The following is an 899,290-nucleotide window of genomic DNA, read 5'->3' as shown; positions in this document are numbered from 1 at the left end:
GAGAGAGAATTTTGACAGTGAAGTTTGTACTGTAAGAACCTGAGCCTATAGTTCATCCATATGCTGCTGCAATTGGCCGAGAAATCATTTTCATGGACGACAGTGCTCGTTTACACCGTGCAAATTTGGTACAAAAGTGGTTTGAGGAAGAAGGTATTGAACGAACGGACTGGCCTTCCTGTTCACCTGATTGTAATCCAATCGAACATGCCTGGGATGTTTTAGGTAGGCGCGTTTCTGCCCGACTGGTGCCACCACGATCGCTTCAAGAGCTCGAAATTGCTCTCACAGAAGAGTGGGGAAATATCCCACAAGAAGTGTTTGATCATCTTATCCGGTTCATGCAATCAAGATGTACCGCTGTTCTGGCTGTTAATGGAGACCATACGCCCTATTAAAAATCAACAAAAGCGTTTTTGGCTATTCTTGCTAAAAGTATTTCACGCTAAAATGTATAATTAGTTAAATTTGTAATAAATATCGATTATTTAAACAATATCTCATCAATTACATCTTACCCATAAGTAAGAAATATTTATTCATGTATAAAGCATCCAATAGTTATGATTATTTGCAGAAATTTATAATTATTCAACAGAAACTAAAATATCCCCTGATTGTTTTGAACAGTGTATTTTAGTATTGGTTTAGGATGTCGGGTGTTCGGTTTACATGTTCAATCCATTTTTGCTTATAATTGTTTAGTTTTTCTTCTATTGATTTTGATTTTAGTTCTTTTTAAAGGTCTTCGTTCCTTTTTTGATCGAATAATGTGTATTTTGCAGTTCTTCTCATAAATCTCGTTTCACTTGTTTTCATTCTTTGTTTATCTTGTTTGTTTATTGCCCAAATTTCATTGCCATATAATAATGTCGGACTGCTGAAGTTTTGTATACTTTCGAGCGTGTTTCTTTTTGTACTCTATTTGGATATCAATCAACGACATCAATCACAAAAGGATTTAGAAAGACATTCAAAAGATGGCTTTAACTTTTTTAGTTTCTTAAACCTGTTCTCAAAATCATTATAAAGTGTTTCTAAGTTTCCTTCGTATTGTTTTAGTTTACTGTCTTTAACTTCTGCATCAGAAAAAGCAGTTATTCTTAATTTAAGGTTGGAGAAGTGCTCAAATTTCTTTGTTGCCAGATCTCTCTGAAGAAGCTTTATTTTATTCCGAAAACTGATTCGGCAAGTTCTGCCCAGTGGAAGAATCCCATGGCAATATCATGGCAACTCCGCCATGGGATCCTTAGGGGTGGGGGGGGGTCTAATGCCAGTCCCAAGCCTGGATAAAGGAGGAGGGGCAGTCAGATGAGTGTCGATGCTCTGACAGTTAAGAAAAAATAAAAAAAAAACGATTGTTATGTGATGCCTACACGACCAACATTTAAAACATGCCGGCTCGGACGTCGCCCGGATGAACCAATCCAGCAATCGGGATTGGATCGAGAAATGGGACACCGAAAGGAAACTGAAACCGAGAGAACTATTACCAGTAGGGACATGGTGTAACTGGTGGCTATTTATTGCTATTTATAAGCCTGCTTGGTTGCTGCGCCTTTGTAACGAATAATGTCTAATGCGTTATTGTAATATCTTCATTCTAATTCGCAGTGCGCGTTTGCTTTCTCAACCTCTCTTACTAATTCTATTGCGTACTATGTTTATCCACCTTTCACATTTACTAGTCGCATGCCTATGAACACTGGAAAATTTATTTGTTGAGGCTGTTCCACCAGTATTTCTATGTCGGCATAAGACCTAGTAATACGTTCGGTAGATCTCTCTCTCTCTCTCTCTCTCTCTCTTACTAGCATAAATTCCTTCGAAAAAGTTTATGTAAACGGTCGTGATTCTCAAGTACTTAAACTTCACTTTTAATGCCTTAGTTGTTTCCCGCTCACAAGTCCCATTTTATTTAGGAACAGTGCATTGTAAAATAAAAGATCAGGCAGCACTCTATTCACATATAAATGAAACACATTTATTTAACATTAATATCAAAGTGTATTAAATAAACGATAGGGAGGTTACTCTCTCTACCTTTCCTTTAAACCTTCAGCATAAAGAAACAAAACTTTCCCTTTTCAATACTAAATAACTAACTGCACAATATAATTGCACAGTTAGTTATTTAGTATTGAATTTATTAATTAATAGTATTCAAATTATTAAAACCCTAATTAACTCACAAAGAGGTTAGCACTATGCAAAGTTACTTCGCATATCTTATGCCAATTATTAACATGCCAAATGACTTTCTTATGGACACTTCTTATTAACTTAATTCTTATCAGTCCATCTGTAACGTCTCTCCTAGATTATAAAAGGAAATTACAATAAAAGATGGAACAGACTTACAGAGGCTCTCTGTGTTGCACACTCAATCAAAGGTCTTGCACCAGTATCCCCATGCTTTTTCTTTCATCTCGGGAAACAATACACTGGCAGGCTTTTGGACTGCAATCTGCGATGCTCGAATAGCTCAAGCAAAAGGTTTCAGCATACGGGCAATTTCTCCGGCACTTGAAGTTCGCACTGAGGCTACTGGCTTCGGTTGATCTCCCGCAGCAAAAAAACATCCGACCGACACTTGGCTCGGGTATTTACATCTGCTGTTCCCTCGTCGTTCCCAATTTTTTCCTCTGGCGTGGGCTCGCCGTAAAGTCGGTCCTCTGAATCCTACTCCAGGTATTTCTGCCTCTGACTGCCAACTCCGATAACTGCCGCTCGCCACTGACTGCCGACGACGAAAACTCCCGCTCTCGATGTCCGGCTCAATCCCTTTTTATTTCATCTTCTCTATAAGTCTATACGGAACCTTGCACGAAAGCTTGTAACCCCCGAAGAATTCTGCACGTCTCCTTGATCTTCTTTTAAGACTGACCCGTTCTTTCTTCTCCTCCGTGCACTCTTTTAATCCTATATCTTGTCGGGCAGCGGAAACTTGTCTGAAACTTGCCGATCTCTTAGACACTGAAGTGTTTATCCACAGAGCTCGTAAACAACTTTCTCATACACTTAAAACGTAAACATCTTTCTTATGCCCTTACATAGAGCTATTATACCAAGTTCCGGTGGCAAAGCATTGCCTTCGTTTTTGACACTCTCAAATATTCTTGTTAAAGGAGTAAATACAGTTAATTCCCATAGGGTTATTTACAGTAATATTTAGCATAAAACATATAGAGACAAACAAGGTTATTTTTGTAACATTCTCATAGGACTTGACCTTTGTAAAAATCGATGTAAAGCGCTTTGGCATTTCCAAGCTACATCGAGGTTTACAATGGAATGTACGGACACTTTGAATGTCAGAAAAATTAGAATAACTTCGCGAGGAAATGAAGAAATATCGGTGTGATATACTAGGGCTGGAGATGCGATGGACATCATCAAGAGAGATAAATGGATGCGAAGTCATACGGTCATAGGGCAGGACACCAAGCACGAAGCAGGAGTTGGTTTCCTTCTCAACAAAATAGCTAGAGAGGCACTGTTAGGCTACAAACCAGTCAATGAGCAAACCATAGCAGCAAGTTTTCATACATTTAATACATCGATAGTCCAGATATATGCACCCACACCTGACAGCGCAGATGAGGATATTGACTTATTCTACAAAGATCTGACTGAGAAAATAGAACCACTACCAAAGCAAGATGTGCTAATTATTGAAGGAGATTGGAATGCCAAAGGCGAAATGGATAATGATGGTTGGGAAAGCGTCATGGGAAAATATGGTTTCGGAGAAAGAAATGAACGAGGTGAAAAATGTTAGAATTTGCAGTGGACCAAAAGATGATGATCTGTAACACAAGATTCCAGCAAAAGGAGAGTAGAAAATGGACGTGGCGATCAAATGATGGGAAAAGCAAGACCATGATTGATATGATTAAAAGAAGATAAACGACATTAGCACAGCAGTGTGGAACGTTTCAAGGAGCGGATGTGGACTCAAATCATAGTTTAGTGATTGCAGTCATCAAGTTGAAATTAAAAAGAAAATATAAACCCCACCATCAGAAACGAAGAGAGCAAGAATAAGTGAAGCACAAATGGAAGAAGGTACAGAACAGTGTTAGAAGAGAAAATTAAAGGTGTGGAGAAAGAAAAAAAAATCGAATCTAAGAGTGAAAGGAGTAATGAAGGCCATAGAAGATGCAGTTGAAGAAACAGTACCAGAAGAAGAGAAGATCAAGAAGAAGTGGATTAGACAAGAAAGATTGAAATTAGTACAGGAGAAGAGAATGTTGAAGATAAGAAAGGATACATTAGAACGAATAGAGGAGCAATATAGAAGAAAGTGTAATGAGGTGAAAAAAGCAATCAGAATGGATAAGATGAAATGGTTAGAAGCTCAGTGCAGTAATATAGAACAGCACTGTGCAGAGCATAAAACAGGGTGGTACACAAAATGATCAGAACTATTAATAGAAAGTGGCAACCAAACAGACCACAATTAAAGATGAAAAATACAAAGTATTGATGAATAAAGAAAAAATTGTACAGCAGTGGAATATTAAATTAAATATGAAGAAAAACTAGATTTAGATAGCGTTGGGAAACTGACTGAAGAATTGAAGCAGATATCACCGCCAGGTAATTAGTATGATAAGTCATTTTAAGAGAAGAGGTAGAATAAGCAATAGGACGGCTAAAACACGAGTCTTTGTAATGATAACATGACTGGAGAAATGATTAAATATGGTGGTGAAAGTATGGTTACAGAAATGTATGGTGTTTAATATGGTATAATATAAATAATATGGCATGGAAAGAAGGGAAAATGCCAGGGGAGTGGGCGAAATCGATATTAGTGACATTATACAAGACAGGAAATAAGCTAGAATGTAAAAAATATAGAATAATTGCATTGACAAGTCATCTCGGTAAGGTGATGATGATGATGATATTGACAGAAAGATTGAGAACACAATTGGAAGCATACCTTGCAGACGAGCAAGCAGGATTTAGAAAAGATAGAAGCACAATTCAACAGATTTTGACAAGCTAGGAGGAAAAAAAAAAACAGACATATCTGCTTTATTGATTTTCAGAAGGCATTTGACAGATCGACCAAAAAGTGACATTAGTGCTAGAATCCTATGGAATTGATAGAAGACTAATAGATATTGATAGATTAAGAGATGTTTACAAAAATGCAGTTGCAGCAGTCAGAATAGGTGATGATTTGGGGAAATGGTTTAGAACAAGCAGCATCATAAATTCTATTGCAAATATGAAAGCTCTCTGTTTCTTCTTCTTCTTCAACCGTTTGGTTCTGTCCACTGCTAGACGAAGGTCTCTCTCATGGTTTTCCAGACAGGGGTACCCAATATCACCAAGCAGTTTCATCGCACATTTAGAAAGAGCAATGGATAGAATGAAGGAAGGTGCAAGAGGGATATCGGTACCTGGGATGAGAATTAACAATCTGAGATTTTCAGATGACATTGTTATTATTGAAGAAGACGAAAGAGAACTACAAAAAACACTGAAACTCTTAAATGAGGAAGTGAAAATATTTGGACTTGTTATGAACTTGGAAAAAACAAAGACAATGGTATTTGGTGAGAAGAAGATGAAACATAAGATACAAGTGGATGGAATTGATATAGATAATGTAGAACAATTCACATATTTGAGAAGTAAACTGATATATGACTTGGACTATAAAAAAGAAATAAAGATCAGGATTGCAAAGGGAAGAACAAATTTGAAGGCCATGGATAACATCTGGAAAAGTAAAGTGATCAGCCTGCAAACAAAACTAAAAGTACTGGAAACATGCATCTTCAGCGGTGTATTGTACGGATCTGAAACGTGGGTAATAAATAAGGAATCAAGGAAATGAATTTTGGCATATGAAAGAACTTGTTACACGAAGATTCTAAGAATAGGATGGATACAGAAAATCACCAATGAAGAGTTCTATCGGGAGATGCAACCAAAGGAGAATCTAATGCAGAAGATTATAAAACGGAAGCTTAAGATGTCTGTTGGACCAATATAGTCCAACATATTGGTCCAACAGACATCTTAGCAAGTCTAGACATTGTTAGCTTGTTTACAAACATCCCAAGACAAGAAATTGTGAATCTCCTGGATGACCTCTTCCCTCCGGACATCTTATATCTTTTTAAACATTGTATAAACAATACTTTTTTTACCTATCAAAACAGTATCTGGGAACAAAAAGAAGGTTTGTCCATGGGTTCATCATTATCACCGGTATTAGGAAACCTATTTATGGAAACATTTGAAAACAATGCTCTTAAGAATTTCCATAAAAAACAAAAAATATGGCTACGCTATGTAGACGATATTTTCATCATATTCAATGGAACAACAGATGAACTTATCAATTTGAAGATTATCTCAATAATTTGCACAACACCATAAAATTCACTTTAGAACAAGAAGAAAATAAAAAACTTCTTTTTCTGGATATTCTGTTATAAGTTAATGAAGAAAATAAACTCTCCTTCTCAGTATATAGGAAGCCGACAAACACTGGAATATTTCTGAATGTAACCTCACACCACCATCCTTCACAAAAAATAAGCTTAATTAAAACTGTTCGAGACAGAGCATACAATATCTCCAGCACACGAGAAAGATGTAATGGAGAACTAAAATACTTAACACAAATCCTCCAACAGAATGGATATGAAACAAAAACGATCAAGAGAATCCTTAAAATGCCTCCAACTAACAACACAATAAAACAGGATCTGAAAAACGCAATCTCGCTTTCTTATATTAAAAATGTTACAGACAAGCTAGCCAAATTAATGAACAAACACAACGTAAAAGTAGCCTTCCTTCCTTTCTTCTTATGGAAAAATTCTCAAGATTCTTAAATCCACCAAAACCACCTCATCATCCTCTTAAAAAAACAGGCATCTACAAAATCCATTGCTCTTGCAGGATTTGCTACGTAGGACAGACAGGAAGATCTGGAGAAATACGCATGGCTGAACACCAAAAAGGCATACAATACAAAAGAGAACAAAAAACGGGTCTTGCTTTCCATACCACTTCCACTGGACACGATGTACTCTGGCAAAAAACGACGATGTCATACATAGAAAACAACTGCTACATAAGAAAATTTAAAGAAGCTGCTAATATGCTAAAAGACCCAACCCAATGCAATAAAAATGAAAGTTTAATTCTCCGTCAAGTGTGGTCAGCTCTAATAAAAAATCTACTTCAATCTGAGCTCGGACTGCATGAACGAGAACAAGAACACGTGACTTCGTCCAGCATTGTTCAACGTCAATAACGTTTTATGTCTGCATTCTGTTATTTGAGTTTATGAATAGCCAGACGGTTATGATTTGTATTTATTAATTCTCTCGTTTAAACTTTAAGTTATACTATTTACCCCCTGAAGATGTAAATCCTACGATTTACGAAACTTGTCGGGAACGATTATTTCAGTGTTTTGTATAACTTAATAATAAAAAATGTGGTGCAATCACCGAAATATATCTTTTGAACCAATTAATCACAGAGGTCTACGCCTGCAAGGTAAACTTAATCATGTGGTGCTGTCATAGTAGCCTGAACACCCTTTTACAATGCATATCAGGCAACTGAGGATGATGAAAATAAATTTCTTGTTAAGTGGATTTCGTGCTTTGAAAAGAAATACAGCAAGATTGCATTCCTTACAATGGCAACGAAGCCTGAACTTGACTGTCTTTATACACGGAAGTGATTCTGAAACCAAAGTCGAACTTAATTTTTACTCGCTCTGAAATGAAACTAAAATAAACACGAAAATTAACACTAAAATAAACACACAAACGTGATGTTAAATGCAATTTTCAAGAATCTTCATTTTTCGCTGTTGCAACGAAAACGACGAACTGAGTTTGTTGCACGCACTGCGGTTGGACAGACTTACGTTGAATTGAGGTCTCAGTTCATGAAGATTGCTTATAAGAAGCTTACAGATAAGTTATTCGGTCTCGCAGAGAGACAGATGGGAGCGCTCACTCTCACAAACACGAGAACTGGTCCCTTGAACGTCGCAGAATATTCGGTGCTTGCCATCGTCAGCCGACTGGCGAGTGGAGAAGTTTAGCAAGGGCGAAGAAACTGGGATAAGCGGTGTCTGCTCTAAGAAGAAGTGCGAAGAGGTGACAGAAGAAAGGAAAGAATAATTTGAAATAAAGGAAGATTAAATTAAAGCGGCAATATTCGTCTACATAAAGCGATGATTAAGGAAAACCCCTCTAGGAAAAGCAGCGGGGGAGTTCCCTTTGTGGATCTTACACGGCTGCGATTATGGGGGTCACGAAGAGTGTTAAGCGAAAGGAAGAGGACAGCGCATCTTCACGGACTTGGTACGATGATTATAAGCCGGCCTGCTTGGCGGAGTGGTTAGCGTGACCGCTCTCCAGCCAAGAGGCTGCGGGGTCCAATCCCGCCGTGGGCATTGTGATTGTCCTAGAAACTCTGTTTGGAAATTGAATCTTCCCCCATACAACTTCTTCCAGAAGAAGACTTCGCTTCCAAAACCCAGTGAGGTTCGAAGTGGCCATACGGCGTCTACAGACATCAAATGTGAATTTTTTTTGGTCCCCTATTACCGAGAAAAGAGCGTGCAACATCCGTCTGAGAGCGGTTAACTCTTTAGCTGGAACGTTCTTCGCAAGGCTCCTCTCATAATACGGAGGGGATCGCGTTCCAATCAACAGGCTTCGTCAAGTAACTAAAAAAAAAGGTTGGAAGGTGAGTTTCAATAAAACAGAGAAGCTCTTTCGTTAAAATCTTGTGATAGATGATTTTCATCACCCGGTGTGACCCTATTACTACCATCATCATCATGCGTATTGGAGATCCGAAGTGGCCTGAAACATTAGTCCGATCTTTTGAAAGAGTTCTTACCTTATTCGACCCCGAAAATGTGTTTCGCAGATTTAAGCGTTCATTTCCCTTTTCTTACATGTCGAAGTGAATTCCTGCGATGCTTTAAACGGCCGTGGAAGTAATTTGACATTTAATTCAAAAAAAAAAAAAAAAAATCAGGCAAGGCCTTTTTATTCCCGTATATACAGGGAGTAGACGAAGCCGTTTTTAGCCCATCTAACTTTTGGAGAGTGAGTGGGCAGTTCAATCTCCACTGGTACCCAATCAGAGACAGCTGGCCCAAGGCTATCGCCAATTAAGCGGCACGAAGCGCAGAGACATCTACTAGACAGAGACTAGGAACCAAGTGCAGCGATCTCGTGGTACCTATCTCTAACACAATCGTTTCAATGTCTGAAAATCAGTCCGTTTTCTTGAGTTTACGAGACGAAAAACTCAAGAAAATCTGATTATTATTAATAATAGCTAAGCATGAATGATATGGGACGAAAAACGATTTTCTTGAGTTTACGGGAACCGGCGGAAAAAAGGCTTAGAAAAAGTTTCTCTAGTTAATCGGCGACTAGAATCGAACTCGTGACGCGCTTTCTTCGGGCGGTTTAATGCTCAGGAGGGCAAACACCACTTCCGCTGATCTCTACAGGTATTTGACGTTTAATTTCATGCGGAAATTATTCGTAAGAAGTTCACTCGCGTATTTTGGTAGTTTCGTTTGCAACAAGAAGCACTTAAAGGAGAACTTCGCTGGTGCGATGGCTTTTCGAAGGGGAAGTGGGGAGTGCGAATCGCAAATTGCAGAAATAATCAGTATCTCCAGGAAACATTCACGTGGAAATTTCTTATCGTAAAAGACAAAAAAAAAAAAAAAGTCCAGAATTTTATCGATGAATAATTTTTAATGTTTCAAAAGTTTCTAATCGTCTGATCGACATTTATTTTTTACTTTATTTTTTATTTTTATTTTTTAAGAAAGAAACGGGAAGCAAGTTTGCTTCGAAGGACACCTCTGACAGCCGATTTCCTGTTGAAATCCGTGACCTCATTCGCACCGGTTTAAGCAAGAAATGGCGAACAGGGTTGTCGCAACACAAACCTCTTTCTTGCGGGAAAATAACAAACACGCTCAGCGGCTGTTCGGTCTGGAAAAACATCTTTCGTTGCGAGCAGAACGAGGACTTCGACTAAACTTTTTGACCTTCCTCTCGTGCTGCACGAAGTGAGGGACACCCCCTGTGACCCGAACAAAGGAATCCCCCCTTTTCGAACAAATAACTGACGGGCGGGGAAGACGTTAAAACGGGGTCGTCTCCTGAGAAACAGACTCGGTTATTTTATGGCGAACAAATTTCTTTTGCTGCCGTCCACAGTTGGACGTGTGACCTTTGACATTTCAATCCGTACGTGGGAGGTTCAAGATTGCGCTTCATTCCGGCAGGATCGCCGTAAAACTAACGGAATTTCGATATTTTACTCCTTCCTAAAATTCCGGTCGAAAACATTCATCAACAAAATAGGAGTTCGAATTCCTCTAATCTCTCTCTCTTTGATCTCCTTAAGAACAAGTCAATCGCCTTTGAAGATGAGAAATTCTCAAAACATAATCAAACGGCAGGAAGGGGACAGAAGTCCATCTTCAGATCCTTGATTTTTCTGGTTCATTCGTTTGAAATGGCGCGTGCACTGGTGTGTGTGTGTGTGTGTGTGTGTGTGTGGCAATAGGAGTGCTCGTTTTGGATTGACTACCGGCGCAACTGCTTTCGCATCTCGTAAAGTTCTCCCTGTAGAGATTTTGGGCGTCCTTCTGATTAACTAAAAAAAAAGACTGAAAGAAGAATTTACCGTAGATAGACAATCCATGTATTAGCCGACGTTCGACTATTCATCGTGATTCAAAAAAAGTACGAAGACCAGTGAGCGTAAACACGTGACCCACAAATTCTTCATCAAACTTCCTTGCACTTAACATCGAGAAGCGAGTTATCCGATCTCATACGGGGGGTGGAGGAGTTTTTCCTCCCAGAAATTTTGATTTTACGTCTTGCAATACAGGTAAAGCGGCCAGAAGAGCAACGCAATAACAGGCATCACACACCAGCCTCACGGCCTTAGTTACTTCTGCCACAGATCCAAAACAACAACTCAACAACATCGAGGATTGCGGCGTGGTGAGTTTCATACCGCACTTCTTAAAAGTCAGCTTTTGACGGAACTTACGGACGCTCATCCTCCTATTTGAATGCGAGTCGAAGGCGATGGTCATCGTAATGTCACGCTGAACATTTTTCGACGGAACTAAGATAGAGTGGCTAAATAACTACCATCCACAGATGCAGAAAGATTCCACAGAAGATCGAGGACAGGACCCAAGACGAGTGCAAATGGATCACTAAGCAGAACCGTAGCCAAAGTTTCGGAGGTGTCTACGAGGAGTGAGGCCCGAGCCTAAATGTAAAATATGCTGCTTGGAATTTTTCAATTAAATACAAAAATGACTTTGTCCTCCTCGGTTCAAAAAACTTACACGGTGTGTCCGGAGGAGAGGACACGAACGATCTCTTAAACCCATAATCACAAGCAAAATTGGAGTGAAATACTGGTTCTGTGCTTGCGGAAATTGGAGTCCTGAAGAGTGGAAAGCCATGAAGCAAATGGCTGAAAAAAAAAAAAAAACTGTTTAGGAAAAGCTTCTACGCGGCGACTAGAAGGAGAAAAGCCCGATTCACTTTAGACGTCGCTTCTTTGGAGCGATGAGTCCGGCTACACATTATCTTTGTCTGATCAGTTCAAAATATCGTATCCTTGGGGGGGGGACGTTTGCACGTCCCCCCCTACGGAGAGTTGCGCGTGGGAATTCGACAACTGATTTACTGTTATTAAATCATCGGACCAACAATTATTTGTAATTTAGTAATTTAAAAGACATAATTTTGATTCAATCATTTAATAATAATCTATTAATCCTGTAATGTTATTAACAAGATTAATTATTAAAAGAGAAAATAATCAAAAATGTCTTCAAACTCGTATTTCTCTTTCTGTAATGTTCCACTTTCTGAAGAAAGATCACAAGAGGTTCAATTCTAGGCGCTAAGTACAGGAATTTTTTACTTACCCCCCCCATCCCCCATTCACCTTCTAGCCACTTGCGGAATTAGTTGATCTCTGGCGTAATCTCAAGTAAAGAAGGTTCTTCTCCCGAAAACTCAGCTTTTTAACCGTCCGACTACAGAAAAACGATCCGCGTGAATCGCTCTTTCAGACAACAGCTGCGTAGATGATCGCAACACGGCAGCAGTCCAACTGTTCTTAAAAACGAGCCATCGCTAAACCGTTAGTTCGGCTACTGGCGACATTAATAGCAAGAAATTCGCTTCCAAATCGAAACGACATTTCAGTAACTCTCGACGAAATTTCACACGCCAAGAAGCGGTTGACGTTCCTAAATTTGGAAGCTGCAAAATTCGGGGACGAAGATTTTTGTTGCTTCTCTTCTTTTCGGTTCCATTGTGGGTCGTATGGGGGGGGGGGAGTTAAACGCGTTCCTCAACAATGCGATGCTGCGCGGATTGTTTGCTGAGAGCTTTTACCCGGTAACAGTCACTGATGGCATCACACGAGTCAAATATTTGCCAAAAGCCTCGAAAGAGTCGATTTTTTTTTTCTATCTTAATCATCATCATCGTGAATCCATATTTCTTACACGAATGGCGTCGTCTGCTTGTTGGGCTTTCAACTATTTCGGTCCGCGAACGTGACAGGACTCACGAAGTTGAGTAAAACGAGATCGAGAGGAAACGCGAGCGGATTGATTAATGGATGTGCGCCATCTGCTGTCACTCAATCACAAACACGTCGTGCTTGGGTGACAGCAGGTGGCGCGCACCATTAATCAATCCATCCAAACCGAATGTTTGAATGGAATTTCTACTTGAACTCGCTCTCCGATTGCTGGCAATCTGAACGGCGATAAATTCTCCGGCTCACTTCACCCGCCTCAAGTATCGCGTGCTTTCTGAGCAGCGCTGCGATGCACATTTTTCTTAAGAAGATAAATTCGAGAATTTTACACACACACACACGTACACACGCCAAACACGGTAAATCAAAGCGAACGTAATCTTCCTCTTAGTCATTTAATCCGAATGGGTCGTCGAGGCCAAGTGCTTTTTTACTCCTCGTTTATGCTGGCGTCACGACACAATATTACTTTTTAACGCGCTCGACTCATTTCCTAAACATGAAACGAAGTCTCCTCTGCTTTCCGAAACCAAACTTCATTATTGCTGTTGTTTCGTAGATGAGCGGCTTGTGGCGATGGCGATGGGTGGAGGCAGCCGATTTCCAAACGTTTGTGCTCAGATAATACTGCCTTCTTCCTTTGGAAGATAGAAAATGGTTTATTTTATTTTATTTATTTATTTATTATGAGAGGCACGAAACGGAAGGGAATCCCACTGAGATCATTTGATGCCAAACTGCGCGTGTTCCCTAGTGGGAAGTGAAATCCGATTTTTGTGGACAAACTCGCCGCCGCCATCTCAGACAACCAACCAGATTTTGGATTAAACGCTCTCCTAACGGTTTAGGGGGTTGTAAAAAAATACAAACGGATAATTGAGCTCGATGAGGTACGTGGTTTTTTGCGAAATCGACTCGTCACAGTTCTTGATGGAAACAGGAGTAATACGACAAGACGATCCAACCAAATTTCTTTCCATTTGAACCCACTTTCATTTTCTCGTGGGAGTTGCGGGACGATTGCTTCGTGCTTTATCTGGCCTAATTTCAGGTTTTTTTTTTTTTTATATATCAGTGAAGCAGTATTGATTGCGAATATCAATACTATTCGCTTAAAAAGTGCGCAGCACATAAAAGCCAGTTAATAAAATCAGTCTAAAAGTATTTCATAGACAAGCCCTCTGGAGAGACAAACGTTGAAGGAATCCCTACAATAAACTTGTTATTTATAATTTCAAACACTAATGTAGTGCTTAGGCATTAAAAAAATACTCACGTGATAAAAAAATTAACAATTTGACGCTGTAGTATTTCTCAAGTGTTTCGTGTATTTCCTCTACTTTGAAATCGCTACAACTATTCTTATAGCATTCTTATTTTGTAAAGAGCACCTCTAGGAAAATCGAATAAACTGGGACTTGTTTCGCCTAGATTTTTTTTTTTTTTTTTTTTTTTTTTTTTTTGCTGGGGGAGGGGCTGTATTTTCATATATTTAGAGCTTCCTTTCGTTTCGTTCACTGACCATCTCCATAACTTCTTTCCAACGTTTCTGAATATCCGCAAAACAACATCAGGAACCGATTTCGGGTGAAGATGCGAGCTTCGAGAGGGGGCTTTCGTGTTAAGTGAAGGTCAAAGCCACGACGAGCGATGGGATGAGATAAATGACGGAAAAGGCGGAGCACGCGATGCACTTTGATCGTGGATGGTTACGAACGAAGAAAGAGCGGAGTGAGTGCACCAATGGTTTGTGAGGATCCCGTCGAAGAATGTCGTCATAGACGGTGATCAGCAGCTCCACTGGACGAAGTTCTTGTCAGCGACTTGTGGATCCGAGATTCCATCCGGGTTCCTCGAACGGATGCAGCCCAATTCAACGAAACGAGAACGAGAAATCTTTGCCGCTTCAGCGACGGAAGCAGCGGGGGAAGGGAAGGGAAGGGATTTTCTACGCCGAAGGCACGAAAAGAAAGAGTTCAGTAAAGAAATGTTTCTTTTCCTGAAGACAGAAAGTTACACACGTCTGCAATGGAAACCGAATCCGCTGTCGGGCAACGAGGAGCGGTGACGCGGCGGACTCTTCATAAGATGGTCATCACGTGTTCCGGCTGTGGGCCAGTTTTGAAACGAAAAAAAAAAAACAGCGACGTTCGTCTCTCCTCCGTCTCCGAATGTGATTCTCCGCCCCCCTTTTCCCTCCTGTAAACAGAGAAATCACGTGCTTTACGGAAAAGGCGCAGCCGCAGCTCGCTTGCAAACCCAGTTATTTGAAACACGAACGGGAACTCCCCCCCATCCCCCCCCCAGAAGGAATAATCGTGATTTCGGAGATCTTTTTACTTATTTATTTACTCGCTCGTGTCCCAGAAGAAGAAACAGTTCTGCGAGGCGATTTCGCCACTCAGCTGCCTACTGACCTCCATTAAACCTGTCCGCGGCTCGAGTGGAAGGGGGAGATTTATCACCTTTCGCTGTTTCGTAAGGAGAGTCTGCGGCAAAACCTGTCTGTCGATGCGAGAACTTCCTTCTTCTTCCAGTGGAGAAATGGGTTGCGTCAGGGCCCGAAATGATGTCACATGAATCATAAACAGCCCCTTCCCTGGCCGCGTCTTTCCAAAACGAAAGAGGGCGACAGGAAACGGAAAAGAATCTCCGAAGAAAAGGGAGAATTTCGGACGAAGGCTTCGCTCCACGCGTTTTCGGAGTTAAAGAGTTTTTTGTTATGTTTAGAAGAAAGTTAAGGCGTTCTTTTTTTCAGCTAAGAATGATAAAGACCCTCTCATCTTTGGGAGGGGGGGGAGAAGTTTCCGAAAATAATGACATACGAGCGTCCTCGGCTTTTGCCTCCGCGTGACGTGCGATCTCAGATGATTTTATTGTCGCCTTTCTTCAACGCATTTCTCAATTTCGTTTGTCTTCGACGATTGATTTTATTCTGAATTTGAAACGAGATCACAAAATTTTGAAAAGCGCACGAGCAGTCCAAGAGCAGTAGTTCATCTGTGCAGGTCACGAAGGTGTCAAGTTCCAGACAACTTATGTACGGGGGCGAAGTAAACTTTCACTGACTTTCTTCCGCTGTTTCTCATCTTGATGCTCCGCAGAGGTGCGGAAGAGACCCAAGTTCATCGGCAGCTGCATCGTGTGGTGGATTTCCAATGCGCACGTGTGTGCTTCAGGTGACCCACTTCCAGGACGAGTGTTCTTTGAGCTCCTCCAGAGGTCATCCTGGCAGTCGCATAATCCGGATTTTCGCCTGAGTCAAGCGAGATATTTTTTATTCTTTTATTGACGCCAAATATCCCAACACACTTCGTTCAATCTCCCTGCATTCGTTCATACCGATCTCGAAGTGCTTATTTATTCTGTTTTTCATTTCTTCCCGGCCCTTATTTCACTCCCACGACCGTCCGGGTATTGAAATTAGGTCCACAGAAGCGTGCTTCGTCTGCAGATTGCGTGTGTTCTGTGGCCGGTTTGCATGTTTCCGAGAGGTCAGAGTTTCTTCTTCTGCCAGTGTGTTCTCAGGTTGGTTTGTGCAACTCACTCCTTCCTTTGCAAAATTCTTTTCTTTGCTCATAAATAATCTGTTACAATCGAACCGAAGGACGCACATCGAATGTCCTTCGGTTCGATAAGACGTCGGTTACCCCCATGAAGGAGGTAAACGCAGATAATCAGATCAGCTTACGTTTGTTTATTTGTGTTCTTCAGATGAACTTCTACTTCGCTTCACACGTCTCGTTGTCTCCCCTATTTCTTGTCGGTAAATTGCGTCTGTTCTCATGGCCGATTTGCCTGCACGAGGGATGAAAAAAAACCGAGCTTCCTCGAGAAAGAAAACCCTGCTACCTCCATATGAGATCAGCCAACCCACTTCGTAATGAAAAAAAAAAAAAAAAAAAAAAAAAAAACATCTAAAGATTCTTCTGGTCACAACGAGAATCGAACTTGAGCCTTTTCCAATCGAAGGGTACAATGTTGAGGAGGAAAGGCACGTGGTCCATAGTTCTGGATTTTATTTTTTATTGATAAAGACTTGTCGGAAGTTGACCTGATGCGCAGCAATCCTTTTTGTACAAGTTCATCTGAAGAACATAAATAAAGAAACTTAAATAGATGCGATGATCTCCTTTATGGGGGATCATACTTTTTCTGTATGTTAATCTTTCCTAATTTGTTTAATTAATTATATAATTTTTATTCTTCTCAGTTTATTAATTATTATCATTTTTAGTTAGGAAAATGTAAACCGTCTTTGTTACTTTATTGTACGCAGCATGGTGGTGGCGCTTTGTAGACTATCGCTGTCATTTATACGATTTGCTATTCCATTTCTGTATTGAAAACGCTTGTGAAACATAAAAACATTTTTACAATTAAATCTCAAGATGTTCTGTGATTTTAAACATTTATTTATGCATGCCCACTCGCGTTGTTCTAATTTTTAAACACAGAAAACCAACTGTGCTTAAGAATAGAAGAAGAAGAGATTCTTCCTTGCACTTCGTACATGAAAGCGCTTTCAGTTGAATATTTCCTTCGATTTTAAAAATTTAAACCTCTGAAAACCAACGTGCGGCAGACAATCTTCAGGAACTCCACGTTACGGGTGTTAGAAGACGAACCATTCTGAAATGAGGCTGGTTTACGATGAAACGATTTCCATCGGTGCTATTCGGGTTCAATTGTATGCAACGCGTTCATAATTAGTCTGTTTCGAATGGTAAAAGTGCTTCTGGCTGCTGCCAGCCAGGGGCGCGCGGGCCATATGTGCAATGTGTGCGACGCACACAGGCGCCAGGATAGTAAAGGCGCCAAAGAGGAGGAAATACTTTTTAAAAAAAGGTTTTTTAGTGATTTTTTTATTAGAGGGGGGATAGGGCCGCCAACTAAAGTTTTGCACACAGTCGCCGGACACTACTGGCGCGCCCCTGCTGCCAGCATTTGTTATTCTTCGTACTCTGCAAGAAAATGTATATAAAAATAAAGAAATGATTTCATCGTACCCGAAGACCCATAACCTCAACTTGCCCTTAGCTGTGCAAGTTGAGTTTATGAGCTGTTCAGTTAGCGTTTAGGCTGAGGACTAATTCTTCGCCTTTTTTCAGGAAAAAAAAAACGTAATCTGTTTCGTTTTTTCTGTCAAAATTTTGGTTTTATACTCGGACGATGCTGCCAAAAAAATCGCAAGCGAATGCAAGCGTAGTAATAAAAGAACTGAAAGTATTAATAGCTTCACTACATTGATTGAAAGCTGAACAATGCGACAGGACGTTGCTTCTACTTAAGAATGTTAACCATGCACCTCATTAAAAAAAATAATAAAAAACAGCGATTAGCGTTTCTTTTCCTTGGCGAATGAGACGAGCGTTTTATTCGGACAATTCTTTGAACTGCGGCCGCAGTTTAACAAAGCCCACCAAAGCATTCACTCTCCCTGTCAATCCTGTTTATCTCTGCACGTGTATCGACATTGTTCTTGATTGGTAACGCATCATTCCTCGTGGTCGCGTGCGCTGTCGCAACGACGGTTTATCACGGCATTGCCTTTTTTTGTGCGTCCACAAGTGGTCGTTACATCGTGAAAATTAAACACAATCGTCGAGTTCCTTTTCATTCTCTTTTCATGCATTTCATCCCCGCATTGAAAGAAGATATTTATAGTTTACGCACGCACGCACGCACAACTTTCGAGGTCTTTTTTTTTTAGCTGATTTCGGAGTACATTGATCTTTGATATTTGATAAGCAGACTTTTCACTTCCTGATGCTCGAGTTTTTAATTCCATAAGGCAGGAAAATCGACCACAGAACAACCTCCTACACAAATACAAATTTAGTGTTAAGACCACGAGATGGAAGCAGTTATTCATCGTATTATCACACTCTTTAGTCTTCGTATGCCGTATAAATATCACAATAACTTCTCGTGAATGATGTAGATGGGGACCGGCTGCCATCCGATTTCCAAACATTTAGGTCCAGAGTGTGCCACCTCTCTCTCTCTCTCTCTCTCTCTCTCTCTCTCTAGGAAATGAAAAGGCAGAGAGCATTTCTGTTGAATATTTGGGAGATGACCTATGACAATGAAGCCAAAAAAAATAAAGGATTTAGAGGTTATTTTTCTCTCTCTCCTCGATTATCCTATATTATCCTATGTTAAAGATACCAAGCAATTATATGAGCTTGTAAGCAAACAGACAAGTAAATCAAGTTTGCGCCTGAACGTAGTTCAAGTCTGAGGCAACTCGTGGTAAATGTGGAGTAAGCTCTGATCACTTTCCTTAGTATTTCCCCCAGTGTAAAGCACATCCCCTTGCAGAGATGTATGATGCTATGCATTAAAGGCAAGGGCCACTATCCAGACCGGTTTCGACCATTATTGAGGTCTCGAGAGTGGGAGTCAGACCCAAAAAAAAATTAAAATCTAGATTAAAACCAAGCTTATAAAATTGCTTGGTATCTTTAACATACCCAGGGTTTATCAGCTATGGCACAATCGGAAACCCTATACCGTTGGTAAACAGATCGCAAAACATGCCAAAGACAGGAATTACAAGATCTGGAAAGACATGTCATGTATCGTTAAAAATAATAAATAATGAATTTAAAAAACTAATAAATAAATAAAATCCTTCAGCGAACAATACTAAAAATAATAAAATCATAACAGCAACGAAACACTAACTCCAAAGACAAAAAACAAAAAATCCCTACCAAAAGTATGAAACAAAACCCCACCTCATCTTTCTTCATTACTTCTCTTTGCATTTATCCACATCCGGGTGTGAAAAGGTGAAGCTGTATATCTTGTGACTTCAATTCCCCACGTAGACTTTCTTTCTCTAATTCCCGTGATCAAGCTGGAAGAAAACTTTGCTGTCAGCAATAGTCTCTCACAAATAGCCATCTTCGAACAGAATACCGATAATCCCCTCCCCACTCTAACAAAATCGAGGAACTTTCCTGAAAATTTTCCTGGCAAATAAACCGTAGCCAACAACTCTCCTCTTGGTATCGGAGACCATAACTTCGAGCAAATGTATTCTGCGCAGAATTTCTTTCTGCCAACCATTATTAGTCGGGAGTCTATCATCGTCGCAAAAGAGATTACTTTCTACTTATGCTTTCCTTAGGCTGTCTCAGAGCACTTCTTTCAACCGAATAAATGAAATAATTACCACCAGAATGAAGAACTTCGTCATCCTCTTTTACCAGGAATCCCGGATTAGTATTCGGGAACTGCGTGGCATTTCCAACCAGCGTGTCAAAGCAGTCCAATGGCTCGAAACCAAAACTCCAGCATCTCATTCAGCTTATTCCAAAGCATGTCACAGCTGGAAAAAGACCACCAGCAATCCCCAGTTAGACTTTATGAGTGCTAAATGCAAAAATCTTGCCTCCTGTTCAAATGGGCTTTCTGGTTCCTTGCCAAGGCTAGAGGACGCAACTTATTCCCATCTCTTACATCAGACGGTGACATCACTCAAAGATAAACTGACCTCACTTGGCATCATTCTTCTCCTCCAACTTTTGCATTGATACAAGACAAAGTACCCCCCCCCCCCGTTTTATCAAGAACAGCTGTCCACATTCTCCTCCAGTCTCACATCGGGAAGATAGAAGAACCAATCAGTTTTCGGCTCTTTATCTTCCAACTGTGCTTAAAACATGTGCTCCTGGATTAATGCTTATCTTATATCTCATGAGTGGCCCGTGGACCACCTCCAGCCTGCCATCCGTCTCGTCCCATCTGATTTTCTAAATATGTACACAATAAACGTTTCCCCCACAGGAAGAATATATACAATGAAATTTTGGTTTTCACATTCGTTGTTATTAAATTGTTTTGAACATTTTGATTGCTCCACGTCCGTGAATCGTTTGGATTTGTGCCACGACTCGAGTGAGCTGTAGTTTGGGAAAATGGTGAGCGAGAAGAACTTCTGAGAACACTGACAAGCAGGCATGGAATTGCACGTAGTCATTCCCGATATTCGGCTCTGTAGAATGTGAATGCCGTGCGAGCCAAGTATGGCTCGTTGAAACCTAGTCGAAACCTAGCGCAATGCGTCGTTTAAAATCTGAGAATAATAATGGTTTTATAAAATTCTGAAATTGTAAGAAACAGAAAACATTAATTTTAATAAAATACACAAGAATTATATATATATATAAATTATTTTAAATGACTGATAGCGAGAGATAAAGAGATGACATGGTTTATTTAAAAAGATACTACTAGTTTACTAGTTTCGTTGAATGAATCAACTTCTTCAGGTATCACAATCAAAGAAATATACAAAAAATAACAGAGACTTAAAACTTGCATTAACAGTACTAGTCCAAAAAAAAAACAGTAGTGCATTTCGAAAACAGTAATGCGAGCTTAAGTTCCAAATAAAAGTTGACTACTTGCTGTCACGAGTGCGCCAGTATTGACGCACACATTGCCTCTGTTCAAAATTGCGCACTCGTGACAGCACGTAGTCAACTTTTATTTGGAACTTAAGCTCGCATTACTGTTTTCGAAATGCACTACTGTTTTTTGGACTAGTACTGTTAATGCCATTTTTAAGTCTGTTATTTTTTATTTTTTATTTCTTTTTTTTTTTGTATATTTCTTTGATTGTGATACCTGAAGAAGTTCATCCATTCAACTAAACTATAAACTAGTAGTATCTTTTTAAATAAACCATGTCATCTCTTTATCTCTCGGTATCAGTCATTTAAAATAATTAATAATATTTACTACCGAGTAAAAATGAATGTTCAGAATATATATATATGATGACTACTACTATTAAATCGGGGTTGGGATATGTTCATTTTTAATATTAACTGACTTAAAACCCGAAAATTATAACAAAATGAGATTTATTTGAAAACGCAACATGTTTCGTCGAGATTGACTTCATCAGGCGTTAAGAACATAGAAAGATATTAAAAGACACTGAAAATAACATTGAGACACTCTAAAGCTATGCAATTATAAAGTTATAATATTCGACTGTGAATTACAGTTATTATGAACTTGTGCTATAGTCCGTGTTAAAGTTCTATTGTTGTACACGTGTGCGTGTGTGGAACCAAGCGATCTCCAGTATCTGATAGTAGAACTGAAAGAGTCAGGCAAATTATAGCTGAGATTATTGTTCATATGAGGCGGGTCTAAGGTGATTGCTTTTGACTCCACCGTGCGGCGTTCCACCTCATCATGGCAAATGTGTAGGTTTGAAGTTGTCCAATTTACTTCATGTTGGCGGCTTTCGTTGTTCGTGTTTATTGAAAACAGGACAAGGCCCCTATATATATATATATAATGTAATTATATTATATATTATTATTATTATTATTATTATTATGAGAATTCATTTTTACTCGGTTGGAATATTATGGAAAAGCTTTAATGACTGTTACCGAGAGTTAAAAAGATGACATGGTTTATTTAAAAAAGATACTACTAGCTTACTAGTTTCGTTGAATAGATCAACATCCTCAGGTATCACAATCAAATAAACATATAAAAAATTACAGAGACTTAAAATTGTAATAACAGAACAAGTATAAAAAGACAGTAGCATGTTTGACAATAAAATGCAAGTATGAGTTCCAAACAAACGAATACTACGCGCTGTCGCGAGTGCGCCAGTACTGAACAGAAGCAACGTCTGCGTCAGAGAGATTGTAACTCAGGCTGTTGTTGATATGAGAGGAATCTAGAGAAGAGAAATTTCCCTAGATTCGACAATCTTTCTTTCGAGTTCATCGTAGCACACATGGATATTAGCAGTTTGAGTCCAGTTTACAATGTGCTGGCCGCCTTCGTCTGAGTTAGCTGAAAAGAGAACGTGGCTAGAGAGAGCGCTGGCTCTAGTCCTGTTATAGGACTAGTCTTTTTAGTTTTAGTTTTTTAGTTTTTTTACTGTCTTTTTATACTTGTTCTGTTATTACAATTTTAAGTCTCTGTAATTTTTTATATACTTCTTTGATTGTGATACCTGAGGATGTTGATCTATTCAACGAAACTAGTAAACTAGTAGTATTTTTTTAAATATATCTTGTCATCTTTTTATCTCTCGGTAACAGTCATTAAAGCTTTTCCATATTATTATTATTATTATTATTATTATTATTATTATTATTATTATTATTATTATTATTATTATTATTATTATTATTATTATTATTATTATATATATACTGTATATATATATATATATATATATATATATATATTATTTAATTTAATTTATTTTATTTCATTTTTTTTTTTTTTTTTTTTCGGATAGGCGAATTTGATAAAGACTGTATGCTAGCTGCAGTGGAAACAGCATGCCCGGGAAAAGAAAGAAATACGAAAATCTAAGCTTATCGCGACGAATAGTAATTTGAAGAACTGTCAGTGTAAAACATCCCTAACAACAACAAAATCTGATTTTGATTACTATTCGTTAGCTTTTACGAAGGCATTGATTTAACAGATAAACTCGATTATCTGTTCTTATCTGAGGAATAGATAGATGGAAATTTCATCACTTATTGAATATCAGATAAAAGAGGATAAAGGTCAAGCACCAACTCGAATGCAATAACTTACTCGGAATATCCACTGATGGCGTCAGATGCATGACGGGAAACATCAAAGGTACTTTGGCCTATTGGGAAAGGATGAGGGCGATGGTTTATAAAACTGTTTTTCACTGCATGATTCTCCAAGAAAGTTAATGTTCCGAGTGTTAATGTTGAGAATGCGATCAGCGCTGTTGTAAGATGAATCAACGAATTTAAATCCCCACTTGGTAACACACACGTCGAATGCGATTTGACTTAATTACGCAGTTCGATGGCTGTCGAAAAACGAAATGGCGAAAAATTTGTCGTGAATTGAAAGAAGAAGCCAAACTGTTTATGGATTTCAAAGAAAATCCAGTTCCTGAGCTAAATCATGAATAGTGGATTTGGAATTTTCATGGGATTCCGTGTTGGTTTGAACGAATTAACTGCAAAATTCCGAAACGAAAATCAAATAATAACCAAATTATAAATTGCGCAAGCGTTCAAAAAGAAATTGCAATCCCTGGTAGCTGCGGTTTTGAATTCTGGAGCCAGAATCATCACCACGAGGATACACGCACAAGCATCTGTACTTAACTATAATAATTTAAATTAAACTAAAGCTAAACATGCATTGAACTGTTAATTAAGGGTAGAAAAAAGCGAACACCTAACCCTGCAGATAATTTCAAAATTACCTTTGAAACTGAAGGTCACACTATTCCAAAGATGCTATCTACCTGAGTAGATGCAGCAGATGCGCCAACTTTAAATAAAGAACCTGCTATGCATCCCACTCATACGACACGTAGATCCAGACCACCATCGTATAGCGAATCACTTTTTTTTTTCCACGTTTGGTCTCTAGAGCAGGGTTCCAGGACTGGAGATAAAAATAAATAAAAACATAGAAAAAAATAGGGAAAAAAAATCTTTCGCCCAATTAGGTATTGCAGCAAACCTGCAATACCTAATGTATTGCAGGTTTGCTCCCTTTCATGAGTGGGAGTCACATAAAATTAAAAAAAAAAAAAAAAAATAATAATAATAATAGTAATAATAATAATAATAAATATAAAAAAAGTAGTGACTCTTCACGGCGTCCGTATGTGGATTCTGTGGAGTCCTTTGAGACGTGTCATAAGCACATCCGAATTAAATCTCTATTGAATATATAAACATTAAAGCATAAATATAGAAGAAAGAGATGAAAGATATTAGTGCTTCCCTCTATGAAATAAATCTGATCGCGGATAATCAGATGGATTAGCATTACTGGGTATCAGTGTTGATAGTCAAAATGGAATCGCCGTCGCGCGAATTTTTTTTCATTGAAATCTTTGGCATCTCTTCTGATTGAACAGATTAATAATGTCGATTCTATAGGGATAATGGTTTCACTAAAGAATATCTTATTAATAGGATCCATTTAATATCGTAAGAACCATCGAGTGGAGGGCTAATTTAAAATGGAACAGTGAAACAAAGTCATGCGCGTCATCTGTCACACAAGTCGTGAATAAATTTTCCCTGGATAAAATGTCTTTGACGCAGTTTGATTATTACTGGCGTATGAACAGATTCGTATTACATTGCAAAGTTATGCTTACGTCATCTTTTCTCTTTATTTTGCCAATTTTTTTTTTTTTTTTTTTTTGGTCGTTCTGACATTCGAGCAAATTACTGACAAGCAATTTTGTGGTTTCGCTTAAACGCAGCCCTAATTGCACGAGTCACAACGAGAAAGCTTCTTGGTGCAGATTCGTCTCTTCAAGATCTGCATTGGAACATTCACAACGCACTTTTCAACTCAGCAGATTTCAACTGGTTTCATTCATTCTTTTTTTTTTTTTTTGATTGGTTCACAGTTCCCAATAAGTGGGTGAGATGAGGGGGTGCGATGACCTCTTTCAGTTCTAAACGTAGTTTTCAGGTGAGATCAAATGTTAAGGAATTAGAATAAATGTAAAGCGCTCAAAAAAAAGAGAAAAAAAATAGCAGTTACGACAATGAACTGAATTTTTTTTTTGTTCCGATTGTTTCTCTCTCTCACACACACGCACACACGCCTACGATGACGCCCATTTCATCTCTCCTTCCGGATCAGCGATGCTGTTTTGACTTGCACTAAATCTGTAAGCAACCGTCCTCAGCCCGTGACTTGTTTGGCGACCTGTTATCCTCGCCCGTTGTCCTTCAGGCTACGAAAACTAGCTTGATTAGATTTTCGTTCTCTCTCTCTCTCTCTCTCCATTAAGGGGAAAGTAGGCCATCTGCTTTCAGCACACTTCGCACTCCCTCATTCTCCGTCCAGTCAGTGTCTGAGTGGATTACTTCGTTCTCTGTGCGCTGTGGCTCGCTCGGGCTATCAGGTATTGTGTCACTTCTCTCCTAATTGCTTCTCGTTTATTCTGTAAAAGGCCAACCGAACGAAACGACGCTAATCTGAACCATTCTTAGTTAAGCTTGTGAAAGATAGTCGCTTGTAATTAGGTGCGTTTAGTGAAAAGATCTGCGCTTTTGTCTTTTGTGCTTATAACTTCATTGCTCGTGCGGCGGAAAAACACAGTAGCTTAACGTAAAGAAGAATAAGATGACACGTTGGTGAAAGAAGCACACAAGTGGTGAAGGCACACGATGTCGGTCAATGTGAAATGAATTCTGTCGTGCTAAGCCTAATCTACTTAAGCTAGGATCTGTTTATAGGATATAGACATTTATTGCGAATTCAGAAACGAATTGGAAAGCTTCCGAAGCTTTGGCGTGTAATTGGCAATTAGGCATCAGAGCTTTTCACCTCAATCGAGGTCGAACCCAACCTCGCAGCAGGTGAATGACTCCCATCTTTGATTACAAGTTTCCTGTTCAATTCACGATGTTCAGTATCTCGTGTGTGTTACTTTAGAATTTGGTCTAGAACGATGTCCCCTGTCCACCTGCTGGGGAGAATTGCAGAATATGTGGAGGAGCAAACGGATTAAAGGATTTTCAAATGAGAAAAAATGAAAAAAAGTATTTCAAAAATATTTCAGAGTAGTTCTCTGGAAAAGGTTGGATCGGGCTAAATGTTAGCGATAAAGAAGATTAAAAAAATTAAGCCTTTTTCATCTCTGTAAACTGGTTTTTGAGAATTTATAATAGCTGATGTAATTCTCTCTCTCTTTCTCTCTCTCTCTCTCTCTCTTCAAAGGTTAAAAGACCGTTTTTGACTCTTTTTGCTGCATAAAAGGCGAGATCGCGAAGTGGTTCAGAGTGGGTGGACACCACGGCAAACCGGATTTGAAAATTAAAAGAAAAACAAAACACTGCAACCCATTTTTGGTCGATCAGAATTCTAAAAAAAAGAAAGCACATTTTATTAAAAACATCTGTTATACGAATAAAGGAAAAAAAAGAATCGATAACTTTTTCATGACTCACCTCTTCTGCTTTTGTCGCTTCGTCATTCAAGCTAACTTTCGTTTAAGAGGTCAGACAGAAAGCCACGGACGAATAGAAGAAATTACAAATACTGCCACGTACCTTAGGCATTTTATAGTTGTGTTAATATTGCCGTGGCGGTGTTTTCTAAACTTATGAACACTCCCGAGGAGAAGCAGATCCAATATTTAATTAAGAACTTTGGTTATAATTTGTAGCGCAATACTATGCGCATATATCGCACTACTTCGCTCCACCATTACTTGCATTATCACTCTAACGGTTACTCACGAATATCGTTTAAATTAAGCAGATTCTGAAGTTCAAACGTTGCCGTGTGAACTGCAATCCGAAGCGTTAAGGTATCAAATAAGTGTTTTGAATTGCTGTTTGTAAAATATGACTTCGGATGCAGCTTTTGGGCAAAGAAATTAGCTTAAAATGTAGAATCAGCTTTATAAATTTATATTCAACGTGGGTAAAAATATAAAGCTTCAGACGCCAATAAAATTATTTTTACCATCGTTCGTTATACCAACAGTCACCATTCTAGCTATTAACCCCAACCATCTGTGTGAATTGGTAATTCAAAAAAATCGCAATTTGATAAAATCAACTTCAAAAATATTTGAGCAAGAAATAATTTTTCAAGTTCAAATATTTTTTAATGTAAATGACAAATGATTGAACTTGTAGTTATTATATTATTCGCATTTTTTTTAAATTTTAATCTTTATTAGCGTGGCAGGAAGCTTTATTGATTCTTGAGTTAGAAGTTGAACGAGCAAGTCCTACTGCGTGGGAAAAAAGCCAGCTGGGTTGGCCAATGAATTTGAATCACGGACTGTGGATAGGGTTCGAATCCTACTACGGACACGAATGTGTCTCTTCGAGTGGGAGATGAATTTCATCTCCCGCTGCTAGACTGCCTTCCTCCTTCTTGGAAGCCCGAGGTTGTTGCTGATGTGAAACAAGTCCATGTTTGGTTCTCGAGGACAAAGCTCCCGGATTATTTAACTCTTGTCCATTCACGGCAGTAATATACGATATAGCTGCAACTTTTTTTTTTTAGGTTTTCAAGCTTCGTGTGTGGGAGAGAAGTCACTTAAAAATAAAAACAAAATACTGCCCTTGTGTGGAAGATTTCTACATTGCAAGTTTTGCGTTTTGCTAATAACATCTGTTTGTCTGTTGTTCAAATAATTATTATTGTTGTTTATTCCCTTTTCCTACATCCTGCACAGTCCTTGATTCTCACATGTTAATCAACTGGTCTAGAATTCGGAAGCAGTTTATTCTTTGTCCTCGTGGTGTTCCTTCCTCCTGACACGCGACATTACCCTCCTAATCCATTACCCCCATCGAGACAGCGAATCAGAAGCGTAGAGTCACATTTGTGTAAATGCAACTTCTTAAAATCAGAATTTTTTGTGCATTAATTAATACATTAAATTTGGTGCATCGTATAAATACAACAATAATCCTATGCATATCATAAATACAACAATAATTTCTAATATTTTTTCCGATAAATGAAGTGTAATAATACTGCGATAATTTCTCTGGAAATGACTTCATGAGAAGAAATTGGACTCGGTGAAAATGCTTGCCTACATGGAAGACCCTCCGCTTGCATGAAGTTCAGAAACGAACGCCTTCCTTCTCTGCTGCGAAGAATCTTCCGTTTCTGAAATTCGTTTTTTTTTTTTTTCCCTAATCCCAAATCCCGGAATTTTACTCCAGAACTACGAAACAATGCGGGATCGCCACGTGTGATGTAAGAGACTTTAGTGGTCTCGACCCTTCTTCCCTGTGTGAAAAATTGCTCGTTAATACACCTTCCCCAAGTCAATCTAAAAAAAAAAAAAAGCTTTAAAATTTGGCGATGATTTTTGCAACTTCAATAACACAACTCAAGAAGATTTTGGACCAGGATTCAAATGGCATTTGCACGACTGCGAAGTGCTCGTCGCAGATTTTGACCTAAAAGGTGAACCACAGTTTACGAAAATAAAGGCACCGACCACTCTTCGTAATTCACTATGAAGAATAAATTTCTTAGTAAATCGTGAAAATTCCTTTGTAGCATGACGCCATGCGGAAGAATATGCAGGAGCCTTTTTCCTTTTTATTTTTTTCCATTTTTATTTTTTAGTCGTCGATTTCGGCTGCAGGACTTTTTTCTTCCGGAAGAAACTGAAGTTTTTAACATTTCAAGTAATCGAAACCACACAAATACAAATGCGAATACTGGTTTGGAATAATATTTTGGAACATCCTTTTCCGTCTAACATGATGCAGAAATGCGTTCAGATTGGCAGCACGCGACTCCCGTTGAAGATAGGACGAAAGTGATTTTTTTTTTATTATTATTTTAATATTTGCATTGCTGATGTTAGCAGAACTAGTGGGGAGATGGTAAGTATTGGCAACAGTAAAAAGTAGGGAGGGGGAGATATCGTAATAAAAATTCTAATCGTTCTCGCCAATTGGTGTTATTCCCAGACTATATTCGTAAAGCGAATTCTGATCCTCTACAATCTCCATTTTTAAGTCCCCATTATAGTCACGAAAATGATTATTCAATTAGAACGCATAAAAAAGTGATAGAACTTTAAAAAAAAAATCCTCCAAAGCCTTTTCATTCCGAGGAGCTTTCCTTTAGCCCCGCTTTCAGAAATCGGTTCGACTTCATCTCCCACCTTCACTGAAGCCGAACGCAATTCACACAACGTGCTTGATAAGAGGGAGCCTCTTCTTTGTGTGTGCTTATATGTGTCTAAAATAGTTTCTGCTGAGTTATTGGATTGAAAACCTCAGTTTCTTCCAAAAAGAAACTTTCTTTTCCTGAGCGAAGGATTAAGTAACTCTGGAATCGGCTGAAAAAGACAGAAATTAAAGTTACGAAACAGTTCCCCAAAAAATTACTAACTAGAATCGAATGTACTGATCTTTTTTTTTCCTGCAGACCTACTATCCTGTCCAGAATTTTAAAAAAGATCTCCAGGTATCATTTTAGTTGACAAATGAATTTCGTGGCATGTACTGGACACCCTCATCATTGCTGGAGGCCTGAAATGGCTTTGAAAAGTTACCTGTTTGATCTCTAGAGCAGGGCTTGAGGATTATACAACGCCTTGCCTACCCAAGGTGTTAATGTGCAATAGGTTTAAAACCTTTCCTGGGTAGACTATCACTAAAAAAGTGCATTCAATTTTATAAATTTGATTTCCACTCGAAAGGTTTTAAACGTATTCCACGTTTAGTAGCATGGATCGGTTGAGTCATCTCGAATCTTGATCTGGAATAGATCCCAAGCGTGGAAGCTTTTTATGAAGATCTTCAATAGCAGGAAATGGCGGTCTTACACTGAGAAACGAATCTCGTCCACGCCATATTAAATTCGATTCCTCAGCTTACAAGTGCCACAGCGTAAATGCACTCCACTCGTGGACACCGCTGATGATTATCATGGAAGGGGAAAAAAAAGAATAACGAAGAGAAGAATAAAGAATAACGAAGAAGGAAAGTTGATGAGGGAAGGTGTAATGAAAGACCTTCAGTGACTGCGGAGATGCTTCAAATGCTTTTCATATGCGGAGCCATTTGGTAGTCAGAAGAAAATTATGGAGCAGTCAATCGATTGGACAAATTCGATTCTTAAGACGTGTGATCCTCCTTATGAAAAGACGCGATAAAGGTTCATCATGTCACAGACAGGAATCGAAGCCTTTGAGTCAGAAAGACCTAGGTCATCTCGACCCAAAGGCTTTGTTTATGCCGACTGAGCTGCGAAGGTTCCGAATATCTCTACTCGTATTAGTTAAGAATTCCGTCAGCTCTTCCGCAGTCCCGCCTTAAACGTGTTCTTTTCTCAAAGAAACTGTTCTGCGCTCTTTCGGTGTCCTCCCTGTTCACGTTGCTGATCCGAATTTCTTTTCCTCCATTTTGGAAGGAAAATCAAATTGAAAAAAAGATAAAAACTATTTAACGTAGCATGACGAGAATGGATGAGAGTGGAAATTGGTGGAAAGGCTGAAGACCGTAAATTAGGGTTTTTTGTAGTAATAAGAGAGAGAGAGAGAGAGAGAATGAATATACATATGAATTTTAAAACAACTTAACAAAATTTTCTCTTCCTTTCATTTAAATTCCCCGTAACTACTACAAATGTCTTCTCCCCCAACCCTCTTTGCTGGGAAATAGAACAGAATGAATGTTTAATGCGCTTTCGGTTTCTTTCTGCTTTGCTGTGCTGCATTCTAATGGTTTCGGAGTTCATTCAGGTGTCGTGGAAATCAAGTTCGTTGACACTTTTCTTGCTGGGTAGCCAAAGCAAAAGAAAAAAAGGAAGACTTTTAAATAGAGCTTATAAAATCTGGAAAGAGATGAAACACCAATCACGTTCAAAACATGTCTGGAGGCATCGCGACATCCTGCACAATCTCACGTTGCTTCCTTTTACTTTAAAGTAGCAACATTGGATAGCCGAAGCGAATGACAGGAGTAACGAGAGTTGGCAATTTCCTTAAAAAATTATCACTTCCTACATAACAGATAGGATCGGGAAGAAAGTTGTTGCATTCCAATGAAGAGCTGATAGATTTCCCGCCCACCCCCACATATACCAGGAGATGGAAGTCTCATCTAATTTCCTGGATTGTTTATCAAAAACAGAACAAAATTCATTCGTCAACAAACACAACACGGTTAGAATAATTGCATGTTTTATATTCGGCGGACCTGTTCGTGTGATGGGACAGTTCACATCACGCGAACTACTGCATCTTGAAAAGCGAACTCTGCCAATTCGTCGATGATGTACACAACAGCAATGCATGCTTTGCGACCAATAGCAATGCCGTTGCACTTGGAGGAACGAGGGACCTTACGTCTGTGAATGGATGACATCTGAGCTCGATTCTCGTCGTGACGAGGGGACTGTTTATGTCGACTTTTGTTGTTTTTTTTTAATTGAAGGTGCTTGAATTCTCTGACCTCTTACAGGGAGAGCACCAGAGCTTTTTTTCTCCAAGAAACTCCAGTTCTCCACATCCCTCCATGTCTACACTCCATCAAACAGAGGCAAAACGTTGATGAGCTGTAGCTGGCATTTCAGGTAGACGGCGGATAGATGGCATTGCGAGTAGATAGCGCATTCATAAGTGGAAAGGGCGGATCGTCAGGAACGGTGTACCTTTTCTCAGTAATGTGAGATCACCCCTGCTCACTGAAGGCAATGTCAGGCCTTCAGTGAGCAGCGGTGGTTTCACATTGGTCCACGATAAATGTTCGGGACCTCGTCTCAATAAACTGCAGCAATCTGGTTCCACTTGGAAATACATACAGGTCGGTAGGTCTACCCAATGAGATGCCTTTTCAGACCATCACACTACCTCCATGGATTTTACTGATATCAGAGGATGATAACTTGCCCCTTCTTCTCTTCAAATCAGAGCACGTCTGGTATCTGATTGACGAGAAAATATGGACTCGTCTGTAAACAATACTGACCCCTATTGCTCTTGGATTCAGTTGTCGTGGAGCCTGACCCATTTCAAAAGCTCTGTTCTGTGGCGTGGGGATAAGGACACGCAGCAACTAGTCGCCCATCATACAAACTACCTTCGTGAAGCCTTCTGGCACACTGAAAGCGGATACCAATGTTTCTGTAGTCGACGCTATGTCAGATCGTAGATAACTGCAGGTAGCATTCATGTTTTCGTGAGCAGATAAATTGGAGACATCGGTTACCCAATGCGGTTGGAGCCCTTGGCCATTCTTTACGATCTCTCTCTGGAATCTGTGACTGATGGAATTGGTTCAACAGTCTGTAAACTACCGAACGACTCTCGTGCAAAACTCTGGCTGCTTAAGCCTGGCTTTGGCGGCCTCTAGTGTTACGATGACTCGCCACCTGAATTCATCGGTTAAGTAATGTCTTACAGCCATATCCAAGAATTTTGCTATCACGAAATGTCTCGTTCTCCCTTAGGCACAAATGGAAAACCACTCCAGAGCGTCCACTTTAATGACATGGCACGCTTGCATATACCGCTGACAGCGCCACTCATTTGTATTGGATAACTACACTCAGTGCCAATTTTTCCAAAATACACCTAACTTTCATATGATTATTCCCCCGCGCCAAGTTATCGCGATTCATCTTTTTGTTATTTAATTTATGAAAAATAGTGTCTTTCTGTAATCTGAGTCTCAGTTCAGGAACGATCAAACAGCAATGAAATTAATGTACATGAGAGTCCCGTCGTACAAGACTGGTGCAAAAACTGATGTGTCAAACTTCAACCCGCTAGTATCTCTGCAGTGGTGGTGAAGATTTTATAAAATCTGGGAAGAACTTACATAGAGAAATGCAATGAACAACATGGGTTCTCTAAGGGAGCGTCCTATCTTGACAATTTTCTTATATTTTATGGTTACATAAGGTTACATCTGAGATAGATAGAGCGAATGAATCAACTATGAAACTGTTAGGTTGTTGACTAAGGCAGTTCAGAGAATACCATGTGAAAAGGTGTTGAATAAAATGGAAGATATCGGGTTTGAATATTCACTTTTGACTTGAACAAGTGGTTGGCTGACTAACAGGTAACGGAAAGTGAAATATGAGGATTGCGAATCTGCCAAATTTAAGGTGACTAGCAGGGCCGCCGTTACCATTTAAGCAAACTTGGCAACCTCCTAGGGCACAAGCCATGAAGGGGCGCAAAACTTCAAGTCATGCTTTATTCATACTTTACTAAAATATCAAAATTAAATAGTGATGTATGATTTAGATATTGATTCTTTTTCTTTATCCCTCACACATCACACTATTCTACTTTTTAACTCTTGGTTATTTTTTTGTTCCTTACCTAAATGATTTGAACTTACCGCTATTTAAAATTCAGTTAAGAATGTGAAGGCCTCGAAAGTAAAACATAAATACACCATACAAATGAATTATGAAGATGAAATCAATTTATAGGGATAGCATAAGGTCGTTTCGGTACAACCATCAACAGATTAAAAGACCGAAATTTCAGTGTACGTTACATAGAGTGTGTCAATGGCGTTAATGTATTTTGATTGGTTGAAGGTTTTTTTTTTTTTTTGTTGTTGTTGTTAGGGAGCTGCTAAAGGGAAGTGATAAACGAAATTGCAAATGTTGAATGTCATGGATTGTTTTATTTTCTGTTATTTTTAGTTGATTTAATAATTTAGAATCACCAGTGAAGACAATTCTATAATCAGAAAGTTTGAACATGTGTGTGATAGTGTTCTGTATTCTGTATATCTGGACGTTTTAAGGTTTTATTACAGAATAAAATAGTGCAATTACTAAGTGATCACTTTGCAAGGATAGGGTACGTAATAATCTAGGTGGTGATTTTGCAGTTACTGAAGTGCAAGACCATTTTTTTCAATACATGGAAAAATATCAATGCCTGAGTAGCTCAGTGGAAGCGGCATGCTTGGTCCACAGCACTAGACGCTTGAAGAAAGAGCACCATAAATTCTTTTCTAGTCGCCGACTAGAACTTTACTAAGCCTTTTCCCGACCGGTTCCGAGTTAGTCTATCTCTGGCACGGGCAAACGGGTTTCATCCGGAAACTCTCCTTTCTCGTCCCGTTAACTCAAGAAAATAGACCATAGAACACACAGACTATTTCCAGACAGTAAAGCACAGTGTCAGGTTTAGGTACCACGAAATATCAGCAGTTCATCATCTCCGGATGCCATATACTGTATAATTTGTGATTGTCTTGGCTACCTGTGGACATTGAACTTCCCCCTTAGATAAAATGCATTATCTGACTTTTTTTAAAAAAATATTAGTGTGAATACAACAATGAGCTTCGAGGATATGTCAGCTCGTTTGCTACGAGAATGTGCAAGTGAACTGGCAATGCCTCTGACGAAGTTGTTTAATCTAAGTCTCAGCTCTGGCAATGTTCCATCCTTAATTAAAGGTGGCTACAAGATAGAAGTAGCAATTAACAGATGAATTAATCCTCTGGAGTGGTGATTAAAATATTGAAAAAGTTGGTTAAAAGAAGTAAAATTCAGCAATGGATGAATAGAAATATGATACCCTACGCCAGGGGTGACCACGAGATGCATGCGGCCAGGCGCCACGCAGTTCTTTACGATCTACCAGGAAAAAATAAACAAAAAATAGAAAAGGAGACAACAAAAAACATGAACAAAATAAAATAAAAAGAAGAGAGAGAGAGAGAGAGAGAGAAAGCAGGGTTAATAAAAATTACTGCAATAAAATGTTTAATTCGAAACATATTAAATTACTTTGAACAATTACGGTAGAATAATTTTAAAATCGTAACACAATAATTTTAGTTACTTATTTACTAGTAGCGACCTTCCTTGTATCCATTTTCTTAGTAAGATCCTTAAAATTAGGTGTGTACTGTAATTAGTCAAAACAGTTCTTACAAGTTCGTTACAACCTCGCCATGCACACCCTCACTCCCCTACTATCACATTGATCAAATGTTGCAGCTCTTCTAAGTCTTCCAGGATTATTTTGGCTCCAAAAGGACGAGTAGCTGGCCAACCCTGCTCTATACAAACAGCACGGCTTTGTAAAAGGTTGTTCCTGCCCCAGTCATTAATTCACATTTTATAATAAGGTGACATAGTATTGGATAAAGGAAATCACCACACCATGATACTACTGGATGTTTGCAAAAGCATTTGACAGAATACCGCATGGAAAACTGTTGCATAAGTGAGAGCAATCGGGAATGGGTATGAAGTTGGTGGCATGGATAAAGGAGTGGCTGATAGGCGGACATCAGAGGGTGGTGTATAGATGGTGGAGTGGAATCAAGGCAAATGCGGGTGATTATTGGAGTGCCCCAGGGCTCTGTATTACGAACGCTACTCTTTAATGTGTACATTAATGATATAGCAGAAGATTTTATGGAGAGGGGGAGACATTCAGTTGTTTGCTAATGATGAAAAACTATTGAGGAAAATAGTTGACAAAGGTGATGTAGATATCTTACAGAATGATTTAAATAAATTGGCAGTGCGGTCAAATGACAATGGTAGTCAATTCAATGTTGCAAAATGGGTGATGTGATGCACTTCGGGATGGAAATATTACACCTTTGTATCATATTGATGGTACTAGTTTACACAAATTTGATGAAGCTATGGATCTGGGGGATGATAGTGGATAAAGATTTGAAAATCATTGGACATATTGCAAATTGGCAAAATAGCTCAGAGCATTACTTGGTTGTGAAAGAACGCATTAACAAGTAAATATAGGGAAGTTATTATCCCTCTTTTTTAAGGCTATGATTCATCGACATGCTGAGTACTGTGCACAGATTTTGTCTACTGCGTTTCTTGGGAATGAAGAAGTGGTGGAAAGAAATGAGAGATGAGTGACTAACCTCATGGAATGTTCCCTATAAGCATTCATCGAAGGTGGGTGGGTTGCTGAGTTTATCTGACAGGCAGAGGAGAGTGGATATAATAGAAAGTTATGTTATTAAAGGGATTCTGTTAGATTGACACAAAGGAAAGTATACAATACATGCTGGAGCAGGGAGAGAATAAGTGTCACACTTTAAAGTTGTCTAAAATTGTGGTTAATTAGGGTGTGTGGACTAGGTACTTTACTTGGAGAACGTGAGTTGTGGAATAAATTGCTGGAGGTGGTTGTGAGGGCACCAACAGTGAATAGGTTTGAGATGTATGATAGGTAATAATATCAGCTAATGCCTTTTATTCCCGTATAGGGAGTAAGCGAGGCCTGTTTAGCCTCGCTTACTCCCTATACGGGAGTGGGAGTGGGCAGTTGAATCTCCACTGGTAGCCAATCAGAGATAGCTGGCCCAAGGCTACCACTAATTTAAACAGCCCACAGTGAAGAGACTGCTGAACAAGTGCTGCCTTTTCCTGGTCCCTAACCCTAACACAATATTTTCATGTCTGAAATAGTGTGTTCACTGGTCGAGTTTCAACGGAACTGACTGAACTTTTGCTAAGAAATTTTGCTAAAATGTCTTTGGAAAAAAAAGCACGTTTCTGGGCGAAAAAACCTGCTTGCCCTGACCTGAGATCGACTAACTCGGGAACCGGCCAAAAAAGACAGAAAAAGTTTCTCTAGTCGGCGACTAGAATTGAATTTAAGTCTATCTTCGGGTGGTTTAGTGCTGAGAGTGTAAATGACACTTCCACTCACTACACAGGCTCATATGATTGGTATTGTTTGCATAATGGTTAGTGGGTTTTCCGCGATGTCTTTTGATTCCACGGAGATTTGTTGTTGTTATGTTCCATCGAGTAGTTTTTGGCTCCTGGTGATTCTATGAACATACATTCTCCATTAAGATCTATCCCTGGCCATATCTTTCAGAATTTCCAAGCGCATTCCAGTTGCTTCTTTAACTCCATCCACCAATTTAATGCTTGGTCTTCTTCTGCTTCCATCAACTACAGCAAGCATCATCATCATCTTCTCCAGACTGTCATTTGCTCACATGATATGTCAGAAGTATGACAATTTTTGCTTGAAGATTATAGCTTCGAGAGAACAATCTGGCTTTATTCTTCTTTGATTAGTCTATCATTGATTTATTGGTTTGCTTTGCAGTCCATGGTATTCTTAGTAAGCATCTCCAAACCCATAATTCAAATGCATCTATCTTCCTTCTTTCACTCTTTCTCAGGGTCCAACTTTCACATCCATACAGTACTACAGCTAATATCATTCCTTTCACGATTCTGATTGTTGTTGCGAGGCTAATATCTTTATCTTTAAAGATTTTGCTTAAATTTGTCATTGATTTCTTTCCAAGTAATATTGTTCTTGTATCTTCTTCAATACAATAACCATCTCTATCAATTCGGGATCATGAATGACTGGATCATGCGAATGAAATTGGGTCTTGGATCGTAAGTGATCGTATTATGTGTATATGCCCCGCAAGTTGGTTGTACAGCAGAGGAGAAAAATGAGTTCTGGAACGTGTTATATGAAGAAATGAAGGAACTGGAAGAAAATGAGATGGTGATTGTCGGAGGAAAAGACTTGAACGGACACATAGGGAGACAGAATAGAGATTATGAAATGGTGCATGGTGGTCATGGAATGGGAATGATGAACCAGGAAGGAGAGAGGGTTGTGGACTTTGCAGTAGCGTTTGATCTGGCAATTGTGAACTCGTTTTTCTACAAGAGGGGAAGAACATTTGATAACATTTAGTAGTGGTAACAACAGTTCACAAATTGACTACATTTTGACTAGAAGAAAACATCTCAAGTTTGTGACAAATTGTAAAGTAATTCCAACAAAACAATAGCACAGCAACACCGACTGCTGCGCGCAGACTTTAAAATAAAATCGAAGATAAAAACCTCTGGATGCCATGGGATGAAGACAATTAAGCGGTTTCGCTTAAAAGAGGAGAGTGTGAGGAATCGTCTTAGGGAGAGGGTGTTAGAGAGGATTCCGGATGGACTGGAAAGTGTACAAGATTGGTGGAAACATAATTCAAAAGTAATCATGAGCTGCGCAATCGAGGTGATTGGTGAAACATCTGGAAAGATTAGAGAGCAGGTGGGTTGGTGGTGGAATAATAATATACAAGTGGCAGTGACAGCTAAGAGGAAGGCAAAGCAGAAGTGGGATGAGTCAAGAGTGGAAGAGGACAGAGAGGTGTACAGAGAGAGAAAGCAAGAAGCCAAGACAGTTGTGGCACAGGCGAAGGCCATGGCATATCAAGATCTATATGATCAATTAGAAACAAAGGAAGGACAGAGAAAGATTTATCGATTGGCATAATGTAGAAATAAGGCATCAAAGGACATCATGCATGTGAGACAGATCAAAGACTCTGCAGGAAGGATATTAAAGAGGGATGTGGATATAAGAAACAGATGGAAAATATACTTCAGGGACTTTTGAATGAAGAAAATGGAAGGACTCACAGAGACGATGGGCACCCTTCTGAGGGGATGGTGCAGAACATCAGTAGAGTGGAAATGACAGAGACCATGAAGAAGGTGAGAAATGGAAAATCGGTGGGCCCGACAGAATTCCAGTGGAGGCATGGAAGGCACTGGGGAAGAGGGAATTGACCTGCTGTGGGACCTGTTCATGAAAGTTTGCCAATAGGAAAATATACCCGAGGAAGGGAGGGAGAGTACTCTTGTCCCCATCTACAAGGGTAAAGGGGATGCACAAGACTGTAAAAATTTTAGACGAATAAAGTTGATGTCCCACACAATGAAAATCCTAGAAAGGGTTCTTGATGGTAGATTGAGGAAGGAGGTGGAGATTGCAAAGGAACAATTTGGCTTCATGCCTGGTAGATCAACTACAGATGCTATCTTTGGGTTATGGTAGATGATGGAAAAGTATCGAGAGAAACAAAGGGAGCTACATCTGGTATGCATTGATCTGGAGAAAGCATTCAATAGAGTGACAAGGCAAGAAGTCGGGAGGTGTCTGAGGGAGAAGAAGATTCTGGAGAAATATGTCAGGCTGGTGCGGGAAATGTACAGAAATGTGAAGACAACTGTTCGGATCTGTCTGGGACAGACAGGAAGTTTTCAAGTAACAGTTGGCTTGCATCAAGGGGTTAGCATTAAGTTCGTTTCTGTTTAATATTGTGATGGAGGTGGTAAGAGAAGAGGTGAGAGAAGATGCGCCTTGGACAATGTTTTATGCTTGAATCTGCACACATCTTGCTGTGTGCAGATTCAAGAGAAGATGCGGGAACTAAGCTGGAAAGATGGAAAAAAGTACTGGAAGAGAGAGTTATGAGACTGAGCAGAAGTAAGACAGAGTATATGTGTTGCACAGTGGGCGGTGGACAGGAGACAGATCTGAAGCTGGAAGGAAATGTCATCAGGAAGGTGAGAGACTTTAGATACTTAGGTTCAATAGTGGAAGAAGATCGAGGAGCTGAGAGAAAGTGGGATGCAAGATACAAGCGGGTTGGAAGAACTGGAGGGAGATGGCTGGAGTGTTATGCGATAAGAGGGTGCCAATCAATCTGGAAGGCAAAATCTATAGGACAGTAGTGAGGCCAGCTATGACATATGGTATAGAAACTGTGACCCTGAGGAAAAATAACATCAGCAGGATGGAAGTAGCAGAGATGAGAATGCTTAGGTGGATGTGCGGTGTGACCAGAAAGGATCGTCTGAGAAATGACTATGTAAGGGGAACGGTGAAAGTTACGAACTTAGGAGCGAAAATACAGGAGGCAAGGTTGAGATGGTTTGGTCCTGCGATGAGGAGAGAGGACGAATATGTGGGAAGGGTCATGCAGATGGATGTGCAAGGAAGGCGGAAGCTTGGGCGGCAAAGAAGAGATGGAGGGAGCTGGTAAAAGAGGACTTTAGGATGAAAAACTTTGATGTGGTGACAGTCCAAGACAGGAAGGTGTGGAGGAGACTCATAACAAACAGTGACCCCACTAATGTGGAAGAAGCTGCAGAAGAAGAAGAAGAAGAAGAAGATCAATTCGGGATCCTAAGAGAGTACAAAATTGTTAACTGCTTCCATTTTGTCCCATTCTACTTCAAAATCATTAAGTTCACATGTTGCCATAACTTTTGTCTTTTTGAGGTTAAGTTTAATACCATATTTAGCACTTTCTTCTTTAATTTTCATAAGAAGTTCCTTCAAATCTTCTTTGCATTCTGCTAGGAAGCTGGTATCATCTGCATTTCTCAAATTATTAATATTTTTTCCACCAATTTTGATTTCATCTGAAGACTCCTCCAGCCCTGCCATTCTTAAAATGTATTCGCTGTACAAGTTAAACAGTTACGGAGATAAAATTCATCCTTATCGCACCCCTTTGCGTACAGTATTGTGAAATACTTAGTTTCTCCAAGATCTGATTGGACAGTAGCTTCTTGTTGATAATAAGGATTCCTCAGAAGGATAATGAAATGCTCTGGTATACCCATTGTTCTTAACACATTCCACAGTTTCAGATTCCACGGAGATACCGATCTAAATAATAATAATAATAATAATAATAATAATAATAATACAGTAAGAGAGATACAAATACTAATAATGCATTTATGTTTCTTTATTCCTATCCCATTCATGTGTCGTCTCCTATCTAGGAGGCTGACTACCATGATGTGACTCTTGGTTAACTACGGGAGTAACGACATGTGGTGAGGACCCTATCTCTTCCACATGTTGTCATAAGTATTCATGACTGTAATCCGTGTATGTTCACGGGGCCGGTTTGCCTGTTCTGAGGGAAGAAAACCCGAAATTTCCGGGTGAAAAAAACCCTCTATGAGACCGGGTAACTCACGTTTAGTGAATTACCCGGTCTCATAGAGGGTTTTTTCTTCTATCTCGTCTCTAAATAAATCTTTAGAGACGAGATAAATTCCCGTCTTCAGATCATAGTCGGGAATCGAACCCAGGTATTTCCGACCAAAGGGCTTTGTCTATACCGACTGAGCTACGGAAGAATTTCTTTATTCAAATGACCAAATTATCGATAAAAAAAGGGAAGAAATCTGTGACAACGATAGCCTCAACCTGTCCAAAAATTATTGCATTGTCTTATAGAGAATTTGAGAATTTTATAGTTTTGAGAGTGAATGCTGTGAGACGAAGACGGACAGTGCAGGATATATTGTGGGATGTTGCCATTGGCCATGGAACCAAAAGAAGAAGAGCCAGAATTTGTAAGCAAATACAGGGTGGGCATAATTAAAGATGAGATGTTCAGAGCCCTGTAGCAAAAAATGTATTGGATGGAATTCAACCAAACCTGGTGAAGTACATTCTGGAACATGGGATTTTTCTTTACAGAAGTTAAAAATAGTATAAAATTCTGTCACTAGGGTACATTTAGCGCTATAACGAGTGCTTTTGGATCAATTAAACAGTAATGGCTAGAAGAGATACAAGAAATCAATTTTAGTGTTCGTATAACTTACAGATGAAGTTCCATATTTCCTTCTTTCTGGTGTTCTAAGAACTGCATTCTGTGAATTACTTTTTCTATAGCAGAACGTAACAGATCTGTATTAATTTGCTTCACATGCTGCCTTATTCTGTGTTTGAAGATTTCCAAATTAGGAACATCTTTCATACACCACGCGTTTCAGACGACTCCATCATTAAAAGTCACAGGGTAGAGATCAGGCGAACGAGGTGGCCATGTTGTCGGGAATGCATGACTAATCACTCTGTGTTCTGTAAAGTGTTTTCGTAACATTCGCTGTACCGGCAATCCAATCTGAGGTGGTGATCCGTCCTACATGAATATGGTAGAGTGAAAATATCATCACTGCTGCAGTTGCGGAACGGCAAAGTTGCGCGAAATCTCTCGATACCTAACAGCAGAGACGGTACAAGTCATTGGTCCTGTCGGGTGAAGTTCTTCGAAAAAGTACGGACCGATAATAAACCATACACTGAAACCACACCATACCGTGTCTTTCAGTGAGTGTAAGACGGTCTGATCGAACAGTGAACTGTAGTATTAGCACACAAAAGTGTGTGCTAACACTACAATTCAGATAAAAATGTGCCTCTGCACTCCACAAGATCTTCCACGGCTATACATTATTCAATCGAGCTAAGAAGGTCAGGGCAAACTGCTGTCAAGTTTTTGCATCAATATGCTCCAAAGCTTGAGTATGAGAGTTCTTGTAGTGGAAAAACCTCAGCATTTGAAGCAGGATTTTCCAAACACTTGAGTATGACATGTCCAGTTGCCTTGATATTGCTCTAGCACTGCTGGGCCCTGTGAATTATTTATTATGTTCCACGACGTCAGTTGAAACTTCATCAATTTGTTGAGGAATAATCTATTTGCGCCCTCGTCCTGGCCTCACTGCTAAAGATTCGCTATTTTCAAATTGTAAAATCGTTTTTCTAAGATTTGTTATTGTCATTGGACCTTTTATCCTATCTTTCAAGCATCGGAAGTCTCGACGCCCGGTATTAGCGTTACCACGTTGTTAATAGTAAAGTGTGATTAGTAACGCAAGTTTCCGTAAGGTGACATCCATAGCTCTTCAGTTTTATCAGAATGAAGCGAATCAGTTTCGGTCTTCTTTTATCCACCAACTCGTCAGTAGAAATAGTGAGATTATGCAAATATTACGAGACTCAACGCCAATTGTCCACTGGTGGCAGAATGTTGTATTTTTTTGTTTCTATAAGTCAAAATCCCGATGTTGCAGAATGTACTTACACCAAGTTTGGTTGAATTCGTCCAGTTTTTTGTACATTTTTCGCTACAGAGCTCTAAATATCTCCACTTTATTTATGACACCCTGTATGTTTGGCAGGTGTAAAACCAATGATCATTATGCAAATTTTTGACTATAGCAGTATATAAATTGGGCAGAGAAAACAAAATATAATAGTAAGGGGAGAGAATTTCTGTGATTCTCGATCGAAAAATATTGTACCAACGTAATAGAGAACTCAAGAATCAAGAATTTTGCATTTTGTCATAACATCAAAGGGTGATATTGTAACTGAAATGTCACATCTCATGTTTTCCTCAGTTGAGAAGAAAGAAAATGTAGTCTTGACTTAGAGAATGAACAAGCATAAAGTATCAAGAAGGAATGAATTTTGTGGAATAAAAAATATAGGTGACTATAATAGTTTTAGAGACCAGCTTGGGGTAGTTCAATGGTTAGAAGAATTGCAAGGGAGAGATGTCAGCAGTGCACAGGTATTCATTAGCAGCAATGGAAAATTGCATATCTCAAGTGAAAATGATAACACGATTTGTTTCGTTTGATGAAATTAGGAAAAGGGCAGTGGGTGAATAGCTCACAGGGTTAAAGTGATTCTCATGGAGTTTTTTCGATACGTATCCTGTAGAAGAAAGAATGATGATAGAAAGATGATACTGCCTGGAGAAAATGATAACAAATGCAGAAGATATAGTTGAGAGGTTTAATGAGCATTTCATAAAAGCATTTCATAAAACTGCATTTCATTTGAATGTAACACCATGCAAATGAATACAGTAAGAAGAAAGAGGTAACCATGGTAAGTAACGAGGAGATGTAGGAAGAATTGGGTAAACTCGAAGTTAATAATGATTTGGGTCGTGATGAGATAACACCATGTGTTTTGACGGAATGGTGCAGGGAATTAACAACACCTTTTTAACATGCGTCTCGCACTGGGCCGAGTTCAGAAAGAGTAGAAAGATTGTAAAGTCATTTCCCTTTATGAGGGTGGTGATAAAACTAAAGTTTGGAATTATAGGTCATTCTGTGTGTCTGGAGTTGTGGGTATTAAAGAAGTTAATCAGGTTCCAGATTCAGAACTGGGTTGATAACGGCAGCATTATCTTAAACAGCGAACATACGTTTACTAAACGAATATTGTGTTTTAGTACTCTGGTTATTCATTACAACAAGGTGAGCAATGCATTGAATGAAGGTGAAATGATATATTTAGATTTCATAATAGTCTCTGATATATTTCCACATGTAAGCTGGTGATTAAACTGGAAAGGAGGGGGGGGGTGGACAGTAGATTAATACATTCGATAAGAGATTAGCTCTCTGATAAGTATCACCAAACTGTGTATGGAGGAGCGATTTCAGAAAAGGAGAAATTTACTTATGTTGTATACTCCAGGATCTCTTTTGGCCCGTCTTGTTTAACTCGTGTCTTAATGATATCGAGAGGGATTTGAATGATGCTATGTATTTTACCAGAGCCTGTGTAGCTCAGTGGAAGTGACGCTTGAGTCCTCTGCACTTGGTCGCTCAAAGTTAGACTTAGATTCAAGTCTAGTCGCCGACTGAAAGAACTTTTTCTAAGCCTATCTTCGACCGGTTCCCGATTTAGTCGATCTCTAGCATGGGAAAATGGGTTTTCCTCTCAGAAACTCGGGTTTTTCGTCCCGTAAACTCAAGAAAATCGACCGTAGTATCCACATTATTTCAGACACTAATATATCCTGTTAGGGTTAGTACCAAGAGATGGCAGCATTTGTTTGCCGGTCTCTTCATCAGTGGCCGCCTATAATTAGTGATAGACATGGGTCAGCTATCTCTGATTGGCTATTGGTGGAGATTTAACTGCCCACTCAGTCTTCAAAAGCTAGATAAGGTATAAAGGCCTCGCCTATTCCCTATAAACGGAATAAAAAGCGTTAGCTGATTTTTTTAATTTCGTGACAATTCCAAGGAGTCCAATTACTCATTGAGGGATGGCACCTACTCTAGAACACTTCGTCTCCACCACTTCCATCTGTAACCATCATCTATACCACCGCTATCTACTTCCCACCAGCACCAGCAGCACCACCACTGGTATTTTTTGTATGTAAATTGTGTGTGTCCTGAAGGCCGATTTGTCTGTATGTGAGGTGAAAAATCCGAATTTCCAGGAGAAAATACCCTGCTACCTCCCTATGAGATAGGCTAACTCACCTACAATTGAAAAAAAAAACTTTCAACAGTGCTTTGGAGAGACTTAATATATACCAACCAATAACTCACACCCTTATGGCGATTTCCAAATTCATGGAGCATTAATAACCTGAAATACTAAGTAACATTACTATGTAATTATTTCAACAACACCTATCAACTGAGACTGCGTCGCATAATACGACACACCACAACTCTTTAAAGAACTTGACGCTTCAACAACTCACAAAACTCACCTGTGAGAGAACATCTCATACCCACTCTACTTGATAACCTACCACAACATTTAAATCATAAGCATTTACAGAACACTAAAACACGAATGGTGGAAGCTATATAAGCATATGTAGTATAGCAGATAATACTCACGTTCACTAAAGAAATCACAGAATTACAACACCAAACGTTGCTTTCAGTTTATGAAACGTTGTAAACAATATAAATAGAGTATACTAATTCTACTTTCATCTTAAAAGCTAATTTTAGCTTCGAAGTGGATAAGATTAGACTACCTCAATACGCCTTAATCTACTTATCCTTTCACTATCCTTATCATTTTAGTTTATAACATTACTAATATCCATTTAGCACTTTGTATTGAACTCCTCGAATAGATAATTGCAGTGTGTTAACTGCATACATAATATCTATGTTGATAATCTCTTTCAAATATATGAACTACAGTATATGCAAAGAGGAAATGCTTTTCCTGTTGAGCTTGAAAGGAATAAAATAGAGTTCAAATTAAGGGGATATTAAATCCCACATTGTTTTAAACCCGAATAAGAAACTCAAAGTTGGGAATCAGAGGGTTTCATGCCGAATATAGTAAACTATAAAAGTATCGGCGGCCACTTCCGTGAGCTAATGCAAGTAGTCCTAGTAGTACAATCTCAGGCAACTCGTTGCAAAGGTGGGGAAAGTTCTGATCGCTAATCTTGGTATTTTCCATAATGTAAAAACATATTTCCTAGGAAATGTATGCTGTTATTACATTATGGTGGGAGGTCACTACCCAGACAGGTTTTTAGCCTTTTTTGAGGCTTCATCAGTGAGTAGCTAGACCAAATAGATACCAAAGGGTATACCGATCAAAACTTTCCTCACCTTTGCAACAAGTTGCCTGAGATTGTACTACGTACTAGGACTACTTGCATAAGCTCACGCTAGTGGCCGCCGATACTTTTATAGTTTACTATATTCGGCATGAAACTCTCTGATTCCAATCTTTGAGTTTCTTATGCGGTTTTAAAACAATGTGGGATTTAATATTACCTTAATTTGAATAATGTTTATATCGCCGAAATGAAGCATATTGGCTCTTTATATTTAAATAAAATAGAGTGATTTAATAACGGTATTTAACGCCCCTGCCTTCTTTTTATTATTCATTAATATAATTAATATATTTTTATTCATTAATATAATCTAAATGATACTTACCGGGTGCGAAATTTAAGGATGTAAGTGAGAGTATTAGAGTGCAAAAACAGAGGGTGAAAGAATTAATAATTGTGGCGGGTACGAATGAATTGAAAGGTGATAAATTATTTATGAGAGAGGACTTGAAAGTATTGTTAAAGGTAGCGAAAGAAAAGAGTGACAGAGTTAGAATGGTTAGTCTGTTTCCGCGGTATGACAGAGAGGAGTTTAGGAGGAGGGCCATAATCGCAAATGACATTATGCGCAGGTTATGCAGACGGTGTGGTGTGGAATTCGTGGACGTGTGGAATGAGTTTGAAGGGCGAAAGGACTTATACAAAATGAATGGCCTGCATTTGAATGGATTTGGTGTGCGGAGACTGGAAAGAGTGTTGCTGAATGAAGTGAAAATGGATGTGCAAAACCAGGGAAACTGGAACTACCAAGGAGGGGGGAGAATGGATATGCAGACATCAGTGAGACAGATGAGTGTAAGAATGTATATAATGTACCCGAGCCAGCACTAAGGACAAAAAATGGGAATGGGTCATTTAGAATAACGCATTAATATAGGGTTGGGACTAAGGGATCACGGCATTTCATGTATACTAATGCCAGGAGTATTAGGAACAAGAAGGAAGAATTTTTGGCCTTGATTGGCTCTTCCTGGCCACAGGTTATTGGCATTAGTGAAACATGGCTGACGGAAGATGATATAGTTAATGGGATAGAATGTGTAGGTTATAGGTTATAGTGTGTTTAGGAGGGACAGAGAGAATAAAATGGGGGGAGGGGTATTATTGATGATAACTGATGAACTGCAGCCAAGGAGAATTGAAGTTGCATCGCAGGATAGTGAAAGGAGCTCATTTGAGGCTATTTGGTGTGAGACTGAGACTGGCAGAATAAAATATACAGTTGGGTGCTGCTATAGACCAGGTGATGGAATAGATGGTGGAGATAGTATGCATATGGAAATTGATGAAATGAGCGGAAGGAGGGTAATTATTATGGGGTATTTCAACTATGGTAACATTGATTGGAAGGAGGAGAGGACACATGTGAGGAAGGAAAAGGATTTTATCCAATTATTAAGGGATAACTATCTGAGACAGCATGTAATTGAAAATACTAGGGGTGTGAGAGTGCTTGACCTGGTAATAGCATCTGAGAATTTGACTGTAATGAATATGACCATGTTGCCACCTATTGGTGAGAGTGATCATAAGGTCTTGACCTGGGAAGTGGCTAAAGGTGTGGAATTTTCGATTAAGACAGGGTATATGTGGAATTACAGTGCTGGCAAGTATCACAAACTTAGGAGATTGCTTGGATCAGTGCCATGGCATGTACAACTGCAAGGGCTGGACGTCGATAGAGCATGGGAAGTGGTCAAGGAGGATTTACAGGAGGTAATGGCTGATTGTATACCTAGGGTCCGAATAGTAAAACAAGTAGGGGTTAAATGGATGAATAACACCACTAAGCTTGAGCTGCAAAAAAAGAAACAACTGTGGAGGGAATTTAAACAAAGGGGTGACCTGCAGGCACACGAACGGTATAAAGTGCAGGCCAGAAAGGTAACGAGTGTGGTAAAAAAAGCAAAAGCGGATTATAAAAGGAAACTAGCTTTGCAAGCAAAAGAGAATCCCAAACAGTTCTTTCAATATGCTGTAAGCAAGAAAAAAAACTGTACATGGCAAAATGATTTAAAGGATTGACGATGGTAAGGATGTCACTGAATCAGTCGTTATAGTGGAGTTACTGAGTGTGCACTTTGCAAAAGCATATCATCCAGGTGGTGACATTGAAAAAAATGAAGGAACCATTAGTTTATACGGGAATAGTGATGAATGAAGTGGAGGTGAATAGTCTATTACAGAACCTTAATGTGAGCACATCTGTGGGATTGGATGGTATACCGGCACGGGTCTTGCGTGAAGTGACTAAAGAATTATCAGTGCCCTTGTCCATGTTGTTTAATCTGAGTCGCAGGTCTGGTTTAGTCCCGAAGGTGTGGAAAGAGGGGAAAATAGTTTCACTGCATAAAGGAGGATCCAAGACTACGGTTGCAAATTCCCGACCGATCAGCATATCAGGAGTCATTGTCAAGGTCTTAGAGAAAGTAGTCATGGGAAAATACAGGAATGGATTGATGAAAACGAGATACTGTACAGGGGACAGCATGGCTTTGTGAAGGGTAGATCATGCTTCAGTAACTTGCTCAAGTTTTATAACAAGGTGACTGCTGAGCTGGATAAGGGAAATGGGTTTACAGTGATACTGCTGGACCTGACAAAGGCGTTTGACAGGATACCACATGGAATACTAATCCGTAAACTACAACATATGGGAATGTATATAGGATTGGTGAGATGGATAGGTGGTTGGTTGATGGAGAGATATCAAAGAGTAGTTTATTCAGGAGTAGAGTCCAAAAGACGGCCTGTGACTAGTGGTGTGCCGCAGGGTTCTGTTCTTGGACCACTGCTGTTTAATCTGTTCGTTAACGATATAGGGAAGGATCAAAGTGGAACAATTCATTTGTTCGCTGATGACGCAAAGTTGGATAGGGCAATAGTGAATGCAGAAGATGTCAAAGTCTTGCAGGATGACTTAGATAGATTGCAGTTCTGGGCTAAGGAGAATGGATGTCAATTTAATGTGACAAAATGTAAGGTTATGCATTTTGGGGTGAAAAGATTAGCAGCAGCCTACCACATTGGTGGAACTGTACTCCAAGAGATTGATGAGGCCAGGGACTTGGGAGTGTTGGTGGATAGGGAGATGAAGTTTAGGGGGCACATTGCAAAAGTCGCTAAATCAGCTCATCAACTCACTTGGTTGTTGAAAAATACCTTGACGAGCAGAGACAAGCAAGTTATTGTACCTCTGTACCGAGCCTTGATAAGACCTCATCTCGACTACTGTGCCTAGATTTGGTCACCTCGGTTCCTTCTTGATGGGGAGGAGCTGGAGAGGATCCAGAGGCGAGTGACTAAGATGATAACAGGTCTATGGAATGAACCATATGAGAACAGGTTGAAGATTTGTGGGTTGCAGAAGCTAGTTGATAGGCAGAAAAGGGGAGATATGATTGAGACATTCAAATTGCTAAAGGGATTCTATAGGATTAATTCAGAGGATATTTTTGAGATCAGGACTGGTGGTGGGAGAACTAGGGGACACCTATGGAAGCTGGGCAAGAGTGTGGTTAGCAGGGTGTTAGAGCTGGGTTCTTTACTTTTAGAGTGGTAAATGAGTGGAATAAGCTGCCAGAGTCTGTTGTTGGTGCTATTACTGTGAACGAGTACAAGACAAAGTATGATAGATACTGTGAGAATGTAATCGCATAGTTGTGTAGACATGATGTTTAGGGCCTCCCTCGATGAGTCTAAGGATTCCTGGAGTCGCCCGAAATAATAATAATAATAATAATAATAATAATAATAATAATAATAATAATAATAATAATAATAATAATAATAATAATAATAATAATAATAATAATAATAATTTATTACTATTATTTATTTTCGGAAATGGAGAGATTTCTGATAGTACTCCCTATTCTGGAAATAAAAGGCGTTAGTGGATTTTTTTTATATAACTCACATAAGCGATTATTTATTAATCCCCCCCCCCCAAAAAAAAAACATTCAATTATTTTGTGAAAACTGTGGTATGTTTTGGTGACTTTCCATGAAAATGTGTGAACAGTGAATATTTATATCATATCATATTTGTTTTGTGAACAGCACCTAGGTAACATTAGTGATGGTAAGACGCTCATTGTAATCAGTTTGGCTCGTGTTTCCAGACTAGCAACTAAAGGTATGTTATGCATACTATCAGAAATCTACCCATTTCCGAAAATAAATAATAGTAATAAATTATATTAATGAATAATAAAAAGAATATTTACCATTGAATTTGCTTGTTTTATTATACTTATGCCGATGGTTATTGTTTTTTTGCGAAAATAGATTACGAATCGTATTTGAAAGTAATTTGCAAAACGTTTGTAGTTGATTTATTTATGTATTCATTTTTATTTTCCATTTGAATGTAGCATACGTTTAGAAAGTTAGCATTATGATACGGAAAAAAAACGCGTTAAAGTTATTACTTTATACTGTACCATTTATCTATCTGCCGAAATCCGTATGCTTTTTATTGATTAATTTCGTGCAGTGAGAAACTACAGTGCTTCTGCTGTACCCAGCTATTGTTCAATAATAGTGTACATGTGTTGCGATGATAATAACTTTTTTTGCGTAATGTTTGGTATGTGTATATCATAGATCAAGCAGTTTGTTTTATTGTATTCTTAGACATACCAAATAGTACGAGTGATTTTTTCAGTGTCGTTTTAATCTAAACGAAAGAACGAAAGTAGGCTATAATTAGCCATTAAAATAATAGTAGTTTTAATCGTCAATTGGTGTATCTTTTTCTTTCTGTGGGTATTTTGATATTTCATTTCATAAATATCCTATATTACACTTACTGCAAATAGAAAGGGGGCATCAGCATCCAGTAGGAGATGCCATAATCGCAAACCTTCTGAAGCAATTGTATTTAATTACTTTTCTAATGTTAATTATTTTAGTAGTCAGAATGGATATTACTATTATATTTTATTGTACCCAAAGCAGTATTACTTTGGACTGCAAGCTTCTATACCCTAATGTCATCAGTGTATAGTGTGAATAGTGGATGTGGTATTTTATGTTTATTTATATACATCAGATTCGAATATAATTAACATTTATGTTATTTATATTTGGATACCAATGTTTAATTGGTTGGATATTGTACTGACTATTCTCAAAAAAAAAAAAAAAAAAGCCTAAAATCTAGAGAAATGTAATCTCTGTAAAAAGTTCTTTAACTTGGTCACAAATTAAATCAAACTTGTCAAGAAATTAAATTCTTGCTTAGTACTTTATCCAATGATCCTCCATAGCTCAGTCAATATAGACGAAGCCCTTTGGTTGGAAAGATCTAGGTTCAATTCCCATCAGTGATGTGAGGAACCTTTATTTGGTCTTTTTTGATGAAAGGTGAGTTAGCCAGTCTTATACGGAGATAGTTTTTTTTCTGCCCAGAAACTCGGGTTTTTCATCCCCCAGAACAGGCAAACTGGCCCTGTGAACACACAGATTACGGTCATGAATACGTCCCAGCCATATACCCAATTTTTATCTGGGTCCTGAGCCTGGATAAAAATTGGGGATGTGGGGTAGCAATAATGAACTACCCTGTAAAAAATCTCACCAGGTGGGCAATGGCTACAAAGTCACTAGGATCAGAAATGACTGAAGGGAAAAACCACCAGCACTTTATCCAAATGTAAGCAAACAAAGCTTGCACGTGAAGTATCTTCATGACTAGGTGACTTGTATATAAAGGCTGATGACTTCACATCAATTGTCTAAGTATCCCATAATGCAAAGCACATATCCTTTTGGATATGTGTTTGGATAAACCCACACCATTATGGAGGCTGTGGGGATACCTGTCCAAAAATTGAGTGATCTATAAAATCACTCTAAATCGCACTGAGTGACCCTACTGGATCACTACTAAACTCATTACTCCTGAATCACTCCAGGACAGGAAACTCAGTGACGGGCAAAAACCTACCACCAAGTAGAGACTCTACTTCCCAGAAAGACAAACACTATTAAATATCATCAGTGGGAGCCTTACCCAGAAGAGATACTAAGCTTGAATTAATGCAGAAAGCATGTATTTCCAATATACAGTAGTAATTTATATTAAAATTTTCTGGATTAGATATAACGTAGAACATTCTTTTCACTTGGTTTCAAATTAAATTTCTTCATCTCTAATCCAGGGAATTTTAATAATAAGGTGTTACACCTTTTTACTACTTGTATATGGGAAATATGACTTTTGTATTAATTCACCCGTATCTCTTGTAGATCTGATTACCACTGATGAGATGTAAAGGTCAAAACTGGCCTGTGTAGTGACTTTCCAATTATATATGCATGTAGGAAGATGCATGTAGCAATAGGAGAATGGAATTTCTAGAATTCTTGAGGGACAAATGTCTTAGGCAACATTTAACAGAGGGAACAAGAGGTTCAAAAGTTTTGGATTTGGTTATAGCATCAGAAGAGTTGATAATAACTGAGTTGATGTCTCTCCCACCAGTTGGAGAGAGTGACCATATGGTGTTGACTTGGAAAATGAATAGACATGCAGGAGTATCAAAGAGACGGGAACTTATGTGGAATTATAAGGCAGGTGATTATAATAGTCTTAGACATCAACTTCGGGAAGTTTCATGGAGGCAGGAATTGGAAGGCCGGGATATCACTAGTGCGTGGGAAATTGTGAAAGAATATTTGTTATCAGCAATGGTAAGTTGTATGCCACGAGTGAAGAAGAGGACGCAATTTGGAGTAAAGTGGATGACAAACAATATTAAACAGGAATTGCATGCGAAAAAGAGGCTATGGAAGAGATATAAGGAGACAGGTGAAGAGATGCATGAGGAATATAAGACACAGGCCAGAAGAGTGACTAGTGTGGTAAGGAAAGCGAAACTGGAATATGAGAGGAGATTGGCCCTAAGATCCAAAGAAAATCCTAGGGAATTTTTTAGCTATGTGGCCAGTAGGAGGAGAAATGACCGTGAAAGAATGATATTGTGGGATAAAAATGGGAATAGAGTGACTGATGCAGAGGACATAGTGGAATTGTTCAATGAACACTTTATTGGAGTATTTCATCCTAGAGGAGTCAGTTTTAATGCTAGAGGGATAGGACTGGTTCGAGGTCTGGAGGTACAGGAGGAGAGTATGTTTCAGATACTGAGTACTCTGGATGTCAGTAAAGCTTCGGGACTGGATGGTATTTCAATACGAGTTTTGAGAGAATGTGCTAGGGAATTGACAGTGCCTTTAACGTGGCTTTTCAATGAAAGTCTGGCTTTGGCAAAGGTGCCCAGGGAATGGAAGGAAGGTAAGATAGTGCCATTGCATAAGGGTGGTAACAGACTGGAAGTGTCTAATTATAGGCGAGTCTGTGTGTCATCAGTAGTTGTTAAGATCTTGGAGAAAGTAGTGAGGGACCGTATACAGCATTGGGCAGATGAGGGTAATGTTATCTGTGAGAATCAACATGGATTTGTGAAAGGACACTCTTGTTTTAGCAATATGCTAGCCTTTTATAATAAAGTTTCAAGAACATTAGATGAGAGAAAGGCATATACTGCAATTTTCTTAGACTTGGCGAAGGCATTTGACAGGGTGCCACATGATAAGCTGATATTTAAGTTGCAGCACATGGGTCTGGATGTCAGATTGGTCAACTGGATTCAGAATTGGCTGTCTGGTAGGTATCAGAGAGTTGTGTATGGTGGAGCAGTTTCCAGGAGGCAGAGGGTTACAAGTGGGGTCCCACAGGGCTCAGTACTCAGGACCTATATTGTTTAACCTTTATATCAATGACATAGCCAGTGGATTGCAGGGGGGATATTCAGTTGTTTGCGGATGATGCGAAGCTGAGAAGGATTATTAGTAATAGTGCAGATGTGGTAGCCTTGCAAGAGGATTTAAATAAGCTAGATAGATGGGCAAATGAATGGGGGTGTCAGTTTAATGCAGCAAATTGTAAGGTCTTTAGGTTTGGGAAACATCGATGGGATGCTGCATACTCTATGGGAGGAGTTATACTGGAGGAAGTAGGGGAGACAAGAGATCAGGTTTCTATCAGTCAACAACCCCAGAAGTTTAGGGGACATATTGCAAATGTGGTGAAGGTAACACAGAGGATTGCTGCTATTATGAGAAGGAAACTGACCTGCAGAGATAAGAGGGTTATCATTCTGTTGTATAAGTCTCTAATCAGACCCCACTTGGACTATTGTTCTCAGATTTGGTCCCCAGGATTTGAAGGGGATAAATTAACTGTGGAAAGGATACAAAGACGGATGACAAAGATGGTTTCAGGACTGTACAAGGATAGTTATGAGGATCGGCTGAGAGAATGTGGACTGTAGAGTTTGATGGATAGAAGTAGGAGAGGTGGTTACAGGGTTGACACTGGGGAATTCTTTCGCTTGGTTGAACAGCGGGAAGGAGTGATGACAAGAGGCCATCCCTGGAAGTTACGAAAGGAAACTGTGAGCAAGAGGGTAAGGAGTGGTTTCTTTGTGTGGAGGGTGGTTGAACCGTGGAATGCATTGCCTGATGGAGTGGTGGGAGCGAGAACGGTCAGCGAGTTTAAAGAGTGGTATGATAGACTTTGTGTTTCTCGGGGGGGGGGGGACCTCCCCTCGATGAGTCTTGTCAGACTTTGTCTTAGGAAGGACCTCCCTCGATGAGTCTTTTGACTCCTTGGAAGCCTGAATAATAATAATAATAATAATATACAGTCATGCTGAAGTAAAAGAACTCTCCAGCAGGATTGAAAATTAGCTTTCTATAAATATTTTTCTTTTTACTCACAACATAGCAAAAGAATGCCTTTTGGATTCACTATAGAATGTTCAGCCAACACTTCACACTGCATCTACTGCCTAGTGGGTCTACCTTTCTAGTTGCTATTTCCTCCAATTAAGAAGGTATCATTTTGTATTGGGAATGGTTGATGGTTTTCCCAGAGTCCCTTTTGGACTCTAGCAAACACATCACCTGTCTTCCTGCGGTGTGGATTCACTATTGTGATCCCTGAATTTCAGGTCCTTGTTCACCACCCCTCCCAGATCTCTCATCTCCTCTACCTCCTTTAAAGTTTCCCCACCATGTGTATACTTTGCATCCCATTATTGCGTATCAAATTTTAAAACCTTACACTTTGCAAAATTGAACTGAGTTCCACTTACCCATTCATACAATCTATTTAAGTCTTCCTTGAACATTCATACCATTTGTTTGCCTCTACATTGCTCTCCAATTTTGCATCATCTGCAAAGGGCTGCATATCACAAATCCCATCCCAATATCATTAATATACAAATTAATCAACAATGACCCACTACAGATCCATATGGCACACCACTAGCGACTCTCCTCTTTCAGGATACTGCCTCCCCATATACAACTTTCTGATACATGTGTGACAGTCAGTCACTGATCCAACTCACTAGTCTGTTATTCATTTCTGTCCATTTCCATTTATGTAACAGCATTATATGTGGCAGCCTATCAAAAGCGTTTGCAAAATCTAAGTATACTACTGTATATGCATCTCTCTCTCTTATCCAACACCTTTGTCTTAACCGCAGCCTTATCACCACCTTTATTCAATGGAACAATTTTACCTTCTTTCCACTTTCTTGGAACCAGTGCTGTTTTAAGACTTATTAAACAGGCATGCTAATGCAACTGCCAATTCTCTGGAACATTCCCTTAAGACACGTGATGATATGTCATCGAATGCTATTACGTTATTGCCATCAAGATTATCATCATCCTCTCCTATGTCCTCTATACTCGAGTTTTTCATGATTTCACCCCGATGAGGATGAAACATCCTTATAAATTGTTCACCGAATACCTCAAGAATGTCTTCCGCAGCAGTTACTATTCTACCATTTTCATCCATTAACATCATTTTACCATAATCATTTTCCTTCTACTTGCCACTTATCTGAAAAACTAGGGTTTTTCATGGCCTGATTTGGTAATTTCTGCATAGTTTTGCTGTTCTTACCAACTGAGTCACCTTCCCCTCTATACTCCTCGTGGAATTGATTGCTACCATTATTCATCTTGTGCAGTATCCTCTTCTTCCAAATTTCATGCTTAATCCTTTTATTCATCCATTTGATACCTACTTTATTCAGTCTTTTGACCTTCAGAATACATTCACAAAACAACGTTGTTGAATATAAATTAATAATGTCAAGAAATTATATTTCTGGTTTCATCCTTTATCCATGCGTTAGTAAACAAAGTTTGTGCATGAAGTATCTTCACGACTTGTATATAGAGGCTAATGACTTCACATCAATTGCCTTAGTATCCCATGATGCAATGCACTTATCCTTATGGGCAAGTATAATGCTATGCATTATGGGAAGGCTATTATTGAGGGCTCATCATAAAGGTTGAAACTAGTCTAGGTAGTGGCTCTTCACATAATGCATAGTATTATATTTGTCCATAAGGATATGTGCATTGTATTGAGATGCTAAGGTAATTGATGTGAATCAGTAGCTTCTCTATACAAGTAGCCTTGTCATGAAATTACTTCAAGTGCAAACTTTGTTTGTTTACACTTGTATAAAGGATGAAACGAGGAATATAATTTCTTAGTATCTATATTTATATTATAACCAAGTGAAAAAACTCAACATCTGATGTTAAATATCTTTCAGTCAGTTCTTATGCAGAACTTATATCCCACCTGCTTTACACCTCATTCCATGCTATAGCTCCAAGCTATCTCCTAAGCTTTTCATAATCACCAGCATTATAATTTCACATACTGTATGCTCACAGATGCAAGACCCTTGGACACTTCTGCGCATGTCAGAAGAAGAATCCATTCCGATAATAGGGTAATCACTCTGTCTTGTGAAATGATAATAATAATGTACAGGAAGCAGTGACTGCTAAAAGGAAGGCAAAGCAGAAGTGGGACGAGTCAAGAGTGGAAGAGGACAGAGAGAAAAAGCGAGAAGCCAATAGAGTTGTTGCACAGGCGAAGGCAATGGCATATCAAGACCTTTATGATCAATTAGAAACAAAAGGACAGAGAAAGATTTATCGATTGGCAAAATGTAGAAATAAGGCATCAAAGGACATCATGCATGTGAGACAGATCAAAGACTGGAGGAAGGGTATTAAAGAGGGATGTGTATATATAAGAAACAGCTGGAGAATATACTTTGAAGGGCTTTTGAATGAAGAAAATGCAAGGACTCGCAGAGAAGATGAGGAGCCTTATGAGGGGATGGTACAGAACATTATTAGAGTGGAAGTGAAGGAGGCCATAAAGAGGATGAAGAATGGAAAATCGGTGGTCCCTGACAGGATCCCAGTGGAGACATGGAAGACACTAAGGGAAGAGGGAATTGACCTGCTGTGGGATCTGTTAATAAAATTTTGTCAACAGGAAATTATACCTGAGGAATGGAGGAAAAGTACTCTTGTCCCCATCTACAAGAGTAAAGGGGATGCACAAGACTGTAAGAATTACAGAGGAATAAAGTTGATTTCCCATACATTATCTTGTGTGTAAGGAGTTTCACCTTGAGTTGTTTTGTGTGTGTGTTTTATACTATACTCCATGAAGACTGCTGTTTTCACCCCATTAAACTTCTAACAAATTCAACCCAGCATATAAGCCTAAATAAGAATTATCTCATGTCTCCTTAAAACTGTTCACAACAAAACACTCATGATAGTTTCTGGCAACCTATTCCACTTGCCTTCAAGCAAAAAATCTAGTCCTTACAAGCTATTCACATTCTTAGATAGTTTCCAGGGGTGATCCCTTGTTCTCTCCTGTCTTAGTCACGTACTGAAAATTTTCTTTTGATGTATTCCATAAAATCTCTTTTTAATAATGTATGTTTCTATTATATATCGCTTCATTTCTACACATTTGTAACTCACATGCCTTCATGTATTATATATGTATATATATATATATATATATATATATATATATATATATATACATACACTTTTTTTTTGTGAAAAAAAAAGTGTATGTATATACAGGGTGTTCGGGATAAATTTGACATATTTATAATTAATTATATTTTTCCATAAGTTACATGTATTAACACACACTTCTCTTCATTTAAAAGTTTGGACCCTTCTTCATTCATATACAAGATGTCAGAAAGGATGGATAGCTGGAACCCACCTGAATCATGGAAGAGAATAACTTGTATCATGATGATTCGTGCCCGCCATCAAAATAAGGATATTACGACTGCTGCCCAATGCTCCCTGAATACAGTAAAAACAATCAGGCATGAACTAGAGACTTGCAATGGTGACTACGAGGATGTAGCAAGAAGAAAGATCCCTAGCAGACGATCTGATTGCGTTCGTACAGCAGAATTCCTCGCAAATCTGCAGGAACAGGTGTTGAAGAACCCTGGCATTGGAATTCGGGCTTTGTTCGTGGAGTTGCTAACTGTAGTCAAGCCCTGGATAACAAGGGTAGCCAATGGTAGGCCGTATGTATGGCAGCAGGATTCGGCCCCTTGCCACACCTCTGGGAAAAGTCAAAAATGGTTGTCTGAAAATTTCTACGACTTCACCAGTCCAAATGTTTGGCCTCCAAACTCCCCAGACCTTAACCCCATGGATTATTTTGTATGGAGCGCAGTTGAAAAAGACACCAATCGCACTTCCAGTAATACAAAAGCCCAGTTAATGGATAAAATTAAAACAGTTTTTGCGGCCCTTCCCAGGGAGACTGTAGCATCAGCTTGTTCGAGGTTCCGAAGCAGAATTGAAGCTGTGATCGATGCTAATGGTGGTTATTTTGAGTAAATCTTGTTGATAGTATTGTAATTAACTCTGCCTGTAATGTTTTTTTGTCAATTCATTAAATTTAATAGATACAAAGAAGATTTTCTTTTTCCTTACGAAACTGTCAAATTTATCCCGAACACCCTGTATATATATATATATATATACATACACTTTTATGTATATATATATATATATACATAAAAGTATGTGAAAAAATATCAACATAAATGAAAAATCTGGATCCTAGAGAGGGTTCTTGATGGAAGACTGAGGAAGGAGGTGGAGATTGCAAAGGAGCAATTTGGCTTCATTCCTGGTCAATCAATGACAGATGCTATCTTTGGGTTACGACAGATGATGGAAAAGTTTCAAGAGAAGCAACGGGAGCTACATCTGGTATTTATTGATCTAGAGAAAGCGTATGATAGAGTGCCAAGGCAAGAAGTCGGAGTTATCTGAGGGAGAAGAAGGTACTGGAGAAATATCTCGGGCTGGTGCAGGAGATGTACAGAAATGTGAAGACAAGAGTTCGGACCAGTCTGGGAGAGACAGAAAGTTTTCCAGTGACAGTTGGCTTGCATCAAGGGTCAGCATTAAGTCCATTCCTGTTTAATATTATGATGGAGGTGGTGACGGAGGAGGTGAGAGACGACTATGTTGTATGCAGATGACATCCTGCTGTGTGCAGAATCAAGAGAAGAAATGGCAGCTAAACTGGAAAGTTGGAGGAAAGTACTGGAAGAGAGAGGTATGAGACTGAGCAGAAGTAAGACAGAATATGTGTGTTGCAAAGTGGATGACAGAACAGGAGCTGGAAGGAAATGTCATCAGGAAGGTCAGTGACGTTAGATACTTAGGTTCAACAATGAAAGAGGATGGTGAGGCTGAGAAGGAAGTGGGATGCAGGATACAAGCAGGATGGAGAAACTGGAGAGAGATAGCTGGAGTGCTGTGCAATAAGAGGGTGCCGATCAATCTAAAAGCCAAAATCTACAGGACAGTAGATTTTGGTAGATTTTTGGATTTTGGCTGAGACCACCTATGACGTATGCTATGGAAACTGTGGCCCTGAGGAAAAATAATATCAGTAGGATGGAGGTAGCGGAGATGAGAATGCTTAAGTGGATGTGCAGTGTGACTAGAAAGGATCGTTTGAGAAATGACTATGTAAGGGGAATGGTGAAAGTTACAAATTTAGGAGCAAAGATGAGATGGTTTGCCCATTCGATGAGGAGGGAGGAAGAGTATGTGGGAAGAAAGGTCATGCAGGTGGATGTGCCAGGGGGAGGAGGAAGCATGGGCAGCCAAAAAAAGAGATGGTGGAGGAGACTCCCTACAAATAGCAACCTTACTTAAGTGGAAAAAGCTGCAGAAGTCTGTCTTGTGGGATGAATTGTTTATTATTACATGTCGGAAAATTGTTATTCATTATCTATATGGATCGCATTTTGATATCAGGTTTAATACCACTATCCTTCAAAATGCGATCCATATAGATAATGAATAACAGAGAGGATAATGTACATCCTTGTCTGACACCAGATTTAACATTAAATAATTGTTTAATGTTAAATCTTCCTGTACTTCCTTCAATTCTAACTGCTGGCTTACAACTCAAATAAAGAGTTAGTATTGCTTGATATAATATCCCAGTAATGCCATACAACTGTAGCGTTTTGAATAGCTTCTCCCTTGGCACCTTTTTATATGCTTTTTCCAGATATACAAAATTTCAATACAGATCTTTGTCATATTCCTGTGAATTCTCAACTATTTGTCATAAAGTGAAAATCTGATCCTGACAGCCTCTATTTGGCCTGAATCCAGCTTGTTCTTTGACATGCTTCTCTTCCACAGTCCTTCTCAACCGTTTCTCAAGTACTGTCAAAAATCTTACTAGGAACATTCAGTAGAGAAATACCTCTGTAATTCTCACATTCAGTTTTATTTCCCTATTTATATATGGGTACTGTTGGGAGCTCTACTCCAATCATCTGGAATATGTCCCTCTGTCTAGGCCTTCTGAACTATGCAGTGCAGCCACTGTTTGACTTTTATACCTCGAGTATTTCTGGTCGAATATCATCAACTCCAATTGCCTTTCCACATTTCAGGCTTTTGATGGCTTTTTCTACTTCAAGTATGGATATGTATTCCTGACTGCATGCCTGGTCAGTGTTTTTTACCACTGTGCTGTCACTGATTGTTTCATTTAGCAATTTTTCAAAGTAATTGCTCCATACTTCAAGGATATCTTTTTCTCCAGTTTTCATGTCATCTCTAATTCCTTTTACAGCACTCTTTCCTCCATTTCTGAGCTTTTTCAACAACTTCCAGAATATCTTGCCACTTCTTGATATTTATTTTCTATGTTCTTACCATAGTCCTTCCATGACTTTTGTTTAGCTAGTTTTACACACTGTTTAGCTTTCTTACATTTGCCTCTGTATTCTCTAAGAGCACAAGCTGACTTATTGCTAGGAACTTTTACATTTTTTCTTCTTTTCCTTCAATGCTTCTTTAACTTCCTGTATCTATCATGGAGTGCTGATTTTTCTATCCTTGCAGACAAACCTCACCACATGCCTCTCTCGCTGAATCAATCAGTGTTTTCTTCAGGGCTTGCCACTGAATTTCCATGGTTTTGGTTCCTATTCCCAAACTCTTTCATTTTTTTTTCTTGAACTATACTTCCATAATTAAAATCACCCTTCCTTTTTTTTTCACTAACCCATATTGCTTATACAATTCTTAACCATAAACTCCACATTTCCAGATCTTTTGTGAAGGACTCTTGTCTTTTTCCAATGAACTCTATGTCGTTAAGATGGCATGTTCTGCAAGTCCAGACTATTCATGTTTAAGGTACTGAATGTAAGACTGGTGTTCTTCTAGTCAAACAGAGGCAGATCTTCCTGTTTGTCTGAAATAAGATAATCCACAAGAGCAAGGAATCTGGTAGACACCTGGATAATTAAGATGTGGAAGCTTGTCCTTAGGAGAAGTGAGAAAGGTGGAGATTTTTCTCCACTTTTCTCACAAAGAACCTCCTAGAGCAGCGCCTCCCAAACTGTGGGCCGCGGCCCCCTTGGGGCCTTAGGTTTTGTTGAGGGGGGCCGTGAAATAATGAAAACAAATTTAAAATGTTTTAAGACTAAGTAGATTTTTTTATTTTAATAGAAACGTATTTAACTTTTATTATTTCTTTTTTGTTATTTTTTATATTTTAATTGAAAAATGCACACATTGGTGTTGGTTCACAAACTTTGCTTCCTGCGTATTTCGCCGCTTAATGAATATTAGTAAATATTGCTTATTCATATGTTTCATTTCAAAGCAGTGGTTAATTGTATTTACTTCGCATGCTCTCCTGGGAAGCTCCAAATTTTCCTGTCCCTTTCAAGCGTTCTTAATCAGGGACTGTTAATATTGACTTTATATACATATCAAAACTCGTTTTATATTATCACTGTCATCCGAGCTAGTTTTCTGTTACCAATAAAAGTTTCGCATATACTTCACACAAGAAAAAAAGCTTAAACAAGTTCATGTGGGGAGATAGTAACTCGCTTGCAGTGGTAAACAACACACCCTCCTTAACAGTCACTATACTGCAGAGGCAATAAAAACAAGTACTTTTATTATGCCAGTGAATAAGGTATGAGCAGTCTGTGTAATATATTTCTGAACAAATAGTTCAATTAGAGACAACTGGGATAAAAACACACTAATTAATGAATCACATGTCCCCTCATACAGAAATTATGCTGTATAGACTGAAACAAAACCATATGTTGCATGGGCCAACACAGTAGCTAACTAAAAACGATTGTTATTAATTAGATGTGTCTGGTAATTAATTTATATAATTGACAACGCATATAAAGTAAATTAATTAAAGATAACCTTAATGAATCACTTCTATATTTCGGCAATGTCACATTGCCATCTTCGGGAACATAAAGATATGGTATGTGCACTAAGGAACTAACAAAGCAAATGAGGAAGAAAATAAGAACTAATTTTGTTCCTAAAGTCCTAATGGTGCCCTCTTGCGGGCAAATTTGGTAGTCTTGGCAGTTGGGCTGAAGTTCTCAAAATGAAAGTCTCCCAAATTTGGGGCAGTTTCATGCACCCAAATTTGTTGAGGTTAGGAACGTTTTTTAGAGCTGCTGAAGATTCTTTGAATAGTCTTTCATATTTAAACTTGCTGCGATGGATTATTTTTGTCTTCTTCCAACGAATTTTATGGTGGGTATCTAAGGCATGGTCTGCCAGCCCAGAGCGACTGTACTGGTGAAACCGGATGTAGTCTTGGTGTTCTGAAATCCTGATATTTGTTGTTCTGCCTGTTTGGCCAAAGTAGGACAATTTGCAGCTGCAAGGGACCTGGTATACACCAGGTAGGTCTAGGGGAAGTGGTTGGTCTTTGGTAGAGCGGATAAGGGATGCCAACTTTTTATATGGTCTGTAACAGGAAGTAAGGTCATATTTTTTGAGGATATTAGTTATTTTTTCAGAGGTGCCCTGGATGTAGGGGATAGTGATGGACTTGGTGTAGTCTTTATTGTGGAGGGGGGGGAGGGGGGTTGTGGTTTATAGGTTTTAGTATTTTTTGGATTTTTGGGCTGGACTCCCAAAAATACATAAACAAAATGTGCCATTACGTCCCATAGTTGATGGCATTGATCCCCCCACATATAAATTAGCCAAACATTTAGCCAAAACGCTCACACACTACACTGGCAACACACCATCACACATAAAAAACTCGGCCCACTTTAAAGCCAGTATAGAAAACCTCACACTCCAACACACTGACATAATGGTCAGTTTTGACGTCTCCTCCCTATTCACTAATGTCCCACTCAAAGAAACCTTTGAGCTCATCCAAGCCAAGTTTCCTCTCGATATCTCAGCCCTATTTCAGTTCACAATGAACTCAGGCTATTTCGTTTGGCAAGGAAAGTTCTACAAACAGATAGAGGGGACAGCCATGGGTTCACCACTTTCCCCACCCTTGGCCAATTTCTTTATGGAGATATTTGAAGAGAAAGCCTTAAACTCCGCCCCACAAAAACCCACTATTTGGCTTCGTTATGTGGATGATGTGTTTGCTATTTGGCCACATGGCTCAGATACACTCAACTCCTTCCTAACACACTTAAACAACCAACATCCCAGAGTCCAGTTCACCTTAGAAAAAGAGGAAAACAACACCCTCCCCTTCCTAGACACTTTAATCACCCACCAGCTTGATGGATCTTTGGTTTTCTCTGTTTACAGAAAACCCACCCACACTGGCAGATACATTCACCAGCAATTTCCCCCCCCCCCCCCTCACAACAATATGGGGTGATAAAAACACTATATAACAGGGCAAAATTAATCTGCTCAGATGACAAGGCCCTGACTATGGAAGTAAACCACATCCTCAACACTTTCTTAGCCAATGGCTACAACCCCAAAAAAATCCAAAAAATACTAAAACCTATAAACCACAACCCCCCTCCCCCCCCCTCCACAATAAAGACTACACCAAGTCTATCACTATCCCCTACATCCAGGGCACCTCTGAAAAAATAACTAATATCCTCAAAAAATATGACCTTACTTCCTGTTACAGACCATATAAAAAGTTGGCATCCCTTATCCGCTCTACCAAAGACCAACCCCTTCCCCTAGACCTACCTGGTGTATACCAGGTCCCTTGCAGCTGCAAATTATCCTACTTTGGCCAAACAGGCAGAACAACAAATATCAGGATTTCAGAACACCAAGACTACATCTGGTTTCACCAGTACAGTCGCTCTGGGCTGGCAGACCATGCCTTAGATACCCACCATAAAATTCGTTGGAAGAAGACAAAAATAATCCATCGCAGCAAGTTTAAATACGAAAGACTATTCAAAGAATCTTCAGCAGCTCTAAAAAACGTTCCTAACCTCAACAAATTTGGGTGCATGAAACTTCCCCAAATTTGGGAGACTTTCATTTTGAGAACTTCAGCCCAACTGCCAAGACTACCAAATTTGCCCGCAAGAGGGCACCATTAGGACTTTAGGAACAAAATTAGTTCTTATTTTCTTCCTCATTTGCTTTGTTAGTTCCTTAGTGCACATACCATATCTTTATGTTCCCGAAGATGGCAATGTGACATTGTCGAAATATAGAAGTGATTCATTAAAGTTATCTTTAATTAATTTACTTTATATGCGTTGTCAATTCCGTAAATTAATTATCAGTTATGTCTAACCAACGTATAAGTCTTACTACTAGAATTAATTAGATGTGTGTGAGTTCGATTTCCCAAGGCAGCAATAAAATTCAACTGAACGTGTTAAAACTAAGTATATATTCATTATATATATATATATATATATATATATAATGAATGTTATGGCAGTTTCACATATGGAATTCGGTTGAAGAGAGTTAGCATTTCAACTCAATTGTCAGCTATGCTTTTATCTTTGGGTTGCGCAATCTTTTGTTAATACCGCACCAATCATATGCATGTTTTAATAACCTGTCTTTGCTGTCTGTTTCGCGTTAGGCTTAATTACCGTAAAGGGAGAAAAGTCACAAAAGAGAAAAATGTTCCTGGTCCGGGGATTCCCTTATTCAGGTAATATTCACTAATTTCATGTTATCAGTCTGTGGTGTGCCAGTATCGGTAAGTGGTGATATTATTTGATCTATTCTACGTTAAAAAATTTAACCCTGAGATGGATAAGTGGCTGATAAAAAAAAAAAAAAAAAAAAAAAAAAAAAAAATTCCTGCGAACAATCAGAAGAAGCAGAAACAGACTCAAAAAAAGGACAGTATTTCATATTTTACCAGAACAGCCCGCATCCTCTTCAGAACCAAACGGTAAGAGGCAAAAAATGTAATATTTGCATTTGATTTTTGCAATATTCGCTGTGCATATTTTGTATTGAATATAAATACAATAAATATTATAATAATATATCTCTCTATTACGATTTTTTTCGAAGGGGGCCGTGAAATATTTTAATTTTTGCAAAGGGGGCCCTGACATCCAGAAGTTTGGGAAGCACTGTCCTAGAGGAGTCTTTGACTCCTCTAGGAGATTCTTTGATCATACACATAACTCATCATGCTGTGCTTTAAACACACTCAAATTCTCTGCAGACATCACACTCTCAGGCGAGGCATTCCAATCATTCACAACTTTGCATGCAAAAAACCTGCTTCTCACACCCTCTTTATACAGTTTCCAGGGATGACCTCTGGTTCTCCCCTGATCTTCCACTTTTCTGTAGAACCTCTCCAACATCATCATCATGCACATTAAGAATTTAGGCCTAGCATGGCCTGTTCCGGCCTTAGAAGTCATCGTTTAAGACAGTGGTCGATATCGATCCCCCCCCCCCCTGGAGGTCGATAGAAAAATATAAGACATCATTGTATGGGTAATATTTAATTCGGTTAACTTGGATTACCTCCATCCTGAATGACAACGTAATTAAGAGTGAATCATGGGAACAGTGACATGAATAGGACTTGTAAGATGGAGCAAGGTAATGAAAATGGTTACGGAGGGCAATCAAGTAGGCCATAATGACGTATTTACCAATAAACGGATGCCAGTGGTTCCCGCCTGGCCGCCTCGTACATGGTTGAAGCTGGTTTCAGTCATGTTAATTCCATTTTAACAAAACAAAGAAATAAACTAGATATAGAATTCCATGGTGATTTAAGGCTGAAACTTACTAATTTTGAACTCAACATTTCTAATCTTGTCAAGAGTCACGAAGCACATCCTTCACATTGACAATGTAAGTAAATTGTATACTAAGTTAATAAAAGTCTTATTTTCATTATTTAAATGAAGGGGATATTAAATCCCACATTATTTCAAAGCCGAATAAGAAACTCAAAGATCGGAATCAAAGAGTTTCATGCTGAATCTGAGATTTAATATCCTCTTCATTTAAATAATGTTACATCGCCGAAGTGAAGCCCATTGGCTCTTTTATTTAAGTCTTATTTTCATATATATAAGGAAGATTGTATTATTGTTATTTTATTATCTAAATTAAATTGTATATTTTACATATGATTTATCCCGCCTATCAAATATGTAATGTTAAGAAGGACATCAAAAACAAAAAAAGTTTCCGTTTGACGTTAAGCCAATATAATAATATATACTATATTATACATACAATAAATACTGTAACTGTAAAATAAATAATCTAAAAACTCACATAAGCGCTTTTTTGCTTGTCCTATTATAATTACGTAATAGTAAAATAGAGGGGGTTAATAAAAAGTCAAGAAATTCTTGAAGGGGTCGACGGTCAAAGAAGTTTGCGACCCCTGGTTTAAGAGGACATCCTGTTTTCTTTTTCCTAATGGCTTGTACTTTAAGGCTTGTTTTGGTAATCTTTCTGTTTTCATTCTTTGAACGTGTTCCATCCATTTATGTTTATATTTTTAAATTTTTTCTATTACTGGTTCTTGGTTTAATTCTTTCATAATTTCTTCGTTTCTTTTGTGATCAAATAGGGTATACATTACAGTTTTTCTCATAAACTTCATTTTTGCTGTTATTAATCTTTGTTTGTCTTTTATTTTATTGTCCAGATTTTGCTTCCATACATTAAGACTAGTAGGGCTAATGTATTGTATACTTTTAGTCTGGTTTGTTTTTGAACTAGGTTTGGCTTAAATATAGAGTTAATTACATCTGTTATTTTTAAATATTTTACAATTTTTACGTTTATATCTTTTTCATTTTCATATGTGATCATTTTCATATGATAAGATTTTGTTATCTATTACTATCTTAATTCTTGCTGGATCTTGTCCTTTAAAGGCCATAGTTTTTGATTTTTCTGTTGATATTATCATATAATCTTTGGCTATCTCAAGATCTAAAGTAGCTTTCTGTAGGTTATCTTCAGACATTGATCCTATAACAAATCCTTACTAACTTGTAGGTCTATATCATATTTCCCTCTTCCTCTTATCCTTCAGACTCAGTAGATTGCATCTTATCAATCTTTCCTCATATATTTCTCATTAAGATTTGTGCATTTAGTTAGTGAATATCTAATTATTATTAAATTGACTTTATTATTATCATCAGGCCTCCATGGATTCAAGACTCGCGAGAGGTCGCTCTCTCTCTCTCACATGCAAACACACACAGCTGATCATGTCTTAAATGCATTTGTTGTCTCTGCAATCACCCACCCACCACTCCACATACACAAAAAAACCCTGCTTATACAGCTTTCAGGTTTGCCCCTGGACATGGGGGAAGAACAAGAAAATCTCATACACATTAGTCTTAAATGCATTTGCTGTCTCTGCAATCACCCACCACTCCACATACACAAAAAACCCTGCTTATACAGCTTTCAGGTTTGCCCCTGGACATGGGGGAAGAACAAGAAAATCTCATACACATTAATCTGGATGAGATTTTCTGTATTCCACTCACCAACATGATCACTGTATTAAATGCAGTGATCATGTCCCCTCCCACCTCTTCCTTCTCTCCACTAAGCTCTGCAGTTTGCATTCTCTCATTCTGCCCTCATACTCAATATTTCAGAGATCCAAAATGGACTTAATCATCTCTGATCCCTCTCCAACAACTCATCATCCTTATGAAAACAGACAACCAAATCTGTGCACAGTAATCCATACACAGTCTGATCAAAGGCCTTCTACAATAGAATCATAATATTTTTACTTTGACATGATCTCCACATCATTGCCATAATCCACTGTGCTGTTCTCACTATTTTAGTAAAATATCCAAGAAATTTCAGCTCCTTATCTACCATCACTCCCAGATCTTTCATCTCCTCTGTCATTTAAGATACCCATCAATCTTATACTCTGCATCCCATCTTTGCTTCCCAAAATTTAAAACTTACACTTTGCTACATTGAACTGGTATTTCCACACACTCACTCATTTATAGTCTTAAAAACTATAAATTAAAGACGCCAAGAAATATTCTTGGTTTCATCTTTTATCCAAGTGTAAGCAAAGAAAGTTTGTGCATGAAGTAACTTCATGACTGGGCTACTTGTATATAGAGGTTAATGACTTCATTAACCTCTATGTATAATGCTCTGCATTATGGGATGCAACGACTTCCATTCTACTTCTCAGATACAAATTGAACTATGTACAAAATAAAATTTTAACATATTTAAATTAGTTAAAACCAGTTTATTAATTTGGGTCGAAAATTAATAAGAGGTCCCTGCTCAAATAACAAGATTTCTATATATTATTGCATACAGTATCTTAATTGGTGTTGTGTTTATGTGAGAATAAACTCTATAGGTTAATATAAACAAAATTCTGGTGACCAGGAAGAGTAACTTTATGCTTCTCAACTTTGCATCATCTGCAACAAGAGTTCAGTTCAAGCCCTTTCCAATGTCATTTATTTACCAATTAAACAATGGCCCAAAACGGGTCCCTGAGGTACACCACTTACTTTGCTCTTCTGGAATGTCGTTACCCCATACACAATCTGCTGATACCTATCAGACAGCCAATGCACCATCCACTCTGTCTGTTCCAATTTAATTATCAGCATGTAATGTGGAAATCTGTTGAAGGTCTTTGCAAAATCTAAATATGCTCTACTGTACACGCATCTCCTTGTTTTGGTAGAGCCACTGCTCTAATGGCTCACACAAAAAGTTAAGCAAGTTTGAGGGCGGTTAGTAGTTAGAAGGGATCAATCGTTCGATGCTGTTGGCACACTCTCCCTCAATGAGTCTTTGGACTCCCTGGAGGTGTAACATAATAATAATAATAATAATAATAATAATAATAATTTGTCACCTGTTATAATAATTAAGCAGATTACTAAAACATGATCTTCTTTTAGCAAACCTATGCTGTCCATCAAAGAGAATTCTCTGCTGCCTCTCTAACACCTTGAATATAATTCCAGACAAGCAGATCGGACTATAATTCAAAGCCTTAGTCTTATCATTCTCCTTTATGAAGTGGAACGATTTTTCTCTGTTTGTACTCCTTTTGAACTTGGGCCAGTCTAAGACTCATGTTAGAAAGCTAAGTTAAAGCTTATATTAACTCCTTATAACAATCCCTCAAGACGTGGTGATATATCAAGTTCAATGGCTTTATTGACATCAAGTTTATCCAATTTCTGAAGTACTTCCTGCTCATTCACCATCAGTCTCTTTCCGTCCCCACTGCTCTCAAGTTCTGTATTACATTCACAAGTATGGATTACTTTAATGAATTGATCATTTACCACTTGTACTATATCTCCTCAGTGGTTATCATTTTACCATTATCACTGACCAACATCATCCTTCTACAATCCTTCTTCTTTCTACTGGCCACATATTAAAAAACTCCCTAGGATTTCTTTTGGCCTCATTTGCTAACTGCTGCTCATACTGCACCTTTCTACCCTTGCCAAGCAAATAACCTTCCTTCCTTGCTCATTGATGGAAGTTCCCCCCCACACACACACACTTGGCCATGCTACCAATTATATATTTGGTTTTATCGTTTATCCAAGTATAGGCAAAGTTTGCACCTGAAGTTTTACAGGACTGGGGGTTACTTATAGCAAAGGTGGTATAACTTCTTATCACTTGCCTTAGTATCCCACAATGCAAAGCACATCTCCTTGCAGACATGTATAATGTTATGCATTAAAGGAAGGGTCACTACCCAGACCGGTTTCGACCTTTATTGAGGTCTCATCAGTGGGAGTCAGACCCAGAGGCGGTGATACTAAGGTGGAAGTAATGGAGAAGTCATATTTTCATATACGAGTTGCCAAAAGGGGTCACACCTTATGATTAAAATTCTCTGGATTAGAGATAGTTGAGAGAAGTTATTTTTTTTTCTTTTTCACTTGGCTATGCTACCGATTAAATATTTGGTTTAATCCTTTACCCAAGTGTAAGCAAACAAAGTTTGTGCATGAAGTATTTTCAGGACTGGGGCAACTTGTGGCTAAGGTGGTATAACTTCTCATCACTCTTTTGATGAGAAGTTATACCCATAATGCAAAGCACATCTCCTTGCAGACATGTATAATGCTATGCATTAACCTGGTGCTGGTGAGGTGGGAAAATGTAACAAAAGTGGTAAGGTGGGATTCCACAGACCCACCCAAATAATGTAGTGTATTATAGAAATCCATATCTTTTAAATCAATATTAGTGGATTCTCTGTGGATTCTTCCTCGTGGTCTTGTTCTGTATCAGTTTCATCAACTTGTGGCCAAGGTGGTATAACTTCTCATCACTCTTTTGATGAGAAGTTATACCCATAATGCAAAGCACATCTCCTTACAGACATGTATAATGCTATGCATTAACCTGGTGCTGGTGAGGTGGGAAAATGTAACAAAAGTGGTAAGGTGGGATCCTACAGACCCACCCAAATAATGTAGTGTATTATAGAAATCCATATCTTTTAAATCAACATTTGTGGATTCTTCCTCACAGTCTTGTTCTGTAACAGTTTCATGGTTACTGACTAATTCTAAATCAATTTCACTATCAATCATCTTCATCTCCACTAAATGGCTCCTCGCCTGTCACAGCGTCATCTATAAGTTGACGTAACCTCTGTTCTTCCTGCTCGTAACTCATCTGGTAAAAAAAAGATATTATTCTCAAAATACCCTCTAAATATTTACGAAAACGTATTTTCTTATAGTTGGTAAGTAAAAATATAGAAGACACAGTAGTAATGATAATATTTTAGTAGAATATACATGAAAACAACTTATGTTTTGGAAGTAAATATAGGCACATTTTTGGTAAGGTGGGATTTGGTGGACTCCAGCACACCCTACACCTCTGCACGCTAAACTTGCTTGCCTGCAACGGCCCGTCGTCTGTGCCATCGAGTAGCGTGTTACGGGAGGGGAAGCTGTACTGAGGCATTACTCACTGCCAAGCGTTGTTAAAAAGTTATAGTCAATTTAAAATCTTTGGGGTCTGTGACACCCCACCTTACTAATGGCAGGTTAAGGGAAGTGGTGATACTAAGGTGGAAGTTATGGAGAAGTCATATTTCCATATATATTACTTTCACCTTAGTATCACCACCACTGGGTCTGGCTCCCACTGATTGGACCTCAATAAAGGTCGAAACCGGTCTGGGTAGTGACCTTTCCCTTAATGCATAGCATTATACATGTCCGCAAGGAGATGTGCTTTGCGTTATGGATTTTGATAATTGATAACCACCTTTGCCACAAGTTGCCCCCCGTCCTGAAAATACTTCAGGCACAAACTTTGTATGCTTACACTTGGATAAAGGATTAAACCAAATATATATAATTGGTAGCATAGTGAAGTGAAAAAAGAAAAAAAAAACTTCTGTCAACTATCTCTAATCCAGAGAATTTTAATCATAAGGTGTGATCCCTTTTGGCAACTCGTATATGAAAATATGACTTCTCCTTAGTATCACCACCTGGGTCTGGCTCCCACTGATGAGACCTCAGTAAAGGTCGAAACCGGTCTGGGTAGTGAGCCTTCCTTTAATGCATAGCATTATACATGTCCACAAGGAGATGTGCTTTGCATTGTGGAATACTATACCACCTTTGCCATGAGTTGCCCCAGTCTTGAGAATACTTCCGATTCAAACTTTGTTTGCTTACACTTGGATAAATGATTAAACCAAATATATAATTGGTTCCTTGCTCTTTGTACTCCTCATATACATCTTACACCTACCTTATTTAATTTCCTGAACTTTGGAATATATTTAGTTATTGTCTCTGTCACATACTTCCTGACCAAGCAGTATTGATTTCTTTCCCATCCAATTTCTTGTTCCATGACATAGCTGCAAGCTGCCTCCTGAGTTTGTCACAATCACCTGCCTTATGGTTCCACTTATAACCCTTTCTCATAAAAAGTCCTGATATTGCTGATCATTTGGGTCATAGTGATCCAGTTGATTACTTCATAATCACTTTCACCAATTGGAGGAAGGTTTGACACTTTGTTTACAATACCCCCCCCCCCCCCTGGTACATGAGGATGTTATTCTCATAATCAATAAAACCAATGCATAATGTAACTGATAATCATTACACCTTTCGATAATCTGTTGTGCTACTTGAATAATTAATTTGGACTATTTTTAGCAGAATCCACTGCTTTTTCTAATGCCTATCTGACAACCTTGGTTTGCAGTTTACATCTAGCCTGTGGTATCATATGGTGCACTTCATTGATATTGTGTGGCACTGTAGCCTATTAAAATTAGTGAAAAAGGCACTAGAAAAGAATAGGGATCTGCAAGTTGTCCAACTGTGTCATGCAGACTGCAGACAAGAGTATACAATAGAACATGCAGGTAGATTATTATGTCTGCACATGAATGGTAGGAGTATCAGAAACAAATGGGTAGAGTTTGTTGCCTTAGTCAGTGTGTTGTAACCTCAGATTGTAGGCGTTAGTGAGACCTGGTTATCAGAATCAGACATACTAACTAGTATCAAGTGTAAAGGGTACACTATTTTTAGGAAGGATAGAGAGGATAGGAGAGGAGGGCATGCTACTAATGATATCAGATGACTTGAATCCAGTTAGAGTTGAGACCTATGATTGTAGTACTACTACTACTAACAGTATTTCATGTGGTAGTGAGTTTGAAGCCATCTGGTGTGAGGTGGAATCTAACAAGATCAATTACATAGTGAGGTTTTTTCCTTTCTTTTAAGCTTACACGGTGATCCGAATGCATTTTTGAAAATTATGGAGACAACTACCGTGTTTGAATAAAAACTTTAGTTTAACATAACTAAAATCTACATTCGACGTTTCGACCATTATGTCAAGGTCATCTTCTGGAGCATACAACTATACACAGAAAACAAGGTACACTACAATCAAACTGGGTTGTTAAAGATACTGACCAACCGCTACAACAATTGTTGGCCTGACCTCTGGTGAAAAAAAAAAAAAAAAATTATATATCAACACTAGAGTCCTATTATTAGTGTTATCTGTTGATTGTAGAAATACATTGGACGTAACAGCAAGTATCTATCAATATACATATATAGGGTGTCCCAAAATTCACGCAAGATTTAAATTTAGCGCCATTTATGCGGTAAAGTGTTGCCAACTAGGAAAAAAAGACCGCGTGACAGCTGACAGTTCAGGGTTATTAAAAATGGAGCTCTACATGAAAGAACAACGCATTTTCATTGTTGAGCAATATTTTAAAAATAATGAAGGTTTGGCAGCTACAGTTCGCAATTTTCGTACAAAATATGGTCGGAATAGTGATTTAACTTCATCAACTGTAAAAAGATTAATTAAAAAATTCAAGGAAACTGGATCAATTAGTGATCTTATACACTCTGGCTGTCATTCAACAGAAAACATCGAAGCAGTTCGTGAGAGTGTTGCTGAGAGTCCAGGAACATCAATTCGGCACCGTGATCTTGAATTGGGCATTTCAGGAAGCTCTCTACAGCGTATTATCACGAAAGATTTGCATCTTTATGCTTACAAAGTTCAATTGACTCAAGAACTGAAGCCTACTGACCACACACAGCGAAGAGAGTTCGTTGAATGGTTTATGGAACAACAACAAGTGGATGCTTATTTTTCGAACAAAATCATCTTCAGTGATGAGGCTCATTTTCATCTTGATGGCCTCGTTAATCAACAAAATTGTTGCATTTGGGGTTCAGAAAATCCACGAGTGATTGTTGAGGAACAAATGCATCCACAACGTGTCACTGTGTGGTGCGGATTTTGGGGTGGAGGCATCATCGGTCCATTTTTCTTCGAAAATGTGGCTGGTAAGGCAATGACAGTTAATGGTGCTCTCTATCGCGACATGATAATCCAGTTTTTTGTGCCTAAATTGCAACACATGGATGTGGACGACATGTGGTTTCAACAAGACAGTGCCACATGCCATACAGCTCAAGAAACAATTCAATTACTGCACGAGTTATTTCCTGGTCGTGTAATTTCCCGTTTTGGTGATCAGAATTGGCCGCACAGATCATGTGACTTAACGCTGTTGGACTTTTTTCTTTGGGGTTTTTTGAAATCTAAGGTTTATGCCAACAAGCCCACTACCACCCACGCCTTGAAGGAGGAATTTGAGCGCTGTATCAACGAAATTCAGCCACATTTATGCAAAACGGTCATGGAAATTTTCGACAAAAGAGTGCGTATGTGCCAGCAAAGCCTTGGAGGCCATTTACCCGATATGCTATTCCATGCATAACCCTATACTGTATACTTTATGAATCAATAAGAAATTACAATTTTTAATTAAAAACCTGTGTTTTCTATCAAAATTACTTCTTGCGTGTTTTGGGACACCCTTTATTAACATCATGATTATACTTGTACATTAATGTTGGAATGGAATGGTTTCTAATACTAGCTGAAGATTGGCTAGAGTTCTGACTTATGCTGGATCTTATATATTAGGTAGGCTGAATGTGTGCCATCGAGATCCTTGGAATTTTCATGCCATCTTTGTTATTGATATTTGGATGGTTTATCAGGATTTCGCAGGCTTCCTTAAATTTCCTTTCATACCAGGTTTTTGTGTGGTGTAAAGAGTGGGTGCTTTTCCAGATTTGGTGTGTAAGGTGTTGAGCGTATGGTCTGAGAGGCCTGCTTCACCATAATGGTTATATTTAATGTGTCTAATGTGTTCTTTTCTGTGTATAGGGATTGTCCGTCCTGTTTCACCAATGTACGGTAGGTTACAGGTGCAGCAGATGCAATAGACTCCAGGCTGTGCTAATGGGAGGATCCTTAGAGGAGTTGAATATGGTTTTAAGTTTAGTGGGTGGTTTAAAGGTGGCATTGAGGTATAATGTTGTAGGATTCTGTTAATTTTTTCTGATAACCCTTTAATGTATGGGATGGCTATGGTTTTACTGTAATCTAGATCTCACCCTTTCTTTAAGAAATTTTTATTATAAGAAAAATTTTTCTTTTGACACTTTTTTGTTGTTGTTTTATGGAGTATTTTATTAATAGTATTTTTGTTATAGCCATTATTTATGAATGTGTCGCTGATGATTTTTAGTTCTTGTTTCAGGGCTTGCTGCTTAGAGCAAATTGTTGTAGCTCTGTTTTTAACGGGTGTTAATGACTCCATATTTTTGTGATGGGTAGTTGTATGAATCAGCATGTATGTATTGGCCAGTGTGTGTCGGTTTTCGGTAGACCATGAAGGATAGATGTGTCACTAGTGTGTCTAGGAATGGGAGTGAATTTTGATTTTCGATTTCGATGGTAAATTGTATGCATTCATGTTGTTTGTTCAGGTGGCTAAGGAATTTGTTTAGCGTTTGTCGCCTGTGCAAAAATGCAAAAATACATAGTGAGGTGTTGTTACAAACCTGGGGGATCGGTTGCTAGTGATAAAGAAATGCATCACCAAATTGATAAGATGAGCTTGAAAAGAGTAATCATAATGGGAGACATTAATTATCCAAATATTGATTGGAATAGCAGTAAAATCTCGTGAAAAATGAAAATGCATTTATTGAACTGTTGCAGGATAACTTCCTCAAGCAGGCTGTCACAGAAGGAACTCGAGGTCAAAGAGTGTTAGATTTGATTATAGTGTCAGAGGGTGTTTCAGTTAAAGATGTAACTATTCTGCCTCTGGTTGGTGGCAGCATTCATGCAGTAATCACTTGTGAAGTGACTAAGTTTATGATTGTTACATGCTGAACTACAAAGCAGAAAATTATGACCAACTGAGGAGTAGACTGAGTTCAGTGGAATGGAATTGGTTGCTGGATAGAAAGAATATTGACAGAACATGGAAAGCATTTAAAATATACTTAAATAATGAAATATCAGAATGTGTCTCTAGAGTTTGAAGAATAAATAGGATAGGAGTCAAATTCTCGGGACATTAGTGGGCTAGTGCTTCAATGGCAGCACGTCTGACTCCAGATCAGAAGGTTGCATGTTCAAGTCACATCAGTCTCATAGGGTTCGTTTGTTTTTGTGAGCCTCCATGGCGCAATTAGCTAGCACATTCGGCTGTTAACCGAAAGGTTGGTAGTTCAAGCCCACCCAGGAGCAGTGTAATTTTTTGCCAGCCTGGCTGGCCAAGTGGTTTGCGTATCCGCTCTCCAGCCAAAAGGCTGCAGGTTTGAATCCCTCTATGGGCATGGATGTTTGTGATTGCCTTTGGAAATACTAGTGGCATTGGTGTAGTTGGTGGATTGAAGGAGTTGTAGATCAGGTGCCCTCTCTCAATGAGTTACACATATTTTTGCCAGCCTGGTTGGCTGAGTGGTTAGCATATCTGCTCTACAGCCAAAAGGCTGCGGGTTCAAATCCTGCCGTGGTATGGATGTTTGTGATGGTCTGTGAAAATACTAGTGGTGGTGGTAGATGTGGACTAGTGCAGTGTTTCCCAAACTTCTGGATGTCAGGGCCCCCCCTTTGGAAAAATTAAAATATTTCACGGCCCCTCTCGAAACAAAATCATAATATAGACATATATTATTATAATATTTATTGTATTTGAAAGTTTATTTTTCACTTGGCTAGACTATAATAAATTTAGTTTAATCCTTTATCCAAGTGTGAGCAAACAAAGTTTGCGCCTGAAAGTATCTTCAGGACTGGGGTAAGGTGGCTGCCATGAATCTCAAAGGTTTGGTTCTTGTTTCCACTATTTTATTTATTTATTTTGAATAATATTCATGTATTTGAGTATAAAGTGACTCTGAAAGCTGCTTGACTTTGATTCTTTGTAAAATTTTCTTACATAGTTTTCTTTTCAGTATGATATTCAATTTTATCCTGCTCAAAAACTGGGCAACTCGTTACAAAGGTGGAGCAAGCTAACATCACTCCTATCTCAGTATCTCCCATAATGCAAAACACATCTCCTTGTGGATATGTATAATATCTGGGTAGTGGCCCTTCCATTAATACATAACATTATACATATCTGCAAGGAGATGTGTTTTGCATTATGGGAGATACTGAGATAGGAGTGATGTTAGCATGCTTCACCTTAGCAACGAGTTTCCCGGTGTTGTATCACCTTACCCCAATCCTGAAGATACTTTCAGGCACAAACTTTGTTTGCTCACACTTGGATAAAGGATTCAACTAAATTTATTATTTATTGTATTTATATTCAATACAAAACATACACAGCGAATATTGCAAAAATCAAATGCAAATACTACATTTTTAGCATCTTACTTGCACATTTGACATGGCACATTATCTCATATTTTTATATAGAGAGATATATTATTATTGTACATTTGCAGTACAAGCACATGAAACTTAAAACGATTAGTAATAAAGAAAGTATTAAAAACATAAAATAAGTTTAATAACAATTTAATGTGATGAATGTGTTTTAATACTGCTACACAAAAAGTCAATATCAGGTGAAATATTTGAAACTGCAATTCTTAGATTTTTGCTTTGAAATGAAACTTATATGAATAAGCATATATTTACTAATATTCATTAAGCACCGAAATACAGGAAGCAAAATTTGTGAACCCGCACCAATGTGTGATTTTTTTTCCATTAAAATATAAAAAATAACAAAAAAGAAATAATAAAAATTAAATACGTTTCTTTTAAGAGAAAAAAATCTACTTAGTCTTAAAACATTTCAATTTGTTTTCATTATTTCACAGCCCCCCTCAACAAAACCTATGGCCCCCAAGCGGGCCGTGGCCCACAGTTTGGGAAGCGCTGGACTAGTGGACAGTAGATGGCATTGGCGTAGATAATGCAGTTGGTGGATGAGGTTGAATGGTGGAGATGGAGAGTTGTAGAGTAGGTGCCCTCCCTCGACGAGTCCTTGGACTCCCTGGAGGTATCAAATAATAATCATAATAATACTCTGATATCACATCATTTAAGTATTGTTTAAATGCTTTCCATGCACTGTTGATATTCTTCCCATCAATCAACTGATCCTATGCCACTGAACTCACTATACTCCTTAGTTGGTCATAATTTCCTGCTTTGTAGTTCAGCATGTGTAATCTTATTAAGCAAGAGATTCATAATAAAAGGATGATGTGAAAGGAATCTGATCTGATCCTGTGGCTTCCTCTCTTTGAGAGGGTTGCAGCTGATTACTAGGGAGATAATGGTGCAAGGTGGTTTCCCATTGCCTTCCTTGCCATATTTCTATGACTGTAGCCTGTGTGTTCATGGGTCCAGTTTGCCTGCTTGCAGGATGAAAAACCCCCAGATAAATTGGCGGAAGGATACACCATTATACTTTTGGGTTTTGCTAAGGCTTTTGACAGAATACAGCATGCTAGACTGTTGCATAAATTGGACAATATGGGTTTGGATTATAGAATATTAGCATGGATAAGGGGATGGCTGACTAACATATGAAAAAGTGGTATATGGGGGATGTGAGTCTGCAAGATTGAAAGGTAACCACTGTTGTACCACAAGGATCAGTGCTTGGTCATCTGTTATTCAATCTATATATATTAATATTGGGAAGGATTTGACAAACAACATAGTTATTTGCTGATGATGCAAAGATAGGTAGGGTAATCAGGAATTCTGATGATATGCAGAATGATTTGAGTAGGCTGGAATTGTGGACATGGGAAAATGGATGTCAGTTCAATGGCAGCAAAGGTATAAAAATGATATCAGGATATAAAGTCATGCACTTCAGTGTGATTAGCTATCCAATGTCGTATTATATTGGTGGGATATGCTAGAAGAAACATCTGTCTAGGGATCTTGGAGTGTTAGTAGACAGAAAGTTGAAGTTCAGGGGGGGGGGCATGTAGCAAAGATTGCAAATACAACTCAAATGATAATTGCAATGCTGAAACGAATGCTCACATGTAAAGAATGTAAAGATAAGGATGTCATTTTGTCTCTTGACAAGGTGTTGATAAGACCTCACTTGGACTATTGTGTGCAGGTCTGGTCTCCTGGTTTCCATTGTGATTCTGATATACTGGAGAGAGTGTAAAAATTATATCAGGATTATGGAATACTGGTTATGAAGATGGGTTGAGAATTTGTAGACTGCAGACACTAGCAAATGGGAGAAAGAGATGTGATATGATTGAGACTTAAACTTTTGAAAGGATCATACAGGATGTCAGTTGATGGAATTTTTTATTTTATGAAGGGTGTGAAAAGGACAAGAAGGCATCCTTGGAAGCAAGCTGAGAATGAATGCTGCTAAGAAGGGAGTGAGGGGGTTCAATTTTATTGTCATGGGGTGGTGTGCGATTGGAATGGATTGCCGTTGGATGTTGTGAGTGCAAGCAACGTGAATGAATTCAGGAATAAATATGTGGCCTCCCTCAATTAGTCCCTGACTCCCTGGAGGTCTCTCTTAATAATAATGATAAAAGAAAAGGTCTTGAATATTCAAGTGAATATTTACAATATGGCATTATTCCATCTATAAATAATGAGTAGTTGCTTAATATGTGGAAAAAAACTTTCTCAAATAAAGGAGTAAAGCCTTCAAGAATGATTGAACATTTAAGAAGAAAGCATCCAAATAAAGCCAAATTAAGAAGAAAGCACCCAAATAAAAAAAAGGATGTGGAGTATGTTCGTGAATTAAAGACTAAATTTAAAAATCGTCCCAGACTTTTAAAGGGTTGGTTGCAAAACAAAGTAACCAACAAGAGAAGGGACTTGTTGTGTCTTACAGACACTTTCAAAATTAATTGCCAAATGTGGAAAGCTACATGCTATTGGCAAAACTCTCATCTTACTAGCTATAAATGAAGTTTTAGAATGATGAAATTCACAGCAATAAGGATATAAGCGAGTCAATTAGAATGCCAAAACAGAGGGTGAAAGAATTGATAGTAGTAGCAGGAACGAATGATTTGAAAGGAGACAAAATGGCTATGAGAGAGAATTTGAAGGAATTACTTGAGGTAGCAAAAAAGAAGAGTGAGAGAGTTAGGATGACGAGTCTGTTGCTTCGGTATGACAGTGAAGAGTATAGAAGGAGGGCCAAAATTTCTAATGACTTTATGCGCGTATTATGCAGTAGGAGTGGTGTGGAGTGAGTTTGATGGGCGAAAGGATTTATATAAGATGGATGGTTTACATTTAAATGGATTCGGTGTATGGAGACTTGAAAAGGTATTGTTGAAGAATGAATATGAATGTGTGTAATATGCCCGAGTGAGTACGAAGGACAACAAATCAGAATGGGATAGTTAGTATAAGGCATCAAAATAGGGATGGGACAAATGGGCTTCTGCAATTCATGTATACTAATGCCAGAAGTATTAGGAACAAGAAGGAAGAATTTTTGGCCTTAGTTGGCACTTCCAGGCCACAGGTTATTGGCATTAGTGAAACATGGCTGACAGAAGATGATATAGCTAGTGGGATTGAATGTGAGGGGTATAGTGTGTTCAGGAGGTTCAGGAGCGACTGGGAGAATAAAGTGGGGGGGAGGGGCGTTACTGATGATAGCTGATGAGCTACAGCCAAGGAAAATAGAAGTGGAACTGCAAGATAAAGAAAAGAGCACATTTGAGGCTATTTGGTGTGAGATTGAGGCTAGCTGAACACAATATACAGTTGGATGCTGCTATAGACCAAGTAATGGAATAGATGGTGGAGATAGTATGCATAAGCAAATAGAAGAAATGAGTGGAAGGAGGGTAATTATTATGGGAGATTTCAACTATGGTAACGTTGATTGGAAGGAGGAGAGGACACATGGGAGGAAGGAATTGGATTTTATGCAGTTATTAATAGATAACTATCTGTGACAGCATGTAATGGAAAATACTAGGGTTCAGAGAGTGCTTGTCTTAGTAATTGCATCTGAGAATTTGGCTGTAACGAATATGACCACGTTGCCACCAATTGGTGAGAGTGATCATAGGGTCTTGACTTGGGAGGTGGCTAAAGGTGTGGAATTTACAGTTAAGACAGGGTACATGTGGAATTATCGGACTGGTAAGTATGACAAGCTTAGGAGTTTGATTGGTTCAGTGCCATGGCATGTAAAACTGCAAGGGCTGGATGTTGATAGTGCATGGTAGGCGGTTAAGAAGTGTTTGCATGAGGCAATGGCTGACTGTATACCTAGAGTCCGAATAATAAATCAAGTAGGGGTTAAATGAATGAATAACACCATTAAGCTTGAGCTGCAAAAAAATAACTGTGGTGGGAATTTAAGGAGAAAGGTGACCGGCAGGCACATGAACAGTGTAAACTGCAGGCCAGAAGTGTAACGAGTGTGGTAAGAAAAGCAAAAGCGGATTATGAAATAACATTAGCCATGCAGGCTAAAGAGAATCCCAAACAGTTTTTTCGATTTGTTGCAAGTAAAAGAAAAAATGTATATGGCAGAATGATTTTAAAGAATGCTGATGGTAGGGAGGTAACCGAATCAGTTGATATATTTGAGTTACTGAGCGAGCCCTTTGCAAGAGTATATCATCCAGGTGGTGACATTGCAGAAATGAATGAACCAATAGCATACGGGAATTGTGGTGAATGAAGTGGAGGTGAATAGTCTATTACAAAACCCCACTGTCAATACATCTGTGGGATTGGATGGTATACCAGCTCGTGTCGTGAAGCGGCTAAAGAATTGTCTGTACCCTTGACCAGTTTGTTTAATATGAGTCTTGGGGGTGGAAAGAGGGGAAAATAGTTCCACTGCATAAAGGAGGTTCCAAGACTGCTGTTGTAAATTACTGACCGATCAGCATATCAGGAATCATTGTCAAGGTCTTGGCAGGATTGGATAGATGAAAATGGGATACTGTAAGGGGGGACAGCATGGTTTTGTGAAGGGTAGATCATGTCTCAGTAACTTGCTCACGTTTTATAACACAGTGACGGCTGAACTGAATAAGGGTAATAGGTTTACAATGATTTTACTGAACCTTGCTGAGGCCTTTGACAGGATATCACATGGAATTCTAATCAGTAAACTGCAGCATATGGGGATGGATATAGGGCTGTGAGATGAATAGGAGGATGGTTGATGGAGAGATATCAGAGAGTAGTTTATTCAGGAGTAGAGTCCAAAAGACTTCCTGTGACTAGTGGTGTGCTGCAGGGTTCTGTTCTTGGACCACTACTGTTTAATTTGTTCATTAACGATATAGGAAAGGAACTGTGCATCTGTTTGCAGATGATGCAAAGTTGGATAGAGCAATAGTGAGTGCACATGATGTCAATTTTGCAAGATGATTTGGATTGTTTGGAGGACTGGCCTAAGGAGAATGGATGTCAATTTAATGTGGCAAAGTGTAAGGTTATGCATTTTGGGATGAAAAGATTAGCAGCAATATGTCACATTGGTGGAACTGTACTCTAGGAGATTGACGAGGCCAGGGATTTGGGAGTGTTGGTGGATAGGGAGTTGAAGTTTAGGGGCACATTGCAAAAGTGGCTAAATCAGCTCATCAAATCACTTGGTTGCTGAAAAATACTTTAACAAGCAGAGACAAACAGGTTATTGTTCCTCTGTATCGAGCCTTGATAAGACCCCATCTAGAGTACTGTGCCCCAGATTTGGGCACCAGGGTTTCTTCTTGATGGGGGAGGAGGTGGAGAGGATCCAGAGACGAGTGACCAAGACGATAGCAGGACTATGGAATGAACCTTATGAGAACAGGTTGAAGATTTGTGAGTTGCAGAAATTGGTTGATAGGCAGAAAAGGGGTGATATGATTGAGACATTTAAATTATTGAAGGGTTTCTATAAGATTAATTCAGAAGATATTTTTGAGAATAGGACTGGTGGTGGGAGCACTTGAGGTTGGGGGGCATACATGGAAGCTGGGCAAGAGTGTGGTTAGCAAGGGTGTTAGAGCTAGGTTTTTTACTTGGAGAGTGGTGAATGAGTGGAATAAGCTGCCAGAGTGTTGTGGGTGCTATGACTGTGAATGAGTTCAAGGCGAGGTATGATAGATACTGTGTGAAATTCGAATAGTTGTTCTTGTTAGGACCTCCCTCGATGAGTCTAAGGACTCCTTGAAGTTGCCTGTAATAATAATAGTTCATTGTCAACAAGAATTGATGAAAAATGGCAAAGGGCATAGAAAAAAAACTTTGATGATTTAAAAAATAATAGAATTTTCCTTGCAACTCGATGAGACAATTGTATGTGACAACAAAGCTTATTAATGGCCTATGTGCATTATATAAATACTAATGAAGAAATTATTGAAGAGTTTCTGCTTGCTGAACAAATGAAAATTTACACAAAGGGTTCTACAATTTTTAAGGATGTTAGACTTTTTTTATGCTTTAACATCCCTCTCATAAATTTTGCGTATATAACAGATGAGGCAACAGCTATGATTGGCTGTTCTTGTGGATTTATAGCACATTTAAAAGAAGCAGTTTCAAATAGCTTTACAATTAACTGCATTCTTCATAGATAGCACTTAGTAGTAAACTACATAAGACTCTGGATGATGTTATTAAAGCAGTGAATAAAATAATAGCCCAGTCATGGAATACCTGTATTTTTTGGAAATTTTGCCATGAAAATGAAGAAGAATTTGAGTGTCTTTAGCTTCACACTGAAGTTAGATGACTCTCAAATGGAAACTGTCTGCAACGCTTTAATGATCTCCACAATACTGTTTTGGAATTTCTTAATTCACATGATAAGAACATGTGTAATGTTATAAAAAAGGAAAAAGTTGACATTGCAAATATTTCTGATATTTTCACCAAATTAAATGAAATTAACATCAAATTGCATGGAACAACATGAATATTATTAAAGCAAAGGGAATTATAAATGCATTTATCAGCAAAATAACATTCTACAAGCAGAGCATTGCAAGACAAGATTTTCTGTAGTTCCCAAGTCTACAAATAATAGATGATGATTTAATATTAGATACAGATTTGGAATGTTATTGTTCCCATCCTCTGACACTGAAAGAAGACTTGATGATCAGGTTCAAAGACTGATGAGCTTAAAATACCTGATTGGGTCATGAATCCATTTCTTTCTGATGACACTTCTGTTCATCCAAATTCTTGTGAAGAATTTATTGACTTAGAAAATGATTTTGAAGCTCAAGTACAATTTCAACAGCATGGGTATGAAAGATTCTGGCAACATGCAAGGCAAGTATCCTTAGCTTTGGCAAGAAATAAAATTGCTGCTCATTGCTTTTCCTTCTTCATACTTGGTCGAGAAAGGATTCAGTGTCATGTTGCAATTGTTTGCTGAGCAGCAAAATAGATTTGAATATAAGTGAAAGAGGAGTCTTGATACTTCCTTTGTTGAACATTGAACCTGATATTGAAAAATTCGCAGGGTCTCATCAAGCTCAGGGTAGCCATTAATGATCGGCTTATTAAATACAGTTAGTCTACATCTTTTTTGGCTAAAAATTAATTTATATCAGTATTCATTTTTAATTAACTATTAGCTCAAATATGCTGTTGGTAATTTAGGTTTGCCTAATAATATAATTATCTTATTTGAGTATTTAACCTAGTGTAAAATTGAGCAGGAGAAGCAAGGCCATACAAATAGTTGAAATGGACCACCAGGCAAAGAAAGGCTAAGAACCACTGATCCTGACTATCATACTGATATAAAAAATATGACTTAGAAAAATGGGCAGCATCTTGGATTTTACAATCAGTCATGGCTTAATTCTTGGAATAGATAGTAATGCCCATTCGGTTTGATGATTTAACGAGAGCACAAACAATAGAATTTTTATCATCAAATTCCCTATACAAACTAAATGATGACTGTAATCCCCATCATATGAAAATGCCAGAGGAAGCAGCTTCATTGATCTGACAATAAGCAAATGACACTATTTCATCCCAGGTGTCTGAATGGAGATTATTTTGCCCTCTTTCCACTCCCTTGAAATTCTACCACACCGGAGATTTAAATTAAGAGCCTAATCAAAAGCATTGCCAGTTCCCTTGCATATTCTCTCAAAATCCCAGCTGATATGCCATCTAATCCCACAGCTATATTTATATTGAGATTCTGCAATATCCTAAGAACCTCGAATTCATCCACCTCTGTTTTCATATTAGTGTCTGCGAGATAGGTTAAAGCAGTAACCTCACCAGGATGATATACCCTTGCAAAGTGGTCACTCAGTAACTGAACTGTTTTATCTGCTTCTGTCTCCTCGTGATCATCACCACTCATTATGTTAATCTTCCATAGTCATTCTTCCTCTTACTTGCCACAACGAAAGAACTCTTTGGGATTTCCTTTGGCCTGCTTGGCTAGATTCTTCTCATAATCTGCATTTGTCTTCCTTGTCATGCTGGTCGCCTTTCTTGTCAGGCCTTGTACTCTTCATGAGTTTGCTGGTCACCTTTCTCTTTATATACCCTCCATAGCATTTTCTTCTTCTGCAATGTGCTTAATGCTATTACTCATCCATTTAACTCCTACCTGATTCACCTGCCTTACTCTAGGTATACAATTTAATACAGCTTCCTCTGGATGACCCTTAACTATATCCTATGCACTACTAACATCCTTACCTGCAGTGTTTTATGCCATGTCACAGATTTAAGCTTCTTCCTAAGCTTGTCATAATCACCTGCCTTGTAGTTCCACATATATCCATTATTGATGGAATATTCCTCATCTTTTACAATCTCAAAAGTCAAAACTGCATGGTCACTTTCAATCAGGCATTGTGGTCACCTTGGTTATGGATAGCTTTTCTGATTCTATAACCAGGTCCAATACTCTCCCACTCCTAGTCTCCTCCATCACATGCTGCCTTAAGTAATTATCTCTTAGTAGGTGTATAAATTCTATTTCCTTCCTATAATGTGATCTTTTATCCTTCCAGTCTACATCTCCATAGTTGAAGTCCCCCCAAATAACCACTTGACCTGTACTCATTGTACTAATTTGGTGATGCATGTCTTCCATTAATATCATCTATTCAAACTGTTTCAGCATTCCAGTTTCTGATGGAGATTTATCACAAGTATTGACTTGTATTCCTGACTATATACCATTCTTGAATATTTCATGCTACTTTTCAGTCACATCCACATTTAACTGTCTTTCAAAGTTATTACTCTAGATATCCTTATCTTCAGTTTTTATGTCATTTTTATCATATGTGATTCATTTTACAGTAATCTTTATTCTGTTTCTAAGAATTTTCTAGTGAAAATGCTTAAACAAGCCTTGTTACAAGGTGACAACATTTTGTCACTTTGTTATGCTTATCTTATATAGAATATAGATTCTTCATAATTTCTTACCCGTGAGCGTTTTAGATACTTTTACACATAGCCTAATTTTTTTTTTTTTCTTGTATTCTTTCAGAATAACTCAGGCTTGTCCAACTTTAGGTAATCCGATGGCTACATTAAAAAAAAAAAAGAAAAAAGAAAAAAGATTTATCCGAGGGGATCATCTGTGGAACTCCCTGGCCTATAACAACAACCAGCTGTATATTTTGTCTTACTGGCCTTAATCTCACACCAGATTGCTTCACATGAACAGCCACCCTCCCACCTGTTTCTTATTCTTTTTGCCTGCAATTCATCTACTGTCATCAGCAGTGCTCCTCCTCCCATCCTATCTTCTTTGTCTTCTCTGAAAATACTAAGTCCATCATCATTATCATCAAATTCCTGACATGTACCCTCCAGAGGAATATAGGATATGATAGTACTACATGAAAAACTTGCATCATTACTAACCTCCTATTTACAATTTTCCTTGAAATCAATCTGTTACCTGTCAAGACTCCAGTATTATCAGATCTTATATTTCTGTCTTCTAAGGCACTTTTTACTGTATCAGTCTACCTATATCTTGATCTTCCTGCCAACCTGACAGAAAATACTTGCTTTGCCAATCTTTCCTCTCCGATTTACAATCTCAAAAGTCAAAACCGCATGCTCACTTCCAATCAGAGGCATCATGGTCATCTTAGTTATGGATAGCTCTTCTGATTCTATAACCAGGTCCAATACTCTCTCACTTCTAGTCTCCTCCATCACATGCTTCCTTAAGTAATTATCTCTTAGTAGGTGTTGGAAGTTTATTTTCCACTTGGTTAGACTATAATAAATTTAGTTTAATCCTTTATCCAAGTGTAAGCAAACAAAGTTTGCACCTGAAGTATCTTCAGGACTGAGGCAACTCGTAGTAAAGGTGGACCAAGCTATCATCACTCCTCGTCTCAGTATCTCCCATAATGCAAAGCACATTTCCTTGCAAACATGTATAATCCTATGCATTAAGGGAAGGGCCACTACCCAGACCGGTTTAGACCTTTATTGAGGTCTCATCAGTGGGAGCCAGACCCAGAAGTGGTGATACTAAGGCAGAAGCAATGGAGAGGTCATATTTACCTATACGAGTTGCCAAAAGGTGTACCACCTTATTAAATTACTCAGGATTTAGAGAAAGATGTTGGAAGTTTATTTTCCACTTGGTTAGACTGTAATCTTTCCTCTCCTATTTACAATCTCAATTGTTGTCAAGGTCTTGGAGAAAATAGTCAAGAGGAAAATACAAGATTGGATAGATGAAAATGGGATACTGTATGGGGATAGCATGGTTTTGTGAAGGGTAGATCATGCCTCAGTAACTTGCTCACGTTCTATAACACAGTGATGGCTGAACTGGATAAGGGTAACAGGTTTGCAGTGATTTACTGGACCTTGCTAAAGCCTTTGATAGGCTACCACATGGAATTGTAATCAGTAAACTGCAGCATATGAGAATGGATATGGGGGTGAGATGGATAGGAGGGTGGTTGATATCAGAGAGTGGTTTATTCAGGAGTAGAGTCCAAAAGACGACCTGTGACTAGTGGTGTGCCAGAGGGTTCTGTTCTTGGACCACTACTATTTAATTTGTTCATTAACGATATAGGAAAGGATCTGAGAGGAACTGTGCGTCTGTTTGTGGATGATGCAAAGTTGGGCAGAGCAATAGTGAATGCTCAGGATGTCAAAATTTTGCAGGATGATTTGGATAGTTTGGAGGACTGGGCTAAGGAGAATGGATGTCAATTCAATGTGGAAAAATGTAAGGTTTTGCATTTTGGAGTGAAAAGATTAGCAGCAATATATCACATTGGTGGAACTGTACTCTAGGAGATTGACGAGGCCAGGGATTTGGGAGTGTTGGTGGATAGGGAGTTGAAGTTTAGGGGACACATTGCAAAAGTAGGAAAATCAGCTCATCAAATCACTTGGTTGCTGAAAAACACTTTAACGAGCAGAGACAAACAGGTTATTGTTCCTCTGTATCGAGCCTTGATAAGACCCCATCTAGACTACTGTGCCCAGATTTGGGCGCCAGGGTTTCTTCTTGATGGGGAGGAGGTGGAGAGGATCCAGAGACGAGTGACCAAGACGATAGCAGGACTATGGAATGAGCCTTATGAGAACAGGTTGAAGATTTGTGGGTTGCAGAAATTGGTTGATAGGCAGAAAAGGGGTGATATGATTGAGACATTCAAATTACTGAAGGGTTTCTATAAGATTAATTCAGAAGATATTTTTGAGAATAGGACTGGTAATGGGAGGACTAGGGGCCATCCACGGAAGCTTGGTAAGAGTGTGGTTAGCAAGGGTGTTAGAGCTAGGTTTTTTATTTGGAGAGTGGTAAATGAGTGGAATAAGCTGCCAGAGTCTGTTGTGGGTGCCATGACTATAAATGAGTTCAAGGTGAAGTATGATTGATACTGTGTGAATGTTGAATAGTTATTGTTGACATGATGTTGAGCCTCCCTCGATGAGTCTAAGGACTCCTTGGAGCTGCCCGTAATAATAAAAAGTGAAAACTGTATTCTCACTTCCAATCAGAGGCATCGTGGTCATCTAGTTATGGATATCTCTTTTGATTCTATAACCAGGTCCAATACTCTCCCACTTCTAGTCTCCTCCATCACATGCTGCCTTAAGTTGGTGTATAAATTCTATTTCCTTCCTAGAATGTACCAGCCTGGTTGGCCAAGCAGTCAGTGTATCTGCTCTCCAGGCAAAAGGTTGCGGGTTTGAATCCCGCTGTGGTCATTGATGTTTGTGATTGTCTGTGGAAACAGTAGTGATGCAGGAGGGTGGTGGTGTAGTTGCAGCTAGTTCTAGTCTGTGGATTGAGTGGTGGAGATGGAGAGTTGTAGAGTAGATGCCCTCCCTCTATGAGTTTTTCGACTCCCTGGAGGTGTCACATAATAATATTCTGTTTAAGTAGCCATACCACCTGATATTAGCTCTGCTAACACATTCCTTGATGCTAACAATTTCAAGTTCTTTCCCAATTTCCTCATTTTTAATATGATATCGACATTGATGCCATCTGTTCATGCCCCTAATCTTTCTCAGGACTCTCATATCTGCGGTCTCCACTCTTTGGTCAAGTGTTTTACTTCTAACCCAGCTCTCAGATCCATAAGTTGAAATTGGTTTGAACACTGTCTTCTATGCAGCTAATTTAGTGTTTTGACTAATTTCTATCTTATTCCATATAAATTTATTCAGTTCACTTCCTACCATACCGGTGTTTTTGATTCTGTTGTTTATTTCCATATTTAATTTACCATCTTCACTAAAAATCGTGCCTATATAGTTAAAATATTTTACTTGTTCTATAGGTTCTCCATTCACAATGCAGTTGATATTTTCAGTGCTTCCGCCTATTTTCTTTGTCTTTTATGGCTGATTTTATACCAAATTTATTCAATTTAGGCAGGGAATCTTGCAGACTTGTACTGGATTTATTTAGAAGTATAACATCATCTGCATAAAGTAAACAGTTAAGATTAACATCTCCAATTTTTATATCAGGTTTAATACCACTTTCCTTCATAATGTGATCCATATATATGATGAATAACAGAGGGGATAATGGACATCCTTGTCTGATACCAGATTTAACATCAAACCAATCATCCTGTACTTTCTATTCTAACTGCTGACTTACAAATCAAATAAAGGCTAAGTATTGCTTGATATAATGCCTGATTGGCACCATATAACTGTGGTGTTATGAATAGCTTTTCTCTTAGGAAGGTTCGATCTACTAAACTCAAATTCAGATCGCTGTTATATTCCCGTGATTTCTCAATTATTTGTCGTAAAGTGAAAATCTGATCCTGACAGTCTCTGTTTGGCTTGAATCCAGCTTGTTCTTCACCAAGCTTCTTTTCCACAATCCTTCTCAACCGTTTCTCAAGTATACTTGCATAAATCTTACTGGGAACACTCAGTAGAGAAATATCGCTTTAATTCTCACATTCAGTTTTATTTCTCTTTTTATTTATATGGGTACTATGAGAGCTCTACTCCAATCATTCTGGAATTCATCTCTCTGTCCATTCCCTCTGAACTATGCAGTATAGTCACTGTAAGACTTTTATTCTTCCATACTTGAGCATTTCTGGTCTAATATCATCTACTCCAGCTGCCTTTTCCACATTTCAGGATTTTGATGACCTTTTTCTACTTTAAGTATGGATATGTCTTCCTGATTGCATGCCTGCTGAATGTTTTTTACCACAGTGCTGTCACTGATTGTTTCATGTAGCAGTTTTTCAAAGTAATTACTCCATTCACCAAGGATATGTTTTTCACCAGTTTTCATGTCACCATTATCATCTGTGATTCCTTTCACAGCCCTCTTTCCTTCATTTCTGAGCTTTTTCTCAACAGCGTCCAGAATATTTTGCCACCTTCTTGATATTTATTTTTTATGCTCTTACCAGTCTTCCCATGATTTTTGCTTAGCTAGTTTTGCATAGTGTTTAGCTTTCTTACATTTGCCTCTGTATTCTCTAAGAGCACAAGCTGACTTATTTGCCAGCAACTTTTGATATGCTTTCTTCACTTTCCTTCACTGACAACTTCCTTTGTCCACCATGGAGTTCTGATTTTTCTATCCTTACAGACAACCTCACCACATGCCTCTTGGTCTAAATCAATCAACGTTTTCTTCATGGCGTGCCACTGAATCTCCAATGTTTTGTTCCTGTTCTCAAACTCTTGAATTTTTTATTGAATAATGTTTGTGTAGTTTAGTTTACAGTTCACGTCTGAAAGCTGCTCAACTTTTATTCACTTGAAAACTTTCTTGCATGTTCTTCTTTACAATATGAAATTCAATTTTATCCTGCTCAAGAATAAATGTGATCACTTCCCATTTCAAATCCTCTGTACACTCTAGAGTCCTGCACCAGTGAGAAAACATCACTATCAACAATAACATAGTCAATGAGACTTTTCTTTTTCCTTGCCTCTTCTCTCCATATGAATTGGTGCACATTTTTATGTTGGAACATTGTGTTAGTAATAACCAGTCCATAACCTGAGCCGAAATTGCACAGGTATTTGCCATTATTAGCTTTGCTCTTTTCTCCAAATTTTCCCAAAATATGTTTTGTATGTCTTGCAGTCATTTCCTACTCTGCTTTTTGGATTCCCAACAAGGACCAATGTTTCCTTTTTCTTTGTGTCAGTTGCTTTCTCTAAAGCCTCAAAAAATTCCTCCACTTCTACCTTAACAGAACCTTCTGTGGGACATTGGCACAAATAAGTCTCATTTTCCCGTTACCCATTTTGATATTGCCCACATCACACTACTTGATATTGCCCACCATTCAAGAAGATTAGCCTTGTATTTAGTGTTCAATACTATAGTTACTGTTTCTTTTCCCTGATTATTATTGCCTGAATATAACGTTTTGTATTTATTGCTCAGAAAGATCTCACCAGTTTGTCTTTTTTATTTCAGTCACCCATATTATGTCGATCTGATACTTATTCATTTCCTCAGCTGGTTCCATTTCTTTGCCATTCAGGCTTCTTATTTTGATAAGACCGATCTTGAACTCTGGTGATGCTGAATTGGAATGTGTTTCAGGATTTGTTCCAGTTGCTGACTTTTCGTTGTTTACTCTGGTTCCCTGGCAAAAACAACAGAGGTCTTGTTTAGCCAGGTGACGTTTCAGCTGGAATGAAATTCTATGATGTTGTACCATCGTTTTAAATTATGGTTTAAGCCAATAAGAATACAATTTGTTCGGCTAATTCCCAAATTGCAGCTCATTCTCGTTCGTTCAGTATTCAGGATACTTAACAGGGTTCTCCACGAGATGGTGAGGATTGGACATTAGGTCAGGAAAAAAGCCCTGGCTTTCTCTACAATCCTTTAAAGACTATGTGGAGGTTTCCTCTCAGTTATACAGTTTTGACCTTTAAGCATCCCAGTACTAAACTCTTCACATTCAATCCCTGTAACTACTCATGTGCTGTTAGCCAAGTCTCACTAATGCCTATAACTTTTTGCGAGATTGTACTAGCCAATGCCAAAAACTCCTCCCTCTTCTTCCCGATACATCTGGCATTAGTGTATAGAAACTGCATTATCCCTTTAGGCCCCAACCCACCTTTACTTCCTGAATTGACTACCCTATTCAATATTTTTGCTTGCAATACTAGATTCCACACTTGGTCATTCTCACATTCACCCACCTCATGGGTGCCTTCACGCAAACTCACTTGCTTCCACACTAATTGCTGAAGTTTTCCTGAATTTTCACTTCAGCATGCTCTCTCCAGACACCTGACCTCTCTTATTCCTCATTTTGCTTCTATCACAGCTTGGCAGGAGGCTTACCATCTTCACCTTCTTGCTCTTCAGTTTTTGCCTCTTCTTACAGCTCATTTACATCATCCCTCATAGAATACTTCTCGCCTCTCAAATCATTTGTGCCAACCAACACAATCATTTCCTTCGAAATGGTTTGCATCTGGGAAACCGTATTTTGTCACTCTTTTGTTAAGTGCTTCCCTGATCAATGATTATTAATTATTATTTTAATAATTATTTATTAATCAAATTAATAAATAATTATTTTCTTTTTTTTGTTCGGTCAGTCTTTATTATTGTCTCGGAATGCCTGCTTCTTTCTTTTTTCAGTCCTGCTAATCATCCCTTGCTGCTTCTGCAATTTCTCACTTTGTCTATGAAGGATACCATTTAAGTATGCTATTTCTTTATTAATGTCCATTTTGTTTTTCTCTATTTTTACAGCCACACATTCAACATTAATAGCATCATTTTCCATTGTACCATCGATATTTGTTGCGTTCTCATCACCTAACAGATACTCACTTTTGAAACATAATACATACTCTCTCCAGTTTCAATTTTCTTCTGCATATCCTTTAATTTTCTGGATGAATCTGTTTCACACACTGCACTGAATAAAATCCTGCAAATTCAAGTCACCTGATGTGGTCTTTACCACCATTGTTGCATTGGGCCATGCCGACAATATCACAATATAAATGTTATAAAGACACTAAATACTCTAAAAACATGAAAATCTACACTAGCATATTATAAAACACCAATACCAACTGAACTCAATGCTGCTTAACTTTGATGATCAGATCAGAACTAGTGCATTCAGTGCGAAATAACCATTGTCAGAGTAATGCCAGCAGCCTCCAGGGTTCCCAGGTGGTTACCCTTCCAAGTACTAACTTGGCTCAGGTTTGCTTGACTTCAGTGATCAGACAAGAACTGGTGCTTTCAAACTGATCTGGCCACTCAGAATTGCTACAGACATCCTCTTCACTATAGTAGGTGGCCTCACCCAGCATATTAAGGAGAAGGAAAGCTCTGAAAGTGACAATTTCCATATATACACACACAGACCAGAGCAAAACCGAATGGAACGTCAGTTGTTCTTTCATTGCATGTTACAGACAGTCAGTTATACAAGGACACTGCTCGAGACTGCATCTCCTCTGTTCCAACTACCAAGCAGAACAACTTGCTATAGTTCATTTGCTTACGTATCTCTGGGAATTAGAACTTAACTCCTCTCATCAAATGATAGCAACAATTTATAATGACAGTAGGAGCACTATAGATGGCATAAAAAAGCCAGAACAATCATATAGCGTTAATAGAATTGAATCTCACTCAAGAGGGATGGAAAATCAAGTTCTGGGTGAAGGTGTATATTGTGATAGCAGGAAACAAGAGAGAGAGGTTCAGCTGGCTAAAGAAGTGGCTATAAACAAATGGTTAGAAATAAGTTACCAAAAGTACTCAATCTACTATAAAAGTTTAAAGTATAAAAATTTGTCGGAATTTCAGAATTATAAATTGTATTCCAGTCATTTAAAAATTTCTTTGTCCCAGGTGAGCTTATAAGACACAATTTACTCTGTATACATCTATCAGTCACACTTGGGTATGGAGCATGTAGGACACACACACAGAGTTCATTTCTGGTTCTATAACAATTCCCACTGATTTTATACCTCTCCCCAGAGTTAAATGTTACCTTCACATCCTTGACTATCCTTTCTTGCACACTACACATCCACTCCCGAAACCATCATCTACATTTCTTGCATAGTGTCCCCCTGTCCACTTTTATCCCACCTCCACCTGTTTCCCTGTCTATCGTGTTCTTTCTCTCATTCTCTTCACTCATGCCACTCAGCTCTCCTTTCACAAACACTCTTGCTCTTTCACAATGCCTCTTGCTTCCTCAGGTGTTCAATTCACTTCAATCATTACTTTCTTTAGCAGCAACCATTTCTCCAGCTGACTTACACTAATACTGATATAGAGCATCCAAGGTATTATTTGAAGCAGTTAATTTTGTCTGATTTGTCATGATTTTACTTTGGATTAGAGGTAGTTCATGTTTCCATTTTGAATTTTTATTTTATTTTATTTTTTAACAATTGTGTTTATGGAAAATATTAATGTTTGGCTTCATCTTCACACCATGATTATTTGGTTATTTGCAAATAGTGTATTAAGTTTAGTTCCATGATCTGGTATAAATGCTGGTTTGATATATTTTTCTTCCATTTCATTACTGTTTCATTTGTATTAAACAAGAGTGACGTTGTGTATCTTTGATCGATTCTCTAATTTCTTTGTTGATTCTTACAGCTATTTGATTGTTCTGATAATGTTAGTTTTTGTTGAGAGCTGATTAGGAATGAATATCATCCATAGCTTGTTCCAAGGCTTTCTTGTAACCTATAAATGCTGTGTAGAAATTTCCATTGTTTTTCCATTAGAACTTCTAATGTAAAAGTTAGACCAGTACTGGATTGTCCTCTTTAGAAGCCATTTTATTCTTCACAAAGTTTATCTTTTACACATGATTTAGGCTCTGAAGTTAATATTCATGTGTAAGCTTATAACCAGTATTTAAGAGACTTTTATTAGTTTTTACAGTTAACACCATTTTTTATATATTGAAATGATAATGGTATCATTCCAAATTTTTGTTAGTTTTCCTTGCTGCCAGATACTTCAATCTGGATCAGTCCACTGCAGGATGAAAGTCTCCCCTGATTTTTCTCCATCCATTATATTTTATTTCATCTTGCCATTTTTTTGTTGGTCTTTCCCTTTGTCTACTGTCATTTATTGCTGTTACTTAATTTTATGTTCATTTATTATTATTATTATTATTATTATTATTATTATTATTATTATTCAGGCCTCCAAGGAGTCAAAAGACTCATCGAGGGGAGGTCCCCCCCTGAGAAACACAAAGTCTATCATACCACTCTTCAGCACTGCAAACTCTAATTGTTGTCATAATCACTTTGGCTTTTTTCACCATGGTGGGAATTTTGTTTCGTAACTTTCCAGTCAAAGCCACTAAATCTCTAAAATCATTAATTTTAATTTCATATTTCAAAATAAAATTTAGAAATCTTATTCTCTTTTCTCCTAACCATGACACATAACTTCTTCCATATTCCATGTTTCAGGATAACATACATTTAAAATGTTTTTCAGTTCATCTTCCAAATCCTCATAATTTTCATTTTTAAGTTTAAAATTACTTTGCTGTATTAATCTATCCTTTAAAGACATTATAAGAGAGTTTAGTAATGTTTCTCGCGGTAGTTTATGAAATCTGATTTTCTTTCAGTTACTATTTGTTCAAATTCTTTTGATTTTAACATGGTATCAATTTTAGATTCATAAGAACCTACAGAATTTTTAAAATCATTAATTGCATTAATTGTTCGCATGATTGAGGAGTCAGCCCTTATAATACTTATATTGTGACTTTGTAGAGCCTCTGACAGATATAATTCCTGTAGGATATCAATCATTAATGCTAAATCTTTTAAAAATTCTAAATTGAGAAGTCAGTTTAAAAAGCCCATCGTTTGATGTAAAATGCTTGCATAAAGCTCGGTAATTTCTCCACACAGTAAGAGCCATTCGTAAACTGCAACCTGCCCATCGTGGTCCAAACACATGGCTGATCTTTAAAATTTTGATACCAAGGCCTTTTGCAATCGAATTTAATTCTTGTTGATTTTTTTGGTGACTGATGATAAAAAGCATATAATTTATCCACAAATATTTCAAAATGATTTATTTCTTTAATATTTTTTTTATCGAATCTTCTAATTCTAATTGTAAACGATGAGCTATGCAATGCCAAATCACAATGTTGGAAATTTTTGTAGAAGTTTGATTGCAACACCTGATTTGTTTCCTAACAATACACTAGCTCCATCAGAACAAAATGCAACAAGATGATTTTTTAAATATTTATCAGAAAATCCATATGAATTTAAAGTAGCAATATAGCATGTATACATTCTACGGTGGTATTTTCTAGTTCTACACGATCTACAAAAATCATACATGGTTCAGTGAGCTCAACTTGTATGTGAATAACTAAAACACTTATTTTCGATAATGTTGTCGATTTGTCTGCTATTATAGAAAGTTTGCAATTTTTTCTATTATTTTGAAGATATTTCTAATTTTATTTGTTTAGAAATATGTTCAACTATTCTAATTCCTGAGAATCTAGAATGCAATGAAAATCCTAGATCAGTACCTTTTTTTAATTTGCAGCTCGATTAAATCAGACATCGGTCGGTTTCTCTTCACCAAACTATAAACAGAATTAAACATTTTTGAAGTTATCAAAATTTCTTTTTCATTTAGTTTGTCAATTAAATTTGATAATATAGATTTGTTACACTCTTCATTTATTTTTATGATTTTATTATGAGCAAATGATTCATTATGTTTGGATAACGTTTTACGCAAAGATGCGATTTTTGAGTCTGTAGTGTTTCCATTCGGTTTCATTTTCATTTTTGCCCATTCCTTTGATGATAAAACAATTTTTTTCTCCTTCAACACTTAAGTTTTTATATTTTGAGCAAACACGGCATCCTAATTCACCATTTTTAACTTCTAACCACTTAGACTGCGTTTTGAAATACGATGCTTGCTTCTTGTTCCAGCAATTGGGTAAATGATTTTCTTTTTCTCCTCCAACCTGTTGCATATTCATTGAATCAATGTGCGTATTATCTTCAACTTCATTTTCAACTGCAGTAGAATCACTTTTCACCAGAAAATTTAATAAATTTGACTGTCTTTTCATGTTTCACAGGTAAAAATACTTTTACAATTATAAAAATAAAATTTGCTGAATATACAGTTTTTAAATTTATTATTATTTTTTAAATTTTAAACACAATTGTTATACATCAGTGTACAGACAAACACAGAACTAATGTCTAGTGGAACAACCCGTTGATGCCAGTTTTATGAACATTTGATTGGCTACTGGTTTTGGCTACCAGAAGGGTAAAGATAGCTTATGCGCATATTTTATTTTCAAAATTGGGCGCATTCGTTATAGAGGAGTTGAAACAATAATTCCAAATAATGTATACACTGCTGAATTGACTAATTTTTGTTAGGTTACTGTATGAGTTTGTCGCTTAATATATTTCAAAACATTTTTTTATTTTTTTGAAAAAATAAAATAGTAAAAAAGAAGAACAAGGGGATTGCAAATTTGAGAAAATTTTAATAAAGGGCTTGTGCGAGCCCCTTATAGCTCACCACTGGTTATAATGCATAAAGGTGGGCTCCAAGACAGAGGTAGTGAACTGCAGTGAGTGGTCATTAAAGTATTGGTATAATTGGTTAAAGGTAAAATCCAACATTGGGTGGATAGGGATGCCATATTGTTTAGTGGCCAGCAGTGTGATATGCTACAGTTGGCTTTGTAAAAGGTTGGTCCTGTCTTAGTAATTTATTAACATTTTATAACAAAGTTACAGCAGAACTGGATAAAGGAAATAGCTATACCAAGATGTTGTTGGACTTTGCAAAAGCATTTGACAGAATACTACATGGAAAACTATTACAAAAAAGTTGGAGCAAATGGGAATGGATAGGGGTGGCTGACAGACAGATACCAGAAAGTAGTATATGGTAGAGTGGAATCTAGGAGAATGAGAGTGACTTGCGGAGTACCTCAGGATTCTGTACTACGACCACTACTTTAATTTATATATCAGTGATATAGGGAAGGATCTGAGAGGAGATATCCAGTTATTTGCTGATGATGCAAAACTAGAGAGAGCAATAGTAGATAAAGGTGATGTAGATATCCTACAGGATGATTTAAATAAATTGTGGGCAAAGTATTCCTCTTAATAAGGCTATGATTCGGTCGCATCTTGACTACGTGCACAAATTTGTTCATCTGGGTTTCTTAGGGACAGAAGGTGGTAGAGTTTCTATCATGTCCTCTCTTTTCCACCCATTTAGTTGATGGGTGGAAAAGAGAGGACATGATAGAAATTTTTAAGATATTAAAAGGCATTTATAAAATTGCGAAGGAAATGTTTCAATATGACAAGTAGTCAGAACGCCAGGGGCCATCCATAAAAGATGTGTAAGAGTGTGGTTAGTAGGGGTGTTTGCAGACCAGATTTTTTTGCATGGAGAATGGTGAGTGAGTGGAATGGATTGCCAGAATTAGTTGCAAGTTCCCTGACAGTGAATGAGCTTAAGAAGAGGCATGATAGGTTTTGTTTATATAATAGTTAGTTTGGGTCTCCCATGATGAGTCTCCACACTCTGTAGAGATGCCGTATGATAATAATAGTTTTTATTTATTTATTAGTGTGGGGTCCTACCCCTTACCTCAGCTGTCCCTTAGGACTGGTTGAGTGATTAAGTATATATTTTATGACTGTAGATCTGTGTTTCCAGGTTTAAAAAACCCTCCGTATGAGACCAACCAACTCACCTTTAGTCGAAAGAGACCAGATAAAGGTTCCTAACGTCATGGACAGGAATCGAACCCAGGTCTTTCTGACCAAAGGGCTTTGTCTATTCCGACTGAGCCACAGAGGCTCTAATAATAATAATAAGATATCAGAACACAAATACAGAAAAAAATCCCCAAGGAAAGGGATCACACAAATTGATTCTTTAAGTCCATATTTATTTAACATAATCATGGACAAAATAATAACAGTTTAAGAAACATAAATTAAATGGAATGAAAATGTTTTAAATTAAATTTGGTTGGATATGCAGATGATGTAGCATTACTTGCAGAAACGGAAGATCTCCAAAAGCAATTATTCAAACTGCAACAAGTTTTAACTTGCAGACATCAACAGAGAAATCAAAAATGATCATAATTGCAAATGAACCAATGAGATGTAAATTAGAGCTAAATGGGAAAATATTGGAACAAGTAATGAAATTTAAATGCCTAGAAATAACTGTAAACAGTAAAAATGTAACACAAGATGAAGTAAAAGACTAATCCCTGAAGGCTAATAAAATATCAGAAAGTTGATCCTTTCCTTTAATGTTACATGGTGATCAACATTCATTTTCATAAATTATGAACTACTATCGTGTTAAGAATAATTAATTTATTCTAAGAGTAGCTTGTCTGTATATAAGTGTGTACATTCCAGATGATGACCTTAATGGGAAGGTTGAAATGCTGGGGAATTAAAGTAATTATTCTTAACACTGTAGCAGTCTCCATAACTTATCAAAATGAATCAGGAAAATAAAGATCTAATAAAAGTAACAATATATAAATCTGTGGTCTGACCATATGCATGTGAAACAAGAATAGAAACATCAAAAATACAACATGTGAAATGAAAAGATTACTAAAAATAGTTAACAGAACAAAATATGATAGAGTAAAAAACAAAAAGATTTCTGAAGAATGTCAATTGCAACTCTAAATGCATGGATAAAAAAAGAGAAGTTTGGAATGAAATCAACATGTTAATCAGATGGCCCCAACAAGAATAGTTAGTCTATCCATTTAGCCAGAGACTGGAAACCAAATAGGAAAAGACCAATTGGTAGACCAAAAAAGTGATGGATAGACAGACTGCCTGTATTGAAGACACAAGCTGTAGCTTAAATCAAGAAGCAGAATATATAAATATTATATATATATAATTTTTTTTTTTAAATAATATATTTTGTATCATAATCACCAGCTATGTGCCACTTATGTTAGTATCTTCAATGAATTGCATTTCTGTTAAATGTGTTATATTTTCAGAAATGTAGATTGCAGAATGTTGGGTATGATAATTCAGGCATTTGAGATAATGAATCACATGAATAATAATGTTAAATCCACATTGAAAGTTTCATATTGTAGTAATATATTAGTGTAATTTTTTAACTATCTAGTAGTGGCATAACATGTATTAGTCAATTTTTCTTTTATTTGCATTCATATAGTTCTCAGCAAAGAAGTTTTACTTTGATTGTTATCTGGCTCTGAAATCACTTATGAAAGAACAATATTTAAACTGAAGTTGTGAATTTTATATGCGCAAAGTTACACAAGCATGCCACCAGGAAGGACAGGGGCACGCAACTATAGACACAGGAGGTAAGTTTATTCACTTCTGATTTTTAAGATTGTTTAATCTCTTTGAAGTTTTATATTTCTGATACAATTCCATTACTTCATTGTCTTGTGAAATGCACTTGATGCAAATTATGTTATAAGAAAATTTCAGAGTTAAATGTTATCTTTTGGAGATACTCTGTTCATTGGTCTTTCACTTTCAAGCGACTCATAGATATTTCCATATAAGATGCTACAAAAACTTCATTTATTATTCTTCCTCTTCATCAGTATTTACCTGTCTAATTGACTTAGTATCATATAGATGTTAACATATCTGTTTATTCATTTTGCAGGCTTCTGCAGAGAAAGGACATATCATCATCAATTGAGGAAAGGACATATTAGAATCACTATATTAAACCTCTCAAAAGAAGTAAAAAATCAATTGTTTTATTGACTGATTTCTTGAAAAAACTTTGTTTCACTTCAGTAAATAGCACAAATAAATTAAACTACAAGCAAGTAATAACGGTTGACATTTCTAGTGAAGAATATTTAAATATGTTTAAACAATGAAAGCGTGCATTCGCTGCTACTGGCTGCTGTATACTGCTGGTAGATATAAGTGTGTCATGTTAATTGATTAAAGAGGACCAGATTTGATGTAAAATCATCCTATGTTTTTCTTTTACACTGTAGAGAATACTTCCATTTCAGTTGATTCTTTGAATGCTTTTGAGTAAAAGTGGTAATCAGTGTGGAACATTTCATTTTGTTGCCATTCTATTAAATGTTTTGTATTTGTTATGTGTGCCTGACTTATGCTCTCTTTCATTCTCAGTGTCTTTAATCCATCACAACACTCTGGTATCTACTGGCAGTATACAGCAACCAGTGTAACAGCTAATGCACACTTTCCATTGTTTAAATGTTTTCAAATATCTTCACTAAAAATGTTAACTGTTATTACTTTGTTTTTAGATTTTTTTAAAAATTTATTTGTGCTATTTCCTGATGAAGTGGCCAAAATTTTTTCCACAAAACTAGTCAAATTAAAACAATTTTATTTTGACTTCTTTGTGAATGGTTTAATACTCTATCTATATGTTCATTGGGCATCTACAGATGCTGTATGGTCACTCCGATGCTCGGTGATGTGCTACACCAGGCCTCACCATGTAGTCCTGTCGTTTGCTTTTCTGGTGGCCTCAACTCTCTGAAGATCAGTCACTCCACACACACCATCTCATTGATGGTCTGCCCCTTCCTCTTTTTCCAGGAACTTTACCTTCTATTACTGTTCTGACAAGTCCCCCCTTCTATCCTTTCTATCTCTGTGTCCACCATATTTTAACTTTCTTCTGTCAGTATCCTTAAGGAGCCTTAAAGTTCTACTGATCTTTTCTAACATCCATTCATTTGTATGCCTTTCAGTATATGATATTCTCAACAGCCTTCTGTAACACCACATCTCAAAAGCAGATATCTGTTTCTTATCTGACTTCTTTAGGTTCCAAGTCTCGCATATGTAAATCTCTGTTGGAAAAACAACTGCATCCAAAATCCTCAGCTTTGTTCCCATGGAGATAGATCCATCCTTCCAGATTTTAGATAGGTCTCTGACTGTTTAGCCATTCCTAACCTTCTTCTGACATCTTCTGAACAGCAATTCTTCACATTAATAATGGATCCCAGGTACTTAAACTTGCTGACATCCTCAATTTTTTCTCCATTAAGGTACACTTGTTTCTCAAGAGCTTCCCTGTTTGTATTTCATTTCAGAACCATAATCTTTGTCTTGCTAGGATTGATTTGAAATCCTCTGTTATTACCGATCTTGTTAACTTTGTCAAGAAATAGTCCTAGTTCTTCCATGTCATTACAAAGGAGTACTGTATCATCAGCATACCACAGATTACTGATCAATCTACCTCCTATCCTAATTCTTGTCCTGAGCTCATCCAATGCCTCATGCATGATGTCCTTTGCATATATACTAAACAAGTGAGGAAAAAGTAAACATCCTTGCCTAACTCCTTTTCCAATTTCAAATCAATCAGTCAATCCAACACCTATTCTTACCGTGGCTTCTTGCTCCCTGTACAAGTTGGCTGTCAACCTGATAGTGTGTTGAGGAAAACCCATTCTTTTCATTACTTCCCACAGTTTCACATGCTCAACACAGTCAAAAGCTTTAGAGTAATCTAAGAAACACATTACTAGAGCGAGTCTGAATTCTTTATAATTTTCTATAATCTGTCTGAGGCAAACTATCTCATCTCTGGTGCCCTTACCTTTCCTAAAACCTGCTTGTTCCTCGGGCATCTCTATCTCAACTTTGGCCTCAATCCTATTTAGCATGATCTTCAATAAAATTTTGCTTGTATGAGATATTAAACTAATAGTTCTTGCATGCCTTCACCTTTCTTATGTAGTGGTATGAAAACCAACAGGCCAGGGTGGGGAACCCCTCGCCCGCGGGCGAAATTTCGCCTGTGAGTCTTTCAATTCGCCATTTTGCTGATGTACATGTAAATAAAATTTTATAATAATTTAAATTTATTATAATTAAATTTATTTAAATTTAAATAATTAAATATACAAAATCAAAAATAACTATATTACATAAAATATAATCGTCATACCTCTGAAAACCATCAAATCGAGACCAGCCATTAAAATAAAAAGTAATCGGGAGCATTTCTCGCAGGCAAAGTTCAGACTTTCCTCTGATGGTTGCTTCCCAATTACCGCCATGGCATTTTCCCACGTGTCAAAACAGACTTTTGCCTTTGTTTTTCTCATGCAGTACTGCGAGTGCCTTGTAATTAACCAGTTGACAGCTTTATTCAATTTATTTTTTTAAATGACAAATTGTAGTGAAAAGTGTAAAAGAAGTGGTGAATGTGCCCTGTTTTGTGAAAAATGGACAGAACTTCAATAATTCAAGAAAGACTTAATTGAAATTATAGTTATTATAGTGAAATTATAGAAATTATATAATATTAATGACAAGTATGTTTATCTTACTTATAATGAATATGTTGCGGTTTACAAAAAATATAATCTTGAACGACATTATTTGAGTAAGCATAAGAAATATGAAAATTTAAAAGGATCAGAACGTTTAGACAAGATAGCGACTTTGAAAGAAAATATAATCAAAAGCCAATCTCTTTTTAAAAAGCTTATTCAGGAAAGACCATCTGTAACTCAAGCTAGTTATGCGTTGTGTGAACAAATTGCTGAAAAACTTAAAACCCATAATGAAGGTGAGTTTGTGAAAGATTGCATCCTTACTGCCGTTGAGATTTTATGTCCAGAAAAACTGAGTTTGTTTAAAAATATTAAGAAGAACTGTTTCTGACCATATTTAAATATATTGCTGATGACATCCAAACTTCTTTGAAAGTAGATTCGGCAGAATTTGTGTTTTACTCATTAGCCATCAATGAGACTACTGATCTGTCAAATACTGCACAAATGGCTATATTTATACAGGGAATAACTACAGATTTCAATATATGAGAAGACTTTCTTGCTTTAAAATCAATGAAGGGGGACAACTAAAGGTGAAGATTTATTTGAAATTGTCAATTCAGCATTAAAGGATTTCGATTTACCATATGGAAAACTGAGTGGTCTCGCTACAGATGGTACTCCATCCATGGTAGGTCGTGAAAAAGGGCTCGTGGCTCTGATTAAGAATGAATTTAAGAAACGTCAATTGAGCCCAAATATGTTAATTGTGTGCCACTGCTTCATTCATATGGAAAATCTATGTGCAAAGTCACTCAAGATGAACAGTATCATGAATGTAGTAGTAACAAAGGCCATTAATTTGATAAAAAGTAAAGGGTTGAACAACAGGGAATTCAAAGAATTTTTGCAAGATCTTGAAGCTAAAATACTCGAGCGATTTTATGAACTTAAAAAGACGAAGTGAAAATTTTCTTGGACATTAAAGGTGTCCCCATTAAAGAATTTGTGGATGAAAAGCTTCAAAGTGATTTAGCATTTTTAGTAGACATAACTAGTCATTTGAATAATCTAAATTTGAAATTACAAGGCCCCAATTAGCTAATGACCTCTTTGCTCACTAATATCAAGAGCTTTGAATCGATGCTTCAATTATTTCTTACCCAACTGGGGGGGGAAAAAAAAAAACGCTTTACACATTTTCCGAAATTAAGAGAACACAATCCAAAATCAACAAGTGAGTATGTAGATGAGTGTCAAAAGTATTTTGAATCAATTTCAAAGGAGATTTGAAGATATAAAAAATCAAAGAATTGAGTTACAAATATTTGGAACACCTTTTGATATATGCCCTGAGGAAGCTTCCGATTCCTTGCAATTAGAGTTGATTGATTTGCAGTGTGATAACACTTTGAGATCAAAATATAGTAATCGGCCTATATTGGACTTTTACAAATCTATTGATTCTGAGAAATTCCCTTCTTTAAAAAATAACACCTTGAAAATAGCTTCTCAGTTTTCTACTACTTATCAATGCAAGCAATTTTTTTTCGAAATTACCACTGGCAAAAAATTGCCTTCGTACAAGACTCGCTGACAAATCTCGCCAATGAACTATGAGTAGCCGTCTCATCAAGGGCAGCTAATATTTCTAAGCTTTCACAAAGAAAGCAGTTTCAGCCTTCTCACTAAAAAGTTTAATATTAAAGGTAAGCTTCATTAACCTTGATGAAATATTTATTATGCTATTATTGCTTTAATAAAGTTCTCAGTTAAAATTAAAAATATAATTTTTTAAATAAATTAAATATAGCCTTTGCTTGATTGTTATAATTATATGTCTACACAATTGTAATTAAAAGATACCATATCAGATGAAAATGTTGCACATTTACTTATTGAGATATATATATATATTGCACACTAAATTATTATTATTAGGGCAACTCCAAGGAGTCCTTCGACTCATCGAGGGAGGCCCTAAACGTCATGTCAACAACTATTCAGCTTCCACACAGTATCATACCTTGCCTTGAACCCACTCACAGTCATAGCAGCCACAACAGACTCTGGCAACTTCACTCATTCACCACTCTCCATGCAAAAAACCTAGTTCTAACTCCTTTGCTAACCACACTCTTGCCCAGTTTCCATGGATAGCCCCTAGTCCTCCCACCACCAGACCTGTTCTGAAAAATATCTTCTGAATTAATCTTATAGAAACGCTTTAGTAATTTGAATGTCTCAATCATATCACCCCTCTTCTGCCTATCAACCAATGTCTGCAACCTGCAAATCTTCAACCTGTTCTCATAAGGTTCATTCCATAGACTTGCTATCATCTTGGTCACTTGTCTCTGGATCCTCTCTACCTCCTCCCCATCAAGAAGAAACCCTGGCACCCAGATCTTGGCACAGTACTCAAGATGGGGTCTTATCAAGGCTCGATACAGAGGAACAATAACTTGCTTGTCTCTGCTCGTCAGAGTATTCTCCAGTAACCAAGTTGATGAGTTGATTTAGCCACTTTTGCAATGTGCCCCCTAAACTTCAACTCCCTATCCACCAACACCCCCAAATCCCTGGCTTCATCAATCTCCTGGAGTACGGTTCCACCAATGTGATATACTGCTGCTAATCTTTTCACCCCGAAATGCAAAACCTTACATTTTTCCACATTGAATTGACATCCATTCTCCTTAGCCCAGTCCTCCAAACTATCCAAATCATCCTGCAAAATTTTGACATCCTGAGCATTCACTATTGCTCTGCCCAACTTTGCATCATCAGCAAACAAATGAATAGTTCCTCTCAGATCCTTTCTGATATCATTAATGAACAAATTAAATAGTAGTGGTCCAAGAACAGAACCCTGTGGCACACCACTAGTCACAGGCCGCCTTTTGGACTCTACTCTCTGATATCTCTCCTTCAACCACCCTCCTATCCATCTCACCAACCCTATATCCATCCTCATATGCTGCAGTTTGCTGATTATTATTCCATGTGGTATCCTGGCAAAGGCCTTAGCAAGGTCCAGCAGTATGACTGTAAACCCATTAACCTTATCCAGTTCAGCTGTCACTGTGTTATAAAACGTGAGCAGATTACTGAGGCATGATCTATCCTTCACAAAACCATGCTGTCCCCCATACAGTATCCCATTATCATCTATCCATTCCTGTATTCTTCTCTCGACTACATTCTCCAAAACCTTGACAGTGACTCCTGATATGCTGATGGGTCGATAATTTGCAACAGCAGTCTTGGAACCTTCCTTATGCAGTGGCACTATTTTCCACTCTTTTCACCCCCTCAGGACTAACCCAGACCCGAGACTCAAATTAAACAAAATGGTCAAGGGCACTGACAATTCTTTTGCCTCTTCACGTAAAACCCAAGCTGGTATACCATCCAAACCCACAGATGTATTCACATTAAAGTTTTGTAATATACTGTTCACCTCGATTTCAATCGCCTCAATTCCCATATAACCTGTTGGATCTTTCATTCCTGCAATATCACCACCTGAATGATATTCTCTTGCAAAGTACTTGCTTAGTAATTCCACTATATCAACTAATTCAGTTACCTCCCTACCATCAGCATTCCATTTTATCATTCTGCCATATACATTTTTTCTTTTACTTGCAGCTTATCAAAAAAACTGTTTGGGATTCTCTTTAGTTTGCATGGCTAATTTCATTTCATAATCAGCTTTTGCTTTCTATACCACACTCGTTACCTTTCTGTCCTGTGCTTTATACTGTTCGTGTGCCTGCAAGTCGCCGTTCTCCTTAAATTCCCTCCACAGTTGTTTCTTTTTTTTGCAGCTGAAGCTTAATGCTGTTATTCATCCATTTAACCCCTACTTGATTTACTATCCAGAGTCTAGGTATACAGTCAGCCATTACCTCCTTCAAACACTCCTTTACCACTTACCATGCACTATTAACTTCCAGCCCTTGCAGTTTTATGTGCCATGGCACTGAACCAAACAGTCTCCTGAGCTTGTCATACTCACCAGCCCAGTACTTCCACATGTAACCTTTCTTAATTGAAAATTCCACACATTTGGCCACCTCCCAGGTCAAAACCTTATGGTCACTCTCCCCAATTGGTGGAAGTGGTCATATTCGTTACAGTCAAATTCTCAGATGCAATTACTAGGTCACGCACTCTCGAACCCCTAGTATATTCCATTACATGCTGTCTCAGGTAGTTATCCCTTAATAACTGGATAAAATCCAATTCCTTCCTCCCATGTGTTTTCTCCTTCCAATTAATGTTACCATAGTTGAAATACCCATAATAATTACCCTCCTTCCACTCATTGCATCTATTTGTCTATGCATAGCAAGAATTCTCTCAACTGCAAACATGTTCTTCACCATCTATTCCATCACCTGGTCTATTGCAGCACCCAACTGTATATTTTGTTCTGCTTGTCTCAATCTCACACCAGATAGCTACATACACTATATATGAGTTAAAATTTGCTATTCGCCTGCGGAAGTTTTTAATTAGCAATTTTCCCTTGATACTAAAAAGGTTCCCCACCCCTACTCTAGGCTATGATCCTTTCTCCCATATCTTTGTAATAAATCTATGAAACACTCTTATCCCTCCATCCCCTGTGGCTTTAATTAACTCTGCTGGGATTTCATCTGCACCTGGGGCTTTATTGCTGTTAAGCTGCTTAATTGGTCTTTCAACTTCATGCCTAAGTGGAAGAGGTTCCAAATCAATATTTTCTTGGTGAGAAGGCTCCTCCAAATTTATCCACTCTGCTGTTTCTCACAGTATTCTTTCCATCTGTTTTTGATTTCCAATCTTCTATTAGTAATGCTCCATTCCTGTCTTTGATGACATTCAATTTAGTCTTAAACTTGTGCTTTAAGTCACAAACTAATACTAGAAAATAGTAATTCAAATATCTGTTCTTTAAATAGCAGGCTGGAAGTTTGAATCTCTCTCTCTCTATAGACATGGATGTTTGATTATATTTAGGCAGATGTTCGTGAACTGGTGTAAGACCACTATCCCACTTATTGGAGGCCTGAAAATTCCAGTGTTTGTCTCTACAGCAGGGTTTCTGGATTATGAAAAAAATAAATATATAAATTATTATATGTATGTATATATACAGATATGTACAGTATATTATTTACACAGTATTATTTTATAAACGAAACACTATGCAGCAGTATTTACTCGGATATAAACTATAAAAGTATGAAAAATATATAAAAGAATATAAAAACAAACTGAAATAACATTTTTCAAATAAAAAAATGTCTTGTGACAGCTAATTTAGCTCTGTAGTGGGAGAGTCGGCACTGGTGGTGGATGGTTGTGAAGAGAAATGCTGTTCTTTGGCAACTTCTATCCCTCTCGATGTTGAAGGCTGAGCGTAGTCGGGGTCATCTTGACGTTGTGAGCGGCATCTCACAAACACGTCTAGAGTAGATTGTGTGGTAATGCTTTTTTGTCATCGTAGATGACCTTGTAGCTAGACATGACAGAATGGATACGGCGACTAACATTCTCGAACCGCTCGGTGTTCGGATCCATCGATTCTAATTTTGCTAGCACCATGTCTATCATGTTAAAAGCCTCGGCTAATCCCTTTGTTGTAAATTTCTTAACGTCTGGAGTTGGCGGTTCAATCGGCATGGGATTTTCTTCGGAATTTCGGAATGCCTCCAACTGAATAAGGTCATCATTAGTAAGCTCTTCATCATGAATCAAAAGAAGCTCGTTAACGTCAATGTTATCCACTTCTAGCTCTTATTGCTCTGCCAGTTGCACTCACGTCTCCGTCATTTGCTGTAATTCTTGTGTCAACTCAACAACCGTATCAGTCATTGTCTACTCTCCTTCCTTTGAACGATTTTGCACCATTTCTGGGTAGAGTTTCTTCCACACAGCATTCATTGTTGTCTGCTTGACTTCATCCCATGCCACCCCGATATTTTTGATAGCATCACGGATATTATAATTCTTCCAGAAATCATGTAGAGTAATGCCCTCACCACTATCAATGGCCTTGATTGCTTGGGAAAACATATGCCGCAGATAGTAGGCTTTGAAAGTCGCAATAGCTCCTTGATCCATAGGTTGCAACAGTGCGGTGGTTCTTGGAGGCAGGTAAACACTTTTACGTCAGAATGAAAGTCATCCAACTCCTTCCGGGTGACTGGGGGTATTGTCCAGGAGGAGAAGCACTTTAAACAGGATTCCTTTCTTGGCACAATATTCCTTCACCTGGGGAATGAAGTGGTTATTGAACCAGTCTGCGAACAGCACACATGTAACCCAAGCAATAGATTTCCAGATTACGGGCAGCCTACTCGAGTCAATGTTCTTAAAGGCCCATGGTCTCTGGGAATAGTACACTGTAAACAGTTTAAGTTTCAAGTCCCCTGAAGTGTTGCTGCCAATCATAACAGTGATCCGATCTTTTGCGACCTTGAATCCAGGCATAGATTTTTCCTCTTTTGCAATAAATGTCCATGTTGGCATCCTTTCCAAAACAGAGCCCTTTCGTCAACATTAATTCTGCCAGAAGTTCGGGAAATTTACTTGCCGCATCTGTATCTGCACTTGCTGCCTCACCCCGTGACTTTGATGCTGTGTAGATTTGTACGCTTCTTGAATCATTCGAACCATCCAGCACTAGCTTTAAATGCACTCTCCGTGTCTGTGATGCCGGCCTTCTCTTGTAAATCTTTATGTAAAGATAAATGCCTTCTCCTGGATAATCAGAAAACTCAATGATATCCGCTTCTGTGTCAGATCCTTGATCCAGTGAGACAACAATTTCTCCATCTCTGAAATCGGGCCCAGCCTCTTGGTAATGATTGTGCCCTTCAACGTTGCTGCACCTTTCATGCTTTCAACAATGCGAACTTCATCCTTCGCTATCGTATTCACTGTCGAAATAGGTCTATTTATATCCCGAGCTATTTTTGATATAATTTTCCTGTCTTCATACATATGAATTATTTTCAACTTTTCTTCTAAAGTAATTGCAGACCTTTGTTTTTTAGATTTATTACCAGCGCATTTGGTTTTGGATCCATTTTCGTTTTGAATCCATTTTAAGAGTAAATAAACAACGAACACTAATGGTGATAAACAAGTGACTAAATTAACTGCGCGAGGCATGGACTACTGACGAGTCGGGTAAAGGAGGAATTGTTTACGGAGTCCTTATTTCTAATTGGTAGGTTTCAGTTTGAATGTTACGGCTTTTGTGCACTTGCCCTCTGCTGCTCTTGGCGTTTACTGGTAACCTGTTACTATTCGTTACATTTGCTGTGAATGCCGAGTCTAGCTAACATTATGTCATTGCATACCGCAATGGATGTCAAAGCCGCAAACAAGTTCATATGCACTAGTAGTTGTAACTTCCGAGATTTATTATGTAACTGTGCATTTACGTAAGTAAGGGGGTTACTCTACTATAGGCTTTATAGACTTTCTTGGGCAGGAGTTTCAAAAAAAATTGATAAGAACACATCTGGAACTAAGATATGGTCACCAGTTCTTTTTCACCAATTAATGTTAGAAGGGGATATGCAAGGAATTAACTAAATTGAATAACTACTGCAAAAATTTGGCATGAATATCAGTAATGGAAACACTGAAGATAGGCAGCAACCTGGAAAGCATCAAGTAATATCTCGTGGATTATATTATTATTTTATGTTGAGTCCATACACAAGAGGTCGGTTAATCAACCTTGAAAGAAGAAATTTGTTCGCATTTGATTTAAGAGACTATATCGTATTCCATGGAAAATACATAAGGGAGAAGACTGTTTCACAATACAGCAGTAGCAGGGATGAAGGAGGAGGAAAAGAAACGTTCTAAGTTGTACTGTGAAGAGATGTTGGTCAGCAGCCATGCATGTCCTAATGAACTCGATACTGAGTGGGGAAATTATTGATGCTATTTCATGTGAATATTTGCCATGGAAATATTTATAAAACACATATTGCAGAAACCAAATCCTGTGTGCAAATGGGTGGAGTGAGCAGGTAAGAGATGGGTTATTAATCATTCTAATTGTCCTCCTATGTATTGATTCAAGAATTTTGAGAGAGTTCTTAAGGGGCCCAATCCCAAATGTGAGAACGGTATTCAATAGGTGGGCAGATTTGAGCAATGTTAACAGCTGTTTGGAGATGAAGTAATGTCTTAAGTGAAAGAGAAATCCTAGTTTTTTTGGAAGCTGAGGAGACAATGGTTGTGATGTGTTTATGCCAGGAGAGGCTTAATGTCAGAGTAATTCCAAGAAGAGAAATCTCATCTTGTCTAGAAATTTAAGTGTTATATATATTTAACAAGAAAGTTTTTGTGGAAATAAAGCAGAACTGGGCTTGGTTAGCATTGAAATTGAAGACTGAATCGAGGACAGTGGTAGTTGATGTTCTGTAGGTTGAGGTTATTTATGAGAGTAAGGTTTGTCAAATAAAAGAGAGGAGTGCAATGTGCTGTTATCTGCAAAACTGTGTATTGGGTTGGAGGTCAACTTGAGTAGGTTGTTGATATATAGAAGGAAGAGGGTTGGTAAGAGAACAGACGCTTGTAGAATCCCAGTATTAGTTCAGTGGTTAAGGGATAAGCCACCATCACACATAGTGTGCATCCAGTTAGAAAGCTGGCAATCCAATTGCAGAAGGCATGGGACAGGCCAAATGACGGGGGTTTGCTTGGTATACCTTTGAGGAGCCAGACCCAGTCATAAGCTTTGACTGGGTCTATCTCAAAGGTATATCAAGAAATATCAAGTGCAACCACTTGAGATTTGCCAAACAGAGTCATGGCATTTGCTCAAAGATGTGTGACATGTATGAGTAGATCTCCTGTTGATCGGCAGGCAGAATCCATACTGGCAGTGTCATTTATTAGCTAGTTGCCTTCAAGGTAGCGTAGGAGTTGGAAATTGACAGTTCTCTCAATTATCATATATGCCGGTGTATAAGACACACCCCTTTTTTTTGTACACATTTTTAGGAAAAAAACTTTTATCACTGAATATTATAATGAATTTACAGTATTTCAAATATAAAGTAATAAGTTGGTTTACTTTCAACAAATACCTAATCTAACTAGGAAAGAGTACCCATCTTTTAATCTTCTTCGTCAAAACTCAGAAATTCATTTCCATAGCTAAATGAAGAGACACTTGAAACTTCTTCTAAATCAGAATCTTAGTCCTCAGACAACAAATTGTCCTCTATACCATCCAGTGTATTACTAATGCCAACTTCTTAAATGATTTAACTACTGTCTCAGTTTTCACAGCATTCCACGAAGCTTTGACCCACTCACAAACTTGCGAAATGCTAGGCTTCTTCCTGATGGCGTAACCTCAAAATCTGAAGACTGCATCCAGCAGTCTTCTGGATGCAGTGTTCCACTTCTCCTTAATAAATCCCTTAAATGGTTTATTAATACAGACATCTAAAGGTTGAAGCTAGACCTCCTGGAATTACAGCTAACTGAGTTTTCAAGTCCTTGAATTTATTTTTAACATCTTCTGTTTTGTGAGAACGAAACTGATCCTATACTAGCAGGACAGGCTTCTTCAACAGTCCGCTACGGTGCCTAGACCAAATGTTATCTATCCATAACTGGAATACATAACTGGAATGCTCTCGCACACACCGCAAGGAAGAAATTGCGTAACTTGGAACAGAGAAAATTTCCAGAAATGAAAGTAATAAAAAACTGAGTATCGGTGTATAAGACGCACCCTGTTTTTCAGACCTATTTTCAAAGAAAAAAAGTGCATCTTATACGGTACTTTAGATAGGGCAGTGATTTGTTACCCTTGTTGGGAATGGGTGGCTAATTTCCAGGCAGTGGGATAGATGCCAGTAAAGTAAGAGTATAAACAGGCAACATAGTGTTGGATCGTACATCCTGGCTTCTGAATTCTTATCCGCCATCTAGTTGGAATGTTGTTCTTAATTAAATTAATTAATTGTAGGTTGATTACTAATCAAATATAGAGAAATTTATATTTATACTGCACCACCCTATATTCAGATTAGCCTATGCAAAGTAGTAGAATCAATCTTCAACTAATTTAACAATCTCATTGTTCATACAGGCCAAGTTTTAAATTTAACACTTAAGGTTTCTGCAAGGTTCGATATCTTTATGAACGGTGCAATGAAAGAGAATCAGGCACACTCAATATTGAAATCAATAAAACAAAACATTTAATGCAGGGTTATTTGACAAGTACATAAACTTAACTCTGAAAACAAGATAATGCAAACAACTTAATTCAACTGGTAATAACATTTGCATAGATTTAGACATTAGACATTCAGTCATTAAATCTATGCAAATGTTATAAATTAAAGAATACAACTGAGTGATAACAGTAAGAATATATACTGAGAGGTTCTGTAATAATGAAATTGTTCACATAGTTCAATATTACAGAACCTCTCAGTATATATTCTTACTGTTATCACTCAGTTGTATTCTTTAATTTATCACTTAATCAGCGATTAAGTGATAAATGAACTGCCTCATGATTCTGTCATGAGGCAGTTCACACTTCAAGGGGAAATACTTTCAAGCTTCTAACTTTGGCAAATCTCAGCAAAACGCCACAGCTAATGTTGGGATATAACAAACGGAGCTAACACTTAATTTCTGTTATGAGGCAGTTCACACTTCAGGGGGGGGGGGCACTTTCAAGCTTCTAACTACGGCTAATCTCAGCAAAACGCCACAGTTAATGTTGGGATACAACATGAGGAGCTAACTCATATCTTCACTTATTATCACTCAGTTAGCAAACTCTAAATTCATTAATGGCAGTAGTTATTACTTCAAGGGGAAATACTTTTAAACTTCTAACTTCGGCAAATCTCAGCATTACGCCACAGTTAATGTAGGGATACAACAGGAGGAGGAGTCAACTCTTACATCTTCACTCAGAAATACAATAAAATAGGATTGTTCTTACTGGGTTAAATCCATTGTACATCAGATTCACAGTAGGCACACTTTAAAACTATATTCACTTATCACTCTGAAGTGATAAGTGAATATATATGTTTGAATAAGCAACAATATTCAAAAGAAATCTTCTCAATGATAACTGAATTATTAATCATCGTGCTTCACAAATCTTGATGCACTTGCAATAAGGCAGAATACTTATTCCATGTATACTTCTATATAACCAAATCAGCTTTGCATAATCCTTCTTTAAAATGACTTTGGAATACAAAGTAATTCTAGAACTCAGAGGAATTATTCTGAATTGCCTATTCATCTCCTGGTCCTTTACTAATCCTATTAGAGCACTTTAATTTCTATTACTGCAGCCTCTTACTTTACTCCGTGCTGCCTATAAACTCATTTCCCAATTCCTTCTTAATTTAATTGCAGCATTACAATCGCGGATACTGCAGCCCCTTATTTTATTCCATGCTGCAATGAGTGCTCCCTCCTTCCCACCTTTACTGCACTGCCGTGAATGCTTCTCCCTCCCTCTTCTCTGTGCTGTCGTGAGTGGTTCTGCCCTGAGTACTCTTGTTTACTTTCGCTTTCCGCTTATATACTTACATTCTTCCTCCAAAATCAGTTCTCACACTTCAACTCATATTAATTCTTTCTCCTGTCAAATACCATAGCTCGCGTTCTAAACTCCCGCTATCTATTTTTAACTCTATCTCCATGACAGCAACCAAAACAAAAAACAAAACATAAACAAAAGCATTACATAAGATTATACCTTTTCATACAGTAATGAAAAATAAAAAAAATATTATAATCACACAAGATCACGCCATCATTTAGTAATAAACAAAATACAGGGCAATTATATGAGTAATACAGTTTAAGCAAGAGATAAACAATATTTACAAGTCTTGCTTAAGATATGGAAGATTATGTTGGATTCTGAAAGAAACATCAATAACTTTAATTTCTCTTATTTCAGAATCCAACAATAGGATAGTGGTCAGCTCTGGTGTGCAAGCCTTCAGGACATTTATAGGAATACCATAAATGTCGGGTGTGTCTAATTTGTACAATATTTTTCTGATCTCTTTCTGGCAAAAGGATGGTGGGGGGGGGGATCATTGGGCATCTAGAATGGTTTGGGGCATTTATCATGGTCAGTTATGTGTGCATAGAAGGCAAAGTGTGAAAAACCAGGCAATTAGCTGAATTAGAAATTTTTGTGGGTGATGCAATAGAGCCATCTTGGTATGATAGGTGTGGGAGTAGTGTTGGGCAAAAGTTATAACTGCTGTGGCACATGGCAGACAATTTGATGGACATAGGGAACAAACATTTCATCTATTTAGGCACAATTTTTAGTGAAGATGGCAATTAATTTACTTCTTCAAATGTCATCACCTGGAAGGAGGTTGGCAACCATGCATGGAACTTTTTCTTTCATTTACTGCTCTGGAACATTTATGGCAGTGCTTCCCAAACTGTGGGCCGCGGCCCCCTTGGGGGCCATAGGTTTTGTTGAGGGGGGCCGTGAAATAATGAAAACAACTTTAAAATGTTTTAAGACTAAGTAGATTTTTTTATTTTAAAAGAAACGTATTTAACTTTGATTATTTATTATTTCTTTTTTATTTTTTATATTTTAATGGAAAAATTCACACATCGGTGTTGGTTCACAAACTTTGCTTCCTGAGTATTTCGGTGCTTAATGAATATTAGTAAATATTGCTTATTTATGTTTCATTTCAAAGCAGTGGTTAGTTGTATTTACTTCGAATGCTCTCCAAGGAAGCTCCAAATCTTCCTGTCCCTTTCGTCACGTGTTCGTAATCAGGGACTGTTGATATTGACTTTATATACATATCAAAACTCGTTTTATATTATTTTATAATATTTTATAATAATATAAAATATATTATTTAAACTGGAAAGAGTATTCCAGGTAAAGTATTTCATCAAAACAATAAAAAATAATGAAATAAAATCTACCCTATATATATATATATATATATATATATATATATATATATATAGGGTAGATTTTATATATATAAAATGATAAGCCTTTTTATGTCATGTTTATCGAAACGTTTTGAAACTCAGGGGCTACCCTGAGTGTCGAGTCATCAGAATTCAGGGGCGGAACCCCCTTTTGAGTTATCACAATTGAAGGAGAACTAGTCTACCATACCGGAACACGGGGGGTTGGGCATAGCCCCCCCTAGTTAATAAATGAAATATATAAATAATAACGGGAACATTTTCACCTTGCCAACACTCAACATTGATGTGATATGGGTTCCAAATTTCTTGTTTCGGAGATATATATATATATATTACAAAGTTTTGTAATAAAAATTTCTGCTACAATGAAGTTTGGCAGAATCAACAATATTATTACCACCTTATTTCTGTTTCTCGTGTGGGAGAAAAACGGTAAAATGTCACTCTTATAATTATATGAGATGTTATAATGGCAAAAATAGTAAGAAAAAAGTCATTTGCACTTTCTCTTCAAAACACAAAGAAAGAACATTGTAAATTCAGCCAGTGGAAAAGAAAATACTACATATTTTTCTCCTGTTATCTGATTTTTTTTCTTGTACAAAGAAGAAATCACTGCATATAACATGAAGTCTGCAGGAGGGAAAAAAATCTGGAAATTGGTTACATTATAACAAATAGAGAAATCATGTCAGAAAAATTATTCACGTATGATTCTAATCTCAGCAGACATAACATTTTCTTCTAGATTAGATATCTAAAGTAACTGAACCTTTGCTACTATTTTACACTAAAATGAATGGGTATGTTCCCCAAGTGATTTACGTTTGTAACAGCTGTCTTGCGAACGATTTATGAAACAAATTATCTGAAATATCCGCAGATTGCTTAGGTCTATACCCCCGCCCCCCCAAAAAAAAGAAGATTACGAAACACATATGCACCTTTTCTTTGAAAATAATTCAAATCCTCTTTTTCAAGATAATTGTATGATTTAATTTCTAATTTTTGATAAAAGTGAAACTGATCATTATAAATTAAGCAATTATTTTGGCATAAATAATGTATAAGCATGTAAACGAAATATCAGTATTTCTGTTAGGATATAGGTAATCAACAATCGAAAAGGAAACAAGACATTCTTGACATATTCTGCACTACAGCCTGGGGCACTTTAGTGTTCTCCCCTTTCTTCTCAATAGCACTGAGAGTAATAAGCCTTCAACTTTTCCTGCAGCTAAGAGGATATTACCAATTATTTAGAAGACGTAGATTATTTCAGAAATAGCTTCCAGCAGCAGAAGAAGTAATATTTAGATTTTTTTAAAAGAAAAACATACTACTGAACTTTCTTTTGTGTGGTATGCATATAAACAATTTTGCATGGTGAAAATATAGCATATCATTTCTAAAATTTCACATCATTTCAGCGGACAGTAGAACAGCTGGTTTTAGATTGCAAATAAATAGAACAGAATTATTAGCTTCACAATACAATCTGATTGCTGTATATCTTTTGTCAAAATGATAAAATGAAGTAATTGATTTTGAATGCTGTCTAGAAAAGCTTTCAAACCTGTGTAGAAATTTAGAGTAGTTATGCAATTCAGTTCCAGGAAAGAATAAGGGGGGGGGGGGAAGCATTAGAAAATCTTCAAAATGAGCAAAAATGTTGAATCATTCCGTCTATGATATTTTTCACATTATATTTTCAACATATCTACAAGCTTATGCACTAGATATTATCGTAATGTGCATAATACAAATAAATAAATAAATGATGAAGGCGAAGAATCACTGCTAAAATATCATTGGATGTAAATTTTTGATACCAAAAAGACACGATCGGAAACCGAGTAATGCAATTTAGCATTTTAACATTTTTTTTTTTATTTTGTCTTTATGAATAACAAAAAATCGTTTCTAAATCTGAAATGTGATGATCCATATAATGCTATTTCGCTGGAAACGAAAGAAAAAGGACATATTTATTTCAATAAATATTATTTAAAAATATAAATATTTGACATATTTTCAAAGCAAACATTTGAAAATTTTAAAATTCGAAAAAAAATTATTCAACTATTATACGTAAAGTGAAAGAACTATCAGCAACTCTTCCAGTGCACTGATTTGTAGAATAAAATACACCAAATTTACTATCACTAAATAGATTCATTGCAAAAGCTGATCAGTGGTCATTTCAGGATTGATTTTTTTCGCACGTGAAATTCGTTTCAATTTTTGGGAAGAGACACAATAAATCATTTTAGAGGCAAGAAAGGTCAAATAACTTAGCACAGTAAATGAAATTCTAAGCAACACAATAGACGTAAAGACTGGGGGGGGGGACACACAAAGGTCACTCAGCAACAGTTAATCCACTAATGGCTATAGAATAGCCGTAACGAGATTAACGGCGGAGGAAGGTAATGGCACGATAAAAGGTAGAATGCCGACGAAGTTTTGATCCATGAAAAAAGCTAGAGAGTGTTGAATATTTCATCCACACCGGCCGGTTGGGAGGTTAATAACCTCCCTTTGCTGTCTGTTTCGCGTTAGGCTTAATTACCGTAAAGGTAGAAAAGTCACAAAAGAGAAAAATGTTCCTGGTCCGGGGATTCCCTTATTCAGGTAATATTCACTAATTTCATGTTATCAGTCTGTGGTGTGCCAGTATCGGTAAGTGGTGATATTATATGATCTATTCTGCGTTAAAAAAATTTAACCCTGAGATGGATAAGTGGCTGATAAAAAAAAAAAAAAAAAAAAAAAAAAATCCGCTAATAATCAGAAGCAGAAACAGACTCAAAAAAAAAAAAAAAAAAAAAGACAGTATTTCATATTTTACCAGAACAGCCCGCATCGTCTTCAGAACCAAACGGTAAGAGGCAAAAAATGTAATATATGCATTTGATTTTTGCAATATTCGGTGTGCGTGTGTGTGTGTGTTGTATTGAATATAAATACAATAAATATTATAATAATATATCTCTATTACAATTTTTTCGAGGGGTGGGTGAAATATTTTAATTTTTGCAAAGGGGGCCCTGACATCCAGAAGTTTGGGAAGCACTGATTTATGGTAATTTAAGCCAGTCCAGTCCTTAATGTCTTCAAATCACATTCTCCTGGGTCTGCCTCTCCTTTTTTCCATACAGTTTCCCTTCTCATAATAATTTCTGAATACCTTCTGTTTTCGTTCTTTAATGATTTTCATTTTTGCTTTCTTTAAAGCATCTTCGTTTTTAATATTCTCTGTCCATGATATTTTCAATATTCTTCTGATGGTCCACATTTCAAAAACTTTTAATTTTTTTTCTCTGCTTCTTTATTTAGAGTCTGAGTTTCACTATTGTAGAGAAGGCTTGACCAGATATAGCATTTGATTAATCTTTTTAAAAATTAAAGATGCCAAGAAATTATATTCTTGGTTTCATTCTTTATCCAAGTATAAGCAAACAAAGTTTGCACGTGAAGTAACTTCACAACTGGGCTACTTGTATATATAGGCTAATGACTTCACATCAGTTGCCTTAGTATCTCATAATGCAAAGCACATGTCCATAAGGATAAGTATAATAAATTTAGTTTAATCCTTTATCTAAGTGTTAGCAAACAAAGTTTGCATCTGAAGTATCTTCAGGACTGAGGCAACTTGTGGTAAAGGTGGACCAAGTTCTTATCACTCCTTGTCTTAGTATCTTCCATAATGCAAAGCACATCTCCTTGCGGACATGTACAATGCTCTGCATTAAGGGAAGGGCCACTACCCAGACTGGTTTCGACCTTTATTGGGGTCTCATCAGTGGGAGCCAGACCCAGAGGTGGTGATACTAAGATGGAATCAATGGAGAAGTCATATTTACCTATACGAGTTGCCAAAAGGTGTACCATCTTATTATTAAATTACTCTGGATTTAGAGAAAGATGTTGAAAGCTTTTTTTTCTTCCACTTGGTTGGACTATAACAAATTTAGTGTAATCCTTTATCCAAGTGTAAACAAACAAAGTTTGTGCCCGAAGCATCTTCAGGCTGTCTTCCATAGTCTTCGGGTAAGTATCTTCAGGCTATACCCCATAATGCAAAGCATTATGGGAGATACAAAGACAAGGAGTGATGAGAGCTTTCTTTACCCCAAGTTGCCTCAATCCTGAAGATACTTCAGGTGCAAACTTTGTTTGCTTACACTTGGATAAAGGATTAAACTAAATTTATTATAGTCTAACCAAGCGAAAGAAAAAAAGAAAAGAAAAAACTTTCAACATCTTTCTCTAAATCCAGAATAATTTATTAATAAGGTGAGACACCTGTTTTGCAACTCGTATAGGTAAATATGACTTCTCCATTGCTTCCACCTTAGTATCACCACCTCTGGGTCTGGCTCCAACTGACAAGACCTCAATGCTGTAGCCCATGAAGTTAACTGAGGTACTGCTGTCGCCCCTCAGATGACATACGAGCAAATGAGCAGCTCTGCTCAGTAGTGGGGTGAGCCTGCCATGGGATAGAGCCTGTTACTGAGGGGAACAACACGGAGTTTTTGGAGTTTGACCTGTACTTGAGCATTCAGTAAAGGTCGAAACCAGTCTGGGTAGTAGCCCTTCCATTAATGCATAGCATTATACATCTCTGCAAGGAGATGTGCTTTGCATTATGGGAGATACTAAGACAATTGGTGATGAGAGCTTGTCCACCTTTACCATGAGTTACCTCAGTCCTGAAGATACTTCAGGTGCAAACTTTGTTTGCTTACACTTACATAAAGGTCCTTGTTGGGGATCTAAATAGCAGAGTAGGAAATGATTGTGAGATATACAAAAATATTTTGGGAAAATTTGGAGAAAAGAGCAAAGCTAATAATAATGGCAAATATCTATTGGATTTCTGCTCAGGACATGGACTAGTTATTACTAACACCATGTTCCATAATAAAAATGTGCACAAATTCACATGGAGAGAAGAGGCAAGGAATAAGAAAAGTCTCATTGACAATGTTCCCTGGTGCAGGACACCAGAGTGTACAGAGGATTGGAAATTGGAAATGATCACTATTTAGTCTTGAGCAGGATAAAATTGAATTTTATATTGAAAAGAATAACATGTAAAAAAGTTTTAAAGCGAATAAAAGTTGAGCAGCTCTCAGATGTGAACTGAAGACTAAAATACACAAAGATTATTGAAGAAAAAATGAAGGAGTTTGAGAACAGGAATCAAACCTTGGAGATTCACTGGCAAACCTTGAAGAAAGCCCTGATTGATTCAGCTAGAGAAGCATGTGGTGAAGTTGTCTGCAAGGATAGAAAAATTAGAACTCCATGGTGGACACAGGAAGTTAAAGAGAGCAGTGAAGGAAAAGAAGAAAGCATATCAAAAGTTCCTGGGAAATAAGTCGGCTTGTGCTCTTAGAGAATACAGAGACAAATGCAAGAATGCAAAACACTGTGTAAAACTAGCTAAACAAAAGTCATGGGAAGACTTTGGCAAGAATATAGAAAATAAATATCAAGAAGGTGGCAAAATATTCTGGAGGTTGTTGAAGAAGGTTAGGAATGGAGGAAAGAGTGCTGTAAAAGGAGTTAGAGATGATAAAGGTGACATGAAAACAGGAGAAAAAGATATTCTTCAAGTATGGAGTAATTACTTTGAAAAACTGCTAAATGAAACAAGCAGTGATGACAGCATGGTAAAAAACACTGACCGGGCATGCAGTCTGGAATACATATCCATACTTGAAGTAGAAAAAGCCATCAAAGGCTTGAAATGTGGAAAGGCAGTAGGAGTAGATGATATTCGACCAGAAATGCTGAAGTACGGTGGTATAAGAGTCTTACAGTGGCTGCACTGCATAGTTCAGAAAGCCTGGACAGAGGGACGAATTCCTGATGATTGGAGTAGAGCAGCGCTTCTCAAACTGTGGGCTGTGGCCACCTTGGGAGCCGTAGGTTTTGCTAAGTGGGGCCGTGAAATAATGAAAACAAATTTAAAATGTTTTAAGACTAAGTAGATTTTTTTATTTTAAAAGAAACGTGTTTAACTTTTATTATTTATTAATTTTTTTTGTTTTTTTATATTTTAATGGAAAAATTCACACATTGGTGTTGGTTCACAAACTTTGCTTCCTGCGTATTTCGGCGCTTAATGAATGTTTCATTTCAAAGCAGTGGTTAATTGTATTTTCTTCGAATGCTCTCCAGGGAAGCTCCAAATCTTCCTGTCCCTTTCGTCACGCGTACGTAATCAGGGACTGTTGATATTGACTTTATATACATATCAAAATTCGTTTTATATTATCACTGTCATCCGAGCTAGTTTTCTGTTACCAGGTATGAAGGTCAGCAATAAAAAGACAAAGACAATGAAAATAGGCAGAATCGTTGAAAATATCATGTGTTGTGAATGGAGACCCTGTGGAACAAGTAAAACATTTCAGCTAATTAGGCATGATTTTTACTGAAGATCTTAAATTAAATATAGAAATAGACAACAGAATCAGCAAAGCTGGTATGGTGGGAAGTCAATTGAATAAATTCATATGGAATAAGAGAGAAATTAGTCGGAACACTAAATTAGCTGTATACAAGACAGTGTTCAAACCAGTTTTAACTTATGGATCTGAGAGCTGGGTCAGAAGTAAAACACTTGACCAAAGACTAGAAACTGCAGATATGATAGACCTGAGAAAGATTAGAGGCGTGAATAGATGGCATCAATGGCAATATCATATTAAAAACGAGGATATTAGGAAAGAACTTGAAATTGTCAGCATTCAGGAATGCGTTAGCAGAGCTAATCTTAGGTGGTGTGGTCACTTAAACAGAATGGGTGCAGAAAGATTAGCAAAACAAGTGTTCTCTGCCAGGTTGGCAGCAAAACGACCCAGAGGAAGACCAAGATGTAGGTGGATTGATACGGTACAAAGTGCCTTAGATGATGGAAATATAAGATCTGATAATGTTGGAGTCTTGACAAGTAACAGACTGATTTGGAGGAAAATTGTAGATAGGAAGTTAGTAATAATGTAAATTTTTTCATGTAGTACTATCATATCCTGTACACCCCTTGAGGGTACATGGCAGGAATTTGATGATGATGATCCTTATGGACATGTGCTTTGCATTATGGGAGATACTAAGACAAAGGATGTGATGAGTGCTTGGTCCACCTTTACCATGAATTGCCTCAATCCTGAAGATACTTCAATTGCAAACTTTGTTTGTTTACACTTGGATCAAGGATTAAACTAAATTTATTATACTTATCCTTATGGACATGTGCTTTGCATTATGGGAGATACTAAGACAAGGGGGTGATGAGAGCTTTGTCCACCTTTACCATGAATTGCCTCAGTCCTGAAGATACTTCAGGTGCGAACTTTGTTTGCTTACAGTTGGATTCATTATGGCATCATACAAGAATCATATCATTGTATGATGGCATAATGCATGGTATCATACAAGGATAAGTATGATGCTATGCATTATGGGAGGGGCCAGTATCCAGACCAGTTTTTCCCTTTATTGAGGTCTCGTCAGTGGGAGCCAGAGCCATAGGTGATGATACTAAAGTGGAAACAATGGCCAAAAGATCCAAAAGTGATACCAAGGTTCGAAGTAATGCAGAAGTCATATTTCCATATGTGCTTTGCATTATAGGATACTAAGGCAATTATGTGAAGTCAGTAGCTTCTATATACAAGTAGTCCAGTCATGAAGTTACTTCATGTGCAAACTTTGTTTGCTCAAATTTGGATAAAGGATGAAACCAAGAATATAATATCTTTGCGTCTTTAATTTATAGTACAGTAGATGCCGCTTATTGTGATCACTTTGGAACAGTCGCATTTTGATAACAATAACTGGCAAAATTAATGCTATCTTCTTTTTTCCCAAACTTTTTTTTCCTGGTGCAAAGTAACTAAATCTTCTTTTTAAAGATAGCATGCAGAGCTCTTGCTGATAAAGCTAAGTGAGCTTGGAAACAAGCAGCTAGGGACAGCTAAGTCATTTAGGCAAGGATGGTGGGAGAAGTATTTGATACACCAAGTGTGCATTGTGTTGCAACCAGTGAGATACACGAGACTTCCAGGCCACCAATCAGCAGCATCATTGGAAAACATTGGAAATTATGTTTAGATGCATGAGAAATAGACTGAATAGTCCTACTGTAGAACGTATAGAGAAGTTTGAGCAATCTTGTGGTTTTGTCCTTTATTGTATGGTGTAAATCTAAAACTATTTGTTTATTTTATTGTTTGGTAACATTTTTATTGCAATGAACCCTTCAGAAGAAATGAGCTAAAAAAAAATGAAAGTGCATGTTTAATGAAAAATTAAGTATCAAATTTCTGTTTTTCAAGAAAGTTGATGAGCATGTAACTTACACAAATTGTTTGTCAACATTAACCAGCCATCCTGGTGGGGGGGGGGGGGTAGAAATATCACTGACCACATGAAAACGAGAAGACACCAATTTTCTGAAGAAGCATCTACTTCAAAACTTTAGTTATTTTAAGAATATCGCTCTGGTGTTAACTCCATTAGTAGAAGAACTTTGCTAACAGTTAAATGAGGTCAATTTTATATGTATGTTAGCACTTCCAGTAGAAAATCGGTTAGGGTAATTCCATTGATCATTCAATTTTTTCATCAAATTCATGGCATCAAAGTAAGACTTTTGGAAGTTCATTCTGTTGAAAGTGAAATATTATTGTGAATGCTATTTGTAGATTCAGTTAAAAAGTTCAATTGAAGATAAAATTGTTTTTGCAGTGATATGAATACAAATTTTGGTGGAGTACAGTGTCTTGGTAAAAACAATGTTCTTATTAAATTAAGAAAGTTATGGAACAGAAATGTACTTGGAATTATTGTGGTCACATAATTCATAATTGTGTCCAAACAAGTTCTGGTATTCTACCAATTAAGATAGAAGCTGTTGTTGTCAAAATTTGCAAATTTTTGTGACGAAGCTGATATTCATTTCAAAAAAATACTTCAGGAGTTGCTTTCTATCTTTGTTGTCCATCATCAACTGGATTTTAGAAATGTTTGAGTCTTTGAAGAATCTACTTGGTAAATCAACTAAGTGTCCAACAATGCACTTTTTTTTAAACAGTACCTCTAAATTTTGGTTGCGTTTAGTTAGAAATCAGTTGGAAATCTTGATCAAAGTATTCAGTGAGTGGAGCTCTGAAGGACTTCAGTATTTGAAGCTTTTAGCAAATTTCAATGATTGAAAATGAGGATTGCGAGCAGGAAGGCATGAAATTTGTTCCTACAAAAGCAGGGGAAGAACTGAACAAATTAAATAATTAGAGTTCAAACAGTGTGCAAGATTTAATTTTGAAATTTAATTGCACTTTGGCATGTCTTGGCTGGTGGGATGAATCTTTTGATGGAGCTTTTATTTTAATTGGAAAATTTTATATTCTGTACCGGAATAGAATGAAATTGAAAAGTTCTGATTTTGTAGTATCTAAATTTGATGAGATAATTCAAAAGAATCAAATCATAAATAGAGACAGCTCATTTGATGTTTTGTCTTCTAAAATTATTTGTTGAAGATAGGCACTCTAAAGAGAGGAAAAAAATATAGTATTTGTGAACCGAAATTATTTAGGCTGAAATATTTAAACCTTTTTATAATAATTAAAATTGCAAATATTCTCTATTTAGTACAGTTTGCTGCTCTGAGTTTACCAGTACCACAGCACCTGTAGAGAGTATTTTCTCAATTAAACATATTATGGTCTACAAAGAAGAGAAATGAAACTGTCAACATTTTGAAATTCATTAGCCTTAAAATGCAACTTTGAAGAAGACTGCAGGTAATTTTATGACAATTAAAAATAATAAGGTCATATGGAAAAAATACGTTCTTCAGAAAAATGCCAGTGACACATACTTCCAATAAACTGATTAAAGTACGTGAATGTTTATCAGGAACAGTTATTCTTCTTATGTTATTTTTTAATTTTTCTTTCATGTCATGGACGTGCATTGTTATTTTCTTTAGAAAGAATATTATTTTTGAAAAACTGGCTTGGTTAGCCGAGTGGTTAGCATGTCTGCTCTCCAGCCAAAAGGCTGTGGGTTCGAATCCCGCATTGGGCATGGATGTTTGTGATTGTCTGAAAATACTAGTGGCGGTAGTTAGCAATAGATGCTGTTGGTTTAGATCAGCGCTTCCCAAACTATGGGCCATGGCTCCCTTGGGGGCTGTGAAATAATGAAAACAAATTTTAAATGTTTTAAGACTAAGTAGATTTTTTTATTTTAAAAGAAACGTATTTAACTTTTATTATTTATTATTTCTTTTTTGTTATTTTTTATATTTTAATGGAAAAATTCACACATTGGTGTTGGATCACAAACTTTGCTTCCTGTATATTTTGGTGCTTAATGAATATTAGTAAATATTGCATATTCATATGTTTCATTTCAAAGCACTGATTAATTGTATTTAGCTCGAATGCTCTCCAGGAAAGCTCCAAATCTTCCTGTCCCTTTCGTCACGCGTACGTAATCAGGGACTGTTGATATTGACTTTATATACATATCAAAATTCGTTTTATATTATCACTGTCATCCGAGCTAGTTTTCTGTTACCAATAAAAATTTCGCATATTCTTCACACATGAAAAAAAGCTTAAGCAAGTTCATGTGGGGAGATAGTAACTTGCTTGCAGTGGTAAACAACACACCCTCCATAACAGCGACTATACTGCAGAGGCAATAAAAACAAGTACTTTTATTATGCCAGTGAATAAGGAGTCTGTGTAATATATTTCTCAACAAATAGTGCAATTAGAGACAACTGGGATAAAAATACACTAATTAATGTATGACATGTCCCCTCATACAGAAACTATGCTGTATAGACTGAAACAAAACCATATTGCATGGGCCAACACAGTATCTAACTAAAAACTATTGTTATTAATTAGATGTGTGTGAGTTCGATTTCCCAAGGCAATAAATAAATAAAGGCAGCAATAAAATTCAACCGAAAGTGTTAAAATTCGTAAAAGTGTTAAAACTAAGTAATATATATGTAATGAATGTTATGGCAGTTTCACATATGGAATTTGGTTGAAGAGAGTTAGCATTTCAACTCAATTGTCAGCTATGCTTTTATCTTTCGGTTGCCCGATCTTTTGTTAATACCGCACCAATTATATGCATGTTTTAATAACCTGCCCTTTGCTGTCTGTTTCGCGTTAGGCTTAATTACCGTAAAGGGAGAAAAGTCACAAAAGAGAAAAATGTTCCTGGTCCGGGGATTCCTTTATTCAGGTAATATTCACTAATTTCATGTTATCAGTCTGTGATGTGCCAGTATCGGTAAGTGGTGATATTATTTGATCTATTCTACGTTAAAAAATGTAACTGTGAGATGGATAAGTAGCTGATAAAAAATTAAAAAAAATTCCCGCGAACACTCAGAAGAAGCAGAAACAGACTCAAAAAAAAGGACAGTATTTCATATTTTACCAGAACAGCCCACATTGTCTTCAGAACCAAACAGTAAGAGGCAAAAAATGTAATATATGCATTTGATTTTTGCAATATTCGCTGTGTATGTTTTGTACTGAATATAAATACAATAAATATTATAATAATATATCTCTCTGTTACGATTTTTTTTCAAGGGGGGGGCCATGAAATATTTTAATTTTTGCAAAGGGGGCCCTGACATCCAGAAGTTTGGGAAGCACTGGTTTAGATGATGACAGTAGTTGCGATTGGAGGAGACGGAGAGTTGTAGAGTACGTACCTTCCCTCGGTGAGTCTTTTGACTCCCTGGAGGTGTTACATAATAATAATAATAATAATAATAAATAGTTTTTTCATAGACTGTTTTATATGTCCGCCAGTATAATAAAACCATTGTGTTGTTCAATAAATAAATATTTTAAAATATTATATAATTTTATTTTTATCCCTCTTCCCTTTACTCTTAAGATATCCCAGTTTGGATGATAAATTATATAGTCATCCTAATTGTAATCCTAAGATAAGATTTTTTTGTATAACATTATTTTTACCAGCCTTTTTTTTTTGTCAAAGCACATCATAACATGGGATGCAAGATATCTCTGAATGTTTTGTAGTAAATCTTTTTTCTCTGATGATAATGATCCATTATATTTAGTTTAAAAATTAAACGAATTAAGTTGCCAGAAATTAAGACAGTCATCCAATTTATATTAAACATAAGAATTATCACAACAGTTTTATCAATGACACTCATGCTGTGTTAGCTGATTACTATTTGGTCTGAAACAGGAAACACCAAGTTCATCTTTTAAATGGAAGGTGTTAGGACAGTCATTCTAGTTGACTCATTCTGCATGTATGATATTGTTAACAGTGTTTATATCATAAAAATGTATAGATTTAATTCTCAAAAACTATGTGATAGGAGAAAAAAAATTAAAAACATTTAAAATTAGCATGAGAAATTGACCTAAGAGGGAGATAAACCAGTATTATTAAAAATTTAAAAGGGCTATGCTGGTATTGAAAGTAGGAAACACACACACCATCCTATAGAAAAGAAAAGTCTTGTCTACACTAGCTATAACTACCAAATGGTTTCATCCTTTTCTGTTTATAGGAAATCTATACAAACTGCAAAGTACTTGCATAAAGCAGTCACACCACCATCCATTCCAGCAGTATGCCATCCTCAAAACACGTATACACAGAGCAAGCAAGTCCAGGACTAAATGTTTTAATTGCATAGCCCTTGCTGGATAACTTAAACATCTTAGTGACAGACATTTTATAGCCAGTGCCTACAGTCAGAAATGTGCACTGTCGCCTTCACATTTTCAGGATTTTTGATCATGCTTTGCAAACTGTCTTCTTTTGGTCTACCTGCCATCCTCTCTTTCTGCATGGGCAGCTATCTCTCTGGTTGCACTGTGTGCCATGGTGAGCACCCTTTCTTCGAGCTTTGCCACCAACACGGGAGAGTACCTGAGGGCTCTGTTCTATCGCATACCCTCTTTCTCCTATGCATAAATGATCTACTCTCAATCACTACAGATCCTATCTATAGCTCTGCCAATGATAGCACTCTCCATTCATCCTACTTCTTTGACAACCCATGTGGTTCCCTGACATCCCTTACATTAAGATCTGCAATCAGAGTCTTAAACTCTCATCTCCATACCATCTTTCAGTGGGATAAGGATGACCTGGTCACCTTCAATGTCATCAAAATGCAGTCCTGCCTTTTCTCTCGCAAAAGGGATCTCAGCTCACCTTCTCTCATCCTCAGTAATACATGCATCACCAGACAGAATGAACTCTAATAAATTTAGTTTAATGCTTTATCCAAGTGAGCAAACAAAGTTTGCACCTGAAAGTATCTTCAGAACTGGGGTAAGGTGGTACAGCACCGGGAAACTCGTTGCAAAGGTGGAGCAAGCTAACATCCTCCTATCTCAGTATCTCCCATAATGCAAAACACATCTCCTTGCGGATATGTGTAATATAATGCATTAAGGGAAGGGCCACTACCCAGACTAGTTTCAACCTTTATTGGGGTCTCTTCAGTGGGAGCCACGCCCAGAAGTGGAGATACCAGGCAGAAGCAATAGCGAGATCATCTTTACCTATAGGAGTTGTCAAAAGGTGTGCCTCCTTTTTATTAAATTACTCTGGATTTAGAGAAAGATGTTGAAAGTTTATTTTTCACTTGGTTAGACTATAATACTTCTGCCTGGTATCTCCACTGAAGAGACCTCAATAAAGGTCGAAACTAGTCTGGGTAGTGGCCCTTCCCTTAATGCATAACATTATACATATCCGCAAGGAGATGTGTTTTACATTATGGGAGATACTAAGATAGGAGGATGTTATCTTGCTCCATTTTGCAACGAGTTGCCCAGTGTTGTACCGCCTTACCTGAGTCCTGAAGATACTTTCAGGTGCAAACTTTGTTTGCTCACACTTGGATAAAGGATTAAACTAAATTTATTATAGTCTAACGAAGTGAAAAATAAACTTTCAACATCTTTCTCTAAATCCAGAATGAACTCTCTCTTCTTGGACTGACATTTACCTCCAACCTTTCTTGGCACAAACATCACACCAATAGCTTCCACAGCCTCTAAAACAAACAAAAAAAACTAGGCATTTGTTTCTGGTATCACTCATTTTATATTTTGCCACTATGACTATTTATAATTTATGATATATTGCAGAAAATTTCAGGAATTTTTATGGTTGCATTTTCTTTTAAGGCCATTTGCAAGTTCATCTGAAAGCGATTCAAGTCCAGAACCCATTGCCATGAAGCCACTCCCCAAAGCTCCAGTAAATATTTCTGGGAAGCGTCCACGTTCAAGATCAAGATCACCACTTCATCGGATGCGTTCTCCTCTCAGGAAGACTGCAAGACCACGATCTTTACCAAGAGGTTCTCATAATAACAGGTAGTCAACTTAACTATAATGGGATGGGGAGGGTTTATGTTACATTAACACATCACTATTTTCTGGTGTATACACCAAGGACATAACAAGGACAGATGTTATGGCAGTCCATCACAATATTTTGTTACTAGTTATCTAATCAAAAGTTTTCTTCTAGATTGTTTTGTATACATCATCATTTGCAGGTCATGATAAAATTATGGTGACAGTTACTGTGTTCAAGTAATAACTTCAGTTTTATATAAGTCAAGATAATTATTAGACATTTCAAATTTCATATCATGGTCATCATATGGAGTACATATACGTATACAAGGAGACAAGCTACATTACAGTACATATAATAAACTAAAAGTTACACTAATTTGATAAATTTAACATTGACCTCTGGTAAAAGAGAAAAAACCTACTACATGAAAACTGAAGTCCTATCTATTCGGCTAGAAATCATTAACAGATAATAAAAAAACAAAACGGTATTAGTTGTGGCCAATATATGACATAAGAGTTGAAATTGTTGCCTAGCATCTCAAAATAAGGGTTTGCTTTGAGAACTTGAAACTGGAGTTGTGTGTGCTGAATTGTGTGCCATCCATATGCTTGGGATTTTTAGGCCACCATGATTATTTAGATTAGGATGGTTGATCAAAATTTCACAGGCTTTCTTAAATTTGTGTTCATGCCAAATTTCAATCTTTCTCTATGCTTCTGAGTCTTGGACAATGACAGAAGAAGAATTGAGGCATTTGAGCTCTGGTGCTGGAGAAGATTGTTAAGAGCATCTTGGACGGAGAAACGAACAAACAAAAGTATCCTAGAAGAACTGAATATCCACACAAGACTGATTAATATAACTGACAAGAGAGCAGTGCAATATTTTGGACACATGTAGAAGGGAAGGCAATTGCCTGGAAAAATAATCATCCAGGGTAAACTGCGTCGAAAAAGAGAAAAACCCCCTCCAACAAGTGAATTGGCCAAATATCAATAATCATGGACTTAAACTAGAACAAGCAATAAGAGGAGCACAGGGTAGAAAGAAATGGCAAAGCATCATCAGGATGGTCACGAGTCTTCAGACGTGAGAAGATCCAAAAGAGAGAGAGAGTAAAGAACAAGTTTCTTTCCAATCAGCTTGGTCTAGAGTGTGATCAGAGATGCCTGATTTACCAAAATTGTTAGTTTTATTATTATTATTTTTTATTTATTTATTTTTTTCAGAATTGTGTGTCCTGTTCATCAGTGTAAGGTAAGTTTCTCCAAGGAACTTCCCCCAGTGTACTTATTTTATTTACGCTTATCGCTACATGAAAACAGGTGAGTGAAAAGTACAGTCATAATTTCCAGAAACAAATGATGAAAATCTTAACGTATAAAAGTTCATTACATAAAAGGCACAACCTGCTTTCTAAGTCTTTCGTTTTTTTTTTTTAAATATAAAGCAAAAGTAACTCGTCATAATTAAGCCAGGGACAATTATCGTCCTGCTGCACCAAGTATGACAAGGCTGCGTGTTCTCACAACATAAAAGTAGCTGTATCAGAGGTTTAAGTAGAGAGAAGTTGTGTCTTGTTTGAGAAAACTTGATCCATTAGAGGAGGCCCATTTCACATTGTATCATCTTCTAACATGAGGAGGAGTTCTGCTGATACTATGACGAGGACTATGAGAGTAACTACGAGAATAATGTCTTCGTTGTGAGACAGGACTGTGATCTTCTGTTTCCTCCGTAACCACTGCCACCATCATACCAACTACAGGTCAAGGTCCAGGCTGGAAAGCCAATTCAAGGGCTCATCCATCACCTTGTGGATGTCCTGTAAGCCACCACCGTGAAATTGGCGCCTTGGGCAGTCATACACAATATGAGTAATCGTCTGAGCCACGGGAGAACAATCACAATAAGGGTGATCTGACAGCCCCTATTTATGTAGAAGATAGCCACATCTGCCCTGACTAGTTCTGATCCTGTTTATGGATGACCAAATCTTCCTAGGAAGATCAAAACCAGGCTGTGGAGCACAGGGATCTTCTACCAGGAAGCCGTTTGTTGGGAGAGTGTTGGACCAGTATTCTCTTCCATATGTCAGATATTGATGGCAGCGCAGCTGAAGAGAGTTCATCCATGGACCAGAGAAGCTTTCTAGATTTGAGGCGAAGACTAGGTGGGTTTATGAGAGTCTTGTGTAGGGGTAGTGGGTTGCTCATTGCTTTATTAAATTCCTTAATCGAGGCTTGTCTTCTCCGTATGTGTGGTGGAGCAATGTTAGATAGAACAGGCAGCCAGGAGAGAGGGGTGCTTCTCACTGTCCCACTAATTGTGCACATGGTAGAGTTCAGATGGGTGTCTATAATGTTAGTATGTGTACTTCTTTCCCGACAGGGGCATAATATTCTGCTGCAGAGAATGCGAGGGCTAGTGCAGATGACCTTAGGACTTCTGCACCACAACCTCAGGTTTCCAACGTACATATACTTGCTTAATCTGGTATGAGGTAGTCACACACATAGATGTTAAAAAGTATAGGGGATAACACAAAGCCCTGAGGAAGACCATTGTGAAGGAATCTGGGCCTTCTCTTTTTTCCACCAGTATGGACCTGGATTTTCTGTTAGAGAGAATAGATTCAAAAAGTTGTAGAGTTATTTTACACTTTATAACATTTCCTAGTTTTAGGAGGAGGCCCCTGATCCAGACAGCATCATAAGCAGATGTTAGGTCAATGAAAGTGGCTCCAGATTTAAATTTCTTCTGGAAGCCTGCTTCAATTTGAGTTGTCAGAGCCAGGACCTGGTCACAGCAACTTCTTCCTGGCTTGAAGCCAGCTTGTTCAGTCGGGAGTGCTCTTTCGATGGGTGGTGAAATTCTTTTAAGGAGAATTCTTTCAAAGAGCTTAAAAGTGGTGCAAAGCAGGTAGATAGGTCATAGGTTTTTCACTTCATTTGGACCTTTCCCTGGTTTGGGCATAGCAATTATTTTGACTTCCTGCCACAGCTTTGGTAATTTACCAGTCATGATGATTTCTGAGAAAAGGGCAGCCAGCCATGTTTGGCCATGCTGACCAAGATGTTTTAGGAATTCAGGGAGTATACCATCCACTCCTGCACTTTGCCATTCTTGGTAAGTTTTAAGGCTATTTGTACCTCTTCCTGAGATATTGGTTGTATGAGTTCAGGAAGCTCGGGTTCTGTCTTCAGGATTTGTCTGATGGAAGTTTGTACAGCAATTTTCCTGGTAGAGCTTGGATGAATCTTGGAGGTTTTCAATAAATGGTTAGCCATTTGATCAGGAGTTATCTCTGTTGTTTTGTGTGTCGTTGGCTCTGCTCCACCTAATTTTCTCAAAAGTGACCAGCTTTTCCGACTAGATGTGACGAAATCGAGTTCATTGATGGTTCAGATCTATTTTTTCTTTCTGTTTTTATCCAGGGTTGATATGAGCTCCTTAGCAATAGCTGGATCTTCAGTTTCCTCATATTTGGCTAGGAGTTCCTTACTTTCTCTACTCCAACATGGGATATATTATTTTCTGTAGCCTCTAGGGATAGAGGCTTTTGCTGCAGATTTGAGTAGTTTAACAAATCTAGGATAGCAATTAGGAGTGGGTGGAATTGCTATGATGGTTTGCTAGATTTGTTTCTGAAATGCAGACCAGTTGGACCTGCAGAGATTCCATCTAACGATTGGTGTTCCGCTGATGACTGGGATTGATGTTCCTATCTCTATTAATGTAGGACAGACGATGTGCTGACTATTAGGGAATCTGTTAAGGATGGTTCTGGTTAATGGAAGAGGGTGGTCTTTGGAGTCTTTAGTGACTATGCACAGATCTGGGGTGTAGGTTCTGTTCAATCTGGCTGAGTAAAGAGTGCTGTCCTGCTTGGCATCATAATTCAAATACAAATTATATGTATCCATCCAGTTTGCTAGATTATTACCATCCCGGTTGTTAGAGAAATAGTCCCACATGGTGTGATGGGAATTGAAGTCACCAACATAGATAGCAGGGTGAGGAGAAGGTCGGTCCATCTGATCAGGCCAGGATTGCTATGGAGGTTTGTAGACATTGTAGATGGTGATATTTTGAACTTTAATACCTATGGAGTATTCTGTATCAGGAACACTTTGGGTTATATCCTTGAGACCAGGCAGATATAATCAAGACATCAATTGCTTTATCTTTGGCTATTAGATTTAAGAGATTAGATTATTAGATTGAGGTAGTGTTGATTAGGGGACTGTAACATATTTTTCGAAGCTTGCCCTCCACCTAAACAAGCAGCACGATCCTTGTTTTTCCGGGCGCGATCGAGCCAGCATGGAACTTTTTATGTTTTGTATTCATCATAATTGTAAGTAGTCCAGGAGGTTTGGAAACCTTTGGATGCCTTGTTTGAGACATTAGCTTTGTGTTGCCTATGATTCATCTCTGAGACTTCTTTTGTCTGAAGCACCAACAATGTACCACAAGACAACACTACTGGATTTAGTGGTGTTGAATTTAAAATTTTCTTCAGTTTTGTAGAGATTTAAAGGTGGCACTAAGGTTGTAATTGGGTAGCATTCTATTTCTTTCTTTCTGATATCACTTGAGAATAAAACCATAGCCATTCTATATTATTTCCATGTATAAGTGTGATTTTTTGAATTTTATGAGAGGTATTTTCAAGTTTTCCAGTAAACCCTCACTTCAGGAGTCTAGGCAATAATTTCATCTCTTATCTCATGTATTGGCTGCCACTAATACTGATTTGTTCTAATTATCTGTTAGTGATCTCTAGGTAAATAGTAATTCTGTTATTGAAGTGGTATGGATTTTTTTAATGTCATCAAGCCTATAGTGTTAATGGTTGACCAAATTAGTGTTACTTAAGCTTACTATATATATTTTAATGCTTATCTTTTTGTATATATGTGTACTCCAGAGAATGTCCTTGATACGAATGTTGAAACATCAGATAATTATCTTGATTTATGTTAAATTGACATTATTACTCTAACATGGTAGTTGTCTCCATAATTTAATAAATTACTGTATTTGCTGGCGTATAGGACGCACCCCCTTTTTTGTACAAATTTTTTAGGAAAAAAACTTTATCACTGAATATTATAATGAATTTACAGTATTTCAAATATAAAGTGATAAGTAGGTCTACTTTCAACAAATATCTAATCTAACTAGGAAAGAGTACCCACCTTTTAATCGTCAAAACCCAGAAATTCATCTCCAGAGCTAAATGAAGAGACACTTGAAACCTCTTCTAAATTAGAATCTGAGTCCTCGTACAACAAATTGTCCTCTGTACCATCCAGTACATTACTAATTCCACACTTCTTAAATGATTTAACCACTGTCTCAGTTTTCACAGCATCGCATGAAGCTTGACCCACTCAAACTTGCGAAATGCTAGGCCCCTTCCTTCTTCCTGATAGCGTAACCTCAAACTCTGAAGACTGCATCCAGTTGTTCCACTTCTCCTTCATAAATCCCTTAAGTGGTTTATTAATACAGACATCTAATGGTTGAAGCTGACTAGTTAGACCTGGAATTACAGCTAACTGAGTTTTCAATTCCTTGAGTTTATTTGTAACATCGTCTGTTCTGTGAGAACGAAACTGATCCCATACTAGCATGCCAGGTGCCTAGACCAAATTTTATCTATCCATAACTTTATTCCTCCTCTATCCATCCAGCCTTTTGCGTGAACATGTACAAACACTCCTTTAAGCAGTTTTTCTTTGGGTAACGTCTTCCTTTTAAAAATCAATAGTGGCAGCAATTTTGTCCCATCAGCACAGCAGGATAAAACAACCTTGCAGTGATTTTTTTCGTGCCCCGAAGTTTTAATAGTAACACTTTTAGTGCCCTTGGAATCTACAGTTTTGTTGAGGACACATCAAAAGTCATCAGAACCTTGTCCATGTTTCCTATTTGCACAATTTCAAAATTTTCTTCTTTTCAATTTTCAATCATTTTTTCTTCATATTCAGCTGGCATCTTTTGTGATATTTTTGTTTTAGTTTGCATACATAGCTGGTTTCTCTTCATGAATCTTGAACACCATGATGTTGATCCAGTAAAGTTCGTGATCCCTCTGTTAGTGGCTATTGTTTTCGCTTGATGAATAATCATTTTTGTAGACACTGAAAGTCCTGCTTTTCTGTGGTCTAAAATTCAAGTATTTAGTTCTGCCTCAAGTTCTGGCCATTTTGCAGTTCCACTTCATAGGTTATGTTTACTGTGAGTTGTTTTTTTTAAATCCTCTTCCTGATTCCACCAAGTTCTTATCATTTTCTCAGTTGGGGTTGTCCAAAATGCCTCTCTGCAGCCCTGTTTCCATGTTCTTTAGAGAAAATTTAATGGCAGAAATTTATCACCGTTCACACTTTTGTTTAAACTTTCCAATTGCGACAACAATTGGAAAGTTTAAACAAACAGGACACAGATGTGATCGTCGATGACAGCATATGTGTATCTACTGAACTCTACGTCAGTGTTTCTCAAAGCGTGGTATGCGTACTCCCGGGGGGGATAACTGAAAGGTCTTCAGGTGGTCCGTGGCAATTTTCGGCTATGCATCATTAACGCATAGAATAAAATTCAATGTATCCGTGAAGTTTGAGATCGTAAAACTTTCCTGTTGTATCACTGAATAAGGTGCAGAGACATCTGCAGGCTGTGCAATATGTTTCTCAACAAACAGTGCAATTAGAGGCAACTGGGATAAAAACAGCACTAACTAATGAATCGCATGACCTCCTCCCACAGAAAATGCTGTATGACTCAAGCAAAACCATGTGTTGCCGGTGCAACATACGGTTTTGTTTGAGTGAATGTGTTAAAACGAAGAAATATATAGTGAATGTGTTTCAGATATTATGCAAGGAATTCGGCTGAAGAAAATTAGCATTTCAACTCAACTGTCGGCTTGTCTTTGTCATTTAGTAGCACAATCTTTTGTTAATACCACACCAATCATATGAACGCGGATGTCTGAAGTTTGAGAAACACTGCTCTACATAACTGGAATGCTCTCGCACACCACCGCAAGGAAGCAATAAAGAAATCACGTAACTCGGAACAGAGAAAATTTCCAGAAATGAAAATAATAAAAAATTGAGTATCGGCATATAAGATGCACCCTGTTTTTCAGTCCTATTTTCGAAGGAAAAAAGTGCGTTTTATACGGTAAATACTGATCACTGTATAACTATATGAAAGAAATTGGCAGTATAAGTTGAATGGGCATACTTCAGAAAATTTATGAATACAAGAATTTAAGTTTATGAATCATTGGTAAAGTAGTAAAACTCAGCAGATTGCAGATTTAATTAAAAGAAGCATACTTCTAGGAGAAAAGAGTTATGATACTGTTATACAAATCTGGATCACAGTTCATCTAGTTCAAACTTCACCTAGTTTTAATAAATGGCAAGAGAATCAAAGGCATTTACAGAAGATTCACCAAGCAGATGGATTATATCACAATAGTTATGAGAACCAGTTAGATGTAATTTGTTGAATTTAATTAACAGGAGATAGAGAGGAGATATAATTAAACTTTATGGCATATGTAAGATAGATTCTTGAGGTTATAATAAAAAGATAGTACAGAAAATTAGACTAAATTTACAAAGTTTTACTGTAAATTTAGTCTAATGGATTATAGAAGTAGTGAATTTAACTTAAAGAATTTTGTTATGTTATAATAAGAGTAAATAATAAAATAAATAATAAAAATAAAGAGGGTGTTTAGGAATGAAATTGAGGGAGAAGATAAGTTGTGGGTGTTAGTATATACATTCCATTCTGTATCTAGGGTTGGTGAATCTTGTGCTGTGGATATCTTTTTATATACAGGGTGTCCCATAATTCTCAGTGCAGTTTTAAAATTTAATAGGTCCAACTTTATAAAAGTTACAGATTTATAGTATATAATAGCTTAAAGAGTATGTAATTAAGTTTTATCTACAATGATTTGTTTCTTATTAGTGCTCAATACCGCCATCTTGTGTGATGCATGTAACTAGGCGATTTTAGTAGTTGCTGAGCAGTGACTGCATTGATTGCATTTGTCATTTTAGTCTTAAAGTCATCGCGAGAATCAGGTTTCGAAGCGATGACTTTAAGTTCACATCAATACACGACTGTTTTGATGTGAACCCGTAAGAAAAAGTCTAACAGAGTCGGGTTGGGTGACCGAGGTGGTCATGCAAGAGCACCTCCTCTACTGATCCAACTGTCTGTGAAATTGTCATCCAGAAACTTTCGTACCTGTGTCGCATAGTTACAGGGTGCCCCATCCTGTTGTAAAATGGTTTTATTCATAAGATTTAATCTGTTTAATTTGGGAATAAAAAAATTCTGAAGCATTGCTAAATAAGATTCACCCTTGACAGTGGGAAAAAGAATGGCCCGATAATGAACACCTCCTAACTGACTGCGCACTACACATTAACTTTTGGCGAGTCTCTTTCATGTTGCCACATTTCCTGAGGTTTCTCTGTACCTCAGATTGTGACGGTTAACTTTCCAACTTATGTGGAAAGTTGCTTCATCTGAAAAAGTCAACAAGTCAATAACATCTGTGTCATTTTCCATTTGTCTTCATCAGTTGATAGAAATCCAACCTAGCATGATAACCTCTTCTTGCAGCATTTAAAGTCGTAATTTTGTAAGCATGTTTATGGAGTTGTCTGGTTAGAATTCTTTAACTTTCTTTCCACATAAGTGGGTTAACTTTCCCACTTATGTGGAAAGTTGCTTCATCTGAAAAAGTCAACAAGTCAATAACATCTGTGTCATTTTCCATTTGTCTTCATCAGTTGATAGAAATCCAACCTAGCATGATAACCTCTTCTTGAAGCATTTAAAGTCGTAATTTTGTAAGCATGTTTATGGAGTTGTCTGGTTAGAATTCTGTGCACTGTGGTTTTTGGTACATTTAACTCAGCAGTAGTACATTGCACTGATTTCTTGGGACTTTTCACATGCCCTTTCGATTTTGACCACATTCGCTTCCTTTGATGAACACCTCCCTGATCTGGGTTTGTCATGAATTGATCCATTTTTTTTTTTTTTAATTTTTTTCATTCAGTTATTAATTAAATTTTTGTATAATAAAATTAGTTTAATCCTTTATGCAAGTGTGAGCAAACAAAGTTTGCGCCTGAAAGTATTTTCAGGACTAGGGTAAGGTGGTACAACACCAGGGCAACTCGTTGCAAAGGTGGAGCAAGCTACCAACACTCCTATCTCAGTATCTCCTATAATGCAAAACACATCTCCTTGCGGATATGTCTAATGTTATACATTAAGGGAAGGGCCACTACCCAGACTAGTTTCGACCTTTATTGAGGTCTCTTCAGTAGGAGCCAGGCCCAAGTGGAGATACCAGGCAGAAGCATTAGTAGGTCATCTCTACCTATAGGAGTTTCCAAATGGTGTGCCACCCTTTTTTAATAAATTACTCTGGATTTAGAGAATGATGTTGAAAGTTTATTTTTCACTTGGTTAGAGTATAATAAAATTAGTTTAATCCTTTATCCAAGTGTGAGCAAACAAAGTTTGGAACTTTGTTTTCAAGCTTTGTTTGCTCACACTTGGATAAAGGATTAAACTAATTTTATTATACTCTAACCAAGTGAAAAATAAACTTTCAAAATAAACTTTCATTAAATTTTTGTAGGGAGCCTCCTTGTTATAATGGGCAGAGAATTTTCCTTCTTGCTGCTATTATGGACTTCAGTTCAGCAAACCACATGATGCAATTGACTTTTTCGTCAACATTTGCTATCTTCAATCACACCAGTCTGAAAAAAAATCAGCTAACGCCTTTTTATTTCCGTATACGGAAGTAAGTGAGGCCGTTTAGCCCTATTTAACTTTTGGAGACTGAGTGGGCAGTTCAATCTCCACTGGTACCAATCGGAGATAGATGGCCCAAGGCTATCTCTAATTAAGTGGTACACAGTGAAGAGAGACGGCTCAATTGTGCCGCCATCTCGTGGTCCCTAACCCTAACACAATATATTTAATGTCTGAAATAATGTGGGTTCTACGGTCGATTTTTTTGAGTTTACGGGACGAAAAACCCGCTTGCCTGTGCCAGAGATAGACTAACTCGGGAACTGTTCGAAAAAAGGCTTAGAAAAATTTCCTCTAGTCGCTGACTAGACTCAACCAAGTCTTCCTTTGTGTAGCCAAGCGCCGTGGGGTGCAAACGCCACATCCACTGAGCTACGCCAAAAAAAAAAAAAAATAAGAAAAATGTCATGAAATAATAATATTCATGCATCAAAAATTATAGTTTTACTTTCAAATGATATTTATTGCAACTCTGTAACTGTGATACTTTTGAAGCAATTAAAGATCAAAACTGCATTAAGAATTATGGGACACCTTGTATATTATGAATGACAAGAAATTGTTTTCTTTTTAATCCTTTATTCATTCATATGATGTGGCATTTGCATCCCACAGCGCTTGACTGCACGAAGGAAGACTCGCTTTCAAATCTAGTCAGTGACTAGAGGAAATTTTTCTAAGCCTTTTTTTGACTGGTTCCGAGTTAGTCAATCTCTGGTATGGGCAAGCGTGATTTTTCTTCCGGAAACTCGGGTTTTTTGTTACGTAAACTCAAGAAGATCGACCATAGAACCCACGCTATTTCAGACATTAAAAAAAATTTATTGTGTGTTAGGGACCATGAGATGGCAGCACTTGTTGAGCCGCCTCTTCACTGCATGCCACTGAATTAGTGATAGCCTTGGGCTAGCTATCTGATTGGCTACTAGTGGAGATTGAACTGCCCACTCAGTCTCCAAAAGTTAGATAGGACTAAAACGGTCTCGCCTACTCCTTATATGGGAACAAAAAGGCATTAGGTGATTTTTTTTTTTTTTAATGCACAAATAAGAATTAAATGAAAGATACTTCATGACTGATGTGCTCGTATGTAGATGTTGCTGACTTCACATTAGTTGCCTTGGTATTCCATAATGCAAAAACATGGAAGGACATTACCTAGACTGTCCACCTGGCCAACCATGCAACCGAAACATTCCATTGCATGTAAAAGGACTCAAGTTTTCAACTAGTATTTTTATTGCAAAGGGATACTCTCATCATCATCATTAAATTCCTGCCACGTACCCTTAAGGGGTGTAGAGGATATGATAGTACTACATAAAAAATTTATATCATCACTAACTTCCTATCTACAATTTTCCTCCAAATCAGTCTGTTACTTGTCAAGACTCCAACATTATCAGATCTTATATTTCAATCGTCTAAGGCATATCAATCCACCATATCAATATCATATCAATGCACCTATATCTTGATCTTCCTCTGGGTCGTTTTGCTGCCAACCTGGCAGAGAACACTTGTTTTGCTAATCTTTCTTCACCCATTCTGTTTAAGTGACCATACCACCTGAGATTAGCTCTGCTAACGCATTCCTGGATGCTGACAATGTCAAGTTCTTACCTAATATCCTCGTTTTTAATATGATATTGCCATCGATGCCATCTGTTCACACCTCTAATCTTTCTCAGGACTCTCATATCTGCGGTCTCGAGTCTTTGGTCAAGTGTTTTACTTTTGACCCAGCTCTCAGATCCATAAGTTAAAACTGGTTTGAACACTGTCTATACAGCTAATTTAGTGTTCCGACTAATTTCTGTCTTATTCCATATGAATTTATTCAATTGATTTCCCACCATACCAGCTTTACTGATTCTGTTGTCTATTTCTATATTTAATTTACCATCTTCAGTAAAAATCGTGCCTAAGTAGCTGAAATGTTTTACTTGTTCCACAGGTTCTCCATTCACAACACATCTGACATTTTCAATGATTCTGCCTGTTTTCATTGTCTTTGTCTTTTTATTGCCTACCTTCATACCATATCTATTACAACAGTTATTCAATTTAGTCAGAGAATCTGGCAGACTTACAGCGAATTCATTTAGAAGTATAACATCATTAACATCTCCAATTTTGATATCATGTTTAATACCACTTTCCTTCATAATGTGATCCATATAGATAATGAATAACAGAGGGGATAATGTATATCCTTGTCTCACACCAGATTTAACATTAAACCATCTTCCTGTACTTCCTTCAATTCTAACTGCTGACTTACAATTCAAATAAAGACTAAGTATTGCTTGATATAACCCCATTGACACCACATAACTGAACCGTATATTGAATAGCTTCTCTCGTGGCACCTTGTCATATGCCTTTTCCAAATCGACAAAACTTAAATATAGATCTTTGTTATATTCCCACGCTTTCTCGACTATTTGTTGTAAAGTGAAGATCTGATCCTGACCGCCTCTATTTGGCCTGAATCCAGCTTATTCTTCACCAAGCTTTTCTTCCAGAATTCTTCTCAACCGTTTCTCAAGTATACTTGCATAGATCTTGCCAGGGACACTCAGTAGGGAAATACCTCTGTAATTCTCACATGCAGTTTTATTTCCTTTTTATATATGGATGAGAGCTCTACTCCAATTATCGGGAATTCGTCCCTCTGTCCAGGCTTTCTGAACTATGCAGTGCAGCCACTATAAGACTCTTAAACCACCATACTTCAGCATTTCTGGTTAAATATCATCTACTCCTGCTGCCTTTCCACATTTCAAGCCTTTGATGGCTTTTTCTACTTCAAGTATGGATATGTATTCCAGACTGCATGCCCGGTCAGTGTTTTTTACCATGCTGTCATCACTGCTTGTTTCATTTAGCAGTTTTTCAAAGTAATTACTCCATACTTCAAGAATATCTTTTTCTCCCGTTTTCATGTCACCTTTATCATCTCTAACTCCTTTTACAGCACTCTTTCCTCCATTCCTAAGCTTCTTCAACAATCTCCAGAATATTTTGCCACCTTCTTGATATTTATTTTCTATATTCTTGCCAAAGTCCTCCCATGACTTTTGTTTAGCTGGTTTTACACAGTGTTTAGCATTCTTACATTTGTCTCTGTATTGTCTAAGAGCACAAGCTGACTTGTTTTCCAGGAACTTTTGATATGCTTTCTTCTTTTTTTTCACTGCCTCTTTAACTTCTTGTGTAAACCATGGAGTTCTGATTTTTCTATCCTTGCAGACAACTTCACCACATGCCTCTCTAGCTGAATCAATCAGGGCTTTCTTCAAGGCACGTATATTCTAGTAGCAAGACTTGTACGTTGGTTAGACATAACTGGTAATTAGTTTACGGAATTAACAACGTATATAAAGTATATTAATTAAAGATAACTTTAATGAATAACTTCTATATTTCAGCAACGTCACATTGCCATCTTCAGGAACATAAAGATATGGTATGTGCACTCAGGAACTAACACAAAGCAAATGAGGAAGAAAGCAAGAAACTAATATTGTTCCTATAGTCCTAATGGTGCCCTCTTGCGGGCTGATTTGGTAGTCTTGGCAGTTGGGCTGAAGTTCTCATAATGAAAGGCTCCCAAATTTGGAGCAGTTTCATGCACCCAAATTTGTTGAGGTTAGGAACGTTTTTTAGAGCTGCTGAAGATTCTTTGAATAATCTTTCGTATTTAAACTTGCTGCGATGAATTATTTTTGTTTTCTTCCAACTAATTTTTCATTAAAGTTACCTTTAATTAATATACTTTATATACGTTGTTAATTCCATAAACTAATTACCAGTTATGTCTAACCAACGTATAAGTCTTGCTACTAGAATCATGATCATCCACAGAGATGCAATCGCACGAAAGGCCCGTCAATACGGCAAATTGAGGTTGAAGATATCGAGGCAAATAAATCGTCTGACGTTCCTAAAACGCTGCCGGGATAACAAAGTGATCCCTAATTGTGCCAAATTGAAGCACCGTTTTACTTCCGAGAAAGCTCTACGCATTTATAACCGCACTAGCTTCGCCCTGTTAAGAGAACAAATTACCGCGAAGCGCATTCTCCTTGCCGATGAAAACAAAACCTTACGGGCGCTAGAGGAAGAGCTTTCGAATACACTCGCCTTGATCTATGGTCTGTACTTCATGACATCTCATGCGCATCGGCAAGAAAGGAATTCGAAAAAATATGTAGTCGGCACGTGAAAAAATACGAAAACCTGACGAAGACTTCTACTTCCATACCCCAGCCACCACTCAACACTGTAGTCAACCTCTTGTCGGCAGTTTTAAAGCCTGAAGCACTCACCGCACTTTCACGTGGTCACAATTTCGCCCTAGCTCCAAAAAGGATACCTGCTGAAGAAATCATGATCCAAATAGAGCGTGGAATTCGCAACCTGCCTAACCATATCGCCAACAACGTAAGACTGGATGTAGTCGGTGTTCTCACTAAAGCTAAACCTCCAAAATCCAACTTATCCAAAAACGAATATACAGCCCTACAAGAATTGAAAAACAACAAAAAAATAGTAATCACCAAAGCTGATAAGGGAAGCGCCACTGTGGTACTCAATCAAAAAGACTACAAAGGTAAGCTAAATTCTTTAGTACTAGACCGTACTACTTACCTCCCCATTGAATATAATCCGACCAGCTCTCAGATTAGAACTATCCACAGACTCCTTAAGAAAGTCACTTCTTGGCCTGTGGAAGTCACCAACAAACGTAAACCTTATAACTCTAGACCCCTCCCCCCGATTATATGGACTCCCAAAAATGCATAAACAAAATGTGCCATTGCATCCAAGGGAAGCGCCACTGTGGTACTCAATCAAAAAGACTACAAAGGTAAGCTAAATTCTTTAGTACTAGACCGTACTACTTACCTCCCCATTGAATATAATCCGACCAGCTCTCAGATTAGAACTATCCACAGACTCCTTAAGAAAGTCACTTCTTGGCCTGTGGAAGTCACCAACAAACGTAAACCTTATAACTCTAGACCCCTCCCCCCGATTATATGGACTCCCAAAAATGCATAAACAAAATGTGCCATTGCATCCCATAGTGGATGGCATTGATTCCCCCACATATAAATTAGCCAAACATTTAGCCAAAACGCTCACACACTACTTGCAACACACCATCACACACAAAAAACTCAGCCTACTTTAAAGCCAGTATAGAAAACCTCACACTCCAACACACTGACATAATGGTCAGTTTTGACGTCTCGTCCCTATTCACTAATATCCCACTCAAAGAAACCCTTGAGCTCATCCAAGCTAAGTTTCCTCCCGATATTTCAGCCCTATTTCAGTTCACAATGAACTCAGGCTATTTCGTTTGGCAAGGAAAGTTCTACAAACAGATAGAGGGGACAGCCATGGGTTCACCACTTTCCCCACCCTTGGCCAATTTCTTTATGGAGACATTTGACGAGAAAGCCTTAAACTCCGGCCCACAAAAACCCACTGTTTGGCTTTGTTATGTGGATGATGTGTTTGCTATTTGGCCACATGGCTCAGACACACTCCACTCCTTCCTAGCACACTTAAACAACCAACACCCTAGAGTCCAGTTCACCTTAGAAAAAGAGGAAAACAACACCCTCCCCTTCCTAGACACTTTAATTACCGCCAGCTTGATGGATATTTGGTTTTCTCTGTTTACAGAAAACCCACCCACACTGGCAGATACATAGATACATTCACCACCAACCCCCCCCCCCCCTCACAACAATATGGGGTGATAAAAACACTATATAACAGGGCAAAATTAATCTACTCAGATGACAAGGCCCTGACTATTGAACTAAACCACATCCTCAACACATTCTTAGCCAATGGCTATAACCCCCAAAAAAATCCAAAAAATACTAAAACCTGTAAACCACAACCCCCCCCCCCCCTCCACCCTCCACAATAAAGATTGCACCAAGTCTATCACCATCCCCTACATCCAGGGCACCTCTGAGAAAATAACCAATATCCTCAAAAAATATGACCTTACTTCCTGTTACAGACCATATAAAAAGTTGGCATCCCTTATCCGCTCTACCAAAGACCAACCACTTCCCCTAGCCCAACCTGGTGTATACCAGGTCCCTTGCAGCTGCAAATTGTCCTACTTTGGCCAAACAGGCAGAACAACAAATATCAGGATTTCAGAACACCAAGACTACATCCGGTTTCACCAGTACAGCCGCTCTGGACTGGCAGACCATGCCTTAGATACCCACCATAAAATTCGTTGGAAGAAAACAAAAATAATTCATCGCAGCAAGTTTAAATACGAAATATTATTCAAAGAATCTTCAGGAGCTCTAAAAATCGTTCCTAACCTCAACAAATTTGGGTGCATGAAACTGCCCCAAATTTGGGAGACTTTCATTATGAGAACTTCAGCCCAACTGCCAAGACTACCAAATCAGCCCGCAAGAGGGCACCATTAGGACTTTAGGAACAATATTAGTTTCTTGCTTTCTTCCTCATTTGCTTTGTGTTAGTTCCTGAGTGCACATACCATATCTTTATGTTCCTGAAGATGGCAATGTGACGTTGCCGAAATATAGAAGTTATTCATTAAAGTTACCTTTAATTAATATACTTTATATACGTTGTTAATTCCGTAAACTAATTACCAGTTATGTCTAACCAATGTATAAGTCTTGCTACTAGAATGAAGACTAAATAGTAATCACTTCCAATTTCAAATCCTCTGTACACTCTGGTGTCCTGCACTAGGGAGAAAATATCACTATCAATAATAACATAGTCAGTGAGACTTTTCTTATTCCTTGCCTCTTCTCTTCATGTGAATTTGTGCACATTTTTATGTTGGAACATAGTGGTAGTAATAAGCAGTCCATGTCCTGAGCAGAAATCCAACAGGTAATTGCCATTATTATTAGCTTTGGTCTTTTCTCCAAATTTTCCCAAAATATTTTTGTATGTCTCACAATCATTTCCTACTCTGCTATTTAGATCCCCAACTTTTCCTTTTTCATTGTGTCAGTTGCTTTTTCTAAAGCATCAAAAAATTCCTCCACTTCTACCTTAGTAGAACCTTCTGTGGGACCATAGTGTTAAATTGTGAATGAAGCTATGTTATGTAATTTATTATTTTTCATTCACATTTAACATGGCTTATTAAATATTAATCATGGTTTATATAAAATTGTTTATTATTCCTTAATTAAGAATTACTAAATAAATATTTACTCAAAATCTGACCTGCTATTAACTTATAAAATAATAATATGTTTAGAATTTTGTATAACTAAATATATGTGGTGTAACATAAAGTGTTAATTTATATTTAACTGTATACGTAATCAAAAAGTTAAAGAAGTAGCTTAAATATTCTGTTGTTTTTATTTGTGAAATATTTAATGTTATGTAATCACTCATGAATAATATTAGACCATACATTACATTAGCGAAATGTTTACGTGCAGTCTGTTGTCATGGAGACGCACGCGTAAACAACCACGAGTGGAGTAGAGCGTGGCGTTCGAACGTAAGGTGGGAGTGAAGGTCAGAGAGATAGATATATAGAGAAGAGGGAAGGTCATAAGGAAAAATATAGAGAAGAATTATTATTAAGAAGGAGGAGAGAGTTTTGCGGAACCAAGATTATATAATCCTCAGGGCAGAGATTTATGAGTATAGTGTTCGGAAGTGAACCTATAAGTAGTGAAACATAAAGTTTAATGTTATAAGCGAAACCTGCTGTTGTTATGAAGAAAGGTTGATGCCGTAATCAGATAAAAGGAAACTGGACAGTCAATGCGAAAATTCTGATTAGTTCTAGTTAATCTGGATTACGATTAAATTCTATGTTGCCCTAGGAAAAAGTTATATTGGTTACTTGGAGAAAAGTGAACAGGAAAAGATATTAGTACCTAATTACTGTTGTTTGGAATAGTGAAGTGCGACTTACAGTAATACAGTTTAAACTATGGAGAATATTTGTTATGTGTGTTCCGCTAATGTTAATTAAGTTAATTCATAAGTGTTCTCTCAATAATTTGATGTATTGAAGAATTTGTCTGGTAAGAGTAGTTGTATAAGTTTCTCTATTCTAGCATTAACTGTAATATATCTCCGATGCTCAAGATCCGGGAATATATTTGCTTGGAATATAGCTTACGTAGTTTATTGCCTGCTGTGAATATAAACATTGAGCTGATAGATTTGTGAAGACTGAATAAAATGTGAAATTGTTATATTAACTTGAGATAAGAAGATTTGTGTTTTTGAGACTGTGAATAGTATATGAAAGTTAGAACATTGAATTAGCATCAGTGACCTAAGAAGATGTGTTAAATTAATTGTATAGTTCTAATTTTAAAATAGAGTTCTTGTATTTGTTAACCATATCATATATTAAATGTTTTATTTTGTTGATCTAAATATTGTGTTTGCCTGAATTCCTTATTATTGCACCGTTCATAAACATTCGAATCGTGCGGGAACCCCAAGTGAAAATGATAATAGATGATTTGGCCTAATGAGATGACTGCTAACTTAATTTAGAACTGATCCTACTATTTATATAGACTAATCTGAGAATAGGGTGGCGCAGTATAAATATAAATTTCCCTACTTTTGGATCGGTGATCATTTCGTAATTAGATGTATTATTCATAAAAGTGACTTGAAACTAGATAGATTTAGAACACGACAGAAAAGGAGCCGTCACGACAATAGGCACAAATAAGTCTCATTGTCCAATTCTCCATTCTTATATTTGCTCACATTACTCTACTTGACACTGCCTGCCATTCAAGAAGATTAGCCTCGTATTTAATGTTGAATACTATGGCTACTCGTTCTTTTCCTTGATTGGCATTGCCTGAATATATCATTTTGTATTTATTGCTCAGAAAGATTTCTCCAGTTTTGGTCTTTTTTTGTTTCAGTCACTCCTATTATGTCGATCTGGTACTTATCTAATTCCTCAACTAGCTCCATTTCTTTGCCATTCAGGCTTCTTATGTTGATAGTGCTGATCATTAACTCTGGTGATGTTGAGTTGGGGTGTGCTTTAGGGTTTGTTCCAGTAGCTGACTTTTTGCTGTTCGCCCTGGTTCCCTGGCTAAAGCAATGGGGGCCTTGTTTAACCGGGTGACGCCCCAGCTGGCATGAAATTTTGTCATGTTGTACCATCGTTTTTTATTTTGGTTTAACCAATAGGAATACAATTTGGCCAGCTAAATCCCAAATTGCCAGCCCATCCTCGTTCGTCCAGTATCCAAGCAGACACCCAACAGGGTGCACCACGAGAAGGTGAGGATTGGACATTATGTCAGAAGCTCTGGTCAGTTCTCCGCATTCCTTTAAAGGCTATTTGGAGGTCTCCTCTCAGTTATGCAGCTTTGACCCTTAAGCACTCCTGGGTGGTTAAGGCCCATTATTTACTGAAATATTCATCTTATTTATTAGAAGACTATAGTGGCTGATAGTATGTTTGGCATCTGAACTTTATCTTATCAGTGGATTTTGCATCATTTTAAACTATATTTATTATTGTAATATCTTAACAGAAATGTTATAAAACACTAAATACACTAAAAACACGAAATCTACACTAATATACTATAAAACACTGATTTTCTAAGAGAAAAACAATAAAACAGATAAAAATCACCAATTTTATATAAACTCTAAATTCACTGACCAATCACAACGTAGTCTCGAACCCAATCTTCAAGAAAAGATCGCTCTTCCTCTCAGTGACTTGCTGTTTCAGGTAATTATCCCTTAGCAACTGTATTAATCCCTTGCCATGCTCCCTTAACTCCTTCCAGTAAATGTCTTCATAATTTGAAGTCCACAAGAAGAAGTTCACATCTTCCTGTGGACCTTTCCCCTTCCTGGCGTAAATCAGCCTTTTGTCCTATTGGCCTCTATTTTGCATCAGATAGTCTTAAATAAACCATCTCCCCTAGACATAAAATCCTCTAACTTTTAATTTTTCTGGTGAAGTTTTTCAGCTATCGTCAGCAGTACTCCACCTCCTGTCCTATTCCCTCTATCCTCCCTGAAAATACAATGACTTCACCATTCTGTCTCTGTAACTATCATATTTTGTCAACTAGGTCTTGCTGATTCCTATAATTTTTGGTCATGTCAAACTGACCAATGCCAAAAACTCCTTTATTTCTGACACTTCTGGCATTCATGTACATTCACCATCCCCTTGTATCAGGCTACTTAGTGTTATACTTGTATCATGTTATTATTAAGCCATTTGTATTTAATACCTGAAACTGAATTGGCATTGTATAGTAATTTCTGTGCACATACTCATTTGACTCAGGGGGTGGCTGAACCCACAGTAAAAATGTAGGAGTAAATGATAAGTGCATGAAACGAATTTTTTTTCTGCATTTCCAACATATCACTGAACATTTCACTTCAAATCCTTCAAAAGTCCATCAGGCATATACAAGTTCTTTCATCAATCAAATTTACACTGTACAGCTATGAACTGCTCACCATTCCTCTTGCACAATCTTCTCATTGACTCATTTGCAATCATGGCCCTTCTCAATTCAGTCCTGTCAGAACCAGTCTTTCCCACTCTGCTTTTTCACTTCTATCAGCACCTCTTTTATGTTCTGTTGTTGCATATTTCTCTCTTTCAAATCATTAACACCAACCAAATAAATCAATTCTTTCACTTCTTCCCTCTGCAGTCTAACAGCTTCACTAACATCCTTGTTAGTGAAGCTGTTACTTCTTTTTACTTCACTGGTTAGCACTAGTAAGTACTAAAAGAAAGGATTCTTCTTACTTCATTTCTTTCACTTTCAACTTTTTCATTTATTTTTTCTTTCATTCTCCATCCTGTTGTACCACATCATTCATTTCTCCATTTTCTCTAGCTCTATTTTGTCCTGTGAAAGACACTGCATAAGCATACTATTTCACTGCTTATTGTCACCTCATCGTCCACATTACCTTCAGCTACTTCTTTTATGCTCTCTTTCATATTTCATGCATCATGTTTACTCCTTCCACATTTTTGTCAACACTTTCCCTATCTTGCCTTATGTCATTAATACTAGTGACTTCATTCTCCTGCTTTCCACAACTCGTATTTCTTTCATGCAAAACATTTCCAACACTCTCCGCTCTTGCTTTCATACCGTAAACCATTCTCTCTCTTTCTCAGTAATGTGCACATAGAACACACAGTATAAACATAATATGGATTTAACTTATGTGCATAAAATTTTAGTCCTGCATCAAGAGCATCTTCAGTATGACTTTCAGATTACCCAACTAAAGACACAATTGAAAGACTTAAAACTCATTTTGCAAGACCTCCTAGATTTTATGGCCTTCCAAAAATCCATAAGATTGACTATCCTCTTCGTCCAATAGTAGATTGCATTGATTCTCCTACTTACCGTATAGCCAAATATCTAGCTAAATTACTGAAATCTTACATTGGCAACTCGAGTTCTTTTTTAAAAAACTCCTCAGATTTCTTAGAAAAATTAAAAGATGTCTCATTACAACCTACAGATCTTATGGTTAGTTTTGATATAGAATCTTTATACACCAATGTACCTCTTAAGGAAACTTTAAAACTACTTGCTGACATCTTTCCTCAAGATATTATAAAACTATTCGATTTCGTTATACATTCTGGTTATTTCATATGTCAAAACAAATTTTATAGCCAAGTAGAAGGAACAGCCATGGGAAGTCCTCTTTCTCAAGCTTTAGCCAACTTTTATTTGGAACATTTAGAAAAAGTCCTCTTCACATCTAGTTTCCCTCTACCATCTTTTTGGGTAAGATATATAGATGACATATTTGCTATTTGGCCTCACAGTAAAAACACTTTATCTTCCTTTTTAAACAGTATTAATTCCTTACATCATCGCATAAAGTTTACTATGGAATTAGAAGAAAACAACCAGTTATCTTTTTTAGACGTTCTCCTCATCCGATCATCTTCAAATATTCTTACAACTACAGTATACAGGAAACCAACATTCACAGGTCGTTATATTCTGAAAGAATCAGCCCATCATCCATGTCATAAAACAGGAATTATAAAATGTCTCATCAAAAGAGCCAAAACTAATTGTTCTACTTTTGATTATCTACAGAAAGAACTTTCTACTATCCAGCAACACATGAAACTCAATGGCTTTTCTGAAAAAAGTATTCAACGTCTTCTTACATCTTATAATCCTCCACAAAACAACAAAGATTCAATACGTCGAGTACCTATTCCTTATATCTCCGGTATTTCAGAACCTATCGCAAGAATTTTGAAGAAATATGATTTAACAGCTACGTATTCTCCTATTAACAAATTGTCTTCTCATTTTCCTTCTCCTAAAGACAAACGCTCAACTTTATCTCTTCCTGGAGTTTATCAAATTCCTTGCAACTGTGATCTCTCTTACTTTGGACAGACTGGACGTTCTCTTGAAAAAAGAATCCAAGAACATCAATCATCCATTCTTCACAATAAACCTGAAAAGTCTGGTTTGGCTCAACACGGGATTGAAACTGACCACAGCATCCTTTGGTCCAAAACGCGCCTCTTACATAGATCCCGTTATAGGTTCGAACGTTTGTTCAAGGAAAGCGTGGAGGCCTTGCTCCATCATCCCAACCTGAATCGTAATGACTGCATATCTATATCAAAAATCTGGGAAAGCCTAATCAAGATTACCCATTAATTTTTTTTTTTTTTTTTTTTTTTTTTTTTTTTTTTAATAGCAAATTCAATCATGTTTCTACTTCAAAATATTTCGTTTCATACTTAGTGATATAACATCACGCGGCATGTTCTAATTTCAACGATCTATTGTTAGTATTCTAGCTTGTATATTTTTTAAACTGTTCTTGTAATACCACCGACGATGGTCTGCTATTTCCAGACCGAAATATTTGGTTAAATAAATATCTTTCTTGTGATTACGTGATTATATCATTCAGAACATAAACTGGGATTCAACAATGAAAACTCCATAAATCAGGTCTCACATTATGTGGAACCTGATTTATGAGATTTAAGGTATCATATTTCCAAGCAATATAAGAGTGGTTTGGAAACATATCTCATTGCGTTACGTAAATGATTTTGTTGGTTTTCCCAGTAGGGGGATAATGCTATTGAAGAAATAACTAACAATGATACACAGAGCTTAGTTTAGATGAAATGAGCACTACAAATGTTTTTGAATTGCTTGAAATGCATGAATTGCATTTAGGAGAACTTAGTAATCTCTTTTTAAAAAAAAAAGGTTTAAAAAAATTAACAGATGTTTTTAAATTCCATGGACAAATTATAATTTTTTGTATTGAATATTATATTTGATTAGTGAAATTTTCATTAACTGTTTTTTTTGAATACATTAATTGAGGAATTATTGTATGTCTGCCAGAGAAGTTAGCGTTATGATAAACATTGGTGTATGAGGTACATGACGTTTGCAAGTAAGTTGGATGTCTGAGAAGGGTACTCTCAGGCCTCTCCTTTTCTATAATGAATTGAATTTGTCATGTAGACTGATTAGTTGTAAGAAGAAGATGGTTAGTTCAAAGAATGAGACCAGATAGCAAATATAGTGTCTACACAATGAACCCAGAAGGAGGGTTGAGGATGAATGATGAATGTTTAGAAGGCTTAGATGAATGTTTAAATGGTTTAGACAACAGAAGAGGATAGAGGGCTTCTGTGGCCATATTTTCAATCTCTTTGTACATTTTATTTTTCCAGCTGAAGTAATCCAGTTATATCAAATTCAGATATCTTCATCACATCAAGAGGAAAGTCTGTTTTGGTTAGCTTCAACATTCTCTTTTCATAAACATCCTTTTGGCAAAACATTTCACTTATGGTCTGAAGACTTTCCAAGTGTTCATTAAATTTGTGTGTGTTCATTACTTGGTCTAGCCACTATTTGGCCATGCAGATGTCTGAATGGAATGCTTTCCATTCAGATTCCTCCATAGCATAAGTATTTGTGAATATCTGAGGACATTTGTATACCACCTAAAGTTGCAAATGAATTTTATGTTGTCTGGTGTGAAACTTTCAACAGCTAGCTTTAATCCAGAGTATTTTAATAATAGATACTTCCTGTACAAACTTTGTTTGCTTACACTTGGACAAAGGATTAAACATGAATATAATTTCTTGGCATCTTTAATTTAATTTATTACCAAGTGTTTCAGCAACGATCTCTAATCCAGAGTATTTTAACAATAAGATATTGCACTTTTTCACTACTTGAATATGAGAAATACATGAGTTTTGCATTATTTCAACTTGGTATTTCTCTTGGGTCTGGCTCCTGCTGATGAGACCTCAATAAATGGTAAAAACCAGTCTGGGTAGTGGCCCTTCCCATAACGCATGGCAGTTATACACACCTGAAATAATGTGTGCTTTGCATTGGATTCTAAGGCAGTTAATGTGAAATCATCAAACAACTACAGAGTCTGTCAAAAACAATGTATACACACTTTAACGGATATCATCTATGAACTTTATTCGAAGCTGGATCGAATTACGGTAGCAATGTGTAGTATGATGTTCTCTCAAAAGATGTTGTTACTCACATGAATACTAGCATCAACACGTGACCAGTAGGACAGTCAAACAAAATGGCCAAGGCATGATTGTCATTCAAGGAACGCAAAACCATTTTAAAGTGGTATTTCAAATTTGAGAATGCTGTTGAAGTTCAACGACAGTGGAGGCATCAGTTGCAATACAACCTCCAATACACCTGACAATTGCATATATTCGTGATAAGTTTGAGACCCATGGTACCATGTGTGATATGCAGAAGGGGAAAACTGGAGGCTTGCACAGCAAGAAGTCCTGCTTCCTCGGCTATGGTGTTGAAACAGTTTACACTCTGCCACAGAAGTCTACCACACAATGTGCATGTGAAACAGCAGTTAGCAGTGCAAGCATACGGCGCATTCTTAAAGCAGCTAAATGGAAAGTTTACATACCAAGATTATTACATGCAACGAATCCTGGTCGAAGAATGCAGTATTGTGCGTGGTTTCAACATGTGGTGGATGAGGAGTTTGTGAGGAAGATGGTTTGGTCTGATGAAGCACAATTTAAGCTTAATGGAACAGTGAATCTGCATAATTGTGTTTACTGGGCTCCAGAAAATCCAGGCATTCATTTGGACAAGGCAGTCAATTTACCGGGACTCAATGTCTGGTGTGGATTGTCATCTAGGGGTTTAATAGGACCATTCTTCTTTGATGGTACTGTTACTGGTCAAGCATACCTGGACATGCTATGCACATCCATTTTACCTGCCATTCATGCACTTTATGGAAATGATTGATTTCTCTTCCAACAAGATGGTTCACCACCACACTACCACCAAGATGTGAGAGCTTACCCCGATGAAATTTGCAGGGACAATGGATAGGACGAAGAGGTGCAGTTGAGGTCCCCCCCCCCACATTCTCCTGATTTAACATCCTGAACTTCTACCTACTCTAAAGGATGTAGTGTATCATAGAAAACCAGCTGCACTGGTGGCCCTTCAGAAAGAAATTGAAATAGCATGCCCAGCAATCCTAGTGAACACTTTGGCCAATGTTGTCCAAGCAGTAGTTTGCCATAATAATAAGTGTCTGGATGCTAATTGCAACCACTTTGAGCACTTCATGTAATTGTAGAAGTCAAAGGTAACTTGTATTCATCCCTTGACATCTGTATAAATTTATTTTGCAATTTTTATATAGGTGTTTCTTTTGCCGAAGTGTGTATACATTTTTTTGATGGACTGTATATACAAGTAAGCTGGGCATGAAGCTACTCCATGTGCAAACATTGTTTGCTTAACTTGGATAAAGGATTAAACAAGAATGTAATTTCTGGCATCTTTAATTTTTAACCAAGTGAAAAACTTTCAGCAACTAAAGGAACATTAGTTTGCTTGTACAAGGAAGGGGACTGAAAAGTTCTGATAAACACCTGGAACAAAAATGATATTAAAGCAACTGATATAACCACAAGAAATGACATATCTTAAAACTCTTTAATTCCTCATGTTTCATGAAATTGTAATATACATATATATATATATATATTTTTTTTTTTTTTTTTTCTTTCTCCCTTTTAGAATATGTAAGGAGACATGTCAGAAGTTTTGAAGAAATTTGAACACACAGAGGTGTGGGCCAATCAAGTTTTTCATGCTCCAAGAAAAGTCCGCAATTAAGATTCTCCAAATTGTGCATGAGACTTTAAGAGAACTGTGTCCAGCATATCCAACAGTTGCTAGATGGATGGCCAAGTTTAAAGCTGGGCATCCTGAGACAACAGATGCCCCAGGTCAGGAAGACCTTCCACAGCGATCGCACCTGAAAACATTGATGCAGTGCATGCCATGATCCTTGATGATGATAAATACCAGCCAAAAGCACTGCAAGGACTGGGGATATTCAGGGAACGAGTTTGGGATCATTGTCCACCAACATCTGGACATGCAGAAGCGCTTAGCGAAGTGGGTCCTCAAATATTTGAACGGCAACCAAAAGAGAGAATGTGTGCTTCATCAAGGTATTTTGAGTCCTTTTGAGAAATTAGAAGCAAATTTTTTCGCTTGTATTGTAACCGTTGACGAAACATGGCTTCATCACAATGACCAGGGACCAAACAACAGTCGGTGGAGTGGAGACACAAAGAAGTTCCAAACCCAAAAGTCAGCAGGGAGGTTCTTGCCATTGTCTTTTTTGGATATGGATGGTGTACTTCTTACCAAGTACCTCAAAAAAAGGTGAAACTTTAAAAAAAATCTTAAATTTTTTTTAAAGAAAATCTTAAATCTTCAATAGCAGTTTATTTAACAGCTCTGAAGAAAAAATGTCATGGGAAACTGAGCAGAGGCAAAAGCAACATTGTCCCATTGTTTTTACAGGACATTGCACTTGCTCACAGTGCTTATGAAACCCAACAGACAGTACACAACTTGGGCTTTCAATCTCTGCCTCACCCACCCCATCTGACTTCTTCATATTCCCAAATTTAAAGAACACTTGAAAGGAACAAAATTTACCACAGATGAAGTCGTCTGCAGCTGAGGATTGGTTTGTGCAACAAGAGAAAGATTTATTTCTCAAAGGATTGCAAATGATGCAGCAGCATTGTAATAAGTACCGTATTTTCCAGTGTATAAGACGCACTTTTTTACCTTAAAAATTCATCTTAAAAATGGAGTGCGTCTTATATTATGAAGGTAAAGATTGTTTCCTCTTTTCAAAGTCATACGCACTCCCTTTTATGTTCCAAGATCTTTGTAGGCGGTTAATGGTACAATCAAATTGATGTGTGACCTTCACGTGACTTCTAGCACGTCATTGACTAAGAACGAGGAGTCCCTATTCAAGTTTCATAATATCTTATCCAAGTAATCAGTTATCGATGTTTATCAGTATTGAGTTGACGTGTTGAAATATTTTGTGTTCAGTTTGATATTTCCATGTAGATTTTAGTGATGAAAAAAACGGGCGACATTCGTATACTTCAAGTTACAAATTGCAGGTTGTAAAATATGTGGAAGAACATGGGAATAGGGAAGCTGAAAGACATTTTGGACCTCCACCTACAGAAAAAATGATTAGAACTTGGCGTGGTCAGAAGGAGATTTTGTACAATTTGCATAATGAAAAGCGTGCGGAACATGGAAAAATTGCGAAGTGGCCAGAACTAGAGACCGAAGTTTTGAAATGAGTGCAAGAAAATCGGCAAAATGGCCTTGCCATTTCAACAAAAATGATTCGTACACATGTAGTCAAAGTAGCCTGTGAGCATTGTTTTGGTTTAGGTAAAGTTTAGGTTTTTTCCAGAAAATTGTATTAAATTTCTTGGGTGCGTCTTATACACCGGAAAATATGGTATGTAACACTTCATGGGGAATATGTAGAGTAATGTGTAAGTTACATGGCTCTACCTCAATCCCTTCATGGTGATTATCACAAGTTTTCAGCACATCCCCGCATGGTGCTTAATGAATCAGATTATACAGTTGAGTGATTTATGAAAATTCCAATTTAATTTCTAAGATTCCAAATAAAAGTTGCAAGTAAGTTTAGACCAGATTCAGCAATAACATGTCTCCTCCCCTTATACACTTGTGGGTTCTTCATTACAAAATCTAGCAATTAAGATTTTAATGCCATGAAGTCTCACCATGGATTTTGCAGGTCCCATCACATCTTACCACAAATTTGTGAATAATCATTGGGTGTGGAAATTGTAATTGCTCTAGAATAGATATGAGGGTGAAAAATTGATCAAAATTAATTTACTGTGAACTGTAGGGGCAATCCAAAAAGAGTAAAATATGTATAGTATATATATATATATATATATATCTTTGATATAATTATCTTGCTCACTGAACTATCTTTCTTTATCTGTAAGCAACAAAATCATATCAAAGGTCTTCCATAATACTTATTAGTATCTCCATCTGGACAGTTATTTGCTATGAAGACATCTTTAGAGAGATGAATGTAGTTTAGGAACTTGAAGTGTTTTGTAAATACTGTCTGCAGGAAAAGTATAAATAATAAAATAATAAATTTAGTTTGATCCTTTATCCAAGTGTGAGCAAACAAAGTCTGCGCCTGAAAATATCTTCAGGACTGGGGTAAGGTAGTACAACACCGGGCAACTCGTAGCAAAGGTGGACCAAGATAACATCACTCCTATCTCAGTATCTCCCATAATGCAAAACACATCTCCTTTGCGGATATGTATAATGTTATGCATTAAGGGAAGGGCCACTACCCAGACTAGTTTCGACCTTTATTGAGATCTCTTCAGTGGGAGCCAGGTCCAGAAGTGGAGATACCAGGCAGAAGCAATGGCGAGATCATCTTTACCTATAGGAGTTGTCAAAAGGTGTGCCACCTTTTTTTATTAAATTACTCTGGATTTAGAGAAAGATATTGAAAGTTTATTTTTCACTTGGTTAGACTATAGTAAATTTAGTTTGATCCTTTATCCAAGTGTGAGCAAACAAAGTTTGCGCCTGATGATATTTTCAGGACTGGGGTAAGGTAGTACAACACTGGGAAACTCATAGCAAAGGTGGACCAAGCTAACATCAATCCTATCTCAGTATCTCCTATAATGCAAAACACATCTCCTTGCAGATATGTATAATGTTATGCATTAAGGGAAGGGCCACTACCCAGACTAGTTTCGACCTTTATTGAGGTCTCTTCAGTGGGAGCCAGGCCCAGAAGTGGAGATACCAGGCAGAAACAATGGCGAGGTTATCTTTACGTATAGGAGTTGCCAAAAGGTGTGCCACCTTTTTATTAAATTACTCTGGATTTAGAGAAAGACGTTGAAAGTTTATTTTTCACTTGGTTCTGCCTGGTATCTCCACTTCTGGGATCTGGCTCCCACTCAAAAGACCTCAATAAAGGTCGAAACTAGTCTGGGTGGTGGCCCTTCCCTTAATGCATAACATTATACATATCCGCAAGGAGATGTGTTTTGCATTATGGGAGATACTGAGATAGGAGTGAAGTTAGCTTGGTCCACCTTTGCTACCGGTTGCCCAGTGTTGTACTACCTTATCCCAATCCTGAAGATATTTTCAAGCGTAAACTTTGTTTGCTCACACTTATCAAACTAAATTTATTATAGTCTAACCATGTGAAAAATAAACTTTCAACATCTTTCTCTAAATCCAGAGTAATTTAATCAAAAGGTGGCACACCTTTTGACAACTCCTGTAGTGAAGATGACCTCGCCATTGCTTCTGCAACGTGCAAACTACTGCAGTTATGGTGTTTTGGAAGGAAGTGTGTGTGGGAGGGAGGATCTTAGGCAATGTGGGAGAATTAAAATAGAAAAAAACTCGGTTTTTTGAATAATATATATGTATATACATTTATATTATTAGGGATGGGTGGAGCGTTTTATATATAGTGTGGGGAAGGGTGAAAGGGGTTGAAAACAGCAACTGATTTTTGGGGGGGGGGGTTTGATGGGATGCCATCCATTTCGACTATGCTTAGTCGTCATCTGAGCTCATGGAGGGAGTGGATGCTATGTCAGGTCAGTTAGGTGTTTCTGCCTTTGAAGTGTTTGTGTTATTGCTTATTGGTCGGGGTTGTAACCTCTATTTTACATTGTGAAGCTTCCAAACCTCGGAGATTATGTAGGGCCAGTGGATGTTGATAGAGTTTGCGTCACATTTTATGGCTATTGTTTCTGATATTCTAAGCATTGTTTCATTGTCTTGCCTGTGTATTATTATGGCCTTGTTGATTTGAAAACAGAAATAGCTGTTTTCCCTGTGCTTTGTATTCGATTTTTCTTTTTGATGTTGCGTTTTTTAGTGTTTAAATGTTTTGGAATAGGGATGTTACAATCACGGAAGTGTTCTTGTATCTTGCCTGTAAAGACCTGATGGTGGAACCTGTGTAGGTGATATCACAGTGTTTTTGGCAGGGAAATTTATAGACTACGTTGTGGTGTTCAAATCTTTCTTTTTATGTGTGGGATTTAGGAGATTTGCCAATTTTTGGTTTGTGGTGAATACCAGTTTGTAGTCAGTATGTTTGAAGATCTATTTGTAGGCTTTGTATGTGTTCTGGATATATGGCAGTTTGATAATTTTTTGTGTTGCAAAATTTGTTTTGGCGGTTTTGGCCATCCTGTTTGCGTAATTTATTAGTTGTGTAGAATAGTTGCAATTTTTGAAGATCTGTGTTAGTTTTTTTATTTCTATGTTCAGATTACTATGATTGGTTGAAAATTTGTAAGCATTTATGAATTGTGATAGGATGACCGATTTTTTTAACGGAGTATGGATGGTATGAGTGGAAATAGAGGTATTATCTGATGTGCGAGGGTTTGTGGTATATTTTCGTGGCTATTTTGTTGTTTGTTCTAATTAATGTCAAGTTTAAGAAATTGATGGATTTGTTCTGTTCAGTTTGTATGGTGAATTTTAGTCTGTTGCTGTAACTGTTTAGGAATGCTTTTAAGGTGGTGATGCGTGTAGGATTACCAATGCACAGAATATTTCCCTGCCAAAAAGACTGTGATATCACCTACACAGGTTCCACAATCAGGTCTTTATGGGCAAGACTACAAGAACACTTCCGTGATTCTAACATCCCTATTCCAGAACATTTAAACACTAAAAAACGCAACATCAAAAAGAAAAATCGAATACAAAGCACAGGGAAAACAGAAATAGCTGTTCATGCCCTTGAATAAAAACATACCCTGCAAATCGACAAGACCATCATAATAGATAGACAAGACAATGAAACAATAGCCATAAAATGTGACACGAACTCTATCAGCGTCCACCAGCCCTACATAATCTCTGAGGTTTGGAAGCTTCACAATGTAAAATTGAGGTCACAACTCCGACCAATAGGCAATAACACAAACACTTCAAAGGCAGAAACACCTAACCAACCTGACATAGCATCCGCTTCCTTGAGTTCAGACGACGACGACGACCAAGCAAAGTCGCAAAGATTGCACCCAGTCAACCCCCCCCCTCTCCTAAAAATCAGTTTGCTGTTTTCAAACCATTTTACCCTTTCCCACCCTATATATAAAACACTCCGCCCATCCCTAACAATATAATATATATGTATATATATATTACACAAAAAACCCGTTTTTTTTTTCTATTTTCTATTTTAATTCTCCCACATTGCCTAAGACCCCCCCCCCCCCCACACACACACACTTCCTTCCAAAACACCATAACTGCAGTAGTTTACACACTGCAGAAAGAAGACAAGCCACAGCATCCAGGAAAAAGGTATGTGTAAATTTCTCTTCCTTTATGCCACATATATTTGTTGGTAAATATACATCTGCAGTGCCTTAAGAATCCGTGAGTAAAAAGCCAATGACATTTAAACAGAGGCACCCCTAAACAGAAGCAGGCAAAATAGCCGTAAATATAATAAAACATTTATTTTATGAAATAAAAGGTAAAAAATGGTGTACTGGTATTTTCATTTTCCAATATATATATATATATATATATATATAGATGTAATATCTTTGTATTTGGACATTTAGGTGACCGACACTTTTGTTAAAGAATGTCAAAAATAAAAGTTGATATAAAGTTTATTATAAATTTCTGATGTTTCACATTTTCTAACTACATGAGCTGCTTTCTCCAAAGTGAGATTTATTGAAAATATTACAATTATTGCATCATGATTTAGAAAAGAATCATAAAAATTAACCAGTTACTGTGTTAGGAAATAATTCATTATTCAAATTGTTGCTTTCTAGGCATATGGATTCCAGACCAACAGTGAAACATGGACCTCCACCATCATTGCCATCTCCAGCATCAAAGAGTCATCCTGTTCAGCATCGTTCCATGTCACCATCTCGTAGACCTGTGCCACATCGTAGCCATGGTCCTCCCCCAGATTTGGACAGGTACCCTTCTTCTTGGCCATCTCTGCAATAGCTCATCTGATGCCATAGGATATCCAAGCAGGAGCTCATGATGACAGCCTCTGTGCTGCTTATAGCAAGCCCTGTATTTGTTTATTAAAGCCAGAGCCACTTCTATATACATCTTTTTTACTCCCTCAAATTGTCTTTTTATAGGTTTTCAGCACAACTGCAAATATCTGCGAGAAAAAAGAAACCTGAAATTCTTTTTTTTTTCAGCAGTATCAAAAGGAATATTTGCTATCCAAGGCACTAGCTATGCTTTTAAGAACTTTGTGGATATTTGATGTTGAAGTGGAAGAAGTTTACAACTCATGAACTATGACTGATTTTCACAACTTTAATTTCAGTCAGTAGTATGCGTACTACAAGACTTCATTACTAAAGACCACCAGTATTGGCAATTTCAGAATACTCAAGTGCATGTTGGAATTATTGTTCTGCTAAAGATGATTCATTTGTCTTTTTTTTTTTTTTAGAACTGTTATGATTTGATGGAGAACTTGTCCAGGAGGAAAGAATTACAGAGGATTTCTACCATTCTTAAGTTGAATCATATTAAATAGAAATGATAGAAAACAAGGAAAAGTGCCATATTTTTATATTGTGGATTCACCAAAATCCCTGTTTCAGACAACACCAAACTATTTGCACAGCAAACAAAAAAAAAAAAGGAAAAGGAAAGGTACCATAGTTTTATATAATGCATTTTCCACAGAACAGCACAAAATATTGTTTTGCATTTTTAACAAGGAATTTTTCTTATCAAAAATCCTTGTATGGAACATCAAGTGTTCCAGCAAAACAGAACTTCATTGGGTTCTGAAATTAATAAGCTGCCCTCACATCCATTATGGGAACAGAAGAAACTATTTTTTTTTTAATTCCATGCATATTATGTGCTGAAGAAGGAATCAATGAATATTGCTTTACAATGTAAAAACTATATGAATTGCATTTATATGATATGTATTTATATATATCATTGTCAAAGGGGTTTTAAATTTGATAGAATATATTGATGAAATCCCTCTGGCTATTTCTTAGAAATAAAGGAACATATCCAAAATCATAGTTTATCATCAGAGCTTAAAAGAAAGTTAACTTTCATCCCCTTTTATTTTTTATTTTTTTGCTTATATATTTGTTTCAGAATGAATATAGTGAATATTATGCTTCATTGCATTATTTTAATAACAGTGGACATTTGAAAAACAGCCAAAAAAAAAAAAAAAATTAATGTAAAATTCAGCATTTTTTTGAAGTTTTCTTTGAATTGAATATTTCTAATTGCAATGGGAAAAATATTTAAAGAGAATAAAATGTCAACCATTTGCTATCTGATTTTGTGAGAACATTTTGAAGGAATGAACTAATTGATTCACCTGAAAGAATACATTTATACAAATATTTAGGATGATGCATGTTTTACTGGGAAAAAAAATAGTCTTGTATGAATAATTGTATTGGCTGTTATATTTAGGAAATATGTTTTGAATGGAGCAATTTTCAAGAATGAAGTTTCGGTATTGTCAGTTGTTTGATACCAATCTATTACCAACCATGAAATGAGAGTTTGATAACCTTTTCTACATGACCTATTAATATGTATTTAGGTGATTTTAGTCAGAGTTCTAATGGCTGTTAAATACTTGGAGAAAAAGTATTTAAATGCAGTTGTTTACTTCTAAGCTAGCTTGTGCTTTGTTGGCTATGTTTTTTATCATCTACTTATCTCACTGTTTTGTGGACTTACAAATGGAACGTGTTTGGAAAACTTGCTGATATCTCCATTAACTTGAAATAATTTTTAATTTCCTGGAAAATGAGAAATAAATCATGCATAAAGATTTTGAAATGAATGAATAAAATGAAATAGGATTAAAGAGTAGAATTCAAAACTTTTTCTCTTCAAAGTTGCTAGTATTTTTTCAGAATTTGATTGTCTTTGGATGAAGTTCTTTATAATATGCCAAAAGAAAGAATGCTATAGAATAACTAATGGATGACTGTTTCATTTAGTTTAGTAGCAATTTCAACAAAAGTAATGGAATTCTTTTGTCTTTACAGCACACAGATTTCCTTATTCATTTAATATAGATTGCAGATGGAAGAACACTGAATACTTTTGTACAGAGTGCAACTTGTGCAATAGGAGAAAAGTTTATTTTAAAAATTGAATTTTCTTTTCAGTATCAGAAGATATGTTTGATTAGAAATTTTGGATTGTCTTGGAAACTTAAAATATAGAAGATAAAAGCATCTTATATGCATGTGCAAGAAGTTTATGATTCTTTCCCTGTTTTATAAACTGGAAATATTATTTGAATTTTAGATGCCAGGTATCACTTCATCCTGCTAAGAGCTAAATTAAAATAAGAGTTAAAGATGCAAAAAACTAAAATGTTAAAAAGTATGCATCATACTTTTAAGGAACCAGATGAAAACTTATTGACAGTATTTGTGAATCTTTATTTAGCTGAATCAGAATTCTTTGCATTTTTCAAGCTTGAGGACAAATATAAACTTGCAAAATTAACTTTGAAACTGGAAGTTCTTTAATTGATTATCAAAAATATAAATATGAAATTGATACTTGATTGATAATTTATACCAATAAAAAGGAAAAAAAAACATTCATACCTCATAATTCATTTACCTACAATGAAGGCAGCTACAAGATATATAATTACTTTAAAAAAAAATAAATGAATTGCATTTTTTTCCTAAAATGGAATATTTCAAGATTTTCATTGGAGAACTAAACCAAGAACATCAAATATACTACAGATTTTTAATTTGCTCTGAGATGGGTCGCCTCCTATAATTATGTGACTAATATCAAGGAAGGAAGGGGAAAAAAAAAATTAAACGACAATTTTGCTTTTATAAACTAGTCTTAGATTTTCAGAGTATGCTCTCAGTTGAAGATTTTGTGCATTTTAATATGGTACAGCTTATCAAGTTGACAAGCTAAATATATTGGAATATTTAAACTGATGATTTTTTTTTGCTGCTGAAAGTGTCAGAAATGGATTCCACATTATTTTCTTCCCTAAATGAATGGCATGTGCAGACTTTAAGCCAATATGAATTATTTCCATTGTTATCTATTACTATGAAAAGTGCAGACTAATAAATATGTATTCTTGAGTGCTTGTAAAAGATATCTTATGCAAAACAAAAAGCATTCCTTGTATTTGAGAGTTGCCATCATATCACCAATTCTGAAAAATATTTCCATGGATAAGTTAAATGTCAAGGAAGAAGTATACAGTTTTACATGTCATAATTCTGAAAAATGAAAGCGTGTTAATTTCAATGAAAAAAATGTATCTGATTTCAAGACAAGTTATTTTTTTTGCACACTTATGTAAAATTGGATGGACTAATTCATAAGATTTAGTAGATTATGCATTTGCTTGAGTGGTCATAATTCAAACTTTTAAGAGTAGAAAATTGTGTAACAGAGTTGGAGGACAACTGAAGTGAAATCTCTGAAATTAAGAGGATCAGAACTGACACATCTTGAATATAGAAACAGTGTGATCGTTGGTGGAAATTGTTATAGGATGTATACAGCAAATATTTGAAGATTTTCTTTGAAGAAAAGTGTAATATTATTTTGATTCACTTATTAGCTTTAAAAAACATATAGTTCAAATGACTTTCCATCTCAATTTCATTGGGAATGAAGGTGACAGTTTGCCTATGTTTAAATTCAAATTTATTTCACCTGTTCAGCCATTTCCTGCTGTATGAAAATCCTGATGTATTTGGGAATGAAGCCTTTTGTAACAAAATGTATTGTTATTTATTTATTTTTTTATTTTTGTAAAAAAATGAGCTTTGATTTCTGCTCTTGTCTGAGCTCAAGACTTAATTGCTATCCTGGCTTTTTCAACAATATGTGCACACTGGATTAGCAGAAGAAAAATTTTTCTTCTCTTAAAATATAATATTTGATTTATGATAGAAAACAATAAGTAGTTCCAGAATGTGAAACAGTTTGGGTATGTTGACTGAAAAATGAAAGATGACTGAAAATGTCAAAACTATTTATTCAGAACTATTTTACTAAAATGTAATAATTTTGAAATCACAGTATAATTCAAGTTAAATTCCAGTAATGTTGACTCAACAGCCTGAAAGTCATTTTAGAATAAAGTGGCTTTTTTGAATAAATGGGAGAAGTGATCTATGACCACAATAAATACAGATGTGTATTTTTGAGCATAAGCATTTTATAGTCCATTCTAAAACTTAGTAACAGAAATTAATGTAATTATACTCACCACCACCATTGATTTCCAGGATTATTAATAGCTGTATGTGATGTCTTGTTTAGTTTCTCAATGTTTTCATGTTACATTAGTTTATCAACTTTATTCTCAACTGATGTACATCTTGATTTCGCCAAGAAGTCTTTTATCACTTTATTAACTGAAATTGAAACACGTTTTTTTACCATCAGTAGAAAATTTCAATGAGCTGATATTTAAAATATCATTTTTTCTTTTTCTTTTTTTTTTCTCATGGAGCTAATAAAACATGCTAGTAGGGGAGAATTGGAATTCAAGAAAGAACCCTGAGAAATGTCTACCAAAATTGACTGAAACTTTATATTTTGTCCAATGTTGGACAAATACTAACAGTTGAATAGTTAAATAGCTTGCTTAACATCCAGTGGTGCAACATGAACATTTTTTTTTTTTTCAGAATACTCAAATACGCTAACAGAGGATTTGTGATTTATGATTTAGTAAATAGAACCATGATACAAATATTGAAATGTCATGAAGAGGAGTTTATTATAGAAGAATCCAGATAAAGTTTTCAGAGGCAGTGGAGAAAGAAGAATCCTGCTCAGATAAAGAGAAGAAATTATCAAACCTTTGAAAAAAAAATCTCAATTTTCACTATTATAAATGTTTAAAGAAACTTCTAGAAGCAAAATTTTAAACAAATGCAGCAAACTAGAAATATACCTAAACAATTTCTTCCACATGTAAGAGGATATAATAAGAAGATTTAAAATCAAGATTTTAAATATTCTTACAGCTGATGTTTCAACTGCTTTTGGATTTATGAAAATTGCAAAAAAAAAACAAACAAAAAAAAACCCTGCATTCTAATATGAAAATAATAGCTGAACTGCACCCCATAACTGACACCCAAATTATCTTCAAGATTAGAAAGAATATGGAAAAGCAAAAGTTTATTAATCAAGTTTCATCCTGACTTTGCTCTTCTGTGTACAAAAGCTTCAAAAAAATAAATGAAAAGAAAAGAAATTAAAAAAAAAAAACCCAGCATTTAAAGAAAATTAAAAGAAAACACCTGGCCCTAATGGAACCTACTCAGACTGTTATGTATCCTCTTTTGGACAAAGAATTTAGCAGGAAATCCATTTGTTGAGAGTGTGAGAAAAAGAGCGAAAAGTATCAGGGAAGCAGAGGTTTTTATGGAAACTGCACTTCTAAAACATCTTAGCAGTTTGATTTTTGGATGACTTCAGAGTAATATAGGAGTTGGTGGGTATATTTAAGGTAGGTTTGCAAATATTTAGAACAACCTGTTGTGATGTCTTTAAGTAGTATCTTTTAATTAATTGTTATATTTATAAACTCGGTGAAGTTGGTTGCATTATATTCTAGTAATAAAATTAAGTGCACAATCTTGAATTTCTCAGCTTATAATTAAATAGCCTGCACCTATTTGTTTTAGTATTTAACCCCTTAATGCACTCAACTGAGTTAACTCTGGTCCAAGAAACTGAATTTTTTCCGTTTCATCCCGTATTTTAAAATTTACCACACAGTGGTAAATTTTGACTAAACATTATTATTTTAAAGATTTTTTTGTTGCCTGAGTTAACTCGATTTAGCGAAGTAAATGCAGTTTAGTTAATCTTTTTTTGCAAAAAGAGATTTTTTTTTTGTTTTTTTTTCTAAGATTTGCTAATGTTCTTTGGGTATAAAGAAAAGAAAGAATAAAAAAATTGGCAGAAAAATGAGCGCTTTCTAATTTTTAATTGGTGCGTTAAGGGGTTAAATAAGTTTAGCTTTTAAAATATGATAGCAGAATTGGGTATCAAATTGAGGGTTGTATTATTATATATTTTCTATTTTAAATAAAATATTTTGGATAGCATCTTTTCCTTTATAATTCTGAAATAATGTATCATTCATAGTTTTTAAAAAAAAAGTTTAAAAAGTTATTAGCATACATATATATATATATTTATTCTTTTTTTTTTATGATGGCATCATATTTTCTGTTTAAGTCATTCACATGTTGTTTCATAGAAACCATCATAGTAATAGGCGACCTCATGATTTGGAAAGAAGACGACATCATTCTCGTTCACCACTTGGACCTAGACAATCACCCAGAGATATACCAGACCATCACAATAGTCGGCCACCTGGAACCCGAAGCAGGGAGCCACCACTGTATGAATCATCTCAGACAAAGGACAGAAGATACAGGTGTAGTGTTATGAAAAGTGTTAATTTCTTTTATGTAGTATTCAGAAACAAAAACACAAAACTAGCCTTTGTATCAAACTTTGTATATAAGTTTGACTTTCATATAAGGTTATAGGCTCTTTTGGCAATTAATTTTGGGTTTTTCTCTTTATCCTTCAGAAATACCTACTTGCTGTGGCATTGGGTCATTAAATCATTTCATGGATTCTTAATGATGTCTTTAACAGCACATGTTGTGCAAGCAAACTATTAAAATCGATAAATAACTTAGTTGTCTGATATAATGCTGCCATTTTTAATCTGGATTATCCATTGCATTCCAACAATCTTAACTAATTCATCTTGCTATCTTTTCTTTGGTCTCTCCCTATTACATAGGTCTCCATTCTTGTAATATTTTAAACCATCTTGGAGTGCTATATCTTGCAATGTTTCCACCACCATCTCCACTAGCAATAGTTGTATTCCTTGATGCTTTTATCAATTTGGAAAATGAACATTTAGTTAGATTTATTTTGTGTTGAAGCTCTTCTATTGCCTTTTTTCTTTCATCTCCCCATTGATATGCTTTGTCAAAGTATCGTGTTTATTTAAAAAATGTCTTAGTATATTTGATTTTTTATTGTTTGAAAGCTTTTCATGGCATATTAAACACATTGGAAATCTTGCTGTATTTGCTACAAGTGCGTAGGTTTTGTCCTTTCACTTTTAAACTCCCGATTTTCTTCTCTTATCTTTCTTTTCTTTGCTGACATTTTAAATACTATAAAAATATTTTTATTTCGTTAATATTTAATTTAATGTTACAATATTCATATTACGGGTTGCTTAAGGGTCAAAGCTGTATAACTGAGAGAAGACTTCTGCATACCCTTTAAAGGAATGTGGAGACCTGACCAGCGCTTCTGACCTAATGTAAAATCCTCACCTTCTCGTGGTGCACCACTAGGTATCTACCAGGTAGAACCTAGGTATCTACCTGGATACTGAACGAATGAGGATGGGCTGGCAATTTGGGATTTAGCCAACCAAATTGTATTCTTATTGGTTAAACCGCAATATTAAATGATGGTACAACATGATAGAATTTCATGCCAGCTGGGGTGTCGCCCGGTTAAACAAGGCCCCCCTTTGTTTTCACCAGGGAACCAGGGGGAACAACAAAAGTCAGCTACTGGAACAAATCCTAAAACACCCCCCAATTCAATATCACCAGAATTGAAGATCGGTACTATCAACATAAGAAGCCTGAATGGCAAAGAAATGGAGCTAGCTGAGGAATTAGATAAATACCAGATCGACATAATAGGGGTGACTGAAACAAAAAAAAAAAAAAAACCAAAGCTGGTGAGCTCTTTCTGAGCAATAAATACAAAATGTTATATTCAGGCAATGACAATCAAGGAAAAGAAGGAGTAGCCATAATATTCAACACTAAATACGAGACTAATCTTCTTGAATGGCAGGCAATTTCAAGTAGATTGATGTGAGCAAATATCAGAATGGGGAACTGGACAATGAGACATATTTTTGTCTATGGTCCCACAGAAGGTTCTCCTAAGGTAGAAGTGGAGCAATTTTTTGAGGATTTGAAAAAGCAACTGACAGAATGAAAAAGGAAAAGTTGGTCCTTGTTGGGATCTAAATAGCAGAGTAGGAAATGATTGTGAGACATACAAAAATATTCTGGGAAAATTTGGAGAAAAGCGCAAAGCTAATAAAAATGGCAAATACTTGTTGGATACCAGTACCACATTGACATAATAGGGGTGACTGAAACAAAAAAAAGACCAAAACTAGTGAGATCTTTCTGAGCAATAAATACAAAATGTTATATTCAGGCAATGACAATCAAGGAAAAGAAGGAGTACCCATAGTATTCAACACAAAATACGAGGCTAATCTTCTTGAATGGCAGTCAGTCTCAAGTAGAGTAATGTGGGCAAATATGAGAATGGGGAACTGGACAATGAGACTTATTTGTGCCTATGGTCCCACAGAAGGTTCTACTAAGGTAGAAGTGGAGGAATTTTTTGACGCTTTAGAAAAAGCAACTGACATAATGAAAAAGGAAAAGTTGGTCCTTGTTGGGGATCTAAATAGCAGAGTAGGAAAACACTGTCAGACATACAAAAATATTTTGGAAAAATTTGGAGAAAAGAGCAAAGCTAATAATAATGGCAAATATCTGTTGGATTTCTGCTCAGGACATGGACTGGTTATTACTAACACCATGTTCCAAGATAAAAATGTGCACAAATTCACATGGAGAGAAGAGGCTAGGAATAAGAAAAGTCTCATTGACTATGTTATTGTTGATAGTGATGTTTTCTCCCTGGTGCAGGACACCAGAGTGTACAGAGGATTTGAAATTGGAAGTGATCACTATTTAGTCTTGAGCAGAATAAAATTGAATTTCATATTGAAAAGAATAACATGTAAGAAAGTTTTAAAGCGAATAAAAGTTGAGCAGCTCTCAGATGTGAACTGTAGACTAAAATACAGAAAGATTATTGAAAAAAAAAAATGAAAGAGTTTGAGAACAGGAATCAAACCTTGGAGATTCAGTGGCAAACTCTGAAGAAAACATTGATTGATTCTGTCAGAGAGGCATGTGGTGAGGTTGTTTGCAAGGATAAAAAAATCAGAACTCCCTGGTGGACACAGGAAGTTAAAGAGGCAGTGAAGGAAAAGAAGAAAGCATATCAAAAGTTCCTGGCAAATAAGTCAGATTTTACTCTTACAGAATACAGAGACAAATGTAAGAAAGCTAAACAGTGTGTAAAACTAGCTAAACAAAAGTCATGGGAGGACTTTGGCAAGAATATAGAAAATAAATATCAAGAAGGTGGCAAAATATTCTGGAGGTTGTTGAAGAAGCTTAGAAATGGAGAAAAGAGTGCTGTAAAAGGAGTTAGAGATGATAAAGGTGACATGAAAACAGGAGAAAAAGATATCCTTGAAGTATGGAGTAATTACTTTGAAAAACTGCTAAATGAAACAAGCAGTGATGACAGCACAGTGGTAAAAAACACTGACCAGGCATGCAGTCTGGAATACATATCCATACTTGAAGTAGAAAAAGCCATCAAAGGCTTGAAATGTGGAAAGGCCGTAGGAGTAGGTGATATTCGACCAGAAATGCTGAAGTTATGGTGGTATGAAAGTCTTACAGTGGCTGCACTGCATAGTTCAGATAGCCTGGACAGAGGGATGAATTCCCGATGATTGGAGTAGAGCTCTCATAGTACCCATATATAAAACGGGAAATAGAACTGAATGTGAGAATTACAGAGGTATTTCCCTACTGAGTGTTCCTGGCAAGATCTATGCAAGTATACTTGAGAAACAGTTGAGAAGAATTGTGGAAGAAAGGCTTGGTGAAGAACAAGCTGGATTCAGGCCAAATAGAGGCTGTCAGGATCAGATCTTCACTTTACGACAAATAGTCGAGAAAGCATGGGAATATAACAAAGATCTGTATTTAAGTTTTTGTCGATTTGGAAAAGGAATATGACAAGGTGCCAAGAGAGAAGCTATTCAATACGCTGCAGTTATATGGTGTCAATGGGGCATTATATCAAGCAATACTTAGTCTTTATTTGAGTTGTAAGACAGCAGTTAGAATTGAAGGAAGTACAGGAAGATGGTTAAATGCTAAATCTGGTGTGAGACAAGGTTGTACATTATCCCCTCTGTTATTCATTATCTATATGGATCACATTATGAAGGAAAGTGGTATTAAACTTGATATTATTATTATTATTATTCCTGATACCTCCAAGGAGTCCGAAGACTCATCGTGGGAGGACATCTACAATTCTCTCTACACCTAACCTACTACTACGAATCATCTCCATCAACGCCATCTACCGCCCACTTCCAACACCACCAATATCAAAATTGGAGATGTTAATGTCAGCTCTTTGCTTTATGCAGATGATGTTATACTTCTAAATAAATCCGCTACAAGTCTGCAAGATTCTCTAACTAAATGGAATAGCTCTTGCAATAGATATGGATATAAAGGTCAGCAATAAAAAGACAAAGACAATGAAAATAGCCAGAATCATTGAAAATGTCAGCTGTGTTGTGAATTTAGAACATGTGGAAGAAGTAAAACATTTCAGCTACTTAGGCACGCTTTTTAGTGAAGATGGTAAATTAAACATGGAAATAGACAACAGAATCAGCAAAGCTGGTATGGTGGGAAGTCAATTGAATAAATTCATATGGAATAAGACAGAAATTAGTCAGAACACTAAATTAGCTGTATACAAGACAGTGTTCAAACCAGTTTTAACGTATGGATCTGAGAGCTGGGTCAGAAGTAAAACACTTGACCAAAGACTAGAGACCGTACATATGAGTCATGAGAAAGATTATAGGCATGAACAGATGGCATCAATGGCAATATCATATTAAAAACGAGGATATTAGGAAAGAACTTGACATAGTCAGTATCCAGGAATGCGTTAGCAGATCTAATCTCAGGTGTATGGTCACTTAAATAGAATGGGAGAGGAAAGATTAGCAAAACAAGTGTTCTCTGCCAGGTTGGCAGGAAAACAACCCAGAGTAAGACCAAGATATAGGTGGATTGATACAGTACAAAGTGCCTTAGACGATAGAAATGTAAGATCTGATAATGTTGGAGTCTTGACAAGTAACAGCCTGATTTGGAGGAAAATTGTAGATAGGAAGTTAGTAATGATGTAATTTTTTTGATATAGTACTGTCATATCCTGTATACCCCTTGAGGGTACATGGCAGGAATTTGATGATGATGATGATGAATACTTGTTGGATTTCTGCTCAGGACATTGGTTATTACTAACACCATGTTCCAACATAAAAATGTGCACAAATTCACATGGATTTCTTAAACAAGGAATAAGAAAAGTCTCATTGATTATATTGTTGTTGATAGTGATGTTTTCTCTCTGGTACAGGACACGAGGACTGTACAGAGGATTTGAAATTGGAAGTGATCCTCATTAAGCAGGATTAAATTGAATTTCATATTGAAAAGAAGAACATGTAAGAAAGTTTTAAAATGAATAAAAGTTGAGCAGCTCTCAGATGTGATGGAGACTAAAATATACAAAGATTATTGAAGAAAAAATGAAAGAGTTTGAGAACAAGAATCAAACCTTGGAGATTCAGTGGCACGTTCTGAAGAAAACATTTAAAACATTCTCTAAGAGCACATGCTGGTAAATAAGTCAGCATGTGCTCTTAGAGAATACAGAGACAAATGTAAAAAATCTAAAAACTGTGTAAAACTAGCTAAACAAAAGTCATGGGAAGACTCTGGTAAGAACATAGAAAATAAATATCTAGATGGTGGCAAGATATTCTGGAGGTTGTTGAAGAAGCTCAGAAATGGAGGAAAGAGTGCTGTTAAAGGAATTAGAGATGATAAAGGTGATATGAAAACTGGAGAAAAAGATATCCTTAAAGTATGAAGTAATTACTTCGAAAAATTGCTAAATGAAACCAGCAGTGATGACAGCAGAGTGACAAAAACACTGACCAGGCATGCAATCAGGAATACATATCCATACTTGAAGTAGAAAAAGCCATCAAAAGTCTGAAATGTAGAAAGGTAGCTCGAGTAGATGATATTAAACCAGAAATGCTCGACTATGGAGGTATAAAAGTTTTACAATGGCTACACTGCATAGTTCAGAGGGCCTGGATAGAAGGATGAATTCCTGTTGATTGAAGTAGAGCTCTCATAGTGCCCATATATAAAAAGGGAAATAAAACTGCATGTGAGAATTACAGAGGTATTTCTCTACTGAGTGTTCCTGGCAAGATTTATGCCAGTATACTTAAGAAACGGGTGAGAAGGATTGTGGAAGAGAAGCTTTTACGAGGAACAAGCTGGAATCAGGCCCAATAAAGGCTGTCAGGATCAGATATTCACTTTATGACAAATAGTTGAAAAGTTATGGGAATATAACAAAGATCTGTTCTTAAGTTTTGTCGATCTGGAAACAGCATATGACAAGGTGCCAAGAGAGAAACTATGCAAAATGCTACAGTTGTAAGGTGTCAGTGGATCATTACATCAAGCAATACTTAGTCTTTATTTGAGTTGTAAGTCAGCAGTTAGAATTGAAGGAAGTACAGGAAGATGGTTTAATGTTAAATCTGGTGTCAGGCAAGGATCTCTGTTATTCATTATCTATATGGATCACATTATGAAGGAAAGTGGTATTAAAACTGATTTAAAAATTGGAGATGTTAATATCAGCTCCTTGCTTTATGCAGATGATGTTATACTTCTAAATAAATCCGCTACAAGTCTGCAAGATTCCCTGACTAAATTGAATAACTGTTGTGATAGATATGGTATGCAATAACAAGATAATGATAACGAAAATAGCAGAAGCATTGAAAATATCAGCTGCATTGTGAACGGAGAACCTATAGAACAAGTAAAACATTTCAGCTACTTAGGCATGATTTTTTGTGAAGATTGTAAATTAATCAGCTGTATACAAGATAGTGTTCAAACCAATTTTAACTTATGGATCTGAGAGCTGGGTCAGAAGTAAAACGCTTGACCAAAGACTAGAGACCGCAGATATGAGAGTCCTGAGAAAGATTAGGGGTGTGAACAGATGGCATCAATGGCAATATCATATTAAAAACGAGGATATTAGGCAAGAACTTGACATTGTCAGCATCCAGGAATGTGTTAGCAGAGCTAATCTCAGGTGGTATGGTCACTTAAACAGAATGGGGGAGGAAAGATTAACCAAACAAGTGTTCTCTGCCAGGTTGGCAGGAAAAGACTCAGAGGAAGACGAAGATATAAGTGGATTGATACAGTAAAAAGTGCCTTAGAAGATCGATATATAAATATAAGATCTGACAATGTTATAACTTTGACAGGTATCACATTGATTTGGCAGAAAATTGTAAGTGGGAAGTTAATAATGATGTAAATTTTTCATGTAGTACTATCATATTCTGTACACCCGTTGAGAATAAATGTCAGGAATTTGATGATGATGAATATCATGTATATCTGTTCTTGATCTTATTGGATCGGAGGATCTGCCTAAGCATCATCCAAACATATAATTTCCATTCAGTTCTCTATTTCAGTTTGTGTTATATGTCTTTAGTTAAATTCCAGGTTTCACCTACCACATATAATTATAGGTAAGATACATTGATTAAAAGCATTCCTCTTCACAAGCTGTCCATCTGATTTTTTGATTTCTCCCAATAAAATGAAACTTTTCTCTCCACTTTCTCCATTCAATTGTAATACTTGTTCATGTTGAATTGTCATTCATCATTACTTTTATTTTGTTTAAACTTATCTTCAATCCGGTTTGACTGAACACTTGAGCTAATTTTCTTAATTTTATTTCTATATGTTTATTTTCTGCCTAAATATATAAGCAAAACACAGATAAGTCTGAATATATCCATTAATTTTAATTCCTCCATTTCATGAAGAAAAAAACTTCCTCTCTAGTTTTGGAGATATATCTCTCTATCTTATTCCTCTATTTCACTTTATTTTTATGTAGTTTATTGAAGGTGGTGTGTGTGTGTGTGTGTAAATATATATTAAAAGGTTTCATTATTTCTTCTATACTATTTTAACAGTGATTCTAGGATAGCTATTTTAATGGAGTTAGAGGCTTTTTTTAAAGTTCACAAAGGTCAAAACAGAGGCTTATTATATTCGTTTCTCTTTGGTATATTTTGTCTGACTGTGGATGTGAACAGTGGTACTGCAATTACATCTAAATGCCTGCACTGATGATTTTATATACTGAAGCTAATGCATTATTTTATTATTTAGTACTTTTTTAAATGTTTTGTATACTGCTTATAATAAGCCAATGAGTCTATAACATTTGATATTTTCTTTTTCACATATTTTTTTATATAAATTATTTAATGCATTGTTCCATACTTCTGAGATTTTTGTCTGCGTTAAACAAAGTTTGAAAAGTTTTCGAGATAATCAACCACTATTTCCCCTTCGAATATCAATAATCCACTTGAATTCCATTTTTTCCAGGAGTCCTTCCCTATTTGATTATTTTTTCAAGACTACTCAATTCCTTCTCTTGTAATTTTGGCCCCAGTTCACAATTCTACAAAACTGATTGCCTCTAAATTCTGTTTTTCATGAGAATATGCAAGAGGGCTGGCAGTGCCTCTGACTAGACTGTTTAAGTCTCAGCTCTTGCAAAGTCCCAAGGATTGAGACTTATACAGCCTGGTCAGAGGCATTGCAAACCCTTGCACATTTTTGTGAAATACAAAATTAAGGAATAACTTTGCACGAAGAGCATGAAGGACAAAATAATGTTCTTTGATGAAAGGATGCTCTAAGACTGCAGGTAACAAATTATAGACCAATCAGTATCTCATGACTAAACAAACACACCTAATAACCACAGTAATAAGTTTTAATAAGTAAATATTTCATCCTAAGTATCTTAGAACATCATCAGTACAGTTAATTCAAACAATACTAGGAATGACATACAGTTAGGGTGCATGATTACAATGGAATCCCAATATGCATGCAGTAGTGTGTTATAGAATTGAATTAAAATATAACTGGAGGGGGAAAAAACATTAAAATAAGATAACATATATAAAGAAATTATTTAACACAATTTTGTATGACAATTTCCCATACTTTAGGAATAGCAAGAACGTGTTTGAAGTAGGACTTCAGCACTTTCTTTATATAAATGTTCATGTTTATATAAAGATCTATGTAGAAATTTGGACTTTTCCCAATGAATCCTATGGTTTGGGTTTTCAATACTGCGTTGAGCGAGACCAGATTTCTGCTGTTTGATAAGATGGATATGGTCTTGATGTTCCAAAATGCATTTCTGAAGAGATCTACCTGTCTGTCCATAGTAAGACAATCTACAGGAGCATGGAACCTCATATGCACCAGGTAGCATCAAAGGTGAGAGTTTGTCTTTAGGAGAAGGTAACAAGTTATAGATCTAGTTGATGGGCTTGTAGGTAGTAGCAAGTTTGTATTTCTTCATAATTTTTTAAAGACGTTCGGAGATGTCTTTTACATAAGGTATGGGAATCCTATGGACTTGTTCTTGTCTAGGTTGATGTGTGAGGAAGTGACTGATGATTTTTTGAGTTGTTTTAAGATTGTATCCATTTAGCATGGCAGTATTTTTGATTATTTCCAATTCTTGGGTTAGAGATTCTTCAGAGTGGTAGAATCTGTGTACTCTGATTACTAATGATTTAATGATGCCAAATTTTTGAGATGGATGATGAGCAGAAGAATTGTGAATGTAGCGACTGAAAATGTCGGCTTGTGATAAACAGAAGTGGAGATGGAGCCATCTTTTCTCTGGATGTGTAAATCTAGAAAGGAGATACCCTGTGTAGATTCTTTTTCTAGCGTAAACTTGATGTGAGGGTGAAGAAGATTTATTTTATCTAGAAACAGGTATAATTCTTGTTCAGAATGACCCCAGACAGCAAAGCCGTCATCGACATATCGTAACCAAATTTTTGGTTTGGGTTTAAACGTGAAAATTTTTTCTTCAAGATATTCTAGAAACAGGTTTGCTAAGTTTGGCGATAAGGGAGATCCCATTGCTGTTCCTTCCTCTTGCTTGTAAATTTTTTCTTTCCGAGTGAAGTAATAACAAATTTGAATAATTCAACAATATTAGAAGGAAATTTTTGAGTTAACAAGTCTACTGTTTCCTTACGGGAATTGTTAGTGAAGAGGGAGACAATGTCGAAGCTAATTAGCATGTCAGTTTCCAATAGTTGAATGTCTTTTATTTTTGTGTGAAACTCTGTGGAATTTTTAATTGATGAGGCTGAGTGGTCTATGTGGGGACGGAGAAGGTTAGAAAAAAATCTTGATAACTTGTATGTTGGGCTACTAATAGAATCCACGATGGTTCTGAGTGGAACGTTATTCTTATGAAGCTTAGGTAGGCCATATATTCTTGGAGGTCTAGCATAGTATGTCCTGAGTTTTTTTTTTTTTTTTTTTTTATTGTTTCTTCATCTAAGGAAGTGGTTTCATCAAGTAATTTGTTCAGTTTCTTGAGCTGTCCTTTTGTAGGATCATAATGAAGTTTGGCATAAATATTTCAATCTCTGAGTAGTAAATTCATTTTTCGGTCATTCCACAGATACCAATTCATTTGGTATCTAGAACCACAGTGGTATTTCCCTTGTCAGCTCTGGTGATGATTATGTTTTTATTATGTTTTATCTATAACTTGTTACCTTCTCCTAAAGACAAGCTCTCACTTTTGATGCTACCTGATGTGTACGAGGTTCCATGGTCCTGTAAATTGTCTTACTATGGACAGACAGGTAGATCTGTTCAGAAATGCATTTCGGAACATCAAGACCATATCTGTCTTATTAAAACCACAGAAATCTGGCCTCTCTCAACATGGTATTGAAAATCCAAACCATAGGATCCATTGGGAAAAGTCCAAACTTTTACATAGATCTTTATATAAACACGAACGTTTATATATAGTGCTGAAGCCCTACTTCACAGACCAAATCTAAACCGTAACGATGTTCTTGCTATTCCTAACGTATGGGAAATTGTCATAAAAATTGTGTTAAATAATTTCTTTATATATGTTATCTTATTTTAATAGTTTTTTTTTTTCCCTCCAGATATATTTTAATTTAATTCTATAACACACTACTGCACACGTATTGGGATTCCATTGTAATCATGCATCCTAACTGTATGTTATTCCTAGTATTGTTTGAATTAACCGTACTGACAATGTTCTAAGATACTTTGGATGAAATATTTACTTATTTAAACTTATTACTGTGGTTATTACGTGTGTTTGTTTAGTCATGAATTCTCCCCAGGTGTATAATAAAATCAGTATCTCAGTTTGTAAAGTTGGTCAGAGAGAGAATTCAGGAATAGGTGGGTAAGAATATTTTAAGGATCCAGAACCTTCTCCTGTTTTGAGGGTATAGCAGCAAAACAATTTTGCAGGCTAGCTGCTAGATAATAGTACACAGGACTGAATCTGGTGTTAGTTTATAAATCTTTTGCTGCCCACACTTGCCAGATCATGCCAGAAGAGTATAGTGTTAGTATTGACTTCTTCCTTTCTTCTACTTCTATGCCCTCAAATATTGGAAAAGATTCTAGGTTCACATCCAAAGGTAGATGCATGGAGAGGGCAGATGTTGTGTCCATTTGTCTCTGGAAAGGAACCAGAAGGCTTAGTTTATCCTTTTCAAAATCAAATGTTGGTTTCTCCTTCTTCAACACACCACAAGCTACAGTGCAGACATGAAAGTAAAGCTGGAGTCTTTGTTTTTGTCTCACACCACTTACAATATGCTGAATTTTTTTTTCTTGAAATAGGCCTTTGCATACTTATCAGAGAACTATGGCATGGATAAGAGATTTTGAGTGGAATGGGAGATGAAGGCCTTTATTCCAGTTAGAATTATTTCTCATCTTTAGGATTAATGGCATGAAAACAGCACACTTAAGTAATTACAGGTTGTTTACTAGTTTCAATATTTCATCTGCCACAAATATATCATCTGGATTCAATATAAAAATTATAATACACACAGAAACACAAAGTGGGAGAAGTTAGATTAGAAGCTTAGTTCTAAGAGGGACACTTTCTGTGGATGTTAGTAGTTTGTCTTGCCTTGTCTGTTGGATGGGATGTCTAAGAATTACTGTTGCCAAAATTTTGGGAAGTTTCACATAGCCATGTTTATTTAGATTTGGTTTGATTTTTAAATTTGATGCTGGTTCAAAAAAAAAAAAAAAGTCATATTTGCATATTCTATGCTATGGTGAAATATAGTAATCTCTCCTCCCACCCCGTTTGAATCTGTGCAAGGTGTCCACTTCATGGTCATTTAAATCTGAGTGACCATATTTGTGATGTGACATATATATATATATATTTTTTTTTTTTTTTTCAAGATGGATGTTAGCGTATCTCTCAGTTTGTCCATAATAAGACCAGTTGCAAGCGTATAGGAGCTTGTATATACCTGAGATGAAGATGGGAGAGAGCTAATCCTTAGGAGAGCAGATAATTGCAGCCAGCTTCATATGATGTTTGAAAGTAGTGCAGAGATTATATATCTTTAAAGTTCTGGCTGTTTTTTATGAAGCACTCTGGGAATAGTACTACTATAATTTGTATGTTGAGAGAGATTTGAGGTGATGAAAAAGTTGGTTAAAATTTTTGTTATTTTAGCCATTGGATAGGAAGGTATATGGTGAATAAAGGAAAGTGCAGCTGTGAGGGAAGCTTGGTTGGAACAGAGGTGTGGAAGCTGTTAAAAAGGGTTTTAATGGTAACATATTATTGAAGACGCAGCAGAATGATGGGAAATTTTATATAAGAATCGACTCACATGGATAGATGCATATATTAACTTTTAGGGTCATACATACATAAATCCATTGGAAAGATGTGTGATTAGTGTCTTGAAAGGACAGACTGTTATTTTCTTTTTCTATAATGAACTGAAATCTGGCTGTTAAGATGGAAGAGAAAAGATGTCTCCCAACCATATGGCCAATGGAGAACACATAATCAATGTATTTTAGCCAGATAGAAAGTTTGAGGACAGTGGTATCAACAGCATGTTTTTCAAAATGCTCCCTATAGAAAGTGGGTAGGTGAGGAGAGAGAGAGAGCCCATGGCTGTACTCAATTCTGTGTGTGTGTGTGTGTGTGTGTGTGTGTGTGTGTGTGTGTGTGTGTGTGTGTGTGTGTGTGTGTGTGTGTGTGTGTGTGTGTATAACAGTGTTTTTTCCAGTTACTTCCAAGTGAAGGAAGATGTATAGATTGCAAAAACAATGCTATTGGGGGAGAGATATTTAAGTGAAGGAAGAGTATCAAAAATGATAATATTGGTGATTAAAAAAGTAGTGTCAAAACTGACCGCGAGAGCAATCTCACTTAAAACTAACATTTGGATTAAAAATTTGAAGTAGATAAAATCTTTAATATAAGATGAGGTATGGACATTAAAGTGGGTTAAAGATTTAGTTAATGGGCTAATTTAAAGGAGGGAGGGTCCATAATATTTGCTGTAGGACAGAGAGAGAGAGGATTATTGGGTTTATGAATTTTAAGTAAAGTGTATATATGGTGGGAAGGTTAAAGTTTTAAACTAATTGAAGGAGTCAAGAGGTAACATTTTAAAGCATTATTTTTAATGTTTTCTAGAGGTTTGTAAATAACATGGTGTGAGCAACATGTTCATTTTCTGTTTGCATTTACTGGTATTGAGGACTACAATAACATTGTTCTTATAGACTCTAGTAATTATGTTTTTTGCCTTTGTGTAATATCATAGGCAGGTTGCAAATACCACAACCCATATGCACATGGAACATGCCATCCACAATGGTCAGAAAATAGAATGTGGACACAATTGGAAAATGAATTATACTCTTTTTCCACTTGCTCTGCCATGTGCAAACTTTTACTTATGCTTGGGTAAAGAATTAGAACAAGAATATGATTTCTTGTCTATTATTATTATTATTATTTCGGGCGACTCCAGGGAGTCTTTAGACTCATCGAGGGAGGCCCTAAACATCATGTCCACACAACTGTACGACATTCTCACAATATCTATCATACCTTGCCTTGAACTGTTGTGGGTGCTATCACCATGATAGCACCCACAACAGACTCTGGCAGCTTATTCCACTCATTTATCACTCTAAAAGTAAAGAACCCAACTCTAACACCCCTGCTAACCACACTCTTGCCCAGCTTCCATAGGTGTCCCCTAGTTCTCCCACCACCAGTCCTGATCTCAAAAATATCCTCTGAATTAATCCTATAGAATCCCTTTAGCAATTTGAATGTCTCAATCATATCTCCCCTTTTCTGCCTATCAACCAGTTTCTGCACCCCACAAATCTTCAACCTGTTCTCATATGGTTCACTCCATAGACCTGCTATCATCTTAGTCACTCGCCTCTGGATCCTCTCCACCTCCTCCTCCTCATCAAGAAGGAACAGAGGTGACCAAATCTGGGCACAGTAGTCGAGATAAGGTCTTATCAAGGCTCGGTACAGAGGTACAATAACTTGCTTGTCTCTGCTCGTCAAGGTATTTTTCAACAACCAAGTGAGTTGATGAGCTGATTTAGCTACTTTTGCAATGTGCCCCCTAAACTTCATCTCCCCTATCGACCAACACTCCCAAGTCCCTGGCCTCATCAATCTCCTGGAGTACAGTTCCACCAATGTGGTATATTGCTGCTAATCTTTTCACCCCAAAATGCATAACCTTACATTTTGTCACATTAAATTGACATCCATTCTCCTTAGCCCAGAACTCCAATCTATCCAAGTCATCCTTCAAGATTTTGACATCTTCTGCATTCACTATCGCCCTACCCAACTTTGCATCATCAGCGAACAAATGAACTGTTCCACTTAGATCCTTCCCTATATCGTTAATGAACAGATTAAACAGCAGTGGTCCAAGAACAGAACCCTGCGGCACACCACTAGTCACAGGCCATCTTTTGGACTCTACTCCTGAATAAACTACTCTTTGATATCTCTCCATCAACCACCCACCTATCCATCTCACCAACTCTATATCCATTCCCATATGTTGTAGTTTACGAATTAGAATTCCATGTGGTATCCTGTCAAACACCTTTGCCAAGTCCAGCAGTATCACTGTAAACCCATTACCCCTATCCAGTTCAGCCATCACTTTCTTATAAAACTTGAGCAAGTTACTGAAGCATGATCTACCCTTCACAAAGCCATGCTGTCCCCTGTACAGTATCTCATTTTGATCAATCCATTCCTGTATTTTTCCCTTGACTACTTTCTCCAAGACCTCGACAACGACTCCTGATATGCTGATTGGTCGGTAATTTGCAACCGTAGTCTTGGATCCTCCTTTATGTAGTGAAACTATTTTCCACTCTTTCCACACCTTCGGGACTAAACCAGACCCAGACTCAGATTAAACAACATGGTCAAGGGCACTGATAATTCCTTAGCCGCTTCACACAAGACCCGTGCCGGTATACCATCCAATCCCACAGATGTATTCACATTAAGGTTCTGTAATAGACTATTCACCTCCACTTCATTCAACACAATTCCCGTATAAACTAATGGTTCCTTCATTTTTTCAATGTCGCCACCTGGATGATATACTTTTGCAAAGTGCGTGCTCAGTAACTCCACTATATTGACTGATTCAGTGACTTCCTTACCATCGTCATTCCTTAAAATCATTTTGCCATGTACAGTTTTTTCCTTTTACTTGTAGCATGTTGAAAAAACTGTTTGGTATTCTTTTTTGCTTGCATAGCTAGTTTCCTTTCATAATCCGCTTTTGCTTTTTTTACCACACTCGTTACCTTTCTCGCCTGCACTTCATACCGTTCGTTTGCCTGCAGGTAACCCCTTTCTTTAAATTCCCTCTGCAGTTGTTTCTTTTTTTTTGCAGCTCAAGCTTAGTGGTGTTATTCATCCATTTAACCCCTACTTGTTTTACTATTCGGACCCTAGGTATACAATCAGCCATAACCTCCTGTAAATGCTCCTTGACCACTTCCCATGCTCTATCGACATCCAGCCCTTGCAGTTGTACATGCCATGGCACTGATCCAAGCAATCTCTTAAGCTTGTGATGCTTGCCAGCATGGTAATTCCATATATACCCTGTCTGAATCGAAAATTCGACACCTTTAGCCACCTCCCAAGTCAAGGCCTTATGATCACTCTCACCAGTAGGTGGCAACATGGTCATATTCATTACAGTCAAATTCTCAGATGCTATTATCAGGTCAAGCACTCTAACACTCCTAGTATTTTCAATTACATGCTGTCTCAGATAGTTATCCCTTAATAATTGAATAAAATCCATTTCCTTCCTCACATGTGTCCTCTCCTCCTTCCAATCAGTGTTACCATAGTTGAAATACCCCATAATAATTACCCTCCTTCCGCTCATTTCATCAATTTCCATATGCATACTATCTCCACCATCTATTCCATCACCTGGTCTATAGCAGCACCCAACTGTATATTTTATTCTGCCAGTCTCAGTCTCACACCAAATAGCCTCAAATGAGCTCCTTTCACTATCCTGCGATGCAACTTCAATTCTCCTTGGCTGCAGTTCATCAGTTATCATCAATAATACCCCTCCCCCCATTCTCTCTGTCCTCCCTCCTAAACACATTATAACCTACACATTCTATCCCACTAACTATATCATCTTCCGTCAGCCATGTTTCACTAATGCCAATAACCTGCGGCCAGGAAGAGCCAATCAAGGCCAAAAATTCTTCCTTCTTGTTCCTAATACTCCTGGCATTAGTATACATGAAATGCAGTGATCCCTTTGTCCCACCCCTATCTTGATGTGTTATTCTAAATGTCCCATTCCCATTTTTTGTCCTTAGTGCTGGCTCGGGTACATTATATACATTCTTACACTCAACTGTTATACAACTGTTATAATTTACTTGTTAACCAAATGAAACTTGCTTTAATCAAAGAAAGGACCAGAGGTCACATTTCCATTGCATTATCAAAGGACTTGAAGCTGATGATATCATGACATCACCAAAAGATAAGGCTGAACTTATTCCTAAAATTGTTTTTCTTCTTTTATTTCTGCTTATATGAATGGCACATCAAATTATCAGAACTGACAGCATGCCTTGTCTGATCCTGAATAAACTGAAGCTAACAAGCTTTCCGGCATGGTATTTGTCCCTCCCTTATTCTGCCTAAAGCTTTGCTCCAGAATTAAAACTCTAATTTTTTTTTCATCCAACATCCTATCTATGGAACAAAGGAAGGAGGCCTATGATCAGCTTATTTCAAAAAAAATCAACAAATTCAGTTTCTCTTATTTCTCTAAAATTATGGGAAGGTCATGAATGAACTTTATTTATTAATAATTAGCCAGCCAAGCTAATTACTGATTGGAAGTATTGATTCTTCCACTCTCAGTCCACATCAGATCACCTAGCCATTGCCACTCATCTTTGGACACAAGCCATAGAAAGGTTTGGATAAACTCATATAGCCTCTTGACATTTCTGGTGCTTCTGATTAAATGTGACATAGAGGTCTGTTCAGCAAGATACCATTTTATGACATGTCTTTTATTTTTTTGCAGCTGGGTTGCTAGCTTTCTCTTAGGTCATGATAGATGGTTTTCATCTCATGAAATTATTTCCCTGCAAGTATTGGAGCACTCCTGGAGTCTGTACTTTCACCTTGCTCTCTTCCTTCTTTACATTCCATATAAATTACCTCTCATCAATCTCAAATCTTATGCTGATGGTACACTCCATTCATCTGTCTTTTGATAGATGGTTATAGTGTATATACAATCATTCCAGGCTTCTTGATCATCTGTAACAATGCCTTAAATTATGATCTTTGTCATTTTTCAGTGGAAGGAGGATGGCATCGTTTTGCTGCCCAGAATGCAGTCTACTTTTTGCAAGAAAGTTCTCACTTCACTTCACTTCTCCTTTCATTTGGTAATTGCATCTCCAGCAAAAAGAGGATGATTTCTCTTCTTGGTACTTACTCTTTAGCCTCCAAAATACTTGTTCTTTTCCATTCAAGATAATATTTCTTAAGCTACATAAATCCCAAACCTATCTGAATTTAAAATATTGTTTGTGCATTAGTGTATGCACACCAGAAACCTCTAAGAATGCTCGATGCTATCTAGAAGAGATTCCAGTTAATAGATGACTCCTCTTTCTTGTTGTCTCACAGACTATAAAGTGAATCTTTCTATTTCTGTATTATAAATCTTCTATAGGTATTTTCATGTACTGTGTTCTGCTGACTTGGTTGCCTTTATTCTATCTTCCCTCAAACCTGTTAGAACATGAGCAGATGCTAGGCATTTCTGTCCAATTTCAAATCTATAAAATCAATTTCTTTTACTTCATTCCATATATGTTGCTCTTTGGAAATAGCTTTTTTATATGTTCCTATAAAACTGCAACCTGTAGCTATCCAGTAAACATGAACAGATTTCTGCTTAGCCCATATATTTACACCACTGATTTTATTTTTATATCAGCCCATGCATAAGAGGTCCCAAGACCTATGATACAGTAATGTAATGTGTAGGCATATGGTTAGAAAGAAAAAAGGAATTTGTTGATGTGCTTCTTGAAGACCTCAGGGTTGGAATCATTGGGGAAAACTGTTTCAAATACCAGAAGCATAAAGAATAAAGGAGGATGAGAAGCTGGTTTGATAAGTTTGAAGTCAAACTGTATATGTGTATTGACGAGCAGCTGCTCATGTTCATTCATGATTAGAGGAAAGTGGAGGAATGATAGTGACCAGTTCAATGGAGTAGTTCCCATGGAAATACTGATATAAAAAACATGATGCAGCAAAAGTGCATCTATGAGAAAGTGAAGGAAATCAAAAAGAGAGGTGCGATCGGGTGAATTGTTCTATTCTGATTACAGTTAGGCATTCTGGGAGGGAAGTTATTAGGTCTACCACCCTCACATGTAGGAATTAATATTTTAAAGTATCATGAGTTGAGCAGGAGGGAAGTAATGTTTGGAATGAAAAATAATACCAAACTTTTTTTTTGACTCTGAAGAGGCTGTGAACCTTGATGTTTTTGTGCCAGGATAGGGTAGATGTGAAAGTCAACCTAAGATGGAAAAAAACGATCCTGGCAGACTATTATGAAAAGTGAAGGAGGGAGTGAGGCATGGTCTTTTCATTCTGGAAAATGACAAGATTGTGTTTTTATGGCATTAAAATTCACTATGTTATCCTCGCCCCATTTGAGAATGGCAAGAAGATCAGTGTTTAAAGCATCAGGTAAAGAAGATCCGTAAGTGTCTGAGCACTATAAGGTTTTGAAAATGCAAAAGAGGAGTGGTGAATACTGTCATCACAAAGCTGTGAATAAAATTATTGAGAAGGTCATTATGTATGAAGAGGAAGAGTAGGTGAAAGTAAAGAGCTGCCCTGAGGTACACCAGCATTGATTTAAAAATCTGATTAAAAGAAAACTATCCACTGGAGAGGAAGTTGGCAATCCATATACCATAAGATGGTAGCCTGGTAAGAAGTCCACAATGCCAGACTCAATCAAATGCCTTGGAAATATCAAGAATGACCATATATTTTGCAACCTGTTATTTGTGGTGTTAGTTGAGCCTCCTCTGCTTGATATAGAGGTGACAGTGTTTACTTTTTCTTATCAGTGCATAGCCCTATTCCAGGGATTTGTTCTGTAGATTGATGAGATCATCCTTCTTATCAGCATCATGGTTGGCCAAGTAGTAACATAGTTGTTCTCCATCCAACAGGCTGTGGATTCATATCCCACCTAGGACATGAATGTTTGTGATTATCTTTAGGTGGGAGGTGAATCCTGCCTTATTGGAGGCCCAGAGTGGCTTGAGAAGTTCTGTTTGGTCTCTAGAGCAGAATTTCTGGTCAAAAAATAAATAAAAAATACAAAAAAATGATAAAATTCCTTAGCTTGCCCATAGCACTGATGTATGATAGGCATATAGCCTTTCATTATTAGGAAACACTTAAAAATATTCTCCTGGTTTACCTTCTATTCCCAAGAAATATCATTTCATTAACTTTCAGTTGGCTGAATTGTTTGGTTGTAAAAGACTTATGTGGTTTGTACTAGGATCTAAATGAAGTGGTAAACTGAGTTTCTTTTCTACTAATTTTATATTCTCTGAATTTCTATGATCTTTCTACTGATGTGGTTATGCTGATATAAAAAACTGAACATAGAGCATGCTGTGATATAAACTTTTATTATGGAGAATTGTCTAGCAGTTCATTTAATTTTATATAGTGGCTATGATGCAAAGAACAAATTAGAGTATCTACTAATTTTTGCTGCTCTTCACTTGCAGATAAATTTGATGTCAGCTGTTTGTGGTTTTGTGTTATAAATCTGTGTAAAGGAATGTATAAAATATGCATGGTAAAATGAAATTAATAACAAATGTTTTGTTATTAAAATAACATTTTATTTTAATAACAAATAGTTTATTTAGTAGGTATCCAGTGGATATTGAATGAATGAGGATGGACTGACAATTTGTGACTCTAGAAACAATCCCCATGGTTATGATAAAATTTTATGCTAGCTTGCTAGCTGGGGTTGCTGCTGAGATAAACAAAGTCCCCCTCACACACAAATTTTTCTAAGGAAAAATCAGTGCAGTTAAGTCAGTTACCGGTACAAACTCTGTTACCAGAATTGAGGATGAGCATTAGTAACATAAGATGCATCGACTGAAAAGTTGAACTGGCAGAACTGTAGAGGTACCCCCGCATGGACATCATCTGGTTTTATTTAGAAAGAGAAGACCTAAAATAGGTGAGATGATTATAGAATATTTTATTCCAGCAATAGAAATCGGGTAAAGGAAGAAGTAGCGATAGCATTCAACGCCCAAGTTTTTTTTTTTTTTTTTTTTTTTATGTAGATCCCACCCACAAAAGTTTTTTCTGTAAACCTATGGTGCACATGTACATGATACATTTATATCATGGGTGGCCTAAGGTTTTTTATTTTTTATTAGTTTAAGTTAAGGGATATATATCCCATATCGTTTCCTAGCCTAATAAGAAACGCAAAGAGTTTCATGCCGAATATAGTAGAAACTATATAAAGTTCGGCGATTCCAAGCGTAAGCAAATACCTGGATACTGCAGTAACTGACCCTTAAGGTAGTACAAGCTGAGGCAACTCATGTCTAAGGTGGAGCAAGCGCCGATCACTATTCTTGATATTTACCCATAATGTGAACTTAGCTCCTAGGAGCTGTATTACTGTTCAACATTATGAGAGAAGGTCACTACCCAGACCTGTTTCAACCTTTATTGAGGTCTCATCAGTGAGTAGGTAGACCTAGTTAATATCAAGTTTGTAGCGAACAGAACTTATCACCCTTCGATGAGTATATTTATTAAGGGTCAGTTGCTGCAGTATCCAGGTATTTGCTTACACTTGGAATCGCCGAACTTTATATAGTTTCTGCTATATTCGGCATGAAACTCTTTGAGTTTCTTATTCGGCTAGATATGGGATATATATCCCTTAACTTAAACAAGTTATATGTCGCCGAATTGAAGCCTTTGGCTCTTCATATGTCTAATAATTTATTAGGACACCTCTCGGCAATACTCATAGAAGGGTGATAAGTTCTGTTCGCTACAAACTTGATATTAACTAGGTCTACCTACTCACTGATGTGACCTCAGTAAAGGTTGAAACCGGTCTGGGTAGTCACCTTCTCTCATAATGTAGAACAGTAATACAGCTCCTAGGAGCTAAGTTCACATTATGGGTAAATACCAAGAACAGTGATCGGAGCTTGCTCCACCTTAGACATGAGTTGCTTCAGCTTGCACTACCTTAAGGGTCAGTTGCTGCAGTATCCAGGTATTTGCTTACGCTCAAAGAGTTTCATGCCGAACTTTATATAGTTTCTACTATATTCGGCATGAAACTCTTTGAGTTTCTTATTCGGATAAGAAACGATATGGGATATATATCCCTTAACTTAAACAAGTTATATGTCGCTGAATTGAAGCCTTTGGCTCTTCATATGTCTAATATTTTTTATTAATTATGTTTTTTTATGTATTTTTTACATAGTCCAGAAATCCTGCACTAGAGACTAAACAATGAATTTTTTTAAGCCGTGTCAGGCCTCCAATAAACAGGCAAGTGGTCTCACAGAGAGCAATGAAATTCATCTCCCAACTAAAGCAATCAAACATCTGTGGCTACAGCAGGATTTGAACCTGTAGCCTGTTTGTTAGAGAGTATATGGGTATTCTAACCACTTGGCTAACCAGGTCAGCAACTTGAAATAGTTATTTGGGCAGATTTCAAAATGGGCAATTGGACAGCAAAAGTTATTTGCGTCTGTGATCCCATAGAAGGCTCTCCCAAGAAGAAGTGTAAGAATTTTCGAGGCAGAGAAGACAGCTGACATAAAACAGAACATGTCATCCTTGCTAGTGATGCTAAACAGCATGGTGTAAAAAGGGCATTTTGTTGATCTAAATTTAAGTTGTAAGTTAGCAGTTAGAGTTGAGGGTACAGGAAGATGGTTTGATGTTAAATCAGTTATGAGATAAGGATGCACGTAATCTTGACTGTTTATGGATCACATTATGAAGAAAGTGGTATTAAACCTGATATCAAAATTTTTACCTTATGTAGATGATGCAATACACCTAAATAAATCCAGTAAGCTAAGGATTCCCTGACTAAATTGAATAACTGCTGTGATAAATTTGGTATGAAAATCAATAAAAAGACAGATAATGGAAGTAGGCAGAAACATTGAAAACACCAACCTACATCCTGAATGAAGAATCTAAAACAAGTAAACTATTTCAGCAATTTAGGCATATTTTTTAGTGGAGATGGTAAATTAAATAGGAAAATAGACAAAAGCATTAGCAAAGTTGGTATGGTAAGAAGTCAACTGAATGGAATAAGAGTATTCAAAACACTAAACTAGCTGTATATATATGACAGTGTTCAAACCAGTTTTAACTTATGAATCTGAGAATTGAATTAGAAATAAAACACTTGATCAAAGACTGGAGACCACCAATATGAGAGTTCTGAGAAAGATTAGAGGGCTGAAAAGATGCCATCAGTGGTAGTCATATTAAAAATGGTGATATAAGGAAAAAACTGGACATTGTTAGCATTCAGGAACTCAGGTGGTATGGTTTTTTCAACAGAATGGGAGAGGAACAGTTAGCAAAATCACTTGTTGAATTTTGCTAACTGAATTTTTAAACCAGTGAAAAATCCAGAGGAAGACTAAGATGTAGGTATATTGATACAGTAAAAGTGCCTTAGAAGGCAGAAATATAAGATCTGATAATATTGGAGTCTTGACAGATTAATTTGGAGAAAATTATTGATACGAAGTTAGTACTACTTGAAAGAGTTACATCAAAACTTTTAGTAAATCAAGTATAGTAACTAATAATAATCAAACTAATAATTGCTTTCCTAAACCAGAGAAGGATCCAAAATCCCCAATAAATTCTTGGCCAACTGCTTGGACTAGCTGTTTGTGCAAGAGTCTGAAAAAAAAAATGCTTAACTGTCATCTTTTATGGTTTCTGGGAAGAAACAATAACATCCACTTTTCCAGAAGACAGTCTAGCTTCTGCAAACATCTTTCAACAACTGATCAAGTCTGACTGGAAGCATCCATTTGAAATGTTTTCCTGACATTGCGTGTGAGCAATGTCAGGTAAACATTTCAAATGGATGCTCCCCCCCCCCCCTCCACACACACACACACACACACACACACACACACACACACACACACACACTGTCCTCTGAACCAGAGGACAGAGGTAGATAGAATAAATGAGGAAGAGGAGAAGATTCAGTGTGTTTGCAATCACACGGAATAGGGAGTTGAGCAGCTGCTTGTCTTGTTTTAACAGGCCCAACAGCAAGCAGATTGAATGTTTGCCAATTCACTGAAACAGTAACTGTGAAAGTACCTGTAGAAGAGACACACATCTGTGAGCTAGCGGTTGAAATGAGTCTGTGAGAGAAGGGTTATCTATGAGCTGAATGGATTTCCTCTGGACAGCATCAGGAATTTTTAAGGAGATTTTAGGTGCACTACCCTAAATGTGTGAACAATATTCTAAGATGGATTTATATTAGGTTAATAGCTGGGTGGGCATAGTAAAGTAGCAGTCTTGAGTGGAAATAAATGCCTAATTTTTAAGAGGCTGAGAAACCAATTGATGTGATGTTTGTGCAGGTGAGGCTGGAGGTAAATGTCAGTTCAAAGAGAGAGAGAGAGTTCATCCTGTCTGGTGATGTGTATATTACTGAGGAAGGTGAACTGAGATCCCTTAAAGGTAGAACTGCATTTTGGTAGCATTTACGGTGACCAGGTTATTCTTGCCACACTGAAGGTGGAATGGAGATCAGTGTTTCATATGATCTTGATGTAAGAGATGTCTTGGAATTACATGATTTGTCAAAGGAGTAGGATGAATGAAGATGTGCTATCATCAGCAAAGCTGTGGTTCGGATTTGTAGTGATTGAGAGTAGGTCATATAATCTATAAAAAAAAAATTCTGTCAAAAATAGTGTGAGATGTCAAGACTCTAAAAGTGAATAAGTAACAGTTGCAGGTCATTGATTGCCTTGATAAATCCTGGAATCTAATAACGAAATGTATACTTTTAATTAAACAACTGTGAATGTGTTATGTGAATAAGAACAAAGTGCAAGATTTATATATTTTTAGAAATGCAAAGAAAATCTCAATGAGATTTATTATCATTTTTTTTTTCCCCTGTAGAGATTCCACTTCACATCTGCCTGGAAGCGATCACACCCATATCAGTAGAAGTAATATGCAGCATCACGGTCCAGTGCATGGTGAGAGAACACAATTTCCTGATAGAGAATTTGGAGCAAGAGATGTAGATGAAAGAACTGGCACCTCACCATATCGAACTGAAAGAAATGAGGGGTAAGTTAGTTCAATTAATAGTTCAAAATTAATCCCCTCCCACAAATGATGACTTAACTTCCTAGTCATTAATTAAACCAGTAGGTAGTCATGGCTCAAGGGTAAAATTTATTTACTTTTTTTTTTGTAAGAATTCTGTAAAAAAAATTATTATTATTATTCAGGCCTCCATGGAGTCAAAAGACTATCGTGGGAGGTCTTTCCTAGGAAACACAAAGTCTATAATACCACTCCTTAAACTCATTGACCATTCTCGCTCTCACCACTCTATCAGGCAATGCATTCCATGGTTCAACTACTCTCCATGCAAAGAAACTACTCGTCACCCTCTTGCTCACAGTTTCCTTTCATAACTTCCAGGGATGGCCCCCTTGTCATCACTCCTTCCTGCTGTTCAACTACGCGAAAGAACTCCCTAGCGTCAACCCTGTAACCACCTCTCAACAGTTTAAAAGTCTCAATCATATCACCTCTCCTTCTTCTATCCACCAAACTCTGCAGTCCACATTCCCCCAGCTGATCCTCGTAACTAACATTGTACAGTCCTGAAACTGTCTTTTTTATCCACTTTTGTACCCTTTCCGCAGTTAATTTATCCCCTTCAAATCCTGGGGACCAAATCTGAGAACAATAGTCCAAGTGTGGTCTGATCAGTGTCTTATACAATGGGATGATAACTCTTTTATCTCTGCAGGTCAGCGTCCTTCTCATTATTGCAGCCATCCTCTGTGTTACCTTCACCACCTTTGCAATATGTAGTCTGATCAGTGTCTTATACAATGGGATGATAACTCTTTTATCTCTGCAGGTCAGCGTCCTTCTCATTATTGCAGCCATCCTCTGTGTTACCTTCACCACCTTTGCAATATGTACCCTGAATTTCAGGTTTATATCAATCATCAACCCCAGATCTCTTGTCTCCCCCTACATCCTCCAGTATAGTACCAATAGAGTATGCAGCATCCCGTCGATGTCCCAAACCTCAAGACCTTACATTTTGCTGCATTAAATCTACACCCCAATCACTTACCCTTATGTGCAGCTTATTCAAATTGTCTTGAAGGGTCACCACATCTGCACTATTACTAATAATCCATCCCAGCTTCACATCATCTGCAAACAACTGAATATTCCCTTGCAATCCACTGACAATGTCATTGATATATAGGTTAAACAATATAGGTCCCAGTACTGAGCCCTGTGGGACCCCACTTGTAACCCTCTGCTCCTTGAAACTGCCCCACCATACACAACTCTCTGATACCTATCGGACAGCCAATCCTGAATACAGTTGACCAACCTGACATCCAAACCGATATGCTGCAACTTAAATATCAGCTTATCATGTGGCATCCTGTCAAATGCCTTTGCTCATCATCAAATTCCTGCCATGTACCCTCAAGGGGTGTACAGGATATGATAGTACTACATGAAAAAAATTACACCATTACTAACTTCCTATCTACAATTTTCCTCCAAATCAGTCTTATATTTCTATTGTCTAAGGCACTTTTTACCATATCAATCCACATATATCTTGGTCTTCCTTTCAGTCATTTCCCTGCCAACCTGGCAGAGAACACTTGTTTTGCTAATCATTCCTCTCCCATTCTATTTAAGTGACCATGAAACCTGAGATTAGATCTGCTAATGCATTCCTGGATGCTGACTATGTCAAGTTCTTTCCTAATATCCTCGTTTTTAATATGATATTGCCATTAATGCTATCTGTTCATGCCTATAATCTTTCTCAGGACTCATATGTGCGGTCTCTAGTCTTTGGTCAAGTGTTTTACTTCTGACCCAGCTCTCAGATCCATAAGTTAAAACTAGTTTGAACACTGTCTTGTATATATACAGCTAATTTAGTGTTCTGACTAATTTCTGTCTTATTCCATATGAATTTATTCAATTGACTTCCCACCATACCAGCTTTGCTGATTCTGTTGTCTATTTCCATGTTTAATTTACCATCTTCACTAAAAAGCGTGCCTAAGTAGCTGAAATGTTTTACTTCTTCCACAGGTTCTCCATTCACTACACAGTTGACATTTTCAATGATTCTGCCTATTTTCATTGTCTTTGTCTTTTTATTGCTGACCTTTATATCCATATCTATTGCAAGAGCTATTCAATTTAGTCGGAGAATCTTGCAGACTTGTAGTGGATTTATTTAGAAGTATAACATCATCTGCATAAAGCAAAGAGCTGACATTAACATCTCCAATTTTGATATCATGTTTAATGCCACTTTCCTTCATAATGTGATCCATATAGATAATGAATAACAGAGGGGATAATGTGCATAATTGTCTCACACCAGATTTAACATTAAACCATCTTCCTGTACTTCCTTCAATTCTAACTGCTGACTTACAACTCAAATAAAGACTTAAGTATTGCTTGATATAACACCCCATTAACACCATATAATTGTAGTGTATTGAATAACTTCTCTCTTGGCACCATGTGATATGCCTTTTCCAAATCGACAAAACTTAAATACAGATCTTTGTTATATTCCCATGCTTTCTCGACTATTTATCGTAAAGTGAATATCTGATCCTGACAGCTTCTATTTGACCTGAATCCAGCTTGTTCTTCCACAATTCTTCTCAATCGTTTCTCAAGTATACTTGCATAGATCTTGCCAGGAACACTCAGTAGGTAAATACCTCTGTAATTCTCACATGCAGTTTTATTTCCCTTTTTATATATGGGTACTATGAGAGCTCTACTCCAATCATCGGGAATTCGTCCCTCTGTCCAGGTTTTCTGAACTATGCAGTTCAGCCACTGTAAGACTCTTATACCACCATACTTCAGCATTTCTGGTCGATATCATCTACTCCATCTGCCTTTCCACATTTCAAGCCTTTGATGGCTTTTTCTACTTCAAGTATGGATATGTATTCCTGCCTGCATGCCTGGTCAGTGTTTTTTACCACTGTGCTGCCATCACTGCTTGTTTCATTAAGCAGTTTTTCAAAGTAATTACTCCATACTTCAAAGATATCTTTTTCTTCCGTTTTCATGTCACCTTTAACAGCACTCTTTCCTCCATTTCTAAGCTTCTTCAACAACCTCCAGAAGATTTTGCCACCCCTTCTTGATATTTATTTTCTATATTCTTGCCAAAGTCCTCCCATGACTTTTGTTTAGCTAGTTTTACACAGTGTTTAGCATTCTTGCATTTGTCTGTGTATTCTCTAAGAGCACAAGCTGACTTATTTGTCAGGAACGTTTGATATGCTTTCTTCTTTTCCTTCACTGCCTGTTTAACTTCCTGTGTCCACCATGGAGTTCTAATTTTTCTATCCTTGCAGACAACTTCACCACATGCCTCTCTAGCTGAATCAATCACTTTCTTAAAGGCTTGCTACTGAATCTCCAAGGTTTGATTCCTGTTCTGAAACTCTTTTATTTTTTCTTCAATAATCTTTGTGTATTTTAGTCTACAGTTCACATCTGAGAGCTGCTCAACTTTTATTCACTTCAAACTTTCTTACATGTTATTCTTTTCAATATGAAATTCAATTTTATTCTGCTTAAGACTAAATAGTGATCACTTCCCATTTCAAATCCTCTGTACACTCTGGTGTCCTGCACCAGGGAGAAAACATCACTATCAACAATAACATAGTCAATGAAACGTTTCTTATTCCTTGCGTCTTCTCTCCATTTGAATTTATGCACATTTTTATGTTGGAACATGGTGTTAGTAATAACCAGTCCATGTCCTGAGCAGAAATCCAACAGATATTTGCCATTATTGTTAGCTTTGCTCTTTTCTCCAAATTTTCCCAAAATATTTTTGTATGTCTCACAATCATTTCCTACTCTGCTATTTAGATCACCAACAAGGACCAACTTTTCCTCTTTCATTGTGTCAGTTGCTTTTTCTAAAGCATCAAAAAATTCCTCCACTTGTGGGGTCGACCATAGGCAAAAATAAGTCTCATTGTCTGGTTCCCCATTCTCACATTTGCCCACATTACTCTACTTGAGACTGGCTACTCCTTTTCTTTGATTGTCATTGCCTGAATATAACATTTTGTATTTATTGCTCAGAAAGATCTCACCAGTTTTTGTCTTTTTTGTTTCAGTCACTCCTATTATGTCGATCTGGTACTTATCTAATTCCTCAGCTAGCTCCATTACCGATCTTTAACTCTGGTGATGTCGAGTTGGGGTTTGTTTTCAGATTTGTTCCAGTAGCTGACTTTTCACTGTTCGCCCTGGTTTCCTGGCGTAAACAACAGGGACCTTGTTTAACCGGGCGACACCCCAGCCGGCATGAAATTTTGTCATTTTGTACCATCATTTTTTATTTTGGTTTAACCAATAAGAATACAGTTTGGTCGGCTAAATCCCAAATTGCCAGCCCATCCTCGTTCATTCAGTATCCAAGTAGATACCCAACAGGGTGCACCACGAGAAGGGAGGATTGGACATTAGGTCAGAAGCCCTGGTCGGTTCTCCGCATTCTTTTAAAGGCTATGTGGATGTTTCCTCTCAGTTATACAGCTTTTACCCTTAAGCACCCCTTGGATTTAGCAAATGCCTTTGCTAAATCCAAGAAAATGCAGTATATGCCTTTCCCTCATGTACTGCTCTTGTAACTTTATTATAAAAGACTAGCATATTACTAAAACATAAGCGCTCCTTAACAAATCCATGTTGACTCTCACAGATAACATTACCCTCATCTGCCCAATGCCGTATACGGTCCCTCACTAATTTCTCCAAGATCTTGATAACTACTGACGACACACAAACTGGCTTATAATTAGACACTTTCAGTCTGCTACTGCCCTTATGCAATGGTACTATCTTACCTTCCTTCCATTCCCTGGGCACCTTTCCCACAGCCAGACTTGTATTGAAAAGCCCGGTCAACGGAGCTGTCAGTATTTTAGCACATCTCTCAAAACTCGTGGTGAAATACCATCCAGTCCCACAGCTTTACTGACATCCAGAGTATCCAGTATTTGGAACACACTCTCCTCCTGCACCTCTAAACCTCAAACCTGCCCTATACCGCTAGTATTAAAATTTACTCCACCAGGATGACATACTCCAATAAAGTGTTCATTGAACAACTCCACTATGTCCTGGATCAGTCACTCTGCTCCCATTTTTATCCCACAGTGTCATTCTTCCACAATCATTTCTCCTCCTACTTGCCACATAGCTAAAAAATTCCCTAGGATTTTCTTTGGATTTTAGGGCCAATCTCTTCTCTTATTCCTGTTTTGCCTTCCTTACCATACTAGTCACTCTCCTGGCCTGAGTCTTATATTCTTAATGCATCTGCTCTTCACCTCTCCTTATACTCTTCCATAGCTTCTTCTTCACATGCAGTTCCTGTTTAATATTGTTTGTCATACACTATACTCCAAATTGTGTTCTCTTCTTCACTTGTGGAATACAGCTTACTATTGCTGCTAACAAATATTCCTTCACAATTTCCCAAGCACTAATGATATCCCGGTCTTCCAATTCCTCCCTCCATGAAACTTCCCCAAGTTAACGTCTGAGACTATTATAATCACCTGCCTTATAATTCCACATACGTTTCCGTCTCTTTGATACTCCTGCATGTCTATTCGTCTTCCAAGTCAAAACCACATGGTCACTCTCTCCAACTGGTGGGAGAGATGTCATCTTAGTTATTATCAGCTCTTCTGATGCTATGACCAAATCCAAAAACTCTTGAACCTCTTGTTCCCTCTATTACACGTTGCCTAAGACATTTGTCCCTCAAGAATTCTAGAAATTCCATTCCCTTATTGCAACATGCAACTTCATCTCCCCAATTTATACTGCTGTAGTTAAAATCTCCCATGACAGTCATTCTTCTTGCACTTGCCAAGCATAACTGTCTAAACATCTCCTGGTTCCCACCCTCTGTGCTCCTTGGTTTGTAGCAACACCCCACTAAATATCCTGTCTTGCCCACCTCTACCTCACACCATATGTTTTCAAAATCATTATTGTCACTGCCTCCTAAAGCCTCCACTCTTAGAGGACATAAGTCATCACTTCTCATAAGCAGTACTCTACCACTGCATTTTCCCTTCCTATCCTGCCAAAAAATGCTGTACCCAGCAACTTCTATTTCTGTTATTATATCCTCTTCTTTCAACCACGTCTCAGTGATCCCAATAATTTTTGGCCAGGCTGATGCTATCAGCACCATCAATTCCTCTTCTTTATTCTGGGTACTCCTGGCATTAGTGTAAAGCATAAAAATCCCACTGTTTCTAGACCTCCCTCTAGACTCCACTGGGCTCAGCATTACCTGATGTCGTCCCCCTTCTCCCAAGTACCCATTCCCACAAGAGGCCACCCCTGCTACCATCCACCCTAGGCATTCTAGTTTCTCTGCATTGATACACCGACTTGTTCAGAACAGCAATCTCTCCAGATGCCTATGTCCTTCCTCTTTCAAATGCAAGCGGTGTCTTGCATACAATTCCTCTCTGTCCTCAAATGCCCTCCATGCATCCACATATTCCAATCTTCTCTTCTGACACATTCTAGCTATTATGTTATTCATATGACTGCTCTTCTGCTGAGCTCGTCACTATCATTCCTAGCTAACATGCACACTATCTTTCCTCTCTGCATCATCTTTCGTACAACTTCAAGCAAGAAGCTCATATCTCTCGCTGCCCAATTTACATTACCTCTCAAGTCATTTGTTCCTACCATCACAATCATCTCATCTACCCATTCACCCCTCTTAATTGCCATAGCCACACTTTCTATCTTTCCTCCATGCGAATACTCCTCACGCATCCTATCTTACACACCACAGATCATTGAGTTCCTCATACATTACACCTCTTACCACCCTGTTCCTCGACTGCTTACATGCATCCCTCACTCTCTCTCCTCTAACACTTTCTCTCTGTGTTACCCTACTTACCTGCCTTCCTGACATCCCTGGTTCCAATGCTCCCTCGCATTCTCTTCTCTTCTAACATTCCCATAACTCTCTCTTCCACTGTTACTATTCTCTCCTCTTCTATCATTCTCATATCTCTCTTCTCATTCCCTCTCTTCCACTTATCCTATTCTCTCCTCTTCTATCATTCCCATGACTCTCTCTCTCATTCCCTCTCTTTTACTGTTCCTATTCTCTCCTCTTCTATCATTCCCATAACTCTCTCTCACTCCTACTCTGATTCGCCTTGTATTCGTCTCTTCCATTCACTTAATCTCATCTTTCACACTTCTCATCTCATTCCCTAGACATTCCACCTTCTCTTTCAGCTCATCTATCTCTCTCTCTCTGTCTGCAAGTCAGCCACTCATTTGCCATTCATCCTCCCAATTGAGACCATCTCCGAAAACTTCACAATCTTTCAACCTTTCCATACTCCCCACTCTCATTATTTTATTCATATTTCTCTCACTATTCTCGCCCTCTGTCATACCACTCATCTCTATGTGGAGAATCTCTCACCTCTGATTCAACGAGGTTAGTTGTAGTCTCAACGAGGTCAGTTATAGTCATCTCTAACTCACCAAGTTCCTCCCATTGCCTGCATTTTGTGCATATACGTATTTTCCCTTTTCTTGCCTGCCACATATACAGCTGCCGGGACACATACATTCCACAAATCCCGCATGCTACAAAATCCCGTATTATATCACACAAAATGGAGTCCTTAAATGGGGGGAGGACTTGGTGATACGCCATTTTGTAATTTTAACTGCTGCCGCCGCCGCCATTATTCAAAATAGTGTCGAGGAACTATTACAACTAAATGCTAAATAAGGATAAGGGAGTATGACTATAGGTATAACTATATAAGTAAAAGTATAAACAAAACATTTAAGTATACTAAATATAAATAGAATAAAACTAAATCAGGAAAATGTATGTTATCTTCGTCTTCTCTTGCACAGTCATGCATCTGATCCGACTCCCATCTTCTCGGTAACTAATATACACAATATAGCGACAACAACTAACTCCAAAAACAACCACTGAAGGACACTTGTATTCCAGAAAAGCAACGTAGCACAAAAATATAAAGTGATTCTCCTGAACATGTGTGTAACTCAACTTTTATTCATGCTATTACAGTATTATTACAAATTTAGGTTTATAATCAAATGAGTTAACCCTAATGTGCTGATAAGATGAAGACTTATTGATGGTTTGTGTGATGATTTTTTTTAAAAAATATTTTGTATATATTATATGTATTTGTTGTATAAATGGCAACTTGCAGATATGTGTATTTTATGCATATGTTGACACTCAGCAGAGAAAATTATGCATGTAATGAAGCTTATGCAAACAGCACACTCCTCCCATGAAATGTGCCAGTACTGGCTAGGAGTAAAGTACAAAATGTTCACAGGCCAAAGCCACAGTGGTGAAAAGGCAAACATTTTATCAGAATACTACAGAACCAAATCCAGACAGGCAAGAATTATCATCATAAAGAAGAACAAACAACACCTTCAAGAACAAAAAAAGAAGACTTATTACGGCAATTAGTAACATTGCAACAGACACATTCCCCCAAGAAAAATGGAAAAACTGCTATTTCAAGTACACCTACCCATCCGGACACAATTTTAACTGGAGGATATTACACAATATCCTACCAGTAAACAAAACCCTGAAATGGAGAATACTTCAATGTGCAAATTGTACCTTTTGCACCCTACAAGAAACCCAAGAACACCTGTTCTACGAATGCACAGTGGCAACACAAATATGGGCTAATGTAAGCAGCACCTTCAACATCCCCACACTGAGGAAGGAACAAGCACTATATCTGCAAGACCTACCAGGGAAAGGAAGCTTGAAAAATCAACTACTCTACCTACTAATTGAAATTAAATATCACATATGGAAAATCAGGACCATTGTAACTTATAAAAAACAAAAGAAAACAATAGAGTATATTAAAAGAAGTTCAAGGGCCTTCATAAAAAATTCTTTTTATGGAGGCCCTTGAAGTAACTACCTGGGACAAAATCTGTTCAGGAAAAGATGGAGTTCCCCACCTGCATTATGCTACCTTTCTGAAGGCAACATCATTCTGAAACTCCCATGACTGATTTCAAGAAAAGTGAGCGAATGGCCACAATACCTACTTTCTCCTCAAAACTGGGGTAGTTTTTTTTTTTCTCCTTGAGACAGTTCCTTTTTTTTTTTTTTTGCTCAATCTATATATATATATATATATATATAGTTTTTACCTTGTTCTCTCATTTTTTTTTTTTTTCATAAAATCCTCATTTTACAACTGATCATAACTTAATCCTAAGATCTTTATGTTAGCCTATTAGCCTGTCTCCCATGCTCTAGTTTAATTAATCTTTTAGGTTCATTAAAGAGCATAAGTTAACCAGGCTAATAACCACACCAATATCTCTTTCACATTTAGAGAAGTGTTCTCCCCAAGCCTTTGACATACACCTAATAACCAATGTGAAGGCAGTGGCATGGAAATGACAGTAATTAGTCAAATTTCCCAAATAACAAACACCTGAGCAACTCTCTAGATGCAAAAAAAAGACAAGCTAGCTATCCTATAAACTAGGGGAAAAAACATACACAGTAAAGAAAATACCTAACTAATTATAAAAGACAGTACTGTCTAGCCCATGGAGTAGCCAGAATCCACTTTTGGAAAGCTGTTCCCCCAAAACTAGAGAGTCCTCACAACCTAAAGTAAAATTAAATAGGAAAATCCTAATAAGATCTATAACTATCCTCCATCTTCTTCAGGACAGAACACTCACTTCATCTTTCCTGTTTTCTTCTCTCTTAAGGCCATAGCTTCATAAGAGACTGTCAACCCTGCCACAGGAGCAACAGACCAGTTCCTGTAAGAGTTGATTACAACTTGGAAAAATGCAGATAATGTCAGTACTCACGAAACAAGATGGCAAGCAACTAAGGTACTAGTGATGGATAAAGTGGTGGAAAGTTGCTGAAACCATTCTACCTATGACTTTGTAATGAATACAACCTTTTTTGTTGAAATGTGGATGAAAATCCAATACCAGGTACTAATTATGTAATTAGTAGAACAGATCTGGTATTCAAACAAAAGTTGATACTTAAAGCATTAATTGCAAAAGTTTCTATTTTAATTCCTTCAGTTCTATTTTTTTTTAGATGAGAATTTCATGCATATCTGTTCAAACTAGTTAACTGGGATTTTATTGTCAGTAGCTGTAGCAAGATATCAGCTGTGTATACCAGCCATTTGGTATCATGTAGTATCTGAATATCATATGGTATTCAGTTTTTTTATATATAAGGCAAAAAAATGTTTCACCTGTGTTAAGAACACTGCATTCTTTAGGCAACATTCTGGAATAACATGCATTGCACACATGGATTCCTGGCCTACTTGTCAAAAGAGACTAATTTCTCCCCTGAAAGCAATACATAATTTATGGATGAGTCCAGTTACTTGTTGTGTTAATTTTAGATTTGAACATATAATATCAAACTACCATATTTTGGAATCATAAGATTAATCAGCATTAAAAGACTGTAGTAAAAAAAGATGGTGAAAATAGGCAGATAAAATTGTAAAAATCAGCTGCATCCTGAATGAAGAGCCTATAGAACAAATGAAACATTTCAGCTATTTAGGCACAATCTTTAGTGAAGATGGCAATTTAAATATGGAAATAGACAGCAGAATTAGCAAAGTCATATGATAGGAATTTGAGTGATGAACTTTTATGGAATAAGAGAGAATTTAGTCAAAACACTAAGTTTAAACCAGTTTTAACTTATGTGTCTGGGTTAGTTTATTTCTAATTTATTTCTAACCCAGCTCATGCAGATCTGGGAGAACTGGATTAGAGCTAAAACACATGATCAAAGATTGGAAACCACAAATATAAGAATTCTAAGAAAGATTAGGGGAATGAACAGGATGGTGTCACTGGCAGTATCATATTGAAAATGAGGATATTAGGAAGGAACTTTGACTTTGTTTGCATTCAGAAATGTGTTGGCAGAGCTATTCTCAGGTGGTATGGTCATTTAAACAGAATAGGAGTGGAGAAGGTTAGTAGAACAAGCGTTCTTTACCAGAATGGCAGGAAAAAGACCCAGGGGAAGACCGATATCTAGGTGGATTAATACAGAAAAAAGTGTGCCTGAGAAGATAGAAATATAAGATCTGATAATATGTCCTGACAGATAATGTATTAATTTGGAGGAAAATTGTTGAAAGGAAGTTAGTAATGATGTTTTTCATGTAGTACTATCATGGTATCCTGTAAATCTCTTGAGGATACATATCAAGAATTTGATGAAGATTAATTAGTAACTAAATTTATTTGTTCAAGTTAAGGGATATTACATCTCATATTGTTTCCAGGTATTTGCTTATGCTTGGAATCGCCGAACTTTATATACTTTCTACTATATTCAGCATGAAAACCCTTGAGTTTTTTATTCGGCTAAAAAACAATATGGGATGTATCGCCGAATTGAAGCCTTTGGCTCTTCATATATCTAATAATATATCTAATAAATTTATTTGTATTGAGCAATTTTTCTGATTTTTAAAATTATTTTTAAGATTTTTGAACTTTTCTTAGGATTTCAAGTTTTCTTTTATAAATTTTGTTTCAAACTGTTTGAAATGAATTAAAAGATCTCAGTTATCTGTGATCAAATATATATGAGTATTTCATCCTTGAATTTTGTTGAAGTCATTGTTATACTTTGGCTGAGATATTTTAGTACTGTTTATACATACTTTCATCTAACATAGTATTTTATCCTTACAAGGATCATAACTAAAGTACACAGGATTGGATTCTATCCCCCAAGCATTAAGAATTGCAACTGGAGCATTTAAAACTTCATATATTCCTAGTCTTTATGTCAAAAAACGAACCACATTTGTCAATGATACCAATAGTTGTAACATACGACTAAAATAAACTCCCTGTCAGACTATCCCACGTGGCCAGATTTTTATTTTATTTATTTATGTATTATTATTATTTTTGTCCATGGTATTAGAATTTGTACATTCCTCATTAAAGTACCTTTGGTTTGCAAATAAAAGCACTAGAACCTCTAGATTTCAGTGTAGACAACACCACAAGGGCTCCATTAAACACACTGCCACCATGCAGCATTTCTTTGTGCAGGTTATCCAGCTATCTGCCAGCAGCTCTTTCAAGCTACCAGAACAGAATACTCTGATTTTATACCTGTCTTTACTGATGGTTTCAAACCAGTTTCTAATGGGATCTGCAGCTGTCTTCCCAGACAGCATAATATCTAATCAATCTGCATAAAATTGAATGTAGATTCACAGAGCTTTCTGCAAGCATAGTCTACAGTGGCTACATCCATAAGGGCTGCAGGGCTACAGCCCTCCAGTATAAAATGAAAGTTTCTGTTTTTTTATCGCTGTTCTTAAATTTTTATATATTGTATTTATCTAAAAACCGTTATTTTCTTGTTTGCTATACAATGCCACTCGAGAGTATTTTATATAATTCATTTTGCAGCAATAGTTGTAAATATGCTGTGCAGGCTAGGACTAGTATCGGTACCGACTAGTATACTTAATGCTGGAGCTGCATTCAATGCAGACCTCTACCAAGATTATATAATATATTTAGTTTATTTTGTACTGCATTATTAATGTCACACTTCTTACTTTCATTCAAGTTCTCATTTTTTGCCTTCTTTCAACTTTTGATATGCCATTTTTTCTAAATATTAACCTTTTCCCTGGTCATTATTAAATTCCTGACATGTATTCTCCAGGAATGTACAGGATATACATGCATTTTGTATTGGGTTGGGTTTGTGCAAATAGAAAGAAACTATATGCTAAAAATCCATTGGATTGCTTCTGGGGTAGCCTAGAACAAGTTCGTAAATGTGCCCTGAGAACTCCGCAGTGGACAGTCCTGAATAATATGAATGGTGATCTGTTGATCAGCACCATAGTCACTTATTGGGGATTGACACAGGTCCCACTTGTACGTCCTGGTAGCACATCTATCATGGACTGTCCTCTGGTGGTTGAGTGTACTTCATTCAGTTTGCTGTTTGGGCAGGTCAAAGCCATGGGCCTCTATTGTGGGGGTCTGTAATAAGGTGTTCATTTTTTATTGTTGACCATTTTATTGTTTGTTATGTCGTTAATTTTTGCACCCTGGGAAGCTAGTAGTAGTGACTTCATTGGCAAGTGCATATTTTATGATTGAATCACTGTACTATATCACTTCTGTTTTAGATTTTAATTGACTTACTTTGTAAGAATAATAGTAAAAAAAAAAGTTCAGTGCTCCTGCCTCTTCTTGTCCTGATCATAAGTTTCATTAAACATTTTTCCACTCTTTCCAATTCTCTGGTCGATTTTTTAATAATTTCTTTTAATTGGGATATTTCCAGTGTATGTCTATTAAGCATAATCCCTCCATGCACCATGGTTCCAGCACCGCCGTATCTATCCCTTTCAAGAAGATTCTTGTGATGGTAACGAGTACCACGTTCATGTCAGATCAATGTCATCTAAAATCAGAGGAAAGACACGGCTCATCTGTAAAGAATACATTAGTACATTGGTGTCTTGTCCAATTTTTATGGATACAACACCATGGAAAATGTGCTCAACGATGAGCTGTGGATAAAGGGATGTAGACTACAGGCCTTCGAACATATAGGCCCCTCCTTGTTGCAGATGTCTTGCCGCAGTTTGTCGAGATATCTGCGTATTTGTGCTTGAATGGAACTGACTTGCAAGCTAACGTGCTATGGTGTGTTGATTTATGTTTTGCTGTTATACCCAGAAATCAGTCTTCATGCTCCACGGTAGAGTGAGGGCCACTTCTTAACAAACATCTGGAACATATTCCATTGGTTTGAAATGCTGACCAGAGCCTGGATACAACACTATGTGAGATTCCAAACTCTCTGGCAATATCAGTAATTCTGTGGGCGTCTTCAATCTTTTCAGTAATTCTTCCTGGTGTGAAGTCATCTAGATGATGTCTTTGAGACCTTAAGACATCCAAGTTTGAAACTTTATTCTTTCATGAAAAGAGCAAAAACACTTCACTTAGCACAGCCCTTTGTCTTTTATCCTGTTGAGTATTACCAAATGACTACTTTGCGCACAATTCAAAAATTTAAATGTGTACCCACTACTCAAAATTGTCAGTTATACAAATTGCTATGAGCCGATTCATCTGAATTTGCAGTTGTAATCTTCAGAAATAGTGTTTGCCCTTAGGTTTTGGACACCAGTGTATATACATATCATCATACGCACACGCACACAATGTGTGTGTGTGTGTGTGTGTTATTAGTATTTAATGACTAGAACACCGAGAATTAAAAAGTAAAAGCAGATTTTATTCATTCAACTAGTTTCATCTTTCACAGACTTCTTCAGGGGCAAAAAAACATAGAAATAACCAGCAAGATAACTGTACAGGGAACTGGCTCTGAACAGTACAAAAAAGCATTAGCAAGAAATGTTCTGCTGAGAAGAACATTCTCTCCAGAGACCTCAATTTTATTTTGTCGCCAAGATCTATTCCAAAAGAATTATTACTTACCAAGATTGAGAAGGCAGCTTCTTTTCTTCCTACCCAAGACGCAAACTTACTTCGTATTGAATCCATTTTCACCATTAACGCTAGACCTCCTACAGACAACATCACCTCTTCAGAACGACAGACTATTAAACATCTTCAGAATAATAGACATTATTATTCTTCTGGCGGATAAAGAAAATGCTGCGGTTGTTCTCAACATAGCAGATTATCACAATAAGATACTAGATTTATTACAAACTGACACTTATTCTATTCTAGAAAGAGATCTTACTAGAGAACTTCATAACTGTACCAACAATCTCTTGAGAACTACAATGGAATTAGCCAGAAATTTATGTCTTTCCAGTCTCTCCATCCACTGATCCCTCATCTATATGGATTACCTAAAGTTCATAAAGAGAATATCCCATTACGCCCTATAGTCAAAGGTATTGATTCTCTGACGTACAACCTTTCTAAATATCTTGCCACTTCTCTATAATGTTTCTCCGGCAAATCTTTCTAGCCTTAAGGATATCACCATCAAAGACAGAAATCATGGCCAGTTTTGACATAATTTCCTTATTTACAAATATTCCTACAGAGGAAGTTCTTTCACTATTAAAAGACAAAGTATCTAAGAAGATCTTAGCCTTATTGACACTGTGTTAATTCCGGATGCTTCAAATTTGAGAACACAATCTACAAACAAAATTCGGAGTTAGCTATGGGAAACTCTTTATCTCCAGTACTCACTAACATCTACCTGGAAGATTTTGAAGAAAAGGCTATCTCATCCTTCCCTTTAAAACGAAAGATTTGGAAACATGACATTGGCGACATCTTTTTAATTTGGGAACATGGCCTTGAATCCCTCTGGAACTTCCAAGACCACCTGAATAATATACATCCTAACATAAAGTTTACGGCCGAGTTGGTAGTCAGTGGTATACTCTTGTCTTTTTTGGATGTCAAACTGGCCCATTCAGCAGGAAAATTGGCGAAGATTCTACGAAAATATAACATACGGATTTTTATTTTAAAGATTTAATTTGGCCCAATGGAGAAAAAAAAAGAAAAAATTGCAGTAAATTGCACAATTTCAGTTTCTGTCTTGCAATTTACTGAAATGTAAATTGCAATTTTAGATCGCTTAGCAAAAGGAGAGGGATCTATGGCGATTGGTAAACATTTTAATTTAGGCGAATCTACTATAAGAACAATTAAAAAGAATGAAGTCGCAATAATTTGGATTGAAGAATTAACTCAAAGAGGATTTCCTGTAAGTGGTTATATAATTAAACAAAAAGCTCTTCGGTTTTATGAACAGGTGAAGTAATTGGCGCCATCTACTTCCACTTCCCAGGCTGATAAAGAATTTTCGGCTAGCAAAGGATGGCTAACCAGGTTTTTAAAAAGGAATGCACTTCATAATGTGAAGATTACAGGTGAGGTTGCAGCAGCAGATGAAGAAGCAGCCAAAAATTTTCAAGAGAAGTTGAAGATGGTGGATATTGTCCCGATCAAGTGTTTAACACTGATGAAACAGGATTGTTTTGAAAGAAAATGCCTAGTCGAACTTGCATCACAAAGTCTGAGAAAAAAGCAAGTGGGTTTAAAGCAAGCAAAGATCGAGTAACATTGTTACTTTGCAGCAAGTCGAAACCCCCTCCTAGTAAATCGATCTCTAAGACCATGTGCTCTAAAAGGCTCAAAGATCTAAAACAGCTGCTGGTACATTGGATGGCTAATACAAAGGCCTGGGTGACAACTGCTGTATTTACTGAATGGTTCAATAATTGCTTTGTACCAGAAGTGGAAACATATATGAAGCAGAAAGCTCTTGATTTTAAAGTTTTATTAATTGTTGATAATGCACCAAGTCACCCCCATTTAGAACATCCAAATGTGCAGGTAGTGTTTTTTCCACCCAATACAATGAGCATTATTCAGCCATTAGATCAAGGCATAATTTCTACTTTTAAAAAATATTACGTTAAGCACACTTTTTAATTTATATTGAATAAACTAGAAAATGAATCATTAACGTTAACTGATATTTGGAAAAAAATTTTGTATTTTGGACTGCTTAAATCATGTTGCATCTGCTATCGCTGAAATAAGACTACAAACTTAAATGCCTGCTGGAATGCAGCTTTGCCTGGATGTGTTGCAAACAGTCAAACATCTACATTATCAGCTGAATTTATTACTTTGGCACATGAAATTGGTGGAGAAGGTTTTGATACATTTAGCCAGAATGATGTAGACGAATTGCTTGTGGATGTCTTAAGTGACGATGATATTATTGGTTATCAATTAACTTTAGATTTCATAGAAGATCCAGAAAATGATAGCGAGAAAGTCCTGAACTGTGCAATAAATTGGAAAATCATTTTCTTGTTAATGACACAAATTCTGAATGAGACTTTGAATTCCAACGTGAGTTGAAGAACTAAGTCTGGATATTGCGAGCTGTATAAAAAAATTGGTAAAATCATCATCGCAAAGTTTAATCACTGATTATGTTGTCAGAAGAAAAAAATCAGCACAGCTGAAGCTAATTCTGTTTATAAAGAACCATTACCATACAGATCTGATGTGCTGACTATCTCTTCTGGTGATGAAAGTGATTTCGCATCTGTTTGCAAAGGTTGCTGAATATTGTCTGATAGTGACAATAATTCTGATGAAAAAATGTAAAAAAAATTGTTACTTTTCAATAAAATTAAATGAATAAAGCTTTAAAACAAACTTAGGCATTCTTATTTTCCAGAAGTTTTATAAACTTTTTTTTTATGCAATTTTAGGTTTATTTTAATTCATTGCTTCTGTTTTATGTGGGTTTAGAAAATTATGGAATGCATCCCTAATTTTTCAACGTAATTTAGGTCTTTTTTGTGCGATTTTTTTTATATGCGGTTTTCTGTGGAATGTATCTACCGCATAAAAAGAGACCCGACTGTGTGTGTGTGTGTAAATAACCAGCAAGAATGGTATTACAGAATATATTCAAAATATGTTGACAATGTCGAGCTCTCTTGACAGGTCTTTGTCTTATATAGCAAATTACAAGTCTTCTTTTACCTCCTAAATCTCCCCTTTCACCACAGAAAACTGGGAGTATATAGGATCATTTGTTTGTGGAATTGGGGGTGCTTAAGGGTCAAAGCTGTATAACTGAGAGGAGACCTCCACATAGCCTTTAAAGGAATGTGGAGAACCGACCAAGGCTTCTGACCTAATGTCCAATCCTCACCTTCTCATGGTGCACCCTGTTAGGTATCTACCTGGATACTGAACGAATGAGGATGGGCTGGCAATTTCGGATTTAACCAAATTGTATTCTTATTGGCTTAAACCACAATATTAAATGATGGTACAACATGATAGAATTTCATGCCTGCTGGGGTGTCGCCTGGTTAAACAAGGCCTCTGTTGTTTTCTCCAGGGAATCAGGGCGAACAGCTAAAAGTCAGTTACTGGAACAAATCCTAATACACACCCCAACTCAATATCACCAGAATTGAAGCCCAGTACTATAAACATAAGAAGCCTGAATGGCAAAGAAATGGAGCTAGCTGAGGAATTAGATAAGTACCAGATCAACATAATAGGGATGACTAAAACAAAAAAGACCAAAACTGGTGAGCGCTTTCTGAGTAATAAATACAAAATGTTATATTCCGGCAATGACAATCAAGGAAAAGGACTAGCATAGTATTTAACCCTCCTACCAGCCAAGGTGGATGAAATAGCAAGACTATCCCAGACTTTTTCATGGATCAGAACTTCATTGGCATTCTATCTTTTATCAAGTATTTACCCTCCTCCGCTGTTAATCCCTTAACGGCAATTTGAGAGCCATTAGCGGATTAACTGTGGTCGAGCGACTTTTGTGTCACTTGTCTTTACATGTACTCTGTTACTTCGAATTTTCTTCACTGTACTAGGATTTTTTTTTTTTTTTGCTGAACAATTTATTTCTTGTCTCTTTCCAAAAATAGAAGTTTCACATCTGCCAAAATAAATAATCAATCCTGAAATGACCATAGATCAGTCTTTGCAATGAATATACTTCAGTAATAGTTAATTTCCTCCACTTTACTGACAATATAGATTTTTTTTCGCAAATTTTCAAATGTTTGTTTACGTTTAAAATATTTTGTCAAATATTTATATTTTTAAATAACATTTAGTGAAATAAATATGACATTTTGCTTTCTTTCTTTGCAAAATACCTTTATATGGATTGTCACATTTCAATTTCAAGAACGATTGTTTTTTTTTTTATGAACAACATTTTTTTTATGAACAACACAATATCGAAAACTGCATTACTCAGTTTTCGATATTGTGTCTTTTTTAGTATCAAAAATTTATACCTAATGGTGTTTTATCAGAGACCTTTGCCTTCTTCTTTTGCTGAAAATTGCAACAGAGGTTTTTTTTTTTTTTATAGGATGCACATTACTATAATATCCAGCGTTTAACCACGGTAGATATGTTAAAAATATAATAGGAAGGCTATCCTGTATGGAATGATTAAAAATTTATGCTCATTTGTAGGATTTTTTACTGCAAACCCCCCCCCCCCCCATGCTGTCCTGGAACTGAGTTGCATAACTACTTTAAATTTCTATAGCTTTGAAAGCTTTCAGACGGTATTCAAAATCTCTTATTTCAGTTTACCGTTTTGACAAAAGAAATAATATTGTTGTATATCGAAGCTTCTAATTCTGTACTCTTTCTTTGAATCTGAAATCAACGGTCTGCTGAAATTATTCTAAGATTTAGAAATACTATGCTGTATTTTCAACATGTAAAACTGTATACCACACAAAGAAATTTCAATTGTGTTATTTCTGTTTCTTTTTTTTAAAAAAAAAATCTAAATATTACTACTTCTATTTCTGCTGATTGCTATTTCTGAAATACATCTTAGAAATGCTGGACAATAATTCTCTTACCTAGACGAAAAGCTAAAAGTCTTAGATTACTCTTTTGAGAAACACAAGACAGAAAGTTTTCTAGAAGTCGCACTAAATTGCCTCGAGCAAGAATGTCTTGTTTCCTTTTCTGTTGTTCAGATATCCTAACACTGTAAAACTGACATTTCTTTTACAGGCTAATGAAGTATTTATGCCAAAAATGATTTGTTTATTTATAGTGATCAGTTTCACTTTTATTATCGAAAAATTCTAAATTATTTCATAATTATCTTGAAAAAAATTACTGCTCTTGCTTGCCATCTCACAAATGAATTGTATATTGTACTTTCTAAATATTCCTTTCTGCCCAGTAACAAGTTATAGACTAACGGAGATTACTAACTCTCCCCCCCACCACCACCACTGGGAACCAGTTCAAAAGAACATGCCCAGAAGGCAGCACACTAAAGTACCTCGTGCAATAACTGAATATTTTACAGGCAAAAATTCCCTGTTCTGTTTTTCCATCTTTCTGATTGATTAGCAGACATTCGAAGCATATTCTGATATTGCATTTGTAGGATGACAGTGTTTTTAAATTTTAATTTACCCTATTATCCAACATCACATAACATCCCGATTTATAATAATAGGGAAATAATATGTATATTTTCTTATTTATAATTTGCAAATTTATAATAATCAAAACTTAGTTTCTGTGTCGAAAAAATTAAACGTTATATTTTTCCATAACAATTATTATGGAAAAATCACGAATAAAATAAAAACTGTACTTATGTTTCATAACAGCTTTCGAATGTCTGGTAATGTTGTAACGGGAGAGGGGGGGGGGGGATGATGCTATTAAAGTCAAAATTAAGTTCATTTGTATTGTGAAAGGAAATGAAATTTCACATTTGATGCATTTAACATACATATTTTGAATGATAAAAATAAGCAAATGTATCGCTTACTTTAAAAATTGGAGAATAAAATATCTGAATTATGCAGTATCTATAACTATTAATTCATTTTGTAATGACCAATTATACAGGAAAACCAAGAAAGTGAAAGTACAAAGAAAAGTAGATTACTATATAATATAAAGAAAAAATTTAGTGATAGGATTAAAGAATTTCATGTTATTCTCTATAAAGCAAAGTTGCTCCAGCATGTCCTAAAGGAAATCTGTGAAGTATTATTTGATTTCGATGGTTTTGTACAAAAATAAAAATAATATAATCTAAAACATCGGCAGCCAGTTTTCTTTTCTTTTTTTAAAACAATATTTCAAATAATTATCGTGAATTAATTTCTTCGAGAACAAAGAATAATGTTTTGTTTAGAAAGCGATTAGAAAAAAATTAAAAATGAACGTAGTTCTCAAAGGTAAGGCAATATATATTTAAGTGAAGAAATTATGCAAGACCTTTATTTTGTCCAGAAATTAAAATTGTATTGTACAATAAAAAGAGAAAACAAAAATATAAATAATTTCTCTATTTTTAGTCTATCCTATATAACTAAAATCCAGTTAACCAGCATAGAGAAAGGATGTGCATTTCTTGTTATAGGCAACTGAGAGGTAGCTACGAATGTGAGATAATCCGATTAACCGTTCTCTTCAGCGTGAAGGTTTATCACACCTTCTAATGGACAGGATGGTCAAATTGCACTTATCCTGGTTCTTTAAACAGGTAGGCTGAATCATATCCAGATTTAGCTGGACGTTTATAGACGTCCTAGCCGTTTGGGAGGTTAACACTAAATATGAGGCAAATCTTCTTGAATGGCAGGCAGTCTCAAGTAGAGTGATGTGGGCAAATATGAGAATGGGGAACTGGACAATGAGACTTATTTGTGCCTATGGTCCCACAGAAGGTTCTACTAAGATAGAAATGGAGGAATTTTTTAATGCTTTAGAAAAAGCAACTGACACAATGAAAAAGGAAAAGTTGGTCCTTGTTGGGGATCTAAATAGCAGAGTAGGAAATGATCGTCAGACATACAAAAATATTTTGGGAAAATTTGGAGAAAAGAGCAAAGCTAACAATAATGGCAAATACTTGTTGAATTTCTGCTCAGGACATGGACTGGTTATTACTAATACCATGTTCCAACATAAAATGTGCATAAATTCACATGGAGAGAAGAGGCAAGGAATAAGAAAAGTCTCATTGACTATTTTATTGTTGATAGTGATATTTTCTCTCTGGTGCAGGACACGAGAGTGTACAGAGGATTTGAAATTGGAAGTGATCACCATTTAGTCTTAAGCTGGATAAAATTGAATTTCATATTGAAAAGAAGAACATGTAAGAAAGTTTTAAAACAAATAAAAGTTGAGCAGCTCTGAGATGTGAACTGTAGACTTAAATACACAAGGATTATAGAAGAAAAAATGAAAGAGTTTGAGAACAAGAATCAAACCCTGGAGATTCAGTGGCACGCTTTGAAGAAAACATTGATTCATTCTGCCTGAGAGGCATTTGGCAAGGATAGAAAAATCAGAACTCCCTGGTAGACAAAGGAAGTTAAAGAGGCAGTGAAGGAAAAGAAGAAAGCATATCAAAAGTTCCTGGCAAATAAGTCAGCATGTGCTCTTAGAGAATACAGAGACAAATGTAAGAAATCTAAACACTGTGTAAGACTAGCTAAACAAAAGTCATGGGAAGACTCTGGTAAGAACATAGAAAATAAATATCTAGATGGTGGCAAGATATTCTAGAGGTTGTTGAAGAAGCTCAGAAATGGAGGAAAGAGTGCTGTTAAAGGAATTAGAGTGATAAAGGTGATATCTAAACTGGAGAAAAAGATATCCTTGAAGTATGGAGTAATTACTTCAAAAAACTGCTAAATGAAACTAGCAGTGATGACAGCACAGTGATCAAAAACACTGACCAGGCATGCAATCAGGAATACATATCCCTACTTGAAGTAGGGAAAGCCATCAAAAGTCTGAAATGTGGAAAGGCAGCTGGGGTAAATGATATTAGAACGGAAGTGCTCAAGTATGGAGGTATAAAAGTTTTACAGTGGCTACACTGCATAGTTCAGAGGGCATGGACAGAAGAACGAATTCCAGATGATTGAAGTAGAGCTCTCATAGTACCCATATATAAAAAGGGAAATAAAACTGATTGTGAGAATTATAGAGGTATTTCTCTACTGAGTGTTCCTAGTAAGATTTATGCCAGTATACTTGAGAGACGGTTGAGAAGGATTGTGGAAGAGAAGCTTGGTGAGGAACAAGCTGGATTCTTGCCAAATAGAGGCTGTCAGGATCAGATATTCACTTTACGACAAATACTTGAAAAGTCATGGGAATATAACAAAGATCTGTATTTAAGTTTTGTAGATCTGGAAAAAGCATATGACAAGGTGCCAAGTGAGAAGCTAATCAAAATACAGTTGTATGGTGTCAGTGGATCAAGCAATACTTAGTCTTTATTTGAGTTGTAAGTCAGCAGTTAGAATTGAAGGAAGTATAAGGAGATGGTTTAATGTTAAATCTGTTGTCAGACAAGGATGTACATTATGACCTCTGTTATTCATTATCTATATGGGTTACATTGTGAAGGAAAGTGGTATTAAAATTGGAGATGTTACTGTCAGCTCCTTGCTTTATGCGGATGATGTTATACTTCTAAATAAATCCACTACAAGTCTGCAAGATTCCCTGACTAAATTGAATAACTGTTGTGATAGATATGGTATGAAGGTCAGCAATGAAAAGACAAAGACAATGAAAATAGGCAGAATCAGTGAAAATGTCAACTGTGTTTGAATGGAGAACCTGTGGAACAAGTAAAACATTTCAGCTACTTAAGCACAAATTTTTGTGAAGATGGTAAATTAAATATGGAAATAGACAACAGAATCAGCAAAGCTAGTATGGTAGGAATTCAACTGAATAAATTTATATGGAACAAGAGAGAAATTAGTCAAAACACTAAATTAGCTGTATACAAGACAGTGTTCAAACCAATTTTAACTTATGGATCTGAGAGCTGGGTTAGAAATAAAACACTTGACCAAAGACTAGAGACTGTAGATATGAGAGTCCTGAGAAAGATTAGGGGCATAAACAAATGGCATCAATGGCAATATCATATTAAAAACGAGGATATTAGGAACATTGTCAGCATCCAGGAATGTGTTAGCAGAGCTAATCTCACTGAAACAGAATGGGTGAGAAAAGATTAGCAAAACAAGTGTTCTCTGCCAGGTTGGCAGGAAAATGACTGAAAGGAAGACCAAGATATATGTAGATTGATATGGTAAAAAGTGCCTTAGAAAATAGAAATGTAAGATCTGACAATGTTGTAGCTTTGAGAGGTAACAGATTGATTTGGCGAAAAATTGTAGGTAGGAGATTACTAATGATATAAATTTTTCATGTAGTACTATCATATCTTGTACACCCCTTGAGGGTAAATGTCAGGAATTTGATGATGTTTGTGGAATTTGCCATTCTTAGATAAATGGGCTGGTCAACAGATGTGCATGTCAGAATACAGCAAGGACATGGAGTTAAAAAATAATGAAGACTAGAAGCACATATAACAGACAAATTATGAAATACTTCAGCAGCACACAAAAATGGCCTACATTGACTAAATTGTTTTCTTCAGAGTATTCAGTCATTAGAAGTGTTAAAAAAACATATCACTGTAACAAAAAATATATATGATCTTACATCAAGTTTTTGTCTATCAAAAACCTGTTACATTCAGAACTCATTCCTCATAATATTGCTGGCTATCATAATACAGCATGTATCATGCATGCTCATCATGGTTAGTATTTTTCAAATATTTTGTGTTACTGTTAATATGCTTGCTGCCTAACATGTTTGTATTTATTTCTCTCTCCTAATTATGTGCAAAACTAGTAAAGGTTTAAAGTGAAAATACTCAGTCAACAGAATTTGTCATGCAGAATTTGTACTGTATGTATATATATTTTTGCATAATCCAGAGACCCTACTTTAAAGACTAAATAGAATTTTTTTTCAAACTACTTCTGGCCTCCAGTAAGCGAGACACTTATCTCACCAGGCAATGAAATTCATCTCCCACCTACATACAGTTGCAAACATCAACGTTCATAGTGGGATCTGAACCCACAGCTTGTTAGTTAGAGAGAATATATGCTAACCACTCAGCCAACCAGGCCAACAGTTAATGTAAATATGAGAAGTTAATTGAGCTCCTTTACATATGTATTGCTGTGAAATACATTAGTAACATGATATAGTGAATTGTATGAAACATGTATGTTTTAGATATTTTATTTGTCAATCATAAGCTACACATACATATAACAAATTAATTTTATGTATAAAAGAAATTATTTTTTTAACTGAATATATATGAATAAGGGGTTGAAAGCTTAACAGTATCGATTCAAAATATGATTTTTTTTTTATAGGTATCAGAAAAATAGCCAAGGAACTAGCGGCCAACAAAGAAGTTATATGAAGAATAGTCTAGGGCGGCATCTTTCTTCTAGTGATATTGGAAGATTTAGAAGCAGTGATCCTTCGCGTCATTATTCTGAAGTAGCAAATAAGTATAATACAGGTCCTACCCTAGATGAACGATTTACAACTGTTGGTAGTGATAGTAGTAGAGGCATTGATTCAAGAGTTCAATATACTAGAGAAGATTTAGAAAAAATAACAATTGACATTCGGAGAAATGTTAGAGAGCCATCTCCAACTATTCGCCACATTATTAATCCTAATGAAGTCAAGGTAGTACGTCGTTCAAATGAAGGAGCAAGACCAATATTTGATCGTGAAGAGATTAAGCAAGCACCAAAAGACATGAGAGACGATGCATATTGTGAAAGGCGAATAGTTGCAGTTGTTAAGTCAGGCCTAAGTGGCTACACATATGGTATTGGCAGTAGTTCCCGTGATGGCAAAGATGGAATTGAGAGTTATGATATTTCTCATCATAAATTTGATAGTTCCCATTTTCATGACAGTTCTGGTCCTCCACTTGGTGAGAGATGGCATAGTTACAAGGTAAGAAAGGTGGGAATGAAATGATAGTATCCTTAGGCTTAAGTGTTGGTTAGAAAACGCATGTTGGGCATTTAGTGGAATGAAAACAACATGAGAATGACTGTCACACTGAGACATCTTCAAGGTTAAAATATAAAGTGTAACATCAACCAAAGTGAAAGTATACTGAAGTTTAGGAGTCCTGTTCATTAAGGGTATCTTCTGTGGGCACTAGTAGGAGGTGTAGGATTTAACTTGATACCAAGAATTACTCTTTCCCATATTTTGGGAAGTCTATTGGTTTTTAAGGACAACTGTAAGCTTATAAAAGCATCTCACATTTAAACTTGCATAATGAATCATAGCATTTTTTTCTATTTTATTCTGTTTGGTATCCAAAGAATGATTTCTCGATCTAACTACTCATGATTAGTTATGTTCCAATTATATTTTGGCTACTTTTCCAGTTGCTCCATAGTAGACAAACTTGGAGGAACAAGGAATTCTATCAGGAACTGAAAGATTGAGTTGGCCCTTATGGAACAGATAGTCAACCAGATTCAAGTTTAAGGCAGCACAGAGATTGCATATTTTCCAAGTGTTGACTCTTTTCTGACTTATCCAGACATAGGTATTATGGTAATCACATTACTATAATCTGTATATAAAGAAGGTTGAGAATTGGGAGAATTAATTATTCGTTACTTCAGTTAGAATTGCAGCCATTAGATAAGGCATGCATATAAGTTCAACTGTTGGAGATGATTTGATGGCTCTGTTAGTTCATCCCAGTTCAGTTGTTTGTATATTTTTCTTTTCCACATGAAATAACCAGCATGTACTGTAGATTTGAATAATTTGAATGTCTGGATGGAAACGGGACTTATCAAATCAAGGTTCTGTTTGGGTACATTAATAAATAGTGGAGTAATATCAATGCTAATCATTATGTCTGAACATTTAAGGTATAGTGTTTTAATAAATGTGAACAGAATTTTTTACAAAGGAGGAAGAGAGCTGCCTGTGTGTGTGTGTGTGTGGGGGGGGTTAATTGATGCTGTCAACTGTTTAGCAAATTTATATGTAGCACTGTCTGTACTATCAACAGTTGGGTTTCGAAAGGTGCTACGATAAAGTTCTTAAATTACTGAAGAAAGTTGCATCTTGGTCCAAAGAAGCAAGCTGAAGGTTTTTCATGTAAAGCCACCCAGAATCTATATAGAGTACTAAAAATTAGCAAACCCAATTGTTGAATAATGAATTTACCAGCTGCTAAACGGTTGGCAAAATCGCTCCCCCAACACTACCACGACAGGTAACTTGTCCTCCTTTGTAAAAAAAAAAAATCTGTTCACTTTCAAAAACCACATCCTAAAAAGTTCAAGCATGATGATTAGTTTTGATAATACTTCACTGTTTATGAGAATGACTGTCACATTGAGACATCTTCAAGGTTAAAATATAAAGTGTACCTGGCATTTTATATTTTATATAAAGGTATAGCTGGCATACCAATAAATTTGAAGCCCTTAATTTGATAGTTCACTAGCACTCAACACAGCCATACTCAAACCAGTGGGTTTGGCTGTGCTGCATAGATGATGTGTTTGCTATTTTGCCATATGGTCTTAGACACCTTAGATACATTTTTTGTGTATTTAAACATCCACCATCCAAAAATTCATTTCACAATGATTGCTGTAGCCATTAGAGAGCTACACCATGAGAGCCCACAATCTTTGTTCCAGTGGAACCGCCCTTTCAACTGAGCTCAACCACATACACAACACCTTCCTCTCCAATAGCTACAGCAATCATAGCATTAAAAAAAAAATCAGTTATTCTCCCATTCCCCCCCTGCCATCTCTTCAGAAACAGCTTAGAAATACCCTACATCCGTTGCACATCAGAAAAAATAGCCAAGATTTTAAAAAAGTACAACCTTCACACAGCATTTAAGCCCCACCGCAAACTTGCTACCCTTATCCGTTCTACAAAAGATCAGCTCCCTCCTCTCTCAGTGCCTGAAGTTTATAAAGTACCCTGTTTCTGTAAGCTGGCATACTTTGGACAGACAGATAGATCAGCAACCATCTGCCTAGAAGAACACAAGTCATACATCTGCAACCATGACTATGGTCAGTTAGGCCTGGCTGACCTGTCTTGGATACAACCCACAAGATCTCTTGGAAAAAAAACCACCATGCTCCACTACAGTAAATTCAAAAAAGAGAGACTATTTTTAGAATCTGCAGCAGCTCTCAGAAATCAACCGAATATAAATAAATATGGTTGCATTAAACTTCCGAAGATTTAGAAAACATTAATCATCACATAATAGGGGTGACTGAAACAAAAAAGACAAAAACTGGTGAGATCTTTTGAGCAATAAATACAAAATGTTATTATAATTACGGCTATTTTGCCTGCTTCAGTTTAGGAGTGCCCCTGTTTAAATGTCATTGGCTATGATAGATAGCCAATGACATTTAAACAGGGGCACTCCTAAACTGAAGCAGGCAAAATAGCCGTAATTATAATAGTTTATTAAGAGGAGTAACATGGGAGTTTTCCCAGAAATAATATACAAAATGTTATAGGCAATGACAATCAAGGAAAAGGAGGAGTAGCCATAGTATTCAACACAAAATACGAGTTTTTCTCCCTGGTGCAGGACACCAGAGTGTACAGAGGATTTGAAATTGGAAGTGATCACTATTTAGTCTTGAGCAGGATAAAATTGAATTTCATATTGAAAAGATTAACATGTAAGAAAGTTTTAAAGCGAATAAAAGTTGAGCAGCTCTCAGATGTGAACTGTAAACATACACAAAGATTATTGAAGAAAAAATGAAAGAGTTTGAGAACAGGAATCAAACCTTGGAGATTCAGTGGCAAGCCTTGAAGAAAGCCCTGATTGATTCAGCTAGAGAGGCATGTGGTGAAGTTGTCTGCAAGGATAGAAAAATTAGAACTCCATGATGGACACAGGAAGTTAAAGAGGCAGTGAAGGAAAAGAAGAAAGCACATCGAAAGTTCCTGGCAAATAAGTCAGCTTGTGCTCTTAGAGAATACAGAGACAAGTGCAAGAATGCTAAACACTGTGTAAAACTAGCCAAACAAAAGTCATGGGAGGACTTTTGCAAGAATATAGAAAATAAATATCAAGACGGTGGCAAAATATTCTGGAGGTTGTTGAAGAAGCTTAGGAATGGAGGAAAGAGTGCTTTAAAAGGAGTTAGAGATGATAAAGGTGACATGAAAACGGAAGGAAAAGATATCCTTGAAGTATGGAGGACTTACTTTGAAAAACTTCTAAATGAAACAAGCAGTGATTGCAGCACAGTGGTAAAAAACACTGACCAAGCATGCAGTCAGGAATATATATCCATACTTGAAGTAGAAAAAGCCATCATAGGCATGAAATGTGTAAAAGGAGCAGGAGTAGATGATATTCAACCAGAAATGCTGAAGTATGGTGTCTTACAGTGACTGCACTGCATAGTTCAGAAAGCCAGGACAGAGGGACGAATTCCTGATGATTGGAGTAGAACTCTCATAGTACCCATATATGAAAAGTAAATAAAACTGAATGTGAGAATTACAGAGGTATTTCCCTACTGAGTGTTCCTGGCAAGATCTATGCAAGTATACTTGAGAAACGGTTGAGAAGAATTGTGGAAGAAAAGCTTGGTGAAGAATAAGCTGGATTCAGGACAAATAGAGGCTGTTAGGATCAGATCTTCACTTTACGACAAATAGTGGAGAAATCATGGGAATATAACAAAGATCTGTATTTAAGTTTTGTCGATTTGGAAAAGGCATATGACAAGTGGCCAAGAGAGAAGCTATTCAATACGCTACAGTTATATGGTGTTATATCAAGCAATACTTGGTCTTGATTTGAGTTGTAAGTCAGCAGTTAGAATTGAAGGAAGTACAGGAAGATGGTTTAATGTTAAATCTGGTGTGAGACAATGATGTACATTATCCCCTCTGTTATTCATTATCTATATGAATCACATTATGAAGGAAAGTGGTATTAAACATGATATCAAAATTGGAGATGTTAATGTCAGCTCTTTGCTTTATGCGGATGATGTTATACTTCTAAATAAATCCGCTACAAGTCTGCAAGATTCTCTATTGAATAACTGTTGTAATAGATATGGTATGAAGGTCAGCAATAAAAAGAATAGGCAGAATCATTGAAAATGTCAACTGTGTTGTGAATGGAGAACCTGTGGAACAAGTAAAACATTTCAGCTACTTAGGCAAGATTTTTAGTGAAGATGGTAAATTAAAGATATAAATAGATAACAGAATCAGCAAAGCTGGTATGGTGGGAAGTCAATTGAATAAATTCATATGGAATGAGAGAGAAATTATTCGGAACACTAAATTAGCTGTATGCAAAACAGTGTTAACCAGTTTTAACTTATGGATCTGAGAGCTGGGTCAGAAGTAAAACACATGACCAAAGACTAGAGACCGCAGATATGAGAGTCCTGAGAAAGATTAGAGGCATGAACAGATGGCATCAATGGCAATATCATATTAAAAACGAGGATATTAGGTCAGAACTTGACATTGTCAGCATCCAGGAATGCGTTAGCAGAGCTAATCTCAGGTGGCAAGCCAGGTTTGCAGCAAAACGACCCAGAGGAAGACCAAGATATAGATGAATTGATACGGTACAAAATGCTTTAGGAGATAGACATATAAGATCTGATAATGTTGGAGTTTTGGCAAGTAACAGACTGATTTGGAGGAAAATTGTAGATAGGAAGATAGTAATGATGTAATTTTTTTCATGTACTACTATCATATCCTGTACACCCCTTGAGGGTACATGGTAGGAATTTGATGATGATGATAATCATCAGAAATCCCACCTTACATTCCAGACCACCTACAACCGCCCATAGAGGATGCACCACCTAGATAGGACTTGAGAGTCACCCACGTGGTTGGCTTAGTATTGTATGGTATTTGTATATGTTACTTTAATCCCTGAAGACGTCTGAGTGACTGAGATGAAATATAAGAAGTATTAAATTCTGTTTTAATTCCTTTCTGAGTGTTGTATATAATCCATTAAGCCTCCCATATGAGATCTTATCCAGCAGTATATGAAGTACTCTGTATTTGTAACCTGGGCAGATAGGATGATCTGTTGATACCTGCCTCAGAGAATATAAGAAATATATTTGTCACCATTGTGATGGCAAGTGGGGGTTATACTACTTTAGACATCTTCTGCAGGATTAGATGTAAAAAAAAAAAAAAAAAAAGTGCTACACAGAAGTCATTACAATACAGAGAGAGAGAGACTGTCTTTGGAATCAGAAGCTATGAAACATTCCCCAAGTGTTTCAACAATTATGGGCTGTGTCAATCAGTCAAAAATCTGGAGACTATCATTTTAAGATAGCAGGGTTTTTTCTCCTGGAAACTTGGGCTTTTCATCCCATGTTCAAGTGAGATCACATGCCATTTACAGACAAAGAATACTGTTGTTATTGGTGGTGGACTGGGTGTTGGTGGCATCGATAGTAGTGTTGTGCGTAGGTAGAGAATTAAGTAGTAGGGGAGACAGATGTATAGCAAAGTAGAGTGTAGTGCCCTCCCACAATGACTTCTGGTAAGTGTCACTTAATAATAAGGATAAAGATTGACTTAATACTTGTAAACTTCTGTTTATCAAACAACAGATGGTTCCAAATTAGGACTTCAGATTTTTGTTTTATTACTTTGTTTGCATACTGTGAGTGTTTGTGTGCTCTAAAGCAACAAAATATTAGTGGCTAAATAAATAAATAGATTAATTTTAGGTTAAAGCCATCTTTGGTGACAGACAAAAATGTCATATATTGATCATAACTGTTTTACAAGAAAGTTCAAGGAAGCCTCACAAATGCTAAGGATCCCTACACAATATAACAAAAATTAATTTTTAATCTTAACCAATTTTGGTCTGCTTTCAATAAAAATCTAACTGCCATGGACCTAGGATATGACACTCACAATGCCACAGAATGTAACATCAACAACTGGCAGTGTTCCAACATGCATACAGTAATGAATTTAACGTTTTTATTCTGATTATTTATTTGTATATATCAATTGTGAAGTTCTGATAACATCTGTATAATTCATTATTTCTAGTCTTGTTGTGTACAACTTTTTTTGCTAGTACCCCTGACGATGTAAGTTTGATGACTTACTGAACTTGTAGAGTTATAATTGCATATTTTTATTAAACTCATTATTTACCTTAAAATGTGGTCTTAATACTGGAAGCTTCTCACAGAATTAAATAAGTTATTTATTTCTTTTTGTGATGTTCATTTTAACTGCAAAAATAGAAGATGAATGTAATTGCTGTTCCCTAAGGTTTGTCAGAAAAAATACCTATAATTTTGAAAAAAATACAATCTCTGCACTGTCTTGGAACCCACTTGAAATTGGCTGACCTTATTTATTATTATTTTATGGTATCTCTGGAAACTTATTGCATGAGACCCAAATCAACCATCATACACTTCAAATCCTATCATATCTCTCCTTGAATCCATTCACTGTCAGGGAACTCACAGCCAATTCTGGCAATCCATTCCACTCACCACCACTCTCCATGCAAAAAATATGATCTGCATGAGCTCTAGTTCAACTATTTGTCATATATTGAAAAATTTCACTTGCATCAATTTTATAAAACTCCTTTAATATCTTAAAACTGTCTGTCATGTTCCCCCCTCTTTTCTACCTATCAACTAAACTTTGTAACCCACAAATCTTCAGCCTATCTTCGTAGGGGGTATTCCACAAACCTGTCGCCATCTTGGTAGTTCATCTCTGAATCCTTTTGACCACCCCCTATTCCCTAAGAAACCCAGGTAACCAAATCTGTGCATAGTAGTCGTGGCAAATCATAGCCTTATAAAGAGAGATAACTTCCTTATCTTCTTGTTAGTATGTTTTGCATCATCCAAGTAATTTGCTGAGATGTTTTACCAGCTTTTTGCAATATTCCCTCAGAACTTCAACTCTTTTTTCACCATTTTTCCCAAGTTCCTGGCCTCATAGGTTTCCTGCAAACCATACCATCAATATGATACACCATATTCAACCTTTTCAACCTGAAGTGCATAACCTTACATTTTGCAACATTAAATTGACAATCATTATTTGTTCTCCTAAAGGCCAACTCCTTCATCTTAGTTTCTTGTGTTTCAAAGCTTCCATGTTCCTGCAGGTTGGCCTATTGTGTTCTAACTGGAAGGTTAGCTCAAGGTGGCTTTAAAAAATGTAAACGAATACATCAGTAATCATGACTATGGATTGTTAGATTTAGTGGATTATACCTTGGATATCATACCAACAGAAGCAAATATAGTGGGAGAAAACTACTCACTTCCCTGCAGCAAGTTCAAAGAAAGTTTTTATATAATCTGGTTGCTGTTAAAAAACGATATAATTTATATAAGTGATGTGAGAAATGGAAATAGCAGTTCTTATGCACTCTGAGTTACAATCTAGGCTTCCTAACAGATTCTAGAGAATTAAGTTTACTAAGCTTCACTTTATGTTGCTTGTGTGATTCCTACAATTTATATTGTATCCTCTGAGTATTTGGAAGCAGAAAACTGTTGAATAATTCATTCTTGTGCTATTTTCATTCTATTTAATGTCCAACATGGGAATAAAATAATTTATTGTCTTCTTTGTTAAACAGAGAAAACAAATCTGATAAATGTCATTCTTTTAAGTTCTTTACAAAAGGAAAATGTGAAATATGTTGTATTCTGTGATGAGTCTTGGGACTTCTTGGAGGTGTCATATAATAGAAATCACCTCCTTTTGAGTCATTATATCTTTGTTTTAATGGTCCACTAATATATATCATGAAATTCTTAAATTTCATTTTAATTGATGTAAGCTCATCTTGTTTCCTAATTGCCCAGGCTTCACTCCCATAGATAAGTGTTGGTCTTGTTAATATCTTGGATGGTTTAATTTTAGCACCTTTGTACTTGAATTAAAAGTTTAATTATTCTGTGCTCTGCCATACTTTTTTGAATTAAACTAATTTTGAATTCATGGTTTAATTCTAGCACCTCTGTACTTCTGTTGATTTAAAAATTTAATTAATCATTCTAAGTGCTCTGCCATACTTTGGAGTTTTATTATTATTGTCAGATTATAACCAATATAGATAAAGCAGTTTACTTGCTCATGAATCCTTAATATGCATTTTACTTCAAAGTAGTTCCTGGGAATGAAAGGCCAAAATTTTGGTTTTTACGGTTGATATTTCCATATTAATTTTTTCAGCAATAAAGTTGAAAATTGCTGCACAGAATATTGCATTTATTTTTTCGTTATTTGCCAGGAGTACCCGATCCTTTGTATATAATCAGAGAATATTGCAAATTGTCTTTATTATTTGTGAGGAGTAATCATCTTTGATGTGTGTGGAGATGGCGATCACTTCACAATGCTATATTTGTATTAACTGTCAGTGTCCAGTGTGTGATAATGGCGTTGATGTATATTTATATATATCATATATTAAAGATTAATTGTGATAAAGGCCATGTCTGATGCCATGATTTATTGGTTTCCAACTTGATAGTTCAGTTCCCAATTTGACTGCTACGAGGTTATACCTCTGAGAAAGATCCTAATCCTTTAATCCTTTTACTAAGAAAGCATTAAAAATGTTATTTAATTCTTCCAGTATTTCATCGCAGTCACTGGACATCATCAGTGATTACAATATGAGGCATAACACACACAGAGAGAGAGAGAAAGGCAACACAAACTAAGTGAAACACGTGGATGAAAGACTAAAGTTCTAACTAGGTGTGGTGGCCTTGGTTGTAAACTGGGATCTCGAAGTATTAGTGTTTCCCATATTTTGGGAAGTTTTATGCAACCATGTTTATTTAGATTAGGTTGATTTTTGAGATCAACTGCATATTCCAAAAAATAGTCTTTCTCTTCTAATTTACTGCAATGGGGCATGGTGGGCTTTTTCCAATTGATTCTATGAACTGTATCTAAAGCATGGTCTCCAAGGCCTAATTGACCATAGTCATGACTGCAGATGTATTTTTTGTGTTCTTCCAAGAGGATGTTGGCTGATCTTTCTGTATATCCATAGTAGACCCCACTTGCAGAAGCAGGGTACTTTATACAGAGAGAGAGAGAAGGGAGATGTTCTTTAATAGAATGTATGAGGATAGCAAGCTTTTGGTGGGGGCTAGAAAGCTGTTCAGATATTGTATTTCTTTAAGATTCTGGCTAATTTTTCTGAAGTGCCTCAGTCATGCAGAATGATAATAGCATTACAAAATTTTTTACTAAAATAAAGAGCAAAAGGACTTCAGTTCGGCGATGCAAAATTATATAAGTGGATATTAAATCCAGCATTATTTCAAAGCTGAATATAGACGCTATGAAAGTTTCGTAAAAATAAGTTGACCAGGGAGCTTCTTATGGGAATACACTCACTGGCATTCATGAGTTGCCTTAATGCAGAGACTACTTAGAAAATATAAACACTGTTCAAGTGTCTATATATTCGCTTTCTATTAGTTCATTTTGATAAAGTTTCACTGGCCTGACAGCTGTTTTGAACTGATTGGCTCTTCTCAGAGACCAGGCAGAAACCTTAAGAGAGCCAAAGCTCTACTTCAGCGCTAATGAACTTGAAATGTTGGAAAGGTTTATTTTTCATAAGTAAGCGAATTTTGGCTTGCATTTATTTACAAAGTAAATAAATAAACCACATAAAAATATTGCTAAGTATATAAATGCAAATACTACTTCTTTCATACTACAACATTGTAAATAACTTATAGTATTTAAAATAATTTTATGCAGTCTGCATATTTAATTTTTAATATTAATTGCATACAAGTTGCAAAATCTCTGTCACTTCAGTGTCATGTGTTGACTAGTGTTTAAGAAGTAACAAGGAACCTAGAGATCATAGTCCTTTAGGAAAACTTCCCAGAGTAGAGCAGTAGATGGAATGAATGATGTGGATTAATTCTTATAAATTAATCCACATCATTGTGGATTAATTTATAAGAATTAATATAATTTATAAGAATTATTAATTTATAATAATCTCAAACTGTGGTACATTACGTTATTTTTGGTGGTACAATTTTTGCAAAATATTTAAATAAATGTTCAGAAACATGTATTTTAATATTGTAAAGAGTAGACTGTTCCAAGAATTTAGCTTGGTGAATCGAATAAAACGAACAAATAAATTTTATTGCAGTTTTATATGAATCTTCAGATGCGAAGTCTCTCATTAGCGTGTCATAAGGGTTTTCATATTTAATATTTATTTTGAAACAGTATTTTTGTGTGTAAAAAAATTATAATAAACAAAGTACATATAACATAATGAAAAACAAAAGCAATAGATTGTTGCAAGTTTAAGAGTAATATATTATTTTACATGAAAATGTATTTTATTAAGATAATTATGTGATATTCTGTTTAAAAAATAAAGGAAAGTTATTATTTAACATAAATGATATTAAAAATAAATATTATGTTTATATTTGTATGAATGTGGAGTGGCGTTTTTGATTTGTGCTGACACTGCTATTAAGACAGTACCACTACTGATATGCGATGTTCTTGCGAACGCCTGGGAATGTGCTGAATTTTGTTTATGAATGAGATCACTACCAAAGTATACAGAATATAATAACAGTAGCGTCACTTTCTTTGACATTATAATGTCAAATAAAATGTCATTATAATGACAATATCCTCGTTATAATGGACAAATGGTTAGGAATTGAAAATCAAAGAGGAAACGGTTGGTAGACGACACTGACACAGCTATCACTTCTAGTTTTAATCCTGAATCTCATGAAGCATTTAGAAAACGAAATGCTACTGCTACAAGAAAGTATAATGAAAATTATTTGGAATATGGATTTTTTTGGAATGAGGATGAAAACGACCCAGGCCCCAGTGCATTATTTGTTACGAACAATTTTCGAATCACTCAATGAAACCATCGCTTCTACTACAGCATTTTCAAAATGAATATGCCTGTTTAAAAGGTAACCCTCTCGACTTTTTTAAAAGAAAACGAACTGAAATGAAAACTAACAAACGTTCACTTCATTCTTTTACTACAATTAACGAACAAGCAGAGGAAGCATCATATTTGGTTAGTTTGAGAATTGCTCAAACTGCAAAACCACATACTATTGGAGAAACTTTAATATTACCTACAGCCTAAGACATTGTGATGTCTATTCTTGGCCCTACAGCAGCAGCCAAGTTGAATGTTGTTTCTTTGTCAGATGACACTGTTTTGTGACAAATTAAAGAAATGGCAGCTCAAGTAAAACAAACACTAATCGAAAATATGAAGCAAAGCAATTATTTTGCAATTCAGTTCGATGAAAGTACAGACGTAAACAACTTTGCACAGTTGATGGCTTATATTCGATATGAAAGAGAACAAGTCATAGATAAAGAATTCTTATTTTGCTAGCCTCTTACAAATCATACCACAGCAGATGAGATTTTTAAGAAAATTAATGAGTTTATCACTGGCCATGAAATAAATTGGAAAAAATATTTGGCCGATATTTTTAGAAAACTGAACGAACTGAATTCTAGTTTACAAGGTTCCAATATAACTGTCTTTACTGTACATGACAAAATAAATGCAGCTGTGAAAAAACTAGAATACATAATTAAGGACGTGAAAAGGAAGAAAATTGCTACATCACCAACATTAGAAGAGTATCTCCAGGAAAATGATCTGTCACTGAATGAACTACTAATTGAAGATATAGAAAAACACTGCATAGGACTTGTTAATAATTTTCATTCCTACTTTCCTGAAAATTTAGAAAATGAAAGTTGGATAAGAGATCTGTTTCCTTTTTTGGATACTGTGCTAGATAATTTTTCAATTCATAGATATTTTATTTCATGTGACAGAAATCTCATGAATGAGTTCAAAAAAGGTAACTTATGCAATTTTTGGTTAAAAAGAAGAGATTAATACAGTAGTACCTTGGATTGCAAGTAACTTGGTCTGCGAGTGTTTTGCAAGACAAGCAAAAATTTTTAATAAATTTTAACTTGATAAACAAGCGAGGTCTTGCAATATGAGTACTGTATTACCTATACGCTTTGTCTGCCGAGCGTCACGTGATCACAAGTCGCTCGGGATTGTGGGTAATCGTCTCACATGCGCGGTCTCAGTCGGCATACCTCATTCTTATAGTCAACATTCGTGCTAGTGTTGTGACCATGTGTGTGTGCGTAAAGCATTTTTTTATTTTGCTGTCCAAATGTAGTGACTGTTCTTTATTAACCGTACTACGACAGTGGCCCAATGAAGAAAAGGAAGGTGGTAAGAAGAAAGAGATGATTACGGTAGAAGTTAAGAAGGGAAGCACGAATAAAGTATGCAAGTGGCTGCCATCGCAAGATTGCGATGAAGAGGAGAAAAAGTCAGAGACATCCCTCTCTTCAAATGAGATTAGGGAGGTGTGTAAAATGTGGGAAACAGTGCAAAATTTTGTAGAAAAGCACCACAAGTAAGGCTGTAGCAGTGCGAGCGATGAATCTGTTTAACGACAATGCAATGTCATATTTCCGTGCAATCCTCAAAAGGAGGCAAAAGCAAGTATCATTGGATAGGTTCCTTGTTAAAGTCGCACAAAAAGAAAAAGAGTCGACAGATAGCAGTGATTCCGTTAGTGACAGTGAAAGTCGTCCTACCCAATACAATTACTGTAATATGCAATTGTAATGTAATTAATAAATTCGATTACTTTATGTATTTTGTATTAATCATTTTTATATGAATATTTTTGAGTTTTGGAACGAATCATCTGAGTTTCTATTATTTCTTATGGGGAAATTCGCTTTGATATAAGAGTGCCTTTGGATTACGAGCACGTTTCCGGAACGAATTATGCTCACAAACCAAGGTACCACTGTATAAGTATATTTCCGACAAAGTGATAAAATTTTTAATGCCTTTCAACACATCATGTCTTTGCGAAACTGGGTTTTCAGCCATGCTATTAATTAAAAATAAATATAGGACACGGTTGCAACTTGAACCTGACTTATGTTTGAAATTAATGAAGATAAAGCCCGACATATTGAAATTGGTTACAATGAAACAGGCTCATCTGTCGCATTAATCCTCACCAATAATAAATCTCCTTAATATTTGCTCATATATTATTACCCACCATTTACTATATTTCATTATAATGTAAAAGTTTCATTTACGAATATAAATGAATAATATAGATTTAAAATGTTTTATTCTTTGAATATAAACACTCCATTTGGGATGTACTGATTTTTAATTGGGAAATGCTTTTATGGTGGTACATATATTTTTTGATTCTTATTTATGTGGTACAAAATTTAAAATTTAAAATTCTTCCACACATAAAATCATCTAGATGATTTCATGTGTGGAAGAATTATTGGAAAGCTTGAAGAAGGCAGCATAATTACTGATATTGCAAGAGATTTTGGAATCTCACATAGCATTGTATCCGGCAGGGGTTCAAACCAATTGAATTTGTTCCAGACATTTGCTAAGAGGTTGTCTTTACTCTACCACAAAGCATGAAGACAGATTTTTGGTTATACCAACAAAACGTAATCAACACACCATGGCAGGTCAGGTTCATGCAAGCACAGCTACAGGGATATTCGACAATGGAAAGACATCTGCAACAGATGAGGCCTATATGCCCAAAGACCTGTATTCTGCATCCTTTTATCCACAGCTCATCGTAGAGCAAATTTTCCATTGTGTTGTTTCTATAAAAATTGAATAAGACACCAATGTGCTAATGTACTCTTGACAGATGAGTCATTTGTCTTTTCTCTGATTCTGTATGACATTTGATCTGATGTGAAAGTGGTACTACTTACCATCGCAAGAATGTCCTTGAAAGGAATAGATATAGCAGTGCTGGGGTCATACTGAACTACAAATTCTGGAAAAAGGTACTATGACTGGTGAAGAATATTGCAACAAATTTCTTCATCATGATTGATTGATTCATGGTGCTATAAGTAAAGAATTAATTTTTATGGATGACAATGACATGTACACGAGCATTGGAGATTCTTGTGGAGACCGAGGATGGTAATTGAATGGAGTGGCCAGCATGCTCCCCAGATCTCAACTGTATAAAAGACATTTGGGGTGCAATAGGAAGATGCATTGCTGCTGGAAATTCCCCTCGAGAAATCAACCAAGGCCTTATCCTTGCTCTGGAGGAGGAGTGGGCCAGTTTGCCTCAAGAACTCTTGAATCGTGAGATCTGAATCTCAGTTCTGGGTGGACACATTCTATACTGAAATGTCTCTCCGTGCAGTTTTCTATAATTAATTCCTTAAGTATATGCTTAGAAAATTTGTAACTTTTGCCAAAAACATATTGCAATTTAATTTGTATGAAATTTATAACATTTTTGTGTAGTATAATTTATTAATATGTTGACAATAAAATGTAAAAATGTAGTTTTGGACACCAGTGTATTAGGGTCCCTTTGTTTGTGAGATGTTAAGGCATGAGAATCTATTGTGTTTCTTGAACAAGGGCAGAAGATGTAGGCTTTGGGAAAGACAGAGTGAGGGAGATTTTTCCAGGGAACATTTAGATGGAATTAAAGAGGGGGGGGGGGAAGAGAAGTTGGTTCATGAGGATTGAAGGGCTGAACACTAGGTAATGATCAGCAACTTTGGTCTCAGAAGGAAGTGAATGAATGATGGACAGTTCAGTAAATCTTTGATGAAAATACCCATAAGGAGGCAGTAAGTAGATACAGAAGTGGAGGGGGGGGGATTCCTTTTGAAAATTTGAGAAATCATAAAGCATTTTTAGCTATGGTAACATGAAATATGTAAACACTATTCCAAGGTTGGTTGGATTTAGGATTTATGTAGTAGTTTTAGTTATACAGATGAAAAGTGTCTGGAGTGAATGCAATGTGTTTATGCCAGGAAAGGCAAAAGATGTCAAGAAACAAAATAGGAGGAAATGAAATAGTGAGATCTTTCTTGCAAGAAATAAAACAGGATTGTAGTTTCTTAGCATTAAAGTTCACAAGGTTTCCTTTTGAAGAATAAAAAGAGATCAGAATTTCATGCATTTATTACAGAAAATCTTGAAGCTTGGATTGCTTAGGTATACTACAAAGTATGTCATATGAAGAAGAGAATTGGTGTACTCTCATCAACAAAAAGAACAATACACATTTCTGCAATGAGCTAGTTTCTGACCATTAGGAATTTTTCTCACAGAGAAAGCAGCAGTACAATACCCCCTTATGCTTATGAGTGGTATACATTTTTCTGTTCTGCAATTGAAATGCAACTGAGAATAAAACATTTTAACTAGTATGAATGATTTCTAATAATTGAATCAACACGGTTTACTTTTTATTCAGTAACTTAGTTTTGCATTATAATGTATTGTATATGTATTTGAGTTTTAAAAACTGTGGCTGATATTTGCTGTACACATCATTTCAGAGGTGTAGAGAGGAATTAGTCTGCATCTGCAGTTGAAACAAATAATTGAAATCTGCCTCTCTCTCTATTATCAGTTTAAATAAAAATTATTTACTGTACAGTGCATGTTTACTCTCATGTTTATTCACTTTTCCTCTTTTCAGGCATAGTGAATTAGAGAATACAAAAGCCTTGAAACAAAGTAGTAACATTAGAATAGAACCACGAAATACAAGAAAATTTATTGAAAGAAAAAAGGGATTGGTGGCAATGTGGTCATATTTGTTACAGCCAAATCCTCAGATGTAATTACTAGGTCAAGCACTCTCTGACCCTTAGTATTTTCCATTACATGCTGTCACAGATAGTTATCCCTTAATAACCGCATAAAATCCAGTTCCTTCCTCCCGTGTGTCCTCTCCTCACTCCAATCAATGCGACCATAGTTGAAATCTCCCATAATAATCACCCTCCTTCCACCCATTTCTTCTATTTGCTTGTGCATACTGTCACCACCATCTTTTCCATCACCTGGTCTATAGCAGCACCCAATTGTATATTTAGTTCTGCTAGCCACAATCTCACACCAAGGCCTTTGACAGGATTCCACATGGAATTCTAATCAGTAAATTGCAGCATATGGGAATGGACATAGGGTTGGTGAGATGGATAGGAGGGTGGTTGACGGAGAGATATCAGAGAGTGGTTTACTCGGGAATTGAGTCCACAAGACGGCCTGTGACTAGTGGTGTGCCACAAGGATCTGTTCTTGGACCACTGCTGTTTAATTTGTTCATAAATGATATAGGAAATGATCTGAGAGGAACAGTTCATTTGTTTGCGGATGATGCGAAGTTGGGTAGGGCAATAGTGAATGCGGATGACGTCAAAATTTTGCAGGATGATTTGGATAGATTGGAGGTCTGGGCTAAGGAGAATGGATGTCAGTTTAATGTGGCAAAATGTAAGGTTATGCATTTTGGGGTGAAAAGATTGGCGGCAGTTTACTGCATTGGTGGAACCCTGCTCCAGGAAATTGATGAGGCACGAGATTTAGGAGTGTTGGTAGATAAGGAATTGAAATTTAGGGGACACATTGCAAAATTGACCAAAACAGCTCATCAAATCACTTGGTTGCTGAAGAATACGTTGACAAGCAGGTTATTGTTCCTCTCTATCGAGCCTTGATAAGACCCCATCTAGACTACTGTGCTCAGATTTGGTCACCTAGGTTTCTTCTTGATGGGGAGGAGGTGGAGAGGATCCAGAGGCGAGTGACCAAGATGATAGCAGGTCTGTGGAATGAACCGTATGAGAACAGGTTGAGGATTTGTGGGTTGCAAAAATTGGTTGATAGGCGGAGGAGGGGAGATATGATTGAGACATTCAAATTACTGAAGGGTTTCTATACAATTAATTCAGAAGATATTTTTGAGAACAGGGCTGGTTGTGGGAGGACTAGGGGACATCCATGGAAACTGGGCAAAAGTGTGGTTAGTAACGGTGTTAGAGCTGGATTCTTTACTTTTAGAGTAGTGAATGAGTGGAATGCCCTCCCTGAGTCTGTAGTGGATGCTGTGACAGTGAATGAGTTTAAGGCGAGGTATGATAGATACTGTATGAATGTCAAATAGTTGTGATGAATATGATTTGGGGCCTCCCTCGATGAGTCAAATGACTCCCTGGAGTTGCCCGTAATAATAGTAATAATCCTATAGTTCCTGTAGGATTATAGAATCCTAGAATTCTACGGGACTAACTGTTAAATCTTCTTAACGTCAAAATGTGTAATTTCTTCAAAACTATAGGATTCCCTCTCCCTTAAAATAAAAATGTTTAAACATTTTTATTTTAAGCAGATTTAAACAGTTAGTCCTGCAATATTTTAAATTTTGAATTGATAAATAAATGTGTTACCATGAAGCTTAACTTTTTAATGGTTCCTTTTATCAATGTATTCCTATGGGAGATTAAGGTTTAATTTATGACAGTTCATAATGGTTTCCTGTAAAAAAAAAAAAAAAAAAAAAAAATGGGAACTACTTCATTAATAGTAATTCTATGTCTGCTCTCTTACTTATCTGGGCCTAATTTTAAGTTTACCTTCTTATGATGTTGCTTTCTTGTTTCCAGTTTGATATTTCAAGCATAAGTTTCTTTTAATTCCTTAGAATGAACAAGAGTTTCGTGGTTTTGATAGGCCACGTCTGCATGATGGATACTCTAGTAGCCAGAGTCGACCAATGCGTTCTCAGTCTGTTGACCGAGAATTACGTCCACACAGGCTTCCAAATGATAGGTATTTTGGTAAGTGTGAGTGTGTAAAATTAACTTAGTTTTGTGTTACTTAGTATGGCAAGTGTAGACATTCATTGGTGATATTATTACTAGGAGATAGTATAGAAAGATTGTTGTACTCGCTGTTAACATCCAGGATGCAATAAACAGACCTTGAGGTCAACTGCACTTTTATATTTTTGCACATAATGAAGCAGTAAAGAACATTCCCAATGTATATGCATGGCTCCAGAAATCTACTTGCCACAGGTGAATTATCAAGACAAGTGTTTGAGTGAATTTTCAGCCTAGTTCTAAATGCATTCAAAATATATTTTCACATAATTTACACTTTTTTTTATCATCTTAAAACATTCTCATTCACTGTGTGCAAAAATATAAAAGTGCAGTTGACCTCAAGGTCTGTTTATTGCATCCTGGATGTTAACAGCGAGTACAACAATCTTTCTATACTATCTCCTAGTAATAATATCAAACATCCAGGATGTTTGATATTATTACTAGGAATAACAATGCCGCTGGAATTGCTAGGAATAACAATAACAATGCCGCTGATCAAAGTTTTTGATCAGCGGCATTGTTGTCAACAATTTCATTAAAGAAGCTTTATTTCCAACTATTCTTATGTAATTATGAAGGAATTAGCATATGAAATGAATTTAGCCAATACCAAAATGATGTCAGTTATTACTAGTGTTATTACACAAGTATTAGTTAAGGAAATCAAATGAGTTAGGCTTCTCTTATTGCTTCTATAGCTTTTAAATGAGAATTAACTTATCTATTATGAGATACATAGGTAAAAATTAGAAACTGATAGAGGCATTTATTACTTTAATTCCTCTGCAAGTTGCAGTGTACTTGGATAAATTTAGAGTGAAATAAACAAGGTATTCTTGCCTCAGTACTCCATAATGCTGGCCTGATTGGCTGAGTGGTTAGCGTATCCGCTCTCCAGCCAAAAGGCTGTGGGTTCGAATCCTGCCATGGGCATGGATGTTTGTGATTGTCTGGGAAATTAGTAGTAGTGGTGGTGACAGTGGTGGATGATGATGATTGTAGTTGTGGTTTGTTGTAGTTGGTGAATTGAGTGGTGGAGATAGAGAGTTGTAGAGCAGGTGCCCTGCCTTGATGAGTCATTGGACTCTCTGAATGTGTCATGTAATAAAAAAATAATGCATAGCACACTCCCTTTCAGGCTAAGAAACAGTTTGCACTCAGTATCTTCACTACTAGGCTACTAATGTAAATTCAGCGGTCTCTATGTATAATTTGCCTAGTTGTGTTGGTGCCTTACACAGAAAAATTATTTACTTATGAAGAGATTGGTTAGTGTGCATTGGAAAAGTTAGAGCAGGTAACATACTGAAAAAAAAAAAAAAAATTGGCTAGCAAAATTAAAGAGACATGCCAGATCTTATATTAACACATTGCATTCAACATAATTTGAATCCAGCTGTTTTAAATTCTATTAAAGATATTCTCTTTGTTGCTGAAATTGAAACAAAAATTATGTACCTTTTACCAGAATTCACCAAAAAGATGGAAAGAATTGAGGAAAAGCAGCAGCGAAGTTACAAACAAAAATTCTGAAGTTCAGGTATCGGCATTTTGTAAGGTACCTATGTCTAATAGAGTGGGGGCACTGACTGCACTTGTTGACATCTACTCTGCAGTGGCAATACGTTTAGAGGAAATGGCCGTGGAAGAGGGAATGATGCCACAACATTAAAAGGCATTTTAAAGAAAAAGAAGACATGCATTGGTATTCAGATAACATTTGCAGAGAGCTATTCCAGTCAGCGAACGAGTGGTAATATATTCAAAGTTGAGGAGAAGCAATGAGTAACAAGAACAGCTTTCCATTTCTCTTACAACTGCTTGAAGTTGTAGCCATTGTACCAGCAAGTATGTCATCATGTGAACAAGGTTTTAGTCAAATGAGTCTAATTAAAGGGAATTTGAAGTCATCAATGAATCCCTCCACCCTGAATGATTTATTGATGATACATATTAATGGCCACTCTTTGCAGGATATTATTCAAGAAAAGTCACACTGCAGGACATGTGAAACCTATATGTAAATGAACAAGTAATAAAAAAAGTGTTAGTAGCATGCATTTTAAATTCACATCAAAAGGAAAGGATATTTCTGTATAATTGTGTGTAATGTGTAGTAAATATATAACTTTATTTAGTCACATAACATTTAGTTTTTTTAAAAGATCACTTATTACAATATTTATAACATAGACCAATACTTTAGGCTAGTAGATTTATGTTGTATTTCTGAAGTCCTGAATATACTGATATCATTGATATAAAGAATCAAAGTAGAAAAACAAGTAAACAAAATGGGTATTTAAAAAAAGAAAGAAAGAAAGATCACACATTCGATCAGCTGCCAGATCGAATGTGTGATCCATCCTGATAGTAACAAATCAGAAGACTTCCTAACCAGCTAGTGAATTATCCTATTGCTATCAATCATAGCATAATCATTCTCAGACATCATCTGGTTGAACATTGTCAAGGCTACATATTAACATGAAACTGGGTTGTTTCTTCTGATTGGATAGTGTGTCTTTATTGTCCCACTGTGTTCTTACTGTTTAACTTTTAAAAAAAAAACAACTATTTCCACATTGGCATGATTAACATTCTTGGCCTTGTAATATAAATAGTGTCTTACCACTTCCAAACTTTTATCTTTTATTTATTCCTTTGTTTGGGTTTGATGCTATGCAGAAGAGGACAGTCCTCTAATAGATCTTTCTCTTACAGACTTGCTCCAGTCACTGAGAAACAAAGGCATAAGACAAAAACGGAGCATAATGTTTTTTGTTACTGTGTTATTTCTGTAAATAGTTTCATTGCTGCTGTAGCACTCTTCCACCTGATGACAACCATAATTTCTGCACTTAAGGACATTCATGTACTGATCTGTATCCATACACAGCTCACTTTCAAACTTATGAAATAACTTCTTTTCTCCTGACTGTTCTTCGGAAAACCCTTCCCCACATTCTTTTCCTGCAGAACCAAAACTTTCAGCTGTTCAGCACCTCACCAGGATCCTCTTTCTCCATAATTATTTTTACACACATGGAATGGTAACTGATGTTCTCTTAGGAATAACAGATTTGGTTTTGGTGGATATAAGTGTCAGTGCACCTCATTCATGTTAAGGCTATGAATGTTGATGTAGGCACTTGCAAGTATTACTCTGTTTTTATTACTGTTTGCTCACACTTGATTATGGATCATAAGCTTTGGCATAGAAAATATCCTTCCATGATGTGATCCAGTCCACCATGAGGAAATATAAATGCTTCTCATGCATTCTGTACATTGTTCACTGAACTGTTAGGCTCAGGGTGGACGATTCTGCTTTTACTCTTCAGTAGAAGCATTTGTTACTTATTGTGCTCTGAAAATAAAATCTTTACCTGATCCTACCCTACATGGACTACCATAATTTACCTTATGCTGGCAGGTTAAGTACAACACACGTCAGACTACAATTTGTCCCTTTGATATGCAGGTCAAAGATGTCATTCAAGCTTTATAGCATATCTAGATAATATTTCCTTACAAAACCTTATAGTTGCCTTCCATGTTGGCAAGTTTCTGAACAATGCTGACTCCTATTGTGCAATCTAAGAAAGTTTATTACTCATTCAGCAGCTGTCAGCACATAAAGGGCACAGTACTGATTTTCTACCTGATCTGTACAGTGCTCAGATCTGCGTCATGTATTGGATATGCTGCTGTCTTTCCAGACAGATCCTACTGTAATGCTGTATGTATAATGCTAAACTGCATATTGCAGTTGAACACATAAGAAAATTACTGTCAAATATCAATGATTAACATAATCCTCATCCACTACTCTGAAATAGAACAATTATTTCATTGAATAAAAATGCTTAATCTTAGATGTTCAGTTGCATTGGAATTTGTGTTTGTTAGACCATTGCAGACAACTAGTAAAATAACAAATATATTTATTAATAGAAGTTATCCTCTTTATGCAATCTTGGATGAAAATTTGATCTCTTCAGAGTATTGCAGAGATTCAAAGAATAAGTTGATTAGATTTTTTCAGTCATTTGTTTAGCGACCTAAAATTTTGAACTTTAAAAAATTCATTGTTTGTAGTATAGTCTATTCTTTTAAACACAGTGTTTTTTATTCAGCCTAATCTTGATTTTATTTCATGCATTGAAATGAGTGGATGTTTGTGTATTTAACATTAAAGCATTAATTCTATTAATGTCACTACATTTTTTGGTTTAATTTTTTATTAATCCTTTCATGTGAAAGAAGAAAAGGGTGATTATGTTAGAGAGAGTGATCACAGACGTGAAGGTTTTCCTGATTTTCATCGACCTCTTCCTAATGATCCATCTGATTTAAGGTAACATTACAAGTGAAGCAATTTTCTTTTTAGTTTGTTTTAACAATATACTAAGGAATCGATAAATTTCAAACTTTTTTTTTAAAATTGAAACTTTATTAAAACTGAAGAAGTAGTACAAATGAAAATATAATATAATAGATGCAACAAGTATTTAGAACAATATAATAAATACTACATAGTAAAAAGTAATACTACATGTGTTATAAAAAATATCCTGCAATTATAATATAGTTAAAGAAAAGACCAAAATAAAGAACAGAAAATGGAAAGAGACTAAAAGAAACTGTACAACATATGTAACCAGGGGCTATACCAAAGGCAATATCCATACTGGTTACTATAAAATTACAAATGTAGATGACACAGTGACTAAAAAATTAAATCGACATATCTATGGGGCACATGTGATTGCAACATAATATATAACATTTAAAGTAATTTCCTATATGTGTTTAAAATTAGTCATCATTATTTAGTCCCATGAGGTAGTCTCTCAGTTTTTTTTCTAAAAGTGTATCCTGTGTAGACTTTATTTTATTAGGCAGGTTATTGTAGCTGCTTGTTAAGTGCTCAAAAAACGAGATATGGGAGTTCCATTTCAGGTTGCTGTTCGATATGGAGGCCCAAATACTTTAATTTTTTTTTTTTTTTTTTTTGACTAAACTACGGTTACAGTTTTGTGTACCAGTACTCAATGGCATTTCATGCCATTTTATAGTTATATCACGATCTGTCTTATCTGTTAAGGTGAAATCTGTATTTAGTTTTATTGGTATTAATTTTAAGGCTATTATTGCTAAACTTATTGTTAGTTCCAACATATAGTTAATCCTGTTTTCTAAATCCTCAAGGGTCATTTCAGTATATATTAATGCTTTGTCACGGCAAATGATATCATTTTGTCAAAAAGTTTGAACTCACACAGGTTATTTACATATATTAAAAACAGTATAGGTCCTAGCACCGAACCCTGTGGTAATCTGTATTTTATTATTTTTTTGTGCTTTTGAAGGTCCCATAGCTGTAAGTTTTAAAAGAGGTAAACCGTGAGTAGACATAACTATACATAATAAATAACGGAAAAACTCACGTAGAAATATTATACTATTAAATAATATTTCTACGTGAGTTTTTACGTTATTTATTATGTATAGTCCCATAGCTGATATATTGTTTTCTATTATTTAAATAAGATTTGAACCAATCATTTGTAATGTATCTAATGCCATATCTAGACATTTTCACAAGGAGCAAGTTTTGATGCACACAGTTGAAACGTTTTAGATATATCAAGAAAAACAGCTGCCATATACATTCATTATCTATTTCATACTATGTTTTATGAAAAGAATAACAAGTAAGAAAGTTTTAAGGCAAATAAAAGTTCAACAGCTCTCAGATGTGAACTGTAGACTAAAATACACAAAGATTATTGAAGAAAGAGTTTGAGAACAGAAACCAAACCTTGGAGATTCAGTGGCAAGCCTTGAAGAAAACCATGATTAATTCAGCCAGAGAGGTATGTGGTGAGGTTGTCTGCAAGGATAGAAAAATCAGAACTCCATGGCGGACACAGGAATTTAAAAAGGCAGTGAAGGAAAAGAAGAAAGCATATCAAAAGTTCCTGGCAAATAAGTCAGCTTTTCCTCTTAGAGAATACAGAGACAAATGTAAGAAAGCAAAGCACTGTGTAAAACTAGCTAAACAAAAGTCATTGGAGGATTTTGGCAAGAACATAGAAAATAAATATCGAGAAGATGGTAAGATATTCTGGTTGTTCTGGTTAAGATATTCTGGAGGTTGTTGAAGAAGCTTAGAAATGGAGGAAAGAGTGCTGTAAAAGGAGTTAGAGATGGTAAAGGTGACATGAAAACAGGAGAAAAAGATATCCTTGAAGTATGGAGTAATTATTTTGAAAAATTGCTAAATGAAACAAGCAGAGATAGCACAGTGGTAAAAAAACACTCAACACATATAGTCAGGAATACATATCCATACTTGAACTAGAAAAAGCCATCAAAGACTTGAAATGTGGAAAGGCAGCAGGAATAGATGATATTCGACCAGAAATGCTGAAGCATGGTGGTATAAGAGTCTTACAGTGGCTGCACTGCGTAGTTCAGAAAGCCTGGACAGAGGGACGAATTCCCGATGATTGGAGTAGAGCTCTCATAGTACCCATATATAAAAAGGGAAATAAAACTGAATGTGAGAATTACAGAGGTATTTCCCTACTGAATGTTTCTGGCAAGATCTATGCAAGTATACTTGAGAAATGGTTGAGAAGAATTGTGGAAGAAAAGCTTGGTGAAGAACAAGCTGGATTCAGGCCAAATAGAGGCTGTCAGGATCAGATCTTCACTTTATGACAAATAGTTGAAAAAGCATGGAAGTATAACAAAGATCTGTATTTAAGTTTTGTCGATCTGGAAAAGACATATGGCATGGTGCCAAAAGAGAGAGAAGCTATTCAATACACTACAGTTATATTGGTGTCAATGGGGCATTATATCAAGTTCCACATTTCAACTTTCCACACTTAGTCTTTATTTGAGTTGTAAGTCAACAGTTAGAATTGAAGGAAGTACAGGAAGATGGTTTAATGTTAAATCTGGTGTGAGACAAGGATGTACATTATCACCTCTGTTATTCATTATCTATATGGATCACATTATGAAGGAAAGTGGTATTAAACATGATATCAGAATTGGAGATGTTAATGTCAGCTCTTTGTTGAAAGTTTATTTTTCACTTGGTTAGACTATAATAAATTTAGTTTAATCATTTATCCAAATGCGAGCAAACAAAGTTTGCACCTGAAAGTATCTTCAGGACAGGGGTAAGGTGGTACAACACCGGGAAACTCATTGCAAAGGTGGACCAAGCTAACATCACTCCTATCTCAGTATCTCCCATAATGCAAAACACATCTCCTTGCGGATATGTATAATGTTATGCATTAAGAGAAGGGCCACTACCCAGACTAGTTTCGACCTTTATTGAGGTCTCTTCAGTGGGATAAAGGATTAAACTAAATTTATTATAGTCTAACTAAGTGAAAAATAAACTTTCAACATCTTTCTCTAAATCCAGAGTAATTTAATAAAAAGGAGGCACACCTTTTGGCATCTCCTATAGGTAAAGATGACCTCGCCATTGCTTCTGCTTGGTATCTACACTTCTGGGCCTGGCTCGCACTGAAGAGACCTCAATAAAGGTCAAAACTGGGTGGTGGCCCTTCCCTTAATGCATAACATTATACATATCCGCAAGGAGATGTGTTTTGCATTATGGGAGATACTGAGATAGGAGTGATGTTAGCTTGCTCCACCTTTGCAACAAGTTGTCCGCTGTTGTACCACCTTACCCCAGTCCTGAAGGTACTTTCAGGCTCAAACTTTGTTTGCTCACACTTGGATAAAGGATTAAACTAAATTTATTATAGTCAGCTCTTTACTTTATGCGGATAATGTTATACTTCTAAATAAATCCGCTACAAGTTTGCAAGATTCCCTGACTAAATTGAATAACTGTTGTAATAGTTTTGGTATGAAGGTCAGCATTAAAAAGACAAAGACAATGAAAATAGGTAGAATTGTTACAAGTGTTAACTGTGTTGTGAACGGGGAACCTGTGGAACAAGTAAAACATTTCAGCTACTTAAGCATGATTTTTACTGAAGATGGTAAATTAAATATGGAAATAGACAACAAAACTGGTATGGTAGGCAGTCAATTGAATAAATTCATATGGCATGAGAGAGAAATTGTTCAGAACACTAAATTAGCTGTATACATGACAGTGTTCAAACCAGTTTTAACTTATGGATCTGAGAGCTGGGTCAGAAGTAAAACACTTGACCAAAGACTAGAGACCACAGATATGAGAGTCCTGAGAAAGATAAGAGGCATGAACAGATGGCATCAATGGCAATATCATATTAAAAACAAGGATATAGGAAAAAACTTGACATTGTCAGCATCCAGGAATGTCTTAGCAGAGCTAATCTCAGGTGGTATGGTCACGTAAACAGAATGAGCGAGAAAAGATTAGCAAATGAAGGGTTCTCTACCAGGTTGGCAGGAAAACAACCCAGAGGAAGACCAAGATATAGGTGGATTGATACGGTACAATGTGCCTTAGACGATAGAAATGTAAGATCTGATAATGTTGTAGTCTTGACAAGTAACAGGCTGATTTGGAGGAAAATTGTAGATAGGAAGTTAGTAATGATGTAAATTTTTCATGTAGTACTATCATATCCTGTACACCCCTTGAGGGTACATGTCAGGAATTGATGATGATGAACTTCAGTAGTGCTTTTGTTTTTTTCATATGAAGTCCGGATCTGACTTGTACTGATTAGGCACATCGAAGGATATGGAATGGAATTTAAGTAGTTATTTGAGGGTAGATAATATTGATATGGAGCTGTAATTTCTTATATTTCATTTCTGTTACCTTATTTCGATAATGGAAGCAACCTTTAAGTGTTCTATATATTATCCATGTTCAAAAGATTTATTTATAATATATGTAAAAAATTTTAATTTATGTTTAATTAGAATGTGTAGCTTTTGGACATTTATATTATCATATCCCATATTTTTTCCTTTTTTTTTTTTTTTAATCCAGTTACTGCATTTTTTACTTCATCCTCATTTATTGCACAAAAAGAATTCAATGTATTTATAGATATATTGAATTCTTTATACAATATATACTTGTGTTTTCAAGGTAAAAGTATTATTTATTAAATATACTGTCATATATTTCAGTCTGAAATTAACAGACCATCGTCAGTAGCTTAAAAAACAATTATGAGGTATAATGCAAACAATTGATTTATTCGAAATAGAATGAGCCACGTGATGTTAAATTGCTAATAGCACTGTGCTTTAACAGAAGAAAAGGTGAATCGTAACAGTGTAAAAATAAATTGCACATATATAACTTATTATACTCAACAGATCATCAGATAGATGTAGTATCTAGTTGGTTTCTTAAGACCTTATGCCTTTATAAAAATACCATTCTTGGTTTTAACAATAATTGGAAAAAAAAGAAACCCTTTAATCATGTGTTATTCTAATCAAACTTTCTTATATTTTTGATAAGGATAGACAGGCATTCAGATTCAAGTTAGGGTAGTGACTTCAGCACTCTCCTTAAATAAGTACTCAAATTTGTACTGACATCTGTCTAGGAAACATGTTTCAGACCAATGAATGTTGTGACCTGTTTCTATTCCGTGTTGAGCTAATCTAGATTTATTGCATTTTTTGTGGAAAATATATGATTGATTGATATGCTTACATTCTTTTTTCTATTGAGTTCCCAGGTTGTCCGAAGTAGGCAAGATGGCAGTCACATCGAACTTGGTATGCTCCTGGAAGAGACATAGGAAAGCGTTTATCTGTAGAAGAGGGCAAATTACGTTGAGAGTTTATTAATAGAAATAAAAGTCACCACTGAATCATATTTCTTCAGAATTCTTGAAATCAGTTCTGAACTTCCAGAGATATATGGGATTGGAACTCAACGTATTGATTCCTTATTGTTTGGGTTAGGTTTTTAGGAGTCAAACAGATGTGTAGTCCTTTCTGAGAAGTCATTTAATATAAGGCTTTGATACACCTACATCTGGATTACTGTGCTTAAGTTTGGTCCCCTGGGGATGACAAAGTGGTGGAGAGGATTCAGAGGTGAGTGGCCTGTGGAATGTTCCCTATGAGGATAGATTCAAGGTGTGTGAATTGCAGAAGTTGGTTGATAGGAGAAAAAGAGGGGATATGATAGAAACATTTAAGTTGCTCAAAGGGTTTTATAGGATAGATGCATAGGTAATGTTTCAGCATTTAGCTAGAGGGACCAGAACAAAGGTGTCATCCCTGGAAGTTGAATAAAAGTGTGGTTAGTAGGGGAGTGTGAGGACTAGAGTTTTTGCTTGGAGAGTTGTGAATGAGTGAAATGGATTGCCAGAGTCAGTTGCGAGTGCTTTGTCTGTTAATAGTTTCAAGGAGAGGTATGATGATTGTGTAGATAGATTGGGTCTCCTGCAATGAGTCTTCGCACTCCATGGAGGTCCCTGTATTATAATAATAACGATGTCTATATATTGTTCAATTTCTGAGAAGATCAATATCATATCGAAATTTGACCTTAACGATCTGATATTTACATTGTATGAGTTTGAAGTACTATCAAAAGATTTCTTTTACAGAGGTTAAATTATAATTTTTTACAGTTGACATTAACACCTAACATTGAGATTTGGGTCAGCCTTGTTTCAGTTGTTTACAGTGAGGTTACTACTTTGTTCAAGTCATCTGGTGTTTTATCCATATCACTTTTGTGTTGTCATCCTTCCTCACGAACAATTTACCATCTCTTACTGACACATTTAATTGCATCAGTTTCTCTCTTTTCCTTGCCTGATAAAGAAGTTGGTTGTTGAGTTTGGTCAAGTGGTCATTTATATAGGTGGGCACTGGCTTTAGTTGTACATCAAATTGTTGGGCTGTAATCTTGTTCAATTTTCTTCCTCTTCCATCCATTTAACATTTTTGTTATGTAATTGGATGGCAATTGGCTTGAGGTCTATTTTCCTGTTAGTGGGTACTCTTTGTATGCATGATATCCTCTCCTTCAACTTCTATCAGGTGTACCAATTTTTCAGTTATGCTATGTATATTTTCATTTCGAGCTTCTGGTAAGCCGTTTATTTCACAGTTGTTCAAACCACTGCCTTGCTGAATTTTTTCATTAACCTTTCATTCATTCATCTGAAGCTTTAATGATTTATTTTTAATTTATTTTCATTTGGTAATTCTGTATTTTTAATGGACAACTCTGATTAGCTTTTCATTGCAGTCAGCTTTGATCTTTAAATCCTGAATACATCCAAAGCTGTATTCAAGTGATGATTTCAAATCATTTATTTCAGTTTTGAATAATTTTTTCAGTTCCATTATATTTAGCGAGTTTTCTATTTGAATTTTTGCTTTTAGATCTTCTGATATCTGATCCCTGAAGTTTCTAAGGAGAATCTTCACATCTGTTTCCATTTCCCTGTTATCTTTATTTAATGCTTTAGCTAAACCATTGCTGATAGAATTTAATCTGTCAGTATCTTTAGTGTCATTTATTAGAGATATATTATTCCCAGTTTAACAGTATTTCCAATTTAATTTCTTGTCCTTTGGCAAATACCTATTGGATTTCTGCTCAGAACATAGACTGGATATTACTAACACCATGTTCCAACATAAAAATGTGCACAAATTCAGTGGAGAGAAGAGGAAAGGAATAAGAAAAGTCCCATTAACTATGTTATTGTTGATAGTAATATTTTCTCCCTGGTGCAGGACACCAGAGTGTATAGAGTATTTGAAATTGGAAGTGATCACTATTTAGTCTTGAGCAGGATAAAACTGAATTTCATTTTCAAAAGAAAAACATGTAAGAATGTTTTAAAGCGAATAAAAGTTGAGCAGCTCTCAGATATGAACTGTAGACTAAAATACACAAAGAATACTGAAGGAAAAATGAAATAGTTCGAGCCTTGAAGAAAACCCTGATTGATTCAGCCAGGGAGGCATGTGATGAGGTTGTCTGCAAGGATAGAAAAATCAGAACTCCATGGTGGACACAAGAAGTTAAAGAGGCAGTGAAAGAAAAGAAAAAAGCATATCAAAAGTTCTTGGCAAATAAGTCAGCAAAACAATCAGTGATAGCACAGCAGTAAAAAACACTCAACAGGCATGCAGTCAAGAATACATATCCATACTTGAAGTAGAAAAAGCCATCAAAGGCTTGAAATGTTGAAAGGCAGCAGGAGTAGATGATATTCGACCAGAAATGCTGAATTATGGTGGTATAAAAGTCTTACAGTGGCTGTACTGCATAGTTCAGAAAGCCTAGACGGAGTGATGAATTCCTGATGACTGGAGTAGAGCTCTCATAGTACCCATATCTGTACACTGGAGGTAAAGGGCACTATGTCCATTTTTTACCCATCTGAAGTAAACGGCTCCTTGTTCGCTTAGTGCTCTTTACCTCGATACCATGATGGCACATAGTGCCCGTTCCAACTGGCTAATCCGCTTATTATTACACACAGGAGAGGAGAGCTTTGCACAACTGAAAAGAGGGGGGAAACAAAACATTAAAATATACCTAAAACTCAAGTCTGTAATAAAATGAACATAGTACCCTTTACCTCCGGTGTACAGATATATAAAAATGGAAATAAAACTGAATGTGAGAATTACAGAGGTATTTCCCTACTGAATGTTTCTGGCAAGATCTATGCAAGTATACTTGAGAAATGGTTGAGAAGAATTGTGGAAGAAAAGCTTGGTAAAGAACAAGCTGGATTCAGGCCAAATAGAGGCTGTCAGGATCAGATCTTCACTTTACGACAAATAGTTGAAAAAGCATGGAAGTATAACAAAGATCTGTATTTAAGTTTTGTCGATCTGGAAAAGACATATGGCATGGTGCCAAAAGAGAGAGAAGCTATTCAATACGCTGCAGTTATATGGTGTCAATGAGGCATTATATCAAGCAATACTTAGTGTTTATTTGAGTTGAAAGTCAGCAGTTAGAATTGAAGGAAGTACAGGAAGATGGTTTAATGTTAAATCTGGTGTCAGACAAGGAAGTACATTGTACAGGGCCCAAAAACAGAAACCTGGGGCACACCTTGTTATCCTCCTTTTTTTGAGGGATTACTCCATCGTACGCAACTTTCTGGTATTGTTCAGAAAGCAAGCTTCCAATCCATCTAACCAATATTCTGTCTATTCCCATTATCTGCAGCTTGTACATCATCTTATAAAGACTGCTTATAATGTGGAAGTCTATCAAATACTTGTGCAAAATCTGAGAATATCACTGTATATTATTCTCCCTTATCTAAGAAAAAGAGCTCTTTTTTCTGAGGCATTGATATTGCTTTTAGGAAGCAAGATGAAGAGAGAAGAATTGTAGTTTTCAGTTTATCATTTGCAACAGATTATGGGAGAAAGCATACTGTAGTCTTATATTCACAAGGCATTATGAATAGGAATTCACAATTGGAATAGTTAATAGGAATCAGGGATTGATCCTGTGTGTTATTTGGAAATCGCTCATCAGGTCATTCTTAATGTCAGAGTTCAACTTTTCAAACTACTTGCATGCAATACTGAACAGTAGCTGACTCATGCTGGCTCCCATGTTTCACATGGCTTCGTTTTTCAACTGGTTTCTTAAAGGTTCCTGGTAATGTATAGTTCGTGTTTAACTTTTTTTTTTTTTTTTCCTCCTAACCCAGAGAAGAAGTCGCAAGTATTAGTGGTGAAACTAGCAAGAGGGTGAGGAGGTTTCTTTGTGTGGAGGGTGGTGGAACCGTGGAATACATTGCCTGATAGAGTGGTGAGAGTAAGAACAGTTAATGAGTTCAAGGGGTGGTTAGACTTTGTGCTTTCTAGGAAGGACCTCCTGCGATGAGTCTCTTGATTCCATGGAGGTCTGAATAATAATAATAATAATAATTATTATTATTTAAAGATTTACTTTCTCTTTTACCTCTTTGTGCATGTTTATAAGTGTCATGTTTATTTGTTGTAAATCTTTACAACAGACCTGAGAGCTTACTAGAATACAATCCTCGGCATCCCTGAGTAGCCTTAGCATGCACCACTTAAAAGATATGGGCACTACCGAATCGTTCATATATTCACCTTTTATTAATGCCTTTGATAAAGGTTTCACTGGCCTGACAGCTGTTTCCAACTGGTTGGTTTTCTTTAGAGACCAGGCAGAACAAGAACAAAAAACTTTTTCAGTAGTAAGGAAATCAAAATATCAGAGAAATGTATTTTTCGTAAATGAACTCTCGGTTGGTGTGTCAAAGTAATTACTACAGGAAGAGCCATGGCAGCGCCCATGTCTTTTAAGTAGTGCATGCTAAGGCAACTTGGGGATGCCGAGGATTGTATTCTCGTCAACCCTCAGATCAACTTACAAAACTTTCACAATTTCTACAAACATTAGGCTTTGAAATAATATTGGATCTATTATACACTTTGCCTATGTAATTTTACATAGCCAAAATGAAGCATATTGCTCTTCCTCTAGTAATTATTTATCCATTGTTTATATGTTTCTTTCTTATATTTGATAATTGTTAACAAATCAGTACTCTCTATGGAAGATACTGTTATATTGTTGCTTTCTCTATATTATACCTTGTTCTACCTCTAAATAGCCTGCTTTCTAATCTACTGTTGTGCCCGTAAATATTAATTCAGTACTATTTCCTTTTCGGATATTGGCAAAATTTATTTTTATGCTGCGCCAGCCAATATCCTATAACAGAAGAGACTCTTGTTCAGGGAAATAATTCTAAAGGGATACACACAATTATTAATCTTATGCTAGCGCTGTGCAGATTCAGTTAGCAGTCGTGACCTGAATCTCACTTAAGCAATAATATCTAATTCCTTCCTGCCAAAAGGTTCTATTTCATAAGTGGTGGTTTGAATTCGTAATCAGGTATAAGGTACAAAACATGTTTATTGGAAAAACACAAAACATTTACAGTTAAGAAAATTCAATTATTCAATAGAACAAAATTTGCTCTAAGTTAACAGTGAATTCGAGCAAGCTAAATCCTTCAATTATGAAAAGATAAGATTAAGTGTGAGCATAACACTACTAGGATATAATTTCTTCACAAGTTATTCACGGTACATGCATTGAACACTTTCATTAATACTCTATCAATAACTATCTTAATTCTAAATTTCATTAGTCAAGTCTAGCCATTCTCAATCAAAACACTGCCTATCAGCAATTCTTCTTTGTTCCACGTGGTGTTAACTAATCCAATCAAATTCTCACTTAAAGTTCTCTATTAGTGTCCTTTAGTTTACAGCATACACAAATTTCTTTTTCTTCTAAGCGATTTTTAACATAGAATGAAAATCTTTACATTTACCGGATCCTTTCAGATTTTCATGCCGCCATCTCATGTAGATCTGGATTACCTTACTGTATATTTATCGGCTATATTTTCGCCTGGCGATGCACTGCGCCTTTCTTTGAATCTTTTCCGTACTGTGACGTGCTGTCTACCGCTCAGCAGGAAACTTTCTCTGTTCTCTCCGATGGGACATTCTGCTAAGGCTAGATTCTGCATAGGCCATCATATCGTGATCAGCTCCACTTGGAAATCTTCAAGTATTCTCAAGAAAAGAACCCGCCATCCGTCATCACTATAGTCAACCCACCGCTCTCTCACAAATCCACGACAATCCTCCTAAAACTGGAATCCAGGAACCGAAGAAGAAAAAGCCCTGTAATATCGCGCGCATAGTCTTTTATTCACCCTATCTGGCACCTTCTATTCGATGTGTTTTTTTACCCACGAACCCCATTGTTCATGCCCCTTGGGTGATCCTACACTAATCTGTTAGGTTAGCCTATTCCAGGTAATCGCTCTGACGTCATTTTTCCGCGTAGGTACAGCCTCCATCACTACGCTCGACTCATACAGATTATACACGATTATTCCAGATTACTACTTATTATCTTTCTGGAAATTTTGTAATATACTAGACAGCTTAATAGGATTTACAAATAACTTACTTACATAATTCTTACTTTTCTGACACAAAATTCTCTGCTTCTTATTTCGGTTATGCAGGAATAAATTTCAATATATGGTACATATGGACTACACATTATCACATAACATAAAGAAATTTTTCATAATTATTAGTTGATGTGCAGGTATCTACTTATTTAGTAATATTTATCATGTTAAATCCTGAATAAAGAATTTACTTGTAAAGTTCTTCATTCAGGATCTAACAATACCCAGTGGATGAATGACACATTCAATCAATTGTCATGTTCTCTATAAGATGACAATTCATTCATTGTGTGTCATGGTGGATGACTCATCAGTTTTCGTTATCGATGCTGGAATATCCCATAGTTCTGTACCCTCACCAACACTTTTCCTTCTTTACATCAATGACCTCTCACTTCAAAATCTTTTCAAAGTTTTGCTAATTTTCTCAATTCCTCTTCTTCATTTGAGAAAAGACCCTGTAGTGCGCAGATGATTGAAGCTTCAAGATCTCCCATAATAATTGTCTTAAATAATGCCTTCATCACCATTCTCAATTGTGGTGAAGGCAACATAGTCAATATCATTCCTGCTTTTATTACCTGGAAGTAAAATCCTGCTTTTATTACCTGGAAGTAAAATCCTGCTTTTGATAATGTGCATATTTCCTTTTAAGATAGGTTTTCCTTCTTGTATTGACTTTCACATCAAACTTATTCTGCCATGAACATGTTACATCTATAGCTTTCTCAGCATCTAAAAAACTTGGTATTCTTTTTCGTTCAAAATACTATTTGTCTCTTGAACTCCTAATACTCAATAATTTCCAAATTTGACCAACCTTAGAATATTGTTTCCACATTTGAAGTGGTGCACCAAATGCCTCCCTAAGGATTAATAATTGTAGATTGTTAAGAGAGGGCCACTCACTCAAAGATTCCCTCCAGTCATTTTCTCATAGGCACTCCATTTCTCTTTCATGAGCATTACTTTGCAGAACTGGCCAATACCATTCTTCTGCTTTCCTCTAATCATGCAAGAACTAAAGCAATCATCATTAGTAAGTCCAACTACAAACATACCAAACCGCCAATGTTTCATCTTTTGTCATTTCATCTAATTCCCCATACTCTTTGAAACTTGTTAATGGATTGCTTCTTTTTTCTTAATCATTTGTCCACACACACTGTGACCTGTTGTGTTTAGGATTTCTGGATCAATGGCCTGTAACATCTAAATAACTTGGCTTCTTTTTATTAAGCCTCTATTTAATGCTCTGATAGGATAATTAATCTTATCTGCATAATGTATTATGGCTGTCAATTGCATATGTTCTTCTGGCTAGTTGGTCCGTTTTGCAGGATGAAAAAGCCCGGTTTCTGGGAGGAAAAATCCTGTTATCTCTATCAGATTAGCTAACTCACCTTCTGATTAAAAAAAAAAAAAAAAAAAAAAAAATCCTTCTGTATATATCAGTGACCTACTCAGTAGACTACAACAGGCAAACACTGTCCCTGTGAACACACACACACACACGGATCTACAGTCATAAGATAGATAGATATATATACATACATACATAATCCCTCATTAGGAGGGCTCACCCCCCCCAAAGGGACAGGTGAGAAAAAGGGGAGAACCCCATATGAATAAATAAAATAACCATAATCAATTGTCTTTTGAGCAAATCAGTTATGAATTATCCATCTCTAGTATAGACATCTTCATTATCCATGGTTAAGTATAGTGTCATTGCTGAATAAGAAGTAGAGTTAATAGCTATTCATATGTTGTAAGAAGATAATACCTCACAGAAAGAAAAACCTGATTTTACTGAAGTGAGACATATGTTTATTCCAACATTTTTAACATGCACCTTGCTAAATAGATCATCATTTCATATGGGAATTGACACTTCTGTGATGATAAGCCACTCCATATATATTGTCATTTTATTTTTCTATGTTTAACTATAAAGGTGATATTCTGGTAATTGTTTTGATAACTTCTGTTTGCTTTAATAACACTTCCCATTATATTCTGAACTTTATTTCTTTCAGACATAGTTTAGCAATTCGACGAAAAGATGGATCATTACAAGATGCACGGCAACGAATTATGCAGAAGAGAAGCAGTCAAACTAGTAGTGATCGAGAACGGTTATCAGATTTGAGGGGAGAGGTCAGAAATCAGTTGTCTAATCCCATGGACATTTCTAGAGGTAAGAAGTGCACTTAAAGAAAAATGATGGATGATTTTATGACATTACTTGTATGTTTATCCATCTCTACCATATATGTAATGGATTACTGTTTAATGATAATTTGGCTAGTGTTTTTCATAAATTTCAAATAGCACAGGTGCCATTAGAAATGCTTTAGAAAGTTTTAAATGTAGCATTTTTCTTCTAGTTATGCCTTTTATTATTTTTTCTGATTGTTCCAACAACCAGAATGAAGGGAAAAACTCTGTCTCCATCGTTTTTAAATCCTCCTGTCACCTGCTGAGTTGCGTGATATGTAAAATCCAAACATTTGGTGTTTACAGTGTCCGTGGTAGTGAATTTTGGAACTGCCTTTTTTTTTTCTCTCTCAGATATCACTCCTACATGGTACACAATGTATTCCTGCAAGGTTTCGCAGCATTTGGATCACTGGATGGCACTCCATGAGGCCTTAAATTTTGATCACCCTGTATGTAGGAACATCTTGGAAGTGTTATTATAATCTTAATTTGATATTATAAATCAACAGACAAGCTGTTCCACTCACTCACTCTCACTGTTTTATGAGAGAAAAATTTTGCTCACATCCCTTTCTTAACCACACACAAACCCTTGTATCTTTCCACATAATAAAAAATTCCATCATTAAATAGGTCTTTCTTCTCTTTGATAAAAGACTTCTGTGGGATCCATACGTTAGCAAGAAATCAGAAAAGTTAGCAAGGCTCCTACATTTATAAATCTGCTTGATCATGCAGTAAATTACTGACTCATTCAGTCAGTATTCACTGCATTAAATATTTGTGAGTTCACTTCATTTCTGTTATTTGATTTGGTGCAAGTCAGGATAAACTGTTTGAGAGGTGGGGGAGGGAATTATTTTCTTATGAAATTTGTTTTAATTAGTTATGATAGTAAGTTACTATACGGAGTTATTAGTTTTTAGTAATTTTCAGAAAATATTATTGAGACCCCCCCTCCACTTAAGTGAGTCAAGGACTCATCAGAGGAGGTCATACATCATCTGCACTAGGTATTATATGTTCTCTTAAAATCATTTACACTAAATGCACTCACCACTTCAGTAAACAAGCTGTGTCACTCACTCACCACTTTGTGATATAAAAATCTAGCTCACATCCCTTTCTTAACCACACAAACCAGACTTCCAGAGATGCCTCCTTTTCCTCTTGCTACCTTCCATATAACAAAAAATTCCATCGACTGTCATCCTGTAACACCCTTCAGATTATAGGCATGTATCATAATATCCCTCTAAAAATTTCTCACTAGTGTCTGAAGCCCACATATTCCCAATCTGTCCTATCCACATTCCATAATCTTATCTTCATTGTAACTCTTCTGTGCACTTGCTCCATAGCTTTTTCATTGCCTTGGAACCTAAGAGGCTAAATCTTTGTCTGCTAGTCCAGGTGTATCAAATTTGCTGCTATTATTTTATTTTTAGTTTATTATTCTAGTATTAATTTGCATCTTTAGCATTAAATCAAATCTTAACACTTGTAATTCTTCTTAATATCGTTATAGATTAAACAACAATAGTCCAATGGTTGATTGTTGGAGTTAATTCCCTCACCCATATATATTGTTTGTGTGTATATATTCATCATCATCAATTTCCTGCTATGTACTCCCAAGGGATATTCAGGTTACTATGACAGCACTACATGATTTACACTAAGTTTACATTATTATTACTCTCCTATCAACAATTTCCTCCAAATCAATCTATTACTTGTGAGCACTCCAATATTGTCATATATAACATTCTCTGTTTCTAAGGCACATCTGACCCAAATCAATCCACCTAGATCTGGATCTCTTTCCTGCCATCTTGGCATCAAAGACCTGTATTGCTAACCTTTCATCCATTATATTTAAGTGGCCATACCACCTTAGATTAACTCTGCTGACATATTCTGGAATGCTAATAATGTCAGGTTCCTTTCTATGATATTTTCATTTTTAACATGATTCTGCTATTGGTTCACTCCCCTAATTTTTCTCAGAACCCTCAGATCTATGGTCTCTAGTCTTTGATCAAGTGTTTTATTTCTGACCCAACTCTTCGAACCTTAATGTAAAATTGGTTTGAACACAGTCTTGTATACTGCTATTTTGGTATTTTGGCTATTCTCTCTTATTCCATATAAATGTATTCAGCTGGCTACCCATTTGCTTATTCTGTTGTCTATTTTCAGATTTAAGCTACCGTCTTCACTAAAAACTGAAGTGTTGACTTGACTTGACTAAATAGCTGAAATATTTTAGTTGATCTATAGAATCTCCATTCAGAATGCAGCTGAATTTTCTGTACTTTTGCCTGTTTTCATAGCTTTGCTCTTTTTATTGCTAATTTTCATGCCAAATTTGTTACCGCTGTTTTCAATTTAATTAGTGAATCCTGGTGACTTGCACTACATGTGTTTAGGAGTACATCATCTGTATAAAGCAAAGAGCTAAGCTTGACATTTCCAATTCTTATATCAGGCTTGATGCAACTTTCTTTCATAATGTGGGATCCATATAGAGCAGTGTTTCTCAACCGGTGGTCCGCAGGCAGACTTAAATTAATTAATTAAATATATATTTTTTAATTATCCAAACAAAACAAATTAAAATTGAATATGTAAAAATTATTGAAATCAAATGGAGCCTTCAAAAATCCAACAAATAGCGTCAGAATGTTCAAAGGTGGAAGCAATAAAACTATTGTTTAGTAAATAATACTATATTTTGGTTTACCGATCAAGTGTTGATCAATTTTATTAACTGAACCAACTAGTTTCGCCACACTTATCTGTTGGCATCTTCAGGGCTAACATAGAGGTTTAAACAATCTCACAATTATGCGTAACTGCAACCTGACAAGAATAACTGTAAAAAACTGACTAGAATAATTACAAATAAAATAGTATCGAACATGAGTGAAACACGTATCGCGTGTACAAGATCAGCTAGCTGTTGCTGAGGAACTTTCTGTAGTTTGTATTAAAGTTCATTTCTTCCGTTTTTAAGGTTCTGATTAGGGTTTTCCATATCTCTGGGAGTATTAGGCCTTGATTTCTGTTAAGGTTGACAGTAGAACGGGCGACTGTGGCTGCCTCTTTGAAAATTCTTGAATGGTAATCTTCCTCTATGTAAGGGGAACAGCTTTTGTCCCACTCGATGACATGGTTAGTTGTAGAGAAATGAGACGATAGGCCAGAAATGTCCTGTCTGTTGTTTTTGACATAGCCAATGTGCTCCTTTTGCCTGATTTCGAGGCTTCTCAAGTCTGTCCGATGTAACTAGAGCCACATGAGCATGGAATATTATAAACTCCAGCATATTTGTAGAAAGGATGGTTGTCTTTTGGAGATGTTAGTAGTTTACTAATAGATTCTATTGGTTTGAATGTTACTCTTATTTTATGTTGTTTGAGGAGATTGGCGAGCTTGTTGGAGATGCCACTTACAAACGGAATTGCAATCGTTTGTATATATTGAATATCTTCTTGTTCTCTTTGTGGTGGTTCAGAGAAAAGGATTTTATTGACTAGTCTTCTTGGATATCCGTTCAAGTACAAATTGTTGGAAATAAATTTTAACTCATCTTGAAGGGTCTTGCTGTCCGTTGTGATGCAAATCGCTCTTTTCTTTAACATGTGTACAATGCTGAGTTTATGTGAGATGTGGTGGGAGGAGTCGAAATGTAGGTAGCGACCTGTATTAGTCGGTTTTCTGTACACCGATAGATTTATACTGCCGTCAATTTGTTTTTTTGATTAAGATGTCTAAAAACGGTAGTTGTTTTTCTCTTTCAAGTTCCAGAGTGAATTTAATAGAATGATGGAAGGCATTGATCTTTTTGAGGAAATCATATGTCATCTTTGTTATTGTTCCATATGATGAAGATATCGTCCACATATCTAAACCAAACTTTAGGTTTAGGAAAAATTTGCGATAAGATTTTGTTTTCTAAGTCTTCCATAAAGAGGTCAGCACATGAAGGTGAGAGTGGGCTCCCCATTGCCAAGCCTGTTAATTGTTGATAGATCTTATTTTTCCAAGAAAAGTAATTGGAGTTTAGGCAGTGAGCAAACAATGAGGTTATATCTTGTGGGAACAAGGTACTACAGGAATGTTTGTAAAGAGAGAGGTGACATCTAAGCTGGCTAGAAGATCATTATCCGATATCTTGATGTTTTTTAACTTTTCCACAAAATGTCTGGAGTTTTTAATGTAACTCTCTGAGTTGTGGATGTGTTGCTGTAAGAGTTTCGAGAGATGTTTTGACATTAAGTAGGTAGGAGAGTAGATTGCATCAACGATTGGGCGTAAAGGAATACCATCTTTGTGCACTTTTGGCGCACCATAGAGTCTCGGAGTTAAAGGATGCATCGATTTTAGTTTTTTAATCAAGTCTGTTGGCCAGTTGGATAAATTGCATAGTAATTCATTGGTATCATTGTGGTTTTTTAATGTTGGATCTTTTGTTAAAAGACTGTATACAGACAAGTCAGATAGTAGATGGTTGACTTTGTCCTCATAGTCCTTTGAGTTCAGTATTACAGTACTGTTTCCTTTATCTGCTTTAAGTATTATGATGTCTTTGTTGTTTTTTAAATTACAAATAGTTCTATCTAATGAGGAGAATTTTTGTTTTGTGGAATATGCAGAGGAAAGTACCATACAACATTTTAGTCTTAGATCATTTGCCGTGTGAGGTGGTAATAATGAGATTCCTTTTTCTAGACTACAGATGAAATCTACCTTAGGAATCTGTTGAGGAGGTATTGCATAGTTGAAACCTTTTTTGAGAATATCGATTTCAGGTTTCTTTAAGAAGTGGTTTGAGAAATTAATAACTTGGTTATCTGGTAGAGAAGGTTTAGACTCATTGTGGGTGGTATAAAGGTGGTTAAATTTTTTAATCTGGATCTGTCTGCTTTTGTTAAAAGCTTTGGTGAAATTGGTATTAATCATTTTATCTAAGACTTGCCATATTTCCTCATCTAAAGAGCTGGAGAGATCCATGAACAGTTCATAACATTGAGTCAATTAGACTAAGCACAAATCTTGTGTGATGTAACCTTTCACGAATGAGTAACATCGATGTCTTCAAATAAATATTTTTAGGGGTGAAGCGAAAAACTATTGTTTTTCGCTTCACCCCTCTTTTACTATTCGTCATTCTGCTGTTAAATTTGTAGATGCAGAATGACGAATAATAAAAGAGGGGTAAAGTGAAAAACAATATAGTTTTATTGCTTCCACCTTCCCTTGCTGTTTTGTCAGATTGGAAGTGAACATGTGTTATCAACATTTCAACCAAATTGCCTGTTGTGTATAGATTTTTATTATTGAAGGTTTCCTTCAACCAAGGCTCAATATATCTTCAGAAGTGCTAAGTGATACTTAAACAAAGTGTGTTGTGAGTTAACCCCAGTTTTTATATATTTATATATTTTTTGGAAATGTTTTTTTAGTAATGGAAAAGTGGCTTAGAATTAGGACTTTGAAAAGAAGAGCAAATGGAACAGGTAATGCTAACCCTAATTGTAATACACATGTTGTAACGGCCAGTAAATCTAATACTATTAAAGTAGAAGAAATAAGCAGTTCAAAGAAAAAATACAGTAGGAAATATAACAGTTCATATTTGGAATTCGGGTTTACTTGGTGTGGAGATGGAAAGTGAACAGAAACCTCAATGTGTTTTGTGTTATGAAGTGTTGTCGAATGAGTGCATGAAACCTGCGAAACTCCGACATTTAGAAACTAAACATTGTGATGTGAAAAATAAGCCAATTGAATTTTTTTTAGCGATGCTTAGGGACATTAAATCATGAGAAAGATATAGTTTCAGCCATGGGTTCCATTAATAGCAAAGCACTGGAAGCATCCTATCTCTTAAGTTTGCACATAGCGAAAACAGGGAAACCTGATTCTATTGGGGAAAATTTACTACTTCCAGCTATAAAAGTTGTAGTAAAAACAATGTTTGGCAGCAAGTTACTAAAAGATGTTGATTTGATTCCTCTTTCAAATGACACTGTCAGTCACAGAATTAATCATATGGCAGGTGACATAGAATCTCAGTTAATGGAAAGAGTTAAGAAGAGCCCATATTATGCATTACAAATAGATGAGACTACTGATGTTACAAACGATGCGCAGTTAATATGCGCATGATAACAACATTCATGAAGATATTTTGTTTTGTAGAACTTTTTCATCCCAAACAACTGGAGAAGAAATATTTCACACTCTCAATAATTACATAGTACATAAAGGGATCCAGTTGGAAAAATGTATAGGCTTCTGTTCGGATGGAGCTCGTGCTCTTACAGGCAGGCATAGTGGGGTTTGCTTCTAAGAAGTAGCTCCGGAATATGATTTGGGTGCATTGTTTCATACATAGGGAAGCGTTAGCCTCCAAAGGAATGCCACCAAAATTTAAAACTGTGCTATACAACTCTGTCAAGCTAGTTAATTTTATTAAAGCTCGACCATTAAATAACAGATTATTTTCAGTACTCTACGATGAAATGGGCAGTGAATATACACAACTTTTGCTTCATTCTGAAATTCACTGGCTTTCCAGGGACAAAGTACTAACAAGGTTATTTCAATTAAGGCACGAAGTTTTATTATTTGTAAATGAACGTAATTCTAATTTTGCATCACTCCTTGTTGATGAAGCATGGAATCAACACTATCCTATCTTTGAGACATTTTTTCGAAATTAAATGAACTAAATCTCTCCATTCAGGGAAATTTTTTAACTATTCTTGATGCTTACGACAAAATAAAGGCATTCGAGAAAAAACTGGTTTTATGGATTAATTATGTAAAAGACAGACAATTTGTACCTTTTCCAACATTGGAATCCTTTTTAGTGAAAATGTTTTTGTTGATTCTGAGTTTGTGGAAAGGCTTTGTGACACCATCAAAAATCTGAAATGGAATTTTGAAACATATTTTCCGAATAACTTTTATAAGAAATTTCTGTGGGTTCGCGATCCATTTCAGGCTTGCAGTCACAAGAACAACCTTTCGTTATTGAAAAAAGAACAGTTAGTTAATTGAGCTTTCAAGTGACAGTTGGCTTAAAATGCAATTCTGTGATCTTGGTTTTGCTCGATTTTGGATCTCGTCTTCAGTGAGAAGCGAATTTCCAGAATTATCTGTAGAAGCATTGAAAATCATCCTGCAGTTTTCTACAACCTATCTTTGTGAGAAAGGATTTTCATCACTCCTTCAAATAAAACAAAATACAGAAATCGTCTTAGTGTGTGTGCCAATCTTCGACTGAAGTTGACCAATATTGAGCCAGATACTCAGCAACTCTGCAAGGGCCGAGAAGCTCATCCATCTCATTAAAAGTAAGTAGTAACATAATTATATCATCTTATTTATTTGTTTAATAAAAATTAAAACTCTGTTCAATGATGATACACTTTTAATCGTTTACTTCCAATTTAATTAATTATGTTGCCATATCTTTCAAAACATGTTTTTAGATTTATTATGTTATAAATGGCACAATTTTTTTGAAATGTTGGTAATTCCTACATAGGTTTTTTAAAAAATATACAAAAAATCAAAACGACCTATAGAGAAATAAATAAAAAAAAAATAGTATGCTTATTTTTGAAGTAAAACTTTAATTCCAACATTCTAAAATGTTATTTTTCTTGCTTTTCTGTTCGCAAAATCGTCGATCACATTGTCGAAGTTTATTTCATCACTCAGTTGCTGTTTTATAGACAGTAAGACAAGATTTCATAAACGCCAAAAAAGGTGCCGCCAAGGGCGTATCCCCCCCCAGCTACGCCTCTGTAACTTAGTGGTCCGCAGAATTGTTTTAGGCATTTTACTGGTCCTTGGGCTTAGAAATTGAGAAATGCTAATATAGATGATGAATAAGAGTGGAGATAATGTGCATCCTTGTCCTGCACCTGATTTTACATTAAACCATCTTCACGTATTTCCTTCAATTCTAACTGCTGACTGACAACTTAAATGTAGTCTGTGCATTCGTCTGTATAATGTTCCATTCATTCCATACAGTTGTAGTGTTTTGAAAAGCTTTTCTTGGGGCACCTTGTCGTATGCATTTTCCAGATCTACAAAACTTAAGTACTTGTCATTTTCCCACATTTTCTCAATTATTTGTCTAATCTGATCTTGTATTTGGACTGAGCTCAGCTTGTTCATCCCCAATTTTCTCTTCCACAATCTATCTTAACCTCTTTTCAAGAAGTATGCTTGCATAAATCTTACCTGGAACACTTAGTAGAGAAATTCCTCTAATTCTCACATTCAGTTTTATTCCCTTTTTTTTTTTATACATGGATACTATAAGAGCTATACTCCCATCATTGGGAATTCGATCTTCTGACCAGGCCCTCCGAATTATGCAGTGTAGCCGCTGCTGAACTTTTATATCTCTATACTTGAGCATTTCTGATCGAATATCATCTACTCCAGCTGCCTGTCCATGTTTCAAGTTCTTGGTGGCTTTTTCTACCTCAAGTATTGATATGCACTCCTTGAAAATTTTTTAGTATGGTTCTTGCACTACTTGGGTCATTTAAGTCTTTCAAAGTAATTACTGCAGACATTTAGGATATCCTTATCTTCAGTTTTCATGTCACCTTTATCATCTTTGATTCCTTTTACAGTACTATTTATCCTCCATTTCTAAGTTTCTTCAATAGCCTCCAGAACATTTTGCCACCTTCCTGATATTTATTTTCTGTATTCTTACCAAAGTCTTCCAATGACTTTTGTTTACCTACTTTTACACGTAGCATAGCTCGCTTATCATTTTTCTCTGCATTCTTTTAGGGCATCTACTGACTGATTTGCTAGGAATTTTTGGTATGCTTTATTCTTTTGTAGGACTGATTCTTTAACTTCTGTTCACCATGGTGTTCTTATTTTTCCATACTTGCAGACAATTTCACCACATACTCCCTATCAATCAGTCTTCTTCAGAGTTTGCTACTGAGACTCCAAGGTTTGGTTTTTATTTTCAATATCTTTCATTTTTTCTTCAATAATGTCTGTGTAGTCGAGTCTACAATTTACTTGTATTGTAAAAGGCTCAACTTTAATTCTTTTAAAAACTTTTTTACATGCTGTTCTTTTCAATGTGATATCCATATTTATCCTGCTTAGGACTAAGTAATGGTCACTTTCAATTTAGTAAGTAATCGTCGCTTCCAATTTCAAATCCTCTATACACTTGTATTCTGAACAAGCATGATGATATTACTATCAACAAATGTAGTTGGTGATGCTTTTATTTTTTGTGTCTTCTCTTCATGTGAACTTGTGCACATTTTTATATTGAAACATGGTGCCAGTAATGACATGTCCTGAGCAGAAGTCCAATAAATACTTGCCATCATTATTAGCTTTGCCATTTTCTCCAAATTTTCCCAAAATGTTCCTATATGTCTGGTGGAATTCATTTCCTACTCTGCTGTTCAGATCTTCAACAAGGACCACTTTTTCCATTTTGTTTGTTAATTGCCTGTTCTACCTTAAAAAATTCTCCACTTCTTCCTTAGAAGAATTTTTTGTGGGACTATATGATAATGATGTGTGTGTATATATATATAGCACTTTCTGATACATGTCAAATTTCTGCCATCTGTTTTATAAATTTGTTCCTATTGCATTACCCCCCCCCAAGATTCTCCAATTTATGCAACAGTCTTTCATGTACTCTCCTGTTAAATCACACAACATCACCCAATTCCAGATATGTTCCCTCAGCTGGGGCATATATTCCAGATGTGCACTATACACTCAAAATTTACAAAGAAATAATTTTTGAGCAGTTATTTATTTGAAATAGTCTCAAACTGTTACAGATATCAAGACACATAACCAAAGTTCCATCTGAGCTGTGTGCATGTGCACACTGATCAAAAATAGGAATGCACAAACCTAAACTGCACACCTATAATTTTTACTTTCAGAATTTCTAATTTACAGTCAATAATTTTTGGACACACTACAAAAATAAATTATGTGGTAAATCACATAATTTATTTTATTTATTCCAGAGATTAACCTTATATTTTCTAGTTATAACATGTTCATGTGACGCAGTCACACACCATGCTTCCATTCAAGAGAGAACTCATTTGGCGTTATATTATGTCCCTTCTGCATTGAGTGGGCATATTTTTCCAAGGTTTTAAATAAATACGGCATATTAGGTGTATTTTCTGGGAAAATTTCCATCATCATCATCATCATCATCATCAAATTCCTGCCATGTACCCTCAAGGGGTGTACAGGATATGACAGTACTACATGAAAAAATTACATCATTACTAACTTCCTATCTACAATTTTCCTCCAAATCATTCTGTTACTTGTCAAGACTCAAACATTATCAGATCTTATATTTCTATCGTCTAAGGCACTTTGTACCGTATCAATCCACCTATATCTTGGTCTTCCTCTGGGTCGTTTTCCTGCCAACCTGGCAGAGAACACTTGTTTTGCTAATCTTTCCTCTCCCATTCTATTTAAGTGACCATACCATCTGAGATTAGCTCTGCTAACGCATTCCTGGATGCTGACAATGTCAAGTTCTTTCCTAATATCCTCATTTTTAATATGATATTGCCATTGATGCCATCTGTTCACGCCTCTAATCTTTCTCAGGACTCTCATATCTGCGGTCTCTAGTCTTTGGTCAAGTGTTTTACTTCTGACCCAGCTCTCAGATCCATAAGTTAAAATTGGTTTGAACACAGTCTTGTATACAGCTAATTTAGTGTTCCGACTAATTTCTTTCTTATTCCATATGAATTTATTCAATTGACTTCCCACGATACCGGCTTTGCTGATTCTGTTGTCTATTTCTATATTTAGTTTACCATCTTCAGTAAAAATTGTGCCTAAGTAGCTGAAATGTTTTACTTGTTCCACAGGTTCTCCATTCACAACACAGTTGACATTTTCAATGATTCTGCCTATTTTCATTGTCTTTGTCTTTTTATTGCTGACCTACATACCATATCTATTACAACAGCTATTCAATTTAGTCAGAGAATCTTGCAGACTTGTAGCGGATTTATTTAGAAGTATAACATCATCCGCATAAAGCAAAGAGCTGACATTAACATCTCCAATTTTGATATCAGGTTTAATACCACATTCCTTCATAATGTGATCCATATAGATAATGAATAACAGAGGGGATAATGTACATCCTTGTCTCACACCAGATTTAACATTAAACCATCTTCCTGTACTTCCTTCAATTCTAACTGCTGACTCACAACTCAAATAAAGACTAAGTATTGCTTGATATAATGCCCCATTGACACCATATAACTGCAGCGTATTGAATAGATTCTCTCTTGGCACCTTGTCATATGCCTTTTCCAAATCGACAAAACTTAAATACAGATCTTTGTTATATTCCCATGCTTTCTTGACTATTTGTCGTAAAGTGAAGATCTGATCCTGACAGCCTCTATTTGGCCTGAATCCAGCTTGTTCTTCACCAAGCTTTTCTTCCACAATTCTTCTCAACCGTTTCTCAAGTATACTTGCATAGATCTTGCCAGGAACACTCAGTAGGGAAATACCTCTGTAATTCTCACATTCAGTTTTATTTCCCTTTTTATATATGGGTACTATGAGAGCTCTACTCCAATCATCGGGAAATCGTCCCTCTGTCCAGGCTTTCTGAACTATGCAGTGCAACCACTGTAAGACTCTTATACCACCATACTTCAGCATTTCTGGTTGAATATCATCTACTCCTGCTGCCTTTCCACATTTCAAGCCTTTGATGGCTTTTTCTACTTCAAGTATAGATATGTATTCCTGACTGCATGCCTGGTCAGTGTTTTTTATCACTGTGCTGTCATCACTGCTTGTTTCATTTAGCAGTTTTTCAAAGTAATTACTCCATGCTTCAAGGATATCTTTTTCTCCTGTTTTCATTTCACCTTTATCATCTCTAATTCCTTTTACAGCACTCTTTCCTCCATTCCTAAGCTTCTTCAATAACCTCCAGAATATTTTGCCACCTTCTTGATATTTATTTTCTATATTCTTGCCAAAGTCCTCCCATGACTTTTGTTTAGCTAGTTTTACACACTGTTTAGCTTTCTTACATTTGTCTCTGTATTCTGTAAGAGTAAAAGCTGACTTATTTGCCAGGAACTTTTGATATGCTTTCTTCTTTTCCTTCACTGCCTCTTTAACTTCCTGTGTCCACCAGGGAGTTCTGATTTTTTTATCTTTGCACACAACCTCACCACATGCCTCTCTGGCAGAATCAATCAATGTTTCCTTCAGAGTTTGCCACTGAATCTCCAAGGTTTGATTCCTGTTCTCAAACTCTTTCATTTTCTTTTCAATAATATTTCTGTATTTTAGTCTACAGTTTACATCTGAGAGCTGCTCAACTTTTATTCGCTTTAAAACTTTCTTACATGTTATTCTTTTCAATATGAAATTCAATTTTATCCTGCTCAAGACTAAATAGTGATCACTTCCAATTTCAAATCCTCTGTACACTCTGGTGTCCTGCACCAGGGAGAAAACATCACTATCAACAATAACATAGTCAATGAGACTTTTCTTATTCCTAGCCTCTTCTCTCCATGTGAATTTGTGCACATTTTTATGTTGGAACATGGTGTTAGTAATAACCAGTCCATGTCCTGAGCAAAAATCCAACAGATATTTGCCATTATTATTAGCTTTGCTCTTTTCTCCAAATTTTCCCAAAATATTTTTGTATGTCTCACAATCATTTCCTACTCTACTATTTAGATCCCCAACAAGGACCAACTTTTCCTTTTTCATTGTGTCAGTTGCTTTTTCTAAAGCCTCAAAAAATTCCTCCACTTCTACCTTAGTAGAACCTTCTGTGTGACCATAGGCACAAATAAGTCTCATTGTCCAGTTCCCCATTCTCATATTTGCCCACATTACTCTACTTGAGACTGACTGCCATTCAAGAAGATTAGCCTCGTATTTTGTGTTGAATACTATGGCTACTCCTTCTTTTCCTTGATTGTTATTGCCTGAATATAACATTTTGTATTTATTGCTCAGAAAGATCTCACCAGTTTTGGTCTTTTTTGTTTCAGTCACCCCTATTATGTCGATCTGGTACTTATCTAATTCCTCAGCTAGCTCCATTTCTTTGCCATTCAGGCTTCTTACATTGATAGTACCGATCTTTGACTCTGGTGATGTTGAGTTGGGGTTTGTTTTCAGATTTGTTCCAGTAGCTGACTTTTCGCTGTTCGCCCTGGTTCCCTGGCGAAAACAACGGGGGCCTTGTTTAACCGGGCGACGCCCCAGCCGGCATGAAATTTTGTCATGTTGTACCATCATTTTTTATTTTGGTTTAACCAATAAGAATACAATTTGGTCGGCTAAATCCCAAATTGCCAGCCCATCCTCGTTCGTTCAGTATCAAAGTAGATACCCAACAGGCTGCACCACGAGAAGGTGAGGATTGGACATTAGGTCAGAAGCCCTGGTCGGTTCTCCGCATTCCTTTAAAGGCTATGTGGAGGTCTCCTCTCAGTTATACAGCTTTGACCCTTAAGCACCCCGGGAAAATTTCCATGCTACTCTTAAACACTATTATTATAATTACGGCTATTATAGCCTGTTTTTGTTTAGGAGTGCCCTTTATTTTAAATACATTGGTTATAATTACTCAAAAAAGGGTATATATATTTTAGGGCATTATGGGTCAGTGTAGAAGACAATTATAGCAGAATAAAAGAGGTGGAAAAATTTTGTACATACCTTGTTTTGATACTGGGATGTCTTAATTTCATGATCCTGCTGAAGGTTGTTTATAGCGAGGGGGGGGGGGGAGGAAGGGAGCATAGGGGGCTGTTTTGATGTGGGAAAAAATAAATTTGGAGACTCGGGTTTTGTATTAATAATATAAATATATATATATATGTTATTGTGTTTAAGGGTGCTTTTTTTGGGGGGGGAGAGAATGGGAAGGGTTTACTTATGGGGAAACTGGGGCAGGGGAGATTGTTAACGTGATGCAGACCGTTTCGGTCGACTGACCATCATTGGAACCTTTTCGGAATGAGTGTAGGGCTATGTCATGACTGCAAGTTGAATCTGCCAAATAAGGGCATTTGTTGTCGCTGAATGGCCAGAGGCGTGGGTTAATTTGTAAGTTCTGGATCGTCCAACATTTGGAAATTAGGTAGGAGCGGTGGACGTTGATTGAATTTTCATCGCATTTCATGGCAATAGTTTTGGATATTCTAAGCATTGTTTCGTTGTCTTGTTTGTCTATGAATATGGCCTTGTCAATTTGGAGGATATGTTTCAGTTCAAGGGCGTGAGCTGCAATTTCTGTCTTCCCTGTACTCTGTGTTTTATTTTTCTTTTTGATGTTGTGATGTTTTTTTGTGTTCATATATTCTGGAATGGGAATATTGCAATCCCTGAAGTGCTCTTGTAGTCTAGTCCATAAGGACCTAATTGTAGAGCCAGTGTAGGTGATGTCACAGGCTTTTTGAGGAAATTTGTAGACTACGTTGTGGTGTTCGAATATTTCTTTGTGTGTGAGAGATTTAGTGGGTTTTAGGAGAGTTGCTAATTTTTGGTTCATGGTGAATACTAGCTTATAGTCCACGTGTTTGAAAATGTATTTGTAGGCTTTGTATGTGTTTTGGATGTATGGCAATTTGATGACCATACGTGTAGGGAAGTCCATTTGGGTTGTACTATTGTTATGATGGGATTTTGCCGTACTGTTCGCGTAACTTATTAGATGTGTGGGATAGTTGCGATTTCTGAAAACCTGTGTTAAATATGGCATATTAGTTTAAATGTGTTCAATTAAATTGTAAAATGAGTATTGGTGAACTTTCTTAATGATAATGTATATTGTCTGTAGGAGGGGAGTTGTTCATCATTATGCAGAGTTAGATCGTTTTTATTCAAGCTGTTTTTACACTTGAAGGTGTCTCCAAGTTGTTTTTCTTGCATTTGCAGTGTGGTGTCTGTTGGAAAGGAGATATTTATGACTATGTGGTGATATCGTCATTCATCTTTTGAAAGAATAGATGTAGCAAGCATAACTGTATATTCAATGTATAAAATGAATAAATTTTATAGAAAAAAATAAATGGCTTAAGACAGTATTCTCTGGAGTTTTAATAATTTCAAGCTTTCTAGTAGTTCATTGTATGACCTTTCCTAACTGGAACATCCATATATTTAGCTACTTCTCATGATCACCATCACCAATTAGTAACAGAACAGTCACATGCTTAACTGAGACAACTATATCATAATTAGACTATGATCAAGTCTAACCTCTTTGATCTTGAAAAGATTAACCTTGCAACAGCTTAATAAATTCTCCTTCTATCCGTTCAACATTTGAATATCAGGGTAATTTGCCAATACATTTCATCCTAACAAATGAACTGCTTGTGAAGGTTTAATGAGATGAAATTTATGCTGGAATTGCTTTACTGAATTAAAATCATCTGATGCCACTAGCATCCCATGCTCTCCTATCTCTTTTACCATTCCTAAAAATAGTATATCCATTACACTCAATTTCAGTTACTACATCTGAATCTGAGAACCAATTGTCACAAATGCCAACATTCTTAGGTCACAACATGTTCACCAAGGTAACAAACTCGACCCCTTTGTTCCTGTGTATAGCAAAACAAGTTTTGTCTATAACAGGAATACTTTTGTCTATAATTTTTTGCTATACACACAGAAATGTAAGTATATGAAAAGCTATAAGCTTTTCATATACTTACATTTGCTGTTGGGATTCTTAAGAATCAAAGTTGGATAACTGACTAGAGCTTCTGACCTAATGTGCAGCTCTTGCTTTCTCATGGTTCACCCTGTTAATTATCTACCTCAATAATGACTAGGATGACTTTGCAATTTGGTGTTTAGCTGACAAAATCGTATTCTTATTGGCTTAAATCAAAATGAAATGATTGTATAACATGAGAGAATTTCGTGCCAGTTGAGGCTTTGCCTGGCTATTTCATCTTTTGTTTTCATCAGGGAATCAGGGCAAATGGCATGAGTTACTGGAACAGACCCCAGCTGACATCAGCAGAATTCACGATTGTCACCATCAGCATAATAAGCATAAATGGAAAAGAAAATGGAACTATCTTAAGAATGGACCTCTTTGTTGTTTGTTTGTCTGTTTTTTCTAAAACAGACAAACAGGTAAGATTTTCATGGGGAATGGAGTAGCTATAGTATCTCTTTGAATATCATAAATAATATTGAGTGTGAATAAATATCAGAATGGGGAACTGACAACGAAACTTATTTGTGCCTATGGTCTCGAAGGTTCTATTAAGGCAGAAGTGAAAGAATTTTTCAAGGCATTAGAGAAGCCAGTTGATATGAAGAAAAAGGAAAAGTTGGTCCTTGGAGATTTAAACAGCAGAGTAGAAAATGATTCAGGAAAATTTGGAGAAAAGAACAAAGCTAATAAGTACCTGCTAGATTTTTGTTCATGATATGGACTAGTCATTACTTAACACTGTTCCAATTTCATAATAACATTTCATGATATAAACAATACCATGACAAGAAACTATAATTAATTTATTGAACTTAATAAGAATTGGCTGGTTTTCTATCCATCATCTTGGATCACAAATTAAAACTATGACAAGTACACACCAATCAACTAAATCATCATCATAGAAACAGTTCAAATTGTAACTGAAAACAAACTAATGTCCTAACAAAGTGTCTTCTTTTTGCTGGAAAATTATAAAATTCATTTGGAGAATTCCAGATTAACAGTCAGGCTATCTAGTCTCAGAATGACTGACTCCCAGATCTTGGGCAAATTTATGCAGTCATAAATGAACACTATATATGTATATAGTGTTCATTTATGACGCCCCCCCCCCCTAGTGTTCATATATACAGGTAACCCTAGTATAATGTGGATGTTAGGTTCCATAAAAATGCTGCATTATATAAATTGCGTTATACGAGACATAGATCACATAGGAAAAGTAGGGTTAGGTTCCAAAATCTTTTTTTTTTTAATTATATAAACAACAATGACATTTCCAATAAAAACAATATTTTTATTTAATTCAGGTAATTCATGTAAGTTAAGAAAACATAAACTATGACAAATATGTAGTACATAAATTTCATTGCACATGATGCATAAATGTTTTAGACACAATAAAATAAAGCGCATAATTTAATCATCATCACTGTCTTCAGAAATAACATTTCGTAGATCTTCTTTAAGTGGCGAAGGTTGTCACCACTTGAAATCTCTTGGACATCGTTTGTATAATTCTCATTGCATACTTCAGCTGGTTTAGTCGTCAAGAAGTCAGTAATAAGAATTTGCTTTCCACTATGTTGCAATTTTTTATTAAGTTCATAATATGGCGCTAATCAAATAGCCAATTGTCTCGTGAATTTTCCCGAGTGCTCCATTGAGGAATCATTATCCATAAAATAACTTCATAACTTTCTTGCCAAGTCCAATCCTTCTGCTAATTTCTTTAAACTGAATTCTTTAACGAATTCATCATAGTCAGAATCTTCAGCAGAACTTTCCCTGCCATTTGGTTCGACGCCATCTATTAATTGTATCAGTTTCTCCATGAATTAATTCGCTAATTTCGTTTTCAACAATATGGCAAAAGCCCTCCACCAAAAAAGTGTGCAACGTTTATTTTATACGACATAGCTCGGCATTTTTTCTGAAATTAATTGAAATGTTCGCTGAATAGAATATGACTTAAATATTGATATTATTCCTTGGTTGAGTGGTTGAATAAGTGATGTAGTATTAGGCAGCAAAAAATTATTTTAATATTCGGATGGCTTAAATTTGTTGGGTGGCCTGGTGCATTATCTAAAATTAGTAGAATTTTGAAGTCCATATTCTTTTTCTTTGTGTAACTTTGTACATCGGGTACAAAACACTTGAAAAACCAATTTTCAAACATGCTAGCTGCCCATGCCTTTTTTTGTTGGCCCGCCAATAAACAGGTAGGATGGACTAGTCAAGCCCTTTCATCACACGAGGATTTGCAGATCGGTTAATAAACATTGGTTTTGTCATGTAATCACCTGATGCATTACTGCAAAACAGTAGAGTAATTCTATCTTTGGAAACTTTGAATCCAGGAGCTGATCTTTCATTTTTCGAAATATAGGTGTGTTTTGGCATTTTTTTCGAATATAACCCAGATTCATCCACATTGAACACCTGGTCTGCATTGTAACCACCTTCTTTAATGATTTTTAGAAGTTCTGCTAGGTATTTTCGGGCAACTTCTAAAAATGCTGATGCTGATTCTCCCTGGATTTTAAGCTTATACAAAGAAAACTGCTTTTTAAAAAAACTGCTAACCAACTCTTACTGGCAGAAAATCCATGCTGAGAGATTTCTTCTGAAGAATCTTGATCAAGTTCTTTTAAATGTTTATGAAATTTGAGAGCTTTTTGCTTAATAAGGTGTCCATCCAAAGGAATTTTCTTTTGAGTGCAATCCTCTATCCAAATCATTAGATGTTTCTCCTTTTTTTCTATTAGAATATCGCGAACACGAGTAACGCGCATTGCACTTACCATTGACCTAGCAATAACACTTTCTCGGATTTTATGTTCATTTTGTTTGATTGTTCGAATTGTTGATTCATTTAAATTCAAAGTCCTTGCAACAACTCCTGTTTTTTCTCCAATTTTCAACCGATCCAAGATTTTAATTTTTTTCTTCGAGAGAAATGAATTTCCTCTTCGAATGTTGGTTTTTTCCATTTCTTCAGTTTTAGTGGCCATTACAATAAAAATAAACTTTTACATTAAAAAAAAAAGCATTACATACGTATGTAACTCACCAGAAAATAAACTGCTCTGCTTGAGAATAACACAGTTATGATTTTAAATGCGCTTTCCTGGGCAGAAAATGGATTTTAGAAGTTGCCCGAAAATATTTTCGGGCAACTTCTAAAAATGCTGATGCTGATTCTCCCTGGATTTTAAGCTTATACAAAGAAAACTGCTTTTTAAAAAAACTGCTAACCAACTCTTACTGGCAGAAAATCCATGCTGAGAGATTTCTTCTGAAGAATCTTGATCAAGTTCTTTTAAATGTTTATGAAATTTGAGAGCTTTTTGCTTAATAAGGTGTCCATCCAAAGGAATTTTCTTTTGAGTGCAATCCTCTATCCAAATCATTAGATGTTTCTCCTTTTTTTCTATTAGAATATCGCGAACACGAGTAACGCGCATTGCACTTACCATTGACCTAGCAATAACACTTTCTCGGATTTTATGTTCATTTTGTTTGATTGTTCGAATTGTTGATTCATTTAAATTCAAAGTCCTTGCAACAACTCCTGTTTTTTCTCCAATTTTCAACCGATCCAAGATTTTAATTTTTTTCTTCGAGAGAAATGAATTTCCTCTTCGAATGTTGGTTTTTTCCATTTCTTCAGTTTTAGTGGCCATTACAATAAAAATAAACTTTTACATTAAAAAAAAAGCATTACATACGTATGTAACTCACCAGAAAATAAACTGCTCTGCTTGAGAATAACACAGTTATGATTTTAAATGCGCTTTCCTGGGCAGAAAATGAAGACAATTTTCAACAATAAACACTTTATACAGTAAACCCTAGATGGCGAACCTATGGCACTCATGCCAGAGGTGACAAGTTAACGATTTACAGGTGATATCCTTTTATACGCTTATAAATTATTCAAGTTTTGTTTTTAATTGTTACAATACGTACAAGCTGAATTTTGTTTTACACAAGACAGCAGCTATAAAGACGTGCATATGACTGGTGTGGTATTAACAAAAGATCGCGCGAACCCAAAGACAAAAGCAACCGACAAGTGTTGAGTTGAAATGCTAATTCTCTTCAATCGAATTCCATAACATCTGAAACTGTCATAACAACATTCACTATTAGTTTTAACACATTCACAACAGGGTGTCATTTATTGTTCCCCTGGAATTTCTCGTTACTGACTGGCTCAACTCACACAAACGTTTCAACTCTTGGTTGAATTTCATGACTTCTTGTTTGCGTTTGAGGTGGCAGGCGAATTGCACATTCATTATATGGCATGTTTCAATTCTTGGTAGTCTTTTATTTTAAGTTGGCCTTTGTGATCTGTCATAATGACATTGAGAATTTAAATGCAATAAAAAACCACTTATTTCATAATTGAAAAATTGGACAATAGTTTTTAGTTAGATACTGTGTTTCAGTGCAACATATGGTTTTGTTTAAGTCTATACAGCATAGTTTCTGTGAGAGGGGACATGTGATTTATTAGTTTGCGCCGTTTTTATTCCATCTGTCTCTAATTGCACTATCTGTTGAGAATGACACAGACTGCAAAATCCCTCTGTACAGTACCTTATTCAGTGATAATAAAACTAAATTCGATACTTATAACTACTTGTGCGATATGGGCAGACACAGATTTAACGAAGATAAAATTTGATTTTTAAGTCCCGTGGTGAAAAATATGAAAAATAAAATAAAAAAAATAAAGGGTTACTAGAAATTGTAGATTGCATTATATCGAAACCACGTTGAACAAGGGATACCACAATTTTTAGACCGTGTTGTATAAGTACCACGTTATACGAGGGTTACCTGCATTTCTAAGGATGGATGGATTTGGAATTTATATAGTTAATTTTATATATTATTATATATATATATATATATATATATATATATATATATATATATATATATATATATATATATATATGTAGAAAGTATTTTTACCTTGGGTATAATTATGTTAAAGATACCAAGCAATTTTAAACCTGGTTTTACTCCATTTTTTTCAAGTAAGTAAACAGACAAAAATGTCAAGTTTGCACCTGCAAGTGATGCAAGACTAGCTGATCCTACAGGTAGTGCAAGACCAAGGCAACTCGTGATAGAGGTGGAACAAGCTCCAATCACTAATCTTAATATTTACCCTTAATGCCAAAACACATCTCCAAGAAGGGGATGTATGATGTTTTGTATTAAAGGCAAGGGGCCACTACCCAGACCGGTTTTGACCTTTTTTGAGGTCTCATCAGTGGGAGCTAGGCTAGAAATACCAAGATTTAGTAATACAGAGCTTGTAAGTATTTTACCAAAACAAGTTGCCATAAGGTGTTTTAACCTTATTAAATAAAAATCTCAGGAGGAGATATAGATGTAGAAAGTATTTTTACCTTGGGTATAATTATGTTAAAGATACCAAGCAATTTTAAACCTGGTTTTACTTGGGAAAAATGAAAAATAAAATAAAAAAAAATAAAGGGTTACTAGAAATTGTAGACTGCGTTATATCGAAACCGCGTTGATTTTAAACCTGGTTTTACTTGGGAAAAATGGAGTAAAACCAGGTTTAAAATTGCTTGGTATCTTTAACATAATTATACCCAAGGTAAAAATACTTTCTACATCTATATCTCCTTGTGAGATTTTTATTTAATAAGGTTAAAACACCTTATGGCAACTTGTTTTGGTAAAATACTTACAAGCTCTATATTACTAAATCTTGGTATTTCTAGCCTAGCTCCCACTGATGAGACCTCAAAAAGGGTCAATCGGTCTGGGTAGTGGCTTCTTGCCTTTAATACAAAACATCATACATCCCCTTCTTGGAGATGTGTTTTGGCATTAAGGGTAAATATTAAGATTAGTGATCGGAGCTTGTTCCGCCTCTACCACGAGTTGCCTTGGTCTTGCACTACCTGTAGGATCAGCTAGTCTTGCATCACTTGCAGGCGCAAACTTGACATTTTTGTCTGTTTGCTTACTTGGGAAAAATGGAGTAAAACCAGGTTTAAAATTGCTTGGTATCTTTAACATATATATATATATATGTATATATATAGAAGAGAAGCAGGTTTGATGAGTTTGCCGTTGTATTGAAAAGGGACATTGGACAGCTGCTGCTCTTGTTTTAACAGGTTGAACAATAACTGGAGGAATGATGTTTGCTTCCAGTAACTATTGAAGTTCCTGTAGAAGAAACATAGAGCTGAAAGAATTGCATTTATAAGATAGCAGAGAGCCAGTAAGGGAAGGTCATCTATTTGCCAAATTGATCTCCTCTGGACAGCATCAAGAATTTCTAAGGAGGTTTTAGGTGCATCACCCCCAACGTGTGAACAATATTCTAAGGATGGATGGATTTGGGATTTATATAGTAAAGTTGTTAGCTGAGTGGTTGTAAAATATTTTCTGGAGCAGAAAAGCATGCCTAGTTTTTTAGAGGCTGAGGAAGTTATTGATATGATATGTTTGTGCCAGGAGAGGTTGGAAGTAAATGTCAGGGCAAGGAGAGATAGTCCATCCCATTTCAAGATGAAGGAAAGTGAGCTAAGATCCCTTTTGTGAGAGAAAAGGCAGGACTGCGTGTTGTGGCATTGAAGGAGCAAGGATTAGTTTATCCTTGCTCCACTGAAAGATGATATGGAGATCAGTGTTGAAGGAACTGGTTGCAGATGATCTTGATGTAAGGAATGTCGGGAACTACATGGTTTGTCAAAGGAGTAGGAGGAATGGAGAATGCTATCATCAGTGAAGCTATGGTTAAGATTTGTAGTGATTGAGAGTAGGTCACTTATATAAAAGAGAAAAAGTGTAGGTGAGAGAATAGCATCCTGAGGCATTCCTACATTGGTGGTAAAGCTTGAGGAGAGGGTGCTGTCCACCATGACATGCAGTGAACAGCCTGAGAAAAGTCTGGCTGTCGAGACTTCTGGTCTGGTGGAAGACCAAAGAAAGGCGGTTTGCAAAGCAGGCTTTGGTGCCAAACACTCAAAAGCCCTAGAAATGTCAAGGGCAACAGCATGTTTCTTCAAACCTTTGCATGGCACATGTCCATTTTTTGAGTGATGTAGGCTAAGATGAGCCATGGATCTAGATTGGTGGAATCCATACTAGTGGTCTCTGATTAACTGGTGAGCTTATAGATAGTGAAGGTGACCATTGATTACTTTCTCCATTATCTTGGAGAGGATTGAGGTGACAGTAATTGTTTTATGAGGAACCCATCCATAGTAGGTTGGTAAACCTATAGTACACTAGTACTGTGTAATGGGCGAGAAGGAGCTTGTTCAAATTTATCTTGAAAAGCTGTGGATTGTATTCTTTGGGAATCATAAGAGGGCAGACTGTTCCAGAGGGCAGCAGTGGAAGGGATGAAATAGGAAGAAGAGAAATTTGTTCTGCAAGTTTGAAGATGCATTGTGAGGGAGTGTTGGTTAGTTACTCCATTTATTTGAACTGATTTCACTGAGTGGGAGTGTTATTGATCTAATTCTGAAGAACAGTGGCCATAGAAATATTTGTAGAAGATGCAGCAGAAACTGAGTGTCTGTGTGAAAGTTGAGTGTTTAGTGAGTGAGGTGTGTGTGTGTGTGGGGGGTCATTAATCAGTCTGACTCCCCTTTTCTGTACAGAGTCCAGTATCTGTAGAGAATTCTTAGGGGACCCACCCCAGATATGAAAATAATATTCGATGGTTGAACTGATTTGTAATTTGTATAAAGTTAGTTGATTGGAGTTAAAGTAATGCTTCAAGTGAAAAGAAAACCTAATTTTTTTGGAAGCAGAGGAGGCAATATGTGTAACACGTTTATACCAAGAGAGATCTGAGGTTAGTGTTAATTCAAGAGATGGATATCATCATGCAAAGGGATTTGGATGTTTTCAAAAGTAAGGCAGGAGGAGATGGTTTCTTTTTTGTGCAAAATAAGACAGAGCTGTGTTTGCTAGCATTGAAATTGACCAGATTATCCAACCACTGATGAATGTTTTGGAGATTTTAAGGTTAGGGCCCTGGAAATTGTGGTGATTTGTGCATTGCTGGGTTTGTCAAATCTGTATTGGGTTGGTAGTCTGCTGAAGCATGTCATATATAAAAGGAATAGGATGGATGAGAGAACACAGCTTTATGGAACCCCTTCATTGGTTGTATACTTAGAAGATAAGGAATCATCGCCTGCAGTGAGCGTCTAGTCAGAAAGCTCACAGTCCAACTGTAGAAGTCAGTAGACAGATCAAATGAAGAGAGTTTACTTAACAAGCCTTTGCGCAAGATCCAGTCAAAGTCTTGGAGATATCCAGGGTAACTGCTTGGGACTTGCCAAACTTTTTCATGATGTTTGTCCTAATGTCGGTTACATAAGTGAGTAGATCACTTGTTGACTGACAGTAACAGAATTCATACTGGTGGTCATTTATTAGCTGAGAGTCTTTAAGATAGCATAACAGTTAAGTGTTGTTAGCTCTTTCCATTACTTTGGAAAGAACTTGAGTAAGTGAAATGGCATGGTAGTTTGAAGGTATAGTGTGCAGGAAAGATACCAATGGAATAAGAGAGGGTAAAAAGATGACACAGAATGGGAGTCAACGCTGGAACAGAGACCCTTAGGACAATCAGAGGAATGCCATCAGAGCCATGAGACTTTGGTATCCAATCTGAGCATTGAAGATGGGATGGTTGAGGGACATTTACCAAAATCAGCAGTATAAGAATAAGAGAAGTAGGAAGCTAGGAGTTTTTTTTTTGTCCTGTAGGTGATGATGCTACATAGCCATCAGGATGCAGCAGTGGTGAGAGCAGTGTTGGGCTGAAGTTGCAACCGGTAGCTTTAGCTAGAGACCACAATGCATGGCTGTCATGCAGGCAGGATGCAGATTTCTGTTTTTAGTTCTCTTTCGAGTCATTTTTTGACATGCCAATAATTTTCTTGTAACTATTTTGGGTATAGGTGGATGCAAGCCAGTTATGGTGTACTTAATTCTTCTCTTGTTTGGCACACCTGTGGGAGAACCAAGGCTTAGAATTGGGGATGGGTACTTGGGGTGGAACAGAGGGAGTATATGTTTCCTTGCTGATAAGAATAATTTTGATGGTACATTCAGTACATAGGTTTTGATCAGATGGTAAGAAACAGTAATCCTTTCATGAAAATGTACATAATAGTAGCACACTTGTCCCACTTGGATTTCTTGTAATGTCGTGTGGTGTTGTTTAGGTTTTGTTTCATAGGAGAATAGATCAGTACAAGATCGTGGTCTGAGCTACTTGGAGGACAGACTACATTAACGGTGTACTTTGATGGGGTCACTAGTGAGGAAAGGAAGAGGTCCAAGGTATTTATAGAGTGGTTAGGATTGTCCAATATTTGGGTAGGAATGTGTACTACTTGTGTAAGGTCGTTGGTGATGGCAAATGACTCGGCCTCTCTACTTGCTTGCTCCGTGTAATTGGAGTAAGTGAACCAGATGGTGTTATGAACATTAAAGTCTCCAAGCAAAATAACAACTGCTAGGAAAGCTGGATTGAAGAATATCGACTTTTAAGGAAAAGAAATTAAAAGTTCAGAATGGTTTGTAGCAATAAGGGAGTGGTAGAGACACCAAATGAATTTGGAAGTTTTTTCCCACTTGGTTAGACAATAAATTATATATTTAGTTTAATCCTTTATCCAAGTGTAAGCAAACAAAGTTTGCACCTGAATTATCTTCAGGACTAGGGCAACTCGTGGCAAAGGTGGACTAAGTTCTCATCACTTTCCTTAGTATCCCATAATGCAAAGCACATCTCCTTGCAGACATGTATAATGCTATGCATTATGGGAAGGGTCACTCCTCAGACCAGTTTCGACCTTTATTGAGGTCTCTTCAGTGGGAGCCAGACCAGAGGTGATGCCAAGGTTGAAGTAATGCAGAACTCATATTTCCATATGCCAGATAATGCAACATCTTTTTCTAATCCAGAGTAATTTAATAATAAGGTGTGACACCTTTTGACAACTGGCATATGGAAATATGAGTTCTGCATTACTTCAACCTTGGTATCACCTCTGGGTCTGGCCTCCACTGAAGAGACTTCAATAAAAGTCGAAACCGGTCTGGGTAGTGATCCTTCCCATAATGCATAGCATTATACATGTCTGCAAGGAGATGTGCTTTGCATTATGGAATACTAAGGAAAGTGATGAGAACTTAGTCCACCTTTGCTACGAGTTGCCCTAATCCTGAAGATACTTCAGGAGCAAACTGTTTGCTTACACTTGGATAAAGGATTAAATTAAATATATAATTTTTACCAAATGAATTTGGAATTGGGTACAGAGATTTTCAGCCAGAGAAGGTAAAATCAGGAGATTCCAGGTTGGACAGTTTTCCAGTGCATCGATTGTCTCTTTGTTTCTGGATCATATGGGAAAATCCAGATCTTATCACATGTGATGAGCTTCTCCTGCCAGTTCGGCTCCACTGTCAGCCGTTCCATGATGTCAGTGCAAATTTGTTTCTGGACATCTTTCTGCTCCTGACACAAGTTTTTGGGATCCATTTTGGCACAAAGTTTCTTCATCTTCAATTGCTCATGCAAAATTTGTCATACAGTCTCCTTATCAATGTGCACCATGTCTGGAAGAACAACGCTTGGATTCTCCATCAGGACAACGCTCCAGCCCACAGTGCACTGTCTGTGTCTTAGCTCCATGCGACTTTTACCTTTTTCCAAAGTTGAAATGTGCATTGAAGGGCACCCATTTTCAGTCAGTGGATAAGGTAAAGGAGAAAACTGCAGCACTACTGAAGCAGATAACACCTGATGTCTTGCAGCACTGCTTCCAACAATGGAAAATTTGTATGCAGTGGTGTATAGATAGAAGTGGGGAGTATGTTCAAGGGGATAACAATCAAGTTGTACAATTATAATAATAAACCACATTTTTGCAACCAGTCTCGTTATTTAATAGCCACACCAGCTGTACGGCTGAGGGAATAGGATGGATAGGAGCACGTGAGTAAGATCTGGCTGGGCTCGTATATGTGACATCGTGGCAGCATCTTCTGATATGTTGTTCACGATGGTTATGAATGCTGATATATTGCATGTCACATCAGCATGTGAGATTCTTTCCATCACTTTCATAGGTGTAAAGCAGTGACACCTGATGATTTTCCTGGCATCAAATTTGTAATGTTCAGCAAGCTTGTAGATGTTGTTGTTTAGTGTTGTGTTTGTTTTGGGGTGAAAGTTCACTATAATGGCGTTGTATTTTTTTATTATCTCCATAGTGTCTTGGATTGATATGGTGATGAGATTGCGAAGTCCACTGGTATTTTCGGTGGTGGGCATGTTAACGTCAAGTCGTCAAATATGAATCTCTTCTAGTTTTTTTATTTATTTATTTTTATTTTTTTTTTAACTACATCAGTGCTACTCAAGAAAGTATTATCAAGCATAAGTCACTGTTCTAGGCTGTCCATGCGCTTTGTGAAATTTAGAAACTGTTTCATAGAAGGGAGGTATAGGGGACAAAAGAATGGCTGGTTGAGGTTGATCATGAGTTTTACTGCTGATTTGTCAATCTTTATGCAATTAGTGTGCATCAACTAGCAGCAGAAATTGCACTGAAGGCTCTTTTTTTGGCAATAATTTCCAGCATGCAGCTTCAGCATTTTGAACTTCAGCTGGTTTGTCAGAGTTAGATTCATAGTGCTGTCGCCACTTGGCTTTGTTGACTCCATGCCTTCATCATCTATGCAAGAGTTAGGGGAAAAAAGTGATGCTAGAAAGGTCAGCTTTCCTTTGGGTGCTGTAATAGTGGTGTCACCTGAATGTGAATTTGAAGATGAGAAATTGCATCTAATGGTTTTTGCGAGGGACCAGAAGGCTTGGTTACCATTTGACAAGAGACGAGTTTTCTGCTGCTGGCCTTCATGAAGTTGAATTTGGATTTGCTGATAGTTGATTTACATTTATTATGTGAAAGTTGGAAAAGGAGTTAGACAAGGATGTTTACTTTCTCCTCACTTGTTTAGTATATATGCAGAGGACATCATGCGTCAAGCATTGGATGAGCTCAGGACAGGAATTACGATAGGAGGTAGATTGATCAGTAATCTGAGGTACGCTGATGATACAGTACTCCTTTGTAATGACATGGAAGAACTAGGACAAATTCTTGACAAAGTTAACAAGATCAGTAATAACAGAGGACTTCAACTCAGTTCTAGCAAGACAAAGATCACGGTTCGCAAAGGAAAAACAAACAGAGAAGCTCTTGGGAAACAAATGCATCTTAATGGAGAAAGAATTGAGGAAGTCAGCAAATTTGAGTACCTGGGATCCATTATTAATGTGAAGAATTGCTGTTCAGAAGATGTCAGAAAAAGGTTAGGAATGGATCTATCTCCATGGGAACAAAGTTGAGGATTTTGGATGCAGTTGTTTTTCCAACAGCAACTTATGGATGCGAGACTTGAACCTAAAGAAGTCAGATAAGAAACAGATATCTGCTTTTGAGATGTGGTGTTACAGAAGGTTGTTGAGGATATCATACACTGAAAGGTGTACAAATGAATGTGTTAGAAAAGATTAGTAGAACTTTAAGGCTCCTTAAGGATATTGACAGAAGAAAATTAAAATATTTTGGACATATAGAAAGGATGGAAGGAGGACTTCTCAGAACAGTAATAGAATGTAAAGTTCCTGGAAAAAGAGGCAGGGGTAGACCATCAATGAGATGGATGGATGGATGGCGTGTGTGGAGTGACTGATCTTCAGAGAGTTGAGGCTGCCAGAAAGGCAAACAACAGGACTACATGGCGAGACCTAGTGTGGAACATCATCGAGCATCGGAGTGACCATACAGCATCTGTAGATGCCCAGTGAACAGACAGACAGATGTGCGCATAGGCTGAGTATGAAACCAGGGTGCTTGATGGAGGCCACCTGCATTAAGCTGAGTTTTTTTCTTCGACTGCTTTCGTACATCTTCTGTTGAGGGATTGGAAAGTGGACTGGAATTTTGGATGGAATGAGTGATAAATACTTGCATGCCACTGCGGATAATTTCTGTGACTCGCTCAGTGCAGGTGTTCTAGGTCGGAAGAGTGGAAACAGTAGTCATACCATGGAAAAGAAGAGTAGTAGTTTTGGAGAACATCTCACTTAGTAGTGCCAGAGGACATGAGGTTGGGTGTGGTCATCGGAGTGGCATTCTGTGAAAATAGAAACTTACAGAAAATTCTGGTCTAAGTTGACAAGAGTAGAGGTAACCTCCATAGTGTAGTATGTCTGGAAGGAGAACTAGTAAAAAAAAAAAAAAAAAAAAGTCAACGGTACTGGGACAGTGGAGGAGTTTTTCTGGAATTGGGGTAGATAGATGCAAAAACTTGTGCATCACAACCAGCTTGTGGACATTCGGGTCACCTAGGATGATGACTTTGCTGGATTGTAGATGGTCAAGTTTCATAGAAAGAAAAAAAGGTGAAAAGGTCTTTGTGGTTTTCAGAGTTTGGAGACAGGTAAAAGTTATTAACTGGGCAAAGAAAACTTTCAGCCACAGGAGGTCAAAAGCAGGGGACTCTAAATTTGGCATTTGATGGTAGGCATTATAAGAATGTACAAAGGCCCAGGTGCCACCCTTGTGATGAAATGAATTATGAAGAGTATAATTTGGACAGATGAATGGTTGATGTAGCTGCAGTTTGGGTTTCTGATGAATGTCTTTATGTTGGAATTTATCTGCATTTGCTTATAAAGTGGATGTGGAAATGATTTTTGGTAGTGATCCTGGTAAGTTTGGAATATTTGAAATGTGAAATTTTCCAATTATCAGTTAGCTTAAGATAGAGACTTCATCATCATCAAATTCCTACCATGTACCTTCAAGGGGGGTGTACTGCACTTCGTACCGTATCAATCCACCTATATCTTGATCATCCTCTGGGTCGATTTCCTGCCAACCTGGCAGAGAACACTTGTTTTGCTAATCTTTCCTCTCCCATTCTGTTAAAGTACCATACCACCTGAGATTAGCTCTGCTAAATCATTCCTGGATGCTGACAATGTCGAGTTCTTACCTATATCCATGTTTTTAATATGAAATTGCCACTGATGCCATCTGTGCACACCGCTAATCTTTCTCAGGACTCTCATATCTGCGGTCTCTAGTCTTTGGTCAAGTGTTTTACTTCTGACCCAGCTCTCAGATCCATAAGTTAAAACTGGTTTGAACACTGTCTTGTATACAGCTAATTTAGTGTTCCGACTAATTTCTCTCTTATTCCATATGAATTTATTCAATTGACGTCCTACCATATACCAGCTTTGTTGATTCTGTTGTCTATTTCCATATTTAATTTACCATCTTCAGTAAAACTCGTGCCTAAGTAGCTGAAATGTTTTACTTGTTTCACAGGTTCACCGTTCACAATGCATTTGACATTTTCAATGATTCTGCCTATTTTTATTGCTGACATTCGTACCATATCTATTACAACAGATATTCAATTTAGTCAGGGAATCTTGCAGACCTGTAGCGGATTTATTTAGAAGTATAACATTGTTCGCATAAAGCAAAGAGCTGACATTAACATCTCCAATTTTGATATCATGTTTAATACCACTTTCCTTCATAATGTGATCCATATAGATAATGAATAACAGAGGTGATAATGTACATCCTTGTCTCACACCAAATTTAACATTAAACCATCTTCCTGTACTTCCTTCAATTCTAACTGCTGACTTACAACTCAAATAAAGACTAAGTATTGCTTGATATAATGCCCTATTGATACCATATAACTGTAGCGTATTGAATAGCTTCTCTCTTGGCACATTGTCACATGCCTTTTCCAGATCGACAAAACTTAAATACAGATCTTTGTTATATTCCCATGCTTACTCAACTATTTGTCATAAAGTGAAGATCTGATCCTGACAGACTCTATTTGGTCTGCATCCAGCTTGTTCTTTACCAAACTTTTCTTTCACATTTCTTCTCAACCGTTTCTCTAGTATACTTGCATAAATTTGCCAGCAACAAACACTCAGTAGGGAAATACCTCTGTAATTCTCACATTCAGTTTTATTTCCCTTTTTATATATGGGTACTACTAGAGCTCTACTCCAATCATCGGGAATTCGTCCTTCTGTCTAGGCCTTCTGAACTATGCAGTGCAGCAACTGTAAGACTTTCATACCACCATAATTTCAGCATTTCTGGTCGAATATCATCTACTCCTGCTGCCTTTCCACATTTCAAGCGTTTGATGGCTTTTTTTACATGAAGTATGGATATGTATTCCTGACTGTATGCCTGTTGAGTGTTTTTTACCACTGTGCGATCACTGCTTGTTTCATTTAGCAATTTTTCAAAGTAATTACTCCATACTTTAAGGATATCTTTTTCTCCTGTTTTCATATCACCTTTATCATCTCTAATAACTCCTTTTACAGCACTCTTTCCTCCATTTCTAAGCTTCTTCATCAACCTCCAGAATATCTTACCACCTTCTTGATATTTATTTTCTATGTTCTTGCCAAAGTCCTCCCATGACTTTCGTTTAGCTAGTTTTACACAGTGTTTAGCTTTCTTATATTTGTCTCTGTATTCTCTAAGAGCACAAGCTGACTTATTTGTGAGCTTGTGCTCTTTTGATATGCTTTTTTCTTTTCCTTCACTGCCCCTTTAACTTCCTGTGTCCACCATGGAGTTCTGATTTTTCTATCCTCACCACATGCCTCTCTGGCTGAATCAATTAGGGTTTTCTTCAAGGCTTGCCACTGCAAGCTTTGGTTCCTGTTCTCAAACCCTTTCATTTTTTTCTTCAATAATCTGTGTGTATTTTAGTCTACAGTTTGCATCTGAGAGCTGCTTGCTTTAAAACTTTCTTACATGTTATTCTTTTCAATATGAAATTCAATTTTATCCTGCTCAAGGCTACATAGTGATAACTTCCAATTTCAAACCATCTGTGCACTCTGGTGTCCTGCACTAGGGAAAAAACATCACTATCAATAATAACATAGTCATTGAGACTTCTTATTCCTTACCTCTTCTCTCCATGTGAATTTCTGCACATTTTTATGTTGGAACATCGTGTTAGTAATAACCAGTCCATGTCCTGAGCAGAAATCCAACAGATATTTGCCATTATTATTAGCTTTGCTCTTTTCTCCAAATTTTTCCAAAATATTTTTGTATGTCTGACAGTGTTTTCCTACTCTGCTATTTAGATCCCCAACAAGGACCAACTTTTCCTTTTTCATTTTGTCAGTTGCTTTTTCTAAAGCGCCAAAAATTCCTCCACTTCTACTTTAGTAGAACCTTCTGTGGGACCATAGGCACAAATAAGTCTCGTTGTCCAGTTCCCCATTCTCATATTTGCCCACATTACTCTACTTGAGATTGACTGCCATTCAAGAAGATTAGCCTCGTATTTTGTGTCGAATACTATGGCTACTCCTTCTTTTCCTTGATTGTCATTGCCTGAATATAACATTTTGTATTTATTGCTCAGAAAGATCTCACCAGTTTTTCTCTTTTTTGTTTCAGTCACCCCTATTATGTCGATCTGGTACTTATCTAATTCCTCAGCTACTCCATTTCTTTGTCATTCAGGCTTCTTATGGCGATAGTATCGATCTTGAACTCTGGTGATATTGAGTTGGGGTGTGTTTTAGGATTTGTTCCAGTAGCTGATTTTTAGCTGTTCGCCCTGGTTCCCTGACGAAATCAACTGGGGCCTTGTTTAACCAGGCAACTCCCCAGCCGGCATGAAATTCTATCATGTTGTACCATCATTTAATATTGTGGTTTAAGCCAATAAGAATACAATTTGGTCGGCTAAATCCCATTAGGCATGAGTTCAAAAAAGGCAACAATGCTGCTAACGCACTGTAAAAAAAATGCAAGAAGTGCATAGTAATAATGTTTTGAATGTTTGAAAGTGCCAGCGATGGTTCCAAAAATTTTGCCAAGTGGACTTTAACTTGAAAGACCCCTCGCTCTGGGCACCCTGTCTCTCTCGATAATGATATGATGGAAGCTGCTATTGCAAGAAATGCCAATGCACCTGTTGAAGATTTAGCATAAGATCTTAATTCATCGTTATTGACCATCCATCGCTATTTGCAAGAAACTTGGAATAGGGTCTTAGCTTGGCAAGTGGGTTCCTCATGAACTGACAAACAACAGTCGAAGAGAATGTGTCAACATCTGCACTGCTCTTCATTCTCAAGAGGTTCGATCATTTTTGAGTGCGTGGGTCATTCAGGGGAACAGGCTAAACCTCAGCCAAAACAAGACCTTCACCCTCAGAAGGTTTTGTTAAGCATTTCTTAGGATATGGCTGGTATTATACACTTTGAACTCTTGCCACAAAACCAACAATCACAGCTGAAGTATACTGTGAACAGCTTGATTGATTGAATGAAAAGCTGAAAGAAAAAAGGTGTTCTCTGGTCAATCGAAAGGGTGTTGTTTTTCACCATGATAACTCAGGCCCTCATAGTGCAAGAATGACCTTTACCAGGTCATTCAATTTCAGTGCTTCTAATGTATTATATGGTTTTGTTAATGGAATGTTGCAAACTTCGAAATAAGTGGTAATCTGAGAGTGCAAGATCAGTTGAATATGGAGGATGTGGAACCTTTTCCAGCTTAGTTCCTCTCAATTATTAAATTAGAAAGTGATTTATCTTTTATATCCTTTCAAAACTTAATGCTAAAAACAACATTACTTTTGTGATGGTCTGATGCCAGTTAGAGTTAAAAACATAAAACTTGTATTTCTTCAAATTATTTGTAGAGATGAATCAGCTACTGATGAAGACCAGCTATGCTACCAACTGATTTTCAAAAGTTAGGGCTAAAAGAGTTCCACCCTTTGTATAATGAAAAGAAGTTATAAGGGCTCACTGGCTTTTTGTAACTTTCAGTATCCTTTTTATTTTCTTACTTAATTACTTTCTTTTGATTACTTAATATTTTCCTTAGTTGTGTTTTGTAATTTGGCATCACACTTTATTCAGGTAAGTTTTTTTTTTTTTTCTGTTTGTATGAATTTGCCCATTAAGTTAAGCAGTACACCATTATATCTTGTTCATTTCCCTCTTCTTCTTTAGGAAACAGAACTGGGAGCAGTAGTAGAATTCCAGATTCCCATAGTTGGGATCGTGAAAGAGAAAGGGAGAGAGAAAGGGAACATATGCGAGAAAGAGAACGCCAAAAGAGTACAAGAAGTGATAAACTACCAGATTTTTCTCAGCGACCTGAAAGATTTAAATATCACCCATGGATGGAAAAACCAGAGGTGATTCCCAAAGGTCCAAGTTACTTTGAGGTACTAGAATAAATTTTGCAGCTTCTTGAACTCACTGTATCATCAAAGATTTCTTAAAAATTTTAATTACCATAATTTGAAAAAGGGTTTCACATTGAACTGCCCAAAAAAGTCTGTTATTAATATCTTTGGTGGGATTTATCACCAATGCTGTATCATCATGAAATTCATTCACCTTTCAATTATTTCAGTAATTCAGCAAAATTTTCACAAATACTGATATACTGATAATTTCTTATATTTTCAAAAGTATATTGAAAAGCTGTTTGCCTTTCAAAACTGTTATTTAACATAAAATAATTTTATTCTAAAGAAAAAAGATAATATGAACATTAATTATAAATCTTTTTTTTTTAAATAACGAAAAAACCTGTGGTGCGATCATAATTAAAAGAAACACACGTATTAACCACAGTGAAAATTATTCAATTGTAAATATTTCATCCTAAGTATCTTAGGACATCATCAGTACAGTAGTTTAAAACAATAATAGGAATAACATACAGTTAGGGTGCATGATTACAATAGAATCTTATTAAACGTGCATAATGCTACAGAAGTAAAAAAAAATAAATAAATAAATAAATAATTAATTATAAATCATTATTTCATAACATAAATATCAACTTTTAGAAATGAAAATAACAAACATAGATAACTCACCATAAGTTATAAATTATTTTATTATTTCCTGTCCTTTTTATTAAAATGCACATGTAGAAAACATAACCTGGCTGTGGTTCCCTGAATATGATTTAATCTTTGTACAAATTAATCCAGCAGTGGGAAAAAAGCCCTTTTAGATCAACACTTGTTAGTTGGCTAGTCATTAGGTAATCAAAAAAGCCATTTTTAAGTATTTTCCTGTTGATTTTTTCTTCTTGAAAATACATTGTTTGGTCTTTAGTTTTTTTGCCTTTGAGCTCCGATCATCATAGGCTACTTTAGTTTTTTTATTGGCAATTGAAAATTTTTCTTCATTGATATTTAGTTGAATTTTCTGCTTTTTTATTATAACGCTGTTCCACTAATTCCACTATTATTATTGTATATAAATTTACTAAAGGAAGTCCCATCTTCTATTGTTGTGGTTTCTACTACAACAGAAAAAGTCATTACCAAACAATTACATTACAATTAAATTCTCAATTAAAATTTGATGCAAATTTTAATTGAGAATCTAAATTAGTCTAAATATTGATATTTTCAGTTGAACTTGCATCAGTTTTTTTTTCCTCACTTTTTAATAAGTTAATTTTATGCTGTCTTTTAAGATACTTAAGCCACTAGTACTTCCATTAACTGTTTCTGAATTTTTTAGCACTTTTTGTTTTTTCACACAGCTGCATCTCCCACATCAGTACTTTTAAAATAATAACATAGTGAATTTCTAACCATGGCTAAAAAAAAAAAACAATCCCTTTTCAATACCATATTTTATCAAATATCAAGTCACATGAAATATTTTAATTTTTACCTTTCACTTTTCACTGTTTGACAGAATATATAAACAACTGGCATTACTCATTTCTGCCTCTAATCAGTCAGAATATAATTGTCATTAATATACAAAAGTATCAAAATAATTCAACACTACATATCAAAATACAGTCGCACCCTGAGTTAGTAATGCGTTTCGTAAACCTTTACGTAGCTCGAATTTTATGTAAATCGAATTTGTAAATTACATATATACAAAAAAATGTTCAGTGCATACTCATACTGCTGTCTTACATTAATTTTTTTTGCCATTAATCAAATATTTTTCATTTTTGGGGTGATTAAAAAAAAAAAATCCACGTCCGTGAGCCGACCTGTTCTTTTAAATCCTTATATAAGGACATTGCGTTCTCCTGGATAATCAGAAAACTTAACGGTATTGGCTTCTGTGTCAGATCATCGATCCAGTGAGATGATAACAATTTCTCCATCTCTGATATCGGGCCCAGCCTCTTCTTGGTAATAATTGTGCCCTTCAACGCTACCGCACCTTTCGTGCTTTCAACAATGTGAACTTTGTCATCATCATCAAATTCCTGCCATGTACCCTCAAGGGGTGTACAGGATATGACAGTACTACATGAAAAAATTACATCATTACTAACTTCCTATCTACAATTTTCCTCCAAATCAGTCTGTTACTTGTCAAGACTCCAACATTATCAGTTTAAATCCTTATATAAGGACATTGCGTTCTCCTGGATAATCAGAAAACTTAACTGTATTGGCTTCTGTGTCAGATCATCGATCCAGTGAGATGATAACAATTTCTCCATCTCTGATATCGGGCCCAGCCTCTTCTTGGTAATAATTGTGCCCTTCAACGCTACCGCACCTTTCGTGCTTTCAACAATGTGAACTTTGTCATCATCATCAAATTCCTGCCATGTACCCTCAAGGGGTGTACAGGATATGACAGTACTACATGAAAAAATTACATCATTACTAACTTCCTATCTACAATTTTCCTCCAAATCAGTCTGTTACTTGTCAAGACTCCAACATTATCAGTTGACTCCTGGTCTAAGGCACTTTGTACCGTATCAATCCACCTATATCTTGCTCTTCCTCTGGATCGTTTTGCTGCCAACCTGGCAGAGAACGCTTGTTTTGCTAATCTTTCCTCTCCCATTCTATTTAAGTGACCATACTACCTGAGATTAGCTCTGCTAACGCATTCCTGGATGCTGACAATGTCAAGTTCTTTCCTAATATTCTCATTTTTAATATGATATTGCCATTGATGCCATCAGTTCAAGCCTCTAATCTTTCTCAGGACTCTCATATCTGCGGTCTCTAGTCTTTGGTCAAGTGTTTTACTTCTGACCCAGCTCTCAGATCCATAAGTTAAAACTGGTTTGAACACTGTCTTGTATACAGCTAATTTAATGTTCCGAGTAATTTCTCTCTTATTCCATATGAATTTATTCAGTTGACTTCCCACCATACCAGCTTTGCTGATTCTGTTGTCTATTTCTATATTTAATTTACCATCTTCAGTAAAAATCGTGCCTAAGTAGCTGAAATGTTTTACTTGTTCCACAGGTTCTAAATTCACAACACAGTTGACATTTTCAATGATTCTGCCTATTTTCATTGTCTTTGTCTTTTTATTGCTGACCTTCATACCATATCTATTACAACAGTTATTCAATTTAGTCATAGAATCTTGCAGACTTCAAGTGGATTTATTTAGAAGTATAACATCATCCGCATAAAGCAAAGAGCTAACATTAACATCTCCAATTTTGATATCAGGTTTAATACCACTTTCCTTCATAATGTGATCCATATAGATAATGAATAACAGAGGAGATAATGTACATACTTGTCTCACACCAGATTTAACAGTAAACCATCTTCCTGTACTTCCTTCAATTCTAACTGCTGACTTACAAATCAAATAAAGACTAAGTATTGCTTGATATAATGCCCCATTGACACCATATAACTGCAGCGTATTGAATAGCTTCTCTCTTGGCACCTTGTCATATGCCTTTTTCAAATCGACAAAACTTAAATACAGATCTTTGTTATATTCATATGATTTCTCCACTATTTGTCTTAAAGTGAAGATCTGATAGTGACAGCCTCTGTTTGGCCTGAATCCAGCTTGTTCTTCACCAAACTTTTCTTCCACAATTCTTCTCAACCGTTTCTCAAGTATACTTGCATAGATCTTGCCAGGAACACTCAGTAGGGAAATACCTCTGTAATTCTCACATTCAGTTTTATTTCCCTTTTTATGTATGGGTACTATGAGAGCTCTACTCCAATCGTCGGGAATTCGTCTCTCTGTCCAGGCTTTCTGAACTATGCAGTGCAGCCACTGTAAGACTTTTATACCACCATACTTCAGCATTTCTGGTTGAATATCATCTACTCCTGTTGCCTTTCCACGTTTCAAGCCTTTGATGGCTTTTTCTACTTCAAGTATGGATATGTATTCCTGACTGCATGCCTGGTCAGTGTTTTTTACCACTGTGCTGTTATCACTGCTTGTTTCATTTGGCAGTTTTTCAAAGTAATTACAGCATACTTCAAGGATACCTTTTTCTCCTGTTTTCATGTCACCTTTATCATCTCTAACTCCTTTTACAGCACTCTTTCCTCCATTCCATAGCTTCTTCAACAACCTCCAGAATATTTTGCCACCTTCTTGATATTTATTTTCTATATTCTTGCCAAAGTCCTCCCATGACTTTTGTTTAGCTAGTTTTACACACTGTTTAGCTTTATTACATTTGTCTCTGTATTCTGTAAGAGTAAAAGCTGACTTATTTGCCAGGAACTTTTGATATGCTTTCTTCTTTTCCTTCACTGCCTCTTTAATTTCCTGTGTCCACCAGGGAGTTCTGATTTTTTTTATCCTTGCACACAACCTCACCACATGCCTCACTGGTAGAATCAATCAATGTTTTCTTCAGAGTTTGCCACTGAATCTCCAAGGTTTGATTCCTGTTCTCAAACTCTTTCATTTTCTTTTCAATAATCTTTGTGTATTTTAGTCTTCAGTTCACATCTGAGAGCTGCTCAACTTTTAATCGCTTTAAAACTTTCTTGCATGTTATTCTTTTCAATATGAAATTCAATTTTATCCTGCTCAAGACTAAATAGTGATCACTTCCAATTTCAAATCCTCTGTACAATCTGGTGTCCTGCACCAGGGAGAAAACATCACTATCAACAATAACATAGTCAATGAGACTTTTCTTATTCCTAGCCTCTTCTCTCCATGTGAATTTGTGCACATTTTTATGTTGGAACATCGTGTTAGTAATAACCAGTCCATGTCCTGAGCAGAAATCCAACAGATATTTGCCATTATTATTAGCTTTGCTCTTTTCTCCAAATTTTTCCAAAATATTTTTGTATGTCTGACAGTGTTTTCCTACTCTGCTATTTAGATCCCCAACAAGGACCAACTTTTCCTTTTTCATTTTGTCAGTTGCTTTTTCTAAAGCGCCAAAAATTCCTCCACTTCTACTTTAGTAGAACCTTCTGTGGGACCATAGGCACAAATAAGTCTCGTTGTCCAGTTCCCCATTCTCATATTTGCCCACATTACTCTACTTGAGATTGACTGCCATTCAAGAAGATTAGCCTCGTATTTTGTGTCGAATACTATGGCTACTCCTTCTTTTCCTTGATTGTCATTGCCTGAATATAACATTTCGTATTTATTGCTCAGAAAGATCTCACCAGTTTTGGTCTTTTTTGTTTCAGTCACCCCTATTATGTCGATCTGGTACTTATCTAATTTCTCAGCTAGCTCCATTTCTTTGCCATTCAGGCTTCTTACGTTGATAGTACCGATCTTTAACTCTGGTGATGTTGAGTTGGGGTTTGTTTTCAGATTTGTTCCAGTAGCTGACTTTTCGCTGTTCGCCCTGGTTTCCTGGCGAAAACAACGGGGGCCTTGTTTAACCGGGCGACGCCTCAGCCGGCATGAAATTTTGTCATGTTGTACCATCATTTTTTATTTTGGTTTAACCAATAAGAATACAATTTTGGTCGGCTAAATCCCAAATTGCCAGCCCATCCTCGTTCGTTCAGTATCAAAGTAGATACCCAACAGGCTGCACCACGAGAAGGTGAGGATTGGACATTAGGTCAGAAGCCCTGGTCGGTTCTCCGCATTCCTTTAAAGGCTATGTGGAGGTCTCCTCTCAGTTATACAGCTTTGACCCTTAAGCACCCCTGTGAACTTTATCCTTCATTATTATATTCACGCTGTCGAAATAGATTGATTTATTTCACGAGCTATTGTTGATAGAATTTTCCGCCTGCATACATAAGAATTATTTTCAACTTTTCTTCTGAAGTAATTGCAGACCTTCGTTTTTTAGATTTATTACCAGTGCATTTGGTTTTGCATTTGCATTCCATTTTATGGGTAAAAAACAACAAAACTAGTAGTGATAACAAGTGACTTAGCTAACCGCGCGAGGCATCTACTACTGTACTGCAATAAGGTTGTCAAAGATGCACCTGCACAAAGCTGCAAAAGTGTTCATACACGCTAGTAGATTTATTATGTAACTGCAAATTTATTTAAGTCGCGTGATACGTAACTCGGGGTATAACTGTACCTTGGATACTTTAACATGAGTAGGACAAGTGTTTTCATTGAGAAATATATGTAGAGGGGAGAAAATTTGTTTGCTCCAGAATATATTTATCCTTTCTTTAATGTTACATGGCAGTCACCATTCATTTCAATAAATTATGGAGACTACAACCATTTTAAGAATAATAACTTTAATTTCCTAACTTTTCGACCTTCATATTATTATCATCTGGAGTATACATATATATACAAAGACAGGCTATATTACATTTTAAACAGTATGCCAAAGTGTTTAACGATTCTTTTACTGTCCTGATCTCTAGTGAGGGTAAAAAAAACGTATATCGAAGCCAAATCTTGTTCGTTGTCAGAGAACAAATTAATTTTAATACAGCAATACTGGAATCCTAATCAATAATTTAACAGACGTGCTTGTATGTTATACCAAGTACCAAGATTACTATAATTTATAATGAATTCTTAACAGAAGGTTATGTGGGTAGAATATGTGCCATTGACATTCTTGTAATTTTTAAACTAGCATTATTATTAAGATTAGGGTAGATGATGAGAATTTCACAAGCCTCTTTAAATTTGTTTCCATACTACATTTTGGTGTGATGTAATGAACAGATACTATCATCATCATCAAATTCCTGACATGTACCCTCAAGGAGTGTACAAGATATGATAGTACTACATGAAAAAACTTACATCATTGTTAACTTCCTATCTACGATTTTCTTCCAAATAAATCTTACTTGTCAAGACTCCAAGATTATCAGATCTTATATCTTTTATCAATCAACCTATATCTTGGTCTTCCGCTGGGTCTTTTTCCTGCCAACCTGGCAAAGAATTGAATAAAGTCTTTAATTTTGTTGGAAGTTTATTTGCCAAGGGATGTACCACCTTACCTTAGTCCTGAAGATATTTTCAGGTGCAAACTTTGTTTGCTTACACTTGGGTAAAGGATTAAACTAAATTTATTATAGTCTTTAATTTTGCAGAAGGTTTAAAGGTGGCATTATGGTTGTACCTCTGTAGTTCTAAAGTTCATTATGAATTATAACTAGCACTGTAGCAATCTAGGATCTTAAATTTAATATAAAAAACTTTTATGTGAAATTATTGATTAGACCTCCCTTTTTGCTGTGTTAAAAGTATTAATAGGATTTTTTTTCCTCCTATAAGATATAGCTTTGGTGTAAGTTATTATGCACTTGAGTTCAGGCCAATAAAATGATAATTGACACTGTGGCATACTGTTTGAAAATGTAATATAGCCTATATTTTGTGTGTTATGTTCATAAATACTATTTTGTGAACATAACACCATCCAATCTGCAACAATTGCCATTGTGCCAGAGGAACGTTCCAGATTCTTAGTTGAATCTGTGCCTCAGGGAATACAGTCTATTCTTAAGGCAAAAAAAAAAAAAAAAAAAGGAGTGGTCAATTGACTTGTTATTAAATGCTGTTCCTAATAAAGTGGCTACTCAGCATGTATATAATGCGCGCGCTCACACACACACACACAATGTGTTTAAAATTAAATATTCCCTATTCTGAGTAATCTGTAGAGAGAGATCATCATGTTGGAGGCTTAATGGATTGTATACAGTACTCAGAAAGGATTAAAAACAGAATTTAATTCTTCCTATATTTCTTCTCAGTCAGTGAGACATCTTCAGGGATTACAAAAAAAACTAATGTAACATATAAACAAATAACAAACAATACTAAGCCCAACCACATAGGAGACACTAAAGAGAGAGAATCAGTAGACAAAATATCATTAAACTTGGTGGGTACCCTAACCCGATCATGTGGAAGAGATTTTGATATCCCCCCCCCCCCAAAAAAAGTTCAAAAAGGCCCAATAAGGGAAATATGATGCTGTGAGCAGCAGAAAATTCCACTGATGCAAACTAGATGGTATGTGATTGTGAAATGATTTAGAGTCAGTGATTTGATGGTGTATATTTTGCTCATTTCATAAAATGATGTGATACGTAGAGCTGACATGCTACAAGATCAATCTGGATGATCAATCAACACTGTGGTCTTCAGGCACCCTCTCTGCTGCAATTGTGGGATGATGAAACTGCTCAGCATATTTCAATAATGTGCAGCTGTGACTATGCAGGTCATGTGTCCAGTTTGATGGATTTCTTCAAAGAAAAACGACCCAATAACAAACTTGACTGTAAATCCTGTTCACACTGTGACCAATAAGGAAACCACCTGGAGACCCACCAATTAATTAATTGGTGGGTCTCCAGGTGGTGATTACCATTGTGGATTCTGCCACTCCTGTTCTACAGTTCCCTTCAGTACAAGCCATGGAAAAAATTTGAGGAATTCATATTGTTGCTCTTCACAGTTGTAGGACATTTGATCAGTCCTCCTTCCCAGTTCACCATTTTATGATCTACTCTTTGCAACAAACTAAGGGACCAACTGGGTCCCTTAGTTTCCTCTCTTCAGATTCTCTCGGGCTATCCCAGGATTACAACTATCTCTGGCAACCTTAAATTGTATCCGTTGTTTGGCTGGCGTAAGAATACTCCATTCCTCTTTGTATCAAACATTATAGTTCCCAAATGATTCAGGCTTCATGATTTTCCATAACTGATGTCATAAACACTGATCTTACCATTTCAGTGGGGTGGGGATAGCGAACTTCAGTGATACCAAAACACAACCTGTTTATTTCGAGAAAGAGAGAGATTCCACACCCCCTACTCCCATACTTTTGATGATCAAATCGCTAGAGACTAATTAGATTTTTTTGGGCTATTTTCATGTCAACATCACAAACATCATCCATAGCCTCATCACCCTCCAAAAAACTTAATACCCTCTTCCATTCTTGGATAACATTTCAAATTAGTTGTTGCTTCTGCTACCTAAGGATTTTAATTTCATTTGAAATCAAAGCTAATTATGGTTGCATAAGGCATTGATATCTGATATATGAAATATATGATAAATGCTTTTAAACTGCTTGCAGATATATATATATATATATATATATATATATATATATATATATATACACACACACACATACATACACAAGGTGATTCAGAACTCTTTGGCCAAACTTTAATGGGTGATAGAACACACCTAAACAAGCACTTTTCGTCATACAATGCATGGTCTGGACTCAAGCGGTGAAGCAATAGAGGGCACTTTCCAGTGAACACTTATAAGCGCTGGTTTTTGCAGTTGTTATTTCTACCGTGGAGTGCTAAAAGGATGGATTCTTTCGCAAATCAGAAGGCTGATATGCATTTCATTTACGGAGCTGCAGACTGGAATGCAAGGGAAGCCCAAAGACTGTACCGAGAGCGACACGCGTGCCTAATTGTAAAATCTTTCAGTGATTGCACCAGTATCTGTGCAAAATAGGCTCCAGGATACTGGGCGTGCAAGGAGTGTGAGGATGTCACGTGTTACAGAGGAAATTCTACGTAGGGTTGCAGATCGTCCTGAATGTAGCATGTGAGCAATTTCCCATGCTATACTTGTGCCCCGATCGATGGTGTGGGAAGTTCTATGAGACAAACAATTATACCCCTACAATGCATGCCTTGCCTCGTGTGGATTTTGCACAGTGGTTCCTGCAGTAGACCACAGTGCAGCCGGACTTTAATGCACGTGTCTTATTTACTGTACACATGAGGGCATTTTTAACATCCACAATTATCATGTGTGTGCGAGCAGAAATCCGCATGCCACACGTTCACATTCATACTAGTGGCATTTCTCCATAAATGTTTGGGCTGGAATCCTACATGACCATTTGATTGGCCCATACCTTCTGCCAGCACAACTGAATGGGAGAACATACCTCGTATTTTTATAAGAGGTGTTGCCAGAATGAACCCTGTTCCAGCAAACGTTCAAACACGTATGTGGTTCCAACACGATGGAGCGCCACTCCATTTCAGAATGCCTTGGATGCAACATTTCCAGGACGATGGATTAGTCAGGGTGGTCCCATCGCTTGGCCGCCACAATCGCCCGATCTCTCATGTCTGGACTTTTTCCTATGGCGCCATATGAAAAGCCTGATCTACGATAGCACCATCAATTCCAATGAGGACCTTATTGGCAGGATTTCTATTGCAGCTGCCACTGTACGAAAAATGCCTGGTGTTTTCGCCAATGTATGCCAATCACTACGTTGAATGTGTGAAGCCTGCATTAATGTTGGTGGTCACTCTTTTGAGCAGTTTCTGTAATTGTTTCAAATCTTCTTTGCCATTCTTGTGTTTCTTCATTTCCTGACACAGTAGTTGCTAATCCCTAGTGCTTCACCGTTTGAGTTCGGACCATGCATTGTGTGACAAAAAGTGCTTTTTAGGTGTGTTCTGTCCCCCCCTTAAAGTTTGGCCCAAGAGTTCTGAAATCACCCTGTATACACACACACACACAAAAGGAATTCCATAAATTTGTAAATATTACAATAATTCATAAAACTTGGGAAAAATTGGTATATTAGAGTGCAGTTTGCACAAAAGTGAATCACAAGGAGGAGGATTTTTTTTTTTTTTTTTTTTTTTTTTTTTTTTTTTTTTTTTTTTTTTTGCAGGGAAAAAATGTAGTTCAAATTTTGACCGATAGAGAGCACTGTACCACACACCTCATTTGTGAGATACATGCAAATGAGAGTCCTATAAAGTGCAGGATGTACCACTGGCAGCTAGTAATGAACACACGTGAATTCCCATTTGGCAGTGTGAACAGAATTGTTTTGTATGAAGAAAGGTTTGTTGCTGTGATCTGACATTGGTGGATAATGCATTATTAGTGAAGCTGTTTTATGTAAGTGGCCAATCGGCAGTGGAAGCTTAACAAAAGTTTCAAATGCAGAAAAGAATGAAGAAAGGTCAAGGTTCTATTACTCCTGCCAGACTACAGTCTCTAATATGATGCTTCAAGGAAACTGGAAGTTTGTCAGATCACCTTCACACCAGCAGACCCATGTTATCCGAAGCCCATACCAGTGCTGTGGTATCATAAATGAATGCCCAAGTGACCCAATCAACAAGCAGTGCAAGCAGTGCACAAGGAAACTTCAAGAATCGTGGCCATATCGAAAACGTCTGTATTCCATATCCTTCATGGTCTGTTAAACTTGTGTCCATACAAGCTCTTCACCAGCTGTTGCTACGTGATATCACTAAGCGGGAGGAATTCATAATGTAGGCTTTGACAAAAGTCACGATAGTCCTCTAAAATCGCAGAAGATCCACAATGGCTGTACAGTATCTTCTGGACAGACGAAATGCATTTTTCATTGCATGGAACAAGTTAATACTCATAATCTTTGAATTTGGGAGCAGGACATCCACACATCTACACAAAGGAGTTGTTGCATTCAATGCAACTCATGTTTCATGCAGCTTCACTGCATCTGTCATTGTTGGTCCCTTGTTCTATGAAGAGCCATGTGCAACAAGAGGCTGTACGTGCTCAGTAAATGCACAGTGCTACTTGCAACTGCTATGTGTAAAAACATGGCACTGTACTTGCAGGGAAAAAAGGGTTAATTCAGGACAGGACACCACCTCATATTGCACTCCTGTAAAGCAATTTCTCATCAGCTATAATTGCAACTCTGCATATTCCTCCTCAGTCCTCCCCAGACTTGACATAAGTGCGCTTTTGGTTGTGGGGCTATTTCAAGTCTGAGTGTATCTGAGCAGTCCATCTTCCTTAGCAGGTTTAAAAGATACCGTTTGCTGCGAAGTTGCTTGACGCTTCTAGAAACAGTGTTTTCACCTGCTTGCAGCATGTGTAATTGCTTGTGCTAGCAGACATGCTGAACAATTACTGTAGTGATATGTAACGGGTTTTCTGTATATGAATAAATAAGTTTTCAATGCCGACTGTCATACTCCTGTTACCCTCTATCGGTGAAAATTTGGTGTTTTCTCCCCACCAAAAAAAATTCCTCCAGGGTTACCTAAGCCAAATAACTGGAAGGAGACCTCCACATTGCCTTATAGGGATGCAGAGAACAGACTGGGCTTTCTGACTTAATGTCCAATCCTCGCTTTTGTGTGGTGCACCCTGTTAATAGATATTTATTGGGTACTGAACAAACAAGGATGGGCTGGCAATTTGGAACTTAGCCAACCAAATTGTACTCTCTATTGGCTTAAACCACAAATGCATGTGATGGTACAACATGATGAGATTTCATGTTAGCTTGGGTGTTGCCCAGTTAAACGAGGACCCTGCTGTTTTCATACCAACTCAACATCTAGAAGAAGAAGAATAAACCCAATATTAAAAGAACTGAAGATAGGAACCATCAATATAAGGAGTATTAATGGAAAGAAAATTGAACTTGCAGAAGAATTGGGAAAGTACCACATTGACATAATTGGCATTACTGAGACAAAGAAGACAAAACTGGTAATTAATTTACGGAATTAACAACGCATATAAAGTATATTAATTAAAGATAACTTTAATGAATCACTTCTATATTTCAGCAATGTCACATTGCCATCTTCAGGAACATAAAGATATGGTATGTGCACTAAGGAACTAACAAAGCAAATGAGGAAGAAAGTAAGAACTAATTTTGTTCCTAAAGTCCTAATGGTGCCCCCTCTTGCGGGCTAATTTGGTAGTCTTGGCAGTTGGGCTGAAGTTCTCATAATGAAAGTCTCCCAAATTTGGGGCAGTTTCATGCACCCAAATTTGTTCAGGTTAGGAACGTTTTTTAGAGCTGCTGAAGATTCTTTGAATAATCTTTCGTATTTAAACTTGCTGCGATGGATTATTTTTGTTTTCTTCCAACGAATTTTATGGTGGGTATCTAAGGCATGGTCTGCCAGCCCAGAGCGGCTGTACTGGTGAAATCGGATGTAGTCTTGCGGTGTTCTGAAATCCTGATATTTGTTGTTCTGCCTGTTTGGCCAAAGTAGGACAATTTGCAGCTGCAAGGGACCTGGTATACACCAGGTAGGTCTAGGGGAAGTGGTTGGTCTTTGGTAGAGAAGATAAGGGATGCCAACTTTTTATATGGTCTGTAACAGGAAGTAAGGTCATGTTTTTTGAGGATATTAGTTATTTTTTCAGAGGTGCCCTAGATGTAGGGGATAATGATAGACTTGGTGTAGTCTTTATTGTAGAGGGGGGGGGAGGAGGGTTGTGGTTTACAGGTTTTAGTATTTTTTGGATTTTTTTGGGTTAAGGATGTGGTTTAGTTCCATAGTCAGGGCCTTGTCATCTGAGCAGATTAATTTTGCCCTGTTATATAGTGTTTTTATCACCCCATATTGTTGTGAGGGCGGGGGGGGGGGATTGCTGGTGAATGTATCTGCCAGTGTGGGTGGGTTTTCTGTAAACAGAGAAAACTAAAGATCCATCAAGCTGGCGGGTAATTAAAGTGTCTAGGAAGGGGAGGGTGTTGTTTTCCTCTTTTTCTAAGGTGAACTGGACTCTGGGATGTTGATTGTTTAAGTGTGTTAGGAAGGAGTGGAGTGTGTCTGAGCCATGTGGCCAAATAGCAAACACATCATCCACATAACGAAGCCAAATAGTGGGTTTTTGTGGGGCGGAGTTTAAGGCTTTCTCTTCAAATGTCTCCATAAAGAAACTGCCTAACCATATCGCCAACAACGTGAGACTGGATGTAGTCGGTGTTCTCACTAAAGCCAAACCTCCAAAATCCAACTTATCCAAAAATGAATATACAGCCCTACAAGAATTAAAAAACAACAAAAAAATAGTAATCACCAAAGCTGATAAGGGAAGCGCCACTACTGTGGTACTCAATCAAAAAGACTACAAAGGTAAGCTAAATTCTTTAATACGAGACCGTACTACTTACCTCCCCATTGAATATAATCCGACCAGCTCTCAGATTAGAACTATCCACAGACTCCTTAAGAAAGTCACTTCTTGGCCTGTGGAAGTCACCAACAAACTTAAACCTTATAACTCTAGACCCCCCCCCGATTATATGGACTCCCAAAAATACATAAACTAAATGTGCCCTTGCGTCCCATAGTGGATGGCATTGATTCCCCCACATATAAATTAGCCAAACATTTAGCCAAAACGCTCGCACACTACACTGGCAACACACCATCACACATAAAAAACTCGGCCCACTTTAAAGCCAGTATAGAAAAACCTCGCACTCCAACACACTGACATAATGGTCAGTTTTGACGTCTCCTCCCTATTCACTAATGTCCCACTCAAAGAAACCCTTGAGCTCATCCAAGCCAAGTTTCCTCCTGATATCTCAGCCCTATTTCAGTTCACAATGAACTCAGGCTATTTCATTTGGCAAGGAAAGTTCTACAAACAGATAGAGGGGACAGCCATGGGTTCACCACTTTCCCCACCCTTGGCCAATTTCTTTATGGAGACATTTGAAGGGAAAGCCTTAAACTCCGCCCCACAAAAACCCACTATTTGGCTTCGTTATGTGGATGATGTGTTTGCTATTTGGCCACATGGCTCAGACACACTCCACTCCTTCCTAACACACTTAAACAACCAACATCCCAGAGTCCAGTTCACCTTAGAAAAAGAGGAAAACAACACCCTCCCCTTCCTAGACACTTTAATTACCGCCAGCTTGATGGATCTTTAGTTTTCTCTGTTTACAGAAAACCCACCCACACTGGCAGATACATTCACCAGCAATCCCCCCCCCCTCACATCAATATGGGGTGATAAAAACACTATATAACAGGGCAAAATTAATCTGCTCAGATGACAAGGCCCTGACTATGGAACTAAACCACATCCTCAACACTTTCTTAGCCAATGGCTATAACCTCAAAAAAATACTAAAACCTGTAAACCACAACCCTTCTCCCCCCCCTCCACAATAAAGACTACACCAAGTCTATCACTATCCCCTACATCCAGGGCACCTTTGAAAAAATAACTAATATCCTCAAAAAATATGACCTTACTTCCTGTTACAGACCATATAAAAAGTTGGCATCCCTTATCCGCTCTACCAAAGACCAACCACTTCCCCTAGACCTACCTGGTGTATACCAGGTCCCTTGCAGCTGCAAATTGTCCTACTTTGGCCAAACAGGCAGAACAACAAATATCAGGATTTCAGAACACCGCAAGACTACATCCGGTTTCACCAGTACAGCCGCTCTGGGCTGGCAGACCATGCCTTAGATACCCACCATAAAATTCGTTGGAAGAAAACAAAAATAATCCATCGCAGCAAGTTTAAATACGAAAGATTATTCAAAGAATCTTCAGCAGCTCTAAAAATCATTCCTAACCTGAACAAATTGGGTGCATGAAACTGCCCCAAATTTGGGAGACTTTCATTATGAGAACTTCAGCCCAACTGCCAAGACTACCAAATTAGCCCGCAAGAGGGCACCATTAGGACTTTAGGAACAAAATTAGTTTCTTACTTTCTTCCTCATTTGCTTTGTTAGTTCCTTAGTACACATACCATATCTTTATGTTCTGGAAGATGGCAATGTGACATTTCCGAAATATAGAAGTGATTCATTAAAGTTATCTTTAATTAATATACTTTATATGCGTTGTTAATTCCGTAAATTAATTACCAGTTATGTCTAACCAACGTGTAAGTCTTACTACTAGAATAAAGAAGACAAAAACAGATGAGATCTTCCTAAATAAAAAGTATAGGATGTTATTTTCAGGCCTTGTCTTGTGTGTATAGGATGATGGTGAAAAGTTACAAATTAAATTTGGTGCACTTACTCCCTAACCACCTTATTACACTTCCCATCTACAGAGTCTGTGGTATTTAAGTTAGAAAAATAAAAGATTAATAAAATTTTAATAAATAAACAGAAATTAGGGAACCCACCAATCAGTAAAATACAAAATATTTAGTTTCACTTTATACAGAATAAAAATATTATATAAAAAAAAGTTAAATAAAATCTAATTAATCATCATCATCATCATCAAATTCCTGCCACGTACCCTCAAGGGGTGTACAGGATATGATAGTACTACATGAAAAAAATTACATCATTATTAATTTCCTATCTACAATTTTCCTCCAAATCAGTCTGTTACTTGTCAAGACTCCAACATTATCAGATCTTATATTTCTATCGTCTAAGGCACTTTGTACCGTATCAATCCACCTATATCTTGGTCTTCCTCTGGGTCGTTTTGCTGCCAACCTGGCAGAGAACACTTGTTTTGCTAATCTTTCCTCGCCCATTCTGTTTAAGTGACCATACCACCTGAGATTAGTTCTGCTAACGCATTCCTGGATGCTGACAATGTCAAGTTCTTTCCTAATATCCTCGTTTTTAATATGATATTGCCATTGATGCCATCTGTTCACGCCTCTAATCTTTCTCAGGACTCTCATATCTGCTGTCTCTAGTCTTTGGTCAAGTGTTTTACTTCTGACCCAGCTCTCAGATCCATAAGTTAAAACTGGTTTGAACACTGTCTTGTATACAGCTAATTTAATGTTCCGAGTAATTTCTCTCTTATTCCATATGAATTTATTCAGTTGACTTCCCACCATACCAGCTTTGCTGATTCTGTTGTCTATTTCTATATTTAATTTACCATCTTCAGTAAAAATCGTGCCTAAATAGCTGAAATGTTTTACTTGTTCCACAGGTTCTCCATTCACAACACAGTTGATATTTTCAATGATTCTGCCGATTTTCATTGTCTCTTTGTCTTTTTATTGCTGACTTTCATACCATATCTATTACAGCAGCTATTCAATTTAGTCAGAGAATCTTGCAGACTTGTAGTGGATTTATTTAGAAGTATAACATCATCCGCATAAAGCAAAGAGCTGACATTAACATCTCCAATTTTGATATCATGTTTAATACCACTTTCCTTCATAATGTGATTCATATAGATAATGAATAACAGAGGGGATAATGTACATCCTTGTCTCACACCAGATTTAACATTAAACCATCTTCCTGTACTTCCTTCAATTCTAACTGCTGACTTACAACTCAAATAAAGACTAAGTATTGCTTGATATAATGCCCCATTGACACCATATAACTGCAGCGTATTGAATAGCTTCTCTCTTGGCACCTTGTCATATGCCTTTTCCAAATCGACAAAACTTAAATACAGAACTTTGTTATATTCCCATGCTTTCTCAACTATTTGTCGTAAAGTGAAGATCTGATCCTGACAGCCTCTATTTGGCCTGAATCCAGCTTGTTCTTCACCAAGCTTTTCTTCCACAATTCATCTCAACCGTTTCTCAAGTATACTTGCATAGATCTTGCCAGGAACACTCAGTAGGGAAATACCTCTGTAATTCTCACATTCAGTTTTATTTCCCTTTTTTATATATGGGTACTATTAGAGCTCTACTCCAATTATTGGGAATTCTTCCCTCTGTCCAGGCTTTCTGAACTATGCAGGGCAGCCACTAAGACTTATACCACCATACTTCAGCATTTCTGGTCGAATATCATCTACTCCTGCTGCCTTTCCACATTTCAAGCCTTTGATGGCTTTTTCTACTTCAAGTATGGATATATATTCCTGACTGCATACCTGGTCAGTGTTTTTTACCACTATGCTGTCATCACTGCTTGTTTCATTTAGCAGTTTTTCCAAGTAATTACTCCATATTTCAAGGGGATATCTTTTTCTTGTCACCTTTATCATCTCTAACTCCTTTTACAGCACTCTTTCCTCCATTCTTAAGCTTCTTCAACAACCTCCAGAATATTTTGCCACCTTCTTGATATTTATTTTCTATATTCTTGCCAAAGTCCTCCCACGACTTTTGTTTAGCTAGTTTTATACAGTGTTTAGCTTTTTTACATTTGTCTCTGTATTCTCTAAGAGCACAAGCTGACTTATTTGACAGGAACTTTTGATATGCTTTCTTCTTTTCCTTCACTGCCTCTTTAACTTCCTGTGTCCACCAGGGAGTTCTGATTTTTTTATCCTTACAGAAAATACTGAAATATAGAAAAACTACTTGGTAGCACAGACCTATCCAAACATGCAGTCACTTTCTCCTTGACTTGTCATACATGCAATAGTACAAGGCTATTCTAGGAATTTGTCACATCTTATATATATATATATATATATATATATATATTGATAAAGTATGTGTAGTATAATTTAAATTAGATTGCAGTATCCCATACATTCTATCCCTGTAACGACATCGTTTTCCGTTAATCAGCTCTCACTGATTGCGATAATTTTGGGCCAAATCTATGACCAATACCGAAACTCCTCTTCTTTATTTTTGATACTTCTGACATTTGTACATGTATTTCAATATTCCTTTGGGCTCACAGTCACCCTTTCATAATCTCATTACTAATCCATCAAATCTGTATCCTGGAAAACTGCACAATCATTTTACAATCTCTTCACAATCATTTTAGCACTCAGACTCATTTGTTCCAGATGCTTAGACACATACACATCTCTCCTTATATTCCTAGTTTCTCTGATTTTGCTTTTCCAACCTGTCACTGCACAACAATTTTCTCCAAACATCTAACTCCAGAACTATTCAAATGGATTCAATCAAGCATATAACTGCAGTGTATTCCTTCTGCACAATTTTCTCATTTATGGGCCACCTTCTCAATTTTATCTTATCTCACAGGGCAGCAGCCTCGGTCTTTACTTTCTCACTCTTCATTTTTGCTTCTTTCAACAGTTCTTTCATATCCTCTCTCATATTTCTCACTTTTCAAATAATTTGTGCCAGCCTAAGCAAATCAACTCTATCACTTTTCTCTTCTGCAAATTAACAGCTTCAATAATATCCTTGGTCTGTGCAGCTGGGAAAAATGCTTTTGTCACGTTCTCATAAAAGTATACCTCTTATTGAATTTCCATACAATACTGTCTCCTTATTCCTGGTATGACAAACTGATATCCTTGTTCTCTGGAGAAGTCTGTGTAATAATAATATGAAGACTATTGTAAAAAAAAAAAAAAATACCTATATCTATCTATACAGTAATTCCTCAATTCATGTGCCCTTAGTGCATCATTTTTTTTCAATACCCAAATTTGATTAGTGTGCCTATATACATCTTAAAAATAAATGTTACAGATTTTAAAAATTTTCTATCTATACATTTTTATGGCTAACTATTTTAAAAAATCACTTGCCAGGATGAAATAATTAGTTACTGATTTACAACATTTTACAAAGTTATTTTTAATGGCATACTACACTACTTCCATGTACACTATGCTCCAAATTTTTACTGCCAAAATTTATGTTGTCTGCTATAATACGCCCACAGATTCGAGACCATTCGACACTTCTGTTCGTGTCACAAAAAGAAGAATCCATTCTGATAATAATCAATCCGTATTGTGGAATGAGTGTTTATTATTACATGTCAGAAAATTAACTTCTCTTTTATGATCATTGTAGTTTTTAAAGTGGTAACTATTTTGCTTGTATAACAGTTGGGAAATTTTATCTATAAAGCACATAATTTCGTGTGTTGGTAACCAATTCGTACGTCCTTCGTACACCCCCCTTCACTGATAATGTCCAAGAGTTAATTAAATCTCATTCTGAAGAATTGAGTGATTCCGACCTGCTAAATTTAGATGCACAGCAGGAGGATACCAAAAAATATGAAGAAAATTTAACCACTAATAGTCGGCCAAAAGAGATGTCGCAGAAACAATTTGAAAATATTTTTTGTACAATCGAAGTTTTTAAGCAGCATTGCTGCTTAGGGTCAGCCTCTAATGAAGAGAGAAGCAGTAAAATTTGCAGAAAAGTAGAAGAGGCAATAGGATCATACCGTCAGTTGTATGAAAAAAAGAAACAGAATGCCCGCCAAACTACGTTAGCTCAATTCTTTGTTAAGAAGTAGAATAATAAAATTTATACTCTGAATATGTTTTATTGTCTTTCAGCTTCATGGTTTTCCTTTAACTAGGCCCTGAGACATACCTTAATTCTTTTATAAAATAAGGTTCAGAAACGAAATTTGAGGAACGAATTATACTTTTTTCCCATAGGTTATTATATTCGATTAGTGCAGTTTCGATTAATGCTTTTTTAAATAACGAAACCTGTGGTGCGTTCATAATTAGAAAAAACACACGTATAAACCACAGTGAAAATTATTTAATTGTAAATATTTCATCCTAAGTATCTTAGGACATCATCAGTACAGTATTTAAACAAAATTAGGAATAACATACAGTTAGGGCGCATGATTACAATAGAATCTCATGAAAACGTGCATAACGTGGGAAGTAGGAGAAAAAAAAAAAAAAAACGTTAATTACTTAACACAATTTTGTATGATAATTTCCCATACTTTAGGAATAGGAAGAACGTTGTGGTTTAGGTTTGGTCTGTGTAGTAGGGCTTCAGAACTTTCTTTGTATAAACGTTCGTGTTTAAATAAAGATCTATGTAAAAGTTTAGCCTTTTCCCAATGGATCCTATGGTTTGGATTTTCAATTCAGTGTTGAGAGAGGCCAGATTTCTGCTGTTTAAGAAGACGAATGTGGTCTTGATGTTCCGAGATGCGTTTCTGAACAGACCTACCTGTCTGTCCAAAGTAAGATAATTTGCATGAGCATGGAATCTCATAAACACCAGGTAACATCAAGGGTGAGAATTTATCCTTAGGAGAAGGTAATAAGTTGTAAATTTGGTTGATAGGTTTGCAAGTAGTGGCAAAATTGTATTTCTTCATAATTTTAGAAAGACGTTCTGCAATATATATATAAATATATATATATATATATATATATTGCAAGTTAGTGCATCTAATGCGTTCTGTAAAACAGACGCATTAATCGAATCAGAAAAAACACACGTATAAACCACAGTGAAAATTATTTAATTGTAAATATTTCATCCTAAGTATCTTAGGACATCATCAGTACAGTATTTAAACAAAATTAGGAATAACATACAGTTAGGGCGCATGATTACAATAGAATCTCATGAAAACGTGCATAACGTGGGAAGTAGAAAAAAAAAAACGTTAATTATTTAACACAATTTTTGTATGATAATTTCCCATACTTTAGGAATAGTAAGAACGTCATTGCGGTTTAGGTTTGGTCTGTGTAGTAGGGCTTCAGAACTTTCTTTGTATAAACGTTCATGTTTAAATAAAGATCTATGTAAAAGTTTAGCCTTTTCCCAATGGATCCTATGGTTTGGATTTTCAATTCCGTGTTGAGAGAGGCCAGATTTCTGCGGTTTAAGAAAACGAATGTGGTCTTGATGTTCCGAGATGCGTTTCTGAACAGACCTACCTGTCTGTCCAAAGTAAGATAATTTACATGTGCATGGAATCTCATAAACACCAGGTAACATCAAGGGTGAGAATTTATCCTTAGGAGAAGGTAATAAGTTGTAAATTTGGTTGATAGGTTTGCAAGTAGTGGCAAAATTGTATTTCTTCATAATTTTAGAAAGACGTTCTGAGATGCCTTTAACGTAAGGTATGGGAATCCTATGCACTTCTTCCTGTCTGGTTTGATGTATGCAGAAGTGACTGATGATTTTTTGAGTTGTTTTGGGATTATATCCATTTAGGATGGCTGTATTTTTGATAACTTCTAATTCCTGGTTTAAAGATTCTTCAGAAGAGCAGAATTTGTGTGCTCTGGAAACTAGTGATTTAATAATGCCAGATTTCTGAGATGGATGATGAGCAGAAGAATTGTGAATGTAGCGACCTGAGAATGTAGGCTTGCGAAAGACGGACGTGGCGATGGAACCGTCTTCTTTTCTTTGGATGTGTAAATCCAAAAAAGAGATACCTTGTGGAGATTCTTTTTGTAACGTAAAGTTGATGCGATGATGAAGAAGGTTAATTTTGTCTAGAAACAGTTGTAATTCAGGTTCGGGATGATTCCAGACTGCAAATACGTCATCAACATATCTTAGCCAAATTTTTGGTTTGGGTTCAAAAGTGAATATTTTTTCCTCAAGGTGTTCTAGAAACAAATTTGCTGGGTTTGGTGATAAAGGAGATCCCATTGCTGTTCCTTCCTCTTGCTTGTAAATTTGACCTTTCCAGGTGAAGTAATCTGATGCAATAACAAACTTGAACAATTCAACTATATCAGACGGAAATTTTTGAGTTAGTAATTCTATTGTTTCTTTATGGGGAATGTTTGTGAAGAGGAAGACAATGTCGAAGCTGATTAACAAGTCAGTTTTTGATAGTTGAATGTCTTTAATTTTTGTGTGAAACTCAGTAGAATTTATGATTGACGAGACTGAGTGGCCTATGTGAGGGCGGAGAAGGTTAGATAAGAATCTTGATAACTTGTACGTTGGACAGCTGATACAGTCTACGACGGGTCTAAGTGGAACATTAGTTTTGTGTAGCTTAGGTAAGCCATAAATTCTTATCTAACCTTCTCCGCCCTCACATAGGCCACTCAGTCTCTTCAATCAAAAATTCTACTGAGTTTCACACAAAAATTAAAGACATTCAACTATCAAAAACTGACTTGTTAATCAGCTTCGACATTGTCTCCCTCTTCACAAACATTCCCCATAAAGAAACAATAGAATTACTAACTCAAAAATTTCCGTCTGATATAGTTGAATTGTTCAAGTTTGTTATTGCATCAGGTTACTTCACCTGGAAAGGTCAAATTTACAAGCAAGAGGAAGGAACAGCAATTGGATCTCCTTTATCACCAAACCTAGCAAATTTGTTTCTAGAACACCTTGAGGAAAAAATATTCACTTTTGAACCCAAACCAAAAATTTGGCTAAGATATGTCGATGATGTATTTGCAGTCTGGAATCATCCCGAACCTGAATTACAACTGTTTCTAGACAAAATTAACCTTCTTCATCATCGCATCAACTTTACGTTACAAAAAGAATCTCCACAAGGTATCTCTTTTTTGGATTTACACATCCAAAGAAAAGAAGACGGTTCCATCGCCACGTCCGTCTTTCGCAAGCCTACATTCTCAGGTCGCTACATTCACAATTCTTCTGCTCATCATCCATCTCAGAAATCTGGCATTATTAAATCACTAGTTTCCAGAGCACACAAATTCTGCTCTTCTGAAGAATCTTTAAACCAGGAATTAGCAGTTATCAAAAATACAGCCATCCTAAATGGATATAATCCCAAAACAACTCAAAAAATCATCAGTCACTTCTGCATACATCAAACCAGACAGGAAGAAGTGCATAGGATTCCCATACCTTACGTTAAAGGCATCTCAGAACGTCTTTATAAAATTATGAAGAAATACAATTTTGCCACTACTTGCAAACCTATCAACCAAATTTACAACTTATTACCTTCTCCTAAGGATAAATTCTCACCCTTGATGTTACCTGGTGTTTATGAGATTCCATGCACATGTAAATTATCTTACTTTGGACAGACAGGTAGGTCTGTTCAGAAACGCATCTCGGAACATCAAGACGACATTCGTTTTCTTAAACCGCAGAAATCTGGCCTCTCTCAACACGGAATTGAAAATCCAAACCATAGGATCCATTGGGAAAAGGCTAAACTTTTACATAGATCTTTATTTAAACATGAACGCTTATACAAAGAAAGTTCTGAAGCCCTACTACACAGACCAAACCTAAACCGCAATGACGTTCTTACTATTCCTAAAGTATGGGAAATTATCATACAAAAATTGTGTTAAATAATTAACGTTTTTTTTTTCTACTTCCCACGTTATGCACGTTTTCATGAGATTCTATTGTAATCATGCGCCCTAACTGTATGTTATTCCTAATTTTGTTTAAATACTGTACTGATGATGTCCTAAGATACTTAGGATGAAATATTTACAATTAAATAATTTTCACTGTGGTTTATACGTGTGTTTTTTCTGATTCGATTAATGCGTCTGTTTTACAGAACGCATTAGATGCACTAACTTGCAATATATATATATATATATATATATATATATATATATATATTGCAGAACGTCTTTCTAAAATTATGAAGAAATACAATTTTGCCACTACTTGCAAACCTATCAACCAAATTTACAACTTATTACCTTCTCCTTAGGATAAATTCTCACCCTTGATGTTACCTGGTGTTTATGAGATTCCATGCACATGTAAATTATCTTACTTTGGACAGACAGGTAGGTATCTAGAGCCTGTGTAGCTCAGTGGATGTGGCGTTTGCCAACCACGGCGCTTGGCCGCATGAAGGAAGACTTGGTTTCGAGTCTAGTCGGCGACTAGAGGAAATTTTTCTAAGCCTTTTTTCGACCGGTTCCTGAGTTAGTCGATCTCTGGCACGGGCAAGCAGGTTTTTCCTCCCGGAAACTCGGGTTTTTCGTCCTGTAAACTCAAGAAAATTGACCGTAGAACCCACATTATTTCAGACATTAAATATATTATATTGTGTTAGGGTTAGGGACCACGAGATGGCAGCACATTTGAGCCGTCTCTCTTCACTGAGGACCGCTTAATTAGTGATAGCCTTGGGCCATCTATCTCTGATTGGTACCAGTGGAGATTGAACTGCCCACTCAGTCTCCAAAAGTTAGATAGGGTTAAATGGCCTCGCCTACTCCCCGTATACGGGAATAAAATGGCGTTAGCTGGTTTTTTTTTTTTTTTTTTTTTACATTTATATATATGCCAAACAGCAAATAAAATTGCATTAACTATGGATGGATATTATTCCAATTTTTGTTTGCATATAGTCAGGATAATGCCAAGAAAATAAGTTACAGCAAAGTGTATGGACATAGTGTTACATATATTACATGGAAAAGTCCTGTTAATAGTGGTATTTAAAATCTTCTAATAACCATTCACCTGAATATATATGTTATTATATACCAGGAGGCGTAGGGCTAGTCACCTTATCCTCAGAACGGGTACAAATTATATATCTGTAACAGGCCAGTGGGCCTAACACCTAGAAGGGAGAAGAAGATTAAATACAAACTAATGCTGAATTATGTCGATACATATTACAGAAATCCTATAGATTTGAAATTAACTATACATCAGTGAAGATATTTATTATTTTGAAATACAATTCCACTGAATATGAACGTAAATTACTATATTGTACAGTGGTTTCTCACTTAGTGAATAGCATTGAATGTTAGCCTTTATTTTGAGTTGTAAGTCAGCAGTTACAATTGAATGAAGTACAGGAGATGGTTTAATTAAATCTGGTATCAGACAAGGATGTACATTATCCCCTCTGTTAAACCTGATATCCAAATTGGAGATGTTAATTTCGGCTCTTTACTCTATGCAGATGATGTTGTACTTCTAAATAAATCTGCTACAAGTCTGCAAGCCCTGACTAAATTGAATAACTCTTGTAATAGATTGGGCATGAAGGTCAGCAATAACAAGACAAAGACAATGAAAATAGGCAGAAGCATTGAAAATATCAACTGTGTTGTGAATGGAGAACCTGTGGAACAAGTAAAACATTTCAGCTACTTAGGCACGATTTTTAGTGAAGATGGTAAATTAAAGATAGAAATAGACAACAGAATCAGCAAAGCTGCTATGGTGGGAAGTCAATTGAATAAATTCATATGGAATAAGAGAGAAATTCGTTGGAACACTAAATTAGCTGTATACAAGACAGTGTTCAAACCAGTTTTAACTTATGGATCTGAGAGCTGGGTCAGAAGTAAAACACTTGACCAAAGACTAGAGACTGCAGATATGAGAGTCCTGAGAAAGATTATAGGTGTGAACAGATGACATCAATGGCAATATCATGTTAAAAACGAGGATATTAGGAAAGAACTTGACATTGTCAGCATCCAGGAATGTGTTAGCAGAGCTAATCTCAGGTGGTATGGTCACTTAAACAGAATGGGAGAGGAAAGACTAGCAAAATAATTGTTTTTTGCCAGGTCGGCAGGAAAAAGACTCAGAGGAAGAACAAGATATAGGTGGATTGATACAATAAAAAGTGCCTTAGAAGATAGAAATATAGGATCTGATAATGTTGAAGTCTTGACAGGTAACTGATTGATTTGGAGGAAAATTGTAGATAGGAAGTTAGTAATGGTGTAACTTTTACATGCAGTACTATCATATCCTGTACACACCTTGAGGATACATATCGGGAATTTGATGATGATGATGATGAATAGCACTGTAATAAACTTGCTTGGTATACCATTGATACTCCTCAAAAGGATATAGAGTAGGAAAGCTTCAATTATTCTTTGGTTCCACTGAGTTGGCTATAATGAGAGTTGCTCTAGTGGTTGTTTATTCATTGAAAACACAAGAATACCCACCTATAGAGCATGATAATAATTATTTTTTGTGACTGTCATTCATTAGGTATCTACCTGGAATGAGGATAGGCTGGCAATTTGGGATTTAGCCGAGCAAATTGTATTCTTATTGATTTTAAACCACAATATAAAATGATGGTACAACATGACAAAATTTAATGCTGGCTGGGGCATTGCCCGGTTAAACAAGTTCACCCTGGCAAAAATAAGTTGTTTTTGCCTATGGTGAACAGCGAAAAGTCAGCTACTGGAACAAATCCTGAAACACACCCCAACTCAACATCACCATAGTTCAAGATCGGTGTTATCAACATAACAACCCAGAATGGCAAAGAAATGAAGCTAGCTGAGGAATTGGATAAGTACCAGACACGTTGACTGGTACTTATCCAATTCTCAAACGGGTTGACTAAAGTAAAAAACACAAAAATGTGAAGAGATCTTTCTGAGCAATAAATACAAAATGTTATATTCAGGCAATGACAATAAAGGAAAAGGAGTAGCTACAGTATTTGACACCAAATACAAAGCTAATCTTCTTGAATGGTAGGCAATATCAAGTAGAGTGATGTAGGCAAATATCAGAATGGGAAACTGAATAATGAGACTTATTTGTGCCAATGTCCCACAGAAGGTTCTACTAAGGTAGAAGTGGAGGAATTTGTTGAGGCTTTTAGAGAAAGCTACAATGAAGAAGGAAAAGTTGGTCCTTGTTGGGGTCCTAATAGCAGAGTAAGAAATGATTGTCAGAAATAAGAAAATATTTTGGCAAAATTTTGAAGAAAAGAGCAAAGTTAATAATAATGGCAAATACCTGATGTATTCCTGCATAGGTTATGGACTGGTTTTAACTAACACCATGTTCCAGCATAAAAATGTGCATAAGTTCACATGAGAAGAGGCAAGTCTCATTGACTATGTTATTGTTGATAGTGATGTTTTCTCACTGGTGCAGAACACTAGTGTGTACAGAGGACTTGAAATTGGAAGTGATCACCATTTAGTCTTGAGCAGGATAAAATTGAATTTTATATTGAAAAGAAGAATATGTAAGAAAGTTTTAAAGCAAATAAAAGTTGAGCAGCTTTCAGATATGAACTGTAGCAACATTATTGAAGAAAAAATGAAAGAGTTTCAGAACAGGAACCAAATCTTGGAGATTCAGTTGCAAATCCTGAAGAAAATATTGATTGAATCAGCCAGAGATCATGTGGTGAGGTTGTCTGCAAGGATAGAAAAATCAGAACTCTATGGTGAACATAGGAAGTTAAAGAGGCAGTGAAATAGGCTCCCTATCCTCTCACCATCCTACTAATGCTGGGGTCCCTCAAGGCTCAGTTCTCTCACCGACCCTTTTCCTTCTATATATCAATGACCTACTTCAGTTGACCTCTAACCCAATACACAGTTTTGCAGATGACAGCACGCTACATTCCTCCCTTTCATTTGACAAACCCTACCCTACACAACTCAATTCAACCCACAGAACATCAACAACCACTGCCCTTAATTCCGACCTCCAAGCCATCCTCCGATGGGGCTCAGACAACCTTGTCAACTTCAACTCTAGTAAAACCCAGTTCTGTCTTATTTCTCACAAAAAAGAACCATTTTCCCCCAGCATTGTTTTCGATAACACTCAAATTCACAAACAAGATGAAATTTCTCTTCTCGGAATTACCTTGACATAAATACATCACAACCATTGCATCCTCACCTTCCAAGAAACTAGGTTTTCTGTTTCACTCAAGATGCTACTTCACCCCTAAATAACTGTTAACACTATACAAGTCACAAATCCACCCAGCTCTTGAATACTGCTCTCACATCTGGAGCCCCACTCCAGATGTGAGAGCAGTATTCAAAATGCTTGACTCAATACAGAGGAGAGCAATTAGACTAATAAATGACCCATCCCTCACCAACTCACTCCCCCAACTTTCCCATAGATGCTTGGTCTCTGCAATCTGTATATTCTATAAATACTTTCACTGGAAAGGTTCATCTGAAACAGCATCAATAATTCCTCCACCCTGTACTAAGTCCATTGGAACACGTACAGCTACTGCCCAACATCCTTTTACAGTACATCTCGAAACCCACAGAACAAGTTTCTTCTCCTCCTCATTCATCCGTGTTACTGCAGTACTGTGGAACAGTCTTCCCCCTGACGTATTTCCCAAGGAATACAATATACAGGCGTTCAAATCAAATGTAAACAAGTTTCTCCTTTCACAACCAATCATCCATATACGGTACTAACGTACTGTAGGTTGACCAGCCAACCTCCTGTATATGAGCCCAACATAAAAAAAAGAAAGAAAGAAAAGAAGAAAGCATAAAAAGTTCTGGCAAATAAGTCAGCCTGTGCTCTTAGAGAATACAGAGTCAAATTAAAGAAAGCTGAACACTGTGTAAAACTAGCTAAACAAAAGTCATGGGAGGACTTTGGCAAGAACATAGAAAATAAATATCAAGAAGGTGGTAAGATATTCTGGAGGTTGTTGAAAAAAGCTCAGAAATGGATGAATGAGTGCTGTAAAAGGAATTAGAGATGATAAAGGTGACATGAAAACTGGAGAAAAAAAAAGATATCCTTGACGTATGGAGTAATTACTTTCAAATATTGCTAAATGAAACAATCAGTAACTGCACAGTGGTAAAAAAAAAAACCTCAACAGGCAATCAGGATTACATATCCAATATCATTGAGTACCATCTATTTGAGTAGATATATTCGACCAGAAATGCTCAAGTATATAAGTCTTACAATGGTTGCACTGGACAAATTCCAGATGATTGGAGTAGAACTCTCATAGTACCCACATATAAAAAGGGAAATAAAACTGAATGTGAAAATTACAGAAGTATTTCCCTACTGAATGTCCCTGGTAAAATTTATGCAAATATACTTGAGAAACAGTTGAGAAGAATTGTGGAAGGGAAGTTTAGTGAAGAACAAGCTGGATTCAAGGCAAATAGAGGTTGTGAGGATCAGATTTTCACTTTATGACATAGTTGAGAAATCATGGGAATATAACAAAGATCGATATTTAAATTTTGTAGATCTGGAAAAGGCATATGACAAGGTGCTAAGTGTCAATGGGGTATTATATCAAGCAGTCATCATTAGTGTTCTGTCTCTTGACAGGTCCATTGGTATCTCAGCAAATTCTCTTGCTTCCTCCTTCATTTCTTGGTATCCTCTTGGTTGCTTTCTTTCAATTTTTCCTTCTAGCATTCTTTTCACAATGCTGTCTCCTCTTAATACATGCCCTATCAAGTTATGTGTTCATTGTCTTATGGTCTTCATTAAATTCCTTTTTTCTTCAACTCATTTTAATATTTCTTCATTGGTAATTTTTTCAGTCCACTTTATTTTCTTCATTCTTCTCCATAACCACATTTCAAATGCCTCCAACATTTTAGCTTCTTTCTTCCCAACTGTCCATGTTTCTGACCCCATATAAGGTCATACTCTAAAATAACACTTAATAAGCCTTTTCTTTAAATTTTTATTCATTTTATTAATACATTTTTCTTGCTATAAAATGCATATTTTTCTTCATTAATTCTTTCTTTTATTTCCATTTTCTTGTATTACATTACCAAGGTATTTGTATTGTCTCACTTGCTCTACACTTTTTCCATTCATCATCATCATCTTAATACTTCCTGGTTTCCTAGAGACTTCCATCACTTTTGTTTACTTTGTGTTAATTTTCATACCATATTTCTTGCATATACTTTTAAATGTTTGCATTAGATTCTGTAGTTCATCCTCAGTATTAGCTAATTGCTTGATCATCTATGAATCTAATATTTTGTATTGTTCTTCCTCCAATAGTGATTCCTCTTTCTCTTCATCAAATGCTTCTTTTATCATTTCTTTTGCAAATATATTGAAGAGCATTGGTGACTGGCAGCATCTTTGTTTACACCTCTGCTGATCACACATTTTTTAGTTTTTCTTACTTTATTATGGCAATCTGGTTCATATATAATTCAGCTATTAACCTTTGGTCTCTCCAAGCTAAATCTATTTTGTGTAACACTTCCATCAGCTTTTCCCATTTCACCACGTGAAATGCTTTTTCAAGGTTGACAAAAGATGTATAAACTTCTTTATTTACTTCTGTATTCCTTTCGCATATGGTCCTCACTCCAATTGCATCACTAGTTTTTAATTCCTTAATTGCTGTTTCTACTTCTCTCTAGTATTTCAGGACCTTTTTTCTTCTGTTGAGATTTCATTTTGCTCTTCTAATTCAATTTTTGTTGATCTTTAATTTTTTGCATAAAGTTCTTCGATGTATTCCTTCCATCTTTCGCCTTGTATTGCAATATCATAAATTAATTTTCCTCGCTTATCTTCTAATGGCAGATTTCTTATGCTTTTTTTAATATTTGTAAGTTCCTTTGCTTTTTTTCAAACATTTTATCATATTGTCCCCCTTTTATCCATTTCTTCAATTACTTTACATTCTTTTAACCATTCCTCTCTTGCTTTATCAGTTTCTCTTCTCAGTTCATTATTTGAAACTTTGTATTTTCCTCTTCCCTCTTCACTATTTACATTTTTCCATCATCTTCTTTCCTCCATTTTTCTTATCATTTCATTTGTAGTCCATGGCTTCTTAATTTTTTTTCCCTTCCACAAAACCTTTAGTGGCTGTTTTATATATCGAGTTTTTCAGTTGATTCCATTATTAACATCAATAGTCTCTTCAGGTATATCTTCTTTGTTTCTTATTTTATTCTCCAGTTCTCTGAATTTCTTATCCGCATCTCCTTTGAGTTATTCTAGGTTCCACCGTTTCTTGCTTTTACTTTTGTTTATTTTCTTAAATCGTATTCTTAATTCCATAACAAATAAATTATGATTTGAGTCAATATCAGCTCCTGGATATGTTGATATCCTTTTTACACAGTTTCTATACCTATTTTGTATTAACATATAATCATATGTTGCTCCTGGAAGAGATAAAGCTGAGTGTTTGTCTTTAGGAGAAGGAAAATGAGAAGACAATTTGTTAATAGGTGAATACGTAGCTTGAATATGTATTAATTCCTTGCATCATCGTATAAAGTTTACTATGGAAATAGAAGAAAACAACCAGTTATCTTTTTTAGACGTTCTCCTCATCCGGTCACCTTCAAATATTCTTACAACTACAGTATACAGGAAACCAACATTCACGGGGCGTTATATTCTTAAAGAATCAGCCCGTCATCTATGTCAAAAAAACAGGAATTATAAAATGCCTCATCAGAAGAGCCAAAACGAATTGTTCTACTTTTGATTATCTACAGAAAGAACTTTCTACTATCCAACAACACATGAAACTCAATGGCTTTTCTGAAAAAATTACTCAACATCTTCTCAATTCTTATAATCCTCCACAAAACAACAAAGTTTCAATACGCCAAGTTCCTATTCCTTATATCTCCGGTATTTCAGAACCTATCGCAAGAATTTTAAAGAAATATGATTTAACGGCTACGTATTCACCTATTAACAAATTGTCTTTTCATTTTCCTTCTCCTAAAGACAAACGCTCAGCTTTATCTCTTCCTGGAGTTTATCAAATTCCTTGCAACTGTGATCTCTCTTATTTTGGACAGACTGGACGTTCTCTTGAAAAAAGAATCCAAGAACATCAATCCTCCATTCTTCACAACAAACCTGAAAAGTCTGGATTGGCTCAACACTGGATTGAAACTGACCACAGCATCTTTTGGTCCAGGACTTGCCTTTTACATAGATCCCGTTATAGGTTCGAACGTTTGTTCAAGGAAAGCATGGAGGCCTTGCTCCATCGTCCCAACCTGAATCGTAATGACTGTATATCTATATCAAAAATCTGGGAAAGTCTAATCAAGATTACTCGTGAATTTTTTTTTTTTCTTTTTTCAATCGTCTCTACTTCAAAATATTCCGTTTCATACTTAGTGGTATAACATCACGCGGTGTGTTCTATTTTTAACGATCTATTGTTAGTATTCTAGCTTGTATTTTTTTTTTTTTTTTGAAACTGTTCTTGTAATACCACTGAAGATGGTCTGCTATTCCAGACCGAAATATTTGGTTAAATAAATATCTTTCTTGTGTTTATTTGAATATATCATTCAAACTGTGGGCTGCGGCCCCCTTGGGGGCCGTAAGTTTTGTTGTGGAGGGCCGTGAAATAATGAGAACAAATTTAAAATGTTTTAAGACACAGTAGATTTTTTTTTATCTTAAAAAAATGTATTTAATTTTTATTATTTATTATTTCTTTTTATATTTTAATGGAAAAAATCGCACATTGGTGTTGGTTAACACCAATGTGCGATTTTTGCTTCTTGCGTATTTCAGCGATTAATGAATATTAGTAAATATATGCTTATTCATATAACTTTCATTTCAAAGGTATTGATAAGCAACACAAAAAAGATTACAAACCAAAATCTTGAATATAAATACAATAAATATTAATAATATGTCCGTATTAAGATTTTTTTTTTTTTCAATGGGCCGTGAAGTATTTTAATTTTTCCAAAGGGGGCCTTGGCATCCATAAGTTTGCGAAGCACTGACTTATGGGAAAGAAAAGATTAGCCTAACGAGAGGAAGACCAGAATATAAGTGGATTGATGCAGTAAAAAAGTGCCTTAGAAGACAGAAATATAAGATTTGATTATGTTGGAGTCTTGACAGGTAACTGATTGATGTGGAGGAAAATTGTAGATAGGAAGTTAGTAATCATGTAAGTTTTTCATGTAATACTATCATATCCTGTACACCCCTTGAGGATACATGTCAGGAATTTGATGATGATGACTGTCATTTTCCCAGATTCTAAAGACACTGTTTAAGTTGTTTTTTTTTTATTAATCTTTTCTTTAATTAATTGTTAACATTCCAAAAATTTAATTATTTTCACATGGGACAGTGATTTTAACTTCCTAAACACAGGCAGCAAGAAAATGTACTCCATATGTGTATTGGAACGAGGAAAATAATGGAACTGTTTCTCTTGATTATTTAGTGAGGGATGTTTAGCAGGCTCTAAATAGTGAACATCTAACTATAATGTGAAACTATTACTTCACAGATTGATAATTGTACCTTTCACATGGAGGTGATATATTTGAGTAGGATCTACCATTAATTTCTTTAAATGATGTAAATATTTTAACCTGTATATAAATTTGACTATTTTATTATTATTAGCATGATGACAGAGGAGAATCAGATTTCAACAGAGGCCGGGGTAGAGGTTTGCGAGCTAGAGGATTTCGTGGACGTATAAGCCGAGGTGGTATATCAAGCATTTTGAGAGGAAGAAAGATGCCATATCGTGGGATCAGCAGTTCTCGTAGTCGAGGATTTAGCATTCGTAGTAAGTTCCTTTTGCTTAGTTATTTTAATATTTTGAACTGTGTAACTTATTGAAAAGGTGAGATGAATTAAATGTATAAATAATTCATTCCATTTATCTGCCGTCACCTATATAGGACCTTTCAATTGTAGCAATAGCGAGAGAATAAGAGCAGTGTACTGCACATTTTTGTGGTCACACAATAGTTGTTCTTCCATACCAGCACTTCCCAAAGTGTGGGCCGCGGGTTTTGTTGAGGGGACCGTGAAATAATGAAAACAAATTGAAAATGTTTTAAGACTAAGTAGATTTTTTTTTATCCTAAAAGAAACTTATTTAATTTTTATTATTTATTATTTCTTTTTTGTTATTTTTTATATTTTAATGGAAAAAATCACACATTGGTGCGGGTTCACAAATTTCGCTTCCTGCGTATTTCGATGCTTAATGAATATTAGTAAATATATGCTCACTCATATAAGTTTCATTTCAAAGCAGAAATCTAAGAATTGAAGTTTCAAATATTTTGCCTGATATTGACTTTTGTGTACAGCATTGAAACACATCGATCACATTAACCTGTTATCAGACTTCTTTTATGTTTATAATTCTTTCTTTATTACTAATCGTTTTACGTTTCATGTGCTTATACTGCAAATGTACAATAACAATATATCTATCTATATAAAAATATGAGATAATGTGCCATGTCAAATGTGTATGTAAGATACTAAAAATGTAATATTTGCATTTGATTTTTGCAATATTCGTTGTGTATATAATATAAATATAATATATTATATATAATGAAATATAATATAATAATATATGTCTAGATTACGATTTTTTTCGAGGGGGCCGTGAAATATTTTTATTTTTCCAAAAGGGGGCCCTGACATCCAGGAGTTTGGGAAGCATTGCTCTATACCATGGTGCTTTTTGTTGAGTGCAAAGGACCTAGGAACCTAGTTCTGGAGGACAAACATAGTTTTTAAGAATAATATACTATAATCATGGTTGATATTGCATTAGATGATGCAGTGATGCAGTATCATGAGTCGACTACATTGGAACAATATTCATATGTAAATGGCATAGTGTACTTAATTCAGTAGCTTACTGTTCAAAGTGATCTTCTGTACTGGTTATAGCTCATTTCATGTATGTATTTGTAGTAATTCTTTATTACAGTAGTAAATGCTGTGATATGCTATATGGAAGTAATTTCATGCCTGTAGATTCTCATAATATATCAAGACCTTCACAGCTAGAAATCAAGGGGGTGTCAGATCTAGAGAACAGGATGACCAGTCCAGTGACTTCCTAAGCTGGGATTCAAGACCTTATTACCTGAAATGAGAAGTGCTGTCATTTTGCAGCCACATGTTTAATCTAGTCTGGAGAGGAACGTGTAAAAGAAATGATAGTTCATTTTGTGAAAATGCAAGTCTGCTGCAAAATATTCCTCTAGAATGAATGGCCTAATTATTTCTGGGCCCTTAAGATCACAGCACACGTTTACCAGAAAGTGATGAAAGTTACTTGCAACAAAATGGTTTACGATTGTTTTATTTATTCAGTCACCTAGCTTACTGTAGTACTTCATTAGGAATAAAGTTACTTTTTAATTTGAATATATATGAAATCATTGTCACACAAGTGAGATCATCTCATTATCAGCTTGCAAAACACATTTTGCAAGCTGGTACAATTCCATTAATTTATTCAAGCTGCATAATCCCTCATGTTGGAGAATATGTATATTTGAAAGTAGTATTTCCTCAAGGACCCAGTTTAGAGTACAGACGTAGCAAACCCGAGGTACCTGATGCTGGACCATGCCTTACTTCATGTAATATAAATCTGTTATATTATCTGTAGACTGGTCCTTCCCCTTTTTTCTTTCCTTCTTGCTCCTTCCTCCCAATACTATTAGAGTATTCGAGGACAAGGGGTGAATCTTTCCTATTTCATTTAATCTTATATGGAAAGGGATTCTTCAACCCTACCACTTCTTGCAGTGACTTCACTCCAAAATGCTAATATGGTTATGCCTTATAATACATCTCACGATGCATTGGTTGTCGTGCAGAATAATCAGAGCCACATACAAGGCTGGCAGAGACATGGAATGTTTGGGGGTCTACAGATGGTTACTCTTGATATTGTATGTAAAGAGATGGAAAGGTATAAAATTGACATTCTGGGAATTACAGAGACCAAATAGAATGGAGAAGGTCACTTCAAAAAACAGGATGGTGACTCAAAGCATTATGAGGTTGTGATACTGAAAACAGTTCAGGCAGGAACCCATCTTGGTTATAATCCCATTAATGATTAGGATACTTTGTACTAGACTTAAGGTTCATCCTTCATCCTATCAATGTATCGATCGTGGTAGTTTATGCACCCAACATGGACAGACCTCATGAAGAGAGTGAGGAATTCTATGAAAACTTAGTTTTGGACTGTCTACCAAGGAGAGACATACTTTACATCTTAGGGAACTTAAATGCAAAGGTGGGAAAGAGTATACGAGCTAGGCTGGAGTGTGGCATGTTTGCTCTGGGTGAATGTAAAACCCATGGTGAAAGATTGCTGGAATTTGCCCTTTCTAACAGATTAGTTATTATCAATACCTGCTTCCAGAAACATCCATGACAGACCTATACTTGGATATCTAACATTGATAAGTCAAGGCACCAGATAGATTACATCCTGGCTCTCCAGCGGTGAAAGACAAGCATCTCTGTGTCTGTCATTCACTGCTGGAGATGTAATATGCATACTTGTCCTGGAGCAGTTTGTGGTATAGACCATCCGCTAGTAATAGCCAAAGTAAGACTAAGACTCCGAAAACTTAAAGTCAGGCACGTCCCACTAAACTGGATGTTATAGAAATTCCTAGTGGATTCACAGAAGAAACATCAACTCGGTTGGATGATTTTTTTGGAGACCAATGAGGAGAACTCACCAGAAATGCTTTGGGAAGGAGTCAAGGTGATAATACAGGATACAGCCAAGAAGTATCTTGGCCCAATAAGAATACCAAGAGACCCGTGTATATTAGATTCAACATGGGGACTAAGCAAAAGAAGGCGGTTGGAAAAACAAAGACAGAGGCTGAAAAATATAGGAGATTACATAGAGAAGTCAGAAAATCCATCAGGCAGGACAAGGAAAAGTTTTATATTAATGAATGTGAAGAAATAGAGTTCCAGATGAGGTGGCAAAATTATAAAATAATGTTTTATTTAGTTCGTGACCTAAAGCACAAGGTTAAGCCCAAATTGAATGTCATCAAAGATAGGAATGAAGCATTACTAACAGAAGAATTGGAAATCAAATACAGATGGAAAGAATACTGCGAGGAACTGTACAATAGAATGGATAAAGAAAGAGGAGCCTTCTCACCAGGAAAATTCTAATTTGGACCCTCCTCCACTTAGGCATGAAGTTGAAAGAGCAGTTAAGCAGCTTAACAGCAATAAGTCCCCAGGTGCAGATGGAATCACAGTAGAGTTAAGGCTACAGGGGATAGAGAGATAAGTGTTTCATAGATTAATTACAACGATATGGGAAACAGGATCATGGCCTAGAGACTGGAAGAAGTAGTCAGTTTTCATACCACTACATAAGAAGGGAGATATTAAAAGCTTGCAAGAACTATAGAATTATTAGTTTAATATCTCATGCAAGCAAAATTTTATTGAAGATCTTGCTAAATAGGATTGAGGCCAAAGTATGAGGCAGAGATGCTCAAGGAACAAGCCGATTTTAGGAAAGGTAAGGGCACCAGAGATCAGATCCTTTGCCTTAGACAGATCATGGAAAAATATAACGAATTTAGACTCCCTTTGGTAATGTGTTTTTTAGACTACTCTAAAGAGCTTTTGACTGCGTTCAGCATGTAAAAATGTGGGAAATAATGAAAAGAATGGATTTTCTCCAACACACTATCAGGTTGATAGCCAACTTGTACAGGGAGCAAGAAGCCATGGTTAGAACATATGTTGGATTAACAGATTGGCTTCAGGTTGGAAAAGGAGTTAGGCAAGGATGTTTACTTTCTCCTCACTTGTTTAGTATATATGTGGAGGATGTCATGCAGGAGGCATTGGATAAGCTCAAGACAGGAATTAGGATAGGAGGTAGATTGATCAGTAATCTGAGGTATGCTGATGATATTGTACTCCTCTGTTGTTTGTGAAGTTTTATGTAAGTGGGAAATTGAGTAGCGAAAGTTTTGAACGTAGAAAAGAATGAAGACAGGTCGTGGTCCTATCACTCCTGCCAGACTACACACTCTAATACATTTCGAGAAAACTGGAAATTTGTCAGATCGCACTCGAACATGCACACCAGTGTTATCCAAAGCTTGTGCCACAGTTATGGTATAGCAAATGAATACCCTAGCGGCACAGTCAACAAGCATTGTAAGCAGTGCACAGGAAGCTGCAGGAATTACAGATATAGCAAAAACATCCATATTTTGCATCCTTCATGGTGCATAAACATCACAGCAACTAATTTTTCTTCTCGCAAGAACAATTCTGTTTGCCCCAATGACTGGGAATTCGCACGCATTCATTATGAGCTGCCAGCTGTACACCCTGCATTTTATAGAACTCTCATTTGCACGTATTCACAAATGAAGCATGCAGTACAGCGCCCTCTATTGCTGAACATTTGAACTAATTTTTTTCTCCCTGCGAAAAAAATTCCCTTCCTTGCAATTCACTTTTGTGCAAACCGCACTCTAATATACCAATTTTTCTGATTTTTATGAATTATTGAAATATTTTGGAACTTATGGGACACTATATATATCACCATCATCATCAAATTCCTGACATGTACCCTCAAGAGGTGTACAGGATATGATAGTACTACATGAAAAATTTACATCATTACTAACTTCCTATCTACAATTTTCCTCCAAATCAGTCTATTACTTGTCAAGACTCCAACATTACCAGATCTTATATTACTGTCGCCAACCTGGCAGAGAATAATTGTTTTGCTAATCTTTCCTCGCCCATTCTGTTTAAGTGACCATACCACCTGAGATTAGCTCTGCTAACTCATTCCTGGATGCTGACAATGTCAAGTTCTTTCCTAATATCCTCGTTTTTTAATATGATATTGCCATTGATGCCATCTGTTCACGCCTCTAATCTTTCTCAGGACTCTCATATCTGCGGTCTCTAGTCTTTGGTCAAGTGTTTTACTTCTGACCCAGCTCTCAGGTCCATAAGTTAAAACTGGTTTGAACACTGTCTTGTATACAGCTAATTTAGTGTTCCGACTAATTTCTCTCTTATTCCATATGAATTTATTCAATTGACGTCCTACCATATACCAGCTTTGTTGATTCTGTTGTCTATTTCCATATTTAATTTACCATCTTCAGTAAAACTCGTGCCTAAGTAGCTGAAATGTTTTACTTGTTCCACAGGTTCTCCATTCACAATGCAGTTGATATTTTCAATGTTTCTGCCTATTTTCATTGTCTTTGTCTTTTTAATGCTGACTGTCATACCATATCTATTACAACAGATATTCAATTTAGTCAGGGAATCTTGCAGACTTATTTAGAAGTATAACATCATCCGCATAAAGCAAAGAGCTGACATTAGCATCTCTAATTTTTATATCAGTTTTATTACCACTTTCCTTCATAATGTAAATCCTTGTCTGACACCAGATTTAACATTAAACCATCTTCCTGTACTTCCTTCAATTCTAACTGTCTGACTTACAACTCAAATAAAGACTAAGTATTGCTTGATATAATGCCCCATTAACACCATATAACTGTAGTGTTTGGAATAGCTTTCCTCTTAGCACTTTGTCATATGCCATTTCCAGATCTACAAAACTTAAATACCAATCTTTGTTATATTCCCATGATTTCTCAGCTATTTGTCGTAAAGTGAAAATCTGATCCTGACAGCCTCTATTTGGCCTGATTCCAACTTGTTCTTCACCAAGCTTCTCTTCCACAATCCTTCTCAACCGTGTCTCAGGTATACTTGCATATATCTTACCAGGAACACTCAGTAATGAAATGCCTCTGTAATTCTCACATTCAGTTTTGTTTCCCTTTTTATATATGGGTACTATGAGAGCTCTACTCCAATCATCTGGAATTTGGCCTTCTGAACTATGCAGTGCAGCCACTGTACGACTTTTATACCTCCATACTTAAGGATTTCTGGTAGAAATGCTCAAGAAATACACCTACTATCTTTCCACATTTCAGGCTTTTGATGGCTTTTTTCTACTTCAAGTATGGATATGTATTCCTGACTGCATGCCTGGTCAGTGTTTTTTACCATTGTGCTGTCACCACTGCTAGTTTCATTTAGCAGTTTTTCGAAATAATTACTCCATACTTCAAGGATATCTTTTTCTGCTGTTTTCATGTCACCTTTATCATCTCTAATTCCTTTTACAGCACTCTTTTCTCCATTCCCTTCTTCAACAACCTCAAGAATATTTTGCTACCTTCTTGATATTTATTTTCTATATTCTTGCTGAAGACCTCCCATGACTTTTCTTTATTTTGTTGATTGTTAATTTATTTTCTTGGTATTGATGACAATACAAAATGATAAAAATAATTAATATTTATTAACTTATTTACTGATATTACATCTAGCATCTTCAGAGCACAAAAACAGTTTGTCTCAGTACACGAAACAACAACCAAATTATTTTATTATGATGATATTATTTTCTTATCGTTCTGTGTTGTCATCAATACCATGAAAATAAATGAACAAATAATGAAAGCATTCCTACAAAATGAAATTGTCATGGATTTGATCAAATCACTGATGACATTGAGGCCCTCTTGCAGAAGTATTAAACCAGTATGCATCTATCTGCAGAAGCTTACCTAAAGCTGAAAGACATTTTAAGATACTAAAATCATTTGTAAGGACAGGATGGGAAATGGACCTGCCCATGGAGGAGTCGCCATCCTTGGGGACAACCATAGAAGCAGTTACTGTCCAACTCTCAGTCAGAATCAACTCTCTTAACAGTGTGCTGTCTACATTCCTCCTGTCGCTGATGTCTTTCAAGATGACCTTAATTAAGTTTTATTTGCAGTGTGCATCATCAGAAAAGTAGCAGGTTTAGAATTGGGAATTTTGGTTGCAGAAAATTAAATATTTCAAATCATTTCAAGCTGCAGAAATGGTTAGTTATACTAACAATTCAAGCATTAATTCAGTTACCATTACCCTTTTTAATAGATTATTTAAATGGACACAACACTCTGTAAGGTAGTGCTTGAAAAACATCAGCAGATGAGTTGTTGAGTAGTGGCATGTCCAAGGATTCTGTTCTTAGGTCTCTGTTGTTTAACTTTTCTATAAATGATATATCATGTGAATTGACTAGGGATCTTCAGTTGGGGCCAATTATAAGTAGTATGCTGATGTTAATTCCCTTCAGGAAAAGTTTTTGAATAAAGCTCTACCAAATTAAGCCTGAAAATAAATCATGGCATTTTAGCCCACACAAAGTTCTACTTGCTTGGCTCCACATAGGTTATAGTCATCTGACTCACTTCCTTCTTCTGAGAACTTGCCTTTGTCATATATTTTGATTGACTGTCGAATGCAGTTATTATTCTTTTATTTATAATTTTTTTTTGTAGGGTCAGGTTCCAAAATCGTTTAATTTTTTAATTTTTTTTTTTAAATTATATAAATGACATATCCAACAAAAACAATATTTTTATTTAATTCAGGTAATTCCTGTAAGTTAAGAAAACAAACTGTGACAAATACGTAGTATAAAATTCTAAAAATTACAAATTGCGCATAAATGTTTTAGACACAACAAAATAAAGCGCATATTTTAATCGTCATCAGTCTTCAGAAATAATATTTCGTAAATGTTCTTTAAGTGGCCAGAGGTCGTCACCACTTGAAATCTCTTGGACATCATTTGTATAATTCTCATTGCATACTTCAGCTAGTTTAGTCATCAAGAATTCAGTAATAAGACTTTGCTTTCCACTATGTTGCAATTTTTTTATTAAGTTCATAATATGGCGCTAAACAAATCCAGTTGTCTCGTGAACTTTCCTGAGCACTCCATTGGGGGATCATTATCCATAAAATGACTTCCTAACTTTCTTGCCAAGTCCAATCCTTCTGCTAATTTCTTTAAACTGAATTCTTTAACAGATTCAGCGCAATCAAAATCTTCGGCAGAACTTTCTGCACCATTTGGCTCGACACCATCTATTAATTGTATCAGTTCTTCCTCTTTTAAATCTGTTTCTCCATCAATTAATTCACTAATTTCGTTTTTAACAATATCGCAAAAGCCCTCTCCACCAAAAATGTGTGCAACATTTATTATACGACGTAGCTCGGCATCCACTGGAGGTACGAAATTTTGTTCCTTTACGGCTTCAGGCCATATTTTTTTCCAGCAAGCATTCAGCATAGAGGGTTGTAATTCCTTGGACAGAAAAATCATTTTTACACAATTCAATATTGAAAACTCTTTCCACGCTTGAGGCAGTATCATGTTTAGATTAGATTCCATTTTTTCCAAAATTAATTGAAATGTTTGCCAAATATAATGACTTAAGTGTTGATATGATTCCTTGGTCGAGTGGTTGAATAAGTGAAGTAGTATTAGGTGGCCAAAAAAAATAACTTTTTTGGCTGCCTAATTATTTGGATGGCTTCAATTTGTTGGGTGGCCTGGTCTGGTGCTTTTTCTAAAATTAGTAGAATTTTGAAGTCCATATTCTTTTTCTTTGTGTAACTTTGTACATCGGGTACAAAACACTTGAATAACTAATTTTCAAACATGCTAGCTGTAACCCATGCCTTTTTGTTGGCCTGCCAATAAACAGGTAGGATGGACTTGTCAAGCCCTTTCATTGCACGAGGATTTGCAGATCGGTTAATAAACATTGGTTTTTGTCATGTAATCACCTGATGCATTACTACAAAACAGTAGAGTAATTCTATCTTTAGAAACTTTGAATCCAGGAGCTGATCTTTCATTTTTCGAAATATAGGTGCATTTTGGCTTTTTTTTTCCAATATAACCCAGATTCATCCACATTGAACACCTGGGCTGCACTGTAACCACCCTCTTTAATGATTTTTAAAAGTTCTGCTGGGTGTTTCCATGCAGCTTCAACATCTGCTGATGCTCCCTGGATTTTAAGATTATACAAAGAAAACCGCTTTTTAAAGTTTTCGAGCCAACCCTTACTGGCAGAAAATCCATGCTGAGAGATTTCTTCTAAAGAATCTTGATCAAGTTCTTTTAAATGTTTATGAAATTTGAGAGCTTTTTGCTTAATAAGGTGTCCATCCAAAGGGATTTTCTTTTGAGTGCAATCATCTTCTATCCAAATCATTAGAGATTTCTCCATTTTTTCTATTGGAATATCATGAACATGAGCAAAGTGCTTTGCACTTACCGTTGACCCAGCAATAACACTTTCTCGGATTTTATGTTCATTTTGTTTGATTCATTTAAATTCAGATTCCTTGCAACAACTCCTGGTTTTTCTCCAATTTTCAAATATTAATTTTCAAATATCTCGAAGAAAAAATAATAATTTTTTCTTCAAGAGAAATGAATTTCCTCTTCAATGTTGGTTTTTTCCCTTTCGTTGCAGTTTTAGTGGCCATTACAATAAAAATAAACTTTTACATTAAAAAAAAAAAAAAACAGCATTATATATGTATGTAACTCACCAGAAAATAAACTGCTCTGCTTGAAAATAACACATTTATGATTTTGAATGTGCTTTCCTGGCAGAAAACGAAGACAATTTTCAACAATAAACACTTTATACAGTAAACCCTAGATGGCGAACCTATGGCACGTCAGCGATTTACAGGTGATATCCATTTATATGCTTATAAATTATTCAAGTTTTTTTTTTAATTGTTACAATATGTACAAGCTGAATTTTGTTTTACGCAAGACAGCAGCTATAAAGATGTTTTGGTGCGGTATTAACAAAAGATCATGTAACCAAAAGACAAAAGCAACCGATAAGTGTTGAGTCGAAATGCTAATTCTCTTCAATCAAATTCCATTACATCTGAAACTGTCATAACAACATTCTCTATTAGTTTTAACACATTCATAACAGGTTGTCATTTATCGTTCTGATGGAACTTCTCATTACTGACTGGCTCAATTCACACAAACGTTTCGACCCTTGGTTGAATTTTATGGCTTCCTGTTTGCATATTATGTGGCAGGCGAACTTAACCATTCATTATATGGCATGTTTCAATTCGTGGTAGTCTTTTATTTTAAGTTAGCCTTTGTGATCTGTCATAATGACATTGAGAATTTCAAATGCAATAAAAAAAACACTTATTTCATAATTGAAAAATCGACAATAGTTTTTTAATTAGATACTGTGTTTCGGTGCAACATATGGTTTTGCTTATGTCCATACAGTGTAGTTTCTGTGAGAGGGAGATGTGATTTATTAATTCATGCCATTTTTATTCTGTCTCTAATTGCACTATTTGTTGAGAATGACACAGACTGCAAAATCCCTCTGTACAGTACCTTATTCAGTGATATAATAAAACTAAATTCAATGCTTGTGCGATACGGGCAGACACAAATTTAACGAAGATAAAATTTGATTTTTAAGTCCCGTGGTGAAAAATAAAAATAAAGGGTCACTAGAAATTGTAGACCGTGTTATATCGAAACCACATTGAACAAGGGATATCACAATTTGTAGATCGCGTTATATGAGGGTTACCTGTAGCTGAAAATTTTACATTGATCATGGAAGACAAATCCTGGGAAATAGAACAAAAGAAAATCATGATTGCAGGAAATAAAAATTATTGGAAATTGAAAATCTAGAATTAAGGTTTAAACTTTGAAATACTTAATTTATATATTGCTTACCTGAAATCTAAATATGTGCAGACTGTGCCATTAAAATAAAAAATTTAGAATTTTTTTTGAACCTTTCAAACACAAAATGAGCTGTTATGCAAACAAATATCATTACTTGAACTTTGGATTAAAGAAATACTTTATATTGTGCAATATTTCTTTAATATATAATTCTGAGAAAATTTATGCTAGGTTATATTACTGATGTGATGGTGTCAGTTATTTTGGATTATTTCAACTGAGTAGATAATACACATGCTTTAGTATCACTCACTTTGGAAATTGAGAAATATGGCACCATATCCTTTCTCGATGTGCGTCATCAAAATTTTGTAATCAGTTCACGAGCTAAAGAAAATGCAACCAGTGAAACATACCAGGTTCCACCACCCTCGAGTTGTGAATGTAGAATTATTTTTCACTTTGAGGGCTATTTAAGTGAAGTGGTTGCAGCAAAGCACAAGGGTAACAACATAAGATACAGAGGTGTATTTTCCCTCTTACAGAAAGGTACAGCATACAGCTTCTTGACCTCCATAAGTCATGGCTGTATTGCAAGACTCCTCACTCTTAGATCAAATGACCTGCATGCAGTATAAGAGAATATATGTGGTTGCATTCACATCCATAATTTCCATCCATCAGTGTGTCTAACAGGCGCTTGGATAGCCCACAACTTTCCAAGTGTCCTTAGATTTCCTAACTGTAATATGAGGATAAGGCAGTTAGTTACCCATATGCCCCTAAGTATTCTTGTCTGTAAATTACATGTGTTCTACTTGGCTGGTTTGCTTGTTCTGGAGGACAAAAAACCCTCTACCGTCATATGAGACCAGCTAACTCGCCTATCATCAAAAGAGACTAGATAAAGGTTCCTCATGTCGTAGACAGGAATTGAACCCAGGGCTTCGTCTATACCAACCTGAGCCTCACCTTCATAATTTGGTCAGGCTAAATTGTGCTTGTCTTTTGCAAGAGTGTGGTCATGGAACTTATTTTCTTCTGTAATAGTAGTGTTGAAAGAGAAGCTATGTGTTTTATCTTGTGATCTTCCCTATCAGTTCCCTTAGTACGTGACAAAAGCAGAATTCAAGCATATGAATAGTTCATGACCACTCAATTCTGTCTCATTGTACAAGGAAACTTTTAGTTGGATGGGCTTAGTAACACAATCTGAAAGCTCCTGTTTCAGCTTTTTGGTGATTCAGTACTTAGGAAAATTAAACAAGGTTACAACATCTTTTAACCACCCAAACAGATAAAATATTAAAAATATAAATTTCATATGCAGATTCTTGAGAACTCAACATTATGGGCATAAAGCTAACTACCTTATCCTGTAAACGATTTGAGGTCCGATGATTAATAAACCCTCGACACTGCAAGGGAATGACTTCATGGACACTTCGCATCTATGTAATTATCAGCGTGTAAACATGTCAAGGCATGTAAACATGTAAACATGGCAATTTCCAAAACAAGTATTTTGAGTTGCAACAAATGGTGCTTTTTTTTTTTTTATATATTTTTGGTTCCATGTAGAAGAGGAAGAAATTATAGTACATCAGTGAGGTTTGGAAGTACTTCATGAAAACTGTTCTAGAAAAGCAGGTTTGGAGTGTTTTCAAGCAGACCAAAGGAATTCATCTAATTTTCAGATAGCTAGAAGACTTAGGTTCTTAATTTCAGATTACTCTTCCCTATTCAAAAAAAAAGTAAATGTAACTAACATTTCCCTCCATTCCTTTAAATAAATATGTATGTATTGATATTTCTATTTTATTTATCTATTTGCAGGATGAAAGAATGATCTACTTCCAAGAAAGGGTTGGCACGTTAAGTGATGTGTGGAGTTGAACTGTATATTGTATTTGCTAGTTTTAAAATAAATGTAGAGAACCATTTATTAAAGTTATTGTATTTTTTTAAAGTCATATTACATTCCTTTATACAGAAGACTGCAAAATGTTTATAAAAGCAAACACGGAATTCACACTTTGTACATGTGTTGCAGTCACGGAAACTGACCAGACTTTGCCACTTTCTAACGAAAAGCACTTGAGGTATTCACAATTTAATAATTCTTTTAAATGTTTCATCTGCTAAGGCTGTGAGACCGTCCTCTGTTGTCAGCACTAGACTTCTTTTCATCATGAGTATGAAGTTTTAATTCTGGAGGTAGTTTGGCAAAAAATGGATGGTTAAGTGTTTCACTCAGTGTAATGCGTTGAGAAGGCTCATACTCCAGCATCCTGGACACCAGTTCAAAAAGCTGTCGATGTTCCTCATCTTCTGACAGCATATACCTCTAGAAAATAAAATATGCATGACTGTAGCACCTAGAGATTGAAGTAATTAGATAAGAATAAACATGCTAAAAAACTTATTTAGATATGATATTCAGGTACTTGAAACTGTATTCAACAAGACTAATGCAAAATTCCTAAAGTATTTTAAGAAATACTTTTCTTTAAGATGATTTTTTTTTTTTTTGTAGAGCAGAGGTCATTAACCTTTTCTGACTCATGGGCCACATTCAACTTTTATTTTTAATAATTGGGCCGCAAGCGTTTAATTGAGAGAAAATAGTGAATGAAAAAAATACTTAAATTATCAATTTTTGTTATTATATTATATCAATCTTAAAAGTATGAGATAAAGTACAACATTCTCGTAATGACTTCTGATATTATATTCTTTTATGACTAATTTCAATAAAGAAGTATTTGCTGTTCCATTCATCATTAAACCTTCCTTCATCTGCAATTTTATGTTTTCTTGGACCCATTTTTGAAATTATTTTTAACAAATATATATCCTCTGAAAATAATAGTTGATATTATTGAATTATGTTAAAAGATGAACCAGGGAACGCAACTGCAAAAATCTGCCAAAATCTTGTTTGTCATGGGATGAAGTCACCTTTGTTATTTCCACTCATGATGACTCACGATTGACGCATGGCAATATCATGAAGTATAGGTATAAAATTATTAATTTATTATTCATATAATTCAACATATGGGCTACATGCCATGTAAGTATGGTCAACCTTTTATGGGCTGCCGACTTCTGATGTAGATAATATAAACTGAACAGTAACTCTTTATAATGGGATTTCTAGCTGCTAAGATCAGCAAAACATAAATAACATTTCGATTCATTAACTCCTGCAGAGAAATAATTTATGGGTGCATTTGTTTGACACTTTCTCATTTAAAACCTATTTTTAATGTCAAATTGCAGTCTGAAAATGTAAGAATGCAATATCCCAGAAGTAACTCTTAGCTACATTGCCAAATGGATAATAGCACTAAAGTTAACAATAACTATACTCTTTCAGGTTATCTTGGAAGTAAAGAAATATACTACAGACCGTACTACTTCCGAAGGTAGCGGAACATTAGTTTTTGTTGCATATGTAACTAAGCACATGCATAGAAAATCCCCTAAAAGCTGTCATTGCCCAAATCACACCATTCATGCATAACGTTACATAATTATTGCTAATATGAAATTACACGGCCAAGATGACTCTATACGACAGTGTGCCTTTGGATTTTCTGGAATTCTGATAGGCTATAACAAAGTAGATTCTTCTTCAGTGCATCAATCCAAAGATTGGTTAGTTATAGCAGCACATCATAACATCCTGTCTTGTGACTTCCTTTTTATCTCTTCATAACTCTTGGTGCCAGTTAACATCATTATGTTATTTATATGTGAAATTCTTGGTCTGTCTCATGGCCTCTTTCCTTCTATAGATCCCCATGCCCCAGATGGTGTCCAATTAGCCTTTTTCTTTCTGTCCAACTAATTTTCATCATCTTTCTCCAGCACCAAAGTTCAAATGCCTCCAACTTTTTGATGTCTTGTTTTGTTAGAGTCCAGGCCTCACAACCATATAATGCAATGCTCCATATGTGTTTTCACTAGCCTTTTTTTGAGCTGGCTGCTAAGTCCTCTACTGGTAAAAATGTTTCTTCTGTTGTAGAATGCTTTTTTGGCCAAGATTATTCGTGCTTTAATATCTGATTGGTTTCGTCCATCTTCTGTGATAAGAATTCCAAGATAATACCTGTTGTATTAAGCTATTATTTATTTCCATTGGATTTGCTTCACTTGTAATTAATAGTTTTTATTTTCTTATAATTAATTTTTAGGCTGTACTGTGAAAATTTCTTCCATCTTTGTCAGGGTGGATTTCAGTTAGTCTTCGTTAACTGCTATATCATCCACAAACCGTAGCCAGTTAATATCAATTTCATTTATCACATCTTTAATGTAGAGATTAAACAATATGGGTGAAAGAGAGCACTTACACCTCCACATATTCTTGCTATTGTGGTTTTTGTGTTATTGATGGCTGTTTCTATTAAGGCTTCTTGGTGCTTGTAAATATTAAACATGAGCCTTCTATCTCTCCAATCTATCTTTATTTTTAGGAGGTGAAACATTTGGTTCCAATCAATATTATCGAAGGCTTTCTCCAAGTCGAGAAAGACTATCAGAGTATTTTGATTCTTCTCAAATCTTCTTTCGATAATTGTTCTTAGAGCTAGGATTGCTTCTCTTGTCCCCTGTTGTTTCCTGAATCCAAACTTGTCATTGTCAATATACTCTTCAGCCTTCTTTGTTAGTCTTTTGTATAATTTTTAGTAGTATTTTCGAAGCATGTGATATTAAGCTTATTTTTTGATGATTTTCGCACTTGTTTGCATTATTTACTTTAGGAATGGGTACAATAGAGCATTGTGTAAAATCTTTGGGAATGATCCCCGTTTTCATATATATCCTTTATGATCTTGAAAAGGTATGACTTAATTAAAATGAAAAGCCAAAAGGCTAGTTTTCTGGCAATTTAATAGTTATTAAATGGATAAAAATCCTATTTTATATAAAATAGGATTTTTATCCATTTAATAAGGTATGACTTAGTTATGTTTCCTGAATATTTTATTAATTCTGAGGGGATGCTATTAATGCCTGGTGCTTTGTTGGCCGACAATTCATTTAGTGCCTATTCAATTTGGGCCATTTTCTTCAACATCAAGTCTTGTTTTGTCTTCTATAGTCTTGGCATCTAGATATTCTAAGTACTCCTTCCATATCTATAAGTACGTCGTTCCCCTGGCTTATTCCTTTTATAATGTTAAGCTTCATCGATTTTCCCAGTCTTTGTTAGATCTGATATTTCTTTACACTTTCTATTTATCATATTTTTTATATGTTTATATTTGTCTTTGCTTTCTTCATTTAGGAAGGTTTTGTCATATAGTTTATTATAAACTGGCTTAAGATAAGTGGTTGTTTACATTATGAAGTGAACTTCGCTCGTCACAACGCATATTTCCGAACATGACTTTTTTTACAATAATATATACATAAACACTCTTATCCCCTCATTAATTTAATGAGGAAGCTCATCAACACCTCTCAGGCTGTAGGTGGTATCGTCAGATTGTGCATCTTCACTAACCAAAGACTCAGAGCTGTCCTCTACTGTGAAACACGTTTTCCACCACCTCATCTATCATTCCATCAAGGGCCCAGAATTTTCTTCTTCAATAACATGGGTTATACAACTTTTCCATGTGCACTCAGTATTTTTTTTTGAAATGCTTCCATGACCAGTCTTTCAACATTGAAAGTTGTATTTTTAGCTGCAACCTTAATTTGTGCCCAGATAAGTTCTATGGGGGTCAGTTCACAATGGTATGGTGGAAGACGAATAACCGTTACTGTCAATGTGATATTTTTGAAACTGACTCTTACATTTGCCACCAAGTTCAACAGTTCTGTTTTCACCATTTCAGAAGTAAATCATTCCTTTTTCCTTCAGCCACTTCTGAATGTCCTTTTTGCATGTAGCCTGAGAAGGCACGTTTTACAGTCGGACAGAACAGTAAGGTGCATTGTCAATTACAATAATGCTGTTAAGCTCAATGTTTGACAAAAACGTGTTTGTGAACCAATGTTTGTAGTGCTTTCCATCCATTTCCTTATGATTTCTGTGCTCGTAAAACTTCAAGGGCCCCTGTTACAAATCTGTCTTCGCTGCCAGCGTGCGTTTATGATTATACAGGACCCCTTTCTACTCAGTGCTTTCAGGCCTGAAAGCAGGCCTGTCATTAAGCCCAAGAAAAATAATCGACGAGCACTTTTTACTGTTGTGTCCTGGAGAACTTTAGTGCATGCGTGACCGACATTCACCCAGGTTTCGTCTGTATAATAAATGTTTCATCCCTCGCAACATTTCCTGATAGAACACAAATAATGGTGATGCCATAAACTTATATCTTCCCTTTCAAGTAATGTCGATGACTGTTTTCTTGTGGCGTAAACAAAACCAAGGTCCTTTAACAACAGGTACATTGTTGTTAATGAAATGTGAGGGAGATCTTCATCACTGTTTACAGCAGTCATTACCTTATATATTGTAGGAATTTCGTCCTTTCGGAAGAAATCGTGCACTTTCTGAAGAATTGCTGACAGCATAAAGGCATCATATTTCACTGAGCATATGCGTGGTCCTACAGTGCTAGGTATCTTCTTCCCCAGCATACGCAGTTGTCTCGTCATAGTCAGTTCTTTCTTCATCCAGTATACTGCTTCTTGCTTACACTTGTCAGTGATGCTGTTTGCTTCACGATATTGCCCTCTGTTTCATCAGGATTTCTTGTCCGTAAACCAGTGTAAATGTTTAGTGTGATGCACTTTTCAGAGGTTTGCCTTTACTAATTTAGGACTACCACAAGTGGGAATACAAGAGCCAACACCACCAGTCATCTCTGCCATGTTTAGGGTAAGGTCGGCAGTCGCTAGAGACCATGTGATAATTTTTAGTCTTATTTCCAATCTAAGCATCAGCGTCTCTGATCAACATATCTGTCAAAAATAGTTTTGTTTTATATTCTTGGCATTTCCTTGCAGAAATATGCCATGTTTTAAATTTCCCCCATAAATAAAAATAAATTAAGGTTTTTTTTGCATCTGAAGGATCCAATAAACAGAATTTCAGGCATCATGGTTTGTTTAGGAGAATGATTGAGTGAGAGAAAGAGAGCAGTCATTATTATTTTTTACTTTTGCTATGAGCATGAATCTTTAAATTGCTGAAGGGTGACAGCAGTACTGTCAGTTTTAATTGCAATGCTCTTAATTTCCTGTCAATATTCATCCAATTTAGTCTAAACACAGGACACAGCCATTTTAAAAGCAGACTCCATTGATATCATTCCTTACAGGAGTTTATAAGATGGGTACAGGAGTATGGCTATTGCAAGAAAAGTTTCTTTCAATAAAAAAAAAAACCTACAGATGACAGCTTATGTATGGAGTTGCATTCAAGCCTCATTTAGTGCTTGCTTGATTGTCAAATCATGAACACCTATCCATCTTCTGATAAGTGTTGTCCACCACTCACACCATTGTGCAAAAATAACTTTACAGCATTAATTTTAGAACATATTTTCCTGATATTAAGTGATGCTACTATCCTGAGAAAGTAACAATTAACAATTCTGAGCACTGATAAGTTTTTAAATATTTTTCCATTTGTAAGCTTTCATATATTCTTCTGTATGTACTTGAATGCTGACCAGGAAATTATTATGCAATAAGGATTTCCTGGTCAAACATATTCTCCTATGGAGTAATATTTCACAATGTACACTGCTATTTTCATCTTTGACTAATCTAGACATCAATAATAACATAAAACTCCTGTTTTGTGTAATCTCTATTAGGGATGCAGAAATTCCTGTTAAATGTGTCATAAACACAATCAATCAGCAAATGACTCAACTTAACTTGCACGACCATTCAAATAGAATGGTTTCTAAGGCTAACGATGAAACTTATTCCACACTATAATTTCTCAGAAAATCTCTTTTGCAACTAGCACAGCCATCAAGAGTTCTTTTTCCAGAAGCAAGAAATATTTAAGAAGAAATCAGCTATATTTTACTCCCAAAAACTGCTGAATAATTCCTTTTCCTACATTATAATTTATTTCAAATTCATAATTATTCTATATATTTCACAATTTAAAATGTTCTGTTATCTGAAGTAATGAGTGCAATATATATATATATTTTTTTATTTTATATCATATTGTTTTATTTTTAAATGCAACGTTCTCTATGGAACTAAATTATATAATTATATCAAAATGATATCCTTAATGTATTGTGTAATTATTTGAAAAACTGCTAAATGAAACGAGCAGTTACAGCACAAGCACAGTGGTAAAAAAAACACTCAAGCATGCAATCAGGAATACATATCCATACTTAATGTGGAAAGGCAGCAGGAGTAGATGTTATTTGACCAGAAGGCCTGGACAGAGGGACGAATTCTAGATGATTGGAGTAGAGCTCTAATAGTACCCATATATAAAAAGGGAAATAAAACTGAATGTGAGAATTAAGAGGTATTTCCCTACTGAGTGTTCCTGGTAAGATTAAGTATACTTAATCAAGCATGCTTAACAAACGGTTGAGAAGGACTGTGGAAGGGGAGCTTGATGAAGAACAAGATGAATTTCACTTTACAACACATAGCTGAGAAATCGTGGGAATATAATAAAGATCTGTAGACCTACAAAAGGCATGTGACAAGGTACCAAGAGAAAAGGATTTAAAAATGCTACAGTCATGTAGTGTCAATGGAACATTATATCCAGCAATAGTTAATCTTTATTTGAATTCTAAGTCAGCAGTTAGAATTGAAAGAAGTACAGGAAGATAGTTTGATGTTAAATCTGGTGTCAGACAAGGATGTACATTATCCCCTCTACTATTCATTATCTATATGGATCACATTATGAAAGAAACCAATAGTAAACCAGATATCGAAATTGGAGATGATAATTTCAGCTCTCTATTTTATGCAGATGTTATACTTTTAAATAAATCCAGTACAAGTCTGCAAGATTCCCTTACTAAATTGATTAACTGTTATAATAAATTTGGTTTATTACGACAATAAATAAATAAAATGAAAAAAGGCAGAAACATTGAAAACATCGACTCCATCCTGAATGGAGAGCCTATAGAACTTTCAGGTATTTAGGCACAATTTTTAGTGAAGATGGTCAATTAAATATAGAAATAGACAACAGAATCAACAAAACTGATATTTTAGGAAGTCAATTGAATAAATTTATAATATGGAATAAGAGAGAAATTAGTCAAAACACTAAATTTGCTGTATACAAGACAGTGTTCAAGCTCATTTTAACTTATGGATCTGAGAGCTCGGTTAGAAATCAAAACACTTGACCAAAGACTGCAGATATGAGTCCTGAGAAAGATTAGGGCGTGAACCAATGGCAATATCATATTAAAAACGAGGATATTAGAAAATAACTTTGTTAGCATCCAGGAATGTGTTAGTAGAGCTAATCTCAGGTGGTATGGTGACTTAAACAGAATGGAGAGCAAAAATTAGCAAAACCAGTTTTCTCTGCCATGTTGGCAGGAAAAAGACAGAGAGGAAGATCAAGAGATATGGGTCTATTGATAAATGAAAAGTGCCTTAGAAGACACAAATATAACATCTGATAATGTTGGAGTCTTGGCAGATAAAAGATTAATAGGAAGTTAGTAATGATGCAAGTTTTTCATGTAGTAGTATCATAATATCCTGTACATGCCAGGATGATGATGATATGTCAAAATTGAAGGATATTCTGGATCAGTATATACTTATAACCAAATGTAGAGAGAAACTGAAGTTTCGTAAATTTCCCATAGAGCTTATGAGAACATGACTGGAATCGGAGTTGTCTTGGCTTGCACTATTAAACAACTCACCCAGCAATGCACGTTTCAACTGTTGGATCTCACTGCTGGATCAGTTTAAAGTGTGGCCAAGTTAAATAAACTTTGAGCTATAAATCGATGAGAAATTTACAGATAATGATATGGCATGATCTGTTGAAGCACATTGGCCTTTTTTCTGTTAGCAGAAAAGAAGATACACCTGTGACAGATGATTTATTGAACAGGATTGCTTTTGGGCATCTGTAGCTTCTCATCATAGCCTGTTGCTTCCTGGATCAGTGCATTAAGGGCAGATGGTAGCATCCAAGAAGAATTTAGTAACTAAAGAGCATAAGTAGGTTGTGATGTTTGGGATATTAGTTTCCAGTGGAGCTATTCATTTCTTATATACCATGGATCATGTGTAAGCATTTGTTTTGGATGGTCTGAAGTCTTTGAATGCTACTATGAGCTGTGTGGCTCGAGGTCAGTGACACATATTATCCATCTTAGAACTGATCTCAGTCATATAGCTGTAATCAATAATATATGTAACCTATGCCAGACAGTTAAATGGATCATAATGATCTCTTGGTGGCCTAATAAAACATTATGCAGCCATTGATTAAAAATATATAGAGAGAGAAAGTTATATAAGTTTTTCCTTACTTCCAAAATTATGAGAAGGTTATGAACTCTGGGAATTTTTTTAAAACTTAGGTTTCTTTCTACATTTGTCCATAATATCTCACTTATGTCAAATGAAGACAAATTTTACAATCCCTGAATATAGAATCAATTTGTTACTACATAAGACAGTATAAACAAAAATGGATAGACCATTTAAATATAATGGACAACAGCAGACTACCAAAAATATTATACAGATACAAAATAAGTGGAAAAAGAACAATCAGAAGACTAAGAAAGAGATAGCATGAGACTGGAATAGGCCACCTGGCCTAAAATCCATGTTAAGAAGATCTCACTTATATTTCTAAACTCTATACTTTAATATTGCATGATTTATAAATTTAGAGAAAGCAGTTTTATTTTCTTTTTTATCAAAGATCCTAAAAGTCTTCTATGGAGAAAGGACAGGCTAGAAATATATTTAAAAAAAAAAAACTTCACTTGAAATAAGATGTTCTATTGTATTATTTTTAGTAGGATTGAAATCCACTATTGTGCACAGCATATCTTATCACCACTTGGCACAAAAAAACAGACATTATCCATTACTTACATGAGAGGGTTACAGAATTTCTACTTCAACCTCCAAAACAATCAGATGAACAAGAAAATCAAGACGCACTAGTATCTTGATTTTCTTGTTCCATATATATATATATATATAGTCAGTAATAGATAAAATAGAAGATTGCTTTGCCAACAAAATCTCTATTCCTAATTCTTTTAAATAAACTTATATGTTGGGTATACATGGCTTTTAATTTTTTTCAGGAAATGACAACATATACTAGAATCTTAATTAAAAAACTTTACATGGCATATTCCGGTAATTGGACCACATTTTTTAATAAACTATATATAAAACACAATGAATTAATTACTAACACCATGTTCCAACATAAAAATGTGCACAAATTCACATGGAGAGAAGAGGCAAGGAATAAGAAAAGTCTCATTGACTATGTTATTGTTGATAGTGATGTTTTCTGCCTGGTGCAGGACACCAGAGTGTACAGAGGATTTGAAATTGGAAGCGATCACTATTTAGTCTTGAGTAGGATAAAATTGAATTTCATATTGAAAAGAATAACATATAAGAAAGTTTGGAAGCGAATAAAGTTGAGCAGCTGTCAGATGTGAACTGTAGACTAAAATACACAAAGATTATTGAAGAAAAAATGAAACAGTTTGAGAATAGGAACCAAACCTTGGAGATTCAGTATGAAGCCTTGAAGAAAACCCTGATTGATTCAGCCAGAGAGGTATGTGGTGAGGTTGTCTGCAAGGATAGTAAAATTAGAAATCCATGGTGGGTGGACACAGGAAGTTAAAGAGGCATTGATAGTGATGTTTTCTGCCTGGTGCAGGACACCAGAGTGTACAGAGGATTTGAAATTGGAAACGATCACTATTATGAAGGAAAAGAAGAAAGCATATCAAAAGTTCCTGGCAAATAAGTCAGCTTTTGCTCATAGAAAATACAGAGACAAATGTAAGAAAGCTAAACACTATGTAAAACTGGCTAAACAAAAGTCATGGAGGACTTTGGCAAGAACATAGAAAATAAATATCAAGAAGATGGTAAGATATTCTGGAGGTTGTTGAAGAAGTTTAGAAATGGAGGAAAGAGTGCTGTAATGTAGAGATGATAAAGGTGACATGAAATCAGCAGAAAAAGATATCCTTCAAGTATGGAGTAATTACTTCAAAAAAATTGCTAAATGAAACAAGCAGTGATCGCATACAGTCAGGAATACATATCCATACTTGAAGCAGACAAAGTCATCAAAGACTTGAAATGTGGAAAGGCAGCAGGAGTAGATGATATTTGACCAGTAATGCTGAAGTATGGTGGTATAAAAGTCTTACAGTGGCTTCACTGCATAGTTCAGAAAGACAGAGGGACGAATTTCCGATGATTGGAGTAGAGCTGTAATAGTACCCATATATAAAAAGGGAAATAAAACTGAATGTGAGAATTACAGAGGTATTTCCATACTGAATGTTCCTGGCAAGATCTATGCAAGCATACTTGAGAAACGGTTGAGAAGAATTGTGGAAGAAAAGCTTGTTGAAGAACAAGCTGGATTCAGGCCAAATAGAGGCTGTCAGGATCAGATCTTCACTTTACGACAAAGAGTCGAGAAAGCATGGGAATATAACAAAGATCTGTATTTAAGTTTTGTTGATCTGGAAAAGGCATACGACAAGGTGCCAAGAGAGAAGTTATTCAATACGCTACAGTTATATGGTGTCAATGGGGCATTATATCAAGCAATACTTAGTCTTTATTTGAGTTAAGTCAGCAGTTAGAATTGAAGGAAGTACAGGAAGATGGTTTAATGTTAAATCTGGTGTGAGACAAGGATGTACATTATCTATATGGATCACATTATGAAGGAAAGTGTATTAAACCTGATATCAAAATTGGAGATGCTAATGTCAGCTCTTTGCTTTATGCAGATGATGTCATACTTCTAAATAAATCCGCTACAAGTTTCCCTGACTAAATTGAATAACTGTTGTAATAGATACGGTATGAAGGTCAGCATTAAAAAGACAGACAATGAAAATAGGTAGAATTGTTGAAAATGTCAACTGTGTTGTGAACAGGGAACATGTGGAAAAAGTAAAACATTTCAGCTACTTAGGCACGATTTTTACTTAAGATGGTAAATTAAATATGGAAATAGACAACAGAATCAACAAAGCTGGTATGGTAGGCAGTCAATTGAATAAATTCATATGGAATAAGAGAGAAATTAGTCGGAACACTAAATTACTTGTATATAAGACAGTGTTCAAATCAGTTTTAACCTATGGATCTGAGAGCTGGGTCAGAAATAAAACACTTGACCAAAGACACGAACGCAGATGAGAGTCCTGAGAAAGATTAAAGGCATGAACAGATGGCATCAATGGCAATATCATATTAAAAACAAGGATATTAGGAATGAACTTGACATTGTCAGCATCCAGGAATGCGTTAGCAGGGCTAATCTCAGGTGCTATGGTCACTTAAACAGAATGGGCGAGGAAAGATTAGCAAAACAAGTGTTCTCTGCCAAGTTGGAAGGAAAACGACTCAGAGGAAGACCAAGATATAGGTGGATTGATACAGTACAAAGTGCCTTAGATGAAAGAAATATAAGATCTGATAATGTTGGAGTATTGACAAGGTAAGAGACTAATTTGGAGGAAAATTGTAGATAGGAAGTTAGTAATGATGTAAATTTTTCATTTAGTAGTATCATATCCTGTATACCCCTTGAGGGTACATGTCAGGAATTTGATGATGATGAATAATTTAGCTATCTTCTCTGTAACATTTTTGATATATGGAAGCGAGATAGCATCTGTTTCTGAGAGATACTTGTAGGAGCTGTGTGGCAGATATTTTTGATAGTCTTGGTTTCATAACCATTCTTTTGAAAGATCTGTGTTAAATATTCTAATTCTTCATTTCTCTGTGCTGGAAATGTTATACGCTTTGTCCCTTAGGGTTTTTATTCGACCTCCAGTGTTGGTGGGTTTTCTATATATTGAGAAAGAAAGTTTATTATCCTTTTTATTGACATTCTAATAGAATGTCTAGAAAAGGCGGTTTCCTAAGTTCTTGTTCTAAAGTAAATTTTATATTATGCAAATTATTTAGGTAATCTTTGAAAGCAATGAGTTCATCTGTTGTTCCTGGCCATATGATGAATATATTGTCTACATTGCATAGCCATATTTTTGGTTTTTTATGATAATTGTTTAAAGCATTATTTTCCAAAGTTTTCTATAAATAAGTTAGCTAAAGCCAGAGAGAGGGAAGAGCCCATAGGCAATCCTTCTTTTTGTTCCCAAAATTTGTCTTGATACATGAAAAAAAGTATCATTTATACAATGTTTATAAAGATCTACGATGTCCGGAGGAAAAAGGTCTTCCAGGTGATTCACAGTTTCATTTCTTGGAATATTTGTAAATAAAGATTTTGGTAAGAATATGGAAAACTAAATATCAAGAAGGTGAGATGTTCTAAGACTATTGAAAAGGGCTCAGAACCAGAGGAAACAATACTGTAAATGGAAATGATGATATGCATATTCTATTCTGCAGTAATTACATTGAAAGACTGCCCAAGAAACAAGTAGTGACAACACTGTGGTAGCTTAAGAGGAATGCAAGCAGAAGAACATAGCCATCAAAAAATTGAAAAGCCAGCTGGAGTAGACAAAAGTTTTAGTGACTACACTGCATAATTCACAAGAATGAATTGCAGATAATTGGATAAATTAAAGATGCCAAGAAATTATATTCTTGGTGTAATCCTTTATCCAAGTGTAAGCAAACGTTTGCACATGAAGTAACTTCAAGACTGGGCAACTCGTATACAGAGGCTAATGATTTCACATCACTTGCCTTAGTATCCCATAATGCAAAGCATATGTCCTTACGGACATATATGACTATGCATTATGGGAATGGTTACTCCCCAGAGGTTTCGACCTTTATTGAAGTCTCATCAGCGGGAGCCAGACCCAACCTTGGTATCACTTCTGGGTTTGGCTCACACTGATGAGACCTCAATAAAGGTCGAAACCTCTGGGGAGTAACCATTCCCATAATGCATAGTCATATATGTCCGTAAGGACATATGCTTTGCATTATGGGATACTAAGGCAAGTGATGTGAAATCATTAGCCTCTGTATACGAGTTGCCCAGTCTTGAAGTTACTTCATGCGCAAACGTTTGCTTACACTTGGATAAAGGATTACACCAAGAATATAATTTCTTGGTATCTTTAATTTACGTGTCCGAGCAATTCATTACACGAAAATTCTTCATGGATATAAGCGAAAAAGAAATATTTCTCATATTATTTAATATTTCGATTATATTTAGCTTTCTGAAAAATTTTATTTCATATAAAGTTATTAATATTCTTTCTTTCTTACTATAAGCTCTGTAGCTACAGAACTGGGATAGGATGGTTAGGATGAGAGCACCATATTCAAGAATATTTAGGGATAATTTTTATATGCAACTAATTTTTATAGTTAACTATTTATATATTCCTATTAATAGTTAATAATTAGAATAGTTATTAGGGAGAATAAAATAGTTAAGGAGAAAGGGCACAATATTTAGGGAAAATTTCTAACAAGGGAGGAACGGGGAAAATGTGAAAGTTCAGCTATGGTAAGTAAACGTGATAAAGATATGTATATGACGAAGGGATGGAAAAAATATGCTTTAGATTCAGACGTATTAAGTGTGTTTGGGGAGGGAAAAGAGAAAATTCTTGAACAAGACCAAATAGGGTAGGTGGTAATTTATTATGTCTATACACAAATGCTAGGAGCATTAGAAACAAAGGGATTGAGTTCATTGCTTTATTGAATACGATGTGGCCTAAGATTGTTGGCATTAGAATCAAATATGCTAAGTGGGATCGAGTGTAATGAGTATACTATTTTTAGGAATGATAGGAGAGGAGGAGTGCTACTAATGATATCAGATAACTTAAGTCCGGTTAGGGTAGAAACACAAGAAAACAATGATGGTAACAATGTCTCATGTAGCAGTGAGTTTGAGTATCTGGTGTGAAGTGGAGGGGACTAAGAAATGCATCGCCAATTTAGCCTTATGGGTACAAAACGAATGATCATTATAGGTGACTTTAATTTTCCAAACATTGATTGGGTAAGAGAGAAATGTCATGATAAGAAAGAAGAGGAATTTAATGAACTGCTGTGAGACAACTTTCTCAAGCAGCACGTGAAAGAAGGAACTTGAGGTCAAAGAGTGTTGGATTTGCTCATAGCATCAGAAGGGATCTCTGTCAAGAATATGGCTATTTTACAACCAATTGGTGTTAACCAACAGTAATCATGCTGTGCTTTCTTGTAAAGTATCTATTTGTATTGATGCTCCGATTAAAACAGGTTACTACTTGAACTACAAAGCTGCAAATTATGATCAACTTAGATTTTTTCTCCATTCAGTAACTGATACCATGGGACCAATGTCAGCAATGCATGGGAATCTAAGTGCTTAAATGAGGTAATCTAAATGTATCCCTAGTGTTCGAAGAATAAATAGGTTTGGAGTGAAATAGATGTAAGCAAGAAATCCACAAGAAGAAGATATGGAAAAAATATTGTGAGAATAAGAGTGAGAGGAGTTACGAAATATATAAAGCTCAGGCAAAGAAAAGTAACGAGTATTGTGATGAAAGCTAAATCAGAGTATGAAAAGAAATTGACCATACAAGCTAAAAGCAATCCAAAAGTATTTTATCGTTATGCCGCAAGTAAAAGAAAATAACTTTATTGAATGTAGATGGTGCTTGAGTGTCAGAAGATAATGAGATTGTTCAGTTAATGGGTGTGCTCACTTTGCTAAGATACATCAACCAGGTGTATGTAACATGGTGCACAGTGCTATTGTTACATTGTATGAAGAGTTATTCATGAAAATTAGGTTGAAGAGCTGTTGTATAAGAATTTATCTATCAGGAAAGATGGAATAAAGGAATGTTCAACTGAATTAGCTCCACATCCACCGTATTCTCTGGACTTAACCTCATCTGACTTTTTCTTGTTCCAAAATTTAAAAATTTGGCTCGGTGGGAAAAAATTTTCTTCAAACGAGGATGTCATCAAGGCTGTCAATGACTATTTTGGACAATTTGACAAATCCTACCTTTTAGATGGGATGAAAAATTGGAAACTCGCTGGACCAAATGTGTAGATATCGACGGAGACTATGTTGAGAAATAAAGGTGATTTTTTCCAAAAAAATGTGTTTAACTTGTTTGAAAATTTTGGCAAAAAAATAACCCTCGTATCAGTATCTCTTATAAGATTTTAGAGAAGTTGGTAAGAACTCGCATACAGAAATCAGTAGAAAAACATGCTATACTTTGCAACGAACAGCATGAGTTTACTAAAGACAGGTCATGTTTTAGCAATTTGCTCATATTTTCTAACAATGTTACAGCCAAGTCGGATAAAGGGAATGGATACACTACGATAATATTGGATTTTTCTAAGGCATTTGATAGAATACCACACAAAAGACTGTTGCATGAACTGGAGATATGGGATTGGAATATAAACTCTTGACTTGGATCAGGGGATGGTGGACAGACAGATATCAAAAACGTGGCATACAGTGGGTGTGAATCTTCCAGATTTAAGGTGACCTTGGGCCATTATTGTTCAATCTATATATTAATGACATCAGGAAGGATCTAACATCAGATGTGCAATTGTTTGCCGATGATGCGAAGATAGACAGCAATTACAAAATGATTTCAATACACTGGAAATTTGGACAAACAAAATGGGTGTTAATTTAATGTAAGTGTAAAGTTATGCACTTGGCGTGATTAGAGTTCCAGAAGCATATTATATTAACGGGGTTACGCTACAAGAAACTGAAGAGGCAAGGGATCTTGGCATATTGGTAGATAGGAATTTAAAGTTCAAAGGTCACATAGCAAAAACAACTCAGAGGTTAATTGTGATGTTGAAGCAAACCTTGACATGTAAGGACAAAGAGGACAATTTGCCTCTTTATAAGTTTTTGATAAGACCACACCTGGATTATTGTGTACAGATTTGGTCTCCCAGGTTCCAAGGGGATAAAGAAGCTGTGGAAAGGGTGCAAAGAAGAGTTACAAACGTTATACCTGGATTATTATTATTATTATTATTCCAGGCAACTCCAAGGAGTCGACAGACTCATCGAGGGAGGCCCTAACATCATGTCAACATTCGACATTCACACAGTTTCTATCATACCTTGTCTTGAACTCATTCATGGTCGTAGCACCCACAACAGACTCTGGCAGCTTATTCCACTCATTCACCACTCTCCAAGTAAAAAAACCTAGCTCTAACACCCTTGTCAACCACATTCTTGCCCAGCTTTCATGCATGGCCCCTAGTCCATCCCACCACCAGTCCTATTTTCAAAAATATCTTTCACAAGCCAAGTGATTTGATGAGCTGATTTAGCCACTTTTGTCTTTCACTCTCTGCATGTTAAAGTATTTTTCAGAAGCCAAGTGATTTGATGAGCTGATTTAGCCACTTTTGCAATGTGCCCCCTAAACTTCAATTCCCTATCCACCAATGCTCCCAAATCCCTGGCCTCATCAATCTCCTGGAGTACGGTTCCACCAATGTGATATACTGCTGCTATTCTTTTCACCCCAAAGTGCAGAACCTTACACTTTGCCACATTAAATTGACATCCATTTTTCCTAGCCCAGTCCTCCAAATTATTCAAATCATCCTGTAAAATTTTGACATCCTGTGCACTCACACTTGCTCTACCCAACTTTGCATCATCAGCAAACAAGTGAACACTTCCTCTCAGATCCTTTCCTATATCATTGATGAACAAATTGAAAAGCAGTGGTCCAAGAACAGAGCCCTGTGGCACACCACTAGTCACAAGCCGTCTTTTAGACTCAACTCCTGAATAAACCACTCTCTGGTTCTCTCCATCAACCATCCTCCTATCCATCTCACCAATCCTATATGAATCCCCATCTGCTCCAGTTTACTGATTAGGGTTCCATGTGGTATCCTGTCAAAGGCCTTGGCAAGGTCCAGTAGAATCACTGTAAACCCATTACCCTTATCCAGTTCAGTCGTCACTGTGTTATAAAATGTAAGCAAGTTACTGAGGCATGATCTACCCTTCACAAAATGTCCCCCATGCAATATTCCATTTTCATCTATGCACTCCTCTATTCTTTTCTTGACTAATTTCTCTAAGACCTTGACAATGATTCATGATATGATAATCGGTTGGTAATTTACAACAGCAGTCTTGGAGCCACCTTTATGCAGTGGAACTATTTTCCCGTCTTTCCACCCCCCTCAGGATTAATCCAGATCCGAGACTCAAATTAAACAAAATGGGTCAAGGGTACTGACAATTCATTAGCCGCTTCTCGTACAACACGAGCTGGTATACCATCCAATCCCACAGATGTGACCACCTGGATGATATATTCTTGCAAAGTGCTCACTCAGTAACTCAACTATATCAACTGATTCAGTTACCTCCCTACCATCGGCATTCCTGAAAATCATTCTGCCATATACATTTTTCCTTTTACTTGCAACATATCGAAAAAACTGTTTAGGATTCTCTTTAGCCTGCATGGCCAATATTCTTTCGTAATCCTTTTTTGCTTTTCTTACCACACTCATTACCCTTCTGGCCTGCGCTTTATACCATTCATGTGCCTGCCGGTCACCTTTCTCCTTAAATTCCCTCCATAGTTGTTTCTTTTTTTGCAGCTCAAGCTTAATGGTGTTATTCATCCATTTAACTCCTACTTGATTTATTATTCACACTCTAGGTATACAGTCAGCCATTGCTTCATGCAAACACTTCTTAACTGCTTCCCATGCACTATCAACTTCTAGTCCTTGCAGTTGTACATGCCAAGGCACTGAAACAATCAAACTCCTAAGCTTGTCATACTTTCCAGCCCGATAATTCCACATGTACCCTGTCTTAATTGAAAATTCTACACCTTTAGCCACCTCCCAAGTTAAGACCCTATGATCACTCTTACCGATTGGTGGCAATGTGGTCATATTTGTTACAGCCAAATCCTCAGATGTAATTACCAGGTCAAGCACTCTCTGACCCCTAGTATTTTCCATTACATGCTGTCGCAGATAGTTATCCCTTAATAACCGCATAAAATCCAATTCCTTCCTCCCGTGTGTCCTCTCCTCGCTCCAATCAATGCGACATAGTTGAAATCTCCCATAATAATTACCCACCTTCCACTCAATTCTTCTATTTGCTTGTGCATACTGTCACCACCATCTTTTCCATCACCTGGTCTATAGCAGCACCGAATTGTATATTTTGTTCTGCTAGCCACAATCTCACACCAAATGGCCTCAAATGTGCTCTTTTCTCTATCCTGCAATTCGATGGGATTTAGATTATGAGGACAGATTGCAAGTATGTGGATTGCAGATTCTGGTTAACAGCAGAAAGAGGGGTGATATCATAGAGGTCTATAAACTTTTGAATGGGTGTTATAGGATATCAACTGATGAAAGTTTTCATTATATAGAAGATGGGGAGAGAACATGGGGGCGTCCATGGATGTTAAATTTATTTGCAGTCAAGAAAGGAAGAGCTAAGTTTCTCTCCCAGAGGGGAGTGAGTGGATTAATTTGCCCTTAGGGGTAGTGAGTGCATCTCGTGTGAATGAATTTAAGGGAAGGTATGATAGCTGGTTTGGATGAGTTATAGCCTCCCTCGATGAGGCCTTGACTCCCTGGATGTCTCAGATAATAATAATGCCATTTATGAATGTGAATAATAAAATTAATTACATTCATAAATGGCATTATTTAAGAATGTGTAGACACAGCCAATCTAAGTTGGTATAGTCTTTAGAATAGGAACCCAAAAATAATTGTTGGACTAATGTAATTAAGATTGCTTAGGCAACTGTTGATAAGAAACTAGTAATGATGTTCAACTACCAATTTTCATTGTTACATACCAGAAAATGAAGAAACGTTATTGAATTTATAAAGTGATGTTTGTAAATTATCTTGATACATATGTCAAAATTACTGAAAAACGATTTTTAAAGTATCTAAAATTTAGCTATCTATTTTATAAATCTCAAAATTTTTTGACATCCTTACCCTGAGCGGTTTGCAATTTTCTCTCACATAACGACCTGCTGAGCTCTTTTCATCCCATTCTAACCTTCCATGATAGAAGTACTTTGTCCTACAAAGAAAGTTACACACATGCTACATTATTTTGTCATTAAAATAGTCACTTCTATGTATATCTCAAATTGTAATCATATAGAAAAACTAATGATTGCTTATTTCATACAGACCTGATTAAATGGTAAATGGAAAATGAGAAGAATTGTGGAAGAAAAGCTTGGTGAATTCAACTGACTGCATACCATACCAGCTTTGTTGATTCTATTGTCTATTTCCATATTTAATTTACCATCTTCACTAAAAATCGTGCTTAAGTAGCTGAAATGTTTTACTTGTTCCACAGGTACAACATAGTTGACATTTTCAACAATTCTACCTATTTTCATTGTCTTTGTCTTTTTAATGCTGACCTTCATACAATATCTATTACAACAGTTATTCAATTTGGTCAGGGAATCTTGCAAACTTGTAGCAGATTTATTTAGAAGTATAACATCGTCCGCATAAGGAAAAGAGCTGACATTAACATCTCCAATTTTGATATCATGTTTAATACCACTTTCCTTCATAATGTGATCCATATAGATAATGCATAACAAAGGGGATAATGTACATCCTTGTCATACACCAGATTTAACATTAAACTATCTTCCTGTATTTCCTTCAATTCTAACTGCTGACTTACAACTCAAATAAAGACTAAGTATTGTTTGATATAATGCCCCATTGACACCATATAACTGCAGCGTATTGAATAGCTTCTCTCTTGGAACCTTGTCGTATGCCTTTTCCAGTTGGACAAAACTTCAATACAGATCTTTGTTATATTCCCATGCTTTCTCAACTATTTGTCATAAAGTGAAGATCTGATCCTGACAGCCTCTATTTGGTTTGAATCCAGCTTGTTCTTCACCACCATTGCCAAGTATTCTATGCAAGTATACTTGCATAGATCTTGCCAGGAACACTCAGTAGGGAAATGCCTCTGTAATTCTCACATGCAGTTTTATTTCCCTTTTTATATATGGGTACTATTAGAGCTCTACTCCAATCATCGGAAATTCGTCCCTCTGTCCAGGCTTTCTGAACTATGCAGTGCAGCCACTGTAAGACTTTTATGCCACCATACTTCAGCATTACTGGTCAAATATCATCTACTCCTGCTGCCTTTCCACATTTCAAGTCTTTGATGACTTTTTCTACTTCAAAGTATGGATATGTATTCCTGACTGTATGCCTGTTGAGTGTTTAAACCACTGTGCGATCACTGCTTGTTTCATTTAGCAATTTTTTGAAGTAATTACTCCATACTTGAAGGATATCTTTTTCTCCTGTTTTCATGTCACCTTTATCATCTCTAACTCCTCCATTCTTTCCTCCATTTCTAAGCTTCTTCAATGACCTCCAGAATATCTTACCACCTTCTTGATATTTATTTTCTATGTTCTTGCCAAAGTCCTCCCATGACTTTTGTTTAGCTAGTTTTATGCAGTGCTTCTTTCTTACATTTGTCTCTGTATTTTCTAAGAGCAAAAGCTGACTTATTTGCCAGGAACTTTTGATATGCTTCCTTCTTTTCCTTTTTAACTTCCTGTGTCCACCATGCTGTTGTAATTTTTCTATCCTTGCAGACAACCTCATCACATGCCTCTCTGGCTGAATCAATCAGTGTTTTCTTCAAGGCTTGCCACCGAATATCGAAGGTTTGGTTCCTATTCTCAAACTCTTTCATTTTTAATTCAATAATCTTTGTGAATTTAAGTCTACAGTTCACATCTGAGAGCTGCTCAAGTTTTATTCGCTTCCAAACTTTCTTATATGTTATTCTTTTCCATATGAAATTCAATTTTATCCTGCTCAAGACTAAGTAGTGATCGCTTCAAATTTCAAATCCTCTGTACACTTGCACCAGTGAGAAAACATCACTATCAACAATAACATAGTCAATGAGACTTTTCTTATTCCTTGCCTCTTCTCTCCATGTGAATTTGTGCACATTTTTATGTTGGAACATGGTGTTAGTAATAACCAGTCCATGTCCTGAGCAGAAATCCAACAGGTATTTGCCATTATTAGCTTTGCTCTTTTCTCCCAAATTATTTTTGTATGTCTGACAATCATTTCCCACTCTGCTATTTAGGGTCAAAGCTGTATAACTGAGAGGAGACCTCCACATAGCCTTTAAAGGAATGCGGAGAACCGACCAGGGCTTCTGACCTAATGTCCAATCCTCACCTTCTCGTGGTGCACCCTGTTGGGTATCTACTTTGATACTGAACGAACGAGGATGGGCTGGCAATTTGGGATTTAGCCGACCAAATTGTATTCTTATTGGTTAAACCGAAATAAAAAATGATGGTACAATATGACAAAATTTCATGCCGGCTGGGGCGTCGCCCGGTTAAACAAGGCCCCCGTTGTTTTCGCCAGGGAACCAGGGCGAACAGCGAAAAGTCAGTTACTGGAACAAATCTGAAAACAAACCCCAACTCAACATCACCAGAGTTAAAGATCGGTACTATCAACGTAAGAAGCCGGAATGGCAAAGAAATGGAGCTAGCTGAGGAATTAGATAAGTACCAGATCGACATAATAGGGGTGACTGAAACAAAAAAGACCAAAACTGGTGAGATCTTTCTGAGCAATAAATACAAAATGTTATATTCAGGCAATGACAATCAAGGAAAAGAAGGAGTAGCCATAGTATTCAACACAAAATACGAGGCTAATCTTCTTGAATGGCAGTCAGTCTCAAGTAGAGTAATGTGGGCAAATATGAGAATGGGGAACTGGACAATGAGACTTATTTGTGCCTATGGTCACACAGAAGGTTCTACTAAGGTAGAAATGGAGGAATTTTTTGAGGCTTTAGAAAAAGCAACTGACACAATGAAAAAGGAAAAGTTGGTCCTTGTTGGGGATCTAAATAGTAGAGTAGGAAATGATTGTGAGACATACAAAACTATTTTGGGAAAATTTGGAGAAAAGAGCAAAGCTAATAATAATGGCAAATATCTGTTGGATTTCTGCTCAGGACATGGACTGGTTATTACTAACACGATGTTCCAACATAAAAATGTGCATAAATTCACATGGAGAGAAGAGGCTAGGAATAAGAAAAGTCTCATTGACTATGTTATTGTTGATAGTGATGTTTTCTCCCTGGTGCAGGACACCAGAGTGTACAGAGGATTTGAAATTGGAAGTGATCACTATTTAGTCTTGAGCAGGATAAAATTGAATTTCACATTGAAAAGAATAACATGTAAGAAAGTTTTAAAGCGAATAAAAGTTGAGCAGCTCTCAGATGTGAACTGTAGACTAAAATACAGAAATATTATTGAAAAGAAAATGAAAGAGTTTGAGAACAGGAATCAAACCTTGGAGATTCAGTGGCAAACTCTGAAGGAAACATTGATTGATTCTGCCAGAGAGGCATGTGGTGAGGTTGTGTGCAAGGATAAAAAAATCAGAACTCCCTGGTGGACACAGGAAGTTAAAGAGGCAGTGAAGGAAAAGAAGAAAGCATATCAAAAGTTCCTGGCAAATAAGTCAGCTTTTACTCTTACAGAATACAGAGACAAATGTAAGAAAGCTAAACAGTGTGTAAAACTAGCTAAACAAAAGTCATGGGAGGACTTTGGCAAGAATATAGACAATAAATATCAAGAATGTGGCAAAATATTCTGGAGGTTGTTGAAGAAGCTTAGGAATGGAGGAAAGAGTGCTGTAAAAGGAATTAGAGATGATAAAGGTGAAATGAAAACAGGAGAAAAAGATATCCTTGAAGTATGGAGTAATTACTTTGAAAAACTGCTAAATGAAACAAGCAGTGATGACAGCACAGTGATAAAAAACACTGACCAGGCATGCAGTCAGGAATACATATCCATACTTGAAGTAGAAAAAGCCATCAAAGGCTTGAAATGTGGAAAGGCAGCAGGAGTAGATGATATTCGACCAGAAATGCTGAAGTATGGTGGTATAAGAGTCTTACAGTGGCTGCACTGCATAGTTCAGAAAGCCTGGACAGAGGGACGAATTCCCGATGATTTGAGTAGAGCTCTCATAGTACCCATATATAAAAAGGGAAATAAAACTGAATGTGAGAATTACAGAGGTATTTCCCTACTGAGTGTTCCTGGCAAGATCTATGCAAGTATACTTGAGAAACCGTTGAGAAGAATTGCAGAAGAAAAGCTTGGTGAAGAACAAGCTGGATTCAGGCCAAATAGAGGCTGTCAGGATCAGATCTTCACTTTACGACAAATAGTCGAGAAAGCATGGGAATATAACAAAGATCTGTATTTAAGTTTTGTCGATTTGGAAAAGGCATATGACAAGGTGCCAAGAGAGAAGCTATTCAATACGCTGCAGTTATATGGTGTCAATGGGGCATTATATCAAGCAATACTTAGTCTTTATTTGAGTTGTGAGTCAGCAGTTAGAATTGAAGGAAGTACAGGAAGATGGTTTAATGTTAAATCTGGTGTGAGACAAGGATGTACATTATCCCCTCTGTTATTCATTATCTATATGGATCACATTATGAAGGAATGTGGTATTAAACCTGATATCAAAATTGGAGATGTTAATGTCAGCTCTTTGCTTTATGCGGATGATGTTATACTTCTAAATAAATCCGCTACAAGTCTGCAAGATTCTCTGACTAAATTGAATAGCTGTTGTAATAGATATGGTATGAAGGTCAGCAATAAAAAGACAAAGACAATGAAAATAGGCAGAATCATTGAAAATGTCAACTGTGTTGTGAATGGAGAACCTGTGGAACAAGTAAAACATTTCAGCTACTTAGGCACAATTTTTACTGAAGTTGGTAAACTAAATATAGAAATAGACAACAGAATCAGCAAAGCTGGTATGGTGGGAAGTCAATTGAATAAATTCATATGGAATAAGAGAGAAATTAGTTGGAACACTAAATTAGCTGTATACAAGACAGTGTTCAAACCAGTTTTAACTTATGGATCTGAGAGCTGGGTCAGAAGTAAAACACTTGACCAAAGACGAGAGACTGCAGATATGACAGTCCTGAGAAAGATTATAGGCGTGAACAGATGGCATCAATGGCAGTATCATATTAAAAACGAGGATATTAGGAAAGAACTTGACATTGTCAGCATCCAGGAATGCGTTAGCAGAGCTAATCTCAGGTGGTATGGTCACTTAAACAGAATGGGCGAGGAAAGATTAGCAAAAGAAGTGTTCTCTGCCAGGTTGGCAGGAAAACGACCGAGAGGAAGACCAAGATATAGGTGGATTGATACAGTACAAAGTGCTTTAGACGATAGAAATATAAGATCTGATAATATTGGAGTGTTGACAAGTAACAGACTGATCTGGAGGAAAATTGTAGATAGGAAATTAATAATAATGTAATTTTTTTCATGTAGTACTATCATATCCTGTACACCCCTTGAGGGTACATGGCAGGAATTTGATGATGATGATGATGACATGGACCAACTTGTCCTTTTTCATTGTGTCAGTTGCTTTTTTCTAAAGCATCAAAAAATGCCTCCACTTCTACCTTAGTAGAAAATTCTGTGGGACCATAGGCACAAATAAGTCTCATTGTCCAATTCCTCATTCTGATATATGCCCACATCACTCTACTTGAGACTGCTTGCCATTCAAGAAGATTAGCCTCATATTTTGTGTTGAACTATGGCTACTTCTTCTTTTCCTTGATTGTCATTTCCTGAATATAACATTTTATATTTATTGCTCAGAAAGATCTCACCAGTTTTTGTCTTTTTTTTTTCAGTCACCCCTATTATGTCGATCTGGTACTTATCTAATTCTTGAGCTAGCTCCATTTCTTTGCCATTCAGGCTTCTTATATTGATAGTACCGATCTTTAACTCTGGTGATGTTGAGTTGGGGTGTGCTTTCAGATTTGTTCTAGTAGCTGACTTTTCGCTGTTCACCCTGGTTCCCTGGCGAAAACAACAGAGGCCTTGTTTAACCGGGCAACGCCTCAGCCAGTATGAAATTTTGTCATGTTGTACCATCATTTTCTATATTGGTTTAAGCCAATAAGAATACATTTGGTCAGCTAAATCCCAAATTGCCAGCCCATCCTCGTTCATTCAGTATCCATGTAGATACCCAACAAACTGCACCACGAGAAGGTGAGGATTGGTCATTAGGTCAGACGCCCTGGTCGGTTCTATGCATTCCTTTAAAGGCTATGTGGAGGTCTCCTCTTAGTTACACAGCTTCGACCAGAAACATAAAATCTGACAAGTACAAGAATGATTTGGAGGAAAATTGTAGGTAGGAAGTTAGTAATGATGTAAATTTTTCATGTACACCCCCTTGAGAGTACATGTCAGGAATTTGATGATGGAAAATATTTCACACAATTTTAATTCTTGAACTTTCAAGAGAACCAGAAGTGCAACTACATGCTAAGTAATGAAACTAACACACTTTTATAAAAAGACTTCTAATGGGACTATACTGATCAAGTACATATAATAAATAATAAACAACTATGTTTTAGGTAAAGCATAGTTGTTTATTATATGTACTTGATCAATATAGTCCCATTAGAAGTATTTTTATAACTGTTATGGTCAAGAAAATTAGCATTTTTTAACATAATGCAATTTTACTTAAAGTTTCTGTCATTTTTAGAGTGAAATATAAATTTTAGTATAGAAGCAGATAACACTGAGTCTGAATGAACTTGAATACTGGCATGAAATCATTAGAACTGAAGCCTGGAGTATTCAGGAAAATACATATATATACACACTATTCATGAAATACCTTTCAAAGCAAAATCACCTGCAAAAAATTATATCTGTTTGGTGCCATCTTATTTATTACTATGTGACACCTACGAGGAGGCAAGGACTTGTCACAGGAGAATGCTTTTCTCCCCTACTTAATCCTCCAACTGCTACTACCACAACACTGGTAGAATCGACATACAATGTCATTTATTGCCTACTACCACCATCAACAGTATTTTTTGTCTGTAAACTGTGTGTTTTCATGGAAATTTGCCTGTATGCAGAAATACAAACCAGAGTTTGTCAGACTCCTGTCTCTGTATGAGGTCAGCTAACTCACCTTCAACTGAAAAAGCCCATATCAAGATTCCTTGTCATGATGAAAATATAAGGTGCAACGTCCCGTTGTTCCAATTGTGCTATGGAGGTACTACATATATATTGTGGCCAACATTGATGGAGCTCTCTATAAGAGTATTGTAATGTGGTGGGGCACTTCAAAATACACTAATAAAAGGAAAATGTAGAGAGATGTGGTTAAGTTGCAAATGCTTCCTTTTAATTGGTCTTAAGTGTTTAAAGTAAAAGCTGAACATACAAAAAGATCATAGGAATACTGATGCAATATATTTAAATTTTCAGCATGAAGCTTTAGTCCTACCAACACGATACATAATTCTCTTACAGATTACCTAGGCATTCCTTGCAGTTGATGAACATGCATTTAATTTGGTTTGGTATGTAAATCTCTGCAGAGTGCTGATTGTTTACATAATATACAAAATAAAACCTGAACAATGTCCACAATTCAACTAATCAAGCTGAAAGAAATGCCAAGATATTTGTTAGCACTTAATTATCACCCACCTTTAAGAACATCAGATAATCCTCATCATCCACCTGGAATTTTAATATCATCAAAATGAATAAATTAGTAAATTATTCAGATAACCTCATATTTCTTCACAATAATACTAAGTGGACAGGGAGGTGGAGATTGAAATTTAATAGATTGTAACAAATAGTCTGGACAGGCTTCAGAAATAGTCAAAGCAGATTAAGAAATTAGTATTTTGGTTAACATTGTATAAAACTCGAAAAGAAACTTCACTTAAAGAAAATTAATACATGCTCTAAAATTTTGATATGAAAATTTTAGGAGCATGTCCAGGCCAGCAGTAGGATAATATTCAGGAAAGACTATATTATATATATATATATAATATATACTGTGGACCCTCTTATGAACAGGCTAATAGGTCATATCTGACATAACATGAGGATTCAACAGGTATAAAACAGAGCAACAGAATTGTATGTAAAAAGTGATGAATGCTTAGCAGCTTCCAGAATTGACAAAACCTAACCTAATCATTATTTTTAAGATGGAAAGGCATTAAAGCTTTAGACAAATTCCTGACATGTACCCTCAAGGATTGCACAAGATACTATGATATTAATATATCATAGTATCTTTACTATCCCATAATACTTCATATCAAAATTTTACTTCCATATTAATCTGTTATTTTTCAGGATTTCAAAATTGTTAGATCTTACATTTTGGCTTTCTTAAGATGCTACTAATTACATCGATCAACCTAGATTTTGATCATCCTCTGGATTTTTTACATCTCTTCTCTCAACACATTTAAATGACCACGACACGTCTTTAATAAAATCTAATCTATAAAACTGCTACTGTGAGACCTCTCGACATTTCTGCAGACGGTGGCGAATCCATTCCGATAATAGGGTAAGGAATGCATTTCATTGGATGAGTGTTTATTATATGTTGGAAAGTTTTCTGCTATGAAAATTCTAGTTTTTCGAATGGTAACTATTTTGCTTGGACAACAGTTGGAAAATTGTATGTATAGTATAAGCATGTATAAGCATGTATAAGCACATGATTTCATGTATTGATGAGATAAAGTCATACATCACCTTATTCCTTTCTCCCCTTCAATATGAATCGACTCTTCTTAGCACATTGCCAGCTGAGGTTCTGACATCTGTGGTCAGACAGTAACTGTATAAAAGACAAACTTTTGCCATTATCTCAAGCTGTGTTTACCAGATTTCTTGTGAGTGTAATCTAACATACAGGGTTATTCAAAATGAGGGAGCAGATTGTATTTGTTTGCAAAATTTTTCTTTCAAATGATACAAACATGTTATACATCATCTGATAGGAAAACTATGAAAGTTTGCTTTTTCCCCCACATTCTAGTAGCAGGCTCTTGCTACTAGAGTGCACTGTAAGTGCTTGAAACAAAAAGATCCTTCAGTTGCTTGCTCAAAGAGTTAACAAAAATGGCTTCTTCAAAGAGACATTTAAATAAAGATGCAGGAAAGCGGTGCTAACACAAAACACTTTTTCTCCCACAGAGAAAGGGTTTTGTATTATTCCACACAAATTTAAGAAAGAACTTTCTCATCATAAGCAGATTTACTCATGGTACAAAACAAGAAGTGGGATGCATCTGTAAAGAAAAAGTTCAGGTCATCCATATTTCTGAAGTTAATGTTGAAAGAATTTGACAAACATTTGTACGCAAACATGGAATTGGGAATTCCTCAAGCAATGGTATGGCATGTTCTCAGGAAACAAGTGCATAGGAAAGGCTACAAGTTGCAGTTAATGCACGCACTACACCCCGAGAAAGAAAGAAGACAACACTTTTACGCACAAAGGTTGTATTGTGTAAAAATGTTCGATGATGCCTATTGTTAGATTTTGAATGAAGAGTTTTCATTCAAGATTTAACAAGTATAATAAATCTACAAAGAGATACTTGTGCTTAAGTAAAGAAGCAGACTGTAAAAGGTGCTATAAATTGGATACCTAATATGGAATTTATTTAATCTAAGTAATACGATCTGTTTTGTAAACTGTGACAATTAAGAGGCATTCTATATGAAATATGTCATGAGATAAAATCAAAAAAGTTCAAAGTCTGCTGGCGAAACTTTCGGGTGAACCCTTGGCCTAAGGCAGTGGCACTTGCATGGAGAACAGCGCACACTCATATTTCTTGGAAGACACGGAGGAGAGGATCTTCCCGTGTGCAAAAGAAAAAGGATTGGTACCTAGCGAGAAAAAACGTGGCAATAAAAAGGTTGCCAAAAATGCAACATAAAAGGAGTCTGCTCCCCTTTGAGAGGGCTTTTTTTTTCGTTCTTTCTGTATGGCGGGTCTCTCTCTCTCTCACCTATTCATGGATTCCGGACCGCCTTCAGTAGTTTGATGTCGACAACCATAATTCCAGAGTCCTGGCTCGGTACATTTTCGGAGAGGAATAACAGTACAGCAGTTGAGTCGACAATGCGGACGGCAACAAATGGCAGCGGAGCGAGTCAAGAGCGGGCACAACAACAGCCTTTTGAGATAGCCAGATCGAAAGACCACCATGAGTGACCATGTGGATCAAAACCAGACTGAGATGTTCTAGTCACATTAGAGGAAGAAGGACCGAGCAGTGCAAGAAGAACTAAGTAATGGACCTATTGAACATCCAGATAATTGGTTTTAAGAGAAGAAATGTTATAAGATAGTGTGCAAGGAACTCCAATGAATGTTTCTTTAGAGAATGCTAAATAGATGCATTGTATCAATAATGTTATGTGAAGTGATTAACGAAATTAAGTAGAATAATTCTATGGATGCAAGTTTTGTCAATATATTGTATAGAGGGATATAGAGAGCTCATGATAGAATCCAGTCGAGTTGAGATTTAGTTCTCCTAAATTGCTCTATAACTTAGAATGATATTAATTTAGTAGAGTGTATGTATGTGAACTTGTAATCTTATTTTCTAAATAAATGTGCTTTGTATTTTACCTGAAATTTGGCCTGAGATTGAATTCAATGCACCACTCATTTAATCTAGAACTAGAGCGTCAATAACCACGACTGCAAACGACAATTGACAAAGGTGATATAGATAATTAAGTGCTAAGTATTAATGGTAGATTGATCATCGCTGTATGTTTATCTGAGAGTTTTCCTTGGTTAAGGAAACCTTCTAACCTAATAATATTGGCTGGCACAGTGAAACAAATAAATTTGCCAGTGTTGTGTTGTTCCCTTGTATTTTAAGGCCACTTTCTATCTCTTGTAAGCATAAATCACACTAACGTATCTTTCTTTCAATAATTCCTACTCATTACTTTCAAATCACCCTTTTAATATCATTTATCTTTTAACTTCTATCTCAATATACTTATTACGTAGGCCAAAATCCTTGACGAGAGTGAAGTTGTTCTTTGCCTCCAGCACTGGTTCTATCTCCCTTTTCAAATTCAGAGAAAATTTATTTATTAATGCTGCACCACCATGAATCCTAGGATATGTTAAACATGTAAGACCAAGGAGTTAGAATCCAGTCAGCATTCACTCTTGTCATTTATAATTTTTAAACGTGCAGTCATGACCTGATAATGTCTAATTTTCCTGCCTTTCAAGGTTCGCTATATTTTATGAGCAAGTGCAGTAGGATCTAAGTACAGGCAAGACAGCATTTATACTTAAACAAAACATTTTAAGTATAAATGCTGTCTTGCCTGTACTACAGCATTAGCACTCTTACATACAGTTATTTATCCTTTTCATATATTTCTATCTGAGAAACCTAATTAATAACATTTTATCACTTAGTCTCATTATATCACTCTACTCGATCAAATCTCATTCTTAATATATATCAAGTTTCATTCACGATCTTCTCTGACAAATGTTATCCAATTTACATATATATCAGGCCTAATTAAGAACTCTAGTATATCACTCTCTCTCAAGGAACATTCATGAGACAATATTCTATTTCTTTCTTAAATCTATCACTTAACAGTTCAAAGAGTCTCTAGTAGCACATACAATAAATCTTCTTATTCAATTCCATTAGTTAAAAGACTAAAGTTTTCACCTTACCAATTTGCTGGTACGCTACTTTAACCACTTCTTCTTCAGATATCTACCTACGTTGACCACTTCACTTCACACATTACTGGATACCCTTCACGATTTTCCTCTACACTACATATTGGGAGATTTCTGTAGTTTTCCACTATCAAGATCTGCTGTGCTTTTGTTTCCGACTGGTAAGTTCCCTTGGTCATTGGTCGTAACTTCCTCGAACAAAGGAAACCAAACCCACGTGGAGGCTCCATACCAGCCGGACTTCCAAGGCACAAGAATACAGCAGCAGGAAAACGTCTAAAAAGCCTTGTGTGCAGTGTTACCGCTCCTTTTAAACGGCACGCCACTTTTCTCTTTCGTCATTCATATCTACGTCATACGTTCTCTACATCACATGGCACTAAGCGCTGCTCGCGGAATCCTCTCGTAATTGTCGTAGCGTCGCAGTGGAAGGGGGGGGGGGGAGGCACCGTGCTACATAACAGATGCACCTGTACTCACACTACGTATTTCTGCAGTCGGCCATTTCACTATCTCTCACCCAGTAAATGGTTAGTTACTTAGTTACTTACATAGTATCTGAGACTAAGCAGCTATACACCAAAACTATAATGAAATTTCACATCACAAAATAAGATAAGATAAAAAACTAAAGGGAAAATTTCTATACAAGTGCTTCTATATTTCTGAAAAATCATTAATTCTTTTAAGAGAGTGATATAGTACGCCCACCGATTTGAGGTCCCTCGAAACTACTGCGCATGTCAGAAAAAGGAGAATCCATTCCGATAATAGGGTAATCAGTCTGTCTTCTGGGATGTAATAATAAACAAACTGAGTTTGTTTATTATTACAGGTTGGAAAATTTAGCTTTTCTTTTACGAACATTGCTGTTTTTAAAGTGTAACTATTTTGCTTGTATAACAGTTGGAAAAATGTACGTAGAGTGTTAATACGTGCAAATACTGCGTTCTACATAAAACAATGTCACTTCGCTCCATGACAAGTTTCCTTTTATTCTGGGACTTTTTAAAACAAAATCCGATTTCATGAAGTATTTTCCTTAAAGTTTCTCTTTTCCAAGGAAAATTAATTTTTTCTTTAAGCACAGGAATCAATTTCGGAACAGTTGGCACTCTTTTCTCGAATACGTAAAATTCGTGAATAGTTCTTCTTATAACGTCTACATCAAAATCATTCAAAGCTACGGTTTCGATGGTTTTCTTTACTCTGTTTTTTTTTTTTTTTTTTTTTTAGGAGATTTAAATTTTGGCTTACCTTCACCTTTTGATTCCCTACGAATTCTTTTAACAGTCGACCCTGATACGCCCGCAATTGCACTTTTTATGACTTGAGAAAGGGGAACAAGAAGACGGCCTTCTGACGATTCTTTTTCGCAGAATGTCAGCACATTATTCAATATTCTTTTGCAAGAGCTACTGAAACGTGTAACAATAGAACTTGTTGACTGTACTGGATCCATCATACAAATTAATAATAAAAAAATAATGCAAAAAGAGAACAAAAATCAAGCTAGTACTAGTGCAGCGACAGACAAGAAAGCACGTGATTTTGCATGTTGGCGACCAATTCGTACATCCTTCATTTCTTTCTCCCCTTCAGCATGAATCGACTATTCTTGGCAAAATTCCAAGGAGAGACCTGAAAACGGTGGGCGAACTATAACGAAGTTAAGTCCAAGTGAAACATAATTTTCTCGACTTAACACCAGATCTAGTCAGGAAATATCTCCAGTCTGAGGTAAACCCTTTGTCTAAGTAGTTAATGCATGTTATCAATCTAGGGATCGGCCAGATTGTATAGAAAACTTCTATAACCAGCACCGAAGCTCATAATAAAGTTAAGGTTTTAAATGTAGATAAGAAAAGAGAAAAGGTTAGAATTAAATAAGAGAAAAGGTATAAAAAATTAAATAATAAACAACGAACCAAGGGACATAACACTATGCAGCATGACTCATTTTTTCTGATGAATCAACTTTTTGCTTAAGTGGTGAAGTGAATCATAATAACATGAGAATATGGGGGACAGAACATCCATGTGAAAACACTGAACATGAACGAAACTCACCAAAAGTGAATGTCTTTTGCACCATTTCTCATAGGAAAATTTATGGCCATTTTTTCTTTTCTGAGGCACCAGTAACTGGGATTTCATACCTTGATATGTTACAAATCTGGTTGTTCCCTCAACTTGAAGACAACTCTGCTGACTTCATTTTCATGTAAGATGGGGCTCTGCCTTGCTTTCATCGTAATTATATCAACGCAACTTTTTCTAACAGCTGGATGGGTCAAGTGGCCACCCAAGTCCCTGGACCTCATCCCTTGTGATTTTTATCTTTTGGGATTTGTTCAAGATACTGCTTACATGACACGTCTATCCATCACATTGCAAGAACTTTGGCATCAAATTGAAGTAGCAGTGAATAACTGTCGACCAGTTACCAAAAGTCTGGCAAAAAATGCACCATCATTTTGATGTGTGTTGTATTACAGGAGGCACAAACATAGAGTGCCTGAATATCTAACTGTTTTCTTGTTAGGTGATGTAGTATTACTCATACTTATATTGCTAAAAGTAAAAAAAAAATTCATAAACAAGTACAATCTGCTCTTTCATTTTGAATAACCCTGTACTCTGGACAGGTAGGTCATTCTGTGGGAGAAAAACATTACTAAACATCAGTACTATAGTGAGTATCATGGAAAGTCAGGTCTTGCACAACACAGTGACTTCTGGAATGATGGTCACTTTTGCCATATAGAGACAGTTTTAAATATGAATATCTTTTCAAGGTAATTTCGAAGGCTGTTAACTGTTCTGAATTTAAATTACAATGTTTGCTCTCTATGCTGAAAGTCTGGCAGATTCTCCTCCTATATAAATATCAGAAACGATTAATTATCTATTTGATATGCTCCTTCTAGTATATGGCAAGTGCCATTTACTAGAAGGAGCTTGTATTGGCTTTGTATTCTATCTTTGAATTTCTTGTCTGTTTCACAGTGATGAACATTAGTTCACACTGAAACTAACAGTACATCAGTGTTTTAGTACTGTGTTCAGCATGTTTCAGTCTGTATACTGCTTTAGATTAGTTCTGCTCACTCATTCTTAAGTAAAAACAGTATAATATCGTTTATATTATGATTCTGCATTGATGCCATCTATTCGCTTCTCTAAATTTATTTTAAGAACTCATATCTGTGGTCGGGGTGCTTAAGGGTCAAAGCTGTATAACTGAGAGGAGACCTCCACATAGCCTTTAAAGGAATGCGGAGAACCGACCAGGGCTTCTGACCTAATGTCCAATCCTCACCTTCTCGTGGTGCACCCTGTTGGGTATCTACTTTGATACTGAACGAACGAGGATGGGCTGGCAATTTGGGATTTAGCCGACCAAATTGTATTCTTATTGGTTAAACCAAAATAAAAAATGATGGTACAACATGACAAAATTTCATGCCGGCTGGGGCGTCGCCCGGTTAAACAAGGCCCCCGTTGTTTTCGCCAGGGAACCAGGGCGAACAGCGAAAAGTCAGCTACTGGAACAAATCTGAAAACAAACCCCAACTCAACATCACCAGAGTTAAAGATCGGTACTATCAACGTAAGAAGCCTGAATGGCAAAGAAATGGAGCTAGCTGAGGAATTAGATAAGTACTAGATCGACATAATAGGGGTGACTGAAACAAAAAAGACCAAAACTGGTGAGATCTTTCTGAGCAATAAATACAAAATGTTATATTCAGGCAATGACAATCAAGGAAAAGAAGGAGTAGCCATAGTATTCAACACAAAATACGAGGCTAATCTTCTTGAATGGCAGTCAGTCTCAAGTAGAGTAATGTGGGCAAATATGAGAATGGGGAACTGGACAATGAGACTTATTTGTGCCTATGGTCCCACAGAAGGTTCTACTAAGGTAGAAGTGGAGGAATTTTTTAAGGCTTTAGAAAAAGCAACTGACACAATGAAAAAGGAAAAGTTGGTCCTTGTTGGGGATCTAAATAGTAGAGTAGGAAATGATTGTGAGACATACAAAAATATTTTGGGAAAATTTGGAGAAAAGAGCAAAGCTAATAATAATGGCAAATATCTGTTGGATTTCTGCTCAGGACATGGACTGGTTATTACTAACACCATGTTCCAACATAAAAATGTGCACAAATTCACATGGAGAGAAGAGGCTAGGAATAAGAAAAGTCTCATTGACTATGTTATTGTTGATAGTGATGTTTTCTCCCTGGTGCAGGACACCAGAGTGTACAGAGGATTTGAAATTGGAAGTGATCACTATTTAGTCTTGAGCAGGATAAAATTGAATTTCATATTGAAAAGAATAACATGTAAGAAAGTTTTAAAGCGAATAAAAGTTGAGCAGCTCTCAGATGTGAACTGTAGACTAAAATACAGAAATATTATTGAAAAGAAAATGAAAGAGTTTGAGAACAGGAATCAAACCTTGGAGATTCAGTGGCAAACTCTGAAGGAAACATTGATTGATTCTGCCAGAGAGGCATGTGGTGAGGTTGTGTGCAAGGATAAAAAAATTAGAACTCCCTGGTGGACACAGGAAGTCAAAGAGGCAGTGAAGGAAAAGAAGAAAGCATATCAAAAGTTCCTGGCAAATAAGTCAGCTTTTACTCTTACAGAATACAGAGACAAATGTAAGAAAGCTAAACAGTGTGTAAAACTAGCTAAACAAAAGTCACGGGAGGACTTTGGCAAGAATATAGAAAATAAATATCAAGAAGGTGGCAAAATATTCTGGAGGTTGTTGAAGAAGCTTAGGAATGGAGGAAAGAGTGCTGTAAAAGGAATTAGAGATGATAAAGGTGAAATGAAAACAGGAGAAAAAGATATCCTTGAAGTATGGAGTAATTACTTTGAAAAACTGCTAAATGAAACAAGCAGTGATGACAGCACAGTGGTAAAAAACACTGACCAGGCATGCAGTCAGGAATACATATCCATACTTGAAGTAGAAAAAGCCATCAAAGGCTTGAAATGTGGAAAGGCAGCAGGAGTAGATGATATTCGACCAGAAATGCTGAAGTATGGTGGTATAAGAGTCTTACAGTGGCTGCACTGCATAGTTCAGAAAGCCTGGACAGAGGGACGAATTCCCGATGATTGGAGTAGAGCTCTCATAGTACCCATACATAAAAATGGAAATAAAACTGAATGTGAGAATTACAGAGGTATTTCGTTACTGAGTGTTCCTGGCAAGATCTATGCAAGTATACTTGAGAAACGGTTGAGAAAAATTGTGGAAGAAAAGCTTGGTGAAGAACAAGCTGGATTCAGGCCAAATAGAGGCTGTCAGGATCAGATCTTCACTTTACGACAAATAGTCGAGAAAGCATGGGAATATAACAAAGATCTGTATTTAAGTTTTGTCGATTTGGAAAAGGCATATGACAAGGTGCCAAGAGAGAAGCTATTCAATACGCTGCAGTTATATGGTGTCAATGGGGCATTATATCAATCAATACTTAGTCTTTATTTGAGTTGCAAGTCAGCAGTTAGAATTGAAGGAAGTACAGGAAGATGGTTTAATGTTAAATCTGGTGTGAGACAAGGATGTACATTATCCCCTCTGTTATTCATTATCTATATGGATCACATTATGAAGGAATGTGGTATTCAACCTGATATCAAAATTGGAGATGTTAATGTCAGCTCTTTGCTTTATGCGGATGATGTTATACTTCTAAATAAATCCGCTACAAGTCTGCAAGATTCTCTGACTAAATTGAATAGCTGTTGTAATAGATATGGTATGAAGGTCAGCAATAAAAAGACAAAGACAATGAAAATAGGCAGAATCATTGAAAATGTCAACTGTGTTGTGAATGGAGAACCTGTGGAACAAGTAAAACATTTCAGCTACTTAGGCACAATTTTTACTGAAGATGGTAAACTAAATATAGAAATAGACAACAGAATCAGCAAAGCTGGTATCGTGGGAAGTCAATTGAATAAATTCATATGGAATAAGAAAGAAATTAGTCGGAACACTAAATTAGCTGTATACAAGACTGTGTTCAAACCAATTTTAACTTATGGATCTGAGACCTGGGTCAGAAGTAAAACACTTGACCAAAGACTAGAGACCGCAGATATGAGAGTCCTGAGAAAGATTAGAGGCGTGAACAGATGGCATCAATGGCAATATCATATTAAAAATGAGGATATTAGGAAAGAACTTGACATTGTCAGCATCCAGGAATGCGTTAGCAGAGCTAATCTCAGATGGGATGGTCATTTAAATAGAATGGGAGAGGAAAGATTAGCAAAACAAGTGTTCTCTGCCAGGTTGGCAGGAAAACGACCCAGAGGAAGACCAAGATATAGGTGGATTGATACGGTACAAAGTGCCTTAGACGATAGAAATATAAGATCTGATAATGTTGGAGTCTTGACAAGTAACAGACTGATTTGGAGGAAAATTGTAGATAGGAAGTTAGTAATGATGTAATTTTTTTCATGTAGTACTGTCATATCCTGTACACCCCTTGAGGGTACATGACAGGAATTTGATGATGATGATGATGATGATGATATCTGTGGTCTCTAATCTCTGACCTGATTTCTGAACTCACTCTCAGATCCATATATTACAACTGTTTTGAACACTGTCTTGTATATTGCTAGTTTAGTGTTTTGGCTAATTTCTCTCTAATTCCACAAAAATTTATTTACCCTGCTCCTCACCATACCAGATTTGTTTATACTACTGTATTTCCAAATTTAAGCTGCATCATCTTCACTGAAAATTGTGCCTAATATTCTGTATTGTTCTACATCAAAAATGCAGTTGATAGTTTCCACATTCTTACCTATTTTCGGAGCAAATTTGTTCCAGAATTTATTCAATTTAGTTAAAGAGTCCTGAAGACAAGTAAGTAAGGAGTTGAATATTTCCAATTTTGATATTAGGACAAATGCCACTTTCTTTCGTAATGTGATTCATAGATGATGAACAGTAGAGATAGCATATATCGTTGTCTTAAACCTGATTTTACATCAAGCCATATATGATGTCTAATGTAAATCATATAACTGTAGCCTATGAACAGCTTTTCACTGACATCTTATATGCTTTTTCCAAACTACAAAATTTAGCCGCCTTGATATTTATTTGCAACATCATTCTTCCCAAAAGTTTCATTTAGCTACTTTTAAACACAATTTATCTTTTTCTGTCCTATTTTCTAATAGCACATACCGAGTCTATCATGGAGTCAACTTCACTGTATACCTCCATCACCTATTTTCTTCAAATTTTGCTACTGGGTCTCTAAGGTAATGGTAACTGTTATTTATTTATTTATTTTTTAAATAATATTTCAACAGATCACAGCTGAAAGCTGTCCAGTGTTTTTCAATATGCATTTGTATGTTGCTCAGAACTAAATGGTAATAATTTATTTCAAATTTCCTGTCCTAAAACAGATATCAGTCTCTATAACTTTCTTGTGTATTCATTTTATGTGAACTTATGCACAACTTTATGTTAGAACATCATGCTAGTAACCACTAGTCCATGTGATGAACAGAAATTCACATGCAATAACCATTATTACTAACTATGCTCATTTCTCCAAAAGATGTAATCTCCAAGACAATCAGCTTTTTCTTTTATCAAGTTGTCCTCTATAACTTGAAAAAATTTCTCTAATTCTCCCCTACTAGAACCTTTTGTGGAACCATATATAACAAATAAGCTTCACTATCCAGTTCTGCCATTTTGCAATTTGCTCATATTACCTTGCCTGAACCTGCTTGATACTCAAGAGGGTTTATCTTCATGTTTATTGTGGAATATTATAATTGCTGTTTCCTTTTCTTGATCACTGCTACCTGAATGCAATACTTTATATTTATTGTTTACATGTATTTCCTAACCTATTCTTGTCTCCTTTACCTCACTAACCAATATGCTGACATGGTATTTCTGCAATTCCTTTACTTTCCTCCCTGTTTTCCTACTAATGCTACATATGCTGATGGGTTCTATCTGCAATTCAGTTGAGTTTAAGATTGTTTCAGTAAATGATTTAACAAATGAAAAAAAAAAAAAAAAAAAAAAAAAAAAACAGAGTAGTGCTGAGGTAATAGAGAGCAAGGTGAATCAATTTATACTGAGCAAGAAAAAAATTAGCCAAAACAAAAAGTTAGCAGTTCATTCCAAACTAACTAGAAGACTTGAGAGAAAACAGACGAGTTCTAAAGAAAATAAGATGAGTGACCTTATCAAGGAAAGTCCTTGACATTATTAATATTCAAGTATCTGCAATCAGAGCTTATTTAAGATGCTGTCCGTTAAACAGAATGGGAGATGTACACTGGGTACAAAACCTAAGGAAGAATATTTCTGAAGATTACAACCACAAATTCAGACAAATCAGCTTGTGGCAATTTGTATAACTGACGATTTCGAGTAGAAAGAGGATATACATTCAAATTTTGGAATTGTCCACAAAGGGGTCATGTGGTAGCACTCAAAGGATAAAAGGCAAAAGGTCGCACTAAGCAAATTGTGTTTGAAGAAAGCTCGTTTTGAGAAGGTATAAAGTTGCAAAATGGGCTATCTTTTAATTTCATCATCTAATGATTTCACAAGGCCGCAGAATTACTGATATTGCCAGAGAGTTTGAAATCTCACATAGTGTTGTATCCAGACTCTGGGCAGAATTTTAAACCAATGGAATGTGTTCCAGATGTTTTCTAAGAGGTCACCCTCACTCTACCATAGAGCATGAAGACAGATTTTTGGTTATAACAGCAGAACATTATTGATGCACCGTGCCAGGTCAGCTCCATTCAAGCAAAAATATACAGATATCTTCTGTGGCAAAATGTCTGTGACAAGTAGGCCTATATATGTCCGAAGACCTGTAATCTCTGTCCCTTTATCCACAGCTCATCATAGATCATGTTTTCAGTGATGTTGTGACTATAAATATGGACAAGACACCAATGGGCTAATGTACTTTTACAGTTTAGTTGTTTTAGTCTTTCCTTTGATTCTAGATGACACTCGATCTGGAGTAAAAGTAGTACTGCTTACCAATGCAAGAATGTTCTTGAAAGGGATACGATACATACAGTGGTGCTGGGGTCATGGTGTGGGAGAAGCATTATGCTTAATGGATTCACTAAGCTACAAGTGCTGGAAAAAGGAACTGTGATTGGTGAACGATAGTGCAACAAAGTTCTACGTCATGTTCAAATGATTCATGTACAATGCCACACTACATTGTATACAAGCAATGGAGATACTTCTGGAGACAGAGGATATTAATCAAATATAGTGACCAGCATGTTCCCCAGATCTCAACCAGAGACGCATTGCTGCTCGAAATTCCCCTCCAGAAAATAAAGGATTTATCCTTGCTCTGAAGGAGGAGCGGGCCAGTTTGCCTCAACAACTCCTGAATCACTTGGTGCTAAACATACAACATTGTGAGAGATTTTCAGAGTTGTGAGAGTTTTCTGTAAGCACCATACATTAATTGCTTAACTATATCCTTAGGAAATTTGTAACTTTTGCCAAAAACATATTGCAAAATTTAACTGGTACTCAATTTATAATGTATTTTTTGTGTAATATATTTTATATCAGTATACATTAGCTAAACAAATGTTTGAAGCAAAAAGACAGAAAAAATAATACATATCCTAAAATTAGTATAACTGCACGATGCAATGCCATAATATCTTATTCGGCTTTTGAAGATACTGACCAGCAATATAATGGAGGCAAGTGCAATGTGAGTGGCATATTAATAAAAAGTTAAATAGTATTACTAAAGTCAAGTATATTTTTTTAAGAATAACAAAACACTAACTTTGTTTTTCGGCACATTCGATATGGAAGAGGACCTAGGATACGTTCCATCATTGCAAGATGCTCTCTATTATCATGAGTCTATATAATGAGAATAATAACATCTGGTTATAATGTCATAAAAACAAAATTTTAGAACAGTTATGAAAATTTTCTATATTTCTTGCTTAATATGTTGAAATAAATAAATATTGGAAGAGCACTGTATTACAGGAAACCTAAATTGCGTATATCACAGCAATATATGTGGGGGGGTTCTCACACACTTAAATTCCCATGGGTGTGTGACAATGAGTCAAGCATTATGGACTATTCTTCCTTCAACATGCCCACCAGTTTATACATCATTTTTGGATGGAATGATCTGGACCACAACAGCTATTGACCAGAGAAGGAATGTGTTGATGCTATTTTTATTTGGTTGAAATTTTTCAAATTTTCCTAAAACCATAACACATTAGCACCTATACTTTGATAGGTTACATTGTCATACTGAAACAATGTTTCAGTATGACAATGTATATTCCAGGTATATTCCCTAAAATTGCCACAATGTAGGGAGCACTGCATTATGCTATAATGTTGCATTCATCCTTCTAGGCATGACAACCAAATGTCTGTCTCAGTCTATGTCAGTGGAAACAGATGCAGACCTTTATACACCTCTGCCACAATAGCTGACACCAAACCTCTGCCAAAAAAATTCACAGTTCAGGTGATGCACTCAAACATAATTGTTCCCCAAACATCCAACACAGCCATACTCCTAGCTGCTGAGAAACAGACAAATGCATGGATTTTTTGCTTCTGATATGGACTTCCTCTGTGAATTAGCCAAAATGTTTTTTTTTTTTTTTTTTGTTGTTGTTTTGTTTCTTTTACTATCAACCACAAGAGATTACAGAACTTATAAAAAAATTGATACTGTGTGTGACAGAGGTTAAGAAAGAAGGAATGTGTCGATGTTATTTTTTGAAGAGATGCAGGTTGCACATTTTGAAGAATGCTTTGTGTAAAAAAACTGTTCCAGAGAACAGAAATAGGTGGAATAAAAGTTGAATAGAAGCAACAGGTTTGGTTGATTAATAGTTGAACTGTAAATGGGTGATGAGCAGTTGTTGTTCACGGTATTGTAGGGTTAGCAGATATAGAAGAATACCATAGATGGTAGATGATGCTGCAGATGCTACCATAGTCGCTGAACAGCAACTATGTTAATTAGTCAAACTGCCCTCTTTTGCATAGCAATAAGAACTTTTAGATAGGAATTTGATGGGCAGATTCCAATTTATACAGAGCCTCTGTAGCTCACTCAGTATAGATGAAGCAAGTATTTTGTTGTATAGTAAGAGAAGGAGATCCAGTTAATGTGATGTTTCATTATTATTTCATAATGGATGTCATCAGTCCCTACCACATTGGCATGAGAGAGTAGTGGTAGAGCTCGTTACAGTTCTTTCATAACAAATGGCTGATTATATGGCTCTAGCCCATTTGTATAAAAGTTTAGCATCTCTTTCTCTTGTTGTTTCAACATTAAAAATTCAGGAAGACATGAAGCTGTTGCTGACATTCCAGCAAAATTTTCTCCCAAAGTGTCTGCAGTGGGTTTGGGTTCAACAATATTATATTCCAGGGTAGACAAAATGATGTGTTCTATATATCTACACTTAATTTTCTAGATTTTATCTCATGCAGTGGTTGTTTGATTAACAGATGACAAACTGGATCGAAGATTGCTTTTGACTCTATGTAACATGCTTTAGTCTGACATTGTTTGAAAGTATGACATTTTATATCTCTGTCTTTATTTATTTTTTGACTTGGCACTCACAGATCCATCAAACCCATGGTACTCCACCAAGGCTTTGGAAAGAGTGGAAATTGAGATGATGTTTTGGGAAATGCAACTGTTGCTGCTTGGAGAGTACTATCTGTTACATATGTCACATATTTCATTGAAAGGTGTTTAACCAACTGCTTCAGCATTAAATTTTACAAGATGAGAAAAAATATTCCAAAAAAAATTATCACTTCCATATATGTTCTCTTTGAGATCCTACATGAGCAATGGAAGAATAGCAGCAGAGCAGATAGTAAGATATATTACAGAATATGAGCAGGTGGGCATGAAAGAAGGTACTTAGTCTATTATTAACAAGGGAGAGGCCATTATTCTTAAGTATGCACTAAATGATACGGCCTCATCCATTCATGTTGACACTACCCCACAGAATGTTGTGTTCGTTAAAGTCACTTATAAGAAGTATGGGCTCAGACAGCTACAATATAGTTATCAAGGTTGATCTTATTTAAACTCAGAACTTGGTGGTAAATAAATGGAACATATTGTAATAGAAAATCCAATGGATAGGTGAATCACTACTGCTTCAGAACAGTATTAAGCTGGATATGCTGGAAAGGGGTATGATTGTATAACTGTCCACTAGGATAGCTAATCTACCATGAGCAGGACTATCTCCAGTTAAATCTATACTGGAGATAGTCCTGCTCATTATCTTTAAATCATCTAAACAACAGTTTCCTGCAGATAGAAACAGAATGGTTCATGTTTCTGCAGCAGAACCTCGATATTATCAATATTTTGGCAGAATCCACGATAGTTCCACTATAAAAATTTATCAATTCATTTGGCTTTGTAAACTTGTCTAATTTCTTAGAAATTGAGTGTTTACCTTTGTCAAGCTTATTTTGATTTGAGGATGTGCAGAAGGTCAGCATCCATCTCTTCCTCTGGAAAATTGATTAATACATCATCTGATGCATTCAATTTCCTTTCAGTGGATACAGAAGTATCCATTTTTTTTTTTCTGTGGGGATTCCTGGTGGTTTATCTTTCAGTAATATCCTTGCTCTAATTTTCTTGATGTGGGTTCTCATGAATGAGATCATTTTTGGAGTTGTTTAGGAGTGAGACCATAATAGGTCATGCAACTGATATACCTTCCATAAACAAGCATTCAAGGTCATGAAGTTCTGGTATGGTGAAATTATCAGATGGTGGAATGGAAAGACATATATTTATGATTTTTTTGATGTTTTCTTAACTGCAACCTTCTCAAAATAAGAGGATTTCAGGACAAGCATAGTGGCAGGGAACTTCCTTTTTGCATCTTTATACCTCTGACATTTATCATCCATCTTACTCTTGTAAAATGGATGACCTTCTGATGGTTGGCACCACAAGATTTATTATCATGGTCTTTATTGCTATCTTGGGCACAGATAGTATATCCAAAAACAGGCAGCCTATAATTCTCACATTTAAAGTAACCTCAGGGGATTATGTACGTACAGCCTAAGAGGCCAGCTGAGGATAATTATACTAGTCAGGACCAGCTGACCATTCCTACATATCAGGATGCATCTCATATCTGTCAACACCATGATCTTTAAGCTCTAAACATCTCCTCATCTGGAACATCAAGGAGATCCCAATCTGCTATCACTCTTCTAGCATAATTAGAATGTTTTATGAGATATTATTGTAACTGAAATTCTAGCCAGCAATGTTGCTCTCTTCCATCTAAACAAGTTTCTTAACTGTTTTCGGGAGACCCTCCCAGTCCATTTAAAAACCCTTTTGAAAAAGAAGGGTGACATTTGGCTTTTCACCTGTTGCATGGATGATGAGACCAAACCAACATGCAGTGTCATCTTCAGTGGTGCAAAGAGAGTGTACAGTGGGAGCTTGAAAAGCTGTGTTATGGAGCAATGAATCAAATGACATCTTCTACAGAGCAGATAGACAGGTGTAGGTGTGGCAAACATCTCTTACCAGAGTGCATAACCTTAACTATGAACTTTGGAGGTGGTGGTGTGCTGGTATGGTCCTGTTTTTACTGGTTTGGCCTCAAACCTCTGTTTGTGGTGCCACAGACATTGAACTCTGAGGGATATCTGAACAGTCTAGACAATGCAATGCTTCCTACTTTGTTGCATTTCTACAACAATTTTGAACTGACCATTGTATCTTTCAGAAAGACAATGCACCATGTCATAAGAATGCTGCTGTAACTGCATGGTTTGGAGACATAACATCACAAAATTTGAACTTGCCTCCACAGAGCCCTGATCTCAAGATCATTGAATATCTGTGGGATGAACTGGAATGACAGGTAAGGTTAAGGGACATCTTCCCCACAACAGTCCAGGACCTCATTGCATGCCTACAGGAAGAACGGTCCAAAATTCCCATAGATCACTATCATACACTTGTGGAACATATGTTCCATAGAATTGCTGCAGTCACTGCAGTGAAAGATGGTCCTACATCCAGGGCCGTACTTATGCACAGGTGCACGAGGCTCTAGCTGGTGGTCCCAAAAAAATTAGGACCAATTTAAGGGCTCCAAACAAAGAGGAGGGGTCCCAGGACACTCTGAGGCTCTGGGCCCCACCTCAGGAAAAGTGCAAGTAAAGCCCTGCCTGCATCTTATTATGGTGGGTGCCATGGCTTTTTGTTCCTCACACTATGTGGGCTGCTGACTTCTTTCCAAGCAGTGTATATATACTGAATGCTTGGGCTCTGCTAAAAGAAAGCTGAAGACAACCATGACAAATTTCATGATTGTATAAAAGGCTAAATCTTATAAATCTGATGGAAGTGATATTCTGTTAGCAACAACATTTGAGTATACCAAACTTTGTGTGAAGTTAGGCTGCTCAAAAGCAACCAAATCCTCTGCCTACACGGTCAGCTTTGTAGACCATGTAGGCTTCATTCAATAAATCTTGCAGTTCACAAAAATTAGAATCCTCAAATCTACCATGACCAGTGACTTGAACCCAGATCACCTAGCTATATCTCAGTGGGGGCAGGGACAACCTTGTAAACTTCAATGCCGCCAAAACACAGTTCTGTCTGATGCCTCCCTGCTTACCTTCAGTAATACTGCGATATCCAAGCACAATCAGATTTCTCTTCTTGGACTGACCTGTACCTCAGATCTTTCCTGGCACAACACATTTCAACTAGAGCTTTGTAAAAAATTTGGTTTACTTTTTTTTGCACATGACACTACTTCACAGCTGCTAACTCGATACAAAGCCCAAATCCTCTCAGCCATGGAGTATTGCTCCCATATTTAGGGTGATGCACCAAAATTCTCTAAGATTGCTTGATTCTGTCCAGAAGAGGGCAATCCAGCTAATTAATGACACCTCTTTCACATACCCACATCAATCCCCTCTCTCACAGACATTCATAATAAATTTAGTTTAATCCTTTATCCAAGTGTGAGCAAACAAAGTTTGCACCTGAAAGTATCTTCAGGACTAGGGTAAGGTGGTACAACACCATGGCACTCCTTGCAAAGGTGGAGCAAGATACCAACACTCCTATCTCAGTATCTCCCATAATGCAAAACACATCTCCTTGCAGATATGTCTAATGTTATGCATTAAGGGAAGGGCCACAACCCAGACTAGTTTCGACCTTTATTGAGGTCTCTTCAGTGGGAGCCAGGCCCAAGTGGAGATACTAGGCAGAAGCATTAGCAGGTCATCTCTACCTATAGGAGTTGCCAAATGGTGTGCCACCCTTTTTTTAATACATTACTCTGGATTTAGAGAAAGATGTTGAAAGTTTATTTTTCACTTGGTTAGAGTATAATAAATTTAGTTTAATCCTTTATCCAAGTGTGAGCAAACAAAGTTTGTGCCTGAAAGTATCTTCAGGACTAGGGTAAGGTGGTACAACATTAGACATATCCGCAAGGAGATGTGTTTTAAGCTCCATTGTACGCCTTTCAGTATTTATTCTGTCACTTCATTTTCTCATTTCCAACAAGTCTTGCATTTCGGACTCATGGAAGCACCTCCAACACACCCTCTCTCTCTCTCTCTCCATTCTTGCTTTTATATAAACCACAATCAACTTTCTCTTGGTAAAGAGTACACAGCACATTTACTACATCTCACAACATTCCCCATGTCAAACCACTTGAATAATAACGTCTTGGTCACCACTGTTCTTGTTCTCAGTGGCACCATGAATATCACTATTTATGCAACATATACATTATAAATATATCTAAAACAAAACACTTAATCATACAATTAGACAAGGATGCTGCCAATTATCAATAATATAGTGAATTATATATATAAATAAATTACTTATCTGTAAGCCCGTGTTCACACTGCCACTTAACTATGCACCATCTGGCAGAATCTCCAAATTTCATCCATAATTTTTCTGATAATAATATGCTTCATTCCTCCTACTCATAACAAAAATTCTAGTGCTCAAACATTCCAAAACACAATTTTGTCTTTTTTATCACAAAAAGAAGTTCTCCTCTTACCTTTCAAAAAGCTCAGTTCAGTCAAGGCTTCGCTTCTCAGACTGACACTTATTCCTAGCATAATCACATAACTTTTATAGCATCTTGACTGCTAAAAAAAATTTAATATCATTTTTTTTTCTCAACACATTTACTTTTCATCTGTCCAGCAACTCTGTACAAATCCCAAATCTTGGATTACTGCTCACACATGTACAGTGGTGCACCAAAAACCTCACTAAAAATTCTTGATATTATTCAGAAGAGGACAGTTGAGCTAAGTGATTATAATTCCCTCATTCTCTCTCTCTACCCACTATTTTACAGTTAGTTTCTACAGATATTTCTATGATTTATTCATAAATGGCATCCATCATTCCATGTCTGCTCAACCCTTTCTACTAAACCAGAAACTTAAGCCGTTCATCTTTCATTCTGTTTACTTCTGATCTCTGGAACAGCATTCCCCCTTAAAGTATTCTCTGAAGGCTACAAGCTCTACTCTTCCAAAAGAATATCCACAGATTATTTTTCTCTTGATCCCCAGATAGCAAACACTGGTTTGCTACAAGTTTTGCAACATCTCATGGGAGAATGATATTGAAAACAATAAATGTTAATAGTTACCCTAAATAGCAGAGGTGGCAGGGTTTTTCCTTTCAGAATCGCAAGTTTTCTGTCCTGAGAGTCGTTTGTCTCAAAAGAGACAAACCAGCCAGAAGAACAATGCAGATAAGATTAACTGCCTTATCTTAAGCAGTTATCAGGTTTCAAAGATACATAAATTACTTGGCTATGACAAACCATTGAGCCTAATGCCAAGGAAGATGAAACACATTTTACTGAAAACTATTATTATTATTTTTTTTTATGATTATTCGTGACACCTCCAAGGAGTACTAAGATTCATTAGTACTCCTTGGAGGACACTTACTGTACAACTCTCCATCTTCACCAGTATACACCGAACCTCTACTACTTATTGAAATAGTGATTTCAATAAATTCAACTAGTATGGAATTAACTACTTTATTAATTTATGTTTGGTATCCACATTTCAAGTGCCCAAATGTTATTTCAATTTCAAACATTGCGTGCACGCACACGCACACACACACGGCTTCAGAATCAAAGTGAGCATTTTGGGGGTGACAAGTGAAATATGGCAAGTGAGCATGTATGTCAAAAAGGAGATAGCAGTGTGATAAATAGTTGTTAAAAAGCATGAAAATGTGTTGTAGGGCAGAGAGAACAAAGAGAAACAGAGAAGTAAATGTTCTGTCATCAATTGAATGAAAGCATGAGTCAAAAAAAAAAAAAAAAAAATATATATATATATATATATATATATAGCAAGGTTGCTTTAATAAATGAAACGGAACACATTTAAACAGTCTTTGATAGTTCAAAACATCTGGCTAATGATATGACAGTAAAGAGTAAGAAAGGAGAGAGAGAGAGAGAAGTAATAAGAGTAATAAGCAAAAAAAGGCAGAGTAAGAAGACAATTATAGTATGCACACCCTAAGCACATATGATGATCCATGATTAGAGTGTGCTTAATAAATGTGTGATGAAATTGTGCTTCCCAGGATTAAAGATATGATACCAGTGACAAGTTAACTGACTGCCTGAAGTTTTCAAGTTAGGTTTAATTTTAAAGGTACACACCACGTTTAGTTTATTTTGAAGTTTAAATGACATTAATTTAAGTTGACTTAGAGAATTTTTTTTACTTGGTAAAGTAACCAGCCTTATGCAAAACCCCCAACCTGGAGGACAGGGAAACATGGATGGTTAAAAGAAAGATGGAAGTAAATAACAAGATGCATAGATGAGATTTTTAAGAACCATTAAAGGATGCACAAAATTGGACCATATAAGAAATGAAGACAATGTAAAAAAACTTTCCATATAACAAATGGAAAGAACATCTAAAGGAAAGATATTGGCTACTAAAAGAGGTGGATAGACAGATATAGACCAAAGGGGGGGGGGGGAAGACCAGCAACAAGATGGAAAGACCAGTGAAGCCAGAACAGGCAAAGCCTAATCCTTGAAGAGAAGAAGAATTTAAGCTAACATAATATTTCAAAATTTAAACATAATTTATGTATTTTCATTGTCATAATGTCATACTCTTCTACATATCCCATTATTGTTTGCAACTCTACTTTTTGTATTGTCATTTTGTGTGCTTTTTGTGTAGTTCCTGCTAATGTTTCTGTTCTGTCATCAATATACAATTTCTTTTTTTAACCTGGAAATGGAGTTGGTGGGGGGGGGGGGGGGTGTCAATCTTTTTTCTCTCATAAATTCACTATACAGCATAAGGTATACACAAAAATATCATATTATAAACATCATATACATTAATACAGTGAATTGTTTTATTATAAATCATAAAATTAATTATACAGCTGACTCCCACTATAGTATCAAATAGAAATGCGACAAATTATCCACTTTTATATAATGAGATATTCCTATGGTGTAGGTCACTATGGTTAGAGTCTTATATAACAGCCAAGTCTAATAATGTACAGAAACAACAACAAACTGAAAGCTACAGAAATGTTGAAAAGTACTAGTAGGGACTTAAAAGGCATTTTAATCCAGAATTTAAGCAGAGCTTTTCTCATTCCTAACTTTAGTTTTACAAAGCATTAAAAGATGATAAAGTGAGGACCGTACATACAGAGAAGTATAATGATAACTAGCAATATAATACAAACCTGAAAAAGTGTGATACCCAAATACAGTTCAAAAAGGATGCAACCAATGCTCCAAACATCACAGGGTTGGGACCAGCCCAATTCTAAATGTAACAGAAAACAACATTATGAATAATAATAATAATAAAATCCTTTAAATTTAAAAAATAGATTAAAAAAAAAAACAATAAAAAGCACTGATTCACAATAGGCTTATAGTTTTTAAAACTGACCATACTCAGATTGAGAACAGCAATCCTTTTCTACAACAAAGATTGTTTTTATTTAAATCTTAAAAGGTGCTCAGTGAATTTAGGAAACAGACAAATTTTATCACCTGGTGTTAGGCCCCAGAGCACATTCCTGATTAATAGAGGCACGAAGCAACTCAAAAGTGACAGTTCAGTTTTTAAGGGCATGATTATGTGAGTTTACCCCAACCAGTGTTATATCCTAAAGATTCCAACCTTTCCAACAGATTTTGACCTTTCGAGTAGGACTCATATTAAAAAATAATAATAACAATAATAAATAAACAAATTAAAATATTCAGGGACGGGCAACTAAACGACCTAAAATACAACAGTCGTTCCATAGATTAAGTAGAATGAAAAAAATTTCCACTATTGTAATAATAGCAGATATTTATTACATTAATACAACTGAAAAAGTAGGGTAACACATTTTTTTTTTTCTTGATGATATTTAATAATAGGCAGTAGAAATTATATACCAAGAAATAAGTGAACATGCACTACTTCTCCACAAAGTGTCCAAATTTATTGATGCACTTGTCCCAACAATAGATCAGTTTATCAGTACTAGTATTGATAGAAGTCTATATACACACCCAGTAACCAACATCACAGCAATTTCAACAGCCTGATGAACTTCCTTATCTGTAGTGAAATGCCTCATGGAAAGGCTGGAAAAAATGGAAGTCTGAAGGTGTTGAGTCTGGGCTGCAGGGGGTGATGTGGCAGAGTTTACCAATGATTACAGCACAACCACTATTGAGTGGTGTGTGTGTGTGTGTGTGTGTGTGTGTGTGTGTGTGTGTGTGTGTGTGTGTGTGTGTGTGTGTGTGTGTGTGTGTGTGTGTGTGTGTGTGTGTGCACCAAAATCATGGCACTTATCAGGAGTTCTAGTCATGTGTGTCGAATACTGGCTTTCAGTTTGTCCAACATTGCACAGTAAAGCAGTGCACTGATTGTTCTGCCCTTCAGCAAGAAGTCCACCAACAGAATGCATTAGCAATCCCAGAAGACTGTGGCCATGACTTTTCAGATAGTAGGAACAGTTTTGAATTCTTTGGCACAGGAGATTGTGAATGTTTCCAGGTCCTGGAGTCTTGTTTGCTCTAGGGTAAAGTGATGAACTCACATTTCATCTCTTGTGACTAGACAAGCAAGAAAATCCTCACCTTTGTTGCTGTATCACAACAGATTCTCCAGACATATACCCATGCATGTTGCGTTGTGCTCCTCTGACAATTGTCAGGACACCCAGTGGGAGCACATCTTTCGAAAGCCAAGGACATCATGAACAATTTCATAAACAGCAGACTTACTTGAGTTCACTACTTATGCGATTTCACATAGTTTCACTTGCCAATCTTCTTTGCCCTTAATGTACAAAATGTTTTCTGTCTTGCTCGATGAAGGCCTGCTGTCCTGATATCAATCTTCAATGTCACATTGGCCTGGTTCAAATTCACTACACCAAAAACATACCTTTTCACCATACACAGCAACCAATTCACAGTGAATGTCACTTGGTGAAGCTCCTTTTGCTTGCAAAATAAAATGAATAACTTCACAGACACCTCATAAGAAAGATTCTGGTAATTGGACCACATGTTTATTAAGATAAATAACAATAAAAAACAAACCCGACAAGTTTTGTAAGTCGTTTGACTTGCATCTTCAGGGGTCAAAGGTAACTAAGGGTTTTAAACACAAGAAATGAGAAATTACTCAAAATAGTTCATTCCATGGAATGAACTATTCCATGCAATAGTTCATTCCATGGACAAGGTAAATTACCAGTTACCTTGTCCAATTACCAGAATCTTTCTTATGAACTGCAGAAAGTTATATCTAAACCACAGAAACCTATGCCTACAATTCACAGACACCTGTTTTGGACCATAATCACATGGTAGCCGTCATCTTGCAACTGGAATTAACTGTAAGGCAAAAATAGCACCACAATGTAATGGCAGTCTTTTTTTTTTTTAACGTTATTAATGGGTCTATCTGTTCACTGTGTTTTATCTCATTCCTTTACACCAGTAAGGTAACACATTTTTTTTCATTAAGAAAAAAAATGTGTTACCTTACTTTTTGGAAACCCTTTGTATTAATATACCTAGTCTAGCCATAAATACTGTTACAACTTGAAGAGCACATAAACATTTGATCTATCATTAAATCATTTACAGCTTTCAGCACATACAAACCACATGTATAACATGCATATATCAGCAAATCAATGTTCAAAATGTCCCCCTTTTAACTTCATGCACACCAGAAGTCTGTGGTGCCATATATCAATGACAGCATGCACAACATCCAACAGAAATGCTGCTACTCACTCTAAATCCCCCTTCAGGGTGGCACTGCCGGAGTGTTGTTTTTGCAAGCTATTCTCTCAGGCTCCAACATGTTGGAGGTTTAATGGATTTTTTTACAACACTCACAAAGAATTAAAATAGAATTTAATACTTCCCGTATTTCGTCCTAGTCACTAGGACATCTACGGGGATTACAAAAACAATTAATGTAACATATACACAAATAACAAACAATACTAAGCCCAACCACGTGGGTGACACTAAAGTCCTATCTAGGTAGAGCACCCTCTAAGGGCAGTAGTAGGTGGCCTGGAATGTAAGGTGGGAACTCTGGTGATGAGTGTTTCCCAAATCTTCGGAAGCTTAATGCAACCATATTTATTGAGATTTGGTTGGTTTCTGAGAGCTGCTGCTGCTTCTAAGAAAAGTCTCTCTTTCTTGAATTTGCTGTGGTGGAGCATGGTGGTTTTCTTCCATGATACCCTGTGGGTGGTGTCCAAAACATGGTCAGCCAAGCCTGGATAGCCATAGTTGTGTTTGAAGATGTAAGACTTGTGTTCCTCTAGACGGATGGATGCTGATCTGCCTGTCTGTCCAAAGCATGCCAGCTTACAGGAACAGGGTACTTTTGTAAACTCCAGGCAGAAAGAGAGGAGGGAGCTGATCTTTCGTAGAACGGATAAGGGTAGCAAGTTTGCGGTGGGGCTTATATGCTGTGTGTAGGTTGTACTGTTTTAGCATCTTGGCTATTTTTTCGGATGTGCCACGGATGTAGGGTATGGTGATGGCATTTTTAAAATCTTGTTGACGAGAAGGATGGGGAATGGGGGAGGAGTTGATTATTTTTTTGATACTGTGATCACTGTAGCCATTGGAGAGGAAAGTGCTGTGTATGTGGTTAAGCTCAGTAGTGAGGGCGGTTCTTACCAAGAGAGCCCACAAAGATTGTGGGCTCTCTTGGTAAGAGTTTTAATAATGCCATACTGTTGAAAGGGGTGGTGGTGGGAGAGTTTGTGAATGTATCTGCCTGTGTGTGTGGGTTTTCTGTATACGGTGAAGGTAAGTGTATCATTAGGCAGGCGTGTGACTAAGGTGTCTAGGAAGGGTAAGCAATTGTTCTTTTCCTTTTCCATAGTGAACTGGATTCTTGGATGTAGACTATTGAGATGACTGAGGAAGGAGTCTAACGTGTCTGGGCCATGAGGCCAAATAGAGAACACATCATCTACATATCTTAGCCAGATAGAAGGTTTGAGTGGGGCTGAGTCTATGGCTCGTTTTTCGATATCTTCCATATAGAAATTGGCAAGGGGGGAACCCTTGGCAGTTCCCTCTATCTGCTTGTAGATTTTATTGTTCCAAGATAAATACCCCGAGTTAATGGCAAAGGAAAAGAGATCTAAGATGTCAGAGGGAAAAACGTTTTGTAAGAGAGATAAGGTGTCAATTAAGGGAATATTGGTAAACAAAGAGGAGATATCAAAGCTTACCAATATGTCTGTCTTATTCAAGGTTAAATTTTCTGTGAGGGCTTTAAAGTGAGTCGAGTTTTTTATATAGGAAGGGGACCTTCCAGTGAGGGGGATCAGAGAGTTGGCCAGCTGTTTAGATAGTCTATAGCAAGGTGCATTGGTGGCATCTACTATAGGCCTGAGTGGGGAATTGGGTTTGTGGATTTTTGGTAAACCGTATATTCGGGGGGAACGGGAGAGGAAAGGTTTAAGTTTTTTTGTGACGTCAGGGGGCCAGGAAGATACTTTTTTGAGTAAGACTTTTAGTTTCTTACTTGTGTTTTTGTGGCGTCGTGTTCTAGCAGGATGTAGGTAGCACGATCGCGGAGGATAATGTTCATTTTACGATGGTATTCACTGGTATTAAGGACGACTGTGGCATTACCCTTATCCACTCTGGTGATGACGATACTTTTTTCTTTACGTAGTTTCAGGAGAGCCGTGCGTTGGGCATATGATAAATTACTTTTTGGCGGCGAAGAATGCGCGAGGATATTGGCTACGTCAAGTCTGATGTTGTTAGCTATCTCCGACGGTAAGCGACCGATTCCCCGTTCGATGTTCACCATTACGTCAAGCACCGGCACTTCCTTCGGAGCAACAGCAAAATTACAGCCTAGGCAAAGGGCGCTCACGGCATCGACATTGTTTACCCTTCCTAGACACCTTAGTTACATGCCTGCCTAATGATACACTTACCTTCACCGTATACAGAAAACCCACACACACAGGCAGATACATTCACAAACTCTCCCACCACCACCACCCCTTTCAACAATATGGCATTATTAAAACTCTTACCAAGAGAGCCCACAATCTTTGTTCCAGTGGAACCGCCCTCACTACTGAGCTTAACCACATACACAGCACTTTCCTCTCCAATGGCTACAGTGATCACAGTATCAAAAAAATAATCAACTCCTCCCCCATTCCCCGTCCTTCTCGTCAACAAGATTTTAAAAATACCATCACCATACCCTACATCCGTGGCACATCCGAAAAAATAGCCAAGATACTAAAACAGTACAACCTACACACAGCATATAAGCCCCACCGCAAACTTGCTACCCTTATCCGTTCTACGAAAGATCAGCTCCCTCCTCTCTTTCTGCCTGGAGTTTACAAAAGTACCCTGTTCCTGTAAGCTGGCGTGCTTTGGACAGACAGGCAGATCAGCATCCATCCGTCTAGAGGAACACAAGTCTTACATCTTCAAACACAACTATGGCCATTCAGGCTTGGCTGACCATGTTTTGGACACCACCCACAGGGTATCATGGAAGAAAACCACCATGCTCCACCACAGCAAATTCAAGAAAGAAAGACTTTTCTTAGAAGCAGCAGCAGCTCTCAAAAACCAACCAAATCTCAATAAATACGGTTGCATTAAGCTTCCGAAGATTTGGGAAACACTCATCACCAGAGTTCCCACCTTACATTCCAGGCCACCTACTACTGCCCTTAGAGGGCGCTCTACCTAGATAGGACTTTAGTGTCACCCACATGGTTGGGCTTAGTATTGTTTGTTATTTGTGTATATGTTACATTAATTGTTTTTGTAATCCCCGTAGATGTCCTAGTGACTAGGACGAAATATAGGAAGTATTAAATTCTATTTTAATTCTTTGTGAGTGTTGTAAAAAATCCATTAAACCTCCAACATGATGTTCTCACAGCACTTAAGCCTCTACACACATATTCTCAGGCTCCAAGAACAATTTGAAGTCCAATGGATTTAGATTGGGACTTCCAGATGACCAATCAGATGGTGATATGTGGTCAGGCACATTCACCTCCAACTACTGTTGTGTGGTCCTCAACTTGCGTGCAGATGCTCAGTCCTGATGGAAGGTCCACTGTCTACCGTGAAACAAGGTGACCATACCCCACATTCCAGAATGGTGTTTTGATACACTTTGCCACAGGTTGTGACCCCTTTCTCACAGAAATGCAACTTGGATACCTCCTGATATGTCATTCCCCACCAAACCTTTACATGGGAGGAAGACCACTATGAATCCTGGGTGCTATGGTATGTGTGGGAAGACTATCCAGAGCATATACCTGATCATTATGGCAGTTAAATGACTCTTCAATGGTAAAAATCTTCTCATCTGTAAAGAGGATATCTCTGTCTCTGTTGTTCACATATTGCTGGAGAAGTGCCTTTGATTTTATCACCCTCTGCCATATAAGTTGTAGTGTTAGAAAGTGTACAGTAGAATGACAATAAGCCCCCCCCACTCCAGGTCATCAGTTAGTACACGTGACAACATTCTCTGCAAAACTTCATCTCTCACGACATCACTTTCTGCATTTTCACAGGATTACAGCAGAGATATGTGTTCACAGCCCTCACAAGATGTTGCATCTAACACAGGATGGTCGAACTGCTCTTTGGCAGTCAAATACATCTTCAGTATCATTATAACGGTTACACAAACATCCTACTGATCCTGAGTGTTTATCTAGTGTTGAAAATAACAGGTAACTGCATTCCAACCCTGTGAAGTGCTATTACAGCTACACAGTTCTCACTGTACACGTGGTGACTAACGGAACTCTGCTCATGTAATTCTGTCGGCAGAGCAGGGGTGTGCAGAAGTTGTAAGGCAAGACTATGTATATTACAAAATATCATTTTAATAATGTAACAGGTTTGGAGATGTCAATATCACAAAAAAAAAGTAACAAAATATAAAACACTAAACAAAAACAAACAACAACCTCCACAATGCCGATGGAAGAATGATAGGACATGTGTCCTTCAGACCTGAGTTCAATTTTTGCCATGGTGAAATCATGCTGCCAAATCTTTATATGAGCTTTTTTCAATTGAAGATGATCTGGCAAGATTTTTTCCTCCTAGAAAACTTGAGTTTCTTGTCCTGCTAAACAGACAAGCCAACCAGAAAACACATGTAGTCAATAGACCTACATGTCATCTAGTGGGTAGTAAGTGGTAGTGTAGATGGTAGTAAATCTTGCATAGATGGTACTATAATGATTCCAGGACTCCACGGAGGTGTCCTGGAATAATAATTTGACCACAATGGAGCTAGGTGCATTGCAATACATGCATGTCTCATAGAAAATTAACCCACTTAGACTTCATCTAAGTACAAGTGATGAATACAGCAAATAAACTCCAAACTGAATAACTCTGTTGATAATACTTGAACTGAAAAAGTCACGTTGACGAATCACTTTTTTTTTTTTTTTTAAATATCATTTTTAGTAATTCTTCTAGGTAATATATGAAATAAAACTTGAGGGGGAGAGACCAAGAGGAAGACCACAGAAAAAGTGGAGAGACCAGATCTGGAAAAAAACTGAACTGGTACAGTGTTCATGAAGGAAGAATTCAGGATAGAAGCAATAGAGAGATTTTATCTCCCTGATCTGACAGTTTCTGTTGGAACTGCTGTTGCTAAAGAAGAAGTAATTCTACATTTTTCACCTTATGCCTTAGACCAGTTGCAACAATGTTTATTGGAATTAATCTTTCTGATGTTTTCGTGGTTTCCAACTGGTGCCTTCTAGTATTTGCTTGATGCTTTTCTTTTTTCTAATTAATTTCTCTCTTTCTATGTTGTCATTTTTGAAATGCCTTTGCCATTCTTTTTTCCTGAATGCTACCCATTCATTTACTGGTTGCAAGGCAAACATTTTGTATATTTCTTCATTTCAGATTTCATCAAACTTTATTTTTCCTTCAATTTTTCTGAGTCCTCATTTCTGCAGTACTGTTAAACTGATCTCAACAGTTTCAGCTCTGGTTTCAAATGTATGAAGTTAAAACTGATTTTATTATACTTTCATATATTTGTCTTATTTACAATATTGAATTTTTTTTTTCATACTGTTCTGTTTAAGCATCCAGAAATCTTCTCACACTTAAGCACTTGATCTTTTACTCCATTTTCTGTTATTCCTGCTGAGTTAAGAAAAATTCCTAAAAATTTAAAATTCATCACTTGTTCAATCATCATCATCATCATCATCATCACGTATCAAGGATTTAGGCCTAGTATGGCCTGTTCCGGCCTTAGAAGTCATCGTTGAATTGTTTAAGAGGACGTCCTGGTTTTCTTTTTCCTAATGGCTTGTACTTTAAGGCTTGTTTTGGTAATCTTTCTGTTTTCATTCTTTGAACGTGTTCCATCCATCTATGTTTATATTTTTTAATTTTTTCAATTACTGGTTCTTGGTTTAATTCTTTCATAATATCTTCGTTTCTTTTGTGATCAAATAGGGTATACTTTGCAGTTTTTCTCATAAACTTCATTTCTGCTGTTGTTAATCTTTGTTTGTCTTTTTGTTTTATTGTCCGGATTTCACTTCCATACATTAAGACCGGTAGGGCTAATGTATTGTATACTTTTAGCCTGGTTTGTTTTTGAACTAGGTTTGGTTTAAATATAGAGTTAATTACTCCTGTTATTTTTAAATATTTTGCAATTTTTATGTTTATATCTTTTTCATTTTCATAAGTAATCATACATCCTAGGTAGTTAAATGAATTCACTTGTTCTAAGATCTTGTTATCTAATACTATTTTAGTTCTTGCTGGATCTTGTCCTTTAAAGGCCATAGTTTTTGATTTTTCCGTTGATATTATCATACCATAATCTTTGGATATCTCATTTAGATTTAAAATAGCTTTCTGTAAGTTATCTTCAGAATTTGTAATTATTATTTGGTCATCTGCAAAGAGGAGAGTGTTTAAGTTAACTGTAGGTGAAAGTTTAATTCCTTGATGTAAATTTTTACTCCATTTTATTATTATTTCATTTAAGTAGATATTAAAAAGAGTTGCTGAGAGGGGACATCCCTGTCGGACCCCTTGGTTTATCTCTCTTGTATATAATAGCTCATGATTTAATCTTATTTGTATTTAATTATTTTCAGATATACTTCTGACAGCTTTTAGGATATTATTTGGTATTTGTCTTTCTTTTAATATGTTAAATAATATGTTTCTTTTAACTTTGTCAAATGCTTTTTCAAAGTCAATAAATGCAATATGTGTTTCTAAATTATATTCTCTTCTTTTCTCTATTATTAATTTTAGGCAGAAGGCAGGGTCTATACATGATCGTCCTTTTCTAAATCCATTTTGTACCTCTAGAATAAAGTTTTCGGAATATTTCATTAGTTTGCTGTTTAAGATTCTGCTGTATATTTTGTAACATGAATTTAGTATACTGATACCTCTATAGTTTTTAGGGTCATCTCTATTACCTTTCTTAAAGATAGGAATCACAATTGCTTTTTTCCATTTTATTGGGGGGATACCAGTTGAGTAAATTTTATTTAAAAATAATAAGAGTCTTCCTTTGAATCTTGTTCCTGCATATTTATATAGTTCTGAACCTAGCTTATCTTCTCTAGGTGATTTTCCATTTCTTGTTTCTTTCAGGCTGATTTCTAATTCTTCTTCAGTTATTTCCTTTTCATTTTCGTTAATTGTTTGCCAGTTGTCTTTTTTAAGATATTTGTCTGTCCACAGTTCTGTGTAGTAATTTAGAAATTCTTCTAATTTCAATTCAGTGTTTAATTTTATGTTTTCTTTGGTATCTGCATTTAGGTGTTTCAAAATCTTATATACATTGGGTCTTATTTTATATAACTCATGTTCTAAATTAGAAACAAAGTTATTCCATGATTCTCTATGTCTTTTTCTGACTTCTCTTTTAGCTATGGCTTTTATTCTTTTATATTCTATTTCATCTTCTAATCTTTTACTGCTTAACCATTTGTGATAGGCTTCTTTTTTCTTTTTGATTATTTCTTTGATTGTATCATCCCAGATCTTCAGTTTTTTTCTTTTATTGAATTTTTTGGTCTTTCCTAAGCTTTCATTTGCTGCTGCATTTAGTATCGTTTTTATATTAAGCCATTCTATTTCTATTTCTTCATTTTGTTTTATTTTATCTAGATACTGGTTAATTCTTTGTTCATATAGCCATTGTACATTTCTGTCATTCAATAGTCTAGTTTTATAAACAAATGTTTCAATTTTTCTTTCTGTTCTTGTTACTTGTAGCCATTTAGGTGGTAATCTTAATTTTATTTTAACAAGGAAGTGGTCACTGCTTATTTCATATCCTCTGTGAACTCTAACATCTAGTGAAAATTTTGATGTCTTTTCATTTAATATGAAGTAATCTAATATTGATTTCCATCCTCTTGCTGCCCAAGTATATTTATGTATGTCTTTATGTTTATAGAAGGAATTCATTATTTTTAGGTTATTATAAACTACAAAGTCGATCAATTTTTTACCATTTCTGTTTAGAGTGTGTTCTCCATGTATTCCTATATTATTATTAATTTTCATGTTTCCAATTCTTGCATTTAAGTCTCCTGCTAAAATTATGTAATCATTTTTATTTATTTTATTATATATGTTTTGTAGCTGATTATAAAAATCAATATTATCCTGTTCTCTTCCTTCTTCTGGGGCATATAAACCAATTATTGTTAAATAGCCTCTATCTATTTTTATTCTAGCTTCTATTATTCTTTCATTCCATAATTTATAATGTTTTAACTGTTTTGAAAGGGAGTTATGAATCCAAATCATGACTCCTGCTTGTGCTCTTTGGTCTCTGTCGACTCCACTGTATATCACATTAAAATTTTCAGTTCTCATAGTTCCTTTTAATTTCTTTTTTGTTTCAGTGATTACTGCTATTTTAAAATTTCTTTCATTTAATAACTGGTCTAATTCTATTTCTTTATATGCTATTCCTCTTACATTCCAGTTTGCTATGTGTATTATATTTTGTCGTTTCCATTTTCCATTCCAGGGTCGTTTCCCATAGATTCAATCCGATTGTCTTTTTCTGTCAGCTTACAAGTATGGTTATGTTCTCCATGTCAGGGGACTAGCCTGACGATGGAACAGTTCAGTGGTAGGGCTGCTACCTTAAAGCTTCTGAACTCGCCTTCTTCCGAGTTTAAACCCATAGGAGGAATAGGGTATATTGAAGGGGAAAGGGTAGATTATAGAAGATATATAGTATGGTTTATAGAGAGGGCATACTTGTAAGGCCAGAAATGAAAAGACCCCATGGCCCTCGAGTACTCTAATAGCACAAGGGTCACAAAGTAAGAAGAGTTGGCTGATAAGGCCTTATAGGAAAGATTAAAGTAAGTGGGTCTTCCTCAAAGTAGAAGAAGGAGAGGATAGATCCAGCTAGGGGTCCATGGGATTGCCGCTTCCCTTACAATCAAGATGATTGCCCCTTATGGCCCTGTTGGTCCACGAGTCCTTATTCAGTATATTTGGACCACCCCACCATATATACACACACACACACATGGTGGGCTCCCCTATCCACCACCCAGGGGATGCGCTCTCTAGGGGTTACAGGGTCCCCTGAGAGTTGTTCAATCAAAAAAAAAAAAAAAAATCAGCTAATGCCTTTTTATTCCCGTATACGGGGAGTAGGCGAGGCCATTTAGCCCTATCTAACTTTTGGAGACTGAGTGGGCAGTCAATCCCCACTGGTACCCAATCAGAGACAGATGGCCCAAAGCTATCACTAATTAAGCGGTACGCAGTGAAGAGAGACGGCTCAAATGTGCCGCCATCTCGTGGTCCCTAACACAATATATTTAATGTCTGAAATAATGTGGGTTCTACGGTCGATTTTCTTGAGTTTACAGGACGAAAAATCCGAGTTTCCGGGAGGAAAAACCTGCTTGCCCGTGCCAGAGATCGACTAACTCGGGAACCGGTCGAAAAAAGGCTTAGAAAAATTTCCTCTAGTCGCCGACTAGACTCGAAACCAAGTCTTCCTTCGTGCGGCCAAGCGCCGTGGTTGGCAAACGCCACATCCACTGAGCTACACAGGCTAGTTGTTCAATCATTATTTTAATATTATTAAGCTAGACTTCCAGGGACTTATCAAGGGAGACCACATATTACCTTCACCAGCTGTCACATCTGTCTTAGAATTCATTCACACTATCTGACTAACCACCTACGATGTCAATCCAAAATCTCTAAAATCTAGCTCTCACCCCCTTTCATTCTCAATGTTTGAGGATGCCCTCTAGTGCTTTCTCCACCCTCATAGAATAAAAAAAAATTTCATCTACTGATATCCTTTATGATATTTTCAGAAGTTTTTTAAGTCTCAATCATATCATCCCCTCTTTCATCTATTTGAAAGTATCTGTAGTCCATAAATTCTCATCCTGTCATCATCTGTATTCCACAATCCCAATATCATTTTTAACACACTCCTTTACACTCTTTCTATTATATAAAAATCACCTGTTTCTTATACATCCCTATTTGTTGAAGTTTGTGTAACAGGAGTCCCAATGTGGTATCCTGTCAAGCATCTTTGCAAAATCCAGCAGTATACCGTATCATTGTATAGCCATTCCCTTTTCCCAACTCAGCTGTCACTCTATTACCAAAAGTTAGTAAGATTACTAAAGGATGATTGACCCTTCACAAAGTCATGCTGTCCCTCACAGTGTATTATATTCTTATCCACCTGAATTTTCTTTTTGACCAGCTATTCCAGTATATAGGTGTCGCTACAGGTCAGAAAGATTATTTTTAGAGTCAGCAATGGATATGTAGCATTCTTCTAACCATAACAAGTATGGCTGCATTAATCTGTCAAAAATTTGAGAGGATGTTGTCCTGAGATCAATTCCTACACAATTGTAATACTTTTTTACAACATAACAGGGCCATGTTAGGACTTTAGATCTTTTGTCTGTTTGAACTGTTCACTTACTCACTGTTGCATGCAAACTGTAACATGTTGTTTGCTCTGAAGATATTGGTTTGTAAACCAGTGAAACATAATTTTAAAGTTTAGTTTTTTTGGTGTTGTAATACCATTAAAGTCAGGAAGAAATTTGATCTCTTATACACAGTGAGAGAAAATTCTCTGTACACTTGCAATATAACCATACTTGTTTATATTGCAAGTGTACAGAGACATGGTTTATTAAAACAAGAAGCAAAGGTCACACTGTGCCACAGCAATACATAAACAGTCAAAGATAAATTAGTAAATAATATGTATATATGAAAATTAAGTTAAGCAATGCAGTATCTACATATCAATAAAATTACAATAACGGTTACAGCAGCATATAAACAGTTAAGCAATGCAGTATCTACATATCAATAAAATTACAACAAAGGTTACAGCAGTATACAAACAGTTAAACAATGCAGTATCTATATATACAGTGTTCCTATTACGTAACGAGACTGACTTTTTTTTTTTTACAGGACATCCCTTCAAATAAAGTGACAGATCTGGTTCCAACTGTCTCTAGTTCTGATTTCTCATGACTCTCTCTTGACGTCTGGAAGTGTGGAGCTCCATCTGCTGCTTCTGGAAACCCTCTCTCTAACCTAGAAGTCATCTCTGTCTAGCGACGTCTAGAACTAGGAAGCTCCCTATGCTTGGCTCTGTCCCTTTTTATTATGCCTTCTCTGAGACTTCACACGAAGTTTGTAACCCCCGGAAGAATTCGGCATGATTCTTTCATCTTAAGTTTCAGGTTTGGCCCGCTCTTTGTTCTCTTCTGTGCCTTCTTTTGATTGTAAGTTGGCCAGCAAGTTTCTGACTGACTTTGGAGGTGTTTACGTGCAGAGCTTGTAAGCCTTTCTCATACATACAAAGTTTATAAACAACTTTTCTTATGCCACCATATAGATCTATTACATACAGCTCCGGCGGCAAAAACACTGCCTGTGTTTTTAACACTCTAACATATTCTTGTTAAAGGAGTATATATGTTACCGCTAAAGTGCAGAAATCAGTTATTCTGCAGATTATCTAGGTATTGTGCAGATTAACTACGGTGATCCATTAATGTGCAGAAAATTGTTTCATTTCTCAAATTACCTAGGTAATCTGCACATTACCTACTAGGCACTCGTTAAAGTGAAAATAAGATCTTTGCTGGAACAACAGCAACGTTTCTGTATGTTTAAATTAAGATAATGTTATTTATTTATTTTTTGATATCTAAAGATCAAGTTAATACGATCAAACAATCAACAAATTAGTTGATAGAATCGATCATCAATCAATTAATATAATACAAGGAATCAAACGGTTTAAAATATTATTACAATTAAGAAAAAAAAACATATGATAAAATTATGTTTACTTATTAAAAAACCAAACTAAAAGTGGAGGGAGAGGGGGGAAGGAGTAGGGAAAGGAAATGAGAGAAAAACTTTTGAACTTTAACGATACGGAAGCTGTTAATGTGCACATTACCTAGGTAAAATGCGGAAAACTCTTGATTCTGCACGTTAACGGAGCAAATCAGTTAATCTGCAGATTAGCTAGGTAATGTGCACATTAACGGTTTTCGCACTTTAGCAGTAACATATACATCCAAAGGGCTATTTACAAAAACATCTAGTACAAAATATACAGAGACAAACAAGGTTTAATTTTACATCATTCTTATGGGACTTGACTTAAGTAAAAAATCAATGTAATGTGCTTTGGAATATTTAAGCTACAATCGAGTTTTTACAGAGGTTATTTTCTTCTGCAAATTCAATAAGTCTTTCTCCTCTTTCATTCTTCTGTGCAAATCCAAATTTACCAATGGAATTCAGATGGTCATCTCCAATTCCAATCTTGGCATTAAAGTCGCCCATTATAATTATGTAGAATTCTTTAGAATTATTTAATGTGGATTCTAAAGTTTCATAGAAATCTTCTTCTATGAAACTTCATCATGGTTGGGGCATATATTTATAATTTTCAGTTGGCATCTTTTGTTTATGAAGAGAATTAGTTCAGCTATTCTTGATGTTATTTTATTAATAGACAAGACATTGCTCTTGGGTATTTTATTTATTAGGACTCCTACACCACCAGTTGAGTTTATTTGACAAATGCAGTGGTAGAATAGATGTCCATCTTTTAATTGCATGAAAGTTTCATCTTTCCTTCACATCTCCAATAGGCCCACAACATCCCATTTTATATGGTCCGATTCCTTCATCAGTTTTTCCAATCATCCCAGAGAGAGAGAGAGATCTGCAGTTATATGTTCTTATTAATATCATTCTGTCACTGTTCATTGTAGATGGTCTTGAGGTGAGTAAAGATGAAAGATGGTAGAGAATGTAGCACATTTTTCGAACTAGACCCTCTGCCTAAGTCCAGAACTTGTCCCTTTTTATGCTGGGTGACGGACAAGCCAGTGTGTAATCTTCCTACTTGATTCATCATCATGGGGGGGAGCACCATGCTGGCCAGACAAATTGGTGGCTCACAACGGTGCAGCCATTAAAGACTCTCCGTGCATGCCTGCAGTTGTCTGATTCTGAGCCTTGTTGACATTACTTGTTTTTATTTTGTATCGATATGTCTACTCACGGTTTACCTCTTTTAAAACGTATTACTTGTTTTTAGCCTCAGGTCAGTACTGGTAGTACTGTTGTCCATTGCCAGGGCAAGTGCTTTTATGGCAGCACTGACTTGCCCGACATGCAACCTGCAGTCATCCAAAAAGTATGTCCATGGTGACCAAGTATTGGATTCTTGAGTTGATAGTTTCAAAAATAGGAAATCAAAAAAGTTAGAAGTAGAATGATAAGAAAAGAGAAAGAATGAAAAGAGGTGCTATCACTGGGTGATACTTCACCATAAATAGGTGCCTCACATGGAAGAGCCAACATTTATTGTAAATATTTCCGCTATCACTTACTTTCATCAGATGTATGGAGACTTCTTACTGATTACAATGATTACTCTAAGAGAGGGCATTATTTATAAATCATTATATATGTATGTATTGTTTTTATGTAATTACCACTCATGAAAGATTGTAAACTTATAGCCTATTAGTACCATGAGTAGGCTAAGGATTTTTTTTTCTATTTTTATTGATTTTGTGTACCTGGTCTGCAATGATGTTTAGGTAGGTGATAGATGCCATAGTTTCCTGCACATGAATCAGTAGACCCAAGGTTTCCTAGCAGAACATTGTCCAAAGCATTACACTGCCTTTACTGGCTTGTTTTCAGCCCACGGTGCATCCTAGTGCCAACACTTCCCCAAGTAAATGACACACACACATATCCAGCCATCCACGTGGTGCAACAGGAAATGAGATTCATCGGACCAGATGACCTTCTTCCACTCATGTAAAGTCCAGTTTTGATGCCCACATGCCCATTTGAGGTGCTTTTGATGACTGAGGTTAGCATGGGCACTCGGAGTGGTGCCTGTGGCTACGCAGCCCCATTTTAGAAGGGTTTGATGTACTGTGTATTGTGACACATTACACCCGTAACAGTATTCAAATTACTGAAAGATGCAAGTGAGCGAAGGCTATCCGGGATAGCCTTCGCTCACCTTAAGCATTGATGAGCAATGGTTAGCCCACACCTTGTCAGCAGTTTGTGATTTTTTCCCTCATCGGACCACTTTTTGAAGATATTCACCACGGCTGGTCATAGCACCACAAGCCTTGCTATCTCAGAAATGTTCTGACCAAGTCATCTGGCCATCACAATTTGGCCTTTGTCAAACTCACTTAAGTCTGCTGCCTTTCTCATCTGAAGAACAAGAATAACACTAATTAACAGACCGTAGTATCGTGCTATTTATACTGCTTCATTACCTGTACACACAGTGGTGTTTTCCTGCAGCTGCTTCAATTTTCATTAAGATGTTCTGGTCATAATGTTTGGGCCCTACAGTGTATGTCATGTGTCTGGAACTACATATACCAGCCACTGAATTAGAAACTTTTATGTATAGGCATGTGACCACCAATACCAAGCTTTCATTAAATGCTTCAGCCAATTGCTGAACACAGAAATTTCTATTTGCCCATAGAAGCCTTTTCAGAAGAATGGCGATCACATTCCTGAGAGATTGTCTTATAACCACAGTTACCTCTCTTAGACAAGCAATGTGGATTATTTTCCACTGATTAAATGCCCAGGATATCTCACCTTTTGAGAAGCCAGTCAGCTCTGCATTGTTTTCAAAATTGTGGCTCCAGCCAGACCAGTACCCACAATAAGCCCTTTATCGAACTTCAAAAGATACTTTGTTTTTCCCATCAACACTATTGATAATTGCTGACCAGCAGCATTCTTAAGTTGCCTAGAACATGTGGTGATGCATGTGACCAAATATTTTGCATATATGCTGCATAAGTGATATTTCCATATATTTGCATAATGATTTCTAATTCAGTGGCTGGCATGTGTACATAGATAATTTCAGAAATAAAACTTCAAACATTAACACACCATTTGAAATAAAGACTTTAGTAATTCTAAATGATATATGTGATATTTTTATTGAAAAATTAATACTAAATTACACTGTAATACTTAATATTGAGAAATCAATACTATATCTGAAGCATAAGAATCTGTTTACCCAGTATCACTTCAGGAGCTCTATAGTGCCTAGTAGATACAATGGTACTGTGATGCTCATGATCAAATGTGGCAGAACCAAAGTCTATTAATCGGATGTTTGTATCTTGAATCCTCCGTATATCACGTTTCTAAAATTAAAGGAAAAGGATTCAGTTAAGAAATCAATACAAAACCATATATTTTCCATTTGAAACCAGTCTCAAAGTCATAACATTTATAAATAAATGACTTGATTTAGCAATGCTCTGCACAGGACTAACTATTCAAAAACTTCCATTCATTCTGTCTTCTGCAAACTTTTTATCAGAATGCACAACATGTGTGATGGTGGATGGATCTTTATTCTCAAACTATACTAACTAATGCTGGTGTTCCACACAAGGTTTTTCTTTCATCTATTTTTTTCCTTCTATATATTAATGACCTTCATTTGACTACAAAACCATAAGACAGTTTTGTACTGCAGACAGACGACTGCAGTACAGTGCACTCCTGTCTTATTTCACAAGCTTTCTGCTAAACTAAAATTTCCAGAATATCAAATTCTATAATAATGCTCTGTTAATCTTGTTAATTTCAATACTAGTAAAACGCAATCCTTGCTAAAAAAACACCTTTTCTTCTGATCTTAATTTAAACAACATCAAAACCTCTAGAAAAATTTCTTAGAATTGCTATAACCTTAAATCTCTCTTTGAAGACAAACATATCACAAATATTACATTTTCTCTTTCTCTCAGGGCACTACTTTACCATTGAACAGATATCAGCTCTACAAATCTGTTCAGCCATTCAATACTGGTGTTATATTTGGGGTAGTGTCCCTAAGAACTCCCTAAAATATTTGACTCAGTAAAGAAGAAGAGAGCAATTAGGTTGATAATGACCCATCTCAACTAATTTACTCCACTCTCTTTCACATGGATATTCCATTTCTGTGGGTTGCATTGTCTATAAATATTTCCATGGACACTGTCCATTCTGTCAGAAATGGTATTGATAATTATCAATACCATTTCTGACAATGATTTAATGAAGAAACTGGAGGAATTATAATTCCTCCAGTTTCTTCTAAATCTGTTAAAACATAGCAGCTATTCATGCCTTCACTGTATAACTTCAAGCTCAGAGAGCAATTATTTCTTCATTTTCCTTCTACTGCTATCTTTTGGAAGTCTTCTCCTTTTATATATTTTCTAAAGAGTACAATTTACAGGTCTTCAAATTCCATGTTAAAATTTTCTTCTTCTTTTCCTCACTTTTCTGCCCATCCACTGTACTATAAGCTGAAGAATCTTTCATAGATAAGATTACCATAAAAAAAAAGAGACCATTTTACATTCTATACTGGATGAAACTATAGAGATAATGACAGACAACATAAATCTAATTGACAAGCTTAGGTGTGGAATGTTATTCATAACCTATTTTAATGGTAGTACAACACCAAACAAATTAAATTATAAAAAAGCGTTCATTAACTTTCTCATCCCCAGGGGCTCCCCATCTTGGGAGTACGTGGTTAGTGGCCATGGGGTCCCGAGCTGAGCCTGACATTGCTTCCACTTATTTGTCAGGTTCCTTCTATATTCTCTCCAATATGGCCTCACTTGGCTGACTCTTGCTAACTTTGATCTCGAGGGTATTAGAGTACTCGAGGTCCGAGAGTGTCTCTCCTTTTCCCAACTTCTATTCTAGCTAGTAGAGGGCAGCAGCTCTATTAGTACTTGCTGGAGCAATGCGGTGGAGAAGGCAATAGGAAACCACTCCATTAATATCCCTAGAAAATTTTAGTAGCAATGAATAGAACTTATAAGGGAGCAGCTGCCAGCCCAGTAAACCAAGATGGTGTCTCTTGGCACAGAGAGGGAAAAGAAGGTGCACATTGGAATGGATACAACATCAGGAAATAAGATTGCTTCAAGGGCTGATGTTCCTCCTGATCAAACCTCTAAAAGTGACTTAAAACAAGCTATAAACAAACTGAAAATGAAAGATCATCAGAGAATCAAAATTGCAACATGGAATGTGAGAACAATGAACAGATGTGGAAAATTAGAAAATTTCAAACAAGAAATGGACAAAGGAAAACTTAATTATCATAGGGTTCTGTGAAGTCAAATGGGAAGGAATAGGTGATTTTTATAGTGATGAAGTAAGAGTAATTTACTCAGGTGGAGATAAAAAGGAAAAAGGAGTTGCACTTGTTTTTAATAAAAGAACAGCACAGAGCAACATTAGCATAAACTGTCTGAATGACAGGATTATGGTGGTAAAATTGAAGGCTGAACTGGTGGACATAACAATAATGCAGATATATATGCCAACAAGTGACCATTCAGATGAGGAAATACAGAAAATGCACGAACAATTACAAGAACTAATTAAGGAAGAAAAAAGAAAAGACTATATGATTATAATGGGAGATTGGAATGGAGTTGTAGGAGAAGAAGAGGATGGGAGTGTAGTAGGAAGATACGGACTAGGTAATAGAAATGAGAGAGGGAAAAGGTTAGTGGAATTCTGAATAGAAAATAAGCTAATAATTATGAATACTTGGTTTAAAAAATATAAGAGAAGACTATACACATGGAAAAAACCAGGAGATATGGAAAAGTATCAAATTGATTACATTATAGTAAAGCAAAGATACAAGAATGGTGTAAAAAATGCATGCACATATCCTAGAGCTGATATTTACTCTGACCACAACCTACTATTCATAGAAATAAATGTGAAACTAAAGAAAATAAAAGAAGCTATGAAAAGGAAAAAATGGAACTTAGAGAAATTAAAAAATACCAAGGAATTTTGAAATAGACTGGAGAAAGAATTGGAGGAAACAAGTTTTGTCAAAACTGAAGATCCAGAAAAGAAATGGGAATAAGTTAAAGAGAAAATAAAGAAGATTGCATTAGAAGAAATTGGATATGTAAGAGCTAAAGGAATAAAAAAACTTTGGATAACTAATAAGATGATTTCTCTAATGGAAGAAAGAAGAAAATGGAAAAATAAGACACCCCAGAAGAGAAAATACAATATAGAACCCTGAATGACAAATTGAGAAGGGAACAAGAAAGAAGTAGAGAAGATTGGCTTAAAAAACAATGTGAAGAAATGGAAAATTATGAGAGAGTGGGAAGGTATGATCTTTTATATGAAAAAGCAAGAGGCATGAATCACAAGAGAAATGGAATTCGAGCTAGAGGCATAGAAAATAAGAATGGAGAAATCATAACTGAAGAAGATAAAATCCTAATGAGATGGAAGGAATACATTGAAGATCTATAAGACAAGGAAAATAGACCAAATGAGTTGCCATTACAAGATATAAAGAAGATAAATGAAGATGATCTAGGCCCAGAGATTTTGAAGACAGAAGTAGAAACGGCAATTAAAGAACTAAAATGTGGAAAGGCAGGAGGAATAGATGAAATACCTGCAGAATTCCTGAAACAACTCCAGAAGAAAGGAACTGAAGAAATAACCAAAATAATAAATTTAATTTATAACAAAGGAGAACTACCAAAAGATTTTATAACCTTAATATTTATACCTATACCAGAGAAAAGTAATGCAGTGAACTGCATGGATTTTAGAACAATAAGCCTCATTTCCCATACATCAAAAATACTTCTGAGAATCTTAACATAAAGAATTGCATCTAAAGTGGAAGAATTTCTTGGAGAAGATCAGTTTGGTTTCAGGAAAGGTAGGGGAACAAGAGATGCGAGTGGACTGTTAAGAATAGTAAGGGAAAGAAGTTAATATCTGTTATATAGATTTTGAAAAAGATTTTGACTCTGTAAAATGGGATAAGATGGTGGAAGTAATGGAAAAGATTGGTATAGACTGGAAAGACAGAAAGCTAATTATTTCACTATGTATGGGACAAACTGCTATGGTGAGAGACATATATGGTACAATAGAACCAGATAGCATTGGACGAGGAATAAGACAAGGCTGTTCTCTGTCACCAATTTTGTTTAACATGTATTCCGAAGCAATGTTAAAAGAAGCACTGGAGAATTTGGAAGAAGGAATAAAGATTGGAGGTAGACAGATATTTGCAATAAGATACGCAGATGACAAAGCATTACTATCAAATACTGAAACAGGACTACAACATCTGTTGAACAGATTACTGGAATCCTGTATCAATTATGGAATGAAAATTAACATCAGAAAAACAAAGGTAATGAAAATAGCAAGAAAAGAGGCAAATATGGATATCAGAATACATGGGGAAAAATTGAATCAAGTAAAGACGTTTAAATATCTAGGAAGTGTTATTAGCAGTGATGGAAGATGTAAAAGTGACATAAAAGCAAGAATAGCGATGGGAAGAGATGCCTTTAATAGAAAATAAAATTTATTCAGAAGTAAAATGGATAGAAACCTAAAGAAAAGACTAATAAAATGTTATGTGGAGTGTTGCCCACTATGCAGCTGAAACTTGAACATTGAAGAAAGAAGAAATTAAGATTTTGGAAAGCTTTGAGATGTGGATTTGGAGAAGGATGGAAAAAATCAAATGGACAGATAAAATAACTAATGAAGAGGTCTTAAAAAGAATAGAAGAAGAAAGAAGTCTGTTAAGGAGGATAAAAAGAAGCAAGGGAAGCTGAATCGGACATATTCTGAGAGGGAATGGAATCATCAGAGATGCCATCGAAGGAAAAATAGACGGAAAATGACCCAGAGGAAGAGTAAGGAAAACAATGCTAGATGACATGCAGAATGGAGACAGGTACACAACCTTGAAAGAAAAGGCTCAGAACAGAAGAGAGTGGAAGGAAAGTTTCTGCTACTAAAAGAAGAACCTGCTCAATTGCAGAATACTCAAGAAGAAGGGTTTGTAAGTATCTCTGGTTTTTATTATTAGTAAATCTTAGTAAATCTTAATATCTTAGTATTCCATGTCCAAGTTAGCTGGGGGGGGGGGGGGTCTGAAGTGCTATTCATGTGTTTGTAGATTTTTCCTTGCCAAGCAAAGTAACCTGCATACATATTAAATTTGAATAATTCAAAGATATTGGAGGGGGGACTATATTAAACCAAGGCTGTACATAAGTAAATAAGGAAATGAACATCCAAAACTAACCAGTATGTCTAAATTTTTAAGGACGTGATTATTAACCAATGATTTGAAATGGATAGAATTTCTTATAAAAGTAGAGGAGTTACCAGTAAAGGGGGCAAGTGATTTAGCTATTGAGTAAGTTTATAAGTAAGACTGTCTATACTATCAATTACAGAGCACTAGAGAATATTAGATTTACGGTACCCCACATATATGTGATGTTTAACATGAATATATCAATTTGGTTGGTGATTTCTTTGGATCAAGAAGGTCCTTTCTTCAATTATTTATAAACTTTTTTTCTTTTTTGATAGTGGTATCTCAATCTATGATTTGGCAGCAGAACTGTCATCTAGGACATTCTGCATTTTTTTGTTGTAATCCTCTTGCTTCATGATAACTATAGTTATTAATCTTATCAAGCCTTAACGATCACAATATTTTATATTCTTATATAACTTTTTTAAAGCAGCTATTTCATTCTGTGGTATATTACTTTTAGGTGGTTTAGATTTGATTAGGATGCTTGCTATGTCTAAACAAACATTATTGGCCATTGAAGGTAGAAGATTGTAGATGCCTCGTTCTATCTTCATCATGATTTCTAGTTCTGGAACTTGTCATCATCATCATCAAATTCCTGCCATGTACCCTCAAGGGGTGTACAGAATATGATAGTACTACATGAAAAAAATTACATCATTATTAATTTCCTATCTACAATTTTCCTCCAGATCAGTCTGTTACTTGTCAACACTCCAATATTATCAGATCTTATATTTCTATCGTCTAAAGCACTTTGTACCGTATCAATCCACCTATATCTTGGTCTTCCTCTCGGTCGTTTTCCTGCCAACCTGGCAGAGAACACTTGTTTTGCTAATCTTTCCTCGCCCATTCTGTTTAAGTGACCATACCACCTGAGATTAGCTCTGCTAACGCATTCCTGGATGCTGACAATGTCAAGTTCTTTCCTAATATCCTCGTTTTTAATATGATACTGCCATTGATGCCATCTGTTCACGCCTATAATCTTTCTCAGGACTGTCATATCTGCAGTCTCTCGTCTTTGGTCAAGTGTTTTACTTCTGACCCAGCTCTCAGATCCATAAGTTAAAACTGGTTTGAACACTGTCTTGTATACAGCTAATTTAGTGTTCCAACTAATTTCTCTCTTATTCCATATGAATTTATTCAATTGACTTCCCACCATACCAGCTTTGCTGATTCTGTTGTCTATTTCTATATTTAATTTACCATCTTCAGTAAAAATCGTGCCTAAATAGCTGAAATGTTTTACTTGTTCCACAGGTTCTCCATTCACAACACAGTTGACATTTTCAATGATTCTGCCTATTTTCATTGTCTTTGTCTTTTTATTGCTGACCTTCATATACCATATCTATTACAACAGCTATTCAATTTAGTCAGAGAATCTTGCAGACTTGTAGCGGATTTATTTAGAAGTATAACATCATCCGCATAAAGCAAAGAGCTGACATTAACATCTCCAATTTTGATATCATGTTTAATACCACTTTCCTTCAAAATGTGATCCATATAGATAATGAATAACAGAGGGGATAATGTACATCCTTGTCTCACACCAGATTTAACATTAAACCATCTTCCTGTACTTCCTTCAATTCGAACTGCTGACTTACAACTCAAATAAAGACAAAGTATTGCTTGATATAATGTCCCATTGACACCAATATAACTGCAGCGTATTGAATAGTTTCTCTCTTGGCACCTTGTCATATGCCTTTTCCAGATCGACAAAACTTAAATACAGATCTTTGTTATATTCCCATGCTTTCTCGACTATTTGTCGTAAAGTGAAGATCTGATCCTGACAGCCTCTATTTGGCCTGAATCCAGCTTGTTCTTCACCAAGCTTTTCTTCCACAATTCTTCTCAACCGTTTCTCAAGTATACTTGCATAGATCTTGCCAGGAACACTAAGTAGGGAAATACATCTGTAATTCTCACATGCAGTTTTATTTCCCTTTTTATATATGGGTACTATGAGAGCTCTACTCCAATCATCGGGAATTCGTCCCTCTGTCCAGGCTTTCTGAACTATGCAGTGCAGCCACTGTAAGACTCTTATACCACCATACTTCAGCATTTCTGGTCGAATATCATCTACTCCTGCTGCCTTTCCACATTTCAAGCCTTTGATGGCTTTTTCTACTTCAAGTATGGATATGTATTCCTGACTGCATGCCTGGTCAGTGTTTTTTACCACTGTGCTGTTATCACTGCTTGTTTCATTTAGCAATTTTTCAAAGTAATTACTCCATACTTCAAGGATATCTTTTTCTCCCGTTTTCATGTCACCTTTATCATCTCTAATTCCTTTTATAGCACTCTTTCCTCCATTCTTAAGCTTCTTCAACAACCTCCAGAATATTTTGTCACCTTCTTGATATTTATTTTCTATATTCTTGCCAAAGTCCTCCCATGACTTTTGTTTAGCTAGTTTTACACAGTGTTTAGCATTCTTGCATTTGTCTCTATATTCTCTAAGAGCACAAGCTGACTTATTTGACAGGAACTTTTGATATGCTTTCTTCTTTTCCTTCACTGCCTCTTTAACCTCCTGTGTCCACCAAGGAGTTCTGATTTTTTTATCCTTACAAACAACCTCACCACATGCCTCTCTGGCAGAATCAATCAATGTTTTCTTCAGAGTTTGCCACTGAATCTCCAAGGTTTGATTCCTGTTCTCAAACTCTTTCATTTTTCCTTCAATAATCTTTGTGTATTTTAGTCTACAGCTCACATCTGAGAGCTGCTCAACTTTTATTCGCTTTAAAACTTTCTTACATGTTATTCTTTTCAATATGAAATTCAATTTTATCCTGCTCAAGACTAAATAGTGATCACTTCCAATTTCAAATCCTCTGTACACTCTGGTGTCCTGCACCAGGGAGAAAACATCACTATCAACAATAACATAGTCAATGAGACTTTTCTTATTCCTAGCCTCTTCTCTCCATGTGAATTTGTGCACATTTTTATGTTGGAACATGGTGTTAGTAATAACCAGTCCATGTCCTGAGCAGAAATCCAACAGATATTTGCCATTATTATTAGCTTTGCTCTTTTCTCCAAATTTTCCCAAAATATTTTTGTATGTCTCACAATCATTTCCTACTCTGCTATTTAGATCCCCAACAAGGACCAACTTTTCCTTTTTCATTGTGTCAGTTGCTTTTTCTAAAGCCTCAAAAAATTCCTCCACTTCTACCTTAGTAGAACTTTCTGTGGGACCATAGGCACAAATAAGTCTCATTGTCCAGTTCCCCATTCTCATATTTGCCCACATTACTCTACTTGAGACTGACTGCCATTCAAGAAGATTAGCCTCGTATTTTGTGTTGAATACTATGGCTACTCCTTCTTTTCCTTGATTGTCATTGCCTGAATATAACATTTTGTATTTATTGCTCAGAAAGATCTCACCAGTTTTGGTCTTTTTTGTTTCAGTCACCCCTATTATGTCGATCTGGTACTTATCTAATTCCTCAGCTAGCTCCATTTCTTTGCCATTCAGGCTTCTTACGTTGATTGTACCGATCTTTAACTCTGGTGATGTTGAGTTGGGGTTTATTTTCAGATTTGTTCCAGTAGCTGACTTTTCGCTGTTCGCCCTGGTTCCCTTGCGAAAACAATGGGGGCCTTGTTTAACCGGGTGACGCCCCAGCCAGCATGAAATTTTGTCGTGTTGTACCATCATTCTATATTTTGGTTTAACCAATAAGAATACAATTTGGTCGGCTAAATCCCAAATTGCCAGCCCATCCTCGTCCGTTCAGTATCCAAGTAGATACCCAACTTGTTTATATGTAATAGTGAAGTTATGATCTTGCCTAACAGCATTCATAGCTTCTTCTGTGAGCACCTATGTTGATAAATTTATAACCATGATATCTCAACAAGTGTATGAAGTCACCTGTTACTTACCTTACCCTACTATGGACAGACAGGAAGATCTATTAACATCTACCATGGAGAACATAAAAAATACATTTGCTACCATTATTATGGCAAGTCTGGACTGGCAGATCTCTTGACACAGGATTAGATGGAAGAAAATCAATGTTCTATATAGAAGTTGTTACAGGTCAGAAAGATTATTTTTAGAAATAGCAATGGCTATGAGGCATTCTCCTAACCTTAACAGCTGCATTAATTTGCCCAAAATTTTGCAGACTGTTATCCTAAAATCAACTTCTACAAACCGTAATGCTTCTTCTTCAGATCATTAGACGGTGCCACATTAGGACTTTAGATCTTGCATCCATTACAATTTGAACTGTTTCACTTACTCATTGTCGCATGTAAATTGTAACAAGTTGTTTGCTCAAAAGATGCTGGTTTGAAATCCAGCAAAATATAAGCCAGTTAATAAACATCCTTTTTATAATTTAAGTTTGTTTGGTTTTGTAATACCATTAAAATAAGTTATGAATAGACAACATAATCAGATATCACAGCTGAAGTAGTGCTAGTTATAGAAGAATGCCACCAGCTGACAAAAGTGGTGTTTTAAAGAAATGAAAAACATAAAAAAAAAAAAAAAAATTGAAAATAAACTTCTTGAAAAGAAATATATTAAGTAGCTTTATGTGGAACAATGTCAAAATGAAAAACTGGACAGAGAGAATTATTTGTCTGTGGCCCCACTGACTGTTATAGCAAGAAAGAAGGAGAGGAATTTTTTGAGCCATTAGAAATGAGAGGCACTTGTTGGAAACCTGAAATAGCCAAAGAAAATTAATTCTGACATATGGAACCATGATAGGAAAATGGGCCTAAGGTTTCAACAAAGAATTTACTAGGAAAAAGGTACAGGAGTGTATATATATATATATATATATATATATATATATATAGAGAGAGAGAGAGAGAGAGAGAGAGAGAGAGAGAGAGAGGGAGAGAGGGGAAAGATTAGCAAAACAAGTGTTGTTTGCCAGGTTGGCAGGAAAACGACCCAGAGGAAGACCAAGATATAGGTGGATTGATACGGTACAAAGTGCCTTAGACGATAGAAATATAAGATCTGATAATGTTGGAGTCTTGACAAGTAACAGACTGATTTGGAGGAAAATTGTAGATAGGAAGCTAGTAATGATGTAATTTTTTTCATGTGGTACCATCATATCCTGTACACCCCTTGAGGGCACATGGCAGGAATTTGATGATGATGATGATGATATACAGGGTGTTCGGGATAAATTTGACAGTTTCGTAAGGAAAAAGAAAATCTTCTTTGTATCTATTAAATTTAATGAATTGACAAAAAAACATTACAGGCAGAGTTAATTACAATACTATCAACAAGATTTACTCAAAATAACCACCATTAGCATCGATCACAGCTTCAATTCTGCTTCGGAACCTCGAACAAGCTGATGCTACAGTCTCCCTGGGAAGGGCCGCAAAAACTGTTTTAATTTTATCCATTAACTGGGCTTTTGTATTACTGGAAGTGCGATTGGTGTCTTTTTCAACTGCGCCCCATACAAAATAATCCATGGGGTTAAGGTCTGGGGAGTTTGGAGGCCAAACATTTGGACTGGTGAAGTCGTAGAAATTTTCAGACAACCATTTTTGACTTTTCCCAGAGGTGTGGCAAGGGGCCGAATCCTGCTGCCATACATACGGCCTACCATTGGCTACCCTTGTTATCCAGGGCTTGACTACAGTTAGCAACTCCACGAACAAAGCCCGAATTCCAATGCCAGGGTTCTTCAACACCTGTTCCTGCAGATTTGCGAGGAATTCTGCTGTACGTACGCAATCAGATCGTCTGCTAGGGATCTTTCTTCTTGCTACATCCTCGTAGTCACCATTGCAAGTCTCTAGTTCATGCCTGATTGTTTTTACTGTATTCAGGGAGCATTGGGCAGCAGTCGTAATATCCTTATTTTGATGGCGGGCACGAATCATCGTGATACAAGTTATTCTCTTCCATGATTCAGGTGGGTTCCAGCTATCCATCCTTTCTGACATCTTGTATATGAATGAAGAAGGGTCCAAACTTTTAAATGAAGAGAAGTGTGTGTTAATACATGTAACTTACGGAAAAATATAATTAATTATAAATATGTCAAATTTATCCCGAACACCCTGTATATATATATATAAATATATTTTTTTTAAAACGAAAATTTAAAAAATTTTATTGGAGATATAACAAACAGAAATTAAATCTCTGAGATATACAAATACCATAAGAAAAAGGTGGAAGAGGAACAATACTAATGGTAAATTATTTCCTAAAAGTTGTTTGATGCTATTTCGAAAATGAAAATCTAATTAACAGATGACACACACACACACACACACACCTCTCTCCCTCTCTTTTTCTCTCTAACTCCAATCAGTTTCTCATAGTCCATGCTCTATGCTTTTCTCATAGTGCTTTTCAATGGACTTTGCTCTGCAAATTAACCACTTTATTCTTCTGTCCACTTTAAGCCTGTAAAAACACAAGCAGCTGTTGATCAATATCCACATATGCTTTAGTTTCAAACTTATCAAACGACGTCTCACTCTGCTCTTTTATTCAACCCGCTGGATTTCTGTGGACCACCACTGAAACTTCTTCATACTGCATTTCACCAGGGCTACACTACCAGAGCTTTATGCTTTCATAAAACACACCAATAAGTTCTTCCTTTTTCCTTTAGCACATACAGAAACGCCACACACACACACACACACACACACACACACACACACACACACACACACACACACACACACACACACACTGTGTGATGTGGATATATGGAGTTAATATATGTATATTAACTCCATCCTTTCTTTTAAGCTTACATGGTGACCTGAATGCATTTTTGAAAATTATGGAGAAAACTACCATTTGAATAAAAACTTTAGTTTAATATAACTAAAATCTACATTCGGCGTTTCGACCTTTATGTCAAGGTCATCTTCTGGCGCATACAACTATACATAGAAAACAAGCTACACTACAATCAAACTGGTTTGTTAAAGATATTGACCAACCGCTGCAACAATTGTTGGCCTGACCTCTGGTGGAAAAAAAAAAAAAATTATACATCAATGCTGAAGTCCTATTATTAGTGTTATCTGTTGGTTGTAAAATACATTGAGCATAACAACAAGTATCTATCTATATACATATATTAACACCATAATTAGAAGAAACACACGTATAAACCACAGTGAAAATTATTTAATTGTAAATATTTCATCCTAAGTATCTTAGGACATCATCAGTACAGTATTTAAACAAAAATTAGGAATAACATACAGTTAGGGAGCTCAACACGGAATTGAAAATCCAAACCATAGGATCCATTGGGAAAAGGCTAAACTTTTACATAGATCTTTATTTAAACACGAACGTTTATACAAAGAAAGTTCTGAAGCCCTACTACACAGACCAAACCTAAACCACAACGTTCTTACTATTCCTAAAGTATGGGAAATTATCATACAAAACTGTGTTAAATAATTAACGTTTTTTTTTTTTTTTTTGTACTACTTTAGCACGTTATGCACGTTTTCATGAGATTCTATTGTAATCATGCGCCCTAATATGTTATTCCTAATTTTTGTTTAAATACCGTACTGATGATGACCTAAGATACTTAGGATGAAATATTTACAATTAAATAATTTGCACTGTGGTTTATACGTGTGTTTCTTCTAATTATGAACGCACCACAGGTTTCGTTATTTAAAAAAAAAAAAAATATTAACATCATGATTATACTTGTACATTCCAGCAAGATGGTATGGAATGGTTTCTAATACTAGCTGACGATTGGCTAGAGTCCTGCCTTATGCTCGATCTTATATATTAGGTAGGCTGAATGTGTGCCATCCAGATCCTTGGAATTTTCATGCCATCTTTGTTGTTTATATTTGGGTGGTTTATCAGGATTTTGCAGGCTTCCTTAAATTTCCTTTCATACCAGGTTTTTGTGTAGTGTAAAGAGCAGGTGCTTTTCCAGTTGATTTGGAGTAAGGTGTTATTAAAGAAATTTACGTCCGCTAAGGCACTTCGTATTTATGACCGCACAGAAAAAGCAATGCTCAGAGAACAGATCCAAACAGCCTGCCAAAACCTAGCAACAACACCAAATCTGGTTTCAAAATTGCAATCTGAACTATCGAACCATATTAATCCAGACATTCTACAAGTACTTGAAAGAATTACTGACAATTCGGCCAAATATACCCTGGAAAAGAATAAAGAAAAACTCAAGACCAAATTCCACAGTTTGAAACAACGGCAAAATATGGCAGCCAATCACAAGAATCCATCCAATCAGAAGACCTCCTCCCCGATAAACACCAACAATGAAACAAGGAGCACCAACCACCGGCAAGCAAGAACCATGTGATCAGCCTATCAAGCCACACCCTGAATAATGGTGAACTTACACTACTGAATAAAGGACTTAACTATGCAATAGCACCTAAAAAGGTAAACAAATTGGATTTTATCTGCCACATAAAAAGAGACATCAGGTTACTACCTAACAATATAGCATATAAAATATGACTAGAAACTAGTAATGTCCTGAACACTAAGAAAACCATAAAGAACAATCTCACAAAAACAGAACTAGCAGCAATTAAGTCATTAAAAGCCAAACAAAACATAATAATAACGAAATCGAATAAAAGCAATGCCACTGTCGTCCTTGACAAATCAACATGCATACTTCAAATGAATCAACTAGTAGCCGATAACAACACACATAAGCTGGTAAATTATAACCCAACATAAAGGATAAAACAGAGAAACTACTCAAGTCCGTCACTTCTTGGCCACCAGACACGGTTAAAAAACTCAAACCCCACTATGCCACCCCCCCCTCCCCAGAATATATGGGGTCCTGAAAATACACAAACAAAATGTGCCCCTTCGACGAATCGCAGAAGGAATAGACGGTCCCACTTAGCCAAGAAATTAGCGGTAACACTCAAGGAGTTGGTAGGTCATTCCCCATCCTACATAAAAAACACACAACACTTTATAAAAAAAATTAAAAACATAACACTCGACAAAGACGACTTATTAGTCAGTTTTGACGTTTCTGCCCTTTTCACTAATGTCCCATCAATGGCACAATTCTCCTACTACAGAACAAATTTCCACCCGACATTACGGCCCTCTTTGTCCACGTACTACAGTCCACATACTTTGTCCACGTACTTCGCGTGGCAAAACAAATTTTACCTACAGAAAGAAGGTACAGCCATGGGCTCACCACTATCCCCCCCCCCCAAATCGCTAACTTCTACATGGAAACCTTTTAAGCAAAAGGCTCTTGATTCCGCCACACTAAGACTGACAGTCTGGCCTAGATACGTTGACGGCGTGTTCGCGATCTGGCCGCACGGGCGACAAACGCTAAACACATTCCTTAGCCACCTGAACAAACAACACTAACACATACAATTTACCATCGAAATCGAAAATCAAAATTCGCTCCTATTCCTAGACACACGTCTTCCTTCAGGCAGTCTACCGAAAACCGACAGACACTAGCCAATACATACATACTAATTCATACCACCACCCATCACAAAAATATGGAGTCATTAACACCCTTAAAAACAGAGCTACAACAATTTGCTCTAACCAGCAAGTCCTGAAACAAGAACTAAAAATAATCAGTGACACATTTATAAATAATGGCTATACCAAAAATACTATTAATAAAATACTCCATAAAACAACAACAAAAACGAATCTAGATTACAGTAAAACCATAGCCATCCCATACGTTAAAGGGTTATCAGAAAAAATCAACAGAATCGTACAACATTATAACCTCAATGCCACCTTTAACAAACCCACCAAACTTAAAACCATATTCAACTCCTCTAAGGATCCTCTCCTCCCATTAGCACATCCTGGAGTCTATTGCATCCATTGCACCTGTAACTTACTGTACAAATTGTGAAACAGGATGGACAATCCCTATACACAAGAAAGAACACATTAAATATAACCATTATGGTGAAGCAGGCCTCTCAGACCAGGCGCTCAACACCTTACACCAAATCAACTGGAAAAGCACCCACTCTTTACACCACACAAAAACCTGGTATGAAAGGAAATTTAACGAAGCCTGCAAAATCATGATAAACCACCCAAATATCAACAACAAAGATGGCATGAAAATTCCAAGGATCTGGATGGCACACATTCAGCCTATCTAATATATAAGATCCAGCATAAGTCAGGACTCTAGCCAATCTTCAGCTAGTATTAGAAACCATTCCATATCAACTAGCTGGAATGTACAAGAATAATCATGATGTTATTATATGTATATAGATAGATACTTGTTGTTACACCCAATGTATTTTACAACCAACAGATAACACTAATAATAGGACTCTAGCGTTGAAGCATCATTTTTTTTTTTCCACCAGAGGTCAGGCCAACAATTGTTGCAGCGGTTTGTTAAAGATACTGACCAGTATCTTTAACAAACCAGTTTGATTGTAGTGTAGCTTGTTTTCTGTGTATAGTTGTATGCTCCAGAAGAATGACCTTGACATAAAAGTCGAAACGTCGAATGTAGATTTTAGTTACATTAAACTAAAGTTTTTATTCAAACATGGTAGTTGTCTCCATAATTTTCAAAAATGTATATTAACTCCACATATCATTTAATATTTAAAAATCCATATAAGCACACTTATGCTTATTTTGCCTATTTTCAAATGGAGTTGTATAAATTATCATTCACTTTTTTGCTACAATTAAATAAAGATATTGATTACATGTAGAAGTAAAAGGAGTAGCCATAGTATTCAACACTAAATATGAGGCAAATCTTCTTGAATGGCAGGCAGTCTCAAGTAGAGTGATGTAGGCAAATGAGAATGGGGAACTGGACAATGAGACTTATTTGTGCCTATAGTCACACAGAAGGATTTACTAATGTAGAAGTGGTGGAATTTTTTTAATGCTTTAAAGAAAGCAACTGACAAAATGAAAAAGGAAAAGATGGTCTTTTTGGGGATCTAAATAGCGAAGTAGGAAATGATTATCAGATATACAAAAAATTTTTGGGAAAATTTGGAGAAAAGAGTAAAGCTAATAATAACAATTGCAAATACTATTGGATTTCTGCTCAGGACTTGGACTGGTTATTACTAATACCAAGTTCCAACATAAAAATGTGCACAAATTCACATGGAGAGAAGAGGCAAGGAATAAGAAAAATCTCATTAACTATGTTATTATTGATAGTGATGTTTTCTCCATGGTGCAGGCCACCAGAGTGTACAGAGGATTTGAAATTGGAAGTGATCACTATTTAGTCTTCTTGAGCAGGATAAAATTGAATTTCATATTGAAAAGAATAACATGTAAGAAAGTTTTGAAGCGAATAAAAGTTGAGCAACTCTCAAATGTGAACTGTAGACTTAAATTCACAAAGATTATTGAAGAAAAAATGAAAGAGTTTGAGAACAGGAACCAAACCTTGGATATTCAGTAGCAAGCCTTGAAGAAAACACTGATTGATTCAGCCAGAGAGAGGCACGTGATGAGGGTGTCTGCAAGGATAGAAAAATTACAACAGCATGATGGACACAGGAAGTTAAAGAGGCAGTGAAGGAAAAGAAGAAAGCTTATCAAAAGTTCCGGGCAAATAAGTCAGCTTGTGCTCTTAGAGAATACAGAGACAAATGTAAGAAAGCTAAACACTGTGTAAAACTAGTTAAACAAGTCATGAGAGGACTTTGGCAAGAACATAGAAAATAAATATCAAGAAGGTGGTAAGATATTTTGGAAGTTCTTGATGAAGCTCAGAAATGGAGGAAAAGTGCTCTAAAAGAAGTTAGAGATAAAGGTGACATGAAAATGGAAGGAAAAGATATCCTTGAAGTATGGAGTAATTACTTCGAAAAATTGCTAAATGACACAAGCAGTGATCGCACAGTGGTAAAAAACACTGAATAGGCATACAGTCAGGAATACATATCCATGCTTGAAGTTGAAAAAAACTATCAAAGGTTTGAAATGTGGAAAGGCAGCAGGAGTAGATGATATGTGACCATAAATACTGAAGCATGGTGGTATAAGTCTTACAGTGGCTACACTGCATAGTTCAGAAAGCCTGGACAGAGCGACGAATCCCCGATGATTGGAGTAGAGCTCTCATAGTACCCATATATAAAAAGGGAAATAAAACTGAATGCGAGAATTACAAATGCATTTCATTACTGAGTGTTCCTGGTAATATATATGCAAGTATACTTGAGAAACGGTTAGAGAAGAATTGTGGTAGAGAAGCTTGGTGAAGAACAAGCTGGATTCAGGCCAATTAGAGGCTGTAAGGATCAGATTTTCACTTTACGACAGATAGTTGAGAAAGCATGGGAATATAGCGAAGATCTATATTTAATTTTTGTCGATCTGGAAAAGGCATATGACAAGGTACCGAGAGAGAGAAGCTATTCAATACGCTATGGTTATATGGTGTCATTGGGGCATTATATCAAGCAATACTTAGTCTTTATTTGAGTTGTAAGTCAGCAGTTAGAATTGAAGGAAGTACAGGGAGATGGTTTAATGTTAAATCTAGTGTCAGACAAGGATGTACGTTATCACCTCTGTTATTCGTTATCTATATGGATCACACTATGAAGGAAAGTGGTATTAAAACTGATTTAAAAATTGGAGATGTTAATATCAGCTCCTTGCTTTATGCGGATGATGTTATACTTCTAAATAAATCCGCTACAAGTCTGCAAGATTTCCTGACTAAATTGAATAACTGCTGTAATAGATATGGTATGAAGGTCAGCAATAACAAGACAAAGACAATGAAAATAGGCAGAATCGCGGAAAATGTCAACTGCATTGTTGACGGAGAACCTGTGGAACAAGCAAAACGTTTCACCTACTTATGCATGATTCTTAGTGAAGATGGTAAATTAAATATGGTAATAGACAACAGAATCAACAAAACTGATATGGTAGGAAGTCAATTGAATAAATTCACATAGAATAAGACAGAAATTATTCAAAACATTAAATTATCTGTATACAAGACAGCGCTCAAACCAGTTTTAACTTATGGATCTGAGAGTTGGGTCAGAAGTAAAACACTAGACCAAATACAAGAGACCGCAGATATGAAAGTCCTGAGAAAGATTAGAGGCGTGAACAGATGGCATCAATGGCAGTATTATATTAAAAACGAGGATATTAGGAAAGAACTTGATATTGTCAGCATCCAGGAATGCGTCAGCAGAGCTAATCTCAGGTGGTATGGTCACTTAAACAGAATGGGCAAGGACAGATTAGCAAAACAGGTGTTCTCTGCCAGGTTGGCAGGAAAACGACCCAGAGGAAGACCAAGATATAGGTGGATTGATATGGTACAATGTGCCTTAGACGATAGAAATATAAGATCTGATAATGTTGGAGTCTTGACAAGTAACAGACCGATGTTGAGGAAAATTGTAGGTAGGAAGTTAGTAATGATGTAAATTTTTCATGTAGTACTATTATATCCTGTACACCCCTTGAGGGTACATGGCAGGAATTTGATGATGATGATGATGATTACATGTAGTTTAAAAACTAAATTGAAAGAAAAATATAAGAATAATAATTTGACATTCCTTTATAAAATCCTTGAGTTTAACTTTATTAATGAAACAGAATCAGAAATATAATTGATCATCTTCTTCTTCTTCTTCTGCAGTTTCTACCACTTTAGTGGGGTCACTGTTGATGATGAGTCTCCTCCACATCCTCCTGTCTTGGGCTGTCACCACATCCAAGTTCTTCATCCTCAAGTGCTCTTCTACTAGCTCCCTCCATCTCTTCTTTGGCTGCCCACGTTTCCTCGTTCCTTGCACATCCATCTGCATGACCCTTCTTCCCACACATTCGTCCTCCCTCCTCATCACATGATAAAACCATCTCAATCTTGCCTTCTGTATCTTCGCTCTTAAGTTCGTAACTTTCACTGTTCCCCTCACGTAGTCATTTCTCAGACGATCCTTTCTGATCACACCGCACATCCACCTTAGCATTCTCATCTCTGCTACTTCCATCCTGCTGATGTTATTTTTCCTCCGTGAAACAGTTTCTATAACATACGTCATAGCTGGCCTCATTACTGTCCTATAGATTTTGCTTTTCAGATTGATCGGCACCCTCTTATCACATAACACTCCAACCATCTTCCTCCAGTTCCTCCAACCCACTTCCTTCTCAGCTCCTCCATCTTCTTCCACTGTTGAACCTAAGTATCTAAAGTCCCTCACCTTCCTGATGACATTTCCTTCCAGGTCAGTCTCCTGGCCGCTGCCCACTGTACAACACATGTACTCTGTCTTACTTCTGCTCAGTCTCATAGCTCTCTCTTCCAGTTCTTTTCTCCAACTTTCCAGTTTAGTTCCCACTTCTTCTCTTGAATCTGCACACACCATTGTTCAAGGCACGTCTTCTCTCACCTCCTCCGTCACCACCTCCATCACAATGTTACAGAAACGGACTTAATGCTGACCCTTGATACAAGCCAACTGTTACTTGAAAACTTTTCGTCTGTCCCAGACAGGTCCGAACACTTGTCTTCACATTTCTGTACATCTCCCACAACAACCTGGCATATTTCTCCGGAACCTTTTTCTCCCTCAGACACCTCCAGACTTCTTGCCTTGGCACGCTATCGTATGCTTTCTCCAGATCAATAAATGCCAGATGTAGCTCCAGTTGTTTCTCTCGAAACTTTTCCATCATCTGCCGTAACCCAAAGATAGCATCTGTTGTTGATCTACCAGGTATGAAGCCAAATTATTCCTTTGCAATCTCCACCAATCAGAAATATAATTGATAAAAAATAACAACTGAACTTTAAACCATTAAAAATGAACTATAAAAACCATTTAGAACTATCAAATGAATTAATAATACAATAGAACTTAATGGGAAAAAAAAGGGGGGGGATAAATTGGAGATAAAAAAAAAATCAGCTAATGCCTTTTTGTTCCCATATAGGGAATAGGCGAGGCCGTTTTTTAAGCCCTATCTAACTTTTGGAGACTGAGTGGGCAGTTCAATCTCCACTGGTAGCCAATCAGAGATAGCTGGCCCAAGGCTACCACTAATTAATTGACACGCAGTGAAGGCGACGGTTAGTAAGTGCTGCCACCTGGTGGACACTAACCCTAACACAATATATTTAATGTCTGCAAATAGTGTGGGTTCGATGGCCAATTTTCTTGAGTTTACGGGACGAAAAACCTGCTAGTCCCTGCCAGAGATCGACTAACTCTGGAACTGGTCAAGAAAAGGCTAAGAAAAAGTTCCTCTAGTCGGCGACTAGATTCGAACGCCTTTCATCGTGCGATCAAGCGCCATAGAGTGCAAACGTCACTTCTACTGAGCTACACAGGCTATTCTATTATATGGATACTAATATGTGGAAACTAAAATGTGAAAATTAAAACCAGAAGTATACATACAGTGGTTTCATAATAGCCTCATAAGATGAACAACGAAATTCAAAAATAACGGATAAAAATGAGAATTATGGGATATGAACCATTTCATATCCCATAAGTCATATTTCTTATCTCAAGGGCAAATGGAGTCTCTGTCATGTCAACATTGTATGTTTGCATCAGATTTCCTGTGATGTTTTCTATTGGCAGAAATCTTGGTCTAATTTTCATTTTGTGGAACTTCCAATTCTCTGCGATCACATAGGGATGGTGTTTATGGAGCTCTTGTCAAATTTTATAGCTATAAGGTTCTGGTATCCTTTAGCATTATTTCATTATTTTGTATGTCTAGAATGGTGGCTTTTTCAATTTGTGGGGTATGCTTTTGTTCAAGCACGTGGATTACAATTTCTGTTTTTGTGGTATTTAATTTTTTGTTTTATTTTTTTTTGGTTTTTAATCTTCTTAATTACCTGAATGTTCTGGAATTGGTATACTGCAATCATACTTCAAACAGGAACACTTCAAAATTGCAAATTTTGAAGTGTTCATGTAATCTTGACCATAATGATCTAATCTTTGAGCCTGTGTAGGTTGACAATGCAGTTATGTTATTATTATTATTATTATTTCGGGCGACTCCAGGAGTCCTTAGACTCATCGAGGGAGGCCCTAAACATCATGTCCACACAACTATGCGATTACATTCTCACAGTATTTATCATACCTTGTCTTGAACTCGTTCACCGTCACAGCACCCACAACAGACTCTGGCAGCTTATTCCACTCATTTACCACTCTAAAAGTAAAGAACCCAGCTCTAACACCCCTGCTAACCACACTCTTGCCCAGCTTCCATAGGTGTCCCCTAGTTCTCCCACCACCAGTCCTGATCTCAAAAATATCCTCTGAATTAATCCTATAGAATCCCTTTAGCAATTTGAATGTCTCAATCATATCTACCCTCCTCTGCCTATCAACTAGTTTCTGCAACCCACAAATCTTCAACCTGTTCTCATATGGTTCATTCCATAGACCTGTTATCATCTTAGTCACTCACGTCAGGATCCTCTCCACCTCCTCCCCATCAAGAAGGAACCGAGGTGACCAAATCTGGCACAGTAATCGAGATGAGGTCTTATCAAGGCTCGGTACAGAGGTACAATAACTTGCTTGTCTCTGCTCGTCAAGGTATTTTTCAACAACCAAGTGAGTTGATGAGCTGATTTAGCTATTTTGCAATGTGCCCCCTAAACTTCATCTCCCTATCCACCAACACTCCCAAGTCCCTGGCCTCATCAATCTCTTGGAGTACAGTTCCACCAATGTGGTATACTGCTGCTAATCTTTTCACCCCAAAATGCATAACCTTACATTTTGTCACATTAAATTGACATCCATTCTCCTTAGCCCAGAACTGCAATCTATCTAAGTCATCCTGCAAGACTTTGACATCTTCTGCATTCACTATTGCCCTATCTAACTTTGCATCATCAGCGAACAAATGAATTGTTCCACTTAGATCCTTCCCTATATTGTTAACGAACAGATTAAACAGCAGTGGTCCAAGAACAGAACCCTGCGGCACACCACTAGTCACAGGCCGTCTTTTGGACTCTACTGCTGAATAAACTACTCTTTGATATCTCTCCATCAACCAACCACCTATCCATCTCACCAACCCTATATCCATTCCCATGTTGTAGTTTACGGATTAGTATTCCATGTGGTATCCTGTCAAACGCCTTTGCCAGGTCCAGCAGTATCACTGTAAATCCATTTCCCTTATCCAGTTCAGCCGCCACCTTGTTATAAAACTTGAGCAAGTTACTGAAGCATGCTCTACCCTTCACAAAGCCATGCTGTCCCCTGTACAGTATCTGGTTTTCATCAATCCATTCCTGTATTTTTCCTTTGACTACTTTCTCTAGGACCTTGACAACGACTCCTGATATGCTGATCGGTCGGTAATTTGCACCCGTAGTCTTGGATCCTCCTTTATGCAGTGAAACTATTTTCCCCTCTTTCCACACCTTTGGGACTAAGCCAGACCTGAGACTCAGATTAAACAACATGGTCAAGGGCATTGATAATTCTTTAGCCGCTTCACGCAAGACCCGTGCCGGTATACCATCCAATCCCACAGATGTGTTCACTTTAAGGTTCTGTAATAAACTAGTCACCTCCACTTCATTCATCACTATTCCCGTATAAACTAATGGTTCTTTCACTTTTTCAATGTCACCACCTGGATGATATGCTTTTGCAAAGTGCGCGCTCAGTAACTCCACTATATCGACTGATTTAGTGACCTCCTTACCATCGTCATTCCTTAAAATCATTTTGCCGTGTACAGTTTTTTCTTGCTTGCAGCATATTGAAAGAACTGTTTTGGATTCTCTTTTGCTTGCAAAGCTAGTTTCCTTTCATAATCCGCTTTTGCTTTTTTTACCACACTCGTTACCTTTCTGGCCTGCACTTTATACCGTTCGTGTGCCTGCAGGTAACCCCTTTCTTTAAATTCCCTCTGCAGTTGTTTCTTTTTTTTGCAGCTCAAGCTTAGTGGTGTTATTCATCCATTTAACCCCTACTTGTTTTACTATTCGGACCCTAGGTATACAATCAGCCATTACCTCCTGTAAATGCTCCTTGACCACTTCCCATGCTTTATCGACGTCCAGCCCTTGCAGTTGTACATGCCATGGCACTGATCCACGCAATCTCCTAAGCTTGTCATACTTGCCAGCATGGTAATTCCACATATACCGTCTTAATCGAAAATTCCACACCTTTAGCCACCTCCCAGGTCAAGACCTTATGATCACTCTCACCAATAGGTGGCAACATGGTCATATTCATTACAGTCAAATTCTCAGATGCTATTACCAGGTCAAGCACTCTCACACCCCTAGTATTTTCAATTACATGCTGTCTCAGATAGTTATCCCTTAATAATTGAATAAAATCCTTTTCCTTCCTCACATGTGTCCTCTCCTCCTTCCAATCAATGTTACCATAGTTGAAATCTCCCATAATAATTACCCTCCTTCCACTCATTTCATCAATTTCCCTATGCATACTATCTCCACCATCTATTCCATCACCTGGTCTATAGCAGCACCCAACTGTATATTTTATTCTGCCAGTCTCGATCTCACACCAAATAGCCTCAAATGAGCTGCTTTCACTATCCTGCGATACAACTTCAATTCTCCTTGGCTGCAGTTCATCAGCTATCATCAATTTTATTCTCTCTGTCCCTCCTAAACACACTATAACCTACACATTCTATCCCACTAACTATATCTTCTTCCGTCAGCCATGTCTCACTAATGCCAATAACCTGTGGCCAGGAAGAGCCAATCAAGGCCAAAAATTCTTCCTTCTTGTTCCTAATACTCCTGGCATTAGTATACATGAAATGCAGTGATCCCTTAGTCCCACCCCTATATTGATACGTTATTCTAAATGACCCATTCCCATTTTTTGTCCTTAGTGCTGGCTCGGGTACATTATATACATTCTTACACTCATCTGTCTCACTGATGTCTGCATATCCATCCCCCCCCCCTCCTTGGTAGTTCTAGTTTCCCTGGTTTTGCACATCCATTTTCACTTCATTCAGCAACACTCTTTCCAGTCTCCGCACACCAAGTCCATTCAAATGCAGGCCATCCATCTTGTATAAGTCCTTTCGCCCTTCAAACTCATTCCACACGTCCACGAATTCCACACCACACCGTCTGCATAACCTACGCATAATGTCATTTGCGATTATGGCCCTCCTCCTAAACTCCTCTCTGACATACCGTGGAAACAGACTAACTATTCTAACTCTGTCACTCTTTTCTTTTGCTACCTTTAACAATACTTTCAAGTCCTCTCTCATAAAAAATTTATCACCTTTCAATTCATTCGTAACCGCCACAATTATTAATTCTTTCACCCTCTGTTTTTGCACTCTAATACTCTCACTTACATCCTTAAATTTCGCACCCGGTAAGTACGATTTAGTTACACTGCCATCTATCACCCCTCTTAATAACGAGTCACCATACAACACTCTTTCCTTCATTTCAGAAACTCTCTCATTCTTGCACCGTTTTTTTACGTTAGCCGAATCACTCTGGAAAGAGTTTTTCAGGTGCTCTAATTGCCGCTGCGCATTTTTTATCATTGCGCGCAACCTAGCGATCTCACTTCCTACAAATAATTCCTCATTATTTTTATCATTTAAACCATTTTCTCTCTCAGTATGGTTGCTTTCACTCTTTCTTAGATCACCGCTCTCATTGCCATCTTGTACATCGCAATTCTCTATCAAGCCACTATTTTCACTCACATTCTGGCAATTCTGGCTTTCTTCAACCATAACTATCTCACTACCTGACACACACTTCAACTCCTCACTTTGCTTACACTTTCTGCACATTCTCCCACCACTATCACTTTCAATCCAAATTCCAGCCTCATTCGGGAATGCATACATTCCACACATCACATTGGACAAACTCTCTCACATTATAGTTTTTGTACAATGCCGTCGTATTTTTGGACGCCATTATCTTACGGCGCATTGCCGCCATATTCAAATCTATGAAACGTAACGTTATATACTAAATTAAATAACGTAATTCACACCAAAATCCCACAGACACAACAAGCTACCAAAATTAGGCAATATTACGTTATGATTTTAACCTATATTCTAATTTTTACTCAAAATTGTACTTAGCTTTCGGGAGCTCTCTGAAAACACAACCATTTGTCTGGCCCTCTAGCAGGCAACGAATGTTGACAAGGAAATTTGTACATGGCATTGTGGTATTCAAATATTTCCTTGTATGAGTAAGATTTGGTAGGTTTTAAGAACATTGCTAATTTTTTACTAGTAGTAAAAATTAATTTATCGTTGGTATGTTTGGATATATTCAAAAAGCTTTGTGTGCATTCTGGATGTATGGCAGCTTAATGATTTTTCATTTTGGGAAGTTTTCTTTGATTGTAGGACTGATTAGACAAGTTTTCGCTGTTCGGTTAGCATAATTTATTAACTGAACGGGCTAATTTCAGTTTTTAAATATCTGTGTTAATTCTCTAATCTCCATGTTGAGAATTATTTGTGGTCAAAAATTTATAGGCATTTATAAATTGGGAAAGAATAACTGATTTTTTTTTTAATGAAGTAAGGATGATAAGAATCAAAGTGGAGATAGTTATCAATATGTGTAGGTTTATGGAATATTCTTGTAGTTATTTGTCCACTAATATTTTGGCCCATCGGAAGTCTGAAAATTGGATATAGATATCATTGTTGAATTTAAAGAAATCTGCTGACATTATTAATTTTATAAGGATTAAGATATCGTTGGGTGTTAATTTTGTATGTGATTCTAAGGTGTGGTCTTCTATGAGTAATGTGGGAATGATGTCTTGGGACATTCACATTGATGTATAGTGTTGCTGCTACAATAAAGTAAGGATATCTTAATGGAATAAAGTTATATTTGATATTTTTGAAATAAGCTGCAGTATTTTGAATAATAAATTTAGACTTGGTAAATAATGGTTTGAGTAATGTTGATAAAGGTGACATAGTGGTATTTTTATATGAATAATTGGGCATATTGGGAGCCCTCTTTATGAATTTTAATTTGCCCAAATACATAAGGAGTATGAGTGGTGCAAGGTATTGTATTTTTCATTGTTTTATCTATCTTATTTTGATTTTTTAATTTGTGCAATAGATTATCAATCTGTTTTATCAGGTTAGGAGTGGGGTCGCTTAGGATGTCTAGGTATGCATTTTGATCAATTAAAATTTCTTATAATATTATTTTATTATAATAATCCGTTTGTTTATGATGACAACTATGATGCTTATGACATGACAAAGACTCCATCTGCACTTGAGCTCTGAAGATGACTTATGCTGAAACAGATCATACTATGTAACTCCCATTTTTATCCTTCATTTTTGAATTTAGTTGTTCATCTTTGATACAAGAGCCATTATGAAACCACTGCATGTATTCTTCTGGTTTTAATTTGCATATTTTTAATTTCCACCTTTTAGTTTCCATATATTTTTATCTACAATTTATCCTCCCCCCCTTCATGCTGGAAAAAAGTTCTAATGTATTTTTCATCCAACTGATAGTCCTAAATGGCTTTTATAGTTCATTTATTATTATTATTACTGAGAGACCTTCAGGGAGTCAGAGACTCATCGAGGGAGGCCACATACTACACACACCAGCTATCATACTCATTCTTGAATTTATTCACACTGCTTGCACTCACAACATCCAAAGGCAATCCATACCAATCACACACGACCATCTGAGAGAAAACTTTAGCCCTCAACCCATTCTTAGCGACCTTCATTCTCAGCTTCCGAGGTTGCCCTCTCGTCCTTTCCCCACCCTCTATATAAAAATTTCATCAATTGAAATCTTGTAAGACTCGATCATATCGTAAAAATAATCATAATTTAAAATTCTGAATATTTTTACGTATTGTTTATGTTAGTATGTTTATTAGTTTTAGTCTCATAACACACATTGTCGGCACTTGCAATGTGCCCGTTATTGAAATTAATTTGTCAAAGTGATATGTAAAGCATTTAAAAAATTTATGTACTTACCGGATATTTTAAAATAGCAGTTTAAAATATTAAGTTGTGTTTTTTTGAAGACATTCTCTTGTCGCTAATGGAGACAACGTGTCAGCCATTATACCTAGTTTCTCGCTTGTCACTTTCATGGAGTGAGCATGCTGGCTGAGAAGTTTGATGTGTGATTGACAGCTGACAAGAACAGCGTTCGGGAGAGAAAATTAGAACACAGGCCGGCAGATATTTAGATTCGGAAGAATTTGAGTTTTTTTATGTGACAGTTGGAGGAAAATCAATAGTATATTCCGAAAAGGGAATCGTGGAACTATGAAGTTTCAAAGTGGAATAAGTATTGATAAATAAAAGAAAATATTGCTACAGATGTTTTAAAAGGAATATTCGAGGAAACGCTAATTGGAAGATTAGTAATAGATTCCGAAAAAGGAATCAAAGAACTGTGAATTTTTAAAGTGGAAGAGTTAAGACTGTCAATAAGCATTAGAGAATAAAAGAAGTTGCTATTTATGTTCTAAAGGAATGTTCGAGAAAACTCCGATTAGGAAGTTTCATCTGTATTAAGGACCCCAGATCTAGCTATTGTTTCTACTAAAACGAGACAGAATTGAGTTAGGAAGAATTAATGTGTGCTACATGAGTGATGAAAATGAAGAATAAAGTCATATATCTTCGGAAAAGGGCCTTGACAGAGAAAGAAACTGGCTATGAACATTTTGTCATTGTGAAAACAAAGTATTTAGTATAAGTATAAACAAAGTATCTTAAGTGTAAGTTTATTTTTAAAAGGCTTTGGATCCAATTAAATTTGTAGTTAGTTATGTAATATTGTTTGAAGTGTATATATATTAAGTGTTTGTGTTTTATTAAATGTGTTTATTTTGTATTTTGGTCTTGAGTCAGTGATTTATTTGGATTCTGAAAGCAATAGTAAAAAAAGAGGTCATTGCACCAATTGGAGTGAACCCTTTGTTCGCATATATAGGTGCACTCGGAAATAAAAAAAAAAATTGTTGAACAGAGATCATCTCTATAGACAGGATTAATATTATGATAATATCCTCTATATAAAAATCTCTTAATATTAACAATATCACCCATCTTTCTCCTTTTTTCTAGTGTCTGCAGACTACAAATTCTCAGTCTGTCTTCATAATCAGTATTCCACAATCCTGATATCATTTCTAACACTCTGCTTTGTACTCTCTCCAATATATCAGAATCAAAACTGAAACCAGGAGACCAGATCTGCGCACAATAGTCCAAGGGAAGTCTTACCAAGGCCTTCTAAAGAAGCAAAATAACATCTTTATCTTTACATATGAACATTCGTTTCAAAATTGCAATTATTATTATTTTTTATTATTATTATTATTATTTAACACCTCCAGGGAGTCCAAAGACTCATCAAGGGAGGCCACCTGCTCTAGAACTCTGTCTCCACCGTTCCACCAACTGACCGCAACTACACCATCACCATCTACTGCCGACCACCACCACTAGTATTTCCACAGACAATCACAAACTCCATGCCCATGGCGGGATTCGAACCCGCAGCCTTTTGGCTGGAGAGCAGATACTCTAACTACTCGGCCAGACAGGCTGACATCTTTCTTTTCAGTTGTATTTGCAATTTTTGCCACATGGCCCTGAACTTCAACTTCCTATCTATTAACACTCCAAGATCCCTAGCCTCATCAGTTTCTTCTAGCCTAATCCCACCAATATAATACGACATTGGAAATCTAGATATCTAATCACACTGAAGTGAATGACTTTACATTTACTGACATTCAACTGACACCCATTTTCCCATGCCCACAGTTCCAGCCTATTGAAATCATTCTGCAAGTACTGCATATCGGCAGCATTCCTGATTACCCTACCTAACTTTGCATCATCAGCAAATAGCTATATGTCACTTGTCAAATCCTTCCCAATATCATTAATGTACAGATGGATTAACAGTGGACCAAGCGCTGATCCTTGTGGTACACCACTTGTTACCTTAAATCTTGCAGATTCATATCCCCTGTTTACCACTTTTTGATATCTGTCAGTCAGCCATCCTCTTATCCATGCTAATATTCTACAACCCTATTATTTTCTACAATTTATGTAACAGTCTACCATGCTGTATTTTGTCAGCCTTAGCAAAATCCAAAAGTATCATGGTATATCCATTTCCCTTTGTCTAGTTCAATGGTAACATTGTTATAAAATGTGAGCAATTTGCTAAAACATGACCTTCCCTTAGTAAACCCATGTTGTTCATTGCAAAGTAGAGATTCACTGTCAACCTATTTCTGAATGCGAGCCCTAACCCATTTTTTCAAAATCTTCACCACCAGTCCTGAGATACTAATTGGTCGATACCTGGATACATTAGTCTTTACATCACTCTTGTGCAATGGAATTACCATACATTACTTCAGAATCTCCCCTGTTTTGAAAATCATACTAAACACCCTAGTCAAAGGAATGGCCAATTCAGCTGAATGTTCTTTACGTGCTGATATCCGATCAATCCCTATTTCTGAATTCTTATTCAATTTGTGCAAGAGCTCTAATACCACTTCCTCATACACCTGCGTTTCTTCATCTAGTGAAGAGGTAACAGTGAGCTCAATGTTGTGTACACCAGGTTGATAGCTTTTAACAAAATGGCACTCATTAACTGAACAACCTCTTCTGCATCTGTAATCTTCATGCCATCAGGAAGTAGAAGAGTTATTCTTTCATATTCATTCTTTCTTTTACTTGCAGCATATCAATAGAATTCTTGTGGGTTGTCTTTAGCACGAAGAGCCAGTTTCGTTTCATATTCAGACTTTGCTTTCCATACAACAGCTGTAAACTATTCTAGCTTGCTGCTTATAACGTTCATAACGGACATCATCCTTACGCACACAGTATCCCTTCCACATCGTCCTTTTATGAATCTCTTGCTTAATAAGATTACACATCCATTTGACTCCTACTCTATTTATTCTTCGAACTCTCGGGACACATTCTGATATGGCTGCTATCGAAAGTGAAGGAAACTAGATCTGCTGAAAGGAAGAAGGGGACAGGAAAAAAAGCCACTGTCTACACAATGCCAAGATTGAGTTCAAAAGTGGCTCTGCCTTAAAAATTGTTGTGCATAGTCTGGGGAAACTGAAAGATGACTCATTCGACTGGGATTGATAGGTGCCATAAAAAAGACGCCCTTGTAAACAAAAAAAAAATTAGGTTGGCTCAGTTAAATTGCCACAAAGAGCATGCTAAATGGCCCCCGTGATCAGCGGAAAAGAGTAATTTTTTCTGAAGAGAAAACGTTTGTCTGCTGTCAGCCCTTCACAGGGTGCTAACGGCAGACCTACAGACAAATAATAGAACAATATTCAAGTAATTTTGATAAATTGTGATGACTACTACCATATTATGAATAATTAATTTAATTTCCAGACATTTCAATCTTCATATTAAGGTCCTCATCCAGAGTATACATGTACATATACAAGCATACAAGCTATGTTACAAATCAAATTGAAGCAACATAATTAAAGCAACAACTGTGTTGCTTTAATTCAAATAATATCAAATAATATTTGAATTAAAGCAATTCAAACATTCTACAGTGAAACATCTAATAACAAATATGAAAATGGTGTAGGCTTTATGGTTTTTTTCATATGACCACATTTCATGTGGTATATGAAAAAAATCACACCAGTAGATAATCGACTCTGTTATATCTATGTTTCTGGTAATTTGAAGTTGCAATTATCAACATTTATGCTCCAACAGAAGATAATGATGATGTCAAAGATAATTTTTACGAGGAACTAGAAAGGGCATAAGATTCTTTACCTGATCATCATATAAAATTATTCATGGCGATTTTAATGCTAAATTAGAAAAACAAACAAGATGCAGACCAACAGTTAGCCCAGATAGCATGCACAACATTAGTAATGGCACTGGATTACAATTATACATTTGGCATTCTCCAGAGAGTTACTGTTACATATTTTTCTAGAAGAAATAAAATATCCAAAAACAAACTTGGGTCTCCCCAGATGGAACAGTAAGCAATAATAATAAACAATAGGCTCAAGACAAGTATAAAAACTGTCCATCTCTACAGAGGAGTTGATGCAGATACTAATCATTAACTGGTAATAGCACATTTTGTGCCAAAACACTCTGTCAAATAGAGAAATATTAACCAAAATAAACTACTAATCGACATAATATTGAAAAATATCAGGAAATGTCAGGATGTAAACATACGTAGAAAAGATAAAGCAGAAAATACAGTATTCAAACCATCCTACCTCTGAGAGAAACACAGAAAATAAATGGACTCAAAAATATTATTACTCATCATGAAGAAATCCTTCAGTTGATTCAGTAATGTATGTAAAAAAGCTATCAAGAAATGTAATAAGTTGAATTTAAACTGCTACAGGACCCCTAACCAGAAAAATGACAAGAATAATAGAACCTGCAGAAATTTAACTAGTAAAATGCTTTGTTGAGAGAAAAGACTGGTAGACAAAAAACAAAAAATTAATTGAAGAAATTGAAATAACACAATTAACTCAAAAGGTTCATCAGATATAGTGGAATACTTCCCTCAACAAGACAAAAACCTTACAGCAAAGTACAATGTTTAGAAGAAAATGTTGAAGAACCCAATCGAGGAACTATTTCTGACTGACATTGAGAATGTTACTGAAGGACAAAAAAAAATGCAAGAATTAACATAAACTGGGTTGTATTGGCTGAAGGATTTTAATAATTGATACTAAGTAAAAAACAGCAACAAGTTTCACCAACTTAGCTGTCTGGCTTCGTTAGGGTGTATAAAAGAGATACAAAACAACTTAAACTGTTCGTGAAGGAATGAACGGAGTGCAATTGTATTTTTTTACAAATACAGAAGAGCATGCATGATATCAACTGTTGTTATGCAGGAACGTTCTGTAATTAGCAGCCAAATTTACTCTGGCATATATAGTGATCTTATGAGGGTCTTCCAAATATCAGGTAGAATTAATCCATGGATTTCTATTGTGGCTGCATTTAGAACGAATGACTGTAATAGCTTCTTTTATGTTTCAGGAGTGGAAATCTTCCTCTAAAGAGGGCATGGAGCTTTTGTCCCATTCGATGATATGATTGTCCTCGGGAAATGAAGGGCTAACCCAGAGTTGTCTTCTCTATTATTGTTTACATCTCCGACATGTTCTGTTTTCCTTATTTCCAAACTTCTTGAAGTCTGACCAATGTAATTTAATCCACATGAACAGGGGATGTTATAGATACTGGAGTATTTGAAGAAGGCATTACTGACTTTCAGAGATCTTAAAAAGTGGTGTTGGATAAAGGTATTTAAAGGTTTAAAAGTTACTCATATTTCACATGGCTTGAGGAGTGTAGCAATCTTTTTAGAAACTGTCCAAGCATAAGGAATGGCAATAGTGGATTTGTAACATGTTTCCTCAGATTGTTGTTGTTGTGGGGTCACAGAAAAGTATCTTATGGATCAGTTTGTTTGGATAACCATTGTCTATCAGGGTTTTTGATATATGGGATAATTCATCTTTGAGATCTTTTTCTTCTGTTGTGATGCGAGTGGTCCTATTTTTGAGCATGTGTATGATGCTCAGTTTATGTGGTGTGAAGATGTGAAATGCAAATATCGACCTGTGTTGGTTGGTTGGCATGCAACAAACTGCAAGGCTGATATGTCCATCCATTTGTTTTTTAATTAAGGTATCTAGGAAGGTTCACTGAAAGGTTCACTAGGAAGATACACAGAAGGTTCTACTAAGGTAGAAGTGGAGGAATTTTTTAATGCTTTAGAGAAAGCAACTGACACAATGAAAAAGGAAAAGTTGGTCCTTGTTGGAGATCTAAATAGCAGAGTAGGAAATGATTATCAGACATACAAAAAAATTTTGGGAAAATTTGGAGAAAAGAGTAAAGCTAATAATAACAATGGCAAATACCTATTGGATTTCTGCTCAGGACTTGGACTGGTTATTACTAATACCAAGTTCCAACATAAAAATGTGCACAAATTCACATGGAGAGAAGAGGCAAGGAATAAGAAAAGTCTCATTAACTATGTTATTGTTGATAGTGATGTTTTCTCCATGGTGCAGGCCACCAGAGTGTACAGAGGATTTGAAATTGGAAGTGATCACTATTTAGTCTTCTTGAGCAGGATAAAATTGAATTTCATATTGAAAAGAATAACATGTAAGAAAGTTTGGAAGCGAATAAAAGTTGAGCAACTCTCAAATGTGAACTGTAGACTTAAATTCACAAAGATTATTGAAGAAAAAATGAAAGAGTTTGAGAACAGCAACCAAACCTTGGAGATTCAGTGGCAAGCCTTGAAGAAAACACTGATTGATTCAGCAGAGAAGCATGTGATGAGGTTGTCTGCAAGGATAGAAAAATTACAACAGCATGATGGACACAGGAAGTTAAAGAGGCAGTGAAGGAAAAGAAGAAAGCTTATCAAAAGTTCTGGGAAATTAGTCAGCTTGTGCTCTTAGAGAATACAGAGACAAATGTAAGAAAGCTAAACACTGTGTAAAACTAGTTAAACAAGTCATGGGAGGACTTTGGCAAGAACATAGAAAACAAATATCAAGAAGGTGGTAAGATATTCTGGAAGTTCTTGAAGAAGCTTAGAAATGGAGGAAAGAGTGCTGTAAAAGGAGTTAGAGATGAGAAAGGTGACATGAAAATGGGAGAAAAAGATATCCTTGAAGTATGGAGTAATTACTTCGAAAAATTGCTAAATGACACAAGCAGTGATAGCACATGGTAAAAAACACTCAACAGGCATACAGTCAGGAATACATATCAATACTTCAAGTAGAAAAAGTCATCAAAAGCTTGAAATGTGTAAAGGCAGCAGGAGTAGATGATATTCGACCAGAAATGCTGAAGTAGGTGGTATAAAAATCTTGCCGTGGCTGCACTGCATAGTTCAGAAAGCCTATACAGAGGGACGAATTCCCGATGACAGGAGTAGAGCTCTCATAGTACCCATATATAAAAAGGGAAATAAAACTGAATGTGAGAATTACAGAGGCATTTCATCAGTGAGTGTACCTGGTAAGATATATGCAAGTATACTTGAGAAACGGTTGAGAAGGATTGTGGAAGAAAAGCTTGTTGAAGAACAAACTGGATTCGGACCAAATAGAGGCTGTCAGGATCAGATTTTCACCTTACAACAGGTAGTTGAGAAAGCATGGGAAATAACAAAGATCTATATTTAATTTTTGTCGATCTGGAAAAGGCATATGACAAGGTGCCGAGAGAGAAGCTATTCAATACGCTACAGTTATATGGTGTCAATGGGGCATTATATCAAACAATAATACTTGGTCTGTATTTGAGTTGTAAGCTAGCAGTTAGAATTGAAGGAAGTACAGAAAGATGGTTTAATGTTAAATCTGGTATCAGACAAGGATGCACGTTATACCCTCTGTTATTCATTATTTATATGGATCACATTATGAAGGAAAGTGGTATTAAACATGATATCAAAACTGGAGATGTTAATGTCAGCTCCTTAGGACGATGTTATACTTCTAAATAAATCCACTACAAGTCTGCAAGATTCCCTGACTAAATTGAATAACTGTTGTAATAGATATGGTATGAAGGTCAGCAATAAAAAGACAAAGACAATGAAAATAGGCAGAATCGTTGAAAATGTCAAATGCCTTGTGAAAGGAGAACAGGTGGAACAAGTAAACCACTTCGGCTACTTAGGCAAAATTTTTAGTGAAGATGGTAAATTAAATATGGAAATAGACAACAGAATCAACAAAGCTGGTATTGTAGGAAGTCAATTGAATAAATTCATATGGAATAAGACAGAAATTAGTCGGAACACTAAATTAGCTGTATACAAGACAGTGTTCAAACCAATTTTAACTTATGGATCTGAGAGCTGGTCATAAGTAAAACACTTGACCAAAGACTAGAGACCGCAGATATGAGAGTCCTGAGAAAGATTAGAGGCGTGAACAGATGGCATCAATGGCAATATCATATTAAAAATGAGGATATTAGGAAAGAACTTGACATTGTCAGCATCCAGGAATGCGTTAGCAGAGCTAATCTCAGATGGTATGGTCACTTAAATAGAATGAGAGAGGAAAGAGTAGCAAAATAAATGTTTTTTGCCAGGTTGGCAGGAAAAAGACCCAGAGGAAGAACAAGATATAGGTGGATTGATACAGTAAAAAGTGCCTTAGAAGATGGAAATATAAGATCTGATAGTGTTGAAGTCTTGACAGGTAACTGATTGATTTGGAGGAAAATTGTAGTTAAGAGGTTATTAATGATGTAAATTTTTCATGTAGTACTATCATATCCTCTACACCCCTTGAGGGTACATAGCAGGAATTTGATGATGATATCTAGGAATGACAATTGTTTGTCCTTCTCAAGTTCGAAGGTGAACTTTATTTTGTGATGGAAGGAGTTAATCTTAGTGCATTTAAAAAAGCAGTGCATTTATTAATATATTTTTTAAATATATTAATAAATTATAATAAATTATAAGGGGGTGCGCAGCAGCTAAGTTCTTGTTCCTGCACCCTGTGCAGGAACAAGAACCTAGCTGCTGCGCACCCCTTTAAACTCTATGAATGATTAATTTTGAATAGGCTACAACCCCTAATCGAACCCGATCTTATTGCTGGGCTGGGTTTTTTTCTCACACATATCCTGTACATCACAAATTCTCAACCTCACTCAATATATGGAAAATGGTTCTGAGCAAAAGCTTGCCACAGGAGTAGTCTTTGTATACCTAACTACAGCATATCATACCAAAAACCATCTCACACTCAGAAATAAAATATATGAAATAAGTAGAGACTATTGCCTTGTCCTCCTGACCCAATCACTCTTGGAAAACAGGAAGGGCTCCTGGCATACCCTAAAAAAACGGCCTCCCTCAGGGAAGCGAGTTATCACCATTATTTTCCAACGTCTACGTCAATGATCTCTCCATCTTTCCAGGAACTAGAAATAATATCTATTTCTATCAAAAAATTTCAAGTCCATTGAAACTACTCTTGTCACTTGCCTTAAATAGTCTAACCACGTATTATAGCAGTAAACAATTAAAACAAAACCCCTTGAAAACCCAGACTAGCCTTTTCCACCTTAACAATAAGGAAGCCAATAGAAAGCTAGAGATTTCTCGGGAAGACTCTAATACAGAACACTCCTGGAACAAAATCTACCTTGGTGTGACTCCCGATCGCACTCCTTCACATAAAACACACATAGAAAAAACAAAGACAAAAGTCAATGCAAGAACAATATATTAAGAAAGCTTACTTCCTCCAAATGGGGAGTATACCATTTGGAGGAAGTAAGATCTTCTGCCTTGGCCCTTTGCTATTCTTCTGCTGAATATGCCTGCCCTGTGTGGTCCAGATCCTGCCATACTGAAAACCTGACACAACAGTGAAAAAAAGCTGATGCTTGAAACATACTCTAGGTCTCTTCTTAGTGTATGTTTCAAGCATCAGCTTTTTTTCACTGTTGTGTCAGGTTTTCAGTATGGCAGGATCTGGACCACACAGGGCAGGCATATTCAGCAGAAGAATAGCAAAGGGCCAAGGCAGAAGATCTTACTTCCTCCAAATGGTATACTCCCCATTTGGAGGAAGTAAGCTTTCTTAATATATTGTTCTTGCATTGACTTTTGTCTTTGTTTTTTCTATGTGTGTTTTATGTGAAGGAGTGCGATCGGGAGTCACACCAAGGTAGATTTTGTTCCAGGAGTGTTCTGTATTAGAGTCTTCCCGAGAAATCTCTAGCTTTCTATTGGCTTCCTTATTGTTAAGGTGGAAAAGGCTAGTCTGGGTTTTCAAGGGGTTTTGTTTTAATTGTTTACTTGTATACTTTGGCTGGTATTGCACCCCCTTCAATTCAAAGATCTGCATTCTCAGCTGAAGAGAGAAGCAACTGAATGATGAGCACCACCCACTATTTGGACAGACCACAGTGTCCCAAAGACAAAGATCCTGACATAGCTTCCAAGCAAACATTAAACCACCTAAAATTCCTTCAGAAACAAGACTTCAACAATGGTTTGCACTATACCGAATAATACTGGCATTCCAGCTAAACATCTTCCACATGGTGCCTACTAAGACTGCAATACTCGGAAAAGCATCAAGCAGACTATGAATGACAGGAAACTGCAAACAAAGCCTCATCAAATGGGGGATACCTCACTGGACAGGATAATTGTGAATATAGGACAACCCAGTCCATGAAACATCTTCTTTCTTGTACCCCCCCCCCTTCAATCCTGCTGCTGTCCTCTCATCAGGGGTGGGTTGAGTCTTCCATGTTTCCACAACAACCTCCAGGAGTTTTGGTTTCCTGCATGGCTGGCGAGCTGTTTATATGTTTGTAATCCAGAGTTGACCTTTATTGTTGTTATCCATTCAGTTCTTGGTCTTCCTTTTTTCTTTTATTCTTGCATACAGAGCAAGGTTGGGTAGGCTTTTTGATGGAATTCTCTCGACATGTCCGTACCACTGAAGTTGTCTTCTTTTGATCTTTTCGATTAATGAGTTTGTATATTTTAAGTCTTGTCTTACAGTTTCATTTGTTTTCTTTTCTGTCCATTTGGTTTTATTTATTTTTCTGAGACATTTCATCTCGAAAGCCTCCAGTTTTCGTATCTCTGTCTTCTTGAGAGTTCAAGTTTCTGAAGCATATAGCTCAGTGGGTATTATAATTGCATTATATAATTTTATTTTTAGAGATTTTTTGGAGATTTTATTATTTTTCCAGATTTTACCTAGCTTATTAAATGACGACCATGCAGTCAATATTCTATGTTTAATAATGGTCATGGTATCTAGGTGTTCTATTATTACTGTTCCTAAATAGTTGAATTGTTTTACCTGTTTGAGAGGTTTAGTTTTTCTTCGTTTTTTCCAATTATCAAGATTTTTGTATTTATGGTCACGCCGTATTGTTTAGTTTGGTTATTAGGTTCACCATTTTTTCTTTTGTGTCTGCTACCATTACAATGTCATCTACGTATTTTATGTTATTAAGGTTATAACCATTTAGGTTAACCTCTTTTTCTCCTTCCAAGGCTTGGTTAACCATATCCTCTAGCTAGATGTTAAAAAGGTTTGGGGAGATCGGACATCCTTAGGCTACTCCTTTACTGACGTTTATTTTATCTGTTGTTATACTTTTGAATTTAGTTATTGCTTCTGTGAGACTATAATATTTTTCTAAGTTTAGGTATCTTTATCGATTTGTTTCTGTTTTAATTTTCTTAATAAGGTTACTCTGTTTATTGAGTCGAATGCCTGTTTAAAATCTATAAAACAGTAATAGATATTTTTGTTATGTTCCCAGTATAATTCTGCTTGTCTTTGTATTATAAAGATCTGATCCAATGTGGAGCAATTCTTTCTTAAGCCCGCCTGTTCTTCACTAAGAATGATCTCATATGTGCTCTTTATTCTGTTCTGTAAGACTCTTGTAAATATTTTGCAAGCATGGCTGAGTAATGTGATTGGTCTGTAGTTTTTACAATTTTTCTTATCACCTTTCTGGTAAATTGGTATGTTAATTCCTGTTCTCCAATCTTCTGGTATTTCTCCTGATTTAATGATTTCGTTGAAAAGTGTGGTAAGGAATTCTAAAGTTGTTTGCTTTCCTTCTTTCCAGAGTTCTGATGGAATTTGGTCCATCCCTGGTGCTTTGTCAGATTTCATTTGCTTTAGAGCAGGGGTGGCCAACCTATGGCGCATGCACCAAAAGTGGCACACTGAACCCCAGAGAAAAATTTTAAAAAATGCTGTATACGATTTATATATATAAACACACAATTAACCTACCACTGAATTCTAGAGTGCGCACTTATTATACTCGTTTGATCTTGAAGCAACAGGCATCGGCAAATGCTGACATGCATCACCAGTTACTCAATCAGTTTACACTGACTCTCGTGTCAAAACGTTCGATGAACTTCTGATTCGATGTGAGTGAACAATTCTGTGTTTTCGAACTTATATGTTTTTATTAACAGTTCTTTAAGTTTAAGATAAGATTTCTGTTTTCATGAAGGCTTAACATAGTTCTGTAAATTTAAAAATAATTTTTTTCATTTTGAACGCGTATGTCAAGTTCTTGCCTGCTCCCCTAATTTACTGATTACTGAAACCTGCAATTATTTGGTGTATTTGTATGCGATTGTTTTCATGTTTTTTTTAATACAATATCTTTCCTTTTTATTTACGTATAGTAGGTTTATTCCTAAAATTTAACTGATCATCAGCAAAGCATTCGTAATGAGAATCTTTGGGTTGTGTGTGTGATTGCTAGCTGATCGACTGTTTTATGGCAGGTAGTGATCTCTTATTTCATTGGACATAATATATTACGAGAGAGAGAGAGAGACGAAAACACTATGAAAAAATATATAAATAATATTTTTAAACTTATAGAACTGCATTAGGCCTTCATGAAAACAGGAATCTTATCTTAAACTTGTAGAACTGTTTTTGAATGTTCATAATGTTTAAAACCATACAATAATTTATTAAAACACTTAAGGAATTGAACAACGTAGTTAAGGATATAAGTTAAATTAAACTTTAATAAATATTTTCCAATATTTCGGCAATGTCACGTTGCCATCTTCTAAAGGAACTTACAAAAAAAGTTACGTGCACGTAGGCACTACAACACAGAAACTGGGAATGAAGAGATGAAGCTATTGTTCTCCTAACAGTCCTGATGGTGCCCTCTAGCGGGCTAAGATGGCAACGTGACGTTGCCGAAATATCGGAAAATATTTATTAAAGTTTAATTTAATTTATATCCTTAACTACGTTGTTCAATTCTTTAAGTGTTTTAATAATGCATAACCAACGTATAAGCCTGTCTACGAGAATCATACAATAATTTAAATAAATTATTTAATAATAAGCTTTACTTTTTGAAATGATTTTTTTTAGTCAGCTACCCATTACTTTGCAAAAGAAATTAACAGAAGAAAAGCAGAAGGTGATAACAAGCGCCAGTTTAATGAACTGTGGGAAAATTAGTTCTTATTTATTGCGGGTCCTTCAGGAAAACCGTTGTGCATTGTTTGTGAAAGCACTCTCTCAGATAATAGAAGACATGATCTTAACAAACATCAAGAAAACATCAAGCTGAATTAGAGGAAAAACTGAAGTTAGTTCCTGGGTCTGAGTTGCGGAAAGAATATGTGGTTAAGAAAAAGTAAAAAATAAAAAAGAGAAAATATATTTGTGAAACGAAGTTGTGAAAGTGTGGCAATGCTGGAGGCGTCTTATGAAATTGCCTTTGTGTTGGCTAAAAAACACAAGCCTTTCTCTGATGGAGAGGAAGTTGTTAAGCCCTGTCAAAAATTTTGCAAAATGTCTTGGTGATAAGAATGTTGAAACAAAAGTAAACCAAACTGCTCTGTCCAAGCAAACAATTACAAGACGCATCAAAGAACTTTCCCATGATGTTACTGAGCAATTAAAAAACCATGTTCATGCTTGTTCTTTCTTTTCTTTAGCCTTGGACGAATCCGCTGACATACGTGATGTAGCCCAATTAAGCATTTTTATAAGAGGAATTGATGGTAATTTTAACATCTTTGAAGAACTTATCAGTCTTGAGTCACTTCATGGAAAAACCAGAGGGTCAGACATATTTGACAAAGTAAAGTCATGTCTAGAAAATCAACAACTAGATTCTAGTAAGCTCATCAGTGTTTGCACTGATGGAGCACCGTCAGTGGTAAGTAGAGTTTCTGGGACTGTAACTTTACTTGAAAGGTTTTTAGGTCATTCTCTACTAAAGTATCACTGTATTATACATGAAGAATCTCTCCACGGAAAAACTCTAAATTTGAAGCATGTTATGATACCAGTTGTAAAGTGTGTGAATAAAATTAGAGCAAGAGGGTTAAACAGAAGAGAATTCTGAGAAAATTGTGAACTTCTGGATATGGAATATGGTGATCTCATCCTTCATTGTGAGGGTGCGCTGGCTTTCTAAAGGACAAGTTCTCAGTAGATTTTGGAAGCTGAAAGAAAGTGTTCATAATTTTCTGGAAGAGAAGGATGAGCTGCATGAGGAAAAAGTCCTGTTGTGTGATGAGAAATGGCTATTTGATTTAGCATTTTTAGTTGATGTTACCAGCCACCTCAATTATCTAAATTTGAAACTGCAGGGCAAGAACAAATTGCTTCCTAGCTTAGTAAATGACATCAGTGCGCATTCAAAATGAAATTAAAACTGTTCATCTCCAAGTTAGAAAACGGGAATTTAAGTCAATTTCCACATTTAGAAGAACATAGTGAATCTGTTGAAGATAATGGCAACTTTACATAATATACTGAGAAACTCAGATTATTAAAGAGTCCTTTAACATCGTTTTAGCGATTTTGCCGAAGAAGAAGACTGTATGCTTGCATTTATAAATCTCTTTTCACTTACTGAACAAAAAATCTTGACGATGCCTAGTTACATACAAATGGAACTTACTGATCTCAAAACCAATTCTTTATTGAAAATGAAATTTAATAAACTTCCATCACCCCCAGATGCTTCTGATATAATTAATTTCTGGTGATCGTTGCCCTGTGAACATTTTCCGAAACTGAGAAAATCTGCTCAGAGTTATATCTGTCGTTTTGGAACTACATACAGATGCGAACAAGCATTTTCATCAATGAAAATTATTAAGAACAAACTACGGTCATGACTGACTGATTCAAATTTGAAAAACTGTTTGATGCTTTCTATAACTGATTTAACTCTAAACATTACAAGCTTAGCAAAAGCAAAGCAATTTCAAAAGTCTCAATAAAATAATTAATGTTTATCTTGTCTTTATATGAAATCCTTTTATTTAAAACTGCTAAAAGTGTCTATATTACCATATATATAATAAATCATTTTATGCATAACTGTTAAATATATCCATATTACCATATTTTAAAAGGGCTGAAAAGTGGTAAAAGTTTGTATGGAGTATCTTAACTAAAAAATGAAAAAAATGATGCATGAACTATAAAAGGTTGGCCACCCCTGCTTTAGAGCATTCTCCACTTCCAATGGAAGGATCATTAAAGTGTCATGTCTTGAGTTAGTGTGGGGCATTGTTATTAGGTAGTTACTGCTTCCATTCTTAAAGGTTTCTTGGTAGTGTTCCATTCACATTGCCTTTATCGCATTTGGGTTTCCTGTTTCCTCGCCCTGATGGTTGATCATTGTTAGCAGTAGTGGTGAAAAGTTTTTTGTAATTTCTTTAATTGTGTTATGTAATGGTTTTGACTTATGGTGTTTATAAGTCTCATTGCATTTTTCTGCTTTTTTGTTTAGCCAGTTTTCTTTAGCCTGTCTGCAGAGTTTATTAATTTCATTTTTGAGTTGTATTTCTTCTTGTTTTCTTCTGAGGTATGTCTGTTTAATTTTGTTTTTCGTTTTCTTTTTTCTTCACATTTTTCTAATATTTCAGATGTTATCTATTTATTATTGGGTCTCTTATAAATGCCCAAAGTTTCCCTTGCCAGGTTAATTAATATTTCTTTTCCTGTTTTCCAAAGGTTTTCGGTTTCATCTATTTGAGTCCTATTTATTTCTTCAATTTTACTAATGTAGTCTAATCTTAATTGGTTATTTTTTAACTTTTACATGTGGAGTTTATCAATTCTATCTATTTCTTTTATAGTTCACTTTGAATTTTATCCACAACATTGCAGTTCATGGTCTGTATCCAGATCTAGGCTTTTGAGCGTTCTTACATTTTTGATTGAGGTATTCCATTTACTTCTAATTAGGATATAATCTATACAATTTCGCATTTCTCTATCTGGTGGGGTCCAGGTGTATTTAAAACTAGGTCTATGGTAAAACATTGTGTTTCAGATGACAAGATTGTTTTCTTTGCAGAAATTGAGCATAGTTTCCCCCCTTTCATTTTCAGTTCCAATTCTAAATTTCTCCATTACATCTTTCTCTGAAAGTTCTGATCTTAGCATTGAAATCTCCGATTATGAGTAAGATGTCTCTGGAGTTTGTATTATCTATTTCATTTTGGAGATCGTTGTAGAATAGTTCGATGTCTTCTTCATTGTGACTTGCGTCTGGTGAGTAAATCTGGATAACCTTTATGTGTAGTCCTTTTTCTTTGGCTTTTAGTCTAATTCCTATTATTCTGGATGAGATAGGCTTAATATCTGTTACACTTGCGGTAAGATTTTATTTCATTAGGATTGCAACTCTTATATGTACATTGTCTCTTCTTCCTGAATAGAATAATTTGCCCTCTGCTATGTTTAAGCATCCTTCTCCTATCCAGTGAGTTTCTGAGATTCCTATGATATTCCACTTTATACTTTTCAGATTCTCTCAACCTTCTTCAATTACCTTGCACAAGAGAGAAACTTACATCCTGCTCAGAAAGAGCAGTTGATTGCACAGGATAAGATTCTGGAGGAACATCTAACCATATTTATTGTATATAATTTATGTATAGTTTCTTTTTCCTTCATATTTTATTTATTATTCCTATATTTATCCACAACATAATTTACATACTAAATTTAAGTGGTTCTCGTGTGTAATGTATCCAAATTTGTTGTAAATAATATTGTACCAATTACTTATTACTCTACCACTTGTGTTTCAATACGAAATAAATAAATAAATAATCATCAAATTCCTGACATATATCTTCAAGGGGTGAATATGTCAGGAATTTGACGTTACATGACATATGACAGTACCACATGACTTCATGTGGTACTGTCATTTGATATTATGACAGTACCACATGAAAAACTTACATCATTACTAACTTCTATCAACAATTTTCCTCCAAATCAATCTGTTATCTGACAAGACTTCAACATTATCAGATCTTATATTTCTGTCTTCTAATGCACCTTTTACGGTATCAATCCACCTATATCTTGGTCTTCCTCTGGGTCTTTTTCCTGCCAGCCAGGCAGAGAAAACTAGTTTTGCTAATCTTTCGTTTCTCATTCTGTTTAAGTGACCATACCACATGAGATTAGCTCTGCCAACACATTCCTGGATGCTAACAATATTAAGTTCTTTCATAATATCCTCGTTTTTAATATGACTGCCCCCGATGACATCTGTTCACGCTCCTAATCTTTCTCAGGACTGGCATATCTGTGGTCTCTAGTCATTGCTGAAGTGCTTTATTTCTAACCCAGCTCTCGGATCCATAAGTTAAAATTGGTTTGAACAAGTCTTATATAAAGCTAATTTAGCATTTTGACTAATTTCTCTCTTATTCCATATAAATTTATTCAGTTGACTTCCAACCATACCAGTTTTGTTGATTCTGTTGTCTATTTTCATATTTAATTTACCATCTTCATTAAAAACTGTGAATAAATAGCTGAAATGTTTACTTGTTCCACAGGTTCTCTATTCACAATGCAGTTGATATTTTCAATGCTTCTGCCTATTTTCATTGTCTTTGTCTTGTTATTGCTGACTTCCATACCATATCTATTACAACAGTTATTCAATTTAGTCAGGGAATCTTGCAGACTTGTAGCAGATTTATTTAGAAGTATACATCATCTGCATAAAGCAAAGAGCTGACACTAACATTGCCAATTTTGATATCAGGTTTAATACCACATTCCTTCATAATGTGATCCATATAGATAATGAATAACAGAGGGGGATAATGTACATCCTTGTCTGACACCAGATTTAACATTAAACCACCTTCCTGTACTATCATCAATTCTAACTAGTGACTTACAACTCAAATAGAGACTAAGTATTGATTGATATAATGCCCCATTGACACCATATAACTGTAACATTTTGGATCAAGTGATGTGAAGTCATTAGCTTCTATATACGATTTGCTCCAGTCCTGAAAATACTTCAGGTGTAAACTTTGTTTGCTGACACTTGAATAAAGGATTAAACTAAGTATATAATTTCTTCGTATCTTTAATTTAAAAATGAAGAAAGAGCAAAAGTAATGATTTTTATTGACAAATCAATTAACAAAATATCACACATTACAAATAATGGAGAGTGAGAATTCTAGAATTAAGATTACAAATAAGATGTGGCTTCCTGACTGTTATTGTCTATGCCTCAGAATTTACAAAAAATAAAAGATTAAATAAACACAAATGAGTTTCTATTAATAATGGGAGATTTTAGGGCTAGAGTAGGGAACAAGGAGTAGCTATAGTATTCAACACTAAATACAAGGGTAATCCTCTTGAAAGGCAAGCAATATCAAGTAGAGTGATGTTGCAAATATCAGAATGGGGAACTCGACAAAGAGACTTATTTGTGCCTATAGTCTCACAGAAGGTTCTACTAAAGTAGAAGTGGAGGAATTTTTTGAGGATTCAGAGAAAGCAACTGACACAATGAAAAAAGAAAAGTCAGTCTTTGTTTGGGATTTAAATAGCAGAGCTGGAAATGATTGTCAGACATACAAAAATATTTGGTAAAATTCGGAGAAAAGAGCAAAGCTAATAATAATGGCAAATACCTGTTCAATTTCTGCTTAGGATACAGACTAATTATTACTAACACAATGTTCCAACATAAAAACGTGCATAAATTCACATGGAGAGAAGAAGCAAGAAAAAAAGAAAAATCCCAGCTACTTCTTTCTTGAGACATTGGCGTTAGCAAAGATTCAGCTATATTGGTTGCCAGCCATCTACAGCCTAGTTTGGTGGTGGGGGCTGAACCTTAGGGCTTCCAAACTAGTCCTAAGTCTCCCTTCTCTCATTTGTACCTGACCAAGCTTCCCATTGGAGTTAGCACCCAATCTTCTGCTTGGTTGCTCAGGTTCCAGGGTTCACCATGTGGAGGTCAGGCTAGGTGATCCTAATTGAGAGGATCATATATTGTGCATCCATTCCCTCTGAAACTCACAACTACAAATAAACTTATGCAAAAGGACTCTAATCCATGAAAGTAAACCCTTGCTACCTTGGTGTCACATGAGATCGTTGCCTCACACACTGACAACATTTGGAAAAAATTAAGCTAAAGATATATGCCAGGAACAACATCATAAACAAACTCAAACACACAACCTATGATTGTTAAAGATACCAAGCTATTTTAAACCTGGTTTTACTCCATTTCCCAAGCAAGCAAACAGACAAGCAAGTCAAGTTTGCACCTGCAAGTGTTGCAAGTCTAGCTGACCCTGCTCATAGTGCAAGACCAAGGCAACTCATGGTAAAAGTAGAATTAGCTCTGATCACTAATCTTAATATTTGCCCTTAATGCAAAGCACATCTCCTGGAGGAGATGTATGATGCTTTGTATTAAAGGCAAGGGGGCCTTTAATACAACACTACCCTGTTGCCTTGGTCTTGCACTACGAGCAGGGTCAGCTAGACTTGCAACACTTGCAGTGCAAACTTGACTTGTTTGTCTGTTTGCTTACTTGGGAAATGGAATAAAACCAGGTTTAAAATAGCTTGGTATCTTTAACATTTATTATACCCAAGGTAAATTACTTTCTACATTTATATCTCCTCCTGAGATTTTTATTTAATAAGTTAAAACACCTTATGGTAACTTGTTCTGGTAAAATACTTATAAGCTCTGTATTACTAAAATCTTGGTATTTCTAGCCTGGCTCCCACTGATGAGACCTCAATAAAGGTCGAAACCGGTCTGAGTAGTGGCCCCTTGCCTTTAATACAAAGCATCATATATCTCCTCCAGGAGATGTGCTTTGCATTAAGGGTAAATATTAAGATTAGTGATCAGAGCTAATTCTACTTTTACCATGAGTTGCATTGGTCTTGCACTACAGGCAAGGTCAGCTAGACTTGCAGCACTTGCAGGCGCAAACTTGATTTGTTTGTTTGTTTGCTTACTTGGGAAATGGAGTAAAACCAGGTTTAAAATAGCTTGGTATCTTTAACATTTATCATACCCAAGGTAAAATACTTTCTACAAACTATGATTGTAATGTTTCGACATTTAGAGCAGCAGCCCTGGCTGGCTCTGGTCTTACCAGTAGTAGAGTACTGTTTGCCAGTTTGGAGCCAATGATTCTTGTGGACACACAACTCAATATAACAATGAGAACCATCTCCAGTACCTTAAGATCTACTCGTCTCCTATGGTTTCCTGCTTATTGTGTCCACTTACGTCTGTGGGGAATTTCACAGTCACCCTTTTGCATATGCAGCGCTGTGCAGACTTGATAAATAAATAAATCAATCTAATGAGCAGAAATAACTTCTTAAACTTTTATAATTTTAATAATAAATTAAAGATGCCAAGAAATTGATTTTTCCCAGCCACTAGAGGGCTACATGATGTGTATTGTTTGTGGAGAGCTCCTGAACAGATAAGTATCATTTTGAGAAATAATTGGTGAATTTGCATAGTATTTGCATAGTATTGTTTACTTTTCGTATATTAGCGTGTCTGGGTGATTTTTGGGTGTTTTCTGAGTATTTTAAATAGTAAATTGATAGATACGATTATCTGTGCAAATGGTCCCCATAAACAGGAATACAACAAAGATGGCATCCAGGTCGCCATCTTTGTCTAAAAATTTTAATTTAAAGGATTTGATTCAGTGTACCGTTTGTGAAATGTATGCATTGAGGAGAGTGGCTGGAGTCTGGTTAAACAACAATAGTGGAGTGAATGTATGCAGAAAGTGTAAAGAATATGAGGATTTAAAGAGTGTTTCAGGTTGTGAGAGTGATATCATTGTTGAAAGTGAGAAGCTAGAAAATAGTGATATGCGAGGTATAAATAGTGATATTTGTGAGGTAGTACCAGATAGCTGTGAGAATGAAGGTAAACATACAGAATGAATGAATGAATGAACGATCGGAGAATAAAAATGACGAGACTGATGCAATGAGTGAGATCGCTCGGTTACACGGAGCGATACACAGGGAAAATTGGCAGCTAGAGCATTGGCAAAAATGTTTACCGAGTGTACCAACTAATAAACGACAAAAGTATGATAGAAAAAATATGAGTATGATAGTGAGTGTAAACAAAATGAAAGAGCGAGTTTCCTTAGTAAGAGGTGTGTTAGTTGAGAGTTTAACAAAATCGTACCAACCTGGTGCGAATGCTAAGGATGTAAGCGAGTCAATTAGAATACAAAAGCAGCGGGTGAAAGAACTGATAATGGTAGCAGGTACAAATGATTTGAAAGGAGACAAAATGGCTATGAGTGAGGATGTGAAGGAATTGCTTGAGGTAGCAAAAGAGAAGAGCGAGAGAGTTAGGATGGTGAGTCTGTTTCCATGGTATGACAGTGAAGAGTATAGAATGAGGGCCATAATTGCAAATGACTTTATGCTCCAATTATGCAGGACGAGTGGTGCGGAATTTGTGGATGTGTGGAGTGAGTTCGATGTTCGAAAGGATTTATATAAGATGGATGGTTTACATTTGAATGGTTTTGGTGCACAGAGAGTTGAAAAAGTGTTGTCGAATGTAGTGGAAGTAGATGTGCAGAATCAGGGAAACTAGAGTTATTAAGGGGGGGGGGGGAGTAGATATGCAGACTTTAGGGAGACAGTGGAGTGTATGAATGTGTGTAATATGCCCAAGCGAGTACGAAAAACTATGAATCAGAATGGGATAGTTAGTATAAGGCATCAAAATAGGGATGGGACAAATGGGCAATTCATGCATACTAATACCAGAAGTATTAGGAACAAGAAGGAAGAATTTTTGGCCTTGGTTGGCACTTCCAGGCCACAGGTTATTGACATTAGTGAAACATGGCTGACAGAAGATGACATAGCTAGTGGGATTGAATGTGATGGGTATAGTGTGTTCAGGAGCGACAGGGAGATTAAAATGGTGGGAGGAGTGTTATTGTTGATGACAGCTGATGAGCTACAGCCAAGAAGAATAGAAGTAGAATTGCAGGATAGAGAAAAGAGCACATTTGAGGCTATTTGGTGTGAGACTGAAACTAGCAGAACAAACTATACGATTGGGTGCTGCTATAGACCAGGTGATGGAATAGATGGTGGGGATAGTATGCATAAGCAAATAGAAGAAATGAGTGAAAGGAGGGTAATTATTATGGGTGATTTCAACTATGGTAACATGATTGGAAGGAGGAGAGGACACACAGGAGGAAGGAATTGGATTTTATGCGATTATTAAGGAATAACTATCTGCGACAACATGTAATGGAAAATACTAGGGGTCATAGAGTGCTTGACCTAGTAATTGCATCTGAGAATTTGGCTGTAACGAATATGACCACGTTGCCACCAATTGGTGAGAGTTATCATAGGGTCTTGACTTGGGAGGTGGCTAAAGGTGTGGAATTTACAATTAAGACAGGGTACATGTGGAATTATCACGCTGGTAAGTATGACAAGTTTAGGAGTTTGATTGGTTCGGTGCCATGGAATGTAAAACTGCAAGGGCTAGATGTTGATAGTGCATGGGAGGCAGTTAGGAAGTCTTTGCATGAGGCAATGGCTGACTTTATACCTAGTCCGAATAATAAATCAAGTAGGGGTTAAATGGATGAATAACACGCAAACAAAAACAAAAAAAAAAAAAAAAAAAACTATGGAGGGAATTTAAGAAGAAAGGTGACCAGCAGGCACATGAATGGTATAAAGCACAGGCCAGAAGGGTAACGAGTGTGGTAAGAAAAACAAAAACGGATTATGAAAGAACATTAGTCATGCAGGCTAAAGAGAATCCCAAACAGTTTTTTCGATATCTTGCAAGTAAAAGAAAAAATGTATATGGCAGAATGATTTTAAAGAATGCCGATGGTAGGGAGGTAACTGAATCAGTTGATATAGTTGAATTACTGAGCGAGCGCTTTGCAAGAATATATCATCCAGGTGGTGACATTGCAGGAATGAATGAACCAATAGCTTATACGGAAATTGTGGTGAATGAAGTGGAGGTGAGTAGTCTATTGCATAACCTCAATGTCAATACATCTGTGGGATTGGATGGTATACCAGCTCGTGTTGTACGAGAAGCAGCTAAAGAATTGTCAGTACCCTTGACCCATTTTGTTTAATTTGAGTCTCGGATCTGGGTTAGTCCCGAGGGGAGTGGAAAGAGGGGACAATAGTTCCACTGCATAAAGGTGGTTCCAAGACTGCTGTTGTAAATTACCGACCGATTATCATATCATGAATCATTGTCAAGGTCTTGGAGAAATTAGTCAAGAGAAAAATATAGGATTGGATAGATGAAAATGGGATACTGTATGGGGGACAACATGTAAGCTGCATGTTGTCCCCCATATCCATCCCCATATGCTGCAGTAAATTGCAGCATATGGGGACGGATATAAGGTTGGCGAGATGGATAGGAGGGTGGTTGATGAAGAGATATCAGAGAGTGGTTTATTCAGGAGTAGAGTCCAAAAGACGGCTTGTGACTAGTGGTGTGCCGCAGGGTTCTGTTCTTGGACCACTACTTTTCAATTTGTTCATTAACGATATAGGAAAGGATCTGAGAGGAAGTGTTCATTTGTTTGCTGATGATGCAAAGTTGGGTAGAGCAATAGTGAGTGCACAAGATGTCAAAATATTGCAAGATGATTTTGATAGTTTGGAGGACTGGGCTAAGGAAAATGGATGTCAATTTAATGTGGCAAAGTGTAAGGTTATGCATTTTGGGATGAAAAGATTAGCAGCAGTATATCACAGGGTTTCTTCTTGACGGAGAGGAGGTGGAGAGGATCCAGAGACGAGCGACCAAGATGACAGCAGGTCTATGGAATGAACCTTATGAGAACGGTTGAAAATCTGTGGGTTGCAAAAATTGGTTGATAGGTGGAAAAGGGGTGATATGATTGAGACATTCAAATTACTGAATGGTTTCTATAAGATTAATTCAGAAGATATTTTTGAGAATAGGGCAGGTGATGGGAGGACTAGGGGCCATACATGGAAGCTGGGCAAGAATGTGGTGAGCAAGGGTGTTAGAGCTAGGTTTTTTTACTTGAGAGTGCTGAATGAGTGGAATAAGCTGCCAGAGTCTGTTGTGGGTGCTATGACTGTGAATGAGTTCAAGGCATATGATAGATACTGTGTGAATGTCGAATAGTTGTTCTTGACATGATGTTAGGGCCTCCCTCGATCAGTCTGTCGACTCCTTGGAATTGCCTGAAATTATAATAATAACAAATTACATCCTTTATCCAAGCGTAAACAAACATTGTTTGCATGTTGACCAAAGATCAGCTCCCATTCTCTCTCAGTGCCTAGAGTATATAAAGTACCTTGTTCCTGCAAGTTAGCATACTTTGGACAGACAGGTAGATAAGATACCACCAAAACTTACATCTGCAATCATGACTATGGTCAATCTGGTCTTGCGGACCATGTATTGGATCCCACTTGACAGGATCTTCTGGAAGAACACCACTGCTCCATCATAGTAAATTCAAAAAAGAAAGCCTGTTTTGAGAACCTGTAGTGGCACTCTTAAATCAATCGAATTTAAAAAATACGAGTGCAAAAAAACTTCCCAAAATTTGGGAAACATTAATTGTCAGAAATCTCAATTTACTTTTTAGGTCACCTGCAAATGACCATAGAGGGCACACATGCCTAGATAGGATTTTAGAGTGTTAGCCATGTGTTTCATTGAGTATTGTGTTGCCTTTGTGTATGTGTGTTACAAGTAAAATTTATTTAAAATTTAGTTTTTAATTCTTGCTTAGTGTTGTCTAAACTCCATTTAACCATCAACATGATGTCCTCCCATCACTTAAGCATTAAAACAATATCTCCATTAAAACTCCAAGATGATGTCCTCACAGCACTTATTCCTAATACATGGATACTCATCTACTTCTACAACATTTCGAATTTGATATTTGTTCAAAGAGAATGCTGAAGTGCTACTACATTGCCCTCAACCATAATGACAACCTAAACCATAATGACTGTCATTCTTTACCTACAATTTGGGACAGTCTTATTAGGTTTTTCCCCTTTTTTTTTTCCTCTTAAATTGCAATTCACTAGATAATATTGTACACAAAAGATACATACTGCATGCCAGTGTTGTTATTCTTTGACCTATGATCACTGAAGATGATTTATTATATTCAGATTGAATACCTGATTTAATAAATTGTGCCTAGTATGTCACAAGTAACATTAAAAACTCCAGTAATGCTTCATTAATATATATTTGGCTGACTGCCTCAGCAATGAATGCTCTACAAGCTATGGAAATATATTTTGGTCAATTTAATCAATTTTCCAGCTAGAACATCCACGAAGGAGAATACTGTTCCCATGGCAATATATTGGAGAGTGCAGGTGAAGTGATTCTGTACTCCATTTTGCCAATCATTCTAATCAGTTTTGAATAAAGAAGCATGGCATCTCTACTGACTGCTTGCCTGATACATCGATGATGTGGTACAATGATATATATATATACACGAGGGTGGTCTGAAAAGTTCTCGGCCTAACAATGAAAAAACAAATTTATAATTTCAAAATTAATTTCATTTTTCAACATAATCTCCCTTAAGACTAATACATTTATTCCAGCGATGCTCCAGGGCCATTATCCCCATCCCTGTAGTGTTTCTCAGAAAGATCTGCAAAATACCCTCTATAGCTGCAATCACCTCTTGATTCGAAGAAAAATGCTGACTAGCAAGGTAGAGTTTTAGTTTTGGGAAGAGATAGAAGTCAGAGAAAGCCAAATCTAGGAATAAGGTGGATGTTCCAACAATTCATAGTGCATATCCCTTAATTTTCCCATTGCCAAAACACTTTTGTGGGCAGGTGCATTGTGCTGATGAAAGATGATTTTTTCCTTCTGTAAACCAAGTCTTTTCTCATGAATTTTTTCATCTAGTCTGGTTAAAAGATTGGAATAATATTCCTCAGTTATTGTTTGACCCTTTTCAAGATAATTAATAAACAAAATGTATTTAGCATCCCAAAACACCGATGCCATGACCTTTCCTGCTGATGGAACTCTTTGGCGCTGAACAACCCAGCTTCTGTCCACTGTTTTGACTGCTGTTTGGATTCTGGTATGTAATGGTGAATCCAAGTCTCATCCACATTAATAAATCGACGCACAAAATCAGTTTTATCCTTGTTAAAATGCTACAAGCACTGCTCATTGAGTTTCATGTGAGTGTGTGTTTTTGATCTGCTGTAAACAAGTGTGGCACCCATCTTGCGCAAAGCTTTTTCATATGCAATTCTTCATGCAAAATATATCCTACACGTTCTTTTGAAATGCCTATAGTCTCAGCAATTTCATGCACTTTGACTTGCCAGTCAAATGTTGGCTGTCCTATATGTTTGGCCAGAATAGGATAGTTTACAACTTTATGGAACCTGGTAGACACCACACAAGTGTAGGGACTGTGGGTGGTCTTTGGAGAAGCAAATAAGGGGACCCCAATTTTTATATAGTCAGTAAGTGGTTATAAGGTTGTATCTTTTTAGAATTTTTATTAGTTTTTCAGATGAGCCTCAGATATATGGGATAGTAATATATTTCATGTAGTCTTCACATCCCCCTGTCTCCTCCCAGAAATCAACACTAAATCTTTTACCATCTCATATATCTGAGGAACATCTGACAAAATGACAAAAATTGTAAAAAGATACAACCTTCAGCTCTACAGTAAATTGTTTAATACTTATAAAGATTTTCTTGAGGTTCTTGGCTAACCTCTTTTCTAACTACACTGGACAATAAGTGATTAATAATCACTCTGATCTTCTAGTTTTTCCATATAAGAAAGTTGCTAATGAAGTAAACTGGAATCCAATATTTTTTATATACATGATGAATTTAAACTTAATATGTAAAATACCACTAATACTCTCATCATCAAAAACAATCCAAACCTTAATTATTAACTTGTACCTAGCAGTGTTCTCAGTTTGAGAGTTAAATTCTCTCCAAAAAAAAAAGAAGATTGAAAAAATGGAACTTATCTATAATAATGGTATACATTTGAATGTTTATAGTAGTTTGTAGTACAACAGTATTAGTTCTGTGGATGGGCCATGACAAATGTTCTGGATTTATATATTACAAAAGTATGATATTTGCAATTTTTCACATTATGAATGTGATTATAAGAAAAAATTAAACTGTACATTAAATATGTACATTTATACAGAAATAAAAAAATAAAACAGAAATTACTCACTTTTTTATTGCTATATATCAAATCGTAATCTGAGCTCAAAAAAAGGATATTTTCTGGCTTTAAATCTGTGTGCGTTAATTGATTATCATGCAAAACTGGAAGGAAAAATAAAAATAGCATAATTCAATAAGAATAATTAATAAGAATGTTATTCTTATTAATTATTCTTAACTGCAGATTATTCAATCCCTTATATGAGAGCATGCTGAAAGATAATGCCTCCACTTGTTTTATTTTTAATGAAATAAATATGTGATGTGAACTAAACTTTAATGCAATGACAATTGAAAGCTATTTTTAGAATAAATGCGTTGATAATCAATTCAGTTTGACATTAAGCTGTGAGTATTGGTGATGCAAATCTAAAGCACTTTGTCAGGTATGAGTAATACAGTGGATTCAGAATTTACAACATACTGGACTATCATGATCACAGGGCTCTGGAAAAAAAAAAAAAAAGAGAGAGAGAAGAGAAGAAACATGGATTTTGAGTCCATCCTGCTGTGAACACTTCTTCATCCAGTACATGTATGGATATGTACAGGATCAAGTAAAAGTCAGTATGCCTATATGTAAAAGTCAGTATGCCTATATCTGACTTTTATCTCTCTTCCCAAACTGAAGATATATTTGAGAAAACACTGCTTAATATCTGAAGATGAAGTCAAGACAGTAGTGAAGATGTCATCCCATCAACAAGACAGTTTATCATAAGAGTTAAGAAACTATCCAACTTTCTGGAGTGTGTAGACTGCAGAACAAAGAGTTCTGTTTGTTTTAAAGAAATATCTAGATGGTGTGATAAAAAATGTATAGTGACCACCAGATAACAAAGGAGTTTTGTGTTAAATGCAATAATGTTAAGTGTAGATAATACAAAAGAATTTGCCAGATCACTTAATTTATTTGAAAGTTGTAATTTGCTTTATACTGAAATAATAGTTCATAAATTATGATCATGTGTGTGCTGATTGCAATCTACACAAGCTGACTGACAAACAAAAGAGGTGAAAATGTGTATATCAGGGTCCAAAACAACAGAGGTATTGCTATCCACGAATTAGTGAATCAGTTGAGGATCTTATCTAGATCATGGCAAAGCATTTTGACAGAAGATGTGAATACACAACTATACTCATTCTGAATTGTCTATATAGAAATTTCTTACCAGAAATGGCTAGCTGTGTTCCACATTCTCCTTACTCAGTAGATCTGGTTCCATGAAAATTCATCGAAAAAACAGTTAATCGAAAGACAATTCATCAAACAACAAATCATTGAAAATGCAATTCATCGAAAAAACAATTCAACGAAAATTTTAACTAAATTTTCATTAAATTGATCCAGCCAAAGCGGAATTGCTAATATCATTTAGAAACTTTTTTATGAAAATGTTATGATAAAAGTGATCCATTTAGAACAAAAACTGAACCGTGCAGACAGCTTCTTCTACCGACAACTTCTGCTAATTCAGAGAGTTATTGTACTACATAATTTGGACAAGTTATTTCTTTGTTGTCCCAAATACAGCTGAACTGAAAACTGGAACGGTTCGACATTTTCTTGTAAAAGTTTCAAATAGCGAATCTGTTCAGATTCGCTATTTGAAACTTTTATTCATTCCATAATAATTGCTGTATTGAAGTCGCATATTACTAGTAACAATAATAATAATGGAGCCTGCATAGGCTGGGCTTTTCCTCCTGGAAACAGACATGAAACAGTTATCGGACAAGAAAGACAATAAGAAAGCATATTGTTCTATAATTATTCCCTATTAAAGTAGCATTGCTTTCTCACTCTGCATGGTAGAGTATTTGTTCTAAATGAATCACTTTCATCATAACATTTTCGAAAAGTTAAAATTTTTGGTGAATTATTTTTTCTATGAATTGCATTTTCATCGAATTGTCATTCGATTAATTGCCTTTTCGATAAACTCTCTGGATACCGCAACTATACTCATTCTGAATTGTCTATACAGAAATTTCTTACCAGAAATGGTCTAGCTTTGTTCCACACTTTCCTTACTCAGTAGATCTGGCATTATGCAACTCTTTTTTCTTTTTCTGGAAACTCAAGCTGCTACTGAATTTCATGTAATCTTGGTTAAAAATAAATCATTGGAGACTAAACTTGCTCAGATCAAAGCATAACACTTACGCAAATACCTTCAACAGCAATGTGAACAATGGGATCTCATATCAACTTACAAAATAACCATTTGTAAGTTTCAAACAACAGAGTATTCAATAGCAGGAAAATAACATTCACATTTCATCCTCCTCTTAACATGTTGACAACTGGCATGTCAAGGTCAAGTAATTTGATTTTATATAAATTTAACTAATGCTACATTAGGTGGGCAATCCCATCTATGCTGTCTCTGTGTATTTTATGACAGCTGATCTGTTTGCAGGATGGAAAACATTTTCGCATCTGTATGAGAATGGTTTGTTCACCTTTAGCTGAAATTCCTTATATAGATTTTATGAAAGGAATAAATAGTAGATAACTTACATGAATTGACAAATGATTTGTGATATAAATTAACTGTTTTTTATATCATCATTCATCATTATCAGCCATTGTCAATCCAATGCTCGATGAAGGCCTTTCCAAGATTACTCCAAAACTGTCCATTCATGGCTCTCCTTTCCCATGTCACTCCTGCAAATCTGATGATATCATCAATCCACCATGATTTAGGTTGGCGTCGTGGTTGTTTTTCCTCTCGTGGAATCCAATCCAGTACTTCTTTTGTCCATCGTTGATCTTGTTGTTGTTGTCAAGTGCATTGAAGAGCTTCTAGATATGACTGTGGATCTGTAGAACTTCTTTGGCAATCTGTTGAACTTTGATGGAGTAGAGTTTTTCTGTAGAGCAGCAGCAGTTGTTGGACAAAAATAAATATGGACAGGTGTTAGTTCCTGGACAGTTTTTGCATGTTTCATAGCTCTTACTACAGTCTGGCTGATTTTTCATGCCTTTAAAATGTTCTATCCTTAGTCTGGTATGATTGTGGTTATTTCTCTATTTTCATTCTTCTTCTTAATAGTTTATTTTACCAATCTTATTTTGGCGACAGAGTTAGCATCAATTAGTGATAGCGAGTGTAATTTTTAAGATAAGTATCTTGCTTCTTTGGCTAGTCTGTCTGCTCCTTCATTGCCTTCTATATTTACATGGGCTGGTATCCATTGCAGTGAGCAATTCTTATTTTTAAATTTAAGGTTGTTAGTAGTTCATGAATTTCCTGGGTGAGTTTTGTTTTTCCATTTTTAATGCCTCAAGTGCAGATTTTGAGTCGCTGTAGATGGTTATTCATTTTGTAATGTTTATTACTGGATTTGAGAGATGGAATTTGAGAGCTGTTTGTATGGCTGTTAATTCACAAGTGAAGTTTGAAGCTATTTTGCCAGTTGTGGTTTTGATTTGCATTCCCTCGCCTTCAGGTGGAGTTAGCAAAATCTCTGAACCTCCTTGGTTAAATGCTTCACCAGATGATTCATCAGTGTAGGCAATGACATGGTTTGGATTATTTAAGTGATGTATATGTCAAGTCCTTTTATTTTCTTGCAGTGAATCCTTTTTTGAACAAGGTTCGAGGAGATTTAAGTTTATCATTGCATTTTTTGGTAGAATAGTGAAAAATCAATCTGTTTTCTAATTTCTTCATCATATTGTAACATAGATGATCTCTTTAGTCTAGATTTTCTTGTCCAGGCATCGAAAGTCCTGAGTGACCTGTGATCCTGTTGGTGGCTCCTGATTCTGTTAGTGAATTTAACTGTGGAGAGTTTTCTTCCGTCTTCTAGTATGTGAAGCCCACACTCTTGTTGAGCTTTTAAATTATTTGTGGATGAGACTGCACCTATGATAATTTTTGCTACTGTTGATTGTACCCTGTCAAGTTTTTCTTTTGAGCTAGTAAAAGCTGGAGCCCAGATTGATGAGGCATATTCCACAGTGGGTCATATGAGTGCCGTATATGTAGTTTCGAGTGTCTTCGGTTTTGCATCCCACTTTGTTCCACAAAGCCTTCTGATGATATTAAGCTTTTTAAGAGTTTAATTAGATATATTAGTAATATGAGTTGTAAATCTCAGTTCAGTGTCTAGGATTAGGTCTAAGTATTTTGGAGACTGTTTTTTCTATTTTGGTATTATATGAGTCATATAATACCAAATCTCAGTTCAGTGTCTAGGATTAGGTCTAAGTATTTTGGAGACAGTTTTTTCTATTTTGGTATTATATACTTTGATTTGGGGTTGTAATTGTGTCTATTTTTTCTATCGGTGGAGAAGATGCTCAGTTTTATTTTCTGGGTTTATCTGTAGTTTAAGTTCCTTTGCCCATCTTTCTAAGCATTTTATTGAATTATTTAGGACTTTTTCAGATTGTTGAAGATTACTGCTCGTGTACCAGATTGCTATATCATCTGCATAGCATGCTATTATTTTTGTGTAATTTATTATGTGGGGACGAATATTGTTCATATATATGAGAAATAGGAGTGGGCTTAAAACAGAACCTTGTGGGACTCCAGCCCAAGTTCAATGCATGTTTGAATAAATTCCATTAACTTCTCCTTTTATTCTTCTTCCTTTCATGAAATCTGAAATCCAAATTAATGCAGTCTCCCTTATTCCAGTATTGTATACAAGTTTTATTAACTTTTGTCTTCAAACACGATCGTAAGCAATTGTGAGATCCAAGAATATTGCTGTGAGATCCAAGAATATTGCTGTGAGATCCAAGAATATTGCTGTGAGATCCAAGAATATTGCTGTTCCACTGATATCTGCAGTTTGGTAGAAGTTTATCTTGTTATTTTCTAAGAGCCAATTCATAAGTCTGGTATGTATTATTCTTTCATTTAGTTTACAGAGAGTGCTAGTCAAAGCTATTGGTCTCTGTAACTTTTACAGTCACTAGGGTTTTTGTTAGGTTTTAGTAAGGGTATAATGACTGATGTTTTCCAGATTTTTGGTAATTTACCTGCATTCCAAGAGGTGTTAAATATCTTCAGAAGCCAGTTTTTGGCTATTTTCCTCCCATGTTTTTAATCATATGTCCAAACATAAAATCAATTCTGGGTGATTAGTCAGGGTCAATTTGATTAATTGCTGTTTCTAATTCTGTCATTATGAGGTCCTGAGTAAAGATGTCTTCAGAGGGATAGGTTCTGGATTGTATTAGCAGCTGTTTTGCAATTTTCCTGCACTTTTTGTCTCTAAAGTTCTAATGCAGCTTGCTTGCATTAGAAGTTTAGAGTTTGGATAGTAAATTTGCAATCTGTTTGTTTGTTGCTGCTGTATTGGTTCCTGAAGAGACTGTGTTTGAAAAGCGATCAGTATCCGGAAGTGTTGGTTTGTTTAATAATCTGATGATGTTCCAGTTTTGTGAGTCTTTTCTTGGATTTAGTCCATCGCAGAATTCTTCCCACTTGATCTTGTCTTCGAGCAAAATACCTAGCCCATTACCATTTCAAATGCTTCACTCTTCCTATAATATCAGAGATTTTGGTTTGGTTTCTTATCCACATATTCCTTTTTGTGATCCTGTCTTGTGATACCAAGCATACTTCTATCCATACTAAATTGTGATGTTCCTAAATTTTGAATTTCCTTTGCATTTAGTGTCCATGTTTCACAGCCATATGTCAAAATAGGAAGAATACATTTGTTATAAACTTTTTCTCTTCAGGCATAATGGTAGTTGGCTTTTGAATATCGAATGTAATTTTCCAAATGTCTTCCACCCAAGCACCATACATCTTTTAATTTTGTCAATGATATTTTGTTCCATTGATATCTGTTGTACATGTTTGAAAATATATGTAATGATCTACCCAAGCACCATACATCTTTTAATTTCGTCAATGATATTTTGTTCCATTGATATCTGTTGTACATGTTTGAAAATATATGTAATGATCTACCCGTTTAATATCCTCATTATTGATTTTTATTATTTCTGGTTGGACATAGCTATTGAACATAACTTGGGTCTTCTTTAGGTTTATCTTTAGTCCAGCTGTTTTGCTAGCAATTTGGAGTTCATAATTCATGCACAGTTGAAGTAAAGATAACTATGTCATCTGCAAAGCATAAATGGCTTAAATATCTCCCATTTGTATTCAGAATTTGCCTTACCCTTCCCAATCGAGAAGTTTCAAAATTACTTCTGGGCAGGCTGTAAATAATTTTGGAGATATTGTGTCACCCTTGGAAGTTTTTCCACTTGGTTATACTATAAATTAAAAATACCAAGAAATTATATACTTGGATTAAACCAAGTATATAATTTGCATCTGAAGTATTTTCAGGACTGGGGCAATTCATATAGCTAATGACTTCACATCACTCGCCTTAGTATCCGATAATGCAAAGCACATATCCTTGCAGACATGTATAATGCTATGCATTATGGGAAGGATCACTACTCAGACCAGTTTCACATTTTTTTGAGGTCTCATTAGTGGGAGCCAGACTCAAAGGTGATACAACATTGAAGTAATGCAGAATTCATATTTTCATATAACAGCAGCCAAAAGGTGTCATAACTTATTATTAAAATACTCTGGATTAGAGAGTATTTTAATATGAAGTTTTTGGAAGTTTTTCCACTTGGTTATACAATAAATTAAAGATACCAAGAAATTATATATTTAGTTTAATCTTTTATCCAAGTGTAACCAAACAAAGTTTGCAGCTGAAGTATTTTCAGGACTGGGGCAACCCATACATAGAAGAAGCTAATGACTTCACATCACTTGCCTTAGTATCCCATAATGCAAAGCAGATATCCTTTGCAGACATGTATATTGCTATGCATTATGGGAAGGGTCAGCTCCCACTGATGAGTCCTCAATAAAGGTCGAAACCGGTCTGGGTAGTGACCCGTCCCATAATGCAAAGCACATATCCTTGTAGACGTGTATAATGCTATGCATTATGGGACGGGTCACTACCCAGACCGGTTTCGACCTTTATTGAGGACTCATCAGTGGGAGCTGACCCTTCCCATAATGCATAGCAATATACATGTCTACAAGGATATGTGCTTTGCATTATGGGATACTAAGACAAGTGATGTAAAGTCATTAGCTTCTATATATGAGTTGCCCCAATCCTGAAAATACTTCAGGTGCAAACTTTGTTTGCTTACACTTAGATAAAGGATTAAACTAAGTATATAATTTCTTGGTATCTTTAATTTAATTGTGTCACCGTCTTATACCCCTCTGTATTTCCACAGTAGAGATGTTTCCACTGAAATGAATTGCTGCTGTATACTGATTTGATAGTCCTGATGTATGGCTCCTCCACGTGTTGGTTTTGTAATGCTGTAAGTATTCCACAAGTTTTTACTGAATCAAAGGCTTTCTCATAATCAATAAAACCAAGACATAATGGTAACTGATATTCATTACACCATTCAATAATCTGCTGTAAAACTTGATTATGGTCCATTGTACTAAAGCCACTTTGAAAGCCTACCTAATATTTTGGTTGCGCTAAGCCGAGAGTCGTACAAAAGCCTATGAGCTAAGACTTTTGTAAACATTTTGTAAACCACTGATGGGTCAGCAGTTTGTCAAGTCTTCTACCTCACCTTTTTTTATGTATCAGAATTAGGGTAGCCTTCTTCCATGTTCTTGGTACATCTGTTTATCTCAACCTGGTTGGCCGAGTGTTTAGAGTATACACTCTTCACCCAAAAGGCTGAGGTTTGAATCCTGCCGTGGGCATGGATGTTTGTCTGTGGAAATACTAGTGGTGGTGGTGATGGGTGGTGGTGTAGTTGTGGTTAGTTGTAGTTGGTGGATTGGAGTGGTGAAGACGGAAAGTTGTAGAGTAAGCGGAGATGTCATGTAATAATAATAATCAAATAAAAATGTAATAATCAAATAAAAATAAAAAAAAAATAATTAAATAAAAATGTAATAATAATAATAAAAATCCCTCCCTGGAGATGTCATGTAATAATAATAATATGTGTATGTGCGGGTGTATTATAAGGATTCTTGTGTTCTAACTTCCAATTAATTGAGCATGAAGGCTCTTGAAAATTCCATTATAAATAAATAAAAAATAAAATTAAAAAATTAACTAACCACAGTAAACAAAGGATCCATCCAAAAAATGTCAAAATTTAAATAATTATGGCAATTCATGTGTAGGAAGTCAAGCAGGATATAGACCAAACAAATTAGTATGGTTTTACATCATAATGACAATAGATGTTACATTGTGAGAGTGAAAGGAGTGAGTGAGAGCATTTAAGGAGCCAACAGACAATTGAAACTTTTAACTCTAATAAGGATATCAAGTTATATGATGCATTGTAGGATTTGATTAACCACTGTACTGGCATGGACATGTATACATTCATAATTACCTAGATGTGAGGTGTCCATTAAAGTTAATATAACCATTGGATATTATAGAATAAATGATATGGATATGAAACATATTATTGATATATTTGATTCATGTTGACAGTGCAGTGGTTAAATACTATGTTCTCAGAGACTCACACTATACATTACCATATCTGATAAATTGGCAATCATCCATGCCAGATGATAAATGATGACTGCAATTTGTGTTTCATGCAACTACGAGTGGACTGAAAAGTTTTCGGTTAACAATGAAAAAACAAATTTATAATTTCAAAATTAATTTCATTTTTCAATATAATCTCCCTTAAGACTAATACATGTATTCCAGCGATACTCCAGCACTATTATTCCATCCCTGTAGTGGGTCTCAGAATACCCCTCTGCAAAATACCCCTCTACAGCTGCATTCATCTCTTGATTCGAAGAAAAAAGCTGACCATCAAGGAAGAGTTTTAGTTTTGGTAAGAGACAGAAGTTAGAAGAAGCCAAATCTGGGGAATAGGATGGATGTTCCAACAATTCACAGTGTAGATCCCTTAATTTTCCCATTGCCAAAACACTTTTGTGGGCAGGTGCATTTGTCCTGATGAAAGATGATTTTTTCTTCTGCAAACCGGGTCTTTTCTCACAAATTTTTTCATCTAGTCTGGTTAAAAGAACAGAATAATAAACCTTGGTTATTGTTTTACCCTCTTCAAGATAATTAATAAACAAAATGCCTTTAAGCATCCCAAAACACCGATGCCATGACCTTTCCTGCTGATGGAAAGATTCAGCGTCAAAGAAGACGGGCTTTGTCTTCTTTGGCGCTGAACACCCGACTTTTGTCCACTGTTTTGACTGCTGTTTGGATTCTGGTGTGTAATGGTGAATCCAAGTCTCATCCACAGTAATAAATCAATGCACAAAATCAGTTTTATTCTTGTTAAAAAGCTCCAAGCACTGTTCAGAGATTTTCGTGCGAGTGCGTTTTTGATCTGCTGCGAGCAAGCACACCACCCATCTTGCGGAAAGCTTTTTCATATGCAGCCCATGTCTTAATTGTCAAAAATGAAGGAGAAGAGTGCCCATAACCCTTTATGTACTTCAAATTAATTTCTTTTGCCGTGAAACCTTCTTTTACAAATAATTTTATAACTGCATGATACTCATCCTTTCTTTTAGTGTTACACGGTGATCAGCATTCATTTTTGAAATTATGGATTCTACAATCGTGTTAAAATAACTCTTTTTATTATCTGATTGAGATTGAAAAAACATAACACACTGCCGTTTCTATATACACTTGTCACACGTCTCCCCTCGGGCAATCTTTCCTTCACTGTTTACCGGAAACCGACACATACCGGCCAATATACACACATAAACTCCTACCACCACCCAACGCAAAAACTAGGTGTCATCAATACCCTAAAAAAGCAGGGCTCTGAATATCTGCTCCAGTGAACAGGCACTGAAAGACGAATTTAAAGCAATCAGCAATACTTTTCAAAAAAATGGATACATCCAAAACACTATTAACAAAATTCTTTACAAGACCTCAATAAAAAACAAAGACAAACCAGGCTACAATAAAACTATAACCATTCCCTACATTAAAGGGACATCAGACAAAATAAACAGAGTACTACAAAAATACAACCTCAAAGCCACCTGCAAAATTAAAAAGCTTACTCAACTCATCCAAAGACCCACTCCCTACGCTGGCCCACCCTGGAGTATACCGTATTTACTGCACCTGCAAGATACCATACATAGGAGAAACAGGAAGCACAATTCCGATCAGACAAAAAGAACATAAACGACACATCAAATATAATAATTATGATGAAGCTGGCCTTTCTGATCATGCCCTGAACACCTTACATAGAATTGACTGGAAAAGCACTAGTTGTCTACATCACACCAAAATATGGTATGAACGCAAATTTAAGGAAGCCTGTGAGATCATTATCAACCGCCCCAATCTAAACAATGATGGTCTAAAAATCCCATACATATGGAAGGCATATATTCGTCCCACGAATCCTTCCTCTCTAAGAACAACTATAAACAGGACTATAGAAAATCCAGGATCCTAAATCTAAAATAACTTTAATGCTAAAAAATAGGACATCACTGTTAAAGGAAAAAATCTGTAAGAAAGAATGTTTATTCGTGTTGTAATTTATAAATAATTTTTTTAAATCAAAAATAACAATTGTAATAATAGAAATAGGACATCACTGTTACTGGAAGGAAAACTATCTGTAAGCAAGAAAATGTTCATTCATGTAATCATAAATTAAATCTAGCTTGACGTATTTTTTTTTTTTTTTCACTTGAGGTCATGCTAGTGAGTAGCATGTGATCTAATCATTGTTTCTCTAGCTTAAGGTTTGAAATGTAACGCAGCTTGTCTTGTGTATTTATGTATGCTCCAGATGATGATCTTGATATGAAGATCGAAACGTCGGGATAATAAAAAGAGTTATTTTAACACAGTTGCAGAATCCATAATTTCAAAAGTGAATGCATGATAGAATGACTTACAATTTCACATGGATATGACAGATGTACCAACTTAGAAAAAAAAAACCTTGCCAATAGTGTTGCCATCTATGGTCAAGGCCAAGAACTTTTCAGACCAACCTCATACTGTTACATAGGTTGTGTGTGCAAGCACGTGCACTTAAATAATTTTTTAGCTCTAATTTTCTTCATTATAGTGAAATATACACAAACCTACATCGCATGATAGAGTAGTTAAGTTTAAGTGATTTAATATGTGTGGTCTTGTTTTTACAACATAGAAAATTTCTGATTGCATCTTGCACTTTCATTACTAGAATAAGAGAGCATTCAGAAGACAGTAATTTCTGAATGCCCTCAATTCACAATTTAATAATATTTCATTATTATTTATTATTATTATTATTTGACACCTCCAGGGAGTACAAAGACTCATCGAAGGAGAGTGTGCCAACAGCATCGCACAATTGGTCCCCTTCCAACTACTAACCGCGCTCAAACTTACTTAATTGAACCATTAGTAGCAGTGGCTCTACCAATCGACCAACCTTTGGAATGTTTATATTATTATTAATAGAAATGCTTAACCAAGCAGAAACTAACTTTCTGAACAGTGACTGTTACCACAGAGAAATCATTAATCATGAACTTATATGTTTAAATTTTGCATTAACTAAAATTTCTTAATCTGTTGATGATAATATTAAATTCCTAATATGTACTACCCTAAAGGAGAGAGATGTATAGGAAATAATATGATGATACTGCATGAACTGTTTAAATTATTCCTTCCTATCAACACTTTTCCACCAAATTAGTCTGCTATCTGCCAAAATTCCAAAATAATCTCAGATCTTATATTTTGGTATTCTAAGGCACCTATTACTGTATCAATCCACCTAGACCTTTGTCTTTCTCTGGACATTTTTTCTGAAATCCTGGTAGCAGAGTTGTTCTGCTAATGTTTTATCTTCCATTCTGTTTAATTATTTATCCGAGACTGGCTCTGCTAACAATGTCAAGTTCTTTCCTAATTTTCTCATTTTAAATATCATACTGCCAACTGTTCACTCTCCTAATCTTTCTCAGAACTCTCACATCTGGAGTTAGTCTTGTCTCCAGACTTGAATCAAGTGTTTCATTTTTAACCCAGCTCTCACATCCATTACTTCAAAACCACCTTCAAGTGTCTTGTATGGTGCTAGTTTTATGTTCTAATTTCTCTCTTATCCCATATTAATTTATTCAACTGAATCTCCACTATACACTTTACTATTTCTATTGATTAGTTCCATATTTAATTTATCATCTCTACTAAAAAGTGTGCCTAAATGGCTGAAATGTTTTACTTGTTCTAGTTCCCCATTCAGAATGCAGTCAAAGGTTTTCTATATTCCTGCCTATTTTCAAAGTTTTTGGTCTTTTTCATGTGCCATATTTGTTACAGCAGTTATTCAATTTAGTTAAGGAACTCTGCAACCTGGATTTAAGAATACATCATCCACATAAAGTAAAGAGCTGATTAACAATTGCAATTCTGATATCAGGCTTAATAATGCGATCCATGTAGATGATGAATAATAGCACAGAGAGACAGAGAGAGAGAAAAATACCCTTGTCTCACATCTGATTTTACACGAAACCATCTTCTTGAACACATCCTTCAAATTCTAACTGCTGACTTACAATATTGCTCAGGTAGATGCCCAATTTACACCAAATAATTGTAGTGTTTTGAACAGCTTTTCTCTTGGAACCTTGCCATATACTTTATCCAGATCTACAAAACTTAAATACAAAGTCATGTTATATTTCCATGATTTCTCAACTGTCTTCAAGTGAAAATCTGATCCTGACAACCCTGATTTCCTGAATCCAACTTCTTCTTAGTTTCTCTTAAACAATTCTTCTTAGCCACTTTTCAAGGATGCTTACATAAATTTTACCTGGAACACTCGATAGGAAAATTCCTCTAATTCTCACATTCAATTCCCCCCCCCCCCTTTGTTATAAATAGGAAGTGAAACACAATAAAACTTTTATACCTCCATATTTGATTATTTCTGGTAAAATATCATGTACTCCAGATGCCTTCCCGCTTGTCAGATTTTAGATGGGTTTTCTACCTCATCAATTGATATTCTTGACTACATTTCTTGCAAGCATTTTCTACCACTGTTCTGTCCTTGTTTCATTTAACAGTCTTCCAAAATAGTTATCCAAACATCTAGGATAGTTTTATCATTTTGGATTCCATTTATAGCACTCTTTCCACCATTTCTAAACTTTCTCAATACCCTCTAGAACATTATACCATCTTCCTGATAATTATCTTCTATATTCTTAGCAAAGTCTTCCAAGACTTTTATTTAGTTACTTTTATACAATACTTTGGTTTCTTTCACTTTTCTCTGTATTTTCTTAGGCATCTTCCGAATTACCTGCTAAGAACTTTTGATGTGCTCTCTTCTTTTCCAGGACTGCCTTTTACTTCTTGAGTCTACCATGGAGTTCTGATTTTTCTATTCTTGAAGACAACTTCACAACATGTCTCTTGCTGATTCAATGAATGCCCTTTTATTTTTTCTTCAGAAAACAACTTTTAACCCATCCCCACTTCTGTATCTTGTTCATTCAGATCATATGATTGCCAGAATTATATCCAGTTAGACAAGGGATAAAATATAGTTATCCCAAATATCAATCCTAAATTGAATTTATTATTCTAAAATGAAATTTACATAAATAATAATACTGCAAGTGGCAAGAAATTTAGTCCACAATTAAGCAAAAATGATAATGATGAATATTGCATCTATTCATTCTGTGGAAGCCACTACTTGTTTTTTCCACAGAATAAACTGAAATACAGAATAAAATATGCATATCTTGTATAAAATTAAAAATATCCATATCTCATATTTCTATTCCAGTCGGTCAGTAATTTTTTTCTTCTGCTATTTCTTTTGTGTAATGAGCAAGTTCAACAATCCCAATATTTATGGAAGTTCCACTGAATTTACCACAAATATAACATTACAGTATATTCCGTAATGTTATATTACATTGCATTCTGTAATGTAATATAACATTACAGAATATACTAAGAATACAGAAGGATACAAACATTAATTAGAATAATGCTCACACACACACACACACACACACACACACACACTAATTGGCATAATGCATTTGTTACAGGTTCTGCAATCTCATGTGTATGAAAGTGACACACACACACACACACAAACACACACACAGAGAGAGAGAGAGAGAGAGAGAGAGAGAGAGAGAGAGAGGGGGGGGGGATCTGGTAAGTTCTGATAAACACCTAGAACAAAAATGATATTAAAGCAATGTATGTTCTTTCTAGTGGTTATATCAGTTGCTTTAATATCATTTTTGTTCTAGGTGTTTATCAGAACTTTCTAGACAACCCCCCACCCTCGTATATATCATGCAGCCATTACACACACACACACACACAATTCAGCCATAATTATAATATTGATTTTTTTTTTTTTTTTTTTGAAAATAAGTGAATTAAGTTACTTAAAAAAAATAATACACATTTATGAATTTACATGAAACCAAAAACTTTCACATAATCAGCAAATAGAATCAAACCTACAATGATGCTTCTTCTAATGGTCCAGTATTATGGAACTAGAACCAATGCCAGAAGGCTACATAGGCATTTAGGAAATTTAATACATAAAGATAGAATATTCCTGTCCACATAATGAAAAATTTAGAAAATGTGAAAATTAAATTAGCTGAATGGACACAAATACCCTTCAGAGTTTTGAATATTTATATCTTTCTCAGTCACTTCAAGGATGAATGAAATTACCACTTGATTATCGCCATCATTTATTCTGGATAAGAGGAAAAATGTTGCTTCCATCTCTCCAAATTCGTTACAGCAAACATTCCATAAAATAAATAGTTTTTCAGGTTCCTACAAGTTTGTTATTATGCATGTTTTAGGCAGTAGTAAATTTCTTCTCTTAATGTAAGACCACCTTAATGTAAGAGTACAAGGCCTGATGCTTTAAAAAGAGTTCCATGGTTGGAATCTACAATAGGATTTCCAGATTATTTAAACCTCAGCTTATCCGCAGTACTAATGTATCATAGGTTTGCAACCTTTCATGAGTGGAATTCACATAAATATCAGTGTACTGGTCCATGCAGTGTCCTAGGTTCAATTACTGTCGATGATGTGAGGAGCTTAAGGATCTTCCTCAGCCAAGTTAGCCGGTCTTGGGCGTAGATAGCAGGGCTTCTCCACCCCCACCCCCAAAGTTTATTCACGGGGCAAACCAGCCCCGTGAATACAAAGGCTACAGTCACAGGATATAGTACGGCAAAGGGAAACCGCCTTGCTCATAGTCGTTTCCCTAGTTGGTGGCGTATATAGCTGCCCCTAAACAGCCAAATGGCTATAAGTCAACTCAACTCATGAGTGTATTATAATGAAAAGCAAAATACTGGGTTTCATAAAACTTATATAGACTTCCCATGAAACCTTCAATAAGGCCTACATGATATGCAAAACTTAGATAAGTAAAGGACAAAAAAAAGTGCAGTTCTTCTGCAGAGGTAAAACACCAAGAAGTGCATTAAGTGGCAATATATACTAAGGAGGCATTCTACGTCATTCTTTTTTATTGGGCATCATCTTCTGTATATCCTTTTGTTAGTTTTTGCTTAACTAGTCAATTCATTATAGTAAAAACCATGTTCAAGTCATCACATTATGAATTTTTAAGGATCGCTAAACCTTTCATACTTCCACAATCTTGAATATCTGCACAACTGAGAGTGATGTCTGTCTTGTTCATTACAGCTCTCCTCTTTGATCACCAAAACCCTCACATTCATGTGTTTCTATTAACACCAACATTTAAGTTGTAAATGAAATGTATTTTATTTATATGAACTGTGGGTATTTCCCCAGTGTTATAGAGTCTATTATTAAGTGTCATTATTGCAATAAGAAAGTTTTAAAACATTTTTTATTCAGAAAAATATCAGAATTTGTAAATATAATAATATGAAATGCATTTCTTGGTGTGTATTCATATACACACTACATATTCCTATTCCTAAAAAACTGAATAGTACAAAATGTAGCAATTATATAACTATCAGTTTATCAGTCTTACAAGCAAAATTTTCCTAAAAATCTTACTCTCTAGGATTGTGAGGAAAACAAAGTATACTTTCAAAGAACCAAGCAGGATTCCGTAAAAACAGGAGTACAATACATCATTTATTTACAATATATCTCATAGGATAAAAATATATTAAACATAATAAAATACTATGTCACAATTTTAGATATACAGAAGGCCTTCAATTCAGTATGGCAATGAGGACTGTTGAGAATACTGAACAAGTATGGAATAGATAACAAAATAGTATGCCTGATTAAAAATCTTTATTGTTCCTTGGAAATGTTAATAGAAATCAATGGCAACTACAACAAGCCTTGTTGTAGTTGCCATTGTGTGTGTGTGTGTGTGTGTTTCAAGGGTGCAAGCTTTTGCCAATGTTTTTTTAACCTTTATTTGGAATATATAATAAACTTAACCTTGGAAAACAGTGGTATTGGAATTACACTTGGTTGAAAAAAAAAAAAAAAAAAATCTCGGATTTGCCAATGACACTGACCTAACAGCAGAGAATGAACATCAGTTACAGGAAGACAACAGGAAACCATTTGCTCATAGTGAGCAAATGGTTTCCTGTTGTCTTCCTGTAACTGATGGTGCATATATAGCTGCCTAGATGGTGCATATATAGCTGCCTAGATGGTGCATATATAGCTGCCCCTAAACAGCTGAAAAGTTATAACTCAACTCATAAGTGTACTATGCCAAAATTGACAGAGTTTCTAAGGCACTTAGTGATTATGGATTAAAAATTGGCATTCACAAATCAAAAACAATGTCTTCAGGCAATAACCATATGAAAATTTCAGTTAATGATGAAAAACTGAAGAAGTAGAAAGATTCACCTACTTGGAAAGTGTACAACAGAGAGATGGCCGGTCTCTAAACATGACATTAAAGCATGCATTGCTAAATGCAACTATTGCCCTTAAGCGATTACAGCCTCTTTGGAAGGACAATAAAATACAGCTAGCTCCAAGACTCTACCTCATCAATACCCTTGTTAACTCTCTCTTATTATATGGATGTGAGAGTTGAACATTGCTGAAGGAAGATGAGTAAAGATTACTGGCCTTCAAGATGAAGTGTTACAGAAAATTTTTGAAGATATCATACACGGCACACATAACAAATGATGAGGTTAGAAGGAAAATCTGCTCCGTTGCTAGAACACTAGACAATATCATCACTAAAATACGTCAGAAAAAGCTCCGGTGGCTAGGCCATATAGCTAGATCAGATAGCTTACCTAAATTAACACAAGATGGATTGACTTCTGGTAAAAGACACTAAAGGTGTAGTGCCCTTATAGTGCCCCAATGGTCTATATAGACTATGGGTAAAGAAGAATTCATATATACAGTAGCAGCTAAGTTAGCTCATTTCCTCCTTGCGTAAAATTTAGGTTCTAAAGGTTTGCACCGTGTAACTCTTTGTTAAACTCCAAAATTTCAAGAATTAATCAATTACTTGTATATACGTTATGTGGGAGGATCAGTACTTCTATTTAACACCCCCCCCCTCATACATGACACTGATGTGCTATAAGTTTTTGTACCTCTCATATGTGGAATAAATATAAAAAAAAACAGGAAAGGTACTTGTCAAATACAATGCAAACCGAAGAAAATTATAACAGGTCAAATAAATCTGGCATACAGTTATTGCAGTTGAGATTTATATTTTAAATTTATACTTTACACTTTAGTTAAAATGCAACAAAGGACTCAAGAAACTTTTTTAAATGACTATGGCAGACGACATTTTATTCTACTGGATCACTTAGCTGAAGTTAATTCCATGGTTTGATCACGTCACTCTCTCTGCTTTGAGAAAGCGCAGTCATCATATTTATGGATCTTTACTGTTTTGTCAAAATAATGAAGCTTGGGCTGTGGACAGTACATCTTATATGCCTCAATATGACAGTAGAGATATAGTAGCGAACAAATTAATCCAAACACTCACATTTTAAAGAAAAAATTATCATTTTGCAAGAAAATAAGTACAAAAATTAAACTCCAGCTTTACCTAATGATTTATATGTGCTTCTCTGTTACTAATAAGTTCATTAATTCACTTAGGCATGGACTCTACCAACATGGAACACATTTTTTTTTCTTCATCTCGAAACCGAAATTTTTTTAAAAAAATTTTTTTTAAATATTAAGTTATCCTTTGTATCACAATTTCATTTTTCAAGTTTCTTTTCTACTATGGCCCACAAATTTTCTATTGGGTTAATGCCAGGAAAGTTACCTGGTCATTGAAGTAATTAGATGCTGTGATTTTTTGAGAAACTCTTTCACTTTATTTGAAATGTGGCATCCTGTTGGAAAAGTTCTTCATCTTTCTGTAACTGTGGGACCACTCTTCTCTCCAATATTTTTATGTATGGGTCACTTTTCATCATACCATCAACAGACACAAGTGATCCTGGACCGTAATTGTAAAACAATCCCAGAGCATCTTTTTAGCGGGATGTTTAGGAGCATGTAGAAGGTGGGCTCTCATCTGAGAATGACTTTCTCCCACTTCTCAACAGTCCAATTTTTGTACACTTTTGTCTAATGGAGCCTCTTTTTCTGCATAGCCTTTGTCAACAGTTGTTTCTTTTTTGGTCTGTGACAGTCCCCCCCTACTTCCAACAATCTTTGACAGACTGTCATGTCAGAAACATTAATTCCACTAGCTGCTAAGTCTCTACAGCAGACAATCTTGGATTCATTTTGCTTTTCCTACCTATACAATCTTGAATAAGTGTAGTTTTCCTTTTTTGCCCACATTTTCCTTTTCTGCCAGGAGAAAAGGCACCTTTCTCGTTAAACCTCTTTAAAATTGCATTAATAGTACCAAAACCAACACCACACTCATTGACAATTTGTCTTTGAGTCATGGATATGTGCTGAAAAAGAGTCCATATTTGAACACTTTCTTGGAGATGAATTCATTTTATAGCTAACAAGTTGAATAAAACATTATGAATGTCAACTTTTTTCACTATTAAAAAAAATGTACAACACTATTAATAAACATCGTAGAAACAGTTAAAACACATTCAACCAAAATTATTGTAAATTAAACCAAAAACTCGACGAAAATTTGGTTTGTTTGAATTAATTTGTTGACTACTGTAAGTGGCAGTGATCTTTTAGAAAACAGGAGCAGATCACAAATTTTACATGGGTTAAAAAGATATCTGTAAGTAGTGTTTGTTTAAGATTCAAGTTATCTTTACTGGTGGTCAATGGAAAATGCTTGTAAGGATCTCAGTGGACCTGATCCAATATATCCTTTCTGGATGCGTTTCTCCACCTCAAGGCATGTTCCTCTTGCAGTAACTGTTGATCAGAGTAACATATACTACATAGCATGTATGGATAAGGAAAAAGACTCATCACTCAACTTTTGAATATGCTATAATAAGAGTATATATGGAGTAATTAGCAGGAGGAGTGGGGTTTTTAAACAGAGAAAAAAGACAACCCTTAGATACATGAATGAAAAGTGTTAAGAAAGAATAAACTTGTGTTATTTTCCTTTCAATTATAAAATGGATTCTGTGGTGTTGAGTATTGATGAAGTGCTGAAATTTGAAACTGTTCACTCCAACAGCATATCTAAGACAGACAGAGAACCACATGGTTTCAAGTTAACAGAGGAGAGACATGCAAGTCCAAAGAGTATGCCTATCTTTTTTTTCTTTTTAATGTGTACAAAGTACCTCAATCTTAGCATATTAATCTCAGTAGCATGTTATAGCTAGGTAATTAGGCTATTAATAAACTAAATGTATGCCAGTGTGGTACCTTTTAGGTGAATGCCATCTGTTAAAAGGGGCTGTACACATACTGTCCATGCATAGTACAGTGCACAGACTAAGGATTTAGATAAAATACGATCTAATATAGAGATCAAACATGGTATTGTTCACTTCAGATCTCCAATAAGCATTGTCATTGGTCTCATACTAGACCATAAAACCCCTGTACAACCTAAAGATTTTCATAAAATTAGTGCCAAAATGGGAACAAGTCTACAACCTGTTGGATAGCTGGTTGGAGATACTTCACTCAGTCAATGTAACTACATTGCCTGCTATGTCAACAGAATGTGTTCTTCAGGTAGTATGTTTGTTTGGTATGTGTGTGAGGAAGGGGAGGGGAGATCGCAGTTTCCAGAAGAAAAAGTATTGCTACCTCCATATAAGTACAAGACCAACAATCTGTTATATCTTTTCATAGTAGTTGAAAAGTCATTAAAAATGTTTCTAGCCAGATGAAAGTGATCTGAACCTTGGTCTTCAGAACATAGGGACATGGTCATTTACCTAATAATGCCATTGAGACAAATATACACACATTATTCCAGCAATCATATTTTAAGCAATACTCTTAATTTACATCTTTTTGAAAGAATTTCTATATTTTAAATATGTTAAATTTTTAATCTTCAACATTTACTTACATTTAACAGCATAACATAACTGATAGCCAATATGTCTCACTTGTTCCAAAGGATAAGGATAGTAATTATTTTCTTTCTAAAAAGAAAACAATAAAATAAAATAAAATTTAGAACAAACTAAAACTCAAATCAATCATAATTTTATACATTATGTATAACTTGTATAATGTGTTCAAAATACATCATCTTAGCATATTGATCTCAGTAGCATGTTGTTAGAATTTGAACTAAATTGCAACTACTTATATCCATGAAAGAATACAAACCTACATATTTAGTACAGTGGGTGAGCTAAGAGATACATAATCAGATTCCTAATCTAGAGACCAAACATGGAACTTTTTCAAGCAATTTCAGGCCTCTGATATTTATGACAGTGGTCACACACTGGACAAAAAAAAATCAACTTTCATAATCTTAACACCTTTTTAAGACTTAGAAACATTCATGCCACCACTGGATTTAAATACGCAGCCTCTTGATTAGAGAGTGGGACATACTATTCACTTGGCCAATCAGGCTGGCAAATGTCATTATTATCCTTCCTTTCAGTGAAATGAATAGTGAACAGCATTAATGCAATTGATTCATGGATTCAGATTCAACTACCATTTGAGATTGGAAAAAAAAAAAAAAAAAAAACTTTAATAACAATGCCAAGTAAAATATTAGCTAGTTAGGACCAGTTTTTAGTGAAGAGGGCAAATTAAACAGAAATAGACAACAGAATGAGCAAAGCTAGTATGGTGGGAGAAGGTTGAATAAATTTATAAGGAATAAGAGAAAAATTAGCCAAAGCACTAAACTATCAGTTTTCAAACTAGTTATGGATCTTAGAGTTGGATTAGAAATAAAGCACTTGATCAAAGATTAGAGGGACAGTAGATGAGCATTCTAAAAAAAAATTAGGTGCCTGAATAAATGACATCAGAATCATATTAAAAATGAAGATATTAGGAAGGACCTTGATACTGTTAGCATTCAAGAATGTAAGCAGAACTGATTTCAGGTGGTTTGATCACTTAAACAGAATGTGAGAGAAAAGGTTTTAGCTAATGCTAAGATGGCAGGTAAAAGACCAAGATCTACATCGATTGATTTAGTCAAAAGTGCCTTAGAAGACCAAAATGTTAGATACAATATTAGAAATGTTAGAAGACCAAAGTGTTAGATAGTACTTAAATGCCAAGTAACATACTAAATCAATAATAACATACTAAAGTGGAGGAAATTTATTGATAGAAGATTAGTAATTATGTAAAGATAATCATATAGTACTGTCATAGTAACCTATACACTGCTTGAGGGTGCACAGGAAATTGCTGATGAATAAAATGAAATGGTAAGAATGAATTAAAAACAAATAAGAAAATGAAAGAAGACCATGACTCAAAAATTAAGGATTTAAGAACAAAGGTGTTGAAGAATTAAAAACTTTTAATAATGCATGACAAGCCAACAGTATGATGGTGTGCTAGTCATTTCGGAGAAATTGTAATCAGAGAGTGGAGAATGTGAAAGCTAAATGTGAGCTTATGTGGTTAAGTATATTTGTGTTGATCTGAGAGTAACAGGAAGTAATTTATTTAAATTGCTACTAGGGTGAGATTAGATAGTCTTTTTGTGTTCATAAGCATATAGGTCAAATCTTATGCATGCATTCAAAACAATGTAATTTGCTTCATTTTCTTGGAAGTGTGTTTTATCTTTTCTGAGGGATGTAAATAGTCAGGTATAAGAATGTTACAATCAGGGTAATGCTCAATTACTTGTGCTTTGAAAGAACAGATAGTGGATCCAATGTAAGAAATATACCAGATTGGCAGTAAAATTTATATACAACATTGTGTAATGGTAATGTATCAAATGGTACTGATCTGGTTTTATGTGTTAACAAATTCAGTATTGAAGATGATTTTGTTCTTTAAATGTTTAAAGATGCAATTCATAGCTTTGTAAATATTTTGGATATATAGGAATTTAAGATTGTAAATGTTTTTGATATTTTATTTTAGGAAGAGGGAACAATTCTTGGCAGAGTGGATGGTATAGTTTATTAGCTGTGCAGGATATTATAGGAGATGGAAGATATCTTTGAGGAATACAATTTCTTGGGTTAAAGTTGTGTTGGATGGTGGGGATTTGTATATATTGAAAAATTGTGTAGTATGACAGAGTTTATGTAAGGGTAATAAGAAATAAGAAGAAAAGTGCATGACTGCTAATATTTATAGGTTTGTGGACATTTGTAATATGATAATGATGTAGAGCAGATCAAGTTAATGTTAATTTTAAAAAATTATTGATTTATTTTTCTTATATTCAGCAGCAAACTGTAATGCATGTATGAAAGTGTTCAGAGAATGCAATAGTTTTTTTAATAGCATTTTCATTGTCTTCAGCAGTCCCACATCACTGGGAACCAGACCCAAAAGAAATATCAAGGCTAAAGTAATGATGTAGTCATATATTTTGCATATACAAGTAGCGAAAATGTGTAACATCTTATTATAGAAATACTCTGGATTAACGCAACATCAACGTATCTACCATGATAAGAGATGCCAATGGGAAGAGAGGGGAAGAGAAACTAATTTCATGTATGCAAGATATAATTTGGCAAGTTGGATGCTGATGTTTTGGCTAAATGAAATCCCTAAGATCTGCTCATAAATGCAATTGTTATGTTTAAAGAACTGGCAGAGATTATTATATTAATCAGAGAAAGAATATCTGAAGTACTAGGTTGTGGTCATTTATACACATTGTATGAATGACGTTAAAAGATTTTCAGAATGTCAACATTGGTATATATGGATGACACGTCAAAGGAGGAAAATATATTGTCTGATGATTTCTCGCCGGTGTTTTTTTTTTTTTTATCATAAACTGAGTTTTTTAGCAATGGTTTCCCTAATGATCCCATTTAATAACTGTAAGTCAAATTTTGATAAGGGGAGCTTTGTGTTTATATGAAATTACAGGGATCACAGGATAGCCTAATGTATTTTTACTTGTCCAAATATAGTGGGAAGGCAGTTAGTGCAAGGAGTGATTTTATAGATATACTTATCTATTCTTTAAAAGGTACCTGTGACATGACTATAAACAACAAATTACACAATAACCACAGCAATTAACTTTAATGAAATGAAAGTACAGATATTTCAGATTGAAAATAACAGCACATCATCAGTGCATAGAAACAAGCAAATCAAAGAAGCAAGAATACAAGGTACATACAGCAGTAGGTGGTTTACCAATTAAAAACTGTTGCCACATGCTAGAAAATTAATATTAACAGTTTGCATCAATGGGCATGGCACATTCAGATTGGTTGAAAGTTTTGCATTCATTTGTACACGATGGAGATGCCAAAACTTGTGAAATGATGTAGAGGAAGTGGAAATTAATCACATTACAATTTGTCATGATAGCTGTTGATTCTGATATTCGTAATTTAGTTTCATTGTTTTAAAGTGAAGGATAATGACCTTTTCATGAGGAACATGGATGTGTTTAAGGCATGCGCAGCAATTTTGGTAGCTGCATCATTAATTTTTTTGTTTATTCTTTTTAGTAACTTTATAAAGATTATTATACATGCAAACCCAGCAGTCACAAAAGTATTCACATAGACACAAATGTAAACATCTGATAGCAGAAATGATGAACACAGAACTGCGGTTTTATTGTCATTGGAAACAATAAACAATATTGAAATACTGGAGTATTTATCCGTCTGTTCCCCCCTCCCCTCCGTGGATCTAATAATTTTAAGTCGATGGTGAAAACTACCTTATAATCAGTATATTTGAAACTTTGTATATATTTCAAACTTTAAGGGAATTTTAAGAATTGTAGAGTATATTTGTTTTGCTTTGAGGGTTGACAGCTCTAACTTAATTTATTATTATTATTATAATAATAAATGGGAGTCCAAAAACTCATCAAAGGAGGGCACCTACTCCACAACTTTCTGTCTCCACCACTCAACCCATCAACTACAATGAACCGCAACTACACCAATGCCATCTACCGCTCACCATCACCACTAGTATTTTCACACAGACAACCACAAACATCCATACCCATGGTAGCACTCAAACCCATAGCCCTCTGGCTGGAGAGCGAACACACCAACCACTTGGTCAACCAGGCCGGCAAGGTTGGCCTTGCTTAAGGCCAGCAGGCCTTAAGCTAAGGCATTAACAAGTGAGAATAATTTAAGAAAGTATTTTTCAATGGATATATCTTTCTATCTAAATCTTGGGAGTCCAAAGGTTTGTATATAAAAATCATTACCAAATTTTAAAAAACTTGTCAAAATAATTAATTTAATCAAACCTAATATGTCTAAATGGACTAATTTTGTGCATAATTTTAGAAGTGGGTCATTCAGCAGCAATACATGGATGATGTTTAGTGTTTTGGGAACATCAAGGTTAGTAGAAAGCAAGGCCACATCAAAAGAGTTTAGAATAGTATGATAGGATAAATTAAGACTTTAATCAATTTCAACAGGTCGTCTCTTTTTCTAGAGTTTTGTTGCTAAAGGTTTTAATGAAATTTGCTGAAGAGGATGTTGTATTTGCTTTTTTTTTTTTTTAAGAGATCAGGGCATATTAGCTTTCCCTGTGGATTTTTATTTCGCCAAAAATAATGAGGGGAGGCAGGATTTGAAGCAAATGTTTTTTTTTTTGTTTTTTTTTTCATGGTTTGACTTTTTTTCTTTTTTTTTTTTTAGTTAATGTAGAGTTATATCAATTTTCTTCATAAGATTAGACATGGGATCAGTATCTATTTTTTTGGTATGTGTTTTAATTATCGATAATGTCAGCTATTTTGTTTCTTTAATCTGATTTACTAATAATTACTACAACATAACCTTTTTCTGCTTTTGTGATTGCTATATAATGGTTGTTTTTCAGGAATTAATAGTGCTTAATAAATGTCTTTATTAGGATCATCTAATTTGGTCCATGTTTCTATAATGATTTCTTTATTTGAAGAATATTTTTTGGTGAAACTGTAAGATTCTATATCGTTTTTATGAAAACTTTTCCATCGTATCATTGCATCTCAGGTTTATTTGTTACTCTTCATGTCTATAAGTCTTCTTATTACATTCCCCCCAGCCCAAACAATTTATCCTATTTTAAAGATAACCATACTACACAGTAAATCTAATTTCCATATGTCTAGAAGAATGTTACACTACCAAGGTGAGTCTGTGATATCATTATTGTTACTAATCATTCAAACAGATGCCATCTCTTCAATAATTTAATTTCAACCACATTTCATGACCGTTGAAATTAATTCACATCTAATATAGAAAACTTGCTTATACATTATGTTTAAACAGGAGCAATATGAACCTAAGTCAGAACACAAATCAGACATACTTAACTACAGATGTATTAAATTTGAAATTTTTTACATTTTATAAATAAGCAGAAATTGCTTACAATATAAAAACATACATACAAACTGAGCACAAATAATAATAATAATAAACATTCAGATGGTTTCATGTAAAATCAGGTGTAAGTTAAGAGGTATACTCTCTCCATTCTTATTCAGCATCTATATGGATCATCACATTATGAAAGAAAGTGACATTACACATATCAAAACTGGATGTATCAACTTGATATCAGAAATGAAGATATTAAAATTATCTCTTTGCTTCATGATGCTGTTGCACACCCAACAAATCTAGTACAATCTAATACAAACAATGAAAATATGGCAGGAACAGAAAACTTCAACTGAATTCTGAATGGAAAATTTATTGAAAAAGTAAAATATTCCAGCCATTTTCCAACAACAGCATTAGCAAAGCAGATATGAGAAGTCAAATGAATAAATAAGTTTATATTGAATAAGATAGAAATTAGTCAAAATACTAAACTAGCAGTATACTAATAAAAACTAGCAAAGTACTAAACTAGCAGTTCAAACCTATTTTAACTTATGAATCGGAGAAATTGGTTAGAAATAAAGTTGATCATAGCCTAGAGACCACATCTGAGAGCTCTGAGAAAAATTAAGATTAAGTGTTACTTAATCATGATTAAGTAACACTAGTATCCCTTACATCCTTCAAGGATACACATCAGGAAATTAATGACAAACATTTAGAGGAGAAAACCTCAATGAATGAATAGAAAATAGTGCTTTAATCTTCATTTGTTTCAAAAATGACCAGATTAAATAAAATAATAAAAAATCCTCCTTTTAAATCGGCTAACAAATGGCAGAACTGGTAATAACATGCTGATATTAATTGATAATTTTGCAATTTTGAAATAGTTTATGTTAACCAATAACAAGTATTGAAAATTTGTCCCAAAATCAAGCCAGCAGTAATCCATGTGAACTTCACAAATGGAAAAAAATAGTTCAAATTGGCAATACTAGAAAAGTATCATATTGAAAATACATGTTGCCACTGAGATGAAAATTGCCAAAACATGTAAAATAGTAATCAGACAAAGGAAGAAGATATAGGCAATCAACTTTACAATGATGTGGACAAATTTCCACACAGAGAATGGGACAATGAGACTTATTTGTGTTGACAGTTTTTCCACTTGATTATACTATAAACTAAAGATGCCAAGAAATTATATTCTTGGTTTAATCCTTTATCCAAGTGTAAGCAAACAGAATTTGCACATGAAGTAACTTCATGAGTCGGAGGCTAATGATTTAGCATTACTTGCTTAGTATCCCATAATGCAAAGCAAACATCCTTATGGGCATGTATAATGCTATGCATTAGGGGAAGGGGTCACAACCCTGGGACACTAAAGCAAGTGATGCTAAGCCATTAGCCTACATATAAGAGTTGCCCAGTTGTGAAGTTACTTCATATCCAAGTGTAAGCAAACAAAGTTATGCTTGGATAAAGGATTAAACCAAGAATATAATTTTAATAAGTTTAGTTTAATCCTTTATTCAAGTGTGAGCAAACAAAGTTTGCACCTAAAAGTATCTTCAGGACTGGGGTAAGGTAGTGCAACACCAGGCAACTCGTTGCAAAGGTGGAGAAAGCTCTCATCACTTCTATCTCAGTATCTCCCATAATGCAAAGCACATCTCCTTGCAGATATGTGTTAAGGCAAGGGCAACTACCCATACCGGTTTCGACCTTTATTGAGGTTTCGTCAGTGGGAGCCAGGCCCAGTAGTGGAGATACAAACGCAGAAGCAATGAGAGGTCATCCTAACCTATAGGAGTTGCCAAAGGGTGTGCAACCTTATTATTAAATTACTCCGGATTCAGAGAAAGATGTCGAGAGTTTATTTTTCACTTGGTTAGACTATAATAAGTTTAGTTTAATCCTTTACTGCTTTACTCCACTACTGGGCCTGGCTCCCACTGACGAGACCTCAATAAAGGTCGAAACCAGTAAGGGTAATGGCCCTTGCCTTAATGCATAGCATTACACATATCCGCAAGGAGATGCTTTGCATTATGGGAGATACTGAGATAGGAGTGATGAGAACTTTCTCCACCTTTGCAACGAGTTGTTGCAAAGGTGGAGAAAGCTGGTGTTGCACTACCTTACCCCAGTCCTGAAGATACTTTCAGGCACAAACTTTGTTTGCTCACACTTGGATAAAGGATTAAACTAAACTTATTATAGTCTAACCAAGTGAAAAATAAACTCTCAACAAGAATATAATTTCTTGGCATCTTTAATTTATAGCATAATCAATTAGAAAAATTTTCAACAGTTATGACTAAATCCAGAGTACTTTAGTAATAAGGTGTAACACCCTTTGGGCTACTTGTATATAGAAATATGACTTCTGCATTACTTCAACGTTGTATCACTTCTGGGTCTGCTCCCACTGATGAGACCCCCAATCAAGGTCAAAACTAGTCTGGATAGTGATCCTTCCCATAATGCATAACATTATACATGTCCATAAGGATATGTGCTTTTCATTATGGGATACTAAGACAAGTGATGTGAAATCATTTGCCCTATATACAAGTTTCCCAGTCGTGAAGTTACTTTATGCACAAACTTTGTTTGCTTGGGTAAAAAACTTGGGTAAAAAACCAAGAATATAATTTCTTGGCATCTTTAACCTGGCGTTAATAAGGTGGGAAAATGTAACAAAGGTAAAAAGTGGTAAGGTAGAGTCCCACACTAATCTTGCTTGTGTGCAACAGCCTGTCGTCTATGGCATCGAGTAGCAGGTTACGGGAGGGGAAGCTATACTGAGGCATGACTCACTGCCACGAATTTTTAAAAAGTTAGTCAATTTAAAATCTTTGGGGTCTGTGACACCCCACCTTACTAACACCGGGTTAATTTAGAGACTTATCTGTATGTATGATCAAGCAGAAAGTTCTTAAGGAAGATGTATAAAATTTAAAGTCATAAGAGAAGGTAAGTGACAAAGGGAAAAAAAAAACATAGTCCTTGATAGATATTAAACAGAAGAGTAGGACACGAGATCCAACTATACAGAAATGCATTACAAAAATTTACAAAAAAGGACAAAGGTAATCATCATCTTCATGCAAATCAAGGATTTAGGCCTAGCATAGCCTGTTCCGGCCTTAGAAGTCATTGTTGAATCGTTTAAGAGGTTGTCCTGGTTTTCTTTTTCCTAATGGCTTGTACTTTAAGGCTTGTTTTGGTAATCTTTCTGTTTTCATTCTTTGAACGCGTTCCATCCATTTATGTTTATATTTTTCAATTTTTTCTATTACTGGTTCTTGGTTTAATTCTTTCATAATATCTTCATTTTTTTTGTGATCAAATAGGGTAAACTTTGCAGTTTTTCTCATAAACTTCGTTTTAGCTGTTGTTAATCTTTGTTTGAATTTTTGTTTTATTGTCCAGATTTCGCTTCCATACATTAAGACCGGTAAGGCTAATGTATTGTATACTTTTAGCCTGGTTTGTTTTTGAACTAGGTTTGGTTTAAATATAGAGTTAATTACACCTGTTATTTTAAAATATTTTGCAATTTTTATGTTTATATCTTTTTCATTTTCATATGTGATCATACATCATCCTAGGTAGTTAAATGAATTCACCTGTTCTAAGATCTTGTTATCTATTTTAGTTCTTGCTGGATCTTGTCCTTTAAAGGCCATAGTTCTTGATTTTCCCGTTGATATTATCATACCATAATCTTAGGATATCTCATTTAGATTTAAAATAGCTTTCTCTAAGTTATCTTCAGAATTTGTAATTATTATTTGGTCGTCTGCAAAGAGGAGAGTGTTTAAGTTAACTGTAGGTGAAAATTTAATTCCTTGATGTAAATTTTTACTCCATTTTATTATTATTTCATTTAAGTAGATATTAAAAAGAGTTGCTGAGAGGGGACATCCCTGTCGGACCCCTTGGTTATCTCTCTCGTATATGATAGCTCGTGATTTAATCTTATTTGTATTTGATTATTTTCATATATACTTGTGACAGCTTTTAGGATATTATTTGGTATTTGTCTTTCTTTTAATATGTTAAATAATATGTTTCTTTTAACTTTGTCAAATGCTTTTTCAAAGTCAATAAATGCAATATGTGTTTCTAAATTATATTCTCTTCTTTTCTCTATTATTAATTTTAGGCAAAAGGCTGGGTCTATACATGATCGTCCTTTTCTAAATCCATTCTGTACCTCTAGAATAAAGTTTTCGGAATATTTCATTAGTTTGTTATTTAAGATTCTGGTATATATTTTGTGACAGGAATTTAGTATACTGATACCTCTATAGTTTTTAGGGTCATCTCTATTACCTTTCTTAAAGATAGGAATCACAATTGCTTTTTTCCATTCTATTGGGGGGATACCAGTTGAGTAAATTTTATTTAAAAATAATAGGAGTCTTTCTTTGAATCTTGTTCCTGCGTATTTATATAGTTCTGAACCTAGCTTATCTTCTCCAGGTGATTTTCCGTTTCTTGTTTCTTTCAGGCTGATTTCTAATTCTTCTTCAGTTATTTCCTTTTCATTTTCATTAATTGTTTGCCAGTTGTCTTTTTTAAAATATTTGTCTGTCCACTGTTCTGTGTAGTAATTTAGAAATTCTTCTAATTTCAATTCAGTGTTTAATTTTATGTTTTCTTTGGTATCTGCATTTAGGTGTTTCAAAATCTTATGTACATTGGGTCTGATTTTATATAACTCATGTTCTAAATTAGAAACAAATTTATTCCATGATTCTCTATGTCTTTTTCTGACTTCTCTTTTAGCTATGGCTCTTATTCTTTTATATTCTATTTCATCTTCTAATCTTTTACTGCTTAACCATTTGTGATAGGCTTCTTTTTTCTTTTTGATTATTTCTTTGATTGTATCATCCCAGATCTTCAGTTTTTTTCTTTTATTGAATTTTTTGGTCTTTCCTAAGCTTTCATTTGCTGCTGCATTTAGTATCGTTTTTATATTAAGCCATTCTATTTCTACATTTTGTTTTATTTTATCTAGATATTGGTTAATTCTTTGTTCATATAGCCATTGTACATTTGTGTCATTCAATAGTCTAGTTTTATAAACAAATGTTTCAATTTTTCTTTCTGTTCTTGTTACTTGTAGCCATTTAGGTGGTAATCTTAATTTTATTTTGACAAGGAAGTGGTCACTGCTTATTTCATATCCTCTGTGAACTCTAACATCTAGTGATAATTTTGATGTCTTTTCATTTAATATGAAGTAATCTAATATTGATTTCCATCCTCTTGCTGCCCAAGTATATTTATGTATGTCTTTATGTTTATAGAAGGAATTCATTATTTTTAGGTTATTATAAACTACAAAGTCAATCAATTTTTTACCATTTCTGTTTAGAGTGTGTTCTCCATGTATTCCTATATTATTATTAATTTTCGTGTTTCCAATTCTTGCATTTAAGTCTCCTGCTAAAATTATGTAATCATTTTTATTTATTTTATTATATATGTTTTGTAGCTGATTATAAAAATCAATATTATCCTGTTCTCTTCCTTCTTCTGGGGCATATAAACCAATTATTGTTAAATAGCCTCTATCTATTTTTATTCTAGCTTCTATTATTCTTTCATTCCATAATTTATAATGTTTTAACTGTTTTGAAAGGGAGTTATGAATCCAAATCATGACTCCTGCTTGTGCTCTTTGGTCTCTGTCGACTCCACTGTATATCACATTAAAATTTTCAGTTCTCATAGTTCCTTTTAATTTCTTTTTTTGTTTCAGTGATTACTGCTATTTTAAAATTTCTTTCATTTAATAACTGGTCTAATTCTATTTCTTTATATGCTATTCCTCTTACATTCCAGTTTGCTATGTTTATTATATTTTGTCGTTTCCATTTTCGTTTTCCCTTTTCCATTCCAGGGTCGTTTCCCATAGATTCAATCTGATTATCTTTTTCTGTCAGCTTACAAGTAGGATTATGTTCTCCATGTCAGGGGACTAGCCTTACGATGGAATAGTTCAGTGGTAGGGCTGCTACCTTAAGGCTTCTGAACTAGCCTTCTTCCGAATTTAAACCCATAGGAGGAATAGGGTATATTGAAGGGAAAAGAGTACATTATAGAAGAAATATAGTAAGGTTTATAGAGAGGGCATAGTTTGTAAGGCCAGAAATGAAAAGACCCCATGGCCCTCGAGTACTCTAATAGCATAAGGGTCATAAAGTAAGAAGAGTTGGCTGATAAGGCCTTATAGGAAAGATTAAAGTAAGTGGATCTTCCTCAAAGTAGAAGAAGGAGTGGATAGATCCAGCTAGGGGTCCATGGGATTGCCACTTCCCTTACAATCAAGATGATTGCCCCTTATGGCCCTGTTGGTCCACGAGTCTTATTCAGTATATTCGGACCATCCCACCATATATATATATATATATATATATATATGCACACACACGCGCATGAACACACACACACATGGTGGGCTCCGCTATCTGCCACCCAGGGGACGCGCTCTCTAGGGGTTAATCATTATTAACACCATGATCCAACATGAAGATGTGCACAAATTCACAATTCTCATGGAGAGATGGCAAGAAATAAGAAAAGACTCATTGACTAATGTTAGTCTTGATAGGCATCTTCACAGTTGAGAATAAAAGAGCAGATAGGATCTGAAATAGGAAGTGATGACCATTTAATTGATCAGGATAAAAATTAATATCATACTGAAAAGAGAAATACAAAAAGTTTTAAAAAATTAAATTTGAGCAGGTTGTAGAGATGAAATGAAAATTAAAATATAAAAATATATTATTATTTTCATTAAGAGAGACCTCCAGGAGGTCATGGACTCATCGAGGAAGACCACATACTACCTACTGGCATACTTGTTCTTAAATTCACTCACTCACTCACACACACACACACAATGGCAATCCATTTCAATCATGTACCACTCTATGAGAGAAAAATTTAGCTTTCATCTCCTTGACAGAATTCATTCCCAACTTCCAAGGATGTCCTCTTGCCCTTTCCCCATCATCCATAAAATGAAAAATTCCATCTATTGGTATCCTGTATGATCCTATCAGAAATATGTAAGTCTCGATCACCACTCTTTCTCTTGTTTGCTAGCGTCTGCAGTCCACAAATTTTTACTTTTAATCTGTCTACATAATAAGGATTTCACAATCCTGATATCATTTAATCACTCTACTTTGCACTATATCCACTGTATCAAAATTACCAAGAATCAAGGAGACCAGACTTGCAAGCAATAGACAACAAAGTGGGGTCTCATTCTTATCAAGGCCTAATAAAGAGGTAAAATGACTTCTCAATCTTTACATGTCAAGGTTTGTTTCAGCACTGCAATTATCTTCTGAGTTGTATTTGCAATCCATGCTATATGGCACTTAAACTTCAAGTTCCTATCTACTAAAACTCCAAGATCATTACCCTCATCAGTTTCTTCTAGCATAATCCCCCTTCCCTAATATAATATGATAATGAATATTACACTGAAGTGCATGACTTTACATTTACTAACACTGCCCTAACAGCCATTTTTGCATGCCCACAATATCAGCCACATTCCTGATTATTCTGCCTATCTTTGCATCATCAGTAAATAGATGTATGTTGCCTGTCGAATCCTTCCTAATGTCATTAATGTATAGAAGGATTGATCCTTGTGGTACACCACTGGTTATCTTATATCTTGCAGACACATGCTCCATATACCACTTTCTGATATCTGCCAGTCAGCCATCCTCTTACCTGCAGAATATTTTATAATCCAATCCCATATTCTCCAATTTATGCAACATCTTCCACACTGTACTTTGTAAACAGCCCTAGCAAAATCCAACAGTATCATTGTGTATCCATTCCCCTAATGTCTAACTCAACAACAACATTATAGAATGTAAGCAAGTTACTCAAACATGACCTTCCCTTAGTAAGCCCATATTGTTCATTGCAAAGTGCAAATTCTCTGACAACCCATTTCTGAATGTGAACCCTAACCAAATTTTCCAAAATCTTCACCACCACTTCAGAGATACTGATAGGTTGATAGTTGGATACATCAATCTTTTCCCACCAATGTGCAATGAGATTACCATATATTCTTTCCATTCCTGAGGAATCTTCCCTGTTCTGATGAATTGGCTATTCCATTTTAGCATCTGTGCTGATATGATATTTTATCAGTACCTATTGAAAAATTCTCATTCAGTTTGTGCAACAGCTCTAGAACTTGCTCCTCATACACTGAAGTTTTTTCATCCAGTGAAGAGGTAGCAGTGAGCACAATGCTGAATACACCATGTTGACAGCTTTTACCAAAAGAGGCACTCATTAGCTGAACAATCTCTTCTGTATCTGTCACCCTCAAACCATCTTTGAAGTTTGGGGTACACAATCCAATATTGCATCATTTTAGTATTATAAAGCAGGGCTATCCAACCTTAAGTAATCTGAGGGCCACATCAAAAAAAAAAGATTTATCCGAGGGCCACATAACAATGCATATCTAGTAATTTAACGAGTAGACACAACCTCGATAGCTGAAAAAATTAAACACTAATTGTGCACTCACGTTCCCCATAAGCACTCGGAGCATGCACGTTGGAACAATACTTCTTTGAAAAACACGTGGGTATATAGTGATGTAAAAACACCAAATAAAATTACAACATCGAGATTATCGATTAGTGATAGAATTAAAATATCTAATACGCATTTGATTCAAATTATTTTATTTTTTTTGCTCGTGAAATCAAAACCCACAGGTGGGGCCGCACAAAATATTCAATTAAACGTTATTCATTTTAAATGTTATTTAAAAAATACAATTACAAGATAACTGTATTTTTTAAATAACAGTATTAAAAAGCATTTGTTATATACAATTTTCAAGTGTTTAATTACACTAAGCTAATTCATGGTGTTAGCTGGGAAAATAAGCTTTAGACTATACTATATTACAGCGGTGTTCGACCATTTTTTTTTACTACGCGAGCTACTTTTCTATAAAAAGTTATTCGGCGATATACTCTCTTATATATAAGTTATTCGGTGATCTACTCTCTTATATAGATCACGTTCCCAAAACCTGATATCTGATTACGCACAAATAAACAACTAAAAAAAAATACACAACTAAAAACTTTATTTGTGTATTTAAAAATTTATTTATCACTTTTAATTATTTTACTGCAAAAAAAAAAAAAAAAATAATTGGAATAAAATATTTATTTCTCTATTTTGGAAAACCAAAGTTAGAAAAAACAAGAGATTGATTACAAACTCACAAGTTACAGGAAATGCTGGTTGATTTAAAAAAAAAAAAAAAACTTAATGTGAAATTTGGCATTGTTCGGACCTCGCAATATTTTCATAGTCAAGTTGATAAGAAGAAGTGGCCAATCGCAGACAATCATCCAAATGATCATTCGTAATTTGGTTTCTTAATTGATTTTTTATGATGTTCATATTTGAAAAAGTAGATTCTGACAAGTATGTCGATCCGAAACACGACAGAATTTTTCGCACAATATCAGTTAATACAGGTAACCCTCATATAACGCGGTACTTAAACAACGCGGTTTCGATATAACATGGTCTACAAATTGTAGTAACTTTTGTTGAACGTGATACTTATACAATGCGGTTTCAATATAAGATGGTCAACAAACTGTAGTAACCCTTTATCTTTTCACATATTTTTGAATGCGCGACTTAAAAATCCAATTTTATCTTCGTTAAATTTGCGTCCGCCCATATCGTGCATGTAGTTATGAGCAGCAAATTTATATTAGAGGAAATATCTTTTAGCACGCATGTATGCCAATTGTTTACCATATTTTGCCTAAAACATTTATGTATTATGTGCAATGAAGTTTACATACAATTTATAATTTTTTATAATTTTATACTATATTTGTTTCATAGTTTATATGTTTTCTTAACCTAATTGAATTACCTGAATTAAATAAAAATATATTTTTGTTGGATATGTCATTGTTTTTATAATCTTAAAAAAAAAGATTTCGGAACCTAACCCCACTTTTTCTATGTGATCCAAGTCTCGCATAACGCGATTTATATAACGCACCATTTTTGTGGAACTTAAAATCCGCGTTATACAAGGGTTACCTGTATTGAGAATTTTTCATGTGCATACTTCCAAATGACTTCATTGTTTATTGATTTTAAATGTAAACTATTCTGAATGTTTATTATCTTAAGTTCTACTTCAGCTTGGTTTATATCAGACAGCTCACTAATTTTATTTGAAATTTCCGTGATGTTCAAGTTTTCTTGAAATGGATTATTGATAAAAGATACAATCATTTCAGTTTTATTAAAATCTTTAAATCTTGAATTTATTTCTTCCTCAACTAATAAGTGTAACAACCATCTTTTATCACTCAATTGTGGATAAATATCTCCTTTTTCATCAAGAAAAATTTTTATATCGTTAATTAATACAAGAAATCTTTCTAAATATTGACTTCTGCTGAGCCAGTGGAACATTATTGTACAACAGAAGTTCCTTATCATCATCTGCCTGTAATTTAAATAACCACCTTTGCAGGGATTTTCCCCGAACAGAATTTACAATTTTAAATGTAATATCCAAAACATCTTTTGTGTTTAATCTTTTGTTGGTGAATAATACAGTGGTTCGTTAAAAAATCTGGATATTTGTCATCGTTTTTACATAATGAAATGAAGCCGGATTTATTACCTATCGTTGAAGGAGCACCATCAGTAGTAATAGACACAAGTTTTAAAAGCGGAAGTTTGTGTTGTTTCACAAATTCATCAAATGCTGAAAAAATGTCTTCTCCCTAGTCCTTCCCAATAATGGTATAATTTTCAAAAGTTCTTCTTTACTTGAATAATCTTGAAATACCATTCAAATAAATACCATTAACTGAGCAACATCAGTGAAGTCATTTGATTCATTAAACTGTAATGAAAACACAACACACTGGTGAATGTCTGACATTAACCTGGCCTGGAAACTTTTCTCCGGCAACTGGAACTCTTCCTTTTGGCAATTTGAAACCTTGTCTGCGGCCTAGAAGTAGTCTCTCTCTAGCGACGTCTCGAACTGAGAAGCTCCTTTCTGGAAGCAGGAAACTCCTCTCTCAAGCAACGTGGATCCGGGCAGTCTTTCTGACGGCAACTCTGGACCAGGCGTCCTCCTCCTCTCTGACGGCAATTCTGGAACCAGGACTCCTTCTGCTTGCTTCAGTCCCTTATTATTAGGCCTCCTCTGAGACCTCGCATAAAGTTTGCCAACTCCCCAAAGAATCAGTATGAGTCTTTCATCTTAAGTTTCAAGTTCGGTACACCTTTTGTTCTCCTCCGCTTTCTTTCGATTGTAAGTTGTTGGTCATCGGAAAGTTGTTTGAACTCTTTCTGACTGACTTCGGAGATGTTTACACAGAGCCTGCAAGCCTTTCTCATACATACAAGTTTCAATAACAATCTTTCTAATGCCGCCATGTATAGCTTTGGCGACAAAAACATTGCCTTTGTTTTTAACAAGCATATTCTTATTAAAGCAGTATATACCGTTAGCTTCAAAAGAGTTATTTACAAAAACATCTAATACAAACTATACCGAGACAAACAAAGTTTATTTTTTTACAATATTCACATGGGACTTAACCTAAGTAAAAAATCGATGTAATGTGCTTTGGAATATTTAATATTTAAGCTACAATTTAGTTTTTACACTTTGCTTATAATCATATTCACTCGGCTCGCTGTTTGACTTCCACTGATCCAAATTAATTCATTGACCCGATAAGAAAATTACTGATTTGACAATTTTAACGAAAAATAAATAAACAATAGCAATACACTTAAAGCAAATTAAAAATAATACAAAATAATGATCAATAAAATATTATATTTTCAGTTTTAATTAAATTTGTAAGTAAGAAGGAATACACAAGAGATCAATCAAAAATCGCTCTGCAATCGACAGGTTGAACACCCCAGCTATTATTACAATTGTGAATCTACTAAAGGTGTTGGAGAACAAAATATATAGATGTACGGCAGTATTTAATGAGATTATGACAATTTTAATTTTTGTGTTATAATATTTTATTCATGAAATTATTTTGTGTAATTTGAATACATTTAAATTAACTGAGTTGTAATTTCCAATTAATTTTTTTAAAATATTCTTCATTACACATGCCGTGCTTACTGTAATATATTATAGCATTAGTATTAAAAATTTATTGGAAATTACAACTCAGTTAATTTAAATTCATGATATGAAAAACTTACATCTTTTCTCATACACTTCAAGTGTGCAAGATTTAATTTCAAATAAAGTGCTGTAACATGCAATGGCAACTCATTTTTTTCACATCACAACAAACAAAAAAGCGGAAGTGTGATGCATGGTGGAGTGAAAAGAATATAATAATATTGCTGTGAGAGAAATGAGGGGTTTTTGAAATTCAAAAGTGGATATTTATGCAGTCTTGAACCTTAAAGGAGATAAAAGGATGTCAGAAAGTAAATATTATTTATTAATGTTGACTTTTACAACTAAAATTGCAAGTGTTTTTGCGATTCTCTAAAAGGGAATGCTGTAGTGTTCAAATTAAGGATTTCAGATCCAGAAGTTTTCTTTCCCACTCTCTGGAAATTATTATTATTATTATCTGAGACCTCCAGGGTGGTCTCAGATATTATGAGACCACCCTGGAGCATTAAGGGAGGGGTCACTACCCAGACCAGTTTTGACCTTTATTGAGGTCTCATCAGTGGGAGCCTGACCCAGAGGTGGTGATAATTTAACTTTGGCAACTCGTATAGCTAAATATGACTTCTACATTACTTCCACCTTAATATCACCACCTCTGAGTCTGGCTCCCACTGATGAGACCTCGATAAAGGTCGAAATCGGTCTGGGTAGTAACCCTTCCCTTAATGCATAGCATTATACGTCTGCAAGGAGATGCGCTTTGCATTATGGGAGATACTAAGGCAAGTGATGAGAACTTATACCATCTTTACCATGAGTTGCCCCAGTCCTGAAAGTACTTCAGGTGCAAACTTTGTTTGATAACACTTCGATAAAGGATAAAACCTAATATATAATTAGTAGCATAGCCAAGTGAAAAAACTTCCATAATCCAGCATTATCACATTGTATCCAAACCCATGCTGCTCCTCACAGAGTATAGTATGTTTGTCTACCCATTTCTGTGTGTGTGTGTGTGTGTGTGTGTTCTTACCAACTTCTCTAAAATCTTCATTATCACACCAGAGATGCTGATAGGTCAGTATATAGACACAAGTTTTTGCACCATCCTTGTACAATGTAACTATCATACATTACTTCCAATCCTGTAGTATCATTCCTGAGTTAAGACTCAAGTTATACAAACATGTGAAATGCCTAGTCAATTGAGCTGAACATTCCTTTAGCAAATGGGCTGATATTCCATCTATCCCAATAGACAAATTCTTAACTAGGTTATGCAGCTCGTCAACCTCATTTTCATGAACCTCTAACTCTTCATCCAATGTAGCAGTAGCACTGTACACCATGCTACATACTCCTGGTTGATATATCTTAGCAAAGTGAACACTCATTAACTGAACAATCTCATTAGCTTCCGACACTTGAGTACCATCTGCATTAAATAAAGTTATTCTTTCACATTCATTCTTTCTTTTGCTTGTGGCATAACTATAAAATTCTTTTGGATTGCCTTTAGCTTGCATGGCCAATTTCTTTTCATACGCTGATTTAACTTTCCACACAATACTTGTTACTTTTCTGGTCTGAGCTTCATATATTTCATAACTCCTCTCATTCTTATTCTCATGATATTCTTTCCAGTTAATAATATAAAACTTCTTTAATAAGTTCACTGTCAGTCAACCATTATCACCAAACTTGGCAAGTGAGCAGTGAATTTTTGGAGCCCTGGTTTATAATATAATTCAAGAAAAAACTGACTAATTCAGCCAGAAAAAATGAACCTGCTTGAAAAGACAAAAATTCAAAATTCATGGTGGACTCAAGAAGTTAAAAAGGCAGTCCAGAAGAATAAGAAAGAATATTAAAAGTTTCTAGCAAGTACATTGACAGCCATCCTGAGAGAATATAGAGAAAACTAAGAAAGCTATATAAAAAGTAGTTATATAAAATTCATGGGAAGACAAGGTAAAAGCATAGAAGATAAATATCATGGATAAAATGTTCTAGAGATTATTGCACAAAATTAGGAACAAAGAATTGTAAAATGAATCAGTGATAAGACTGGTGACATAAAATCTGAAGACATGTCTGAATAACTCCTTAAGGATTATTAAATGAGATAAGCAGTGACAAAACAGTTGTAATATCTTAAAAATAGTTGGAATATCTTCATATTCCAGAGAAATGCAATCAGTTGCATGTATCAATACTCAATGTAGAAAAAATAAAAAAATCTGACATGTGGAAAGGCAACAGATGATATTCAACTAGAAATGATCAAATATGAAGATATAAAAGTTTTACAGTGGCTTCACTACACAATTCAGAAGGCTTAGTCAGAAGATCAAATTCCAGATGACTGGGAGTAGCAGAGCTTGTACTAACCAAGTATAAAAGGAGAAATTAAGTTAAATGTGAGAATTTTAAAGTTATTTCACTATTGAATGTTTTGAAATGGAACTGAAAAATTTATGAAATCATGTTTAAAAGGAGGCTAAGAAAATCTGTGAAAGAGAAACTTGGAAAAGAGCATTCAAGCTCAATAAGGGTTTAACATCTGATGTTCACTTTGACTTTAAATAACTGAGAACTCATGAGAACATAACAGAAATATGTATTTAAGTTTTGTAGATCAGGAAAAAGGTGCAGAGGTTGCAGGTATATGGAGTAAATTGGACTTGTAGTACATGAGCAGTTGAAGGAGATATAGGAAAATGGTTTGACAAGTGTTAAGATTACGTGTAAGATAAGAATGTACACATCTCCACTCATGTATCACATTATGAAAGTGGCATTAAACATGATATATCATTATGTAACGATGTTAATTCATGACCATATACAGAAGTTTCGAGAGACACAAGCATGCGTACAATGGAAATCCAGGCTGGCCTTTATAAGGTGAAACATCAAGAAGGACTTGGTCTTAGTTTTCTAACTCTTCTTTTGCCTGGGCCCCACTGTCATGTGAGGTGCATTGTCAGTAATTGAAAGAGGAACATTGCAAGTCTTAGGATTCTCAATCTTGCTTACTCCGGTCCATCACTATGGGAAGTATAGTATTGATCATTGGGATGTCTTGCTAGCAAAGATCTGAATGCTGTCGCCATGTTAAGGGTCCTGAAGGGCGTAGAATAATCGATGACTCGGACAAAGAAGGAATTTGGCAGGGAATTTAGAAACAAAGCAGAAACAAAGAGAACAAAAGGGGCATTTTCATGCTGACAAAAGATTCATGTAAAAGACAGTGCTGAACAAGAATTGTAAGTACTTGTATATGTGATATTTCCAAGCAAGAAAGTACTCAAGTGTATCTGTGTATAGGAGAATAAGATTATGTAAGTAATATCAAAATAAAGCTCAGTCTGGGTGTGTCTTATTCTCAATTGTGTATCGGTAATTACTGTAAGAGTAAGAAGAGTACTGTACTAGATAACGTAAATTAATATTGATTTAAGCTTACTCAAGGTATGCATTATTTTCAGTTTGTGTAGAGCAGAATACGACTAGCAGGATATTCTAGATTGTGATTTAACCTTAAGGGTTTAAGAAATATCAAAATATAACAAACAAACTGGTTTTAATGTATAGATCTGAGAGTTGGGTTAGAAATGAAACAGTTGAGAGATGGATACCACAGACATGAGAGTGCTGAAAAAAGAAATTAAGAAGGTACTTGATGTTGTTTACATTCAATAATGTGTGAATAATCTACGGTGGTTATTCTGACTTAAATAGAATGAGAGGGAAAGTTAGCAAAACAGGTTTTTGATGTGTGACACCAAGATATGAAGAGAAGAAACAATGATTCTGAGGAAGGTCAAGATCTAGGTGGATGGATGGAGCTATAAAGTATCCCTAGGAGACTGAAATATAAATCCTGCCAATAGTAAAGTCCTGAAAAATAACAGATTAATTTGGAGAAAAACTGTTGATATGAAGTTTTATATTGACTCCTATTAACATAGCTAATACAATAACATCATACTAACACAATGTGACCTTACGTGTATCTCATGGAAAAGTGCCATTCTAAGGGAAGTTCACTGTGTGTGTGTGTGTGTGTGTGTGTGTGTGTGTGTGTGTGTGTTCCATACCCAACTATTTGGATAAGAGACCAATTTTTGTTGTGTGTGTGTGTGGCACAACCTTGGTTAGCCAAGTGGACAGCACTTTAGTAGATCAGTTATGGGTTCAAATCCTGCAGGAGTAGGGTTCCAAATTTAAGTGGTAGATTAATTTTATCACCAGGTATGCCATTACTCCAATAACTGGAGTCCTGAAATAGCTATACAAAAATGTTTAATGTTCAGGCTTTAGATACAGTTTACAGATTATCTAACCCTTGGCCTGTTGATGGAATTTATATATATATATATATATATATATATATAAAGGTTTATAATCATTAATGTGAAATTCACATTAATAAAATCTACCTCAAGCAGTTAAACACATACTACATGCAAGTCTAGCTCACATGAAAATACTATGCAACTGTCATCTATTATATCTAGAGTAAGATTTATGGATTATCTATCTGAAATCCTTCCATGGTACTAACATATGATAGATAACCATTTGTGAATGATATTCGAAAAAGCAAACAAAGAAAATGAGGGAAAAAAATCACAGTCAGCTAAGTGCATGCCACAGAGAAATTGGATTCATTTAAAATTGCATATCTCCCCCCCCCCAAAGGAATTCAAAATATTTAAAATCCTTAACTACTGAACAATGTAATATTTTTAATATATCTTAACTACAAATATTTCAAAACTATTTTTTTCATTAAGTGAATTCAACATATACTGTTACTAAATATTGCCCATTCTTTCTCGGCTCTAATGTCTGCAGTGAAAAATAACTGGCTTTTGATGGATTTAAAAAAAAAATTCAGCTCCTAAGTACAAAAAATCTCTTTACTCATAGTAAAAGATAAATCAACATAGGCAAGCATCTCTCTCACTCACACACACACAAACACACACATCCACAAATTTACTTAGCACAGTATGTTATCTTTGTATTAATTAAATAAATATGAAGGAACTTCTGCTTCAGTCTCTCAGCATTAAATATATAAATGATAAAGAACTTACCAGGAAGTCAAATACACTCAACCCCAACATTTCAAAGGCAATACACATATGTCCGTGATAATCAAACCAGTCCACCATCTTAACACACAGACTAGAAGTAAATTATATTTTGTATTACTTTTCAATGGATAGAACAGATCAATAAAACTGTATAAGCTAATAATCTATAACACAGCATAAAAACAGTTTGAAAAACATAGAAGAATCAAATATTCTGAAGTTAAGTAACATGGCTAAGTAAATATTATACACAATATACAACCATAAAAAGATATCTTTTTCTATTTTTGAGCAATGACATCATTCATTATCAAACATCTAAACCTGGAGCAGTTTCTTAGCATTTCTTGTATATTAATGATGATATAGGGAATTTTCCCAGAAATAAAACCTATATAGGGAAAGATTTAACCATCAAAAGAGCCTTAATGTATTTACATATTAGTAATTACATCCATAATGGAAGTTAATATAACATTAAAGTTAATGTAACATTGGGCACTATTAAAATAACATGGATATGAACTTAACATTTCTGATATATTTTATCCCTATGACTGTTTTTCCAGTTAAGGGGAATATTTTGTTGTTTGCTGTGATGAAAAACTGGGGAAGACAATAGCTGATAAAGATGATGGAGATATCTTGTAGGATGATTTAAATATATTGGCATTGTGGGCAAAGGATAATGATTATCAATTTAATGTTGCAAAATGGAAGATTTATGCACTTCAAGTTCAAAAGATTACATACTGAGTATCACATTGATGGCACTAGATTGCAAGAAATTGATGAGGCTAGGAACTTGGGGGTAATGATGGACAGAGAGTTGATGTTCAGAAAGCATATTGCAAAAGTTAGTAAAATAGCTCAAAGTATTACTTGGATGTTGAAAAACATGCTAACAAGCAAAGATAATAACGGGGTTATTATCCTTCTCGACAAGGCTATGATTCAGCTGCATCTTCACTACTGTACACACATTTGGGCAAATGGGTTTGTTGGGGGATCAGGAGATAGAAGAGAAGATTCAGAGGTGAGCGACTAAGCTGGTGATAGATGTGTTGAATGCTCTCTATGAGGACAGGTTGATAGAAACTAATAAGTAACTAAAGGGACTCTATAAGATTGATATAAAGAGAAATTTTTCAATACATGACGAATAAACAGAGAGAACTAGAGGTCATCATTGGAAGTTGTGTAGGAGTATGGTTAGCAAGGGTGTGCAGACTAGATTTTTTTCTTAGAGAAAGTGAATGGGTGGAGATTGCCAGATTATGAGAGCCCTGAGAATGAAAGAGTTTATGGAGAGGTATGAAAAAAAAAAAAAAATCTCCAGCCACTTTCCCCATAAACCCTTCCTCTTCCTCTAAAAAACAGTTTCTAATTTCAGCCCCTTTATCATCTTTTTCCCACCCTACAAAAAAAAAAAAAAAACACTCCACCCACCCTTAAAAATCATCATCATCATCATGCATATCAAGGATTTAGGCCTAGCATGGCCTATTCCAGCCTTAGAAGTCATCGTTGAATCATTTAAGAGGACGTACTGGTCCTTAAAAATAATACATGTATAAATTATATTTTTTATATTTTTATATTATATAAAAAACCCCAGGTTTTTTCAAATTAATTCACCCACATTGCTTAAGCCCCCACCCCCCCTCCTCAAAACCCATAACAGCAGAAGCATGAAAGCAGAAACACTGCAGAAAGAAGACAGGCAACAACATCCAAGAAAAGGTACGTGCAAATTGTCTTCTATTATGCTAAATATATTTGTCTCTAAATTACATCTGCAATGCCCTAAGAAGTAAAAAGCCAATGACATTAAAAAAAGAGGCACTTCTAAACAAAAGCAGGCAAAAATAGCCATAAAAATAATTTTTTTTTTTTCAAGCAGTCATTAACCAAGCTCCAGTTTAGCATACAAACACCTCTTATAACTAAATGATAAAGAGAGGAAATTATAGAAAGCATATCAATGAATGATGTGCTTTTGCACTAAACCGAATCGACAATAAGAAGAATAAGGAGATTAATATTGGTTATTTCTGTAATAGAACATAATTTTTTTATAGTCTGAGGAGGTGTATTGTGAAAGATTTTAGAAATTAAGAGACTGCTGTTTTGAATATCTAACAATTAGAACAGTTGAATGGTACAGAAGCATAATAGAGTAATGATGGTCAAAACATTTTAGGGAGTTAACAGTGAAATGGCTTTGTTGAGATGTGAGCAGAAGGAAATAATGGTGAAGAGTTAGCCAGAATTTTTGCCATGTCATAAACAAGATAGCAGTGTGGTGAATTATGACAAAAAACATAGATATGTAAGCATCACAATGCATCTAAATGAGTGAAAGTTAATGAAATGCAGATGATTGAAGAGTGATACAGTAGAAATGTAGCATACAATTAGGATTATGTTTGATTAGAGCATGACAAAATGTATGTTCTCCTCATGCAAAGATTATATATATAATGTTTATAATTGTTAATTAAAATGGACTCAATTTCAAACACAACTACTACTTGTTCTAAACTTTGTTTTGTCTAAAGTACAATATATTTTTAAGATGTTGTTTTCTCCATGGTACTGTATTCACCTAAAGAAGTCAGCATTTCCGATGAAACTAGTAGTGAAACCTTATTAAATCTCTTGTATTTTTTCTCAGTGTTTAAGTCAGTTAATAATTATAAACATGCAATTTAACTGAGTCAATTACTCTGTAAATAAATAAATAAATATATATATATATATATGAGGGTGGTCTGAAAAGTTCTCGACCTTGGCCATAAATGCCAACACTATCTGCAAGATTTTTTTTTTTCTAAGTTGGTACGTCTGTCATAAGCATCCATGCAAAATTGTAAGACATTCTATCAAGTAGTTTGTTTTATGAATATTAAATTATTTAAGGAATTTACAATGTATACTGGAATACTAATTAAAAGAAAGTTTGTTTTATACAGCTGTCTGAAGCAAAAGTGTTGTCTGTCACTCGAAATGGATAAAATTGAGTATCATGCAGTTATAAAATTCTTTGCAAAAGAAGCTTTAATGCCAAAAGAAATTCATTCGAAGTTCATAAAAGTTTATGGACACTTTTCTCCTTCGTTTTCAGCAATTAAGAAATGGGCTGCCAAGTTTAAATGTGGCCCCTTGAAGATGATCCACTTAAATGATGTCCAAAAAGTGTAACAACACCAGAAATCATTGATCAAGTGCACAATGTGATATTGGATGACCGGCAAGTCAAAGCATAAAATTGCTGAGACTATAGGCATTTCAAAAGAATGTGTAGGATATATTTTGCATGAAGAATTGCATATGAAAAAGCTTTGCACAAGATGAGTGCCACGCTTGCTCACAGCAGATCAAAAATGCACTCGAATAAAAATCTCTGAACAGTGCTCAGAGTGTTTTAACAAGAATAAAGCTGATTTTGGGCGTCGATTTATTACTATGGATGAGACTTGGATTCACCATTACACACAAGAATCCAAACAGCTGTCAAAACAGTGGACAGAAGCTAGTTGTTCAGCACCAAAGAAGACAATGCAGTTGATATTTTGTGCCATTATAATAACAGACTTGTAAACTGAAGTTAAATTTGAATTGTCATGATAGTCCATTCTGTAGTTCTATTGTTGTCCAAATGCGAGCATATGAGTTCACGCGTACACCAGTATCTAATGGCAGAACTATGCAAGTCGGGTAGACTTTATGTTGCTGTTGATGTGAGAAGGGTCTAGGACAATATCTTTGGATTCCACTATGCACCGTTCCACTTCATCGTGACAAATATAAACGTTTGATGTTATGTTCCAATCTACTCCATGTTGGCAGCCTTCATTGTTTGTGTTCACTGAAAATAAGAAGTGACTTGAGAGTGCGCTTGCTCTGATTCTATTGTATGAAATGTCTCGCTGATGTTCCTTTAGTTGTAGGAGGATTGACTTCTCAGTCTGGCCTCCCACAATTACATATTATTTTATATACACCGGGGAAGTGAAGATGGTTATGAGCTTGTTTTGGGTGGCATAGAACTGACCTTAGTTTTGGAAGAGTTGAAAAACAAATTTTTATATTAAATTTTCTCAAAATTCTTCCTAGTTTCCGGTAGAGCGAGCTGATGTATGATAAAGAAATATAACCCTTGGGGTTGCTAGGGATCTTTGTGTTGTTTCGAGAGTGCTGCTGTTGTTTCCTCTTAATGTTTTTGGAAGAGTATCCACTATTTAAGAAAGTTATTTCTAGATATTTTAGTTCATTTTTTAGTTCTTCATCATCAGACAATACTGAGCGAAGTCCAGTGAGCCAACGTGGAAATGATACCTAACTTTTGCGGGATAGTGATGTGAGGATGCATGTAGGTATCTATCCTGAAGATTGAGATCCTTAAAGAATAAGACATTTTAGCAAGCTTCATGTCTAGAAATGAAAGGGAACCGTTTTCTTCAATCTCGATGGTAAATTTTATGTCTTGGTGGAAGTTGTTTAAATGATTTAGGAAGATGTGAAGATTCTCGACACCATGCTCCCAAATAAGGAATACATATCGTCCACATAGCAGAGCCATGTTCTTGGTTTTAATGTTGCTTTAGAGATGGCCTCCTTGGAAGAAAAAGTGTTACCACACCTGAAGAAGTCAAAAAAAGATGAACACACACACACACACACACACACACACATTAGTGAGGCTCTTGGAATGTAATGAGAGAAAGTAAATGAGTTGACAGTTTTCAGAAGTAAAAATAACATCAAAGATAACAAGTATTATTATTACTTATTAACATCTGACCTCCACAGAGTCAGTAACTCATCGTGGGAGGTATACACCATCACACATAAATTCATTCAACCATGCTTTAAACTGATTCAATGTATCAGCATTCACAATTCATGCAAAGAACCTTCTCCTCACTCCTCTGTTCACACTCTCCTTATACAGTTTCCAGGGATGGCCTACCACCCCTCTCCCATTATATGAAAAATTTCTTCCAATCTCTGACTAACCTATGTGACTCAATCACATCTACCTCCTCCTCCTCACAAGGATTTGCAATTTATATTCTTTCAATGTCTTCATACTCCACATTCCAAAGACCACTTTTGTAAATCTTCTAACATTTACACATGACCCTTTCATTTGTAAATGGACCTTTTCTAACATATCCTTGTCACTGGGTTTTCACCAAGTGATGAAATCTGTGCACAATAATCCATATGAGCCCTTATCAAGGGCCTTATACAATAGAATCATAACTTCTTTATTTCTGCACATTTCACAGTCCTGTGCATCACTTCCATTATCTGATGTGACAACTTCACAATTCACACAATGTGGTACCTGAATTTCAGGTCCTTATCCACCACCACCTCTAAGATCTCTCATCTCCTCTTCCTCACAAAGTGCATACTTTGCATCCCATCATTGCTTACCAAATACCAAAACCTCGATATATACTAAATCCCCACTTACTCCTATTTGGGAACATTATTCTCAGACCATGTATATAATTTCTGGAGTAAATCATTTGTGGCGGATTCGCCCCGTCAATTCCACCAACCCAGTCTAACAAGATCACCATCGTTAGAAAGTCAGACAAGAAGGGGTTCCCAACAGTTGCTGTGCTGGGGCAGGGTGTTAGATTCAAGTACTCCACCTCCTCAAAATTCTAGCACAATATCAACCAATGATGGTCACTAGACAGCCAAATTCCCAACGATAGCTTGATGCATAGGTGTGCAGGTGGGGTGACTAGTTTCAATGTTTTTAAGTGCACCACTCAGCATTCTCTTTACAGGATCCTAGAAGAGATGTGTTGGACCTGACCTTCGGCACAGAAGTGTTCTTAGGTAGTATTTCACGCACCTTACCTATCATCAGCTCCCTCTGATGAATTATTCTCTATTTGAGAAATTAACGTAAATTGGCTGGCTTATATAACCTGCAGAACCAGGACTCTACCCACCACATCTCTTAGGCATCCACCTCAATGAGAGTCATATTTACTTCCACCTCATACCCCTGACCTTGACTGATATTCTTTCGTGGATATGTTCAACAGTTCTTCCATTTTTCAGATGTTGCCACCAATATGCTTTCTGTCCAGTGGTTTGAATGTTTAAGTGAAAGAATATCAGTAAAGGTCAGGGGTACGCTTAACAGGTTGCTAGAAGGAGCAAGAGATAAAAAAACTTCTCTTGACCAATTTCACAGATTTCTCAAAAGCTTTCAATTCAATTCAATAGACAAAAGCTGTTCCAAATTCTCAATTATTATGACATACCCTTGAAAATTATCAAAACAATATCAGAACCATCCCAGAACTATCATGCAAAGGTAATGGTTAATGGAGAGATAACTGAAAGCTTTCCTATTTCCAATGGAGTTCTTAAGGAAGATTCTTGGCACCATATCTTTCATTATTACCCTTGATTACATATTCAGACTTGCAGGAAATGAGCATGGAATAATTCTCGAAGATTCAGCAGAACAAACCCAAATAAGCAGTCCTTGTTTTGCAGATGATGTTGTATTGATTGACTAACATTCAAACTGCCCCAAACCACTTCGATAATTTATGTAAAAATGCAGCAATGATTGGGCTGGCAGTCAATAGCAATAAAACTAAAGTCCTAAAGAGCAGAATAGAATAAAATATTAAAGTAAATGACCATATTCTTGAAGAAGTAAATGATTTTTCAGTACCTTGGTTCCTGTAATACTCTAACTGACATAATGAAAAGAAAACACAAAGCTCTTGAGTTCCATAAAAGTTTAATATTTGGAAATCCAATCTCATCACAAATACCAAAATTTGTCTGTACGAAACCACCAGTTGAGTCATATTTACATATAGTGCACAGACAGGGAACATCACTTCTCGACAAGCAGTTAATATCGTCAATAGCTTTGGGACAACATGCCTTCGAACATCACCAGGATGTGCATGGCAAAATACATTCCCAATACTGTCATTCTTGAAAAAGCCAGCAAAGACCCCTAGCAGAAACAATTCAAAAAATCAACTGAGATGGTTGGGACACCAACTTAGGCAACCACCTTCACCCACATTCAGTTTTTTTGCTCTTTAAAGGCCAACTAATGGACACAGAGGGAGAGGAAAACCAAGAAAACAGTTTGGGCAATATATAAGCAAACTTCTTTTTAAAGATGAGGTTCATGAACCATCCGACATATACTAATTGTCACAAAACAGAGCAACCTGGCTCATTTTCACATAGACTTTAACTTCATTAGTTCCTCCCCCCCCCCATATGAATATATCTGTAATAATTCCCTATTCGCACATGATAGTGGATACAAAAGAAAAGATGGTGAACCTAATAACCAAATTAAACAATACAGCATGACCATAAATACAGATAAAACAAAAATATTGATAATTGGAAAAAACAAAGAAAAAGTAAACCTTGAATGGATCAACAATTGAACAAGTAAAGCAATTCAACTATTTAGGAACAGTAATAACAGAAAACACTTAGATACCATGACCACTATTAAATAGAGAATATCGATTGCGAGGTCATCATTTAATAAGCTAGGAAAAATCTGGAAAAATAATGAAATCTCCAAGCCACTAAAAATAAAATTATATAATGCAATTATAATACCCACTGTGCTATATGCTTCAGAAACTTGAACTCTCAAGAAGACAGAGATACAAAAACTGGAGGCTTTCGATATGAAATGTCTCAGAAAAATAAATAAAACCAAATGGACAGAAAAGAAAACAAATGAAACTGTAAGACAAGATCTAAAATATACAGACTCATTAATAGAAAAGATCAAAAAAAGATAACTTCAATGGTATGGACATGTCGAGAGAATGCCATCGAAAAGGCTACCCAACCTCGTTCTGTATGCAAGATTAGAAGGAAAAAGAAATGGAAGACCAATAACTAAATGGATAACATCAATAAAGATCAACTTTGGATTACAAACACATAGACAGCTCACCAGCTATGCAAGAAACCGAGACTCCTGGAGGTTGTTGTGTAAACAAGGAAGACTCAACCCATCCACGATGGAAGAGGACAGTAAGTAAGTAAGTATTCGTGCATGAATAAATGATGACATGATGATTAAAAACATATACCATGAAGCTGCAGAAAAAATACTAGGAGTGCATAGAAGAAAAGACAAAGAATGTACATCTTCGCTCACAAAACTCAAATTGAAGAAAGAAAAGAAACAAAGAAAAAATAATAATACAAGATAAGAAATATATAACGAGATTAAGCAGAATGCAAGAAAAGATAAGAGAGAGTTTACTGAAAACCTACCAAATGAGACAGAAATTGCAGCTAATACAGGTGATACTAAAACATTATATAATATTACAGGAACAATGACAGGCAAGAAAAGATGAAGAGGAGGAGGAGATGTTAAAGACAAATACGGAAATACAGAAAGATGGATAGAATACTTCAAAGAGATAATGAATAGAGAAAAACCAGAAAAAGAAATTCAAATTCCAAAAAGGAAAGAAAAAAAAATGAAATACAAAAAGTACTAAAAGAATGCAAAAATGGAAAAGCAGCTGGTATAGACAGCATACCAAATAAACTACTAAAAGAAGATATAGATTTAAATGTGATTATGGATGCAGGAAGAATAGCCAAGTGAATTTGGGTTACTGATTTATAAAAATAAAAAAAATGGAGATTTCATTGTTTTCCATAATTGGAAGGGAATTTCATTATTAAACTCAACAAGTAAAATACTAACAATAAAAAAGAAAGAACAAAAAAAATAAATAAATAGACCAAAAGCAAAGAAAAACAAGCAGGATTTATAGCCAATAGGTCATGTATAAATCAAATAGCAATACTAAGAATAATAATAGAACAGTCAATAGAATGGCAGTTTGACTGCCATTTGATTTAGAAAAAGCTTTTGACAGCATAGACAGAGAAGCAATATGGAAATGAATGTGATATTATGATATCCAAGTAAAATGATCAACACAGTTAAAAAACATATGAAAAATATAAAATAGAAATCATACACAATGGAGAACTTTCAGAAAACTTTGAAATTAAAATACGATTTAGACAGTAATTCATTCATTCTCTCCCCGACAATATTTCTTATTGTTGTAGACTGGTTTATGAGAAACGCCATGAAAAACACAAAAGGAATACAGTAGAATTTAACAGAACAGCTACATGACCTGGATTTTGCAGATGATATGCTTTGCTGGTACACATACAACAAAATATGAAGACATAAATAATAAAATTCAATAAAGAAGTAACACTTCTGCACATGTCAGAAGAAGAGGAATCGATTCTGATAATAGGGTAATCAATTCATTTTGCAGGATGAGTTTGTTTATTATTACATGTTGGAAAATTAGCTTTTCTTTTATGTACATTCTAATTTTTAAAGTGGTAACTATTGTGCTTTACTGTGACAGACAAGAAAGCGCATGAGTTTGCATGTTAGTGACAAATTCACACATCCCTTATTCCCTTCTCCCTTCAATATGAATCGACTCTTCTTGACACTCTGCAAACTACAGTTCTCTCAACTGTAGGCAGATCGTAAATAAATATTTAAGAAGAATTCTACAAATAAAATGGCCAGAAAAGATATCCAATAAAGAATTATGGCAAAAAACTAAACAAAAACCCATAATATATGACATCAGTCAGAGAAAATGGAGATGGATAGGGCATGTACTGAGAAAACCTAAAAAAGAAAAGGTCAAACAAGCATTATAGTGAAATCTGTAAGGAAAGAGGAAGAGTGGTAGACCAAAGTTAAGCAGACAGGAAGAGTAGAAGACCTCAGAAAGATTGGAAAGATCTGAACACAAATGAAGAGAGAAGCACAAAACAGAGTCAGATGGAGATCCATGGTCAAGGCCCTCTGCTCCTAATGGAGTGAAGAGAAACACGTAAGTAACAATGTCTGGGAGATCGGTTTGTAAACACTGAAAAGTCTCTGATAGCGATGTTGGTGAATAAGGAGACTACATCAAACAAAACCATAATCTTGTTATTAGCTTTAAAGTGTTAAGCTGTGAATGAAGATATTTGAGAATCATAATACTTCATTCACATTTAACATAATCTGCCATAACTTAAGCAACACTTGTAAATATTATTAGATGTTAATTATTTGCTCGTAAATTATTATTCATATAATTACTTTGAGTTTGTTTATTATTGTTTAATTATTTAATCTGGAATATGTAATTAGTACTGAAAGGACTCAGTATGGGGTGATTAAGGGTCAAAGTATGGTCAAAGCTGTATAACTGAGCGGAGACCTCCACATAGCCTTTAAAGGAATGAGGAGAACTGACCAGGGCTTCTGACCTAACGTCCAATCCTCGCCTTCTCGTGGTGCAACCTGTTGGGTATCTACCTGGATACTGAACGAACAAGGATGGGCTGGCAATTTGGGATTTAGCCGACCAAATTGTATTCCTATTGGTTAAACCAAAATACAAAATGATGGTACAACATGACAAAATTTCATGCCAGCTGGGGTGTCGCCCAGTTAAACAAAGCCCCCATTGTTTTTGCTGGGGAACCAGGGCAAACAGCAAAAAGTCAGCTACTGGAACAAATCTCAAAACACTCCCCAACTCAACATCACCAGAGTTAAAGATCAGTACTATCAACATAAGAAGCCTGATTGGCAAAGAAATGGAGCCAGCTGAGGAATTAGATAAGTACCAGATCGACATAATAGGGGTGACTAAACCAAAAAAGACCAAAACTGGTGAGATCTTTCTGAGCAATAAATACAAAATGTTATATTCAGGCAATGACAATCAAGGAAAAGAAGTAGTAGCCATAGTATTCAACATAAAATATGAGGCTAATCTTCTTGAATGGCAGTCAATCTCAAGTAGAGTAATGTGGGCAAATATGAGAATGGGGAACTGGACAATGAGACTTATTTGTGCCTATGGTCCCACAGAAGGTTCTACTAAGGTAGAAGTGGAGGAATTTTTTGATGCTTTAGAAAAAGCAACTGACACAATGAAAAAGGAAAAGTTGGTCCAGTCCTTGTTGGGGATCTAAATAGCAGAGTAGGAAATGATTGTCAGACATACAAAAATACTTTGGGAAAATTTGGAGAAAAGTGCAAAGCTAATAATAATGGCAAATATCTGTTGGATTTCTGCTCAGGAGATGGACTGGTTATTACTAACACTGTGTTCCAGCATAAAAATGTGCACAAATTCACATGGAGAGAAGAGGCAAGGAATAAGAAAAGTCTCATTGACTATGTTATTGTTGGTAGTGATGTTTTCATCATGGTGCAGGACACCAGAGTGTACAGCAGGATAAAATTGAATTTCATATTGAAAAGAATGACATGTAAGAAAGTTTTAAAGCGAATAAAAGTGAGCAGCTCTCAGATGTGAACTGTAGACATAAATACACAAAGATTATTGAAGGAAAAATGAAAGAGTTTCAGAACAGGAACCAAACCTTGGAGAGTCAGTGGCAAGCCTTGAAGAAAACCCTGATTGATTCACCTAGAGAGGCATGTGGTGAAGTTGTCTGCAAGGATAGAAAAATTAGAACTACATGGTGGACATAAGAAATTAAACAGACAGTGAAGGAAAAAAAGAAAGCATATCAAAAGTTCCTGGCAAATAAGTCAGCTTGTGCTCTTAGAGAATACAGAGACAAATGTAAGAAAACTAAACACTGTGTAAAACTAGCTAAACAAAAGTCATGGGAGGACTTTGGCAAGAATATAGAAAATAAATATCAAGAAGGTTGCAAAATATTCTGGAGGTTGTTGAAGAAGCTAAAGAATGAAGGAAAGAGTGCTGTAAAAGGAGTTAGAGATGATAAAGGTGACATGAAAATGGGAGAAAAAGATATCCTTGAAGTATGGAGTAATTACTTTGAAAATTTGCTAAATGAAAAAAACAGTGATGACAGCACAGTGGTAAAAAAAACACTGCCCAGGCATGCAATCAGGAATACATATCCATACTTGAAGTAGAAAACGCCATCAAAGGCTTGAAATGTGGAAAGGCAGCAGGAGTAGATGATATTCGACCAGAAATGCTGAAGTATGGTGGTATAAGAGTCTTACAGTGGCTGCACTGCATAGTTCAGAAAGCCTGGACAGAGGGACGAATTCCCGATGATTGGAGTAGAGCTCTCATAGTACCCATATATAAAAAGGGAAATAAAACTGAATGTGAGAATTACAGAGGTATTTCCCTACTGAGTGTTCCTGGCAAGATCTATGCAAGTATGCTTGAGAAACGGTTGAGAAGAATTGTGGAAGAAAAGCTTGGTGAAGAACAAGCTGGATTCAGGCCAAATAGAGGCTGTCAGGATCAGATCTTCACTTTACGACAAATAGTCGAGAAAGCATGGGAATATAACAAAGATCTGTATTTAAGTTTTGTCGATTTGGAAAATGGTATATGACAAGGTGCCAAGAGAGAAGCTATTCAATACGCTACAGTTATATGGTGTCAATGGGGCATTATATCAAGCAATACTTAATCTTTATTTGAGTTATAAGTCAGCAGTTAGAATTGAAAGAAGAACAGGAATATGGTTTAATGTTAAATCTGGTATGAGACAAAGATGTACATTATCCCCTCTGTTATTATCTATATGGATCACGTTATGAAGGAAAGTGGTATTAAACATGATATCAAAATTGGAGATGTTAATGTATGCTCTTTGCTTTATGCGGACGATGTTATACTTCAAAATAAATCCGCTACAAGTCTGCAAAATTCTCAGACTAAATTGAATAGCTGTTGTAATAGATATGGTATGAAGGTCAGCAATAACAAGATAAAGAGAATGAAAATAGGTAGAATCATTGAAAATGTCAACTGTGTTGTGAATGAAGAACCTGTGGAACAAGTAAAACATTTCAGCTACTTAGTGAAGATGGTAAATTAAATATGGAAATAGACAACAGAATCAACAAAAGCTGGTATGGTAGGAAGTCAATTGAATAAATTCATATGGAATAAGAGAGAAATTAGTCGGAACACTAAATTAGCTGTATACAAGACAGTGTTCAAACCAGTTTTAACTTATGGATCTGAGAGCTGGGTCAGAAGTAAAACAGTTGACCAAAGACTAGAGACCGCAGATATGAGAGTCCTGAGAAAGATTAGAGGCGTGAACAGATGGCATCAATGGCAATATCATATTAAAAACGAGAATATTAGGAAAGAACTTGACATTGTCAGCATCCAGGAATGAGTTAGCAGAGCTAATCTCAGGTGGTATGGTCACTTAAACAGAATGGGCGAGGAAAGATTAGCAAAACAAGTGTTCTCTGCCAAGTTGGCAGGAAAACGACCCAGAGGAAGACCAAGATAGGTGGATTGATACGGTACAAAGTGCCTTAGATGATAGAAATATAAGATCTGGTAATGTTGAAGTCTTGACAAGTAACAGACTGATTTGGAGGAAAATTGTAGATAGGAAGTTAGTAATGATGTAAATTTTTCATGTAGACTATCATATCCTGTACACCCCTTGAGGGTACATGGCAGGAATTTGATGATGATGATGAGGACTCAGTATTAAAATGTCTTTCAATTTATTTTATTTATTCCTGAATAAAAATTATAAGAAGCTGTGCATATATATTATGAGAATTTGTATTTATCATATTTAAATGTATTTTATGTGAACTACAGATTATTACCTTATTTATTATTTCTGAAAGAGAATGTATATATGTGGAATTCTGTTGATAAGATTTTATGTAATTCTTCTGATTGAATTTGATTGGCTAGTAAAAGAGAAACGGAGTTGTTTTTAGTTAGCAAGTGTCTAGAACGTGAACGGCTATGATATGGAGTGAAACCTGTAGATGTAAGCTGAACTGGCTAGAACCGGATTTTGGCAGGAAGAATAAACGCAGTTAATTGGAAAACAAAATAACCACAAAGGGGAAAAAGCTTGGGGACAGCGAAGAGACGAGAGGTGTGTAACGAAAGGCGAGCGGAGATATATGAAAAATTCAGCAAGGAAAGGACTGGGATTAAAAAGGCATTAATAATTACCTCTATAGGATTTAGATATTACGATAGATTCCTAATGATTAGAGGAAAAATACTGCAAAGCTGAAGTCAACACATACTGGAAAATAAAGAATTAGTATATGATGTAAATCCAACGTGTCAAGACTTATGTGGCTCTGTGTTTAATATTTCAGTTAACATAGTGAAGATTTCTTTGAATTGTGTTTCCTCACGGTAATTAGTTAACAGGAATTTTAAAGATGTGCCTAAGAGTATTCAATGTACTGAAGCTGAAACCCGGTAAGACTTATCCTTTTTACATCCAGTGTGATGCAAGTGAAAGTTAGCTCCGCCTAATATATCTTAACCCTAGCTGTGACATCATCATCATCATCATCATCAAATTCCTGCCATGTACCCTCAAGGGGTGTACAGGATATGACAGTACTACATGAAAAAATTACATCATTACTAACTTCCTATCTACAATTTTCCTCCAAATCAGTCTGTTACTTGTCAAGACTCCAACATTATCAGATCTTATATTTCTATCGTCTAAGGCACTTTGTACCGTATCAATCCACCTATATCTTGGTCTTCCTCTGGGTCATTTTCCTGCCAACCTGGCAGAGAACACTTGTTTTGCTAATCTTTCCTCTCCCATTCTATTTAAGTGACCATACCATCTGAGATTAGCTCTGCTAACGCATTCCTGGATGCTGACAATGTCAAGTTCTTTCCTAATATCCTCATTTTTAATATGATATTCCCATTGATGCCATCTGTTCACACCTCTAATCTTTCTCAGGACTCTCATATCTGCGGTTTCTAGTCTTTGGTCAAGTGTTTTACTTCTGACCCAGCTCTCAGATCCATAAGTTAAAATTGGTTTGAACACAGTCTTGTATACAGCTAATTTAGTGTTCCAACTAATTTCTTTCTTATTCCATATGAATTTATTCAATTGACTTCCCACCATACCAGCTTTGCTGATTCTGTTGTCTATTTCTATATTTAGTTTACCATCTTCAGTAAAAATTGTGCCTAAGTAGCTGAAATGTTTTACTTGTTCCACAGGTTCTCCATTCACAACACAGTTGACATTTTCAATGATTCTGCCTATTTTCATTGTCTTTGTCTTTTTATTGCTGACCTTCATACCATATCTATTACAACAGCTATTCAATTTAGTCAGAGAATCTTGCAGACTTGTAGCGGATTTATTTAGAAGTATAACATCATCCGCATAAAGCAAAGAGCTGACATTAACATCTCCAATTTTGATATCAGGTTTAATACCACATTCCTTCATAATGTGATCCATATAGATAATGAATAACAGAGGGGATAATGTACATCCTTGTCTCACACCAGATTTAACATTAAACCATCTTCCTGTACTTCCTTCAATTCTAACTGCTGACTCACAACTCAAATAAAGACTAAGTATTGCTTGATATATTGCCCCATTGACACCATATAACTGCAGCGTATTGAATAGCTTCTCTCTTGGCACCTTGTCATATGCCTTTTCCAAATCGACAAAACTTAAATACAGATCTTTGTTATATTCCCATGCTTTCTCGACTATTTGTCGTAAAGTGAAGATCTGATCCTGACAGCCTCTATTTGGCCTGAATCCAGCTTGTTCTTCACCAAGCTTTTCTTCCACAATTCTTCTCAACCGTTTCTCAAGTATACTTGCATAGATCTTGCCAGGAACACTCAGTAGGGAAATACCTCTGTAATTCTCACATTCAGTTTTATTTCCCTTTTTATATATGGGTACTATGAGAGCTCTACTCCAATCATCGGGAATTCGTCCCTCTGTCCAGGCTTTCTGAACTATGCAGTGCAGCCACTGTAAGACTCTTATACCACCATACTTCAGCATTTCTGGTCGAATATCATCTACTCCTGCTGCCTTTCCACATTTCAAGCCTTTGATGGCTTTTTCTACTTCAAGTATGGATATGTATTCCTGACTGCATGCCTGGTCAGTGTTTTTTATCACTGTGCTGTCATCACTGCTTGTTTCATTTAGCAGTTTTTCAAAGTAATTACTCCATACTTCAAGGATATCTTTTTCTCCTGTTTTCATTTCACCTTTATCATCTCTAATTCCTTTTACAGCACTCTTTCCTCCATTCCTAAGCTTCTTCAACAACCTCCAGAATATTTTGTCACCTTCTTGATATTTATTTTCTATATTCTTGCCAAAGTCCTCCCATGACTTTTGTTTAGCTAGTTTTACACACTGTTTAGCTTTCTTACAATTGTCTCTGTATTCTGTAAGAGTAAAAGCTGACTTATTTGCCAGGAACTTTTGATATGCTTTCTTCTTTTCCTTCACTGCCTCTTTAACTTCCTGTGTCCACCAGGGAGTTCTGATTTTTTTATCTTTGCACACAACCTCACCACATGCCTCTCTGGCAGAATCAATCAATGTTTCCTTCAGAGTTTGCCACTGAATCTCCAAGGTTTGATTCCTGTTCTCAAACTCTTTCATTTTCTTTTCAATAATATTTCTGTATTTTAGTCTACAGTTTACATCTGAGAGCTGCTCAACTTTTATTCGCTTTAAAACTTTCTTACATGTTATTCTTTTCAATATGAAATTCAATTTTATCCTGCTCAAGACTAAATAGTGATCACTTCCAATTTCAAATCCTCTGTACACTCTGGTGTCCTGCACCAGGGAGAAAACATCACTATCAACAATAACATAGTCAATGAGACTTTTCTTATTCCTAGCCTCTTCTCTCCATGTGAATTTGTGCACATTTTTATGTTGGAACATGGTGTTAGTAATAACCAGTCCATGTCCTGAGCAGAAATCCAACAGATATTTGCCATTATTATTAGCTTTGCTCTTTTCTCCAAATTTTCCCAAAATATTTTTGTATGTCTCACAATCATTTCCTACTCTACTATTTAGATCCCCAACAAGGACCAACTTTTCCTTTTTCATTGTGTCAGTTGCTTTTTCTAAAGCCTCAAAAAATTCCTCCACTTCTACCTTAGTAGAACCTTCTGTGGGACCATAGGCACAAATAAGTCACATTGTCCAGTTCCCCATTCTCATATTTGCCCACATTACTCTACTTGAGACTGACTGCCATTCAAGAAGATTAGCCTCGTATTTTGTGTTGAATACTATGGCTACTCCTTCTTTTCCTTGATTGTTATTGCCTGAATATAACATTTTGTATTTATTGCTCAGAAAGATCTCACCAGTTTTGGTCTTTTTTGTTTCAGTCACCCCTATTATGTCGATCTGGTACTTATCTAATTCCTCAGCTAGCTCCATTTCTTTGCCATTCAGGCTTCTTACATTGATAGTACCGATCTTTAACTCTGGTGATGTTGAGTTGGGGTTTGTTTTCAGATTTGTTCCAGTAGCTGACTTTTCGCTGTTCGCCCTGGTTCCCTGGCGAAAACAACGAGGGCCTTGTTTAACCGGGCGACGCCCCAGCCGGCATGAAATTTTGTCATGTTGTACCATCATTTTTTATTTTGGTTTAACCAATAAGAATACAATTTGGTCGGCTAAATCCCAAATTGCCAGCCCATCCTCGTTCGTTCAGTATCAAAGTAGATACCCAACAGGGTGCACCACGAGAAGGTGAGGATTGGACATTAGGTCAGAAGCCCTGGTCGGTTCTCCGCATTCCTTTAAAGGCTATGTGGAGGTCCACTAAAGTGTACCCCCTTTGAATTGTTAACTGCCTTTGTAATACAATTAAGTGTTTATAGACTAGAAATGAATTAGAAAAGCCAACTATAAGAATATTTATTGTGAATTCTGGAACTTTGAACTATGAGAACTATTTTCTATAAACTGGCAGAATATAGAGAACTGAGAGTTGAATGTTTGATACCTAACGCATTGTATCTATTCTGAGCACTAGAACTAAATCGATGTGTAGAAGATATGATTTGTCTCATAGAATAGAGACAAGTTGTGACAGAAATACTTATCTCTTGAATAATAAGATCTAAAACCTTTGGCTTTAAACTTAAAACCTAACTGAAAAGTTACCTGTATCTCAGAGATATTTTGGATTTATTCATTTGCATTATCTTGTTTAGAAAGTTATACTTCAATGTACATGTTATATAACTCTGCATTAAATGTCTTGTTTTAGTGAATTCAATTTGTTGTTTGCCTGATCTTCATTCATTGCACCGCTCATAAAAATTTATCGGACCTTGCGGAAGCCTTAAAAGATATTATTAACCTCGGCCTGTAGAAAAGTGAGATTGCAAACGTTAGTTGATGATTAATTCCTCTGCAATATATATAGACTAGTCTGAATATAAAGTGGCACAAAAGATAATATAAATTTCTTTATATTTGGATCAGTATCAATCAACATCTAACAAATAAAAACGGAATTTTAAGGAAATAATGATAAGTTCGATTAACCAACATAAATGAATCAGTCAGCAAGATAGCACGACACAACAAATGTCTTTAAAGGTAGTGTAGGAGAGCCAATACAGTCCATTATTTACTGGTAGATGCATTCACTCATCCTCATAACATCATTCTTCGCAGAAGATGGGTATAATTAAGAGCCTTGTACACAGAGCTCACATGATATACTCTTCTGATTCCTTTTTGTTAAACAAAATGAAAAAAATTAAAAGCAATCTCAACAATGTTGTAGCATTACTCAGCAGTAATTGATATAACAAATCTACCATTCAAAAGAATTATTGATAATTATCATCCTTCTACCAGACTACAATCCGATGTACAAAGAACTTCAATACCCTACCTTAAAAGAACCCCCAAACAAATAGCACAGATTCTCCGTAAATTCAATCTATACACTTCCTTTAAATCTGTCAGTTACCTTACCCAGCTCATATCATCTTTGCTATTTTGGACAGACTCACCCTTGTGCCTTGATTTGAACTGAAAAACATCAAGACAATATTACATTTTTTGAACCTGACAAGTCTGGCCTTGTCAAGACCTGACAAGTGTTGAAATAGATTTGCATATAAAAGAACTATTGACAATTGTTTGAATTCAGATTCTGTCCAATCTGGAAGCAATCTCTCTTAATTTTCCAGTTTTACAAAAGTTTAAAATTGACTGATCAGCCTTAATTATTTTTGAGCTACTTCAAGGCACTATATTTTCCTCAGTGCTTCTTTCAAAATGTGATTCATGCATAATGCCTCATCAATGCACTAGTGTTCAATCTCTTACATGAAATCTGCTTTGGGTAATAATTGTACTGAATTGCTTCCTCATTTTAACATTTCCTAAAGTGTTTTCAAACTTTGGATTGATTTATTTTCATATTGAAGCTGAAGTGAAAATATTAATAATTTAATATTAAATTATCAATTATAATAAAAATTAAGAAAAATAAAAATATTTTTATCCTCCATATCTTTTTAATATATATAAATAATATAAATAAAATATAATTTTTTTTCTTTTTTACCTTAGGGTGTTATCAATATGATACAAATTTAAAACTAAAAATTAAAAAAAAAAATAGCTTCACCCTACATTACAGCATGAAAGTCTGTTAGCTAGCAGTGATCTTTTGTTTTCATTTATCTAAGGAACTGTCACAAGCCTGGTTGACCCAGTGGATAATGTACTTGTTCCTCCCAACTAACATGCTGTGAGTTCAACTTCCACCATGAGAATGAACGTTTGTGATTGTTTATTAATTCTATGTGAAAAGGGCAGCTGATACCACTTCTTGTAACAGAGACTTCATTCCCAATATCCTATGAGGTATAGGTTGTGACCATAGGGTATCCATTAAAAAATATCAAAATGTGAAAAAACTAATGAATGGTCTGATAAGAAGGGTAATTCTGTGAATGAACAAGTCAGAGAAACTAAGTGCCAAACGTATCTATTGTGTGTGTGCGCGCACGCAAACACGTATCCGTGTTCTACTTGATTTATAGTCAAATAACGATACCGTATTATATTTTAAATAAACAGAAATAGATATATAAAAATAATGTATAATAATTTAACAATGTTTAATAAAATTTTAATCATCCTCTAAAATCTAAGATACAATTACCCATTTTACTAAAATTAAATTCAATAAATTTAAATTTATGAAATGTCTCAAGCTGTTTTTGCAGGTTGTCAAGACAAGATGATTCGAAATTTTTTTCCCCATGAATTTCATCCCACAAATTCCTGGGGCAGAAACCCTAACTGTAAACTAATTGCTATGTGTTATCAGACACCAAAGTTCATTTTTTCTAGTAAGTTCAATCAATAACGATAGTGGCATTACCTATGTCAGCTTCAATGATATCTTTGTTAGTTTTCAGAGATGTTAACACTGTTATTTTTTGCTTTGGGGAGAATGTCACTTAGTGGCTTATCATTACTTGATACGTTAGATGTTTCTAACTATATTTTATCAGCTATGTTATCAAGGATGGATGTCAGTCAACAAATTAGATAAAATATAATTTGTTAACTGATTTTTGGCCAACCGAGTAATTCAGTTTTTTTGAAGTGAGATTCTTGGCCACTAGATGTATTGGCAACATGGTGTTGCCCATTAGTTACTGGCTGCTATTCACATCACTGGCTAGTGATTGGCTAGTCCTCAGGACATCACTTCCTGGTTATCTATTGCTTTCTTGTTTGTTTTAGTCTTAGGAATTTAACTTTTAAGTTTTTTTTTTTGTTTTTATATGTGTTCTGCAAAGTTGTCAGTGATCCTTTTGAGAACAACCTAAATACTGGGGAGAATTTATGCAACTAGATCGTTATGATCTTGTGTAGTTCTCTTCCTCAAGCTTACAACAAGAATTTCTCTCTATGAAAACTTTAAAGGAATTAAATGGTTACAACCATCATCAACTTAAGCAGAGAATTGAGTCATATGTTCCAATGCCTGAGGATTCTTCAGACTAGAGGATTCCAATCCCTTATATTTCTGGTATTTCTGAACCTATTTGTAGAATTCTGAAGAAGTATCACCTTATTCCCACATATTTTCCTATCAACAAAATTTCTCATCTGTTACTATCTACTAAACAAACTGTCACCTCCATCTTTAGCTGGTGTTTACCAGATTCCTCAGGAATCTAGTAAACACCAGCTGGTATGCTTTGGACAGACAGGCTGTTCTGTGGAAAAAAGAATTAATGAACATCAATATTACATTGAATATGTGAAACCTCAAAGTCTGGTCTGGAAAATCATAGTAATGATATTAAACATAGTATCCGATGGGGCGAAGCTCATCTTCTCCACAGAAGCAGTTTTTTTAAATATAAACACATTTTCAAAGAAAGTTGTGAAGCCCTTGTACATTGGCCTAATCTGGAACAATTGTCTCTCTCACACACACAAAAGTTTGGGCAATTCTCATTTTATGTAAATATCAAAAATAGTTTTAATATTATTTATTAATATTAATTTCTAGCATGAAGTAACCATTTAAAATTAGTAAATGAATTGTTGTATGTACCTTGTATTCCTATTCTTTGATTTTCTTGTTTCTACACACTGATGATGTACTGTTATTTTCAGTACAAAATATCTGTACTTTCATTAAAGTTAATTACTCTGGTTATCGTGTAATTTGCTTTTTTATAGACAGTTCTGATTTTAGCTTAAAACATTGTTTTGAACCATTGCCAGAATTAAGCTAACCAGTAGTAATTAAGCTTCCCCCAATGCTATTAGAGTATTTGAGGACTAGGGGTGAATCTTTCCTATTTTGCGATTTCATTTCATCTTATGCAATGGGTCTGCCTAACCCACCTGGCCAACGCGGGATGAATTGGGGGACAAAACTTCCCAGATATGTGGAAAGTATATTACAGTCTCCAACAAAAGTCAGTGATATTGTGAATAAGGAACACAGAAGGTATAGGATTAATCTTAGAAGGCAATTTTATATAGGCACATGGAATGTTTGGGGGTCTACAGATGGGTACTCTTGAGATCTGTAAAGAGATGGATAGGTATAAAATTGACATCCTAGGAATTACAGAGACCAGATGGAAGGAAGATAGTCACTTTAAAAGAATGGTAAGCTAGTTGTTTACTCAGGAGGTGACTCAAAGCATCATGGGGATACATGTGATACTGAAGACAGCTCAGGCAAGGAGCCTTCTTAGTTATAACCCTGTTAATGATAGTATATTTTCTATTAGACTTAAGGCTCAGCCTACCAATGTATCAATCATGTAGTTTATGCACCCCCATATGGATAGGCCTAATGAAGAGAGTGAGGAATTCTAAAAAACTTACAGAATGTTTTGGACTGCCTACCAAGAAGAGACATACTTTACATCTTAGGAGACTTAATATAAAAGTGGGAAAGAGTATGACAAAGTGTGGAATGTTTAGTCTGGGTGAATGTAACACCAGTGGTGAAAGACTGTTGGCATTTGCCCATTTCAACAGATTAGTTATTACCAATACTTGCTTCCAGAAACGTCCACAACAGACCTACTTGGATATCTAATATTGATGGGTCAAGGCACCAGACTGATTACATCCTGGGCTCTCCAGCAGTGGAAGACAAGCATCTCTGATGTGCATACTTGTCCTGGAGTAGTCTGTGGTATAGGTCATCAGCTAATAAGAGCCAAAGTAAGACCAAGACTCTAAAATCTTCTAAGTCAGACACATCCCACTAGAATGGATGTTAGAGTAATTCCTAGTGGGTTCACAGAAGAAACATCAACTCGGCTGGATGATTTTTTTGAAGACTAGTGAGGAGAACTCACCAGAAATGCTTTGGAAAAAGAGTCAAGGTCATAATACAAGACACAGCCAAGTATCTCAGCCCAATAAGAAAACCAACAGCCTCATGGATATCAGATTCAACATGAGATTTAATCAAAAGAATGTGGTTGGAAAAACAAAGAGACACAGGGACTGAAGAATATAAGAGATTACATAAAGATTAGATACTGAGGTCAGAAGGTCCATCAGGCAGAACAAGGAAAAGTTTTATACTAATAAATGTGAAAAGATAGAGTTCCCGATGAGGAGGCACAATTATAAAAAGGATATTTCATTTAGTTCGTGACCTAAAGCACAAGTTTAAGCCCAAATTGAATGTCATCAAAGACAGGAATGGAGCATTACTAACAGAAGAATTGGAAATCAAAAACAAATGGAAAGAATACTGTGAGGAACTGTATAATAGAGTGGATAAAGAAAATTTGTGGAAGTCTTCTCACCAGGAAAATTCCAATTTGTAACCTTGTCCACTTAGGCATGAAGTAGAAAAGTAGTTAAGCAGCTTAACAGCAATAAGGTCCCCAGGTGCAGAGGAATAGCAGCAGAGTTAATTAAGGGCACAGGGAATAGAGGGATAAGAGTGTTTCATAGATTGATTACAAGGATATGGGGACAGGATCATAACCTAGAAACCGGAAGAAGTCAGTTTTCATACCACTACATAAGAAGGGAGATATGAAGGTTTGCAAGAACTATAGAATAGAACTATTAGTATAATATCTCATGCAAGCAAAATTTTATTGAAGATCATGCTAAATAGGATTGAGGCAGAGATGACAGAGGAACAAGCAGGTTTTAGGAAAGGTAAGAGCAAAAAATATCAGATCCTTTGCCTTAGATAGATCATAGAAAAAATATAAAGAATTTAGAATCCCTCTGGTAATGTGTTTCTTAGACTACTCTAAAGCTTTTGACCGTGTTCAGCATAACTGTGAGAAATAATGAAAAGAATGGGTTTCCTCAACACACTATCAGGTTGATAACCAAATCATACAGGGAGCAAGAAGCAAGGATGTTTACTTTCTCCTTACTTGTTTAGTATATATGTTTAGGATGTCATGCATGAAGCATTGAATGAGCTCAAGACAGGAATTAGGATAAGTAGTAAAGTGATCAGTAATTTGAGATATGCTGATGACACCGTACTCCTCTGTAATGACATGGAAGAACTGGGACAAATTTTTGATAAAATTAACAAGATCAGTAATAACAGAGGATTTCAATTCAATACTAGCAAGACAAAGATTATGCTTCTCAAAGAAAATACAAACAGGGAAGCTCTTGAGAAACAAGTGTACCCTAATGGAGAAAGAATTGAGGAAGTTTGAGTACCTGGGATCCATTATTAATGTGAAGAATTGCTGTTCAGAAGATGTCAGAAGTGCATTAGAAATGGCTAAAACACAGTCAGAAACATGTCTAAAATCTGGAAGGATGGATCTACCTCCATGGGAACAAAGGTGAGGATTTTGGATGCAGCTGTTTTTCCAACAGCGAAGCATGGATGTGAAAGTTGGAACCTAAGAAGTCAGATAAGAAAAGGATAGCTGCTTTTGAGATGTGATGTTACAGAAGGCTGTTGACGATATCATATATTGAAAGGTATACAGATGAATGGGTGTTAGAAAAGATCAGTAGAACTTTAAGGCTCCTTAAGTATACTGACAGAAGAAAATTAAAATATTTTGGACACGTTGAAAGGATGGAAGGAGGATTTCTCAGAACTGTAATAGAAGGTCAAGTTCCTGGAAAAAGAGGAGGGGGGGGGGTAGACCGTCAATGAGATAAATGGATGGTGTATGTGGAGTGACTGATCTTCAGAGAGTTAAAGCCTCTAGAAAAGCATACAACAGGACTACTTGGCGAGGCATAGTGTGGGACATCAGCAAGCATTGGAGTGACTATATGGCCAATGAACGGATGATGACTGATTTAGCTTTAAAACATTGTTTTGGACCAGTGCAGAATTAACTAACAAGTGATGCAGTTCCACTTATTCAAGTGTTCAATTATTTTTTATTTTTTATTTTTTTTTGTTCTTCCTCTTTTTTTCACGAAGGTCAGGTTAAGATCAATAGCTCACACTAGCCAGAGCAGTTATCCTATACACTTAGCAGAATATGTTGTGGTGTAGCTTTTGCCCTAATATTACACACACATACATATGCATTCTTGCTGAACTTGAGATAATGGTCAAAATGACAAGTATTATCTTAGTTTTACGTAAAGCAGAGTAAATATTTTTTAAATTAAGTAAATATATATATATTTTTTGTCATGACAATTGGAAGCACTCTCAAATTGATGAAGATGCAGTATGTTAAAGTGATTCCCTCTCTTTCTGTCAGCACCTGTTTCTGCTCAGTATGTAAGAAAGTGAAACAATGTGCAAAACCAGCTGAACAAAACTCATATGTAGACTTTGATACGAACATAGGAAACAAATACAAGGAAAGTGGCAAAATATTCTGCAGGTTAATGAAAAAAAGTTTAGAAATGGAGGAAAGAGTACTGTAAAAGGAATCTAAGATAATAAAGATGGCATTATTATTATTAAGAGAGTATAATAAATTTAGTTTAATCCTTTATCCAAGTGTAAGCAAACAAAGTTTGCACCTGAAAGTATCTTCAGGACTGAGGAAAGGTGGTACATACCTTGGCAACTCATAGCAAAGGTAGCTCAAGCTCTCATTACTCCATCTCAGTATCTCCCATAATGAAAAGCACATCTCCTTGTAGACATGTATTCTGCTATGCATTAAGGGAAGGGCCACTACCCAGACCAGTTTCGACCTTTATTGAGGTCTATCAGTGGGAGGCAGACCCAGAGTGGTGATACTAGCAGAAGCAATGGAGACGTCACATTCACCTATATGAGTTGCCAACAGGTGTAACACATTATTAAATTACTCTGGATTTAGAGAAAGATGTTGGAAGTTTATTTTGCACTTGGTTAGACTATAATAAATTTAGTTTAATCTTTTATCCAAGTGTAAGCAAAGAAAGTTTGCACCTGAAAGTATCTTCAGAACTAAGGTAAGGTAGTACATCCCTTGGCAACCTGTAGCAAAGGTGGATCAAGCTCTCATCACTCCATGTCTCAGTATTTCCCATAATGCAAAGCACATCTCCTTGCAGGCATGTACACTGCTACGCATTAAGGGAAGGGCCACTACCCAGACCGGTTTCGACCTTTATTGAGGTCTCGTCAGTGGGAGGCAAACACAGAGTGGTGACACTAGGCAGAAGCAATGGAGAGATCATATTCACTTATACGAGTGCTTATTCACTCGTATAGGTGAATATTCAGTTTATGCAAAAGCTCTAATACCTCGTCCTCAATACACCTAAATTTCTTCATCCAGTGAAGAGTAGCAGTGAGCTCAGTGTCGCGTACACCAGGTTGATAGCTTTTAACAAAATGGGCACTCAATAGAAATATGAGATCTGATAATATTGGAGTCTTGACAGAGAAAAGATTAATTTGGAGGAAATTGTCAATAGGAAGTTAGTAATGATGCAATGTTTTCATGTAGTACTATTATAACATTCTGTACTTCTCCTGAGTTCTTGTTGTGCACCCTGTTAAGTATCTCCCTGGATACTGAACGAATGAGGGACTACTCAGAAAATACTTTGCTTCACTATCACCTTTATAAATATCTCAGTAATTTTGAAAATAATCTAAATTAAATATTATTTATTTTACACACAACTGTAATGCCATTTTACAAAAATATTTTCTTAAGTGGCATACACTAGTGTATATGGTATTTAATAGTAAATGATTATAGAGAACAGCACTGTCTTAATTTATGTAAAATCAGAGAATATATTAATTTCCACTTACTGGGTACCATTCAAGTCACTTTCTATAAGCTTTTCCAGAACATTTATTTCCAACTTTGCAGCTTCTCTGTACTTTTCCACATTTTTGATTATCTTCAGGGCAAAAATATGGTCACTAAAAATAGCCAAGGCAATCCACATCAATCAAGTAATGAAGCACGCATAGAAATTTTAAAATAATTATAATTATTCAATCAAAATATTATTCTACTAGCACAGTGGTTCCCAACCATCACTTGCATACCCCTTTTAAACCCATTTCTATAAATTGTACCCCTTGTTTTTAAAATAGCTGTTTTTAAATAATGACACGTTTGTTCAGTGCCTAGCTTAATGCAAAATAGTTTACTTTACTTGTTTTTCCACCATTACTGATTATTTTTTGTGAACCCCTGAAAGGTCCAGCAAGTAGCCCCGGAGGTAAGCATACCACCAGTTGGGAGCCAATGTACTAGCAGAAAAGCCTACTGTTATCCAATGGAAAGAAAAGACGCCTTCATTCAATTTAAGAAACTGCTACATAAATGCATATTTATTCATAAGAAAAGCACCCTCCATTCGGGTACACACAGCATATATAACATAAAGAATGGTCCATGCCTACAGTAAAAATATCACCTTCTGATTGTTCAATCAGTTGTCTAATAAGAATGTGGAGGCCATCTTCAACCCATATAGCAACCACAATCCCAGACAGAAGAAAATCTCAATATGAAAGGACTGCAGAAATTGTTTAATGGAATTCCATTTTTTTTTTCTCACCAGAGGTCAGGCTAGGATAAATAATTAACTAACATTTAAATTCATTTTACTTTTGTATACTGCAGCAGCATGTAGCTTGTATATCATACATATGTATGTCTCCTGATGATGACCTCAATACAGAGGTTGAAACGTCAATTGTTACTTGCTTAATGTTAAGTAAAGCAATTATTCTAACACATGTGTTGTGTCTCCATAATTTCTTTACTATGCATAATAACAAAGGTGTTTTTAAATGATCTAGGCAATAACCCTTCCCACAATGTTTTTGCCTGGTTAGCTGAATGGTTAACAAACTCACTCTTCAACCAGTAGGCTACAAGTTCGAATCCTGCTGTGGGCATGGATGTTTCAATTATTTTTAGGAAGCAGATAAATTTCATTGCTCACTGTGAGACTACTGTCCTACTTATTGGAAGCATGAATTGGCTTGGAAAAAGTTCCATGTTTGGTCTCTAGAGCAGGGTTTCCAGACTATGTAAAAAATAAATAAAAAAACACTGTCATGATCATTATCAAATTCCTGACACATACACTCAACAGATGTACAGGATCTTATGATAGTATTACATGAAAAGTTACATCATTGCTAAATTCCTATCAACAATTTTCCTCCAGATTAGCCTGTTATCTGTCAACATTCCAACATTATCAGATCTTATATTTCTGTCTGCACTTTTTACTGTATCGATCCACCTATGTCTTGGTCTTCCTCTGGGTCTTTTTCCTGCCACCCTAGCAAAGAACACTTGTTTAGCTGTAAGTGGCCATACCACCTGATGTTAGCTCTGCTAACACATCCCTCAATGCTAACAATGGCAAGTTCTTTCTTAATATCCTCATTTTTAACATGATATTGCCATTAATGCCATCTGTTCATGCTCCTAATCTTTCTCATGACTCTCATATCTCTAATCTCCGGTCTTTGATCAGGAGATTTATTTCTAACCCAGCTCTCAGATCCATAAGTTAAAATTGGTTTGAACACCGTCTTCTATACAGCTAGTTTAGTGTTTTGATTGCTCTCTTATTCCCTTATATATTTATTCAGTTGACTTCCCACCACAAAAGCATTAATAATTCTGTTATCTATTTCCATATTGTCACCTTCACTAAAAATTGTACCTAAATAACTGAAATGTTTTACTTGTTCTATGGGTTCTTCATTCAGGATGCAGTTGATGTTTTCAATTATTGAAAACTGAAGATAAAGATATTCTTGATGTATGTAATTACTTTGAAAGATTGCTAAATGAACCATGTAGTGACAGTATGGTGGTAGAAAATGCTCCACAGGAATGCCATCTTGAATATATATCTGTACTTGAAGCTATCACAAACCAGAAATGTGGAAAGACAGTTTCTTAAATATGGAGGTATAAAAGTGGCTGCATTGCATAATTCAGAAGGCTTGGTCAGAGGGTCGAATTCCAGATGATTGGAATATAGCAATCATAGTACTTCTATCCTTACAGAATACCTAAATACATGCCTATCTGGTCTGGCTGAATCAATCACAGTGGCAGACCCTAAAGAAAACTTTATCTCCAAGGTTTGGTTCTGGTTTTCACACACTTTGTTTTTTTTGAATAATGTTTGAGTTGAGTCTACAGTCCACTCTGACAGCTGTTCAACTTTGATTTGTTTCAAAACATACTTCTTTTCAAATATGAAGTTCAATTTTATCCTGCTCAACACTAATATGCTGATTTCATATCAAATTAATCATAGCATTATTCAATTTGGTAAGAGAATCCTGCAGAATTGTCCTTGATTTATTTAGGAGTATAGCATCATCTGCATAAAGTAAAGAGCTGAGATTAACAAATCCAATTTGGATATCAGGTTTGATACTGCTTACCTTCATAATGTGATCTATATAGATGATGAATAGTGGAGATAATATACACCCTTGTCACACAACTGACTTAACATCAAACCATCTTCCAGTATCTCCTTCAATTCTAACTGCTGATTTACAACTCAAATAGAGACTATGTATTGCTTAATATAATGTCCTATTAACACTCATATAACTGGAGAGTTTTGAACAGCTTTCCTCTTGGCACCATGTCATATGCCTTTTTACAGATATACAAAACTTAAATACAGATCTTCGTTATATTATTATGATTTTTCTCAACTATTTGTCTTAAAGTGAAAATCAGATCCTGACAACCTATGTTTGCCCTGAATCCAGCTTCTCCACAATTTTCCTTAACATTTGTCAAAAATACTTGCATAAATATTATCAGGAACACTCAGCAGAGAAATTCCTCTGTAATTCTCACATTTGGTTTTATTCCCTTTTTTACAAATGGGTACTATGATTGCTATATTCCAATCATCTGGAATTCGACCCTCTGACCAAGCCTTCTGAATTATGCAATGCAGCCACTTTTACACCTCCATATTTAAGAAGCTGTCTTTCCACATTTCTGGTTTGTGATAGCTTCAAGTACAGATATATATTCAAGATGGCATTCCTGTGGAGCATTTTCTACCACCATGCTGTCACTACATGGTTCATTTAGCAATCTTTCAAAGTAATTATATACATCAAGAATATCTTTATCTTCGGTTTCCATGTCCCCTTTGTCATCTCTAATTCCTTTTACAGTACTATTTCCTCCATTTCTGAGCTTTTTCAACAGCCTCCAGAATATTATATAAATTTACTGAGATTTATTTTCTATGTTCTTACCAAAGTCTTCCCATGACTTTTGGTTAGCTAATTTTACACAGTGCTTTGTTTTCTTGCATTTTTCTCTGTATTCTATAAAAGCACAAGCTAACTTACTTGCCAGGAACTTTCAATATGTTTTGTTCTTTTCCTTGACTGCCTCTTTAACTTCCTGAGTCCACCATGGAGTTCTGATTTTTCTATCCTTACAGAATACCTCAATACATGCCTATCTGGTCTGGCTGAATCAATCACAGTGGCAGACCCTAAAGAAAACTTTATCTCCAAGGTTTGGTTCTGGTTTTCAAACACTTTCAGTTTTTTTTTAATAATGTTTGAGTTGAGTCTACAGTCCACTCTGACAGCTGTTCAACTTTGATTTGTTTCAAAACATACTTACACACTTCTTTTCAAATATGAAGTTCAATTTTATCCTGCTCAACACTAAATTGTGTTCACTACCTATTTCAAATACTCTGTATACTCTTGTCTCCTGAACATCATCTTTGACAATAACACAGTCAATGAGACTTTTCTTATTCCTTGCATCTTCACTCCATGTGATATTTGTACACAATTTTATATCAGAACATGGTGTTGTTAATAACTAGTCCATGTCTTGATCACACTAGTTATAGCTCAGGACATAATTATTGCTAATACCTTGAAAAATTTCTCCAATGTTTTCTTAGCAGAACCTTCTATGGGATCATAAACACAAGATTCATTTTCCAGTTCCCCATTTTGCTGTTAGCCCACTTCACTCTACTTGATATTGCCTGCCATTCAAGATTATGGTCATATTCCTCATTATCATCATTAAAAAAAAAAAAAAATATATATATATATATATATATATATATATATATATAATTAATAAAAATTAGAAGAAAAATCCTTAACCCACTCATGGTACAAATGTACTAAGGTTTATTAAAGAAAAACATTTCATGGGAGAGTGTTACATTATAAAAATAAAAAAATATTTAAAAAAAACCCTGAAGGTATCAATAATAGAAGCTGATTCCATATATAAGTAGATGCTAATCATGAAGTTACTCTGCACTTATGCTTTGGTAGAGGATTAAAACAATAATATAATTTCTTGTTATATAATTGTAACCAAGCAAAAAACTCTTCCCAACTAACTCTCATCCAAAGTATTTAATTATATTATTTCATCCTGTCAGAAAAGAAATACTGCACTATTATTCAAAAAAGAAAAATTAATAAAGAAACACTACTATTGCTTCAGAACAATACATATATTTTCTGAGAGATCTGTAAGAAAAACAACAAGAATTGCTAAAAAATAATAATAATAATAATAAATAAATAAATAAATAAAAAGCAGCAAGGAAGGTCTATTAATTCTTCCATATGATAAATTGTCACTGCCTCCATTAAAAGCTCAACTATTTTGAAATTAACACAAAGATACACCAAAGCAGTGCAAAGGAATATTTATGAAGTTTTAAACTAGTTAGTTTTCTCTACAAAATTTAAAAGATAATTAAATCTTTTAAATTTAATTATCTTAAATTTAAAAGATTTAAACTTCTATTTCCCCCCTCTCCAAATCTTTCATTTAATTAAGAAACTCCTTCCTATTTTCTTCACATAGCAAATATTCATTTTCTGCTTCCCCTTCCTTTATCAAAAACAAACAAAACAGATATAAGGTACAGGAACAAGAGTGAAATTCTGATGAGGTTGTACATTTAAGTGTTAATTTTGTAATGAAATCTAATTCATTACTCTTTAACAAAACATTTTATATAAATTAAATGCAGAAAATTAGATTGACTGTATAATAAGGTATTTCAACAGCTTTCTTGATTCAAACTTTTCCATTAGTAACATGAAATATTTGGCATGATGAAATAGTACATTAATTCACAAAACCAGTACTGCACAAAAAATAATTATTATTAATTAATCCAAATTACAAAGTGTTCTGTATAATTTTAAACGTTAACAGACAATATAAATGAAGAGATGCAATTATCATTATTTAAGATAGTAAATACCAAGCAGCAAACAGAGGAATGCATATTTGTAATCAATATCAATTCCACATGAAAGATTTCAGAATATGCCAAATGTAGCTCAGAGCAGTTGCTATGTGCATTTTAAACATGGCCATCATTAACCTAAGTACTTTTTGTGGAAAATATCCATATTCCAGGCCTTCTCAAATGCTCTTTAAAATAATAATAATAATAATAATAAATGGAGGGTAAAATCAGAATGGACGGAATTAAGGTAAACTAACACACACACACACACACACACTGAGAGAGAAATATTAAAAGCACTTAACTAGAAGCTATTTGAGTAGACTATACTAAATTAGACTATTCCTTAGTTACTAAATGAATGAAATTCAAACAAATATTCCTAAAAATCTCAATCTGGTTGTGATTTTTGAATAATATAATGCACACAGATAGGAGCTTATATCTGCTTATAAGCAGATTACAAAATTAAAAACATGTTCACAAGTTTTATATTTATTCTCTTTCCTTCATTTTCTTCACTGAAATATGTAAAACTTGAAAGTTATAAGAAAAATAAATGTATTACTACTATACTGAAATGAATAAAAAAACAAAAAGTGTAAATTGAGCAGCATGTGAAAGAGTGCTCCAATTAAGGGAAAGCATAGTTCTAAAAATAACCCACTAAAAGATTGCCCTGGAATGATGACAGGCATTACTAGAACACTCTTTTCTAACCTTGCTCAGATACCAATTGCACTAAGACATGGTAACTGACTCAACTTGCTGAAAGTTTATTTCAAGACTGTATCGACTTTAATGAACTCTTGAACAGTAAAATAAAATCTACATATACCACTCAAATTTAACCAGCGAAGATTTTGCACTTATAAATTCAAATGACTGAATTAATGGCAACAGTTATACCTGAAATAAAGTTATTCACTAAGGAATATCTTTATCCATATATAATACTTTAAAATAGTACTTATTTGTTAATGTTATAAAACAGAAAAAAGTTGTAATGAGTATTATTTATAAACAATAAATCATTACAGTCATGTTTCAAGATTTAAAAAAAAAAAAAAAACTGCATTCAAATTAAGACAGATTATTTGTAATCCAAGTTTATACAACACTAATCATTGTTAATAATATATTATCATCATCAACAACTTACTGGTGTGTACACTTGAGGGGGGTGGGGGAAGAGTATTATGGTATAAGTAACTTTCAACAAGTTTCCCCCATTCTTATCTGCCAAGACTCCAACATTTGCAGATCTTATATTTCAGCATCCTAAGTGTATCAATCAATCTAGTTCTTGGTTTTGCTCCGAGTCTTTTCCTGCCAAACTATCAACAAACACTTGTTTTGCAAACCTTTCTCCTCATTCTGTTTAAGTGATTACACCAACCTTAGATTAGCTCTGCTCATACATTTCCAAATGCTAACAATGCCATGTACCTTCATGATATCTTCATTTTTATTATGATTCCATCTATAAATAGAATCCATAGCAGAATCTCTCCTAATTTTTCATACCTATGGAAGACTATCGTATCTATGGTCCTCCAGTCTGTGATCAGCTGTTTAATTTTTAACCCAGCTCTCAGATCCATAAGATAAAATTGGTTTGAACACTGTCTTGTAGAGAGCTACATAGTTTATCTTTAAGGAGGAAAGGAAGGTCAAATTCTTCCTGAGAGGACAAAAGGATACATACTGCAATATTAAAGTCTTAGAACTGCCTTTAGAAATTCCTTTAATATGCAAAAGTGAGATCTGGGAGATATCTTCAGGAGATCTAAGATCTAGAGACTGGTAGACTAAAGATGTTAAATGCTTTTTTGATAAAGGACTCGTTAAACCCATTTTTCACAAAAAAAAAAAAAAAAGATATAACTCAATTCCTGCTATAGAAAACCTAATAAATTTACTTTCACATAAGTTTGAGTTTCCATTTTTTTTTTCTTGCAAATCACACAAATAAAAATAGATGATGAATAACAGTAGAGATAATGAGCACTTTGTTTCACAAACAATCTTCCTTCACCTCCTTCAATTCCAACTGCTTGCATATAACTCAACTGAAATACAGACTATGTACTGCTGGATATAACGTACCATTTACATCATATAATTGTAGTGTTTTGAACAGGTTTTCTCTTGATGCACATGCCTTTTCCAGATCTACAAAACTTCTCCCTTCTACGTGTAAGGCCTACTGGCCTGTTACAGAGCTATCTTAAGCCTTTCTAAGTTATACCCAGTGGTGAACTATAAGGGGCTCGCCCGAGCCCTTTGTTAAATTTTTCTCAAATTTGCGAGCCCCTTGTTCTTCTTGTTTACTTTTTTATTTTTTCAAAAAAAAGAAAAAAAACATAATTTTTTTAATTATATTAAGCGAAAAACTCATACGGTAACCTAACAAAGTGATTTTATTAAATAAAATATTATAGTTACTGTTACTACCATTTTATAAATAAGAATTCACTTTTGATAATTGCATATAAATAAATAGGACTATAAAATAATGCCCCTTGATTGGTATCGTTGATTATCACTTGAAGTATTTCAATATTATTGTGTTTAGATAATATTATTTATTATTTATATTGTTTGTCATAAAAACTTCTATTGCAAACAAAAGGAAATTTATTTTGTTTATAAAAAATGGGGACAATTTCATATGTGCAATTATAAAAGATTTTATTCTTATTATATTTCGATAGGTTAAAAAATGTTTTTCTTATGTAAGATAAATTAACACAGATGATTGTGTGCATCATCTGTGCGAAGATCTAATTATTTCACGTTTAGATCATGAAATATTTGTTTAAAAATGATAGCCTTTATAGGTTGATTGTCCCCTCATACTTTTTGATTGGCATTTGTACACAAGCTGTATTAATAAACGTTTTTGTGTGAAATACAGATTTTTTTTGCTCGATGATGCGAGTCCTTTGTTAAAATTTCCATAGCTCACCACTGGTTATACCCCATCCCGAGGATAAGGTGACTTGCCCTATGCCTCCCGGTATATTCCATGGCTGTAGCTCTGTGTGTTCACAGGGCCAGTTTGCCTGCTTGTGGGAGGAAAAAACCTGCTGTCCACACCCAAGACTGGCTGACTTGGCTATGTCTGAGAAAGATCCTTAAGCTCCTCAAATCGTTGATGGGAATCGAACCTAGGACACGCCTTTCCCATGCATATGGTTGCGAAGCATATAGCCACTAGGCTAACCATGCGGACATTTATATCTACAAAACTTAAAAATACAAATCCTTATTATATTCCCTTGATTTCTCAACTATTTGTAAAAGTGAAAATCTGATCAAGATCACATATATTTGGCCTGAACCCAGTTTGTTTTTCCTTTGTTTCCCTTCCACAACAGCTGTAACAAACTTGGCATAAAAATCAGCAATAAGACCAAACACTACAAAAATAGGCACGAACATAGAAAACTGCAGCTACATTCTGAATGAAGATCCTATAAAACAAGCAAAATATTTCAGCTATTGAGGCCTAGTTTTTAGTGAAGATTGCAACTTAAATTTGGAAATAGACAACGAAATAAACAAACTTGGTATGGTGAGTAGCCAGCTGAATAAATTTATACGGAATAATGGAGAGATTAACCAAAACACTGAACTAGCAGCATACAAGACATTGTTCAAACCAGTTTTAAGTTATGGATATGAGAGTTGGGTTAGAAAATAAAGCACATGATCAGAGATTAGAGACGACCACAGATATGAAAGTTCTTAGAAAAATTATGGGTCTGAACAGATGGCATAAATGACAGAATCATATTAAAAATAAAGACATTATGAAGGAACTCAACATTGTTTGCATTCAAGAATATGTGAGCAAGGCTACTTACTCTAAGGTGGTATGATCACGTAGAATGAGAGAGGAAAGATTAGAAAAACAGGTGTTTGATGCCAATATGGCAGGAAAAACCTAGACCTTGATAATCTACCTAGACCTTGGTCTTCCTCTGGGAAGACCAAGGTCTAGATAGATTGATTCAGTCAGAAGTGCCTGAAAAGAATGAAGAACGAAAGGTCAGATATGACAATATTGGCATGCTAACAAGTAATAGACTAATTTGGAAGAAAACTGATGACAGGAGATTAATAATAATGTCAAGTTAATCGTATAGTGCTCTCATATCCTTGAGAGTTCATATCAAGAAATTGATGATGTTTAATGCTACTTTCCTTCATAATGTAATCCATAAAAAAATATAAATAAGAATGGAAGTAACATGCACTAATATCTTCACCTGATTTCATATCAATCTTTCTGCACTTCCTTCAAATCTAACTGCTGGCTTACCATTTAAATAAATACTATGTATTGCTCTGTGCAATGTCCAATTTACCTCATATACTAGTAACCTTTCGAATATCTCTTCTCTTGGCACCTTGCTAAATGCCTTTTGCTACAAAGTTTAAATACAGGTTGTTGTGTTCTCATGATTTCTCAACTATTCGTCTTAAAGTGAAATGTGATCATGACAACCCTTATTTCACCTGAGTGTAGCTTGTTCTCTTTCAATTTTCATAGCCTTTTCTGAAGTATGCTTGCATAAATTTTACCTGGAACTCTCAGTAGGGAAATTCCTATTTCAGGTATCTAATTAACACAGCTCCCCTTCCTTCCCCAATCCCAAATAAAAAACTTTTTTCTTCCCTAAAAATGTGCAACCCTAGCAGAGAGTATATGCAGATTAAATATATCTAGTAGTGGGTGATGGGGATTATGTAGTGTAGTACAGAGCAGGTAATAAAATAAGTAGAGCATTTATCAAGGTGCCTACTTATATAATAATTTTATACTGATTTGTATAGGAGAAAGCTCAAGAAATCTACAGGATGGATAAGTAACAATTACATAAATCTTACTTGTTATGTCATCATTAAAAACTTTTCTATTCTTTCCACAAAAACAATAAATATGAGTAATCTAAGACCCTTTTCCCTCTTCTCTTTCACTAACAATGGCATGTGACATAGTACACGAAATACTCTGGTTCAGCAGTAGTAAAGATCCACCTCAGTTCTATTCAGAAATAACAACATACTAAACAAAGGAAAATACACATATTTTCCTATGATGCCACTTAAGAACCTGTTGGTAGTATATGTGGTTATATATATTCTTTTTTCTTACTCATTCCAATTTAAGCAAAGCCTGATATGCAACAACTAGTTACCAGCCTTTCAAGGTTCAACTCAATGAATTCCCACTTTGTTTGTCAGAGCAAGGTTCAATCTCTTTCAGAAATTACAAACTGCAGTTATTCAAATAAAATTATAATAAATTTCTCATTATCATTAGCCCACAACAGGCTTAGTTGGAAGTTATCTTTAAGTAGCTTCTGTTGGCATTTCACTTATGTGAAGAAGTGTCCACAGAATTATAATTAACACAGAAATCACAACAGCTTATTTATGGTAATGGTCATTGATAACAATGATGTAAATCTGGCTTTTAGAGTAAGGTTTTCAGATTATCTCACCCTTAATACACTAGTGTACAAACATACTATATAACTATATATGACAGACAATTTCTGGAATTTGCTGTTAACTTGTAATTTAGAACTATTTCCCAAAATCTATATAATCGTTATTATGTAAAATCTCTCATGATAAGCAACTACGTAACTTATCATGTTTGGTTTTACATGTTTGATGCTAAGATTAGTGAGAAAATTCTGAGAATTGCCATGGATGAAAATTTCCAAAGGACATGTGAAAGATGACATCATCATTTCCAGCAGTCAATAAGTGAGACCATAGTTGTCATGGACAAAGAGTTCCAAAAAAATGCGAAGAATGACATCAGCATGTCCAAAGGTAAATACGTGACCAGTTACGAGAGACGTGTGCATGTGCACAATGGAGGTCCAGGCCTTATGTAGGCAGCTCGGCTGAAAGGAAATTTGTCTTAGTATTTTTTTGGCCTTCTCTTGCCTGAGTCCCCATCATGCCGAGATTGTTGTCGAAAGTTGAAAGAGAAGATTCATTGATCTTAGGGTTTTCTATCTTTTCTCTTACCTGAGATCACTGTCACACAAGACTCGTCGTCAGAAATTGAAAGAGAAGTGTCGTTTGTCTTTTACCTGGATCGTTGCCACATGAGAAATATTGTGTCAAGTCATCGTGAAAGAAAGAAACTGTACATTGCTGCCATGTTAAAGATACAACAAGGAAAAGTATAATCGACTACTCGAACAAGGAAGAAATTTAGCGGGAAAATAGAAACGAGCCAGCAAGTGGAAAGAAAGACAAGAGGACTTCCATTTGAACAAAGGATTAATGTGAAAGACTGTCTGCTGAACAAGACTGTATGTCAAAGCAGCTATGTTTGTGAGATACTATATAGTAATGGTAAATTAGGCTTAACCAAGGTATGTCTTATAATCAAGTAATATTATGCTAAATTGTAAAGAACTTAGAACTAAGGTTTAGATTAGAAAAAATTGAGAGTAATAAGAAATTTGTAATGACTTTGTGTATATACTGTATCATTCTGTAAATATTCCTTCAGACTTAAATGGTTTGTAAACAACACATTGGACTGATTCTGTCAATGCACTACTATCCTAAAAAAATTCGGTCCTGCATAAGAGAAGTTTATATGATTTATATTTATGTCACAACTAGTTTAAAGTAAGAATAATTTTAAACAGGGAATACGAATGATATCTGCTTTGTCTTTGGTTTAAGATCTCTGGCATTCAATATATAGTCTAACTGGCACAGTCGTTAAACAAATAAATTTATTAGACTACAGAGATATGATAGAAAATATGGGAGATAATATAAGATATAAGAGAGAAAATATAAGATATGGGAGATAAGATATAGTAGAAAAATATATATGGCAGCAGTCAAGAGGTAAGACAGCCGACCATTAACGATAATTAAGTAAAGAGAAATGAAAGACAAAGCAGGGTAGTGGAAGTACGTAGTATATCAAAAGGCACAGCCAACAAGAATATTGAACATTCTTATAATTGTAAAAACCACAGTTTTTACAATTATAAGAAAGTAGAAAATTGAGGTTTGTGTAAAAACAACTTTCAAAGAATTATACTCATGCTCAACACTCATTCATGATTGTCATAAACTATCAATTACTTTTTAAGTTTGTCTCTCCCATAAGAAAGTTTTTTTTTTCTTAAATAGATGAACTATAGTCATAAAGGATTGGTTAAACTGCTATGCAAGAGAAAGTGGTAACCTGTCTTCAGTAGTACATTTTTCTGATAGCCTTATCTCCTTAAACAATTTTGAAAAGCATTTCCTCTGGGAATATGGACTCCATTCAACAATTGTTTTAAAGCAACAAAATCGGTACTTTTAGTGAGGTCTGAATCCAGGTTTGCTAACTATCAATCACTCACTAAGTTGTAGCCGTTAACAGTCATAACTATTCTTCACTAGTCATTCAGTTCCTGTTTTCTAAATATACATTGGAAGAATAAACATATTTAGGTGTGTGCATCACAATTTTGGTTATTCTACAATTCAAAGTTTATGAGAAGAACAGTGAGGGAAGTGTTTTGTGTTTCCTTATGCACTACTGCTGATCACTATTCATCTGGTTTATATAAGTACAGGGTGTTCGGGATAAATTTGACATATTTATAATTAATTATATTTTTCTGTAAGTTACATGTATTAACACACACTTCTCTTCATTTAAAAGTTTGGACCCTTCTTCATTCATATACAAGATGTCAGAAAGGATGGATAGCTGGAACCCACCTGAATCATGGAAGAGAATAACTTGTATCATGATGATTCGTGCCCGCCATCAAAATAAGGATATTACGACTGCTGCCCAATGCTCCCTGAATACAGTAAAAACAATCAGGCATGAACTAGAGACTTGCAATGGTGACTACGAGGATGTAGCAAGAAGAAAGATCCCTAGCAGACGATCTGATTGCGTTCGTACAGCAGAATTCCTCGCAAATCTGCAGGAACAGGTGTTGAAGAACCCTGGCATTGGAATTCGGGCTTTGTTCGTGGAGTTGCTAACTGTAGTCAAGCCCTGGATAACAAGGGTAGCCAATGGTAGGCCGTATGTATGGCAGCAGGATTCGGCCCCTTGCCACACCTCTGGGAAAAGTCAAAAATGGTTGTCTGAAAATTTCTACGACTTCACCAGTCCAAATGTTTGGCCTCCAAACTCCCCAGACCTTAACCCCATGGATTATTTTGTATGGGGCGCAGTTGAAAAAGACACCAATCGCACTTCCAGTAATACAAAAGCCCAGTTAATGGATAAAATTAAAACAGTTTTTGCGGCCCTTCCCAGGGAGACTGTAGCATCAGCTTGTTTGAGGTTCCGAAGCAGAATTGAAGCTGTGATCGATGCTAATGGTGGTTATTTTGAGTAAATCTTGTTGATAGTATTGTAATTAACTCTGCCTGTAATGTTTTTTTGTCAATTCATTAAATTTAATAGATACAAAGAAGATTTTCTTTTTCCTTACGAAACTGTCAAATTTATCCCGAACACCCTGTATATAAGGTATATATATGAGTAATAAGAAAGGATAATGAGAAAGCAAGATGACTAAAACTGATGCTTATAGCTTTTGTCTTACTGAGTTAATAAAAATTAAAAGAAGAAAGATCATGTGATCATCAAGTTCCCAATACGTATCCTGGGGGGGGGGGGGGCAGGATACTATGGCATACACTATTTGGTTTACATTATTACTAATCTGAAATCAACAATTTTCTCCAAATCAGTCTGTCACTTGTCAGCATTCCAATACTGTCAGATCTTATATTTGTGTCTTCTAGGGTACCTTTGACCACAATCCACCCAGCTCTTGATCTCCACTGGTTCTTTTTCCCACCATCTTGACATCAAAAAGCTGTTGGCTAACCTATCTTCTCCTCATTTTGTTAAATGACTATACTATCACAGACCATCCTTGTATTTTCAATGCTTCTGCCTATTTTCATTCTCTTTATCTTGTTATTGCTGACCTTCATATCAAATCTATTACAACAGTTATTTACTTTAGTCAGGAAATCTTGCAGGCTTGCACTGGATTTATTTAAAAGTATAACATGATCTGCATAAAGTAAGGAGCTGAGATTAATATCTCCAATTTCGATATCTGGTTTAATACCACTTTTCCTTCATAATGTGATCAATATTGATAATGAATAACTGAGGGGATAATGTATAACACTAGATTGAATATCAAATCATCTTCCTGCACTTTCTTCATTTCTAACTACTGACTTACAACTCAACAAAATGCTGCAGTTATATGGGGTCAATTTCATGCTGGCTGTGGTGTCGCCTAGTTAAAGCCTCAAAAATTCCTCCACTCCTACCTTTATAGAACGGTCTGTGGTACCACAGGAACATATAAGTCTCATTGTCCAGTTTCCCATTCTGTTATTTGTCCACATCACTCTACTTGATATTGCCAAGTAGAGTAAAGTAGGCGAACAGCAAAAAGTCAGGTACTGGAACAAAGTCTGAAACACATCCTAACTCAACATTACCAGAGTTCAGGATTGGCACTATCACAATAAGAAGCCTGAATGGTAAAGAAATGGAGTTGGCTGAGGAATTGAATAAGTACCAGCTCAACATAACAGAGGTGACCATAACAAAAAAAGAGACAAAAACTGATGAGATCTTTCTAAGCAATAAATACAAAATGTTATATTCAGGCAGTGACAATTGGGAAAGAGAGGGAGTAGCTATAGTATTCAACACTAAATATGAGACTAATCTTCTTGAATGGCAGGCAATATCAAGTAGAATGACGTGGGCAAATATCAGAATGGGGAACCGAACAATAAGACTTATTGTGCCTATGATCTCACACGAAAGAATGACTAAGGTAGAAGGGGAGGAATTTTGGGGGGATTTAGAGAAAGCAATAGACACAATGAAAAAAGAAAAGTTGGTCCTTGTTGGGGATCTAAATAGCAGAGTAGGAAATGATTGTCAGACATACAAAAATACTTTGGGAAAATTTGGAGAAAAGTGCAAAGCTAATAATAATGACAAATGCCTATTAGATTTCTGCTCAGGACATGGACTGGTTATTACTACACAATGTTTCAACATAAAAATGTGCATAAATTTACACAGAGTAGATGCAAGGACTAAGAAGAGTCTCACTGACTATGTTATTGTTGATAGTGATGTTTTCCCACTGGTGCAGGACACTAGAGTGTACCGAGGATTTGAAATTGAAAGTAATTACCATTTAGTCTTGAGCAGGATAAAATTGAATTTCATATTGAAAAGAAGATGTAATTTCATGCTGGCCAGGGCAATGTCATAGACAGCATGAAATTGACACCATTTAACTGTAACGCTTTGAATAGCTTTTCTCTTGGTACCTTATCATATGCGTTTTGCAGGTCTATAAAACTCATATAACAGATCTTTGAAATCTGAAGGTTGGTCGATTGGCAGAGCCTCACGCAAAAAGTTAAGCAAGTTTGAGCTTGGTCAGTAATTGGAAGGGATTCAATCGTTTGATGCTGTTGGCACACTCTCCCTCGATGAGTCTTTGGACCCCCCTGGAGGTGTCAAATAATAATAATAATAATAACAATTTGGCCTGTTCAGCTTGTTCTTCACCAAGCTTCTGTTCCACAATCCTTCTCTACTGTTTCTCAATTATGCTTGCACAAATCTTACCAGGAACACTCAGTAGGGATATACCTCTGTAATTCTCACATTGTTTTATGCTTGATATAATGAGAACATTTTATATATTGGAACTATCAGAGCTCTACTCCAATTATCTGGAATTAATCCCACTTTCCATCCTTCTGAACTATGCAGTGCAGCCACTGTAAGACTTTTTATATCTCCATACTTTAGCATTTCTGGTTGAATATCATCTACTCCAGCTACCTTTGCACATTTCAGCTTTTTGATGAGTTTTCTACTTCAAGTATGGATATGTAGTCCTGATTATATGCCTCTTCAGTGTTTTTTTACTACTGTGCTGTCACTGCTTGTTTCATTTAGCAATTTTTCAAAGTCATTACTCCATACAATAAGGTTATCTTTTTCTCCAATTTTTATGTCATCTTTATCATCTCTAATTCATTTTACAACACTGTTTTCTCTATTTCTAAGCTTTTTCAACAACCTCCCGAATATTTTGCCACCTTTCTTATATTTATTTTCTATGTTTGTACCAAAGTCTTCCCATGACTTTTGTTTAGCTTTCTTTGATTTCTCTCTGTATTCTCTAAGAGCACAAGCTGACTTATTTGCCAGGAACTTTCGATATGCTTTCCTCCACTGCCTCTTTAACTTCCTTTCTCCACCATGGAGTTCTGATTTTTCTATCCTTGCAGACAACCTGACCACATGTCTCTCTGGTTGAATCAATCAATGTTTTCTTCATGGCTTGCCACAGAATTATTCATTCATTCTTTTTTTTGAATAATGTTTGTGTATTTTAGTCTACAGTTCACATCTGAGAACTGCTCATCTTTTATTCACTTTATAACTTTCTTACATGTGTTCTTTTCAATATGAAATTCAATTTTATCCTGCTCAAGACTAAATGGTAGTCACTTCCAATTTCAAATCCTCAATACACTATTATCCTGCACCAGTGAGAAAACATAACTATCAACAATAACATAGTCAATGAGACTATGTTATATTAACTAGTGTGAAACAGCAGAGGACAACAGCATGAAATAGATAGTTAGGTGCTGCTATAGGCTGGAGGGGGGGGGGGGGGAGTACAAGAGAAAATAGAAATGGCAAGCACCAGCATTAGCCCTGCACTTGATATTTAATATGAGTAATTATTTGGAGGAGGAGGAGGGGGTTCAGTTTCAGGGACACAGACTGGAAGGAAGAACAGTCACAGGGAGAGAAGGAAATGGAATGGAGGTCTTAGGATTTGAGAGCAATGGATCTGTTGACAGCATCAGAGAACTTGGCCATGGCCAAGATAGCCAAATTGCTTCCAACTGAAAATAGTGATCATGCACTCATAACCTGGAATATTGTCGCATATGCAGAATACTCAGTTAAGAAGAGATATATGTGGAATTACAAAGTAGGCAATTATAACAAAATAAAAAGCCATCATGGAGTAGTGCCGTGGCATAAAAATCTGGAAGATAAAGATGTTAGCAGTGCATAAAAAATGATCGAGAAGTGTTAGGTTAGGTTTAGGTTAGAAAGCAATATTCAACTGCATGCCCAGAGTCAGGAGGATAAATTAGGTAGGAATTAATTGATAAGTACATCATCAATTAAACAGGAGTTGCAGAAAAACGTTATCCAATGTATATAAAAAGAAAGGTGATTAGCAAGTTAGTGATCAATAAAAATAATTTATTATTATTATTATTATTACAGGCAACTCCAAGGAGTCCTTAGACTCACGTGTCTAGAACTATTCAGCATTCGTACTTGTTATTGATATGATAATATAATAGATACTTTGCTTTGAACTTATTCACAGTCATGGCACCCACAAGAGACTCTGGCAGCTTATTCTACTCATTCATCACTCTCCAAGTAAAAAACCTTGTTCTAACACCTTTGCTAACTACTACACTCTTGCTCAGTTTCCAAGGATGGGCACCTAGTTCTCCCATCACTACATCTATTCTGAAAAATTTCCTCTGAATTAATATTGTAAAAATATTAATTCAGAGGAAATTCAGTAATTTGAAAGTAAATCTCAATCATATCACCCCTTTTCTGCCCATCAACCAATTTCTGTAACCCACAAATCTTCAATCTGTTCTCATTAGGTTCATTCCATAGACCAGCTACCATCTTGGTCACTCGCCTCTGGATCCTCTCTACCTCCTCCCCATCAAGAGGAAACCCTGGCACCCAGATGTGGGCACAGTAGTCAAGATATGGTCTTATCAAGGCTTGATAAAGAGGAACAATAACCTGTTTATCTCTGATCATCAAAGTATTCTTCAGTAACCAAGTGATCTGATGAGCTGATTTAGCCACTTTTGCTATGCGCTCCCTAAACTTAAACTCCCTATCCACCAACACTCGCAAATCTTAGGTCTTGTCAATCTCCTGGAGTACAGTTCCACCAATGTGGTTTATTGCTGCTAATCTTTTCACCCAAAAATGCATAACCTTACACATTGCCACATTTAAATTGCCATCCATTCTCCTTAGCCCAGTCCTCCAATCTATCCAAATCATCCTGCAAAATTTTGACATCATGTGCATTCACTATTGCTCTACCCAACTTTGCATCATCAGCAAACAAATGAACAGTTCCTCTTAGATCCTTCCCTATGTCGTTAATGAACAAATTAAACAGCAGTAGTCCAAGAACAGAACCCTGTGGCACACCACTAGTCACAGGCCTTCTTTTGGACTCTACTCCTGAATAAACTATTCTCTGATATCTCTCCATCAACCACTTTCCTATCCATCTCGCCAACCCTATATCCATCCCCATGTGTTGCAGTTTACCAATTAGAATTCCATGTGGTATCCTGTCAAAGGCCTTAGCAAGGTCCAGCAGTATGACTGTAAACCCATTACCCTTATCCAGTTCATCCATCACAGTATTATAAAATGTGAGAAAGTTACTGAGGCATGATCTACCCTTCACAAAGCCATGCTGCCCCCCATTGAGTATCCCATTTTTATCTATCCATTTCTGTATTTTGCTCTTGACTAATTTCTCCAATATCTTGACAATGACTCCTGATATGCTGATTGGTCAGTAATTTGCAATAGCAGTCTTGGAGCCTCCTTTATGCAATAGAATTATTTTCCGCCTCTTTCCACCCCCTCAAGATTAACCCAGAGCTGAGACGTAAATTAAACAATATGATCAAGGGCACTGACAATTCCTTTGCCGCTTCACGTAAGACTCGAGCATGATATACCATTGAATCCCACAGCTGTATTTACATTAAGGTTCTGTATTATACTATTCACCTCCATTTCATTCACCTCAATTCCCGTATAAGCTATTGGTTCCCTCATTCCTGCAAAATGTTCGCTTTCTAATTCTACTATTTTGACTGATTCAGTTACCTCCCCACCATTGGCATTCTTTAAAATCATTCTGCCATATACATTTTTTATTTTACTTGCAGCATATCGAAAGTTGGGATTCTCTTTAGCTTGTGTTGCTAATTGTCTTTCATAATCGGATTTTGCTTTTCTTACCACACTAGTTACCCTTCTGACCTGTGCCTTTGTACTGTTCGTGTGCCTGCTAGTCACCTTTCTTCTTAAATTCCCTCCACGATTGTTTCTTTCTTTTTTCTTTTTTTTTTTTGTAGTTCAAGCTTAATAGTGTTATTCATCCATTTAACTCCCACTTGATTTACTCTCTGGAATCTAGTCAGCCATTACCTCCCTCAAACACTTCTTTACCACTGCATCCTTCGACCATCCTAGAGGAATAGGCAAGAACAGTGATCTGTATTATAAAAGCAGATTATGAGGGGAATCTAGCTAAGCAAGTCCCCACCTCCCAAAAAAAAAAAGCTCTTTTGCTATGTGCAAACTAAAAAGAAAAATGACTACAGAAGGATAAATTTAGCAAGTGCCAATGGTGGTTACTAAGGTAGCATAAGCAAATAAAATAATTCATTTATTGAGTGTTGATTTTGCAAGGATATACCATCAAAGTCCAGATAATGCAGTGCCAGATTGGAGATTCTTACAATATTTCAGAACCTTAATTAAGATACAGGCATGGGATTTGATAGAATATCAGCTTGTGTATCATGAAAATATGCAAAGGAATTGGCACTCCTTTGACCAAGTCATTTAAATCACAGTCCTATGAAGGTAGAAAGAGAATGGAAAGAGGGCAAAATTGTTCTGTTGCATAAAGGAAGCTCCAAGACGATGTAACTGGAAAAGTTGGTACACAAAGCAGTCCCTGAATTAGAAACTTTTATATTATGTATAGGCATGCAACTGCTAATACCAATCCTCTTCAGTTGATTCCCTGTGCATAGTTCGGGATATGGGTCGAGAACAGCCTTCATGAAATGCTTCAGTAAATTTCTGCACACAGGAAGTTCTGTTTGTCCATACAAGCTTTCTCAGACGAAACAGCAATCTCGTTCCTGACAGACTGTCATAGGACCACGTGCCTCCTCTTAGACAAGGAATGTGGCTCATTTTTCCACTGATTAAACACCTGGGATATCTCACCTTCTGAGAAACTAGTTGGCTCTGCTGTTTGCAAAATTGTGGCTCCAGCCAGGTGGGCACCCACAATAAGCCTTCTATCAAACTACGAAAGACCCTTTGTTTTTCCCATTATGATCAACACTATTAACAATTACTGACAAGCAGCATTCTTACATAGTTGCCTAGAACATGTGGTGATGCACGTGACCAAGTATTGTGCATATCCACTGCATAAGTGATATCTACGTATATCTGCATAAATGTTTCTAATTCAGTGGCCATTGTGCATAGAATGAAGAATTCAAGAACGAATGGACAGGAATATGATATTCTATGGGGAACAGCATGGTTTTCCGTAGAGTAGGTCATGCCTTAGTTATCTGCTCACTTTGTAGGTTTCAACTGAGCTGTATAAAGGAAATGGTCACACAATGATATTTGTAGAGGCATTTGAAGATCTATATGGAACTATGTTAAAATTGGAACAAATGGGGACATGAAGCTGGTGATATGGATAAGAACTTGGCTGATGGATAGACATCAAGGGGTAGTATTGGGAGAAATTAATCCAGGAAAAGGTGGAGGGCTAGATGTCTACCTTAGGGCACTGTACTTGGGTTGCTGCTATTCACCTTAGATCAGGAATGATCTAAGGTGAATAGCAGTTTGATTTCATAAAAGTATTTAGTTTGATTTCACTATAATTACTCTGTACACTGATTTTCCCATTCTCCCGGTCTGAAATAACTGCATCAGTATGAATTATCTTATAGTCCACGGCAAAGTTCAGTATGACAAATACGAGATACCTTGTGGTCAAGTCTCTAATATAAACAGCAAACTATGAGTTCTCATAATTGGTAATCGCAGGTTAAAAATCAGCCTAATGTAAATAAATGTGAATGTGTTAAACTTCCCAAAATATGGGCAGTAATGCTTAGACATCGTGTGTTATAACCTAGGCTTGCTACTAATGACCAAAGAGAATGTCCATTTCTCTTTGGTCATTAGTTTGAGTTTATATTAGTATTAGACTAGTATGTTTATAATTCTCGACAAGCCAAGATTTCTCTTCTTCATATAAATTTATTATTATTATTACAGTGACATCAGCTAACTTGCCTTCTACTGAAAAGTCCATATAAAGATTTCTCTTGTATAAAGATCAGAGTTTGATCACATTTGAAGAGTGCAGTGTTCCATTGTTCTTCCATCCATGCACAATCTTGATTTGATTCTCAACATCATAGGGATTTTTTACCTTTCACTCCAGAAGAATGACAGAAATGATAGACTACTCTAATGTTTGCCCACCTCCTTAGCCATTTCATCAGTTTCATATCTGTCCCTATTTGCTCCAACTTACATAATAAGGCTTAACATGGTATCTTGCCAATCTCTGCAAAGTCCATCAATATCATGATGCAGCCATTTTCTTTCTTCTTTCACTACGCATTATTCCCGCTTCCTATGCAGGGTCCGCGTGTTACTTAGATGCAACTTCTTATTAGTACCACTCCCAACCGACCTGTTGCCTAGTCTGCTGCTTGGGGGATATATTTTTTGACTGTAGCAGTGTATGTTCACGGGACCGGTTTGCCTACTTGCGGGATGAAAAACACCAGATAAACTAGTGGAAAAAACATGTCCATAATTTGTTGCCTCTGCCTTAGACCCTTCTTTACAGAAGGGAATTATCATGATGCTCACTTTCTATTTCTTTGGAACCCTCCCAATGCAGATACTTAACATATTCATGCCTCTCTTGTGCATTTCACTCAAGTGGGAACTCACTTGACAGCACATTACATCCCTTCTACATCTGGGCAGGTGCATTTTTACAAAGTTTTCAATATATACAGAATGCAATTATGAATGTTTATGTTTAATTTCATTTGTAATATTAGTATTTCTGAACTGTCTTAATGATATAAAAATTCTCAAACAATTCTAATTTTGATTTCAAGTTTTATATTATTATTATTAGACCTACATTCACGTGTCCACACTCACCGCAATTCCGGGCAATGCATTCCCGGAATTGCGGTGAGTGTGGACCCACAACTCTCCATGCAAAGGACCTACTCCTCACTCCCTTACTCACACCTTCCTTATACAGCTTCCAGAGATGGCCTCTTGTTCTTCCTCTGTGTCCAGTCATTCTATGAAAAATCTCATCCACATTAATCTGTTTTACAGCTTTTTAATAACAATGCTAGCAGCAGACAGTAGCAGGGATAAAAAAAAAATTTAAGTAATGAATAACAGTGAGTGAGTCACTGAGTTTGCAGATAATTTTGCAGAAGGTAATTTCAAGATATACTATCCTGGTCAGCTAAGTGGCTAGCATTTCCACTATCAACTAACAGGATGTATGTTTTAATCTCACTGTGGTATGGATGCTTGTGAAGGTCTTTAGGTAGAGAATGAATTTCACAGTCCAGTGTGAGACCAGCACCCTGTTTATTTGAGGCCTAGAGTGGTTTCAAAAGTTCTTCTATGTTTTGTCTCTAGAGTAATGTTCCCAAATTAGCAAACCCACAGCCCACACAGAGTAGTAATATGCCATAGGTTTACAGCTTTTAAAAAGTACAAAAAAAACTGTATTTTAATTATAAAAAATAAATAACTAATGTTCTTTGCTGTTACTTTTTTTTTTTTTAAATTCAGATTCAATTCACTAAGGAATTCTGAATGATGACATCAGTCTATGTTATATAACTACTTACTTGCTAATATCTGTCACCTTAACAACTTTGCCAAAAGTGCCTTCACCCAGTGTGCTGATGATTTTATCTGAAATAAAGGACAAAGGAAAATTTTAAATTAAATAAATAATGAAAAACATTGATACAACTTACTTTTACAAAAGGCAATTCTATGTTACAATTTAAGTAATTTAATCCAGGAAAGTATTTATTTAAGAAAGGGTGGATATAATTAAATGAACTGATGCATTTAAAATATTTAAATAGAAAATCTCAAAGAGTACTTGGAGTAATATATAAATGTTTATATATATATCAAAAACTATATATGAAAAATTGGAGGATTAAAAGAAAACATCTATATAAGTTAGATTGATGTAAATTTTGCCCTCATTTTATTTTAGTAAATTAAGTTATATTACTGATAATAAGCACTTTAAATTACTTGAACAGTGTGAATAAATTAGGTATGTTACGAAAAGATGAGTACATCGATCCTGAAGAATGTCTCCCGGCCGATACACCAAGTGGCCATCTTCATCGTCTTCCACACTGGCTTGATGAGAGCTGTGTTCATGGGGAGACTGCTGCAATCAACCATATTCCATTGAAGAATCAGCCATCAACCAACCAATCCCCAGAAGAAGGGTACAGGATCATTCAACACAGATCAGGTGCAGCACATGCATGTTCAAGAGGGATACCAGCAATGTTCATCATTCACAGGCGATGGCACGAACATGGCAAATAACACAAACAGGGAGGCATGGCCGTGTGAACAACAGTGCAATAAACATGTTATCTAAGTTTTAACCTAATGATATACTAAATTCCTTTAGAAAATCAAAGCAAAAATAGCTTACATTAAAGTAATTATATATAGAGAATTAATAACTTCAATATTAAACTGAGACTCATCAAAAAGTTTCAAGAATTATATATGTTTACACATGCACATCACATATAGAATTAATTTGGAAAGGGGTGGGAGAGTGGAATGATAGCCACTATTCAGGACTATTCTAGGAACTCTTTGACAAGCTCTCCTAAGAGAACAATACAACTAACAATTTCTTTTATTTATATCTTCTTCATTAAAAATTCTAATATTTAATTTTGATATAATTTAAAAGTTTAAATATTTATTGTATTTATTTATTATATATATAGATATTAGACAGGAAAATGGAAATGCAATGCAATGTCACTGGTAGGGTTCTATAATACACTAAAACAGGCTAGCCTGGTTAGCTCAGCAGATTATGTTCTTCAATCTAAAGGCTATGGATTCAAATTCACATGTGGCATGGAGGTTTGCAAAAAGTATTTAGATGGCAGATTATTTTAATTACCAGTGTGAAACCACTATACTTATCAGAGGACTGAAGTGACTAGGGAAAAAAAAGTACCATATATATAAAATCTCTGAAGTAGGGTTCCCAGATTATCTAATATTTAACTAATTTATAATATTAAATGTGCTACAGGAGAACTTTTGGTGGATAGGATCAATGGAAATAACATAATATACCAAGGTTCAGAATTGCTCCTGAGGAATTCTGCATTATACTTCTAACAAGAAGTTGAAATCTCACCAGCATGATGGAGACAAAGTGCTATTATATGCCTATGGATTGAAGATGGGCAGGTTTCTGTATTCTGGAACTAAGTAACTTCATGCACATTGTGTACTGGTATATTATTACCTTGGAAGGTAGCCCTTTAAGTGAAGAAGAAGAAGAAGAAGAAATGTTTCATCAACAGATGCAGAGGATCAGTCAGAATGATAATTGGGCATTAGCAACCACATAACATGCATCTCAACTACTGGAGTTTTTTGGAAATCTTTCCCAGTGGAAAAATCAGGCAATCATAGTTATAGAGCTACCAGAACACTTGTCCACAACATACGGGGTACATAGAAGATACAGTAAAAGAACAAAATTGTCATTAGTATTTGCCCTACTATGTAGACTATATCGTAACATGTGATATCATTGGATGGAACGACACCGTCTAAACAGTTTGTTTGCACTGTTTTAGACAATATGAAGTTTTAGTGGCTCCTGACTAACTGTATACAATCCATTTACCACTAACCTGTTTGCTTTATAATCCAGACTAATGCTCATTGAAAGGCATTACTGCTACTCTTCAAATAGGGATATAAATAAAACTGCAATTTATTTTCCCAAGCTGACATTACCTGCAAAACATCTCTTATAATAAAATCAATGTGAACTGGAGGGTAATGTGAGATGCCAAACTAGGTATTTCCCCCCCTCCAATGTAAATCCCACCCATAAAAGATCAGGTAATCTGGGAATTCTATTCTAGAGACTAAACATGGTTTATTTTTAAGCCCCTTCAGGCCTCTGATTAGTACAGTGATGGTTGCTGTCTCCTGATGTGAAACAATAACCAACCGAAAACATTTAAAAACTCAGGACACAATACAAGTCGAACCCATGGCCTGTAAGTTATAGACAGGAAATGCTATCACTCAGCCAACCAGGTAACTAGCCTGAATAAACAAAAATCAACAATGCACTTCAGAATAAAATTGTGTATGATTTAAATAACTTCTGTAAATGACAAGAAGGGCCATATATATATATATAAGTTAGAAGAGAATGAGAGAACATCTACATTTTAATGGCTGAAACATAGTATCACACAGGAAAGCAACTACTGAGTTAAAAAAGAATAATAATAATAAACCTTGAGACTGCATAACAATTCTATTATCCAGCAGTGGAATAATATCTTTTAACCTAGTGCAAGAGCAATTACAGTAGCAGCAGATATAAATTTAAAAAGTTGTTACTCTTCAAAATCATTTGCTTCAGATGGAAATTATAAACAGAAGCTCAGCAGTATCAATAGAAATGGGACTGTGATGTTGATCCTTATTCAATTGTCATTTATGACATAAATATATAAATACTACCTTGGTATGCTATGACCTGTGCCTCATTATGTAAAGCCTAAGTGTATCCACAGCAGAAGTAAAAGTTCCTTTAGCTCCTGATACAAAGATGGCTATACAAAACTTACACTCCTCTTTCAAGGAAAGAAAGAGAATTACAGTATTGTATAAATCAGTGCTGCAGATCCTTACAGTATTGTATAAATCAGTGCTGCAGATCCATGATTCATACTCTGCTGTAGTATGAATGTTATAAACTTGAATATTAATATTAAGGTTTTATTCAGTTATATACATAACATCAAGATATTTAGAACAAAATGAATAAAATACAGGAAGTACAATGTTGAAAATGTATTTTCAAAGAGTATTCCCAACATCTTGCTTCCTTGTATTTCATCCTCCTGATATTTAAAAAAAGATTTTCTGTGATTTATATGACATCCAACATCTTAACAGGTACCTTTTCAGGATTTTGATCAATCTTTGAAACAGGACCACTATTAGCTGAAACTTTAATATGAGTTTGACTTTGGTTTTCACAATGATCTCAGTAGACTGTTCTGCATTTTACATCAAGCAATGTTAAAAGATCTGGTTCTACATCTGATCCTAGCATCCAAATATTCACAGCAAACCTGACTTAAATTAAACAAAGAAGGAACTGATGTCATATTACAGGATACACCGAGCATATCAGTTCCTCGGTGTATCTGGCCAACAAATGGATTGGCAAAACACAATATACAGCTATTCCTGGAGACATGTCAACCCGATCTTGCAGTGTGGCCTGTTTCCACCAATGAGACTGAGAAAATCAACAAGTTCTTGCAAAAAATATATCTTGCTAGTTTGAGATAATGTCAACTAGATCTAATAGGCATTAGATGACCCTCAATGCCTGGTGGAACACCATTACCTAATTTATTGGAGGCCTGAAGTGGGGCAAGAATCCTTGTTCTTCTACATGCAGATTAAGTAAATGACACCTTCAAAAAGGATACCATAAATATTTAGACTGCTATCATTCAAGATTTAAGCAGTAAACCAGTTCTGCAGGCTAGCAGCTGGATAGAACAGGACTGAACCTGACAATGTATCAGAAGGCTTTGCAATCAGATGGAACATTAATAATTCTGCAACTATCTACATACAGTGTCACACTTGATTCTTCAGGAAAACAAGTAGCATTCATAAAGTAACATGCACATACAAATTAGCCTAATGTGGAAAGGAAGAATGGCAACATCTGCCTCGAGAAACGTAAGAAATACACTACCATCATTTTGAAAAGTCTAGAAGACTCTGCTTTGGACATCCTTTAACATAAGGTCAGATGGAAGAAATAACAATAATACATTTAAACTAGAAATACAAAATGTAACTACAGGTAACCCTTGTATAACGTGGATGTTGGGTTCCATAGAAATCCCGCGTAATATAAATTGCATTATGCAAAACTCAGATCACATACAAAAAAGTAGGGTTATGTTCCGAAATCAGTTTTTTTTTAAAAAAAAATTATATAAACAACAATGACATATCCAACAAAAAAATATTTTTATTCAATTCAGGTAATTCATTTAAGTTAAGAAAACATAAACTATGACACAAATACATAGTATAAAATTATAAAAATTACAAACTGTAATTAAGCTTCATTGCACGTAATGCATAAATGTTTTAGGTAAAATAAAAACAAGTGCATATTTCAATTTTTCATAGCACGAGGATTTGAAGATCGGTTAATAAACATTAGGTATATTATTTCTGGGAAAACTCCCATGTTACTCCTCTTTATAAACTATTATGATTACAGCTATTTTGCCTGCTTCAGTTTAGGAGTACCCCTGTTTAAATGTCATTGGCTATTTACTCATGGATTCTTAGGGCATTATGAGTGTAGATGTACTAAAAAGTATATGTAGCCTAAGGAATAGAAAATTGCACATACCTTTTTCTGGGTGTTGTGGCTTTTCCTCAGTCTGCGATGTCGAAAACTGCAGAGTGTGTGTGTGGGGGGGGTAGGCAGTATGGTAGAATAAGTTAGAAAAACCCGTTGTTATACGTTGTTATATAAGTTAGAAGAACACATTGGGAAAGTGCCATGTCACTTTCCCAATGTGTTCAGATGATGACCACGAATAGTCGAAACGGTCCACACCCCGTCAACCACCTTTCCCCTCCCTATTTTAAAAATTAACCCTTTCATTTTTTCCCCACCCTATATAAAAGTATATGTTTCTATATGTTACGAAAAAAACCCGGGTTTTTCTAACTTATTCTACCATACTGCCTACCCCCCGACACACACACACTCTGCAGTTTTCGACATCGCAGACTGAGGAAAAGCCACAACACCCAGAAAAATGTATGTGCAATTTTCTATTCCTTAGGCTACATATACTTTTTAGTACATCTACACTCATAATGCCCTAAGAATCCATGAGTAAATAGCCAATGACATTTAAACAGGGGTACTCCTAAACTGAAGCAGGCAAAATAGCTGTAATCATAATAAATAAACATTAGTTTTGTCATGTATTCACCTGATGCATTACTACAAAACAATACAGTAATTCTGTCTTCGGAAACTTTTAATCCAGGAGCTGATCTTTCATTTTTTGAAAATATAGGTATGTTTTGGCATTTTTTTTCCAATATAACCCGGATCCATCAGCATTGAACACCTGGTCTGCATTATAAATGTTTATAAACTTTGAAAGTTTTTTGTTTAATAAGATTTCCATCCAAAGGAATTTTCTTTTGAATGCATCTTCTTTCCAAATCATTAGAGATTTCTTCATTTTTCTCTTAGAGCGTACACGAGCAACGAGCTTTCCACTTACTGTTGACCCAGCAATAAACACTTTCTCGGATTTTATGCTCATTGTGTTTGATTGTTTAAATTGTTGATTCATTTAAATTCAAAGTCCTTACAACAACAGGTTTTTCTCCATTTTTCAACCGATCCATGATTTTAATTTTTTTTCTTCGAGACGAATTTTCTTTTCGATATTCATTTTTTCCCTTTCAATGCAATTTGTGGCCATCACTATAAAAATAATTTTTTTACATAAAAAAAGCATTACATATTAATTATGTATGTAACTCACCAGAAAAACACACTTATGATTTTTAATACGCTTTCCTGGCAGAAAATGAAGACAATTTTCAACAATAAACACTTTATACGGTATACAATTGACATGCATGCATGCTAAAGGGTGTTTCCCCTAATATAAATTCGCTACTTATAACTACCTGCACGATACAGGCAGACACAAATTTAATGAAGATAAAATTTGATTTTTAAGTCGCGCGGTGAAAAATATTTGAAAAAATAAAGGGTTACTACAATTTCTAGACTGTGTTTTTGCCAAAACCGTGTTGTATAAGTACTGCGTTGAACAAGGGTTACTACAATTTGTAGACCACGTTATCTTGAAACTGCATTATACGAGGGTTACCTGTACTTAAAAGCCTTGTTATCTCTAGATAACCAAATAATTACAGCAAGAAGTAAAGATGAACCGCAATGATCAATATTTTCCTTAAACACAATTGTTAAGAAATTCAGGAGGAAAATATCAATAAGTAAATTTCAATCTAAAGTTGGAAAAAAAATAACATGACTGAGAATTAAATTTTAGAACAAATTAACTGCTTCAAATATAACTTGCATGTTCTGTATCACATACAAAATAAGTTGTTTATTTCTTAATGATATATATTAGAACACAGAAAAATAAGTAAATAATTAATTTATTAACTTATTGCTGATATTTCGCTGGTGATATAACCAGCATCTTCAGAGCACAAAAACTGTGTTCTAATATATACCGTTAAGAAATAAATAACATGTACGACGATCACATAAGTCTGTCCGCTCATACAAAATAAGTGTCAACAATATCAAAATTCAGAAATTCTTAAAGAAAACAGGGATGACCAATAATATTTTCAAACCTAACCAAGTTTGAAAGCATATAAGAATATGTATGAATGTGAAATATGGACCACAAAAACTGCAGAAGAAAAAAGAACAGAAACTGGAGAAATAAAATTTAAAAATATGCTCAGTTATAGATAAATATACAAATACAGAAATGGATTGGATATATCAGAAGAATGGAGAACTCAAGCCGAAAAAGCTACTCCAATACTAACCCGATTATTATGTTGGAGGTTTAATGGATTTTTTTACAACACTCAAAAAGAATTAAAATAGAATTTGATACTTCCTATATTTCGTCCTAGTCACTAGGACATCTACGGGGATTACAAAGACAATTAATGTAACATGCACACAAAAACTTACAATACTAAGCCCAACCACGTGGGTGACAATAAAGTCCTATCTAGGTGGAGCGCCCTCTAAGGGCAGTTGTAGGTGGCCTGGAATGTAAGGTGGGACCTCTGGTGATGACTGTTTCCCAAATCTTCGGAAGCTTAATGCAACCGTATTTGTTAAGATTTGGTTGGTTTTTGAGAGCTGCTGCTGCTTCTAAGAAAAGTCTCTCTTTCTCGAATTTGCTGTGGTGGAGCATGGTGGTTTTCTTCCATGATACTCTGTGGGTGGTGTCCAAAACATGGTCAGCCAAGCCTGAATGGCCATAGTTGTGTTTAACGATGTACGACTTGTGTTCCTCCAGGCAGATGGATGCTGAAGTTGTGTTTAACATCGTTAAACACAACTATGGCCATTCAGGCTTGGCTGACCATGTTTTGGACACCACCCACAGAGTATCATGGAAGAAAACCACCATGCTCCACCACAGCAAATTCAAGAAAGAGAGACTTTTCTTAGAAGCAGCAGCAGCTCTCAAAAACCAACCAAATCTTAACAAATACGGTTGCATTAAGCTTCCGAAGATTTGGGAAACAGTCATCACCAGAGGTCCCACCTTACATTCCAGGCCACCTACAACTGCACTTAGAGGGCGCTCCACCTAGATAGGACTTTATTGTCACCCACGTGGTTGGGCTTAGTATTGTAAGTTTTTGTGTGCATGTTACATTAATTGTCTTTGTAATCCCCGTAGATGTCCTAGTGACTAGGACGAAATATAGGAAGTATTAAATTCTATTTTAATTCTTTTTGAGTGTTGTAAAAAATCCATTAAACCTCCAACATAATGTCCTCACAGCACTTAAGCCTCTACACAAGAATACTAACCCGATTAGAGGATACAAAAGCAAGGATGACCAAGTCATCCTTGCTTTGATGATGGCATGAGACTGGAACTAAATGCCATCATCAAGTGCTTCTACATTTCCTTATACGTGCCTTTGCAGACAGAATGTGCAAGTCAGATTTCAGAGAATTTCTCAAAAATTAAGGCATTTACCACATAAATTTAAACTTGTGTTATCTGAAGTGAGAAAAAAAATCATTATATTGAATCAGTTTCATGTTAATCTTTAATCATGTTATTTTCAATTAAAAAAAATAAAAAATACAGTATAATAAATGACCAATGCACATCTACTACAACTGAAACATTTCCTATCTGCAACTTTTTTTTTTATGTTGCTTCTACCCATGAAAGGTTATTAGTAAACCTATAGTACATTTTGTACCATGACTTAAAAATATCCTAAAATATAAGGATATTTTCCCTATTTTTTTTTTTTTTTATCAATTTTAGAATTTCTTATTTACCATATTCATAGTTCAGAAAGCCTGCTCTAGAGACCAAACATGGAACTTTTTCAAGCCACTTCAGGCCTCCAATAAGCAGATCAGTGGTCTCACACCTGGAAAGGAAATTCATCTTCTACCTGAAGACAATCACAAATATCCATGCCCACAGCCTGTTGGTTGAAGAGCAGGTATGCTACCAAAGAAGACTATCAGATTTTTGTGGATGGATTATTATAAAAATAGTAAGCTTACATACTTTATGGAACATTACATCCATCTTCTTGACAACAAAGACCATTTTTATCACAGGAAGATGTAAACTTGTATTTCATTAGAGTAACTATTATGGATCAATACTTATTCATAATTATTAAGAGAGACCTCCAGGAAGTCAGAAACTCATTGAGGGAGGCCATACTATTTGCACCAGCTGTGAAACCTGTTCTTGAATTCATTCATGCTACCTGCATGCACCACTCCATGAGAGAAAAATCTAGCCCTCACTACCTAAACAGCATTCATTCCCAACTTCCAAGGATGCCCTCATGTTCTTTCCCCACCCTCCATAAAATGAAGATGTCCATTTACTGATATTCTGTAAAACCCTTTCAGAACTTTGAAAGTCTCAATAATATCACCCCTCTTTCTCCTGTCTGCTAGTGTCTGTAGTCAACTAATAGCAATCTGTCTTCATAATCAGTATTCCACAATCCTGATATCATTTTTGACACTCTCCTTTGTACTCTCTCCACTGTATCAGAATGACAACAAAAACCAGGAGAACAGACCTACAAGCAATAGTCCAAATGCGGTCTTATCAAGGCCTTGTAAAGAGGTGAAATAGCTTCCTTATATGTCAAGGTTCATTTCAGCATTGCAATTATTCTCTGAGTTGTATTAACAATTTTTGTTATATGACTCTTGAACTTCACCTTCCTGTTTACTAAAACTCCAAGATCCCTAGCTTGATCCCACCAATATAATATTGACACTGGATACCTAATCACACCAAAGTGCATGAATTTACATTTATTAACATTAAACTGATAGACATTTTCACATTCCCACAATTCCAGCCTATTCAAATAATTCTGCAAGTACTACATTAGCAGCACACCTGATTACCATACCTATTTTTGCATCATCAGCAAATAGCTGTATGTCGACTGTCAAATTCTTCCCAATGTTATTAATATACAAATTGAATAACAATGGACCAAGGCCTGATCCTTGAGGCAACACTACTGATTACCTTGAATCTTGCAAATTCACACCTTCCATATACAACTTGTGATATCTGTCAATCAGCCATTCTCTTATCTGTGCCAATAGTTTATAATCCAATCCCATATTCTCCAGTTTATGTAACAGTCTTCTATGCTGTATTCTGTCAAAAGCCTGATCAAAAAATCCAAAGTATCATGGTATATCTATTCCCCTTGTCTAACTCAGTTGTAACATTATTATAGAATGTGAGCAAGTTGCTAAAACATAGTAAACTCATGCTGTTCATTGCAAAGTAGAGATTCTCTGACAACGCATTTCTGAATGCAAGCCCCCTTAACCAACTGTTCCCAAGTCTTCACTACCACCCCTGAGATACTGATAGGTCAATATTTGGATGCATTGGTCTTTGCACCACCCCTGTGCAATGGGATTACCATACATTCTTTCCACTCCTGTGGAATCTTCCCTGTTCTGAGACTCAAATTACATAATCTGATCAAAGTAATAGCCAGTTTAGCTGAATACTCTTTTAGTATCCATGCTGATATCTCATCAGTTCCTATTGCAGAATTCTTTAACCACACCAAATAGCCATATAAATGAAAAATATCAATTTGTGCTTCCTATCTATGTTACTGTAATAGTAACATAAAATATATGAAATAAATCTGCTAATGCATTTTTATTCCCCCTTCCATTTTATCCCTATCTAACATTTGGAGACTGAGGGAGCAGTTTAATTGCTGCTAGTAGCCTATCAGAGATAGCTGGACAAAACTGTCACTAATTATAAATGGCATCTGATGATGGTTGACAAGTGTCACCATCTCCTGATCACTAACACAATGTTACTGTCTGAAATAGTGTGGATTTTCAGTCATTTACAGGGCAAAAAAACTTGCTTGCCCCTTCCAGAGATCAACTAATTCAGGAATCGATCAAAGAAAGGGTTAGAAAAAATTCCTCTAGTTGACAACTAGGTTTGAACTGAGAACACCTTTCTTCAAGCAGTCTAGTGCTACTGATGCAAACCACCATTTCTTCAGGGCTAACATAGGCCTATATTATTCTAATAGTATCCAAATACAAAATAATGATAATTTTTAAAGCATGTTGGAATTTGAAGAGCAAGTATCACCTTCATACAGTTATTCCTTTTAAGTCAAACTGAAATGTCATACAACATGCCAATTATGCAATTTTGATGACAGATCAAAGAAAGAAAGATCAAAATTACATAATGAATACATTTACGATGCCACAATCTGACTTACCAAACCAACCATGGAAAAGTAAATAATCCTATGATGGTTAGACTTAATTTTTAAATTCTAAACTGCTTCAAAAATTGCTACAAATAATTATTTAATTAAGTAATGTAAATATTAGATGAAAGCATAGATCAAAACTGTGTAATGGACAGTCATACTGAATGGGACTGCAGTTTCATTTACCAAACCCACACAAGGAAAGTAATCATAGAAAATTGGCAGGAAGTGAGGGGGGAGTCCATTAACACTCTATTAAGGAACATTGCAGCTTTGTTCAGCCAATCTCAAATTCCTCCATATACTCTACACTGTTTTAAAACATAACCTTTCTTAGTGAAAACAGAATAATACTGTATAACAATGAAATATTAACAGAGGAAACAGTGATTTTATTCCGAATGAATGACAATACAAGGAATTTACTAAGGTACCTGAAGATAACTTAGAGTAAAATACAAACCTATTAAACATTTAAGAAATTCCTCAATGTTTTATTATCTTTTCTGGCAGATAAACAGCAGTTATGATTAATCTGAATAACCATCTTTGAAATAGAATACCAGTTGCCCCAAAAAAGGAAGAAAATTATACATCATCAAATTCCTGATATATACCCTCAAGGGGTGTAAATATATTTAAAATCTCCCTCTACCAAGAAAAACAAAACAAAAATTTACTCTAGTGCATATTTCTGATACCCACAGCAACTGCTAAAATTCATAGTATGTATTAGCATATTACCACTACTAATATCAACTATACTCCATAAATCTTCTTCACTCCATCTACCTCTGTTCTCTGGAACAGCCTTCCCTATGAAGTAACCTCTATATGTAGACCATTGGGACACTATAAATGTGAAAATCCTAACACACTCTATCTCTCTGGATGTTTCTCTTGGGATCTCTTTAAAGTAGATTATGAAGAAATAGTCCACTTTCTAACATTATCTATCCAGGTGATGCTAGGTAATCCCCAATGTCTTTTACCAGAAGTCAAATCCTCTAGTGCTAATTTAGGTAAGCTATCTAATCTAGCTATGTAGCCCAGCCACCAGAGCTGTTTACGATATATTTTAGTTTTCTTGTATTTTAGCAGTGGAACAGATTTTCCTTCTAACTTCATTTGTTGTGTGTGTTGTATATGGTATCTTCAAAAATTTTCTGTAACACTTCATCTCGAAGGCTAATAATCTTTTCTCATCTTATTATTATTATTATTATATTATTATTATTATTTGACACCTCCAGGGAGTCCAAAGACTCATCGAGGGAGAGTGTGCCAACAGCATCGAACGATTGGTCCCCTTCCAACTACTAACCGCGCTCAAACTTACTTAACTGAGCCATTAGTAGCAGAGGCTCTATCAATCGACCAACCTTGCTTTAGCAATATCCAACTCTCACACATCCATTTAGTAAGACAGAGTTAACAAGTGTATCAATGAGGTAGTTTTGTAATTAGCTGTATTTTATTGTCCTTCCAAAGTGGCTGTAATCTCTGAAAGGCAACAGTTGATTTAGCAATGAATGCTTTAATGCCATGTTTAGACTGGCCATCTCTGTGTTGTACATTTCCCAAGTAGGTAATCTTTCTACATCTTCCAATTTTTCATCATTAACTGAAGACACTGTGAACTCCATAAATACAATTGTCCAAACCACTGCACAATCAAGTTAGAAAATATAATTTATGGAATTTGCTTTCTTTTTAAAGAAATGCAATAAGCATTCAAAGATAATTAAATCTTTATTTAATCACTTGGAAACTGACTGCATCAAGAACATTTTGTTCTTAATGGTCAATTTCTGCACTGTGTCCTTTCTAAAGATACTTCTACAGGTGCTAATCGAACAACCATCATTTCCCCATTTTTGCTAAACCTACAATAACAGAACAACAGCTATCCAACAACCATTTACAGATAAACTGCTATCCCACCAATCTTATTACTCCTATTCATTTTTCATTCCATCTACCTCTGTTCTTTGGAAAAGCCTTCCCTATGAAATAACCTGCAAAGACCACAGTCTCTAGCTATTCAATACTTATCCCATGATTTTTGCTGATGTATAGCTTTAATTTTCTGGGTTTTGCAGTCTCTTGTATGAGAAGTGATATATAACTAGTTCCTACAATGATCAAACTTTGTAACACATGTACACACACATATATACATTTTTAGCTAATAGAATAATATCTTTTCTTTTTTACCCCCTCCCAATTAAAAAAAAAAAAAATCTGTGGCATAAGTCGAAATTAGAATGCAGGAGAGAGAGAGAGAGAGAGAGAGAGAGAGAGATGGGGGAAGGAGAAGAGAAAACTATGTTCTATTCTATAATCACTATTTTTTTTTAATCAGTTTACAGAATACACCAGAAGCAGATTTATTGTTTTATTGTTTAAAAAATAAAAAAGTAAATAAATAATCACAATCAGTGACAGATTTGAAGCATAAGATGCAACATAAAAGAATATTCTTCCCCATTTACTATGAATTTGTATAAACAAATTTTCATACTAATCTTGAGCTAATAAGATGTAAATCCCACTATTATTTAGGGGCAGTGAATTACAAGTTTCAAGTTTGAAATATATTGTTTTAAATCAATATAATTAAATTTTTTGTAGACATTACATTCAAATCATTTATTAGTATAATCCATAACTTTGAATATTTCACTTTATTTTTGCCAGCTTTTCTGAAATTATATATAGAATTATATATACATATATATATATATATTCTTTTAAGCCCATTTTTATAACAAATTTTTTGGTTATAAGCTTCCCCCATTTTTCTCCACCTTTATGTGTGGAAGGCTTTCATTGATGCCAGCATTCTCCAGCCATCTTCCTTCTCTCTCTCTTTGGTCATCCAGGCATTTGTCTTTCTTCAAATGGATGTCACTGAGTGACTGTCTTTGTCCAGCTATCGCTTTTTATCAGTGCAATTTGTTCTATATCTCCACTTGAATTTAAAAATCTCATATATATACACCTTGAGGGTACATGGCAGGAATTTGATGATGATAATAATTTTTATTAATACAATATAAAGTCTGGCGTTAATTATTACTCGGCTGGTGTTAATAACAATAATAACCTGTTTGAAAGGGGAGTTGCTAAAAGTCGTTTTACTGAAAATTATATTTTCTCAAACATCTGTAGAGAAATGAATTTTTTATTTATTTTATTTTATTTTTTGGTGTTGTGGATTCATTTGGCATATAAGACATATATGGGAATTTGAAATAAAATATTAAATTTAAAAAGAACATTACTATACATATACTGTATATATTTCATTATGCAACTGCGAGAACATGAGCGCCCCACAGTTGAACCGGTCATACTGAGAACTAGCGCACATTAAGATATTGCTTCGATTTTTCGGCAGGTGAAGTTTTCGTGATGCCGTATTTGCTATTATTTACTGTAAAAGAATGTAAGTATTATATGATCTTGCCGCAATGGTCATTCTTAATTCACAGAACTAGTGAAATTAGTGTTGTGTCTTTCCACGTTATCTCTGCTGCATATTGCTTTCTAAACTTAGGTTATAATTATTTTTCCCCCCCAAACACTTTCCTTTTCTTGCAAAACAACTTATTTGCCCTAAATATTCATTATAACAAATAAGCTAATGATTGCATACGTCGAAAATGTTGTATCTATATGAAATAGATATTATTCACGCAGAAAGTTAAGATTATTAAAAAAAAAAAAAAAAATGGCAATTTACGGTTTCGGAAGGCGCCTCTTCTCCAGTATCTACTTTCAAACAGGAAGAGAAATGCTCCGAGATACCACCAGTGGGCTCGCTTTCACCGTTCTCAATCTGAGACGGGGATAAGTCGGCAATCTCCATCATCAGAGGCAAAGAGGTAAATCATGAATTAAAAGCTACCTAAACTATACCTCATCTTCAGTATGTGAACTAAGTTGGAAACAAACCACTGCAAAAATCACCATATAAAACAGCTAATGTAGATAGTTTAAAACCTGTGTGTTACTCACGCAAAAAACATCAAAATAAAATTGCTGACCATCGCTAACATTGGGAAATTAATGAGTACTAAAACTTTGAAGACAACAAAAAATCGGTATCCGTAGCAGAAACTATAAATGATTCAAATTACGGTTACTGAACTCAACACCAAATGTCACTCGTCTGCGGCAAGGAGAGTCCACAAGGTTCGACAGCATCACGACTATAACGGCAAGAGAAGATATACCATCTCAAACCTCCTCCTTCCTGGCAGGAAGCCGACAGCAATAGGTGCCAGGGAGAACTTCCCAAAATAGTCCAGGCTTCCACTTTTTCAACAGTATATTTACACATTCACAGATGGGAGAATGGGAAACAAGTCACATAAATCGTAAACTTCAGTTTGACGTCGAAATACTTTAATTAACAGAAATCTTCGAATCAATGTTCCAGCAAATCTACTGCATCGGGAGTAGAACAGCTGCATAGTCAGCTACAAGAAACGTCAAAACAGGCCTTCTGTAAGAATAAATCTTTCTTTCGGAAAAGCTACATCATATGTTGTTTTAATTAACAGAATTTTATCTGATGCCATGATCTCAGTTTGGCTGCGATATATCTCGATATCCGAAATAAGTCAGTACAAAACAGAACATGTAAAATATTCAAATCATAATTGCTGTTTTAAAAAACGCTGGAAAGAATGAGATACTACTTTCCCTTACTTTTATGAGATTTCGACTTGCAGGAAATGACAACTTTGATAAAGGTACAAAGCGAAAGCTGATGAATGATGATAGGCCATAGACAGTCGCACCCTGATCACGCGCATAACCAAATCATCAACAGGAAACATGACTGTCAACACTACACAGCGCACTTTTACGGCGCCGTGGTGTTCAGTACCTAAAGAGTAATTCCCAAATGGCGCCTCAAGACCTATGGCCCTGACCTCAGCACAAGTGCTAAAGAAGTAACGTCGATATTTCTTAGCAAAGAACTAAAACAATACCGCTATTTACTTCAAGCTATGGTCTCTTCGCACTAAGATTCTTGAACGGAACTTGAGATCTAAGCCAAGAAAACATACGAATAAACTTACGGTTTTTAACACGGCGATACGAAAAACGCTATCAAATTTAAGTTATCAAGCGACCTACCTAACCTCAATCGGCCCTACCTTTGGCCGTAGCCGTCTGGTCCAGCAGCTATATGTGTGGAAGCCCAACGTGAGCGGTCCAACTGTCACATGGCTGCTACTATTTGATAAGAGTCCACGATGAGGACGGTGAGTAAGCATTTACAACTTCATAAGCACGTTCGGGAACAAAAAAGACTTGAATGGTGTTGCGATAACATTGCCTATAGGACGTCCAACACTATACAGAGCGTTGCTTGCTTGCAATGACCCTCTGTTGAGTTACGTCTCAACCCAATTAATGTCGCTCCTAAACAAATGCACCCAGAACGCTGCTCATGTGGTCACATGACCCGACGGGTGGGGCAACGACCGTCCCCACGAACGGCGGATTCCTCCCGCGACGCACGTGACTCTGTTATAGCAAGAGGTCAACGTTTGAAGTTTCTGGGAGTATTCCGAGCGGATACACAGAACGAGGCTGCTGCACAAATCGGCAGGCATTGTCTTTCAGCCGTAACCAATTATACATTCGAATGCCACGCCAAAAGTGAGCGAGCAATGGCTTGGAAGTCTGCAAAACTGTTCGTGATTTCTCCGATTTCCAACATGCTTATTATTAAGAATGCATATAACACATGAACTTTTAAAGTCACTCATTCAAGCAAACATTTATTTTCCATAACATTTCTCTCCCTCCCTTCAAGTAATAAAAGTTCGGAAGAAGGAGATCGATGCAATCTACACTCAATATGTTTGTTTTTCACTATGAAACAAGAAACTCATTGCTGCTTTATTGACTTACGTATAAATTTAAAAATAAGAAAAATATTCGATATCGTACTTTAGTACTATAAAAATACCACAGTAACGAAATTTGGAGCAATGAAAACTTCTGAAATACCATTTTAAAAAGTGTCATGCAGGGATGTCATACTCACCATATTTATTTAACATCGTAGAAAATGCGAGAATAACTGTAAACAGACAAAATTTACATCATACACAGAGGATATATAGTCTTATTCACAGATAATAATGCAAGCTTCCAAGTATATGATTGAAAATCTACATAAAATTGCAAGGGCTATGCAATGCAAAAACAAAGGCAATAGGTAGAAACAAAGAACCTTAAAGGTAAAAGAAAATAAACTGGAACAGATACAATTATGATGAAATTATTAAACAAAGAATAAATCTGAGTTGGTTTATGACCAAACTTACAAATATTTGAAAAAATACAAATCTCTCTGAAGAAAAATCTAAATGGTATTCCCTAAATAAAGATTGACAGACTTTCAAAATAAGTATTTAAGGAAAATAAACCAGCATGGATGGAAATGAATATTAACCAGGAGACTAGAGAAGAATAACAGCTATCAGAAGTGGTCTGAACTTTTACACAAATTTAAAATAACTTGCATCTAACCTTTAACCCAGCACTGGTGAGGTGGGAAAATGTAACAAAAGTGGTAAGGTGGTGTCCCACAGACCCACCCAAATAATGTAGTGTATTATAGAAATCCATATATTTTTAATCAATATTAATGGATTCTGTGGATGCATTGTTAAAAAGTTAGAGTCAATTTAAAATCTTTGGGGTCTGTGACACCCACCTTACTAACACAGGGTTAAAGGTTGTTGTTGTTTAAAATAGCTTGGTTGCAAATAGATTGGACTGGAAAGCTGTTGTTCATAACAGTCTCATCCTGTCATAATCAGAGGATGATACTGATAACTCTAGAACAGTGGTGTAGCTAGAGCTTTCGCTGCCTCTCTTAATACACACCAAAAATACTAATAATTTATTCCCTATATGTCATTTTGACTTCTTGTAAAGTCAAAATGACATATAGGGAATAAATTAAAACACTATGTTTATTTTTGAAGTAAAACTTTAATTTCAACATTCTAAAATGTTATTTTTCTAGCTTTTCTGTTAGCAAAATCGTTGATGACATTGGCGAAGTCTATTTCATAGTAATGTAGGTAATTCTTAATCAATTTTATTTAGAAACACTCCTATCACAACTATCAACACTTACAGCAATTGTGAGGAAAATTCGCAGTAGTATTACAATATTTGAAAATGAGTTCTTGAGACTGTATTTTAGAATTAACAGCAAAAGTTCAAAAAGGTTCAAAGTGAGGCCCGGGTCAGACCGCCCCTCCACCCCTCCCTAGCTACGCCTCTGCTCTAGAAGTGTACAAAAATGTACATATCTCAAAACAGACAGTGCAAGATATATCACAATGAATGTAGAAATGCCCAAATAGATTGGACTATTATGTAAAAATGAGAATTATGTAAAAATTCAAGGTATCCAACCCTCCTTCTAGTCAAAATACTCAAAAACAAAGAAATGTCTTTTAAAAAAACTACAAATTTGTATGCACTGTAATACAATCTACAAAGTGAACTACAGTAAAATGTAGAAACATCTGGCAGGTGGTTCAGCTAGAATGGAAAAAAAAGGGATAGGAGAAAAGAGAAAGGAATGTTTGACTAAGAGAGGGAGAAAGAAAAATTAAAGAGAGATGCTTGTACAGCAATTCTATAGAGATACATTATACATTCAAATGACTTATGAGAGTGATGAAATCATGCTTTCTGGGTGCAAAGATTAGTGATGTTAGCGAGGCTATTACAATGCAAAGGGATAAACTGAAAGAGTTGATTATTTTGGCTGGAACAAATGATTTGAAAGGAGACAAGTATGGCATGAGGGAAGACATGAAAGAGTTAATGAAAACAGCAAAAGGAAAGAGTGAGAGAGTCAAGATGGTAATTCTGATGTCACAGTATGACAGAGCTGAGTTGAGAACAAGGGCCATAGTAGTGAATGAATGCATAGTTTGGTAAGGCAAAATCCGAGTATGAGAGGAAATCAGCAGTACATGCCAAAGGTAATCCCAAAGGTCTTTCAGTATGCTGCAAGTAAAAGGAAGAATGTTTATAGAAGATTAATTTTAATAAATGCAGATGGCAACGAGGTAACTGAATTAGACGAAATAGTAGGATTACTAAGTGAACACTTTGCAAGAGTATATCATCCAGGTAGATGACATTGTAGTAACAAGAGGACAAGGGCTTCTTTAGAAATAGAAGTAAACGAACTGGGGGTGCATAGGATATTACAGAACCTTGATGTAAATACAGTTGAGATTAGATAGTATTCCAGCTTGAGTTTTACAAGAAGGTGCTAGGGAATTGGCAGTGCCTTTGACCACACTGTTTAATTTTAAACTTAATGATTAATTTCTTCGTGACATCAGGTTTTCAGTTTTAAAATCCATGCATTTCCAAAATAAAGCACTTTGTAGTAGCAGCACAAACAGAAATAGCCTACAATGCAGAAAGAAGGCAAACTGTGGAGTGAATGAACCTCATAGGATCAAAAGTGAGGCCCCTCCACCCCTCCCTAGCTACACCTCTGCTCTAGAAGTGTACAAAAATGCACATATCTGAATTGCCATGCAGCCATTGAGATATCTCACCAGTGACAAATTCTCATGCTTGAAAGTTCCTGGCTGGTATTATCTGATGGCAGTGAATGCAAGTTCATCAACATTCCACACTGGGGTAGAGTATACAAATGATTTCCAATAGCCCCATAAGTCAGGTGAACTGAAGAGGCGAAGCATGTAATCTGGAAGAAAAAGACATTGTGGAGGCAGCACAAGATGAGTGGTGATAATCAGTTACATGAGTACAAAGAGCAAGCAAGGAAGTTGACTTGCTTGGCAAGGGTAGCAAAAGTGCAGTATGAGCAGCAGTTAGCAAATGAGGCTGAAAGAATTCCCAGGGATTTTCGATATGTGGCCAGTACAAGGAAGAATGATTATGGCAGGATGCTGGTCAATGATAATGGAGGAAAATGATGAACACTGAGGAGAATATAGTAGAGGTGTTTAATGAGCAGTTCATTAAAGAATTCCATACTTGTAATGGTAACATAATGCAGAACTCGAGAGCAGTGGGAATGGTGGCGGAATCGATGGTGAGTGAGCAGGAGGTATATGAGGAATTGAGTAAACTTGATGTCATCAAGGCCATGGGAATTGATGGTATATCATCGTGTGTCTTGAAGGAACTTCCATGGAGTTCACAACAGCTTGAACTTACATTTTTAACATGAGTCTTAGATTAGCAGAAGTTCCAAACGAGTTGAAAGATAGCAAAATTGTTCTGCTTCATAAAGGGGATGATAACACTAAGGCTTAAAATTATAGGGCAGTTAGCTTGTCTAGAATTGGGGAAGCTAGTGAGGACAAGGATTCATAACTGGGTTCACAGCAGCAGCAGAATTCTCTTTAATGGGCAGCATGGGTTTGCTAAAGGAAGATCATGTTTTAGCAATCTGCTTACTTATTATAACAAAGTGATGAATACAATGGACCAGAGCAGATAAATACAATGGACACATGCAGTAATATATCTACATTTTGCAAAGGCTTTCGACAGAATGCCACAACAAACTAGTAGTTAAATTGGAATAAATGGAGTTAGATAGTAGATTAGTGCACTGGATTTCAGATTGGCTGTCTGATATGTATCAGCAGGTTGTGTATGAGGGGAATGATATCCCAAAGAAGAACGTCACTCGTGGTATGCCCCAGGGGGTCCATTTTAGGGCCATTGTTGTTTAATTTGCATCTAAATGACATTGGAAAGGGGTTAAATATGATATGCAGATGATGCAAAGTTGGGTAGAGTTATGAGAAGTAGAGCAAATATTGTAGCTTTGCAAGAGGACCTAAATACTGTCTGAATGGATTAGTGTGTGAAGATGTCACTTTAATGCAGGAAAGCACAAGGTTTTAAAATTTGGGAAGCAAAGATGGGATGCAGATTTTAACATTGGGGATATTTTAGAGGAGATGAGAAATCTGGGATGATGGAGGATAGGGACTTGAAACTTCGTGGACATTTTACTAAAATTGTGAAGACAACAGAGCAGATTATGGGAATGAAGAGGAGAACAGTGACGTGCAGAAGTAAGGATATTGTGATCAGACTGCATATGGATTAAGTGCACAGATTTGGTCACGTTGTCTTCAAAAGGATGATGAGTTGTTAGACGGTGTTCAGAGGCAATTGACTAAGTCAGTTTCTGGTCTCTGGAATGTGAAAAAAGTTTGAAAGAATGCAAATTACAGAGCCTAGTGGATAGAAGGAAGAGGTGAGACATGATAGAGATGTATAAGTTGGGTAAGAGGTAATACCAGATTAACATGGAAGAGATTTTTCATAGAATATCTATAGACAGAAGAGATTGAGAGGACATCCCTGGAAGCTGTATAAGGTGGGGGTGAGTAGTAGATTTTTTTTCCTATGGAAAATGGTGGGTGATTGGAATGTATTTCCTGAGAGTGCAGAGACATGATGAGCTGTGCATGTGAGAGTGTAACCTCCCATGATGTCTCTTAACTCCATAGAGGTCTGTCGACAATAATAATGAACCAGCATTTCACTTGACAACTTATCCTTTGTCTTTTCCAGATCTACAAAACTTAAATGCACATCCTTCTTATATTATTATTGTTATTATTATTTGGTAACCTCCATGTAGTCAACAGACTTATCGAGGGAGGCCCACTAAACAAGCAACATGTCTTTCATAATGAGCTCTGAAGTTATTTACACTACCTGCACTCACAATGCACTCAGGCAATGCATTCCATTTGCTAACACTCCACATAAAAAATTTACTCCTCACACCTTTCTTCACCACATCTTTATACAACTTCCAGGGATAGCCTCTCATTCTTCTCATCTTAACATCCACTTTTTTTTTTTTTTTATAATTCCTTCTGTATTAATCTGATAGAATTCCTTAACTAACTTGAAGGTATCTATCTATCTAATCTTTTCCTCCTATCCACCAACCTTTGTAATCCACATTCTCTCAAATGCTTTTCACACCAACACTCCAGAGTTCTGATATCACTTTGGTTATTCATCTTTGGACCCTCCTAATGTTTCCACATCATAATGAAAACTAGGTGACCAAATCTGAACACAATAGTCCATATGTTGTCTGACCAATGCCTTATATAGAGGCACCACCACCTCTTTATCCCTACATGTCAATTTACTTTTTATCATAGCAGCTATATGATGTTCAGTCTCTGCAACATGTGCAATGTGCCCTCAGAACTTCAGTCAACTGTTCACCATCACTCCAAGATCCCGAATCTCATCCACAACTCCACCACAATACAGTATGTAACCTTATATCTCTGTATCCCAAAGTGTAACAACTTGCATTTATTAATATTAAACCTGCAACCCCACTCATTTGTTCAAGCTGAAATTCTATCCAAATATTCCCGTAGAGAATTAACATCAGCACTACTGAATTTTACTTAAATTGGCATCATCGGCAAACATTTGAAGATCCCCCATTCGATCCACATGAAATATCATTAACGAATAAGTTAAACAACAGAAGCCCAAGAACAGCATCATGAGGCACGTCACTGGTCACATTCCTTTTCTAAGACACAGCTCCATACACAACTTGCTGGTATCATTTAGAGAGCCGACCTCTGGCCTATCTGATCCAATATACTATCTATTCCTATCCTCTACAGCTTGTACACCAATTTATCATGTGGCAATCTATCAAATGATTTTGCAAAGTCCAAGAATATCACTGTTTCTGAATCTCCATCCAATACATTATCATAAAACAATAGACCTTATCATAAAACATAAGCAGATTGCTAAAATAAGACCTGCTCTTCACAAACCCATAGCTTTGACCTGACTGGCCAATCTTCTCTCATTTTCTACTTTTTCTTTTTTAACCATGCTTGTCACTTTTCTGGCCTGCAGTGTATATTCTTCATGCATCTGTCCACTGTGAACTGCCTTGTGCTTCCTCCATAACAACTTCTTTTGTGACACTGCTTGCTTGATTTTGCAGTTCATCCATTCTCACTCCTACTCTATTTATCCGCTTAACGCTTTGTATGCAGTTATGCACTGCTTGTGTTAGATACTGCCTTTTCATTTCCCATGCACTGTCAACATCTTTTCTACACAATTTGTCAACCCACTGTATTGATGCCTAGTTGATAATAGAGCATCTGATAATCACCCACCTTATAGCTCCACATATAGACCTTCTTGATAAACTACTTTATCCTGTTTGATTACCTTCCAAACCAACTATATTCCAAATTTAGTTGAGAATAATGCAATTTGCAGATATATTTAATCAAGTAATTATTCCCCCCCCACACACACTCTCCTCCCAATAAAACTGCAGAGGTGTGCATTATGGAGAATGAAAACTTCATATTAAATGAATCTGGTAGGTGTCAGTTGGATAAACTGTTGCTGCAAGACAGAGTAATGACTGAAGTAAGAGGTAATGCAGGAAAGTAGTGTAGGAGAGCTTGTAAATGGAGAGGCAAATGACATGAGTAAAGAAAAAGAACACAAGACAGAAACAGGTGGGGAAGGGGGTCAGGGTAGACAGGAAGAATTGTGTGAGGATACAGGAGACTGACAATAGCATGGGGACACCATTTAGGTCTACAGAGAGGTGCAAGAACAGCAATGATAGATATAAATAGCCAGAGTGGGATATGGATGAGTCATATCCTAGATACAGGAATGGTGGGACTTGTTATAGAACCAAAAAATAATCTAGTATGTATGTTTACAAATGCCAGTAGTATTCAAAATAAGGGGAATAAAACTGTAGTGATGAAAGTTCTTTACCCAAAAATTGTCAGAATAAGTGAGATATGGTTGGACGAGGATGACATTCTGACAGAAATAAAGATGAAGGGATATGTTTTTGTGAAGACAGGAACCACAGAAAGGAAGGAGGAGTGCTGTTGATTGCAGCAGAAGCATTATGGCCACCCGAGTTGATGTAAAGAGCAAATAGTGGCAGTAGATTTGAAATATCAGGTGGAGATGCACAGGACGAAATATTTAGTTGGGTGTTGCTGTAGACCTGGTAATATAGTGCAATATAGCGAGATTGAAATGTATAGATAAATTGGTCTAGCTGATAAGAAAAAAGGTGTTCATTATGGGTGATTTTATGGAATGAAGAGACAGCATCTACGGACATTTGAGTTTTTGACTGACAACTGCCTTAGGCAGTGCACAACAGAGGGTACATGAGAATCAACGGTCTCAGATGTGATTATCTCATCAGAGGATGTTATTGTCATTGAGATATCAAATCTTCCTCCAGTTGGTGAAAATGACCATGAAATGATTACTTTGATGATGTGGTCAGCCATATGAGGTCTTCTGTGAGAAAAGAACGTGTGGAACTATAAGGCTGTTGATTATGACAAACTCAAAAGATGACTCACAGCTATCTCATGGATTGAGAAATTGGATGGAAAGGAGATCAATGCTACCTAAGACCTGCTATGGAACTGTCTTCCACAGACAATGTCTGAACGTATTCCTAAGATCAGAAGGTAGAATTAATGTAGGTGTGAAATGGATGAATGAAGAGGTGAGGCATGCACTTTAGAAGAAGAAAGCATTATGGAGGCAGCACAGGATGAATGGTAATAATCAGCTGCATGATGAAGAGTACAAACAGCAAGCAAGAAAGGTAACATTCTTGGTAATTAGCAAAAGTGCAGTATGAGCAGCAGTTAGTTAATGAGGCCAAAAGCAATCATAGGAAAATTATCTGATATGTGGCCAGTAGAGATAACTTGGGGATGCTAAATAAACAATACATAAAGGTATTTCATCCTCTTGAATTTATCATCATGCAAAACTTGAGAGCAGTAGAAAGGAAGGAGGAGCCACTGATGGTGAGTGAGCAGGAAAAAGTAAATAAATTTGATGTCAATAAGTCTGTAGGACTTGTTCATTAATCACCATGTTTTGAGGAACTACTTCTGGGAGTTAACAACAGCTTGATGTACCTCTTTAACATTAGTCTTAGACAGACCCAAGTTCCACAGGAATTGAAAGAGGCCAAAATTCTTCAAATTCATTATATAAGGGAGAGGAAACTAATGCTTCCAATTACAGGTCACTCTCTTTGTTTGTGGTTATAGTCAAAGTGTTACAAGCTAGTAAGAACCAGGATTCAAAATTGTGTTGACAACAAAGCATTCATTTTTTTGATGAGTAGCATGGGTTTACTAAAGGAAGATCCTGTTTTAGTAACCTGCTTATTATAATATTATAAGGTAATCTGCAAGGGAGATGCATACACAGTGCTATACTTAGATGCTGCCAAGGCCTTTGCTAGATTGCTGCATGACAATAATAAATTTAGTTTAATCCTTTATCCTTGGATAAATGTGCAAAGCACATTTATCAAAATCCATAACGCAAAGCACATCTCCTTGCGGACATGTATAATGCTATGCATTAAGGGAAGGGCCACTACCCAGAACTGTTTCAACCTTTATTGAGGTCTCATCAGTGGGAGCCAGATCCAGAGCTGGTGATACTAAGGTGGAAGTAACAGAGAAGTCATATTTACCTATACGAGTTGCCAAAAGGTGTCTCACCTTATTATTAAATTACTCTGGATTTAGAGAAAGATGTTCAAAAAACCCTCCAACATGCTGCATGACAAGATGGTAATTAAACTGGAACAGATAGGGTTGTATAATAGATCAGTGAGTTGGATTGGAAATTTTCTATCTGATGTCAACAGAATGTACATTATTATTATTATTATTATTCGTGACACCTCCAAGGAGTCCGAAGACTCATCGCAGGAGGACACCTATTGTACAACTCTCCGTCTCCACCACTACACCGAACCTCTACCACCAATCATCAACATCAGTGCCATCTACTGGCCACTACCACCACCACTGCAAGTGTTTTTTTGTCTGTAAATTGCGTGTGTTCTGAATGGCTGATTTGTCTGTATGTGGGATGAAAAATCCGAGTTTCCAGGAGAAAAAAACCCTGCTACCTCCGTATGAGATCGGCTAACTCACCTTCGATTGAAAACGTCCATATAAAGATTCCTCCCGTCATGACGAGAATTGAACTTAGGCCCTTTCCAATCAAAGGGCGCAACATACCATCGTTCGTTCTTCCAATTACGCTATGGAAGCATGGAAGAGCCAAGAAGAGGAGAATCACTGGTGATGTTTCCCAGGGACCTGTTTGGGAGCCATTGCTGTTTAATTTGTACGTAACTGATATTGGGAAGTGCTTGAATAGTAATATACAACTTTTTACAGATGATGTGAAGTTGAAAAAAACTATGAGGAGTAGAATGGATGTTATAGCCTTACAATGAATGGGTTTGCCAGTCCAGTACAGTGAAATGTAAGGTTTTAAAATTGGGGAAGCAAAGATGGGATGCAGAGTTAGAAGAAGTGGAGGAGGAGATGAGGGCTCTGGCTGGATAAACAAGAACCAGAAATTTTGGAGACATTTTGTAAAAATTGTAAGAAAAGCATAATGGAATACAGAAATGATGCAGAGGACACTGCAATATAGAAGTCATGATGTTATGATTCTGTTGCATAAAGCTTTAATCAGACTACATATGAATTATTGCAGACATATCTAGTCATCTCTAGATATGTCTGCAATAATTGTAAAGGATGTAAAGGATGAAGAGATATTAGAAAGGGTTGAGAGACAATACACTAAGGTGATTTCTGATGTCTGAACATTGAGTATGAAGACAGATTGAGGGAATGTATATTGCTGAGTCTACTGTATAGAAGGAAGATATGATCGAGACATATAAGTTGGTAAGGAGTAATTACCAGATTAATGCAGATGAGATTTTTATGGGGGGGAAGAAGAGGTCATCCCTGGAAGCTAAATAAGAAGGGCATGAGCAAGGGTATAAGAAGAGACAGATGACTGAAACAATTCCTGAAAGTAAGATGAGTATGCAGACGATGAATGCCTTTAAGTTACAGTAACAAGAGCTGTGTATGTGTGAGTGAAAAAGAGAGAGTGTGTATGGAACCTCCTGCAATGAGTCCTTTGACTCAATGAAAGCCTGATGATAATGATCGTAGCCAGCTCAGAGAAACAGTAGCAATGAAAATAACTACAGAAAACACAAAAGCTAGATACAGAACATCTATGAGAAAGTTAGTGAAGCAAGTCTGTGAGAGAGAGAGAGAGAAGTCATCTATTAAACAGAATTCCCTCTTGATGTGGATGTCCTCTTCTTGATGATTACTCCAATTTTCATGGAATTTTGTAAACATGTTTATTACACATCTTGAAATGAGGATACAGTTACAATTGGTATGGGGTGCTTAAGGGTCAAAGCTATATAACTGAGAGGAGACCTCCACATAGCCTTTAAAGGAATGCAGAGAACCATCAGGGCTTCTGGCCTAATGTCCAATCCTCACTCTTAACTGTTCAGTATCCAGGTAGATATGTAACGAACGAGGATGGGCTTGCAATTTGGAATTTAGCCAACCAAATTGTATTCTTATTGGCTTAAACCAAAATAAAAAATGATGGCACAACATGAAAGAATTTCATGCTGGCAGGGGTGTCGAACGGTTAAACAAGCCTCCCCTCCCCCTTTGTTTTTGTCAGGGAACTAGGGCAAACAACGAAAAGTAAGCCACTGAAACAAATCCTAAATCCCACTCCAACTCAACATCACCAGAGTTCAAGATCGGTACTATCAACGTAAGAAGCCTGAATGGCAAAGAAATAGAGCTAACTGAGGAATTGGATAAGTACCAGAACGATATAATAGGGATGACTGAAACAAAAAAGGTAAAAACTGGTCAGATCTTTCTGAGCAATAAATACAAAATGTTATATGCAGGCAATGACAAGGAAAAGAAGGCGTAGCCATAGTATTCAACACCAAATACGAGGTTAATGATTTTCGTGAATGGCAGGCAGTCTCAAGTAGAGTAACGTGGGCAAATATGAGAATGAGGAACTGAACAATGAGACTTATTTCTGCCTATGGTTCCACAGAAAGTTCTACTAAGGTAGAAGTGGAGGAATTTTTTGAGGCTTTAGAAAAAGCAACTGACACAATCAAAAAGGAAAAGTTGGTCCTTGTTGTGGATCTCAATAGCTGAGTAAGAAATGATTGTCAGACATACAAAAATATATTGGGAAAATTTGGAGAAAAGAGCAAAATTAATAATAATAGCAAATAGCTCTTGGATTTCTGCTCAGGACATGGACTAGTTATTACTAACACAATGTTCCAACGTAAAAATGTCCACAAATTCGCATGCAGAGAAGAGGCAAGGAATAAGAAAAGTCTCATTGACTATGTTATTGTTGATAGTGATGTTTTCTCCCTGGTGCAGGACATCAGAGTGTACAGAGTATTTGAAATTGGAAGTAATCACCATTTATTCTTGAGCAGGATAAAATTGAATTTCATATCGAAAAGAAGAACATGTAAGAAAGCTTTAAAGCGAATAAAAAGTTGAGCAGCTCTCAGATGTTAACTGTAAACTAAAATACACAAACATGATTGAAGAAAAAATGAAAGAGTTTGAAAACAGGAACCAAACCTTGAAGATTCAGTGGCAAGCCCTGAAGAAAACACTGATTGATTCAGCCACAGAGGCATGTGGTGAGGTTGTCTGCAAAGATAGAAAAATCAGAACTCCATGGTGGACACAAGAAGTTAAAGAGGCAGTGAAAGAAAAAAACAAAGCATATCAAAAGTTCCTGGCAAATAAGTCAACTTGTGCTCTTAGAGAATACAGAGACAAATGTAAGAATGTTAAACACTGTCCTCCCATGACGTTTGTTTAAAACTAGCTAAACAAACGTCATGGGAGGACTTTGGTAAGAACATAGGAAATAATAAATTTAGTTCAATCCTTTATCCAAGTGTGAGCAAACAAAGTTTGCACCTGAAAGTATATTCAGGACTGGGGTAAGGTGGTACAACACCGGGCAACTCGTTGCAAAGGTGGAGCAAGCTAACATCACTCCTATCTCAGTATCTCCCATAATGCAAAACACATCTCCTTGCAGATATGTATAATGTTATGCATTAAGGAAAGGGACACTACCCAGACTAGTTTCAACCTTTATTGAGGTCTCTTCAGTGGGAGCCAGGCCCAAGTGGAGATACCAGGCAGAAGCATTAGCAAGATCATCTTTACCTATAGGAGTTGCCAAACGGTGTGCCACCTTTTTATTAAATTACTCTGGATTTAGAGAAAGATGTTGGAAATTTATTTTTCACTTGGTTAGACTATAAGAAATTTAGTTTAATCCTTTATCCAAGTGTGAACCTGGCTCCCACTGAAGAGACCTCAATAAAGATCGAAACTAGTCTGGGTAGCGTCCCTTTCCTTAATGCATAACATTATACATATCCACAAGGAGATGTGTTTTGCATTATGGGAGATACTGAGACAGGAGTGATGTTAGCTTGCTCCACCTTTGCAATGAGTTGCCCGGTGTTGTACCAACTTACCCCAGTCCTGAAGATACTTTCAGGCGCAAACTTTGTTTGCTTACACTTGGATAAAGGATTAAACTAAATTTATTATAGTCTAACCAAGTGAAAAATAAACTTTCAATGGGAAATAAATAACAGGAAGGTGGAAAGATATTCTGGAGGTTGTTGAAGAAACTCAGAAATGGAGGAAAGAGTGCTGTAAAAGAAATTAGAGATGATAAAGGTGACATGAAAACAGGAGAAAAAGGTATCCTTCAAGTATGGAGTAATTACTTTGAAAAATTGCTAAATGAAACAATCAGCGATGACAACACAGTGGTAAAAAATACTGACACTGTCAGGATATGTATTCCTGACTGCATGTCAGGAATACATATCCATACTTGAAGTAGAAAAGCCATCAAAAGCCTGAAATGTGGAAAGGCAACAGGGAATGGATGATATTTGACCAGAAATGCTCAAATATGGAAGTATAAGTCTTACAGTGGCTGGACAGAGGGACGAATTCCAGATAATTAGGGCAGAGCTCTCATAGTACCCATGTACGCGATAGTAATGTGAGAATTACAGAGGCATTTCATTACTGAGTGTTCCTGGTAAGATATATGCAAGTATACTTGAGAAACGTTTGAGAAGGATTGTGGAAAAGAAGCTTGGTGAAGAACAAACTGGATTCAGGCCAAATAGAGGCTGTCAGGATCAGATTTTCACCTCACAAGAGGTAGTTGAGAAATCATGGAAATATAACAAAGATCTGTATTTAAGTTTTGTAGATCTGGAAAAAGCATATGACAAGGTTCAAGAGATAAGCTATTTGAAACGCTACAGTTATATGATGTAAATGGGGCATTATTCCAATCAATAGTTAGTCTTTATCTGAATTATAAGTTAGCAGTTAAATAAGTTAGCAGCAAAAAATCTAGTCCTAACACCGTTGTTAACCACACTCTTACATAATCTCCAGGGATGACTTCTCGTTCTCTCTCTCCCTTCCTGCACTGTTCAGAAAAAAAGTCATCAGTATCAATCCTATAAAATCCCTTTAACAATTTATATGCCTCTATCATATCTCCTCTCTTAAGTCTATCAGCTAGTTTTTGGATCCCACAGCCCTTCCCTCATAAGAAACATTCCACAGACTTGAAACACTCTTTGTAACTTGCCTCTGGATCCTCTCCACCAAGGAATTCAGGTGACTAGATCTGCATGCAATAGTCCAGATGTGTTCTTATTAATGCCTTATAAAATGGAATAAGACATGATCCAGACATATAACTTCATATAACATATGAAGTTATACTTATATATATATATATATACACATAAGACATATAACTTCCCTATTCCTGTTTATCAGTGTGAACAGCCATGCAATTTGATGTAATGTTTTGGCAACCTTTTCAATATGCCCTCTAAACTTAAGTTTCTGTCCACAATAACCAAGTCCCTTGCCTTGTCAACTTCTTTCAGTTCAGTTCCATTAATGTAGTACACAGTGTGTGATCTCATCCTTCTGAAGTGCATCCCCTTACACTTAGCCATGTTAACTGACAGCCATTTAACTTAGCCCATACCAGCCTATTTAAGTCATCCTGAAGATATCTATATCATTTGAACTGACTATTGCTCTTCTCAATTTCGCATCATCAGCAAACAAGTGGATATTTCCTTTCAAATACTTTCCAGTATCATTAATGTACAAATTAAACAACAGAGGACCAAATACCAAGCCCTGAGGTACACCACTAGTCACCTGCCTTCTCTTGGGCTAGCTTCTCCATAAACCGCTCTTTGATATCTCTCCATCAGCTACCCTCTAATCCAAATCACCAGCTTCAGATCCATTCCCATTTGTTCCAATTGATGCAACAGAGTTCCATGTAAAAGCCTGTCAAATGTCTTTGCAAAGTCCAACAGTATCACCAACTAAGGCTTTCCTTATCCAACTCCACTGGATTATAGAAAGAAAGTTAAGGCAAGCCTATCCTTCACAAAACCATGTTGCACCAGTACCCTGAATTCTAATTTTTATCATTTTCTCCAAAACTTTAACCACCACTCCTGATATACTGATTAGCCTATAATTTGCTATTTCTGTCTTGGAGCCTCCCTTTTACAGTGCAATTATTTGCCCCTCTTTCCACTCTATTGGAAGTTTACCAGAAATATATTGAGGTATTGTACCTGTATTTTAATTTGAAGCCCCCCCCCTTCACCTTTGAAATACTATTTTAGATGTCATTATTCCATCTAATTTTTTATTATTAAACATTACAATTATGTTTATCAGTCTATATTAATAATGGCAGTTGCTGGGCCCAAGGCTATTAATTCCAGATTCTACTGCTAGTACAACTAATAATAATGAAGTACCAGATGTACACAATGTGAATCAATATTAATGAAAATGAACTTCATAAAAATAACAAGCCTTCAATAACCAGTAAACATCTTTGAAACATCAAGTACAAATATGTTCTGGAATAAAAATACTGAAGAAAATAAATGCTATTTTTTCATTAATTAATGAGGAAAAAATGGCACTTTTTCCCCAATGTAATTTAAATATTCCGTAATTATTTAATAATAATTAATAAAAGAAAACAAAAATGCAAGCTGCCATCCGCTACTAGTAAGCGATCGCAACAAGTTAATTCTCCTCATATGGCCCGCGGATATTTTACTCCACCTAACTTTTACGGAAACCCACATTTAGTAATTCTCTGGGCAAAGAGCATTTTTAAAGAACATTGCAAATATCCCAGAAGAAAGCATAATACAAGTAACGACTCTCTCTCTCGCACGCACATGTCTGCTTCCCGAACAGAAAAATTAATAGGCTGTTAGATCGCACTGAAAAAGTTTTAAATTTTTAGTGAGGGGGGGGGTAATATTTCTAGCCGCCATCTATGTTGTTACAGCGCTTAAAAAAACTTTCTTAGAAAATCATATTTCACTAATGAATTCTGAACGTCACCATGATGTCGCAAATACGACCAAAGCACATTTAAGGCACACAGTGTTCCCAGAATATCTGAAGTAAGGCAGACACTGAGGGTAAAGGTATTCTGGCACACGCTAATGCTAGTCCCAAAATAGAACAGTCTTCATCTTAGTGAGGACCTTGAAAACGTGCCAAACTCATCTGTATAATTGTAGTAATTGCATTTGAAGGCGAAACTGGATTTCAAATTGAAATTTAGCAACCAGTACAACTTACCTTACTGACATCTCTCTCGTTGAAAGTATTATTTAAAGAGTAACTATCATCATCATATCTGTGTGTACACACACACACTTGGGTTGCAAAGGCCTCGGAAAGTTTGAGCTAGTAGTTACTTATACGAACAGTTGCTCGCTAAATCTAGTCCTACTTCTTCACTCATGTTATAAATTGTGGCTCTAAATCTGTTGTTTCCAAGTATTTCTGAACCATCAAGATCAAGAGTCATAGCAGTAACTGATATGTAAGTAGTGTGCAAAGTAATTGATTTATCGTATAAGAATCCGAGCACAAATCCCGCCTGTTATAATTCTGGTTTAAATTGAACATTATCAGTCAGCCAGCAGGACACATGTCATATTTGAAATGATAGATCCATTTCGCGACAGAATCACAGCGCTTTGAATAAATAAATAAATCATCTAACACTGTTTAATCCCAAAGGGAATAGGCGGAGCTCCTTCATTCCTAACTTTCAGAATATCGGCCAAGAATGGGATGCAAAAGAACCTTTATAAGAGCTTTTCAACCGAATGTGAGTTAGATGGTCTCATAGTGAGTTACCCGCTCACTTCAGTGAACGAGATTTTTTCCTTGCAGTAACGCGGAATCTCGTAAAGCAGACAAACCGCTAGATAAAGCACTTACACTGTCTCATTAGCCTTGGTTTCCTCGAAATTTCAACCACACCTCCAAAGAATAGGACTCTCGTAAACCACTTGCCTACACACTACGTTACAAGTTTTGTGACTATATATTTTGTGACAGTAAATAATTTATACTTGATAGTCACAAAACTTGTAACATATTTCGAGAAACTTTTCGGAATAAGATGATAACTCTTCCTTTGCTCGATGAAATTTAACGAAAGGCAGTATTTAGAATTACTTTTAAAATGTCGTTTCTATGTGACTCCCACTCACGAAAGATGTTTATATACATATATATTTTATTTATTTGTACATAGTATGGAACTCGGATCTTGAGACAAACATGACACTTTTCCAATCCGCTTAAGGCCCCCATGAATTCCAACGCCACAGTCATCTCCCACGTAAAGGCAGTTACAAACATTTATCCATAACCCTAGGGTGGGTGGATGCGGGTTCGAACGAGGAGGCTTCTGGTTGGAGAGCGGGTACGTTAACCACTCAGACGGCACTGACCTACTGGACATTTTTAATGGTAAAATTAGTCCCAAAAAGAAAAAATAATAATTATGCGTGCAACGTTCTAATTCTAAGTTCAACTATGATAAATAAACGATGTCACTATACAGAGAAAATGCGACTGCGCAATGCTTTTACATGTTTAAGTCAGTCACCAAATGGATAAATTTTGTGCTAAATTAATAGAATGAACTGCTAAATGTTAATATAAATTAGCAATTCCCATAACAACATCAATATTGAATTAGCATATCAGTTTTAAAGTTTCTAGTAATAAAAATGGAAAAAGTTCATCTAAAATATGCACACACACAAATCACACCGACCTACAGAAGCCATGTTTTACAATATTGTAAGTTGATAGATAGTTTCAATATTATATTCATGGTTGTCATTCTAATCTGCTACGTTTATGAGCATCTGAGAAAACTAAGGGGCACAGCAGATTATTCCTCAACAATTCTAACTGATGTGGGAAATGGTGGTAGTCTCTAGATAGCAAGAAGACATGCTGAAGGTACTATTACAGAAGTGAGTAATTAAAGATGGTGAGGCGACTGAGCGACTGTGAAAATCGGCATGTAATGAAAATTACATGCCGATTTTCACAGATTAAATAAGTCAGTAAAGTGAAGAGACAGCACAATGAATGAACGACCATAATGACATTTGAATTATCTAGAAACTACCACCAAAATGCCATCATGGTCGTATTGAATGAATCCAAATGTCATTATGGATTAAATACTAAACTTCTGAAAGAGCTCATGAGCACCGTATTCTGGACTACGGGAAACACGCTTCACATTAAAAAAGTAAGATGAGGGGTCCTTTAAGTACCGCATCTGCTAAGTGTGACGTTTCATCCCGAAATAGAACAAACCGTCTGTTTTTCTGTAACTGTGTGTTGCACTGAAGCTAATAATTCCAGAGTCTAGTGAAGAAATAAGTTTCCTGGCTGCTCCTCAATTTCATACACTTTCTCAGATTATTTACGATTTACATGAATAAGTCTAGACGATAAGGCTGCTCAACACAAGCGTAAACGCTTACCACTGTTAAACACTTCAGCTTGGTTATTTAATTTCACTTTATACTTGCTATTTCCTAATCAAGTGCAAAGTGAAGTTTATTAGTTTCAATATGAAATAAAAGACCGGCTGATGTACAACAGTATCACAAACTAATGCAAACATGCAATACTTAAAGTCATTGAACTGGCTAAAATCAAGTAAACAACTCTTTAAAATAATCCCCATCTTGTAGCTATTTTAAGATGAGATATACGTGCAAGCATAAATGATAATAAATAAGCCGATGAAAACTCAGTACAGTAGTCAAAAGAACGCCATGAATGTGCGCTCTTTGGTTTAAAAAAGATGAGGGTCTGATTCTCGTCATGATGGGAGGTATATTTACATGAACTTTTTCAAATGAAATGGAGTGAGACAGCCTTTTACAGCGCCAGAAGGAATAATCCCTCCACAAAACAAAAAAACTGGTCAGAGAACACACAACAATAACATACAAAATAATAAATTTGCTAAATAGATTAGTGGAGTGTCGACTGTGCTCCCTCTTAGCAATCCATGGAGGCACTATGTAATAATATTGTATTACACAGTCTTGCTATACTGTTTGAACTTTCGCACACCACAGAAGTTCGCGAGTCCGATTCCGTTAGTGAAGCTGTGCGCAACCAACATTCGTGTGTTTATCAGTAGAGAGCTGTCTGTAGTCTACCCACAGTTGCGAGAACCCTAGCTGGCAGAGTGCCAAGAAGAGTCAATTCGTATTGAAGGGGAGAAATGAATAAAATGATGGATTCGCCAATAACACACGAAATCATGTTTTTTTTTTTGTATGTAAAATTTTCCAAGTGTTATACAAGCAAAATAGTTACTACTAGAATGTTCATACAATAAAAGCTAATTTTCCAATGTAATAATAAACAAACCCCATCGCACCTGATTACCCTATTATCGGAATGGATTCTCCTTTTTCTGCCATGCGCAGAAGTGTTGAGGGGGGTCTCCCATCTGTGGTCGAACTATATATATATATATATATATATATATATATTTTTTTTTTTTTTTCAAGCAAAAAGATTTGGAATGAAAATATCTGTTTCGCTATACCCGAATCATTTTAAAGGCAAAGTAGGTAAAACAAAATCATAGCTGCAAAAAAACAGATGTACAGTATATTAAGTTGTAATAATGATGACGTAACTATACAAAAAGAAGATTACGAAATGCACCTGTTCGACTGCACTATATGAAATACGCACTCTGCAGAAAGCAGCTACGTGGATAGTTAATAAGAAAGAAATAGCATGCGCATCGGTCAAAGTCGAATGAATTTTCTGCGAGTTTTATCTATTACTAGTGTACAACACTATCAATCTCCTAGATGAAAATAGACTCCTCAAATAGGGAACACTGACCGGTCAGTTATTGGAACAAATTGTCAAGTTCCAAATATCTACCACAGTGATACGAATATAAAAAACAAAAGGGTGTAACATCTTTTTATTTCCAAAGAGAGAGTAGGTGGAGGTCTTTCAGCCCTAAGTAATTTCTGAAAATACATTCGCAGCAGGTCTCTACCCTCAGCAGTCACCAATAGCTTATTGTTAATGACGATATTCAAGGCATCGCGGTGAGTGCGAGAGAAAGAAAGAGGGAAGAAGTACGGCAAACAACTACAGTCATCTCGTGATCCTAAACCTACCTTAACACTGTGTTATCTGAAACAGTGCGAAATTTACGGTCGAATTTAATGAGGTGTGGGATAAAAAATGCCTATGGCAGAGATCGGCGATTTCATGTACAGCCTACATCTAAGCTGCAACGCAGCAGCTAAAATTTAATGACATACATTAGATTTAAAATCATGTTTAAGACAAAGCAAGGGCGCACCGTATCACCACTGCTATCCATCATATATATATGGACACATAACAAAAGAAAATTATATTAAAAAAAAACGTTTAATTTTCTTGACCAAAAAGCTCTGGAAAGACTTTTAATGGGATTATATTGATCAAGTGCATATAATAAACAACTGTGTTATACCAACTAGTTTCACCAACTAAGGCTGTTGGCATTTTCAGGGTACATAACTGATGTAAGGCACTAAAAAGTAAAAAACTGTTACAAACTATAATCAACCGATTCCAATTATATTAAACAAAGAACAGAGCGCGTACAATACGTGCATAGAGCGTGCATGATACCACTTGTTGTTATTTAGCAACGGCCTATAGTTGGCACTATATTTCAGTTCTGGGGAGTTGAAGAATCTGATAAGGGTCTTCCAGATCATGGGCGAGATTAGTCCTTGGTTCCTGTTAAGGTTTTTGTATACAGCGGGCAACTGTTATGGCCTCCTTAAAAATTCGGGAGCGGAAGTCCTCCTCCATGTAAGGAAGTGTGCTTCTATCCCATTCTATGGTATGGTTTGTTCTTGAGAAATGAAAAGCTAACCCCTATTTTTCTTCTCTGTTATTATTGACGTCACCTATGTGTTCTTTTTGCCTAATTTCAAGGCTCCTTGAAGTTTGGCCGATGTAATTCAAGCCACATGAGCAGGGTATGTTATAAACTCCAGCATATTTGGAGAAAGGATGGCTAATCTTTTGGAGATCTTAAGAATTGTCTAATCGTTTCTGTGGGTTTAAAGGCCACTCTTATTTTATGTAGTCTTAGGAGTCTAGCAATCTTATTGGAAACTGTCCCTAAGTATGGAATGACGATGGTAGAAATATAACGTATATCATCTTGTTGTCTTTGTCGGGGTTCAGAGAAAAGTATCTTGTGGACGAGCCTTCGAGGAAATCCATTCATGGTAAAGTTGGTGGATACCAGGGATAGTTCTTCCTGGAGGTCTTGTTGATCTTTGTAAGGAGAGAGGCACGGTTCTCCACCACATTTCTCAGAAACTTAGTATTGTACACATGTTGAAGAAATGTAAAGTGAAATGTAAATAACGTCCTGTATTGATAGGTTTGCGGTAAACTGAGAGGTTGATATCACCATTCAGAAGCTTCTTAATTAAAGTGTCCAGAAATGATAATTAGTTATATTTTTCAAGTTCTAGAGTGAATTTGAATGTGTGGTGTAGAGAGTTGATTTTGTTAAGAAAGTCGAACAGATCCTTTTTTGTGTGGTTCCAAACGATAAAGATATCGTCAACGTATCTCCACCATACTGTGGGTTTAGAGTCTGTTTGAGTTAAGATTTTACTTTCAAAATCCTCCATAAAGAGATCAGCACAAGTCAGCTCCCGAATTTTTAAGGAGGCCACAACAGTTGCCCGCTGTATACAAAACCTTACCAGGAACCAAGGACTAATCTTGCCCGTGATCTGGAAGACCCTTATCAGATCCTTCAACTCCCCAGAACTGAATTATAGTGCCAACTATAGAACGTTCCTAAATAACAACAAGTGACATCATGCACACTCTATGTATGTATTGTACGCGCTCTGTTCTTTGTTTAATATAATTGGAATCGGTTGATTGTAGTTTGTAACAGTTTTTACTTTTTAGTGCTTTACATCAGTTATGTACCCTGAAGACGCCAACAGCCTTAGTTGGTGAAACTAGTTGGTATAACACAATTGTTTATTATATGCACTTGATCAATATATTCCCATTAAAAGTCTTTCCAAAAGAAAATTATATCAAACCGGCTGTATGTAAAAAGAACAGGCAAGATTTTTCCTCTAGTTGGCGACTAGAATCAAACCAACCCATACGACCACTGAATTAGAATCCTTTATAACACTTGGTCATGTGCGTCACCACGTGCTCTAAGCCAGCGCTTACCAAACTGTGCGCCGCAGCCCCCTTGGCGGCCGTTAGTTTTGCTGAAGGGGGCGGTGAAATAATGAAAACAAATTTAAAATGTTTTAAGACTAAGTGTGCCATGTCAAATGTGTATGTAAGATGATAAAACTGTAATATTTTATTTGATTTTTGCGATATTCGCTGTGTACGTTTTGTATTGAATATATATACAATAAATATTATAATAATATATATCTGTATTACGAATTTTTTTTCGATGGGGGCCGTGAAATATTTTAATTTTTTCAAGGTGGCCATTACATCCATAAGTTTGGGAAGCACTGCTCTAGGCAACTATTTAAGAATGCTGCTATCAGTAATCGTCAATTGTCGATCACAATGGGAAAAACAAAGGATCTATCGGAGTTCGATAAAGGACTTATCGTGAGTGCCCATCTGGGTGGAGCCACGATTTTGAAAACAAGAGAGAGCTGACTGGTTTCTCAAAAGGTGAAATATACCTGGTGTTTAATCAATGTAAAACTAACCCACATTGCTTGTTTAAGAGGCGTAACTGTGGTCCTAAGACTGTCAGGAACGAGATCGCCGGCATCATCTGAGAAGGCTTGTACGGACAAACAGAATCTCAACTGAGAGCATTTAATGAAGGCTGTTCCCGCCGTCTGTTCACAGGGAATTGACGAGGATCAGTATCGGCAGTCGCATGCGTATACCGAAACAGCGTACTGTCAATTTGTGTCATGTTGACAAGAGTATACAAAAGAACATGCAGGTAGATTATTATGTCTGTACACGAATGCTAGGAGTATCACAAACAAATGGATAGTGTTTGTCTTAGTCAATATGTTAGGACTTCAGATTATAGGCATTATTGAGACATGGGTATCAGAATCAGACATACTAACTGGCATCGAGTGTAAAGGGTACAGTATTTTTATGAAAGATGGGAAAGATAGAAGAGGAGGCATGCTGTTAATGGTATCGGATGACTTTAATCCAGTTACAGTTGAGATCCATGATTGTAGCATACTACTACTAACAGTATTTCATGTAATTTGGTATATGCATAAAAATTTTAGTGCATATTCGATACCTAGTCGGTATCGTACTTACACATAAAGCAAATCATTGTTGTTCCAATAAAACAGGAGGTTTCACGTGAATATTTTTATACATTTTCTTGTTAAAATAATTTCATTTAGGTACGTGAGAAATTGCATTCTAGCAATTTTGTAAATCTAACTTTTTTTTTACAGATAATATCATGGCTGAACCCAAAAAGAAATGTAGACAATATAATATCGAATAATAAATTAAAAACTTAATTCTGTATGTTAGTCAAGTAAATATTAGTTTAATATCCAACGTTTCACTGACTGAATATCTGTCAGCATTTTCAAAGGAATACACTGGTAAGCAATAGAAAGTAACAAAAACTAGGAAACTAACCGACAATTCTAAAAATTATATAAAGTTATCACTGTGCTGTGCGTGATAACTTTATATAATTTTTAGAATTCTCGGTTAGTTTCCTAGTTTTTGTTACTTTCTATTGCTTACCAGTGTATTCCTTTGAAAATGCTGACAGATATTCAGTCAGTGAAACGTTGGATATTAAACTAATATTTACTTGACTAACATACAGAATTAAGTCTTTAATTTATTAATACTAGTAGTCAAGAAAAAGGTCAATAATATCGAATATTTGAAATACGGCTTTATTCAGTCGCCTACAAACAAAACATTATCAATGTGCCAATTTTTTTTTTTTTTTTCAATAGAAGAACATTTGACAAAAGTTCAGGCTGATTAAAAGATAAGGATTTATCGTATTTTCAAGTATTTAAAGAAAAAATGTTTGAAACAACATTGATATGTTTTCAGCAACATCCAAACTAGATGATGATGGATTGCGCGCCTCTTACATTTCCTTACTGATTGATAAATCGGGAAAACGGCATAGCGTTGGTGAAAAACTAATCCTACCAGCTCTTTGTGAGGTCATACGTACTGTATTGCACAAGCCAGCCTCTGATATTACCAAGAAAATTCTTTTCAGCAATAATACAGTGCAAGGAAGAATTGATGTTGAAGACTCATTATGTGAGCCCTCTATAAAACTTGATGAGTCTATACTTGACCAGGAAATGAAGCCTTACTTTTAGCATATGTACGGTACATAAAAGAAAAAATTTGACAAGAATTATTATTTGCTGAAAATTTGCTAACTGACACTAAAGGAGAATCGATATTTCATGCACTGGAAGAAGAGTTTCTTTAACACTTTCATTGCCAAGCTGAAAATTGGAATTTCGTGTGGTGGCCAAATTTTTTTTTTATTTTTTTATTTAGTTAACGACGTCCACGCGATAACGCGTGATCTGCCGTTTGGTGAGAACTCGCATCGCGTGATATCGTTCATTGCCAAGCTGAAAATTGGAATTTCGTGTAGTGGCCAATTTTTTTTTTATTTTTTTATTTAGTTAACGATGTCCACGCGATAACGCGTGATCGGCCGTTTGGTGAGGCCTCGCATCGCGCGATTGGCAATGAACGTGTTAAAGAAAAAGAAATCCCTCTAAATAATATCTTGTCGGTTGCTACCGATGGTAGGGCGCTATCGCGGTTTTATTACATATTTCAAAGAGGCGTGCGAAATGTTTCACAGTACACTATGCGATTCATTGTCAACATTTAGTTGCCAAATACCTGAGCGATCGCCTACACAGGTCATTACATTATGTAATTACAGCAGTCAACAAAATCAAAAGTCTTTCATTGAATGACGATTGTTTGGACAACTTCGTATTGAAAACGATGAAAAATTCAATCGCTTGCTGCTACTTACAGACGTTCGTTGGCTATCAAATAGTGCCAAACTTATAAATTCTTTGACTCAGTGCTACAGTTTTTAGAAAACAGAGACGATTCTTTACTAGCCAACTTGATTAATTTCAAAAGTGACATAGCTTATTTGATTGACTTGTTTAACAAAATTAATGAAACAAATCTACAGCTCCAAGGAGATGAGACGAATTTAATAAAATTTCCACCAAAAGATATTCTTGAAATGTAAATACCCGATTGGATTTTTTGGACCTGTTTTCAAGTATAAACACAGAAGAATCTTTAGAATTACAAGAACTGATAGAAGTAACAACATATGAGGAACTGAAATTAAAATTCACAAACGGGTACCAACAGTTCTGGTTGCAAAAGCAGATGCCCATACTTTATCATGTGTTACGGGCTGTAGAAAAAAGGTTTTTAATCGCATTTCCATCATCATCATATTTAGTGGAACGTGGACTCAGTGCGGTCACAAATCTTTTAACTAAAAAAAAGAAAGAAACCGCCTGCAAATAGGTAATCGCGGAAATTTACCTATTTTACAAATATAAAGCCAAATATCAATAAATTGGTAGCAGCACACCAGGCTTATCCTTCTCCTTAGGATTGTTTTTAATATTATCGATTTATTTACTATTTTATGTGCGATTTTTACATATGTGCAATTTATGTTTGTTTTCTTAATTTTAAAGTGTTATTAAATTTTCAGCTCCAACTCGTCCTATGTTTACGTGCTATTTATGTTTCTTTTGTTGATTACAATAAATAGTTTTAAAATTTCAGTTCCAAGGTGTCTTATTTCTAAACTTCAAAAATCTCTACTAGATGCATAATGAAACGCAAATTTGTTTCTGTATCTATCTGTTTGTTTGTATCTATCATTTTTTTTTTTTTTATAAAGAATGAACATGAAAGAATAACTCTTCTAAATGTAGATGGCGTGTGGGTTACGATGCAGAAGAAGTTGTTCAACTAATGAGTGCCCATTTTGCTGAAAGCTATCAATCAGGTGTATGCAACATAGTTCACTGCTATCTCTTCACTGAATGAAGAAACTTAGGTGTATCAAGAGAAGGTATTAGAGCTGTTGCACAAACTGATATAAGAATTCAAAAATAGGGACTGATGTGATATCAGCACGCTTGCTAAAAGAATGTTCAGCTGAACTGTCTATTCCTTTACCCGGCTGTTTTATATGAGTCTCAAGAACAGGGAAGATTCCGCAGGAATGGAAAGAATATTATGGTAATTCCAATGCAGAAGGGTGGTGCAAAGACCGATGTATCCAACTATCGACCGATTAGTATCACCGAGAGTGGTGAAGATTTTAAAAAAATTGGTCAGGGCTCGCATTCAGAAATGGGATGACAGTGAATTTCTACTTTGCAATAAGCGACATGGGTTTACTAAGGGAAGGTCATGTTTTAGCAACTTGGTCACATTCTATAATAATTTTACCATTGAGACAGACAAGGGGAAACGGATACATTATGATTGGATTTTGGATTCTGCTAAGGCTTTTGACAGAATACAGACCGTTGCATAAATTGGAAAATACGGGTTTGAATTATAGAATATTAGCGTGGATAAGAGGATAGATGACTGACAGATATCAAAAAGTGGTATATGGGGGATGTGAGTCTGCAAGCAGGAAACCAGTAACCAGTAGTGTACCACAAGGATCAGTGCTTGGTTCATTATTCAATCTGTACATTAACGATATTTGGAAGGATTTGACGAGAAACATACAGCTATTTGCTGATGATGCAAATATAGTTATGATAATTAAGAATGCTGCTTATACCCGCAGAGTGATTTGAATAGGCTGGAATTGTGGAGATGGGAAAATGGATGTCAATAAATGTAAAGTCATTCACTTCGGCATGATTAGATATCCAATGTCGTATTATATCGGTGGGATTATGCTAGAAGAAACTGATGAGGCTAGGGATCTTGGAGTGTTAGTAGATAGGAAGTTGAAGTTTAGGGAGCCATGTAGCAAAGATTTCGAATACAACTCAAAAGATAACTGCAATGCTGAAACAATATATAAGGATGTCATTTTGCCTGTTTGCAAGACCTTGATAAGACCTCATGGAGTATTGTGCGTAGGTCTGGTCTCCGGTGACTCTGATATAGGAAGAGAATGCAAAGGAGAGTGGTAAAAACGATATCAGGATTGTGGAATACTGTATTATGAAGAAAAATAGAGAATTTGTAGACTGCAGACACTAGCAAACAGGAGAAAGAGGGGTGATGTGATTGAGACTTACAAACTTCTGAAAGGGTCATTGGGGATTTCAATTGATGGAATTTTTCAGTTTATGAAAAAATTCCATCAATTCCATATGGAAGGTGGTGAAAGGATAACAGGGCATCCTTGGAAGCTGAGAATGAATGCCGCTAAGATGGGGGGGGGGTGAGAATTAGATTATTTCTCTCACAGGATGATGCGTGATTGGAATGGATTGCCATTGGATGTGAGTGCAAGCAGTGTGAATGAATTCAAGAATAAGTATGATAGCTGGTGTGTGTAGTATGTGGCCTCCCTCGATGAGTCCCTGACTCCCTGGAGGTCTCTCTTAATAATAATAAAATACCGAAATGACCCTTGAGGATTAAGAAAATGGGATTAACCATGTTGAAACTACTTAATTGGTTTAGCAATAATGGCCTTATAATTAATACCGATGAAAGTAAATACAGTTGACCCTTGAACGTGGGGGTTGAAGGCATCTACCCCCTGCGCAGTCGAACATGCGCGTATAACTTCTGAATCCCCAAAAACAACTACGAATAGTCTACTGTTAACCAGAAGCCTTATCAATAACAAACAGTGATCAACAATTTGTATGTTATATATTATATACTGGGTTCTTACGATAAAGTAAGCTAGAGAAAAGAAAATGTTATCAAGAAAATCATAGGGAAGATAAAAACAAATTATATCAGTCGACTGTATTTATCGATACCGTAAGATTATGTTGTTTGTTCATAAGATGTATACAGATGTAATCAGCCTATCTGTCAGTAAGTACCTACATCAATATTTCTCATATAATACAAAACACTCTGGATGTTACACAGTAGCGAACAAATTAATCCGACAAGCCCAAATTTCGTCGAGTTTTTGTTTCGGTTTTAATTCACTATTTTGGTTGAGTGCTGTGTTTTAAATAAGTTGACATTCGTAGTGGTTTATTCATTTTGTGTAGCTATAAAATAGGTATATCTACCAGAAAGCGTTCAAAAATCTGTACTCTTTCTCGGCACACATTCATGAGTCAAAGACAAATTGCCAATGAGTGTGGTGTTCGTTTTGGTACTGTTAATGCAATTTTAAAGTGGTTTAGGGTGACAGAAAAGCAAAATGTGGGCGAAAAAGGAAAACAACTCTTACTCAAGATCGCTTACTAGTTACGAAAACAAAATGAATCCAAGATTGTCTGCTGTAGACTTAGCAGTGATATTAATGTTTCTGACATGACAATCCGTCGAAAGCTGCTGGAAACAGGGAGGACTGCGAAGAGACCAAAAAAAAAAAAGAAAAAGAAAAAGAAAAAAGAAACTACAGTTGGCGAAGGCTATGCAGAAAAAGCGGCTCCATTATACAAGATTGAACTGTTGAGAAGCGGAAGGTTATATTCTCAGATCAGAGCCATTTCTTTGTCCAAGGATAGCGAGTATCCTATGTTCACAAATCAGCGGCTGAGAAGACTTCTCCCGTCCACCTTCAACAAGCTCCTAAACATCCAGCTAAAACGATGTTCTGGTGGTTGTTTTACACATGACGGTCTAGGATCACTTGTGCCTGTTGATGGTATGATGAAAAGTGACCAATACATAAAAATATTGGAGAAAAGAGTGGTCCCATAGAACAGAAAGACTCTGGTCGGTATGACTGCGGGAAGAAAATCCGAGTTTCAAGGGAAAAAAAAAAAACTGCCATCACTGTATATGAGACAGACTACTCACCTCCAACTAAAAAAAAGGAAAAGAGGGGGGGGGGGGGGGAAGCCCATAAAAAAGATTCCTTATATCATAACGAGAATCGAATCCAGGTCTCTTCCAACAGAAGACCGCATGCCGAGTAATTCTTCCAAGTTGTGCTACAATGCGCTGGTAGATCGGAAATTACTCGGTAATTGCATTCACAATATACATTGCGGATCAGAACTTGAAGTATACTAAAGGAAAAACAAAAATACTAAAATCTCTACCTGATCTGCGAATTGTGTTCTTCAGCTTGACATGCTCATTAAAAACATATCACTCTTCTTCAAGTAATCAGCATTTGCGATGAGTTGCAATTTGGGTATTGAGGGGGGGGGGGCGAATTGCTGTGCAATCCATAGCTGGATTTGGGAGGGGGAAGGGTTTTAAGTGAAGAAAAAAAAAAAAAAACTCCTCTCTCAACTAAATCGCGCCCATGAAGTACTAAGATAATTAAATAAGGTATCACAACGAAAGGAGGATTTTTAAGAAAGTTACACTGACCACACTGTTGACGGATATGCAAAAGACAATCAAGCTCGTGTATAAAAATCGAAAAATCAAAATCACTTCTAAAAGAAGAGAAGGCAGAAAGTTTTTGGCTTGACGGTCAGACAACGCTATGTGAATGAAAATTACTGGAATATTAAACTGCATGCACATAACTGTTTTCAGTAATGGAATTAGTAAACAATTTTCACGTTATCCTAATAATGACGCCATGTTTTTAAAACATTAAGATAGGAACAATCTCATATGTATACATCAGGGGCGAATGCTGCTCTTGAAATTCCCGCTTGCTCTTGTTATCATTCAGGGAGTGAGAGGTGTGATTGAAATCTGATATCGGAATAATGAATTACAATTAACCCTCGTATAACGCGGACATTAGGTTCCATAGAAATGCCGCGTTATATAAATCGCGTTATGCGAAACTCAGATCACATACAAAAAAGTAGGGTTATGTTCCGAAATCAGTTTAAAAAAAAAAATTATATAAACAACAATGACATATCCAACAAAAAAATATTTTTATTCAATTCAGGTAATTCGTTTAAGTTAAGAAAACATAAACTATGACACAAATACATAGTATAAAATTATAAAAATTACAAACTGTAATTAAGCTTCATTGCACGTAATGCATAAATGTTTTAGGTAAAATAAAAACAAGTGCATATTTCAATTTTTCATAGCACGAGGATTTGAAGATCGGTTAATAAACATTAGTTTTGTCATGTATTCACCTGATGCATTACTACAAAACAATACAGTAATTCTGTCTTCGGAAACTTTTAATCCAGGAGCTGATCTTTCATTTTTCGAAATATAGGTATGTTTTGGCATTTTTTTTCCAATATAACCCGGATCCATCAGCATTGAACACCTGGTCTGCATTATAAATGTTTATAAACTTTGAGAGTTTTTTGTTTAATAAGATTTCCATCCAAAGGAATTTTCTTTTGAATGCATCTTCTTTCCAAATCATTAGAGATTTCTTCATTTTTCTCTTAGAGCGTACACGAGCAACGAGCTTTCCACTTACTGTTGACCCAGCAATAAACACTTTCTCGGATTTTATGCTCATTGTGTTTGATTGTTTAAATTGTTGATTCATTTAAATTCAAAGTCCTTACAACAACTGGTTTTTCTCCATTTTTCAACCAATCCATGATTTTATTTTTTTTTTCTTCGAGAGGAATTTTCTTTTCAATACAATTTGTGGCCATTACTATAAAAATATTTTTTTTACATAAAAAAGCATTACATATTAATTATGTATGTAACCCACCAGAAAATAAAGTGCTCAGCTTGAGATGACACACTTATGATTTCTAATGCGCTTTCTTGGCAAAAAACGAAGACAATTTTAAACAATAAACACTTTATACGGTATACAATTGACGTACATGCGTGCTAAAGGGTGTTTCCCCCTAATATAAATTCCCTACTTATAACTTATAACTACCTGCGCGATACGGGCAGACACAAATTTAACGAAGATAAAATTTGATTTTTAAGTCGCGCGGTGAAAAATATATGAAAAAATAAAGGGTTACTACAATTTCTAGACTGTGTTTTTGTCAAAACTGCGTTGAACAAGGATTACTACAATTTGTAGACCGTGTTATATTGAAACCGCGTTGTATACGTACCGCGTTATACGAGGGTACCTGTACTGACCATTTAAAATATATATTTAGAAATGTATGTACATTTAATTATACAAATACAACATTTATTTTACAAATGATATTCTATATTTTTCAATTTAGCTACTGGAATACAAATTCTACCCAACGGTTCTTCTTTATGAACTGGTCAATATAATATCGTCATAAAAATTTGGTTGCAACTTAATTTTCCCTAGCAACACGCACACTTATAAAGGCTGTTGAAGCTCACTGGCTAGAGCTCTGTTGACTGTTGACTATTGACTCTATTAAGCAACAGAGTGGGAATACGTGAAATGGCTATGCGCGCATGAAATCACAGTGCTGTTGCGATTACCTGGAAGCTCCTACAACAGAGCAAGCATTGGCCTTCGATACGCAAAGCTCAATTATTGCCGCGCAAGCTTAAGACGTCTTCTGTCTACAAAAACAAAAGCCTAAATGGAATGCTTATAAATGCATGCATTTATTAACACATAAATATTACTTCTTTCTCAATTAATGAGCTTGCGCAGCAAACATGGAGAATTCGCCACTGGTGTATATAATATGTAATTCACTAGTATTAGCACAGTAATTTTATGTTGTACTATTGCCACAATCGGTATAGTACCATACCCATATATATTTCAAGTTGTCTTTGTTATTCCGTTTATACAATAAAAAGTCAAATCCTCGTATTTTAAAATGCTGTTACCCACCTCAGATTCTGAAACGGCACTAAATGGATGATCAATAGTCTCTTCTGTCCCCTGGACCATGACAGCTGAACTCTATAATAGAGATAAAGCAAGAGATGACCGAATCGAAGTTATGTTTGTTACTGAACTGTTCAAGGACCAAAACTTTTGCGCAAAAGTTTGACGGCCACGAAAAAAACAAGGTAACTTTTTACCCCTGGTAACCTACATGTCGTGCCGCCATCTATCAGATGGGAAAGCAACAAAATGGAGCTGTGGCCAAAAAGATGTAATTAAAACAGAGAGGTGAGTATAATATTTCCGAAGTCACGCTCTAACACAGTGCCAAAACTATAAATAGTATGATTTTAGTCTCTTCCCACAATATTAACTTTTCAAGGGTATATGCTGGATAGCAGCATGATAACAGGTCCAAATGCCATATGATTATAATAATATTATATTCAAATTATCTAAGAAAAGTTTTTTTTTTTCAATGTAAAAAAAAAATAATAACAAACGAACTGTTTTAACAATATGTTATAACAACGTAGCACAGTATTAATGACGAACTTATCGCCAATCCGCTGATTTAATTATTCAGTTGTTAGTGGCTGGTGGATAACACTTCCACTTATTCACAAAGGGCCTGACTGTCACATAAGGTGGTGGAAAATTTAATTTATGGCCAAACGTGACAGAATCATCTTAATTAGCAGAGGCCTGATGCAATACGAAAGAAAATATTTCACTCGAACACGGAGGAGCAGTGCATTCCAACTTGTGATTCACAGTACACTTCAAAGTTACTGAAGTTTGTAAATAGTACACGAAGTTCATGGTATAATCTATCTATTGCTATTAAGTTCCAGAAATTACACTCTTTCCACCCACATAAACAATTAAGATAATCTTAAATTGATCAGTTTAATCTATAATATGAAATTATAAACAATTAAGATACTCTTATACTGCATTTACCGCCAGATCCCGACTACGTCACGATGACATTCCTATCACTTAATGCCCCCCCCCCCCTTCCACAGCAAGGCTGAGAGTAAGTAATTAGCGCACTGGACGAGTAGCAGTTTACATGGAATAGATAAGTCTATCATGTTATAATTCGATTTTCACACCAACTGCGCGTTATTACAGAAATGCTAGTTGGTTGGTTCATTTGACAATTTAGCATGAAATCCACTTCATCTGCTACGTACAATAATCGTACGTAGCAGATGAAGCAAAAACATTTTCACTCGCTAGGAAATAAAGATACCCTACAGCAGAAAATATAGTTAATTTGTCAAATGCGTCGATTATTACATATTTATTTTGATATCTTTGTATATATGAAGTGAAATATTTTGATTAAACTTAAAAATAAAATCAAATTGGTTGCCGATGTATAAAGAAAAATGTGATGAGCATTCCCATGAGCAGTACAAGATACAGGCAAGAAGGATAACCTGCATGGCAAGGAAGACCAAATCTAATTATGAGAGAAAGCTAGTTGATGAGTCAAAAAAATAAAAAAATCCTAAGGAGTTCTTTCGCTGTGGCAAGTAAAAGGAGGAATAACTGGAAGAATGACTTTAAAAAGTGTTGATGGTAAGGAAATTACGGAAGTTAATCAAATAGTTGAGTTGCTTAGTGATCATTTTGAAAACGTGTACCATCTTTGTTGTGATATTGCAGTGCTGAATGTGTCATTGCCTGATGAGAATCTAGTGATAGAAGAATTTGAGGTGCTTAGTATATTACAGAACCTTAATGCTGCCATTGGGTTAGATGGTATATCGGCCCGTGTTTTAAGGGAATGCGCAAGAGAATTAGCACCTCCTCTAACTTCGTTGTTTAATTTAAGCCTCAGTTCTGGTCAAGTCCCAATTGAGCGGAAAGAGGAGAAAATTATTCCACTGCATAAGTGGGACACCAGGACTGAGGTAACAAATTATAGACCAATCAGTATATAGGGAGTGGCGGTTAAGGTTCTGGAGAAATGATACTTTATAAGGGGCAACGTGGTTTTGTGAAGGGAAGATGCTGCCTTAGTAATTTGCTCACTTTCTATAATGGAGTTGAATAAAGGAAATCCTTACTCAGTGATCCTGCTGGACTTTGCAAAGGCATTTGACAAGATTCCGCATGAAACTCTCTTGCATAAATTGGAGCAAATGGGTATGGATCCGAGGCTAGTGATTTATATATACACGTATCCCTTGGTATATGCGGCTTTGATTAATGCACAAAAAATTGTGACCATAAACTTGATATATGCGGTGTCAAATTTGATTAGTGAGGCACAAAAAGTTTGAAAATAAGCAAAGCATTAGACTTGGTCAATGAAACCGATCAGATCACGTGGTACGAGTCGTGCTCCAACGCTAGTAACTCACACTCTGCCTCAGTGCTTCAATTTATCAGCAGAGCTTGGCGCGTACAAGCATATATGTGTATGTATTACAGTGTACGCTTACGGCCTATCCGCATATCATGTAATTTTCAAATTATGTAAAGCATTACCCTTCATAACCATGGCCTCGAAAAAGAGTAATAAACGAAAACTTATTACTTTGGATACTAAAATTGGCATTATTAAAAGGTTTGATAACGGAGAAAGCAAAGCAAACATCGGAAGAGCTCTAGGCTTTGGTGAATCAACTATACGAGCCATTTATAGATCTAAATGTAGAGAGAAACATGAACGTTAGTCACGGTTTAGATAAACAAATTGATTGTTTAAATTTTTATATTTTGGAGAATTCATTATAATTATTCCCATTGATTCTTAACACTGAATAATGCAGTTCTGATATATGCGGTGTCCATCGAGGATTAATTAACCGCATATATCAAGGGATACCTGTACTTGGTTTAATCCTTGATCCAAGTGTAAGTTTCCAAGTTTCAGGCGCAAAATAATCAAGACTAGGGCAACTCATATACAGAAGCTAATGATTTCACATCACTTGCCTTACTATCCCATAATGCAAAGCACATCCTTATGGGAATGTATAATGCTATGCATTATGGGAAGGGTCACTACCCACATCGGTTTCGTCATCTGTGGGAGCCAGACACAGAGGTGATACTAAGGTTGAAGTAATGCAGAAGTCATATTTTCATATACAAATTGCCAAAAGGTGAAAAGGTGTCGCACCTTATTATTAAAATACTCTGGATTATTTGAGATAGTTGTTGGAAGTTTTTCCACTTGGTTATACTATAAATTAAAGATACCAGAAATTATATACTTGATTTAATCGTTTATCCAAGTGTAAGCAATATAATCAGGACTTTGTTTGCTTACACTTGAATAAAGGATTAAACCAAGTATATAATTTCTTGGCATCTTTAATTCTTCATAAAGGTTCTTTTAAAATTTGAGACTCTTCAAAGAACGATATGAAGCTCTTCACATGAACCTCAATAGCAATAATGACCTAAAATTTTCAAAATTCTCATTAATAATTCAACATTATTTGTAATATTATTATTATTACATGACAACTCCAAGGAGGGATGCAACTCTAGCTCACTTCCACATGGTGCATCCTGGGTAATGCTAAAGAGCTATAACGACTTGAGCATCCAGACTATCTTAGGATCGCCTGGATTAGTGTACATGCATATGCAACAGTTTATCAGGTTACAATGATGGAAACTAGGACTCAACCTGTCAACCAGAAGTGCCCTAAGACTCAGTCCCTTCGACAACTGCTCAGTCTGCAGCTGAATAGAAAGTATCAGCAGGGCTAAGAGTGAATGTCTTACTAGACTTCTTTGTGACAACAGAATTGACATTGACATCATACAAGAAATCTATGCAAGCAGTGAGTCACAACTATGAGAAAGAGTCTCCATTCCAAGTTTCAATTGTGTAGGTGCAACATACCATCAGATGCATGGGGTAGCCACCTATGCCCAAAACTCACTTACCAAGATTCATTTCATTTCTACTAGTGATGCTTCAAGCATATCTACCGTTATTAAAGAAGTTAACGATCTAAAAATAATTAATGTCTACAAGCCACCATCTACAAGCTGGCCTGATGAAGTTTTGCCAGCCTTAATGCATCCTGCTGTTTTATATTGGAGACTTTCTAACAGTCATCAAACCAATGGGGTTATAGAGAAAAACTGATGGAAATGGTGCCAAGCTATCCGAGTGGGCAGAGGCAAACAACATACAGCTGATTTTCGATCCCAAGAATAACTGCACTTTTAACTTGGCTAGATCGAATAGTGGCACCAATCCTAACTTATGTTTTGTAACAACCAATCAAAGGACCTCCCAGTGCCAACCAGCCATCCTGTTTTAGGAAGATTTTCACACAATCAACACCGTCCTGTCTTTATTGAGGTGGGCCCTCAAATCCCAATTACTGAAACTACACCAGTGCCACATTGGAATTTTGCCAAGACAAATTGGGACAGCTTTTCATCAGATCTAGATAAAAATGTGCACTGGATTCCACCACAACCTTATAACTACCAAAGATTTGTGAAAATAGTAATTTCTACAGCCAAAAAACACATCCCTAGAGGTGCTAGAAAAGAATACATACCTGGCTGGAGCAAAACCAGCGAAGCATTTTATAACAATTTTCTGAGTAGCGAATGTGTGGATGTTGCAGATAATCTTATTAACAGCTTAAATGAAGCTAGAAAGAACAAATGGATTGACACCATCAAAAGACTGAACTTCAAACATTCAAGCAGGAAGGCATGGAGCCTCCTTAAAAAGTTGGGTGGTAATTCCCATCGCCCCAATGCAAAAGCTGCTGTTAGTGCCAACTGTATTGCCAATCGGATAGTGAATCTGTCCAGAGCTAAATCAGAAAAAACCCACACTAAAATAATTAGGAAGGAATTGTCCAGACTTAAAGAAGGTTGTTTTGAAGTGACCAATCTATCGAATCCATTCACCAAAGAAGAACTTCTAGCTGCACTCCAGGAAGTGAAACCTGGTAAAGTGCCTGGAATTCATAATATTCACCGTGAGTTTTTAAAACTCTGGACCAAATACAGCGGAATGGCTGACAAAATTCTTTTCTAATATTCTACAGAGTGGTACATTACCAGCAGAATTTAAAAAATCAAAGACAATAGTGATCCTGAAGCCTGTTGATAAACCGGAAAGCTATAGCCCTATAGCACTGCTCAGTGTCTGTCTTAAGTTACTAGAAAGACTTATTTACAATAGAATTAGTACTATTATTATTGACACTCTCCCTCATGAACAAGCCAGTTTCAGGCCCAGGCCAATTGTAAAGATCGAGTTTTGGTCCTAACAACTCATATAGAATCTGGTTTTGAAAAATGCCTTAAAACTGGTGCAGTCTTTATACACTTGACGACTGCATATGACACGGTATGGAGGAACGGCATGATCTACAAGTTCCTTAAAATACTGAAATGTAAAAAAAATGACCCATCTGATCAACACTATTCTTTCTAATAGAACAATACAAGCAGTTCTAGATGATGATATCAGCAAGCCAAGACCACTTAACAATGGACTCACACAAAGATTAGTTCTGCCCCCCCCCCCTCTTCTTTTCAATTTATATATTTCTGACCTTCCAAGGACAGTGCCTATAAAACTTGTATATGCTGATGATTTATGCATCTCATTCCAACAGCAGAACTTCTGCACTAAATGGGAACATACTACAGCACAATTTTAATCCAAAGTATCTGGGCATAACCCTGGACAGAACCTTCTCCTTTAATAGTGTTAGATCTTGAATGAGGAATTTTCATTAAAATTTATTTCATTCAAGATTTAACAAGAATAAAATAACTAAGAGATACTTGTACTATAGTAAAGAAACAAATTGTAAAAAAAGGAGCATAAATGAATAACTTTAATGTGAAGTACAAAGGAAAAATGAATTTTGTTTGTCTAAATAGAAATTCCGTTTTGTAAGTTGTAGTGATTAAAATGTATTCTATGTGAAATGTATATCCAGCGTAAACAAAAGTCCAAGGGTCGCGTGCCCCGAAAAGAGCACTCTCGAGGAGAAGAATTATGATGAAACAGCTTAAGGGCACAAGGGAAAGTGCCGTGTGAAGATCTCTGCAGCGAAAAAGAGGGCGCAACAGAGATAGAATAAAAGAGGGATTCATGTGAGTTTCAAGCTCTCTCAGGTTTCGTTCCTGTTCTCGCTTGGACCTGAGGTTGCTGACCAATAGAAGAAAGTGCTACGATGTAGGATGACGAGCTTTTCCCTGTGAATGCTTGATGGGTACCGGACGGGCAGTAAGCAAGATGTCTGCGTCCACTGTTTCAGGCCGTCGATAGAAGTCGTACTGTAAGGAGGCAGCGGAAAGTTATTTCCCAAAGGCGGGAACGCTAACCGTAGTGACCCGCAAGATATCGAGATGAACTCTAGCATCGCTGAGTGCAGAGAAAGGCCTTATCGGATGAACAACATGACCTCCACGTGGATGCAAACTGATGGAAGTGCAGAGTCTTATCCAACAAAAGAAGACTAACCAGGCGGAGATGGGAATCAGACACTGATGATAACGTACAGAACTTTCTTACTTATTTTCCAATAGTATTAGAAGGAGGGTCGAATCAGTTTCTAGTGCAACAGAGATTATGAACAGATAATTAGGGAACTTTGAATGACTAATATGCTTAGTAATTTGTTGGTGTTTTCATTGGACTGGTTGTCTGAAAACTTATGCTCGTGTGTGTGACCAAATTAACGTATGGAGCTAGAATTGTGGAAAGACTCTGATTTGAACTTTTGTATTGTGAATGTTATGTGTATCATTGATTAACTTAGAGTCTAGAGTTGTTGATTATTTATTAGAATGTTCATTTGTATTCGCTAGTTTGATTTAGTGTTTAATTGATTAAATTCTTGTGTGTATTTGAATCTAATTGTAAGTACTCTAAAATCCTAATAAACATGTTTTATTATGTAAACCTGAGTGTTGTCTGAGCATGAGACCAACTTACCACTCATAAAATCTGAACCTATGCGTAAGGAATAAGAAAGGGAAATTTAGAACGTTAGAGTCACGATTGCAAGCTAAGAATTCTGCAGATGCTGTAGAACTTTAGTAAGATAGAATAGGCATTAAGATTCTGGGAAGGTCTTCTGTCCTAGGACTCTGACTGGCGCAGCTTTAAAAAACAAATTTTTCAGTGTCTGAAAAGGAGACCGCCCCAGAAAGAAGGTCTAGAGAATTTACTCTTAGTTGGTGGCTAATTTTCACTTTCATAGGGAAATTACAAAAGGGTTATTCGAAGTTTAAGGTTAGAAATTTCTGGAAGGGATAGATCACAGTATATATACGGAAGGAAATTACATTAAGGAAAGCAATAAAAGTTTTAGAGAAAACAACACCGTAACAATCAGCTGAGCCATTCCTCTTTCTTATTCCTTATGCATAGGTTCAGATTTTATGAGTGGTAAGTTGGTCTCATGCTCCTCAGGTTTCATAACAAAACATTTTTATTAGGATCTTAGAGTACTTACAATTAGATTCAAATAAACAAGAATTTAATCAATTACACACTAAATCACACTGGCAAATACAAATGAACATACTAATAAATAATCAACAACTCTAGACTCTAAGTTAATCAATGATACACATAACATTCACAATACAAAAGTTCAAATCAGATTCTTTCCACAATTCTAGCTCCATACATTAATTTGGTCACACACATGAGCATAAGTTTTCAGACAACCAGTCCAATGAAAACACCAACAAATTACTAAGCATATTAGTCATTCAAAGTTCCCTAATTATCTGTCCATAATCTCTGTTGCACTAGAAACTGATTCAACCCTCCTTCTAATACTATTGGAAAATAAGTAAGAAAGTCCTGTACATTACCATCACTGTGTCTGATTCCCATCTCTGCCTGGTCAGTCTTCTTTTGTTGGATAAGACTCTGCACTTCCATCAGTTTGCGCCCACGTGGAAGTCATGTTGTTCATCCAATAAGGCCTTTCTCTGCACTTAGCGATGCTAACGTTCGTCTTGATCTCTTGCGGGTCGCTATGGTCAGCGTTCCCGCCTTTGGGAAATAACTTTCCGCTGCCTCGTTCCAGTAGGACTTCTATCGACAGCCCGAATCAGTGGGCACTGACATCTCGTGTACTGCCCGTCCAGTACCCATCAAGCATTCATGGGAAAAAGTTTGCTGTTCAACATTATAGCATGTTCTTCTATTGGTCAGCAACCTCAGGTCCAAGAAAGAATAGGAACAAAACTCGAGAGAGCTTGAAACTCGCACGAATCCCTCTTTTATTCTATCTCCATTTCATTCTATCTCCACTTCTATAATCTGAAATATAACATCTTAACATAATATCATTAAAACAACTCACTAATTCACCCAAGCTGAAAGTTTGTTTAAATCTTACTGAAATGACTTAATATCAGCATCACTCATTATAACTCTTTGTAAGTTATTTAAAGAGAATAACATATCACTTGTCAATCAAACATGAAAATTTGTTAATAAAACAGCTGATGGATATTGGGAAGTACACTCCAAGATCCCTTCCTTCTGGAACAGTGCCTCAATCACATGCACAAACTGGTGGTATTATTCTCACAACCAATCTCCTATCCATGATTCCATCTCCTTAGCCTATAAAGTGTACTTTAAATGTACTATAGGTTTACATATAACCTTTTATGTGTGTAAGCCACATGGGGAAAGGGAAAAAAAAGAGAGAAAAAGAAAAGAAACATTATAATATAGAACAATGTTCATAAAAGTTTATTCTAGATGTGCTTGTGAAGTTCCTTAAATGTATAACTTTTTTTATTAAGCAATACAGAAAGAAAAAAATTAAACATAATTGGGACTTTTTCTGTGTGCATATTTATACAAACTAGACCTTTCATTTCACTGATCACACTAATAGTTAAGAAATGTTATTTCATCTAAAAAAAATGCTGACATCTTTTATTCTCTATAAGGAGTTTGGAGACTGGGAAAACAGTTCAGTTTCCACCATAACCAATCAGATATAACTGGCCCAAGACTATAACTGATTATAAACAGAGTCTGGTGAAGAAAGGGACACAAGTTCGGCCAACTCATGGTCCCCAACCCTAATGAAGTGTATTAATGTTTGAAATAATGTGGATTTTACAGTTGATTTTCTTGAGTTTGTGGGGAAAATCCAAATTTTCAGAAAAAAAAAACTCACTTCTTTGTGCCAGAAATCAATTAAGTAGGGAAACGTTCAAATTCTTAAACAAAAATAAATAAACATCAAAGTTTTTTTAATAACCTTTTCTAATTAGGTGGTGGAAGTTTTTCCACTTGATTATACTATAAATTAAAGATACCAAGAAATTATATACTTGGTTTAATCCTTTATCCAAGTGTAAACAAACAAAGTTTGTGCCTGAAATATAATCAGGACTAGGGCAACTCATATACAGAAACTAATGACTTCACATCACTTGCCTTAGTATCCATAATGCAAAGCACATATCCTTATGGGAATGTATAATACTATGCATTATGGGAAGGGTCACTACCCAGACCGGTTTCAACCTTTATTGAGGTCTCGTCACTGGGAGACAGACTCAGAGGTGATACTAAGTTTGAAGTAATGCAGAAGTCATTTTCATATACGAGTTGCCAAAAGGTGGACTGATTATATTTCAGGCGCAAACTTTGTTTGCTTACACTTGGATAAAGGATTAAACCAAGTATATAATTTCTTGGTATCTTTAATTTACAGTATAACCAAGTGGAAAAAATTCCAACAACTATCTCTAATCCAGAGTATTTTAATAATAAGGTATGACACCTTTTGTTAACTCATATGTAAATATGACTTCTGCATTACTTCAACCTTAGTATCACCTCTGGGTCTGGCCTCCACTGATGAGACCTCAATAAAACAATACAAGACCTGAATACACAACCAGTCTGGGTTTTGTATTGAGGTCTTTCCCATAATGCATAGCATTATACATACCCATAAGGATGTGCACTCTGCATTATGGGATACTAAGACAAGTGATGAAGTTTTCTTGGTATCTTTAACTTTTTTCTAATTAAATCCATTATTTTAAGCAACTATTTTGGTAAGAAATACTTATAATCAAAAAATTAGTTTATGCTATGTGACACCATGAAGTGCAAAGAGTCATTAAGGGAGTACACTATCCACATACATACTACAAGATCCATCATCCACACCATGTCATCCACCATCTAATAATACTCTACATAATTGACCATCTACACAATTATGCCATCTACTGCCCACTCTTTTCCAGCTATTTCCCACATTAAAATATAAAATTTTAAATATATTTAGACCAAAGAATCATAAATTAGCACATTTTGCATTTCAAGATTGTTCATAATACTGCTGCTCTTCATACCAACAATTCTTTTCCAGACATTATTATTTGTTGACAAAATTCTGGGATTGGTTTAGCTTCTTAGCTATCTAAATGTGGTTTTTGTGCAACAGAATGTCATTTCTTATTGCAAAGTCTTTATTTCATCATTTCTCAGAGAATGATATGCAGGTCAGTCAAATCAGTACTGGTCTTTTGAAAAAAAAAAAAAAAAAAAAATATTATTATTTGACACCCACCTCCAGGGAGTCCAAAGACTCACTTGGGGGGGGACACCTACTCTGCAACTCTCCATCACCACCACTCAAATTTATCCACCAACCCCATCATGTACACCAGCGCTTCACAAACTGTGGGCCGCGGTCCCCTTGGAGGCTGTAGTTTTTGTTGAGGGGGGGGGGGTGAAATAATGAAAACAAATTGAAAATGTTTTAAGACTAAGTAGATTTTTTTATCTTACAAGAAACATATTTAATTTTTATTATTTATTATTTTTTTTTTGTTATTTTTTATATTTTAATGGAAAAAGATCACACATTGGTGTGGGTTCACCAATTTTGCTTCCTGCTTAATAAATATTAGTAAATGTATGCTTATTCATATAAGTTTCATTTCAAAGCAGAAATCTAAGAATTGCTGTTTCAAATATTTCACCTGATATTGATTTTTTGTGTAGTAGTATTGAAACACATCCATCACATTAAATTGTTATTAAACTTCTTTTATGTTTTTAATTCTTTCTTTATTACTAGCCGTTTTACGTTTCATGTGCTTGTACTGCAAATATACAATAACAACATATCTATCTACATAAAAATATGAGATAATGTGGCATGTCAAATGTGTATGTAAGATGCTAAAAATGTAATATTGGCATTTGATTTTTGCAATATTCGCTGTGTATGTTTTGTATTGAATATAAATACAATAAATATTATAATAATAATATGTCTATATTACGATTTTTTTTCAAGGGGGATCATGAAATATTTTAATTTTTCCAAAGGGGACCCCTGATATCCCAAAGTTTGGGAAGCACTGATCTACACCAATGCCATTTAATGTCCACCAGCACCCACTAGTATTTTCGCAGACAATCACAAACATCCATGCCCACGGCGGGATGATCTGTCAACAGAGAAAAAGCAGACTATAAATAACAGTACTATAAAAAATAAAATTAAATGACAGAAATGTGTAACTATTATTATTATTACTATTACAATAGACCTCCAGAGGGTCAGAGACTCATCAAGGAAGACCAAATATCACTCAAATCACATCGTACCTTCTCATGAATTCATTCACATTATCTGCACTCCCAAGGCAAGCCATTCCACCATACAGCACTCAATGAGAGAAAAATCTAACTCTCAGCCCTTTCTTGACTGCATTCATTCTCAACTTTCATGGAGTGGCTATCCTCTCATCCTCTTCTCACCCTCCATAAAATGAACTGGTATCTATCCTTTCTCAGAAGCTTGTAGGTCTCTATCAATGACCCCTCTATCTTAACAAGATAGAGTGGTCATTGAACAAGAGCCCTGTTATTATATTATTATTATTATCTATTAGGTTACAAAATTAAATTAAGCGAGAGAGCAACATGCTCACACAAAACGTTTTAGTCATATAAGTATACATATAAATTAAAACAAACCTGTATGGATGATGACCAATAAAAGCTGAAAAATTGCTAAGAGTCCTAAAGTCAGGGTTTGCTGGAAAACTTGAAAAACTAAGTGGGCTGAATGCGTGTCATCCTAATTTTTGGGATTTTTATGCCACCATTATTGTTAAGATTAGGTCGGTTAATCACAATTTTTAAGGCTTCTTTAAATTTCCATTCATACCAGGCTTTTGTATGATGAAAAGAACAAGTACTTTTCTGATCAATTTTTCCCCACCATAGGTCAGGCCAGTAGTTTTAATGGTTGACCAAATCAATGTAACTTCAGCATACCATGTAGACTGGAGCAGAGCTTGCTCCTTTGTATATGTGTGTGTATACTCCAGTTGATGGCCTTAATGTGAAGGTTGAAACATCAAGTAATTATTTTGGTTTATATTAAAACTGAAGTTTTACTCTAACGTAGTAGTTGTTTCCATAATTTTTGAAGATATATTCTGATCACCATGTAAGCATGAAGAAACGGAATCTCATAATCCATGGAGCTGTTACTCACAAGTGTTGCAATCATTACGATAAGCTGAAGATGTGTGTTTCATTTTTGATTTTGATCAATCAGCTGGCTTTTTTTTAAGAGGAGCAGAGACAGCAATCTTATTCCTAACTGCATCAAGGTGAAAAAGAAATTTACTTCAGTCAAAGCCCTTCATATCTATGAATGTACAGAGAAAGCAATACTTAGGGAACAAATTCAAACAGCCTGCAAAAACTTAGCAATGACCCAAAATCAAGTTTTAAATTTACAATCTGAACTCTCTAGTTATGAGGGTGGTCTGAAAAGTTCTCGGCCTAACAATGAAAAAATGAATTTATAATTTCAAAATTATTTTTTATTTTTCAACATAATCTCCCTTAAGACTAATACATTTATTCCAGCGATGCTCCAGTGCCATTAGTAGTTCTCAGTAAGATCTGCAAAATACCCCTCTACAGCTGCAATCACCTCATGATTCAAAGAAAAATGCTGACCATCGAGGAAGAGTTTTAGTTTAGGGAAGAGACAGAAGTCAGAGGGAGCCAAATCTGGGGAATAGGGTTCCCCAATTCATAGTGCAGATCCCTTAATTTTCCCATTGCCAAAACACCTTTGTGGGCAGGTTGCATTGTCCAGATGAAAGATGATTTTTTTTCTTCTGCAAACCAGGTCTTTTCTCACGAATTTTTTCATCTAGTCTAGTTAAGATTTAATTATCACCTAGCCAAGAAATTAGCATCAACACTCAAGGAGATGGTAGTCATTCTGCCTACTATATAAAGAGCACACAATACTTCATAAACAAAATTAAAAGCATAACACTTCGTAAAGATGATTTATTAGTCAGTTTTGATGTTTCTGCCTTTTTCACAAATGTCCCAATCAATGACACAATTCTTCTCTTACAGAAGAAATCTCTGCCTGACATTATGGCTCTCTTTGCCCACGTACTATGCTCCAGTTACTTTGTATGGCAAAGTAACTCTTTTACTTACAAAAAGAAGGTATGGCCATGGGCTCACCACTATCTCCCCAATTGCTAACTTTTATATGGAAGCTTTCGAGCAATGTGCTACAGATTCCTTTATTTTAAAACAAACAGTTTGGCTTAGATATGTTGATGATGTTTTCATTATCTGGCCACATAGCTATCAACCATTAAACACATTCCTTAGCCACCTGAACACAAAACATGGTGCACACAATTTGCTATTGAAATTGAAAATCAGAACTAGCTTCCTTTCCTGGATACACTGGTCACACATCTTCCCTCAGACAGTCTTTCCTTCACTGTTTACTGCAAGCCTACACATACCAGCCAACATATACATGCTAACTCATATAACCACCCTTTGCAAAAAGGATTAAACTGAATGATAAAAGGATTAAACTAAATTTATTATAAACTTCCAAAAACCCTTTGCAAAAACTTGGAGTCATTAACACCTTCAAAAACAGAGCTATAACAATTTGCTCTAATAAACAATCTCTTAAACAAGAATTACAAACTATTAGCAATACATTTATAAATAATGGCTATAGCAAAAATACTATTAATAAAATTCTTTATAAAACTTCACCAAAAAATAATATAGATTGCAGTAAAACCAATGCTATCCCATACATTAAAGGGTTATCAGAAAAAATTAATAGAATTCTACACCATTATAATCTTAATAATACTTTTAAAGCACCAATAAAACTAAAAAACATATTCAACTTCTCTAAGAATCCTCTCCCCCCCCGGCTCATCCTGAGTTTATTGTATCTATTGCACCTGTAACTTATCTTATATTGGGGAAACTGGACATGCAATCCCTATCCATAAAACAGGACACAAACAACACATTAAATTTAATAATTTGAGTGAAGCAGGCCTCTCAGATCATGTTCCCTACACCAAAATGATTGGAAAAGTACCTGTTCTTTACATCATACAAAAACCTGGTATGAACAGAAATTTAAAGAAGCCTGTGAAATTTTGATTAACAGACCTAATCTTAACAATAATGGTGGCATAAAAATCCCAAGAATTTGGATGGCACACATTCAGTGCACTTAGTTCTTCAAGTTTTCCAGCAAATCCTGACTTTAGGACTCAAAGCAATTTTTCAGCTTTTATTAGGCACCATCCATACTGGTTTTTAATTTATATGTATATTTATACAAGTGAAAATTTTTTTTGTTGCTCTCTAGCTTAATTTAATTTAATTTTGTAACATAATAGATAATAATAATAACAACAGGACTCTAGCTTTGATGTAGTAATTTTTTTGTTTTTCCATGGAGGTCAGACCAGTAGTTTTAACAGTTGATCAAATCAATTTAACTTCAGCATACTATGAAGATCGTAGTGCAGCTTGTTTCTCTGTATATATTTGTATACTCCAGATGATGACCTTAATGTGAAGTTGAAACATTAAGTGATTATTCTGGTTTATATTAAACTTTTGAAGATTTTCAGATATTTTTACTAGTATTACACATAAGTTGGATTCAGCAAAGTGCATACATACATGTATGTATATGTAATGGGAAAGGGGGAAAATTACACTAGGAAAAAAATTTAGCCCCAGCTATACAAATACTGATTATGGAATCTTTCTTTAATTTTCATATATAAAAAAAAGTTTATTTCAAGATGTCAAGTAATCAAACACTCATTATTCAAACCAATATACATTATAAATAGCAAATAACATGATAGTTTGATTACAAAGAATAATAATAAATATATCTTTTTTGATATGAGAAACAGAGAAAATAAAAACAGCCTTTGTCCAACTAATTCAGTTTGCAGACTAACATACAGCTGGAATGGCTTTTCATGGTCCTCCAGCTTCATATTTAACTGTCATTTTTGTGCATGTGCTTGGATATTAAAAATAACAAATTATGTCTATATCTACTAAAGTGTTAATGTTAGCTTGCATACTGCAACTCTTTACAAATTTTGTCTCTCTCACACACATGCACGTATGCATACTAGCTGAAAGGCACAAAGCAAACACACAATGTGATGCAGCTAATTCTTAAAAATAATATATATCTTCATTGAAATGCACATTATGAATAGCATATAAAAGTAACAACAAAACAAGACTCACTTTTGAATTTAGACTCTGTGAATTCTTTTGCCTACTCCGCTTCCTTCTGGAATGTCCTTTATGACGGCACCACTTACGCTGATTGCTTGAACTCTTAGAATGATAACTAGAATCTATACTTTCAGATGGATCTGAAGACTGAGTTGTGCGATGTCGCCGATGCCTTCGATAGCGATGGCTACGTCCACAACGCAATTCATGAATAGCTCTTGGCGGGCTTCCTTCTCTGTACCCACGATCTGTATCAGAATCCTTTTCATACCAATCACTAAATAACAATAAATATATGTGAATACTTCATAATATCAAGAAGTACTGAAATTTAAAATAAATTATGACATAAAATAATTATGATGGCATATCAAATGCATATTCTTAAACTATAATGGAATATCTTTACAATATCCAATACTTTTATCAGAGCAAAAATCAACTAATGATATATTACAATGAAAATTCTTCCCATGTTCCTTCCTCTACATTATGAAACAAGTGAGTTTTCAATAGCTAATCTTTGTGAGAATTCCATTATCATAACTCTAAATACAGATATAGACCTTACGATCTGTTCTGCTCATTTTTAATCTAATAGCCTCTTTTGTGGTCTTCCCATAAATTTTATTAATTGTTTAAGATATCAGGTGTTCACCATTCTCCAAAAATTCTTATAGCAAGATGATCAACTGAAATAATATTATTATTACTGTATTATTATCTCTTGACACCTCCAAGGAGTCCAAAGACTCATCATAAAGAAATAAACAGCAGTAAAATTCTGAAATAAGCAAATATTCTAACTATAAGCATTACTTTTAAGATAAATTAGAAATACAAAATTTCACTTTTATAATGAAGTCTCTGTACTCATTTTGCTTATCACTTTTTTTTTTTTTTTTTTTTTTTTGCAAGTTTCAGCAGGAACTAATATCTCAAAACTGTACACACACAAGTGAATTAAAATGCAGAAAATAAATTTATAAATTCTGAAAAGTGGCATGTATTTGTGGAGCAATTCTTTAACACTTCATTTGGTTTTGTTCAGACCAACATGAAGCACATGCATTACTTAATTTTCTCATCTTTCCTAAGTTATTTTCCACTTGCTTGAGTTGACTGCAATCTAAAAGCCTGTTTATTTTCCTGCCTACTGCCATATGTCAATGGCATATCCTTGTTTATTGTTGTCTACAAATAAGCACAGCTTTGGAAGAATCAGTGTCTTGCAGGAATTAAAACTGGATTTTCTGGAAGGGAAATCCTTGCCATTTTCATGTAAAATAGATTAATCCTATCTGAAAGAAAGTCTAATAAGATTCCATCAATAGCCAAGATTTTAATCATGGTCTTTTCCTGGACAAATAATGCATCATAAAAGCTATTTAATCATGGAATTAACAACTTATTTCAATTTATAGTGTGTTTAATCAAATTTTTTCAACTGAAATAATGTGTATAACCATTCTAAACAAATATTGCCTAGCTTTGAATGCTTAATGCATTTCCACAGACATCCCAAGTTTTAATAATTATCTACAGGAAAAAAAAAAAAAAAAAAAGCATAAAGCAGAACCTGAATACAAGAGCAGAAGTGTCTTCTTTTGAAGAGAGCTACTGAGTTTTTGGATGACTTAGAGAGAGAAAAAAGAAAGAAAGAGAGAATAACCACTCTCAAATGTGAAAGAGTATTTATTGGTAATATAAATGTGAATGTGTAAGAGAACTGCTGAGAAGAAAATTCATGCTAGCAGCAAAATAAAAAAAGATCAGCTTTTATGGAAGTTGGAGAAAGATATGTATACTTTTATGCTAATAGAAGCAAACTTGTGTGAAATGAAATTCAATTACCATGATTACAATAATAATCTCAGCACAATATAATGAAAAAAGAAGACAAGGCATTCACCTATCACCAGACTGAAGAAAGTCATAGATAATAATAGTGATCTCGCAGTTAATTGCCCTCAAATAATCATCCAAGTTTACTGCTCACTGAATGGTTTAGCATGTCAACTGACTCTTACAATAGCTATACATAACCACAATCAATTAAATTTATCCTCCAGAAATTTGCTTTTTCAATGGAATGAAATACATTAGAGATCACTGTATTTATAAAAAATCTAGGTCTTATTGAAGTTAAGCTTAGGCAGAAAAATTATTTTTCATGGATGGATGGAGGAGGGTTGGGGACTATGCTTTTGCAGCAAATAAGATGAAATTTCCTATTTCTTCTTTCTTTTCCAACAATCATAATCCTCATCGAAGCAAGTATTTTCACTACTCTAGGACACTAAGAAAAATTCTTGACAGATGATTTATCAGGCTCTGCTAGTTTACATAAATCAACTGTTAGAAATGACTTTTTCTGCAGTACAATTTTATTATTCAGAGTTTTCACATCAGCTATCTTTATGCAACTTTTTTCAGCATTAAATTACAGGTATAAAAATATAAAAATAATATTGTGTATCTGCTAATAATTTTTTCTTATTCATGCTCTCACCTTTCTCTTTCACTCTCTCTCACACACAAACAAAAAACAAAAAAAAAAGTACCTGAAACTCTTCTTCTTGTTGTTGTTACTAACAGAACAACACAAAATCAATCCCATTGTCATTCTGATAGCTTTAAAAAGATGGCCTCATTTTAAATTTTACTAACTTTTTCCAAACAAAGCTCATTAGTTAGAAATTTATGATTTCACGTGCTATAAAATGGTGATGCATGATGAGAAAGAAATCATCACTGTAAATATGAGCAAACAGGACAACAATTATGCCAAAGAGGAGAGAAGACAGGAGATTTACTGAAGAATATAGCACCAGATTAGTAATTATTAGTCCTCATCTAGCATACAACTGTAATTTGGAAAAATACAAGATATACAAAATACAAGAACAGACAGAAAATATCATAATATAAGTATCTTTATAATAAAATGAAACTGTGCCACAAGACTGCTCAAAAGTGAGAATGAATTTTCAAAGTTATCAAGCCCAATATCAAAAATACAATCTTAAAAGATTACTAATATGTGAAGTAATGTCCAGTATTAGCCAGATTACCCTAAGACAGTTATAAAGAATTAAGTCAAACCACACAGTCTGCTTTTCTAGAGTATTTTTCACTTAGAGTAAAGGTTAGAATAAATAAAAAGTTTATTAATTTTTATGGCTATTTAGCCTATTTTTCTTTAGGAGTACCCCTTTTATGATGTCATTGGCTTTTTACTCAATTTTTAAGGCATTACTGATGTTTTAAAGATATAAAATACATGAAGAATATAAAGAAGGAATAATTTTGAACATGCCTTTGTAGGATGTTCCTGGTTGTCTTCTTATTTAGTGGCATCTGACAATAAACAATTACATTACTGCTGAAGTATGACCGAAAGGAGGATGGGGGGGTTGGAAATGTGGAGATAGAGAGATGTGGGAGAATTGTGGGTAAGACAAAAGGTATGTGAATATAAAACATGGGTCTCAAGGGTGGGCTGTGATTCTTTGGGAAGAAGGTTAAAAATAGAAATTCTTGGGGAAAGGAGAAGGATAGAATATGATGAAACAGGGGGGTGGAAGTAACAGGGTGTTAGCCGTTTCAACCGTGTGTCGTCTTCTAAACTCATGGGAAAAGGCACTATTTCCATGAGCTCCGAAGACGACACACAGTCAAAAGGCTCACACCCTTAATCTTGTTTCATCATATTCTATCCTTCTCCTTTCTCCAAAAAATACTTCAGCAGTAATATAAATGTTTATCACCATATGCCGAATGCCACTCAATAAGAAGACAACCAGGAACATCCTACAAAGGTATGTCCAAAATTATTCCTTCCTTATATTCTTCATGTATCTATTTATTTATTATTATTATTTGACACTTCCAGGGAGTCCAAAGACTCATCGAGGGAGAGTGTGCCAACAGCACTGAATGATTGATCCTCTTCTAACTACTAACCACACTCAAACTTGCTTAACTTTTTGTGTGTGAGGCATTAGTAGCAGAGGCTCTACCAATCGACCAACCTTTGCTGACATTAAAAAAAAGGCTTTTCCTCTAGTCGGCAACCAGAAACAAATGCCTTTCTTCATGCAATCAAGCACCGTAGAGTGCAAATGCCACTTCTACTGAGCTACACAGGCTCGCCATAATATTTAAAACATCAGTAATGTGCTAAAAATTGAGTAAAAAGCCAATGATATCATAAAAGAAGTACTCCTAAAGAAAAGTAAGCAAAATAGCAATAAAAATGAATATTTATTTAGAGAAGTAACATGGAAAATTTTCCAGAAATAATATCTATAAAAAGTTTACCATTGACTAGTTTCTAGTAGCTTAAACTTTTTTTGGGTGGGGAATGAGATGGAGGAATGGGAGGGGGGGGGGCATAAAATTGGATTTTTTTTGGCATCAATGTGAAGCTGTGAAACAACTTCATAAAATGAAAACCTGTGAATTATTAATAATATTGTGAGAATATTTTGTCAGTTTTATTTGTTTAGAGGCAGTAGTATATTACAGAAGGGGGAGAGATTAAATACATGATTACTGAAAAGATAACAATATTTTGAGCAGTTCAAATGTAACATATCAAATAACAGTATTGTTGTATTACATATACAATAAACTAACATAAGATATGATCTGATATTTGACTTCACAATTATCTGACTTAATGGATATAAATTCAAATAACCTGACAATTACTTATACCTATTATCTGAATATCAGGCCACTCCACAGCCCTAATATCCGATTACTCCAAACAACCAACAATTCCTCCCTCCAACAGACAGAGTTAGTTGATATGTGACTCATCGTATATGTGTGTGTGTGTTTTGCATTTTCCTCCCAATAGTAACCCTACCAGGAGGTAATTTATTTCCTACCTGCTCCACTGCATATATTACATGTAGATTCCAAGTACTGATTAACATTTATATTTATGTATCAATATTCATATTTACATCTATATGTACGTATAGATGTAAATATGAATTTACATCTATACGTACTGGCCTTTACATCCATACTATTTATATATTGCTCAAAACAATTAGGGGATATTTTAGTTTCTGTCAGATAATTATAAATTTCTGCAAATAGTTATAATTATTGGGTACTTTATACATGAATAAATATTTCTTACTTATGAGTAGGGTGTAATTGATGAGATATTATTTAAATAATTGATATTTATTACAAATTTAACAAATTATGCATTTTAGCATGAAATAATTTTATTTCCCCACTCTTCTGTGAGAGCAATTTCAAATTCTTGACGTAATCGTGATGGCACCAGTTGAGCAGAAACACACCTACCTAAAGCATCCCGGGCATGTTCGATTGGATTACAATCCAGTGAACAGGCAGGCCAGTCCATTCGTTCAATACCTTCTTCCTCAAACCACTCTTGTACCAAATTTGCATGGTGTGGATGAGCATTGTCATCCATAAAAATGAATTCTTGGCCAATTGCAGCAGTATATGGATGAATTATAGGCTCCAAAATCTCATCACGATACCTTTGGGCTGTTAAGGAACCGTTTCTGATAAAATAGAGATCAGTATCTCCACTTATAGTTATTCCAGCCCATACCATCGATTGGATTACAATCCAGTCGATGGTATGGGCTGGAATAACTATAAGTTATTCCATAACTATAAGTTATGTTACAAACTCCAACCTTGATGTTGGGATCTTTCACAAACAAACTGTGGATTATTCCTTGTTCCACTTTCATGCCATATCAAGATACGTCGGTTAGCTGGTTGCAGACTGAACCAGGACTCGTCACTAAAAAGCACACAAACCCAATCCTCATTTGTCCAATTGCGGTGTTCCTGTGCCCAAATTCTTCGGGATCTTTTGTGATTTGCAGTAAGTGGAATGCAAACTATTGGTCTTCAAGCATATAAACCTATGGCATGAAGACGATTTCGAACATTTCCTGTCTCCAGAAAGCGATTCCAAAATCATGAAATTACACTTTGAGATACATGACACGCTTGAGCAACAACATGCTGTGTTTGTCCAGCTTCTAATCGACTAATGGCTCTCCAAGCCATGAATTCTAGGATATCATGTTGCTCTGTCATTTTTAACAAAATAATGGGTAGTAGGTGACAAGTTTACAATTGAAGTGATAATTATGCACTGTGGAAGTGAGCAAAACAAGCCATGCTTTTATGCCCCTCACAATGCTAATACGGCTAAGACATGTTTCGACAAGTCTTAACATGGTTTTGTATGCAGCTGCATGTTCTACACTGTTGTATATTAAGAATATTTTAAAATAAATGTGTTACATTTGTAAATTATTTTTATAACTTTATAATTTACAAGAAAGCCAAAATATTCCTAATTGTTTTGAGCAGTGTATATTTACACTAGAAAGCTCACACAATATCAGTCATTTATGTTACATTATGACTGGAAGTTGATCTAATTGGTGAAATTAATTAATTCTGAGTATAATTTTCATCAATAAGTCTCTGTTTTTGACACTAGCCACTTGTAATCCAGTAGTGATGACATGTTATATATGGGCATCTGGATGGAGTCCGGTAGCTGAGTCATAAAGTTTGTGAAAAACAGTATGTTGGATGGTGCAGACAACAAATGCATGATGGGGATTTCAGGATATGGAATCTGTGTAGGTAGTGTCTAAATTTTCCATGTCCTGTTAGCAGCATGGTTAAACCTAAAGAGTTGGCGTGATTTTTCAGCCGGAGTCTGCTTCTGATGCTTGGCAAGAATTCTTTTATTGTTGATCCATTTTTTGATGTTTTCCATTCTTCTTCCCACAAGTTTAGACTTATTTCTTCTGCAAGTTTTTTATAGCAGATTTCAAGTACTTTTGGTACTTATTTCTAGCTATTCATTTATAGCCACTTCTTTAGCCAGCTGATCTGCTCTCATTTCCTGCTACCCCAGTATGCGCCTTCACCTAGCAGAACTTGATTTCCCATCCCTCTAGAGTGAGATTCCAAACCAGATTTTTTGTCAGTTCTATTGACACTAAATGGTTGTACTGGTTTTTTATGCCATCTATAGCACTTTTGCTGTCACTGCAAATTGTTGCTGTCTTTTGATAAGAGGTGTTGAGTTCTAATACCTGGAGATATGTACACGAATGAACATTGTTCTGCTTGGTTGTTGAAATAGATGAAATGCAGTCTAGAACAACGTTGTTATATAATTAACTGTCTGTATTATGCAATGAAAGAACAACCAACTTTCTGTTCGGTTTGCTTCTGTCAGTGTCACGTTCATAGCAATTTGGATCGATGTTGGAATTTCCATTATATCTTCCAGAAGTGATTTCATATACAAGACAGAATTTTTGCATTTTCAGGCAAATTAGTGTTAGACCAGAAATAACATAAGCTGCCTTGTAGAATGATACAAGCAAAATTTTAAAATAGGAAATTGAACAATGAGATTCATTTTGTGCCTACAATCTCGGAGAAAGTTCTAGTAAGAAAGAAATAAGAGAAATTTTATTTTTGGAAGAGAGAGAGAGAGAGAGAAGGAAACTAATATAATGGAAAGGCAAAAACTTGTTCTTGTTGTGGGCTAATAAGAGCAGAGTGGGAAACCTTTCCATAATTATATCTAAAATGAAATTATATTCTCGCTTTTATCCTATGAAAAACAAACAAGAAATTAAGTAACATCATAACAGGCTACTTGTATATGATGCCAGATGACTTCAAATGATGTCATATCAAAATGATTTAGTATTCCATAATGCACATACTTCATTTCAGATATGTACATTGCTGCATTGTGGGAAGAGTTACAATCCACACTGGTTTTAATTTTCAATGTGGTCTCAGTCAGAGCTATAGCAATGGAGATATTGAGAACTAAATTGACGGTAGAAATCATGTATCTATATACAAGTAGGAATAGTAGTAATATGGTGCACTACGTTATTAAAATAACCTGGACCCATGAAAGATTCTCTGAAGGAAGAAACAGAAGAGGAATTTTTAAAGTAATTAGAGAGGGAAGCTGAAAGGAAACAGAAAATAAGAAAAAACTAGTTCTTGTCACAGACATAATAAAGTAGGAAAGTAATTTGAGATCTACAGAAATATTTTAAGAAAATTCATAATTATGCTCTGATGATGGAGGTTAGAAAAACCAGCATTATCAGAGCATTTAACTTTGACAGATTCATTACGGTTAGTTTCGATATTACTTCTCTATTCACTAATATACCTTTGACATGCACCTTTAACCTTATTAAGCTACATTTTCCTCAGGACAAAATTGAATTATCCAGATTTACTGTATATGCTGGTTATTTCCTATGGAAAGGAAAAATATGCAAACAGCTGGATGGAACTGCTATGGATTCCCCCCCCCCCCCAGTAAACGTCTATATGGAACATTTTGAAAACACTCAAAACAGTCGCACTTAAACAATACTTTGGCTGTGCTATGCTAATGTGTTTGCTGTTTGGCCTCAAGGTCCAGACACATTAGATACATTTTTGGCAAATCTTAACAGCCAATATCCTAAAATAAACTTCACCATAGAAAAAGAAAGCGACAATTATCTCCCCTTTTTAGATACACTAGTGACACAACTTCCTTCTCCATTTACAGAAAACCCACTCACAGGAAGGTATTTAATTTACATAAACAACCATGCAACCACCTGGCCCAAAAGTATGGCATCCTCTAAACCAGTGGTTCTCAAACTTTTTTGTCTGGCAGCACACTAAAATCAATAAATAAATTTCACGGCACCCCTAGTATTATTTGCTTTTTACAGAGAGTAAAGTGCCGATTAATTGATTCTGAAAGACTCGCATATATAACCCATAAATAAATTGATATTACAGATACTAAAGATATGAAGGAAAGCGTGTTTAAAAGAAAACAGATTTTATTTAAACTAAATTGGTTTATTTTCAAACAACCCAAAAACATACAAAAAAAAAAGCTATTATAAAGGTTCAGATAATAAAATATGAACTTAATGTGAAATATGTGCCTGGTGTTGTTTGCATATTTCTTTGATATTAGGCCTTGTTTTTGAGAGACATATTCTCATCTCATTTTCAAGGGCCTTTAGTCTTTCTCTCTTCTTTGTTTTAATATTTATGAGTGCAGAAAAATCTAGTTCACACAAATAAGATGTAGAAAATTGCAATTAGATGTTAAGTGCTCTGAATCCTATATTGGGGTACTCCTTCATAGTTGTTATCCAAAATGAATTCAGACACATTTCTGAATGCTTCAATCTCAACGTACGATCGTTACTTATATCAATTAATTCTTTGGCTTCTATAAGACTTAACTCAATCATTGCTGATTTTGACTCTACAAATGGATTTCAAATCCAATTGTATAAATTGACTGAAATGTCTGGAAAATAATGGTCAATTTTTTCTTCTAACAATGTTAAATGATTGTAAATAAGCTTTTGCAGATCAGTGGTGTTCTTACATTTTCTGGAGGCAACTTTAAGGAACATTTCTACATTGTTGGAGCTTAATTTTATCTTCCACATTTCCATTTTATCTTTAAAAGCTTTAATTTTATCCGTAGATGTCAAAATATTCTCATTTCTTCCTTGCATGTTGAAGTTCAGCTTGTTCTGGTGGTTGAATATGTCTGTTAAATAGGCTAGTTTGGAACACCAAAAATCATCTTGTAATAATTTATAGAATTCTGGTTTGTCTTCATTTTGGAAAAACATTAATATTTCTTCTTTAAGTTCAAAAAAACGATCCAATATGTGACCTTTTGAAAGTAAGATGGCTTCATACCGAAGCCATCTTACTTCGGTATGAAGAGATGCAATCTCATTACAAGAAGATTCTTGTAATGAGATTGCATCTCTTCACATAGTCCTGCAAATATTCTAGATTTTAATGGTCTGGCCTTGATATAATTAACCATCTGAATGATTTCTTCTAATACACTTTTTAATTCCAAGCCTATTGTCTTTGCCACCAATGATTCACGATGAATGAAGCAATGAGTCGTTATAATGTTCTCATTTTCTTTTCTAGCAAAGGAAACAAACCCTTTTGTAATTCCAACCATAGAAGGCACAAGTTTTCCAAGATAGACCATTTGTATTAAAATATGTGTTCATTATATCAAAAACATCTTTTCCCGTCGTAGTTTTGTTGAATTCCTTGCAGCATAGAAATTCTTCGATAATTTTATCATCTTCAATGAATCGAGTAAAAACAAGTAAGTGTGCTTTACCACCGATATCAGTTGACTCATCTAACTGCAAACTGAAAAATTTTGATTCGATTATTTTGGTTATAACTGACTTTCAATATCGACTGACAGATCATTAATATGTCTACTCATAGTATCATTTGATAATGGAACCTTCTTTATTTCTTCTTCTGCCTCAGTACCAAAAATTGTTCTCACAACTGCTGAACAGGCCGGACGAATCAAGGTTTCGTCCGGCCTGTTAGTATGAGACTTCATTTCCTTCGCAATTATTTCAGCGACTAAATAACTCGCTTCTTGAACTCGGTCAAAAATTGTAAACTTTCTTACAAAACTTTTACTTTGTTTTTCTTGTAATTTATTAATTTTTTGAAATATTCAGGATTTTTATTCGACAAGTTGTCATGTTTTGTGGAGAAATGTCACAATAATTTGCTAGAAACCATAGCCTCATTTGATAGAACCAAACCACACAAAATACACTTAGATCTGGTAATTAATTTATCACCACACCACGAAAATCCCATTTTTAGATAGCTCTCTTGATATAAATGAGTTTTTACATTCTTTTTCATTATTTCTTTTTTACATGAACTTATTCTTTCTGTTTCTGTTGTTTCATTAGTACTTTTTTGTTGCTGAACGTTTTTAAGGAAAAAATTATTCATGATTTTGAAGGGCATATGTAACTTTAATATTTTATTTTAAAATTCATTTCAAGTAAATAGTTTTTTTTCTGGATGGAAAAAGGAAAAACATTTGTTTACGATGTCTCTCGTTATAGTTGGAATATATAACAATAAGAAAAACCTCTACTCACTGAATTTAACGACTTTAATATCATACTTCATTTATTCTCACTGATGACAAAAGACTCATGATTTTTGTTTAGGGGGAAATGATCATGTATAATACTTGTCACACTGAACAGAGAAATACTAAAACAGACAGCAGGACAACTAACCATTCATTAGTTCATTTATGTGCCGTCACATATCTAGTTACTACAACACGCGGTGATCTAATGAAATCCTAGGATATAATATAAGAGTGATACAAAAAAATGATAATTTTTATATACGCTTCATCCATTAAAATCAAAATTTATAATTTTTTTGTTTTTGATTTAGTTATTTGTGAAAATTGAATATTTTGCTTTTTTCAAATAAAAGATTCAAAATTTCACGGCACCCTTGTGGCATACTTGCAGCACCCTAGGGTGCCATGGCCACCCAGTTTGAGAACCACTGCTCTAAACACTTAATCACTGAGCCAGGGCTATTTTTTCAATTAATACAGCCCTTGAAACTGAGCTCAGGAACTTTTGCAACACTTTTTTAGCCAGTGGCTGCAGATCATATAATATAGATAAAATATTGCATGCAATCCCCACCCCTCATCCTGCAACATGCAAGATCACAACCATTCCCATCCCATATGTTAAAGTTACATCAGAAAAATTATACAAAGTTCTCTGCAAAAATATGATCTTCTTGCCACTTCCAAACCTTTCATTTAGCGAGCTACAGCAATCCCTTGATTAGTGAGCCTGATGAGTTCTTTAAAACAGGCTCATTAATCAAAAACACACTAATCGAATTTCATAAACTATGGGAAAAAGCATAATTCATTCCTCAAATTTCGTTTTTGAACATTAAAGACAATAAAACATATTCAGAATATAAATTTTATTATTCTGCTTCTTAACAAAGAATTGAGCTAACGTAGTTTGGCAGGCATTTTGTTTATTTTTTTCATACAACCGATGGTATGGCCCTATTGCCTCTTCCACCCTAATGCAAATTTTACTGTTTCTCTCTTCATCAGAGTCAGCCTCTTTGCATTGCTGCTTAAAAACTTTGATTGCACAAAAAATATTTTCAAATTGTTTTCAGGTTAAATTTTCTTCATATTCTTCGGGATCTTCCCGCTCTGAATCTAAATTTAGCAGGTTGGAATCCCTCAATTCTTCAGAATGAGATTTAATTAACTCTTGGACGTTATCATTGAAGGGGAGTTGCAAAGTGCAACCATGCAAACATCTACATTATCATCTGAAATCATTACTTTGGCACATGAAATTGGTGGAGAAGGTTTTGACACATTTAGCCAGAATGATGTAGACGAATTGCTTGTGAATGATGCCTTAAGTGACGATGATATTATTGGATATCGAATAACTATAGATATCATCAAAGATCCAGAAAACGTTAGTGAAGAGGAAGAAAAACCTGTCCACCTCACTGCAAATATAATTCGAGAAAGTTTTGAACTGTGCAATAAATTGGAAAATCATTTTCTTGTTAATGACACCAATTCTGAACGAGCCTTTAAATTCCAACGCGAGCTGAAGAACTGTATGTCTGGATATCGCAAGCTGTATAAAAAGTTAGTGAAATCATCATCGCAAAGTTTAATCACTGATTACAATGTCAGAAGAAAAAAATCAGCACACAATGAGGGTGAAGCTAATTCTGTTTGTGAAGAACCATTGCCTTTACCATACAGATCTGATGCGCTGACTATCTCTTCTGGTGATGAAAGTGATTTTGCACCAGTTCGCAAACGTTGCCGAATGTTGTCTAATAGCGATGATAATTGTGATGACAAAATGTAAAGAAAAAAAAAATAGTTACTTTTCAATAAAATTAAATGAATAAAGCTTTAAAACAAACTTAGGCATTCTTATTTTCCTGAATTTTCATAAACTTTTTTTATGCAATTTTAAGTTTATTTTAATTCATTGCTTCGGTTTTATGCAGTTTTAGAAAATTATGGAACGTATCCCTAATTTTTCAACATAAGTTAGGCCTTTTTTGTGCGATTTTTTAATGCGGTTTTCTATGGAACGTATATCTACCGCATAAAAAGAGACCTGACTGTATATAGATGTTTTATGGTTGCGTTTAGCAAAATGCGTAAGCATCTATGAATCATTTTGTCTCGTTTCATACGTAAGTTATTCCAGAACTTCAGGAGGTTAGCTTTTATTCAAATTTATTCAATTCTATGGATTTTTTGTTTCAGTGTCAGACTACTTAGGTATACACCAGGCAGCCAACAGTCCCGATTTTCTTATCCTTTATTCCGCATCCCAGAACATATCCGCCCGGAAAGCTGAAAGTCCAGGATTTTATGAATGAGGTATTAGAATTTAAAAAAATTTGAGAAAATTAATTTTGTAAACTGGGACCTGCAATTACACCCATTAAAGCATTAATTTCTGGTGCGAGTCATTGTGATTACTATTATTATTATAATACGGGCACCTCCATGGAGTCTGAAGACTCATCGCAGGAGATCCAATCTATCCACACAATCTATCATACCTCTCCTTGAACCCATTAACAGACAAAATGCTCACAACTGACTCTGGTAACCATTCCACACATTCACAACTCTAAGCAAAAATTCGAGTCCTCACACCCCTATTAACCGCACTTTTATTCAACTTCTAGGGATGATTCCTTGTTCTGGTCCCTCTAGCCAAGTGCTGAAACATTTCCCTTCCATCTATCCTATAAAATCCCTTAAGCAACTTAAATGTTTCTATCATATCCCCCCCTTTTTCTCCTATCAACCAACTGCAATCCACACACCCTCAATCTGTCCTCATAGGGAACATCCCACAGGCCACTCACCATTTGGTCACTCGCCTCTGAATCCCCTCCACCGCTTCCTCATCCCCAAGAAACCCATGGGACCAGACATGAGCACAGTAATTCAGATGTGGGCATATCAAGGCCTTATAAAGAGGAATAACAACTTCCTTATTTCTATTTGTTATTGTGTTCTTCACTATCAAAGTAATCTTATGGGCTACCTTAGCAATATATTCTCTAAACTTTAACTCTCTCTACTACCGCCACCACCCCTAAATCTCTAGCTTCATCTATTTCCTGGAGTACAGTGCTGTCAATGTGAAAAAAATGGCTTATAATCTATTTATCCCAAAGTACATAACTTTACATTTCTTGACATTAAACTGACACCATACTGACAGCCTATTTAAATCGTCCTCCAAGCTCTCCACATCACCTTGATTAATTATTACTCTATCTAATTTTGTCATCAGCAAACAACTGAATATTTCCTTTCAGGTTAGTTCCTATATCACTGTTGGGACTGTTCTCAGTTGTTATGTTCTTCAGAGTTATTCAGACGCCGATCGAATGAGTCATGATCACACATACTTTTTCAATCGAAGGTGAGTTAGCTGATCTCATACGGACAACCTAGTTGCAGAAGAAAGAAAGATAGACCACAGAAAGAAGTGGGGAAAGGAAAAGAGAAAAAAAGAAAGAAAAGAAAAGTGAATAAGAATTTTGGATAAGAATCTTCTGATTCTTATTTATTCAGAAAGTAGGTTACATTTCATTTTTATATTTATTTTGCTTATCTATTTAAGTTTCATCTCAATGATCTTTTATTTAAATACATGTTCAATCAGAAACTAAGGTTGAAATACTACACTGGCTATCTGAGTAGGCATATTCTTCCTTAAAAAAAAAAAAAAAAAAAAAAAAAAAAAGCTGGAAAACCAGTGACTTTAATTTTTAAAATGTAAATCTTCATCTAAAAACATTTAAAATCTGATTTTCAGTCATCACATAAACCGAAAATCATGTGTGTACTTATATATACATAGTCCAGTCCAAATATTGACTGTTATTTCACACCATCCCCATATTTATTTCACAATCGGTCATTCCACCTCTATAGATTAGATAGCCACAGTCGTGTATGTTGGTTTGGTCAGTATACACGACACATTTCCAAAGTAAATCGCCTGCTACACCATACTACAAATTGAACACCATGTGTCTCCTGTGGTTTTTCGGCAAAGAGACATCAGAAAAATAAGAATTAAATGAATGAGTAAAAGATTCTTCCGTCTTGTGGAGCCTGTGTAGCTCAGTGGATGTGGTGTTTGCACACCACGGTGCTTGACCGCACGAAGGAAAATTTCTTGGTTTCGAATCTAGTCGGCGACTAAAAGAAATTTTTCTAAGCCTTTTTTCGACCAGTTCCCAAGTTAGTCGATCTCTGGCACGTGCAAGCGGGTTTTTTTCGTCCCGTAAACTCAAGAAAATCGACCTTAGAACCCACATTATTTCAGACATTAAATACGAGTGTTAGGGTTAGGGACCACGAGATGGCAGCACCTGTTGAGCCGTCTCTCTTCACTGCGTGCCACTTAATTTGTGGTAGCCTTGGGCCAGCTATCTCTGATTGGGTACCAGTGGAGATTGAACTGCCCACTCAGTCTCCAAAAGTTAAATAGGGCTAAAAACGGCCTCGCCTACTCCCTATATACGGGAATAAAAAGGCATTAGCTGATTTTTTTTTTATCTTCTGATTCTTATTCGCCACCAGTTGGTGATGGTGATCATGCTGAACTGTCCTGGATGCATCTAACTATACAGACATTTCAATTAGGACAGGTTACATGCTGAACTACAAAACTGGAAATTATGAGAAACTCAGGGGAATACTATCTTTGGTCCTATGGTATCAATTACATTGAATGGGAATGATATCAATAATGCATGGTAATGTTTGAAAAAGTGATTAAATAATTAAATATCTTCATGTGTTTCTGGAGTTCGAAGAATAAGTAGGGTGGGAGTGAAATAGATGTGTAATCACATTAATCAAGAGATCCATAAGAGGAAGAAGTTGTGGAAAGATTATAATGAGAATAAGAGTGAGAGAAGTGATGAAATATATAAAACGGAGGCCAGAAAATTTATAAGTATTGTAAGAAAAGATAGAATGGAGTATGAAAAGAAATTGGCCATGCAGGCTAAAGGTAACCAACAGAATTTTATTGTTATGCTGCAAAAGAAAATGTGGAAGAATAACTTTAGTGAATGTAGATGTTATCCTTGTGTCAGAAGCAGCTGAGATTGTTCAAATAATGAGTGCTCACTTTGCTAAGTTTGTATGGAAATGGAGGCGCAGTTTTGTAGATTGGAGCTATCAATGTAAAATGTTTCTCACAGATAGCCGTGAAAAACCGAGTAAGAGAAGATTGGCAGATTCACAGCATCTCATAATTTTTATTTAAGCAAACTGTTCTGGCAACCCTTCAAGAAAAATGAGTGCCAAAGGTTTTTTTCACCCATCAGTCAAAGAATAGTATCTAAAATTTTAATCGAATACACTGGTAACCTCTCCTGATTGCGTTTTCATTTGTCAATGATGTCAGAAAATTATGTAGGCAGGTGCATACATAAAAGAATAAGGAGCAAGGAATAACTGGCTATTTGGGATCACAGTCTAAGGTAACTGTGACTTACGAGACCAGCGTTTGATGTCTGTTAATTGCGTGTTCTTTTGGTCGGTTTACTTGTTTTTAAAAAACTCCAAATTTCCAGGAGGAAAATCCTTAGATGTGTAATCTAAGAATTAGTCGGTGACCGGCTAAATTCATCTTCAGCCAAAAGATCTTATAAAGGTTATTCACACTCTAGATCCAAACTCTTTCCCATCAAAGGGCATCGTCCTTACCGACTGAGCTACGAAGACTCTGTAGCAATGGTTCCAAAGGAGAAATCTTGAAAACAGGGAGAGATTTACTGATATGAAGTATTAAATATGATTTTTGCATGGCCTTATTGCCTGTAGCTTGGACAGCTCTATAGTTCAAAGGAATCTTGGAATCGTAGCTATACACATCCGTTTGAGCACTCCTTTGACACCCTGATCACGTTTTCACCGTTCAAGAGAAAATTCACTGTTTGTTACAATTAATCGGGTATTTTTGAACTATTCTTCCTTCAACATGATCACTAATCCATATATTGACCAGGACTGTACTTGCAATCATCAAAACATAGTGCATTACTGCCATAGCACCAAATCATAATGCAACTATTGTGCAGAAAGAGATATGGATTCCTCCATAACTTAGGAAGTAATGCATTAACTAGAAATGTTGCAGAACCAGCACGATTATCCTTCTAGACACTACAGCCAAAGTTCTATATCAGGAGAAACAATGCAGGAGTATTATACTTTGGTCGCCAAACTTCACACGAAGTATTTCGGGGTGCAGCTGACTGTAAGAATATTATCAAGGACATCAGCCTTCACTTACCCATCCTACAGACGCCATACCATGATATGTCGCTCCATATTATGGCCTTCCAACTCTGTTGATCAGTAATGATGTAATTTACTCCAATGCAGTCTATGCCGTTCATCTGCATGGTTGATGTTTGAATTACATATCAGGAGGTTTCATTCTACACAAGAGATGTTTTTATACACGTCTTCAGCAACATATCAACCCTGCTACCAGTTGGTGACAGTGATCATATAGTCCTGACCTGGGAGTTGCATGCAGAGGCATCCAGAGTAAAAGTTCTTGAATCTCATAATTTCTTGAATCACAAGATTATGGAGAAAATATAAACTTGGAAGAAGTGAAAAGTTAAATGAAATCTGTAACGTGCAGGCAAGAAGAGTGACAAGTATAACAAGAAAGGCGAGTTTTTCTGTTATATAGCTAGCAAGAAAAAGAATGATTGTGGGAGGATTACTCTGCTGGATCGAGATGGCACACGAGCGACCAAAGAAAAAGTTACTGTGGAGTTGTTCAATGATCATTTTGCTAAGGCTTTTCATACTGATGGTAATGATACTATTCTAAGGAAACATGAAGTCGAGGAATAAATGCTTCAACTCGGTTCCTTGAAGGTAAACGAGGTAGACGTCTATGATTATTTAAGCGATTTTGATGTGAATAAGGCTGCTAGACTGGTTAGAATTTCACCAAGTGTTGTGAAAGAATCTGCTGAGGAACTGACACTTCCATTGACTAGGTTGTATAATGAGAGTCTAGTATCCTCAACAATTCCTAATAAGTGAAAAGAGGACAAGATTGTTCCATTGCATAAAGGTGGAAGCAAAACATATTTCATATTACAGACCAGCTTACATTTCTGGAGTGGTTGTTAAGGTCTTGGACAGATTGGTTAGGAATAGAATATAGGATTGGGTGGATAAGGAAAAGATTCTGTATAGAGGTCAATGTGGGTTTGCGAAAGGAAGTCTTGTTTAACTAATATATTTAAATTTTATAAATAAGGTGACTACAGTTCTGGATGGGAGTGAATCATATACAGTGATACTTCTGGATTTTGCAAAAGGCATTTGACAGGCTACCACATAATGAACAGGTGTATAGGTTACAGCAAGTTATATAAGTTACCAACACCTATTATTTTCCATAAAGGGCTGTGTGCGTGGGTGCGCACGCACATGCTTCACAAGTATTCTGTTAGCAACTTTTTTCACAATTTCACAAGTATGCTGTGATTGTTTAAAAGTAGCCCTGGAGCAGTGTTTTGTGAAAGATTTTTTCACAATTTCACAAGTATGCTGCGATTGTTTAAAAGTAGCCCTGGAGCAGTGTTTTGTGAAAGAAAACTCTTAAGTACAGAGATTTCAAAATATATCTTCCTAGTACTGTTTCAGATGGCAATGTTTAGAAAATGTCCCAGCACCAAGATAGAATCCCAAACCCAGTTCTTTTCAACTGCTTATAAGTACAATGTTGTAAATCGTGATTAGGTTCAAAAGCAAAATCATGATAGCTTACTTAAAATCGAGAACTAAGCTGAAATATTGCTCACAGTCAACAGCAAAATAAGTTTCTGTCACTGGTTTTTATTTATTTTTTTATTAATTTTATTTCTTTTATTTCTTTTTATTTTATTTTTTATGTATTTATTATTTTTGTTATTGGTATTCTATCTATCTATCTCTTCCATAGTCCTTAATGGACCGTTGGGTCACTCATGGCTAAGCCATGAATGTCTAATGGGCAGTGAATTAACACAGATGGCGCCCATCTCCTCTTCTATCTTTGTCTATATGTCCTATGGCTGTATCCTGTATGTTCACAGGTCCAGTTTGCCTGTTTGCGGGTTTTTCCCCCAGTTTGCAGGATAAACTGGGGGAAAAACCCTACTGTCCATGCCCACGACCGGCTAACTTGGCTATGGCTGAGGAAGATCCTTCAGCTCCTCACATCTCCAACAGGAATCGAACCTAGGTCACTCCTTCCCCAGGCATATGGTTGCGAAGCACACAGCCACTAGGCTAACCATGCAGACGTTATTGGTATTACAGTAGTAAAAATACTACTGTAATACCAATATCATAATCAGAAAACACACAGAAGAAAAAACACAATTATGCCATTCTGGGGTTACTGAGCACTGAATGGCTTAAAATAAATGACAATCTGACTTTCTCTAAATGTTTTGTTGTCTAGTTTCATTTAAAAAATGAACAGATTGCAGCCTTCCAGGTTGAAGATCCAATCCCTGGAATTCTCGAGCCACTTTAATATTTAAATGCAATCTGTATTTTAAATATTAAAATACAGATTGTAATTTATTATACAATCTGTTGTATCCTGCCATGGGCACGGATACTACAGATTGTATTTAGGTGGGACATGAATTTCACCTACAGTGTGACCACCTCCTCCGCCTACTGGAGACCTGAAAAAGCTCCACATTTGGTCTATAGAGTAGACTTTCTGGACTATGTAAAGAAATAAAAAATATTTTAAAAAAGGGATAAAAAGAAATCCTTAGCCAGCCACAATACTTGTGTACTATAAGTTTATTATTATTATTAAGAGAGACCTCCAGGGAGTCAGGGACTCATCGAGGGAGGCCACATACTACACGTACCAGCTATCATACTTATTCTTGAATGTATTCACACTGCTTGCACTCACAACATCCAATGGCGATCCATTCCAATCACACACCACCCTGTGAGAGAAAAATCTAGCCCTCACCCCCTTCTTAGCGACATTCATTCTTAGATTCCAAGGATGTCATCCTGTCCTTTCCCTACCCTCCATAAACTGAAAAATTCAATTAATTGAAATCCATAAACTGAAAAATTCAATTAATTGAAATCCTGTATGACCCTTTCAGAAGTTTGTACGTCTCAATCTTATCACCCCTCTTTCTCCTGTTTGCTAGTGTCTGCAGTCTACAAATTCTCAATCTGTCTTCATAATCAGTATTCCACAATCCTTATATCATTTTTAACATTCTCCTTTGTACTCTCTCCATTATATCAGATTCACAACGGAGGCCAGGAGACCACACCTGTGCACAAAGTCCAAGTGAGGTCTTATCAAGGGGCAAAATGACATCCTTATCTTTACATGTGAATGTTCGTTTCAGCATTGCAATTATCTTTCGAGTTGTATTTGCAGTCTTTGCTACTTGGCCCCTGAACTTCAATTTCCTATCTACTAACACTCCAAGATCCCTAGCCTCATTAGTTTCTTCTAACCTAATCCCACCAATATAATACGACACTGAATATCTAATCATGCTGAAGTGAATGACTTTACATTTACTGACATCCATTTTCCCATGACCATAGTTCCAGCCTATTCAAATCATTTTGCAAGTATTATATATCAGCAGCATTCCTGATTACCCTACCTATCTTTGCATCATCAGCAAACAGGTGTATGTCCCTTGTCAAATCATTCCCAATATCATTAATGTATCGATTGAATAACAGTGGACCAAGCACTGATCCTTGTGGTACACCATTTTTTTTTTTTTTTAATCTTTGTACTGGTTATGGGCAGTACTACTCTTACATCACGTCTAGACATCTCGTCCAGACTTGATATAGGCCTAAGCCTTTACAAGTGTTTTACCCTATGCCTGATCTAGTTATCATTGTAGTCATTCTCTGGTGGCAATGCCATGCCACCAGTGTGCCCTGTAGGGCCCTCAAGGAAAGAACTTTTATATCATTCTGCATAAGCCCAAGCTGTTTTAAGTCCTTATAACTATCTGCACTCCATACACCATGTAAAGAGATAGTGATGCTGGTAAACCTCAGTTTCTCCATGCTCCTCCCGTATTTTACTAACTAGATCTTGGTTATTTTTATAATAGTTTTTTAAACCTTGCAGACTCACATCCCCCTGTATACTACTTTTTGATATTTGTCAGTCAGCCATCCTCTTATCCATGCCAATATTCTATAACCCAAGCCAATATTCTCCAATTTATGCAACAGTCTACCACGCTGTATTCTGTCAAAAGCCTTAACAAAATCCAAAAGTATCATGATATATCCATTTCCCCTTGTCTATTTCAATGGTAACATTATTATAGAATGTGAGCTAGTTGCTAAAATATTACCTTCCCTTAGTAAACCCATGTTGCTCATTGCAAAGTAGAGATTCACTGTCAACCCATTTCTGAATGCGAGCCCTAACCAATTTTTTTCAAAATCTTCACCACCACCCAAGATACTAACTGGTCAATAGTTGGATACATCAGTTTTTGCACCACCCTTGTGCAATGGAATTACCATACATTCTTTCCTGTTTTGAGACTTACAACTTTTTTTGTGAGCAGGATATTATGAAAATAAATAAATATCTGATTTATTGACAGGAAAATGTAAAATAGCAAATTTTATTTTAGTTAATATTTTCCAACATTTGAAAATAAAGTAGTATATTATGAAATCAATGCTTGTGGCTTTTTTTTTTTTTTTTCATGTAAATTCAGTCACAGTGTCATCACCTGTCTTAGGTGAAGTAATTTTTCCCCTCTTCTAACTGAGATCTGAAAAAGTTCCACGTTTGATCTATATAGAGTAGCTTTCTAGACTATGTAAAGAATAAATAATATTTTAAAAAAGGGATAAAAAATCCTTAGCAGCCACGGTACTTGCACTTGCGTACTATAGGTTTACAACTTTTTGTGGACGGGACATATGAAAAAATAACGATGGCCCTGACAAAAGTACTCAGGGTGCTTTATGAAAACAAGTACTTTTCAATTTTTAAATATAGTAAAGAAAGATCCAAATTGTGTTATTTAAGATAATGGATGACTAAATTATATGTCTCAGCTGTAATTTGAGTTTTGCAAGGGAAATCAATAATATAATTAATAATAATAAAGGGAACGAACTACTAGATTTTACAAGAAAAGTAATTTTCGTTTTTTCTTTTGTGTTGAAAAATAACCCTTGGAGAAAGCTGACTTCAGACACATTGTGTGCGATATTTAACCTATAATTTGTGCACTGGAAGCGAACCACTAATCATTTTCATTTTCGCAGGAGAATAAATCATTTTAAGACATGAAAAATAACGTAAAACGATCAAAGACATGAGCAGGCACCACCCACAGTCACGAATTGTACCTAACCATTCATTGCCTAAAACCTCTAATTAGGAAACAAACTCGTCTCGAACGGAGGGGAAATGGATGCTTAGGTAAATTCGCACACAAACTAGGTGACATTATTTCTACTGTATGAATTGCATTCTACTGAATGCAAGGCATCTGAAATAGAATTTTGCTAGTAACAAGTCTTGTATGAAAGCAAAAGAATCGAAAACTAGAAATAGACCGTGATACAGGGGCGCGCCAGTAGTGTCCGGCGCCTGTGTGCAAAACTTTAGTCGGCACCCCTATACCCCTCCCCCAATAAAAAAAAACACTTTATAAAAACATTATTTTTAATATTTGATGCCAATAAAGTGAGTATTTCATTTTGAATTTTATCTCCTAAATAGGAGGGCATATTTTTAAAGTCTGGATCATTAGCTACACGTCCCGTGTGTTCCGATATAAAGGATCAAACTTTTCTAACATCTCAATGCATTTTAAAAAATTGCCATTGTTGCGATCGTAAAGTTTATTACTTTTACCACGAAGAGCTAGATTTTGTTTGCCTAAAAACTGTACTACAACAAAAATTATTCTTTTTATAACTTCATACCAACGTTTCCTTTCATTATCTAAAACTGTTTGCTGCAAATGATCAATACAAGTTTTATTTTTTACGGATGTAATTAATTCTGTCCATTTTTTGTAATTGTTCAAATGATTTAAATTTTTCTCATGACAATTCAGGTACATTGAAAGATGTTGCCTATATTCTGCTGATAACAACAGAATATAGAATCAAGTTAAAACTGCAGCAGATTTTCGTATATATGTTTACAGAAAATGCGAGTGTGAACAAGATTAAACAAATTCAAACGCGCGTCATCCTGTAAACAGTAAACTCACGCCAGTTCAAGTTTAGCGTAAACAAGTTTTACTTGTTTACGCTAAACTACTTGTTAGAACTAGGATCAGAATAAAATAAGATCTTAAGGAATAATAACAAATAAGTGATTATAAATAATTTGTTTGAGACAAATCTATAAAATATAATTAAAATTTAAACAAAAATACAATTTATTTTGATATAATTAATGAATAATATATTTTTTAAGTATTTCCTCCTCGCCTGAAATCTTTGGCGCCTTTACTATCCTGGGGTTGTGTGCGTCGCACATATTGTCGGCGCGCCCCTGCCGTGATGATCACCTTCAACGTTTATCAAAAGTTGGTGTTTGGAACCACAATTTAAAAATAAGATAATAAAAACAATAACTGTCACAAATGACACTTTCCCGGGAAGGCTACTGATATGCGTATTCTTTATCATACAATAGCATTAAGTCGTTACTAGATACGCTTTGAACGTAGTTTAATAAACAATGCGATCAATCGGCTTACTGAAACTCTTCCTTCTTTCCCCTATACCTGCATAGATTTTATTGCTACGTTTATTCTTATGTATACTCCCGCCCACCCTTCCTTCAACTGCGAATATCAATAATACATCTTCAGATCAATTATTATTTGTAATTCCTCAATCGCTTATTTTGAAATCTGAGGTGCGTGTTTGGAAAATTTGGACAGCACTCACTGACGATAGCGACAGCTGGCCTTATAATATACTTGGGACTCCAAACATGAGTACAAGAGACAGGACTATTGTTGGGAAATATGCAGCCCCCAGGCAAGAACTGCTTTTAATTTTACAAATTCAAGAAAATGTGTAAAAATAAAAGCAGTGTTTTTATGGTTATAATAGAATTTTGATAGACTTCAAACTTAGTTGCTTAGTAAGTTACGACAGCTTTAACATAAAGTACTCAGAGTGCTCTATGAAAACAAGTATTTTTAAATTATATAAATTTTTAAAGTACTGTACTGGGAAATCCGGCTCTGACACTAGTCCTAGAGATTTTGAAATAAGTTAGCAAATATTGATAAACATACGTGATTACTAACATAACGCAAGGATTTGCGAATTTTTAAAAAAAGTATGTTATATAATTCTTCAGACGAGACAACAAATAAAAGCAAAGAATGAGCGTAGACAAAAAAGACTGCACTCCGTCGAGTTCTTATATAATGGCAGCATTCATTTATGACAACTGTAACACATGTAGACAATTTTGTTCTGGCTAATTTTACCCATTAAATAGTCCATGAAACCATAGCTGAAATAATGGACTCCAAACAGAGTTGCCACGAACCTGTATTCTCTCTCTTTTTTTATTTTAAAAGCGAGTTCCTCCAGATCTCTACACCAAAAGAAATTAAATTACAGAGTAGTGCAGCTCCAAAAGGCTAAAGACCTCTTGTGCAAGCTGTAGGTACTTCTGAGTGTTTCAAGACGGTTTTTCCTCATTTTTAATTAATATCAGCCACTTTTAAGCGCCTGCCATGCTACACGAAGCAAAGAGGATGACAACAAATCCCAACGACGCGAGCGCAGAACAGTCTACTAGCACACTAACAAAACAAGCGATGCTATGCGCCGCAGATGAAGACTCGACATCAAAAAATAAATAAATAAAATAAAAAGGTTTTATATGATTTCCACTGTCACTGTGGAAAGGCAAAACAAAAATGGATTGAACATGTAAACCGAATGGCCAACACACGACATCCTAAACAAATACTAAAATATGAGCCAATTGGAAAGAGAAGGCAGGGTAGACCTCAAAAAAGGATATTGGATGGATAATGAGACCGGAACAGACCAATATGGTCTATACCCGTATTTAGTGTTATGATGATGACTGTCAAAAGACTGATCGGTGTACTAACGTCCTACAAGCCTAAATCAGCTCCGCGCCTCCAGTTTAACTTCCTAGTTCAACAGTTCCTTCAACTGTTCAACTGAGAAAGCACACTAACAAGTTGTTATTAGGCAAAAATGAATCAACAGAAATCAAAGCTTTAACTATTTCACGTTCAGTGCATGCATGATAACGTACTTTCCGCTGAAAGCTAGCAAACTCCGTAATCTCGTTGTGTCGACAGTGTTCATCAGTGAACATCCTCAATGTTCGCTCAAAAACAGACAAAATATTATTGCAGGTGGCTGGAAAATGCAACTTTGCCCAAGAAAAACTGTCAGGTGTCACCTCTTCGGGGCTAGGACCAAACAAAAAAAATTAAACGAACTTCTCGCGCTTGATAAGTGACCTGTCATACATGTCTAGCAAATAAAAATAAAAAAGCCACTGTGAACAAGTTCGAAGCTCGGCTGGATCTTTCCTTCACTCAGCTGGAACAAGATCGTCAACTACATCAAAAACTGGAAGAAAAACGCCACAGCAGTGATGAAGAAAGAATAAAACAACGACTATAAAAAAGGAATGCTAATAGAAACCAAACACTACCATTTATAGCCATCTCATTCTTTAGCTGAAATCTTCCTGCCCTATTTTATCAAATTCATTTACTGTCTCTATCATTCTCCTAACAACCAACCAACGTGGACTGATTTCATTTCCTTAAATACTGATTTTCTTTGATTCAACTTTTCTAACAATGAGGTCACCCTCCTCAGAGGATTTAATGTTCACAACACTAAATGGCTTTCCTCCTCCAACTGCACAGACCATGCTGAAAGAAGGATACATTTACTATCACCAATGAAAAAACATTTTTCACATGAATGCCAGAATATCAATAAACTTAACAAATTTCCAACCCCCCCCCCCAGATCTCTTCCTGTTGTTTGTCTTCTAGATAATTCAGACCACAAATCATCTCATCCTCCAGAAGATCAAATGTTACTGTCCTAAATTCTGGCCTTCAAACTATTCTGCACTGGTGTTCGGATAACCTCATCAATTTTAATGCTGACAAAACACAATCTTGATTTATCTCCCACAAAAATTCTTCCAGCCTTAGTTTTGACTGCAGATAATATGAAATTGCTCTTCTAGGAATCACACTAACATCAAATCACTCAGTATAAATAAACATATTACAACTATTGCCTCCTCAACATTCAAATCAGGATTTTTCTTTCATTCTCCGTAATCATTCAGGGGATTATTATACAGTATCTCCAAACAGTTGTTAACTTACCTCACATCCAGTCACACATTGAATACTATTCTTATATTTGGGGTAGTGCTCCTAAGAGCTCCCTAAAAGTATTCATTCAGTATAGAAAATAATTAGACTGATTAACGATTTTCTCACCAATTCACTCCACTGAGAAGTTTAGTTTCTGTTGCATGCATCTTTTATAAATATTTTCATAATTACTCTTCACCTGTACTGGCATCAATAATTCCCCCACTCTATTAAATCCGTTGAAACGCATGCAGTATTCACTGAACACGCACCTTCAGAGTTCAACTCCAAACTCACATAAATTTATTTTCCTCTTCGTTCATTTCTTTACCTGTCGCTCTCTGGAACAGTCTCCCCACTTATGCGTTTTCCAAGGAATATAATAATATACAGGTCTCGAAAACAAACATAAACACACATTTTAACAGACACTGTCCAACCACAATAGTAATGTAACTTAACATGGATCCGAATACCAATTACAAAACTGCCAAATTAAAATTAAAATAATATGGTATAAATTCAAAAAAAAAAAAAAATCCAACAAAATCTACCAAGATATTATTATACCTGTTGTAATTTCATGCTTTGACAATAAAAATTGAATAATGAACGGGGGGGGGGGGTATGGACCAATCCTGAATAGAACCAAAAACAAATATTTAAGAGCAGCATATCAATATCAAATTTAAAAAATATTGGGGAGATTTAGCATCTCATAATGCATTTCGAGATGCTATACCCCTCTTGCCCTAAAATAAAAATAAAAAATAAATGAAGAAATAAATCTTATATCAAGGTACTAAAGTGTAAACTCAACAGCGTGCTCACAGACAGGCCCGGCTGGTGGCGTGTGCAATATACACAGGCGCCTAAAAGATGTCAAAAAATATGAGATAAGAGTTTAAACGAACAACGAATGGTACAAAATGGTACATATAATTATGAATGTATCGTCTTCCGTTCGGGCCCCTTCAGATCTTCCCGGAAACGAACAAAAAAATTCTGAAATTGTATCCTGGACCCGATTTTTTTTAGTGTAATTTTTGATTAACATTTACGAAAATATACCTAAAATAGTTCTTTATTTTTTGATGTATCATAAATCAACTTATGATTAATTGTTGAGTTCCGTGTAAGGGCCATATCCTAATTTTAATCGGATCGAATGCATGTGGTCCGGCCCTAAAAGTCGTCTTACCACTGATAACTTATTCTTCTCGACATTCGAGCTGTTATATTAGTGGGCTGTTAGGGCGGCGTCAGCGACACAAAATAATCGGATTTATAACAACAACCTTGAAGAACTCTTTGCAAATTCACTGATTGCATTGAGAATATTATTGACTTTGCCCGTTTCAGTTGCCAAGAGAAAAACAACATTTTCCAAATTACAGTTAATAAAGAACTACCTGCGATCAACCATGAGTCAAGATAAACTAAATGGTTTGGCACTAATTTCAATAGAAAATAATATTGCTCAGTCTATCAACATTTATGTACTGCGACAGGATTTCGCTTTAAATGAAAGTCAGACGAGTCCCTTTTAGCAAAATTAATGTAAAGAATATTTGAATAAATCTCTTAACTTTATATTACTATTTCATATTATGTTGAAAATTTATATAACTTGAAAAAATTTGTATAAGCAGGACTAATCCGTAGTTAACATTATACTGTAAAGCGGTTTTCATTTGTTTTTTATTTCCTGTTCGTTGTATTCACACTTTATTCAAAAAAAACTTTTTTGGAAAGGCGCCGAACATTAATCGCACACACAAGAAAAATACTATGCGCCGGTCCCTGCTCACAGACATCTTTGAATTCTCATTTCTTAAATCAGATTCAAACCCGCGCTTATCTAGGATGCTAAAAAATCACGGGTTGCTTTTGTTATATGCATGGTTTATTTAGAAGTGTTAACACTTTCATTGCCAAGCTGAAAATTGGAATTTCGTGTGGTGGCCAAATTTCTTTTATTTTTTTTTTATTTAGTTAACGACGTCCACGCGATAACGCGTAATCGGCCGTTTGGTGAGAACTCGCATCGCGTGATTGGCAATGAACGTGTTAAAGAACATAGCATTACTCATGCGGAAGGTACAGTATTCTTTTATTAGATCATTACTGCTGCACATCTTGTAAAGTTATTTATAAAAGTCGGTAGGTGTCTTCTATGGTACGCATAATTTGGTAAGAAGCAAAAGATCATGTACATGATTGTTACGTCTACCAGGTTCTTTTATGAAAAATAAACATTTGCTAATAAAAGAATAAGCCATAACATTACTAAAACTCGCTGTTTCGGTGATGATGAAGATCTTTCAGCACCTGATTCGCCATCACCACAAGATAGTACGGTGCTGATAGATAAGACTGCTGGTCTTCGGTTAATTTTCAGTATTGAAACCACATGTTTCTAAACATATAACAGGTTTAATAAAATAAACAACATAACCCAACAAGTTTTGTAGGCGATGGGACTTACATCATCAGGGATACCAAAACTTATATAAAAAAGACTAAAAATAAAAAATTAATTACACAACAGATGTTATCAGAACTTCACAATTAGTAGTACAAGTCTAGTATGTACTAATTGTGAAGTTCTTTTAACATATGCCATGTGCAAGTTTTGGTACTCCCTGATGATGCAAGTCCGACGATCTACGAAACTTGTTGGGTTATATTATTTATTTTATTAAACCTGTTATATGTTTAGAAACATGTGGTCCCAATACCAAAAATTAACTGAAGAACTACTTCACAATTATAAAGTCAACAAACCTCACCTAACTGAATACAAATGGAATTGTCAGAAATTTAAAATTTATCTAAACGCGGGTTGCTTTTGTTATATGCTCAAACAATCTCAAATACTTAGTCTCATCTTCAACATAACTTTATAAATCCCGTTTAATTTTTGTACCGGGAAATGTATACATTTCCCGGTATTTTCTTTTTAGGAAATAATAAACAAATAATAAAAATATTTGCCTTCATATTTTGATACAAAACAATTTCCGAATTTTTTTTTTTTTTTTTTTTTTTTTTTTACTACTTCTAGTTCCAGAATACCTTTCCAGAATACCAAAATAGTGAATTTTTAATACTGAACAATATTTATTTAGCTGCGCTAACTTTCTTTTAACAAACTTGTTTACAAAGAACCCGAACTGCTCATTAAAAACAACAAGTTGCATTTTAAGAAACTATGTCACATTTTAGGAATGTTAGTCAAGTGGGAAATATTTATTATCCTACTAGTTTCACCGATTTTTCTATCGGCATTTTCAGGGATACAATTGGTAAGCGATATGAAGGTAACAGACTAGGTTTTAACTGACAGTTCTAATTCATACAAAATTAGTACAGTGCGAGACAATGCGTGTGTCTCGGGAACATGATTTATTTGTTACGAGACAATGTAATTGGCGTGAAAGTTCATTTCTTTGATGTTTAGTGATCTAATTAAAGTTTTCCAAATTTCCGGTAGGATTAGACCTTGATTCTTATTTAGGTTTCCTGTTGAACGGGTGACCATAGCAGCCTCCTTGAAGGTTCTGGAATGGTAGTTCTCTTCTATATAGGGCATATGACTCTTATCCCACTCAATAAGAATGGTTGGTAGAGGCAAAGTGGGAAGAAAGGCCTGAGATATCTTGTCTGTTGTTTCTAACATAGCCTATGTGCTCCTTCTGTCTCGTTTCGAAGCTTCTAGAGGTCTGACCAATGTAATTAAAACCACAGGAACAAGGTATATTATATACTCCAGAGTACTTGTAGAATGGATGAGGGTCTTTCGGTGATCTTAAAATTTTTCGAATAGTATTGACCAGCTTGAATGCTACTTTAATATTGTGTGGTTTTAGAAGGATAGCCAATTTTTTGGAAATGCTGCTGACAAATGGAATAGTTATAGTACTGATGTATTGGGTGTCATCACATTGTCTTTGTGGTATATCCGAAAAGAGCATCTTGTTGCAGAGTCTTGTAGGATAACCATTTAAGGATAGCTCTCTGGATGTTGTAGTTAATTCTTCTTGTAAGTCATCTTGGTCTATGGTGTACTGTGTAGCTCTTTTCTTAAGCATATGGATAATGCTAAGTTTCTGGGATATATGATGTGATGAGTTGAAATGGAGGTAACGTCCAGTATTCGTAAGTTTTCTATACACAGACAGGTTGGTACTGTTATTAGTTTGTTTCATTATTAGGATGTCTAGGAATGGACGTTTTCATCTTTTTCAATTTCTAATGTGAATTTGATGGTATGGTGGAAACTATTGATTTGGTTGAGATAATCCATTAGTTCTTCTTTCTTATGATTCCAAATGATAAAGATGTCATCTACATATCTGTACCAAGTTTCAGGTTTTGGGGTAATTTGAGATAAGATTTTATCTTCTGGGTCTTCCATGAATAAGTCAGCACAAGAAGGAGAGAGGGGGCTACCCATGGCTAATCCGGTAAGTTGTTTGTAGACAGTTTTTTTGCCAAACGAAATAGTTCGAAGTTAAACAATGATTGAACAACGTAGTGATGTTTCTTGGGAACAAGTTGTCTAAGATGTTGATGACTTCCACAACTGGAATGGTTGTAAACAGAGATGTGATGTCAAGACTTGCTAGTATGTGATGTCAAGACTTGAGAGATAGGGATGCTTTTTAATTTTTCAATAAAATGTTGTGAGTTTTTGATATAAGTATCCGAGTTGCGAATGTGTTGTTGTAAAATCTTGGCTATATATTTAGACAATCGGTAAGTTGGAAAATAGATGCCATCAACTATTGGATAATGGTGTACTTTCTTTATGTATTTTAGGAACGTCATACAATCTTGGAGTCAACAGGTGCATGAAATTTAGCTTTCGTATTAAGTCCATAGGCCAGTTTGTCATTCCACGTAATAGTTCATTGGTGTCGTTATGGTTTTTTTTGGGTAGGATCTGTACTGAGAACGTCATAGACAGACGTGTCTGATAATAGATTGTTAATTTTCTCTTCATAATCTTTTGTATTCAAGATAACAGTATTATTGCCTTTGTCAGCTTTAAGTATGATGTCTTTATTATTCTTTAATTTGAGTAGTGCTCTTTTTCCATTTGGTTACAGTTGGTGTTAGGAGATCTTGACGGAGCGGAGAGGATTATGCTGCATTTTAATCGTAAGTCATTTGCTATTGGGTGTAGTAGCAATGAGATGGCTTTTTCTAAGTTGCAGATGAACTCTATTTTAGGAATTTCAAATTCAAATTTTCACGAGAATTATCATGACGGCTGTAACAAACTATATTATTCAAAGAGCTCTATCGAGTGGTCATGTTGTTTACGAAACATCATCTTATATGTATTCTAGACATACAATTTTGTTTAAACTAATTTTGCTTCGCTCCCAAAACCCAATGAGGTAGGGGAGTGATCATACGGCGTCAAAATGACGTCACATGTGAATAACTAAATATATTTGTCAATTAAAGCGATAACGATGCTGTTTCTTTGAAAGGGCTTGTTTTCGAATCGCGTGTACACGGAAAGAATTGTTTTTTACAAAACGGGCACGAGGGCACACACGGTTAACAAAAATATATAGATAATAATTTTAGTAAGAATTCCAAATAACCAGACGGAATCACGCAACAGCTTGCATACTGAAGACAAAACAAATCTAATTATACAAGCGCGCAAGCTGCTACAGCACCTAGAAAAAATCATCCATTGGTTACTCCTGAACCTCTGGAAAATTTAGGCTATTTGCAGTCTGCCTCGAAAATCCTTGATCCTTAGATCTCCTGTTTTTATTTGGCTAACCCATCTTGTTGTTCACACTGAGCAGTTTCTGATGAATTTCACCAGGCTTTTTCTCCTGATTTGACTATGAACCCAATAAAACATAATCAAAGTGGTTGCCAATGTCAAAAACCATCGATAAAAAATAAATATTAGTATTTGTTTTATAGAAAAGAAGATTCGGAAATTTTCCAGTAATATTTAGCATTTTAAAAGGCCAAATGGTTATTCGTGTATATTTTTTAATGCAAGTCCCATGAGTAGTATTAAGTAGCGCAGGTGGCATAAAAATTACATAATCCGAAAACCACTTTAGGTCAGACGTGGAACTTTTTCAAGAACTTCGGTCATAAGCGAGGTGATATCACACAAGGAGTAAAATTCATCTACACATACCGGCCACTGGATTAGAAACTTACGCAAATCTATGTAAATATCACTTAAACAGCGTATATGAAATTACTTGATCACCACGTGTTCTAGGTACCTATTTAAGAATGCTGCTGCTGGTCAGTAATCGTCAGTAGTTTTGATCACAATGGAAAAACAAAGGATCCTTCGGAGTTCGATAAAGGGGTTTTAGTGGGTGCCCGTCTAGCTGAAGTCACGATTTTGAAAACAACAGAGCCGAGTGGTTTCTCAAAAGGTGAGCTATCCCTGGTGTTTAATCAGTGGATAAAAAAAAAAAAAATCCACATGCTTCTCTAAGAGGCGTAACTGTGGCCCTAAGACAGTTTGTCAGGAAAGAGATTGCTGTCGTCTGAGAAGGCTTGTACGGACAAATGAACTTCCTTGTGTGCAGCAACAACTGACCAATACATTGAATGAAGGCTGTGACCAGCCCATATCTCACCGCACTATGCCCAATGAATTGAAGAGGATCGGCATTGGCAGTTGCATGTCTATACGTAAAATAAGTTTCTAATTTAGTGACCAGTATGTGTACCTATAAATTATATATATCAAATATTGATAATGTGTGTGTGTGTGTGTGTGCGCGCGCGCACACACACACACACACACACACACACACACACACACACACACACACACACACACACACACACACACACACACACACGAGGGAATACCTGGAAATAAACGGAATCTGAACTTGGCATTTTCTAGTTACGGATGATGCCGCTAGGCATCGTAAATGTGTGCAGTTTTCCGCGCCAGTCTGGCGAGTGGCGTCATCCTGTGTGAACCGGTTCGTTGATCTGGCTGCTTTTTTGTTAATGCTTGCAAGCAAGTTTAGCTATTTTTAATGGCTGACCACAAGAAAGAGTGTGCGTGAAATTGTTTTCTTTTGGGTAAAACGCACGTCTACGAGATGGTTTTCCCGTTTCAAAAATGGGAACATGTCAGTAAGACTAACCATGATCTGGCCGCCTTCGACAAGCAGAATGATAGAAACACCGAAAAGGTTTGCCAGGCAATCAATGAAGATCGTCGAAAGACCACTGAGCAAATTTCTGAAAAGACGAATTTGTCATGGAACTCGTGCCAGCGAATTTTAACGGATTTGAAAATGAAACGTGTGTCCGCTAAATATGTGTCTGCTCACAGAGGATAAAAATTTAAAATAAAATAAATAAAAAAATTCTGAATGTTTGCCGCGATTTGAGGGAGTAAGTTCAACTCACGGATAAAGAAAACCACGAAAGGGCAGCGATTCGTTGATGTGGACGAAGTGAAAGAAAAGTCGCTGGGGGCTATAACGGTACAGCAATCCGTGAGCCTAATGCGTTCTTTAACACAGGCGCATTAACCGAAAACGCAGTAATCAAATATAATAACCTATGGGGAAAAGTAAAATTCGTTCCTCAAATTTCTTTTTTGAACCTTAATTTTTTATATAAAAGAATTAAGGTATGTCTCAGGGCCTAGTTAAAGGAAAACCATGAAGCTGAAAGACAATAAAACATATTCAGAATATAAATTTTACTATTCTACTTAACAAAGAATTGAGCTAACGTAGTTTGGTGGGCATTTTGTTTCTTTTTTTTTTTTCCCCATACAACTGACGGTATTGCCCTATTGCCTCTTCTACTCTTTTGCAAATTTTACTGCTTCTCTCTTCATCAGGGTCGGCCTCAAAGTATTGCTGCTTAAAAACTTCGATTGTACGAAAAATATTTTTAAATTGTTTCTGTGAAATCTCTTTTGGCTGACTATCAGTGGTTAAATTTTCTTCATATTTTTCAGGATCTTCCTGCTGTGCATCTAAATTTAGCAGGTTGGAATCATTCAATTCTTCAGAATGAGATTTAATTAACTCTTGGACATTATCACTGAAGGACGTACGAATTGGTCGCAACAAGCGAAATCACGCGCTTTATAGATAAAATTTCCCAACTGTTATACAAGTAAAATAGTTACCACTTTAGAAACTACAATGATCATAAAAGAGAAGTTAATTTTCCAACGTGTAATAATAAACAACTCATCCCAAAAGACGGATTGATTACCCTATTATCGAATTGATTCTCCTTTTTGTGACTGCGCATATCGGAGGGTCTCGAATCTGTGGGCGTACTATAGCGGACGACATAATTTTGGCGGTAAAAATTTTGAACATAGTATACATGGAAGTAGTGTAGTATGCCATTAAAAATAACTTTGTAAAATATTTTAAATCGGTAACTAAATTATTTCATTCTGGTGAGTGATTTTTTAAAATAGTTAGCCATAAAAATGTATAGATAGAAAATTTTTAAAATCGGTAACATTTCTTTTTAAGATGTATATAGGCGCACTAATCGAATTTGGATATCTGTCTAAATCACATTAAATTGGTGGAATAATCATTCATTTCTATCAAGAAAACAAATGAGTTATATTTTTGATGTAAAGTAAGGTTCGTATGTGAGCCCCCACATATACTGACGTAGGATGCGCATGGCATTTAAAGAGAATGATTAACGGATGTAATGGCATTTCATCCGATACTCACTAGGATAGTAAATGGCATTCATCAATGCAAAGTACTATAATGGTATGGAGAAAGTCTAAAAACTATAGAAATAATAATAGTTCTGTTTAACAAACATTTCCAGCTTAACTACAAACTCGAAAAATCTCATAAAATATCCAAACTTGCCATCCTCAGGAAATCGATAGCTCATGAACAACAGCAGGGCCGTATTTACCATGAGGCGCAAGATGGGGGCCTCACTCTCTAGGGGGGGGCCTCATTTTAAAACCTTACTCCTCACAAAGAACAATAAAAAAACAGCGTAGTTATAGTTGCAAAATAAAATACTTATTTTTAAATATTAAATTCATAATATAAAAACTAGAGGCCACTGAAAAATTTGTGAGGCTTCCCGCTTCCATTTGAAATACATTAGAATATAAACTAACGGAAACTTTGTATTCCATAAAATTCATGTATGTAAGCCTACATATTTCTTTGCTGGACGTATATACACGTCCAGCAAACCTGGATAGTATTCTGTCCAACTGCTGAAAGAACATGGATAAGAAGTGTAGTTTGACCGTCATGTCCATTAGAAGGTGCGATAATTCTTCAAGGTGAAACACTTAACTACATTACCTGGCGTACGTAGTAGCTACGTTCTGTGGCCTAAAAGAAACGCAGCTGCTTGCCGTTTGCTCGGTAACCGGAATCTAAGTTACATCAGACTAAATACCTATGAGTTATATTCATTTTGCTGCTTGTTTTTATCGTATAATTCTAGTTTTTAATGCCAGCGCAAAATAAGAAATCCTTTCATACTTTCTTCTCTTCATATTGTATCACTTTGGAAGATCAATGTCACTATCAATTTTTTTTTGCTAATTATTTTAATCGCCAATACATTTTAAAATTCTCCAAGAACTTGATCGAAGATAATTATTTTTGTCAAACAATTATTTTATAAATTCATGAAAATCCGAATCTAAAAATGAATACAGCCTCCATCTGTTCCAAATTAAGTTTCCTATTTTATTCAGAATCTTAGTTCGAAGGTTAGTTATCATACGTAAATCTTGAATCATATCATGTAATGCATAATTTTTATAACGTAATCTGTTGGTTTTGGGATTTCAACTTTCTTGGTTTCCCCCCTAATCACTCACTACAAATCAAAATAAACGGCAGTTATGAAGTCAACTGTTATGTACATATTTTCGGCTAATTTCGATATTATGCGGCAGTTTTGAAGTAGCGATATTTTCCCTACAGTTTATCTTTTGAAACATGTGTAGGTGCATGCGTCAGAATGAAATTTTATTTCCAAATGTTCATAACAGAATTAATTCGCCTTTAATGGCTAACCCCCACCCCCTCCCAAAATTATCACCACACACACAGACAAATACTGCTAGATAACATATGCGCACTTTCTTTTTGTTTGAATTCGTTATTTTTCCAAAGTAATTGTACTGTTGCAGTTTTAAGCAAAAGACAAACGCGTAGAATCTCTGAAAAAATACCATTGGATATAAATTAAAAAGACTCACAATCGGAAACCGCGAGTAATGCAGTTTAACACCATTTGTTGTTCATAAAAAAATAATAAAAAATAAAATAAAAAAATCGTTCCTAAAATTGAAATGTGCGACCCATATAATCTTATTTTGCAAGGAAAGGAAGCAAATGTCATTTATTTCAAGAAATGTTATTTAAAAAATATAAATATTTGACATAATATTTCCAATGCAAACAAACATTTTGATTATTTGTTTTCGCACATGTGAAATTCGTTTTTATTTGGGAAGAGACACAATAAGTAAATTGTGCAGCAAAAAAGGGTCAATCCAAGAAGTACAGTGCACAGGTGTCAAATAATAATAATCAGTTAGCGGCTGGGGAGGGAGGGGGGGTAATTGAATTTTAACAGATAGAATGCTGATGAAGTGTCATCAGCATTCTGCCTTTTTATTAGGTCAAAGGGATTCTGAGTATATTTGCGAACAGATATATTCAACATAACTTAGCCAGTTTTGTTGTAAAAAGTGCCGCATCTGAAGAAATATTAGGCAGCATAATAATAAAAATTTTTCTGCCAGTTTATCTGGGGTTTTTCATCCCACAAGCAGGCAAACCGGCCCCGTGAACACACAGGATACAGCCAAGAATACTTCGAGGCATAGGAGTGACCATTGTATCCTCGTATTTCGGTTACGAAATCCAAGCATGCTTGGAAGGTGGTGGGCCTTAAAGGCCTGTTAAAGCCATTGGGATAGATAGATAATAATAAAATAGCAAAATTCATAATGCTTCAGAATAACTTGATAATACCAAAACAAGATGAGACACATCTGTAGAAATCTATTATTATTAGTAGTCCTTTTAATTATGAACTCTATAAAGATATACTAAATAAATTTGTATTTTTGTGTTTTTAAATAAATAAACTAGTTTCATTTTGTCACAGATGGTTTTCGCTGGACTACCTGGACTTTTAGACTATTGTTCTTATCAATATTGTAAAAACTCGATTATAGCTTAAATATTCCAAAGCACATTACATCGATTTTTTACTTAGGTTAAGTCCCATAAGAATGTTGTAAAAAATAACCTTGTTTGTCTCTGTATATTTTGTATTAGATATTTTTGTAAATAGCCTTTGGAAATTAACTGTATGTACTTCTTTAATAAGAATATGTTGGCGTGTTAAAAACAAAGGCAATGTTTTTCGCAGGAGCTGTATGTAATAGATCTACATGGCGGCATTAGAAAGGTTGTTTATTAAATTTTGTGTGTATGAGAAAGGCTTACAAGCTCTGCACGTAAACACCTCCGAAGTCAGTCAGAAAGGTTCAAACAACTTTCAGATGGTCGGCAACTTACAATCAAAAGAAGGCACAGAAGAGAACAAAGAGCGGGCTGAACTTGAAACTTAAGATGAACGAATCATGCCGAATTCTTCGGGGGTTACAAACTTCGTGCGAGGTCTCAGAGAAGGCATAATAAAAGGAGACAGAGCCAAGCATATAGGGCTTCCCGGATCCAGAAGTCGCTAGAGAGAGAGAAAGCTTCCCGGTTTCGGTCTTAAGAGAAGGCTTCGAGTTGCCGAAAGGAGATGTTCCAATCGCTGGAGAAAAGCTTCCAGGCCAGAGAGGAATCCCGGTTGACAGTTAGCGGCAATTCGAGGAGAACACGGAGGCAGTCAGTCATCCAGGCATTTTTGGCGAGCCCAAGCAGAGGAGAAAAGGCGAGACAAATTACCCGAAGCACCTTCGCTCGGAAGTTTTTCTTTTTGCCATGGGAGAATAACTTTTTGCCGGAGCTGTACATGAGTACCGCAGGGCGCAGTTCACAGTACGCTATTTTCCCGATGAGATATTTCTGAAGCCAGATTTCCTGAAGGAAGCTCAAGATATGAGATGAGAGAATTGCCTTAGAACTTTTTGCGAAAGACCTTTGACTGAATGTGCAATACAGAGGTTTTGTAAGTTATATACCTTTGTACAATTCCTCTTATGACGTGTTTTAGCTGGACAATTAAGATTTAGATTAACAGTAACAAGAAGGAAATTGTAAACAGAGTAAATAAGTTTTTGATTTAAAGAACGTTTTTGTGATCATTTTGAAACACTTTCCAGAGGTTTTTTGTGTGCTGCTGCTATTTGTATTAATTAGTTGGGTAAGAGCAATTTCTGTATCACATAAAGAGCATTTGAATTTCAAGTTTATTATTATTTATAAATTAAATTGATTTTTCAGTTCATTTTTTTGCATCAAGATTCTAGTCATTTTAGGGTAAAATGTTGAGTAAAAAAGTGGATGTTAGCGAGCATAGCAAGTTATCGTTACTATTTATTGCCTCTACGTTTTAACTAAAGCTGGAATTATTATGCTTATTACTGCAACTTAAAAAAATCAAAGCTGGAGATGAATAAATCTTGTAATAAATATATGTTGTAATTCCATAAATATGATGATTTTTGCTATAATTTTTATTACCGTAAATTCAAAATTTTTATTTTTAGTGAGAATATCTGAACTTTTAGAAAGTTCCAATTTTTACCTTGATTAGCAAGCTTAATTTGATTGCATTTAAATTATTATTTAAAAAAAAAACTTTTACCCTTATACTAAATTATTACCATCTATCTATCTATCTATTCCCTTCTGCCATAGGGCCGGGGGGAGGTAGCTATATGCTACCATACTAGGGAGATGATTATGAGCAAGGTGGTTTCCCGTTGCCTTCCTTGCCGTAAGTGTTTATGACTGTAACCTGTGTGTTCACGGGGCCGGGTTGCCTGCTTGCGGGATGAAAAACCCCAGATAAACTGGCGGAAAAAACGCTACTGTCCAAGCCCAAGACCGGCTAACTTGGCTGTGGCTGAGGAAGATCCTTAAGCTCCTCACGTCGTGGACGGGAATCGAACCTAGGACACTCCTTCCCCAGGCATATGGTTGCAAAGAAGAAAGCCACTAGGCTAACCGCGCGGACAATTATTACCATACCTTTTAATATTTTTTCGGTATTCATAATTTTTGTAGCAACTATGATGCTTGTCAACGAAGCTTGTCAAACAAAATTAACGTTCTCAAAATCAATAATCAACACTGCAACTGAAATCTTTCACAGAAAGATTTCAATTGCAGTGTTGATTATTGATGTGCACAGAAAGATTTTAATTACATCTTTCTTTAAATTAATTATGATTCAGTTACATGGAATATTTAAAAGTGTAAATAATATATATATTTAGAATTACATTAAAAGATTTTAAACTATTTAGAAAATTTAATATTAAATATAAAATATCGTAGAAGTTGCATAATTATTTAAAATCCATCGATATAAGTTAGTCATTTATTATTATAAAATGACTTACAAGGTTGCTAGTTTAATATTACCAAGATTTTTTTAATATTAATATTTATTGTATACATGTGAAATTCGTTTATATTTTTGGGAAGAGACACAATAAATAAATTGTGCACCAAAAAAGGGTCAAATATCGTAGAACAGTAAAGGAAATTCCAAAAAACGGTAATTAAACTGATAGTTTAGTTACCGTTAGTATACTGTATACAAGTGTATATACCTAATTATATGGTTAAAGTAGTTGTCGCAGTCGGTAAGAATATATTATTCAATTAATTATTATTCTTATTTTACTGTTACTCGTTTATTTTACAAAACGAAGATACTACTGTTTCTATTTTTGTATTTTTTAAGCTTTTAACGTAATTGCTTATTTTATTTATATGTTTATTTTGGATTTAATAAATATTTATTTCGCTTTTGATAGATTAATACACATAATGATGCCAAGAAAATTTGAATCCGGAGCTAGTAAAAGAAAACGACTTAGAGAAAATGAAAAACGGCTAAATAGTCAAAAGGGGGGTAATTTTGTCTTTCTTGCGTTCTGAAAATGAAGAATTTCGTAGAACTGAAGTTGTACTTCACAGTTCTAGGAATGAAAACGAAACATCATTATTAGTATCATTATCAGGAGGATGTGAAAGTGAAAATGAAGAACATCAAAATGATGTGGAAAACATAGAAGGAGAGAAAGATGTAAATGAAACAAATCAAGACGATTCTGAAGAAATTTTTCAATCGGAGTGTGTACTTACCAGCAAGCAAGGCATCTCTTATCCTACCGATATAGCAGTGTAGCCACTTACTATTAATGAACAGTTTATCGAGCTATTTTAATAAATATGCCCCAGAAGTTGGTAAAATCGAAAATTTAAAAATATAATACACAGAACGCAATAAAATATATGTCAAAAATGTAAATATATCACATTTTTACTGTAAAAAGGCGAATGGAACAAAGGAGAAACAAGAGTTGCTACTTTTTTAGAAACCAGCAAAGCAATTTACTGCTTTGTATGTAAATTGTTTTCTAAGTCAAATAATAGCTTAATGAAGGGTTTTAATAACTGGGGAAATTTTATGTGATCACGAACTTTATGTGATCACGAGCATTCTACTGAGCATATACGAGCGATGTTCACATATCGCAAAAGAAAATTGAGTTCTCTAAATAGTCGAATTGATTCTGAATTGATCAAACAAATACAATCTGAAGAAAATTATTGGAGGGAGATGTTTTAAAAAAAAATAACAGCTACCTGTTATTTGTAAATTACTGGGTAAACATCACATTTAGAGGAAATACAAATGATATTTTTTCTGATTCTTGCGGAAATTATTTATCGTGTTTATATTATTTAAGTGAATTTGATGATTTTTTTAAAACATCACATGAAAATGTACGCCAACTGTGGTTCTGGCAGATCAAATTATCTTTCTTGCCATACTTGTGATGAATTCATAGCGTTAATAGCAAAAAAACAAGAGAAATATTAATATCAGATATTAAGGAAGCTGCTTATTTTGCAATAATACTCGATTCAACGCCAGACATTGCCCATAATGACCAACTAGCTATGAAATTCAAGTATGTTGCCGCAAATTCTGACATTAGAGAAACATTTATCGGGTTCATCAGAATTACACAATATAATTCCTTATATTTAGAAGAGGTAGTATTAACAAAATTAGAAGAATTATATTTGGAGATAAAAATGTGCAGAGGACAAAGCTATGATAACGCTGCCAATATGAAAGGTATCTATATAGGTTTACAAGCTAGGCAAAACGTAGTCACTCTGCACATTATATACCGTGCTCTAGTCATTCCTTAAATTTAATTGGCAACTATGCCGCGGAATCTTGTCCGGAAGCAGTGCAATATTTTTGTTTTATTCAAAATGTATATAATTACTTTTCATCTTCAACAAGAAGATGGGTTCCGCAAGAACTGACGCTAGATTGGCTTTGAAACGTGGATATAAACAAATTAAAGACGCATTACTTGAACTATCCATTTCTCCTCATGAAAAATCTATTTCTAAATTAGAGAGCTCATCATTGGCTGAACATTTTGACAAACCTCAAACAGCAATTTTAACAGTTATGTGGGACAAAATTTTCCAACGAATAAATGCTACTAGTAAATCTCTACAAGATCCCGATATGGATTTATTTTAGCTAATAATTTGTTACACTCTTTAGTTGGTTTTATTTTAGATATAAGAAATAGTTTTGCTGCTATAGAAGAAGCGAATTTATTAACAGATGAGACAAAATTTAAAGATGAAAACGAAAGCGTTAAAAAACGAAAAAAAAATGAGTGACGAAGTTTCACAATCTAACAATGAGATTATATTACATGGGAAAGACAATTTTGCTGTGAACACTTTTAATGTCATTTGCGATAAGCTAATTTTGGAAATTAATGAAAGAACAAAAAGCTATTTCGACATATTATATGTCTGACTTTTTTTTTTTTGAAGTAGTATTGATTAGTATTGATAAAATTTTACAAACTTATGGGACTGATATTGATCAAGAAAAATTTACTGATGAAGTTACGCAATCTTTAATAATGATAAAGGAAGAAAATTCTTCAATTAAAAATATGTTCACATTTATAAACAATGGGTTAAGGTCTACTTTTCCGAACGTTAGAAACAATTTTAAAAATATTTTTGACGATGCCTATTTCAAATGCAAGTGCTGAACGCTCATTTTCAGTGTTGAAACGAATAAAAAATTATTTAAGAAGCAACTTGCACCAAAATAAAACACATGATCTGTCTTTATTATACATTGAATCAGATGTAATGGACTCGATTAATTATGATGACATTATAGATATATTTGCTAAAACCAAAGCCAGAAAAAAAAAACTTTTAGTTATTAATTTTTTTATTTAAATTTGAACTGATTTATTTTTATACTTTTTTTTAATGCAAATATATGTATAACAATGTTGTATTGTGTTATTAAAATGAGTTATCATGGAAATGTTGACTTTTATTTTTAATAAACTAAAAAACATGCTTATTTTTGCGGGCCTCATAATGATTTGCGCCCTGGACCTCCGAAAGTATAAATGCGACCCTGAACAACAGTGTGGGCCCTTAAACCATCTGAGATGTTTATATCAAAAAGTTTAAGGCTTAAACCAACTGTGGATGAAGGCAACTCTTGTGATGGACCTGAAAGCGCAGCACCATGTTCCATCTGCGACCAGTCAGGCGAGCACCTCATTTGATACCTAACAGAAATGATCTTGAGAGAGAGATCTGAAGATACCAATACTAAGTCTAGACCACAAAGTCTGAACTTTTTCTCGCCCACAGCACACGCACGTATTTTAATATTTTAAAACTTCAATATTTTAAATGATATTTAAAAAGAAGCATGGAAGCTTTTCAAATAACTCTGCCATGATTTAGGGTTTGTTAAAGGTGACGATTACAGAAATACTGTACAAGACATAATACAGGCACAAGAGTAAATAGGGACACATATAGATGTTAGCGACGAAAATGGCTAACGATTCCATCAGAGAGAGTATAGGAAGATGACATAGCGGATTAATCAAATAGAATTATATAACGAGGCTTTCGAAGCAAGCTGTTCGGTCGTGATATGTCACTGAGACTCGCACATTGATGATGAGATGGGAAACATAAATCCATCTTCGGTTATACGAGAGAAAATAATATACGTATATAAAAGCCATACCTGGATTTCATAGACCACATCCAAACTTCTCGCGACAAGTATTGAGAAACATAATACAGCTTTCAAAACATTGCGAGACTCATAATTTGACTACGTCTGATTCAGCGAAATGAGAGTTTCAAGGATGTCAGAATGGATCTTTTGAATAGTGGTAGTCAATATTCATTAACTTTTTAGCAGTTTTTTTTTTCATTCTCTTACGATCATGTTCCCTTTTTCTCTCTATTACTTAAATGGTTGAACCAGTGAGATGTATTTAGGAATAATTAAGGATGCGATTAAGTTAAGGGGATAAAAATCCCTCATTATTTTCAAGCCGGTATACGAAACTCGGAGATCGAAATTGAAGTTTCATGCCAAAGAACTATCAGCGAGTCCATTAATTTACGCCGCCGGAAAAATAGCCTCTTGGCTTTTTATCGTAGTAAGGATGCGATTATTAATAATGATTCGCATAGTACTTTTAAATCATACACAAATCTTCTACATAAACTTTTCTTCTTTATAAACAATGTAACTTGTTTACTCCTAAATCTATGCTAATTGGAAATCTGCACTAAAATGGTATTTACACGGTGCATGCCTCCAATTGTTATAAATCAATAAATGCACTTTTGCATTTTAAAGCGTATTTCAAGATTTTGCTGTAGATGTTGAATTAATCATTTACGGTAATAAGTTTACGTTTCTTAATTCGTGAATTTTATCGGTGGTGTTTACATTTTATAATTTAGCGGAAACGGAATTTTAAAATGTAAACAGTATAGAATATACATTCATGCATTGCATTATAAAACTATAAATATTAAATTAAATTGCCGAGGCTTAAACAGTAACCAGCCTATACCCAAGTACGAGCACAAGAAATTCATCACAACTCAAGCTTTAAATTGGAACATTTTACTCATTTTAATGGATTTATGCTGATGTTATTCCCTAATAGGAAGCAAATAGTCCGCATGGCTGGCAGGTGAAACGTAATCACCAACTCGAGCTAATTAGAAACGCGCTCAGGTATCTCTTACAATGAATCAAATTCAATCCTACGGTACTAAATAAAGGAGTTCATATTAACAACATACAATGTACCTATCTTATATGCTGTATGATAACTTCGATGACCATATGTCCAGAAGAAACAATTGCAGTAGGATGGAACAATAACCATTTACGGGTGATAAACAGGTATTTTATATTTACGGAATTAAAATTTAATTGTTTAAATGAATAAGCACTGATTAGGGTTTACTGCAACAATAACAATTAAGACAACACCAAGACCTTGCAACACAACGAAACAAAAGAAAGACTCCAACGACACTTTGTTGTAATACATCCCTTAGTAATTTTTACCCTTACCTCGACAGGATGCGTCATTCCCCATTCACCCCCGCCCCTGTACTCTGAAAACCTCGGATGAAGAAATGATCAATACAAACGGTCCGCGTGATCGAATATTTGGACTGGACATTTGCGCAGAGTTATTGCAGAAGACGAACATCACAGATAGAGAAAATACATTCCAAAAAGCACTTTTCCGGGGAAATCATCATTGCATCATCACAAAGCTAAACCAACAAACGACAATTTTCATATAAATCAATTCGTTTTCATTAATATCGCAATTTCCCGCACTCGACTGTAACACACTGAAGAAACACCAGGGACACTACGACGATAAATGTCGGCACTTGGGCCACCTAACGGCAAGATTGTGATACAAATATCGATCATGAATGCAAAGGAAAGGATGAGAACGGAGGGGAGGGGGTTAGGGCGATTATAATAAATTCTAGCTGCAATAAGTCTAAAGGTGAAGTTACTAAATCAAGTGTGTCGTACAAAACTTTGAGGAATTACAAAAAAAAAAAAAAAAAAAAAAAGATATATTTAGTTCATTAGGCAAGCTTCTGGCATGCAGTATATTTTGGGATGACATCATGTATAATACAAAATACTGTGGACTACGTTTTTAATAAGCTAAACTGCAAAATTTATTGTAGCTGCAGACTATAGGGAGGCTTATCGAGCCATCACCAATGGGAATAATGATTGTAACTTTTTATATCTGGTCCCTTGACACTAAGTATGGGATAGTTTCCTTTTGGATTTATTAGTAGACAATAGTTATTCGTAAATATACAGTTTGTCGAAAATATACAGGAAAATATAAGAAAGTATAAGAAAATAGGGAATAATGATTGTTCATGAGAACAAATATCACGTTTATTTATTATATTACAGTCTTAAAGTGCTGCTGTTCCAAAAGTATAGTATAGTATGGTAATATAACTATTGAAGGTTGGTTGTTCTATATTATTCCAAAATAACTTTTGGAATAATGAAGTAACTACAGAGTGCACATTGGCCAGCTTGCGTGTGATAAGGGACAGTAAACCCTGACAACTCGGCACCGTCTATTAAATTAAGTAAAATTTCCTTTAAACATGTGAACAGGATAAGTAATATTTATCAACCCAGTTCTAATGTGAAATAGTAGCATTGAGTTGAGAAATGCTACTAATTTAGGATGCCCATAATTTAAATCGAACACGGGACATGAGACATCAAATTGGGCAGGGGGTCCTCACCTTTTGAAATGCCTAATTAAAATTAATTGATTAAAATATCTAATCAATTACTTATGTTTGTAGCAGCTAATTAAGCAATAATAAGAAAAGATTGAAAAACAGTAAATAAAGCTGAAAATTAAGCTGGCATTTGTTAAAAATCAGAAAGTGAAATTTAAAGTAAAATATATAAAGTGCCTCAAAATTTATCCGTTTGAAGTCCCAGCAGTGGTTGTTTCTTGGAATTTTGTTGTGGCTGAAGCAGCTGGCTTTTTATTCTTTGCCGTTTTTTTTTTTTTTTTTTTTAATGTTTTTCTATAAGCATAAATCGATTTAAACCACTGCATTTGTTTCAAAAGTTTTCATAATTATCATTGATTTTACTGCGTCAAAATGCAATCAATTCATTTGCCTTGCTCCATAATAAATTCACTAAAGAAAGGGGAAAAAAAACTTCACTGAAGTGGCGGAACCAGGCAGTATCAAAAGAAATCCACTAATAGTTTTCATTATAAAAATATGAGAGTATCGGTAAGAAAATAATTTAAAAAAAACAACTAAAATTTTGATAATAGAAATCAATTCATATATGACTTAAATTATCGAAATATAATTCTCTTTATTTCTGCAACATTTGTTTTATCAAGGTTACACAGAAAATATGTCATAATGGAAACGGGATATACTGGCGTCCCAGAAGCACGTCTTGGGACGGGCACCCTATACTAATTATCTATGGCCAGATACAGAATTACAAAATGTAAAAATAGTTAAGCATGTTATTAATTATAGTTAGGAATGAAAAATGAGGGATCAAATTTTATGTGTTTTGAATACAATGCATTTTTTCTTTTCATAAAGAAATCTATTTTTCATTATATTGTAACCAGTGGCGGATCGTGGCATGAAATCGTGGGGGTGCTGCAACTTTTGAAATATACATACACACTGTAAGTACAGTGTATACGTGTATGGATAAAATATCAAAATTATGGCAATTACATTATGTAAAAATTATGTAGTTACATTACAATTAAATCCTTTAATTGTAATGTCCAAATATTTAAAGAGACGGAGTACACACGATAAGCACTACGAACATTCTACTACTGGCACAAACTGCAGATAAACACGAGTGGAACTGCGCGACGGACAGTTCCACATTACGCTAATAACTCGCATCTCACTATGACGTGCATATGCTTGCGCGCTAGCAATATGACACTGTGGTAAACACAGTGCTGCTAGCGTCCTTCGCCCTTCTAAGTGCTACAAGATGGATTTTTATTATTTTTTATACAAAATAAGAGAATTATATAGGATCGTTGATGATAAAATTAAATATTACAAGCAAATATAAATAAATTAATAAATATATTTATATATCGAGAAAAATTGGGGGTGCTGCAGTTCCTATGCACGAGCTTCCCCTGATTGTAACAACAGTGTATTTTTAGTTTCAGTCAGTATAGAATACAACTTAGCAATGTCCCAAAACTATCAGCCCAACCCTCAAGAAAGTGAGAATGTGGTTAAAATATCCCATCATGTCCTCGCTTTCTCAAGCTGCAGAAAATGATGATAAGGAGGAAAAACTATTTATTGCACAAAATTTTTTATTTCGATGATAGGCACCCATAAAATAACACTAATAAATTTGGAATAAATAAACACCAAAGAAAAACAACAGTTAAACAAAATGCATTAATCTTTCAGCAGGCCCCCACATTTCATATTGTAATATGAAATGTTATTTCATATTACAATATGAAATAACACATACATAAAATTAAATGACTCCAATTCAGTTGGAATTAAAGGCCTCCATATTTGTAGCAGATTCAACAATTTTCAGTCAGTTTCAAGAAAGAATATCTTACTTTGAAACTATTCCCAAAGATTCAATGTAATTTTTGTTTTGGTATTTTTTGTAAAAGTAACTGGTAAAAACTCATTTTTTATATCCAACTAGGTGGCTACGGCGCCAAATCCTCTGTGTTCCGGATTGGTAGGCCGGTTCTCCTTGAATTAAGATGACTCGAATTTTGAAGACTCGACACTCAGGGTAGCCCCTGAGTTTCAGAACGTTTCAAATAACCTGACAAAAATGTTACACAAAAACGTTACATCCTACATCCATTTCAAGCCGACGTCACATCCGTTGCCAATTTCAGCTTATCATTTTATAGTATAGAGTAGATTAAAGCGCCTTTCTTGCCAATACCTTTCCCCTCCCCTCAGTTTTAGAAAATTCATAATCCTACATACAGGAAAAATGGCCAGCAAGCACACATTTGCAGACAGAAAAATAATATTAGTGGGCAGACAGGTGAGGATAAAGTAAAGCACATGGTGGCTTATAAGGAGTACAGTGTCCTCCCATGACGAGTCCATGAACTCCTTGGAGGTATGAAGTCCTAAACTGCACCATCTAGTGGGCCTAATTTACTGCTTTGGACACTGCGTTGATGGTGTGAGGCTAAGTATTTCCCAGATATGAGTCAGTTTTAGACATTCAAATTTGCAGAGCTTTTGAGAGTTTAGAAAGACAATCAGAAATTCCAATTCCTAAACTACATGCTCAACAACCAGTGCTTCCCACCAGTGCCCAGAGAGTCTATCCCTCATAAAACTTCGGGCTTTGTCAATTGCCTCCAATTTGTTTTCTGTGTTGCTTGTGCACACCTAACAATTCATACATCCCATCTTATGTGAGAGATGAGCTATTACAGTTGCTTCAAAGTCATTTAATTCATTTCTTATGTCGTCTTCAGTCGATTAACCAGAAAATAGGATGCAACCACCAAAAGCTCAAATATCCAAACTCATGTTCTTATAATTAAATTAACTTAAACAAGAATCAAACATTGGAGACTTGGTGGTAGACCATGAAAAAGTCATATGATGAGATTGAACTGCAAGGACAGAAAAATCAGAAATCCAAAGTGAACTCAGGAAGTTAAAAACGAAGTCAAGGAAAAGAAGAAAGCGTATCAAAAGTTCACAGTGTAAGTCATCATGCACTCTGACAGAGAAAAATGCAAGTAAGCATGCAATGTGTAAAAATGCATAAACAAAAGTGGAAAGACTTGGGTAAGAAAGTAGAAAATAAATACCTGGAAGGTAACAAAATATTCTGCATGCAACTGAAAAAACCTTACAAGTGGAGTAAAGAGTAGAAAAAAGCTATGAAAATTTTGAAATGTAGAAAGCCAGCTGAAGTAAATGATCAGAGTAGAGCTCTTATAGTGCTCATCTATAAAAAGGGGAAAAAAAAAAAATGTGAAAATTCCAGGGGATCTTCCTTACTGAGCATTCCTGGTAAGATTTATGCAAGCATACCTGAGAAAAGGCTAAGAAAAATCATGCAAGGAAACTTGGAGAACAGGTGGATTTAGGCGAAATAGAGGTTGTCGGGACCACGCTTTCACGGAGAGTCTCTGTAGCTCAGTTGATAAACACGAATCTCTTTGGTTGTAAACACTTAAGTTAAAATCCCAATGTTCAAGGATTTATAATTTAGTTTTGTAGATTTGGAAAAGTCATATGACAAGGTGCTATATTTGAGTCATAAGTCAGCAGTGGGAACTGAAGGAAGTATAAGAAGATAGTCTGATGTTAAATCTGGCATGAAAAGAGTGCTCATTATTTCAATTGTTATTAGTTATCTATATGGATCACATTATGAAGGAAAGTGGTATTTAACATGAATATCAAAATTCATCTCAACTCTTTAATGCAGATATACTTCTAAATAAATCTTTGTTAAGACTACAGGATTCCCTGACCAAATTGAATAACTACTGTAATAAAATTGCAATAAAAATATACAGAAAACAGGCAGAAACATTGAAAACATCAACTGCACCCTGAGTGGAGAACCTATTGAACAAGTAAAACATTTCAGCTATTTTGATACAATTTTAGTGAAGTGGTGGTGGTTTATTCCTTTCAGTCATTTCCAACCCTAGGTGATTTTGTAGCATTGCCCACAAAGTGTTCTTGGTGAGATTTTTACAGAGTAGTTTACCATTACTTTCCCCAACCCCCCCTAATTTTATCCAGGCTCAGGACCAGCATATGTCTGGGATGTATTCATGACTGTAATCCACGTGTGTTCACGGGCTGGTTTGCGTGTTCTGGAGCATGAAAAACCAGAGTTTCTAGGTGAAAAAAAAAACCCTACCTCCATATGAGACTGGCTAACTCACCTTCCATCGAAAAAGGCCAGATAAAGGTTCCTCACGTCACTGACGGGAATCGAACCAGATCTTCCCAACCAAGGGCTTCATCTATACTGACTGAGCTACAGAGTAAAGACTTCAAAATAAATATGGAAATAGACAACCAACAGAATTAACAAAGCTGATGTGGCAGGAATTCAACTGAATGAACTTATATGGAATAAGAGAAAAATTAGTCAAAACACTAAATTAGTTGTATACAAGACAGTGTTCAAACCAATTTTAACTTATGGATTTGAGAACTAGGTTAGAAATAAAACCTCTGTTCGAAGACTACACACCACAGATTTATTTATTTATTTGTATGGGTTTCTTCCCCTTTCTCCCTATCCCTTTGGAGGAATGAGCCTTCCTAATGAGGGATTAGGTGTGTGTGTGTGTGTGTATATATATATATATATATATATATATATATATATATATTTCATGACTGTAAATCCATGTGTGTTCATTGGGCCAGTGTGCCTGTTCTGAGGGACGAAAAACCAGAGTTTCCAGGAGAAAAAAAATCCTGAACCCACTGTATGAGACCAGCTAACTCATCTTTAGTTGAAAGAGACCAGATAAAGGTTCCTCACATCATACACATGAATCGAACTCAGGTCTTTCCAACCAAAGGGCTTCATCTATACCAACTGAACTATGGATGCTCTAGACCACAGATATGAGAGTTCTAAGGATTAGGAGAATATTAGGAAGGAACTTGTAACATTCAGGAATGGGTAAGCAAAGCTAATATTAGGTGGTATAATCACTTTTAAACCAAATGAGAGAGGAAAGGTTAACAAAACATGATTTTTTTTTCTTTTTTTTTTTTTTTCAAGACAGTAGGAAAAAGATTCACAACATGACAAAGATCTAGGCAGATTCATACCGTAAGAACTGTCTTAGAAGACCAAAATATACAATTTGACAATATTGTAGTCCTAACAGATTTGGAGGAAAATTGTTGATAGGACGTTAGTAACGGTATAGTCTTTCATGTAGTACTATCATAATATCCTGTATTCTCACCCTATGAGAGCACATATCAGGAATTTCATAAGAGGTTAGTTGTGGTGAAACTTTTTTCATGTTTGATTTGTAGATGTGCACTGTATTCCTTGGAAATCAATAAGAGAGGAGACTCTTCCAGAACATTGCAGTAGAAACAATGAAAGAGGTGAAAGGGAAACTTTTCTGTAAGTTTGGAGTTAAGCTGTGAAGACATATTTGGTGGCAGCTGTATGCATTTCAATGAATTTAGTAGAGAGTGAAGAAATTACTGATGTTGGTTCATATGAACAATTGCCATGGAGGTATTTATAGAAGATGCAAGCTACAGAAACCAAATGCCTGTGTGAAAGTGGGTGGAGTAAACTGGTAAGCGACGGATCATTAATCAACATAATTGCTCTCTTCTGTACTGAGTCAAGCATCTTTAGGGAGCAATTAGGGGGTACAACCCAAATGTGAGAGCAATATGCAATAGTTGGGCAGATTTAGGATTTGTATAAGGTTAACAGCTGTTCCATAAAGTAACATCTTGAGCAGAAAGAAGAACCTTAGTGTTCTGGATGTCAAGGAGACAATGGTTGTAATGTGTTTATGTCGAGAAAAGACTTGATGTTAAGGTAATGCAAAAATGAGAAATCTCATCTTTGTCTGGAGATTTGAGTATTGTCTAAGGCAATACTAAAAGAAAAGTTCTATTTTGTGAAAGATAAGACAGAACTGTGTTTTACTAACACTGAAATTGACAAGATTATATGAGCACCACTGAATAATGACTCTGAGATCAGAAAAGAGGGTAGTGAAAGTTGATGCTCTGCAAATTGTGGTGATTTTGTCAAGCGAAAGGAAGAGTGAAACATGCTGCCAACAGAAAAACTGCGTACTGGATTTTAGATCAACTGCAGCAGGGTGGTGTTTGATGATATACAGAAGAAAGAGAGTAGGTGAGAAAACAGAGACTTGAGTAATCCCAACATTAGTTGCACAAGTGAATGACAAGTAGCCATCTGCCATCACACAAGTGTGTGTGTGTGTGTGTGTGTCCAGTCAGAAAACTAGCAATGCAGTTTCAGAAGTCATGGGCAGACCAAATGATGGGATCATACTTAAGCCTTTGTGCCAGATCCAGTCAAAGGCCTTGACGATGTCAAGTGCACTACATGAGATTCACCAAGCTTTTCCATGGCATTAGTCCAGAGACGAGTGACATATGTAAACAAGATTATTCCCCCCTCCCATTGATTGGCAGTATACCAGCAGTCATTTATTAATGTGACTTCAAGATTTGACAGCCTGGATGGCCAAGTGGCTAGTATATCTGCTCTACAACCAACAGGCTGCAAGTTGAATCTCACTGTGGGCATGTATGTTTGTGATTGTCTTTAGGTAGGAAATGAATTTTGTCACGTGGTGTGAAGACTATCGCCCTGCTTATATATATATAAAATCAGTGAAAATAGAAAAAATAATCCTTAGCCCACAAGTGGTGCAAATGTTCTATAGGTTTACAAACAAACCTTTCATGGGTGGGAGCCACATAAAAAAAAAGATAGTGTAAGAGTTTGGTTGGTGGTTCTCTCCATTATTATGGAGAGGTGAGAGACTGAGGCAGTAGTTTGATGATAGGGATTGGTCACATTTCTTGGGAATGGGTTGAACATGGGCCATTTCAGGTTGTAGGAGAGATAATAATGGAATAAGAAAGCATAAAAAGGTGACATATGACAAGAGTCAACTCTGGAGCACAAGCACTTCAGAATAATTAGAGAATGCCACTGTGACCAAGAGACTTTATTGGGTGCCTAATCTGGACAAGATTTTTCTGATCTCTTTCTGGAAGGGAGAGGGGCATTGGGTATTGAGCATTTGCCAAGATCAGCTATGTGTGTGCATTTGAGGAAAAGTATGAAGCTAGGAGATTAGCTTTTACTGTGAGCAAATGGCACAACAGAGCCATCTGAATGCAACCGGGTGAGAGAAGTGTCAACAAAAGTTATGACCAATTGTTTTCACAAGAGACCAGAAGATTTAACTGCCATTTGGACACAATACAAGCTTTCCTGCTAGGGGTTTTGAATTTTTGCCAGGAAAAGTAGCTGGGATTTTGCATGCAGGAGATGGAAGTGAACATCACTGATGCTGGAATTAATACTACATATATTTAGAAAGTGGTTTTTGAAGGCTCTGTAGGGTTTGTTGTTAACCACTCAGATCATACATATTTCCTATGCAGCATTTCATTTCTGTACTAATATACAGCTACACCACGAGTGACGTAACACGTGACTTACGTAAATTCACAGTTACATAATAAATCAACTAGCACGTATGAACACGTTTGCGGCTTTGCACAGGTGCATCTTTGACAGTCTTATTGCAGTACAGTAGTAGATGCCTCGCACAGATAGTTCAGTCACTTGTTATCACTGCTAGTTTCATTGTTTTTTTACCCTTAAAATGCAATGCAATGCAAATGCAAAACCAAATCGCTGGTAATAAATCTAAAAAACAAAGGTCTGCAATTACTTTAGAAGAAAAGTTGAAAATAATTCATATGTATATGAAGGCAGGAAGTGCAGGAAATAAATCGACCTATTTCGACAGTGAAAAAATAGTGAAGGATAAAGTTCGCATCACTGAAAGCACGAAAGGTGCAGTAGCGTTGAAGGGCGCAATTATTACCAAGAAGAGGCTGGGCCCGATATCCGAGATGGAGAAATTTCATACCAAAGTCAAGATGACAACTCAGACGTTAATCTCAGCTCTTTAAGCAGATGATATAAATAAAGTGCAAGTCATCTGGATTCAATGACCAGATCAATAATTACTGTAATAAATTTGGTATGAAAATCCTCTGCTTCTTCCCTAGTAGAACTTTAAGGCTTAAGAATTAAGAATTTCATTGTTTTTTTGTGAATTCAAATTGTGTGTTCTCTTGCATATACAGCTTTGACTAGGACTTAACATGTAAAAGCATCAATGAAATGATTCTTGAGCCGTTTATAATCATGACTCTTGATGTGCATTTCTTTTCTGTATACTTTTACTGGTCTTAGCTTCTGAAGATCAAGCAATAAAATGTAAGTTATAAATGGAGAACCTATAGAACATGAAAAATATTTCAGCTATTTACACACAATCGTTATTAAAGATGAGCAATTAATTGGCCATCTTCATTAACGATTCATTAGCTCTTTTGGCTAAAGAGCTATCCGCTCTTTAGCCAAAAGGCTGCAGGTTCGAATCCCGCCTTGGGTACGGATGTTTGTGATTGTCTGTGAAAGTACTAGTGGTGGTAGTCGGCGATAGATGGCATTGGTGGTAGATGATGAAGGTTGGTGGAGTATTTATCCATGGAGACCAGACTCCATGGAGATATCCCTATAATAATAATAATAATAATAATTCTACTTCATATTTTCTATACACGAGTTCTCCAAGTTGTTGAAGGTAGAGAAAAATAAAGCATATCACAAAGCAGCTTTCACTGAAATCTCTATCTTTCTTTTTTGTTTATGCTAGTCTAAAATAGTCGCACAAAAATTATGAACACATACAGAACTGATGTTGATCATGTCCAAATCATGATTTGTGATCCTTTGCCAAAGCTATTGGTAACTTTTGTCAAACTTTTCTGCACTTCAACTGCATCATGTCTACAGACTAAGCAAATCTTGTGGTGTCTTACTTTTCTACTAATTCTTGCAATAATGATCTTGGTATTTCTATCATTCCAAACAATATTTAATGTTTTCCTTTGCCTTTTTTTTTCAGACAGATATCAGAAAAATCTTGTATTAATGCCAAAATGTTGAAATTATGATTTTAGTCACATTTCTCCATTATTCTGAGTTACTAATCTGCAGATTGGAAAGATTAGAGGCATGAACAGAGATGGCATCAATGGCAATATCATATTAAAAACTAGGATATTAGGAAAGAACTTGACATTGTCAGCATCCAGGAATGTGTTAGCAGAGCTAATCTCAGGTGGTATGGTCACTTAAACAGAATGGGTGAGGAAAGATTAGCAAAATAAGTGTTCTCTGCCAAGTTGGCAGGAAAACAACCCAGAGGAAGACCAAGATATAGGTGGATTGATACGGTAAAAAGTGTCTTGGACGATAGAAATATAAGATCTGATAATGTTGGAGTCTTGACAAGTAACAGACTGATTTGGAGGAAAATTGTAGAAAGGAAGTTAGTAATGATGTAAATTTTTCATGTAGTACTATCATATCCTGTACACCCCGTACACCCCCTTGAGGGTACATAGCAGGAATTTGATGATGATGATGATGATATATATATATATATATATATATATATACCCACATGTATTTCTGATGACGACCTTGATGTGTACACACACACACACACACACACACACACACACACACAGGTGGTCCAGGCAAGAAGAATCCAAAAATAACAGTTTATAATGCGAGAACCACTCATTATATTTTTTCAATCTAAAGCTCAGTCAAAAGGAAATCTCTCCAAGATATGTTTTGTCACACTTTCAAGGTCACTGGTGTACATGTTTAGTTATCCATGTGCAAAAACAGCATGAAAGAGGAGGCTCAACTGCCCAGCCACCTAGATCTCCAGATATGACTCCACAGGAATTTTTTTGCATGGGGCTTTATTAAAGACTGTGTGGGAAAATTTCAAGATTTGGATGATATGAAACAGCATATCGCTACAGCAGTTGCTCTAACAATGCCTCAGATGCTTGAAAACACTTGGCAAGAGATTGAGTACCATTTTGACATCTGTCAAGCTACAAAAGGTGCCCCATTGAACTTGACTAACCTTCATAAAAACTTGGTGAGTTACTCTGTATAATAATAATTATTATAAATAATAATAATAATTATTATTATTATTATTAATATGGGCAACTCCAAGGAGTCCTTAGACTCATCGAAGGAGGCCTTAAACATCATGTCCATCACAACTATTTGACATTCACACAGTATCTATCATACTTTGCCTTGAACTCATTCACTGTCATAGCACCCACAACAGACTCTGGCAGCTTATTCCACTCATTCACCACTCTCAAAGTAAAAAACCTAGCTCTAACACCCTTGCTAACCACACTCTTGCCCAGTTTCCAAGGATGGCCCCTAGTCCTCCCACCACCAGTCCTGTTCTCAAAAACATCCTCTGAATTAATCTTATAGAAACCCTTCAGCAATTTGAATGTCTCAATCATATCACCCCTTTTCTGCCTATCGACCAATTTCTGCAACCCACAAATCTTCAACCTGTTCTCATAAGGTTCATTCCATAGACCTGCTATCATTTTGGTCACTCACCTCTGGATCCTCTCAACTTCCTCCCCATCAAGAAGAAATCCTGGCACTCAAATCTGGGGTCTTATCAAGGCTCGATACAGAGGAACAATAACTTGCTTGTCTCTGCTGTTCAAAGTATTCTTCAGTAACCAAGTGATTTGATGAGCTGATTTAGCCACTTTTATAATGTGCCCCCTAAACTTCAACTCCCTATCCACCAACACTCCCAAATCCCTGGCCTCATCAATCTCCTGGCGTGCAGTTCCACCAATGTGACATACTGACACACTAACACTCTCTCGAGTCTCTGGCTTCTTCAATTTCACGGAGTACAGTTTCGCCGTAGTGGTATACAAGTGATAATCTTTTCACCCCAGAATGCATATCCTTACACTTTGCCACATTAAACTGACATCCATTCTCATTTGCCCAGTTTGCCAATCTATCCAAATCATCCTGCAAAATTTTGACATCATCTGCATTTACTATTGCTCTACCCAACTTTGCATTATCAGCAAATAACTGAACAGTTCCTCACAGATCCTTTGCTGTATTATTAATGTACAAATTAAATAGCAGTGGTTCTAGAACAGAGCTGTGTGACATGCCACTAGTTATAGGCCTTCTTTTGGGCTCTACTCCTGAATAGATTATTCTCTGATATCTCTCCATCAACCCTGCTATCCATCTCACCAACTCTATATCCATCCCCATGTGCTGCAGTTTGTTGATTAGAATTCCATGTGGTATCCTGTCAAAAGCCTTGGCAAAGTTCAGCAGTATCACTGTTAAACCCATTACCTTTATCCAACTTAGCTGTCAATGAGCAAGTTACTAAGGCACGACCTACCCTTCACAAAACCATGCTGCCCCCCCTCCATACAGTATCCCATTTCCATCTACTCGTTCTAGTATTTTGCTCTTGACCAACTTCTCCAATACTTTGACAATTCCTGACATGCTGATCGATCAGTAATTTGCTACATCAGTCTTGGAGCCTCCTTTACAATGAAATTATTTTCTCCTCTTTCCATTCCCTCAGGACTAATCCAGAGCTGAGACTTAAATTAAACAATATGGTCAAGGGCACTGACAATTCTCTCGCCACTTCACATAAAACTCGAGCTGGTAGAACACCCAATCCCACAGCAGTATTCACATTATGGTTCTGTAATATGCTACGTACCTCCATTTCATTTACCTCAGTTCCAATATAAGTCTTTGGCTATCTCATTCCTGCAATATTACCACCTGGATGATATATTCTTGTAAAGTTTTTACCTAGTAATTCAACTATTCGACTGATTCAGTTACCTCTCTACCATCAGCATTCATTAAAATCATTAAATCACCTTAATGATGATATTCATCCATTTAATGCCCACTTGATTTACTCTCCAGATTCTAGGTATGCAGTCTGCCATTACCTCCCTCAAACACTCCTTTACCACTTCCCATGCACTATCAACATACAGCCCCTTGCAGTTTTACATGCCATGGCACCAATCCAAGCAATTTCCTAAGCATGTCATACTTACAAGCCCTGTAATTCTACATATACCCTCTTAATGAAAATTCCATACATTTAGCCACTTTCCAGTTCAAGACCATATGATCACTGTCACCAATTGGTGGCAATGTGGTCACATTCATTATAGAAATTCTCAGATGCAATTACTAGATTGGACACTCTCAAACCCCTAGTATATTCCATCACATGCTGTCTCAGGTAATTATCCCTTAGTAACTGCATAAATTCCATTTCCTTCCTCTCATGTGTCCTCTCCTCCTTTTGATCTATGTTTCCATAGTTGAAATACCTCATAATAATTACCTGTCTGCCACTCATTGAGTCTATTTGGTGATGCATACTATCTAAATCATCTTTTCTGTCCCCTGGTCTATAGCAGCATCCAACTGTATATTTTGTTCTACTGGCCTTTATCTAACACTAGATAGCCTCAAATGTGTTACATTCACTGTCCTGAAGTTGCACTTCTACTCTCTCTTTGGTTGCAGTTCATTGGCTATCATCAATAACACTTCACCAAAATTCCATTGGTGTACATAAAGTGCAAAAGTCCCTTAGGCCCACTGCTATCCTGACGCATTATACTAACTATTCTGTTCTGGTTTGTTACCAGTGGTACTAATTTATGCATATTATACACATTCTTACACTCAACTGTCCCAATGATGTCTGCATATCCACTCAACAGCTTCCTCCCTCCCTAAAAGCTCTAGTTTCCCTGATTCTGCACATCCACTTTCACTTCATTCAACAACATTTTTTCCAGTCTCTGAACACCAAATCCATTTAGATGCAAACCATCCTTCTTGTATAAGTCGTTTCGTCCATCAAACTCAGTCCACACATCCACACCATCCCTCCTGCATAAACTATGCATCAAATTATTCGCCATTATGGCCCTCCTCCTCTACTCTAATCTCATAGCAGCAAGAGACTCACTCTCTTAACTCTCTCTCACTCTTTTCATTGCTACTTCCAGTAATTCATGCCATACTTTTCTCCTTTCAAATCATCTACACTCATATCATGCTTACTATACTTCAAATCATATATTTTTACTCAAAATTATCCTATTTAATTTTATTTTCAGCCCAGTAGTTTGCAACCAATGTTCATGCAACTGTATATAAAGGATTCCAATGTAACACATGTTCTAGAGCATCTTTTATTTAAATTGCTTACTGTTGTTCACTGTCCACAATGATGATGTCTTACGATATGTAAGACAAAATATCTGAATAACAAATCAAGTTGTTACTGTGGTACACATGTGCTTCTATAATAATGAATATCCCACAGGTTTCATTATACAAGAAATTCTTATTCCTTCATGGGGAGTTTACAGCACAGAAGGGCAACATATTGGGAAAATTACAATTGAAAAAGGGTAAGCTACATGATAGAATCTCATTTTTAAAGAATTTCAGATGTGTTAAACTAATACCAACCTTCACTAAGATAAAATAAGTAATTAAATCATCAGGAGCGCATAAAATTGATCTAAAAGCTAGCCATTCTATGATGCTTAACCAGTTTCAAAAAAAGAATTGGTGTTAAATATCATAACAACAACAGGGATGAAAGCTGATGTATCAAATATTTTAAATCTCAACACACTAAATGTATGTCAGGATTAATATCCTGACATACATTCCAGCCCAATAGTTTATAAAAATCTATCTATATAAATATATGTAGATATGGATATAAATATATAAATACATACATATAAAATTAATCCTGTTAATTTTAAAATGATTTTAACCAAGATTTGCTTATAATTAAATTAACAGCTTATATTTTGTTATTAATTTCCTGTTATTTTTAACAAATTTTGGCGAATAGGCCATCGTATGTTGGGAAAACAATGTAGTAATTTAGCTGACATAAATGAGTCACCACTCATAAAACATGTTCAGTGAATGATTAGGACATGATGACACCAATCACACTGTAATTGGTTCTTTTGTCGTGTGGTGTGACTTTCTGCAGCAGTTTTATTACACACATTTTCATAATTTTAGGGAGCTAATTATAAAAAAAAACTGCAGAATTCAAAAAACTTGATAATTTTTTCAAAGCAGGATTATCCAAACCAGGGGTCGCCAAACTTCTTTGACCATTGACCCCTTGAAGAGTTTCTTATTGTTTTATCAACCCCCTCTATTTTACTATTACGTAATTATAATAGGACAAGCGAAAAAGACGCTCATGTGAGTTTTTAGATTGTTTATTTTATAGTTACAGTGTTTATTGTATGTATAATATAGTATATATTATTATATTACTATTACTACTACTATTACTATAACTGGTATTACTAGCGATATTAATATACTGGTATTAATATCATAGGTATTATAACCAGCCCTTCTCAATTCTTCAACATAGAGAAGTTTAGTTCGTGAATGAATAACAATTGAATTATAATATGTATGTTGATGAAATTTAGAACATTAACGCTCACTTGTATGTCAATGGCAAAAATGAGACTGGGATCAAATACGTACAAGTAAATAAGCAACCGCGCATGTGTTGCCATCTCGCTCCCACCGCGCCGACCAGGTGGGAACCACAGACATCCGTTTATTGGTAAATACATCATTTTGGCCTACTTGATTGGCCTCCGTAACTATTTTCATGACCTTGCTCCATCTTACAGGTCTTATTCATGTCACTGTTCCTACGATTCACTCTTAATTGCTTTGTCATTCAGGATGGAGGTAATCCAAGTTAATCGAATTAAATATTACCCGTACAATGATGTCTTATATTTTTCTATCGACCCCTGAGCTCGAATCGACCCCTGGGGGTCGATATCGACCACTTTGGCGACCACTGATCTAAACCAAGCGCCTTAACATCAAACATAAACTTCACATTAACTTATCTAAAAGTGTGAAAATTGTGTTAAAAATTGTGTGTAAAACAATTTTTTTTTGCTATTACAGGGCTAATATTGATAAAATTGCAGTATAATGTTACAGATATTTTTATTTTAAAAAATTCACAATTTAATGACTTACGATTTAACGGACATCCATTAGGACCCTCTATTAGTCCGTTACATCGAGGGCTCAATCAATTAAATCAATATGTATATAGATTGATTTAATTGGTTTGAGTACATATTATTTATTATTTAATGACTAGAACACCAAGAATTAAAAAATAAAACCAGATTTTATTCACACGCCTAGTTTCGTCTTACACAGACTTCTTCAGGTGCAAAAAACAGAAATAACCAGCAAGATAACCATACAGAAACTGGCTCTGAACAGTACAAAAAAAGCGTTAGCAAATAACTGTTAAGGTTCAAGCCTTGATGAGGTTAAAAAAGAACTCTCTCTAATATTATTAGGCATACACGTGCGTTTAAGATCTTAAGCACGCCAATATTGGATAGCAGAGCAGTGACAATCTGACAAGTTGTAACTAAGGTTACTGTTGATATGTACAGGGTTAAGGATTATTTCTCTTGATTCTATTATTTTCCTTTCTATTTTCTCGTAACAACAATGAATGTTATTAGACTTTTCCCAGAGAATTGGATGTGGGAGCCCTTCTTAGAATTTGTGGAAAACAAAACATGGCCAAATAAAGCACTGGCTCGTGTTCTCTTGTAATTTACATCTCTTTGATGTTTCTTGATGCGAAGTTGAATTGATTTTTCTGTCTGGCCAATATATGGTTTACCACAATTGCAGAAAATCTGGTAGACAAGATTGAGACTATTATGTCTAGTCTTCGGCTGACTTAAAAGGGAAAGTAGCTTTGGTAGCGTTGTGAAGAAACTCCGTATGTTATATTTTTCTTAGAATCATCACCTATTTTGGTGTGACAGAGCTGATGTAAGGAATAGAAATGTTCCCTTTAAAAATTGTAATATATTCATTGTGGAGAGGGAGAGGACTGAAAAGGAGTTTGCTGATAGTCTTCATTGAGTAGTCATTTAGTTGAAATGTAGTAAGAAGGAGATTGAGTTCATAGTTAAGTTCTTCTTCATCAAAAAGAAGCAAGCGAGCAAGCCTGGTGTCTAAGTGTAGAAATAACTTAATAATATATATATATATATATATATATATATATATATATATATATATATATATATATATATATATATACATCAGTGGCGTGGTGTGGCATGCCCATTTTGGTTGGGTGTGCTATCGTGTGGGTTATGCAACCTGAGCTACAACTTTCACGTCAATTTGACCACATGTATGGGTATCTGCAGAACATTTTCCAGGGTTGGTGGTAAAACTTGGAGACAAATAATTACATCAATAAATTTTTTATAATTATCATCATCATCATCATCATCAAATTCCTGCCATGTACCCCTCAAGAGGTGTACAGGATATGATAGTACTACATGAAAAAAATTACATCATTACTAACTTCCTATCTACAATTTTCCTCCAAATTAGTCTGTTACGTGTCAAGACTGCAACATTATCAGATCTTATATTTCTATCATCTAAGGCACTTTGTACTGTATCAATCCACCTATATCTAGGTCTTCCTCTCGGTCGTTTTGCTGCCAACCTGGCAGAGAACACTTGTTTTGCTAATCTTACTTCGCCCATTCTGTTTAAGTGACCATACCACCTGAGATTAGCTCTACTAACGCATTCCTGGATGCTACAATGTCAAGTTCTTTCCTAATATCCTCGTTTTTAATATGATATTGCCATTGATGCCATCTGTTCACGCCTCTAATCTTTCTAAGGACTCTCATATCTGCTGTCTCTAGTCTTTGGTCAAGTGTTTTACTTCTGACCCAGCTCTCAGATACATAAGTTAAAACTGGTTTGAACACTGTCTTGTATACAGCTAATTTAGTGTTCCGACTAATTTCTCTCTTATTCCATATGAATTTATTCAATTGACTTCCCACCATACCAGCTTTGCTGATTCTGTTGTCTATTTCTATATTTAATTTACCATCTTCAGTAAAAATCGTGCCTAAGTAGCTGAAATGTTTTACATGTTCCACAGGTTCTCCATTCACAACACAGTTGACATTTTCAATGATTCTACCTATTTTCATTGTATTTGTCTTTTTATTGCTGACCTTCATACCATATCTATTACAACAGTTATTCAATTTAGTCAGAGAATCTTGCAGACTTGTAGCGGATTTATTTAGAAGTATAACATTATCCGCATAAAGCAAAGAGCTGACATTAACATCTCCAATTTTGATATCATGTTTAATACCGCTTTCCTTCATAATGTGATCCATATAGATAATGAATAAAGAGGGGATAATGTATATCCTTGTCTCACACCAGATTTAACATTAAACCATCTTCCTGTACTTCCTTCAATTCTAACTGCTGACTTACAACTCAAATAAAGACTAAGTATTGCATGATATAATTCCCCATTGACACCATATAACTGTAGCGTATTGAATAGCTTCTCTCTTGGCACCTTGTCATATGCCTTTTCCAAATCGACAAAACTTAAATACAGATCTTTGTTATATTCCCATGATTTCTCGACTATTTGTCGTAAAGTGAAGATCTGATCCTGACAGCCTCTATTTGGCCTGAATCCAGCTTGTTCTTCACCAAGCTTTTCTTCCACAATTCTTCTCAACTGTTTCTCGAGTATACTTGCATAGATCTTGCCAAGAACACCCAGTAGGGAAATACCTCTGTAATTCTCACATTCAGTTATATTTCCCTTTTTATATATGGGTACTATTAGAGCTCCACTCCAATCAGGGAATTCGTCTCTCTGTCCAGGCTTTCTGAACTATGCAGTGCAGCCACTGTAAGACTTTTATACCACCATACTTCAGCATTTCTGGTCAAATATGATCTACTCCTGCTGCCTTTCCACATTTCAAGCCTTTGATGGCTTTTTCTACTTCAAGTATGGATATGTATTCCTGACTGCATGCCTGGTCAGTGTTTTTTACCACTATGCTGCCATCACTGCTTATTTCATTTAGCAGTCTTTCAAAGTAATTACTCCATACTTCAAGGATATCTTTTTCTCCCGTTTTCATGTCACCTTTATCATCTCTAATTCCTTTTACAGCTCTTTCCTCCATTCCTAAGCTTCTTCAACAACCTCAAGAATATTTTGCCACCTTCTTGATATTTATTTTCTATATTCTTGCCAAAGTCCTCCCATGACTTTTGTTTAGCTAGTTTTACACAGTGTTTAGCATTCTTGCATTTGTCTCTATATTCTCTAAGAGCACAAGCTGACTTATTTGCCAGGAACTTTTGATATGCTTTCTTCTTTTCCTTCACTGCCTCTTTAACTTCCTGTGTCCACCAGGGAGTTCTGATTTTTTTATCCTTGCAGACAACCTCACCACATGCCTCTCTGGCAGAATCAATCAATGTTTACTTCAGAGTTTGCCACTGAATCTCCAAGGTTTGATTCCTGTTCTCAAACTCTTTCATTTTTTCTTCAATAATCTTTGTGTATTTTAGTTTACAGTTCACATCTGAGAGCTGCTCAACTTTTATTCGCTTTAAAACTTTCTTACATGTTATTCTTTTCAAATAAAAAATTTTATAATTGTTGATGTAATTAAATAATTACATCAATAAACGTCTTTTAGCATTTTTTAATGTAATTATTTGTCACTGTAAACTATAAACACATTATTTTCATTTTACATCGATTTTAATGCTCTTTAATTCTTGGGGGAAAAAAGTGTTCGGAATTAATACAGTTTTTAGCACAATTTCATATATAAAAAAATTGACCGGCATATTTTATGAAAAATCAACTAATTAATTATTCCCAAAATCCTGATGAAAAGATGAACCAAAAAACAGGAACATGTGCTTTATTGCTGCAATAAAACAGGTGTTCTATGGCTACCCCGCCATGGGCCAAAACAGGCTAACCCATAATAAAATTTTAAGACAGAAAAAGCATCCGATGGTTGAGGGTGTAAGGTTACACATCTCAATCACTTTTATGATTATAATTTGTGGAATTTTTTACTCGATCGCAGGGGGGAGGTTCATCCCCCCCACTCTGCAGATGCACATGACCATATGATTGCATTTTTATTGGTGTATGAAAGTTTTGAGAGTGCATAGAGCATTAGCACTCATTTTAATTGGTACAATGCAATTAATTGCAGGATAACTTTGAATACCTCTCCAGTGGGGGAACAATCGGTTTGTTTTAGGATTTATTAGAAAACAACAATGAAGGAGAATGCTATATTTGGTTGGTATACTTGAAATACTCAAAGATGAAAATATGTGAACCATCATTTATAAGACATGCAAGAATAGGAAATGAAAGGAAAGAATAAGTGAATAGAAATACTTTCATTAATGCTAAATGAATTAATAATAATTAACATTTGTGATATGTGTGTCCTATAAATTGCTGGGTAGAGTGAATAGAACGAGCCTATAAAGTCCAGACATGAATAAGTGAATTTATGATACCATAATTAAAAAAAAAAAATTACGAGGAGACAGAAAGTATGGCAGGAATAAATATGGTTTGATGGGGCAGCAAATCATTTGGTAAAATTTGTTGTTCCATGTTATGTGTATTTCTCTGGTTTGTGTATATTTTGCTCCATTTTCTAAGAATTTTATTTTGTTTACTGAGAGTCAGTGTACATAACATCTGATCATTATCGGAATTATCCACACTTTTGGGAATCCTACATTTATTAGTTTTTTTTTTTTAATTATTTATTTTTATTTTATTTTTTTAAATTTTAGTATCAGCGGTTGGTCTGTCTTATCAATCTCACATATGCTGGTATTTTTTGTAGATCAACGTCTTATAATACACAGAATATTCATTTTTATTCAGGAATAGATATTTTTTACTGTCTGTTGTTTCCAAAGACTAGATAAAAATGTCTCTATACCATTTAAAAAACTTTGCAACCTCAACAGATGCTATACTGTATAGCAAGAGAAAGTAGGTTTTTTCTCCTAACATCCACTTTCAAATTTTCAGTTCTAGAAAACGTGTAACAGCTGTTTGTAATACAGCCATCGAATACAGTAAGAGCTCAACTCATGATGTGACGACATTCAGTTGGATTAGTTGACATAATAACCAATCACAGCCGCTAGGTGAGTTCAAAATGCTAGCTCATCCAGCCATGCCTTCTCAGTGGTTTAAAAATACTAAAATGCTAAGAATTTGAACCGCTGTGCCCTCTTTACATCTTTTCAAAGGGTGCAAAGGTGTATGCATTTTGAAAGCACACCCAGGCTATTAACGCGAATGTGACGCAATGTTTACACATTGAAAATTTACTCGAGATATATATATATATAGAGAGAGAGAGAGAGAGATGCATATATACACTGCTTAGAAAGAAGCCAAAGGACACCACAGTGTGAAGAACAAGCAACCATGGCAACCACCATAATAAGATGTAGAACCTTCTTTCGCTGCAGTGACTAAAGCAATCCAACGGGGAATACTTTTCACAGGCATACAATAGCAATCAATGGGAATTATAGACTATTCTTCTGATAGGCATGTAATGAGGTCCTGGACTGTTGTGGGGAAGATATCCCTTGACCTTACCCAATGCTCCCATTCATCCCACAGAGTTGTTCAATAGAATTGAGATCAGGATTCTGTGGAGGCCAGTCAAGTGTAGTGACATTCATGTCAACAAACCACAGTTACAGCAGCCTTTTGACATAGCACATTGTCTTGCTGAAAGAGACAATGGTCGGTTCTGCAGAAACACCACAAAGTAGGAAGCATTGCATTTCCCAGAATGTTGAGATACCACTAGGAGTTCAATGTTTGTAGAACCACAAGCAGAGGTCCAAAACCATGCCATCAAACTGCCACTGCTGAATTTCATAGTTGGGTTATGCACTCTGGTAAGAGACATTCAACAGGCATCCACCACACCCATCCATCTGCTCGGAAGAGGATGTAGCGTGATTCATTGCTCCATAATACAGCTTTCCAGGCTTCCATGTCCCATTGTACATGCTCTTTTCACCACTGAAGATGATGCATGTTGGTTTGGATAATGTGGGGATTGCATATTGCAGTACTACCATGGAAACCCATGTTGTGTGCCTCGGTTCTGAATGTTTTTGTGCAGATTTGTGTCAGTCAACTGGGAACTCCACATTCAACATGCTGGCCGATGAATAGAAGTTTTTACATATTATCCTTCGAAGCAACCTATAGTCATGTTTGGTGAGTGTGTGGTGGGCTGTCCACTGTAGATAGCACTTGCAGTTGACTTCCTGTGCTTCCATCTCAGTATAATATCACTGATGGTTGACCTGGATGATCCAATTTGTCAGCAATAATGCTGCTGTCAAACTCTGTCAGTTCTCTTCTTACAGCCATTTCACCCAGAAATAGTTGCAATGACTTGGGAGCATCATATTCCTCCCATTTATAGTGGCTACAAAAATGCGACTCATTATATTGCACATAGTTTGCCCATTGGGGGGGGGGGTGTCTACTTCTTTCCAAGCAGTGTATATAGAGGGATTTCCAATGTAATGTATGTGCTTTACTGTTTATTTTATTTAAATTCATTATTGTCAATGGTCCACACTGATAATATCTTACGATACGAAAGATGAAATAATATCTGAATAATAAATGAATTTTTTATTGTGGTACACGTGTGATTCTATATTCAGCTGGTGTGGAATTAATAATGAAATAATTTGCCAATCAAAACTGAGATTGGAAATGAAAAATGAAATTGCATCACAGAAATCTATTTGTGCACATTCAAAATTTTTTCCATGCAGACAGAAAGGAGTTATTGCAATACATAATTTCAACTAGTTTTGTCTCTTTGTGCCTTTAGTGGACCTGGTTTAAAAAAAAAAAAAAATGGAATTGTGAATCCTACTCATAAAAAGATTGTAAACCTATGACATGATACACTATCATCATGGGTGGGATACAGGCCAGGTAATCTGAAAACCATGCTCTAGAGACCAAACATGGTACTTTTTTCAAGCTAATTCAAGTCTCCAATCAGCAACACAGTGGTCTCACACTGAGCAATGAAATTTATCCACTAACTTGGACATTAGCAAACATCCATGCCTACAGTGGGATTTGAACCCGCAACCAATGGACGAAGAGCAGAAGTGCTATTCAAGTGACTAAACTAAACTAGACTGGCATAGGATTTTAGGTTTAAACTAACTGCAAGTATCATTAACTCACATTTAGCTTGTTCTGTTTCAGAACAAACAGTGTTTAAAACAGAATTTACATTTTTGTAAACAGTACAACAGAATCCTTTCAGGACTGACCATTTGTGTTTGTTGAATTTAGCTGATATATGTTTGTTTATAATGATGGCAATATAGACATTGAAATTCAATCTGAGTTAATCTCAACAAGATATTATTTTCTTTGTAAAATAATTCTTAATATAGATTTTGCATTTCGATTACTCGACTATTTCAGCAAACAGGAAGCTGAATACATACCTTCTTGATCTACTGTATCTAGAATGATAATGATAGCGTTTATGGTGATTTCTGGAATTATCTCTACGCCTTTTGTATCTGTGACTACAAGTACTACTTCTGGAATCACTGGTAACAGAAACAGAATGCTGTCTCCTCCACTGTGGCATCTGGAAAATAAAACGATTATACATAAATTATTCAATTATCCCAATCACATAATATGAGTTGCTCAGTAGTGAGTATTGTTAAAAGCAAAACATGTTCTTGCTTTATCAAACACCTAGATTTGTTTTAAAAAATCAATTGCTAAATCTTGCTAGATGTGTATGTGTAGATTTAGAAAAATTCTTGCTAGATCTACACATACTATCTAATAATATATGGGAGGAGTGGAAACTTGTATAATCTTTCTGCATACTTTTCATTAACTGCCTGAACATATGTTTTTTGACATTTTTAAGCAGAATATGATACAATTTCTAGGAATTCTGTTGACAGGTGAAATGGAACACACAGGATGTGAGAGATCTAATTGCTGATCCTAAATTTTAAGCACCAAGAAACCTGATGAAATAAGATTGCATAAAAACATCCCAACCAATATAAAAGAATAACTGCTGAAAGTGCCCTCAAAGAATAAAGTTGCCAGATTTTGAAAACCAAATACAGGACATGGGTGACCCATGTCCTGTATTTGGTTTTCCGAATATGGGAAAATTTTGGCAAGTTGGTTTTACAAAATAAAAAATAAATCTGGTATTTAGTTTTACAAAATAAGTATAAATACTTTTGGAATTGGAACTCGAAATGCTCAATTTGTGTTTTCTGTGTGTTAATGTGTTGTGTAATATCCGATTGTCCCCATGCATGTGCAGTACTAAAGGTTCGTCTACAGATTTTGCATTCAACTTCGTTGTTGATTTCCTTTTGCAATAAAATTCCATTCTTTCAAATAATCATTGTTAAAAATGCACTTTCGTTTTGGCATCGTTAAGGGCTTAAGGAAAGAAACAAAATTTAATGTACCTTTGTATAATTAACAAAGAATATTAATTAACCTTTAATTATATATTTTATGTATTAATCAAATATCACACATTCGAAAAAGGCGAGATATTATTTTTTAATAATTACTGAAATAACATCCACTTACTGTACCGATACTACACAATGTACAAATAAGAACTGTTTGAAAATAAGCAAATGCAATATATCTGCAATAAACGCAATATATTTGTAATAAACACAATATATCTATACAGAATTATAAATAAAATGCTAATGCTAAATTAAAAGCGACCAATGAGAGGGACCGTTGTCGCCATGCCACCACAGTAAACACAATCAATTTCCTCGAATTGTCAGTTTTTATGGCTTACATATCAATTTAAGTTGGATTATTCGAAAAGAATATTGAAAATTATAATTACTTCACATAATATTTATAATTTTATATTTTCATTAAAATATGGGGCATTAGGCTGTCCCTACAAGTATACAATACGGGATAGCAAAATTCGACGTAAGCTATGGGACGTCTGGCAAGCCCACTCAAAGACACATATTGACTGCAAAACTAAATGCAGTAAGAGGCACAATGGAGTAAAACCAGCTATTACCATTAACAAAGTGCAATGTGAAATTTAGAGTGATAATATATAGGTGTTCTGCAATATAATATTGCAGAACATCTATATATTAGCAGTGATGGAAGACATAAAAGTGACATAAAAGCAAGAATAGTGATGGGAAGAGATGCCTTTAATAGAAAATGGAATTTATTCAGAAGTAAAATGGATAGAAACCTAAAGAAAAGACTAATAAAATGTTATGTGTGGGGTGTTGTCCACTATGCAGCTGAAACTTGGACATTGAAGAAAGAAGAAATTAAGATTTTGGAGAGCTTTGAGATGTGGATTTGGAGAAGGATGGAAAAAATCAAATGGACAGATAAAATTTTTATTTTTTACTAAATAATTTAAGGAAATTACAACATCAACTAGGATATACATTAAAATAAATTTTAATATACTTCAATATTTCGGCAACGTCACATTGCCATTTTCAAGAAACTTAAGAACAAGACACGTGCACGCAGGCACAACAAACAGTAAGTGAGGAAGAAGCAGGAAGCTATTATTTCTCCTAAAGTCCTGATGGTGCCCCCTAGCAGGGAATGTTGGTATTCTTGGGTGACTAGGCTGAAGGTCTTCTGATGTAGGTTTCCCAAATTTGAGGCAGTCAGTCTCATGCAGCCAAATTTGTTGAGGTTCGGATTGTTTCTTAGGACTGAAGCTGATTCCATGAAAAGCCTTTCATATTTGTATTTACTACGGTGTATTATCGTGGCTTTCTTCCACCGTATTCTATGGCAGGTATCCAGCGCATGATCAGCAAGACCAGAGTGGCTGTATTGGTGAAACTGGATGTAGTCCTTGTGTTCTGAAATTCTGATATTTGCTGTCCTGCCTGTTAATTCCTAACTGTGTGAAATTCAAGCACCGTTTCTCTTTGCAAAAGGCTCTTCGTATTTATAACCATGCCAGCCAAGCCTTGCTCAGAGAACAAATTGTCACGACTCGCCGTTTCCTGAATGATGCTAACTTAGCTATATAACTAAGCTAACTTAGGTACTCAAAGATGAACTTTCAAGCACCTTAAGCCACGAAATTTGGACTATTTTATACGACATAAAATAGACCGAATTCTTTTTTCTGCACGAGAAAGAATTTTTTAAATTCTTTCTGGTGCACTGCAGCGGAGAAAGAATTTAAAAAAGTATGAGATCGACACATAAAAAAATTTCAAAATTTAAAAAAGAACTATCTCGAAACCATAACTTCCTACCAAAACGGTAGTCAATCTTTCGTCATTTAGTGTAAAACCTGAAGCACTCGATGCCCTAGCACGTGGCCACAACTTCGCCATTGCACCCAGAAGAATACCTGCTGAAGATATTATGATACGAACTGAACGTAGGATACGACACCTTCCAAACCACGTCGCCAACGATATTAGACCAAAGCTAAACCACCAAAAGCCAACATGCCCAGTAAGGAAATTAAATCTCTACTAGAATTAAAGAAAAACAAAAAAATAATAATCACCAAAGCTGATAAAGGGAACACCACAGTATTGCTTAACCAAAAGGATTACACAGGTAAGCTGAAAGCTCTATTGTTAGACCGGGCTACTTACCTCCCTATCGAGTACAATCCCACCAACTCACAAATTAGAAACCTCCACAGGCTCCTTAAGGTCACTTCTTGGCCTTATCGAAATCACTAACAAATTAAAACCATTTAACTCCATACCCCCCCCCCCCGTAATTATGGACTCCCAAAAATACATAAGGAAAATGTGCCATTACGTTCCATAGTGGATGGCATTAATTCCCCCGCATACAAACTAGCTAAACATTTGGCCAAAGCTCTCTCACACTATACTGGCAACACACCTTCACACATAAAAAAACTCAGTCCACTTCAAAGCCAGCATAGAAAACCTTACACTCAAACACACTGACATAATGGTCAGTTTCGATGTCTCCTCATTCACAAATGTCCCACTCAAAGAATCCTTAGAGTTAATCCAAGCTAAATTTCCTCATGATATCACAGCCCTATTTCAGTTCACAATGAACTCAGGCTATTTTGTTTGGCAAGGAAAATTCTACATCAAATAGAGGGGACAGCCATGGGTTCTCCACTCTCCCCACCCTTGGCCAACTTTTATATGGAGACTTTTGAAGAGAAAGCCTTAAACTCTGCCCCACAAAAACCAACCATTTGGCTTCGCTATGTTGATGATGTGTTCGCTATTTGGCCACATGGCTCCGATGCACTGCTCTCCTTCCTAACACACTTAAACAACCAACACCACAGAATCAAATTCACCCTGAAAGAAGAAAAAAACAACTGCCTTCCTTTCTTAGACAAACTAGTCACCTGCCAGCCTAATGGCAACAATCCCACCACCCCCTCCTCGCAACAATATGGAGTCATTAAAGCACTACACAACAGGGCTAAACTTATCTGTTCAAATGACAATGCCCTAACCACAGAACTAAACTACATTCTCAACACTTTCTCAGCCAATGGCTACCCCCTCCCCAAAAAAAAATCCAAAAAATATTGAAACCAGTAACCCCCCCCCCCATCACAACAAGGATTACTCTAAATCCATCACCATACCCTATATCCGAGGCACTCGGAAAAAATTACAAAAATCCTAAAAAAAACATGACTTAACTTCTTGTTACAGACCATATAAAAAATTGGCATCCCTTATCCGCTCTACTAAAGACCAACCCCCTCCCCCTAGACCTACCTGGTGTATACCAGGTCCCTTGCAGCTGTAAGCTGTCCTACTTTGGCCAAATAGGCAGGACAGCAAATATCAGAATTTCAGAACACAAGGACTACATCCGGTTTCACCAACAGCCACTCTGGTCTTGCTGACCATGCGCTGGATACCTGCCATAGAATACTGTGGAAGAAAGCCACGATAATACACCATAGTAAATACAAATACGAAAGGCTTTTCATGGAATCAGCTTCAGCCCTAAGAAACAATCCAAACCTCAACAAAATTGGCTACATGAGACTGCCTCAAATTTGGGAAACCTACATCAGAAGACCTTCAGCCCAGTCACCCAAGAATACCAACATTCCCTGCTAGGGGGCACCATCAGGACTTTAGGAGAAATAATAGCTTCCTGCTTCTTCTTTCTCACTTACTGTTTGTTGTGCCTGCGTGCACGTGTCTTGTTCTTAAGTTTCTTGAAAATGGCAACGTGACGTTGCCGAAATATTGAAGTAAATTAAAATTTATTTTAATGTATATCCTAGTGGACGTTGTAATTTCCTTAAACTATTTAGTAAAAAAAAAAAAAAAAGCATATCCAACGTCTAAGCCTTTCCACGAGAAGAACAGATAAAATAACTAATAAAGAGGTCATAAAAAGAATAGAAGAAGAAAGAAGTCTGTTAAGGAGGATAAAAAGAAGCAAGGGAAACTGGATCGGACATATTCTGAGAGGGAACGGAATCATCAGAGATGGCATCAAAGGAAAAATAGACGGGAAAAAACCCAGAGGAAGAGTAAGGAAAACAATGCTAGATGACATGCTGAATGGAGACAGGTACACAACCTTGAAAGAGAAGGCTCAGAACAGAAGAGAGTGGAAGAAAAGTTTCTGCTACTAAAAGAAGAACCTGCTCAATTGCAGAATACTCAAGAAGAAGAAGAATACAAATAAGCAAAAGAAATCATTGACTACAGGGACATCCCACAGCACACTGTTTACAGAAATGTTTACAGAAAAAGCCCTTTTGCATCGGCCTAAATTGTTGCCACTTGCCAGAAGATTAATTAATAAAATATTATTAAATAATACTTTAGATAATTATTTCATTAATGGTTGCATAAGATAAGAATCTCCCAAACTTTTGGGAAAGAGAGAGAGACAGTCGTTTTGATTCAAATTAGGCCGATGCAAAAGGGCTTCATAACTTTTTTTAAAAAGGCATTCACATATCAAACCTGCATCTGTGGAGCAGACAAGCTTTATCCCACTGGATATTATGATTAGTGTCAATGCTATGTTGTGCAAGACCAGATTTATGAGATTTCATGTATTCGATATAGGTGGAGACAGAGGGCTACCCATGGGAATACCTTCAAGTTGTTTGTAGATCTTGTTTCTCCAGCTGAAATATCCTGAATGTATGACAAATTCAAAAACCTTTGCAATATCCGGAGGGTAATCATATAGTAAGTTGACAGTGTCAGCTAATGGAATATTGGTAAAAAGAGAAACAATATCAAAACTAACCAATAAGTCAGACTCTTTGATTTGAACATCATCAAGTTCTTTACTAATATCCTCATTTTTAATATGATATTGCCATCCCATCTGTTCATGCCCCTAATCTTTCTCAGGAGTCATATCTGCAGTCTCTAGTCTTTGGTCAAGTATTTTATTTCTAACCCAGCTCTCAGATCAATAAGTTAAAATAGGCTTGAACATTGTGTTGTATATAGCTCATTTACTGTTTTGACTAATTTCTCTCTTATTCCATAGAAATTTATTTTCATTGTCTTTGTCTTGTTATTGTTGACCTTCATACCATATATATTACAACAGTACTCAATTTAGTCAGGGAATCTTGCAGGCTTGTACCGGATTTATTTAGAAGTATAACATTGTCTGCATAAAGTAAAGAGCTGAGATTAACATTTCCAATTTTGATATCAGGTAATATCACTTTCCTTCATAATGTGATCCATATAGATAATGAATAACAGAGGAGATAATGCCCATCCTTGTCTGACACCAGATTTAACATTAAACCATCTTCCTGTACTTCCTTCAATTCTAGCTGCTGACTTGCAACTGAAATAAAGACTAAGTACAGCTTGATATAATTCCCCATTGACACCATACAACTGTAGTGTTTTGAATATCTTTTCTCTTGGCACCTTCTTATATTTTCCAGATCTACAAAAGTTAAATACAGTGTTTCTGTATTTAAGTTTTGTCAACTTTCTCAACCATTTTTCAAGTATACTTGCATAAATCTTACCAGAAACACTCACTAGGGAAATACCTCTGTAATTTTCATTCAGTTCCCTTCCCCCCCCCCCCCTTTTTTTTTGTATATGAGTACTATGAGCACTCTACTCCAATCATCTGGAATTCGTCCCTCTGTCCAGGCTTTCTGAAATATGCATTGCAGCACTGTAAGACTTTCATACCTCCATACTTGATCATTTCTGGCCAAATATCATCTACTCCAGCTGTCTTTCCACATTTCAGCCTTTTGATGGCATTTTCTACTTCAAGGATATGTATTCCTGATTGCATGTCTGTTGACTATAAGGATATAGTTTTCTCCAGTTTTCATGTTTATGACCTCTAATTCCTTTTACAGCACTCTTTCCTCCATTTCTGAGCTTTTTTTCAGAATATCTTGCCACCTTCTTGATATTTATTTTCTATGTTCTTATGAAAGTCTTCCCATGACTTTTGTTTAGCCAGTTTTACACAGTGTTTAGCTTTCTTAGATTTGTCTCTGTATTCTCTAAGAGCACAAGCTGACTTATTTGCCAGGAATTTTTGATATATATACTTTCTTCTTTTCCTTCACCGTCTCTTTTACTTCCTGTGTCCACCATGGAGTTCTGATTTTTCTATTCTTGCAGACAACCTCACCACATGCCTCTCTGGCTGAAGCAATCAATGTTTTCTTCAGAACTTGCCACTCAATCTCCGAGGTTTGGTTACTGATCTCAAACTCTTTCAGATTTTCTTGAATAATGTTTGTGTATTTAGTCTACACTTCACATCTGAGAGCTGCTCAACTTTTATTCGCTGTAAAACTTTCTTACATGTTCTTCTTTTCAATATGAAATTCAGTTTTATCGTGTTCAAGACTAAATAGTGATTACTCCAATTTCAAATCCTCTGTACACTCTGGTGTCCTGCACCAGGGAGAAAACATTGCTATCAACAATAACATAGGCAATGGGACTTTTCTCATTCCTTGCCTCTTCTCTCCATGTGAATTTGTGCATATTTTTATGTTGGAACATGGTGTTAGTAATAACCAGTCCATATCCTGAGCAGAAATCCAACAGCTATTTGCCATTATTATTAGCGCTGCTCTATTCTCCAAATTTTCCCAAAATATTTTTGCATGTCTGACAATCATTTCTTACTCTGCTATTTAAATCCACAACAATAAACAACTTTTCCTTTTTCATTGTGTCAAATAAAGGAACATTGGTAAATAATGAAACAACATCTAAATTAATCATAATATCCGAAACATCCAAATGAAGATACAAAATTTTATTTTTGAAATCCAAAGTATTTTTTATATAAGTAGCAGATGTTCCTTTATCTGACACCATTGAATTACTGCAACAAGAATGTTCTTCAGATATTGTTAAAATATTTGATTTTGTAATACATTCTGGTTATTTTTCCTTTAAAAATAAGTTATATCAACAAATTAAAGGAACAGCAATGGGCAATCCTATTTCTCCTGCTATTGCCAACTTCTTTATGGAGCACTTTGAGCAATGCATTTTTAACAACATTTCTCCTAGACCTACTCATTGGTTCAGATATGTAGATGGCATTTTTGCTATCTGAAATGGCTCTTCTGATGAATTACAACAGTTTCTCTCTAAATTAAATGCACTTCATCCAAGGATCCAGTTCACCCTAGAAGTAGAAATAAATAAACAGTTAGCCTTTTTAGATCTTTTAATTCTTCGCCAACCATCCAAGTCAGGAACTATTAAAACATTGGTTCATCAGGCCCACTCCTTTTGTTCTTCAGATGAACTATTACAGAAAGAATTGCAATATTATTATTTCCTCTTTTTTATCTAATGGATATAAGAATTCCTTCATCAAAAGAGCTTTGAGTAGTTTTGATATATCTTCCTCTTCAAATACAGAAGAAATAACATGTATTCCTATCCCTTATATGCAAGGCACTAGTGAACGCATAGGAAAAGTTTTAAAACCATAATTTTTTTTTTGTTGCCTTTTGACCAATCAGAAAGATTTTTCTGATTGGTCGAAAGATTTCTCACTTCTCCAAAGGACAAGCTTCCACATCTCAGTTACCCAGGTGTCTACCAGATTCCTTGCTCTTGTAGGGAATCTTATTTCAGACAAACAGGAGGATCTGCTTTTATTCAGCTAGAAGAACACTAGTCTTATATTCAATACCTTGAACCTGAATAGTCTGGACTTGCAGAGCATGCCATCAACACTAGACATAGAGTTCATTGGAACAAGACAAGAGTCCTTCACAAAAGTCAGTTCCTCAAGGAACGGCTTTATAAAGAAACATGAAACTTTACTTCGCTCTCCTAACTTAAACAGATCTGATGGTCTCTACGTCTATCCCCTTTGTGGGAGATAGTACTTTTTAAATCAACTAATCTTTCCTACCTTTTTTAATTGTGTATATATATATATATATATATATATATATATATATATATTTATAAAAAGATAAGCCAAAATTTGAAACGTTTTTATGTCATGTTTTTTGTCTTATCAGCTAACCAGCCTGGGACTCGGGGGGGGGGGGGGCGTAGGCGCTAGGGGAGTGGAACCCCCTTAGTGTATATATATATATATATAGCAAAAAGAGTTGAAGACTTTTACTCAATATTAGATCACGATGATGAATTAAATGAAGAAGAAGAAGACAACTATGACATAGCTGAAGTACCACAGATTCTACCACAAGAAGTTATGTGGAGCATCCAAAACTTGCAAAATGGGAAAATTACAGATGAGGATGGAGTTATAGCTGAACTTCTAAAAACAGGTGGAGAAATATCTAATTATTTCTCTACAAACTCTTAGCAAAACTATTTACTTTATGCCTGAAGAAAAAGGATGTACCAACAACATGGAAGAAGGCTATCCTAATTCTGATACATAAAAACAGATGAGATAGACGACTTGATGAACTACCGAACTATCAGTGGTTTACAAAGTGTTTACAAAAGTCTTAGCCCATAGGCTTGTGTGACTCTAGACCTAGCACAACCAAAAGAACAGGCAGTCTTTCGAAGGGGCTTTAGTACAATGGACCATATTTAAGTCATACAGCAGATTATTGAATGGTGTAATGAATATCAATTACCACTGTCTTGGTTTTATTGACTATGAGAAAGCCTTTTGATTCACTTAAAACTTGTGCAATACTTAATGCATTATGAAACCAACAAGTGGAGGAGCCATACATCAGAACCATCAAATCAGCATAAACCAATGCCACAGCAGTAATTCATTTCAATGGAAACATCTCTACTGTGGGAATACAAAGAGAAGACAGGGTGACACAATATCTCCAAAATTATTCACAGCATGCCCAGCAGAAATATTCAAACTTCTTGATTGGGAAGGGAAAGGTCTGAAGATAAATGGAAGATATTTAAAAGCCATTTATGCTTTGCAGATGACATAGTTATCTTTACTTCAACTGCACATGAATTACAGACTCATATCCATGAACTTCAGATTACTAGCAAAACAGCTGGCCTAAAGATAAACCTAAAGAAGACCCAAGTTATGTTCAATAGTTATGTCCAACCAGAAATAATAAAAATCAATGAAGAAATTAAACAAGCAGATAGGACAACAGATATCAATGGAACAAAATATCATGGATGAAATTAAAAGGTGCACAATGCTTGGATGGAAAGCATTTGGAAAATTACATTCAATATTCAAAAGTCAACTACCATTATGCCTGAAGAGAAAAGTTTTTTAACCAATGTATTCTTCCTATATTGACATATGGCTGTGAAAAATGAACACTGAATGCAAAGGAAATTCAAAAATTAAGAACAACACAATTTAGTATGGAAAGAAATATGCTTGGTATCACAAGACTGGATTACAAAAGGAATACATGGATAAGAAATCAAACCAAAGTCTCTGACATCATAGGAAGAGTGAAACATCTGAAGTGCCAATGGGCTGGGCATACTGCTCAAAGACAAGATCAACGATGGCCAAAAGAAGTGCTGGATTGGATTGGATTCCACGAGAGGAAAAACAACCATGACACTGACCTAAATCACGGTGGATTGATGATATCAACAGATTTGCAGGAGCGACATGGAAAAGGAGAGTCATAGACAGACAGACAGTTTTGGAGTAATCTTGGAAAGGCCTTCATCCAGCAGTGGATTGACAATGGCTGATAATAATGATGATATGTATATTATTTATTCATTTATCTATTTTTTTTTTTAAATAAGTTAGGAAATTTAATGATCTTTTCAAGTTATCTTACATTACCTACTTAGGTGGTGCCTTTTGGAATTGTCAGTTATTGTTTAATTAGCTTTTTACATGTACTGAAGATGCTTGTGATACTCAGGTGAAATTTCTACTAATAAATAATATTTTACGTGCGTTAATTCTGATATTATAATTTTAATTAATATGTCTACTCATGGTATTTCCTTACTGAAAGAGTATTACATGAAATATTTTACCAACTTCCTATAAATTTGTGTGTTATCTGTAATAATCCAATATCATGGCTCTTACTTAAAACTGGTTTGATCACTGTCTTGTATACACTACTTGGGTATTTTGACTAATATCCCTCGTATTCCATATAAATTTATTCAGGTGACACCTTTCCAAACTAGCATTTCTAATTCTGTTATATAGTTCATATTTAATTTGCCATCTTCACAAAAAAATTGTACCTTTAAAATTGTGTGTTAAGGGATGGTATGATAGACTTACTTACTTACGATGAGTCTTGATAGACTTGTGTTTCTTAAGAAAGGACCTCCCACAATGAGTCTTTTGACTCCATGGAGGCCTGAATAATAATAATTTAAAAAAAATAATAATAAACGGCTGAAATGTTTCTTGTTGTATAGATCTCCCAATCAGGCTGCAGCTGACGCTTTAGTGATCTTACCTATTTATTATTATTATTATTATTACCCCAAGACCTCATGGAGTCAAAGACTCATCTGGGAGGTCCCTTTATCACACACACACACATCTCATTATACCGTGTCTTAAACACACTCAAACTCTCCCTACTTCTACACGTCAGTGTCCTCCGCATCATTCCCAGAAGCCTTTGTGTTGTCTTCATAATTTTGGCTATGTGTCCCCTAAATTTTAGATTCTTATCCACTGTCACCCCCAGATCTCTTATTTCCTCTACCTCCAACAATATCCTCACTAAGCATAAATTCTGCATCACATCTTTGTTTTCCAAATTTTAAAACCTTACATTTTGCAACATTGAACTCGCATCCCCATTTCCGTGCCCAATCACTCAATTTATTCAAGTCTTCTTGCAAGGCCACAACATCTTCACTACTCTTTATGGTTTGTCCCAACTTTGCATCATCAGCAAACAACTGAATATCTCCATCCAAATCTTTGCCAATATCATTATACAGTTTTTGTCTTTTTATTGCTTATTCATGCCAAACTTGTTACAGCAGTTATTCATTTTAATGAAAGAATTCAGGAGACTTTTACTGGATTTATTTAAGAGTATAACATCATCTGCAGAACTGAGATTAACATTTCCAATTTTGATATCAGGCCTAATTCCACTTCCCCTTTTCCGTCTTCTATATGTAATCCATATAGATAATAACTAGTGAAAACAATATGCATCCTTTGTCTCACACCTGATTTTACATCAAGTCATCTTCCCTCTTTCAATTGTAACAAGTGACTTACAAACGAATGTAAGATATGTAATGCTCAGTATAATGTCCCATTTAGACCACATAATTATATTTGGCATCATGTCATATGCCTTTTCCAGATCTATAAAACTTAAATACATATCCTTGTTATATTCCCTCAATTTTTAAACTATTTGTCTTTAAGTGAAAATCTGACTGTGATAATTTCCACTTGGCTTGAATCAGCTTGTTCTTTTCCAAGTTTCTCTTCCACAATTTTTCTTTGCCTTGACTCAAATATGTTTATATAGATGGAACATTAAGTAGGGAAATTCTCATCTGTCTTAACTTTTTATAAATGGATACTATGAGTCAAATCATCTGAAATTTGACCTTCTCTGACCAGGCTTTCTAAATTTAGCAATGTCTGTAAAACTTTTATACTTATCCATTTGAGCATTTGTAGTCTAATATCATCTTCTCCTTCCCCAGGGGGTGCACCTAGGTGTGCACGGGAACTGGAGATCTTGGGGTACCCGAGCTGAACATATCGAGTCATGACGGTTTAACCATTGGTTGGTAGGAAATGTCCAACCCATCTAGCTACATAGAAGGCAACGGAGAACCACCATGCATACTTTTCTCTTTCTCCAAGTAATGATGAATGAGTCAAGATGGAAGAATGAATTATGCACAGGAACAGATGGGACCCCTGAGTCTGATCTTGTGCAATATGGCAGCAGAGAGGGGGTTTGTAGATCTACGTTGGAGTCCCAGGAGGATAAGACCTCAAATGATGCTGCAGGATCAAAGCCTCCTGGAAGTTCTGGAGCTGATGTAAGGATAAAACATAGGAAAATGAACCTCAAGGAAAATACAAATATGGGCACCTATGTTAACTCAATGTATCAAGCAGGGAAGATGGCCAATGTGATCAGAGAAAAGAATGAAGATATCAATTCTTGGAATCTCAGAGGTTAGATGGAAAGGGAAAGGAGATATAAGAACAGCTGGATTCCTTACTCAGGAGGAGAAGAACATCAAAGGGGTGTTGGAATAATGTTGGATAAAAGGATAGCGGATATGGTGGAGGGATAGTGGCAGAGATCAGAAAGAGTGATTGCTTTGAAAATAAAGGCCAAACCTAAAAACATACTTTTAATTCAAGTATACTTGCCTACAACAGATCATATAGATGAAGAAGTTGAAGAGATCTATCTACAAATAGAGAAATGTTTACATTTGAAAAATAACAGATATACTGATAGTAATGGGAGATATGAATGCAAAGATAGGGAAAGGAAGAGAAGATGGTCTGGTGGGCCCCTTACGCCTTTGGAGAAAGAAATGAAAGGGGAGACAGACTGGTGGAGTTTTGCAGAAGACATGAATTGATAGTGACTAACCTGGTTTCAATAACACGAGAGAAGACTGTATACTTGGAGAGCACCTGGACAGAGAGGTGAAGAAACGAGAAATCAGATTGATTACATACTAATTAACTCAAGATATAGACATGTAATAAAAAAATGCAAAAACTTATCCTGGAGCAGAGTGCAACAGAGACCATAACCTGCTCACAAAGTAAAAATCAGATTAAAACGAATAAATAAAGAAAATGCAACTAGAAAAATAGGAATTGATGGACTAAAAAGAAAAGATATCAGAGAGAAATATCAAGCTGAATTAGAAAATAAGATCAGCAATATTGATACTGATAGATCCCCAGAAGTAATCTGGACTGATCTAAGAGAGAAAATCGAGGAATGTGCTAAAGGTCTTCTGGGTGAGGCAGGGAGGAGAGGAAGGAAGCCCTGGATTACTGAGGAGGTGACAGAAAAAATGAACGAAATAAGAAAATGGAAGAATAAGAACGACAAAGCCCAAGTCAGATATAAAGAGATCAATAAACAAGTAAAAATTTCTGGCTAAAAAGGCAAAGGAAAACTAGCTCAATCAGGTCTGCAAGTAAATAGAGAAAAATGATACAGCAAAGGATATGAGAAAGGTCTAAAGGCTTGAAGGACAAAAAGCAGTATTTTGAAGGATGAAAGAAGAAAGATTTTGTTAGAAAAGAATGAAAAAATGATAAGGTGAAAGAAGTATGTAACAGGACTTTATGGAAATAAAGATAATCTGGAATGTGATCAGATAGAAAATGATGATACCCCAGAAATTAAGGACTGGGAAACCAAAGCAGCCATTAAAAGAATAAAGGATAGGAAAGTTCTGGGAGTGGATGATATTCAAGGAGAGCTGCTGAAGGCATTAGGAAAGGAAGGAATAAAACTTCTATCCATCATCTTTAATAGAAGTCTGGAGGAGGATAGAATACCTAAAGACTTTGTAAGATCTATTTTTATTCCTATTCCCAAAACTACAGGAATGATGGATTGCAATAAGCACAGAACTATCAGCTTGATTAGCCATGTTACAAAAGTCCTAATCAACATAATCTCTATTCCACAATCTTATCTATACCATTCTCCTTTGCAATTTCTCCACTATTTCAGTATCACTACAAAAACCAGAAGACTAGTTTGTGCACAATAGTTCAAGTGACATCTTATTCAAGGTCTTGTAAAGAAGCAAAATAAATTCCTTATCATTACATGTCAAAGTTTGTTTCAGCATTGAAATTATCCTCTATGTTGTATCTGCAATCTTTGCTATATAATCCCTGAATTTCATCTTCCTATCCACTAAAACACAAATATTCCAAGCCTGATTAATTTCTTCTAACATAATAGATGGGACGTTGAAAGTTTATTTTTCACTTGGTTAGACTATAGTAAATTTAGTTTAATCCTTTATCCAAGTGTGAGCAAACAAAGTGTGCGCCTGAAAATATCTTCAGGACTGGGGTCAGGTAGTACAACACTGGGCAACTCGTAGCAAAGGTGGACCAAGCTAACATCACTCCTGTCTTGTATCTTCCATAATGCAAAACACATCTCCTTGCGGATTGTATAATGTTATGCATTAAGGGAAGGGCCACTAACCCACACCGGTTTCGACCTTTACTGAGGTCTCTTTAGCGGGAGCCACGCCCAGAAGTGGAGATACCAGGCAGAAGCAATGGCGAGGTCATCTTTACCTATAGGAGTTGCCAAAAGGTGTGCCATCTTTTTATTAAATTACTCTGGATTTAGAGAAAGATGTTGAAAGTTTATTTTTCACTTAATTAGACTATAATAAATTTAGTTTAATCCTTTATCCAAGTGTTAAAAACAGTTAACACCTTCAGGACTGGGGTAAGGTAGTACAACACCGGGCAACTCGTAGCAAAGGTGGACCAAGCTAACATCACTCCTATCTCAGTATCTCCCATAATGCAAAATATCTCCTTGCAGATATGTATAATGTTATGCATTAAAGGAAGGGAAATTATGTATAATGTTATGCATTAAGTATAACGTTATACATATCCGCAAGGAGATATGTTTTGCATTATGGGAGATACTGAGATAGGAGTGATATTAGCTCGGTCCACCTTTGCTACGAGTTTCCCGGTGTTGTACTACCTTACCCCAGTCCTGAAGATATTTTCAGGCACACACTTTGTTTGCTCACACTTGGATAAAGGATTAAACTAAATTTATTATAGTCTAATCAAGTGAAAAATAAACTTTCAAAATCTTTCTCTAAATCCAGAGTAATTTAATAAAAAGGTGGCACACATTTTGGCAACTCCTATAGGTAAAGATAACCTCTCCATTGCTTCTGCCTTGGTATCTCCACTTCTGGGTCTGGATCCCATTGAAGAGACCTCAAATAAAGGTCAAAACTGGTCTGGGTAGTGGCCTTTCCCTTAATGCATAGCAGTATACATGTCTGAAAGGAGATGTGCTTTGCATTATGGGAGATACTGAGACATGGAGTGATGAGAGCTTGATCCACCTTTAATACGGATAGCACTACCTTACCTCAGTCCCGAAGATATTTTCAGGCGCACACTTTGTTTGCTCACACTTGGATAAAGGATTAAACTAAATTTATTATAGTGAAAAACCAAGTGTAAAATAAACTTTTAACATCTTTCTCTAAATCCAGAGTAAATTAATAAAAAGGTGGCAGACCTTTTGGCAACTCCTATAGGTAAAGATGACCTCGCCATTGCTTCTGCCTGGTATCTCCACTTCTGGGCCTGGCTCCCACTGAAGAGACCTCAATAAAGGTTGAAACCAGTCTGGATATTGGCCCTTCCCTTAATGCATAACATTATACATATCTGCAAGGAGATGTGTTTTGCATTATGGGAGATACTGAGATAGGAGTGATGTTAGCTTGGTCCACCTTGGCTACGAATTGCCTGGTGTTGGAAATATCTTCAGGACCTTACCCCAGTCCTGAAGATATTTTCAGGCACACACTTTGTTTGCTCACACTTGGATAAAGAATTAAACTAAATTTATTGTAATAAATGGGACAGCAATGGGCTTCCCCCCTTTCTCTCGCCTTCACCAATTTCTACATTGAACACTTGGAAAAGCTAGCTATCAATAGTCACACTCAAACCAAGGGTTTGGCTATGCTATGTTGATGATGTGCTTGCTATTTGGTCAAATGGCCCAGACACATTGGATACATTCTTAGCACATTTAAATAGCCAAACCTCAAAATCCACTTTACAATGAATCTGGAAGCTAATGACTGTCTGCCCTTCCTGGATACACTAATCACGTCTTCCAGATGGTTCCTTATCATTCTCGGTTATAGAAAACTCACACATACAAGGAGATATTTACACAAACAATCACCCCATCACCCATCTCAACAATACGGCATCCTAAAAACACAGAGTAGAGCAATTTGTTCCAATGACATTGCTCTCACTGCTGAAATCACACACTTACGTCATCACACCTTCTTGGCCAATGACTATAATCCCCATAAGACAGACAAAATACTAAATGCTCCCCAGAAATCCCTCCCTCCCTCCCAGTCTACCACAGAAGACTACAAAAAAACTGTCACCATCCCATACATTAAAGGCACATCTGAAAAGATATCTAGAGTGCTTAATAAACATCAATTATGCACCGTATATAAACCATATATAAAATTGGCAACTCTCATCTGTTCACCCAAGGATAGAATCTCTCCTTTATCACATCGAGGAGTCTATGAAGTGCCCTGTTCGTGTGATCGAGCTTACTATGGACAGACAGGAAGAACTGTAGACATCCATCTCAGTGAACATAAAAAATACATCCAGCACTATCACTATGGCAAGTCAGGTCTAGCAGACCATGCTTTAAATACCCCTACACATAGGATTGATTGCAAAAAAACAAAAGTGCTGCATGGAAGCTTTTATAAGTCAGAGGGGTTGTTTCTGGAATCAACAGAAGCCTTGAAACATATTCCGAACCTCAACAAGTATGGCTGTATAAATTTGCCAAAGATTTGGGAGACAGTCATCTTAAGACCAAATTAATACATGCTTTCTCTGTTTTTTTATTTTTTTTTAACACAGATATCGCCTAATTAGTACTTTAGTCTCTGTATTGTACGTTACAATTGTTCAAACTAATCCCATTGTTATACCGGATTGTTGTTGTCTCGTATACTGTGATAAACTGTTTTTGTGCTCAGAAGATGCTGGATAGAATACCAGCGAAATATCAGCAATAAGTTAATAAATAGTTATTTTCTTATCAGTCTGTGTTCTCATCTATACCGTTAAAATTAATGAGCATAATATAGCACTAGATATCTTATTACACCAAAGGGCATAATTTTGCATTTACTAGCATTGAACTGACAGCCATTTTTACATGCACACAATTCCAGCCTATTCAAATCATACTGGGAATATACTGGTCATATTCCTGATTATGCTGCCTATCTTTATTTTTTTTTTTTTGTTGAAAGTTTATTTTTCACTTGGTTAGAGTATAATAAAATTAGTTTAATCCTTTTTCGAAGTGTAAGCAAACAAAGTTTGTGCCTGAAAGTATCTTCAGGACTGGAGTAAGGTGGTGCAACACCAGGACAACTCGTCGCAAAGGTGGAGTAAGCTACCAACACTCCTATCTCAGTATCTCCTATAATGCAAAACACATCTCCTTGCGGATATGTATAATGTTATGCATTAAGAAAAGGGCCACTACCCAGACCAGTTTCGACCTCTATTAAGGTCTTGTCAGTGGGAGCCAGACCCAGAGGTGGTGACACTAAGGTGGAAGCAATGGAGAGGTCATATTTACCTATACGAGTTGTCAAAGGGTGTCTCACCTTATTATTAAATTACTCTGGATTTAGAGAAAGATGTTGGAAGTTTTTTTTTTTTTTTTTTTTTTAGGGGAAAAAAAAACTTCCAACGTCTTTCTCTATAAGACAAGTAGTGATGAGAGCTTGGTCCCCCTTTACCATGAGTTGCCTCAGTCCTGAAGACACTTCAGGCGCAAACTATGTTTGCTTACACTTGGATAAAGGATTAAATTAAATTTATTATATCATACATTGCCTCGAATATATTCCATGTTGGAATATTGAATATATTCGAGGGAACACTCACTACCCACTATAGCAATGCATTCCACTTGTTCACCACAAACCAAACAAAAATCTCCTTTTCACCTCTTTACTCACATGACCTTTGCACAGTGAACAGAGATGACTTCGCATTCTTGCATTCCATGCAATAATTCTCCTCCTGTATAGAGGGCACCAGCATTGTCCTTAGAAGTAGCTGTTGTACATGTTGTCCAGATAAGCCCTTATTTTTAGTAAATATTGGTGATATTGTTAAACATTAATAGTGGTAACCTTTATTTTTGGCTGTGTTGTTTATTCAAGACTATTATTACTATTATTACACAATATTGTTTCAAACAAACGTTAATGACACTACTGTGTATGAGAAAAATGGTGGACAGCATATTAACATTGAATGATATTAATATGTGGGATTTAGTGTGATGTAGTGTGTGTGTTTAATGTGTTTGCTGCCAAGAGCGAGTTATTTGTGGTAGAGAGGAAGAATGGAAAGAAAGTGTTTCAGAAATGTTTTGTGAGCACTACTGAAATTGAAAAGTCATATTAGGAGAGGAAGAATTAAATGACTGATTAATAAGGATATAACGCAGCACTGTGGAAGTGTTCTGGAAAAGGTAACAGAAGCAGTGAATAACAGTGTACAAAATACGAATCAGAGTTTGAAGGAAGTGGATGAAGGTAATAATGTGGATGATGAGATGCCAGTGTTAAAAGAAATAGCACACTTATGTGGAATCCTTCACAAGACAAAATGTGAGCTCAAGCGACTGGAGAAACGATTGGCATTGGTACAGTAGCAGGGGGAAAAGATCTGAGAGTCCAGTAGAAGATGTGGGTGACATTAGCAGATTAGCACAATGAATGCAAGCCAATCAATTATCATGGGAGACTTCATGGGGATACCAAGAAATTATATTCTTGGTTTCATCATATATATCCAAGCGTAAGCAAACAAAGTTTGTGTGTAAAGTCACTTTACGACTGCGTTACTTGTATATAGAGGCTAATGACTTCACATCAGTTGCCTTAGTATCCCATAATACAATGCACACATTCTTACGGACATGTATAATGAATAATATACGGACATGTATATTGGATAAACAATGAAACCAAGAATATAATTTCTTGGCATTCAAGTGAAAAAACTCTTAACATCAGAGGGTGGTGTATGGTGGAGTTGAATGGAGAATGAAATTGACTAATAGAGTGCTCCAGGGCTCTGTACTACGAGGGTGATCTGAAAAGTTCTCGGCCTAACAATGAAAACACGAATTTACCATTTCAAAATTATTTTTATTTTTCAACATAATCTCCCTTAAGACTAATAAATTTATTCTAGCGATGCGCCAGCACAATTATTCCATCCCTGTAGTGGTTCTCAGTAAGATCTGCAAAATACCCCTCTACAACCGCAATCACCTCTTGATTCTAAGAAAAACGCTAACCAGCGAGGAAGAGTTTGAGTTTTAGGAATAGATAGAAGTTAGAGGGAACAAAATCTGGTGAATACGGTGGATGTTCCAACAATTCATTGTGCAGATCCATTAATTTTCCCATTGCCAAAATACCTTTGTAGGCAGGTGCATGGTCCTGATGAAAGATGATTTTTTTTCTTCCACAAACCAGGTCTTTTCTCACAAATTTTTTTTTCTAGTCTGGTTAAAAGATTGGAATAATATTCCCCGGTTATTGTTTTAGCCTTTTCAAGATAATTAATAAACAAAATGCCTTTAGCATCCCAAAACACCTATGCCGATGGAACCGACTTTGTCTTCTTTGGTGCTGAACAACTGGCTTCTGTCCACTGTTTTGACTGCTGTTTGGATTCTGGTGTGTACTGGTGAATCCAAATCTCACCCATAGTAATAAATTGACGCACAAAATCAGTTTTATTCTTGTTAAAATGCTTCAAGCACAGTTTAGAGATTTTCATGCGAGTGCGTTTTTGATTTGTTGTGGCACCCATCTTGTGCAAAGCTTTTTCGTTTGCAATTCTTCATGCAAAATATATCCTACACATTCTTTTGAAATGCTTATAGTCTCAGCAATTTCATGCACTTTGATTCGCCGGTCATCCAATACCATATCATGCACTTCATCAATGATTTCTGGTGTTGTTACACTTTTTGGACGTCCTTGACTTGGATCATCTTCAAGGCTGGTAAGGTCACATTTAAACTCGGCAGCCTATTTCTTAATTGTCGAAAACGAAGAAGAGTGCCCATAAACTTTTATGAACTTTGAATGAATTTTTGTTTTGCCATTAAACCTTCTTTTACAAAGAATTTTATAACCACACGATACTCAATTTTATCCATTTCAAGGGATACAGACAACACTTTTGCTTCAGACAGCTGTATAAAACGAACTACTTGATAGAATGACTTGCAATTTCATATGGATGCTCATGACAGATGCACCAAATTAGAAAAAAAAAATCGTGCTGATAATGTTGCCATCTATGGTCAAGGCTAAGAACTTTTCAGATTACCCTTCGTAGAACCACAACTTTTTAATTTGTACGTTAATGTTACAGCAGAAGATTTGGAGGGGAATATTTAGTTGTCGGTTGGTGATGCAAAACTGGGGAGGATAATAGTTGATAAAGGTGCTGCAGGATGATTAAATAAATTTGCACTATGGGCAAAGGACAATGGTTGTCAATTCAATGTTGCAAAATATAAGGTAATGGGTGAAAAGACTACATACTCTGTTATCATATTGATAGTACTAGATTCCAGGAAATTGATGAGTCTACGGTTCTGGGGTTAATGGTGGATAGAAATTTGAAATTCAGAGGATATATTTCAAGGGTTGGTAAAATAGCTCAGAGGATTACTTGGAGGTTGAAGAACACACTGACAAATAAAGATAGGGAGGTTATTATCCCTCTTTATAAGGCTATGATTCAGCCACATGTGACTACTGTGCACTAATTTGATCATGTGTGTTTCTTGGGGGATCAGGAAGTGGTGGAGTAGATTCAGAGATGAGTGACCAAGCTGGTGACAGATTTGTGGAATGCTCCCTATGAGGATAAATTGAAGGTAGGTGTGTTTATTGCAAAGTTTAGCTGACAGGTGGAGGAAAAATGATATGATAGACTTATGAGTTACTGAAGGATTCTATAAGATTGACATGAAAGAAATTTTTCAATACATAAGTGGGGGGGGGCACGCTTGGAAGTTGTCTGAGTGTGGTAATTTTGTGTGTGGACTTGGTTCTTTACTTGGAGAGTGGTGAATGGGAGGAATGGACTCTCCAGAAGTGGGTATGAGTGCCCATCAGTGAATAAGTTTAAGGAGATGTATGGTACTGTGTGAATAACGAATAGTGTGGGTCTCAGGCAATGAGTCTTTTGACTCCATGGAGATGCCCATCTAGATAATAATAGTCATCTATTTGATAGGCTCCTCTCACTGGCTTCTATGTATCAATCATATCACTTCTCCACTTCCTATTTGCCGAACTCTTGAAGGACCACATTCACTAAATCTTCCTTATACTCAATATTCCAGAGTCCTAAGACAATTATTCACATTTTGCACTCACTCTTCAATGTTTCCTTATCTCCAATATAGCTAGGTGACTTGATCTGTGCACAGAAATCCAAATGATGCCTAATTAGTACCTTATACAGTGAAACTATCATCTCCTTATCAATTAACATTCTTCAGTTACAGTAGCAAATTTTTTGGGTAATCCTTAAAAATTTCGTGATGTGTCTCCTGAACTTTAGTTCCCTATTCACCAAGATCTCCAGATCCCATGCTTCCTCCAATGAGGCAAATCTCATCCCATTTATTCTGGCCAAAGTGCTAACTTTACACTTAGCAACAATGAAATGACATTGCCATTCTTCATCCCATGCACCAAACTATTCACATCCTCTTGTAACAAGAACATATCAGAACTTCCAGACATTGCTCTTTCTAATTTAGTACTGTCAGCAAATAACAAAATATCTCATTTCTCACTGTGAACTATATCACTGATATATATGTTAAACAAGAATGAACCCTGTAACACCCAACTTGTCACCTTCCTTTCTGGAACACTGCACTGCACCTTCATACACAACTTGCTGGCTCTTATTAGTCAATCATCCCTGTAACCAAGCTACCAAATGAAATCACTTCAACAGTCTTCTGTATGCATATTGCAGATGCACACAATGCTCACTGACTACAGTTATTTTTTCACATTCCTTCTTTCCTTTGCTTGCAACATAATGATAGAAGTCTTTTGATTGTCGTTAACCTGCAGAGCCAGTTTCTTTTCATACTTACACTTAGCTTTCCATACAATAGTTGTCCATGAAATAAAATAATTTCTGGCCTATGCCTAATAATTTTCATAATTGACAACATTCTTATGCACATAATATTCCTTCGTCTTTTTCTTATCTCTTGTTTAATAAGATTACAAAACAATTTCGCTCCCATCCTGTTTTTCATCGAACTATAGAGAGATGTCCTAATATTGGAACATTGATGTATTTTTTTAAATACTTTCCATGCACTGTTCATATTTTTTCCCCATCTAGCAAATGATACCATTTTGCATAACCAAGTGTACTCCTTGGTTGGTCATAATTTCCTGCACTATAGTCAGCATATAACCTTTTTTGAGTGGAACATCCATAAAGTTAGACACTTCTGAAGTCAGTGCAGCATGATCACTGTCACCAAAGACAGAATAGCATGTCTTTAACTAAAACTCCCATCTGACACTCTTTGACTTTCAGTTCCTTCTACGACATGATGCTTGAGGAAGTTGTCTTGCAACAACTCAATACATCTGGCTTCATTCTTCTCATGAGATTTCACCACTATCCAATTAATGTTCAGATAATTAAAAGTCACCCATGATAATTGCTCATTTTGCACCTGCATTTATTTAGTAATGCATTTTGTTGTCACTAGCAACCAAGTCTATAACAACCCTACCACCATGTATCTGATCGTGTTAGACTACCTAGAACTCTAGATAGCTTCAAACTCATTGCCACTTGGAAAATTGTTACTAGTATGCATTTTGTATACTCATAACTTTCTACTCTAACTGGACTCAAATCATCCAGTAACATAAATAGCACCCCCCCCTTCTCCTATTTTGTTTGATGCTCCAACAGTTCACCAAGGCACCGAACTCTACACTTTGTTTCTGATACTTCTGGCATTCGTGTACAGACAGAATAAGTTACTTGTATGCTTTCTTGTATTCACTTCTGCATGACCCAGTTGGACAACTTGCAGATCTCTATTCACATCTAATAAGTTGCTTATTAGATTGCTGACATTCTTGCACTTGCTTAATAAGTCCAAAGTGGATGAACATGCAATCAATTTTAACTCACATTTATTTCCATGAAAATGCACATTCCTCTCAACACAACTGCATAACATGGTTGCTCTTTCACACAGATTCTTACCATTCCTCCCATCATAATCTGGTTTCTCTGGCTATATCAACTGATCCACTAGGTCTATAACAACCCCACTATGTCTATAACTGTGTTAGGCCTCATACCAATTAATAATTTTTACACACTCCTGATGCTAAATGCATTCAAGTGTGGGCTACTCCTCAATCAATACAATAAGAAATAATGTATGATCCTACATCAGGTTTGATCATCTTTCATCAAAAACCTGGTGCATATAAATCTTGGACACTTTCCTCATCATGTTGATAGCCTTTATAATACAACATGTGCATTCTTTATAATTATGCACATTCACCTTTGGTGGTTGTGTTATTGTAACTATTAATTTGCTTGCTTAACTTAGCCATAGTAATTTTTATTTCATATTCCTGATTCATATCAAAAGTACACAAAACTATTAAAGGTTTAAACTCAATAAACTGTTCTGCCACTTCTCGTTTCAGTTAGTATTTATCAGTTAGTCATTAAGAGAAGTGAAAGGGTGGATGAGATGTTGAAAGTTTATGATAAAAGATGGATGAGATGGTAGGAACAAATGACTTGAGTGGTAATGTAAGTAGGGCAGCGAGAGATATCAGATTCTTGCTTGATGGTGTACGAAAGAAGACACAGAGAGGAAAGATAGTGTGTGTGTTGCCTAGATATGATAGTGACGAGCGGTGATATTGAATGGCATAATAGCGAGAATGTGTCAGAAGAGAGGATTGGAATATGTGGATGACTGGAATATGTGGACGACAGGTTAATAATTGGTGGATTTTTTATATATTGAGATTATTCATAGATATTATATCTTAATATTTAATCCTACCATAGAGATGATCTCTGTTGCTAACAATTATTTTTTTTATTCCGAGTGTACCTATATGTTATTATATGCACAAGGGCTCACTCCAATTGGTGCAATGACCTTAACTCTCTCTTTCAGAATCCAAATAATCATTGACTATTGACTCAAGACCAAAATACAAAATAAACACATTTAATAAAACAAAAACAATATATATACACTTCAAACAACTTTACAAACTAACTACAAATTAATTGGATCCAAGGCCTTTTAAAAATAAACTTACACTTAAGACTAGACTAAACACTTTGTTTGCACAATCACAAAAATGTTCATAGCCAGTTTCTTTCTCTGTCAAGGCCCTTTTCAATAGATATAAGACTTTATTCTTCATTTTTACAGGATCCTTTCTCATCACTTATGTAGCACACATTAATTCTTCCTGACTTAATTCTGTCTCTTTTCTTCAGTAGAAATAATAGTCAGATCCGGCGTCCTTAATACAGATGAAACTTCATATTCAGAGTTTTCTCGAACATTCCTTTAGAACGTAAATAGCAAATTCTTCTTTTATTCGTTAAATGCTTATTGACAGTCTTAACTCTTCTAATTAAAAAAAACTTATAGTTCTATGATTCCCTTTTCCGGAATCTACTATAAATCTTTCAATTAGTGTTTCCTCCAATATTCCTTTTAAAACGATTTATAGCAATATTTCCCTTTTATTTATCCACATACTTATTCCACATTAAAGCTTAATAGTTCCACAATTCCTTTTTTGGAATATACTATTAATTTTCCTTCGACTGTCACTTAAAAAAAACTTAAGTTCCTTCAAACCTAAATATCTGCCAGCCTGTGTTCTAAATTCCTTCCGAACGCTCTCATGTTTACAGCTGTTTACTCAGATACCGAACGCTTTCCTTATCAGCTGTCAATCACACATCAAACCTCTCGGCGAGCATGCGCACTCCGTGGCAAGCGAGAAACTAAGTACTGTATAATGGCTGACACTTTGTCTCCATTGGCGATAAGAGAATGTCCTCATAAAACACAACTTTTGATAATTTTAAATTACAATAAAATTTGTTTAAAGTAACACAATTATTCAACTCCGGTAAGTACATTAAATTTTTAACTGCTTTATATATCACTTTTAACAAAACAATTTCCATAACGGGCACATCGCAAGTGCCAACAATGCGTGTTATAAAACTAATAAACATTTTAGCATAAGCAATTCGTAAAAATATTCAGAATTTTAATTATGATTATTTTTACAATAGTGTGTATTGCCTAGATATGATAGTGACGAGCTGAGCAGAAGAGCGGTGATATTGAATGGCATAATAGCGAGAATGTGTCAGAAGAGAGGATTGGAATATGTGGATGACTGCTTGCATTTGAATTAGAAAAGATGTAGGCAACTGGAGAGATTGCTGTTCTGAACGAGTCAGTGTGTCCCAGTGTGCATGGTAGCAGGGGTGGCCTCCTGTGGGAATGGGTACTTCGGAGAAGGAGGACGACATCAGGTAACGCTGAGTCCAGTGGAGTCTAGAGGGGATAATGCTGGGTATAGAAAAAAATGGCATTTTTATGCTTTATACTAATGACAGGAGTATTCGGAATAAGGGAGAGGAATTAGTGGCACTGATAGCATCAGCTTGGCCAAAGATTATTGGGATCACCGAGACGTTGTTGACAGAAGAGGATATAATAACAGTAATAGAAGTTGCTGAGTACAGCATTTTTCGGCAGGATAGGAAGGGAAAGGGTGGTGGTGGTGGAGTACTGCTTATGATAAATAACGACCTATGTCCTCTATGGTGGAAGCTTTGGAAGACTGTGACACTAATGATTTTGAAAGCATATGATGTGAGGTGGAGGTGGGCAAGACAGGATATTTAGTGGGGTGTTGCTACAGACCAAGGAGCACAGAGGCTGGAGACCAGGAGATGTTGAGACAGTTCAGTTGAGCATGGTAAGTGCAAGAAGAATGATTGTTATGGGAGATTTTAACTACAGCAGTATAAATTGGGGAGAGGAAGATGCATGTAGTAATAAGGGAATGGAATTTCTAGAATTCTTGAGGGACAAATGTCTTAGGCAACATGTAACAGAGGGAACAAGATCTTCAAGAGTTTTGGATTTGGTTATAGCATCAGAAGAGTTCACAATAACTGAGATGACATCTTTCCACCAGTTGGAGAGAGTGACCATATGATTTTGACTTGGAAAATGAATAGACATGTTGGAGTATCAAAGAGATGGGAACGTATGAGGAATTATAAAGCAAGTAATTATAATAGCCTTAAACGTCAACTTGGAGAAGTTTCATGGAGGGAGGAATTGGAAGGCCGGGATATTATTAGCACCTGGGAAATTGTGAAGGAATATTTGTTAGCGGCAATAGTAAGCTGTATTCCAAGAGTGAAGAAGAGGACACAAATTGGTGTAAAGTGGATGACAAACAACATTAAACAGAAACTGCATGCGAAAAAGAGGCTATGAAAGAGATATAAGGAGACAGGTGAAGAGAAGATGCATGAAGAATATAAGACACAGGCAAGGAGAGTGACTAGTATGGTGAGAAAGGCAAAACTGGAATATGAGAAAAGATTTGCCCTTACATCCAAGGAAAATCCTAGGACATTTTTTAGCTATGTGGCTAGTAGGAGGAGAAATGACTGAAAGAATTACACTGTAGGATAAAAATGGAAATAGAGCAACTGATACAGAGGACATAGTGGAATTGTTCAATGAACACTTTATTGGAGTATTTCATCCTGGAGGAATCGATTTGAATACTAGAGGGATAGTGCAGGATCGAGGTTTAGAGGTGCAGGAGGAGAGTGTGTTCAAAATACCAAGTACTCTGGATGCCAATAAAGCTGTGGGACTGGATGGTATTTCACCACGAGTCTTGAGAGAATGTGCTAGGGAACTGACAGTGCCTTTGACCTGGCTTTTTAATGAAAGTCTGGCTACAGGAAAGGTGCCCATGGAATGGAAGGAAGGTAGGAAAATGGCATTGCATAAGGACGGTAGCAGACTGGAAGTGTCTAATTATAGGCCAGTCTGTGTGTCATCAGTAGTTAGTAAGATCTTGGAGAAAGTAGTGAGGGACCGTATACAGCATTGGGCAGATGAGAGTAATGTTATCTGTGAGAGTCAACATAGATTTGTGAAGGGTGCTCTTATTTTAGCAATGTGCTAGCCTTTTATAATAAAGTTACAAGAGTATTAGATGAGGGAAAGGCATATACTGCCATTTTCCTAGACTTCGCAAAAGCATTTGACAGGGTACCACATGATAAGCTGATATTCAAGTTGCAGCACATGGGTCTGGATGTCAGATTGGTCAACAGCATTCAGGATTGGCTGTCCGATTGGTATCAGAGAGTTGGTATGGTGGAGCAATATCAAATAGGCAAAAGGTTAGAAGTGGGGGTTCCACACATGCAATTCTCAGTACTGGGACCTATATTGTTTAACCTTTATATCAATGACATTGTCCATGGATTGCAAGGGGATATTCAGTTGTTTGCGGATGATGCGAAGCTGGGAAGGGTTATTAGTAATAGTGCAGATGTGGTAGCCCTGCAAGAGGATTTGAATAAGCTAGATAGATGGGCAAATGAATGGGGGTTGTCAGTTTAATCCAGCAAAATGTAAAGTCTTGAGGTTTGGGACACATCGATGGGGCACTGCATACTTTATGGGAGGAATTAAACTGGAGGAAGTAGGGGAGACAAGAGATCTGGGGTTGATGATTGATAGAAACCTGAAATTTAGGGGACATATTGCAAAGGTAGTGAAGGTAACACAGAGGATTGCTGCAATAATGAGAAGGACACTGACCTGCAGGGTTATCATTCCATTGTATAAGACTCTGATCAGACCACACTTAGACTATTGTTCTCAGGTCTAGTCCCCAGGATTTGAAGGGGATAAATTATCTGTGGAAGGGGTACAAAGGCAGATAACAAAGATGGTGTCAGGACTGTACAAAGTTAGTTATGAGGATCAGCTGAGGGAGTGTGGACTGCAGAGTTTGGTGGATAGAAGAAGGAGAGGTGATATGATTGAGACTTTTAAACTGTTGAGAGGTGGTTACAGGGTTGACACTGGGGAGTTCTTTCACTTAGTTGAACAGCAGGAAGGAGTCATGACAAGGGTCATCCCTGGAAGTTGCAAAAGGAGACTGTGAGAAAGAGGGTGAATAGTAGTTTCTTTTCATGGAGGATGGTTGAACCATGGAATACATTGCCTGATAGAGTGGTGAGAGCAAGAACGGTCAGTGCGTTTAAGGAGTGGTATGATAGACTTTGTGTTTCCTAGGAGGGACCTCCCTCAATGAGTCTTGATAGACTTGTGTTTCTTAGAAAGCACCTCCCACGATGAGTCTTTTGATCCATGGAGGCCTGAATAATAATAATAATAATAGTAATATTTCAACGTAATTATTCCAGACATTTAATGTCACCTTTATCATGACTGATTCCTTTTACGTGACTCTTTCCTCCACTTCTAAGCTTTCCAAATAGCTTCTAGAACATTTTGACTTTTGTTTAGCTACTTTTACATAAGTACTTTGCTTTCTTATATTTTTTTCTGTATTCTCTGAAACAAGTACTTATTTTTTTGTTAGGTTAGATAAGCTTTCTTCTTTTTCATAACTGCCCCTTTCACTTTCTGAATCTATTATATTTCCAAGGTTGGGTTCTTGATGTCAAACTCATTTTGTCTTGAATAATACTTGTATATTTCAGTCTACAATTAACCTACAAAAGCTGCTAGTCTTTTATTCTTTTTAAAACTTTATTACTTTCTTTTCAATATGATATTCAATTTCATCTTGCTCAAAACTAAATAGTAATCACTTCCTATTTCAAATTCACATATATTCTTGTGTCCAAATCAGTATGAAAATTTCTTTATTATATCACTATTAACTTTCATTGTTATATCACTATTAACAATAAGGTAATGAGACTTTTATTATTTCTTGAATCTTCACACAAATATGTGCACACATTTATGGTGGAACATGTTTATGATGACTGGTCCATGCCCTGAAAAGAAATACAGCAAGTATTACCATTAGCTTTGCTTTTTTCTACAAATTTCCTTAAAATATTTTCATGTCTGGTATTAACTGTCTCTACTCTGCTGTTTAGATCTCCAACAAAGACCAACTTTTCTTTATAAGAAGTGCTTTCTTTACTTCTTCCTTAATAGAATAATTTATAAGACCAGGGGAGACAAATAAATCTTATTGTTCAATTCCCCCATTTTGATGTTTTCCAATATCACTACTTGATGTTTTTCTTGCAAAATTAAATACTATGGTATTGCTCCATTGTTTCATACCCAATTTGGCATTGGGTTGCAAGGGGCACATCCTCAACCTACTGCTGTATTAAAGAGTCAACAGCATTCCTTAAAGCACATTTACCTAATAGAAGATGACCTGTATGATGGCCCCTTTGGTCACCTGATCCATCATTTCCTATTAGATTTCTTGTAGAACTGCTTCAAGTCTAGAGTGCACTGATGAAGGTAATTATCAACACTATTCAAATTATGGACAAGTAAGCAGCATGCTGGCACTTGGTGAAAAATTTGAAAGTGTTGTGTGAAGGTGATATCACTAAAGTTGCTGAATAATAATGCAATTTAATTTAATATTTGTTAATGCCATGATCAACTAGTCCAGACCTCCAAAGTGTATGCAGATGTAATCCATATTCTTTGTGCCTAACTTGAACAAAATGACCAGAAAAGGATAATACACCAAAGATAACACACAAAGGTGTATTATTTTTGATGGAGGGAAACAAGAAACAAGTTTCTGAACTGCAGAAAATGAGACAAAAATCAACCTTGTTTAATATTAAATGGTGGATTAAGTGGAGGAGACGGAAAGTTGTACAGTAAGTGCCATCCTTCGATGAGTCTTTGGATTCCTTGGAGGTGTCACGTAATAATAATAATAATAATAATATGCAAACTACTTTTCTGAAAGATTTTTAATATAAAGACCAATAATCTGTTATAATTTTCATCAAAAGGCTGTTTAGGTTGGTAATTACTGAGTACTCTTAACGCAAATTGCCAAAATGAATGGTACAATATGGCCCTTTTCATCATGATCCTTATAAATTTACAAGATTATTTAAAGAATCATGTGAAGATATTATCAGCCAAATCTCAATGAGACTGATTCTATGTTTTGATCTTGGTTTTCAGACGTAATTATCCAAAAGACTAATATATAGAAAATTAAATTAATTTTCTGTGACTAAGTTATTAAAATCAATATTGAAATTTAAAGTCTGTTATATTTACCACATGGTGACCATTTTTTGAACAATTTATTAAGTTTTAATCCCTACTAGTTTCATAGGCACTACAGTACACTTCTTCAGGAGAGTGACATAAAAAAAATTTATTAGAGAATATTTGAAATAGACTAACAATGTTATGTGAACACAATTCATGTATTATTATTATTATTATTATCAGAACCTCCATGGAGTTAAAGACTCATCACAGAAGGTCCCTGTCACACAAAGCTCATTGTACCATGCCTTAAATATACTCACATTCTCTCCAGTCACTACACTCTCAGGGAATGCATTTCAATCATTCACTACTCTTTATGCAAAAACCTGCTTCAATCACAACCTCCTCATATTGCTTCCAGAGATGACATTTGTTCTCCCTATCGCCCATCATTCTATGAAAAACCATTTCCACATTAATGTGATAAAAAAACTTTACCAACTTATGTCGTTATCATATCTCCCTCTCCACTAGTCTCGTAAACTGCAATTCTCAACCTTTCTTCATACTCAACATTACAGAGAGACCAAAAACAAACTTAATCAATTGCCTCTGAACCTCTGAAAAATGCAGGCAGTTGGAGGAAATAAGTACATTAGATATATCGATATCCGACTTTGTTGCTCCAGGAACGGGGAATGAATGTAGGAAGACAAGTAGTGTGATAGGAGAGAATGAGAAAATAATAGTTGATAGTGTGGAAGGTGTGAGTGACTGTGAAAGTTTAGCAGATGGTTTTGTTTGGGAGAGTGAATTTTGATTAAGAGTGACTGACCTGCAGAGGGAGATAGATGAGTTGAAAGAGGAGGTGGAATGTCTTGTGAATGAGAGCAGAAGTATGAAAGATAAGATTAGGAGAATGGAAGAGATAAATGCAAGGCGAATCAGAGTAGGAGAGAGAGAGAATTTAGGGAGTATGAGTTAGAGGTATGGGGGTGCTAGAAGAGGAGAGAATGGAAACAGTAGAAGGGAGGGAATGAGAGAGAGGTATGGGAATGCTAGCGGACGAGAGGATGGAAACAGTAGGAGAGACAGAATGAGAGAGAGAGATGGAAGTGCTAGAAGAGGAAAGAATGGAAACGGTAGGAGAGATGGAATGAGAGAGAGGTATGGGAATGCTAGAAGACGAGAGGATGGAAACAGTAGTAGGAGAGACAGAATGAGAGAGGGATATGGAAGTGCTAGAAGTGGGGAAAATGGAAACAGTAGGAGATAGGGAATGAGAGAGATGTATGGGAGTGCTAGAAGAGGAGAGAATGGAAACAGTAGCAGAGAGAGGTATGGGAATGAAAGAAGAGGAGAGAATGGAAACAATAGGAGCGAGGGAATGGTAAGAGGTATAATGTATGGCGACTCAATGATCCGTGGTGTTCAAGATAGGATGCGTGAGGGGTGTTTGCCAGGAGGAACAATAGAAAGGGTGGCTATCGCAATTAAGAGAGGTGAAAGGGTGGATGAGATGATTGTGATGGTAGGAACGAATGACTTGAGTGGTAATGTAAGTTGGGCAGCGAGAGATATGAGATTTTTGCTTGAGACTGTACGGAAGAAGACAGAGAGAGGAAAAATAGTGTGCGTGTTACCTAGGTATGATAATGATGAGCTGAGCAGAAGAGCGGTGATATTGAATGCCATAATAGCGAGAATGTGTGACAAGAGGGGACTGGTATATGTCGATGCTTGGAGTGCGTTTGAGGAAAGAAAGGAATTGTATGCGAGAGACCGTTTACATTTGAATGAGGAAGGACATAGGCATCTGGAGAGATTGCTGTTCTGAACGAGTCAGTGTGTCCCACGGAGGATGATAGCAGGGGTGGCCTCTTGTGGGAATGGATACTTGGGAGAAGGGAGACAATGTCAGGTAACACTGAGCCCAGTGGAGACTAGAAGGGATAATGCTGGGTATAGAAACAATGGCATTTATATGTTTTATACTAATGCCAGGAGTATCAGGGATATGGGAGAGGAATTGGCGGCGCAGATAGCATCAGCCTGGCCAAAAATTATTGTGATCACTGAGACGTGGTTGACAGAAGGGGATATAACAACAGGAATAGAAGTCGCTGGGTATAGCATTTTTCGTCAGGATAGGAGGGAAAAGCGTGGTGGTGGGGTACTGCTTATGATAAGTGATGACCTATGTCCTCTAAAAGTGGAGAATTTGGAAAGAAGTGAGACAAATAATTTTGAGAGCGTATGGTGTGAGGTAGAGGTAGGCAAGACAGGATATTTAGTGGGGTGTTGGTACAGACCCAGGAGCACAGACGATGGGGACCAGGAGATGTTTAGACAGCTAAGTTTGATAAGTGCAAGAAGAATGATTGTTATGGGAGATTTTAACTTCAGTAGTATAAATTGGAGAGAAGAAGATGCATGTAGCAATAGGGGAATGAAATTTCTAGAATTCTTGTGGGACAAATGTCTTAGGCAACATGTAACAGAAGGAACAAGAGGTTCAAAAGTTTTGGATTTGGTTATAGCATCAGAAGAGTTGATAATAACTGAGTTGACGTCTCTCCCACCAGTTGGAGAGAGTGACCATATGGTGTTGGCTTGGAAAATGAATAGACATGCAGGAGTATCAAAGAGATGGGAACTTATGTGGAATTATAAGGCAGGTGATTATAATAGTCTTAGACGTCAACTTCGGGAAGTTTCATGGAGGGAGGAATTGGAAGGCCGGGATATCACCAGTACGTGGGAAATTGTGAAAGAATATTTGTTATCAGCAATGGTAAGTTGCATACCACGAGTGAAGAAGAGGACGCAATTTGGAGTAAAGTGGATGACAAACAATATTAAACAGGAATTGCATGCGAAAAAGAGGCTATGGAAGAGATATAAGGAGACAGGTGAAGAGATGCATGAGGAATATAAGACACAGGCCAGAAGAGTGACTAGTGTATTAAGGAAAGCGAAATTGGAATATGAGAGGAGATTGGCCCTAAGATCCAAAGAAAATCCTATGGAATTTTTTAGCTATGTGGCCAGTAGGAGGAGAAATGACTGTGGAAGAATGATATTGTGGGATAAAAATGGGAATAGAGTGACTGATGCAGAGGACATAGTGGAATTGTTCAATGAACACTTTATTGGAGTATTTCATCCTAGAGGAGTCAGTTTTACTGCTAGAGGGATAGGACTGGTTCGAGGTCTGGAGGTACAGGAGGAGAGTGTGTTTCAGACACTGAGTACTCTGGATGTCAGTAAAGCTGTGGGACTGGATGGTATTTCACCACGAGTTTTGAGAGAATGTGCTAGGGAATTGACAGTGCCTTTAACGTGGCTTTTCAATGAAAGTCTGGCTTTGGCAAAGGTGCCCAGGGAATGGAAGGAAGGTAAGATAGTGCCATTGCATAAGGGTGGTAACAGACTGGAAGTGTCTAATTATAGGCCAGTCTGTGTGTCATCAGTAGTTGTTAAGATCTTGGAGAAAGTAGTGAGGGACCGTATACAGCATTGGGCAGATGAGGGTAATGTTATCTGTGAGAATCAACATGGATTTGTGAAAGGACGCTCTTGTTTTAGCAATATGCTAGCCTTTTATAATAAAGTTACAAGAACATTAGATGAGGGAAAGGCATATACTGCAATTTTCTTAGACTTGGCGAAGGCATTTCACAGGGTGACACATGATAAGCTGATATTTAAGTTGCAGCACATGGGTCTGGATGTCAGATTGGTCAACTGGATTCAGGATTGGCTGTCTGCTAGGTATCCGAGAGTTGTGTATGGTGGAGCAGTTTCCAGGAGGCAGAGGGTTACAAGTGGGGTCCCACAGGGCTCAGTACTAGGACCTATATTGTTTAACCTTTATATCAATGACATAGCCAGTGGATTGCAGGGGGATATTCAGTTGTTTGCGGATGATGCGAAGCTGGGAAGGATTATTAGTAATAGTGCAGATGTGGTAGCCCTGCAAGAGGATTTAAATAAGCTCGATAGATGGGCAAATGAATGGGGAATTTCAGTTTAATGCAGCAAAATGTAAGGTCTTGAGGTTTGGGAAACATCGATGGGATGCCGCATACTCTATGGGAGGGGTTATACTGGAGGAAGTAGGGGAGACAAGAGATCTGGGGTTGATGATTGATAGAAACCTGAAGTTTAGGGGACATATTGCAAAGGTGGTGAAGGTAACACAGAGGATTGCTGCTATTATGAGAAGGACACTGACCTGCAGAGATAAGAGGGTTATCATTCCGTTGTATAAGTCTCTGATCAGACAACACTTGGACTATTGTTCTCAGATTTGGTCCCGTCCCCAGGATTTGAAGGGGATAAATTAACTGTGGAAAAGGATACAAAGACGGATGACAAAGATGGTTTCAGGACTGTACAAGGATAGTTATGAGGATCGGCTGAGAGAATGTGGACTGCAGAGTTTGGTGGATAGAAGAAGGAGAGGTGATATGATTGTGACTTTTAAACTGTTGAGAGGTGGTTACAGGGTTGACACTGGGGAGTTCTTTCGCTTGGTTGAACAGTGGGAAGGAGTGATGACAAGAGGCCATCCCTGGAAGTTACAAAAGGAAACTGTGAGCATGAGGGTAAGGAGTGGTTTCTTTGTGTGGAGGGTGGTTGAGCCGTGGAATGCATTGCCTGATGGAGTGGTGGGAGTGAGAACGGTCAGTGAGTTTAAAGAGTGGTATGATAGACTTTGTGTTTCTCAGGGGGGGGGGACCTCTCCTCGATGAGTCTTGACAGACTTTATGTCTTAGGAAGGACCTCCCTCGAAGAGTTTTTTGACTCCTTGGAGGCCTGAATAATAATAATAATAATAATAATAATAATATTTCTGATATCTCTTCATTCTTTTAAAACCCAGGTGAACAAATCTGTGCACAAGTCAATATGTGGACTAATCAAGACCTTATACAATGATTTATTATTATTATTATGTGACATCTCCAGGGAGTCCATAGACTCATCGAGGGAGGGCACTTGCTCTACAAGTCTGTCTCCACCTACACTCAATCCACCAATGCCATCTACCGTCCACCACTAACCACCACTTTCACAGACAATCACAAGCATCCATGCCCATGGCGGGATTCAAACACACAGTCTTTTTTGGCTGGAGAGTGGATATGCTAACCACGTGGCCAACCAAACCGACTAATAATTATTATTACATGACACCTCCAGGGAGTCCAAAGACTCATCAAGGGAGGGCACCTACTCTACAACTCTGTCTCCACCCAATTCTTCAACTACAATCATCATCTACACCAATGCCATCTACCACCCACCAGTACTAGATAATCACAAACATCTATGCCCATGGTGGGATTTGAATGCACAGCCTTTTGGCTGTGCATTCAAATCCCACCATGGGCATAGTGGATTAAAGGATTAAACAAATTTAGGATTAAAGGATTAAACAAATTAAACAAATTTAGTTTAATCCTTTATCCAAGCGTGAGCAAACAAAGTTTGCACCTGAAAGTATCTTCAGGACTGGGGTAAGGTGGTACAACACCTGGTCCTTGCAAAGGTGGAGCAAGCTACTAACACTCCTATCTCAGTATCTCCCATAATGCAAAACACATCTCCTTGCGGATATGTCTAATGTTATGCATTAAGGGAAGGGCCACAACCCAGACTAGTTTCGACCTTTATTGAGGTCTCTTTAGTGGGAGCCAGGCCCAAGTGGAGATACCAGGTAGAAGCATTAGCAGGTCATCTCTACCTATAGGAGTTGGCACCCTTTTTTAATAAATTACTCTGGATTTAGAGAAAGATGTTGAAAGTTTATTTTTCACTTGGTTAGAGTATAATAAATTTAGTTTAATCCTTTATCCAAGTGTGAGCAAACAAAGTTTGCACCTGAAAGTAACTTCAGGACTGGGGTAAGGTGGTACAACACCAGGGCACTCCTTGCAAAGGTGGAGCAAGCTACCAACACTCCTATCTCAGTATCTCCCATAATGCAAAACACATCTCCCTGCGGATATGTCTAATGTTATGCATTAAGGGAAGGGCCACAACCCAGACTAGTTTCGACCTTTATTGAGGTCTCTTCAGTGGGAGCCAGGCCCAAGTGGAGATACCAGGTAGAAGCATTAGCAGGTCATCTCTACCTATAGGAGTTGGCACCCTTTTTTAATAAATTACTCTGGATTTAGAGAAAGATGTTGAAAGTTTATTTTTCACTTGGTTAGAGTATAATAAATTTAGTTTAATCCTTTATCCAAGTGTGAGCAAACAAAGTTTGCACCTGAAAGTAACTTCAGGACTGGGGTAAGGTGGTACAACACCAGGGCACTCCTTGCAAAGGTGGAGCAAGCTACCAACACTCCTATCTCAGTATCTCCCATAATGCAAAACACATCTCCTTGCAGATATGTCTAATGTTATATATTAAGGGAAGGGCCACTACCCAGACTAGTTTCAACCTTTATTGAGGTCTCTTCAGTAGGGTTCATAGGAGTGTTGGTAGCTTGCTCCACCTTTGCAAGGAGTGCCCTGGTGTTGTACCACCTTACCCCAGTTCTGAAGATACTTTCAGGCGCAAACTTTGTTTGCTCACACTTGGATAAAGGATTAAACTAAATTTATTATACACTATAGTGTGTCCGTTGACTTTTTTCCAAGCAGTGCATGTGCTATTAGTTCTGATTTTTTTTTTATTATTATGAATGTTCTTGACATGCATTTCTCACCTGTATTTTTTGCACAGCATATTCCACATGAATGACTGAATCTATTTTTTGGAGGTGAATCTTGGTTGAGGTCCTGGTTTTTTGAGGTGAATGGAAAAGATATCATGAATAAAGGTCCGAGTGAGATCAGATCATGTTTAGTGTAGCAGAAGTCACTTTTATTCCTTTTTAATGCAATATCATTGATGATAGCTGTATGATGAATATGTGATAGCTTGAATATTAGGAAGTAATACCACTCCTCCATATTCCTTTTTTTTTTCTGTGTTTTTAGAATGCTCTCTATTTTTTTTTATTATGTTTATCGTTATGTTTGATTATGTTTATCTCCAGTTTGTTACCTCCATAGTGAAATTGGAAATACGCCAATACACTGTACCCTTTGATTCGAAAAGACCTAAGTTCGGTTCTCATCATGATGTGAGGAATCTTTATATGTTTTTTTTTTCCAATTGAAGGCAAGTTAGCTGATCTCATATGGAGATAGCAGTTTTTTTTCCCCAGAAACTTGGGTTTTTCATCCTTCATACAGACAAATCGGCCTTGAGAATACATGCAGTTTACAGACAAAATCTACTAATGGTGGTGGGTAGTAGATGGCAATGGTGTAGATGATGATGGTAGTGGTGGTTCGCTGTAGTTGGTAGATTAAGTGGTGGAGATGGAGTGTCATAGAGTAGGTGCCCTTCCTCAATGAGTCTTTGAACTACTTTGAGGTATCATGTAATAATAATTATAGCCATTGAGTTTTTGGCTGCTTCTTTCTGTACTACTGGAAATGTTATATGCTATGTCTCATAGGATTTTCATAATATGAAATTTTTTTTTCCCTGCAGACTGAATAGCTAAGTTTATTCTGTTTGGATCCTCCAGGAGTTTCTAATAGAAAGTAGGGATTTCTATTTTGTACCTTGTTTTTTACTCTTTCAATGTAAATGAATGGTGCACAGCACTTGTTATATTAAAAAGTATATAGTCGACTACCATTTTGAGATAAATAAATTTAATCGCCTTAAAATTATCTTCCACATTTCAATCTTTACATCAAAGGTCATCTTTATGAATGTACACCTCAACTTGTTGGTCAATTTTTTAGTGAAAGTTCATTTTTCACTTCCATATGTCATGGCTAGAAGTATACAACTGTTGAAGTTTTTTTTTTTTAGGCAGATTGGGATGTTTCCTTTGAGTGCTTCATGGTGTTTTCGAAAGGCTATCCAACCAAGTTTAATTCTGCATATAATTTCTTCTTCTTCAGAGCCTCTACTGTGATCTTTTGTCTTAAGTAAACATAAGAGGTTACTATATCAATTTTCTGTTACATTTGTACTGGCTTTTTGGTAATATATTTATTATACATCATTTTTGTTTTGTCTTTGTTCATATTTAATCCTTTTTTTTACTTTCTTCATTCCATTCATTGATCATTTGTTGAAACTTTTCTGCAGTTTCCATGCGGCTGTAAATAGTTTAGGTGAAATGGCATCTCCCTGTCTAACTACTTTTTTATTATTAATTAGTAATTGTTATTTAAAATTTATTTCTTTGAATTCTAATAGTTATAGATTGAGCTAATATTAAATCTGGTGTCAGACAAGGATGTGCATTATCCCCTCTGTTATTCATTATTTATACGGATCACATTATGAAGGAAAGTGGTATTAAACCTGATATCAAAATTGGAGATGTTAATGTAAGCTCTTTGCTTTATGCGGATGATGTTATACTTCTAAATAAATCCGATACAAGTCTCCAAGACTCCCTGACTAAATTGAATAACTGTTTGTAATAAATATGGTATGAAGGTCAGCAATAAAAAGACAAAGACAATGAAAATAGGCAGAATCATTGAAAACGTCAACTGCGTTGTGAACAGAGAACCTGTGGAACAATTAAAACATTTCAGCTACTTAGGCACAATTTTTAGTGAAGATGGTAAATTAAATATGGAAATAGACAACAGAATCAACAAAGCTGGCATGGTAGGAAGTCAACTGAATAAATTCATATGGAATAAGAGAGAAATTAGTCGGAACACTAAATTAGCTGTATACAAGACAGTGTTCAAACCAGTTTTAAGTTATGAATCTGAGAGCTGGGTCAGAAGTAAAACACTTGACCAAAGACTAGAGACCGGAGATATGAGAGTCCTGAGAAAGATGAGAGGTGCGAACAGTTGGCATCAATGGCAACATCATATTAAAAACGAGGATATTAGGAAAGAACTTGATACTGTCAGCATCGAGGAATGCATTAGCAGAGCTAATCTCAGGTGGTATGATCACTTAAACAGAATGGGCGAGGAAAGATTAGCAAAACAGGTGTTCTCTGCCAGGTTGGCAGGAAAACGACCCAGAGGAAGACCAAGATATAGGTGGATTGATACGGTAAAAAGTGTCATAGACAATAGAAATATAAGATCTGATAATGTTGGAGTCTTGACAAGTAACAGACTGATTTGGAGGAAAATTGTAGATAGGAAATTAGTAATGATGTAAATTTTTCATGTAGTACTATCATATCCTCTACACCCCCCTTGAGGGTACATGGCAGGAATTTGATGATGATGATAGATTGAGCTATCCTCCTACAGTTAATTTATATTGTCACACATACATCACATTTTAAGTGTTGTTCTAATTTTGCTTATCTCTTTTCATCTTGAAGCCTCCATAGCACAGTTTGTTTTGATAATGCCCTTTGCTTGGGAAGACTTGGGTTCAAAGAATCGGGCTTTTCAACTGAGTAAGTTAGCTGGTCTCACATGGAGATGGCAGAGTTTTTCCTCCTGGAAATTGATACATTTCTAAATCCAGTAACCAATGGGGATTTCTCCATGTCCTACATAACAAATTCTACAAGGACAGCAATCATAGAATGGTAGCTACCTCATTTGGAGGAGAGAGTTAATTAATCTCACGAGTGTTCCATTTGTATTGGCTTTTTAGTAATATATTTATTATACATCATTTTTGTTTTGTCTTTGTTTATATCCCAGAAATTCTGGTTTTTCATTCCACATGCAAGCAAACTGGCCAGAAAGAACACATATAATGAATAGAGAAAAATACCATTGGCAGGTAGTAGACGAAGGATTAAGTAGTGTGGATGGTGCACTGTGTGAGGCAAAGTGCACTTCCCTGATGAGCCCTTGGAGATATCAAGGTGTAATAATAAATTTGTTTATTTATTGAAGTAATGGTTTCTCAGTATCACAATGGTTAAGAAAGTTTCTTTATTAATTTATTTAATTTTTTCTTTATAATTTAATTTAAAGTTTATTTTCCTTTGCTAACTGGCATACGACAAAAAATAAATTATAATAATAACAATCACTGAAAAAGAAACAAGTAGAACATCTTTAACATGGTTTCCCAGAATATCCATCAAAATAAGAATATTTAATTTCAGAAAGTAGAAACGTATTCCGACATAACACCAAGGGTTTGAAATGAGCCACTCAAATGTGTGTTCAACCGGATGAAATTTAAAGAAGACTTATGCGAGGGTCAAAATCAAATCTAGATACTTCAAGAGACAATCGAAAATTAACAGGAGGAGGGGGGGGGGACATAAATATACTCGTGATTGATAGGACATCAGACTTTCCTAAACTTGATTCTTCATCTACACCTACTATAATAATTAGCCAATATCTTAATCTCCAATCAGGAACGTAAATATTTATAATTAAGTAATAATATATATATCTCAGTTCGCTTATGCAAATCCGCGCGATCAACTACTACCAGAACAAATTACAGTTTAACTCTCTCAAAATATACTTACCTTGTTGCGTTTATATTCTTTGAGTGCTTCCCACAATAAATCCGTCTTGATTAATTTATTAAAGAGCGCTGATTAGAGAAATATTTACTTTTGTAAAATGAAGATACTGTAGTACAGAATTTCTATTAACTATGACGCCATATCTAAATAATCTATGAACACCTGATTTCTGTTCACGAAGTGGAATAAAAAAAAATATATACATATACATATATATATTTAACAGATTCAGTAGTTTCCAAATAATCACTTTAAATAATACATTAATTAGAATGTTTCCTGAAACAGAAAAATAAATAAATAAAAAGGACATTATAAGCCCTCTGAAGAATTTAGTTTCGTATGCGAACAACCCGGTATATGTTTGTAAATTTGGGATGGCTGGTAGAGATTTATTCTTGAAAATTCTGTTTAAGACTTTGCAGAGTTTTCATCTTCGTCACGTAAATAAGGTTCATGTTAAGTTTGATCCTTTTCATAATAAAGTTGGCTCAATAAGGTAGGTTATAATTATAATTATAAAGAAAATCTTAGGATAAGATGGTTAATTTTACTTTATTGAAATCTTCTCATCTCTAGGAAGTGTTTTCGGGAATGAACATATTTGATACTAACAGAATAGGCATGTAGCTTACTTGTGAATTATTATCAGGGGAGGAAATAAAAACTCAGGAAATTACCAAGAAATATCGAGCGTTAGGTGGGTTCTTGACTTAAATTAGAAATTTCTTTTTTAATACCTGTAATTATCAAAGAAAGCTATACGGATTCATTGTAATTAATCCTGTAATTATTTTCCAGGTTTTGATAATTCACCAATATATCCATAGTAAGCTTGTTAATTTTTTTTATAATATTTTTCGTTATTATTACTACAAATAACTCTGCAACTCCCATCGAGAGAACTTTGTGGGATGTTTTCCGCCAGGAAGGATAAGTGATGATGTTTAAGCAAATTGATTTATCAAGTGAAAATCTGATGTACGTTATTGGATATTTCGAATGCGCTAATATAAGATTGGATGAATTATTATTATAACGTTGTCTCCATGGAGTCAAAAGACTCATTGCAGGAGACCCCACATTGACACACTAACCATTATTTACACAATACCTATCATATTCTCCTTAAATTCATTCACAACCACCTCTGGCAACGCATTCCACCCTTCACAACCCTCCAAGTGAAAAATCTAGTGCTAACACCCTTGTTAGCCACACTCTTACATAATCTCCAGGGATGTCCCCTTTCTCTCCCTTCCTGCACTGGTCTTAAAAATGTCATGAGTATCAAACCTGTAAAATCCCCTTAATAATTTATATGCTTCTATCATATCTCCTCTCCTACATCTATCAGCTAGTTTTTGGAGCCCACAGATCTTCAGTCTATCCTCGTAGGGAACATCCCACAGACCTGCAACAATCTTTGTAACTCTCCTCTGAATCCTCTCCACCATTTCTTCATCACCAAGAAATCCAGGTGACCAGATCTGTGCACAATAGTCCAAATGCGGTCTTATTACAGAATACACAACATATTATTACATGGCACGTCCGTCGACTCATACCGGGAGGCCGATCTGTATTACACATCGCTACGCTGCACATCATTACATATCACATCACTACATTCTGTTAATGTTCAGAGAGTGTTTAATTTAACATGATGGGGAATGAATCCCCTTGCTAGTCAGATTTTTTTTTTAATTATAAAACAATAGTGCACTTCAGTCTCTGGGATTTCACATGGACTCTTGTCTTGTGATAGAGAGAGAGAGAATGTAATGATTTTAAGTTTGGGATTTGGTCATAGCATCCAAATTTGACTGAAAAGTCATCATTGCTTCTTTGGCATAGGCTTGCAAAAGTCTTAAGGAGAATTTTATTAATTTTTTTATTTTTTGCATATAATGGTGGTGATTATAATAATCTTTAGTAGTCAGCTTGAAGCAATGCCAAGGATAGAGAAATTTGAAAGAAAAAAAATCAGTAGGGCATGGGAGATACTTAATGAATATTTGTTAAAAGGAATGGTAAAGTGTATTTTGTATACCATAACATGAAATCTGATGAAACATGGAGTAAAATGAATGAGTTGTGTACTAAATAGGAACTGTATATTTAAAAAAAAAAAAAAAAAAGTTATGGAAACATTAAAATAAGAGGAGGAGAACAGTTGTATGGAAAATATAAAAAAAAGTGAAAATTAGAATGAGACTACAATTCTTTGTGTCCATTAGAAGGGATGATTAATCAAATGCTGCATGCATAAATAATTAGATATAATGAATTAATGTAAAATGAAGATAAATAAAAGTGAGTGAATATAATTGAAAAATAAATGTGCTGCTCAGAGATCATGCTACTTATAAACCACTGGATTATGATCCCACTAGTTCTCATTAAAAAAAAAAAAAAAAAAAAAAAGGTTTAAAATTTCACATCTAGGCCTACTGAAATAGTTAAACAAAAACTGAAATAATTTAATTCTCCTACTCCTATATATATGAATTGCCAAACATTCATAGCCAGACAGTTAGCTCGTGACCTAAAGCACAAGTTTAAGCCCAAGTAGAATGTCATCAAAGGAAGGAATGGAACACTACTAACAGAAGAATTGGAAATTAAAAAATAAATAAAAAAAAATTCAATTTGGAACCTCCTCCACTTAAGCACGAAGTAACAGCAATAAGTCATAAGGTGCACATGGAATTCTAGCAGAGTTAAGGCCACAAGATATGGAGAGATAAGAGTGTTTCATAGATTGATTATAAGGATATGGGAGACAGTATCATGGATCATGACTGAAAGAAGTCAGTTTTCATTCCACTACATAAGAAGGCAGATATAAAGGATTGCAAGAACTATAGAATTATTAGTTTAATATCTCATTGAAGGAAGATTTTATTGAAGATCATGCGAAATAGGATTGAGGCCAAAATTGAGGCAGAGATGCCTAAGGAACAAGCAGGTTTTAGGAAAGGCAAGGATACCAGAGATCAGATCCTTGGCCTTAGACAGATCATAAAAAATTATAAAGAATTTAGACTCCCTATGGTAATGTGTTTCTTAGACTACTCTAAAGCTTTTGACTGTGTTCAGCATGTCAAACCAGGAAGTAATGAAAAGTATGGATTTTCCTTGACACACCTGTTGGCTTCAGGTTTGGAAAGGGGTTAGGCAAGGATGTTTACTTTTATTTTATCCTTTCTTTTAGTGTTACACGGTGATCAGCATTCATTTTTATAAATTATGGATTTTGCTAGTTTTGTATCTATGCTGAGGACATCATGCATGAAGCATTGCCCTGTTTATCTTTAGACGATGCAGAGAGCAAGGATTATGAATGATATGCTGGCTGAAATGTGTGAGGAGATGGGAGTACAGTTTGTTAATGTGTGGAATGAGTTTGAGGGGCGAAGTGAGCTGTATGGGAGCAATGGACTGCATTTGAGTGGTTATGGTATGAGTCACTTGGAGAGACTGCTGCTGGAAGGTGGCGAAGTGAATAAAGAGAATGAATCAGATCGAGAGGGGAGTGATGTGGAAGAGTAGGAGAGATTGAAGAGGTGGATATGAATGGGGAAGTGAGTGGTATGAGTATAGAGAATCGGTGTGCAAGAGGAGCAGGGAAACGGGGAAGCGCAGGGTGGACAGGGGTACACAGTGTGAGAAAGGTGGATGCTCCAAGAGGAGGTGAGAGCATGTGTAGGCAGGAAAGGAATGGGATGACCAGGGATCAAGAGGAAACAGTTGGAATTGAAAAGGGTTCTAAAATGAAGAGGCAGAAAGGGAAAAGGCCCCAGTCTAGCATGGAGAGATCACATCAAGTGAGTGGTATCACTGAAACTAGCTGTAGATCCAGAAATGAGCAAGCTGTTGTGTTTGTATACAAATGCTAGAAGTATAAGAAACAAGGCAGATGAAATGGTTGCACTAATTGCGTCTGTTCACCCAAAGATTGTCGGAATAAGTGAGACATGGTTGGAAGAGGATGACATCCTGACAGGAATAGAGATGGAAAGGTATGATGTGTTTCATGAGAATAGAAGGGGTAAAAAGGGAGGGGGAGTGCCATTGATGATAGAGAAAGAATTATATCCATACAGAGATGCAAGACGGAAATAGTGCCGGTGGTTTTGAGGCAGTATGGTGTGAGATAGAGGTGAATAGAATCAAATACTTGGTGGGATGTTTTTATAGACCAGGTAATGTGGATGGTGGTGATAGTGAAATGTATAGTCAAATTAGCCAAGCAAATAAGAAAAGTGTGATCATTATCGGTGATTTTATTTATGGCAATATAGACTGGAATGATGAGATAGCAACTGGAAGTAAAGAAAATTAGTTTCTTGAGTTTTTGAGGGATAACTACCTCAGACAGTATGTAACAGAGGCCACACGAGGATTAAGGGTCTTGGATTTGGTCATCTCATCAGAGGATGTAATTATAAATGAGGTGTCAAATCATCCTGGGTCGTTGCCAGCAGTACGAGGACCCCTGTGAGAAAAGGGTATATGTGGAACTACAAGGGGGTGATTATGAAGAGCCCAAGAGATAGCTTGCAGATGTAGCGTGGAATGAGAAGTTAGCTGGAAAAGAGATCGATGCAGCTTGGGGGGGATTTTCAAAAACTATCTAGTAGACGCAATGTCTAAATGTATTCCAAGGGTGAGAAGGTTAAATAAGGTAGGAATGAGATGGATGAATAAAGAGATTAAGCATGCGATACAGAGAAACTGTCTTTGTGGAGGCAGCATAAGAGAATTGAAAATAACCAATTTCATCAGGTCTACAAAGACCAGACAAGGAGGGTGATTTGTTTTGGAGAGGGTCGCTAAAGAGAGGTATGAACAGCAGTTAGCTAATGAAGCCAAAAAGATTCCTAGGGAGTTCTTTCGATATGTAGCCAACAAAAGAAAGAATGATTATGAAAGGATGACATTGATTGGAGAAAATGGTATAAGGACAGCTGTTGCAGAATGTGGTGGTGATACTTAATGAGCAGTTCATAAAGATCTTTCAATCTTGTGAATGTGACTTCATGGAGAGATTGAGAGCAGTTGATGATGGGGAGGAGAGACTGACTGTAAGTGAGCAAGAGGTGCTGGGGAGTTGAGTAAACTAAATGTAAATAAGGCTGTGGGACTTGATAATATATCACTGCGTATTCTGAAGGACTGTGCCAGGGAGTTGACACCTGCCTTGACATATTTTTTTAATACAAGTCTTGCACTTGGTCAAGTTCCTAAGGAGTGGAAGGAGGGTAAGATTGTGCCACTTCATAAAGGATGTGATCGAACTCGAGCATCAAACTATAGGCCTATCTGTGTGTCAGGTGTTGTGGTTAAGTTGTTGGAGAAGCTCATGAGAACTAGGATCCAGAGTTGAGTTGACAACAATGGTATTATCTTTGATGGACAGCATGGATTTGCTAAAGGGAGGTCATGTTTTAGTAATCTACTTACTTATTACAGTAAAGTGACTGCTTCTTTGGACAGAGGAGAAGGATACACAGTAATATACTTGGATTTCGCAAAGGCTTTTGATAGAGTACCTCATGATAAGTCGACAGTCAAACTACAGCATATGTGGTTGGATATTAGATTAGTGCATTGGATTGGAGACTGGCTATCTGATAGGTATCAACAAGTTGTCTATGGGATGCGATATCCAGGAAAAGGAAAATCACTAGTGGAGTGCCTCAGGGGTCTGTTTTAGGTCCATTACTGTTTAAATTGTATATTAATGATATTGGTGAGCATTTGAATGGAGATATTCAGTTGTTTGCAGATGATGATGCAAAGTTGGGATGAACCATAAAGAGTAGTGAAGAAGTGGCCTTACAAGAAGACTTGAATAAATTGAGTGATTGGGCACGGAAATAGGGATGCGAGTTCAACGTTGCAAAATGTAAGGTTCTAAAATTTGGGAAACAAAGATGGGATGCAGAATTTATTCTTGGTGAGAATATATTATTGGATGTAGAGGAAATAAGAGATCTGTGTGTGATAGTGGATAAGCATCTAAAATTTATGGGACACATCGCCAAAATTGTGAAGACAACACAAAGGCTTCTGGGAATGATGTGGAGGACACTGACATGTAGAAGTAGGGGGATTCTTGTTCTGTTGTATAAGGCTTTGATTATTGGAAAGACTATTGTGCCCAGATTTGGTCACTGGGTTTTCAGAAGGATGTTGGAAAGGGTCCAAAGGCGACTGACTAAGGTAGTTTCTGACCTCTGGAATGTCGAGTATCAGGAAAGATTGAGAAGATGTAATTTGCAGAGTCTGGTGGACAGTAGGAAGAGGGGGAGATATGATAGAGACCTACAAGTTGGTAAGGGGTTGTTATAGGATCAGTGGTGGAGAAGTTCTACAGAGAATAGTGGAAGATCAGGGGAGAACCAGAGGTCATCCCTGGAAACTGTATAAAGAGGGTGTGAGTAGGGGAGTGAGAGGCAGGTTTTTTTCGTGCAGAGTTGTGAATGATTGGAATGCATGTCTGAGAGTGTGGTGTCTGCAAGGAGTTTGAGTGTGTTTAAGACGCGGTATGATGAGATGTGTGTGTGATAAAAGGATCTCCCAGATGAGTCTTTGACTCCATGAGGTCTTGGGGTAATAATTGGATGAGCTCAAGACAAGAATTGGAATAGGTGTTCAGAAAATGTCAGAAGATTGGGAATGGCTAAAACAACAGTCAGAGACTTGTCTAAAATCTGGAATGATGGATCTATTTCTATGGGAACAAAGCTGAGGATTTTTGATACAGTTATCTTTCTAACAGCAACTTACGGGTGTGAGACTTGGAACCTAAAAGTAGTCAGATAAAATCATAGCTGCTTTTAAGATGTGTTACAGAAGGCTGTTGAGGATATCATATGGAAGGAGGACTTCTTAGAACAGTAATAGAAGATAAAATTACTGGAAAAAGAAGAAGAGGTAGACCATCAGTGAGATAGATGGATGGTATGTTTGTCTGTGAGAAGTATCAACACGTTTGCACAAGAAGATTATTTAATATATTGCCAGATATCTCAGTTTGAAAATAACAAACTATCATCAGTGACTTGACAGGAAACAGTCTTATAAGGTAGAATACAAACAATTGATTATTTAAAATTCGAACGAGCCGCTTGATGTTACATTGCTAATCGCGATATCATTTCACTGAAGAAACTTAAGAGTGCAGAAATAAATACGTGTATAAGTTCGCAATGTCATACAAAAAACTTAATTTATAAAATCTTATTAAAGATCATTAGACAGATGTAGTATCTAGAGGTTATTACAAAATATATATATATTAATGTATTATTCAGATCAAACTTTCCCATATTTTTGACAAGGATATGCAGTCATTTCGGTTCAAGTTAGGGCATTGAAGTAAGGCCTCGGCACTCTCTGAATAGGCATTCGAATTTATATCGGCATCTTTGTAGAAGGCGAGTTTTAGACCAGAGAATGTTGTGGTTTGTCTCTATTCTGTGTTGTGCCAATCCAGACTTATTAGATTTGTTGTGAAGAATATAAAATTGATGTTCTTGTATTCTTTTTCTATAGTGTCTGTTTGTCCAAAGTAAGGATAACATAGTAGAGCGTTTATCTTTAGATGATGGGAAATAGGTGGATATTTTATTGATAGGAATATAAGTAGCTGTTAGATCATATTTCTTCAGAATTCTTGAAATTAGTTCTGAAATTCCAGAGATATATGGTTTTGGAACTTGGCATATAAATTCTCTGTTGTTTTGGTTTTGTTTATAGGATTCAAACAGATGTGTGGTCCTTTTTGAGAAACCATTTAACTTCATGTAATGTTTGATAGAAAGTTCTTTCTGTAACTGCTGGGGAGTTGAACAATTTGTTCTAGCTCATCAAAATAAACATTTAATGATTCCCGTCTTTTGAGAAGGATGATGAGCAGATTGCTTGAGAATGTAACATCCAGTAAAAGTGGATTTTCTGTAAACAGATGTAGTTAAAATACCTGATGGTGAGCGGAAGAGAAGGATGTCTAAAAATGATAATTCGTTATCTTTTTCAATTTCCATGGCGAACTTGATACAAGGGTGTAAAGTATTGATTTTGGCTAAAAAGGAAGGTAAGCAATCTCTGTTGTGAGGCCACACTGCAAAAATATCATCTATATATCTAACTCAGAATGAAAGTTGTAGGTCTATAGGTGAAAAAAAGGATGTCTTCTAAATCAGTGCCTCGTAAACTTATGGATGTAAAGGCCCCTTTGAAAAAATTTTAAATATTTCACGGCCCCCATCGAAAGAAAAAATCGTAATACAGATATATATTATTATGATATTTATTGTATTTATATTCATTACAAAACATACACAGCAAAAATCAGATGCAAATATTACATTTTTAGCATCTTGCATACACATTTGACATGCCACATTATCTTATATTTTTATATAGATAGATATATTGTTATTATACATCTGCAGTACAAATGTTAAATTTCTTTTCATTATTTCACGTTCCCTCAACAAAACTAACGGCTCTCAAGGGGGACGCAGCCCACAGTTTGGGAACCACTGTTCTAAATGTTCCAAATAAAAGTTGGCTAGAGCAGAGGAAAGTGGACTTCCAATGGCAGTTCCTTCTATTTTCTTGTAGAATTTATTTTGACACGAAATATCTTTAGTGCATTATGAATCCAAATAATTTTATAATATCTCTTGGGAAGATGTCAGTAAGTAATTCTAAAGTCTCTTGGAGAGGTTCATTTGTGAGATTCTACATTGAAGCTCACCATAAAATCAGGTTGTAAGGAGACATTTTTTATTTTATTTAAGAAATCGGAAGAGTTTTTCAAAAATGAGCTAGATTTGCCTATATATGATTTCAATAAGTTCGCTAGATATTTGACTATGTCAGTAAGTAGGTGAATCAATTATTATTATTATTATTTCGGGCAACTCCAGGAGTCCTTAGACTCATCGAGGGAGACCCTAAACATCATGTCCACACAACTATGCGATTACATTCTCACAGTATCTATCATACCTTGTCTTGAACTCATTCACCGTCATAGCACCCACAACAGACTCAGGCAGCTTATTCCACTCATTTACCACTCTAAAAGTAAAGAACCCAGCTCTAACACCCCTGCTAACCACACTCTTGCCGAGCTTCCATAGGTGTCCCCTAGTTCTCCCACCACCAGTCCTGATCTCAAAAATATCCTCTGAATTAATCCTATAGAATCCCTTTAGCAATTTGAATGTCTCAATCATATCTCCCCTCCTCTGCCTATCAACTAGTTTCTGCGACCCACAAATCTTCAACCTGTTCTCATATGGTTCATTCCATAGACCTGTTATCATCTTAGTCACTTGCCTCTGGATCCTCTCCACCTCCTCCCCATCAAGAAGGAACCGAGGTGACCAAATCTGGGCACAGTAGTCGAGATGAGGTCTTATCAAGACTCGGTACAGAGGTACAATAACTTGCTTGTCTCTGCTCGTCAAGGTATTTTTCAACAACAATACAGTCTACAATAGGACGCAGAGGAATGTCTGTCTTGTGGATTTTAGGTAAACAATAAACCCTAGGAGGTCTTGCAAAATGAACCTTTCTATGGTGTCTGCATCTAAACTTGCAGCTTCATCTAGAAGGGAATTTAATTTCTTTAGTTGCCTGTTAGATCTGTTTCTTGGTATGTTGAGCAATCTTGTATTAAAAGAGAAATGTTTCTTTTGTAATTTGAAGAATCCGTAATTACTGTCACTTTTCCTTTGTCTGCTTTAGTGATAACAAGGTGACTGTTGCTTCTTAGGGAATGTAGACCTTTCTTTTCAGAAGCCTTTTCACTGGAGAGGTGAGATAAGTTCCGTTCAATGTTAAAAAGGAAATCTAAATATGGAATGTTTTTTAGGGACTATAGCGAATTCATGTCCTTTTGAAAGGATAAGTGTTTCGCTATCCGTTAAAGATTGTCTAGACACGTTTCTTTTTTAACATTGAACGGAACTTATCTCACCTTTCCAATGAAAAGGCTAATACTCTTAAAAATGAGTTCAAACAATCCTCTTAATAATAAATTTAGTTTAATCCTTTATCCAAGTGTTTCAGGAGCAAACAAAGTTTGCACCTGAAAATATCTTAAGGTAACGTAATAAAGTATAATATAATAAATATAATAAAGTATAAAGTAAGATAAGGTAATAAAAAGGTGGCACACCTTTTGGCAACTCCTATAGGTAAAGATGACTGCGCTATTTCTTCTGCCTGGTATCTCCACTTCTGGGCTTCGCTCCCACTGAAGAGACCTCAATAAAGGTCGAAACTAGTCTGGGTAGTGGCCCTTCCCTTAATGCATAACATTATACATATCTGCAAGGAGATGTGTTTTGCATTATGGGAGATACTGGGATTGGAGTGATGTTAGCTTGGTCCACCTTTGCTACGAGTTGCCTGGTGTTGTACTACCTTACTCTAGTCCTGAAGATATTTTCAGGCGCAAACTTTGTTTGCTCACACTTGGATAAAGGATTAAACTAAATTTATTATAGTCTAACCAAGTGAAAAATAAACTTTCAACAATCCTCTTAATAACATGCCCAACCCTATCTGGCTAAAATACAGGACTCTAATGTGTCTGGCCACATGGCTCAGGCACATTAGACTTCTTCTTCCTCCTCCATTTCAACAAACAGCACCCCTGAATTCAGTTCACTATAGAAAAACGAAATGACAATAGCTTGCATTTTCGAGATGCTCTAATCACCCGTCTTCCCAGTGGCAGCCTTTCATTCTCAGTTTACTGAAAAGCCACCCACACACAGGTTCATAAATACATAAACTTTACATCATCTCTCCCTCTCAGCAATATGGTGTTATCAAAACCTTGTTAATAGAGCCTCCAATCTCGATTTTACCAAGGCTGAACTCTCCTTTATTCTCTACTTTCCTGTCCAGCAGCTACAATGCCAAACAGATCAACAAAGGTTGGTCGATTGGTAGAGCCTCTGCTACTAATGACTCGTGCAAAAAGTTAAGCAAGCTTGAGCGCGGTTAGTAGTTGGAAGGGGAACCAATCTTTCAAAGCTGTTGGCACGCTCTCCCTTGATGAGTCTTTGGACTCCCTGGAGGTGTCTAATAATAATAATATTATATATATATATCCCTCTCAACATGCTGGCTATAATGATGCTACTGTTATTCTTTATGTCAGGCAGGGACACTTCAGAAAAAATAGCCAGAAACTCAAAAAAAGTACAATCTCAGCATGCATTGAAACCTTATCTGAAGCTGTCTGCCCTCATCCATTCTCCCAAGAATTCTCTACCCCCTCTCTCTCTCTGTTCCAGGTGTGTACAAAGTTCATTGTTCTTGCAACTTATCATATGGTCAAACTGGGAGATCTGCTAATATCCACATAGAACATAAAAAATACATCTGTCGCTATAAGTATAGTCAGTCTGGGCTTGCTGACTGTGCCTTGTGGATACCTTGCACAGAATCAAATTGAAAAAAATGACTATGCTTCACCATAAAAACTACAAATTTAAAATATTTTTTAAAAAAATAAAAATTCAATCTAATCTTAATAAATATGGTTGTATTAAACTTCCCAAGATTTGAGAAACTTTATTTCTTAGGCCTCCCACCTCTCATATTACTTTTATGCTTTCAGTCTAATTTTTTTTTTTTTCCACTTATTGTTTTGTGCAATTTTAATATTGTTTTCCTGATGATGTCTCAGTGCCTGAAATGAAATATGGCAGTGATTAGACATGTTAATTATTTATGTATGCTCTATTTTTTTTTCTTAGCATTAAAGCTTAAAATGAGTTCAAACTAGCACATGCCGGCCTGGTTGGCCAAGTGGTTAGCATATCCCTTCTCCAGCCAGAAGGTTATGGGTTCGAATTCCACCGGGGCATGGGTGTTTGTGATTGTGAAAATGCTATTAGTGGGTGGTAGATGTCGGTGTAGATGATGATGGTTGTTGTAGTTGGTATATTGAGCCCGGGGAGACAGAGTTGTAAAGTAGGTCCCCTCCCTCGATGAGTCTTTGGACTCCCTGGAGGTGTCACATAATAATAATGTCTAAGTAGTCAATTAAACAAATGACCTTGCTAGATAGAATAGGTTATCAAGTGACCAAGGCAGATTACATGATAGTGATGTTTAATCATTGCTTTATTGGGACAATTTGTTTCTGCAGAGGTTTCACTCTGTGATTTCATATTAAATAGATGAGATCCACTTAATATTCTAAGTAGATATTTCTGTGTGTTTGAGGGAGTTTCTAAGGGATTGATAGTGCCATTGACCTATAGCCTTGGACAATGAGGATAATGATGTTATCTGTCATTCAGCATGAATTCAAGAGGAACCCTTGTTTACCTTTTATAATAAAGTAATGAGTGTTTGATTGAGGAAAATTTTGCAAAATATTTGCAAAATTTATAGAAATGGAGGGATAAAAATTTTTGGAAGGATAAGAATGTGGGGAAAGGGGAAGGAATGCAGCTAATGATAATTATTATTATTACATAACACCTCCATGGAGTCTAAAGACTCATTGAGGGAGGGTACCTACTCTGCAATTCTCCGTCTCCATCAACCTCGACTACCTTCATCATCTACACCAATGCCATCTACCGCCGATCACCACCGCTAGTATTTTCACAGACAAACATCCATGCCCACGGTGGGATTCGAACCCACAGCCTTTTGGCTAGAGAGCGGATATGCTAACCACTCAGCCAGCCAGACTAGCAATAATATTAATTTTAAACCATTTTCATTCATTATAATGCAGCAGGTGCTTTTGAAAGTATATTGAAAAGTGGTATTTTATGAAATATCTGTACTAAGCTGCATACATTCTTTAATCTGTTATTGCATTGTTACCACAGCACTAAGATTTTTGGTAACAGGATTCATGTAATTAATGTTTTTAAGGAAGTTTCTGAGGAATTGATGGTGCCATTTACCTATAGGCTTGGACAGATAAGAATGATAACATTATCTTTGCAATTAGTATGGATTCAAGGGAACTCTTGTTTGGGATTTCTAGTGTATATATATATATATATATATATTTACAACTCGTAGTAAAGGTGGACCAAGCTAATGCAAAACGCATCTCCTTGCGGATGTGTATATATCGTGTGTTGGTTATTTTTGTGGGGTGGAACAAAGTGCCAGTGTTTTCCCAATTACCAACAGCTTACATCTATTCTCTTTTCCTGACAGAAAGGAAGAGGATACTGTCAGTCCATATTGAGGTATGCAAAGTAGAAATGGTTTAGAAAGTTTATTTTTCACTTGGTTATTCTATAATAAATTTAGTTTAATCCTTTATCCAAGTGTGAGCAAACAAAGTTAGCACCTGAAAATATCTTCAGGACTGAGGTAATGTAGTACATTACCTCAGTCCTGAAGTAATGTACTACAACACCAGGCAACTCGTAGTAAAGGTGGACCAAGCTAATGCAAAACGCATCTCCTTGCGGATATGTATAATGTTATGCATTAAGGAAAGGGCCATTACCCAGACCTGTTTTTACCTTTATTGTGGTCTCCTTTATTGAGGATAAAGGATTAAACTAAATTTATTATAGTCTAACCAAATGAAAAATAAACTTTCAACATCTTTCTTTAAATCCAGAGTAATTTAATAATAAGGTAGCACACCTTTTGGCAACTCCTATAGGTAAAGATGACCTCTCCATTGCTTCTGCCTTGGTATCTTCATCTCTGAGCCTGACTCCCACAGACGAGACCTCAATAAAGGTCGAAACCGGTCTGGATAGTGGCTCTTCCCTTAATGCATAATATTATACATATCCGCAAGGAGATGTGTTTTGCATTATGGGAGATACTGAGATAGGAGTGATGTTAACTTGGTCCACCTTTGCTACGGGTTGCCCGGTGTTGTACTACCTTACCTCAGTCCTGAAGATATTTTCAGGTGCAAACTTTGTTTGCTCACACTTGGATAAAGGATTAAACTAAATTTATTATAGTCTAACCAAATGAAAAATAAACTTTCAACATCTTTCTCTAAATCCAGAGTAATTTTATAATAAGATGGCACACCTTTTGGCAACTCCTATAGGTAAAGATGACCTCTCCATTGCTTCTGCCTTGGTATCTTCATCTCTGGGCCTGACTCCCACTGACGAGATCTCAATAAAGGTCAAAACCGGTCTGGGTAATGGCCCTTCCCTTAATGCATAACATTATACATATCCGCATGGAGATGTGTTTTGCCTTATGGAAGATACTGAAGTAGGAGTAATGTTAGCTTGGTCCACCTTTACTACGAGTTGTCCAGTGTTGTACTACATTACCTCAGTCCTGAAGATATTTTCAGGTGCAAACTTTGTTAGCTCACACTTGGATAAAGGATTAAACTGAATTTATTATTGAAATGGTTTACTGTACTTTCAAGGATGTGTATGCTTTCTAGTAGATATATATATGCTTTTTTTTTTTTTTTCTTGGCTATTTAGATATTTCCTGTTTCACATATCTGCACCAAAAGTACGGGCAAGCAATCCAAAGTGTACTATAAAGACTGAAGTAGTAGATGATCAGTCAGAGCCTGTTGTAAATGTATATTTAGGTGAGTAAATCTGACCAGAAATAAACTACATTTTCATTTTGTCTCTTATAATAAAATGTTATTCTTTTCACAGAATAAAATACAAGAATATGTCAGTTCTAAGATCCTATGTTTATATTTTTGTATAATGTTAATCCACTCATTGCATGTCAATGTATAACTTCCTGATTATAATATATGCCTCTGGGAGGATAGGGGAAATGTGTTATTCTTTTCACTAACATATGCACAGTGAAAATAGCATTGTGAATCCCACTAGATTGAGAAAGGAATTAACATTATCTGAAACAAACAACCTAAAAACTTTGTAGAAATTATATATAGTGAAACTATCCTGTGACAATACAGAATTAAGAATTCTGTATTGTCACAGAATTGTGATGAGGTTCAATAGTGGTTATCACTACATTGTATTTCTAGGTGGGCCGCATGGTTAGGCTAGTGGCTATGCACTTCACAACCATATGCCTGGGGAAGGAGTTTCCTAGGTTTGATTCCTGTTGACGATGTGAGGAGCTTAAGGATCTTTCTCAGCCATAACCAAGTTAGCTGGTTCTTGGGTGTGGACAGCAGGATTCCCCCCCCCCCCCCCATTTATCTGGTGGCTTTCATCCTGCAAGCAGGCAAACCAGCCCCGTGAACACACAGGCTACAGTCATAGGATATAGTACTTAATCCCTCATTAGGAACCCCACACGAATAAAATAAAAAAAATTTATTTTATTCGTGTGGGGTTCCCTCCATTCCTCAACCGCATTTTAGGACTGGTTGAGCCCTCCTAATGAGGGATTAAGTACTATATCCTATGACTGTAGCCTGTGTGTTCACAGGGCTAGTTTGCCTGCTTGCAGGATGACCCCCCCCCCCCCCCCGAGATAAACGGGGGGGAACCCTGCTGTCCACACCCAAGACCGGATAACTTGGTTATGGCTGAGAAAGATCCTTAAGCTCCTCACATCGTCAACAGGAATCAAACCTAGGATACTCCTTCCCCCAGGCATATGGTTGTGAAGTGCATAGCAACTAGCCTAACCATGAGGAGTAACATTGGAAAATTCCCATGTTACTCCTCTAAGAAAATATTATTAATTTTTTATAATAATGTTGTTCACTTTTTACTCAGTTCTAGGACATTATCTATGCGACAATACATAGATAAATATATGAAGAATATAAGAGGGAAAATTTGGACATACCTTTAGGATGTTCCTGGCTGTCTTCTTATTCAGCGGCATCCTGATGTTTGACAAGCATTGTCAAACATCAGGATGCCGCTGAATAAGAAGACAGCCAGGAACATCCTAAAGGTATGCCGCATCAACACCATTCATCTGCTGTTTGACAAGCATCTCTACATGCAAGAGAGAAATAGTGACAGTGGTTTTAAGGCAGTGTGATGTGAGGTAGATAGGAAGAAATATTTAGTTGGATGTTGCTATAGGCCATTGAATGTTGGGAGGGTGGTGATGAGGAAATGCATAACTAACTTGGGTTAGAAAACAGGGGAAAGGTAATCATTATGAATGATTTTAATGATGGCAATATAAATTGTAATGAAGAGACATCATTTGAGAATGAGGAAAATTAATTTCTTGTGTTTGAGAGAATATATCTTTGGCAGTATATATAAAAAAGGATATTTGAGGATCAAGAGTTTTACATCAGATCATTTCATCAGATGAAGTCATTGTGAGTGGGGTGTTGCACTTCCATCCAGTTAGTGAGCATGATCATGCTCATTAACAAGATGGAAATGGATTGTCATTTGTCGTGAGTTGCTGTTTTTGTTTTCAAGTATTCTTGTGTGAGGTTCTGAAATTTGCTAGGCAACAATAGGGGTGCTTTAAAGACTATTTGGAGGTCTCCTCCACATAGCCTTTAAAGGAATGTGGAGAACCAACCAGGGCTTCTGATCTTATGTCCAATCCTCACCTTCTCGTGCTGCACCCTGTTGGGTATCTACCTGGATACTGAATGAACGAGGATGGGCTGGAAATTTGGGATTTAGCCGACCAAATTGTATTCTTATTGGCTTAAACCAATATACAAAATGATGGTACGATGTGACAAAATTTCATGCCGGCTGGGGCTACGCCTGGTTAAACAAGGTCCCGTTGTTTTTGCCAGAGAACCAGGATGAACAGCGAAAAGTCAGCTACTGGAACAAATCTGAAAGCACATCCCAACTCAATATCACCAGAGTTAAAGATCTGTACTATCAACATAAGAAGCCTAAATGGCAAAGAAATAGAGCTAGCTGAGGAATTAGATAAGTACCAGATCGACATAATAGGGGTGACTGAAACAAAAAAGAAACACTGGTGAGATCTTTCTGAGCAATAAATACAAAATGTTATATTCAAGCAATGAAAATCAAGGAAAAGAAGGAGTAGCTATAGTATTCAACACGAAATACGAGGCTAATCTTCTTGAATGGCAGCCACAAGTAGAGTGATGTGGGCAAATATCAGAATGAGGAATTGGACAGTGAGACTTATTTGTGCCTATGGTCCCACAGAAGGTTCTACTAGGAGATTTTAATGTCCACGACACCAACTGGCTTTCCTCCTCCAGCTGTACAGATCTTGTAGGCGGAGATGCTGAAGCATTTGCCATCACTAATGATCATACACAACTTGTTCAGATGCCAACCAGAATACCTGATAACCCAAACCACTCTCCAAATACCCTAGATTTCTTCCTGACCAATGATGCTTCCAAATACAAGTGAATGTAGTGGGTCCCCTAGGCAATTCTGACAACAACCTAGTGCTCATCTCCTCCCCTATGCAATAATGCATACACAGCCACCCCCCCCCCTCCATACAAGAGTAGTTTGGTATTATAACATTGCCAAGTGGGACAGCCTCCACAACTTCTATGCCTCATTCCCATGGTTGGACTATTGCTTTCGACCTTCCCAAACACATGCACTGAACTTGGAAACATCATTCCCCCACAGTACTCTGACCTGCCATTCCCTAACTAAACCCTGGTTTTCTAATAGATGCGCCAAGGCTGTTCAAATGAAAAAAACCAAAAATACCATAACTAGCTCAAATCAAGAAAACGCCATCCTCCTTTAGAACTTATATCAGAGCCCGAAATAAATGCAAAAAAAAAAAAAACAATCAATGCTTTCAAAACAGAGTTCGAAAGAGCAAAAAGAAGGAAATTAGCAGCCTGTCTAAACGGCTGCCGAGCCTTTTGGTCTCTCTCCAAAGCAATTGGTCATAACCTCTGCCCAACACTATTCCCACCCCTATCATACCCAGATGGCTCTATTGCATCATCACCTACTCACAGAAAAGGCCAATCTCCTGGCCTCACACTTTGCTTCCAATGCATGCATAATTGACAGTGGCAAATGTCCCCAACCATTCCAGATGTCCAACATACAATGCCCACTATATCCTTTTGCCAGAAAGAGATCAGTAAAATACTGTCCAAATTACACACAAAAAAAAGTCTCGTAGCCCTGATGGCGTTTTGCACCAGAACCAATTCCTGTCCTATGTTGCCTATATACACTGTCTTACTCCACTGGTATCTATCCCACAGCCTGGAAATTGGCCTATATTCATCCCATTCCCAAGAAAGGCGACAAGTCTCTGCCATCCAACTACCGCTGCATCTCGCTCACCTTGGTCCTATCTAAAGTAATGAAAAAAAAATCATCAATTCCCAATTTCTAAACTACCTTGAAGGTACTCATCTAATAAACGACTGCCAATATGAATTCCTTCGCTGCCGATCAACAGGAGATCTGCACCCATATATCACCCATCTCTGGACAAATGCCATGGAGAAGTTTGTCGAATCTCAAGTGGTTGCATTTGATATCTCCGAGGTGTTCTACTGGGTCAGGCACAAGGGCTTACTAAGCAAGCCGCCATCGTTTGGTCTATCTCAAGACCTGTGTAATTGGATTGCCAGCTTTCTGTCTGGGTGGTGGATAGTTCCTTATCCTCTTACCAACCCTCTTCTTACTATATATCAATGACCTACTTCAGCTTAGCCTCCAACCCAATACACAGTTTTGCATAGTTGGTACATTACATTCCTCCCTTTCTTTTGATAAACCTTACTCTACACAACTCATCTCAACCTACAGAACATCAACCACCACTGCCCTCAATTCTAATCTCCAAGCCATTCCCCAGTGGGGTTCCGATAACCTAGTCAATTTCAGTGCTGATAAAACGCAGTACTGTCTTATTTCTCATAAAAAAAAAAAAAGAACTATTTTTCTCCCAGTATTATTTTTGACAACATCCAAATTTCCAGACAATTTGAGATTTCTCTTCATGGAATACCCCCTGACATCGAGCTTCTCCTGGTGTAGGATTTCTCTTTCGCTCAAGACATTACTTCACCCCTGAACAGCCGTTAATCTTATGCAAATCACAAATCTGCCCTCTGCCCAACTATTGAATACTACTCTCACATAGGGGTGGGCCCTCAAAAGCTCCCTCAAAATGTTTGACTCAATACTGAGGCGAGCAACCAGACTTATTAATGACCCTTCTCTTACCAACCTTCCCCCCCCCCCCCCCACTTTCGCACAGATGATCAGTCTCCGTACTATGTGTATTCTACAAATATTTCCATGGAAAATGTTCATCTGAAATTGCATCAATAATTCCCCCACTTAGTACTGATCTCGTTGGAACATGTGCAGCTGCTGCTTAACATCCCTTCACAGTGCACCTTGAAACCCACAGAACAAATTTCTTCTCCTCCTCCTTCATCTCTGCATCTGCTGTACTATGGAACAGTCTTCCCCCGATGCATTTCCCAAGGAATACAATATACAGACCTTTAAATCAAATGTGAACAAATATCTTCTTTCCCAACCTCACCACACAATACACATACACACAACCTATAATATATTATATTATATGCAAATGGCTGCAAGATATTTGTTCAGGCTACAAGCTATTGTAAGACTAGAGACTGGCCAAAGTGAGGTAGCCAGATGATTGCATGTGAGTTGTTCTATGGTTCAACTATGGAACAACTGCAGTAAGTGGCCAGTATCTCTGATTATCTGCTTACTGAAACAGCAGTGCTACCCTGAATCAGCTATTATCTGACCTTGCGTTGAGTACAGGTACATTGCTGTCTGCATCCACTGTGCACTGAAGTCTTCAGGAAAGTGGTCTGAATGCTAGGCCTGTTTGTCTGCATGCTCCTCTCCTCATGCCACAGGAAGGAATGTTTGTAATGTGCAAGACTACATGTCATCTGCACCCAAGACCAGCAAGGATCAGTATTGTTTATGGACGAGTCCCAGTTTGCTCTACAAAGCGATACCTTGTCCTCTTATATCTGTGAAAGGGACACTTATGGTACAGGTAGTGTGATGGTTTTGGGGAGGCACCTTATTGGGTTGCCGCACCAACCTGTATGTGCTTCCTAATGGAACCACGAATGCAGCAACTTATAGAGATGATATCCTAGATCCCTATGTTTATCCATATATGGGTGCAATAAGGGAGACACCTATCCTGGAAGATGATAATGTTCATCCTCATTGAGCAAAGCTCATGTACCAATATCTTCAAGAAGAAACTCTCTTATGTATAGACTAGCTTACCAGATCTTCTGACTTTAATCCTGTTGAGCATGTCTAGTACTCGAGATACGCATGTTGCTGCTATCTCAAACTGCCTCTCCAAAATCTTGAAGTAATGAGGAAAACTTTGCAAAGCTGACCTCCTGGACACTATTATACACAGTATGAAACATCTGAGCACTGTATTGCTGTGAGGGATGACCACATTCCTTATTGAGGCCACTTTGACAATCTCATTTTGACTTCTTGTTTATGACCATTGTCTTTTTTATTATTATTATTATTACGGGCAACTCCAGGGGGTCCTTAGACTCATCGAGGGAGGCCCTAACATCATGTCAAGAACAACTATTCAACATTCACACAGTATTTATCATACTTCCCCTTGAACTCATTCACAGTCATGGCACTCACAACAGACTCTGGCAACTTATTCCACTCATCCACCACTCTCCAAGTAAAAAACCTTGCTAACCACACTCTTGCCCAGTTTCCATGGATGACCCCTAGTCCTCCCACCACCAGTTCTGTTCTCAAAAATATCCTCTGAATTAATCTTATAGAAACCCTTCAGCAATTTGAATTTCTCAATCATATCACCCCTTTTCTGCCTATCAACCAATTTCTGCAACCCACAAATCTTCAACCTGTTCTCATAAGGTTCAGTCCATAGACCAGCTATCATCTTGGTCACTCGCCTCTGGATCCTCTCCACCTCCTCCCCCATCAAGAAGAAATCTTGGCGAATGTCTGTGCCAAATCTGGGCACAATAGTTATGATGGGGTCTTATCAATGCTCGATACAGAGGAACAATAACTTGCTTGTCTCTGCTCATCAAAGTGCCTTCAGTAACCAAGTGATTTGATGAGCTGATTTAGCCACTTTTGTAATATGCCTCCTAAACTTCAACTTCTTATCCACCAACACTCCCCTGGCCTCGTCAATCTCCTAGAGTATAGTACCACCAACGTGGTATACTTCTGCTAATTTTTTCACCTCAAAATGCATTATCTTACATTTTGCCACATTAAATTGACATCCATTCTCCTTAGCCCAGTCCTCCAAACTATCCAAATCATCCTGCAAAATTTTGACATCATGTGCATTCACTCTTGCTCTACCCAACTTTGCATCATCAGCAAACAAATGAACAGTTCTTCTCAGATCCTTTCCTATATCGTTAATGAACAAATTAAACAGTAGTGGTCCAAGAACAGAACCCTGCAATACACCACTAGTCACAGGCCTTGACTTCTGAGTTTGGACTCGACTCCTGAATAAAGTATTCTCTGATATCTCTCCATCAACCACTTTCCTATCCATCTCCATGTGTTGCAGTTTACTGATTTGAATTCCATGTGGTATCCTGTCAAAGGCCTTAGCAAGGTTCAGCAGAATCACTGTAAATCCATCACCGTTATCCAGTTCAGCCGTCACTGTGTTAAAAAAACGTGAGCAAGTTACTGAGGCATGTCTACCCTTCACAAAACCATGCTGTCCCCCATACAATATCCCATTTTCATCTATCCAATCCTGTATTCTTTTCTTGACTAATTTCTCCAAAACCTTGACAACGATTCCTGGTATGCTAATCAGTCGGTAATTTACAACAGTAGTCTTGGAACCTCCTTTATGCAGTGGAACGATTTTCCCCTCTTTTCATCCCCTCGGGACTAATCCAGACCCGAGACTCAAATTAAACAAAATGGTCGAGGGCACTGACAATTCTTTAGCCACTTCACGTAAGACCCGAGCTGGTATACCATCCAATCCCACAGATGTATTTACATTAAGGTTTTATACTATTCACCTCAATTCCCGTATAAGCAATTGGTTCCTTCATTCCTGCAATATCACCACATGGATGATATACACTTGCAAAGTGCTCACTCAGTAATTCCACTATATCAACTGATTCAGTTACCTCCTTACCATCGGCATTCCTTAAAATCAATCTGCTGTATATATTTTTTCTTTTACTTGCAGCATATCAAAAAAACTGTTTAGGATTCTCTTTAGCTTGCATGGCTAATTTGCTTTCATAATCTACTTTTGCTTTTCTTACCACACTCGTTACCTTTCTGGCCTATGCTTTATACTGTTCATGGGCCTGCAGGTCACCTTTCTGCTTAAATTCCTTCCACGGTTGTTTCTTTTTTTGCAGCTCAAGCTTAATAGTGTTATTCATCCATTTAACCCCTACTTGATTTACTATCTGGACTCTAGGTGTACAGTCAGCCATTACTTCCTGCAAACACCCTTTAACCACCTCCCATGCACTATCAACATCCAGCCCTTGCAGTTTTACATGCCATGGCACTGTACCAAGCAATCTCCTAAGCTTACTAGCCCAGTAATTCCACATGTACCCTGTCTTAATTGAAAATTCTACACATTTAGCCACCTCCCAGATCAAGTCCCTATGATCACTCTCACCAATTGGTGGCAACGTGGGCATGTTCGTTACAGTCAAATTCTCATATACAATTACTAGGGCAAGCACTCTTGAACCCCTAGTGTTTTCCATTACATGCTATCGCAGCTAGTTATCCCTTAATAACTGCATAAAATCCAATTCCTTCCTTCCATGTGTTCTCTCCTCCTTCCAATCAATGTTACCATAGTTGAAATCCCCCATAATAATTACCCTCCTTCCACTCATTGCTTCTATTTGCTTATGCATACTATCTCCACCATCTATTCCATCACCTGGTCTATAGCAGTACCCAACTGTATATTTTGTTTTGCTAAACTCAATCTCATACCAAATAGCCTTAAATGTGTTCTTTTCTCTATCCTGCAGTTCATCAGCTATCTTCAATAACACTCCTCCCTCCATTTTATTCTCTCTGTCCCTCCTGAACACACTATACCCCTCACATTCTATCCCACTAGCTATATCATCTTCTGTCAGCCATGCTTCACTAATGCCAATAACCTGTGGCCAGGAAGAGCCAAACCAAGTCCAAATATTCTTCCTTCTTGTTCTAATACTCCTGGCATTAGTATACATGAAATGCAGAAGCCTGTTAGTCCCACCCTTATCTTGATGCCTTATACTAGCTATCCCATTCTGATTTATTGTCCTTCGTACTAGCTTGGGCATATTATACACATTCATACACTCAACTGTCTTCCTGAAGTCTGCATATCCACTCCCCCCCCCCCGAATCTGCACATCCACTTTCACTTCATTCAACAAACACTTTTTCCAGTCTCTTCACACCAAATCCATTCAGATGCAAACCATCCATCTTATATAAATCTTATATAATCCTTTCGCCCATCAAACTCACTCCACACGTCCACAAACTCCACACCACTCCTCCTCCTGCATAACCTGCGCATAGTCATTTGCAATTATGGCCCTCCTTCTCTACTCTTTTGTGTCATACCGTGGCAACAGACTCACTATCTTAACTCTCTCTCACTCTTTTCTTTTGCTACCACTAGTAATTCCTTCAAGTCCTCTCTCATAGCAATTTTTTCTCCTTTTAAATCATTTGTTCCTGCCACTACTATCATTTCTTTCACCCTCTGCTTTTGCACTCTTATAGATTCACTTACATCCTTAATTTTCACACCCATCTTCATGAACCTTTTCATATATATATATACATATATACTGAATTAAATTATTTATTTGGTTTTTGTGAGTGTTTCTTTCACATCACATATTACAGGTAAACTCAGATACATGTGGTTAATTTGTGCAACAAGTGTACTATATATATATATATATATATATATCAAAGTTAAAAACCAGTGATGGGAAAAATTCTAATTCATCCATGTTTTGGAACATTCTTCACAAGGCTTAATTTAGGTCTTTGCAATATTTTAACAGTGTAAGATAGAAATATAAAGAATGATGAAAAGCAAGTAAGCTAACAAAACCATTTCTATTAAAGAAATGGACTAGAAAGTGAGTGAAAAACGGATATTCTACATTCTACAAAACATATTTGTCAAACATCATTTGAACAGTTGTAGACTTCTTTCTCTATTCATAAAATTTGGGATAACAACTACTTCCTTTTTGTTGGGTTCGGCAAACCAACATGCTTCTTTCACACATTCGGATCTAAATCCATAATTTGTTTAACAGTTTCCAAATTTCAAAACATCTGCTCAAGTTTCTTTTACCAAAATTTCTTTTGAGGCACACAGTTGAATAAAGGCTTAGAAAAAGTTCCTCTATTCGACAACTAGGTTTGAACCCCCTCGGATTTAGTGAATATTAAATAAGCCTAGGTTTTAATTTGAAATCGCATTCGTTTCCTCTCAGCAGACGAGTTAAGTACTCTTTGGAGGCTTTGTAACCAGGTTGTGATTCTTCATTTTTAGCTAAGAAAGTTCTGGACAGCATTTTCTTCCAATAAAGGCGCGTTTCATCAATGTTAAAAATTTGACAGTCATTATAATTATTCCTCAATTTTTTTTTTTTTTAACTGCAGGAAATTTCACATCTGTATCTTTATTGGCACTTCATGATTACCCTGTTAACTTGGCATTACACATTTTGGTTTAAACTTTAAACTTTTCTAACTTCCCTCTGCTGGCAAAAAATATCATGGTATCCCCCTTTGAAATTTGTTTTCTTTGAGTGATGTCTTAATGATATATCTGCTATTCATGAAGCTTTACAACTTACATTCTCTCAATCTGTCCTCTTACTCCACATTCGAAAGACCATTGACAACCTTTGTGAATCTTCTCTGGATCCTATCCTTGTCACCATGTAAACCTGGCAAACATATCTGTGCACAATAATCATTTGAATCCTGATCAAGGCCTTATGCAATGCCATTACAACCTCTGTTTCTGCATGTCAGGGAGGACCCTGACATTCGAGTACAGAGACGTAATGGCATCACATTATCACAGACAATCACATTGTCCAATGTAATGTCTTCACAACTTGTGCAACTCACATTCTCTCAATCTGTTCGTACTCCATATTCCAAAAACTATTGACAACCTTTGTGAATCTTCTCTGGACCCTCTCCAATATATCCTTATGAATTTCATGTCCTTGTCCACCATTACTCCTAGATCTCTCATCTCCTCTACTTCCATTAAAGTTTTCCCACCAAGTGTATGCTTTGCATTCCATCATCACCTACCAAATCTCAAAACCTTACGCTTTGCAACATTGAACTGATAATTCCACTTACTTGCCCATTCATGCACTCTATTAAAGTCCTCCTAATAAGGCCATAACATCTGCTTGACTCTGCATTCCTCTCCCCAATTTCGCATCATCTGCAAACAGTTACATATCACTAGTTAAATTCCAATATCATTAACGTACAAATTGAAGAACAATGGTCACAAAACACTGCCCTCTTTTGGGATATTATACCCCCCCCCCCATATACAACTTTCTGATACCTATCTGACAGCCAGTTACTGATCCAACTCTGAAGTCTGTTATCCAATCCCATCTTGTTTCAATTTATTTAAAGGTTTGTCAGGTGGCAGTCAATCAAAAGCTTTCAAATACAAGCACACCATTGCATATGCATCTATTAAGGGTGACAAGGTATTTGTCACCTCGTACAGTAGTACATAAGCAAGTTAGTAAAACATGATCTCCCTTTAACAAACCCATGTTGATAACAATCGAGAATACTGCTGTTATCAGCCCATTTCTGTACCCTAATTTTCACCAGTCTCTCCAGTACCTTCACAACTCCAGATATACAGACTGGCCTATAATTTGAAGCTACAGCCTTATCACCACCTTTATACATTGGAACAATTTTACCCTCCTTCCACTTCTTTGGAACCTGTGCTGTTGTAAGACTCTTATTAAACATGCATGCCAATGCTACCCAATTCCCTTAGGACACATGATGATATGTCATCATATCCTTTCGCCTTATTGACATCAAGGTTATTTATTTCCTCAAATACCTCTAACTTATTCACAATTAAGCCATCCTCTCCTATGCCCTCTACACTTAAGTTCCTCATGATTCCATCCTGATGAGGATGAAACACCCTTATGAATTGATCACTGAATACTTCTACTGCAGTTACCATTCTACCGTTTTCATTTGTTATCATAATTTTACCATGATCATTCTTCCTCCTAATTGCCACATATCTAAAAAAAAAAAAAAAAAAAAAAAAAAAAAAAAAAAAAAAAAAACTAGGGTTTTTCTTCACCTGATTTTCAAATTTCTGCTCATACTGCATATTTGTTTTCTTATTAACTGAGTCATTCTTCTAGCTAGTTTTTTATACTCCTCATGTAACTGATTATTACCATTATTCATCTTGTATTGCCTCCAAAGTACCTTCTTGTTCCAGTCATGCTGAAGCCCTTCATTCATCCATTTTACATCTACCTTATTCAGCCTTTGGAATACATTCACACATTGTTGCTGTTATGTATTTCTTTGTCATTTCAAGCAGCATTTATTTCCTTACTGCTCAACTTCTCATTCCAGGCTATAGCTCCAAGCTGTCTCCTAAGTTTGTCATAATCACCAGCCTTATAATTCCACATATATCCTTTCCTTACAGACGTCTGTATATGGCTAGCCTCAACCCAGGTGAACACTTCATGATCACTCTCACCAACTAGAGGAAAGTGTGAAACCCCCACTCACAATTACATCCTCTGATGAAATGATCAGATCTAAAACTTGATCCTTACGTGCCCTCCTTTAAGTACTGCATGAGATAGTTATGTCGCATACTCAAAGAATTCATTTTCCTTATTCCCAAATGCTATCTCTTCGTTTCAATCTTTCATCCATTCTTCATTTTTGATTGCAATCTTCAGCCAAATTATCAAGATTCTGAATTGCAAACAAAATAGGCCGCATGCTCCTAGTGCACTGCATAGTGATTGATGAGGTTTCATGCAACTTTACCTTGTTCTGTGTATTCCTTTGATTTGGACAGAATTAGTCATACTCTAGTGACCATGTCACTGCTTGCCTTGATTTGACCATTATCAAACTGTTTTAATAACAATGTTTTGTATCCAAAGTAATTACTTTTACTATTCTTATTGGATTTCACTGGCATGTCACTTTTCCTTTCTGGCATAGTGAACTTTTACAGAATATTAAATACAGTACTGCTTAGCATGAAATACAGTAATGGAAAGACACATCTTCCTTGGATAGTTGCCTAAGCAAAACTCAGCTTATGGCAGCATAGTGAATTGCAGAGACACAATCTGGTAACACTATTTAGACACAAGTTTTCAGTCTTTTTTTTTTTTTTTTTTTTTTTCCTGTGGTCTGCTGCACTATTTGTAATTTAAGAGGGCTCATATATAGAGGAATGGTATAAATATTTCTGACTGTATTAACTCAAATTGATCGAAACCACATATATCAAAGTTTACCTGTATTGCTTTTCGTTGGATTGTGTAAAAATTCATCATACAGTTTTGTGTTATCATGATTTTTCTTTGTTCCTTAATTTATGGAAACCAGTGTACTTCGATACTTTTTTGAACAAATCCATAAAAAAATAAATAAAGCAACAATGGCAGTTAGTGTATTATAACCACTATCTGTGCCAGGTTATTTTGCACCCTAGGCAAAGTTTACAAGGCGCCCCTTATTTCATTGTTATTTTTTATATAATTTTTATAATATTTTATATTCCCTCTTTTTTTTATATATATATATATATATAAAATATAAATAGTTAATATACTATATATATATAGTATATTAACTATTTAGTCTACCGGCTGTGCCTTTGTTAATAATTATACTATATACTTATGAGGTGATTTATTATATAAATCTCTTTTACTAACAATTATTTTTATTTTGACTCCGAGTGTCCCTATATGTTATTGTATTGCACAAAAGTTCACTCCAATTGGTGCAATGACCTTAACTCTCTCTTTCAGAATCCAACTAATTATTGACTCAAAACCAAGTACAAAATAAACACATTTAATAAAACTAAAACAATATATATACACTTCTAGCAATAATACATAACTATAACTACAGATTATATGGATCCAAGGCCTTATTTAAAAATATAAACTTACTCTTAAGACTAAACACTTTTTCTTTCACAATCACAGAAAAATGTTCATAGTCTTTTTCTCTTTCTGTTAAGGCTCTTTTCCAGAAGTTACACGGCTCTGTACTTCATTTTCAGGATCCTTTTCATCAATCAATGTAACACACATAAAAGTCTTCTTGACTATCTTGTTTCTTTTTAGTAGCAATACTCATCAGATCAGGCATCCTTAATACCTATAAATCTTCTTAATCAATATATTTTCTAAACATTCACTTTCAGGCATCCTTAATACTTATAGATTTTCCTTATCAATATTTTCTCTAAGAAAAACATTCACTTTAGAATGTAAGCAACAAATTCTTCTTTCATTCACAATACTAAATGGCAGTCTTAACTTTTTCCACTTTAAAAAACTTAGTTTCAAGATTTCCTTTTATTCATTACTTATTCCTCCTTGAAACCTATTATTTTTACTATTCCCTTTTCAGAATACACTATGAAATTTCTTCCGACTGCCACACACACTAAAAAAATCAAGTTCCTTCCAACTTGAATATTTACCGGCCATTGTTCTAAAAACTTGCGAACGCTCTCTTGTTTACAACCGTTACTTGGATACACAGCGCTTTCCTTGTCAGCTGTCAATCACACATCAAGTCCTCTCCGGGAGCATGCGCACTCCACAAAAGTCAGAAACTACGCACTGCAATAAAATGGCTGACTCGCTGTATCCATTAGCACTAAGAGAAAGTCTTTCACAAAACACAAAATTCAACATTTTAAACCACAACAAACTTTCTTATAAGTAACATAAATAATCAGTTTAGTAAGCACTTCAATATTTTTACTTCTTTACATGTTACTCCTAATATAATAATTTCATAACGAGCACATCACAAGTGCAGACACTGCGTGTATGAAAACAAAAACTAACAAGCATAATTAATACGTAAAAATATTCAGAATTTTTTAATATGATTATTTTTACATCATAAACTAAAATGTTTCTAATTGACATTAAACAAAATAAAATTGTCTTTCAGGTTAAATTAATAGGGCTTTTTTTTTAATTTTCTTTTTTAATTAATTTGAAAATTTTCTGTTATAATTCATTTACAAAAAAAAAAGTTATAAAATACTGAATTTTAAATAGCGGTTAGTTCAAATCATTTAGGTAAGGAACAAAAAAGACCCAAGAGTTAAATAGTAAAATAGTGTGATGTGTGACTGTGTGAGGGATAAAGAAAAAGAATCGATATCTAAATCATATATCACTGTTTAATTTTGATATTTTAGTAAAGTATGAATAAAGCATAGCTTGAAGTTTTGCGCCCCTTCATGGCTTGCACCCTAGATTTATTTGTTATAATCACTGATTATAACAAATAAATTAAAATTATTTTTATTGGTGATTAAAACTTTAAATGTCACCCAAATATGCATAAATAATTAAAATTTGTAAAAGAATTCTCTGTTAAGTTTTGTATCTAAAAAAAAAATCATATCTAAATTAATATTTTTGACACTTAATTTATACATTTACAGTTTGAGAATTTGATAGGAATTCTTTCTTGTGCAAAGATGGGCTAAAAAAAAAATTATTGCCAGGTTTGAATAAAACCAGAATTTTACATATATGAATTAGAGGTTATAACTTATGCATATTGTCTTCTGCATATCCAGTTTGATGTCTGGTTGGCCAAATAGATTGCTCCTCCACCCAACAAGTTGTTGGTTTGAATCTCATTGTATGGCATATGGCTGTTGATAGCTGTAGATGGAAGGTGCATTTCATTGTCTGAAATGGCTTGAAAAAGTTCTGTGTTTAGTCTAGAGCAGGGAGATTGCAGATTATCTTACCCTTACTCCACCTATGATACTGATATATGTTTATCCTTTCACAAGTGTTATTTGCATTTAAAAACAATCAAGCAATTTACCATAAATCCTCTGACTTCAGTGATGTCTGATGGTAAAATGTATTATTATTACATGACACCTCCCAAGGACTCATCACAGAAAGGCACTCTACTCCACTAAACACATCTCACTGTCATCCCCACTACTCAACATGATGTTGAGCCGGTTTCTTAATTCATCAGTATTAAAACGATGATCATATAGATTGTTTTTTGAGGACGAAATGAATAAGAGCTGCATCCTGGATCACACCAGGTGTGACATGATTGTCCAACCAGACCTAGAAATTTCCCAGAAAATTTGGACCTTGGCATTTCTGAAAGAGTATTTATCATGTCAAGTCTATAGTTTGAAGTATGTGAGTATACTGAGAATCATCAGCAAGACATAATTCTTTTCTTCCAAAGAAGTTTTTGCATTAAATTTATGTTACTAAAATAAAGCATTTAAATTTTGCAAAAGTGAGATAAACTGTAATGTACCATGAATATAAGATCATTGTTAAACAGTTTTTGATTAACTGATATTCACAAGATAAATTGTAGCTAGAAATGAATCATTCAGTATAAATTAATTAAACCCAAGTTTCTTCTTCATTAGACTAATACTTTGCATTGCAGTAGTAGTATAACAATAGTTAAAAATAAATTCCAAAACTTGAATGATCTACAAATGTTTCAAAAGTATACTTTAATTATATGAATTTCATTTTTTTTTTTTTTTTCTCCCAATGTTTTATACAGATAACGGTCAGAAAATTATCTTCAAGACTGGCAATCTTACTGAATTGGAGATAGTGGAACAATATTTGAAGATCTTGAATAGATTTGACACACCTGCAGAATCTCCAAGTGTTGTACCATCATTAATGAAGGCGATTGGAAGTGCCAAGTAACTCTTCAAATCCAAGTTTTCAGAATTAACATCATTCTGAGCTTGTGTTACAGAGAGCTGTACAGTTTTCTTAGGAAAAACCAGTTAAAGTGTAGTCAAATAGTTGCTGCCAACATGAAGCATTCATATAAATCAGAAGCACATCTCTTTAATAAAGTCTATGGTCAATTGCCAGCATTTGCTGATGTATTTGACGAAGAAACATTTTATATTTTTGCCATTTTTATTACAGTAGCTTCGTTTGTACTTGCATTTGTGCTGTCAAGGTTTATAACATTGAAACCTGTAGAATGAGAATCTTAAAATTGTCAAATATTTTGTTTCAGGTAAAGTTATTTTATGCAAACATGGTTAGTTAAAGCTTTTCAAAATATCTAAGGCAAAAATTTATACCAATATCATTTTAAATTGTGTCATTCGAGTGAAAAAGTTTGGCATTTAGGATTGTTATACTGTCTTAATTTATTGATCATTTTATAATCATATTGCTTTAAAAAAATCCGTTTGCGTGATGGCTTTAATGTTTTTTTTAATTGAATCATTTGGAAATAAGTGTTACACTAATAGTGTTATTAAATTAAAAACTTTTGCGATGATGCCACTGATAACAAATATGTTTCATGTGACAAACCTTGTAATAATTCCATGACAGTGAAATTATCTGTTACCATGTGTTTAATATAGATTATTTGTATATGAAAATCTGATTGTTTAATTTGTTTTTCAAATCTTAAGTAATTTCACTTATTTAATATGGTAGATCTAAATATCTAAGATTCCTGAAAACCACAATTAAAATAGTTTATATGCATCTTGCATGCATTCAAATATTTTCAGGATAATCATTTAGGAAATACCATGAGTAGACATATTACTAACTATTATAATAACGGAATTAACTCATGTAAATTATTCTTTATTCGTAAAATTTTCACCTGATGATGCCTGTGATACTCAGGTGAAAATTCTACGAATAAAGAATAATTTACGTGAGTTAATTCCATTATTATAATATTTAGTAATCCTAGTCTTTTTAAATTCTAAAATTTTAAATCTTAACGTTTCTTATATATCTTATGTAGTTTACAAATTTTCATCCTTATTATGCATAAGTATATCCATTTTATCCATAAATTTCTTCACAGTGATCTGAGGTTGTCTAAATTCACTCAGTTTAATGCAGATCATAAATAGCATGTGTTACCATCTGCTCAATGTAGAATTTTCATACATGAATAGTTTGTTGACTAATGCATCCAAGGACTATAGACAAGGGGTAAGACCAGTGGTGAGCTATAAGGGGCTTGCGTGAGCCCTTTGTTAAATTTTTCTCAAATTTGTGAGCCCCTTGTTCTTCTTGTTTACTTTTTTATTTTTTTCAAGAAAATTTTTTTTTAACATATTAAACGAAAATAAGTACATGCGCTTTCTTTACCCTTCTCTTTTCTGGTAGCAAATCGTATGGTAAAACCAGTAGCCAATCAAATGTTTCATAAAAGATTATAAAAGATTTCATTCTTATTATATTTTGATAGTTAAAAAATGTTTTTCTTATGTAAGATAAATTAACACAGTTGATTGTGTGCAAATATTTCATATTTAGATCATGAAATATTTGTTTAAAATGATAGCCTTTAGAGGTTTGATTCTCCTCTCATACTTTTTGATTGGAATTTGTACACAAGCTGTATCAATAAAAGTTTTTGTGTGAAATACTTTTTTTTTTTTTTTTTTGCTCGACAATGCAAGCCCTTTGTTGAAATTTCCATAGCTCACCACTGGGTAAGACCATTTCAGATAGTAAAACATCCAAAAGTGTTTTACTATTTCAGGTCCTAAGTGTCGTGGAAACTATCCCACACAAGGAGGACCAGACCATTGTAGTGTCCATCCACCCTTTTTCTTGAACTCTTACATGAATTCTGGGGGAAAATTTCCCCTTCAGCATTGTTTTCCTTTTGAATATTACATAAGGCAGCAACTTTCTTCCATCTGCAGTAATTGCGAGCATGATTGTGCATCTCTGTTTTTCACTTCCAGTTGTGCACGTCGTCACACTTTTTTTCACCATTTTCTGTTATTGTTTTGTGCAGCATGTCAAAATTGAAGGGGTGATTGATTGATATTGGCTATCGACAGAAGCAAATAAAGTTTGCATCTGAAGTATTTTCAGGACTTTGTTTGCTTACACTTGGATAAAGGATTAAACCAGAATATAATTTCCTGGCATGTTTAATTTATACTTATAAGTTTGTTTCCTGGTTAAGATGCATGTTATTACTTTTTTGCAGCTTAACTTTAAATTGATTTTTTTTTTTTTTTTTTTTTTTTTTTTTTTTTTTTTTTTTTTTTTTTTGTTGCAGTTGGAATTGTTGCCAGTTGTTCTGTAATAAACCCCATCCTTAAGTTGGATTGTTTATGTTTATATAATGCAAGACAGATTCAGTAATGAAATATAAATCATTAAGTGATTTTCTTATAGAATCTACCTTTTTTACTGATTAGTAACATACTTCCATTTCCTTGTCCTTGCTGTCATGTATAAACCACTTAGTACTAAAATCAGTCTACCTGGATGATATACCATTTCTCCATTATTGTTATATCCAGTGAGAATATTATATTTACTTGTGAGGTCATCACGATATTTGTTTGTTATAGGTGTCTAGTGACAGTTTTAATGCTTATTTATAATTCTTGCACAATCCCTGTAAACCTCCAGGGAACTATTGGCCATTGAAATTGCTATTCTGGCCACTAAGCAAACCAGCACATTTGGTGCATTTTGAAATTAAATTGAAAATAGCTAGTCAATGAAAGGTTTCCTAGCATTCTCTAATAGTACGTCCTTATGATTTTGATCTGTTAATTTAAAGTGGGTTGCTTCTGTAATTTTTGTATGAAATGTTTATTAAATCTGCTTTTTCTTTCTTAAAAAAATAAATTAATTAAAAAAAATTGGTTACACCAGTTTTAAGAATAAAACATGAGTTAGTGTCTTTACTTACACTATTCTTTAGAACTATCAGCATTCGTCCTGACTGTGTTTTACTTGTTGCGTATGTAAAGAAGTTTCCTTAATAGAGGAAAAGTTAAGTTCAGATTAATCCACATTAAACCATGTCTGTATTTCTTTAATATTATGTGCAATATCCTAATATAGATAGTTAATAAATAGTAAAATAATCTTCTGCCCAATTTGGCTTTATTGAGTTCAAGTTGCCAATATGAATTTTCTTGCCAACTTTCATTATAAAATGTAGTTGTATTAGCTCTGGTAGTATTTTGTATTCATCCTTTGCATCTTACCTTCCTTTTTCCCTTCTTTCTGCATCTTACCAGTTTACCACCTATATTTTTATAATGTATATTTTATACATCATGCATTATTTCATTCAAAATTAGTTTGTTATGGTAAGTGTAAGCAAACGTAATCATATAAACTTCTTGATTTGTGATGACACTAACTCCCTGCCTCGCCTCCAAAGGTGACATCTCTCTAGTCCATTACTCAGAGTGATAACTTACCTCTTATGCATATGGCTGCACAGCCTTTATAACACCTATGCATGAAAGGTGTTTGAAAAAAGATGGGAGCAAGTAGACCAAAGATATCCACTGAGAATAGAAACGGTAAGGGTTCTTGTTTTTCCTACACTGTTTGGGTTGTTGAATGGGCATGCTGCTATTCCATGATTAGAATGAACCTGTCGGGAAAGGGTATCTCAACTCGAATTCCTGTTTCTAAAAATATGCAACTATGAAGTAGTAGTTTTCAGCAGAAAATAACAATTTGTTTTTAGAACCTATGGATGTGATGAGTTGGTGACAGGAACAACAACAGGTGTAAGTTAGTTGAAGAAAAATCTGATCTTGTCTAAAGAGCTTGGACATCATCGAGGTTAATAGGAAGCAAAGTGTAATCTTTCTTGTGAAAAATAGGACTGGACTGTGTTTTGGTAGCATTCCCGTGGATAAAGTTCTCATCTCACAGGAGAAGGCAATGGTTATGAAACAATTCAGTGTAATTTTCAGTTAAAATTGAATGAGTTGTTCCAGTTAGAAATAAGGTTTAACATCCTGCAGAATATGCAAATTATCCAGAAAATGCTCATTATGTATAGACTGAAGTGTGAGAATAGAAGTCTATTGCTATTATATAACTGGTTGATGACAGATGCACCCTATCTTTGCCATTATTTGGTCCCAAGCAGCATAGAGGAATGCAAATACAGTAGAACTCGGTTATAACGAATTCCACGGGACCGCATATATTTGTTCGTAATAACCGTTATTCGTTATATCCAAGAAGGTCATAATTTGAGCGAATTAAAAATGTTTTCAGATTTTTCTCAGCATAGGTATATTGGGTAACATGTGTATACATACATATAAAGAACAAAAATTTATTTTTAAAACTTCACATTTTTACATAAAAAATCATCAAGCGTGCTTTGCTTTGCACAAGACGCATATTTCATACGTTTGAAATTGTTCCTTATACCACTAAGATGTTTGAATGTGTCGTCTGAACTTACAGATCGCGATTCCATAAATCTTGTTAAAATATGTAAAGCACTTAATGCTTCACACCAGGTAACGATTTTCTCATCATTGCTATTTTCTTCCTCGGAGTCACTACTACTATTATCTTCTGGTGTATGAGAGATTTGTTTTAAGATGTCAGCGTCTGTCGGTTATACCCGAAGTTTCGACGCCATTATCAATGTCTATAAAATTATCAATCTCTGCGCACGTTTCAAAATTGTTCAAGTTTCGCGCTTTTAACCACGCTGATAACGGTAAGTTATCCTCTTCAGATTCGCACGCGTATTCCTCAAGACCGGCTTTCTTAAAACAGTTTTGTATCGTAGACGATGACACCAAATTTCAAGCATCACTCATTAAACGTATTGCGTGAACTACGCAATATCGAAGATCAGTCGTAAGCATGAGCATTTTCCGCGGATTTTCTCTGCGTTCTATCAGTTCCAAGCCTAACATACGACAAAAATGGGATTTAAAACATCTAATTACGCCTTGATCAAGTGGTTGCAAGACAGATGTCACATTCGGTGGCAAATAAACAAGTTTTATGTTTGTTAAATTAGCCACTACAGGATGGGCAGGACAGTTGTCTATCAATAACAAAAATTTCCGGTTTTCACTGCGAAGATTTTTATCCCACTTGCGAATTTCATTTTCGAAAATTGAAGATGTCATCCAGGCCTTCTTATTCGCTGTATAATCAACGGGAAGTTTCTTTATGTTTTTAAAGCATCTATGCTTTGCCGATTTTCCAATTACGAAAAGCTTTCTTTTATCACTACCGGTCATGTTCGCACAAACTAAAACTGTGAGTCTATTTTTGATAAGTTTTCCGCCAATGCACTTTCGTTTTTAAATTGAAAAGTTTTATCGGGAGTTAAATTATAAAAAATAAAAAAAAACCTGGCTTCGTCTGCATTATAAATGTTGTATCCATACCTTCGTTTGATGTCCTGCCATACATTTTTGATCCAGTCAGAAACAACGCTTTTGTCAATGGACAACGCCTCGCCACTTATTTTTGCTTAGACAATATTGTTTCTGTTCTTAAAGCGATCATTCCACCCATTGTTGCATTTAAAATCGCTAAAACCAAGTTGAAACAGCAAATTTTTCGGCTTGAACTTTCAAAATTGGTCCGCTAATAGGTAAGCCAGCGGTTCTTTGCACTTTAAACCACGATAGAAGTGCCTCGTCAACGTCATTTTATTACACTTTTTAAGTTTTTTACACTTCGATAAATTGTTTTCAAAAGCTTTCAGAGTCACCTCGCGATTCTTCCAAATTGTTAATATTCTAGATGGGGACAAACCATACTTCTTTGCTACTGTTAGATTTGATTGGCCACTTTCCACCTCCCGTATGATTTCTACTTTTTCGGAAACCGATAAAATTTTCCGTTTGACTCCCGACATTTTTCCAGAAAATGCGTACGTACGAAATGTCAGTAAAGGAACGACTAACGTGTATTATTCGTTCGTTATTCCCGTGAAACGAATTCGTAATAAACATGAAATACATGCATTAAATCAAATGTAATTCAAATATACCTTCAAAATTATTCGTTATAAACGTGAATTCGCTGTAACCGTGATCGTTATAACCGATTTCTACTGTATTTACAAATGCAGTAATAGCATATGGAGTCTTTTTTTTTAACTTGGAATGTCATGTGCACATACACTCCAACATATCCTACAATGCAGACTCATATGTCTTAATTCTTATATAAAATCAATGCTTACTCTTGTAATGAAATTAGTACTTTCGATGTGCATACTTTGTCTTTCATACATAACCCTATGTAAAAAAAAATTATTCCTTTGGCTACCCACAATACCAGCTCTGCTTAGTCTGCTGTCTATTTCCAGGGTCAATTTGCCATCTACACTAAAATAGCTGTGCCTAATTATTACCTCATTTATTTTTGTTCAAGATGCATTTTGTTTACGTTGCTAATTGTGATTAGAATAAATTTGATGTTCTTATGTAAATATTTTATTCATTAAATAAATACCTTCAGCGATATGAAGAAGTCAGGATGATTTTAATGTCAAAATTTTCTTTCATATTTACTTTCAATGGATTTTTGTATAAATGTATCATGTTTATAGTAGAGAATGCAGGTTTAATAAGCCATATTTTTCAAAGTAGAAAAATGCAATGTAATTCATATTCACATCCATTTTTGTCATCTGCTTTGTCTATTTTTGGTTAAAGTACGGAATATATGAATAGGGAATTTGATAAACAGAGATCAAGGTTTAAATGTAGCTTGAAAACTTTTGTTGGAGATTGATACTTTTGGGAAGCTGTTGTAATGGAAGACAAAAGTCAACGATAAACTGCACACTATGGAATTACATTCACTTGCTGTGGTGTATGTGATGAAACATTTCTTCAAAGTGAAGAAATGTAGCAGAGGAAAAGCTAAAAACTGAAAATCAAACCAAATTAAGTAGAATATATATTTAAGATTTGTTGATTGCAAAAAAAAAAATATATTTTTTTTTTTATTTATTTATTTTTTTTTTTTTAAATTGAATGACTAGAAACCGAGAAAAATTAAAACAAAGTTGAATAGCACAACTAGTTTCAGCTTATATCAACCTTTTTCCGTTGCACATTAAAAAAGAAATAACCAGTAAAACATAGAGGAAATAATTGTAAACATCACGGAAAGTTAGTGTATATGTCTGGGCATTCAACTGTTCTCTCGTTGGCTTCACTGTTAGCCGTATGCATGCGTATAGCATCTCGCGAACGCCAGTATCTGATCGTAGCATGACGGTCTGAAAGGTTGTAACTCGGGGGATTGAGAATAATTTCTTTTGATCCTATTATATTTCTTTCTAATTCATCATTGCAACTGAAAATGTTATTAGACTTCTCCCATACAACTGTATGGCTAAAGTTTTCTTCTTTAGAATCGGCCGAGAACAGAACACGACTAGACAAAGCACTGGCTCGCGTTCTCCTGTAACTAAGGTCTCTCTTATGTTCTTCAATGCGTGATTCGATCGATTTCTCTGTTTGGCCAAAGTATGGCATATCACAGTTGCACCAAATCTGGTAAACAATGGGATATTTAAAGTTGTGATGTCTAGGTTTCGGACGACTCACTAAGGAACTTATGTATGGTATAGAAATATTACCTTTCAACCAATTGGTCTCTTCATTATTGCAAGCGTGTGGATTTAATAGGAATTTGTCAATTGTTTTTTGTGAATAACCATTTAATTGAAAAGTAGACCTGAAAAAATTGTGTCCTTTATTAGGTTCTATCTCATCGTCAAGAAGAGAGCTAGCACGATGTCCTAGTGTAGAAATGATTCCAAATTTTTGAGGAGAATAATGATGGGATTGACTGTAGAGATATCTGTTGGTGTGGGTAGCTTTTCTGTAAATCGAGATTTTTAATTTATCTGAGGAATGGATCAGTTTGATGTCCAAAAAAGAAGAGAACCATTAGCTTCGAACTCAGCCATAAATTTTATGTTCGGATGTTGATTATTTAGATGTTCTAGGAAGTTCAGAAGAGATTCATGGCCATGGCTCCAAATCAGAAAAATGTCATCAATATATCTTCCAAATTCTTAAAGGATAAGAAGAGATGGCTTTAACTTCCGGATCTAAATAGATGTTCGCAAGTACGGATTACCCATCGCAAGGTCATAATTTTGTTTATAGATGGTGTCCTGAAACTAAAGTATTCTGAGTGGATGCAATGAGTAAACTATGTGATCTTTTTAGATAATTTATCTTTGAGTAGTACAAGAACTTCATCCGTAGGAACAGAGCCGGCGCTAGGGTCTTTGGCGCCCGCATGCAATTTCCTTCTAAGCGCCCCTGTAACGATCCGGGAGAGTGGTTCTTTTACGATAATAAAAATTTAAATTTGAAATTTCTTAAATAAATTTTGACAGAACAACCACAAGTTGGTTCGCTAAATGTAACGAACTGGGGATGTTGGCTAGGCAGGATAATCGTTAAAAACCAGAATATTCAAAAAATTCTCAAAAGTTATAAGTGGAACTATCTTTTAGAAAAATAAAAGAAACTCGAAATAGATGAGAAAATAAGAAAATAATTCAGAAATAATTAGAACATTTAATATAAGTATTCAAAAATTGACATCTTTACAGAATAACAGAAAATAAATTAAATTACATAAATATACTTGAATTTTTTTTATTAAAATTTCAAGGTTTTTGATTTCATATTCACAAAATTAGAAATAATGATCTTAACGTTTAATTCCTCACATATATCATTTTCAATAGCTATTAACGCCAAACTAACAATCCTTTTTTTCTGACATATTTGTTCTTAAGTAGGTTTTAATCAATTTCAACTTAGAAAAGGAACGTTCACCGCCCGCTACACTAACAGGTAAGGTTAATAGTATTCTTAAAGCAATTGAAAAGTTAGGGAAAGATAAATTATTGGACACAATAAAATTAAGAATATCGAAAGGGCTTTTGAATATTTAAATTATCCTTCCGAAAAATATCCCGGAAAGCACACAACTCGTCGTATAGTTCTATTGCATTTACGTCTATTGTCGCAGAACCTCAAGATAATCTATAAATCGTCACATTTTTTTCGAAGAATCTTCGTTATTAATTTATACAAGAAATTGAAATTATCATAATATGTTTTTAGTTGTTCAAAACGTTCTATTAACGAACACATTTCAACGTCTATAAGTGTATATATATATAAAACATTCACTCTAAATTTATCTTCTGGCGATTGTGGCGTTTTGTCATGATCCTAGTAGTCAAATTGTCGTGTCTTCTTTCGTCGTCGAACTTCCGTACCAGTTTTAAATTTTTTTCTCCATCCACCTCTTCACTCAGTTCTTTTGCCATTTTTAGAACTTCTTAAAAATTTGTATCTGATCGATACTCTTGTAAGAATATTTTTAAGTTTTCGATAGATTCTAAAGCAAGTGTAATGTTCATATTTTTGTCTTGAAGCATTTTACTTACAGGGTTTATTCTGTTAAGTAAATCATGCCAAGTTATAAGAGAGCAAATAAATTTGTAGTCCTTTATTTTAGCACATTTGTGCTTCATGCTGAGTTTCTTTATTAAAATTTTCATTATTTAAAATTTCAAAAAGTGTATCATAAATTTCTCCTAACTGATATCGTAGAGGGCGGATTGCACTAATTTTACTTTCCCATCGTGTTTCTTATAGCTATTTCAATGTTAGTTTTTTTACGAACTTTAAAAGGATTGCCCAACATTTGTAAGAGAATGAAAAGAAATTTTATATTTCTTGAATAATTGCAAAGAAACTAATTGTATTTGCATTCACTTTGGCTGCATCGTTAATGATTAAATTTAGAGTATGAGCAGCACATGGCACGTAAAACGCTCGAGGATTTTTGTTCAAAAGCAAATTTTGGAGCCCATATTTTTTCCCTTTCATATTTGCCCAATTTTCATACCCTTGACCTCACGTCTTCAATGGGAGTTCCATTTTTCCAGTTGTTCCATTATTGTTGCACATAAACCACGTCCGTTCGAATCTGATATATCTGCAAAACCTAAAACGTTTTCCCTGATCTCTACAATTCCATTGTCACATGAAACAAAGCGAATAATAATGGTCATTTGTTCTGTTTTACTTGCATCACGTGTGCAGTCTAAAATTATGGAATAATATTTAGATTTTCGAATTTATAATAAAATTGTATCCCTGATTACGTTACTTAAAGTTTCCAATATTTCATTTTGATTGTCTCTACTCAAATAGTGTACCCTATTGTATTCGTTGTAGGGCCCTTTCGACATGAGTTTCCATAACGGGATCAAACATAAACAGTTTGACAAATTTTTAAAAAAAATTCCCGTTACTCCTTTCATATAATTTATCAGATGATCCGCGAAAAGCTAAATTTCGACTACCAAGGAATTTTATGATTTCAATCAAGCGTTCTAAAACACTCGTCTAATGTTTCTTTTCCATTTCATACATGCTTTGAGTCTGGAAATCAATTGTAGTTTTGTTTTTTTTAAATTTTTTATCAAGTTCCTTCCATTCAAAGAAATTTTTCATGTGAGTTAAACTAGTCTCATGTCTATGTAAAGATATACTTACATTTCTCCAATCGTTATAACCTTTTACAACACTCAGTAGGTGATTCAGTTGATTTAGTAGATGCGCAAGTTTGCAACAAAAGCAAAAAACAGAATTTAAAGTTTCGGAATAAATGAGACATGTTCTTGGCACGAGCTCCCGTTTTCCATTTTTCTATTATAATACGTGTCGCCAAATTTTCGACCATTCGTATCTCTGGGATATATTATATTTTTCTTTTGAACAGGCCTCATTTCAATTAAAACAGCTCGTAATTTTTCATCAATATTTCCCCATTCACCTAGATCCTCCAAATTCACAGAGACTAGCAATATGTTAATTTCGTGGTCAACTACAACTAAATCTTGTTGTGGTTGACTAAATCCTAACTATTTTTCACTTAAATCGTTTCACTTTAGATAGATTGCAGTAGACACAACATTCTGCAGGCAAGCATTTAGCCTGCTCTAGCTGCAAATTGTAAACAGCCGGCTGATCAAAGAGGCGGCAATATACATTTTTTTTTTAATTTTTATTCGGTGTATCCGGGCTTATTTATTTTAATATTGATCATTCTAAGAATTTTTTGTTTTTATGATAAAAATTTTGTTTCTTAAAAATTAACTTATGAACCGCTCCCTGGCGGCGGCGCCCCCATCGTAGCGACGCCCGCATGCACCGCATGTTCTACATACTCGCTTCCGCCGGCCCTGCGTAGGAACATTGGTAAATAAGGAGACTATATCAAAACTAGCTAGGATTTCATCTTCCTTAATAATATCTTTTATACATGAAACAAAATCCGATAATAAAAGACGATGATTTACCGGAAAAACATTTGAGAGATTTAGCCAGATATTTTGAAAGGTTATATGCTGGAGAATCAATTCCTTATAGGATAGGTTGAAGTGGGGTATTTTCCTTAGGAATTTTAGGTAGTCCATATAATTGTGGAAGAAACGGATGGAGAGAGCGAAGAGAAAGGCATATGTTTCTAGGTAGTTCTCAGTAGATTGTTGGTCCGATTGTCGAGTTCACGGTGGGATCTCTCTTGAGGATCGAGTAAGTGTCACTCCTTAACAATTCCATCATCTTATGATAATCATCAGTGTTAAGAACAACTGTGGCATTGCCTTTATCTGCAGGAAGAATAATTATATTTTTGTTTTGCAACTTCTTAATATCCTGTCGTTCCAATGAAGAGATATTGTCTGTAGGGGATTTGGTGTTACTGATGATGAAAACGGATTCAATGCGCAGTAGGTTTGCCTCTTGGGTAGGAAGAAAAGAGGTAGCATTTTCGATCTTTGAAAGTAATAATTCTTTAGGAATAGATCTGGGAGATAAAACAAAATTTAGGCCTTTACTGAGGACACTTTTCTCTGCAGTGGAAAGATTATAGCACTTGATTTGTTAACTTTGTCTGGATGGAGGTATGGTTTCGAAGAAGTTTAATTTCTTTGTATTTGTTTAAGGGCCTCGAATTTTCTATAAACAAAATTATGGCCTTGCAATGGGTAACCTGTGTCGCCTGTACATGCGACCATCTATTTAGATCTGGAAGTTAAAGCCATCTCTACTTATCCTTTAAAACCAAGAATTTGGAAGAGGTATTGATGGCATTTTCCTGATTTGGAGCCATGGCTGTGAATCTCTCCGGAACTTCCTAAAACATCTAAATAATCAACATCCGAACATAAAATTTATTGCTGAGTTTGAAGCTAATATTTCTCTTCCTTTTTTGGACACCAAACTGATCCATTCCTCAGATAAATTAAAAATCTCGATTTACAGAAAAGCTACCCACACCAACAGATATCTCTACAGTCAATCCCATCATTATTCTCAAAAGTTTGGAATCATTTCTACACTAGGGCATCGTGCTAGCTCTCTTCTTGATGATGAGATAGAACTTAATAAAGGACACAATTTTCTCAGGTCTACTTTTCAACTAAATGGTTATTCACAAAACAATTGACAAATTCCTATTAAATCTACCCGCTTGCAATAATGACGAGACCAGTTGGGTGAAAGGTAATATTTCTATACCATACATAAGCTGTCTCACCCAGATTGGCCAAGGCTCTTAGGAAATACAACATACGAACTTTATTTACTCCTCTTCCGAAAATCCGCTCCTTAGTGAGCGGATTTTCGGAAGAGGATTATAATCTGTTCGAAACCTAGACATCACAACCTTAAATATCCCATTGTTAACCAGATTTGGTGCAACTGTGATATGCCATACTTTGGCCAAACAGAGAAATCGATCGAATTACGCATTGAAGAACATAAGAGAGACCTTAGTTACAGGAGAACGCGAGCCAGTGCTTTGTCTAGTCGTGTTCTGTTCTCGGCCGATTCTAAAGAAGAAAACCTTAGCCATACAGTTGTATGGGAGAAGTCTAATAACATTTTCAGTTGCCATGATGAATTAGAAAGAAATATAATAGGATCAAAAGAAATCATTCTCAACCCCCGAGTTACAACCTTTCAGACTGTCATTCTACGATCAGATACTGGCGTTCGCGAGATGCTATACGCATGCATACGGCCAACAGTGAAGCCAATGAGAGAACAGTTGAATGCCCAGACATATACACTAACTTTCCGTGAAGTTTACAATTATTTCCTCTGTGTTTTACTGGTTATTTCTTTTTTAATGTGCACCTGAAGAAGGCTGATATAAGCTGAAACTAGTTGTGCTATTCAACTTTGTTTTAATTTTTCTCGGTTTCTAGTCATTCAATTTTTTTTTAAATGTATATCAATCTTCCTACATATATATATAATATGGATGGTCTGAAAAGTTCTCTGCCTGAAAATGAAAAAACAAATTTATAATTTCAAAATTATTTTCATTTTTCAAGATAATCTCTCGTAAAACTGGAAAGTCCGTGTAGCTAAGTGGTTGTGGCGTTTGCACACTATGGCGCTTGACCGCACGAAGGAAGACTTCTTGGTTTCGAATCTAGTCGGCGATTACAGGAAATTTTTCTAAGCCTTTTTTTTTGACCGGTTCCTGAGTTAGGCGATCACGGTCAAGCGTGTTTCCCCCCCCCCCCCCCCGACTTGGATTTTTCGTCTCTTAAACTCAACAAAAGCGACGGTAGAAACCACATTATTTCAGACATTAAATACGAGTGTTACGGTTAGGGACCACGAGATAGCGGCACTTGTGGAGCTGTCTTTCTTCACTGTGTGCCGCTTAATTAGTGATAGCTTTGGGCCAGCTATCTCTGATTGGGTACAACTGGAGATTGAACTGCCCACTCCAAAAAGTTAGATAGGGCTAAAACGGCCTTGCCTTCTCCCTATATATGGGAATAAAAACGCGTTACTGATTTTTTTTTCTCTCTCGTAAGACATGCATTCACTCCAGAAATGCTCCATTGCCATTATCCCGTCCCTGTGGTGGTTCTCAGTAAGTTCTGCAAAATACCCCTCTACAGCTGCAATTGATTCGAAGAAAAACGTTGACCAGCAAGATGCTATGAAGATTTTTTGTTTTCAGATGAGATAGAAGTCAGAGGGAGCCAAATTTGCGGAATGGGGTGAATATTACAACAATTCATAGTGCAGATCCCTTAATTTTCCCATTGCCAAAACACCTCTGTGGGAAAGTGCATTGTCCTGATGAAAGATGATTTTTTTCTTCTGCAGAGTGGATCTTTTCTCACGAATTTTTTCATCTAGTCTGGTTGAGAGATCGGAATAATATTCCCCAGTTATTATTTTACCCTTTACAAGATAATTAATAAAAAATGCTTTAGCAGCCAAAAACACGATGCCATTGCCTTTCGTGCTGTTGGAACCAACTTTGTGTTTGGAGCTTCTGTCCAGTTTTGACTGCTGTTTGGATTCTGGTGTGTACTGGTGAATACAAGTCTCATCTATAGTAATAAATCGACTCAAAAAATAAGTTTTATTCTTGTTAAAACCCTCCAAGCACTTCAGAGATTTTCATGCAAGCGCATTTTTGATCTGCATGACCCCCACCTTGCGCAAAGATTTTTCATTGCAATTCTTCATGCAAAATGTATCCTACACGTTCTTTTGCAATGAATATAGTCTCAATTTCACGCACTTTAACTCGCTGGTCATCGAATACCATATCGTGCACTGATCAATGATTTTTGGTCGTGTTACACTCTTTGACATCTTCAAGGCCGGTATAGCCACGTTTAAACTCGGCAGTCCATTTCTTAATTGTCGAAAAAAAAGGAGAAGACTGCCCATAAACTTTTAAGAAGTTCGAATGAATTTCTATCGGCATAGCACAATACTCAATTTTATCCATTTGATGGGATGCAGACAACACTTTTGCTTCTGCTAACTGAATAAAAAAAACTACTTGATAAAATGACTTGCAATTTCACATCGATACTTATGACAGATGTACGAACTTAGAAAAAAATCGTGCGATAATGTTGCCATTTATGGTTGAGTCCGAGAAGTTTTCAGACCACCCATGCGTGTGCGTGTGTGTGTGTGTGTGTGTGTGTGTGTGTGTGTGTGTGTGTGTGTGTGTGTGTGTGTGTGTGTGTGTGTGTAAAGATAGAATTTTACTGACTAGAACACCGAGATAAGACAAAAACTTTAATTAGAACACAACGAGTTTCGTCGGAATGCTGAGTTCTTCAGGTGTACATGCTATCACAAAAAAAAACTCGAAAGTTAGCAAGATAAAAAATGAACTTCTCATATATAAACAAGTTAGGAACAACAACAGTCAAGTTTGAATTGGCGTCTGCGTAGCATTCAGCGTTAGTGGGAACTATGTCGAGATCGCCAATACTGCATTACTGCGCTGTGTGAATCAGGTAAGCTATAACTTAAATTGCTCTTCGTGTGTGAGGGGTCCAGAACTATTTCTATCGATTCTGAGATGCGTCTTTCTAGTTCATCAGGCCATTTATGGATATTTGTAATAAGATTCCAGTCTATCTGGTGTTGACGCTCTTCAAAATTAGAGTTGGAAGAGAAAAGGGCACGACTAAAGAGGGCGCTTGCACAAGTTCTGTTGTAAGAGATATCACGTTGACGCTCTTCGAGTCGTCGTGAGATAGACACCTGTTTGCCCATAATACTGCTTCCGCAACTACAGATGATTTTTTTATACTCCTGGGAACTGAAGTTCGTGATGTTTTGGCTTGGGTTGACTCAGGAAAGAACGAAGTTTTGGTAGATTAGTGAAGCAAGTTCTAATATTAAATATCTTCATAATTTTGGGGGATAGAGAACTTATATACGGTAATTGAATGTGTGCAATAGGGTTCGAGTTGTCTTGCGAGGTTGGAGACGTGGGTATAGATGGTGAGAAATGCCTCGAGGTGAGTAGCCGTTGTTTAAGAAAGTACTTTTGAGGTGGTTAAGTTCGATTTGAAGATCTTCTGAAATTAGAGATCTCGACCGATGAACCAAAGTGGTGATCCGAGTTTTTGCGGAGAGAAGTGATGAGAGGAGGCATCTAAGTATCTGTCGGTATGAGTTGGTTTTCGAAAAACAGAAAATTTGAGACAATTAGGCATCCTAGTAATCTTTAAATCTAAAAAGGAGAGGACACCGTTCACCTCAAGTTCTGATGTGAATTTAATATTTTGTTGGCGGTTGTTCAAACGATCTAGGAAGGTTGTAAGTTCACTGGACTATATTCCCAGATGAGGAAGATGTCATTTATGTATCGAAGTCACAGCTTGGAATTTAGTGTAGCGCAAGAAATTGCCTTTATCTCGAAGTCTTCAAGAAAAATGTTGCTAATGCTGGAGACAAAGGTTTGCCCATAGCTAAGCCGCTGGTTTGTTTAAAGCTTTTTCCTTCAAATAAGAAATTTACATGCTATATCTCAAGTTTAAAAATGCATTCTCTCTCTCTCTCTCTCCAAATTGGAAGAACAACTACCTCATTTATATGTAGTCCGAGGTGCTATTACTAAAAAAAATAGTTATTAATTGAGCGGGAGATGGTAAATCCCGTTTTATTTTATAGCCGGGTACGAAACTCAGGTCGAAATCCATCGACATCCATAGAGTTTCAATGCCGAAAAAACTAACGGCGGAACCAAGTGTAAATGATCACTTGGGTAGTACAACACCAGGGAAACTCCATGCAAAGGTGGAGCAAGCTCCATCACTAACTTTAATATTCTCTCATAATGTAAAACCCAGCTCCTAAGAGATGTATAAATATGGAGTGTAAATATCCCCCTCTGTTCTTTAATCTGTACCTCACACCAAATAGTTTGACCTGTTGCCTATCCAATCAAAAATATGTAGACACACCATATCCACTACTATGAAGGGGGTGTCTGGCATTCCAGTTATGAGAAGGAAGCATATGGTATTGTAATATTTATAGACAAACATTAACACTAAAATGAGCTGCAGGCCTAATGACCTGACATGGCTCTGCTCTGTCATAGGATATCACCCTTGCAACAACTTAGTTCAGAAATTTCTACCCTCATCAACTGTAAGTGATCTTCTGAAGTGGAAACACTTACTACCAAGTCCCAAAATGCCTCAGCAACCAGTGCTGGCACTATTGTTCAGGAGCTGAAGGTACGTGGCCATGCAGCCACATACAAACGAAACATAAGCAAGGGAAGTGCCAAGCATCAGCATAGTGTAAAACATGCTAACATTGGACTCGGGAGAAGTGGAAATACATTCTCTGGAGTGATGAATCAGGCTTTGCTACTTGGCAATCTGACAGTTTGGGTTTGGCAGATTCCAGGAGAACACTACCTGCTCAGATGTGATCTACAAACTCTGAAACTGGTGGAAGATGCATTATGTTCCGGGGCTGTTTCTTCTTAGGTTGGGATGATCCTCCTCCCTACTGCCAGTGATGGGGAATCTAATGCTGCAGCCTATTGAACACCTGTGGAATGAACTGAAAAACCAGTTGCCGGATATCACTACTGAACCTCACCAACTCAAGAGACTTTAAATTTTTCAGGAAATGTATACTAAAAACTTAATTAAAAAACTTTAATCAATGCCTTCTAATATTTCGTTTATGTTACATTGTCATCTTCTGCGAAAATAAAACTATGATATGTGCATGCAGGCACTAACAACGATCAAATCAGGCTGAAGAAGACAACTGCCGTTGGCCCTGGAGCCCTAAAGGTTCCCCATAGCGGGCAAAATTGGGTTGTCTTGGTTATTGGGCTGATGTTCTTAGGACGCAATCTTCCTAAATTTGGGACACACTCATGCACCTAAATTTGTTGAGATTTGGGAAGTTTTTTAGAGCTGAGGCTGATTCCAGGAACAATCTTTCATGTATATATTTGCTAACGTGTAGTAAAGTGGCTTTCTTCCAGCGTATTCAGGGTTGGGTATCTAGTGCATGGTCCGCAAGTCCTGAGTAGCTATATTGGTGAAACCGGATGTAGTCTTTGTGTTCGGATATTAACTCTCCTGCCTGTTTGGCCATAGTAGGACAGTTTACAACTATAAGGGACCTGGTATACTCCAGGTAGGTCTAGGGGAAGTGGCTGGTGTTTGGTGGAGCAGATAAGGGATGCCAATTTCTTATGTGGTTTGTAACAGGCAGTGGTCATATTTATTTAGGATTTTTGGGAGCTATTCAGACTTTCCCCAGATGTACAGAATGGTGATAGATTTTTACTCGCTGTTAAGAAGGGGGGGGGAGAGGGGGGTTGTGGTTAACTAGTTTTAATATTTTCGGGATTTTTTTGGGTGGTTATAGCCATTGGCTAAGATGGTGTTAAGTTCAGTAGTTATGGCATTGTTATCTGAACAGATTAATTTAGCCCTGTTAAATAGATTTTTTATAATGCCATATTATTGGGAGGGGGTGATTGCTGGTGAATGTGTCCACCTGTATGTGTAGGTTTTCTGTAAACAGAGAAAGCCAAGGATCCATCACGCTGGCGTGTAATCAAAGTATCAAGGAAAGGGAGATTGTTATTGTTTTCTTTTTCCAAGGTAAATTGGATTCTGGGGCTTTGATTCTTTAAGACTGATAAGAAGCTGTGGAGTGTGTCCAAGCCATGCGGCCAAATAGGAAGCACCATCTACATAGCATAGCCATCAGGAGAAAATTTGGCTTGGATGAGGTCCAAAGTATCTTTGAGTGGGACATTGGACTTCATCCAAGCCAACTTTCCTCCCGATATCCCAGCGCTATTTTAGTTTACCATGAACTCAGTCTATTTCGTTTGGCAGGGAAAATTCTATAAACAAATAGAGGGGACAGCCATGGGGTCTCCACGCTCTCCACCTCTTGCTAACTTCTTTATGTAGACCTTTGAAGAAAACGCCTTAAACTTGGCTACATTTAAACCTACTGTTTGGCTGGATGGCTTGAACACACTCCACAACTTCTTATCACACTTTAACAATCATCACCACAGGATCCAGTTCACCTTCCAAAAGGAAAACAACAGTCTTCCGTTTCTAGACACTCTGATTACACACACCAGCCTGATGGATCCCTGGCTTTCTCTCTTTACAGAAAACCGATCCATACAGGTAGATACATTCACCAGCAATCCCCCCCCCACACACAATGATATGGGATTATAAAAACCCTATATAACGGCTATATTAATCAGCTCAGATTAATAGTGCCCTAACTACTGAACTGAACACCTTCTTAGCCCAATGGCTACAATTGCCCAACTCACCCCCCCCTCCCCTTCTTAACTAAATCTATCATCATTCTGTATATCTGGGACATGTCTGGGAGCTCACAAAAATCCTAAAAATGCATGAACTGACTACCTGTTACAAACCACATAAGAAATGCATCCGTTATCCACTCCACCAAAGACCAGCCACTTCCCCTAGACCTACCTGGAGTACACCGGTCCCTTGTAGTTGTAAACTGTCCTTCTATGGCCAAACAGCAGGACAGTTAATATCAGGATATCCGAACACAATGACTACATCCAGTTTCACCATACAGCCATCAGGACTTGTGCACTATGTAATACATACCCAGCACAGAGTATGTTGGAAGAAAGCCACTTTACTACACCTTACGAAATATAAATATGAAAGATTGTTCCTGGAATCAGCCTCAGCTCTAAAAAACTTTCCAAATCTCAACAAATTTGGGTGCATGAGACTGCCCCAAAAACATCAATCCAACAGTCAACTCAATTTAGCCTGCTAGTTGGAACTTTTAGGACCAATGCTAATTGCCTTCTTCAGCCTCATTTGCTCGCTGTTAGTGACTTCGTGCCAATACCATAGTTTTATGTTCCCAGAAGATGGCAATGTAACATTGCAAAATATTGGAAGGTATTGATTAAAGTTTTTTAATTAATATTTTAGTGTATGTTATCATTTCCTGAAAAATTTAAAGTGAAGTGTAACCAACGTATAAGTTTATCTACAAGAGCAACTCAGGATAATACTATCTTTGCTTCCATGGTGTTGGTTACTGAATATAAAGGACAGTTAGCAGCAGTTCATGGGAACCTTTGAAAAGATGTTTACATGCTGTTATATCTGAATGTGTGTATAGAGTTTGAAGAACAAGTAAGATGGCAGAGAAATGGATGTGCAATCTTATTAGGCAAGAGATCCAAGAAGATGATGTAGAACTAATATTGTGAGAATAAGAATGAGAGGAGTTCCAAAATATATAAAGCACAGGCCAAAAAAAGTTGTAGCTATTGTATGGAAAGCTAATTTGGAGTATGTAAAGAAATTAGCAGTACAGGCGCTACAATCTACTGGGAGGAATTTTATCGTTATCCCACTAGTAAAAAAAAATAAATGTGAAATAATAACTTTACTCTGTGCAGACGTTACCATGTATGAAAAGTATATACAATAGTTCAAATAGTGAGTGATGAGTTCCAGATTTATCCACCAGGTACAGGTATATGCAATGTAGTGCACAGTGCTACGAGTATAATGTTATAATTCAGCAATATGGACAGATATGATATCGAATGTTCAGCCAAATTGGTTCATCTTGACATGTTTGTATAATTTCAGTCTTAGCTCAGGAAAGATCACACAGGAAGGGAAGGAATGTATGATAATCCCATTACACAAGTGTGGTACAAAGATGGATGTGTCTCTGGAGTGATTATGAAGATTTTAGAGCAGTGCTAAAAGCTGATATTCAGAAATGAATGGTTAAAGAATCTATACTTGACTACCAACAACATAGGTTTACCAAAGGAAGATCATGTCTGAGCAATTTGCTCCTATTTCACAATTATTGTATGGCTGAGTTGGATAAAGGAGATGGATACACTACAAGACTGTTGTTGTCATGTGGGGTTCCCCCCCTCAATTTTCCTCATCCATCACTTAGGACTGATTGAGGTTGTGCCCTCTAATGAGGGACTTCTAAGTATGTAATTTTGACTGTAGATCCGTGTGTGTGTGTGTGTGTGTGTGTGTGACAACAGGCAAACCGGCCCCATGTGTGTTCACGGGGCCGGTTTGCCTCTTCTGTGGGACAAAAAACTCGAATTTCTGGGAGAAAAGAAACTCTACCTCCGTATGAGAGCAGCTAATTCACCGTTACTCGAAAGAGATCAGATAAAAGTTCCTCACGTCATAGACCGGAATCGAAAGGTCTTTCCGACCGAAGGGATTCGTCTATACTGACTGCTATGGAGGCTCTGCTTACAACACTGTTGAACTTTGCAAAAGCTTTTGTTAGGATATCACATGAAAGGCTGCTGTATGAACTGTAGAATATGGGATTAGAATATATCATTGGCTTTGATAAGTGGGCTCATGGACAGGTTTCAGAAAGTGGCATGTGGAGGAGATTGCCAGATTTAGGGTGATCAGAAGTGTGCTCCAGGATCAATCTGTGGAGCAATATTGTTTAATCTATGCATTAATGATATTCAAAGGGAGATCCTCAATAGTTTGCTGTTTATGCAAAAATAGGCAGGCCAATCAAAATGCGATTGATACACACCATTTATAGAACGATTTAAATAAGCTGGAAGTACAGGCAAACGATAATATTATCATGCGGTTTAGTATGATAAAATGAATGAATGAATGAAAACAGCCTGTAACTTCCCTGCTGCTGAGCAAAGCCTTTCCCATTGCAGGAGAGTTGGGTCTACTTCTCCCATGGTGACCCACTACATCTAGGGAGAGTATACATATTTGTCTGGATGAATGTATGAAGGTGAGACAATCACAAACATCTATGCCTTGTGCGGGATTCGGACGTGCAGCCTTGGCTTGAGGGCAGATACGTTAACCACTTGGCCAACCAGGCCATCATATTATATTGGCAGAATCATGGCTGCTTGGAGTAACTAACGAGGGTAGAGATCCTGAAATTATGCTGAATAGAAAGTTGAAGTGCAATGGTTACATTATCAAAAATTGCAAATACAACTCACGATAATTGGGATGTTGAAGCGAAATTTGACATGCAGGAATTTGTTTCAATAATGAAATACCGTGAGTTGGCATTTTTAAAAGATTTATAACAGAGGAGGAAAACTTACGTAAAATGCTTTAAACAATAAAATAATAAGATAACACTTATTCCCTTATAGGCCTTCTAACCTTATGAGCCTCCGTAGCTAAGTCAATATAGATGAAGCATTTTTGGTGCGAAAGACCTGGGTTCGATTCCTGTCAGTGACGTGAGCAAGAACCTTTATCTGGTCTCTTTCGACTAAAGGTGAGTTAGTCGGTCTCATACAGTGGGTTGAGGATTTTTTCTCTGTGAAACTCTGGCCTTTCGTCCCTCAGAATATGCAAACTGGACCCATGAACATGCTGCTACAGTCAAAAAATACACTCCACCTACGGCGACAGGCCGGCTGGGGATTGTACTTACAGAATCATATTGTAACGGATCCTGCATTGGAAGTGGGATAAAGGCACAGAGGAAGAAAAAGCCTTCTAATCCTTTTTTTTTTTTTTTTTGGAGACAGAATGGGCAGTTCATTCCCTGCTGGTAGCAATCAGAGATAGCTGGCCTAAGACTATGACTAATTACAGAATTTCTGAAATAATGTGGGTTCTGCAGTCGATTTTTACGAGACGAAAAAGTTCCTCCAGTCCGCGACTAGACTTGAACTGACGTCTATCTTTCAGCGGCCTACCGCAGAGGAATGCAAGAGCCACTTCCACTGTGCTACACATGCCCTATAAAATACTTTATTAGTATAGAATTTTTGCCTAATTATCATAGGCGTCGTACCTATGACACTTAGGCGAAAATTCTACGTTAATAAAGTATTTTACGTGAGTTTTCCTCTGGTGTTATTATTCTTTTCAACATTTACAGATATGGAAGTAATTTTGTTTCTTTACAAGCCTTGATTCTACCTGCACTATCTGTGTACTTGCATTACTGTACTCAGATTTGGTCTCCTACGTACGGAGGAGATAAGTAAGATATCGAAAGGCTACAAAATTGAGTTCAAAGGTGAATTGTGATTATGAAACGTATATCATGAGGATAGACTAAGAGTATGATGACAGCAGACTCTGGTAAACAGGTAAAAGAGCGACAAGAGGATAGGGGTCTTTAAATTTTTGAGAGAACGTTATAGGTTTTCGATCAATAGAATTTTTGAATATATGAAAAGAAGGGAGAGGAAAAGGGGTCATCTATGGATGTTGAATTTGTGTGCAGTTAAGCAAGTGGTGAGAGCTAGATGTTTCTCTCAGAGAACCTTTAGTGTGTGGAACAGTTTGCCTAGTGAAGCAGTAAGTGCATCTTGTGTGTAGTTTAACAGATGGCATGGGTGATGCATGGCCTCTCTTGATAAGCCCTTCAAGGGCCCCCATTTACCATAAGGCACATTATGCACAAACTGGGGCCTCACTTTGTATGGAGCCGCATTTTAAAACCTTACATTTAAACAAACATTTGAAAATTCGCGAAAAAAAATCTTCTATATTGTCAGTAAATTGAAAGAACATAAAGTTGTCTTGTTCCGTTGCCCTGATTTGAAGAATAAAAGGCAGCAAATTTACTATTACCAAATAGATTCATTGGAAAGACTGATCTCTGATCATTTCAGTTATTGTCGCACATGTGAAATTCATTTTTATTTTTGGGAAGAGACACAATAAATAAATTGTGCAAATAAAAGGGTCAAATATTGTAGGACAGTAAAGGAAATTCCAAATAAGAATACATGTAAAGACAAGTGACACAAAGGTCGTTCAGGAATTAACGGAGGAGGGGGTAATTGCATGATAAAAGGTAGAATGTCGATGAAATTTTGATCCATGAAAACAGCTGGGGGTAGTCTGGCTATTTCATCCACCACAGCCGGTAGAGATGTTAAGTGTCGTTCGTATGCACGCGTAACAACTGATGATTTAGTTACCATTATTTGGCTTGTTTTTATAAAGCAGTTGGTAAGAATATATTTTTCAATGAATTTATTATTCTTATTTTACTGTTACTCATTTATTTTAACAAAACCAAGATACTACTGTTGCTATTTATGTATTTTTTTATCTTTTAACGAAATTATTTAATTTATTCATTTATATGTTTATTTTGGATTTAATTAATAAATATTTTTTTTGCTTTTGATAGTATAATACACATAATGATACTAAGAGAGTTTCCAGAGGAAAGAATCCAGAGCTAGTAAAAGAAAACGACTCAGAGAAAATGGGAAAAACAGATTAATAGACAAAAGAGGGCAATGTTCATTCTTACATTCTACTGAAAATGAAGGAAGTGAAGAATTTCATAGAACTGAAGTTGTGCCTCAACCTTCTCAGAATGAGGGCAAAACATTGGTATCAGGAGGTGACGAAAGTGAAAATGAAGAACATCACAATAATGTAGGAAACAAAGAAGGAGAGAAAGAAGTAAATGAAACAAACCAATGGTGTATTGAAGAAAATTTTCATTCGGAGTCTGTACTTACCAGCAAGAAGTGGTGTAGCTAAAGCTTTTGCCGCCCCTCTCAATACACACCAAAAACACTACAAAAAGTCAAAACGACGTATAGAGAAATAAATTAAAACTCTATGTTTATTTTTGAAGTAAAACTTTAATTTCAACATTCTAAGTAGTATACCAGGCACTAATAACCAGATCAAGAACAAGATAAGATAAGGAATCGTGACATAATTGGTTGACTAGAAGATGATGTCATTGTGTGTGGAACGTCATGAGTTTGGAATGTTTGGAATTTCCATGGGGGCATATGTATCAGTAACATCAGTTCTTGTGTTTTGGTTCGCGTATGGTATTATGGGTGATGGTAGAGATAAGGATTCGTGTCGTGATTGGTGGGACACTTTTAACCAGATCAAGATCAAGATAAGATAAGGAATCGTGTCGTGGGTGTGTGTTGTTTTCAGATGCAGTTAAGTGACATCATTTGTTAGTTGTAAATAATTGACATTATTGTTTTGAATGGAAAAGGAAGATATTAGTGGATAAGGCTTCGTGTCGTGATTGGTGGGATACTTCTGATCAGAATAAGATAAGATAAGGAATCGTGACATGAATGTTTGTTATTATCAGATGTAGATAAGTGATGTAATTTGTTAGTTGTAAATAAGTGACATTATTGTTTTGAACGGAAAAGGGAGATATATTAGTGGATAAGCATTCGTGTCGTGATTGGTGGGACACTATGAACCAAATAGGGATAGGGTGAAAGGGGAAGTGACGTCAGTGTCCGGGATGTGTGTATTGTTATGAGTTGTAGATAAGTAAATGGTTTGCATATGGCATTATGAGTGATGGATAGTGATAAGATAAATTTTGGAATTTCGCTGGAACATTTCGCCCCCCTTCTGTCACGGGCATCATCTGGTGTGGGTTCACGCATAGCATTGTGGGTGTTATTTAGAGATAAGGAATCGTGACGCTATGTTTGGAAATTTCTGGGGAACTTATGTCTCTCTGTGATATCACATAGTGTTTTGGTTTGCCTATGGAATTGTGTGCGATGTTTTTGAGATATCATATCTTGGAATTTTCCCAGGGTGACACACATCCGTCATTGTCGTCATGTTTTGCCTTTGGTTGTCTACAGATGGCTGCACTAATTTTCCAATACATTTCGTGGTATTTCTTAACTGTTAAAGGGTGGGAATTCTTAGAGTCCCGATGGCGGCTGTGATTAGGCTTTTCTGAATAATTTAATTATATGCTGGTGTCCCTCAAACACACTTTTTTTGCTCCAAAGTTTTTGCTATCAGTTGGAGGTGACATCACTAAAAGATTATTGGCAAATGACAACCTCTTTTTCGAATTAACGTTATCTTGTTTACAAATGCTTGGGTATTGGTGTTTTTTTAGTTTACGTCAAGAGAAAAAAAACAAACGGCATTTAAAAAAATGAATCAAAAATAGACGGAGACTTAAAGCATTACTATAACTTTTTGCATGTAGTCTAGAAATTCCAATGATAATTTAAATTTACTTAGTCTTTCCAGAATGACTCGTCTTAATGCAAATAGTTATTCCAAAATAGCTGAATTTTTATCCACAGTACAATACACACAAAAACACAAGTTTGAAAGCACGAAATTTCTGTAATAACCTGAAAAGCTATTTGACTTTTGTTCCCTTAGATTTTATGTTCGTTTGGTACACCGTTAATTCCTTCACATTGGGTCATACTATGTTTTTATTCCCAAGGTGGTGAGTGTAAGCTCACACTGTTTTTTCTGACTAATATTTCCGCCAGCAATTGGTAATTTCCCATCTCTCAATGCGGACTTTTTTTATATGGTTCTTTTTTTTCAAATGATTGGTTATTTTCTATTTTACTTTTAAAATTCAGTTAACTACATATTATAACCAGAATATCTGAGTGAAAGAAATAAATAAACTGTGTGTAAATTATTTTCCCACACTGTTAATTTTCATTACGCTTCTTTGTAGATAACTGAGTGACTCATATCCGATCAGTCAGTCCTCGTTCAGAGCTTGGGAACATTAGATAGACATTTGTAATAAATAATTGCTTCCTTTCATAGATGTGTTGCGGTTTCTTCAAAGGTAAAATTTTCCCAGGGTTGTGTATTACTAATGCTTTATGATGTGACTAAATGTTTACACTAGTGTTGGGTAGCAAAGGTTTGGAATTTGACCTCATGTGATCGACGGGAACTAAGATGCTCGAATCACTTCCTTTCATAGACGTATCGCGGTTTCTTCAAAGGTAAAAATTTTCCCAGGGTTGTACATTACTCATGATTTCTGATGTGACTGATGTTCTCAAGGTGATACAGGAATTGACACACTACTGTTGGGTAGCAAAGGTTTGGAATTTGACCTCATGTGATCGATGAGAACTAAGTTATTCGATGTCACATGTTGTCGTTATTGGTTTTCCATTGGTTCTGATTTTTTATAAATAGACTAATGGGATCGGTGCTTCCCATTGTTCTTTCTAGTATTTGGAATATCTGTATGCATTCAGAAGTTCGTAGTTCCAAAATGAGTTTTTCTGGAGAAAATGTAAGTTAATTTTGTCATTTTTATGGTAATGTCATTAGAAAATATTAATATTAGTTGAATTTTTTTCTTTTTTTTTTAGTGACTACATTAGCGAATTTTGTGTGTATAAGATTATAAGGTGGTTTTTGCAATGGAAATTAAAAATCATGTTCATGATTTTAAATCTGTTTTGTGTTAAGTGAAATCCTATAAGTCATTATGGGATTTCACTTAACATTGATTATGATGAGTAACATTTATCTGAAATCTAGAAAGTAATTTTTTTAAGGTCTAAGTTTTTAATATACAAGTTTATAAGGTGGTTTTGCAATGGAATTGAAAACATGTTCATGAAAATACTTCAAACTGGTTTTGTGCTAAGTGAATTGTCCATAAGTCATTATTATTATTCTTTTATTTGTTTGTTAGGGTTTTCTGGAAAGATTTTGAGGGGTGATGTTTAGTAAAATTGTGTTAGTGAAAGGAACGCATAGTGTCGCAACTGTAAAATCACTTTAGGATGATTAACATTTATTTATAAAACAGATTTCTGAATCTAAAAAGTAATATTTTTATAGCGATCATCAGTCATTTGGTTTGTTTTTTGATGATGAAAGTTTATTTTTCACTTGGTTAGAGTATAATAAATTTAGTTTAATCCTTTATCCAAGTGTGAGCAAACAAAGTTTGCGCCTGAAAGTATCTTCTGGACTGGGACTGGGGTAAGGTGGTACAACACCAGGACACTCCTTGCTAAGGTGGAGCAAGCTAGCAACACTCCTATCTCAGTATCTCCCATAATGCAAAACACATCTCCTTGCGGATATGTCTAATGTTATGTATTAAGGGAAGGGTCACTACCCAGACTAGTTTCGACCTTTATTGAGGTCTCTTCAGTGGGAGCCAGGCCCAAGCTGAGATACCAGGCAGAAGCATTCGCAGGTCATCTCTACCTATAGGAGTTGCCTAATGGTGTGCCACCCTTTTTTAATAAATTACTCTGGATTTAGAGAAAGATGTTGAAAGTTTATTTTTCACTTGGTTAGAGTATAATAAAATTAGTTTAATCCTTTATCCAAGTGTGAGCAAACAGAGTTTGCACCTGAAAGTATCTTCAGGACTGGGGTAAGGTGGTACAAAGATACTTTCCTTTTAGGTGCCAAGTATCTTCAGGATACTTTGCATCTAAAAGTACCTGAAGATACTTTCAGGTGCAAACAGAGTTTGCATCTGAAAGTATCATCTTTGCATGGCCCGAGCAATTGTTTTGGGTGTTTCTTCACTGATGATGTTGCAACATACAGACAAGTGCGCTTTGATCATTAAAAGATACAAACAAAGAGGGCTTTAACTCTCCACAAAATTGCAGGGGTTCCGCTGACTTCTTGTGGTATTCCAGAACAGGTTTCTTTCAAAAGCATTTGACTCTGGAATACCAAATCGCAATTTTTTCGGCAGATGCTGATTTTTCTGTGGTGTTTCAAGGACCAAATGCAAGTAAACAGATCTGTCTTTTATACCCCACCTCTCATTATGATTTAGTGCATAGTGTGCCAGCTCTGTTTGGGAATAGCTATTATTGCCCCACTTGCATAAAAACATTCAAAAAACCAATTGAATTGCAAATGCATAGATATAAAATTGTTTGCATCCACTGCCGCACAAACGCCAGTCATAGTGTGCGGGACCTTCTTTTGTGCAAGTCATGCAATAGATTTTTCTATGGCAACGAATGTCTGAATTTGCACGTAAAAATAATATTTGTACACTGATCCATCGTTGGGGGACAGTGTTTGGCTACTTTGGTTCTTGTGTTTTGGCTATAAACCAAAACACAGGAACTGACGTTACTGATACATATGCTCCGGGGATATTCCAAACATTCCAAACTTATGACGTCACACACCGAATGACGGTATCTTATTAACAACCAATGACATCATGATTCCTTATCTTATCTTGATTTGGTTATTAGTGCCTGAAAATCGTTGATGATATTAGCGAAGTCTATTTCATAGTAATGCAAGTAATTCTTGATCAATTTTATTTAGAAAAGCTCCTCTCATAACCAGGTTGGATTAACCATTAAGCAAAATAAGCACATGCTTAGGACATCATGGAAAGGGGGAACCACAGAATTTCTGCTTTAGAAAAAGGTAAAGGAAATCCTTCTTATCTGTCCAAATCCAGCTGTGAGGAACTCATTCAACTGATGGCCTCAAAAGGTCCACATGCTTATTGTTGTAAAATCTTTGTTATTTTAGTTTGTCAGTTGATTCAACACCAGATAGGTCACATATCGACCAGTTAAGTGTTGTACTTAGGTACTTAAAAGATGGACAGCCTATTGAACGCTTTTTAACCTTTCTGGAAATAAAAAGCCATACTGGTGAGGAAATGGCAAATCAGGTGTTGCTGTACTTATGTAAAGTTTGTCAGCTAAACTTTTCAAAATGTAGGGGTCAGTCTTATGACAACACTGCTAACATGTCTGGGAGTTATAGGGGGATGCAGCAAAAAATTTTAGAAACAAACAAGTTTGCTATATATGTGCCCTGTGCAGCTCATTCACTAAATTCGGTAGGCCAAAGTGCTGTTGACTGCTGTCAAGAGGCGGTTTTTTCTTCTCTACAGTGTGATTTCTCTATACCTTTTATTCAGCCTCAACCAGCCAGTGGACAATTCTTAATGGTTGTATTGGAAATGAAAATGTCTTAAAATCCCTCTATGATACCAGATGGCAAGCACATGCTATGGCAACAGGAGCAATTTTGAAATCTTTCCTTCAAATTTAGAAGCGTTAGACTGTATAGCAGAAGACCAGTCACAAAAGGGAAACACTAGAAGAGAAACAGATAATATTGCAAATAAGATGCAAGAGCTAGAATTCGTTTTAATGTTGAATTTTTGGGATGAGATTTTGCAAAATGTTCATAGAGTAAGCCAAGTTCTACAGAATGAAGATGTCAACTTAAAAACATGTGCAGATCTGTATGGATCATTAGCTGACCAATTGTGCACTTCAAGAAATGAATTTGAACAGCTACAAAAGATGTGCTACCAGATGTTAATTACAAGGTAGCTCAAACTTGCAAACGTATCAGAAAGAAGTACCCAATGACGGAGATGCTCCAGAAGTATATCTGAATGCCAGAGATAAATTTCATATCATCACCTTTTACACAATGGTTGACAAACTTGAAACTGAGATGAGAAGAGGAGAAATATACAGGGTGTCCCAAAATTTAGGTAAGATTTAAATTTAGTGCCATTTGTGCGATAAAATGTTGCTAACGAGAAAAAAAAAGGCAGCGTGACAGCTGACAGTTCAGGGTTATTAAAAACGGAGCGCTACATGAAAGAACAACGCATTTTCATTTGAGCAATATTTTAAAAATAATGAAGGTTTGGCAGCTACAGTTCGCAATTTTCGTACAAAATACGGTCGTAATAGTGATTTAACTTCATCAACTGTGAAAAGATTAATTAAAAAATTCAAGGAAACTGGATCAATTAGTGATCTTATACACTCTGGCCGTCCTTCAACAAGTCGTTCAACAGAAAACATCGAAGCAGTTCGTGAGAGTGTTGCTGAGAGTCCAGGAACATCAATTCGGCACCGTGGTCTTGAATTGGGCATTTCGAAAAGCTCTTTGCAGTGTATTCTCACGAAAGATTTGCATCTTTATGCTTACAAAGTTCAATTAACTCATGAACTGAAGCCTACTGACCACACACAGCGAAGAGAGTTTGTTAAATGGATTATGGAACAACAACAAGTGGATGCTTATTTTTTGAACAAAATCATCTTCAGCGATGAGGCTCATTTTCATCTTGATGGCTTCGTTAATCGACAAAATTGTCGCATTTGGGGTTTCAGAAAATCCACGAGTGATTGTTGAGAAAGAAATGCATCCACAACGTGTCACTGTTTGGTGCGGATTTTGGGCTGGAGGCATCATCAGTCCATTCTTCTTCGAAAATGCGGCTGGTAAGGCTATAACAGTTAATGGTGCTCGCTATCACGACATGATAATCCAGTTTTTTGTGCCTAAATTGCAAGATATGGATGAGGACGACATGTGGTTTCAACAAGACGGTACCACATGCCATACAGCCCGAGAAACAATTCAATTACTGCATGAGTCATTTCCTGGTCGTGTAATTTCCCGTTTTGGTGATCAGAATTGGCCGCCCAGATCATGCGACTTAACGCAGTTGGACTTTTTTCTTTGGGGTTTTTTGAAGTGTAAGGTTTATGCCAACAAGCCCACGACCGCCCACGACCACCCACGCCTTGAAGAAGGAAATCGAGCGCTGTATCAACGAAATTCAGCCACATTTATGCAAAACGTCATGGAAAATTTCGACAAAAGAGTGCGTATGTGCCAGCAAAGCCGTGGAGGCCATTTACCCAATATGCTATTCCATGTATAACCCTATACTGTATACTTTATGAATCAATAAGGAATTACAATTTTTAATTAATTTCTATCAAAATTACTTCTTGCGTGAATTTTGGGACATCCTGTATAAAGAAATATCAGAGAGATTTTCTTTTGTAAGTGATGTGCCACATAATGCTACTTCAGTGACTTCATCATCTACTGAAATTGAAAGGCATTCTCAGTGTTGTCAAAGGCTGATTGATGCTTACCCAGAGCACTTGAACACTAATTTCTCAGCTGAGCTTCAGGTTTTACTCATATGTGCGCCATAAGTTCAGTGCAACAAAAAATGTAAAAACAAGATTCAGTCATGCTGAACTTTATAAAATAATTGTAGAAAACAATATTGAGTGTACCTTTCCAAATGTAGACATTGCCTTTCGTATATTTTTAACATTAATGGTCACAAATTGCTCAGCTGAGCATTCATTTTCTCAGTTGAAGTATATTAAAAATCCCATCAGAACAACTATGCAACAAGGCAGGTTGAATGCCTTATCTCTACTAAGTATAGAAGCAGATGTGTTGCATAAGATTAATTTTGAAGATCTGATCAAAGGCTTTTCAATTAAAAAAAGTAGGAGAAAACTTTTCAAATCTAAATAAAGTTGAAGTATATAAAAATAAACATTATTTTCCATCTTACTATAAGTTTTGTTTCATTTGGAAAAATAAAAATTTATTTTATGGTTTATTATTGTTTATATTTTGAATTACATACATATGAGGCACCAAAATCTTTTAAGTGCTTAGGGCCTCTATGGGTCTTAATCCGGCCCTGCTCACAATTAGCAACACTTACAGCAATTGCGAGGAAAATTCGCAGTAGAATTACAATATTTGGAAATGAGTTCTCGAGACTCTGTTTTAGAATTAACTGCAAAAGTTCAAAAAGGTTCAAAGTGCCGCCCAGGGCTGACCCCCCCCCCCCGCAGCTACGCCTCTGCCAGCAAGCAAGCTATCTCTTCCGAGGAACGCAAGATCATTTTAAAGTGGTATTTAAAATTTGCGAATGTTGAAGTTCAACGATAATGGAGACGTGAGTAACAGTGCGGCCAATTAGTACTAATGAACAATTTATCGAGCATATTTTGATAAATATGCCTCAATATGTTGGTAAAATCGAAAATTTAAAAAAAAAATACACAGAACGCAATAGAATATATGTCAGAAATGTAAATGAATCACATTTTTACTAAAAGGCGAATAGAACAAAGGAGAAACCAGCAAAGCAATTTACTGCTTTGTTTGTAAATTGTTTTCTAAGTCAAATAATAGCTTAATGAAGGGTTTTAATGACTGGGGAAATATAACACGAACCTTATGTGATCACGAGCATTCTACTGAGCATATACGAGCGATGCGCACATATCGCAAAAGAAAATCAAGTTCTGTAAATAGTCGAATTGATTCTGAATTAATCAAACAAATACAGTGTGAAGAAAATTATTGGAGAGAGGTTTTAAAAAGAATAATAGGTACCATTAAGTTACTGAGTAAACTAGGGCTAGCATTTAGAGGAAATACAAATGATAATTTTTCTGATTCTTCTAAAATTATTTATCATGTTTACATTATTTAAGTGAATTTGATGCTTAATAACTAATAAAAGAAGAGAAATATTAATATCAGAAATTAAGGAAGCTGCTTATTTTGCAATAATACTCGATTCACCGCCAGAAATTGTCCACAGTGACTAACTAGCTATTATATTTAGGTACGTTACCGCAAATTTTGACATCAAAGATACATTTATCGGGTTCATCAGTATTACGCAACATAATTCCTTATATTTAGAAGAGGTAGTAATAAAAAATTAGAAGAAGTATCTTTGGAGATAAAAAATGTGTAGAGGGCAAAGCTATGATAACGATGCCAATATGAGATGTGTCTATACAGGTTTACAAGCTAGGCTGAAAAAACCTAGTAACTAGTAATATTACTGGCTTAACGGGTGAAGCAAAAGCTTTCCGGCTATCTAAATGGAGACTGTGAGTTGAGAGAGTTTATGAGCTAATTGCTCGCCCTGAGTGGGCTAGGAGATTATTCCTCAGTGTTGGGGTTGAGGATGGCTTTAGGTCTTTTGTGCTTAGAATAGTCCATTGCATCATAGTCAGCAGCCAGTTGGATCAGTCTGTTAGGGTGCACAGTTGCTTTTGAGAAGAATTTGGTTGCTATAGTCTGCATGAAAGTATAAATATAGGGGGAACTCCGTGTCCCAGTGCAGTTGGACAGTTCGGATGAACCATGGGGCACCCAGAATCATTCTAAGACACTTGTTCTGAATGCGTTGTAATTTAATAATATTCGAGTTTGAAGTATGGCTCCAGGCCGGTGAGGCATAGGTAAGTATTGGACGAACCATCAGTTTGTATATGAGAAGTTTGATTCTGGTGCTCAGTTTACTGTTTCTGTTAATTAACGGATAGAGCTGGGCTATGGTTTTTGATGTGTTTGCACAGAGAGTCTTGATATGGGAGTTGAAAGTCAGTTTTCTGTCCAGTACTAAACCAAGATATTTGATCTCTGTTTTCCACTGAATTTTTGTTAAATAGGAGAATATCTTCTTTAGGAAGCACTGATCTTCTAGAGAATAAGACGGCTACGCTCTTCAGAGGATTCACCAGGAGTCGCCATTTGGCAAAATATTGTTCAATTTGCAGTATGTTTTCTTGCAGTTTCTTGATGGCTAGGTGAGGCTTTAATGATCTGGCCAATATCGCCGTGTCATCAGCATAAAGAGCTTTAATTGAAGATAATGGGTTTTGTGGTATATCATGCAAGTATAAGGAGAATAGGATTGGTGCTAGTAAGGAGCCTTGTGGAACTCCAGCCAAGATGTGTTTCTGTGTAGAGACTGTTTCACTTAATCTCACTTGCGTGCGCCTATCATAGAGTATCATAGTATGCCTTGATGAGTTGAATGATTCCAATTGGTACACCGGATGATATTAGTTTATATAGCAAACCATAATGCCAAACCTTGTCAAATGCACTGGCTAAGTCTAGGAAAACAACCCCAGTGCATTGACGCCAGTTAAAACCTGTGATGATATGCTCCACCAATCGGTGTATTTGTTGTGTGGTGCTATGCAACTGTCGGAAGCCAAACTGCTCCTCAGGCAGGATATTTAATCGGAGTACTGAATCTTGAAGCCTAGTAAGAATTACCTTCTCGGCAATTTGTCCGAGATTAGAGATGAGACTGATTGGTCTGTAATTTTGAGGCAAAGTGGGATCTTTTCCAGGTTTATGAATTGGTATTATGTACACCAATTTCCAGTTGGAAGGGAAATATTTGTAGTGAAGGATGGAGTTGATTATATTTGCTAAATGAACAATAGCTTTACGAGGTAGACGTTTTATAACTTTGTTGGAGATACCCTCGGGTCCAGGAGCCTTTTTATTCTTGAATTTCTGAATAATAGCATATATTTCAGCAGGTAAGGTGGGTACAATTTCAGTAGAATGTGTGAGAGCTGAATTGAGCGAATATCTGACGTTACGGTGGATCTTGTAGATATGACTAATATCAAGGTGGTCGTATGCGGGTTTGCATTGTTTTTCAAGATGATTTGCTATTGCCTCAGCTTTATCAGCATCAGTGTGGATGAGACCTGAATCTGTTTGAAGAGGGGGAAGAGGTTTATTTCTGTTTTTAATCTTTTGGATAAGATTCCATACAGAGTGATTGTCAGTGGAGATGTAGATCAGTTTTTCTTCCCAGAGTTGAGTTCTATGAGCTGCGAGTGCATCTCTCACTGCAGAATTGAACCTGTTTAAGATCCACTTGTCTTGTGGTGCCCTGGTGTTGTGGTATCTTTTTCTAGCCTTATTTTATTCCCTAATCAGATTCATAATATCTTCAGGTAAGTGGTTGGATTTGTGGGTAGTTGCAGGGGTAGTAACTGCTACACAGGCTGCTGTAATCTGCTCTGCTAGATTTTTGACAGCTGTTTCAATTTCCTCTTTTGATTTAATGATGGGAACAGGACCAATATATTTTGGAAGCACCTTGGAGAGCCTTTCCCAAGGAATAAATGAGTGAGGGAGAGGGGATAATTTTTCAAGATTTCCTAATTTTAACCGTATTGGGTTATGATCTGATGATAAATCATTTATTGTCATTAAATTGTATTGGAGTCTGATGTGCTGCAGTATGGCTATGTCCAATACATCAGCCCTACCAAAAGTGTTGTGATGGGTAGGATCAGCAGGACCTATTACAAGAAGGTTGTTGAAATCAGCATAGTTCTGTAGTATGTCCATTTTTGTTGGTGGAATGGCTATTCCAGGTAGAATGCTTGGCATTTAAATCACCTGCCACAATGGTAGGCTCTCCAGTATCAAATAAGGCGTTCAAATCCGAAAATAATAATGATTTTTGTGGGGGATGGTATGCTGCAAAAATTTTTAATTTGCCTACTGAACTCGTGAGAATCTCAATGCCAGTGACCTCAAGATTGGAGGTAGGAGGGATGTTTGTGGAGTGATGAGAGATAAAATTCTTGATGAAAATTGCCGTGCCTCCACCTCTGTGGGTTGATCTGTCAGTTTTGTACGATTGATATGCATAAATTTTGGGATTGTCTGCAGGTCTTAGATGCATTTCATTTAGTAAAAGGACATCTGGCTGATGTCTGTGGACAAAATTTTGAAGTTCTAGGATCTTATTTCTCAGCTGTTTGCATTCTAGGCTATTATCTCTAGGGATTCTGGTTTTAATTTTTTATCGTTCATTAGTGAGCGCTGAAATGATGACTTGGGTGTCTTTTAGAAATCTGTTAGTAGAACTTGAAGAAAGATTAGATCTGCTAAAATCTAATAGCATATTTCCAGGGACGCGCTAATGATAGCTGTTAAATTTGGGCATGATGCTGACTGTTCTAGGGATGTCTGTTTAGGGCGGGTTACATCCGCATATGTCCTACACTGCTGTTTTTGAGTTGTTTTTTGGGGAGCCTCAGTTTTTAGCAGATGGGCTTCTGAGTCTTTATTCTGAACTTTAGGAGGCTGTGGAGTAGCCGAGATAATAGAAGACGAGAATGTTCCTTCTTCAGATTTCCTATTACGTGGATTATGCAAACATCCTCTGTAGTTGGCAGTGTGAGGACCGCCACAGTTGGCACATTTGGCTGGGGTAGATTTTGGCTTAGAGCATGTGTTGGTCGGGTGACCGACCCCACACTCCAAGGATTTGAATTCAGCCCTACACATTTTCTGGGCATGCCCAAACTTTTGACATCTATGGCATTGCCCAGTAGAAGCTCTCTTCCTTAACGGTTCTACCGAGATTTTCAATCCACAGATGGCCGTCAAGTCATATATGTGTTTGTAGGTTTGACTGATCTCAATCAATACTAGTGGCATTGGAGTCTTGTCCCTCCTGGTCATTCTGCTGACCTTTATTGGTGGTAAATCATTCAGGTGCAGATCTGTAGTGATTTCGTCTGTGGAGACATCCTCAGGTACACCTCTGATCACTACCTTGAGATTTTTTTCAGAACCAAGTGAGAATGTATGATACTGAATTCCTCTGGTATTTAATTCGGATGTTAAACGACGATAGTCCATCACAGTCCATCACTTGGGGTGAATTTTAACACCGTCTGTGACATTCCTTGCATTGTGGTAAGAGATCTTTAAGTTGTTCATTGTATTCCTTAGTGACATCCATTTATTCTTTTCACGCAGAATAATCGGAGGGATCTTTTCCCTTGAGGAGGTAGGAGAGTCTGAGGCAGAGACATCTTCTTCCATTACATCCACATTTGGTGGATCGGAGGTCGCAGTTTTGCGCTTTTTGCGTGCGCGAACCTCCTGATAATCAGTGTGGTCAGTAAGGGAATGATCTTCAGCTGTTGTTGCTTTTTCAGTAGCGCTGTCTTGAAGTAGTTCTAAAAGTTGAGCTTCGTCTGTATCAACTTCTTGTATTTCGTGAACTACTACCTTACCTGGCCATTTTGTGTGAAGCAGATTTCCTATATGCTTGAAAATTGCCAGGAGCTGCTTGAAGTTAAGTTCCTCATACGGTGCATCTATGGTTGGACCCACGTTTTGTTCTGTGGAGCAGGACATGACTTTCCTTTTCCACAGTATTGTAATAATAGACAGTTTCTAATGCAGTAGCTGACGCCATGAAACAATGGCAATGCTGATGGCAGTAGGCCTAGCGTATCGCCGTTGTTTTGAAAAAAAGGTTGACTTACCTACTAAGTTGATTTCTTGAACCTGTTTGAGAACCAAACCAGTCGACGATACCAGTAGGACTATTCACTGCCAATAAATATACTTGTTAAATTCCTTGAATCACATTTTATATCAAATGTCAGAATCACGACTCATATATATAAGCACTTGGCAACCGCCATTTTTCTCCGCTGAAAAAACCTAGTCCCTCTGCGCATTATATACCGTGCTCTAGTCATTCCTTAAATTTAATTGGCAACTATGCCGCGGAATCTTGTCCGGAAGCAGTGCAATATTTTTTGTTTTATTCAAAATGTATATAATTACTTTTCATCTTCAACAAGAAGATGGGGTATACTCCTTGAACATTTAGAAAAAAAATCTTTAACAGTTAAAAGACTAAGTGAAACGAGGTGGTCCGCAAGAACTGACGCTATATTGGCTTTGAAACGTGGATATAAACAAATTAAAGACGCATTACTTGAACTATCCATTTCTCCTAATGAAAAACTAATTCTAAATTAGAGAGCTCATCATTAGCTGAAATTTTCAGAAACAGCAATTTTAACAGTGGTGTGGGACAAAATTTTACAAGTTAATAAATGTTAATAAGTTTTAAATGTTAGATGTTACTAGTAAATCTCTACAAGATCCCGATATGGATTTGCTATTAGCTTATGATTTGTTACAGTCTTCAGTGGTTTTATTTTAGATATAAGAAATAGTTTTGCTCTTTAAATGAAGAAGCGAATATATTAAGAGATGAGACAAAATTTAAAAAGGAGAAAGAAAGTGAAAAAACGAAAAAAATGAGTGACGAAGTTTCACAATCTAACAATGAGATTATATTACATGGGAAAGACAATTTTGCTGTGAACACTTTTAATGTTATTTGCGATAAGCTAATTTTGGAAATTAACGAAAGAGCAAAGAGCCATTTAGACATATTAGATATGTTTGACATTTTTGAAGAAAGATATAGATCAAGACAAGTACAAGACTAGTTGTGCTATTTTTATTTTTATTAAAATGATTTATTATGGAATTGTGGACTTTTATTTTCAGTAAACTAAACAAATGCGTATGAATTTGATTAACTGAAATAGATTTGTTCTTTTGAAGCCTCATAATGATGTTGCGCCTAGGGTCTCTAAAAGTTTAAATGCAGCTCTGAACCCTTTGACTCCTTGGAAGGCCAATAATTCTAATAATAACAAACTGGTCAGAAAAACACACGCAATTAACTGACATAATGCATTGACCTTAGTTGTTTTGGCTATAACTTCAAATAATAATTAGACATTTGGTTAAAAAAAGGGGAGGAAATATCTGAAAGTGTGTTAAATGTTCTCATTCACAGGTGGGGGGGGGGGGAAGGGGTTTATCTTACAAAACAGGCAAGCCACCCAGAACTTTTTCTCTTAGAAAATGTTCTGGCTTGCTTGCCTGTTTTGTACTTTATAATTTTCTGACATTTTCTGACATAAATAATGGCCTCCTAGACTTAGTTGAATAAATAAACTAACGGCTTTTATTCCCTTATAGAGAGTAGGCGAGGCCTTTATACCCAATCTAGCTTTCGGACACTTAGTGGGCAGTTCAATCTCCAGCGGAATGCAATCAGAGATAGCTGGCCCATGTCTATCACTAATTTTTGTCATCCTCTTCATCGGTGGCTGCTATAATTAGTGATAGACATGAGCCAGCTATCTCTGATTGCCTTCCGCTGGAGATTGAACTGCCCACTATGTGTCCAAAAGCTAGATTGGGTATAAAGACCTCGCCTACTCCATATAAGGGAATAAAAGCCGTTAGTTTATTTATTCAACTAAGTCTAGGAGGCCATTATTTATGTCAGAAAATGTCAGAAAATTATAAAGTACAAAACAGGCAAGCCACCAAGCCAGAACTTTTTCTCTTAGAAAAAGTTCTGGCTTGGTGGCTTGCCTGTTTTGTAAGATACCCCCCCCCCCCTGTGAATGAGAACATTTAATACACTTTCAGATATTTCCTCCCCTTTTTTAACAAATGTCTAATTATTATTTGAAGTTATACGTAACCCTAACAAGATATGTTACTGTCTGAAATAATGTGAGTACTATGGTTGATTTTCTTGAAGGACGAAAAATCCAAGTTTCCGAGAGGAAAAACCCGCTTGCCCGTGCCAGAAATCGACTAACTCGAGAACCGGTCGAAGAAAGGCTTAGAAAAAGTTTCTCCAGTCGGCGGCTAGACTCGAACTTAAGTCTAACTTCGAGCGACCAAGAGCAGGGGACGCAAGCACCACTTCCACTGAGCTACACAGGCTTAGACTTAGTTGTTTTGGTTGTAATTCCTAAACAATGATAACAGTTTCTTGTACCTTTTGGTACAAGCCCATGTATATATGAATAAGATATACATTGTATATGTATATATTATTCATACTACCTTCACTATTTGATATTAATATTGATGGCCTCTGTAGTTCAGACAATATCAATAATGCCTTCGGTTGGAAAGGCCTGTGTTCAAATACCACCTATGATGATAAACACTTTCATACGTTCTTTTTTTTTTTTTTTTCATTTGAAAATCAATTAGCAAGTCGTATACAGAAGCGGACGTTTATTCATCCCACACACACTAATTAGAACACAATTCACTAGTCAGCGACTTCATGGTGTTTCTAGTATTAGTGAACATGAATAATTACTACCAGGCTGATGCATATTTAAGTCATAAAAACTGACTGTTTCATGACCATCTGTATTCACTTTTTCACTGAACTTTTCCAAGTACCTAACTTTACCCAATTAAGTGTAATTCATCGAGTAAAGTACAAATAATTTCTGCCACCAAAAGACATCATACATCAACAAAAGTTCATAGTATTTATCCTTCAGTCTGCAATTTGAAGTATTAATGATCTAGCTCGCATCATTGCCTTGTAATATGCTTGCAATCTTAACTGCAATCTTTTGTCCTTTTGTTTTACTTCTTTCATTTTTTGTGACTAATGCAATCATATCTTCCACTTGTTCCACCCCTTTGCAAATACTCTGTCATCACATAATGAATCTTTACTCCTGGAAGTTTTCTTAGAGTTTTTGCCTATCTACTCATAGATCGGAGCCTCTGTCGCGTTTTTGTCTCAAGAAAATATGGTCATTCTACCAAGGACTCATCGCTGGAGGGCACTCGACTCTTTTCTTCTACTCACATCTCGTATCACTTATTACTTAATTCTCCAGCTACACACAGCTCGACTACTACCTCATAACCGTCTATTGCTTACCACTACCAACAACATTTTTCTGCAAACTGTGCGCGTTCTCATGGACGAGAGGCCTGCATGTGGAATGAGAAAACTGAGTTTCCAGGAGAAAAACCCTGCTTCCCCCCGTATGAGATCGACTAACTCATCTTCAATGGAAAAAGCACATATAAAGATTCCTCACGTTACAACGAGAATCGACCTAAGGTGTTTTACAATCTGCACGGAGGAGCCATTTGAGGACGTTATTGCGGATTCTTTCATGATGAGAACAATTACGTTAGTCCTATTCTTTATAACAGGGGTAGCAAACTCATGGTACGCATAAAAATTTTCGGAAACGCTGAAGAATTCAGAGCGCCACACGCACGTCTCTAGTTCGTGCGTCTGTGCATCCAGGAATCCACCTTGAGACGTGAACAGTGCATATCTGTTCTCTCTGTCAGGCACGTGGTGATGTCATATCATTCATTAAATAGTGGCATTGATACGGCAATTTGTTTGAAGTCGCAGTATTAAGACATACTGACGAAACTGTGACAAATTTGTGCGATTAAGTTTTTTTGAATATCGCCAAAGTATCGTGTCACAAGGTATAATCTAAATGTAAAGTATCTGTCGCCGATTATGCGCCAAAATACATATGCCTTCCTTTCCTTTGCTTTTCATGTTTATTATTACTTTATTCACATAATTGATACAGAGTCAAGACAAGATATCATATAAACAAAAATTTGACTGGTGATACAGAACAATTTAGATTCTACCCAAGAATCTAAGAATAGTCCGTCAGGTAGCGTCGCAAAATATGGACTGTTCCAAGTAGTGCTGTTTTTTGTAGGTCATATGGGGTAACTTCATTGATGTTTAATTGCTGTAAATAGTTGGATAGCTTCTTTGATGTTGCACCAATAACAATTGGGATGACATTTATTATTATTATTATCAACATTTGACCTCAATGGAGTCAGAGACTAATCGTGGGAGGTACACATTATTGCATACAATGCACATCCGACCACATCTTAAACTGATTCAATGTGTCCACATCCTCAATGCACTCAGGCAATGCATTCCACTGACCAGCCACCCTCCATGTAAAGAACCTGCTTCTCATCCTTATCTCACACCTTCCTTATAGAGTTCCCAGCAATGGCCTCTTGTTCTACTCCCCCTCTCCCATTCTATGCAAAATCTCTCTTCCATGTCTACCTGATCACAACTCCTGATCAGCTTATATGTCTCAATCATATCTCCCCTCTTCTCCTATTCACGAGGCTCTGCAACTTACATTCTCTCAATCTTTCCTTGTACTCCACATTCCAAAGACAACTGACCACCTTTGTGAATCTTCTCTGGACCATTTCCAACATATCCTCGTCACCATGAACACCAGGCAACCAAATCTGTGCACAATAATCCATTGAGGCCTGATCAGGCATTTAACAATGGAATGATAACCTCCATTTCTGCATGTTAGGATTCTCCGCATCATTGCCATTATTCGATGTAATGTCTTCACAACTTGTGCAATGTGACCCCTGAATTTCAGGTCCTTGTCCACCATCACTCCTAGATCTCTCATCTCCTCTACTTCTGTTAAAGTTTCCCCACCAAGAGTATACTTTGCATCTCATCGTTGCTTACCAAATCTCAAAACCTTACACTTGGCAACATTGAACTGACAGTTCCACTTAACTGCCCATTCATGCAATCTATTCGAGTCCTCATGTAAGGCATTAACATCAGCCTGACTGTGCATTGCTCTCCACAGTTTTGCATCATCCGCAAACAGCTGGATATCACTAGTTAAACCCAACCCAATGTCATGAACATACAAATTGAACAACAATTGCCAGAAAATTGACTCCTGTGGCTCACCACTGGTGACCTTTCTCTTTCGCGATATTGCACCCCATATACAACTTTCTGATAGCCATGTCACTGATCCAACACAGAAGTATGTTATCCAATCCCATCTCTTTCAATTTATTTAAGTGTTTGTCATGTGGCAGTCTATCAAATGTCTTTGCAAAAATCTTATTTATAAGACTTTGGAAGAGCCTTATTTATAAGAAAATTTTATCCTTTGATATTGTGTTCTGTAAGCTAAAAGTTACATTTTGATGAAAGGCTTCATTTTAATATTTATATTAAAGCATCTTCGAAATAATGTTTTCTCTTTCTTTTTTTTTTTTTTTCATTTTCTTTCCTTTTTTTTTATTTGTGAAGATAAAATGAGAAAAATAGTGATACACTGTGCAAAATTCCACTGTCCCTCTCAGTCTCCAAAAAAGTTAAATAGGGCGAAAATGGCCTCCTTGTCTACTCCCTAGAATAAAAGCGTTAGATGATGTGAAAAATTCCAAGGTGCCCGCGAAGGCCGTTTATCTTTTAAAGATTTAGCCAATTTTGACCACGCATCCTTAAAAAGGTTAGCCACTCCTACTTTATATGCAAAGGTTATACTAAATATGTCATTTTACAAATTTACATGTTGTGAATTATTATGAGAAAGCTGGCAGAAATGCCCTTTTGGAGGCTGTGTAGTTCAGTGGAAGTGGTGTTGGCACTCCTCAGTGGTAAACTGCCCGAACAAAGAGCGTCGCGAGTTCGATTCCAGTTGCCGACTAGAGGAACTTTTTCTAAGCCGTTTTTTCGACCGGTTTCCGAGCAAGTCGATCTCTCGTACGGGTAAGTGCATTTTTTCTCCTGGAAACTAGGGTTTTTCGTCCCGTAAACTCAACAAAATCGACCACCGAACCCACATTATTTTCAGACATTCAAAATATTGTGTTAGGGTTAGGAACCACGAGATGGCGGCACTTGTTATCAGTCTCTTCACTGCTTGCCGCTTAATTAGTGAGTTTTAGGCTAGTTTTGTCTGGATCAGCTTGCACTCCTCAGCAGTAAACTGCCTGAAGAAAGAGTGTCGCGAGTTCGATTCTAGTCGCGACTAGAAATCTTTTACTAAGCCTTTTTTCGATCAATTCCAGAGTTAGTCGATCTCTGGCAGGGCAAGTTGGTTTTTCTCCCGGAAACTCTGGTTTTTCGTCCCGTAAACTCAAGAAAATTGACCGAAGAACCCACAGTGTTTCAGACATTAAAAATATTGTGTTAGGTTTAGGGACCACGAGATAGTAGCACTTGTTAGCCATATCTTCACTGCAGGCTGCTTAATTAGTGATAGCCTTGGGCCAGCTATCTCTGATTGGTTACCAGTGGAAATTGAACTGCCCAATCAGTCTCCAAAGGTAGACAGGGCTAAAACGGCCTCGCTTCCTCAATCTAGGAATAAAAAAGCGTTAGATGATTTTTCTTTTTTAACTAAAGAAAGCTCCTAGATTACCTCTTCCTTACTTTTGATAATATTCAGATATCAAAACATCAGATTTTGCTTCTTCTGCAGTTTTTCCAGACACAAACACGTTTCCAGCATAGTTACAGCAGCTGCCAAAAAAAACTACGTTTGCTTTTTCACACAACAGAGAACTTTTCACATTTGTAACTACTATTGTATAAATTCCAAATTTGCATGAACATGAAAAACTGCTGACACATATGGGGTGGTAGACTTGCAGGCAGGATGGTCCGAAAAGTTCTCAGCCTAACAATGAAGAAACGAATTTATAATTTCAAAATTATTTTTATTTTTCAACATAATCTCCCATAAGCCTAATATATTTATTCCGGCGATGTTCCAAAGCCATTATCCCGTCCTCGTAGCGGTTCCCAGTAAGATCTGTAAAATACCCTTCTACAGCTGCAATCACCTCTTGATTCGAAGAAAAACGCTGACCAGCAAGGAAAAGTTTTAGTTTCGGGAAGAGAAAGAAGTTAGAGGGAGCCAAATCTGGGGAATAGGGTGGATGTTCCAACAATTCATTGTGCAGAACCCTTAATTTTCCCATTGCCACACCTTTGTGGGCAGGTGCATTCCTGATGAAAGATGATTTTTTTTCCCTGCAAACCCGGTCTTTGTCACGAAATGTTTCGTCTAGGCTGGTTAAAAGATCGTAATAATATTCTGAAGGTTATTGTTTTACCCCTTTCAAGATAATAAACAAAATACCTTTAGCCTCCCAAAACACCAATGCCATGACCTTTCCTACTGATGGAACCGACTTTGTCTTCTTTGGCGCTGAACAACTGGCTTCTGTCCACTTTTTTGCCAGCTGTTTGGATTCTGGTGTGTAATGGTGAATCAAAGTCTCATCCATAGTAACAAATCGACGCACAAAATCAGTTTTATTTTTGCTAAAACGCTCCAAGTGTTCAGAGATTTTCATGGTAATGAGTTTTTGATCTGCTGTGAGCAAGCACGGCACCCATCTTGCTCAAAGCTTTTCATTTGCAATTCTTCACACAAAATATATCCTACACGTTCTTTTGAAATGCCTATAGTCTCAGCAATTTTATGCACTTTGACTCGCTGGTCATCCAATACCATATCGTGCATTTCTGGTGCTGTTACACTTTTTGGACATCTTTCACGTGGATCATCTTCAAGGCTGGTACAGCCACATTTAAACTCCACAGCCCATTTCTTAATTGTCAAAAACGAAGGAGAAGAGTACCCATAAACTTTTATGAACTTCGAATGAATTTCTTTTGTCTTTAAACCTTCTTTTACAAAGAATTTTATATCCACGGCATACTCAATTTTATCAATTTCAAGGGATACAGACAACACTTTTGCTTCAGACAGCTGTATAAAAAAAACTACTTCATAGAATGACTTGCAATTTGACATGGATACTTATGACAGGTGTACTAACTTAGAAAAAAAAATCTTGCCGATAGTGTTGTTATCTATGTTCAAGGTCGAGACCATTTCGGACCAACCTCGTACATAGCCTCAGTAGCTTGGCTTAATGTTATTCAAAATGATATTAATTGATGACCTTGTGAGGAAATAAGTTGATTTTTGTATGAGAGGAGAATGGCACCAATCCCACAAACAACCTTTTTCTGACCTAAATCTTTTCTACAGACTTTCGTGGTCAATGCTTTGTTGAATTGGCCACGAAGTCCTCCACTTTCTATCAAAATATTAACATTACAAGCAGCTGATGGTCAACACATCATCATCCTTCACAATTATGTAAACTTCTCTTTTGTCACATCACTTTTTGATGGCTTCCCTCATTGTCTTCTCCAAAACTATCTACTATTCAAAACTTGTCACCAAATGCCGTTATTCTTCTTACTCTCTTATCCACACTTGACACTAATGTGCTACAGTTTTTCAAAAAAAAAGAGAAAATCAAATGAACTAACACCTTTTATTACCTTAAAGGAAGTAGGTGATGCTTTTAACCCTATTCAGCTTTTGGAGATTGAGTGGAAAGTTCAATTTCCATCGGTAGCCAATGAGAAATAGCTCAACATTATCAAGACTATCACTAATTATAAGCAACAACCGATGAAGACACTGGCCAAAAAGTAATGCCATGTCTTGGTAATTAACTCTCAAAGAATATGTTATTGTCTGAAATAGTGTGGGTTTAAATGGTCGATTTTCTTGATGAGAAAATTTGAGTTTCTGGAAGAAAAAAACCCACTTGCCCATGCCAGAGATTAACTATCTCGAACAGGTTGAAGAAAGAGATTCTGGTTCCTTTGTATAAGGCTGGATTAGGTCAGATATGGATTACCATGCACTGATTTGGTGACCTAGTTTTCAAAGAGGATGAATAGTCGGAAAGAGGCAATTGATGAAAATAGTTTCTGATCTCTGGAATGGTGAATATGAAGAAAGGTTGAGATGATGTAATTTGCAGTGTCTAGTGATCAGGAGGAAGAGATCAGATATGATAGAGACATACAAGTTGGTAAGGGGTTGTTATAGGATTAATCTTGTGGAAGTTTTTCATATAATGGTGGGAAATTGAGGGCAAACAAGAGGTCATCCCTGAAACTGTATAAGGAGGGTGTGGGTAAGGGACTGAGAATCAGGTTTTTTGCATGTAGATTTATGAATGACTGGAATGCATTACTGGAGAGCATAGTGTCTGCAGAGAATTTGCATGTGTTTAAGGCACAGAATGATGAACTGTATGTATGACAAAGGGACCTCCTAGATATGTCTGTGATTCCATGGGATCTTAGGATAATAATAATAATAAAAAGAAATGTGGATGCAGAGTTTGGTGGATAGGAGGGAAAAGGTGATATGATACAGACATTTAAGTTACTGATGAGATTTTATCAGATTAATCCAGAAATAATTATAAAAAAGAGTAGAAGATGAGTGGGGAAGAACCAGATCCCATCCGTGGAAGTTATGTATGAGTGTGATGCAAGAGGGGCGTGAAGAGTAGATGTTTTACATGGAGAATTGTCAATGAATGGAATGCATTACACTGGAATATGTTGTTAATGCAGAGATTGTTAAGGAGTTTAAGATTGAATATGATTGATTTGTTGCCAGTTGAAAGAACCTCTCATGATGAGTCAGTCAAATCCACAGAGGGTGTAATAATAATAAGGAAAATGGCTACCACAATACTGTTGGACTTTGCAAAAGTATTTAATGAGATACCACAAGGAACCTGTTATGTAAACTGAAAAAATGGAATTAAGATGAAGATAGTGATATGGATAATGGTTGACAGATATACATTAGACAATAATATGTGGCAAAGGTGTTGAATTAAAGCTTGGACCATTGTTGTTCAGTTTGTACATTAATGATACTGGGAATGAGTTGAGAGGGAATATTCAGTTATTTGTCAATGATGCTAAACTAAGAAGGGAAGCAATTAATAAAAATGATGTAGAGGTCCTGCTGTATAATTTGGATAAACTGGCAGTGTGAGTAAAGGATAATCGTTACTACTTTAATGTGGCAAAGTGTATGCACTTAGAACGGAAGAGATTGTACCATGTCTGGATTACTGTAACCCCAAAATAGTAACTTCTTTGTGGAATGCTCCTTAGGAGGAAATACTGAAGCTGTGTGGGTTATGAAATTTATCTCACAGGGGAAAAAGAAGGAATTTAGCAGGGGTGTTAGAGCTGGGTTCTTTACTTTTAGAGTGGTAAATGAGTGGAATAAGCTGCCAGAGTCTGTTGTGGGTGCTATGACGGTGAACGAGTTCAAGACAAGGTATGATAGATACTGTGAGAATGTAATCGCATAGTTGTGTGGACATGATGTTTCGGGCCTCCCTCGATGAGTCTAAGGACTCCTGGAGTCACCCGAAATAATAATAATAATAATAATAATAATAATATAATAAAAAATGCTGGCTTGGTTGGTTAAGTGATTTGCGTATCCACTCTCCAGCCAAGAGGCTGTGGGTTCGATTCAATTCCATTAAATTAATGGAATGTCTAGTCAAAGGTTGTCGTGAATGCTCAGTAAGCGATTGAGTTTAAACAACAGTATGATAGGTATTGTTATCGATAGATAAGATAGGCCACTCATAATGAGTCTTGGAATTCCAAGGAGATTTAATAATATATTTTAAAAAACAGTTTAACACATGTAAAGAAAATTAGCATTTATTTAGAGCTCATGATCATCACGTTTCTATAAAACATCTAGTAACAGATCTCCAAGGAAATTGTCTAATAATAATCCTTCCCCCCCCCACACACACACAAAAGAAAGATACCTTTTCATGATGGGGGGGCATGCATGCTTCAGTGATGTTGAGCTATGCTGGCTTGCATTTGAATGAGGAAGGACGAAGGCATCTGGAAAGACTGTTGTTAATAACCGGAATTGAAGTGGCAGGGTACAGCATTTTTCGGTAGGTTAGGAAAGAAAAACGTGGTGGTGGAGTAATGCTTATGATAAGTAATGCCTTATGTCCTCTTAGAGTAGAGGCTTTGGAAGGCAGTGACACAAACGGTTTTGAAAGCATATGGTGTGAGGTAGAAGTGGCCAAGACAGGATATTTATTGGGGTGTTGTAATAAACCAGGGAGCACAGAAAGTGGAGACTAGGAGATGTTTAGGCAGTTGAGCTTGGCAAGTGCAAGAAGAATGATTGTTATGGGAGATTTTAACTATGGGAGATTTTAGCAGTATAAGCTGGGAAGAGGAAAATGCAAGTAGTAAGAAGGGGATAGAATTTCTGGAATTCTTGAGGGACAAATGTCTTCAGCAGCACGTGATGGAGGGAACAAGAGGTTCAAGAGTTTTGGATTTGTTCATAGCAACAGAAGAGCTGATAATAAGTGAGATGACGTCTCTCCCACCAGTTGGAGAGAGTGACCATGTGGTTTTGACTTGGAAGATGAACAGACATGTAGGTATATCAAAGAAAAGGGAATGTATGTGGAATTATAAGGCAGGTGATTATAGTAGTCTTAGGTATCAACTAGGGGCAGTTCCATGGAGGGCAGAATTGGAAGGCCAGGATATCAATAGTGATTGGGAAATTGTGAAAGAATATTTGTTAGCAGCAATAGTAAGCTGTATTCCATGGGTGAAGAAGTGGACACAATTTGGTGTAAAGTGGATAACAAACAATATCAAACAGGAACTGCAGTTGAAAAAGAGATTATGGATGATATACAAGGAGAGGAGTGCAGGACAGATACACGAAGAAAATAAGATGCAGGCCAGGAGAGTGACCAGAATGGTGAGGAAGGCAAAACTGGAATATGAGAAGAGATTGGCACTAAGATCCAAAGAAAATCCTAGGGAATTTTTTAGCTATGTGGCCAGTAGGTGGAGAAATGATTGTGGAAGAATGACATTGCAGGATAAAAATGGGAATAGAGTGATTGATGCAGAGGACATAGTGGAGTTGTTCAATGAGCACTTTATTGGAGTATTTCATCCTGGAGGAGGTTTTCTTACTAGAAGGATGGGGCAGGATCAGGGTTTAGAGGTGCAAGAGGAGAGTGTGTTCCAAATACTGAGTACTCTGGATACTAATAAAGCTGTTGGACTGGATGGTATTTCACCACGGGTTTTGAGAGAATGTGCTAAAGAACTGACAGCTCTGTTGACCTGGCTTTTCAATAAAAGTCTGGCTGAAGGAAAGGTACCCAGGGAATGGAAGGAGTGTATGATAGTGCTGCTGCATAAGGGTGGTAGCAGACTGGAAGTGTATAATTATAGGCCTGTTTGTGTGTCATCAGTAGTTGTTAAGGTATTGGAGAAATTAGTGAGGGACTATACAGCGTTGGGTAGATGAGGGTAATGTTATCTGTGAGAATCAACATGGATTTGTTAAGGGGCACTCTTGTTTTAGTGATATGATTGTCTTTTATAATAAAGTGATAAGAGCAGTTGATGAGGGAAAGGCACATACTGCCATTTTTTTGGATTTAGCAAAGGCATTTGACAGAGTGCCACATGATAAGCTGATATTTAAGTTGCAGCACATGGGTTTAAATGTCAGGTTAGTCAAATGGATTCAGGATTGGCTTACCGATAGGTAACAGATAGTTGTGTATGATGGGGCAATATCAAGGATGCAGAAGATAACAAGTGGGGTTCCACAGGGCTCAGTACTGGGAACTGTATTGTTCAATCTTTATATCAAGGATATTGTCAATGGATTGCAAGGGGACATCCAGTTGTTTGGGGATGATGTGAAGTTGGGAAGGGTTATCAGTAATAGTGCAGATATGCAGCCCTGCAGGAGGATTTGAATAAAGTAGACCGATGGGCAAATAAATGGGGGTAGTTGGTTCAATGCAGCAAAATGTAAAGTCTTGAGGTTTGGGATCCATCGATGAGAGGATGCATACTCGACTGGGGGAACTGTACTGGAGGAGGTAGGGGAGACAAGAGATCTGGGAGTGATGATTGATAGAAAACTGAAATTCAGGGAGCATATTGCAAAGGTGGTGAGGGTAACTCAGAGGATTGCTGCAATACTGAGAAGGACACTGACCTACAGAGATAAAAGAGTTATCATTCCGTTGTATAAGACCCTGATCAGACCACACTTAGACTATAGTTCTCAGATTTGGTCCCCAGGATTTGAAGGGGATAAATTGACTGTGGAAAGGGTACAGAGGCAGATAACAAAGATGGTTTCAGGACTGTAGAATATGAGTTATGAGGATCAAGAGGGAATGTGGACTGCAGAGTTTGGTGGATAGAAGAAGGAGAGGTGATATAATCGAGACTTTTAAACTGTTGAGAGGCAGTTACAGGGTAGACATTGGAGAGTTCTTTCACTTGGTGGAATGGCAGGAAGGAGCGATGACTGGAAATCACGAAAGGAGGCTGTGAGCAAGAGGGTGAGGAGTGGTTTCTTTGAGTGGATGGTGGTTGAACCTTGGAATGCACTGCTGAGAGAGTGGTTGGAGTGGGGATGGTTAATAGGTTCAAGGAGTGGTATGATAGACTTAAACTAGTATATAAACTAGTATTTCCTAAAAACAACCTCCCATGATGAGTCTTTTGACTCCATGAAGGCCTGGATAATAATAATAATAATAATAGCATAATTACAACAGGTCCATCCTAGTCAGACCGGTGTCAAATAGAGATCTGAAGTTGTTAGCTGTGATGAAAATACTTTGAATAACTTATGCACAAATCCACAAAATAAATCATAACAATAAAATTCTTTGGATATATCGGTCACTTTTGAAGTTTTGTACATCATTTTTACATTCCAACCTCCGATTCATATTGTCTTTTTGGTTCCAAATAATTTTTATGTCTCGTTTTCAATCTTATCCAAATTTTCTGTTGTATTCCTCAATTCCCTAGTTTCTCCATAGGACCTTTCACAAGAAATTGTCATTTTAAACAGTTTGTTTTCATTTAGGGTTCCCAAAGTTTGCTATATCTTTGACCTGGTTATTTAATGAAATTCTGGCAATGAGTAGGCTTCCTAAGCAGTAGAAAGAAGGCAAAATAGTACCACTCCACAAATTCTTGGACACAAGTTTCAAATTATAGACCAGTCTTTGTTGAAAGTGTTTCCACTTGGTTATGCTATAAATTAAAGATACCAAGAAATTATATACTTGGTTTAATCCTTTATCTAAGTGTAGGCAAAGAAGTTTGCACCTGAACTATTTAACCAAATGTTATTTGGTTAAATATTATTATTATTATTATTCAGGCCTCCATGGAGTCAAAACACTCATCGTGGGAGGTCCTTCCTAAGAAACAAAGTCTATCAAGACTCATCGAGGGGAGGTCTTCCCCCCTAAGAAACACAAAGTCTATCATACCACTCATATAAACTCATTGACTGTTCTTGCTCTCACCACTCCATCAGGCAATGCATTCCATGGTTCAACCACCCTCCATGCAAAGAAACCACTCTTCACCCTCTTGCTCACAGTTTCCTTTCGTAACTTCCAGGTATGGTCTCTTGTCATCACTCCTTCCCACTGTTCAACTAAGCAAAAGAACTCCCCAGTGTCAACCCTCTAACCACCTCTCAACAGTTTAAAAGTCTCAATCATATCACCTCTCCTTCTTCTATCCACCAAACTCTGTAGTCAACATTCCCTCAGCCTATCCTCATAACTATCATTGTACAGTCCTGAAACCATCTTTGTTATCCGCCTCTGTACCCTTTCCACAGTTAATTTATCCATTTCAAATCCTGGGGACCAAATCTGAGAACAATAGTCCAAGTGTGGTCTGATCAGGGTCTTATAGAATGGAATGATAACTGTTTTATCTCTGCAGGTCAGCGTCCATCTCATTATTGCAGGAATCTTCTGTGTTACCTTCACCACCTTTGCAATATGTCCCTTAAATTTCAGGTTTCTATCAATCATCAACCCCAGTTCTCTTGTCTCCACTACTTCCTCCATTATAAATCCTCCCATAGAGTATGCAGTGTCCCATCGATGTTTCCCAAACTTCACGACCTTACATTTTGCTGCATTAAACCGATACCCCCATTCATTTGCCCATCTATCTAGCTTATTCAAATCCTCTTGCAGGGCTGCCGCATCTGCACTATTACTAATAATCCTTCCCAGCTTAGTTAGCATCATCTGCAAACAACTGAATATCCCCTTGAAATACACTGACAATGTCATTGATATAAAGGTTAAACAATATAGGTCCCAGTGCTGAGCCCTGTGAGACCCTACTTGTAACCCTCTGCTTCTTTGAAACTGCCACACCATACACAACTCTCTGATACCTATCGGACATCTAATCCTGAATCCTTGTGAATATGCCTTTCCCTCATCTAATGCTCTTGTAACTTTATCATAAAAGACTAGCATATTGCTAAAACAAGAGCAACCCTTCACAAATCCATGTTGACTCTCACAGATAACATTACCCTCATCTACCCAATGCTGTATACGGCCCTTCACCACTTTCTCCAAGATCTTACTAACTACTGATGACTCACAAACTAGCCTATAATTAGACTTCCAGTCTGCTATTGCAATGACACTATCTTACAAGGAAGGTAAGATAGTGCAATTGCATAAGAGCACTATCTTACCTTCCTCCCATTCCATGGGCACCATTCCTGCAGCCAGACTTTCTTTGAAAAGCCAGGTGAAAGGCACTGTCAGTTCCCTAGCACATTCTCTCAAAACTCATGGTGTAATACCATCCAGTCCCACAGCTTTATTGACATCCAGAGAACTCAGTATTTGAAACACACTCTCCTCCTGTACCTCTAAACCTTGAACCTGCCCAATCCCTCTAGTAAGAAAACCTCTTCCAGGATGAAATACTCCAGTAAAGTGTTCATTGAACAATTCCACTATGTCCTCTGTATAAGTCACTCTATTCCCTTTTTTATCCCACAATATCATTCTTCCATAATCCTTTCTCCTCCTACAGGTCACATATCTAAAAATTCCCTAGGATTTTCTTTGGATCTTAGTGCCAATCTCCTCTCATATTCCAGTTTCGTCTTCCTTACCATACTAGTTACTCTTCTGACCTGTGTCTTATACTCTTCATGCTTCTTCTCTTCGCCTGTCTCCTTATATCTCTCCCATAGCCTCTTTTTCACATGCAATTCCTGTTTAACAGTGTTTGTCATCCAGTTTACTCCAAATTGAGTCCCCTTGTTCACTCGTGGAATGCAACTTACCATTGCTGCTAACAAATATTCTTTCACAATTTCCCATGCACTAATGATATCTCGGCCGTCCAATTCCTCCCTCCATGAAACTTCTCTAAGTTGATGTCTTAGACTATTATAATCACCTGCATTATAATTCCACATACGTTCCATATACATATATTTAACCAAATGTTAGGAGTGGGGCAAGGCAACTCGTGGTAAAGGTGTGTGACTTCACATCACTTGCCTTAGTATACCATAATACAAAGCACATATTCTTAAAGGTATGTATAATGCTATGAATTATGGGAATGGTCACTACCCAGACTGGTTTCAACCTTTATTGAGGTCTCATCAGTGGGAGCCAGACCCAGAGGTGATACCAAGGATGAAGTAATGCAGAAGTCATGTTTATACCTATGAGTTGCCAAAAGCTGTCACATCTTATTATTAAAATACTCTGGATTAAAGATAGTTGTTGAAAGTGTTTCCACTTGGTTATACTATAAATTAAAGACACCAAGAAATTATATACTTGGTTTAATCCTTTATCCAAGTGTAAGTAAACAAGTTTGTTTACACTTGATGAGACCTTAATAAAGGTCGAAACCAGTGTGAGTAGTGACCCTTCCCATAATGGATAGCATTATACATACCCCATAAGGATATGTGCTTTGCATTATGGGATACTAAGGCAAGCGATGTGAAGTCATACCACCTTTATCATGAATTGCCCCAGTCCTGAAAATAATACAGGCCAAACTTATTTGCTTACATTTGGATAAAGGATTAAACCAAGTATATAATTTCTTGGTATCTTTAATTTATAGACCAGTCTGTATAACTGCACTTGTAATCAAGGAGCTGGAGAGATTGGTTAGGAAGAGAATACAGGATTGTGTTCAGTAGTGCACTCAGGGTTTAATCTTGGGGAGGGGGGGGAATGAGCAGACGATTTGAGAATACACACTATGCATCACATACGACCTATGACTAAGCATCTGCAATGATCACTAATTCATAAGTAGTATAGAAATAGAAGACACGAGACAACATAAATAAAAAAATTAATTTTAATAATTAGGAAAAGATTTTTGGAAAATTTTCTAGGAAAGGTGTTTTTCCTTTTTCTTTGGAAGCCAGGGGCCCCTTGGCCCACCCTCTGGGTGTGCCACTGATTGGGTTGATGGACATAGTATGACGGTCAGTATGGATCTGTAAAGGGTAGGTCTTGTTTTAGCAATTTACTTGCATTTTAAGATAAGGTAATGAGTGTGTTAAGTAAGGGAGAATCACATGCAGTGGTATTCTTGGACTTTGCAAAAGTGTTTGATAGATTATCACATGATAAGTTGATGTACAAGCTGCAGATAATGGGAAGGATAGATGGATCAGAGATTGGCTGTCTGAATCATACCAGCAAGTTGTGTATGACGAAGCATTGTCTCAAAAAAGGAACGTAACCAGTGGTATGCCCCAGGGTTCTGTTCTTAGGCCCCCTGCTGTTTAACTTGTTTGAAAATGATGTATTATGAGTACTGACTAGAGATCTTCAGTAGTTTGCTGATGACGCAAAGTTCGGGATAATAGTACTGTTGATGTTAATTCCCTTCAGGATGATTTGAATAGACTATTGACTTGGACAAAGTAGTTGGGTTGTAGTTTCAATATTTATGAGCGAAAGGTGTTGCATTTTGATGTGCAGAAATATACAGCTGTGTACTATATTGATGGTGCAGTACTACAGGATGTGGATGAGATTCCAGATTTACCCTCTAAACCTCAGTATAGTGATGGTAGACTGAAGTTTAGAGGCTGTATTTCAAATGTGCAAACACTGCACATCACAGTGCGGGTATGATAAGAAGTACTCGAACATGTAGGGATAAGGAAAGGGTTGTGGCAGCACTGTATAAAGCACTGGTCAGATCATACTTGCACTAGCAGTGCAAGGACCCCTGTGAGAAAAGGGTATATGTGGAACTACAAGGGGGGGGGTGATTATGAAGAGCTCAGGAGACAGCTTGTGGGTGCAGCATGGAACGAGAGGAGATAGCTGGAAAAGAGATCAATGCAGCTTGGGAGATGGTCAGATCATACTTGCACTAGCAGTGCAAGGACCCCTGTGAGAAAAGGGTATATGTGGAACTACAAGGGGGGGGGGTGATTATGAAGAGCTCAGGAGACAGCTTGTGGGTGCAGCATGGAATGAGGAGATAGCTGGAAAAGAGATCAATGCAGCTTGGGAGATTTTCAAAAACTATCTAGTAGATGCAGTGTCTAAATGTATTCCAAGGGTGAGAAGGTTAAATAAGGTAGGTGTGAGATGGATGAATAAAGAGATTAAGCATGCGATACAGAGAAAAAGGGCATTGTGGAGGCAGCATAAGAGAAGTGGAAAAAACCAATTTCATGAGGTCTATAAAGACCAGGCAAGGCGAGTGACTTGGTTGGTGAGAGTAGCTAAACAGAGGTATGAACAGCAGTTATCTAATGAAGCGAAAAAGATTCCTAGGGAGTTCTTTCGATATGTAGCCAGCAAAAGAAAGAATGATTATGGAAGGATGACACTGATTGGAGAAAATGGTATAAAGACAGCTGATGCAGAATGTGTGGTGGAGATACTTAATGAGCAGTTCATAAAGATCTTTCGATCTTGTGGATGTGACTTCATGGAGAGATTGAGAGCAGCTGATGATGGGAAGGAGAGACTGACTGTAGGTGAGCAAGAGGTGTTTGGGGAGTTGAGTAAACTAGATATAAATAAGGTTGTGGGACTTGATAATATATCACCACGTATTCTGAAGGAATGTGCCAGGGAGTTGACACATGCCTTGACATATTTTTTTAATATGAGTCTTGCATTTGGTCAAGTCCCTAAGGAGCGGAAGGAGGGCAAGATTGTGCCACTTCATAAAGGTCATTTAACTCAAGCATCAAACTATAGGCCTATCCGTATGTCAGGTGTTGTTGTGGTTAAGTTGTTGGAGAAGCTTGTGAGAACTCAGATCCAGAGTCGGGTTGACAACAATGGTATTATCTTTGATGAACAGCATGGTTTTGCTAAAGGGAGATCATGTTTTAGTAATCTACTTACTTATTACTGTACTGAACCAAAGAAAGATGAATGACAGTAAAAGTGAGAAGAATGATAGCGAAAGTTGGATGCATGTTAGTCCAAAAGTACGGAAACAAAGAAAGATATGTGAGAGTGAAAGTGAGAAGAATAATAGTCAAAGTTGGACGTATGTTGGACCAAAAGTACGGAAACAAAGAAGGATGAATGAGAGGGAAAGTGAGAAGACGGGGTCGAGAGTTAGAAAGTTAGAAAGATTTAATGATAGAGAGAATGTGTCGCGAGGTTCGGAAGGTGAATTGGATTGGATGAAGCAAGAAATGTAATGGATGTGGAATGAAATTAAGAGAATTCAGGTCAAAACTATTAAAATAAATCATGATGGCATGAAAGAGTTAACAAAAGATGAGTGAGTGGCATTGCATGGCGACTCCATTATTAAAGGTGTGCTAGAGGATAAAATGCACAAGGTATGTTTTCCAGGTGGTAAAATGAGTAGAGTGATTGAGGCATTGAATATGAGGCGGGAACAAGCAAAAGAGTTAATTGTATTAATTGGTACAAATGATTTGAGAGAGAACAAAGAGCATGTCAAAATGAATCTCAGGAGACTGCTTGGAAAGATAAAGGAGAATAGTGTGACAGGAAGGGTAGTCAGTGTGTTACCTAGGTATGATTATGGTGAAATGAGGCGGAGAGCAAGGATTATGAATGATATTCTGGCTAAAATGTGTGAGGAGATGGGAGTACAGTTTGTTAATGTGTGGAATGAGTTTGAGGGACAAAGTGAGCTGTATGGGAGCGATGGACTGCATTTGAGTGGTTATGGTGTGAGTCGCTTGGAGAGACTGCTGCTGGAAAGTGGAGAAGTGAATAGAGAGAATGAATCAGATCGAGAGGGGAGTGATGTGGAAGAGCAGGAGAGTAAGACAGGAGAGATTGAAGGAGTGGAAATGAATGGGGAAGTGAGTGTTATGAGTATAGAAAATGAGAGAATGGGTATGCAAGAGGAGCAGGGAAACGGGGAGGCTCAAGGTGGACAGGGATACACAGTGTGAGAAAGAAGGATGCTCCAAGAGGAGGTGAGAGCATGTGTAGGCAGGAAAGTAATGGGATGATCAGGGATCAAAAGGAAACAGATGGAATTGCAAAGGTTTCTAAAATGAAGAAGCAGAAAGGGAAATGGCCCCAGTCCAGCATGGAGAGATCACATCGAGTGAGTGGTATCAGTGGAACTAGCTGTAGATCCAGAAATGAGTTGTTGTGTTTGTATACCAATGCTAGAAGTATAAGAAACAAGGCGGATGAAATGGTTGCACTAATTGCGTCTGTGCACCCAGAGATTGTCGGAATAAGTGAGACATGGGTTAGATAAAGTCTAACCCATGTCTAAAGATAGATAAAGGTTACATAAAGTCTGTCAAGACTCATCGAGGGGGAGGTCCCCCCGCCCTGAGAAACACAAAGTCTATCATACCACTCCTTAAACTCACTGACCGTTCTCGCTCCCACCACTCCATCAGGCAATGCATTCCACGGCTCAACCATCCCCCACACAAAGAAACCACTCCTTAGCCTGTTGCTCACAGTTTCCTTTCGTAACTTCCAGGGATGGCCTCTTGTCATCACTCCTTCCCGCTGTTCAACCAAGCGAAAGAACTCCCCAGTGTCAACCCTGTAACCACCTCTCAACAGTTTAAAAGTCTCAATCATATCACCTCTCCTTCTATCCACCAAACTCTGCAGTCCACATTCTCTCAGCCGATCCTCATAACTATCCTTGTACAGTCCTGAAACCATCTTTGTCATCCGTCTTTGTATCCTTTCCACAGTTAATTTATCCCCTTCAAATCCTGGGGACCAAATCTGAGAACAATAGTCCCAGCGTGGTCTGATCAGAGACTTATACAACGGAATGATAACCCTCTTATCTCTGCAGGTCAGTGTCCTTCTCATAATAGCAGCAATCCTCTGTGTTACCTTCACCACCTTTGCAATATGTTCCCTAAACTTCAGGTTTCTATCAATCATCAACCCCAGATCTATTGTCTCCCCTACTTCCTGCAGTATAACTCCTTCCATAGCGTATGTAGCATCCCATCGATGTTTCCCAAACCTCAAGAGCTTACATTTTGCTGCATTAAACTGATACCCCCATTCATTTGCCCATCTATCTAGCTTATTTAAATCCTCTTGCAGGGCTACCACATCTGCACTATTACTAATAATCCTTCCCAGCTTAGCATCATCCGCAAACAACTGAATATCCCCCTGCAATCCACTGGCTATGTCATTGATATAAAGGTTAAACAATATAGGTCCTAGTACTGAGTCCTGTGGGACCCCACTTGTAACCCACTGCATCCTGGAAACTGCTCCACCATACACAACTCTCTGATACCTATCAGACAGCCAATCCTGAATCCAGTTGAACAATCTGACATTGTTCAAATTGGTTTGACCCATGTGCTGCAACATAAATATCAGCTTATCATGTGGCACACTGTCAAATGCTTTCGCCAAGTCTAAGAAAATTGCAGTATTGCCTTTCCCTCATCTAATGATCTTGTAACTTTATCATAAAAGGCTAGCATATTGCTAAAACAAGAGCGTCCTTTCACAAATCCATGTTGATTCTCACAGATAATTTTACCCTCATCTGCCCGATGCTGTATACGGTCCCTCACTACTTTCTCCAAGATCTGAACAGCTACTGATGACACACAGACTGGCCTATAATTAGACACTTTCAGCCTGTTACCACCCTAATGCAATAGCACTATCTTACCTTCCTTCCATTCCCTAGGCACTTTGCCAAAGCCAGACTTTCATTGAAAAGCCACGTTAAAGGCACTGTCAATTCCCTAGCACATTCTCTCAAAACTCATGGTGAAATATACTCCTGTCCCACAGCTTTACTAACATCCAGAGTACTCAGTATCTGAAACACACTCTCCTCCTGTATCTCCAGACCTTGAACCAGTCCTATACCTCTAGCATTAAAACTGACTCCTCTAGGATGAAATACTCCAATAAAGTGTTCATTGAACAATTCCACTATGTCCTCTGCATCAGTCACTCTATTCCCATTTTTATCACACAATATCATTCTTCCACAGTCATTTCTCCTCCTACTGGCCACATAGCTAAAATATTCCCTAGGATTTTCTTTGGATCTTATGGCCAATCTCCTCTCATATTCCAGTTTCGCTTTCCTTACCACACTAGTCACTCTTCTGGATTGTGTCTTATATTCCTCATGCATCTCTTCACCTGTGTCCTTATATCTCTTCCATAGCCTCTTTTTCGCATGCAATTCCTGTTTAATATAGTTTGTCATCCACTTTACTCCAAATTGCGTCCTCTTCTTCACTCGTGGTATACAACTTACCATTGCTGATAACAAATATTCTTTCACAATTTCCCATGCACTAGTGATATCCCGGCCTTCCAATTCCTCCCTCCATGAAACTTCCCGAAGTTGACGTCTAAGACTATTATAATCACCTGCCTTATAATTCCACATAAGTTCCTGTCTCTTTGATACTCCTGCATGTCTATTCATTTTCCAAGTCAACACCATATGGTCACTCTCTCCAACTGGTGGGAGAGATGTCATCTCGGTTATTATCAACTCTTCTGATGCTATAATCAAATCCAAAACTTTTGAACCTCTTGTTCCCTCTGTTACATGTTGCCTAAGACATTTGTCCTAGTGGGGTTCCACAGGGCTCAGTATTAGGACTTATATTGTTTAACCTTTATATCAATGACATTGCCAGTGGATTGCAAGGGGATATTCAGTCGTTTGCGGATGAAGCAAAGCTGGGAAGGATTATTAGTAATAGTGCAGATGTGGTAGCCCTGCAAGAGGATTTGAATAATCTAGATAGATGGGAAATGAAAGGGGGGTGTTGGTTTAATGCAGCAAAGTGTAAGGTCTTGAGGTTTGAGAAACATCAATAGGATGCTTCATACTCTATGGGAGGAGTTATACTAGAGGAAGTAGGGGAGACAAGAGATCTGGGATTGATTATTGATAGAAACCTGAAATTTAGGGGACATATTGCAAAGGTGGTGACACAGAGGATTGCTGCAATTATGAGAAAAACACTGACCTGCAGAGATAAGAGGGTTATCATTCCGTTGTATCAGTCTCTTATCAGACCACACTTGGACTATTGTTCTCAGATTTGGTCACCAGGATTTGAAGGGGATAAATTAACTGTGGAAAGGATGCAAAGACGGATGACAAAGATGGTCTCAGGACTGTATAAGCATCGTTATGAGGATCGCTTCATAACGATGGAATGTGGACTGCAGAGTTTGGTGGATAAAAGAAGGAGAGGTGATATGATTGAGACTTTTAAACTGTTGAGAGGTGGTTAGAGGGTTGACACTGGGGAGTTCTTTCACTTGGTTGAACAGCGGGAAGGAGTGATGACAAGAGGCCATCCCTGGAAGTTACGAAAGGAAACTGTGAGCAAGAGGGTGAGGAATGGTTTCTTTGCGTGGAGGGTGGTTGAACCGTGGAATGCATTGCCTGATGGAGTGGTGAGAGCGAGAACGGTCAATGAGTTTAAGGAGTGGTACGAGAGACTTTGTGTTTCTTAGGGGGGGGACTTCCCATCGATTAGTCTTTTGACTCCATGGAGGCCTGAATAATAATAATAATAATAATAAAAGCTTAGAAAAAAAATCTTGCCAATAGTGTTGCCATCTATGGTCAAGGTCGAGATCCTTTCAGATCACACTCGTACATAGCCTCACTAACTTGGCTTAATGTTATTCAAAATGATATTAATTGATGACCTTGTGAGGAAATTAGTTGATTTTTGTGAGAGAGGAGAATGCACCAATCCCACAAACGACCCTTTTCTGACCTAAATATTTTCTACAGACTTTCGTGGTCAATGCTTTGTTGAATTGGCCACGAAGTCCTCCACTTTCTACCAAAATATTAACATTACAAGCAGCTGATAGTCAACACACTATCATCCTTCACAGTTACTTAATAAACTTCTCTTTCATCACATCAGTTTTCGATGGCTTCCCTCATTATCTTCTCGAAAACTATCTACTATTCACAACTTGTCACCAAATGACATCATTCTTCGTACCCCTCTTATCCACACTTGTCGCTGATGTGCTACAGTTTTTCAAAAAAAAAAAAAAAAAATCAATTAACTCCTTTTATTACTTTAAAGGGAATAGGTGATGCTTTTATCCCTATCCAGCTTTTGGAGATTTAGTGGAAAGTTCAATTTACATCAGTAGCCAATCTGAAATAGCTGGCCTAAGACTGCCACTAATTATAAGAAGCAACTGATGAAGACACTGGCCAAAAGGTATTGCCATCTCTTGGTAAGTAACTGCACCGAATATGTTATTTTCTGAAATAGTGTGGGTTTAAACAATCGATTTTCTTGATTTTACTTCACAAGAAAATCTGAGTTTCTGGGAAAAAAAAGCTTCAGACAGCTGTATAAAACAAACTACTGGATAGAATATCTTGCAATTTCACATGGATGCTTATGACAGATGTACCAACTTAGAAAATAAAAATCATGCCGATAGTGTTGCCACCTGTGGTCAAGGTCAAGAACATCTCAGACCACCCTTGTAATTATGGTATGGCCAGCATAGCTCAACATCACTGAAGCATGCAAGTCCTCCCCCCCCTCATCATGACAAGGTACCGTTTGTAGGGGGATTATTATTATCATTATTAGACAATTTCCTTGGAGATCTGTTACTACACGTTTTATAGAAACATGCGGTTCTAGGTACCTTTTGTGGGGGGGGGGATTATTATTATTATTATTATTATTATTAGACATTATTTAAATTAAGGGATATTAAATCCCACATTATTTCAAAACCAAATAAGAAACTCAAAGATCAGAATCAAAGAGTTTCATGCCGAATTAAAGCCAAATTCACGCGTTGATTTAAATAATGTTACATTGCCGAAATGAAGCCTATTGGTTCTTTATATTTAAGTAATTATTAGACAATTTCCTTGGAGATCTGTTACTAGATGTTTTATAGAAACATGAAAATGAGTTCTAAATAAATGCTAATTTTCTTTACATGTGTTAAACCATTTTTTAAAATATCTTATTAAATATCCTTGGAATTCCAAGACTCATTATGAGAGGCCTATGTTATCTATCGATAACAATACCTATCATACTGCGCTTCAAACTCAATCACTGACAAAGCATTCATGACAACCTTTGACTACCTATTCCATTCATTTATTATTTGGTCAGATATTTTCGGTCCTGGTTTTCATAGTAAGGCACTTTTTTACAATAATAAATTTAGTTTAATCTTTTATCCAAGTGTGTGCAAACAAAGTTTGTGCCTGAAAGTATCTTCGGGACAGGGGTAAATGGTACAACACCGGACAACTCCTTGCAAAGGTGGAGCAAGCTACCAACACTCCTATCTCAGTATCTCCCATAATGCAAAACACAATACTGAGATAGGAGTGTTGGTAGCTTGCTCCACCTTTGCACGGAGTTGCCCGGTGTTGTACCACTTTACCCGTGTCCTGAAGATACTTTCAGGTTCAAACTTTGTTTGCACACACTTGGATAATGGATTAAACTAAATTTATTATAGTCTGGCCAAGTGAAAAATAAACTTTCAGCACTTTTTTACAAGGATGACTTGCTAGCCCTTTGCTCAAGTGTCACCTATTTTTCTTGACTTGGGACTGCATGATGTTGCTATGCCACATCATGTCTGGTTTTCAGTATATATATATATATATGTATACCTGTAAATATATACAAGATGTTTAAGAATTATGTATACACACTATATGTATAGTTTGTGAACAATATGAATAATTTTAATGTGCTTTTTTCTATTTTAAAGCTAAAATGCATTTTCTACAATAAACCAAAACTTAGTGGAGGTGTGCAAACTGTCCATCTTCAACATCTCCCTATTTCTCTCTTTAGTTGTTCTACAAATTGTTAAGGCAGAAGGCAGGTGAAATATTTTGTGCTTCTTGCTGAACCACCTTCCACATTTTCTGTAATGTTTGCAGTTTGCAACTAAACTTGATTTTTCAAGTATCCCTATGCAAAGAAAAAAAAAATCGAAGGTGTGCATTCTGAAGACTTGGAATGATGATGTAATATCTGAGCATGACTTTTCATTATAAAATATTATTAAGACAGATGAAGAGAAAATCATTGCACCAATGTGATTGTTAATAAATGTGTCACTAGTGCCAAGCATTTCTAATTATGTATTCTACATTACAGCATCTAAACATTTTGGAACAAGTTCTGTATGCTATTGCTCTCTCTGTTTCATTTTGATCATTAAATATCCAAAGATGTCCAAGAATTTGTTATCAGTTATATCATATTTCAGACAGCCATACAGAAGCTAATATTTCTTAAGCATCAACTAGATTTTTTCATATTATCAATAAATGAATATCACAATAAATTTTATTGCAATATATAAAAATATTTAATTACACTAGTGATCTGATCATTTCTGAAAAAGACTTTTTAAAAAAAAAATTAAACTATTTATAAACAAATATTTGTGCTTCAAATTATGACTTAAAGAATATCATCATTATTTCCTTCTCATTCACACATTCCTTGCTGTTCTTGAGAGTTGCTACAAGATGATGAATTTCTGAAAATCAAAGAATGAAATAGTAACTTTTTTGAATCTGGTACTGTATAGATTAATAATATAAACTGATGATTGCACTAATATTAGTCATAATAGCTAATTAAGTAGTTTATTTTTACCAACAGCACATACAGAAGTTTCTGCTAACACAGAAGTCAAGGGAATTTTTTGAGCCATTAGAGAAGATAGCTGACAAAGAAAAATAAAAAAAGTTGGTTCTTGTTACTAATCTAACCAGCAGAGTAGTAAATGAATATCAGACAGAAATGTTTCGGGAACATTTGGAGAATAGAACAATCTTAATAATAATAATAATAATAGTATATACTTTTACACGAATAAAAGTTGAACAGCTCTCAGATGTGAACTGTAGACTAAAATACACAAAGAGTATTGAAGAAAAAATGAAAGAGTTTGAGAACAAGAACCAAACCTTGGAGATTCAGTGGCAAACCTTGAAGAAAACCATGATTGATTCAGCCAGAGGCATGTGGTGAGGTTGTCTGCAAGGATAGAAAAATCAGAACTCCATGGTGGACACAGGAAGTTAAAGAGGCAGTGAAGGAAAAGAAGAAAGCTTATCAAAAGTTCCTGGCAAATAAGTCCGCTTGTGCTCTTAGAGAATACAGAGACAAATGTAAGAAAACTAAACACTTTGTAAAACTAGCTAAACAAAAGTCATGGGAGGACGTTGGCAAGAACATAGAAAATAAATATCAAGAAGGTGGCAAAATATTCTGGAAGTTGTTGAAGAAGCTTAGAAAAGAGTGCTGTAAAAGTTGTTAGAGATGATAAAGGTGACATGAAAACGGGAGAAAAAGATATCCTTGAAGTATGCAGTAATTACTTTGAAAGACTGCTAAATGAAATAAGCAGTGATGGCAGCATAGTGGTAAAAAACACTGACCAGGCATGCAGTCAGGAATACATATCCATTCTTGAAGTAGAAAAAGCCATCACAGGCTTGAAATGTGGAAAGGCAGCAGGAGTAGATGATATTCGACCAGAAATGCTGAAGTATGGTGGTGAAAAAGCCTTACAGCAGCTGCACTGCATAGTTCAGAAGGCCTGGACAGAGGGACGAATTCCTGATGATTGGAGTAGAGCTCTAATAGTACCCATATATAAAAAGGGAAATAAAACTGAATGTGAGAATTACAGATGTATTTCCCTGCTGAGTGAAGATCTGATCCTGCTGTCAGGATCAGATCTTTACTTTACGACAATTAGTAGAGAAAGCATGGGAATATAACAAAGATCTGTATTTAAGTTTTGTCGATTTGGACAAGGCATATGACAAGGTGCCAAGAGAGAAGCTATTCGATACGCTGCAGTTATATGGTGTCAATGGGGCATTATATCAAGCGATACTTAGGCTTTCTTTGAGTTGCAAGTCAGCAGTTAGAATTGAAGGAAGTACAGGAAGATGGTTTAATGTTAAATCTGGAGTGAGACAAGGATGTACATTATCCCCTCTGTTATTCATTATCTATATGGATCACATTATGAAGGAAAGTGGTATTAAACATGATATCAGAATTGGAGATGTTAATGTATGCTCTTTGCTTTATGCGGACGATGTTATACTTCAAAATAAATCCGCTACAAGTCTGCAAGATTCTCAGACTAAATTGAATAGCTGTTGTAATAGATATGGTATGAAGGTCAGCAATAAAAAGACAAAGACAATGAAAATAGGTAGAATCGTTGAAAATGTCAACTGTGTTTTGAATGGGGAACCTGTGGAACAAGTAAAACATTTCAGCTACTTAGGCACGATTTTTAGTGCAGATGGTAAATTAAATATGGAAATAGACAACAGAATCAACAAAGCTGGTATTGTAGGGAGTCAATTGAATAAATTCATATTGAATAAGAGAGAAATTAGTCGGAACACTAAATTAGCTGTATACAAAGACAGTGTTCAAACCAGTTTTAACTTATGGATCTGAGAGCTGGGTCAGAAGTAAAATACTTGACCAAAGACTAGAGACCGCAGATATGAGAGTCCTGAGAAAGATGAGAGGCATGAACAGATGGCATCAATGGCAATATCATATTAAAATCGAGGATATTAGGAAAGAACTTAACATTAGAAGTATCCAAGAATGCATTAGCAGAGCTAATCTCAGGTGGTATGGTCATTTGAACAGAATGGGCGAGGAAAGATTAGCAAAACAAGTGTTCTCTGCCAGGTTGGCAGGAAAACGACCCAGAGGAAGACCAAGATTTAGGTGTATTGATATGGTACAAAGTGCCTTAGACGATAGAAATATAAGATCTGGTAATGATGTTGGAGTCTTGACAAGTAACAGAATGATTTGGAGGAAAATTGTAGATAGGAAGTTAATAATGAGTTAAATTTTTTATGAAGTACTATGATATCCTGTACACCCCCTTGAGGGTACATGTCAGGAATTTGATGATGATGATGATAGTATGTACTTGCTGGATTTTGTTATTAGTATTATAAAAAATTAAAAAATTAGTATTATTATAAAAAATGCTCTCTACATTGATAGATTGAGAGCTTGTGGATTGCAGAGATTGGTTGATAGGCGAAGAAGAGGGGATATGATAGAAACATTTAAATTACTAAAAGGTTTTTATAGGAATGATGCAGGGGAAATGTTTCAGCTGTGTGATAATGATGGAAGAACAAGAGGTCATCCCTGGAAATTAAAGAAGAGTGTGGTTAACAGGTGTCAGAACAAGATTTTTTGCCTGGAGGGTGGTGAATGAGTGGAATTCATTGCCTGACTTAGTTGTGAGCTCTTCGTCTGTAAATGAATTCAAGAAAAGATATGACAGATATTGTTTTGCTAGTTTGGGTCTCCTGCGATGAGTCTACTGACTCCATGGAGATAGCTGTAATAATAATAATAATATTATGATTATCATTATTGAAGACTTCCAGACAGTCACAAGAATCATCATGGGGAGGCTGATCTTAGACTACACAAAGTATATTATACCCTTCCTTAAACTTGTTTGCCATTTGTTCTCTCCATATCAGACAAAGCATTCCATCCATACAAAAAAATCCGCCTCTCTTTTTCTTATGAACTACTTCATTTCACAACTTTTAGGGATGGATCACTTCCCCTTGTTCTATCATGCAAAAGATCATCTCAGAGTAATCTTATAACTACCTCAAAACAGTTTAAATGTTTCAATCATATCACCTCTTCATCTTCTCCACCAAACCCTGATATCATTTATTATTTTTATTATTAAAAATCTGATCTCCATGGAGTCAGAGACTCATTGTGTGAGATAAACACTATTACACAAAAAGCTTATCCAATTGTGCCTTAAACGTATTCAGGGATGTGTCTGATACACATCACTCTCAGACGATGCATTCCAATCACCAACCACTCTCCAAGAAATAACCTTCTACTCAACCTCAAACCTTTGCCCACACCTTCCTTATACAGTTTCCAGAGATGGTTTATTGTTCTATCCCTGCTCCCATCCTATGAAAACTTCTTCCATGTTAACCTGGTAACAACCTCTGACCAATTTGTATGTCTCAATTATATTCCCCCCCCCCTCTTATTCGTGAGGCTTCATAAATTACATTCTTTCACTCTGCCTTCATACTCCACAATCCAAAGACCATTTACAACCCATGTGAATTTTCTCTGGATCCTTTCTAACATATCCTCATCACCATGAAAACATGAAAACTAATATGTCACTAATAATCCATATGAAGCCTGTTCAAGGCCTTATACAATGGAATCATGACCTCTTTATTTCTGCATGTCAAGGTCCTCTGTATCATTACCATCATCCAATGTGTTTCTTGTGCAATGTGGGGTCTGAATTTCAGGTCCTTTACCACCACCACCACCACTCCCAGGTCTCTCATCATCTCTATCTTCATCAAAGTTTCCCCACTAAGTGTATATGTTGTATCCCATTGTTGTTCACCAAATTTCAAAGCTTCACACCTTCCAACATTGAACTGATAGTTCCACTTACCAGCCCACTCATACAATCTATTCAATTCCTCCCGTAAGGACATAACATCTGTTGGACTCTGCATTATTCTCCCCAATTTTGCATCATCTGCAGACATGTGCATATCACCACTTAAATCCATCCCAATATCATTAAAATACAAGATGAACAACAATGGCTCTAGTACCAACCCCCTGTGGTACACCACTAGTGACTTTCCTCTTTCGGGATACTGCACCCCCATACACAGCTTTCTGATACCTATCTGACAGCTAGTCACTGATCCAACTCAGAAATCTGTTATCTTTCCATCCGTTTCAATTTATTTAACAGCTTGTCATATGGCAGCCTATCAAAAGTGTTTGCAAAATCTAAGTATGTTGTAATAGATTTAATGGTATTGATATGTACTGACTCCATGGAGTCAGAGACTCATTGTGTGAGATAAACACTATTACACAAAAAGCTTATCCAATTGTGCCTTAAACGTATTCAGGGATGTGTCTGATACACATCACTCTCAGACGATGCATTCCAATCACCAACCACTCTCCAAGAAATAACCTTCTACTCAACCTCAAACCTTTGCCCACACCTTCCTTATACAGTTTCCAGAGATGGTTTATTGTTCTATCCCTGCTCCCATCCTATGAAAACTTCTTCCATGTTAACCTGGTAACAACCTCTGACCAATTTGTATGTCTCAATTATATTCCCCCCCCCCCTCTTATTCGTGAGGCTTCATAAATTACATTCTTTCACTCTGCCTTCATACTCCACAATCCAAAGACCATTTACAACCCATGTGAATTTTCTCTGGATCCTTTCTAACATATCCTCATCACCATGAAAACATGAAAACTAATATGTCACTAATAATCCATATGAAGCCTGTTCAAGGCCTTATACAATGGAATCATGACCTCTTTATTTCTGCATGTCAAGGTCCTCTGTATCATTACCATCATCCAATGTGTTTCTTGTGCAATGTGGGGTCTGAATTTCAGGTCCTTTACCACCACCACCACCACTCCCAGGTCTCTCATCATCTCTATCTTCATCAAAGTTTCCCCACTAAGTGTATATGTTGTATCCCATTGTTGTTCACCAAATTTCAAAGCTTCACACCTTCCAACATTGAACTGATAGTTCCACTTACCAGCCCACTCATACAATCTATTCAATTCCTCCCGTAAGGACATAACATCTGTTGGACTCTGCATTATTCTCCCCAATTTTGCATCATCTGCAGACATGTGCATATCACCACTTAAATCCATCCCAATATCATTAAAATACAAGATGAACAACAATGGCTCTAGTACCAACCCCCTGTGGTACACCACTAGTGACTTTCCTCTTTCGGGATACTGCACCCCCATACACAGCTTTCTGATACCTATCTGACAGCTAGTCACTGATCCAACTCAGAAATCTGTTATCTTTCCATCCGTTTCAATTTATTTAACAGCTTGTCATATGGCAGCCTATCAAAAGTGTTTGCAAAATCTAAGTATGTTGTAATAGATTTAATGGTATTGATATGAATACAGATGGATAAAAAAATAACTATTTATTAACTTAAAAGCTAATATTTCGCTGGTATTATATCCAGCATCTTCAGAGCACACAATGCAAAGTTTGATACAAATGCAAGACAACCAAGATTAAGCATGCAATACAGAGAAAAAGGGCATTGTGGAGGCAGCATAAGAGAAGTGGAAGTAACCAATTTCATGAGTTCTACAAAGACCAGGCAAGGAGAGTGACTTGGTTGGTGAGAGTAGCTAAAAAGAGGTATGAACAACAGTTAGCTAATGAAGCTAAAAAGAATCCTAGGGAGTTCTTTCGATATGTAGCCAGCAAAAGAAAGAATGATTATGGAAGGATGACATTGATTGGAGGAAATGGTATAAAGACAGCTGTTGCAGAATGTGTGGTGGAGATACTTAATGAGCAGTTCATAAAGATCTTTCAATCTTGTGAATGTGACTTCATGGAGAGATTAAGAGCAGTTGATGATGGGGAGGAGAGACTGACTGTAAGTGAGCAAGAGGTGTTTGGGGAGTTGAGTAAACTAGATGTAAATAAGGCTGTGGGACTTGATAATATATCACCGCGTATTCTGAAGGAATGTGCCAGAGAGTTGACACCTGCCTTGACATATTTTTTTAATACGAGTCTTGCACTTGGTCAAGTCCCTAAAGAGTGGAAGGAGGGCAAGATTGTGCCACTTCATAAAGGAGGTGATCGAACTCAAGCATCAAACTATAGGCCTATCTGTGTGTCAGGTGTTGTGGTTAAGTTGTTGGAGAAGCTTGTGAGAACTGGGATCCAGAGTTGGGTTGACAACAATGGTATAATCTTTGATGGACAGCATGGATTTGCTAAAGGGAGGTCGTGTTTTAGTAATCTACTTACTTATTACAATAAAGTGACTGCTTCCTTGGACAGAGGAGAAGGATACACAGTAATATATTTGGATTTTGCAAAAGCTTTTGATAGAGTACCTCATGATAAGTTGACAGTCAAACTAGAGCAGATGGGGTTGGATATTAGATTAGTGCATTGGATTGGAGACTGGCTATCTGATAGGTATCAACAAGTTGTGTATGGGGGTGCAATATCCAGGAAAAGGAAAGTCACTAGTGGAGTGCCTCAGGGATCTGTTTTAGGGCCATTACTATTTAACTTGTATATTAATGATATTGGCAAAGATTTGGATGGAGATATTCAGTTGTTTGCAGATGATGCAAAGTTGGGACGAACCATAAAGAGTAGTGAAGATGTTATGGCCTTGCAAGAAGACTTGAATAAATTGAGTGATTGGGCAAGCAAATGGGGATGTGAGTTCAATGTTGCAAAATGTAAGGTTTTAAAATTTGGAAAACAAAGATGGGATGCAGAATTTATGCTTGGTGAGAATATATTGTTGGAAGTAGAGGAAATAAGAGATCTGGGAGTGATAGTGGATAAGGATCTAAAATTTAGGGGACACATCGCCAAAATTGTGAAGACAACACAAAGACTTCTGGGAATGATGAGGAGGACACTGACGTGTAGAAGTAGGGAGATTCTTGTTCCATTGTATAAGGCTTTGATTAGGCCACACATGGACTATTGTGCCCAGATTTGGTCACCTGGTTTTCAGAAGGATGAAGAGATGTTGGAAAGGGTCCAAAGGCGACTGACTAAGGTAGTTTCTGACCTCTGGAATGTCGAGTATGAGGAAAGATTGAAAAGATGTAATTTGCAGAGTCTAGTGGAGAGAAGGAAGAGGGGAGATATGATAGAGACCTACAAGTTGGTAAGGGGTTGTTATAGGATCAATGGTGGAGAAGTTCTACAGAGAATAGTGGGAGATCAGGGGAGAACCAGAGGTCATGCCTGGAAACTGTATAAAGAGGGTGTGAGTAGGGGAGTGAGAGGCAGGTTTTTTTCGTGCAGAGTTGTGAATGATTGGAATGCCTTGCCTGAGAGTGTGGTGTCTGCAAGGAGTTTGAATGTGTTTAAGACCCGGTATGATGAGATGTGTGTGAGATAAAAGGACCTCCTAGATGAGTCTTTGACTCCATGAGGTCTTGTTTAATAATAATAATAATAATAATAATAATAATAATAACCATAATCCGGTGTAACAGTGGGGCTAGTATAAGTAATTGCGGTGTGCAACACAAGACTAAAGTCCTAATAGGGTGCCATCTAGGTTAAAAAAAAAAAAAAAAAAGTAGTTCAAAGTTTTGAAATAGTATGTTTCAAGTCTTCTGTTGATTCCAGGAACAACCTCTCTGACTTGTAGACGCTTCTGTGCATTACTTTCGTTTTTTTTCCAATTGATCCTGTGTGCTGGGGTATCCAAAGCACAGTCTGCCAGACCCGACTTGCCATAGCGAAAGTGTCGGATATATTTTTTGTGTTCACTGAGGCGGATGTCCACAGTTCTTCGTGTCTGTCTGTAGTAGGCTTGATGGCAAGAACAGGGCATTTCATAGACTCCTGGATGTGATAAAGGAGTGCATTTGTCCTTAGGTGAATGAATGAGAGTTGCTAATTTCATATAAGGTTTAAATACGGTGCACAGTTGGTGTTTGTTAAGCACCCTAGATATCTTTTCAGATGTGCTTTTAATGTATGGGATGGTGATAGTTTTGTTGTAGTCTTCTGTGGTAGATAGAGGGGATTTCTGGGTAGTATTCAGTATCTTATCTATCTTATGGGGATTATAACCATTGGTTAAGAAGGTGTGACGTAGGTGAGAAAGTTCAGCAGTGAGAGCAATGTCATTGGAACAGATTGCTCTAGTTCTATGGGTTAGTGTTTTTAAGATACCATATTGTTGAGAAGGGTGATGGTGTGATTGTTTGTGCAAGTATCTCCCTCTATATGTGGGTTTTCTATAAACCGAAAATGATAAGGAACCTTCTGGAAGACGTGTGATCAGTGTGTCCAGGAAGGGCAGGCAGTCTTTGGCTTCTAGTTCCATTGTAAAGTGGATTTTAGGGTGCTGGCTATTTAGATGCACTATAAATGTATTCAATGTGTCTGGGCCATGTGGCCAAATAGCAAACACATCATCAACATAGCATAGCCAGAGATTAGGTTTGAGAGTGGCTGTGTTGATAGCTAGTTTTTCCGGATGTTCTATGTAGAAGTTGGCTGGGGGGGGGGGAGAAAGGGGGAAACCCATAGCTGTCCAATCTAATTGTTTGTATACTTTCCCTTTCCATGTAAAAAACTGATTGAAACACTTAACTTACTAAATTCGCAATTTCCCCCTGATATATTTCAGCTATTTAAATTCACAGTACAGGCAGGTTATTTTACATGGAAAGGGAAAATATACAAACAATTAGATGGGACAGCTATGGGTTCCTCCCTTTCTACTCCCTTAGTGAACTTCTATATAGAACATCTGGAAAAACTAGCTATCAACACAGCCACTCTCAAACCTAGACTCTGGTTATGCTACGCTGACGATGTGTTTGCTATTTGGCCACATGGCCCAGACACATTGAATACATTTTTAGTGCAACTAAATAGCCAGCACCCTAAAAGCCTACTATGGACAGACAGGAAGAACTGTGGACATCCATCTCAGTGAACACAAAAAATATATCTGACATTTTTGCTATGGCAAGTCGGGTCTGGCAGATCATGCTTTGGATACCCTAGCACACAGGATCAATTGAAAAAAACAAAAGTAATGCACAGAAGCTTCTACAAGTCAGAGAGGTTGTTCCTGGAATCAACAGAAGCCTTAAAGCATATTCCAAACCTTAACAAGTATGGCTGTATAAATCTACCAAAGATTTGGGAGACAGTCATCCTAAGACCAAATTAATATTTATTACTTTTATTTTATTTTATTTTATTCAAACTTTCTAAGACTATTATTTGGACTATTATTTCAAAACTTTGAACTACTTTTTTTTATTATTATTATTTATTATTATTTTTAACCTAGATGGTGCCCTATTAGGACTTTAGTCTTGTGTTGCACGCTGCAATTACTTATACTAGCCCCACTGTTACACCGGATTGTGGTTGTCTTGCATTTGTAACAAATTTTGTGTTGTGTGCTCTGAAGATGCTGGATATAATACCAGCGAAATAATTGCTTTTAAGTTAATAAATAGTTATTTTCTTATCCATCTGTGTTCATATCAATACCGTTAAATCTATTACAACATGTCTGACAAACACATAAGCCTATCCACGCGTTAAAATCTAAGTATATCACTGTGTATGCATTTTCCTTGTCCAATAGACTGGTCACCTTGTTATAGTACATAAGTAAAACATGATCTCCCTTTAGCAAACCTATGCTGATAATCACAAAGAATACTGCTGCTGTTATCAACCACAGAAATTGATTGGTGAGAACATCCTAGTTCTCACCAATCTTTCCAGTACCTTAACCACAACTCCAGATATATAGATTGGCCTATAACTTTTAGCCACAGCCTTATCACTGCCTTTACACAGTGGAACAATTTTATCTTTTTTCTACTATCTTGGAACCTGTCCTGTTATAAGACATTATTATTATTGTTATTATTATTATTATTTCAACAATCTCCATAATGTAGGAGGCCCACTCAACCAGCAACATGTCTATCCTAATGAACTTTGAATTTCTTAATGCTCCTTGCATTCACAATTACTCCGGCAATGCATTCCATTCATTAACAATTCTCCACATAAAAAATCTACTTCTTACAGCGTTCCTTACCTCATCTTTATACAACTTCCAGGGGAATGGCCTCTTGTTCTTCCCATCTTAACATTTAATCTTCTTATAATTCCTTCTATATTAATCTGGTCGAATCCCTTAACTAACTTGAAGGTCTCTATAATAACTCCTCTTTTCCTCCTGTCCACCAAACTCTGTAATCCACATGCCTTCAAATGCTCTTCATAACCAACACTCCAAAGTCCTGATATCACAATGATATCCAGGTGACCAAATATCAGCACAATAGTCCATATGTGATCTGGCCAATGTCTTAAACACCACCACCTCTTTATCCCTACATATCAATGGACTATTTATCATAGCAGCAATACGATGTGCAGTCTTTGCAACACTTGAGATATCCTGAAGCAGTTCCACCAATACAGTATGTGGTCTTGTATCTCTGTACCCCAAAATGTAACACCTTGCATTTATTAATATTAAAACTATAATCCCACTCATCTTTCCAAGCTGAAAGTCTATTCAAATCTTCCTAATTTGAATCAGCGATATTAATGATAATTCTACCTAACTTTGCATCATCAGCAAACATTTGAAGATCTGCAGTCAATCCACATGAAATATCATTAACAAATAAGTTAAGCAGTAATGGCCCAAGAACAGAACCTTGAAGCATGCCACTGGTCACCTTCCTTTTCTGAGACACTGCTCAAATACATCTTGCTGGTATCTTTCAAAAAGCCAATCTTCAATCCATCTAACCAATCTGTTGTCTAATCCTATCTTTTGCAGCTCTTACACACCAATCTCTCTCATGGTATTCTATGAAATGCCCTTGCAAAGTCTAAGAAAATCACTGTATATAGATCTCTCTTATCCAAGACATTTGTCATTTCATCATAAAATGTAGGCAGATTGCTGAAGCAAGACCTGCCCTTCACAAACCCATGCTAGCCATCATTGAAAATATTATGTCCATCATCCTGTATTCTAATCCTATTACTCCAACACTTTGACCACAAATGGAGATATAGAGGCCAGTCTATAATTTTGCCTTCTTTCCACTCCTTTGAAACCTTCCTCACTACAAGATTTTCATTAAATAACCAGGTCATGGGCATGGTTAACTTTTTTGCACATTCTTTAAAAATATGTGGCGATATGCCTCGAGAAAACTCAAGAAAATGAGTTTCCTAACAGCCCCTGGAAGTTGTATAAAGATGTGGTAAAGAAAGCTGTAAGAAGTAGATTTTTTATATGCAGAATTGTTGATGAGTGGAATGCATTGCCAGAATAATTGTGAATCACTCTTCAGACAGTATCTAACAAAGGGCAAACGAGGATTGAGGGTCTTGGATTTGATCATCTTATCAGAGGATGTAATTATAAATGTGTCCAAACACCCTCCAATTGGTGAGAGCGACTGTGAAGTGATTACCTAGGTGGTTGCCAGCAGTGTGAGGATCTCTGTGAGAAAAGGGTATATATGGAACTACAAGGTGAAGAGATCATGGATAAATAAAGAGATTTAAGCATGCGAAACACGGAAAAAGGGCATTGTGCAGGTAGCATAAGAGAAGTGGTAATAACCAATTCCATGAAGATTACAAAGACCAGAGAAGGCAGATGACTTGGTTGGTAAGGATAGCAAAAGTGTTGGAATTCTGGAAAATAAGAGATCTTGGGGTGATAGTGGATAAGGATCTGAAATTTAGGGGACACAGTATGAGCAGCAATTGACTAATGAAGACAAAAAGAATCCTAGGGAAGTCTTTCAATATGTAGCCAGCAAAAAAAAAAAAAAAAAAAAGAATGATTATGGAAGGATGACATTGATTGGAGAAAATTGGAGAAAAAGCTGTCCAATCAATGTCATTGTGAAATTGATTGGACAGCTGTTGCGGAAGATATAGTGGAGATGCTTAATGAACAGTTCATAAAGGTCTTTCATTCTTGTGAATGTGACTTCATGGAGGGATTGAGAGCAGTTGATAATGGGGAGGAGAGACTGACTGTAGGTGAGCAAGAGGTGTATGGGGAGTTGAGCAAACTTGATGTTAATAAGGCTGTGGGACTTGATAATATATCACTACGTATTCTGAAGGAATGTGTAAGGGAGTTGACATCTGCCTTGACATATTTTTTTAAGAGCCTTGCACTGGGTCAAGTTCCTAAGGGGTGGAAGGAGAGCAAGATTATGCCGCTTCATAAGGGAGGTGATAGAACTCAAGCATCAAATTATAGGGTTATCTGTGTATCAGATGTTGGATTGAGTTGTTGGAGAAGCTTGTGAGAACCAGGATCCAGAATTTGGTTGACAACAATGGTATTATCTTTGATGACAACATGGATTTGCAAATGGGAGGTCATTTGCAAATCTTTTTTTTTTTACTAAAGAAATGATGGCTTCCTTGGACAGAGGAGAGGGATACACAGTAATATACTTAGTTTTAGTCATGTTTTAGTAATCTACTTACTTACTTATTACAATAAGATGATGGCTTCCTTGGACAGAGGAGAGGGATACACAGTAATATACTTAGATTTCACAAAGGCTTTTGATAATTACCGCATGATGAATTGATAGTCAAACTAGATCAGATGGGGTTGGATATTTGATCAGTGCATTGAATCAGACACTGGCTATTTGATAGGTATTTGCAAATTGAATATGGGGGAGCAATATCCTGGAAAAGGAAAGTCATAGTGGTGTACCTCAGGGGTCTGTTTTAGGGCCATTACTGCTTAATTTGTATGTTAATGATATTGGCAAAGATTTGGATGGAGATATTCAGTTGTTTGCAGATGATGTAAAATTGGGAAGAACTATGAAGAGTAGAAATTTGTGGCCTTAGAAGAAGACGAATAAATTGAGTGAATGGGCATGAGAATGGGTATGTGTGTTCAATGTTGCAAAATGTAAGGTTTAAAATTTCGGAAACAAAGATGGGATGTAGAATTTATGCTTGGTGGGGATAGATTGTCAGAGATGGAGGAAATAAGAGATCTTGGGGTGATAGTGGATAAGGATCTGAAATTTAGGGGACACAAAATTGGAGGACAGCACAAAGAATTCTGGAAATGATGTGGAGGACACTGACTTGTTGAAGTTAGGAGACTCTTGTTCCATTGTGTAAGGCTTTGATTAGGCCACACACATGGACTTCTGTGCACAGATTTGGTCACCTGGTTTTCAAAAGGACAAACAGATGTTGGAAAGGGTCCAGAGGCAACTGACTAAGGTAGTTTCTGACCTCTAGAATGTTAAATATGAGGAAGATTGAGAAGATGCAATTTACAGAGTGTAGTGGATAGGAGGAAGAGGAGAGATATGATAAAGACCTACAAGTAAGGGAGGGATTGTTATAGGATCAATGTTGGAGAGGTTCTACAGAAAACAGTGGGAGATCAGGGGAGAACCAGATGTCATTCCTGGAAATGGTATAAAGAGGGTATGAGGAGGGAAGTGAGAAGCAGATTTTTTGCATGCAGAGTTGTGAATGATTAGAATGCCTTGGTTGAGAGTGTGGTGTTTGCAGAGGATTTGAGTGTGTTTAAGGCACAGTATGATGAGCTGTGTGTATGATAAAAGGACCTACTAGATGATTCTTTGACTCCATGGGGTCTTGGGCTAATAATAATAATATGTCATCCATTCACACAGCCTTATTAACATCTAACCCTAGCAACACTTGATACACCTCTAATCCTTTCACCTTTAATTCTCCTAATTCATGTCTCCCTTCTACATGTTGCACAGCATCATTCATACCACTTTGATATACACTGATGATGAAGTGTTTGTTAAATAATTCCACTACATCATATGCTATGATTGCACTGTTACCATAACTGTCCAGCAGCATCAACCTGCCATAATTATTTTTCCTCTTGCTTGCCAGATAGCAGAAAAATTCCTTTGGATTAGTTTTGACCTGATTGTCCAATCTCCTCTCATATTCTACTTTTTCTTTTTTAACCATGCTTGTCACTTTTCTGGCCTGCAGTTTATATTTTTCATGCATCTGTTCACTACAAACTGTCTTGTACCCCCTCCATAACAACTTCTCACTGCTTGCTTGATTTCACTGTTCATCCATCTCACTCCCACTCTATTTGTTCGCTCAACTCTTGGTGTGCAGTAATGCATTGCTTGTGTCAGTTACTGGCTTATAATTTCCCACGCACTGTCATTATCTTTTCTGTATAATTCATCAACCCAATATATTGATGATAGTTGATAGATGATAGAAATAGAGCTGTTCATAATCACCCACTTTATAGTTCCACATGTAGATCTTCTTGGTGACAACTTTTTCCTGTATGGGTACCTTCCAAAAAAATACCTCGTAATCACTCTCACTAACAGGTGGCTGTGTTGATACCTCATTCACAACCACATCCCATGAGGATATCACCAAATCCAACACCGATAAACATCGTGTTGCTTCCATCACATGCTGCTTTAGATAGTTATCCTGCAGAAACTCACCAAATTCACTCTCCTTATTACTATACACTATCTCTTCTTTCCAATCCACATTCTTATAATTAAAATCTCGCATTAGGAACATCTTTCTCATACTTGCCCAACTAATTTGTCTAAACATTTCATAATTAGTGCCCTCCACATTCTCTGGCCTATATCAACATCCTATTAGATATACTATTCTATTGATCTCAACTTCACACCAGATAGCTTCAAAATCTTCACATGTACTACTCTTTTCCACTTTTACTCTTGAAACACAAAATTCTTCTACTAACATTAACAGTTCTCCCCCTCCTTTTCTTTTTATTAAACAGGCATGCCAATTCCCTGGATAAGAAACGGTGATATATTATCAAATCCTATTGCCTTATTGACATCAGCTCATTTATTTCCTGATATACCTGCTTACAATTTAGCCATCCTCTAGTATTTCCTCTATACTTGAACTTCTCATGATTTCACCCTGATGAGGATGAAACACTTTTATAAATTATTCACTGAATACATCAAGTATGTCCTGTGTAACAATTACTATTCCACTATCTTCATCCATTAACATCATCTTAGAATAATCATTCTTCCTGATACTTGCCACATCTGAAAAACTGTCTAAGGATTTTCTTGGCCACGATTTGCCAATTTCTGTTCATCCTGTAGTTCTGCTGTCATTACCAACTGAATCACCCTCCTAGCCTGCTCTGTATATTCTGCATGCAACTGATTGCTATCATTATTCATCTTGTGCTACCTCCAAAGTACCTTCTTATTCCAGATTTCATGCCTAATCCCATCATTCATCCACTTGACACCTACTTTATTTAGTCTTTTGATCTTCAGAATACATTCTCTCAGTGATGCTGTTAAATATCTTTTAGTCAGATCCCATGCAACATTTATCTCCTTCATGGTTAGCACCTTATTCCTCTCCTAAACTTTTCATAATTACTAGCCTTTAATTCCACACATCCTTTCTTCACAAAAGTGTTCATATAGCTAGCCACAACCCAGGTTTTTGTTATTTGATTGTGTACCCTGTCCAGGGATACTTCATTCCCTTCAACTCCAAGTGACCAGATTTGAGCAAAATAATTCAGATGCAATTTGATTAGGGACCTTACAATGGAATAACTGTTATTTTATCTCTGCTGGTCACTGTGTTTCTGAGTACTGCATGAATCCTCAAAGAAACACTTACTATCTTTGCAATGTGTACCCTAAACTATAAGTTTCCATCATCCATGATCTCTTATCTCTTTCTACTTCCTCTTGTATGCAACCAGAACTGATGTTAGGGTCTTTGGCACCCGCATGCAATTTCTATCTAAGCGTCCCTGTAACAATCCGGGAGTGTGTGGTTCTTTTGCGATAATAAAAATTTAAATTATTTGAAATTTCTTAAATAAATTTGGATAGAACATCTGCACGTTGGTTCGCTAAATGTAATGAACCGGGGGTGTTGACTAGGCAGGATAATCATTAAAAACCCGAATATTCAAAAAATTCTTAAAAGTTAAAGCAAATTTTGACAAAGCCACTTCACTTTAATTATTGAATATAATGATACAGGGATTATAGCCTTCTCACCGACCTGAATCGCTAACAAAATTAAAATGAATTTTAATTAAAGTTAAAATTTATTTGAACTAAAGTTTAAAAAATTCTTGCATTTTACAAGTTAGTAAATTTTTTATGTAAAAATTTTTAATAATTTTTATAAGTGCAACTATCTTTTAGGAAAATAAAAGAAACTCAAGATAGATGGGAAAATAATTCAGAAATAATTAGAACATTTAATATAAGTATTCAAAAAATAACATCTTTACAGAATTACAGAAAATAAATTAAATTACATAAATATACTTGAAAATTTTTTAATTAAAATTTAAGGGTTTTTAATTTCATATTCACAAAATTAGAAATAATGATCTTAACGTCTAATTCTGCACATATATCATTTTCAATAGCTATTAATGCCAAACTAACAAGCCTTTTTTGTGACATACTTGTTCTTAAGTAGGTTTTAATCAATTTCAACTTAGAAAAGGAACGTTCACCGCTTGCTACACTAACAGGTAAGGTTAATAGTATTCTAAAGCAATTGAAAAGTTAGAGAGAGATAAATTATTGAACACAACAAAATTAAGAATATCGAAAGGATTTTGAATATTTAAATTATCCTTCGGAAAAATATCCCAGAAAACACATAACTTATCATATAGTTCTATTGCATTTACATCTTTATTGTAGACCGTCCTTCAAGAGAATCTTTAAATCGTCACAATTTTTTCGTAAATCTTCGTTATTAATTTGTAGTAATCTATACAAGAAATTGAAATTATCATAATGTTTTTAGTTGTTCAAAACGTTCTATTAACGAACACATTGCAACATCTATAAGTGTATAAAACACATTCACTCTAAATTTATCTTCTAGCGAATGTGATGCTCATAGTCAAATTGTCGTGTCTTCTTTCGTCGTCGAACTTCCGTACCAGTTTTAAATTCTTGTTCTCCATCCACCTCTTCACTCAGTTCTTTTGCCATGTTTAGAACTTCTTTAAAATTTGTATCTGATCGATACTCTTGTATGAATATTTTTAAGTTTTCGATAGATTGTAAAGCAGGTGTAACGTTCATATTTTTGTCTTGAAGCATTTTACTCACAGGTTTATAATCCTTCCCAGCTTTGCATCATCCACAAACAACTGAATATCCCCTTGCAATCCACTGGCAATGTCATTGATATAAAGGTTAAACAATATAGGTCCTAGTACTGAGCCCTGTGGGACCCCACTTGTAACCTTCTGTCTCCTTGAAACTGCTCCACCATACACAATTCTCTGATACCTATCAGACAGCCAATCCTGAGTCCAGTTGACCAATCTGACATCCAGAACCATGTGTTGCAACTTAAATATCAGCTTATCATGTGGCACCCTGTCAAATGCCTTTGCTAAGTCTAAGAAAATTGCAGTATATGCCTTTCCCTTATCTAATGTTCTTGTAACTTTATTATAAAAGGCTAGCATATTGCTAAAACAAGAGCGCCCTTTCACAAATCCATGTTGACTCTCACAGATAACATTACCCTCATCTGCCCAGTGCTGTATACGGTCCCTCACTACTTTCTCCAAGATCTTAACAACTACTGATGACACACAGACTGGTCTATAATTAGACACTGCCAGTCTGTTACCACCCTTATGCAATGGCACTATCTTACCTTCCTTCCATTCCCTGGGCACCTTTGCCAAAGCCAGACTTTCATTGAAAAGCCAGGTTAAAGGCACTGTCAGTTCCCTAGCACATTCTCTCAAAACGCATGGTGAAATACCATCCAGTCCCAAAGCTTTATTGACATCCAAAAGTTCTGCTTTGGTCACCTATATGAGAATTGGATTAAAAAATTGATGCCAAGTGATATGCCTTTGGGTGATGTTATCATTGTACCATCAGGTTGTGAGAGAGGTGGAAACATGGAAATGCATATCTACAGTCACCTCCTAAATGCTTGCACTCAAAAATTTTCTGTATTCCAGTTCCATCAAAGTAGTTTGCAGCATGTAATATCTTTTTCCCAAAGTGCTTGACCTTAAACTTTGTTACTTTAAACTGGTAGCCATTATCTTTTGCCTATACTACCAATCTATTTAAGTCATCTCATATGATCTAAAAATGATGTAGAGATCATATCATGTTTATTAAATATTGCCCTTTCTAGTTACATTATCAGCAGAAAACTGGCTATTTCTCCTTAAATGACTTCATATATCACTGAAATAGAAGCGCCCAAGTAAAGAGCTCTGCAGGTATGTACCTTCTCCTGGATTAATTCTTGTCATATACTATCCTTTGATGTCTGTACATCAGCATCATATCTAACCCCCCATTTACTTTAGTTTATATAATAGTCCATGCAAAATCCTGTTGAATGATTTTGTAAAGTTTAACAAATTGATAAACCAATACCTGCCTTTCACAAACCATGCTGTATCCACATAGAATATATATTTCTATATATATATAAATTAAATGACTAGAAGCTGAGAGATAAAAATAAAATACTGTTTTTATTCCGCACGACTAGTTTCGTCTTTAAAAAGACTTCAAGTGCACAAAAAAAGAGAGAAACAACCAACAAAAACTGTAAAGGAATAAAGTCTAAATAACAAAGTGTTAGTATGAAAAAAAGTTCAATATTAAAGCATTATCATCTGAATATTTAAAGTTGTTCTCTGTTTAACCTCATTGTTGGGCATGCGCATGCGATCAAGATCTCGTGAACGCCAAATTTAGATGGCAGCACAATGACAGTCTGAGATTATAACTAAGGTTGATGTTAAGATGTATTGGATTAAGGGAGATTTCTTTAGATTCTATTATTCTTCTTTCAAGTTCATCGTAGCAACGAAAGATATCATCAGATTTGTTTCATAAAACTGGGTGGGCGAGGTTTTCCTCATTAGTGTTAGAATTCAGAACATGGTTAGACAGAGCACTAGCTCTTGTTCTGCCATATGTAATGTCTCTTTGATGTTCTTCAATGCACAATTCAATGGATTTCTCCGTCTGGTCAAAATAAGGTTTATCACAGTTACACCATATCCGGGATATTTAAGATTGTCATGTCTTTGTTTGGGCCGGCTCAGTAAAGAACAGAGTTTTGGAAGAGGAGAGAATGAAGACCAGATGTTTTATTTCTTAAGAACCTTGGCCAATTTTGGTGAAACAGAGCTGATATATGTCAGAGAAATGTGGCCTTTCTCACTATTTGGATCTGTACTATGGCGAGGAAGTGGATTGAAAAGTAATTTATTGTTTTCTTGGAATAGCCATTCTGTTGAAAAGTAGTAAGAAAAAATTGAAGTTCTTTGTTGATATCTTCTTCTTCTTCTTCACGCAGGAGTGAGTGAGCATGATAGTCTAGTGTAGAGATGATTCCAAATTTTTGAGGCGGATAATGGTGGGACTGTGCATGGAGGTATCTATTTGTATGAGTTGGTTTCCTGTAAATTGAGATTTTTAATTTTTCAGAGATGCAAGTGAGTCTAACATCCAAGAAAGGGAGAGCGCCATCAACTTCTAATTCAACAGTAAATTTTATATTTGGGTGTTGACTATTCAGGTGGTCAAGGAAGTTCTGAAGAGATTCAGGACCGTGGCTCCAGATTGAAAAGATATCTCTTCCATATTCTTGGTTTTAAAGGAAAATAGGAGATAGCTTTCATTTCGAAATATTCGAGATATATGTTTGCTAATATTGGTAATAATGGGTTGCCTATGGCTAAACCAGTAAATAGTGTCTTTAAACTTATATATATATATATATATATATATATTTTTTTTTTTCTTCTTCTCTCTTCCATCATCTATGTGGATGATGATGAGGCCGAATGAACTCTTTCCACTTCTGTCTGTCCCGGGAGAGTCCGAACAATTCTGTCCAGTTTGGTGTCGCTTGTTGTGATTTGGTTTTCAGGTCCTCTTTTATTTGTCTATCCATCTAATTCTGGGGCTATCCTTTGGATATATATATATATATATGTATCATCATCATCATCATCATCATCATACGTATCAAGGATTTAGGCCTAGTATGGCCTGTTTCGGCCTTAGAAGTCATTGTTGAATCGTTTAAGAGGACGTCCTGGTTTTCTTTTATATATATATATATATATTATATTTATAAAATTAAAATTTAACTGACTAGAACCCGAGAAAGTATAACAAAAACCTTCAATAAATCACGACTCATTTCAAACTAGTCGTGATTTATCAAAGGGTTTTGTTATACTTTCTCGGGTTCTAGTCAGTTAAATTTTAATTTTATAAATGTATACATAAATGTTTTAATATTATAATATTAAATACCGGTCTTAATGTATGGAAGCGAAATCTGGACAATAAAACAAAAAGATAAACAAAGATTAATAACAGCAGAAATGAAGTTTATGAGAAAAACTGCAAAGTATACCCTATTTAATCACAAAAGAAACAAAGATATTATGAAAGAATTAAACCAAGAACCAGTAATTGAAAAAATTAAAAAATATAAACTTAGATGGATGGAACACGTTCAAAGAATGAAAACAGAAAGATTACCAAAACAAGCCTTAAAGTACAAGCCATTAGGAAAAAGAAAACCAGGACGTCCTCTTAAACGATTCAACGATGACTTCTAAGGCCGGAACAGGCCATACTAGGCCTAAATCCTTGATACGTATGATGATGATGATAAATGTATACATCCCGAGTCAATCCTAATTACAACAATTGGGAAACATCGATGGGATGCTGCATATTCTATGGGAGGAGTTATATTGGAGGAAGGAGGGGAGACAAGAGATCTGGGGTTGATGATTGATAGAAACCTGAAGTTTAGGGGACATATTGCAAAGGTGGTGAAGGTAACACAGAGGATTGCTGCAATTATGAGAAGGACACTGACCTGCAGAGACAAGAGGGTTATCATTCCGTTGTATAAGTCTCTGATCAGATCACACTTGGACTATTGTTCTCAGATTTGGTCCCCAGGATTTGAAGGGGATAAATTAACTGTGGAAAGGATACAAAGACAGATGACAAAGATGGTTTCAGGACTGTACAAGGATAGTTATGAGGATCGGCTGAGGGAATGTGGACTGCAGAGTTTGGTAGATAGAAGAAGGAGAGGTGATATGATTGAGACTTTTAAACTGTTGAGAGGTGGTTACAGGGTTGACACTGGGGAGTTCTTTCACTTTGTTGAACAGCGGGAAGGAGTGATGACAAGAGGCCATCCCTGGACCTTACAAAAAGGAAACTGTGAGCAAGAGGGTAAGGAGTGGTTTCTTTGCATGGAGGGTGGTTGAACTGTGGAATGCATTGCCTGATGGAGTGGTGGGAGCGAGAACGGTCAATGAGTTTAAAGAGTGGTATGTATGATAGACTTTGTGTTTCTTGGGGGGGGGGGGACCTCCCCTCGATGAGTCTTGATTGACAGACTTTATGTTCTTAGGAAGGACCTTCCACGATGAGTCTTTTGACTCCATGGAGGATAATAATAATAATAATAATAATAATATATATATATATATTCATGTTTATATATACTGACTATAACCGAGACTAGAATAACAATTAAATTTATTCAAAACACAACATGTTTCATCGGATTGTCCGACTTCTTCAGGCATGGGAACATAGAAAGCAAGTAAACACTATAAGAAACATCGTATCACTGTAAAACGACTATTACAAAATCAGACTATCACATATAGCTATAGTTCAAAATCAGCTTTGAACTATAGCTACAGTCCGTGTTGAAGTTCTATTGTTAAGTAGCTGTGTGCGTCTGATTTCACGCGTGTGCCAATATCGGACAGCAGAGCTGAAAGAGTCCGGTAGATTATAGCTGAGGTCATTATTAACATAACAATTTCCTTAGACTCGACTATGCGTCGTTCCACCTCGTAACGGCATATATGAAGGTTTGAGGTTGTTGTCCAGTTTATCTCATGTTGACGGCCTTCATCATTTGTGTTTACTAAAAACAGTACATGGCTTGACAGGGCACTTGCTCTAGTTCTTTAGTAGGCAATGTCTCTCTGATGTTCTTCTAGACATAGGAGGATGGATTTTTCTGTTTGGCCATAGTATTGCTTCCCGCAGTCACACGTGATTTTGTACGCTCCTGGGAATTGTAGATGGTTGTGAGCTTGTTTGTATTTGCTTAAAATCGATCTTAGTTTAGGAAGTGTAGAGAAACAGGTTTTTATGTTGAACTTTCTTAAAATTCTTCTTAGTTTCGGGGAGAGCGAGCTGATATATGGTAAGGAGATATAACCTTTTGGATTGTCTTGTGTTTCTGAGTTGTTTTGATGGCGGTGGTATAGATCAGAGAGACATTGCCTACAAAAGAACTAGAGCAAGTGCCCTGTCAAGCCATGTACTGTTTTCAGTAAACACAAATGATGAAGGCCGTCAACATGAGATAAACTGGACAACAACCTCAAACCTTCATATATGCCGTGACAAGGTGGAGCGATGCATAGTCGAGTCTAAGGAAATTGTTATGGACCCTCACACATAAATAATAACCTCAGCTATAATCTACCGAAATCTTTCAGCTCTGCTATCCGATATTGGCACATGCGTGAAATCAGACGCACGCAGCTACTTAACAATAGAACTTCAACACAGATTGTAGCTACAGTTCAAAGCTAACTGATTTTGTAATAGTCATTTTATAGTGATACGATGTTTCTTATAGTGTTTACTTGCTTTCTATGTTCCACGCCTGAAGAAGTCGGACAATCCGATGAAACATGTTGCATTTTGAATAAATTTAATTGTTATTCTAGTCTCGGTTATAGTCAGTATATATAAATATGAACATATCCAAGTATACCAAGTTAATACTACAAATTGCTATATATATATATATATATATATTTTTTTTTTTTTTTTCTTCTTTTTTTTAATTAATTTTTTTTTTTTTTGAGGTCTCACTGATGAGACCTCAAAAAAGATTGAAACCGGTCTGGTTAGTGACCCCCCACCCATAATGCATAACATCATACATCTCCTAGGAGATGTGTTTTACATTATGGGAAATATCAAGGATAATGATCAGAGCTTGCTCCACCTTTACTACGAGTTGCCTTGGTGTTGCACTACCATGAGACTTGAACTACATTCAGGCACAAACTTATCTGTTTGCTTACTTGGGGAAAAGGATTAAAACCAAGGTTATAAAATTACTTGGTATCTTTAATATACATATTTGGATATATATATATATATATATTCCTTTATGCAGCAGGAGTGTTTTGCACTCTTTCCCTCTCTCCACCTCCATAACACTTTCCCGGATCAGAGACTTAAACTATTTTGACATCAGTTAATTGTCACATCTGGCTCTCTGCAGTATCTCCACCTGTATAATTATTATTATTATAATCCTAAGATCACAACAGTCAAAGACTCACATAGGAGGTCCCTTTGTCATGCATACAGCTCATCATACCGTATCTTAAACACATTCAAATTCTCTACAGACACCACAATCACAGGAAGGCATTCTAATCATTCACAACTCTGCATGCAAAAAACCTGCTTCTCACGCCCTTATTCACACCCTCCTTATACAGCTTCCAGGGATGACCTCTTGTTCTTCCCTGATCTCCACCATTTTATGAAAAACCTCTTCAACATTAATCCTATAACAACCCCTTACCAATTTGTACATCTGTATCATATCACCCATCTTCTTCCTACCCACTAGACTCTGTAAATTGTATTTTCTCAGCCTCATATTCAACATTCCAGAGATCAGAAACTACTTAGTCTGTTGCCTCTGGATTCTCTTCATTATTGCTTCATCCTTTTGAAAACCAGGTGACCAAATCTTTGCACATTACTCCATATGTGACCTAATAAAGGCCTTATAGAATGGAACCAGAATCTCCTTACTTCTACAAGTCAGTGTCCGCTTTGCATCATTGCCAGAATTTTTTTCTTATTATTATTACTCAGGCCTCCATTGAGTCAAGAGATACATTGTGGGAGGTCCTTCCTAGGAAACACAAAGTCTATCATACCACTCCTTGAACATTCTTGCTCTCACCACTCTACTAGGCAATGCATTCCATGGTTCAGCCACCCTCCATGCAAAGGAAACCATTCCTCACCCCCCTTGCTCACTGCTTCCTCAATTTATATTATTCCATATTACCAAAATCACAATTTTGGTAATATGTCCTCTAAATTTTAGATCCCTATCTACTATCACCCCAAGATCTCTTATTTCCTCCTTCTCTATCAATATATTCCCACCAAACATAAATTCTACAACCCATCTTTGTTTTCCAAATTTTAAAACCTTACATTTTGCAACATTGAACTGGTATCCCCACTCCTATGCCCATTCACTCGGTCTATTCAAATCTTCTTGTAAGGTCACAACACTCTACTCCTTATACTTTGTCCCAACTTTACATCATCTGCAAATAACTGTATATCTCCATTCAAATCTTCCCCAATATCGTTAACATACACATAAACAGCAATCATCCTAAAAGAGACCTCTGAGGCTCACCACTAGTGACTTTCCTCTTCTGAGATATTGCTTTCCCATACACAACTTGTTTGATTATCAACTTATCATGTGGTAATCTATCAAAAGCCTTTGCAAAATCTAAATATACTACTGTGTATCTATCTCTCTCTCTCTTGCCCAATGAAGCTGTCACCTTATTGTAATAAGTAATCTGTCCTGTCCATGAAAGATTCTACCACTGTTGTCAATCCAATTCTGGAACCTGGGTCTTACCAGCCTCTCCAACTTCAACCACAACACACCTGACACACAGATTGATCTATGGAATACCATTGTAAAATGACATTCAATAACTCAACTGTTTTGTTCTACTTCTGTTATCACCCCAGCACTCATTAAAGCAATCTTTCCATAATTGTTCTTCCTTTTCACCACATAGTGAAAAAACTCTTCAGGATTTTCTTTGGCTTGCTCAGCTAGCTTCCACTCATGATTTGCTTTTGCCTTCCTTACTATGCTGGTTACTTTTCTTGGTTGTGTACCTTGTACTGCTCAAGAGCTAGCTAATCACCTTACTCATTATATGTCCACAACAACTTTTTCTTTTTTCTGTGACTCCTGCTTAGTGATGTTACTCATCTAACTGATTCCTACTTGATTTATCTTCCTGATTCCAGATATATAGTCTAATAATTCTTTCTTCAACTTCTCCATCCCCAACCATCTCCAATCCCTTGATAACATTTTTCCCCTCCAGATTTTTTATGCTATTGGCACTGCTCTGAGAAGATTCCTCAGTTTATCATAATTACCTGCTTTGTCATTCCATACATATATGGTAACCTTGAAGGGCAAAATATGATTGTACACTCTTCTCAGTTAGAAGTCTTCTCAGTCAAATTAACTTCTGTCTTTCCTAAGACAGAAGTTAATTTATGAAGTGAAAAAAAAAGGGGGATAAAGAAATGGCTACACTGTGTGATGGACTTTTGCAAAGAAACACTGTCACTATCTTTGTAGTGAGAAATCCTCTGATGCCTTCACCAGATTCAGCACTCTTGAGTATCAAGTTCCTTCCATTACATGCTGTTCCATTTTCTTTTCTTTATGTTACCATTACTCCTTCCAGTCTCTTCCCTTAGATAAAATTTCCCAAAACTGGAGTATAAATAAGGCAGAATTGTTTCATTACATAAAGGAAGCTCTAAGACAAAATAACAAATTAGAGACTAGTTAGTATCTCAGGAGAGATTAAGGTATTAGAAAAGTTGCTTGGTTGAAGGTAGAATGCAGGAATCACCTGATAGGAATATTTTACTTTTATGGTGGCAGTATTGCTTCTATGTTTTATAAAGCAATACTGCCACCATAAAAGTAAATTATTGCCTTAATAATTTACTCATATTTTATAATACAGTAACATTTTATAATACTGATTTATAGGGCAGGGTTGTCAAAGGAAGCACTAAGACAGAAGTTAATTTATGAAGTGAAAAAAAAAAAAGGAGAGGAGGGAGAAATGGCTACACTGCGACAGTGATGGACTTTTGCAAAGGCATTTGACTGAATACTGCATAAAAACTATTATATAGGTTGGAATAAGTTGGAGCAAACATGAATGGATAAGAAACTGGTGGCATGTTTGCTCCAACTTATATACACGCTCTGTCCAAAAAGAAACCAAACTTTTGATAGAAAATAAAACACAGGCCAATTATAATTATTCAAATCATTTATTTCAATCAATATACTCTCCCTCAGCTAAAATACAGCATTTGGCATGGTCAATTAATTCATTAAATGAGTTTTTTATATCAGTTTTTGGGATACTGTTGAGGGTCGTGGTTACTGCCACTTGAACATTTTCAATGTTCAAGTGGCAATGTATCGCTTTCCTTTCATCGGCAAATGAAGATGGAGGAAGAGAAAGAAGTCACAAGTTGCTAAATCAGGTGAATACGGCAAGTGATCCAACACACAAACTTGGTTTTTGCTCAAAAACTATCTCTCAATGTTTGAACGATGAGATGGTGCATTATCGTGCAAAAGTGACTAGCTGCCTGCATCACGATATTCATGCCGTACGAGATGAATTCTCACTATCAATCGCTTCAAAACTTCGAGATAAAACTTGCCACTGACCATTTGGCCAGATAGAATGAATTCTTTGTGGATAATGCCTTTGGAATCGTAGAAACAAATCAGCATTGTCTTTACTTTTGACTTCTCCAAGCGACTTTTTTTTTTTCGGATGCCCCTCTTCTGGTGGTCTCCACTCAGCACTCTGGCACTTTGTTTCAGGCTCATACTCAAACCACCACATTTCATCACCAGTAATGATCGTTACAAGGAAGTTTGAGTCCTTACAGCGGTTTTAATGAGGTCCTTGCAGTGTTCGATTTGATACATTTTTTTTTTGGTCGTCGGTCAACTTGTGGGGAACAAATGGCGAATTCAATTTACGAAGGCCCAAACTCTCAGTCAAAATGTTGTGCACAGTTGATTTTGGAATCCCCAATTCATCTTCAATCAATCTCACAAATGATTTCGGGTTTTCTTTGATGAAATCATGCACTTTTTGGATGTTAACTTAGCTCAGCCCAGTTTTTGGATGGCCTGGCTTTTTTGTCATCCTCAAGTGTCTCACGACCACTTTGAAATAGCTTAAACCACTCGTAAACTTGAGTACAAGATAAGCATTCATCACCGTATGCTTTTTGAAGCATTTGATGCATTTCGGTAAAATTTTTACCAAATTTAACACAAAAGTCAATCGCAGCTCTCTGTTTGAAACTCATTTTCCTACCATTCATCAAAATACACTGTCACTCTTGGCACTATAATTCGGCCTCTAATGAAACAAATGTCATAAACAGTCAATGCAACACTAATGAAGGTTGCCATTTTCGACAACAAAAAGATACAACAGGTGGCGCCACTAGTTTCTTCTATTTTTGAAAAGATCGTTTTCTTTTTGGGCAGAGGGTGTATATATATATGTATATATATTTATAAGATTAAAATTTAACTGACTAGAACCAGAGAAACTATAACAAAAACCTTTAATAAATCACGACTAGTTTCATCGGTATTCCGACTTCTTCTGGTGAGTAAGAAATAACATAAGACTTATAAAAATAACAAGGTAAAAAACATGGACTTTCTAGCTTAATAAAAAGAAACAGAATAGTAACAGTCATATTTGAATAGAATGTGTGTGAGCTAATTTTAAAGTGCCAGTATTGGATTACTGCGCTATGTGAATCAGGCAAATTGTAGCTTAGATTGTTGTTCAAGTGTGAAGGGTCCAGAACTATTTCTTTTGATTCTATAATACGTCTTTCAAATTCATCCTTATATACATATAAATTGGTTGTGTGGTCCCAATCAACTTGGTGTTGCCATTCTTTGAGGTTAGAGTTTGCGGGGAAGAGTGTATGACTGGAAAGGTATTAGAAAATTATATACATACATACATATATATATACATACATATATATATATATATATATATATATATATATATATAATATATACAGGGTGTTCGGGATAAATTTGACAGTTTCGTAAGGAAAAAGAAAATCTTCTTTGTATCTATTAAATTTAATGAATTGACAAAAAAACATTACAGGCAGAGTTAATTACAATACTATCAACAAGATTTACTCAAAATAACCACCATTAGCATCGATCACGGCTTCAATTCTGCTTCGGAACCTCGAACAAGCTGATGCTACAGTTTCCCTGGGAAGGGCCGCAAAAACTGTTTTAATTTTATCCATTAACTGGGCTTTTGTATTACTGGAAGTGCGATTGGTGTCTTTTTCAACTGCGCCCCATACAAAATAATCCATGGGGTTAAGGTCTGGGGAGTTTGGAGGCCAAACATTTGGACTGGTGAAGTCGTAGAAATTTTCAGACAACCATTTTTGACTTTTCCCAGAGGTGTGGCAAGGGGCCGAATCCTGCTGCCATACATACGGCCTACCATTGGCTACCCTTGTTATCCAGGGCTTGACTACAGTTAGCAACTCCACGAACAAAGCCCGAATTCCAATGCCAGGGTTCTTAAACACCTGTTCCTGCAGATTTGCGAGGAATTCTGCTGTACGAACGCAATCAGATCGTCTGCTAGGGATCTTTCTTCTTGCTACATCCTCGTAGTCACCATTGCAAGTCTCTAGTTCATGCCTGATTGTTTTTACTGTATTCAGGGAGCATTGGGCAGCAGTCGTAATATCCTTATTTTGATGGCAGGCACGAATCATCATGATACAAGTTATTCTCTTCCATGATTCAGGTGGGTTCCAGCTATCCATCCTTTCTGACATCTTGTATATGAATGAAGAAGGGTCCAAACTTTTAAATGAAGAGAAGTGTGTGTTAATACATGTAACTTACGGAAAAATATAATTAATTATAAATATGTCAAATTTATCCCGAACACCCTGTATATATATATATATGTATGTATGTACTGATGTACTGCAGCAGAATCCAGAAAAATGAGGGTGACTACTTGAGTTCCTCAAGGCCTGTACAGAAGCCATTACTATTTAATTTGTATATTAACGATATAAGAAATGGTTTGAAAGGAAGTATGCAGTTGTTTGCTGATAATGCAAAACTTGGAAAGGCAACAGTTAATTAAAGCTATGTGGAGACCTTGCAGGATCATTTCAATAACTGGCCACATGGGCAAAGGATAATGGCTATCAGGTTACCCACCCAAATGACCACATGGATAAAATATATCAAAAATATTGCCTTGTACTGCTGGATATTGAGGCTTGGGATTTGGGGGAGATGGTACACAGAGACTTGAGGTATAGAGGGAATATTTGCAAAAGTTTAGCTCATAAAATTACTTGGATGTTGAAGAGCACATTGACTAGTAGAGATAGGGAGGTTTTTATCACTCTTCATACAACTACATAATGACTGTGTACAGATTTGATCACTTGGGCTTCTTGGAAATGAGATGGCAGAGAGAATACTGAGACAACTGACCATATGGCAACAGGTCTGTAGAATGCTCCCTATGAGGAGATAGTGAAGGTATGCGGGTTGCAGTTTGGTTAATGGGTGGAAAATAGTACTGATTTTTTTTATTTTTGTGGGGGGGGATGTATAGACAAACTGGATGGGAAAATAAAAAGAGGTTAAAATAACTCATTATGTAATTGTAATGTGAGATTGTAATTGTTGAAATATGAATGAGAAAGAAGATTACATATGGAAAAATAAAATAAATTTTTAGTTTCTGAGTGATATCTTATTCTAGCACCTGGTGTGTATCTTGGTATGTGTAAGCTCTGATAGATTACTACATGTATGCTTCTGTACATAAAGCAAGTAACCAGTAAATATGTAGCTGACAATGGACATATTCTTCTTATTGTGAAAATAACAGAAACTTATAAGTTACTAAATTGGCTCTATAAGATTGACAAAAGAAAATTTTCAAATACATGGATCACTTTTGGAAGGTGTATAAGAGTATGGTCAGTAAGGATATGGACTACATTTTTTGCATGGAGGATCATGAATGAATGGAATGGATTGCCAGAAGTAGTTGTGAGTGCTCTTGGTTAGTGTGAATTAGAATGGTTAATGTGGGTCCCCACAATGGGTATTCTGACCCCATGGAGATGCCCGTTTAGCAATAATAATAATAATTGTGGTAATTAGCTGATGTATGTATTTCACATCCCCCCCCCCTCTCCCTTCACTATATACTTTGTCCTTTTAGACTTTATCTCAAATCAGATAGCCTCAAATTACCTTCCCTATCCCTCTTCTTCTGCTGCTGAATTTTATTATTATTATTATTATTCGTGACACCTCCAAGGAGTCTGAAGACTATCCATGGGAGTTCACCTACTGTACAATTCTCTGTCTCCACCACTACACCGAACCTCTACTACCAATCTTCTACATCAATGCCATCTACTGCACACCACCACCACAACTAGTATTTCTTGTCTATAAATTGCATGTGTTCTGAAGGGTCGATTTGTCTGTATGCGGGATGAAAAACCCGAGTTTTCAGGAGAAAAAACCCTGCTACCTCCGTATGAGATCAGTTAACTCACCTTCAATTGAAAACGTCCATATAAAGATTCCTCCCCGTCACAAGGAGAATCGAACTTAGGCCTTTTCTATTCGAAGAGTGCAATATACCATCGTTCTTCCAATTGCACTGTGGAGGCACTTACATTTTTTTTGTTTATTTTTGCTCTTCTTAGCTTCAATTTTTGTGTATTCAGATTAAAAGTGTTCAAATTATCTTACCTGCCTTTTCTTCAGGTGTGAGAAACATTGCAATTGTTCTGAGACGTGGAACAACTAATAAGCAAGAGAGAAGTTCTGCTGCTTCATGTGTATAGCCTAAAAGAAAGAAAATAGTTTTTACTAGCTTACCAAAAATATTAAATTTCATGTAATAAAAAAAACAGTAAATATTTAACGTTCTTAAATATTTATTTAATTGTATTGATTTTTGAAAAAGAAGTAAAAAGGAAGTTAAAATACCTCATTATGTAATTGTAATGTGGGATTGTAATTGTGAAAATATTAATGGGCAAGAGAAGATTACATACATCCTATCCTACTCATCCATCTTTGACGGGTTGAGTCCCCTCCTAATGAATGGTTACTAGCGTATTAATGCAGCCGGTTTGCCACTCCTCTGTTGCATCCCCCTAAGGGCGATATTCATGACTATCTGTGTATGTTCATGTGGCTGGTTTGCCTGCTTGCAGGATGAAAAACCTCAAGACTGACTAGCATGGCTATGGCTGAGGAAGATCCTTAAGCTCCTCACGTCATCGACAGGAATCGAACCCGGGACACTCCTTCTCCAGGCATATGGTCTTGAAGCACACACATAGCCACTATGCTAACTGCACAGACTCCATATGGAAAAATAAAATGAAATTTTAGTTTCTGAGTGATATCTTATTCTAGCACCTGGTGTATCTCTTGGTATGTGTAAGCTCTAATGGATTACTACATGTGTGTTTCTGTACATAAAGCAAGTAATCAGTAAATGACTAATATGTAGCTGACAATGGATATATTCTTCTTGTTGTGATTATTATTATTATTATCATCACCATCAGATATCCACAAAGTCAAACGACTCACTGCATGAGGTCTTCCACTATCACAAACACAAAGAGTTCACTGAACTATGCCCTAAACTTATTCACCATTTCAGCACTCTCCATACTCTCAGGCAATGATTCCAATTACGCACTTTCTCTATACAAAAAAACCTACTTGTTACTCTACTCACACCCTATTTATACAGCTGCTAGGAATAGCTTCTTGCTCTCCTCCTATCTCTCCTTATTCTACCAAAAATGTCTTTCACATTAATCTGGTAAAAACTTCTTACCAACTTAATATCTAGATCATATACCTCTGCCCCCCCCCTCTCCTCCTACTAATTTGGTAGAATGAGGCAAACTGCATTTCCTCAATCTTTTTTTTCATACATAACATTCCAGAGATTTAATCACCCATGGACCTTTTCCGATTTATCTTCTTTTGAAATCATCTAAATCTGTACATACACAGTAATCCATACGTGGGCATCAAGTAAGGAGATCAAGACCTTATACAAGGGAATCATAACCTCCTTATTCCACATGTCAATGTGCTTTTAACTCCTTGAATCATTATTCAAAACATGCAGTGGTACATCATCAAGTCTAACTGTTTTATTAATATTGAGTTTACTCAATTCCCTACAAACCTCCTATTTGCTCACTATTAGTCTCTACTCAAAGCCTCCATAGCTCGGTCAGTATAGATGAAGCCCTTGGGTTGGAAAGACCTGGGTTCGATTAATGTCCGTGACTTGAGGAACTTTTATCTGGTCTCTTTTGACAAAAGGTGAGTTAGCTGGTCTCATACAGAGGTAGGGATTTTTTCACCTGGAAGATCAGGTTTTTCATCCCCCAGAACAGGCAAACAGGTCCTGTGAACACACATGGATTACAGTCAGGAATGCTTAAGACCTAGCCATAGGCTTGAATTGTCAGCTATGCTGGGCCCAAGCCTGGATAAAATTAGGGAGGATTGAGATGGTGCTATACTTCCTCCTTGTAAAAGGGGCTCATGGCCATTGTATCATCATATGAAATAAATAAAATAACTCTCCTCTATTTGCACTACACTCAAGCTTTGAATGATGTTGCACTCACAAGGATGAAATACCTATATGAATTGATCATTCAATATCTCCACTATATCCTCCACAGTTGTTATCATTCTACGATTTTCACCAAACACTATCATTCTTTCTTCTACTGCCATGTATGCCACATTTTAGCAACATGACCCTAAATTTTAGATAGCTAGGTTAAGACAGCTCCATTACATAAAGATGAATCCATGATAAAAGTAGCAAATTACAAACCAATTAATATCTCAGAATTAGTGGTTAAAGTAATCGAAAAGTTGGTTAATGGTAAAATCCAGCAGTGGGTGGATAGGAATATGATACTCTATAGTGGGCAGTACAGCTTTGCAAAAGGTAGGTCCTACCTTAGTATTTACTTACATTGTATAATAGAGTGACAGCAAAATTAGATAAGAGAAATAGCTACACCAGGATACTGCTACATGTTGCAAAAGCATTTGACTGAATACCACATAGAAAACTATCACAAACGTTGGAGTAAATGGAATGGATATGAAGCTGGTTGCATTGACAGGTGGTTGCTAACAGACAGACACCAGAGAGTAGTACATGGGGAGTAGAATCTAGGACAGCAAGGGTGACTAACAAGTGAAGTAACCCAGGGCTCTATACTAGGGCCACTACTCTTTAATTTGTATATTAAAGATATTAGAAGTGGTTTGGTGGAAGGGGAATATTCAGTTTTTTACTGATTATACAAAACTGAGAAGGGCAATAATTGATAAACATGATGTAAATATCCTGTGGGATGATTTACATAATTTGCCATTGTGAGCAAAGGATAATGGTTATCAATTTAATGATGCAAAATTATGGGTTGAAAAGATTACATACGTGGTGTCTGCAAGGAGTTTGAGTGTGTTTAAGACACGGTATGATGAGATGTGTGTGTGTGTGTGATAAAAGGACCTCCCAGATGAGTCTTTGACTCCATGAGGTCTTGGGAAATAATAATAATAATAATATACCGCATATGTAATGTTTCAAGTAATGTATATATCACCACTGTACACATATACATAGAAACTAGGTGTTATTAGCACCTTCAAATCAATGCCTTAACAGTTTGCATTGATGAGCAGATTCTGAAAAATGAATTTGAAATAATAAGTAAAACCTTTATTAACAATGGCTACAAGAAAATAATCCATAGTATCCATCACAAGAATACAACCAAAAATAAAAAAAATTACAGTAAGGCCATAGTCATCCCTTATAATGAGGGATAAATTATATAATACTAAGGTCATGTTTTCACTAATGAAAATGAAAAGTATTATTATTAACATCAGACCTCCATGGAGTTTAACAACTCATCATGGTAGGCAAACACTCATTCAATGTATATGCATTCACCACAATGTCAAACAAAGCATTCCACTGACCAACCACTCTCCATGCAAAGAACCTGCTCTTTATGCCCCTGCTCACACCCTCCTTATACAACCTCCAGATATGTTCCTTTGTCGTAACCCCTTCCCCATTCTATGAAAAATTTCTTCCACATTAACCCTGCTAACATATTTTTACCAACTTAAATGCCTCAATCCTATCCTCTCCCCTCTTCCTATTCACAAGGTTTAGTAAACCACATTCCCTCAATGTGTCCTCATATCCCACATCCCAAAGACCAGTTACGACTTCAGTCAGTCTTGTCTGGACCCTTTCCAATATATCGCCATTACCATGAAAAGCAGGAGACCAAATCTGTGCATAATAATCTATACAAAGTTTGATCAAGGCCATATATAATGGAACCAGAACTTATTTATTTCTATAAGTTAAGGTCCTCTGCATGGTTGCTATAATCTGATGTGATATCTTCGCAACTTGTGCAATGTGACCTCTGAACCTCAGATTCTTGTCCACCACCACTCCAAGGTCTCTTATCTCCTCAACTTCCTCCCAAAATTGCCCTGCCCAGTGTATACTTTGCATCCCATTGCTGCCCCTACCAAAATTAAGAACCTTACTCTTGGCAACATTTCAATTGACAGTTCCATACTATTGCCTACTCATACAATCTATTCAAGTCCTCCTATAAGGTCACAACATCTGCTTGATTCCTCATCACTCTCCCTAGTTTTGCATCATCTGCAAACAGTTGTATACCACTAGTTGAACCAATCTCAATATTATTAATATACAAATCAAATAAAAATGGTCCCAAAACTGATCCTTGTGGCACACCACTAGTGACTTTCTCATTTCAAGATAGTTTCCCTTCCTAGTGTGGCAATCTATCAAAAGCCTTTGCAAAATCTAATATACCAATGTATATGTATCTCCTAGTCCAATAGATTCATCACATTGTTATAAGCAAGTTTGTAAAACACAACTTCCCTTTAATAAATCCATGCTGACAAACAAAGAGCATACCACTGTTATCAACCCATTTTTGTATCTTATATCTAACACAACCTCTACAATATCTTAACTACGACTCCAGATATACAAATTGGTCTATAATTTCATCTTTAATCCACACATTCATCCACTTTATACCTACCTTATTCAGAATTTTGACCATCGGAATACATTTACACATTGATGCTATTATGCATTTCTTTGTCAGTTCCCAAGTAGCATAAAAATCATTATTACTCAACTCCTCATTCCATGCTATAGTTCCAAGCTGTCTCCTAAACTTGTCTCCATAATCACTAGCCTTGTACTTTCACATATATCCTTTCCTCACAGACCCCTTCATATGGCTAGCCACAACCCATGCGATCACTTCATGATCACTCTCAGCAACTGGATATTATTATTATTATGATCCCGGCATCCATGGGGTCAAAAGACTGTACATGCTTTCTTCACTCTTTCAGGCAATGCATACCATGGTTCAACCCCCCCCCCCATGCAAAGAAACCACTCCTCAACCTCTTGTGCACAGCCTCCTTTTGTAACTTCCAAGAATGACCCCTTGTCCTCGCTCATTCCCTTCTATTCCACCAAGTGAAAGAACTACACAGTGTTAACCCTGTAACTACCACTCAAATGTTTAAAAGTCCCCCCAATCATATCACCTCTCCTTCTTCTTCCATCTACCAAACTCTATAGTCCATACTGACTCTAAAGCAATGTATTCCATGGTTCAACCCCCCCCCCCCATACAAAGAAACCACTTCTCAACCACTTGTGCACAGCTTCCTTTCGTAACTTCCAGGAATGTCCAAGTGAAATCTTGAAGGAGATAAAGTAACTGTGGAAAGGTTGTATAGGCCGAGAACAGTGATGGTACCTTCTTCAAATCATGGGGACTAAATTTGAGAACAATAGTCCAAGTGTGGTCTGATTAGGGCTTTATACAATGGAATGACAACTTTTTTATCTCGGGTCAGCATCCTTCTCAGTATTGCAGCAATCCTCTGGGTTACCTTCGCCACCTTTGCAATATATTCCCTGAATTTCAGGTTTCTATATATCATCATCCCCAGATCCCTTATTTCCCCTACTTCCTCCAGTACAGTTGCTCCAACAGAGTATGCAGCCTACCATCAATGTTATCTCAAGCTTCAAAACTTTTATCTGCGTTAAACTGACATCCCCATTCATTTGCCCTGTAGAGTTTATTCAAATCCTCTTGCAGAATTACTAAATCTGCACTATTACTAATAGCCATTCCTAGCTTCACATAATCTGCAAACAATTGAATATCCACCAGCAATCCATTGACAATGTCATTTATATAAAGGGTAAACAATACAGGTCCAAGTACTAAGCCCTGTGGGACCTCCTCTGCCTCCTTGAAACTGCCCCACCATACACAAGTCTCTGATACCTATTGGACAGCCAATCCTGAATCCAGTTGACCAACCTGATATCCAGACCCATGTGCTGCGATTTAAATATCAGCTTATCATGTGGCACCCTGACAAATGCCTTCACTAAGTCCAAGAAAATGACAGTATATGCCTTTCCCTCATCTACTGCTCTTGTAACTTTATTATAAAAGGCTATCATATAGCTAAAACAAGAGTGCCCCTTCACAAATCCATGTTGACGCTCACAGATAACATTACCCTCATCTGTCCAATGCTGTATATGGTCCCTCACTAATTTCTCCAAGATCTTAACAACTACTGATGATACACAAACTGGCCTATAGTTAGACACATCCAGTCTGCTAAAGCCCTTTTGCACTATCTTACCCTCCTTCCACTCCTTGGCTAGACATTCATTGAAAAGCCAGGTCAAAGGAGCTGTCAGTTCTTTAGCACATTCTCTCAAAACTCGTGTGAAATACCATCTGGTTCCACAGCTTTACTGACATCTAGAGTACTTAGTATTTGAAACACACTCTCCTGAATTTCTAAACCCCAAACTTGCCCTATCCCCTCTAGTATTAAAACGTACTTCTCCAGTATGAAATACATGAATCATCGAACAACTCCACTATGTCCTTTGCATCAGTCACTCTATTCCCATTTTTATCCAATAATGTCATTCTTCCACAATCACTTCTCCTCCTAACAGCCACATAGCTAAAAAATTCCTTAGGATTTGCTTTGGATCTCAGGGCCTATCTCTTCTCATATTCCACTTTTGCCTTCCTTACCATACTAGTCAATCCTGGCCTGGCTCTTATATCTCATGGAACAGTGAAAGAACTGATTCTTTGCCTTACTTCCGAATTTGTGATATGATCAGTGTATGGTATCTTTAGGAAATATAGCTTTTGTTATAATTCTGTTGCTGCTTTTTGCAATTTTTGTTCTAATATCCTGTTTAGATCTTTCATATTGATTAAATATATTGCCTTAGTTATTTAAACTGCTTAACTTCTTCTATAGGAGTATCCTTGAGTAGGATTTTTTCAGTTTCTGTTACAGCACTTCCTTCTTGTTCAGAACCACAAATATTTGTCACTGTATTTAATTGTTGGGTAGTTATGGTTAAGCTATATTTTAAGAGTATGGGCTAACTTTTTGGTGGTTTCCTGATCTTATTTGTTTTCTGCTAGAAGATCAATATCGTCAGCAAACTTTAAATGGTTTGTTCTTTTTTCTCCTACAGTCACTCCAATATCACAGTTCTCCAGAGCTTCATTTACAACATGTTTGAGGAAGCAGTTAAATAAATCATGATAAAAGTTTAATAGAGTGAAACAGCACTAGGAAACAATAAAAAAAATAGTATTTAATGCTTCCAGTATTTCATCTCAGTTACAGAGATGTCTTCTGGGGTTACAAAATGAGATTTGTAACACACACACACACAAAGGCAGCACACTAATTGAAATACATGGACATTCATAATGGACATGATGATGTCTTTTCTATTCTCATGGTCTCATGACCCAGACACATTAGATACTTTCAATGGCCTTCACCCTAGAATCCAATTTACAATGGAAAGGGAAATGAATAATAGTCTGGCCTTTCTAGACAGCTTGGTCACCCACCTATCAAATGGTAACCTGTCCTTTTCAGTATATAGGAAATCCACTCACACAGGCAGATACATTCACAAACATTCCCATCATCACCGCTCCCCCCCAACAATATGGTCATAAAAACACTAACCCATACAGCTTATAACCTTTGTTCGAATAAGACCTCTCTTACTCAGAACTCAATCACTTACACAACACTTTTTCTATCTAATAGTTGCAGTTCCCACAATATCAAAAAAAAATCAATCCTTCCCCAAATCTGCAACCCTCTCTTCGGAAAGATTTTAGTAATGCTATCATCACCCCTATGTCCAAAGCACATCAGACAAAAAATATCCAAAATTTTCAAACAATGCAATCTTTGCATTTTTTGAAAATTTCAAAAAACTTTCAAAAAAATTTCAGAATCAACTGGAAAAGACCATCATGCTTCATCACAGTAAATTTAGAAGAGAAAGACTGTTTTTAGAATCTGCTGCTGCTGCTGCTGCTCTTAAAAATCAGCCTAATTTAAATAAATGTAGTCGTATAAAACTTCTCAAAATATGGGAAATGCTAATACCTCGAGGTCCGAGTTTACATCCTAGGCCACCAACAGGTGTCCATATATGGGACCCCCACCTAGTTAGGACACTCATCTTGCATCCAAATGTGTTAATTTTGTGCTGCCTTTGTGTGCATATTACAAGTCTTATTTTGTACTCCATGATGATGTCTCTGTAACTGAGATGAAATATTGGAAGCATCGAATACTATTTTTAATTGTTTCCTAGTGCTGTTTCAGTCGATTAAACTTTTATCATGAGTTTTTCCCAGCATTTAAGCCTTAACACATAGTTAAATAGATAGGTCATGACTTGCAACCTTTCTCACTCCATGCTACATTCAAAAGGAAGTGATATAAATTTTCCAAAGGGCATCATGCCAAATAGAATCAATGGCTTTTTTGTAGGTCAATAAAATTATGGCATACTTTATTATGCACTATGTTTTGTACTCCTTTTCTTTTAAATCTAGTCTGGAAATCTCAAAAATTACATTCCATTTTTGATTCAATTTGGGATAGCAAGATGTCTAAAAATGTTTTGCTTGGATGACTGATGTGGCCAATTATATTAAAATTATTGCACTTTTTTGCTGTTTCCTTTGTTTATTTTTTGAATGGGAATAAGAATAACTGTGTGCCAGTCTTTAGACTAGATTTCAGTGTTCCATACCTGCTAGCAAATTTTGTAGAGTGCACTAACCATAGATTCTCCTTCTTTAAGCAGTTCTGATATATTTAAGTATAGGATAATTGCCATTCTCTGTTATCGTTGGAAAAATTCTCTAAAATTTTGATGATTCAGCTATCATCATATTTGAGTAGTTTACTTGAATAACCATACCATCTTGTCAATATTTTTTCATTGATCAGCAAAATTCATTCCAACTCCATCCTTAACTGATTCAGCTCTTATGAATAAAAGGCTTTGTCAGTTTCATAATTATCCGATATGCTGTTGTATGGTTATTATTATTATTATTATTATTATTATTACCCTAAGACCTCATGAAGTCAAAGACTCGACTGGGAGGTCCTTTTATCACACACACACATCTCATCATACCAAGCCTTAAACACACTCAGGCATGGCATTTCAATCATTCACAACTCTGTACGAAAAAAACCTGCCTCTCACTCCCCTACTCACACCTTCTTTATACAGTTTCCAGAAATGACCTCTGGTTCTCCCCAGATCTCCCACTATTCTCTGTAGAACTTCTCCACCATTGATCTTATAACAACCCCTTACCAACTTGTAGGTCTCTATCATATCTCCCCTCTTCCTCCTCTCCACCAGACTCTGCAAATTACATCTTCTCAATCTTTCCTCATACTCAACATTCCAGAGGTCAGAAACTACCTTAGTCAGTCACCTTTGGACCCTTTCCAACATCTCTTCATCATTCTGAAAACCCGGTGACCAAATCTGGGCACAATAGTCCATGTGTGGCCTAATCAAAGCCTTATACAATGGAGCAAGAATCTCCCTACTTCATGTCCCCTAAATTTTAGATCATTATCCACTATCACCCCCAGATCTCTTATTTCCTCTACCTCCAATAATATATCCTCACCAAGAATAAATTCCGCACCCCATCTTGTTTTCCAAATTTTAAAACCTTACATTTTGCAACATTGAATTCACATCCCCATTTGCATGCCCAATCACTCAATTTATTCAAGTCTTCTTGGAAGGCCACAACATCTTCACTACTCTTTATGGTTCGTCCCAACTTTGCATCATCTGCAAACAACTGAATATCTCCATCCAAATCTTCGTCAATATCATTAATATACAAATTAAATGGCCCTAAAACAAACCCCTGAGGCACTCCACTAGTGACTTTCCTTTTCCTGGATATCGCACCCCCATAAACAACTTGTTGATACCTATCAGATAGCCAGTCTCCAATCCAATGCACTAATCTAATATCCAACCCCCATCTGCTCTAGTTTGACTGTCAACTTATCATGAGGCACTCTATCAAAAGCTTTTGCGAAATCCAAGTATATTACTGTGTATCCTTCTCCTCTGTCCAAGGAAGCAGTCACTTTATTGTAATAAGTAAGTAGATTACTAAAACATGACCTCCCTTTAGCAAATCCATGCTGTCCATCAAAAATTATACCATTGTTGTCTACCCAATTCTGGATCCTAGTTCTCACAAGTTTCTCCAACAACTTAACCACAACACCTGACACACAGACAGGGCTATAGTTTGATGGTTGAGTTCGATCACCTCCTTTATGAAGTGGCACAATCTTGCCCTCCTTCCACTCCTTAGAACTTGACCAAGTGCAAGACTCATATTAAAAAAATATGTCAAGGCAGGTGTCAACTCTCTGGCACTTTCCTTCAGAATACGCGGTGATATATTATCAAGTCCCACAGCCTTATTTACATCTAGTTTACTCAACTCCCCACACACCTCTTGCTCACTTACAGTAAGTCCCTCCTCCCCATCATCAACTGCTCTCAATCTCTCCATGAAGTCACATTCACAAGATTGAAAGATTTTATGAACTGCTCATTAAATATCTCCACCACACATTCTGCAACAGCTGTCTTTATACCATTTTCTCCAATCAATGCCATCCTTCCATAATCATTCTTTCTTTTGCTGGCTACATATCGAAAGAACTCCCTAGGATTCTTTTTGGCTTCATTAGATAACCGCTGTTCATACCTCTGTTTAGCTACTCTCACCAACCAAGTCACTCACCTTGCCTGGTCTTTGTAGACCTCATGAAATTGGTTATTTCCACTTCTCTTATGCTGCCTCCACAATGTCCTTTTTCTCTGTATCGCCTGCTTGATCTCTTTATTTATCCATCTCACACCTACCTTATTTTAACCTTCTCAGCCTTGGAATACATTTAGACATTGCATCTACTAGATAGTTTTTGAAAATCTCCCAAGCTGCATTGATCTCTTTTCCAGATAACTCCTCATTCCATGCTACACCCGCAAGCTGTCTCCTGAGCTCTTCATAATCCCCCCCCCCCCCCTTGTAGTTCCACATATATACCCTTATCTCACAGGGGTCCTTGCACTACTGGTAACCACCCAGGTAATCACCTCATGGTCACTCTCACCAATTGGTGGATGATTTGACACCTCATTTATAATTACATCCTCTGATGAGATGACCAAATTCAAGACCCTTAATCCTTGTGTGCCCTCTGTTACATACTGTGTGAGGTAGTTATCCCTCAAAAACTCAAGAAACTCATTTTCTTTACTTCCAGTTGCTATCTCATCATTCCAGTCTATATTGCCATAATTAAAATCACCCATAACGATCACCCTTTTCTTATTTGCTTGGCTAATTTGACTATACATTTCACTATCACCACCATCCACATTACCTGGTCTATAACCACATCCCATCAAGTATTTGATTCCATTCACCTCTATCTCACACCATACTGCCTCAAAACCACTGGCACTATTTCCGTCTTGCATCTCTACTTTGTACGGATATAACTCTTTCTCTATCATCAATAGCAATCCCCCCCTCTCTTTTTACCCCTTCTATCCTCACGAAACAAATCATACCCTTCCATCTCTATTCCTGTCAGGATCATCCTCTTCCAACCATGTCTCACTTATTCTGACAATCTTTGGGTGAACAGACGCAATTAGTGCAACCATTTCATCTGCCTTGTTTCTTATACTAATATCATTTATCAATACTAAAAATTCATTGACATTAATTCTACACCTCATTATCTGCTTTTGTAATTTGTAATTGTTAATTTCCTGCATACCATACAATGTGAAATGAATGTTTTTTATATGAAGAACACGTTCTTTCCCACTCAGTCCTAATCCATTCCACTTCCTTGTGGCTATATAATACAGAATGAGAATGAATTAATAAAAATTGAAGATATAACAGGAAATCAATTTAACCCATATATATAGATTTGAAATTGACTCTCTCTCTCTCTCACAACAGGTGTATATAAAAATATAACAATAACAAGAATAATTATTTAAATATAAAGAGCCAATAGGCGTCATTTTGGTGATATAAACATTATTTAAATTAAGTCGATATTAAATCCCACATAGTTTTAAAACAGAATAAGAAACTCAAAGATTGGAATCAGAGAGAGTTGCCGTACAAACTACGGCAACTCGGAGCAAAGGTGGTAAAGATGAGTTTGTACTACGTACTTGGGCTACGTGCATTAGCTCACGCTAGTAGTCGCCGATACTTTTATAATTTACTATACTATATTCGGCATGAAACTCTCTGATTCCAATCTTTGAGTTTCTTATTCGGTTTTAAAAAACAATGTGGGATTTAATATTCCCTTAATTTAAATAATGTTTATATCGCTGAAATGAAGCCTATTGGCTCTTTATATTTAAGTAACTTAATGGGTGCACCTTTTTGATAACTTGTATAGCAGAGTATATAAGTTCTTTTTGCTATACCCTTTGGTATTATTTTGGTCTAGCTACTCACTGATGAAGCCTCAATAAAGGCTGAAAGTGGTCTGGGTAGTGACCTCTCACCATAATGTAATAACTGCATACATTTCCTAGGAAATGTGTTTTACATTATGGAAAATACCAAGAATAGCGATCACAACTTTACCACCTTTGCTGCGAGTTGCCCGAGTTTGTACTATGTACTTGGACTACGTGCATTAGCTCACGCTAGTAGTCGCTGATACTTTGATAGTTTACTATACGATATTTGGCATGAAACTCTCTGATTCCAATCTTTGAGTTTCTTATTTGGTGTTAAAACAATGTGGGATTTAATATCCTCTTAATTTAAATAAAAGAATAATTATTTTTACCTGTTTCTACCAAATACTTAAGGGAATAAATAATGCCAGTTAGCATATCTCCATCCAATTCATTTGCCAAAATAAGTGGAAGCTGTTTAGGATTTAACTGGTATAGCAATGAAGCTCCAATTTTTGGTATTGTATTTGCCTTTTGAGAATACCACCGATGAAAGAATTCATATGGTGTCACCTGTAAATAAAGAAATCAAAATCAATTCTATATTCAATTTCGTGTAGATACTAATATATTTATACATTTTACTTTGATTTTGTTAACCTTCAACTCTCAACACATGTCTGGATTGTGGTTAAAGTGTTATAGAGGTTAGCGAAGACCAAAATTAAGAATTTGGTCTTTGCTAACGGGTCTTAACATTCAGAGAATGCTGCTGCCATTATCAGTATTTGGTGAATGTTATAATGGATAGTAAGCAGATTTCTAAAGCATGATCTTCCTTATCAAGCCCATACTGTCCATCCGCCTATGCTGATTGAACAGCATGGGCTTGATAAGGAAGATCATGCTTTAGAAATCTGCTTATTATCCATTATAACAAGGTGATAAATGCATTGGACATGGAAGATGCATAAACAGTGGTATTTAGATTTTGCAAAGGCATGTGATAGTATCATCAAGTTGTGCATAGATCAACAATATACCTGAAGAGGAAAGTCACTAGTAGTGAGCCCAAATCATCTATTTTGAGGATCTTGATGTTTAATTTGTATGCTAATGATATTGGAAAAAAGTCTGAATTGTAATATGCAGTTGTTTGCAAATGAAGCAAAGTTGGGAAGAACTATAAAGAGAAAACCAGATGTCGTGACTTTGCAAGAGGACCTGAAAAGACTAGGTGAATGGGGAAGTGAATGGGATTACCAGTTCATTGTTACAAAGTATAAGGTGCTAAAATTCAGGAAGCAAAGATGGGATGCAGAATATACAATAGGTTGGATATCTTATCTTAAAGGAAGTAAAAGAAATAAGGGATCTGAGGGTGATAGTGGATAAGGGCCAAACATTTTTGGTATATGTTGTTAAAATGCAGATGCTGTTATTGTTATTATTAACTGAGACCTCTAGGGAGTCATGAACTCTCAAGGGCCCAAACTAGCTGTCATTCCATCTCTTAAACTCATTCACACTGATGCACTCACCACATCAACAGTCAAACTGTTCCACTTACTCAATGCTTTGTGAGAGAAAAATCTAGCTCTTACCTACAGGGTGTTCGGGATAAATTTGACAGTTTCGTAAGGAAAAAGAAAATCTTCTTTGTATCTATTAAATTTAATGAATTGACAAAAAAACATTACAGGCAGAGTTAATTACAATACTATCAACAAGATTTACTCAAAATAACCACCATTAGCATCGATCACAGCTTCAATTCTGCTTCGGAACCTCGAACAAGCTGATGCTACAGTCTCCCTGGGAAGGGCCGCAAAAACTGTTTTAATTTTATCCATTAACTGGGCTTTTGTATTACTGGAAGTGCGATTGGTGTCTTTTTCAACTGCGCCCCATACAAAATAATCCATGGGGTTAAGGTCTGGGGAGTTTGGAGGCCAAACATTTGGACTGGTGAAGTCGTAGAAATTTTCAGACAACCATTTTTGACTTTTCCCAGAGGTGTGGCAAGGGGCCGAATCCTGCTGCCATACATACGGCCTACCATTGGCTACCCTTGTTATCCAGGGCTTGACTACAGTTAGCAACTCCACGAACAAAGCCCGAATTCCAATGCCAGGGTTCTTCAACACCTGTTCCTGCAGATTTGCTAGGAATTCTGCTGTACGAACGCAATCAGATCGTCTGCTAGGGATCTTTTTTCTTGCTACATCCTCGTAGTCACCATTGCAAGTCTCTAGTTCATGCCTGATTGTTTTTACTGTATTCAGGGAGCATTGGGCAGCAGTCGTAATATCCTTATTTTGATGGCGGGCACGAATCATCATGATACAAGTTATTCTCTTCCATGATTCAGGTGGGTTCCAGCTATCCATCCTTTCTGACATCTTGTATATGAATGAAGAAGGGTCCAAACTTTTAAATGAAGAGAAGTGTGTGTTAATACATGTAACTTACGGAAAAATATAATTAATTATAAATATGTCAAATTTATCCCGAACACCCTGTATGTTAGCACTTCACCTTCCATAAAGGAAAATTTCATCAATCAATATTCTATAGCAGCACTTCCCAAACTGTGGGCAGTGGCCTCCTTGGAGGCTGTAGGTTTTGTTGAGGGGGTCCGTTAAATAATGAAAACAAATTTAAAATCTTTTAAGACTAAGTAGATTTTTTTCTATCTTAAAAGAAACATTTAATTTTTATTATTTATTATTTCACTTTTTGTTATTTTTTATATTTTAATGGAAAAAAATCACACATTGGCACGGGTTCACAAATTTTGCTTTCTGCGTATTTCGGTGCTTAATGAATATTAGTAAATATATGCTTATTCATATAAGTTTCATTTCAAAGCAGAAATCTAAGAATTGCAGTTTCAAATATTTCACCTGATATCGACTTTTTGTGTAGCAGTATTGAAACACATCCATCACATTAAATTGTTATTAAACTTCTTTTAAGTTTTTAATTCTTTCTTTATTACTAATCGTTTTACGTTTCATGTGCTTGTACTGCAAATGTACAATAACAATATATATATCTATCTAAATAAAAATATGAGATAATGTGCCATGTCAAATGTGTATGTGAGATGTTAAAAATGTAATATTTGCATTTGATTTTTGCAATATTCGCTGTGTATGTTTTGTATTGAATATATGTCTATATTATGATTTTTTTTCGAGGGGGGGGGCTGTGAAATATTTTAATTTTTCCAAATGGGGCCCTGACATCCAGAAGTTTGGGAAGCACTGTTCTATAGAACCCATTCAGAAGTTTATAGACCTCTATCATATCAACCCCTCTTTCTTCTGTTTATCAGTAACTACAATCCACACCCCAGTCTATCCTCATAATCTATATTCCATAATCCCAATATAATCTTTGTACCCTTTCCAAAGTTTTTTTTTTGCCATTGGTGTAGATGACGATGGTAGCTGAGGTTTGCAGTGGTTGATGGATTAAGTGGTGACACAGAGAGTTGTAGATTAGGTCTTTGAACTCCTTGGAAGTGTCACATAATAATAATAATAATTGTTCTTATTATTATCTCCCAAACTCAGGAAATAAAATCTGTGCACAATAGTCCAGGTGCAGTCATATCAAGGTCTTGTAAAGAGGCACTGCCATTATTATTATTATAATAATTATTCAGGCCTCCATGGAGTCAAAAGACTCATTGCGGGAGGTCCCTCCTAAGAAACACAAAGTCTATCATACCACTCCTTAAATGCATTGACTGTTTTCACTCTCACCACTCCATCAGGCAGAGCAGTCCATGGTTCAACCACCCTCCATGCAAAGAAACCACTCCTCACCCTCTTTCTCACAGTTTCCTTTTGTAACTTCCAGGGATGGCATCTTGTCATGACTCCTTCCCGCTGTTCAACCAAGCGAAAGAACTCCCCAGTGTCAACCCTGTAAACTACCTCTCAACAGTTTGAAAGTTTCAATCATATCACTCCTTCCTCTAGAATTTCAAATTTCTATCTATCAAAATACCAAGGTCCATAGCTCATCAAATACTTCAAGCAAAATCCCAGCAGTATAATATGCCAATGGAAATATCATCACACCAAAGTGCTTAGTTTACATTTACTAATATTGAATTGATAGCAATTATCATTTGTCTACACTACCAATCTATTCAATTTATTCAATAAGTGATACATATCAGTGGCATCCCTAATTGATCTGCCTATCATTGCATCATCAGAAAACAACTGAACATCTCCTGTTAGCTGCATCTTAATATCATTACTATATAAATTGAACAACAATAGTCCGAAGACTGATTCCTGGAGTAGACTGCTTTCACCTTAAATCTGAGAGATTCACTCCCACCATATTCTAGTTTCTGATACCTCTCTGTCAACTTCTCACTTATTCAACTTATACTCTTTAATAAATTCAGTACAAGTTTGAAGAATTCCCTAACTAAATTATATAATTGCTGTAACAAATATGGCATGAAAATCAGCAATAAGAAGATCAAACTATGAAACAGTAACATAGAAAAATTCAACTGCATTCTGAATGGTGAATCTATAGAAAGAACTACTTTTTGGCTATTATGCAAAATTTTTTGTGAAGATGGCAACTTAAATTCCCATTTAATTTCCATGGTGGATGGGAGCAGGGGTGGTCTCTTGTAGGAATGGATGCTTGGGAGAAGGGGGATGACATCAGGTAACAGAGTTCAGTGGAGTCTTGAGGAGATAATGACAGCTATAGAAACAGTAACATTTTTATGCTTTATACTAATGCCAGGAGTATTAGGAATAAAGGAGATGAATTGGTGGTGCATCAGCCTGGCCAAAAGATTATTGGGATCTCTGAGACGTGGTTGATAGAAGATGATATAATAACAGGAATAGAAGTAGCAGGGTTTCGGCAAGATAGGAAGTGAACACGTGGTGGTGGAGTACATGGTTTTGAAAGCATATGGTGTGAGGTAAAGGTGGGCAAGACAGGATATTTAGTGGGATGTTGCTACAAGCCAGGGAACAATGAGCATGGGAAGCAGGAGATGTTTAGGCAGTTGAGCTTGGCAAGTGCAAGAAGAATGATTGTTATCAGAGATTTTAACTACAGCAGTATAAGTTGCAAAGAGGAAAATGCATGTAGTCATAAGGGAATAGAATTTCTAGAATTCTTGAGTGATAAATGTCTTAGGCAACATGCAATAGAGGGAATAGGAGATTCAAGAGTTTTGGATTTGCTCATAGCATCAGAAGAAGTGATAATAACCCAGATGACATCCCCCCCCCCCAGTTGCAGAGAGTGAACATGTGGTTTTGATTTCGAAGATGAATAGACATGCAGGAGTATCAAAGAGAAAAGAATGTATGTGGATTATAATGTAGATGATTATAATAGTTGCAGATATCAACTTGGGCAGTTCCATGGAGGGAGGAATTGGAAGGGTGAGATATCATTAGTGCTTGAGAAATTGTGAAGGAATATCTATTAGAACCAACAGTAAGCTGTATTCCACGAATGAAGAAAAGGACACAATTTGGCGTAAAGTGGATGACAAACAATATCAAACAGGAACTGCAGGTGAAAAAGAGATTGTGGAAGAAATAAAAGAAGAGAGGTGGAGAGCAGATACATGAAGAATATAAGACTCAAGCCAAGAGAGTGACTAGTATGGTAAGGAAGATGAAACAGGAATATGAAAGAGATTGGCCCTGAGATTCAAAGAAACTCCTAGGGAATTTTTTTTAGCTATGTGGCCAGTAGGAGGAGAAATGATTGTGGAAGAATGACATTTTGAGATAAAAATGGGAATAGAGTGACTGATGCAGAGGACTTAGTGGAGTTGTTCAATGAGCACTTTATTGGAGTATTTCATCCTGGAGAAGTAAGTTTTAATACTAGAGGGATAGGGCAGGTTCGAGGCTTAGAGGAGAGTATTTTCCAAATAGTGAGTACTCTGGATGTCAGTAAAGCTGTGGGACTGGATGGTATTTCACCATTGGTTTTGAGAGAATTTGCTAAAGAACTGACAGCTCCATTGACCTGGCTTTTCAATGAAAGTCTGGTTATGGGAAAGGTACCCAAGGAATGGAAGGAAGATAAGATGTGCCATTGCATAAGGGCGGTAGCAGACTGGAAGCGTCTAATTATAGGGAAGTTTGTATTTCATCAGTAGTTGTTAAGATCTTGAAGAAATTAGTGAGGGTCCATATACAGCAATGGGCAGATGGGGGTGGTGTTGTCTGTGAGAGTCAGCATGGATTTGTTAAGGGGAGCTCTTGCTTTAGTAATACAATTGCCTTTTATAATAAAGTGACAGGAGCAGTTAGTGAGGGAGATGCATGTGCTGCCAATTTTTTGGATTTTGCAAAGGTATTTAATAGGGTGCCACATGATAAGCTGATATTTAAGTTGCAGCACATAGGTTTAGTCTTAGTCAACTGGATTCAGGATTGGCTATCTGATAGGTATTAGCGAGTTGTCTATGGTGGGGCAATATCAAGGAAGTAGAAGTGCCAGGTCTGGTGAATACGGAGGATGCGGCAAAACATCCCAGCCAAGACGTAACAATTTACTCCGGGTTGTTAATGATGTGTGGGGTCTGGCGTTGTCGTGGTGAAAGACAACTCTTTCCGATTTGCCAATTCAGGACATTTTGTGATAATTGCACGGGCCCGTTAACTGTGAGCAATAGACAGTTGAATCAATCGTTCTGCCTGGCGGTAATACCTCGTAGTGGACAACACCTTTATAATCGCACCAGACAGAGAGCGTGATCTTCTTTGGGTGCAATCCTGCTTTCAAGGTTGTTTGCGGTGGTTCGCTCTTGTGCCCCCCCGTGATCTTTTGCATACATTTTCATACACGACCCATTTTTCATCTCCCGTAATCATCCACTTCAAAAATGTGTCATTCACTGCATTCAACATTGCAGTGAATCACAGATGGATATGCGAGCAATCATATTGGCCTCAGTCAATTCATGTGACACCCAAACATTAAGTTTTGAAACATATCCCAGCTTGTTCAAATGGTTTTCAATGCTTGTATGGATATGTTCTGTACTACAGCAATCTCCCGTACTGTTTGTGATGGATTTTTGTCAACGATATCCTTCAAAACACTCGAATCAACCTCGGTCGGGCAACCGGCGCGAGGTGCATCGCTGATGTCGAAATCTCCAGAACAGAATTTGGCAAACCACTTTTGGCATATGTGTTCTGTTAAGGCAACATCCCCATATACCCTGTATATTTTTTATGAACCTCTGCAGCTTGTTTGTCTTTTTTGAAATAAAAAAGCAAAATATGCCGGTAATGTGCATTATTTCCTTCCATTTCTAAAAATATGTTACACACACACACACAACTGAAGTAGGCCAAACGAAAATTCACTGAAAGGTTATGTGAAATGTCGCCTTCCAACTGCGCAATAGCAAGGCGTGGTAGCACAACAATAGTGGCAGGCGAAGTACTGTAAACTTGTACTAACATATAAACCGAACAAACTTATTTGCCAACCCAATATATGATGATTACCCTCTGAATATTGCAAAGATTTTTGAATTTGTTATACAATCAGGATATTTCAGCTGGAAAAACAAGATCTTATAGACAAGTTGAAGGTGCTGCCATGGGTAACCTTCTGTCTCCACATTTGACAAACCATTTTTTGAACCATCTGGAAGATATCTTGTTCTCATCCATTCATCCCCAACCCTCTCATTGGTTTCATTATGTTAATGATGTCTTTGCTGTTTGGCCTCATTCTGAAAATGAACTTACCACCTTCCTACAACAGATCAATAGCCATCACCCACACATTCAATTTACCATGGAAAAAGAAAAGGCTGGTAGTTTACCATTCTTGGACATCCTTCTTATGCCCACAACCTCTGGTAATTTACCAACCAGTGTTTATTGCAAATCTACCTTTACTGGCAGATACATTTATCAATTCTGCCCATCACACTTCTCAAAAAACTGGTGTTATCAAGTCTTTAATTAATAGAGCACATAAGGTGTGCTCCTCTCCCTGAAGCTTACAACAAGAACTTCTCACTATCAAAACGTTAATGGAATTTAATGGTTACAACCCTAATCAAATCCAGCAGATAATTGATGCCTATGTTCCAACACCTCAGGATTCAACAGACTGCAGGGTTCCAATTCCTTATATTTCTGGCATCTCTGAACCAATTGGTAGAATTTTGAAGAAGTATCATCTCATTCCCACATACTTTCCTATCAACAAAATTTCTCATCTGTTGCCATCTACAAAAGACAAACTGTCACCTCTATTATTAGCTGGCATTTACCAGATATCTTGTGAATGTAATCTAACATACGTTGGACAAACAGGCCATTCTGTGGAAAAAAGAATTAATGAACATCAATATTATATCGAATACAAGAAACCCAAAAAGTCTGGTCTGGCACAACATAGTATTGATACTAAATACAGTATCCAGTGGGATGAAGCTCGTCTTCTCCATAGAAGCAGATTTAAATATGAATGCCGTTTCAAAGAAAGTTGTGAAGCCCTTTTACATCGGTTTTTAATTGGTAAACCACCGACTGCTGTATGTACCTTGTATTCCAGTTCCGTTGAGTTGCTTGTTTATACACACTGATGAGGTACTGTTATTTTCAGTACGAAATATCTGTACTTCAATTTCATTAAAGATAATTATTGTGGTTAACGTGTAATTTATTGTTTAACTGGATTCAACTCATTCAATACCATCAGCAGCATGCCCCCTCCTCTCCTATCATGTCTATCCTTCCTAAAATTACTGTACCCTTTACACTCAATACCAGTTAGTATTTGTGTTTCAGACAGCCAGGTCTCACTAATGCCTACAATCCGAGATCCCAACATATTAACCAAGGCAACAAACTCTTCCCCTTTGTTTCTGATATTCCTACATTCATTTATAGACATAATAATCTACTTGCATGTTATTTTGTTATTATGTTTGCAGTTTGCATGGCACAGTTGGATAACTTACAGATCTTTATTCTTCTCTACTGTCTTTGGACATGCTTGATGGGTCTGAACCAGACAAACACAAAGTTGAAATATTTCTCTCCTCATAATCATCTCCTTGTTAATGTCCATTCCTGCCATTAGCGCAATTATATAACATTGTTGCTCTTACACTCATATTCTCATCATTACTCCCATTATAATTTAGTTTCCCTCACTCTCTGTGTTAGGTCTCATACCAGTTATTAGTTTTTCAAGACTCCTGATATCAAATGCATTCAGGTATAGGCCATCCTTCTTATACAAATCTAATCTTCCCTCAAACTCACTCCACTCATCCAAAAAACTATCATCCATTCCTTCTACACAGCCTATGCATCAAATTTTTTGCCATCATAGCCCTTCTTTTTAATTCATTTTTTATTGTATCGAGATAATATACTTACTATTTTCACTTTCTCACTATTCACTCTCGCACCTCTTCCAATGATCCTTTCATGTCCTCTCTCTTATTATTATTATTGTTATTTAAGCCTTCAAGAAGTCAAAAGACTCATTGTGGGAGGTCCTTCCTAGGAAACACAAAGTCTATCATACCACTCCTTAAACTCATTGACCATTCTTGCTCTCACTACTCCATCAGGCAATGCATTCCATGGTTCAACCACCCTCCACGCAAAGAAATCACTCCTCACCCTCTTGCTCACAGTTTCCTTTCGTAACGTCCAGGGATGGCCTCTTGTCATCACTCCTTCCCGCTGTTCAACCAAGTGAAAGAACTCCCCAGTGTCAACCCTGTAACCACCTCTCAACAGTTTAAAAGTCTCAATCATATCACCTCTCCTTCTTCTATCCACCAAACTCTGCAGTCCACATTCCCCCAGCCGATCCTCATAACTAGCATTGTACAGTTCTGAAACTGTCTTTGTTATCTGCCTCTGTATCCTTTCCACAGTTAATTTATCCCCTTCAAATCCTGGGGACCAAATCTGAGAACAATAATCTAAGTGTGGTCTGATCAGGGTCTTATACAACGATAACTCTTTTATCTCTGCAGGTCAGCATCCTTCTCATTATTGCAGCAATCCTCTGTGTTATCTTCACCACCTTTGCAATATGTCCCTTGAATTTCAAGTTTTTATCAATCATCAACCCCAGATCTCTTGTCTCCCCTACTTCCTCCAGTATATCTCCTCCAATAGAGTATGCAACGTCCCATCGATGTGTTCCAAACCTCAAGACCTTACATTTTGTTGCATTAAACCGATACCTCCATTCATTTGCTCATCTGTCTAGCTTATTCAAATCCTCTTGCATGATTACCACATCTGCACTATTACTAATGACCGTTCCCAGCTTCACATCATCATCTGCAAATCACTGGATATTCCCCTGCAATCCACTGACAATGTCATTGATATAAAGGTTAAACAATATAGTTATACTGAACTTATCACTAGTCATGTCATTAGTAGCTACACGATTATGATCTTGTTTACTTTAGTTCTATCTATAATATATATATACACTATCTACCAATAATTGTCCAGACACCTTAGCAATTTACAACTGATACCAGCAGGTGAACCCTAATATTGGGTTTGTCCACCTTTGGCTTTGATCACTTCCTGCACCCTTTGAGGGAAGCTCTTCACCAACTTGTGGCAGACATCAGGTGGAATATTTCTCCATTCCTCCATTAAAGCAGCAATGAGTTCAGTGACAAATCGAGGAGGTGCTACTCTGGACCTCAATTGTTGATGTGGTTGAGGTCAGGACTATGTGCAGGCCAAGGCAGTCGTTTAACACCCATCTCTTCATAGCATTCCATAACAGATGCAGCTTTATGGCAAGGAAAATTGTCATTTTGATAATAACATGGGTCAGTTCCATAAAAACTTCATAGTGTAGGCAACACCTAATTATCAAGAATATCAAAGTACTGATCTGCCTTCAAAGAACCATGGACAATGACCAGTGGTCTTACTACAAACGAGCTGAATGCACCCCACACCATTACTCCTCCACCACCAAACTTTACTGTGGGTACAACACTATGTAACAAGTGTTCATCAACCACCCTGCCAGCAGACTGGAAACAGGTGAACCTTGATTCATTGTTCCAGAGTACCTTTTTTTACTGGTACATTGGCCAGTTCACATGTTCTTTGCATCAGGTAAGATGAGCTGCCTTGTTCGTTTTTGTGATGTTTGGCTTATGTGGTGCTGTTTTTCTGTGGAAATCAACTAAATGGAGTTCTTTTCGTGCAATATTAGTGCTCACCATGGTATTATTGGTGCTCTGGAACACATCACAGATGGCCTGTGCCAATTGTAGCTGGTTTTTGTGACTGCCCTGGGTGTTTCTAGTGATGCTAAAACATCTCCATTTGTTAATCACATCGCAAACTGTTGATCTTGGATGCTCCAGTTGAGCGGCAATGGCACACATGGACATGCTACCAGTGTGACAGCCCACAATGACACCTCTCTCGAAGTCACTGAGTTCACGTCATGTTGCCATACCACCTGTATTCAACTTCTACAATGAAATATTGTTTCCTACTATCTGTACACCAGTTTCTATATTATTAACAAACCTGGAATGTTCCATAACTTCACATAACAGGAATGTATGGACATTTATTGGTAGATAGTGTATGTTATAGATAGAATATATTATAGATATATATATTATAGATAGTATATTATAATAATATATTATAAATAGAACTTTAGTTCTATCTATAATATACGCTAGGTAGCATATCTTGGTAGCATATTTTCATAGGGAGTCAATAACAAAATTAACAACAACAACAGGTTCAACAAAAAACTTACTTGTTTATGTGATAAATTATCCAAGGATTTATTCACAGCACTGCATATATTTTTAAATTCTTCTAAATGTAACGGTAAATTATCTATTTGAACCTCTGATTTCACGTCATCTTCATCTCTAGAAAGGATTTTGGGATTTTGATCTTTTGAATCCAAATGATCAGAGCTCACTATCTCCAAGCAAATTTGATCTGTAATAGTAGATGACTCTTTTTCAGGTATGTGCTCTTTACTGTTATCAAACTTAATGCATTTTTCTTGTTCTGATTGCAAGTTTTGGTGTGGTTGCTTCATTATATTCTCTGCTAAATTATTTTCTTGAGTCTCCAAAGACGGACCGGCTGTCTCAAACATATCAAGAAGACGATCCTCTTCAGCTTCTGATTCTACTTCTTCAACAACTATGTGCTTGGCTTTCAAATTGTCTTCAGAAACTGTTTGTTTTATTTCCTTGATATCAACATTACTTGAGCATTCCTTGCAATTGTTTGTGTTTGTATTTGCAAACATTATATGGTCAAGTGGCTTCTCTGTTATCTCCAAAGAGTCACCTTGACAACTGGCACAACTGAATTCATTTGGTTCCTTAATAAATCTGTTACTTAAATTTCTACATAACCTCTCATGATTACTTTCTTCCATTGTTTCAACTTCTTCTATATGCAAGCGTGTTCCTTTTTCTTCTGATTGCACAGGTTCAGTCTGGTCTGGCAGAAGGTCATTTAGCAGTTTCTGGAAAAAAAAAAAAAAAGAAGTCACATTTGTTTATAGTATATTTATTAGTTGTTTGGGTACTCTATGAAGTCCTAGCATTCATCACAGGAGGGCCCAATCAACACTTGTCATACTTCTTTCTATACTCCCACACAAGAAAATATCAAGCCTTGTATTCAACCTATTGCTGTCATGAATTATATTTACCTAAATATGAATCAGAAGTGTAGACAAATATCCTATTATTCATTAAAATATTAAACAAGAAAACTTCAGAATTTAAAGCTGAGATAGTAGACAAAAACTACAAATAAATTGGTGAATAGTCCATTTTTCCCCCGTTTTTCTACGTTTTTGAGTGCTAAATTGTTTCTCTGAATACGAGTGTACTTCAGTGGTTGTTTTTTGGAAGTTAGTTGCTGTCGTGATATAATATATTTTGGTTACCTTCGGAATCGAATGCATAACGGTGGAAGACAAAACGAAGCTAAGTTTTCATTACTGTATTTAGTTATATTTCATTTTATTTTGTGTACTTAAATGTTTTGTTTTGCTTGAAATTGTTTGTACTTTTTTTTTTCTATTTATTTAACGGAATTTATTAATTGAATAATTAACGATTACGCTACTCGGCAGTAAGGAATGATGACGGATTCAGCAGCAGTCGCAAGTGGCGTATCGCCAAGTCCTCCGCAATTTAAGAACTCAATTATTAGCAATATCATAAGGGACTTTGTGGCATGCAATACTTGCGGCATGTATGCATCTCGAGAATTAGATATGTGGCTTCGGAAAGAGAGCGGAGAGCGTATATGCGTAAAATGCAGGCAGTTGGAGGAAATAAGTGCATTAGAAATATCGATATCCGACTTTGTTGCTCCAGGAAAGGGGAATGAATGTAGGAAGACAAGTAGTGTGATAGGAGAGAATCAAAAAAAGATATATATGAATGAGAAAATAATAGTTGATAGTGTGGAAGGTGTGAGTGACTGTGAAAGTTTAGGAGATGGTTTTGTTTGGGAGAGTGAATTTAGATTAAGAGTGACTAACCTGCAGAGGGAGATAGATGAGTTGAAAGAGGAGGTGGAATGTCTTGTGAATGAGAGCAGAAGTATGAAAGATAAGATTAGGAGAATGGAAGAGATAAATGCAAGGAGAATCAGAGTAGGAGAAAGAGAGAGAATTTAGAGAGTATGAGTGAGAGGTATGGGGGTGCTAGAAGAGGAGAGAATGGAAACAGTAGAAGAGAGGGAATGAGAGAGAGAAGTATGGGAACGCTAGCAGATGAGAGGAGAAGAACAGTAGGAGAGAGAGAATGAGAGAGAGATATGGGAATGCTAGAAGACGAGAGGATGGAAACAGTAGGAGAGACAGAATGAGAGAGGGATATGGAAGTGCTAGAAGTGGAGAAAATGGAAACAGTAGGAGAGAGGGAATGAGAGAGAGATGTATGGGAGTGCTAGAAGAGGAGAGAATGGAAACAGTAGGAGAGAGAGGTATGGGAATGCTAGAAGAGAGAATAGCAGTAGAGGAGAGGGAATGAGAGAGACCTATGGGAATGAAAGAAGAGGAGAGAATGGAAACAATAGGAGAGAGGGAATGGCAAGAGGTATAATGTATGGCGACTCAATGATCCGTGGCGTTCAAGATAGGATGCGTGAGGAGGGTTTGCCAGGAGGAAGAATAGAAAGGGTGGCTATGGCAATTAAGAGAGGTGAAAGGTTGGATAAGATGATTGTGATGGTAGGAACGAATGACTTTAGTGGTAATGTAAGTCAGGCAGCGAGAGATATGAGGTTTTTGCTTGAGACTGTACGGAAGAAGACAGAGAGAGGAAAAATAGTGTGTGTGTTGCCTAGATATGATAATGATGAGCTGAGCAAAAGAGCGGTGATACCAGTCCACTCTTGTCACACATTCTTGCATAATAGCAAGAATGTGTGACAAGAGAGGACTGGTATATGTGGATGCTTGGAGTGCATTTGAGGAAAGAGAGGAATTGTATGCGAGAGACTGTTTACATTTGAATGAGGAAAGACGTAGGCATCTGGAGAGATGGTTGTTCTGAACGAATCAGTGTGTCCCAGGGAGGATGACAGCAGGGGTGGCCTCTTGTGGGAATAGATACTTGGGAGAAGGGAGACGATGTCAGGTAACACTGAGCCCAGTGGAGTCTAGAAGGGATAATGCTGGGTATAGAAACAATGACATTTATATGCTTAATACTAATGCCAGGAGTATCCGGTATAAGGGAGAGGAATTGGTGGCGCAGATAGCATCAGCCTGGCCAAAAATTATTGGGATTACTGAGACGTGGTTGACAGAAGGGGATATAATAACAGGAATAGAAGTCACTGGGTATAGAATTTTTCGTCAGGATGGGAGGGGAAAGTGTGGTGGTGGGGTACTGCTTATGATAAGTGATGAACTATGTCCTCTAAGAGTGGAAGGCTTTGGAAGGAAGTGAGACAAATGATTTTGAGAGCATATGGTGTGAAGTAGAGGTAGGTAAGACAGGATATTTAGTGGGGTGTTGCTACAGACCCAGGAGCACGGAGGATGGGGACCAGGAGATGTTTAGATAGCTTTTTTAGAGATGTTTAGACAAGTTTGGCAAGTGCAAGAAGAATGATTGTTATGGGAGGTTTTAACTACAGTAGTATAAATTGGAGAGAGGAAGATGCATGTAGCAATAGTGGAATGGAATTTCTAGAATTCTTGAGGGACAAATGTCTTAGGCAACATGTAACAGGGGAACAAGAGGTTCAAGAGTTTTAGATTTGGTTATAGCATCAGAACAGTTGATAATAACTGAGATGACATCTCTCCCACCAGTTGGAGAGAGTGATCATATGGTTTTGACTTGGAAAATGAATAGACATGCAGAAGTATCAAAGAGACGGGAACTTATGTGGAATTATAATGCAGGTGATTATAATAGTCTTAGACGTCAACTTTGGGAAGTTTCATGGAGGGAGGAATTGGAAGGCCAGAATATCATTAGTGCGTGGGAAATTGTGAAAGAATATTTGTTAGCGGCAATGGTAAGTTGTATACCACGAGTGAATAAGAGGACACAATATGGAGTAAAGTGGATGACAAACAATATTAAACAGGAATTGCATGTGAAAAAGAGGCTATGGAAGAGATATAAGGAGTGAAGAGAGGATGTGTGAAGAATATAAGACACAGGCCAGAAGAGTGACTAGTGTGGTAAGGAAAACGAAACTGGAATATGAGAGGAGATTGGCCCTAAGATCCAAAGAAAATCCTAGGGAATTTTTCAGCTATGTAGCCAGTAGGAGGAGAAATGACTGTAGAAGAATGATATTTGTGGGATAAAAATGGGAATAGAGTAACTGATGCAGAAGACATAGTGGAATTGTTCAATGACCACTTTATTTGAGTATTTCATCCTGGAGGAGTCAGTTTTAATGCTAGAGGGATAGGGCAGGTTCAAGATTTAGAGGTACAGGAGGAGAGTGTGTTTCAGATACTGAGAACTCTGGATGTCAATAAAGCTTTGGGACTGGATGGTATTTCACCACGAGTTTTGAGAGAATGTGCTAGGGAACTGACAGTGCCCTTAACCTGGCTTTTCAATGAAAGTCTGGCTTCGGCAAAGGTTCCCAGGGAATGGAAGGAAGGTAAGATAGTGCCATTGCATAAGGGTGGTAACAGACTGGAAGTGTCTAATTATAGACTAGTCTTTGTGTCATCAGTAGTTGTTAAGATCTTGGAGAAAGTAGTGAAGGACCGTATACAGCACTGGGTATATGAGGGTAATGTTATCTGTGAGAGTCAACATGGATTTGTGAAAGGGCGCTCTTATTTTAGAAATATGCTAGCCTTTTATAATAAAGTTACAAGAACATTAGATGAGGGAAAGGCATATACTGCAATTTTCTTAGACTTAGCAAAGGCATTTGACAGGGTACCACATGATAAGCTGATATTTAAGTTGCAACACATGGGTCTGGATGTCAGATTGGTCAACTGGATTTAGGATTGGCTATCTGATAGGTATCAGAGAGTTGTGTATGGTGGAGCAGTTTCAAGGAGACAGAAGGTTACAAGTGTGGTCCCACAGGGCTCAGTACTAGGATTGTTTAACCTTTATATCAATGACATTGCCAGTGGATTGCAAGGGGATATTCAGTTGTTTGCGGATGATGCGAAGCTAGGAAGGTTTATTAGTAATAGTGCAGATGTGGTAGCCCTGCAAGAGGATTTGAATAAACTAGATAGATGGGCAATTAATGAATGGGGGTTTAAGTTTAATGCAGCAAAATGTAAGGTCTTGAGGTTTGGGAAACATCGATGGAATGCAGCATACTCTATGGGAGGAGTTATGCTAGAGGAAGTAGAGGAAACAAGAGATCTGGGGTTGATGATTGATAGAAACCTGAAGTTTAGGGGACATATTGCAAAGGTGGTGAAGGTAACACAGAGGATTGCTGCAATAATGAGAAGGATGCTGACCTGCAGAGATAAGGTTATCATTCCGTTGTATAAGTCTCTGATCAGACCACACTTGGACTATTGTTCTAAGATTTGGTCTCCAGGATTTGAAGGGTATAAATTAACTGTGGAAAGGATACAAAGACGGATGACAAAGATGGTTTCAGGACTGTACAAGGATAGTTACCAGGATCAGCTGAGGGAATGTGGACGGCAGAGTTTGGTGAATAGAAGAAGGAGAGGTGATATGATTGAGACTTTTAAACTGTTGAGAGGTGGTTACAGGGTTGACACTGGAGAGTTCTTTCACTTGGTTGAACAGCGGGAAGGAGTGATGACAAGAAGCCATCCCTGGAGTGATTTCTTTGCGTGGAGGGTGGTTGAACCATGGAATGCATTGCCTGATGGAGTAGTGAGAGCGAGAATGGTCAATGATTTTAAGGAGTGGTATGATAGACTTTGTGTTTCTTAGGGGGGGATCTCCCATCGATGAGTCTTGACAGACTTTATGTTCTTAGGAAGGACCTCCCACGATGAGTCTTTCGACTCCATGGAGGCCTGAATAATAATAATAATAATATAGAATGCAATCTATCAGGACTTCCTGGTGAAGATGCCTACAAACTATGTTTTGAAGTTGCGACTTCGTTATTCAGAAGTAAATTACCTCCATGCAATTTATCAAATGCTGAAATTAAAGGTCTAACTTCTTTAAGAAAAGATAACAGAATATCCATTTCTAAGGCCGATAAAGGACCTCCCTCTTTCGACTCCATGGAGGCCTGAATAATAATAATAATAATAATAATTCATAAATGAGTTCAAGGAGAAGTCACAAACCTGTCGATCGTTGAGAGATACTTGTGCCATAAGGTTTATTCAATTCACACATTAACAGAAGGAAAGGAGCAAATAATATTTATTCAAAAGCCAGAGATGAAACTGAATGAAGCTCAATAATTCATCTCTGTCTTTTGATTAAATATCATTTACTTCTTTCCTTGTGTTAACATGTGAATTGAAGAAACAAACTCATTCAGCACTGTCCAAACAAAAAACAAACAAATGTATTCCTAACATCTCTCACTCTCTCTCTCTCTCTCTCTTTCTCTTCCTGCGATGTATATATATATATATATATAAAGTCTGTAGTGTCAAAACTATAAAAATCCTTTAAATAACGTATATGTTACTATAGGTATTATTTCAGGGAAAATTCCTTATATGTTTGCTTATTTGTTACTATTATGTCTCCTGTATGGAATGGTCCCTCACTGAATACAGCTAACTAGGTGTGTGTGTGAATACAGTAGTCCAGAGGTAGATAGCCTTATTACAGCCTTATGAAGGAGAATAATAACTCTCTAACACTGCTTGTCAGTGAGTTCTTCAACATCCAAGGTTAGTTTCAACACTGTCTTGTATGCAGCTAATTTACTGTTTTCACTAATTTCTCTCTTATTCCATATAAATTTATTCAGTTGACTTCCTACTATACCAGCTTTGTTGATTCCTTTGCCTATTTCCATATTTAATTTACCATATTTATTAAAAATCATGCCTAAGTAGCTGAAATGTTTTATTTGTTTTATAGGTTCTCTATTCACAATGCAGTTGATATTTATAATGCTTCTGCCTATTTTCATTGTCCTTGTCTTGTTATTGCTGACCTTCATACCATCTATTGCAACAATTATATATATGTTAATTCTCGTAGACAGGCTTACACGTTGGTTATGCATTATTAAATCTTAAGGAATTGAACAACATAGATACGAATATAAATTAAATTACACTTTAATAAATATTTCCGATATTTTGGCAACGTCACGTTGCCATCTTCAAAAGGAACCTACAAAAAAAAAAGGCACGTGCACGTAGGCACTATAACACGGTAACTGAGAATCACTTAGTTATTACTGTGTTGTAGTGCCTACATGCACGTGCCTTTTTTTGTAGGTTCCTTTTGAAGATGGCAAACCCCCCCCCCCCCCACTTCCTCCTATCCACCAGACTGTGCAAATTACATCTTCTCATTCTTTCCTCATACTTGACATTCCAGAGGTCAGAAATTACCTTAGACAGTCGCCTTCGGACCTGAAAACCCGGTGACTAAATCTGGGCACAATAGTCCATGTGTGGCCTAATCAAAGCCTTATACAGCGGAACAAGAATCTCCCTACTTCTACACGTCAGTGTTCTCCGCATCATTCCCAGAGGCTTTTGTGTTGTCTTCACAATTTTGGCGATTTGTCCCCTAAATTTTAGATCCTTATCCACTATCACTCCCAGATCTCTTATTTCCTCTACCTCCAACAATATATCCTCACCAAGCATAAATGCTGCATCCCATCTTTCTTTTCCAAATTTTAAAACCTTACATTTTGCAACATTGAATTCACATCCCCATTTCCGTGTCCAATCACTCAATTTATTCAAGTCTTCTTGCAAGGCCACAACATCTTCACTACTCTTTATGGTTCGTCCCAACTTTGCATCGTCTGCAAACAACTGAATATCTCCATCCAAATCTTCGTTAATATCATTAATATACAAATTAAATGGCCCTAAAACAGACCTCTGAGGCATTCCACTAGTGATTTTCCTTTTCCTGGATATTGCAACTCCATACACAACTTGTTGATAATTATGAGATAGCCAGTCTCCAATCCAATGCACTAATCTAATATCCAATGCCATTGTAGAAGCTTGGTGAAGAACAAGCTGGATTCAGGCGAAATAGAGGCTGTCAGAATCAGATTTTCACTTTATGACAAATAGTTGAGAAATCATTGGAATATAACAAAGATTTGTATTTAAGTTTTGTAGATCCAGAAAAGGCATATGACAAGGTGCCAAGAGAGAATCTATTGAAAACACTACAGTTGTATGGTGTCAATGGGGCATTATATTAAGCAATAGTTAGTCTGTATTTGAGTTGTAAATCAGCAGTTAGAATTGAAGGAAGCACAGGAAGATGGTTTAATATTAAATCTGGTGTCAGACATGCATGTACATTATCCCCTCTGTTATTCATTATCTATATGGATCACATTATGAAGGAATGTGGTATTAAACCTGATATCAAAATTTGAGATGTTAATGTCAGCTCTTTGCTTTATGCAGATGATGTTATGCTTCCAAATAAATCAGCTAGAAGTCTGCAAGATTCCCTGACTAAATTGATATAACATACCACATCTATAACTTATTATTAAATCACTTAAGGAATTGAACAACATAGAGAGGAATATAAATTAAATTACACTTCAATAAATATTTCCGATATTTATTATAGATAGAGACCTAAAAGTTGGTAAGGGGTTGTTATAGGATCAATGGTGGAGAAGTTCTATAGAGAATAGTGGGAGATCAGGTGAGAACATCCCTGAAAACTGTATAAAGAGGGTGTGAGTAGGGGAGTGAGAGGCAGGTTTTTTTTCGTGCAGAGTCGTGAATGATGGGAATGCCTTGCCTGAGAGTGTGGTGTCTGCAAGGAGTTTGAAAATGTGTTTAAGACACGGTATGATGAGATGTGTGTGTGTGTGATAAAAGGACCTCCCAGATCAGTCTTTGATTCCATGAGGTCTTGGAGTAATAATAATAATCCTTCTCAACCCTATCTCAAGTATACTGGCATAAATCTTGATGTTTTAAGGATACTTTGAACATAAAGACCGAATAATATATGCACGTAAACACAAGAAAGATATTTAATTAACCAAATATTTCGGTCTGGAAATAGCAGACCATCTTCAGTGGAACTACAAGAACAGTTAAAAAAAAAAAAAAAATACAAGGTGGAATACTAACAATAGATCATTTAAAAATAGAACAAGCCAGGTGATGGTATATCACTGAGTATTAAAGAGAACATTTTTAAGCAGAGACATGATGGAAATAAAGATGTTAATTAATAATATTAAATAACATAAAATTAATATGAATTAATGAGTTATCCTGATTAAACTTTCCCAGATGTTTGATATAGATATACAGTCATTCCGATTCAGGTTAGGACGATGGAGTAAGGCCTCTACACGTTCTTTGAATAAACATTCAAATTTACAATGGGATCTATGTAAGAGGCGAGTTTTTGACCAAAGGATATTGTGGTTAGTTTCAATCCCGTGCTGAGCTAGTCCAGATCTTTCAGGTTTGTTGTGATGAAGGATTGATGTTCTTGGATTCTTTTTTCAAGAGAACGTCCAGTTTGTCCAAAATAGGAGAGATCACAGTTGAGCGTTTGTCTTTAGGAGAAGGAAAATAGCAAGATAATTTGTTAATAGGTGAATACGTAGCTGTCAACTCATATTTCTTCAGAATTCTTGCAATAGGTTCTGAAATCCCAGATATGTAAGGAATTGGAACTCGTACGTAATGAATCTTCATTGTTTTGTGGTGGATTATAAGAATCGAGAAAATGTTGAGTACTCTTTTCGGAAAAGCCATTGAGTTTCATGTGTTGTTGGATGGCAGAAAGTCCTTTCTGTAGAAAATTAGAAGTAGAACATATAGTTTTGGCTCTTCTGATTAGACATTTTATGATTACTGTTTTTTGACAAGGATGATGGGCTGATTCTTTAAGAATATAATGACCTGTGAATGTTGGTTTCCTGTAAACTGTAGTTGTAAGAGTATTTGAAGGTGACCGGATGAGGAGAACATCTAAAAAAGATAACTGGTTGTTTGATATGGTTTGCTGACATCTTTTCAGAAGATATTATAAAACTATTCAATTTCGTAATACACTCTGGATATTTCTTATGTCAAAACAAATTTTACAGCCAAGTAGAAGGAACGGCCATGGGAAGTCCTCTCTCTCTCCTGCTTTAGCCAAATTTTATTTAGAACATCTAGAAAAAGTCATCTTCTCATCTATTTTCCCTCGACCATCCTTTTGGGAAAGATATGTAGATCACATCTTTACTGTATGGCCACACAACAAAGACTCCTTACCTTCTTTTTTAAACAGTATCAATTCCTTACATCATCATCACATAAAGTTTACTATGAAAATGGAAGAAAACAACCAGTTATGTTTTTTAGACGTTCTCCTCATCCGATCACCTTCAAATATTCTTACAACTACAGTATACAGGAAACCAACATTCACAGGTCATTATATTCTTAAAGAATCAGCCCATCATCCTTGTCAAAAAACAGGAATCATAAAATGTCTAATCAGAAGAGCCAAAACTAATTGTTCTACTTCTAATTTTCTACAGAAAGAACTTTCTACTATCCAACAACACATGAAACTCAATGGCTTTTCCGAAAAGAGTACTCAACATCTTTTCGATTCTTATAATCCACCACAAAACAATAAAGATTCAATACGTCGAGTTCCAATTCCTTACATCTCCGGGATTTCAGAACCTATCGCAAGAATTCTGAAGAAATATGAGTTAACAGTTATGTATTCACCTATTAACAAATTATCTTCCCATTTTCCTTCTCCTAAAGACAAACGCTCAACTATATCTCTTCCTGAAGTTTATCAAATTCCCTGCAACTGTGATCTCTCCTAGTTTGGACAAAGTGAACGTTCTCTTGAAAAAAGAGTCCAAGAACATCAATCCTTCATTCCTCACAACAAACCTGAAAAATCTGGATTGGCTCAGCACGGGATTGAAACTAACCACAATATCCTTTGGTCAAAAACTCGCCTCTTACATAGATCCCGTTGTAAATTTGAATGTTTATTCAAAGAAAGCGTAGAGGCCTTACTCCATCGTCCTAACCTGAATCGGAATGACTGTATATCTATATCAAAAATCTGGGAAAATCTAATCAGGATAACTCATTAATTCATATTAATTTTATGTTATTTAATGTTTAGTATAAAGTTATTAATTAATATCTTTATTTCAATCATGTCTCTGCTTAAAAATATTCCCTTTAATACTTAGTGATATAACATCACGTGGCTTGTTCTATTTTTAAATGATCTATTGTCAGTATTCCACCTTGATTTTTTTTTTTTTTTTTAAACTGTTCTTGCAGTGCCACTGAAGATGGTCTGCTATTTCCAGATCAAAATATGGGTTAATGAAATATCTCTCTTGTGTTTACGTGCATATATTATTCTGGTATAAATCTTACCAAGAACATTCAGTAAAGAAATATCTCTGTAATTCTCAAATTCAGTTTTATTTCCCTTTTTATATATAGCTACTCTGAGAGCTCTACTCCAATCATCTGGAATTTGTCCCTCTGTCCAGACTTTCTGAACTATGTAGTGCAGCCACTATAAGACTTTTATACCTCTATACAAGAGAATTTTTGGTTGAAATTTTCAAGTATATGGAGCTGCCTTTCCACATTTCAAGCTTTTGATGCCATTTTCTACTTCAAGTATGGATATATATTAGTGATTGCATGCCTGGTCAGTGTTTCTTACCATTGTTTCATTTAGAATTTTTCAAAGTAATTACTCCATACTTCAACGATATCATTTCTCCAGTTTTCATGTCACCTTTATCATCTCCAGAATATCTTGCAACTTTCTTGATATCTATTTTCTAAATTCTTACCAAAGTCTTCCCATGACATTTATTTAGCTAGTTTTACACGGTGTTAAGCTTTCATACATTTGTCTCTGTATTCTCTAAGAGCACAAGATGACTTATTTGTAGGAACTTTTGATATACTTTCTTCTCCTTCACTGTGTTAGATCCTGAATGGACAAAATTTTAAGAAACTATTCATTCAGAATCTAACATGAGAATTTGGCTAACTCAGATAATACCTAGTTAACAGCACACAGTTCTGAATTTATGTTGTATAGAAAGTTGTGTAATAACATGTAAATCGCATTAGAAAAATCTTGTATTTGAAAACTTAACTGGAGGATTATCAGATTAATGAATCTGTAATAAGGAAATAGTAGTATAATCTTGTCCCATTAAGCTGTCTTAAACTCAGTAAGTCACCAAAGAAGTTAAGAGTACGAGTGCAAAGGTCGAGTTACATACGCACATATCGGCCATAATGCCACAAGCTACAATGTACAAGGAAGATGACGCAAGTGGGATTTCCTAGAATACAGCACCTAACGGCAGCTAGGACTTTGAGGATCATCTTGAAGGCATGAAAACTAAGGGTCGTGTGTAAAAGAAGGAACGAAATATAAGGCAATGTGCGTGATAATGCGAGGCTTTTTTCTAGTTGTTCCTGACTTCACCTCGAGGATTCCTGACTAGTGGACGGAGTAGGGATGAGCGAGAGGGTCCCATAATGCCGGATAGCGGACAGGCATTCTGAGTAAGCTGAACAAGATTCCATGACGAGCAGCACGCGAATCATCAGCCTACGTAGAAATTATGCCAGTCGCTGGATGTCCCACTCAAGTAGGAGCAGAGACAACACTGTATCAAGGCAGTAAGAAGTTTGAGTCTGGAAGAATGTAAAATGGACGGCATAGTCATAAGCCTATTGCAGAAGCAACCGATCGAAGGAGGAGTCGAATAACACGTGGCCGTTAACAGACCTTCGGAAAAAGATTGGGTAACGTAAAGACCTTTACTATATGTTTGAATGAGACAGAATTTAATGTTAGATTATATTAAGTGGACAATTCATAGTGGACTATAATAAGGATTTGTATTTTGAGATAGAGTAATTCTGCTGAACAAAGGAATGTCAGGAGTGAAATTTTAGCTGCATGTGACTGAGATTATATGTGAATTTGTAATTATGTAGATGATCTATACCAGAATAGTAACGGGTTGTGAAATGTCTTTAAATGTAGCATGCAATAAGAGTTTGATTTAGAATAACATAGTTAGCTAGTTTTAATGTTTTATAGTTTGTGTGTGATTTGCAATTTGATCTGTGAGTGTTTTGTTAAATTAGCATTGAGTAACTAACTTAGCAAGAGATTTTAAAAAGCATAGTATCCTATTCCAATTATAGTTGTAAAGTGTAATTTGTTCCAATAAACATGTTTTGTTGTATATGCCTGACTCATGCCTGATTTCGAGAATTCAAATTACCACTTGCAAAATTTAGAACCATAGCGGGAGGGAACTTAATGAAAGTGTTTGAGTAATAGATTATTGGCCACGATTGCAATTAGTACCAGTATCTATTTAGTGTATATTAGAATGAATGCCAATTAACCCAGGAATAATCCCTGAATTTTGAATACGCTCATATTATAGGACTCTGGCTGGCACAGCAATAAAAAATAAATTTGCCAGTGTCCAAAAAGAAAGCATTCCTGGGTGGGGTTGAGTAAGGCACACATAAAGAAGTATATAAAAGAGAAGTTTATAAGACAAAAAATAAAATAAGTTAAGCATTGAGATAAGATTAGATAATAGGAATAAAGATATATAAATAACAACAAATAAAACAAATAAATGGCTTTTTTAACAACTCTGATTTTTCTCTCATTGTAAATAGCCTCACCACATGCCTCTCTGGCTGAAACAATCAATGTTTTCTTCAGGGCTTGCCACTGAATATCTGATGTTGGTTCCTGTTATTAAACTCTTTCATTTTTTCTTAATAATGTTTGTGTATTTTAGCCTGCATTTCACATCTGACAGCTTATCCACTTTTATTCACTTTGGGCAAATATCAGAATGGGGAACTAGACAATGAGACTTATTATTATTATTATTATTCAGGCCTCCATGGAGTCAAAAGACTCAGCATGGTCCTTCCTAAGAACATAAAGTCTGTCAAGACTCATCGAGGGGAGGTCCCCCCCCCCCTAAGAAACACAAGTCTATCATACCACTCTTTAAACTCATTGACCGTTCTCGCTCTCACCACTCCATCAGGCAATGCATTCCACGGCTCAACCACCCTCCACGCAAAGAAACCACTCCTCACCCTCTTGCTCACAGTTTCTTTTCTTAACTTCCAGGGATGGCCTCTTGTCATCACTCCTTCCCGCTGTTCAACAAAGTGAAAGAACTCCCCAGTGTCAACCCTGTAACCACCTCTCAACAGTTTAAAAGTCTCAATCATATCACCTCTCCTTCTTTTATCCGCCAAACTCTGCAGTCCACATTCCCTCATCCGATTCTCATAACTATCCTTGTACAGTCCTGAAACCATCTTTGTCATCCGTCTTTGTATCCTTTCCACAGTTAATTTATCCCCTTCAAATCCTGGGGACCAAATCTGAGAACAATAGTCCAAGTGTGGTCTGATCAGAGAATTATACAACGGAATGATAACCCTCTTATCTCTGCAGGTCAGTGTCCTTCTCATAATTGAAGCAATCCTCTGTGTTACCTTCATCACCTTTGCAATATGTCCCCTAAACTTCTGGTTTCTATCAATCATCAACCCCAGATCTCTTGTCTCCCCTACCTCTTACAGTATAACTCCTCCCATAGAGTATGCAGCATCCCATCGATGTTTCCCAAACCTCAAGACCTTACATTTTGTTGCATTAAACTGACACCCCCTTTCATTTGCCAATTTATCTAGCTTATTCAAATCCTCTTGCATGGCTACCACATCTGCACAATTACTAATAATCCTTCCCAGCTTCGCATCATCTGCAAACAACTTAATATACCCTTGCAATCCACTGGCAATGTCATTGATATAAAGGTTAAACAATATTAAACAATAAGGATTTTGATAGAGTACCTCATGATAAGTTGACAGTCAAACTAGAGTAGATGGGGTTGAATATTAGATTAGTGCATTGGATTGGAGACTAGCCATCTGATAGGTATCAACAAGTTGTGTATGGGGGGTGCAATATCCAGGAAAAGGAAAGTCACTAGTGGAGTGCCTCAGGGGTCTGTTCTAGGGCCATTAATGTTTAACTTGTATATTAATGATATTGGCGAAGATTTGGATGGAGATATTCAGTTGTTTGCAGATGATGCAAAGTTGGGACGAACCATAAAGAGTAGTGAAGATGTTGTGGCCTTGCAAGAAGACTTGAATAAATTGAGTGATTGGGCAAGCAAATGGGGATGTGAGTTCAATGTTGCAAAATGTAAGGTTTTAAAATTTGGAAAACAAAGATGGGATGCAGAATTTATGCTTGGTGAGAATATATTGTTATATAGGGGACACATCGCCAAAATTGTGAAGACAACACAAAGACTTCTGGGAATGATGCGGAGGACACTGACGTGTAGAAGTTGGGAGATTCTTGTTCCATTGTATAAGGCTTTGATTAGGCCACACATGGACTATTGTGCACAGATTTGGTCACCTGATTTTCAGAAGGATGAAGAGATGTTGGACAGGGTCCAAAGGTGACTGACTAAGGTAGTTTCTGACCTCTGGAATGTCGAGTATGAGGAAAGATTGAAAAGATGCAATTTGCAGAGTATAAAAAGGGAAAAAAAACTGAAAGTGAGAATTATGGACGTATATCCCTACTGAGTGTTCCTGGTAAGATATATGCAGGTATACAGAAACGGTTGAGAAGAATTGTGGAAGAAGAGCTTGGTGAAGAACAAGCTCGATTCAGGTCAAATAGAGGCTGTCATGATCAGATCTTTACTTTACAACAAATAGTGGAGAAATCATGGGAATATACCGAAGATCTGTATTTAAGTTTTGTCAATTTGGAAAAGGCATATGACAAGGTGCCAAGAGAGAAGCTATTCAATATGCTACAGTTATATGGTGTCAATGGGGCATTATATCAAGCAATACTCAGTCTTTATTTGAGTTGTAAGTCAGCAGTTAGAATTGATGGAAGCACAGGAAGATGGTTTAATGTTAAATCTGGTGTGAGACAAGGATGTACATTATCTGCACTGTTATTCATTATCTAAATGGATCACATAATGAAGGAAAGTGGTATTAAACATGATATCAAAATTGGAGATGTTAATGTCAGCTCTTTGCTTTATGCAGATGATGTTATACTTCTAAATAAATCCGCTACAAGTCTGCAAGATTCTCTGACTAAATTGAATAACTTTTGTAATAGATATGGTATGAAGGTCAGCAATAAAAAGACAAAGACAATGAAAATAGGCAGAATCATTGAAAATGTCAACTGTGTTGTGAATGGAGAACCTGTGGAACAAGTAAAACATTTCAGCTACTTAGGCACAATTTTTAGTGAAGATTTTAAATTAAATATGGAAATAGACAACAGAATCAACAAAGCTGATATTGTAGGAAGTCAATTGAATAAACTGATATGGAATAAGAGAGAAATTAGTCGGAACACTAAATTAGCTGTATACAAAGACAGTGTTCAAACCAGTTTTAACTTATGGATCTGAGAGCTGGGTCAGAAGTAAAGCACTTGACCAAAAACTAGAGACCGCAGATATGAGAGTCCTGAGAAAGATTAGAGGCATGAACAGATGGCATCAATGGCAATATCATATTAAAAACGAGAATATTAGGAAAGAACTTGACATTGTCAGCATCCAGGAATGCGTTAGCAGAGCTAATCTCAGGCGGTATGGTCACTTAAACAGAATGGGTGAGGAAAGATTAGCAAAACAAGTGTTCTCTGCCAAGTTGGCAGGAATACAACCCAGAGGAAGACCAAGATATAGGTGGATTGATACGGTACAAAGTGCCTTAGACGATAGAAATATAAGATCTGGTAATGTTTGAGTCTTGACAAGTAACAGACTGATCTGGAGGAAAATTGTAGATAGGAAGTTAGTAATGATGTAAATTTTTCATGTAGTACTATCATATCCTGTGCAACCCTTGAGGGTACATGGCAGGAATTTGATGATGATGATGAAACTTTCTTACATGTTCTTCTTTTCAGTATGAAATTTAATTTTATCCTGCTCAAGACTAAATGGTGATCACTTCCAATTTCAAATCCTCTGTACACTCTAGTCTCCTGCACCAGAGAGAAAACATCACTATCAACAATAACATAATCAATGAGAATTTTTCTATTCCTTGCCTCTTCTCTCCATGTGAATTTGTGCACATTTTTATGTTGGAACATTGTCTGAGTAATAACCAGTCCATGTAATGAGCAGAAATCCAACAAGTATTTGCCATTCTTATTAGCTTTGCTCTTTTTCTCTAAATTTTCAAAACATATTTTTGTATATCTGACAATCATTTCCTACTCTGCTATTTAGATCCCCAACAAGGACCAACTTTTCATTGTGTGAGTTGCTTTCTCTAAGGCCTCAAAAATTCCTCCACTTTTATCTCAGCAGAACCTTCTGTGGGACCATAGGCACAAACAAGTCTCATTGTCCATTCCTCATTCTGATATTTGCCCACATCACTCGACTTGAAATTGCCTGCCATTCAAGAAGATTAACCTCTTATTTAGTGTTGAATACTATGGCTACTCCTTCTTTTCCTTGATTGTCATTGCTTGAACATAATATTTTGTATTTATTGCTCAGAAATATCTCACCAGTTTGTCTTTTTTGTTTCAGTCATCCCTATTATGTCGATCTGGTAGTTATCTATCCTCAACTAGCTCCATTTCTTTGTCATTCAGGCTTCTTATGTTGATAGTACCGATCTTGAACTCTGGTGATGTTGCGTTGAGGTGTGTTTTAAGTTTTGATCCAGTAACTGACTTTTTGCTGTTTGCCCTGGTTCCCTGGCGAAAACAACGGGGGCTTTGTTTAACTGGGTGATGCTCCAGTCAGTATGAAATTCTGCCATGTTGTGCTTGAAACAAATAAGAATACAATTTGGTCAGCTAAATCCCAAACTGCTAGCCCATCCTTGTTCGTTCAGTATCCAGGTAGATACCTAATAGGGTATACAACAAGAAGGTGAGGAGTGAACATTAGGTCAGAAGCCCTGATTGGTTCTCCACATTTCTTTAAAGGCTATGTGGAGGTCTCCTCTCAGTTATACAGCTTTGACCCTTAAGCACCCTGTTGCAAAAATTGAAAGATGGTTGTAGAATTTATGCTTGGTGGAGATATTATCATTATTTAAATTAAGGGGATATTAAATCCCACATTGTTTTAAAACCGAATAAGAAACTCAAAGATTGAGTTTCTTATTCGGCAAGAAACTCTCTGATTCCAATCTTTGAGTTTCTTATTCGGTTTTAAAACAATGTGGGATTTAATATCCCCTTAATTTAAATAATGTTTTTGTTGCCGAAATGAAGCTTATTAGCTCTTTATATTTAAGTAAATTATTATTATTATTATCTGAGACCTCCATGGAATCAAGAACTCATCAAGGGAGGCTACAAATCACCCAAACCAGTTATCATACATTCCCTTAAATTCATCACACAATATCCCTAAAGACAAACTAATCCACTCACTCAGTGTGAACAAACTTAATTTCACGGATGTCACCCCCTGTGTTCTCTCCCCACCTACCATATAACAAAAAATTTCATCAGATGATATCCTATAACACAAATTCAAAGGTTTAAAGACCTCTATCATATCACCCCTTTTTGTCCTGTTAACCAGACACTGCAATCCCCAGACTCGCAATTTAAATCTTAGCTGCAAGAGTTGAAAATGAACGTATCGGTCATTTTGAGCTATGCTAGAAAAATTGTTTTTAAATTAAAGTGTAGTGAGGCTTCCGTGGTGTTATTGTTGAAACTTTGTTGTTTATATTGTGCTTGAGCTACTTGTTTGCTTCACTACTTCAGCATCTAAAGATGGAGTTCATAAAGAAATGTACATCAGCGGCACAGAGGATTTCTATCCGAAAGTCTAGCTCTACCTTGGATTTTTTACGGTGGATGCGTTGCGGAAACTGCTATATGTATGCACCAAAAAATGTAAAAGATCTGTGCACTGTTTGGGTAAATGAGAAGAATGAAAATGTTAACATATGTGAAAAGTGTCTAGATAGATTAGAGCAATTAGAAATGGATGCATACGCTGGAACTGTAGCAGAAGAGCTTCAGCAGGAGTTCGTGAAATTGAAAAGTGACCTTCATCTCCTGCAAGAGGAATTGGAAGTGCTCAATAAGGAGGTTCAGGATATTAAGACTGAGTTAAATGTGTTGAATAGAGAAATTAGGACTTTGGAGATTACTTTAGCTGAAGTAATTAGAACAGATTTAAGTAAGGGAGAATCCATGGTGAATGATGAAGTAATGAATAGTATGGAAGTGATTGGGAGTCAACAGAATGAAAGCACAAGAGGTCTAGAAGAAATGAGATGTTGTGAAAGTGAGAGAGTAAGTAAAAGAGTGTTGAGGGAAAGTAATGAAACTGGGAGAGTAATGCTTAATAGGGTAGAAAATGAGGCTGTGAGTGTGTGTTTGGGTTTGAATGAAGTTATGAGTGGTATAATATATGGTGATTCAATGATTAAGGGTATGGAGAGCAGTATGCCTAAGGAGTCTTGTCTGGCAGAACAACAGAGAGAATGACTTTAGCAATAAAGAGAGGATATAATGAAGAAAAGATGATAGTTATGGTGGGTACAAATGACCTGAGTGGTAGTATTAATCGGGTAGCAAAAGATTTAAGAACATTGTTAGATATCGTGAAGAAGAAAAGTGTCAAAGGGAGGATAGTGTGTGTGTGCTGCCTCGTTTTAACAATTATGAGTTAAGTAGACAAGCGATGATAATGAATGATATGATTGCAAGAATCTGCAAAAAAAAGAGGTCTGCAATTTGTTGATGTCTGGAGTGTGTTTGAAGGCAAAAGACAGCTGTATGCAAGAGATGGGTAGCATCTCAACATGGAAGGTCATAAGCGTTTCAAGAAGTTACTGTTTTCTGAACAAATTGAAGTAACTGGGCATGGAAACTAAAATTGAAAAGGTTGAGTGTTAGAGGGAGAAACTTATGCAGTGAATGTATATTTGTTGATCCTTTTTCGTGGAATAAATTGAATTGGTAGCTCTAAGACTGCGGTAGTTAATTACAGACCAATCACCATCTCAGGAGTGGTGGTAAAAATATTGGAAAAGTTGGTTAAGGACAGAATTCAATGGGTGGATCAGAATATGATACTCTATAGGGGCCAACATGGTTTTGTTAAAGGTAGATCCTGCCATAGGAATTTATTAACTTTTTATAATATAATGACATCTGAGTTGGACAGGGAATGTGGATACACAGTGATACTTCTGGATTTTGCTAAGGCTTTTGACGGGATACCCCATGGAATACCGTTGTGCAAATTAAAGCAGATGGGGATGGATACTAAACTGGTGATATGGATAAGAGAATGGCTCATGGAGAGATACCAGAAAGTAGTGTATGGAGGAGCAGAGTCCAGGATGGTGATCAGTGGTGTGCCTCAGGGCGATGCTTTGGCCGTTATTGTTTAATTTGTACATGAAAGATATAGGAAATGGCTTGAAGGGAGATATTCAGTTGTTTTCTGATGATGCAAATTTGGGTAGTGCAATAAAAATCAAGCTGATGTTGAGAGTTTGCCAGATGATTTAAATAAGCTGGAAAAATGGGCAAAAGGTAATGGATGTCAGTTCAATGTGGAAAGGTGTAAAGTTATACAT

At 36.2% G+C, this 899,290-nt stretch overlaps 3 protein-coding genes and 1 pseudogene across 14 annotated transcripts; 2 read left to right on the top strand and 2 right to left on the bottom strand.

The window, feature by feature from the left end:
• Window positions 1-25,532: 25,532 nt before the first annotated feature.
• LOC150107043 (uncharacterized) lies at window positions 25,533-337,961 on the top strand. 3 transcript variants are annotated; one of them, XM_090393400.1, is made up of 13 exons: window positions 25,533-25,555; window positions 101,539-101,692; window positions 131,896-132,087; window positions 164,301-164,453; window positions 170,780-170,962; window positions 195,388-195,561; window positions 220,500-221,100; window positions 238,806-238,941; window positions 243,259-243,352; window positions 257,039-257,199; window positions 291,209-291,426; window positions 324,984-325,152; window positions 337,858-337,961. In XM_090393400.1, the coding sequence occupies exons 2-13, from the start codon at window positions 101,649-101,651 to the stop codon at window positions 337,860-337,862; spliced, it is 2,130 nt and encodes a 709-aa protein (XP_090249526.1). In that variant the 5' UTR covers window positions 25,533-25,555; window positions 101,539-101,648; the 3' UTR covers window positions 337,863-337,961. The 3 variants fall into 3 exon arrangements, with proteins under 3 accessions (XP_090249526.1, XP_090249527.1, XP_090249525.1); XM_090393401.1 differs by lacking the exon at window positions 25,533-25,555 and adding an exon at window positions 50,257-50,307 and having other exon boundaries at window positions 243,262-243,352; XM_090393399.1 differs by lacking the exon at window positions 25,533-25,555 and adding an exon at window positions 50,257-50,307.
• LOC150107044 (5S ribosomal RNA) lies at window positions 94,422-94,540 on the bottom strand (annotated as a pseudogene).
• A 1-nt stretch (window position 337,962) lies between the features above and the next one.
• On the bottom strand, window positions 337,963-728,075 carry Doa (CDC like kinase darkener of apricot). 9 transcript variants are annotated; one of them, XM_090393402.1, is made up of 14 exons: window positions 727,919-728,075; window positions 686,173-686,321; window positions 617,305-617,572; window positions 553,650-553,746; window positions 553,181-553,247; window positions 529,812-529,925; window positions 503,171-503,261; window positions 480,382-480,457; window positions 459,811-459,905; window positions 405,341-405,470; window positions 387,858-387,940; window positions 378,816-378,895; window positions 357,214-357,301; window positions 337,963-338,368 (listed from the first exon to the last, which is right to left on the bottom strand). In XM_090393402.1, the coding sequence occupies exons 2-14, from the start codon at window positions 686,319-686,321 to the stop codon at window positions 338,156-338,158; spliced, it is 1,551 nt and encodes a 516-aa protein (XP_090249528.1). In that variant the 5' UTR covers window positions 727,919-728,075; the 3' UTR covers window positions 337,963-338,155. The 9 variants fall into 9 exon arrangements, with proteins under 9 accessions (XP_090249528.1, XP_090249529.1, XP_090249530.1 ...); XM_090393403.1 differs by having other exon boundaries at window positions 553,650-553,743; XM_090393404.1 differs by lacking the exons at window positions 686,173-686,321; window positions 727,919-728,075 and adding an exon at window positions 619,860-620,131.
• A 205-nt stretch (window positions 728,076-728,280) lies between these two features.
• Window positions 728,281-762,126, top strand: LOC150107041 (large ribosomal subunit protein mL53-like). Of its 2 annotated transcripts, none has more exons than XM_090393398.1 (3): window positions 728,281-728,417; window positions 742,414-742,526; window positions 758,785-762,126. In XM_090393398.1, exon 3 carries the CDS (start codon window positions 759,050-759,052, stop codon window positions 759,227-759,229), a length of 180 nt encoding a protein of 59 aa, XP_090249524.1. In that variant the 5' UTR covers window positions 728,281-728,417; window positions 742,414-742,526; window positions 758,785-759,049; the 3' UTR covers window positions 759,230-762,126. The 2 variants fall into 2 exon arrangements, with proteins under 2 accessions (XP_090249524.1, XP_090249522.1); XM_090393396.1 differs by having other exon boundaries at window positions 728,287-728,417; window positions 758,785-759,043.
• The last annotated feature ends 137,164 nt before the right edge of the window (window positions 762,127-899,290 follow it).

The sequence above is a fragment of the Typopeltis vanoorti genome, chromosome 5 (genome assembly GCF_054136105.1).
Source record: "Typopeltis vanoorti isolate ZY-2024b chromosome 5, IOZ_Tvanoo_1.0, whole genome shotgun sequence".
Classification (NCBI taxonomy): Eukaryota; Metazoa; Arthropoda; class Arachnida; order Uropygi; family Thelyphonidae; genus Typopeltis; species Typopeltis vanoorti.
Note: the sequence above shows the minus strand (reverse complement) of the source record. Positions and strands in the feature narration are given on the sequence as shown.

What these genes read in the sequence shown, in the direction of transcription:
- LOC150107043 (XM_090393400.1), top strand. Translation starts at nt 101,649, where the DNA reads ATGCCACCAGGAAGGACAGGGGCACGCAACTATAGACACAGGAG. An exon ending in AGAGGTTCTCATAATAACAG is followed by an intron (nt 132,088 to 164,300) that starts GTAGTCAACTTA and finishes GTTGCTTTCTAG; the next exon opens with GCATATGGATTCCAGACCAA. An exon ending in TCCAAATGATAGGTATTTTG is followed by an intron (nt 238,942 to 243,258) that starts GTAAGTGTGAGT and finishes TTCATGTGAAAG; the next exon opens with AAGAAAAGGGTGATTATGTT.
- Doa (XM_090393402.1), bottom strand. Translation starts at nt 686,321, where the DNA reads ATGCCACAGTGGAGGAGACAGCATTCTGTTTCTGTTACCAGTGATTCC. An exon ending in AGATACAGTAGATCAAGAAG is followed by an intron (nt 617,573 to 686,172) that starts GTATGTATTCAG and finishes ATTGTTATTTAG; the next exon opens with TGATTGGTATGAAAAGGATT. An exon ending in AGCTCCTGAAGTGATACTGG is followed by an intron (nt 387,941 to 405,340) that starts GTAAACAGATTC and finishes TGTTACATTTAG; the next exon opens with AATTGGGCTGGTCCCAACCC.
- LOC150107041 (XM_090393396.1), top strand. Translation starts at nt 728,296, where the DNA reads ATGGCTGGTAGAGATTTATTCTTGAAAATTCTGTTTAAGACTTTGCAG. An exon ending in AATAAAGTTGGCTCAATAAG is followed by an intron (nt 728,418 to 742,413) that starts GTAGGTTATAAT and finishes TTGGCTATTTAG; the next exon opens with ATATTTCCTGTTTCACATAT. An exon ending in TGTTGTAAATGTATATTTAG is followed by an intron (nt 742,527 to 758,784) that starts GTGAGTAAATCT and finishes TGTTTTATACAG; the next exon opens with ATAACGGTCAGAAAATTATC.